The sequence below is a fragment of the Anabrus simplex genome, chromosome 1 (genome assembly GCF_040414725.1).
Source record: "Anabrus simplex isolate iqAnaSimp1 chromosome 1, ASM4041472v1, whole genome shotgun sequence".
NCBI classification, from domain to species: domain Eukaryota; kingdom Metazoa; phylum Arthropoda; class Insecta; order Orthoptera; family Tettigoniidae; genus Anabrus; species Anabrus simplex.
Genome location: NC_090265.1, coordinates 1,067,823,470 through 1,068,918,225, shown reverse-complemented (window position 1 = coordinate 1,068,918,225; position 1,094,756 = coordinate 1,067,823,470). Strand labels below are relative to the sequence as shown.

The 1,094,756-nt window shown below is 38.7% G+C and overlaps 5 protein-coding genes across 12 annotated transcripts; 3 read left to right on the top strand and 2 right to left on the bottom strand.

Moving 5' to 3' along the window:
* Positions 1 to 65,579: 65,579 nt before the first annotated feature.
* Positions 65,580 to 68,617, bottom strand: LOC137501320 (uncharacterized). Its single transcript, XM_068228384.1, has 2 exons — positions 65,774 to 68,617; positions 65,580 to 65,676 (listed from the first exon to the last, which is right to left on the bottom strand). Exon 1 carries the CDS (start codon positions 67,969 to 67,971, stop codon positions 66,736 to 66,738), a length of 1,236 nt encoding a protein of 411 aa, XP_068084485.1. The 5' UTR covers positions 67,972 to 68,617; the 3' UTR covers positions 65,580 to 65,676; positions 65,774 to 66,735.
* Positions 68,618 to 131,395: 62,778 nt separating this feature from the next.
* On the top strand, positions 131,396 to 317,656 carry LOC136857979 (sphingomyelin phosphodiesterase 5). Of its 3 annotated transcripts, none has more exons than XM_067137133.2 (6): positions 131,396 to 132,229; positions 242,964 to 243,076; positions 272,812 to 273,025; positions 278,134 to 278,342; positions 315,699 to 315,785; positions 317,321 to 317,656. In XM_067137133.2, exons 1-6 carry the CDS (start codon positions 131,506 to 131,508, stop codon positions 317,531 to 317,533), a joined length of 1,560 nt encoding a protein of 519 aa, XP_066993234.2. In that variant the 5' UTR covers positions 131,396 to 131,505; the 3' UTR covers positions 317,534 to 317,656. The 3 variants fall into 3 exon arrangements, with proteins under 3 accessions (XP_066993234.2, XP_066993235.2, XP_066993236.2); XM_067137135.2 differs by lacking the exon at positions 131,396 to 132,229 and adding an exon at positions 241,485 to 241,860; XM_067137134.2 differs by lacking the exon at positions 315,699 to 315,785.
* Positions 317,657 to 389,771: 72,115 nt separating this feature from the next.
* Positions 389,772 to 968,958, top strand: Crag (DENN domain-containing protein Crag). 6 transcript variants are annotated; one of them, XM_068225392.1, is made up of 36 exons: positions 389,772 to 389,891; positions 390,735 to 391,012; positions 439,273 to 439,369; positions 451,950 to 452,193; positions 475,986 to 476,055; positions 496,017 to 496,189; positions 514,298 to 514,524; positions 523,566 to 523,691; positions 523,778 to 523,922; positions 542,935 to 543,110; positions 561,893 to 562,067; positions 625,848 to 625,989; positions 626,074 to 626,219; positions 650,753 to 650,878; positions 667,379 to 667,581; positions 676,586 to 676,712; positions 676,813 to 677,009; positions 681,412 to 681,602; positions 682,127 to 682,219; positions 727,044 to 727,184; positions 758,052 to 758,328; positions 775,639 to 775,752; positions 775,832 to 776,749; positions 812,577 to 812,663; positions 839,847 to 840,008; positions 848,895 to 849,100; positions 850,168 to 850,231; positions 856,056 to 856,187; positions 856,331 to 856,482; positions 865,274 to 865,350; positions 865,458 to 865,625; positions 874,230 to 874,394; positions 874,532 to 874,626; positions 886,794 to 886,969; positions 949,715 to 949,914; positions 967,490 to 968,958. In XM_068225392.1, exons 2-35 carry the CDS (start codon positions 390,811 to 390,813, stop codon positions 949,849 to 949,851), a joined length of 5,931 nt encoding a protein of 1,976 aa, XP_068081493.1. In that variant the 5' UTR covers positions 389,772 to 389,891; positions 390,735 to 390,810; the 3' UTR covers positions 949,852 to 949,914; positions 967,490 to 968,958. The 6 variants fall into 6 exon arrangements, with proteins under 6 accessions (XP_068081493.1, XP_068081494.1, XP_068081491.1 ...); XM_068225393.1 differs by having other exon boundaries at positions 682,124 to 682,219; positions 775,835 to 776,749; XM_068225390.1 differs by having other exon boundaries at positions 682,124 to 682,219.
* On the top strand, positions 501,605 to 510,147 carry LOC137497080 (uncharacterized). The gene is made up of 5 exons (XM_068225712.1): positions 501,605 to 501,926; positions 502,036 to 502,097; positions 502,208 to 502,312; positions 509,669 to 509,725; positions 509,816 to 510,147. The coding sequence occupies exons 1-5, from the start codon at positions 501,605 to 501,607 to the stop codon at positions 510,089 to 510,091; spliced, it is 822 nt and encodes a 273-aa protein (XP_068081813.1). The 3' UTR covers positions 510,092 to 510,147.
* A 65,193-nt stretch (positions 968,959 to 1,034,151) lies between the features above and the next one.
* On the bottom strand, positions 1,034,152 to 1,039,947 carry Ras85D (ras-like protein 1). The gene has a single exon (XM_067137131.2). It carries the CDS (start codon positions 1,039,644 to 1,039,646, stop codon positions 1,039,074 to 1,039,076), a length of 573 nt encoding a protein of 190 aa, XP_066993232.1. The 5' UTR covers positions 1,039,647 to 1,039,947; the 3' UTR covers positions 1,034,152 to 1,039,073.
* Between the last annotated feature and the right edge of the window lie 54,809 nt (positions 1,039,948 to 1,094,756).

The following is a 1,094,756-nucleotide window of genomic DNA, read 5'->3' as shown; positions in this document are numbered from 1 at the left end:
CACTTACAATCAAATATCACGTTACAAGACAGAAATATACAACTTAATACCGTGAAAAAATGAAAAAAAGGAGACAGGCTGAGAAGGGAAGAAAAGGGAGGGGATTTTTCCAGGCTGCTTAAACCCTATAAGTTGGCAATGTGAGCCCGCTGCGGCCTCAAGAAAAGTTCAGGAAGTGGCAACACTTCTAACATTCGTCCAGATACAGTTTATCATGTAAAGTAGAAGATGAATTAAGATATCAGTCTAAAGAACTCTGTTAGAATGAAAGCCATGAAGGCACATAATAATCAATCGTTCAAGTCTTGATGGAAAACACGAAAGATGAAGAAGTTATAACATTTGCTCCCCCAGTCTGAAGATTTTCAATGCAGTTTTTCACAGAATAAAAATGTAAAATATCGCAACGAGCCAGCCCCCTGCGAAATATTCCGCTCTATCCACTCAGGGATGTTTTCACTCGATGTCTGACACGAGAAACAAAGTAATAGCACGCTTATATAGGTGGTGAAGTGAATGCAGAAATTACTCGAAGGAAAACACGTAGCATGACGTCACAGCGGAGCAGCAACAGTGGAGTGGAACAGACCAGTTTGTGAACAGCTGGGTGAGCAAGCAGAAGGAGAGAAAATGGCGCAGTATAATGCGACGGATGGCAGACGGTAAGAAGAAAAAATCTTGATGTAGTAGAGAGGCCGTAACACTGGGTAACGCGAATTGTTGCCTATTGAGTGGCTGTAACCATTTTGTTCTACTAACTTGGAGTAGCGGACATTGAAACAAGATATGGTTAATCGTACCAACCGACGTACGACATTTACGGAGGTTAGACTCGATCAATTTCATACGAAATAACTGATCAGGCATGCACATATGATTTAGCAGCAAACGAATAATATTGGTAATGTAACGTCTCGTATAATAATGTAGGGTAAATCACGGAGATTTCGGAATAGTCGCATGTAGCGTAAACAAACTACGACCTGTTCGACACGAGGGGTGAATCCAATCATCCTGTCATAATTGTCTAATCTTATCGCGACAGCCGCTCCAAAAATCCGTGACAGGTAACGCCAAAACGTACGCAACGCACTGACCTTGAGCTGCCACCTGAGCCAAGGCATCAGCCTGTTCATTACCTTTAATATTTGAATGACCCGGAATCCAAATTAAGGTAACCCTTTTACCTAATGTGTGTAAATCGAAACAGAGTTTGCGAAGATTTTGAATGTACCAATTTTTCTTGAAACTGGGGTTATTTAAGGCTTGGAGCACACTCAGGGAATCAGATGCAATGTAGGCATTGTCTAGTGGCGAATACTTTATGCATAATAAGGCTTGACGGATGTCAAAAGCTTCCGCCGTAAAAATAATTGTCTCCGACGGGAGTGAATATTGTTTTTAAAAGTGTAAATCGGATGAGAAAACAGCAGCCCCTACACCTGGAGGGTTGTGAAGTTTGGACCCATCAGTATATAATATTGGTGAAAGGTAATGAACATCCTGGGACAAAGCTAGACGTTCGTACTTCCTAGATGTGGACGGGGTACGAATAAAAGAAGTGCGAAAGGAATTAAAATGCCCAGGCAAGGGCAGGGTAACGGCTTATTATTATTATTGAACTGAATGTAACAGGCTTTCGCCCAGTTACAATGTTGCAATATGCAATTAAAATAAACATTCACAGACTATTTATAGCTACGCACTAACTACTTACTACATAACTACTTCTAAATCTACTATGTAGCATCCTGCACATGGGCGGATCCCCAGCACCACATGCAACACACTACCTCTACTTGTAACTAAACTAACTACTTTACTACATAAATATATACTAAATCTATCCTAAATCTGTCTGGCCGCGACAACACCCCTGGTGAGGAACTGCTACCACCTTTCCCTGGGATGTCACGACCAGACATGTCCGATGAGGTTCGGAAATCGATACCTCGTAGACCCCTTAAGCTGTCAATGTTATTTCCTCACCACTCCATGTGTCGCGGATTGACATTGGTTACGTCAACATCGAAATATCTATGTATTCTTTGTATATGTATAGTTGCCTTCTTTACTCTGTGACGTATATGTATTGTTGAATAATAAACGTGATATTGTGAACACGACGGTGAAGTCCTCTTATAATTCAGTAGTTACGATTTATATAACAAAATCTTGGTGCCGAAACCTCCGGGAATATTACGAGTTCAACGCGACACGAGAGAACAGAAGAGGATTTTCACACCACGGACACGTATGTTGAGCGACTTAAATCTCGACATAGGTTATCTACGCATCTCTGAGGAGAAGAAAGGATCACCAACGCAGAACTAGCTACAACTTCAAACCAACAGATAAGACGAAACACAATTGCAGTATACGTAGTGTTGACACTCGAGTAGAACACTAGCGCCGTCTGTTGAACAAAGGGAGTAACTAAGCTATGATCTTTAACTTTTAATAAGACATCTCTGGCAACCATTCATTGACAATAGTGTATGACGTAACGTTGAGCCGCGCAATCATTTCACATGTTTATTTTTTTGTCTGAATATTTCAAGGAGTAATACTTTTCAGATCAATGAAGAATTAATTTACTAGTAGGAGACATTATGGAAGGCAGTATAGCGAATCAGCTCACGAAATTGAAACGTAGACGAGTAACTCAACGTTCGAACACTACGCGTTTTATTAATCAGATTCATTCGTTCAATCAATCCACGGACTTAGATGAAATAGAGCATATCCGCGAGCGTCTACAGGAAACGTTAGCGTCCTTAAATGCGTTAAATGACAGTATCCAAGATTTACTCGATGACGCGGAGTACGAAGACGACGTGGCAGCCTGTGAAGAATATCTGGACAACTCCAAACGGGCGATTAGAAAGGCCACGGGCCTCATACAACAGAAAAGCGCGAGGAATGAGGCCGACTCTACCACTACGTATCCGAGTGTCCTTGTTCAACCCACGACTACAGCGGAAATAAAGCTTCCTACCATTAAACTGCAGTCATTCTCAGGGAACGTAGAAGAATGGCCGGGATTCTGGGAGCAGTTCGAGTCCTCCATTGACAAAAATTCGTCGGTGTCCGTTGTAAACAAACACGTATTTCTCCGTGGGTACTTAGAGGGAGAACCAAGGCGTCTTGTAGACGGTATATCTATAACGGCAGACACATACGAACAAACTAAACAAATTCTGATAGCACGATATGGTGATAAGAACAGGATTATTCAGTCTCACCTCGATTACTTGGAAAATCTCGAAGTTGCAGTCTCGGAGGCCCCCGAAGTATTAAACACGACCTACATTGAATGCCATCGCCGGATACAAGCATTGAGAGCACTAGGGGAAGACGTCGACGCATATGGTCGAATTTTAGCACCCAAACTATTACGAGCCTTTCCAGAGGACATCTGTCGCCGTTGGCTCGTCCACGCTAAAAGACTAGACATACAAGAGGGGGACACTACCCGACTAATGGCGTTCCTTAACGAAGAAGTGGAAGGAGCTCTTAACGCTCATAAGATACGGGGTGACGCCCCATTAACGACCTCTTCATTACCCACAGCAGCCACTCTTCACGTAAACACAAAACCAAACAAACAAAAGGGGAAGCAGACACCTCGACCAGACCCGTTCTGTGTGTACTGCGAAAACCGAGGTCACTGGGGTCAGGACTGTCAACAGATGAAGGATCTCCAGGTGAGAGTCGAGAGACTGAAAGCCACAAACCGATGCTTTCTTTGCCTACGCCGTGGGCACAACAAGGCACAGTGTTTTAAGAAGGGAAAGGCATCCTGCAAAAAATGTCGAGGGTCACACCATGTATCCATTTGTACCCAGGGCAGCAGTCAACACACTTCCGTGGGCAAGATAGGGGTCATCACGTCCGATTTCACACACCTTCAAACGGCCCGTATATGGATCAAGGGGCCGACAGGGCGAAACAAGCTAACTCTTTGTATCCTGGATGCAGGGAGTCAATCGAGCTTCATCCACAATTCTCTGATTGATTCGCTGCAGCTTAATGTTACTGATCGCAAGACTCTTGAGATAAGCACGTTTGAATCACCCTCCACTATGTATGATATTAGACGGAAGGTTTGTTTCGATATTATGGGCTACTCAACCAGAGCTCAAGTATCGATTACCGCCTTTGAAAGTCACAGCTCCTACACTTTTCAACCAACTGCACCCCAAAACATAACCGCGCTAGCATCGCTAAGGAAGATGAAGCTGGCTGATCCGAGTGACGACCTCGAAAAAGATCTTCCGATCGAGGTACTCATAGGTGCGGATTCATACTGGAAGATAGTAACAATGAAGGAACCTATCCGAGTAACAACATCACTGGTTCTTCTTCCTACTATCTTCGGTTACGTTCTCAGCGGAAGTAGATCTGGCACTACGATCAACCAAATAATGGTCCATCATGTCTCACTCACAACGGATCAGATAACTGATGAAAGCGTGCGACGGTTCTGGGACTTAGAAACTATTGGAATTGTGGATAACCAAGAGCGAAAATTATCCATTAAAGAAAACACTATTTTTCAAGAGTTTCGCGACTCTTACCGCATCGAACATGGACGGAGAGTTGTATCATTACTTCGAAAGGTGGGCATTCCCTTAACTGACAATCGCACCACCGCTGAAAAACGATTCTCCCTGTTAGAGGCTAAACTGCAGAGAAACAAAGACTTGAAACACATCTACTACAATCACATGTGGGACTACATAAGGCAAGAGCACGTGGAAGTTGCACCCGAGGACGTCACTCCTTATAATGTTTACTATATGCCACACCACATTGTAAAGAAACAAAGGGGTGACATCACAAAGTACAGAATTGTCTTCGACGCGTCGTCACATGAACCAGACTTGCCTTCACTGAACGACACACTGGAAATAGGTCCTAACTTGCTCCCTGAAATATTGGGAACCCTGCTACGTTTCAGGAGCCATCCGAAGGCTATCGCGTGTGATGGTCACCAAGCATTTTTGCAGTTAGCGTTAGACGAAAACGACAGAGACCTCACGCGGTTCCTGTGGTATCGCACCGAGAATACAGGAGATGATGCGTACAATTTCACTGACGAGGTCATAGCCTACCGTTTCAAACGTTTGCCATTTGGACTTACTTCGAGCCCATTTCTTCTGTCCGCTAGTCTTAGGGAACTGGCAACACTGCGTCAAGATAATTATCCATTTGCGTCGAGACTTCTCGATAAATCAACATTTATGGATGACTTTATAACAAGTGTTGCAGACGACATCCTCGCGATGAGGTTATATAACGAACTCACCGACCTTTTGATGGAGATCAAACTCCCACTCCGTAAGTGGGCTACTAATTCACTGACCTTGAAGGAAGCCTTGCGCAACGAGGGAGTGGAAATGAGATCCGTAACGAGTGTGCTGGGTATCGATTGGGATACCTCTGAAGACATCATTTCGACCGACAAGGGGGAAATAGCAAGAGACCTGGTGGACAAACCTGGGACGAAGAGGAACATTCTACGCGCCACTGCCAGATTCTATGACCCTCTCGGACTTTTCGCACCTGTGGAGATTGTAGCAAAACTTATATTCCAAGACACGTGGCTCCGAGGCCTATCATGGGAGGAAGTTCTTCCATCAGATCTTGCACGTAACTGGTATTTGTGGACTTCTAAACTTCAGCACCTATCAACCATATCCGTTGCCAGGTGGGTAGGCATTACAGGACCAGGACATGAACCAGAGCTGCACGTCTTCTGCGATGGTTCGGAGAGAGCATACGGAGCTGTCGTCTACACGAAGTCAACGCTTAACGACACTCCGGTCACAAAACTCGTCTGCAGCAAAAACAGACTAGCACCCGTGAAGAAGTTAACTCTACCAAGACTAGAGCTGCTAGGTGCACTTGCTGGTACACGCCTTCTTCACTACTTCTGCCAAGAGACTGGCTGTGACATCACGAAGGCTCAGCTGTGGAGCGATTCTACTGTTGCACTTGGATGGATTCGCAACGATCCGAATAAGTGGAAGACCTTTGTCTGCAACCGCGTGACAGAAATACATAATCACGTAAACCCCAGTCAATGGAGACACTGTCCTGGAGATCAGAACCCTGCAGATTACCTCACTCGAGGAGTATACGCAGATAAGCTAGCCTCCTTAGAAACATGGTGGCATGGTCCTCGCTGGCTCATCAAAGACAGAGGCGCATGGCCACGTGACCCAACACCCACCTGCACGCAGTTGCCAGAAGCCAGGAAGACGCAACAAGTTCTCACGATCACTATAGCGGAACCCCTACTGGATATCTCGAGGTATAGCTCATACTGGAAATTGCTACATGTCACAGCTTGGGTACTTCGTTTCGTTAGTATGTTGAGCAAGAACACAAAACACCCCAATGCACTAACGGCTGAAGAGCTACGTGCGTCACGCACATACTGGATCAAAAGGGTTCAAGAGGAACGGTTCACTACTGAACTAGCTGCATTGCGAAATGGTGAACGATTACCAGGCACTTCACAGATTGCTAGATTTAACCCATTTCTACATGAAGGTATCATCCGACTTGGTGGCAGACTACAGTTTTCAAATTTGTCTCAAACTGAGAAACACCCAACAATTCTGGACGGCCGTCATCGGTTCACTGAGTTAATCATTCAAGAGACCCACATCAAACTTCACCATCTTGGAGTACGCATAGTACTGGCAGAACTACGTGAAGAATTCTGGATTCTGCGAGCTCGACAAATAACTAAGAAGATTCTGCATTCTTGTCTACCGTGCAAATTAGCGCACAACAGCAGACCAGTGGTGATTGAGGCGCCATTACCAGCAGACCGCCTACAGTTGACACAACCCTTCTCTGTGATTGGGATCGACTTCGCTGGACCCCTGTACGTTAGATGTGGCAGCAATGTTAACAAATCGTACATCATTCTTTTCACTTGTGCCACCACCCGTGCTATCCATCTCGAGCTATCTACGGATATGTCTACGGATAGATTCTTGATGGCCATGCAGAGGTTTGTCAGCAGACGAGGTGTGCCGCACACCATATATTCTGACAACGCTCAGACCTTCCTCACTGCTCATAACGAGCTTATAGAACTCAACAAGATTGTGACAGACACCAAGGTGCACCACCACTGTGCTCACAATGGTATTCGTTGGAAGTTTATCGCACCAAGGGCGGCTTGGTGGGGAGGCTTTTGGGAGAGAATGGTTGGCTCTGTAAAAAGATGTCTAAGAAAGGTACTCGGCCATTCCCAGCTGAACGAAGAAAGTCTCAATACAGTATTGACAAGTGTTGAAGCCACCCTCAATAGCAGGCCAATCACCCAGGCCACAGACACGGGAGATCTCCTGACACCATCCCATTTTTTAGTTGGAAGAAAACTAACGTCCATCCCAGAAGGGCCAGAACCGAGCACGAGGAAAAATCTCGTAAAGGAATACAGATTACAACAAAAGGTCTTGGGGGACTTTTCACGACGCTGGAAAAAGGAGTATCTGCTTCAACTGAGAAGTCACCATGAGGTCAAAAATCAAAAGACCAATACACATTTGCCCAATATCGGAGACATCGTCCTCCTCCAAGAAGACGACAGACCTCGCCACATGTGGAAGAAAGCGAGGATAGAAGAGATGCGCCCAGGAAGAGACGGACATGCAAGAACGGTCGTTCTGCGGCAGCCTGACAACACGCTCATTACTCGGCCAGTGCAGCTGGTCATCCCTTTGGAGATAGACCAGGGTGGGGAGGATGTCGCGGATTGACATTGGTTACGTCAACATCGAAATATCTATGTATTCTTTGTATATGTATAGTTGCCTTCTTTACTCTGTGACGTATATGTATTGTTGAATAATAAACGTGATATTGTGAACACGACGGTGAAGTCCTCTTATAATTCAGTAGTTACGATTTATAACACCATGTAACAGCCCACATGTGTGCGGATTGCCTAGCTCTACATGTAGGCTGTCACGCCTGTATTCCACTGCCGAGACGGAATCCATAACTCGGCTCATCTTTCACTGTCACATTGACAACTTACTTCCTCTAACATAACACTCTTCACTACTCTACTCTACACGTGGAGACGTACCGAATCAACACTTTAGCTTGAGATAGGTCAGGCCTATCTCCCCCTCTTCCAACTATACTGTACGTCAGCAGCCAAAACAAACAGACTAACAAAACCAAACTAAAATAAAACATGCAGACAAACAACAAACAATCTTATTAGAAGGGATACAGTACGGCTTACATATCAATGAACAGAATCTACTAATTAGAAATATATAATACTTAAGAACAAAGGAACAAAACTGAACAAATATAAAAAACGAAACATAATAGTAAATTTGTAATTATTGTCGCCCTTACTTATTAGTGAGTTATACTATATAATGTTCCATATCTGGGAATAAATATATTAACACCACACGACCGAATGAAAACAATGAACGGACATTAATCCCCCCACCACCCATCCAAGGATGGCCATCAATACAGGCGGGAAAGACCGTCCGATCATCGCATCCATCGCAATCACATGTCACTGGTTCTGTTCAATGTAGAACTGTCACTCAATTGTAACTTGTTCCATATTCAATTATAATTTACAACCACAGACATATTCATTAATAGTTACTTACATATATCTTTGTACGTATACAACCTTATCCTTATAAGGTATTTCCTGGATTTAACTAAGTTGTACAGTCCAGGTCACCTCTTCCTCAACTACATGCACTTATCTCTGTTTTCTTTACATTTTTTCCCAAATACCTCTCATAATATTAAATAATTTGGCTATCTTTCCCGGTTTCTTCCACTCTCTGTTTAATAGACATGAGAGTGTGTACAGTTCATTTTCATTTAGAATTGTATCCAATTCTTTCCTTTCTATGTATTCCTCTCTAATGTTTCTTGTTTCTTTGCAGTCCTTAATCAAATGAGCCACTTCCATATTTGAATTATATAAAATACATTTACTTTCGTCATTTTTATCTCTTAAAGCTTTATTTTTATACACTCCCATCAACCACCAGATTATCCCTCTCATCACCTTTTTTGTTAACATTAGTGTCCTTATTGGCATATTCTCACTTATTTTAAAAAATTCTATTAGTGTTCTCTTACTGTTGCATTCTGTCCTAATTGTTTGTTTTTCTATACCTTTCACACTTTGAACTACTTTCTTATGCAATCTCATGTCATCCATTTCAATATTAGTCACCCAGTATGATCCCATTCCTATGTATTCTAGAAGCTTCTTCACCCCATCCACCCAGCAGCCTTCGTTTAGATGTTTCATTTGGTGTTGGTAGGCTAAGCCTAATATTTCACCGCCTCCCCCAGTCTTTAATCTCAACCAATACTTGACTATTCGCTTAGCAATATCAGCCCGCATACTCGCCCCTTCACACATCATTCTTACTACACTGTTTGCAGTACAGTTAGGTAGTCCCATAATTATTTTGGTAAATTTGCTAACGATTACATCTAATGCTAAAATTCCCTGACCTATTCCCCAAATTTCTGATCCATACAGTACCTTAGCTTTAACTATTGCGTTAAATATGTTTTCCTGGATTTTGTATTCTACGTTAGGCATCTTTTTATCTAATATTTTGATACTAGCCAAGGCACTTATTCCCCTCATTTTTTATCTTTTTATTTGGTCCGACAATTTACCATTACTACTTATAATCGTCCCTAAGTATTCGATTTTATTGACCACTTCTAACTTTGTCTTACCCATCCACTACTGTTCACCCTTAGAATGCTTAACACCCCTTTTACAGACAATTACACTGGTTTTCTGTGGGTTAACCTTTAAATTCCACTACTCTTTACAGTAGTTCTCTACCTCATTAATACTATTTTGCATCTTGCTGGGTGTTAATGCAAGTAGAATGATATCGTCCGCAAAGCTTCGGCCTGGAATATCTTGGCACTCGAGACATGGAGAAGATCCTTTCTCAAGTTCTATCGAGTGGAAAATATCGTTAATAAACAATAAAAATAATATGGGGGACAGTTTACACCCTTGTTTAAGACCCACTTTAGAAGTTATCTCTCCCACTACTAAACCCAATTGTTTTGTCACTAACCTACCCTAACCTATCCAGACCAATGGAGATATCACGCGGGATACTAGAGGCCTAAGGGCCGCATTGCAGCTGCTAACCTGGGGGCTTACGCCTCCAGACCCCCGTTTGCTTGTCTCCAGGCCAATGGTCTAGTCACTAACCTACCCTAACCTATCCAGACCAATTGTTTTGTCACTAACCTACCCTAACCCATCCAGCCCAATGGACTTGTCACTAAGAATGCATAAGTTGGCAAGCCTGCCGAGTGTTACATGACATCGCTCGAACCACGCCATGTTGGATCTCTACTCACTTATGCACACCGGGTATGGAAGCTTTACTCTTACAACAGTGGTTTTCTTTAAATTCTGTCATAAGACATCTCTTACATATCTCTTTATTGTTTGGGTAAACCCAGAGATAAAGCGATGCTGTGAATATTTTTCCATTCTCTAACCTTGTTTTGTTTTGCAAATGAAGCAGAGAAAGCTCCAAACAGAAATTTTTTCACATCCCTCATGTTATTCATGATTATAATTAAGTTTACAATTTGTTGCTGATAATTACTAATGTCTGACTCCACATAACTTGAAATTGGGCTCTCCCACAGAAATCAGCTGACTTGTTAGACATGCAGTGATGTACCAACCTTACAATTGTAGAAATTTTGTTTCTGAAGCAATACATAATTTCCTACAAGTGTAAAATCATCCACTTGTAACTACAACTTGTAGCTTTATGGAAATTATGGAAGTGTTTGACAGGCCAAATAACATGCAATTCTGTTCATACAGCAGGTACCAGTTATCAGAATTATACTATTATTAGAATCCTTGGAGCCTCTAAGGGATGATAATAACAATAATAACATTATCATATTATCGCTGCCGGGACAAAACCTCCTATGTGAAATATTTTAGCTTAGAACTTTGGCCGGTAAGGTTCTGTCATGTAAGGTGCAATTTGTTTTATTTTACACCAAGGTCCTCCCAGTTCTCACATAATGTATGGAACTTACTTGGGAAAGACTAACGGTGTCCGACCTTCGGACTATTGACAATGTAAAGGCCAGATTTCTGAAACGAACACTGGGCATCTCCAAAATGTCACCATCACGACTTGCGTATGAATTATTCAAAGAAACTTTTTTACTGGAAGATTTGAAAATGAGAATGCAGCTTCCACATACGCAGCAAGAAGATGCAGTTCTCCAAGAGAGAAAGAGAAAACTAGCAGAAATCAGCTTGGACTTTTATCTCAACTAATGCTATGATTGACAGCAGCTGGACCGGTCCAAATAACGACATGAGAAGTGCTTTGAATAGGCTGGCGGTACACGGGATTCACCATCGTGTATGCCGGCGATCAGGCTTTCATGAACCGTCCCTAAACTGTGTATGTTGTGTGATAAACATTGTGACCGCTGTCATTTCAGCAAGTAGCAGTATTTATTAATGAACATAACGGGCGTTCAGCCCAAATACATGTTCACAATGCAATTATATAATAAAATAATGATAATAATAATAATAATAATCATAATAATAATAATGCATTATCATTATAGACTATTATGCCTTTCAGCGTTCAGTCTGCAAGCCTCTGTGAATTTACTAAACGTCGCCACAATCCTCGATTTTCAACTAGTGTTGTGGCATCATTTAGTTCTATACCTCAAATCCTTAAATCGTTAGAAACCGAGTCTAACCACCGTCGTCTTGGTCTACCTCTACTTCTTTTACCCTCCATAGCAGAGTCCATTATTCTCCTAGGCAACCTATCCTCCTCCATTCGCCTCACATGACACACCACCGAAGCCGGTTTATGCGTACAGCTTCATAGATCGAGTTCATACCTAAATTAGCCTTTATCTCCTCATTCCGAGTACCATCCTGCCATTGTTCCCACCTGTTTGTACCAGTAATCATTCTTGCTACTTTCATGTCTGTTACTTCTAACTTATGAATAAGATATCCTGAGTCCACCCAGCTTTCGCTCCCGTAAAGCAAAGTTGGTCTGAAAACAGACCGATGTAAAGATAGTTTCGTCTGGGAGCTGACTTCCTTCTTACAGAATACTGTTGATCGCAACTGCGAGCTCACTGCATTAGCTTTACGACACCTTGATTCAATCTCACTTACTATATCACCATCCTGGGAGAATACACAACCTAAATACTTGAAATTATCGACCTGTTCTAGCTTTGTATCACCAATCTGACATTCAATTCTGTTGAATTTCCTACCTACTGACATCAATTTAGTCTTCGAGAGGCTAATTTTCATACCATACTCATTGCACCTATTTTTAAGTTCCAAGACATTACACTGCAGCCTTTCGGCACAATCTGCCATTAAGACCAAGTCGTCAGCATAGGCCAGACTGCTTATTACATTTCCACCTAACTGAATCCCTCCCTCCCATTTTATACCTTTCAGTAGATGATCCATGTAAACTACCAACAGCAAAGGTGAAAGATTACAGCCTTGTCTAACCCCTGTAAGTACCCTGAACCAAGAACTCATTCTACCATCAATTCTCACTGAAGCCCAATTGTCAACATAAATACCTTTCATTGATTTTAATAATCTACCTTTAATTCCATAGTCCCCCAGTATAGCGAACATCTTCTCCCTCGGTACCCTGTCGTATGCTTTCTCTAGATCTACGAAACATAAACACAACTGCCTATTCCTCTCGTAGCATTTTTCAATTACCTGGCGCATACTGAAAATCTGATCCTGACAGCCTCTCTGTGGTCTGAAACCACACTGGGTTTCATCCAACTTCCTCTCAACGACTGATTGCACCCTCCCTTCCAAGATGCCAGTGAATACCTTGCCTAGTATACTTATCAATGCGATACCTCGATAGTTGTTGCAATCCTTCCTGTTCCCTTGCTTATAGATAGGTGCAATTACTGCTTTTGTCCAATCTGAAGGTACATTACCAACAATCCATGCTAATTTTACTACTCTATGAAGTCATTTCATCCCTGCCTTCCCACTATACTTCACCAATTCAGGTCTAATTTCATCTATTCCTGCTGCTTTATGACAATGGAGTTTATTGACCATCCTTTCCACTTCCTCTAGCATAATTTCACCAACATCATTTTCCTCCTCCTCATGAGCTTGGCTGTTTGCAACACCACCATGATGATTTCCTTTTACATTGAGAAGATGTTCAAAATATTCCCTACACCTCTCCAGTATAATAATTATAATTTCGTGTGGCTATTTCTAGCCGAATGCAGCCCTTGTAAGGCAGACCCTCCGATGAGGGTGGGCGGTGTCTGCCTTGTGTAGGTTACTGCGTGTTATTGTGGTGGAGGATAGTGTTATGTGTGGTGTGTGAGTTGCAGGGATGTTGGGGACAGCACAAACACCCAGCCCCCGAGCCATTGGAATTAACCAATGAAGGTTAAAATCCCCGACCCGGCCAGGAATCGAACCCGGGACCCTCTGAACCGAAGGCCAGTACGCTGACCATTCAGACAACGAGTACCTCTCCAGTGATTCCCTGGGATCTATTATGAGTTCACCTGAATTACTGAAAACACTGTTCATTTCGTTTTTCCCTCCCTTCCTAAGATTCTTTATTACTGTCCAGAAAGGTTTCCCTGCTGCTTGGCCTAGCCTTTCCAGGTTGTTACCAAAATCTTCCCATGACTTCTTTTTGGATTCAACAACTATTTGTTTCGCTCTGTTTCTTTCATCTACGTACAAATCCCTGTCTGCCTCGGCCCTTGTTTGGAGCCATTTCTGATAAGCCTTCTTTTTACGTTTGCAAGCTGCTCTCACTTCATCATTCCACCAAGATGTTCGCCTTTCCCCATCCTTACACACAGTTGTTCCTAGGCATTCCCTTGCTGTTTCTGCTATAGCATCCCTGTATGCCACCCATTCACTTTCTATATCCTGAACCTGCTTACTATCTACTGTTCGAAACTTCTCACTAATCATATCCATGTACTTCTTTCTAATTTCCTCGTCCTGGAGATTTTCTACCCTTATTCGTTTGCAGACAGATTTCACTTTCTCTACCCTAGCCCTAGAGATACCTAGTTCACTACAGATCAGATAGTGGTCTGTATCATCGAAAAATCCGCGGAAAACTTGTACATTCCTAACAGATTTCCTGAATTCGAAGTCTGTTAAGATATAGTCTAATATGGATCTGGTACACCTAGCCTCCCATGTGTAGCGGTGAATAGCCTTATGCTTGAAGAATGTATTCGTAACAGCTAAACCCATACTAGCACAGAAGTCCAATAATAATAAAATAATAATAATAATAATAATAATAATAATAATAATAATAATAATAATAATAATAATAATAATAATAATAATAATAAACAAGAATCTACATACAAAAGACTAATCTAGCCCCTCCCTGACCTTGTATTCACCTATGACCGTCATAACAGGTAGGTCTACAAAATCCGCTGACTTCACGTTACAACCGATTCAGCTCAAGTCCTTGCATACACAGTTGCTTACTTCACATTCATTGTTTCTTGACCCACTTACCCTGGATTTAAGTACACCAGATGACAACAACTGCATACTATCCTGCAATCTCGCAATCGATAAGGCCTCTACACTTCGAACATACCATATCATTTACTTACTCAGCTAATTCGCAAACTGAATGCGGTTTGTTGTCACTTGGTCTTACTCAACCTCCAGGCTCGAATTCTACCTTCTTCACAATGTACACATCACCAGCACTTCACTTACTGTTAAAATTACCAAACAAACTCAATCCACTGAATGCTGTTACACCAGACCCACATAAACATATATAGGCTAAACATACATCCCCATTCCAAACAAATACCCCGTTATTCCCTCCCCGCTATACTCACCACCATCGCCCTATGACTCTCCTTCCTCCATTTTTCTCACACAGGAACTTTTAACCGCACATAAATACTTGTTCAATTCTTCTCCGTCTTCTCATTCCTTAATAATCCACCTTATCTCATCCCCTATTCCTAATATTTTCCAATGTTTGGCACTCAATAAACCGTTTCTAATCTTAATTGTTTCTTCGCAATTACCTAATAAGTAAAAATCATCGTTCTCTGCCCTACAAAGTACATACTGACTTATCCCTACCTTTTAACAATGCCTTATGTTTATGTAGACCCATTAGCCACCATACCAACCCTCCCCTGTTTAACCTATCAACATATCTAATATTTATCCCCGTTACTTCCTCTACTTTATTGAAAACACTAAGAGAACTTCTTAATATACTTTCTGGCAATACATACCTTTAATCCTCCTTGACAAAACCTTCTTCCCTCTAACTTCTGTCATCATCCACACTTCTTCCCACATGTACCCCAAGCCTATCATCTCCAAGTATCCCTTAATTTTTTTTAGCCAGCATCCCTTATACATGTTCTTCCGTTGTTGTTCGTACGCGGCCTGTAATACCCTCCCCCATTCATGTCTTTTTAAATTAACTCAATATCTAACTATACTTTTCACACACTCAAATTCCAAATCCTCCCCACACATTAATTCTGCCCCAGCATTAGACGTGCACAGCGGGAGCCCCATCACCATCTTACCGAAAGTACTAATAATTCGTCTCAATTCAACTCTTTTCTCATCCAACCCCCATACTTCCACGCCATACAATACCCTACCAACAATCACTGATCTTAAAACTAACCTCAAGGTTTTATAACTGATACCCGGATATTTAGCTAGCAAGTTTTTGACTGAGGCTAGGGCGGCCAAACCTTTGCTTCTCGCCCTACTAATATGATCGTTCCAAGTTCCTTTACCGTTAATAATGACTCCTAAGTATTCCAACTTACTTACTTGTTCCAACCTTTCTCCCTGCAGGACCCATTTCCCGTCCTCCCCTCTTCCTTTGTGAACCTGGGCTACTAGCATTTTACATTTATTCCCATTAATTCTCAAGGCCCATTTCTTTGCAAAAACCGACACTGCATTTAAAGCTTTCTGCATCCCACCTGAAGTTAGAGTCATCAATATCACATCAGCAAAAATTAATCCCAGAACCTCCAACCCATTAATTACCGGCAAGGCCCAGTTGCTTGCCCCATGGCCATCCAAGATATCGTTAAGAAATAAAATAAACAATTTGCACCCTTGTTTTAAGCCCACCTTAGACTCTAATGGTCTGCTCCATCTATCGTCTCCCAATTTTACAGAGAAACTGACCACCCTATATATACCCTCCACTGCCCTCATCATCTTTTCCAAAACCCCAAACCTACCCAATTTCTCCAATAGAGCCCCTCTATTCATCTCATCAAATGCTTTTTCGAAATCAATTGCTGCCACATACACCTTACCTTTTGACAGGCTCCTGTACTTCTCCAACACTGTCTTTACTATCATTATATTATCCACTGTTCTTTTCTTTTTTCTAAATCCCCCTTGGTAATCTGTCAATATTTCATTTCTTTCTGTCCATTCAGTTAACCTGTTCGCCAACACCCCCGTGTAAATTTTACTTAAGGAGTCTAGCAGAGATCTTTCTCTATAATTATTCAAACTGTTCTTCCTACCCTTTCCCTTATATATTGGACATACAATTCCTATACCAATATAAATGGTCCGTTGTCCGGCTCCATGGCTAAATGGTTAGTATGCTGGTCTCTGGCCACAGGGGTCCGGGTTCGATTCCCGGCAGGGTCGGGAATTTTAACCATCATTGGTTAATTTCCCTGGCACGGGGGCTGGGTGTATGTGTTGTGTTCATCATCATTGCATCCTCATCACGACGCACAGGTCGCCTACGGGCATCAAATCAAAAGACCTCCACCAGGCGAGCCGAACCCGTGATGGGATATCCCGGCACTAAAAGCCATACGCCATTTCATTTCATTACAATGGTCCGTTATTCCCATTCCTCCGGATACTTCCCCTCATCAAAGATCTTATTGAATAGTTTAACTATGCCCCTCTATACTTGTCACATTTTTGCTAATTTCTTTCCAAAACTTATTATTGATCCCATTGCATCCCCTCGCCGACCTGCCCCTGATTCTTCTTATCACTCTCAAAGTTTCTTCCCTTGTAATTTCCTTGCCAGTTCGTAATTTGCCACTCTTCTATTCCTCCAAATTATTTCTTCCCCCGTCTTTCTCCACCATTCTCCCCTCTTTCCTCTGAGTAATTCACCAAAATAACTCACCCACTAAACATCCTCAATGCTCGTTGTCTTTAGACTCCTTCCACCCTTAATTATTCTATTAATCCTTTCCCAAACTTTTTCAATGCTGTTAGTCTTACAATCTCTATTTATGGTTTCAGTTTGTGCCACTAACCACGCCTTTTTTGTCTCACAAATTTTCTTTTTATACTCCTTCCTCAACTTACAGAAAACCTCTCCTTCTGCACTCCAACTTTTCTTTCTATACTCTCCTAGCGCACCCAGCACCCTCTTCCTCATTCCTTCACACTCTCTATTAAACCATTCTTCACCCTCGTTTTTTACCTCCTTCTACATTCTACGTTCTTTATTGGATGTAGCAGCAATTTCAAGGCTTTATCAATATTATTCTCCTCTAACGCTCCTTCCCAACCATATTTCAGAAATTGTAATTCTTCTTTTGCTACCCTATCCCAGTCCTGCCCCACTTTCTGTGACCATTTGTACTTATTATATCCACTCCCTAGTTCCTCCTTCATCTTAACTTTCTTCCTTATATGCTTCTCTTCACCTCTTTAACATAACCCACACTTGTAAATGGTGTGACGCAGTCCAGTCTCCTACTTCCATCCTTACAGTATCCTCCAACACTCCTTCCGAGCGTAACACCATACCTATCAAACTACCTCCCTTCTCTGTAACATAGGTCAATTTCCCCGTACTGTCACCCTCCTTCCATCCATTCAGAATATACAAATTTCCCACAGGACACATCTCTAGGAGCTTCTCCCCATAACTGTTTATAATTTTATTCTCACTAGTTCTACATTTCAACATACACCTCCCATCTTCCCTACTACCTACTGGGCTCTGTTCCCCTATTCTCGCATTCCAATCTCCGAATAACAACATATCCTCTTCTTCTGCAAACTTTTCTCTTATCATAATAATATCCGCCAATAGCTCTTCAAAAAGATGCTTATTTGCATATGCTGAACTACTAGGATGGCAATATACAAACGCTACATTTATTTTCTTCATCCTTCCCTCTACCCATCCCATATTAAATCTCAACCATATGGTTTCTTTCATATCTGTCTCGATAGCCTCCACTAGTTCACTAATTTCTTCCCTAATTAATACTATCATCCCTCCTGGGGCACGCCACTTAGTCCTCTCCTTCCTCCTATATTTATATTTAATCACAAACCCCTTCCATGAAATCTCTTTCCCTGTTTCCAGCCACGTCTCCAATAGTGCCAAAACATTGAAACTTTCCACTACTTCCTGAAACTTATTTCCTAGTATGCTTATTATTCCCTCAATATTCACACATTCTATTTTCCAATATAGATATAACTTTTCCTCCCTCCCTTCTAAATTTCCTCCCCTATTCTTACTCCTTGTAGTTCTCACCCCCTCATCCCCAATCTCCATTGGTCCTTTTTTTGCAAACCTATACCGTTCCATTCCCTCTGTACCCTCCAACCCTATATGCAGTTTACCCCACATGTCTTTAAGACTCCTACTTTACCCTCTGCTCATAATTGCTTTACCTTCCTGTCGATCCCTCTTCTCATGTCCTTTCTTGCTAACTAAACCACTGCACTCTGCTCTCGCCATTTCTTGCTGCTCACCCTCACTAAATCCTTCACTGTTCTGATCTTTTATATCCACACAGCACTGTCCATTCTCACCTGGGCTGATCTCCTCTCCTTCCTCGGCTCCACCCCTCTTTGTTTCTACTTACTTCCTTCCATCTTGCCCTGCCATCTCTCCTCCTTCGGAACTGACGTGTTCGTCCATCTCTTTCAGCTTTGCTACCGAATGCTCCCTAACCCATCTTCCATTTGTCACCACTGGACCCTGTCCTCTTATTCGGGCCTTTAGGTCCTGTTGTCTTGCTCTGCACAGGTGTCTGTTCAAAATCTTCATAATTTCACTTCTTTCTTTTCCCATGTCTCTTTTCACCCCTACTTTCTGGCCCTGTAAATTTTTACCATTTCTTATCACAATTTCTGCCATTAGGGTAGAGAAAAATTTTACCCTAATTGGCCTCCGTCCTTTAGTTTTTCCCCACACTCTCCACATCGTCGATGTCCACTTCACTGAAGTTTATTTTCATTCTATCCTGTATGACCTCTACCACCTTGGAGATTAGATCAACCTTGCCGTCCCTCTCACCTTCTTCCACACCATATATAAATATGGCTTTCTTCATTCTCGCCTTCCTGTACCCCTCTGCTTCTCTCTTCATCATCCGCACCTACTCCTCCTTCACTTTCCCTCTTAATAACTTTATTTCCTTCTCATTGTTGCCCACTCTCCAGTTCGATTCCTCAGTCTTCGTCTCTAACCATTTCTTCATGTTCCCTATCTCCTTTCTCTGCTCTTCCATTATGACCTTTATTTCTTGTACCTTATCCCATTGACAATTTTCTTGTATTACTTTGCTCACTACCACCTTAAGTGCTGCCATGTCCTCCATGTTGAATTTTCCGCTGGTATTTGGGCCTGGGTTTAATTCCAGCCCTGCAATAACCAGCAGCACAGCTATCACCGTCGCTACCAGCACCGCTTCACCCGTTTTTACTTCTTTTCTTATCACCAGCTCATTCTTGGCCTCCTTCCTCTGCTTCGCCTGCCTTCCAATCGCGGCCCGGTACTGCTCAATACCGACCATGTTCACGGCACGCAATGCACCACGTGACTTCACTCCACGGTTGTTCAAGCTAGACTGCATTTCAGCAAGTGCAACAAGAGAACAAAATCTTTACAAGAATATGCGAAAGATTAATATATTTTTAATGCATATTTGTGCGCTATTAAATAAATAAAATAATTATTGTCAACGCATTCTCGCTCTTGACCCGTAACGTAGGTCATACCCAACACTCTACGATCACGGCAGTAGGAAGGAAAGGAAATATTGGCAGGAGCACAAATGAGCTAGTTAAAACGACACAAACAGGAAGCGTAACATACACCCACCAAACATCATTAACAAGAACAAGGAAAAGACTTACCAGTAATGATGAAGGGTGTCACATAAAACCGTGGAAATACAAATCTTACCTGGTACCATTCAATTAAAGGAAGAACAACATATACCTTTGAAAATTTACATAAATAGAATTTATTAGTAAATCATTTTCTTTTCAAATATTAGGAAGAAAATTGGTCAGCGCAGGGAAAAATTAACAAAGTAAAGATTAAGTTGAATTAACATACAAAGGAAAAGTCTTTTAAAATATACGTGGTCGACTAACGCAAAAGAAGATAAATATGTTATAACACGGATTAGGCCTCAACATACCAGTGACTAGATGAAGTAATAAATAACATCTTTTCACAAAAACCCTAAAATACCCCTTTAAACCACAGAGTTCTCACCAAGGGAAAGACTTGCAGAAGGACTAGATTAAATACACACAAGGACACGTCATACCAGTAGGAAATAATAACCGGGAAATAAAATTAAATAGCCCCAATATGAGATCAAAGTTTCATAAAGTTAAGGCAGAATAAAACTAATCATATTCATAACATCAAGATGAGAGAGTCAGGGAAATCAATCAACATCATCCGCCATCAGAAGAAAAATCCTCCTTATTTTCTTTAACAATACACCACGAAAAGCCTGTCGCCATAGTAACCCAACACCGCCATGGATCAAGCATGGCAAAAGAAAACCACGGAAACCAAAGTACAAACAAAAGGGGGAGGAGGAAAAATAACACGAAAAGAACCAAGAAAAGAGAACAAGAAATATTTAAAAAAAGAGTAAATTAAATTACTAACCTCTTGGTTGGAACTCACATGGTTTGAAATCGATCGCACTTCGGGCGATTTGACACGGTTGAAAAAATTAAACCGCCCAAGGACTACCAAAATTTCTACATAAGAGATTAGACATTTAACTTCACCCCAGATACATAACAGAATATCTTAGCAAGTACACGAAACGTTACATAAGATAATAATACAGTTTTCTTTTCTTTTCTGAAGAGCCGAGATCCTTACGATGAATAAAATTTAGAGTCTATTTCACCACATAACAGATACTCAAATAGATCGAAGCTGAAGAAAATAAGATTTTTAAAGGTGCCGAAAAACTTCACAGGTTTGAGCAGACGCGGAAACTCCATTTTGATACTCACATTGTGCATGAAGAGGCCAATACAAAGATTTTAAAGAAATAAAAACATACAGACTAGTGCAATTCCCACGTTGTAGATAATTTTAAAGCATAATGAGGGCGAGAGTAGAAGCCCTTTTACAATCTTCTTCAAGTAACGTCCATGTCAGCCTGTGAAAGCCGCGTACACGAGAGAAACATCCAACGTACGTCCACCTCAGTCCACGCTTCACTCGGCAATCCAAATATATATTATCAATTGCTCTTATAATTTTAGCTGATACTCCAATCTGACCCAACTTATGGACGACAGCTTTTCTACTCACCGAATCAAAAGCCTTTTCTAAATCGACTACGGTAATGTACAACTTGCCTCTTTTCTTTTTAATATATTTACCTATTATTGTTTTAACTAGCATTATATTGTCACTAGTCCCCATTCCCTTTCTGAATCCTGCTTGTAATCTCGACAGGATAGAGTACTCCTCTCCCCAATTCATTAATCTTTTTGCCAAAATCTCTGTGTATATCTTGATTAAAGAATCTAACAACGTAATCCCTTTATAGTTACTTGGGTTAGATCTCTCTCCACGTTTCTTGTATACAGGACAGATGATACCTTCTTGCCATGATTTAGGGAATCTTGCTCCCTCGAAGATCTTGTTAAATATTTTGACTATACTAGCTAGGATAAAGCTAATTTTGCTTACTTCCTTCCAGAATTCATTGTTTCTTCCTGAAATTGCTCCTGATTTCCCTTTTCTCCTTTTCTCTATTATATCTTTTACTTCGGTGGCTGAAATTTCCTTATCTAAATCTGGCAGGGAGCACCGCAGTCCTATCGAGATTCCCCTCTTCTGTACATCCTGTTTCCAACTATCTTAACCACTTAATAGTTTACTAAAGTAATTTATCCATTCTCCATGGCTTATATTTACCTGGGTTATATTTTTTCTATCTTTACAAATTTGATTTATTCTAAGCCATACTTTCTTAGTATTATTATTCAGACCCTCTTGGTTTAAGTTGTCAGTTTGTTTCTTCTGCCACAAAACTTTAGTTCTTACCAATAATTCTTTATACACTTTTCCTTTGCTGCAGAATGCAGTTCTTGGTTCCTGCCCGCCTATTTTTCTGAATGTGTCCAGTGCTTTCATTACTTCTCATTTATTTGTCTGCATTATTCATTGTACCACCCACTATTTCTTTGTATTCTTACCTCCCGAGCCCGCATCTTATGTCCTGCCATCAGTATTGAGTTTTCTAATAGCTTTATCGCCTCGTCTATTTTATTATCTTCCATCTCGGACTTTATTCCTGTCTTTATAATTTCAAAGGACCTACCTTCGAAATATTCCTTGAATTCTGCGCTGAGGTCTTCTCTCCATATATATTTTGTCACTGGCCTCCCTTTAATATTATTTATATAATTCCCCCCAGTATTCTCTTCCGTGATTACCATATTAATAATTATGGGTAAGTGATGCGATTCTCCCCACCTTTAACATTTATCCTCTTAATGAGTGGCAGTGCCTCCCTAGAACATAAAACTAGGTCAATTGCACTACCACCCATTTCTGTTATAAACGTTAAATTACCCAATTCATCTCCTGGCCACCACCCATTTAAAATATAGAGTTCTTCTGTTCCACATAATTCTAATAGTTTTCCACCATAGTCATTGCAAACTTTATCTTGAGTAATTCTTTTTCTAATTATTATTTCCTCAGCCTCTTTACTATAAGTTGGTTTTAAGTCTGCAATCCTCGGGTTAAAGTTCCCCATTATTACAATACCTATGTCCTCATATATATTCTTTAATCTGTTTACTTCTAGTGCTAATTCTGTGAAGAATTCCTTGTTTGTAATGTCGAGTCCTCGGGAGGATTGTATACAAAACCGAAACATAGATTAACCTCCCTGTTCTGTTTTACCCTTGTTTTCACCCAAAGTATTTCTTCAATATCTGTTTCTATTATTTCAATTTTCTCCTTTATTTCTTCCCTTATCAAGGTTAGAATACCACCGAGATATCTACCTTTACGAGCATACCTGCCCCTTGTCTTACTATATGTTTGGATACCTTCAATATGTACTTCATATCCCGGTGCTATCCAACTCTCAACAAAGGTAATGATGTGCATTTCTGCCATTAACAATTTCACCGGTTCATTTCCTAACTTGCTCAAGAAACCTTCAATGTTGACTATACCAATATTCCATTCTAGTTATTTCTTACTTTTACTCTCAGACGAGTTGCTGGTCTTACTTTTAGTTATTGTCTTTTTCTCCAGTTCTATAATACTACCCTCTGGTGAAGTAACTATTTCTTTGTCTGAATTGTCTTTCTGTCCTTTGCGCTTTCTAATCCATAAGTCTATTACACTCGAGGATATACCTATCCCAGCCAGAGTCTTGGTTCTGTCATCAGGTGTGCCGCTGCTTCCTGGATTCGTGTCGACTCGACAGTCAGCTGTTTGTCCATCCTCCTCCACTAGGTGTTCGTCACTCTGCACTCTTCTGTTCCTCTGTAGAGTATGCATGTCGCTATTGTCATCGGATTGTACGTTATCAGCCACTGCACAGGCAGCTGACTGGCACATTCCTTCCTCTACAGGCCGTTGCACTTCCTGGTGTGATGAACTCAACTGTCTATCCATTTCTCGTAGCTGTGCAATTGACCAGATACGCGACCAGTTACTGTCACCTATTATAAGAGATTTGTCTCTTATATATGCATTTACTCCATAGTTCCTAGCTTTTACTAGGTGAAATCGCAAGACTCTCTGTTCCATGTTTGTCTCTTTATCCATATCTCTTCTTACCCAAATCTTTTCTCCTTTCTAGTTCTTCCCATTGAGGATTATTTTGTTCGCCTTCAAAGCGGAAATCAACTTAACCTTAATAGGTATTTTCCCTTTGATTCTCCCCAACCTATAGATTTCATCAATATCTTCTTCTTTACTATTTATCTTTATATGGTTATTTATGATATCCAACACTTTATCCGTTAGATCATTTAAATCCTCCTTTTCCTTCTCCGGGATGCCGTACATGAAAATATTTTTCCTCTTTGCGTCCTGGGTAGTCATTTTCTGTTGCCACTTTAATTTATCAGTTTCTCCTTCATATTCGACTTCAATAATTCTATTTCCCTAGAGTTTTCCATCACCTTTTCTGTCATAATTCTTCTCTCTTCTTTTATACAGTCTTTCATTTCTGTCATATCATTTCTCAGCTCGCGAATTAGCTCCCTCGTTTGCTCAACTGGCAAGCATTTCTGACTATTTCCCTAATCTTATTTATGTCCTCCCAGCTCAATGAACGCGTTGGACCAGGGTTTATTTCTATGCCTCCTATTATTAAAAGAATTGCCACTACTGCTGCCACCATCATAGTTCCGTCAAGTTCAGATTTTCGTGAATGCACCTTATCACTTGGCGTACACACACACTTCACTCGCCGGTGCCATCGACGTATGGCCGCGCGATATTCCTCTATAGTAATATTCATACTTCTCACTCAGCACTCACTGCACAATACAACCTCTCGTTTCGCTAGCTCGATTACAACTGTGAGGGTAACGGCTAAGAGGAGTACCACGTTCCTGATAGTAGCGTACGAGTAATGCTAATTTTAAAAGGAGTGGGTGTGAGTTAAGAGAAAGAGTCCTAAGAATAAACTTGGAGGCAAGCAATTTTCTCCTATAATATAATATAATATAATATAATATAATATAATATAATATAATATAATATAATATAATATAATATAATATAATATAATATAATATAATATAATATAATATAATATAATATAATATAATATATTCCGCAGCCACGACCAAAGTTGCATTACTGGGGGAAGATTGCAGAGCGTGAATACAGAGTTTAATAAATTGTACCTGAATAGAATCCAATTTAGAAATCTTTTGATTTGCCGCCGTGTTTATGAAACCCGAGCCATAATCAAAGGTCGACCGAATGGTGTTTCGATACATCAGTAGCATTGTACTTGGATCCGATCCCCAAGATCTCTGCCGTAAGGCATAAAATAATGCGTTTTCGGAAGAGACTTTTCCACAAGGTATTGAATATGAGAGTGCCATAATAATATCCTGTCGAGGCAAATACCTAACTATTTAGTCGACTGGACAATCGGGATCGAAAAACCTTGAAAGTGGACAGGCGGGTAAGCAGTACGCTGGGACCAAGAGAAAATTACCGCTCTACATTTATCGAAGGCCAATTCTAAACGATGATCATGAAGCCAAGAAGCAAAATCCGAAAGAGTCGAATGTAAGGAATTGTAAATAGCCTCGAGGGACGGGAGAAAAAGATATATAACCAGGTCATCGGCAAATTGTAACATACGAGCACTACGTGTAATAGTTCTCTCTAGGGACATCGAATATAGTGTAAATAAAATAGGACAGAGAATATCCCCTTAAGGAAATCCGTAGACGTCATGCGTGCCTGGATATGAGGAAAATATTTTAATTGAAGAATTCTCTGCGAAAGCATGTTCAAATGAAGATTGACAAAGAGGGGCGGGAAGTTATAAAGGAGCAATTTTTGAAATAACACTTGTAGGACATTATCATAAGCCCCACATAAGTAAAAAAAACAGCCTAAACTGCCGGGAATAAAGGTTTTTTTTCTGGTTTCAAGATGGGAAACAAATAAAATTCATTCCAGGTAAAAGGAATGTAAGCAGACTCTAGGAAACTATTGAGAATCCGCAGTAAGGTCTGTCGCGCCAAGGGTGGAAGCTGTTTAATACTGAATACGATATATTATCCCATCCAGGGCAGAAGTGTGTGATGTTCGGATAGCCAGATTTAAATCCTTGATATCAACTAGACTAAGTAGAGAAGAAAATTTATTGGTGATAGGAGGAATATGGAAACTATAACGTGGTGATACAAAATCCGGGGTTAGTTGATGAAAGAAACGTAAAAGAGCCTCCATATTGAAGTGCACATTAGATGAAGTACGAAGAAAATTGTTGGACAAGCCGGCAATCGCTCGCCATATATGTTTGGACGATGATTGTCTATTAAGAGAGGAAATGAAGGCTTTCCAAGCCAGGCGGCGTTTCTCGTTAAATACCTTTTTAATTAGGGCGGCCAGTACTTTATAATGTAAGTATGCTTGGTACGTTCCAAAACGTCGAAAGGAGCGAAGTGCTGCCTTCCATAGTGAAATTAAAGCGGCACACTCAGCATCCCACCAGCGAACATATTGTATAGCTTTGTGTCGGAAATGAGGCCAATTAGGATGGTGTAGATCTAAATACTGAGTGAGAATTTATGTAAAAGTATTATAGGGCATCTGTTGACAGTCGAATTCAAATAACTTGTTAACCAAAACTGTTGAAACTGGGTTTATTGAAGGGTAACATTCGCCAAATTACTTTAATCGGGGGCAGAGCGGCGGGTTGATTGTCATAAAAAACAAAAAAGATGGAGAAATGATCACTTGAATGAGTGTCCATTATTACATTCCCATTCGACTCGATGAGCCAGATCGCTAGAACATATAGTTAAATCAACAGCACTCTTATTTTCAAAAGGTGACGTCACTCGGGTAGGCGAACCGTCATTCAAAATGCGTAAATTATATAATGCAGTGATTTCAACTATTTTATTCCCTTTGGGACAAGAGACCTCGCATCCCCAGCTCTGATGGTGACAGCTTAGATAGCCCCCGTGGATAAAAGGGGGCCGAAGTTGCGAGAAAAATGTGTCCAATTGGAATGTGAGCCTTGGATTTTCGGTGGACAATAGATAGAAATAAAATGTATGTTTGCAACAGCAATGGCGACCACATGTGTCCCAGGTATTCTTTAATGCAGAGGTGTAGAATGGAACTGTAGATTGTTAGACACCAAATTACAAGCCACATCATAACCATAGTTATCATGTCGAATACAGGTGTAGTTTGGGATATGAAATAGTTTGGCTGGAGCCTACCAAGTCTCACTGGGCAAAATTATGTGAGGGTGATAGGAAACAATGTAAAAATAGTCCGTGTCCCTTATGCACGACACTATCGGCATTCCACTGTAGAATAATCATAATTGGAGAAAGATAGAGCTAAAGAATTGAGAAGTGCCATGATTTCCTCCTGCATGGTTAAAAGCACCTTAGAACATTTAGAATCCTTTTCAGCTGCCCGAGTATAGGCACCTATTTTATATGAAATAGCGGTAATAGTGGCAGAAAACGGGGACGAGTCCAGGAAGAGTTCTTTGGACGTAGTATCATCAGTATCAACCGACCTAGAGGGAACCGGTATGCGATTCCCAGAAACAGAAGGCATGGGAGGAATTGCACTCCTGGAGGAGGAAGGCATTTGGAGAATGGCTCGGTGTCCCCGTACATCGTATAATGGTGAAAGATCATGTTTAGGCGGAGGTGATGTGACAACCGCCGTGAATTTTCGTTTCCGGGACGGAGGAGGTTGTGGAACTTGAGAAGTTCGCGGGAGGGAGGGAACGTGTTGGAGGAACTTGAGTGGGCCGAACCGATTTTCTACAGGGGTGAAAAGAAGACTCAGGAGTTGAAGTAGTAAATTCCATAGCCAGCTTTTTCTTCAATTCCTGTTGGCGTTTATGCTCGGGGCAGTGAAGTGATTCCACTGGATGTTCCCCAGAACAGTTCATACATTGTCTACGAGAATCTGTACACTCTTGGGTCTCGTGATTTTGTGCTCAATTGGAACATCCAGGGCTTGAGCTATACGATTTATTCTAGTGTGTCCATAACGTTAACATTTACGGCAGATTGTAGGTTGAAAAACAAAGCGTACAACCGGGGTTCGAACCCTATAAATAGAAACGAATGAAGGCAGAGTCTGGCTACGGAAAGTTATCTTAATGCTTCCTGTGGGAATATATGTGACCTTGCCATCCTGCATGGAACGTCTGATGATTCGCTGAGTTCCGACAATAGGTACAGACGATTGAGTGTATTTGCAAATTTCCTCTTCTGTCAAATCCCTATCCATCCCTCTGATCACTCCAACCTTATAGATCGAAGCTGAAGGAATAAAAGCTTTAAGATGCTTTTCCTGTAAAATAGGGTTTGACAGGAAAAGATTGGACTTAGTTCGGGTTTGAAATTCAATTTGTAGCCGATGTCTGCCTCTACGAGAGATTTGGGTAACACCAACAAATTTCCGTTCATAAAAAAAGTCCAAGGGCCATTGGATGCATACTGCCTAATTTTTTACTTTCATCGACGGCTTCCACAAAGACTATATATGGGCCGGTATGGTGGGCATCGTATGACTGGACGTCAGGTTTTACAACAGAAGGACCGATATTAGTAGGTGGAGCAGAATTACGTTCAGGTAGGGTAGTATCAGAAAGCACAATAGATTCCTCCATAGGTATGTCTCGACTGTCAACAACAACAGACTCCTCCTCCATACTATTACCCCCACTCGATTCCGCAATGAGGGAAAATCGACACATATAATAATTACGAGACTCAGATTGTAGGTTGAAAAACAAAGGGTACAACCGGGGTTCGAACCTTATAAATAATTACGAGACTCAGATTGTGAGAATCAACGACAGTGTCGGGCAGTCTGAATGGTTAAATCAGACTGTGTATTGCAGTCAAAAGCACCGCATGCTGTAATCAGCTATAATCTTATTTTACTTAAGTGCGCAAAAAGATTTTGCATTACAAACTTAAATATTCACAGATACTTTTTGATCGTAATTTACAACATAGAATGTGGTAGCGTTCAGAGCGTTCATTACAAAGTTAACACACACACACACACAATCACCGCTGGGAATGTGATCCTTCTTATTTAAGCTCAATTTAGTATCAAACCCGTGCAACGTCATCCTGGTCACCACATGTCGTAATTTCTGGCTTGCTTTCCTCCATCTGGTAGACTTCACTGGTTCTGTTGTATAGAAGCCTTCTCATCTGATATTCTTTCTCCTCTCTTTTCCGCAGAGCAGTCTTCACTAAAGGTATCTTTGGTAACAAGTGGCTTAAATATAGATCTTCCAACAAAAAAAAATTTCTTTTGCCATGCCATAAACTAGTCGAGACGCCGTGTACTTCGATAAGCCACAGTTCTTTTCAGTAATCTGGATTTTAGAGCCTCGATATCTTCCAGTTGTTTTACAGTGATGTGTTCTCAGGTGACCTATATTCCGTATGTTAACGTGGGTAGTATTTCCGCATTGAACAACTTCAAGGCAGTTTCCAGGGAGAACAGCTGTAGATTTTTAATGTCGTTAATAGCTTTAACTGACACGATCAGCCATTCCCTGAGGTGTACTGAGAAAGATGTTGAAGTCATCTGTATTGTAATTCATATAAATCTGCACATGTTCTTTTTTAAGCGGTAAACCTTTGCTGAAGATTGCATTATTCGAGCCTCGTCTTCTGCTTTCCTTAAAATTACTAGTTCCGTTTTGTCTCGATTCATCCGTAGTTCATTCATTTCTGTACATTCAAAAAAGGAGTCTAGCCCTCTTTGAAGCTCTTCTCTGTTGTTTGACGCCATAGCCATATCGTCTGCATATATGTATGGCGATATAGCAAGTGATAACTTATTAACTGCAGCTACTACATCGTGAGTAAGAAAATTGAAGAGCAATGGGCTAAGTGGATCACCTTGCAATACACTGTTAGTCTGATTTAACCATTCAGGCTGTCCGATACTGTCGTTGATTCTCACAAAATTTTCCGACAGGATGTTTTACTACACGTCAAAAGTATTTTCTACTTTTCTATATGGATTGGCCGTTGTAGATTATTTACCCATTGAAAGAGTACTTAACAAAAGTGTTGTTTATATGGTTGGTATTCTATTATGTTAGAAAACAGTAGTAATAAACCGTTGCATAATTCTACGTGATATACAACGCCTCCTCTTCTTCTTCTTCTTCTTCCTCTTGAACGTTATGGGCTCCTATAATTTAGCCCAGTAAATAAACCTGATTTATATGAAAACCAATGCCATATATTTCTACGAACGTCGACGTTTCACTTATAAAATATGGTAGTCACTCACGTATAGTACTACATGTATGATTCTAACAAGCAAAATTATGTACAGAAAAACAGCAGCGAAAGCAGGAAAAAACTCGTTCATAATTGTTCTTCTTCTTTATGATGATGATTGAGAGCTCCTGTATGGCTACCAGTATAAAGACTTGCTTTACATGAGAAACACCCACAGTGATTTTATCCGTCATACAGCACAACACGTATTAATTTTGTTGTACACTCACGTATAACGTGTATATCAAAATAACAAAAGTTTGAACAGAATGCACAAGTGGAAGCAGGACCGTGTGCCCCGATGTGGCAGGAATAACGATACTGAGTTTCACAAGGCAAGTTTTGAATCGTCAAGCAATGTTGTTGATCGCTGCAATCATATCAGGAGTTGGATTATATAGCATACAGGAAATACTGGTTGGAAAAGGGTGTGTAAGACTAGCGAGTCGGCGTAGAAGTGTTTGACGAGCGGAATGAAGTAATGGACATTGAAAAAATAAATTACTGATATCTCCATCTCGGTCACCACATGCGCAAGGGGGCAGGTTGGTAATATGAAATCTATACTGATATTGAGGTGTGAGTGCGTGATCGAAGCGTGAGCGGATAATGTTAGTAATATTTCGGCGGGAATAATTCCTTTTATAAACCAGTTCTTTGAGAGATAACAGGTTGTAATTGGTAATAAAAATCGTCCTTTGTCTTTTGCAGTATTATGCCAATCTGCTTGTCAGTCATGATATGCGGCATCTTTTTAAAGTTGAAAATAATCTGTCAGCGATATGGCTATACGAAGGGGAGGTGTTGTAAGTCTAGCAGCACATGTAGCGAGGTAATCTTCCTACTCATTTCCGAAGATACTGGTGTGTCGGGCAATCAAACTAATGTTACATACACTCCGGATTGTTGCAGCGTAAAAAGGAGATGCTTAACATTATATAGATACCAGCTTGGAGAGAAGAAGAGAGAAGATGGAGATTATAACACACTCAGGGCATCAATTTAAATGGTTGCTTTGGAGAAAACATAAATTTTGATATATATGAGGGCTTGCCGAATTGCAAATAATTCAGCTGAATAAATAGAAAAGGTGCCAGGAAGCGGTATTGTTCAATGACGTGGCTTTGAGAGACAAAAATACGTCGCTCCGACCCCGTGCTGGGCCTTGGATCCATCCATGTATATATCAGTGCTTCTCTCGGAGTTGATAAATCGTATTTTTTTTTCTTGGTCGGTTCTGTGCCTTGATGGGCATATGTTGCTTGCCGGTAATTTGTAGCGGGAGGGATAATGATATTAGGCGTGAAAAATTGGCTGGCTAGTGCAAAGGTGAATGGAGGTGGAATAAGAGTTCTCAATAAAGAATCTCGATGTACATGTAACAATTCATATGCAAAATAGAGGTCTGGCATTTGTTGGTTTCTATGACGTTGCATTGCGTAATATTCGTGGAGAAGTTGCAGTTTTGGGGTAAGTGGATTAGCAACAGGTGCAAATTTTTTAAGAAGGGATTTTTTCGTCAGAATTTGTCGCCGTATCATCAATAGGGGTTCTCCCGATTCTCTGTGGAGAGTATTAGTGAGAGTAGTTTTGAGTGGTCCGGTTTAGTTCGTTTGTAGTAATTGAAATTATAACGGTTTCTTCTTGTTGATTCATTGTTGGAAATCGTTGATGTTCGAATGTCTGGCATTGACGATGACGATGCTTGTTGTTCAAATGGGCCTAACATCAATGGTCATCGGAAAGAAGATGTGATTTATACTACCAAGTGCCTGTCCACATGGATATATATTACTAATATTGAGGCGAAAAAAGTCCATCGTACATGCATGGTTAATCGGATCCGTATAATCGTAGAAATATGACGGCGTATGTATTTTCCAGAAGCGAACCACGGTTTGTTAGGAGTGTCATTCATAAACTTAAATAGCTGTTTATTTATCGTCTGTGAGGATCGACGACACTTCTCGTTCCATTGCTCATTGATGAATCTTCGACAGTGTTCCCATAAGTCTGTATACGTAACTGCTATGCAATATTTAATCCGTTATACATGGCAGCCTTGTTTGCCAGTGTGTCAACTTTTATGTTGCCCAGGGTGACAGAATTCCATGGTATGAATGTGAATCAATCAATCAATCAATCAATCAATCAATCAATCAATCAATCAATCAATCAATCAATAATTAAATCAATCAATCAATCAATCAATCAATCACTAGAAATCTGCAATTAGGGTAGTCGCCTAGGTGGCAGATTCCCTATCCGTTGTTTTCCTAGCCTTTTCTTAAAAGATCGCAAAGAAATTGGAAAATTATTGAACATTTCCCTTGGTAAGTTATTCCAATTCCTAACGCCCCTTCCTATAAAACAATATTTGCCCCAATTTATCTTCTTGAATTCCAATTTTATCTTCATATTGTGATCTGTCCTACTTTTAAAAACACCACTCAAACTTATTCGTCTACTGATGTCCTCCCACGCCATCTCTACACTGACAGCTCGGAACATACCACTTAATCGAGCACCTCGTCTCCTTTCTCCCAGTTCTGCCCAGCCCAGACTTTGTAGCATTTTTGTAACGCTACTCTTTTATCGTAAAACACCCAGAACAAATCGAGCTGCTTTTATTTGGATGTTTTCCAGTTCTTTAATCAAGTAATCCTGGTGAGGGTCCCATACACTGGAACCATACTCTACTTGGGGTCTTACCAGATACTTATATGCCCTCTCATTTACATCTTTACTACAACCCCTAAATACCCTCATAACCATGTGCAGTGATCTGTAGGCCTACCCTTCATTAACAATCATTTTTATGTGATTACCCCAATGAAGGCCTTTCCTTATATTAACACCTAGGTACTTACAATGATCCCCAAAAAGAACTTTCACCCCACCAACGCAGTATGTAAACTGAGAGGACTTTTCCTATTTGTGAAACTCACAACCTGACTTTTAACTTCGTTTATCACAATACCACTGCCCACCGTCCATCTCACAACACTATCGAGGTCACCCTGCAGCCGCTAACAATGTTGTAATTTATTTATTACACTGTACAGAATAACACCATCTGCAAACAGCCTTATCTCTGATTCCACAACCTTACTCTATCATTTATATATAAAAGAAAACATAAAGGTCCAACAACAATGCCTTGAGAAATTCCGCTCTTAATTATTACAGGGTCAGATAAAGCTTCGCCTACTCTAATTCTCTGAGTTCTATATTCTAGAAATAAATCCACCCATTCAGTCACTCTTTCTTCTAGTCCAATAGTACTCATTTTTGCCAGGAATCTTCCATGATCTCCCCTATCTAATTCCTTAGACAGGTCAATCGCAATACAGTCCATTCGGCCTCCTGAATTCAGGATATCTGCTATATCATGCTGAAATCCTACAAGCTGAGCTTAAGTGGAATAACTTTTCCTAAACCCAAACTGCCGTCTGTCAAACCAGTTATTAATTTCGCAAACATGCCTAATATAATCAGAAAGAATGCTTTTCGAAAGCTTACATCCAATGCATGTCAAACTGACTGGCCTGTAATTTTCAGCTTTATGTCTATCAACCTTTCTTTTATACACAGGGCTTACTATAGCAACTCTCCATTCGGTTGGTATAGCTCCTTCAACCAAACAATAATCAAATATGTATTTCAGATATGGTATTATATCCCAACCCATTGCCTTTAGTATATCCCCAGAAATCTTATCATTTCCAGCTGCTTTTCTAGTTTTCAAACTTTGTATCTTACTGTAAATGTCATTGTTATCATAGGTAAATTTTAATACTTCTTTATTATTCCTCATCTCCCCTGTCTGGACATTATCATTGTAACCAACAATATTTACATACTGCTGACTGAATACTTCTGCCTTTTGAATATCCTCGCATACACACTCCCTTGTTCATTAATGATTCCTGGAATGTCCTTCTTAGAAGCCGTTTCTGCCTTAAAGTACCTATACATATACCTTCCATTTTTCACTAAAATTTGTAAGGCCGCCAATTATGCTTGTCATAATGCTATCCTTAGCTGACTGCTTTGCTAGATTCAATTTCCTAGTAAGTTCCTTCAATTTCTCCTTACTTCCACAACCATTTCTAATTCTATTTCGTTCCAACCTGCACCTACTTTTTAATCTCTTTTTTTCTCTGTTATAATATTGTGGATCTTTATCATTCCTTACCAATTTTAAATGTACAAACCTATTTTCATATTCCTCAACAATTACTTTAAACCTATCCCAGAGTCTGTTTACATATTTATTTACCTATTTCCAGCGATCATATTTACTTTTTTTTAACTCCCTCATGCCTGTTTTGTCAGCCATATGATACTGCCTAATAGTCCTATTTTTAGGACCTTTCTTTCTATCACATTTATTTTTAACTAGGACAAAACAGCTTCGTAATCACTAATACCATCTGTTACTTCGGCTTCTCTATAGAGCTCATCTGGTTTTATCAGAACCACATCCAAATTATTCTTCCCTCTAGCTGGTTCCATCACTTTTTGAATCAGCTGCCTTTCCCATCTTAACTTATTTGCAATTTGTTGTTCATGTATCCTGTCGCTCGCATTACATTCCCAATTGACATTTGGTAAATTGAGATCACCTGCTACCATCACATTCCTTTCTGTATCATTTCCAACATAGCTGATTATCTTATCAAATAATTCTGAATCAGCATCAGCGCTACCCTTTCCCGGTCTGTACACTCCAAAGACAACAAGTTGCCTATTGTCTTTAGAGATGAACCTTACACCCCGAATTTCATGTTTTCCATCCTTAAGTTTTTCGTAGCTTACAAATCCTTCTTTCATCAGAATGAATATCCCCTCTTGCCATTCCTATCCTATCTCTACGATACACACTCCAGTTCCGTGAGAATATTTCTGCATCCATTATATCATTTCTCAGCCATGATTCAACTCATATTACAATATCTGGTAAGTATATATCTATTGGATTACTCAATTCGATTCCTTTGTTTACAGTGCTTCTACAGTTAAGCACTAACATTTATATGTCATCCCAACTTGATTTCCAGTTCCCTATTCGCTTAACACCGCTCCCTAAATCACCCCTTTTCCCTGAATGTACCAGCCTATATTCCTTCTAAACAAGTTTCCTAACTTGTATGTACCCCTGCGGTTTAAGTAAAGGCCACCTGAGCGCAGATCCCTGTCTCCTACCCACCCATTAGGATCTAGAAATCTCACTCCCAGTTTCCCACATACCCACTCCATAGTCTCATTTAAACCCCAATCACCCTCCAGTCAGTATCCCTCCTACACAGTATTCCACTGATAACAATCTCCGCTTCCTTAAACTTGATCGGTGCTGCATTTACCATATCCTACACATCCCCAACTATGTTGATAGTTATACCTGCTTCCCTTACGTTGTTAGTACCAACATGAAACACTACCACCTTCTACTTTCCCTCTTCCTTCTCTTCTACTTTCCTCAACATCTGCCTCAATATAATTCCTGGATAACACTCTACCCTGGTTCCCTTTCCTCCACACATTTCCCCCACATGTCTAACGATGGAATCCCCATGACCAGAGCCTCAACCCTACCCAACTCATTTGATTTCCTCCCCTCCTGGTCGGTCCTATCTTCTCACACTGCTGCAAAAGCTACTTCCTCCTCCCTTTTCTCCATCCCATGACCCTTTTCCACCTGTCTTTTCCTTTCCACTACACTACATTTCCCTTTCCTACCTTTTCCCTTCCTCCTGCCTCCACACATCTCAGCAACAGTTCCCTGTTCCTCATCTTCCGTGGTTTGTTCTACCTGCAGTGACTCGTACAGATTTCTCAGACACATGTTCTGAATTCTGATTCTGAATAGAGCCCTTAACCTGCAATCTCCTTCTCCTTAAAACATAAGATCATCTGTCTTCTACAATTCCCCCATTTCCTTTCTATCTCTCGTTTACACCTTCTTTATCCTGTACATTATTTGAGGGATGCTATCTTTCATTTCTGTCCTCTGAGAGAATCCTAATTATCTCCCTCAAACTCTCAAACTCCTCCCTCATAATCCTTAATGCCTGGCCACACCCACATTTCTACACTTGCACTGCGTAGCCATTCTTTACGGAATAACGGTAAGAAAAGGAAAAATAAAATATCATATTTTGTCCAAATAAAAATGAAAGGAAAGGAATATTGCCTATAAAAATGAAAGGAAAGAAATATTGTCTAGGATAGTTCACAAAGATCACACAACAACAAGGTAATTAATATAAGCTACTATTGCACTACAATACTACTTAGGTGTACGAATGTTTCTTCTTTCTACAAAACCCTAACAAAATGAAAACTGCTGCTAATTACTGAAAACCGGAAGTAATACAAAAGAATTAGGTCTGCACAATTTTAAACTGCAGTTAAGTCTACACTAATTACTGCAACAAAATTCTACTAAGATAGTTAATGCAGATACAACAGATACTGGAGATACTACAGATACTATACTATTCAAATATTTCACACTAATAGAATAAACACACTAATTTATAATAAGATACCTACTATAATACACTACCGGTACAATGATTTTAAACTGCGTTCAGACGTATCCTGATTATAATACAACAGATTATTACTAAGCACAAACTGAAATGGATATTACAATTAAAGTTTGAAATTCGCAAGACTACTCAAAAGAATGGAATACGCATTCTAATTTCTAATAAGTCACTACAATACACTACAACCGTTTTTAAACTACGTTCGGACGTATCCTAATTACAGTACGTTATTATTAAGCACAAATAGAAATGCAAATTGCAATTAGGCCTAAAGTTTGAAATTCGCAAGAACTACCGTACGCAAGGATTACCAACAAAGTTAAACGCGTAGACAGAAGATTATTTCTTTAGTATTACTTTATCTACAATGCTCTGATAGAAATGAAACCTTGCGTTTGGTTAAATGCTTAAGTATCGAAAGGATTGCCGTACACAAAGAAAAGCACGAATATAACAGGCAAGATACTATCTAATATACCTTACCTTCACTACAATTCTCAACTGAAATGTGGTTATGCGATTATTACAGCTGGTGGATTTCTATTATTTTCCCCACTCCACAGGACGGAGAATAAATGTGTTCTCAATACGAGGTTGTCTACAATAATTTCTCAAAAATATTTCTGTCAAAACTACTCCTACTACTCCAGGGACTTGAATTGCACTCACTAGGATATATTAACTTTATTATTATTAGCTAACTGCTCATAAATACTGGAAGATCGAGGGAGCGAGATATACATTACGAACTACCTACTCAGAACTACAAATGATTGGAATACAAGATCAGCTGATTTATATTTACATTTACTTGACTACACTACATACTTTGTTCTCGACTGTAGCCAACAATGCAATATTTGAATATGAAGAGCGACAATAATCAATAACACTACAACGACGGCTAACTATTACCGTGTAATCCCTTTAACTTCATTCTAAGTGGAAGTTTACAGGCGTATTGTGTTTTTTAATGTAGTAAATTATTAATTCGCGATAGTTTGAACGGATATCTAAACGATATACCGGAGAGTTTGTGGCGGACGTTACGGTACTATAAAGGAACGGTATTATAAAGAACGGGATATCTGCATATTAGCGGTACAAGAGACGAGATTTCTGGACGAAAATGCATTCGAGTCAGGCGGTTTCAGAATCTATAAAGAAAAACCTGCAATAAGAAACAACTCTAATATACCGCTTATAGGAACGGCCTTTGTAGTCAAAAATCAGCATTACTGAGTCCGTCATAAAATTCAACTCACCAACAGAGAGGCTCTCACTTCTCTTCTTTAGATCTGGCAACAAAGCATACACAATCATAAACGCACATGTCCCTATAAATGAAGATAACAGGACACATCCAAAAATATGGAAGGGTTTTGGAAAACTCTTTAACATATAACGTCCGAGAAATTCCACATCATGTGAAGGTTTTCTTCGGGGACTTAAACGCTCAGATAGGCGAAGAAAAGGAACACAGAAAAGTCGTGGTAGATTACCCAGCACACAAAAGAACGAACAGAAATGGCGAAAGACTGATTGACTACTATAGACATTTCAACCTGAAAATCATACATCAAAGCTCTCCCAAAAGGAAGAAAACTTGGGTCTCTCCTAATACAATGTTCGATGAATTTCAGATTGACCATGTCCAAATAACAGCACAAAACAAAAAGAAATCCTAAATGTCAAAGTAAGGAAAAGCCTGAACCTTGATTCGGAACACCATCTCTCTGAGATAACATTCCAGCCGAATAGATCTAAACCGAGACAGCAAAGGAAGCCCAGGATCAATATAAAGACTCTGGAGCAGAATAAATTGGAATACCATAAGAACCTCTCCAAACTACGGATGACCAACTGGGATGAAATCAGAGATTCCGTGAACAAAGCTGCTGAAGTTTTGGAGAATCCCCTGAGGAAACGGAAATATATATGGCTGGTACGAAAAATGTGATGATGCATTAGAAAGCAGACTTAAGGCCTAGAAGAGATGGCATTCGAACAGCAACAACGAGAACTTGGATGACTTCAAGGAAGCAACGAAGAGAACAGCTAGTATCATAAGAACAGAGAGAGAAAATATAACAGGAATAGGATGGAGAAGCTAGAAGAGGATTTTTTTCTTAATATCAATCAATACTGATCTGCATTTAGGGCAGTCGCCCAGGTGGCAGATTCCCTATCTGTTGTTTACCTAGCCTTTTCCTAAATGATTTCAAAGAAATTTGAAATTTTTTGAACGTCTCCCTTGGTAAGTTATTCCAATCCCTAACTCCCCTTCCTATAAATGAATGTATGTCCCAATTTGCCCTCTTGAAGCCTACTAACAGAAAGAAAATTATAAATTTAGCCTTAAAAAAAATTAAACTTTCCCTATAAGCAATACTTGCCATAATGCCATTACATTATTGTAAAGCAAATTTGCATCATCATATTGTTTCAATAAAATATGTTCATTTCTTAAATCACCCACATTTTCTTCAGTGCTTGACAACGCATTACTGCATTCCAAGTGGGGTAACTTGGAACACAACCAGCCACACTCATATGCATAGGCCTATATATATTCCTGAATGAAGTCAAACCCACAGATCACACCTACAACAACACATCGATATTGAAGGTTAACTGCTGCACTATATAATAAAATATGCGTATTATATTTTAAGCCAGTTAAAATATGGGTCGAGTAGGTCAGAAGATTATGAAGTACTATAAAAATCTCTTTGTCACTGGAAGAATATATATGCAAACACATTATTTCTTACATTTTCTTGTCACGGGGCAAACGGAAGAAAGACCGCGCATTCTTTTCTACTTTATAGTTACTGCAGCCAAACACAGCACATACATTCCCCTCACGTTGGGAGGAAATATCAAGGAATGACACACGCTACTATTTAATTATGTCAACTCATTAAAAACGCATAACATCAAAAACTTCACACACAAATACACGTGCTCTTATGACAGAATCAGTAGTTCTCAGGTCAATCCGCTAGAGGGAGGTCTAATAGCTCTCCCTCGATATCTCGAGAAGTGTCGCGTATTGTCTCTACTGTATTTGACAAAAGTAGCTATCGTCAACCCATATTGCCCAAACTGCAGCTTTTAACTTAGTATCAAATACGTCAAAAATTAAAAACCAGCAACATACCAGCGCTTCTACAGGCATATGAAGTAATCTTTCCCTTAAGGAACAATGTCATACAGACAAGATCATTACCGGCATATCTCACGAATACAGCTTAACTACATATCAACCTTCCATTATTACTACTACTTTCGAACACCTTCCTGGTAATTTAAGAATAATCCCACTCTAGTAAATAAAATTTACAAGCATCTCACAGTCCGCATAAACAATATACAAATTGCTTTACTGACGGATCTAAGACTTCAGAGGGTACAGGAGCTGCCTATTACATCCCGCAGCTTAACATCCAGCAACGATTTACTTAACCATCCAACGCTTCCATTTACACGGCTGAAAACTTCGCTATTCACCAAAATCTTTTATATAAAGCAATATAACATTCCCAATGCCATCATATGTACCGATTCATTAAGCATCCTCCAAAGTATCCAAACCCCACAGGAATCTACCAGTTGCTATGTATGGAACATCCGTAAGTTGTTACACATCCTCTCCTTAAATCAACACGATATAATATTAATCTGGATACCTAGCTATTGCAACATACCCGGTAACATTCAGGTTATTCGATTAGCAAAGGCAACAGCCAAAGGTCAAGGACTTGCTTATCAACTCGCTATTCCGCACACGGATTATTTCCTTACTATCAAATAGAACGTACTTCAAAAATGGGCTTCCCTCTGGAAAAATTCCGCAAAACGAAGTGTAAATCTTATTACCAACTACAACCGGAGCTTCCACGAGCCCCGTGGTTCACTATGGGCACTTACTCTCGGAGACTAATTACTACAATAATCCGCTTAAAATTTGATCATGCGGTTACGCCCGAATATAAGTACCGATTTCCTATCAGTGACACAGACATTTGTTCCTGTCAGCAAGCTAGTAGCACCATTCACCACATAGTATTCCAATGTCGTAGCTATTCTAACCAATGGAAAGATTTTTCCAAGCACTAATTGATCAAAACATTCCTCTACCAACCAGTGTCTTTTGCTTCATTCACAGTCCTACAGGCCCATTAGTTAATATACTCACTAATTTTTTGATGAATGTAAATTCGCCTTATAGGTCACAATCACTTAATTGCTCCCAAATGTCATTAATTATATTAACAATATCACACATACAACGCATACCCCGGTTATGCATTTAACCTTCATATGGAAAACAACCGTACTAACCTCAACTAACCTAATATTGATTAACTTCCATGTCCACCTTCGATATCACACATAGGCGAAACTAAACATTCGTTACAATCTCCTATCTGGTTAGATTAATACTTTAATCGCCCTTTACCAGCACGAACATACTCCTCTGCTTCATCCTTAGCCTCTAAATCCAACTTCCAAGTTTACTCACTTCTCAAGATTACCAACCTAAGGATATTATATCAACACAAATAAATGCAATACCAAAAGGTGTAGAGACTGGGTATGGAGTTCACATAAGCCCAACAACATGTAATAAGAAGAAGAAGAAGAAAAAATAAGGACATAAGTAACCAAGCATACACCTTACATCGAGAGACAATTGATTACGTATCGAACACTGTTTGTCAAAATGTCACAACATAGAACCCCCTCCCCCGCCAGGCGAGTCTTGGGCTCCCTCAGTAGAATATACTGAGTGGTATCCTTTTCGCCCTATATATGAGTGATTTTGAAAAGGTTATTTTACGTTCTGCACGTCTACAGGCGTACGCCGATGATTTTCTGATTTATTATTCACATGAACATTTACAAGACTGTAAACAGCATACAATTTCCTCCCTGCGGGAGGCAATTACATGGCTGGATGCTCAGGTCTCCACCTTTTCATTTCTAAATGTCGTGCGATGATTTTTACACATCATCGTTCATACGATCGCTCTCCGATTTCCTTTGATGAGTATGAAATCCCCATTGATAATCAATACAAATACTTGTGATTAATTTTAGACCGTAAGCTCACATGGAGGAAGCATTTTCAATATATTCGCACGAAAAGTGATATTTACATACAAATATTTAAATCGGTTACCCGCGGACACTGGGTAGCCGAGACGTGCTTTGCTATACCCTTGTACAAAACCACTATGCGAGCGAACTTAAACTATTGTTCCCATATCTATGGTAGGGCATCGAGTACGAACCTGACGCAACTTAATACACCAACATAGAGCTTTACGTATATGTATAGGGGCACTAAAGACTACACACACACATGCACTTCTTGTGGAATCTGGATAACCTCCTTTGCATATTCGCCGACAAATGCTTGCCACGCAAAATTTGCTTATAAAATTAGCCCTTACAAGCGACACGTTAATTACGAAGTTACAACTCCTCTCTGAATACTTTCCAATCCAGCGTCAAAGATTCCGGCGAATGCCTGCTTTATATGACGCGTACGATATCCTGAAGTCGTACCGAGATTCTTTATTGCAAAGAGTATCATTAATTCCCTACACCTTTTCGTATCCTGTACTTTTTTTACAAGCCCCATATGATAATTCCACATAACAGTAGCTACTCTAAAGCAATAAGCGCTTAAGAATGCTCTCAATTGTCAGTAAAAAAGCTGAGATTTTCTTGTCCTACTACTAGCTTCGATATATACACTGATGGAGCTAAAATATCCACTGGCGTCGGAGCCGCATATTTCATACCAACCATAATATCACGGAGCAATATGGATTACCCACTGATTGTTCAATATTAACTGCGGAACTATTACTATCCTGCAAGCACTTCTTTTTATTCAACAACATAACTATACACGAGCTACTATATATACGGATGCTCTGAGCGTTTTGCAATCCTTGACCTCATATTCTCTGTCCGCTAATTGGTATGTATATAATGTTAAAAATCGCTTTTATATCATTGACAAATCTGGAATTTACTTAACATTAGTATGGCCGCTTGGACATATGGGGATTCCGTGAAATGAAAAAAGCAGATTTTTTTAGCTAAACAAGCTTCTCGACTCCCAGTTCCACTTTCTAACAATGTAGTTCCTCCGCCAAATTACGAGGGTTGGGGCAAAAGTCATGGCGACTATTTTTTCTTGAAGATACAAGTTCGGTTGGAAATTGGGAGATATACAGATGAAAGGACATGGTTTTAATTACATGTGTGAACAATGAATGGCACTAAAATATCGTAACACACTAATTTATTATGTTAGTATACAGGGCAGTGTGGCCTTCCCGCTGCCAACGATGTGGGAGGCACTGAATACCATCTGCCTCAGCATTTGCCGCACCATATGTGAATCGGGTCACCTGTTGTCGCACAGCATTAACAATGTCCTCTCGTGTTGCAGACCGCCTACCACGTAATGGTTCCTTAATCTTTCGAATGAGATCAAAGTCACAGGGCGAAATGTCGGTGGAGTACGGTGGGTGCTCCAATTCTTCCCATCTCCAACGTCACAGTGGCTGCCCTACACAATGTGCTTTATGAGGTTTTGTATTGTCGTGCAGGATTATTGCACTGTCCACAAGATCCGAACGACTCTCTCGAACTCCACGTCGTACCTGTCGCACCAGGAAATCCCTCTAGTACTGTACGGTCACTGTTCTGCTATGTGGAACAAAGTGGTAAACTATGACACTCCTGACGTCATACGTGACAGTCACTATCAATTTGACTGGGGAAGGATTCTGACGGACCTCCTGCCTCCTTGGTGATCCAGCATATCGCCACTCCACGGAATGACGTTTCAGTTCTGGTCGATATGCCCTAGCCCAACATTCATCGATGGTGATTATTCGTGGCAAGAATTGATCGCCGTCCAGTTGCTAGCGTGCAAGGTGGTCGAAGCATATTGCATAGCGCACCCACTTTTAAACTTCCGTCAGTGCATGCGGTACCGACCGTGATGAGATTTTGTGCATTTGCAGCTCATTACGCAATATCCTGTGGACGGTGCGTTTCTCGATGCGACTTGCCCTCTCTAACTCCAGTAGCGTCCACCGTTTGTCTTCATCCAGGAGCTGCTCAATGACGCCACGGGCCAATTCTGTCCTCAACACTGACAGGTCGTCCCGAACGTTGCTCATCACTGGTTGACACACGTCCTTGCTGAATCTTTTCTACCCACCGTGCTACTGTACGGCATGGTAGGGCATTATTCCCAAGGGTTTCCACTAATTCACTGTGACAGTCCATCGCATTTCTCCCTCGGAAAACGGCTATTTTATTGTAAGCGCGCTGCTCAACACGGCTTACTTCCATCTCGCACGACACTCACCAACTGACTGATTTTACAGCCCTCGCTGCGCTACTCCCAGCCATCACAGAGCCATCTGTTGTTCTGCTAACACACTATGCCTGCAGAACTTCCACACGACACATATACGTTTGCGACCCGTACACATATCTACAAGAAAAGAATAGTTGCGATGACTTTCGTCCCAATCCTCGTATATTTCCACGATAAAAAGATTTTGCTCGTAATGAGTGACAGGTCGATTGGCAACATACTGCCCAAGTTAAAGGTAGCTTTTATTATCAATTACAACGTGGCATTCCAACGAAATGCCTTTGCGGGCAGGACCTAGTGTTTACAGTGCACTATGTCTTCTGGTATAGGCTACAGCAATTTTGTAACTTTCATAGATCTGTCTCTGTCTTATCCTTGACTTTGACATTATGCAAGTGACTGAGGTATGAGCGATGCTAGTAATGCCAATCCTTATGCAGCCAGTCCCTGCTATGAATGGTGTGAAAATGTTGCTCATATGGACGGTTGGTGTATGTATTTCAGTGGGCTTGGCAGACTGATATGTAATAGCAACTCTGGCTCCGTGAGGAAAGCAACGAGAAACTACTTCCCTCCTCATTTCCCTACTACGCCCCGTCAGTGATGCCTAGGCCATCTATGACAGCTGATGGCAGAGCTGTTGAAGATCCCACCAGCGGAATCGCTGACGGACTGAACATACATTCCAACGAAACCATGGTATAATTATTCTTCTTCATGTGCCATGTCCTCGCAGAACGTTGGCGATCAGTAGCATGATCTGTTGTTTGTTCATAGCTGTTCTGAACAGAGCAAGCTTTGTCACCCCAAACCACTGGCTCATGTTGCCGAGCCATGATGTCCTACTTCTCCCCGGTCCACGTTTTCCATTAATTTTGCCTTGGAGTATTACTTGCAGAAGGTGGTATTTAGAGTTCCGCATCATATGACCAAAGTATTCTAGTTTCCTTCTCTTGATGGTAGTGAGAATTTCTGGTTCTTTGTTCATACGGTGCAAATCGTCTATATTGGTCATTTTAGCTAGCCAAGGTATCTTCAGCATCCTTCGGTACGTCTACATTTCAAATGCTTGCAATCTCTTGCACATGGTCTCAGTTAGTGTCCATGCCTCAACGCCGTACAACAGAATGCTGAAAATGTAGCACTGGAGTAGTCGTGTTCGTAGTGAAATAGAAAGGTCACGGCTTGTCAAAAGTTTCCTAAGTCTCTGAAAAGAATTTCTGGCCTGCTCAATTCTGCATCGGATCTCGTGAGTAAGGTCCCAGTCATCATTGATGTGACATCCCAGGTATTTAAATGTTGTTACTCTCGCGATCTGTTCATTCGCTGTTGTGAGATTACCTCGAATGCCATCTTCTTTCCTGCTTATAACCATCCACTTGGTCTTCTTTACATTAAGCTTCAAGCCCATTGCGCTGCTGGCTTCAGTGACAGCATTAAGTAGTTCCTGTAGATCCTGGAGATTGGTTGCAAGTAGCACAGTATCATCGGCGTACCTGATGTTATTTATGACGAAACCATTAACCACAATTCCTCGAGTCTTTCCGTAAAGACCATCTCGAAAAATCTTTTCTGAATAGATGTTGAAAAGCATGGGGGAAAGAATACAGCCTTGACGAACTCCTTTCATAATTGGGACTTCTTCCGAGACACGACCATCAACTCTTATGCCAGCACACTGGTTGCAGTAGAGATTACCAATAATACGATTGTCCCGTCCATCAAGTCCTAATTCCCTAAAAATGTTCGTAAGTTCATCATGGCGGACTGTATCGAAAGCCTTTTCGTAATCGATGAAAGAAGCAAAAATATCGACATTGATTTCTCGGCACCGTTGGACTAATACCTGCAGACTGAATAATGCCTCTCTAGTACCAAAACCATGTCTGAAGCCAAACTGCGAGGTTCCGTTATTCTCCTCACATTTATGACAAATTCTCGCATGCAAGACTTTTAGGAATACTTTCAGAACGTGGCTCATTAAACTATTTGTTCTATATTCATTGCAGAATTTTGCATTGGCTCTCTTAGGCAATATTACGAAAGTCGATTTGAGCCAGTCTCGAGGAATGGTTCTACTGCGGTGAATACTGTTGAATAGGTCAATTAATAATGAAAGGATTTCTCTTTCTCAAGGAGTTTCAGTATCTCAGCATACATCTCATCAGGCCTGGAGCCTTCCAATTCTTCGCTGTTCTTATGGCATATTCTACTTCTGCACGTGTGATATCCACACCATCGTCTGCCCAAGCACCATGATCCACATTTCTACGATCCGAGAAGAGATTTTTTACATATTCCATCCATTCCTTCAGTTTCTCTTCTGTGCTCGCTAAGATGTCACCATTCTTATTAAGGAGGATTCCACTACCCTTCCCGTTATATGCACCAGTTACTTGTTTCACTTTCTTGTACATGTTTAAAAATGCATGTTTGGAATTCATTAATTCTGTTTCGTTGCATTCCTCAGAGAGTTGTTGTTCTTTTGCATTCCTTATTCTTTATCGTATTAAATTCTGCAAACTTTTGTACTTTACAGGATCTTTGTTTTTAAAAGACCTTCTCTGGTCCATCAGCTTCAGGATTTCTTCTGTCATCCACGGCTTGTTTTTCCTTCTTCCAGCATTCATTAATTTTACTTGACTTACGTCGTTAATTCCACATTTGATGTGATTCCAAGTGCCTTCAACATCATTTATATTAACGCTGTTTTGAACTTCCGCAAGTTTTACACGTAGAGCTGACTGAACTTCATCCTTCAGTGCTTGATCTTGAAGCTTCTTAATCTCAATCCGACTAAAACTCCCCTTTAAATGACATTTCTTCAGCCTGAGATTCATGGAAGCAAACAGTAGGCTATGGTCTGAGTCAGCACCTGTGTATGTTTTCACACATTTGATGGAATTTCTGAACCGCTTGTTAATTGTGATGTAATCAATCTGGTTCCTAATACTGTTGTCAGCATTAGAGGTCAACGTATAGAGGCGACGTGGAGGTAGCTGAAAATACGTGTTTGCTATAATAAGGCTCTGCTCTTGGCACATCTGGACCAGTCGATCACCTAGAGTATTGCTTGTTCCTAATCCGTAGTCACCGACTACATCAGCCCGACGACCATGGCCGACTTTAGCATTGAAATCACCCACAACAATGCTTATCTCAGATGGTTTGGTATATGACAGGGCTGTTTCGATTTTCGTGTAAAAATCTTCGACATCAACGTCTGACGCATCACATATTGGAGCATATACTTGGATGATATTCACTAAAATTGGTCGTGCATTAAGCTGTAATAAACATACACTATCTGTTACTGGTATAAAATTTTTCACAGACTTACTGATATCTCGATGTACAATGAAACCCACGCCGTTAAGATGGCGAGGATCGTCATTACCAGATTAGTATACTTGATAACCACTGACCACACTCTTTCCTGAATGGGGCCAACGTATTTCGCTAATGCCCAGAACGTCGATCTTGAGTCTCTCCATCTCTCTGATGGCGTTATGAGTCTTTCCACTTTGAAACAAGCTGCGAACATTCCACGTTGCTATCATTCTCATGACTGGCCCGGAGATTCTTAGCACCCCCTGCCCACTGAAGGGCTGCCGGGGACTGGGGGCCTTGGTTTCATGTTTTCCAGTCATGCTAAAGATTTCCCTGGGGATTAAATACGAGGTGGTATTCCGTTGCCTTCCTCGCGCAGATTTGAGATCGCTTACAACACTATGGTTACGCTCCCAAATGTGCGTCACATCACCGTATCAGCCGATATCTTGGCTGACGTCAACGTGCACCAATGGCGAAGCTGCTGCCCTCCGTCGTTATGGATTCCAGTGGCATTTCCTCCACTGAGGGCCATATCCATCCTTTAAGGTTCAGCCGCCCGAAGCGATTGGCCTTTCAGTTTGGTTGTACTGTCTACTCCATATATCATAACAGATTCTGTGGTTTAGATAACACCGGATATGTACTGTAAAGTTCCTGTATGAATTGTGGTTTCTATGGCAATTATGTTGAATCGATGGCTGACCCTTAGGACAAGAGACTATAGATAGATATAATAAATTGCCGTTCTATCTAGTGTTATCTATGAAATGATTGTGGGAAATCCAATAAGGCTGTCACTTAGGGCGTAAAACTTTCACAAATATAACCCTAATAACAGCAAATAGAGAACGTAAAACTACTAAATAACACCAACACTAGGTCAGCACATCAAAATAAGCCATAAACATCCAACAGAAATCAAAACAGAAGCATACTTCTTGCATCTATTTCGATATATTATGCAGCACAACTTCACTAAAACCTTTGCCACAGATGTTGCAACGAGAAGGACATATTCCCGAAGGCATATCAAAAATATAATTCGGTTAAGTTTTTATCATGCTCTTGCGCCCCAATACAAATTTCGCTTTCATTTGACTCAGACACCCAACTGCCCGTTTGGTACTAGTGATGGAGATGCGAATCACCTAATTTTTCAGTGTCCTTTAACTGTGTATCCACGTTTAAGGCTTCTTCGTAGTCTTGTGCGCTTTTAAACATGTTTTCCCAACCAGTGTTTCTTGTTTGCTATGTAGTCCTTCTGCTGATACAATCGATGTCATAAATAAGTTTCTTGATGAGGCAAATATTGTACTATAATACCTTGTGTGGTGTTGCTGTTGGATTGTTCTAATATACCCCTAATATACGTTGAGTGAACTACGATTTTGACATTTTGGCCTATAGTGGTGTGATTTGCTAGGTTAACAAGTGTCTCATAGATTGGTGTGCTACGTTTTTACAAGTGTTATTCATCAAATAAGGGATTTTGGACTGGGAAAAGAATTTAAGAGCCCAAAACATCACCAAGAAGAAGAAGAACCTTACATCAAGAGACCTCGAAACAGTAGATCGTGTAAAAGCAAGTTTCTTGAAAAGGTCACTAGCCGTTTCAAAATTTACTCCTACAAGATTAGTTTACGAACTTACAAAGGAAACTTTTTTCATGGAGGATCTTAAATTAAGATTGCATCTACCAACAAACAAAGCTTCAGAAAAACACTTAAATGATAGGAAAGAGAAAAGGGCAAATATCTGGGAGGAATTTTATTGCACCGGCGACTGACAAATAAGGAATGGACTCAAACCATCTACGCTCTTAGGCACAAATTGACTCGGTTTGCTGTGCATGGCTCTCATCATCGTATATGTAAAATACAGTATTTTCATTCACCGGATGAACACTGCTTTTGTGAACTTTGTTTTAAACAATGTGGAGATATCACCTACAGGACTCCGACTCGTTGGCTGAACGGTCAGCGTACTGGCCTTCGGTTCAGAGGGTTCCGGGTTCGATTCCCGGCCGGGTCGGGGATTTTAACCTTAATTGGTTAATTCCAATGGCACGGGGGCTGGGTGTATGTGTTGTTTTCATCATCATTTCATCCTCATCACGACGCGCAGGTCGCCTACGGGAGTCAAATAGAAAGACCTGCACCTGGCGAGCCGAACCCGTCCTGGGATATCCCGGCACTAAAAGTCATACGACATTTCATTTTTACCTACAGGACTGTTTGAAAAGAACAATATCTATAGTGAGATATAGTGAAGAAAATTAATCTGTATATGTATTCATCCACCTCTGCGAACCATGTGACCTTGCAGCGGTGGGGAGGCTTGCGTGTTCCAATGATGCAGATAGCCGAGCCGTAGGTGCAAACATATCGGATGGGTATCTGTTGAGAGACCAGACTAACGAATGGTTCATCGAAAGGTGGGTAGCAGCCTTTCGGTAGTTGCAAGGGCGGCAGTCTAGATGATTGACTGATACGGCCTTGTAATAATACTCAACATGGCTTAGCTGTGTTGATACTGCTACACGGCTGAAAGCAACGGGAAACTATAGCCGTAACTACCTCCCGAGGACATGCAGCTCTCTCTGTATGAATGTGTACTGATGATGGCTCCCTCCCGGGTAAAATATTCCGGAGGTAAACTAGTCCCCCATTCGGATCTCCGGGTGGGACTACACGAGAGGGGACGATCATCAGAAAGATGGATTCTGACATTCTGCGAGTCGGAGCGTGGAATGTTAGAAGTTTGAATCGTTGTGGTAGTTTAGAGAATCTAAAAAGGAAGATGGATAGGCTAAAGTTAGATGTAGTTGGTATCCGTGAAGTAAATTGGCAGAAAGAACAAGATTTTTGGTCAGGTGACTACCGAATTATCAACACAAAATCAAACAGGGGAAATGTAGGAGTTGGTTTAATAATGAATAAGAAAATAGGGCAGCTGTTAAGCAACTACGACCAGCATAGTGAAAGAATGATTGTCGTCAAGGTAGACACCAAACCAATGCCCACCACAATAGTACAGGTATATATGCCTACTAGTTCAGCGGATGATGAAGAAATTGATAGAATATATGAGGAGATAGAATATTTAATACAATATGTAAAAGGTGACGAGAGTCTAATTGTGATGGGAGACTGTAATGCAGTGGTAGGCCAAGGAAGAGAAGGTAGTACAGTAGGAGAATTTGGATTGGGACAAAGGAACGAAAGAGGAAGTCGGCTGGTTGAATTCTGCACTGATCATAATTTAGTCCTTGCCAATACTTGGTTCAAACACCACAAACGACGGCTGTATACGTGGACGAGACCTGAAGACACTGGAAGGTATCAAATAGACTTCATTGTGATTAGGCAGAGATTCAGAAACCAGGTGTTGGATTGCAAAACTTTCCCAGGAGCAGACGTGGACTCTGGCCAAAAGTTGTTGGTCATGAAATGCCATCTGAAGCTAAAAAACTGAAGAAAGGAGAACATGCAAAAGGAATGGATCTAGACAAGCTGAAAGAAAAGAGTGTGAGGGATTGTTTCAAGGAACATGTTGCACAAGGACTAAACGAAAAGGCTGAAGGAAACACTATAGAGGAAGAGTGGAGAGTCATGAAAAATGAAGTCAGTAGGGCTGCTGAAGAAATGTTAGGAAGGAAGAAAAGATCAACTAAGAATCAGTGGATAACTCAGGAGATACTATACCTGATTGATGAACGACGAAAATACAAGAATGCTAGAAATGAAGAGGGCAGAAAAGAATACAGGCGATTAAAGAATCAAGTTAATAGAAAGTGCAAGGTAGCTAAGGAAGAATGGCTGAAGGAGAAGTGCAAGGATGTCGAAGGCTGTATGGTTCTGGGAAACGTAGATGCTGCATTAGGAAAATCAAGGAAACCTTTGGAGAAAGGAAATCAAGGTGTATGAATATTAAGAGCTCAGATGGAAAGCCACTTCTAGGGAAAGAATACAAAGCGGAAAGATGGCAGGAGCATACCCAACAGTTGTATCAGGCTAAAGATGTAGATAATTTGGTTCTGGAACATGAATAGGCTGTTGATGCTGATGAAATGGGAGACCCAATTTCGAGGTCAGAGTTTGACAGAGCTGTGAGTGACCTCAATAGGAACAAGGCACCTGGAATTGATAACATTCCCTCAGAATTACTGACTGCCTTAGGAGAAACCAGCATGGCAATGTTATTTCATTTAGTGTGCAAGATGTATGAGACAGGAGAAGTCCCATCCGATTTTTGGCAGAATGTTGTTATACCTATTCCCAAGAAAGCTGGTGCTGACAGGTGTGAAAACTACCAAACCATTAGTTTAGTATCTCATGCCTACAAAGTTTTAACACGTATTATTTACAGAAGAATGGAAAAACAAGTTGAAGTTGAGTTGGGAGTAGATCAATTTGGCTTCAGAAGAAATGTAGGAACACGTGAAGCAATCCTGACTGTACGTCTGATCTTAGAGGATCGAATCAAGAAGGACAATCCCACGTATATTGCATTCGTAGATGAAAAGGCATTCGGTAATGTTGATTGGACCAAGCTATTTATGATTTTGAAGATGATAAGGATCAGATACCGAGAACGAAGAATTATCTACAATCTGTATAAAAATCAGTCTGCAGAGATAAGAATCGAGGGCTTTGAAAAAGAAGCAGCAATCCAGAAAGGAGTGAGGCAAGTCTGCAATTTGTCCCCTCTTCTTTTCAATGTTTACATAGAACAGTCAGTAAAGGAAATCAAAGAGAAATTTGGAAAGGGAAACACAGTCCAAGGAGAGGAAATCAAAACCTTGAGATTTGCCGATGATATTGTTATTTTATCTGAGACTGCAGAAGATCTCGAGAAGTTGCTGAATGGTATGGATGAAGTCTTGGGTAAGGAGTACCAGATGAAAATAAATAAGTCCAAAACAAAAGTAATGGAATGCAGTCGAATGAAGGCAGGTGATGTAGGAAACATTAGATTAGGAAATGAAGTCTTAAAGGAAGTAGATGAATATTGTTACTTGGGTAGTAAAATAACTAACGATGGCAGAAGTAAGAAGGACATAAAATGCAGATTAGCACAAGCAAGGAGGAGCTTTCTTAAGAAAAGAAATTTGCTCACTTCAAGCATTGATATCGAAATAAGAAAGATATTTTTGAAGACTTTCGTGTGGAGCGTGGCATTGTATGGAAGTGAAACATGGACGATAACTAGCTCAGAAAGAAAGAGAATAGAAGCTTTTGAAATGTGGTGTTACAGAAGAATGTTGAAGGTGAGATGGATAGATCGAATCACGAATGAAAAGATACTAAATCGAATTGGTGAGAGGAGATCGATTTGGCTAAATTTGACGAGAAGAAGAGATAGAATGATAGGACACATCTTAAGACACCCAGGACTTGTTCAGTTGTTTTTTGAAGGAAGTGTAGGTGGTAAGAACGGTAGGGGTAGACCAAGGTATGAACATGACAAGCAGATTAGAGCAGAAGTAGGATACAATAGTTACGTAGAAATGGAAAGGTTAGCACAGGATAGTGTGGCATAGAGGGCTGCATCAAACCAGTCTATGGACTGATGACTCAAACACAACATCACATGTATTCACTGGCCATTGGTTGCAATAAATCAGTTATTATTACATAAGTAGCCAAGTCCAGCCGTTGTCTACGAGATATACAAGGCCGGGTTTGGCCGCTAGATGTCAAGTTTCTGTTCTGCTCTTAGCGGACTTCAACATTGTAATGTACGGAGTAATTGTGATGTTGTGTTGCTTTTATGCGGTTTATTGTGCGTATTGTTTCTGTCGGTGAGTGTCCGTCAGGTTTAAAACCATGGTGCACTGTTGTGTACCTCTGTGTACTTCGGATACCGCTAAAAAGAAGCAAGAACATGTGACCTTCCATAATTTTCTTTCGGAGTGCGGGTTAAGAGAGAAATACAGACAAGCTATTTCTAGGCACGAGTATGTATCTTGCACTTTAATACATCAGATTTCAGTGTAAGCATATCAATCAAGCGAATTCCCCCCAATTAATTTCCTTCTGCTTTTTGTGTGTATCCTGTTCACAACAGAAAATTGCCAAACGCAAGAAGGCTCCAGCTTCAAGAAATGACGTATTGCCGTCAACATTTAGTAAAATTTCTAATTCAGATAACGATGAACATATCATCAGTATATATATGATCTACGTCACCCACAAACAAAAAAAGAAATACCTACAAATCTCGTTAAATCTAAATATATTTTGATGAAATTTTTAGTGCCAGATGACGGAAAACAGTCTTTATATTAAGAAGTAGGATACGGTAATGAAATGGTATTTTTTGCTAGTGGCTTTACGTCGCACCGACACAGATAGGTTTTATGGCGACGATGGGATAGGAAAAGCCTGGGAGTTTGAAGGAAGCGGCCGTGGCCTTAATTAAGGTACAGCCCCAGCATTTTCCTGGTGTGAAAATGGGAAAACACGGAAAACCATCTTCAGGGCTGCCGACAGTGGGATTCGAACCCACTATCTCCCGGATGCAAGCTCACAGCCGCGTGGATCTAACCGCATGGCCAACTCGAGCGGTGGTAATGAAATCAGAAAAATGATTTAAGGTATCTGAACTTGGCCAAAAAGTAAACCAATTTCAAAATAATGGTACAAATGATCATTTAGGAGCTTTATTCCCGATAGAAATAACTGAATCTTACGGGAAGGAAAAGTGAAATCCGGAGAAACGACGCTAAAAATTTGCGTCCTCTGGCTTAGGAAAGCACCTACCGGCTACAGATTTGAGATCCTTGCACTGCAAACTGTACCACAGCAGAAGATGCTAAAAATTATATAGGATTTTCTAATGGCGAAACGGGCATAACATCGCTCTCCAAACAGCGGCTTCAATACGAATGTCGCAACATCATATGTGTGGAAAAAAGGTAGGATAGCTGATAATTTATAAGATGGTGATTATACCCAAAGTTATTTATGACCACAATCTCGATTAGTTTATCGGATACTCTGAGGCAGAATTAAAGAAAACGGGAAGAAGTGACAAACTCGCTAATAGACTTCTCTGCTTCTTTAGTGAATTACTTATTGCGTTTAAACAAAGTGTAAGAAATACGTTGTAGAATGTAAGTCATACAACTGCTCTTGGTCTATTTTTTTTATCTCACATCTGTTTTGGTGTCTTCTGAAATTGCTAGTTTTAATGAATTTTTATATGTTTTCGTATTGGAACGTGTTGTAATGAGCGGGCGTGACAGTTCGGTAAAGAGCACTCTAGCGGCGCTTGCCGAAAGTATCTCGAGGCCGAGTCTAGTGTGCTGTATTTCCCGTCCTTATGTACCTTGTAGGCAACGCTAACAGTGGCTTCCTATGAGGTACCGATAAATACACATCATAAATATCTAGGCATCATCCTAGATAACAAACTAAATTTTGCTAGACATGTCCACTACCTCAGAAATACGGCTGCTAATTATATAAAACTCCTCAAAGTTATAACGAGACGATCATGGGTGGCAGACCCTACAACAGCCAAGTCAGTGTACTGCACTACAATTCGTTCAAGATTAGATTATTGCGCACATATTTTTGATATTGATAATCCCGCAACACTGAATAAGCTAAATACTATACAACACCAAGCATTACGTACCGGTACTTGTTTTGGTGCATTAAAATCTACACCGACGAATGCTTTGCAAGTGGAAATGGGAGAACCACCCCTCCATATTCGCCGGCAGTACCTTGCTTCCAAGTACCTACGACGACGTTTAATAACAGTTTCTAATCCTATTGTACCGAAACTCCAACTACTGTATGAAAGATACAATTCGTATAATATTCCAACACGTATCGACATTAAAAAGCAATATCATAAGGAGAGCAAACCACCCCCATTATACATTATCGTATGAAATAGTCCAATACTACCCAGATACTATAAAAGCTACAACTACTAGTTTTGCTTTGCTGCAGTATAAAACCTATACGTTTTCATTAACCTCGAAAAAACTTCGTTTATCATACTCTAATATTGGTCATAATTTCTATACCGACGGATATAAGAATTCCCGCGGAGTAGGCGCAGCGTTTTATTATCAACGAATACAACACATATATAAACTTCACCCGAATTTCTCTATATTCACAGCAGAACATATAGCGATAAGACAAACACTACTGTATATAAAAAACGAATCAATTCCGAATGCCAATATCTTCACAGATTCACTATCAGCATTACAATCGATCCAGTCCTCTAAATTCACGCTTAACTGGTATGTTTATAATGTTAAGCAGCTACTATACGACCTATATAATACTGGTATACAGATTACGATTATATGGATTCCGGCACATAAACATATTCCCTGTAATGAAAAAGCGGATAAAGCTGCCAAAGAAGCATCACAGCTCAACACCTCTCCAATGACATTTATGACTCCAGTAACTGATGTAACTCCAATACTAAAAAAACATCAAAAATCAACATGGCAACAGTTCTGGAATGAAACCGCAAGAATAAAAGGGCAATTCTATTATAGAATCCAACCCTCTCTGCCAGTCCAACACTGGTATCAACGAACAACATACACACGGCGTCATATAATGAATATTATTCGGCTACGTTTCAACCATGCGCTTACGCCCATGTATAAATATCTTTTCAACATTGTCAACCGACCGATATGTCAGTGTGGTTCAAATGAGGCGGATGCAAATCATCTCATTCTACAGTGTCCGTTATATTTTCAGGCTCGAACACGGTTACTTACAAGTCTATTACGTTTACGACTACCGCTTCCAACAAGTGTTGATTGTCTTGTTTACAACCCGAAACCGGGGGTAATATACATATTAAACAGGTTTTTAGATGATACGAAAATCATACTATAAGAAAAGCCACCCGGTTAATGTTTTCATTAATAGTTGTGTCATTTTAAAAAGTCTTACTTTATACTGCCGACTATGCCTATTTAAGATTTGATTCGGTTTTGTTTAATATACAACTCCAACAGTTACTAAGACCCTTGTTCGCACTGCTACTGTCAGTTGTCAACTCTATCACATGTGTCATAGTACGTTGTTCTTTTGTTAGAAAGATCCAAATTCAGTAGGCAAGGTTTAGGGTAACACGTCGTTCGTAATAACACACGTTCTTGGTACTTTTCATATACACATTGAGCAATATCTACATTACAACCCTCTGATTTGTGTTATCCCATCCTCAATACTAGATCCTTAAGTAGTTAAGTTGTATTCTATGTCCTTCCCAATTGTAGACCCGTTCCAGTATGTCATAGTAGCAAGACGCGTGAAGATATAGTACCTTGTGTCCACGTGCTTACTCTTAGGTCTATTCTCCTTATACCCAAATGATGTAGATTTTCACTCCTACTAGTGATCATGTTGCTGCAGCGATCAAATCCATATTTCTTCTTCTTCTTCTTGGTTAGTTTTTGGACATCGTCGTAACACGCTACGTCCAGTCACTGGTTTGCGGGATAATTAATGTCTAGGAGAGGTACCAACATTAGAAGAAAGTAGTACACTACAAGATAGTAGGGTTAGCTATGTAATGAAGCTAATGACAGCCGGGAATAATGAAACTGAGGAAAATACCAAGAATTTGGAGGCTAAACTATCTAGGACAACACAAAAACACTGGGACACAGGGTTCTAATGCTTCACGTCTGTGTGGTCTGCCAAGACGTCTTACTACGAACAAACCAGACCGGACCACAAATAAGGGTTAGGATGCAAAAGTTCGTACCTATAGGGAAGGAAAAGGTTACAATTGGATGTTACAGGTAACTAAAAAATTAAGTATTAAGTCTACAACGCGAAAAGTCGGTTGAAACACTAAACACGAAACATTTAACGACAGTTGGTAACCCGCATGAAGAAGCTTAGCTATGAATTCTCGACGGTGATGTTCATATGTCTGACACTGAAAAAAGATATGGTTGACAGTACCTACTGCCCGACCGCATGGACATAAGTTACTTTCGATAAGATTAAGGCGATAGAGATGAGCAGGCGTACACACATGATTTAAGCGAAGCCGTATGATTGTAGTAATATGACGCCGAGTGTAGTCACCAAAGGCGAACCACGGTTTATTAAGAATATCAGGCATAAGCGTGAATAAGTGCTTACCTTTCAACTGGGAAGTTCGGCGCCATTCTGCACACCACTGATCGTGGATGAAGTGACGACAGTGTTCCCATAAGTCTGTGTGTGGAACTGCGATATAGTAATCCAATCCAGTACCCTGGGCGGCCTCTTTAGCTAGGATATCCGCTGTGACGTTACCGTGTATTCCAGAATGGCCCGGAATCCATGCGAATAATACTTTAACATTACGGAGGAACAAGTCATAGCTTAATTTGCGTAAATTTTGAATGTACCAATTATTGGTATGTTCGGGATTGTCTAAAGCCTTCAAGGTGCTTAAGGAGTCAGTACAAATGAGAGCTTTTGATATTCCAGAATATTTTATGTACAATAAAGCCTGGCGTATGGCGAAAATTTCAGCCGTGAAAGAAGAAGCGAGGTGTGGGAGAGTGAATTGTTTGTTCATAGCCAGTTGGGGGGAGTAAAATGCACCACCTACACCAGTAGGGGATAGAGTCTTTGAACCATCAGTGTAAAAAATAATATATTGCTCTTGGTTATGCCTATTGAACGCAAATTGAAATAAACTGGTCGTGACATGGCTATTTGTTCGTAGTATTGGAGGACTAGTTTCGAAGATAGTGTGAAGAATATCAGTTTTAAATGTACTAGCTCGAAAAGGTATAGAGTATTTCGGGTGGTTTAACGTTTGTACCATGCTAGTACGAAAGTGACCGAATTGGTTAAATGCCCATAATAGGGCCGGTTGATGTTCTTCATTAACATTCCGGTTTTGATAATATTCATGTAATAGCTGTAGTTTCGGGATGATTGGGTGGCGATATTTATTTAATTTGTTAAGAAGATATTTGCTAGCGAGTAGTCGTCGTCGAAATTTTAATGGCGGTTCCGATGCTTCAGCTAAAAGTGCATTCGTTGGGGAGGAGGACATAGCCCCCATGATTAAGCGGAGTATTTTAAACTGAAAGGTATCAAGTTTTCGTAGTTGGCTATTAGATGCTATATCAAGAAAATGACAGCCATATTCGTATACTGACCGAATGATATTTTTAAATACCGTAAGAAGGACATATGGATCCGATCCCCAGGTGCGTTTAGTGAGAGATTTAATGATAAGGAATTTAGTTTCTAATTTGGAAAGAATATATTCGATATGTTCTGTCCAGAGTAATTTATTATCAATTTTAATGCCTAAATATTTGATCGAAGTTTTGATACAAATCTCATAGGAACCAAAGGTAATTGGAGTACGATCATAATTTCGTTTCTTCGTAAAGATCATTGCAGAGGATTTTTGAAATTCGATTTCTAAGTTATGCTGTAGAAGCCATCTATGGAGGATCGGTAGTGTACGTTCAATGGTAGTACGGGATTCAAGTGCCGATGCTTTAATGGAATAAATAACTATATCGTCAGCATATTGTAGGATAGTAGAGTACCTAGAAGAAAGCTGGACCAGAGTTTCGATAGAAGAATTCTGGACCAGCGGCAGCCACTGCGCATGCCCCGTGCGCTTCACTCCCTGAAGGGGCCTCTCACTTGGCAAGGCACGTGTGGAATGTTAACTACACATACTGCAAGGTCTTAATGTGAGAGGTAATTAATTCTTGAAAGGTGTGGGGGGCAAGGTGCTGTGACTGGATTTTGCTGGAGTAGCTTTCACTGGCTAAGGGGGTCAACCACATGTAGAATGAGGACAACACACTCAGAGGTCTTTATGTAAGAGGTAATTAATTTTCTTGAAAGGTTACTCTTGTGGGCAAGGTACAGTAACTATGTGGCAACTGGATTTGCTTTAATAGGTCACTTGCTGGTGAAAGCTGAACAGGATGTTAGTTTATGTAAAAAAAAATGATCCCTCACTCCTCTCTTACTAGAGGGGTGAGGGGGAAACACTAAGGAGTGCTACAGTGCAGCTGTTACTAGGCAAGATCCGCTTTCTAACTTGTTGAAGGTTATCTCTGTCACGAACAGGATGTTTATTGTAGGTTGTAATTTTGAGTGAAGGTGAACTAGTGACAAGTCCAGCCTACTGGTGAGGAGTGAAGGTGGTGGCAGGGAGTATTTAAGGAGCAGAGCACAACATGAAAACTATCATCTAGTGGGAAGAGTTCTCTACTACTACTACTTTTCTTTCCTCTTCAGTAAGTGTAAGTTTATTTAGTTTGTTAATTTTAAAAAAGATATAGCAGTTTCAACAAAATGGATATGTTAATGAAATTAAACAAAATTGCCAAGGCACCACAATTTCATAATAGAAAGTTAAGTGAGTTGCAACTTAACCATCCATTTAAGGTTAAAGCGCTGAGAGCGGTAGAAACAAGATTTGGGAGGAAAATAATCGTTGATATAGAAGGGGAAGATGAGGAGACTGTGAGTGTTTTCCTGCCGGCGCAATTCTCAAAACTTACAGCAGAAGAAATAGAAGAAATAAATTCTTTAAAAAACAACTTGAAAATGATGTACAGAGGCATGGAGAGGGGCTACCATCAAGTGTGCTTCCTACAGTAGAATGTCATCAGTTACGACATCTATTTTAACTAAGTAAGTATGCAGAGAGTATTTTCGTTCTTAATGTAATTTTTTTTTTCGCCGTATTCGCATAATTGTTTTGTTAATTGAAAATAGTATGTGGTGTTTCTTTTCAGGTCCGAGGTGGTAATATGATGAAGTGGAAGAAAGTTGAGATTAAACCAGGAACTGAACATCAAGCATATCCAAGCATACAGAGTCGTCGTCTTCAAGTACATCGAGAGGAGGATGTGGTTGCTACTTCACAGCCTGTTGAAGATGAAGCGGGACAACTGAGCGCACAACAAGAACAAGAAGTGAGTGCTAATTGTATTGAACTATGGAACAGAGGGGGTTCTCTTTTTAATTATACAGTATATGTGACGAACCTGAGTAAAGCTTATGAAAGCCAGCAGGAAGTGACAGCTGCTGTAGTGCGATTTCTTTTGAGTGAACTTTCAAGTAATGAACATTTTCTACTATTTCTTGGCTATAATACATTCGAAGAAATTTATAAAATTGAATTTTCCTTTTCGTCACAAAATTCAAATAACATTTCCTATTACCGTAATACATTGCTAGGGAAGCTTCAGGAGGAGTTTCCTAGCGAAGCTGTACACTGTTCACGCGATGCAGAAGGTAGTGACCTAGCTCGATGGTTATACTGTGTAATGACGGATTGTACATTCTTGATAAGTCGTTGCTACAGCAACTGCTGGACTTGTCTTGAGATTGCTGAAAAATTTAGCACCAAATCGTAATTCTTTTTTTTTGTAGTCATGGAGTATCCTTCGAGCAGCAAACGTAGGAAACTAGACATTAATTTACAGACAGATGAAGATGCGGGTAGAATGCAAACTCATTTTGATAGAGCGTTTGAACGCATTCGCGCGTTTATGAGGGAGGTAAATGGATCAATACTAATTTCATATCGGTTTGAACCTAGCGACGAGCGAGAAGAAGCTCAGTTCAAGCTGATTGAAAATCTTAACGAGCTAGAGGAAATGCGTAATCAGATGTTAGAAATTTATTTTCACGCTCGCGCTGTTAATGGACTAACTTTTCAGATAGAAGATTTGTCTGCTTTCCAGTGTAAACAAATCGAGGAAGCTTTTCGGCGCAGAGTGTACACACTAGCGGTGGTAAATGTTAACAATGATTTCTTACTCCCCGAAGAGTTCCTAGATAAATCTTACGTGTGGTTTAATAAATACGTGAAGGAAGCACTCAAGACACAAGCATTAAAAGTAAATACCGTTCTCTGCACACAACATGTCCTTCACGATAAAATCGATAACAATTATTTTCATTCAAGGAACGCTGAAATTACTGAAGCTACTAATTTAAGAGAATGGTACAACGAACATGTAACGAGACCGATTCTGAAAAAATTATCAGAGTTCGAGGCTCGTGATTCGGGATGGTCTCTGCTACGAATTCGCGAATTGCGGATAAACATTAATAAAAATGTAGGTTTTCACGTGGGCAAGTCGCCAACTAGTCTAACGTTCCCTACAGCAATTCGAAACAAGAAAGCAGTTATTAATCTGCGGAACACACGAGATGCTTGCTTTGCGTGGAGTGTAGTTGCTGGCTTAGTTCCAGCTAAACATCATGTAGATCGCATTTCTTCTTATCCACATTATAATGCAATTTTAAATTTAAAAGACATACCAATCCCGATGGAAATGAGATACATGAGAAAATTTGAAGATCAAAACGAAATCTCCGTGAATGTATTCGGAGCGCAGTATGACGAGAACAACTGGGTGTGCATAGGACGGAATGATGACAAAAAAGAGTTTACTCTTGTACCATTGTACATTTCACATAAAACGTGTGAAAAGATCGTAGATCTTCTAATGCTTCAGATTGGCGACAGTGAGAAGTATCACTTTTGTTTGATTAAGAATCTTCCACGTCTTGTGCGCTCATCTCTTACGAAGAACCATAATAGAATTTATATTTGCAGACGGTGTTTGTCTTACTTTTCTAATAAGGAAAAATTAGCTTTGCATACTAATAACTGTATACAATTTCCGGTGGGCAAAAGTATAATGCCTTCGGATAGCGAACGGCTAGTGTACTTTACCGAGTATAAGGTTAAAGAGCCAGTGCCTTTTATTGTGTATGCTGACACAGAATGCATACTGAAACCTGTGTCTACTTGTTTTCCAAGTGATGACACCTCACATTCAACTCCAATTCACGAACATGTGCCATACAGCGTAGCATATTATTTACACTGTAGTTTTGACAGAGATTTGTGCTCTTTCAAACTCTATCGAGGTAGTGATTGTGTAAAATGGTTCGTAGATGAGATGTATAACTTGGTGGACACGCTTGCGCCCTATTATTTTGATACGAAACCAATGTTAGCATTAACTGTTGAGCAAGAAAATGAATTTCTTTCGTCTACATTATGTCACATATGTGAGAAGGAAATTGCAGATAATGAAATTAAAGTTCGCGATCATTGTCATTTAACGGGTGTTTACAGGGGATCAGCACATCAATTGTGTAACTTACAGTATCGTAAAATTTCTATCTTGCCGGTAGCATTCCATAATTTGACAGCCTATGATGGTCATTTCATAATTAGAGAACTGCATAGGAAGGGAGGGGATGTTGTGACAAATCACAGAACGAACATTAAACTATTAGCAGTGAACATGGAACGATACAAAGGATTTTCAAACTTTATACGTTATAACCAAAGACAGTGTGTTGAACTAAGATTTATAGACACGTACAACTTTATTCCTTTTTCGCTGGACGAAATGTCGCTATTACTTAGTGACGAGTCAAAGCTTGTAACGAGACGGTATTTCACCGATGATTTACAGTTTAAACTCGCTTCTCGGAAAGGGATATTTACATACGAATATGTTACTAGTATGGAGGTGTTAGACGACACTAGTTTACCGTCAAGGAGTTCATTCTTTAGCTCTTTAAAGGGTGAAACTGTTTCGGAAGAAAACTACGCGTTTGCTCAGCTTATTTGGAATAAGTTTAACTGTAAATCGTTGGGTGAATATTCTGATCTTTACTTGAAAATCGATACTTTACTCTTGGCCGATGTATTTGAAAACTTTAGATTGAGTGGAAAAGAGACATATGGTATTGATGCCGCTCATTTCTACACGGTACCGTCTATGGCATGGAGTGCTATGAAGAAAATAACAGCTGTCCAGCTAGAATTACTTCAGGATATCGACATGCTGCAGTTTTTCGAACGCTCCATACGCGGTGGTAATGTGCAATGCGTTACGCGGCATGCAGTAGCAAATAACAAGTACATGTTAACATACGATGAGTCCAAACCGGAATCATACATAATGTACTTTGACGTGAACAATTTGTATGGATTCGCTATGCAACAGTTTCTTCCAACGGGCGGCTTTCAATGGGTCGAAAACGTTGAGAATTTAGACATTATGAATGTAGGAGATGAAGCAGATGTTGGGTTTATGGTAGAAGTTGATTTAATCTACCCGCTAGAACTTCATGATAAACATGCCGATTATCCATTGTGTCCTGAAAAATCTACGAAACTAATGAGCACTCTTTACAACAAGGAACGGTATGTTCTTCATTACAGGCTATTAAAACAGTGTGTAGAATTAGGTATGAAAGTAGCTCACATTTACAGAGCGATTTAGTTTAATCAGAGCGCATGGTTAAAATGCTACATTGATTTGAACACAGAGAAACGAAAGTTAGCAAAAAATGAGTTCGAGAAAAGTTTCTATAAATTAATGAATAACGCAATTTTTGGTCGTTCATTAATGAACGTAAGGAAGCTGCGCGACGTCAGATGGGTCACACAGTGGAAGGGACGTTATGGTGCTGGTACGTTGATCTCAAGAGCAAACTTCAAACGTCGTATTATAGTAGACGAACAGTGTATGGTTATCGAAATGAAGAAACTTCAAATTCATCACAATCAACCGGTTTACCTCGGTGCTACAATTTTAGATTTGTCAAAAATGAAAATGAACGATTTTCACTACAACGTTATTTTGAGAAACACAGAATCAAACTCACAACTACTCTACACTGACACCGACAGTTTAATATACAATTTTTCATTTGATATATATGAGTTTATGAAGGAAAATTCAGTTTTGTTTGATACAGGAAATTATGATGAAAATAATCCTTTCCAAATTGAAAGAAAAAATTCAGGTGAAATAGGTTTGATGAAGGATGAAAACGGTGGAAGTATTGTTGAAGAATTTGTAGGTTTGAGACCAAAGATGTATGCTATTAAGTTGTGTGAAAAAGAGAAACCTACATGTAAAGCTAAGGGTGTCAAAAAAAATGTTGTCGATCACCTTACAATTGATCAGTATAGACGTTGTCTGTATGAAGGTGAACAAGTGACCAAACTACAAGTGTGCATTACTTCTAATTCTCATTCTGTGTTCACGGTTCGTCAATACAAACTAGCACTCACAGCTAATGATGACAAAAGGTACATCACAGATAACAAAATTAATACATTACCATTTGGACATTACAGTCTTGCAGAGAAAAGAAGTATAACTAATGTATAGCTATCTTGCAAAGTAGGTTTGCTTTTTTTGTGAACACCTCCTCCACTTTGTCATCAGTTTACCCCTCTGTATGTAAAATAATGTAATTTTCTCTGAAGGTGAATATTAAGTAATAAGAGGAGAAGCTCCTATGATTACTTTAATCATTTTTTATTTTAGAGAAACTTTTGTTTCATTCTGTAATTAATGAAAAAAAATGTAAGCTTATAGAATTTCAAACTAGATAAACATTTCACTCGCTGTTTCTTTTATTCAATGTATTGTACTGTATTTATACTTTTAAAGTACATTGCATACTATTATATTTATTTAATTATGAAAAAAAAGGAATCTTATAGAATTACACTCGCTGTTTAAGTACATTGTATACTATTGTACTAACTAGTATTGTACTGTAAGTTAATTTTCTATCATTTATATATTAAAGTGCATTGTAAACCTTTATTTAATCTTTTTTCTTTTTCGAAAAAAATAAAAACTCTACACTAGATGATCAAAAAGTTTGATTTTCTTTCAAACTATCCTGCGCAGCCTCTCCTTTTATTCCTTGTACTCTTAACTAAAGTAGGAGTAGGAGAATGAAAAAAAAAAGAGAACATATTTCTTTTTTACAATCAAGTTTATTGAATAGGAAACTACAGAGGTTTTTCAAAATATAAACTTCTGATTGAATTTGTAACTGCAACCACGAGGAGAGATCTGCAGAGACTGAATCTTCTACCGCCACCAGAGGAGAGTCCTGCAGAGGATAAAAAAAGAAAGAAAAATTAGTTGATAGCAGCATAAAACAGAAAAAGCAAGCAAGAAAAAAAAAGGAAACTATTTTTTTTCTTTACCTTAATAATTGATGAAATAGTAACTAATATCAAGCTCAGACGTCGTTGTTGTTGTTGTTGTTGATCCCACTATGAGGAGACACCTGCAGAGGAGAAAAAATAAATAAATTAGTTAGAAGCAGAATAAAACCGAAAAAAAACAACCAAGGAAAAAAGGATGGTATTATATCTATATTTTTTTTCACCTTAATAATTGATGTATTAGTAGCTGATATCAAGCTCGGACGATGTCGTTGTTGTTAGCTCCTGAATCCTGACAAGCCTGGTGTAAGTTCGCCTTCAGATGATCTGGTAGATACTGCCAGAGCGCACTTAACTGATGTTGTTCGTAAATAGATAATATGTTTTCAGGGAAGAAAGCCCACTCAAATTTATTGAATCTGCTCACACCTTCTTTCTTAAATTTGTTTATCACTGAACACACTATTCTCATCACACCATCTGTCGATTTTAGCCAACTATGAACTGCGTGAACGTTGAACATAGCACAGCTGCCTGAATGTCTTGCAACATGTGGTAAATGGCGCGGACAGTCAACAGGGAAACACTCGTTACGCATTGTTCTTAAATCAGGTACACCTTCTATAGTGTTCAAGTCAATTATGCATGTACGAGGATACTCTTGCAGTGCTAATAGACGTAACTCATTAACACAGTTGCACACAACCAGATATTGGTATTGTTGTTCACTGAGAAGATTGAAAAACGACGTAAGCGTGAAATCTAAATTAGGTACACTCATACCTAATAGAGCAGTAGATAACACATTTGTAGACGAATCTATATTACAACAGGCTATCTCGTAACCTCCAGTAGGTAACCTCTGAATGTCAACTATCACTCCTCTGGGTTTTGCACTCATGGTGTGCTTGATATCGAAGAACTGAAGCAGAGAATCTTCACTCTCTCGTTTATATACACTATTAGCAAGGAAAAAAAAAGGAAGAAAAACTCGCGCAAGATTATTGGAAGAAAAATACTTCATTCGTTAGTGGTTTATAATTTATTATGCGATCATGAATAATAATGCAATGCAGAGTAGTGTTGGCTGGAATAGGTTCGTTCGTTTCAATTTCAACGCGAACATCTACAGAAGAAGATTTTATCGATTCAACCTGTTCCATGCAATTAACAACAACAATAGGACAATGCGAGTGAAATTCACTTCGTGATATGTTCGGTTCGGAACGATTATCATCAAGCTGATAGTACGCATTACGAAACTTGATGAACATATCATACAATTCACTGTAGTCACCATTGTTAAAATTAGCTACAGCCTTTTCATAGGGATAAAAGTTTGAATTTAAGAATACGCCAACGGATCGAATATTACAGTGATCGAACAGAGAAGAAGAAACATTAATTTTCTTACGATCGGTTTGGAAAGCAAGCATAAAAACTCTCGGTTTTTCTATTTGTGACGTAGTCATAACAGTCCAATTAATTTTCGTTGAATTTGGAATAGTAGGTAACTCGTGATAACTCCACGATCGAAATGCTACAGGAATAGAAGGATTTTTTTGGATTAACTTTATGCGTTTAACTTCTTCCTCGTCGGACAGTATTAGAGTTGGTAGCTTTATATACATTTTTCGTACTTTGACCTTAGCTGTATCTTCCGCGTTGGCTGAAAACAGTGCACATTTGTCATCTCTAGAACGAATAAAGATAAATTCAAGTTTACAGTTTATGAATGGTTTCCTGTAGTCTTCAAATAATCCACAAAGAAGACTCAGTGGGATAATTGCGTGGAACAGCTTTGTAGTTGCGTGGGCAATATTAGCTTCGTTTGGTGGTGTAGAAATTGATAGAAAATAGCCTGCATTTTGCAGCGCTAACATTTCATTTTTAGAATAAGAGGCGAAAGTTTTTATAGCACTAGTTGTGCCTACACGTCGTGTTCTTTCAATCTCTTTCCCATTCAATTCAATACGCATTTCATCGAAGAGATTTGCTGCAAAGTTTTGATCGGGAACGGCTGTAGCTGATGGTGTATTATCTGCGCTTGATCTAACTATTTCACCTTCGATGTGAACATCAGCTTCAGAGGGTAAAAATATATGTTCTTGGTTGTGTACAGGAACTCGAATTTCATCGTTGTTTTCATATTTCGTGCCAGCATATGGATGATAGCTCCTTACTTCCCGCCTAGCAACTCTGTTGTCAAATATAACTTTGTCCGTTACGTTGAACATATTTCTCCTTGATGTTAGCGTGATTGTACACAAAAAGAGACTAAAGTAGTTTTTGGTAGAGAATTAGAATTTATATGCTTTATCCTAGGGGGGTAGTCGGTAGCATTGTAAAGTGAATTCACACAAAAAGAGAGTGATGTTACCTTGATTACGCACACGAAAAGAGAGTAAAGTAGTTTCTGTAGGAGAAATAGAACTTATAGTAGTCGGTAGCCTAGCGATTGTAAAAAGTCTTTATTGTTTGTGGTTAATTTTTTCTTGTCGCGTACACGATGAGATTGTTTTTTTAGCTTTACTCTATATTTTACTACTCTAGCTGCTTCCTCTTTTAATCCTCGGTTTTTTGACTGGTTGTTGTAAATTACTACCATGATGTTGTTGTTCAACTGTTCCTTACTCGAATGATAGTACATAAGTGTACGCTTTATGTTATATATGATTACTGTATTTTTACTGGACGAATAATTAACTCTACTGTTACATCCTCATTTTGTAAGTCGATTGGGTTTTCGAACTGATCTTCGAGTACAACGGATATATGTTGAATAACACTAGTGTTTACCGGTAAGAAGCTTATAGTTGACGGTTGAACTACGATAGGATAGCCTGCTGGAACAAGCGGTTTAAAATTGTATAACGAATGTGTTTGTTTACCGTTGAGGTAGGAACCGGAACCTAACACGAGATTACAACATACACGAATCGAGTTCACGTTATTAATTTTAATAATCTCTCCTGAAATATGTAATTTATTAGCATCATATTTTCGGCGTGAAAATCCTAACAAATCAGCAATTGAATCGGAAACATCAAAGTCTACGTCTAGGTTGGAGGACATTTTACAGCGAAGATAGGTCTTTACGTAAGTAATAGTAATAAGTTTACTATCTCCATCTAGAGGGTCATTCTCCTCTTCGAGAATAGGAAAGTTGTTAATTATTGCTTCTTGAACTAGAGCTCCTATTTCCGAAAAAGTGTAACTACCTTCCGGTAATGTGAGTACAGTTGTTTTGTCTCCCTTCATTTTAATACCAATCTGGTTATTTGTGCTATTAACGATTACGTTACCTATTTCATTCAGCTGTGATTCATGGTTAGCATATTTCTCATATACATTTAACAGATAACCTAAGCTAGTGCCAACACTGTTCGGTACATTGAAATCAATGTCAAACGGAGAATGCATAGTAGGTTTGTTGTTAGTAGTCGAGATAAAAAAACTAAGTTTTGGAGTGTACTCCCGCAGAAATAGTTTCACATTTTTAATAGTTAGCAAACTTTCTATTTTTGCAACAAGATCTTCGAATTCATAAATGCCTTCTGCTACACTCAAAAGAATTTTTTTACCATTCAAATATATAGCAAACTTATTATTTTTACTAGTGACATTTCGAATACTATTAGATGTAAATAGTGCGGCAAGACCTATTTCATAGAAAGAAGCTCTATTCAAATAAATCGGAGTTTCTAATACTACATCAATCTTCGAGCCTCTACCCTCGAGTGTAATCCGTCTTTCATACGGCATCGTGCACACTGAACACAAATACTAAGGTCTTGCTTTATTTATACAGTATAAAAATAGTAAACACAGATGACCACAAATTGATGAATTAAAAGTTCGATAAGAATGAAAATTATATCGAATGTAACAGTTTCTTAAATATTCTAATACCTCTTTAGGGGGACGTAAATTACCAAAACTATCGAAGTAGTAGACATACGCACCTCGTTTACTGAACGCAACCCAGTGCGAACCAGGTTTACTTATCGGATCTAAATTCAAAATACAACTCTCATTTTTACGAGAAATTTTCGGTAACGTATCTCGCATAAACACACCTCTGAAGTACGGAATTTTTAAACGATATGCATAACGATACAGATCTATGTTAGTTAATGCTCTATTCGGCAGACCTTCCATTATCTTTTGTATGCTGGAGGATTTAAGTAAATGCCCTTTCCTTTGTTTCGAGTAGAAAGCCCTTTCCCACGCATCGCTTCTAGCATTCGATTGTGGCGCTTCATTTCTTTTAATTCTTCCTGTGCAGCTTTCGCCTTGTTTACAGCCGATGCTATGCCCGCAGCTCCACTTGCTAGACCGCCCAAGCCCGACAAGGCTGCAAATATCGGAAGGAGTGGAAGAAAACCACCTTTCTTTTTTTTTACAGCATGTTGTCTTTTTTTTGGTTTTACTCGTTCTCTTCGATGTTTTGATTTTCTTCTTCGTCTACCACGACCTACTTTAGTTTTCGCTTTCATAATACCCGTAACTGCTAGTGCAGCTGCTCTTTCTCCTAATGATGCGTCCTGAGAGTTTACACGAGACCAAGCCTTAGAGGCTAAGATTTCATCTGCTTCTTTCCTTCTGTTCTGGTCTTTGTATGTAGCGTAAGCGATATCGTGTTCTTTACATGCCTTATCTAATAGATTTATTCCTTGATCACCACGCTTAAGTCGTTTTTCTAACTTTGTCCCAGGTCCACAGAATTCATAACCTGGTATGTGCAATTCTACTGGTAAATTATCTATAGCTTTATTAAGAACTTTGCCTATTATTCCTCCTTTCCCTACTCGTTTACATGGAGCTGCTACAACGTTGCGTCTTCGACGCAGCATACTCAAATAAGAGCTCCTGCTATCAAGTGTGTTGTTATATACGAATTACATTTTTACACGATGTGCAACTGTTGAGTACTAAAAATGTATGTAAGTTTATTTTTTTTCTTTTTTTTTCTGAAAGGTAGAAAGATATATATAAGAGAGATATGTTTCTGCTCTCCTCATTTTACAGCGACATGGCGTACATTCCTCGTCCGTTAAATTTAAAATCTGAGGTAGATCGGATAAGGACTTTCGCTAGATGGCGTGTACCGTGGATAGACCCCTTAAGTTTAGCTAAAGCTGGATTTTACTTCACGGGATACCTAGACGCAGTTAAATGTATTTTTTGCGGAATCGAATTATTTTCGTGGGATAAAGATGATGATCCGTTAACAGAACATAGAAAATGGTCGCCTTCTTGTCGGTATATGAGAGGTTGTGAAGTTGGCAACATAGTATTAGATCACTATAACAGGACAGCTCTTCCAGCACTTCTTAATACTACGTGTAGTGTGATGCACGAACCATTTTGGAACTAGATAAGTAAAACAGAAGGTAAAAAAAAGTTCGTGTTTATTTAGTAATCAACAATAACTTTGAGAAAAAAGAAATCCACTGTGCACTCGATCGTTGAAAATTATCATCATCAAAAGAAAGTGATGGTGAAGACAATAAAACAATCGATATCTTTACCTGTTGCAAATCTGAACGACACAAAACGTTCAGTAGGAAAGAAAAATAAACATAGTAAACTGTTGCCCGACACAATACGCTGTCTCATATGCGGACCATCGAATGCAGGGAAGACTAATGTAATGATTAATTTGTTATTGCAACCGAACGGGTTACGTTTTGAGAATGTGTATGTTTACTCAAAATCATTGTCGCAGAATAAATATATTGAGCTAGAGAAGCTTTTAAAATCTATTAAAGAAATAAAATGCGAGTTTTACTCTGATCGTGAGCAAGTAATACCGCCAGAAAAAGCTCAAAGAAATTCCGTGTTTATTTTTGACGATGTAGCAAGCGACAAACAGCAGCACATGAAAGACTACTTTAGTAGAGGTCGACACCATATCGTGGATGTTTTTTACTTATGTCAGACCTATTCCTGCATTCCCAAACAACTTATTAGAGACAACGCTAATTTCATTATTCTGTTTAAACAAGATGCAAGAAATCTTCGGCATGTCTACGACGATCACGTGAACACCGATATGAGTTACAACCAGTTCACTGATTTATGTTATCGTTGTTGGTCACAGTCGAAATTCAGCTTTCTCGTTATCGATAAGGATAGCGAAATAAGCAAAGGTCGATATCGAAATGGATTCGATATATTTTATGTGATATAAATACGAGAGTGTATACATTAACGAACTCATTTTCGAATTGTTGAGTAGAGAAAGAACATCACGATGGCATCAAACAACAGAACCAGTAACGTGTATGTAACGCGACCATCATCACGTCATGATATTGCTACTAAATCATATGTAGATGAAAAAATGATGGTTAATACAAATTACGTAACATCAACATCTGACGGAAACTTAAGTATTCATGGTAAACGTTTAAAGAACGTCGGCAATCCTATAAACATGGAGGATGCTTGTAATAAAAATTATGTGTTAAAAACCGTTAAGGACAGTATTAATAAAGAAGAAATACAACGTGACATTTTAGATCTTAAAAATGAAATACATGACATATGTGAACTAGAAGAGGATGCAGTTGATTTTAAGAACAAAAGGCTGAAAGGAATAGCTCCAGCGATGAATGGAAACGAAGCAGTTTCGCTTGACGCAATGCGTACGCACACTAACCATGTGCAGAGAAATTTAGAGAAACGAGTTAACGACGTTTCTGCACGCATAGAATATGTTGATTCTCTTTTACGTGATATTGTGGATGATCACCTTCCTGTAACTGACAATATCCTCAACATGAACAACAAGAGAATATCGGGTGTGGCAGATCCTGAAGAGGAACAAGATGCAATTTCGCTTTTATTTTTAGAAAAGCATACAAAAGGTAGACTACTACAAGTGAATGACGATGGATCGATAGATATGCAAAATAAACGAGTAACAAACATCGGCAAACCTATTCATTCGACGGATGCGATTAATAAAGCATACCTGGAAAAACATTCAGCAGCGCGTGAAGAACTCGAAAAACTGAAGAATGAAATAAGCAATCAACAGAAACTAAACGTTGATGGGGGTGGTACTTTGAGTATGGAAAATAAGCGAATTACTAACGTACATAATCCGTTAAATGAGAAAGATGTTGCAAATAAAGTCTTTGTAGAACAGTATGCAGCTGCACGGAGAGAAGTTGACGAGTTAAAACTTGTCGTATCTAAACTTCAGAAAAATTCTCTACCAGTAGAATCTAACGGAGAATTAAATATGAAGAACAAACGAATTACAAATGTTGATTCACCTATCCACGAGCAAGATGTTGTTAACAAACAGTATTTAGAAACGTTTGCAACTGCAAAAGAAGAGTTTGAAGTGATGAAAAAGGAACTGCACAAAAAACCAAGAAAAGCTCTTTTTCAAATTAACAGTCTACCGTCAAATCAGTCACCAATATATATGCTACAAAACTGTCGTCTTATGTATAAGCTTCCCTACACGGGTACACTTACACCGTTAACAAGTACACGTAGTTCTCTGGTATATGCGATGATTAATCACGTGAACAATCCAATCGAATTAGAAGTAGGTACACCAATTGCTGTAAAGGAAGGTGATGAAATTCAATTCCGCCTAAAAGACCCTGAACAATGGAATACTAACGATCTTCCGCTCCATATACTCTTTGAATATACTATATATGAGTAAAACAATAGACGTTACGCTTCAGTTTAAAAAATGCAGGCGAACATAGTGGAAAAAAGTCGTGTAAAGGATAGACTAGCAAAATTAAGAAAAGATGTAAAAAAAAAATATAACTCTCTTAAAGCAGATATGGCTTTAAACCAACTAAAGTTAGAAGAAACATTTAAACCAATAACTGCACCATTAAATAAACTACAGCAGCTTACAGTTAACTCGAATGGATTAGTTGCAAAGAAAAATCGAAAATTAAATAGTTATATAAGTGATGAGGCAGAAGAAGAATCGGAAGAAGAAGAAGAAGAAGAAACTCTGGACAGAAAGGTTACAACTCTCCTGCAAAATTATCTTAACCCACAATTGAGACACAAAGTTGATAGAATATTCGGGGTTCGAGTAGTTCATGGAGAACACTATTTAGGGAGAAAAAAAGTACTGTTTCGCGATAACAATCTTATAATTGACAATTTTAACTATCCTTTAACTGAAGGTCTCCTTGAATTAATATTTCAGAAAGATCCGGACGCACAGTTGTATGATGATAAGGATCTGTCAGCTTACAGTCATATATTAAATTACACTAACGTGCACAGGAAACAGTATGACGCAGGCAAGCCAATGAGAGGCACGAAATCGCTCAAATTTCAAAAAATTATCAAGCCATTAGTAGAAGATGCAAAAGTGAAAAAAGGAAGGAGCACACCAAAATTTGTAAGTGTACACAAATACAAACGTACAGGAAGAGGATCAAAAGTAGCCAAGTGGAAAAATGAACAAAGAAAGAAGATCGAATTAGTTCACTGGAATGATCCAAACAGTCTAGTGGAGAGATTGAAAAAGTTAATAGCATCTAGAAGTGCTGGTCATTCGTCACACGAAAACGAAATCTTGTCAATCGAAGAAGAACTTCGAAAGTCGAGGTACATCGAATAAATGAACACTGCGCGGTGGGACGAACTTCCGTTCGCAAATATATTTAAAGCGGTTAGATTCTCAAAGGATATTTCAGTAATCTATGAAATTGGATGTGAAGACAGAAGAAGCAACTGGCAACAACTGGCTATAGATCGACTGCGATTCAAGAAACGAATAGACGACACAGAACGAATTCTTTTACCTATACTTTATGAACAATATCAGAGAAGAAATAGCGAAAGAACTCCACGCTCCAGTGCGAAAGAATTTTGAAAGACGGAGCGTTATTAGCCGGGGGAGAGATGATTTACATCAAGCGGATCTTGTTGATATGTCTCTGTTTTCGAAAGTTAATAGTGGATATAAATACATGTTAACTGTTATTGATGTTTATTCAAAGTATGCCTGGGCAGTTCCACTTAAAACAAAAACAGGAAACGAAGTAGTGGAGAATATGGAACGCATCTATTCAAAATGTAAACGCTATCCAAAACATCTGCAAACTGACAGGGGAAAAGAATTTTATAATAAGATTTTTCAACAGTGGATTACAATAAGAAAAATTAAGCACTATTCGACAGGGAGCAGCTTGAAGGCAAGCGTAGTTGAACGCTTCAATCGAACACTGAAGCAGTGGATGTGGAGGAAATTCTCGGCGTGCGGATCATACCACTGGCTTCGCATGCTACCAAAACTATTAGATGAATATAATAATCGAAAACATCGTACGATTGGTATGAAACCTATAGACGTCACAAACAATCTACAACAACTTGCTACTGTGTACAAATTACGGGAAATGAAGAAAAAGAAGTCACCTTATCCACCAAAATTTAAAGTAGGTGACACAGTACGAATAAGTAAAATTAAGCGATATTTTACAAAGGGCTATACTCCTAATTGGAGTAATGAATTATTTACTGTAAGAAAAGTAAAAGAAACATCACCGAGAACTTACTTGCTTCACGACTATCAAAATAAACCAATATTTGGTGCGTTCTATGAACAAGAACTGCAGAAGACAAAACATCCTAAAATATACCTCATTGATAAAATTTTAAAAAGAAAGAACGACAAAGTTTTCGTATCGTGGCTAGGATTCGACGCCACGCATAATTCATGGATTCCGAAGGAATATGTATTCTAAAAAAAAAATCAATAGTAAGTACGCTAGTATAATATATTTTTAATTTTTTACTCTAATGTCTGATAGATTTACCATCTTATAGTGTCCTCTCTCTATTGTTGCAGACTTCCCTTGCCCAAGAAACTGTGCTGTTTGTTTTGTTGATGACAACGTTGGACATTACCTCAAGCAAGAAGATATTTCCACCTCAACTCTGCATAATTAATTCGAAACATTTGTGTAACATGTATCTTAATAAAATATAATAAACAAAATTTAACTAAAGATAACATCTTGTAATTTTTTTAATATTAAATTCCAACCTTTTTCCTACTCCTTTACGTATCTGTGTTAGTGCGACGTAAAAAAAATTATATTTAATTAGTTTATCTTCCTAAGAGCAGAAAAGAAAGCAAGATAAATAAAATATATTTTTGCACTCACCTATAACAGTTCAAATAAATTAAATTCTCCTCCTCCTCCAGGATCACTTCTTAATCTTCTCCTATATAGAAAGAAAAAGTTAATGTAAGATTAAAATATTTCGCAATCCGACAATAGACGAAGTCTTGAAATTTAGAAAAAAGTTAAAACTCACCAAAAATATCGCCATCACTTCCGTGATCGTCCATTAGCTCTCTTAGTTCTGCTAACATCGCGTTGCACGAGAAGAAACTAAATTTGTGGATAAATAATATATTGAAGTTCGGGCTTTCGCGCCGTAACAAAATACGTGTATGCAGCCTAACGAGAAGCCGAAACTCTTCGTTAGTCATATGCCGAATTCTGTTAACGATCGCTCTTTCAAATGAACCCTGCACTTCTACTATATTATTTATCTCACACATTTCCATTAATCTAACTATTTCCCGCAGCGCGAGCAGCTTTTCAAAGAGAGTTTCTTGGACGGACGGCATTTCGAAGGCAGTTTGAAACTGTAACGTACCTACAGCAAGCGATCGCAGTATATATACCTGTTCTAACGGTGATATGTAATTTGAAAAAAAAAACCAACTAGTTTCAAAAAACCTGCCTGGATACAACATCTGCTAGTAAGCTGCGTAGCGATCCGCACTTGAGTTCACGCATCTTCTTTTTTTGTAGCCTTGATGAAACCGTGGTCAAAGCACGACCATGACCAGCAATGACCGCGAAAGAAGTAAGGCGTTAACCGGTTTATGCGAAAGCTGCTTGCAGAAAACATCCGGGATAGATATACACTACAAAGGAATGATCTGCTTCAAACATATGTCTACAAAATAATAATTTTACACACAATAAAGTTGCGTCTGGTAATATAATGTGAGATTATCTTACACCTAGCATTAAAATTTTTATATAAAGCAAGTGAATTCGCTCACATCTAGATGAGTACAAGTTCGATCCTCCTCGTTGGCAATCATAAAATTATTCTCTCTAGTTCGCTATTTTAACACTAGGTAACTGCTAAGAGAAGTGTACTTTAAAGCTAACTGGAGTATACACCATGTCAGTGTGACGTAACGTAAACTGTAGCACACTATTTAAAAAAGTGTGTGAATAAATATTAAGGTATTCTCTTTGTTGGCAACAGTGTGTGCGTGTCATCAGTCATGGAGCGACAAGTAAAGAATGAGTTTGGTGAGAAGAGAAACCGTAACATCCAGTGTAAATGTGAACTTTGTACACCAAGTATTAAACCTGATCCTTTACGTACAATATATTTCTCATTAGTAAGTGAGGCTATTACATCATACTATACACATGGCAGTTTACTTCGAATGCCACAACATCTAATTCGCTATTTACCATCTGGGTTTCTCTCAACATATGCCGCTAAAGATTTAGATGAAGCATGGGAGAAACTACCCTACTATGTAAAAGCAAAACTGGAAATAGCAGTTTGCAGCCCGTGTGTCAGACATTATTGCTACAGAGGACAAGACGAGGTTGATGGTTTTGACGGAGCGATTCCAATGATTAAAGACTGTGAAGCATGTAAGAAAGAATTTAATCATGTATTTTGAACTAACAGGTAAATAAAACAGTGTGATGTTCCACTTATTATTCGAGTTGCTTGAATAATTCATCCTAACCTATATATGCATACACATATTTTTTTTTGTTTTTACACCATCCAAATGCTATAACCTTGAATCCTTTACCAGATTTTATTTTTCTATCCTCAAATCACCAACCTGTGTAGGTGTGACAAATTATAGCTTTCACTCACACACTGTCTCAATTCAGAGGTTGATTAAGAAATAATTCGTAATATTTTATTTAAAAAGAAACCATGCTTTACAGTTTTTCAACCAATATTTCAGCTACGTGGCAGCACGTTCTTTTGTTTTGTTAAAACACTGTCGTGTTTGATGTCTTTGTTCACTGAAGTTCTTTGCTGTTGTTCTTTGCGGTGAATTCACGCACCCCTAACCGATTCATTAGACGATTTATTATTTCATCTTCCGTGCTAAACATATATATTCGATATAATTTTTGATGAGATAGCACATCATGTGATTGCCTAACTAATTTATTAGTTCAGAGATCATAATGCATTTTTTTTGTGTTAGCCATCTTGGACAAAGATAATAAGAAATCACAGACATGACACTCTCATGTATGAGCTGTTTGACCTCGATGAGTATACACAGTTGCCGACGTATCCAACAAAAATGGCGAGATGTTTTTGTTTTATTCCGTATGTAAAAATTCATACTATCGCGTTCGTAACAACGGAATGTCTTAATCAACCTCTGATTTCAGACTTTATCCGAGTTTTTTTTTAATTTGTTTTTTACCTAGTACAATGATATTTCATAGATGACATTTATTGATGTAAGGTTAGTAAACAATGCGTGTATCTATCGTCAAGAATTACAGCTAGATGTGCATCCTGTTGAAAAAATAATTAAAGGTAAGTAGTCATGAAAAATATTTTTATTATTTAATTAAACTAAGCACTTTTGTGTTGTCCTTCACTCATCACCAACCAGTTGGCTAGAGTTGTTACTCGCTAACCTTCAACAGACCAAAGCTGGAGGAGAGGAGCGATTCTTTTTTACAAAAAAAAATCTCATATCCTGTTCACCTTTTGGGCAGCAAGTAACCTTGTCAAGCAAATCCAGTTGCTGCAATTATTTAACATGTAGCTGTCTCACCTTGAGCAGTGAGAGGAACTCCACCAAGTAACTTTTAGAAGCAAATCTACTCACAGAACCTTGCCTTTCAAGAAATATTTACCTCTTACATAAAGACCTCTGGGTAAGTGTAGTTAACATTTCCTACATGCACCCTAACAAGTAAAAAGAACTCTGCAAAAAAATGTATAAATTTAGTACCATATCTAACATGATGATTTTTGTCAAAATGTCTTTCCTGTCACCAACATAAACATTTCAAGAGGTAATCACATAGGCAAGTAGGGTAGAATATTTTTTTTTTGATAATTGAGCTAAGCACTTTTATTACACTCAATAGAGGATCTTTTTTTTTTAATCTCTACTAGAAGAGTGAGGTTAATAGTGAACTTGTTTTGCTCTTACAATACCTTTCAGTAAAAAGATACTCAATTACGCACCAAAACAAGTGATGTCACCTATCACGCCCACGCATAGCAGTAGTAAGCTACCGCAAGGAGCGACATTCCACACTTGTGTGTAGCCTTGACAGCGAGAGGCGCCCCCCGCACGTGCCTTGCCAAGTGAGAGGCCCCTTCAGGGAGTGAAGCGCACGGGGCATGCGCAGTGGCTGCCGCTGGTCCAGAATTCTTCTATCGAAACTCTGGTCCAGCTTTCTTCTAGGTACTCTACTTAGGATCCTAGCCTGTTGAGAAATCACCCGCTCTAAGTCAAAGGTATATAACAGATATAAGATAGGGCTCAAAATATCACCTTGTGGGAGACCTTTAGAAGTGTATCGAGAATCGAAACTCTGGCCATTGGTCTTTAAAAAAATGTGACTATTGGTGAATAATTGCCGTATGATATTAATAAACGAAAGAGGAAATTGCCACTGATATAATTTGGCAAGAAGTACACCAATGTCCACATTATCATATGCTCCTTTTATATCGAGAAAGATAGCCGTCAAAACGTCACCTCGACTGCGAGCGAGTAATAAGTCTGTAAAAAATATATTAAGAGCGTCTGCCGTACTTCGACCTTTCAAAAACCCAAACTGATACACTGGAAGTATATTATAATATTCTAAACACTATAGAAGACGGTGCAAGAGGATTCGTTGAAAAGTTTTACGAAGGCAGGAACCCAAAGCGATATCTATACCCGTTTGGGTCTTGAGGATGTTTACCTTGTTTTAAGAGGGGTAAAATTTGAAAATCGTTCCAATCGACAGGAATGGCATGGCTGTCGAGTATGGCGTTAAATGTATTTAGCAGCGTTTGCTTAGCGTGGAACGGTAGATATTTCAACATTTTATAGGTGATAGAATCTCTACCCGGGCTAGTATCTTTTCGATGTGCGAGTGCCATATCTAGCTCATGGAGGGAGATATTCTGTAATAGACTAGAAAATTTGTCGGAGGAAGGTATTAAACTATATTCATAAGAAGGTTCCACGTAATCGGGTGTTAGTTGGTGGTAAAATTGGGCAATTCCTTGAGGATGCGATTGAGAAACAGAATTTGTATGAGTATTACTTAAATGTTGGATGGCTGCCCAGATATCTTTGAGAGGGGTTTGTCGATTGATAGATGTGACAAATACTTTCCATGCTGTTCGTCGTTTTTCATTAAAAATAGTCTGTATAGAAGCGACTATTTTTTATATTGGATATAGTGATCATAGGAGCCAGATGTTCTATAAACTTTTAAGGCAGCTTGTCTACGACGAACTAAAGACGCACACTCGGAATCCCACCAACGAATAGCATTTCTCTGCATTTTAAAAAACCGCTTGTGTTCAATAGGATGATAAGTATCTAAGTAAGAATGAATAAAGGATAATAGTAGATCATAGTCAAGAATATGGGGAGCTGGAAGTGTAGAGCGGATTTTATCTGCAAGAAAGGTCGTGAATAGCGTAGAATCAAAAGAGCGGAGATTACGGGATGCAGTAAAGTGAGAGACATTCCTGATAACCTGTGGGCCGATATCGATTAGAATGGGAAAATGGTCGCTTTGATGGGTGTCATAAATTACATTCCAATTTGTTTTATGTGCCAAATCTACGGTGCAAATAGTGAGATCTACTGCACTTTTATTAATGTTAGGAGCTGTTAACCGAGTAGGAGAACCGTCGTTGAGGATAACCAGTTCCTGTTTTACGGTGATCCGTTCAATGTTCCGCCCTTTGGGGCAACTAGATATGCTCCCCCAAAGAGGATTGTGAGCATTAAAATCTCCACCGATTAGGGTGTTGTTTTGTGAGAATTGTGAAAAAAATTTGTCCCATTGGACATAGGTACCTTTTATCCACGGCGGACAGTATATGGAAACCAAGGTCCAGTCTTGAATTTTTTTCTACAAGGCTTGAGTGCCCGGTATGCTATAGTTTAATGGAGCTTCCTGAAAGTAGATGTCTTGTTTGAGTAAAATGCATGTGCCTCCAGAGATGGGTGCATCATGCCGTATGACCGTAAAACCTTTCATACGAAAATGAAAATGAGATTTTAACCAAGTTTCGCTCAAGAAAATTACCGCAGGATCAAAAGAATTTATTAAACTCACTAATTCATGTTTCTTATTTAATATGCTCCGACAATTCCATTGCAGGATCCGCATGTTTTACTTGACAGTAGGGGGAGGTCCCACAACTCGAAAAAGATCATCATATACTGATTTTAACTCTTTCTTCCATATGCCGGTTGTTTCAATTGTTGCGATTACATCTGCAAATCTGTTAAAGTAGGTTCGACATAGTTCATTAGAATTAACGTTTGATTTACCCTGTAAAGCCATGACAGAGGGAGATGCCGATATTGGCGCGTGGGGATCCGAAGGTTGCTCTTGAGGACTTGGCTTCAGTGATGTAGATGCAGTCTCGGTAGGAGAAGCAGGTATCAAACGCACTAGTGGAGTGCCAGAATGTTCTGGAACCGTTTTCGGATTACTTAGTAAATGCAGATATGATGCCCTGTCATAACCTGGGGTGACAGGTGGGCGGGGGGGTTATTAACCACCATAGTAAATTTACGCTTTCGAGGATGAGTTTCTTCCGATGGAGATGATCTAGTGGGTAAAGGAGGAAAATGTTGGGGTATCAGAAGGGGGTTAGATAGGGACTGTAATGGGGCAAAATAGTTTTTCACTTCAAAATATGATTTGTTTTCAACACTCATAATGCGTTTAATTTCCTTTTGTTGTTTGTGGATTTCACAATGTTCTGCTCCCGCAGGATGATTTCCGCCACAGTTAGCACATTTAACGACTTGGTGAGTGCAATCTTCAGTAGAATGAGTAAGGGAACACTTTCCACATCTCGGCTCCCTAGAACGACAATTAGTAGCGGTGTGTCCATACCGCTGACATCGTTTGCATATTAAAGGAGAGAATATATAGGCCTGAACCTCTAACATGACTTTAAAAATAGATACGCTTTTCGGAAGGTGTTGACTCTCGAATACAACCTTCACAGTACCTGTAGGGATATATTCAGTTTTTCCGTCTTTAGATGAACGTCTATTTAGAAGTTGTACTTTCATTACAGGGTAAGGTGAGTCTAAATAGGTGAGAATGTCGGATTCGGAAATAGTAGTGTCTACTCCCCTTATGACCCCTACTCGCTGAATATTCGAAGACGGAATAAAAGCTGTCAATTTCTTTTCTGCAAGAATGGGATGAGAAAGAAAGGCGTTTGCAGCCTTACTAGACATAAAAGTAACTTGAATTCTATTTCTTCCCTTCCTATGTATGGCCTTGACGTCGCCAATTTGCCTCTCGCAGAAAATCCGTCCCAGTGCCATAGGGTGAATATGTCCTATTTTATTTGTAGAGTGAATCGATTCGACAAATACTATGTAAGGGCCAAGATGAGTGGTAGAATAGGTAGATACAGGAACTTGCGGGCGCTGATCCGAATCACATATTGTATCTTGAGAACTGTCTCGTTGAGTAACAGTATTACTAACGTCCATGGGTAAATCCTTACGCACGGCACCTTTATCAATATCAGGAGGTCGGCCTAAAGGGCCACCACCACTATCTACAGACATAATAGTCCAAAAGGAATTACCCTATACTAGCACCAGAACAACCACAAAAGAAAATTACTAGGATACAAACACAAACATAAAACACTCTACTTATCTACAAACAGGAAAAAGCCGCTGCACCAGTGACCGGAGCGAGACGTGTGCACCGCACAACAGCCGAACACCGAATGGTGTCTGAATCTCGACAGGAACAAGCGAAATCCATATTTGAAATAAAGAGCATTGAGAAACTATCAGTAAGAACAGCCCTCATTCTCTTTAACATTAAGTTAGCTCCAATAACCTGATATGCCTTCAGCAAAATATGGACGCACCTTACTATGGCCAACCTGGGGAGACTGGAAGATGTGAAAGCCACCTACTTGAAAAGAGCATTACGGCTACACAGAACAGTTCGGACACGGTTAGTGTACAAACTGGTAGACACGGACTTTTTCGTCAGGGAGATAATGATAAGTAATAATTTAGAATCCACTCCAGCATATGAGGCCCACGTCGAACAAAGACAGCAAAAGCTTGCAGCAATAGGTCCAGACCTCTATGAAACTCCTGCAATGAACACAGATGTATGGAAATAGTCCAACTTTGAACTCCAACATGTCTTCACGCGGTCCGCAGCGCATGGCTTTCACCACAGAATTTGTCACCAACGAGGTTACCGTCATGCTTCAACCCAGTGTTCCTGTACGCTCTGCGGCTATTATTGCCCACAGTACCACTTGATTGATTGTAAGGAGAGGATAAATTCCCTGAATTTCTATGCAAACGATGATAACTTTCAAGGGACCTTATATCCATTCTTTGTTAAAAGTACACAGTGTGTTTAATAAATCTATATGTTGTGCTAAAGTACTTTCTGAATAGTTGCATTACTTCCATATACTAAGGTACGATCCCTACATTGTAATAACCAATAAGTTTACAGTTTTACCAGTTTTAAATTCTGTGAGATAAAGTGTTTATTAGTCATCATAAATAAGTGGTTATGAGTGTTGTGCAGTGTTTCATTCATACAGTATTGGAACTGGGTGTTAGTTAAATACCGAGCCCAATCAAGCATCAAGAAGAAGAAAAACCGAAGAAAGCCGCTCACCGAGTTATAGTTCTTTTTCACAAACTTATAATATGTATTGTATTGTATTGTATTGTATTGTATTTTATTTCGTCCAACTAATCATACAGTGATATGGGACACGTCAATAATCATATTTACAGTAACAAAGGATAAAACAGTAATATACATGCCATGATAAATAAAGAGAAATATACAATGTGGTAAAGAGGCACAGATTAAAAAAAAATAAAAAATAAAGTGATACATAAGTTAATTTTCAAGAGCTAAGTATTCTTCAATAGAATAAAAACAATGGTTAGAAACAAATTTGAATAATTCTTTCTTAAATTTTGAACATGGTTTTATCTGCTTAATGCAGTCTGGTAATTTATTAAATAAATGTACTCCTGCATAACTCAAACTTGATTCTTATAGCTTAGTTTTGTGTGGTTCTATGTGCAGACTGTGTTTATTTCTAGTATTATACCTATGTACATCAGAATTTATGGTGTAGCTGTTTACATTCTCCTTCATATATACAAGTGTATGGAAGATATAAAGGCTAGGCAATGGTAAAATAAAATAAAGTTTAAAGTATTTCTTGCAGCTTGTCCTCCTGCCGACACCGGCCATTCCTCTAATTATTTTCTTTTGTAACTTAAAGATGACTTTGCTATATCGTGAATTCCCCCAGTAAATGATTCCATAGGTTAGTATGGGATGGACATATGCAAAATACATAATTTGGCAAGCCTTTAAATTAAAACTATTTTTCAAAGACATTATCATGAAATAAATTCTACTAAGCTTTTTCCCTATAAACTCTGTATGTTTATCCCAGGTTAATGATTCATCCATCCACAAGCCAAGAAACTTTGTTGATGATGAGTACTCAATTATGGTCTCTCCAAATGATATTGGACTAACTTCCATATTTAAATTAATCTTATGGTGAAATCTAATCACAGAAGTTTTCTGTTTACTTAAAATTAATTTATTATCCTCAAGCCAGCTCAGGATATTACTCACTATATTGCCTGCCTTCAATTCTAACCCTTCAGAACTTTCATCAGCTACAAAGACAGTAATATCATCTGCAAACAAAGTTAATTGCACTCCTTGAATATCATCAACAATTTGGACGATATCATTAATAAATACTAAAAATAATAATGGTCCTAAAACTGACCCCTGTGGAACACCATGATCTATGTTTCTGGCACAGGAATACACATTCTTAATTACATTGTTGCTCAAATCAGTACCGGTATATGATATTTCAACAATCTGCCTTCTATCCCCTAAAAATGATTTGAACCAGTCATAGGCCATTCCCCGAACTCCATACATGTATAACTTTTCTAAAAGCAAGCTGTGGTCAATTATATCAAAAGCTTTTGTTAAGTCCAAGAAAATACCTAAACATGCACCCTTCCCATCTAGTGTGTCATATATCCGTTCAATAAAGTTAATGAATGCTGTGGTAGTTGATCTATTTTTACGAAAGCCATTCTGGCAACCAGCTAATATATTATGCTTCTCTAAGAATGATAACAGTCTATCGTACATAATTCTTTCCAGTATTTTGGAGAATACAGAGGGGAGGCAGACAGGCCTATAGTTACCAGCATCTTCTTCACTACCCTTTTTATGTATCGGAACAACTTTGGTTACCTTGAATTTGTCTGGAAATTTACCAGTGGTTAGTGACAAATTTATCAAGTAACAGAGAGGCTTGATTATGTATTGGTTATGTACGAAGTTAAACACCTGATCTATCAACTCGAGAAGTCAGGCTTTTATATAACGTTAATCTTGATAAAAGGGCATATTAATAATTTCGGTAATGATAAAGCCGATTCGGCAGCTAAAGTGGCAAGTAATGATACCTCAAATCTACTACAAATTGAAATTCCGATTTCAGACCTATGGACGCTAATCAGGCGTGGCATACACTATGGCGACTTTCTGCAGGTACGAAAGAACAATATTATTTCCAATTGCAGCCTAACATTCCGAAACAACCATGGTTTTTTAAAGGTACGTACACGCGTCGACGCATTATCAATATTATACGATTACGTTTTAATCACTATTTAACCCCCACTTATAAACATCGTTTCCATATCGATAACAGTCCATCTTGTACTTGTGGGTACATTAATGGCGATAGTGATCGTTTATTTTTTCATTGTCCACAATATGCACCTCAACAACGACTCTTAATTCGGACATTAGTAAGTATTCACGTACCTTTGCCTACGCGAGTCTCAGTCTTGTTATTTCAACCATCACCACAGATAATCACAATCCTCAACCATTTTCTTGACTCTACTCAAATCCGGTTGTAATTATGCTACATTCAATTATTTGTTTCCTTTTCCCTGCGTGCATGGAAGTGACACTTCTATAGGTTCCAAGGGCTTCGCCCACATCTTTTCTTATTTTGAAGGTGTTGTAGTATTTCTTAATATTTCATATTACCTGGTATACTTGTGCACATAAAGTTTTCCTCGTGATGCGTGTGTATCGTAAAGTGAATTAAGTGAAATATTATGTATGGCTTTGTGACTGGGAAACAGAACACTCTATCCCAACCAATCTCCTCAAGGAAGACGTTTGAATCAATGCAGACCAGCCCTTGGCCGGCTTCACGGTTCGGCAAAGTTCGGTTGTTGGCGGAGGGGTGGAAGGGGAGGAGTTGTTGAAGGCGGGAACGAGTCGAGTGGAGAGCCTACCACACAGCTACCACAGGCTCATTTTACGCATTGACTGACCGCGTGCTACATTGTTAGTTTAGCGTGGGTTGGTGTAGCTGATTCGTAATTATTTGTGTTGCATGTTCGGAGTTACGGCGGAATATTAATTGAGAGGAATTTAGTATGGTACGAACAATGGCTACCGAAAACGTTGATTATGAATGCGAAAGTACAGTCTGTGAGTATTGTGGTAAAAAAATTTCGGCAAAGAGAAATCTCTTGACACATGTCCGAAATATTCATGGTATTGACCCTTCGACTGGAGAAAATACTCCAACGTTGTATTTGTGTGAAGTTTGTGGTAACGAGCTCTCTGCTAAATCTTCTCTTGATCGCCACTTGAAGGTTGTTCACGGTATTGAACCAGAAGCTCGTGAAAAGAAGTTCGAATGTTCACATTGTACGGTTTCGTATGTTACTAAGAAATCGTTGGCTCATCATGTACGTCTGCAACATTCCGGTATGTAACATTCGTTTTCAAACTAAACTTGAAAATTTACTGTGTTTTATTACAAAAGTTAATTCATGTACTGTTTTAAATTTATTATTCTTTCAAAAATAGTCCGTAAGAGACTGGCTTTTATGGTGTTTTTTATTGAGTGCTCTTGAAAGAGTCCCTTTAGTTAAGTAATCCCCCTGTGGGTGGGGGCGGTAGAATAACACCCACGGTATCCCCTGCCTGTCGTAAGAGGCGACTAAAAGGGGCCCCAGGGGCTCTGAACATTGGAGCGTGGGTTAGCGACCACGGGGCCCTCAGCTGAGTCCTGACATTGCTTCCACTTACTTGTGCCAGGCTCCTCACTTTCAACTATCCTATCCGACCTCCCTTGGTCAACTCTTGTTTTTTCCGACCCCGACGCTATTAGGTTTGCGAGGGCTAGGGAGTCTTTCATTTTCATGCCCTTCGTGGCCCTCGTCTTTCTTTGGCCGATACCTTCATTTTTCGAAGTGTCAGACCCCTTCCATATTTTCCCTCTGAATAGTGTTATATAGAGGATGGTTGCCTAGTTGTACTTCCTCTTAAAACAATAATCACCACCTTTAGTTAAGTAAGCACCACCATTAAATTATTATACTTCCCAGGAGCATTGTAGTTGCTTACCATTTTCAATGCCATGTGAGTCACAGGCATTTTTTTTATTATTCTTTTTTTTTTTTGGTAACGAGGCACGTGAAGTCTTTCGCGCTCAGCTGTGCGTTGGAAGCAGCCACGTGGTGCAACTGTAACTCCTGTATAATAGGTGTTGCAATGTGTCGGACAAGACCTTGTTCTTGGCCCGAGGAAAACAGATCAGAAAGCATTCTCTTTGTCAAAAAGGCTCTCGGTACATGAAAGAGATCGTCACGTGAGTTGTATATGTCCTGAGTTTTTATACAACTCGCATGGTGTATAACACAACTTTTTCACGAGAAAAGTGAACTTATATTATGCCCTTCATTTAGGAAGAACACTGCTCAGAAATTCTATACACCATATTATATTATGAAAATGAACAGAAAGAATACGTTTAAAAAATAGGTCACTTTGAAATTTATCACTTAAAATGTAACATTCTCTTCAAGGATGTTCATTTAGTTAACACTTCGTATTATTACTGTGTTATGTTCCATAAAAATGCGTTTTACATAAACTAATTCTGGTTTGCATTATTCCGTAAACTGGGGTACTTTGTGACAGGTCGATTGGAATGTCACTCAAGTTTTAATGCCATATGCATATTCATTTTTCTATTTATCACATCCCATGTTTCTTTTTTCTTCCAAGAAAGTTGCCTGTTCCCTCTTGTAAACCCCCCCCAAGTTTGGGAACTATGATATGGTACTTCTGAAATCCTCTCTGACAAAATAAGTGTAATAATGGTATTTGGTGGGAATGGAATTTGCAGATCTTATAAAGGGGGCCAACAAATGCAAAAGTTTGGGAATCGCTAAATTAGACCTATGCGGTAATTAATTTACTCTTAAAGTTGTTAGGGCCGTATGATTTGTTATAATAATATGATATTTACACAGTATCAGATGATATCGGTGACAGTAGGCTCCACATAATTTACACTTGCAGTTATCGTCCGGGTCAAGGAATTTATCTGTTAGGCATATCCTGTCAGTACATGACGTAGGTCATATTTGGTTTGTGTCCATTCCCTGTATATCGTCGCATCCGTTGAATAAAACGCTGGCCATATCTCTTGTCTGTTCTTATTGAGTTCCTGCAGTACATCTAAGTAGGGTTTGGTAGCTGGTAGAAGCAGGTTGAGGCGGAGGTCTTCGATAAAAAATTGCTCTCTTGCCAGTACATATGTAAGTCAGGATAATGTGTACTTTGACAGACATAGTGCTCTTTTGAGGAAATTGGCTTTGACTTTTTCTATGTCTTCGAAATTTTTCTTCTTTAGGTGTGTCCAGATGGTTTCCAGTCCATATGTTATGATGGGAGCAATTTTTAAGCGAAACAGTGTGATAGATGTGGGAAGGGATAGTTGTCTTAGATTCTTTATGCTATTAATTGCCACCTTTGCTGCGATGGTTCGTTCTTTTATGTGAAGGTCACAGACATCTCCACTCGTCTGTAGTGCAATTCCTAAGTATTGGAAATATGGTACGTTTTTCATCGGAATATTCATATACATGATGTCATTTGCCGATAGTTTGCCTCCTCTTCTGAATGTCATTTTTACAGTTTTGCTACTATTTATAGTGAGCTCATTCTTTTCTGCCCATGTTATAAGTTTGTTGAAGGCTCTTCGAATGTTTTACAAGTTTTTTGTTACAGTGACCCTATTGTCTGCGTAAGCGTAGATTTTCTCATTTTCTGTGTCTATTTCTCTACGTACCGGTACTTCTGCAGAGAATTAGCGTAGGCGAAGCTTAATCTGATCCTGTAATAATTAAGAGGGGAATTCCTCAAGGCACTATTATTGGACCTTTACGTTTTCTTATATATATAAATGATATGAGTAAACGAGTGGAATCAGAGATAAGGCTTTTTGCGGATGATGATATTCTGTACAGAGTAATAAATAAGTCAAGATTGTGAGCAACTGCAAAATGACCTTGATAATGTTGTGAGATGGACAGTAGGCAATTGTATGATGATAAACAGGCTTAAAAGTCAGGTTGTGAGTTTCACAAATAGGAAAAGTCCTCTGTTTTAATTACTGCGTTTATGGGGTGAAAGTTCCCTTTGGGGATCATTGTAAATACCTAGGTATTAATATAAGGAAAGATCTTCATTGGGGTAATCACATAAATATGATTGTAAATAAAGGGTACAGATGTCTGCATGTGGTTATGAGGGTGTTTAGGGGTTGTAGTAAGGATGTAAAGGAGAGGGCATAGAAGTCTCTGGTAAGACCTCAACTAGAGTATGGTTCCAGTGTATGGGACCCTCACCAGGATTACTTGATTCAAGAACTGGAAAAAATCCAAAGAAAAGCAGCTCGATTTGTTCTGGGCAATTTCCGACAAAACAGGAGCGTTACAAATCTCATTTTTGGTCCGTATTGAAAATTACAGTTCAAGAATAATAAAGGTATTCTTTAATCCACCTATTCAGTACTTTCCACTTAGTGGTTACATAAACAGACTATCAGTTGAATGGGACATGTTTTGCCCTCAATTTAGGGCATCTTCAGCCTAAAACGATCTTCAAGAGTATACCTTATATTAATATGGAAGCTAAAAGTTTAACCAGTTACTAAAATTCAGAACATAAAAATGTGAAAAATGATACATTATACAAACATGTTAATGGAAACTGTCAATGATTAAACCATAAACTATTTTGTCAGAGACTAAAACTTATTCCTTTTAAAATTATAATTAAAATGGTTCATTTAAAATTGTTAGTGGAATACCAAAGTGACAATGACATAATGCCAACGAGATGAGGGCGTGAAACACAAGCAGAAAAAATGAATGTCATAAATACAACATGTTCAAGGCCGCTGATGGAATCATGAACATAAGGTGAAACTGAACCATCAGTTGAATTATTGCAGAAAGGGCCCTTAGCACCGGTATGCAATATTGTTGTCTGAGACCTTGTCAGGAAAAGTCAGTAGATACTGGAAAATGTTTAATGTTTGTTGAAAGCTATCATTTGCTATCTACCGGTACTGTTGCGTTGATAGCCGCCCTTCTGTTGGCTCTGAGTCTCGTATTTTAAGTGGTATGTTCCGAGCTGTCAGTTGAGAGATGGTGTGGGAGGACATCAGTAGACGAATAAGTTTGAGTGGTGTCTTTTAAAGTAGGAAAGATCACAATATGAAGATAAAATTGGAATTCAAGAGGACAAATTGGGGCAAATATCTGTTTGTAGTAAGGGGAGTTAGGGATTGGAATAACTTACCAAGGGAGATTTCTTTGCAATCATTTAAGAAAGTTAGGGAAACAACAGATAGGGTTTCTTCTGTCCACTTCACCAGCACGTTAAATGTCTGTTGTAGTTCCGCGCTGGATCTAGAGGTGAGAATTATATTGTCTGCGTAAATAATCTTGTGATAAGTATATTAGCCGTAGCAATATGTATACTTATATTTACTGTATATAAAGCAGAATGTCTGTCCGTCCGCTCCATATTAAAATCCATACAGTTCCGTCAATCTGAATCCAATTTTGTTTACTTACCTTTTAGGACCCTGCGGATAACCCTGTCTACAAGAACCCATTCCCTACATTTAGGCCCTTTGGCATGATAATATAGGCAAAATAATGAATTGGGCATACAGTAAAAGGACAGGACAAAGCTCCAATGGGGCATCGAAAACCTTGTTTTTAAGGCTCTAAAACAAACCATCAGAGATATTGGCATCAGGAATCTGATGAAGAAATGACAGGCCATATGTCAGCTCAAGGATTCTACAGTAGAATAAAGGTCTGGTGTTCGAAGTAGGAATGTGCGTGAATACAGGCTAGGCCAAGGAGAGATTCTCCCCCTGTGGGTGGGGGCGGTAGAATAACACCCACGGTATCCCCTGCCTGTCGTAAGAGGCGACTAAAAGGGGCCCCAGGGGCTCTGAACTTTGGAGCGTGGGTTGGCGACCACGGGGCCCTCAGCTGAGTACTGGCATTGCTTCCACTTACTTTTGCCAGGCTCCTACTTTCATCTGTTCTATCCGACCTCTCTTGGTCAACTCTTGTTCTTTTCCGACCCCGACGCTATTAGGTTTGCGAGGGCTAGGGAGTCTTTCATTTTCACGCCCTTCGTGGCCCTTGTCTTCCTTCGGCCGATATCTTCATTTTTCGAAGTGTCGGATCCCTTCCATTTTTTCCCTCTGATTAGTGTTATATAGAGGATGGTTGCCCAGTTGTACTTCCTCTTAAAACAATAATCACCATCACCACCAAGGAGAGATTCTACTTTAAACATTTTAATCTCATACCTAGTGTTAATCTGTTAAGATACTTATGACCTACTTGATACACATTTCCATACTGTTATTAGCATGATCATAGTAAATAGCACCAAAAATATTTTAAAACTTATAGACAAAGTTAATCTGCCGAGATACTCTCTGAATTTCCATACTACATTATTACGGTAATGACTGTGAAAAGCATGCAGGTGTTAAATTCGGTATTTATAAGAGATTCTGTTTAATTATTTCAAACTTATAAATTGGTGCTAAATGGCTTAATGTTTGGAGAAAAGCACTGTGGGGTAAGCCATCCCTAGCACTGCTAGGGGCAGACGTGGGGGGAGGGTGGCATATAAATATAAATCTGTTCATAGACTGTTTTGATACAGCCCTCCATCCCACCCTATACTGTGCTAACCTTTTCATTTCTACGTAACTACTACACCTACTCTAATATGATTGTCATATTCATACTTCGTCTTCCCCTACCATTCTTACCCCCCACCACCACACTTCCCTCAAAAACCAACCAAATAAATCCTAGGTGTCTTTAAGATGTGTCCCATTATTCTATCTCTTGTTCTGGTCATATTTTGCCAAATTGTTCTCCTCTTGCCAATTGATTCAGTACCTCTTCATTCATAATTCATAGAGTTCGATAGCTGCAGTAGCTTAAATGCGGCCAGTATTCGGGAGATAGTGGGTTCGAACCCCACTGTCAGCAGCCCTGAAGATGGTTTTCCATGGTTTCCCATTTTCACACCAGGCTAATGCTGGGGCTGTACCTCAATTAAGGCCATGGGCGCTTCCTTCCCACTCCTAGCCCCTTCCTGTGTCATCTTGCCATAAGACCTATCTGTATCAGTGCGACGCAAAGTAATAAGCTTCATAATTCTATGTATCCATCTCACTTTCAGCATTCTTCTGTAACACTTCATGTCAAAAACTTTTATTCTCTTTCTTTCTGAACTGGTTTTCATCCATGTTTCATTTCCATACAATGCCACACTCCAGACGAAAGTCTTCAAAAACATCTTTCTGTTTCCTATATCAGTGTTAGAAGTAAGTAGATTTCTTAAGAAAGGCACTCCTTGCTTGTGCTAGTCTGCATTTTATGTCCTTACTTCTGCCATCATTATTTCTACTACCCAAGTAACAGTATTCACCTACTTTAAGACTATTTCCTAATCTTAATTTTCCTGCTTCGCCAGACTTCATTCGACTGCACTCCTCAAAGAATGTGTCCATACCATTCAACAATTTCTCCAGATCTTCTACAGACTCAGATAAAATAACAATATCGTTAGCAAATCTCAGGCCTTCTGACCCCAACTTGGCAGGTTCGATCCTGGCTCAGTCTGGTGGTATTTGAAGGTGCTCAAATATGTCAGCCTCGTGTCGGTAGATTTACTGGCACGTAAAAAAACTCCTGCGGGACTAAATTCCGGCACCTCGGCGTGTCCGAAAACCGCAAAAGAGTAGTTAGCAAGACGTAAAGTAAATAACATTATTATTATTATTATTAGCAAATCTCAGTTTTGATTTCCTGTCCTTGGATTGTGATTCTATTTCCAAATTCCTCTTTGATTTGCTTTAGTGCATTTTCCTCATATGGTAGTAGTTGACCTTTTCAAACAATAAAAGTAAGCTCAAGTGTTCAACTTACTTTTATTATACTGTATGTTTGGAAGGATTAACTTCTTCCCAGACAATCTTGAGTGCAACAAGGAAACAGTGTAACACAAAATTAAAGCCTGTTGTACATGGTCAAATTTAAGACTTAACAAGAATTTTCAATACTTCAAAAGTTTACCTGTCACATCGCTTGCAGTGCTTGACAAATCTTGGTATTCAAAAGTCTTGAAAGTGAATTAGAACATGTTCTGTTTGATCAAACAATTGTAAAATTCAGTATGTTCAGTGTATGTTTTATAACATTATAATGGATTTGAAGTGTCACAAATCTTATGTGGAATACCTTGTAGAGAAGAGATCTGTTCACTGCGACAGCCAGGGACCCCACCCGCTAGGCTCCAGAAGAACGTTTACTTTTATAACCTAATGTGATTTCTCATCCACCATTCCTCATTGTTAAAGCACACAGTAACATCAACATCCACCCACCATTTACATTTTTACTTTTAATTACAGTGTTCTATTCCTTCTATTAAACCCCCTGCGGGTAGGGGACGCACGTGTAGAGTACACCTGCGGTATCCCGTGTCTGTCGTAAGGGGTGACTAAAAGGGGCCCAAGGGCCTCTCAACTTGGGAGTGTGGGTTGGCGACCACGGGGCCCTTAGCTGAGTCTTGGTATTGCTTCCACTTACTTGTGCCAGGCTCCTCACTTTCGTCTATCCTGTCCGACCTCCCTTGGTCAGCTCTTGTTCTTTTCCGACCCCGACGGTATTAGAGCATTCGAGGCCTAGGGAGTCTCACTTTCACGCCCTTTGTGGCCCTTGCCTTTCTTCGTCCGTTACTTCATTTTTCGAAGTGACTGATCCTTTCTTCTTTTTTCTCTCTCTCAACCCCCTGTGGGTGGCGGATGCAGACGAAAAATACACTCACGGTATCCCCTGCCTGTCATGAGAGGCGACTAAAAGGGGCGACCAAGGGATGGTTTTCTTAGAACCATGAAACTACTTTTGATTATTACCATCACGCGGGGAACCCATGAGTCGCCTTTACTTGCGAGTTGTACCACTATATTAGGTGCGAAATAGGTTCGCGTTTAGTAGCAACAGGGGGGTGAATCAGTATGGGTTTTCCAGTACCCGTGAGTCGTAGCCATGTGAGCAACACCGCGGGTCTGGGTGTTGCCTGCGAGTTGTACTACTATATGAGCGACACCATGGGTCTGCGTTGCCTGTGATTAGTACCCACTATGTGAGGAACACCACGGGATAGTACGAGTCCCTGTGGTTAGTACACCTAGGTGTACCTCATCGGTTTGCGTTGGCTATGATTGGTGCCATTGTGTGAGAAACACCATAGGTCTGCGTTACCTGTACGAAGTACAATACTTGTGAGTAGTACCATCTTGTGTGGAACACAGTGAGTCTTTGCTACTTTTGATTAGTACACCAACATGACAAATACCATGGTTCTGCTTTACTCGCGACATGTACCATTCTGAGGGGCCCTAGACCTGGATTTTTTACCACTTTAGACATCAAGCATCCTTGATTCAGGGTTGTGCTTTATAAGTGATCCCTTGGTCAGTAATACTGTTATTTATGATCTTTTTTTTTTTTCAATCGAATCCCACTTGTTTTCTGTTTGATTGTTTCTTGTTTGTTTTGTTTTTTTTTTTCTTGGGTCCATGTCCATCCATTCATTCTTCATAACATTTTTTAAATTTTTGGTCAGTGGATGAATTTGAACTTTGTTATTTCATTTCGTACCATTAGGGGCCAATGACCTCGATGTTAGGCCCCTTTACACAATGAGCATCATCATCCTTCTATTAAGATCCACTCCTCTGTTGGACCTTATATTCCTGGTTTGCCCAGAGACCATTGCTTCCTTACCCCTTTCAGACCTGAAAGAAAACTAACGTTAACATTTTAAACCATTAAAATCTTATACATTAAATTTCTCATGTAGTGTACGAGTTCTGCTTTCACAGTCCTTATGGTGGCAGCACCCAGCATTCCCACATGCATTGCCTGTAAGGAAACATAGCCCGCACAATTGTGCGTATCAACATTCAAAACCTCATGGTATTATGAACGATGTTGTAAGTTCACAATTTACGTTCGCTAAATAATTCACACTCTTTATTGATTACATTCTGATACTCTGTTATGTGAATGATGTTGATCCACGAAATATCACTGTAATCGAAACAGACTTTCAACGTATTAGGTCGTGTTACGTTGAAAGTCTGTTTCGATTACAATGCGGACGTGAAAATTCAATATTCATCACTGTAATATTTGTCACAAATGGAAGATAGTAATTGCTTTTACTGAAATAGGCTCAAATCGATGGTTGATTAAGAAATAATACGATATATTTTATTATAGAGAATACATAATTTACTGCCTTACAACTACTATTTCTGCTACGTCGCAGCTCTTCCGTTAGTGTTTTGTTTGTCTAACACTGTTGTTTGCTCACTGAAGTTCTTGGGTGTCGTTTTTTTTGTTTTTCCTCATTCAGTGTAATTTGATGGGCTGTCACTTCATGTGCACTAACCGATTCATTAAACGATTTATTGGTCCAGGGATCATGCTATTTTCCTTTCAACAAAATACCCACACTCACATTCATCGGTGCCAGCCCTGGACCTCATGAAGAAACAAAAGACGGCGCAAGCAGCGGAATGCAATGTAATGGCGTCCCTATTTAAAGCCAGTAAATACGTATACATATTTCTTGCTAGTTACGACAGTATTTCTTAATCAGCGTCCGATTTGAGACTATTCGAGTAAAATCAATGATTATCTTCCATTTGTGACAAATATTAGTGATATTCATGGATCATCATCATTCACATAACCCTGATACTCAGTAAAGCTTCTAGATTAATATTAATGCAATAAATAAATATTTACTTTAGGCATTACTGATTCCTGCCATCTTGCCGATGAACTGTATTTTCTAACTCTTCTTCCTGCCCCCTGGTGGTCCAGGGCTAAATAAAAACTGAAGTACATGCTACGTGACCCGCACAAGCACTGCAGTTCAGTGTGGCGGCAACAAAACATCTAAGCTCAGTCATAAATAAAATATGAACCCGCACGATTGGACGAACACGGTCTGAAAGGGTTATTCCTGTTCGTGTGCTTCAGGACATTCCCTCCATAGTTGGTGTGTTTTTGCACTGGTTTGTCTCCTAACTTTCATGTGGTTGTACTGATAATAGACACTATGTGCTTGCAGTGTGGTTCTGTTATTTGTTTTGCTGTTCTTGTGTTTGATTGTTATGTGCACCATATAATGAAGATGTATGTATCCTATATCATGTAACTAGGGGCCGATGACCTAGATGTTGGGCCCATCTAAAGAGCATCATATTTTTTTCATATAAAGAAAGATAGGAACATCTAAAGGAACACATAATGGGATTTGCACTGTTAGCTCCTTTCCATCACTCTTTCATGTTTAGAACAACCTGGCTAACAGACAGGCATTGTTGATATTTTACTCACAAGTCAGTTCAGAGAATTGAGAAGCCTGCATTCCTGAGGTAAACCTGAACTTCACCTCGAGTTGTTTAAACAGACATAATCAGTGCTGACTTCTAAGTCGAAGCTGTTTTTTTTTGAATGGGACAGATCCATTGTAAGAGTCAAACATCCTTCAGTCTCCTTCTGAGAATTCTGTAATTTTCCTTATAGACTTAAATCTAAGTAGTGTATTTATTTGTGTCGTGAAAAATTGCAACTGGATATTTTGATGTTCTTTCAGTTCTTACATCTCCGAGTGAAGATTCCAGCACTGAAGACAATAGCCCAGATAATAAGGCCAAACATCTGTGCTCATACTGTGGAAAAATATATTGTAAAGCCTATTCGCTCAAACAGCATGTCACCAAAGTGCATGGTATTGAAGAGCAGAAAATCCCATCCTCCATCTGCTCCATATGTGATGCCCATGTCAGGTATGGTAGTGATTTCAGTAAACACCTGAAGTCAGAACATGACATTGAAGAGGATATTGAGGAACTATCTTTCAGTTCTATGGCAGGTAATTATTTCCACAAGGTACACTGATATTTATCAAATTCTGTGCATATTTCATTGAGATAATAATGAATTCTTCAGATAGAATGCCTTTGACCACCTGAATGTATTATAGTAATATTCTGATTGGAAAATTCTATCTTCTTTCCTCTGTAGATTTCTATCAATGGAAGGAGAAGATGGAAAAAGAAACTTTGTCTTCTTATTCCAAAGCGACAGGCACAAGAGGTAGCCAGCAGTCATTAAGGCATTATTTTGCATGTCATCGTTCAGGTGAGCGCCGTACTCATGGGAAAGGTAAAAGACTCTTTAATGCTGAAAATAGCGTTAAAATAGGAAAACTGTGTCCATCTCGACTCATAGTGTCTGAAAGTGGTAACGGTGTTTTTGTAATATTCCATAAATCACACGTAGGGCATACAAACTGTCTGAAGTATCTGCGTTTAACTCGGTCTGATAAGGAGTTGATTGCTGGGAAACTTAGGAATGGAATTCCTAAGAAACAGATTCTAAAAGAGATTAGGAGTGGTGTTCCAAGTGAGCGCATACATGCTATTGATATGGTGGACATTTATAATATCATTAGAGATTATAATCTTGACAGTGATAGAGCACATCCAAATGACTTTGTCAGTCTGGACATGTGGGTAACCCAGCAACAGCTTTTGGGTTCTGACTGTCCTATAATTTGTTATAAGAAACAAGGGGAAGAGGATGAGACTGGTGAACTGAACACTGAAGACTTCTTGGTTGTGATTATGACACCATACCAGAAGATGATGCTCTCGAAATTTACAAACTTCAAAGTACTGATGGATAGCACCCATGGAACAAATGCCTATGACTTTCAGTTAACTACAGTAATGATAGTGGATGAGTTTGGTGCTGGAGTGCCCATTGCATTTTGTATCAGTAATAAAACCGATCAGTCTGCAATGAAGAGATTCTTGGTTGCTGTTAGAGATGCTGTTGGACATCGTGTGATGTGTCAGGTTTTTATGTCTGATGATTATCCAGCCTATTACAATTCATGGTCTCAAGTCATGTCTGTCCCCAATCACAAACTCCTGTGCTCTTGGCATATCCTAAGATCGTGGAAGAACAACTTGAAGAAAATAAGAAATGATGAAAAGCAAGTTCAAGTTTGGCAGGCATTAATTGTCATCCTAGTAGAATTGGATGAGGAAATCTTCCACCAGCTTCTTGAAGCATTTTTAGAGATATGTTCCAACGATGACGAGCTTCAGTCTTTTCATGAGTACTTTTCGTCCAAGTATGCCCATTCATATGAAATGTGGGCCTTTTGTTATAGGAAAGGCTTGGGTTTAAATACGAATATGTACTTGGAAGCTTTCCACAAGAAGTTGAAGTACTGTTACCTTGATAGTAAGATCAATAGGAGAGTTGATAAATGCGTGTCCATTTTGCTTCGGTTCTCCAAAGACATGATGTATGAGAGATTCATACGACTGGTGAAAGGGAAACCCACAATGCGTATGGCGATGATCTCTGAAAGCCACAAAAAGAGTGTCCTTGTGAAGGATGAAGCTATTGAAAATGTTGGAGAAGGTTCATGGAGAGTTCAGTCCTCAAAGGCAGAGTCTCGAGGTCCATACTGGGTAAATTTCAGTAAAACAGCTGCTTGCGATGGTTGTCCTTTAAGCTGTCATTTGTGCAAGGTATGCATCCATCAGTTCACATGTACATGTGTGGATCACCTCATTCGTGGTAACTTTTGTAAACATATTCACGCCTGCCTACGTTATTCAAATTTGGTTGATTCAGTACATACTGGGCCTAGTACAGAAGAGGTGAAAGCTGGTGCATTATGTGAGGAAATGGCGATGTGTCTGCCTGCCGTTGGTGAGGAAGTAGGTGAAGTCGTCGACGACAAGAAGAAAGTTAAGAGGCTCCTTGAAATTTGCATTGGTGCTACACAAAGTGTAGACAATCCACACTTGCCACGTATCATCAGAAGTGCTGAAAGACTCATGACCATGGTGCATGAAGCCTTGAAGAACAGTGAGAGCAGTTCTTCCCACTTGAATGCACCTGCAACTCGGAAGAGAAGTATAGAGTGCCAACCACGTTTCTTCTCAACAAAGAAGCCAAGATTTATGGAAAAGCAGTCAAGTAAACCAACAGATGAAGAAATATTGGAATGGAAGAATCATCTGCTTGGCCAGTGAATGTTGGAACACTTGCCGTATGCTCCAAATTGCAGTACAGTAGAACCTCAATAATTTTAAATCTGTTCATTCGAAATCCCACCTAATTCAAAGAATCTCCTGTTCCTGGAGACATTAGGTAGAGTTTTACTTGTTATTTAAATTGTTTAATTTGAAATACTGATAACTCGTAATTCAAAGAACAGTGTCGCTCCCATTACCGAAATTGACTTTCAATTCAAAACTGCCTTAACATTTAAAAAAATACAGTGTGACCCTGATTGACGTGACCTCGAGATTTAACGTAAACCCACGTTTTAACAGAAGAAAATTCAGGTCCCGGAAATGATACCATAAGAATAATACAATTTTATATTCGATTTAATGTAATTAAAATTACGGCAAAACCCGCATTTGGAATTAGGACCTTTTAAAATTAGCAAGTATTTATTTCTATTCATCACGGTTATGGGACGTAAGAATGTATGAAAAAGATGTCATAAGCTTGCTAAGTGTGATTCAAGGCATTATAGGAATTTAGAGCGCGAACAAAAGTGAAATGTCAGACTCTGATACACATCCGGCCACTGCAGTACAGTAGAAGTAATGACAATGTATTATGCCCATCGAAAATTCCTGTATTAATATGTGCAATATCCTCCCGTTACAATAAGAACCCTTTCAGTGATTCATTCGTTGTTGTGGGCAAATTTAGGTGTGTTTCTCCGTTATCAATATTCATACTCTCGACCCCAGTGTTTATATAACGTGATCGATCATCTTCCATATCGATTCCTCGCTACACGCGTGAGCGAGCTCGAACTTAGCCGACTGCGGCCGAAGACTAATGATGGCACAATGTTCAGGAAGTGAACTCTATTCGGGAAATGAAATGGCTCAACATCTGGGACTTGCACAGTCTTCATTGTCAGGGATATTAAAGAATAAGGAAAAGATTGTGGATCAAGAAGCACAGTGTGGTTTTAAAGCAAAATAGCGGGGGGTTGTTGAAATGTCACCGTACGAAGAATTGGAATCTAAGCTGATGGAGTGGTTCAATGGAGCATGTGCGGAAAACGTACCAATCGATGGGGCAATTATAAAAATAAAAGCATGTGCGATATCAGCGAAAGTTGGGCTTAAACAATTCAATGCTTCAAATGGATGGCTGGATTACTTGTAGGGTGGTATGTGGAGTGTGTTCCGCTGTTAGCGACGAAAGTGTGGATCACTGGAAAGAAGAGCTGCTGCCATCCTTGTTGCAAATCTTTGAACTTTGGGATTTGTACAGTGTGGATGAAACTGGCCTGTTTTATCAACTCATGCCCTCTAAAACCTTAAGTGTTAAAGGAGCGCCATGCCATTGGGGAAGAATGAGTAAGCAGGGAGTTACTGTTCTTATGTAATAATACAGACTGCATCGACAAACTGAATCCCATAGTTATTGGAAATTTCCAGAAACCATGCTACGCTGCTGTGTAAATATTTTAGCAATAACAGTGCTTGGATAAATGCGGACTTATTCAAAAAGTTCTTTCAAGCTTTTGAAGCACTGGGTGCTAGAAACAGGAAGGTGCTTCTCTTTAAGGACAAGTGTCCTCATCCAACAGACTTAGCATTTTTGCAGAATGTGAAAGTACATTTCTTTCCAGCAAATTGTACTAGCAGACTCCAGCCTATGGATCGAGGAATTATTCATACCCTGAACAGAAAGTAAGGGAAAGCTCTTGTCTTTAAGGCACTTGCTTTTATTGAAAGAAATGAAGTTCTTAAATTGGGCATTCGCCAAGCAATGCATATGCTCACAGGAGTTTGGAAGATGGTTACTGAGGAAACCATCTCAAATTGCTTTCGTAAGGCTGGACTTGATGGAATGGGTACAGATGACAAAAACTGTAAAGAAGCAGGAGGGGACATGCATGACTGGGTGCAGGTATCTGGTAATGTGCCCATCACTTTCAACGAACTTGTGGGTTATGGTGTCATCACTACAGGTATCCGGGATGTTGAAGAAATTTGTGAAGAGGAAGTAACGCAGAATAATGAAGATGACGATGCTGCTGATAATAGGTATAAAGAAATTGAACCCCAATCATTCAGTGAAGCTGTTGCCAGCATAGACATTGTTAGGAGGTTTGTTGCAGTGTTTAAAGTGGACAGCTCTGTTATAGACCGAGAAACCCATTGGAAATGGACATTTTGAACTTAAAATTGAAGCATGCTAAAAAGCAGACTACCATCTTTGATTATTTCAAAAAATGAGACTGACAGCTGTGTAAATGTGTGCTATATATGAGACACTAACGGTTGTGTGAATATGTACTTGTACAGGTAACGTAAGTCAATATATTGTTGTCGTGTAAATAATGTGTGTTGGTGCAATTTGTCAATACAGTCAAAGATTTCTGGAAAAAGGTTTCTTTCTACTGACACCTCAATTTAAGGTTAACCCTCATTCATGGTTAAAAATTCCAGTCCCTACAAAAACGCAAAATAGGGGTTCTACTATATATTAACATCACTAATAAAAGTTAAGTTGCCACAATTCGCAGAATTTAGAAAAAAACGTAAAGGTATGCGAAGTTAAAATCCGTCCCATGTAAACACCGATCGCTACGTTTAAAAGTTTGTAAAATCGCATACATCGGGTTTATAACAATGACATTTGTGGGGGTTATTAAGTATCACCTAGACATTATGCAAACTCAATTTGTTTAGATGGTAAGTTTCATGTATATGTTAAAAGGAAATGTACAAATGTTAACACGCAACGCCTGGAATTGGCCATATACACACTGTATATTGGTTGAAGTGTACTATCAGAATCAATAAGATCAATATCAGCAACTGTACTCACATAGTTTATTTCACTCACTGCACTGACATGATCATCCTCCTCACTGCCATTTACATCACTTTCTGGTATATAGTCCGATTCGTCTTCACTGAAAACACCTTCACTTGAATCATGCTCGCTATATAAAATCACTTGTAAGAGCCAGTTATTACTTGGGTACTGTCAGTAGAAACTAGCTCATTGTCGCAGCAGAACAGCCAACAGAATACTGTCGATATATTCTCGATGGGCTAGACCATTAGTCTCAGCCTAGGTATCAGCATAACAAAGTGAAAATAAACAGCACAATAATGAAGAATGACTAATGAAATAATGAACGAAGCCATTATATCATAACAAGACGGTTTTCATGAGCATAATACGAGAATTTCCTGTAAAGAAAAGGAAAGCGTAAACAGTACAAAATATGACATGGTAGAGTCTCGGGGACTTCCATTAGGAGTTCTGGGGGTTAATGTTATAGGAGATGTTGTAGGCCTAATTACAGTAAACTGCATAGGGTAGGTGTCTCCTTGTTTTATTGTTGTCATTGTGTAAATTGTGTGTTGGTGCAATTTGTCAATACAGGCAAGGATTTCTGGAAAAGTTCTGCTAAAAAGCAAACTACAATCTTTGATTATTTAAAAAATGAGACACTGACAGTTGTGTAAATATGTACTGTATACAGGCAGAGTAACTCAGTATATTGTTGTTATTGTGTAAATATGTTGTGGGTGTTATGATTTTGTACTGTGCTGTAAATCTATGATCTTTCACTACTGTATTAATTTAATGTTACATAAAATGTTGTAGACCTAAAAACAGTATAATGTGTAGGGTAGGTATCTCCTTTATTTATTTATTTATTGTTATTGTGTAAATTACTGTATGTATGCGTGTTGGCAGTTTGTCAAAGATATCTGGAAAAGGGTTTGCTTAAAAGCAAATTACTATGTTCAATTATTTCAAAAAATGACAGTTGTGTAAATAGGTCTATGTACTGTTTATAGGCAAAATAACTCTATATATTTGTCATTGTGTAAATAATTTGTGGATGTTTTAATTTTTGTTGTGTGCTGGGAATCTATGGTTTTTGACTACTGTATTAATTTGTTACATAAAATAGTGTACGCCTAATTACAGTATGGTGCATATGGTAGGTATCTCCTTGTTTTATTGTTATTATTGTGTAAATTACGTCTGTTGGTGCAGTTTATGTCAATACAGGCAAGGTTTTCTGGAAAAGTTCTGCTAAAAAGCAAACTACCATCTTTGATTATTTAAAAATATGAGACACTAACGGTTGCGTGAATATGTACTTGTACAGGTAAAGTAAGTCAATATATTGTTGTCGTGTAAGTAATGTGTGTTGGTGCAATTTGTCAATACAGTCAAAGATTTCTGGGAAAAGGTTTCTTTCTACTGACACCTCGTTTTAAGGTTAACCCTCATTCATGGTTAAAAATTCCAGTCCCTACAAAAATGCTAAATAGGGGTTCTACTAGTATTTTACGGTGTAATTTAAGTTCAAAATTTATCTGTGCCATGATGGAACGCGTCGTCCGGAACATGCAAGGGTAGCTTTGCGCACACACTCACTCCAGTTTGTCTACAGTGTGCTTCATATTAGCTAAGATGAGTGAAATCGTAATTCTTTTGCATTCAGCGCCATAAGGAATACCACAATATCACGTAACAGGCAGTGTGCAGAGATGCAGAATTCATGAACACTGGCGATGCCCACAGTTTGCGGAAAAGCATGGCTCATATAATCATTTCGTACGCACTGAATGATATTGTCAATGCCGATAAAACTGCATTTTTTATGCCAAGCCCAAACTGGCTTATCGTTTCAAAGAAGAGAGATGCCAGTTGGGAAATCGTACAGTGGTAGGGGTCATTGTACTGTGTTGCAGTGCACACAGAAGCCAGATACGTCCTCACCTCTTCGTAGTAAAGTTCGATTAGCCAAGATGTTTTAAGGGCGTCGGGCATTTTCCGTGTAAGTACAAAGCCTCCAAAGAATGGAAACAGTACAGTAATCCAAAAAGTAAAAGAATTTGTACAGGGGAGCCAGCATAATTTGTCCTCGTAATTGAAAAGGTGTGTTTTTTTTTTTGTTTTTTTTTTTTTTTTTTTCATTGCGTGAGGTTTTGTTTGCCAGTGATTTATCCCAGTGCATTATTTGAATAATGTAAATGCATCATGTTGGATACATTTTGGAAATATTTTTTTCCATGGCATTTGAAACTACATGCATTAATGGGTCTTAGAATACTCTGTGATGCGCCACGGGTTGGCATTTCTGAATTACGAGAGAAGTTCCATGGTGGAAAATTGTACAAGGATAGTCACTTTACTGTGTTGTATATAGATAGATTAGGAATTGTTGAGCCCTGCCTTCGCAGGGTTCCACACATAGGTCTGTGAAGACCCTTTGTGTCCCTTAAACCGGTTTGCCTAGTTCAGTCCTAGTGCTCCTATACAGGATACCAGTGTCCAGATGTTGGCATTCCTGAGGTCTTCCAGGTTCACAAAATGAGCCAAGATATCAATGTCTTAGTGCTTGCAAGAGCCTCCTCCATACCGCATCTTCTACACATCGGATCCTGACTGATTTTCATGATGTGTAGGTGTCCCTGTAAGGTATTGTGGCCTGTCGACTGTCCAACTACTATTCTTATTCTGGTCCTATTCAGGTTTATTAGGGCCTTTTTATATCTTTGGCTATGCCCTTCGATAAGTCCACGTGCCTGCCTTGCTGTGGTTAGCCTCTTCCTAATGTCTAAGTGAGGCTGGTTTGTCCACTGGGATATTACCAGTTTCACACTTCGGAGTGATACTCCCAGGAACGGTTCTGGTTGTATGGAAGGACCTTCTGCGCCTTGTTCTGCTAGTTTGTCAGCTTCTTCATTTCCACTGATTCCTGTGTGCCCAGGTACTGTGTTGTAATGCAGACGAAAGCAAGGGACTTTCTCCCCTCGTCATAGGAAAGTTTGATAAGCCACGATGTTTTAAGGGCATCGTTTACTTTCCGTGGAAGTACAGGGCATCTAAAATGCATCAGTAGTCATCCAATGGACAAAGGACTTGCACAGGGAAGCCAGCATAGATTTCTCTTCGTCTTTCAGTCATGCTTATTTTTCCTTTCATTGCGTGACGTTATGTATGTCAGTGAGTTATCGAAGTGCATTATTTGAATACTGTAAATGTACCTTGGGTACATATTGGAAATAGTTTTCTTTCATGACATTTGAAAGGTTTAAAATGTGAATCAAGGTTAATTGCATGCAGTAACAGGTCTTGGAACATTTTGTGACACAGCAAGGGTTGGCATTTCTGAATTAAGAGTTTGCAGTTAATTTGAAATCGCGTAATTCAAAGTTGGATTTTTGCGTCGCAATGAATTGACGAGGTTTTGCAGTATTACTGTCAGACTGTTGTGCCTCTCAGCGACATACATTCATGCCCCACTGTACCTGAAATGTTGCCTGTTGTACCGAATGGGGATTATCCACACTCCAACGGTTCCATTGTTGTGGAACCACGCTTTGATCGTAAACAAGTACGACAAATTAATGGCATAAACATTCCTTCAGAAATAAGACACTTTAAACACCCAAGAAATGTGCATGATGTGGTCTGGTAAACACCGACCTCATGACGCCTACAATTCATTGGATAAATACGTCCCACTAAGTGAAATGCATATTACTTTACATTTCGTGGTGAAATCCATAAATTTTACACCACAATATTCAGAATTAATCACACCTTCATAATATACACAATCGACCTACCTTCATCTTGCCGCACCATATGAGTAAATTCGGACATTGCCATTACTGTGCAGACTACACTTCAACTGTTGTCACAGGTCCATAAAAGTGTACAGTGTTAAACTGATCATTCTCTGTGCAGTTCATAATAATTCCACCAGAGTGCAGCACTATCCTTAAGTTGGTCAGGTAAATCCCAATGGACTTTACCTTTAGCTTTTAAATTTAGTGGGGCCTGTGCGTCCCACCGAGCCAACAGGTTAAAACACTCAATTATGTAGGGTATTTCTTTCAAACTCCAGAATTGAATGAGGAGTAATATTTTGTGTGAATCTGAAGAAAATACTTATTTTAGTAGTGGTCTTTAACATTTACAATTTCTTTTTAGTGGGGCATGGTATCTGGATAACATTACTGTTGGTTGGTCACCAAGGAGGTCATGATTTAAATTCCAAGCAATGCATGTTCATTTTTGTAATGAAAAGTAGTTTTCTCAAGAAAGAAGAATTTTCACAGCTTATGGAACAAGATGTATTATGCTCTCTGCAATTAACTTGTAAGGTGGTTGTTCTGTGACATGAGATTGTGAAAGTTTGTGCTAATCTTAGTTCATTTTGTATTTTAGTGATATTTCATCAGAATTTTTCTTCTGTTTCTTTTATATGTCTCAAATTAATGGTAATAAAGATGAACTGAAGGAGTGTTATTGTCTAAATCACAAACTGTATGAGGCATTCTTCTTTCTCAGTCCTAGCCAAACCCTCTTTCCTTTCAGATCAACATTGTGTTTTTCCATACTTCTGCACTGATATAGCTGGACAATAGGTTGTGTTATGAACAGAAGTTTGCCCTTCTGTTCACAGGAAATTATACATGAAGAAGCTGTAAGTAAGTTTGCGACATCACACTCGACCCACGAGCAAAAATCAGTTGCTTTATTTTAGCCTAATCATTGGACTGGTGTGAATGTGATACAGTTAACGTAGTTCCACTATTTCACAACCCAAGAACGTATTAGGAGGGTTAGGAATGAACTGTTTGATTTTTGTGTTCATTTTTTAAGATGAGTTTCTGTGTCATTCCTTTCTGTAAATAAGCAGATGTGGTCATATGAACTTAAATAAAAGGTCAAAAGAAATATTCGAAGTGTTCCAAGGCAGATCGACTAAAACTGCAGTCATTTAAAATAACCCGAATACTGCACTTTGAACAAGAAATTCTAACACCAGCATTTTGTTGTAATTCGCAAAGGCGCTCAAGAGAATGCGGCACTGTTCGCTTTCTCTCAGGATGCTTTGAGATCCTCCAGATTTTGGCCATTTCTCAAGCATGAGAAATTCCCATCCCCACTGTGCACAGCTTGGCAATACTGAGGTATGTGCTGGCAGGAATGGTGCCCAATTAGCTGTGCTATCGGCTTTTGTACACAGTGTTGACCTGTCTTGTGCAAGATTTTTGCTGATGCCGTTAATTGAATATATTGTATTTTATTGGAAGTGTATTTTCTCCATATGGTAGGTAATGGCAAGTGCTAAAACAAAGTTGTTCATAGGGAATGGAATTCCTTTTTGTGATTCAGAAAAGAGTGCAATTTCCTTTAGCTTGCCTTTCAAGCAAGTAAATGAACTTCAGTGGTAAGGAAAAAACAGACATTTATTAAGAATATCAGAAGGGATGTGATAATGGGATGAAGTTATCCACTCTGGGCAAAAACAGAGTATTAAATAAGGAAATTACACTAGATGATACAGGTAAGTGCATCATCGGACGGAACAAGGCGATCTGCAGTTTATACATCTCATATTCGCTGTTCTGTATTGCCACCAATATTGGTGTTGAATAAGGTGGATCTAGAATCATTTCTTTTAAAGGTTGCTGTATAACAAGACGAGTCACAAACATCTGAGGTAAGTATTGCATTCAATAGGGTTTAAATTTAAGAAGATGAAAGAAACTACATTGCTTAAGAGAGTGGTGTACCTGAGAACAGAGGATAACAAGATCTGTCCTATTTTTTTATGAAACTTGTATCCGTCCATCATATACTTTAATGAAGTTTCAGGAGGACGATGCACTAGGTTTTCTGTATTTGAACAGCGCAGGTCAGGGAGATTATATGCAGGTAGTAAGGAAAGGTTTGGACTATGCATGTTGAAATAAACTATGAAGGTCTATAACTTCATCACTTGACTTAAAAACAGCTTGTACCAAACATGTCAGATGTGTCTTAGTGATGGACAATGTGTTGTACTACACCCATGAGATTAATGAAGTACCATCATCTGGCAGGAAATACAATTTAAAAGAACTGGCTAATGACAGTCCTGTGAAGCACCTAATTGCTGACAAAAATATGTACCAGTTACTCGAGGATAAAGAGCGCATCACCACAGATGAGTATGAACTTTACAAGTTGAGTACTGGAAGAGGAATGGGCAGCTTGAAGAACTCATACCTGTTGGTAGGCAGTTGTAGTGATTCAAACTCTGAACGTGACAGAGTACTACTATACAGCTTTGTGATCACATCTGAACAGGATATTCATTACTTCATATGGTAAGATAGATTTTGTTTATTTGTACAGTAAATTGTCCTAGTGTTAACAGCCGGCTATGGCTGTTGCGCTTCACTATATCGGTAACGCCATACTCGTCTTGCCCACTAGCTGATGGAACTGGCACTTACATCGATCTCTTGGCTTCGAGGATATACCGGGCGAGTTGGCTGTTCGGTTAGGATCTCGCATCCGGGAGATAGTGGGTTTGAATCCCACTGTCGGCAGGCGTGAGGATGGTTTTCCGTGATTTCCCATTGTCACACCAGGCAAATGCTGCGGCAGTACCTTAATTGAGGCCACGGCCGATTCTTTCCCATTCCTAGGCTTTTCCTGTCCCATCGTCACCATAAGATCTATCTGTGTCGGTGCGACGTAAAGCAACTACCTTAGAGGATATTCCGTCAACTACCCGACACTCAGTGTAGAGTTGCTGGCAGTATCATCCATTCCATTACCATAGGGATATACCCATCTCATCCTGTGCGTATGGAATGGTTTAGAAATATTAAATATTCTTCTACCGCTTTTTCCCACACCTGTGGGGTGACATGTGAATATGGTCCTGTTTTACGGCCGAATGCCCTTTCTGACGCCAACCCTATATAGAAGGATATAATCACTATTGTGTGTTTTCTGTGGTGGTTGGTAGTGTAGCATGTTATATGAAGATGAAAGTGTTGGGACAAACGCCCACTCTCTGAGCCAGAAGAATTAATCAGGCGCGATTAAAATCCCCGGTCCGGCCGCGATCGAACCTGGGACCCTCTGAACCGAAGGCCTTAACGCTGACCATTCGGCCAAGGAGTCGGACTTAGAAATTTTAAATATTATGATATGAAAACGAATTAAATATATGATTAGGCCTCAAAAGAAGATTAACATTACAGGAAATAGATTGATATCTGAAATATATGTATACCAGACAAAGACAATGTTGCAGGAATAATTTTAGCATTAAAATACATAGGCCTATAATAACAAATTATGGTTACAATCTTTATTGTTATAATATGATGACCGGGCGAGTTGGCCGTGCGGTTAGGAGCGGGCGGCTATGAGGTTGCATCCGGGAGATGGTGGTTCGAATCGCACTGTCAGCAGCCGTGAAGATGATTTTCCGTGGTTTCCCATTGTCACACCAGGCAAATGCTGGGGCTGTTAAGGCCACGACCGCTTCCTTCCAACTCCTAGGCCTTTCCTGTTCCATCGTCGCCATAAGACCACTAGCACATGGCATGTCTGTAAATTGCCTTAGGACCTCGGGTAAAGAAGTAAATGTCTGGCGTAGAACAAGTACTGACTTGCTAGAGAAAGCAGGCAAGCCATGTAAACAAAGGAGTCCTCGTAAGGTGGTTGTCACATAATCTGTTTAATTTTATTTGGCTGAATATGGCCGTCCGCCTCTGGTGTAGTGGTTAGTGTGATTAGCTGCCACCCCCCGGAGGCCCGGGTTCGATTCCCACCTCAGTCATCCTGGAAGTGGTTTCCCACTTCTGCAAGCAAATGCTGGGATGGTACCTAACTTAAGGCCACAGCCGCTTCCTGGTCGATCCCTTCCAATCTTCCCATCCCCCTTTGCAAGGTCCCTGTTCAGCATAGCAGGTGAGGCTGTCTGGGCGAGGTATTGGTCATCCTCCCCAGTTGTATCCCCTATGCAGAGTCTGAAGCTCCAGAATATTGCCCTTCATCACACTGCACTCTATATTGGCCGTGAAGGTAAGTAGTGTCGAAAGTTAATGAAGAACAATTTTCATTTCTTATCTACCTACGGTACTCTTATCTCACAGACCTACTGAATCCTACTCGTCAGCAAGTTTTGACAGTTTCCCAGAATTCCTGAGCTTTGCACTTAAAGAAATCGTAAGTCCAATCATTTTCTTCGTGCTTACAGTTATTTTTAAGACCGATATACTCATCTATTTCTATCTTTTTGATAGCCGACATAAAACCTAAGGTACTTCTTCAAATCTCTCCCAAACTTTGAATGGAAATATTCATATTTGGGCGTGTAGCATCAAATCACCAGTACCTCTAACCAGAATTAAGTTTCTTGGCAGAGCCGGGAATCGAACCCGGACCACGGGGTGTAGCCAACAATGTTAACCAATACACCACAAGGCTTACATAATAATAGCAACCCTTTCATCAGGTGTAATTTTAGAGATGCTGGGTGCCTGAATTTTACGCACCATAATGTGCCAGTGGATCTCCCACCCCACATACGGGTGTCTGATATTTATACACCATTACATGCCAAGAACTATTGTAGGACTTGATGCTCAACTATGGGTAAGACCTATCAGACGTACTGTATTTGCTACCTCATTTATTTTTTACAAGCATCAACAGGTACTAATCCTCGGTATGTTGATGGAATTCAATTTCATACTGTCGTTGAGCTAAGGGAGAGTAACGTAACATTAACTTTTCTGCGAGCGGCTTGGATGTGAATCCTTTCTCTTTTACACAGGTACTTCAAATTTCACACAGTAGAAAACACAATTAGCGTGATTAGCTGCCACCCCCGGAGGTCCGGGTTCGATTCCCGGCTCTGCCACGAAATTTGAAAAGTGGTACGAGGGCTGGAACGGGGTCCACTCAGTCTCGGGAGGTCAACTGAGTAGAGGTGGGTTCGATTCCCACCTCAGCCATCCTGGAAGTGGTTTTCCGTGGTTTCCCACTTCTCCTCCAGGCAAATGCCGGGATGTACCTCACTTAAGGCCACGGCCGCTTCCTTCCCTCTTCCTTGTCTATCCCTTCCAATCATCCCATCCCTCCACAAGGCCCCTGTTCAGCATAGCAGGTGAGGCCGCCTGGGCGAGGTACTGGTCATTCTCCCCAGTTGTATCCCCGACCCAAAAAGTCTGAAACTCCAGGACACTGCCCTTGAGACGGTAGAGGTGGGATCCCTCGCCGAGTCCTAGGGAAAAGCCAACCCTGGAGGGTAAACAGATTAAGAAGAAGAACAAAACACAATAATGTCATTCTCTCTCTCATTGCAAGGAACATATCTTCAAAGCTGGATCTTACGTCCATAAAGGCTAGCGCACCATGAACTTGCATATTTTTAGGCAGAGGCGGCAAGTTTCTCCACTTGGCTGCAATGTTTCTTTTTATTCCCCCCTATTAAACAATCAAACAAGTGCTTAGCGTCACCAAGTATCGGTCTGTCCTTTCTTACAAACTTTGACGGTAGTTCACATATCTCGTCACGCACCTTTCTTATTACACTGTTTAAAATAATTTCTCGATTGATCTTACAACACGGTTGAACTTATTTACCTCTCTTGATTGTACATGTTAACTGCACTGATCACTTCTACGAAAACTCAGGAAGTCCTGGAGCAGTCGACTCGGGTCACCCGTCAATCATCGCTCAACCAACATTTCAAGGGAGGTAGTGTAAGGGGACTTACCATCTAGAAGGATAATTCTTGTGGGGGCGAAAAATGACACTCTGCCCCCTGAGATCATTTTTGGTAGGGGAGGGGGCAGAAAACACCTTGCCCCTACCAAAGTCGGTGCCACTGAAGATTACACAAGATACCTTTCACCAGGATTTACAGGTATGAGTGTTTAAACCGAATATAGCAACAGCAATTTGAAGAATAAACAAGTGATGCATAAAATGGGCTAAATTGAAACAAATCTGGCTTTAAAACAATCCCATATAGCCTGTCAGTAGAAAATTACCGGCAACACTCAAAATTATTTCTTTTTAAAGTCCTCAAAGTATAAAAGCAGTAATTTTCTTTGAATCACCAAACCAAACCTCATGGCACTACAGCCCTTGAAGGGCCTTGGCCTACCAAGCGACCGCTGCTCAGCCCGAAGGCCTGCAGATTACGAGGTGTCGTGTGTTCAGCGCGACGAATCCTCTCGGCCATTATTCTTGGCTTTCTAGACCGGGGCCGCCATCTCACCGTCAGATAGTTCCTCAATTCTAATCACGTAGGCTGAGTGGACTTCGAATCAGGTGGCCGGGAATCGAACCCGGGGCCTCCGAGTAAGAGGCTACACCATGGGGCCGGCTCTTTGAATCACACTGGCAGCTATTCTTAACATTCAACATTGTCACTATCTGCTTATTTAAAATTACCGTACTCTTAGTATCTGTGAAGCCAAATAAAGTAATATGATGCATGAACTGTTTTATTCTTTGCAATTACCGAGAGCTAGTTTTGGGTAGGAAGCAGTCTTGCCAAACACATTCTTTGTTTTACAGGACTAAGTACATCTTATTTCAGACCTGTCCGACTCCATGGCTAAATGGTTAGCGTACTAGCCTTTGGTCACAGGGGTACCGGGTTCGATTACCGGCACAGTCGGGAATTTTAACCATTCCCCTGACACGGGGCCATCATCATTTCATCACGAAGCGCAGGTCGCCTACGGGAGTCAAATCAAAAGACCTGCACTAGGCCTCTCCGGAGGCCACACAACATACCATTATTGAAATCCTTTCAGGATAAAATGGGAAATGAATTCAGTCAAACGGGACAGCTCTTAACATCGAAAGAAAAGGTCTTTCTTTTTTAGCTGGTTCCGCAGCACCACTCAGAGCACGGCTGGCGCAATGACACTCGGTCGCTAGCCGGTATAATGCGCGCTTTTCCTCACCACTACTCACGGCAATTCACACTTATATAAATCCATTTCTAGTGAAACTATTGGTCTAAAACCTACCTGGCATTACACTGGATGTTCAAAATGTTACCCCTCAGCTGTCAAACACGCCTGACACCTCGTAAATAGGTTTGTAGACACTCGGCGAATCTCAGCCCTGTGATGTTCGAAATAACTTGTGTAATGTTCTCTTGTGTGAGAGTGGTTTTTTTTTTTCTATTTGTTTTACGTCGCACCGACACAGATAGGTCTTATGGCGACGATGGGATAGGAAAGGCCTAGGAGTGGGAAGGAAGCGGCCCCAGCATTTGCCTGGTGTGACAATGGAAAACCACAGAAAACCATCTTCAGGGCTGCCGACAGTGGGGTTCGAACCCACTATCTCCCGGATGCAAGCTGACAGCTGCGCGCCCCTGATTGGACGGCCAACTCGCCCGGTGTGTGAGAGTTGTTCACATACACTTTTCCCTTCAGCATCCCCTAGCCCTACAGGTAGTAATCACAGGGATTTAAATCATGAGATCTAGGGGGATAATTAACCACACGATCTTCGAAAACTTCCCGCATTACCTCCATAGACCGATTAACAGCGTGTGCCGTCGCATTATCTTGCATAAAGTAACCATTACTCCTTTCTTCTTCCGTCAACTCTTGAAAGTGGTCTGAGAATGAGATCTATATATCGATCAGCCTTTATTGTTTCGCGGAAAAATATAGGCCCTATAATTCTGCGAGCACTTATTGCGCACCAAACTCCTATTTTCACATCATGAAGTGGACGGACATACAGTTGGTAGGAATTTTCTGCACACCAGTAGCGACTGTTTTGACTATTTGCATAGCCACTTAAGTGTAGCCATTCTTCATCACTATAAAATAAAAGTTCTGGGTCAACGTACCCATCGTGAACTGACTGAAGCAACCAGTTACAATACCGAACCCTAGCGAAACTGTCAGGTTCTCTTAAATATTGAGGAGGGGTGGGTTTGTACGGTTTTGCTTTGAACAGTTTTGTTGCTCTGTGGGCAAGGACACATTTGTAGAGACGAGAATTACAATAGTCACTAAAAACAGTTAAAATAGGCAGGCATATAGGCTCTAAAATTAGCCAAAATAGGCATGAAAAATACTTATAATTTAATAACACCCTCAATTACTGTAAAAGGTATTTACAACAATTAATGTTTTCCGGTAACTATCTTGTTCCCCTGTCGGGCAGAATGTTTTGTACTGAGAGAAATCGCTCAATATCACAGGAAGTGATTGGACAAAACTTCAATGAAGCCACTTCATTTGGTTTTAGTTCAACCGCTGCATCTACCTCACCTCGTAGCACCCTGCCTACTTTTACCGTCGGGCCGATGACCTTCGATGTTAGGCCCCTTACAACAACAAGCATCAACTTTTACCGTCGTTTTCCATCATGGATTCTGCTGCAGGACTCTTGTGGAACATTTTGCTGACAGCGGCTACCTTCCCAGAGGTTCGGTCAAAACTTCTCCTGACTTCTTCCGGCCGGGCTGAGTGGCTCAGACGGTTAAGGCGCTGGCCTTCTGACCGCAATTAGGCAGGTTCGATCCTGATTCAGTCCGGTGGTATTTGAAGGTGCTCAAATACGTCAGCCTCGTGTCGGTAGATTTACTGGCACGTAAAAGAACTCCTGCGGGACTAAATTCCGGCACCTCGGCGTCTCCGAAAACCGTAAAACAGTAGTTAGTGGGACGTAAAACAAATAACATTATTATTGACTTCTTCCACGACCCTAAATGACTCCACCGGGGGAAAGCCACTCGTCTCCAACTCGGTGATTGCTCCCGGCAGCTTGTTAAAGTTTGAATATGTTCCAGTTTATGCAGGGGATATTAGCTCCCACCACTGCAGTGCACAGGTCTATAGAAAATTGCTGTTGGTCGCTGTTCACAGTGGACTGGTAGAAAATCTGCAATGATAACGCTTTCTGTACTCGTGTCAAATGCATAGCAGTATTTCTATGTTGATCTATATGGTATCTTTTCATATTTGATCTAAAAATTAAAAAATGGCGAAAATTACAATGTTTTTATATTTCTACAGCTGGGCTAATTGGCAATAATGCTTAGTATAAACATATTAATGGTGTATAGGCCAGGTGCGGGTCTTTTTTCTCGTAGACGGCCTATTAGGCCACACACATCCAGCCCCAGAGCCACTGGAATTAACCAATTAAGATTAAAATCCCCGACCCGACCGGGAATCTAACCCGGGACCATGTAAACCGAAGGCCAGTATGCTAACCATTCGGCCAACGAGTCGGACAGTATAAGCATGCATTTCTTTCATAAAAAAGAGAAAGACTATTAGAGGTGATGTTTCTGGAAGTACAAAACTTTAAAGTAGGAACAAGAGAATTCGTAATTTACAAGGAAATATGCCCTCAAAAATGTTCAGTTATAATCTGGCAGTGATGTAGTGGTTAGCGTGATTACCTGCCACCCCCGGAGGTCCGGGTTCGATTCCCGGCTCTGCCAAACTCGAAAAGTGGTACGAGGGCTGGAACGAGGTCCACTCAGCCTCGGGAGGTCAACATCAGGAAAGTGCCGGAATGGTACCTAACTTAGACGCGGCCACTTCCTCCCCTCTTCTTTGCCTGTCTCTTGCAAATCTTTCCATGCCTTCACACGGCCGCTGTTCAGCGCTCTTAAGCGCACAGCGAACTCACCCGTTGATTTTTCTTCTGGCATTGTCACAGACACACTTCTTCACAATAAATCACAACGTGTTCTGAAGGTAAAGCGTACGCGTACAACAGTTCACATCGAGAAGGAGGTATAAGGGTTCGACGTTGATTGGTTCTCACATATATCTTAGAAGTTGGAGGGGTTGAAGGCTTCCAGGTCAAATATTGTTCCTTGTTTCTCCTGACGGAAATTTCCTAAGAACTATTCCTGGTGACTTCCAAGAATTCCCATTTTTGTTCGTGGGGTAAACAGATTTTGAGAAATGAGAGGATAATACTGTCGAGCATATCATTTACAGTATATAATGCACTGTAAGAAAATCGGCTTCTTTAAAATAGTTTCAAAAGACATCAAATAGGCAATTATAATCCAAATAGGCACAAACCCCTGAAACAGGCATTTATAGGCACAATAAAACCAACGAAATCTAGCTTAAAGAACCCTAAAACGGATTTATATCTCAAAAGCCTACGTTTCTGAACACAGGAATAAAATAGGCAAATTCCCGTCTCTACACATTAGCTTGTACGGCGAGACGCGACAGGGATTTTGTTGGAGTTCTTTCCATGAGAGCTCCTATTTCGCCAAGATTTTCCTCTGTTAAAACGGTTCGTCTCCTGCGTGATTTCTTGTTAAGAATGGACCCGATGGTGCGGAACTTACGTACCGTACTCCTATGAGGAGTGAGGATGCCAGGAAATTTCCTGTGCGTATGAAATGGTTAAGTAATTTTAAATATTCTTCTACTGCTTTTTCCCACACCTCTGGGGTCGCACATGTGAATCTGGCCCTGTTTTACGGCCGGATGCCCTTTCTGATGCCAACCGTATATGGAGGGATGTAATCACTATTGCGTGTTTTCTGTGGTGGTTGGTAGTGTAGGCTAGTATGTTATGTGAAGATGAAAGTGTTGGGACAAACACCCACTCTGCGAGCCAGAAGAAATCAGACGCGATTAAAATCCACGATTCGGCCGAGAATCGAACCTGGACCCTCTGAACCGAAGGCCTTAACGCTGACCATTCGGCTAAGGAGTCAGACTTAGAAATTTTAAATATTATGATATGAAAATGAATTAAATATATGATTAGGCCTCAAAAGAAGATTAACATTACAGGAAATATATTGATATCTGAAATATATGTATACCAGACAAAGACATTGTTGCAGGAATAATTATAGCATTAAAATACATAGGCCTATAATAACAAAAATTATGGTTACAATCTTTATTGTTATAATATGATGACCGGGCGAGTTGGCCGTGCGGTTAGGAGCGGGCGGCTATGAGGTTGCATCCGGGAGATGGTGGTTCGAATCGCACTGTCAGCAGCCGTGAAGATGGTTTTCCGTGGTTTCCCATTGTCACACCAGGCAAATGCTGGGGCTGTTAAGGCCACGGCCGCTTCCTTCCAACTCCTAGGCCTTTTCTATCCCATCGTCGCCATAAGACCTATCTGTGTCGGTACGAAAAGAGCCGCTAGCACATAATATGATGTCTGTAAGTTTTGGTCTAAAGAAAAATATAATAATGTTGCTGGCTTCACGTCCTAGTAACTACTTTTATGGTTTAAGGAGACGCCGAGGTGCCGGAATTTAGTCCCGCAGGACTTACTTTACGTGCCAGTAAATCCACCGACACAAAGCTGACGTATTTGAGCATGTTCAAATACCACCGGACTGAGCGAAGTTGGAGTTGGAAGACCAGCAACTCAACCGTCTGAGCCACTTACCTGGATGAAAAAAAAATTTCACCATCAGAATGTTGGCCGGCAGGGTAGGAAAGTTGGTGGTAGACAGTTTCTAATCACTAGATTGCATGCCAAAAGCCTGGATTCAAATCCAAACCTTTTCGCAGTGTTCAAATGGAGTGAGGGGATATGATGCTGTTGATGGTCATTCGGCCGTCGGATGGCGACGTAAAGCATTGAGCAGACCCCTTGGTATTATTCGAGAGGAGTAGGCTACGTGCCGAAACCGGGTTTCATCTCTCCCTACTTCATTATCATAATCCGACATCCAGACGCGCAGGCCGCCCACGGGTGTCAGGTGAAAAGACCTGCACCAGGCAAGCCGAACATGTCCTCGGACACTCCTGGTACTAGTAGGACCGAGCTCGATAGCTGCAGTCGCTTAAGTGCGGCCAGTATTCAGGAGATAGTGTGTTCGAACCTCACTGTCGGCAGCCCTGAAAATGGTTTTCCATGGTTTCCCATTTTCACACCAGGCAAATGCTAGGGCTGTACCTTAATTAGGGCCACGGACGCTTCCTTCCCACTTCTAGCCCTCTCCTGTCCCATCATCGCCATAAGACCTATCTGTGTCGGTGCGACGTAAAGCAACTAGCAAAAAAAAAAAAAAGGTACTAATAGGACACAATAAGTAAGTAGGCCTAAGTCGTAAATCATTTCAGAGAATTCGGATCTTTTTTTTTTGCTAGTGGCATTACGTCGCACCGACACAGACAGGTCTTAAGGCGACGATGGGATAGGAATGGGAAGGAAGCGACCTTGGTCTTAATTAAAGTACAGCCCCAGCATTTGCCTGGTGTGAAAATGGGAAACCACGTAAAACCATCTTCAGGGCTGCGACAGTGGGATTCGAACCCACTATCTCCTGGATGCAAGCTCAGGGCCACGCGCCTCTAACCGCATGGCCAACTCGCCCAGTGGGAAAAGACGTAAACGCATCACCATGTTTCGTGTTGTAAAACGAGTTTCCCCCAGAAGTGTTATGTAAAGTAGGGGCAGTAGCTGCTTATAGGAATTATTGAAATGGCATTGCACTTCATTTAGCTTACCTTATCTTGGGTGATGACACAACTTATCAAATGACAATTTGCTTGTCAACGCCGGTCGCATCCGGCACGCCACCTGTAGAACAAGCACTGACTTGCTGGAGGAAGCAGGCAATGTAAACAAAGGAGTCCTTATAAGGTGGTTATTCCATAATCTGTTTAATTTTATTTGGCTGAATATGCCCGTCCGCCTCTGTGGTGTGGTTAGTGTGATTAGCTGCCACCCCCGGAGAGCCGGGTTCGATTCCCGGCTCTGCCACGAAATTTGAAAAGTGGAACGGGGTCCACTCAGCCTTGGGAGGTCAACTTAGTAGAGGTGGGTTTGATTCCCACCTCACTGAAGGCCACGGCCACTTCCTTCCCTCTTCCTGGTCTATCCCTTCCAATCTTCCCAACCCCCGCAAGGCCCCTCTTCAGCATAGCAGGTGAGGCTACCTGGGCGATGTATTGGTAATCCTCCCCAGTTGTATCCCCCGATCCAGAGTCTGAAGCTCCAGATCACTGCCCTTGAGGCGGTAGAGGTGGGATCCCTCGCTGAGTCCGAGGGAGAAACCTACCCTGGAGGGTAAACAGATAAAGAAGAAGAATATGGCCACTAAGTAGCTGAAACTAGTCTCAAGACTGATGTAATATTATTTACTTGATGTATTGAAAAGGTGAACCCTCTTGTCAATTTATTTTTTGTAATTGCACTTCAATACGCAAAAGAAAATTTATAGCTTATAAGAAGATTAATATATTGATATATATTTGGTACAATGCGGTCTGTATGGAAAACAATCGGAATCTGGTCAGTACTCGATGGGTGAGTGGCCTATGAGCTGTTGGCTACAGGAGGAGAAAGCAACTAGCGATCCCACCGCAAGTAAACTCCAACTCAGAATACCTCTGCCAAATTTGAGTGGTGACTTTAAAATGAGGAAAGATCACAATATGAAGATAAAGTTGGAATTCAAGAGGACACATTGGGGCAAATATTCATTTATAGGAAGGGGAGTTAGGGATTGGAATAACTTACCAAGAGAGATGTTCAATAAATTTCCAATTTCTTTGCAATCATTTAAGAAAAGGCTAGGAAAACAACTCATAGGGAATCTGCCAACTGGGCTGCCTAAGTAGGGGGTATTGGCTGCAATGCTTAAGGCACTTGTACTATCAGAAAGGGTTGTAGCGGTAAGACACACACTAGGTTCAGTTCACCTGAGATAACATTGTTGTTAGTTTCACAAATCAGTCACCTGCTTAATAGTGTTAAAAATAAAACCGCGTCTGTTTTATTACTCTAATTTATTTCAGGATAACCCAATAAATGCACACGCACATATATACATAATTATATTCAACCATGAATGGCCACACTCACTAATTGCTGTCTATTTACAAGTATCTCACAGTGGGACTCCGGATGGACAGTCTTTACCTGAAGGCTGTCTACTCTTTATTGACAGGCCTTTCACTTCCGCTCGCAAGTCTGTCATCTCACACAGCAGTTACAAGGCGATGGCTAGGTTTCAGCGCAGGGCTACGCTCCACACAACACATGATGATCGGTCCTTGGTTCATCTCCAGAGAAATTCCACAATCGCATACAATGAACAACTACACAGCAACTATTCAACAGTGCTGAACATCAGGACAATACAATCATTAACACTGCCTGTATTACTCACATCAGTTGCTCCAGCCACTGACTCTACGACAGTTCTCAGTCCACAGAAGTATACACAAATAGTACTCCATCCCGTACTCAACAATAGCCTAAATCAAGTGGAACGACAGGGAAAATCGCCTCGGGCTTACTTCATCACACTACACTCTATACTGGCCGTGAAGGTAAGTAGTGTCGATGGTTAATAAAAATTGAAAGTTATTCTTCATTAAGTACCTACTCCTGTCTCACAGACCTACTGAATCCTACTCATCAGCAAGTTTTGAGTTTCCCAGAATTCCTCAGCTTTGCACTTAAGGAAATCTTAAGTTCAATCATTTTCTTCGTGCTTACTTTTGTTTTTAAAGACCGATATACTCATCTATTTCTTTCTTTTTGATACCCAACATAAAACCTACAGTACTTCTTCAAATCTCTCCCAAACTTTGAATGGAAATATTCATATTTGGGCGGGTGGCATCAAATCACCAGTACCTCTAACCAGAATTAAGTTTCTTGGCAGAGCCGGGAATCGAACCCGGACCACGGGGTGTAGCCAACAATGTTAACCAATACACCACAAGGCTTACATAATAATAGCAACCCTTTCATCAGGTGTATTTTTAGAGATGCTGGGTGCCTGAATTTTACGCACCATAATGTGCCAGTGGATCTACCCACCCCACATACGGGTGTCTGATATTTATACACCATTACATGCCAAGAACTATTGTAGGACTTGATGCTCAACTATGGGTAAGACCTATCAGACGTACTGTATTTGCTACCTCATTTATTTTTTACAAGCATCAACAGGTACTAATCCTCGGTATGTTGATGGAATTCAATTTCATACTGTCGTTGAGCTAAGGGAGAGTAACGTAACATTAACTTTTCTGCGAGCGGCTTGGATGTGAATCCTTTCCCTTTTACACAGGTACTTCAAATTTCACACAGTAGAAAACACAATTAGCGTGATTAGCTGCCACCCCCGGAGGTCCGGGTTCGATTCCCGGCTCTGCCACGAAATTTGAAAAGTGGTACGAGGGCTGGAACGGGGTCCACTCAGCCTCGGGAGGTCAACTGAGTAGAGGTGGGTTCGATTCCCACCTCAGCCATCCTGGAAGTGGTTTTCCGTGGTTTCCCCCTTCTCCTCCAGGCAAATGCCGGGATGTACCTCACTTAAGGCCACGGCCGCTTCCTTCCCTCTTCCTTGTCTATCCCTTCCAATCATCCCATCCCTCCACAAGGCCCCTGTTCAGCATAGCAGGTGAGGCCGCCTGGGCGAGGTACTGGTCATTCTCCCCAGTTGTATCCCCGACCCAAAAAGTCTGAAACTCTAGGACACTGCCCTTGAGGCGATAGAGGTGGGATCCCTCGCCGAGTCCGAGGGAAAAGTCAACCCTGGAGGGTAAACGGATTAAGAAGAAGAAGAAAACACAATAATGTCATTCTCTCTCTCATTGCAAGGAACATATTATCTTCAAAGCTGGATCTTACGTCCATAAAGGCTAGAGCACCATGAATGAACTTGCATATTTTTAGGCAGAGGCAGCAAGTTTCTCCACTTGGCTGCAATGTTTCTTTTTATTCCCCCCTATTAAACAATCAAACAAGTGCTTAGCGTCACCAAGTATCGGTCTGTCCTTTCTTTCAAACTTTGACGGTAGTTCACATATCTCGTCACGCACCTTTCTTATTGCACTGTTTAAAATAATTTCTCAATTGATCTTACAACACGGTTGAACTTATCTTTGCTCGAATACCGGTACATCCATTTCTGGCCATGTTGCATTAACTCACACTTACGAAATGTATTCCTATAACTCGTTATTCTTTACCTCTCTTGATTGTACATGTTAACTGCACTGATCACTTCTACGAAAACTCAGGGACAGAAGTTTAATACCACTGTAGTTCTCTTACATTAACTCTAGTGTATGTTTTACCACATAGCTCGACAGCACTCCTTACTAGAGCATTCTTCATGTTGTCCCATTTTTCATTACCTACCACTTTTTGGTTCAAAAACTGGTAGTTTATTTTTTTCTTCTCTTGAAACTGTTACATGTTATCCCATTCCTCTAGTTTCCAGTTCTTAATCTTAGGTTTCCTTCTCCTACTTGTGAATTGCCACAAGAAGTCGATGATGACATTTACAACAGATACAAAAGTTGAAAACTAGAAAATCGGCTGGAATTGATAAGATTTCTGGGGATATACTAAAGACAATTGGTTGGGATATAGTACCAAATCTGAAGTACTTGTTTGATTATTGTTTGCATGAAGGAGCTATACCAAATGAATGTAGAGTTGCTATTGTAGCCCCTATGTATAAAGGAAAGGGTGACAGACATAAAGCTGAAAATTACAGGCCAGTAAGTTTGACATGCATTATATGTAAGTTTTGGGAAGGCATTCTTTCTGATTATATTAGACATGTTTGCAAAATTAATAACTGGTTCGATAGAAGGTAGTTCGAGTTTAGGAAAGGTTATTCCACTGAAGCTCAACTTGTAGGATTCAAGCAAGATATAGCAGATATCTTGGATTCAGGAGGACAAATGGACTGTATCTTGATTGACCTGTCTAAAGCATTTGACAGGGTGAATCATGGGAGACTAGTGGCAAAAATGAGTGCAATTGGACTAGACAAAAGAGTGACCGAATGGGTTGCTATATTTCTAGAAAATAGATCTCAGAGAATTAGAGTAGGTGAAGCTTTATCTGACCCTGTAATAATTAAGAGGGGAATTCCTCAAGGCAGTATTATTGGACCTTAATGTTTTCTTATATATACAAGGTGTCCAGGTTAAAGGTATAATAATATACAATTTAATAACTTGAGAAATAATAGAGATATCTTAGGCAGTTTGTTTCTACAAATAGGGTAACTCAAAATGTCTTCTGTGTTTGCTTGCGTGGCTGTGGTACCACGTGCGCATGCACATAACTGCATTGGTCACGAAAAGCGCGCCAGTAACCATGTGGACTCCACAGCAGGAGGTGTTCTGCATGCTTCCGCTCGCGGAGATAAAACCCGTTACACTAGTAAAACGTAGATTTCGGCGTGGGTGTGGACTGTTACGAACTGATGATGTTCCCACTTAAGTAACAATCATGAAATGGGACAGGCGCCTTCGAGAATCTGGGACCTTGCTGTCGATTTTGGGCCGCCACACCAAGCACGCAGTTTCAGAGGCTACTGTTGATTTAATCCGTGAGTCCTTCAAGCGGAGCCCTCGTAAGTCATTCGACAAGCAAGTAGGCAGTTACTGTTACCTCGTTCGACAGTACACGATGTCGTCCACAAAAGGTTGCGCCTACAGGCGTACAAACTGCAGCTTCATCAGAAAATCAAACCTCAGGACAGTCCACTACGGAAGGCATTTGTGGAGACGATTTTGGCAAAACTTGATGAAAAACGAGGCATTCCTCGATTCGGTCTGTTTCTCAGATGAGGCTACATTCCATATTTCCCGCACAGTAAACAAGCACAATTGCCGCATATGGGGATCTGAACCGCCCTCCCCACATAGTGATAGATTTGGAACGGGACTCTCTGAAAGTGAATGTGTGGTGTGGATTGTTGAAGGATAGGGTTATTGGCCCATTCTTCTTCGCGGAGCCTACAGTTAATGGAACACGTTACCTAGACATGTTGGAGCAGTATGTTTGCCACAACTTCCTCGTGACGTGATCTTTCAGCAAGATGGTGCACCATGCCATTATGCGGAAGTTGTGAGGGATTTCTTGAATCAGGAGTTCCGAGAAGCCCCGATATTACGCCACTTGTTTTTTTTTTTTCTGTGGGGGTTTGTCAAGAATCAAGTGTACCAGACACCAGTTCTTGATCTACCAGATCTGCGTCATCGCATTCGTGCAGCTATCGCATATGTTATACCTACAATGCTGCAGAACACTTGGAGAGAAGTGGAATACCGATTAGATGTCTGTTGCACTATTAATGGTGCGCATATCAAGGTTTAGTAGGTATGTAAACAAACATTTTGAGTTACCCTACTTGTAGAAACAAACTTAAAGTAAATATCTCCACTACTTCTCAAGTTATTAAATTTTACGTTATTATACCTTTAACCCGAACACCTTGTATAAATGATATGAGTAAAGAAGTGGAATCAGAGATAAGGATTTTTGAGGATGATGTTATTCTGTATAGAGTAATAAATAAGTGACAAGATTGTGAGCAACTGCAAAATGACCTCGATAATGTTGTGAGATGGACAGCAGACAATGGTATGATGATAAACGGCGTTAAAAGTCAGGTTGTGAGTTTTACAAATAAGAAAAACCTCTGAGTTTTAATTACTGCATTGATGGGGTGAAAGTTCCTTTTGGGGATCATTGTAAGGATCTAGGTGTTAATATAAGGAAAGATCTTTATTGGGGTAATCACATAAATGGGATTGTAAATAAAGGGTACAGATCTCTGCACATGCTTATGAGGGTGTTTAGGGATTGTAGTAAGGATGTAAAGGAGAGGGCATATAAGTCACTGGTAGGACCCCAACTAGAGTATGGTTCCAGTGTATGGGACCCTCACCACGATTACTTCATTCATGAACTGGACAAAATCCAAAGAAAAGCAGCTCGATTTGTTCTGGGTGATTTCCGACGAAAGAGCAGTGTTACAAAAGTGTTGCAAAGTTTGGGCTGTGAAGACTTGGGAGAAAGAAGGCGAGTTGCTTGACTAAGTGGTATGTAATACCAATATAAATGGTCTGTTATTGGACATTGTAAATATCTAGGTGTTAATATAAGGAAAGATCTTCACTGGGGTAATCACACAAATGGGATTGTAAATAAATATCTATGGGAATATCTATGTAAATATCTATGGGACTCAACATCTATATCATAAGTGGTATGTTCCGAGCTGTCAGCCGAAAGATGGCGTGGAATGACATTAGTAGACGAATAAGTTTGAGTGGCGTCTTTAAAAGTAGGAAAGATCACAATATGAAGATAAAGTTGGAATTCTTTTTTTTTTTTTCTGCTAGGGGCTTTATGTCGCACCAACACAGATAGGTCTTATGGCGACGATGGGATAAGAAAGGCCTAGGAGTTGGAAGGAAGCGGCCATGGCCTTAATTAAGGTACAGCCCCAGCATTTGCCTGGTGTGAAAATGGGAAACCACGGAAAACCATCTTCAGGGCTGCCGATAGTGGGATTCGAACCTACTATCTCCCGGATGCAAGCTCACAGCCGCGCACCTCTACGCGCACGGCCAACTCGCCCGGTAAAGTTGGAATTCAAGAGGACGAACTGGGGCAAATATTCATTTATAGGAAGGGGAGTTACAAATTGGAATAACTTACCAAGGGAGATGTTCAATAAATTTCCAACTTCTTTGAAATTATTTAAGAAAATGCTAGGAAACAACAGATAGGGAATCTGCCACCTGGGCGACTGCCCTAAATGCAGATCAGTATTGATCGATTGATCACTTTCAAGACATTCACTTGGAAAGACTTTGATATCTTGCACTTTAGCTCCGCTACCTATGTCCTTAATAACATACTCTATCAGAGATTTTGATTTGCCATCCCAGCTGTATCTTGTCACCTTATGAATTTCTTTCTTCTGGAACCATGTATTTTTGACTAAGAGTTTGTTTCTCAAGCACAGGTCAAGTAAAAGTTCTCCTTCCATACCCAAATGCTTTCATGGTTGCCTCGTATCCTGTTCTTTCTGTTCCTAACTGGGAATTACAGTCACATATCATTATGAGGTTCTCTTCATCGATGTGGTCTTCCAACTGCTGTAGGAAATTTATCTTTTCTTCTTCACTACAGCCTTGCTGGGGAGCATAGACCTGAACAATTGTAAGATATTCTTCATTTAAAAAACCTTTACTTTAATTATTCTTTCAATAACATAGGTTACATCAGAAATACAGTCATTGTTCTGGTGTAGGACTATCCCCATACCATTCCTTGCTGTGGTCTTATTTCTACTCTAACAAAGTTAAAGGCCATTAGCTAATGTGTTTGTGTCACAACCCTTCCATTTTGTTTCACTCAGGCCTGAGATCGTTAGATGCCTGTGGTCCATCATGTCAGTGATTTCATTGACTTTATTGGTCACGGTTAATATACTCAATGTGCCAATTCTTAAATTGTATTCTTTATGTCTTTTTAAAAGTGTCTCTTTTAGTACACTTTGGAGGAACATCATATCCTACAGAGCCATAATTAATTCCAACTGTATCAGAAATGTTGGTCGCAGTCTGTGTTTTACTATTCTTTCCTCTCCGAAAACCGAAAAAGTAGTTAGTGGGAGGTAAAGCAATAACATCATTATTACTATTCTTTCCAAGGCTCGTTTTTGTGTTGAATCATCAATCAATCAATTAATAATCAATGCATTTAACGCTGCCACGGCAGATTCCTAATCAATTGTTTAGCCAGCTTTTTCTTAAAAGTTCTCAAAGTACTTGGAAATTTATCAAACATTTAAAAACATTTGAAAGCAATCCTCTTCTGCTGACTTCCTAGGTCTACCACAATCGAGGAATTTTCTGTCAGGCCTTTAGTAGTCCTCTACTTCATCTACAAGGCGGCAGATTAATTTAGTGCACTCTTATTAATCCCCGAGTAATGGGCTGCCTCTTCCATCATCTCCACTGTACCAAAGTCCATCTTCTCCACTGCAGATGTCGTAGAGGTTTTCGCTCGTAACGGTCAGCTGGAACCTTACCAGATGCTACACAATGGGTCAGTGTGATCTCAGACTCACGTCGGCGGAGTCGCCACACCCTACAGTAGAGCTGCCTCAAAGAGGGTCTCTACCCGCTACCCGTAATGCTATTATTCTGTGTAGCAATTTCATCCCAGCCTTCCCACTCCATTTCACCTCTTTGGGTCTAATTTCATCTATTCTTGCTGCTTTATGACAATGGAGTTTATTTACCATCCTTTGCACCTCCTTAAGAGTCATTTTACTAACCCTGTATGCCACCTGAACCAGTCTATTGCCTGGAACCTTTCAATAATCGTATCCATGTACTTCTGTCCAATTTCCTTGTCCAGGAGATTCTCTGTTCTTGTTCATCTGCAGACAGATTTCACTTTCTCTATTCTAGGCTTAGAGGTACTTATTGTACAGTATAGAATCAAAATCTCAAAAAGCTATTATTACTGCACTTAAGTTGGTTGACTGTCAACCTTTAACTCTCTGTCGAAATTTGCTCAGAGAGCATAAAAAACTTACCACTTTGTAGCATTTTTCCAGTTTCGATGTCTATACTCCCCCTGTGCCACTATATCCCACAAACCCAGGTACATTTTGTTGTCTGTACTTTTTTTGCCTCCCCCATTCGCCGCTACTGGGTAAGAGTGATGCTAGTAATGCCATTCATTATGCAGCCAGTCCCTGTTAGGAATGGTGTGAAAATGTTGTTCATAGGGTCAATTGGTGTATCATTTTCAGTAGGCTTGACAGACTGATATTTAATAGCAATTTCTGGCTTGGTGAGGAAAGCAACTGGAAACTAAAAAATCTCACTTCTCATTTCCCTAGTACAACTCTTCAGTGACACCTAGGCCGTCTGTGATGGCTGATGGAGGGGCTATTAGGGGTCGGACCAGGCTTCAGGCTCAATACTCGAATAGACATGGATATTAAAACAGCTCTAGAGTTCACAAACATAATTACGTTCCTCACATCCTCATTACTCTCCGCTGTTCTCCAGGTTAGAAGTGGCTGTCAAAGGAATCTGTTCCATAGGTTAAAGGTAGCCTATTTTCAAGCACAGAATTAAGAGGAGCCCCACTGTGCTGTGTTTGCCCCAAGAACTCTGAAGGACTAGGGACAAACAACATTATAATAAACCAACACACAATACGACAGGCCATCGGCGCAGCAGCTCAGATTCCAGTTCTGAGGGTATGAGATGGGTCTTATGGCGACGAAGGAATAGGAAAGTGTTAGGATTGAGAAGGAAGTAACAATGGCCTTCATTTTTTTTTTGCCTAGTGGCTTTAAGTGGCACCGACACAGATAGGTCTTATGGCGACGATAGGATAGGAAAGGACTAGGAGTTTGAAGGATGCGGCTGTGGCCTTAATTAAGGTACAGCCCCAGCATTTGCCTGGTGTAAAAATGGGAAACCACGGAAAACCTTCAGAGCTGCCGACAGTGATATTCAAACTCACTATCTCCCGAATGCAAGCTCGCAGCTGCGCGCCCCTAACCACATGCCTAACTTGCCCGGTAATGGCCTTAATCAAGGTACAGCTCCAGATTTTGCCTGAGGTGAAAACGAGAAACCACGGAAAATAATCATCAGGGCTGCCGACAGTGGGGGGATGAGAAAGGGTGAAAAAGAAAATGTCCAAAATGACCGAGATTGCAGATGAATGTGTTTATGTTCCAGAATAGCTCTCAATCAAACTTGGTAAAAATATGTCTTACTATCCAGAAAAAAATACTGTGGGGGCAAGAAACCCTAGTAACCATAGGGGAGGGGATAACATATGATAATAAATAAAAACGACTGATATTAGTGTCGAATCCATTGTTTTTGTGGACGCTGAGAGGAACTGTAACACTCTGGATGCCGTTTAAGTCAAATTTCATTCCCAATCGGAATGGGGATTAGAAGGGGTAAAAAAGAAAATGTCAAAATGACAGAGATTACAGATGTAAGTGTGTATTGTGTCTGTTCCAACACAGCTCTCAACCAAACTTGGTACACATAAGACTTACTATCTGGAAAGAAAGTACTGTGGGGTAAGACACCCCAAGGGACAGGGGAAGAAAGTGAGTGAAATATAAAAATAATAGAAAACGACCAATATTAATGTAGAATCCATGGTTATCGGGGTCGCTAAGATGAATAGGAAACTTCGGATATCACTTTAGTCCAAGTTCGGTCCCTATAGTTATGGGAGTGAGAAGGGGTGAAATTAAAAATAAAATAATGTACTTCATACAATTTATTTTAAAATGATGTGTATTACTAAATTTAAAAAATAAGTACATGGTTCAAAAACATCTAATGGGTAAATTAATAAACGCAGGCGAAACCTCGGGTACGTGCCAGTAATAATAAAGTGAGGATGCTATTGTTTTTATGTCCCACTAACTACTTGCACGGTTTTCGGAGACGGCAAGGTGCCCGAATTTTGTCCCGCAGAAGTTATTTTATGTGCCAGTAAATATACTGACACGAGGCTGACGTATTTGAGCACGGAGGTACTCAACACGGCGGTTTTTTCTTTAAATAACAATTTAAGGAAACCGAATAGGCCTACAGGTATCAACCTACAAAAAGGAATCTCCACCAATGTAGGCCTATATAAAGAGAAACTGTGGATTTTAACAAGTTCATATAGGCTACCCCAACTTATAATTTGATTTAATACATAGCATTTTACACATGCATCCTCACTAACTACTTGCACGGTTTTGGGAGACGGCAAGGTGCCCGAATTTTGTCCCGCAGAAGTTATTTTACGTGCCAGTAAATATACTGACACGAGGCTGACGTATTTGAGCACGGAGGTACTCAACACGGCGAGTTTTTTCTTTAAATAACAATTTAAGGAAACCGAATATCAACCTACAAAAAGGAATCTCCACCAATGTAGGCCTATATAAAGAGAAACTGTGGATTTTAACCGAATATCAACCTATAAAAAGGAATCTCCACCAATGTAGGCCTATATAAAGAGAAACTGTGGATTTTAACAAGTTCATATAGCCTAGGCTACCCCAACTTATAATTTAATACATAGCATTTTACACAAGCATCCTAAAGCAATAATTAGGATTAAAATTTAACCTAAATAGTACTAAGTAATATGTTTATCCGTTGTAATGAGTAAAAGACTTTGCCCATTCGTGACATTTCAAATTAACCTAAATTGTACTGTTTATTCGTTGTTATGAGTTAAACGACGGCCCATTCGTGATATTTTGCATATTGGCATCACCCCATAAACGCAGTAATTAAAACTGAGAGGACTTTTCCTATTTGTGAAACTCACAATTTGACTTTATTGATCGGTTTGTTGAATTTTCAGATTAAAGCTCGCAAATCAGCTGTTTTCAATCAGTAATGGCTACTATACACCACTACGTCCAATCCCTCCCTCAACGCCTACGCCCCTTCCTCCCCACCACCAATAACCGAACACTGCCGAACCTTACCCCCACCACTACCCCGTGTAAAGCGCACCAGGGAAAGGTCTGTATTGATAGTTAATATCAAGGAAGAAATAGTTCTTGGACCCGAAGAGAGCCGAAATGTTCCTAGAAGGGATAGATTTTTGTACTCGTTGGAAAAGTAAGAAGGGTTCCGTTAATACTACCAACTGAATGGAAATGAAATCAGAATTGAATCGATAATATGATCGATCGATATGAATTGTATAAACCTTTATTATTTTAAGCAAACAGCTGTGTCACACACACACAATATATAATACTATATAACATTTCCCGTTGCGAAACGTGTTCCTAGCATGAATTCTATAGTTTGGCTTTGCTGTGTAAACAACAACAGTACGAGTACGTAAAGTGTACGCCAGATGGCGCACAGCGATGATAAGCGATTCTTAGTTTGTGTTTCAAAGGTTGCCAATACGAATCTCGAAGATAACCGAAGTCGACCTCTTCAGCACTAGGGTGTAAATCTATCACTAAAAAGTGCGCAGATAATACATATTATATTTCATTGTGTACTGTATGATTTTTTCCCCCTCATGATGTATTAGTATATTGCCATGAATTGTGCCAAATTGTTACGGACTTGTGATTGTGATTGGTTCATTGAAAGTGTCATGTGAATTACATTTTATGGACTTAATAAAGGATGCAAATATTTTATCTTGTGAAATTGTCGAAGAAAATTGAGTTCTGATAACACTGACATGTTTCTTTTTAAATCTTCTATCAAAATGAAAGATTTGGAATTCTCGAGTCGATGTAACAGTAAGGGGGCGAATCTTCTTGATCATGCTTCCCATTTTCTGATGGACCCCTGGCTATCTGTGTTCAGCCACTTACTTTCGTGTTATATCTCAACAGTCCAGGATGAGTTGTGCCCTCATTATAAACTTATTGATTATTATTTCTTGGGACCCTTGTATATTGTGATACTAGTCGTCTTGTCACCAGTTGGTTTGTTTGGATCAACTCTGTGGATTTTACTGTGTACATTTTTTCCTCAAAAGAAATATATTCAGGCCGTAGTCCAGAGTTCAAGAAGACATTGTGTTGGTCGGAAAGACTCAATTTTGTGTAAAACAAATTCATTTTCCTTTGCAACCGCCAATGTGTTGCTGGCTCCTGAATTTGTGGGTAGATTGAATAATGTTAAGGAAACTAACAAGAGAGGTCAGGAAATAGCCAAACGTATTGCAATCCACTCTGGAAAACAACTATTCAATGTTAAAATTTATAACAGAACGTATGAAATAGCAGGCAGGAGTAACAGCATACTGTCAGAGTTCCCTTACGTGGATTTCCTCTGTCTTCAAGAAGTATGGGAGCAGTCCTCAGCACTGCTCTTAATCAGACAGTTAAAAAAGAAATTTGATTACTTTTTGTATGATGTGGGTGAACATTCTTTGAAAATCAACATGTGCATGATAGGTATGTCTCTCTTGTAACGTTATTGAGTTTATTAGTATGTAATCTTTGCATGTGGAATGAATGGAAGACATGAACAGTAAGGAGGAGCTATAATCTTTTTGAATTTTTCACAAAATGTTTTGTTCCAGTCATATGCTGCGTTTTGTTTGGGATATGGTGGTGAAACATAGTTTTGTTTTAATTTTCTCACTTTCTGGAAAAGTTTTAAATTGAAAACAGTATGGCTCTTATGACAACAGGGTTGCCATATCGAAAGACTCTGGTTGACTCCATCACAGGAAAACTGTGACACCTGAATTTTTAAAATTTAGTATTTAAGTTTAAGTTAAAAAGCAGAAGAAACTAAGCTGCAAATTATTTTTACATACTAAGGGGGGGGGGAAGGTACAGGGGCTATTTTTGGTTTGTACAGAATCATAGGTAAACTAAGGCACATGAAAAACCTCAGCATTGAAGTGTAGGACAAATTGGGGGATAAAGTAGGCAAATAATAATTTTTATGGGCTTGAGGGGTGCATTTAATAAATTTCTCCAGGCAATGTGGGGTACTACTGTGCTGTCATATCGTAACGTTCTCTGCCATAACGCAAATAAATCACAGTAGTAATGTTAAAGAAATCACACACGTAGGCTTATCACGTTACTCTCACTCAACACAAGACAGTTACGCACTGATTTAAAGCCTAAAACTTGCTCACGCAACAAATAAATACTGCAGATTACTTCACTACAGAACGCTTTGTGTTGAATTGCAGGCTGTATGGTTTACTTCATTATCATAACAGCGTCACCTAGCCAGACAGCATACAATTATTTATTAATGTCAGAAAGGGGCTTCTTAAGGTCACATGCATTAAATCAAACATCACAGAAGTTTGAAATTCTAGAAATATTGTTTAGTAAACTTTAAGCTGGGCACATCACATAATTTACCGAGGGACTTAAACAAGCCTCCTGCTCAAGTGGCCAGAAGTTGAAGTAATCTCGTGTAGCAAGATTGTACATTTATGAGACAGCTGATAATGTCAGACAATATTTCCAGAACTTCAAACATCTCTAATGCTTGATTTCCTGCATGTTACATTAACAAACCCTTCTTTGACATAAATATTATAATTTACTCTATGCTGTAAAGCCAGGTGACTCCACTGTGGTAATCGTCATCAATGATCTGCATTTAGGGCTGTCACTTGGGTGGCAGATTACCTATCAATTGTTTTTGTAGCCTTTTCTTAAATATTTTCATCAAAGAACTTGGAAATTTATTGAACATTTACCTTGATAAATTATTCCAATCCCTTACTTCTCATCCTATAAACGAGTATTTGCACAAATTTGTCTTCTTGAATGCCAATTTCGTTTTCATATTATGATTTTTCCTACTTTTAACAGCTTATTCGTCTACTGATATCATTCCACGCTCTCTCTCCACTGACAGCTCGGAATATACCACTTATGATACAAATTCTTGTAATTTTGTTAAATACCACCTATTCAATACAATAATAAGGTAATAAGAACTCGCATATTTATTAAATTCTTAATATGGTAAATGTTTCACTCCTTTTTTGTGAGCATCATCAGCCAAATATCATTTACTTAAGGTTATATAAAATCATGAATCTATTCTTTTGGATTAAAATATGCTTTGCAACCTGATTGTCAAGTTCTCAAGAGGCTGTGAGTAACTCTAGACAATTACGCAGCAGCAGGAAAAATATGCCAACAAGCCCAATTTGGGAACGTTCGAGATCCATTCAAATTCTACCTTACATCAGAAAGTTTTCATTTCACCAACAAGTTTGTTCATAAACAATACTCTCGTATTGACAATATAGGTTTAAAGCCAATACATTTTATACAAGTATTACTCCAGTAACATAGAGAACAAGTTAAATGTTCATAACATAGACAGTTATCAACTGTAGAAAATTGTTAATATAGTTAACGAAGTTCCAACAACAGTAATACAAATCAAGCAACACTGAATCAATATAATTAGCCAGATCACAAAAGGTTTTAAAATGATTTCAAAAGGATGTTCACCAGATGAGTTTCGTCAATAAATTTTAGACTTAGATAGCCCTAGTTTTTAGACAGATATGTTTTAACTTAAAAACATAATTTTATTGTTATATAACTTGTAAAATATTACAAGATTTGTTAATCAGGTTGCAAAGCATATTTTAATCCAATAGAATAAATTCACGATCTTATATAACCTTAAGTAAATGATATTTGGCTGACGATGCTCACAAAAAGGAGCGAAACATGTACCACATTAAGAATTTAATAAATATGTGAGTTCTTATTAGGCCTACCATATTATTGTATTGAATAGGTGGTATTTAACAAAATTATAAGAATTTATATCACAAGTAGATCTTCAATACGGACAAAAATGAAATTTATAACTTGCAATATACCACTTAATCGAGCATCTCGTCTCTTTTCTGCCTAGTCTTCACAGCCCGAACTTTGGAACATTTTCCTAACGCTACTCCGTAGTCAGAAATCACGTAGAACAAATCGTGCTGCTTTCTTTGGGATATTTTCCAGTTCTTGTATCAAGTAGTCCTGGTGTGGTTCCCGTACACTGGAGCCATACTCTTATTGGGGTTTTGCCAGAGATTTATATGCCCTCTTCTTTATATCCTAAATACAACCAGTACATACCCTCAGAACCATGTTAAGTGATGTGTACATTTCTTTACACCTCGTTAATTTGATTACGCCAATGAAGATCATTCCTTATCTATATTTATATAATATAGCATGTCCTAAAGCAACAAGGTTCCAGGAATGCAGAAAAGGTCTGAGGCAGATTGGTATTTCAGACCAAGAAATTCCTGACAGGAACGCATTCAGAGGGTTGGTGAACAACTATCAAGGTTTCAAAATGGCATCAACTTCCAGAAGATGAAAAGGACCTTTGTCTGAAGAGCATAAATGGGCACTAGTCGCTGGGCTCAGAAGATACTGGCAGGAAGTCAAAGCCGGAACAAGAACAAGACCCAGACAACTAAAATGAAGTTGGTTGTTACTACGCAGTCCATAGAGGCTCAACGCGATGTATAATAATAAGAAAAGGAAAAAAAAAAAAAAGCATGGACTGACTGACTGATTCATCATCGCCGAGCCAAAACTACTGGACATAAAGAAATGAAATTTTGGGGATACATTTGTATTACAATGTAGTTGCTTATTAAGGGAGAATTTTTGGATATTACATCGCTAAAGGGGGGGTGAATTTTTAAAATGAGTGAATATATATCCCAGACATTTAACAGTTTAAAGACGTGAAAATTGGTATTTGGAATTGCCTTTAAATTAAAGAAACACATATTTTTTTGTTTTTGGAAAATGTACTTGGGGGGGGGGAGAGGAGTGACAAAGGTGGTGAATTTTTAAAATGAGTATATCTACAGGATATAAAAACGTAACATATTACAGACATGAAAATTGGTATGTTTATTACATACATCATTATAGACGTTTCAGCGTTCAGTCTGCAAGCCTCTGTCAATTTACTAAATGTCGCCACAATCCTCTATTTGCAACTAGTGCTGTGGCCTCATTTAGTTCTATACCTCTTATCTTTAAATCATTAGAAACTGAGTCTAACCATCGTTGTCTTGGCCTCCCTCTACTTCTTTTGCGCTCCATAACAGGTAACCTATTCGCCTCACATGAACCCACCACCGAAGCCGGTTTATGCGTACAGCTTCATCCTTAGAGTTCATTCCTAACTTAGCCTTTATCTCCTCATTCAGAGTACCCTCCTGCAATTGCTCCCACCTGTTTGTACCAGTAATCACTCGCTACTTTCATGTTTGTTACTTCTAACTTATGAGTAAGATATCCCGAGTCCACCCAGCTTTCGCTCTTGTAAATCAAAGTTGGTCTGAAAACAGACCGATGTAAAGATAGTTTCGTCCGGGAGCTGACTTCCTTCTTACAGAACACTGTTGATTGCAACTGCGAGCTCATTGCATTAGCTTTACTACACCTTGATTCAATCTCACTATATTACCATCCTGGGAGAACACACAACTTAAAATTATCTACCTGTTCCAGCTTTGTATCACCAATCTGACATTCAATCCCTGTGAATTTCTTACCTACTGAGATCAGTTTAGTCTTGAAAGGCTAATTGTCGTACCATACTCGTTGCACCTATTTTCAAGTTCCAAGATATTAGACTGCAGGCTTCGAGCACAATCTGCCATTAAGACCAAGTTGTCAGCATAGGCCAGACTGCTTACTCTATTTCCATCTAACTGAATCCCTCCCACTGATTGTGTTTGGGAGTAGGCAAGTGTGCCCGCCATTATGAACAAATTTACCCATCTAAAATATGACTGACATTAGGCTTAGTGTTCTTGCTATTATAATGGAAACTCACCAACTCGGTGCGACTGTCATTATAATGATAACAGCACAACTCAGTTTTGACTGGCAGTAGGGAAGGTGTCTGATTTTATAATAAAAACTCCTCTACTGTAATCTGTCTTGAAGTAGAAAAGGGCGCCTGCAATTGTAACGAAAACTCCCAAAATCGATTGACCATTCAGTAGGTAATGGAACCTCCAATTGTATTATAAAAACCTTTTTACTCTATAGTGAATGGCAGTAGGCAAGTGCAGCATGTAAATATCTTTTAAAAATAAAGTAACACGTATTTTTTTGTTTCAAGGAAAATCATTTAAGGAGCGGGGGTAAAATAGGACTGATAAAGGGGGTTTGAATTATTTTTATTAGGATAATGGTATCTTCAAAACTGAAGATGTTAAGACATGAAAATTGGTATTTGGAATCTCCTTTAAAAATTCACCAACCCGTATTTTTTTTGTAAAATTCACGTAAGTGGGGGGGGAGGTGTACAAAGGAATGAAAAAGGGGTTGAATTTTTTTAGTGAAGGTACGTACATTTCAAAAAGTGAAGATGTTACTTTTTTATTTTTTGCTAGGGGCTTTACGTCGCACCGACACAGATAGGTCTTATGGCGACGATGGGATAGGAAAGGCTTAGGAGTTGGATGGAAGCGGCCGTGGCCTTAATTAAGGTACAGCCCCAGCATTTGCCTGGTGTGAAAATGGGAAACCACGGAAAACCATCTTCAGGGCTGCCGATAGTGGGACTCGAACCTACTATCTCCCGGATGCAAGCTCACAGCCGCGCGCCTCTACGCGCACGGCCAACTCACCCGGTGAAGATGTTACAGACATGAAAGTTTGTATTTGCAATCTTCTTTAAAAGTAAAGATGTATTCTTTGTTTTTGGAAAATCCACTTGGGGGGGATGATGGGGTCGGTGAAAAGAAAAGAAGAAAGTGGGATACTTTTATCTCAAAAACGAAGGAGGTTATGAATGTGAAGACTTGGTTTTTTTTTCCTAGGAATATAGCTGCTCATTCAACCACACTAGTCTAATTTTCATCAGTAATCTCCTATGATCTCTTGTTTCGTTTGTCCAACCTTTGTCCCATTTCTCTGCAGGGTCGAGTATGAGGTGACATGAATCTGTCCTTGGCGGGTTTTTATGACCAGATGCCCTTCCTGACATCAACCTCATCAGAGGAGTTAATGAGATGAAATGAATGACGTGATATGTGATAGTAGAAAGGGATAGGATGAAATCCGATGCCTGCACATAGCCTACTCCTGTCGAATAACACAAGGGGTCTGCTCAAGGCTTAATGTTCCCATCCGACGGACAAATCACCATCAACAGCGTCGTATGCCCTCACTCCATATGAGTACTGAGGAGAGGTTTGGAATTTAATCCAGGCTTTTGACACGCAATCTAGTGATCAGAAATTGTATAACACCACCTCCCCTACCCTGCCGGTCAACATTCTGATGGTGAAGTTTGTTTTTTTGATTAACGGGTCCAATAACAGACCAATTATATTGGTTGTTAACGGGACTCGAACCGAATAACCATGGTGTCAGACTGTTTGGACTTAAACCAATCCAATATCAAGATGTCATTTATTTACATGTACCGTATTTGACTTGCTGGAAGAATAAATATATACTGTTGTACTATGAAAAGCCTGGGAAGGTCAATAGCGATACAGTCCATTAAATCTAACAAATTCCGTGGTTTCCCATTTTCACACCAGGCTGTACCTTAATAAAAGGCCACGGCCACTTCCTACTCCTAGGCCTTACCTATCCCTTCGTTGCCATAAGACCTATCTGTGTCGGTGCGACATAAAACAGATTGTAGAAAAATCTAACATCTATATATATATAAAAGCAAGTTGGTCTGGAGAAATCTGTATATAAAGCTATAAAAATGAAAATAGACGTGAATTAATGAGGCACTTCCAGAAATCTCAGAAATTTGAAACTTGGTACCGGAGAAGCTGATGACCCCAGCATCCCTAGAAAAATTGAAAATTCTGAAAATTCCCCGAAGGGGGCACGCTACAGGGGCTTCAAATTTTGAGCTCAGCATAAGAATGCAGTTGTACAATTTATCCAAAGCGACAACCTATAAGTTCCATGGGCTTAAAAAAATTTGTGATTTCCTAATTTTTATCTCCCCCCCCCCCCCCAAATCAAGATGGCAGCACAATTTTCCAGACGAGCTAGAAAATTGAAATTTGGCGAAATTATAGCTTTTAGCCTATAAGCGACAGAAAAATTCCAAGATGTTCAAATTTTTCACTTTTTACCCCCCAAAATATCGAAATATGGTGGCAATTTTAATGACTGTGCAGACATTCCTTTTGAGCTATTTGTTGGCCAAACGGTAAGTCTTATCACAAAATGGATGACACAGTCTCGTTCAATTTGGAATGATCTACAACTTTGGTCCTATGTCTTTTTGTCGTATCTCTCTCCCTTATACGTTAGATTTGCCTGTATTTCTGGATTGTTCGTAAATTTGGTGATTTTTACACATACATTTCATTGTTTGACACTTATAGGTAAGATAGTCATCAAGTTTGGAGCGCACATTCACACGATTGAAGGCCATATGTGGACCAAATTTCATAATTCTAGCTTATACATAAGTATGCAAAACACAATGCAATGCATTAATAATGTACCCAAATTTCATCCTATTCAAATTTTCGAACTCAGTTTAACCCACAAATATTGTAGATACGAGAAAATGTTTTAGAACCAAATATGTTGAAGGATAAAAGGGGCGTCTGATGGTGCAAACTGTTTGTTAATATGATGTACCATTTAGGGGTAATGAATCCCGAAGTGGAGGTCGGCACTTTAATAAATTAAATCTCAATTACCACGTGTAAAGTAATTTATATAGAAATCCGTATATGATGTAGAAAACCGTAGCAAAGCCCGGGCACATTTTCTAGTAGGCCTATCGGGTATATCTTGCTGGAATCTTACAAATTGAGCCTCACAGGAATAATGTTTCCTAAACACGAACTGTCTTCTGTCAAACCAGATAGTAATTTTTGCGAACATGTCTAATATAATCAGAAAGAATTCTTTCCTAGAGCTTAAACATAATGCATGTCAATCTGACTGGCCTGTAATTTTCTGCTTCATATTTATCCCCCTTTCCCTTGTACACTGGAGCTCCTGTTGCAACTCTCCATTCATTTGGTCTCCTTCATGCAAACAGTAATGAAATAAGTATTTCAGTTTCAAGTATCACCCCCAAGATTCTTGTAGAGACTTAGCAATAGTTAGGGGTCATTTTAGTATAAATATGAAAATTCCGAAAAAATGCGGCACCCAGGCTAAAACAGTCAATTTTTCCTTGTTCTTGTCATAGGTCTCAGTGTGAACTATTGACATCAGAAACGTATTCTTGGATGCCATCCACAGAGTGCAAATGAAACTATCAGGGCAGATAAGTTTGACGCCGATAGCTCACACTGAGACCTTGGGCCATACATGAAAAAGGCAAAGAAAAATCAACAATTTTGGCCCTGGTTCAAAACAATAAAACACGAAAAAAAACCGGTGCCGCATATTTTCGGAATTTTTATATTTATACTAAAATGGCCCCCACCTATTCCTAAGTCTACAGAAAAATCTTGTTGGTGATACTTGCAACCAATTAGAGTATTCAGTACATTATATTACCAAAATTTTTGATTTTTTTGTTGTGACCTTTCAAGAGTTAAAAATTCATTACTTCTATAGTACTTGAATTAACTCAATGAAATCAGGCGACATATATCCTATTAGATGTGAGATATCAGAAAGAAAATTACAGAGGTCTAGTGGCACAATTTTAGGTTCTAGATGACATTTCGTGATTTCTTTATGTGGTCCTAAACATTTGACCGGTACTGTAATCTGCAACTCCTACTCAGCCTTTGTTTCACTCCAGGCAAATGCTATACTTTAATCAAGGCCACGGCCGCTTCTTTCCCACGCCTTGTCCGTCCATGTACCATCGTTGCCATAAAACCTGTGCATGTCGGTTCGGCATAAGGAAAATAAAAATCCCTTTATTTCTCTGTTGGATCTGTACCATTCCTTACTACTTTTAAAGATACATACCTGTGTTCACAATTTTCAACAATTGCTTTAAATCCATCCCATTAGCTGTTTACATTTTTATCTGCCATTTTCCATGGATCATAACTGCTTTTTAAAAGTTTCCTCATGCCTCTCACACCAACCAGATGGTATTGCCTAATAGTCCTTTTATGACATCACATTAATATGACATTTAACTATGGCATTGACAGTTTCATGATTACTTATGCAGATTTCCCGATTTAAGCGGGAGACTCCTGATTTTTCATCGTTCTTCCTGATCGCCGGGAACGTTCCCCCCATTTTCAGAGCATTTCAGTCATTTTCATATTATTTTAAATTCCCGTGAATTTCCTCATTCTATTGATATATGGCTGGTTGATAGTAGTTCTAATAATCACAACCGGATGGCAGTACGGAGCACAGTGGCAAGCCATGTACTCCACTGTAATATGTCTGTAATATGGTCAAATACTCAAATAGCTTAATAATAGGAAGTGGAAGTCGCAAGCGAGTAACCTAATCTCAGAAGTGGCACGTCATAGACGTCTACCCTGGGCAGGACCTGTATAAGTGCTCATGTTATGTCACATAGTAGTGCTTCCTGGTTGTATGTCTTAATATTTGTTTTGGCCAGAGTGTCAAGAAAAGAAATATGATGCAGTGTTTAAAAGTGCTTATAAGGAAGAGTTTCCATGTTTCAGTGAATCCAGGAAGGGAACAGTGTTCATATTCTGTACTATATGTAGGTGTGATTTTTCAGTTGCGCATGGTGGGAAGTGCAATATACTCAAATATGTGCAAATGAAAAAACATAAGGAGAGTGTCCAGTGTGTAGAAAGAAACCAGAAACTGAACTTTTCATGTAAAAACGAAGATGTAAATCCTGTGACAAATGCTGAGGCTTTATTTACATCATTTATCGTAGAACACAACCTGCCTGTAAATTGTGCCGATCACACGGGACCTTTGTTTCGCAGAATATTTCCTGATTCGGAAATTGCTAAACGATATGGGTGTGCTAGAACGAAAACACCGGCTATCATTACTGAAATGTACTTGATGGAAAGGACAAAAATTGTGTCACCTTTGGAGGTTAATGCATTTTCTGTTGCTACTGATGGTAGCAATAAAAGCAACTTGAAAATATATCCCATTGTTGGAACATTTTTTTAGGCCTGAACTCATTGAAATTCTGAGTTGTCTACACTCTGTGACTAATTTAGAAGGGTATGCTACTGGAGCTAACATTGCCAATCTTTTGCTCTCAACGTTTTGGGAATTCTACATTCCATTAAAAAAACTGCCTAGCTCTTGGTGTTGATAATGCTCCGGTAATGGTAGGATTAAAAAATGGTGTGACAGGGTGTTTGGAGCGGGAAAATAGTAATGTAATCATCATAGACTGCTCTTGTCACCTAATTAATCTTGCTGTCGAGAAGGGTGCAGCGTGCTTGCCTGTAATTGTAGATGAAAGTATAATTGATATATTTTATTATCTGGAAAGGAGTGCAAAGACGAAAGAAAAGTTCAGAGAATTTCAGACTTCACACAACACAGAGATCAGGAAAATTCTGAAGCATGTGCCTACTCAATGGTTATCACTAAGAAGGTGTTTAGATAGGATTTTGCTGCAGTGGGACCCTTTGGTTACTTTATTCAGGAGCGAAATTGTGAGTAAGGATTCTCAGATGGGAACTTCGAAGACGTACAAAATTCCTAAGCACAGTTTAAGTGCAGATGTGTCTTGTTTGTCTGAAAAGGTGAAGCATTGTCATAACATTTCACCATACTCCTCAGTTAAAAGAAAAACCCTGTCATCAGTTTCACCCAATAAAAAAAATGAAACTACTGATGACACTAAGAGCCATGCTTTGTCACGTGAAGAACGGCTGTTCTTGTTCCTTTCATCAAATTTGCATCAATCTTTTTGCCTTTTTCTCTCAAGTTTTATGGATATCTTTGAGAATCCTGAACGTAGCTCTTCAGTCCAGTATGCCGCACATCCACTTATTGAAGTCAGTTTTGGAGGATGTATTGAAGAATGTGATGGCAAGGTTTGTGAAACCACACGTTATTAAAAACTCCTCCTCTCTTCTTGATGTAGATTATCATACTCCAGCAAATCAAAAGGATGATTGTGATGATGGGGAATTCTGTGTTTGTTTTAGTAAACACTTTGAAGCCTGAGGAAAAGTGCATATTCTTTAAGTCTGTTAGAAAGTTTTTCTCTTCATGATGTGACTACATGATACACAAATTTCTGTTCAAAGATGAAATTTTAATGAATGCAGAAGTTGCAAATATTTCTGCTGTAAGTAAGACATCATTTTCTAGTTTCAGATTTTTCATTAACAAGTTTCCGAACATTCTGACTAGTGAAACGGGACATTTAGATAAAGAAACTGATATTCTGCACTCCCAGTTCTGTAACTTTCAGTTCAAAGAAACAGGCCTGGCAAAAGGAAGAATTGATGTTCAGTGGGCATTGGTAGGTCAGATGAAATCTTGCTTGTTGTTTTAAGGGGCCTAACATCGAAGGTCATCGGCCCTCAGATGAAATCAGCTGATGTTGTACTTAAATATGACAGACTCTCTAAGGTGATGTATTTTATTTATATCATGTCAGAAGCATACATAAGTTTAAAATTAAATATGAGGAAAGAACATAAAACATAAATTCTTCAGTGATGAAGAGCCACATTAAACTATGTGAGCCCAAAACCTTGCGACATCAAGTGCATTTGGTTTCGCTTTAACCAGGTCTTCTGTTGTGCAACTGAATGGGCATGAACTACATTGCAGCAAATGGGCTGTGGTCTGCTCTTCTCCACATACACACAAGGTACTATCCACTTCGAAACCCTATTTCTTCTGGTTGACCCTGCACCGCGTAACACCAGAGCGCAGTTTATTCAGTGCTCTCCAATTCACCCAGTCTGTAACATGACCAGGAGGGAGTTCCTCATTTGGGTCCCCCTGTGGGTGGGAGCAGTAGAATAACACCCACGGTATCCCCTGCCTGTCGTAAGAGGTGACTTAAAGGGGCCCCAGGGTCTCTGGGGTTGGTGACCACAGGGCCCTTAGCCGAGTCCTGGCATTACTTCCACTAACTTGTGCCAGGCTCCTCACTTTCATCTATCCTATCCGACCTCCCTTGGTCAACTCTTGTTCTTTTCCGACCCTGGCGGTATTACGTATGGAGGCCTAGGAAGTCTTTAATTTTCACGCCCTTCGTGGCCCTTGTCATCCTTTGGCCGATATCTTCATTTTTCGAAGTGTCGGATCCCTTCCATTTTTCCCCTCTGATTAGTGTTATATAGAGGATGGTTGCCTAGTTGTACTTCCTCTTCAAACAATAATCACCACCACCACCACCACCACCTCCTCCTTATTTGGGATCATCCATTGACTGATACTCATATGTTGACTCCTGGTGCGCCATTCTTGAATTCTTGCTTGCTGCGCTGTTCCTGCAAATGTTTTGGTTACTCTCAAGAAGCTTTTCCTAGACTTAAGGTGCTGGCGTGGTGGCTCATATCCAAACAAAGAGTGGGCTTCAGATGTCAACATCTTTCTCTTTTCTTTCTTGGCTGCCACTTCACGGTGGATATTAGGAGGTGCTATCCCTGCAAGGCAATACACATTTTCCATAAGTGTAGGTCTCAAACATCCAGTAATAATACGGCAGGTCTCGTTGAGTGCTACATCAACTGCTTTGGCATGGCCAGATTTGCACCACACCGAGCATGCGTATTCAGCTGCGGAATAGCAGAGCGAAAGGGCAGATGTCCTCACTGTGTCTGGTTGTGCTTCCCAAGATGTTCCAGTAAGCTTCCGCAAGGTGATGCTTGCTATTTTTTCAATTCAATTCCACATAGCAATGCAGAATGTGAAAGGATTTTTAGCATAGTAGACAAAAACACACTTCAAATCCTTGCTGTTTGACAAACTTTGGAGAAACTTTTAACCTTAAAATCAGTTTAGGAAGGCAAGTTCTTTGAGCAAAAATTTAGTTCCGAGTTTCTGAAGAGGGCTAAGTCAGCTACGGGTGTGTTGATCAACAATTAGTCGTAATGTGTTCAGCATGTTGAAGGATGAGAAGTCACATGTTCCTAAAGTTCGGGTATGTCCACTATTTAGTATTCACATATAAATAGTGAAATATACACTGACTGAGCAAATGTCATGGGATAGCGGAGCACTGATGCGCAGGTGTGTTGTCTGTGCTCCACATGCCCCCTGTGCCAGCGGCAGTTGTATAGGAGACCTTGTGAGCAGTGGGTGTGCATGTGACAAGTGTAATATGGAACGTCGTCGTGAGCTGACACCATTCGAACGGGGTATGGTGGTTGGTGCCTGACGGATGGGAAGTGCGATGTCCAGGGTGTATTGTGAATGGTTGAATACGGGTGTCACCGTCCACGACAGACAACAAACAAACGACTGGCCGTTCAGCCACCCTCGATGACCGTGACCGGCGACATCTGAGACGGATTGTCAGTAGTGACAGACGGGCAACCGTGCAACAAATCACGGCTCAATTCAACACAGGCCGTGCTAGACACGTCTCCCAGTGGACAATCTGTAGGAACATGGGTTCTATGGGGTATGGGAGCTGGCGCCGCACACGGGTGCCACTGTTAACCCAACGTCATCGGGCACGACGACGTGCATTTGTCGCCAGTCACCAGGGATGGACGCTGGAACAATGGCGTAATGTGATATGGTCACACGAATCACGATTTCAACTGCACCACACCGATGGGAGGCACCGTGTATGGCGCAGACCACATGAAGCGATGGATCCCGCCTGCCTCGAAGGTGTGGTCCAGGGCGCTGGTGTCTCTGTTATGGTCTGGGGTGCATTTTCCTGGTATGAAATGGGCCCCCTAGTTGTTCTGGAAGAGACTTTGAATGGTACGCGGTATGTTGAGCTGCTCGGAGACCATCTCCACCCATTTTTAGCCTTCCAGCACCCAGACGGTTCTGCGGTGTTTCAAGATGATAACGTGCCGCCACATCGCTCCCACGTCGCCCAGGAATGGTTCCAGGAACATGCAGGGGAGGTCCAACAACTGCCATTGCCACCCAGGAGCCCCAATATGAACCCTATCGAGCATATCTGGGATGTCCTGGAACGCAGGCTCCGTGTCTAGGATCCTGCACCCACGAACAAACCAGCATTGGCGGCCGCTCTGCAAACGATTTGGTGTCAGCTGCGTCCAGAGGACTACGAGGGACTTGTCGACTCACTTCCACGGCATCCCACTGCAGTTCGCAGGGCCGGAGAAGGCCCCACACGCTATTAGGTGACTATCCCATGACATTTGCTAAGTCAGTGTATATACTGTATGGATATATATGTAGGCAAATAGAGTTGCTAATATAATGAATTAGTACATGTTCTGCCATCAGTGATGTGTCGTAATACGTTGCGATCGCTGCCAAATTTTTCCTGATATTTTACTTGGCATGTCTGCTTATACCATCCATCACTTCAGTTACTCTATAGAGCTCATCTGGTTTTATCACTACGATGTCTAGAATATTTTTCCTTCTAGGTGGTTCTGTCACTTTCTGATTCAGCTGTCTTTCCCATATTAACTTATTCACCATTTGTTTGTCATGCACCGGGCGAGTTGGCCATGCGGTTAGAGGCGCGCTGCTGTGAGCTTGCATCTGGGAGATAGTGGGTTCGAATCCCGCCGTCGGCAGCCCTGAAGATGGTTTCCCATTTTCACACCAGGCAAATGCTGGGGCTGTACCTTAATTAAGGCCACAGCCGCTTCCTTCCAACTCCTAGGCCTTTCCTATCCCATCGTCGCCATAAGACCTATCTGTGTCATTGCGACGTAAAGCCACTAGCAAAAAAAGAAAAATTGTTTGTCATGCTTTCTGTCATTTGCATTCTCTTTCCAGTGAACATTTGGTAAGTTCATATCATCCGCTACAGTAATGTTCCTTTTTGTGTCATTCTTCTCATAGCGTAATTATCTTATCAAATAATTTTGCATCAGCATCATCGCCAGCTTTGCTGGGTTTGCACACCCCAAAAACATCAAATTGCCTATTATCTTTAGAGAGAATTGTGGCACCTAGAATTTCATGTTTCTGATCTTTAACTTTTTTCGTAGCTTACTAATTCTTCTTTCACCAAAATTAATACTCCTCTTCCTACCATTCCTATCCTATCTCTACGATACTCCAGTTCTGTGAGAATATTTCTGCATTTATTATATCATTTCTCAGCCATGATTCAACTCATATTACAATATCTAGTAAGTGTATATCTATTAAATTACTTAATTCGATTCCTTTCTTGACAATACTTCTACAGTTGAGCACTATGTCATCCCTACTTGACTTCCATTTTCCTGTACCCTTATCACCATTACCTAGGCCACCCTGTTTCCCTGAATGTACCTGTCTATAAACCTTCGAAACAAATTTCCTAACTTATACGTACCACTGCGGTTTAAGTGAAGGCCATCTGAGCGCAGATCCATGTCTCCTACCCACCCATTAGGATCTAGAAATCTCACTCCCAGTTTCCCACATAGCTACTCCATAGTCTCATTTAAATCCCCAATCACCTTCCAGTCAGTATCCCTCCTACACAGTATTCCACTGATAACAATCTCTGCTTCCTTAAACTTCACCTGTGCTGCATTTACCAAATCCCACACATCCCCAACTGTGTTGGTACTTATACCTGCTTGTCTTATGTTGTTAGTACCAGCGTGAAACACTACCACCTTCTCCTCTCCCTCTTCCAACTCTTCTACTTTCCTCAACATCTGCCTCAACCTAATTCCTAGATAACACTCTACCCTGATTCCCTTTCCTGCACACACTTTCCTCACATGTCTAACTATGGAATCTCCCATGACCAGAGCCTCAACCCTATCCACCTCATTTGATCCCCTCCCCTCCTGGTCAGCCCTATCTTCTCTCACTGCTGCAGAAGCTACTTCCTCTTCCCTTATTTCCCTCCCATGACCCTGTTCCATTTGTTTTTTCCTATCCACTACTCTACATTTCCCTTTCCTACCTATTCCCTTCCTCCTACTTCCACACATCTCAGCAACAGTTCCCTCTTCCTCATGTTTCCTCGGTTGTTCTACCTGCAGTGACTTGTACCGATTTCTCAGACACCTGTCCTGAATTCTGATTCTGAATAGTGCCCTTAACCTGCAATCTCCTTCCCCTTAAAACATAAGATCATCTGTCTTCCACAATTCCCCTTTTTCCTTCCCATCCCTCTTTTACACCTACTGTATCCTGTACATTTTTTGAGGGAGGCCTACTTTCCTTCCTGTCCTCTGAGAGAATCCTAATTATCTCCCTCAAACTCTCCAACTCTTCCCTCGTAATCCTTAATGCCTCGCCACACCCACAGTTCCTACACTTGCACTCCTTAGCCATTCTTTACGGAATAATGAGAAGAAAAGGAAAAATAACTTATTCTGTGCAAAATAAAAATGAAATGAAAGAAATGTTGTCTATAAAAATGAAAGGAAAGAAATATTGTCTAGGATAGTTCACAAAGATCACACAACAAGGTAATTAACATAAGCTGCTACTACTACACTACAATACTACTTAGTTGTATGAATTTTTTTTTGTACAACAACCTAACAGAATGAAAATTGCTGTTGATTACTGAAAACCAAAAGTAATACACAAGATTTAGGCCTACACAATTCTAAACTGCAGTTAAGTCTACCCTAATTACTGCAAGAGAATCGAGTAAGAGAGTTAATACAGATACTATACTACACAACTATTTCACGTTAATAGAATAAACATACTAATTTATAATAAGATACCTATTATAATACACTACAATAATTTTAAACTACATTCAGGTATATCCTAATTACAACAGGTTATTACTAAGCACAAACAGAAATGGAAATTACAGTTAAAGTTTGAAATTCACAAGGCTACTCAAAATAATAGAATAAGAACTGTAATTTCTAATAAGTTACTACAGTACACAACAATAGTTTTTAAACTTTGTTCAGACATATCCTAATTACAATAGGTTATTACTAAACACAAATAGAAATGAAAATTGCAATTAGGCCTAAAGTTTGAATTTCATAAGAACTACCGTACTCAAGGATTACCAGCAAAGTTAAACGCGTAGACAGAAGATTATTATTAGTACTACTTTATCCTACTATGCTGTAATAGAAATGAAAACCTTGCATTTGGTCAAATGCTAGAATATCGAAAGGGTTACCGTACACAGAGAAAAACACGTATATAACAGGCAAGATACTATCTAATATACTGTACCTTCACTACAATTCTCTACTGAAATGTGGTTATGTGATTATTACAGCTGGTGGATTACTATTATTTTCTCTACTCCACGGGACAGAGATTAAAAGTGTCCTTAATTACTGAAAAATACGAGGTTGTCTACAATTATGTCTCAAAAATATTAATGTCAAAACTACTACTACTACTCCAGGGACTTGAATTGCAATTACTGGGATATAGGAACTTTATTATTATTAGCTAACCGCTCATAAATACTGAAAGATCGAGGGAGTGAAATGTAAATTACGGATACTTTAACTACATACTCAGATACCAGTATAAATGGTCCGCTATTGGACATTACAAATTCTCCAGCTAATTCATTCCTGGTTGTCAGTATTTCGCCTCTGTGTTTTAGTTGGGCTCATCAGTTGGTACCTAGCACACCCACCAAGACGCATGGCTATTGCATTATTACAAGTGATGAAAATCATTTTTCGTCCGTATTGAAAGTTTCATAAAATGTATATAGGATAATATCTTTTGTTTATTTCCACCTATTCAATGCAATATAAGATGTTGGCATTTATGTTAAAACATTTTTCAGATAGACATGTTTCACCTCCTATTGTGAGGCATCTTCAGTCATTATCAAAAAACCTTATTATTTTACCAGGCTTCTGGTTAAAGATATTCTAAAATGTGTTTGATGATTATAAGAGAGATAAGATTTACATTTGTTATAAACATGTTCATGAAGTAACTAAAAATCGAATATAGTGATAAAAACATATGTAGTTCTTTGTTGAATAGGACTTAGTTTGATTGTACTATAGTAAAAAAGGTGGCTTGAAGCCGTAGTCATTAATAGATGTCTAATACATAGTGGAAGGCATAAAATATCAGTTCTATGAGAATATACATTACATTCAAATGATACTAAAAACTGGTGGATTCATAGGTAGTACATATAAAATGTTCAATGAAATAACTAAAAATCTAATATAGTGATAAACACATATGTAGTTCTTTGTTGAATAGGACGTCGTATGATTGTACAGCTTGAAGCCGTAGTCATTAATAGATGTCTAATACATAGTGGAAGGCATATGAAATCAGTTCAGTGAGAATATATAACACAATCAAATGATACATAAAAACTGGTAGATTCATAAGCAGTACATTTAAAAATGGAAGCGTCATGTGACTATAAATGACAGTTGATGGCTTAAAGCCGTAGTCAGTGTTTGAAGTATAGGTCAAATAACTGCTAATATATGGTAAAAAGATAAGTCAAAATATAAAGCTGAGTATAAAAATATGAAGGAAAAACATTCCAGTTGCTTGACAAAAGTTACTTGACGTTGGCGTGCATTTGTCCGTGCTATTTATTGGTCAACAGTTCATAGGTTATTTTAGATTTATTTGGCAAGATTGCGTTGACAAGAAGGTCACCAGATGTTTATAGTTGGCCTAATTTGTATTAAGTCATCAAGAAAGTTGCAGAGATGATGATGGGCTGTAATTCTCAACGTTGGTATGGTTTTTTTGACGTGAAGGTTGGAGAACTCTTGTTTTCTTCTTCGATGACAATATATTTTATAATAAACGTTGATTGTGATAATTTATACTATTGAAGAGTATTATGGAAGTTTGATGGGGCTGTTGAATTATTGTTGTTATAGATTGGTTTTGAAATGAAGATTGTATTGTATTGAATAGGTGGAAATAAACAAAAGATATTATCCTATATACATTTTATGGGTATTGCATACCGTGGAGGCCACTCTGTAGGCTACTTGGAGCCAGCGGCAGTGCCAGTGCACTATGAGAGACTGTCTCATTACCAAAACTTGATGCCTGCTTGGCCTATGGGAAACCTGTTGGAATCAACATCTATATTACGTACTTAGAACTACAAATGATCAGAATACAAGTTCAGCTGGTTTTTATTTAAATTTACTTGAATACACTATACCCTTTGTTCACGACTGTAGCTAACAATGCAATATTTTAATATGACGAGTGACAATAATCAATACCAATACGACTGTTAACTCTTTTGCCAGTGAAATACTGTATATTCTGTTGAAATCTTTTCTTTAAACAAAATGTACAACAGTATCGTGTTATTTAAAGAAGTTATTACCTTCGTGATTGGTGGGATAGTTGAACTGCTATTTGAAATACCCTGTCAATTACCTGCACTAATATAACCACTGCCGAAGTTACGACTCTTTTGAATATCCCGTCTTTGTAAGTATTTTATCAACAAACCTACTGGTATTTTAATAATAATAATAATAATAATATTAATAATAATAATAATCGTATGGCCTCAGCTACCGTGTGCAGACATTTCAATTTGACGCCATCTGGCTGTCTGCTCAAGAAGAGGGGTACAGGGGAGATCCCTCTGAGAGAAGGATACAGGCTGTATTACAGCGGAGGACCTGAAGCAAAACATGGAGTGGCCATCATACTTAGAAGAGAAATCCAAGAATATGTGGAATATACAAAGTACGTCAGCGATATGATGATGATGAGATTCCAGTTTGAAAATGGCGTGTAAGATCTATTTCAGTTGTATGCCCCACAAACTGGTTGCATAGATGAACATCTAGAGGACTTCTTAGAGGAAGTGGAGAGACAGACAGAAGATAAGGAAGTACTATTGATGGGAGATCTAAATGCACAAGTTGGAATGGAAAGACAAGGAAAGGAAGATGTTGTAGGGCCCTTTGGATATGGAAATGTTAATCCAGAAGGCGAGTTGTTGTTGGATTTTTGCATGAGGAATCAAATGATTGTTGGAAACACCTGGTTTAGGAAGAACAGTCAGAAGATTACAAGGTATGGTTGGGAAGACAGACGAACAAAGACCATGATTGATTATATAATCATAGAGAAAGAACACCGGAAGAACCTTGTAGATGTAACAGCCATGCCTGAAGAAGCCTTTGGTGGAGATCATAGAGTTGTGATAGGAAAATTGAAAGTTGGAAAGATTGAAAAACCCCTAATAAGAGAGAAAAGAATTAAAGTATGGAAGTTGAAGGAGAAAAGCATACAAGAAGAATTTCAAAGGGAAATAATACCCTTGGTACCCAGAACAGAGGTGGGGAATGTTAAAGAGGCATGGAAAAGATTTAAGGAAGCACTGGTTGGATGTGCAGAAAAGGTATGTGGTAGAACATCAGGAAATGTGAAAGACAAAGAAACACACTGGTGGAATGATAGGGTAAAGATTAAAGTGAAGGAAAAGACAATGGCATGGAAAGCATGGAAAACATCTAAGACTGAAGAAAGTAGAAGAAAATATGTGGAGGCAAAGAATTTGGCCAAGAAAGTAGTGGAGGAAGAAGAAAAGCTGGGCCCTATTCACACAGAAATTGAGAGATGATACGCAGGGCAGCAAGAAATTACTGTATGGTATCTTAAGAAACAAAAAGAGAGACCAAGTAAACACCAGATTTGTGAAGGATGAAGGTGGCATAATTTTAACAAAGCCAGAAGAAATAAGAAATAGATGGAGAGAGTATTTTCAGAAGCTGCTGAACATAAGAACGGATGACAGTCATTCAATCGACGACCAGGAAAGGCAATCAGATGATGATGAAATGGATAAAGAAATTACAATGAATGAAATTGAAATGGCAGTAAGAAAGATGAAGAAAATGGAAAAACTGCTGGAATAGATGAAATTTCAGTGGAGATGATAAAGGCAGCTGGAGCTGTAGGCCTGCAGTGGACTTATCAGGTTCTCAGGAATGTCTGGGAGAATAAGGAGGTCCCTGAGAATTGGCAAAAAAGAATAATCATCCCAATTTTCAAGAAAGGTGATAAGAAAGTTTTGAAGAACTACAGGGGAATTACTCTAATATCCCTTGTTGCTAAGATAATGGAAAGTAGAATAAGGTTGTGGGTTGAGAATCAGATACAGGAAAATCAGTTTGGTTTCAGAAGTGGAAGGTCAACAACAGAGCCCATTTTCATTATGAGACAACTAATGGAAAAGCATTGGGAGTACGGGAATGACATTCATTGACATTGAAAAGGCATATGACAGTGTCCCCAGGACGAAAGTTTGGGACAGTCTGGTGCAAAAAGGAATTGGACAGGGATTAATAAAAATGATCATGGCATTGTATAAGGAATGTTGTAGTTGCGAGCAAACACAAGTTGGCAGGACAAGTTGGTTCAAAATAACTAGTGGGCTGAGACAGGGAAGTGTTCTATCACCAATCCTGTTTACAATAGTAATGGATGACATCATGAGAACAGCAAAAGCAGCATATGGAGGAAGAGAAATGAACATGATGTTATTTGCAGATGATATTGTGATTTGGGGAGAAGACGACAGGAAGGTTCAAGAACAGTTGAATGTGGTGAATGGGAAGATCGAAGAATGTGGATTGAAAATAAGTGTAGAAAAGAGTGAAACTCTTGTTATGATTAGAGGGGAGAAAGAAGGGAAAGGTCAGATTAGACTTGCAGACAAGCCCCTGGAAGTAGTGGAAACGTTTAAATACCTGGGGAGTGAATTAATGGAGAATGCTCGACTGGATGCTGAGATTAGTAAAAGGATTCAAGCTGGAAGTTGTTTCTATCATAGTGTAAGACACATGTTATGGGACAAAGATGTGCCAACGGAAGCAAAGGATACTATGTACAAGATGTATTACGTACCCATAACAACTTACGGAGCAGAAACTTGGACAATGACAAAGAAGGATGAGAGTCGAATACAGGCAGCCGAAATGAAGTTCTTGAGGAGTATGATAGAGAAGAGTAGAAGAGACAAAGTAAGGAATGAGAAAATCCGGGAAGAAATTGGAGTGCAAAAAATGAATGATAGAATAGAGAAGAGCCGACTAAGATGGTTTGGGCACATAAAGCGGATGAGCGACGAAAGAATGCCAAAAAAGGTGATGGAAATGCAAATCCAAGGAAGGAGAGGCCGTGGACGACCAACGATTGAGATGGAAGGATACCATCCAACGCAGCATTATAGAAAGAAACCTGGACTGGGACACAATGTTGGAGGAGGAGTGGTGGAAAGACCGAAGAAAGTGGAGAGGAACCATATTTGCCCCTACCTGGCTACGGCTGGATAAAGGGAAAGGATGATGATGATGATGATGATGAGTTTTAGATAGAACTAATATTTCCATATATTGGAGGCTTGTGAGAAATGTGTAATACTGCAATTGCAAATATCTGTGTTTCTGCTATTTGCTTTATGTTGCACTGACACAGATAGGTCTTATGGCGATGATGGGATAGGAAAGGCCTGGGAATTGGAAGGAAGCGGCCGTGGCCTTAATTAAGGTACAGCCCCGGCATTTGCCTGGTGTGAAAATGGGAAACCACGGAATACCATCTTCAGGGCTGCCGACAGTGGGGCTCGAACCCACTATCTCGCGATTACTGGATATTGGCTGCACTTAAGCAACTGCAGCTATCGAGCTCGGTGGCAAGATTATTTCATGAGATGCAATAACATGAAATTATTCCACTTTATGTTTAACATGGATAATACTCACTTCATTTTATACAGCTGTTGAATGCAAAAGAATAGGATTGCAAATGAACATTTCAAACCTTGAAAATCTACATTAATTTTTTCTTTCTATTGTGTGATCAATGAATTTTGTAGATTTAGTTCATCTAATTTTCCCATTACTTTTGTTAGGTTAGAAAAAAGTTCAACTGTCATCTGTTATTGCTATGTCAGCAGCATTTATTATTTTGACCATTTTGGACTATTTTGATCATCATTATCACCACCACCACCTGGAGCATTTTCCAACCACAGGCTGAGTCTGCTTGGAACATAAGCCTCTCCATCATTTTCTGTCCATCCAACACTTCTCTTCTGTCATTGTCATCCAGTTCCCCCCTTTTGCCTCAATACTCTTCTTTAAACCTTTCAGCCATCTGTCCCTCGGTCATTCTCTAGGTCTCTTTCTTGGTATCCTCTCTTTTCCCATTCTCTTAATATGTTCATACCACTGCAACCTTGATTTTTCTCTCTTTTCCTGTAGGGGTATCTCATTTACCATTTCCCAAATTCTCTCATTTCTTACTCTTTCCATTCTCATTAAACCTGCTCGACACCTTTGAAACTTAATTTCCACTGCTTGTATTTTACTTTAATCCCTCTTCTTTATCACCCACATTTCTGATCCATATAAATCAACACATACAGTCAACCGTGAGTCATGAACTGATGTGATCTTGTCTCAAATAATATGCAAGGGAATTTGTTACAATTTACTCCTTCTTCTTCTTAATTTTTTTTTACAAGCTGCTCTACGTCGCACCGACACAGATAGGTCTTATGGTGACAATGGGACATTAAAGGGCTAGGAGTGGGAAGAAAGTGGCCGTGGCCTTAATTAAGGTACAGCCCCAGCATTTGCCTGGTGTGAAAATGGGAAACCACGGAAAACCATCTCTAGGGCTGCCGACAGTGCGATTCGAACCCACTATCTCCTGTGAATACTGGCCGCACTTAAGCGACTACAACCATCGAGCTTGGTCTGTACATGTGTGGCCGCTTGTTTACTTGTCAAACCAGAACTGCTAGATACACAACAACTAACACGTAACCCCTGTGGGTGGGGTACGCAGACGAATAATACACCCATGGTATCCCCTGTCTGTCGTAAGGGGCGACCAAGGGATGATCGAATTAGAACCGTGAGACTACTTGTAATTAGTACCACCATGCGGGGTACACCATGGGTCGCTTTTACTTGCGCGTAGTACCACTATGTTAGGTACAAAATAGGTTTGTGATTAGTAGCAACAGAGTGCGCTGTCGACTTTTACACTACCTGTGATTAGTACCACTATTTGAGCAACACCATGGCTCTGGCTTGCCTGTGATTAGTACCCACTATATGAGGAACACCACAGGATAGTACTAGTTCCTGTGATGAACAGGTTTGCGTTGCCTGTAAATGGTGCCACAATGTGCGAAACACCATAGGTCTGTGTTACGTGTGCGAATTTCATTACCTGTGAGTAGTACCATAATGTGTGGAATACCGTGAGTCTGCGCTACTTTTGATTAGTACCGCAACATGGCAAATACCATGGTTCTACTATCTTAGCAATAAGTACCATTATGAGGGGCCAGTGACGTGGTTTTTGGACTCCTTTGGACTACAAGCATCATCGATTCAGTATAGTGCTATAGAAGCAGTCCCTTGGTCGGTAATACTATTGTTTTACGTCAGTCTCTGTGAATGTGAGGCATTGCAGATCGGATCCACTGATTGTTTTAAATTCATATCCATCCATTCATTCTTTGTCCTCATGTTTTGAATTCTGGTCAGTGGAGGATTTTGGACTTTTAATTTGTCATTACATTTCGTACAATTAGGGGCCAATGACTTAGATGTTAGGCCCCTTTAAACAACAAGCCTCATCATCATCAGCTAACACATAATCAAAGAGTTAAGAAAGAGACATTTTTATATAATTTTGAAGATTTTATTTACAATTGGCAGTTGAGATTTTTAAAGTTTTAATCCTGTTCATGGGAATGTTATAAGTTGATATGATGAATTACTTGCAAGATATTTGATATTATGTGGTAGTATGTAATTTGATCAAGTCCACAGAATATTTTGTGACCATTTTGTTGCTGATGAAGAGAATGTAATGGTGTTCTTGAACCATGCATGATAGATTAAATGATATGTTTTAAATAGTTTCTTATTAGTATTGACAAGGAGGCCTATAACATCACCTATTTTTTCAGCAGTAGCATAAAAAAATCAGTTATTTTCCTTTAGATATCTATTATCATGAGAACATTTGATACTAGTATGTCTTCGTGCTTGAGCCGTAATACCAGTGTGAATGCATGCCGCAGTCCTGTTATTTCTGCATCGTTAGTCTTTATAAAGTTATACACAGGGAGTATAGTTTAAGAATTCCCACTTCTGTTCCCAGGCCGTGGGAATACCCAAGCGGGTGCCATATGACTTGTGTCAAGCCTGGTATGATGTGAAGTGTTGACAGCTGAGGCAACAGGATGGTTAGCTCTGTCACTCAGTTCACTAGTAACGATTGGACTTTTAAGGTGTGTTGTAAGGTTATTATCATGATTGTTAAGTACACTGCAGTGCAGAGAGCATTTCTGATCAAGTGTTATTTGCACAAGAAGAAGAAACCCGTTAAAAGGTGCCCTTGAAAATTCCATTGACAGTTTCTCAGTTCTACACTACCATCAAAACGTTATGTGCATCAGCTTGTTCACAAGTGACGTAGTACTGGTTCTGTAACTAATAAGAAAAACAGAGAAGGAGAACAGCTCTCGCACAAGAGAGGTTAGAAGATACACAGGCAAGGCTGCAAGTCAGTTCACGTAAGTCACTTCGGAGATTAGCTCAGGAAACTGGTATTTCACATTCATCAGCACATATTGCAACAAAATTATTACATTTATGATCTTACCGAACTCATTCAGTCCATGACATACAACCTACAGATTTCATTGCAAGGATAAGATTTTGCAGATGGCTAATGATAGTATCCACGATGGTATTGTGAATCCGAACTTTCTTTTTATGAGTGACAAAGCATGGTTTCATTTGAATGGATTTGTCAGTTCACAGAACATTACGATCTGGGATACAGAGAACCCGCACATTTTACAGCAGAGACCTCTGCATGAAGTGAAAGCGGGTGTATGGTGCGCTATTAATGCGTGACAAATTATCGGTCCAATATTTTTTCAAGGCACAATTACTTCTGACCGTTATATTCATAACATTTTTGAACCATTTTTTTGAAGAACTGACTGAAGAATAAAAACGGTTTGGCTATTTCCAGCAAGATGGTGCGACAGCTCATACCATGCGTAGTTCTTTGCAACGGCTGCAGGAAGTGTTCGATGATGATCAGATCATCAGTAAAGGCTTATGGCCCCCTCGTTCTCCTGATTTAAGCTCCTGCGACTTTTATCTATGGAGAAATCTCAAAGGAAAAGTTTACAGGAATAATACTTGAACTGCAGGAGAATTAAAAATCAAATTAGGAACACTGTGCTTTCTATCAGTGTCCATGAACTGCAAAGTGTGTTTTGAACTTGCATTACAAGCTCAGGGAGATCACATTCAACACCTTCTGTAAATACACTTGAGTTCAGTTTCATTTACTCCTTGATTTTATTTATTTATTTATTTATTTATTTATTTATTTATTTACCGCTTCTTCAAGACGACTACGTTCGCTCGCCATTGCTGGCACTGCGCTGTCTGTCACCGCTTCTCTGCGATCCTATGCCTTGGTACTCTGCTATGAAGTCTTAAAATATAGTTCCTGTAGTTACAGATTATAAAAGTTTCCATCAAATTACAATTGAGCGATTGATGTGGGAAGAAGATGCGGCATGCTGGTTGATGCTTTGTAAGTCGAGCTTCATTTACTTAGGTAGTGATACAGTAGAATAAATTGATGAAATAAAGTATCAAGTTAAAACTTGAGCACTTTAATTTAAAGGGAAAGGATTTTACATAAATGAAAGTAATGTTAATATATATTTTTGTGCAAGTTCCGCAACTACCACGTGGAGCACGAACGGAGAGACATGTACAAAACACGTGGAGGGCAAAAACCATAAAGTTGAAAAACACCAAGCAGACAGCTAACTTTGTCTGAAGTAGAAAGTATATTGAAGGCAAAACTGAAGATGATGATTTTATTCCAGAAACTGCAGGAACATTCCTTACAGCAGGTGTACTTGTGGAAAAGCTGGATAATCAAAAACTTCTTGAGTAGATGAATAAATACACTTGTCAAAAAGTGTTTTGCATTACCCCTGTGCATCATTTAACTGTTTTTCTATTTATGCCCGTCCTATGCAGACTGGAAAGTCAACCCTTCAGATGTTAGGAAACATATAACTGCACCTACCCCAACCCTCAGGCAGAATGCCACACTCAAATGGATGGCAGTATTTCAGTTGAAGTTACAGTATAGATAGCACTGCTGTGGAAGCCTTAGAGATGTTTTCTAAGCAGTGTAGTGAACATCTAGGTTGACACACATGCAATGTATGCATAATCACATTATGTCAAGCAGGATGGTCAACAAGGGTAGTTGCTCGACATGTTGGCCATATTAAATTTCTGTAAAACACTTTTCTGCCTTGTCAATACTTTACATCTTATTATAATTATCTACTTTACATGTTTTGAGAGCTACTGCTCTCTTCTTCGGCAGTGCCAAAACATAGAACTAAATTCTAGGACTTGATACATTTGTACAAATACAGTCACACTAAATATCAGACGATTCAACTTCAATAATACTTATGTATATCAGCCCATGTCGGAACACAACAATTAAGCCAAGGTTATACAGATACCAGTTAAACCACACCAAAGGATAACAAAAACATTGAAACAGAAAGACCTCCAGCTCAAGACTGTTTTAACGATCAACATTTCACAGTTTTTTAACTTTCATCATGCTTTTTAAAAAACTTTTGACTAACATTTCATTTTGTGTGTTCCTATGTTTTTTAATTTATATATGTCTTACTGAGGATGACCCAATGCCGTGTCGAAACATGTCTATTTATGTGTGAAGTTTCGTCTTAATAGGACATAAAACATATAGTATTGACTAGGAGGATTAAAATAGTTTTATACAATTTTATGGTTCATGTTTGTGGGTTACTGTAGTCACGTCCTAGTTCGTGAACCATGGGCAATGACTGAGTGGCCTAGTAAGTGGTCCTGAGAGTTGGGATACCCGTTGCTATGGAATGGGAGTGGGCATCTCGGACATATTCTGAGTCATGGCCCTCCTTGTGCTCAGGCGGCTAGGACTGGACAATTCACCGGTGGTCCATAACCCGTTAGAGGAGAGATCCTCACTTGAACTATGTGCAAGTAGGGTAGCATCCTGCTTCATGAATTTACCGAGCTCAGCACATTTTAAGCAAGCCTCGGACCTATGGGAGTAACAGAGTCCCACTCCCATTTGACAGGCGAGGTACTCCTTGGAAACAACTTGGCGAACGAGATGGAATTCGATGAGGAGCTATCAATATTAATGGGGCTTATGGCAGAAAGAAAGTAGAACTGGCTGAGTCAGCAAAGAGGATGCATCTGGATATGCTAGGAGTAAGTGATATTCGGGTAAGGGGAGATAACGAGGAAGAGATAGGAGATTATAAAGTGTACTTGACGGGTGTTAGAAAGGGAAGGGCAGAGTGTGGGGTAGGGCTCTTTATCAGGAATACCATTGCATGCAACACAGTTTCTGTTAGGCACATAAATGAGCGAATGATGTGGGTAGATTTGTCAGTTGGAGGAATTAGGACTGGAATTGTGTCTGTGTATTCATCATGTGAGGGTGCAGGTGAGGACGAAGTTTACAAGTTTTATGAAGCATTGAGTGACATCGTGGTCAGGGTCAACAACAAGGATAGAATAGTGCTAATGGGCGATTTCAATGCAAGAGTTGGGAATAGAACTGAAGGATACGAAAGGGTGATTGGTAAATGTGGGGAAGATATGGAAGCTAATGGGAATGGGAAGCATTTGCTGGACTTCTGTGCTAGTATGGGTTTAGCTGTTATGAATACATTCTTCAAGCATAAGGCTATTCACCGCTACACATGGGAGGCTAGGGGTACCAGATCCATAATAGACTATATCTTAACAGACTTTGAATTCAGGAAATTTGTTAGGAATGTACGAGTTTTCCGTGGATTTTTCGATGATACAGAACACTATCTGATCTGTAGTGAACTAAGTATCTCTAGGCCTTGGGTAGAGAAAGTGAAATCTGTCCTGCAAACGAGTAAGGGTAGAAAATCTCCAGGACGAGGAAATTAGAGAGAAGTACATGGATATGATTAGTGAGAAGTTTCAAACAGTAGACAGTAAGCAGGTTCAGGATATAGAAAGTGAATGGGTGGCATACAGGGATGCTGTAGTAGAAACAGCAAGGGAATGCCTAGGAACAACTGTGTGTAAAGATGGGAAAAGGCGAACATCATGGTGGAATGATAAAGTGAGAGCAGCTTGTAAACGTAAAAAGAAGGCTTATCAGAAATGGCTCCAAACAAGGGCGGAGGCAGACAGGGATTTGTACGAGATGAAAGAAACAGGGTGAAACAAATAGTTGTTGAATCCAAGAAGAAGTCATGGGAAGATTTTGGTAATAACCTGGAAAGACTAGGTCAAGCAGCAGGGAAACCTTTCTGGACAGTAATAAAGAATCTTAGGAAGGTAGGGAAAAAAGAAATGAACAGTGTTTTGAGTAATTCAGGTGAACTCATAATAGATCCCAGAGAATCACAGGAGAGGTGGAGGGAATATTTTGAACATCTTCTCAATGTAAAAGGAAATCATCCTGGTGGTGTTGCAAACAGCCAAGTTCATGGGGAGGAGGAAAATGATGATGGTGAAATTATGCTTGAGGAAGTGGAAAGGATGGTAAATAAACTCCATTGTCATAAGGCAGCAGGAATAGATGAAAATTAGACCTAAAATGGTGAAGTATAGTGGGAAGGCAGGGATGAAATGGCTTCATAGAGTAGTTAAATTAGCATGGAGTGTTGGTAAGGTACCTTCAGATTGGACAAAAGCAGTCATTGTACCTATCTATAAGCAAGAGAACAGGAAGGATTGCAACAACTATCGAGGTATCTCATTGATTAGTATACCAGGCAAAGTATTCACTGGCATCTTGGAAGGGAGGGTGCGATCAGTCGTTGAGAGGAAGTTGGATGAAAACCAGTGTGGTTTCAGACCACAGAGAGGCTGTCAGGATCAGATTTTCAGTATGCGCCAGGTAATTGAAAAATGCTACGGGAGGAATAGGCAGTTGTGTTTATGTTTCGTAGATCTAGAGAAAGCATATGACAGGGTGCCGAGGGAAAAGATGTTCGCCATACTGGGGGACTATAGAATTAAAGGTAGATTATTAAAATCAATCAAAGGCATTTATGTTGACAATTGGGCTTCAGTGAGAATCAATGGTAGAATGAGTTCTTGGTTCAGGGTACTTACAGGGGTTAGACAAGGCTGTAATCTTTCACCTTTGCTGTTCGTAGTTTACATGGATCATCTGCTGAAAGGTATAAAATTGCAGGGAGGGATTCAGTTAGGTGGAAATATAGTAAGCTGTTTGGCCTATGCTGACGACTTGGTCTTAATGGCAGATTGTGCCGAAAGCCTGCAGCGTAATATTTTGGAACTTGAAAATAGGTGCAAAGAGTATGGTATGAAAATTAGCCTCTTGAAGACTAAATTGATGTCAGTAGGTAGGAAATTCAACAGAATTGAATGATAGATTGGTGATACAAAGCTAGAACAGGTAGATAATTTCAAGTATTTAGGTTGTGTGTTCTCCCAGGATGGTAATATAGTGAGATTGAATCAAGGTGTCGTAAAGCTAATGCAGTGAGCTCGCAGTTGCGATTAACAGTATTCTGTAAGAAGGAAGTCAGCTCCCAGACGAAACTATCTTTACATCGGTCTGTTTTCAGACCAACTTTGCTTTATGGGAGCGAAAGCTAGGTGGACTCAGGATATCTTATTCATAAGTTAGAAGTTACAGACATGAAAGTAGCAAGAATGATTGCTGGTACAAACAGGTGGGAACAATGGCAGGAGGGTACTCAGAATGATTAGATAAAGGCTAATTTAGGAATGAACTTGATGGATGAAGCTGTACGCATAAACCGGCTTTGGTGGTGGGGTCGTGAGGCGAATGGAGGAGGATAATTTACCCAGAAGAATAATGGACTCTGCTATGGAGGGTAAGAGAAGTAGAGGTAGACCAAGACGACGATGGTTAGACTTGGTTTCTAACGATTTAAAGATAGGAGGTATAGAACTAAATGAGGCCACAACACTAGTTGCAAATCGAGGATTGTGGCGACGTTTAGTAAATTCACAGAGGCTTGCAGACTGAACGCTGAAAGGCATAACAGTCTGTAATGATTATGTATGTTGTACAATTTTGTAAGAAGAAGAAAAGCCTAGTCTGCATGCATAATTAAATCAGCACTATCGAAACATTTTCGTTATGACAAAATCATGTTTTGTAGAATTGCCATTTAACCAGATGTGATGCGGCAAAACAAAATTAATTTGTGAATTCAACATTATGAAATTAATAAAACCTACCTATTTTAGTTTGTACCACACGTAAAGGTATTTTTTTGCAGGCTATTGTTTTTATTTCATTAGCTGAAGGAGGTCTCACAGACTGAAACATGTTCTGATATACAGTATGTTTGTATATCTTACTATGTACTAAATGGTGGAAATATAAAACTTCCAATTAAAGGAATAATAATGTTATTCAGATTTGCGCGTTAATCAATGAAGAGTGGTGCTAGTAGCGCCACTATGACCTTGCAAAGCAAGTTTACTTTAAATGCATGCTGTACACTTTGTGAGCATTAGTCATTGTCTGGTGTTGTCATTCTGAGGTAGGTGTGGATCAAACATACCTTTACGGAGACGAAGAAGGCAGTAGTAGGAGCTTGCTGAGTTTGAACAAGGGTGTGTAATAGGGCTACGAGAAGTTGTTCTTTCTGCAATATTGCAGAAAGACTTGGCAGGGATGTATCCACAGTGCATCAGTGTTGGCAACAATGGTCAAGAAAAGTTTCTGTCTCAAGAAGACAGGGTCTAGCCGCACACGGGCCACTATGGAGAGGGAAGATCACTGTATTCGTTGCATGGCTGTGATGGATCGTATTGCATCTGCAGTAGCCATTACAGCTTCAGTTGGCACTGGAATGACGTAGCAAACTGTAAAATATAAATTACTTGAGGGACAGCTCCGAGGCAGATGTTCTGTAGCGTTCATACCACTAATTCCGGATCACCGCTATCTGCGACCAGTGGTGTCAAGCTAGAGCTCATTGGAGGGTATAGTGGATATCTGTTGTGTTCTCAGATGAAAGCCATTTCTGTTTTAGTGCCAGTGATGGCCATAGGTTAGTCAGAAGGAGGCCAGGTGAGTGCTTGGAACCAAACTGTTTGTGGTGTTGACACACTGGAACTACACCAGGAGTTATGGTGTGGGGAGTGATTTCGTTTGACAGCAGGAGCACTCTTGTTGTTATCCCAAGAACCTTGACAGCAGACTGGTGATTGAACTGGTTGTGCTGCCATTCATATGCAGTATTCAAAGTGATATTTTCCAACAGGATAACACTTGTCCTCATATCGCTGCTCTCACCCAACGTGCTCTACAGAGCGTTGCCCAGTTACCGTGGCCTACGAGATCACCAGACCTATTGCACTGAATAAACAGGAGATAAAGAATCCGCCTTGTCAATCCTAATAAAAAAACATTTAATATATGTTAATTACTTGTACATGTTTCAAGAACATATTGTTGTCGTCTTCAGGGAAAGTACTTCACAATTTCAATGGCTTGATTAAAATAAATAGATGTTCAATTTTTTTTTGCCAGATCCGATTCTAAAATAGAAATTTTCTTTGGAATAAGAATGTGCAAGTCATACAATTTGTTTAACTGATTCTTTTTAAAATGAAGAAATTTCATTTCATTTCTAGGCCACATCTGGTTAACTTTAATCTGAGACTTCTCATAATATTGTAATCTGCCTCTTTTTCTAAGTGATCTTAAATGCTTTAGAGTCAAATTATGTAATAAACATTTCTTGAAGGAAAATCAAGTCTTTTGAAATTTTGAACATTTTAATCTGGTTTTAGCCTGGCTGGCATAATCAGAATCTATAAATTGACCATATTAATGGTCTGTATTGGTCCATATTGACTACTTACAGTGGGTTCTGAAGCCTGTGATCAGTGAAAACATCTCCATCTTGACTCCTATCCATGGCTGCTTATCTTGGGAAATATGTCGATGCAGTGGTTTCCCGTTGCCTTTTGCAAATTTTTTTCAGCCGCCCCTAACGTGTAGAACAAATGCTGTTTGTAGCCACCCCTGACATGGAGAACAGATGCTGCATGATGGGTTTCAGTGTCTTTCCTCCACTGAGGGATCATCACTGCCTCAAAGGACTCATTCTCCCAAAGCCATTGGCCCTTTTAGGTGGTCGAGTTATTTACCGCTGCTCGACATTTGGCATAAAGAAAGCTTCATATAAAAATATTTAAGAAAACATAAAAAAATATCTCCTTGCTCAATGATAGCACCAAGTGAAAAAATATATATAGAGCAAAAATAATACTTATCCATTTCTTAGAATGTCCAGTAAAGCATGATATATCCCAATAATGGCCTCTATAAGTATAGACTCTGTACGCTAAGCATTACAGTTGGCGGCATTCAGAGTGTCTTTCTTTTTCATTATATCTTTGGATGGAATTATTTAGTATTAAAAACTTCATTTTTTGTCCGTATTGACTCAAGATTTTACAATGCTTGGTAAAGCTGAAGGTTCCACCTATTCAATACATTATCATAATGGTCTTTTTAGAACATTACATATTTATTTAACTTATTGTAAAATACATCTTTGGGACCGGTTTCGGCAATCCACTATGCCATCATCAGCCATGGGAAGTTTAATAGCAAGGAACATTCAAAAAAGTAAAAATTTCACTGTTGCTAAATCAGCACGAGTTAAGAATGGCTTGAGAACCATGTTGAGAAATCAGATTCAAACACGAACACACGGTGGGTTTCAGCCAATGTCATCATTGCATAGTTGCTTCGGCACGATCCTGTCAGCTCGGAAGTCTGTATTCAAACACCTCCATTCGCAGTTTAATTCATTAGCTGGTGTTCTCATGCCAGCCTTAAGCCACGTACAGATTTAGCAACAGTGCCGCCAAAGCCCATCTGAATTCGCCCATGAAGTGATCTGATTGGCTAACTTCAGCAGCTGATAAAATGACAACGGTGTGAGATATCGAATTATTTCTTTCAAATTATTTATCAGCACGACCAACCCTTTAACGCTGATATATCCAGTTCACATTTCCAACCACCTTGTATATTATATGTATTGTACCAGGAACGAACGATATATCCGTATTTATTAAGAGCAACGTCGTATAATTATCACGCGCACCGAGAACCCCAAGCTCGCTGTGTTTCCATCTGCCAAGATGAGGCAGAGAGCGAGCGAACAGCTGTGCGAGATATAGATGCAGGAGCAAGGCAGGCTAGCCCGCCCAACTCATCAGCCTACCTCGTGGCGAGAACTGGATGTGTCTGGAATCCACGAGTCATGCATTCGAGAATTTTCAATTCAGAAATTAATAAAACTTTTTAAATAATGGTTGTATCGTCTTGGGAGATACACCATTCTGTAGCCAATCACAAGAATATCTCTGTTATCAAATCTCAAGAAAATCCATCGAGGGATTTTCGAGTAAATCCACTTTCAAATAATCATGTTATCATATGACGTTTAGGCCTTAAAAGTATAAATGATGGGGCTAACCAGCGATAGACAGACATTCTTCAGCAAGGGCTCTGCCTGGTTGACCCTATGTTATTCTGTCCATCGGAAAGTAAAGTCAGATGACGACATGGTGATTGTAAAACGCGACTTGTAAATTCTCACGCTGAGAATTGAACTTAGTGTAATTCTCGAACTGTGGAACTTAATGTTTCTTCAATCAAAACCCAAGTGAAGTGTTTAACTCATTTCGTTGCCGTGCAAGTGTTAGAACATTATTTAATATTTCAGTAACTATGATATTTGAAAGCGTTTGAGATATCTCATCATTATAACACAAGTATTTGCATATTTCTTGCCATTCAACACTGAAGTGCTCCTTAACTAATGATAAACTTTGAGTGCGATAGACTGTGCCAACCATACTATTAAATATGAGTGACTTAAACTGATAATCAATTACGGTGTTAATCTTAACTGGATTCAAACTGATTTGTGCACATAATTGTATATAATTGCCTCTAAATATTCTTCAGTGACTGTTATTTTATGAGACTCACTGCGCTAAGAGTGACTGACTAGTTATTATTTATTTCACCGCTATTAGCAGTGTTGTATAGGTAAACTCTTTAATAGCTCTTTTTTGTGTATCAAGTGTGACAGATTTATTTTTACATTGTGTCAACTAACTACAGACAGTATATAGCAAGTGAACTGTGTTTAGTTTCATCGCTTTTTAGTGGTAAGTAACCAGAATCTGTGTTCCATCTTTATTTCATTTTTTTGGTAACATTTTCGTTTCTTAAATCAATGCTATGTGCATTTTCATCTTTAACATTTTGAAGTGACATTCATTAATTTCTATCTGAAAGTGTTGAGTGAAGTTTATTGGCATATTCCAAACAACGTGTTGTTTGCCTATATAAATTAAAGGCAGTACTTTACATATTTTGGTGACAAGTGATTGTGAACGTGTCAGGGGACTGTACGACTGTGGATACTCGTATAAAGCTAAACCACGAGTAATTAACCCACATCAAGATAACCGTAGACCTCCAAGAAATTCAAGACCTTCAGGTATAAGATACGGGGTCGATTCCAGGGTAGCAAGTGGGCTTGGGAGCACGAGTCCAATTCCACGGTGACGAGAGGATCCTAGAGTACGAGGAGTACGAGTACAACTCCATGGCGATGAGAGGACTCTGGAGTATGAGTTGCATGGAGAACCATTCTGGAAGATGATTCAGGAGATGGCGGTTCACTGTACCAAGGTGAGATGAATTTCAAACTTGCCAAAATTTTGAATAAACCAAGAATTCAAAGTACATCTTAACTTATCCTCCTGTACCAACCTCTAGCTATTTTTGCCTAGGAAGTGCCTTGAGAACTTTAATTCATGCTCTTTTCAAATAACAAGTTAGTACGGGCTATCTTTTTCTATAAGAAAATATAAGGGTCCAAAAATACTGCCTTGCTTGGACTCCCTTCTTAATTGTTGCAGGTTCAGATAATGCTTCGCCCGCTCTAATTCTCTGAGTTCTATTTTCCATAAAAATAACCACCCATTCAATCACTTTTGTCTAGTCCAATAGCCCTCATTTTTGTCACCAGGCTCCTATAATCCAGTAGCGTAGCCAGGATTTCACTTTGGGGGGGGCCCATTTATTTTGATAGGTGACCAAACTTCCAGAGCTTAGGTGGTATAGAATACCTAAAAAAGAAATTAGTGTCCTTGGATCCAAGTAAGAGTGGTGGATTCGTGCGGATTCCGGAAGCTAATAGTAATCATCATCATCATCATCATATTCTTCTTCCTCTTCTTCTTATTCCGTTTTTCCTACATCTGTGGGATCACGGGTGCGAACTGTGTCGCACATGTGAATTTGGCCCTGTTTTACGGCCGGATGCTCTTCCCGACGCAACCCTATATGGAGGGATGTAATCACTGTTGTGTGCTTCTTTGGTGTCTGGCAGTGTAGTATGTTGTCTGAATATGAAGAGGAAAATGTTGGGACAAACACCAAGACCCCAAGCCAGAATATAAATACGGTAATTTCATTATAATAATGGTCATGTGATAAGCTATAAAGAAGTGACATTTTATACGATTTATGCGGCAAAGAAACACACACGTACACTTCGAATAAAGGTTTCTCGCCCTTCTCCATGGCTAGATGTTGAAACCAAGAGAATGATGGCCCACCGTGACTCGTTATTCCGACATTATAAACAAACCTTAGATGACACAGACTTCGAATCTTACCGCATCTTAAGAAATCGCACAAAGCAGTTAATCAGAAATAAAAAAGTGCATATTTCCGGAATTTAGCTAACAACTTTAATTCCAGTCACGCATGGGACCAATTTAGAGCTCTGGGAATAGGAAAACATCAACAGAGCCAGACAACTCCTGACATTCTGCTTGACAAACTGAACGATTACTCTAGTAGAATAAATATTCAACCTACCCCAATAAACTGCACCGAATCACCGCCCTCCCCTCCAGCCAATCCACCATTCACATTTCATAGTATCACAGAAAATCAGGTTAAAAAGGCTTTGTACTCGATTAAATCAAAGGCCACGCTTGTAGATGATAATCCTATTACTTTTATACATAACATTATGGGTGCTGTCCTGCCTATACTGTCGCACATACTGAACTACTGTTTACTAAACGGAATTTTCCCTACTGTCTGGAAAACAGGCAATATTGAATATTATACTGGTACCTAAGAGTTTAGACCCACAATCTCTCTCTGACATTCGTCCTGTGTTCATACTCCCTGCGCTTTCTAAAGCCTTTGAACGTTTAGTATATGAGCAAGTTCAGGAATACTGAAATAAAAATGCTCCTTTGGACCCTTTGCAATCTGGATTTAAGAAGGGTCACAGTACCGCGACAGCACTTTTGAAGGTAAGAAGAAACGCTATAGACAAACGACTGCTCACTAAACTTATCATTCTTGACCTCAGTAGCATCTTTGACACTATAGAAATTCCGACTATGATAAAGTAAATGGAACTGCTAATAACTTCGACCTGGCTGCGCTTAAGTTTCTTAGTTATTATTTGAGTAACCATCAACAGCGTCTAACAGTAAACGACAAGGCCTCTAAATGGAAAATGAAACTTAGTGGTGCCCCGCAGGGCAGTATTCCAGGGCCCTTACTTTTCTGTATTTATATCAATGACATACCATCCGTGACAGGAAATAACATATCGACACTGCAAGACAAGATATTAACAATGACCTCTGATGACTCAGTATATATGCACAACGAAATTCTCTTATACTAAACTCCACAAAATCTCAGGTAATCATAATTGGACCACAAAAATTACTGAGCTGCTCAAACAATGTCGGAATCCCGCCTATCCTACTGAATGGGAATATTATTCCCCACAGTAAACCGGTTAAAAATCTTGGCTTAATTATGAATGAAACACTTGATTGTTCTGGTCACACGAAAGAAATACGTAAAAAAAAAAAAAAAAAAAAAAAAAAAAAAAGACTTTTGGAGTGCTTCACCCTCTTAAACGGCAGAGGGATATATTTCCATTTGAGCTAAAGGCAAAACTAATACAGACACTCATTCCCCCTATTCTTGATTACTGTTACGTTGTATTAATTGATATGACGAGAGAAGAAACACTTAAACTTCAACGAGCACTGAATTCCTGCCTGAGATTTATTTACAACATCGGGTACGATGTTCATACCACCCCATACTATCAGGCTGTCTCATGGCTGAAGCCTGATAAACGTCGGCAGCTACACAGTTTAACGATGGTGTTTAGGAGTGGTAGCTGAAAGTCAGCCACTGTATATTTCTTCTAAATTCACCTTTTTATCATCATGTCACAAATACACGTTCTAGATCCTATCTTTCTATTCCACTGCACCGCACAAATACAATTGATAGATTATTTGTGGTGATCAGCGTCACATTATGGAATTCCCTGTCAGCTCATGTCAGAGAAACTAGCTCTTTATTAAGATTTAAGGTCACCTGCGGAGACGTCCGACTCGTTGGCTGAATGGTCAGCGTACTGGCCTTCGGTTCAGAGGGTCCCGGGTTCGATTCCCGGCTGGGTCGAGGATTTTAACCTTCATTGGTTAATTCCAATGGCCCGGGGGCTGAGTGTTTGTGCTGTCCCCAACATCCCTGCAACTCACACACCACACATAACACTATCCTCCACCACAATAACACGCAGTTACCTACACATGGTAGATGCCGCCCACCCTCATCGGAGGGTCTGCCTTACAAGGGCTGCACTCGGCTAGAAATAGCCACACGAAATTAAATTAAACCTGCCGAGACTACTTGCTGAGGACAGCTGACTGAATGGTTGAAATGTGAATGTGTGCGTGCCTGAGGATTAGTCATTTTTAAGAGTTTTTAATGTTGAAATGAAATGGCGTATGGCTTTTAGTGCCAGGAGTGTCCGAGGACATGTTAGGCTCGCCAGGTGCAGGTATTTTTATTTGACACCTGTAGGCGACCTCCGCGTCGGGATGAGAATGTAATGATGATGAAGACGACACATACACCCAGCCCCCGTGCTAGCGAAATTAAGCAATGATGGTTATAATTCCCGACTCTGCTGGGAATCGAATCCAGGACCCCTGTGACCAAAGGCTAACTCGCTAACCATTTAGCCATGCAGCCGCACTTTTCAATATTAATTAGTTTTAATATTAATTTAGTTAGTAATGTATTTAAATTTATTTTTAAAACTATTAATTTTTGTAGTTTTAACTGTTTTACGTATCTCAGTATTTTGTTTAAGATTTTGATTAGTATGTGGTTAAGTAGCCTATACGAGAGGGCCTCGAGCCCTAACTTCGCCACTGTAAAAAAGGCACTAATAAATAAATAAATATAGAATGTAAGGGGTATGGGTATAGATATTTTGTTAGTTGGTAAAGAAAAATATATGTCACAACATATTCTAGGGAGTGCTTACTTTGTCCTATTAGTTTCCCTAGCGGTTAGGGCAGCGCAGTTGTGAGCTTGCATCCGGGAGCGAGTGGATTCGAGCCCTTCTGTCGGCAGCCCTGAAAATGGTTTCCCGTGGTTTCCCATTTTCACACCAGGCAAATGCTGGGGCTGTACCTTAATTAAGGGAACGGCTGCTTCCATCCCACTCCTACGCCTTTCCTATCCCACCGTCACCATAAGGCCTATCAGTGTCGTTGCGACGTAAAGCAAAATGTTAATTCGTTTCCCTCGCAAGCCTGGGGTGCAGAATATAGTAGTATAAAGTTACAGTTTTGTGACGCTAATATTCGTATGTATAATTGTTATTAACGTGCCAGAAACCAACGACATGGAGCTGTTGCCATTTCAACACCGTTTTGAGGGCCACCGACCAAAGTCGGGATTTGAACCTGCGAACTCGACTCAGAAGGACAGCGACTCAACCAACTGAACCACATGAAAAGGAGGCGTTTGTGATTATTGTTATAAATAGATTCAGTTAGTATGTTTACACAGGTTTTATGAAGAGCATTTATTAAGGCGTACGTTTTCCAACTGTCCTAAATGCACGAGACCGGATGGAAGAACTAGCTGCAAGCTAAAGAGCCTTGCAGGGGTGTCGCTTCCTTCTCTGTACACTTTTCCAAACCAAACTCCATGGCGTAACAGCCCCGAAGGGCCATCGCCTACCAAGTGACCGCTGTTCAGCCCGAAGTCCTGCAAATTATGAGGTGACCTGTGGTCAGCACGACGAATCCTCTCCGCCGTTATTCTAGGCTTTCTAGACCGGGGCCGTTATCCCACCGTCACATAGCTCCTCAATTATAAGCTCGTGGGCTGAGTATACCTCGAACCAGTCCTCAGATCCAAGTAAAAACCCTGACCTGGCCGGGAATCGAACCCGGGGCCTCCAGTAAGAGGCAGGCAAGCTACCCTACACCGCGGGGTCGGCTTGTTACTTTCAGGTCACCTTATTTTAGAATTAGACTTAAGGCATCCTGCATTCGATGCCCGCCACTGACAGAGTTAAGAAAGGCATAGGATCGGGAAGATACAGCCTTGTTTGTGGGTGCAATAGAGTTGGCCATGAGTCTCCCGTGATCGAAATATCTACGACCTGGCAGGTAGTCACCTTCACGGGGCGTCGTACCAAAGTGGTTCTTTTTTTTTTTTTTTTTTAGAAAAAAAAATAAATGAAGATTCTACTTCCTCACAAATGAAGAATGATATCAATTTTACGAACAGTTTCAATAATGGAGCCGGTTTAGAGTACAGAAGCTATGATTTCGATTGTTGGATATAATTACATGACAACAATCAAAACCATCAATATCTACAGAAGATCCGTCACCGCACTCGGTAGGACCGGCTTTCTTTTCATATCCACCGGGCGAGTTGGCCGTGCGGTTAAGGGCGCACAGCTGTGTGCTTGCATCCGCTTCGAACCCCACTGTCGGCAGCCCTAAAGATGGTTTTCTGTGGTTTCCCATTTTCACACCTTAATGACAGCTGATGGCGGAGCTGTTGAGGATCCAACCAGCCTTAGGGCTGAAGACTGAACATACAACATACAATTAAGGCTACGGCCGCTTCCTTCCCACTCCTAACCCTTTACTTTCCCATCGTTGCCATAAGACCTACGGTGCGATGTAAAGCAAATTCTAAATACAAAATAAAACATCTTTTCACAACCCCTTCCATGGAAAAGTTGTATCCACGCTACTGGCCTAGACTTGGCCACTGAAATTATTTCGTGGGTACGCCACTGCATCCACTCACCATTTAAGGTACAAGGTAAACCCGAAGAATGGTTGATACTCAAAATACACCATCATAAATGATATGGTTATTACTCAAAAGTACTAAACAAAGGTAAGGCACGCGACCTAGTGTTTTAAGTAGAATCTGTATCAGTAGAACGTGACTTCCCACTTTAAAAATGTTTCATGCATCGATTGCGACTCAAGCCTCGGCCGTCTTGATGAGAAGATAGAACCATTGGAACTGAGTTATAACGTCCGGTAATTACAAGATAGTTACATGCACTTTTGATGGTGCCATTTGAAGTTCCAATCAGTCCCCGGGCATTTGACAAAATATATAGACCTACCTATAGAACTAAGGTACGCATCTGCGATCTGTCTTGCTATTAGAATTTTTAAAAATCATAACTTACCGATGATGCACATTATTTTGCCCTTAGTGACAAATAAAGTTATTATATGGCACAAAATGAGAAACTAACGTGCAGCTCACAATCCTGTCACAGTCTTCCGAACGCTGCAACTTAAACACAGCACATCTTTCAACCACAGTACAACCCCAGTTTCCTGGAACTGATGTGCAAAAGCTGACACGATGTTGTTCAACTGTTTCTGGCTGTGGACCCCGTTATCTCGGTGGTCACGTTCCGGCCCCCTACTGAGTAATCCCTGGCTAATTGCCCCTTTCCTCATCCTTTGGCATTTGTCAACGCATTCCCAATACTGAGGCCTCTACAGTGAAATATCCCCGCGCAACACAATCCTAAGTGTCTTCCTTTCATTCAAGCAGTACAAATATGGAGAATTATGAATGGCCATATTGAGCCCTGCTAGTAGATTCTTTGTCGCTACATTAATTCGTCATTTTGGCGTAATTTTTAAGTTGTTCGTATCGTATGTAAAACAACGGCTGATCCTCGCTCTAGTTTCAGGAAACGCCAGTGCTATAATCTACCCTATCAAAAGCGTTGGATAGGTCTGTAGTGATATAGTCCATTTGACCTCTTGAATATAAAATACACCTGCTAAATCTTGCTGAAATCCTATAATCTGAGCCTCACTGGAACAACTGTTACAACACCCTAACTATGTTATATAATATCAGTTAGTAATTGTGTAAACATGTCAAATATAATCAGAAAGAATGGAGCTTACATGCAGCATAGGTCAAGCTGCCTGGCCCGTAATTATTCACGTTTTATTTAGCAAGTCGGTAAATTGCAAGCATGTGAAATGAAGTTCCTACAAACTACCCCCCAAAAAATACGCAAGGACCATGTAAGGAACGATGGCATCAGAATGGAACTGGAAGTGGACTCAGTAGAAGAGAAGCTAAGGACTGTGAGACTAAGGCACCATTCACAATGCAAACGTAACCGTAAACTTAACGACGTAACGTAACCGTAAAATTAACGTAAAATTTGTGGTATTCACAATGGAGGAACGTAACATTAACGTAAAGAGTACACAGCAGCCAATCAAAACACTGCCATGTTATTTAGTACGGAAGTCAGGTTTTGGGCTATCTCGCAGTTTTATATTTCAATAACTCGATGGAATCAAACAACGTGGTAGCGGAATCCATATTACTTCAAACATCTATTGCTTTGCTCCTGGGAACTGTGTAGGCCTACGGTACCTGAAAAGGCGATCTAAACAACGGTGCAGAAAATGGGTTCATCCCTTGAATCAAAGAAGGTTATCTCAGGGCGATTTCGGTAATCTACTGTAAGAAATGACCCTCATCAGTTCGTTTTGGACATGCGGATGAAACCTGAACTGTTTGCCTTTCTTACGATTTGCTTCCCCTTTTGTAATAAAAAGAAATGTAAAAGGTCTCCTTTACCGACATCTATGACCCTATCTATCACACCCCGATGAGATATTTGGATCTATTTGTTTGGATGATATCGTTTTCGTAAACTAGTAGCCCGTCATAATGTTAAGAAATATACAGGGACACTGTTTTATTTATGACAGGGATATTCTCTCGTCCGTTTGCCAGCGCTGCGAGCTTGTCTCCCGCCATTTATTGTCAGATTTCATTACTACAGGACATTAATTTCCACCTATTATTTTTCGGTACAGCGTATTTGTAATTCTTTTTCCTTCTATCATACATAGCCTATACACAAAGATTATTTTGAAAGAGAATTACAAGTGTTTCGTCGAAAGAAGTCATTATATCGTGCACAACACACAATGTTTACCTCTGCTCTGATTGGCTGGTTCTTAAAGTTAACGTAAAATTAACCGCAAGAGCTTGGAGTTTGCAATCCCTTAATTTTACGGACTCACAGTTAAGTTTACATCGGCGCATTGTGAATGGATCCATTAGATAAGATGGCCGCTAACTTCTAAGTTAACGTTAATTTTAAGTTTACGTTACGTTACGTTTGCATTGTGAATGGGGCTTAACATAGTATGGGCATGTAAAGCGAATGTCTGGCACAAGAACACAACATGCATGCCTAGAAAGAACAGTTGAAAGTAGAAGGCCAATGGGAAGACCTAGGAAGAGATGGCTACCCCAACTGAGAGACAATTTTGAGAGAAGAGGAGAGAACTGGGGGTCAGTGGTGAGAAAGAAGGCATTTCTGGACAGACAACGATGGCGAAGGCTCGTTCAACACCACCGTACCCGGCACGCTTGGAAGGGTTCTGTGGTGATGATGATGATGTTGTTTATCACAATTTTCTTTAAACACTGAGGCTGCTATGGCAACTCTCCATTCATTTGGTACAGCTCCTTCATGCAAACAGTAATCAAATAAATATTTTAGATACGGCACTGTAACCCAACCTATTGCCTTTAGTACATCCCCAGAAATCTTATCAATCTCAGCTTTCAACTTTTGTATCTTTTTGTAGATGTCGTTATTATGGTGGGTAAATTTCAGTACTTTGCCAGTATTGGTCGTTTCCTCTATCTGGACATTATTCATGCATCGAATAATGCTTACTGCTGGCTGAATACTTCTGCAAGTATACTTGCTCCCTGCAGTACGTACCCATGGCCAGTAGGCAGTAATGTTCGGAATTTGAATGTTAAAAGTTTAGCGTAAAATCGTGAAAAATTGTATATGTACCCCGTTATGGCAATTCACATCACATACGAGTGTTAAGCTATTAGCCCCAGTTAAGAATTGCTGGTAAATCTAAAACACTGAACATAAGTTGAACATTGAAGCTTGAAATTTTCTTCACCAAACGAAAACGAAAAAAAAATCATGCAGTAAAGGGTTAACTATCACAAAACTAGCTTAGTGATCATGTATACCATCCATCACTTCAGTTTCTTTATAGAGCTCAACTAGTTTGATGAGCACCACATCTGGAATATTTTCCCTTCTAGTTGGTTCCATCACTCTCTGATTCAGCTGTCGTTCCCAGATTACCTACCACTAACTTACCACGATTTACCATTTGCTGGTCATGCTTTCTGTCATTCACATTACCTTCCCAGTTAACATTTGGTAAATTGAGATCATCCACTACAATAATGTTCCTTTCTGTGCCATTCCCCAATACAAATAGAATATCTATAAATGTACAGAATAGTAAATATGTCCAAATAAGTAAAGCCAGAACACCATTACAACATCAGATTTCACTGTGTGGTAAAACCTGATGCCTCAATAAAACTGTTTTGCATTCATATTTACAGTAATTTAAAATGGATCAAGCATGTGGAAGAAATAAAGTGCAAAGCATACAGAATCTTGCATATCTCTATTAGGTGCTGGAAAGGAAGCAATTCACACAACCTATTTTATATTAGTATGGCCAATACGGGCTTCCTTCCTAGCACCCCACTATAGTAGAGAGAAACTGGAGGAAGTTCAACACCTGCTGGAACGACTAATTGCTTAACACTAGGCATTTCAGTCAGGTCACTGCCCCATATAACCACTCTCTGTTAACAAATAGATCCCTGTTCCCTCCACTTGCAAGAACAGCAGCTTATCAAAGTGGCTTTTATAATCGTTCTGTTTGGCTGTGGAATGAACTCACACTGCAGAAATGAATATCCTATTGTAAAATTTTGTAAAGAGGTGAAAAGAATATATATTGAAATGATCTATACATAACATAATTATCTTATTTGTGTGATTGTTCTGTGTGCATGGTAGAGTGGATCAATGTTTATATGATTCCAAGTTTGTGGAGTGTATGTGGGGATTCATATGTATGCAAGTACAGTAGAATTACTTGATAATGTGCAGCAGATCCTATGGAAGCACATTCTGTAGCCTCTAAATTATAATTATTTAATACTGTAATTTTAAATGGAGATGGAGGCACTTTGGTGTACATGGGGGTGAGGTCATGCCCTTTCTCCATTCACCATCTCTGAATTGTGTACATAGTTTTTGGAAAATAAATAAATAAACAATGTGTAAAAAAATCAGTGCACTTGTGTATCTGCAAAATGAAGTACCAGTAACTTATTGCCAAAGATCCAGCAGCATCTTTACTGGAAGGTTGTGGTTTCCTATTCAACCCTCAGATTATAATAAGGACAAGTGATAATTCTTCTCTTACAGCATACCCGAAGGAATTGAGTGGGGCTGAACTCTTGGCATGCTACTTTATTGTGAATGAGATAATACTGACATACATATGGAAAATCTGACAGAGTTACTGTGATCCATTAAATCTGAAAAATCCAGTTTTTTCTGTGGCAGTATTAAAAAATTTGTATCCCTTTATCTAATATTAATACTGAAAGATCATTCTCTAAATACTCTGAAATTGCGAGTGTCGGATGAAGAACCCAGAAATTTTTTAAAGATTAACAATGGTAGCTTTCAAATGAGTAGACCAGGTATCCATACTGCTTAGTACGAGGGCTGTGCCGCAAGTTTATAGCAGAGTGTGAGGAAAAATGTTATTTGCAAAACAACAATTACAGCTTTTCTAAATACTCTCCATTAGCATGTATACATTTTTCCAGTCTCTGAAACCACTTAGAAAACTTCAGTCCAAGCTTCTTTCGGGATGTCACTTAGTGCACTCTCATATGCTGCAATGGCCTCTTCATCTGACGAAAACCACTGCCCACATTTTTTTCCGTGGTCTTAGGAAACAGAAAGAAGTCACATGCGGAAGGGTCGGGTAAATAGGGGGAATGAGGTAATATGTAACACTCACGCTTTTTCCTTTTCCAAAAAGTCCGTTGTTTTGGCAGCCCTGCGCGCAGATGCATTGTTGTGATGCAGCAGAAGGTGCCCACTCTTGGACTTTCGGTGCTGTGACCTCCATGTGGCGAGGACTTTGGGAAGACAATCATTCACGTACCATTCAGCTTTGACTGTACGACATTTGTCCGAGGTCACAGAGGTGAGATGCCCCATTTTCGTTTAAATAAAAAAATGTTGCCACCATCTTCTTTCTAGAGCTCCGACTTCGTCAAACTTTTGTGGGTGGTTCCTCCCCTGGAAAGCACCGCAAAGAAGACTGTCTCTTCGTTTCAGGGTCCTAATGGTAGACCCATGTTTCATCACCTGTGACAATATTGTAGGTGTCTTGGGACTGCCCTCCATTGAATTTTTCAAGCATGAAATGGCACCAGTCCATTCTCACCTCCTTTTGGCTTTCTATCAATGAATGTGGCACCCAAGGGGCACATCTCTTGGTAAGGCATGATATTCACCATGTGAGTGTGCAGATAAGGATAAAGTTGACAAGTTTTATGAACGATACCTGCGCTGCTGTTGACCCAATATTTAGGGTCCCTTCAATGTCACAAAATGTAAGATGTGGATATTCTTTGATAATTTTCCTCATAGCATCAATGTTTTCCTGAGTTACAGCTGTTGCTGAGCGACCGGGACAAGGTTCATCTTCAATTAACTGCCGACCCCTTGAAAACTCGCTAAACCAATTTCCAACTGTGGCCCTAGAAGGGGAAGCCTCACCAAAAACATGCAGCAAAGAAGAATGGCATTCTTCGGCATTTAAATTCTTTTTGTAATCATAAAAAATTCATTGTGCGAAAATCGCAGTGCGACAGATCCATCTTGCACCGTGTCTTGACTCAGCACTGCCTATGCTTTCTTTCCGTGCTGTGGAGGAACCACCAGTGTGAGGAGTTGCGCAAGCATATTCCAAGGTCGAGAAACATCTCTCTTTCAAATGAAAAGAACCCCCTGCGGGTGGGGGACGCACATGTAGAATACACCGTAGTATCCCCTGCCTGTCGTAAGAGGCGACTAAAAGGGGACCAAGGGGCTCTCGACTTGGGAGTGTGGATTGGCAACCACGGGGCCCTTAGCTGAGTCTTGGCATTGCTTCCACTTACTTGTGCCAGGCGCCTCACTTTCGTCTATCCTATCCGATCTCCCTTGGTCAACTCTTGTTCTTTTCCGACCCCGACGGTATTAGAGCATTCGAGGCCTAGGGAGTCTTTCATTCTCACGCCCTTCGTGGTCCTTGCCTTTCTTCGTCCGTTACTTCATTTTTCGAAGTGACGGATCCTTTCTTTCTTCTTTTCTTTCTCTCTTTACCCCCTGTGGGTGCAGGACGCAGACGAATAATACACCCACGGTATCCCCTGCCTGTCGTTAGAGGCAACTAAAAGGGGTGACCAAGGGATGATTGATTTAGAACCATGAAACTACTTTTGATTCGTATCATCATGCGGGGAACACCATGGGTTGCCTGTACTTGCGAGTAGTAACACTAAATTAGATACGAAATAGGTTTGTGATTAGTAGCAGTAAAGAGGCTGGCCTGGGGGTTTCCAGTACCCCTGCGTCGTTGTACCGCTATATGAGTGGCACCGTGGGTCTGCGTTGCTTGTGATTAGTACCCACTATGTGAGGAACACCACGGGATAGTGCAAGGTACGTAGAATACAATCGCTCTACACGCAGAAGCTAGGTGCTAATTATACACGATAGTAACATATCTGTGGTGTATAAGAAACCGTGTGTGTTTATTTTATGTGATAAAACGTAAAAAGCAGTAATAGGGGTACACTTTTCAGTATGCTTTGTCATGCCATTGCAGGCAGCACAAATCATAGCAGGCACGCGAAGGAACGAAACATACACTTTCATGCATTCCCTAAAGCCACTGACCTAAATGAATGGTGACAGAAGTAATCAAGACATTAGCGAAACCTATCTTTCTCAGCTTCGAGGGTTTGGAAGGCTTTATGACCATCCTCTTCCGACAGCTGTGACACGAAAGGTGAGATCATTGCTTCTTTGCCTCAATGCTTCCGAGGTGATAAGAAATCCCATCTGTTCTCCGAAAGATTATGAAACATTACGCCCAAATATGTTACATGCTACTGATGAACTCGATCAAAACTCGGATATCGTGTGCCAGTCTAAGGCCAGCGTTGAGCCCACAACATCCTATTATTTACCGGAGGATGAGCAAGGGTTCGTTAAAGCCCTTGAAGAACTAGTAAAACAGCTCGAGGACAGTCGCGAAACCAAGGATCGTGACGAGCTGCTTGAAAACTTCACAGGGTATATTGTAGCTTTTAGGGTAAAGAAGAAGAACCTCGATATAGAAAACAATTACGGAGAGAAAACAGATCAAACTACAAGGGGTGGAAATTAGATTTCAAAAAGAGGTCCATTTTTTTTTTTTGCAAGATGCTTTACGTCGCACCGACAAAGATAGGTCTTATGGCGACGATTGGACAGGAAAGGGCTGGGAGTGGGAAGGAAGCGTCCGTGGCCTTAATTAAGGTACAGCCCCAGCATTTCCTTGGTATGAAAATGAGAAACCACGGAAAACCATCTTCAGGGCTGCAGACAGTGGGGTTCGAACCCACTATCTCCCGAATACTGTATACTGGTCGCACTTAAGCGACTGCAGTTATCAAGCTCGGTAGTTTCAATTTTACCACGGGAAAGAACTGAAAGAGGGTTCTAACATCATCACAAACCTTACGGATATCCTGAAGAAAGAATTCCCCGAAATTTATGAGTTTGCAAGTTGCTTCGTGAGAAGCCGTTCTTTTATTCGAATGGGCGCTTTAAACAAAAGTAAAACATTCAAGAGACCGGCTTTCAGTTAATAAAATACCGATATAGAAAGAAGAAAAGCAAAGGAATTCCATTGATGCTAGGGATAAGTGTGTTTGATATTCTTTTTTTTTTTAATATCAGCATTGCACTTTGTGTATAAAGTACCTGTTATATTTTTATGAATGGCATTTTATTATGTTTTATATGAAACCAGTGCTAAGAATGTTAATATGCAGGCTCATTAATTTATATGGCCTATCTAATGTTAACGTGGAGTTTGTCAGTGCCTGGCACTTGGAGGAGAACATTTACTGTACTGTTTGTGTTGTGGACAGTTTCCTAACATTTGCTGTTTGTGTTGTTGATAGTGTATATAGTTTCCCTATATTGCTTGTGTAACTATTTTTGATGACATAACTAAATAAAATCATGAATAAAAATATAATTAAAATTACTCAAAAACTTAATAAAATTAATAAGCATAATTAACCGAAATGTCCGTAGTATGGGCGCCAGAGTTCACCAGAATGGATCCCTCGAATTTAGATAAGAGCATGATAAACTTTATATCCCAGGGCGTGTACATAATGCTGCGTACTGGTACATCTGCTGCAGGCCTTACCTAACCTCCTGAAAACGACTAATTAGGTAGGAACTGCACCTAGGTTCATCAATAACACTGATTCTAAAATAGCTAACTATATTCTGAACAAATTCCGTGCATGAGCACCTCATCAACATACAACATTATACATATAATACACACATAAAATATTGCTGGAAGACTCCATATTTACAACAACAACAACAATAATGAAAATCGTGGGGAAAACGAAAGCGAGAACTAAGCTACCATTTGTAGATGGTCCAATGAACAATGTACATGTATGAAGATAAACACCCTTCACTGTCTCTATATCAATTCGACTTACCGATTCTCATAATCGGCAGTTATCACATCACACAGATACTGTACCTTGTACTACTGTGTTCACATATTTTAACACTTGTTGTAAAGATATATACACACGTCTGTCGATCCTCAACATAAATTATTGAAAGTCTGAGATAGCTTTCACCAACATATAATGCTAGGCCGCCACAAGTGCTACAATACTTAATGCGCAAGCACTCTCCACAATCAGCCACTTTCCACAAACATAACAAGACTACGCTCCACGAACGTTTGAAATCCAGTCTATTGCAGCCGTGTCACTCCAGTACCGTGTATCAGCACCACTTCCTTCCCGTACAGTGCCTCAGTTGTAGTTGTAGTTGTAGTTGTAGTTATCTTCCTTCTCGTTCCTTTACAATCACCTTCACAATCACCCTTACAATGTTCCATACAATGTTTTTGGTTGCCGCCGTATGATCAACCTTTATAGACATCAACATCCCCCTCCTCTCAGATGATATGTCTGGATTGGTGCTTGCTAGCCAATCATGAGTAAACCTCTTCTTTCTCCCAAGTTATAAACAAACACTCGGGAGTTTTACATGAATCATCAAATTTCCCTGGTACAACAACAAGCTCATCTCATCAGGCTGGGATATATACATGACTAATGGAATTTCCTGACACAAGTACATCAACAAACACTGGGGTAGCCAGATGACTCATTCAAATTACCAGAGTTATTAAAGCAATGTTTTCCCACTCGTGCAAAACAAATTACTCATACCTACATATGTGGATATCTTCCATCTTACCAATATAAATGGCCAAATATATAAATGAAATACTAATAATAATAATAATAATAAATCGAATACTGACAATAATATCTCTACCTTCTACATATAATTCGGGGGTGTGATATATGTACTATCACACTTGTAACAACGGACATATTTCTTGCAGTCATCAAGCTTTAATGTTCGCGTTTGTAACTGTAACAATTAGAGCCCCTTGTTATTGTTATCGTATAGGTGTTGAGAACATGAACATATGGAATGGTCATTCCACTGCGATCACAGTCTTAGCATTGTTACAACCTTTTATACAGATCGAAATACTTCAGAAACGCTGCTGGATTCACACTGTATTTGATCTCCTATTATTACTCTACTGTAATAGTGAAGTGCAATGCCTTTTATGAGGTGATGTTAAAATATCAATGAAGTTCTCTTATCTCTAACTTGTGGCTAAAACAGAAAGGCTTACAGCTGTGTATTAGCCTACCTCATGCAGAACACAAGGCGCTGAGGGTTCACGTGACGTCATCGACGGCCAAGCGTGGTGGGGAGACCTGCGCGTGATCCCTACCTCTTACTCAAACTACCTTGGGGATAGTGCAAGTCCCTGTGGTTACTACACCTAGGTGAGGAACCTTATCGGTTTGCGTTGGCTATGAGTGGCGCCATTGTGTGAGAAACACCATAGGTCTGCGTTCCCTGTACGAAGTGCAATACTTGTGAGTAGTACCATCTTGTGTGGAACACCGTGAGTCTTTGCTACTTTTGATTAGTACCCCCAATATGACAAATACCATGGTTCTACTTTACTCGTGACATGTACCATTCTGTGGGGCCTTAGACGTGGATTTTACACCCCTTTAGACATCAAGCATCATTGTGCTTTATAAGTGGTTGAGTCTGATCCACTGTTTTTTGTTTGTTTGTTTTTTTGGTTTTGTTTTTTGTTGGGTTCATGTCCATCCATCATTCTTCATGACATTTTTTATTTTATTTTGGTCAGTGGATGAATTTGAACTTTTTGTTTTTTCATTTCGTACCATTAGGGGCCGATGACCTCGATGTTAGGCCCCTTTAAACAACAAGCATCACCATCATCATCATCGAATGAAAAGAATCCCATTGTCCTCAGAATTATGGTTCACGGGCTGCTAAAAACTTTTGGCATAGCCTCCTATGCACGTTTTGTGATTTTCTATTCTTATATATAATATTATATAATACACACACATATAGTTTAAATTGTAAATGTCAGTCGGAGTATTACCAAAATCTTCCTATGACTTTTTGTTGGATTCAACAATAATTTGTTTCACTCTATTTATTTCATCTACGTGCAACTCCCTCTCTTCATCAGTCACTGTTTGGAGCCATTTCTGATACTCCTTCCTTTTATGTTTACAATTTGCTCTTATTTCATCATTCAGCCAAGATGTTTGCTTTACACATAGTAGATCCCAGGCATTCTGTTGTTGTTTCTACTACAGCTTGCCTGTATGCCACCCATTCTATTTCTATAACCTGAACCTCCTTACTGTCTATTGTTTGGAACTTTTCAGTTATCATATCCATGTAATTCTATCTAATTTTCTCATCCTGGACTTTTTCTACCCTTATTCGTCTGAACACAGATTTCACTTCCTGTGTCCTAAGAGTAGATATACTTAGTTCACTACAGATCAGATAGTGGTCTGTATCATCCAAAAAATCTCCTGAATACTCATACATTCCTACCTTTCCATGTGTAGCAGTGAATAGCCTTATGCTGAAGAATATATTTGTAACTACTAATCCCATATTAGGACAGAAGTCCAGTAAACTCTTCCCATTCCTATCAGCTTCCATATCTTCCCCACATTTACCCATTATCTTTTCATTCCTTCAGTTCTATTTCCAACTCTCGCATTGACATCGCCCATTAGCACTATTCTATCCTTGCTCTTGACCCTGACCACGATGTCACTCAGTGCTTCATAAAACTTGTCAACTTCATCCTTATCTTCACCCTCGCGTGGTGAATACACCGAGATAATTCTCGTGCTAAATCCTCTAACAGCCAAATCTGCCCACATCATTCGCTCATTTATGTGCCTAACAAAAACTATGTTGCAAGAGTTAGTATTCCTGATGAACAGTCGTATCCCACACTTTGCTCTTTCCTTTTTTAACACATGTTAAGAATACTTTATAATCTCCCTCTCTTCCTCATTATCTCGCCTTACCAAATACTGTTAATTCCTAACACACAAAGTTCTACTTTCTTCCTTTCATAAGCCCCCTTGATGTTAATAGCTCCCCATTGAGTTCCATTTCATTAGCCAAGCTGTTTCCAAGGAGTTTCTTGCCTATCAAATGGAAGTGTGAGTCTGTTACTCCCATAGGTGGCAAAGCTTGCTACAAACATTTTGTGAAGAATGATGTTACCCTACGTATATATAGTCTCAGTGAGAATGTATTCTCTAACAGGTTAGGGATCACGCCTGGATTGTACAGTCCTAGCCATGAGGAGGGCTGTTTGTTCAAACTTTTCCATAAAGAAATTTGCGATCACTAGACTCAGAGGATTACCCATGGCGACACCGTCGATTTGTTCGGCCAAAGGACTGCTTGTCAACTTTGACATGGTCTCGCTCTTCACTAAAGTACCTGTAAAGGAGGCCCTGGACCACCTCGCTCAGACTTTTCCTGAGGACATTACTAGCTTGTTCAATCATTGCCTCACCACAAGCTATTTCCTGTGGAATGACAATTTCTATGAACAAATTTCTTTATGGAAAAGTTCAAGCAAACAGCACTCGAGACCGCGCCACTGAAACCTAAGGTGTGACTGCGCTTCATAGATGACACCTTTGTGATCTGGAGCTATGGAAAGGAACAACTACAGCTGTTTCTACAGCATATGAATAGTATTAACACCAATATTCAATTCCCTATGGAGATATAAAACGAAAGCAAATTCCCTTTCCTCGATGTTCTGGTAATGAACACTGCCAATTTAAACTTGGGACACACAAAGTACCGCTAGCCGACCCGCACTGACGGCTATCTTCAGAATACGTCCAACCATCACCTACGACAAAACTATGGAGTGATTAAGACACTAGCCGACCATGCTAGGAAAATTTGTCAACCTCAGCACTTAAACAAGGAGCTCAGCCACCTAAATATGGCCCTACTTGCTAACAGGTCAGCCATAAATATGGCCCTACTTGCTAACGGGTACAGCCATAAATATATCCACCAAGCACTCCATCCCAGACGTTCAACAACCAGGGAGAAAGAAGAGGAGCGGCCGGCAGCTACAGCCTTTCTGCCGTATATTGGAAAAACAACTGACAGAATAGGGAGGCGTCTGGAGTCCCATAGAGTAAGAACCATATATAGGCCAACGAAAATCCATGAACTACTTAGGTCTGCTAAAGACAAACGCCATCCTCTATACACAGCAGGTGTCTACAAGATCCCGTACAGCTGCAGCCAGGTGTACATAGGTTCTACAAAACGCAACATCGTCACACGATTGAAATAGCACAACAGACATAGCCGGCTGGGACAAGCAGATAGATCATCAGTTGCTGAACACTCGCTGCTAGCAGGCCATGACATACAGTACAGCAGCACCAAAGTACTGTCAGCCACTGTATCTTATCACGCCCGGCTACAAACAGAAGCCATTGAAATCCTGAAGCACACCAACAGCTTCAGCCATAAGGAGGAATCTGAATGGGTAAACAAAGCCTCGTTTCCAGTCCTGAAAGCCTTAAATTCTGAAGGACACAATGACCAAGGCAGAACAAAAAAAGCAACAGGTGATCAGTTGCCGAAGAACAGCCAATCAGCGACCGCCCTCCCAGCATGGTGGACTAATCGGCGAGCAGCAAACTGTAGCCTGCACTATATAATGAGGTGATGAGTCTAGTGTTTTTGACAAGCTCTATTGGTGAAAAATATCTGATTCCCTCCATGGGAACTAGAATTTTCCAGACATATCTGTGTCGGTGCGACGTAAAGCAAATAGCACCAGGGTGACATTACCACAACAGCTGCACCCATTCCATCACCAGGTCTTCGGTAAACCACCCAGTTTCATTGTTGAGTACAATGACTTTTTGGAAATGTTTCAGACTTTGGCCTATCTGTGTCGGTGCGACGTAAAGCAAAAATGAAAAACAAAATTGCTAAGCGCTGAATTTATATTCATTTTTATTTGTAATTATCTGGCAACTACTTTGCAGTTCATGTGTACCAATTAAGTGAAAATACCCAGCACTTCATAACAAGTTGGACCCAACGGCAACTTGTTTTAAAATTGCCATATTTTTTCTCTTGACCAGTTTTATGAGCCTTAATTTGAATAATTTTGGCACTTACTGGCAGACATTTCTGGCACTATTCCCTCACACAGTCACCACTGCTTGGTGATGACCATGTTATGATGATGATGTTTGTTGTTTAAAGGGGCCTGACAGCTAGGTCATTGGCCCTTTGACCCTGTTTTGACCCACCAAATGTTTTTCTCTTGCTGGAACAGGTAAATAGTTGCTCCCTTTTTCTCTCTCTCTCTCTCTCTCTCTCTCTCTCTCTCCCATCTCGACTGTCTGATGTTAATTTTGTCAATTCTTTATTGCCACTGTGCAGCAAGCTTTGATATCTCCTCAGCAAAACATATTATTTTTCGTTTAAATCTGCACTGTAAGGACAGCGCTTCATGCTGAAATGACCGCTCAACTTTTCAACCATCTATCATTTTCAATAATGGATACAAAATTAGCAGAAAACACAATGTAATATCCTTACCAATGCTGCCAGTTCAAACTTGTGTATGGCTGAAAAATATTAATAAATTCAACTAAATGAATATACTTTTTACATAAAAGATTTTTTTTTTTAAACTTTGGTCAGGTATAACACTTTCTTTCAAGTATATTCACCATAAGTAGTATGCTCCAGAGAGGATAAAAAATCATTTCCTTACAGACCTAGATTGTCAAACATGGCAAGATAATACCATCATCATGAGTGATATGAATATTCAAGTCAGCAAAGGGAGGCAGATTTCCATAGCTATAGGAGCATAGACCTTTAGGCAGAACTTCTCATGAACATTTGGAGACAAAACAAACTGAGTTTACAAAATGCATGACTCCAGAGGAGGAATAATCACAAACTCACAACCAGTGATGGGAAAAGTACAAAATGAGAGTAATTGGGCACAATTACAGTTACCTGAGAAAAATTTATGCAATTACAATTACTTCACAGAATGCATGTCTTCAGGGAATCAGTGACATTCTTTTTTTCACATGGGGATGGAATGATACCAAAGTTAGCAAGGAAAAATGCATTATTCCAATTTGTTTTTTATTTTAGCCTAGAGACATTAAGTGGCTATCGCCACTAGGCGAGACTAATCAGACTTTCTACATGATAGCTCCCAATCAAAATTTGAATGTCACTTTCTATTTTTCATTATTTTCAGGATAACTAATTCAAAATATTGAATACCCAACAAACATACATACATACATACATACATACATACATACATACATACATACATACATACATACATACATACATACATACATACATACATATTCAAATAGGGGAATGGAAATGACTTAAACCCTTCGCCATCACAGTTTATTCCGACTCCATTCTCGACGCAGTAACCCCTGTAATTGGGGGCGGTAGAACAACATCCATGCTATTCCCTGCCTGTTATAAGAGGCAACTTAAGGAGAGACCAAGCACTCTCAACTTGGGAGCGGGCCAATGACCTTAGATGTTAGACCCTTTTAAACAACAAGCATCAACTTGAGAGCATGGGTTGGTGAGTACAGTACCACTAGGTGAGCCTGGCATTGCTTCCACTTACTTGTGTCAGTGTCCTCAAATCCATCTTTCCTATCTGACCTCCTGTGCGAGTAAATGAACGAGTCCAGATTGTATCATAGGATATAAACTTCATGGTTCTGATCTGTATTGAATTGTAATCACAATAATAATAATTAAATTAATGTCATAGTGGTCCACCTTTCAATACTATAATATGCAATATTTTGATTTTCATTAACTAGCTGTCCCTCCTTGCCCGCCTCTTCCTTTTCCTTTGGATCTCATAACGTTAGTATGAGGCACACACAACAATAGGCCACACACCACATGCCGCAATGAGAGGTAAGTCCCGTATAACCTATGCCATCTAACTAACATGCTTTCTCCTTCAAACATTAATTTAATTTTATCTATTTTATTCAGGTTAACTTCATGGACACCACTGTGAATTGCAAATTTTATACCAGACACAATGTATCTATTTTAACCACCTCTTTATGTGCTATCCTGACAGTGTCCAACAACATTTCAGCATGATTTTAACTAGCACTACGAGAGCATTTCATTTTATTACGTTGATTGATGTTGAAACACCCTCTAGCAATTCTACGTCAGCTGGTGGTTATACATCGGCGTCCAGTGACTTGTATACGGCTATCACCACTCAAGTAGATTTGGTGATTGACTACATGATCAACATTTACCTGTTCCCGTTTTACAATTGAAATTGTAATGATTAGCAGTGATGGAACTAACAGTTCTATGAATATTAGTACATGAAAGAGTCTTGATGATGAACATACTCAAAATGCTAAGAATTTAGAGCCTAATTTATTTTCAAATTTACTCATAATTTCATCCCAGTTTTTAATGTTAATTGTATATTTGTTCATTTGTTTTATGTCAGTTGTGCGTATGTACATTTGTTTAGTTATTAGATGTTTTACATTAAGGCTGAAGATGGCGAACCCAGGCCATAACTAGTCCCTAGTTAATGTAATTTAAAATATTGCATATTATAGTATTGAAAGTTGGACCATTACGACATTAATTTAATAATTATTATTGTGATCCAGATTGTATCCTGGAATTATACCCTTGGAGCAAGGCCTTGTGAGGGCTGGGGCTTGAATGTTGCCAGGCTCTTGATATGATGTAGGCCTACAACGATGACAAGAATGTAACGCTTACTAAAATATAATGATTACAATTTTATTTTCGGAAATAAATTACGAGTAAAAGTTACTTAAAAAGTAGTTGTTACAAGTAATTCAATTACTTTTACTCAACTCCTTCCTAACTCTGCTCACAACAGAGGGGATGGGAAATTTAGATCAGTCACTGACTGTAAAATACTTGACAAAATGCTAGTTGGTGCATTGTGGATGACCAAGTTTAAATGAATGTTTAGATAGCGACTATGGTCTGTTAGTTACAGACCTCAAGGGTAGAAGAAAGCATGTACTTGTGCACAAAGTACAGTCCCAAATTATTATTATTATTATTATTATTTTTTTGGCTGGAGAGGATGGTACAAACTCTCAAGACAAATTGCAGAACAAAATTGTCATCAGTATTATAAAACATTCTATTTTCTTTTCATCTTGAAACATTATGTGTGATTAATCTGTGTTGTCAATGCAAGCCTGATTAAGGCATGATTGTTTAATTAATTAGACCTAAGTACAAGCGTATGCCTGGCTGTTAAATGAGAGAAGAAAGATAAATACAAGAAAAATATACTGTAAATTACCTAAGCATGAGAAAAAGGATGGCAGATAAATGAATGCTGTTCAAATAAACTCTTATATCAGGAGAGAGATAGTGTGTGTATGTAACAAGATTGTGCAGTACAGTTTTTTTTTCTTCCTAAGCTTTTCTCACACCCTGTGGGGGCCATGGATGTGAAATGTATCGCTCGTGTGGATTTGGCCCTATTTCATGGTTGGATGCCCTTCCTTATACCAACCCAATGTGGAGAGATGTATTCACTACTGCATGTTTCTGTGGTGGTTGTTAGTATGGTGTGTTGTATGAATATGAAGAAACTGTGAAATAAAATAGAAAATAATATTTTAAAAAACTGAAAATAAAAGCTAATGATTAAAATATTTCATCTTATTTATGCATCTCATGCCTCAGAGCTGATATTTCAAACTATTTCACATAGCATCAGGGAGGAAAATATTCAACTAATGCATTGGCAGAAACACTCTTTATGAACATACATTTCAGTTTTGTACATAGTTTAGAAAAGCGAAGACTGCAGACAATTGGTAGCATGGTTTCTAATATGTTTAATATTATTAACATTATTCAATGTTAAGGTCATCTGGAGATCATAGCAGATATTTTGAGGCTGTACTAAACAGTATAGGTTCTTGAATGCATACAGTTAAATATTACCAACTGTATATGCCATCATTTTCGGTTAAATCCCAGAACAGTCACCCTAGAGAGAGTAATATGAATGAGGTAAAGGGCATAAAGTATATACATTTTCCCACTCCTCTTTAACAATCTTTAAGACATTCAGCTTCCATTGCTGTTCAGATGAGAAAAACATATGTTACGGAGAGTTAAGTAGTATATTAATTACAATTTAATAGATGTATGCTTCCAAATATACTATGCAGAAGAAATTAAATTTTCTTCACCTTGCTGTCACAGTTTAGAGTAAAGACAAAGCAAGGCTGGTGTCCATTACTAAAAATAAAAGCATTGCTTATCACCAGTTAGTTGTGGCCACCATAAACCAGAAGTGAAAACACACTTGTGAAAAGTCATTGGGTTGGGCAATAAACAATGGAAGAATCAATAACGGGGAACTGCACGTAAATCCTTGAAAGCTGTCAGATAAATTTTGTTTTATGGGAAGATATAAATGTAAATGCATGCCTAAGAATATACTATAGAACAAAAATAGAAAGATTCTTAAAAAATTAAATGTAATACCATAATTATGAATCCAATAACTCAGCAATACTAGAATACCATGCCTTGAGCATGGTAAAGATTTGGATGGGAAACTCTATCTAAACTATTACTACTCAATGGGTGAGCAGCATTTGAATCCATAATGCAACAAGCATAGATAATTATTGTGGAAAATAATTAAGTGCTATGAGGTAAGCTAACAGGAGAAGGCTATAGAAATGCAGAATATAATATACTATGCAACGACAAACAACTAACTAATGGGTACATTATATCAGTTAAACTCAAGAAGAGATCTACTGTCTAGAAAGAACAAAATTGAGAGCAATCGTTTAACTTTTAATATTTCTTGATTTTTTCCACAAACTTATTTCAGTCTTCAGTCTTTATCTTTTTGGCAGCATAAGATTTGCATAGTTACTTGAACAATACCTCAGGGCACACTGTTGAAAAGAAACAAAGCAACTATTTAAGAAACATTTAAAGCTGTGAACATCCATCAGCAACGCTGAAGGTTGTGCTGGCAACATTCTGCAAACTGCATTTCTAGGATACATGACAAACAAAACTCAATTCATTAAACCAAAGCAACATATTTCATATACCATAACTGTAACAAGACATTCAGTACTGGTACTGTGTATGAACAGTATTGACAATCAGTATTTCAGCTACCTTCTAATCACTACAAATATTGTAGACAATTGAGTGAACATACTTCAAGTTTTAAATTTATCTTATCCTATCGTATCTTAAACTCATCTTAAAGGAAATGCATGAAAATGGTGGTAATTCCTCATAATTGTAGGAAAGATATTAGCTATATGCATTAAAGTAATGTTTTATTAATACCGTCATAAAGTTATCTGTAAATATATAACAGCAAATAAAACTGATTAATAAGAGTACAATATCTGGTATAAGATAGGAGTTTTTTAAAAAATTATCATGAAACTTTGAAGGAACATGAAGCATATTACGAGGGTAATCCCCAAAATAAGGTCTCCTATTGTTTTTATAAATACAGTACTCTGTTCATGCGGTTGTTGGTTACGATATTGTGAAGAGTGTTTCCCGCGCTCGCATATAAACATGCGCACGCCGCGCTGAGGCACTCAGTCTTGGCTTGGCAGCCGTTGAGAATGGAGCTTCCATTGGATGTTACCGTGAAGTGTGTGCAGTTATTTGGTTTTTTAACGCTGAAGGTACTGAACCGATTGAAACTCATCGCAAATTGACGGAAGTGTATGGTGAGTCATGCATGGATGTCAAAAATGTTCGTAAGTGGTGTAGAGAGTTTGCAACCAGTCGGACTGAAATTCACGACGAACGAACAAAGGAGCGGGAGACCGTCAATTTCCATCCAGACAGTCCTGAAGGTTGAGCAAATCATGCATGAAGATTGGCGGATCACCGTAGATGATCTCTGCACTTTGGTTTCTGAGGTTTCCCGAAGCGCCGCTTACAATTTCCTGAACAGCATGAAGGCGAGCTGGTATGACATGGACTTACAAAAACTGTCACAGTGTCTACAAAAATGCATCAACCGAAATGGTGATTATGTAGAAAAATAGCTAAATGTCCAAGCTGTAAAATGATGTAAACCATTGTAGAAATAAACAGGTCTGTATTTATAATAAAAATAGGAGACCTTATTTTTGGGACTACCTTCGTATCAACAAAGTTGTGGTTTCAAATATAAAATATTTCTAAACTGTTTGAAATGCCAACAAAAATATCATCAATAAACCAAAACGCCTGTGAAAAATTTGAACTACAGCTGTCTTGGAGTGAAGCTAGCAATGAAGTCACTCAATCATCAAACCTGCTCAGGGAAGATTTATTTATCAAAATACAAATAAGGTAAGTTCATTTTGGCCTCACACAATATGTTTTGAAGGGAGCAGATTATATTGTTCAAGATCTTCTTGTGGTATTCCAAAATCTTCCTTTTCAAAGAAAATAGTATGTTCTCCAACTCGTCAAGCCTCCCATAAGTCCAACCCTTTTTTTTTTCTTTTTTTTGCTAGGGGCTTTACGTCGCACTGACACAGATAGGTCTTATGGCGACGATGGGATAGGAAAGGCCTAGGAGTTGGAAGGAAGCGGCCTTGGCCTTAATTAAGGTACAGCCCAAGCATTTTCCTGGTGTGAAATTGGGAAACCACGGAAAACCATCTTCAGGGCTGCCGATAGTGGGATAGTCCAACCGGTGATGTACAGTGGGAACTGTGTGTGTGCCCCATGACCGCTACGGTAGCTGTCAAGGCCCTATAGGAATCCTGAAAAGTGACGGCTAACGGGGCTGTGGTGAAGTCCTCAATGGCAGATGCGGCAGAAAAAGAGACTTGGAACGGCAAAGCTGGCAGACGAGGCAACCCTCTTCCCGTGGGGTTTAAAGAAACAAGGGGAACCACTGCCTTGTGGTGAAGAGGGATCTTCAAAGGCTAAGGGAGACCACCCCGTACAGAAAACAGCACACTTCGAGGCTTAGGTGGCAGTCCCACCACCAAGCTCGGGTTACTGTGGGCTAATAACTCGCACAGCATTAAATATAAACTATTAAAGAAACCGAAGTGAAACACAACCGGGTGGATAATAAGTTGACGACTTTTGGCATGAAACGGAAAACGAGAATAGGTTTTTGGAATGTCAGAGAGAGAGCAGTAGATTGAAGCAAGTGGCTAAAGTTATGGAGGAATACAGGCAGGATATCCTTGGATTAAGTGAAGTACGGTGGCCAGACTTTGGAGAAATACAGACTTTTAATAGGTGTACATTCCTTTATTCTGGGCAAATGGGCAAAGATGCAGAACATAGAGAAGGTGGAGGATTGTTACTGAATGAAACCGCAAAAAGGAGCCTTCTTGATTGGAAATCTATCTCAGAAAGATTGATGACAGCTCGATTCAAGACCCGGGTTCGCATTGTTATGCTCCCACAGAAATGTCGGAGATTGAAGGGAAGAATTCTACTGCCAGCTAAATGAGACTGTTAAGAGAATGAGGAAGAGGAATATTATTATTGTGATGAGGAATTTAAATGCAAAGGTTAGTTCTGACAATGAGGAGCTGGAACAAATTATGGGAGTGCATGGAGTTGGTGACTGTAACGAAAATGGGGAGCTTTTCGTTGATTTGTGTGCTAGCCATGATTTGGTAGTGGGTGGCACTTGTTTCCCTCATAAATGATGCCACAAGATTACATGAGTGTTGCCTGATCATATTACAAAAAACCAGATTGACCACATTGCCATAAGTAGAAAGTTAAGAAGATCATTGACTGATGTGAGAAATAAAAGAAGGGCAGATATTGGAAGTGATCATCACTTGGTAGTTGCAGAGTTTAGAATGAAAATTGTGGCAAGTGGGTGGAATTTCAAAAGGCGAAACAGGAAATTTGATTTAGGTAAACTGCAAATGAAAGCAAAAGGAAAGAATTCCAGATAGAATTTAAAAAACGCTTTGAAGCTTTTGCTGTTGAACCAGAACTTATGATGGATGTTGAATTATCATGGAAGAAAGTTAAGGACACATATTTAGAAGTTAGTGAGAAGGTACTTGGATTTCACAATTATCTCAAGAAGGAATGGATGTCTGAAGGTACTTGGAAAAAAAAATAGAGGCTAGGAAGCTAGCTAAGGCAAAGATTAATATGTAAAACAAGACAACAGAAATCCGCAGCATAAAAGGAATATATGGAAGCTGAGAAAAGCGTAAGAAAGTATCGTATATTATCTGCGCACCTTTTCTGGATAGATTTACACCCTAGTGCTGAATAGGTCAACCTCGGCAATCTTCGAGATTCGTATTGGCAACCTTTGAACACAAACTAGGAATTGAGTATGCATCGCCGTGCGACATCTGGCGTACACTTTATGTACTGGTGTTGTTTACATAACAAAGCCACCATACAGGTTAGAAGGTAACATGAGTGCGGAAAATAATCCTAGTACATCACAGGAACCACCAGGTACTCCTAAACGGAAATGACCATCAAGGCTTATACACAGCGAGGGACGTAAAATAATAGCACACGTCACAAAGTGCTGTGCGATGGAAAAAAAAAAAAAAAAAACAGCTACTCGTACCCCTAAACAAGTCTATCCAACATGCTGCCGTGTATACGGGAAAATCCGTGGCCACTATTCATAGGATTAAGGCATTTACTGCCTCTCACCCCGGCGATTCACCACCCACACCTGGTAAAAAGAGGTAGGTCTGTCTAACCAGTCTACCCATTCTGTTCAAACTAATATCATTATGGATACTAGTAGGTTGTCATGTGCAAGTGTTATATGATGTTCTCCTCTTTCTCGTAGGAAGAGAACGCACGAGAAGATAGAACTGGACGATCGCGAAAAATGAGTGATAAGGGACACCATCGAACACTTCTATACCGTTCAAAAAGTGGTGCCTACTCTGAAGAAACTGATCCCTGTGCTGCAGAACAAAATTAAGTGGAAGTGGAGCCCAACATCTCTCCGAAAAGTGTTGAAAAGTATGGGTTTTGTGTGGAAGAAGGTCCAAAACAAACGTGTGTTATTGCTGGAGCGGGCAGACGTCGTTGATTGGCGAGCACGATTCCTCGTCCAAATTAAACATGCTAGGGAAGAAGGCAAGGAAGTGTTTTACTTGGATGAGTCCTGGATTGACAATAATATAACAACTGGAAAATGCTGGCAGAGAGGACAAGATGTTGTGGGTGTTACAGCATGGGGATCCTCTTCGAAACGGCTAATCATTGCAAGTGTTGGATCTGAAAAAGGGTTCATTAGCGAAGCATGGTTAGTATTTGAAGCCAGAAGTACCCAAGATGATTACCATGGCCAAAAGAATGCCCATAATTTTGAGAAATGGTTCAAAACATCTGTGCTCCCTAATTTGCCTCCTGCATCTGTGATTGTGATGGATAATGCACCATACCATTCTCGACAGGTGGATAAAATACCATCGAGATATGATACACGAGTGACAATGGCCCAGCGGCTACAGGAGAAAGGCATTGTCTGCGACACAAATCAAAGGAAAGAGTCCCTGTATAGAATAGTTCAGGAAAACAGGCCTCCTGAAACCAGTTATGCTGTTGACGTCATGGCTGCTGAACACGGTCACGTCGTCCTTCGTCTTCCACCATACAACTGTGATCTGAACGCCATGGAATTGGCATGGGAAAAAATAAAGTTTAGAGGACACAGTATAACAGGAGACATGTCAACAGGAAACCTACGACGACTGACCATCCAGGCATTCAACTCAGTATCTGCCGAAGATTGGAAAGGGTACTGCAGAAAGGTGCACGAACGGGAAGAAGACTACTGGAGGCACGACGGTGTCATGGAAATAGCCCTGGACGATATTATAATTAATAGTACGGCAGAGAGCAGTGACGATTGTGAGAGTGATGTATCTGAGAATTCAACTGAATAAAGTTGTAGCAAATACATATCGATTCAATTCTGATTTAATTTTCATTCAGTTGGCAGTACTACCGGTACCGCGAGATCCCTCCTTACTCCTCACCCCGGATGGAAATCTATCGATAAAAACTGCGCAGATAATACAGTGGGTAGGTGAACAAGCATGAATGGCAGAAGAGGCATCAGCAAGGGGAGATGCTAAGGAATTGTATTATATCACAAAGAAACTGTCAAGGATAGGATTTATCCGGAATAAACTCACTAAAAACAAGAGAGGTGAACTACTGACTACCGAGAAAGAACAGTTACAGAGATGGAAGGAACATTTCTCAGAATTGCTAAATAGAGATATAGAACAGAATGGTTACCAACAAATGGAACCAGTAGGTAGTGACCCAAGAATAAATTTACATCCGACAACCTGTTCAGAAATAGAGAAGGCCTTGAAACAGATAAGAACTGGAAAAGCACCAGGTATGGATAATATCGTGCCAGAAATACTTAAAGGAGATATTGAGACCTTGTCAAAATTATTGGAGCTCCTGTTGAAAAGGATCTGGTATGACTAAAAGCTACCAGCTGAATGGAAGAAAGGCCTGATTGTTAAGATACCAAAGAAAGGGGATATCACTAAGTGTGAAAATTAGAGGGGACTCTTGCATTGTTGTCAGTACCAAGTAAGGTAATTTCAAGGATCTTAGAGTAGGTGAAGGATGTTATGGAATTGTGCCTTAGAAGGGAACAGGCTGGTTTTCATAAACACTGTAGCTGTGTCGATCTAATAAACACTCTGGGAATTATCTTGGAACAAAGTACAGAATGGCAGAACACCCTCTACTTGACTCATTGATTTTGAGAAGACCTTCGACTCTGTTTATAGAAGAGTTATGTGGCAAACCCTTGAAGAATATGGTATACCACTAAAGATTCTGAATCTTATAAGGGATATGCACGAGGGTTATAAATGTCAGGTTCTGTGTATGGGATATCTTATTGAGCCAATGGATGTGACCTCGGGAGTTTGACAGGGCTGTATTCTTTCTCCAACGCTTTTTCTACTTGTGTTGGATAGTGTGCTGAGAAGAAAGTATTGAGGTCGGAAAAGGGGGATCCAGTGGGGCTTACAAGATAGGTTAGAAGACCTTGTTTTTGCAGATGACATCTGCCTACTGGCTCAATGGTTCAGAGATATGGAAGAGAAGATTAAGCGGTTGAAAGAGGAGACAGAGGATGCTGGACTTAAAATAAATATTAATAAGACCAAGGAGATGAGGGTCAATTCCAAGATTGATGATAAATTGTCTCTAGATAATAGAGAGATAGAACAAGTAGATTCCTTCGTATATCTTGGGAGTATGGTTACGACAACTGGAGAAGCAGAAGAAGATATTAATTAAGAGTCGTATCAGGAAAGCGAATGTTGCTTTTGTTCAATTGTATCCTATATGGAGAAATAAGAACATTTCTAGAAAGACTAAGCTATGACTTTTTAATACAAATGTTAAGTCCCTTCTGCTTTACAACTGTGAAACGTGGAAAGTTACCCAGAAGATGACTAAACAACTGCAAGTCTTCATGAATTGCTGTCTAAGACATATCATCAACAGAAGATGGCCGGACGTTATGTCAAATGAAGACGTATGGGAAGAAACTAATCAGCAGTCAATTGAAATACAGATAAGGGAGAAAAATGGCGCTGGATAGGACATACTTTAAGGAAGCCCGCTGGAGCCATTGAAAAGACAGCGCTCGACTGGAACCCCCAAGGTGCTAGAAAGCACGGACATCCGAAGAAGACCTGGAAAAAGACGATCAAAGAGGAATGTCTAGCAGTGGGAAAGACTTGGAACGAAGTGAAGCAGTCAGCCAACAATAGGAACAGATGGAAGTGTTCCATAGAAGCCCTGTGCTCCAGAAGGAGCAACAAGAAATAAGTCAAGTAAGTAAACTCCTCAGAGCAGAATTATTCATTATCTTATACTGTAAGAATCTTTAAGCCTACAACATAAAACAGTTTCTAGCGATTTCCTTTATTATTTTTACTGTCGTTAACTGTCCCCGAACCATATTCACTATCGCCTAATTCATCTAATGTATATGAATATCTCTGTTTGAATTTGGGAATAATAAATGCTTGAATATTAAACATTTTATTTCCAATTGTATTCGTAGCTGAAAAGGCTTATCGACATCTTTGTTAGGGCTTGCATGTAAATAAAATGGTATCAATTATGAATTAAATGTTATTTGTATGTACTGATACCTGGCAAATGTGAAATATAAAAAATTAAACCATACCACTTAATGTATCCCAAGAGTCTGCGGAGGCTATGTTTTCTGTGCTTTTTTAGCCAGTCATATAATCTCAGTTTACAAATGGTAGGACAGGAAGGGAAAAGTACAGGAATTGGAAACATAAACACAGTATTCAGAATGAATGAGCGGGTTTAATAGTAGCCTAATACAAAGCTAACTCTGATCTCTCCTTTATATTTTTCTTATTTACAGAAAGGTTATATCATAAGAGTGAACGGAAGCTCTATGTTTTCTGTGCTTTTTACTCAGAACTCTAACATGAATAGATTAATAATATTATTGGTTTTACGTCCCACTAACTACATTTTTAATGGTTTTTGGAGATGTCAAGGTGCTGGAATGTTGCCCCACGAGTTCTTTTGTTTGTCAGTAAATCAAGCGACACAAGGCTGATATATGAGCAATTTCAAATACCACTGGACTGAGCCAGCATATTCAGGATGAAAAACAAAAGAATAAGACTGTAGAAGAATTTCTGGAGATGGCTCGAGAACGATTCTCCATTACACCCTGTGCCCTATCTACAATACTGATCAAAGCGGGTTCGAGCGCGAAATGCGATCAAAAAGGACTATCTTTTGTAGATGAGAAACACACGCCCAATGAGTTAGTTCACTCATACATTCATACACCATAACACCAACAATCAGTATCGACAGTTCTTTGTTCACTAAATTATTTATTGTACTGCAGAAGCTGACTGGAACAATCAGTTCTCTGGATTCAAAAAAATATGTTCAAAGCAGATAACATTGTTATCATTGCCACAAAATCAGGAAAACTGGGGAAAACAGAACTGAAAATATGGTTTAGAGAAGCCTTTTTTCCTGTTCTCTAAAGACAACTGTGCCCTGCTTTTCAATTTAAGGACCACATACAGTGATACAACTTGTCATGAAGACAAAACAATCACTTGCAAAACAATCACTTGCAAAACAATCAAACTGCTTCAGATTTCTCCAGCAACCACGGGCATAATTCATCCGTTAGACAAATTCTTCTTCCATCAGTGGAAAGCTTTTTACTGCCGATTAACAGAAATTCTAACCTCTTGTAATGATGTTAAAGTTGAGGTTCACCACAGAGAGATAGTCCTTAAACTGCAGTCCTTTATATATTTTTAGTTTTCATCTACATGATTTCGGGATATGATAAAATATTCATCGTTTGCAATGAACAATGCAAGAGAGCGACCTCCCAAGTTCATAGTGCCTGCTAAATATTGTTTGGAGAAGAAGAAAGAAACATGTGAAGAACAGTGCGACAATTAAGTTCTAATTCGTTGTGCTTGGTGTACAAAAATGTGTTGTCATCATGCAATTTATACCAGTCATTTCTGTTATTCTTTTGTGAGCGACTGACAAGTGAGTGAAACAATACAGCTTCAGAGCGGGTCCAGAGACTGCATGCATATACGTTTCGCCACATCACCACTCCGAGCTGGCTCAGGGATGTCCAGCTATGCCACCCACCATGTTTGCATACCAAGATTGCAGGTACGATTTCAGAGCCTTGAAGTTAAATCTAGAGGTTGATTCTACACACCCTATCCTCTTACAGTTGTGTCAAAAAATGTCAAGGTAGGTTTTGACCTGTCTTACCTGATACTTTCCTTGTAAGAAATGAAACATGTTCTAATAATTATTTTGCTTAAAACAAATATATAGTATCAAACAGGTGAACGTTTACTTTTATTGAAGACTTGATCCGGGAAATGAAGCTGATTTCCTGCAGTGTAACGTGTACATATAATGACGTTATGTCAAGTAGGATGGTCAACAAGGGCAGTTGCTCGACATATCAGCTGTATCGTCACTGTGACGATTGGTAACTATCAATACGGAAAAATGAAGTTCATAAATCAAGATATCAGCTGTAATGAAAATTATGGGGTTTGAACATAGAAATAGTACAGGAAGACAGGAACTGTTGATGAATTGCTGTACACAGGTCGTAGATAACTGTTATTTTCAAATTTCATATTGGAGAAATCCTGAACGCAATGCCACCATGCTGAATAATTATCTTCAAGCATCCACAGATTGCTGCATTGCAATTAAAATTTAACAGGTTGCATGAGGTACAACTTCAATCTCAATGCATATGGCGCAGACCAGCTCTCAAATCTAAGACATAATGGGGTGCGGTACAGATGGACCCGACATTATGCTGAATGGTCTCTTCAGAATTGGCATAAAGTTCTTTTCATCAATGAGTGTCACATAAGCTTTGTTCTAAATGATCGTCATCAGCATGTTTGGAAGCAATCTGGTCAGGCTTCATATCTCACAAACACTGTCCAGCACATGTAGTGAAATTGTGGTTCCCTAATATTTTTGGGTCGCATCATCTTAGGCCACTGTATGCTACTCCTAGTTACACAGGACAATGTCAAAGATGTATGATAAACGGACAACATCCTCCAACCCATGGTGACACCATATTGCTAGAATTTCAAATCAAATCATTGGAGAAGAATTTGTCTTAATGGGCAATAATGCAAGCATCCACTGTGCATTTCTTGTTAGTGACCTCCTTCGTGATCATGATATTGCTCAACTAGAGTGGTCCCTGTGTTACCTGGACATAAAAACTATGAAACATTCCCCAGGTTAAAATAAAAAAGGCTGTTTATGTCACGACTCACCAACTACTCTGCGAGATCTCTGCTGAATCACCATCAAGAACTGGGACAATTTGGACAAACATTGCTCTGATGAACAAATGGACAGTATGCCAAGCTAAATTTAAGCATGCACCAATGCAATAATAGGATACAAAGAACTTGGATCAAATAAATTTAATCAGCATAGATGAAAGAACTTGGATGAAAACCATATTGGATCATTCTTGAATGATTTTCTCCTTGTTACTATGTTGGATCAAAGACTTTGTATTATAGGTAGGTAAAAGAAAAAATAACCGAGTTGAAACCTGGTAAAAATTACAGAAGAATTGGAGCATCGCTGCAGTGAAACTCTTTATTACCGGATGAATTGGCCATGTGGTGAGGAGCATGCAGTTGTGAGCTCGCATCCGGGAGATAGTGGGTTTAAATCCCACTGTCGGCAGCCCTGAAGATGGTTTTCCGTGGTTTCCCATTTTCACACCAGGCAAATGCTGGGGCTGTACTTAATTAAGACCAGGGCTGCTTCCTTCCCATTCCTATTCTTTTCCTGTCCCATCATTGCCATAAGACCTACCTGTTTCGGTGCAATTTAAAGCAAATAGCAAAACAGAAAAACCTCTTTATTGTATAATATAAGGAGAATGTGTTACTGTAGAGTGTGAAGTCCACAAACTATAAAAGCAAGGAATGTGATTATGAAATACAGTGAGATAGTGAATGAAATTACAGGACATTTGCCAGGAATTATGGTTAAGGACCTAATATTTGGCAGAAAAGATAAGGGAATTGCTGATACTATCACCTTTTTTAAATTATGAATGGCAAATCTCAGAGTTATAATTACAAACATGAAAATAAATACACTTGCACATTCTTCATGATATAGCTTTACAAACCACTCTTGTCCTGATGAGTTATTTAACAAGCTGTGTTGAGCTCATGTACTGAAGTATACCAAAACTCTCAAGGAAATGAATATGGCTTTAATAGGTTGTAAGGAACAGATAAAGATAAAAGACATTCATGTTGGTGGCATCCACAAATATCTGGTGGTGACTTGGTGTTAAACCGCTGCACTAAGTCGCATTACGTCAACTTTTGTCTTGTTCTTGGTGTCCTTTAATTTTACTGGAATTGATAGTTATATAGTTTTGTAAATATTATTAACCTACTCTCTGTAACACAAGGTTGGTATTATTTATTAGCTACAGGAACTTCCCTTCTACTTTGGGAGAGAGGGGCTAGTGTTGAAGGTTCATGCCTCCTTGTTCTATCTTGAAACTTATCCCTGTATGTATGGCAGAAAATGATTTTATATTTGGCATAATATTTTACACTACTATTTAGAAGTTACAGAAAAATAGCATTTACAGCAAAAGAATTTTATTTCAGTATAATATCAGTCTGATGTTGCAATGGTTTTCCATTAAGTGATTGCAGGCGAGAAGAATCAAATCATACATTATTTGTATTGATCTACAGATGCCCATGCGCTAGTAGCCTCTTGAGTCTATCCATGCTGGGCTGAGTAGCTGAGGCAGTGAAATTCTGGCCTTCTGAGCGCAACTTGACGGCATATGAATTGGTATTGCGCGACATGGAATGTGAGAACACTGAATAAACCTGGAGGGTTACTGAACCTGAAAAACGAAATGAAGAAATATAATGTGATGGTGGTAGCATTACAAGAGGTAAAATGGAATGGAAGTGGAGTACTTGCAGTTGGGACACACACCTTGTTCTATAGCTGTGGAAACAGAGGATACGGAGGTACAGGGTTCCTTGTTGATAATTCATATAAGAATGTAATATTGAACTTCAAGCCCGTTAATGACAGAATTTGTGTTCTACGAGTAAAAGCCCGCTTCTTCAATATATCTTTCATATGTGTATATGCACCAACAGAAGATGCAGAGTCAGTGGAGAAGGATATCTTTTATGAACAACTAGAACAAGAATTAGCACTAGTGACAAAGAATGATGTTAAACTGGTTATGGGGGACTTTAACACCCAAGTGGGAAGAGAAGTTGCTTACAGGAAAACAGCTGGTAAGGAGAGTTTGCATGAGGTTTTGAACGATAATGGTATAAGGTTGATTGACTTTGCTATGGGTAATAACATGCTTATTAAAAGCACATGGATGCAAAGGAAGTATATAAGGAAAGTAACATGGTGCTCTCCTGATGGGATCACGAACAGCCAAATTGATCATGTGCTTATAGATAGAAGGCATGCTTCAGATATCTTGGAAGTGGATAGGTGTCGAGGTGCAGATGGAGATAGTGATCATTATCTGGGTAAGAGTCAAATACAGACAAAGGATAGCCAACTACAGACAGATTAAGAGAGTTGTTATACCCAGGTTTGATGATGCTAAGTTAAGAAAGGATGAAAATATAGCACACCAATATGCAATGCTTTTGACAAATAGCCTTAATGAAATGGAAGATTGGACAGGAGAGAGTATTGAAGAAAGATGGCAAATGGTTAAACATATAATATACAAAACGGCCAAAACTGTTTTGGGCAGAAAGAAACAATCGAGGATTCAGCACTGGTTTGATGAAGATTGTAGGAAGATTATTGAAGAAAGGAATGAGGCAAGAAGGAGAATGTTACAGAGAAGAACAAGAACTACTGTAGAAGAATACCGAGAAGAGAAAGGAAGCGGACAAGGAATGTAGGAAAAAGAGAGAATTTGAGAAACAGTGGATTGAAGAATTAGAAGAGAGAGAGACTGCTCAGGAAACTAGACAGTTTTATATAAGGGTAAAAGATATAAAGAAAGGATTTCAACCCAGAGCAGTTTTCTGTAAAGGAGGGAAATCTGATTGGAGGTAAAGATCAGATGTTAGACAGATATGTGGAATATTTTAGTGAACTGCTGAGTAAGGAGTCAGGATTTGCCCATTGGCAGGAACAAAGTAGAGAAGAGGTGGACTTGGAATCAATCAAGGAACCTACATTGCAAGAAGTTAAAGATGGAATCAATGCTCTTAAAAGCAATAAGGCACCAGGAGAAGACAACATTACTGCAGAAATGATCAAATATGGAGGAGAGAAACTAACAAGGTGGTTGAATGAAATTATGGTAAAGATATGGCAAAAGGAGAAAATGCCAGAGCAATGGAATATAGCAATACTCTGCCCTATACATAAGAAACATGATAAAGCAGACTGTGGGAATTATAGAGGAATAACATTGCTATGTATTGCTTATAAAATCATAGCTGGAAGGCTGAGACCATACGTTGAAGAATATCTAGGAGATTACCAGTGCGGCTTCAGAATTAACAGGTCTACTACAGACCAAATTTTTACTATCAGACAGATCCTTGAAAAATGTTACGAGTATAACATTGATGTTCATCAGCTGTTTATTGATTTTAAACAGGCATATGATAGTATCAGAAAGGATCAGTTATGGAAGGCAATGAAAGAGGCAGGAATACCTAACAAACTTACAAGATTGGTCCAAATGACTCTAGCGACAACAGTATGTAAAGTAAAGGTTGAGGGTACTTTAGCTAAATCTTTTGAAGTTAACCAAGGATTACGACAGGGTGATGTACTCTCCACCCTTCTGTTTAACATTGCTTTGGAGAGGGAAATGTGAATAATACAAGGGAGCAACCCTGGTGGAACATTTATTTAATCGAGTGACAGAAGACCTTGCATATGCAGACAATATTGATTTGCTATCCAGGAGGAAACTGGATCTGGAAGAGAAGTTGAGAAAACTAGAAAAATATGGGACTTATGATTAATGTCAAAAACTAAGTACATGCTAATGTTGATGAAAAAGTATAATGAAGCAGAAAAATATGTGAATTTAAATGGGAAATAATATGAACGCTGCAAAAGCTTTAAATATCTAGGGTCAATGGTAGCTGAAAACAATGATATGAAGGAAGAAATACATGCTAGGATAGCAGCTGGTAGTAGGAGTTACTTTGCCTTAGGCAAGGTATTTAAAGCAAGGAGTCTTAGTAGGTATCTGAAGCTGACTGTTTATTGCATGGTAGTGGGACCTGTGGTGATGTATGGTGCGGAAACTTGGACTATGACACAAGGTGATGAAGAGTTGCTATGGAGTTGGAAAAGGAAGATACTTAGGGAAGTCTATGGACCAATAAAGGATGGTGGACTCTGGTGAATCAGAAATAATAAGGAAATCAGAGAGCTGTATACTAAACCAGATATAGTAGCAGAAATAAAGAGTAGTAGACTGCGATGGTTGGGACATGAAGAAAGAATGACAGAGAACAGGACAGTAAAGAAAGTCTTTGATGGGAAACCAGAAGGACGTTGTATGAGGGGAAGACCAAGGATCAGATGGTTGGACAGCGTGGAGGAGGATTTGAGACGGATGGGAGTTAGAAGATGGAGAACCAGAACAGTCAACAGAGAAGAGTGGATGGAGATTGTCCAGGAGGCCAAGGCCCTACAGGGGCTGTAGCGCCAAGGAATAAGTAAGTAAGTATAGGAATCAACATTTATATCATCTGTTAGCCATACAGGCATCAATTTTTGGTAAAGGGACAAAGTCTCTCATAGTGCATTGGCACTGCGGTGGCTCCAAATAGCCTATGCAGTGGCCTCCACGGTATGCACTAGCCAGCGTCTTGGTAGGTGTGCTAGGTACCAACTGATGAGCCATACCTAGCACATGAAGGCAAAACACTGGCAACCAGGAATGAGTTAGCTGGAAAATTTATAATGTCCAATAATGGACCTTTTATATTGGTACCGAAAAAATAACTCATTACAAACTCCGCTACGTTAATAGGATTTAAAATGTCTTCCGCCAAAGAACTCATTTTCACTATCTTGCTTTCTTTAAAACAACCATAAAAATGGTTACGTTACTGCTGGATACAGTGAAAATACCCCAGAGCTGACTAGCGTGTGCGAGTCTGCTTATCACCGGCCTTGGGTATGTTGGCCACCAAAGTTGTGCACTCCAGCCAATACAGTACTCACGTGACGTCCTATTGATCTATATGAGAGATTCACTACATATTTTTGGAGACTTGCAGTTAAATCTGGAGGCTGATTTTCCACGTGTTGTCCTTTTATAGTACAACGACTGTGTCAAAAAATTTCAAGGTAGGTTTTGACCTGTCTTACCTGATACTGCCCTTGTTAGGAACATCTTCAGCTACTTAACATGAATTTACATAAAATTATCTTCTTCTCAAAAAAAAATCTTAAAATAGTACCTTTGTTATACCTAAAACAAAACTAATTAAAAAAGATAAATAAAATAGGTGGGGAGGGTAGAATTAGGCGGCAAAGTAGGAAGGGAAGATGGATCTACTTATGTTCTAAATTTTAAAGCAATATACTATTTACTTAAATAGATGTTAAAAAATTGTTAGTATATAGCACTTTTGTTCATAGGTGATATGTATGTTTTTCTTAGTTGTTCATTTAAAAAAATTGAAAAGGACTTTTTCATGTCGATGTTACGTCTTAATTGAAAAACCTCTTCTCTTCAGCTGCTCGTTTTCCCAAAGTGAGTATTGTCGTTTTAGTTAATTTGGTGAAATTGGACCATTTGAATTTTTGTTTATTAAGGGACCCTCTGAAGCTGATTGCTGTCGTATTGATGCTTTGGAAAAGCTTCCCCAAAGTCTGCCGTGAAACAAAAAAAAAAACCAACAAAAAACGCTTGCGTATCCATTACAGAATGCCCCGCTTGATCAGTTGCTGAAAGGATTCCTCAAGGACATAGACCGGTTGTTAAAGAGGGTGCTGAAAGATATTTCTTGAGTAGTTCTTGCGAATTTCAAACTTTGGGCCTAATTGCAATTTTCATTTCTATTTGTGCTTAGTAATAACCTATTGTAATTAGGATACATCTGAACGTAGTTTAAAAATTATTGTAGTGTTTTGTAGTAATTTATTAGAAATTAGAGTGCTTATTCTATTATTTTGAGTAGTCTTGCTAATTTCAAACTTTAATTGTAATTTCCATTTCTTTTTGTGCTTAGTAATAACCTGTTGTAATTAGGATACATCTGAACGTAGTTTAAAATTATTGTAGTGTATTGTAGTATCTGAACGTAGTCTAAAATTATTGTAGTGTATTACATTATCTTATTAGGAATTAGTGTGTTTATTCTATTACTGTGAAATATTTGTGTAGTATAGTACCTTTAGTATCTGTGTTATTGTAGTAAGTCTCTTACTATAATTCTGTTGTAGTAATTAGGCTAGATTTAACTGCAATTTAGAACTGTGTAATTCTTGTGTATTACTTTTGGTTTTCAGTATTTAACAGCAATTTTCATTCTATTAGTGTGTTGTAGGAAATTGTTTTTGTATAACTAAGTACATTGTATTGTAGTGTAGTAGAAGCTTATATTAATTACCTTATTGTTGTGTGATCTTTGTGAACTATCCTATACAATATATCTTTCCTATCATTTTTATTTTGCATAGAATAAGTTATTGTGTTTTACCTTTTCTTTTCATTATTCCATAAAGAATGGCTAAGGCGTGCAAGTGAAGGAACTGTGGGTGTGGTTAGGCATTAAGGAGTATGAGGGAGGAGTTGGAGAGTTTGAGGGAGATAATCAGGATTCTCTCAGAGGACAGGAAGGAAAGTAGGCCTCTCTCAGAATAATACACAGGATGCAGCAGGTGTAGAAGAAGGATGGAAAGGAAAGGGGGGAATTGTAGAAGACAGGTGGTCTAATGTTTTAATGGGAAGGGGTTGCAGGCTAAGGATCAGAATTCAGGATAGGTGCCTGTGTGAAATCGGTGTGAGTTACTGCAGATAGAACAACCGAGGGAACTCTTGCTGAGAAGTGTGGAAGTAGGAGGAAGGGAAAAGGTAGGAAAGGTAAATGTGGAGTAGTGGATAGGAAAAGACAGGTGGAACAGGGTCATGGGAGGGAGAAAGGAAGGAGGAAGTAGCTTCTGCAGCTGTCAGGGAAGATAGGACTGACCAGGAGGGGAGGGGATCAAATGAGGTGGGTAGGGTTGAGGCTCTGGTCATGGGGGATTCCATTGTTAGACATGTGGGGAAAATGTGTGGAGGAAAGGGTACCAGGGTAGAGTGTTATCCAGGAATTAGGTTGAGGCAGATGTAGAGGAGGAGGGAAAGGAGAAGGTGGTAGTGTTTCACGTTGGTACTAACAACGTAAGACAAGCAGGTATAAGTACCAACACAGTTGGGGATGTGTGGGATCTGGTAAATGCAGCACGGGTGAAGTACAGGGCAGTGATAGGAAGATGGCAGGGGAGAAAGAAGAAGGAAGAAGTGAAAGTGGGAGGGAGCAGAATGAAATGGGGAATCAAGCAAGAGATGATGCTGACAGCGGTGGTGATTATAGTAATGTTATGGATCGGGGAAATTGAATTGAACCCTGGGCCGATCTCCAGTGAAAGCATGAGTTGGGAAGATGTGGAAGTGATCAGAAGGGTAGTTAAAGAGGTAGTAGAAGAAGTGTGCCCATTTGAACAACTGAAAAACATAATGCAAGAACAAACGAAGGAGTTCGAGAAAATGAAGAATTGGTTCCAGGAAAAGGCAGACGACACAATATTCAAAGTGAAAAACAACGCCAAAGAAGCTGCCGCATTAAGGGAGAAAATAAGAAACGTAGGAAGTGATGAAGCTTAAAGCAGAAGTAGAAGCCAGTAATCAAAATCGTAGGAAGAAATGCCTATTTATATATGGTGTACCAGAGGAGAAGAGGGAGGGCAAAGTGCTCACAATTCACAAAGTGGTGGAGCTAATTCAGGGGAAAATGAAAATAAACTTTAGTGAAGTAGATATAGACAAGGTGGAGAGAATAGGTAAAGTAAAAGGGAATAGGCCTATTAAAGTGATGCTGCTATCCACTTTGATGGCTGATATAGTGATCAGAAATGCAGGCAACATTCGGAGCGAAAAAACATGGATTAAGAGAGACATGGAAAGTGAGGGGATCAAGAATGCTAAAACACTTAAGAAACATTTGATAAGGTCTAAACACCAAGGTCTGAGAACCGTTATCAGGGGTCAGCAGTTAGTAGTGTCAAATGGCAGGTGGAGAAGAACCTGGACTATAACCAGACTACTGGACTTAGAAGAGAAGATGAAACAGGAAGAAGTTATGGAGGTGAGTGTGAGAGAAGAATGGGGTGAGGGAAACTCTCCTGGTGTGGCGAGGCATGAGGAAAGGAAAATATCAGAGTCCAATGAGGTCGTAGTAAATGCTACGGAGGATGCAAGTGAAGTATCAGAGTCTAATGAGGTTGTAGAAAGCGCTTCAGAGGTGTCAAGTGTTGAAAGAGGAAAAGAGAAATGGAAAAACTTGTTGCAGAGGTCAGCAGTCAGCTTAGCAGCTAAGGAGTTGGTTACGGAGTTGTTTGCGGAGATAGATAAGAATGAACCAATAGTGCCTCCTAGCAAAGGAGAAACTCTGAAGAAAGGAAAAAACGTGAGCTTAAATGAGTTGTGGGGTAAGAAAGACAGAAAGGATGAGGGTATAGTAACAAGAAGCAGGAAGTTAAGCAAAGAGAGTTAGTAGTTGTCATAGTTATGACGATTAAGGAAGAAGTGGTGTAAGGGTAGGCAATGAAGTGGTAGATTATTATGATATGATACTTTATTATTTTTCTCTAGATCTACAGTAATAATACCCATTTGATCCTTTAAATGAGAAAAATAACATGTTCAGCCCATGCCAAAATTCACTCTTTCAAACTCTACATACTGTACAGAAAAAAGAAAAGAAAAAGAAAACACGCAGAGAACAAAAATGAGCAAACAAAACAATATTTATAAGAAAGAAAAAAAATCAAACGTACTCCATGGACATGCCATGAAATTCCTCAGATACTCCGGAAACGTAACCCCCAAAGTGAGGGTCACCACGGTAGTCATCCTCGGCCCTTTCATGTCACGTCCAACGTCTTTGCTGAATATTCCTGTTGTCTTCCCAGAATGTGTAGTTTAAATAAACATAATTAAAGGACATAATAAAATTGAAATAAAATCAGCAGTATTAAGAATGTCAAAGACCTTCATGCCTCTCTTAACTAGACACGCAAACCCTTGCACATTCCATTCCTCCTACCTTATTTTACTTGACCCACTCTAGGTTGCTGAGTCCAGACTTACATTACATTCTGCCATTGCGTATTCATGCTCACGTATGCTCACGTTGCAACTTTATCCTTGTCAGCCATGCTTAATCAATTTAAATACCAAGCCATACTCCACCTGAAATTTGTCATCACGTCCACCAAACCAAAGTTTACAAACAAACACCAATTCTCAATACTCCTCCCTCTCAGCTCTTAAATTCTGCCATTACATAATTAAACGTCCACCATCCATTTGTCATCACGTCCACCAGACCATAGTTTACAAACAAACACCAATTCTCTATTCACATCCCTCTCAACACTTAAACAAACACCACTTCTCGGTTCCCGTCCCTCTCAACACTTAAAATCTGCCATTGAAAAGTACCACCACATCTCCATCTCCAAATTTCATATCACATTGAATACCAAACCACCTTCATTTACAACTTACTCATGAGTGCACCACTACTTCTCATACCTTTCCAACACCACATTTCAACATATACCACCTCTATTTCCAACACCACCTTTCATCTCTAACACACACTCATCTACCATACTCAATTTACCATACACTCATACTCATCCTATTACCCATCATAATTACCTACCGAAAACTCCATCTTCCACCAAACCAAAATTGACAAACACCACATTTCAACATCTACAAATACCACCCACTCATATATCATCACATTAAATACAACTTACTCATGAGTGCACCACCACTTCTCCATACCTTTCCAACATCACATTTCAACATATACCACCTCTACTTCCAACACCACATTTCAGCCCTAGCACACACTTGTCTACCATCAAATAAATCTCCATCTACAAATACCACACACTCATACACCATCACAACCTTCAAAATATCACTTCATCTTCACCTACAAATACCAAACACTCATTCCTCAACACTACATTCTTACATCTTACAATCTTTATTTTCACTACTCCCTATACTATTGTTCTTTTTACTTCTAGTGACTACACCCTTCTCATTTCTACCTGAATCCCACATGTCTGTCAGTTTTCTATACTTTCCTGTTTCTCTGCCACCTCTTTTGGCCGCCACTTCATCACCATCTTCACTCTGTTGTGTTCTTTTGCCTCCACCTTCAGCTCCCATCATCTCCGTTAATCTTCTGCCCTTGCCTCTTTCCCAACTCCTATTGAGACATCCTCCAGTTGCCTCTGACGTCACCTTTTTACCCGTCACTTCCCTTACTTCACTGCTTTCACTCCCCTGCCTTTCTTCTTCACTGCTTATGGTCACCCTTTCACTTGTCGCCTCTTCCTGAACTTCTTCACTGTTAATGGTTACATTTTCACTTGGCGCCTCTCTCTGACCTTCTTCACACATTACACTGTTACTGTTATCTCTCCTCACTTCCCCACCTCTCGTTGCACTGTTCATTTTTTCTTCATCTTTTTTAATCTTCATTTCTAAGTCCAGCAGTCTATTCACAGACCAGTTCCTCTTCCAATTTCTGCCTGATACCACTAGCTCTTGTCCTTTAATAGTAGCTCTCAGTCCTTGATTTATCGCGCGTATCTTGTGTTTTCTGAGTATTTTTTCATTCCTAATAGCCTCCCATCCCACGTCTCTCTTGATCCAGATTTTTTCTCTCTGCATGTTACTCGCATTGCCTATCACAGCATCAGCCATCAACGTAGAAAACAGTTCTACTTTGATAGGCCTGTTGCCCCTAGTTCTTCCCACTCTCTGTACGTCATCTATGTCCACTTCGCTAAAGTTAAGTTTCAGTTTCCCCTGTATTAAGTCGACTACTTTGTAAATTGTACGTACTTTGACTTCTCTCACCTCCTCAGGCACCCCATAAATAAATAAGCACTTCTTCCTGCGATTCAATGTATTGGCATTCACTTCCTCTTTCAATTTCAACGTCTCCTCTTCCAGTCGTCCTATTCTTTCTCTTAATATTGCCACTTCCTCGTCGTTCTTTCTCACTTGTGATGTTATATCGTCCATCATTTCTCGCAGCCATAACTTCATTTTTCCAAACTCCCTGGTTTGTTCTTGGATCATATTCTTAATTTGCTCAAAGGGGCGCACTTCTACCACCGTCTCTTTTACCCATTTTTTGAATTCTTCTATGTCTTCCCATCACTCATTTCCACTAGATGTCGGGCCTGGGTTCGGCTCTACACCTCCAATCAGTAGCAACATTATAACCACCGCCGCTGTTAACACTACTTCTCCTTTGATTACCAAATCCACTTTACACCCACCTGATTTTACTTCTTCTATCTTGATTCTCCTCTGCCATCCTCCAATAGCCGCCCTGTATTGATCTACTCCAATCATTGTTGTCAAACTCCTCACAAGCTTCCTGCACTCAGCACTCACTCCTTACTCCCACTTCCAAGCTCTCTACTCATGCGTCCGCTCTCCTTCGTGGCTTAAGCTGAACTGTGGTAGATTATTAGCTGAAGTTGTAATTGGTTGGTAGTGTGGTGAGGATAGGCAATGAAGTGGAATGAGTTGTAATTAGGATGCTGTAATTGGTTTGTAGTGTGCGTGCTTATATAGCAGTGTAATGGAAATAAGGGTGTGATATTTGAGTGAATATGGTTTTGAGTCTGGTGATATATTGTGGTTTGTGCTTGTAGAGTAAAATTAATGGTGAATGTTTGGTATAGTACGTATAGTGAATTGATGGAGTAAGCTGTAACAGGTTAGTAGTGTGTTTAATTAGTATAGTAGTTGCAACGGAAATGTATAAGGAGGCAGTATTGGAGTGCGGAGTTGGAGTTTTAAAGTATTGGTAAGATGTATTTTGGAGGTGTGTTTATGGTCAAAAGAAGGGTATGGTTTTTGAGGGAATATGGCTTGGAGGCCGGTGATAAATGTATTTTGGAGGTGTGTTTATGGTTATAGCTTAAAGAGTATATGGTGGCATGTGTTGGTAATGAAGAAGTTATAATGGAGGAGAGGATTTGATATGGTCAAAAGAAGGACATGGTATTGGAGTGAATAGGGTTTGAGCCCAGAAGTGCATTGTGGTTGTGTTTGTATAGTGAGATAATCGGTGAAATGTATTTTGGAGGTATGTTTGTGGTCAGACAGAAGACAAGTATGAGGTAGAGCCGATGGTTGTAGTAGATGGCTTTGAGGACGGAGATACATTGTGGTTTGTGTTTGTAGGGTGAAATTATTGGTGAAATGTGTTGTGGAGGTATGTTTGTGGTGAGAGAGAGAACAAAATTGAGGTGGAGCCGAAGTTTGTAATGAAAATGGTTTTGAGTCTGGAGATGCATGGTGGTTTGTGTTGGTGTGATGAAATTATTGGTGATATGTATTTTGAAGGTATCTTTATGGTCAGAGAAAGGATAAGTATGAGGTGGAGTTGACGGTTCATGGAGGTAGGTGTATTTTATTTGAAGTGAGTTGTTATTGGTATGCAGTGGATGAGGCAAGAATGAAGATAGTTATGCGTTTGGAGGTATATTGATTTACAGTTGAGAAGGTAGATATTAGCGTGGAAGATGATTATGAGGAAGTTATAAGATAAGAAATGAGATGGAGTTGACGGTTCATGGAGGTAGGTGTATTTTATTGTGAGCAAGTTGTTATTGGTAGATAGTGGATTTGGTAAGAACGAAGGTGGTTATGAGTTTGGAGATACATTGATTTATAGTTGAGAAGGTAGCATGGAGGATAATTATGAGAAAAATGTATTGAAGAATATTTAGCTGGTGAGCTAGAGGAGAATGTGAATTATGTAGTGCGTGTTTGGTTTATTATGTAAGATGCAATCAGGAAAGACTTTGAATGATTAGAGAATTGCCCTGAGTAAGCAATTAAGACAGTGCACTCAGTGGGAAACGTGACCTCGCCGGGGTTTGCTAGGAGTGGTATTGTATAGCCAGACTGGCAGACTGAAGCAAAGTGAATCTAGGACAAGGTTGAACGTCGCATACAGTTATCGTACACTTTAGTACAGCTTCATACCTGTATGTGGCGTAACCTTAGCAGGCTACGTAATATTTCTGAGTTAATTGGTTAACACCAAGTCTCACAGTAGTTAGCACGACTGGGAGGAATTCTACTACTATCCCTTTAATATATAAATTTTTGATATAGTCTCGCAAGCATCCTCGCAAATCCTGGTATCACGTACATCTGGTTTGCACCAGATTCATGCGCGCAGTGGGCATTTCCTGATTGAACTATGGTGTTGCGGGAAGTGGTCGTGCTGTACTGGGCCCTGCCAGTATATTACAACATTGTTGTAATTTACAAATTGCTTGCCACTATAAATACAGAGCTCTGTTCATGTGGCTGTTGGTCACAATATTGTGAAGAGTGTTTCCTGCACTCACATATAAACATTGTTGTAATTTACAAATCCCTTGCCACTATCTTTGATTATTGGTACTTCTGGAACTGATTTTTCACTAGAAATTTCACATACCAGTAGGTAGTGATCATTTAAGTTATTTGTTATATTGAATACATCACAATTTTTACTACTGTTTGTGACCAGTATGTGATCAATTAATGTCGAGGTTGTTTTCGATACTCTAGTTGGGTATTCGTTATTACATGTTACATAGCCATAAGTTATTATTAAATTGTCATACAAAGTTCTGTTTCTGGAGGTTGAGAGCAAGACTATACTTGTATCTCCAAGTATTATTGAAGTATGCCCTGAACTACTACTTAGGATATTTTCTAGATCAAACATAAAACTTGGCAAGTTACTTTCCTGTGGGTTATAGATGGTAATTTCATATCTTAGATTTCCTTTTGTAATCATGACTTGCAGTATGTTACAGGTTTTTATTTACTTCCTTTTATTTGAAATATAAAGCGAAACACCCCCACCTAACTGCTCTCTTACCATATGATGAGAAATGTAGTTTTCTATTTCAAAAGCTTGGGTTAGTTTGTTGGTTAACCAATTTTTGGAGATTGCAAGAATATCTACTTCTTTAATATGATCTAAGATAATTTGGATATCATCAAATTTATTTTTCATGCTTTGTGCATTTATGTATAGGCCTTTCAATTCACATGATCTACATTCTAAAACTCTATCTTTTATATAATTATTTAGGGTTTCACATTTAAATACCTCTACTTTAAGAAATTTGTTTTCAGGGTCCATGTTTGGTTATGTAAGGACAAAATTTGAAATTAAGAGAAGAAAACTTGTAAAGATTACCTCGTTGTTTCCAGATCAGCAGAAGTGAGCAAGTTCATGCAGAACTTCGGGGTTTGCCACTAACCTCGAAGAACCGTCCTGGAACTTATGTATATAGACTTTGCAGTCCCTGACCCATGTGCCAAATATTTTCCCCTGTTGCTGTAACTCGCAGCATTTTTTGGTGAGGGTCTCATTCCTAGGCACTAAGTGCTCATTGAGATAAATGTTATTTACTGAACTATATCCATCAGTCTTGCCTAAGCCACGGACGAAGGAGGTTGCAGTGAGCTGTGGGTCCCGGGAGGGGAGTGGAGTTCGAGAGTGTGGAGTGTTGGAAGGTCGCCGAGAAGTGGGTCGACAATGATTGGGATAGAACAGTACAGAGTGACGATAGGAAGATGGCAGAGGAAAATGAAGAAAGAAGAAAAGAAGCCAGGTGGGTGTAAAATGGATATGGAGAGGAAAGGAGAACTATTGTTATCGGCAGCAGTGATTATAATTTTACTATGTATTGGGGGGGTCGAGTTGAACCCAGGCCCGTCATCTTAGTAGAAATGAGGAAAGGGAAAATATGGACGCTATCAAAAGAGCTGTAAGAGAGGTGCTGACAGAAGTTTGCCCTTTCGGGCAAATAAAAGAGATGATTGAAGAACAAACCAGTAAGATTGAAAAAATGGAAGTATGGATAAGAGAAAAAATGGACGACATGGATGCACAGGCGAGAAATAACACCGAGGTAGTGGTAGCATTAAGGGAAAAAGTAGGACGACTTGAAGAGGAGAATTGCAGGCTGAAAGCAGAAGTGGAAGCAAATACTTTATACAGAAGGAAGAAGTGCTTGTTTATTTATGGAGTGCCTGAGGAGTCGAGAGAAAGCAAAGTACTTACAACTTATAAAGTAGTGGATCTAATACAGGGAAAAATGAAAATAAACTTTAGTGAAGTAGATATTGATGATGTGCAGAGAGTGGGGAGAACTAGAGGCAACAGGCCTATAAAGCTACAATTGTTTTCAACGTTGATGGCGGATGTTGTGTTAACAAATGCGGGAAACGTACAGAGGGAGAAAATATGGTTAAAGAGAGACGTAGGAAGGGACGCGATCAAAAAACGAGAGGATACTCAGAAAACACAGGATACTGGCTGTAAAACAGGGGCTGAAGGCAACTATTAGAGGTCAAAATCTAGTGGTGTCAGACAGAAGCTGGAAGAGGATCTGGTCTGTGGATAGATTGATGGATTTAGAATTGAAGTTAAAACAAGATGAGGAAAAGGAGAGTAGTGCAATAAACTGTAGGCAAATGAGGAGAAATACAAATAACAGTGTGCTGAGGATGGACGTAGGGATGAAGTCAAAGCAGGCCGAAGAAAAAGAGAGTAGTGCAGCAATTAGTGGAGATGATAGGCAAAATACCAGAAGTATCAGTGTACCGTGTGAAGAGAGGCAGGGAGAAGTGCCAAGTGCTAAAGTGACCAATAACAGTGTTCGGAGTGAAGAAGTGCTGGTAGAGAGGCGAAGTGAGAATATGGCTATTTGCAGTGAAGAGGGAAGTAAAGGAAGTGTATGCAGTGAAGTAAGGGAAACGCAAGGTAAAAAGGTAACGGCGAGGTTAAACTTGGGGAGCCTAGACCAGAGTAGGGCCAGATACAGGAACAGAGATCTGACAGAAATGTGGGGTACAAGTGGATATGAGAGGGGGGTAGTTACTAGAAGTAAAAAACAGTAGTAGGTGGTATGGTTACTGAAAGTAGAGATGAGAAGCAAGAATGGTTGGTAAGGTTTGGACATTGGTATATAGAGTACTTGTGTAGGGTAAGATGTCTTTTAATTATAGTGTATTTCAGAGAAGTAGTGCATAAGGACCTATATGTATATGTGAGAGTGGAATAGGTATTATGGGGTGCTCCGGGATCGCATATGGGATATTTTAAGTTTATTATTTACTGTAAGTAAGGCAAACGGTTCATAGAGGGAATCTGCCGTTGGCCAGTTGATTATTAATATTATTATTATTACTATTATTATTATTATGAGTATTACCATTATTTTATTATTATTATTATTATTATTATTATTATTATTATTATTATTATTATTATTATTATTATTATTATTATTGATATCACTATTATTATTTTATATGTGGGTAGGGGGTATTGTATAATTAGTTATTTATTTATTTATTCATCTAATTATTTATTTGATGTGATAGTGTGAGAGAGATGAGTTTATTATCATTTTGTAAATTTTGGTTTGTTTGTATGGAGAGGAGAAAGAAATATGAGGTTGGAGAGGTGTTGGTATATGCGTGATTGGTATTTGTGTTGTTTGCAGTATTGATTAGGTGTAGGTCAGTAACAATAAAGTGACGAAAGCGCAGAACGAAATAAGGACACTTGATGAGCATGCTTGAATATTGAGTAAGAGACTGCTACAGCAAATGACTGTTACGAATAATACTCTTATACATAGATTATTATTATTACTATTATTATTACTTTCATTATTATTATTACTATGTTTCTCTTTTTTAGTTTTACTCTACGATAATTTTCGCTTCTTTTTCTTTTTTTTGGTGAACTGAGTGGTTTATTATTATTATTATTATATTATTATTATTATTATTATTATTATTATTATTATTATTATTATTATTATTATTATTATTATTATGGTATTTATGTGTGGAGGCTGGTGTCTGGTATGAGTATTTAATTTTTGGAGCTGGAGAGAGGTGAGTTTACTAACATTTTGTAAATTTTGGTTTGTTTGTTTGGAGAGGGGGAAGAAATAATACTCTGATATATAGATTATTATTATTATTACTATTATTATTACTTTCATTATTATTATTACTATGATTCTCTTTTTTTAGTTCTACTCTATTGATTCTGGGGGGTTAATTCTACGGAATGAGGGGCATGGCACGAGGCTATGAGGATGACTGCTGTGGTGGCTCTACTTTAGGGGTTTCACGTTTCCGGAGTGTCCAAACGAGCCTTATGACATGCCCAGGGGATACGATAATTTTTTCTTTTTCTTTTTCTTTTTCTTTTTTTTAGTGATCTGAGTGGTTTATTATTATTATTATTATTATTATTAATATTATTATTATTATTAGGGTATTTATTTGTGGAGGCTGAAATGTTGTGATGATAGGGTATTCATTGTTAAAATGTGGTGAGAGTGGAAGTATGTCTGTTAACTAGATTGTAATTAGAGAAGTGGCATAGCGGTCTATGTGTATGTGTGAGAGTAAGCAAAATCTGAAAGATGGCTGGTTTGGTATGCAATAGTGTAATGTTGCTGTTGTAGCTTATTTTGGAGTAGGTCAGGGAACAATAAAGGTGATGAAAATGCTGAAGCATGAAGGTTTGCGTGATGAGTGGGTACGTGTGAATGATAACAAGCAGAGAGTTGCAACACCAGCAATAGAATGTAAATATAGGCCCGGCTGAGGAGGTCTGGTCTATAACTGTAGCGTTAGGTCTTTTTGTTTTATTGTTCATTTTATTTTGTATATGGTGGAGAGGGGTGGCTTAGGTTGGACTACGTTTATTAATTTTATTAGTTATTGATGTTTTATGTGTGAATTTAGAATTAGACAGGGGAGTAGCTGGACGTGGCATGAAGAGACGGAAGATGACTACCGTGGTGACCTAACTTTTGAGGTCACGTTTCCGGAGTATCTGACAGGCTTCATGGCACGGCCAAGGTGTACAGTAGCAGTATTTAGTATTTATTTATTTATTGTTATTGTGAACATGTACTCGGGGCTGAACGCCTGTTTTGTTCATTAATAAACATACATACTGAACTATATCCGATTTCATTCGCTTTTAGTGTCTTTTTTTGTCGTCTGCTACTGAGGATTTCTTCTTTCTTCCATCGATTAGCAAACTTCACAGAGATCGGTATGTGGATATGTGGGAAACTGGGAGTGAGATTTCTAGATCCTAATAGGTGGGTAGGAGATTGGGATCTGCGCTCAGCTGGCCTTCACTTAAACCGCAGTGGTACATGTAAGTTAGGAAATTTGTTTAGATGGGTTATAGGGAGGTTTATTCAGGGAAACGAGGTGGCCTAGAGAGCAGTGATAAGAGTACAGGGAACTGGAAGTCAAGTAGGGATGACATAAAAATGTTAGTGTTCAACTGTAGAAGTATTGTAAAGAAAGGAATATAATTAAGTAATTTAATAGATATATACTTACCAGATATTGTAATAGGTGTTGAATCATGGCGAGAAATGATATAATGGATGCAGAAATATTCTCACGGAATTGGAGTGTGTGATATAGATGTTGATTCCCATAGGGAACCTGAAATATTTGTCCCGAATGAGTAAATTTATAATACCAATATAAATGGTTCATTATTGGACATTATAAATTTTCCACCTAACTCATTCCTTGTTGCCAGTGTTTTGCCCCAGTGTGCTAAGTTGGGCTCATCAGTTGGTAAATAGCACACCCACCAAGACGCATGGCTAATGCATACCATGGAGGCCATTGCGTAGGCTATTTGGAGCCACTGGCAGTGCCAGTGCGCTATGTCCACTACATATTGGAGTGTGTATCATAGAGATAGGATAGGAATGGTAGGAGCGGGAGTATTCATTCTGATGATAGAAGAATTTGTAAGCTACGAAAAAGTTAAAGATGACAAACATGAAATTCTAGGTGTAAGGCTCATCTCTAAAGATAATAGGCAACTTGATGTCTTTGGAGTGTACAGACCGGGAAAGGGTAGTGCTGATGCTGATTCAGAATTATTTGATAAGATAATCAGCTATGTGGGAAACGATATGGAAAGGAACATGATAGTAACTGGTGATCTCAATTTACCAAATGTCAATTGGGAAGGTAATCAGTTTTTCATACAGTAAGCTTGTAATAAAAAGATTCCTAGCCAAAAAGGGAATCACAGAGAATGTTACTTGCGAAGAGATAGAAACAAGATACAGCACCAAAGCTTTCAAGGTAGGAATACCTTTCAGCTTCCTTGAAAGTGCAAACAAGATGGAATTCTGGCCAATGGGAGTAACAGTTAGATGCTACCGTTTTATTCGGTCTTTTCAAAGGGACACAGGGACATCACTTGAATAAAACAATTCAGAAGCTCTCGGAATTTACAAGACTTGGAGAAATCAATAGGAGAAGAAGTATGAAAATTATGTTATGGAATGTAGAAGGATTAAAAAGCTCAGCACTGCATAGCTCCACCAGACTTTCTTGAAGGATATGACACAGCTATATTTACGGAAACCTTTCTCACAGACCATTGGCAACACCCGGAATACTATAGCATACACCTGCTAGCGAAACAAGGAGAAGGAGGAAGACCCCAAGGAGGAATAACAGTCCTCCTTAAACCGTGGATAACACCAATTGTATCGACATCTGAGCAGAACCACTCCATTCTAATAGAAACAAAATACATCACAATATTAGCAACCTACTTTCAGACAAATGCAACGGCTATAGACATAATAGACGAATTGGGCCAACAAATAACACAGAGCAAGAAAGACATCCCTTTAGTTATTGCAGGGGATTTAAATTGTCGGTTGGACATACCAAAAAACAAAATAGTAATAGATTCGCTGTAAGAAGAAGGTTCCATCCTGCTAAATGACACAGATGCAAAAGCAAAGTCACCTCCATACAGGCCATGAAGGCCCTTGGAGGAGGGGAAGGTAAAGGCTCCCACCATTGTTAACCTCGGCACGTGATGGGGTAGAGTGGTTAGCTCTACACCCGGCCGCCTTTGCCCCAGAAATTAACCTGGTACTCATTCTTGGTGTAGGCTGAGTGAACCTCAGGGCCATATGCACCTCCGGAAGTGGAAATCGTTTCTTAAATTTTACGACTTCCTGGCGGGGATTCGAACCCACGTCCTTCCGGGCAAACTGAGCACCCTTTTACCGCCTCGGCCAGGCAGCCCCTGGCACAAATGTCTCTACATATATTTGCCACAATGGCAAAAGCACTATAGACATCGCCCTCATAAGAGGAGAAATAAAAGGCCATAGAACCTACGCAAAACTCTCAATGTCTGAATTCAGAAAAATAAAGAACGGTTCCTGTACATGGTTATGCTGAACGTGTGAAATGCCGCCATTATCAGACTCGTTCTTTACAGTTACCAGTGATATGCCCAGTGACTTAGTAAATAATTCTAAATGTAAATAAAAATATATCAGTTTTTGCCTTCAATGCGTGCAGTATTATGCGACCTGGACGGTTACAAAATATCCACGCACCGAGCTTATAAATTGTATAATTTTTAATTTATAAATTGATCTTTTTTCATGAATTATTAAGAAAAGAATATTTATTAGGACAATTTCTCTATGGAATATTGTACAAGTGTTTCCTTGACGACTGCTTTCTATTGTAGAAATAATTTATGTATTTTCTCTTGAGTTATTTGTTTGTTTTAATCTTGTCAATCTTATGTTAATTTTAAGGACACTTCCTCTAAAGCATTACTTTGTCAATTTTATATATTTTTCATCTAAACAGTGTTATGTGGCTGAAGATGTTGATAATATACGAAACATGTACCACTTTTGACCATTAAAAATTGCCTTAAGCAATCATTGTATCGACTAGGTGGAAAATAAATAAATACTTAATTGTGAATCTATTGAAGTGCGATACGGACCATGAAGCTGATTTTATGTAACTCAATAGCTGCAGTCGCTTAAGTGCGGCCAGTGTCCAGTATTCGGGAGATAGTAGGTTCGAACCCCACTGTCGGCAGCCCTGAAAATGATTTTCCGTGGTTTCCCATTTTCACACCAGGCAAATGCTGGGGCTGTACCTTAATTAAGGCCACGGTCGCTTCCTTCCAACTCCTAGCCCTTCCCTGTCCCATCGTCACCATAAGACCTATCTGTGTCGGTGCGACGTAAAGCAATAAGCAAAAAATATCCACGCATCGCTTGAAAGCCTTGACCCGACCATCGTATGTGTCAATGAGACGTGGTTGTCCAGCAAAATTAATGACTCAGAAGTGTTCCCTGACTCGCTGATATTGTTCCGTAAGGACCGATCCCACCGCTCTGCAGGGGGAGTTCTAATTGCAGCCAAGCCAAAATGTCATCCAACTCGAGTTCATCACCTGGAGACAACAGCCGAAGCACTGTGGGTGGAAGTGACATGCAACAAACACAAATTCCTTATGGATCAATTTATCGCGCCCCCAAGTCGTCACCGGCAATGAACGATGAACTAATCCTCTCTCTCGAGCGTGTGCAACATGTACAACAAAATTATGATGCCATTTATATTATCGGTGACTTCAACCTAGAAATTACGTGGTCCAGAAATGCTGCACCTGTTCCAAATAACCCCCTTGTCAATAAATTCCTTTCCGCTTTCTATGATTTATTCCTTCATCAATTAATGTTTGAAGCCACGCGTATTACGCAAATAATATGCTCAACTCTTGATCTTTTCCTAAGTAACATACCACAGTCCGTCCAATCTCTTAATACTATTCCCGGATTTTGTGACCATCAGGCCATTCTCGCAACACTGACCCATATAAAACCATCCCCCAAACTCCATACCAGAACAGCTTATAATTTTTCTTGGACAAACTGGAACGATCTATCCACTTTACTATCCAACCGCCTCCCCGTTCTCACCTCAGATTTCACCGGCAGTACTGACATAAACAAGATATGGAAGGACTAGAAGAAAATTTTCTTTCAATGCGTAGAAGAAACCACACCGATAGTAAATATAACCAGCAGACAGAAATCCCCATGGATTACCAAAGAGATAGTGCGAGAAATTCGAAGAATGGAAAAGAAATCCAACCGACTGTGAGTGGGAGAAATACAGGCTGGCTAGGAACAAGGCTAAACAATCTATCAGAGATTCCTACGATTCTTACATCCACAGTCTCAACACCAACTCCAAGGAACTCTGGGCTTTTCTCAGAAGTAAAGGTTGCAACAGAGCTCCATCTGTATTTAAACATAACGGTATGGCAGTCTCCACACCACAAGAAATTGCAAACACCTTCAACAGGAAATTTAAAAGTAATTTCTCCATCCCTACTGAGGAAGAGAACATGCTATATTCAAGGACAACATCTACCCCTCTCTTCCCTCTAACCAACCTGTATTTCTCAACAAATGAAGTAAAGGAGAGCCTTCTGAGAACAAGACCTCATACCGCGACCGGGCCGGACCGAGTGCCAGCAAGAATTCTCAAGAATTGTGCAGTCGCCTTGGCGCCCTCTCTTTGTGCTCTCTTCAACTATTCCATTAATACCGGGTCTGTACCTGTGGAGTGGAAAGAAACCAACGTAGTGCCGGTTTTCAAAGATGGAGATAAGGAAAACGTAGATGATTACTGCCCAGTTTCTATAACACCAGGGGTCTGTAAATGTATGGAACGTCTAGTTGTTAAATGTATGTTGGATTTTCTCAAACCAGCACGGCTTCATTCCAGGAAAATCCTGCACAACACTTTTAACAAAAGTCATTGATGACTAGCAGTTCTCTTTGGAGCAGACTGATGTCTCACAAATAGACTCTGTGACTCTGGACTGGAGCAAAGCTTTTGACCAGGTGTCACATGAAAGACTTCTGTTAAAACTTGGCAACTACAGCATTTAGGGTAAGCTGCTATCATGGTTGAGGTCATTTTTGGTGGGTCGAACGCAATTTGTTGTGTACGGAGGAGCCAAATCAGACCAAACCACAATTACTTCTGGAGTAATTCAGGGCAGTGTGATAGGGCCCCTCTTGTACACGATTTATGCTCTTGACTTACCGGATTGTGTAAATTCGACCATGGCGCAGTATTGAAATAATAACATTAAGTTATTTATTAGACCACCTAATCAATACAAAATCGTCTTGGATGATTTACATAAATTTGTTAGCTATAGCTAATACACTATTAGCTATAGCTAATACACTATTAGCTAACAAATTTATGTAAATCATCCAAGACGATTTTGTATTGATTAGGTGGTCTAATAAATAACTTAATGTTATTATTTCAATCTAATATCATCAATACGGACCAAAAATGATATTTATTACATGTAATGGCGCAGTATGCCGATGACACAGTCATTTACAGAGCCATGAAAAACAGTGATGATATTGTACAGTTCCAATCGGATCCGGATAGTATAGCTTTGTGGTGTGAGGTAAATAAAATGTATATAAATATTAAGAAGTGTAAATATATAAGACTAAGCAGAGCTAAACAACCACACCAGAACCAACCTACTCTATGTGGAATCCAACTGCCGACTTCTAACTCCATCAGACTGCTCGGTATTCACATTACGGATGATCTGAAATGGAATAAACACGTGGAGGAAGTGAGGTGTAAGGCATACAGAGCGCTAGGTTTCGTCCATAGATGTCTCTCGGGAGGAAGAAGTAAAGTCCTACAAATGGTTTATATTTCCCTAGTGCGGCCCATACTACTATATGGCCTTCCTTCCTGGCATCCAACGACAACGGAAAATATGAGGAAACTAGAGGGTATCCAGCGACGAGCAGAACATTTAATTAACAAACACATCCTCTTAAACACAGCCAGGTCATTGCCACCAGTGAACTCGTTATGCACACAAATAGATGTAGCCTTTAGGAAATCCCTGACAGACAACACACACCTCTCCCCTTTCCACCACCTGCAGCTCAATTACCGTTCTGTTAAAAGAGGCCAAGGAGTTACTCTTATCCCTCCCTTCGCTAGAACAACCTCATATTTAAATGGGTTTTATGCAAGGGGTGCTTGTACCTGGAACCTTCTACCATCTGAGGTAAAGCTGCTTCCTCTTCCTCACTTCCTCCACAAAGTAAAGAAAATGTATGTGTAAATAGAAACCCATATGCAATGTACATAACTTGTATAAAGTAGAATTGCAAGAAGGATGGGTGCAAGTACAGGTGTATATGGGCGAAAGTGTATGTGTGCGTCTGTGGGAGTGGTTGTGAATGAGTGTCTATACAGGAGTATGAGTGAGAGTATAAATGGCTGGGTCTTCTTACTCTAATATTTTCAGGATAAATCAAGATAATTATTATTCTAAGGGTACAGTGTTTGGAGTGCAAATATGTAAATTTAAAATTGTCTACGTAAGTTTATATGTAAATATTCAGTAGAGTTTATGTACATATGTGGAGATGGAGGCACTTCTGTGTATGTGGGGCTTGCCCTTTCTCCATCTACCACCCCTAAATTGTACATGTACAATTTAAGGAATATAAATAATAATAATAATAACACACCAACAAGAAAACACATTCCAGTGAGCATTAACATACAAAGTGAATGGAAGGCAAAGAACAAACAAGAAAGGAGAACACTCTCGAGGAGATTGGATGTCAGGAAAGTGGAAGAATGCCAAGAACAGATGGAACAAATCAAAACACTAATTGACAACTCAAATGTAGAGGAAGCAATGCATGAACTGGAGAAACTCTTAACACAAGCAGCCAGCCCCAGGAAAGTGCGAAAAGCAAAAGCATGGTTCGATCAAGAGTGCTTCCTACTAAGGAAAGAGGTGCTTCAAGCTCCTTCAGACATACACCGAGAAAAGAAGACGATACACTAACACGGGAGAAGAAAACGGCATACAGGGAAAAAGAAGGAAAAATAGTTGAGAAAGCCAGGAGAGATCCATTCATAGCAATCCATCCTCGAAAGCAGGCTGAGACCCACTATATCAGCATGGAGGAATGGACGAGACATTTCAAAGATACCCTCAACAAGGAAGGAAGAGAAGGAACACCAGAAACCAAGCAAGAGCATACAACGCATGAGACGGCAGCATGGTCTCCACGTACTACAAATGAGCTTCAAAACATTATTGAATCCACAAAAAGGAAAAAAGCTGCAGGACCGGATATGATATATAATGAATTTCTTAAAGACACAGCTCATCTACTAACACCAATTTGGACAAAACTTTATAATAAATGCATAGAAACAGCCAAAATTCCAGATCAGTGGAGACAATCAATAGTAAAGGTAATGTTCAAAGGGAGAGGAGATCCAAAGGACACAAATAAATATAAAAGAACAGCATTGGAAAACAATCCTTTTAAGGTATTCACAAAACTAATCACAGAGAGAATAAGGGACACAGTAGAAGAGCACCTCCCAGAATCTCAATTCGGGTTTAGGAGAGGAAGATCCACTGTTGCAGTGGTGGAACTACTGCTAAACAACATATGAGAAGCCATTGAAAGGAAGGAAAAATACTATACAATCTTTATAGACTTCACAAAAGCCTTTGATTCCTGAACCAAGCATTAGTACAAAGGAAGCTCGAGGAAGAGACAGTGTCTGGACAAGAATTATAAACATAAATGAATGGAACAAGATAAGGATCTCGGACAGCCTAGACCTTTCAGAATCAATAATTCAAACAAACAGTGTACTCCAAGGGGACCCACTGAGCCCTCTGCTGTTCATCCTGGCAGCGAAGGACATTATGGAAATTGCACAAAATGAAGATGTAGCAGCATACGCCTACGCAGATGATATTGTGATTGGCTCAAATAGCTTCAAGAAACTGCAGAACACTATTGACGAGGTGGAAAAATGGTGCATTGAACACAAGTTCGTAATTAACACTGAGAAGATGGAAATGATGGTGTTCAGATCAGGAGGGCAAATACCAAAGTCGATAAGAATCACCTTGGAAGGAAAAATAATATCACCAAAGAATACAAATATCTAGGGATAACAATTCAGTTGTCTGCAAAATGCTTCACTAAGCACACAATAGAGAAAGCGACACAAGCCATTAAGAGCGATAAACGAAATAAGCTTCATCAGATTACTAAATCTAGATACAGCAATGGCACTCTTCAAATCGAAAATCATTCCAACACTTACATATGGTATTGAAATTATATGGACACACCTGAATGAAAAGAACTTAACAGTTCTGGAAAGAGTTCAACATACATGAAAAGAGTAATCAGAGTGGCAAAAACAACAAGATCCAGATTAGACTACCTTCTTGCATGGGAAACTTTCCTCATAGAGGATCTGAGGATAATGTACCCCCTACCCAACACAACAGCATCGAAAAACTTACTAAGAACACTAACTAGGAAAAGAGAAGTACCCACGGAATTCTATGGAACTGGGGCCATGATCGATCATACATGGACAGCAGCAAATTTTGAGACGAGGTACGTGCTTACAAGACTTAGTACATGGTTTCCACCATACCATTTGCAAAAACCCAACATACTACAAACCATCAAACTCATGCAAGTGTACATTATGTGGATAGTTATGTGAATGACATCACTTAGAATTGTGCAACAAGAGGACTAGATCAATCAGAGACTATCCAACCAATGGTGCAAGTGTTAAATTGTTATAACACCTTTCACTAATGTATGGCTATTTAGCTGCAATAAATCTTTTATAATTGGGAAGGTAATGTGAACGACAGGAAGCATGACCAACAAATGGCAAATAAGTTAATATGGGAAGGGCAGCTGATTCAGAAAGTGATGGAACCAACTAGAGGGAAGAATATTCTGGATGTGGTGCTGGTAAAATCAGATGAGTTCTATAGAGAAAACTAAGTAATAGATGGTATTCGTGATCACAAAGCTGTTTTGGTCATAGTTAAAAATAAATGTGAAAGAAAGGAAGGTATTAAAATTAGAACTATAGGCAGTACCATATGGCTGATAAAACAGGCATGAGGGAGCTTTTAAAAAGTAACTATGATTGGTGGAAAATGGTAAATAAACATGTAAACAAGAATCTGGGTTGGTTTTAAAGCAGTTGTTGAGGAATGTGGAAATAGGTTTGTACCTTTAAGGGTGGTAAGGAATGGTAAGAACCCATCTTATTATAATAGAGAAGTAAAGAGACTAAGAAGGAGGTGTGAGACTGGAAATAAATAGACATAGAAATGGCTGTGGAAGTAAGGAGAGATTGAAGGAACTTACTAGAAAATTGAATCTAGCAAAGAAGTCAGCTAAGGATAACATGATGGCAAGCATAATTGGCAGTCATATGAATGTTAGTGAAAAATGGAAGTGTATGTGTAGGTACTTTAAGGCAGAAACAGGTTCCAAGAAGGACATTCCAGGAATCATTAATGAACGAGGGGAGTTAATATGCAAGGATCTTCAAAAGGCAGAAGTATTCAGTCAGCAGTATGTAAAGATTGTTGGTTACAAGGATAATGTCCAGATGGAGAAGGTGGCTAATACTAAAGAAGTATTAAAATTTACCTATGATAACAATGACATTTACAGTAAGATATAAAAGTTGAAAACTAGAAAAGCAGCTGGAATTGATAAGGTTTCGGGATATACTAAAGACAACGGGTTTGGATATAATACCATATCTGAAGTACTTATTTGATTATTGTTTGCATGAAGGAATTACCAAAAAAATGGAGAGTTGCTATAGTAGCCCCTATGTATAAAGGAATGGGTGATAGGCATAAAGCTGAAAATTACAGGCCAGTCAATTTGACATGCATTGCATGTAAGCTTTGGGAAAGCATTATTTCTGATTATATTAGATAAATCTTTGCAAAACTAATAACTGGTTTGATAGAAGGCAGTTTGGGTTTAGGAATGGTTATTCCACTGAAGCTCAACTTGTAGGATACCAGCAAGGTTTAGAAGATATCCTGGATTCAGGAGGTCAAATGGACTGTATCGCGATTGACCTATCTAAGGCATTTGATAGGGTAGATCATGGGAGACTACTGGCAGAAATGAGTGCAATTGGACTAGAATTTTTTTCTTTTGCTACTGGCTTCATGGCTGCTGACAGTGGGATTCGAACCCACTATCTCCCTGGACTAGAAAAAAAAAATGAATGAATGGGTGGCTATATTTCTAGAAAATAGAACTCAGAGAATTAGAGTAGGCGAAGCTTTATCTGTCCATGTAATAATTAAGAGGGGAATTCTTAAGGCAGTATTACTGGACCTTTATATTTTCTTATATATCAATGATATGTGTAAAGAAGTGGAATCAGAGATAAGGCCTTTTGCAGATGATGTTATTCTGTACAGAGTAATAAATAAGTTATAAGATTGTGAGCAACTGCAAAATGACCTCAATAATGTTGTGAGATGGACAGTAGGCAATGGTATGATGATAAACGGGATTTAAAGTTAGGTTGTGAGTTTCACATAGGAAAAGTCCCCTCAGTTTTTATTACTGCGTTGATGAGGTAAAAGTTCCTTGAGGGGATCATTGTAAGTACGAGGGTAATCCCAAAAATAAGGTCTCCTATTTTTTTATAAATACAGAACTCTGTTCGTGTGGTTGTTGGTCACAATATTGTGAAGAGTGTTTGCTGCACTCGCATATAAACATGCACATGCCACGTTAAGGCACTCTGTCTTGGCTTGGCAGCCATTGAGAATGGAGCTCCGGTTGGATATTACCGCCAAGTGCGAACTGCGTGCAGTTATTCGGTTTTTTAACACAAAAGGTACTGAAGCAATTGGAATCCATCGCCAATTGATGGAAGTGTATGGTGAGTCGTGTATGGATGTCAAAAATGTTTGTTAGTGGTGTAGAGAGTTTGCAGCCGGTGGGACTGAAATTCACGACGAACAAAAGAGCGGGAGACTGTCAATTTCTGTTGAGGCAGTCCTGAAGGTTGAGCAAATCATGCGTGAAGATCGGCGGATCACCCTGGATAATCTCTGAACTTTGGTTCCTGAGGTTTTCCGAAGCGCCGCCCACAGAATTTTAATGAAAAATGTTGAAATACCGGAAGGTGTGCGCAAGATGTGTGCCACGCGTGCTGACTGAAGACCACATGCGGCAACAAGTTGATTCTTCCAGCGCATTTCTTCAACGCTTTGCATCCGAACAGGACAACTTTTTGGACTCAATTGTCATGGTTGACGAAACCTGGGCATTCCACTTTACACCAGAGACCAACCAACAATCACACCAGTGGCAGCATCCCTCTTCGCCAAAGCCGCGAAAATTCAAGCAAACACAGTATGCCGATAAAGTCATGATAACTGTGTTTTGAGATCGAAAAGGGGTATTGTTGGTCAACTTTATGCCCCCTGGGACCACAAATAACGCTGACAGGTACTGTGAGACCCTGAAAAACTCAGGCGGGCAATTCAGAACCGGAGAAGAGGAATGTTGAGCAAGGGCTTAAACATTCTCCACGACAATGCTCGCCCGCACGGTTCGGCACCGACGAGGTGGTTCACAACTTCCTGAACAGCAAACTGGTATGACATGGGCATACAAAAACTGTCACAGTGTCTACAAAAATGCATCGACCGAAATGGTGATTAATTAGAAAAATAGCTAAATTTTCAAGCTGTAAAATTATGTAAACCATTACAGAAATAAACAGGTCTCTGTATGTATAAAAAATAGGAGACCTTATTTCTGGGATACCTTTTACCTTGGTGGTAATATAAGGAAATATCTTCATTGGGGTAATCACATAAACATGATTGTAAATAAAGGGTACAAATCTCTGCACATGGTTATGAGGGTCTGTAAAGATTTAAAGGAGAGGGCATATAAGTTTCTGGTAAGACCCCCAACTAGAGTATGGTTCCAGTATATGGGACCATCACCGGGATTACTTATTCAAGAACCGGAAAAAATCCAAAGAAAAGCAGACAGCTCGAATTGTTCTGGATGATTTCCGACAAAAGGGTAGCATTACAAAAATGTTGCAAAGTTTGGGGTTGGAAGACTTGGGAGAAAGGAGACGAGCTTCTTAACTAAGTTGTATGTTCCAAGCAGTCAGTTGAAAGATGGCGTGGAATGACGTTAGTAGACAAATAATTTTGAGTGGTGTCTTTAAAGTAGGAAAGATCACAATATGAAGATGAAGCTGGAATTCAAGAGGATAAATTGGGGCATATATTTGTTTATAGGAAGAGGAGTTAGTGATTTTAGAAATTACCAAGGGAGATGTTCAATAAATTTCCAGTTTCTTTGCAATCATTTAAGAAAAGCCTAGTAAAACAACAGACAGGAAATCTGCCACCTGGGCAACTGCCCTAAATGCAGATCTGTAGTGATTTATTTATTTATTAATTAATTAATTTATTTGTTTGTTTGTTTATTTATTTATTTATTTATTTATTTATTTATTTTTTCCGGGTGCCATGATTTATTCACTTATGAAATACAAAGGTTTAGCATTAGTTAAGGCCCAGTGGGAAGAATTTATCCAACATCTTAATGTGGTAAATGTTATGGAAAAATCTAACAATGGAAATGCGCTCGGTGGGAGAAATACTGAGAAAGAAGAAGCAGACTTTCCATAATTTGAACATTGCTGCAGGAAAAACAACAAAATGAAATAGCAAAACTATCAGGGAAAGGCTAAGAAACGAGGAGTTCAAAAAATGGTGCTCCCTTCCTAAAAGAGGTAAAGGAATTACCCCCTTCGCAAAGCACCCTTAAGAAAATAAGTAGTTCACAGAAAAGTAGGCCTTCCTACATCAGATTGGACTGAAAGCATCAAAATGATGGCAGACATGTTTCCAGTAAGAAGATTGTATGGTAGAAGCCAGGAGAACAGGCACACCTGCAGTGAGATTGAAACTGATTGGTACATGTTCTCGGCTACAGTCCATTCGGCTCATTGCGAAAGCCTTTCGCGATAATGGGTGGGAAATATCTGAAGTGAACTGCTTAGCTGAAAATGGAAGCTCGAGAAGTGTAGGTATTCTAGCCATCGATAAACAGAGAGATCGTTCTGTAATATTGAACCCAGCAGTACATATAAAATGCCTCACGATGTGCATTCTGAGAAGCAGGTAATCTACGTTCGAGTATCCAATTACATCATGGAGAAATATGATGTAAACTCCATCACCGTTTGTTAGTGGGTGCAAGAGGTACCATACCGGGGATGATGGCTGTGTTATGGAAGAGGTTTGCCCTCAAGGAAAGCTACCTAGCTGCAATTGCTTCTTTTAAGCTTTTAAGGAACTTTTTATATTCCAAAACATTAAATTTTTACGATACTGTGTCTTATGGCAAACTCATTGAGGGTCAGTTTCCTAAATAGAGGATTATACATATGTATATTAAAACCCGCTTAAGGGAACCTGGTATTTAAACAAATGGTGTCTCGCCTTGAAATGTCGTCAACCAACTGTGTCCTTGGAGGGATCTAGCAGCAGCTGTTGCGGCTATCCATCTAGTGAAGAACAATGTGTACGTTGTAAAGCGACATGCCTCCTCCCTTCTCCACAGCCTTATCTTCACCAGTTGAGGAGGGAGCTTCGGGCCGCAAACATCCGAATGCACTAGGTCGCCCATGGCTGACTTTCTCTCAGATGATTTCGGGAATGGTGATCGGCTCATTTTTCCCAGCGAGCAGACTCTGCAATCGAAATCCTCTTTGACATTTCCATTTGTTATCCCTGGCAGACCCTCCTTCATTAAATCTCACAGAGGTCATGGATATTTAAATGTCCTAGTCGGATGTGCCAATATTCTAGGGAATTCTTCTTTGGAACTTCCCCTTCCTTGTCGTCCTCAGTGATATTCTTACACTCGGTGCTACTTTGCCCTCAAAAATAATACTGGCCATTCTTAAGTTGCGGTCAGGAATACATGCCCACTGCTGTCCACAACTTCAGCTTTCATTTTCTTGAATATGATGTAATAAACTTTACCTATGATTTTTCTCACTGATATTAAATTTTCACACAAATCTGGCACATAGAGAGTATTTTGGAAATCGATCACTTTGACCTCGTCATGTACCTTTCACCTTAATATCAACATGTGTGCAGCTGACAGGTTCAGTTTTCCAAGTCCCTCTTGATCAAATTTTGCAACAGTATTAATGTCTGCACATATGAGATGTGCAGGCACTGTCAATACACCAGGTATCACAATATGCATCGTTCAAAATTTGAAGTGCCTGAGTCAATGTCGTGTCTCTCATAACATACAAACACACATGGTCAGCATTGTCAGCAGATTGTTTACCAATTTTACTTTGGCACTCTGCAGTCACTTTACGATGACCTATTTTTCTGCAGTTGAAGCGTGCTGGGCCTGTAACCTTTAGTAAATTTTGGCAAGTTATTGCGCAGTAAATAATATGATCCCATTTATATTTTATTCAGCCGTCAAGTACGTTTGGTACAACTTATAGAACACTGGAAAGAAGTGAATGTTGACATAAAACAAAGGAAGCATTAAAAATGAACTTCATTGTGAACTGTGCTCTTTGGTAATAATAATAATAATTATTATTATTATTATTATTAATAATAATAATAATAATATCCTGCTCAGCATGCAAGAACAGGATTGGAGACACAAGTGCCTTCCAATTTTAAGAAAGGTCAGTCCTCTTCTGCAGTGAAGTTCTAAACATTTTACTGCAGCTTACCCTGTGACTACAAGCGTTATGATATGGAGTTCTACTGGAGTGTCCATGAGCCATGAATGACAATTGTAAAATTGTAACTTAAAGATTTTTTTATAATGTCTCTTGAATAATTGTTGCATTTCAACTTTTCATTGCTATTATCCTGCTAATATACTACCACATATGTAAGTTTTAAGACATGTTGGTGACTTTTGAGGACAGAGGGAATTTTCTGTTTGTTTTATCAGTTTAAGTTTATAGTCTCCTGTTAATTTTTTTAAATATAAAAAGCTGTTGGTGTAATCAGGAGAGCAATTAGTTTGGCTCCAATAATCATGTTGGTAGTTCAGCCAGTTTCTTATTCTGGAAGTGAGGCAATGACAGGGTGTGAAGCCAGATAGGCAGAGTACAAGGTTACTAATCTCTAGAGAGAGAGAGAGAGAGAGAGAGAACACTGCTTAGTTCAAATCTAAACTTGCATAGTTTTGGCTGCAATATTTCCTAGAAATAAAGAGTTTTAATTGTTTTAATATGTTTTAATTTTATTGAAGACTAGCTGCTTTACTTGTCTTTGACAGAACTATCACTTAGCGTATACATGATTACATTTCTGTCGACTCCTCATGCTTTTGCTGAGATTCTGAGGCACAAAGGTGGACAGTCTCTTCCTGTCAGTGGCTTATCGTGATACGCTTGTTTGCTGGTTCTCTCTGGCCCTATGCAGTTTCATTGTTTTTTACATTTGATCTCTTCCTTCCGGTATTTAAAAAAAAGGTATTAGGTTAATATTTAGAAGGTTTAGAAAGATGTACAAAGCATTCAAAATGTTGTCAGTATGATCTTCATAGCAACTCTCCATACAGTTTGTTATCGTCTCTTGGACTTAATCTTTCAGATGACTGCCAGTGATATTTCCCTTATTTTTCACTGTATTAGAAAAAATTAGAAAAAATGTTTTTAAGGAGTATTCTAAATCAAGTTTGTCATGAGCAATTTTCCTGTAAAAACAGCCATAAAAGGTACATCTATTTTAGTGTTTTAAGACTCCTCTGGAGTTTTGAACTTATTGCTAAGATTCTACTCACCCTTATCCTAAACTTAAATACTGAACCCAATTTAATTCAGTGTCATTGGCAAATAAATCAGAAGTCATGAGAATAATATATAGAGGAGAATATTTTTGTATTGGAATAGGATGTGAGAAGAAATCCAGCAAGCTGAGTCATGTCTCCAGAGCTACATGTGGAGCGAAGGAACGGATATTGCAACATATAGGTCATTGGAACTTTCCATTCAGAAGAGAGAGAAACTTGGGAATGATGTGAGAAGGAGTTAAAGATATCTACCAACGGAAATTTTGAATCAACAATAGCAGATCTACATGTAAAGGACTAGTGGGAATGACAGCAGTAGTACCAAAACAACAGCACTGCAAAGGAAGGCTGAAGTCCAGAAGAAAGGATTATAAAATGTAGATCAGGCACTTATAATGATGTATAATTTAAGTTAAGATTCACTGGCTTTTTGTAAAGTTGAAAAATGTAATATCAGAGATACGAAGTATGGTGCAATGTCAAGGGAAAGCTCTGAAGTTCGGGAGAGGAAACGAGCAGGTAGCGGGTAAAGCCACACCAGGTCCACACTCTAATGGTTTGAATTGAACGAGATAATTGGGTTTCAAGTGCTGTCCGAAAACATGGAATTAATGCGGTGAGCATTTCTGTAGGCAGAGATAATGACTGTAATCTTGGAGAAATGAACTTAATCTGCAGGGATTATCCCATAGGGGAAATAATAATATGGTTGTTGAGTTTATAAAGTGGTATGGAAATAACTGTATGAGATAGGAAGTCATTTGTTGTGTACAAAGTGAAATTTGATAGGCAACAAAATCATGAATTAATTTAGAACTTGTATGCAGATCGGAATCATTTGAACTAACATTAACTACCAGATTCGGGAGGTGAAGACAAGACTGAACTATCATGCAAATGGAACTGTGAAGGGGATAATTATATTGTTTAAATGACTATGTTATGTGATCCTTGTTAATGCCTGTTTCTTATGCTCAGTGGACTTCTATCGTGCGCGATGTGAAGTGAAACCATATCGTGATATCATATTATTTCGGGACATTGTACATTGGAAGATGACCATGGAGAAGAATTCTAAGCATTGTAGCTGTACCAGTGTCATGATGGTGTAAACGTGGCATCTTTGAGCCGACCTGATGGTCAAAGTGGTGCAGTGCTGATTCATGGAACGACATGGAGAAGGATGTGTAAATCTTATTTTATTTGATCTATGAACAATAATAGCTAGTTGTCATGTAAATTTCTATATAGTTATTTACTGCATGTAACATTTGAATTTTATTTGAGATATTTATGCAAATAGATTAGAATATGTTATTTTGTTGTACTAATGCTATGGGGTGTTTATTTTTTGTATAAATAGTTTTAGAGTAATGATGTCAGTTTTATCCTCGAAGTATTTTCCCAAGTGCGTGCTAGAAACAGTCTTCAGTGTTAATGAAATACCAGCATGAGTTATTGTAATGGGTAAAGTAAATCTAGAAGGTATTCAGTACATTAACATGAATATGCATGGGCATGTTAGAGTTGGTTGCACGTGGTGTATGAAATTGAGGCATTGCGAATTATACCCACTGATTATTTTAAATTCATAATCATTTTGATCAACATTCATTTTAAATTCTAGTCAGTGAATAAAACCCATGAGAGATGTGTCATAGAACTGAACCAGTGATCATCAGCAGTAATCACAGTTTTTATTTAGAATCTTCAGAATGAGAAGTTAATTTAATTAGAGTCGAGATTAGATAATAGTGCTGTGTGGAAGTTGTAGTTTTTCATTTCCTTAGTTACTTAGGGACATATGAAGTAGGATTAGGGAAATATGATAAATGAGAGATATGAAGAAGACACGATAGGACACATGTATTTCAATTCAGGCAAGAATTGTGTTTTACAAGTTATGATGATGTTACAAATTAAATATTAGTCCTGGAGAGAAATGCACCAGTAGAATTTGAGAAGTGCCCAAGTTAGGGCTAATTAATGAAGAATAAGGAATGTTTTACTTGTCGTGTCAAGAAGCTGGCCCCAGCGAGTGGCCCATGTGATTCAGTGTCAATGAAGTGTTGAATGATATATGATACTCTCAAGAGTGTAGTTCCCTCACAACCATATCTGACTGAGAGTATTGCCACGTTGAAATGGAGTCTTAGGAGAACACCAAATTTATAAACTTCATAAATAATTCAATTGATAAGATAGGCCCACAGCACTAGTTCAATTTATTGAATGAAAAAATGAAAACCTACAACCTGTTTTCCAGTCATTGATCGGGTCAGGGATGGAATGAATGAAGCACATATAGGCTATTAGTACAATGGGGTCGCCACTCCCAAAGTGAAGTTCAATTTATTATGGAACATTATTTGGAATGTAAATTTTGGTCATACATTTAGAAAATTTCCGGTATGTTGCATCTGATGTCCAGGAGGACATCACTTCATTCCTTGACATGTCAGTAGTTTTGAGTTTTCCACGAATGGATGCTGCAGTGGACTTTTATATGTGCTCATGTGTATTGTTTGTATTTTCTTGTATGTTTGACAATGCAAATTCTGATTTGTGGTTGTTTATATTTTGTCAAGTGGATTCAGTTCTATGTGTTCACCATGTCTTTGAGGCAGGTGTTCTATTCCCACTGTAGTAAAGCCATTGTATTTATAAGGGTTTTGGGGATTTTCTTTTATTTAAAATATCACATAGGGTCCTTCACTACAAATGTATTACTATGTTGTTTATTGAAGTTCATTTACCTGATGGAATAGGGTTAATGGACAGCCAGTTGTTATTTGTTTATATGATTGAAGTTTAGTCAGGTCCACTCATGTCAGTGAATTAAATCAGATATACTCGTTCAGTCCTTGTCCGGTTTGTACTATAATAAATTAATTTTAAAATAAGGTCAATTATTTTTCAAATAATAATGTTAATAATTTCAATAATGAAAACCAACAAGAGGGTAAACAAACTGTAATGATTTGTAATCATTTATGTATGCGATTTTTCTGTAAACAAACCATAAGGATGTACACTGCTGTGCAAAACTTAAGGACGAGAGAGATAAAGCAAAATAACCTATCAACTACTCGGTGGAAATGAATGAAAGTGCTGTAACATGTTGCCAGAGTTCTCCCACACGTGCATAGAAACCTGGCATGTTGTCAGCGTGACTAGAGCGCCAAATGGGTCTGGCCCCACAAAACGAGGCAGTCGAAGAAACGGGATAAGACAGTGTGAGTCAGTCAGCGAACTGTTACGGTGCATTGTGGTGCTGTGGTTCAGTACAACATGGCCCAGAGACAACATTTGGATGACTTCACATCGGTAAACTGGAAGAAGGGCGAAGTGTGACAAGTGTAACCAAGGAGTTTGGTATTGCTCACAGCATTGTTTCACATGCATGGAGAGCATTCTGAACCACAAGCACTGCTACCTGAAGGAGAGGAGGGGGTGGACCATGGCCAACTACAGGAGCAGATGACACTAAATTTTGCAACAGGCAAGAAGAGACTCACGTCAAACAGCGGGTGCAATTTCAAGCACATTTAACAGGACTGCAAGGCACCCAATCTCATGCTCCACGGTGGCATGGCAACTGCATGGGGGTGATTAGTTTGCCCGACGACCATTACTTTGTGTTCTGTTGACACCTGCATATCGGCGGCACCATTTGCAATGGTGCTAAGAGCATCAGGTCTGGACCAAGGAGGAGCGGGGTCGCATGCTCTTATCAGATGAGAGCAGATTCAGTCCGAGTAGTGATTCTAGACGTGCCCTCATCTTACATACATCTTACAATACATTAATTTACTCTATTGTAATCACAGTTCAATACGTATCTATCATTATGAAACTTATTTAATTTAATTATTTAAGTACCCTCATCTGGCGAGAGGTGGGAACACATAATGCACCGAGGAACATTGTCGAACATGATCATTTTGGTGGTCCAAGTATTATGGTATAGGGAGGCATTATGTTGCATGGGTCTACCAACCAAATCTTTGAACGTGTTACACTCACTGGTCAACGTTATTGTGACAATGTACTCCTCCTACCCCATGTTCGTCTTTACAGGGGTGCACTCGGCCCTGACTTTGTTTTTATGGATAACAATGCACAACCATATCAAACAGCGCAGGTGGAGGAGCTCTTGGAACAAGAGGATATTCGTCGAATGGACTAGCCTGCCCATTCCCCCGACTTAAATCCCATCAAGCACGTGTGGGACATGTTGGGCAGACATATTGCAGCACATCCACATGCACCAATGACCATCCAGGAATTATCTGCCGTGCTGGTGGAGGAATGGAACGTTCTACCACAAGAACTCCTTATCAATCTTGTGGCCAGCATTGGAACACGTACCAGAGGACCATTATGAATCGTAATGACTACGTGTAATTTATTGTCTCTGTATAAAAGTGTCTTTTCTGTTCGTCTCATCACATATTCCTTTCAGTTGCCTACCATACCATACTGTAGCAGTTCTTCCTATGTATGGTTCAAGTTTCTTCAAGCTATGTTACTTGGCAGTGACACAACATGTGAAAGTTACTTTCATCCTTAAGTTTTGCACAGCAGTGTATTTTAAAGTAATGTAAACAATTTAAGCCACTCAATGGAAAGATATCTTAAGGATTTCAAGTTTTTGAGGGAGTGATTAATAGTGTTAAAGAATTAATGAGTGGAAATGAGATTAACATGAAACCGACTTTAATATATTCAAATAAGTGATGCATTTTGTGCTCAAGTTGAACAATAAGACTTGGAAGACATAATGGAATTATTCGATATCCAGTTGGATGTATTAGTGTGACTTTCATGTCAATTGACTCTGTGATTCAACAGAGATTCATTTTGTTTTTGTAGTGCTTTTATTTATTTTCATACTGCCAAAGATTTAAATAAACCTAGTTTGCAAAAGAGTTCTCATTAATATTTTTTTAATTTACTCTTTCCTTGCCTATTAATTGAAGTTCTACTAATTTATATTTTGAAATATCACCAGCTTATACCCGATTATGACTCTGGGGTGAGCAGCTGGTGCTGAAGATTTAAGCAGGAAGGGTTCAGTACCAAGTTTCATGAAAATTCCCTCTACCCATTTTCTCGTGATGCTCTACCAGATTTTCAGTTTGCAGATTAGTGATAAAATTCAAGTTTGCTGGCTAATTTTCAAATTTAAAATGTTAATGGCAATGTCATGTTTTGAGACAAGAAATGCTGTTATTGAGGAAGTATTTGAGAAAAGTTCTCACATTGTCACATTAATAGCTGAGAAAAGCTACTAAGTTGCATATACTCTGGCCTTACTAAACTACTTCAGTCCAAGCTTTTAGGCATAGAGGCTCAGAGGTGAAAATTACTGTAGTTGTATTTTTAAGTCCATGCATGAATGTATTTTGGAGCTGCAATTAGTGATTTGTTGTGTAAAAGCTTGGTTTTAATTACATGGACATGTGAATTCACTAAACAGTTGATACTGATCATTAGATAATCTAATAATTAAATGCAAAAGTCCATCTGCTTGTCCCTCAAGTTGGTGTATGGTATGCAAGGATCATGGAACAAAGTGTTAGTACAATTTTTTTCATGAGTAGTGGTGGTGGTGATTATTGTTTTAAGAGGAAGTTTTTTTTTTTTTTTTTTTTTTTTCTTTCTTTTCATGAATCTATCAGTGATGCAACTTACATTTATTCTGTTTCTTCTTCCTCAGTTAACGGACAATAAAAGGTTCAGTGTCTTTTTCCATCAAGATAGGGACATACATACACTGTTCAGAATTCCTTTGCTTAGGTACATTGACTCTATTTCTTCTTCCTCAGTTAACAGATGATGAAAGGTTCAGTGTCTTTTTCCATCAAGATAGGGACATACATATGCTGCTCAGAATTCCTTAGCTGCATAAGTACTGTGTTTGGTGATGTGCACAGATTGCAGGCAGCTTGAAGCCCAGACTTCACACAGTGTGACTGTTATTTGTGGAGTAACTTTAAAGACAAAGTCTTTCAATCTAATCCTTGTATAGCAGAACAGAACAACATGCGTGGGAAGATATCCCTGATATGAAAGCAGAACTACATAATGTGTTAATAAAAAATTGTGTGTTGTATGACACTTGCTGGGCAGCTAACAAAGATTATTTTCAAAATCTCTGCTGAAGGTAAGTTTTTCCAATGAAAATATACTTATAATGATACCAACAAGATATTCCTGTATTGCTACTGTTGCATTCTTAGTAGCTCATGTGATGGTGAACAGATTCGCTGGTAGCTATTACTATGACTGTTGGGGCCTAACATATTGTTCTCATTGCATTTTCGAGCCAATTAGTTGCATAACTACTAAGCAGTTCTTTACTAGGTTACAGTGTTTTTCTTCAGGCTTGAAGTTAAATTATACCCCATTGAGTGCTAATATATTCTTGTATATTGATCATTAGCAGCTAGAATGTACTTAATGAAAGATTAAACTTATCTGGTGCATTATTTTCATATAGGCTCTATCTTATTCACTCATGTATCACATCTCCGAAGAGTGACTGCTGGAAATCTTGAAATGTGCTGAGTAGAGAACAGTTCAGCATACTTCTTGGTAGTACAGTAATGAACTTTATTGAAATATTCAGATATTGTGGAATACTTTGAGCTCAATCTATATTCATCTTCATCCCAATCCATGCTTCTCGTCTGTGTATGGGGTTGGTATAATATGGTATCCCCTGCCTGTCATAAGAGGTTATCAATTAGGGAGTGTGGGTTGGCAACCACGGGGCTCTTTGTTAAGACTTGGCATTGCATTGACTTACTTGTGGCAGGCTTCTCACTTTCAACTATTCTGTCTGACCTCCCTCGGTCAAATTTTCTTCTTATCTGACCCCAACAATATAAGGTTTACGAGGCCTAGTCTTCATTTTCATGCCCTTCGTGGCCCTGCCCTCTGTTTTTCTGATATTTTCATCCTTCAATGGATCAAACTTCTTCATTTTTCTATTCAGATTAGTGTTAAGAGAGGATGGTTGCTTGCTAGTACTTCTTGGTAGTACTAATCTATGTTGATCACTTGACTAATTATCATCCACTTCTGAATATAGCAAATGTTTCAAGAAATTAGCTGTTATCTCATGTGTTGTGTCCTTTTTTGAAATTTTAGTTAGGACAGCGTGGTAGAACCTATGGCAGAAGTAGGTAGATCTATATGTAACCTTGTAGTACAAATGTATGGTTATGCTTAAATTTTAAATAACATTTCTTTTTTCTTCCTCAGGAAGTGGTTTAATGTTTGCCAGCAAGAGACCAATTTTGGAGGCTGATTTCAAAGCATTTACTTACCGAACAAAACATGCAAAATATACTGCTCAAGGAGTACTTTGTGTTAAGGTTTGAATTTTTTCTGTATATATATATATATATATCTCAAACAAATACTACTGTAAGTTTAAACATTGAGAGTATGGTCACCTTCAGAACTCAAACCCTAATCCCTTACTCTCTGAACAAGGTGTAATAACTGATCCTGCATCAACATTTTATGCATTTTGAAGGCTCCAACTCTCTAAATGTAGTGCTTCATGAAATGCCCTGCTGACTGCCTCTGGAACCATCCTCCTTTAGCATCCCATCCCAAGAAAAGACTAGGTAAACAACAGATGGGAATCTGCTACCTGGGCGACTGTCCTAAATGTAGATCAGTGGTGATTGATTGATCATCCCATCCCACTTCCCTTTCTTTTCCTTCTTATTTTTCTTCCTGGTAAAATAGTTGCACATACTGAAGGCCAACTCTGCAATATTAAATAGTTATATGCTCTATTGGGTAAAGATCTAAATACTGTTATTTCACGTGCCAGTCTATTTTAGAAACTTACTTAGCAATTTCAGTGCCTCCTGAAAGCTCATTTTTCTAATCTTGAAATAATTTGAACAAAAATTAAACTCCATTGTCTGAGATCTACAAACTACATTTCACTGTTAAGTATTAAATTACCAACTTTGATTCATACATACATTAACTAGATGAGATGATGATGATGGTAATAATAATTGTTACTGACTTTCCGTGGTTTACGGAGGTGTAAGAAGGTGCGGGCATGAATGGGTGGACAGAGAAAAGATTGAAGTATAATTTAAAACTCTAAAATTTGAAATTTATTTCTTTCCTTTTTTTTTCTTAATTGACTTAAATGAACGACACCAAATAACAATTGGATAGATAAAGGTTAGCTTGTCAGCTCTAGTAAAAATATTAGAAAACCTTAGAACAATCAGGTACAGAATGAGATTGAAGCTCTCAAATCACAAATTTTGAAAGAGTATCCACACAGTTAACTCAGTAGGAGACTACTCTCCAAAACTTATTACAATCAAGCCTGTCCAAGGCGCAATCTAAATTTTTACATTAGATTAAATATAAACAGTTTTCACTGTCTTATTCGCTCAACAACCTAAGTTACATTTAAATAGGAAAGCTAAACTTTAACAGAGGCAACAAGTTCCCGTTCTATATGGCCTTAGTGAAAAAGAAAAGATTTAATATATCAGCCGTAAACCAAAATGTTAGGAGGCGAACACTTGTACTCCTTTGAAATTCACTTGAAAACTCTTAAAAACCCTATGTGGGCTTATGACTCGGAGTTACAGAGGCTAAGCCTATAGGTTCCGAGCGCTGATGGGAGAAATGCACCGCTGCGCTGTGAGTGGCAAACATTGTAAGTTAATGCGTCTCAACTCACACATATCCACTGTCATCTCACCGCGTGCTGCCATGGCCGACTAAATAATAACAGTGGGGTTTCAGAGTGTTTTATGCAACAACAATTGGCACATTATTCCAAACTTGCAGAAAGTGGTCATGTAATAAATTTACTAGAAAAACAGTTTGCAGGAAATAGCAATAGAGCAATAACTACAAATGTGATCAGAAAGAAACATTGGTTCCCTAGATATTCTACCATTTCACGATAGAGGCAATGTAGTAATTTATGTAATAGAAGTGGTGATAACAAGTCTAGTGTTCATATACACATTCAACAATGCTGTCTTCAGAAAATATCCTTGGTCTATTTCTAATACGATATCATGTTACCATAGGTTAATGCTGCTAGAGAGGCGATTAATTTTTAATTTAATTTTAAACATAACCATGTTTTTAACCTTTACATTGCTGCACTCGCAATATTGCGAGCGCGGAGAATTTCCGCTGCTCTGCTGCGCCCATAATATTGCGAGCGTGATATTCTTCTGACTTTATTAACGCTATGCTCCCAATGTTGACATAAGAAGTCATTCAAACTCCGTGGGCGGATACACGCATCTCTCTGCAGTAGATAGGTGCTTACGAAATGACAATCTGTTGATTCATTCATGAGTTATTGAGATAAATACAACACTCTGCTTTACGAGCTGCTCTGCGGTATGCCCGGCGTGCAAGCTAACAGTGAGGCCCACATCAGGGATGAGTAAGCTACAGTATGTTGACCGCCAGTAAAGCGCGCGGTCTTACTGAATCGAAGGTTGTAAGAGTGCTATCCACATTAGAATCGGAAGATGAATATGCATATAAAAAATCAGATCAAAAATTAGATGTAGGGTTTTTCCGGCATTTGTTCACCCAGCGTCAGTGGGTAAGGTCTGACACATCCCACTCTGACGAGTCTAGTGTCAGACCTAAGACGAAACGCTGGTTAATAGAGCAAACACCGGAAAAACCCTACATCTAATTTTTTATCTGATTTTTGATATGCTCTATTGGTGGAAAAATATCTAGTTCCCTCCATGGGACCTTAGAATTTCCATTTGGAATTGCTAGGTGGGCATTAATTCCATTGTGGAGTTTTATCTCCCGTATGCAGTTATCAGACTGTGCCTCTTAAATAAGCTTCTGATAAGTTCACCTGCATACACCCTAGCGTCAGTGGGTAAGGTCTGACACATCCCACTCTGACGAGTCTAGTGTCCGACCTAAGACGAAACGCTGGTTAATAGAGCAAATGCCGGAAAAACCCTACATCTAATTTTTGATCTGATTTTTTATATGCTCTATTGATGGAAAAATATCTAGTTCCCTCCATGGGAACTGAGAATTTCCATACCCTAGTAAGGTACTGAAGGAGATGAACTTGTTTCGTGCAAATGAACACTTCCAAAGAAGACATACGATTTGAAAAAAATGTAGGCTACTCACAATTTTGGAATTACCAGTTTTGTACAACCCTTGATTAACTGGTCTGGAGCTTTTTTTAATTTTGTATCAAACCAAGATGTATAAGAATTTTTGATGCATTCTCAGTGTTTTATCTTGAATAATATTTTACCGTAAAATTTAGATACATTTTTACTCATTTTAGACATCCCTGAAGTTATTGTCTTCAGTTTAGTTATATATTGGTGCTTGTAAGTGGACAGCTAGGACCACCTGTAGCCACTGAAACATGTAAGTTGAGCTTTTTACTGTTTTTAATTATTAGTGCAATTTTTGTTCAATTGTTGGCCTTTTATGTTGGACAACCTTGAATTTCCTGCGCAACATATAGCTAATTTTGTGTTAGAAAAATCAGTTTAGGACCTTCCATATTTAGTATAAAAATATATGACAAGCAGGCAAGAACCGTCTGGTTTTTCCCATCTTATTTCCGACTTTTATGTATTGAAGTTAATTATTAAAAATAATTTAGCACAGGGCTTTTACAAAAGAGAATTTATCTCGTCAATGAAAAGGTTAAGGAAGGCCTTGGTAACAGTCATTATTTCATGAAGGTGAATAATTGTTTCCTCAAAATGTAACCACATTTCAGCTGTTGTTTATGCATTTTGCTCAGGGCATGTCACCTCGCGTACTGATTGACTGTGTGAATGGTCTCGACCTCGCATCTCAAATGTAGGGAAAGAGAACTACAACAGGGGGAAGAGAATAAAGGAATGTTTTCTGATAGAAAGACTCAGGCTTGATGTTTGACCTATTGAAATTCCTGATATTGAAACTGTGCATGTACACTATCAAAAATTATGCATGAGAAGAAAAGTTCAGAATAAGTTATTATATATATTGTGTATCTGTATTTATAATATGATCAAGTCCACCTCTGTAATATAACAGTTGGCGCTACTAACTGCCTTCCTCGGGCGCCCGGGCTTGAATCCTGATACTGCCAGAAACTAGTATGTGATTAAACCGGTGCATGCAACTCATTTCCATTAGGGGTGTGCTTGAAAAGAAATGTACCACCTCAGGACGGGGACATGAATTTACGGATGTAAAATATGGTATTATGTTCGCCTCAGTGGTGTAGTGGTTAGAGTGATTAGCTGCCAGCTCCGGAGATCCGGGTTCGATTCCCGGCTCTGCCACAAAATTTGAAAAGTGGTATGAGGGCTGGAACGGGGTCCACTCAGCCTCGGGAGGTCAGATGAGTAGAGGTGGCTTTGATTCCCACCTCAGCCATCCTGAAAGTGGTTTTCCATGGTTTCCCACTTCTCCTCCAGGCAAATGCCGGTGTGGTACCTAAGTTAAGGCCACGGTCCTTCCCTCTTCCTTGTCTATCCCTTCTGATCTTCCCATCCCCCCCACAAGGCCCCTGTTCAGCATAGCAGGTGAGGCTGCCTGGGCGAGGTACTGGTCATTCTCCCCAGTTGTATCCCCTGACCCAATGTCTCACGCTCCAGGACACTGCCCTTGAAGCGGTAGAGATGGTATCCCTCACTGATACAGAATACTATAAAATTTCACACTTTCGTCTGTAGTACAGTATGGTATATTATTATTATTATTATTATTATTATTATTATTATTATTATTATTATTATTATTATTATTATTATTATTATACTGGCTATAATTAATACTATGGCAATACAATGTGTATCTGTTATGATGTGTGTGCTCTAAAAAAATATGGCCTATTGCAGCTTGCTTTGCAAATATTACTTTGCTTTAATAATTTGCTTCTAATTATTTGCCTATTTGTAAAATGGTTAAAATACATGTTGTAAAGAGCTGTTTTGTATTAATTAAAATGTATGAATCTCAAATTACTTCTTGCGATTTGCTGCTATGATCCACCATCTTTTCAAATGCATTTCATGAGGTCATGAAGAAAACCTTTGCATCACAGTATCTATTAATGCAGCCAACAACAAGCATTAGTTTTACCCGAACATTATGACATTAAAAAATAATCATCTGAAGACAGCATTGTAAAGATTCTTCTTCTACTTATTCTCCTTCTTAATTTATGTATTGGGTTCCGCTTTCATGTTATACCCAGCTGCTAGTCGTTTTATCGACTAAAGGTAAAACTATGAAGGATGATATATTAATTGTAAAGGGGAGTGGGGGGGGGGGGGGTGAGATAAGAAATTAGCTGAATAAACATACATAGGTATTATATACTGTGTCAAAAACAAAACAAAACAAAATTTGGGATAGAGAATGTACAGGGACACAAGGTTCTACTCTTCATGCCAGTGTGATCCATCACGGCGGCTATCTACATCACAAATATGCCCGGATCAATACATCGGGAATGTGGTCTCAGATTCTAGTAATAGCTTTAGGCAAAAACATAGAAAGTAATTCAGTGATAGAGGGCCACTATAAAATGATTGAATATATGTATGTAAATATCACACATATTCCAGCTTCTTATGGACAGTTGTTGATGAAGGTGCCCCTAAGTAGTTCTCATAATTTCCACCCGCAGTAGCACATTGCTATTCGCACGGAGCCTATACTACAAAGGTGACTAGATGGAGAGAAAAATTTAAATTCCAAGAAAGAAGAGAACATTTTTAAAGTTTATGAAATCTAGTCACCCCAATACCAAGTTGAATGGGAATTAAAAGAGAGTTCACACTCTTGATTCCCTAAATTATAATAAGGTCTTCAGACTTGTTTGAAAATTTACTTTGAAAGATTGAATTTTACATTAAGAAAGAATTTTGAAACCTTCCCCTCAAGTTAACTTTCTGAAACTGTTACATGATCAAAAGATGTCTGCCATTACCTTGAGCTGGTGGGATTTCCGGAGATTGGCAAGACTTGCCCCCTGCCTCCTCAACACACTCTAAACCTCTTGACTGGAGTGATGGAAAGACAACATGGCCTAACAGGTCCCAACTTTTATAGCGGAGAGGAAGGTTCCAGACCACTCTGGGCCGAAGCCCTGTACACACCCACACTTTCTATTGGCTAATTGGATAAATATCCAAAATTTGTGATTGGTTAAAATTTTAAGAAGGAAGGTAGAGTTAGAAGTGCTCGTAACCCTAGAACACCAAAAACAATCTACAAACAATTCAGTTTAGAAAACTTATAAATACCAAAATTCTCTTGAAAATTAATTGTCCATCCTCCCACCAGAGTGGGCACATAAGTCAATAGTAGAGACACCTGAAGCTAAAGTTTGAAACTTCTTCAGCTAGACAGTTCACTGATCGAATAACACATGGCCTTCTAAAAGGCGCTCAGTTTGAATGTATGGAGTAGGTGTACCTACGGTACAGCCCTCCCCCACCAAATGTTCTTCAACAGTTGATACAGTTAAAAGAAGCATTTTTGAAAATTTTAAATTTAGGAATCGACATCAGGAATTTTCTTGATGGAGAGTTCATTCATAAGGTATTTGAAGAAAATAATTCTTGATGTAATTTATGAAGACATAAAAGTCCAGTCAGTTATGCCCGAGGTTGACGGCAAGAGTGGCCGCCACTGCCAATGCCAATGCCAGGGTGGGGTCCCCTGAACCTCCCAAGTACCCTCATATACGTCTCTCCTGCTACCTTAAGAGGGGTAACCATGGTGATGGTCACCACGGACCAAATATTGAGGTTCTGCCCAATGATGAAGTGGGCAGTTGTGGAAGCGCATCGCAGCCCACTAATGATGGTGCCCAAGTTCGCCATTGAGAAGGAGACTGGGGTAGAGCGAGGAGGGCCCTTACCCCACACCAGCACCTCTTCCTAGTTGTTTTGACACAGCCTCAGATAACATTAGGACACTGCAACAATAATTTCCTGTTTTTATGGAGAGAGTTTGTTTCTGGTAGGTGGTGCAGTTAAGGCAGGAAGCATAGAGGAAGAGTGCGTGGGATCCAGGCTCAGACTTGGAGACAGGGGCGTGAAAGCAAAGAGAAAAAAAAATTTCTGAAGGGAAGGTTTATACAAAAAAAATTTAAAAAAATACATTATAGACTTTTCACAGTTAACAGGGCAGTTAACTTATGATTGTAAACTGCTAAAGAAAGAAATATAATTACATTCACAATGCCATGACTTTATGGCCTTTACAGAAAAACATAGATTTCATACTGGTTTTACTTGGGACAAATGAACCCTAAAAATCCTTTCATTGTCTGGATTACTCACCAAGAGGATAAGCGGCATGAAAAATCCAGAATAATGCACGGTCCATGAAATCTGGGGGCAAGCTTGCCTGCGGGAACGAAATTTTTCACCATGACTTGGTTAAAAGTAATAAATTTCATTATAATAGACCCTTATTGAACTGTGATCACAATAGAGTTAAAATAATGTATTAATAAGGTCCACCTTTTCAATACAAACTGTACAGAGTTTAAATTACATATATGTTTAGGGACTAGTTTCGACCTAAGAGTAGGTCATCATTAGCCTGAAGCAAATTAAATACATAAGTAACAAAGAAATTAAACAATATAAAGACACATAAGATCTCAAAATTGTACATACCATGTGAGAAACTGAGATAAGATATGAGAGACATGCTGCACAAAAAAATAGCTCTATGATAGAGATACATAAAAAGTCCATTGCGCTGTACAACATTAAAAAAGTTGTTCTAGATAGAAATCCTTTTGTTGGTCAAGGAATTCAATATATGCTGGCTCCTTAAAGATGCTGTTATCCATTCGAAGAACAACTGATCTGAAGTCAAGTCGTTTTCGTGAGATATTTGTACTTGTAATAACACATGGATGCTAGAAAGGCTCTTCTGTTTTCTGGGACTTGAAGGAAGGTGATTGTTGCGCGTGGAGGCTTAAGAATCAAGAGATGCGCTATACTATGTTAAAAAATAGAGACTCATAAAAAGTCCAGTGTGCTGCACAACATTAAAAAGTTGCAAAAGCAATCCTTAAAACCGCCGGTCACGGAAACCAACATAGGCCGGCTCACAAGAGATGCTGCCTTCCATCAAAGATCAACCTAGTCGCAGTCCCACCGTCTTCTCAAGATGTTCATAAATTAAGTACACATGGATGCTAGGCATGATGCTAGAAAAAAGCTCTTCTGTTTCTAGAGTCTTGAAGGACGATGGTTGTTGCACGTGGAGGCTTAATATATATAAAATTAAATTAAGGTGGTTAGAAATTTGCAGTACAATGCAGACCGTACAGTTGATATTGAATAAATGACAGCTAAGAAAGAAGGAGATAAGTTATGGGGATGGAAATACTTAAATGGAATATGTTATATGTGAAATTGCTTCGTGTTGTAATCTGAGAGGAGCTAGAAAAGAAGTGAGAATGGGGGTGGAGTAGATGAGGTTCAAAGGAAGTCTTGTGTAGGAGGTGCAGGGAGAAAGAGAAGAGAAAGGAAAGTAAGCAGAGGGGGTATTAAGGCGGTTCTGAGGGATGAGGGAATATGGAAGCTTGTCTAAGCAAAGTACTGTAAATAGAATGAAGAATCGGACCTTGATTATTTGATTTTGAGATTCTGAAAAGGTGAAAGCAGGTCAAAAAGAATATTCAGTTTTTCGGAAATGTCATTAAGATTGTAATTTGATTTAAAATATTGGTCTAGATGTATAAAGCAGTTCTCTGCTATGTTAAGCAGGGGTCCTTTATTCATAATTTTAAGAATTTCCATATCATGCTTAATATCAGTAAATTTATGATTGTAATCATTCATGTGTTGCCCAACTGCTGAAAATTTATTGTATTTCAGGGCATTAACATGTTCCAAGTATGTTATTCTAAAGCTCCTTCCTGTTTGTCCAACATAAGCAAAATTGCAGCTGTTGCATTTTACCCTATATACACCGTATTTTGAAAAGCAATCAATTTTATTAATAGAAGATGAGTTGTGTAAGACTGTTGCGTTAGTGACCTTATAAATATCATCATTTAACGTGAAGGTAGAAAATAAGTTACTTTACGTTCAACGTTCACATTTTTTAAAAACATGATGTTAAAATATATTTCAGAACCATCAATAATAACATCTTCATGACATACCCGTTGTCCTTAGCCTAACTGCAGTGTCAGTCTTGACCATATCCATGCAACAGGTTCTAAGTCTTCCAACCAGGCGTTTTCCTTCTTCCTCTCTTTCCGGGTACACTCGGACTGTTCTTGTGGTCTCCATCCTCATCAAATGTCCGAACTACCATAGTCTGTCCAGACTCTGTATAGTAGAGATATTCTAATCTCATCTTCCTGCCTCACCTTCTTATTTATTAGAGATGGGACAAATGGTTACTTTCCAGTATCATGTTCCTATGTATTCATTACAATGTACCGAGCTCGATAGCTGCAGTCGCTTAAGTGCGGCCAGTATCCAGTATTCGGGAGATAGTGGGTTCGAACCCCACTGTCGGTAGCTCTGAAAATGGTTTTCCATGGTTTCCCATTTTCACACCAGGCAAATGGGGCTGTACCTTAATTAAGGCCATGGCCACATCCTTCCTACTCCTAGCCCTTTCCGGTCCCATCATCGCCATAAGATCAATCTGTGTCGGTGCGACGTAGAGTAACTAGCATTACAGTGTAGTATTAGGTTAGAGTATCTATATATATAAAATAAGAGTTTTGTCTGTACATTGCTCAGAATTTGAAAAGAATGGTATCTCTGTATCGGTCATGTCCAGAGTAACAAGGATGCAATTTTTACATGTCTGTCTGTCTGTCTGTCTGTCTGTCTGTCTGTCTGTCTGTCTGTCTGTCTGTCTGTACACGCATCACTAGAAAATGGCTGAAGAGAATTTAATAAAATCAGTATGCGAAGTCGGGGAATAGGTCGCTACAATCTAGGCTATAAATAATTTTATTCATGCTGATTGAAATTGTAGTTTAGGGGAAGGCCTAAAATTTAATTCTCAAATATTTATGTTTTTAGTGGTGATATCTTAATGAAAATTGGTATGCAAAGTCGAGGAATAAGTCGCTACAATCTAGGCTATAAATAATTTTATTCACGCTGAGTGGAATGGTAGTTTAGGGGAGGGCCAAAAATTTTATTCTTAAATATTCACATTATTAGTGGTCCTATCTCATTGAAAATTTGTATGCAAAGTCGGAGAATGAGGCTATAAATAATTTTATTCATGCTGAGTGAAATGGTACTTTGGGGGAAGGCCTAAAGTTTAATTCTCAAATATTTATATTATTAGTGCTCTTATCGATAAATACTACATAACGAAAGTCATATAGAATTAAATTTCTGACCATTTATGTCTTATACATTTTTACCGTACTGGCTATAACACAGATATTCATGAATTTGTATTTTTGTTGCTAAGTCCATAGGCTACCAACCCCGAGCCACGAGAAAATGGGTTAACAGAATTTAATGAAAATTGGTATATAGAGATGGTGAATAAGAAACTACAGTCTATGCTATAAACAATTTTATTCAAACTGGATTAAATTGTAGTTTAGGGGAAGGCGCCTAAAATTTAATTTTTAAACCTATGTCATTGGTCCTATCGAAAAGTACTACATAACAAATGTTACAGAGAATACAATTTCCGACCATGTATATTTTATTCAGTTTTACCGTACCGACTATGATAGGTGTGGTATTTCAGAGTCGGAAGAAAACTAAACGTGAAGGCCTACAATATCGAACAATAACATTACATTGACCATTGATAGTGGCGGTGTTCTTTATCTCTTACGCTGCCTCTCAACTCCGATAGATGGGATTACTGCTGCGTACCGAGTATAATAGCCTGACTGATTACTGGTGGAAAATAGCCGGGGAGTTAGAAAACTTTCTTCTTTAGCATGCCATTACTCTAGTTCATACATTTTCTGATACAGCTGGTACGTAACACACCGGTTCATCATAGCATTCCAGCTGTTCGATCCCCACTCTGACGTGCTGTTTTGAATGAGCAGTGTGCATACTTAAGGCAGAGGCTCACTTAGTAGTAGTAATAGTAGTAGTAGTGGTGGTGGTGGTGGTGGTGGTAGTACTAGTAGGCCTATGGCCTGGTCTAGAATAACAATTTAGGCCTATTCCAAATTATAGCACCACAGTTCACTAAATGACTCAAAATTCAACACTGAAAAGAGCAATTTCTTAAGCTTCTTCCTCCTCACTTTTATTAAATTCTACATTCATTTTATTCCAAATTAGCATTGAAGAAGGGGTTTTTCTTCTGGCTTGGAAGAGAAATTTGCCTCCAAGTCAGATAGATTTTTCTCCGCCAGTGTAGTGAATTGATATTTACCGACTCATCATGTACTCCTAGGAAATAGATTAGTAAAAGGGCATGATTTTTGCCCTAGGAGTCTCCACTATTCGACCTTCTCCTCGCCGAAAAGAAGACAAAGAGTGTTCACGGATCACGGCTGTCTGTGGCCTGGTCATCCCAGCTCTGAAACTTTGGACTGTAATATCGGGAGCTTAGACCTATTTGTTAAAAGTGAGAAAATGTGTGGGTTGTGATTTGATCGAGTATTTCACATGAAAGCATTGCTTTTAATTATGCCATTCCTACTGACGTCACTGTAATGTTTGCTCATTTCAGTTGGGAAAACCAATAAGAGAGTCTTTCTGAGGATGTAAAAAGGCAGGTGGAGAGTGAGTGTCTACCATTAAAATGAAAGCTTCCCAACCTTATTGTGACTGATGGTATGCAAGCCCACCTACCATTACAGTGAAAATTACCAAACTCAGCCTTCATATGAGAAAAGATGCTTGATGACATCACCGTCGCATTTCTAGGGTAACGTTAAGAGCTTTGCAATTTAATACAATCTTGCTCACAACGTGTACACTACCTAACCTAGAATTCTGTATACAGTGTAGAATTCCGTAGCGAAGCACGGGTACATCAGCTAGTTAGGATATAAAAGTAACTTAATACAATTTGCAGGTCAACTTTTGGGAGGAACATTCACTATACCTGCTGTCTCCTGCAGCCCCTACCCACACCGTAGCAAGTACTTATAAATAGCAATACTATATCTTCATCTCGCTTTCTTCCCTCCCACTCTCCCTTTCACCAGCACGTCACTCACATTCCTAGAAAATGTTTGCAATGACACATATATTCTGAGAACTAGTACTTCAAAACCTTCATTTATAAAAATTGCTGTGATTGCTAGGTAGCTCTGTGTATTCCTAGATGTCCAAGGATCAGTAGTTAAACTGACACTGTGACCTGACATTATAAAATATATTGATGAATGAGTGTCATATACGCTTCAGATGCTGCCGAAATGAGAGATGAGGAATCAGTCCTTCCATCAGGCAAGACGTAGACAGAGTTTAATCCAGGACTCTTCATTTTTAAATACTATTTATGTCGCACTGACACAGACTGATCTTATGGTGATTATGGGATAGGACAGGACTAGGACGGAAGCGACCATGGGCTCAAATGAGGAACAGTCCCAGCATTCGCTTTGGGCGGATGAGCACCTTTGGGTGAGGTGATGGTCCACTCAGTGTAGGAAATGACACTAGCACCCATCATCTGTGTCTTTGGCCCAACGGCAAAACGGATGGAGGAACCTCCTTGATAGCAAAATGACTTCTGTTTCATACTGTTGGTGATCTTTTATGTGGATTCTCTGGAGACCGTACTGCCAAGTTAGGTGAAACTGTCCGCACTCTCCAACTGGTGGTCTGATAGGTTGATGCTTGTTGGTTAGTCATATCAGTTCATCGTCATCACCTCTGTCTTAGTCTCGCAGATCTTAAAGTTCAACTGCTGAAACTTTTACATCCCTGTATCAAGTCTTGATGCCGGCTCTGCGGTGTAGGGGTAGCATGCCTGCCTCTTACCCGGAGGCCCTGGGTTCAATTCTCGGCCAGGTCAGAGATTTTTACCTGCATCTGAGGGCTGGTTGGAGGTCCACTCAGCCTACGTGATTTTAATTGAGGAGCTGTCTGATGGTGAGATAGCGGCCCCGGTCTAGACAGCTAAGAATAACGGCCGAGAGTATCTGTCATGCTGATCACATGACACCTCGTAATCTGTAAGCCTTCGGGCTGAGCAGCGGTTGCATGGTAGGCCATGGTCCTTCAGGGCTGTTGCACCATGGGGTTTGGTTTGGTGTCAGGTTTTGACTACACCTCATCTTTTCCCCAAATCATCACATCATCAGCAAAGGCAACAGTGTTGAGCTCATGCGATGTTTCCTAAATGCTGTGTACTATATTGTGGCAATGGGGGCCGAGTGCAGGACAGTCGGGAATAATGCCAGTGAGATATGATAATCGTGACGCAGCAGTAACATTGTGGAGGGGGCACAACAAGAGCAAAACAATAGTACCAGCGAGTTGTTGAGGCCCATAAAGAAGCTCCTAGAAGAAGCTGGAAGGAGCTAATTTACAATGGGCCAAACTCCATCATTGTCCGGTCTCAAGTTCAGAAAGGGAAAGGAGGAGGATTAGCTGGCTTGGCAACCAGCTGTAAAAACTGCTAACGCCAAGTGTCAAGCAGTGGTAAATAACTCGACCCCCCATAAGGGCCAACAGCTTTGGGCGGATGAGCCCCTTTGGGTGGGGTGATGGTCCGCTCAGTTTAGGAAATGACACTAGCACCCATCATCTTCAAGCGGTGGTAAATAACTCGACCCCCCATAGGGGCCAACAGCTTTGGGCGGATGAGCCCCTTTAGGTGGGGTGATGGTCCACTCTGTGTAGGAAATGACACTAGCACCCATCATCTGTGTCTTTGGCCCAACGGCAAAACGGATGGAGGAGCCTCCTTTTTGCGGTTCTCATTGGTCGTGGTATTCAATGGTATTTCGAATCTGCAACAGTCCATTGCAGTCGTGGTGCTAGAACATGCATTAAGCATTTCATTTGTGCCACAGGGTATAGTCCCGAGATCATAGTGTGTGGGTCACTTCCTTGCAAGCTGCGATCCACCTTAAACAAAATCCCGCTTGTGGCACTTTTTCCTGCTGTCACGCCCTTCAACTCAAGTCCAACGACAATGGGATAGGGATGGTAGAGGCAGGTTTTCAGGTGAAACTGGAAGCCTCTAGTTCAGACCTGCACGTTGGCAGCAGATGTGTGATGGTCATCTTTCTGAGACCCCGTGACTACTCAGAAATTTGGTCCTGCATCTGTGTTTGGGCAGGCCTATTTAGGATCACCCCTGCCCACCCTGAATGGGGAAGGCCCTAGAAAATGTGGGCTAAACATCAGCAGTCACACTCTAAGCCAGCTGGGAGGCCGCACCCAGCGGGTCACTCCTTATGCGGTCGAAAAACGAAGATTACCAAAACTTTGTTAATGGGACCCTACTTGATTTGAAAGACAATAACAGACCTGAGAGAAGAACAGCACTTGTCACCCATGAGCTTGGATGAATGAACATTGATTTTGCTGCCTTAAGTGAAACCAGACTGTCCAGCGAGGCTACACAACCTTCTGGAAGGGAAAAGATGAGGGAGAACACTGCATTCATGGTGTTGGATTCTCTCTGAAGACCACATTGGTGAATGATTATCAGCTAACTCCAACCGCTGTCAGCGAAAGAATTATGACTTTCCAAATCCCACTCTCTGGAGCCAAAACTATGACACTCATCTCCGCATATGCTCCCACCTTGGATGCTGATATAGAAGCCAAAGACTAATTCTACAACCTGCTGAGCACTCCAATAAATTAAAATTATTTCAAGGTCCACCTATTCAATACAATAACATTTTATTGTGATACAGTTAAATGGTACTAGTTTCGGCATCAATGTGCCATCATCAGCCTTAAGTGCAAATTAAACAATTATATACATATGCCTAAAACATATTTTAACACATTATAAAATACATTACTGTAATGGTACATGAGATAAGTTAAAATTATGTTACAATTGAATGGTGTGATATAAAATTCTTAAAATTCCGGCAATTCTTTTTTTGTTATATAGTCCAGCCTGTGTACATCTGGGTTAAGTGAATGTGTGCTGTTTTATGCTGTCTATTTAGGTGACACTTATTCACTTGGTTTAGGTGGTTCCAAGGAAGTTTAATTTGTCATGTAAGATTGTGATTTGACTAGAGATGAAATTCCCACTTCAATTTAAACCTGAAGAAGAAATTAGCCAAGTTAGACATTGGAAGTAATGTATGGAAGTTAGTAGAATCATTAGAATTATTATTAAATGACGATTGACTCACCTTGAGCAGCATGTAGAACGTGTATGTTACACAGACGGAGCCGGACGAATGTGTGTGATAGCTAAGGTAGGCAGCGGTAAAGGAGGCGAAGGGAAGGAAGGAGGCAGGGCACCTGCGCAGGAATGGAACTAAGGTGGGGCAGAAGGGTGGGACAGGAGTGTGTATTGCGGATTACTTGGTAAATTGAATCATTTTTTGATAGTTTGGTGTTTTTAAGCCAATTGATTAAAAGATCAAAAAGGATGTTGGGTTTCTCATAGATTTTGTTTAAATTATAATTGGGGTTAAAGTACTGATCACAGTTAATGTGACAACTTTCAATAATATTCATGATGAGTCCCTTATTTGCCGTTTGAAGAACTTCTATATCTTGTTTGATGTCGGTAAATTTATGATTAATGTTATGCATATATTGACCCATGGCGGAGAACTTGTGCCTCATCACGTTGACATGTTCTGAATATCTAATCATAAAGTTATATCCTGTTTGACCCACGTACGAACTGCTGCATTCATTACATTTTCGTCTGTATATTCCAGATTTGGAGTAAATGTTGGGGGTATTGATTGATGCAGAGTTGTGTAAAATTTCAAAGGTTTTATTGTTCGTTTTTTTAATAAAATTTGTACATTGTGTTTCCGGAAAAGGTTGGTGATTTTGTGGACGTTGTTATTATAAGTGAAGGTGGTTGAAATAGCTTTTGCCTTTTCTTTTATAAGATTAGTGGCGTGTCCGTAAACCGTAAAAGAGTAGTTAGTGGGACGTAAAACAAATAACATTATTATTATTATAAGATTAGTTTTAGGCTGGTACCTATATTAGTTGATTATTTGTTCTATAAACGGCCTGTTTTACCCATTGAACTTGGCAATTGCCCTTATGGTGTTAAGTTCATTATTAAGATCTTTCTTTGTCATGGGTATGGCAAAAGTTTGATAGACCATGCTGCACGTTTGTGTGTTAGGGGATGTATGGAATTGTTGTGGATCGTGTTAGCAGTTTGTGTATGTTTCCTGTATATTTTTTTAAGATAGACCAGAGAGTTTTCTGATAATGGTTAGATCTAGGAAATTGATTGTTTTATTGATTTCTGCCACACTGCACTTCTGTCACCCGGGTAAACAGAGTACGTCTTTGTGAGCAAAGTCTTGCCAGATTGAAAAGGCCTCCATCAAAATGAAATTTAATCTCCATGCCTAAGTTGTTCGCAGATGATTCATGTAGCATGGCAGCCATATACAGTGTAAAGAGTGTAGGAGCAAGCACATAGCCTTGTTTCAATCCATGAGTGATTGGGAACGAATCCGATACTGAGTTACCATGAAGAAACTTGGATACTCTAGTGCCGTGATATCAAAAACTTGAGCGCTTCCATAAACAGAAATTGAGATACATTTTGAATATTAAGTGGGAGGACTATGTGACCAACACGGCAGTTCTTGACAGAGCGCAGCTAAATAGCATCGAGGCAACAATCATCGCTCATCAACTGAGATGGTTAGGCCATGTTCACTGCATGGGTAATACCAGGCTTCCACGCCAAATTCTTTATGGTGAACTTTGCTCCAGCAGTAGACATCATGGAGCCCCTCTTAAGCATTTTAGGGACCAGCTGAAACACATCATGAAGACAACTGGTATAAATATACAGACATGGGAAGAATGTGTTGTGGACCATTCACTATGGTGGAACACTACATCCATCACTGTCAACTTGTTTGAAAGAGAATGCTGCAGACATCAATAGGCCAAGCAACAAGCAAGAAAACTCTGTCAATTACAACCCTGCCCTCCTGCATCCATTCAGTGTGATTTGTGTGGGTGTATGTTTTATGCCAGGATTGGTTTGTTCATTCATTGCAAACACATCCATAAACTGAGTTGAACTGGTCAATGTATGCAGGAAGAAGTTATATATACTCGGATCGAGTTACAACCGATGACAATGGGCCAGGTGCCCAGAATGATCTGGAAAATGAGAACTACTAAAATTGTCTATGGGCCTTTATAAAGAACGCACCTAGTACATGCCAGTCAGTCTGGAGTTAGTCTCCAGTGAGGTTGTCGTGAGTGTTTGTTATTATATTACCGGGCGAGTTGGCCGTGCGGTTAGGAGCGTGCAGCTGTGAGCTCGCATCCATAGTGGGTTCGAACCCCACTGTCGGCAGCCCTGAAGATGGTTTTCCATTGTTTCCTATTTTCACACAAGGCAAATGCTGGGGCTGTACCTTAATTAAGGCCACGGCCACTTCCTTCCCATTCCTGGGCCTTTCCTGTCCCATCATCGCCATAAGACCTATCTGTGTCGGTGCGACATAAAGCAACTAGCAAAATTTTTTTTATTATTACTAACAAATACACGTCCGGCTCCATGGCTAAATGGTTAGCATGCTGACCTTTGGTGACAGGAGTCCTGAGTTTGATTCCTGGCAGGGTCGGGAATTTTAAACATAATTGGTTAATTTTGCTGGCACGGGGGCTGGATGTATGTGTCGTCTTCATCATTTCATCCTCATCACGACGCGCAGGTTGCCTACGGGAGTCAAATCAAAAGATCTGCATCTGACCAACCAAACTTGTCCTCGGACACTCCCGGCACTAAAAGCCATACTCCATTTCAACAAATACGTCGCAAATGGGAAATATTCCAGTGGCAATGGTCACTTACAGTAATGTAATAATAAAGTAGAGTTAACATAATTACAATAAACAAACAAACAACAAGAGTACAACAAGCAATTCCATGGGGAAAAAATATTACAAGCAATACTACAGGTTTAACATTGTAAATCCAGCATCATCGTATAAAAATTCACACACAACTTAATTATTTCCAGTACTTAACACTACGGCTTACAATACTATAGGTTGATTTTATTACTAGCTTAACACTTCAAGTGATAATAAAATATTTCCAGTACTTAACACAACGGCTTACAATACTGTAATGGTTACCATGTCCGCCATGTTGGAATTTGAGAGAGTCTAGCGACATCACCATCTGGTCCACTTGTTTACTCTTAGACTCTGTGATCAGAAAAATAGAGAGAAGAAAAAAAAAGAACAGCAGAAATTGTTGTAGCGTTGAGGGTAAACAAATATTGCGTGAAGAAAGAGATCTAAAGAAGCGTGTAGTCTGGAATCCTGACTGTATACCGAGGTGTAAGTGATTTATTAGCATTAGTTAATAAATCTTAGTATAGAAGCTACCAGTCAGGTGTTAATTTATCTTACTACCCTGCCAACTCGTCATTACTGGTGTCAGAATCGGGATCGACTGGTAGCGGTAATTTCGTAACTAGCAATCTCCAGCGAATAGTAAAATAGATAGCGAACAGTTTCAGGCTCTCCTGAATAAGTTTACGGAACTTTCATCCAAACAGGACAAAATCAAGAGTGAACTGAAACTGGAATAGAATGAACTTAAGGGTGGACAAAGTAAATTAGAACAGGAAGTGTGCTCTGTAGAAAGAAAATTAAAGAGTAACATTATGCAGGACGTACAGGAACTAGTTGAAAAACAGATCAAAGAAATACCGCAGGTTGTGGACTCAGGGGTTTGAGACCTGAAAGAGGAAGTAAGCACCCTTCGTACAAGAATGACAGCCATGGAGACTTGTGCTAGGACCACCAGCCGCGATAGCGGCTCCAGCGCCAAAAAGGTAAAACCTCCGCGCTTCAACGGGACCACATCGTGGAGGACCTTCCGGACCCAATTCGAAACCATGTGCGGGCACAACGGTTGGACATTGGAAGAAAGGACCGTGCTCCTAATTGCCAGACTGCAGGGAACAGCAGCGGAAGTGTTACACAGCCTCCAGCCGGGTGCCACCTACGACGAGATTGTTAGAGCGATCAACAGCCGATATGGTGACCACCAGCTGGCAGCCACGTATCAAGTCCAGCTGAGGAAGAGAACCCAGCGCGTTAATGAGACGCTGCAGGAATTTGCGCAGGATGTGGATCAACTAGCCCACAAGGCTCTGGATGGGCTGTCCCAGAACCACATTCAGTGGGAGGCAGCCTATACATTCATTGATGTGCTCCGCGACACTGAGATCTGTCAAAAGCTGATGCTCAGCGGGAAGCATAACCTCAGAGAGACCCTGATGTTAGCTCTGAGGGTGGAGGCGGTGAAGGGAACAGTGGCACCGTCACCAAGAATAAGAGCCGTGAGAAGTGAGGACGCGTCGGAAACCCGCCCTGTTACAGGAGAACGACGCACGCCACTGCTGAGACGCCAAGACACAAACGAGATCACCTGTTGGAACCACGGCAAGTGTGGCCACCTGCTGAGGAACTGCCATTTGGAGACAGCCAATGATCAGGGAAATGAGTAAGGACCGACAAGGAGAGGGGCTCGTTGGCACCGTTATTACCGTCCCCTCGTTTCACGCTAAGAGTGGTCACCGAGCAGAGCGACGATAGCTTGATCATCGACGGGTGGCTCAGAGACTGGCCGTGCCAGGTCATGATAGACACGGGGGTGGCATTAACCATCGCCAGACCTGAAATCGCTGAAGGACAGCAAGAAAGGGAACCCAACCGCCCCTACGTGCTGCAAACGGCCTCAGGAGACACCATCCCTGTCGTGAACGAGGCGCTACTTCAACTGACGGTGGGACAATGACACCTACGAGTCTGGGCCTTCGTTGCTGCCGTCACGGATGAGGTCATCCTGGGCCTAGGTGAGCTACGGGCATACGAGGCGACTGTCGACGTGGGACAACATACGTTGTGGCTCGGCAAACAAGAGATAATGCTCCGACGCTCAGGGACGTAAACTCGAGTAGCGCGATTAAAGCTAGCCAGCGACGAAGTTATAACAGCCAACAACGAGATGATGGTTATGGCACAGTTAGAGGAACCCATACAAGGGGACAGCGTGCTCGTGGATCTCGGACCGCCGACCGGCCAGGACACTCGTTCCAGCACGAAGCTGCGTGCTAGTACGCATGTTGAATTCAACGTCGTGGGAGCAGAGGATATCCAACGGGACCGAGCTTGGGACTTGTGAACCAGTTACGTGTGTCGTGCCAGTGGATGGCGAAGACGTACAGGCCCTGGCAGCAGGCAAAGGATCGGATAACCTCCGGATGATTATAAATGACGTCCGGAAACACTTGGAGGCGAGACAGCTCAGTGAGCTTAAGGAACTAATCCATGAGTTTAGGGACATCTTCACTGCTACCAGAGGCAAGTACGGAAAGACGGATAGAGTGTACCATCGCATTAACACCGGCGATGCCGCTCCAATCCGACAGCCATCTTGTAGGGTACCCCTGGCAAAAAGGGCAGAAATCAACCAGATGCTGGGTAACATGAAGCAGCGGGGAGTCATCGAGGCATCGAACAGCCCATGGTCGTCGCCAGTGGTCTTGGTGAAGAAAAAGAATGGTGAGCTCCGCTTCTGAGTGGATTACTGCAAGTTGAACGATGTCACGAAGAAGGACTGTTTCCCATTACCTCGGATAGATGACACCCTGGACATGTTATCTGGCACCCAGTGGTTTTCAACTTTGGATCTGAAGTCTGGGTACTGGCAAGTGGCGCTCCATCTGGAAGACAAAGAGAAGACGGCGTTATCAACCGGCCAAGGGCTCTACCAGTTCACCGTGATGTCCTACGGCCTCTGCAATACGCTGGCAACCTTCGTGCGACTGATGGAGTCAATATTGAGGGCTCTGACACATGACACCTGCCTCATGTATCTGGATGATATAATTATTGTGGGACGCACATTCAGAGAGCATGTTGAGAACCTGCGGAGAGTGTTCAAGAAACTACGTGGGGCTCATCTAAAGTTAAATCCCGGAAAATGCCACTTGCTCCAGAAGGAGGTGCGCAACCTGGGCCACATCATGTCATCAAAGGGAGTAGCCACTGATCCGGAGAAGTTAAGAGCTATCAGGGACTGGCCGGCACCAAAGGACAAGCGAGAACTGAAGAGTTTCCTTGGCCTTTGCATGTACTACCGCAAATTTATGGCTAGCTATGCAAACATCTCAAAGCCCCTTACACGGCTCACCAAAGAGAACAGCCCTTTCCAATAGTCAAATGCGGAGGATGCCTTCTGGATGCTGAAGGAGTCCCTGTGTATGGCACCCATCCTAGGATACCCCAAACCTGGGGAGAAGTTCATCGTAGACACCGACCCCAGCGATGTAGGAATTGGTGCGGTGCTGTCCCAAGTACAAGACGGCCAGGAGAAGGTCATTGCCTATTTCAGCAAGACGTCAAAAGCTGAGAGAAATTACTGTGTGACGCGTCGGGAATTGCTGGCCATTGTGAAGACCTTGGAGCACTTCCACAAGTATCTGTATGGGCAGCCTTTCCATCTGCGCAATGACCACTCCGCATTGACCTGGCTCCTAAGCTTCAGAAACTAGGACAGACAGCTCGCTGTGTACAACGCCTTCAGGAGTATGATTTCACCACCGAGCACCAACAAGGAAGGAAGTACTGCAACGCCGACGCTCTGTCCAGAAGACCGTGCCTTGAGAACTGTGTACACTGCCAGAAAGTGGAGAGACAGGCAGGCATCGTGGACGTCTGGGCCATGAGGGCCACCACCGCTGAAGGATGGGATCGGGATGGCCTCAGGAGGGGGCAGCTGAAGGATGATAGCATCGGGCTGATCTTACGGGAAGTAGAGTCAAGACAGAGACCGGAATGGTGATGATGATGCTTGATGATGCTTGTTGTTTTAAGGGGCCTAACATCGAAGGTCATCGGCCCAGACCGGAATGGAAAGACATAGCCAAATGCAGTTCAACCTATAAGGCGTACTGGGCCCAATGGTCGTCTCTCAGTGGTTAGTGACGGGGTACTTACCCGCGTGTTGGAACCGACCGACGGAAGGAAGCACATTGCCCAGCTGATAATTCCCAGAAGTATGAGAAAAGAAGTGTTGACTGAGTTGCATGCGGGCACTACTACCAGCCACTTGGGAGTGAATAAGACCCTAGATCGTGCCCGACAGCGTTACTACTGGGTACACCTGAGGAACAATGTTGAGAGAATGTACCAGCTGTGTGACACCTGAGTGGCGAGCCGGGGCCCACGTACCAGGAGTAGTGGCCAGATGATGCAGTACAACGTTGGAGCACCTTTCAAAAGGATCACCATCGATGTTGCGGGACCATTTCCCGAATCTGACGCCGGGAACCGTTACCTACTCCTGGCCATGGACTACTTCACAAAGTGGCCAGAGATCTACGCCATCCCGAACCAAGAGGCAACGACAGTGGCCGACGTTTTGGTTAAGAACTTCTTCTGCTGATTTGGTGTCCTGAGGGAGCATCTTAGCAACCAAGGCATAAACTTTGAGTCCAGGCTGATGCAAGAGGTTCTGCAGTGCTTAAGAGTGTGGAAGACCCGTATGACACCTCTGCACCCTCAGTCAGATGGTATGGTGGAGTGTTTTGTGAAAACCATCGAGGAGCATCTCAGGAAGGTGGTTTCAGTGCACCAGAGGGACTGGGACAAGAGAGTCCCATTCTTCTTAATGGCCTATCGAGCGTCCACCCATGAGACAACGGGCATGACACCCGCCAACATGGTCTTCGGAAGGGAGCTCTGCCTGCCATGCGATCTAATGTTTGGGTTGGCACCAGACCAGCAGCAGCCAGTGACGGACTATGTATGGGGACTGGTGGATCGGCTCAACGACATCCACGATTATGCCCGACATCATCTAAGGGTAGCCGGTGACCAGATAAAAGCGCGCTACAACATGCTGGCAAACTCTGCGGGTTTCCAGGAAGGTGACAGTGTGTGGCTGTACCATCCGTTGCGGACAAAAGGGAAGTCACCGAAACTGCAGCCACAATGAGAAGTCCCGTATACAATCGTCACCAGGATAAACGTTGTCTACCGGATCCGGCAGCCTCCCAGAGGGAAGATGATGGTTGTTCAACTGGATCGCCTGGCACCTTATCGTGGAGCAGCCTTAATCCAATCGCATCATTTAACGACCCTAGCTCGTCATAGTTATTCGTGGCATATGAATCAAATGACGAGCTCTGCTCGCGGCGATGCACAGCTGTACATCTATCCATGTAGTTCAGTCACTAACCCACAGACACCGCTTATATGCATTCTGAACTGAAGTTTACACATGTGGCTTCGGTTTTTTCCTTCTCTGATGTAGATGTTGATTCCCATAGAAAACCTAAAATACTTGTCCTGAATGAGTAAATTTATAATACCAATATAATGGTCCGTTATTGGACATTATAAATTTTCCAGCTAACTCATTCTTGGTTGCCTGCGTTTCGCCCTTTGATGGCCAGGCAGGCATCTATTTTTGGAAATGAGACATAGATCTCATAGTGCATTGGCACTGCTGGTGGCTTCAAATAGCCTATGTGGTGGCCTCCATGGTATGCACTAGCCTTGCCTCTTGGGTGGTGTGCTAAGTCCCAACTGACGAGCCTAACTTAGCACACGAGGGCGAAATGCAGGCAACCAAGAATGAGTTCACTGGAAAATTTATAATGTCCAATAACGGACCATTATATTGGTATTATTTTTTCCTTTTCACCAGGTTCTCACACACTTCCGGAACATGATATAAGAGAATCTTTTTCCATATAAATTCGCTCTTGTCAGTTGCCATCATGGCGTCAAGCAGATTTGCTGGTGTTGATGAAGAAGGAATACAGAAGCTAATAGATAGTGTTTTAGAGAGTGATATTGAAGGCAGTGATGTTTGTGACAACGAAATAGACCCTGAAGTCCTTAGTTCGAGTACTAGCGATGCGTATTATAGTTCTGATGACACGGAAAGTGATGCAAATAACGACGCTGTGCCGAGTCTTTCGAAACAAGCTCGTACCTTGGCACAGACTAACTTGACTGACTGGAACTGGACAAAAAGTGACAATAAACCTGTTGTACATAAGTTTAGTGAATACAGTGGGGTTAGTGAAAACTTATTGAAAAAGTTTGATATGCAGCCACTATCTGAACTCTCAGTTTTTTGTGAATAATTGGGCCCTTTGTTTGACAAAATATCTGTTGAGACAAATTCATATGCAGCAAAACAGTTGAGCAATCCTGCCAAAAAAAAGTTGAAAGACGATGACAAATGGTTTGAGACTACACCCAACGAAATTTTGCGTTAGTTATACTAATGTCACAAGTGCGAAAGTCAAGAATACAGTTATACTGGAGTAAAAAACAGGTGTATAAACACTCCTATTTTTTGTGAAACCATGAGTAGGGGAAGATTTATTATAATTTCATGATTTTTACATTTTGTTGATTATGAACAAGTCGATAGTAGTGACAATCTAAGAAAGATTAGGCCTAATATACAACATTTCTGCTCCAAATTTTCAGAATTATATTTACCTTCACAAGACATTGCTCTAGATGAAAGTCTGATTCAGAGGCCGCCTTTCATATGTCCAGTGTAATAGGTCTAAACGTTTTAGGTTTGGAATAAAAATTTACAAAATTTGTGAATCAAGTTCTGGCTACTGTCTGTCTTTCAAAATTTATGTAGATTATGATGTAATGGATCCAAGTCTGCTAGCAAATACAAACGTTGTTCTCCATATGTGTGAACCCTTGTTAGGCCGAGGACATACATTGTTTTTAGATAACTGGTATTCTTCCCCAGATTTATTCAAAAGGCTACACGACAAGCAGATGAACGCAATTGGAACTGTTAGACAGAACTGAAAAGACATGCATGCTCGCTATATCAGTAAGACGAAACTAAAACGTGGAGAGTATGAGATGTGGGCTGCCAACAGTATGTTGTGTGAAGTGGAAAGATAACAAGAATGTTTGCTTTCTCACCACTAAACACAAATCAGCTGACATGACAGGGACAGGCAAACTCGGACGAAAGAGAGGACAAGCCCCGAGGGAAGAAGTGATAAAGCCCAAGTGTGGCCTTGAATACCAGAAGGGGATGGGTGGTGTTGACCTTCAGGATCAGGGAAAGTGGACCCATGTGTATTCCCCCTACAGAGAAGAAATCAAAAGTCACAAGAAGGTGTGTTGTGTGCTACAGCCGGGGTAAAAGAAGCGAAAGTTGCTGGCAGTGCAAAAAGTGTGGCATAGCTCTTCACTTAGAAGAATGTTTTGAGGTGTACCACACCCACAGACGTACTAAAATAGCGGCATTGGTAAGTTTATTACTTCATTATCATACATTCAAATTTTCAGAAAGGAATATTTACTGGTTGGTTTTGTATGATTTTCTAAATAATAGTGTGATGACGACGGCCGTAGAGCAGTATTTAAATGTGATTTCTTAGTGAACTCCTATGGTATTTAAATGTGACGCAAATGGGTTAAGGAGAGTGCAGTGTAATGGTTACCATGTCCGCCATGTTGGAATTTGAGAAGTCTGGCGACGTCATCATCTGATCCGCCCGTTTACTCTTAGACTCTGTGATCGGAAAAGCAGAGAGGAGGAAAAAAAAACCAGCAGAAAGTGTCGTTGCATTGAGGGTAAACAAATAGTGCGTGAAGAAAGATATCTAAAGAAGCGTGTAGTCAGGAATCCTGACTGTGTACCGAAGTGTAAGTGATTTATTAGCATTAGTAAATAAATTTTAGTATAGAAGCTACCAGTCTAGCTTAATTTACCTTACTACCCCGCCAACTCGTCACAGTACTATAGGTTGAGCTTACTACTAGCTTAACATTACAATGATAATAAAGTAAAGTTAAAAATACTATTACTCTACAAGAAGAAGAACAACAAGACAACTAGAGTACAACAAACAAACCCCTAGAAAGAAAATATTACAATAAATACTACTAGTTTAAAATTTTAAATCCATCATCATCATATACAAATTCACACACAAAAGTATTTCACAGTGCTTAACACTACAGCTTACAGTACTATAGGTTGAGCTTACTACTAGCTTAACATTACAAGTGATAACAAAGTAAAGTTAAAAACATTAGTAATTACCCAACAACAACAACAAAAACAACATGAGTACAGCAAGCAATTCACCGGAAAGAGAATACCACAAGAAAAACTACTAGTTTCACAAAATAACCAAGCATAAAATCACAAATTCAGTGTCCGTAATTTACAACTTTTACTTTTACTTTACACAACACTAACGGTCTTCTTAAATGACTTCATACCCTAAGGAAATCTATCAAAGACTGCTGCAGGTTATTGATTCCCATCCCTTAAGGTCCTGTTTACGAAGGAAAACTTTCCCACGTCCGTATGTTGGTTTCTGGCCCTAATTTTATGCTTATGATAATTTCTCGATAAGTATGAGGGAGGTTCCAACTTATTCATAATCCTACTCCAGTCAACCCTTTCCTATAACTCTTATAAAGACCACACAAGCGAGCTCTAGTTCTTCTAGATTCAAGACTTTCCCAATTAATGGTATTCCTCCTATTCCCAGTTACAAAACTCATCACTCTTCTTTGAACTTTTTCTCAGGAAATTATTAAACCACTCCGTACGTATCGCAGCACGCAGATCCATATTCGAGAATTGGTCTTACCAAGCATTTATAAGCTTTACTTTGGCACAAGAATTAGCTTTCTTGAGATTCCGCATGATAAAATATAACGATCTCCAGGATTTCTTAACTACATTTTCCACTTGCTCTGACCAGTTTAAGTCTTTTCTAATAGTAACACCTAAGTACTTACAACTATCAACTTTAACAACACTTTCCCCTCCAATTTTGTAATCCTTCTTTCCTGTCATTTTCTTTTTACTGAAACACAATTTCTTGTATTTTCCGCTGTGGATTTTCATTCAATTTTCAATGGAAAATTCTAAGTTCCCATGGAGGGAATTAGATATTTTTCACCAATAGAGCATATCAAAAACAGATCAGATGTAAGGCTTTTCAGGTGTTTGCTCTATTAACCAGCATTTTGTCTTAGGTCTGACACTAGACTCATCAGAGTGGGATGTGTCAGATCTTACCCACTGACGCTGGGGTGTATGCAGGTGAACTTCGAGTAAACGCCTGAAAAGCCTTACATCTGATCTGTTTTTGACATGCTCTATTGGTGAAAAATATCTAATTCCCTCCACTGGAACTTAGAATTTTCCATTCGAAATTGCTAGGCGGGCAATAATTCCATTGTGGAGATTTATCTCTCGTATGCAGTTATCAGACTGTGCCTCTTATAATGGGCTTCTGATAAGTTCACCTGCATACACCCCAGCGTCAGTGGGTAAGGTCTGACACATCCCACTCTGATGAGTCTAGTGTCAGACCTAAGACAAAACACTGGTTAATAGAGCAAATGCCTGAAAAGCCTTACCTCTGATTTGTTTTATTCAATTTTCATGTGCCCATTTTTCAATCGTATCTACACTAAATCCTGCTGAAGCAATAGTTCATCCTCCCGTGTCTTTATCTCTTGGTATATGACGCAATCATCGGCAAAGAGGTGCACTTCCAATTTTATCGAATCAGGCATATCATTTATGAAAAGTATGAAAAGAATTGGCCCAATAATGCTACTCAATCATGAGTGAAACTAAGCAGTACAAGATGGTCACGAGTGAATGAGAAGTTATTCATCAGGAGTAAGTCCATCAGATGGTTATGCATAGTTCAACAAGGTTTGTTATTGTGAACTGTTCTGGAACGACACTGCGCTGTGGAAAGCTATGTGAGGAACAAGAGTTCAACATGCTGGTATTGGAATGTGTATTATGATCTTGAGTAAAAATTGTGTTAAATGGAAAACTGGAACACGAGTGAACTTGTGAACTGCAAATAGTAGTTCTGTAGATTTAGTCCATAGTAGAACACGCTATCTCTGTGTGTAGTAATTTTAGTTTTAAGGACACTGATAACCAGTTACAATATCATCTACGAGGACACATCAAAAAGTAAGTTACACTTCCAAGTTATGGCCATTTATGAAACCACCTACACATAGGCTACACATGGTTATGACAACAGGCCTATAGATAATTTTAGTAGTTGCCATTTTCCAATGTAAGTTCACTTTTCCACATAGTCCCCAAGAGACTGTAAACATTTCTCGGAACAGTCAACCAACTTTTCGATTCTGGATGCGTAGAAATCACCTCCAGCGCCATGTGACCACCTGGAGACAGCTGCTTTTGCCTCCTCGTCGTTTCGGAATCGTCGTCCACCGAGATCCTTTTCCAGCTTACCGAACACATGATAATCACATGGCGCTAAGTCTGGACAGTATGGAGGATGTTACCATATCTCCCAATTTAATCTCTGCAGCAGTTCGGACATTTGGTGGGCCATGTGAGGTGTTGCGTTATCGTGCAACAAAATCACACTGGTGCTCAATTTCCCCCCACCGCTTTTCTTTAATTGCTTTACACAACCGGTTCAACATTTGACAATTCGAAGCAGAGTTGATTGTCGTGTCTTTCGGCATAAGTTTCACGTGCACCACACCCTCCATGTCAAAGAACACTGTCGCCAGTAACTTTCCTGCTGAAGGTTTGAACTTGGCCTTCTTTCGTGGTGGTGATGTGGTGTGCACCCATTCCATCGATGTTCTCTTTGGTTCGGGGTGAAGTGGTGAACCCATGTTTCACTCCCTGTGAGGATTCACCGTAGGAACTCGTTGCCCTCCACAGAATACGATTGCAAAAATGCCAGTGACGATTGGAAACATCGCTTGTGAACATCGGTGAGAGAACGTGGGACCCATCTTTGACACAATTTACAAAATCCAAGGTGCTGGTGAACAATGAAGAACACACTGCCATACAAAATGTTCAGCATGCTGGCAATTTCCTGCAGCATTATGCGCCGATTCTCACTAATGATCCGATCCATATGGTCAACATTTGCAACAGTACTGGACATTGCGGGTCTGTCTTCGCAATATACGTCCCTGAGATCCGTGCGTCTCGTGTCAAATTGCTTACACTACTTCACAATATCTGGGCAAGAAATTGCATGCTCACCATATAGAGCAGTGATTTCACAATGAATGTCCGTGCATTTGAGCTGTTTAGCCCATAGAAATCTGATCACTGCACGCACCTCCAATTTGAAGTGAATATCCAGTTGATATGCCATTCAGCCTAGCCCACTCTGCACACAGAACATAACAGGATACCACACCAACCTTTCTATTGGATGTATCAGCAGTAAATGTAGCTTGCTCTGCATTGGGCACACTCATAACACACAGTGTGCTCTTGCAGCGAGCTAGTGTAACTTACCCTTTGCCTCATATAACTGTGATAAGTAGTAGTTTGGACAGTGCATTGCCCTGCTGGACTCTTGTACGTAAACCATAATGAGTGCCCCTCTCCAAGTCACAGGTGGCTGGTACACTCCTTGTACAACATCTCGACTTTCCCATATCCTGTCAGGTGAACCTAGCACCAGCTAAGCAGTCCTAAATGCAACATCCACCTCTTGTAAATAGCAAGTGGGCAATCATCTTAAAGGCAATGGCAGTATATGTAGAAGGTTCCTTAATATACATGAATATATTAATTTGATTCTGAAGGTTTTGTTATTTTCTATTTTTAAATGTAGCAGATAATTCAGCCTGCAAATTTAGCATTTAGTTTAAATTCAGCAGAAGCATGTGTTACAATGTTTTAACAATTATGTTCTTTTTTTACTTTGCAAGCAATATTTTCTGTCTGTCTCTCTCTCATAAGTTGCCCATATATGAATATTGTAGTATGGAATTGCTATAATTTTTTAAATCGTAATGATTTTTGTTTTCTTAATTGTATTGATCACATCTTGCAAAAATATTGAAATCTACTTCTAATAATGCATTCCCTGTTCATGTTCTAGGTACTCTTATATTATAATGGACCATTTCGTCATGTGGGATTTGTCAGTAATGTTCATACACAAGCATTCCAGGAATATGATGCTGTCATTCCCTCACAACTGACGGAAGTTAACGCATTCCTTCATATGTTTAAGGAGCGCTGCATTCAAAACTGTGATATTGTTGATTTTGATGTAATCTGTGGTGATTTCAATGCTGACAACATGTCACCAGGTATTATAGTTCTATTGTCGTTTTAACTACATACATCACATCATCATCATCATCATCATCATTATAGACCGTTATGCCTTTCAGCATTCAGTCCGCATGCCTTTGTGAATTTACTAAACGTTGCCACAATCCTCTATGTGGAACTTGTGCTGTGGCCTCATTTAGTTCTACACCTCTTAAATAGTTAGAAACTGAGTCTAACCATCATCATCTCTGTCTCCCTCTACTTCTTTTACCCTCCCTAACAGAGTCCATTATTCTCCTAGGTAACCTACCCTCCTCCATTCGCCTCATTGACCCCACGACCAAAGCCAGCTTATGCATACAACTTCATCCATCGAGTTCATTCCTAAGTAGCCTTTATCTCCTCATTCCGAGTACTGTCCTACCATTGTTCCCACCTGTTTGTACCAGCACTCATTCTCGCTACTTTCATGTCTGTTACTTCTAACTTATGAATAGGATATACTGAGTTCACCCAGCTTTCACTCCTGTAAAGCAAAGTTGGTCTGAAAACAGACCGATGTAAAGATAGTTTCACCTGGGAGCTGACTTCCTTCTTACAGAATACTGTTGATCGCAACTGTGAGCTAACTGCATTAGCTTTACTGCACCTTGATTCAATCTAACTTATTAAACTACCATCCTGGGAGAACACACATCCTAAATACTCGAAATTATCTACCTGTTCCAGCATTGTGTCCCCAATCTGACATTCAGTACTCTTGGATTTCTTACCTACTGACATCAATTTAGTCCTCAAAAGGCTAATTTCCATACCGTACTCATTGCACTTATTTTCAAGTTCCAAGATATTAGACTGCAGGCTTTCGGCACAGTCTGCCCTTAAAACCAAGTCATCAGCATAAGCCAGACTGCTTACTACATTTCCACCATACTGAATCCCTCCCTGCCATTTTATACCTTTCAGCAGATGATCCATGCAAATTATAAACAACAAAGGTTAAAGATTGCACCCTTGTGTAACCCCTGTAAGGACCTTGAACAAAGAACTGATTCTGCCATCAATTCTCACCGCAGCCCAATTGTCAACATAAATGCCCTTCATCCCACTGTACACCAGTATGGCAAAACTGGTACTCTGTCACATGCAGATCTACAAAACATGAATGTAACTTTCTATTCCTCTCGTAGCATTTTTCAATTACCTGGCACATACTGAAAATCTGATCCTGACAGCCTCTCTGTGGTCTGAAACCACACTGGTTTTCATCCAACTTCCTCTCAACAACTGAATGCGTCCTTCCTTCCAAGTTACCATTGAATACTTTGCCTGATGTACTGATCAGTGAGATACCACAACAGTTGTTGCAATCCTTCCTGTTCCCTTTCTTATAGATAGTTGCATTTTTTGCTTTTGTCCAATCTGAAGTTACTTTACCAACACTCCATACCAAACCAAACCCCGTGACGCAACAGCCCTGAAGGGCCTTGGGCTACCAAGTGACTGCTGCTCAGCCCGAAGGCCTGCAAATTACGAGGTGTCATGTGGTTAGCATGACAAATCCTCTCAGCCATTATTTGTGGCTTTCTAGACTGGGGCCATTATCTCACCGTCATCTCCGTAATTGTAATCACGTAGGCTGAGTGGACCTCAAACCAGCCCTCAGGTCCAGGTAAAAATCCCTGACCTGGCTGGGAATCGAACTCGGGGCGTCCGGGTAAGAAGCAAGTACGCTACTCCTACACTACGGGGCCGGCACCAACACTCCATGCTAATCTTATACTCTATGAAACCATTTCTTCCCTGCTTGCCCACTGTACTTCACCATTTCAGGTGTAATTTATCTATTCCTGCTGCTTTATGACAATGGAGTTTATTTACCATCCTTTCCACTTCCTTGTTGTTGTAGGGTAATTATGGTTTATCTTCTCTTTATTATCGCTTATAATGTTAAGCTAGTAGTAAGCTCAACCTATAGTATTGTAAGCCGTAGTGTTAAGCACTGGAAATACTTAAGTTGTGTGTGAATTTTTATATGATGATGTGGGATTTAGAATGTTAAACTAGTAGTATTGCTTGTAATATTTTCTTTACATGGAATTGTTTGTTGTACTCTTGTTGGTTGGTTGTTTGTTTGTTTGTTTGTTCTTGTTGAGTAATTATGTAAACTTTACTTTACACAACTGTAAGTGACCATTGTCACCAGGATATTTCCCATTTGTGATGTATTCATTAATAATAATAAAAGTTAATCAAGCTTAATTTCACCAACATCATTTTCGTCCTCCCCATGAGCTCGGTTGTTCGCGACGTCACCAGGAATAACTACGAGTATTAACATTAACTTTTTTGTAGATTTATTTGTCTTTGGACAAAGTATTTTATCTTATTATTTCTGTCAGTATTCCTTCAATATAGTCTTCTATACAGGGTGTCCTTAAAAAAGGTTTCAATATTTACAGAGGAAGCAGAACACAACAAAGGAGAAAAGGTTCTATAAACATCGGTCGCAAACCCAATATCTTCGGACTAATGTTTTGCTACCACTACTATCAATGATCACAGTGTTCCAATAATTCACTGAGGGTTGTATGCAATAAAAGATGGAAATACATTCCTACCTAAATATTGGCCGTAAACCGACTAGCACGTTGTGTTATGGTCTTATTTTGTAGGCAAGGCATATCTGCGCTCCGAGTTTTTTGTCACGAAACAAACAAGAAACTACTATACATAGACAATTGATGCAATACATCATGTGTGTGCATTTGTACTGTATCAGGCAAGAATAGAATACAATATTCCACTGCGTACTACAGACCGTATTGCCCTTGCAGTCAGATAGGTTAGTTTCGTTGGGTGTATGGTAGTGCTGAAATGTCCATCTCCATGGCTAAATAGTTAGCATTCTGGCCTTAGGTCCAGAGGGTACCGGGTTCGATTCCCGGCAGGATCAGGGATTTTAACCTTAATTAGTTAATTCCATTGGCTCGGAGGCTGGGTGTGTGTGTGTTGTCTTCAGCATTAGAAATCATCCTAGGTAAGGCCCCATCCTCACAGACGTGCAGGTTGCCTATATGGCATCAAATCAAAAGACCTGCACCAGGCCTCTCCAGAGGCCACACACCATTATTATTAGTGCTGAAATTTTGCATGTTTTGTTGTGACACTGCAGTACTTTAGGGTGGAAGGCTCCATTGCAATGCATGGCAAATATTGAGCGCATGTTGTGAAGAATAGAACAAAGACATGGTGATCACTGATGGTAGTGGTAGCGGACCATAACTCGAAAGATATGGGTTTTTCAGTCAGTGTTTATGGGACCTTTTTTCCTTCATTTGTTACGTGCTGCCTCCTCTGTAAATACTGGAACCTTTTTCAAGGACACCCTGTATAAGTAAATGAACATCCATATATGTTGTTGAAAATGAAAATAGAAATACTTGTCTCTGGACCCACGCTTCTTCTTTTGTGTGTGGCCTGTTTGAGCTCATATATTCTATGTAGAGCTCAGTTTCTGAGTACAGTATTGATTCTAACTTCTCCCATCTACTTTGTGATTGTTGCCATTGTATTCCATGTCATCGTTTGTTGTGTAGTTGAAGGGTCGATCGATCAGTTAATCATTGAGCTGAACTTTGGGCTGTCACCCAAGTGGCAAATTCCTTATAACTTGTTTACCTAGTCTTTTCTTAATGACTTCAAACAACTTGGAAATTTATAAAACATTTCCCTTTATAAATTATTCCAATCCCTAATTCGTCTTCCTATAAATGAATATTTATCCCAATTTGTCCTCTTGAATTCCAACTTTATCTTCATCTTTCCTACTTTTAAAAACTCCACTCAGGTTCATTCGTCTATGTACTAATGTCATTCCATGCCATTTCCCCACTGATAGCTCAAAGCAACTCGCTTAGTCAAGCAGCTTGTCTTCTTAATCCTAAGTCTTCCCAACCCAAACTTTGCAACAGTTTCGTAGCACTAATCTTTTGTCAAAAATCACCCGGGACTAATCTTGCTGCTTTCCAGTTCTCATATCAAGTAATCATGGTGTGGGTCCAATGCATTGGAACCACACTCCAATTGGGGTCATACCAGAGACTTTACATCCTTACTACAACCCCTAAATAGCCTCATAACCATATGAAGAGATCTGTGACGTTTACTTACAAACTCATTAATGTGATTCACCCAATGAAGATCTTTCTGTATACTACAACCCCTAAATAGCCTCATAACCATATGAAGAGATCTGTGACGTTTACTTACAAACTCATTAATGTGATTCACCCAATGAAGATCTTTCTGTATACTACAACCCCTAAATAGCCTCATAACCATATGAAGAGATCTGTGACGTTTACTTACAAACTCATTAATGTGATTCACCCAATGAAGATCTTTCTGTATACTATCACCTAACTACTTGCAGTGATTCCCATGAAGTACTTTCACCCCATGAACACAGTAATTAAAACAGAGAGCTTTTCTTCTTGGTGAAACTTACAACCTGACTTTTCATCCCATTCACCATCCTACCATTGTCTGCTGTCCACGTCACAACATTTTTGAGGTCCTTTTGCAGTCGCTCACAATCCTGTACCTTCTTTACTACTCTGTACAGTATAACAGCATAAGTTGTTTGATGTGACATCAAGGTTATTTGAAGTTATCTTTCTCCAAAGTCCACACATATATATCTTTGAAGGTTTTCAGTCTGTCAACAGTTTCAGTAGACTGAAAACTGCAGAATAATATATAATTGAGTCAAAACTGAAAAGAAAATGGCTTCCATTTTAACAAAACAAAAATATAGTGAAAGATTCAGAGTCAGATTTCTGAATGTGGGATGTCTCAGTTTTTGCATTTATGGTGCTGCAGTTTTTTCCTCATCTTGTTCCTTGTGGGATCTGAAATCTTGTCCTGCTGTATGATTCTTGTTTCCTTCACGTTAAGTTCTTTAAACCTTTTTTGTGTTCACTGTGTAATAACAACTACTAGTGTACTCTGCTGCTGATGCTGCTACTAACAGTTCTACAGTTGGGTTGCTCATTTAAATAGTATAAAATGACCTTAAATGAAACATTTCTAGGAAACATTTTTCTCTCCTGTGTTGAATGTGTAATTCTGTGTGTTCTAGCTGATCGAGATGTCCAGTATCATGAGATATTCAATGAATATAAAGACATATGCGTTGTAAGGCCTGGTGTAGACAAGAACTGGGCAATTGGGACTGAATTACGCCAGAGGATGCTTTATAAGCCTCCGCTACAAAACCCAAAAACTTTCAAGGAAGTCCTTATTGATGATTCATTGAGAAGGCTTTATGTCTTGGATGCAGATGTGCTGGTAAGTTGTGTTTTATTTGTGCACTAAAACTATACAGAATAATTTTTTTGGATAGTATGTTACCCAAACAATCTTGTTGTTGTTTTTTTTTTCTAAGTTGCTAACCTTGATAAATGTCAGTTAAAGTTATCTACAGTTGGAGCAGATTTTTAACACCTTTTAAAATTTCTTTTCAGTTATAGTAATCATGATAGGCTGCATGTAAGTCACAATAATTATTATATATATTTAGAGAATTAGTTCCATAAAGAAGAATTTAGTCATTTTACAAGAGTATTCAATATATAATGTAACACATTTTATTTCTCCACCAGTCTTGGTTTTAAAAAATTGTAATATTGTTGAATATGCCCACTTCGTCTCGTAGAGTTTTATTAATTTCCAACAGCTGGCAGCACTATAACTAGCCTTCAAAATGGCGTCTGTAACGGAGGTGCGTACCAAACAGAGAGCGGTTATTGAGTTTATTTTGGAGGAAAACTAGGGCATCACAGATATTCATAGGTGTTTGCAGAATGTCTACGGAGACCTGGCAGTGGACAAAAGCATGGTGAGTCGTTGGGTGAGGCGTGTTTCATTATCTCAACAAGGTTGAGCAAACCTGTCTGATCTCTTGCGGCAGTCCATGGAGTGGTGAAACGATCAACTCTGAAAAGTATTGTGCTACTCTGAGGAAATTGAAGAAATGACGTCGGCATGTTTGTAGCCACAAAAATGCAAACAAACTTTTCCTTCTTCATAACAATGCAAGACCTCACACAAGTTTGCGCATCTGACAGGAGTTCACAAAACTTCATTGGACTGTTCTTCCTCATCCATCCTACAGCACGGATCTTGCGCCTTCTGACTTCCATCTGTTTGGTCCAATAAAGCTTGACACTGCACACATGTCATATGTTTCTGACAATATTTGAGAAGTTAAAGGTATCTGAGTACCTGGAGATTGACTCATCTAATCAAAGTCAACTTTCCAACGATGTCATACTCTGTTGATTGTATTAGAACGTCACTTAAGATTTTGCATATACTCGCAACTACTTATAGGTTGCATGATTCATGCAAGCCCTAACCTTGTGTGAAACTCGCTATCTGCATTGGACTGCCATCTAGCGGCATTCACAGTACCCAACTTGTTCTCGTGATCTCCGTGCATATGTATATACGCAGATCGTTTTTTTTGTTTTTGATTATTGTGATTCTCGAAGGTTGTTGGCGTGAAGGGATCCGTCCTCATTGCTGCTGCTGAAAAATATATCGAAAATTAAGTAAAGAAGAAGCAGGAGTCATGGTGTTCGACACTGGATGAATTACTCGCCATCCGGCGAGAGCCAAATGTCTAGGTTTCCTTTTGTTTCCTTATTATATGTTCGGCAAGTCTGTAAGTACTGATAAACCAAAATTTTGATCTGGGGACTGGATTAACTTGAAGAAATGCATGCTAACTGAAAGTGGAACTGCTTTTGGTCCTTCGAAGCGGAAACATTCTAAATTATATTGTGCATGATCTTTCTCTAATCAAAGTTTGAATATGTTTCGACATGATGTTACAGATTATCACTTCGTAATAATGATATGATTTAAGTTATTGGGGTTTCTTTAATGTAAGATTTTGGCAATGTTTATGCCTATTAGTTAATTCCAAACAAGTTATGTTGTGCTTTTCATCTTAAAATTCAAATTAGATGTAACTGCAAAAACTGATGGCATTTAAATGGCATTTTTCAATCATTATATTATGGGTGGGTTTATTCTTAATGTCTTTGATTTTTTGAGTGTGTCAATGGTTCATCCTCGATAAAAGTTAGTTGGTGAGTAGAAAGCAGTTCATTTGACTACCTCGGTTGTTGATGCGCAGCCATTTTCTTTCCCGGTCATATGATCCCGTTGCTATGACTGCACTTGTAAACATTGCTGTGACGGGCGCTCTCTGTTATGAGCTAACAGCTGACGGGCGGTCTCTGTAGTGAGGATTATTTGGGGTTGTCATGGATATGATGTTGATTTATTATGCGAATGGGAATAGTGTTGAGTCAACCGCAAGATTTGTGTTGAGAGTTTATGTTAATTTCCTTATATGTTTCGTCTTGCTGATTCTTAATTCCTGAATTAATTTAATTTCTGAGTATTATCCTTTATGGAACTTGTTCTGGTGAAATATTGTATGGAGTTATCTCTTTAAGTAACCAGAGATAGTCTCATAAGAAACCATTTTCTCCTCTTGTGCTACAGTCAAGTTTTACCTTCTGATGCATTAACTTACTGTTATTTGCTAGGTGTAGTTCTGGGATCCCAGGGTCTGATTAAGGGTTTTCTTTACTTTTTAAAACAAGATCTCGCACATTTTTCCTCTTATTATTCCAAAAGAATTATACTAGCGAAAGACTTTTAAATATTTCATTTCCTATTAAATTCCTAATTTCCTTTAAATTGTTGTTTTTATTTTAGTCAGTAGTAACTTATTTTACTTAGTAGTAATTTATTTTTTCCTTATCCACCTGACCTTGGTGGGCCCTAGTATTTTCCACGGGTTGCTACGACTTTCTATTGGGAATTTCCTTGTTCATACTACCCATGGTCGTGCAAATACTCAATCTCTTCAAGAACTTGCTCCATAATACATTTATATATTTGATCTGCCACTTTCTTCAAATATTTTTTGGATCTATCTACAAGCAGTGCTAATTCCTAAAATTATACAGTGCCTCATGGACTGCAGCTGAACTCTTCAAGAATTTACTCCGTGCTACATTTAGATACGTATTTAATTCTGGACTTCTTCTCACACAGTGCTCTCTAACACATAGTGCTAATCTACACTTCGGGAACTTGCTCCATAGAACATTTGCATATTTGATCGGCGACTTCTCCATAATTTTTGGATCTATTGATGGGCAGTGCTATTCCCTAAAATTATACAGTGTCCCATAAATTGCAATTGAATTCTTCAAGAATTTGCTCAGTACTATATTTGGATACATATTTGCTTATGGACTTCTTGCCGTACATTGCTCTCGAACACCTATGTCTTACTAACATTCATAATAGACGCGCAGTATCCTTAAAATTGTACAGTGCTTTATAAACTGCAGCTGATAAATACGTGTGTTATAGTGCTTCATAAACTACATCTGACAGTATCATCTAAACTTTGTATTTTTACCTGTGCATCTTTCAACGCACAGTACTCCCTAAAGGTTTTAGTGCTTCACTATCGGCAACCTACAGAATTCTTTATACTTTGCAATTTATTTATCTGTGCATTGTTTTACACCTTTTTGTGATCGGCTGATGATGACCAAAATTACTGGTAGAAACCGGTACCAATTTTAATTAAATAGGAATGTAAACTTACATTTCTTATATAATAAAAATCTTCTGGGCTATTATGCCGTGGTCCACTCCTCTCGTTTCTTCCAGACGTTTTGACTACTGCTGCGGTAGTCATCTTCTGTGGCGTCGTGTAGATACACTCTCCTGTATCCTGCTGGCAACTGCGAAAGTTGTTTGGGAAGCAGCTGTATTTATATGTGAGAATGCGGCCTCCAATTGGTTCACGCCGTGCAATCCGACATCTGATTGAATATCAGAAAGCACAACCTCCGATTGGGTCGCGCTGAGCAGTCTGATGTTTGGTTGGGTCTCTGAGCACACGACCTCCGATTGGTTTGCGCCGTGCAGTATATTACCAGGTTGAATATATGAGGGCATGAATCCTGATTGGGTAGCGCCGAGCAGTCTGTCGTCTGATTGGATCTCTGAGTGCACGACCTCCGATTGGGTCGTGCCGAACAATGGATCCTCTAGTTGGTTGACTGGGATGTCCCTGATTTTAGTTGGCTTCGGCCGAACCTTATATAAAGGGGTGTACCAGACCTTGCTAAGTTTCAGTCCTTCCTCCTCCTTTGTATTAAAGTTATCCCGATGTTTGTGTATCTCGATTGCTTCCCTGTAGAGACAAACATGAAAGTGGGATATTGTGGCCAGTATGTCAGTATCGTCATAACGGATCTCATGCTTTCCGTCAAGCAGTGCATGCTCCGCTACTGCTGATTTGTCGTATTGCCCCAAGCGACAGTTCCTTTTGTGTTCCGTCTGGCGAGTATTGACACTTCTGCCAGTCGTGCCAATATAAACAGCTCCACAGCTGTACGGTATCCTATAGACCCTAGTAGATGTTAGAGGGTCACATGGATCTTTGGCAGAACGTAACATGTTTTGTAGTTGTCGAGTCGGCTGAAAAATGGTCTTAACATTGTGTCGTTCAAGGAGCCTTCCAATATGATCCGTGACGTCCCGAATATACGGCAAATAAGCGATACCTTTCTTCCTGGGTCGTTCTCGTTTACTGTTAGTTGGCTGTCTTCTGGGGTGGAGTGCTCTCCTGACCTCTTGTACCGTGTAGCCATTCGTTTGTAAGGCTAGATCAAGATGCCGTAGTTCCTTCTCGATGTACTCTGGTTCACAGACATGAAGGGCGCGATCCACCAAGGTCTTCATCATGGCGCGCTTCTGGGCAGGATGGTGATTGGAATTTTTGTTTAAGTATCGGTCTGTGTGTGTTGGTTTTCGGTATACTTGATGCCCTAGGCATCCATCATTCTTCCTCTTCACCAGTACGTCCAGGAAAGCTATTTCCCCAACCTTTTTCTTCTCCACAGTGAATTGTATACGAGAATGAATACTGTTCAGATGTGTAAGAAAGCCGTCAAGTGCCTCCTCTCCATGTCCCCATATCACAAAAGTGTCATCCACATAGTGGAACCAACAGCTGGGTTTATTTACAGCAGTCTGCAGGGCTTCCTCTTCTAAGAACTCCATATAAAAATTAGCAATAACAGGGCTAAGTGAGCTTCCCACGGCAACACCATCTGTCTGTTCATAAAATTCATGAATATGTTCTAGAGTATTCAACATCTCTTTCCAGAGGAGACAATAGTTTTATTTGAACATGTACTTACGACGACATTTTTCCAATGCAAACATGAATTTTATGAACAGACAGACGGTGTTGCCATGGGAAGCCCACTTAGCCCTGTTATTGCTAATTTTTATAAGGAGTTCTTTGAAGAGTAAGCCCTGCAGACTGCTGTAAATAAACCCACTTATTGGTTCCGCTATGTGGATGACACTTGTGTGATATGGGGACATAGAGAGGAGGCACTTGACGGCTTTCTTACACATCTGAACAGTATTCATTCTCGTATACAGTTCACTGTGGAGAAGGAAAAGGATGGAGAATTAGCTTTCCTGGACGTACTGGTGAAAAATTCCAATCACCATCCTGGCCAGAAGCACGCCATGATGAAGACCCTGGTGGATCGCACCCTTCGTGTCTGTAAACCAGAGTACATCGAGAAGGAACTACGGCATTTTGATCTAGCCTTACAAACCAATGACTACACGGTACAAGAGGTCAGGAGAGCACTCCACCTCAGAAGACAGCCAACTAACAGTAAACGAGATGACCCAAGAAGAAAGGTATCGCTTATTTGCCGTATATTCGGGACGTCAGGGATCGTATTGGAAGGCTCCTTGAACGTCACGATGTTAAGATCATTTTTCAGCCGACCCGACAGCTACGAAACATGTTACGTTCTGCCAAAGATCCGTGTGACCCTCTAACATCTGCTGGGGTCTATAGGATACCGTGCAGCTGTGGAGCTGTTTATATTGGCACGACTGGCAGAAGTGATGATACTCGCCTGACGGAACACAAAAGGAGCTGTCGGTTGGGGCAATACGACAAATCAGCAGTAGCAGAGAATGCACTGCTTGATGGAAAGCATGAGATCCGTTATGACGATACTGACATACTGGCCACAACATCCCACTTTTACGTCCGTCACTACAGGGAAGCAATCGAGATACACACACATCTGGATAACTTTAATAGAAAGGAGAAAGGACTGAAACTTAGCAAGGCCTGGTACACTCCTTTATATAGGGTACGGCCGAAGCTAAGATCAGGGACATCCCAGTCAACCAACCAGAGGTTCCATTGTTCGGCACGACCCAATCGGAGGTCGTGCACTCAGAGATCCAATCAGACGACAGACTGCTCGGCGCTACCCAATCAGGATTCATGCCCTCATATATTCAACCTGGTAATATACTGCACGGCGCAAACCAATCGGAGGTCGTGTGCTCAGAGACCCAACCAAACATCAGAGGTCCTGCTTTCTGATATTCAATCAGATGTCGGATTGCACGGCGCGAACCGATTGGAGGCCGCAAACTCACATATAAATACAGTTGCTTCCCAAACAACTTTCGCAATCGCCAGCAGGATACAGGAAAGTGTATCTACACAACGCCACAGAAGATGACTACCGCAGCAGTAGTCGAAACGTCTGGAATGTAACCGTACGTGTGTACGATCCCTGAGTTTTTAGGTTAGAAAATTTTCGTATATAGTTTGTAATGTTAAAATCATGTAATTTTATTTATTGAGAATGTAAAAACGTAATATTATAAAAAGAATGTGTAGTTAGGGAATATTGCATATGTGCATCATTATATTTTGTATAAATTTCCGTTTGGGTAAGAGTCTGTAAATATGGCCTAGCTGTAGGATTGTGCAACCGGGAAAACTGCGACTATATCGGGAAGGACGGTTGAAGTCTGTTGAATGTGTTGCAACAAAGTGGCTTGGAAACACGGGGTACGGCAGGTGGTATAGGCTGAAGAATTGGAGTGGTTCAATGTGGATGTACGTGAGTGGACGTTCGATGTCATATCAGACGCACGATGGCCAATACGAGGGCTTTGTTTTAAGCGAGGTTGGGTTGACTGAGTGACGCGTGAAGATGTGCCTGTGAGAGCGTTGCTACCAGTAAACCTTTCTGGAAGCTATAACCACGTGTAGCAAGCCGATATAAGCAGGTACGCGTGTGCGGCACGTCATTCTAATGCTGATTCTGACTCTGATTCTAATTCTGATGCTGATTCTGTGTGTCTCATTCGGACCGGTGTGCGGGAGCTACATATTTTAGGCAGTTACCAATGCGATCTTCTATTGTTCAGCTTTAATAACTCTATATTTCTTCATAAAGTAATTCATCGTCGGCCAAGTATGCTGTTTCGGTGGGAGAAACGTGAGGCATGACACTAACCGGTGCAGCAATCGGTAAGGATCCAAGACGTCGATGAAGAAGTGTGTAAATAAGGTTAGGGATGCTCTTCGTAAAGAAGGTTGCATCCGTACGTAGAGAAAGTCGTCGTACTTTCTCTACCAGAGTACGATTTTTGATCTGCAACAGTAGAGTGCAGTGCGACTCTTACCTGAAGGTATGATAAATGTAAATAGTGAAAATAATTTTATGGTGATTTGAAGATGTTTGTAATTTGCCTTTATAAGCGGCAAACACGAGTTGGTCTCGTTAAGTGATTTTTTTAAATTGGTGTTTTTTAGTGGTTTGTAATTTGCCTTGTAAACGGCAAACACGAGTTGGTCTCGTAAAGTGATGTTTCTTTCTTCATGTTGGTGGTTTGTAGATGTTTGTAATTAGACCTTGTAAGCGGCAAACACGAGTTGGTCTCGTAAAGTGATGTTCCTTTCTTCATGTTGGTGGTTTGTAAATGTTTGTAATTAGACCTTGTAAGCGACAAACACGAGTGGGTCTCGTCATATGATTTATTTTTGTATGTGGTTTTTAGTGGTCTGTATATTTGCCCTTTGTAAACGGCGAACAGGTGTTGGTCTCATCAAGTGATGATTATTGAGGTAATTTATATATATTTTATTTATTTTGGGAGTAAAGTCATGGAAGGAAACCTGCAGTGAATCTTTTATCAGAGTATGGATGAACCTGGCATGCTACCCAAATCTAATTTTAGGGGTAAACAGGTAAGGTTATAAAGTAAGTCTGGAGCTTCATCAGCCTGATGACCGTCGCCTTGGGAGAGGGAGTTACTCATTGCTCTACATAGTTATATATTCCTGTAATTGTTTTACAGGTGGTGCCCATTGTCTTGGTATTTATACTTATTTGATATTCATTATATATATTTTTTATTATTTTTTGGAAACACAATTGGCGCCGCCAACGTGAGGCAGAATGATATCCAGACTTGCTATATGACCTCGATAGGCACATTTGGTCCAGTGTTTTAGTGAGCTTGTGTTAGGAGTTACGTATCAGTGTTGTCATGTTTTGAGTTCTGTGTTTTTCAGTGGAATATGAATAATAGTAAGAGTAATAGTAGTGTAATGAATTTGAGAAGGAGAAAAGTACATAAAGGAGGTATGTCAGTTAATGATCAGGAGAGCAGCTTTGACACAAGCACACAAAGTTTGATGAAAGCAGTTTTCAGAGTGGAAATATGTCTATGGAAAAAGTGTATGGAATTGTAATGGGGGGTAAAGGGGAAGGTAGTAAGCAAAATCAAAGTAACATGGGGGGTAATAATGAGTTTATGAAGTTAGTATTGGTGCAGTTGCCCAAATTGATTGATCAAGGGAATAATTTGAGTAGTCAAATTAGTAATCAGGGGAAGGAATTGAGTGATAAAATTAGTAATGTAGGGGAGGAGGTAAGTAATTTAATTGATAAGCATTGCACGGCAGCTAATGATTGGGGTAGTAGTGTGGAGAAAGGAATTGATAATGTAGGGAGGGAAGGTGATGATCCGAGAGATTTTGGGGCATGGGGTGTGAAGAAAACGAGGAGGATTTGTCGGAGGACCTGCTATGTGCTAAAATTGATGGTGATAACACTGTGGTAATTGATGCTCTTTGGGAAGTTGCAGAAATTGAAAAGGAAGTTAGTTGTAAAGGTGATGAAGATTATTTTGTGGAGGAGGAGTCTTTGAGGAAGACATATCATGTTGTAGATGTTGGTGTAAGTGAGGAGATTAATGTTACGTCGAGAATGTGTCAGAGTAGTGATTATTTTGAGATTAATGAAACTTCCGTTAAGAGGGTCAAGAGCAACATTGTTGATGGCATGAATGATGTGCGAGTGGGAAGAATGATGAAAGATATGGAAGATGTAAGAATTGTGGGAGAATTTAGTAGTAATGGTTGGGATCTCGAGGTCAGTGATAGTAGTGATTTCAGGAAGAGAGAGAATGTGAGTGAAGGAAAGTGTCAGAAGAGTTGTGTGAATGAGATTGAGGTGATTGAAGCTGGTATGTCCGATAAGGATGAGTGGATGAAAACTGTCAATGCTGTGGGTGAAAGACTTTGTGAAGTGGAGGTTAGGTCACATTTTGTGCATAATGAGAATCATAAGAGTGGTTGTGAATATTATGGGGATTCAGGGTTTGAAGATTTTATGAAGAGCAATTGTGTTAGAAAGCTTTTTGGTATTTGGAGAAAGTTCAAAGAAAGTACGAGTGACAATGTGTATGAGAGAACAGGAGGTCGATTCAAACGTATGTTGAGTGGAATATCTGATGCTGAAGATCGTACGAATGATTTCAATGAAGTGTGGAAGAGTATTGATGAAAGATGTGCGATTGTGGTGTGTTTTCAGAATAGGAGGGATGTTTTGATTGTGAAATGTATATGTGTTCCGAACGATGGTCTGCGTAAGTTGTGTGTGAAAGAATGGGAAGAGAGTTTTTGTGTGAGGTTGGCAACCAAGGTAGATCTACGCTCAGCAGAAGTGGTATCTTCAAAGGTGATTGATTTAGCGAGGCAGAATTTAAGGAAGGCAGCTGATAGAAGGATGATGCAGCAGGGGAGGCATCATGGAGATAGTTTTGAAGTAGGGGAGGAGGTGTTACTAAAGGTTCCACACATTTCATCTGCAGACAACAAAGAAATTCATAAGTTTTTTAAATTGTATCAGAGACCTTATACAGTAGGTAAGAAAGTTAGCAAGTGTGCTTATCACCTGTTGAATAACAAAGGTGGCATGATTGGTACACACAATATTTACAATCTTAAGAGGTATGTAGGGTGAAGTATTGTAAGTTCAGATGTTCTGTGTATGTTAAGAAGAATGTGTAAATTTTCTTCAAATCTTGAGTGAATTTGCCAGGCTGTGAAGACTTCTGAACTGAAAAGACTGTGATTTGCTCAGATGTATTGTATATAATCTTCACAAATCAAGGGGAGGTATTGTATCCGTACGTTCGATCCCCGAATTTTTAGGTTAGGAAATTTTCATATATAGTTTGTAATGTTAAAATCATGTAATTTTATTTATTGAGAATGTAAAAACGTAATATTATAAAAAGAATGTGTAGTTAGGGAATATTGCATATGTGCATCATTATATTTTGTATAAATTTCCGTTTGGGTAAGAGTCTGTAAATATGGCCTAGCCGTAGGATTGTGCAACCAGGAAAACTGCGACTATATTGGGAAGGACGGTTGAAGTCTGTTGAATGTGTTGCAACAAAGTGGCTTGGAAACACGGGGTACGGCAGGTGGTATAGGCTGAAGAATTGGAGTGGTTCAGTGTGGATGTACGTGAGTGGACGTTCGATGTCATATCAGACGCACGATGGCCAATATGAGGGCTTTGTTTTAAGCGAGGTTGGGTTGACTGAGTGACGCGTGAAGATGTGCCTGTGAGAGCGTTGCTACCAGTAAACCTTTCTGGAAGCTATAACCACGTGTAGCAAGCCTATATAAGCAGGTACGCGTGTGCGGCACGTCATTCTAATGCTGATTCTGACTCTGATTCTAATTCTGATGCTGATTCTGTGTGTCTCATTCGGACCGGTGCGCGGGAGCTACATATTTTAGGCAGTTACCAATGCGATCTTCTATTGTTCAGCTTGAACAACTCTACATTTCTTCATAAAGTAATTCATCGTCGGCCGAGTATGCTGTTTCGGTGGGAGAAACGTGAGGCATGACACTAACCGGTGCAGCAGTCGGTAAGGATCCAAGACGTCGATGAAGAAGTGTGTAAATAAGGTTAGGGATGCTCTTCGTAAAGAAGGTTGCATCCGTACGTAGAGAAAGTCGTCGTACTTTCTCTACCAGAATACGATTTTTGATCTGCAACAGTAGAGTGCAGTGCGACTCTTACCTGATGGTATGATAAATGTAAATAGTGAAAATAATTTTATGGTGGTTTGAAGATGTTTGTAATTTGCCTTTATAAGCGGCAAACACGAGTTGGTCTCGTTAAGTGATTTTTTTAAATTGGTGTTTTTTAGTGGTTTGTAATATGCCTTGTAAACGGCAAACACGAGTTGGTCTCGTAAAGTGATGTTTCTTTCTTCATGTTGGTGGTTTGTAGACGTTTGTAATTAGACCTTGTAAGCGGCAAACATGAGTTGGTCTCGTAAAGTGATGTTCCTTTCTTAATGTTGGTGGTTTGTAAATGTTTGTAATTAGACCTTGTAAGCGGCAAACTCGAGTTGGTCTCGTAAAGTGATGTTCCTTTCTTCATCTTGGTGGTTTGTAAATGTTTGGTATTAGACCTTGTAAGCGACAAACACGAGTTGGTCTCGTTGAATGATTTATTTTTGTATGTGGTTTTTAGTGGTTTGTATATTTGCCCTTTGTAAACGGCGAACAGGTGTTGGTCTCATAAAGTGATGATTATTGAGGTAATTTATATATATTTTATTTATTTTGGGTGTAAAGTCATGGAAGGAAACCTGCAGTGAATCTTTTATCAGAGTATGGATGCACCTGGCATGCTACCCAAATCTAATTTCAGGGGTAAACAGGTAAGGTTATAAAGTAAGTCTGGAGCTTCGTCAGCCTGACGTCGCCTTGGGAGAGGGAGTTACTCATTGCTCTACATAGTTATATATTCCTGTAATTGTTTTACAGGTGGTGCCCATTGTCTTGGTATTTATACTTATTTTAGTCACTGTTTATTCGTTATATATATTTGTTATTATTTTTTTGGAAGTTACAGGAAGAAACGAGAGGAGTGGACCACGGCATAATAGCCCGGAAGATTTTTATTATATTGACACTGGCTGTGGAAGCCTTCATACTTTAATTACAATTCTTATTTTAATAGTATTGAAAGGTTGAACCATTTTATACTTTACTTTTAATTTATTAGTGAACTCACTTCAATATGGAACAATATGAAATTCTTATCTCTTAATTCAAGTAGAGCTGTCAAAATGCATGCTGTCTCATTCCGGTTGTTGTGGCCACTTTCTGCTTTATGATTTTCGAGGTTTCTGTAAATAATCACATCACAGATGTAAAGGTCATCCCTAGTGAAAGCATGGACAGTGACCACAGATTGTTGGTAGTAGACTTCGAACATAAAACTAATGAAACGCAGAAAATTATTATGAAAAAACCAAAGGTTAAAATTTGGAAGTTGCAAGAAGTCCAAATAAAGGAAGAACACAAACTAAGGATTCAACAGAGTTTGCCGAAGGCTGAAGTAACCAACGTTAATGAAGACTGGATGGCCTTCAAAGACACCTTTGTGGGAGAAGCCAAAAACCTATGTGGAGTTACAAGTTCTATCAAAAGGAAAAAGGAGACACCATGGTGGAACGATAGAGTGAAAACAGTGGTGAAAAAAAAAAACCAAATAAAGAAGGCACTGGACAAGGAAAAACAAAAACAGGGACAAGAACGAAATGAACAAGAAATACAAAGACTTCAAGGAGTATACAGGAACAAGAAACTTGCTGTAAGGGAAGAAAAAGAGAAGAAATGGAATGAGTTTGCAGACAAACTGGAAGAGAACAGTAGAGGAAATATGAAATTGCTATACAGAGTAGTGAAAAACAAGTGAAGGGATCAAGAGACCATAAAAGCAATAGAACATGATGATGGAACTCTGGCACAAGAAGAGGGAGAAATTAAATAAGAACTCAAGATCTATTTCGAAAATATGCTGAATGGAGATACAGAAAACATAACAATGGATAGAGGAGAGCCAAGTCGAGGAACGACAACTGAACCACCAATTACATGGCTTGAGGTTGAAAATGCGCTCAAGAGCATGAAGAAAGGGAAGGCAGTGGGCATAGATGAACTAAGTGCAGATATGCTGAAAGCAACAGAAATTCCAGGAATTCAGTGTCTCTACAGACTGCTCAACAAGATATGGGAGGAAAATACTAATCCTGAGAACTGGAAGATGGGCATCATTGTACCTCTGTTCAAGAAAGGAAGCCGCCAAAAATGTACTAATTACCGTGGTATCACACTGCTGTCTCATGTCCTGAAAATATTGGAAAAAATAATAGAGACCAGAATCAGAGATATTGTTGAACCAATTTTGGAAGAAGAGCAGTATGGTTTCAGACCAGGAAGGTCAACTACAGACCTTATATTTGCAATTAGGATGCTAATGGAAAAATACTGGGAGAAGAACAAGCCTTTATTTCTAATATTTCTGGACAGTGAGAAAGCATTCGACAGTGTACCAAGGGAAAGAATTTGGCAATGCATGAAAGAACTTCAAGTGCGAGACAGCCTCATAGTCAAAGTGAAAATGTTGTATAGTGGGAACAGAAGCTGCATTCAAGTAGAATGTGGTTTGTCAGACTGGTTTGAAACAAAGAGATGAGTGCAGCAGGGCAGCTCATTGTCACCACTTCTATTTATTATTGTAATGGATGTAGTAATGAAATCTATTAAAAGGAAAGAACTTTTTTGTTTGTTTGCTAGGGGCTTTACGTCGCACCGACACAGATAGGTCTTATGGCGACGATGGAATAGGAAAGGCCTAGGAGTTGGAAGGAAGCGGCCGTGGCCTTAATTAAGGTACAGCCCCAGCATTTGCCTGATGTGAAAATGGGAAACCACGGAAAACCATCTTCAGGGCTGCCGATAGTGGGATTCGAACCTACTATCTCCCGGATGCAAGCTCACAGCCGCGCGCCTCTACGCGCACGGCCAACTCGCCCGGTGAAGGAAAGAACATGGAGATATCAAAACCTTCACATTTGCAGTTGATGTTGCGATCTGGAGTGACTCAGAAGAGGAATTGGGAGAGAGAATGCAAAGCTGGAATGAGGAGTTTAAGAAATATGGTTTAAACATCAGCAAGACCAAAACGGTGGTGATGAAAGTGTATGGGGAAGGAGCAGAACCAATAGTCATGTTAAATGAAGCCCAACTGGACAGCGTTCCAGTTTTCAAATACTTGGGTAGCGTTATATCAAATGACAACCGAGCAAAACATGAGGTGAACAATCGAATCAATAAGGCAACACAATTTTACCACCAGGTAAGACATCTGCTGTGGGATGAGCAAATACCCATGAAAACAAAAATGACATTGTACAAATCCTATTATACACCAATTCTTACATACAGTCTCGAAACCATAACACTGACCAATAGAGATAATTCCAAACTTCAAGCAGCTGAAATGAAATTCCTACGCACTATGATCCAGAAAACCAGGAAAGACAAGATTAGGAATGAGATAATTAGAGAAGTAGGAATAGATGATTCTCTCCTCAATAAGATTCAGATATCAAGACTGAAGTGGTTTGGTCACATGAAGAGGATGCCAGTAAACAGAACTGCAAGGAAGGAATTTGACAGAAAAGTAGAAGGAAGACGACCCATGGGAAGGCCACGAAGGAAATGGTTAGATTTAGTTAAGAACGATGTACTGCTGAGAGGTCATGATTGGGACAAGTTGGTGGAGGAAGAATGGTACAGGGACAGGATGAGATGGAGGAGGCTCATATACCACACCCGGGAAACTGAAGATGGGTTAGGATGATGATGATCATAATCAAAACAACAAAAATATTTGCAAATGACATGTCCTTTTATACTACGTAACCCTTTTACAATCCAAGAAGAGAGGACTTATTTTACTATTTTAATTGTATCATTTGTTTAAGACGGTCTGTTCAATTGGACAATTGTCACAACTGTACAACATTTTCCACTGTGATGTTTTAAGAACTATATTTGTAATTGTCAGCTGAGGATGACCCTTAAAGGGTCAAAACTGGTGCTGTGAATGATAGTCTGTAAATAAATGTATTGATAAGGTGGAGGCTTCAGTATCAATCTTATGTTGATGATGATGATGTAAATAATAGTAGCCGAATGCAATGCTAAGATGGTCCCTTATGCAAGTTCACCACCGATTGCTTTCCCAGTACTGTACTTACTGTAATTACCACAGTGACGGGATGTTAACGCCAAGATCCATAGGTATGTCATAACCATCCTTTTGCGAGCTGCCATTTCTTGAATCACACTTGACTGAGGATTTATCATTCATGGGACAGAAATATCTGGATGGTTGATGCGGGGAACTGTTGCAATGAGGAACAGATACATACATACATACATGCATACATACATACATACATACATACATACATTATCATTATAGACTGTTATGCCTTTCAGCGTTCAGTCTGCAAGCCTTTGAGAATTTACTAAAGTCGCCACAATCCTCGATTTGCAACTAGTGTTGTGGCCTCATTTAGTTCTATCCCTCTTATCTTTAAATCGTTAGAAACCGAGTCTAACCATCGTCGTCTTGGTCTCCCTCTACTTCTCTTACCCTCCATAACAGAGACCATTATTCTCCTAGGTAACCTATCCTCCTCCATTCGCCTCACATGACCCCACCACCGAAGCCGGTTTATGCGTACAGCTTCATCCATCGAGTTCATTCCTAAATTAGCCTTTATCTCCTCATTCAGAGTACCCTCCTGCCATTGTTCCCACCTGTTTGTACCAGCACTCATTCTCGCTACTTTCATGTCTGTTACTTCTAACTTATGAATAAGATGTCCTGAGTCCACCCAGCTTTCGCTCCCGTAAAGCAAAGTTGGTCTGAAAATAGACCGATGTAAAGATAGCTTCGTCTGGGAGCTGACTTCCTTCTTACAGAATACTGGTGATCGCAACTGCGAGCTCACTGCATTAGCTTTACTACACCTTGATTCAATCTCACTTACTATATTGCCATCCTGGGAGAACACACAACCTAAATACTTGAAATTATCGACCTGTTCAAGCTTTGTATCACCAGTCTGACATTCAGTTCTGTTGAATTTCTTACCTACTGACATCAATTTAGTCTTCGAGAGGCTAATTTTCATACTATACTCATTGCACCTATTTTCAAGTTCCAAGATATTAGACTGCAGACATTCGGCACAGTTTGCCATTAAGACCAAGTCGTCGGCATAGGCCAAACTGCTTACTACATTTCCACCTAACTGAATCCCTCCCTGCCATTTTATACCTTTTAGCAGATGATCCATGTAAACTACGAACAGCAAAGGTGAAAGATTACAGCCTTGTCTAACTCCTGTAAGTACCCTGAACCAAGAACTCATTCTACCATCAATTCTCACTGAAGCCCAATTGTCAACATAAATGCCTTTGATTGATTCTAATAATCTACCTTTAATTCCATAGTCCCCCAGTATGGCGAACATCTTTTCCCTCGGTACCCTGTCATATGCTTTCTCTAGATCTACGAAACATAAACACAACTGCCTATTCTTCTCGTAGCATTTTTCAATTACCTGGCGCATACCGAAAATCTGATCCTGACAGCCTCTCTGTGGTCTGAAACCACACTGGTTTTCATCCAACTTTCTCTCAACGACTGATCGCACCCTCCCTTCCAGGATGCCAGTGAATACTTTGCCTGGTATACTAATCAATGAGATACCTCGATAGTTGTTGCAATCCTTCCTGTTCCCTTGCTTATAGATGGGTGCAATTACTGCTTTTGTCCAATCTGAAGGTACCTTACCAACACTCCACGCTAATTTTACTACTCTATGAAGCCATTTCATCCCTGCCTTCCCACTATACTTCACCATTTCAGGTCTAATTTAATCTATTCCTGCTGCCTTATGACAATGGAGTTTATTTACTATCCTTTCCACTTCCTCAAGCATAATTTCACCAACATCCTTTTCCTCCTCCCCATGAGCTTGGCTGTTCGCCACACCACCATGATGATTTCATTCCCTCCACCTCTCCAGTGATTCCCTGGGATCTATTATGAGTTCACCTGAATTACTCAAAACACTGTTCATTTCCTTTTTCCCTCCCTTCCTAAGATTCTTTATTACTGTCCAGAAAGGTTTCCCTGCTGCTTGACCTAGCCTTTCCAGGTTATTACCAAAATCTTCCCATGACTTCTTTTTGGATTCAACAACTATTTGTTTCGCTCTGTTTCTTTCATCTACGTACCAATCCTTGTCTGCCTTGGGCCTTGTTTGGAGCCATTTCTGATAAGCCTTCTTTTTACGTTTACAGGCTGCTCTCACTTCATCATTCCACCAAGATGTTCACCTTTTCCCATCTTTACACACAGTTGTTCCTAGGCATTCCCTTGCTGTTTCTATTACAGCATCCCTGTATGCCACCCATTCACTTTCTATATCCTGGACCTGCTTACTGTCTACTGTTTGAAACTTCTCACTAATCATATCCATGTACTTCTGTCTAATTTCCTCCACCTGGAGACTTTCTACCCTTATTCGTTTGCAGACAGATTTCACTTTCTGTACCCTAGGCCTAGAGATACTTAATTCACTACAGATCAGATAGTGGTCTGTATCATCGAAAAATCCCCGAAAAACTCGTACATTCCTAACAGATTTCCTGAATTCAAAGTCTGTTAAGATATAGTCTATTATGGATCTGGTACCCCTAGCCTCCCATATGTAGCGGTGAATAGCCTTATGCTTGAAGAATGTATTCGTAACAGCTAAACCCATACTAGCACAGAAGTCCAGCAAACGCTTCCCATTCCCATTAGCTTCCATATCTTCCCCACATTTACCAATCACCCTTTCGTATCCTTCAGATCTATTCCCAACTCTCACATTGAAATCGCCCATTAGCACTATTCTATCCTTGGTGTTGACCCTGACCACGATGTCCCTCAATGCTTCATAAAACTTGTCGACTTCATCCTCATCTGCACCCTCACATGGTGAATACACGGACACAATTCTTGTCCTAATTCCTCCCACTGACAAATCTACCCACATCATTCGCTCATTTACGTGCCTAACAGAAACTATGTTGCATGCAATGGTATTCCTGATAAAGAGCCCTACCCTAGACTCTGCCCTTCCCTTTCTAACACCCGTCAAGTACATTTTATAATCTCCTATCCCTTCCTCATTATCTCCCCTTACCCGAATATCACTTACTCCTAGCACATCCAGATGCATCCTCTTTGCTGACTCAGCCAGTTCTACCTTCTTTCTTCCATAAGCCCCATTAATATTGATAGCTCCCCATCAAATTCCATTTCGTTCGCCAAGTTGTTTCCAAGGAGTCCCTCGCCTGTCAAATGGGAGTGGGACTCCGTTACTCCCATAGGTCTGAGGCTTGCTTAAAGTGTTCTGAGCACGGTAAATTCATGAAGCAGGATGCTGCCGTACTTGCACATAGTCCAAGTGGCGATCTCTCCTCTAACGGGTTATGGACCACCGGTGAATTGTATAGTCCTAGCCGCCTGAGCACAAGGAGGGCCACGACTCAGAATATGTCCGAGATGCCCACTCCCATTCCATAACAACTGGTATCCCGACTCTCAGGACCACTTACTAGGCCACTCAGCCGTTGCCCATGGTTCACGAACTAGGACGTGACTACAGTAACCCACAAACCATAGGAATGGATAATGCAGGATTTTTAAAACAGGATTTAATTAGAATGCTCGCAGAACCACATCATTTGAATAAATAATCCAGGAAAACATGGTGTCTGGGAATGGATAATCAAGGTTCCACTGTATATTACTGTATCTGCAGATAGCCATGCTCTTTTCCTTTCTGGTTCGAGCTTCCTTTTCACTTCTCTTTAGATTTCATATATCACAATAAGGATGAAAGAATTGACAGTATACTTCTTGATGGAGACTTCTCTTTACTTCAGAACAATCTGTCTTTCCAAGCCTTGTCTTAATTCTACTCTCACTGTCTGTAAAAGGCCGAGATAATCCTTACTAGATCCTCTCCAACTTCTGAACACTTTCAAAACTCTTTTGTCTTGGCACACTATCATATGCTACCCCATATATCAACAAAGTTCATCACAACCTCCTTATTGAACTCCCAACTTTTCTCAACCCACTGTCTTACACTAAAGATCAGGTACACAGTTGATCTTCCTTTTCAGAAACCATGCTGTTGCTCTTCTAGATTTTTTTCACTGTTTTTCTCAATCTACATTTGAGATTCTCATGTAATTAAATTCACCATTAAACATCCGTATTGACACTATACTCAGTTTAATTCAAGGATTCTTTCACAAATCTTTGCTGCATATGGGATCAAAGTAACTCCTCTACAATCGCCACATTTCTTCCTGCCACCTTTCTTAACACGTTGGATGCCAAGCCGATTTTAATACACTATTCCACTGGTGCCAGGCATGTTTTTGAATAGTATTTCGCTGGTGCCAAAGCAATTGTACGTGCTGTAGGCTGTTTATATAATCTTGGGTTGTATTTATATGATGTACTAAGTAAACTTTATCTCACCATACCAAGTCATATGTGACGCCATATGGTGTCACATCAATTTTTACGAAAGATAAAATATAGCGTGATGCCATATGGTGTCACAGAATTTTTTTGACATGAAATTTGCAATACGAATTTCAAATACGGGCGATTTATTTGCTAATTAAAAATTAACGCAATATTTATGAAAACCAAGTAAAATGCAAAATAGATACTTATATTACATTACATATTGTTATGAACAGTTTTCTGATAACCCGAAACAATGAAAATATGAGTCTTGGCACGATTGGCAGGCAGTGACACTCGCATTGCATCATAAGCATTAGATTTTAAACAACAATTAACCTTCAGTCACTCTTTGTTGTGAAATGATTCAAAGCACTTCAGACAAAGGAAAGGTGTGTCAGGACATGTTGTGCAGACAGTTGACACCCTTTTGGCGGCAGAAGCAGCAGCCTTTCTACCCATGATCTTGCATAGTTACTGATAGTAGCTTCGACACCGACCTTGAGCTTTCCTGCAATATTGAAAGGAAGAAATAAAAAAATAATTTTATAAATAGGATTGACATCCCGCGGAAGTGCAGTAATGTTGAACTTGATAACACTTACCTGGTACATTTCTGTCCTTCCGTCTTGTTGGCTTCCCAAGGTACTGGTTCTCTCTCTTAGAAGTACGTCTAACAGGGTCGTTAGTTAGACAAAGTAGAGTGCTGACCACGTTCCTTCAAAACTCTGCAAGAGACATTATCCGATGTCCAGTAACCCGCGTCCTGTTGTACAGAAGCAGTGCATTTACAACGGCAGTACCAAAAAGAATGTCATCTGCAACTTTGTGGTACCATCGGATGGTTTTCCTCATTGCAGTGTAATACGAAGAAAGTGTGTCTGCAATATCTATTCCTCCTTTCATTTTATTGTATGTTATTACCATTTTCAGTTTAACCACATCTTTGTGTTTCCTGTTCTTTTTTCCCGTAGCAATTACTTCATTAGAATATTTGGTTGACATAATCAGCACGTCCCTCTGATCTCTCTACTTCATCACTGTCAATCCATTTCCATTCTCCATTGCAATGAGTTTTCCCTTCTTAAGCTTTGCATTTACAACATCCTGTGGTAAACCTTTTCTATTTTTCCTAAGTGTGCCAATAAAATGTGTCTTACGATCCAGTAGCACCTCAGCTAACTCAATTGATGAGTAATAATTGTCGGTGCAGAGAAAGCGGCCACTGTCCAGATACGGGTCCATAAGTTGCATTACAACTTGAGTAGCCATGCTCAGTGTATTCTGAGCATTCAAGGTACCTTTACCAGCGTATACTTTAGTTTTGTAGGTGTAGCCAGTGTCGTCGCACAGCTTAAATTGTTTAACACCGCACCTGTGTGCCTTACCAGGAATAAATTGCCGGAATGATAAACGACCCCTCCACGGAATTATTGATTCATCAACTACGAGGTTTTCACCTGGAGTTTTGACACTCTTGAAGTTCATATGCATTATTTCTAACAGTGGCTGAATCTTGTGTAACTTTCCAGCTGAAGCATCGTTGGGACCAAAGTGCCAGAATCGAAGTAGTAACTGAAAAAGATTTCTTGACATTGCCTTACCAGCTACACTATTTCCATATACAGAAAACTGGCTCCAGTAATTTGATAATGAAGGCATTCTTACAAGACCCATCCACAATCTCAAACCTATAAAAACTTTCATTTCCTCCTTTGTAGTATCTACCCACTCCTTCAAACGACTAGACCGCTTAATATGCATAGAGGCTAGTGTTTGATTTGTATTGATATTAGTTTGTACTACCATCATATCAAGAACTTCGTCTGTTGGGAACAGTCGGTAAAACTCATATGGTGTGGCTGTAGACGTATCAATTTGAAGATCTAGATGCTCCTGGCTGGTAAATTGAATATCTTTCTGTGCCCCTATACAAGGACCCCAGGCATCATTGTTCACATGATTGGCTACACCATTACCTGCACCGTCCCCACCTATAATATCATTATCAGTAGCGCCATCGTCTTCCGCATCACTCCATACATCCGTCATGCTGTCACTGTCACTGTACTCATCATCACTAGTGTTATATTCACTGCCATCAACACTTACATCTTCCTCTTCTTCAGAATCCATCAGTAATTCACAAATATCCACTTCACTAATTCTCTTCTTTGCAAGCCGCTTACCATTTCTACTAAGATTATTACCAATATCTTCCATTTTTTATATTTTTGCACAACTATACAAACTGAGTGATAATACGTACGTAAACGAGGAGTAAACAATGCCTGGCGCGCTTTCACCTGTGACAATGACCACTGGCCAGTCAGTGACTTCGGAAGAATACTGTGGCGCCACATGGTGGCACACAGTAAAAATACATAGCTGGAATAGACCCTGAAGTTCGCTCTTCAAGTAGTACCAATTTTACGTGCATAGATGTCACAGCTGATTATCTACAGCGCATCGCCTGAAACTCTACTGTGCCGCCATATGGCGTCACGCCAACTCTGATTTCGAGAGCGGTGTGCCGCCATATGGCATCACGCCATCTCAAATTTGAAGACCATCCTGATGCCATATGGCGGCATGTGGCACCCAACGTATTGTGCCATTTCACCGTTCTATAGTTGCTGTATTAGGAACAAAAATGGCGCTCCAGCCATTAAAGAATTAAAACAAAGCAATTAGTAGCGGTACGAGCCGAAAGGACAATAAATTCAACCGGCAATCACGGAAAGAACCACTTTTAGAAGGCGGTGCGAAAGAATGACGAGAGCGGAGTATTTAAACCGATTATTGAAAAAAAATCTTCCATTAGAACAAATCTCAATTCAGCACTGCATCGAAGAAAGGACGGAGTCGAGTAAAGAAACCAGCTACTTATCGGATTCTTTAATCAATTATTGGAGATAAGATCAAATCTGCGATAACCCATTTAACATCAGCTGTGTTTGACACATATACGTGAGATAATAGACCAGCTGTTAGGAAACGTCAAGTTGGATCTGTACTACGTCACGGTTGGGCTCGGAACATTGTATTTGCCCGATACTGCATAACGTCAAGAGAGCTGAATTAAACGGAAAATATAGTGCAATTCTAAAAGCACGTAAAATTCACACCGTTTCGGCGAGCAAGGCAGTTGAAATAAGACAATATTTAGAGCTGTTATAAGCAAATTAGACGTACCAAAATACATAATACTTTTCGCATTAGCACTACTAAGCAGATTACAGCATGTATAAATCAACTAATGCCTTGTGTTATTCTGTCCTTGACGCAATGAAGACCACCATGATGTTCTAAGAAGCTGAGGCAAAGACTACTCTGGCTATGGTGACGCTTCACGAGATCGATGATCCAGGAGGGCGGTAATCAGCTGTGAGGACGAGATGGACCCGATTACCTAAGCCGAACTATGGAGCGAGGCCTACCAGCCCATGACGATTAACAGCGAGATGGAAGTCAATACCCAATAAGCAAAGTTAAGTCCCCATTTGAGTCGTGTCGTAAGTAGAAAACCTTATTCTTTTGGTTAATATATAATGTGCATTATGACATTGTGTGTGCGTAGTTAATATACGAGTGTACTTACAAGGAAATAGGTATTCATCTGAAGTTACCGTAAATCCCAGACATAGGTGTAAAATACCAGTGAATGCCGTTCGTAAGTTTGTCAATATGGTATTGGAGAAGTGAGTGATAGTTTTTCTTAATTCGTTGTCAGTGAAGTGTTAGAGTATTAAGAGGAAGCTAATATTTATATGCGTGATGGCTTTAACAAAATAACATGCGTAAAGATCGTATTTAGGGAATGTTTACAATAAAATATAGTGGCACAGTTTTAAGGTTACGATGTGCTGTTCTTTGATACTATGACAGTAATGATAATGATTTATATATGTGTAGGTATGGCACACATGTTGCGCATTTTGATGAAACGAGTGCTGTGATTATGGATGCTACGCGATAATTGAAGTGTTAAATGGTGAATGTAATTAGCATATGAGTTGATAGTATATTTTTGATGGTGATAGTTATTGTTATTTAGGAAGTTGGTCATAGTATTTCTTCGAGAGATGGTAGTATGTGTAGGTTGCACATGCTAAGGTATAGGTATTGAAACGTATTGTTTTCAACTGCTATTTTATTCCCTAATATATATATATATAATACAGATTAGGATACGATCTCAATGCCATCAGTATAGAATTAATTGAGTGAGTAGGATCATCAGAAGAGCCGAGAGGCCACCTACGTCAATATTTAGGCCTTCACTGACATATCTACGATTGTTTTCATGTATTCTCACTTACGGCAATTTAACTTATGATTTTATGAGAGCGGTATAACACATCACTGGTAACTTAGTCTTTCATATGTGGATTTTAGATGAAGATAGAGTCTTCCTATGTGTCAATTTTTCCACCTATGGTATTATTCGTTGGAAGATTAATTAAATACACTTGGTAATGCTATATTAAGTTATATACGCACTTTAATTGAATTTCAACCATGAATTAAAATAATAATTGAATGATTTAACCATACAATCCTTACGATGGAATTAATTTGAGATTGCTTACGACTTAAAGTGGACTTAGATTTGCTTATATGGAGGTCAATTAGGATGAAATATGAAACATAAAATAATTTGGAACCTCAACGAGAGAAAAACCCTAATGGACAGACATTAATCTTCTCACACGATTTTTTCTACTGTGCGTGGACATTGATGTGAAGTGTTCAGCCGAGAGATATGCATTTTTGTAATTGCATGTGAATTTAGGTTCAGACGATTGAATTTTGGTAATTTTAAGGAGCAATCCAGTTTAATATGGAAAGATTCCAGATCTTAATTAATTAATTAATTAATTGATTGATTAATTATTGGCCACTTTCTTTGCGTTTTCACATTTTCAATTGAAACCCAATTTGAACATTGTATATAGTAGGGCGTATAGCTTGTTTTACTTAAATCATTTGGATGCATCCAATTTTTACAATTATGTTGAATAATTTTACTTGGTTATATAATTTTTTTTTTCTTTTCATTTAATTTCCTTGGATACTACCTAATTATGACACAATTCTTCGATAGGCCAGGATTAAGACATAGATAAATGAGGCCTGATGTCATTTCTTTTTTATGTTAGAGGTTTTTCTAAACCTGTTTTCTCCAATGCAACATAATTACATCATTTAGAGATGCTGATTGCGTAGGAAACCTGCCACATTATATTTATAATTTTTCAAGATACTCTACCTTTATTTTAACTCATACTTAGACCAATTTATTAATAAAAGCTGAGTAGTGAAAACATTAAAATTCTTTCAATGTCTACTTAGAATAAGTACTAGATATAAGCTTGTAATGACTAATTCTGATTGCGATTATGATGATGACATGTACGGAATTCTTGACAAGCCATGATAATCTGATTTTTACGATAAATTCCGGTATCATACAAGTACGGTATCCGACTGATAGCGTGTTGAAGACGGTCATCTACGTAGGTTGGGATTTACCGTAGGCCATCGGTGTTCTTTCTCACGCGGAACTCACAACCCAGCAATATTTAGCAGATGAAATTGTTATTAAGAGCTAGTCTGGAACTCGTGTATCCCCACCTGGATGCGGGAGTGGTGCAGTATTAAAGATCTGAGTCATCACTCCCATTCTGTAGTTTATCTTCTGTTTCTTCTTCCCCTGGTGTAGCCTCTGGATTGATAAGTGTTTCAGAATACACCTTTTATCTCCTCTTAATGACCTCTCCATCTGTCAACAATTCACCTGTTACACTTTTAACAGTCAGAGCACCATCAAGATCAGACCTGTTTTTCATTAATCCATGCAGTTTCTTTTTATCCCATTTTACATCATTTTCTAGTTCATTCGTGAAGTTTCCCACCACCTTTCTCTTTCTCTGCTTATTATTCTTCTATACCCCTTCTTTGCTATTTTTCCTTTGTTTCATCTGTTTTCTTCTGTATTCATGTCTTCCTTGTTGTCTTATTTAGCTGCACTGCTTTGTTAGCTTCCTCATTCCACCGAGGTTTCCCTCTTCCTTTTTTTTTTTTTTTTTTTTTTTTTTTTTTTTTTTTTTTTTTCTTTTTTGTTTTTTCATACTCATCCATCCACAAGTTTTCCCAACACTCTCTACAAATGCTTTCCATATCTTCAGTCCATTCTTCTTCCACTCCTGTAACATCAGTTGTTGGAATAGTTTCTTGACTTCCTCTTGAAATTTCTCCCTCACCTGCTCCTGTTTCAGATCTCACACTTTTAATTTTAATTTCCTTTCTTGGTTCTTTTCCTATCCTGAATTTGGTTACAATTCCCATCAGATGCTTCATCTGGAAACACTGTTACATCCATCAATTCTTTCCGATTTCTCCTGCTACTCAAGATGTAGTCAGTTATGTTCTTTGTTCTCCCCAACCATAACTAGTTATAGTTTTGAAGTTCTTCTTCCTGAAACATGTGTTCCCAATTATGAGATCAATGGACCTACCAGATACTCCAGGCCTCTCCTTTCTGTCATTACTTGTGCATTCAGGTCCCTCATCACTATCATAGGTACCATGTCCAGTGTGAGATTGACCAATATCTTGCAGGAAATCCTCTAATTCTTCTTCCTGATTTCTTACCTGAGGAGCATAAACTTGTATCCAGTCCTCCTTATGCTTGTTAATTTTGGTTGTCATCTTTATTATTATTCTGTCACTTACACACATAACACTTTCTAACAAATTCTGTATATCTTTACTTGTTGTAATTCCAACTTCATATCTGAGCTTTTGTCCTCCACTCCTATATAGCCTAAATGCCTTCTTTTGTTCTCTTTCTACAGATCTTTTCCATTTTACTTCACTGAGACCAAGAATGTCTGGTTCTTATTACTCATACAATCAACAAGTTCTTTCATCTTCCCAGTCAAAATCAAGATGTTTACAGTGCCTACTTTCAGATCTTTTTCCATTTCTCCAACCATAAGTCTTTCCAGTTGCCCACTTATCTTAGTACCCCAAAATTCCATGTACTACATGTCGCTTCTTAGGGATCTCCTAGCCTTTGTCTACATCCCTTATTCCGATTCATTTTTAGACTCTTACTACTATGAGGTCACCACTCTCAAGGCATTTAGAGCTGCTACCAGCAATCAATCAATCAATCAATCAATCAATCAATCAATCAATCTGCATTTAGAGTTGTTATCCAGGTGGCAGATTTTCCTATCAGTTGTTTACCTAGTCATTTCTGAAATGATTTCAAAGAACTTGGAAATTTATCGAATATTTCCCTTGATAAATTATTCCAATCCCTAATTCTTCTTCCTGCAAACTAATTTCCCCAATTTGTCCTCTTGAATGTTAGTTTTATCTTCAAGTTATGATCTTTCCTCTCCTTAAAAGCTCCATTCATTCTCATTCAACTACTAATGTCATTTCATGCCATCTTTCCACTGACAGCTCAGAACATACCACTTATTACATGTTATAAATTTCACTGTTATGATCTGTATTAAAAAATACTGTGTATAAGCGAGTACACTTGAGGGTCCACCTGTTCAGTACACAAAATAATCTATTAATCATTATCTTATTAATCTTTTATTTGCGGTACATGTTTCGTCTAATATTCGGACATCATCACCCGCTACACTGATGACTGATTAAAATTGATATTAAAATAAATACAGGTTTTAAGGAATATACCTGATGCTGATGCTTAATCTTACGTGATCTCTCTTGTCTAGTATACAATGATTAAAAACATTAGTCAATGAAAGTTAAAACTACATATTCTTGCTTATCTCCATCTTTACTAAAATACACACACACAAAAAAAAAACACTTGTAATAAAGAATCTTGGCTTGTATCTTGATGTTGAAGAGATTACATATCTTGTGGAACCTTAAACATCGCTGGTTATTCTTGAGGCCTTAAAAGTCATTGCGTAGAATAGGGGACTTCTCAAGTTGTTATTTATAAAATGGACCTAAATTCAACTGGCCCAATATTTCTAAAGAAAAGGATCTTTTAACATCTATTGCAGAGATAGAATCCAATATTCAAAATCTCTCTTTCAGGCAGCAACAAGATCTAAGGTATGAGATTAAAAAGAAACTTCCCATGTTAGCAAATAGTATCAATGACAATTTAAAAAAAAAATCAATAAACAAAATAGAGAATTACAGAAAAATATACAGCAAAACAGTATCACAGGAAGAGTTAAACAAGGGGTTAAAATACTTACGAAATGTAAGTTCAACAGTTTCAATGTTGACATTGTCAACAAAATCATATGCAAAATAAAAAGAAAGAAACTTCCAACTAATTCCTAAAATGCATAAAAAAATAAAAATTGGCCATCTTTACATATAATAATCCTAACATAGTGCAAATAACAAATTTAGTCAAGAGGAAGAATTTTCAAGTCGCATTTTCAAATAACACTAACTGTAATCTTTTCTTTAACCACAATAGAGTTACCTCCTTAAACGGTCAATTTACGGGTTCAGGTGTTTACAAACTTAAATGTTATCAGTGCAAGGCAACATACATCGGGCCAACAGGACGAAGCTTCACAACCAAGTATATGGAGCATGTGAATGCCAAAAAACATTGAAAAGTTGCCGCAATAAGCGTGCATATACAGTAGATAAAACTGGGTACTCTTACACTAAAATTAAACAGGATTTAGATATTCTTAAAGAATTAATAATGGTAGCATTGTGAATGCATCTGAGATTATGTTCATATTCATCAATCAGTTTTTTAATAATAATAATAATAATAATAATCATAATAACAATTTGAACAATTATCTTGGACAATAGAAATCCTCTGTATGAAAAAAATCCTGATTTATTAGATCTGCTTGGAATTGATAAAGATAGCTTTCTTGTAAGGGATAAACCCATCCCCAGCATACCAATCATTTCTCATCCTTCCCCTTCAGCTCCCCCTCCTCTCCTCTTCTCTCCCAAGCAAATACAGCCTGTGGCAACACATAGATACTACACCAGACACAAGGTGACAGGTAGCAAGGCTAGCAATGGCATTTGAGTCGGCTTTGGGGAGGAAACTAAAAGGGGGTGAGTGCAATTTACTTCAATATTAGATGGTTCTTCCACACACACACAAGCACTATTTTTCTTACCTATTCTTTCCTTTTTTACAGACTTGAAATCTACATGTACATCCATGGAAAAAAGGTTCTTAAGGATATACATGGTCTGTTTTATAAATAACAACTTGAGAAGTCCCCTATTCTACACAATGGTTTTTTTTTTGCTATGGGCTTTACGTCGCGCCGACACAGATAGGTCTTATGGCGATGATGGGATAGGAAAGGCCTACGAGTTGGAAGGAAGCGGCCGTGACCTTAATTAAGGTACAGCCCCAGCATTTGCCTGGTGTGAAAATGGGGAAACCACGGAAAACCATTTTCAGGGCTGCCGATAGTGGGATTCGAACCTACTATCTCCCGGATGCAAGCTCACAGCCGCGCGCCTCTACGCGCACGGCCAACTCGTCCGGTCAGTGATTTTTTAAGGCCACATTTTAATAACACCTGACAACCAGCAATGTGTAAAGTTACACAGGATATGTAACCTCTTCAAAATCAATATCCAAGTCAAAATTCTTTTATGGCTTCTCCGAAAACCGTAAAAGTAGTTAGTGGGACGTAAAGCAAATAACATTAATATTATTTTACCTTTTTGGGAATGGGATCTAGCGAGTACAGCATGTTTTTTTTTTTTTTTACAAGTTGCTTTACGTCGCACCAACACAGACAGATATTATGGCGACGATGGGATAGGAAAGGGCTAGGACTGGGAAGGATGTGGTAGTGGCCCCAGCATTTGCCTGGTGTGAAAGTGAGAAACCACGGAAAACCATCTTCAGGGCTGCCAACAGTGTGGTTCCAACCCACTATCTGCCGGATGCAAGCTCACAGCTGCACACCCCTAACTGCACGGCCAATTTGCCCGGTAACTATATACTCTTGCTTTTAAGCAGTCATTTGTTTCAACTGTGTGTTAAGGTTATAATCTCCATTTGCAGTGATTGGCAGTTGTTTTGAATGGCAGTTTGTGATGTGAGTGGTTTGTTTTGACAACAGTGAATAAGGTTATGTGTGTGTTTAATTTGTAAATACGTGTAAATAAAAATAATTGTACCAGCTGTTAGCATCTTGTGTGCGTCTTTGTGGATACGCTAATATTAGAAATGTTTTCAAAATTACTTACTGGTTTCATAGAAGTCAGTTCAAGTTCAGGAAAGGCTATTCCAGTGAGGCTCAACCTGTAGGATTCCAGCATGGTATAGTTGATATTTAGATTCAGGGAGTTAAATGGACTGTAGAGCTTTTGACCTGTCCAAAGCTTTTGGTAGGGTAGATCATGAGAGACTACTGATGTAAATGAGACCTATTGGAGTAGACAAAAGAGTGATTGAATCTATGGCTAAATGTCTAGAAAACAGAATTCAGAGAATTACAGTAGGTGAAATATTATCTGATCCTGTAATGATTAAGAGCTGTGAGGTCCCACAAGGCAGATGAGTGAAGAACTGGAATTACAAATAAGGCTTTTTCTAGATGATGTTATAGAAATATATTTATTTAAAGTTAATTACAAGTAGGACCAGAGGTCCCTTTGGCTGTAACTAACTGCCACTTTAATTTAAATGTATCACCTAACATACAAAATCTAATAAAAGAATACATAAAAAGCGTAAGATACATTTTCCTACTGAGGATATAAGAATAAGATTAAAAACTAAACATCTAGGAGATTACAATAATACTTTTAACATTTCATAAACATACACTATACTAACAAGGAAGCGAAGACGAAAGAGAAACCTAAGAATTTTAAAGCCGAGGATGAATTAAGAGTAAAACTGAGCATCTAAAATGTATCTAGGGGTTATGATATTTCGTACTATTTAATTAATTTGGTGAAAATTCATTTACATGGCTTAATAAGTGGAAAGGTAGCAGTATTTAAGAGATTTTTTCTGAGTTCCCACAGTACTTTGCTGAATTTCATATAGTTTAAGATCGTTGTATAATTGAGAGGCAGTGACAATGAACGACTTACTGCACTTTACCGTATGATGCTGTGGAACCTGAAGGGTGTTAGCTGTAAACCTATTGTCCCGATCATGCACTTGACTCATCTGAACAAAGGACTTGGTCAAATATGAGGGAGCATTAGATTTTAAAATTCTCAGAAGTAAACAAGCAGCTGAGTATGATCGTCTATCCCTGAGTTTCAACCACTCTGCGGCTTTGTAGTAAGATGTAACGTGACAGTCTTTTCGGATATTGAAGACGAATTGAACACAGGCATTCTGAATACGCTGGAGTTTGCTATTATATTTCTCGGAGATATCACTGTAAATTACAGCGCCGTAATCTAAAATAGGAAATACCATAGTTTGGATCAACATCTTTCTCACCGAGAAAGGAAGATACGGCAAGTTTCGTCGAAATTGATGCAATATGCCAGACACTTTCTTGACCAAGTGCTTGGCATGACAGGTCCAGGACAGAGTATTATCCATTAGAATACCTAAATTCTTAACACATTCCTGATACTTGACTACAGAACCATTTACAATTACTGGAGGAATGTCCCTGTTGAAGAGATTTGATAAGTTTCTTCGATATCCTAGAAAAATAGCTAAGGTTTTGTTTTCATTTAATAGTAAATTATGACTTAGTGTATATTGATGTAGTCTTTCTATATCTAGATTTATTTTACTAATACTTTCGACAACATGATTCACAGGAAAATGGTAATAGATCTGTAAATCATCGGCATACATATGATGTCTCATGTGGCATAAAACTTCAGGCAGATCGTTTATATACAGTGAAAACAAAATGGGACCCAACACGGACCCCTGAGGGTTGCCAGAATGTACACTAGACCACTTAGAAAAATTCTATTTGTCAAATACTACACGCTGAGATCTCCCTTTCAAGAACGATTCAAACCAAGAGAGAGCTGATAGAGATATGCCCATTGTATGTAATTTAGTCAGAAGGAGGTCATGATGAACTCTATCAAATGCCTTGCTTAAATCGAATAGTACCAGAAGTGTTAGTTCCTTTCTGTCCATTGCAAACTTGATATCATCTGTGACTTTGAGAAGTGCCGTCGTACTACTATGGCCTGTTCGAAAACCAGACTGAAATATGTTAAAAATAGAATGAGTATTTAAATACGAAGTGAGTTGTTGGTAAACAATCCTTTATAATCCTTTACCTAATATTGACAAAATACTGATTGGCCTGAAATCATCAAATTTTTGAGGAGAAGGAACTTTAGAAACAGATCTGATATTGGCCATTTTCCATACAGCTGGAAAGACTCCTGATTGTTAACAGAAATTATACAGGTGAGCTATAACTGGAGTGATTATATCCAAACAGTTCATTAGGAGGGGATGTGAGATACCATCTGGTCCAACAGCCTTGGTATCATGCTCTTAAATACTTTGACTACATCCTCTAGGTAAATGTACGAAAAGTGAAAGAGATCATGTTGAGGTACATTTGTGTTCATGTAACTATGAATAATTTTGGATATTCTGTGAGAATTGTTCACTGGTGAGATTTTTAAGAAATAATCATTTTGCAATTCTGCAGATATGAATGAGGAAGTATGTTGCGAATTTTTCTTAGCAATACCTAGTGATTTTATAGTTCCCCAGTGAGCAGAAGGAGTTGATATCTTACTGAACAAAGAATGCATGTGTTTGACTTTAGCATCACGGATCGCGAGTTTGGTTTTATTACGCAAGATGCGAAAGGTTTCAAAGTCTTCAGGTTTCCTGGTTTTGATGTGCTTTCTTTTTGCCTTGTCCCGCGCAGAGATTAATTTCTTAATTGCAGACGTTATCCACGGGTTAGGTGGGTGTTTGGCTCGAATTAGTTTTAATGGAGCATGCTTGTCGTACAACGCGGAAATTAAACTATTAAATTTGATGACTTTATCATCGATATTACGCTGAGAAAATACTTCATACCAGGGAGCAGAAATTACGTCTTTTCAAAAATCTTCAGGATTAAAACTGTGGAAATCCCTAAATGTGATCCATTTTCTTTCATATTTGGGTGTTGATATGGAGAAGACAGCATATAGCATATCATGTCCAGAAAATCCACTCGCTGGGGTCTGCCCAAATTTAAGAAGGGTATCGTTACAATTCGAAGCTATGGTATTGAGATTAGAATGACAATATGCAGTGTGGTATGTGTCATCAAATGGTATTCTAGTCAGATTGCATGAGTCAAGTGCATCATCGATTACTACAGTTTCCGACGACCCTGATCCGAAATGCCCATTCATATCACCTGCAAGTATAACATATTTATAATGAAAAACATAATTATACATGGCCTCTACAAACGACTCCATGAAACCAATTTTGGGAGGACGGTAGATGCATGAAAATAATACTTTACCCATAGGTAATTCAAGTTCTAGGAAAATATACTCTGGCTTACGACAATATTCTGCAGGGGAGGTGTGAACTATTTTACATTTGATGTTGCTCTTCACGTACACAGCCACCCCTCCTCCTCTCTTGCCTAATCTATCGTTTCTATATAAATTAAAGCCAGGAATGCTAATCTCTGAGTCCGGAATGGACTCCTTGAAAAATGTCTCACTTACAGCAATAACATTAATATTTGAATCAACAAAGCAGTTAAAAAACTCATCGAAATGTACCTTATCCACTAATGACTGTGCATTTAAGTGAATTATTTTCAAATCAGAGGGATAGATTTCTGATAGATCTTCAATGATTTTGTGAATTTCAGAAGACTTAAGTTTAGAAGACATGCATGAATTTGGCTGGTTACAAAATTCCAGAAAATTAATATACAATTATAGGTCCTAATAAAATTACATACAGTTTTAGATTACGTGAAGCAAAGTAGAGAAGAGAATACTGAATAGAACATACTAATTTAACTTCAACGAGGAGAGATCTTTTTAAGTTCAACAGTATTTCTCACACGGTGTTTAACACCCCCTTGTAGTACGATAATTGTGCCATCAGAAGTCCACACCTGCTTTTCGCCAAAGATGGAAATTGCCTGTTTCAAAAGATGATGTCTGGTAGAGGTAAGATCTTCACGAATCATCACCTTGGATCCACGTAACAGCCTCTTCGCACGGAAATCTGCTGATCTCTTAGTGTAGGAGACAAATTTATATATAATAGCCCTTGACTTCCCAGACCCAGGGGCTCCAACCCTATGCGTGCGGTCAATATCTTCAGCGCTTAAGGGGACTTTCAATTTTTGGGCCACATTGAGCACTAAGTGAGTTGTATCCTCATCAGATTCTTTGGGCAATCCAAAAATTCGAATACTGTTTCACCTTTGGTATTGTTCAATTTCGTCCATTTTATAATTCAATAAAGACTTTAACTCCAGAATTTCATTTTCACGAGCTTTTAACTCATTTCTTAAATCGCTGATAACTTTAGAATTGAAGTCTATTGTTTCTTTTAGTTCTTCACAAACTTTCTGTGTGAGAACTGTTACCAAGGGTTGAAGGAAGTCGCTATTTTTATAATAAGTTCCCCACTATACCTTGCACCAGAGTCACAATCTTGTCTTCAGTTAAATTAGTGTTACCTGTGATGTAGGAGGGCTCTGTGTTTGGCATGTTGGTGTTGCCGCTAGTTGGTGGTGTAAGGGAGAGCTGTTCACTAACAGCTGACGATCGTGAGGCCCGGGTCGAGCCAGATGGAAGGGATGGCGCTGCTTCCTGCGAGGTGGTGGTGGTGGTGCCGTTAGTCTCCGAGGGAGAGCGCTTGCGATCAGCCAAAGGTACAGTAGCAGAAGGGTGGAGGGTTGACCGTGTTTGTGAACGCTGTCTGGAAACAGTTGACAAGCGTGATGTGGGAGTCATAGCTGCTCCCTGACCCTGGACAGCTGAAGATCGCGCCACATTTCTTCTGTTTTTCTTTCTTCCGGCCATATCTAACCAAACTTCGAGACTTATGGATTTAAAAGTAATAAATGCTATATTTCTACAACGAGATACACTGCCCTAACACATTCACAGGTCACTTTCACTTCACTAAATCAATGCTTGCACACAGAACCGTACTAAGAGTACTATACACCTTCAATATACCTGGAATTGTAAGCCGCAAATTACGCCACCATGACAGTCAGAAGCCCTTGAAGAGATCTTATTATACTGTATAGAGTAATAAGTTACAGGATTGTGAGCGACTACTAAAAGACCTAGACAATGTTGCGAGATGGATAGCAGTCTATAGTACTTGTGTGATGGTAAATGGGATGAAAAGTCAGGTTGTTGTAAATATTCCCAAGAAGAGAAGTTGTCTCAGTTTTAATTACTGTCTTGATAGGGTGATAGTACCTCATAAGGATCACTGTTAAAAATACTTTGGTGTTAATAGAGGGAAAGATCATTATTGGAGTAATCACATCAATGAAATTGTAAATATAGGCTATAGATCTCTTCATATAGTTATTTGTGGGTTGTAGTAAGGATGTAAAGGAGAGAGTGTATAAGTCTCTGGTAAGACCCCAATTAGCGTATGATTCCAGTGTATGGGATCCACACTAGGCTTGCTTTATATGAGAACTGGAAAGGAGCCAAAGGAAAGCAGAACAGTTTATTCTGGGTGACTTGCGACAAAAGATTAGGTTCGTATACAGACAAGAAATATGTTCCACCTATCAATACTTTATTTATTATAAACAGATTCATATCAGTACCGGTTTTGGCCTTTTATGCCCATCATCAGCTGGTATATTACAATATTGTAGCTATTAGACACATGTCATAAAGATGTTATTATGATTAGAGCATCCGGATGTCTAATGGGGTTAAAATAAAATGTATTGTGGTAATGTTTTGTCTATATGGGGTTGAAATAGTATCTATGGTCAGTGTGGCAGTGAAGGCTACAGTAAGCTAAAACTTATTGTGTGTGCATCAAACATATTGAACACATTAAACATATTAAAATATATGAAACATAGTATAAAACACTTGATAAGTTTGAACACACTAAAATATAAGGTACATGTATGTTAAAACACTTGTTAAAATTTGAGAGTTCTTGTTCTGTGGAGTTCCTTCTTCAAGCTTCCTTGTAGTTCTTACACTTCTAAATAATGAAAAGATTAGGTTTACGAAAATGCTGCAAACTTTGGACAGGAAGACTTGAAAGTAAGGAGACAAGCTGTTCGACTAAGTGGTATGTATAAGCGAGTACACTTGAGGGTCCTCCTGTTCAATACACAAAATAATCTATTGATCATTATCTGATTAATCATCTTTTATTTGCGATGTATGTTTCATCCAACATCCGGACATTATCAGCCACTGCACTAATGACTAAGATTAAAATTGATATTAATATAAATACAGGTTTTCCCATCATGCCAGGTGACCCTCAAACGTCTGTCTTTTCCCAAAAAGACTTCATAAGCTGCATAGTCTAGGATCACCTTGTATTCCGCCAGAAAGTCATGTCCTAATATGATGTCAGGTATCAGGTTCTGAATCACTGCAACATCAGTTACAATAGGCATGTTCATGCATTTAGCGGTTAGGTTAGTCTGTCCTTGGATGGAATAGGTTACCCCTTCCGCTGCTCCCACTACCCTTCCGAGGTGGTGAGACCAATAACGTGAGTTGATTGAATTATTACAGACTGAATTATTACAGGGGTCACGTTTGGTTGTTTCAACCATTTCTGTTTATTTTGATCAGTCCTTCCGCGAACACTGTTTATTGCACTTCCTACCCCTCAGTACCTTTCAATGGACTCATCCACACTTCTGTCACACCACTGTTATCTCTCTCCACTCCTTCAGTGAGTGACAAGCTGACTATTCGGTCATTTCGTTTGCACGTGACTCCTCACATTACATGTCTCCGTTCTATTCAACCATACGCAACTCATGGCGTAGACTTATTTATAAATAAAATGTATTGTGGTAATGTTTTGTCTATATGGGGTTGAAATAGTATCTATGATCAGTGTGGCAGTGAAGGCTACAGTAAGCTAAAACTTATTGTGTGTGCATCAAACATATTGAACACATTAAACATATTAAAATATATGAAACATAGTATAAACATATCACTGTTATCATTCATTGTTGAGTAGAGGGTCAAGGAGCATTGTCTAGATGTGTGTTAAATGAAATTAAACATCATTCTAAAAACAGAACTTGAATTTTTATTTTCAGTTTCATCAGCAAAAGTCAACCTCATTATTATAATTATTATTTATTTATTTATTTATTTATTTATTTATTTATTTATTTATTTATTTATTTATTTATTTATTTATTTATTTATTTATTTATTTATTTATTTATTTATTTATTTATTTATTTATTTATTTATTTATTTATTTATTTATTTACATAATTTACGCCCATATTGGAGCACTTAAATCAAACCCAAATACATTTACGTTAACAAAGAATTAACTGAAGATTTAGCTTGCATCATCTTCTTCCTTTCCCAAAACCTCTTCATTCTGGCTGACCTGGCTGCCCTTTCTTCATCAGATATGACATATTGTTTGTGTTGTACAGTTTTTAATGACAATCTTATTTGTTTGTTCTTGAGAATCCTTTTTTCTTCTCTATTTTCAATTTCCTTCATTGTAATATTCAGCTCTTCTAAATCATTCTGAACTTCTTTAAACCAATAATTTTTTGTTTTACTTTTCCAAAAGTAATAAAATAGTTGTTTTATTATCATATTTTGATATGTTATAAAGTGTTTGTGTTTAAATAGTATTATATTATTGTAACAATAAATAGCATGTTAAGTAAGTGTTTGGTGTTTTATTGATTTCCGGTCGAAACGACCGTACGCAACTCCTGAGGTTACACTCGGCACACGACCCCTCGCGGGTTAATAGAGAAGTACTGGAAATGTGAACAGGAGCTTGGGATGGTCATTTGGACACTTAAATACTGACAATAGTATTTCTAGGAAGGAAATCGTGGTAGGTCTGGAATCTATGGATATATAGTATTTTCTTTGTTTAGCAAAGTCAAGATGCTTTTTCACGAACGTCACAGTTGTGTAGTATATACGTACACTCACTGAAAAAAAAATCACGCAGCAAGAAAGAATTGTTGGTTTGTTGGAAATCTTGACATGCAGTTACATCTCAGGCAGATAGTCAAATGATCAGTGAAGTAACATGATTAGTTGAATGGTCATGAACTTGCTCTCATTGGTGGCCTATAAAAGGGCTCACACTGGATGTAGTGGACTGTTGTTCCTGGTTGCATAAACCTTGTTCACCATTCAGCATCCCTCTATGATGCAATCAAAGTTAACAGAGTTTGGGAGAGGATGCATTATTGGAATACACGAGGCTGGATGGTCATATTGGCAAATCGCCAGCTACCTATGCCGTTCTGACTAGATGTTAGAGCGTGTTGGGACCAGTTGATGCATGACGGCTCGCACACACAGTGACTGGGCTTATGACACCCTTGACTGACCATCAGGAGAGGCAATTTATGGATCCTCCAAGAAGCACATGCAGATACAACTGTTTTGTCGCCCACCATCCGGAAACAGGTAGCATTGTCATTACATGCCCTTCTGTCGTCCTGAACCATTTCTAGTCATTTGGCTGAAGGAAGTTTTTCTCACAGCACCTATTACATGTCCTGCCTTTCACACCTGCCCATCGTCACCTCCATTTGCAGTGGTATTGGGAACGAGAATCCTGGTCTGTTATAGACTGGAACCGTGTTGTCTTTAGTGACAAATTCAGGTTCCCTTTGTTCTCAGATGATGGCCATGTTTGCATTTGGAGACCTCATGGCGTGCACCTCAATTCTGCATTTGCAGTGGTGCAACACACTGCTCTCACTGCTGACGTGATGATCTGAAGAGCCATCACATATGACAGTCAGCCCTAGTAGTGATAAGAGGGTCAGTAATGGCATAACGGTATGTGTAGGACATTGTTCGGTTACATGTGTTAATACTCATGGCATGGCTTCCAAGTGGTCTATTCCTGCACAACACAGCAAGGGTGTCACAGGAATGCCCCTGCAATGTTGTCATGCTACCATGATCTGTCTGACCCCCCATTTTGTTATCAATCAAACATGTCTGGAACCACCTGGGACATCAACTTCAGCAACCTAATAATTTATAAGATCTAGAGAACCAGTTGCAGCAAATATGGAGAAATGTGCCGCAGGATACCATACAAAACCTCTATGTCATTGTGCCTGCCCATGTTACAGCCTGCATCCAAGCTAGAGGTGGACCAACAAGGTTCTAGAGCCTCACTGCAGTATTTTGCTCTAATATTGTAAGCTTTTACATACATTAATGTTACAATCATCTGTATCAGGTTTCATGCAATTTCCACAATTCCTTCTTGGTCTATGATTTTTTTTTTTTTTTTTTGTGTGTGTGTGGTGCATGATTTATTTTTTGTCAGTCTGTGTATATATGTACATATGTATGTATGTGTGTATATGTATGTATGCACGTACATTACTTTTGCAGGTTCATGGTCGAAACCTAGTCAATCAGCTGGTCACACCTGATGAAGATGGCAATATCCCACATGTGCAATATGGAGGTATGCGAAGGATTGACAGGATCATATTCAGCAAAGCATATCAAGTTGAAGTTGTGGGCTATTGTTTTTCAACTGCTCTCACAAATCTCACTGATCACTTACCTGTATGCCTTCAGCTAAAAACTATTAGTGAATAATCAAATTTTCTGTTTAATTAATCTGTATAGCTCAAGTAAATAACATGTAACAAATACAAAAGTAGGGAACAAACAAAATAATATTATTTTATAAATAATGAAATCCATTACCAGTCACAATTTTTATTTTTTTATTTTTTTTATTTTTATTTAATCTTTGGTTACATAAGAATAAAAAATCAGCAGTTGCTACACATCTACATGACACAGGACATGAAGTATTGAATATTCAAAATTCTCTCACCATTTTACACCCACAGCCAAATGGGGTAAATTTAAATATTTTAGGAACTTTATAAATTTCTAGACATCAATTAGTAGATCCTCAATACATGTACAGTAATAAAATTGAAAATGAATATTTAAACATTAAACTTTAGCAGCTACTGTATATTTCATAGACAACATACGCACATAACTGATCCGTCATAGATGTTATAAATTCATAATGTGCATCGCCCCTTCTCTCAAGTGAAATAGGTTAGTACCCTTTGGAAACAGGTGTGTATCAGGTATAACAACAATTGAATGTCATCATTTCACCACCTGACGATGGATACTCTGATACTCGTTGTAAAGAAGATTCAATAAAAATTGTAACTGGTAATGGATTTAATTATTTATAAAGAATTCACAGTCTCGACGAAGGAGTGACACATAATATGGTTATGTTAAAAAATTAAAAATTAGTCTGTGTTCAGGTAGTATTGAATGTTAAGCTATTGAGAATGGATATTGTTTTCTTTGCTTGGTTGTTGTATGATGTGTATTTCCTCATAGTTTACAAGTTCATAAAGATGAAGTGAAGGCAGGTTATTTTCAGTGTCTGAAAATAATAAGAGTCTACACTTATCGTGAAATCCCAAAAGAGTAACTTTATTGAGGACCCTAAACTGCTGCCTCATATGCAATAACTGAGTTAAAGTAACTGCAGTATGCTGTTATTACAATTTCCATATATTTATTTTGCAATGGCATATTTAAAAATAGTTGTACCATTGTTATATTTGTGTTTTGTATAATATACTTCCTTACTTGTGTTTTGATCTATTTTAGTTTCATTTTTTATTTTTTACCATAGCCCATTAGCCTTAAAATTTGTTTAATATTCCCATCATATTATCTAAGCTTCTTTTATTATTTACTCTTATTATGACAATGGTATTTTCAACCTATTATTAAATTTTGTGTAGCTACACGTACTGTTATTTTACTGTATTTTTATTATTTGTCATATCTTGACATTGTTTTACTTTGTTGCACCCTAAAATTGGGTTACCGTATTTTTTTTTGGTACCATTATACTTAATTTTATGTCATTTGACATTCAAAATCAAATCCCGTGGCAGCCAGATGCCATAAGCCTCATACAGAGTGTCCATTGTCAAGTAGCTTAGAGACTTCATGGTGTCAACTACAGTAGTAGTTGTAGAGAATTATTTTTCTAAAGCTGTATGTAGAATCTTTTCTTTTTTTTATATAGTGGGACTCATTTCCTTTTTTCAGTTTTGACTTAGTTAATCTATAACTGTGAGGTTCTTCAGTTTGCCAAAACTAGTTCAGGATACATTAAATTTAGAAAATACCTGAAAAAGAAAACATTCAATAACAGATTATACCTGAAAAAATACCATATCAATTTAAAATAGAAAGATGTGTTTTGTTCTTGATTGAACATCATCAGATTCTATCAAATTATTCTGTTGTTATTATTATTATTATTATTATTATTATTATTATTATTATTATTATTATTACTAGCTTATCCGTGCGAATATTTCGCACAGTATCATGGTCAATCACCGAATGGTAATAATATGTGGAAATAATTAAATGTAAGTATTTATCAATGAAAGGTACTTTATTTTGAAGATTATTAATAACTATCAGTCTCATTGTAAAATGTCTTAATAATTATATATAAAATATGTTTAATTGTAAAATATTTAAAAAGTAAATATTAAAAAATTAGATATTGTCTTTGTCAGATGTGAATTTTATTTTAAAATTCCTTTACTTTACAAAACTTCTTTGAAAAATGTTAGTGGTTATAATGTGATCATCATTTACTTTTTGGTTGTATGTGTCTTTAACACAAACATAAATATCACTAAATCCACAAACTCATGAAAAAGTCACGAATAACTGTGCAGTATGAAAATCTACAATGAAAACGCCAGCGTAAGTTGGTGCAACTCCTGCAAGAGGTTGCAAACTTCCTACCATATGATACACCTGCCCATGTAATTTAAAACAATATGGACCTCTGCTAGGAATGTCAACCAAGTTAATCTGAACTGAAATAATTTCTAGATAGTTCTTAGTATAGTCATCATTCTGTTCTATGAGGTTTTAAAGTTCTTCACGAACTTTAATGGACCTTTCCCTTGGGGCATCACATGGTAGCTGAATTGTCACTGAACTCCCCTGCAAACAACCTTGCAGAGCAATGTATGCACTTTTTGTCCATATCACCAACACTATGTGTTTGCACTTCATAGTCAGAACAATGTGTTTTTGTAAGTTTATATAGATGTCTTCTAGCTCTGATGTTTTAATGGAGGTGAAGTAGATATACACCTGTCTAATAATTGTTGAAATGTTCGAACTATATGTTAATGAACAAGCTTTGGATAATTATGAACTTAAAAATGACAAAATATGCATACAGATATGCATTAAAAAGTGTCAAAATAGGCACTAAAAATGTTGAAATATGCATTGAAAAACATAAATCTGATATCATTTACCAATTTATATCATAAGAATAAACATTACACATTAAACAATGAGGAGGCATACTAGGGAAATGAGGCATGACGTAGTTTCCCGTTGCTTTCCTCACCAAGCCAGAAGTTGCTTTTACATGATGGTCTACCAAGCCCACTGAAATGCATGCATCAACCGACCCTATGAGCGATATTTTCATACCATTCATAACAGGGACCGGCTGCATAAGGAATGGTATTACCAGCATTGCTGGGGGACGAGCGTTGCTTTACGTCCATAGGTGAAACCTTAAATTACCCTACATGTGTCCCCCGGGTGGTGCTAAGAAAGCAACGGCGAAGAGATGCGATCGAACTGTCTGAAAAGACCTCTTGGTCATAATGCACAGAGTAATGAAGAAATCGGTCCTTATCAGGACCCGGAAGCCTATAGCTGAAAAATCAGACCTTCAATTCGAATATGCCATCTTAATATCGAAGGCATCAGCAGAGCAAAATGCGAGTGTCTAGCTAAAATTCTGAATGGTCAACAGATTGATATCATTGCGCTACAAGAAACTCTTACAGCCAGTGATATGCAACTAAGAACAAGAGGCAAGATTCCAGGCTTCAAATTAGTGGCTCACAATAATCACGAGATGTATGGCTTAGCTACCTATGTGAGAAACAATATTACTAACTACGCAGTAGTCGACTGTAGCTCAAGTGATGACATTTTCACCGTCACAATTAAAATCAATAATCTAACAATAATGAACGTATATAAGCCACCAAACACAACGTGGCCCACTCCTCCTCTACCATCCTTACAACACCCAACCGTAATCATAGAAGACTTCAACAGTCATCACACATGTTGGGGCTATCAACAAAATGATCTAAAGGGGAGGCAATTGTTGACTGGGTGGACATGGAAAATCTTAAACTAATCTATGATGCTAAAGAAAAAGGAACCTTCTTCTCCGCCCGATGGGGTAAGGAATACACTCCAGATCTTTCCTTCATAACCCAATCCCCAAACTCTCCAAACCAGATACTTCGCTCAGTTCTCAACAGTTTCCCCCATAGTCAACACCGGCCTGTCATACCCCAAATTGGCATGTATATTCCTGTCATTCGATCTTATCCGAAACCTAGATGAAACTTTAAAAAAGCTAATTGGAAAAAATTTAAAGAACAAACTGGTGCAAATATAAGATGGATTAAGCCAACCTTTAATAACTATGACAGATTTGTTGGAGTTATAAAAGGTGCTGCTCGGCGCTGCATTCCAAGAGGATGCCGTAAAGAATATATTCCTGGATGGACTGCAGAGAGTGAGAGCCTTCTTAAGGAATTTGAGGAAAATGGCAACAATGAAACAGCCACAAAACTTATTCAATCACTGAATGACAATAGAAAACAAATTTGGAACGACACTGTGTCATCTCTTGATTTTACCCACTCAAGTAGAAAGGCCTGGTCTCTCATTAGAAAGCTTGACTCATCAAAGCCAGCTGGTAGACAGAAACTGAGTGTTAACATTAATGATCTAGCCAAACACATGATCTCTATCTCAAAGATCAATAGAGATAATCAAGTTGTAAGGGAAATCCGGTCAGTACTGAAACATAAAAAGCAATTAGCAAAACAACAATCGTCCCAATTCTCTTGTCCTTTCACAAGAGAGGAAACCCTAGAAGGCATCAAGAACATAAAATCCGGGAAAGCAGCAGGTATAGACGGCATCTATCCTGAATTCCTGCAACATCTTGGACCTGCAACAATCACTTGGCTCACCAAATTCTTCTCCAATATTTTGGGGACAGGTAACCTTCCTTCACTATTCAAGAAGACCAAAGTAATATCGATCTTGAAACCCAACAAGGACCCTCTGAGAGTGGAAAGCTACAGACCCATTGCACTTCTAAGTGTTACTCTAAAGCTCCTGGAAAGACTAATATACAATAGGATCTCAGAAACCATCAATAATCTCCTTCCCACAGAACAAGCTGGCTTCAGACCTGGAAGAAATTGCGCTGACCAAATTTTTGCATTGACCTCTCATATTGCAAATGGATTTGAGAATCGGAAGATTAGTATGGCTGTCTTCTTAGACTTATCAGCAGCCTATGATACTGTTTGGCAAGAAGGGCTCCTGCTAAAACTTATCTCTGCCATCCCCTGTGTCAAGCTTACAAATCTCATTGGCAATAAGATTAGCAACAGAAACTTTCAGATCTTCTTGGACGATGCAGCAAGCAAAACCTACAAACTGAATGATGGACTTCCACAAGGATCTGTTCTGGCACCCTTACTTTTCAACCTCTATACTGCTGACTTACCAGCAACTAAGTCCAGGAAATTTATTTACGCAGATGATATACTACTGGTTAGCCAAACACCAAGTTTTCCAGAAGCTGAACAAATTCTTACAGCAGATCTAAAAAAGCTAGATACATACTTCCAAATCTCCAAATCTCCAAAAGACTGTTGCATCTGTGTTTCATCTCAGAAATAAATTTGCCAACTACAAGCCTACAATAACATTCAGAAATCAATCCTTACAACACTGTCCCTTCCCAAAATATTTAGGTGTCACATTAGACAGATCCCTAACATATAAACATATTAACAACACAGCCGCCAAGATTAAAAGTCGGAAAAATATTCCTCAAATATTAGCCGGCACATCCTGGGGCGCAAACAACCAAGTGTTGAGATCTACTGCTCTAGCTCTTTGCTATTCAGTTGCCGAATACTGCGCTTCAACTTGGCTGAACAGTGCTCATACTGCGAAGATTGATGCTCAACTAAATCAAGCAATGCGCATTATAACTGATTGTATTCGCTCTACAAACGTAGCCTGGCTGCCTACACTCAGTAATATTCCACCGCCTTGCTTAAGAAGGTCTGAAGCTCTTCTAAAACTGTGGAAGAAGACCAACCAGGACTCCAACCTCCCCGTTCACCAGGATATTACTCAACCTGCTTCTCCACGACTTAAGTCTAGATCTCCACCCTGGCACACTGCACTTACACTGGAAGAATCTGGGTTCTCCATCACGAACGCCTGGTTACACCAATGGCAGCAGTCTTCTGTTCCCAATCAACATCTTGTGACTCTGCCTCATGTTCAACCTCCCGGATTCCATCTACCCAGACGTCAATGGAGGACTCTAAACAGGATAAGAGTCAATCAAGGAAGATGCGGCTATACTCTTTATAAATGGGGGTGGCAGAATCTTCTGAGTGTGATTGTGGAGCTACCTCACACACCATCCACCACGTAATTGCCGAGTGTCCACAGAGAGCATTTCAAGGTCCTTTGGAGGACATACACAATGCAACTGAGGAGGCCTTGAAATGGATCAATGGACTTGATTTGGAACTATAGGCTTCTGCTTGTATATATTGTGTATATATTGTATACTTATTTATATAATCTATCTGTGCACATCATACGATAAATAAATAACCAGCATTGCTCATACCTCGGTCATGTTCATATTGTCAAAGCCAGGGATGAAACTGAGACAAATCAATGAAAGTAACAAATTTATCCTAGCCCATACCAGAATACACAGTGCACTGTAAACACTACGTCTCACCAGCAAAGGCATATGAGATGATAATCGCCAATTATTTTACTATAGTCTGAAAATAAAGGAGCTGACAAGTTTAAAAAATATATATACGGTACCTAGATATGTACAAAAATGTTACATTCTTCACATAATATGTAAAAATATGTAATAGTACTAAGATTATCTGAAATGAAACATGGGTACAACCATATCAGAACCACAATTCGCAGACATTTTTCATTTTCAGTTGTCTACAAGTAAAGGAATGGAATATTCCACCCCCAGAGGCCAGGGTTGGATTCCCGGCTCTGCCACGAAATTTGAAAAGTGGTACGAGGGAGGGAACGGGGACCACTCAGCCTCGGGAGGCCAACTGAATAGAGGGGGGTTTGATTCCCACCTCAGCTATCCGTTTTCCGTAGTTTCCCACATCTCCTCTAGGCAAATGCTGGAATGGCACACAACTCAAGGCCATGGCCGCTTCCTTCCCAACCACAGTGCTATCCCAGTAGGTGTGCATTTCTACTGTACCAGGGAACTTTGGTTTAAGTCCTTCACAGACTGTACTACCTTTTGTCGAGAGGAGAGTGTGGGGGGAAGGGGGGAGGAGAGATCGTGTGACTTTCAGGCGGCCGGTCTCTGGTAAGACCCCCAACTAGAGTATGTTTTAAGTGTATGGGGCCCTCACCAGGATTATTTTATTCAAGAACTGGAAAAAATCCAAAGGATAGCAGCTCGATTTGTTCTGGGTGATTTCTGACAAAAGAGTTGCATTACAAAACTGTTGCAAAGTTTGGGCTGGGAAGACTTGGGAGAAAGGAGACGAGCTGCTTGACTAAGTTGTATGTTACAATTTACGAACTTCATCATATAGATCCGTATTGATACAGTTTAAATTAAGAACTAGTGTTGTGTTTAATGGACCACTCAATCAATACACTTCACTTTACAAGTGAAAACTATTTAATATAAAAATATATTAAACATACTTTGGAACATGTTTTGTCTTATTTTAAGATTTCTTCAGCCATATTATCTCGTAACAGATTATGACAATCGTTGTTGCTGTCCAGTGATTTTAAAAATGGAAGAACCCATATCCTTTGGGAACTGTTTAAGAATACCCTACAAACAATAAATAATATTTACATAAAATTGTCCATTACTTCTTGTAAAAAAATTTTTCAATGTTAAAATTTGAGTTATATTTCTTGAAAAAAATGACATGCAGTGTTGGTAGCTGGTAGCTTCAGTGTACTGACTGATGGAGATTTGAATTCTGGTCTCAGAACAGGAAAATGGGACCATATCCACATCAGAATATTTAAAAGATTTAATTCATATGGAAATTTCTTTCAAAAAATAAGCCACTTCAGTAGAAGGAATCTAATGCTTCTGAGATAGCCTGCCATATGGCAAAGATCTGCGCTGTGTGACCACCATATTGATAGCTTAATTCTTATGAATATTCCTTTTTAAAACAACAAGGTCTGGAAAGAAAGAGATAAATAAAGCATAACGTAAAAGCTTACCATTGAAGTTGGTGAAACTCCCTATAGCCGGTTCACATCTGAGCCTCGCTCTGACCTGCTTCTTGCCACACTACTCCGCATGTTATAATTATGTTTCCTCTCGCCCAGCAGAACTTTGCTAGGGACGGTAGGTGGGGGGGAGCAGGACTATTAGTAGGGGAAGGGAAAATAGCTCGGTTTATAGGAGGTAGAACGGGAGGGTGGGATGTTTGTTTTAGAGGAAGTAATTGTTCCGGAATTGGGCGGCTTCTTGGTCAGCATCGGATTCCACGTTAGGGGCAGCTGTTCTATAACTCCAGGTCTTACCAACTTGGTTTTACCTTTGGATGGGGTTCTACCCTATCCCCCAAACCTGGAACCACACAACTAAAAGTAGCTTGTTTTTCAGATTATACGTCACACGTTATCACGTTATCCTTCCCTACCACGCCCACCTGACTCCACCCCCTCCATCACCCCTCCTCTTCCCCTTCCTGACCCACCCCTTTCCCTCCCTTAATGATGTTCTATGCTTCCAGCAAACTCTAGCACTTGCCCCTTGCCACTCTCCACGCATACATCAGGCCGTTTGAGGTGAGTTTCCTACTACTCCTACTTAACTTTATAGTGTTTTGCCCTATTTCCAATATCTCATTTTAACTCTTAACTTTCTTTTCATACTTCAGGTTCCGAATTGGATCGATAACTTTCTGGCCATATGATCACTTTCTCTTTGCCTGCAGTATGATCCACTTCTTTGAGTACCTCATAAATGACGGCTTCTTTGTATGATTTGATGTTACAAGCCACCATAAACCTACTTATGTTTGTTATCAATACTCTGTGGAAGGACTGCATCCTATGTCAGTTTTTGGATGTCCGTGTTTTATTCTCACCTAGTGTTTAGCAGTGCTACCCTTGACTTTCTAACCATTCCAAAGTGATCAAGTCTTTAAACATTTGTTAATATCTTCCCTTTAATTTTATTCTTTGACCAACAAGCACATAACTTGTTTATATTCTTTTAAGCATTGTATTTTTACCTCATCCTATTAATGTCACATTACTAAGGGTCTATTATATGTACTGCATACTTGTATATCTTTGTTCATGCAACCTGGTTCAGCTGATGATGGTGTCCATAGACACCGAAACCGGTACTGAATAAAAAATGTTGTGATTATATTAACAACATATTATGTATTGAATAAAGGTGGATCAATCAAATTCCCCTCTATTGTATAATACCATGATGGCAAAATGTACGCAATCCAGTACCCCAGTCGGTTTAATCTAGGGCCAGAGTTCTGGTTCAAGTAGGGCAAAGGATTCTGGGGGGCCTACACCATCATGTTTGGATCAGTCGGAGGATCTATCACTCCGCAAACTCAGAATGAATGAGAAGCATTTCTTTGGCACTCTCAATGCAAACACCCTTTTGAAAGTTGGTAAACAAAAGGACTGATCAAAGTACTCGATGAATATAAGATCAAAGTTCTAGTGGTCCAAGAAACAAGATTTATTTCAGATGAAGTGTTGGCAGTACAGAATACTGAAAGGACGGCCAGCTATCAAAGTTGTCAGAGAAAACCAAGAATCCAGTGTTAATACTCGGGACAGCCTTCTTTATTCACAACTCTATAACAGAATCTACTGTATAGTAGACTTCAGATCTCCATCTCTCAGACTGTCTGTACTAACTCTCAAAAGTGGAAACAAATTGTACTCCATCTTCAATGCTCATGCTCCAATTAATGAAGATAACAGGAAGAATCCAGAGAAAGTAGAAGAATTTTGGTTACAGCTTGAAGAAGAACTGTTCAGAAAGCCAGAAAAACATGTCAAGATCTTGATGGGAGATTTTAATGCTCAGATTGAGAAAGAGAGGAAATTTCGAAACATCGTTGGAACATATACGGCTCATAAAAGGACAAACAGAAATGGTGAAAGACTGATAGATGTTTGTGAATCATTTGGCATGAAAATAACGTCCTCTCAGTTCAAGAGAGCTCCCAAGCGGATGATGATATGGTGATCACCTTACTCCATGTTAGGAGAATTCCAAATTGACCATGTAGCGACCACCAGCCCGAAGGAAATAATCAATCAATCACTACTGATCTGCATTTAGGGCAGTCGCCCAGGTGGCAGATTTCATATCTGTAGTTTTCGTTGCCTTTTCTTAAGTGATTGCAAAGAAATAGGAAATTTATTTAACAACTCCCTTGGTAAGTTATTCCAATCCCTAACTCCCCTTCCTATAAACAAATATTTGCCCCAATTTGTCCTCTTGAATTCCAACTTTATCTTCATATTGTGATCTTTCCTACTTATAAAGACACCACTCAAACTTGTTGCCATTGATGCTTTCACGGCCCGTACTTATAGACATGATACTGTATAGGCTTTTAGGCTTATGCCGTGTCAAGAAAATAAGGTGAAATTCTTTATGTTTCGGAGAGAACTGTGCTCTGTATCCTCAGAAGAAATCTCGACTGTCCACAAGAAAGGCTTCTTAAATAATGACTCCTTAAAATTTAGACTTTTTAATAGAAGTGGAAATGGTACGTTCATTCGCCACCAGATGGATCCTAGGATATGGCACAACGCTAGCGTTCAAGCGGAAGCTGACCGAACCATCAGAAACAGTCTAAGGGGTTCACATAAATGTGTACGTAACATATGACATTGACAGGTGTATGACATAGACACAAGCCTTGAATGAAACATCTGGCGACGAGGAACGTACGAATTTGGAAAACACCGAGACGAAATTAGAATAGTGAAAGGACAGGGAAGGGAACTACGTACGTAAATTCTTAATGGCTGGCAACCAGGTATTACTGAATTGATAACCGGTGTCCCTGGTGAAATTGTTAGGATTTCTACATATTTCCACAGCTTCCCATATAATCCTGGACCTGTAGTGTCTAATGTGGGTAAGAGCTCAAGCATCTTGGAACATGACATCATGACCCAACAATAGAGCATGCTCAGCTATTGCCGATTTGTCTGGTTAATTGAGACGAATATTACATTAGTGTTCTTTGATATGGGTACCAATGGACCGGCATGTCCATGTTAGGAGAATTTGAAATTGACCATGTAGCGACCACTAGCCCGAAGACATTAGCAGCAGATAAGAAAGTGATAATAACATTTGTGGACTTAAAAAAAGCATACGACTCCATAGACCAGGACACACTAATGGAAGTGCTTAAGGAATTTGGAGTAGACAATAAGACAACAACCCTGATTCATCAAATACTAAAAAACACACGATTGCAGGTACATTTTTTAGGAGAACTGTCAGAGCCCTTTGAAATCAAAACAGGTTTGAGACAAGGAGATGGCCTCTCTCCAATTTTGTTCAACTGTGTTTTAGAGAAAGTTATCAGGGAATGGCAAAAAGAAATGATCAAGTTCAACTTTCCAAATGGAATTAGATAAGGTCACAAGAGAACTGGGCTTAAATATGAATGCCTCGCATTTGCAGATAAGATACTTTTTTGCAGAAAATTTGCAAATTACAACTAAGAAGATTGAAGTCCTCAAAGAAACAGCAGACAAAACAGGATTGCAAATATCTTTTGAGAAGACAGAGTACATGAATATAAATACCACTGACCCAACCTGGACAATGAGGACCAAGTATGGTGACATCAGAAGAGCTACAAACTTCAAGTACCTAGGAGAGATTTTGACTCCAAACATGAATGAAAAAGCAGCAATTCGAGAATGGGCAAGAAAGATGGAAACTGCATTTGGATTATGTCAAAACACCTACAAATCTAAGTCACTCTCCTACGAGGCCAAATTCAAGTACTACAGCACGATAGTCAAACCTGAATGACTATACGCAGCTGAGACAATAGCCACGAAGGGACTCTCAGATTTGGAAAAGAAAGAAGGGAGTTTCCGTAGAAAGAAAGATTCTTGGACTCAGAAAATCATCAGACAAGTTTACGTTTTGCATGAGACCAAACCAAGACTATACCAACAGTTTAAAAACATCACCACCACAATGAAAAAGAGGAGATTTATGTTCTATGGACATATTAAAAGGATGAGATCAGAGAGACTCGCCAACAGGATCCTCACCTTCCAGGAGAATAGGAAGACACAAGTCCAATGGGTAAAAGAAGTCCACCGAGATTTAGAAAAATGTGGGATCACGGCAGAAGATATAACAAACAGAAAAATCTTCAGGCAGAGAGTTGCGGAGGTGAAGGACCTAGCTGATGAGAAAACGAGGAAGAATAGAGTATTCTCAGCAGAAGAACGAGCATAAGCAAGCCAACGAATGAAGGAATACTGGCGAAAGAGGAAGGAGAAAGAACTTGAGAAAGCAATGAAAGTTGCATAATCGCAGCCCATAGATGGCTGAAATGAAGATAATAATAATAATAATAATAATCAAGCAATATAATGTATACATACTTACGAAACACATACACAAGAGAAAATGAAAACAGCTAAGTATTTATACATTTTAAATGACCGATAGATAAAAGAAGGTAATGTAACTTTAGTTCCAAATACATGATAGGATACCAGGAACTTTGTCCATAAGGGATCCGTAAGATATCTACGAATTTCACTAGCTGACGTGTGGAATGCATCCATTATTCCACTAATTTCATACCGGAATCTTAGGACCTGAATACATGATGATGATTGGCGTTTAACGTGGACTAATATCTAGGTCATCGGCCCTTAATGGTTACAGTATGAAATGAAAAGTAACAATAATTAAAATTTACTACAATTTAAAAGACGATGATGAAGAAACTGATTATGAATTTAAAATAATTGGTGGGCCTAACTCTCAATGCCTATTTTCTTACCAAATGATTTAAAAGTAGATAAAATATATTAAAATAGAATAAGATGTAACAAAAACTTAACAGTCTGTCTAACACACAGCAATTACAATATAAATTATAACACTATAAACATACCTGTAAAAATATAATGAAATATACACTATTATACAAAGAATGACATGTTTCATTCTACAAGAACATCCTCAGATTCTATCAGATCACTTAAAACATGCTTATACGTACAGTATTGTTTACGTTGTGTAAAGTTGTCAATGATAGAGAGTTTAGTGATAACATGAACCAGTAATGACAAAAAATAAATTTACAAGTATTAATATACTGAAAAACATACGTACTTATCTAGACTGCCGATGCTAAGTCCGTTGTCCCCAAACACTATTTCAGGACTGTGGTCATGGGAAGTTTTCGGTAAAGCACTGCTCACAGAGAGCGTTGTGGATCTCTCCTATTGGATGATAAAATAGAGTATATTGTACCACGGAGAGGGAGGCAGGGGTGAAGTAGGGCAGAGCGCTGTGGAACCTTCTGTCAACACTGGAGAGGGGAGAGAAGGTTATTGACCTACTTCATGTTAAAATGCCCTTTTCTGTAATATGGATGAATGCAAATTAATGATTTGAGGTGAATAAAGTAAGGAATTGAAATAGAGACTAACTGTTAAATGATGTTATTATGTTATGTGAGTAGAGCGAAAAGGGGGGGATTTTTTAAGTGTGTATGGTCATTTAGGTTAGTTACATTACCATTTTTTGCAATGTAAATTTCTATTGCTTCCTTTATATTCAAAGATTGTTGTGATCGGCGTTTGCGACACGCCTTTCGTGTATAAATGAGTGAGTGAACGGACTTGAATGGGATTCGAATCTGTGACCTCCAGGGTATGAAGCCTGTGTTGTGAAGAATAGCAGGTATATGAACACATGTAGATGTGAAGGGAAATTACAGGAGAGTCTGTATAATTCATAAGTAATAATAATAATAATAATAATAATAATAATAATAATAATAATAATAATAATAATGGGAATGATAGAATATTCCAAAGAAAGAATCAGAACATTCTACGTTGCATAGAAAATAGTAAGCCAGGACTGTGACTCAATCTTACGAAAGATACTTGTGCAATACCAATATAAATGGTCCGTTATTGGACATTATAAATTTTCCAGCTAACTCATTCCTGGTTGCCAGCGTTTCGCCCTCGTGTGCTAGGCTGGGCTCATCAGTTGGTACCTAGCACACCTACCAAGACGCTGGCTAGTGCATACCGTGGAGGCCACTGTGTAAGCTAATTGTAGCCACCAGCAGTGCCAATGCACTATGAGACACTTTGTCCCATTATCAAAAATTGATGCCTGCTTGGCCATCAGATGATATAGATGTTGATTCCCATAGGGAATCTGAAATATTTGTTCCGAATGAGTAAATTTATAATACCAATATAAATGGTCCGTTATTGGACATTATAAATTTTCCAGCTAACTCATTCCTGATTGCCAGCGTTTCGCCCTCGTGTGCTAGGCTGGGCTCATCAGTTGGTACCTAGCACACCTACCAAGACGCTGGCTAGTGCATACCGTGGAGGCCACTGTGTAAGCTAATTGTAGCCACCGGCAGTGCCAATGCACTATGAGACACTTTGTCTCATTATCAAATTTTGATGCCTGCTTGGCCATCAGATGATATAGATGTTGATTCCCATAGGGAATCTGAAATATTTGTTCCGAATGAGTAAATTTATAATACCAATATAAATGGTCCATTATTGGACATTATAAATTTTCCGGTCCTTCAACACCAGGGCCAAATCGCTTCGGCAAGAATTCCATACTTTGTGTCTGGTGGGACCAGAGCGGTATTGTGTATTATGAACTCTTGAAGCCTGGAAAAACCATTAATGCACAATGCTGTCGCCAACAAATAATTAATTTAAATCACACAGTGATCAAAAGACGAGCAGAATGGGCCAGAAGACATGGCAAATTGATTTTGTGATACAACAGTAAAACCAGTGAAAGATGCCTTGAAATCACTTGGATAGGACTCCTTCCCCACCCGCCGTACTCCCCCGACCTGGTGCCATCTGAGTACCACCTCTTTGCATCAATGGGCTCGCAGATTAGCACTTCAGCAATTTCGAGGAAGTTGGAAAATGGCTCGACGAATGGTTTGCCGCAAAAGACAACCAGTTTTTCTGGCATGGTATTCATAACTTACCTGAAAGATGGGGGAAGTAGCCACAGACAATATTTTGAATAAACAAAAAATGATTTTCCCTTGAAAATTCCATGTTTATTTTTACCAAAAAAAAAAAACCAGCAGAGACTTATGCATTCACCTAGTAAACTATACTAATAATCTAGATTAATAATCATGCATTACGGTTGATTCTTCTTAATAACACTAATAAAAATGTTTTAAGACATTTAAGGATCAACTAACACCCTAATAATCAGAATGAGAAATAAAGTGGCGATTAAACATCCATTGAACTGAAGTGCAATCTCAACCTGTTAATTCTTGAATTAAATAAGAATGCATTATGGTACTTAATTCTTGTGTTTCAAACAGTAAGATGAACTCATAAAATGGAAATAAAAATGAAATAACAACCATCTGAATGATCAATTAATAATTAGTGGACCAGGCAAGTTGGCCGATCGGTTAGGAGTGCGCAGCTGTGAGCTCGCATCCGGGAGATAGTGGGATCGAGCCCCACTGTCGGCAGCCCTGAAGATGTTTTTCCATGGTTTCCCATTTTAACACCAGGCAAATGTACCTTAATTAAGGCCACGGCCGCTTCCTTCCCATTCCTAGGCCTTTCCTGTCGCATCGTCACCATAAGACCTATCTGTGTTGGTGCGATGTAAAGCAACTAGCAAAAAAAAAAATTAGTGGATTAATCAGTTAATTCATTTTATAATTAATTCGACCACTACAATGTAAATAAGAGACTGTAAATAGTTAAAAGAAGTAAAGTGTTTGATTGTTACTTAAATCAGTCATCTATGTCAAAGGATATTGACTTACCCAAGCCAAAGGCAATTAAATACTACACATGGTTGAAAAGTCCATTTATTCAGATTTGATGTATGGGAGAATGTAATTTGATCACATGGTGGCATTATTTTTGTCAAGGTTAGACACATTAATTAGTTATTCCAAGGATGGAGTATTTCAACTAATGGAAGCTATTTCTGGTTGAACTTCAGTTTTCTTTAACCACTGCAAGGTCGACTATGAAGGAGATACCTCAAATTCTATCCAATCAACTTTGTATTTGTATAAAATCCACAGAAAGTGAAGATTTCAGAGTTCGTTAGTTTCTCGATCAAATCTTACCAAGAGATGAATATTTTTGATTTTGTGTTTACTGTAATAAAATCCACCAGTGCTTTTATATTTTTCTTTCATCTTGCCACATATCCCCATAGTTTTATAAATTTTATTAAATGTCCTAAAATAGCAAAATCGGCCTCACGAATGTACCACACACAAAGTACCTCGTGCTCGCCTGACTGAGCATACCCGGAAAGCGGACAACATATAAATTATATGAGTAAACAAATTGGAATCAGAGATAAGGCTTTTTGGGGATGATTTTATACTGTATAGAGCAATAAATAAGTTACAAAATTGTGAACAACTGCAAAAAGACCTTGACAAAGCTGTGAGATGGACAGCAGGCAATGATATGGTGATAAACAGGGTTAAAAGTCAGGTTGTTTCACTAATAGGAAAAGTCCTCTCAGTAATTACTGCATTGTTGCGGTGAAAGTTCCTTATAGGGATCACTCTAAGTACCTAGGTGTTAATACAGTATAAGGAAAGATCTTCATTGGGGTAATCACATAAACGGGATTGTAAATAAGGGACTGAATGGGTTGCTATATTTCTAGAAAATAGATCTAAGAGAATTAGAGTAGGCGAAGCTTTATCTGACCCTGTAATAATTCAGAGGGGTATTCCTCAAGGCAGTATTATTGGACCTTTACAGTAAATGATATGTGCAAAGAAGTGGAATCAGAGATAAAGCTTTTTGCAGATGATGTTTTTCTATATAGAATAATAAATAAGTTACAAGATTATGAGCAACTGCAAAATGACTTCAATAATGTTGTGAGATGGATGGCAGGCAATGGTACGAGGGTGAGTCATTAAATAAGTCACAAACTGAATTGAGGCAAAAATCATCAAAGTAACTTTCTGACATTTATTTCTCTTTTCCACATATACACTCTGTATATTCAGGCACTTATTCCATCTCTTTACAAGTCCTTGAAAGCCAGCAGCAAAGAAGTCCTTTGGTTGCTGTCACAGCCAACATGTAACCTCATAGATTACGGCATCATCTGTATCAAAATGACGGCCACCCAAATGATTTTTTAGGGGCCCAAATAGATGAAAATCACTGGGGGCTAAGTCAGGACTGTATGTTTCCATTCCATAGACGATCGTTTGGATTTGTGTTGAAAGTGGTGAAATGGTGAACCCAAGACTCGTCCTCTGTAACAAATTGTGCTACAAAGTCCTCTCCTTCCTCTGTGTACCGACTGAGATGCTGCAAGGACAGACCCATTCTGTTCAGTTTGTGTTGCTCAGTCAACTGGCGGGGCACCCACCATGCACAAACTTTACGAAACTGCAACTGCTCATGTACGATGTTCCATGAGGGTCCATGTGAGCAGCCTACAGCACGCGCGATGTCATCAATCGTTACACACCTGTCATTATGGATGAGTTGATCCACACTCTGCAATGTGGTTGCAGTTGACACCTCCGCAGGATGACCAGGACGCTCCCCATCACTGATGCTTTTCCTTCCATGGTTAAACTTCTGGATTCAATTGAACACAGCTTTCCATGAGAAACAATTTTCACCATAGACGGGATGCATTTCGTGATGCACTTCTTCTGTGGACAGTCCTCTAGCCCACAAAAATGCACACCTGCATGCTGTTCTTCTCGTGTACAGGCATGCAACATATGTGCCATTGTGCACTAACAGCCTCTGACTGACTGAGTGCCTGTGAGATGTCGTACAACAAGCATACATATGCTCTCCTCTGCTGCCAAAATGTGCGCGCGTAATTTCAAATGTATAAGGCACACATATGTTTGCGACTTATTTATTGACTCACCTCGTATGATGATAAATGGGGTTAAAAGTCAGGTTGTGTGTTTCATAAATAGGAAAAGTCCTCTCAGTTTTAATTACTGCATTGATGGGGTGAAAGTTTCTTATGGGGATCACTGTAAGTACCTAAGTGTTAATATAAGGAAAGATCTTCATTGAGGTAATCATATAAATGGGATTGTAAATAAAGGGTACAGATCTGTGCACATGGTTATGAGAGCGTTTGGGGGTTGTGGTAAGGATGTAAAGGAGAGAGCATATAAGTCTCTGGTAAGACCCCAACTTGAGTATGGTTCCAGCATATGGGACTCTCACCAGGATTACTGTCCGACTAGTTGGCTGAACGGTCAGCGTACTGGCCTTCGGTTCAGAGGGTCCCGGGTTCAATTCCCGGCCGGGTCAGGGATTTTAACCTTAATTGGTTAATTCCAATGGCACGGGGGCTGGGTGTACGTGTTGTCTTCATCATCATTTCATCCTCATCATGACGCGCAGGTTGCCTACGGGAGTCAAATAGAAAGACCTGCGCCTGGCGAGCCGAAACCGTCCTGGGATATCCCAGCATACGACATTTCATTTCATTTTTACCAGGATTACTTGATTCGAGAACTGGAAAAAATCCAAAGGAAAGCAGCTCGATTTGTTCTGATTTCCAACAAAAGAGTAGCATTACAATGTTGCAAAGCTTGGGCTGGGAAGACTTGGGAGAGAGGAGATGAACAGCTTGAATAAATGGTATGTTTCAAGCTGTCAGCGGAGAGATGGCATGGAATGTCATTAGTAGATGAATATGTGTGAGTGCCTCCTCTGCGAACCATGTGACCTTGCCGCGGTGGGGAGGCTTGCGTGTCCCAGTGATGCAGATAGCCGAGCCGCAGGTGCAACCATATCGGATGGGTATCTGTTGAGAGACCAGACTAACGAATGGTTCATCGAAAGGGGGGTAGCAGCCTTTCGGTAGTTGCAAGGGCGGCAGTCTAGATGATTGACTGATACGGCCTTGTAATAATACTCAACATGGCTTAGCTGTGTTGATACTGCTACACGGCTGAAAGCAACGGGAAACTACAGCCATAACTACCTCCCGAGGACATGCAGCTCTCTCTGTATGAATGATGTACTGATGATGGCTTCCTCCCGGGTAAAATATTCTGGAGGTAAACTAGTCCCCCATTCGGATCTCCGGGTGGGGACTACATGAGAGGGGGCGATCATCAGGAAGATGGATACTGACATTCTGCGAGTCGGAGCGTGGAATGTTAGAAGTTTGAATTGTTGTGGTAGGTTAGAGAATCTGAAAAGGGAGATGGATAGGCTAAAGTTAGATGTAGTTGGTATAAGTGAAGTACGTTGGCAGGAAGAACAGGATTTTTGGTCAGGCGACTACCGAATTATCAACACTAAATCAAACAGGGGAAATGCAGGTGTTGGTTTAATAATGAATAAGAAAATAGGGCAGTGGGTAAGCTACTATGACCAGCATAGTGAAAGAATTGTCGTTGTCAAGATAGACACCAAACCAATGCCCACCACAATAGTGCAGATCTATATGCCTACTAGTTCAGCGGATGATGAAGAAATTGAAAGAATATATGAGGAGATAGAAGATTTAATACAATATGTAAAAGGTGATGAGAATCTAATTGTGATGGGAGACTGGAATGCAGTGGTAGGCCAAGGAAGAGAAGGTAGTGTAGTAGGAAAATTTGGATTGGGACAAAGGAACGAAAGAGGAAGTCGGTTGGTTGAATTCTGCACTGATCATAATTTAGTCCTTGCCAATACTTGGTTCAAACACCACAAACGATGGCTGTATACGTGGACGAGACCTGGAGACACTGGAAGGTATCAAATAGACTTCATTATGATTAGGCAGAGATTCAGAAGCCAGGTGTTGGATTGCAAAACTTTCCCAGGAGCAGACGTAGACTCTGACCACAACTTGTTGGTCATGAAATGCCATCTGAAGTTGAAGAAATTGAAAAAAGGAAAGAATGCAAAAAGATGGGATCTAGACAAGTTGAAAGAAAAGAGTGTGAGGGATTGTTTCAAGGAACATGTTTCACAAGGGCTAAATGAAAAGGCTGAAGGAAACACTATAGAGGAAGAGTGGAGAGTCATGAAAAATGAAGTCAGTAGGGCTGCTGAAGAAATGTTAGGAAGGAAGAAAAGATCAACTAAGAATCAGTGGATAACTCAGGAGATACTAGACCTGATTGATGAACGACGAAAATACAAGAACGCTAGAAATGAAGAGGGCAGAAAAAGAATACAGGCGATTAAAGAATCAAGTGGATAGAAAGTGCAAGGTAGCTAAGGAAGAATGGCTGAAGGAGAAGTGCAAGGATGTCGAAGACTGTATGGTCCTCGGAAAGGTAGATGCTGCATACAGGAAAATCAAGGAAACCTTTGGAGAAAGGAAATCTAGGTGCATGAATATTAAGAGCTCAGATGGAAAACCACTTCTAGGGAAAGAAGACAAAGCAGAAAGATGGCAGGAGCATATCCAACAGTTGTATCAAGGTAAAGATGTAGATAATTTGGTTCTGGAACATGAAGAGGCTGTTGATGCTGATGAAATGGGAGACCCAATTTTGAGGTCAGAGTTTGACAGAGCTGTGAGTGACCTAAATAGGAACAAGGCACCTGTAATTGATGATATTCCCTCTGAATTACTGACTGCCTTAGGAGAAACCAGCATGGCAAGGTTATTTCATTTAGTGTGCAAGATGTATGAGACAGGAGAAGTCCCATCTGATTTTCGGCAGAATGTTGTTATACCTATTCCCAAGAAAGCCGGTGCTGACAGGTGTGAAAACTACCGCACCATTAGTTTAGTATCTCATGCCTGCAAAATTTTAACACGTATTATTTACAGAAGAATGGAAAAACAAGTTGAAGCTGAGTTGGGAGAAGATCAATTTGGCTTCAGAAGAAATGTAGGAACACGTGAAGCAATCCTGACTTTACGTCTGATCTTAGAGGATCAAATCAAGAAGGACAAGCCCACGTACATGGCATTCGTAGATCTAGAAAAGGCATTTGATAATGTTGATTGGACCAAGCTATTTATGATTCTGCTGAAGATGATAGGGATCAGATACCGAGAACGAAGAATTATCTACAATCTGTATAAAAATCAGTCTGCAGTGATAAGAATTGAGGGCTTTGAAAAAGAAGCAGCAATCCAGAAAGGAGTGAGGCAAGGCTGCAGTTTGTCCCCTCTCCTTTTCAATGTTTACATAGAACAGGCAGTAAAGGAAATCAAAGAGAAATTTGGAAAGGGAATCACAGTCCAAGGAGAGGAAATCAAAACCTTGAGATTTGCCGATGATATTGTTATTTTATCTGAGATGGCAGAAGATCTCGAGAAGTTGCTGAATCGTATGGATGAAGTCTTGGGTAAGGAGTACAAGATGAAAATAAATAAGTCCAAAACAAAAGTAATCGAGTGCAGTCAAACGAAGGCAGGTGATGTAGGAAATATTAGACTAGGAAATGAAGTCTTAAAGGAAGTAGATGAATATTGTTATTTGGGTAGTAAAATAACTAACGATGGCAGAAGTAAGGAGGACATAAAATGCAGACTAGCACAAGCAAGGAAGAGCTTTCTTAAGAAAAGAAATTTGCTCACTTCAAACATTGATATAGGAATTAGAAAGATGTTTTTGAAGACTTTCGTGTGGAGCGTGGCATTGTATGGAAGTGAAACATGGACGATAACTAGCTCAGAAAGAAAGAGAATAGAAGCTTTTGAAATGTGGTGTTACAGAAGAATGCTGAAGGTGAGATGGATAGATCGAATCACGAATGAAGAGATACTGAATCGAATTGGTGAGAGGAGATCGATTTGGCTAAATTTGACGAGAAGAAGAGATAGAATGATAGGACACATCTTAAGACACCCAGGGCTTGTTCAGTTGGTTTTTGAAGGAAGTGTAGGTGGTAAGAACGGTAGGGGTAGACCAAGGTATGAATATGACAAGCAGATTAGAGCAGATGTAGAATGCAATAGTTACGTAGAAATGAAAAGGTTAGCACAGGATAGGGTGGCACGGAGAGCTGCATCAAACCAGTCTATGGACTGATGACTCAAACAACAACAACAACAAATTGTGTGAGTGGTGTTTTTAAAAGTAGGAAATATCACAATATGAAGATAAAGTTGGAATTCAAGAGGAAAACCTGGGGCAAATATTTGTTTGTAGGAAGAAGAGTAAGAGATTAGAATAATTTACCAAGGGAGCTGTTCAATAAATTTCCAATATCTTTGCAATTATTTAAGAAATGACTAGGTAAACAACAGATAGGGAATCTGCTACCTGTGTGAATGCCCTAAAGGCAGATCAGAGGTGAGTGGGTGGGTAGGTAGGTGGGTGGGTGGGTGGGTGGGTGGGTGGTGGATTGGTTGGTCAGTTGGTTGGCTGGTTGAAATACAACCACCACTATATTACAAGCCCAGTCCCAAAGCCAAGGATAACGGCTGAGAGGATTTGTTGAACTGACCACTTCTCACCTCATGATCTGTAGGTATTTGGGTTGAGTGGCAGCAGCTGCTTGGTAGGTTAAGGCCTATTAAGACTGTAGTGCTATGGGGATTGGTCATTCTTTACCTGCCTTAAAAGAATACTTGCAGTAAAATGGCAGGACCATTGAACAATAATATAATTATCTCAGAAGAGGCCAGTATGACTAGCACTGAGGCTATGGTTATTGAATAACATCTTGTTCTCAATTGAAGGCTGGACAATGCACTCGGGAAGGACAGCTAGAACAATACGACGACGTTCCAGTATGAAGCAGTACCAAACTGACTTCAACAACTTGGAGGATGTAGCATCTGATTGGCTAACGTGGTGTCATATTATCTGCAGAGAGTCCCACTATGTTTTAAACAACAGTGTCAAAGCCACAAGTCCAATATAGGACATCATGGAAAAGAATATGAAAATGAGAGAAGAAGTGACTACCTGGTTCTACAAGAACAAGCAGCTTTGCTAAATTTCATGTGCCAGCATTGTTGCAGAGCTTGTGGTTCTAGAGCCATTTATATTCGGCAACATTGATGCTCTGCAAAGCAATATACTTGCCTGCTTGTGAATGCCTACAATGATTTTTCTTAATTTTCATCTCACTTCAGTGTCTTCTTTGTCTTTTTCACCAGCCTCTCATAATTCATTATCATTTTTGACAAAATATTTCCCCTTTTTTATCAGCATGATTTGTTTTTCTGTTTCACCTGCGATGATAGTTGTTCATTTAGCACCTCCAAGAGGACATGTGCAGAGTTTGACAAAGGTATATTCCTGGAGACACAAGCAACACTGAGTAACAGTTCTCCCTAAATCTAAAATCTCTACAGGCTGCTGGAAAGGATATATGACAGGCTGGAATAATGAAAGTGAGCATTTTCATGGTTATCATTGTTTTAAGAGGAACTACAACTGGGCAACCATCCTCTTAGCAAGCATGTTGTATGAAGAATATCACAGTCATGGCAATCAAGTAATGAATGTACAGCTCCTTTTATTTCTAGACAGGAATCGGCAGGAAAAGTGGGAAGCAAAAGTCAAAAGTATGCATTTTACAGTGTCAAGCAGGAGAGCATGAAGAATCCTGCATGGATTTGCTGGTAATCAAAATCATAAGAACACATGCACTAAGTAAGCCCAGATGCCATATCAGACAGTTGGCAGACATGGTAGACATCACCTGAAAAAAGACAATTTGCTTTACGTTGCACCGATACAGATAGGTCTTATGGCAACTATAGGATAAGAAAGGGCTGGGAGTGAGAAGAAAGTGGCTGTGGTGTTATTTAAGCATTTGCCTGCTGTGAAAATGGGAAACAATGGAAAATCATCTTCAGGGCTGTTGACAGTGGGGTTCAAACCTGCTATCTCCCAAATGAATGCTCACAGCTGCACGACACTAACCACACAGTCAACTCACTCGGTCTCGAGAAAAGAGAGGCAAATCAAAATTGTTAAATGATAACACTTGATCTCAGATGTAAAGTTCAGAGGAATAAGCTGTTCTTTAGACTTTTCTCTATTGATGAAGTTGAAAGTAGACTATGATCAAACTGTTAAAAAACTGACAAGGCAGAACAAGGCTGATTTTGTGAGATATTGGATTTCTTGTATGTTTTGAGGAATTTTAGATCAACTTTGCTCTCTCTTACCATACTGACATGCCATTGTGTTTTTCCTATTATATGTTCCTTTTCTTGTTCCTCCCTCTCTGTATATGACTTAATTTAACTCGTGTTTGTTTCTTTCCAATCCTTAAATTATCCCATTGGAATCCTTTTCTCCTTTTGTATTCATCCCATGCTCCTAGTCTTTTACCACCTGTATTAATTTTACCTTATATTTCTTCCCTTTTCCTGTATTTATCAGTCTTTTTTCTTATCTGCACTTCCAGCTTCAAGACTAAAGATCTTTCAGGATGGCCCTTCAATGTGTTGATGCCTGCTCTCCTAAGGAAGCTGGGAAGCAGAAAGAAGCTCCTCTGGGGACTGAGAAGGGATGGATGTAGAAGAACTGGGATTGATGAGAGAGCCTATCTATTCTAAGCAGTGTAGGAAGATGTGGAGATTGTCCTTGTCCTTTTGTGTTTTCTTGCTTGTCCTTGTCTCCTGTTTCTGTTGCTCCCTCTTTCCACACTGATTTGATACTTGTTTGTTCCTTTCCAAATCTCATCCATAAAAGTGTGTTCTCATAAAGCATTTTTCTGTAGTTTCCCTTCAGTACATGGCTCATTTTGTTATATTATTTTCATATAGTAGGGAGGGAGAGGGTAAAACCTGTACGCACATATAGCCTACTCCTGTCGAATAGCACTAAGGGGTCTGCTCAAGGCTTAATGCTCCCATCCAATGGACCACCAACCATGTCATATGCCCTCACTCCATATGAACACTGCAGAAATGTTTGGAATTGAATCCAAGCTTTGGGGATGCAACGTGTGATTAGAAATTATTACTGTTCTATTGTATTTCATTATATTTTACTATTGGGTATATTTGTGCTGTGGTTTGTGGTCTGGGTTACTGTTGGTTACTAGTTGGTGAACCATGGGAAACAGCTGAGTGGCCTAAGAAGTGGTCCTGAGAGTCGGGATACCAGTTGGTATGGAATGGGAGTGGGCATCTCAAGCATATTCAGAGTCATGGCCCTCCTTGTGCTCAGGCAGCTATGACTACACAATCCACCACGGTCCCTAACCCTTTAGAGAAGAGATCCTCACTGGGACTATGTGTAAGTAATGGTAGCATCATTCTCCACAGAATTTTCACTAAACCTGCTCAGAACGTTTTAAGCAAGCCTCAGAGTTATGGGACTGAGTTCCACTACCATTTGTAACGATCACTCACCTATTTTCGGCTACCGTCATCTGCAACTTCATCTATGTTCATATACTCGCCGATACTTCATCCATCTAACCGGCCTTGGACCTTCTCTGCTGACGCGCCGTGCATCCGTCCTGGTGAACTGCTGACTACACACTGAGTCTCCTCTGCGTTACGTCATCTGCTACATTTAAACCTAAGAATTTCATTTTTTGTCCGTATTGAACTGAGAAGGATGATAGGAAAAACTTAAAACGGTCCACCTTTTCAATACAAAAAGTTATATTTTATTTATAACATGTATTTGTACTTGGAACTAGTTTCGACGCTGTGTTTGCGTCATCATCAGCCAAAATGGGAAACAGGCAAGCATGTAGGCATTTATGTTACACAAGGCGTTACATTAAACAATACACATCTTACAAGGAGATAAAAACAGGGACGAATATAGGAAACAAATGAATCGTTGAGAAAACAAAAGTTATACAAATTAAAAATAACCTTAACCACACATCTTGCAGTGCGAAAGTGTTCTTCTTGAATGATTCCTGAATGTAAAACACACGCGCACACATTTCTGAGGAGCCAGCAGGCAGGACAAAGTAAAGTGAAACCTTAAGAGTTCTTCTGAGAAGAGTTCATCATTTTTCTATGTTCCGACTAACTAATGAAGTCTCCCTTGAGTTCCTGATAAACATATACAACAGGAAATTCTCCTTCACTCTCCATGCCTGGAAGGCATCCTGGAAGGCCTTTTCCGGAATGTCTTTTAGAGCCGATGTAACATGCGCCTGGATTCTTTCAACGGTCCACCTTTTCAATACAAAACGCACGCGCACACACTTCTAAAGAGCCAGCAGGCAGGAAAAAGTAAGGTGAAACCTTGAGAGTTCTTCTGAGAAGAGTTCATCATTCTTTCTATGATCTGACTAACTAATGAAGTCTCCCTTGAGTTCCTGATAAACATACACAACAGGAAAATTAAACAATACACATCTTACAAGGAGATAAAAAACAGGGAAAGTTATACATATTAAAAATAACCTTAACCACATATCTTGTAGTGCGAAAATATTCGTCTTGAATGATTCCTGAATACAAAACACACGCGCATACATTTCTGAAGAGCCAGGAGGCAGGAAAAAGTAAAGTGAAACCTTAAGAGTTCTTCTGAGAAGAGTTCATCATTTTTTCTATGTTCCGACTAACTAATGAAGTCTCCCTTGAGTTCCTGATAAACATACACAACAGGAAATTCTTCTTCACTCTCAACAATAGCTATAAAGATCAACGGTAAATTTCATTTTAAATATTGTGTAGAGACGTGAAAGCATGATCTTGAATATAATATAACTCCTTCATTTAACCCAATTTTTTACACAAGGTGTTATATTAAACAATCCACATCTTACGAGGAGATAAAAACATGATGAACTCTTCTCAGAAGAACTCTTAAGGTTTCACCTTACCTTTTCCTGCCTGCTGGCTCTTTAGAAAGTGTGTGCGTGCATCTTGTATTCAGGATTCATTCAAGGCAAATATTTTCGCACTGCAAGTTGTGTGGTTAAGCTTATTTTTAATATGTATAATTTTTGCTTTCTCAAAAATGCATTTGTTTCTACATTCGTCCCTGTTTTTATCTCCTCGTAAGATGTGGATTGTTTAATATAACACCTTGTGTAAAAAATTGGGTTAAATGAAGGAGTTATATTATATTCAAGATCATGCTTTCACGTCTCTACACAATATTTAAAATGAAATTTACCGTTGATCTTTATAGCTATTGTTGAGAGTGAAGAAGAATTTCCTGTTGTGTATGTTTATCAGGAACTCAAGGGAGACTTCATTAGTTAGTCGGAACATAGAAAAAATGATGAACTCTTCTCAGAAGAACTCTTAAGGTTTCACTTTACTTTTTCCTGCCTCCTGGCTCTTCAGAAATGTATGCGCGTGTGTTTTGTATTCAGGAATCATTCAAGACGAATATTTTCGCACTACAAGATATGTGGTTAAGGTTATTTTTAATATGTATAACTTTCCCTGTTTTTTATCTCCTTGTAAGATGTGTATTGTTTAATTTTCCTGTTGTGTATGTTTATCAGGAACTCAAGGGAGACTTCATTAGTTAGTCAGATCATAGAAAGAATGATGAACTCTTCTCAGAAGAACTCTCAAGGTTTCACCTTACTTTTTCCTGCCTGCTGGCTCTTTAGAAGTGTGTGCGCGTGCGTTTTGTATTGAAAAGGTGGACCGTTGAAAGAATCCAGGCGCATGTTACATCGGCTCTAAAAGACATTCCGGAAAAGGCCTTCCAGGATGCCTTCCAGGCATGGAGAGTGAAGGAGAATTTCCTGTTGTATATGTTTATCAGGAACTCAAGGGAGACTTCATTAGTTAGTCGGAACATAGAAAAATGATGAACTCTTCTCAGAAGAACTCTTAAGGTTTCACTTTACTTTGTCCTGCCTGCTGGCTCCTCAGAAATGTGTGCGCGTGTGTTTTACATTCAGGAATCATTCAAGAAGAACACTTTCGCACTGCAAGATGTGTGGTTAAGGTTATTTTTAATTTGTATAACTTTTGTTTTCTCAACGATTCATTTGTTTCCTATATTCGTCCCTGTTTTTATCTCCTTGTAAGATGTGTATTGTTTAATGTAACGCCTTGTGTAACATAAATGCCTACATGCTTGCCTGTTTCCCATTTTGGCTGATGATGACGCAAACACAGCGTCGAAACTAGTTCCAAGTACAAATACATGTTATAAATAAAATATAACTTTTTGTATTGAAAAGGTGGACCGTTTTAAGTTTTTCCTATCATCCATAGTCATCTGCTACGTCAGTGTCCGATATTTCTCGACGTTTTGTGTACTTTTTTCCGGAACTTTCTGCAGCGGTATAAAGGCTTCCCCCACATACTCGGTCTTCAGTCCAGCACTGATTCCGAGTGTGGTTGGAGGGTCGTCTGAGGACTTCCCAGTATTTGCTGGGAAGCTCCACTTCTTTTATTTGCTGCATTGGGTGAGCAACAGAGTATTTATTTTATAACTACCACTATTATTCTCCTCCTATGGATTTTGGAGTTATCTTCATTGCTGTGGCCGGTTTTCTTTTAAGTCTAATATGAGTGACACTTTTTTCTTAACAAATGAACATTGAGTAATATCCAATTTCAAGAGTTGGTGAGTGATTGAACTTGTGGCCTGGACGGTACAACTTATCACATAAAACTGTTCCTGCATTTGGCAATGTTTATACTCAGGCGACTCCCATTATTGTGATCCCCGTCCTTGGTCCTTCCCGTGCCTTTCTTCTCTCTTTGTTTACCCTTTTGGAAATTTGTGTCCATATTCTCCGAGGCTTATAGGTTACCACGTTCATTTGATTAGTCAAATATTATAACTTGTAAATGGTCTAGGGATTCTATCCTATGTACGTCATTCACGATGAGTGTTTTCTTTTGTGTGTGTCCGGTTACAAAAGTTTGAGTTGTAAAATTTAAAATTGATTTCCTTTGTAGAAACAATATACTGTTTTGATTAACTTTTTTTTTTCTTCTTCTTATTACATCCACTAACCTCCAATTGGTCCCAGCTCTTTTCTCCTTGAACGTCTTGTCAAAGAATCTTAATCAACCTATACGTTGTTGCAATAAATCGTCACAAAATGGTAGCAGAGTAACCCACCCGATTTATTTACTGTTGTCTTTTTTTTTCAATTTTTCTCTTTTTTTACTCTTTGTTACTGTGCTCTCTTTTTCAACATGGCAACTTTTTCCGATAATTTTCCATTAAACTCTTCTGATAATTCTTTATATTTACCCCCGATTTCCCGGTCTCTACCTAATCCACCTTATACGGATTTAATTACTTTTGATGACACTTCGTCCTCAGAACCTTCATCCACCATTTGTTCGTCTTCGCATTCTGACACTTCAGACTTATCTGATCAAGACCTAAAACCAAAACTTCCAAGTAACACTTATCATTTACATCCTGAATCTTCTAGGCCACTCACCTCATCGCCTATTTCCCCAAATCCACTCATTTCTACATTGAATTTAGAGATTATTAAACAGTCATTAACACAAGTGCCTCATTTAACTGATACAAATCCTCGAAATTTAACTATATGGCTATTTTTTGTCCGTAAATTTCTTAAAATTAACCTTGCCCCATTTTCCCAACCCATTAGTTTATTAACGTCTAAAACTACTGGACATTTAACGAATTTTTGGCTTGAAAATATGGCACATTTTCAGGATTGGGCTCAATTTCGCACATGTCTCCATAATTACTTTCTACCTTATGAGGTACGTCATACATTGAGTTTCGAATTTGTCCGCCGTCATCAACGTTCTGACGAACCTGTACACGATTATTTAGACTCACTTCTTACTTTTAGTGATGTTCTTAATATCGCTAATAATCCATCGGAATTAATTTCAATTGTTACATTTTATGCTGTACCTTCTTTCCGACAACTTCTTCAGATACATTCCCCCCCTACCTCTTTGTTACAATTGTATACCGCAGCACAAGCTCATACAACTTACTCGTATGCAGATATTTCCTACTATGCTCGTGTCCCACCACCACCACCAGTCTTACCTTCTGCTACTACCTCTCCCCCGGTGTCATTATCATTACCAACATCTCGTTCTGTTACAGTCAGTAAACCTATTATCTGTTACCGCTGTAGAGGTACAGGACATATAGCTAAATTTTGTGCCTCCCCCATCTCGGGAAACGCCCCCAACCCTCGTCCGTAGGCAGTGGACGCGTTCACGGGGCAAATCTGCCTGATCAAATACCTGCTTTTCATCACACCTTTACCACTCGGCAACCTTTTCGATCTTCTTACACTAAACCGAGCGTCAAATATGATTCTCGCATTTTTTGCTCATTACCCAAAACTTCACAGATTGTAGTCTTGCTCCACAATATTCCTACTATTGCACTTTTAGATTCTGGTTCAACGACTTCGTTAATTAGTTTAGAACTTTTCCAATCTCTTCAGACTATTTTTTCTCGTCTTCAACTTTCTCAGTCTTCCCTTCGTTGTACTTCTGCATCAAATAATCTACTTCAGACCCTTGGTCAAGTCAAGCTCAACTTAAAAATTCAACATTTTTCGTGGACCTATTCTTTTAATGTTGTAGAAAATTTATCATATCCATTAATTCTAGGATATGATTTTTTTCGTCATACTGGTTTGGTACTTGATTCATTTTCTTCCTCTATTCATTTCACCTTTTCGGATATTAGGATTCCATTAGTGAATTGTTCTGATTTCCCTCTTTCACATCTTCCTTCGGTTCGTAAGGATTATGTGTATTGTAATCGTTCTCAATCTGCCCAACTTGATAATTTGTTAGTTGAATTTTCTGATGTTGTGACCTCTAAACTTGGAACAGTTTCCAATTTTCAAGCTCATATTGATCTCACTGATACCACACCTGTTCGATCTCCCCCGTATCATTTGAGTCCGCCCAGAATGAAAATTCTTAATCAACTTGTAGAGAAAATGCTGGTTGATAATACCATCGTACCTTCCACTTCGGACTACGCCTCTCCCGCGTTCGTTGTTGATAAACCTGATGGGTCCTTTCGTTTTGTAGTTGATTATCGTAAAATTAATTCTAAGATCCTCTACGATGCTTACCCCATGCCTAAAGTTCAAACTGCGTTTCAACATTTTTCCAATGCACAGTATTTTTCCCTTTTAGATTTCAATTCAGCCTATAATCAGATACCCTTAGATGATAGTAGCTCTAAGTATACTGCCTTTATTACTCCTACTGGGCTGTATCAATTCACGAAAGTACCTTTTGGATTAAACCTTGGCTCACAAATCATGCAAAGATTTGTTGACAATCTTTTTTCTGATATAAAATATCAGTATCTATTTCCATATGTGGATGATCTTTTGATTTATAGTCCTGATTTTGACACTCATATCAAACATCTTCGTGAAGTACTCTCTAGATTACGTTCTGTTAATCTTACCGTCAATCCTTCTAAAATTATTTTAGCACAGACTTCCATTAAATTTTTGGGCCATATTCTGTCCAATAATGGCATTTCTGTTGATCCGGATCGGGTTTCTGCAGTTGATCGTATTCCTCCACCGAAAAATTTGAAGCACTTGCGAACATTCTTAGGTATGGTTGGTTTTTATAGTAAATTTATCCCTCACTATTCTCACATATCTGAGCCACTTAATTTACTTAAACGAAAAGGCATGAAATTTCACTGGGGAGAACAGCAACAAACTGCATTTATTTCTCTCAAATCTGCCTTAACCAAAGCCCCTGTTCTTCAAATGCCTGACTTTGATTTACCCTTTGAAGTTTTTACGGACGCCTCTGACGTTGCTGTTGGAGGAGTCTTACATCAAAACCGAGACGGTAAACTTCTTCCTATTGCTTATTTTAGTCGCTTGCTCTCGCCTACTGAACGTAAGTATTCTGTTTATGAACGGGAAGCATTAGCGTTAATCCTCACTATTGAGCATTTTTCGGAATACCTTGACCATCGGCAATTTCTTGTTCAAACTGATAATCAGGCCTTATCCTGGCTACGCAACAATGCCCCTAAAATAGGCAGGACCGGTTGATGGCTGCTCCGCCTTTCTCGTTTTAAGTTTTCTGTAAAATTCGTTTCAGGTTATCAAAATTCAGTCGCTGATGCTCTTTCTCGCCTTTTTGACCAATCTCCCTCTTCAACTTTAGATCAACTTCCTTCTTATGAAATCAATGCGATTTCTTCTCTTATTGATTTTCCATTATCTTTTGACTCGTGTCATCAGCATCAATCTACCGATTCTTACTGTAAAGATATTAAGATTTCTCTTTCTGCTACTAACTATGACGGACCTTTCCGGATCCATAATGAATTGTTGGTTTTTAAACCAACTCCTAAATCAATCCCTAGAGTAGTCATTCCTTCCCCTTTACGTTCGATGCTGTTTCAGTATTATCATGGATCTCCTACAGGGGGACACTTTGGGCGCGCTAAAACTTATTCTCGGTTGGCATCTCAATTCTTTTGGCCCAATATGCGTAAGGATGTCATCACTTGGGTTAAATCTTGTACTTTATGCCAAAAACACAAACCCCGGAACGCATTGTCCTTTGGTGCTCATTCCGCCACACCTTCTACTTATCCTGCTGAGAGGTATTATATTGATGTTGTCGGACCTATCACTAAATCCTCCCACGGCAATGCATATATTTTTACTCTGCTTGATGGTTTCTCTAAATTTTTGATTTTGCGTCCGTTGCGTACGCTTTCTTCTCAAACTATTATTCGGCTTTTGAATGACCAAATTTTCCCCATTATTGGTCTACCAAAATACCTAGTTTCGGATAACGCTACCATTTTTACCTCACAATCCTTTTATAACTTTTGCTTTATGAATGGTATTAACAAGGTCTTTACCTCCCCCTACCATCCTCAAGCCAATCTCGTCGAACGATATCATAGAAATTTGAAAGTTCTATTGTCCATTTTTCATTCCGAAGACCAACGCCATTGGGATTCTGAATTGCCTGCCTTTGCCCTAGCACTTAATTCTGCCATCAATAACTCCACCTCTTTTTCCCCGGCGAAATTGTTTTTGGGTAGAGATTTGCAAACTCCTTTGGATTTAACATGGGATCTACCTTCTTTGCTCCTTTGCCCCCCTAATCAAGTCACTCAAGCGGAGTGGAAAAGGGCCTTAACTAAATTGCACCAGGCACGGGAGGTCCATCGACGGGTTCACGACCGTGGGCACCGTCTATCAAAATTTAAACTTTTAGATAAAGTACTGTTAAAGAATCATCCTCAAAGTTCCGCGAATGATCATATATCTGCTAAACTTTGCTCTCGTTGGACAGGCCCTTTTTCAATCATTCACTTCTCTACTCCGGTTTCTGTTTTATTACAGGATGCAAATGATCCTTCCATTATTAAAAAGGCCCATGTTTCGCAGTTGAAACAGTATTTTCAGTAATTTCTTTCTTTTTCTTTTCTCTTTTGCTCTACCCAGTGACCCTTCAACCCCACCCGGGTCAACTGGACTCTCCCATCTTGGTGAACATTAGGGAATGTTCCCCTTCTTTTGTTTTATTTTTTTACTAGCAAGATACCCGTGCTTCGCTACGGTATTATACTGAAATTTATAATTGAATGCTTATTTTTTAGATATATAATCCGCCGGAATTCGCGATCTGACTCATTTTCAATTATTTTACCGCACGTTTCCTCCCATTTTTCAATCTTCCTTTCCAGCACTCGATTTCGTACTTCCCGGGCTAGGCTCAGGTATTCCTCCTGGTCAGTTGGGTCCGTAAATCTTTGCCATCTTTTCCTTTAATCATTTTTAATATGGATAAAATCCGTCAGGAGATCCGGCGTGGTGTCATATTGTGTGCCTTGGCGGCACTGAATCCGCGGCCGGACTGCATTTTTAGTCATTACCCGTCCAGGAGCCGTTACCAGCGCGGTCCGCACATTTGACGACGGTCCGGAACATTATTATTATTATTATTATTATTATTATTATTATTATTATTATTATTACTATTATGTGTTGCTCGAATGGCTGATGACAGGGAAAACCGGAGTATCCGGAGAAAAACCTGTCCCGCCTCCGTTTTGTCCAGCACGAATGTCACATGGAGTGACCGGGATTTGAACCACGGAACCCAGTTGTGAGAGGCCGGCGCGCTGCCGCCTGAGCAACGGAGGATCCTTATAAGTACATTAATAACAGTAAAATCAATTGGTCTCACCTCCTTCTACACCCCACCGCCGTTAAGTTGATTGACCGCCACCCCCCCCCAAAAAAAATAATTAAAAGAAGGCTTGTTTCTTTATGTTTAAGTAAGATTCCAAACACCAATGTTCACATCTATTACCTTCAGTTTTGAGATATAAGTATCCCCATAAAAGTAATTTACTTTTTTCACTTCATTTCACACTACTCCCCCCCTCCCAAGTGAATTTCCCCGCAAAAAATACTGGTTTGTTTAATAGTGAAGGACCTAAATACCAATTATCACGACTCTAACTTCTTCAGTTTTTTATTTATGTGTCCTCATGAAAGGAATTCAACTCCTTTACACTCCCGCCCTCCAAGATGGTTTCCCCCCAAAACGCGTTTTTCTTTGTTTTTAAAGGAGATCCAATTTTCACGTCTGTAACAACTTTAGTTTTTATTACATGTATGTATTCTCATTCAATTAATTCAATTAATTTTTTGAATTCTTTCATCCCCCCCACCTTCATTGGATTTTCCGAGAATACGTGTTTGTTGATTTTTAAAGCAGGTTGCAAATATCAAATTTCACGTCTGTAACATCTTCATCTTTGAGATACCAGTAGCCTAATTAAAAGAATTCAACACCATTTTCAGTCACTTTTACCCCCCCCCCCCCCTCCACCCAAGTGGTATTTCCGAAAGCTAAAAATACACGCTTTTTATGTTTAATAGAGATAAAAAATACCATTTTTCACTTCTGTAATATGTTACGTTTTTTGAGATAAACTGTAAAAATTCTCATTTTAAAATTTCACCCCTTTTGAGTTCCCCTTAAGTGGAGTTTCCAAACACAAATCACCTATGTTTCTTTAGATTTACAGGATATTACAAACACCCACTTTTTACGTCTGTAACATTTTTCGTTTCCAAGATATTCTGTAGATATAGTCTTTCAAAAATTCACCCAATTTGTCACTCCTGTTTAACCGCCATTAATTGGATTTTCCAAAACTAAAAAATACGTGTTTCTTTATTTTTAAAGGAGATCCCATATACAAATTTTCAGTTCTGTAATATCTTTCGTTTCTGAGATATATGTATCCTCATTAAAGGCATTCAACCCATTTTTCACCCTTTTACACCCCTCCTATTGGGATTTACTGGAAACAAAAAATACGTTTTCCTTTATTTTTAGAGGACATTCTAACTACCAATTTTTACATCTGTAAATTTTAAAGTTTTAAGATGTATACACACTCATTTTTAAAAATTTACCCTCCACCTTTTTACCCCCCAATATTTGGATTTTCAAAAAACGAAAAAATACGTGTTTCTTTATTTTTAACGGAGATCCCAAACACCAATTTTCAGGTCTGTAATATCTTCAGTTTCTGATATATAAGTAGCCTCATTAAAGGCATTCAACCACTTTTTAGCCCCTTTTCACTCCTCCTATTGCGATTTTCCGAAAACAAAAAAATACGTGTTCCTTTATTTTTAATGAAGGTTCTAAATACCAATTTTTACATCTGCAAACTTTAAAGGTTTGGAGATATAGATTCACTCATTTTAAAAATTCACCCCCTTTTCACCCTCCCATTAATTGGATTTTCCAAAAACAAAAAAATACGTGTTTCTTTATTTTTAAAAGAGGTCAAAAGTACCAATTTTCAGGTCTGTAATATCTTCAGTTTCTGAGATATAGGTACCGGTATCCTGATTAAAGGCATTCAACCCATTTTTCCCCATTTTCACCCTTTTTCACCCCTCCTATTGGGATTTTCTGAAAACAAAAAAATACGTGTTTCCTTATTTTTAAAGAAGATTCTAAATACCAATTTTTACATCTGTAAACTTTTAAAGTTTTGAGATATAGAGCAACTCATTTTAAAATTTCACCCCCGTTTTCACCCCCTCAGCGAAGGAATATCCAAAAATCCTCTCTTAGCGAGCACCTACGTCATAATATGAATATATCCCCAAAATTTCATCTCTTTATGTCCAGTAGTTTAAGCTCGGCGATGATGAATCAGTCAGTCAGGACAAGCTACTTTATATATATATAGATATATTATGTATGTTAAAAAAAAAAATATACCCTAGACCATATTGTGTTCGTTTATTGTAAATTTTTAATACCCCCCCCCCCCCCTTCCCTTCCTTGTGCCTTTATTATGTTTATTTAAACTTTGTTTCTTGCCGAGTCTGTTTTTGTTCCAGCTCCTCTTGTTCTTCCTTCCTCTTCGCCTGTCGCCATTCGTCGGGTCCATCTTGACTTCCGGAATCCTTCGGATTCCTGGCCGGCGGGGGAATATGTAACGATCACTCACCTATTTTCGGCTACCGTCATCTGCAACTTCATCTATGTTCATATACTCGCCGATACTTCATCCATCTAACCGGCCTTGGACCTTCTCTGCTGACGCGCCGTGCATCCGTCCTGGTGAACTGCTGACTACACACTGAGTCTCCTCTGCATTACGTCATCTGCTACGTCAGTGTCCGATATTTCTCGACGTTTTGTGTACTTTTTTCCGGAACTTTCTGCAGCGGTATAAAGGCTTCCCCCACATACTCGGTCTTCAGTCCAGCACTGATTCCGAGTGTGGTTGGAGGGTCGTCTGAGGACTTCCCAGTATTTGCTGGGAAGCTCCACTTCTTTTATTTGCTGCATTGGGTGAGCAACAGAGTATTTATTTTATAATTACCACTATTATTCTCCTCCTATGGATTTTGGAGTTATCTTCATTGCTGTGGCCGGTTTTCTTTTAAGTCTAATATGAGTGACACTTTTTTCTTAACAAATGAACATTGAGTAATATCCAATTTCAAGAGTTGGTGAGTGATTGAACTTGTGGCCTGGACGGTACAACTTATCACATAAAACTGTTCCTGCATTTGGCAATGTTTATACTCAGGCGACTCCCATTATTGTGATCCCCGTCCTTGGTCCTTCCCGTGCCTTTCTTCTCTCTTTGTTTACCCTTTTGGAAATTTGTGTCCATATTCTCCGAGGCTTATAGGTTACCACGTTCATTTGATTAGTCAAATATTATAACTTGTAAATGGTCTAGGGATTCTATCCTATGTACGTCATTCACGATGAGTGTTTTCTTTTGTGTGTGTCCGGTTACAAAAGTTTGAGTTGTAAAATTTAAAATTGATTTCCTTTGTAGAAACAATATACTGTTTTGATTAACTTTTTTTTTTCTTCTTATTATTACATCCACTAACCTCCAATTGGTCCCAGCTCTTTTCTCCTTGAACGTCTTGTCAAAGAATCTTAATCAACCTATACGTTGTTGCAATAAATCGTCACACATTTGACAGACAACGGACTCCTTGGAAACAACTTGGCGAAAGAATTGAATTAGATGGGGAGCTATCAATATTAATGGGGCTTAAGGAAGAAAGAAACTACATCTGGTTGAGTCAGCAAAGAGGATGCATCTGGACGTATTAGGAGTTAATGATATTAGGGTAAGGGGAGATAATGAGGAAGAGATAGGAGATTATAAAATGTACTGGATGGGAGTTAAAAAGGGAAGGGCAGAGTGTGGGGTAGGACTGTTAATCAGGAATATTATTGTACGCAACATAGTTTCTGATATATGTGTAGATTTAGCAATTGGCGGAATTAAGACGAGAATCGTCTCGCTATATTCACCATGTGAGGGTGCAGATGAGGATGAAGTTGACAAGTTGTATGAAACATTGAGTGGCATTGTAGTCAGGGTCAGCAACAAGGATAGGATAGTGCTAATGGGCGATTTCAATGTGAGAGTTGGAAATAGAACTGAAGGTTATGAAAGGGTGTTTGGTAAATACGAGGAAAATATGGAAGCTAATAGGAATGGGAAGTGTTTGCTGGACATCTATGCTAGTATGGGATTAGCAGTTATGAATACATTCTTCAAACATAAGGCTATTCACCGCTACACATGGGAGTGTAGGGGCACCAGATCCATAATAGACTGTATCTCAACCGACTTTGAATTCAGGTAATCTGTTAGATATGTGAGGGTTTTCCAGAGTTTTTCTGATGATACGGATCACTATCTGATCTGTAGTGAACTGAGTATCTGTAGGCCTAGGATAGAGAAAGTAGCATCTGTCTGCAGATGAATAAGGGTAGACAATCTCCAGGATGAGGAAATTAGACAAAAGTGTCATCCACAAAACTTTTAGTGACACTTCATTTTACGGGGTGAGGGGCAAGGAGAGAGCTTCAACCAACTGAATGAAAATCAATCAATCAATCAATCAATCAATCAATCAATCAATCAATACTGATCTGCATTTAGGGCAGTCGCCCAGGTGGCAGATTCCCTATCTGTTGCTTTCCTAGCCTTTTCCTAAATGATTTCAAAGAAATTGGGAATTTATTGAAAATCTCCTGTGGTAAGTTATTCCAATCCCTAACTCCCCTTCCTATAAATGAATATTTGCCCCAGTTTGTCCTCTTGAATTCCAACTTTATCTTCATATTGTGATCTTTCCTACTTTTATAAATGCCATTCAAACTTATTCGTCTACTAATGTCATTCCACGCCATCTCTCCACTGACAGCTCGGAACATACCACTTAGTCGAGCAGCTCTTCTTCTTTCTCTCATTTCTTCCCAACCCAAACATTGCAACATTTTTGTAAAGCTACTCTTTTGTCGGAAATCACCCAGAACAAATCGAGCTGCTTTTCTTTGGATTTTTTCCAGTTCTTGAATCAGGTAATCCTGGTGAGGGTCCCATACACTGGAACCATACTCTAGTTGGGGTCTTACCAGAGACTTATATGCACTCTCCTTTACATCCTTACTACAACCCCTAAACACCATCATAACCATGTGCAGAGATCTGTACCCTTTATTTACATTCCCATTTATGTGATTACCCCAATGAAGATCTTTCCTTATATTAACACCTAGATACTTACAATGATCCCCAAAAGGAACTTTCACCCCATCAATGCAGTAATTAAAACTGAGAGGACTTTTTCCTATTTGTGAAACTCACAACCTGACTTTTAACCCTGTTTATCAACATACAATTGCCTGCTGTCCATCTCACAACATTTTCGAGGTCATGTTGCAGTTGCTCACAATCTTGTAACTTATTTATCACTCTATAGAGAATAACATCATCCGCAAAAAGCCTTACCTTCGATTCCACTCCTTTACTCATATCATTTATATATATTAGAAAACATAAAGGTCCGATAATACTGCCTTGAGGAATTCCCCTCTTAATTATTACAGGGTCAGATAAAGCTTCACCTACTCTAATTCTCTGAGATCTATTTTCTAGAAATATAGCAACCCATTCAGTTACTCTTTTGTCTAGTCCAATTGCACTCATTTTTGCCAGTAGTCTCCCATGATCCACCCTATCAAATGCTTTAGACAGGTCAATCGCGATACAGTCCATTTGACATCCAGAATCCAAGATACCTGCTATATCTTGCTGGAATCCTACAAGTTGAGCTTCAGTGGAATAACCTTTCCTAAAACCGAATTGCCTTCTATTGAACCAGTTATTAATTTCACAAACATGTCTAATATAATCAGAAAGAATGCCTTCCCAAAGCTTACATACAATGCATGTCAATGCATGAAATCTGAATTCAATCGATAGTATGATCGGCATGAATTTTCTAAACCTTTTTTATTGTCTAAAGCCCACAACAGCGCCATACACATGCATATATTTATATCATGTCTTCTAACATTTCCTTTATTATCCATAATAACATCAGGCATAATAAAATAGTTTGCTGACTTACCACTTTTTACCAGGGATGCTTAGATATTCGCCAGACAAAGAGGCAGAAAATGTATTAATCCTCTTAATCATGGAAACAGATTTTCCTGTATATGTGGCAGCTTGCTTTAATGGACTTCCTGATGAGGAAGAGCAAGTGGTTTTTTTTCTTTTTTTTTTCTTTTGATATCATAGAAATCTGCCACTTTAGTTATTATTTTTCTGTCCTCACTATCACACTTTTGGACTTTTGGCCTGTGATGTTCATTTCCTAGTATGATTTCTAAGGTTTTCCTGTGATGTACTTGGATTTTTATCAGCCATAGCAACAGGTTTCAGAAGTTCACTTTTCACCTATATTATTCTTCACCATAAAAATAATAGTAATCAAAGTTTTCCGATTACACCGCCAGATGTCTCAGGACGATGCATAATCGATTTATTTTGTATGTCATAGGTTGCCAATCCACTTAGTTGAAAGGAACAGAGCAAAACAAATAACGGTAATTGTTGAATCCAAGAAGTCGTGAGAAGACTTTGGTAATAACCTGGAAAGGCTAGATCAAGCAGCAGGGAAATCTTTCTGTACAGTAATAAAGAATCTTAGAAAGGGACGGGAAGAAGGAAATGAATAGTGTTTTGGGTAAATCAGGTGAACTCATAATAGATCCCAGGGAATCACTGGACAGGTAGAAGGAATATTTTGAAAATCTCAACGTAAAAGGAAATCTTTCTAGTGACGTTGCCAACGCTCATGAGAAGGAGAAGAATGATGGTGAAATTATGCTTCAGGAAGTGGAAAGGATGATAAATAAACTCTGTTGTCATAAAGCAGCAGGAATAGATGAAATTGGACTTGATATGGTGAAATATAATGGAATAATTCATAGAGGAATAAGATTAGGTGGAGTGGTAGTAAGGTACCTTCTGATTGGACAAAAGCAGTAATTACACCTATCTACAAGCAAGGGAACAGGAAGGATTGCAACAACTATTTAGGTATTTCATTGATCAGTATACCAGGCATGGTGTTCACTGGGATTTTGGATGGGAGGGTGCGATCAGTGGTTGAGAGTAAGTTGAATAAATCAATCAAATCCATTTATGTTGACAATTGGGCTGCACTGAGAATTGGTGGTAGAATGTGTTCTTGGTTCAGAGTACATCCAGGGGTTACACATTGTTGTAGTCTTTTACCTTTGTTGTTTATAGTTTATATGGATCCTTGGCTAAATGGTTAGTGTGCTGGCCTTTGGTCAAAGGGGTCCTGGGTTCGATTCCCGGCAGGGTCAGGAATTTTAACCATCATTGGTTAATTTCTCTGGCACAGGGACTGGGTGGGTCGTCTTCATCATCATTTCATCCTCATCATGACCTGCAGGTCGCCTAAGGGAGTCAAATCGATAGACCTGCACCTGGCAAGCCGAACATGCCCTCGGACACTCCCGGCACTAAAAGCCATATGCCATTTCATTTTTCATGGATCCTCTGCTGAAAGGTATTAAGTGGCAATGAGAGATTCAGTTACCTGGAAACATAGTAAGCAGTTTGGCCTATGCTGACGACTTGATCTTAATTACAGTAATTGCAGTAACAGTAGATTATACCGAAAGCCTGCAGTCTAATATCCTGGAACTTGAAAATAAGTGCAATGAGTGTGATATGGAAAGTAGTCTTTTCAAGACTAAATTGATGTCAGTAAGTAGGAAATCCAAGAGAATTAAATGTCAAAATGGGGATACAAAGCTGGAACAGGTAGATAATTTCAAGCATTTAGAATGTGTGTTCTAGCAGGATGGTAGTATAGCAAGTGACATTGAATGAAGGTTCAGTGAGCTTACCATTGTGATAAACAGTATTGTGTAAGAAAGAAGTCAGCTCCCAGACAAAACTATCCTTACATCGGTCTGTTTTCAGACCAAGTTTGCTTTACGGGGGTGAAAGCTGGGTGGACATGGGATACCTTATTCATAAGATAGAAGTTACAGACATGAAAGTAGAAACAGTGATTGCTGGGACAAACAGGTGGGAACAATACGAAGAGTGTACTCGGAATGAGGTGATAAAGCATAAGTTAGGAATTAAATCAATGGATGAAGCTGTATATTTAAACCAGATTTAGTAGTGGGCTCAAGTGGGACAAATGGAGGAGGATAGGTTACCTATGAGAATGATGGACTCTGTTATGGAGGGTAAGAGAAGTAGAGGGACACCGAGACTACGAAGATTAGACTCAGTTTCTAATGCTTTAAAGTAAGAGGTTACAGATAGAGTATTGTGGTGGCGGTTAGCAAATTTACAGAGGCGTGCACACTCTGTGTATGTGTGTGTGTGTGTGTGTGTGTGTGTGTGTGTGTGTGTGTGTGCGCGCGTGCATGCGTGTGTGTTTTTTTTTTAATCATGGCTGAGAAACAGTATAATGGATGCAGAAATGTTTATTGTAGGGATAGGATAGGAATGGTAGGAGGGGGAGTATTCATTCTAGTGAAAGAAGAATTTGTAACTACGAAAAAGTTAAAGATGACATACTGATATTCTAGGTGTAAGGCTCAAAGTTAATAGGCAACTTGATGTCTTTGGAGTGTACAGACCAGGAAAGCATAGCGCTAATGCTTATTCAGAATTTTTTTTTTTTTGCTATGGGCTTTACGTCGCACCGACACAGATAGGTCTTATGGCGACGATGGGATAGGAAAGGCCTAGGAGTTGGAAGGAAGCGGCCGTGGCCTTAATTAAGGTACAGCCCCAGCATTTGCCTGGTGTGAAAATGGGAAACCACGGAAAACCATTTTCAGGGCTGCCGATAGTGGGATTCGAACCTACTATCTCCCGGATGCAAGCTTCACAGCCGCGCGCCTCTACGCGCACGGCCAACCCGCCCGGTCAGAATTATTTGATAAGATAATCAGCTATGTGGGAAACGATATGGAAAGTAACGTGATTGTTGCGGAGATCTTAATTTACCAAATGTCAGTTGGGAAGGTAATGTGAACGACAGGAAGCATAACCTGGCAAATAAGTTAATATGGGAAGGACAGTGATGGAACTAACTAGAGGAAAGAATATTCTGGACGTGGTTGTGGTAAAACCAGATGAGCTCTATAGAAAAACCAAAGTAATAAATGGTATTAGTGATCAAGAAGCTGTTTTTGTTGTAGTTAAAAATAAATGTGTTAGAAAGGAAGGTCTTAAAAGTAAGACCATTAGGCAGTACCGTATGGCCGATAAAACAGGTATGAGGTAGTTTTAAAAAGTAACTATGATTTGTGAAAAACAGTAAATAAAAATGTAAACATACACCGGGATGGGTTTAAAGCAATTGTTGAAGAATGTGAAAACAGATTTGTACCTTTAAAGTCAATCAATCAATCAATCAATCAATCAATCAATCAATCAATCAATCAATCAATCAATCAATCAATACTGATCTGCATTTAGGGCAGTCGCCCAGGTGGCAGATTCCCTATCTGTTGCTTTCCTAGCCTTTTCCGAAATGATTTCAAAGAAATTGGAAATTTATTGAACATCGCCCTTGGTAAGTTATTCCAATCCCTAACTCCCCTTCCTATAAATGAATATTTGCCCCAGTTTGTCCTCTTGAATTCCAACTTTACCTTCATATTGTGATCTTTCCTACTTTTATAAACGCCATTCAAACTTATTCGTCTACTAATATCATTCCACACCATCTCTCCGCTGACAGCTCGGAACATACCACTTAGTCGAGCAACTCTTCTTCTTTCCCTCAATTCTTCCCAACCCAAACTTTGCAACATTTTTGTAACGCTACTCTTTTGTCGGAAATCACCGAGAACAAATCGAGCTGCTTTTCTTTGGATTTTTTCCAGTTCTTGAATCAGGTAATCCTGGTGAGGGTCCCATACACTGGAACCATACTCTAGTTGGGGTCTTACCAGAGACTTACATGCACTCTCCTTTACATCCTTACTACAACCCCTAAACACCCTCATAACCATGTGCAGAGATCGGTACCCTTTATTTACAATCCCATTTATGTGATTACCCCAATGAAGATCTTTCCTTATATTAACACCTAGATACTTACAATGATCCCAAAAAGGAACTTTCACCCCGTCAACACAGTAATTAAAACTGAGAGGACTTTTCCTATTTGTGAAACTCACAACCTGACTTTTAACCCCATTTATCAACATACCATTGCCTGTTGTCCATCTCACAACATTTTCGAGGTCACGTTGCAGTTGCTCACAATCTTGTAACTTATTTATCACTCTATAGAGAATTAAGGAATGGTAAAGACCTACTATATTATAACAGAGAAGTAAAGAAACTAAGAAGGAGGTACAAGTTGGAAAGAAATAGAGTTAGAAATGGCTGTGGAAGTAAGAAGCAATTGAAGGAACTTAATAGGAAATTGAATCTAGCAAAAAAGTCAGCTAAGGATAACATGATGGCAAGCATAATTGGCAGTCATACAAATTTTAGGGAAAAATGGAAGGGTATATATAGATACTTTAAGGCAGAAACAGGTTCCAAGAAGGACATTCTAGGAATCATCAATGAACAAGGGGAATGTCTATGTGAGGATCTTCAAAAGGCAGAAGTATTCAGTCAGCAGTATGTAAAGATTGTTGGTTACAAGGATAATTGCCAGATAGATGAGGTGATTAAAACTAAGGAATAATTTAAATTTACCTATATTAACAATAATATTTACCATAAGATACTTTTTGTCCAACCCTTGTCCCGTTTCCCTACGGGGTCGGGTATGAGGTGAGATGAATTTGTCGTGGCGGTTTTTTATGACCGGATGCCCTTCCTGACGTCAACCTCATCAGAGGAGTTAATGAGAGATGAAATGAATGACGTGATATATATGATAGTAGGGAGAGGGTGAAACCCGGCACATAGCCTACTCCTGTCGAATAGCACCAAGGGGTCTGCTCAAGGCTTAACGTCCCCATCCGACGGACGAATCACCATCAACAGCGTCATATGCCCTCACTCCATATGAGCACTGCGGAGAGGTTTTTGGCACACAATCTAGTGATTAGGAATTGTATACCACCACCTCCCCTACCCTGCCGGCCAACATTCTGATGGTGAAAATTTTTTACCATAAGATACAAAAGTTGAAAATTAGAAGAGCATTTGGAATTGATAACATTTCTGAGGATATACTAAAGACAATGGGTTGGGATATAATACCATATCTGAGGTCCTTATATGATTATTGTTTGTATGAAGGAGCTATACCAAATGAATAGAGAGTTGCTATAGGAGCCCCTGTGTATAAATGAGAGGGTGATAGACATAAAGCTGAAAATTACAGGCCAATCAGTTTGACATGCATTGCATTTAAGCTTTGGGAAAGCATTCTTTCTGAATATATTAAACATGTTTGCAAAATTAATAAGTGGTTCCATAGAAGGCAGTTTGGTTTTAGGGAAAGTTTTTCCACTGAAGCTCATCTTGTAGGATTCCAGCAAGATATAACAGATATCTTGGATTCAGGAGGTCAAGTGGACTGTATCTAAGGCATTTGATAGGGTAGTTTGTGGAAGACTACTGGCAAAAATGAGGACTATTGGACTTGACAAAAGAGTGACTGAATGGGTGGCTATATTTCCAGAAAATAAAACTCAGAAAATTAGAGTAAGGCAGTGAGAATTTTTTTTTGTTAAGAATGAAGTCTAACTTTTCAGTGTCAACTTAGTTAAATGTAGCAAAAACTCTTCACAATATATGCTGTCTTTGTTGTTCATAGTTCATCTGCTGAAAGGTATTAAGTGGCAGGGAGAGATTCAGTTAGCCAAAATCATAGTAAGCAGTTTGGCCTATGCTGATGACTTGATCTTAATTACAGTAATGACAGTAATGGCAGATTATACTGAATTATGGCTTGGGTGAGAGAAATGGTCACGAGGACCGGTTTGTTCAATTTTACATGTAATTAATCTCATACTGGAACCGTATTGAGGATAATATATTAAAATTATAAAATTCTTTTATTAACAACCACCTACTCAATACAATATAATACACTCATTGAATTATAAAATAATCATGAGGTGTCTTAAAAAATGGCTTAAATAACGGAACATGTTTCGTTTGGCATTGCGAACATCATCAGCCGTTAGTACAAAGACTAAGGTCAGGGCCCTGAACTTAAGTGATTAAAATTGTTAAAAGAATAACAATGTTGTAATAAAAAGTAATATGATAACATTAGACTTAATTAGTAACAGTATGTACAGATCAACAGCAAGAATTTATGGTGAAATACATTGAACAATGGCAGTCTGTGGAGTTAAAAACAATCATGGGGTTGTTAAAGTAAAAAAACAAAAATAGATATTGTAGACAATTAAAATATACGTCAATGTGTGAAGCGTGGATTAATTATTGGTGTTGGAGTTCTTACATTTGTGCGAAAACAAAAGTTGAATTAGAGTTAATTGAACAGTACGAGTCAAATAGAACCAGTCAAAAGGCGCATGATGACGTAACCAAGGATGATATGACGTGATCACCGGTAATTGCAAATTCTGTAGGAGAGAGAATCACAATGCCAGAAGGAAATACAAGTTGTTCAATTTTGTCAACAGGAGAGCTTTGTTGTGACAAATATCTTCTATAAGTTACCAGCACAGATATACACCTGGAAGTCAAATGCTGAAACTGAGTCAAGGATTGTGTGAAATCAGATTGATTATATTTTGACTAAAAAGAGATTCAGAAACTGTATTAAATCAGTTAGGACTTATCCTGGTGCTGATGTTTCATTGGATCATAATCCATTGGTCACTAAAATGAAGCTGAAATTAAAGAAGATCAAAAAAGTGTTTGTCAGTCCTAAATTTGATACTGCTAAACTCCAAGACACATACATTAAGAGAACAATACCAAAAGCCTTAAGTGAACAGCTATCCAACCAGACTGAAAGGCAAAAGGGCATTCAAACCATTTGGAGTCAAACGGTTGATTGTGTCCAGGCTCCGCTATTCAATACAATTCAGAATGTATTATTGTTTAAACTTTCATTTACTTATATACAAACACAAGTACATGTTTTGAGAATGGTAAAGAACAAGAACTGGGATAAGCATAAAGAAATTCAGACCAAAATCTGCCAAATGATTAGAAGGGCAAAAACTAAATGACAGAGTTATCAGTGTAAGGACATAGAAGAATTTGAATCTAAGCATGACACTTTTAACATGCACAAAAAGGTTAACAAACCTGCAAAGTTATATAACAGGAGTACAAATAGACTATTATATAACATTCAAGGGAAGGTCATCATCAAACATGAAAAAAAAACTGAACAACTGGAAAGTCTATGTGACTAATCTTTCCATGATAATAGGGGACCATGTTCTTCTGTTTGTGATACAGATGAAGGACCATTAATAACTTGCTAGGAAGTAGAATATACCCTCAAGAACTGCAAAAACAGAAAAGCACCTGGACCGGATTGTATGCCTGTCGAAATACTAAAAATTTTCAAGAAAACCAAGCCTGATATGACGAGCAGGAGAAAAGCCTGTGACAAGGAAAAAACACCAATGAAATTTAAAGCTTTAGAAACAACAGCATTCTCAAAATCTTCTCAATCTTCTCAAAAATGTTTGCTCCCGCTCCCCTCCTGACCAATTTAATGTGATGGTTTCTACAAGGATGATTTTCGACAGTGATTTCAACCTGTTTGTTATTGTTACTAAACAATATTTTGTAAACTATGAGGTCCACAACCTCACCATGTGCTACTATTATTCATTTCCGTCTGCATCATTTGTTTTTTCATTCCTTTGTTTTCTTAGGTTAATACAGTTTTTAGTTTCAATTATTATTTTAAATTAACACCTTTTCACTGAATTTTGTTGCAGTGAGTTGTTTTTTGCTCCACATATTGATGTAAATATTGTATATTTGTACTAATTTTGTTTCCGTCTAGGCTGTCTTTTGTTTGTTTTATCATTTGCTCCTTCATTATGCTTTTTAGCATTTTTTCAGCTTATATTATGTCAATTATTTCAAATCTTCCCTCATTTTTCACTGAAGATGGCTCAAACGAGCTGAAACATGTTTGAATTTGTTTACTCCGTCTAATGACGGAATATGTATTGTATTGAATTAGGAGGATACTCTCATTTTTCACCTTTGTAAAGTGAAAACCGTCAATACGGAATGATTCTAATATCTTGTAATTGACAGTAGCTGGCATACCACCAGAGCAAGTCCAACGCTTTAAGTATCTCGGCAGCGTACTTGATCACAGCTGGAACAATGCTGTTGAAATTAGGTCCCAGATTGAAGAGGCAAGTCTGCATTCGAGAGAATGAGTGAACTTCTCTGTAACAGGGACTTTAAGATCAATCTTCGCCGCCGCTTACTTCGGTTTTATGTGCTTTCTGAGTTATTTTTTGGTGCCGAGACTTGAACCCTAACAGAGAACACCACAAAAACCTTTGATCTTTTGAGATGTGGTGCTACCGACGTCTGCTCAGAATATCATGGCTTGACGGAATAAAACATTAAAAAGAAGAAACTTGAGTACTTTAGCCATAACATTTGAAATGATAAATTTAGACTCCTTCAGCTTATCTTTCTTCTTTCTTAATTTGCTTACCATCCAGGGTTGGCTTTTCCCTCGGACTCAGTGAGGGATCCCACCTCTACCGCCTCAAGGGCAGTGTCCTGGAACATGAGACATTGGGTTGGGGGATACAACCGGGGAGGATGATCAGTACCTTGCCCAGGCGGCCTCATCTGCTATGCTGAACAGGGGCCATGGTGGGGGATGGGAAGAGTGAAAGGGATAGACATGGAAGAGGGAAGGAAGCGGCCGTGGTCTTAAGTTAGGTACCATCCCGGCATTTGCCTGGAGGAGAAGTGGGAAACCACGGAAAACCACTTCCAGGATGGCTGAGGTGGGAATCGAACCCACCTCTACTCATTTGACCTCCCGAGGCTTAGTGGACCCCCTTCCAGCCCTCATACCACTTTTCAAATTTCGTGGCAGAGCCGGGAATCGAACCTGGGCCTCCGGGGTGGCAGCTAATCACACTAATCCCTACACCACAGAGGCAGACTTCAGCTTATCTTACAAGGTAAAATTGAAGGAAGTTGAATTAGGGGAAGAAGGAGAATATCTTAGCTACGGAATCTATGAGAATAGTATGGGCACGGTACTCCCATTCTTTTCCTAGTTGCTGAGAACAAGAACCAGATCATCCTGATGACAACCGACATCCAATGAGGATTCTGTACAAGAAAAAGAAGAAAAAGAAGCTTTATCTGACCCTGTAAGAATTAAGAGGGTAATTCCTCAAGGCAGTATTCATTGACCTTTATGTTTTCTTATATATATAAATGATATGAGTCCATGAACCTACTACACTGTCGTAGTAGGTGGAGAGGTGATACTTTGATGTGTCATGTCCCAGGTGGTGGATAGGGGGATCCTCACTGGATTACAGGAGGACTTAGCGAAATAAAATAGCTCTCGCGGACCAACCACACTCCACAGTTTCATTCATCATCATACCATATTTCATTAATCACCTTTCCAGATCACATTTGGAATTGTAAATCCTGACCACGGTCAGAACATTGATCAATGATCAGACAATCAACCAAACATGGAGAGTCTTCTAATGAAAGAATCCACCGCCTTGGACGTACAACATCATAGGCCCAAGAAACTCAGATACGGTGGGGTGTCACTTAGAAGATCATGGCGAGTTGGAACGCCTGGAAGCCCAATAGAAAAACTGCCAGACACAGACTTAAATTCAGTAAACCAGGGAAATTCTCTTTCTTTGCAACATTAAACATAAACTCAATAAAAAAATTGGAAAGTTGAAACACTTAACAACAACACAGAATTCTAATAACAGCCCTTCAGGAACATTGGAACACAGATCAGGACCCACTTGAATCTGGAGGATATCATCTTTACAAAGGACCTCCAGGAAAAAGAGTAATGAAGAATGTCCCCCAATTTGGAACAAGATTCCTGATCCATACCAGCATATTAGATTCTTTTTTTTTTTTGCTAGGGGCTTTACATCGCACCGACACAGATAGGTCTTATGGCGAGGAAAGGACTAGGAGTTGGAAAGAAGCGGCTGTGGCCTTAATTAAGGTACAGCCCCAGCATTTGTCTGTTGTGAAAATGGGAAACCACGGAAAACCATCTTCAGGGCTGCCGACAGTGGGATTCGAACCCACTATCTCCCGGATGCAAGCTCACAGCCGCGCGCCTCTACGCACACAGCCAACTCTCCCGGTCATATTAGATTCAGTAGAGGAGTTCTCATCAAACAAAATATATACATTGATTAACGTCCATGCCCCAACAAATGACAAAAACATAAAAAATAAAGAAAGAACTGAAATACACAGTTCAAAAAATTAGGGGAACATATTTTTGAACGTATGCCATGCTCCAGAAAACAATACCTCACACCCAGGTATATTACAATCTAAACCTTTATTCTTTATTGTTGAAGTACACAAAAGAACATTGGTGGATTCAGGTTCATTTTCAGAACACACCGAAAATGTCCAAATAGGGACAAAAACAAAGTGATAACAGTCCTTTGTTATCCAGGGTGGATTTTTATCACAGTTGGAGAGCTTCAATATGGTATATGTCCTCCATGAGCATTTATCTCTGCTTGGCACCTATGTGGCATGCTCCATATAATTCGACGGAGGTCACGTTACGGTATCAGGTTCCATTCTTCAATGAGAGCCTGTTCGAGGTCTTGGAGAGTCAGTGGTGGAACAGGACACCCATGAACACTTCTGTCAAGCCTATCCCACACATGCTCAATGGGATTAAGGTCGGGACTCACTGCTGGCCATTCCATCTCTTGAATGTCCAATTCTCACAAGATAGCTCTGGTGATGCGCGCTATATGAGCCCTGGCATTGTCGTGCATGAGTACGAATTCAGGGCCAACACCGTATGCAGCAACCAACACATGCTGTAGCAGTATCTGATTGATGTACCCTGCAGCGGTAAGATTACAACGGACAACTACAAGATCTGTACAGCCATCAATACCGATGCCACTCCACACCATCACAGAACCTTGTCCGAATTGGTCACCTTCCTGGACAACATTTGGCATGTATTGTTCACCACGGCATCTCCATACACGTTAATGTCCATCACACTCTGTTATGGGAAATCTGCACTCGTCTGTGAACAACACAGGTCACCATTGGTGAAGTTGCTGGTTGACGTGGGTACGGGCAAACAGAAGGCGAGCTGTGTAATGTTGTTGCATTAAACGGGGCGCTCAAACAGGACGTCTGGGTCAAAGGACACTTCTCTTTAACCTGTTCCTTACTGTCTGGTCAGACACCGTGACTCCAGTGACCCTTCTGATATCTTGTTGCAAATCTCTGGCAGTTGCTGAACGACGCCGCAATGCACAGATGGTCAGATAATGGTCATCCTGTGGGGTTGTCATGCGTCCATGACCTTGTCCAACTCTCCTTGTAAACTGGCCTGTCTCATTGTAGCGATTACACTAATGGTGAATAACTGATGAAGAGACATTGAGATCCACGGCAACACGACAAAAAGTCCATCCTTACTGGATCGCCCTTGCGACTTGAATCTCGTTAAGTTGTCTCATGGGATGTGCTGGTTGGCGTACACATGCTCAAATGACCGCAGTAGTCTGTGTATCTCACAATGAGACACGGATGCATCGCTATTCACTTTGTTTTGAGGAGTCACCCGACAGTTTAATGCATGGCTACGCCTACAGATGGAGTATAACTTCGATTTGACATACCCTGAGTAGCTGCAAGATATGCTGTACGACCATTGGAACCCCATCTACCAAATTAACGTTCACATACCAGACATTACAAAACATGTTCCCCTAATTTTTTTGAACTGTGTATTTTCGGAAGAGCTTGACCAACTAATATCAAATATCCGTGACAACCATATTAAAATAATGCTTGGGGATTTCAATGCAAAAATTGAACAAGAAAGAAAGTATTGCACAGTGGTAGGTAAATGGCCAGCTCATAAAATGACAAACAAGAATGGTCAAAGGCTAATTGAACTTTGCATAGACCGTGGGCTTATTCTTGAAACCACAAGAGTTAATGACCTGGAAATGTCCTAATGTTAAAATGGGTGAGTTTCAGATAAACTATGTAGCAATGGATAAAAAGTACCACAAAGAAATCTATAACATCAAAGTACTTTGTGGGGTGGACATTGATTCAAAGATAAAAATCAAGTTAACCCAAAGAAAGAAATATAAACCACCAAAATCCACTAGGAAGAGGAAATATGACCCCAGCTACTTAATAAATAATGCATTGTATTCAGAGAGATCCAAAACAAATATAAGAGACAAACTGAAAATGATTATTGATAAACTGATAAACATTGCCAAAGAAATTGCTTCTATTAGAAGGAGAAAGAATCATGGCTGGTGGAATGAGGAATGTTATATGGCAGTACAGAAATGGCACAAAGCATGGCTAAATGACCAACAAAAGAAAACCGAAAAATCTCGAGAGAAACTAACCATTGCTAGAAGACGAGTGGCCAAATAAATGAGAAGGATCAAAAGAGACCATCAAAAAAAAACCTACATCATAGATGACTCATTCAAACAATATAAGACAAGGGGTTATTACAGGACATTTAGGCTACTTTCACATGATCCACTTGCTTTCCACGCCACCACCACGCCACGCTACTTCTCAGACACTCTGTTTTTCCTTGCTGTCCACTTCTGGCAGCTTGCCAGCTAATTCTAATTCCCACCACATCTTTTGCATCTCAGTTTGACTTCGGACCATGGACGCGAACGTTATCCTTGGGATTAATATTCTTACGAAAAGAAGATTGGGAAGAAAGAAGAGTACTAGGGTTCATTGGGTCCATCCATTGAATTCATAAACTTAGTACGAGGAGCTCATCATTTTGTTCTAGATGAACTTACCAGTGATCCACAAATGTTCTTTAATTACTTTTGTATGAGTGGGAATTCATTTGATGAATTGTTGTCAGTCCTTGAAACAAGTTTACAGCGTCAGGACACCAACATGAGAAAATGTATTCCACCGATATTTTGAGGAAAAAACTTCAAACTTGTGATACATGCAATGTTGACCGTCTGAACGACTGATTTAGTGAGCTACCAGTATGGCCTTGCTACCTATACCTAATTTCTGTAAATAAAACACTGGTAGTTCTCATGAATAAGAAAATATTATTATGTAATTTAATTGGAAACAATTTTTTTGAAATAAAGACTGCTAAAAACCTTGATTAATTATTTTTTCAGTTACCTATGTTATTGTAATATTGAATATATAGTTAACATACAACACATACAGTATTATTGTACTTACCATCTTCTCTCTTTTTGGAGTCGTCCAGCAAAATTTGGAATCACTTCTTAGGAAACTTCATTCCACATTTGAAGTTTTTAAATTTTATTTGAATAGTCTGTCATTCGTAAATCCCACAGACAAGGACGATTTTGTATTTCTATTATTTTTTCATCATCTATGAATGGAAATGACATTTTGAAACAAAAACTTCAAACTTGTGGCGCACACAGTCTTGACTATTGGAATTAAGTAATCTGATTTAGTAAGCTTCCGGGTGCCAAAAGTGGAAGACTCTTCAGGCTCTTCAGTGTCTTGTGTGAATGCTACGAGGCCCTTCTACACCTCTGGTGGAGTGGAGTGGAATGGCATGGCATGGAAAGCAGTGGATCGTGTGAAAGGAACCATAGACAATATTGGTCAAAGTATACTCCACCCACACTCATGATGAAAAATAAACAATGGAAACTAGCACACAATAATCAAGAGAATGCCAAGATTCTAGCTGATCACTTCAAAGAACTACTAAATGCTGAGGAACCAAAAGAATACTTAGAATTTGAGCCTTATCCAAAAAATAAAATGTTTCTAGAAAAGGTTATGCCACCAGATTTCAATGAAGTAATCAAAGCGATTGGTTGGCTCAAGAACTACAAGTCACCAGGAGAGAATCAAGTGGTTGCAGAGCTGTAGAAGAATGCAAATAAACAAACACTTCATAGACATCTGGAATTCTCAAAAACTGCCTGAGGAATGGAACACAGCTATAATTCATCCAATACACAAAATAGGTGATAGATTGGATCCTAATAATTACCAGGGGATTTCTTTACTTGATAACACATAATAAGATCCTGTCTAGAATTATCCTAACAAGAACTCAGGAACAACTTGACCAAGAACTTGGAGAATATCAGGGTGAATTTTGACCTGGAAGAAGTTGTCCAGATCAAATCATCAGTCATAAGTGGATCATGAAACATCAAAGAGTGAGAAACAAAAAATTAGTCATCACTTTTCTTGATTTCAAGAAAGTGTATGACAATATTCATTGTGTGTCATTACTTAAAATCCTCAAGGAATTTGGATTACACCAGAAACTTATCAACCTTATTGGAATTACCATTAAAAACACTAAATCAAAAAATAAAATCAGAAGGGAGTTGTCTGAATCATTTGAAATCCGGACTGGACTTCGACAGGGTGATGGTCTCTCACCATTACTATTTAACTTTACACTGGAGAAAATCATGCAAGAGTGGACCAAGAAATGCCAATCAAACATCAAGATTGGTAAAAATATCAAACTCAATTGCCTGGCATTTGCAGATGACCTTGCACTACTCGCAAATATTGTGGAAGAGGCTAAACACCAAATTGAAGAACTTGAAAAAATAGCAGCAGAAATTGGACTAAAAAATCTTATTTGAAAAGATGGAAATGATGCCATCTTTCAAGATTGAAACACCAACTATCACACTGAATAATAATAACAGACAAATTAAGATTGTAAATAAATTCAAGTATCTTGGGGAGATTATTACTTGGAACTTTTTAAACGAGAAAGTATCATGAGAAAATAGAACTAAATTGAAAGAAGCACAAGGTATTACTTGGCCAACCTACAAGGAGAAATCTCTCTCAAAAAATGCAAAATTCAAACACTACAACTCTATTATTAAACCTGAAGCAACCTGCGCTAGTGAAACACTATTCAATTTGAACATCAAATCAACAATAGATAAATTAGAGAATACAGAAAGAAGAATCCTTAGAACAATCATAAACAAAAAACACCAAGTAGATGGACAATGGTGATTTTTTTTTTTCAATTTGCTATTTGCTTTACGTCGCACCAACACAGATAGGTCTTATGGCGACAATGGGATAGGAAAGTCCTAGGAAGTGGAAAGAAGTGGCCATGGCCTTAATTAAGGTACAGCCCTGGCATTTGCCTGGTGTGAAAATGGGAAACCACGGAAAACCATCTTCAGGGTTGCCAATAGTGGGGCTTCATTATTACATAATGAAGTTGTATACCAGGAAACTGAGTCAATAATAGACACAATGCGGAAAAGGAGGGTTGCATTTTTCTGCCACATATCAAGGCTACCAGAAACCAGGATACTGAAACATCTTTTCAACTACTTTTGGAAAAGTAAACCAAGAATAATTGGTTCAAAGAAGTCCAAGATGATTTAGATGAGTTAGGCTTGACAATGCAACAAATTGAAGACCGAGAAGAGAACAGGATCCTTAGAAACAGAGACTTGAGACTTAAACTAAAAACTTTTACACGCAAACAGTATACCATAACTAATTAAGAAAGGGCAGCCAGTTTGGAGAGAATGAAGAAGTTCTGGGAGCAGAGGAAGAAACATAAGCCAAATTTGTAGCTTATAGCTAAGACTCCTCCCCTGCGAACCATGTGACCTTGCCCCGGTGGGGAGGCTTGCACATCCCAATGAAGCAGATAGCCGAGCCGCAGGTACAACCATACCGGATGTGTGTGTCTGTTGAGAGACCAGACTAACGAATGGTTCATCAAAAGGGGAGTAGCAGCCTTTCAGAAGTTGCAAGGGTGATCTAGATGTTTGACTGATATGGCCTTGTAATAATACTCAACATGGCTTAGCTGTGTTGATACTGCTACACAGCTGAAAGCAACGGGAAACCACAGTCATAACTAACTCCCGAGGACTTGCAGATCTCTCTGTATGAATGTTGTACTGATGATGGCTTCCTTCCGGGTAAAATACTCCGGAGGTAAAATAGTCCCCCATTCGGATTTCCAGGTGGGGAGTACACAAGAGGGGGGCGATCATCAGGAAGATGGATACTGACATTGTACGAGCTGGAGTGTGGAATGATAGAAGTTTAAATCGTTGTGGTAGGTTAGAGAATCTGAAAAGAGAGATGGATAGAATAAAGTTAGATACAGTCGGTATAAGTGAAGTACGTTAGCAGGAATAACAGGATTTTTGGTCAAGTGACTACAGAATAATCATCACAAAATCAAACAGGGGAAATGCAGGAGTTGGTTTAATAATGAATAAGAAAATAGGGCAGCGGGTAAGCTACTACGACCAGCATAGTGAAAGGATTATTGTTGTCAAGATAGACACCAAACCAATGCCTACCACAATCGTGCAGGTCTATGTGCCTACTAGTTCAGCGGATGATGAAGAAACTGAAAGAATATATGAAGAGACTAGCAATTACCCACAGCTTCACTCGTGTGGATTTCATAATTTAATCAAAGTAATCGTTCCTTGGCATTGTACTAAGACTATATCTGAAAATTCCTAAAGTATAAAAACTCACCCAAAAATTGAGTTTCATTTACCCCAGAAATTCTTTGCAAACCATGTTTGTGGTATTACCTTTAGGGGCTAAGATGACCATGCGACATAGAACTGTACATGTAAGAAACAGTCTTCTCTCAAGTCGAAAAAATAAATACATGTTTCTTTATTTTTAAAGGAGATTCCAAATACCTGTTCTCACATCTGTGACATCTTCAGGTTTTGAGATATACACAAGTATCCCCATAAAAAAAATTCAACCCCTTGATCGGTCCTTCCCCCACCCCCAAGCCCATCTAAGTGTATTTTTGGAAAACAAAAATACGTGTTTCTTTATCTACGACTTCTAAAATTCTAAACACAAATTTTCACATCTGTAACATCTTCAGTTTTTAAGATATAAGTATCCTTATAAAAAATCAACTATTTTTCACTACTTTTCACCCCCCACCCCCCACCCCCCGTTAGGTGCGTTCTCTGAAAACAAAAAGGTGCATGTTCCTGTATTTTTTAAGGCCTTTCCAAATACCTAGTTTATTGTGTATAACATGTTAAGTTTTTGACGTGTAGCGTAGATATTCCGGTACTCATTTTAAAAATTCAACCGCTTTTCAAATTCTTTTTAGCTCCTTAGCTGGATTTTCTGAAAACAAAAAAATACATGTTTCATTATTTTTAAAGGAGATTCCAAATACCAGTTTTCATGTCTGTACATCTGTAACCCCTTCAGTTTTTGAGATAAATGTATACTCATAAGAATAATTCAACTTCTTCTTCTTGACTTCTTTCCACCCATCTCCTGCCTTAGGTGGACTTCCGAAAACAAAAAATACGCGTTTCTTTATTTTGAAAGGAAATTTAAAATACCAACTTTCACATCTGCAACAGTTTTTAAGATATCAGTTTTTAAGATTAAGTATTCTCATAAACATATTTCAACTCCTTATTTACTTATTTTCAACCCCACATCCCTTACGTCGATTTTCCGAGAAAAAACCAAATGCGTCTTTCTTTGTTTTTAAAGGAGATTCCAAATACTAATTTTCACGTCTGTAACATCTTCAGTTTTTGAGATATAAGTATTCTCAAAAAAAGTAATTCAACTCCGTTTTCACACACACCCCCCCTTTTCCTACCCGTTAAGTTGATTTCCCTCTCCCTAAAAATGCATGTTTCCTTATTTTAAGAAGATTCCAAATACCAATTTTCACATCTTTAACATCTTTAGCTTTTGAGATATAAGTGTCCCCATACAAAGAATTCAACAAATTTTTCAATTCATTCACCCCCCTTAAGTGGATTTTCCGAAGACAAAAGAACATGTGTTTATTTACTTTGAAAGGATATTCCAAATACACATGTTCATGCCTCTTAACATCTTCAGTTTTTGAGATATAAGTATCCTCATAAAAAGAATTCAACTCCTTTTTCACCCCAGCCCATTAAGTTGATTTCCCCACCGCCCATAGCAAGCAATGCGTGTTTCTTTATTTTTAAATGAGATTCCAAATACAAATTTTCATGTGTGTAACGTTAAATTTTTGAGATGTAAGTTTTCCATAAGAAGAATTAAATTTTTTCACTTCCTTTCACCCTCACCCCTTAAGCGAATTTTCAGAAAACCGAAAAGAGGTATTTCTTTATTTATCAAGGATCTTCCAAATGGCAATTATCATGAATATAACATCTTCAGTTTTGCGAAATATGCATCCTCATAAAAAGGACTTAAACTCCTTTTTCACCGCCACCAAGTTGATCTCCCCCCCCCCCCCCCAATGGCGATTTTATTTATTTTTAAAGGAGATTCCAAATACTAATTTTCGCGTCTGTAACATCTTTAGTTTTTGAGATATAAGTATCCTCATATAAAGTATTCAACTAATTTTTCAATTAATTCAGCCCCTTTAAGTGGATTTTCCAAAGACAAAAGATTAAGTATTTCTTTACTTTGAAAGCAAATTCCAAATACAAATTTTCATGTCTGTAACAAATTCAGTTTTTGAGATACAAGTATGCTCATGAAAAGAATTCAACTCCTTTTTCTCTCCAACCCCGCCCATTAAGTTGTTTTCCCCCCACCCCAAAAATGCGTCTTTCTTTATTTTAAAGGAGATTCCAAATACCAGTTTTCACATCTGTAACCTTCAGTTTTGAGATATAAGTTTCACCAGAAAAATAATTCAATTAATTTACTTCCTTCCACACTCCCCACTCAAGTGGATTTTCCAAAAACAAACAGTACCTGTTTCTTTAAAAGAGCTTTCAAATCAAATACCAATTATCACGACTGTAACATCTTCAGTTTTTGAGATATATCCTCGTAAGAGGAATTCAACTCCGTTTTCATCTTCCCCCCCCCCCGCCCCCCCTACCAAGTTGATTCCCCAACCAAATGCGTGTTTCTTTATTTTTAATGGAGTTTCCAAATATAAAGATACCAGTTTTCAAGTTTGTAACATCTTTAGATTTATATATACATATACATTCTCATACAAATAATTCAACTAATTTTTCAATTCTTTCAACCCACCCCCTTTACAAACATAAAAATTGGTATTTGGAATCTCCTTTAAAAATTAAGAAACACATATTTTTTTTGTTTTTGGAAAATCCCATTAAGGAGGGTGAAAAAAGGGGGAAAGCAGTTGAAAACCTTTTATGAGGGGACCGGAAACCAAAGAAGACGTGTTTCCTTATTTTTAAAGGAGATGCCAAATACCAATTTTCATGTCTGCAATCTGCATCATGTTAAGTTTTTGAGATATACTGTAGTTACGCTAATTTTGAAAATTCACCCACTTTTTCAGTTCCCCTTAAGTGGATTTTCTGAGAAAAATATTTATGTTTTTTTTACTCTTACAGCAAATTCCAAACACCAGTTTTCAAATCTATAATATGTTGCGTGTCTGAGATGATTTGCAGATACATGTATAGTCTTCTTAAAAATTCACTCCGTTTTTCACTCCTGTTCACCCCCTATTCATCAGATTATCCAAAAACACAAAAATACATTTTTCTTTATTTTCAAAGAAGATTCCAAATTTCAATTTTCATGTCTGTAACATCTTCAGTTTTTGATATAAGTCCCCTCATAAAAGGTTTTCAACCGCTTTCCCCCTTTTTTCACCCTCCTTAATGGGATTTTTCAAAAACAAAAAAAAAAATGTGTTTCTTAATTTTTAAAGAAGATTCCAAATACCAATTTTTATGTTTGTAAACTTTTAAGTTTTTGAGATATAGATATCCTCATTTTAAAAATTTGCCCCCCTTTTCCCCTCCTTAGTGAAGGAATATCCAAAAATCCTCCCTTAGCGAGCACCTACATGTTAATACGAATGTATCCCCAAAATTCCATTTCTTTCTGTCCAGTAGTTTTGGCTTGGCGATGATGAATCAGTCAGTCAGTCAGTCAGTCAGTCAGTCAGTCAGTCAGTCAGTCAGTCAGTCAGTCAGTCAGGACAGGTTATTTTATATATATAGATAGAAGATTTAATACAATATGTAAAAGGTGACGAGAATCTAATTGCGATGGGTCACTGGAATGCAGTGGTAGGCCAAGGAAGAGAAGGTAATACAGTAGGAGAATTTGGATTGGGACAAAGGAATGAAAGAGGAAGTTGGCTGGTTGAATTCTGCACCAATCATAATTTAGTCCTTGCCAATACTTGGTTCAAACACCAAAAACGAAGGCTGTATATCTGCATGAGACCTGGAGACGACACTGAAAGGTATCAAATACACTTCACTATGATTAGGCAGGGATTCAGAAACCAGGTGTAGGATTGCAAAACTTTCCCAGGAGCAGACGTGGACCCTGACCGCAATTTGTTGGTGATGAAATGTCATCTGAAGTTGAAGAAAGGAAGGAATGCATGGAGATGGAATCTAGACAAGTTGAAAAAAAAAAAAAAAAGTGTGAGGAATTGTTTCTTGGAACATGTTGCACAAGGACTAAATGAAAAGGCTGAAGAAATACAATAGAGGAGTGGATAGTCATGAAAAATGAAGTCAGTAGGGCTGCTGAAGAAATACCAGGAAGGAAGAAAAGATCAACTAGGAATCAGTGGATGACTCAGGCGATACTAGACCTGATTGATGAACGATGAAAATACAAGACTGTTAGAAATGAAGTGGGCAGGAAAGAATACAGGCGATTAAAGAATCAAGTGAATAGAAAGTGCAAGGTAGCTAAGGAAGAATGGCTGAAGGAGAAGTGCAAGAATGTTGAAGGTTTTATGGTCCTAGGAAAAGTAGATACTGCATACAGGAAAATCACGGAAACCTTTGGAGAAAGGAAACCTAGGTGTATGAATATTAAGAGCTCAGATGGAAAGCCACTTCTAGGGAAAGAAGACAAATCAGAAAGATGTCAGGAACATATCCAACAGTTGTATCAAGTTAAAGACGTAGATGATTTGGTTTTGGAACAAGAAGAGGCTGTTGATGCTAATAAAATGGGAGACCCAATTTTTAGGTCAGGATTTGACAGAGCCGTGAGAGACCTAAATAGGATCAAGGCACCTGGATTTGATGACATTCCCTCTGAATTACTGACTGCCTTAGGAGAAACCAGCATGGCAAGGTTATTTCATCTAGTGTGTAAGATGTATAAGACAGGAGAAGTGCCATGCGATTTTTGGCAGAATGTTATACTTATTTCCAAGAAAGCTGGTGCTGACATTAGTTTAGTATCTCATGACTGCAAAATTTTAACACTTAGTACTTACAGAAGAATGGAAAGGCAAGTTGAAGCTGATTTGTGAGAAGATCAATTTGGCTTCAGAAGAAATGTAGGAACACATGAAGCAATCCTGACTTTACGTTTGATCTTAGAGGATTCAATCAAGAAGGAGAAAGGAAACCTAGGTGTATGAATATTAAGAGCTCGGATGGAAAGCCACTTCTAGGGAAAGAAGACAAATCAGAAAGATGTCAGGATGCACATACATGGCATTCGTATATCTAGAAAAGGAATTTGATAATGTTGTCTGAAGGTGATTGGGATCAGATACCGAGAACGAAGAATTATCTACAAGCTGTATAAAAATCAGTCTGCAGTGATAAGAATCAAGGGCTTTGAAAGAGAAGCAGCAATCCAGAAAGGAGTGAGGTAAGGCTGCAGTTTGTCCCCTCTTCTTTTCATTATTTCCTTTTCATTATTTACATAGAACAGGCAGTAAAGGAAATCAAAGAGAAATTTGGAAAGGGAATCACAATCCAAGGAGAGGAAATCAAAACCCTGAGATTTGCCCACGATATTGTTGTTTTGTCTGAGACAGCAGAAGATCTTGAGAAGTTGCTGAATGGCAATCGACAGAGTCTTGGGTGGGGACTACAAGATGAAAATAAATATGTCCAAAACAAAAATTATGGAGTGCAGTCGAACAAAGGCAGGTGGTGCAGGTAATATTAGATTAGGAAATGAAGTCTTAAAGGAAATAGAAGAATATTGTTACTTGGGTAGTAAAATAACTAATGATGGCAGAAGTAAGGAGGACATAAAATGCAAACTAGACAAGCAAGGAAGTGCTTTCTTAAGAAAATAAATTTGCTCACTATGAACATTGATATAGGAATGAGAAAGAGATGTTTCTGAAGACTTTCGTCTGGAGCGTGGCAGTGTATGCAAGTGGAACATGGATGATAACTACCTCAGAAAGAAAGAGATTTTAAAACATGATGTTATAGAAGAATGTTGAAGGTGAGATGGATAGATCGAATCACGAATGAAGAGATACTGATTCGAATTGGTGAGAAGAGTCATAAGTTATGAGTTTCTTTTTTTTATGTGTCATTTAGTTTTAAGTTCAGATGTGTTGTTCGGACGTCAGTGGTTTAAATTAAGACTGTAAATTTGTGGAATACCAAAGTGTTCAATTTATTATTGGTTATATGTGTGCATATGTCTTCTAATTGTAGCGTGGCTGAAGATGATCCAATATATGTGGGGTCGAAACTAGTCCCAGTTTTATAAGACAATATACTAACTTATTTTATTGAATAGTTGGACCCTACTCTACCCTTTGATAGTGATTGGTGAGAGGAAATCGATTTGGCTAAATTTGACAAAAAGAAAAAGAATGTAAGGACATATCTTAAGACACCCAGGACTTGTACAATTAGTTTATGAGGGAAGTGTAGGCAGTAAGAACGGTAGAGATAAGGTTTTTTGCGGATGATGTTATTCTGTATAGAGTAATAAATAAGTTACAAGATTGTGAGAAACTGCAAAATGACCTTGATAATGTTGTAAGATGGACAGTAAGCAATGGTATGATGATAAACAGGGTTAAAGGTCAGGTTGTGAGTTTCACAAATGGGAATAGTCCGCTCAGTTTTAATTACAGATAAGGTTTTTTTTGTGGATGATGTTCTGTATAGAGTAATAAATAAGTTACAAGATTGTGAGAAACTGCAAAATGACCTTGATAATGTTGTAAGATGGACAGTAAGCAATGGTATGAAGATAAACAGGGTTAAAAGTTAGGTTGTGAGTTTCACAAATAGGAATAGTCCTCTCAGTTTTAATTACTGCATTGATGGGGTGAGAGTTCCTTTTGGGGATCATTGTAAACACCTAGGTGTTAATATAAGGAAAGATCTTCATTGGCATAATCACAAAAATATGATCTCTGCACATGGTTATGACAGTATTTAGGGGTTATAGTAAGGATGTAAAGGAGAGTGCATATAAGTCGCTGGTGAGACCCCAACTAGAGTATGGTTCCAGTGTCTGGGACCCTCACCCGGATTACTTGATTCAAGAACTGGAAAAAATCCAAAGGAAAGCAGACAGCTTGATTTGTTCTGGGTGATTACCGGCAAAAGAGTAGTGTTACAAAAATGTTGCAAAGTTTGGGCTGGGTAGGCTTGGAAGAAAGGAGATGGGCTGCTCAACTAAGGTATGTTCTGAGCTGTCAGTGGAGAGATGGCATGGAATGACATTAGTAGACAAATACATTTGAGTGGTGTCTTTAAAAGTAGGAAAGATCACAATAAGAAGATAACGTTGGAATTAAACAGGACAAATTGGGGCAAATATTCGTTTATGGGAAAGGGAGTTAGGGATTGGAATAACTTATCAAGGAAGATGTTCAATAAATTTCCAATTTCTTTGCAGTCGTTTAAGAAAAGGCTAGGAAAACAACAGAAAGGGAATCTATCACCTGGGCGACTGACTTAATTGCAGATCAGTAGTGACTGATTGATCTTGTATGTATGTATGTATGTATGTATGTATGTATGTATGTATGTATGTATGTATGTATCGGGGTTGGCAGAGTGTGAATATAAAATTTAATTTCACAAATAAATATTGGGATGGAAACTTCTCGATGAGGAACTTAGGAAATCAATCCTGGGCATCGAAGTCCCATCCTCCCTACTTTCACCTGGCACAATGGCTACACTCAAGAGCATATGGGGCAATGGTGCTGTTCGTAAATAAAGTGGGCACTTAATCTAAATATGTTGAAAGTAGGGTGCTATAGTGAAAGGAATACGCTACATTTATAAATAATAAAAATGGATTTTTCCCAATTCAAAACATAAATTTAATAACTGATGGAGTCATGTGAAATATCTGTACAAATGAGAAATGCCATATTCTTGCCTACATGGCAATTTTTAAACACAAAATTTAATTATATAGGAAATGCTGTAAATGTCTCTTGTCGGTCTTTATCACTTCTGAATATAATCTGGCATTCCCAAATCAACTTATTAACATTGCACACATATACATTACACTTCCTAATCAATAGGGTTCTGTCCTTAATCTAACTTTCAGTACCCGCAGGTATCTGCTATATTATTACCTAACCACACATAAATTATATGAAAGAGATGGCACTCTCGTGAGATAAACTCTGTCATCTTACGATGCCATAGTATTAGGACATTTTATGAAATACAGTTCCATGCATTTACCCAATCATGAAAATCATATCGTCGCTTGTCGCTAATAAAATCTACTCTTTCACATTATTTATACATCACACTATTGCATATATGTATTGATCCAGGACAATACCTTATTTTAATATTTTACAAAGCGGACACACAATGTTGGTATCCTGTAAATCACTATAAATCTCCATACACTGATATAACACCTAAATGTAAACACATGTAAAAATGAAGCAATCATCTGCAAATACATCAACACAAGATATAATATACACACTTTAATGCCTTCTGAAACTGTGGCCCTGTTCAGGTCTCCTGGTGTTGATCCAAGGACGTTGATACTAACCAGGTATCGAACCATGTTAGTTTGACTTCAAGGCGCTACTTGAAATCCCTACTACAATTCATTTGAATATAAAATTTGGAGGATTACTTCACCTGTCAGATCATGAAATATACAACGTTGATGGTAACAAGTTAGTGACATGTAAATATTCAGTACCATGCGAAAATGCGGGAAACATTCCTATGTGGTTCTTGAGAGCATTTTGACAGACAAAACGGGCCAGCCTCAAAGGTGTGGGCACTTTACCTCCTGTCCTTTATTCTGAAGGCCATATATCTCTCTCTAAGAAAGCCTGTCTTTGTCAGCTGGGAGAATAGTTTCACTTGCCACCAGACATAAATACGTAATTCTCAGTTCAACTCTCTTATTCTCCAGGCAAATAATCATTGATGGCTACCTTCAACTACAATTTCATCTCAATGCTTTGACCATATTCAGTATTGGTTCCCTTCATCATCATCATCATTATTATTATTATTATTATTATTATTATTATTATTATTATTATTATTATTATTATTATCATCATCATCATCATCATCATCATATTCTTAGTCTGTCATCTTAAACATTTTCACATAGACCGTTTTGCCCTCCATTTCACACATGTGTAGCTTAAATCCACAGGTATTTACTTAACATAACGCTCACTCGCATAATTATCTAGATCATTGTTCGCACCTTGAAATCATATCCCCCCGTTCTAGTTGTCAGCATCGTTAAGATTAAAAGGGAGGTGGATGTACACATGCATTACATGCATTAAAATTGTGAAGCATTTGAATAATATATATTTGAAAAATTGAGAAGACCCTTCTCAGCTAATTGAACTTAGTGACATGTGAATGGATTATGAAGTCTGCTGAATTATCAACCCCACCCTTACGAAAGCTTCATTCAAACACAACACACTATGGAGCCTTAGACACAAATTCATACAAAAATCCATGGAATAAATTTGTGATTAACCCATAATCACAGAAGACAAAAAGAAATCAAACTAATAAAAAAACTTTACCCCATTGAACACGCATATTGCATCACCTACACGTTATCACAAATATCAAAATGCATGCTGAAAAATGATATTTACAAAGTTAAGTTTTATGTATTAATGCGACACTTCTGATTTTCATGCTTAGGAATATCATGGAATGTACTTATCATTTGCTATGTGTAACCATGCTGTTATTTCAGGATACCCATATGGATTAGACCTCCATCACTGACGCCTTGTTAGCAGATAGTCCTAAGTTCATCTTCTTCGGGGTTGAATCCATGGTGTCTTGATCTGATTGTTGGAAGTTCTGTGTGATCCTTGACTGGAATAATGCAGGCACACCGGTGCATTCTGGTAGAGTGGAATCCTGTGTTCGGTGAGCACTTACACACATGTGAACAAGGAAGGAATTGGTTACTGAAGCACTTTCCGTATGTCTTCGAATAACATGATATTGATAGACCCACTCATAGACTCAAATGGACTACCCAAGTAGCGGTTGCAGTCCCTGAAGATCACTACTGGATTCCCTTACGCTCTAAAGTGACACAGTTATTGGGTTTATTTGTTCCTATGTGAGCATCACTTGTTCATTTATGGAGCACTTCCTGGCTAGTCTAACAACTTTTACTTGTCTTGTTAGGATTATTGTCTCCTACACTGCACATGCCTTAAATCCTGGTACAATAATTATTGATACTCTATAGTCAATAGCTCACTACGTCGTGACAATTACTGGAATATTACCAGTTCCTTGAAACATGTCCATGTGAGCCGTCACTGATATTTCCTGTCTGCATTCCCTTAATGTATATTGGGATTACAATTGCATATATCCACACACCACAATTATTATTTCACACAAGAAAAATGTGATTATATTAGGAAGGCGTATTGGCTTAACGAAGAGTAGACTTCCATCTAACATAATATCGAGCAACACTGATTAACAGTGGATAGCAATGGGTAGCACTGGTTAGCAATGAATGAATGTGTAACTGTTTGACACACTGGATACTGGACAAATGAGGCAACTAACAGCTGTCCTGGTGTCCTTTTATAGGAAATACGGGTTGCCAACTTGGGAGAGAGTAAGCTCCACCCACAGAGGACAAATTGCTTTGCTAATAATGATCCCTCAGGGTCATATAAATATTCATTTTGTAGATCTTGACTTCCTCTTTTCACTGATCTACTTTCATTTAAATCACATTGCTTAATCTCTGGTAAATTCACAAGCTTTCTCTTGGATCTCAGCATGCAAAGTGGTTGAGGCCAGGGACTCCCATATTTCTGTCAAGATAAGCGCTCCAGACAGATGGTTCCCATTACGCACATCTGGCTAATGTGCGTCATTAGTACTGCGCTCGTTAAGTAATACCTTTTAGCTACACTATCAAATATTGTAAATTATGCTGAATATAATGTGTCCTACTTGTAAATTTTGAAGGCTTGTACTGAAATTTTATTATTATTATTATTATTATTATTATTATTATTATTATTATTATTATTATTATTATTATTATTATTATTATTATTATTATTATTTTATTATTATTATCGCTTGACGTGCGGAATTTGTGAGTTGGTATTCATGAATATACAGGGAAATCACTGAGAATATCCATTTCTCAAGTCAGAACCCTTTAAAGTTAACTCCGCCTCCTGACATAGGCAGTATCTGAGTGTGGCATACTGTTTCCTTCATGTTTGCACGCTAGAGAGCGTAATTTCAAGGTTTTGCTGTACTGAGAGCTCTCTCCCTTGGTACGCGCAATTAGAGCTTCACCCTTTGAGCTAGCACAGCACCGCTCGTATCCCGAACTGGGCGTAAAATGCTTGTTACAACCAAATATGTTGTAGAATGACATGGAAAAAGGCATATATGACCTACCTATTAGCAAGGTGTTGAACGGTTACATCATGTATTAATGTGCGTAAATACAGTAGGTTAGTGGATGGTTGGTTCACTCCATGAGGTCCCCTTACCATTTTGTGTCCTATGACCACTGACATGTTTGTCCATTTTAATTAATATAATCTTGATTTGGTCTAGTGTTTCTTTTGATTCTACCGGGCGAGTTGGCCGTGCGGTTAGGGGCGTGCAGTTGTAAGCTGACATCTGGGAGATAGTGGGCTCGAACCCCGTCATCAGCAGCCCTGAATACGGTTTTCCATGTTTTTCCATTTTCACATCAGGCAAATGCTGAGGCGGTACAGCAAATTCTTAAAATAAAAAAAAAAAAAAAAAACCCTCACCATAGGGAATGAAATACAGAAGGACGTGTCATTCATTATTGGGTTTTCCTCCTGTTCGCACAGAAAACATTATTAAAGTCTTTGATGATAGTGTGGAAATCATATCGGAGGTTCTAAAGGGTCGAGATGGTATATGTTAGAGGAAGATGTGCTGGAGGTCACCAAAGAACCAACAATCCAAGATTCCCTTCAGAAATGTGGAACATTTATAGCCTTGTGATTAGTAGCCAACAGTCATGGAGGGGTGGCATAATAAATTCCGAAGTTTTGATGACTTTACCATCCCTCCCTGTGAAGGTTCATAGACATAATGGAAGATGAACAGCATCAAAATGAACAAGATACCACCCAGAGTCTAGGGGGACACATTAACACAAGATCACATATGTATAGCAAACTAAGAACATACTGTTTAGGCAGTGAAACACTTTCAAGAATTTAAAGATAAGTAGCTACCTACCTGAGGGTCATCACTTACAAGACTTGAGGTAAATCCTACAGAACTCATTGATGATCAGTGAAATTTTTAAGCAATAGTCACTTAATTACCAACTATTTTAGTAGACTTTACACATAAGCTCTATTCATCTTCAATAAAGAACTATTGAGTTTCATCAGCAGTTCATTTATTGATATTTATTTATTTCATTTATTTATGCAAAGGGAAATGGCATAAAATGGACCTTATGGACCTGACTGGACATATGTGCGATGGATGAAAATGGATTCTGGACTAATTTTCGGTGGATATTTCATATCTAGTGGACTTTGCTGCAGTGTATTGACTCTGTGGAATGGACTAAATGTCCTGAAATCATATGGTACATTAAAATCCTAGCTCTAGGACCCTGATTTTATTGAAATCTCTCATGTGGCTAAGGCAACAGCAGACCATCTACCGTAATCTTGGTATCCTATCCCCACTAAAATTTGAACCATCCATTTAACAGTATTAATTTCACTGAGCGAGTAGGCCGTAAGATAGGGTTGCGCAGCTGTGAGCTTGCATTTGGGAGATAGTAGGTTTGAATCCCACCATTGGCAGTCCTGAAGATGGTTTTATGGTTTTCCATGGTTTACCATTTTCACACCAGACAAATACTGGGGATGTACCTTAATTAAGGCTATGGCTGCTACCTCCTCAATCCTTCCATCATCAAAAACCTTTGATGTGTTAGTGCAGCATTAATACAAGTAGAAAAAAAAAAATTATTTTCCTCCCAACAAAGAAAAATGCTGAAGGAAGATAATTTCATCGGCAATGAAGTACCATAATGACACAAAAACAACAAACCTAGCACAAAAGGTTCTTGAATGCCTGCAGATACCGAGATGTTGTATGATTAGCATGATGAATCCTCTGCAGCCATTTTTCTTGGCTTCCTAGACCGGGGCTGCTATCTCACTGTCAGATACCTCCTCAGTTGTAATTGCATAACTTGAGTGGACCTCAAACCATCCCTCTGATCCAAGTAAAAATCCCTGGCCTGAACAGAAATTGAACCCAGGGCCTCCAGGTAAGAGGCAGGTGTGCTACTTCTAGACCATTGGGCCGTCATAATGGCAGAAGCTGTTAAAAATATTTCTTTTTTAGCTGAAGACTATCTTTAACTAGAGCAGGTTTTAAAACTTGGATTCTGGACTAAATGTTTAGTGGACATTTCGTATCTAGTGGACTTTGCAGTGATTGGACCTTGTACAAAACATTGTATCATTATTACGTTAGATATTACCAGACATTATAGACATGATCCTGTATAGACTTTTGGGCTTATGCTGTGTCAAGAAAATAATGTAAAATTCTTAACGTTTCACAGAAAACTGTGCTCTGCATCCTCAGAAGAAATCTTGACTGACCACAAGAAAGGCTTCTTAAACAATGACACTTTGAAATTTGGACATTATAATAGAAGTGGAAATGGTACGTTCATTCGCCACCAGATGGCCCCCAGGACGTGGCACAATGCTAGCGTTCGAAGCAGAAGCTGACCGAACCATCACAATCAGACTAAGCGGTTCACATAACGTGTTTGCGTAGCATGTTACGCAGCATAAGCCCAAAAGCCTATATAATATCATGTTCATAAGTTCGGGCCGTGAAAGCATTAATGGCAACATTACCAGACATTAATGCTCCTGCAAATCACCTCCTCAGGAGTTCACACCTTGTGAAATATGTGACATTCACAGGACCTCAACAGAGTCTGACATTGTTTCTGCATAGTATGGTACCTACGGGCACCAAGCCCAGATTTTTATCTTTCTTAATCAATCTTGTTTCATCAATTTTTACTTGTGTTCTGATTCCAATGGTAGTACTGTATGTTACCTTTCAAGGTCCCACCCTTCTTTTGCACAATATTCTCATTGTTAAACAGGTCTTTCATTAACGTAACGTAACATAAGGGTTATTCTGCCCGAAGGCAGGTCTGAACCTCCGCAGAGGTATTCCTGAGCCGGAGTTTACGTGCGGTAGGGTGGCCAGTTCCTTTCCGCTCCTCCATTCCCTTACACTCCACCAACAGCGCATGGCAACCCATCCAACTCCTGACCACGCCCAATGTTGCTTACCTTCGGAGATTTCACCGGATCCGGTGTTTCAACACGGCTACGGCCGTTGGCCAGGTCTTTCATTAAAGCAGTATAATATGATACTGGTGTCAAAATGTGATAAATGAATGGATGAGACTGTGATCTGTTTATAGATCTCTTGGTGGAGTAATTCAGTCCTACCTAATTACATCTTCTTCGGTATGAAATGAATAAGAACTTTAGCAGTGGCGTATGCTGGGATCAAGACGTGGGCTACCACTAGAGTTAGGTTACCCCTTTTCGATAGTTGGTTTAGTGAACGTGAAGTCTTCAGCGTTTTGAGCAGCAGCCAATAGCCAACGGAGACACCTGCTGTGTTGTCAAAGCTGCTTCACAAGTTACTGCCCTGGCCTCTGCTATTGTTAATACACAACACCTGATCAGTGGAGATGGTAGTCTATGGTTTAGCAAATTAAAGTCCAGCTTTGTGGTTAAATGAATAGAATGCTTGCCTTTGGTCTGATAGCCCCGTTTCAATTTTCAGAATCAACCCCCTCATACTGGTAATTCCCCTGGATTAGGGATTGGGTGTTTATGATGTCTTCTCCATTCATTTTATCCTCATTAGGTCACCACCAAGCCTATACAGATCCCATGCATTATTATTATTATTATTATTATTATTATTATTATTATTATTATTATTATTATTATTATTATTATTATTATTATTATTATTATTATTATTATTATTAAATAAACATGTAGAATTTTACAGCAGTCATACTCAACGTTCACTGGTTAATTAGCTTCCTCTGGGGGATCAGTGGTGGTGTCCGACCCATGATAATGGGTTTGGTTCCAACCAACAAAAGAGAACACTAAACCTGAAAGAATGCATTTCAATTGAGCAGATCATAGCACTATCCTCCACCACAATAACACACAGTTACCTACACATGGCAGATACCGCCCACCCTCCTTGGAGGGTCTGCCTTACAAGGGCTGCACTCGGCTAGTAATAGCCACACGAAATTAAATTAAAATTTGAGCAGATCTACCTAAAGAAAAGAAAACTACATTACTCCTATAACAGCAGCCCTGCAGTGTCTTCCTACAAGAATGAGGAAGTAAACGGGAGTGAAATACCAGCGCTCTGTTACCTACATAATTAAGTCAGAAGTATGAGGTGAGGAAGTATGAACTATGAGTAATGCATCGTTGATAGTTAGCAGTGGCGATCTGGCAGAACAAAGCCTAGCACAGCTATCACCCCAGTACCAGCACCTATCGGATATACATCAGCAAGCCGCGTGAGGTGGGTCGAGGGGAGAGGGACGTTAATCTAGGCTGGAATATCAGTCTCCAATGCCTTGCTCTCAGAAATACGTGCGACGTTTTTTCTCACTGCTTTCAAGTTTTGTAAATGGAACAATGTGTCAGGTGCTTACATTATAATGTGCTTTAGACGTTCATCATTCTGAATTGAGGTTTGGGCTTCACCGTTAGCCTTGGTAGCCCTCAGTATATGTCGCTGAACATTAGTGAGTTACCGGTACGTACGAACATGATTATTAATAAAAGGCAGTAATGCTGCTAGGATGTTCACCTGTGACATTTAAATTTATAATATATTTATTGCAGCTAATAGCAATTAAGAAAATCAATTATAATGAAAATTAAAGGCTATTCGCAACATAAGTCCTTAAGAGACCCCTGTCTCCTATTATACCACTCAGCGTGATATCGTTTACATTTCTGTCCACATAGTTCACAGATGCACAATAAGGCCGGCTCGTTTCACATTTAAATTTAGCGGTATTGATTCAGTTCCTCCATTCCTTAAACTAAACGTCACGACCTTGTAGAAATCATCATGGCCGCAGTGACAAAGACGGAAAGGTTTAATTGCGGCGTATATTTTTAATAGGTGTTATATTTTTATGTTTATTTTGGTTACTGAGTATGGAGAATTGTGACGTCCATCTAGGTAAATAATCAAGAAGCTACTAAAATGAGATTTATTTAGAAATACATGAGGATGGGTTTTCATATCCTGAAATGATATTGTTTACAGGGAAAACTCTGCTGCTGTTACAGTGGTAAATAATTTATTTGTCTTTGTAAACGAATAAGGTTTCAGAGTCGTAGTGACGTTGTCAGTTAAGAAAGTTGTATTGCATAGTTTTTTTCGGTGTCTAGGTTAATTAACATTCATTTTTTTCTTGTGTTGTTTACGTTTGTGCATCGTAGAATTGTGACATAACCTTACCATAAATGGAACTTTAGTGTAATGAGTGTCTGTGTGCCTGTTGTTTATGAAACCGTGTTTGTAAGAATGTAATTATTAAGGAGATGTATTGAATTTAATTTAAATTCCGTGCATGAAAAGCTATTTGTATCCAAGTTTTTGAGATTAAACAACCAGCTCACCCTGTTTAATGTGAAATACAACTGCAATACTTTATTATTAGGACCCACCTGGTTAATATTTGAATTAATGGAATTTCTTCTTATGCTATCTATTAGCGTATTTATTTAACGCTGACAGTTCTTCGTGAAAACTTTTTATTTGTATATAAATTGAGCTTTAATTTCACATGAATTTGTATGATGTCTAGAATTAATCATAAGCCTATTACATTTATGGCAGTTTTGTCTAGAAAAATCTTTTAAATCTTAAAATAATGTGGTTTAAAATATTAATTTTTGAATTATAACTAGTTGAATGAAGCTCTATTGTAGGCTACATGTTGTGTGTAGGTACTAAATAATTCTGTAGGCCTACTGGTATTGAAGGTATTGACAGTTAGTAAACTTTTACTTTTTTTAGGTGATGAGTTGTGCATTCACTAGTGAAGATCACAGTGAATGAAGAAAAATGTGGTTACGGTGATTGTTGCTCTACCATGGATGATAGACGAGTGGCTGATTATTTTGTGGTGGCTGGTTTACCTGACAATCCTCAGCCATTGGAAGATTTCTCACGTGATGGTACTCACCTCAAGCCTACTCACAATCAGCCACCTATTATAGACGTTGCTGTATTCTTTCCAGGATTTGGGGAGAAGCCTCCAGATGGCTATGATGCTATTTTTGCTACACCAACAGGTATGCAATATATTTATGTTCATGCAAATTTCAATGGGAATAAGATTTTATTACATGATATTTTTTTTTAAAGCCAACCATGTCCCTTCAATGGGTGTCAAAGCTAGAATATGAAATGGGTCTGTTAAGACGTTTGAATTGATCCAAGCTACAACTGAAGTTAGATGACTGTAGGCCTACTCTGAGCCCACAAATGTGCAAACAGAATTTGTCATGTCATGTTTCTTCATCCAGCAGCTGCTAACGTGACACAAATGTAGTAAATAGGATGAAAATATATTTATTACATGAGATGGATTGTAGGCTACTTAATTTTAAACTTTTTAAAAAGCACTTTTTGATTAATCCTATGTATGGCAAAAGAAAGAAAATGTAACTTGGGACAAAGGCCCTGCATTACTCTTTGAAATTCTATGAGTTCATTTTAAGTAGCCTATATCCTAAATTGTATGCAACCACTGGTTTGGTATATGATAGTGTAGGCCTATGGCTATTTGATCTGGCAGATACATTAGGCCCTATTGGTATTCAGTTTAGATAACTCAGTGAGAAATTATACAACATGATTATCATTGGCTATGGGTGTGACAGGATTAGGTCTATACTGGTATCTTATAAAAATAGTTATTACAGCATTTTTAAGGTACTGTATATGAAATTATCTCGAGTGTTTGTTTAGAAGAAGTACACTGACATCTGATTTGTACACTTCCTGATCCAGAAACTGAGTGGACTCTGCTATAGAAAATCCGTGTCGAACTTTGTATAGCTCGTCCATTGGTGGTCTTTAGTAATAACATATTTTGTATATCGGTTACACGTTACTGAGAGGGGGGGGGGTACATACTAAGGAAGGAGAAAATCATGCAAAAATGATATGAAACAATACTGTAAGCAGGTATTTCAGGCTCTTGCACTTGCACTTTCTGCTGATACTCTAATTGCTTAGTGCAATCAAGAAAATCTGTTAGAGCCTCTGTATCATCGTCCTGATAGCTTCCTTTACTCACATCCTTCACATATTGAGAGAACATGATCAACTTCAAGTTCTGTTTGAACTGTAATGTTGTAGGGATAGGTTGCTTGGCTGTTACAAGACTGAAAATATTCTCTAATGAATCTTGTATGAACCTGGAAGTTAGAACAAAATGATACTGGTAGCCTACTCATTCATTAACATAGCTTGCAACTCAAGTATGGATTTTGTGCAGAGAATAATTCCAATTTGTTCAGGTTTCCAAGCATCTCTCACTCCTATTTTAAGAATAGAAAACATGTCCACAAAACAGTTGAAGGAGGAAATAATTTCATTATGTGCATCAAAATCGTGTTTGCTGAATGCCATAGTTCTGCTACAAAATGTCATAAGTGCAAACCATTTTTCAGCCAAGTTTGCGAACCAAGCAGTAGTGTAAAAATCTAGACAATTTAATTCTTCAGCCAGGAACTTCAGAGCACTACTGACAGAATGGCTTATCGTGGTTGAAGTTGACACCTGCATCTTATTGAGGTACACATCATCTTCAGTAACTTTCGGTGCTAACTGAGAATTAGTTCCTCTACATGAGATACCCCAATTTGAACAGAGGCCAGATTCTTCAGCAATTGATTGTGGGATTGTGATCACTTTGTCATTACTGAGCATGGCTTTAACATTCTTGAAAAGGTGAACTGGATCTGGTTTGACATAGATTTTCTTGTTTTCATCACAAGGATGCAAGAAATAATTAACTACCATCCTGTGACGTCCGGCAGTTACACCAACACTCCTCCCACCAAAACCTTGATTTGGTGTACCCGTATCTCTTGTTGTCGTGTAGCTGGCTGATTCCTTGACTACTTTTCTCGAGCTGCTGGCCAGTTGAAAGAGCTAATAGGACCAGTGGGGAGACTCCATGTCTAATAACATCTTATTGAAAAATAAGAAAACACCAAAACTTCAGCTATGGTAGAGAGTAGTTTCCCCAGCCAACTATAATGTCCTTCCAATATAACAAGAATAAGCAACAGCAGCGAACACATTAAGAAAATTTTAAGCTTAAATATAAAATAAAATATACCATCTTACAACAGCATTGACCACAGAAACTTTTCAGATTAGAAGAAGATACATTGCAAACTATTATAAATAAGCAAACACCAGTGACATAAATTTTTTTAAATGTTTTTCAGAAAGTGTTATTTATAGGATTTATTGTCTTTGTCAATTGTAGATGAATGGTTAGCTGAAGATGTCTCGTATATGGAACGAAACATACCCTATAATGTGTTAGTCCTAATTACATGCAGGGCAAATAAAGTATTGAATAGGTGGAAACTCTCAATTCAAGTTGATTGACCCTCTGTGGGTGGGGGGCGCAAATGAAGAATACACCCACGGTATCCCCTGCCTGTTGTAAGAGGCGACTAAAAGGGGCTCCAGGGGCTCTCAACTTGGGAGCGTGGGTTGGCGATCACGGGGCCATTAGCTGAGTCCTGGCATTGCTTCCACTTACTTGTACCAGGCTCCTCACTTTCATCTATTCTATTCGACTACCCCTTGGTCATCTCTTGTTCTTTTCCGACCCCGATGGTATTAGAGCATTCAAGGCATAGGGAGTCTTTCATTTTCACGCCCTTCGTGGCCCTTGCCTTTCTTTGTCCGTTAATTCATTTTTCGAAGTGGCGGATCCCTTCTTTTTTTTCTGTGTCTACCCCCTGTGGACGGGTGGCACAGATGTAAAACACACCCACGGTATCCCCTGCCTGTCGTAAGAGGCGACTAAAAGGGGCAACCAAGGGATGATTGAATCAGAACCATGAAACTATTATCCGCACACTTTATCTTGGTGCATTTGTGTACGGGGGTGAGGAGTAAGGAGGGAGCTGTCCCGGTATCGATAGTGCTGCCTGGTGCTGCCAACTGAATGAAAATGAAATCTGAATTGAATCGAGAATATGATCGATCGATATGAAATTTCTAAACCGTTATCATCTTAAGCCAACAACTATGTCACATACACATTATATAACATTATAAAACATTTCTCGATCCGAATCTTGTTCCTAGCATGAATTCTATACTTTGGCTTTGTTGTGTAAACAACAACAGTACTAGTACGTAAAGTGTACGCCAGATGTCGCACAACGATGCTTAAGTGATTTATAGTTTGTGTTTCAAAGGTTGCCAGTATGAATCTCGAAGATCGCCGAGTTCGACCGATTCAGCACTAGGGTGTAAATGCACCAAGATAAAGTGTGCGGATAATACTTGTGATTAGTACCATCATGCAGGGAACACTGTGGGTTGCCTTTACTTGTGAGTAGCACCACTATGTTGAAACTCACTAGTTTTATGGTTAGTAGCATTAGTGGGTGGCTCACTATGGGTTTACAGTACCCGTGATTAGTACCACAATGTGCGGAACACCACGGGCTTACGTTGCCTGTGATTATTACCATTGTGAGAAACACCACGTGTTGGACGTTGCCTGTGATTAGTACCACTATATGAGGGACACCTTGGGTCTGTGTTGCCTGTGATTAGTACCCACTGCACGAGGTACACCACGGGAATACCAGCGCCCATGATTAGTACACCTATGTGAGGAACACCATTGGTTTGCGTTGCCTACGAGTGGCGACATTATGTGAGAAATTCATAGGTCTGCGTTACCTGTGTGACGTACAATACTTGTGAGTAGTACCATAACGTTTGGAACACTGTGAGTGTATGTTACTCTTGATTTATTACTGCAACTTGAGAAATACCATGGTTCTACTTTACTAGTAATAAGTACCATTATGAGGGGCCTATGACCTAGATTTTGGACTCCTTTGGGCAACAAGAATCGGAGATTCAGAATTGTGCTTTGTGAGCAGTCCCTTGGTCAGTCATACTAATTTTTCAATGTAGTTTCTGTGAGGCATTGTGGGTCGGATCCACTGATTGTTTTAAGTTCATAATCATTGTTCGTCATCTTTTTGAATTCTAGCCAGTGGATCGATTTTGGAATTATTTTTAACTTTCAGTATTGTGAGTTGGCTCCGCTGATTATTTTGAATTCATATTTATCCTTTCATTCTTCATCATCACATTTTAAATTCTAGTCAGTGGATGAATTTTGGACTTAGGGGTTGATGACCTAGATGTTGGGCCCCTTTAAACAATTATCATCATCAAGTTGATGGAAGGTCTATGGATCTAACAATGTTTATAAACCCTTTAGAATGCTAGGCTGAAAATTAATATTCTGCAGTTTCTTATGAAGGGATTGTAGGGAAGGAAGCAGATAATTTTGCCCTAAAAGATCTTCATAGCCTGTATTTCCCCAAGAAAATTTTAATTTGACCAAAATATCGTTTTCCTGCTTAATAAACAAATCTGACCACTATTGAACACTTTTCTCAGGTGTTTCTTTACGCTGTGCATATAATTTTTGTTTTGTCTGATAATGCGTTTAAATTTGGGTCATGTGTGTTTCAGTCTGAGATTTTGCTTCTCAAGCTTTTTGTAATGGTTTCCGTACCGCTGCAACTTCTCATTCAAAGAGTCTGTATTTGTATTCAAAAAGTCTGTATTTGAATGAGCCAGGCTGCAACTTGCTATTGCAGGCCTGTTCGGTGAAGCAATTGGAGTTCAAAATTGCAGCATCCTCTTCCGTACCTGCCACTGCAGTGTCTGGCAGATTAGAACGTGTATTCTCGATCAAGTTTAAAAAGCTTCATTATTGTAGACATTTTTGTATTGAATAGGTGGACCCATTATTTTGTTCCTATTTTAACGTGTATTCTCCTCTCTTCCTGCATATTACTTCATTTTTGGACTGTAAGGTTTCCGTGTGATGAGAGGCTTCCTTCTTTTCGGAGGCCCTTGATGAGAGAAAATGGTATGAATGGCATTACATCTCAGAATTCTTTTCCCATCCTGTTGTATTTTTCCCACATATGCGGCTCAAGAAGTGCCTGGTGTAGTAAAATAACATGCCGGTTATTCCAGCCAGTTATGTTGTGGGTACTTAGATTACCTTTAAAAAATTTAAGTGTTTACCCGTTGAGATTCATTGAAACTTGGCTATAGACATCTAATAAGGGAGATTTGGTTTACTCAGCCATCTAGTAGGCCTAGAGTATCGGAATGTTGATATTGATGGCCTGAAAAAAATTTCTGCACAGGGTGGCTATATGATTTCTATTAATCTAGACATAATAGTAAGTGTTTGGGCTTTTGCCTTGTCAAGAAAACAAGTTGAAATTCTTTACGTTTCACAGAGAATTTGGCTCTGTGTAATCAGAAGAAAATCTTGTCTGTTTGCGAGGATGACTTCTCTAATAATGAAGGTTGAAGGTTTGAATTTAAGAATGTTTTACCAATGGTCTATAGTAAGTGGTACTCCCGTTCATCACCAGATTACTCAGTGTGCGCCAGCCTTCCGAATAGGAGGTGACAACATTGTATTAGCTCCACTTAAAATGTTCCTTGTTCAGTCATATGTGCATAGCAAAGTAAACAGCAAGGTCATCAAATGAATCAAGGACGAATGTGGTAGAAGAAATAAATAAAATAAAGTGGAATGGAGACTGGCAAGGATAGAATATAGCTGAGGATGGAAAGAAAAGTGTGTGTGGCAAAAAAGGGGGAAACGAGTGTGAGTAGGGTATGGGTGGGGGTGGAAAGAAGGACGTACTACAATGAGGTTGAAGACATGGGAGTGAAAAGAAGTAAGAATAATACAGCATACCTGCCAACCCTTCCAATTTACCCGGAAACTTCCCGTTTTTTAAAACTCGTCTTCCGATTTTCCAATTTATTTTTAGTTCTTCCTGTTTTTGACCAATATAACCTTGGTACGGTCAATACTCCTCCCCTAGGCTAAATTATTGTGTGCTTGTGTAATTTACGCAACCTCATTTTCAATTGTATTTGTTTGGTAAGTGTATCGTTCGTCGTTTTCGTATATCGTGTTTCCCACTCTACAGCATCGTGTGTGTTTTAAAGCTGGGAATTCAGGACAGCAATCGTCCTACAAGCGAGAGAGGCTAGTGCGTGCTAGTGACTCCGTTAATCGGGACGAAAGATTGAGTTTCTTGTACACGTGCTGTTAAGATCGCTTCTGTGCGTAGTTTTGTTGGAGTTGTAGGCCATGTGATTTTTCTTGCGGTTCTGTGCTTTTCCCCCTGTCGAAGTCGTATGTTAATGAGACATATTGATTTGTTTTGTGTGTGGTAGTTTTGCGTATTACGGTGCATTTTTGTTCATTCTTAGTTCATAATTTGAATGAGTTGAATGTATTTCAGAAAGCTGTGTCGGTGACAGTTTCTGGTATTTTCTCTTCACATTATGGCCACAAAACATAACAAACATTATTTCCAAGTGTTGAGAGATACCTATAAAATCAAATTTCTGTTCGTGTTACAGTCTAATTAAGGAAACTATTATGCATTTTGTTCTGTGTTTGTTACATTTTCTTGTAACCATTTTGTATGTTCTCTTAGTTTGAGATTTTAAATTTAATGGTCAGTTCACCTTGTAAGTGTAGGCCTTTTTTCATCATAGAACATGGCGCATTATACGCGATAAAATCCATGAATCAAAAATCTTATTTTTGATTTCTAAAAGTTGGCTGGTATGATACAGTAACAGGTGTACACAAGTTATGGAAGTATGCCACATAGCACATAGCATAGAGCAGGATTTTTGATTTCTAAAAGTTGGCTGGTATGATACAGTAACAGGTGTACACAAGTTATGGAAGTATGCCACATAGCACATAGCATAGAGCAGGGATGGCGAACTTGCCACTAGGAGACACGTGACCACAACTTCTGTGGCATGCCACACAACATACTAACACATTTTAATGTTTTTAACATGTAATAAGTAGGTAAAAAAAATCTTCCAACGTAGCATATTTCAACATTATGCTTTAATAAGGAAATACAGTATGTCACAGTTAATTCATTGGCCATGTTTTTTACAAATTTTATTAGATTAAAGCAAAAATATAACTTATTCCTGAAAATTTATCTGTTTAAAAAATGTAATTTTCATTAATATTTGCAAAATAAAAACATAAAACATTCAGTCAAATGGATTTTTATCTAATACAATCTAATACCTAATCGTCGTCAAATAAGGGGCTTTCATGATAATTTTAAAGGACACTCTTGTCGGGAAAGGTTTGTCATCCCCGGCCTAGAGTGAACCATCTGGTGATGAGGAAAGTACGAATTTGGAAAACAAAAAAACAAAATTACAATAATGAAAGCACATGTAAATTCTTCATGGTTGGCAGCCATATATTACTATAATTGATAGCCAAGTGTCTTTGTTGAAATTGTTAGGATATTTATGTATTCTACAGATTTCCGTGTAATCCTAGACCTGTAGTGTGTAGTGTAGGTAAAATCTCGCACGTCTTGGAACATGACATCATGACCCAACAACAGGGCATGCTCAGGTATTTCTGACATGCGTGGCTGGTTGAGGGGGATATTTCTTTGGTGTTCCTTGGTATGAGTGCCAATGGACCTGCATGCTTGGATAATGTATACCTTGCTGTGAGTACAGGGTATTTTATGCACTCCATGGTGTATTATTAATTATACTAACAGTTTGAACCCTATTTTTATATTGTGCTTGCGGAGGGTCTTGGCAATTCGATCTGTGGTGGTGTGCATGAAAGGAAGGTAGGCAGTTCTCTTCACTTCTTAATTTTGTGAGCTTTGCTTAGATGTTCCTCTGTGATTTGGGGCTCTGTAAATTTGTACATCATCCTAACCATTACCTGTGAATGTGACTTTGAGTGTGTTCATCTCCTCCTGGATAGCTGATGGCTCACAAATTCATTTTACCCGTGTGGTGAGTGTCATGAGAAAGCCCTGGTTTTTGTGCTAGATGGTGGTGAGAATCTGCATGGAGGCAGTGATTTGTGTGGGTAGGCTTATGATAGACGGTTTACCCGCCGTCAGGTTTCTTTCTTACTAGAACATCTAAGAAAGAAAGGCATCCATCCAACTCCATCTTCATAGTAAATTTAATTGAAAGATGCTGCTGATTTAAGTGGTTTGGAAATAGATGAAGTTTCATAGGATGGTTCAGACCACAAATGTATCGTAAACATACCTCCACCAAATCATTGGCAGTGTTCTCCCTAGAACCTTTTTAACGGGCGGACCACCCTGCTGTTTTAACGGAACGCCCGGCTAACCTGTGCTAGTTCCATAATATTAATATATATTTGAGCCGTTGTGTGTTTTAAATTTAAATGTAAATACTGTAAAACTGTTTTATTTAAATGACAAATCTTCAATATTGTCGAATGATTGCATCAATTACATCAGGGTTTAGTTTGACTACCACATAGTGTCGTGCACAAGTGGTGCCTGGATTAGCGTGGAATCGCATGTGATTCCGCATGACGTCACAAACCCGTGTGTTACATATTTATGAACGAACAGTAGAACACTAGAAGTTCAAAATACTCTATTATGTCTTGTTTGTGATAACACTAAAATAGTTTTAAATTTTGAAGTTAAATATTACCTGTTTGTAATTATTAATGCCCCGAGGGGAATAAACCAAAATTTTATCATATCCATTTTTTACGCCTTATTTCTCGCCCAGCTACTCATTCCTGACACCCGGCTGATGAAAATTTCTGGGGAGAACACCGATCGGTTTGACAGAAGCCAAAGAAATCTGATGCTCCATAAAGAAATTAGCCACTACCCCCATATCCACATCATCTGTTTGTTCGTAAAATTGCCCATCCCATAAGAAATAGCAGGAAGTCATGCAGTGGTGAAATAGTTTAGTGATGTTCTCAGGGAACAGACACTCAATGAGAGATATCACTGAGTCAGTCGGCATTTAAGTGAACAAGGACTCCCCATTAAAACTCAACAGAAGTGCATTGGGTTGTAAGGTTATGGTTGACAATTATTAACGAAATATAGAGTGCCCCTAATGTATGATTCAGTACGTCCTATATGTGTTGGAAGCAAATTTCTTAGATATTTAGCCAGAGCATGTGTAGGAGAATATGTCGCACTAACTATTGGTTTGAGGGGAACATCTTCTTTATGGATTTTTGGTAGTCCATATAATTTTGGTTGCACCATGTCCCCCCGAAGTCAGATACTTAACCTTCTCTTTAGAAATTGAGGACTGCCTTAAGAGCTTCACAGTGGTATTGGGTACGTGAGTGGTAGAGTCACATGAGCTTATTCTATAAACAGGCTCTGACAACATAGCCGAGATCTTGTTCTTATACTCATCCGTGTCCATTACCACCATCACATTACCTTTATTGGCTTAGAGAATGGTCAGTTCAGAAACATCTTCGAGTTCCTTCAGAGCTCTCCTCTTGCCTCTTGTTGAAGTGGGGACAGGTGTCTCAGCAGACCTTATCAGTCTCATACATTCCTGTCATACTTCCTCTGCTTCATCCATAGGTAGTTTGTGGATGCCTGACTCAACGGAAGTAATTGAATCCTGTCAGAATTTTAGAGGGAGCGACAGCAAAATTAAGTCCTCTAGCTAGAACTGTCATTTGGTTCTCGCCCAAGGATTTCTTGGAAAGATTGATGACAATTTTACTAGCATTAGGGCTCGTGTGAGAGACTGCCTGTTTCTGAGGCACCAGGTGAGTTGGCGATGCGGTTAGGGTCGCGCAGCTGTGAGCTTGCATTAGGGAGATAGTGGGTTTGAACTCCACTGTCGGCAGCCCTGAAGATGTTTTTTTTGGTGGTTTACAATTTTCATACCAGGCAAATGCTAGGGCTGTACCTTAATTACCCCTTGTTAAGTGAGGTATCTTTTGGTTGTGAGCGTAGTTAATTTTCGTGATTGTATTTTTATTGTTGACAAACATGAACACTCCATAAACATAAGTAGTTAAGCATAAATAAGCCATTCATTCCTAATTTTATCAGAATAGGTTGCAGGTATGCATTTATTCTGGAAGAAATAAATGCTCAACTGTCTGTTTTTGTGCAAAAGTGGGACAAGGCATGCCACACCATAGTTTGGACTAATGCCACAAAACACTATATTTATTTTACATCCACAAAAAATGGTTGTGATTCACTTTCTTGCCTATGTCATAATTCGTTATAACTGATAATACAGTAAGATTATTGAAATTGAAATATTGCAGGGCTGAGTGGCTCAAACTGTTGAGGCACTGGCCTTCTGACCCCAACTTGGGAGGTTCGATCCTGGCTCAGTCCGGTGGTATTTGAAGGTGCTCACATATGTCAGCCTCACGTCGGTAGATTTATTGGCACGTAAAAGAACCCCTGTAGGACTAAATTCCAGCATCTCAGCATTTCTGAAAACCGTAAAATTAGTTAATGGGACATAAAGCAAATAATAATACTATTACAATTGAAATATTTATTAATATATATAAATAGAAACTTCATTTATGTTGTAAACTAGAATTGTTTGCAGTTTTGGATCCTGATTTGTGACCTCATACCATTCCATGCTTTCCTCATCACTCTTATTGACTTTCTGTCAAACTCTGATGCTTATTCCTACTGCTAATACATAGATACTGATAGTCTAAATCTATCCTGACACTTATGTTGCTGAGATTTACAATATTAAAATTCTTCCACCGTTTTGATACTTTTTTTATTTGCCTTTTAGCAAATTTTTATTTGTCAACAGTACATGTTTCGTTCCTACTTAGGAACATCCTCAGCTGTTATTAAAGCTTAGGTGAATTGCTAAGATTTTAAACACGTTAATTTGTAGGTACATTGATTCTCTTAAAAACTAATAAAATACCAATTAAATTAAATGATATTAAAAAACAATGTAGGGGTTAGTGTGTTAATGATATGAGAACAGATGATTACATAGTTGGTCACCTTAAAAACTATGTCTATTCATTTGAATAGTTGTAAAAAAAATTTTCATTTTGTTACATAAAAAATGTCTGTTTGTTTGTGGTTAAAAAGTTTTTAAAAATGTTTGTCTTCGTGACACTGTTCAAATTGTTGAATGTTTCTTCTTCCGTTCCTTCCAGGTAAGTTGTTATATATTATGAGTTTGTTTAAAGTGCCTCTGATTGAGTCTAATGTGGAACTTTGAAGCTGATTGCTGATCAATTTTTGGGAAGGGAGCTTCGTCTTAATTTCTGAAATGAAATAAAATAAGGGAATGGGAAGTGCTAGCAAGGTAAAGAACTTTTTTATACATTTAGTTATTACGTAAAGACACATGTTTTCAAACAAATTCCCATTCCCTTATTTTATTTCATTTCAGAAATTAAGACGAAGCTCCCTTCCCAAAAATTGATCAGCAATCAGCTTCAAAGTTCCACATTAGACTCAGTCAGAGGCACTTTAAACAAACTCATAATATATAACAACTTACCTGGAAGAAACGGAAGAAGAAACATTCAACAATTTGAACAGTGTCACGAAGACAAACATTTTAAAAAACTTTTTAACCGCAAACAGACATTTTTAATGTAACAAAATGAAAATTTTTTTAACAACTATTCAAATGAATAGACATAGTTCTTAAGCTGACCAACTATGTAATCATCTGTTCTCATATCATTAACACACTAACCCCTACATTGTTTTTTAATATCATTTAATTTAATTGGTATTTTATTAGTTTTTAAGAGAATCAATGTACCTACAAATTAACGTGTTTAAAATCTTAGCAATTCGCCTAAGCTTTAATAACAGCTGAGGATGTTCCTAAGTAGGAACGAAACATGTACTGTTGACAAATAAAAATTTGCTAAAAGGCAAATAAAAAAAGTATCAAAACGGTGGAAGAATTTTAATATTGTAAATCTCAGTGATTAGATTTTGATACGGAAAATGAAGCTGATTACTTGCAAACTTATGTTGCTTTCATACTTACTTGTATAAATTTGACCTTTTTCCCTTTTTCATCCATAAACGCTCATTTTTGAGAATTCATCAACACTATCTTAGTAATTATAACTCTATTTCAGACTCGTTCTGAATTCTTTTTTCAGGATGTAATGTCTACAATAGCTAAAACACGAACATTAGCAATGTCAACAAACTTCTGAAAAGAACATCACCAGCAAAACCTTTCTTCTTTTTCATTATAAATCCCTGTGTTAAGCCTAACCAAGGGCCCTGTGTATTTGCTACTGACATCTATTGGCTAATATTTCAAACATAATCTGAAACATAAGATCGCAAAGGCGCACAAGTTAAAATTCCGGATAAAGACATCTTTTGTTCTCGTGGGAGGAGATGAGTTGCGGATAGAAACTTGTAAGGTTCGACTGAGGTTAAGGCCACTATTGCTTCCTTCCCACTCAGCCCTTTCCAATCCCATTGTCGCCAAAAAACCTATTTGTGTCGGTGCGTCATAAAGCCAGTGTTTAAAAACAAAAAGAGTTCCTTTGATTTCTGCCTGAATGCCATCTGGTTGAATTTGCGTTCAGCTTGTGTAGCAGCAATGCGATCGAATGACAACCACAATTCCTGCAAGAGAGTGTTGCTTAAAAGCAGGTTTAAGTAAAATAACTCTTGGGAGACTGAGTCACGTTCCTTGCAACTTTGATGCACTCTCTCGATCACAAATGCCTAGTTAGCGCGCTGATATTTTCTTCTGGTCTCAGGAGTATTTATTGTGCGCTTCAGCTTAACACAGTTGGAAACGATATTGTGGTCCCGGCATCTCAGAAGAATTATAAGCTATAAATTTCATTTTTATTCCGTATTGAAGTGCAGTTATAGGAAATAAATTTGACAAGAGGTTCCACCTTTTCAATATAATATATCAAGTAAATGATATTACATCAGTCTTGGGACTAGTTTCAGCCACTTAGTGGCCATCTTCAGCCAAATCAAAATTGACAGATTATGTAATAACTAAAACGTATGTATACCAGACAAAGGAATAATTATAACATTAAAATACATATAATAACAAAAATTACGGTTATGATCTTCTTGTCATAATATGATGTGAGGTAAAGAAGTAAATCTGGAAATGATACCCAAAATTAGGAATGAATAAACACACAGAAAAGAAATTAAAAAGGAGAAAAATTATTTTTGAGACTCACCTCTAATGTCTGATGTAGAACAAGCACTGACTTGCTGGAGGAAGCAGGCAAGCCATGTAAACAAAGGAGTGAATAGGGAACAAGTACCGACTTGTAGGAAGCACACAAGTATGCAGGATGAATTTTCCACCTAATCATTACTTTATTTTACAAAGTGTTTAGAATTATTTACATTAAAAAACAGTACTGGTTTCGACCTGTAAATAAGTCATCACCAGCTGTTGATGAACCTGCTTAATAGTGATTGTACATAATAAAACATTACTAAAAATTAATTAAACAAGAATGCCTTATTCTAATATAATACTAATGTTAAGATATATACATATGGTACAATTAAAGGGCTTTGACTTGCTAGAGTCCCATTCAAATAACTATGCTATATGCCAACATTATGTCAAATGAGATATATATACATAAGGTACAATTAAAGGGCTTGAATTTCTGGTGTCCCATGAATGCCACATATTCCAAAAATTGTATAGTTGAGAGGTTAAAAATAGGGTACAGTTCTTAGAGAACAAAGGGTCACTGCACCTTGATTATCTACACAACAGTTGGACATAATGTTGGCATAATGCATAGATATTTGAACATGACACCAAAACCTCAGTGACCCTTTGTTCTTTAAGAACTGTGCCCTATTTTTAACCTCTCAGCTATACAATTTTTGGAATATGTGGCATTCATGCGACTCCAGCAAGTCAAGCCCTTTAATTGTACCATGTGTATATATCTCGTTTGACATAATGTTGGCATACAGCATAGATGTTTGAATGGGACTCCAGCAAGTCAAAGCCCTTTAATTGTACCATATGTATATATCTTAACATTAGTATTATATTAGAATAAGGCATTCTTGTTTAATTAATTTTTAGTAATGTTTTATTATGTACAATCACTATTAAGCAGGTTCATCAACAGTTGATGATGACCTATTTCCAGGTCTAAACCGGTACTGGTTTTTAATGTAAATAATTCTAAACACTTTGAAAAATAAAGTATTAATTAGGTGGAAAACTCATCCTTCATACTGTGTGCTGAAATTATCAATACGGACCATGAAGCTAATAGATTATAGTATTGTAGGAAGCAGGCAATGTAAACAAAGGAGTACATAAGGAGTGTAGGGGAGGGGGGAGAAGGAGAGAAAGGGCATCTAAGGTGGGGCTGAAGGATGCGGAAAGAAAGACTCCTGCTGCAAGGGGAATTTGAAGAGATTATAAAAGAAAGAATTCTTTTTATTTGAGACATGATTACTAAAGATAGGAATTAAAAGGTCAAATAAAATGTTTCATTTCTCTGAAATTTCATTTAGATTTAAGTTAGGATTGAAAGATTCTTCCAGATGGATAGAACAATTTTCCATAATACTAAGCAGGGGGCCTTTTTGTATAACTTTGAGAATTTTCATGTCTTGGTTGATATTAGTGAACTTACGGTTAGTATCACCCACTGGTTCTCCTTTGGCCGAAAATCTATTATATTATAGAGCATGTTAGCGCCCTGAGAGATCTCAACATTTAGCTCTGTTCGGAAGTTGAGGTGCTATGTTTTGCCTGCCCTTCTACCAATTTTTAAGGCTGGACATTCAGCCCTTTGCTGGAGAAATGGATTGAAGGTTTCAAAGTGTACTTGTACAGAAGAATGCTTCAAATATCTTTAGTAGAAAGGAAGACCAATGAGGAGGTCCTGAACTTATTACGTAAGATAAAAGAGTTTCTATCAACTGTCAAGGAACAGAAGCTCAGGTATATCGGGCACATACGAGAGGTGAGCGATATGAACACATCATTGAGGGGAAAACTGTTGGACAGTAATCTGTGAGGAGACTGAGAAATTCCTGACTTGTGCAGCTGGTGTGGACGAACTTGTATTGAAATCTTTCAAACTGCCGGTTCGCAAGTAATCATAATCAGTTGGGTCGCCAACTTTCTTACGAAGAAGGCATTGTAAGATGATTTACCAAACCTAAAGTAATCAATCAATACTGATCTGCATTTAGGGCAGTCGCCCAGGTGGCAGATTCCCTATCTGTTGCTTTCCTAGCCTTTTCCTAAATGATTTCAAAGAAATTGGAAATTTATTGAACATCTCCCTTGGTAAGTTATTCCAATCCCTAACTAACCTTCCTATAAATGAATATTTGCCCCAGTTTGTCCTCTTGAATTCCAACTTTTTCTTCATATTGTGATCTTTCCTACTTTTATAAACGCCATTCAAACTTATTCGTCTACTAATATCATTCCACGCCATCTCTCCGCTGACAGCTCGGAACATACCACTTAGTCGAGCAGCTCTTCTTCTTTCTCTCAATTCTTCCCAACCCAAACATTGCAACATTTTTGTAACGCTACTCTTTTGTCGGAAATCACTCAGAACAAATCGAGCTGCTTTTCTTTGGATTTTTTCCAGTTCTTGAATCAGGTAATCCTGGTGAGGGTCCCATACACTGGAACCATACTCTAGTTGGGGTCTTACCAGTGACTTTATTTCTCACACTATCACTTGTCCTAACATAATAAGAGAAGAACTTTGTAGTGAGTCTAGGTTGACGCAAGTGCGATAACAGGTATAATTTGAAAACACTGTTCTCTCATGCATGGGTAACTAATGCAGATATCGAGCTCGAATTATTATTATATTATTATTATTATTATTATTATTATTATATAATTCGCTGCGGCCATTAAGGACCACGTTAAGTCTTGTTGCATTTGACACTGAACTTGGCCTTCTTTAGAGCCCAAATTTCCCTCATTCTTTGTGAGTGGGCCTGCTTACGCTCCTCTGTCCAAGGGGCACCGTGTCTTCTTTTCGGTTGCTCGTCTCGGTTTAGCCCGTTCGTCAATATTTTCTTGCGGAAGAGATCTCTGTTAAGGGCATCTTCAGCTGAGATATGTAGCATTTGCAGGTCTTCTTTGGTATTTCTAAACCAGGGGATTGTGGTTTTGGGGTTTGAATAAAAAAAGTGAAATATTTCTTTAGTTAACTTTCTTCCGTCCATTCTTTTCAGATGACCGTAAAATTGTGCCCGTCTTTTTCTGATCGTGTCGTTAATTTTCTCTATTTTGCTGTAGACTTCCTTGTTGGATCTCTTTTGATGGATTCCATTTCTGTACTTTGATCCCAAGATTCCTCTCACAATTTTGCGTTCTCTTTTCTCCAGTTCTTCAAGGAGTCCTTTGTTGGCATTTAGAGACAGGGTTTCGGCTGCATATAGAACTACTGGCTTCAGAACTGTTTCATAGTGACGTATCTTGGTGTTTTGGGAAAGGCATTTTTTGTTGTAGATTGTGCGGGATGTTTGGTAGGCTATTTCCAGTTTGTGTACTCGCTCCTGAAGTGCTTCTTTGTCCAGTCCATTTTTCATGATGATCTCACCCAGGTATTTGAATTTGTCTACTCGGCTGATGTCCCCGTATTTTGTATGGAGTTTTGGTGGAGCCTCTTTGATGTTAGTCATTACTTCTGTTTTCTCAAACGATATCTGCAAACCAGTTTGTTCGGCAATTTCCTTTAAAATTTCAACTTGAGCTCTAGCGGTTTCTATGTCGTTTTAGAGAACAGCAATATCATCAGCAAATGCTAAGCAGTCTGTTGCGATCCCCTTGGATTTGGTTCCTATTCTCAATGGACTGTAGTTGGTTTCCTGTAATCTCACCCGCCAGGTTCTGATGATCTTTTCAAGAACACAGTTGAAGAGTATCGGGGATAGCCCATCATCTTGTCGGATTCCTGTTTTGATGTCAAAGGAATGCGAGAGACATCCGTGGAACTTCACCTTGGAGTTTGTATCGGTCAGGCTGGCTCTAATTAATGCCAGCAGTTTCAAATCAACTCCAAATTAATTTAAGATGTTTAGCAGGACTTCCTGATCAATGGAGTCGTACACTTTCTTAAAGTCCACAAAGACAGACACATACTGCTTGGACCTTAGTGTACAATATCTGATGATCGTTTTGAGATTTTGGATCTGTTCAGCTGTTGAGCGACCTTTTCTGAACCCTCCTTGGTATTCACCTATTTGATGTTCGACTTGTGCTTCCAAACGCTCCAGGATGGCAAGTGATAGAATTTTGTAAGTCACGGGTAGCAAATATATTCCTCTGTAGTTGTTAATGTTCTTCATGCTGCCTTTTTTGTGTAATGGATGGATCAAAGCTATTTTCCAATCTTCGGGTAGGGTCTCCTTGTTCCAAATTTCTTCTATTTGCTTTTGCAAGATATCAAGTGGTTCCTCTGGGGCATATTTCCATAGTTCTGCTACTTCCCCCGGCGCTTTGTTATTTTTGAGACGGGTAATGTCGCGCTTGATTTCATCTCTGTCGGGTGGTCTGGAATCTGGGTATCTGAGTAAGGGTTCCTTGGTCTCAATGGCGCTTTGCGGTTTAGAGCAATTAAGTAAATTCTTGAAGTAATCTGCCAGAATGCTGCAATTTTCTTCATTTGACGTCGCCAGTGTGCTGTCCTTTCGCTCAAAGCATAGAGATGGTGGTTTATAGCCAGTGAGTTTGCGTTTGAAGACTCTGTAGTACTCTCTGCTTTCATTCTTCCTAAAGTTTTGTTCTATCTTTTCAATGAGAGATTTTTCATATTTACGTTTCTCAGTTCTGAACACCCTAGCTGCTTGGGCACGTTGGGTTTTGTAGGTTTCCCAATCATTTTCTGATTTCGTAGAGTAGTACTCTTTCCACGCATTGAGTCTTTCTTGGAGGACTGATTCGCAGGTACCATTCCACCAGGCATGCTTTTTGCTTCTCTTGATTTCTGCAACATCTTTGGCAGCCTCAACAAGGAGACTTTTGGCGTTGTTAAAGTCACAGTCATTTGGTCTAGCCTTCTCCTGGAACTCCTCGACCCTTTGCCGAAGTTTATCATTGTCGAAGCGTGTGATCTGTTTGGTTGTCTTCCTTGTGTTTGCGGGAATTGGTTTGAATTTGATAAGACACATATAATGATCTGAGGCCACATTGATGCCTTTCTTTACCTTGACATTCATAATCTCAGGGCTGTTTCTCGTGGAGATTGCAACATGATCAATTTGGAACTCTCCGAGAGCTTGGACGGGAGAACGCCAAGTCATTTGCTTTCTGGATAGATGGCAAAAGTGGGTCGACATGACCTGCAGGTTGTGATTTTTGGAAATGGACACCAGTCTTTTGCCGTTGGGATTGTGAGCAGGGTAATTTCCTATAACTTTCTTGTACTTCTGTTCATGACCTAGTTGGGCATTGAAGTCACCCAAAAGAAGTTTGACATGGTGTTTGGGGATTTTGTTTAATTTTTCGTCCAGTAGGTCCCAGAAATTATCAACTCTGTCTGGATCAGACTTGTTCTTATCGTTTGTAGGAGCATGTGCGTTAACTAGGGCGTAGGTTTTGTTCGCGCATTTAATTGTGAGTATAGACAATCTGTCATTCACAGGTTCGAAATTTGCAACTGATTTAAGGATCTTGGTTCTAACAGCAAATGCGGTTCCAGGCATCACAGCTCCATTGAGGATTCCTCTTTCGCTTTGCTCTTGAAAAATCGGTCGCCTTCGGATTAAAAAATCTCTTCATCTGGGTACCTTGTTTCCTGTAGGGCCATTATGGATATCTGATTTTCGTGAAGAGCTTTGGTGAGGGTTTTCAGCTTGCCAGTTTGTGTAAGTGAATTTATGTTGAAAGTTGCTAGAAAGGTTTTAGATTTTGGCCTGAGTTTTTGACTCTTCGGGGTACACCGAGACGCTCCGACTCGTCTCTTGCATGATGTCGAGTCTCTCCCAGAATCCGAATGAGACTTGTGCGCCGTGGCGTTCACGACGAGGTATTTATACGAAGATTTACCCCCTGGAGTATGTTTCTTGAAATGTTGTGCCATCATGCTTTTTGACTTGACTTTGCTTTGGACGGGTACCCATCCTTTTACAGCTAGGGTTGTTAGCCCTAGAGGTTGCCTCAAGATGTTTTCTGGCTTCTGGTCATTTACCAGTCTTCGCCGTAACCCTGGTAAGGGACCAGTTTTTTTTTCATGGTGGTATTTTATTTCCCTACTACCCTCTGACTCTGCTGGCGGCAGAGCCAGCGAGCTTCCCCAATTCCAATGGGACGCGCCCGATGGAGGTAACCGGTAAATCCCCACATGGGTATTATTATTATTATTATTATTATTATTATTATTATTATTATTATTACTACTACTACTACTTGTATGTATGGCTATGAAGAGATGTACATCCATTTAGTATTAATATTGTTATTCTTATTTACGTAGTTGAATAATCGTATTGTGTGTAAGGTTATGTAATGAAATTATTATTATATCATATGTACATATGATAAGATCGCGCTGTTTGTGAGGTTATGCCAGGAAACATGTGCTATACATAAATATTCATATGAGTTCTGTTAATGTAAATACCTGTAAATTAATATTACATAATTTATTCTTACCTCTACATATAATTTTTAATCCATAAATGTGAAACACACTGTAATGTCCAGATTGGTATAGGCATGAGAACAATTGAGAATATTCCATACATTATAGTCTATGTATTATGCACTCTAGAGTTTTTGAGAAGGTACAGGTATTGCTTTTGTTTTGCAAGTGATAAATATCATTATGGTTCCGTATTGAAGATACTATACTTGTAGGATACAGTTAACTTACTTCATTCAGGCCCAGGCTAAAACATCGAGGCCAAGGTTGGAAAGCTCTAGGAGAACATCGAGGCCCAGTTTGGAAAACTCGAGGAGAACATGGGGGCCCAGTTGGGAAAATTTGAGAACATTGGGGCCCAGTTTGGAAAACTCGAGGAGAAAATCGGGGCGCACAGATTGACGTCAGAAGAGGGAGCCGAATACCCGATCACTGGACTTCTTGGGCACGTGATGGAAGTACGACACAGCCCGCAGTCATTTTCGACCTGCAAGGAAGCTATGGGATAATTCGGTGGGCGCGGCGTTGTACACCAATCAGGATCCGACTGCCGAGGCCGCCTGCGGGAGGGGGTGCAGCATGCCGAAGCAACGCCGTGGGTGTTCGACGCCGAGACCGAACAACCAGACGACGCGACGGTGAATGAGCCGTACCGGCATGACACCAAGAGCAAGGCGCTCGACAGAAGCAGTAAGCGCTACGGTACCGTGAACTGTCCAGGGAGGATGTTCAGCGTGGAGCAGAACTATGGGGAGGCTCAGACTATGTCCCAGAAGATGGAGGCAGCAATGGCAATGACACAGCCAGTGGGACCCCCTCTACGAGACAGAGAACCAGTGGGGTCCAAACCGACAACCACCAAAGGATGGTGCAACCTGACAGAACACCAAGGTACAAATGAGGGGAAAGCCAGCGGAGCTCTGAATGCCACGTGAGGATCTATGCATTACCATCACCAGGAACGAAGACACCGTCGACCGGACCCACCATGCGAAGGTGGTGGTCCCCGATGGAATTGCCGGGCTGCGAACTTTGGACTTTGACAGCGTCAACAGGAGGGCTGTTTGACTGAGGTGGTCTGTGTGTGGTTAAATGGTGTGGACCAAGAGAGTGTGACAAAGTGTGGAAATTGTTTCAAGTTATAGGGGGGGATATTGACGCAAGTGCGATAACAGGTATAACTTGAAAACAAACTAATGCAGATATCGATCTCGAATTATTATTATTATTATTATTATTATTATTATTATTATTATTATTATTATTATTATTATTATTATTATTATTTATGTAGTTGAGTAATCGTATTTTATGTGAGGTTATGCCATGAAATTATTATTATTACATCATATGTACATATGATATGATGATGCTGTTTGTGAGGTTATGTCAGGAAACGTGCTATGCACAAATATTCATATGAGTTCAGTTAATGTACTGTAAATAAATATTATATAGTTTATGCTTACCTGTAAATATAATTTGTAATGCATAATTGTGAAACACACTAACTTCCAGAATGGTATAGGCACGAGAACGATTGAGAATATTCCATACATTTGAATCACACCCTCCCCAACTATCACTACATAAATCAGCGATCCAAGCAATACCTTAGTGAAATATTCATGGGGAACAATATTTGAGGCCCGGATCGTGTCGACTGGGCAAGGCACATACATAACCCTGAGCTGAAAACCCCCCCTTGTAATCAGGGAACAAGGGCAAGACTACATCTATTTGAAATAAAAGAAGAAATGGTTTAAACTAGGGGATTTATTAAATAAATATAAGAGAAAAAGATTAAACCAAGAAAAGAAAATCACACGAAATAAATAGGGGAATTAATCGAATTACTGATGGACATACCTTGTTCTTTTTCACATAGTTGAAACATGGCGTGAAAACTCACTAATACTCTTCAAAAATATTGATACGTAATTTAAAATGCACACTGCTCCTCGACACATCGCTATTACAATACCAGCAGCTTCCTTTCATCATAAACTATTCAACCAGGTCGCCCGTTTTACCAAGATTCAAGTATCCAAGGCACTGCACCATATACCCCATCAGGCAACTAACAATGCAAAACGTTCGCATAACAATAAGCAGTGCCGGAGAACAAAAGGCAGATAAGAATAACGACAGATGAGACTGAGCACAGCCTCCATGGACCAATGAAAGCCAAGACAAGACCCAAAGAATACAATAGGTACGCCCATGCGCAAATATGAAACCAACATGGCGGGTACTCAAGCTGAGCATCAGCCATGAATAATAAATAAATATAACTCTGCGCTGAAAACCAAACAAGGCGCAGTATTTGAAAGACAAATACAACAGGTCAATCGGCATATCAACCTTTCCTCTCCCACACATTCGAACTCACATGCATACCACATTCACGCACACACAATGAGGGTATCGGGAAAATAAAACACGAACGGCCGTTCAGATTTCGTAGTCAAATACAAACCATAAATTATGACTCCACGGTCATTACCAGTGGGTCTCACGTACTCAAATGTTTGCGTGCGGCGTGCAATTACACATAAGATCAGAATTGGACATTACTTAATTCACATCACTGGCATGTTGCGCCTTGTACAACCTGCATTGGTATCTCCTGCGGTCGAGACAAGGGGCACATCATGAGGATCACGCAGTATTAAAGCACGCAGTGCACCAAATCATAACCACAGAGACCCTTTTTCAATCATAACAACAAGACCACAAATACATTCATTCAAAGCACATCGTATGACGGAGCGGAAAGACGTATGCCATCGACCGTAACATACGGGAATAAATCGTCACCAAATTTAAATACAAACCAAATATCACGTACCTGTGATTATCAATGGTAAAATCAAATAACAGTTAGCGTGAAAGGTCCAGGCTTGAACACATTAAATGAATATTTAAAACATAAAAAGGCCACACCAAACATAGCAGCAGCCATTGTTAGTATCTGCCCCACATAGAACAGCAGAAGAGCACCACAGAGTAAAAATTATCGCTCAGCAAAACGAACGACCTCACAGATAGAAACATAGCGTGTGCTGCTCCCTACTGGACGTCATTAGACTGACACACAAAACTGAAGGAAGCTATTTACATAATTAAATGTCAAATCGTGGAACATGCGATAAGCATGGTTCAAATATCCAGCGGCACCGCTTTTTAAAATGCTCCGAAACTCGTTGATCAGACGAGTGGACGCATTTTAAAAGAGGTCCATAACTTAAAGCTATGAGCGCGCGCCCACTTAACCTAGGTACTTATGAACTACTTATATCTACAATTATTTACGGACACATGAAATTTACAAGAACAGTCACCACATTATACATTTTTAAATGAGAAAGTCCGCCTCATGGGAGGTCTATATTAGCTTGTCACGTGCAACGCTGATTTACATCAGTCCATTATTACACTGTTTCATTCGCGCACTCAGGTTGAAATCTAGGCATTCAAAAGTCAAGGCGGTTGGGTATAATATTTCCATGCACTCAGGGATCTGGATGTGAATTCAGTTCAACTCCAGCAATTCGAACCACTTCCCTTTTTTTTCTATTTCCTTTCTTTCATTTCCGTTCTCATTCATGAAACACGATTTTTACCTGAAAGAAAAGGCATGTTAGAAAACTGGGAATTCATTAAGGACAAGGTTAATATATACCGCTACAGGTACGTAAGATATGGAAATATACGAGGTTTACTGGCTTCTTTGACGGTAAGCCTTTACCATCGAGACGTGAGCCTTGCTCACCTTCTTACTTACTACATCTTCCAGTTCTACTGTCACAGGTCCTAGGAATCTGGTTACCTTTTTAGGCTGAGACCATTTATAACATAATTTGGCCGTGACTTGATTTGCCGTTGAACTCAATGGAAAAACCTTCACTACGACCAAGTCTCCAACTTCAAGCTTTACTCTCTTTCTGTTCCGATTGTACCTCTCAGCCACACGGTCTCGAGCCCTGGTTAACTGTGTCACTGCTTCCTTCCATTTGGCCTCTACGTCCATCGTCCTGGACGGTTTGGACAGATACCCAATATTCCACTTCAATTGCAGTGGGTCGACGAGATCTCTACCTAGAAATAGAGCAGCCGGGGCTTGCCGGTGCGACTCATGTACACTGCTGTTGAATGCTAAAACAAAGAAATCAAGATTACAGTCCCAGCTGCGCTGGTCAGCGTTGTGAAAGGCCGTCAAACAAGCTTTGAGATTTCGATGGAACCTTTCAACGTGCGAGGGTTTGGGATAGTGAGGGCTTAAAAACACATGCTTGATTCCCCACCCAAAGCATAAGTGTCGGAGCTTACGACAGTTAAAGGTGGACGCATTGTCGGTTACTATCGTCTTAGGGGGTCCGTAAATTCCAAAAGTGTGCCGGGATAGGAAATGCACAACGTTGTTCGAGTTTATCTTGCGCACGGGAAATAGCCAAACAAATTTTGAAAATGCATCAACGACGGACAAGATCCCAACGTTGCCACTCTTGGACTTGGTGAGGGGGCCAAAATAGTCAATGAATAACCTTTCCCCGGGGCATGTCGCTATGTCAGCAGAATGGGGTCCAACGAGAGAAGACTGCGCGGGTTTAGCCCTCTGGCAAACATCGCAACTTCTTACATACTCCAAAACATCTCTTTTCAAGTTAGGCCAGAAGTAGTCGCGAGAGATTCGATTTAAAGTTTTATATTGACCTAAATGAGCGCCCAGATAGGAGTCGTGATAAAACTGAAGAAGCATGGGCCTCAATTTCAAGGGTACGTAAATTCTGTCACTACCTTTTTTCCGACTTCGACGGGACAACAATCCTCTCTTAACACTATACGACTCGTCTTCAAGAGAGCCATCCGCGATTCGTTTCAACAACTCGCGACACTCGGAGTCGTCCTTCTGGTGTTCGGAGATATCCGTGAAGGACCATGGGAAATTTTGCAAAATACTAATGGTGTTATCTTCTTCGGTTGGGACACGGTCTTCCTCATGTTCGACCGCACTCTCCTTCGCTCCCTCGAACATGCGCGACAAGCAGTCGGCTACAACATTGTCCTTCCCACGGACATGTACGACAGTAAATTTGTACGCAGATAATCGGAGAATCCATCTGGCGGTTCGACCAAGTCTTTTCACATTAGCGCTCATCCACGAGAGAGCTTGATTGTCCGTGTGGATGTAAAAATGGCGGTGCTCAAGATACGAGCGAAACTTTTCGACACCCAAAACTACTGCTAGGCATTCTTTTTTGTAAATGGAATACCTCAGTTCAGCTCCATGTAGTAGTTTACTGAAGTACGCGACGGGGACTAGCTTACCCTGCTCATCGGCTTGATTGAGCACCGCGGACACAGCGAGCTCACTGGAGTCGCATTGCAAGATGAAATCGCGGGAAAAATCCGGACTATGCAATACAGGGGCTTCACAGAGTGCCTGTTTCAATTGTTCGAAGGCCTGGGTTTGATCATGGCTCCAGACAAAGCGACAACCTTTTCTTTTCAGCAGGTTTAAAGGGGCCGAAATCTGAGAGAAATTTTTGATGAACCGGCTGTAAAATCCTACCATACCAAGAAATCTTCGTACACCGCGAACGTTTTTGGGCGGGGGAAAATCTTTGATGCACTTAACCCGATCAGGGTTTACAGCGATTCCAGAGTCAGATACAACGTGGCCTAGAAAATTTAGCCGTTTGGTACAAAGAGAGACTTTCTTTGGGTTGATCGTGAAGCCGTGCTTGCGCAACCGACTGAGAACTTCGCGAAGATGGGCCAGGTGCTCGTCAAAGCTGGGCGAAAAGATCAGAAGATCTTCCAAAAAATTAAATACACAGGAAAATTTGAGGTCACCGAAAATTGAATCCATCACGCGGCTAAGCGCTTGTCCTCCCACAGAAATGCCCATCGGGACTTTATTGAATTCGAACAATCCAAACGGAGTGGCGAAGGCAGTACAGGGGCGACTTTTAAGGTCCAAGGGGATCTGATAATATGCGGAATTGAAGTCAAATACAGTGAAGTACTTGGCGCCATGAAAATGCTGGAAGGCACTTTCGATGGTGGGTAATGGGAAGCTGTCGAAGACAATGTTCTTGTTGACCTTTCTGTAGTCTATCACGAATCTCAGTTTGCCGTCCTTTTTAGGGATTACTAAGGCGGGACTACTAAAAGGGGACTTGGAGTGACTGATGACCTTCTTATCTAGCAGGTCGTTGACATATTCCCTCATAGCGGACAACTTCGGGGGCGAACAACTGAACGGAGGGGACCTCACAGGAGTGTCATCTTTGAGTTCGATGCAGTATGAAAAATTCTTAGCACACCCAAGCTTATCGGTCAAGACGTCGGAAAACTCCTCTAACAGGCAGTTCAACATGAGATTTTGGTTTTCGCTGAGCTCACATGAGGCATTGATAAGAGGAGGTTCCGTCAGAGCGGACACAGTGGGACGCTGAAACGGTGTCTCAAAGGGGTAACTGACATCAGATTTAAAGCGAAAGGCAAAGGATCGATTAATGAAATCGAGGGACAAGCCGGTAGCCAACATAAAATCGGTGCCTAGTATGATCGGCGCGGACAGGTTGGGCACAACATGAAACGTCCAATCCCACGACAAACCATGTATCTTGATATGGCATTTGGTTCTACCAACGGGACACACCTCACGACCATCGACAGACACGTACTTTCTCGGGTTCTCACTTTCAGGAAGATATTCTAATTTCATAGAAAGCACTAGGGATTTGTCTACAAGAGAAATACACGAGCCGGTATCCAACAATCCATACAATACACAAGACCCAATATAAACTTTGGCCCATGGGGTAGATGACGGAAGGCCCCAGATCCTTTCATTGAGACCGACCTTAGGCGCCAACGGCGGGCCATCATGCCGGCGCGCCTCTAGTTTCCCCTGCTGAGGGTTACAACGAGGACATACACGCGCTGTGACACCAACAAGACCACAATGAGAACACTTTGCAGGGGGCCTGGACCAACAGTTCTTTGAGACGTGGCCTAATTTACCACAATTCCAACATGACTTGACTCTACCACCCTTTTCAGGAGCTGTGTTGGATGGTTGGGTTGCATTGACATAAAGCGGGGGCGGAGTTTGAGGGCTGGGCCTGCGTTCGGGGCTACGGACGAGACGAGACAGAGGACGGGAGGTACCAAAACTAACAGATTTGATGGGCGTACGACAAGCGACGTCAGGAAAAGAGCACTCGGATGGGATGGGAGGCGGACGGTATTGTTTGTTTTGGCTAACTACGCCCTCGAATTCGCGACCCAGGTTGATGATGTCGTCGACGCTCTGAACTAGAGACCATTTAATGTGTAGCTTGTAGTCGGGGGCAAGATTTCTATAGAATTGGTCGAAAATCTCGTCTTCGGGCACCTTAACATTCATGCGGTTAAATAACGTCAAAATCCCAGTGGCATAGTCGTCGATGCTTTCACCTACTCCTTGCGTTCTACGGAAGATTTCCTGCTTCAGACAGTAGTCCATATCAGATACCCCGAATCGCTCCTTTATGCGGCTGGCGAATTCACTCCACGTTATGATACTCTCTTTAATAAGCCTATACCATTTTAGAGCTGGCCCTTCTAGCATTCCCGGGATGACGGGCACAAACAAATCGAGAGGTAACGAGCTACACTCAGCTATGTCCTCAACTCGCTCCAAAAATTCAATTACACTGGAGGTTTTCCCTTCACCAGAGAAATTTAACCTCCATTTTCTCACAATTTCAAACACGGGGTTCACTCCGGCATGCCGGTCGGAACTGGGCCTAGGAGAAGGGGAAGTTAATTGCTTAAGATTTTCGTCAGGAATACGATTACGAAAGGTAATGACATTGTTATCGTCAGGGCATGAATTACAGCGGTTGCTTCCCACGGACGAAACATGGAGTTCATTCGTCCCTTGCTCCATTTCGCTTTCCGGGTTAGGTATGTCGCTAGCAACACTATCGTTACGATTATTTATTTCTACAGCCTTCTGATTATCCATATCGCAACCCAAGTTTCAAAGGTTTGAACACGAGACACATACACAATATAACAACAATGGATTTGAATTCAACAATGCACATAAATTATAGATCACACTTAAAATTAGGGCCAGAGACTAACTGAATCATGAGATTAAATTAAAGCGACCAGAACTGACTTCGAATGGGTTTCCAGCTCTACCTCGTCCGATTTCCTTTCAGAGGAGGTATCCCAGTCGAGCACGCTTCTGCTACCATTTACTGAGCCACACCCTCCCCATCTATCACTACATAAATCAGCGATCCAAGCAATACCTTAGTGAAATATTCATGGGGAACAATATTTGAGGCCCGGATCGTGTCGACTGGGCAAGGCACATACATAACCCTGAGCTGAAAACCCCCCCTTGTAATCAGGGAACAAGGGCAAGACTACATCTATTTGAAATAAAAGAAGAAATGGTTTAAACCAGGGGATTTATTAAATAAATATAAGAGAAAAAGATTAAACCGAGAAAAGAAAATCACACGAAATAAATAGGGGAATTAATCGAATTACTGATGGACATACCTTGTTCTTTTTCACATAGTTGAAACATGGCGTGAAAACTCACTAATACTCTTCAAAAATATTGATACGTAATTTAAAATGCACACTGCTCCTCGACACATCGCTATTACAATACCAGCAGCTTCCTTTCATCATAAACTATTCAACCAGGTCGCCCGTTTTACCAAGATTCAAGTATCCAAGGCACTGCACCATATACCCCATCAGGCAAATAACAATGCAAAACGTTCGCATAACAATAAGCAGTGCCGGAGAACAAAAGGCAGATAAGAATAACGACAGATGAGACTGAGCACAGCCTCCATGGACCAATGAAAGCCAAGACAAGACCCAAAGAATACAATAGGTACGCCCATGCGCAAATATGAAACCAACATGGCGGGTACTCAAGCTGAGCATCAGCCATGAATAATAAATAAATATAACTCTGCGCTGAAAACCAAACAAGGCGCAGTATTTGAAAGACAAATACAACAGGTCAATCGGCATATCAACCTTTCCTCTCCCACACATTCGAACTCACATGCATACCACATTCACGCACACACAATGAGGGTATCGGGAAAATAAAACACGAACGGCCGTTCAGATTTCGTAGTCAAATACAAACCATAAATTATGACTCCACGGTCATTACCAGTGGGTCTCACGTACTCAAATGTTTGCGTGCGGCGTGCAATTACACATAAGATCAGAATTGGACATTACTTAATTCACATCACTGGCATGTTGCGCCTTGTACAACCTGCATTGGTATCTCCTGCGGTCGAGACAAGGGGCACATCATGAGGATCACGCAGTATTAAAGCACGCAGTGCACCAAATCATAACCACAGAGACCCTTTTTCAATCATAACAACAAGACCACAAATACATTCATTCAAAGCACATCGTATGACGGAGCGGAAAGACGTATGCCATCGACCGTAACATACGGGAATAAATCGTCACCAAATTTAAATACAAACCAAATATCACGTACCTGTGATTATCAATGGTAAAATCAAATAACAGTTAGCGTGAAAGGTCCAGGCTTGAACACATTAAATGAATTTAAAACATAAAAAGGCCACACCAAACATAGCAGCAGCCATTGTTAGTATCTGCCCCACATAGAACAGCAGAAGAGCACCACAGAGTAAAAATTATCGCTCAGCAAAACGAACGACCTCACAGATAGAAACATAGCGTGTGCTGCTCCCTACTGGACGTCATTAGACTGACACACAAAACTGAAGGAAGCTATTTACATAATTAAATGTCAAATCGTGGAACATGCGATAAGCATGGTTCACATTATAATCTATGTATTGTGCACTCTCGAGTTTTCGAGAAGGTATTGCTTGTAATGTATCTTTCTGGAAGCACGCACGGCCAACTCGCCCGGTAGAGATGATCTTGATGGTGAAGTTAGTTACTGTTGAGTTGTTGGAAGAGAGTTATTGTGTAGCAAGGTTATGCTTGTGACCACGTGTGGACATGCTTTTAAGCAGTCAACTGTTTTATTTGTGTTCCGAGGTTGTAATCTCCATGTGCAGTGATTGGCTTTTGTCAAAATGGCATCTTGGTTATGTGTGTGTTCAATTTGTAAATACATGTAAATAAAATAATTGTACCGACTGACAGCATCTCGTGTGCGTCTTTATGGATACATTAAGGTTTGGCTATAAATAGGTGTATTTACATGAGCTTACTTATTTTTGTTTCAGCTACAAATGAACCATTTATTAATATTATCAGTTAAGCAGGTTGAACAATTTTCACTTTCTCATCTATTTGGGAAACAAATCACTTCAACAATGCTGCAATTACCAGGAACAATTACCTTTTCTTGTCAACAAGTGCTGGCTCATTCTGGGATAGAATTCTGCTGTGAGATGAGAGCGGTGAAATAGGCTGGCAGAGTGATCACTCAGAGATGTACTGAAGCAGAAAATATTTTAGCAGAGGTGCTTGGTTATTCCACAGATAAGCAGAATCTGTCTTTTTTTTTTTTTTTTGTTGTCTTCTCTCCCTCACACTTTAACTGTCACAAGTTGCACAGTTACCATTGCCCATCTCTGCAAATGAACATCTAGGTCCTTTGAACTTATACCATGCCTTGCATCATTTTGAAGTAAAGGCGTTGTTTTGTTTGACGATTTCTAGTTTGGCAATTGTTCTCTTGAAATTGAATTAAGTCCTTAAAGTTAGGATGCACTTCAACTGAAATGGTGTTCTCCCATTGTATATTAAGATTGAGACTTAGCATTCTAATGCTAAGTAGGATAACGTGACCTCATGCAACAGTGTCCTTAATCTTTAAGGCTTCTATGTTATATGGCATTTAAATTGTTAGAGCAAGTGACCGCGTGGTTTGGGTCACGTAGCTATCAGCTTGCATTCGGGAGATAATGGGTTTGAACTCCACTGTCGGCAGCCGTGAAGATGATTTTCCGTGGTTTCCCATTTTCACACCAGGCAAATGCTGGGGCTGTACCTCAATTAAGGCCATGGTCGCTTCCTACTCCTAGCCTTTTTCTATCCCATCGTCGCCATAAGACCTATCTGTGTCAATGCGATGTGGAGTAAATCGTACGATAAATTGCTAGAGATCTCGCAAATTTTTGAGGGAATCATGTTTTGCATTTGGTAGTAACAATAATTCGTTTACATTTAAATCTAAGATGAGTCTAGGATTATAATACATATTATGAATCAAGTTCAATGCATTCTTGAAATTATCCTACAAAATGCGTAGGTCTTTAATTAGTTGATGTGTTTCTCCTGACATACATGATAATAAATAATAATACTTCTGAATATATGTAAGCACGCCATTGTTTATTATCAGTGCTTCAAATGTGTCGTGAAAGAGCATGAAATCTTTCAAGGAACAAGTAAAATTTGGTTTTGAAATGGTTGGGAGCTTTAAGGTATTATGGCTGTTCAGATTTTCATTATTTATTTATGGATGGAGGTTGAGATACAGTTTCTACAGATAAAAAAGTTTGTTTTGATTCTACATCTAAATGCGGCTGACCCTAGTGAGTTGGCTGCACGGTTATCATCTCGTAGCTGTGGGCTTGTATTCGGGAAATGGTGGGTTTGTATCATACTGTTTTCCATGGTTTCCTCATTTTCACAGCAGGCAAATGCTGGGGCTGTACATTATTTAACACCATGGCTGCCGCCTTCCCAATCCTAGCCCTTTCCCATGCTTATATCACCGCAAAGCTAATGGTGAACCAGGCTGTAGTCATGTCTATGTTTCTCTATGGCTGTGAAACGTGGATTTTATACTGCCGTGACATCAAAAAGCTGGAGCGCTTTCACCAGCAAAAGCTATGCTCCATCATAAACATCCAGTGGGAAAACTATGTCTCTAATGTTGAAGTTCTTGAGAAAGCATGTGCTAAGAGTGTAGAAGCATTGATTGTTGGCCATCGCCTCGGATGACAAGGACATGTGCACCATATGAATGACACCAGACTACCGCGCCAGATCCTCTATGGTGAACTTGGCTCCAGTTCAAGACCATGGGGTGCCCCCCTGAGACGTTTCAAAGACCAACTGAAACAAAACTTAAAGACGTCAGAAATAAACCCATAAACCTGGGAGACACTTGCCAAGGGCCGATTACTTTGGCGGCAAAGTGTCTGTGTCTCAGTTCAACACTTTGAACAAGAACGCCGCAGACATGAAGATATTAAGCGACAGTAATACAAACTTTGCCAAACCCAGCAAGATCTCCCCCGACCCTCAGCTGCGTGATATGTGGACGTATGTTCTACGCAAGAATTAGCATGTGCAGTCACCGGAAGTTTAAACACAAACTGTGAATTGAAGTGAGCTATTAGCCAGGAAATCTGTAAACTCGGAAACTAGTAACTGGTGACGATGATGACGATCACCGAAAATCTTCAATGTGTTAGTGCAGCGTTAAACCACTAGAGAAAAGAAGTGTTTGTGTCTGCATCATATGATACATCATGGGGATCGGTAACTTCTAATTGGGTCTATATGTTGTCATTCTTCAACAGTAGTTGACGAATAATTTTTTTGGAAGTTCACTGTTGTTCACATTATGAACAGCGTGAAAGGCCTCCTCCTACATTTAATGTCATCACTAGCCATTTAGCGAATTTAATAACACTTGCACTCTAACCTGTAAATAAGATTACAGAGGTACCTAATTACTTTGTTTTTGATGATAAATGATTCATGCGGAGCTAGTCATCTGTTTCCTGTGCATTTGGTTTGAAAAATTCAGCGATGCAGTACAGATTGAAATGAAAACTGAGATAATAAAGGCAGTGGCAAATATGGAAGGAAATGTTATCTGACATAATAGGATTAACTGAGTTTTAGAAACCTGAGGTAATAGGAGAGTGTACTGGTGTTGGTGAAAATGGACCCTAGAGTGGTTTGGATGTCATTTTTCTTCAGAGTTCCCATCTCCAATCAGCTGCCATGTGGTGTGCAATAACCAGGATTGTTTTGCAATTGGCAAAAACTTTGTGGACTCTAGGGTGGATGAGGAGACAATTTCATTTATTATGTCTAGTGTGTGATGGTGATTCAATCTCATCTGAATTAAATTGCTGGAGTTTTGGGATTTCCTATCAATACGTTGTACTGCCTCTCACCCCCCCCCCCCTTTTTTTTTTTTTTTTTTTTTTTTTTGCTGGTTTGGAGTTTGATATGCATTTTTATGGCCAACATATTGTGGTACTACCATGATTTTCTCCAGAGAAAGTCTTGGAATCTATTACAGAAGATCTCTAATGTCATTTAAGTTTAACTTGTAAGAAATCAATCTTGTTTCTGACTCACCAGGCAAAATCCACGTATAATATCCCCTTGCATGATGCTTGAAGAGTGTATTGCAGATACACTGTAACCCTTTGATAATATATAACTGTCACTGTTGCCTGCAAGAGTTCTCCACTATACAGTACCTTCATTTTCCCACACTCCACATATTGCTGTTTGTGTATAGTGCAAAACTTTCCTCCAGTCATCTGTACTAATATATATCGTTTTGGCTCACATTCCACTTCAGAAACTATGAAATGCTTTTTTTTTTTTTTTTTAAACGTAACCCTTAACCTGACCCCACATTTTTTCTATTGCATTAAAATGGCAATGGTAAGATATGTTCATGACTTCTTGAAATTTTGTCCACAACATACACCAGAAATTGTGGTTTATTTTCCTTCACAAGCTCCAACAGCTCGCCTTTCTTCATGATGTTCTGCACAGGTATGTAGTGGCTTCTTAACCACTCAGCAACAACTGACTTCTTTGCTGCCATTTTTGGAGCCTTATCCTGAATGACAAAATGGTATTGCTATAACTTTGAGTTACAAAATAAAATGTTAATCAAGGTCAACCTAATCAGTATGTGTATTTCTCGTGATGAATACGATTGGTCAGTACATGTTTCAGCTTGTTTCAAGCCATCATCAGCTTACAAAGTATGAAAAAGGATAATAATTCTCTTATAGACTAAAAGACATACATAAAATATACATTAAAACAATTGAACCTTCATGAGGATGACTTAAAATTGAACCTTCTTAGTAATTCTTAAAATTAGTCATGTTAAAACACTGCACATGAATGTGGTAATGAATGCATGATTATTCTTTATCATGCCTTGTCAACTGATGATGGCTTGAAACAAGCTGAAACATGTACTGATCAATTGTAACTTATCACAAATAATACAAGTATTGATTAGATTGACCTTATTTAGCATTTTATTTTGTAATTGATAACTGTCAATATGGATCACAATGAAATTTGTAACGACTTTATGGACTATATATTCTAAGATTTTAGATGTCTGTCTGTTAGGTCATCAGCCCAGAGGCTGGTTGGATCCTCAAATAGCACCACCAAAAGTTATGCGGTTATGAGGAAACCGCAAAAACCAATGGCAGCACCAAAATGAGGCGTACTAGGCAAGACGAGGAGTGAGGTAGTTTGCCATTGCTTTCCTCACTGGGTCAGAAAGTGCTATTGCAGCACGACTGACCCTATGAGCAACACCTTTTATAACACTCAGATGCACTAGTCGTGCTCTGAATGTCATTAATCAGCACCACCCATACCCCAGCAGCTTCCATATTGTCACGACCATGGATGAGACTGGGACTTCGGTGAAAGCTACACTTTACTCTGGCCTGTGCCAAGAGATGGATACAAAAGTACTGTATCCATCAGGAAATGGCAGCAGGCAAAGATTTTAGATAAAGCTGATAAAATATAGATAGATTGGACAATAGTCTCCCTCTTTCAAAGGCGTTTGGCTTTTTGGAAGAGGTAGCACAGTATCCTTCTTCCAGAGAGATGGATATGTTTTGTTGAAACAAATTCAGGGTAAATACAACTAGAAAATACCTGAAAAAGAAAACATTTAATAACAGATTATACCTAAAATAACAATTTAATTACAAACAGTGACATTAGAGTACTCAAACTAGGTCTGAAAATTGACACTGTTTATCTCCTCATGCGAATTGCTAGTTTTCTTAGACCAGAATGCACATAAATAGTACTAAAGTTGATGAATTTAATATAATTCCAATAAATATATCACTTGACAATTGCATAAAAATAGTTCAGTACAAATCTACTTTCAGTACCAGCATGTAGCATAATAATTCTTCCCCTTTTTACTGTGAGCTCTGCCATTGTACCTTCCATGGTAGGGTATGGTTAGCACTGTGCATATTTCATCAAACTACACAATCAAAGTCAAATTTTACTTCATAACTTCCCTCAAAAACCAGCAGCGCCACTTTGCACTATCACTTTCCTTAACGCGTTCCCCGTTATGAACTTAACTGAACCTCTTGTAATGCCATGTTTTGACTATTTTGATATTTTTTTAATGATGTGAGGCCACAAATGTCTGAGTACATTAAAACACACAATCTCCTTAACCCTTTCCAGTCTGGTTTTCAACAAGGACAAAATACAACTACAGCCTTACTCAAAGTGACTGAGGATGTTCAATAAGCAATAGAAAGAGGATGATTTATAGTTATGGTACAACTAGATTACAGTAAAGCTTTTGACAACATAGACATTGACATATTATCTGTAAAATTGTAGGCTCTACATTTTCTCAGAGTACAATTGCTTGGATGCATTCCTACCTTCACAGGCGTCATCAGTGTGTGAAATTTAATAATAATCGTTTCCTCGTGGCACCACTTGATTAGAGGGTTTCCTTGAAGTTCTGTACTTGGTTCTCTTATTTTCACACTCTTTGTGAATGACATATCATTGAATTTAAGACATTGCAAATACCAGATGTATGCTGACGACTTTCAACTCTACAAAGACTCTACAGCATGAGACCTTCAGAAAAATAGACTTACTAAACATTGACTTACAGGTTGTTAGTAATTGGTCTGTTGTGCACGGTCTGAATTTGAACCCTCCAAAGTTGCAAGTAATCCTTCTTGGCCAGCATAGTCAAATGATAAGTACAAGTAAACGTCTGTTGCCAAGAGTAATCCTTCAGGATGTTCCTTTTGTATCACAAATGAAAAATCTTGGCATTATCATGGATGAACGCTTGACTTGGTGTGCAGATGTCTTACATATCAGTCAAAAAGTTTCCTCAGCTTTACATTCTTTATATAAATGTAATTAATTGAAGCTCTTGTAATGCCATGTTTTGACTATTGTGATATTGTTTCCAATGATGTGAGGCCACAATTTTCCTGAGGCATCAGTGCACTCAAAATGCACGTGTGAGATATATATGCAATTTAAGAAAATATGACCACGTGTCACTATCTTTTCTTGAACTAGAGTGGTTGCGACTCATGTTCGTCGTAACCATCGTACTTTGTCTTTCCTCCACCGGTTATTTACTACATCTTCCCCAACTTACCTTCTTCGTGTTTCGATTACTTCTCAGATGTTCATAACAGAGATACAAGGCCTCAAATATCAAACCTGCTCTCCATTCCTCATTATCGAACTGTTGCTTATAACAATTCATTCTCTGTATTTGCCGCGCGAGAATGGAACCGTTTACCGGATGATGTCAGAGGAATACCAACCACAGTGTTCTTTAAAAGAGCGTTAAGAGGTACAGCAGTGTATGAGTGAACTGTGCATTTCTGGTCTTTCATTGATCGTGTTATTACAGTATATTAGCTATTATTATTACATTTTTTGGGTTCATTTCGGCCTACTAGGGACCACGGGGCTCATCTTAACTCTTAACTATGGTGTTCTGATTTTTCTTGGCCCAGTACGCTTTCATTTTTCTGGCTGTGTGCATGCTTCCTTCCGTCTATCCACTTTCCTGACTTATACGTACCACTGCGTTTTAACTGAAGGCCATCTGAGCGCAGATCCCTATCTCCTACCCACTATTAGGATCTAGAAATCTCACTTCTAGTTTCCCACATACCCACTCCATAGTTCCATTTAAATCCCCAATCATCTTCCAGTCAGTATCCCTCCTACACTGTATTCCACTGATAACAACCTCCACTTACTTAAATTTCACCCATGCTGCATTTACCAGATCACAATTATCCCCAAATACGAGGCATGTTTTTTAAGTAAGGTCCGTTTGAAAATAAGTACACAAGGAAAGGTTATTTCAAAAAAGTAAAATTATTTTCAGAAAGTACGTACTTCACTGTATTTTTCGACATAGTTGCCAAGTTTGTTCAAGCACTTATCATACCTCGTAACCAATTTTAAAACCCTCTTCATAGAAACTTGCCACCTGCTGCGATAACCAAGAGTTCACTGCCGTTTTCACGTTGTCGTCATCATTGTAATGGTTGCCACTGAGGTGATGTTTGAGCTAGAGGAACAGATGGTAATCGCTCAGCGCAAGATCAGGACTGTAGGGTGGGTGGTCTAAAACTTCCCACCCAAAACTGTCCAATAAATCGTGGGTCTGACCTGCAGTGTGAGGTCTTGCATTGTCATGGAGAAGGACAATTCCCTTTGTCAGCATGCCACGTCTTTTGTTTTGAATCGCTCTGCGTAGCTTTCTCAGGGTTTGGCAGTATGCTTCTGTATTGATAGTGGTTCCTCGTTGCATGAAGTTGACCAACAAAACACCATGCCTATCCTAACACACCAAAGTAAAATGGAGAATAGCTTGATGATCCAGTAATTTTCTTCGGTTGCGGGAAAGTAAGTATATAAATAAATATAATTCAATATAATTGAATAAGTAATTGTGCTCCTATAGAATTCTTAGAACAGTTGAAACCACAGTGCCTGATGTTAAATATATTGCGCTGATCACCGGGAGCTGGCAAGTTACTTCAATAGATCTACTCATCTTCAACTCCTGCACGATTATGGATCTTCGTGTGTGTTCGATTATGATATGACTTTGTGCCTGACAGTGTTTAAAAATTAGCTCATTTAACCGTTCTCCGCTATTCATAAACATTATAAGACTTTGCCTAACACTGCGTGTGCCATACTGCCGCTCAGAAAATTACGCACTGTTTTCTTTTAAGTGACTTACTTTTTACTTCTGAATTTTACAGTGTCTACCCTGTTCATTTTTATATCGCCTCTTCTACTGATCCGGAGTGTACTTGTTCTTTTATTTCCTTTTCTTATGCATTGTTTTTCATGTTTTAATCGGCTGATGATGTCCTGGACTAGGGTCGAAAGCGGTACCACTTCTACTTTTTATTAAATAAGAATGTAATTCACTACATTTCTTATTCTTTTGTATGGAATAGGTTGAATCTCTTTATCAATTATTTCAATTTTAACTGTAATATTCTTCAATACGGAACAATGAAATTTTTAACTTTAAATCCGGAAGTGTCGCATATTGTCTCTACAGATTCACAATTAAGTATTTATTTTCCACCTAGTCGATACAATGATTGCTTAAGGCAATTTTTAATGGTCAAAAGTGGTACATGTCAATCTTATGTTAATTTTAAGGACACTTCCTCTAAAGCATTACTTTGTCAATTTTATACATTTTTCATCTAAACAGTGTTATGTGGCTGAAGATGTTGATAATATACGAAACATGTACCACTTTTGACCATTAAAAATTGCCTTAAGCAATCATTGTATCGACTAGGTGGAAAATAAATACTTAATTGTGAATCTATTGAAGTGCGATACGGACCATGAAGCTGATTTTATGTAATATTGTCTCTACTGTATTTGTCAAGGATCTCTGAACAGCCATGTTTGTTTAATACTTCTTTGTGCAATCTAACTACACACTGGACGGTTACTTTGGTTACCAAGGTTGATAAAATTATTATTTATTATTATTACTACAACTTCCCCCATGCGGAGGCTGCCACAAGGACAAAGTATGTCGGGTAACACAGTTACGAACACTCCATCACAAACGGTCACATATTAAAAGGGGATACATCCCCTTTTTTGCCCACTGTTTGCTAAATGCTATTTGATTATTGAATTTTTCATGCTCATCTATTGCAGAATATTGAGTATAGCTGTACATGTATTTCATTGTTTATCACTTCTTGCTTTTAAGTATTAGTATGGTAACAAACCCAGAGGACCCTAAAGTTCAAAATCAAAGATACAGCAGAGATAAATGTCATGGTAACATGATCGTAGACCCAAATTTGAGCTATGAGCATACTAGCTGAACGTAAATTCCAGTACTGCAGAACCTGATCAAGGCAAACTTAAACGGTTTGAAATGAAAGAAAGCCACAAAATGTTCCCACACTAGTAGATAAAAGGAAAGGAGAAGGATAAAATGAAAATAACATTTATTCAAAATAAATTTCAATAAAGGGAAAGGATAGGGTAGAAACAGATGTCTGACAGTATTCTTTAAAGAAGGCATAAGGTACTTACATCTTGTAGATACAATACTCTCAGTATATCACATACATATGGGCATATTTATGTTGTATGTTTCCCACAACGTACCAGTTATAATCCTTAAAACATAAATGTTTCTTCCTGTGCACGATTATAATCATAAGTTACTAGGTTTCAAACAATATTAAAGAGAATCTCAAAGCAAATTCACATTTTAAAGGTTTTAACTCGTACCAAACAGAAACCAAGTCTCAAAGCCTACAATAAATACAAATCCTCCCCTCTCATTATTAACTGCAGGCCAAGAGTAAAGAAGTACCTAACGTTGACTTTATAAAGACCGTAATAGGCTGAAAATACGAGGAGGTGCTTGCGTAAGAAAGGTATTCAATATGTTAGCCTCCATGGAAAAGGAGAAAAGGGAAGATGTGGTTGCCATGGAAACACTCAAAATAGTAAATAAAGGGAGACAAGATGCTAACCAAACTAGAAAAATGTCCTTGCAGAAACAAAGTTGGAAAATATTAAATACAAAGTAGAACAAACTAAAAACTCTTTCCTCAGAAAGAACTGGGCTTGAATCACAACTTACGCACACATGCCAAACACAGGGTGATAGGAAACATAAATATCAAAGAACAATCATCTCATGATATCTAAGGTATTAGAAATATCCAGGGATATGAGCCCTTGATACACCCAATCAACAGCTGTGTCTCAAAACAAGGAAACATGCCAAGTAATCCATATTCATAAATGTATTCAACAAGCTTCAACGTATGAAAATACCGAGGTGGTAATTTCCAAAGCAAGTGCAATAACTTCACATTTGACTGGGCCAGTATCAAGCTTGGTTACATCCCCGACAAAGGCGCATACGAAAATAACAGGCACCGCAATATCTGCACAAATAGATCGCACCTCATTACGATATGAAGCGAGTTAGACAATAAGGAAAAAGTACGGTGAGAAATGAGATTGAAAACAAGTAGTATGGTATCAAATAGCTACACTTTTAAGTCAAAATTGACTAATAAAACACAACAGGCTCCCATACATAACGTATGTAACTAACTGGTAACCACACTTTGTGAACGGAAAGAAATGAAGGCATTCGAAAGTACATACGAGTTAGGCACTGTACCTTGAAAAGATACATACATCATGCCAAATCAGTTTGATGAGACAACCGTCTTTGAAACGATTAAAAATATAGACATGATATAGGGTTTTGGGCTTATGCCATCTGATGACGAATGAACGTACCATTTCCACTCTGTTATAACGTCTAAATTTCAAAATCTCATTGTTTAAGAAGCCTTTCTCATGGACAGTCGAGATTTTTTTCTGATGATGCAGAGCACAGTTCCCTGCGAAACGTAAAGAATTTTCATTTTATTTTCTTGACACGGCATAAGCCCAAATGCCTATATCATGTCTATAAGTACGGGCCGTGTAAGCATCAGTGGCAAAATTTAAAATATCATAATAGCTGAGGAAAGAAATAGATAGACTTAAAGCCTCCATATTACCCAACAGCCAAAAGCAAGGAAGTTTTAAAAACAAGGAACAGAGAAATTAAAATAATGTCTTTGTCGCAGCATGGAAGATCTAATGTTTTCTATTGATGAAAAGGGAAACTATTTAATGAGGCAATCTTTCAGACCAAGGATAAGAAGAAGAAATCAGAAATACAAGAAATAAGGTGACATGAAACATACATGCAAAGCACAGAAATGTTTCAGTACCGTGTAGTGATGGCGATAGTGATGCTATAACACCCCTCTAACTTTGGATACTCATTAAGAGTGCTTGAATTTGCCCTGGAAAGGGTTCTTAAGTGTAGTCTTATTTTCAACTCTTTCAACTTAATCTGTTTGTTCTTTTTAAGCTTTCAGTATCTGTTGGTAATGATATCATATTATATTTCATTGGGTTCATTATTTAGACGCGCTTAACTGAAGTCTGCACCAAATGGGATGTGTTTAGACCTCGAGGCTACTCAGAATTGTGTTGCTGTGTTATCCCACCCACTTGATGCATTGCGTTTTGCAGAATATTTCTATGCGTCAAATGTTATATGTGTCAGACCAAAATATTTTTTACTCCATAAAAATGACTGCATCCGAAACAGTTTTCTTCTTCTTCTTTTGTGGTCTAGACAGAGTACATTATTTTCCCTCTCCAGTTGCCTCTTGTTCAGTTCAAGGTTCTACCAGAAATTTAAGCCTGGTTTTGGGCCTTGGGTATAATGAGCTTTGGAATGAGAAGTAGGGATGGGACAAATGGTTACTTCCCAGTATCATGTTCCTGTGTATCCATTCAAGACCAACTACAATACTCAGATCACAATACACAAAAGACATGGCTGCCGTACCGGGCCAAATCTGACGTGGTGAGGAGTAACCTAATAATGGTCGTGAGAATGTTGTAGTAAGAAAATGTTTTATCGAAGGCTTTTAGAAACTTAGCATTTGAGTCGTAAAAGAGAAATAGTAATTTTACCGTGCTCTTTGTCTAGGAGAGTTTTTCTTGTTTAACTTCGTACTAACACATTGAAGATATTTGGCTAGTAGGTTCGAAGCCTACTGTCAGCAGCCCTGAAAATTGTTTTCTGTGGTTTCCCCATTTTCACACTAGGCAAATGCTGGGACTGTACCTTAATTGAGGCCATGGTCGCTTCCTTCCCAGTCCTAGCTCTTTCCTATCCCAGCATTGCCATAAGACCTATCTGTGTCGGTGTGACGTAAAGCAAAATTGTAAAAAAGAAACTTATTCATGACGGAAGGATAGGGAAGGTTGCGATTGTGGTCTTAATGAAAGTACAGCCCCGATATTTGCTTGGTGTGGAAATGGGAAACTATGAAAAACCATCTTCAGGGCTGCTGACGGTGGATTTGAACCCACTATCTCCCGAATGCAAGCTCACAGCTGCGCGACCATAACCACATGGCTACTCGCTTGATATCTAGGAGATAAAGATATTTTGAGCAGACTTTAAAAGCATTACACAGAGTGAGTTGGCTGCACGGTCAATGTTGGCATTCTAAGAAAACACCATTATAACACTACCACTCAAACACAATGGTAAACAAACACACAACCTATTATGGTATTACGTTTAAACACAAAATAATTAACGTACCAGTATGTTGGCAGCCCTGAAGATCGTTTCACATTTTCACATCAGGCAAATGCTGAGATTGTACCTTAATTAAGGCCACGACCGCTTCCTTCCCACTTCCATCCCTTTCCCATTCTTCTGTAGCTGAAAACCTTTGCGGTGTTAGTGTGACGTTAAATAACTTTCAGAAGAAAAAAGCATTACAACAAACATCAAGTTATCAACACTTAACAAATTTTATTTCATTTAAAACACGACTATGGACTTTAAAAAAATCGACACAACATCAAACAAATAATGAATTCTCCAGTTATTAGGATTATGACAGCATGCCCGTTGTCCTATTATGCATTATTCACAACACACATCCAACAAACAAACAATTCCTCTTGGTTCCCTGCTTTTGAAGTTTCTTGGCAATTTATTTCAATAATTTCTTTTCATTTGGGATCTTCATATGTTGATAAAAGTATTGGCCAGAATTTTTACGCACTCCTCTATGATCTTTGTCGAAAGAACACCACACTTCCACAGATCTCTTCATTTATTAATGTTGCTTTCAGGGGCTAACACAAGGCTAAAACAAGGGCTTAATTTTTCACAAAGTTTCCCTAAATATTCTGTCACTCATTTCAGTCCTACTCTCTTCACAACTACCTAGATGACTTACCAGAGTTTCATGTTTCCCTGTCTGTCACACTTCAGGTCAGCCTGTCCTTAACATCCTAATATCAACTTTAATTTTTCTGCTAGTAAAGCAATAATTTTAAAATACACCAGCACTTCCAGGTCACTCGCCACTTTCATATCGATGAAATATCTATAGTAGGCCTTGAGAACGCTATCACCTTTTGCAGTCGTGTTGACTGGCCTCGCATTTTTGTTGTAAAATAACTGAAAATTATCAGCCTTATCTTCTTCACACCAATGTTTAAACACTTCCTCTTTTGTCAGTGGCAGTTGGTGTTCATGGTCTTTATGGCACTTTCTTCCTTGAAGTAAATAAATGTTATGCGAAAGCTAATTGTCTCAGTTGACAATTGAAGATATTTTCTAGGGATGCGAGCAGGTTTACTGTTCTCAATGGGAAATGTATCTTTGCGGACAATAAACTTACGAGTTAAAACATTTGATGCACATGACAATGTCATTATTTACTACAAAATTCTCGCATTCAATGTACCAAATTCATTTCTCTCGAAGACTTTATCCTTCAATGAGGTCAGACATTCCCGAAGAGTTACCTTCAGAGAGGTACACAACATGATCGATCCATGTTAGCCTAATTGGTCTTATACGCATGTTACATTCTAAGAAAACACCATTATAACACCACCACTCAAACACAATGGTAAACAAACACACAACCTATTATGGTATTACGTTTAAACACAAAGTAATTAACGTACAAGTATTTTATGCTTCCACATAAAAGCAAGTGGCGACAAATACTTCCTTATCAGTATTGTTGAAAATCACAAAATACGATCACATGTGGACTCGAAATACCTATTTCACAATATTACTTTAAACTCGTATCCACAATCACACTTAATCTATGCTTGGCCCACACCCGCGGCCATATTGTCACTAATCAAAACCTGCCTTGAGGTCCGAGTATTGTAGCTGGTCGTGATCTGTTACACTGTAGTATTAGTTTGGATATAAAAGTAACATAATACAAGTTGCAGATCAACTTTTTGGGGGAGTATTCACTACACCTGTTGCCTCTTGCAGCCCCTAACTGCATCTTAGTAAGAACATAGAAATAGCAATATTTATCTCACTTTCTTTTCTCCTAATGTCCCTTTCACCAGCCCGTCACTCACATTCTTTACTATTCCTAGAAAATGTTAGCAATGACCCATTCCGAGAACTAATATTTCTAAACCTTCATTTATAAAAAGTGCCCTGACTGCTAGGTAGCTCTGTCTATTCCTAGATGTCCAAGGATCTGTAAACAGACACTGGGACTCGACATTATAAGCTATGTTGATGACAGAGTGTCATATTCACTTCAGGAGCTGCCAGAATGAGAGATTAGGAAATAGTCATCCTATGAGGCAAGATGTAAGCAGAGTTTAATCCAGTACTTCTTTTTTCTTTGTTATTTATTATTTTTTTTTTTTTACATCGTTCTGACAAAGACATATCTCATAATATATTTGGGTGGAAGTGTCCTAATTTAAAATTAAAGGTACTGAAACAGACTGATCTTACGGTGACGGTGGGATAGAATAGGACAGGAGTAGGACAGAAGTGACCATGGCCTTAACTGAGGACCATCATCTCACAAATACATGGTAACAGCTAAATGACTCAAATTGTGCAGCCAACTTGCTCTATAAATAAAGTACAAAAGACTCCAAAATCTTTGTCTTCTACCATGCATGTCCAGTGACTTATTCTGTAATATGTGTATATATATATATATATATATACTCTTTAGTTATACTGGTAAAAATTATGATAGCAACTGTTGCTACACTGTCTCACAGGTTACAGTTGATGATGAAGATTCAGGAGGGACAGATCCACGTGATGGCTTGCGATGGTGTTTGAGGACCCGATATTTGAGTACCATGTACATTATCAGTACTACATGAATCTGTAGAATTTAAAAAAATTATCTTCGCTTCTACTTCTTATCATTTTTATTATTATTATTATTATTATTATTATTATTATTATTATTATTATTATTATTATTATTATTACCGGGCGAGTTGGCCGTGCAGTTAGGGGTGCGTGGCTGTGAGCTTGCATCTGGGAGATAGTGGGTTCGAATCCCACTGCCGGCAGCCCTGAAGATGCTTTTCCGTGGTTTCCCATTTTCACAATAGGCAAATGCTGGGGCTGTACCTTAATTAAGGCCACGGCTGCTTCCTTCCAACTCCTAGGCTTTCCTATCCCATCGTCGCCATAAAACCTATCTGTGTCAGTGCTACGTAAAGCCACTAGTAAAAATAAAATAAAATATATATTGGGTACATTCTTTCAATGCATTGCTAAGAAACCGTTTCTCTGTAATTGGTAATTGTCCACATATATCATATTGGGTCTTTTGCTCATTGTCCTCAACACAAGAGTGAAATACTAGATGCAAAGTGGGAAGACCTTGTGGAACTGTTTTGAGGAACTATGCTTCTGTATGTATTACCACCAGTAAGCCTAATAGAAAGCACTTCAAATAACTAAAGAGTATCTGTAACCGGCCAGCAAGTAACAGGGTAGGAATGTCAGTGCTGCCTCTAAACTGTTACAAAATTATCACTTGCGCCTGCGCAGGAGTGCTCGAGCTGTTATGCTTCCTAATATCCGTTAGCCAATCAGAAACTCCCTACCCTTCCCGTGGTTTCTTGAGACAGTTACTTTTGTATTAGGGTCTCCGGTGAAACATAATATTTCTGGAACAGCTTACTGTGATGGAATAGGATATATTATCATGTTATGATATGTAACTCCCATTCCTAATGAGAAGAGAATACTACTTTCTGCCATCCTGGATATTCTTTCATATTCTGATATAATCAGTCTTCTCTATCTACTGTAATGTGTTTTCTCATTTTACATTTAGGTGAGTGCCAGAATGGCATGGTAGATATAGGCCACTGCTGTTTTTCTAAATTTATGCTTCATGTCTTGTAAATACACCCAGTAGTACAGAGGCACTATGAACACTGCCCATTTTGTGGCTGTGAAAGCATCAAGTATATGGTTTGACACCATGGTTACCTCGTTCAAGTCCCATTTGTGAAAAAAAAAAAAAAAATCTCGATTAGAATGTTGGGCCGCAGGGTAGGAGAGGTGGAGGTATAGAATTTCTAATACTAGATTACATGTCAAAAGCCTGGATTCAATTCCAAACCTCTTTGCAGTGTTTATATGGAGTGAGGGCATATGGCGCTGTTGATGGTGCTTTGTCCATTTTATAGAGACATGAGACTTGAGCAGACCACTAGGTGTATTTCAACAGGAGTAGACTGTGTGCTGACGCCAGGTTTCACTCTCAACGTGTGCTAAATAAATAAACTACAAGCACCGTAGTCACACAGACTGTCAAACTGACAGAAGTACATAAAGGCAACTATTCTAACTTCCTTCTACTTTTCGTGCTCACATTGAAGAAATTTTTTGGTGTGTTCCATTTTTGCTTAATCTGTTATGTGTTTGTGTCTTTCTGTTACTTGACCTTGTTCTTAATCATGTTTACATTTCTTCTGTTACTAGTCTTTGACCACCTATATTCATTTTGTATTGTTTTGTCTCTTCCTTTTTCCTGTGTTCTGTATGTTCTTAACATGTAGACTGAAGATCTGTTAGTGTAAAAGTACACTAGTGTCCAGAAGTTAAGCATAAGTTACGAGTAAGCAGGGCAACAGGAAATAGACCGCAAATCGCATGACATACGCGCCTACCAACCTTACGTGTTTGGTCTGTATAGGGAAAGAGTCTTCCCTGCTTTGACTAGTGGCGTAACCGCAAGGTAAACACAGCCAGTACTTGCGGTCCATATTCCCTCAGTCGTGTTTGCTCTGTTATAGTGTGCGGGGTGTAGCCTTGTGTGAACGTGACAACATAATGGCACGACGATGCTATTTGGACCCCATTTTGCAGGGTAGAATACTTGGCAGCCAGACACAGACCGAAGTCGCCGTATCCTTGAATGTGCCTCAAAGTGTCATTTCCAGGCTTTGGAGACAATCAGATAAAAAATTAGATGTATAGCTTTTCAGGCGTTTGCTCTATTAACCAGCATTTTGTCTTAGGTCTGACACTAGACTCATCAGAGTGGGATGTGTCAGACCCTACCCACTGATGCTGGGGTGTATGCAGATGAAATCAGAAGCCCATTATAAGAGGCACAGTCTGATAACTACATACGGGAGATAAAACTCCACAATGGAATTAATGCCCGCTTAGCAATTCCGAATGGAAATTCTAAGTTCCCATGGAGAGAATTAGATATTTTTCCACCAACAGAGCATATAAAAAATTAGATGTATGGCTTTTCAGGCGTTTGCTCTATTAACCAGCGTTTCGTCCTAGGTCTAACACTAGACTCATCAGAGTGGGATGTGTCACACCCTACCCACTGACACTGGGATGTATGCAGGTGAACTTATCAGAAGCCCAGTGTCAGTGGGTAGGGTCTGACATATCCCACTCTGATGAGTCTAGTGTCAGACCTAAGACAAAACGCTGGTTAATAGAGCAAACGCCTGAAAAGCCATACATCTAATTTTTGATCTGATTTTTGATTTGCTCTATTGGTGGAAAAATATCTAATTCCCTCCATGGGAACTTAAATTTCCATTTGGAGACATTGTCGAGACACAGGAGATGTTAGTTGTCGGCCAGTACCAGGTTGACCAAGGGTAACCACCCCACAGCTCGACCAATATCTGGCCTTAACCGCCTGATGAAATCAGAGTGCAGCTGCAAGACAGTTGTCGGTGGAGCTTGCAAGCCGCCTCAGGGATTGTCATTTCCTGCCAAACTGTGTACTAGAGGCTCAGAACGGCGGGACTGTTTGCCCGACGTCCAGCTGTGTGCGTCGTCCCGCTCACTCCAGCACTGAGACGGGCCCGTTTACTGTGGAACCGTCAACATCGAAACTGGACCATGAATGAATGGAGGCATGTGCTCTTCGCAGATGAGTCCCGCTTCAGTTTGCAGAACGATTCTGCTTGGGGAAGACATTCATCGCATGGACTGGTCAGTGAGATGTGCGGATCTGAATCCTATAGAACATGCCTGGGATGCATTGGGGAGGCGAATTACATCCCGTCAGCCTCCACCAAGGACCCTCCAAGACCTTTGTATTACCCTTTCAGAGGAATGGGATCGACTGCCACAAGAGCTCTTGGACCATCTGATAGAGAGCATGCCACTGTATGTGGCCGTTAGGGGTAACCATACACCCTATTAACAGCATATTTTGTTTTGGAAGACATTGCCAAGTTTTGTTAGTTGTTGTCAAAGGTGTACCTTAGCTATCAGAACCTTTCTGACACTGTTTTTTTTTTTTTGGACAAGTTGTGTGACATATGGTGTGTGATTCAGCTTCCGTTTGTTCCACAATCTGTCTGACATTCCTGTCAGGCGATATGGCCTTGTTTAGTGATTATGCTTAACTTTTGGACACTAGTGTAGATATTGATTGACAATAGTTAGAGGTTTGTATTTTCTGGGAGAATGTTTTGTATAATACAAAGTTGTCTTAATTGCTTAAGTATATTTTAATAAAATTGTTTGATTAGGTTTTCCTGCAGACCTAAATCATGGCAGCTTGCGAAGCCCTGAAGTTTATCTTTGCTATCGCAGGGGGCGAGAGAAGCCTCCTCTTGTTGATATTGGGTAAGTAATATAGTCTCATTTTACACCACAGCTGAGCGTGTTAGTAATTCTTTCCAAAGTTATCATTTAAGTATTTGTTCAAGATTTATTTGAAGGTATAATTTTTCAAATATGTGTTATATATATGAGTGCTACTAACAGGTTCAGAGTGGAAATGTTGTTTATGATTGCTTCAATAACCGTTTTCAGTCCACTGTGCTGCATCTGCATTATTTGAGAGTGAAGTAGTAGTTAGGATTACATACCTGTGCATTCATTACACCTTAGGCAGGCATGAATCTAGCACATCAGCTATCACTACCTTGCACAGTTTCCCATTATAGTAGCTTTCCCCTTGTACTTAGCAATGGCAGAGAGGTGGCTATCTGTCTCTGGCTGTGTATGCAGCCCTTCCTCTTCTGTCAGTGTGTTCCCCCTTTATATCTTTCCTGCAATGGCTGTTCTTAATCATGTTTACATTTATTCTGTTACTAGCCTTTTACCACCTGTATTCATTTTGTATTGTTTTGTTTCTTCCCTTTTCCTGTGTTCTGTGTGTTCTTATCCCACATCTCCCACATGTAGACTGAAGATCTGTTAGTGAGTGTAAAAGCCTACTTTCCTGATGAAGCTGGGGAGCAGAAATGAGCTCATTGGGGCTTGAGAAGAAAGGGGGCAGAGAAGAATTAGGATTGATGAGGAGAGAACATATAGATCACAGGGTATAAAGATACGGAGATGTCCTAGTCCTGTTGTCATGTTTGTCCTTTTCACCTTTTCTGTTGCCTCTCTTCCCATGCTGATCTGTCATTGCACTTACAGATGTGCCAACTTTGCTGATGTAAGCGAGACACTCCTGATTTTTCATCGTTCTTTCCGATTTCCTGATCGCTGGGTAATCCCCTGATTTTCAGAGCAGTTTCAGTAATTTTCATATTATTTTACACTCCTGCATGTTTCCTCAGTCTATCGATACAGTATATGGCTGAGTATTCCTGGCCGATAGTAGTTCTAATAATCACAACCGGATAGCAGTACAGAGTACGGTGGCCAGCCATGTGTTCTTTTTGGTCCATAATTCAGTCAGATACTCAAATAGCTTAATAGTAGGAAGTGGAAATCGCAAGCGAGTAGCCTAATCTCAGAAGTAGCATACCATAGACGTCTACCTGGGGCAGGACATGCATAAGTGCTTGTGTTACATCACGTAGTATTGCTTCTTGATTGTATGGCTTAATATTTGTTTTGGCCAAAATGTCAAAAAAGAAATATGATGCAGTGTTTAAAAGTGCTTATAAGGAAGAGTTTCCATGTTTCAGTTAATCCAGGAAGGGACCAACGTTCACATTCTGTACTATATGTAGGTGTGATTTTTCAGTTATGCATGGCGGGAAGTGCGATATGTTCAAACATGTGCAAACAAAAAACATAACGAGAGTGTCCAGTGTGTACAAAGAATCCAGAAACTGAAAATTTCATGTAATAACCAAGATGTAAATCCTGTGACGAATGTCGAGGCTTTATTTACGTCATTTATCGTAGAACATAACCTGCCCGTAAATTGTGCCGACCATGTGAGGCCTTTGTTTCGCAAAATTATTCCTGATTCGGAAATCGATAAACGATATGGTTGTGCTAGAACGAAAATAGTGGCTATCATTACAGAAATGTGCATGGAAGAAAGGGCAAAAACTGTATCACATTTGCAGGTGAATGCATTTTCTGTTGCTGCTGATGGTAGCAATAAAAGCGACTTGAAAATATATCCTATTGTTGGAACATTTTTTTTAGGCCTTACCTCAATGAAATTCAGAGTTGTCTACTCTCTGTGCCGCCGGGCTGAATGGCTCAGACGGTTAAGGCGCTGGCCTTCTGACCCCAACTTGGCAGGTTCGATCCTGGCTCAGTCCGGTGGTATTTGAAGGTGCTCAAATACGTCAGCCTCGTGTCGGTAGATTTGCTTGCACGTAAAAGAACTCCTGCGGGACTAAATTCCGGCACCTCGGCGTCTCCGAAAACCGTAAAAGAGTAGTTAGTGGGACGTAAAACAAATAACATTATTATTACTCTCTGTGCCTAATTTAGAAGGGTATGCTACTGGAGCTAACATTGCCAATCTTTTGCTCTCAACTTTTCAGGAATTCTGCATTCCATTAAATTGCCCAGCTCATGGTGTTGATAATGCTCCAGTAATGGTAGGATTAAAGAATGGTGTGGCAGGATGTTTGAAGCGGGAAAAGAGTAGAGCATAATCATCGTAGGCTGCTCTTGTCACATATTTAATCTTGCTGCAGAGAAGGGTGTGCTTGCCTGTAAATGTAGATGAAAGTTTAATTGATATATTTTATTATCAGGAAAGGAGTGCAGAGACGAAAGTTATCAGGAAATCCAGAGTATGAATGAAGAGGGCAGTGTTGAATGAGATGTTCAATTGTCTGCTCTTCTAAACTGCATTTGCACATTGGTGAGCTGAACAACCCCATTCGTACAGAAAGTAGTTACAGCAGCCATGTTCAGTGGAAGAAATGTCTTTTGAGACGACACCAAACGTGCCTTGGTAGGTTGAAACCTTTTAGCTTCTTAATGGGATCAAGATGGTGGGCATTTGTTGCCAATGTTTTTAATGAGCCCTCCTTCTTCCAACTATCATTTAAATTAAATCTATCCACAATAAGTTTTGCTGCGATGACACTTGCTGATCTTCTTGATCGCAATTGTTGCTTTGGCGGATGGCAGAATTCCTGATGTAGTGGTGGTGGTGGTGATTATTGTTTTAAGAGGAAGTACAACTAGGCAACCGTCCTCTATATAACACTAATCAGAGGGAAAAATGGAAGGGATCCGACACTTCGAAAAATGAAGATACCGGTCAAAGCAAGGCAAGGGCCATGAAGGGCATGAAAATGAAAGACTCCCTAGCCCTCGCAAACCTAATAGCGTCGGGGTCAGAAAAGAACAAGAGTTGACCAGGAGAGGTCGGATAGGATAGATGAAAGTGAGGAGCCTGGCACAAGTAAGTGGAAGAAATGCCAGGACTCAGCTGAGGGCCCCATGGTCGCCAACCCACGCTCCAAAGTTTAGAGCCCCTGAGGCCCCTTTTAGTCGCCTATTACGACAGGCAGGGGATACCGTGGGTGTTATTCTACCACCCCCACCCACAGGGGGGGCTTGATGTAGTGGTAAAGAAGGCGATGCGAAGATTTGCTTAGCCTTCCTCAGAAGAGCTTGTTTCCGTCTTAGGTGTAGTGGAGGGGTATGACTAAAACAGGTAACCAGTGACATGGATTGATTTCACAGTCCTACTGATGCAGCACCTTGTGTCATTTAGTTTTGTGTCTATTTTCTGTACGTATATACTTTCTAACTAAACAGGTGCACAGTACTCGGCAGCCGAATAGACAAGACTAATGCCAATTAGATGTAGACAGTCAGCAGAGACTCCCCAGGAGGTACCACTGAACTTGTGCAGTATGTTGTTTCTTGTTGCAGTTTTATGAGAGAGTTTGGGGAGTTTTTTTTTATAGTTCAGGTTTCTGTCTAAAGTGACTCCAAGATATTTTGGGTAAGCATTGTTTCTCAGCATTTGACTGTTAACCAAATTCTTGGTTTATAGCTTGCAACACGATATGCTAGGTGTAAACAAGAGACTTCAGTTTTTTTTGTGCTTAGGATTAATCTCCAGGTCTTGAAAACTACTGACAGTTTCTCCAGATCTTCCATCAGAATGCGTTCACCATCTTCTAAGTTATTATTTTGTGCAATCAGTGCAACATCATCAACATAGATGTACTTGGTTTATTTTGTGGTAGGCAGTGCTAAAACAGATCCCTGTGATAGGCCATTATTTAATTTTCTTTTATGACTTTTAGAATTGCCCAAGAACACTTCAAATTGCCTTTCACTTAACATTTTGGATATTAAATCCACAATTTTGTGACTTGCTATGACTTTCAGCAGTTTGTAGATCAGCCCTTGTCTCCAAGCAGTGTCATACACAGCTGTGAGGTCCTTAAAGGTGGCTGTAGATTTCAGATTGCCTTAAAAGCCTGTTTCAGTATGTGTAGTTAGGGCTAGAATTTGATTGGTGCAACTGCGTCCATGTCTGAAACAAGCTTGTTCAGAAGGGGTGACAGCCTCGATATACATAGCTATGCTGATTAGGATGACTCATTCCAGAAGTTTGAGCAAAGCTCAAAGCAAAACTATTGGGGCAATAGCTTTTGGGGACTGTTTTCAGATCTGCCAGGTTTGAGAATGGCTATAACTTTAGACAGTTTGAATTGTCTAGGCATTTTGTTCTCTTTGAGTATATGAGTGAAGAGCATGGTTAGCCAGCTTATACAGTATGGACCCATGTTCTTTATAAATTCACTATAGATATTATCAGGACCAGCTGCCTTACCAATTTTTAATTGCTTAATTGCATTTTCTATTTCCCCAGTGAAAAAGTTTCTAGATGGCGAATCATTTCTCGAGGCATTGCGCTCGAGATTAGTGAGATTACGTTTCACATATCTGGTGTGGTTCTTGTCTTTCTTTGCCCTTGTGACACCTACAGTTCTGTTGGCAATAATATCAGGACACAGCTTAGGATATGACTTTTTGTGGTGATGTTTTCCAATTAATCCTTTCAGGACTCTCCAAGCTTTCCTACTTGACTTTACAAAGTTGATTTCTGTGACTGTTGCTTCCCATTTTTCTCATCTGTTCTTGTTGAGAGAGTAAATTAACTGTGAGCCCACTGTTTGAATTCCAGAACTTTGGTATTCATAGTATAAAGCTTCACTTTCCTGATTCCAGCCAGGCACATATTCCTTCCTGTAACCCCTTGGAATGTTTGACTTTGCAGCTTTGTTTACAAGTCTAACAAATTCATCATATTTGCTAGATGTTGGTTGTAAGTTCTTCTCAGCTAAGCTGAAGTCAAGGTTCTTTGAGAATGCATCTCTATTAGCACATTGAAAGTTCTATCTGAAATGACACTGTTCTGTAACAAAACAAAAGGAGGGGTCAACACTGTGGACTGGTTAGTTTGGCAATTTGATGTTTTATGAAACCACAAAATTTTGGCCAATGGTAAAAATGGTGAAATATAAACAACACTGACCTATCAATGTAAATTTCTTTTTCACTTGTCATGGAGTAAAGAGGCACTGGCTACTCACTAACTACACTTGCCATATTTGCAAAGCCTACATGTGTCTTCAACACTGTAAAACTCGATACGAGTCCAACTGCGGACGCCCTGATAGTGATGCCAAAGACCGAAGGAAAGAAAGGCGGACGGAAAGAATTATCTGTAACAAAGACACTGGTGTAAATGTCCTTGTTTTAAAAGAAAACAATTAAGTAATTCCTAATTCTAGAAGCTGTTATCTAAAACAAAACAATTGCAAAATTTCTTTGAGCCAAATAATATACCTAAGGTAATAATTACTTTGTTATAAGTGTGGCTAAGAATTTTTTGTTCGTAATTTAATTGTTTACTGAGCTTGTTAATTTCCTATAGCTAGATTTATTAAGTTCCCTATTATTATTATAGGTTCACTTATTAAAAAAAGAATTGTGCTTACTCTTAAGTTCATGAAGATACTGTATTATGTCTCATAAATAACATTTTTTCTTTGAATTCATCCAGTAATTGCTTTGTGTTTATAATTGACCTGTTATTGCATATGTTTGGAAAAGCCTTCATACACTTTCTTTTGTACATATTTTTTCTTGGAGAGAGGCAATGCATTCAGGATACTCAGTATTTCTTCTCTAAATACTGAATTTTGATTTACGAATAAGTTCTTGAAGTTGTTTAAATTGCCTTAAAATATTTCCTATCATTCTAGAAGATAGAAACCATATAAGAGGGCATTTCAAGTAAGTTTAATCAAAACAATCTAAGAGATCACCGCTACGAAACTGGTTTGTCTCAAAGTCACTTGGTTAAACTGTCAATCAATGAATCACTACTGTTCTGCATTTAGGGTAGTCATCCAGATGGCAGATTCCCTATCTGTTGCTTTCCTAACCTTTTTAAAAATGATTTCAAAGAAATTGGAAATTTATTGAACATCTCCCTTGGTAACTTATTCCAATCCCTAACTCCTCTTCCTATAAACAAATTTTTGTCCTAATTTGTCCTCTTGAATTCTGTAGCACCTCTGGTGTCTACATAATAATAATAATAATAATAATAATAATAATAATAATAATAATAATAATAATAATAATAATAATAATAATAATAAAATGATAATAATAAAATAATGAAAATAAAAAAAATATGAAATTAAAACCAAAATTTAATGGCAGGTTTGCGTTGCGACAACTTTTTTTAAACTTACAGATCTAACAACGACAACTACGGAAGGATGTGGAACGTGGAAGGAACCATAATGAGGTCATGAGATCGTATCTCGTTGTGGGGAAAGGGAAACATGCGGCAACAACCCTTAAGCTCAAATGTATTAAAACCTAAAGTACTTGAAATAGAAAATGCGGCCAGCAAATAGTGTAAGAAAAACAAACTTAAGTACCCTGAACTAAAATACATATTGACATACAATAGAATACTACAGCTCTTCAGATAGTGGGTAATATAAACTTTAACACAGAAATAGTCTCAGAATTACTGGAGGCAAACTTAAAGAAGGTTAAATTTACGTAGGTTACAATTTAGAACAAATAAGAGTTGCCTCCAAAAACACAAATGCTGCTGTGACTGTCCATCAAGGCACAGTCATTGAAAAACGAAAAAATAGTGAATGTGGAAGTCTAGAGGAAACTCCAGTACGCAAAACAAATTACATTGCCACTGAAAGTTACATTGAATAAGAAAAGGCCGAAACGCAAGAATCAATTTGAATGAAGTGAAAAGCAATAACATAGCGCTTACTGTAAGAGGCAGGAGTCCCAAAGCGGGACGGATGCAAAGCAAAGACGCGGACAAATGCCTTGCTCACACGAGGAGCCCAAAACCGGAAATCGAGCGATCACAAGTAACCAATTAAAACATGGAATTTCCCCAGACCTCCGTATTCACGAATTAAAAAGCTCGTTATTCTGACCAATTAAATTACACTTCCAAATATGGACAAGTTCTAGAGGGTTTGATTACGAAATATTGCAATTTTGTTATCGAAACCTCCACATGTCAGTACAAGCTGACACAAAAGTTGGTTATCAATTTGGATACAAGTTACAACAGACCAATGACACAACCACAGCTACAGGACATTTTAATACCCAGATCTTTTTGCACATAATTCTTCTTCATACCCATCAGTTACAATAAGTAAAAAAATAACTTTCAATATGTATGTATGTTCAGTCTTCAGCCCTTAGGCTGGTTGGATCCTCAACAGCTCTGCCATCAGCTGTCATAGATGGCCTAGGCATCACTGCAGAGGCGTACTAGGGAAATGCGGAGTGAGGTAGTTTCCCGTTGCTTTCCTCACCGAGCCAGAAGTTGCTATTACATGTCAGTCTGCCAAGCCCACTGACATGCATGCACCAACCGACCCTATGAGCAACATTTTCACACCATTCATAACAGGGACTGGCTGCAGAAGGAATGGCATTACTAGCATCGCTCATACCTCAGTCACTTTCATATTGTCAAAGCCAAGGATAAGACAGAGACAGATCAATGAAAGTAACAGAATTGCTCTAGCCCATACCAGAAGACATAGTGCACTGTAAACACTAGGTCCTGCCAGCAAAGGCATACTTTCAATATATTCTTCAGTAATGTCTTTGTTCAGTTCTAAAAACCTTATTCTAATTAACATTTTCTAATTCACATAAATTCTCTAAACATAATTTTTGCATAAGCTCTTCAGCCTTTAAATGTTCCATTTTGTTTTTGCAAATAGCAGTTTTACATAAAATTTTAATATGATGACTAGGCCAAAATTAAATAACAATGCATGTCAAGGATTTCTGTGGCTTCACTGATCTCTGCACACAGCTGTTCAACGTTAGTCGCATCTTCATAGATTGAAAATTCTTCATCGTTAATGTCCCACCACAGGCGACAAATTCCAACTTTATCTTCTTTCCTACTTTTAAAGACACCACTAAAACTTATTCGCTTCTACTAATGTCATTCCATGCCATCTCTCCGCTGACAGCTTGGCTGACGATGCCCACAACAAGGGCAAAACATGTCCCAATTTAAGTGTCATGCTTAAGTTGTAAACATTCACACGAATGTATTGTATTGAATAGGTTGACCACTTCAATAAACTTACTTGTTTCATATTTACTTACCACTTAGTCGAGCAGCTCATCTTCTTTCTCCCAAGTCTTCCCAGCCCAAACTTTGCAACATTCTTGTAACACTACTCTTTTGTCAGAAATCACCCAGAACAAAACAAGCTGCTTTTCTTTGGATCTTTTCCAGTACTTGAATCAAGTAATCCTGGTGAAGGTCCCATACGCTGGAACCATACTCTAGTTGAGGTCTTACCAGAGACTTATATGCCCTCTCTTTTACATCCTTACTACAACACCTAAACACCCTCATAACCATGTGCAGAGATCTGAACCCTTTATTTACAATCCCATTTTTGTGATTACCTCAATGATCTTTCCTTATATTAACATCTAGGTACTTCCCTATAAGGAACTTTCACCTCATCAACACAGTAATTAAAATTGAGAGGACTTTTCCTATTTGTGAAACTCACAATCTAACTTTTTAACCATGTTTATCATCATACGATTGCTTACTGTCCATCTCACAACATTATCAAGGTAATTTTGCAGTTGCTCACAGTCTTGTAACTTGTTTATTACACTGTACAGAATAACATCATCTCCAAAAAGCCTTATCTCTGAATTTACTTCTTTATTCATATCATTTATATATATAAGAGAACATAAAAGTCCAATAATACTGCCTTGAGGAATTCCCCTCCTAATTATTACAGGTTCAGATAAAGATTTGCCTACTCTAATTCTCTGAGATCTGTTTTCTAGGAATATAGTAACCAATTCAGTCACTCTTTTGTCTAGTCCAGTTGCACTCATTTTTGCCAGTAGTCTCCCATGATCCACCCTATCAAATGCTTTAGACAGGTCAGTTGCGATCCAGTCCATTTGACCTCCTGAATCGAAGATATCTGCTATATCTTGCTGGAATCCTACAAGTTGAACTTCAGTGGAATAACCTTTCGTAAACGTGAACTGCCTTCTATCGAACCAGTTATTAATTTTGCAAACATGTCTAATATAATCGGAAAGAATGCTTTCCCAAAGCTTACATCCAATACATGTCAAACTTACTGGCCTGTAATTTTCAGCTTTATGTGTATCACCCTTTCCTTTATACACAGGGGCTACTATAGCAACTCTCTGTTCATTTGGTATAGCTCCTTCAACAATTTCCTCTGTATGTGTATACATTAATTATTTGTATCTATGAGCTCCTTGGATTGGTTGTTGGTTGACCTTCCTGTAGTAAGACATACCGTATTTCACGGCATAATTGTCGCACTTTTTATACCAAAATTTTCGAAAAAATTGTAGGGTGCGACCATTATACGATGAATATTTAATACCAGTATTTGTATTACTCAAAAAATGTATTTATAACTAAATTGTATTTGATACAAATTTAAGATGCACGTAATACTCGCGTTTATACATCAAAATAATTAAAGTAGTCTAAAACAAAATTCATAATTTTTCGCAACAATTCGGCGAACGTTTATCCAACCTGAAAATAAAAATGAACGTAATAAGTTAAGTTGTCATTAATTTGACTATTAAAGTAAAAATATTACACTTGCAAAAAATTATCGCTTTGTTGTGAAATGCGGACTTACCGGTACGCAATTTATTCCTAATCTTCGGTGTCGCTATCGCAGGTTTCGCTATCTGATGCGCCGTCCTCGCCTCTGTTAATACCAGTATCAGATTCTTCGTCTCCCTGCCACACTACGTCATCTTCGGAACCGTCTAGTGCATTCGAAATCCCAGTCCTTTTGAAGCTCTTGGAGACTAGTTCAGGTGGTATATGATCCCAACTCTTCTTCACCCACGAGCATAACAAGTCCAAGGGTGGACGCCTGATATTTCCGGCGGGCGTCAATTGCTGATCGCCGCTCATCATCCACTCGTTGTAAAATCGACGTAAGTGGTCTTTAAAGGGTTTATTAACACATACGTCTAGTGGCTGCAAAGCAGATGTTAGGCCACCAGGAATGACTATCTGTCGTGTCTTATTTGTAGTGAGAATTTGCTTCACTTCGTTCACGAGGTGACCTCGGAAACTATCTAAAACAAGCAGAGCTGGTTGTTTAACCCAGTCCAGCATGAGTTCTACGTCCATCCAACCCTTTGGTTGCACTCGTACATGAATTCCACGGGGAAACTGTATATTCTTAGGCATCGTTTTCCTCTTGAAAATGATGTAAGGCGGCAACTTTCTCCCGTCAGCTGTAATGGCTAGCATTGCCGTGCATCGCAACTTCTCACTACCGCTGGTGTTCATTAATACACTCCGTGATCCTTTTAGCGCAATAGTGCTGTTGCGAGGCATATCAAAAAAGATTGGAGTCTGATCGGCATTACCAATTTGAGAAAGCAAGTACGAAGTTTCCTTGCGCAAACGTATGACAAATCGGTGAAAATTTACAATCTTGTCCGTGTAATTAGCAGGCAACTTTTGGCTTAGTGTTGTTCTCCTTCGCACTGACAGATTGTGTCGTCGCATGAACCCCTTAATCCACCCACGAGTCGCTTTAAACTGAGTTACCGGTATGTTGTGTTTGCGCGCTACCTCCTGTCCCTTAATTTGTAACATTTCATATGATACACTGCAGCCATTGTTACGTATTTTACTGACGTACCTAAACACTTCTTCGTCAATTATAGGAAACTTCCCTGTTTTAGGACCTCTAAACGCGCGTCTAGAAGGGTTTGTGCTTTTTAGCTTGTTTTTTACTTTCCGCCAGCCACGCACCAACTTTTCACTCACAGAAAATTTTCTTTCTGCAGCTCTGTTCCCGTGCTGTTCAGCGAAGGCAATTACGCTTAGCTTGAAGCCCGCAGAATAGTTTCTATATTTACCCATAATCGCTTATAAATGCTTCACACGTTAATGTTTTGCGATATGAATGACTTTCCGTAATTGTTCACTACTAAAACAAATTATTTCTGCAAACACCCAAAACACAAATTGAAAACTTAAATTCTCACACACACATGTCTACAGTAATCACGTAAATCTGAAACAAATAAATGCATCTGTGATCTGTCCATTCCAGAGCAGCCAGTACTGTTAGGCAGCAAGGAAGCATGCAACAATTTATCAGTTTAGCTCGTTGGTTGCGACACACTACTGCGCTTGCGCAAAGCTCGCAAACCGGAGCTCTAGCTAGCGCGGTGTAGATCTATTGTATAGTTGACTGTATTCCGAGACGTCAGTAACAAACATTCATTTTTTTCAATTTCTTTTAAACATACGGTAATTAGGTTAATATTTCTTCCCAGTTATTGATGATTTTACATTACATTACTGACGAGTTTATAAAATAAAACTTTAATAGCATTGGATAATAATTATCTTGACTGCTTGGATAAAAGTTTTCATCCCATGCCCGGACACTTATGACGTAGTAGTAAGATAAGAGTCAAGCGATGACAACTGAGACATCGTAAATAATTCGGCTGAATAATTCCGTGGCAATCTGCGTTATCGTCTTGGATTTCACTTCGTGCGCAATAACACAGGAGCCGGCCCCATGGTGTAGGGGTAGCGTGCTTGCCTCTTACACGGAGGCCTCGGGTTCAATTCACGGCCGGGCCAGGGAATTTTACCTGTATCTGAGGGCTGGTTCGAGGTCCATTCAACCTACCTAGCCGGTATTTCCTGGCGACGTTGCCGATAAGCGATAACTTACAGCCTTACGTATTTCAAATGGGAACTCGTAATATGTAGGTGGTGAATAAATAGTACACTGTCTCGCGACCACGTTGTCAAACTGCCGATAGCCTACCGGTAAGCATAATATGTAGGTGGTGAATAAATAGTACACTGTCTCGCGACCACATTGTCAAACTGCCGATAGTCTACCGGTAAGCCATGCGTCGTACATATACCAGTATTACTTATTTATACGTTGTGCAACATGTCGCAAACGTGACTGTGTTGCCAAATTGCCCATAAACCATACACGTATTTAAATTGCGCATTCATGTGCAACTTACGTTGCAGTTCCATTTACCTTTTAACCAGATTAGTGACCAAAATTTGGACGTGCGACGATTATATAATTAAAGGTTTAAAGTCCGATTTTTGTATTGAAAATAAAGGATGCGACGATTACGCCGTGAAATACGGTATGTAACACACACCATTACATTCTTATTGGTCTTAGGGTATATTTCCTAAAATTGAGTTAATTTGCTTGGAAATGTGGTTATCACAATTTTTTACTCTACTATAGAGCTTTTAATGATTTTAAATTCTATATGGAAGAGGAACGAATTTGTTTTTTTCTGTTGTATTTTTCATAATGGAAAAGGAATTAATTTGTTTTTTTCCTTTTTCTGTTGTATTTTTAATAATGTGTTACGGTTATTGTTTCTTCTGTTTTAGTGTCATGTATGAAGGCAAGGAACGCATCATGCCAGATGCAGAGTACGTGGCTTTATCTGTTGGTGGTCGACCAGCTAATGTTAACAATTCAGGTGCTAAGACCTATGTTACATATCGTCGAGCATTACCAAGCATGCCATGCAATGAACTTGTAGTGACTGATATATGTGTCATTTTGACCAACAAAGATGAAATACCTCCTCATGCATTTTGTATGATCAACAAGAATCTAAATAAAGGAATGGTAAGTGAGTTATCAGTATGCTGAAATGAAACTCAGATGGTTAGAATGTTATTGTTTGAAGTAGTTATTGGTGGTGATGGCAGTGATAATTGCAAATTATACTTCAAATACTTTAACTGACAACAGCTATTTTGAAAGTTATTTTCATACTCATGCAAGAGGGGCATTTGGATCCTATAAGGGGCAGTCAAATGAAACCCCGCCCTAACACACATTCTGCACGAAAGGTGCCAAAACTGTTGTTATGTATCGATACTGCCATCACTGTGGTAGGAGTACTGCGTAGTGACAACCCACAGGTGCACGCGCTTGTTGGGTTATGTCTTTGTTGGTGCGCAAACTACTCTAGTGTGTTCGTCCAGCTGTAGAAATGGAGGCAAGTAAAGAAGAGTGGTTCGTTTTCTGGTGCCTGAGGGTACTGGAGTACTGGACAAGTGTGTACGGGTGGTTTGATTCTTTCCAATGGCATAGGAAATTCCGAGAAGGGCGCAGATCGCTGCAAGCTGATGCGTGCCCAGGACAGGTCCATCAAGCCGTTACTCCTGATGTGGATTTATAACCTTATCCGGGAAAACTATCGAATCACGGAGGAAGAATGACATTCTTGGATGTCTGTTTCATTCAGGTGAGAACGTGCAAGAGTGGGTGCTGTTGTGGATACATCAGTGACTTACCCCTTTCTACAAAACTGGAGTTGATCATCTCATCTGCCTGTGGGATAAATGTATTAACACTTTTGGTAATTACTTTTGAATAGAAGTATTCCATGGTTACATAGTGGGTGTTTGGTTTTCATTTGACTGCCTCTTATACATAAATAATATCCACGTGGAACTAGAATGGGATTGACAGCTGCTTCAATATGTGTTCTCCAGCTGTAATGGGGTTGGAGTGGGAAGAAAGCATTAGCAAGTTGTCATTATAACCTCGAATATGGCCAATCACATGCAACTGACCACAAAAGCATTTGGGTGGGAGAAGAGAAGAGAGGGGAAGCTTAAGACCCTGTGCTGTTCTCCTAAGACGTTACTAACTTTCATCAGCATTGTTCACTGTGCAGTCCGTTTCTTAACAGTGAAGGCTACTTTGTATTAGTATTTTCATGTGCGCGTGTGTAATAGCACAGTAGTTGTTTTATATGAATAATTACTGTTATTCATAAACGGCTTCTGTAAACACGTGGATATATGTAATAATAGTATAGTTGTAGTTATACAGCTAATTTCTAGATATTGTTTGTGCCTATCTTTTAATTTTCATTCGGTGGAGGTAAGTAAAGAGAGAAAACGTTACGGCAAAGGCATTGCTATAAAGAGATAAACCGGGACAATTTCTGGTATGTATAAGAGTACTTTGAACAACGAAAAGATGATAATGGTCCTCTCATTTCCGTAAATAAAGTCCTAGATAGAATTGCAGCTGCAGTAAGCAAAAACAATGTGATTAAAATAGGAACAGGTAGGTAGGTATGGATTAGAATTAACCCAGCCAAGAACGTCAAGTTTAGAAACACCTGGAAAGAAACACAGAATAGAGAAGAAGGTTACAAACATTGACTCTTTCCAACAGAATTTATTATGTTAACCATTATGGTTTGATTCTTTCCAACAGCATGCTATACTACACCACATATATGCGTGTTATGAAAGAAAAGAATACCCGACCTACTAAATTACACAAAACTCTTGGCTAAGCTCGGTTATTTCGAAACAGGGAAACTTCGCTTCGGAGTGTTGTAAGAAATTTAGGTTATCGTTACAAGAAAATAAACAGTAGGAAAATTCTAAAGGAAAAACCAGACATTTCTGCTTGGTGATGTAGGTTTTGTAAGGGAGATACTAAAACGTGAGTTTGAAGAGAGAATTTGGCAGGATGAAACTTGGGTTAACACCAATCGTTCCATGACTTAAAGCTGAACAGATGAGATGGTCAGGGGAACAGTAAGGATCCTTCTAGGTAAGGAGGCTAGAATTATTCTTTTACAACCCTGTGGATGGAGGATGGAGATGAAGAATACACCCATGGTATCCCCTGCCTGTTGTAAGAGGCAACTAAAAGGGGCGACCAGGGATGATGAAATTAGAACCAAGAGACTACTTGTGATTAGTACCATTATGTGAGGAATACCATGGGTTGACGTTACTTGCGATTAGTACCACCCTGTGAGGAACACCCTGGATCTACCTTACCTAGGACTAGTACCGTCAGGTGAGGAACACCACGGGTCAGGGTGTTGCCTGTGTTTAGTACCATCGTGTGAATCCCACCGAGGCAGCGTTGCACTTGGTTGCGCGGAATAAACTCCATGCGAGAAAAGGTGCCGTATGCTGTGCTGAAATGTGTTGGTTCCCCTGTGTTCAGAATAGGTCTGCAGTACCTATGAATAGTACCACTTTCTGAGAAACACCATGTGTCTCCGTTGCCTGTGATTAGTACCATTATGTGAAAAACACCACAGGTTTGGCTGGTGCCCATGATTAGTACCACTATGTGAGGAAAACCATGGTTCTGCGTTACCTTAGAATAGTACCATTATGTGGGGAACACCATGGGTTTTTGTTGCTAGTGGGTGTTACCATAATGTGTCATGCACTGTGGGTCTACATTGCCTATGATTAGTACCACTATGTAAGTAATACCATGAGTATACGTTGCCTGTGATTAGTTCCACTAAGTGAGGAACACCACGGGAATACCGGCGCCCGTGATTACTCCCACTATGTGAGGAACACCATGGGTCTGGGTTGCTTGTGAGTAGTACCCTTATGTGCGAAACACCATGGGTTTATGTTACCTTTGAGTTGTGCCATTGTGTTTGACATACCATGGATCTACATTACCTGTGATTAGTACAACCGTGTGGGAAACATACTGAGTCTACGTTACCTGTGATTAGTACCACTATAGCAGGAACACCGTGGTTCTGCTTTACCAGTGATTGGTACCATTATGAGGGGCCGGTGACCTGGATTTTGGACCCCTTAAGATAATAAGCATCATCTCAGTAATTAAGGCATTGTGAATTGAATCCTGTGATTGTTTTTGTTTAACAATAATTTTTTCATTTATTTTAGATTCTAGTCAGTGGATACATTTTGAAGTTTTAATTTTAATTTCGTTGTACCTCGTACCATTAGGGGCCGATTACCTAGCTGTTAGGACCCTTTAAACAACAAACATCACCATCATGTTCTTTTACACTCAAGGATATTCAGGGGCTTTGTGTCGAACTGCTGTCTCATCTTAAAGTCCAAGAAAACTGGTGATTACCATGAGTTGAGGAACCATGAAACATTTTTCAAATGATTCACAGAGTCCCTTTTAAACAGTTTACGGAAATCACCCGTGATTGTTACGGGTAATAGAAAACATTCTTTTTTATCTCCTCAACCTTACATGGTTTGTGGGCAGCGTTAAGAAATAAGAAATAGATGGAGAGAGTATTTTCAGAAGCTGCTGAACATAAGAACGGATGACAGTCATTCAATGGACGACCAGGAAAGGCAATTAGTTGACGAAGAAATGGATAAAGAAATTACAATGAATGAAATTGAAATGGCAGTAAGAAAGATGAAGAATGGAAAAACTGCTGGAATAGATGAAATTCCAGTGGAGATGATAAAGGCAGCTGGAGCTGTAGGCCTGCAGTGGACATATCGGGTTCTCAGGAATGTCTGGAAGAATAAGGAGGTCCCTGAGGATTGGCAAAAAGGAATAATCATCCCAATTTTCAAGAAAGGTGATAAGAAAGTTTTGAAGAACTACAGGGGAATTACTCTAATATCCCATGTTGCTAAGATAATGGAAAGGATACTGGAAAGTAGAATAAGGTTGAGGGTTGAGAAGCAGATACAGGAAAATCAGTTTGGTTTCGGAAGTGGAAGGTCAGCAATAGAGCCCATTTTCATTATGAGACAACTAATGGAAAAGCATTGGGAGTACGGGAATGATATGGTGATGACATTCATTGATATTGAAAAGGCATATGACAGTGTCCCTAGGACGAAAGTTTGGGACAGTCTGGTGCAAAAAGGAATTGGACAGGGATTAATAAAAATGATCATGCATTGTATAAGGAATGTTGTAGTTGCGTGCAAACACAAGTTGGCAGGACAAGTTGGTTCAAAATAACTAGTGGGCTGAGACAGGGAAGTGTTCTATCACCAATCCTGTTTACAATAGTGATGGATGACATCATGAGAACAGCAAAAGCAGCATATGGAGGAAGAGAAATGAACATGATGTTATTTGCAGATGATATTGTGATTTGGGGAGAAGACGACAGGAAGGTTCAAGAACAGTTGAATGTGGTGAATGGGAAGATTGAAGAATGTGGATTGAAAATAAGTGTAGAAAAGAGTAAAACTCTTGTTATGACTAGAGGGGAGAAAGAAGGGAAAGGTCAGATTAGACTTACAGACAAGCCCCTGGAAGTAGTGGAAACGTTTAAATACCTGGGGAGTGAATTAATGGAGAATGCTCGACTGGATGCTGAGATTAGTAAACGGATTCAAGCTGGAAGTTGTTTCTATCATAGTGTAAGAAATATGTTATGGGACAAAGATGTGCCAATGGAAGCAAAGGATACTATGTACAAGATGTATTACGTACCCATAACAACTTACGGAGCAGAAACTTGGACAATGACAAAGAAGGATGAGAGTCGAATACAGGCTTCCGAAATGAAATTCTTGAGGAGTATGATACAGAAGAGTAGAAGAGACAAAATAAGGAATGAGAAAATCCGGGAAGAAATTGGAGTGGAAAAAATGAATGATAGAATAGAGAAGAGCCGACTAAGATGGTTTGGGCACATAAAGCGAATGAGCGACGAAAGAATGCCAAAAAAGGTGATGGAAATGAAAATCCAAGGAAGGAGAGGCCGTGGACGACCACGATTGAGATGGAAGGATACCATCCAACGCAGCATTATAGAAAGAAACCTGGACTGGGACACAGTGTTGGAGGAAGAGTGGTGGAAAGACCGAAGAAAGTGGAGAGGAACCATATTTGCTCCTACCGGGCTACAGTTGGATAAAGGGAAATGATGATGATGATGATGACCACCTGCCCATAAGGGTACAGCACTACATACATATGCTTTTATGCGTTTGTTGCAAACGTTTATGCTAGTTGCCTTAGAGTTAGCAAAGATCTCTCCTTATAGAAGGGTTCCTTGGCTTGTGCTATTCTGCTTCTTACCTCCATTTTGCTCCTTCCATCAGATGAAATTAACCTGCCAAGGTAAGGGAAATGTATCAACTCTGACAGCTTTTCCCTGTCGAACCTGACTTCTGCCTTTCTTTTTCCATTTGTTGTTTCATTAATTTTGTTTTATTTATTTTCAGTTTACATTTTTTGTTGAGCAAGTTGTTCAGTAGTTGTAAAGCAATCTCCACATTCGAGTTGGGTGTTGTGTGTATGCTTTTAATCACTGAGCTGGCGCCATCAGCTGTCTTGATGCTGCGACACCACAACGCTTCACTGTTTCAAAGCTGAGAGATTGCTTCGTGTGTCATGTTGTGTGAAAAGAAACTCCAATCGTTCTGTAAATGTCAGCTACATCGATCCTTTGAAACAGCAAAGCTTTGAAATGGTGATGGTGCTTTGTTTATTCTCTCACCTCAATAGAAACACTCCGCTTGACATTGCCCTGAAGAAGAGCTGACATACTTTAATAGACGCTTCATATTCCGAACTGCGAGTCAAGTTAGGAAAAGAACAAAGTACTCCGCAATGTAAGGTCGTTGTTTTACACAGAAAAAAGACATTATTGTTCTCAAAGCATGGTCATACTATAACAGAAAGATGCTCCTATTTGTTAAGTGCAAAAGCTTCGAAAATTTTGTTTTTAAACTTCAATTTGAAATAGATTTTAAAACTGTATTACGTCATGTTTGTTACTCTACATATAATACTGATCTTGGACTATTCTTAGTTTTCATTACTCATTTTATAATTATTCAAATTAGTTACAGTTTTAGTGTGCTTTTAGCTGTAAGACTGATCCCTATTAGTATCATTGTAAACACGTAGTGAAGAAGCAAACTGAGTTTATATACTGATACTTATACTGTATATCATCTATTTATCATGCTGTATTTTGCACATTTACTCATTAAATATTTCATAAACTTCATATTTTATCGTTCTCATAACATCGAACATTTTACTAAGTGAACTGAACTTAGCTATGAAGCATGGTTCATGTTTCATCAGGCCATCAAGAAACACTGTCAAGGTAATACGTACAGAATACAGCTTCTGTTGTAGTCCGAGACGGAAGTGTGGTGTGTTGACACACTGCTTCACACGCCATCGTGAAACACTGTCAAGGTACTGTGTACAGAACTGCTTCTCTTGTAGTCCGAGACGGAAGTGCGTCGTATGTTGACACACTGCTTCGAAGCAATTCACTGTGCCATATCGAATGGTTCGAAACAGTCAGCAATAAGTTATAGATGAGAAAGGTTCCACCTTATCAATACAAATTTATTTATACAAATATCTACAGTACCGGTTTTGACTCTTTACATGTAGTCATCCTCAGCTGTACACCGTTACCTTCACATAAATCAAATTAGTTGATTTGCCTTGTCCATAATAATAGTCATAATGATAGGATATATCTTACTTCTAATTGAGCATACATCAGGGTAAATTCGACGTACAATCTAAAATGTGCAGATGAATTTTTTTAGGCCTAAAATCATGTAAATGGGCTGTTATTAAGAGTATAATTACGTAAACACCTTTTTAAAAATATATGTGAAATATGTAAAATGTTGTCTTAAAATGTACAGTTCAAGTAAAATCCGTTATAATAAATAAATAGGAAACATTTTGTTGGAATAAGTTTTCGTCTTGCGTGCGTTGATTTTCTTCAATATGATGTGAAAATCGTATAAACGGACTATTATTAAAAGTACAGTTACGTAAACACTCTTAAAAATATATATAGTACATGTAGAATGTCATCTTAAAATGTGCAAGTTCATGTAAGATCCGTTACAGTAAATGGGAAACAGTTTTTTAGAGTAAGTTTCCGGTCTTGCATTCGTTGATTTTCTTCAATATGATATGGAGAATGTCTATGCTTTTTTTTGTAAGTGGTGCTCTTCTTTCTGCTGTATATTATGCTTATTCATTAGTTTATGGTTGACTTATCAATCATTAATAATAAGTCTGATGTATTGTCCGAGGTAGATGTGTGCAGCTGCGGTTGAATATGGCTGGAGTATTGAATGTGATTTCTATTCTGTGAGTGTCAAATGCAAGAAGGTGGGTCTTCTCTGGTCTATAAATGCCGATGTGTGTCTTATAAGTTTGAAGTCACAGACATGAAAGTGGCGAAAATGATCAGGTACGAACAGGTTGGAGCACTGACAGGAATGAGAAAATAAAGACCTCCCAACTTCGGTACACCAAGGATCTCTCATCTGTGGGCAGGTAGTTAGATTTTGTTGAACAAGGAAATCTAAACACAACAGAGGCTGGATCATGTGACAGCGTGATGTGACGTGTTTATTAATACATTTTTGAGTATCAGGTGACGTAAGCCAGCTTTCCAGATCGGGTTCGCGGTGGGTCTTGAACTGGAAACAGGACAATCACTTAATTGCTGAGGTCCATTCAACCTCATTTGTGAACGACGAGCAGCTATGCGAGGCTGCATGTTTTCATGGCAGCTCTAGGACAGCCTTGAGACACCTGAATAAGCCAGGGTTACAATCCTAAAATCCTGGCGAGCAGCTAAGAAAGAAAAACTTGCTGATGAACAGAGGGTGTGCCACCTTGTGTTTCATGAGGACAGTGTGCTATGTGATTGAGTGAATATCATATTCTCCAATGGGAGCACGTTTTCTTTGGCGAATAATGGGCAGGTAGGCGTGTTTTGGTCTTTCGGCACCTGACACAATCTAGTATATGTGGGTGAGCATTGGCACTCTGGCTGTGTATCAGTTGCATGTTGTGGTTGAATGAGCTCACGCAGGATAGGAATGTTACCCAGAATTGAGCAACATCTCATCACCGGGCAATATGTATAGATTTTAGAGAATACATATTATGGTTTCTTCCGTGTGGGTGCCTTATCATGCCTGGGTTATACAATTTCAGCAGCACCTGTCTCTGATCCACACGTCCCAATTAGTTCAGAAATGGTTTGCTAGGCAAGGCCAGGTTGAGCTTATTAACTGGCCTTCTTGCGAGGCAAACATGAATCCCATTAAGAATGTGTGGGCCGAGAAGAAGAGAATCCCGTGCCAAATATGAACGATGTTGTGGCCTGGGACAAGTTGGCAGGTGATGACATTTTGTATGCTTCTGCCCTAATCAGTTCCATGGCCACACTCCTGGATGAGGTCTTGTACGACAGTCTTCTAATGGAATAGAAAAACAGTAATATATTTGTCCACATAGTTAGTACAATTACATTTATGTACAATTTTTAAATTGGAAAATCGTTACATAATTAAGACATGTTTCGGCCTTTTTTTGGGCCATCTTCAGCTACATTAGATAAAAGGACGAAATATACATATTATCTGAACAATCAGAATGTTACATCATAATTCTTATGTTCTTTAGTGATCAGAGGTTCATGTGTTAAAATGTTTTCTTAAAAGAATAACACTGAGCAAGTTGCCGCACGTCTTGGGTCACATAGCTATCAGTTTGCATTCGGGAGATGGTGGTTTCGAACCCCACTGTTGTCAACTCTGGAGATGGTTTTCTGTGGTTTCCAATTTTCCAAATGCTGGTGCTGTACCTTAATTAAGACCATGGTCACTTCTTTCCATTCCTATCCCATCGTTGCCTTAGGACCTACCTGTGTCGGTGCGACGTAAAGCAAATAAATAAAAAATTAAAAATAAGATTTAAATAATATGAAAAAATGAGCTGAAAAATAACATTGAATTAGTCTTTAGTATATTCAAAAGTCCATAAAATCTTGCTGCACTTAATAAATGTTGTCAAATCTCTTGCTGAAATCCTAATGGTGAAGTTCTATACTATGGACATCAACTTGTGAACTATTGTCATAAAGATGAAAAAATTTTGACATTTGAAATTATTGGTGACAGAATCATGATCTTATAAAGGTGTGAAAATATTTACAAAAGAAACAGAGAAAAACTGTTAAGAATGAAGAAGAAAGACAAAGGAAAAAATGGCAGGCAAAGGTAAAATTTGAAACTTATTTACTCACTCTACAATAGCAGTGTTCTGTTACCGTTTAGCGCCTGAGCTAACACTAAGCCGGCAATATGTTTGCTTTCCGTGGGAGTACTAGTAGCATCATCAGAGGAAGGGAGAGCAGGAGAGGAGGGATAAGGTAAACAAGGAGTATGAGGTGCTAGAAGAAAGCACGTGGCAGACGTTATGTTATATAGGCAAAAAATTATATTTATTGTCAAAGTTTGTAATTTTGTCATATAAAATACCATTGACTTTTTCTGTAATTTTGTTAAGAATTAAAGTTGGGTTAGTTCTCTGATCTAAATGAATATGGATACTCTCCCAAATATTCAGCAACCTACCTTTCTGTAAAATGTTTAAAATGTCCATAGCTTGTTCTATTGAAGTGTAAGAATGACTATGGTCATCTGTGTGTTCGTTCATAGCAGAAAATCTATTGTAACTTTTTGCGTTAACGTGTTCTTGATAACAAATATTAAAGCTCTTTCCATTTTGTCCCGTGTAGCTTGCCTGGCAATGAATACATTTCAGTTTATAACCACCTGAACTTGAAAATATATGATTATTATTATGATTTTTATTATTATTATTATTATTATTATTATTATTATTATTATTATTATTATTATTATTTCATGTCAGAGCATTGATACAACACAAATATGTATACATAAATACAAATATACATAAACATACACGTTACAGTTGCACAAAATACGTGGCACTTTACAGATATATATTTCGTGCAGTCACACTGAGTCCATCCAGTAATCAGTGACAGCAATTCCTTCTTTAGTTGCTTTGAAAGCGGTCTTGTAGTGTACGCTGGACAGGGCATATTTGACAGTTACACACGTGTGGGGTAGTTTGTATATCCCTACAGTCACAAAGTTCACCTCTGGAGGTTGTCCCTAGATCTTCTAACACCACTCCTCAAACGATTAAGCGACCTCCAAGTAGCCCAGCTAAGCTGATGACCAGGAGGTGGAGATTCATCCGCTCCAAACGATGCTGTGTCCTGCTTCACGACATGTCTCGGCGCACTGTTGCTGGTTACTTTTTTAAAGTGGCAGAGACATTGAGGAAGCTTTTTCTTGATTTTAATCTTTTAGAAGGCGGTTGAAGACTAAATAGCGGGTGAGTCCTGTTGTTCTCCACCTTTGTCCTCTCATATCTTTCCTCCACTTCCCTCTGAATATCAGGGGGAGCTATGCCCGCCAGGTATTAAAGTAGGGGTTGCCCTGACATTCTGTAACTACTCTGCAGGTGTCATTCAAAGCTTTGTATGAGGTGAATTGAACCAAACAGGGCTTGCATATTCTGCTGCAGAGAAACTGAGCTCCAAAGCAGATGGTGTCGGACTGTTGGATGGGTACCCCACTTGGTCGAGCAAAGTTTATGGTAGATATTGTTCCGGGGTGTGACCCTTTGTCCAGTATTCATGCAGTGTACCCTGTATGTTAGGGCCTGGTCTAGGGTGACTCCAAGATACTTTGGTAAAAAGCAATGCTCCAGTCATGCTCCAGTGGTTGGTTATTCGTATATATGTTAAAGAGTATAGGCGACAAAACACTACCCTGTGGAAGGCCATTATTTGGTCTCCTCCATTTACTATTCCTTCCTTGGAAGTCAACGAAAAACCCGCAGTTCTGTAAGATATCTTCAATGATCTTTGTGAAACCGTAGTCCTTTGTTATGTGGTAAAGTTGCACAACAAAAGTCTGTGGTGTATTGTATCATATGCAGCAGTTGAGGTCCACGAAGGCCATGCCAGCTACCATGTGTTTCTCAAATTCATCCTCAATGTACTGGGTGAGGTTTAGGACCTGCGATGTACAGTTCCTACCCGGTCTGAAACCTGCTTGTTCAGGAATAAGATGATGTTCTACCTTCAAAATCATGCGCTCAAACAGGATACTCTCAAATATCTTACAGAGGTGACACAACCGTGATATCGACCTGTAGCTCCTGCATCTTTACCTGGTTTCAAAATGGCAATCACTCTAGTCTTTCTACAAACCTTTGGTACAGTAGAAGTCCGATATGGCAAGTACGGTATATAACGAGAACCTCGCTATAACGAGTTTTGTCTGTCCCTTCAAAAGTTCTATATTCAATTGTATATTATCCTTCGGTTACAGCGAGAGCCCTATCACTGACGCATCAGTTATTACAAGCGATTAAGCGCGCGCAAGAGTTTTTCCGTTACCGATATTTATGCACCCCAGCGATTATGTTGCGCACGATCAATCACTTTCGGCATCGTTTCTTCGCTATGTCCACTAGCGAGTGCTCTCGTCGACATTCAAAGGCGATGTCGGAGTCGATTAGTAATACCCGTCGACTGCTGTTCCGTAACGAAAATTTGCAATGAAGAACATATTTTCGTAATAAGTGCGTAAATAACGTGTCTGATAACAGTTGTTCACTCGTTAAAATCAAAGGCTGAATAAATGAGCTCTTAATTTTAATGCTAAATACTGCAATTAAGTAAGAATGGGATACACTTCAAGATCTGACAGAGTGCATCATTGATTTCAGAGGCTAGTTTATGTTTTCTAGCATCTGGTTAAATTACGGAAAGGCTATTATCATGTAAATTTATAGCGAGGAGGTTATCATTTCTCTACATGCGTTTGAAATGTTTTCGTGATACGTATACGGTTAGGTTAGCGGACGTCGTTTGAAGAAGAAAACCGAAATGTTTGCCACAGAAGCCTCTGGAGTGATACCGTATTTCTCTGAATCCAAGGGGACGTTTATTTCTCAAAATCTCATGTCAAAAATCAACGGTCGCAGTGGCGTATGCTGCAATCAAGACATGGGCTATCACTAGACTTAGGTTACCCATTTTCGATAGTTGGTTTAGTGAATGTCAAGCCTTTAGGGTTTTGAGCTGCGGCTAATAGCCATCAGAGTAGCCTGCCGTAGCCTCTGCTACGGCCAATACTCAACACCTGGTCAATGTAGATGGTAGCCAACGAATCAGCCTCCTCGTACTCTTAATTCCCCTAGCTTGGGGACTGGGTGACGTCTTCACCATTTATTTCATCAGGTCACCATCAAGCCTTTCCAGAGGCTATGCATTATTATTATTATTATTATTATTATTATTATTATTATTTCTTAATCCGTTTGTCCTCCAGGGTTGGTTTTTCCCTCGGACTCAGCGAGAGATCCCACCTCTACACTCAAGGCCAGTGTCCTGGAATGTGAGACTTTGGGTCGGTGGGGATGGAACTGGGAAGGAGGACCAGTACCTCATCTAGGTGGCCTTACCTGCTATGCTGAACAGAGACCTTGTGGGGGATGGGAAGATCGGAAGGGATAGACAAGGAAGAGGGAAGGAAGCGGCTGTGGCCTTAAGTTAGTTACCAACCCGGCATTTGCCTGGAGGAGAAGTAGGAAACCACGGAAAACCACTTCGAGGATGGTTGAGGTAGGAGTCGAACCCTCCTCTACTTTGTTGACCTCCCGAGGCTGACCCCGTTCCAGCCCTCGTACCACTTTTCAAATTTCGATGCAGAGTCGGGATTCGAACCTGGGTCTCCGAGGGTGGCAGCTATAAACTCACTAACCACTACACTACAGAGGCAGACATTATTATTATTATTATTATTATTATTATTATTATTATTATTATTATTATTATTATTATTATCATCTCAGTTGCAAACAATAAGCATGGCCAACAATCAAGTTTGTGAAGTTCGCATGAGCCACATAACCACAAATACTTTTCATACTTAAGTTGAAATACCCTTTGTATGGATTCTTGTTTTTCTCCTCCAGTTCACACTGTAACTGAGTAAGAGGTGGGGTAGGCTTACCATTTTTAATTATCAGCAATTTATCTTCATATTTCAGTTGCGAGAATGGTTTATCCAACAACTTGCACACGGTTCAGCCATTTCACAAAAGTAACATCACAAGGTCACAGTCACGTTAAACATTATAACTTCAGATAAACTAAAATTGTTCTGAGATCAACTGAAATATACCAATAATTTCCAACTATAAGCAACCCATAAGATGTCCTGCACATGCAAAAACAAACTTGTGATACTGTAGCACATGGGTGAATCCCATCAATTTGGACACTTCCGGAGAACTTCAAGTCTTTGAGCCTTCTCTTTCCACCGCTGTTTCTCTCGAGTTAGCGGCGGTGATTTGACAGACCGAAGCCTAGCACAGCTCAAGGTTAGTATAGCCTCGTTCCCTGCACCATTCCAACATTCGCCAGCAAGCCTTGCGTGGCGGGTCGAGGGGAGTGGGCCGAAGGCCTGGGCTGCGATGTTAGTCTTCGATGCCTTGCTCTCAGAAATACGAGCAACGTTCTTTCTCGATGCACAGCTCAAGGTTAGTATCCCCTCGCTGCCCGTACCATTCCGATATTCGCCAGCAAGCCTTGCACGCTGGGTCGAGGGGAGTGGGCCGAAGGCCTGGGCTGCGATGTTAGTCTCCGATGCCTTGCTCTCAGAAATACGAGCGATGTTCTTTCTCAGTGCTTTTAAATTTTGTAAATGGAAGAATGTGTCAGATGCTTACATTAAATTAAGATTTAGATTTCCATCGTTCTCATTTGAGGCTTGGCCTTGGTAGCCCTCAGTATACGCCACTGAAGGGTCGTCTTGCATTCGCGGCCTAACAATAATGAACGCTGCTGCATACACGCACGCGCGCACACACACACACACACACACTGACAATAAACGACTGCCTCTTTATTATACATCGCTACCCCCGGCAACCGGTTGTACAGTGCGTCTGTGTAACGTCACTGGATCTCGGGAAATAGTGAAAAGAGAATGACGTTCTATTAGCCTTTACAAAAACGTTCCTGAAATCTGCAAAATGGCATCAAAACATGTGAGCTTTTAAATTCTTAGAAAGGCCACGGCTCATTGACAGAGTTATAATGCGCCTACTGTACCTGACGCTTGGTAAAATTAAGTTTCATAGACAGCAGGGATATTTTTGTGATGGATTGTCGTATTGTAAAAGATACGTGGAACGGGTATTGCCGGAAAATTTTCAACGGGTTCTCGTCGATATCATGATGCCAATTTTCAGTTAATGTTTATTAAACACTCGGAAATGTAGAATAATTGTGCAGCAACAAGAAAATACGGCATAGCCAGTGGCGTATGCTGGGATGAAGACATGGGTTACCACTAGATTTACTCTTTTCGATGGTTTGTTTAGTGAACGTCAAGCCTTCAGCGTTTTGAGCTGCAGCCAACGGAAAAGCCTGCTGTGTTGTCAAGACTGCTTTACAGGCTACTGCCCCGGCTTCTGCTACTGCCAATTCTCAACCCCTGATCAGTGGAGATGGTAGCCTAAGGTTTAGCAAATGAAAGTCCGTCTTTGTGGCTAAATGAATAGAACGTTTGCCTTTGGTCCGATGGCCCTGGCTCAGTTTCCAGAATCAACCCCCTCATACTGTTAATTCCCCTGGCTTGGGGACTGGGTATTTATGACGTCTTTGCTATTCATTTTATCCCCATCAGGTCAACACCAAGCCTATATAGATGCCATGCCCCATTATTATTATTATTATTATTATTATTATTATTATTATTATTATTATTATTATTATTATTATTATTATTATTATGCATCCTCAGGCTGTGTTGCTCGTTCCTCTCCTTTGTCCAAAGGGCGCCAGTCTTCTTCGTTGGTAGTCTGTCCCATCGTTCACTGGTTAATTAGCTTCCTCGGGTCATCAGTGGTGGTGTCCGACCCATGATCACGGGTTCGATTCCAACCAACAAAAAACACTAAACCTGACAGATGGCATTTCATTTTAGCAGATCTACCAATAAAGATAAAACTATATTGCTCCTCTAACAGCAGCCCTGCAGTCTTTTCCTACAGGGAAATAGAAGTCGACGGAAGTGAGGAATACCCGCACTCTCTTATCTATATCATTAAGTCAGAAGTATGAGGTGAGGAAGTATGTACGATGAGTAACATATCGTTGATAGTTAGCAGTGGCGATCTGACGGACCGAAGCCTAGTACACCTATCCTCCGCCGGTCCCCGCTCCTATATCCGATATCCAGCAGCAAGCCGCCTGTGGTGAGTTGAGGGGAGAGGGGCGAGAGACTGGGCTGTAATATCAGTCTCCGATGCCTTGCTCTCAGAAATATGTGCGACGTTTTTTCTCAGTGCTTTCAAGTTTTGTAAATGGAACAATGTTTCAGACGCTTACATTATAATGTAATAGATATTGCTGGCAAATTTTCAATGGGTTCTCTTCGATAATACAATGCCAGTTTTTAGTTAATGGTTATTACACCCGCAGAAATAAAGAATAATTATGCAGCCGTAAATAAATGCGGCATAACTAAAGCCAGTGTTAGGCGTTGGCGTGAAGACAAAAACTAAAGCCAGTGTTCGGCGTTGGCGTGAAGACAAAGACAGGCATTCATATGATTTTACAAAGTACCTTTTAAGCCTGATTTAATTACATTGAGGGATAAAGTGGGGCTCGTATTGCATTCAGGGTCGTCTTGGATGGAATTAAACATACACTTTCACGTAGCATAGGATTTTGAAAAATAACAAACAAGTAAGCCGTAGTGTCGGTATCATCCGTGAAAACGCAAGTTTTGAACAAATTGATTGCCGTTTCATACCGATTTTAATGTGAATAGGGGTTTTTCCTGACTTTTACAAAAAATCTGATATGATGACAGTCTGCTATAGCGAGTAAATTTTTTGCTATTATGTATTCTCGCTATAGCGGTCTTCTACTGTATTTGTTTAACCATTAGGCAGTTATTGAAGAGAGGAACACCCACTCTTTTGACCTGGTATCGAAGTGTTTAATCTGCTCCACTCCCATAGCAGCCAAACCGTTGCTTTGTCTGTCTTGGATTTCTTGATGGCTCCTTCTAGTTCATTCATGGTGATATCTTCTGTGAGGTTACTAGTTTCCATGTCGGGTTGTCTTTCCAACTTTCCCTCCGATTTTTCCGTTGAGCAAAAGTTGACGAGCAATAACATCTGGGAACAAGTAGACATGCACCGGGGCTTTAGTGAAGTCATTATTAAGCCTTTTCAAGAGTCTCCAAGCTTTCTGGCATCTCTTAGACATATCCAGTTCTTCGAGGGTGGAAATCCAATGCTTTCTTTTGTTCGTGGCTACTTAGTTGACAAAGCCGAACCTTTACGAATGGTTTCTTCTCCAAATGGTTCTCGATCAAATAATTCTATATATTCAGATAAAAGAACTGACGTGTCTCTCTTGAGTACAGGAACATAGTTTGTACAACATTCACGAGGAGTTGATAGTCTAGAGTTCTTCTTCACATCTTGCACAAACAGATCATAATAATCTGTGTAGTTACCTGTATCACATACAGCATCTTCCAAATGTAGTGAACACCTTCCAATCAGCTTTTTTGAAATTAAATAGTCTGTGGGAAGATGCGGAAAGGTAGAAACATGGGGCACACTGCCGCAATAACCTGACTGGTCTGTGCTGCAAATGTGGTATGTGGGGCTGATACTCTTCACACAAATTCATGACAAAAATTAGGTCTGGATTGTATCACCACTTCCATCGCCTGCTATTAAAAGAAGAAAGCAGTTTGGCATTGTGGATCAAAAGTAGTTGATTAGCCCCTGCCCACTCCAGCACTGCCTCTCCATCTTCATTGTCGTGTTCATGTTCCCATACAGAGCTATGGCTGTTGAAATCTGCAATCATAATATGAACAATCTGATTGTAAAAATTTTTGTGGCCTCTGGAAATGGAATACACTGCCGGGTGCTTTATACACAGATGAAACAGTACATTGATTCAGTTCAACTGTAAGAATCTCTACGTCATCACCCCCCGCCGCGAAATGTCAGTGGATATGACAGCGATATCAGGCTTAACAAACAGGCTCTACCATAATGTTGATTCAGTATCTCTACCACTAAGTGCATACTGGTAACTCTTGGACGACTGTGATTAATGTAATACCAACATTGTTGGTCCATTATTGGACATTACAAACCGTCCAACCAACTCATTCCTGGCCGCCAGCGCTTCGCCCCAGTGTGCCAAGCCGGGCTCATCAGTTGGCAAATAGTACACCTACCAAGACGTATTGGGTAGTGCATACTGTGGAGGCCACTGCGTGCCAATGCATAACGAGAGACCCCGTTTCACCATAAAAAATTGATGCCTGCAGAAGATTGTTTTCCGTATTTTCCCATTTTCACACCAGGCAAATGCTGGGGCTGTACCTTAATTAAGGCCACAGCTACATCCTTCCCACTCCTAGGCCTTTCCTATCCCATCGTCGCCATAAGATCTTATCTGTGTTGGTGCGACATAAAACAAAATTATAACAGCAACAATCCTTGGTTCTTCTCAGGACGAACGGTTTTATTAATTTTGCCACATTCATGTTCACAAATGAGTGTGAAGCTTGAGTGCCAAGGAAAGCAATAAAAGCCTTCTCATTAATCATCAGATTAATGGCCGGGTGGTGTGGATTAGGTCCGTCATCACTTTAAATTTGAGCAATATGTTTACCTTTTAGCCAAGTGCAGTTAGCTTTGCGATTTTTCATTCTTTCGGAACCATCCTTGCCCTGACTCGAACAGTCCCGATCTAGTTTTCTGGGCAGCGGTCCTTTAAATGTCCAGTCTGCCCATTTCTGTAGCATGTCCGGGATTTGTCCATAGTTGAAGTCTTTGTCTTTGAGACAGGGTCCATCTCTTCATGTAGTTTTGTTACTATGTGACAGAGCTCTTGAAACGTTTTTGGCCGTGCCACCTTAACCATCGATCAAACCTTATCGTCCAACAGTTCAATTATATAAGGAACACTTGTCATTGTCTTCTCCATTGCGGACTCTCTTTAAATAACTGGAGCTTTTGTATCACGAACTACTGGGCGAATTGGCTGTGCAGTTAGGGATGCGCAGCTGTGAGCTTGAATCTGGTAGATAGTGGGTTGGACTCCACTGTCGGCAGCCCTGAATATGGTTTTCCGTGGTTTCCCATTTTCACACCAGGTAAATTCTGGCTGTACCTTAATTAAGGCCATGGCTGCTTCCTTTCCACTCCTAGTACCTAGTACCTTCCTGTCCCATCGTCGCCATTAGACCTATCTGTGTCAGTGCGACGTTAAGCAACTTGCAAAAAAAAAAAAATATATATACTCTAGGATCAACAGGTATTCTAAAGGGGAGATCTGTACCCATGTCAACTTGGTTACTGCCTACACGAATTTTCTTTTCGAGGGTTAAAATTTTACTGTTGACCTTAGTTTCAAACTTCTTAAATTTCAGGTCTATCTCAGTTTTAAAATTATTAGATTCTCGCCCAATTTCTCCCAATTTCTCCTCAACTTTATTTCCTAAATTGTGCATATTGTTTATTACTTTATCTATGATTCTAAGCTGGTTATTTTAGCATTAATATTTGAAATACTTTCTTTGAAATTTTTGTTGTCTAAGGAATTTTTGGACTGAGCCTCGATATTCCCCTCAAGTTTTCCAGACTGGGTGTGAATCAAGGAAGTTAATATTTCTAACATAGCTTTTACCCGGTCGTTACCTTCTTCCTTCGAGGTGTCTTTGAGGTCGAAACTGTCTGGGCTCTCCTCATTGTCCAACAAATCCTGGCGTAGCCTTGCAAGTTCACTTTGCTTCCCACTGTCAGAAAACCTTAATTTTTGAATCTCCAAGAGTCTTGTAACAGTCCCCAATTTGTCGTACTCAATGCAATTTTTTTCTGTAAATAAATATTACACGAGTTAAGTTCACTTCGTGATTGGGAAACCACTTTATTGTCGCTGAGCCTATTTTTTAACAACACACAGTTTCCACTCAGTTTGCTTAACGACTGCACAATTATACACAATCTTAACACTGCATCACTGTTAAGAGAAACACACTGAAGCAATTTACAATTGATTCTGACAAGTACAGATATCAACAAGTCCTCACACTGATTATTCAATTCACCATCACAAGGCGAGACCCCCCCTTGGCCGTCAGCTCTCTCTCTCTATATATATATATAAATATATACTGTTTGACAGATTGCCTAGAAATCTCTATCTTCTGGAAATGTTCTTGCAGCGTTCTAAATGGAACACACCTGAACATAGAAGGAACAATCGATCGACTGACCAGGCGATTGGAATACTCCAGTTTAAATTAATCTTGAACATTCGACTACAATAAGATAAATCGTGTAGAAGAAATCCACATAATTACTAAAGTTTCCACACTTATCTGGATAATAGCCCATCACTGTAAGCTTCCAGAAGCCTCCATATGTATCAGAATGATATTGGATCATACCCAGTATATGAATATTACAGAGTTTTCTACAGTTTTTGACCAAACAGATTTTGAGGTTATACAAGTTAACAATAACTTACATATTAACAGGGAAATCATATGTTAGTCTGCAGTTTTTGAGGTTATTGGAATTTACAATACATATTCACAGGGAAATCATATGTTAGTCGTACTTAGCATTAATAAAAGATATTAAACAAAATAATTGTAGGTTTTACAAGGGTTAGGTGTGAGATAGCATACATACGACAGTACTTACGACATTCATTTATGACTAACATGAGAAAGATTTTTTACTCAAAAGCTAAATAATACTTGCACAAAGTATGCAACGCATATATCATGAAGAAACTATAGGTTTACATCCACACTTTTATTGTTTATCTTCATCTTGACACATGATTTCGATGATCAACAGTTACTTTTTTTTTTTCACATAAAATATATCCTGTTTCACATTAACCTCAAATATCACTTTCATTCCTTCTGAAGATCCCAACAGTACAACATTCTCGGCAATTCATAAATATTATCACCGCTGCTCAGCCTGAAGGCCTGCAGATTACGAGATGTTATGTGGTCAGCATGATGAATCCTCTCAGCCGTTATTCTTGGCTTTCTAGACCAGGGCCGCTATCTCACCGTCAGATAGCTCCTCAATTCTAATCACGTAGGCTGAGTGGACCTCGAACCAGCCCTCATGTCCAGGTAAAAATCCCTGACCTGGCCGGGAATCGTACCCGGGTTCCCCGGGTAAGAGGCAGGCACGCTACTCCTACACCACGGGGCGAGTATACATATTATCCTTCACATTTAATTCCTATATGACGAGTTTCTATTACACTGTATCTACACTCCACACTGCTTTACTTCTAAATTGACGTTTTGGCCAATTTTGGCTCTGTCTGGTGGTTGTGTGCTGAAGCATAGGCATCCAGCCAATCCCACGCTGCCATTCATATTGACTTATATCGGCAGAGTGTAATCTCGAAACCTAGTTGCCAACTCCGATATTTACATTCACCGTGTGGTTAACCTATCTCACTCAGCGTGTATGGTATTCAGTACAGTTCGCGATCTTTTGCATTTTTTTTCAGTAAATTGTGTTCTATATTAGTCTTTATCTCTCTAGTATAGTACAGTATAGCGTAGTTTACAGTTTAGCATAGCATAACTTAGTAAAATACAGGCTTAGTAGTTCAGTGTATAAAAATAGCTGTAGCTGTCCGTGTATTGTTTAGTGTACTTAGTTTGTGCGTGTTTAGAATATCTAAATGTAGTTTGGGAAAGACAAGTGGCAAGAAAGTGACTCTGGGATCAGTGGAGTGTTCCCTTTGTAGGCCATAACCTCCTTCCTGTGCCAGCGATTAGCGGTGAGTAACGTGTTATTTCCTCATTCTCTTTTATTCTTAATAATGTATTTATTTTTCAGTGTCAGATGTTGTTAGTATGTGTAGTTTTTGTGAATTTGTTTCCAATCCCGATTCATTCGTTTTTCTGAGTACGTTATTACATTTTTCGAGGGCTGTTTACCGTGGTCATATTGCATCAGCTGTGCTCGCAGCAGTAGCGCGCTGGCAACAGAGGTAAACGTCAATTTAGAAGTGAAAGGCCGTGCGGAGTATAAGCCATCATATCCCTTACTTACATTCACATTTACCAAGAAATAGATATACACTGCCTGACAAAAAATGTTAAGCACCCAGACGGAGTGGTTGGTAGTGAATGAAACTACCTTGCCTTGATTGAACTGATTATTATATGGGATGAAAGAGACAATGCCGTTGGCATATACATGTGGTATGTTGGTGCCAGGTTAGTAGAGTGTAACACCCCCCCCCGCTGCAATACATGCATGCCCTTATGCGGTTCGGAATGGTGTCAAACAGCCTTTGGAGGCAAGTTCATCCACAGTTATTGCAGCTGTCCCTCCAGATTCTGCAGGTTGGTACTGGTACAGAGTCCCCTTCCAATGTCATCCCATACGTGTTAACCCCTTAACTGGGTACTAAATTCTCCACATGCGTAACCTGCCCTGAGTACTTTTTCCCCTCTTCGTGATGTTTAAATATTTCTTTCATAAAGGTGTATGCAATTACTTTAATCTAATACCCCACGGCACTTACGCCCTTGAAATAACTTTGGCCTGCCCAGCGGCCTCTGCTCAGCCCGAAGGCCTGCAGATTACGAGGGGCTGTGTTGTCAGCACGACGCATCCTCTCGGTCGTTATTCTGGGCTTCGAGACCTGGGCCGCCATCTCATCGTCAGATAGGTCCTCAATTCTAATCACGTAGGCTGATTGGCCCTCGAACCAGCCTTTAGGTTGAGAGAAATATCCCTGACCTGGCCGGGAATCGAACCCGGGGCCTCTGGGCGAGAGGCAGGCACGCTACCCTTACACCACGGGGCTGGCAGTTTAATCTAATATGATAGTAATTATTATTCTTCAATAACGTGATACTAACATTAGGAAACTGTCGAAATACCCGCACAATCAAGCCGATCTACTTTGCGTTTGGAAGCCATGCTTCAGTTCATAAATGGCTGCGCGGGAACTTCGTGCAAGGTGCCAAAACAAATACATTTCACGAAGCTGTGACAGCTCTAAAAACAATACACAGCGTGATCTCGTGGAAAACACGTCAACTAATGCGGTAGATTCCATGGCAACGCCATATGCTTTTACACTCAAGATAAATACGCAATAAATTTTACGATCGACTAATGCTGTCATACCCACTGTAGAAGCCCCGCGCGAATACGTCTGAAGACGTCATACCCAGTTAAGGGGTTAAATGATGGAGAGGTCTGGGGATCTTGTTGGCTACGAGAGGACCTTAACATGCTCTACGCAGTTGATAGAGACATGTGCTGTGTGTGGACGTGCATTATTTTGTTGGAACACTGTCCCAGGCTGCTGTGCCATAAGGGGTAAGACATGTGGGCGCAGAATGTCTGTGATGTATCGCTGTGCCGTCAAAGTCTGCCAAAGCACTATTAGAGGTGATCTGAATGCATATCCTATGGCTCTCCACACCATGAGATGCCAGGGATTACACCTGTGTGTCTTTCCATAATATGGGTAGGATCTGCCCTTTGCCCTCAACACCGCCAAACTCGCACACGGTGGTCATTGAAGGCTATGGAGATGCGGGACTCATCACTGAACATGATGCAATGCCAGTCGTCCCTTTTTTTTTTCTATCGGCTTTGCGTCGCACCGACTCAGATATGTCTTATGCCTCCTGGGCAAGGCACCACTCCAAACATAGGCGTTGGTGGGTAGGCTGTCTAACTCGTCTGTGAGGCATCGTGGGTGTGCTTAGTACTGTACGTAGTCCTCTCCGCACGTTTTGCGTAACTGTCCGACTCTCAGCAGTTGACTGGTAACAGCTTACCAACAACAGGACGTTGCCATTATGAATGCACTCTGGTGGGGGTTCTACACATTACAGATTCTTGTAAATCTAATCATTTACTCATACATCAATGGTATGCATGTATACCGAAATGGGATAATATTGAACCTTCTGGGTGCTTAACTTTTTTGTCAGGCAGTGTGTGTATAAATAAAAAGCCTTCTCTAAATTTCCTTTTAACAAGTGGACTGTTGAAGTTCTTCCACAAACATATCTTGTTACACTGTGAATGCCATTAATATTCTAATTGTACTTAAATGAGCAACAGGAGCAAAGGTTTCTCTGTTGTCTATATCTTTGTGTTGAGAAAATCATCTTGCAACTAGGACTTTCTATAATCTAACGTACAATCAGATTTTGCCTTTTGGTTTGCTGGGGCCGACTCAGTAGCTTGTGGTTCTTCCCATTTATATAATTCCAAGGTAATTCTTAATCAATCAGTCTTCAAATTTTTAAATTTTTAAATGTTAACAGAATTTAGTGTACTTATTTTGTTGCATTTACTAACTTCGGTGCATTGTCAATTTCTTAGTGCATATAACAATGTAGAGTTAGCATTTGTTAAGCAGTAACAGAATGAAATAAATAAAACATAGTACATTTGAGAATATTAATATTATAATGGACATAAGTAACACAGCGTTTGTACATCATAGAGATTTTGTTGTAAGAGTAAGCAATGTTACCTAGTGATAAGGAATAAAATAATTGCAACGTAGAGATTACAACACTTTGGATTGCCATAACCTAACATGTTCAAAGTACAGTATATAGCATTATTCATTGTCGTATTAGAATGATAAATTTTTGTTATAATTTTTATGTACAACTTTATTTTTGTATGCTTGCTTTCAGGTCGGGTCTGCTGTTTATTTGTGCTATAAGAAATCAATGAACAGGGCAAATTTAATATCTTACAAAGCAGGTAAGTTTGTCATGCATTTTCAGTTTCTCAAATAATTTTCTTCCTTTTTTATGTATACTGTACTAGTCCCACATTTGGTCTGCTGTCATATATCATTTTTCCGATTATAAGAAGTCTTTTGAAACAGATTCTAGCATTTTGTATGTTCGTTCATATTCTGATAAATGCCAAAATATATTTTTGAACATATGGAATTCAGGAAATTTTCATTCTTCTGCTCTGTTATAGACCTTCTTTCTTGATCTAATGTTTATAATATAAAGTGGTTAGTCAGTTGAAACATACAGTGCAGAGCTGCACTTCAAATGTCCAAGATTTGAATCTTTAATTTGATTTTCATTTCTCCTTCTGTATACTTCTGCCAAATGCTGGGATGAAATCAAATTTGTTGCTGGGGATTCCTTCTCCTCCGCCTTCTTCACATTAGATTGTCCTACATTTACTTTTATATTTATTTAGTATATGATTCATTCATAACATTAGTTACTAAAGGAATATTAACAAATATAAATTAACTAGCTAATATATACACATTTTTTGGCATGAGGACTAGGTTGCTATCTCAAATATGTATCTTGAAATCTACCATTCAGGTTCATTGCATGTAGGTCTTCCAGAGAACCAAGAAGTACATACAGTAGGCATTCCTGCACAATATGTTTCATGGTCTGCATTTCTGCAGTGCAGTCACAACAAGGGGAGTCTACCCAGTCCCCCTGATGTAGAGCTGAGGCAGTCCTACTGCTGTCACATCTGACTCTGTTTAGCTTGGATCAGACAGTCTGAGGCAGACTGAAGCTAGCTGGTTTTTTGCTGGGATCAAAGATACGAATTAGGCTGCAAGGAGGGGCCTTCGACTATTCTTCTCTCGAAGTATTCCTAAGGCCAAAGTGAGAATATATATCTGAAACGTTTCCCCACTCTGGTTTTTGAAATTTCAGCCTAGCTCTAATAGGCTGTATTATGTTCTGAGGTGTAGGGAGATCCTCATTCATTGTAATGGACTGTATTATGTCCTGAGGTGTAGGAAGATGATGATGTTGATGATGCTTGTTGTGTAAAGGGGCCTAACATCGAAGGTCATCGGCCCAGGTGTAGGAAGAACCTCAGTTGGTGGTCCATGAGCAGGGAGATCCTCATTGATTGTAATGGACTGTATTATGTCCTGAGGTGTAGGAGTATCCTCATTTGTTGGTCCATAAGTAGGGGAGAGCTTGCCATCTACTGATATATGGAGGTGTAGTGTTGCTAAGTACAGGTAGCCACTAGACTGGGTTGGAAAGCAACATGCCAGAGATCATATACATTGTCTGTCAGAGTTGTAGTATGTCAGTTTCATGGCAACGTGAACCGTTGTGCCACGCACCTTCCCAGATTCAGCAGAAGAAGAAACTAATGGCCAAGGCAGTTGTCTTTCAGGTGTTATAGTCAGCATCCCATGACGTCACAAGTAGCCTGTTGAATACATGTTTGCGGCTCAGGATATTGCCCCCATTTTTCAAGGTGTCTTCAATAAGTTGAGGAACTGTCCACTGTCCCACCTAAGAATTTTAGAGTGCTATCGTGCTTCAGATAGCGCTTCTTGAACTCGCTGGTAGTTTGTCTGTAAACTGCTGAGATGACATATGGCTGCTTCAGATTTAGATTAACTTTGCTTTAGTTGCTGCTTTGGGGTGTAGTCATCCATCTTCTGATGGTCTTCAACTGATATATCCTCTGCTCCACTGAAAATGGCACCTGGGCAGTGAGATTTCTATTTTCAGCATCGGTGAATTTGCAGGATATGGTTTCAGGCAGATTATGGTTATACAGGTTAGATGGAGTAGGCGATAAATCTGAACTGTGTGGTTGTCTGTTATTCAGTGTATGGAACCTCTTCGCAATATTTTCATTGAAGATCTGGAATCGCGTAAAATTCATGAATGGTCATACGTATCTGAGGGATACTCGTTTAGTTTTATCTCACTGCTGGCCATAAAAATGGGAGGTCTGAGCTGTCAGACTACGTATTTATACACAGCAATGCATTTAATGCTTAAATAAAGTAAGATGCTAGCTCCTGAAGATCAGCGCAACATACGCAATGTCTGGCACTGTGCTTTTAAATGCCGACAAAACTCGGTGAATAGCTTAAAGAACAAGCCTGCAAATGCTTGAGTCATGAAAATATATAGTACAAGTTAATATAATTGAAGTATATATCAGTGTTAATAGGATCTTGTAGATTCTTTAGAGATGTAGAACAGTTGACGTAAAAAACAATTGTGAGGAGAAAAAGGTTAAAAAGCGCAATATTGGAAACAAATGAAAAACGATATGCAAAGCGTGTTATTTCTTAAAGATAAGAATTCAGGTCGTACTTGAGGTAGCATAAGGTAGCGTAAAGTATGAGTTTAAATTTGAATGTTGTAATGATCTGAATTGTAGGTGGTATTATAGTATACAGTTAAATTCGGAAAATATATATATTTTTTTTATCCAGAGGAGAGGTGAAAAGAAAAGATAAGAAAAGATGGGATAAGGTAATAAAGGGACTTAGGCCTTGTTACATATAAGTGACTGATCTTTGACTTCTTCTAGATTTTTGATTTAAAATTGCGCAGTGCTAACCCCTATTGTCTTACATTGCTTATATTGCATCTTGCGAAAGACTTATCCTTTAATTCTTTGTGTTCCTGTGCATTGTTTTTGTATTCTCAATCGGCTGATGATGACCCAGATTGGTGGTTGAAAACGGTACCGCTTTTAACCAAATAAGAATGTAACACTGCATTTCTTACTTACTTGTATTGAATAGGTTGAACCACTTAATTTCTTATTTCAATTTAATTGTGATACAGTTCAATATGGAACATTATGAAATTTTTATCTTTAAAAGCACGTTTGAATGTGGAAGTGATGATGAAGGCCTTCCTGCCTCCAAGAGGATCAAGAAGACAAAGGAAGACAGCTGGAAATGGAGTACAACAGGCGATAAACTATCCAAAAATGGTTTTTCAGGAAATGCTGGATTAAATCTCATCATAAATGGAAGCCATTTTTCAAAACCCTCCCCTCCAGACTTTTTATGGGATAAGACATCTTCTGAAACACACCGTTTTGATTAAGAACTTATTAAGAATGAAGATCAGTTTTTATAAAAAATCCTAACTCACCCTGTATGAGGTCAATGGGCACATATTGCAACATTTATACCCCAAACCCTAAAAGAAAGACTTCATGCCGTGACTGTTGCATGCAATGCTGACAAGGAAAGAAAATGCAACGAGATGTGAATGTGAAAAGTGTTTGGTGGGTTTTCAGTTCTAAGAGTGTTTGAGTGTGTTTCAGATCATTAAAACAAAACACCGTGTAAATTGTTCTTCAGGGTGCACTTCATCGTCACATCAAGATTAAAATTCATTACGTTGTGGATTACATGTATGAAACTTACTATACTCCCATCATAGAGAAAACCAGTCCTGCTGTTAAACATGAACGCATGCTCATGCTAATATTTATTGGGTTGATGCTACCACAGAAGACCGGGCAAGTTGGTCGTGTGGTTAGGGGCGCGCAGTTGTGAGCTTGCATCCGGGAGATAGTGGGTTTGAGCCCCATTGTTGGCACCAGGCAAATGCTGGGGCTGTACCTTAATTAAGGCCATGCCCAATTCCAACTCCTAGCCCTTTCCTGTCCCATCATCACCATAAGATCTATCTGTGTCGGTGGGACATAAAGCAAGTTGTAAGAAAAAGAAAAAAAAAAATTCTGCAGAACATGTACATGGAAACATCAAAGTAGTTCATTTGCCAGGTAATAGCATAATGCGATCCTACCTGCAAAATGTCCAAAGTATACCACATTTCCTTGAGCATTAACCCCCCTCCTCCTCCTCACGTATTAGATCCCCCTGATTTTCAAGAAAAGAAAATGAAAAAAAAAATAAAGATCACATATAAGATCCCCCAATGTAATTCATCACAGGAGAACAATGATTCTGCTTTGAAACCGGTACGAGCCGTACTGTAGCTCTGATGACATCACACAAATTAGTGAATAGTTTTGTCTGACCAACTCGCTCAATGAAAACATGCATCAAAGTCATGTGGTACGTTTATGAATAGGATCTGTCCCGGCATTGGCTAGAAGTGAAAATGGGAAACCATAGAAAACCATTTCCAGGACGGCTGATGTTGGGGTTGAACCCACACATCTCCGAAATGCAGAGACTGGCTCCATTGCGAAGTGTGTTAACACGCACAGGCACTCCGCGTGGTCAATTATCATTATTATAAATCTCATAATTAAAAATATGCATGTTTGGTCTTGTTTCTGGTAAGTGTATTGTTGCATTGGTCACATTTAAATATATATTTATCAATCACTTTAATGTATGTAGTAAATAGCGTGTGAATTCCGAAGAGTCCTGGTGCAGGTCTTTTGATTTGACTCCCGTAGGCAACCTGCGCATCGTGATGAGGATGAAATGATGAACAGGGCACATACTCCCAGCCTCTGTGCCAGAGGAATTAACCAATAATGGTTAAAATTCCCTACACTGCCGGGAATCGATCCGGGATAATCTATGTATTAGGCACTCTAGAATTTTCATGAAGGTATATTTTTTGTAATGTAGCTTTCTAGAAGCCTGGCCAGGCACATATATAAGGATCTTGATGGTGACCAGGGAGTTATTGTTTAGCAGGAGTTTCACTGGTGAACACGTGTTGTGGTTAACTGATATGCCGATGTAGGCAGTCAGTAGTCAACTGTTTCAACTGTGTTTCAAGGTTGTAATCTCCATGTGCAGCAATTGGCATTTTTTAAAAAATATGGCGGCTTTGTGATGTAAGTGTTTTGTTTGTGACAGCAGTGATTAAGGTTATGTGTGTGTTTAATTTGTAAATAGATGTGAATAAAGTAATTCTGTACCAACTGACAGCATCTCGTGTGTGCGTCTTTGTGGTTACATTAAGGTATTTACAAAAAGATACAAAGAATGAAAGCTATTGTCATGGCCACCAAATTAGGCAGGTGAGGAAATATGTGCTGTCCTCAGATATGGGAACGGCGAAGTGACAGATGGTCGAGAGTCGCTTACCTCCGAGCATGGATTGGCAACGCTGATCGTGCAGTGCTATCTAGTTGAAGCCCATCTGCTCCAGGCCACCTTACCCGAGTCATTTTCTGTCATGCAGCTGTTGAGCTGCACCGTAAGTGCAGTTAAAGATGGATAGGAAATGTGTTCAGCCTGGTGTTTCTTCGGGTCTATTATCTGAAGAGGATGAAGTAAGTGCAAGAAACGAATAAGAAACTCCTGTGAAACGTCGTCGGTTGGAAGGGCCTAAGAAGAAATCCGTAATTGTGAATGTATTGCAATACATGCAGAAGTTGGCCGACTCAAATATTTTGCAGACCGTGAACTTCAAGAAAAGAGAAGAATTGATGGCAAAATATGTAATGTTAGCCTTCGTTTGGCCCAGAGATGTGTTAATGAAGCAAAATATCCACCCAACCATAAAATACTTTAACCTTCAAGGAACGTTTTCTCTTGGGGCCATGAGGTAGTAAGGTTGCCACCCTACCACTGCTAATACAACCCAATTGAAATAATTTGTGTTCAAGACAAGAGAGAAGTGGCAGAGAGGAACAAGACATTCAAAATAAAGGACGTAGAAAAACTCGCGTCAGAAGCCATCGACCGTGTGACTGCTGCAGATTGGGAAAAGTGCTTCAATCGCGCAGAAAATCTTCAAGCAGATGATTGGGCCAAGGAAATAATAATCGATGAAAGAATTGAGCCATTCATCATCAGTGTAAATGACGACTCGACAGATAGTGAGATGAGTGATGACAGTGACTAGGAAATTTTAGACTGCCTTTTAGCTAGAAACCGATTCTTATTCTTTGTAAATTAATGTAAACCTATTCCTTTAAAGTAGTTATTTTTCTATATTACTTAGTCCAATATGCATTATTCAAATATTTAAAGTTATAATGTAATAAAACTGATGCAGATTAATATGTAATCCGAAAGTATTTACGGTGCCCTGCAGCCTGTGCTCGTGCGCACGCCCCGAACTGCCTCAGCTAGCATTATTTACATGATCGCTTTCCGGGCAATTTTCCAAGAAAACTACAAGACACGGAATATGTTTCAGATAAAAAATATAAGTCAGGCATTTTTTACATTTTTCCTGCAGACGAAATTTTATTGGCTGAAGAAATAAAAACTTGGCCGCTTACTGAAATTTTCAATACATGATTCTACGGATTTAAATTTACTCATTCATTATTTTATTTTTAATAATTATTTAAAGTGGTTTATGTGGAAAATAGTTATACCACTGAAATCAGCAGTCTTTTCTGAAGCTTGTAGTATAATTTGTTTCGAAACATGGTATGAAGTAACATCAGGAGCTTGAGAGAGAACTACCTGCCTTGCGCTCCGAAATGATGTGTTCAGTAAAGCATAATTTCTCTGACCCGCCTAATTTGGTGGCCGCGACAATAGACAATCAGCTGTGATTGATGAGAGATCTGGGAATATACTAAAGGCAATTATTTGGGCTATAGTGTTGTATCTGAAATATTTGTTTGATTACTGTTTACATTAAGGAACTATACCAAATGAAGGGATAGTAGCTCTAATAGCCCCAGTCTTCAAGGCCATTCAATTACAGATCATTGAACTTGACATGTGTTGCATGTAAGCCTTGGGAAAGTAATCTGACTAAATTAAACTCATTTCTAAAATAGAAGGCAGTTCAGGTTAATGAAAGGTTATTCCAGTTAAGCTTAACATGTAGGATTCCAGCAAGATACAACAGATATCTTAGATTCAGGGGGTCAAATGGACTTTCTTGCTTTTGACCTATCCAAGATTTTTGATGGGGTAGATCATGGGAGACTGCTGATGAAATGAGGGTTATTGGACTATACAAAAGAGTGGCTGAATGAGTGGCTAAATTTGTTGAAAATAGAATTCAGAGAATTAGTGTAGATGAAGTTTTATCTCATTCTGTAATGGTTAACCTCTTTAGTGGCACTGTGATAAATTCACAGGTGGCACGCATTTGCCCATAACGTCACCACCCTAGAAATTCTCATTCTGCTGCAGTATTGATTTCATGATCATCCAATATTTTCTCAGGTATTGTAATCTCTTTGAAAAATGTTTTTCATTGTTCTCAACAGATGGCAGGAATGTTCCTAGATACTTTCATGAAGTCTTTCACTTAACTAAAATATGCCTTATCTTCTCTCCTATACGTACAATCTCTGACTACCTGACGAGGTAAACAGAACTGGTGAGTGCGAAATGGTAGAGATGTTCAAAGACAAAGTAAGGGACTACATTGAAGATTAATTTCTGTGATAATGAGTCGAATGATTCATTGTATTGTACCTTTCCCTCTCCAGAAATTTTTTTGGCCTAGCTCAGCGGAGAAGCTGCGTGGAGCATTTGGGTGAAATAAAAGGGTCAAAAATTCTATCTAAAATTACCTTAAATCAACAGGACAGGTTCTAGAATATGTATTTCGTAAATGAGAAGTTGTGTAAAATATTGGGTGGAACAGATTTATTAACGTATCCCTTGTGAAAGCATGTTAAATTCCCAAAATAAAATAACAATGATAAATTAAAAAAATTTGCAGGGAAATCGTCATCACAAAATATTAATCAAAACACAGGTCTCAAACCCAAATTATAAACATCTTGTGTGGAAATACAGTGGTATAATTGTGTTCACGGAGCATACAGATGAGATAAATCTACGGGTGGAACGAAGCCTGGATAATGATCGTCATTGCACGTGACATATAATTAAAGACTTGCATATCTCGGCCTGGTTAAACAAATCTGATCTAGTTGGTAAACACATAACAAAACAATGACTTGGGAGTGACACATATGCCCCCAAAGGAACACTGAATTTAATATTACAGGATTCGCCCAGATAAGCTGAAGAGCGTGGAACCTCACGACCAAAAGTCCAGCTCGCGCTGCAACCCAATTATATAATGCTGTACACAATAATAAAGGACAATAAATATACAAACGGACATACAAGGTGTAATAAAACACTTCCTGAAAGAGAAAAACATATGAATAAAATGGCATTGGATATCACCAGCTGTATTCTGCACACGTTGCAGATGTTTGCCGGATAGGCTTGGTATATCAGCTGAGCTGTGGGAGAAAGTGACCAGCGGAAATAACTTTAAATGCAAACAGACCCCCTTTGCCTCGTTCATAGCATAACGGGACTGCGTGTACACGCCCATTCATTTACAATGGCTCGGGCAGCCGACATGGAAACTACCTGCGTTCCTTACAGACCTTTGTCCGCATGGCTTAGGGAACGAGACTGAACTACCATCACATCGACACAGAAAGCATCACAAATAAGCCCCCTATGCATTCCATACCTCACCTCTCTCTGGAGGATAGGCTACACTCATTGGTGCTTCTCGCGCCTCGCATCTAGATTATACAGGTTCGAATCTTGGTTCGCTCTCAGCCCATTATCTAAACCTTCTTGCAGCTAATTCCAGCATTATCTCATAGCGGTAATACATCTGGGCTAATTCTGGCCTCGCATTTGCCTTCTCTGGGTTCTAATCTCACATTTGGCTATGGGTCAGTCTGTTGCATATGATTCTAAAAGATACTCGCTCATTTCCAATGGTGGAAATAACTCACTGGCTTCACTCCAAGCTGAAAAACATGCTCAATGCAAATCATGCACATCCTGACAGTATTAACTATCTGGTATCCGATACTGGGTTGCCCGTTTAATATTCTAGAGGTGAGCTGACCTTCAAATCTATTTGAACCGGGCGAGTTAGTGGGTTCGAACTCCACTGTCGGCGGCCCTGAAGATGTTTTTCCATGGTTTCCCATTTTCACACCAGGCAAATGCTGGGGCTGTTCCTTAATTAAGGCCACGGCCGCTTCCTTCCCATTCCTAGGCCTTTCCTCTCCCATCGTTGCCATAAGACCTGTCTGTGTCGGTGCGACGTAAAGCAACAAGCAAAAAAAAAAATCTACAATGACATCAAATAACCCTAGCATCCAAAATGGCGCTTGAGAAAACTATGTCTTCTTCTTCATATAACAAAATTAGTTCAATTTTGCAGTTAAACTTACCTGTCTGATATTAATGTTAATGCCCTGGGGGGAAAATGTATAAATTTGATCATTTTCATTTTTATGTAGTATACCCCACCCGGCTACTCATTTCTGCCACCCGGCAGAAGTAATCGCACAAGTAATCGCAAGGACTGGAGCTTGTGCTATGGGGTTGCACTTCTAAAGCACGGAGTTTGAGCTCTGCATGGTGCTATATTTGAATATTCTGATTATATAAAATGATGCTACTTGGACCATGATCTGGTAATACGGTACATTCCTCCCGTTCTCTGATGAAAAAAATTAAAGTTTTTTTTTTTTGGAAAAGTTGTGAGTACTCTATCTCTTGAATATGTCTCTTGTTTATTTCCATGAATTCTTCTTGCTCCTTCTTTCCTTCCTTTGTAGTAGATGTCCAACAATGCCCTGAGTTTTCTCTGGTTAACACTGCACTCTGTACACTCTCCGTCCTTAGGTTCTGGCGTAGCCTCAGGTTCTGCCAAGTTCATTTCTTCTTCAATCTCTTCATTTTCTGGAATGATAACCTTATCTTCCGGGTCTTCCTCATCCATGTTGCTCTCATCTTCTTCCTCTTCATCCAGTGCTTCACCATCCTGCATTTCTTCAATCATAATTTGCCCTGGTTGCATTATATTTTAAAGGTCTATAGTTCGCTCTCTTCTTGTGCGTTCGGCACTATAGTTGATGTTGTTGACGACCGCCTGGATCATACATGTTCATGTTCCACCTCCTGGTCAAATTAGTGTGTCTCAGGTCATTTGAAAGCGTATTTGGATCATTTATACTGCTCTTGCTCAAGCTTCGTCCCGTGGCGTCATTCGTCTGTGCCTGATATTACTTCCTGGCTGCTCCTTTGTTACTGACATCCCGTTGGTCCTGAATAGCCCCTCTCCATCTCTCCTCGTCCTGACACTTTCGATTCAGTTCCTGCATGTATCACTGTGACTTGTGACTTCATTTGTCTGGTATGGCATTGAAATTCCTGTTCCTTGGCCTTTTGTTCCTGTTGTCCCTGTCATTTCCATGTGATACAGTTGTTTCTGTCCTCCGAAATTTCCGTATCTATTGAAACAGGATCGCCCGTACTTCAATTTTTCGGAGAGCATGAGAAACGACAAGGCGTGTACGGCCCATGCTAAGAGAGTGAGAGAGAAGGGTAGTGAAAAAAAATTAATGATTAAAGTGGATCCTTCAGTTTATTCAATAGATATGCAAAGAATTATGTCACCTTTTACAGTTGAATCATGGGGTTGTCCTTGAAGGCGTGGAGGGGACGTCGCCCTGCGGCGTCTGCGTCGTCTTGCGGTCGGCGTTGTCTTCCGTCGTTGGCATTTCCTCTGTATTAGTGTTGATGGCGACTCGAACCTGAGGCAGGAACGGGGAAATGCGGAGCTTCCGCATCGGACGTCATGGGACTCTGGTGTGACACCTTTCTAAGGCGAAGCACACCGAAATAGTTCCCACAGTCAATGATGTTGAACGCGCTTTAGCAACAAGGATAAAGTCAGAGTCACAGTTCCATGAGAATAAGATGGAAGGAATTATCGTATTTGGAATAATAAACAAACGAAAACAATCTAGGACCTTCCGAGGTGCAGTGATTAAGCACTTCACAAAGAAAATTAAATTCACCGGGTACAGTCTCTGCACTGTACACCATGAGCACAACATTCACACACTTGTTGAAATAAACGACAGTCCAAGTTCTGTTACGTCGTAATTTTCAGAAGATTATCAATGACACTTAAGATCATACGTGATTCTGAACAGGTTATGATGGGAATTGGCATGGTCCCTTGGAAAGAAATGACGATACCGTATTCCACAAGTTAATACTGTCTTTAAGAGGGAATGTCGGCACAGTTTTATTACGAACACAGTTCCAAAAAGTGGATAGACACAGTCTTTAAATGAAATGAAGGTCGGCACAGTTTTATTACGAACACAGTTCCGAAAAATGGATAGACACAGTCTTTAAATGAAATGAAGGCTGGCACAGTTTATGCTAGAATGTTATCACTGTTTCCACACAGTCTTTAAATGAAATCAAGGTTGGCATAGTTTATGCTAGAAACATTATCGCTGTTTTCACACAGTCTTTAAATGAAATCAAGGTTGGCACAGTTTATGCTAGAAACATTCATAGTCCATAAACGAAATATAATCGCCCAGTCGTACAGATTGATAAAAACGAAATTACGTTTTTGTTCATGCACAAAGTTCAAGCCCACGGAGAAGGCTTCCAACACTAACGTTTCCGAACTCAAGTACACAGCCGGACCGAGTGACGAATTATATTGCGACGTGCTTATTTGCACACACACACACACTGAGCTCACGGCTTACTGCCGACTCCTCTCACTCTCTCTGCCTACGGCACACTGCAGCTGCACACTGCACACACTGCACATTCTCTGATTTACCCCAGGCTGGCGATTCGCTTATATTGCCGAAGGTCGGTGGGTGTTGCTACACATGTGGGCCCCAAGAAAAGTTTATATCTTGGCCATCTTTACACCGATTGACATGAAATTTCGGCTAGCAGCGTTCATTATTTCTGCCTGCAAGGTGACGTTATTGAAATATTGATATCACATTTCGCTCATGCTGCAATGCTATGGAACACGAAAGAACCTTCTGCGTGACGTCGCTTGACCTTGGCTGGTGTTCTGGAACAGCGCGAGCTTGCTTGCAGTTCCCACAATGCCTGTGCGCTCGGCGTAGGTTTTAAATGCTTACGGCCGGGTATTAGCGAGTTCCTCTTAATAAATGAATGAAACGTGAATGCTCGTAGGACATTCCCGTTTCACTATATCGATAACCTCTGCCTGCTGGTCTGTTCTGGAAGTGATTTCCTCTTCTCACTCTTCCCTCGCATCCGCCGTTGTTACCTCTCCTATCATTGTTCCATCGATATGGCCTTCTCTTATTATTACCATGATTTCCAGTATTGTTCTTGTGTATTTCCCTCAGGTTCGTTTGAGTAGATGAGTTCTGCATCTGGTATTCCCGTCTATGTGGTAGTGGGCTTTCATCCCTTGTCAAGTCAACCGTATGGATCTGCTCGCTTTGCCGTACTTGCGGGAGATAATGTGCAGATGTTTAATCCAACTGCCTCTGTGTAAGCTCGGATTCCTTGGCTGTTTTAACGTTCGCTGCGATTAACGTACATTGCACCTCTACCGGGAGCTGTCTCGATATTGCCACAATAACTTTTGGCTCGCTGGGTGGGCAGTCTCATTGGCTTAATTTAATGAGTTGCTGGGTGAAAAAATCAGTGTATTGTGTGGCAATTGTCACTGCATGCTTTCGAGAATACATCTCCATCCTCAGATTTTGTTGGACTGCAACGTTTCAATATTTTTTGCAAAAATGCCTATTTGAACTCCTCGTATGTCGTAAACATGTATCAAAATGCCGCCATCCAATTTAAAACTGAGTCGCCTAAAAAAAATTCCACATTTCGCAGCCGCCTCTCTGGAGGTATACCGTAGTTGTGCATGTACTCCTCCATCTCCCTGAAAAAATTTTTGGCCTAATTCCATTTGCTGTTGCGATTTTCTTTGGCTTATCGTCAGTTTCTCTCATGAGGTCATAAAGTGGAATGGTCCCATGAACGTCAGGCGTCGCAGTCCTGATCTCCAGCCTCGGTAAGCTCAGTACTTCACTCAACGGTGCGGGCTCATTAGCCTGGCTGTGCTCGGCTGCCATCTGCTTCGGTGCCTCTCCCATACTGCCTTGTAGTGTATGTTTGATCCTACTACAATCTTTGCTGCTGCGTAATTCCAGAAGTTCTACTTTGTCCCTTATGTGCTCGATTTCTTTATCTAACCCTAAGACTTTGGTATTTGTTTTTTGTGCGAAGTCAACCTATGCTTGAATAATGGAGTCTTGTTCCTGGTTGTGCGCTTTGTTTATCGCTTGGTCGGCTACAACCATATTTGCGATCTCTCTTCCTTTCTTCACTACCTTCTCGCCTACTTCTTTTTCTACCTACTCTTTCATTTCTTTAATTTTTTCTGCAGTCTGGCCCTGTGCCATCTCTATTTCTTCTCTCAGCTTCTCTTCTGTCTTCTTCTGCGCTTGCTTAATTCTGTCACTCACTTCATTAGACATATCTGGGAACTTCGTCTCGGCGTGCCTCCTAAGTACCTCGATCGAACTCCGTTCTTCTCCCACTCTTAGCATAGAATTCCCAATAACTGTAGCAAGGGTTTCTAATTTCTTTTCCATCTCTATCGCCTTCTCTATTACGTCCCCTTCGATTGCTTGCTTCGATGCTTCCAATGCCTGAATTTGTTTTTGTGGCGTGTCTCGCACCTCTATCAGTTGCCTTTCTAATTTCTCAATACCCTGTATACAACATTCTTGCACCTCTTCTATCTTTCCATCTAAACGAACTAGTGTTTCCTTATTGAGTAGATTATCTGTAAGTATCTGGTTGAGTCGCTGGTTAGTGTTCTCTACCATTTTATTTATCTGTTCTTTTTTTGCTAGTGGCTTTACATCACACCGACACAGATAGGTCTTATGGTGACGATGGGATAGGAAAGGCCTAGGAGTTGGAAGGAAGTAGCCATGACCTGAATTAAAGTAAATATTATTAGTCAAGAAAGAGGAAAAAAGGAAGGTTTTCGTACTCTAGGTATAATTTATGCAATAATAGCAATTGGTCTTTTAGGATTTGTTGTATGAGCACACCATATGTTTACTGTAGGAATAGACATAGACACATTTGCCTGGTGTGAAAATGGGAAACCACGGAAAACCATCTTCAGGGCGGCCGATGGTGGAATTGAACTCAGGGAGGTGAGAAGAGTAATGGAATGGCCCTTAGCCAGGCCAAACGGGACCACTCCTCGAAAGCGGCAGCCGTATTGTTTGGCACCACAGCTGACTGGGGAGCAGTGTGAGCTAGTTGCTAGACATAAAGTTGTTTATCATAAGACTTCGCGTGTATGGTTGCAACAATAGAAGTGATAGGAACAGTAAACCCGGCATTGCTTTTCACCAGTAAGTTTTTCTTCTTGTAGGCTAGTTTTATCAAATGTAGATGCGCATGTTTTTTCGTGGAGAGAATATCAGTTTTTAAATATGGATTGATGTAGATTCCCTAAGAACCTAGACCGTTGGGCACCTGTGGTTGAAGGCAGTTAATAGGAAGAACTCGACACCTGGTTCATAGTGTTATTTGTACGGAGCACTTAAGCCCTGACCAAGTGAATAATACATACTTATCCAGGCCGAGACTGAGAGAGAATGCCTTCTCGAATGTATTCCATGCCTTCCCAAGCTACTTACAGCCATCAAAACCTTAATAATAATAATAATAATAATAATAATAATAATAATAATAATAATAATGTTAATTTGCTATAAGTCCCACTAAATACTTTTACAGTTTTTGGAGATGCAGCTGCCGGAATTCAGTCCCGCAGGAGTTCTTTTACCTCTTAGTAAATCTACCGACACGAGGCTGACGTATTTTAGCACCTTCAAATACCACTGGACTGAGCCAGAATCGAACCTGCCAAGTTTGTTTCAAAAGGCCAGCACCTCAACTGTCCGAGTCACTCAGCCGGGCAGGACTTAAATTAAGATAGTGACTGATATGATTTACTGTTCCATTTGGATGACATTCTAAATAATAATCGTGTGCAGAAAAGGAAGGTATCACAATCCAGGGATGGTGACACACTCGAACCAAGTAATATCGTATTGAAATGGGCTACCAGTGCCATTAATACTGCTCAGGTGCAGAAGGTGAGAAAATTTCCTATTTTATTACAAGGAGATCGTTGAACACAGTATACTCCTATTATAGTTCGGTAGTCCCTATTTTAACTAATAATATTCTTGTTTGTTAATTCAGGGTGTTCAACCCCAGGGGACGAAAATGGAGAAAACTTTGAAGATGCACAGTGTCAATAAAAAAAAGAGAAATTGAAAATGATAATTAGAAAAATGAGGGATCCATCGAGATGTACGAGAATGATCATTAAAAATTTACTAAGAACAAATGCTACAATGACAAAAAAGAAAGCAATAGCTATGAAAACTTTATTTCACGACTTGAAATCAAAACGTTTGTAATTGCAGTGCTAGTTCTTGCCAATTTGTGGTCTGTGAGCGGCTTTAGTTTGATCAAAAGTACAGTTTTATATGTTACATTTTTTGTGTACAGTGAAGCATATTATAATAAGGTGCCTTGTGCTTGAATAGGAAGAAAATACAGTTACTGTAGTTTTAAATGCATTCTCCCTCATTCAATAGCGCACGGGTGTGCTGAATGGGCATGGCCTGAAGGGCTTCACCATCCTGTGAAGTGGGCCCACTTTCTCCACAGTCTAGCAGTGGTGATGAGCCACTCCATTATTCTTCTCACCTCCTTGTTCAAACCCACTGCCCACGATCTCTCGGATGCAAGCTCACAACCGCACGACCTAACCACATGGCCAACTCGCCCGGTATCTGTTCTTTATTTTCCTCCATTTTATCTAACAGCTCTAGTGTTTTCCATTATCTCGGCAAACTGTTCCAGAGTGTTTTCCTCCATTCTCGTGAACCGTTCATTATTCTCCTCCATCTTAGCTAATAAAACCTCCAATGTCACTGCCATGACAATTTATTTTCATGAGATATCGCCCCTTCTGGTAAGCGCTTCGGCATATAGTAACACAATAACTCCGTATTCCACTTACACATTACTTTACTCTTAACCTTACCTGCTTCTGATTATTTCATTAATGAAATAAAATCAAATTCAGCCTTCCAAATTAACGGTTCAGAGGCTAACAAAAATATTTTCATCCGTCTCATGCTTTCAAGGATACAAGTACATATGATGTCAAAGATTAGTGAAAAATGGAATGTTGTGTGATTCATGTGATCGATGGTGGCATTATAAGTACGGAAATTGCCCTAGAGACATAAAAACTAATGAAAATGTTGACTGGATTTGTGAGCAGTGTGTTCGGAATGTTGTAGTTGGCAACGGCATTGACGAAGCACCGAAAATAGACAATGAGGAATACAAAAATGCATTAGAAATTATACACATTCTACAAAAGGACAATTAGGCTCTTAAAGTAGAAAACCAAGAATTAAAAGAAAGACTGCGATCGCTTGAATTCTGGACTGACCATTCTTCGAGTGATATTCCGGTACCAGTAACAAATTCGAGCACGTGGTGTCAAGTAGTTCATGGTTGGCTGGCTGAGAAGAAATCTACAACTAAATTTCTGGAAATAAACATCAGAAATAGGTTTTCTGTCCTAAATAATTTAATTTTGGAAGAAAGTGGTCATGTGCGTGAAACCAATCATCGCGAACCACTGCCGTTGCCGTGCCGAGGTTAGAAATTAGGCCTAGATTTCAGAATCAAGACCCAGCTAGGCCTAAATCAGCAAAGGTAGCTGTGCTTGGTGATAGCCAAGGAAGGGGAATTACGGGAGTGATAAACGACGAGAATATAGCAGCAACCAGGGAAGTATCCCGGAGCTTCTATCAGCAATGTCCTGGAAAACGTAGAAGAAGCAACTAGGAACTTCAGGAGCGGCAATGCAGTGCTTATCATCGGTGGGGCGAACGACGCAACTCGCGACAACACCAAGAATGTAAGGTCACAACTTAAATATACACTAGAGAAGCTGACTCACACTAACGTCTTGTAGTGAACGTGCCCCACAGGCATGATTTAAGTAGAGACTCGTGTGTAAGCATTGAAGTGGACAAAGTCAGCACAGACATTGTTAAAATTTGTAAACATTTTTGCAATACTCAGGTTATTGAATGCAGCAGTTTCGAGAGACATTGTTATACAAAACATGGCTTCCATCTAAACAATTCAGGTAAACGGAAAGATTGCTGATATTGTTCATGATTTTATTAATCATAAGATATGACTTTGGAAAATGCAACTCTCTTAGGTTATAATAATTTTAAGAGGCCATGTAAACCAAAACTAGCATCTGTGACCGAATCAGATCGGTCACCAAATCAAACCATTATCAAAGATAGTTTAGTAAGTAGCCAAACTCAGGTATGTTATTTTCCTGTTCATAAAATACCAGTTCATGAAACATCAGGTCAGAAATCTCCACCAGTAATGAGTGATACAAAAAGAAGTTGCTGCGGGGTAAATGGCATCCAAAATGATAGCAAGGGTAAAAATCTCAATTTATTGCAAGTGAATATCCAATGCATTAGAAATAAGTTGTTAGAATTAGAATACTTTTGCCAAACCGAGAAAGTTGATGTGATTTGTGTATCGGAGCATTGGCTTCCTGAAAACCAGGTAGAATATTTTGTGCCCCATGGATATACTGTTGCAGATATATTTTGTAGGAGTAAAAAGAAAAATGGGGGAGCTGGGATTTTAGTTAGAGAGTGTTTCATATTTGTAAAGATTGATTTAAGTCAATATTTTGTGGAATAGAGTGAGAATTTAGTTGTGTGGAGCTGGTTGATCAGAATTTGATAATTGTTAGTTTGTATAGATCTCCAAATGCCGATGCTTATGTATTTCTTAAGAATTTTGAATTGGTAATGGAAAACATTTTGAAGTTTAAGGCCAAAGTTGCTGTTTGTGGGGATTTTAACATAGAGAGGGCATATTCAGATGGGCAAATTTCTAGAAAATTTCTGAATTTACTGAGAACTCTAAATTTAACTTGCACAAACAAGTTACCTACATGTAATAATGCAAGCTTGGATAATGTTATTGTAAATTTTTTTGTGAGTTTTGTATAAACTTACACTTGTTGGTGGGGGTCTTGCAGATCATGACCCCTTGCTTATATCATTATATATTAACCAGCCTGACATAATTTACAATGATGAACCTGTTCTGATGTGGGTAAAAAGTCAGGGTGATGATTATATTAACATATTTATTGAAAATCTGAAACAAATTTACTGGGCTTTGTATTTGAATTTCAAATGGGAGAAAATGATATTGAAACTGTATTTGGAAACTTTTTAGATAAACTGGTTGAATTGTGGCATTCATGTCACCACTGGTAAAAATTAGTCGTAATGGTAAACTTAAAAGCAAGAAGTTGAACTGGTATACTGATGAATTGACTCAGTATAGAGAAAGAATGCTTTTGCTGTATAGAATTTATAAAGACTCTTGTCAAGGAGGAACCGAGCGGAATAGCGTGTATAAAGCTTATCTTAATTGTAAAACGTTATATAAAAGAAAACTTATCCATGCCAAAACTTTAGCTTGTGAAAAATATATTGAAAATGCACCCAACAAATGCAAGGTGGCATGGGATGTTATAGTACAAGGAAACATTCCTACTCGTACTCAAGACACATTTCTCGATCCGGAAGAACTGAATAATTAATCCTTAAACTCTGTAAAAGAAATCAGAGATCAAATTAAGGCAACAGGTACAGCTGTGAGTGACTTTCTTCACAATCAGTCCCCCTGCCAAAACACTTTCCATTGGGTTGAAATCACATCTGATGAAGTAATTAAAGTTAGGTTAAAATTATCAAACTCTAAGAGTATGGATTGTTATTGGTTATCTAATTACATCATCAAAAGAATAATACATTTAATTTCTGAACCTCTAGCTTTTATTTTTAATAAGTGTTAAGAGTTTTTCCTGATTTTCTTAAAATTTCTTAAGTTATTCCAGTATTTAAAAGTAGGGACAAAGAATTTCTTCAGAACTATCGTGCAGTCTCAATTGTTCCAATCATTTCTAAAATATTTGAATCACTTTTGTACAATCAACTTAGCACCTATTTTGAAACTTACAATCTCCTATCCGACAGTCAGTTTGGGTTTCGACAATGTAAACCTTCTGTATTACCACTTCTCACAAAGCTTTCTTTCTTGTTGCAGTGTTGGTAATGGACCCCAAAGATCTCGTATTTCTGTTATGGTGGTTAGTTATTGAGGGTGACTCTGCAAAAGTAATGAATGGGCTCCAGATAAATCATTTACCACTATATGACTAGTGAACTTGATTTATGTCTGTAAAATTGTCGTCTGTACAGTATGTAAGATGTCTATGTTTGAGAGTACAATTCTTCTCCTTCTTCTTCTTCTCCTTCTTCTCCTCCTCCTCCTCCTCCTTCTTCTTCTTCTTCTTCTTCTAGCTTATCCAGTTCTCACAAGGTTGCTGTTTTTAATGAACCTCTTCCATTCCTTTCAATTTTTTGCCAGTTCCTGACCTAGATATTCCTCCTTCACTTGTTCTTGTTCATAAATTGATGTTTTTAAAGAGAATGTGAGAATGGTGGTTTGTGTGTGGTCTCCAGAGAGGCCTAGTGCAAGTCTATCTAGTTGACGCCAATGGGTGACCTGTGCATCTGGGTGTGATAATGTAGGGAGAGGGCTGGAAGTCCATGTCATCACATAGCCTACTCCTGTCAAATAACACCAAGGGGTCTGCTCGAGGCTTACCGTCTCCAGCCAACGCATGAATGACTATCAACAGCGTCATATGCCCTCACTACATATGAACACTGTGGAGAGGTTTGAAATTGAACCCAGGCTTTTGAGATGCAGTCTAGTGATTAGAAATTCTATACCACCACCACCTCTCATACCCTGCCAGCCAACATCCTGATGGTAACTTTTTTTACCCACCAGCAGGACTTGAACTAGCTAACCACGGTGTCAGACCTTGAAGACTTGACATCTTAACTATCATTAGCCAACAGGTGTGAAATTTTAAAATGATTTATAGAGTGTTGATTTTTGTTCTTTCACTTTGACTACTTTGCTGCATTAAAAAAAAATCATGTATTGTTTCTTTACATTCAGCCTGAAATATGCAACTTACAATTGATTTTGTTTGTAGGAATTCTGGCCCGCTATCCACTGACAGACCATGACAGTTTTCCATTTCCATCATCTGTTCCTATGTTCTGCCTACCTATGGGATCAACTGTTGAGTGTTGGCCAGCAACTGCTACTCAACCAAGACCTGTTTTCTCTACATTTGTGCTTACTGTGTCAGATGCAGCAGAGAAGGTATGTTTGTTCAAGTTAGGTAATTATGTTCTTGGTGCAGGGGTGACTAGCCTGTACTGTATGAGTGGAATTACTCTCTTGTTACTTACAAAACCACAGTTGTTGATATTTATAATTGTTGGGTTTCCCAAGTAAATGCACATGTACTCAGTTCTGAGTTTTACTAATAAACATTTTCTGAACAGTTTTATTCAGACATAACATGTTTTATGTCCTTTTGATTTAGGACCTGCCTACAGTATTTTTTTTAAGATCAGTTTTCTCTCTTTATTGGTTCATTAAACTGTAGCATACAGTATGTTTGGGCATCATTTCATCATATACAGCCGGGCTGAGTGGCTCAGTCCGGTGGTATTTGAAGGTGCTCACATATGTCAGCTTCGTGTCGGTAGATATACTGGCATGTTAAAGTACTCTTGCGGGACTAAATTCTGGCATCTCAGCATCTCCAAAAACCGTAAAAGTGGTTAGTGGGACGTAAAGCCAATAACTCTAATTAATTAATCAATTAATTTATTCATCATATACAGAAATGACCAGGTTGGAACAAATACTGTTTCTGTACAATTTGCTGTACCTTTCCTCCTCATCCATCACTGTGTTGCGTTTTGTTACAGCCCTCTCTAGCAACCCAGTAACTATACATGATAGCAGAGTAAATACTCAAATGGAGCGATCACACTAATGCAATGCGACCAATAACATCACAGTGGATAAAAAATAAAAAATAAAAAGGCACAGAAAGCTAGCGCTGAAGACTTAGAGGTCCGATGAATCATTCAGTTGGGGCAATCAGGTAATGGTTCGAAGTTAAACTTGTTGTGTCCTATTAAAATACACCAAACTAGGGGCCAAGACTACATATATTAAAGGGAGCAAAGTGGTAAGGAAAAACATAAGTTTATTTAAAATTCAACACTGAGAGGCAGATAAGAGTAGATCACAACATTCAGTATTGCTCATGGACCGCGTATTTACATTTTTCTCAAATAACATTATGACATTCCAATATGTCGCCGTATAGTTTAATCTCCTGTGTTTACCCAATGACACATCTCACAGAAACTGATGGGTAGGCATTCCAAACTCATCTAAAATAAACATAAAATTGTGGAGAAACTCTCACTCTACTTTCATAATATCTCAAACTCCTGAGATGCATGAACTGTAGGAATTGAAAACGGGTCACACCAAAACATAACTTTTCAGCCCAAGGAAAAAATCCAAGATTCTAATTAATAGTCAAGGCAAAGATGAATGCGATAGGTAAAATGTGACGTCACGTAAGGGTGGGACTCGAAGGAAGAAGAAAGAGATTAATGTAGGTGTGTGAAATCAAGAGGGTGTGTTCCGAGGTATCCCAAGGGAAAAATAAATGAAGAAAGAGATCACTGCCAGACCTCACTAAAAGCTGAAGAAATTGGGACTCAAAAGTGGCAAAAAAAAAAATCATTTGAGAAGCAAACAAAATAAATTGCTTAAATTATGAATAATCTGTCTGCTTCAGTTAGTATCAAGTATAATTTATGGCCGTCAAACAGTCACACAACACTTACAATCACCTATCTCAAAATCCCATGTGCCTACGAACGAGTCATTATTCAATTGTTAAGGAAAACAGTATATAACCAGGGATAATCTCGATGAATGGCCATAATTATCTCGCTGACAGGGTTTCAAACATAGACCTACACTCTTACCATAATTCGCATATTTACCACAAGGTGGTCCCAAAAGAAACAGCTTCAATAATGAAAAATTTAATATATTCACAAAACAGCCTTGCAGGCCAGACACATTTTATGGGCCAGGAAATACCTTAAAAAATAATATCCTTGCCAGTATGTGACCAAACAATGAAACACATATATATGGGCGATTCCAATCAAACACAAATACTCAAAGGTTATTAAAAACAGCAGCGAAATCAACAAGGTTAAGGATGAAAACACATCCAAGTAACATGACCAAAGTCAGAACCAGCTAAAGCCTCACGTGATAAACGAAAACAAACATCCTCTCATAGGATGATCATAGCCAGACAGTAACCATTGCAAAAGAAGTAACGGACACAGACCATCAGAATGAAAGAGGGAAATAAGCAAATAGCGTTATGAGTTCGCCACGAATCAATGAACAATAGATCTCATAATAATGCCAGAAGGCTCCCGTAAAATCCTTTGCCATCATTTTTGCCTTAGCAACATGAACAAGGAATAACACAAGGAAATATATAAATTTAAATTTAAAGAGGTAAAAGAAAATAGGTACGAGTTGGAACTCCCGTACCATCTTGGAACACCAATGATAAACTCGTTAATTAATAGAATTTCCAAGGTAAGATACTTAAAACAGAGTCCACAACTCCAAGTCACTCAAAATAACAGGAGCGTTTCAAGTTCATAACTGGGTCCATCAATCATAAACTAGATCTTCTTGGAACTTGTATATTCCTTTCATTTGTAATGCTATCCTTTGTCTCGAAGCCATTAAAACGGCCAAGTTTATAGATACTTTGCCATATCCATCTGATTTTATTTATCTATTTAATATGTCCAAAATATCTGCCAATTTTTTTCTTACACACTCTCTGCCACTTTAGTCATTGTCTTTGGCTAAATCTCCATAGAATGTCATTTCTTATACTTCCGTTACGATACCTTCTAGGTATATTTTTTTTAACCCCAATTACTTTATTTCCTGAAGTGAAGTAATTGTGGTAAAAACTCAATCTCAAACATCATAACGAGTAAAAACCACATCATCTCCGCTACAAACATTAAATATTGATACATTACTTTTCCATAGGAGATTCAATACCCTGTGCTAGGAAACACACACAAATTGTATCCTCCCTCCTACTTCTTATCAAGTCTTGAATTCTTCATTAATTTATTTTCAAAGTATGTGAGTTTTTTTACAACCTCAATTTTCAGTTTTTATTACTCCTTTTCTTTGCTGGTTCAATCACACAGCTTCATCTGACATGTTTATTGTTAACGTGATCTTTTCATTAAGAAAGCACTCCTGCCATCTGTACCAATGTCATTTTCATTACTTTCATATCTGTTACCTCCAACTTATAGATATCCTAAGTCCTTACTCCGCTTTCATCTCCATACAAGAAAGCCAGCCCAAAAATAGAGTATGCAAGGATGGTTTTATTTTCTCAGTTCCCTGGATTTTTCTTACCCAATTATAGTATACAATACTGCTTCACAGTAATTAGTGCAATTCAAGCCATACATAGAAAGACAGGAACAATGAAAGGAACTCAGAATAGGAAAAATGCAATGACAGGTTAGTGTGAGAAGAGAGGAAAATCCACTCATCAGCAGTACGTATTTCAGACGGAATTTAATGTTAAGTCCATTTGAAACCTTATGTAATAATATTTAACATGACTTAGATGTGTTGATACTGCTATACAGCTGAAAGCATTGGGAAGCTACAGCCATAACATACTCCCAAGGACGTGCAGCTCTCTCTGTATGAACATATGATGTATTGATGATGGTTTCCTCCCGGGTAAAATATTCGGAGGTAAAATAGTCTCCCATTCAGGTCTCGTGACGTTCTGTGAGTTGGAGCATGGAACGTTTAGAGTTTGAATCGTTGTGGTAGGTTAGAAAATCTGAAGAGGGAAATGGATAGACTAAAATTAGATATAGTTGGTATAAGTGAAGTTCATTGACAGAAAGAGCAGGATTTTTGGTCAGGCAACTACAGAATTATCAACACAAAATCAAACGTGTGAAATGCAGGAGTTGTTTTAATAATGAATAAGAAAATCGGGCAGTGGATAAGCTACTATGACGAGCATAGTGAACAAGTTATTGTTGTCAAAATGGACGCCAACCAAATGCCCACCACAATAGTGCAGTTCTATATGTCTTCTAGTTCAGCAGATGATAAAAATAGCAAAAGGATATATGAATAGATAGAAGATTTAATATAATATGTAAAAGAAGACAAGAATCTAATTGTGATGGAAGACTGGAATACATTGGTAGGCCAAGGAAGAGAAGGAAATGCCATAGGAGAATTCGGACTGGCACGAAGGACTGAAGGAGGAAGTCAGCTAGTTCAATTCTGCAGTGATTGTAATTTAGTCCTTGGTGATACTTAGTTAAAACACCACTAATAACAGCTGTACACGTGGACAAGACCTGGAGTCACAGAAAGGTATCAAATAGACTTCATTATGATTAAGCAGAGATTCAGAAACCAGGTGTTGGATTGCAAGACATTCCCAGGTGTAGACATGGACTCTGATCACAACTCGGTAGTCATGAAATGCAATCTGAAGGTGAAGAAATTGAAGAAAATATGGCATGCAAGAAGATGGGATCTATTCTATATAAGTTGAAAGCAAAGAGTGTGAGGGATTATTTCAAGGAATATGTTGCACAATGATTAAATTAAAAGGCTACCAGAAACCAGGGTACTGAAACATCTTTTCAACTACTTTTGGAAAAGTAAAACCAAGAATAATTGGTTCAAAAAAGTCTAAGACGATTTAGATGAGTTAGGCTTGACAATGCAGCAAATTGTAGACCGAGAAGAGAAGAGGATCCTGAGAAACAGAGACTTGAAACTTTTACATGCAAACAGTACACCATAACTGACTAAAAAAGGGAAAGGAAAGAATGAAGTTTTGGGAGCAAAAAGAAGAAACATAAGCCAAATTTTTAGCTAATACTCTTGAGACTTAAATGTATATGGATTGATCAAATGTGAGCATAATTTTTTTTTTTTTTTTTTTTTAAAGCTGAAGGAAATACAATAGATGAAGAGTGGACAGTCATGAAGAATGAGATCAGCAAGGCTGCTGAAGAAAAGTTAGGAAGAAAGGTAAGATCCAGTAAGAATCAGTGAATAACTAGGGGGATATTAGACTTGTTTACTGAATGGCAAAAATACAAGAATGCAAAGATATGAGGAGGGCAGAAAAGAATACAGGTGATTAAAGAATGAATTAGAAAGACTTTGCAGGTCAGCTACAGAAGAATGGCTGAAAGAGAAGTGCAAGGATGTTGATGGTTGTAGGAAAGGTAGATGCAGCATTCAGGAAAAATCAAGGAAACCTTTGGAGAAGGGAAGACTAGGGCCTGATTTCATCAACACGTTAAATATATACTAACAAGTAGTTAATTAATAATGAGTTAAAAATTTAACATCTTGTTAGGTTTCTTGCGTTTCTTCAAACTTTTCCTGTGAAATGCTAACTAATCGACTGTTAACTCTCCCAACATTGCGAACTGGTGCGAATCAAGGAGACAGTGGTATGAAGATGCTGTTTTACAGCGTGCTCCGATGCGCTTTTGTCTGAGTACAGCTGTTAAATATGGTGCGTGAAGTGAAACGGAGTTGTAGATCTAATTTTTCCTCCTTTGAAAAGGAGTTGTTAATTGAATGAGTAAATATAGAGAAGTTTTTGAGTGCAAGCATACAGATGGCTTGACAAGAAAAGAAAAGGACGAGGCGTGGGAGAAAGTCTGCGAGGGTTTCAATTCTAATCCCAACATAACCTCCCGAACTGCAAAACACCTGCGCCAATTTTATATTAATATTAAAAGATTGGCGAAGAAAGCAAAGGGAGCAGAACAGTTGGAGAGGTTCAAAACAGGAGGTGGCCCCTATACTCCAACCAAAGTAGATGAAACGGTTCTGTCCTTGATAGAAGACCAGATAGAGCCCTGCACTATCGTGTACGACTGTGATGCGGAATACTTTGGTATGTATTGCATTCATTCATGGAAGACATTAATTAAAAAGAAAAGGATTTTACATGTTAATATAAATCAGATAGTAAATGTTAAACACATTTTTGTGTACTGTTGTAGGAGATGCCAAGATTGTGGAAGTTGTAGTGGATGAGGATCTTCCAGTTGTGGCAGCTGTACAGGTAATAATAATAAATTATATCAAATGTTATTTTCCATGAACTTTACGCATACCTCAAAGTGATTGGATGTTAAGACATTATACTCAACAACATGTGCATTGTTCTGTTAGCAGAATGAATGGAGTTCTGTTGCGAGTTCATCACCCATGGCCACTACACACCTTGAGAACAGCACAGCTCCGGATGTAATTTCACTAAGGACCACTCCAAAGACTGTAAGTCCATATTTCTTTTCAGTGAACTCGAATATGAGGAAATGTTTCGACTAGGCCTATACTGTAGAATGTGGTTAACATTTAACTTACGATGATGTGCCATGCAGGGCTGAGCTTAACCTAGCCAAGAGGAGACAATTACTTCCTGTAGCATAGCATCAGGGGAGACTTTGTAACTGAAGTCTACTGAAGTAAATAAATAAATACACTAGCATAGTGTCCTCCAACTTATAAATAGCTCATTATTATTACTACTTTCCTAGAGAGATAAAATAATGTATTTGTTTGACTGTAAATACAGCTGACCACAAGGGTCCAGAATAGCTACAGAATAGAATTTGTTGTGAAAATCTGATATCATAATATAAGATTGGGTAACTTAGTCAATTTTAACTATGTGAAACATTCAAAACCATTTAAAAATACAAACTGTGATGCAAACTGTTGAGAGAGTCCCTTATCACAGATGATATCACACTGGAATATGTATAATCTTTGAATATGAGGAAATGTTTTAACTATGTGCTTAGGCAAACTTGAAGTCAGATTATGCAGGCAGTGCATTAGGATTGACTGGAATAGCCAGTCTCAAACAAGTGTTGAATTATATAGCTTGTCAACTTATTTCCAAACTCGTTTGTTGAGGTTTATCGTGTAAAAGTGGCATTATACCATATTTACTTGTGTATTAGACCCCCTCGCATGTTAGACCCCCCTGACTTTTAGAGACGAAGAAGATGAAAAAAAATCTCGCATAAGACCACCCAGCGTAATTCGTCAGAGAAGAACAATGATTCCGCTTCGAAGCGGGTACAAGTCTTATTGCAGCTGTGATGACATCGCACAAATTTGTGAGTTGTTTCGTCCGTACGACCTACGCAATGAAAAAGCGTCGAATCCATGTGGTACATCTGTGTTTCGTAGTTGAGAAATGTCCACCTACGTAGCGTAGGTCTGTTGCAGCTCTGATGACGTCGCACAAATACGTGAATAGGCCTAGCTTCGTGTCCGACCTGCGCATTGTAAGCATACATTAGTCATGCTATATGTCTGTGTTTTGTAGTTAATAATGTCCGCCAGCGTAACGGTTAGCACAATTAGTTGCTGTTCTCGGGAGTCTCACTTTGATTCCCGGTACCGTACTGCCAGAGATTTACGAATGGCAGGAAGGTTGGTATGCGGTAAAAGCGGTACATGTAATTCCCCTCCACTGGGGTTGTGTGTAAAAAGAGCTTTACCACCTCGGGATGAGGAAACGAGTTTACTTTAGTTGAGAAATATTCGTGGCTGTTGCTATTTATACAGCAGGCGAGATCATTAACAAAGTGGTTGTTTAACCCATAACGCGACACGTACTCTTAACCACTCAGTAGCGACACGTGAGCATGAGAGACTCACATCTACGAAAATTCAAAATATCAACGATTTCCCAGAATATAAAACTGAAGCTGAACTTACTAACGATAATTCAATTAAAATTACGCATTTTTAAGGATTTGAAATGCCACAGGGGGGAGATAATAAGGGTAAGCTAAATTTTAAATGTAGAATCCATAAGCTTTCAAATAAAATTTATAAACAGAAACAAAATACAGAAACCGTGAACTTTGAAATGAACTTCATAAACAGGAAAAATTGCAGGAACTATTAATCTTTGAAATAATGTTCATAAACAGAGGCTAAATAGGAGCAGAATTTACACTTTTCATATTCTCCGAATCATCACCACCAGAAGAGGCTGCCAAATCTTCATTTTCAGTAATGGAAATCAAATCCAGAATATTTTTTTTTTTGCGAAGTCGGGGTTGTCCATTCTCAGTTTGTTCCTATCCATTTTCACAAAGCGCTGAACAAAGAAGGAAATAAAACTACAAATCACAAAACGAATTTACCATGTATTGAATGAAAATCTCACTTATTTTCATGTATAGTAATTGTAATAATACTACGATCAAGAATAAATGTGAATTACTATGGAATAAAATAGGTATTCATGGTCAGGAAACACACATCTACACGTAACTGCAGTTTGTCACCATTCCGTGATGACACGTGAGTACACCAGACTCATATTATTTTATAGCCTCTTGCGACACGTGAGCCTGCGAGACTCGCTAGGTGTTAGAAATATTTCCCTTATCTTCAACGGCTGCTGTCAACCGGTGTGTCATATGCCATAGCTGCACGACTACTGACTATAGCGAATGTATGTAGGTGTTTCTGACCACCTAGAGGTGCAGGGTAGCAAACACTTGACATCAAAGAAATCATATGAGTCTGATAGACTCACGTGTCGCGTTATGACTTAATATCTTGAATATACAGTAGGTATATATTTGGAGAGAAGTAAGTTTAAAACGTGATAAAAGCTATCCAATTAAAATGATTGTTTTACTCGCCAACGTACCTAACAAATAATAGTACGATAATAATAATTTTTATGTCCCCACGTAATTTAAACGATTTTTGGAGATGCCAAACAAAACATACTAGGGTATGCGTTAATAAAAAAGAGACAACGAACGTACGAAATTTAACATTATGATAATAAAACGCATTACCGCCACACCTGTAAATATCCATAAATGCGGTATATTTTCCTGTTATTTATTTTTATTCTTTCCGTCGAGGAACTTTTCGAACTATCAGGGCGATAATATACCTAACCTAAACAATATCGTCTGTCTTATCTCATGAGCAGCTGTTTACGTAAATCCTGATGTGATAAATATAGAGAACAAGCATGAAATATAGGCTACTTAAAAATAAGGGTCTGTGTTTCAACAGCTGCAGTTATCAAAAGAATGTTTCCAGTTACTATGTATTACATTCAGAAGTACAACTCGTAACCATACGCTAGTTATCAGCTGATGGTTTGGCATGCCGTCTGCAGCACGGCTTTATCCGGAAGGAGTGGCTTCTGCTACATATACACCAACTGGGAATATCAGAGACCATCCCCAGAAACCATCTGGGAATAGATTCACACTGTTTAGACTCTGTAGTCGGGAACAAAATTATTTTTAAAAGGTTCAAAAAGACGGGACTTCGTATGCTCTCGATTGCAGTGCATGGCGCAAAGAGAATGGAGCATGGCTGACGCGACTGACGAGATGGCAGTGAAGATGACGTCACTTGAATTGTCGACACGCCGGTAGCAGGGCAGGGAAGTTGGTGGCACACGGCGATAATTCAAATGAAAGCAGTGATCAGGTTTACTGTGTGGTACGCCTACTGCTGAACTTAAATACATTCTAACATGGCAACATTCTTTGTTAAATAATAGTATAGATTGGTTACACGTACAATTTATAGCTCTTTATAGCCTAGAAGTCATATGTTTGCTGCACAAAATTTTGAGCTTATCGCATATTGGACCCCCTTTTACTATTTTTGGCTGTAAAAGTGGGTAAAAAGGGGTCTAATATGCGAGTAAATACGGTATTTATTATCTGAGACTGGATGATGTTTTCGAGGTTCGAGTCTCTTCCTACGCTCTCATTAACTTGGCAAGAACGGTAACTTTATAACGGGGAATGAGCAATAGGGTAAGACAACATAGCTCAGTCACTTGCTTTACTTTTAATAGTGCACTGGTGATGATGTAATTGTTAACTTGTTTTGAAAGTATAGATAATTTTATGATTTATTACAGTGTCATAATTTTCATAAAACTTTCCAGAACACATGCACCTCGTACATGTAAATGTAGCTCGCTGTTTGCTAGGGTCGTACTTAGTCGGTAGGAACTAATATTTTGAGGAAAATGTGAAGTGAATAGAATTTCTCAACATTGATTTCTGTACAGCATTGTTGTATGTTGAGCAAAGTGAGGCATAAAAGGTTACACTTCGTGTAGATGTGTGTATGTATATTAATTGGTTCTTAGTGTGCTGTTGTTGGTAATGACATCTCTCTATATTGAATTCTGGGAGTAATGCAGTGGCTGAAATGGCTGCTGACACCAGTGGTACAGATTGTCACACAATTTATGATGTTAAGTTGTGAAAGTAATTATATTTCATGGTATCGCTCTCCTACCAGTCATTCAAGATTTGCTGGGGTTCATTTTGTTAGTAGAACTTACGCCCCCAGACCCCTTTGCTTGTTCCGATCCTGTCTTTTTAACAAATGATGATGTGCCAGCAGCGCCATGTTCAATTTGTGATCTGTCTTCCATGTAACACTATCGGAATTGTTACCGAAAGTTCTAGACGAATGGTGGTAAATTAGACAGACAAACAAAGTCTAACCCCCTGATGCCTTGCTTCACTTTGCATATATGCTGTGAAGAAACCAATAGTGAATAATTATCTTCACCTCGCAACCTGTTTGTACACAAACAGGTGGTAGCATTGTGTGGTGACCTTAGTAAGCCGCTAATAACAACTTAAAAACTTTCCAGTCTACCGAACACAGGCTGGAAAACTTTTAAGTTTACATTCAAATGAACTCGGTATGACAGCAGTATACATTTCTGTAAGTCTTGGTTTGTGTAATAATATTCTACATTTAAAGGAAACAAATACAAAATGACAAAACAAATGTTTCATATAAAGTCTGAAAGTAGGAACAGGCAGGGACATCATCTAGGATAAGGTGAATGATTCAGTGCTAAGGCTTAACCTGTTGCATTGTACTTTTTATTCAAAGATTAAACATATTTCAGTTCTGACTGAAAATCACTATGACTGTAACTGAATTTAAATGTTTTCCAAATTGTTACACGTATGATCAGAACAAATTGAAGATTCCCCGAACACTTAAAAGTATAAAATCAGACTGATAAAACCTAAAGATGGGGAATGGTAATGTACATGTGTACAGCAGTAATGATATCATATAGATATTGAAAAATTATACAAATACGAGCCTTATGAAATTGTTAGGGTAATACCTAGTTTAGAAAAACAAATCAAAAGTAATTCACTGGTTGGCTATGAAATGTTCCTGTCTCTTCCATCGTCTGATCAGTGGACAGTCCTTTTCATTTCTCTTATCCATCTAAGTGATTCCTCTAGTCTGTAACAAATAATGGTGAATTTACGTGGCAGCTAACTCGTATGGCATTTCTTTAACACCATTAAAACTACCCTATTTACATACAATAGTATTAAAATTAACAGCACTTTTTCGACAAGGCCACTTCACATAATTTAGGAGTCAAGCTTGCCAAGTCAATCATAATTCTTCAAAATTCTGAACTGGAAAGCTTTTTAAAATATCAGATTTTACTCTCATGATCACAGCCTGCTCATTGCTCGATATGTAGCAACATTCAGTAGCTCTTCTATTTTTAGAATTTTATCAGTCTGATTTTATACTTTTAAGTGTTCGGGGAATCTTCAATTTGTTCTGATCATACGTGTAACAATTTGGAAAACATTTAAATTCCTATTTATTTACACAATTTTTACAAAGAAATAGAGACTGATATCATCACTCAACACAAAATAAATTTTACAAATAGAAAAGCAAATACTGTAGTTTTTTATAAGCTTCATAAGAAGAAAGTCACTTCTTTGCGTGTTTTTGGTTACTTTTCATACACTGTAGGCTTACTCTTTTTTTGGTATTTTTATAACAAAATTATATATTTTTATGAATTGTTTTCTTTGTTGCGCTGTGAAAACTGCCTTCTGACACACTTATTTACTTATATAATACTTCGAAAAATGTGAAAACTTGTGGATTTCCTCCACGTATTCTTTCTGCGGCTGCCTCAATCACATCCAATTACGACATGAGAATCTAATGTTCCTCACGTAAAGTCTCTATCGCAACTTAGCACAAATACAGTAACTGAAATGCCAGCTTGCACTCACCTTCAGTGAAGATGTAAAATGGCTCTCTTTCGAAACGCTCCTTCTTTATTCCAACGGCACAAAAAAAAATATTGGAAGAAAAAAATCACACCGTGAGATCGGCATCTGTCTTTTTTTTGCTTCCAACAACTATCCATTCACAATCATTAGTTCCACTTGTTTATTTCTTTCTCAGTTTCAAATAAAACTTTAACAGGTACGATAATATTGTAATTATTTAATCATAGACAATAACATCATGACCTCCAGCCCTTTGCTACAAATAGTAGGCATACTTCAGTGGGATCCACTGAGCCCTCTATTACTGAACATCACAACCTATGGTATGGATAACCGCAAAGTATACTATGAATTATGACACACAACTATTCATTTTGCGGGGCATAGATTCCGCTTCAAAGTGTGTACAAATAACAAATTCCACGCTCCAACCTCAGACTGCAAGTTTGAATGGTGTACGGGACCATGTGACAAACACCGTTCTCCGGTATGTAAGGAAAAAAAAAAAAAAAAAAAAAAAAAAAAAAGAGGGAGAGAGGACTGTTTCAACACAGCAAATTTGCAGTGAATGACAGTTTAAAAAAATTGTAATAATATTTCACATGTACATTGTGCGCTTTTCTATTTAATAATAAAATGAAAGAAATTTCTCACCGAGCAAGTGGTTGTGCGGTTAGGGTCACGCAGCTGTAAGCTTGTGAGAAGCTTGTGAGATAGTGGGTTCGAACCCTACTGTCAGCAGCCCTGAAAATAGTTTTCCGTGATTTCTCATTTTCACACCAGGCAAATGCTGGTAAAACCTTAATTAAAGCCATGGACACTTCCTTCTTACTGCTAGCCCTTTCCTATCTCATCGTCGCCATAAGACCTATCTGTGTCAGTGCAACGGTAAGCAAATTGGAAAAAAAGGAAAACCCCTAAGTTTTCCCCTTTACACATGAACATATAAAAATAAACCTAAAGCTGAAATAAATACATAGAAAATTAAGCACTATGACCTACTACTACCTGTAGTAATTGTATAGGCAACAGTGAACAATAATAAGAGCAACACACAGTTTTCAGGGTTTGCTCTTGACATGTGGTATTGTGTTTCAGATCACTTTTGTTTTATGTGTCTTTTTAGCCACGCACTGATTGTAACTCTAATGTAATCATACTATTCACTTTTCAAAATGCACCTCTTTCACACTAGACTCATCTACGCCTTGAAACCAGGACGTATACTGGAGCAGTTCAATGACATACAGGATATCAGCTGAGACAACTGGTAACAGTACACTGGACAAAGAACTCTTACCATTGAACTGGCCTGCAACTAACACACGCTTGTATGGCCATCCACCTTCCCCTTCCCATTTGTCATGACAAACAGTGTGGGTAAAGGCAGCAACCTGCGCAGTACAGACAAGTGTATGGCCTACCTTACACAACATAGTCACCAATGTCAGAGGCATTCATTTACCTGTTTTCAGCAATTTCTACTTTTCCCTTCCTTTCTTACAAATTGTTTTTTTCTTCTGCTTTTCAGACCAAAGATAAAACCTGTGCAGAAAACCCAACAAAGCAGTCAGCTCGCTCAAACAAGGTCAGTATCTCATCAGCTATTTCACACTGAGAAAGTCATAAACATTTCTGCAGATGTTTAAACATTTACATAGATTATCTTTGTTCACAGGCCGGTCTTTGTCATAGCAACATTACTGAACTTGCTGAGAGCAGGACATCTCTCTGCAAAAATGAAATGCATTTGAAACAGGAAAAATACAGCCATGAAATACATCTTCTACAAATGCAAAAAGAAACTGAGTGGCTAAGACAACAGACAGAGAAGTTGCAACAAGAAGCCATACGGGAAAAGCTTCAGATTGAGAAAATTCAACGAGAAGCCATATGTGAAAAGCTTCTCTATTTAAAAGAAAAAAGACTGCGAATTGCTGGTGATTATAATTAATGTTGTAAATGACTAATATTCTGTATTCTTGTTTATGGTTTTTTTTAATTTTTTAAATAAAAGTTACTTGAGCATTACTTACAAGCAGTGTTGTTGAGCAATTGCATTCCTATAGGCTACTGCTGTGTGTTTTATCATTTCAGTGGCAGGATTTTCCATCCTTTCATTCCTATTTCCCTTTGCCTTATGTACTGGTATAATGGTAAGTCATCTGGAGGAAGTTCATCTCTAGTCAGCACTGCGATGTTGTGCAACACAGCTATCACCACAATAATGGTTAAGTCTGACTGGCATTTGATCTGTAATCCCAGGCTGAGAACAGGAAATCTTCTTTTCCAGACCTTTAACATCCTTTCCACGCAGTTCAGTGTCCTGATATGCACTATGTTGTAGCGGTTTTGAGGTCATCCTTCAGAATGTAAGTATGGAGTTAACAGATACTTTCTTAGCGGGTATCCACTATCACCTAACAAAATCCTTTCGTTAATTGTCCCCACTTCAAACTGTGCTCTGATATGGGAGTTATTAAATATTGTACTGTCGTGTACAGAACCAGGCCACCTAGCAACTATATCCCTGATTTGGAGGTTAAGATCACTAATCACCTGAACATTAACAGAGAATACCCCTTCCAATTACGATATATTTTGGCCCTATTGCCTCCAGGTGATTGGATTTGTACATGTTTGCAATCTATTGCACCTAGAACACCAGGACAACGGCTTATTTCATAGAAATCTGGGATAATTTGCTGACATTCTTCTACTGAAGGGAATGTTACATACCTCCTTCTCATGGATGCTATTGCTGCAGACACTCAACAAACAACTCTACTAACAGTGGACTTACAAAGTCCAGCATTGTCTCTGACCATTATATGAAAAGAACCAGTAGCAAAAAATCGTAATGTTATCAGTACCTGCAACATTGGTGAAAGAGGTAAGTTTCTCTTCGTAGGATATTCCAACCTCACTCAAATTTCGTCAACAAACTTAGCAACGACTATTTTCGATAACCTGTATCTATAAAGAAATTCTGCATCCGTCAACTTTTCAAAGTCATTACGTCGCAGAACTCTTCTTCGATCAGGATTATTGTGTAAAAAATCTGAATAGAGCAATTCGGCATCGAAAGGACGATTCATAGCAACCATCTTGGAACAGGTTGCTAAATGCTAATGTTAGCCATTTAACATGGGAAATGGCTGATGTTAACTTTAATACACAGTTTAACATATGTTAATGTTAAAAGTTACTGATGAAATGCAAATTTTCTTAAATTGTATGTTAAACTGATTTAACACCTTGTTAAGTACTAACATGTGTTGATGAAACTGGGCCTAGGTGTATGGATATTAAGACCTCAGATGGAAAACCACTTGTAGGGAGAGAAGACAAGGCAGAAAGATGGCAGGAACATATCAAACAATTGTATCAAGGGAAAGCAGTAGATGATAAGATTCTCGAACAAGAAGAAATTTTTGATGCTAATGAAATGGGAAGCCCAGTTTTGAGGTCAAAATTTGACAATGCCTTGAGAGACCTAAATAGGAACAAGCCACCTGGAATTGATGACATACCCTTAGAATTACTGGCTTCCTTAGGAGCAGCCAGCATGGGGAGGTTATTCCATTTTTGTGTAAGTTGTATGATACAGAATGTATCAAGATGTAGACAGAATGTTGTTATACCTGTTCCAAAAAATAGCAGGTGCTGACAAGTGTGAAAACTACCACACCATTAATTCAGTACCCCGTGCTTGCAAAATTTTAATGATGATGATGATGATGATGATGATTCCGGGCTGAGTGGCTTAGACGTTTGAGGCGCTGACCTTCTGACCCCAATTTGGCAGGATCGATCCTGGTTCAGTCCAGTGGTATTTGAAGGGGCTTAAATACGTCAGCCTGTGCCTTGTGTTCGTAGATTTACTGGCACACAAAATAACTCCATTACAAGATATTAGAATCATTCCGTATTGACGGTTTTCACTTTACAAAGGTGAAAAATGAGAGTATCCTCCTAATTCAATACAATAAATATTCCGTCATTAGATGGAGTAAACAAATTCAAACATGTTTCGGCTCGTTTGAGCCATCTTCAGTGAAAAATGAGGGGAGATTTGAAATAATTTACATAATATTAGTTGAAAAAATGCTAAAAAAAACAATGAAGGAGCAAATGAAAAAACAAACAAAAGACAGCCTAGACGGAAACAAAATTGGCACAAATATACAATATTTACATCAATATGCGGAGCAAAAAACAACTCACTGCGACAAAATTCAGTGAAAAGGTGTTAATTTAAAATAATAATTGAAACTAAAAACTGTGTTAACCTAAGAAAACAAAGGAATGAAAAAACAAATGATGCAGACGGAAATGAACAATAGTAGCACATGGTGAGGTTGTGGACCTCATACTTTACAAAATATTGTTTAGTAACAATAACAAACAGGTTGAAATCACTGTCGAAAATCATCCTTATAGAAACTCATCACATTAAATTGGTCACGAGGGGAGCGGGAGCAAACATTTTTGAGAAACCAAGCCTGATATGACGTGCAGGCGAAAAGTCTGTGACAAGGAAAAATATTATAAAGGGTCGGAAGGGCCGCGATATAAAATTGAGAAGCTGTGTTAGGCAGAAGACAGATGCATAGTAAACTGTAAGTGATCTAGTGGAAACCAGCCAACATTATGAAACAATAATCAAGAAAGGGACCGCTAGATTGAGAAGATTTTGAGAATGCTGTTGTTTCTAAAGCTTTAAATTTAATTGGTGTTTTTTCCTTGTCACAGACTTTTCGCCTGCACGTCATATCAGGCTTGGTTTCTCAAAAATGTTTGCCCGCTCCCCTCATGACCAATTTAATGTGATGGGTTTCTACAAGGATGATTTTCGACAGTGATTTCAACCTGTTTGTTATTGTTACTAAACAATATTTTGTAAAGTACGAGGTCCACAACCTCACCATGTGCTACTATTGTTCATTTCCGTCTGCATCATTTGTTTTTTCATTCCTTTGTTTTCTTAGGTTAACACAGTTTTTAGTTTCAATTATTATTTTAAATTAACACCTTTTCACTGAATTTTGTCGCAGTGAGTTGTTTTTTGCTCCGCATATTGATGTAAATATTGTATATTTGTGCCAATTTTGTTTCCGTCTAGGCTCTCTTTTGTTTGTTTTTTCATTTGCTCCTTCATTGTTTTTAAGCATTTTTTCAACTAATATTATGTAAATTATTTCAAATCTCCCCTCATTTTTCACTGAAGATGGCTCAAACGAGCCGAAACATGTTTGAATTTGTTTACTCCGTCTAATGACAGAATATTTATTGTATTGAATTAGGAGGATACTCTCATTTTTTCACCTTTGTAAAGCAAAAGAACTCCTGCGGGGCTAAATTCTGACACCTCTGGGTTTCCGAAAACGGTAAAAGTAGTTGGTGGGATATAAAGCCAACAACATAATGATAACCACCACCATCTCCTTTTTTTGTTATAAATATAATGCACCGAATGCATGCCAGTAATACGATTCCAGTACTACAACAATTACGGAAGCATTGGATCTATTAACTGCAGGACTGCCTAGCAGGTGGTTGTTTCTTGCAAGTAGGGGGACTGAGTGATGCAAAAGTGAAAATTCTCACTTTAAATTTTAATTACAAACATAAACACAACATGAGGGCAAAAAAAATCTGGCATTTACGGGTTAATATGAAGTTATTAACTAATATTATCATTGTATTCTAATACTGTATTGTAGAAGCCCGTAGAATGGCTTCAAGTACTCAAAATTGCAGCAGTATGATTGTAAGTCCAGAAGTTGTAAATGTATAATAATGTTTGCTACTTTTTAGCTATAAGCACCAAAATTATTCTTTGTCTAGGTGTCTTCAGTTCATGTATGAAAAATTAGTGATGAAATCAGAGGGAAAAGCATAGCAATATGATTAAGAATATTTTTAATCTTCTTCAAAATTCTCTTTTACTAACTTTGTTGAAAATGTTCTGTATTTATAACTGATAATAACATAGCACTTTTAAGAAGTATGGACACTTGGCTTACTGTGTTCTATTATGTGGCAAATGGCAGTCATATAAGTGTACTTGAATATATTGAAAACTATTTTTAAACATATGTACCAGTACTAATTTAACTTTGTCTAGAGTGATTAATTGTCTTTATGATTTCTCCAGGTATATGGTTCTGCAGTGACATTTTATGAGAGGTTTGACAAGGAGAGACTCTTACCTGAACAATGCAAGGAACTGGAATATGACTCTTCAAGTAATGAAAAGACGGTCAATATAAATAAATGTATATGCTTGCTCTCTCATTGGCCTTTCTTTGACACCTTTGAGAAGTTCCTCATGTTCTTATATGCAATGTCATGTGAAGGATCCCACACAGTGCCTATTGAGAGGTCAGTTGAATTTTACTTTCTTTAACCATTTATTTTCTCTCTTTCACTTATAAAAGGTCTGTAATAATATTTTGAAATTTTTTATGATAAGAGGCATGAAAATATTGCAACCATGAAACAAAAAGAAAAAAACAATGAAAATAAGAACACAATTTTGTGCCTCTTTTCACTTTTCATCACATTTCATCATTATTGCAACCTTTAAGGCCAGTTCCATTTACTTCTATAAATGGATATTACAGCTGCCTCTGTGGATCAGCGGTAGAGTGTCGGCCTTCGGATCCCAAGATAGCGGGTTCAAACCCGGCAGAGGTAGTCGGATTTTTGAAGGGCGGAAAAAAGTCCATTCGACACTCCATGTCGTACGATGTCGGCATGTAAAAGATCTCTGGTGATACATTTGGTGTTTACCTGACAAAATTAATTAAATCTCAGCCATAGACGCCCAAGAGAGTTTCGGTTTACTCGGTCTGCCATCTAGTGGGGGCCTAGAGTAAAACGGAACGTCGAAATTGACGAGCAGACAGCCAGATGGCGTCAAATTGAAATGTCTGCACCCGGTAGCTGAGGCCATACGATTATTATTATTATTATTATTATTAATGGATATTACTACGCTAAACTGTATTTTTAGTTAAATACGAATAATTTTGAAGAATGTGTAATTTTTTAAACTTATTTAAAAAAAAAATCTCTCACTTTGTTCTGCTCTTTCCATACAACATGCCTGGAATCTTTAGAAACCTTATCATGAAACCAGCTGATATACCACAAATTATGCATGTATAACACTGATCTTCGTTTTCTTCTGCTGACCGCTACAGAGTTCACAGTGGTGGTCGTTCTCTGTTTGGGGTGAACGGAGATGCTAGTATGAAGGCGTGTGCTGTGTGTAATTTGTAATATTTGAGTGGTTAATTTTTAAATTACAGTAAATGTGGCTTGTCATGAAATTTAAACATGAACCAAATGTCCATTTAATGTTATACTGGTACTGGAAAGCACTGAAGGAAAAAGCTGTTGAAACATGTGATGTTATCTTTTAATTAACATCTATGAACAATACTTCTAGCATTGTAGCTGTTAACCATATTCTTTTGCAGTGTCATGATCTTTATCTGTTTCTCTCTTCTGTTTGTTTTTGGGCAATGTTATTGGAACAGATCTAGTTATTTATTGGAACTTTGTTATGTTGATTATGGTAATGTATTCCATTTATGTAAGCCTAATATTTCATTTATCTCTCAAATAGGTCTAATAAAATAGCAAAACAGGTTATAGCAAATAAATGCTAATTCTTTGAATAATTAGTGTTATAAAATGCTAGTTTTAATATAATTTTTGCTATAAATAGAAATGTTAATGCTATAATTCCACACTTCTAGTGATGTTTGTGCGTGTTCTGAACTTTTAAAAAATCTAACTGTACATCATCCCTGAAACATTTTGATTATCTATTATTTATCTTTTACAGTCCATGCATGAATATTGTTATGTCCGGCTCCATAGCTAAATGGCTAGCATGCTGGCCTTTGGTTCAAAGGGTCTTGGGTTCAATTCCCGGTTGGATCGGAGATTTTAACTTTCATTAGTTAATTCGTATGGCTCGGGGGCTGGGTGTTTACGTTTTTAGCATTAGATTTCATCTAGGACAGGGTCCCATCCTCACAGACACGTAGGTCGCCTATACGGTAAACAATACAGTTGGAGAAGCCCCAATTCACGTGTGATCAATCTCTAGTCAATATGTACACATTTGCATAAATTTTCATCCATACAATAGGAGAAATCCAATCTACACTTTGGACGTTTTCAAGTCATTATAAAATAAAATAATTTATTTGCTTCCTTGTTCACAAATTCTGACTTTAAATTCTGACTTTTAGTTAATGTACATATTGTAAACTATGTAAATATCACCTAAAACACAACTTTTGTAAAAAGCATAAGACCATTGTATTTAGTATTGAGTTAAGTTTAGTTTAGTATTAAGTTCCAATGTTAATAGATTTAAGACTTGACCTTAAGATTAGTATTAGGCTGAAGATGCCCAAAACTAGGGCGAAACATGTCCCTAACTGGTGTTTATAGTTAATGTAGAATTTAATCACTACAAAATATAATTGTATTGAATAGGTGGACACAGTAACTTTATTCTTGAAAGAATTTTACGTATATGGTAGCAAATCGAAAGACCTGCACCAGCACTGGCACACACCATTATTATTAATATTTTATCATGAACAAGCACTTCACTCACTTGCCCTGAGGTTCACACACCCTACACAAAAAATGAGTACCAGGTTAATTCCTGGGGGCAAAAGTATCGGGGCATAGAGCCAACCACTCTACCTCACCAAGTGACGAGGTTACGGTTAGTGGAAGTCCTTAACTTCCACTCCACCCAGGGCCTTAATGGCCTGCATGGAGATGACTTTGCTTTTTTTTTTGTTTTGCACAAGCATATTTATTCACCAGTAACTTACATCGCACACATTTGAAATCACACAACCAGTGCATGCATTCTAAATAATACTTAAAAGTGAATTAGTCATTTGAATTGGTGGAGAAAGGAACTAAGTCCATTTTAGGTCATTTTTGTTTCTTCACTTCAATATATCATTCCAGCCGTCGTGCACCTTACTTTGTGAAACAAACCACCTCCGCCTATTCTTTATGTGGGAAACATGAGAAAGCTTCTCTCCAGTGGTGAAAGGATTGCAGCTCAGGTTCAGGCATTTACAGACTCGCGTGGACCCAATGTGGCGTCTCGGATATCGGGCAAGCTGGCCGCAGCTTTCACACTAGATACTTAGAACATTATATGCCTCCAAACACAACAAATTTTCAGCTATGAGCTCTCACATGAAAGAAACAGGTCATCTTTTCACTTCTAGAGATCAAGACCTCGCTCATCATCCTCATCCTAAACCATCTCCAGTTTCCCGGGTGTGGTATATGAGCCTCTTCCATCTCATCCTGTCCTTGTACCATTCTTCCTCTACAAACTTGCCCCAATCATGACCTCTCAGTAGTACACCGTTCTTAACTAAATCTATCCATTTCCTTCGTGGCCTTCCCACGGGTCGTCTTCCTTCTACTTTTCTGTCAAATTCCTTCCTTGCATTTCTGTTTATTGGCATCCTCTTCATGTGACCAAACCACTTCAGTCTTGATATCTGAATCTTATTGAGGAGAGAATCATCTATTCCTACTTCTTCTTTAATTTTCTCATTCCTAACCTTTTCTTTCCTGCTTTTCTGGATCATAGTGCGTAGGAATTTCATTTCAGCTGCCTGAAGTTTGGAATTATCTCTATTGGTCAGGTTTGTGGTTTCGAAACTGTATGTGAGAATTGGTGTATAATAGGACTTGTACAATGTCTTTTTTGTTTTCATGGGTATTTGCTCATCCCACAGTAGGTGTCTTACCTTGTGGTAAAATTGTGTGCCTTATTGATTCGATTGTTCACCTCATATTTTTCTAGGTTGTCATTTGATAGCATGTTACCCTAGTATTTGAAAACTGGAACGCTGTCCAGTTGGGCTTCATTTAATATGACTATTGGTTCTCCTCCTTCCCCACACACTTTCACCACCATCTTGGTCTTGCTGATGTTTAAACCATATTTCTTAAATTCCTCATTCCAGCTTTGCATTCTCTCTCCCAATTCCTCTTCTGAGTCACTCCAGATCGCAACATCATCTGGAAATGTGAAGGTTTTGATATCTTGATATCTTTCCTTTTAATAGATTTCATTACTACATCCATCACAATAATAAACAGAAGAGGTGACAATGAGCTGCCCTGCTGCACTCGTCTCTTTGTTTCAAACCAGTCCGACAAACCACATCCTACTTGAATAAACTTCTATTCCCACTATACAACATTTTCACTTTGTCTATGAGGCTGTCTTGCACTTGAAGTTTTTTCATGCATTGCCGAATTCTTTCCCTTGGTACACTATTGTATGCTTTCTCAGTGTCCAAAAATATTAGAAATAAAGGCTTATTCTTCTCCCAGTATTTTTCCATTAGCATCCTAATTGCAAATATAAGGTCTGTAGTTGACCTTCCTGGTCTGAAACTATACTGTTCTTCTTCCAAAATTGGTTCAACAGTATCTCTGATTCTGGTTTCTCTTATTTTTTCCATTATTTTCAGGGCATGAGACAGTAGTGCCCCCTTTATTGCCAAGCTAAGCCCAGCCAGTGAGTGAGAGATCCCAAGAGGGACCGTTCGTTCATGGCTTTCTGTTTTCTAGAGGCATTTAAGGGAAAAGGGGTGACGACCAAACACAAAAGAAATTTTTAAAACAACATTCTGACATTTATTCACATAAACACTCATTTAAAACAAACAAAATATCCTTGCTGAATATGAATACATTTATCCTTTCATGGTATCTTGACTTCCAGTATTTAATTTGCAAAAATAACACGATCTCCGTCGATGCAGACAACAGTTAGGCCTTTACTGCCTTTAAAAATTTTAAATGAAAATATAACTTGAGCCTTCTATAATTCATAACAGTATTTACAAAAATCAGCTGGCAGCTATCTCACCTATTATTTCAGAAACAAAATTAAACTGAATTCTCCCTTTTATTCATCAGAACTTTAACACGTGGTCACTGTTAACTAGTGATCAGTTACGTTACTTAAGGTAGGTAACACTTGCTAATGAAATCATTAGAGACCCTACTGTTGAATCTGAGTCTACTTCGAAATCACAATTAATTAATTGTTATTATTAATTGTCATTAAATTGTTTGGGACACATTTACTTCTGTTAATCACACTATCATGTTCACAAATTGATGTATTTCATTAGATAAACTCTCAATCTAATCGTGACACACTTGTCAAAATTTATTATTTAATTGTTATCATTATTACTTGTTACCTCCTTAGCTCACAAGTTAATTATGTCGTTTGTGGACGATTAATTTCTATATGCACAGCATTTAAAGTTTTAGAAATTCTTCGAAAAATTAATTATAAATCCACTGAAATTTTTTATTATAACCACGTGTAAATTAATTGAAGACTTATTAATAAATCGCTTGCCTTTGCTGATATGTGAACTAAACAATCTTTCGTCTAAATCACCATTAAATGAAAACTAAATTCTAATCTAGTCTTACTTGACCTTAGTTTCAACAAATTTGTCCTTAAAGTACACATCAAATAAATTGTGACTATTCTAGAAAGTTTGTTGCTTGCTCGCCCGCTGTTCGGCACACACGCACTCCTCACTCGGGGAACTAGTCTGTCACGTGATCTACTCCTGCACTCGATCGAAGACGGATCAATACTCGCTCCCTCTGAATTGGAAAAAAACAGTCTGTTGCACTAACACAGCTCTCCAAATGATAAAATCCAACTCTTGGCGAACAATAAATTTTCAATGTTGACCTGTAGTAAATGATCTAATAATGACCAAATTTGACGGGGACAGTAGTGTGATACCACAATAATTAGTACATTTTCATCGGCTTCCTTTCTTGAACAGAGGTACAATGATGCCCATCTTCCAGTCCTCAGGAATAGTATTTTCCTCCCATATCTTGTTAAGCAGTCTGTAGAGCCATTGAATTCCTGGAATTCCTGCTGCTTTCAGCATATCTGCACTTAGTTCATCTATGCCCACTGCCTTTCCTTTCTTCATGCTCTTGAGTGCATTTTCAACCTCAAGCCATGTAACTGGTGGTTCAGTTGTGGTTCCTCGATTTGGCTCTCCTCTGTCCGTTGTTATGTTTTCTGTATCTCCATTCAGCAGCTTTTCATTAAAAAAGTAGGTAAAGGGAAATTAATAAACGAATTAGAAAACATCTATATATTTTTAGACCAATATAACAACAAAAATTTAAACCTTAACAATATTATTGGAGTAAAAAACCCATTATACGACATTTTACCAAAGTTGTTGCAATCACTAAACCATAAACATAATAACATAATAAACAATCTAAAATTATCATCTTCCAGGACCCCTCCCACTTTTAAGAAACACAACTCCCTCCCCATCCGCCCCCATAGCCAACCGCATCCAATAGCACATAAACTTAATGCCCTGCCCAACCCTCCCAATCTCCACACCCTCCCCGGCCAATCTCACATTGATATAACACTAGAAGCTAAAATGTCGTCATTCAAATGCTACCATGGCAACTAATTAACATTGCAACAGTCGAAAAGATAAATGAAATTACACACAACATATTTTCTTCAACTCATCTCATCTTTAACCATATTAACATCACAACTGTTGAAGGGGTAAGTAATTTCGCACCCCATTTTTTCTTCATTCTCTCCTCCTCTAATTTCATTCCTTAACATTTCACTCTCCTCTTGTTTCAGACGTAACACCACAAACTCTACTCAACCTCGCACATTTTCCTTTCGATTTTTAATGTATGAAGCTACAACCACGTCTGCTTGCTAATATAAGTACAGCCACGTTTCTGACAAGTACTTGTCCTCACTCCTAAGTGCTTTTAGAGGTTTGCCATCGTATCTTTTTACAGAAGATTAAGAATTTCAACAGACAAACAAGTTTGGATTTTAATTTAACCATCACTAAGAGTGACTTGTATCCTAAATATTAAGCTATGATAAGCTCGTTACGCCATCTCCAGAATGTATGTATGTTTAGTCCTCAGCCCGAAGGCTGGTTGGATCCTCAACAGCTCCGCCATCAGCTGTCATAAATGGCCTAGGCATCACTGAAGAGGTGTACTAGGGAAATGAGGAGTGAGGTAGTTTCCCGTTGCTTTCCTCACTGAGCCAGAAGTTGCTATTACATATCAGTCTGCCAAGCCCACTGAAATGCATGCACCAACTGACCCTATGAGCAACATTTTCACACCGTTGATAGCAGGGACTGGCTGCATAAGGAATGGCATTACTAGCATCACTCATACCTCAGTCACTTTCATCTTGTCAAAGCCAAGGATAAAGCTGAGACAGATCAATGAAAGTAACAATATTGCTCTAGCCCATTCCAGAAGACATAGTGCACCGTAAACACTACGTCCTGCCAGCAAAGGCAAGGCACCGTATTTACCAGATTTCATTTCAACGCAGCAATTTACGTATTCATTTTGAACTTTTAACTCACTACTTGTTACCACATTTAAAAATAAACCATTCGTAATAATCTATAATAAGAACATTATATGTCTCCAAACACAACATATTTTCAGCTATGAGCTCTCACATGAAAGGAGCAGGTCATCTATAGATCAATACCTCACTATCATTAAAAAGTAGGTGAAGGAAAATTAATGAAAGAATTAGAAACTGGAGTGGGCCATTGATGATGATGATGGTTTCCTATTTTCTGGGGCTGTACTTTAATCAAGGCCACGGCCGCTTCCTTCCCACTTCTAGCCCTTTCCTGTCCCATCGTCGCCATAAGACCTACCTGTGTCAGTGCGACATAAAACAACTTGTAAAAAAGGTTTCAATAAATGACCAATCATTTCAAGAATATACTGTAGTCAGCTTGTATTGGGGTAACACTAAAACACTTGCAAAATTTCTTCAAAGTGAGGTTATGAAAATTAATCCTGTTTTTGTACATTCTCTTGTTGGATTCTTCATCACTATCCACTCTTGATGATAACAAAAGCTGTTGTCTTAACATGTTATATCACTAAACCAAATTCTACGCCGTTAACTAGTGTAGTTACTTCATAATTAACAGATGAAAAGGGAATTGTCAATTTGCAAGATTTCTGAAAACTTTTCACTTCATTTCTTTGCACTTTGCATTTCTGTACCAATGGAGGAACATGACAGGCTTGAAAAGTGAAAAAATTTATGACTTTTCACTTTTCAAAACATATCTGAAATGTGATGGTGGAACAAAATCTAAACTGAAGAGTACAAAGTGAAAAGTTGCAAAGTTTGTTCATGGAACAGACCCCAGGAAAGAAATTTATTCTGAGCCTGCATTATTTCAATGGCAAGATGAGAGGAAGGTACTTTCATGGACAGCATAACAGTATGGTTTTTCTTTCTTATGAAAAATGAGAAAACGTGACTTAGTTTCTTTCTTCACTGATTTATTCATTGTTTGCCAATTTAGATTACTTCCTCAAAATGAAATTTGTGCATAGCAATATTTTACTGGATAGTGGGTCATGTGAGGCAAATGGAGAAGAATAGGTTATCTTAGAGAGTAACGAGCTTGACTATGGCGGGTAAGAGAAGCAGGGGGAGACCAAGATGGTGGAAGTTAAATTCGGTTCACAGAGCTGGTTGTAAATAGAAGATTTTATAGGCACTTAGTTCATTCACAGAATCTTGAAAAGCTCCCAGCATTGGGCCCAAGTTGGTATGGTGTTTACATGTATTAAAGCTCAGTACCAGGGAAGGTACCAGGTGGGAGACCTTGTGTGAGCACCTATAAGATGGATCGATCAAATAAGGCCACTTATTGGAAAGTAAATTTTTGAGATTTCGCACCTGGTTAAAGATCGTTCAGAGCGGCTAAACCTTTCCAGCTACCTGTCACATGTCACTATACCCTATATAAAAAAAGAGGGGGGGAGAGAGAGAGAGAGAGAGAGAGCGCGCTCAGTACCTATTTTCAGTGGGGGCTGCTTTGCCAAGACAGTATAGGCATGCTCAGTTCTCCAGTAAGGACACCAGGAAGTCCAAAAAATTTAGAAACATAACTTCCATTTCTAGAGAGGCGCCTGGTCTTAGGGTTCACTCAATCTTCACCTGAATTGACCTGGTTAATTTCTGAAGGCAGAGACTTCAGGCCTGTCCCACGTGGTACCAAGATTTTGAGTAATGGAACTCTGTACCTTCCACTTCTCCAGGGATGTTCATGGCCTGTGCACAGATTGTCTTGTTTTTATTTTCAGTGCTATTCATTTGGACACATTTCTGTGCTTTCTTAGCATTTATAGAGAACATCAAGAGAAGTGGAATTTGTATTTATTGTATTTGAGTAATTTTAAATACGTTTCTTTCTTTCTTGGTTAATAATTCGAGACTATATTTTCTAAAATGAATTGTATTTCAGATATATCTCTCACTTTTTGGATGATATTCCATTCCCATCTCCTCAGAGACCTAGAATCTTAATCCAGTTGTCTTCTGTGGAACGCGTTATTCTGACACAACCAGAGGACCTACCTCTTCCTCGAAGGTTAGTTGGGTTTATACTCCATCTATATTTAATGTTTATGTCTCAAATAATTTTGTAGCTCTGTCATGAATGATTGCTTCTTTCAGTGGTGCTGGATTTCGAGATCTTCTGTTGAACCTTGGTCCAGACAATTGCTTATGGGTTCTTCTTCTAGCATTAACGGAACAGAAGCTCCTTATTCACTCACTGAGGCCAGATGTCTTAACAGCTGTTGCAGAAGCAGTGTCTATGGTACGTAAAATAAAATTTAAAAAATGTAAATTAATCTTAAAGACAACTGTTAGTGCATTATTTTACTCAAACTTTAATTTGCATGATTTTTCTGAACTAGAAATATTATGAACATTAAGGTCAAATATAAGCACTGTGTTTGTTACAAGACCATTGCTGCATGTTGATGCTGATTTTACAGAATTTTCTGTGCAAAAGTCACCTTCATACCATCTAGCCAGTCCAGTCCCCTATGGTAATAGAGTAGATCACACAGCCACTGAGTGACTTTGCACCAATTGTCTGGCAGCGAGAATAACTTGACCCTCTATGGGAACCAACGACTTCGGAAAGATGAGTTCTCTTAGGTGGGGTGATGGTCCCCTCAGTATAAGAAATGACACTGGAACCCATCAAGCAGCATCTGCTCCCAGGTTGGGGGTGGCTGCAGAAGGCGTCTGTACTCTATGTTTGGAGCGACCTCATCACTTGCTAGCAACAGCTCTAAACTGCCTTTGGGAGTGGCACACCCGTAGTAATAACTGCCTAAAAATGAATGCAAATTTGGTACGGCCTTGGAAAATACTAGGGCATCCCCTGCAGGCGAAGCACAGTTCTTCAGGTACTGGGGGAGCTGTGAGAAGTGGGTAACCAGTATCACAATATATCTGAATCGGGACAGTCAACATCCTAACCTGGAGAGACAAGACCAAAGAGCTGATAGAGTTCATGAAGGAGAAATGATATAGCCATCCTTTGTCTTAGTGAAATAAAATGGAGAGCAAGAGGGGAAAAAAACTGAAGGAAGGGTACAGGTTGTTTTACAGTGGAGGACAGGATGGAGTAGGAATGATCATTAGAAAGGAGGCTGTCCTGGAATATGTGGAGGAGGTAAAGAAGATCAATGACAGAAAGTTCATAGCAAGGATACAGTTTGAGACAGGAACACAAGATGTGTTCCAAGAAACGCGGGGGTGTTTAGGGGTTGTAGTAAGGATGTATAGGAGAGGACATAAGTCTCTGGTAAGACCCCAACTAGAGTATGGTTCCAGTGTATGGGACCCTCACCAGGATTACTTGATTCAAGAACTGGAAAAAATCCAAAGAAAAGCAGCTTGATTTGTTCTGGTTGATTTCCGACAAAAGAGTAGCATTACAAAAATGTTGCAAAGTTTGGGCTGGGAAGAATTGGAAGAAAGAAGACGAGCTGCTCGACTAAGTGGTATGTAAAAAACAATGGTCCACCCAATCAATACACATCACTTTGCAAGTGAACTATTTAATTAAAAAACATATTAAATATATTTAGGGACATGTTTCGTCTCTATTTGAGAATTCATCAGCCATAAAATCACGTGGTAGATTACAAATCTCAAAATTCAGAAATTGAAAGAAATAGAAGAACCCAATGACTTTTTAAGGACATTTTTGAGAAATGCAAAAGATATAAATATAAATACATTATTTACACAAATTGACCTGACTTCTTACAAAAACTTTTGTTGTGTTCAATGTTAAAACAATTAAATACATATAACTTGAAATATGACAAGCCATATGGTGGTGTACAATTTCTAATCACTAGACTGGTTGCCAAAAGCCTTGTTTAAATTTCAACCTCTCCGCAGTGTTCATATAGAGTGAAGGCATATGGCGCTGTTGATGGTGATTCGTCCTTCGGGTGGAGACGTAAAGCCTTGAACAGACCCCTTGGCACTATCCTACAGGAGTAGCTTATGTGCTCAGCACCAGGCCTCACCCTCTCCCTTTCTACTATCTTATATCACGTCATTCATTTCATCTCATGAACTCCTCTGTTGAGGTTGACGTCAGGAAGAGCATCCGGGTGTAAAAACTCGCTGTGACGATTCATCTCGCTTCATACTGGACCCCGTAGAAAAACGGGTCAAGTTTTGGGCATACAACCATGAGATAGAAAGCCTTCCGCTGAGTTTGAGTAATGACATCTTCAAATGGTGATCTCGGATGCTATGTTGTAGCTGTTTCTGTGGTAGAGATATGATTCGGTTGAGATGGAATTTTTGTATGCTTGGTTCTTAATTTATAATAATATAAGAAATTTATTTTAACTCAACCTATTCAATACAGTACAAGATGTTAATATATTAGTTAAACATCGTTAAAAATAGTTGAGACATGTTTCGCCCCTTCTGTGGGGCATTATCAGTCATATCAAATACCTCAAAATTCTACCAGACGTCTGGTTGGAATTTATAAAAATATGTTGCATGAGTGAACACATTAAAAAACATTTACAAGATCCCACCATTAACAAAAGATCAAATAGATTTTAAAATGTTACACTAGTGGACACATTGGTGAATTTTCACTCAAAACAAGCCCGTCATATGTACAGTATTGACAATAATGGTACTTAAAGTCTTATTTGATGTTAAATTCGAAGACGGTTTAAAATTTATATACAAATAAACAAATATTTTCATTACTTGTAATGCTTGGTTCTTTCTCGAGAAAATGCCTCTCGTTCAACGAGGAGAGATTGTCATTTTGTTGCTCATAATAACATTGTCATTAATTGGCATAAGACTGAACCAAGTTCTACTCATTGCCTTGAAGTTTTTGTGTGTTTATTGCGATAACAGACAACAATCGCTAATGCTTCTCATTCAGTGTAGTGAGGTTGTCATTTTAAGGCAATCTAATGCTATTAGACTGAATGAAGTCCTGCTGCGTGCTTTGATTTTTTTTGCATTACAGATAGATATATTAGCAAATAATAATTCGATATAGTTGTATTCTTTGCGTTTAGGTGTTTGGGTAGTAGACGTCTCCATTTGCTCGCACTGTAATGGCAGATTTAATGAGTGAATTTTAATCTGGTGATTATTTACCGGCAGATCATGTTAATTATTTTTTCATGATATTCTCTCCAGAGAAACATGTTTTAGGCCACAAAATTATTTATTTATTTATTTATTGGAGGTTGGAGCTTTGGACTTAATTCAACTAGCTATACGTCTACACATACAGATAATTAGAGTAAATGTCAAAACATTAATTATGTCATGCATTCTGTATGTGTTTTTAATGATGGCTTCAACATCTGTATACATAAAGTAAGAGTTTTGTCTGTACATTGCTAAGAATTTAAAAAGAATGGTATTTCTGTATCAGTCGTATCCACAGTAACAATGAAATGCACTTGTGCCTGTCTCTACGTACGCGCATCACAAGAAAACACCTGAAGAGAATTGAATGAAAATAAGTATGTAAAGTCGGGGAATAAGTCAGTACAATCTAGGCCATAAATAATCTTATTCACGCTGAGTGAAATGGTAGTTTAGGGGAAGACCTAAAATTGAATTCTCAAATATTTGTTATTAATGGTCCTATTGACACTGCGTAACTGAAGTTTTAGAGAATTTAATTTTCGACCCTCTTCGGAGGCAGCCCTACCCAGGGAGTGGCCCCCTGCCTATGTGAGTCCCAGAGCACACTGACCCGGTGTGTAACATCTGGTATGGGTCCCAGCTTAGGGTTACGAGTGAAGACCTCAACGGCATCTACGGCGGATAAGGTGGACTTCGGTATGGCGGAGATGGCGGAAGGGGCATGTTGATATTAGGTTTTTTGTATCAGTTATTAGGGGGATAAAAGATAGGAGATTGATTTCTAATCCTATTCAAACCCCCAATCAGGAAGTTGATGTAGTGGCAATGAGTGTCCCTAAAATTAAAGTTGCAGTAAATAAAGTTTTAGCAGGAGTAGTGAAGATTAAAAAGGAGGACAATCCTATTTACGGGGTATGAACCCATACCCGTAGCGTCTGTACTCCAGAGGAGCGGCTACAAAAGGCGCCTGTCTCCATGTTAGGGGCGGCCTAATTTTGAACCTGGCAGTAGGTATAAAATGCCTTTGGGTGTGGCGAGCCCATCGTAACAATAGCCTATATGGACAAAGCAGATATGGTGCCTCGGAAAAGGTTAGGGCATCCCCTGCTAAAAGCGACGCGCAGCTTTTCAGGTGCTGTGGGAACTGTGAAAAGTGGGCAACCAGCACCAAACTACATCAAAATTGCAACCGTAAACATACTGACACTGACGGGAAAGGCAGAAGAACTGGTTGACTTAATGATAGAAAAAGATAGAGCCATACTTGGACTGTGCGAGACCAAGAAGAGGGGTACAGGGGAGATCCCTCTGAGAGAAGGATACAGGCTGTATTACAGCGGAGGACCTGAAGCAAAAAATGGAGTGGCCATCATACTTAGAATTGAAATCCAAGAATATGTGGAATATACAAAGTACGTCAGCAATAGGATGATGATGATGATGAGATTCCAGTTTGAAAATGGCGTGAAAGATCTATTTCAGTTGTATGCCCCACAAACTGGTTGCATAGATGAACATCTAGAGGACTTCTTAGAGGAAGTGGAGGGACAGATAGAAGATAAGGAAGTACTATTGATGGGAGATCTAAATGCACAAGTTGGAATGGAAAGACAAGGAAAGGAAGATGTTGTAGGGCCCTTTGGATATGGAAATGTAAATCCAGAAGGCGAGTTGTTGGTGGATTTTTGCATGAGGAATCAAATGATTGTTGGAAACGCCTGGTTGAGGAAGAAGAACAGCCAGAAGATTACAAGGTATGGTTGGGGAGACAGACGAACAAAGACCATGATTGATTATATAATCATAGAGAAGGAACACCGGAAGAACCTTGTAGATGTAACAGCCATGCCTGAAGAAGCCTTTGGTGGAGATCATAGAGTTGTGATAGGAAAATTGAAAGTTGGAAAGATTGAAAAACCCCAGTTAACCCCTCAGCGCCGACCTCTATACGTGGTATAGACCCTCTTTTCTTCCGTAGCCGCCGACCTCTATACGTGGTATAGACCCATACATGGTTTCGCATTTACGGCTATAGCGCGAAGAGTTTTGGTGTTATGGATATGCAAATTGTTTTGTTTCCAAGAAGACATTTTCGGGTTTATCAGTGTTCTAAATAAGTATTGAAAATTGTTAAAGTGTAGCTGCTTTTGCAAGGATAATTATATGTCAGTTATGTCTGAGCACCAATCCCTGCTTTTTTAATAGTCCGTTTGCTTCATTCTTTCCCACAGAATAAAATAAAGAAATGATGATCTGAGAAGTTTGTCATTTCGTGTGATGTTCTTTGCTCTAATTTTGTATTAAGAGTGCGATTTATTTATTATATTTGTCTTTATTTCTCAGCTTGTAGTCTTTTCGTAACTCTCTCTACGAGTACTCTGTATAGGCATCAGTTAGTGCTGCTTTCTGTCATACGACACGAGAAGCAGTTGTGCATGGTATATATTTCGTTTGAAAGACGATGTATCGACCTTTTAATCTGAAATATGTATCGAGTTGTTTTGATTCGTCATAAATGTTATTCCCCTCATTCAGTTTCGTCCTGCCGCTTTCGGTCCCGCTGCAGCTTCATCAGCTTGTGTGACGCACCGCGCTCAATGGCTAGCTCCTGCTGAGTGTAGCGTGCTTGAAATATTGTATAATTCAAATGAATGTTTAGTCGGAAGTAGTAGTGGCAGTATTAGCAGTAGTGATAATGAAATAGATGATGTAGCAGTCGTAAATGATGAGAGTGACGATGAGGAGGAACCAGTACTTGGAAATTTCGTGTAGGAGGTTATAGATACGCATACAGGTCAAAGGGAAGCTTTCAACAGTGAATTATGATTCCTAGATTCTCCAATAATATTTAGACAAGTCACAGGGACAAACATTAAGCAGTTATCTTATCAGTTTCAGCTGATGGAAGGTTTGTTTACGTAGTACAAAATACGCTTCTCGGGCGGGAAACGAAATATTCAAGGCCGGCGCGCATCAGATAATACAGTTCCAAGGTTGCAGGAAATACGCTTTATCAGGAAATTAGCACCCAAGAGTGAGAAATCCAAACCTCAGAGACGTTGTATCGCGTGTTCAAAACACGGTGAAAAGAAGACATCGGTGTACTGCTGCCAGGAGTGTGCCTTGGGTCTCTGTCTCGAAGAGTGCTTCGAACTCTATCACACGGAACTAAATTACTAAGGAAATGTGAAACAATTATGTAATTATCTTCATATACATAGTTCTACCATAAGGAATTCCAAATTTCGTGAATATCGGGCCACTCTTATACTAGTAGTAACGCTTTAAGTGAATCAATGTATTTCAGTCGCGCGTAGTTGAAATCTCATCCGGCCGCGGGATAGGAAACTCTTTAAACGGCTGCGACGCTGAGGGGTTAAGAAGAAAGAAAAGAATTAAAGTATGGAAGTTGAAAGAGAAAAGCATACAAGAAGAATTTCAAAGGGAAATAATACCCTTGGTACCCAGGACAGAGGTGGGGAATGTTGAAGAGGAATGGAAAAGATTTAAGGAAGCACTGGTTGGATGTGCAGAAAAGGTGTGTGGTAGAACATCAGGAAATGTGAAAGACAAAGAAACACACTGGTGGAATGATAGGGTAAAGATTAAAGTGAAGGAAAAGACAATGGCATGGAAAGCATGGAAAACATCTAAGACTGAAGAAAGTAGAAGAAAATATGTGGAGGCAAAGAATTTGGCCAAGAAAGTAGTGGAGGAAGAAGAAAAGCTGGGCCCTATTCACACAGAAATTGAGAGATGATACGCAGGGCAGCAAGAAATTACTGTATGGTATCTTAAGAAACAAAAAGAGAGACCAAGTAAACTCCAGATTTGTGAAGGATGAAGGTGGCATAATTTTAACAAAGCCAGAAGAAATAAGAAATAGATGGAGAGAGTATTTTCAGAAGCTGCTGAACATAAGAACAGATGACAGTCATTCAATGGACGACCAGGAAAGGCAATCAGATGATGATGAAATGGATAAAGAAATTACAGTGAATGAAATTGAAATGGCAGTAAGAAAGATGAAGAAAATGGAAAAACTGCTGGAATAGATGAAATTTCAGTGGAGATGATAAAGGCAGCTGGAGCTGTAGGCCTGGAGTGGACATATCGGGTTCTCAGGAATGTCTGGGAGAATAAGGAGGTCCCTGAGGATTGGCAAAAAGGAATAATCATCCCAATTTTCAAGAAAGGTGATAAGAAAGTTTTGAAGAACTACAGGGGAATTACTCTAATATCCCATGTTGCTAAGATAATGGAAAGGATACTGGAAAATAGAATAAGGTTGAGGGTTGAGAATCAGATACTGGAAAATCAGTTTGGTTTCAGAAGTGGAAGGTCAACAATAGAGCCCATTTTCATTATGAGACAACTAATGGAAAGCATTGGGAGTATGGGAATGATATGGTGATGACATTCATTGACATTGAAAAGGCATATGACAGTTTCCCCAGGACGAAAGTTTGGGACAGTCTGGTGCAAAAAGGAATTGGACAGGGATTAATAAAAATCATCATGGCATTGTATAAGGAATGTTATAGTTGTGTGCAAACACAAGTTGGCAGGACAAGTTGGTTGAAAATAACTAGTGGGCTGAGACAGGGAAGTGTTCTATCACCAGTCCTGTTTACAATAGTAATGGATGACATCATGAGAACAGCAAAAGCAGCATATGGAGGAAGAGAAATGAACATGATGTTATTTGCAGATGATATTGTGATTTGGGGAGAAGACGACAGGAAGGTTCAAGAACAGTTGAATGCGGTGAATGGGATGATCGAAGAATGTGGATTGAAAATAAGTGTAGAAAAGAGTAAAACTCTTGTTATGACTAGAGGGGAGAAAGAAGGGAAAGGTCAGATTAGTCTTGCAGACAAGCCCCTGGAAGTAGTGGAAACGTTTAAATACCTGGGGAATGAATTAATGGAGAATGCTCGACTGGGTGCTGATATTAGTAAGAGGATTCAAGCTGGAAGCTGTTTCTATCATAGTGTAAGAAACATGTTATGGGACAAAGATGTGCCAATGGAAGCAAAGGAAACTATGTACAAGATGTATTACGTACCCATAACTACTTACGGGGCTGAAACTTGGACAATGACAAAGAAGGATGAGTCGAATACAGGCAGCCTAAATGAAGTTCTTGAGGAGTATAATACAGGAGAGTAGAAGAGACAAAATAAGGAATAAGAAAATCCAGGAAGAAATTGGAGTGGAAAAAATTAATGATAGATTTGAGAAGAGCCGACTAAGATGGTTTGGGCACATAAAGCGAATGAGCGACGAAAGAGTGCCAAAAAAGGTGATGGAAATGCAAATCCAAGGAAGGAGAGGCCGTGGACGACCACGTTTGAGATGGAAGGATACCATCCAACGCAGCATTATATAAAGAAACCTGGACTGGGACACAGTGTTGGAGGAGGAGTGGTGGAAAGACCGAAGAAAGTGGAGAGGAACCATATTTGCCCCTACCCGGCTACAGCTGGATAAAGGGAAATGATGATGATGATGATGACATTTTTACCGTACCAGCTATGATTACAAAAATATTCATGAATTTTGATTTTTGTTGCTAAATAGATGAACGATGCTAATGCTGAGCAACGAGAAAATAGATGAACAGAATTTAATGAAAATCGATATGTAAGGAACTACAGTCTCACGCTATAAATAATTTTATTCACCCTGGTTTAAATGGTAATTTAGGGGAAGGCGTCTAAAATTCAATTTTTCATTACCGATGTTATTGGTCGTTTCGAAGTATTACATACAAAGGTTAGAGAGAATGCCATTTCTGGTTATTTATGTCTTATTCAGTTTTACCGTACTGACCATAAGATTGGGGATTATTTTAAGAGATCAGGAAAGAATTACAAAAACTGATACCAAGGACAGATATTAGTCATAGTAAACAGGAATGGAATAATTTTAAGAGTGTAAGATGTGCGGAGAGAACATGTGGCAGAACATCAGGAAAGGTTAGAGAGAAAGAGACAACATGGTGGAATGATAGAGTGAAAGGTATAAAGTAAAGGAAAAGTTGTTGCTTAGTTTGTTGCTTAGTCCATATCAACACCGAGCATTGCTGACAAGGAAATATTGTTCAATCTTGTTAATTGACGATGGATTTCGTCATGATTGTGTTAAGGTGTAAAAAGGCTTGGTCATCAGTCCATATCGACAAGGAAAACTGTGAAGATGATTATTAAAATGAAAAAAAAATCGTAAAGGAACGATCACTTGAAGAAGAAAAAAGAAACTCACAAAAGGAAGGAGTACTCCCTTTACATTAGATGCCTTAATATTACAGAGTCGGAAGAAAACTAAACGTGAAGGCCTACAATATAAAAAGCTCATAAAATTGATCAACAATAACATTGCATTGACCATTGTTTGTTGTGATGTGCTTTGTGTCTTCTGCTGTTGCTCATCTCCAAGAGATGGGTTTATTGTTTCATACCGAGTATAACAGCCTGCCTGAATATTGGTGGGAAGTAGGTGGGGAGTTAGATAACTCTCTTCTTTAGCATGCCATTCCTCTGGTTCATAAATTTTCTGATATTACTGGTATGTAACACACTGGTTCATCATAGTATTCCAGATTCCAGCTATTCAATCTCTACTCTGAGGCACTGATTGGAATGAGCAGTGTACTCATTTAACGGAATAATGGTAGAGGAGTGTTCACGGCTGTCTGCGGCCTGGTCGTTCCAGCTCTTGAACTTTGGACTGTTTTATCAACAGCGTGGTACTGTTCATTAAAAGTGAGAAAATGTGCGGTTTTTCATTTGACCGAGCATTTCATATGATAGCATTGTTTTCAGTTGTGACATTGCTACTGAAATCATTGCAATGACATGTCGACTTCAGTTGGGAAAACCACAAAGACAGTTTTTGATGTTGTAGAAAGAAGGCGGAGAGTGAGTGTCTGCCATTATAATGAAAACATCCCAACTTGATTCTGACTGGCAGTAGGCAAGTGGGCCTACCATCATAATGAGAACTCCCCAGCTTGATTGTGACTGACGGTAGACAGGAGGACCTGCCATTATACTGAATTCTCTAACCCAGTCTTCACATGAGAAAAGACATAGGGTCACTCCCCGTCGTGTTTCCGGGTAACGTTAAGAGCTATGCAATTTAAACAGTCTTACAACATGTTCACTACTTAACCTAGAATTCTGTGTACAGTGTAGAATTCCGTAGTGAAGCATGGGTACACCAGCTAGTTAATAATGTTAGTTTAAACATTAATTCTTCGTTGTCACGACATAAGGATTTTATATTTACGCTGTTCCTGACTCTTGTCCCATTGTTTATTACCGAGTACATCATTTGTCAAAAAAAATGAGTGTGGAGTTTACGCCATCACTTTTGCTGCATCCGCCTCTGCATTAGAAAGCGTTTGGGAGAACATGACGTCTGTGAAGGTATGAGGTCTCACACAAAAAAAATTTTGATCATAAGAAAAAAAAAAGTGGAAGTGACAAAGATAAAAATATGCATTTACAAAGACAAACAACTGAAGCTAAAACGATACGCTTCAAGAAAGGTCAATTGAGAAAAGTTAAGTCACAAGAAAGAGAGAGTAATTCGTAGACCTGTACATCTAACATAAGAATATCAGAAGACACGGAGTAAATGAAACAGGTTAAGTTGATCATATGGGACGAGGCAAACATGGCTCCCCTTTACGCTCTTTCAGCAGCAGGTCAGCTACTTATCATGAACAACAAATCACCTTTTGCTAGAAAAGTGATCTTGCTTAGTGCAGACTTCAGACAGTGCCTGGCAGTAATTCCTCACTGTTAAAGAACAGATGTCATCCAGTCAAGTTTTAAATATTCTGCTTTATGGCCCCAAATTAACTCAGTTGAATGGCTTCTAAACCTCAAAAACTGTGAACTAGATAAAAATACTATTCAGATTCAACACAACAGTATTTCAGAAAAATATTTTACATTATTCAATTGGTTCTTCTTTTCATCAGTCAGATTACAATGTTTTCCAAAATAGTTCATTTTTTGGCCAAGAAATGAACAAGTCAACATCATCAACCAGTAGGTTCTGAATGGTTTGATAGGTGACCAAATAATGTACATTAGCATTGCCTCCATAATATGCGATGATGTTAGTGAAGCTGTTTTGTACAATGGAAAGGGATTGAATCTACGGAAGCTAAACAAAAATGTTGTTTGTGCAGAAACTCGGACGAACTTAGCTTCAGGAAGAAGGTGTTTTATACCAAGAATAGATTTAGAACCTGTGAATCCGGGTTTACTATTCATTCTTAAATGGAGGCAATTTCATCTAAATTTAGCCATCTCTGTCACAGTGAATAAGTCACCAGGATAAATTTTGAAGTTGGGATAAATCTTCCCATTCCAGTGTTTCGGACAGTTGTACGTAGCTTTCTCAAGAGTACACAGTTCCATAGACGTCAAAGTACAACTCCGAGCTACAACTGCGCTCAATACTACAATCCCTGTTCTGATCATAATGTTATTGACTTTACATCCCACTAACTACTGTACTTTTGTGGTTTTTGATGACGCCGAGGTGCCAGAATTTAGTCCCGGAGGAGTTTTTTTACGTGCCAGTAAATCTGCTGACATGAAACTGATGTCTTTGAACACCTTCAGATACCACCGGACTGAGCCAGGATTGAACCTGCCAAGTTGGGGTCAGAAGGCTAGTGCCTCAATCATCTGAGCCACTCAGCCCGGCTGTTTTGATTCAATTTGAATGCCATATAAAACCTGGAAAGTGTAACTTTTATTCATAAGATACATTAATAGTCTGTTTAGAATTTCCAATTACTTTATAAATAGTAATTTTGACTGTCAAAGACAGGCATATGTACTAGTTAAGATGTATAAACTGAATGAATAATAATAATAAAAAGTATGTAAATTGTTATTATTCATGTTTATTCAGTTGAATGAAGCACGTCGTTCCGTTGTAAATAATTTTTTTTTATTTTTGTTCAGTTTGTGTGTCTTAATTTGTACTTATAAATAGAGTTGAACCAACTGAAACATATTTACATTCTCATGAAAGGAACCTTAAAAGTACAGTACAGTAGTTGGTGGGACGCAAAGTCAATAACATTATAATCAAAACTGGTATTGTAGTATTGAGCGCAGTTGTAGCTCGGAGTTGTAGTTTGACGTCTATGGATTTGTGTGCTCTTGAGAAAGCTACATGCAGAAAATGTATGCCTCGAAGAATTTATCAAAGAATGTAAAACTGAGACACTATAATGCAGTAGTCAGACCATCGGTCCTCTATGCAGCAGAATGCCTATCCCTAAAAAGACCCCACTGAGAGCCCTGGAAGTGCAAGAACAGAAATTTCCGAGAAGAATAATAGGGCCAAGGATCCTACCAGATGGAAGGCGATGGTGCAAACCCAACAATGAGCTCTACCAGCATCAAGAAAACCTCACAGATGCCATCAGAAGAATACGTCTGACTTCCTATGGACACCTACACAGAATGGATCCTAATAGATTATCCCATAAGATCTTCAAGGTTGCTAACAAAGGCAAAGCTACTGGATTCCCGTGGACCAAGCAAGTGGACAAAGATCTTGCAGAACTTAATATTAATCAAGCCGCCATAAATTACAGGAATGCATACCGTTTAATGGTCAAAACTAAACCTTTTCTAACATCCTTTACATCAGCTAGTCACAAAGGAGCTGGGAATTGGTCAGAGGAGCGCAGGAAAGAATTCAGTGAGAAAATGAAGGAAAACTGTGCCAACAGGAAGGCTCAAGAGGCCGTTAAGAACACAATCCAGTATGCCAAAAGGGGCAGACGATGACAAAAACACAGCTAGAACACAAGCACTGTGGTTCACAGATGGCCTAAACGCAAAGAAAAACAGAAGATGTTGACAGTGATCTCCCTGAGCTGCGATGTAAGTTTCATGTCTTGTAATGAGATTTTGAAACATACTTTGCAGTTCATGGACACCAGTGAAACGCACAGTGTTTCTAATTTTGATTTTTAATTCTTTTGCAGTTTGAGGATTATTCCTGTAAACTTTCCCTTTGAGATTTCCCCATTGGTAAAAGTTCCAGGGGCTTAAATCAGGTGAATGAGAAGGCCCTTTACTGAAGGTCTGATCATCACTGAACACTTCCTGCAACTGTCGCAAAGAGCTACATGCCATATGAGCTGTTGCATCATCTTGCTAGAAATAGCTGTACCTTTTTTCTTCTTCAGTCAGTTCAGCAAAAAATAGTTCAAGAGCGTTGTAAATATAACGGTCAAAAGTATTTGTGTCTTGATACCATCATGGATACTATTCATTAACCAACTGCAAAATCTTATTCTTGCAGTGAAATCTGTAGACTGTATGTTATGGACTGAATGAGTCCGATAAGACTGTAAATGTAATAATTTTGTTGTATTATGTGCTGATGAATGTGAAATACCCATATGTGGACTAAGGCTAAGGCTTAAAACTAGTCATCGTTTCTGCAATCGGCACAGTCTTGCCTGTATATCTTCTAATCTCTCTTGTGTGAGAGCTGTTCTCTTTTGCTGTTTTTTCTTATTAGTTACGGAAACAGCACTACGCCACTTGTGAACGAGTTTATGCACATAACGTTTTGATGGTACTATAGAACTGGGAAACTGTCTATGGCATTTTCAAAGGCACTTTTTATCTGTTTTTTTCTGCTTCTTGTGCAAATAACACTCGATCAAAAATATTCTCTGCACTGTAGTGTACTTAACCATCGCAATAATAACCTTACAACACACCTTAAAAGTCCAATCGTTACTAGCGAACTGAGCAACACAGCTAACCCTCCTGCTGCATCAACTATCAACACTTCTTATCACAGTAGCCTCTTCAGTCGTGGGTGGGACTGCTAGATCAGAATAAATATCTATTTTGTTTTTTTACATATTTAAGCTCATTTTAAACACAAATTCATAAATAAAAATAATTCTAAGTGAGTGGTGACCTTGGAATGAATGGTCCACATATGTGGACCTCAGAACTGATTTGTGATGAAAGGGGTAAATACCATTAGTGAAAAATTGAAAAATCTTTTATTTTCCAAGCATATACAATTACCGAGCTCGATAGCTGCAGTCGCTTAAGTGCAGCCAGTGTCCAGTATTCGGGAGATAGTAGGTTCGAATCCCACTGTCGGCAGCCCTGAAAATGGTTTTCCGTGGTTTCCCATTTTCACACCAGGCAAATGCTGGGGCTGTACCTTAATTAAGGCCACGGCCGCTTCCTTCCCACTCCTAGCCCTTTCCTGTCCCATCGTCGCCATAAGGCCTATCTGTGTCGGTGCGACGTAAAGCAACTAGCATATACAATTAAATATGTTTAGAAATAAGACAACGAAGGAATTTATATGGTAATATTCTGCAAATTCCAAATAATATTTGGAAAACACACAAATAAAGATAGTTTTCCACTGTCACAGCGTGAAAATTCTGATATCCTCCAACTTGACACAGTATCATGTTGTTCAGTAACAGACTTACGTTAATGACAACTGCTGGAGTACTGTGATTATGCAAATATAACCATATATAATAGAAAATATTTAACTAACACCAGACAAGAGGCAACAATGTCACGAAAAACTCCAGAAATATTTCAAGGTTTTTCAGTTTGTGATTTCAAAATGACTTTCTGTTATATCTTCTGGTAATTCAGCATTACCATTTTTAACAGTTCTTGGTGAATTAAAACCATATTGCCTGAAAGAAAACACGTAACATTCAAACAAAACACAATCACAATTAAGACTTGAGGTCCACATATGTGGACCATATATTTTTTATGTTGTACTGAACACAATGTAACAATACTACATACATTATCTCAATTATCCTTCAAGCCTTCTTAGAAAATAAAAAAATTCTGAATCCAAGTACTAAGCTATAACTGAATTTATTTCCACTTACTTGAAAGGCAGTCACCTGTCGGCACCATTTTACTGTTTTTGCAAAACATGAGTTGGCAAAGAATAACACAACTTGATGTAGATTCACAGTGGTGCCTTCTGGAGTTGAAAATAGGTACTAGAATGTCCACAGAAGAGCACTCTGGGTCTAAAATATTATAATCTCATGCCAAGGAAAGAAAATACATACATGCATACATACATACATACATACATTATCATTATAGACTGTTATGCCTTTCAGCGTTCAGTCTGCAAGCCTCTGAGAATTTACTAAACGTCGCCACAATCCTCGATTTGCAACTAGTGTTGTGGACTCATTTAGTTCTATACCTCTTATCTTTAAATCGTTAGAAACCGAGTCTAACCATCGTTATCTTGGGCTCCCTCTACTTCTCTTACCCTCCATAACAGAGTCCATTATTCTCCTAGGTAACCTATCCTCCTCCATTCGCCTCACATGACCCCACCACCGAAGCCGGTTTATGCGTACAGCGTCATCCATCGAGTTAATTCCTAAATTAGCCTTTATCTCCTCATTCCGAGTACCCTCCTGCCGTTGTTCCCACCTGCTTGTACCAGCAGTAATTCTCGCTACTTTCATGTCTGTTACTTCTAACTTATGAATAAGATATCCTGAGTCCACCCAGCTTTCGCTCCCGTAAAGCAAAGTTGGTCTAAAAACAGACCTGTGTAAAGATAGTTTCGTCTGGGAGCTGACTTCCTTCTTACAAAATACTGCTGATTGCAACTGCGAGCTCACTGCATTAGCTTTACTACACCTTGATTCAATCTCACTTACTACTGTATATTACCATCCTGGGAGAACACACAACCTAAATACTTGAAATTATCGACCTGTTCTAGCTTTCTATCACCAATCTGACATTCGATTCTGTTGAATTTCTTACCTACTGACATCAATTTAGTCTTTGAGAGGCTAATTTTCATACCATACTCATTGCACCTATTTTCGAGTTCCAAGATATTAGACTGCAGGCTTTCGGCACAGTCTGCCATTAAGACCAAGTCGTCAGCATAGGCCAAACTGCTTACTACATTTCCACCTAACTGAATCCCCCTCCCATTTTATACCTTTCAGCAGATGATCCATGTAAACTACGAACAGCAAAGGTGAATGATTACAGCCTTGTCTAACTCCTGTAAAGTACCCTGAACCAAGAACTCATTCTACCATCAATTCTCACTGAAGCCCAATTGTCAACATAAATGCCCTTGATTGATTTTAATAATCTACCTTTAATTCCATAGTCCCCCAGTATGGTGAACATCTTTTCCCTCGGTACCCTGTCATATGCTTTCTCTAGATCTACGAAACATAAACACAACTGCCTATTCCTCTCGTAGCATTTTTCAATTACCTGGCGCATACTGAAAATCTTATCGTGACAGCCTCTCTGTGGTCTGAAACCACACTGGTTTTCATCCAACTTCCTCTCAACGACTGATCGCACCCTCCCTACCAGGATGCCAGTGAATACTTTGCCTGGTATACTAATCAATGAGATACCTCGATAGTTGTTGCAATCCTTCCTGTTCCCTTGCTTATAGATAGGTGCAATTACTGCTTTTGTCCAATCTGAAGGTACCTTACCAACACTCCACGTTAATTTTACTACTCTATGAAGCCATTTCATCCCTGCCTTCCCACTGTACTTCACCATTTCAGGTCTAATTTCATCTATTCCTGCTGCCTTATGACAATGGAGTTTATTTACTATCCTTTCCACTTCCTCAAGCATAATTTCACCAACATCCTTTTCCTCCTCCCCATGAGCTTGGCTGTTTGCAACACCACCATGATGATTTCCTTTTACATTGAGAAGATGTTCAAAATATTCCCTCCACATCTCCCGTGATTCCCTGGGATCTATTATGAGTTCACCTGAATTACTCAAAACACTGTTCATTTCCTTTTTCCCTCCCTTCCTAAGATTCTTTATTACTGTCCAGAAAGGTTTCCCTGGTGCTTGACTTAGCCTTTCCAGGTTATTACCAAAATCTTCCCATGACTTCTTTTTGGATTCAAGAACTATTTGTTTCGCTCTGTTTCTTTCATCTACGTACCAATCCCTGTCTGCCTTGGCCCTTGTTTGGAGCCATTTTTGATAAGCCTTCTTTTTACGTTTACAGGCTGCTCTCACTTCATCATTCCACCAAGATGTTCACCTTTTCCCATCTTTACACACAGTTGTTCCTAGGCATTCCCTTGCTGTTTCTGCAACAGCATTCCTGTATGCCACCCATTCACTTTCTATATCCTGAACCTGCTTACTGTCTACTGTTCGAAACTTCTCACTAATCATATCCATGTACTTCTGTCTAATTTCCTCATCCTGGAGACTTTCTACCCTTATTCGTTTGCAGACAGATTTCACTTTCTCTACCCTAGGCCTAGAGATACTTAGTTCACTACAGATCAGATAGTGGTCTGTATCATCGGAAAATCCGCGAAAAACTCGTACATTCCTGACATATTTCCTGAATTCAAAGTCTGTTAAGATATAGTCTATTATGGATCTGGTACCCCTAGCCTCCCATGTGTAGGGGTGAATAGCCTTATGCTTGAAGAATGTATTCGTAACAGCTAAACCCATACTAGCACAGAAGTCCAGCAAACGCTTCCCATTCCCATTAGCTTCCATATCTTCCCCACATTTACCAATCACCCTTTCATATCCTTCAGTTCTGTTCCCAACTCTCGCATTGAAATCGCCCATTAGCACTATTCTGTCCTTGCTGTTGACCCTGACCACAATGTCACTCAATGCTTCATAAAACTTGTCAACTTCATCCTCATCTGCACCTTCACATGGTGAATACATGGACACAATTCTTGTCCTAATTCCTCCCACTGACAAATCTACCCACATCATTCGCTCATTTACGTGCCTAACAGAAACTATGTTGCATGAAATATATTCCTGATGAACAGCCCTACCGCAGACTCTGCCCTTCCCTTTCTAACACTCGTCAAGTACACTTTATAATCTCCTATCTCTTCCTCATTATCTCCCCTTACCCGAATATCACTTACTCCTAGCACATCCAGATGCATCCTCTTTGCTGACTCAGCCAGTTCTACTTTCTTTCTTCCATAGGCCCCATTAATACTGATAGCTCTCATCGAATTCCTTTTTGTTCGCCAAGTTGTTTCCAAGGAGTCCCTCATCTGTCAAATGGGAGTGGGACTGCATTACTCCCATAGTTCCTAGGCTTGCTTAAAATGTTCTGAGCTCGGTAAATTCATGAAGCAGAATGCTGCCCTACTTGGACTTAGTCCAAGTGAGGATCTCTCCTCTGACGGGTTATGGACCACCGGTGAATTGTATAGTCCTAGGCGCCTGAGCACAAGGAGGGCCATGACTCAGAATATGTCCGAGATGCCCACTCCCATTCCATAGCAACTGGTATCCCGACTCTGAGGACCACTTACTAGGCCACTCAGCCGTTGCCCATGGTTCACGAACTAGGACATGACTACAGTAACCCACAAACATGAAGTAAAATAATATTATAAAATGTGGTCCTCATATGTGGACGCAGGGAAAAGAGGGTAGGCTTGGCACAAGCTGTATGGCATCCGCTTGGGGATTTCCGTGGCCTGTGAACAGAAATGGGAAGCCTTAAACTATACTCCCTCTAGATTATGAAGAGTAATATATTGTGCACAAAATAAAATAAAACATAAATTAATCTCATTTGTTCTTATTCACTGTTTTTATGTATTGGTCAGAAACTACATCTGTCTTAAGTGCATCAGGAATAAAACTCTGTTGGTGGTATAAATAATACTGTTTCAGTTGATAAGTATGAACACCATTAAGTTTTGCACGTTGCAGCTGCACTTTGTGTAACTCATTTTGAAGTTATGATGATTTTAAATGGAATCTGTTTAATGAAATTTGCTAAAGAATGTGTGATTCAGTCATTTCTATGCCTTTTTCTGTTCTCATTTGTTTGATAAACCACTGTTGACTTTTGGCTTGAAAAGATGTAACGGTATGAGGCAAGGGGGGAGAAAGAAAGAAAGAAGGGCATGTTTTTCTTGTAATTTCATAAAAGTAGTTGTGTTTTACTGCTATTATCATTTTGTTACTCTCCATTGTTCTAGTATCTCTTTTCAGAATGTTGTTTATTGTGTTATAACTTTTTGTAGTGAAATAGGAGACATTTCATTTTTGTTTTTGTTTCAGATAATATTTCCTTTCAAATGGCAATGTCCATATATTCCCTTATGCCCGTTGGGTTTGGCAGAGGTACTTCATGCACCATTGCCCTTCCTCATTGGTGTGGATTCAAGGTTCTTCGACCTTTATGATCCTCCCACAGATGTCAGTTGTGTTGATCTGGATACAAATAATATTACTGTGTAAGACAATTTAGTTTTATATTATTGTTTGATATGAAACCTTCATATTCTACCAACTTTTTAAATACTGTAGTTTCCTCATTCCTACAGCCTGTTTACATCAAATTTTAATTTTATATATAATGCAGCTTGCTTTGAATATCATTTATCTTAATATTCTGCTATTGGTCGTCCTATATGTATGTTATCTTTCACTCTCATTCCTGTGTGCTGTAAGTGCAATAAGTTGTTTTATCAGCCTTTGTACTCTTCCTGAATATTGAATCCAGTTTTCCATTTCCTTCATAGTGCTTTTAATATCACATTTTCAATTCACTCATTTTCCAGAGATGTTGATTTATGCTGTACTATGCATTATTTTGTTCCTGTTTGGTGTCCAAATAATCCATGTTTAAACATAGTATACCTACTATGTAGAGAAGAACTCAGTCAAGTTTTCTACCATTTGCTGATGTGGATGAATGTTTCAAGTACTGTAACAACATAGGGAAGTAAGAGACATTACTTTCTAGTCTACCTATAAGTTTAAAACGTTCTTGTGGCCTTTGAGGACAGATTCAACTTTGTATGTAAATGTTTTGATATTGTGCCACTTGTAATAATATTTCTGGTCTTATAATATTCTATGTTTGCTCAAGAGCATGGATGACTCTAGTGATTTAAGATTGAAAAATAAATTGTAGGTCGATTTGACAAAAACTGAAATATAAATTTGCTCGAAGAGAAGGAAATAAATAACACAATTCTAACCTGCTCAAGAGAAAGTTGTATTGCTGATGCAATCGTGTTTAAAGGAACCAAACTAATACACAGAAAAATGGCAATGACTTGGAGCATTATTTAATTGCAGTTACTCACTGCTTGACCACTAGCAAATGTTTTCACTGTGCTTTTCACTGAGAATTTCATAAAGTAGGGGTCTTTTTTGTCTCTCGTTCTGTCTGCAGTGCTCTGAAAAGTGCAATAGAAGTTGTCCTTTTCAAGTTCTTTCTCATCATCAGTTGGAGCATATATGTGGATCCATGCAGCTCTTTCCTCCATTTGAAGGTTTATTCTTATCATTGTGGAGCTTACAACTTCCCAGAATATTACTTCAGCTCTCAGTGCTTCATTTAGAATGATACAAACTCCTTCTCTAGCTCTCTGATCTGTTTACTCCAGAAAACTTTAGAGTAGGCCTATGCTTTTTTTTTTTTCTACCTGAAGATCCCCATTCCCATTCTTTTTAGTCTCATTAATTCCTATTATATGGAGAGATACCTTTCCATTTCATGTACTCTTTCAGTTGTTTTTCCTGTCAGTGATGTGATATTCTATGTACCAATTCTTATTGTCCTGTTCTAACTGAGCTGTTGTGTTGAAATCTGTCCGGCTTCTTTTTCATATCATCTCTGAATGATTTAATCTTACTCATGTGGATTATTAGACCTATGATGAGCCAGTCTCGTGGTTTGGTTGTGTAGGAAATCATGGAGTTGAAGGAACACGAAACAGGAATGCATTGATAACCAGCTGTTAATAGGAAACACTTTCTTTTCACACAAAACTATACAAAGAATGACATTTCTTGTACATGAGAGAGGAGCATGCGACAGAAAGGAGGTATATTTAGCATTCTTAAATGTAGCTGCAGCAGTCTCCGGGCTTGGTGGGACTTTTCTTTCAGGGAGCTTCCCTTTTCCTTTGGGTGTTAATTCAACCTCTAGGCAGTTGATGTTTGTTCTTCTGCCTCCTCAACCATCGGTCACTAATCTCATCTACCTTCGGAACCGTTGACCAGTTGTCCTTTCATCAGAGCCCCATTTGCAGTCATTTTGCAGGTTTCCTGTAGGGCTTTCACAGCTACCATAGTGGTCTTGCCGCACATGATGACCCACTGTACTTCACCCTTTTAGGCAGTCCCTTGCTTCATGCCGATGTCCGTCCCCACAGCATCGATGAGGGGTAGGATTTATGGGAGACACATAATAATCTATGTAATTAACTTACAAAAATGCAAACTGAATACAGTGCTTAATCTTTTTTTTTTGCTAGTTGCTTTACGTCGCACCGACACAGATAGGTCTTTTGCGGACAGCGGTAAGTCATGGCCGTTTGCAGCAAAAACATTGAAAAAAATACTGTAAGGACAGGGTAATGAGGCAGTGATCGGTCTTTCTAGGAGGCATCAATTTTTGTAAAAGAGACCAAGTCTCTCATAGTACATTGGCACTGCCTGTGGCTCCAAGTAGCCTATGCAGTGACCTCTAATATATGCACTAGCCATGCATCCTGTTAGGTGTGTTAGTTACCAACTGATGAGCCCAAATTGGCACAATGGGGCAAAACACTGGCAACCAAGAATGTGTTAGCTGGAAAATTTATAATTTCCAATAATAGATTTATATTGGAATTTTGAATTTACTCATTTAGGACAAATATTTCAGGTTCCCTATCAAGGTGTGCGGTGAGATGAACAACACCAACATGTTTTAGGGCTTATATTTGGTGAAGCATTATCTGATTATGTAACGATTAAGAGGATGGTTCTCCTAGGCACTATTTGGACTTTTATGTTTTCACATATATATAATTGATATGAGTAAAGAACTAGAATAATTGATAAGATTTTTTGCAGATGATTTTATACTCTATAATAGAGTAATAAATCATTTATAGGCTTGTGAGCGACTTTAAAAAGGCCTCAACAGTGGTGGGAGATGGACAGCAGATAATGATAGACAGAGTGAAAAGTTAGGTTTAAATTTCATCAAAAGAAAAAGGCCTCTAATTTTTAATAATTAGTATGTTGAAGGGGCAAACGTACCTCATGGGGATCATTGTAAATTCTTAGGTGTTAATTCTTTGTGGGTGGAAACATATATTCCATTCAAATTTCGCTCCTGTACTAGCCGAGGAAGTACAGAAATATGTTTATAAATGGCAGAAGTTGTTTCTTCAGTTTTACTGATGAGGGAAATCTCCTCAGTATCTTGCAGTATTTTTTCTCCTGTTAGCGAGGGTTATGTAATACACACGTTGCGCGACGTAGTTTTGTCATGTGTGTACTTATCTATTTTTGCGGTTTTCCACTGGAATGGCATCACAAAATCAGATTAGCGATGCTGATATAGTGTCAGTATTGGATGATACAGAAAAATAAGTGTTAGTGCATGTGACTCTGAAGTCGAAAATTCTTTCTCCAGCTCATCTGAAGGCAACATCCAGACAAGTGACACTGGCAGTGTCAGAATAGATCTGACACAAGTATTAACAGTCCTGGAACAACTATTATTCACGTTCATAATATTGATCAGGGGTCATTGTTGCTGTCAAACTTTGATACTGAAACACACCCTGTAGAATATTTGTGTATGTTATTTGTGCGAAACGTGCGTTCAACTTCTGTGACTATTCTTTGACTAATTTTTCTAATTTTTGGTGAACAAAGACACAAAATGAATCCAAAATATCATTGAATGTAGCTTTCTGTACACATACAGTATTTCATAATAGTGGACTAATATGTACCGAGTGGAGTAGCCATGCTACATCTCTGCATTCGGGAAACATGCAAGTTCAGTCCCTACCGTTGTTTGTCCTGAGAAGGATTTACCATAATTCCCCATTTTCACTTCCAGGCAAATGCTGGGACAGCTCCTATTCGTAGACCAGAGCCGTTTCTTTCCAGCTACTTACCCTATTTCATTCACCATCATTCATTTCATCTTCATGAGCTTTAAAAGTTTTAAAAGCAGTTAAAAGAAAGGATCCAGCAACTAATGCCCTGGTTTTTGCTGATAATGTAATGGTATGGGGTGAGACAGAAGCAGAAGTACAAGCTAGACTAGATCTTTGGCATGATGCTTTTACAACTTTAGGTCTTAAAATCAGCATAACCAAGAGAGTTGGCTTGGTGATGAGTAGAAACTTTCCACTTGTTCATGTAAGAATTGGAGATGTGGAGATGGATATTGTAGACAACTTCCACTACTTAGGTAGTGTTCTGTCCTCAGACAATATCATGCATCAAGAGATTACCAACAGAATACAGAAAGCTTCCACATTCTGTCACGCTGTACGTCAAATACTTTGGGATGAAACATTTTCGTTAATTTTGAAAATAAATTTGTACAAAATATATGTGGTACCGTACCTATGTTGATGTATGTTCTGGAAGCAGCGACATGTACTGGATCAACAAAGAGTCGTCTTGACACAAGTATGATAAACTGATATAACTTGAAAACAATATTCTCTCACCCATGGGTAAATAATGCAAGTATTGAGCTCGAATTATTTATTGTTATTATTATTTTACAATTGTGATAATGATTATTATTATTATTATTATTATTATTATTATTATTATTATTATTATTATTATTATTATTATTATTATGACTTGTAATGTATGGCTATGAAGCGTTTACATCCATTTATTATTATTATTATTATTATTATTATTATTATTATTATTATTATTATTATTGTTACGGAGTTTTCCGTGGTAGTTAGAGGTGAAAGAAGGTGCGGGTGGTGAACAGGTCTCAGGCTACGAAATTAAAGTGAATTTAAAATTTAACAAGGTTATATTTTCTTAGCAAAAAACAAGAAATAACAATAATGGCAGGTACAGAGTAGCAAAACCACTAATCGAGAATGTACAATTACAGGATTTGGGGCTCCGAGAGCCAGACACACAATTCTTGAGCAATTAGCCCAACTTTACGATATACAGAATTCAACAAAGGGGCAGAAGACCCCAATCAAGCCCAGGAGCACTTGCTCCCAATTACATCATAAAGCCTCCTCGAGGCGCGCAGAAACAAACTTCAAAAGAGCGATCTGCTCTCAAAGATTAAGCCTATCAAAGGCCACACCAAACTCCACCTTCAAGTTGTCCTCTAAGGACATAAACACAGGGGTAAAGATACCCATCCTACTGAGGCCTATTAAGTGAGAAAAGTTAATTACATGGCCTCTAAAATACCAATTTGAGAGGAGGCGAACTTGCGCTCCTAATACACTTTGTTTGAAACCTACTTGGCACTAGGCCGTTAATGCAAGGGCTAATCCCATACTAAAGAGGTGACTTTTAGAAGGAAACAATTTACATTACGTTAAGGAAGAAACGGTTGTGAAAATAAGTTCACCTCAATGCAGTATGAGAGGGAGCTCGAGAGGGTTAAGCACTCTCTATCCCAATATGAAGCTTGAAAGAGAATAGATACAAAGATTCTTTACATTTTAGGGAAAGTTACATGGTGGAAAAGCTTCGGACCCGCCCCGAGAGTTAAACTGCTGAGCTAGCAAGAAAAGAAGTTATTAATCGGCCATTACCTTATTGTTGAACTGCTGCCCGAAGGAAGAGGCGCTTCCCGCCCCCTGCTATGTACTTTACACACTGAAAGATGTTACTGAAGTAGCGCAGAGACCCTAAAATCAGCAGTTTATATACTCTCGCAGAAAGTTCGAGGCGTTTCAGGAAGGAAAACACCCGCCCACAATCATTTTATTGGTGGATAAAGAAAACCCCTACACAAGATGAAGAAGAAACACATTATTGGTGGAAAATTAATTAAAGAAATTCGGGATTGGCTAAATTCAAAACAAGGGGAAAGAAAGGGTTAATATTGCCAACTTAAACAATGACTGAAAGAAATTTAGCAAAGAACAAACTTTTGAAATTAAATTTTCTCCAAAAAAAAAAAAAAAACACAGTTCTTTCACTTCGCACTAGGGTGCATCGTTGTAGTTCTTCAGTAGTGTCCTCTAGAAGAGAATGTTCACACTTCTTACTACAAGCAAAACAAAAATACGTCGAAAACAACACAGTTCAGAAACTTCAAAATTTCCAAGTAGTGACATCTTCAGGGTAACTTGAAAATTAACACATAAGACAAAGTTCAGACTTCTTCCAGTAGGGGGGGGTTTCAACTGGTGCAAGGTTTGAATTAGCGGCATGGAGGTGTACCGCCCGGTACAATTATTATTATTATTGTTATTTACGTAGTTAGATGATTACATTGTTTGTGAGGTTATGTCATGAAACATGTTCTGTATGTAGACTTTATATTTCAGTTAATGCAAGAACCTGTAATTAATAGTATGTAATTTATTATTACCTGTGTATATGATGTGTAATCCACTACAGTATTGTGAAACACACTGTAGCATCCAGAATGACGTATCTTTGGCACTAGATGATGGTAGAATATTCTGTACATTATATCTATGTATTAACCCCTCAGCGCCGACCTCTATACGTGGTATAGACCCCCTTTTCTTCCGTAGCCGCCGACCTCTATACGTGGTATAGACCCATACATTGTTTCGCATTCACGGCTATTGCGCGAAGAGTTTTGGCGTTATAGATATGCAAATTGTTTTGTTTCCAAGAAGACATTTTCGGGTTTATTAGTGTTCTAAATAAGAATTGAAAATCGTTAAAGTGTAGTTTCTTTTGCAAGGATAAGTATTTGTCAATTATGTCTGAGCACCAATCCCTGCTTTTTTAATAGTCCGTTTGCTTCGTTCTTTCCCACAGAATAAAATAAAGAAATGATGATCTGAGAAGTTTGTCTTTTCGTGTGATGTTCTTTGCTCTAATTTTGTATTAAGAGTGCGGTTTATTTATTATATTTGTCTTTATTTCTCAGCTTGTAGTCTTTTCATAACTCTCCACGAGTGCTCTGTGTAGGCATCAGTTAGTGCTGCTTTCTGTCATACGACACGAGAAGCAGTTGTGCATGGTATATATCTCGTTTGTAAGACGATGTATCGACCTTTTAATCTAAAATATGTATCGAGTTGGTTTGATTCGTCATAAATGTTATTCCCCTCATTCAGTTTCTTCCTGCCGCTTTAGGTCCCGCTGCAGCTTCATCAGCTTGTGTGACGCACCGTGCTCAATGGCTAGCTCCTGCTGAGAGTAATGTGCTTGAAATATTGTATAATTCAAATGAAAGTTTAGTCAGAAGTAATAGTGGCAGTATTAGCAGTAGTGATAATGAAATAGATGATGTGGCTGTGGCCGATGCAGTGGTAAATGATGAGAGTGACGATGAGGAGGAACCAGTACTTGGAAATTTCGTGTAGGAGACTATAGATACGCATACAGGTCAAAGGGAAGTTTTCAACAGTGAATTATGATTCCTAGATTCTCCAATAATATTTAGAAAAGTCGCAGGGACAAACATTGAGCAGTTATTTTATCAGTTTCAGCTGATGGAAGGTTTCTTTACGTAGTACAAAATACGCTTCTTGGGCAGGAAACGAAATATTCAAGGCCGGCGCGCATCAGATAATACAGTTCCAAGGTTGCAGGAAATTAGCACCCAAGAGTGAGAAATCCAAACCTCAGAGACATTGTATCGCGTGTTCAAAACACGGTGAAAAGAAGACATCGGTGTACTGCTGCCAGGAGTGTGCCTTGGGTCTCTGTCTCGAAGAGTGCTTCGAACTCTATCAGGCGGAACTAAATTACTAAGGAAATGTGAAACAATTATGTAATTATCTTCATGTACATAGTTCTACCATAAGGAATTCCAAATTTCGTGAATATCGGGCTACTCTTATACTAGTAGTAATGCTTTAAGTGAATCAATGTATTTCAGTCGTGCGTAGTTGAAATCTCATCCGGCCGTGAGGTAGGAAGCTCTTAAACGGCTGAGGGGTTAAGCACTCTAGTATTTACAAGAAGGTATTTTGTAACATATCTCTCTAGAAGCCTGGCCAGGCACATATATAAGGAGGTGGTCTTGACTGTAGAGACGAGTTACTGTTTAGTTGGAGTTATGGTTTAACAGGAGTTGTACTTGTGACCACATGTTGTGTTTGTGCCGACATGCTGTGGCAGTCAGCAGTCAGCTGTTTCAAGGTTGTAATCTCCATGTGCTCCGCGATAGGCAGTTGTTAAAATGGTGGTTTGTTGATATGGTGTTTTGTTGTGACGGCTATTAATTACGTTATATGTGTGTTTAATGTGTAATGTGTGGGTAAATAGTTCTAAATAAATAAATAAATAAATAAATAAATAAATAAAGTGTACCAATTGACAGTATTTTGTGTGCGTCTTTGTGGATACATCAACTGGCGACCATGATGAGGACGTAAGAATTCACGAGTGAATACGAGTGTAGTGCGAAATAGATCAAAATGCAAGTGATACTAGAAAATATGTCGGTGATATAACTCAAAGACGAACTCACCAAGAGAAATCTTCCGACGAACGCGGTTATAGGAAGATCTCGAAAAAGGAGAAGATCCCGAAAAATATTTCATCAAAGTCGACGAAGATTCGGAGACAGAAGAAGAGGTAAATATAACCAAAATGTGTTCTAATCTAATGACGACGATGCAGGCACTCAATGCCAAAATCTCAGACATTGATTCACAAGTTAATTCCACCTCAGTGGAACAGAATGACAAACTTGCAGACCAAATTTCGAAAGTTAATGACAAAACCTCAGACGTTGATTCATGAGTTAATTCCATCTTAATGGATCAAATTTCGAAAGTAAATGACAAACTTTCAGACAATATTTCAGACGCCAATTCTGCCCTAACAGAAAAGATTGCAGACCATATTTTGAAAGTAAACGACAAAATTTCTCTAGCTAACTCAGTTTTAACCAGACAAATATCAAAAGTGTACATGCAAGTTTACATAGTTGATCAGGGTCTAGAATCAAACATTTCAACTGTAAATGACAAAATTTCATCGCAAATTAGCGACGTCACCAATCGATTAACGCAACAGATATCAGACATCAGGTACAGACTGGGACAGTTTGAACAGATCAATAGTAAGGTAAGCCAGCTGGAAAGGGATATCTCAAGGAGGTTTCCGGCATAAAGCAACAGGTTGAGGAGAGAATTTCTACCATTGAGGGAAATTTTGAAAGACGAATTTCTGCTGTTGAGGGAAGGTTAGAAACCGGTTTTCGACCATCAAGGGAGATGTGCAGAATATAAGAGGAAGCATCCTTCTTGCAATAGAAGATAGATTAACTCAAACAAGACTATCACCACATCTCTAACCCCTCAAACCTAACCAGCAATACAGCATACCTAGACCTGAAGGTGATTATAGAGAGCCTTCTGGAATTCCACGGGCGACTGGAAGAGAACCCGACTGGCTTCATCCAGGGATTGGTCAGTCTGTTACAAAGGACTAATCTATTAGAGGGCATCTTTGTGCAACTCACCACACCACAATTACAGGGGCAAGCCGCTACTTGGTGGAATAACTTGAAGGGTTAAAATTTAAACTGGATGGACTTCAGGAGGGAATCCCTTGCTAGGTTTAATTCCGAAGGGGTGAAGAGCTCCCTGAAAAAGAAGCTACTGACTGAGGCACAACCCACTGGCATGAGAGCTAGCGCCTTCTCCTACAGAAGTACCAACTCTTCAAGCGTCTGCACCCGGATGGAAGCGAAAACGAGATCTTACCAGACATCACAGAGCTACTGCATGATAAGATTCGACCCCTAGTGAAACTAATACAACCGAGATCCTATGATGACCTATGCAGAATCATCACCCAGCTGGAGGAGGAACACAAGAGCAAAGCTACGGAAGAGACCAGCACAGTTAGGAAGTGCTACCAGTGTGGAAGAGCGGGACACCTGAAGAACAATTGCCCAGCCTTGATGTCTGAAAACTAGGTCCGGCCCATTCTGGATTGTGGGGGGATGGGGTCGGGAACGGAAATGCGCCTCAAGACAAGACTGACAAGCAACCCTGGTCAAGTAGGAGAGGGATTGGCCAGATTGTGAGTAAAACAGACCAACCCTGCCCAGCTATCATCTTAACACATTCACGCCCATCATCTGAGCGGCTGTTTAAAGGACTGGCCCACCTATTCCAGCTGTTAGTGGCAGAGCAAACAACAACGAATTCTCTTCACAATAAGTTCTAAACTAAACAAGATTTGGAAACAAAAATTTCCACATACCTTAATGAAGTCTTCTAGTATCTCTATAGGGTGGCTCAGACGGTTGAGGCGCTGGCCTTCCAACCCCAACTTGGCAGGTTCGATCCTGGCTCAGTCCGGTGGTATTTGAAGGTGCTCAAATACGTCAGCCTCGTGTCGGTAGATTTACTGGCACATAAAAAAAACTCCTGCGGGAAAAATTCTGGCACCTCGGCATCTCCGAAGACTGTAAAAGTAGTTAGTGGGACGTAAAGCAAATAACATTATTGATTCCAGCTGCGTGGGAACGGCTCCAGTTCAAGGTTGCGCTTATCCGGGTTAACTCGGATATGGTCCACAGCATGGTCACGCGGTATAGGCAATAACTCGGATACGGGCGTGAATGTGTTAAGGATAGGCAACGAGAATTTTTCAGCCATACTCGACAGCCAAGCAAGCCATTCATTGGTGAACGGGACTGTCGCCAGATTACTACTGCCTGTGAAGTCTCACCATCTCAGAGGCCGGGCGCACATTGAGAAGCAGACGGCCGCAGAGCAGGGCAGATCAGGTCAGGACAGCGTAGCTCTGACGAAACTGTGAAGTGTATGTGAGCGCACATTGCCACGCAGTCGCGCGTCAGTTCTCAGAAGGAAGGAGCAATGGCTAGCAACAATGATCTAAGTTCCGAATGAACAAAATTTGAAAATCCCACTTCCAGCATTTGTGAATAATTTTGTAGAACCGTTGCCGTACATTTTTGTTGGTAATGAGGCCTTTCCACTGTCTGAAAAATTAATGAGGCCGTATCCCAAACAAAGCGTAACCGGAGACTATGAAAATAAGATTTTCAATTACAGGCTGTCGCGAGCAAGGCAAACTGTTGAATGTTCTTCTGGCACACTGGGGTCCAGGTTCCGTGTTTTCTGAAAACCATTCGAGATCAAAATTGACAGTGTTGATAAAGTCATAAAGGCGGCTTGTGTGTTGCATAATTTTCTGAGATACAACACTTTGCCTGAAAATAATGTAGATGAGGATATTGTCAAAATGCCCGAGAACCAGTTGCTTCCATTGGTACACAAGAGGAGTACATCTAGTGCTTTTATAGTGAGGCAGAAGTTTACCAATTATTTCAACACGGTAGGAAGTGTGCCGTGGCAAGCGGATAAAGTTTCAAGAGAGAAATACCGACTTACTACGATGACTAGAAATTCCAGGTAACTGGCATTATTCCCCCTTTTCAGTCTTCTATGCAACGTCAAAAATATACCTGGGGAAGCCGAATTATTGCCTGGTGTGCTGGCATATTCTTCAGATTGTTTAATTTCTATTTCTTTTTCGTATTTACGTAGATGACTTATTGTATTACGATTATTCGTTTTCTACATATTTGTCCTTTTCCTAAAGTATTTTCTAAAGAGTATTTGTGAATAAATTGTTTTGATAGTAGCCTACTTACCATCGTTAACATTCACGTCCTTGGCAATTTCGCTCCAAATATCTAGTTTTAATTTATTATTCACACAGTCCACATGATTCACATCGTATAAAACAGGGTACGACCGCACGGCTTCGACAATTTTTTCCTCCATGTCTCAACTACTCAACTAACTACGCGACACGTGCGCAGGAAACTGTGTTTCGAAGACTGCGCGTGGTAGGCGGAAGTAGGTGCAGAACTGATCTGCTCTGCTCTGACCTGCCCTGTCTGTCAACTTGCGATGGTGCAATGATTTGTGTGGATTACAAAAATCTGCTCTGCGCTGCGCTGCTTTAGCTGCTTCGCCTGCGTCCCAATGTGCGCCCGGCCAGAAGGGTAGTGGGAGCAGCGGATGGGGTAACCTATTCCATTCAAGGACAGGCTAACCTAACCGCTAAATGCATGAACATGCCTATTGTAATTTATGTTGTAGTGGTTCAGAACGTGATACCTGACATCATATTAGGTCATGACTTTGTGGTGGAATACAAGGTGATCCTAGACTATGCAGCTCATGAAGTCTTTGTGGGAGAAGACAGACGTGTGAGGGTCGCCTGGCACGATGGAAATCTCCGGACTCGGAAGGATGTGTAAGTCGACGTAGACCTGGGAGATATCAAGTTAACGCATCTTCGATCGAGTGAAGAAGAGGAGCTGAGACGTGCCTTAAAGGATTTTCCGAAAGTCATCACCAATAAAATAAGATGGACTATCACTGTAACACACACCATTAAATGCAGCACTTCCTCACCCATCAAGCAACAGCCATATCCAATCAACCCTGATAAGCGTAACTTCCTCATCCAGAAGATTCAAGAGATGGAGGGGCAAGGTCTCATCAAACCCTCTACATCCTGTTGGGCTTCACCTATTGTCCTACTGAAAAAGAAGAATGGGGACTGTGTTTGGACTTCCACATGTTGAATCAGAAGACCATTAGTGACGCCTGCCCCATGCCTGACCTGAAAGACTCGCTGATACAAGTAAGTGGGTCTAGGATTTTCAGCACACTGGATCTCAACTCCAGATACTGGCAAGTGGAGGTCGAGGAAATTTCTAGACCACTGACCGCCTTCATGACACCGGGAGGATTGTACCAGTGTACAGTAATGCCTTTTGGATTGAAGAATGCTCCTTGCCACCTTCATGCGACTGATGGATAAGGTGTTATCAGAATACGTAGGAGAATTTTTCCAAGTGTATCTCGACGATATCTTAATTCACAGCAAGAATTTTCAGGAACACCTTGTACGTCTGAGGATAGTGCTGGAACGGCTGAAGATTCAGGGACTGACTTGCCAACTGGAGAAGTGCCACTTCGCCCAGTCCTGTGTAGAATATCTTGGCCGTGTCCTAATATTTGAAGGCTTAGAAAGGCAACCAGAGAAGAATCGAGTTATAGGAGAAGCTGAATGCCCACGGACCAAGCGACAAGTACATTGGTTCTTTGGCTTGTGTGGATGGTATAGCAGCTTCGTGCCACACTTTGAAGAGAAGACAATACCACTCACCGATCTACTCCATAACAACCGCCCATTCCGATGGACCAGCAACAAAGAGGCAGCATTCCAAGGCATTAAGACTGCGATATGCAACGCTTCCGGTCTAGCCCATCCCGATCCTCAACAGAAGATGTGCCTGCAGATGGACGCCAGCGACTCCGGCTTAGGAGCAGTGTTATTCCAAGAGAGGAGTGATGGCGGAAGGGACATCATAGAGGATGCCAGCAGGAAGCTCTCTCCCACCAAACAATGCTAGTGCACTGCCGAGAAAAGCCCTAGCCATCGTGTGGGCCATGGGCAAATTCAGAGGCTTCTTGGAGGGAAGGAAGTTCCAGCTCCACACCGATAATGCTGTTTTCAGATGGTTGAACTCGGTCTCTGGCTCAAAATCTAAATTGATGCGATGGGCTCTGTTATTTGCAGAATTTGATGTCAATGTGTGTCACGTCCCAGGACCAACGAACATAGGAACGGACAGTTTATCCAAGCACTCAAGCGATGGAACCTGAAGCTAGGAGCACCATTGTCGAGAGGGAGTTTCCACAAAAACACCAGAGTGAGCCTAAGGAACCTATCCTTATGACCATCAAGAAGGAGCTTGATCTGGGAGTAATCAAACAGTGTCAGGAACAAGACAAGCCCTGCAGGACCATGATGCAGTGGATTAGGGGACAGAACACCGATAGTCGACTCATCCCGAGGGAATTCAAGATATGCTACAAGAACTTCCAAGTTGACGGAGGACTCTTGATGTACAGGCCGCACCTCTCCAACATGCCTGCAGTGGTGGTGATCCCCAGACAGCACACAATGGTCATCCTCGAGAAGTTCCACATTCCACTGAGAGCTTCGCTGCTATCGAAGTCAGTCGGAACCCTTGACAATGCCGAATGCGGTCTTCGGTGAAACGTCGGTACATTCACTCGCTCCTGGACCACGGCCTACAAGCCCGGAAAACGCTGACATGAATAGTTCCACAACAGCACTGAAGGCGGACATGCAGTTGCCGAAGAGACGTATCAGTCTATCCGACGAAGATTCTTCTGGGTCAACGTGCGGAAAGACATCCTGGACTACGTGAAAGGGTGCTGCATCTGTGCCTGCACCAAGGCGAGTAACAGGAAGGCAGATTCCAGTCAGCGAGGAAGACGGCCGCAACGCCCTTGGGAGGTCATAGCCCTGGACTTGATGGGTCCTTACCCTAGAACACCATGGGGTAAAACAGGACTCCTTGTAATCACTGACCTCTTCACAAGATGGATTGAGGCCTTTCTGATGCCAGAAGCTACAGCAGGACACATCACCAGCCTTCTTCAAGATGAGGTATTCAGCCACTACGGTTACCCATGGTGTATTCTGTCAGACAACGGGAGTCAGTTCACATCAAGGAAGTGGCAGCAAATGATGACAGGATGGGGTGTGGAGCACTGGACCACCCTGATCTACAACCCAAGGGCCAATCGTATAGAACCAGGACAAAGAACATCGACTGTGGGACCATCAGATACCACAGTAACTCTTTGCCCTGCGACGACACATCAACCGTATTACCGGCTATTCCCCAGTGGAGCTGTTCCTTGGTCGACAGCGGGGATTGGGAGATTCGTCCACCACCCACTTCTGGTCAAGATGATGCAGTTGTTTCCCTAGCAGAGTGCAGCAGCAGCAGCAGCAGGACATCAAGGAGATGCACACTTTGGCCTAGAAGAGATCCCTTACCCAGACCAAGGCTTAAGATGTCGAAGAAACCCAGATCTTCCTACCAGGCCAACAAGTACTGCGATGTAACCACTCAGTCATTAATAAGATTGGAGGGTTCCACGCAGGTCTGGCACCTAAGTGGGTTGGTCCTGTTGAGGTGGATAAGCGTCTGGGCCATGGGGTCTACTTACTAAAGACCAACCTTCCTGTCAAGGTCCATGCATCGGAGGTGCGACGAGTCACCCAACCACTGCGCATACAGAGTAAGCCTGGTACTACCACAGGTTCACCTGGAGGAGAGGCTACTGATGACACAGCTCAGTCTGGTCATGAGGAGAATGCATCGACTATCATCGAGGAAGAGGCTGGCAGCGAGGCAACGCTGACCCCAGACACGGCTTGATCCGGTCAAGAGGAGGAGAGCACATCCAGTGACATCGAGGAAGAGAGAAAATACAATCTACGACCAAAGTCAATGAGTTGGATAGACTGTGGACATTGTTTCAAGTTATAGGAGGGATATTGACGCAAGTGTGATAAACTGATATAACTTGAAAACAATATTCTCTCTACCATGGGTAAGTAATACAAGTATTGAGCTTGAATTATTTATTTATTCAGTTCGATACAACCCCTGAGGATCACAAGTGACTTGTTCGGCATGTCTTCTTTCTTCCCAATACCTTTTCATTCTCTCATTTTTCCTCTTTCTCTCTGCTTCTGTGATTTGAATCTGGATCCTGGTGTCCGTCCGTCTGTGACCTTCCACGAGCTTTCTGTATTTGGACCTATCCTGTACTGTCATCAGTGGATATTTTTCCTTTATGCCAGTAGTCTCCCAATCTTCTCTGACTTTCTTCATCCACTTATTTTCAGTTTAGCAGGTTTCATTCCATATCTTCTTCGTCAACCTACTGTCATCCATCCTCATTAGATATGCAACAAATCCTAACCTTCTCTTTCTTATCACGCTCGAGATTGGTTCCATACTCTCATATAGTTCCTGCCTTGATCTGTGTACCTAGATTTCAGCTTGCTTTTTGGTACCCCATATATGTCTCAAGATTCTTCTTTCCTCCTTCTCCAATTGTATGGATGCTCTCTTGCCCAATGTCAGCCTCTCAGTTGCATATAATGCAGCATTCCTGATTGTTATCATGTAGTGTAACAGTTTGGCATTCCTTGAGAGGTTTTTCTTTCCATATGTAGCCTTGGGACATTGCGGACTATGATAACCCCGCCACTCCAGAAGCCACTGGAGCGGACGCACCTGAGGACGACCAGGAAGATGAACCAGAATATGCTGACGACGAGTACGAGACGTTCGACGACCCAAGTTTCTGCCGCCCTGTACGTCTCATTCCGGAACCTGAGGGCACTCCTATTCCACCACTTCCGGAGTTCCAGCCAGCCAAGCGACGCCCTGATACCTACATCTCAGCAGCCGTGCCAACAGCGGCAATTCCATATCACGATGATGACTATGGCCGTTATGCAGAGAAGATTCTCAACGACGGAGTCAGCTTACCTCGACCGGCCCAGGCGCCGCATATCTTCGCACCGACACGTCCATCCCCACTGATGGACCTGGCGGTGGCCGATTTCCTACGTCATGGTCTACTAGTGAAACAGGACATCACCGACGCGCATCCTTGGTTTTTAGTAGCAAAGCCTAACGGTGCAGCAAGAATTATTCAAGACCTCAGTACATGGACTCCTTACTACATTACACCAAAGTTCTCCCTGGCTAGTCCAGCGGAAGCATTACAGAAGATACCACAGGGAGCTTCGATGATTAAAATTGATCTCCGATCTGGCTTTTATCATCTGCCCATTCGGACATCGCACCGCAGGTTTTATGGACTGTACTATCGCGGGAAGACTTACGCCTTCACCCGTCTACCCATGGGGCACCCACTCGCCCCATCCGTGATGCAGCGATGGGCCGTGGCAGTAACCAACGTTCTCTCTGATTAGTTCCACGTTACCTGTATATGCTACTTGGACGATTGGCTGATATATCATCCTCGTCAAGTACCAGTTCAGGATATTCTACTCTACCTGGACTTAGTTATCGGAGCGACAGTGAATCGGGAAAAGTCAGTGCTCCAGCCAACTACTGCATTAACCTACTTGGGTGTGGAAATTGATACTGTTTCTCAAACCCTCGCATTATCACCCGGAGTGATTAAACGTGTGACAACTTATCTTCAAGTGATTCCACGAGTGGTTAATGATGATTTAGCGAGAGTGGCAGGATATGTAGCCTGGATATTGTATGTGATGCGATGGCCCATGTTTATTGTGCGGCACATATTGAGCCGCGAAGCCTACTGGCCAAGGCAAATATTAAATCCTACCACCCTACGATCAGTGCGACAAGTTCGTCAAGACTCAGTGACAGTGAGAGTGTATACTGACGCAACCCCTAATAGTGTGGCATATTGTTCTCCAGACCTAGGGATGGCCTGGGCTCAAGCCTTCCGGACTACTACAAGAATCAATGCAGCCGAAGTGGCAGCAGCTCTATATGGAGCCACCCGAGTTCTGGACACCATTTTGGAACAAAATAGAAGATGTGATCACCTAATAGTGTATACAGATTCAATTGTAACCTTTTATACTTTGAAAACGGGCCGTGGCCCACTCTTGTATTCATACACAGCCATTTTACCTTTGTACGTTAGACTTGTAAATAAAGTAGCACGGAGAGGCATCCGCCTCTCGTGGCTGTGGGTCCCCTCCGCCGAAAACTTGGCTGACGCTCCTTCTCGAGCAGTGCTTCGCTCATTACACGCGCTGGTTTGAAACCTTTAAAAGGACAGCGCGCCCGAGGAGGAGCGTCAGTTGAGTTCGAAGCGGGGCACTCCCCTTTTATTATAAATCTGTTTGTTTCCTCCACAAACTCTTGTGCTTTCTAACATTCAACATCACTTTCACATTCAGCATTATCTTCTTCTATGCCCTTAGGTGTGATGAATGTAGTAACATGCCTTGATGAAATGCCATAATAGCCTTAAGATAGTCGATAAAAGTAATTGAAGTTCTAAAATTACCCAGGCCAACCATTTTAGACACTTCTAATGTCCTCATTTGCAGATGCCATTAGTTAACTGTAGGTCCATATGTCGTTGATCTATCAAATGTCCTTGATCTATCAAATTGCAACATCACATGCTTTTTTAAAGTTTGTGGTTGTGACAGCCCGTTTCCTTTGAAGTAAGCTCCTCCTCGTTTGCTAGTCATATAATTTAACTTACATTCTGATTTACTTCTGATACACTTATATAACACCTCATTAGTTGCTATATGAGTTGAAGCCATAATTGTAATAGTTTTCATAAATGTTCTCCAGTATGCTATTATCAGCATCTTCTAATACACTGGGCCTCGTCTGTTTGACTGGAGATAGTTCGTACTTGGTCTGACTTGATGGTTCCTGTTTGCTTTGGAGATGAAAGTCTTGTACTGCTTGAACAGCCACCTTCTTGAGCGGGCTGTTCCTCTTCTTCAGAATCAGTATACAGTATCTATCCAGCATAATATTATACCTTTCTTTGTCATCCGTATTGTGTTTCAACATTATTATCCTGTATAACATACACATTTCATATCCTTGACTCCGATTGTGTTTCCATATTCAAGCAATTGACAACTTTGTCTGTAATATTTTTATGTCATTTATGGAATTAATTCTGCTCATAATGCCAGTGTATATAGTTTTAACTTCACCACTACAAATAAAGGCAATAATAATAATAATAATAATAATAATAATAATAATAATAATAATAATAATAATAATAATAATAATAATAATAATAATAAACAACAGCAACAGCACTAGCAAGCAGCTTGTGATGAATGATCCATATTCTAAGCTCGTTTTCATTCGGTTCAAAGCATTCGAGGCTAAAGGTGTCTATTGTTAGTGGACGCACGTATCCTACCGTGTTTCAGGCTGTTACTACAAGCATCAAACCATGCAGTGCTGACACCTCTTGGCGGTCTTGCCAGTTATTTGCAGTGTTGCTAACTCAGTCTGTGTTTAAAATGACCAACCCTTATATATTATGTTATAATTATGCATGGTTTTATCAATTAAGTGTGAATTAATTTTATCAGTGTGTTAGTATTCTCTCTTGTAGCAGATAAGAAGGAAGTTTTCATCTATTTTTTTCTCTTTTATGTTTTAAAGATGTGACGACAGACGAAATTTAAGTGTCAAGCTACTACCAAAGAAACCAGCTCGAGCCTTACGTAACACACTAGAGCGTTTGTATCAGAAGATACGGCAGCTTGTACGTAGCTTGAGTCAGGATGCAGCCAAAGACAACAGTATTGACCGAGACTTCCGTATCAAAAGGAAAGAGGTATGGGAACAACAATCCATATAAATATCTGTAGGGTGATTCTGTAAACAAATAACCTCATATCATCTCAAGTAAGCTCCGAGAATATGTGCAAACAGTTAACTTTTGTTAATCTCAGGTCTTGTACAGTACTTACCTGTTGGTACTGGGTGATCCCTAAATTTATACTTACTTCTTTTCTGTCATACACCAATAAAAGTGATCTCCAGAATATTTCTTTTTATTTTGATGTTTTTATTCTTGCCTTTGGGACTTGTTTGTTAATGAATTGAAATTTAGAATCATGAATCTTGTTGATAATTTGAGGTATATGTGATATCCAGATGTGGTAATTATATTGCTTAGAGAGGACATGAGAAAATAAAACAGACTTTGTATTTTTGGTTACTGTTATTTACTAATTGATGTGCAAAAATTATTCCTCCTCGAATCACTGTGTTAATTTTACCTGATTATTTTCACAATTTCTAAAACAGAAAACAAAACAAAACAGAAAAAACAACTTTAAATGCCTTTATGAAAATATGTAATAATTTTTTTTTTTGCTATGGGCTTTACGTCGCACCGACACAGATAGGTCTTATGGCGACGAATGTAATAATTTACCACCTCTCAAATTAACAATAATTTTTTTGAATTTAATATCATTTTGGACTGCACATACAAGATTTTTTCCAAGATCTTATGTGGAAGGATTAAAGATCAACAAGAGAAAGAGTTAGGAGAATACCAAGGAGGCTTTAGACCCTAGAGGAGTTGTACTGAACAGATCACCACTCTAAAATTAATAATGGCATACTACAGAAAACAAAACAAGCCTATAGTAATAACATTTTTTGACTTTAAGAAGGCATATTATATACATAGACCGTTGATCATGTTTACACATCCCCCATTGGTAAATAAAATAACAATTGATGGACAAGAAATAATTGTTGATAAACTTAATTATTTAGAGAAATTGTAACTTAATGAGAAAGCAGCTTGGCATAACAGAATAATAACAGGAAAATTGAGACACATAAAACAGTCACACAGCCAGAAATAACTTAAGGTAGTGAAACCATTTTTAAAACTACTAACAGCTGTGACAGACAAAATACTTAAGACAGAAAGAATAATAATTACAACGTGCTTAAATAAACAGTATCAAGTTGTAATTGTTTGCTCTCCTAACTTCATACTGGAGGAGACGAAGGATATTACCTGGGGACACATGAATATAAATGTAACTATATGTGGCTTGCCCGCAGATTGCCACGCAAATAGAATCAATTAACATTCCATGGTTTCCCATTTCTCTATGTAATGTTTGGGTGCCAGCGTTACAGTTTTAAACAAAACTGTAAAGCAAAATTTATATTTACTAGCATACTTATACTTAAATCACAGCGGTAGGATTTTAAATAATTAACCATTAATATCGCTTAAGAAAGAAAATTAACGCAATATAAAATACAAATGAATTTATTATACAAAAAAATGATATGAATCGGAAAAGTTCCTTTAAGTGTGGAGGGATTTAAGAATTTACGTTACTGAAATTAACTGTTGCTTGCTTTATCTAATTGAAGCTCACCAATTGCAGCTTCCGTTGAGGTCATCTATATTCCGTGGTTACTCGTTCCCCTTCTTCTCGTTGTAGAATTGGCTCCATGGACATCCTTCCTTCCTTCCTTCCTTCTGTGATGTGATTTGGGATATCTGGACTAGCACTCCCTAATTGCCTAGTCTTTAAATTAGACATTGACCTTATACTTGTGAAAATTGATCAGCGTTGATCGTAGGAGGAGAAAACTCAGAGATATGAATTTTTCCATGTTAACAGAAATCTCAGTCCAACTTAGCTAATCTACTGATACTACACAGACTTGTAGCAAATGCCATGGACTTGAACTAAACGTAGTTCTTCCTTCAGAATAATTACAGAATATATCACAAGCCGTAAGCTTGTTTCGTCTCACCCTGATCCAACAGCATCACAGCAGCTAAGTACTGTGTCAAAGCGACAACACACTGTACGAAAATAACTATGTCTCCAAGTGACCACTCACTATCTCAAAATCAATAAAGTAGTTGTCGTTCTGGTAATGATGTGTGAGTCGAGGATTGCTCCGCGCTAGATAATATATCACCGGGCTCTCCCCACTCTTGATAACAGCTCAATACCAATTCTCTATATAACGAAGCATCTGATTCGTAGATCGCATTATCATCTCCCTCTCTTCATTCTTGACAAGTCCAGTAGGCGTGGCGATGATGTAGTTGCCTGGCTTCCTAGCCTTGCACACGGGTAGCTGTGTAGTGCCTTGCTCATGAGTTTAACCCAGTGACTCATCCAACTTCCCCGTTTCAAGAATAACTTTTCCGTGTACACAAGTATGGGATGAAATGACAACAACTCTGTCTCATCATTGACCAAATTTACAATACATAATGAGTTCCTATCCTAAATAATATAATAATTTAAATAATAAATGATGTTCATATATATACAGTATGATTCCAAAATACTTATTTACAAATTATTGAAGTTGAATAAATATGTCATATAAATCATTACGATGGCGGATAATCTTGATATCGAGTGATATCGCGTAAAAGTATGGCTGGAGAAGCCTGGACAGTTACAAAGTTAATGGAGAATAGCATCAAGTAAATAAAACAGTTCATAAAGAAATTGAACCAGTATTGAGCACGATTAGGAAAAAACGTATATCATTCTTTGGACATCTTATCAAACCGCCTGACACCAGAATTAGCAGAAGAAGAATTGAAAAATTATGGAATAGCAAGACCAAGATTAAATGGATCACGGATATTAGGGAGGATATTAAAGAACTACAAATAACAATAGACGATCTCAAAAACAAAACAGAAAATTAAGATACTTCAAGACATACACACCAGGCTACAGACCAAGATCAATAAAAGGTCTAATGGGAGGGTATTTTCAACAGAACAAGGGAAGGCAGCATCTCTCAGAATGAAAAAATATTGGGCTGATAGGAAAATAATGATATCCTTTGTATAATTGACAAGAGTAGGCCATTAAAAAAATAAAAAAATCATCATCTACTTTATGTAAAATTTCTCAATCTGCTCTTAAAACACTTCTCTAAAACCTTTCAGCTTCTTTGCCAATTAGAATTAAATGAAAATCTTATAATTTACATGCTTACATAAAATAAAATAAAAATCAATATTAAGTTAACCCTTACCCTTCGTCTCTGTCAGGAGAGCCCCGACATTATGATATTCGCTTTCCAGTCGTGTGTTGGGCAAGGCCTGACAGGACATTGCATCGCCCGCCACTTGTCTTGCCATTTTTCATCCGACAAAATACACTATGCTATACTGTACTGCTATGTGTTGATTCAACATGGAACTTGGTGAAATCCAGATATTATTTGAGATTCAGTCAAAAATATATTATTTAGATGGCAGTGTAGGTGTCAGCTGTGTCCAGTCCACTCACCCGCACCAAGGCTCGAGTGATATTAAATGAACATGGCTGAATGCATTATGACAGATGATGAAATTAGATAAGTTTTTGAAAATCTTGACAACATATCTGAATCGGAAGAGAATTAATTGGACATAGTAAGCAACAGAAGCGATTACACAAATAGTGATAACAGTACCAGTGATGAAAATAACACAGATTGTGTGGAAGGTGAAACACAACATGTAGCGGATGCTGATGGCTGGCACAGTTATAAATCAACAGATACTGATTTCAAGAAATCACTGTTTACAGCAGTTTCGGAATACAAACCACCACAAGGTATAAAACCAGAGAGAATTTTTTGAATTTTTTTTTTTTTTTTTTACTGATCATCTCTTCAGTGACATAACTAATGAAACTAATCAGTATGCTAAAAGTAAAATAGATAAAATAGGTACTGTGATTCCCAGGTCTGTGTGGAAGAATTGGACAAATATCAGTGTAAAAGAAATGAAGGAATTTTTAGGAGTTATTTTGAATGTGGCCATATATCCTAGACCTGAACTGCAGGATTATTTTTCAGAAGATTGACTGATCAGGTGTTCAATTTACAAGGATGTAGTAAGTCATAAACATTTATTGCAAATTTTTTGGATGCTATGTGTTTGTCCACCACCCGTTAGTGTTTCCATAGGGGTGAGAGCCGAGATTCAAAATTCAGAGTGCTGTTGACTATCGAGATTTGAAGTTCAGAGATTATTTTGTACCAGGACAAATTGTGTTTGTACTTGAGAGTACCGTTGGTTTCAAATATAGGATACTGTGGCTGGGGGACGCAGACGAAGAATACACCTACGGAATCCCCTGCCTGTTGTAAGAGGCGACTAAAAGGGGCGACCAAGGGATGATCGAATTAGAAGCATGAGATTGCTGGGGTAAATAACTTTGTATTAATATTTTCTTATTACTCCTTAGAACGCTTTTTATAAAGTTAAGAAAACTGCAAATATCTAAGCCAAGTACAGTTGTCTCAACGATCCTCTCACACTACCACAGTTCAGCTTCTCCAACGATTTGGTTTCCTTGCCGGCGCAAAAGAGAGCTATCCCAGCGAAATTTAAGTCGCTTGGTTGACACATACACTTAAAGCTTCCTTGTCCTGGGTGTGGGGCGGGTCTGTGAGCCCTTCCCCAACAGCATTTTATGGTGACAGGCCAGCTAGCTTAGGTAAGGCATGTTAGTTTTAATACTTGACACTCGAAGTGTTCAGTGCCACACACTAGAGGCTACAAGAAAAATATCAGCATGTTAACAGTATAGCCCCTTACACATCGTCTTGCTAATAAAAATAGAGCGTGTTTTTGAAATAAATTGTAATATAAAAGAATATATTTTATTTTTGGATATCGGCATGTATAAAGTTTTTAAGAGCAATGCATTGATGGCACGTGTACATATGTTTTCCGATAGCCGCAGAAAAATATTTTGGTTGCCCAGCATGAACACAGAGCTAAGCATGAAGTAAAAATTTTTTGTATTTTGTTGTCTGTAATGGTGGTATATAGTGAATTTTTGTAGTGTTCCTCTTGGATTGTAGGTGAAGTTTTCGTGAGTTCTGTGCCATTATTAATTAATATAATGTGTGTTATGCGTCGTGACGGGTATTTTCCCTTGTTTGTCGTTGATGCACGTACTCTCAGTAAGCGAGTGAAACTATAAAAGTTCGGCGACGGAAAAATACCTACAACTTTATTATACGGACAGTGAAGTTTATTAATTTAACGGAAAAATACCCGTTAAGTTTCGTTGATTAATTTTAGATTAGGCTTTTTAAGTTAAAAACAAATAGTTAGTCCCAATGTATTTTTGTGAAAACGATGACTGTATTATCACCAAATGTCACCGGGTGAAACTGTAAGTACATTGTTTTAAATCTGCTATAGATTAAGTTATGATGGTGTTGTCACTGCTGTGAATATCAATTTGGCAATATGCGCGAAAAATATTGAAAATATTCTTGAAGGACGTTTCTCAAGTCTCCCACGAAAAATGCAGCCTTATAAAAAAAGGTAGGCCAACTCCAGATTTACCAGGCTTAACAAAACAAGTACAAGGTTTCACTAGGCACTTCACTGTTTCTTCGTACGAAAAATATGTTTGGTTGACAGGATGCACCAAATTGAACACTCTGTTCTATTGGTCTTGTCTTCTTTTGGTGAAGACAGAAACACAAGCCGGACTAAAACGGGGTATATTAATCTGGGAAATCTTTACCAAAGCAGCTGTTTCTCATGAAGAGTCTATAGGACACATCAGAACATCTTATCTCTTAGCATTATTTGGTAAAATTAGGTTGGACACACAACTAGATGACCAGCTCAAACAGGGAATCACATTTCATAATGAGAGGGTAAAACAGAACAACAAACTCTTGAAATGTTGTGTGCTCTTTACGTAAGTAAGAACTTTCTTTCCGTGGGCAAGACATGTGAAACCTCAGTAAATAGGGTTAATTACATCGAGCTGTTAAAATACATTGCAGAATATGACACACTCTTGAAAACCTACTTGGAGACATCCACAGTTTTTAGGGGTGTATCAAATAGAATTCAGAATGATTTAACTAATGCAGTGGTAAATTGTTGCTGAAAGAAATAAAATCTGAATTGAAAGAAGCCAAGTTTGTTTCATTTTTAGTGGACCAAACGACTGATGTTTCCAACACTGCACAACTCTCTGTTGTTCTACGTTATGTTTACAATGGGCAAACAAAGGAAAAATTTATCAGGTACAGTGACCTTAGTGAAAACAGAACTGCTTTAGGCATTTCAGAAATCGTAAGACAATATTTGACTGAGTTCGACTGTAATAACAAGTTAATTGTGCAGTCTTACGATGGAGCTGCTTCATTGGCCGGGCATATGAATGCAGTGCAGACTTTAATTAACCTGTCAAGCGGTACATTTCTTTCGAGGAGCTACTAACACAGTGATACATTTCCTTAAGGTACTGGGAAGTAACATATAGTGCGATACTCTTGTGTAGTATAGTATTTTTATCAGGTTCAAAAGTACAGAATATGTATCAAGCTGTCCAAAATGATCATAGTACGAAGGGCAACGGCATCTCGCTCACTGAAGAAAACAACGGGAACTTACAGTGAGATCTTTTTAATTGGTCAGGTATTTTCATCATGTTTAAAAAACAGTCTCACTTTCAAGCTGTTAACATGATTGCAGTGCCAAGGGCAATGAAAGAGAATCTGGCTCAGTGAGGAAAGCAACAGGAAACATACAATAACATACTCTTGTGTACATGCGTGATGAACAATTGAAAATACTCTAGCGGATTATTTACGTCTTCAATTTGTACATTCAGTCCAGGTTGCCCCGTAAATGTAAATCTCGACTGTTCAGATCCTATTCTTGTCCATACATTGAGCAGAATATCACCGCTAGTGCTACCATCACGTTCACTTGAGTCGCTTTCACCATTGAACTCACTATCTCCTGACATTTCAACATTAGTCTCACTATCAGATGACACATCACTCTCCAAATTGTCACAGTCGCTTTCACCATTGCAGTTAAAATTGAAATGATAAATAAAGAGGTTCAACCTATTCAATGCCAAAGAATAAGAAATGCAGTGATTACATTCTTATTTAATAATAAGTAGAAGTGGTACCGGTTTCGACCCTAGTCCAGGTCATCATCAGCCGATTAAAACATGAAAAACAATGCATAGGGAAAAGAAAAGAAAAGATCAAGTTCACTGCAGATCAGTAGAAGAGGCGATAAAAAAATGACGGGGGTAGACACTGTAAAGTTCAGAAGAAGTAAAATGTAAGGCACTTAAAAGAAACAGTGCGTAATTTTCTGAGCGACAGTATGGCACACGCAGTGTTAGGCAAAGTCTTATAATGTTTATGAAAAGCGGAGAACGGTTAAATGAGCTAGCTTGTATGCACTGTTAGGCACAAAGTCATAACACAATCGAACACATGTGAAGATCCATAGTTGTGCTGAAGCTGAAGATGAGTAGATCAATTGAAGTAACTTGCCAGCTCCCGGTGATCAGCGCAATATATTCAGCATCAGCCCATGTGGTTTCAAATGCCAACGTAAAATGAAGAATAGCTTAAAGATCCAGTATTTGCTTCGGTTGCGGTAATGTGGGTATATATAGATACATGTAATAAAATTCAATATAATTGAATAAATAATTGTGATCCTGTAGAATTTTTGGAACAGTTGACGTGAAAAAACAATTGTGAAGAGAAAAAAATATAGTAAAAAGTGCAATACCGGAAACAAATGAAAACATACATGCACAGTGTGCTATTTTTTTTTCGGTATTGCGCTTTTCACTATATTTTTTCTCTTCACAATTGTTTTTTCACGTCAACTGTTCCAAACATTCTACAGGATCACAATTACTTATTCAATTATATTGAATTTTATTACATGTATCTATATATACCTACATTCCCACAACCGAAGCAAATACTGGATCTTTAAGCTATTCTTCATTTTACGTTGGCGTTTGAAACCACATTGCCTGATGTTGAATATATCGCGCTGATCACCGGGAGCTGGCAAGTTACTTAAATTGATCTACTCATCTTCAGCTTCAGCACGACTATAGATCTTCATATGTGTTCGATTGTGTTATGACTTTGTGCCTAACAGTGCATACAAGATAGCTCATTTAACCGTTCTCTGCTGTTCATAAACATTATAAGACTTTGCCTAACACTGCGTGTGCCATACTGCCGCTCAGAAAATTACGCACTGTTTCTTTTAAGTGACTTACATTTTACTTCTTCTGAATTTTACAGTGTCTACCCCCGTCATTTTTTATATCGCCTCTTCTACTGATCCGGAGTGAACTTGATCTTTTATTTTCTTTTTCCTATGCGTTGTTTTTCATGTTTTAATCGGCTGATGATGACCTGGACTAGGGTCGAAACTGGTACCACTTCTACTTATTATTAAATAAGAATGTAATCACTGCATTTCTTATTCTTTGGTATTGAATAGGTTGAACTTCTTTATTTATTATTTCAATTTTAACTGTGATACTTTTCAATACGGAACAATGAAATTTTTATCTTTAAATTCACCATTGCACTTGCTATCTTCTGACATTTCAAGATTAGTCTCACTGTCAGATGACACATCACTCTCCGAATTGTCACAGTGTAATAAATCAAACAGTTCTTCTTCTCGCAGACGTTTCTGAGCTCCGCTTGCACCTGCCATAATGCACTATCTACCACTCTCAGCAGCCTGGCGGCTGGTACTGGCTGGCTGCCAGTTGCGTGCAAAACGAAAGCATTTTGCCCGGTCATATGGTTTTAGGAGAGTGCTGCTGCTGTAGACAAAGCTCAAAATTAACATACACGCATAAAGGAAAGCGATCTCAGATCATGCGACGGAATAAGACGCCATACCCATTGCCGAAAGACATTTACAATGTAATGACTAAATATTCCGTCATGGCCACTTAGGAAGCCATGCGGCTATTACGATTTTTTCTGTCATTACCACTTGAAAGGTTAAAAGAATACATCCTCAAGCTTTATTTATTCATTGCTATGCACACAGCTTAAATCTAGTTTTGTTCTATTCTATGAACAAGTTGTCTGAATGCAAAATATTTTTTAGCTGTCTTAATGGTATTGGTGCTTTGTTTTTATGTTCACCTAAACGGGCTATGTTCCTGGAAGAATATTTGCAGAGAAGACTTCCTAGTGTTTCACCTACTACGTGGAATCACAGAAGTGATTTGTGTGGAGTTTTTAACTCAATGCTACGCAGTTCCCTTGAAAATGAGGATGAAATTTTACACTGACTGACAGAGCAAATGCAGCACCAAGGAGGAGTGGTTCGAAAGGGATGAAAGTTGGGGAAAAAACAGAGTCGGCACGGAAGAATAATTGATGTTTATTTCAAACCGATATGCAGGTTACACAATGCGCACGGCATCGACTCAGTAGGATGTAGGACCACCGCGAGCGGCGATGCACGCAGAAACACGTCGAGGTACAGAGTCAATAAGAGTGCGGATGGTGTCCTGAGGGATGGTTCTCCATTCTCTGTCAACCATTTGCCACAGTTGGTCGTCCGTACGAGGTTGGGGCAGAGTTTGCAAACGGCGTCCAATGAGATCCCACACGTGTTCGATTGGTGAGAGATCGGGAGAGTACGCTGGCCACGGAAGCATCTGTACACCTCGTAGAGCCTGTTGGGAGATGCGAGCAGTGTGTGGGCGGGCATTATCCTGCTGAAACAGAGCATTGGGCAGCCCCTGAAGGTACGGGAGTGCCACCGGCCGCAGCACATGCTGCACGTAGCGGTGGGCATTTAACGTGCCTTGAATACGCACTAGAGGTGACGTGGAATCATACGCAATAGCGCCCCAAACCATGATGCCGCGGATGCCGCGTTGTCTAGCGGTAGGGCGCTCCACAGTTACTGCCGGATTTGACCTTTCTCCACGCCGACGCCACACTCGTCTGCGGTGACTATCACTGACAGAACAGAAGCGTGACTCATCGGAGAACACGACGTTCTGCCATTCCCTCATCCAAGTCGCTCTAGCCCGGCACCATGCCAGGCGTGCACGTCTATGCTGTGGAGTCAATGGTAGTCTTCTGAGCGGACGCCGGCGCCGGGAGTGCAGGCCTCCTTCAACCAATCGACGGGAAATTGTTCTGGTCGATATTGGAACAGCCAGGGTGTCTTGCACATGCTGAAGAATGGCGGTTGACGTGGCGTGCGGGGCTGCCACCGCTTGGCGGCGGATGCGCCGATCCTCGCGTGCTGACGTCACTCGGGCTGCGCCTGGACCCCTCGCACGTGCCACATGTCCCTGCGCCAACCATCTTCGCCACAGGCGCTGCACCGTGGACACATCCCTATGGATATCGGCTGCGATTTGACGAAGCGACCAACCTGCCCTTCTCAGCCCGATCACCATACCCCTCGTAAAGTCGTCTGTCTGCTGGAAATGCCTCCGTTGACGGCGGCCTGGCATTCTTAGCTATACACGTGTCCTGTGGCACACGACAACACGTTCTACAATGACTGTCGGCTGAGAAATCACGGTACGAAGTGGGCCATTCGCCAACGCCGTGTCCCATTTATCGTTCGCTACGTGCGCAGCACAGCGGCGCATTTCACATCATGAGCATACCTCAGTGACGTCAGTCTACCCTGCAATTGGCATAAAGTTCTGACCACTCCTTCTTGGTGTTGCATTTGCTCTGTCAGTCAGTGTAGCTCCAGTGAAAGGTTACCTCTTGATGCTGAATGATTTCACATTTCGCTTTCTCCTTAGGATATTTGACAAAATATTTGCTTTCGCTGACGTTCTCTGCAATATGCTCCAGACGAAAACTTTCGACATTACTTTCTGCCGGAAAAAAGTTGGTGAAATTCGGAAGGCCGTTTATTCGTTAAGGGGTGAATTTGAGTCTATCCATGCAGAAACAGCACAGGAAATAGGTGAGCCAACAAAAAGAAGCAGTCTTAATTACAAACAAATTTACTGTGAAATATTTGATAATGTTGACAGTCACCTCGAAATGCGTTTTCAAGATTATGGGAAATTGAACTTCTGTGGAGATTGAAAAGTATGAAATTTATCAGAAAAATATCCCTCAAGTTGAAATTTCTAGTCTTCAAAATTATATCCTAGCCATTTCGATGAAGTTAGGTTGAGAAATGAACTAACAGTGTTCTGCAGTGGCGAGGAGTTTAATGAAAAGAGTTCATTTGAATTTATGAGCCTCTTTTCAGAACAATCAATAATTTGTTGTTTCCCACAACTTTTTAAGTCAATTGCAATAATTTGTACCATACCAGTGTCTATTGCGTCATTGGAAAGGACCTTCTCATCTTTAAAAAGAATAAAAACCTACTCAAGGAACAGAACGGGAGGAAAAAAAGACTTTCAAGCTCGGCACTGTTTTCTATTGAAGCAGCATTACTGGAAGAAGTATGTCATTCATTTTTTGAAAGAACTCTTCGCTACTTTGCTACGCAGGAGGGAAGCGTGGAGTTCATCTTTAAATGAGGATGTCAGTGTTGTCGATATGATTCAGGGCAGACCACTCTATCACTAAGCAGCATGAAATTAATAATCTCGTTATTTACTGCTTGCTGCTTTAGTGGCCAAAACGGTTGGCAGAATGGCAAAATATTATCCCGGAGGAATTCTTCAAATTGCACCAAACTCTCTTGCACATTACAAATCTCGACTGGATTTGAATCCCACTTTCCGACTGCAGAGTACCAGCTACTGGCCAAATACGCAGCTGAGTGCACCTCCAAAAATCATTCATGTGAGTTATAATTTCAAAAGTTCTTTAATACCTAAAATTTCTTTCTTTCTTTCTTTCTTTTTCTTTCTTTCTTTCTTTCTTTCTTTTTTTTCTTTCTTTATTTCATAAAATGGTAATGTTGACTTTAGAGAGTGTAGTGGGGCTACGATTGCTTATATTTAAAAAACATTTTTGCAGCTGAGGTAATAAATATGTTCACCGCACGCCACTGCCAACATGCGGGGAACACCATGGGATGCCTTTACTTGCGAGTAGTACCACTATGTTGGGTACACAATAGGTTTGTGATTTTTAGCAACAGAGTGTGAATCAAGATGGGTTTTATAGTACCCGTGATTAGTACCACAACATGCGGAACACCATGGATTTACGTTGCCTGTAATTGGTACCATTACGCGAGAAACACCATGGGTCTGGGCGTTGCCTGTGATTAGTACCACTATATATGGAATCTTATGAGACTGATGTGGTGATAGGAGTGGAATCGTGGTTGAAAGAAGGGGTGGGTAATAGAGAAGTATTTCCAGAAGGGTACACAGTCTATCGTAGAGACCGAGGAGATAAAAAGGGAGGGGGTGTGTTTATTCTGGTGAAGGAAACTTACTGTTCACATGAATGGTTTACCGATGAAAGGGATGAAATATTAGGGATAAAATTAGTTTGTGATAATATGAAGGAGGTGGGAATTATAGGAACATACAGGCCTGGAAGAGAGGAAAGAGACATGGAAATCTTTGAAAAAATAATAGATTATACTCGTAAAAACAATAATAATGATATGGTAATAATTGGGGGAGATCTAAATTTGCCTGAAGTTGAATGGAAAGGAGCTGCAAGTGAAGCCCATGAACAGAAACTGGCAAATAAGTTAATTTGGGAGGGAGGATTTACACAAGTAGTACAAGAACCGACTCGTCTCAATAACTTACTAGATGTATTCTTCGTTAAACCATGGGAAATTGTTGATAAAACTGAGGTAATTGAAGGAATAGGAGACCATAAGGCTGTAATAATGGATGTAGGACTCGTACCAAAAAGGCTTAATAAGAGGGTTACACAAGACAAGAAATTGTACAGAAAAACTAAAGTTGATGAATTTGGGACTTACCTTAAATCACAATTCAGTTGTTGGATAAGTGAAGGGAGTAACGTGGATACACTTTGGGCTAAATTTAAAGGAATTATTTGGGAAGGAGAGAAGAGATTTGTACCTGTTAAGAAGGGTAAAATGACCTCAGACCCTGTTTATTATACAAGGGAAATAAGAAAATTAAAAAGAAAATGTAGAATAGTAAACAGGAAAATCAAAGAGGGTAGGGAGAGTAGAGAAACTAGAAAACAGCTAATGAGGGAACTGAATAGAGTGAAAAAAGAAGCAAAAGAGAATTATATGAATGGCATACTTCAAGAGGGTAATGACCACAAAGGGAAATGGAAAAAGCTGTATTCATATATCAGGAATCAAAAAGGAAAAGGAATCCAAATTCCTACAATGGTGGGAGAAGGGGGTGAGCACTATTTAACAGATACTGAGAAAGTAAACCTATTTAGTAGGGAATTTAGAGATTCAGTAGATGATTGTCAAGAGTTGGAAACCGAAACAGAAGATAGAGAGGGAGAGAGACAGAGGGAAACAAGAAGCTTCTCATTCACAAACGAAGATATTTTCAGAGAAATCCAACTGCTTCAGCAAGGAAAAGCAGCAGGAAGTGATCAAATTACTGGGGAGGTATTAAAGACAATGGGGTGGTACATAGTGCCTTATTTAAAATTTCTCTTTGACTATGTCATAAATAATAGTGTAATACCAAAGGAATGGAAGGAATCTATAATAATACTACCAGAACACTGGACAACAGCCCTCATTCATCCTCTGCACAAAAAAGGGGACAAAACCGACCCTAATAACTACAGGGGAATCTCTCTCCTAGACATAACATACAAAATATTTTCAATAATCATCCTTAATAGGATAAGTTTACAACTTGAGAAAGAACTAGGAGAATATCAAGGAGGTTTCAGACCCTGGAGGAGCTGTCCTGATCAGATCATGAGTCTTAAGTTGATAATGGACTATAACAGGAGAAGAAACAGAGATATGGTGATAACATTTGTAGATTTCAAGAAAGCTTATGATTGCATCCATAGAGAATCTCTGTTTAAAATTTTAAGACACCTTGGACTACACCCCAAATTAATAAACATGATAAAATTGACTCTCACCAATACCAAGTCAAAAGTGAAGTTTAGGGGTGAAACATCAGAGACATTTGAAATTAAAACTGGACTACGGCAGGGAGATGGGCTCTCACCACTATTATTTAACTGTGCTCTAGAAATGGTAACGAGGGAATGGTTTAGAAAATGTCCCCCCAAAATAAAGATTGGCCGAAAAATCAAAACAAATTGCCTGGGTTTTGCTGACGATTTAGCATTACTAGCAGTGGACATAAAAGAAGCAAAAACCCAGATATCAGAACTTCAAAACATTGCAAATAAAATTGGCCTCAAAATATCATTTGAAAAAACAGAAATTATGCCCCAAAAACCAACACAGCTAAAAGAAGTCACCATAAATGGTAATAAAATCAAAATAGTAACTCAGTTTAAATATCTTGGAGAAGTAATAACACATAACTTAAATGAAAAAATCTCAATCCAAGTAAGAACAAATAGATTAGCTAAAGCACAAAAATTAACATGGGATATCTACAAAAAGAAATGTCTATCAATAAATACAAAAATAAAACACTACAACACAGTTATAAAACCGGAAGCTACATATGCAGCAGAAACACTCTTTTACCTGAATAAACAATCGAAGACTGACAGACTTCAGTAAATTGAAAGGAGGATTGGAAGAACCTGTATCAACAAAAAATATCAGAAAGATGGACAGTGGCGGTTAATACCTAACAAAGTCGTGTACAAAGAGCTAGAACCCATTACAGATACTATGCGTAAGAGGAGACTGGGATTCTTTGGACATATCATGAGGATGCAGGACTCGAGACTTCTGAAACAACTAGTACAACACAATCTCGTCTCAAAAAATACCACAACAGGATGTAAATGGATCAGAGAAGTAAGAGAGGATCTGAAGGAAATAGGCCTTACAACAGAAGACACCAAAAATAAGATAAAATTGAATACAAAACTCAAGAATACAAACCTCCGCTTTACCCTTACACAAAACAAACCAACAACACGCACATTTTCAACTGAGGAAAGGGCACGAAGATCGGAGCGTCTGAAGAAGTACTGGGAGGACCGCAAAGCCCGAACAATCCCTTCAAAGAGACCTGAACGACGGACTGACTAAAGTGATCCTATGTGGTCATAAAAGAAGAAGAAGAAGAAGAAGAAGAATACCAATTTATAAAGGAAAGGGTGATAAAAGGAAACCAGAGAACTACAGACCAATCAGCCTGACCAGTATAGTTTGTAAAATTCTGGAGAGTTTAATATCGAAGTACATCAGAGGGATATGTGATGATAAAAATTGGTTCATGAGGAGCCAGTATGGATTTAGAAAGAAATTTTCTTGTGAGGCACAACTGGTGGGATTTCAGCAGGACATATCAGATCAGTTTGATTCAGGAGGTCAGTTAGATTGCATAGCCATAGATCTTTCCAAAGCCTTTGATAGAGTGGAACATGGAATATTATTAAAGAAATTGGAGGGAATAGGATTGGACGTAAGGGTTACACGTTGGATAAAAGCATTTCTAAATTCAAGGGTTCAGAAAGTCAAAGTAGGAAATAATGTATCTCAGGAAGAGAAAGTTTGGAAGGGAATTGCACAGGGTAGTATAATCGGTCCGTTACTTTTCTTAATATACGCAAATGATTTAGGGAACAATATAACATCAAAAATAAGATTGTATGCAGATGACATAATTGTTTATAGAGAAATAAATAACATTGAGGATTGTTCAGAATTGCAAAGGGACCTTGAAAGTATCCAACAATGGGTTGAAGAAAATAACATGAAGGTTAATGGAGGCAAATCAACTGTTACAACTTTTACAAACAGGAGCTTTAAAACTGAATTTGAATATACTTTGGATGAGGTAGTTATCCCAAAAGATGGCAAGTGCAAATACTTAGGTGTGAGATTTGAAAGTAATTTGCACTGGAAGGATCATATTGATGACATTGTTGGGAAAGCATACAGATCATTACATGTCATAATGAGGCTACTTAAAGGATGCAACAAAGAATTAAAAGAAAAAAGTTACTTGAGTATGGTTCGTCCATTATTGGAATATGCAAACAGTGTTTGGGATCCTCACCATGAATACCTAATAAAATAAATAGATAGTGTGCAGAGGAAAGCAGCAAGATTTGTAACAGGGGATTTCGGGAGAAAGAGTAGTGTATCAGAAATGTTAAAGGAACTTGGGTGGGAAACTTTAAGTAAGAGAAGGGAGAAAACTAGACTTACAGGATTATATAGAGCCTATACAGGAGAAGAAGCATGGGGAGATATCCGTGAGAGGCTTCAGTTGGAAAATAATTATATCGGCGGGACTGACCACAAATATAAAATTAGAAGGAATTTTAGCAGAAGCGATTGGGGTAAATTTTCATTCATTGGGAAGGGTGTGAAGGAGTGGAACAGTTTACCAGGGGTAGTGTTTGATCCTTTTCCAAAATCTGTACAGATATTCAAGAAGAGAATAAACAGCAACAGAGAAAATAAATGAAGTGTTAGAGGGCATTCGACCAGTGCAGGTTATTGTAAATAAAAAAAATGTGTGTGAATAAATTAATTCCATCCCCTGGTCTAAGGAGTTTGGACAGCCAAAGTAGGGGACTGGCTGTAGGGGTGAAGTACAGTGGGGACTTCGAGGGCCCTGGGACCGCTACGGTAGCTGTGAAGGCCCTTCAGGAACTCTGAAAAGTGGTGGCAAAAGGGGCTCTGGTTAAGACGCAGCTGGTCGTTATGCTACTTAGGATCCAGAACGGGTAAAAAAAAAAAAAAAAAAAAAAAAAGTAAATAAATAAATGCAATGTAAATATTAATCTTATACCAGTTGTATAGTATCATTTGAAGTAATTCCACATACTGTATATCAGTTGACTATATTTGTAAGTAGTACAGGAGATATTATAAGTAGAATTTTGTAAACAATATAAATTTATTAAGGACGAGCTGTGTGTTTAATAGAAAACATTGTTAGCGTAAATTGTATAATATTGTATTATAGGAAAAATTTTCTTCTCTTGTTAATTTAATATTTAGTGCTTGACAATAATGTATTTTAGTGTACCATTTGCCACCGAGGTAGACACCTCATTTGCAAATAAAGAGATTTTGATTTGATTTTGATATGCACCACCGTAGGTCTGTGTTGCCTGGTATTAGTACCCACTATGTGAGGAACACCACGGTATAGTACGAATCCCTGTTATTAGTACACCTATGTGAGGAGCACCGTAGGTTTGCATTGCCTGTAAGTGGCACTGCAATGTGAGAAACATAAGTCTGCGTTACATGTGCGTATTACATTACCATAATGTGTGGAATACCGCGAGTCTATGCTTTGATTAGTACCGCAACATGACAAATACCATGGTTCTACTTTACTAGCAATAAGTACCGTTGTGAGGGGCCGATGACCTGGATTTTGGATCCCTTTAAACAACAGGCATCTAGGATTGTGGTTTAGAAGCAGTCCCTTGGTCAGTAATACTATTGTATTACGTTAGTTTCTGGGAATGTAGGGAGGGCATTGCACGTCAGATCCGCCGATTGTTTTAAATTCATATTCATCCATTCATTCTTCGTCATTGCGTTTTGAATTCTGGTCAGTGGATGATTTTGTACTTTTAAATTGTCATTACATTTCGTACCATTAGGGGCCAGTGACCTAGATATTAGGCCCCTTTAAACAACAATCATCATCATCATCATCATCATCATCATCATCATCATCATCATCATCATCATCATCATCATCATCATCATCATCAAAGGTAGGATAATGTTCAAATGCTGTAACTCACAGAAGCCCTCAAAATGGGTCTTAGAATATTTGTTAGCAGATTCATCATCAGGATATATTGTTGTTATAGAACCTTACTTTGAAGCACCTACACCTGCTCCCCTACCTCATCGAGATTTGCCATTCTCTGCTAGAACAGTACTCCATTTGTGTGAAAAGCTGCAGAACTCCACTTATGGAGCAATTGGGTACCATGTGTTTACTGATGGGTACTATACAGGCTGTGGCTTGGCAAAGAAATTGTTGGAAGAAGGGACAATTAAGTCAAAATGAAAAGGATTGCCATGTTCTGTAGGAAAAGTAGGTAGCATGAAACTGGGAAGATACGCCATTGTTGCTTTCAAAAAAGATGATGAAACGATGACTTTGCTGTTTGAAGATAAGAGGTTGGTCGTAATGTTTAGTACCTGGTGGCATGTAGAAACGGAAATTGTGCAAAGAAAATTGAAGGGAAATATTGAGGAAGTGGAAAAACCAATAGTGATAAGATCATTCCTTCTGTAGCCCATTGAAGTTGGAGATATTTTGGATGGGAATGTCCTGAAATCTTAGTGCTGTTTCCCCTGGGCTTGGACATCCACCATTTATGTAACAAGGCAATACAACACTTGCCTACAGCTGCTCAGCTATGTTGATTTAGTCACATGCCAGTGCATGTAAATACCCGCACTGCAAGTCTTACTCTATAGGAAGTTATATAAACTTGGGCGAGATATGATACAATACAATACAATAAGCATCACTATTCAGCTTTGACACTTGAACTTCAAATTTCTTCACAAAGCCACGCAAACATTTACAGTACACATTCAAAGTATAGTGCATGTTTTCATGCAAAATATTACCAAAATGTGATCTTAAACAACTAAAATGTCTGAATTTGGACCAAAACAATAAGAATGGTAAGATATTTATTTATATGCCCTATAAAATAAGGCTAAATATGATCAAAAATGTCCAATCCATGCTTAATTCCAACAAATAGGTAAAATGGAAGATGGGAAAAAATATGACATTTCCTGAAAATCCGAACGCTAGTCATTATCATAGATGAAATGCTTTAAAAAAAAACATCAAAAGGACAACAGGCCTGGAACACTAAAAGTGTCGTAATTTGCTGCTGATGTTGTTCTGTTAGTTGAAAGTGAACAGGAAATTAAAGAACAGGCAAACATATGGAATGAAGTTATTGAAGAATGGGGAATGAAAATTAACAAGGACAACAGCAAAACTGTTATTTGTACACAAGGATCAAGGAAAGATAGAGGAGGTGTAACAGTTCAGGGAGAACAACTGGAGGTAGTAGAAGATTTTAGTATCATGGGAGTGTGATATTTGGAAGGTGGAAGAATGACACAGGAGATAAGCAGAAGAGTACAGTTAGCTGGAGAGTTTGGCCAGAGTATGAGAGGATTGTTAGGATTAACGTAGTACAAATACGATGCAAGGACATCATGTACAAGAATTACTTTCTACCAGTATTGATGTATGGAGCTGAAACTTGGGTAACGATCAAAGCAGAGGAAAATAAAATCCAGCCCAGTGAGGTGAAATTCCTAAGAAATATGCTGGCCTAGTCAAGAGAGGACCGAATATGGTAATATGAGAAACACTAGGTGTATGGAGTGGGAGAGGGGGATAGAACAATTGAAACGTAGGTGCAATGGGCACGTGAAAAGAATCGGAGGAAAAAAAAAAGATCGGAAAGTCAATGCTTGAACTGGTGGTTGAAAGGAAAAGACCTAGAGATAGACCCTGGAAATGATGGAGAGAACGAGCAGAATAAGACCTAAGAAAGACAGTGGCAAACTCTCAAGACGTCTGTGATGAAGAATGGTGGAAAGACAGGCAGGGAGATCACTGATCCACAACCCAATCCAAGATAAAATTGGGCTAGGGGGATGATGATGATGATATCATATGAAATTAACTGTTGAGAAGCCCAATCCTCAATTAGTGTGTGTCTTGATGTAAAATAGATACAATAGAAGCCTGTTATAGCGAGAATTCACAACTGTGAAAAAATTTACTCGCTATAGCGGATTGTTGTTATATCCGATTTTTTTGTAAAAGTCTGGTAAAAACCTTACACACATTAAAATCGGTATGCAATGGCAAGCACTTTGTTCAACACGTATGTTTTTGCATATTTTCACGCAGTGGTTTACTCGTTAATTATTTTTTAAATTCGAGACATTGTGAAAGCATATGTTCAATTTCATCCTGAAAAATTGTTTCTGTGACAAACATTTCAGTTTTTTATTCAAACAGCATCACTTAACCTAACTTAACCTCATATGAGTCGTGAAAATCTATTTCAAGCGCCAGTAGAGTAATGATAACCTTTTTTGCTATAAATTTACATAGAATTCAACCAGACGGGAAAAAATGCAGTGAAACCTTGTTAATGCTTTCCTCGTTATGGCGATTTCTTACTTAGCACCTCGTAAATTTGAAGTCCCTATTCATGCCATATTAAATCTATATAAAAATAGGTCACTTATTGGGTCACAAATTTTCACTATTATGAAAGGATCGCAATTTCCAACGCAGATTAGAGTTCTTGACACAGGAGGCCGGTCGGGGAAAGTTGCCCGAAGACGGGAAATGGCCTTGAATTCCTGAACTTTACAGGGTAAATTACACCTTCGGGAAGCAAGCAGTTAACCTCAGGAAACGTCAGTTTTGCTTTCCAGTTTTCATTGATATTACTGAATAACGCAGTAAGCCTGTTTGTGTCTGGGCCTGCAGTATAGGGGGCAACGCGTCCGCTTGTCACCCGGCGGACCCAGGTTCGATTACCGGCCGGGTCAGGGTTTTTTAATTGTAAATGATTAATATCTCTGGCCTGCGGACTGAGTGTTTGTGTCATCCTTAACGTTCCTTTCCTCACAATCTACACTCTGCACTTCTGCAATTCCAGTTACACGCAGGTTCATATCATATGGTGCAAGTAGTGGCAAAAGGTCTCTAGAGGTCGACGCCAAAAAAATAAACAAAATAAAGGCCTGTTTGTGCTTGTATTTCACATTCCGTTCAGAAGTTAGAAATGTATTCTGTGTTGAGTGATACAGTAAACATTAGTGAATATTTGTAGCGTGATAGCCTACGTACTAGTTAGAAACATAATCGTTTGAAGTTGACTAGCGTGGTGCATATTTGTCTTGTGGTATGGATACTAGAAAATTTGTGCACTCGCTGACTAATGAAGACTAAAAAAATTCCAGTAAGTGGACAGGCATCCACATCTTTCAACGGTTGCGCGCATTCGACTCAGGCGATCGAAATGTTGTCGCATTGCAGTTGACGGTTAATGTCATTCTTCGGCACATGGGCAACCTCTAAATAATTTTTATGACCAGAAAAAATGTTTAATAACCCACTGGTCCGAAATATGAGGCTTAAGCTGACATCTGTTTTAGAAAGAACGTGTGATCTGCAATAATGCGCTGGTACTTTCATGGGCCCCTGTGCAAATGTTTTTATATTTGTTGTCTATTGTTTTACACACCTTCCAATGCACTGTTGTTATTTAATAATCCCTAGTGGAAAAGGTTTTTTTTTTTGTTTTCTCGTTTTATAACGTCTTTTAATACTCTCATCTTTATAAGAATGGTAGATAGACTGTATCTTTCATTGTATCCATACATTCATGACGTAAAATGCAGGCATGGAAAATTCTAAGTTCCCATGGAGGGAATTAGATATTTTTCACCAATAGAGCATGTCAAAAACAGATCAGATGTAAGGCTTTTCAGGCATTTGCTCTATTAACCTGCGTTTTGTCTTAGGTCTGACACTAGACTCATCAGAGTGGGATGTGTCAGACCCTACCCACTGATGCTGGGGTGTATGCAGATGAACTTATCAGAAGCCCATATAAAAGGCACAGTCTGATAACTGCATATGGGAGGTAAATCTCCACAATGGAATTATTGCCCGCCTAGCAATTCCGAATGGAAAATTCTAAGTTCCCATGGAGGGAGTTAGATATTTTTCACCAATAGAGCATGTCAAATAGAGCAAACGCCTGAAAAGCCTTACATCTGATCTGATCTGATCTGATCTGATCTGATCTGATCTGATCTGATCTGATCTGATCTGATCTGATCTGTAAATGCAGGCATGTCGAGAAAGGAAAAACAACAACAACAACAACAAAAAACATATCAAGTATTTACATATAACTGGTGGTTAGTTTATATTCGTGTATTCAAAAGTATATTTTCTCACTTAACACATTCTCTTTCCTTCTCCTCTGCAGAAACATCTCAACAAGGTTTTACTGAATGAACTAACCTCTGAAGTTAGTCATCCACTCTGAGCCATATCTTGAAGTGTATCACATCCTTACTTCATTTCAATACATAGCATCTTAAATATCTCATAATTTTATTAATGATTTTGATTAGTATGTGGTTAAGTGGAAGAGAGGGCCTCGAGCCCTAACTTCGCCACTGAAAAAGAGGCATTACTAAATAAATAAATAAATAAATAAATAAATAAATAAATAAATAAATAAATAAATAAATAAATGAATGAATGAATGAATGAATGAATGAATGAATGAATGAATGAATGAATGAATGAATGAATAAACAAATAAATAAATAAATAAATAAATAAATAAATAAAATTTAGCGATCGTTTATTTCAGTCTTGATTTCTGATGAGTTAACTACTGCCGAATACCAGTTGACGAGTATTACTAATTGACTCCAACATAGCCTTCGAGTTTGATTGTCGACGAAAGAGCTCGCTGGTGCACATAGCATGAAAACTATAACGAAGATGACAGAGTGCATAAATATCAATAACGGAAATATATTGCACGCTTAATCGCTCGTAATAATGGATGAATCAGTGATTGGGTTCTCACAATAACCGAACGATAGAACACAGTTTAATATAGGGATTTTCATACATACACATACATTATCATTATAGACTGTTATGCCTTTCAGCGTTCAATCTGCAAGCCTCTGTGAATTTACTAAACGTTGTCACAATCCTCGATTTGCAACTAGTGTTGTGGCCTCATTTAGTTCTATACCTCTTATCTTTAAATCGTTAGAAACCGAGTCTAACCATCGTCGTCTTGGTCTACCTCTACTTCTCTTACCCTCCATAACAGAGTTCATTATTCTCCTAGGTAACCTATCCTCCTCCATTCGCCTCATATGACCCCACCACTGAAGCCGGTTTATGCATACAGCTTCATCCATCAAGTTCATTCTTAAATTAGCCTTTATCTCCTCATTCTGAACACCCTCCTGCCATTGTTCCCACTTGTTTGTACCAGCAATCATTCTTGCTACTTTCATGTCTGTTACTTCTAAATTATGAATAAAATATCCTGAGTCCACCCAGCTTTCGCTCCCGAAAAGCAAAGTTGGTCTGAAAACAGACCGATGTAAAGATAGTTTCGTCTGGGAGCTGACTTCCTTCTTACAGAATACTGTTGATCGCAACTGTGAGCTCACTGCATTAGCTTTACGACACCTTGATTCAATCTCACTTACTATATTACCATCCTGGGAGAACACACAACCTAAATACATGAAATTAGCGACCTGTTCTAGCTTTGTATCACCAATCCGACATTCAATTCTGTTGAATTTCTTACCTACTGACATCAATTTAGTCACAACAAATGTGTAGGTGCATGGTCCGCCTAGTCAATACTAAATATTAATTATTTATATTTATTTACATAAGTCTAGATAGAGCAACTGGAGAAAGAAGGGAAATATGACTTGATGTACAAAGAAGCAACAAATATAGTATTCAGAGAAAAGAGAAGGAACAACAGCAATAAGGAAATAGAGGCTACAGATGGCACAATGATATATGAACCCCAAGAAATAATGAAAAGATGGGAAGAATGCATAGAATGGCTATATGATCGGGACAATTGACCAAATGAAGAAGAACTTGAATTAGAGGAGGAAGATATGGTTAAAGAGGATGATAAAGGGGAAACCATACTGAGAAGAGAGACCGAAGCATCACTGAACGAGATGAAAAATAGAAAAGCAATGGGAATAGATGAGATTCCTGTTGAACTGTTAAAAGCGTTAAATAATGAAGGGAGAAAGAAGTTGATTGGATTATGTAATCAAATATACATGACAGGAAAATGGCCAAAGGACTTCAGTGAAATCATCTTAATCCCTATGGAAAAGAAAAAGAACAGCAAAAAATGTGAAAAACATAGAACATTGAGTCTGATTTCAGATGCAGCCAAAGTCTTACTGCGGACGCTCAACAGAAGGATATATGGAAAGCTGAATAACTTTATAGGTGAAGAACAGTTTGGTTTTAGGAGAGGAGTTGGAACAAGAGACGCCATTGGACTTCTGAGGGTGATAGGAGAGAGGTACATAGAGAAAAACAGGAAGGTTTATGCTGTATTTATTGACCTTGAGAAGGCTTTTGACTGTGTCAGATGGGACAAATTGATGACAATCCTGAAGAAACATGGATTTGATTGGAGTGATAGAAGGCTAATAAAGAATTTGTATATAAACCAGAGAGCAAGAGTGAGAATAGGAGATGAGTTGAGTGAAGAAATTGAATTAGGAAGAGGTGTAAGACAGGGCTGCTCTTTATCACCGACACTGTTCATCATCTATCTCGAAGAAATAATCAATGAAAGTTTTAATGGAAATAGTGGAGTTTGTGTTGGAGGTAGGAGAGTAGAATGTATAAGATTTGCAGATGATATGGTTGTGATGGGAGAAAGCGAACGTGAAATGATACAAATGTTAGATAAACTCAACATGAAACTAGAAGAATATGGAATGAGAATTAATAAGAAGAAGACCAAAAGTATGATAATTGGAGGAAAAGTTAGAAGTTGTCATATTAGTATAAGAGGAGAAGAAATAGAGCAAGTCAGTAACTTCAAGTATTTGGGAAGTATGATCAGAGATGATATGTATTGCACAACAGAAATTAAGAAAAGAATTGCCATAGCAAAAGAAGGCTTTAGGAAAAAATCAAAATTATTTTGTGGACCACTAAACAAAGATTTGAGGAAAAGACTTGCTAAGTGTTACATTTGGAGCATAGTGCTGTATGGCGCAGAGACTTGGACATTGAGAAAGAAAGATGAGAGAAGATTGGAGGCACTGGAGATGTGGGTATGGAGGAGAATAGAACGAGTGAAATGGGAAGACCGGGTAAGGAATGAGGAGGTGTTACGAAGAGTTGGAGAAGAACGAAGTATGTTACAAACCATTAGAAGGAGAAAAATGAACTGGATCGGACATTGTTTGAGGAGGGACTGTTTACTGAAAGAAGGAATAGAAGGAATGGTGAAAGGCAAACGAGGAAGAGGAACGAAAAAATATCAAATGTTGGATAATATCCAAGGAAATAAATATTCGGACATGAAAAACTTGGCGCAGGACAGGCAACAGTGGAAGAGGTTCATCCCATGACAAGACCTGCCATAAGGCAGAATACCTAGATAGATATAGACATAAGTCTAGTACATGTTTCAGGAATCTATATACACTCCCTTCGTCAGCTAGTCAAATTAAAATTAAAATTCCTGTACACAAAAAGACGTAATGAAAACGGGGGGGGCATTAAGAAATCCAAAACTGTTGCCAGTACAACTTAACATTTTAAAAATCAAAGTTTGGATGCATGGAATTAAATTCCTTCTAGTCGAATAGGATAAAACACAATAGAATAGAGTCTGTATGCATTAAAATATTGAGCACTATGTTTTTGTTGTGGGGTTAGATCACTGTGTTCTTGATGATACGATAATTTCTTGTAAAATTCAATTGGAGTTGAGAATAAAAGAATAGCGCATAAAAAACATGTACCAGACATATGTAAATAAATATAAATAATTAATATTTAGTATTGACTAGGCGGACCATCCACCTACATATTTGTTGTGATCAAGTCAATACGGATCAAATACCGGCCACTATGGTCAAGATTATTAATCAAGTTAGTCTTCGAGAGGCTAATTTTCATATCATACTCATTGCACCTATTTTCAAGTTCCAAGATATTAGACTGCAGGCCTTCGGCACAATCTGCCATTAAGACCAACTCATCAGCATAGGTCAAACTGCTTACTACATTTCCACCTAACTGAATCCCTCCCTGCCATTTTATACCCTTCAGCAGATGACCCATGTAAACTACGAACAACAAAGGTGAGAGATTTCAGCCTTGTCTAACCCCTGTAAGTACCCTGAACCAAGAACGCATTATACCATCAATTCTCACTGAAGCCCACTTGTCAACATAAAGGCCTTTGATTGGTTTTAATAATCTACCTTTAATTCCATAGTCTCCCATCTTTTCCCTGGGTACCCTGACATATGCTTTCTCTAGATCTACGAAACATAATCACAACTGCCTGTTTCTCTCGTAGCATTTTTCAGTTACCTGGCGTATACTGAAAATCTGATCCTGATAGCCTCTCTGTGGTCTGAAACCACACTGGTTTTTATCCAACTTCCCCTCAAGGACTGATCGCACCCTCCCTTCCAAGATGCCAGTGAATACTTTGCCTGGTATACTAATCAATGAGATACCGCGATAGTTGTTGCAATCCTTCCTGTTCCCTTGCTTATAGATAGGTGCAATTACTGCTTTTGTCCAATCTGAAGGTACCTTACCAACACTCCACACTAATTTTACTACTCTATGAAGCCATTTTATCCCTGCTTTCCCACTATACTTCACCATTTCAGGTCTAATTTCATCTATTCCTGCTGCCTTATGACAATGGAGTTTTTTTACCATCCTTTCCACTTCCTCAAGCATAATTTCACCAACATCATTTTCCTCCTCCCCATGAGCTTGGCTTTTCGCAACACCACCAGGATGATTTCCTTTTACATTGAGAAGATGTTCAAAATATTCTCTCCACCTCTCCAGTGATTCTGTGGGATCTATTATGAGTTCACCTGAATTACTCAAAACACTGTTCATTTCCTTTTTCCCTCCCTTCCTAAGTTTCTTTATTACTGTCCAGAAAGGTTTCCCTGCTGCTTGACCTAGCCTTTCCAGGTTATTACCAAAATCTTCCCACGAAATTTTTTTGGATTCAACAACTATTTGTTTTGCTCTGTTTCTTTAATCTACGTACCAATCCCTGTCTGCCTCGGCCCTTGTTTGGAGCCATTTCTGATAAGCCTTCTTTTTACGTTTACCAGCTGCTCTCACTTCATCATTCCACCAAGATATTCGCCTTTTCCCATCTTTACACACAGTTGTACCTAGGCATTCCCTTGCTGTTTCTCCTGAAGCATCCCTGTATGCCACCCATTCTCTTTCTATATCCTGAACCTGCTTACTGTCAACTGTTCGAAACTTCTCAGTAATCATATCCATGTACTCCTGTCTAATTTTCTCGTCCTGGAGATTTTCTACCCTTATTCGTTTGCAGACGGATTTCACTTTCTCTACCCTAGGCCTAGAGATACTTAGTTCACTACAGATCAGATAGTGGTCTATATCATCAAAAAATACCTGGAAAACTCGTACATTCCTAACAGATTTCCTGAATTCAAAGTCGGTTAAGATATAGTCTATTATGGATGTGGTACCTCTAGCCTCCCATGTGTAGTGGTGAATAGCCTTATGCTTGAAGAATGTATTCGTAACTGCACAGATTACTAGCACAGAAGTCCAGCAAACGCTTTCCATTCCCATTAGCTTCCTTATCTTCCCCATATTTACCAATCACCCTTTCCTATCCTTCAGTTCTATTCCCAACTCTCGCATTGAAATCGCCCATTAGCACTATTCTATCCTTGCTGTTGACCCTGACCATGATGTCACTCAATGCTTCACAAAGCTTGTCAACTTCATCCTCATCTGCACCCTCACATGGTGAATACACGGAGACAATTCTAGTCCTAATTCCTCCAACTGACAAATCTACCCACATCATTCGCTCATTTACGTGCCTAACAGAAACTATGTTGTGTGCAGTGGTATTCCTGATAAAGAGCCCTACCCCAGACTCTGCACTTCCCTTTCTAGCACCCGTCAAGTACACTTTATAATCTCCTATCTCTTCCTCTTTATCTCACTTACCCGAATATTACTTACTCCTATCACATCCAGATGCATCCTCTTTGCTGACTCAGCCAGTTCTACTTTCTTTCTTCCATAAGCCCCATTAATATTGATAGCTCCCCATCAAATTCCATTTTGTTCGCCTTGTTGTTTCCAAGGAGTCCCTCGCATGTCAAATGGGAGTGGGACTCCGTTACTCCCATAGGTCCGAGGCCTGCTTAAAATGTTCTGAGCTCGATATATTCATGAAGCAGAATGCTACACTACGTGCACATAGTCCAAGTGAGGATCTTTCCTCTAATGGGTTATGGATCACCTGTGAATTGTACAGTCCTAGCCGCCTGAGCACAAGGAGGGCCATGACTCAAAATATGTCCGAGATGCCCACTCCCATTCCATAGCAACTGGTATACCGACTCTCAGGACCACTTACTAGGCCACTCAGCCGTTGCCCATGGTTCACGAACTAGGACGTGACTACAGTAACCCACACCATGAACCAGGGATTTTCAAGACCAGGAAAAAACCCGTTGTTTCAACGGGGTTCTCGCTATATGCCGTACTCGCTGTAGCAGACTACTACTGTATTAATTTATTTCTAATAATCTTTCGCTATTACCTGTACTTTCTTTTTTCTTTGGAAGAAATAATAATTAGTAATTAGACTCAAATTCCCATTGAGTTTGTGAATCTTATATGATTATTTTTTTACTTATACATTTGTATTGACTTATGCCTAGGAGTGTCGCACTTAGAGCAATTAAAGCCACAATCACCCGAAGTGACAGCACAAAAGTTCTGACCATGCGGCCAAGGCACAGATCAGAATAATGGAAATTTGCAAGACCAACACATAAGAAACGAAAAGAGAACAGAAACTCATCATATGATTAACCGGTGACACCAGAGGGGTGGATTAAAAGTAGACCTGGTCAATTCAAAATCACCCTTAAAAAAAAAAAAAAAAAAAAAAAAAAAAAAAAAAAAAAAAAAAAAAAAAAAAAAAAAAAACACCACCACTTACTTGGAAACAAAGAGAGATTTAATGACCAACATCAATTAACTTACGAATTAAAAATGTATATCCTGCCTGGAAAATTAAATTTTAAACTTACTACTCAAAGATCACGAAACCCTACGGTCGACCGCTCACAAAGAAAAAGAAAAATTAATTAACTTTTAAGGAATAAGAAAATTGAACAGACTACATACAAAACTGAAACGCCTCTTCAACTCGAAGGTATCTTTAAATATCCAAAAATTAGCTTGACAAGTAGTTAGTTTTATCACACATCTCTTTTCAGCCAGGAAATCAATTTCACTTAAACAGTATTTTGTTGATGCTGAAACTTTCTTTAAGTTTTTCTTTTAAAAGGAGCGCGTACAAGGGTGGGGAAATTACGGCTAAGTTTCCGAGAGAGAAATCCCAAAAATAATAGAAAATAATAATAATAATAAGGTCCGGGACACCGGGTAAAGAATATGCTGGAAGAAAGAGAAAAATGCCAAAATCAACTAAAAGGAAACAGGTTAAACCAGCTACGAAGCAAAATTCATAGCAGCGCATCAAATCATATCCATTAACATTCCTCAACAATATCAACATCCATTTATTTCCATAGCAACAACACGCGATAATGTCAGTCAAAAGAAGGGGCCAATCACGGGCCGACAATCAACAATAGGCGAAATACATGTTTAAAAACAAGAGAAAACGGGACGCAGGATATAACCACCCAAATACCAAGGAAATAGGAAATAAAATTCAATAAGGAAGACCGACATGAAGTTAGTACGGAAACAGAAAACACGCGTAAATCCCACACCCTTGCAGTAACTCGCTTGGTAGGTAACCAAGGTAAAACACGGCGTTTACCACCTAAATTTTATTCCTAGAAGCCATAATCAAACATTAGGATTTAAATTTACCATCACAAAGAATTTAAACAAAAGTTCTTTACAGCACACGCAAGTTCCTACTTAACAAAATTATTTACATATACAGTAGTTTCTTTTAAATAACCCCCCCAAAAAAGTTCAAATAGCACAAGGTGAAAAAGTAATTTTAGATGACGCGAAACTACATCGTGTCCCAGTACACACTTCACTTTTTGGAATTTTCAGCTCGGCACACCAAAACAGTAAAAGATGAGTTGGAAAAAACACTTACAGTTCATGCTGCACTAGTTGAGAGGTCGCTCCATCGTGTAGACCATAGTTACTTATAGTAGAAGAAAAGCTTATTAAACACTACAAATTCCAGGCGAGGTAATTTAAATTAAACGAAAACCTTGCACGTTCACTAGGCCTTAAGCCCTGTCCAAATAACTTCAGCCTGGGTCCATGATAATTTCACAATTCATCTCGCTAGGGAGAGAAGCACGCCACACACCCATGTCGTTTACCTTACAGAACAGTAATGGCGATTCTTCCCAAGATTCATCACTCCACGGCCACTACGATAACATGCGCACTCATTCCCAGTTAGTGAACAAGCGAGTGGTGAGGTAGTTCATACATACTCCACTAGAATGCAGGAGAATACAGTAAGGCACTGACTGGACTTACTCAACAGAAGGGCCTCGTAATAAGCTTTCCAGCGGAGAAGTTTCCAGTTTATAAGATTTGAAAACAAGGGTATACTTGGCCTTTAATTACTTAATGAATAACGAAGCGGCGGACCACTTTTAGGAACACAGATTTCAATAGCCATGCGGCTAGTCCAAAAATATTTACGGAAAGGGAATAAATTATTACGCTGGTAACAGGAGTAGGAAGATACAAACTGGGTATTTGTCTGTAGTGAGTATGAAAGAGACTGGTATAAACATTCATATTGTTTTTTTGACCGTATATAATGTGGCATGGATGGCTACAGTAAATATGAAAGAGTCAGGTATAAACATTCATATTGTTTTTTGACCATATGTAACATGGCATGGATGGACACATCCATCTTTGGTTGTTAATAGTATATTAATTTCCTTGTGTGAGTTTGAAATAGGTATTTCTTATTCTTATTTCTGTTGTGTAGCATATCTTAAATCAAGTAATTATTTTGGATGCTTCAAACAACTGCAGGCATTTTATTTTACAGCACTTGTTGAAATGTTTGCAGAGTTTCATGAATTGCTTGGTTTAATTGGACAGATGATATGATGCACATCTGGTTCATCATGTGCCATTGCTCAGAAAAAGAATCAGCACACGTTTTTTTATAACCTACTCGCAGGCACATCTGCATGTATGGAAGTCCATCAAGTACGGTTCATACATTCCTGAAAATTGTTTGGCTGTATGGCTAACTTTATTCTATTATTCTGGGCAATGGAATGAGAGAATGTATGGAATTAAAGTTCACATCAACTCTTATTAATCTGGTATCAATCAATAAATCAATCAATAAATAAATAAATAAATAAATCAATCAATCAATCAGTCAATCAATCAGTCAATACTGATCTGCATTTAGGGCAATCGCCCAGGTGGCAGATTCCCTATCTGTAGTTTTCCTAGCCTTTTCTTAGAAATTGGAAATTTATTGAACATCTCCCTTGGTAAGTTATTCCAATCCTTAACTCCCCTTCCTATAAATGAATATTTGCTCCAATTTCTCCTGTTGAATTCCAACTTTATCTTCACATTGTGATCTTTCCTACTTTTAAAGACGCCACTCAAAGTTATTCGTTTACTAATGTCATTCCATGCGATCTCTCCGCTGACAGCTCGGAACATACCAGCCCAAACTTTGCAACATTTTTGTAACGCTACTCTTTTGTCTGAAATCACCCAGAACAAATTGAGCAGCTTTCTTTGGATTTTTTCCATTTCTTGAATCAAGTAATCCTGGTGAGGGTCCCATGCACAGGAACCACACCCTAGTTGGGGTCTTACCAGAGACTTATATACCCTCTCCTTTACATCCTTACTGCAACCTCTAAACACCCTCATAACCATGTGTAGAGATCTGTACCCTTTATTTACAATCCCATTTATGTGATTACCCCAGTGAACATCTCTCCTTAAATTAACACCTAGGTACATACAATAATCCTCAAAATGAAATTTCACCCCATCAGCACAATAAAACTGAGAGGTCTTTTCCTATTCGTGAAACTCACAACTTGACTTTTAACCTTTTTTATCATCATACCATTGCCTACTGTTCATCTCACAACATTTTCAAAGTCATGTTGCAGTTGCTCACAATCTTATAACTTATTTATTACTCTATAGAGACTAACATCATCCGCAAAAAGCTTTACCTCTGATTCCACTTCTTTACTCACATCATGTATATACATAAGAAAACATAAGGGTTCAATAATACTGCCTAGGAATCCCCCTCCTAATTATTATAGGGTCAGATAAACTTCACCTACTCTAATTCTCTGAGATCTATTTTCTAGAAATATAGCAACCCATTCAGTCACTCTTTTGTCTAGTTGAATTCCACTCATTTTTGCCAGTAATCTCCCATGATCCACCCTATCAAATGCTTTAGACAGGTCAGTTGTGATCCAGTCCATTTGACCTCCTGAATCAAAGATATCTGCTGTACCTTGCTGGAATCCTACAAGTTGAGCTTCAGTGAAATAACTTTTCCTAAAACCGAACTGCCTTCTATTGAACCAGTTATTAATTTTGCAAACATGTCTTAATATAATCAGGAAGAATGCCTTCCCAAAGCTTACAAGCAGCGCATGTCAAACTTACTGGCATGTAATTTTCAGCTTTGTGTTTATCACCCTCTCATTTATACACAGGGGCTACTATAGCAACTCTCCGTTCATTCGGTATAGCTCCTTCAACCAAACAACAGTCAAATAAGTACTTTAGATATGGTACTGTATCCCAACCCATTGTCTTTACTATATCCCCATAAATCTTATCAATTCCAGCCACTTTTATAGTTTTCTACTTTTGTATCTTGTTGTAAATGTCATTGTTATCATATGTAAATTTTAATACTTCTTTAGCATTAGTACATACACAGTCCCCTTGTTCATTAATTATTCCTGGAATGTCCTCCTTGGAACCTGTTTCTGCCTTAAGGTACCTATACATACTCTTCCATTTTTCACTAAAATTTGTACGTATGGCTGCCAATTATGCTTGCCATCATGTTATCCTTAGCTGCCATCTTTGCTAAATTCAATTTTCTTGTAAGTTCCTTCAATTTCTCCTTACTTCCACAGCCATTTCTTTGTTTCTTTCCAATCTGCACCTCCTTCTTAGGCTCTTTATTTGTCTATTATAATAAGGTGGGTCTTTACCATTCCTTATCAACTTTAAAGGTTTAGCCTGTTTTCACATTCCTCAACAGTTGCTTTAAACCCATTCCAGAGTCTGTTTACATTTTTATGTACCATTTTGCACCGATCGTATTTCCTTTTAAAAAACTGCCTCATGCCTGCCTTATCAGCCATACGGTACTGCCTAATAGTCCTAATCTTAAGACCTTCCTATCACATTTATTTTTAACTACGAAAAAAACAGCTTCATGATCACTAATAACATCTATTACTTCAGTTTCTCTATAGAGCTCATCTGGTTTTACCAGCACCACATCCAGGATATTTTTCCCTCTAGTTGGTTCCAGCACTTTCTGAATCAGCTGTCCTTCCCATATTGGCTTATTTGCCATTTGTTGGTCATGCTTCCTGTCGTTCGCATTTCCTTCCCATTTGACATCTGGTAAATTGAGATCTCCTGCTACAATCACATTCCTTTCCATAATTAAAAAATACTCGTGTCGCTTGTAATTGATCCATTAATCCATCCAAGTTCATTGTATAATGATCAGCAGGCCGTCGCATACTTATGCCAGGTGGTGTAGATGGCTGTGACATAGGTAGACACATTCATAGACAGATCCAGACATTGCAAGTTTGGTTCCTGTCCAGGACATATATATTTTTTACTAGTATATTTTAAAAATACTGGCCCCGTGGTGTAGGGGTAGCGTGCCTGCCCTTTGCCTGGAGGCCCCGGCCAGGTCAGGGATTTTTACCTGGACCCGAGGGTGGTTCAATGTCCACTCAGCCTACGTGATTACAATTGAGGAGCTATCTGATGGTGAGATAGCGGCCTTGGTCTAGAAAGTCAAGAATGATGGCCGAGAGGATTCGTCGTGCTGACCACACGACACCTCGTAATCTGTAGGCCTTCGGGCTTTGCAGCGATCGCTTAGTAGATCAAGGCCCTACGGGGCACTTGCGCCATGGGGTTTAGTTTTTATATTTTAAAGAAAAGTTTTGCCATTCTTCCTCATAAATAAATGCCAGCTCTAGTTAAATTCCTTGTAGTTAATTAATCTTAAGTCACTCCATTGTTTTTGTGTTTGTTATGAAATATGAACTGATTTCTTGTCCATTCTTGCGGTGTTCAACGGAATATCATGATACGTTTTACTACCTATAGTCTGATACAGAAAAATGTGAAGTAGTTGAAGAGCAGATAATGCATTGAAACTGCTTATGCTAACATAAAGGTTTTTTTTTGGTAAACAGAGAATTAAAGGAGACGTAATTGAGGCAGAAGATGGAACACTCATATATGATCAGGATGTAAAAGAGAAAAGATGAAAGGAATATCTGGAAAAACTGTAAATGGGGTAAGCCCAAAAGCCTATATCATGTCTATAGATACAATTTGTTTTGCTAACAACATAGCAATAATAGTGGAGAGTGAAGAACAATTAACGACAATGCAAGTAATGTACATTACTTTTACATATGGATATAACATGAAAATAAATTCAGACAAACACCAGGTATGATGCTAAATACTTTGCCACCTCTCACAGAAATAGTCATTTTAGTGTTCATTGCTGGGGACGATGCTGAAACATCTGGGGGATCTTAACGCCGAGACTTAAGAACAGCTGTTAAGTCTGGTGGATTCCAGCATTGGACATGATTTATCCCGAAGGATAAAGCATCTTATCTTCCATCAGGATAATCAGCTCATACTTCAGAGGTAGCTCATTGAAGGTTTGCTTCACAGTCAAGGATTGAGGCAGTATTCCTGACTTGAACCCATTTAAGAATGTCTGGAGTCTAATGAAGAGAACTCTGTGGGAATGTCCGTCTTTGCCTGAGCTCAAAGGAAGAGTTATGGACTATGGTGCTCAACCATTAGGAAGAACTAGTCCTTAACCCATTCACTGCCAAACGCTTATATATACGTAATTGAACGCCGTGCCACGTCTGCCGAACCTGTATATATATGTTTTGGTGCAGTGTGTACTTCACTGATCTCACAAATTAACGCGATATCGTGTCATGCATTGAGATTCCATGGAAATCTCAATTATCTATTATAAAGGTTTAGCCTGTTTTCACATTCCTCAACAGTTGCTTTAAACCCATTCCAGAGTCTGTTTACATTTTTATGTACCATTTTCCACCGATCGTATTTCCTTTTAAAAAACTGCCTCATGCAGATATACCACGCCATTTCGCGTGTTTTGAGAGTGATCTGGTGTTATTTCAGCTTTGTTGGAGTGAAACATCTTTCCCGCTAACGTGTAGCCATCATGGCGTCTTGAAGTATACATTCATCTCTTGTTGACAAAGAAATTGAATGTTTCCTCATAAATAGTGATTCGGGAGAGCTATATTTTGATAATGAAGATGGAGAATATCTAAGTGGCGATATTGAATTACAAGAAAGTATGAGACAAATTAGTAATGACGAATCTCATGTGGAATTGTCACCCCTTCCTCAGATAAATAATTTTTTCCCCAAATGTAAACGATTTTGATAATACCAGTTCATGAATCAACAATATTATATTATATTTCAGTAATAGCATCACCGAGCGGAGTAGCAGCGCTTATTAACATGCTACGTCTATGGAACCAAGCTCTGCACTCGGCAGGCAAATGGGTTCGAACACCACCGTCAGCTGTCCTGAGAATGTTTCTTTTTAGTGGTTTCCGTTTTGCACTCCCAAGCAAATGTTGGGAGAGTTCATATTCATAAACCACAGCCGATTCCTTCTACTTCCTTACCCAGTTTCATTCACCATCATTCATTTCATATTCATTATCTTCTCAACTGAGGTTTGCGTCGGGAAGGGCATTCGGTCGTAAAAATATGGTGTGAAATATAATCTCACTTCATCCCCGACACCGTATTGGGCTGCAGGGATAAGGGGGCGATGTGCATTTCCTAATAGTATCAGTAAATATGCATCTGTCAAAGTGCTCCTTCCTTTAAAAAAAAATTTAAAAAATAAATAAATAAAAAAACCTGGCCCACAGGGCTCGGTTGGTCATCAAAACTCGGCAGTGAAAAAGTTAAAGAGAGGTTCTTTCAGGCTTTCGCTGCTTTCTTGGAGGATTTGAACTTATGCCATTTTCTGGTTGCCACACTGTCAGTTCAGCGTACTACCTGTACCCGCACAGCTAACACATGACTTCTTGACTCTCTTCGTTTCTGTTTGATGTATTCCTATTTGTTTATATTGCTAAAGACTGAAGTTAAGTCTCACTGCGCATTCTTTTAAAAATTATTTTTTTCTTTCTTAGTCCTCAAGCTCAGAGCCAAAACTCAAAGAAGTGAGTAGAGTAACCTCGTAGTATAATTATAATATATACTTATAATCAAACTGATCAATAACCAGGAATACTAAGGATTTATGCCTTAGAGAAGCTGCCCAGAACAAATAATCACCTTAAAATTAATAATGGATGCCTATAAATTAAGGCAAAAACAAAGTCATAACCTTTGTAGACCAAGAAAGCTTATGATTGTATCCACGGATCTTCAACAATGAAGATACTAAGGAATTTTGGACTTCATCCAAAATTAATAAAAATTAGGCTGAACCCGTTGATATTCAACAGAATACTAAGACCCTGATTCAGTAAAGTATATTTTTCTGGCACTTAAAAACTGTTGAGTGACAGCATTTGCTACATGTAGTTTGCAATGGCTGAATACAGACTCCACAGTTTAACTTATAGACTGAAGTGTGTAGTACCTTTTTTCAAAGAAATCTAGTTCCAATGTCTCTGAAATGTAGTGCTCTTAGAGAACCACCTTAAATACCACATTTATTGTCCTATGGCTCGCTGGCACTATTTGTACTTACAAACTGTCAGATCATTGAACTCTAGACATTGCTATGTACAGCTGGCCATGGCGAAATACAGGCTCAGGTAAATGTACACCAAGACAGTCTGAAGTCTGTCCTTGAGCTGTGTTAATCGTTCTACTGAATGTAAGGTGAATAGGAAACTGGCGACTTCTAAAATTAAATGAAAAAGTAGTGTCGGATGGTGTTAAATAAATTCTAGGAATTAGAACACTCTGTCCATCACTTAACCCCGTAATGATTTTGAGATCCAAACAACTGTCATTCATTTTTCATACAATGACTCCTGTTTCATTTAGAAGCCCCTATGTAGCATTTAAGTTTCTTAATAACATTCCTCCAAGTTTTAATATAAGGACATGATGAGGCAAGCCGCTTAATTCTAAGATGTTCAAAACCGAGTTCAATAGCTGCAGTCGCTTAAGTGCGGCCAGTATCCAGTAATCGGGAGATAGTGGGTTCGAACCCCACTGTCGACAGCCCTGAAGATGGTTTTCCATGGTTTCCCATTTTCACACCAGACAAATGCTGGGGCTGTACCTTAATTAAGGCCACGGCCGCTTCCTTCCCATTCCTATCCCATCGTCACCATAAGACATATCTGTGTCGGTGCGACGTAAAGGAAAAAAAAAAAAAAAAAAGCTGTCCCAAAACTCTATGAGAAATTAGAGAGTTTCATTTTTATCTTCAGTAATTAAGTTATTTGCACTGATGTACTTTCTGTCCATTCCGGGTAGAAGACCTATTACTTTAGAATTGATTTGATCACAGCATTCATTTTTAGGGGCAAGAACGACAATTTTGGACGAACTTATAACATCTTATCATCATCGTTGACCAACTCCAGTTTCCCTTCGTGAGACCAAGGTCTTGTATCAGATCACTCAAACAATTGTGGACTTGCTGCATCTGTGGCTGGTGAAAAATCCAGATCAATTGCTAGTCATCGGAATTTGAGGAGCCGTCAGAGTCAGGTAAACTGGTAGGAGGTCAAGGTATTGGAATTTCCGGTCCATGATGAACAGGTCTCATCGCCGACTTCAAATTTGTGTACACAATACTGTCCTTGTTTCTCTTACCAAATGGGTGACAATGCACTCCCTTAGAAGTTCAAAACCAATCTGAATATCTGTTCCCTATTTGGACACAGCTCTGACAATGGGAATACAGTATTTTCACTTTTCTGATAAGAGAGTCTGGAACGTTTCTTCTTGATAGACAATCCCAGATCTTCCCCCTAGGCACATTGTCATAAGTTTTTTCGAGATCCAAGAAGACAAAGATGATATCTCTTCCTTTCTCCCAGTATTTCTTATATCATCCTAACAGCAAAGATGAGATCGGTGGTTGTTCTATCGCCCCTAAGTCCACTTTGTTCTTTTTCTAGTTGAGGTTCAATGATGTTCCTGAACTGTTTTTCAATCATTTTCTCCATAAGCTTTAATCCATGAAACAGGAGTGTGATTCCTCTGTAGTTGCCGCATTGACGTCTGCTTCCACAAAAATCTACAAAATATAGCCAAAAAATAGGACTCTAGATATCATTTGAAAAGGCTGAGGTAATGGTAAGTAATGGGAAAGTAAAAATAGTGAAACAATTTAAATACCTAGGAGAAATTATAACATACAACTTGGGCGAGAAACCTGCATGGCAAGAAAGAACTAATAAAATGATAAAAGCTCAAAAATTAACATGGTCTAAATACATTAAAAAGATGTCCATCGATCAAAACAAAATTAAAACATCATGAGCTGGTGGTTCATTCAGAGGTGACATACGGTAGCGAAACTCTTTTTTTTTAAGTCACTCAGAGAAACTGAATCGACAAAATCCTAAAAATAGAGAGAAGAATAACAAGGACATGCATAAATAAAATACAGTAAAACCCCATGAAGGCGTTTCTGCAGGGGACAACAAAAAGGAACGTGTTAAGCAAGAAAACGTACTACTGAATATACAAATTAAAAACTACCCATCAGGGATATGGAAACACTAAATATGATTTTTCTGACAAGAGGGCATTTTACATCATGTATTTGCGGGTGCAGTGAAAACTATATTTACCATTTCTGAAGATGAGAGGAAAGTATTAAAATCTGTAAAAAAAAACCGCGAGAGAACAAGTATGAAAACTCCCTCCGCTGGGGCGCATAAAATAACAAGTGCACTGAAAGGTGTCAAAAACACCAAACAACAAATATGAAAACTTGTGCACTGGGGCCAATAAAAATATCAAAGTATTATTGCAAATCACACTCTTTCTAAAACAAATGTTAGTAGAAGCCTTTTATTTTGAAGCAGTGGGTTACGATAAAACATTATTTTCTGGTTACACTCTTAGACATTGAATTGGAGGTTACACTCGACCATGTGCGACTGGGTGGAATGACTTTGGCTGTCATATTGAATAAACTTCAACCGACTCTCGTGATCAAGTCAAAACTTGAAGGTGCAAGTTCGACGTTCGAGACCTCTATGCCAGTCCACATTAGGACATATTTTTATTTTGTCTTTGTTAGTAAACAACTTATAATGCCAATATAGTTGGTCCGTTATTGGACATTATAAATTTTCCAGCTAACTCATTCCTGGTTGCCAGCGTTTCGCCCCATTGTGCTAAGTTGGGCTCATCAGTTGGTAAATAGCACACCTACCAAGACCTATTTAAATTAAAAATTAAGAGTAAATATTTCCACATTTTCAATACAAAATTAAGAAACATTTACTGGATCTAGTTTCGACCTATTTTTTAAGGTCATCATCAGCCAAATCGTGAGTTGCACAGTGTATCTGATAGTTCATAGAAATTGTAAAAAAGTCGTGAAAACACAGTGGGGACACTATAAATGTGAAAAAATCAAAATTGTTGTAAAAGTTTTGGATAATGCACTTAGCTGTTGAAGGAAGAATTCAAGAAGAATAATTTGGGTGTTGAAGATTGTCTTTGGTTTGTATATATCACTCCTTATGAAGTTCTGATAGGTGCGCTGCGATGTGTTGGATGTATTGCAGGTAAGGTCTCATTGGTGATCAAAGTTTCGAATTATATTTAAAAATGTAGTTGTCGTTGAAGGATAACGAAGATTCTTGAGAATTACGTATTACACGATGTGGAGTTTTAAAATCTGCAAATCATTGACAGTAGTAGTAGTAGTAGTAAAAAACAATTCATGCACACGCACTGAACAATGTAAAATGATTGGTAAATAGAGTTCTGTTCTGTTGTTGTTATGGATACGGAGAAAGTCATAGATATAGATGTTGATTCCCATAGAGAACCTGAAATATTTGTGCCGAATGAGTAAATTTATAATACCAATATAATTGGTATCATCTGATGGCCAGACAGGCATCAATTTTTGAAAATGAGATAATATCTCTCATAGTGCATTGGCACTGCTGATGGTTCCAAGTAGCCTACGCAGTGGCCTCCATGGTATGCACTAACCATGCGTCTTGGTTAAGACTAGGCTATCACAAGACAGAAATGCACCATGCTAGTGAATTTCACACCGTTATGTTCCTAATCCAGATGCAGGCTACCATATCACGCGACAAATATTCGCTACACTTCACTGTTCCACTCAACAAAAAATACATTTCTAACTTCTGAATGGAGTGCGAAATACAAATAATAGGTCCACTATGTTATTCACCAATCTTGCTTCTAACCGGCAAGCAAAACGGAGCATTCCCGAGGCTAACGGCTTGCTCCCCGAAGGTACACCTTATCCTGTGAAGTTCAGGAATTCAAGTCCTTTTCCCTTAATCAAGAAACTATGGCACCCACTCTTATCCAAGTTGGAAATCATGTTTCTTTCACATGAGATGAAAAATAACATTTTCAGGGCTAGGAAAAATGTGATCGTACTGAGCAGTAATAAAAAAAATTTGTGACGCGATAAGTGAGGTATTTTTATATAAATTTAATACAATGAGAATCGAGACTTCGAATTTACGACTTGCTAAGCAGGAAAACGTGTTAATGAGGAATTGCACTTCTGAGGTTTCACTGTATATCAGAAAGATGCCAATGATGGATAGTGCCAAATGAAGTGGTGTACAGAGAACTGGAGCCAATCACAGATACTATACTTAAGAAGAGGATCTCTCCCTCTCTTTTTTTGGGGGGGGGGTGGTTACATTATGAGGCCACCAGATACTAGATTACCAAAAATATTATAGAGAAACTCTGGAATCTTAAGCAACAATTAGGATGGGTTAAGGAAATTAGAGAGGGTATGGAAGAACTACACATAACCCTGGATGATTTGCAAAACAAAATAGAAAATTTAAAGAAACTGAAAAACATAAAAATAGGACTTAAACTAGAAATAGACAAACGACATACAATGAAATGGGCATTTGCAGATTAGGAATGGCAGAAAAAATTAGAACGAATGAAAAACTACTAGGCGATTTGGAAAGAAACCTATCAAAGATGATGACCAGAAAATAATAATAATAATAATAATAATAATAATAATAATAATAATAATAATAATAATAATAATAATAATAATAATGGCGTTCGGATGTGGCGACCCCATCGCCCAGTGGGCAACCATTGCAGATGGCCATCCGAGTAATGGCGGGGAAACCATGCCTGCTCTTAGCCAGAAAACATTGTGAGGCTGTACCTTGGTCACTGCGAAACATCGCTGGCTCCAAACTACAGTTTTTCAACTGGCAAATGCGGAAAATTCAGCACAGACTATTTCCCCTGGTGGTATTCGATCCACCGTTATCTTGGATGACCCATGCAGGCATTCAGATTCTGGGGAGCCTGTACCGACGTGCTCGGAGGTATCGGAGACTCCAGGAACGATCAAACACAAGCACCCAAACTACTTTGCCACCTTTAACATGAACTCTCTTATGAAGGTTGGTAAAATGAAACAACTCACAGATATTTCAAACCAACATGAAATACTAGTTGCTGCGGTTCAGGAGTCGTGATTCATTGATGAACATTCCTTCGAATCAGAGAGTTACAGGATTTTCACAGGGAAAACAGGAAAATGTGTCATAAAAACAATCCCTCATATCGGGATGGGATTTGTTGTCAGCAAGAAGATTTTGAATTCTATCACGGATTTCAACTCTCCTATTAGTAGAGTCTCTTCTCTTTCCTTCTGAAGCACAAACAAAATGTACACCATCATGAATGTCCACACACCCACCAACCAGGCAAATAAGAGGGATCCGGAAGGAACTGACAAGTTTTGGGAAGAACTACAAGATATTTTCTCTAAAGTTCCAGACAAACAAACACACCATCATCCTGGTTGTAGATTTCAGCGCCCAGCTTGGCAAAGAAAAGAAATTCTAAAGCATTATCAGAAGTTACCCAGTACATAGGAGAACTAATTACAATGGGGAGAGATTTGTGGAGGGTGTAGGACATTCAGTCTAGTAGTGAAATAAGCAGCCTTCAAACACTTACCAAGGAAACTGAAAACGTGGACATCCCCTAATCCCAATCTTGGCGAATTTCTAATTGATCATATTGCTATCACCCGGAAAGCACAGCAAGAGATTCAGAATGTTAAAGTTCTGAGAAATGCCAACCTAGACTTAGATCACTATATCTCAAATATTAAAGTTAAACTGCTTCCGAGAAACTCCAGAAAGGCGCAGGTGAAAAAGATTGCTAGATTTGACATAGAAAAGCTGAGGTCCATCCGAGAATTCACACAAAATCTTGAATCCCTGAATCTCGAGACCTGGGTACAATTTCAAGAGGCCCTGGTTGGAACAGCAAAGAAGACTGTTACACTGTCAAAACCAAGGAAACATGCATGGTGGAACAGTGAATGTGATGCGACAGTAATACAAAGATAACTTGCTTGGCAGGGATGGAACTCTAATAAGAATGGCAGTAACAGGATAAACTTCCTGAATGCCAGAAAACATGCTGCAAAGACCATCCGTGGGGTCAAACGTATGTTTATACGTTTGACAAGATGCAGCTAGCACAAATTGAGCAAAACTTCCAGAAGACCAATACACAAAACTATAGAACCTTTAAGAGCAATCTCAGTGAATACAATCCTCCAAGCCTACAATTCAGAAGCCCCAGTGGTAAAATGGCTCACAATGATAAGCACAATTACCAGATTCTGGCAAATTTTTTTGCATCACTTTTGAATTGTGAAGCTCCGAATTCCACATTTCCTTTTGAAGATGTGCAGATTCATCCCAATTCATCACTACTAATGAAAGAAGAACTCTAACAGATTATTCAGTCACTTAAGGATAACAAGGCAACAGGCAAGGACTCTATAATTGCTGAACTTTGGAAGTATGCACATGACAAAAGCCTTGATAAACTAATGGAAATGATATGCAAAATTTGGGAAACAGAGACACTTTCGAATGGCTGGACTTCAGCTTTGATTCACCCTCTTCATAAGAAAGGCAATAAAACAGACATGAATAACTACCGTGATATCTCTCTCCTGCTGAAAAAATACAAGATTCTGTCAAAAGCCCTTCAAACAAGGGCAGAAGAACAATTATATCCACAAATTGGTGAATATTGGGGAGGTTTCAGGAAAGGGCGTCCTTGTATCAAACAAATTTTGAACCTCAAATTCATCTTCTCATATTTGAAACTCAGAAATAAAGAATTTGTAGTGAGAGTAATAGATTTCAAGAAGGCATATGACTCGATAGATCGTACCATCTGGGTGCCAGCTTGATATTAATTAAAAATTTTGTTTTCTCAAAAGAGATTTGGAGGATTGCCTTTGGCTGCTTGTGTTTTAAGCTGAGAAACCTGTTCCATGGGTGTGTTTAAGGAATTTAAAAAACTGCAAGATCATCTGCAAAGGCTAGATAATCAGTATCAACATTTTGGCTTCAGAGATGCCAACTTTCAAAAAGGGCAATTCGTAATGCAGCCGTTAGGGCGCGGGGGGAGGTCGTAGATTTCTTTTTCCTGATCTTACTAACTTACATGTCATTCAAAGCTTGTAGTTACTGTTTGGTAAACGTGCACTGGTGACATGCTTTTTCTTTTCATATCATGTGCATCCTCTGCACTAACAGAGCACTTAACAGTTCGGAGTTCATATTAGCACGAAATTCAGTCTTGTTCATCTTCATCACGCGCATCCGAAACATCGTGGCTACACTCACTACAAAACACGTGTGAATGAGATTTTGAGGAATGCATTAAACAGGGCCATTCTTCCGAGTATACCTCCCTAAATTTTTCAACTATATTTATTACTAGCGTCCCTAGTCACGGTAACGTAATCACACGTATTTTCCTGCACAAGAAATCGCTTCATTATTTCAAACCTATCGCATTTCGTAAGACACGATTAGCATATATCCTAGAAGAGGAATAAATGTAAATTTGGCAACCAAAATCGCAATAAATACTTCAACAGTCACGCACAAAGTATTCAGAATTAAACGGAGTTTGTCACCACTTTACCGCCAAAACAAAGACAAAAGAACTGTCATAGTTGCATGGAAGTGTGATCATGTGACGAACCTGGGACAAGGCAAAATTATGCGAGTAGTACATAAGTTCAAGTATCTGGGAGAACTGGTAACACCAGACTTGTCAGAGAAGCCTTTACATTACGGATGAACAAAATGGAAATTGCGTACCATTTAACCAAGGGCGTCTACAACAGAAGGTCCATATCTTTCATAGCAAAGCTGAGGCATTACTCCAGTGTCATCCGTCCAGAGAATGTCTTGCAATGAACAAAAAACAATCTGATAGAGAAACTGGAGGCCAAAGATAGGAAGATTTTGAGAAAGATCTTAGGTCCCGTCAAAGACAATGGGGAGTACAGAAGGCGACATAACGATGAAATATACACCCACATAGAGAAGATTATACCGATAATATCCGGAAAAGAAGAATTACCTTTTATGGGCATGTGACTCGAATGCACAAAACAAGACCAACCACCTGCATCCTTACCTTCTTTCAGCAGAAGAAAAAAAGGGGCTTGGTTCATTGAGGTGGATAAGAGACCTTGAAGAAATGGGAATCGCACGTAATGACATCCAGGAGTGTTTCCCACTTAAGAAGAAACTTCAAGCATTGCAGGGTTTCCGAGACGGGCCAAAACTAAAAACAGGAAAGGCATGGACACAGGAGAGGAAGGAACAACACCAAGGGCATATGTGGGAGTACTGGGCAGCACTCAAAGCTAGAAGTAGCTAGTTGAAATGACGTGGTCCAAAGTTGGCCTATACGACATGAATGAATGAAAATTAATAATAATGTTACGAATAAAATTCCATCTGTTTTATTACTCTAATTTATTTCAGGATGCCCTAATTAATGCACACACACACACACACACACACACACACACACACACACACTCACACACACACACACATTTAAACACAAGCAATTCTAACCAATTATGAATGGCCACACTAGTAATTACCAATCTATTTACAAATCTGCCTACCTTATGGCGCAGCAAGGGTCCAGCCCATTCCTTTACCTGAGATACGAATCCTTACTTTCCCTTTCCCAAAGTCCAGTCACCCCCTACAACCACTGTGCGTAGACAGCTGAATTTGAACACAGTGCCACTGGCTATACAACACACCATGACTGTTCGTTGGTTCGACTCCACTTATACTTCACACAGTCATATGCAGTGAGCAACCAAACAGCTCAACAGGATTCAATAGCAGGACAATACTCTCAACAGTGAACATTAACCCAGGTCCATTTACCTTCACACTCACGGCGCCTTCCCTCCCTGACTCATGCAGAAATACATGAACACACAGTATAGTCTTTCGTTCCGTCGATCCAGTCCACGCATTCACTGGTCTCCCCGACATCACAACTACAGCTCCTGATTCAGTCCTTGGTGTGACACAAGCAACAACCAACACCTCTGTCGACCTCAGCTCAGCCACCGAACCTCAACTCACTGAGTGTCACACTGACTCCCTCATGGAGTCCAATTCTGACTGACCGTCTGTTGCTAGCCTCTCTTTTTATAGCTTGCGTTATTTGATCCAGAAATTTAATGATATCACTACAGGCAGAACATTCTCATTGAATCTCTAAGGAACTCGCAGGTAAGCCGGCCGCCGAGAACAATACATAGAAAGGTGGGCCCCACCCCACAGGCTGGCTGGGAGATTCCAGGTCGTCTGAGTCACCAGCTCCTTCCTGGAAGTACCGAAAGGGGCTATCACAGGGTCGGCACGTAACATTGCCCCCCTTCGAGAGCTGATAGTCCTGATCAGTAACCTAGGTCGCCCTCGTGATTTCCCGCGGTGTCCACTCGTTGGTCATGCCGCACCTTCACCCGGTCGTTCTCTATGCTCGAACTCTTCTTGATAGCGGCACTCACATCCTCCGGTCTCCTTGTCAGGTCCAGTCAATACCTATCGATCAGGGTAGGATGGTCCTCAGGCTGGCCGGACCCCAAATCCACTGGAAGTCGCAGCTCTCTTTCAGATGGCGTCCTCGCTGGAGAAGATCCCGTGGCCTCGTGCACTACTGACTGGTAAGCCAGAGGAAGGTGATGATCCCCGTCCCTCTGCATTTCCATCCAGGTGGCACGGCTCCAGTTTTCTTTGAACCCCACGGTGATCACTCAGCAGGAAACTTCGTGCTTGGCCTCCCTCCTAGAACAGAACTCGCAGTCTTCTGGACAAGGTCTATATGACAGAGCGTCGACCTGCGAAACATGCTTTATCTCGCATGGATCCTCGTCAACATTTCTCTGTCCGCCACCCATTCTTCTTCTGGCCGTCCCCCATCTTCTTGTTGCCCCTCATCTTCTTCTGACCGTCCCCTGTCTTCTTCTCGTCGTCCATCATCTTCTGGCCATCTTCCATCTTCTCCTGGCCGCCATTCATCTTATTCTGGTTGTTTTCGGTCTTCTTTTGGCTGTCCTCCAGCATTTTCTGCCTTTCTTCTGTCCTTTTACGGTCATCTCCCATCTTCTTCTGACTATCTTTCATCTTCTCCTGGTGGTCATCCGACTTCTGGCTGCCTTCCATCTTCTTGTGACCATCTTCTGTCTTCTCTTGGTCGTCGTTTCCAACTTCGTTTGACCGTCTTTTATTTCCTTCATCATCCTCTTCTGGCTGTCAGGTATCGTCTCCTGGCTTTCTTCCATCTTCTTATAGCCTTCTTCCAACTTCTCCATCGTCATTTTCTGGCCCTCTTCTATCTTCTTTGCCCGTCTTTCATCTCATTTTGATAGGATGGCCTAATTAATGCACACACACATATTTAAACACAAGCAATGCTAACCAGTTATGAATGGCCACACTACTAATTACCAGTCTATTTACAAATCTCTTTACCTTATGACGCAGCAAGGGCCCAGCCCGTTCCTTTACCTGGGATACGAATCCTTACTTTCACTTTCCCAAAGTCCAGTCACCTCCTACAACCACTGTGCGTAGACAGCTGGATTTGAACACAGTGCCACTGGCTATACAACACACCACGACTGTTCGTTGGTTTGACTCCACTTATACTTCACACAGTCATATGCAGTGAGCAACCAAACAGCTCAACAGGATTCAACAGTAGGACAATACTCTCAACAGTGAACATTAACCCAGGTCCCTTTACCTTCACACTCACGACGCTTTCCCTCCCTGACTTACACAGAAATACACGAACACACAGTATAGTCTTTCGTTCCGTTCATCCAGTCCATGCACTCACTGGTCTCTCCGACACCACAGCAACAGCTCCTGGTTCAGTTCTCGGTGGGACACTAGCAACAACCAACACTTCTGCTGTCGCCCTCAGCCCAGCCACCGAACCCCAACTCGCTGAGTGTCACACTGACTCCCTCACAAAGTCCAATTCTGACTGACTGTCCACTGCTAGCCTCTCTTGTGTAGCTTGTGTGATTTGATCCAGAAATTTCACAATGTCACTACAGGCAGAACATTCCCATTGAATCTCCAAGGAACTCGCAGGTAAGTCGGCTGCCGAGAACAATACACAAAAAGGCCGGCCCCACCCCACAGGCCAGCTGGGAGATTCCAGGTTGTCTGAGTCACCAGCCCTTCCTGGAAATACCAAAAAGGGCTACCATGGGGCCGGCATGTAATAATAATAATAATAATAATAATAATAATAATAATAATAATATATTCGTTTACGGCCATTAGAGACCACGTTAGGTAACAATTACATGTTTCTGGAAGCCTTCTTCACAGCCCAGAACTTTAGCATCCTTTCTCTGGCAGCCTGTCTTCTTTCTTCCGTCCACCCGCGGTTAAGTTTTGGATCGTCATGGAATCCCTGAAATTTGTCGATCACTGACCTAAACTTTGTTCGGTTTGAGATGTCTTCTGAATTTAGTCCCACCTGTTTGAGATCCTTTCTCACCTCCCTGAACCATTTGTCCGACACTTTAGGTCTGCTGTCTAGTATTGTGAAAATCCTTTTCGATATTCTCTTCTCATCCATTCTAAATAAATGCCCATAGAATTTAAGTCTCCGTTTTCTCATGGACTTAGTTACCCTTTCATTGTCTCGTTAAAGTTCTTTCCTTCCTCGGAGCCTATAATGTCCATCCACAATCTTTGGACCCATTATTTTGCGAAGGATCTTTCTTTCGAATTTCTCAGCTTCTCTCATTCCCGCTTTTCCTGTCATTTGGAGGCATTCACTAGCATACAGACATTCCGTTTTAATCACTGTATTGTAGTGCCTTAGTTTAGCTCGTCTGGAGATAATAATAATAATAATAATAATAATAATAATAATAATAATAATAACAATAATAATAACAACAACAATAATAATAAATTAATTTATTTCATATGGGTTTTAGTGTGAGGAATGTCCGAGGACATGTTCAGCTCACTGGTATGGTGTTTCTACTTGACTCCCATGGGAGACCTGCATGTCTGGATGTGGGGTGAAAATGATAATGGGGTAGGAAGAGAGTGAAACCCGGTGATGGCTCATAGCCTGCTTCTGTCAAATAACACAAGCGGGTCTGCTTAGGGCCTAATGTCCCCATCCGATGGATGAATCCTATCAGCTGCGTCTTATGTCCTCACTTGATATGAGCTTGGCAGAGAGGTTTGGAATCGAATCCAAGCTTTCGGCATGCAACTAGTGATTAGAAATTGCATACTACTACCTCTCCTACCCTACTGGCCAGTATTCTGATGGTGAAATTTTTTCCACCTATGGGATTCGAACTGGCTAACTATGGTGTCAGACCATACAGACTTGATGCCTTAACACACCAGTGGGCTGCTTATAATCTCTGACACTGCTGTAATGGTTCTTGTATAACTCTGCCTTTGGGACACAGCAAAACAGTTATCAGGAGTCTGCTTGTTCACTTTTTTTTTAAATAACTGCACAAATCCTCATTTTGCTGTACCATCTCCTCCTGCTCTTTTATGTAGTTTTTTTTACCAACAGAATAACAGCTTGTGTAATTTAAAATTTGGCCCAGTATGAATGATGATGATGATGATGATGATGATGATGATGATGATGCTTGTTTTAAGGGGCCTAACATCGAAGGTCATCAGCCCCCCAGTATGAATGAGCTCTTCGAGCCTTCCACACTCCGGCTGAGAGCATGAACATTGAACTAGTGTACAATTTCCGGCCGGCCGGCACACTGGTAGGCACTAATTTCTTCTTCCGTATCGTGCATGGTGTTTACTGAAAGTGATGTCCTGATGTTTTCAGGAATGTGATACTGGTCAAAAAGGCTAGGAATAGAGGTCGGTCTTGATTGGTAGGGTGAGGAATATGAAACTTCAATACTTTTACTTTGGATAGTTGTCTCATCATATTCACATTTGTCTTATAGTTCTCTGTCACCAATCTGAAAATTATGAAACTGATAGTTTTAACCTGTTTGACTGACAGTGTCAGATTGTACACTTCAACATCAGACAGTCTCTTTGAAATAAAATAGGCAACAGGAAGCTTGTAAGAGGTTGATATGCCACATGTAATTTGAAAGTAATTTGCACTGGAAGGGTCATGTTGATGACATTGTTGGGAAAGCATACAGATCGTTACATGTCATAATGAGGCTACTTAAAGGATGCAACAAAGAATTAAAAGGAAAAAGTTACTTAAGTATGGTTCGTCCATTATTGGGATATGCAAACAGTGTTTGGGATCCTCACCAAGAATACCTAATAAAAGAAATAGTGTGCAGAGGAAAGCAGCAAGATTTGTAACAGGGGATTTCAGGAGAAAAAGTAGTGTATCAGAAATGTTAGAGGAACTTGGGTGGGAAACTTTAAGTAAGAGAAGGGAGAAAATTAGACTTACAGGGTTATATAGAGCCTATACAGGAGAAGAAGCAAGGGAAGAAATCCGTGAGAGGCTTCAGTTGGAAAATAATTATATCGGCAGAACTGACCACAAGTATAAAATTAAAAGGAAATTTAGCAGAAGCGATTGGGGTAAAATTTCATTCATTGGAAAGGGCGTGAAGGAGTGGAACAGTTTACCAGGGGTAGTGTTTGATCCTTTTCCGAAAACTGTACAGATATTCAAGAAGAGAATAAACAGCAACAGAGAAAATAAATGAAATGTTAGAGGCCATTCGACCAGAGCAGGTTATTGTAAATAAAAAATGCATGTGAATAAATTAATTCCATCCCCTGGTCTATGGAGTTTGGACAGCCGAAGTAGGGAACTGCCTGTAGGGGTGAAGTACAGTGGGGACTTCGAGGGCCCTGGGACCGGTACGGTAGCTGTGGAGGCCCTTCAGGAACTCTGAAAAGTGGTGGCAAAAGGGGCTCTGAAGACGCAGCAGGTCGTTATGCTACTTAGGTTGCAAAATGGGTAAAAAATAAATAAGTAAATAAATGCAGTGTCAGTTTTAATCTTATACCAGTTGTATAGTATTATTTGAAGTAATTCCACATACTGTACATGAGTTGATTATGTTTGTAAGTACAGGAGATATTATAAGTAGAATTTTGTAAATAATATAAATTTATTAAGGATGAGCTGTGTGTTTAATAGAAAAAATTGTTAGCGTAAATTTTATAATATTGTATTCTAGGAAAATTTTCTTCTTCTCTTGTTAATTTAAAATTTAGTGCTTGACAATAATGTATTTTAGTGTACCATTTGCCACTGAGGTAGACACCTCATTTGCAAATAATGAGATTTTGATTTTGATCTAAGGAAGCATAATACACCATTGGCTCTTTCTTGAAATGGACATACCGCTAGAACAGTCTACATTTTGACTAGCCTAGACATGTGTTGATGTATCCTTATAGCCAAAAAGTGTCCAACTTCTCTCATATAACAATTGCTGCTTTGTTGCCATTTCATCAATAATGAGGGAGTACACTTTTTTCAGCCTCGTTCATTCATTAATTCATTTTCTATGATAAGTCTTTCTTTGACGAGATCTGTCACTCTTGTTTTGGCACGATGTGTCTTTTAGGTAACGACTCAATGTGCTCCTAGAGGGCAACCTAGATAAATGATTTCTAGCGTAAGCATAACCCTTTGGGAAATAAATTGCCAGATAACGCACTGTTTATGTAGTTTCCTGACCAATGGAGTGACAGCTTGTGTAATTTAAAATTTGGTCGAATATGAATGAGGTCTTCAGGTGTATAGGATTGAGCTCATTGGTGTTCATTATTGTTTTTAAATGAATATAATACTGGTTGCTGAGCTCATCCATTTTTGGTTTCTCTATTTACAAATTGGCTTCCAGTTTGTTTATTTTCTAATCGGTGTGCCACATTTCAGTCTCAAACATTTTTTTCCTTTGTTGGCTTCAAGACACTTATTGGTTGTCTGCACTCCAGTAGACTTAATGGCTCTATCTGCCAGCTGACTGACATAAGCATAGTTAATTACTTCAAACTTTTATTTGAAAATGACCACCTTTTCAATACATTATATTTTTATTCCACATTAAAACTTTACATTGATATTGAATCTATGAATGGGACATGTTTCGCCCATCATCAGCCATGTTTCTTAATGAATCAAAATATCCAGGATCCTGGTTATTTTTATCCTTGTAAAAAATCTTTAACATTAATGCTATTTTGGAAGTTGTTTAAAAAATATGCTTTTTGTATAACTATACGCTTCATGTAGACATCTGACTAGTTTTTTGATGGCTAGTGGATTATGCAATACAATGATAATAAGTACACTTATTCTGCTAAAAAGTAAACATTGATTAATACTAAATAACTATGTTTATAAATTGTTGAAAGACTTTGGCAGGTTTAATTGCTCAGTCTCTACTGTCCACTGGTGTATTATTTTGTTGTTGTTTGAAGACTTACTCTTGAAGTCACAATCTTTGTATTCCCATTAGAGTCTTGTCTAAAAAGGGTGTTACACTGAATAATGCCTAATAACTTGTTTTAAAAACGTACGTTTACACTTGATAAACATTGAATAAAACTCGTTATGTTTATATCTTATTGAAAGATATTGACTAGTTTAATTCTGCAATCTTTAATGTTCAAAGGGCGTATTATTTCAAATTTTGATTGAATATGAATTCTCGAAAATTCACTATTTTTTTGTGCTCCTATTAGCATTGTTGTTGATCCGGCATCACCTTCTGAATTTAACTTAGCAAGCATATTAGTAAGATATTGTATAACTATATGATTAATGTAGATATCTGACTAGTTTGTTGATGGCTGTTGGAATATGCAATACAGTGATAAGTACACTTATTCTACTGAAAAGTAAGCATTGGTTAAAAGTAAATAACTATGTTTATAAATCGTTAAAAAATTTGGCAGGTTTAATTGCTCAGTCTTTACTGTCCACTCGTGTGTTCATTTTTTGTTGTTTGAACATGCACTCTTGAAGTCACAGTCTTAATGCTCCCATTGGAATATTGTCTGACAAGGATATCACATTGAAGAATGTTTTTGTTAAAAATGTACGTTTACACTTGATAAACGTGAAATACCCTTTTGCCTAGTGGCTTTACGTTGCACCGACACAGATAAGTCTTATGGCGACGATGGGATAGGAAAGGGCTAGGAGTTGGAAGGAAGCGGCTGTGGCCTTAATGAACGTACAGCCCCAGCGTTTACCTGGTGTGAAAATGGGAAACCACAGAAAACCATCTTCAGGGCTGCCGACAGTGGGATTTGAACCCACTATCTTCCGGATGTATGCTTACAGCTGCACGCTCCTAACCGCACTGCCAACTCACCCGGTAAACATGAAATAAAACCAATTGTTATGGTTATAACTTATTTGAAAGATATTGGCTAGTTTAGTTCTGCAAACTTTAATGTTCGAAGTGCATATTATTTCAAATTTGATTGAATATAAATTCTTGAAATGACACTACTTTTTGTGCTTCTATTAGCAATGTTGTTGAGTTCGGCATCACCTTCTGAATTTAACTTAGCAAGCGTATTAGTAAGATATTGTTGAGTTTATTAAGTTGCTTGTGTTTGCTGAAAATGTGCAGTAGTGTGCCGCTTGTCGCTGTAGAGGTAAAATAATTAAAGACATAGGTTTTTTGAAAGAATGCTTGAAGCACAGTTTGGTTCCCAATTTCATAACATACGCACACAGAAAAGGTAATTCAACATCTAATATCAATGAAATCTAGAATGAAATAAACAAAATTTGGCTAAAAAATGAATTTAAAGGAGAAAATGGCGGGTCGACATGTAGTGTTCCAAGTGCTCCGTATTTTCTTGTTGTTTATAGTGGTTAAACGCGTCACGTGTGGAAATAACAAAGTGATCTTTAATGGTGTGGTGTTCAGTGAGTGTCCTAGCGGTTCAATCCTTCAAGAGAACTTGCTAATTGTGAAAAATTGTAAAATATCGTGCTTAACATGGTGCGCCAGTGAAAATGTGTACGTGACCGCTGGTACTGGCAGTGCGCTTCAAGCGAGGCGCAGGGTTGCCAGACCACCCTCTTCAACATTTCACCTCATTCTCCTTACCATAGCTGCGTGTGGAGATGTAGAAACAAATCCAGGACCTCCGAACAGAAATGTGACTAACATAGAATGTCATATTTGCTGTTCTAAGGGCCGCATCAATCAGCTGTACGTGAAGTGTGTGTCGTGTGAAATGTCGACGCATAAGACCTGCGCGAAAATCTCTCCATCTGATTACCATAAAATTAAACGTGGCCTTTCGTCTTGGCAGTGCTGGAAGTGTTGTCTCCCGGTACCATCGGACTCGTTCTTCGAAGTTCCAGACAAAGTAAATTATGTAAATAACTCTGTAAATAGTAATGACTCAGTTACCAGTGTACAGGGCTCCCGAAACATCACCATTCTCTCATTTAATGCCCGTAGTATAATGGGTTATAGGAGACAGCAGGAGATAAGAACATCACTGGCAAGTATTGAACCATCAATCGTAAGTGTCTGTGAAACGTGGTTGAGCAGTGCTACTTATGACGGTGAAGTATTTCCACAACCATACTTGTTATTCAGGAAGGATAGAACCTGGACATCGGGAGGGGGTGTTCTCCTGGCTATACGACCAGAATTACAACCAATCCGACTTGGATACTTGGAAACTGACAGTGAAGCTCTATGGGTGGAGGTGACATGTAGGGGCAACAAATTCTTGATAGGTAGCATATATCGGGCTCCGAAATCCAAGCCCTGTATAAATGAAGGATTACTGGAATCTCTAAGACGAATGCAACTCATTCAGCACAAGTACAATGCCGTCTACCTCACAGGCGACTTTAATCTGGACATAATATGGACCCGTGATTCCGCTCCCATCCCTGGAAATCCATTGGCAGACACATTCCTAACAGCGTTCTACGATCTCTTTCTAGAACAGCTTGTTTTAGAAGCAACACGTATCACCAAAACATCCCGCTCTATATTAGATCTATTTCTCACCAATCATCCCTCTTCAGTATCTCGAGTTGAAGTCATACCCGGCTTCAGTGATCACCACGCCATTCAAGCGACTCTAGCTACCCTAGATTGCAGAAAACCTGTCAAAAACAAATCGAGGCCTCAATATAACTTCAGGAAAGCTGACTGGAAATCCCTCTCCACCTTACTACTGAATCACCTACCCACTCCAACCTCCTTATCAACCTGTGACGTAAACTCTTTGTGGCTCGCCTGGAAAAATACATTTTTCTGGTGCGTTGACCAAACTGTACCGAAATGCACTTTAAAAAGAGAGAAGAAAGCCCCGTGGATTAAGAAAGAACTCTTGAAGTTAATAAGGAAACGGAACAATCTATACAAAAAGTGGAAACAGTGCCAAACGGAACAAGCGTGGGAAAAGTACAAATCCGCACGCAAAGACACTAAGAATAGGATCAAGGAGGCTTACGATCAGTACATTCACAAGGCTTGCTCAAATACCAAAGAGCTGTGGAAGCTACTAAAAAGGAACTGTGGCAGCGCTGCACCATGCTCCTTTCAAGCTAACGGGAAATCCATCTCCACGCCCGCAGACATTGCCTCAGCCTTCAGTGACAAATTTAAAGAGAATTTCTCCCAGGCACAATCAGCTGGGGACATGTATATAACCAACACACCCGTACCACCCCTCCCTCTCACCAGCCTCTACTTCTCGGAACTTGAGGTGCTAGCAAGTTTGAAGAGGATTCGACCCCATGCGGCGAGCGGCCCTGATGAAATACCCAGTCGTATACTCCGTGACTGCGCTGAGTCACTGGCACCATCTCTCTGCGAACTATTCAACCTGTCGCTTCACTGTGGATCACTACCCCAAGATTGGAAGTGTGCTGATGTAGTTCCAATTTTCAAGAAAGGGGACAAAGCACTCATTGACAACTATCGGCCAGTGTCTCTCACATCCCACGTATGTAAATGTATGGAACGACTGGTAGCCTCTAATATACGGGAATACTTCCGGGAAGGTAATCTGCTAAGTGAAAGCCAGCACGGTTTTCTTCCAGGAAGATCCTGTAATACTTTATTAACAAAGGTTATTGATGAGTGGCAGTTCTCTCTGGAGAAATCTAAAATTGTTCAGGTTGACTGCGTGGCTTTGGACTGGGCTAAAGCTTTTGATCAAATCCCTCATGAACGACTTTTGTTAAAATTAAGACAGATGAATGTTAGGGGAAGTGTACTGGCATGGTTGCGGTCATTTCTCGAGGGACGAACACAACGTGTTGTGTTTGATGGAGTTCGATCATCGACCGTTAAAGTAACCTCAGGAGTATGTCAAGGCACCGTCCTTGGACCTTTATTATTTAATGCATTTGTCTCTGATTTACCTAAATGTGTGACCTCAACCATAGCTCAGTACGCTGATGACACAGTATTGTACAGGGATATACAATGCGCAGAGGATTGTCTGAAGTTACAGTCGGACTTGGACACTATAGCGGTGTGGTGTTACGTCAACGGTCTCAACATTAATGCTGGCAAATGTAAATATATTAGGTTAAGTAGGTCTCGACACCCAGTAGAATGTATATATACCATTAATAATGTACATATTGAGCGAGTTAAAACTATGCATTTGTTAGGAATAACCATTTCTGAACAACTAAAATGGAACGCACAAACAGAGGAAGTGAGATGCAAAGCTGCCAGGGTGCTCGGTTTTATGCACAGAAGCCTCCGTGGGTGCAAGTCGAATGCTATACGGACGGCTTACCAGACACTGGTGAGACCTATACTAACGTATGGTCTACCTGCCTGGCACCCAACCACTGCAGCTAATCTTAACAAACTAGAAGGAATCCAACGTCGCGCTGAACAACTAATTAACAAGAACAGCTGCCCGTCTTCCCTCCCGTCAATCGCCTCCTTGTGTAAACAAAGCGACATCACCTTCTTACACAAGTCCCTCACAGGGGCCATTCACCTTTCACCATTCCCTCGGCTCTCCTTATCTTACAGCTCCGTCCGTAGAGGCAAAGGGGTGTGTCTTATACCCCCCTTTGCGCGAACGGAGTCCTACAGACTAGGTTTCTTTGCTCGTTCAGCGCGGCTTTGGAACGATCTACCCGCCGACATTAAATGCAGAAATGTAAATATAGTTAAATGTTATGTTAAGAAGCACATACGATGAGAAAATGCATGTGAACATGTGGAAGAATGAATGAGGGAGTGAAAGGTTGTATAAATGAGAAATATGTATATATTAGGCTATACTTTGTTACTTTACCTGTAAATAGTGTATATGACTGTTGTACTTTAGGATTTAGGTAATTATTTCAAAGGTCAGGGGGCACAACGTGTAGGGGGCTTGTCCTTTTCCCCTGACCTTCCATAGATGCTGTAAAGGTTTATGGTAAATAAATAATGAATGAATGAATGAATGAATAAAACTTCTATACAAAAAGAAAACCCACCTCAATATACAACTTTACAGGACGCATTAAATCACCTTCCAGCAGCTGGCTCCCATAGAATCGGGCTTGTTTCAAATACATGTTTCAGATAAATTAGAAACCTATTTAAGTATTAAACAAAAAAAACACTAGATAATAAACTCACACTCCTCAACAAAGCAAACCCGAAAGTAACAAACTTAACTACGGAAATAAAAAAAATACAACCAACCATTAAACAACACTCCACTTACAGAAAACCTTTCCAAGATACAATTTTCAGATGACGACTTAAATTTGCTCAACAAAGGACTGAAATTCAATTGGCCTAATTTTCACGAAGAAAAATACATCATAACGACAATAGCCGACGTCAAATCTAACATATCTAACCTTCCCATTGAACAGCAAAATAATACAAGACACAAAATTAAGAAGAAACTCGCCAATTTGGCAAATGAAATAAACAAATTCCAAACTTACCAATCAGAAATTAAATAAAGAATTACAGGATAAAAAAAGCAGAATGACGTCATCGTCACTGAGGCTGCCAAAGGAGGAACCACAGTAATAATGAATAAAAATGAGTATGTTAATAAAACTGAGCCTTCTTCATGGATAAATCTTTTTCTAGAATAAACAAAGACCCCATAGCCCGAGTCTAACGCAACCTCAAGACTTTGCTTAAAAACTGAACTTCTTTATTAAATGAACAAGAATCACAAAAATTAATCAATATGAATTTGAACATACCTACGGCTAGAGCACTACCAAAAATTCATCTACATTTTTATGGAAACATTTTAATAAGAACTTGAGTTTAAATGCATTAGACACCAAAAAATTCCTCTACGATCAAATCCTTTCGAAATGTTAACACACACACATCGTCCACCCGCCCTTTCCCTACCCACCCCCCCTCCGCGTACCACACACAAATACAATACGAGGCGCACAGGGTTAGCCACAGCCAGTCGAACCAATAGTGTCACCAAGGCAAGCCAGCCGCAAAAGTGGCGAGGGGGTAAGTAAGAAACTAGCGCGATTCCCCTATTACCATTTAAATCTGCACACAGTCCACTACTAAGACATACATTTTTTTTCTCCTTACAGACACTCAATCAACTAACTTCAATCTTCAAATCGAAGCTACAGGATTCCATCTTTATCGTTAACAAATTGAGAAGTTCCTTATTTGAACCTCTACAGTGACGAGCCTCGCACTACTCCACTTTTCAGCAAACACAAGCAACTTAATAAACTCGACAATATCATACTAATCACATAAAATCAACTTCATGGTCCGCATCGCACTTAACAGATTCACAACTAAGAAAGGTTTTATTTACCACCTTGTCGATACATTAGTTGTTTAAGGCAACTTGTTGGTTAAAAGTGGTACAAGTTTCATATATTATTAACATCTTCAGCCACATAACACTGTTTAGATGAAAAATTCATATATTGACAAAGTATCAATGCTTTGAGAGAAAGTGTCCTTAAAAACAGCATAAAAAATGAGATTCATAAATTGTAATAAGCATAGTTACCCTAAATAGCTGATTTATAATCAAAATTCAATTCTTTCTTGACACTTTCTCTCTTCTTGCTAATGTTGTCCGCTATGTCAGTGGCAGAGGTACCAACACAGGAATATCATTGATCGATACATCAGTTATGTTGTTGTTGTTGTTTGAGTCATCAGTCCATAGACTGGTTTGATGCAGCCGTCCATGCCACCCTATCCAGTGCTAACCTTTTCATTTCTACGTAACTACTTCATCCTACATCTGCTCTAATCTGCTTGTCATATTCAAACCTTGGTCTACCCCTACTGTTCTTACCACCTACACTACCTTCAAAAACCAACTGCACAAGTCCTAGGTGTCTTAAGAAGTGTCCTATCATTCTAACTCTTCTTCTTGTCAAATTTAGCCAAATCGATCTCCTCTCACCAATTCGATTCGGTATCTCTTCATTCGTGATTCGATCTATCCATCTCCCCTTCAGCATTCTTCTGTAACACCACATTTCAAAAGCTTCTATTCTCTTTCTTTCTGAGCTAGTTATCGTCCATGTTTCATTTCCATACAATGCCACGCTCCACACGAAAGTCTTCAAAAACATCTTTCTAATTCCTTGCTTGTGCTAATTTGCATTTTATGCCCTCCTTACTTCTGCCATCGTTAGTTATTTTACTACCCAAGTAACAGTATTCATCTACTTCTTTTAAGACTTCATTTCCTAATTTAATATTTCCTGCATCACCCGCCTTCGTTTGACTGCACTCCGTTAACTTTGTTTTGGACTTATTTATTTTCATCTTGTACTCCTTACCCATGACTTCGTCCATACCATTCAGCAGCTTCTCGAGATCTTCTGCAGTCTCAGATAAAATAGCAATATCATTGGCAAATTTCAAGGTTTTGATTTCCTCTCCGTGGATTGTGATTCCCTTTCCAAACTCCTCTTTGATTTCCTTTACTGCCTGTTCTATGTAATCATTGAAAAGGAGGGGGGACAAACTGCAGCCTTGCCTCACTCCTTTCTGGGTTGCTGCTTCTTTTTCAAAGTCCTCGATTCTTATCACTGCAGACTGATTTTTATACAGATTTTAGATAATTCTTCGTTCTCGGTGTCTGATCCCAATCACCTTCAGAATCTTAAATAGCTTGGTAGTAATTCAGAGGGAATGTCATCAATTCCAGGTGCCTTGTTCCTATTTGGGTCACTCACAGCTCTCTCAATCTCTGACGTCAAAATTGGGTCTCCCATTTTATCAGCATCAACAGCCTCTTCTTGTTCCAGAAACAAATTATCTACATCTTCACCTTGATACAACTGTTGGATATGTTCCTGTCATCTTTCTGCTTTGTCTTCTTTCCCTAGAAGTGGCTTTCCATCTAAGCTCTTAATATTCATACACCTAGATTTCCTTTCTCCAAAGGTTTCTTGATTTTCCTGTATGCAGCATCTATCTTTCCTAGGACCATACAACCTTAGACAGCCTTGCACTCTTCCTTCAGCCAGTCTTCCTTAGCTACCTTGCACTTTCTATCCACTTGATTCTTTAATCGCTTGTATTCTTTTCTGCCCTCTTCATTTCTAGCATTCTTGTATTTTTGTCGTTCATCAATCAGGTCTAGTATCTCCCGAGTTATCCACTGATTCTTAGTTGATCTTTTCTTCCTTCCTAACATTTCTTCAGCAGCCCTGCTGACTTCATTTTTCTTGACTGTCCACTCTTCCTCTATTGTGTTTCCTTCAGCCTTTTCATTTAGTCCTTGTACCACATGTTCTTTGAAACAATCTCTCATGCTCTTTTCTTTCAAATTGTCTAGATCCCATCTTTTTGCATTTTTTCCTTTCTTCAGTTTTTTTAGCTTCAGATGGCATTTCATGACCAACAAGTTGTGGTCAGAGTACACGCCTGCTCCTGGGAAAGTTTTGCAATCCAACACCTGGTTTCTGAATCTCTGCCTAATCATAATGAAGTCTATTTCATACCTTCCGGTGTCTCCAGGTCTCATCCACGTATAAAGCCTTCGTTTGTGGTGTTTGAACCAAGTATTGGCAAGTACTAAATTATGATCAGTGGAGAATTCAACCAGCTGACTTCCACTTTCGTTCCTTTGTCCCAATCCGAATTCTCCTACTGTATTATCTTCTCTTCCTTGGCCTACCACTGCATTCCAGTCTCCCGTCACAATTAGATTCTTGTCACCTTTTACGTATTGTATCAAATCTTCTCTCTCTTCATATGTTCTTTCGATTTCCTCATCATCCGCGAGCTAATAGGCATATATACCTGCACAGTTGTGGTGGGCATTGGCTTGGTGTCTATCTTGACGACAATAATTCTTTCACTATGCTGGTCATGGTAGCTTTTCCGCTGCCCTATTTTCTTATTCATTATTAAACCAACTCCTGCATTTCCTCTGTTTGATTTTGTGTTGATAATTCAGTAGTCGCCTGACCAAAAATCCTGTTCTTCCTGCCAATGTACTTCACTTATACCAACTACATTTAACTTTAGTCTATCAATCTCCCTTTTCAGATTCTCTACTCTATCACAACGATTCAAACTTCTAACATTCCACGCTCCGACTCGCAGAATGTCAGTATCCATCTTCCTGATGATCGCCCCCTCTCGTGTAGTCTCCACCCGGAGATCCGAATGGGGGACTAGTTTACCTCCGGAATATTTTACCCAGGAGGAAGCCATATTAGTACATCATTCATACAGAGAGAGCTGTATGTCCTCGGGAGTTAGTTACGTCTGTAGTTTCCCGTTGCTTTCAGCCATGTAGCAGTATCAATACAGCTAAGCCATGTTGAGTATTATTACAAGGCCATATCAGTCAGTCATCTAGACTGCCGCCCTTGCAACTTCCGAAAGGCTGCTACCCCCCTTTCGATGAACCATTCCTTAGTCTGGTCTCTCAACAGATAGCCATCTAATATGGTTGCACCTGCGGCTCGGCTATCTGCTTCATTGGAACACGCAAGCCTCCCCACCGGGGCAAGGTCACATGGTTCGCACGGGAGGTTTGCTTGCAATAGATCCTGCATAAATTGTGCCCACAAGGCTGCCCCATTTGTTGAAAATTAAAAACCGTGTAATTTGAAATTGTCGTGACACGCGCCCATAACTTTAGTTTACCGGGCGAGTTGGCCATGCGGTTAGGGGCTCGCAGCTGTGAGCATGCATCCATGACATAGTGGGTTCGAATCCCACTTTCGCCAGCCCTGAAGATAGTTTTCCGTGGTTTCCTGTTTTCACACCAGGCAAATGCTGGGGCTGTACGTTAATTAAGGCCACGGCTGCTTCCTTCCCACTCCTAGCCCTTTGCTATCCCATCGTCACCATAAGACCTGTCTGTGTTGGTGCGACGTAAGGCCACTAGCACAATAAAACCTTATTTTTTCACAATTTAGCATGGCTCTAGAGGGGATGCTAGAGGCTTGTTAACCTGGGAGCTTACCCCCCCTCCCCCATACTCTCTTTGCTTCCCAACCCCCACCCTCACCACCAAGCACAACGGTTACTAACCAGACCTCACCAGTCCAGACCAACGGTCTTTTCGCTGGCCTGGTCTTGTAAAGATAGTCGTGGCAACCTTGTAAGACACACTGTGGCATTGTCTTTGCTGGGCTATGTTTGATCTGCACCACCCTGTGTTTCGCAGAGGCTTAGCAGAAGTGTAATAGAATTCACGAGTTTGTAAAGGGAGTTTAAAAAATTGCATTTCAGTTGTAAATCTCTATTTTCACAGGAAATGAATCACAATTCAAAATACCGATTTAATTTTCATCCATTCTGTGACAAGAGACCACCGGCGTTCTAACGCCTTGTTCAGTAATTTAATGATTATTTACATTTAGCATTATAAATTATTGAAAGTTCACCACTAATACAGCATTGCAACAAAACTACTTGCCACAATGCATAAATTAATATACCTATATATACTACAATGAAATGCAATCATAGTTCTCATTTCAAAAAAAAGATCAAAAGAACAAACGAACTTACCTCCTTACAGCAGGCTTGAGAGACTACTTTTCCATCTGTAGTGAAATTGGGACCCCTGCGATCCACTGTTTCAGACAGTAGGATTTCGACAATTTTTCTTTGGGCATTGTCGCAAACACACTTCTTCTTCTTCTCCTCCTCCTTGTTTCACTTCACAATAAATCACAACACGTTCTGAATGTAAAGCGTACGCGTACAACAGTTCGCATCAAAAGGGAGCTACAGGCCATATGTGTTGTGCAACATAGTTCGATGTTGACAGGTTCTCTCATATGTCTTTGGGAGTTAAAGGGGTTGAAGGCTTTGAGGTCAAATTGTTCCTTGCTTCTCCTGATGGAAATTTCCAAAATACTATTTCTGGTGACTTCTGAGAATTCCCATTTTTGTTCATGGGGTAAACAGTTATTAAGGAAAGAGAAGATAATTCTGTCATGCACACTAGCTAACAATATAATGCACTGGAAGAAAAACGACTTTTTTAAAATACAGTCAAAAGGCATGAAATAGCAATTATACTCCAAATAGGCACAAATGCCTGAAATAGGTATTTATAGGCACAATCAAACTAACGAAATATAGCTAAGAAGACCCTACAATGGATTTATATCACAAAAGCCTACGTTTCTGAACACAGGAATAAAATAGGCAAATTCCCGTCTCTAGTGATGGCTGTACAGAAAGGGACTTGAAGTTTTAATATCTTGTTGAAAAAATGATTTCAGCACATGCTTCATTAGGTTTCTGACCTTACTAAGAGGCTTTACAAAGGAAATTTAATGCGTCCTCCTGTTCAGTTGTATTCAATTTCCTTTGTAGAGTGAAAACCGTCAATACAGAATGATTTTAATATCTTGTAATTACTAAGAGGCAGTGACACATATATTATTTCATTACTACAGGTTTTCTTATTTAATTTTTTAAGACATTGTAAAATAGTTTGTCAAGGAGACTGAAGGATTAATGATTTTGGTGGAATTTGCAGCAAGCATTGGAATTGGAGATTCAAGAAGCTTTCTTGCGCTTCATGGCCACCGTACTGAAAGGCTACCGAACCTATCTGTTACCAATAACAAAGGCACCTACTGTGGGAACAACGGACACAAACTCGCTCTTTGATCTGCAAGGTTTGTCATCACATGATATCTGTGTTCATCATGTACATGAAATTCTAATGCGAATCTACATTTACTTTCTGTTTCATCCCTTAGGTTTCGTGCGATCAAGAGATAAAACCCATCATAAGTTTTTTACATTAGTGATGAAGACTCAAATGTTCATCCGATTCATTGAGGAGCGTTCTTTTGTTTCCGATATGGATGCAGGCCTAGCATTCTTTGATGAGTGTACAGAAAAAGTAAGTATTCTGTCTCATGCAAAAACAAGTATGAGTTGTGCAGTGGACACTATTAGGAAAATAAGTCTTTGATATTGTCTATATGAATTTGAGTTTATACTCATAAACTCAAAAGAATTGCGATTGCCTTACTTGGTGCATGTTCAACCAAGCTTCTGTTTTTACTAAGTCTTGATATATGGCTCTACTAACATCTCCCACTGGTTTGTGTGCACATTTATTGTTTTAAACATTTAAAAAGAGAATACAAAGGTATGACGTCCAATGTGTAGAGAATGCATGGACAATTTTGTGCGTGCGTGCACGCGCGGTTTGAGAGCTCTAAAATCAATGGCATTTATGTTTGTTGGTCCATCAAGTGTTATTTGTTTGTTTGTTTGTTTGTTTGTTTGTTTGTTTGTTTGTTTGTTTGTTGTTGTTTGTTTGTTTGTTTGTTTGTTTGAAAGTACACAGGCAGTAGGCCCAGTACAGTACAGAATGAATGGAAAACACATATACAGAGAAAATTACAATGCAAAGTACGTCAATGATTATTTCTACACTATGAAAAATACTGGAATTGAAACAAGGTTATAACTAGAGTAGTAAGTGACTATAATAATAAATACGTTCAAGAGCACCTATTATATAGAAAAAGGAGTCTGAATTAATAAATTAGAAATTAGAAACACAGGCCTTTAAATGTGCATTAATGGCAGTGTGTGTTTCAGAAAATAAATCTATTCCTGCAGCAAATGTGTTGTAATCGTAGCACTTCAATAAATGGCGAGTTCAAGTGATGAGATGTTCTAGATCTTGGAACTTGAAATACTGTGTTCATGCAAGCTCCAGGAGATAAAATTGAGCAGTTCTATGGAATTAAATTTATTTCTTACAATTTTTTTAATCATTTTTAGAGAAATAATTATTCTTCTGTTGCACAATGATGTGAGGTTAAAGTTACTTCTTAAATACTGTGTTGATCTATCAAAAGGGTAAAATGTCTTATTTGTTTTATAATACAGATACCGCAAAAACTTGTTTTGAACAACTTCAATTGTATGTAGTAGTTCTTCAGAACATGGGTCCCAAATTACAGATGCATATTCTAATTTACCCCTAACAATAAATGGCGAGAATTCTGCCTTTACAATATAAATCACATTTATTCCCTTCAGTACAACATCAACTTATTGGTACATGTTTCGTCCTCATGGGAGCATTTCCAGCTACACTTCAAAAACAAAAATAGAACAATGTTATATATTAATGTACTTTAAAAGACACTAGATGAGTCTTCTTAACTTGTCCTGTCTGTTTGCTGATTAAAACATTAAACATTGGTATGTTACTGTGCATGCATCTTGAATTAAAATATAGAAAGTTTGGTCAAAAACATCATTATAACCATCCATTCCCCATATCACACTCTTTAGACATGAAAAATACACGGGTGTTAATGTGATAACACATATTTAGTAAAATACAAGTTGGTTAAGTTTTTTTTATATATATATATATATATATATTGTTCTTGTAACTTCACCCTTATTACTTGAGTTCCACAGCTTTGACCATTCACTGATTTTGAATTCATGTTTCACTTTTGATATAGGGGCTCTTTTGTATACAGTTTCATGGTCACTAAATGCTGCAAGTTAGCAAGCTCATCTGCTCTTTCATTACCTAGTAGACCTTCATACTCTTTAACCCACTTAAAACAGTTTATTGGACTGCAGTTTATTGAAACCAAACTTCACCAGCACCCAGTTTCTTTTGGGTCACAGAAAATTTATATTTTATTTATATAAATTCAAAATTTGTAGTAATAACAGTTGTGTTTGTGGATATGAAGAAACTGCAACTCACCTTATTTTTGATCGTCCATTCTTCAGCAAAGCTAGATATATTTTGGAACTACACTTAAATTGTTGTACAGTAATGTTACTCAAACCTATTTTTAGGATATTTCACAAGATCTGTTGTTTGAATGAAAAACTTTATGCAGTTTTTTTTTTTTTTTTTTCCTTTTCTCCCAGTTTAGTTAATTTGTGTGTGTAATCACTCACTTAAAAAATGTTGTTTATATGTTTCTACTATTTAAGGTAACTAATTGTAACCTACAGCCCTAATATGCTAGAAAAGTAGGGCTTTTTCATGGACAATAAATAAATAAATATAATAAATAAGTAAATAAATAAATAAATAAATAAATGAATTAATAAATAAATAATTATGCTGTTCAAGAGGTAGAACTTCTCTTAAAAGTATTTAATATTAATAATTTTATTTGCTTTACATCCAATTAACTACTTTGACGGTTTTCGGAGATACCAAGGTGCCGGAATTTAGTCCAGCAGGAGTTCTTTTACGTGCCAGTAAATCTACCGACACAAGGTTGATGTATTTGAGCACCTTCAAATACTACCGGACTGAGCCAGGATCGAACCTGCCAAGTTGGGGTCAGAAGGCCAACGCCTCAACCGTCTAAGCCACTCAGCCCGGCATTAAAAGTATTTACAGACTGAAAGGTTGGGCTTGGTTCATAAGATGTTAAAATTAGGAGTAGTCTGAAAGGAAGAAGCAGTTATTTTAGAAAAGAAATTTGAGAAAATATCCTTGCTGGTTGTATGTTGTTCTAGTCAGCCTGTATGCTGCCCTGAGCCAAATTATGGCCAGCTGATCGCTTGCTTGGAGAAGTGAATGTGTAGAGGAAGGAGTGAGGGGGTTGAGGGCGAATGAGAGAGGAGTGGGAGTAGGAGTAGGTGGATTGTGCATGTTTGTTGCGGTGTTACAAAAAAAAAAAAAGTATATATATATTAATAAAAATAACAAAGAAAAGGAAGAAACAAAACATTTTGGGAAGAATTGGACCATTTGATATCAGGTATCTCTGATACACGTATTAAACTTTTACTTGGTGACTTTAATGTTAAAATAGGAAAAGAAAAACGATTTCGTACAGTAGTGGGTAAATGGCCAGCGCATAAATTTACAAATAAAAATGGTCGAAGATTAATTGATCTTTGTATAGATCATGGATTAATTTTGGAATCCACAAGGTTTAAAAGAAGACCACACAAACTAATGACTTGGAAATGCCCTAATATTAAATTGGGGGAGTTCAGATTGACCATGTGGCCATGGACAAGAATTATCACAAAGAAATTTATAATGTGAAAGTACTCCATGGGGTAGATATAGATTCAGATCACTATATTTCCAAGATTAAAATAAAATTAACGCCAAAAAAGAAAAACAAAATATCCAAATCCAATAGGAGGAAGAAGTATGGCCACCGGGCGAGTTGGCCATGCATGTAGAGGCGCGCGGCTGTGAGCTTGCATCCGGGAGATAGTAGGTTCGAATCCCACTATCGACAGCCCTGAATATGGTTTTCCGTGGTTTCCCATTTTCACACCAGGCAAATGCTGGGGCTGTACCTTAATTAAGGCCACGGCCGCTTCCTTCCAACTCCTAGGCCTTTCCTATCCCATCGTCGCCATAAGACCTATCTGTGTCGGTGCGACGTAAAGCCCCTAGCAAAAAAAAAAAAAGTATGACCCTAGTTATTTAATTAATAATAAACTGTATTTTGAAAGGTCTAAAACTTCTCTAAGCGACAATTTGGGGAAGGTAATTAAAAAATTAAAAACCATCGCTGAAGAAATTGCTCCTGATAAAAAACGAAACATGCTTGGTGGAATGTGGAGTGTGACACAGCGATTCAAAACAGGCACAAAGTATGATTGAATGATCAACGAAAGAGAACAGAAAAGTCCCGTGAAGAACTAAATAATGCTATAAAACAAACAGCCAAAGAAATCAGAAGTGTTAAGAGAAATTATCGCAAAGAATCATTAAACGCCATAGATGAAGCATTCATACAACGAGGGATATGAGAAATACAAAAGGAAAACTGGCACATAGTAACCAAGAGAATGCAGAAATTTTAGCTCAATACTTTAAAGAATTACTTAATAGCAAAGAACCAACACAATACCTAGAGTATGACCTTCATTCAAAAAATAAAACACCATTAGAAAAGGTTATACCACCAGATTACAATGAAGTGTTGAAAGCCATCGATTCACTTAAAAATTACAAAGCTTCAGGGGAGAATCAGCTGAATGCAGAAATATGGAAGAATGCTAATACACAAACCATTCAAAATTTACATAAATACCTCATAAACATTTGGAATACTGAAAAAATGCCCGAAGAGTGGAATATGGCGATAATACGCCCTTTACATAAAAAAGGTGATAGATCAGATCCCAACAATTATCGGGGGATATCATTGCTGGATATCACTTACAAATATTTTTCAAAGTTATTATACATGAGAATTCAAGAACAACTTGACTGTGTACTTGGAGAATACCAAGGGGGCTTTCGTCCAGGGAGAAGTTGTCCAGATCAAATTATCAGTTTAAAGTGGATTATGAAGCATCATAGGGTTAGAAACAAAAAGTTATCACTTTTGTTGATTTTAAAAAGGCGTATGATAGTATCCATCATGAGTCATTGTTGAATATCCTAAAAGAATTTGATTTACATCCAAAACTTATTCGCCTTATTGGAATTACCCTTAAGAACACTAAATCTAAAGTCAGATTTAGAAATGAACTCTCAAAAGCCATTTGACATTAATACTGGACTTCGGCAGGGAGATGGACTCTCATCATTATTGTTTAATTGTTTGTTGGAAAAAATCATGCGGAAATGGAATAATGTATGTCAACCTAACATCAAGATTGGCAGAAAAATAAGACTCAGTTGTTTAGCATTCGCTGATGATCTTGCACTACTTGCTAATGATATGGAAGAAGCTAAATTGCAAATAGAAGAACTTGATAACATAGCAAGAAAAGTTGGATTGCAAATTTCATATGAAAAAACAGAAATAATGCCAACCTTTCCTGTTACAGCACCAACCATTACCTTAGCCAATACCAAACAAATTCAAATTGTGAATAAGTTTAAATATCTTGGTGAAATTATAACTTGGAACTCCAATGAAAAATCATCAAAAGAAAGCAGAACATTTTTAAAAAGCACAACGAATTACATGGCCAACGTACAAGAAAAAATCTCTTTCAATAAATGCTAAACTTTCAACATTACTGTTCCGTCATTAAACTTGAAGCGACTTATGCTTGTGAAGCACTATTTAAATTGAACACCAAAGCAACAACTGATACACTGCAAAAGGTTGACAGAAGGATACTCAGAACAATCATTAATAAAAAACATCAGGTGGATTGACAATGGAGATTATTGCCTAATGCAGTGGTTTATAGGGAAAGTGAATCTATAATAGATACAATGAGAAAAAGAAGAATTGCCTTTTTCTGTCATCTTTCTAGATTAAATGATAATAGGATAATAAAACAACTATTTAATTACTTTTGGAAAAGTAAAACAAAAAATAATTGGTTTATAGAATATTACAATGAAGCAAATTGAAAATAGAGAGGAAGAAAAGATTCTCAAGAACAAACAAATAAAATTGTTATTAAAAACTGTACAGCACAAACAATATGTCATATCTGAAGAAGAAAGGGCAGCCAGGTCAGCCAGAATGAAGAGATTTTGGGAAAGGAAGAAGATGATGCAAGCTAAATCTTCAGTTAATTCTTTGTTAACATAAATGTATTTGGGTTTGATTTAAGTGCTCTAATGTGGGCGTAAACCATGTAAATAAATAAATATAAAATAAATAAATAAATAAATAAATAAATAAATAAATAAATAAATAAATAAATAAATAAATAAATAAATAAATAAAATATTAACAATCTCTTCAAATAAGATCATTATGTTTTTTGATATTTCGTTTATATTTAGCCCATATAACTGGCCTGACACTAGGTATACTTCAACTTATATACTCAAGATTTCATGAATTTATTATTACTGTTATGAACACTATGGAGATTGTAAAACAAATTAGAATATTGTTAATGGTTTCAAATGCTATGTTAATGTTGTTGTTTTTTTTGAAAATATTTGTGACTCGGTAGATGCGTGTAATTTTAAAGGTAAATGTGGCTAGCTTCTTTTATGTCCTTGGGCCGATGATCTACATGTTAGGCCCCTTTTAAACAACAAGCATCATCATATTTTTCTTATTGTTCGCTTCTCTAAGCAGAGCAGGCCAAACTGGTCATAGCTTCCTTAGTCGGTACCAAGAACATGAGAGTGCCAAGAGATATACAAATTCTCGGCTATGAGTAGTCACATGTCTGACATATCATTTGTTTTCATCAACTGATAAAGATTTATTCATTCTTTGGACAACCAGTAAAGGTATGCTACTAAACATTCTTGAGAATATATTTATCAACATAGACCAAAGGAATAATCTGAACTATAACCTGAATGAAATATCCAAAAGCATAACCATGTTATTTGAAGAGAATATTAATACATTTTTCGTAACACCGCAACAAACATGCACAACGCACCTACTCTCACTCCTCTCTCATTTCCCTCAACCCCTCACTCCTTCCCCTATATGCTCACTTCTCCTAGCAGGCGATCAGTTTGGCTCAAGGCAGCATGCAGACTGACCAGAATAACAGGATGTAAGTACTCAGAAATCTGTTTTCCTCATTATCACAGTTTTAAAGATTTTTCTCGAATTCTTTTTCTGAAATAACTGATGCTTTCTTTCAGACTCCTTCTAATTTTAACATACCTTGAACTGCATAATGCAACGGAACTACAGTCTTCACTTAAAAGAAATTTGAACTCGTTTCTTTCCAGTCTCTGTATCCATGAATGTTCTCTTTGGTATTCTCTTTCCTGGTATTCTCATTATGTGCCCAAACCATTTTAGCTTTTCTATATCAATCTCTTCTTGAAGTTTACACACTCCCACGCTTCTCCTTATTTCCACATTTTGTATTCTATCTCGTCTTGTTTTTCCCTGTATGCTCCTCAAGAACCTCATTTCAGCTTCTTGTATGTTACTTCGGTTCCGTTTAGTGAACGTCCAGGCTGCTGAAGTATAGGTCAGTATAGGTTTATAATAGGACGAGTAAAGTAAAGTAAACTCGTGTCCTCATCCTGAGGTGGTGCAGCTCTTTTCAGGCACACCCCCATTGGAGGTGAGCTGCATGTACCATTTCAACCACATACCAGCCCTCCTGCCATTCTTAAATTTCTGGCAGTACCGGGAATCGAACCCGGGCCCCCGAGGACGGTAGCTAATAACACTAACCGTTACGTTACGGAGGCGGACATAGAAAACCTTCTTGCACTTCATTGGCACATCTCTGTTCCATACAATTTGTCTCACACACTGGTAGAATCTTGCAGACTGCTGTATTCTTAAATCAATTTCTCCATCCAAATTTCCATCTTGTGACATCACGCTACCCAAATATTACATTTTTTTTCACTACTCCAAGAGGTTCATTTCTTATTTTTATCACTCCTCTGGATTTTCTGTTACCTCTCGTCATGATCAGAGTCTTGCTTTTGACAGTACTAATCTTCATTCCAAAATTTCTTCTCTCCTCATTCCATAAATCAGCTTGTGTCTGTACTTCCTCTTCATTATCTCCCCATACACATTTTCTACACTTTTTTTTATCTCACTTCATCACATAATTTCTAAATCCTTAAATTATTCTTATATTGATATAGGCTACTAAAAACATCATACTTCTTGAACGATCTGTTATTTATCTATTGTTTAACCTTTTGTACTATATTGTACTCATGACAAGTAATGACTGTGTCTTATCTGACTTACTACACGGTGTTAGTGTGAGAAACACAAGAAATCTTAAGGTCATTCATATCAATTCTCAGTCTCTTGTTGACTCCTCCCATATATCTGAGTTCCGGCACATTTTTGGCAAGAGTTCGTTTGATATTATTGCAGTAAGTGAAACATTTCTTAAACCTTCAGTACCAGATTCTGCCGTCTGTCTCGATGGGTATAATATTTTCCGTAATGACAGAATAAACAGAGCCGCTGGTGGTGTTGCAGTTTACTTGAAGAACAGCATAAAATGTAGTGTACTTAGCAAATCTCCTGGAGAGTACAGTAAGAAACCTGAGTACATAATCCTTGATATAGCCCTTTCAGACACTAAAATTCTTTTCGCTTGTATATATCGTCCACCAAAAGTAGGGTTCATGGATACATTCTTGAACGATATGTATTCTCTTGTTATGAATTATAAATATGTATTCGCTGTGGGCGATGTTCATGCTCGTTTCGGAACTGGGACGTTTGAAAGCAATAACATACGCGATGTGCTCAACGCTTGTAACCTCGACTGCCTTCCATTCAATCCAACCTTTCATACTGCCACTTCCGATAGCACTCTTGACATAATCTCATCCAACTGCAATGAGTTGGTAGTAGAATACGGACAGGAACCAGCTGCCGGTTTTTCTGGTCATGATTTGCTATATGCTGTATTCAATTTATCCACGCCAAAACAAATTCCGAAAACAATTCTTGTTCGAGACTTCAGTAAATTTGACGTAAACAAGTTTCGTGCTGACGCTGATTTACTACCCTGGAATGTGTTTTTCCAGTCTAATGACATAGATCAAAAAGTCTCTCTCTTCAACAGCTTTGTACTTTTTCTTTATGACAAGCATGCGCCCCCAAAAAGAATTCTTGTAAAACACCAGTCAGCATTATGGTTCAATAAGCGTATTAAGGAATTGATAAGTAAACGGGACAGAGCTAGGAAGAAATTTATTAAAACAAAACTTCCAGATGATTACGAGCAATTCAGGGTCTTGCGTAATGAGACAAAACAAGTCATTAGAAACACTAAAGTGAAGTATACGTACAACATCTTCCGTAACTGTAAGAGCACCTCAGCTTCTTGGTGTGCTGCAAAATCACTTGGTATTAGAGTCAGTCACTCTCAAGATAGCCAGATGCCTGTTAGGGCCGCTTCACACTAGGCGACTAGAATCGGCGACAGGAATCGGCGACCAGCCGCCCATGCTTGTGAAACATTGTTTTAAATGGAGCTCTTCACACTGGGCGACTCAGTAGCCGAGCTACAGAAAGAAGCCTGGCGACTGACCTTGCAGTAGCTCAGTCCCGCTACCGGTCGCCGAGGCAGATTGCACAACCCCGGCTGGCGATAGCTGGTGAACCATTGTTTTGTATTGGAGTCTTCACACTAGGTGACTGTGCAGCCCAGCTACTCGCCTTCTGAACACCCTTTATTGTCATCGCGCTTTTCTCGTACGTTCTCAGTATGAGCGATCTACCTAAACAAGTGGACCAAATTAACACTGAAGACTTAATTCTACAAATTGAGCAGCATCCAGCCATCTGGAACCTAAACTGTAACGAGTACAGCAATAAAGTTGAAAAGAAAAACGCATGGTCTGAAGTAATCGCGCAGTTCTTCAGTAAAAAAAAAAAAAAAATGAAATGGCGTATGGCTTTTAGTGCCGGGAGTGTCCGAGGACATGTTCGGCTCGCCAGGTGCAAGTCTTTTGATTTGACATCCCGTAGGTGACCTGCGCGTCGTGATAAGGATGAAATGATGATGAAGACGACACATACACCCAGCCCCAGTGCCAGCGAAGTTAACCAATTGTGGTTAAAATTCCCGACCCTGCTGGGAATCGAACCCAGGACCCCTGTGACCAAAGGCCAGCATGCTAACAATTTAGCCATGGAGATGGACAGTTCTTCAGTGACTTTTGAAGAAAGAACATCCCAGGAAAGAAACGAGCTCTAAGTAAAATTTTACAAATAGCCTTTACGTGACCTCACGTTTATTAAATGTTCAATATAATTGAGATATTGTCGTCCGACTCATTTTTGGCTGTATGCTCAGCACAACGTCCTTCGGTACAGAGGGGTCTGAGTTCTGGGTTCGACTCCCGGTCGAGTCATGTTCTTTTTTTTTACAATTTGCTTTAGGCAGCAGCGACTCAGACAGGTCTTACGGCGACGATGGGATAGGAAAGGGCTAGGAATTGGAAGAAAGCGGCCGTGGCCTTAATTAAGGTACAGCCCCGGCATTTGCTGGGTGTGAAAATGGGAAACCACGGAATACCATCTTCAGGACTGTCGACAGTGGGGCTCGAACCCATTATATCCCGATTATATAGACAAGGATTGGGCAATTTGTTTAAATACGCTTCTATGTAGGAACCTTATACTGGAAAACTACTAGCATCTCAGTTCAACTTGCCTCAAAGTTAAGGCTAACTTTTCTTTAGCCGGTATTGCTTTTCTCAACTTGGTATCCATTCCGGTAATATCTTCTTTCACACTTTCGAAGAGTTCATCAAAATATTTCTTTGACATTCTGAAGTAACTAAAAACTTTGTACCATCATCACATAAATCGTTTCCAAACGATCTTTCAACATAGGATGTGAATGAAACCTACGACGCTTTCTTTCTTTCTTTTCGACAACAACAAGAGTAGAAATAGACACTCCTCTGTCTGGGAACTCATGATGAAAACTGGTTCTAGGCCGGGGAAGGCGGCTAAGTAACGCTACGGGTGACCGCACGGCGACACGGAATTCACCTGAGCTACTCAGTAGCCGATTCTAGTCACCGATTCCAGTCGCCTAGTGTGAAGCGGCCCTTACTCCATCTGAATTAAGTGAATATTATATGGCATCAGTCTCTAACTTCAACTCTCCGAAAGTATCAGAAACTACGAAACATTATAGGTCTGTCACTCCAAGTAACAGAGATAAATTCTGTTTCATGTATAGTACGCGCACTTTATCTTGAGCCCTAGTTCCCATTCGTTACTATGGAGATCCGGGCTCAAGATAAAGTGCGCGTATAGTACGTACACCCTTCACATGTAGAAAAAGCAGTCAGATCAATTCGAACTAAAGCTAAAGGTCCAGATAATATCTCAATATCCATGATTTCTAATTGCATTGACATATTTCTTCCTGCCCTTGTGCATTTATTTAACTTCTCTCTACAGAATGGAGTGTATCCCTCAGAATGGAAGCGTGCCAATGTACATCCTGTGCCAGAAAAGAAAATCCCAACAGTCTGTAGTGATTTTAGGCCTATCAATATCCTCTGTGCACTTAGTAAGGCATTAGAAAGAATTGTTCTTAAGCAGATATGTGAATATCTGTCTAAATATCACATCCTAAATCCCTACCAATCTGGCTTCAAGAAGGGCCTTAGTACTACTATGGCTCTGCTGAGAGTTACGGACGATATACGCGCGGCCATCGATAAGAGGCAGCTTACTATCTTATGTCTCTTTGATTTCTCTAAGGCATTTGACTCTGTTAATCATGAGTTGTTTCTTGCAAAGTTGAAGTCAATTGGTTTCTCGCAGAGTGCTCTGTCTTGGTTTGAATCATATCTATCAAGTAGATCACAAAGAGTTACGTTTGTTGATGGACGATCCTCTATCTGGGAATCAGTAAACTGTGGCGTACCACAAGGATCAGTCCTCGGTCCTTTGTTTTTCTATTTGTATTAATGACATTTCTGAAGTCTTTAAAAGTAGTACTTTTCACATGTATGCTGATGACTTACAAGCTTACTTCCACTTCAGTCCCACTAACTGAATGTATAATGCATTTCAACCATGATATCTCTCGATTGATCGAATGGAGCGCAAATCATAACCTCCAGTTAAATGTGGCTAAGACCCAGCTTATTTGCATAGGTTACTCAAAACTCCTGAAAACTGTTGACCTCAAATCCCTCCCAGCAATAAAAATTCTAGATTCAGATATCCATTATAGTGACACCGTTAACAATCTAGGACTCATTTTCGACAGAACCCTATCCTGGTCTGATCATACGTCAAATGTGATCAGAAAAGTTGTGTCATCCATGCATATTTTGAAACGTAACGTGTCATGTACACCACCTTTTATGCAGAAACTACTTGTTCAAAGTCTTATATTCCCCATAATTGACTATGGATCAGTCATATACAACGACTTATCTGAAACTTTACACATCCAACTACAGAGGGTACAAAACGCATGTGTTCGTTACGTGACAAATGCCAGGCGTGATGAACATATAACACCCTATTACATACAGCTGCAATGGTTGAAACTCCATGAACGGCGGGAAATCTCAGTAGCCGTTGCTACGCACAAAATTCTCAAACTGAAGACCCCACCCTACCTATATAATGCATTTAAATCTATGGAGTCGGTACATAACAGAGATAATAGGTTTACAAAAGATGCCCTTCAAATTCCCCTTCATCGTACCACTAAATTTAACAAATCTTTTGTTTGCACTGCATCCCGTATCTTCAATGTCTTTAATCTTCACCGTTTCGCAAATGACAGGAACTGCACCCAACTAAAGCAGTCCTTAACATCTATCTTCCTGGAGGAGTACGCAAGGGGCTGAGATCAGGTATTCTTGTGTCTAATAATAAGAAATATGTATATTTCTAAGAAAATTGTTTCTGTTTTTTATATTCCTGAGATTCTTGTAGCCTAAAATATTAAAAAATCAAATGATATACTTTATTACTTCTTATATGATTTATGTTTTAATTTTATTGGAATAGGTATCTGTATTTTAATTTTTAAGTTTAATGTTTAATTTAATATTTTAATATTATAAAATTTAGTTAGTATATTCATAAACTTGTATTGTGTTATAAGTAGACGCTACATAAAGGGGCTTTTCAGTCTCAGTGGCATGTATATCATCATTATCAATAAATTCAAATTCAAATTCAATTCAAACTACAATGTCATCAGCAAAGAGCATATAGACTTTACTTGCTCGCCCATCATCATCATCATCATCATCATCATCTTCTTCTTGATATTATGTAGAATTCTATCCACGATGATAATGAAGAGTAAGGGAGACAATATATTTCTCTCTTAAGCCTGTCTCAACTCTGAACCATTCAGTTTGACCCACTTTGGTTCTGACACAGCTTTTGCAATTTTGATACAATGCTATTATCTTCTGCATTGTTTCATTCCCAATCTGTGCCTCTGTCAATGTTTTCCATACCAAATTCCTTGGGACACTGTCATATGTCTTTTCAATATCTAGAAGTGTTACTATCATGTCTTTTCCATATTCCCAATACCTTTCCATCATTTGACGCAATGTAAATATTGGGTCGAATATGGACCTGCCTCTTCTGAATCCATACTGGTGTTTTCCCTCTACTCCGTCTCTTATTCGTTTATCCAAGAGTCTTTCAAGAATCTTAGCTGTATGATGTATCAGTGTCATTCCTCTGTAATTTTTAGATTGCTTCCTGTCTCCTTTCTTGAAAAGTGGTATAATGACCTCTTTCGTCCACTCTTTTGGAACAGTCTTTTCCCTCTACATCACTCTGAAGAGTCTACACAACCACTGTAGACCAACTGCTCCTGCTGCTATTATCATTTCTATGGTGACCTTGTCAATTCCAGCTGTCTTGCTTTGTTCCATTCTTTTAGTGGCCCACTTAATCTCTGCCATAGACACCTCGTTTTCCTTATCTTCCATCACTAAATCTGGTTCTTCGATTTCTCCTACCGAGGTATTTTGCATGGTGTAAAGCTGTTCAAAGTATTTTTTTCCACCTCTGCAATATATCCTGCTTCTATGTCATCACTTCCTCCTGTTCATTTTTAATGAAGTTAGCACCTTCACCTGGGTTTTAACCCACTGGAATAAGATCTTTTTGCTTCTTGTTGTATCTTCTTGCAAAGATTCAGTGAATTTTTGCCAGCATTTCTTTTTCTCTTCTTGAACCACCTTGGAGCATTCCTTGCAGTGCCAGTATTCTGTTTTGCATTATGTTGTTCTGTTTCTCAGACATCTCTTCCAAGTTTGTTTCTTCCTTTTAACTATATCTTTTACCCTGTCATTCCACCAGGGTGTTTCTTGATCTTTTTTCCTTCTTCCACAGGTCTTTTCTGCAGACTCCACCATAACTGTTTTAAATTTATGCCCATTCTTCTTCGACCCTTCCAATGTCTTTCTTTAGGTATACTTGTTTTAATGTGTGTCTTGAACTCTTAATTTATTTCCTTCTGCAATTTCCACACCCTTAGCTTTCTCTGCCTAATCTCAGTCATCTTTTGTATCTTTCCAATTTTTAACTTAGCTATCACAACTCTGTGATCTCCTTCAAAAGATTCACTTGGGAGTGCTGTTATATCTACCAACATTTTCCTATTACCTTCCTCGACCAAAATGTAATCTATCAGAGTTTTGATTTTGTTATCCCAACTGTATCTTATCTTCTGACTGTTTTTCTTTCAAAACCATGTATTACCAATGATCAGCTCATTTCTTCTACAAAAGTCTACCAAAATATCTCCAGCCTTGTTTCTGTTCCCATATCCAAATGGACCTATAATTTCTTCATCTCCTCTTCTTTCCTGACCTACTTGGGCATTCATGTCTCCTATGATCACAACTTGTTTGTCCTGTATTTGGCCTTCCAGATATTCAAGGCATTCCTCTAGATCCGTATCTGTATTTCCTGTTTGTGGAGCATACCTTTGAATTATATCTGTAACACCAGTTTCAAAACTCATTCTGACCTTTATCAACCTGTCATGTATGTTTTCCACCAATTCTAGGTATTCCTTCAGGTCTTTTCTACTTATGAGACCTACACCATTTTTGGCCTCTCTTCCTCCACTATAGTATAAGGTGTATCCTTTCTTTAGTTTCCTCTCACCTTTTCCTTTCCATTTGGTCTCACTGATTCCCAGCAATGCTATCTTTGTCAACTATAAAATCTACAATTTCTTCGACTTTCCCTGTTAGTGTCACTACATTGATGGTCGCTATCTTGATGTATTTGGTTGCTGGTGGCCCATTTCTCAAATTTCTCCCAGCATCACAAGAATTACACGTCGCTTGTGGGGAACGCCCTAGCATTTTGTTTCTGAGGCATCAGTACGCTTGTCATCATATAGGCTTTTATTACGATGGGTTTGCCGCTCCCAAAGCATTTTAGAGCTTCTGCTACCCGTAACTCGAGGGCTGCTCGTAACAGGGAGAATAGACGCCTTTTGTAGCCGCTCCTCTGGAGTACATACGCTACAGTTGATATGGGGTTTCAGAGGCATTTCCTCCACTGAGGGCCCATTTCCCTTCTATAAGGACTCCTCTGCCCTTAGCCGTTGGTCCTTATAGTGGGTCAAGCCATTTACCGCTGCCCAACACTCGGCGTGGAGACACTGGCTGTATGGTTTACTCCATTACCATAGCAGATTAACTGGCCAAACATTGTGCCAAAATCTTGATCACTCAGTAAATAGCTTTGTCCAGGAACAAGGGAATAATGTTCAGTGGAATCATAGATTCCTTTGGCAATGAGAGAATAATTGTATTGTTTTTATTTTGTCCAGTGCAGGAGTCTGAGAAATAAACTTTCTCTTAAAACGAACATTCGGGGATGACTCAGGACTTTTGTAATGCAGGATGCAATGGCAATATCTCTTGGCCACCTGTCCGTGAGACATTCTAGTGGGTTGGTCACTGGCCGATGATGGCATATTATCTGTCCTTCTGAGCGGTTCTGTAGGGAGGTAAATTATAGGCGCGAACTCTGTACCGGAACTCCCGAAATGAAAGATGAAGTAAAGCAACTGTCCTTTATTAATCAGGACGACTATACACACTATATACAAAATATATTTACAGGTTCTGACTATGTTGGTCTGACAGGAGCTTGCTTCACGAGCCTACTGATACTCGCCAAGTCCGAATTCTGCCTTACGGCAATTACGTACAACTTCACTGTCAAGTGAATACGAATGACTGATCAAGTGAGAGAGCCCCTCGCCATCTTGGTTTTGGGTTTATGTCTGCTCTCCTTCAAGCAAAGATCAGTCCCTTCCCACTACAATAGGAGTTGGACCATGGGCGTTACCCAGCTATTCGCCCTGCTAGGTAGCGTCCTCTAGTTGCTATATGAGCTATCTGTCCCAGTAAGTGCTGCTCTCTGGGTACTAGTATCTCTATCCTTTTCCTTGCACTTTTGTATCTCTGTCTATGCTAGAGTACAATAGGGATGTATAGAACTAGCACCGATAGAGCGCACTGCTGTTGTACTGGGTAAGCGCAATGCGCTCTTCATATGTCTCCTGTGTACTCATGCCGCTAAATATCCACGAATTTAAGTTGTTTAAGTTGTTATTTTCGTAACTATGCCGAGCTATTGCAGTGTTCCTCTATGGAAAAATTAGGGAAGTCCATTTTCGTTTCACCTGTTTCCACAAAATAAAGGAATGAGGTAGAAATGGTTACATGCTATTAGAAGGAAAATTTTCGGTGAGAAGAATCTGACCAAAAATATTAAAGTGTGTTCCCATTATTTTCAACCCGGTGGCTTCACAAAAACTTTGTTGGGTAAATGCGATTTACGAAGGGAAATAATTCCTATTTTCTAACCTATACACTGATTATGCATTTCAATAATAACCACTGAATTTATGCATTTGTATTTAAAGTTGAGAGAGCAAGATAAAAACCGAGCGCTGTTCCATAGCTTTTTTCCATGGACCACGAACACAACAAAAACCAGGAAGAGGCCATACACCAGAAAATTGCCGGATTACCGCGATAAGCGTACAATATTGGAATATGCAGAATCACCTCCTTTGAAATACGGGAAAAAATCATAAATATACCCGAAGAAGTAAATGTAAAATTTGTGACTCCCATTTTCAAAGACATCAGCACTCAAACAAATACTACAGGTAATTTGGTTGTTGAGTAAACAATGTGTAATCCTGATTCCATATTGCTTTATACAGGGTTTGTAGACGTCCAACATTGTAATTTGGTGTTTGCTGTTCTGGGAGAAAACAGATACAATTTACAGATATTCCCTCTTGAACCCAGACTGTGTTTCTTCTTGATAGTTATGAAGCTACGGACCGACAAATCTAACAAGGAACTAGGCCCTAACTTCGAAATCCATAAAACTACTGTTGGGAGAATATTTAATGTTTGAATTAATTTCATGTACTGTACTGCCAATTTAAAGAGTTGAACAATTGGCCTGATAGAGAAAATGTCCTTGAAAACAGCCCCCATGCTTTTAGACAGAAATATCCCTCGACTATAGTTATAAGTGGGGCAACTGAGATTATAATAGCAAAACTTGTTCCAAGGGCAAACATTCCACTTTCAGAGGGCTAACTGGCCTCAACCGTTTGGTGGGAGGATGCTGGAAAGTTCATAAATTTTGGCTGCATGTTTCTGAACACTGAATAATACCAGTCTTGGGGAAGTGCTCTAAGCATAGCTTAGAGCTGCAATATGCTTTCGACATGCCTTGGGGCCTGCTCCAGCAAAACATTCACATTCCCCTCCTATAATGTCACCAGGTAATCCTAACATAAGCTTCACATTATAGGTCTTATGTTTTGTGTACTCGGATTTCACAGCACTGCATTTTGGAATTTCACCCTATTGAAATTAACCTTTTATAAACAAAACAAACTTTTCACTGAAAAGTCTGTATCCAGCATCACACAATGATTTGTAGTTGGAAACAGGTGCTCCATCTATTTCCGATGTTCTAAAATACGAAATAATCCATCAAATGCAAATTTGTGATAGTGATCTTCACCTTATGGCTGATGGTCAAATCTTCAAAGGAACCGGCATTGGGAAACTCAAGAAATTTTCACATGCCTTTGGTGGTGGACAAGGCTCTATCCGCAGTTTCATGTAAGCCATCAACCTTAAAAAAATACGTGAATCGAAGTCTATAAGCAAGGGGAGCAAGTGTGTATTTAAATCTCGATTTATGACAAGTCTTGCGGAGGTATATTTATTTATTTATCACTGTACAATACTCAAGTAATTGCAATCTTTATGAAAAGACTCCTATTCGTTATTTGGATTATAAAGCGTGTTAGAATTTTCTAATTACCGCTGTACTAAGTCTTCCTTCCTCCCGCTAGTTTTAGTTTTCCCTGGTATGTAGCTTACTTTGTTTGCAGCTCTTTAATGCTTAAACGCTGAAAATTGTCCACAATATGCTAGGGGATATACCTATACAATTAATTAATATAGTCTTGAAGTAAAATTAGAGAAGATACAATCGGCTTTAGCTCAGAAAACTCGGTCACATTCTATACATTACTCGCAGCTGACTGGGAGAAACATAAGACGATCGCCTTGTGCTTACCCAGTACTACACGAGCGCTATCTGGCGCGAACTTTCTCTGCCTACATCCCTATTGCGCTGGCTTTGATCTTATTCTCAGCGAGTCAAGTGCTTTGGTACTGACTATTAGACTCCGGTTTGTCCTCTCCCGTAAACATGTTATTGCAGCGTGTGATGCAAGCCCTCTGCCTGACTAAGACTCTCCACTAATTCTAACTTACTGAAATGTTTCTTCTTCATTTCAACTATGAAAATATTAATATAATTAATATACAAGTCCACTGGCATTGCAAGATGTCCCGTAACTAATTAATATTCTTACACTAGTTTAATTCCCTTGATACCTTGAAATCGAATCCCGGCTGCCGTTTATCTGACAGTCCGCTGGTTCGATCCTTGGGAGGTCGGTACACGACATTTCCCCCCTTGGGGAAGAAAGGGATGCAACCCTACGTTGCGTCCATTTCTGTCCTGTACTGTTCATACTCTGATGTTGCCTGTGCACAAGGATCGGCGACTCTGTAGTGAAGGGGAAGGTTGTTCTCTAATCTGGTCAACACTTGTATTTATTTCTATTGCTTCTATAGATCTCACAGGCATATTAGGGCATCCCCCAGCAGGCCTGGAGTGTAATTCCATGATTTTCTCAGACATCTCCAAGCATCCCCGGATCTGTCTGGGATGTTGGAATATAGTTAAATCTTCGTCTGATGCCTTAATATTGTCTCCCTTCGTAATGACCGTTCGTTTTATATAAATATTTGGGCAATGGGCCCGCACATCATCGAACCATCTCTTTGCTGGAAACCCTAGCTTGGGACAGAAATAATTACAACAATAACATCCTAAAATTAAACTTATGATACTAATGACAATCCACACAATATATTTATGCACATTAACATGTTGATAAATCATTTGAGACAGTAATCACTTAATTTCTTTGGATGAGACTTTTTAGGTATTGCGATGAATGTCGATTGCAACCAGTCCTCTGGGATTATTCCAGTATCATAAATTGTATTGAAAAGTTTAGCAATTTAGTCAACATTCTCTTCACTTATTAGTTTTAGAAGCTCAGCTGGTATCTGGTCTCGACCTACTGCTTAACCATTAGGTGATATTGTGAGGGAATGTAATACTTCTTCTTTTGTTATTTTTGGACCTTTTACATTGTGTAAGTGCACAATTTCACCCCTGTTAAGTTCATTGAGATATGCATTTTGAATGCTGTACTCTTGCAGCTTGTAAAACTCATAAAATAATATTCTTTTACAATCTTCATCTAACATTCAATAGTTGCACCAGTTGAGGTTAAATTTGCCTGATTTGTTTTTGCAGTCACATCGAGGTCCTTGTTGCTTAGCTGCTACTATTTTACTGGTTTTACCACTCGCATATTCATATCCACTGTTTCTTTTGTTCTTTCCATCTTTGCTCTTTCATTTGTCTTTGCATATTTTACCACCACTTTCAACATTCTCTGATATACAAGGATCATGTTTGTCTGAAATATTGTATAACAGCAGTACCAGAAGTACCACTAATATAACCAAAAGAATGACATAACATGTACCGCATGGGCAAAATAAAACTGGACCGGAAAATATTTACAAGACTGACATGGCATTCACCCTGTTAAAGACAAGGAGAACTGCCCATCACAGGAAATGATGGAAACCAGGATTTTGATGCACCAATCAGTTACTGTCACATGTCTGCACATCTCCCGCGTGCTCCGTCCTGAGTATATTGCTGTGTCATTACGTGTGAGTGAGTGAGTGAGTGGAGCGGACATGTTAGGGACCAGTTGAATGCAACACATTATGGTGCTCACAATAAAACAGTGTGTGTTCGTTGTTGAGTGCTTTGCGAAGTGCAATTCGTGGAAAACCTGTTCGGAATTGTTTGCAAAGAGTTTAAGACGGAAGTGTTTTGGTAAAACCTTCAGCAAATTCTGCAATACAAAACTTAATGGCAACTTGGCGTGAAACAGGCTCTGTAGCAAATAAATATCATAACTATCCGGAAAGAGTTCGAACACCAGAAAAAATTGCTCGAGTGAAGGAAAGCCTGGAGCGAAATCTGATGAAATCTCAATGCCGTTTATCTGTGTATGTGGTAATCAAGAGATTGTCGTGTGGAAACAATATCAAAAAGGACCTGCATCTGTAACCTTACAAATTTACTGTTGTGCATGCACTAAAACATCCAGACGAACCTTCACTACTCAATCCTAAAGCTCTTTAAGATGTAAATGTGAATTACATTTTGTTTTTCAAATCTCTGAACATCATCAACAGACTATATTAACAGGATTGTAAATAAAGAATACTGGAAATGGCCATCATTGACGTCCTATTGTAAATATTTTCTGGGCCAGTTTTATTTTGACCACATTGTCCATTACAAAGTGGGAACAAGAAGAAAATTTATGTATATAATGCTAAAAAGAAGAGAGATATAAAAGCAACTATTAAATTCTGTAACAATATACCCTTCTCTTATAACTGATATAACTGAACTGGTATAAGTGAAGGACGTTGGCAGGAAGAACAGGATTTTTGGTCAGGTGACTACCGAATTATCAACACGAAATCAAACAAGGGAAATGCAGGAGTTGGTTTAATAATGAATAAGAAAATAGGGCAGCGGGTAAGCTACTACGACCAGCATACTGAAAGAATTTTTGTTGTCAAGATAGACACCAAACCAATGCCCACCACAATAGTGCAGGTCTATATGCCTACTAGTTCAGCGGATGATGAGGAAATCGAAAGAATATATGAAGAGATAGGAGATTTAATACAATATGTAAAAGGTAACGAGAATCTAATTGTGATAGGAGACTGGAATGCGGTGGTAGACCAAGGAGGAGAAGGTAATACAGTAGGAGAATTCGGATTGGGACAAAGGAACGAAAGAGGAACTCGGCTGGTTGAATTCTGCACTGATCATAATTTAGTCCTTGCCAATACTTGGTTCAAACACCACAAACGACGGCTGTATACGTGGATGAGACCTGGAGACACTGGAAATATCAAATAGACTTCATTATGATTAGGCAGAGATTCAGAAACCAGGTGTTGGATTGCAAAACTTTCCCAGGAGCAAACGTGGACTCTGACCACAACTTGTTGGTCATGAAATGCCATCTGAAGTAGAAGAAATTGAAGAAAGGAAAGAATGCAAAAAGATGAGATCTAGACAAGTTGAAAGAAAAGAGTGTAAGGGATTGTTTCAAGGAACATGTGGTACAAGGGCTAAATGAAAAAGGCTGAAGGAAACACAATAGAGGAAGAGTGGATAGTCATGAAAAATTTAGTCAGTAGGGCTGCTGAAGAGATGTTAGGAAGGAAGAAAAGAAAAGAACTAAGAATCAGTGGATAACTCAGGAGATACTAGACCTGATTGATGAACGACGGAAATACAAGAATGCTAGATATGAAGAGGGCAGAAAAGAATACAGGCGATTAAAGAATGAAGTGGATAGAAAGTGCAAGGTAGTTAAGGAAGTGGCTGAAGGAGAAGTGCAAGGATGTCAAAGGTTGAATGGTCCTGGGAAAGGTAGATGCTGCATACAGGAAAATCAAGGAAACCTTTGGAGAAAGGAAATCTAGGTGTATGAATATTAAGAGCTCAGATGGAAAGCCACTTCTAGGGAAACAAGATAAAGCAGAAAGATGGCAAGAACATATCCAACAGTTGTATGAAGGTAAAGATGTAGATAATTTGGTTCTAGAACAAGAAGAGGCTGTTGAACCTGATGAAATGGGAGACCCAATTTTGAGGTCAGAGTTTGATAGAGCTGCGAGAGACCTCAATAGGAACAAGGCACCTGGAATTGATGACATTCCCTCTGAATTACTGACTGCCTTAGGAGAATGCAGCATGGCAAGGTTATTCCATTTAGTCTGTAAGATGTATGAGACAAGAAAAGTCCCATCCGATTTTTGGCAGAATGTTGTTATACCTATTCCCAAGAAAGCCAGTGCTGACAGGTGTGAAAACTACTGCACCATTAGTTTAGTATCTCATGCCTGCAAAATTTTAACACGTATTATTTACAGAAGAATGGAAAAACAAGTTGAAACTGAGTTGGGAGAAGATCAGTTTGGCTTCAGAAGAAATGTAGGAACACGTGAAGCAATCCTGACTTTACGTCTGATCTTTAGAAGATCGAATCAAGAAGGACAAGCCCATGTACATGGCATTCGTAGATCTAGAAAAGGCATTGGATAATGTTGATTGGACCAAGCTATTTACGATTCTGAAGGTGATTGGGATCAGATACTGAGAGCGAAGAATTATCTACAATCTGTATAAAAATCAGTCTGCAATGATAAGAATGGAGGGCTTTGAAAAAGAAGCAGCAATCCAGAAAGGAGTGAGGCAAGGCTGCAGTTTGTTCCCCCTCCTCTTCAGTGTTTACATAGAACAGGCAGTAAAGGAAATCAAAGAGGAATTTGGAAAGGGAATCACAATCCAAGTTGAGGAAATCAAAACCTTGAGATTTGCCAATGATATTATTTTATCTGAGACTGCAGAAGATCTCGAGAAGCTGCTGAATGGTATGGACGAAGTCATGGGTAAGGAGTACAAGATGAAATTAAATAAGTCCAAAACAAAAGTAATGGAGTGCAGTCGAACGAAGGCAGGTGATGCAGGAAATATTAGATTAGGAAATGAAGTCTTAAAGGAAGTAGATGATTATTATTACTTGGGTAGTAAAATAACAAACGATGGCAGAAGTAAGGAGGACATAAAATGCAGACTAGCACATGCAAGGAAGAGCTTTCTTAAGAAAAGAAATTTGCTCACTTCAAACATTGATATAGGAATTAGAAAGATGTTTTTGAAGACATTCGTGTGGAGCGTGGCATTGTATGGAAGTGAAACATGGACGATAACTAGCTCAGAAAGAAAGAGAATAGAAGCTTTTGAAATGTGGTGTTACAGAAGAATGCTGAAGGTGAGATGGATAGATTGAATCACGAATGAAGAGGTACTGAATCGAATTGGTGAGAGGAGATCGATTTGGCTAAATTTGACAAGAAGAAGAGTTAGAATAATAGGACACATCTTAAGACACCTAGGACTTGTGCAGTTGGTTTTTGAAGGTAGTGTAGGTGGTAAGAACAGTAGGGGTAGACCAAGGTTTGAATATGACAAGCAGATTAGAGCAGATGTAGGATGAAGTAGTTACGTAGAAATGAAAAGGTTAGCACTGGATAGGGTGGCATAGATGGCTGCATCAAACCAGTCTATGGACTGATGACTCAGACAACATCATAACTGATATATCGATCAATGATATTCCTGTGTTGGTACCTCTGCCACTGACATAGCGAACAACATTAGCAAGGAGCATAGCTCCTCCTCTCACTCAAAATGGTGATGTGAGGCATCTTCCAAAACTTAGAAACTCGGCTGCAGAATATGCGGGAGCTATGTCATGTGGTTCTAGTTCACAGGATTGACAACAGATGGGAAGGATAATACTAGAAATGGCAAAAAACTCCATTTTTCAAATTTTGTGGCATAGGTCCTTCTCTCACTAGACCCTTCAATTGTATAGGTTGTAGGAAACAAGAATCGCTAATTTTTATTTTTGAAAATTAATTTGATAAACAAAACTTTAAAAATCTTGAAGTGTTGTTGAAAATTATAACAATTGTGACTTAGCCCCTTCTTTCCCTGTGCCCTTCACTTGCAACCGATAGAACGTTTGTGATTTGTATGTGTCTTTGCTCTTATCTCATTTTCATCATGATTGGTGAATAACATGGTGGAAAGTATTAGTTTTAAGAATCAATTGTTTTGTACTAAGTTACAGTATCTTGAAATAAAATATTTATATATGACTTTTGAAAGGAAAACATCTTCTGAAGCTCTTTCTAATTTAAGACAAATTGTTAGTTCTTGATCTCATTTAATGTTTTGCACAGATGGATTTAGAAGATGGAGAATCTCCACAGAATACATGGGAGCTATGCCACATGGTTCTAGTTCACATGATTGACAACAGATGGCAGGAGAATAGCAGAAATGGCAAAAACTTCATTTTTCAAGTTTTGTGGCATAGCTTCCTCTCTCACTTGACCCCTCAATTGTATAGGTAGGGTAGGAAACAAATATCACCAATTTTTATTTTAGAAAATAAATTTGCCAAACAGAGTTTAAATCTTGAAACATCATTTTACTGAAAATTTTAAAATTGTGATAGCCCCATCTGTGCCTTTCAATTGCAACTGACTGAACACATGTGATTTGTACATAACATGGTGGAATGTATCAGTTTTAAGAATTAATCATTTTATATTCAGTTATCTTGAAGTGAAAAAAGTATGACTTTTCAAAGGAAAACATCTTCTAAAGCTGTTTTTATAACTTTAAGACAAAAATGCTAGTTCTTGATCTCATTTAATGGTTTGCACAGGTTGATTTAGAAGATGGGGATTCTCGTCTTATCGAGTTGGATGAATCTCATCAGAGTGAGCGTACTGTTTTCATCCTACCTCCTGAGCCAACAGGTCTTCCTCTTGGAGCTACTTATCGCTATCAGGTACTAGAACATGTAATGAGTTCAATGTGTTTTGGTCATTGATATTGGGAATGGATTGTATTTTTCCTTCATAACATTGTAATTACCCATAGATTTGTGTACTTGTTAAACATAGCAAAATAACTCAGAATCCAACCCAACAAAGATTTGAATTTGCAACTTTAACTGGATCACATTATACAGAAAGGAGCCAACCCACTGCAGGTCCTCTGACTAGAACTGCAGATACGTAGGGTAATCCATTCATTGTTTGCATGTATACCCCAAGATACTAGTAGATAATCCAGTGCATATGCATAAATGTTGGAGAATCATTAACATTGTATGTTATGTCCAGTGATGGGAAAGGTATGAGAGAAAAAAAAAAAAAGCATTTGGGCTTAATTACAGTTACTTGAGAAATATTTTACTCAGTTATGAATACAAATTGCTTCTTTAAAATGTAATAAATAAAATTACGATTACAGTACAATAAATTACCTTACAGAATGTTAATCTTAAGGAAATCACTGATCTTTTTTGCTTTGGGATGGAATAATTCAAAAGTTTGGAACAAAAAGGAATATACCACATTTACTTGTGTATTAGACTCCCTTGTGTATTTGATCCCCCCCTGACTTTTCGAGGCAAAGAAAATTTAAAAAATAAATCTCACATACAAGACCTCAAATGCAATTCGTCAGAGAACAACAACAATTCCGTTTCGAAGCAGGTACAAGCCTTACTGCAGCTCTGATGACATCACACAAATTTGTGAATAGTTTTGACTGTACAACCCACGTGATTGGTTTGTTCCAACATGAGTCCATGACAGTCCGACGCATGCGTAGTTGAGAAAAAGCGTTCCAACACATAGCAGACTGATCCCGGACTGATGTACGTACCTCAAACTTTAGTTACAGACCGTCAGAACTTGTCTGCGGCCTGTGGCATTTACCGGTAGTACGGACATGTGCAATGGAATACATGCACAAGAGAGGAACCTCACTGCACAGACCACATGCGTTTCCACTCCTGTTCTGTTCCTTGTTCTTCTCACATATGATTTGCTTACATTGATATAACCTCTAAGCGGTAATAATTATTTTAAAATCTGTTTTTGAATTGTGTTAAGATACTTGTGAATTGAAGAGTAGTAATAATAAATAAGTAAAAAATTAATAAATAATAAATTAGTAATTAGTAAATAACTCATTAATAAATACGGGGATTTCTTGGAATCTTTATCCAGAGAAGATGAGTTGGATATTCCTTTAGCAGTGCCAAGGAAGTGAGAAAATTATTTACATAAGTTTTATTGTTGCTAGTGGAATTCTCAAGGTTCTAATCATGTCATTCTGATTTCATTGTCCAAACTCAGTTATTATAATAGTTGTTGTTTTTTCTAATTGTAGAAAATGACAGGGTTACGGCCACATAAAAGTTAATTAGTAATTTAAACTTGTAGGTAATCCTGTACATCAAAATGGAAACCTGCTTATCACTTGTTCCACTGCTTTTCTCTCACCCAAGTGGGGTCCTGGGAGCGAACTGCGTTGCACATTTTGTGGAGGGATGTATTTGCTAGTACGTGTTTTTCCATTGGTTGGTCGGTCGGTTGTGTCTATGAAGAGCATGTGTTGAGACAAACACAAACACCCAGTTCCCACGTCCGTGAAATTAACCAGACCTGACCAGGTATTGAAGCCCGGGACTCTATGAACCGATTATTGTGACAATGACCTTTGAAAATAGTGAATTATGATGAATAAGGAACGTGCAAGTGTATTTATTTTTATACTGAGTGAGTTGGGCGTGCAGCTGCGAGCTTGCATTCGGGAGATAGTTGGTTCGAACCCAACTGTCGGCAGCCCTGAAGATGGTTTTCCATGGTTTCCCCATTATTTTTATTTTTTTACGTCACACCGACACAGATTTTACGGCGACAATGGGATAAGAAAGGCCTAGGAATGGGAAGGAAGCGACCGTGGCCTTAATTAAGGAAAGCCCCAGCATTTGCCTGGTGTGAAAATGGGAAACCACAGAAAACCATTTTCGGGGCTGCTGACCTTGGTGTTCGAACCCACTATCTCCCGGATGCAAGCTCATAGTTGCGCAATGCTAACCGCATGGACAACTCACCCGGTTTTCCCCATTTTTACTCCAGGTAAATGCTGGGGCTGTACCTTAATTAAGGCCACGGTTGCTTTCTTTCCACCCCTAGCCTTTTCTTATCCCATCATCACAGCTTGTAAATTTATTTTAACATTTGTAGTTTGAGATTTACTATGTCTAACAAAAATGTAACAATATCAGCAGTTCCATTACACAGTATTTTCTGCAGAGTATTGGGAACTGAAAACTTTTATTTTCTTCCTTACATCCTCAACTGTAATCTCCTTTAATATCATTCGTTATCTCACTGTATATCCTTATTTAGATCTTAATAAACTTTTTTATGGTTCGTGGTGTGAATTACTGTAGTCACATCCTAGTTCATGAACCATGGGCAACGGCTGAGTGGCCTAGTAAGTGGTCCTGAAGTTCGGGATATCAGTTGCTACGGAAGGGGAGTGGGCATCTCGAACACATTCTGAGTCATGGCCCTCCTTTAGCTCAGGCAGCTAGGAATATACAATCCATCAGTGGTCCCTAACCCGTTAGTGGAGAGATGCTAACTTGGACTATGTGTAAGCAAGGTAGCATCCTGCTTCACGAATTTACAGAGCTCAGCATTTTAAGCAAGCCTCGGAACTATGGGAGTAACGCAGTCCCACTCCCATTTGACATGCGAGGGACTCCTTGGAAACAACAAGGCGAACAAAATGGAATTTGATGGGGAGCTATCAATATTAATGGGGCTTATGGAAGAAAGAAAGTAGAACTGGCTGAGTCAGCAAAGAGGATGCATCTGGATGTGATAGGAGTAAGTAATATTCGGGTAAGTGAGATAAAGAGGAAGAGATAGGAGATTATAAAGTGTACTTGACGGGTGCTAGAAAGGGAAGTGCAGAGTCTGGGGTAGGGCTCTTTATCAGGAATACCATTGCACACAACATAGTTTCTGTTAGGCACGTAAATGAGCGAATGATGTGGGTAGATTTGTCAGTTGGAGGAATTAGGATGAGAATTGTCTTAGTGTGTTCACCATGTGAGGGTGCAAATAAGGATGAAGTTAACAACTTTTATGAAGCATTGAGTTACATCGTAGTCAGGGTCAACAACCAGGGTAGGATAGTGCTAATGGGTGATTTCAATGCAAGAGTTAGAAATAGAACGGAATGATACGCATGGGTGATTGGTAAATATAGAGAAGATAAGGAAGCTGATGGGAATGGGAAGCATTTGCTGGAATTCTGTGCTAGTATAGGTTTAGCAGTTACGAATACATTCTTCATGCATACACATCACACATGGGAGGGTAGGGGTACCAGATCCATAATAGACTATATCTTAACCGACTTCGAATTCAGGAAATCTGTTAGGATTTTAGAGGTTTTGGGGGGATTTTTCGATGATACAAACCACTATCTGATTGGTAGTGAATTAAGTATCTCTAGGCCTTGGATAGAGAAAGTGAAATCTGTCTGCAAACCAATAAGGGTAGAAAATCTCCAGGACAAGGAAATGAGACAGAAGTATATGGGTATTATTAGTGAGAAGTTCCGAACAGTGGACAGGAAGCAGGTTCAGATTATACAAAGCGAATGGGTGGCATACAGGAATACTGTAGTAGAAACAGCAAGGGAATGCCTAGGAACAATTATGTGTTAAGATGGAAAAAAGGCGAACATCTCTGTGGAATAATGAAATGAGAGCAGCTTGTAAACATAAAAAGTAGGCTTATCAGCAATGGCTCCAAACAAGGGCTGATGCAGACAGGGAATTGTACGTAGATGAAAGAAACAGAGCAAAACAAATAGCTGTTGAATCCAAAAAGAAGTCGTGGGAAGGTTTTGGTAATAACATGGAAAGGTTAGGTCAAGCTACAGGGAAATATTTCTGGACAGTAATAAAGAAAGAGAGGGAAAGAGAAGGAAAGGAGGGAAAAACGAAATGTACAGTGTTCTGCGTAATTTAGGTGAACTCATAATAGATCCCAGGGAATCACCGGATAGGTGGAGGGAATATTTTGAAAATCTTCTCAATTTACAATCAGTTCTAAATCTCCATTTGTGGTTGACTGCACATTCTGACATTAGTTATAGTACTATGATATAGGAGGGTCAAATGAACCCCGGTTTGTAATATCCTCTTTACCCAAAACTTATGATGGAGGAAGAAGATCCATATTAGTTTTAGACATATATTAAGTTAGATAGAATAGGACTGACATGTTTTAATTGTGTTAAAACACCATTAATTTGTTACCCACAGTTATGAATGTTCACATTTAAAAAATTATTATCCTGGCATGTTAGTCTTAAAAGATTATTAACGTTTTTATACTATACTATATATGGTTAAAAAGGTCCCAAACCTTGACCTAAAGGTTGTCTACAGGTTGAAGATGCCGAAGTAATGGGTGAAACATGTACCTGACCTGATAAGTCTACATGAATTAATGTAGATTCAAACCACATTAAAAGTGGAAAGTATTGAATAGATAGTTTTATTATATTATCCTTGAGATTCTATGCCTAATCTTCTCAATGTAAAAGGAAATCTTCCTGGTGTCTCGTGAACAACCGAGCTCATGAGAGGAAAAAAATGATGGTGAAATTACACTTGAGGAAGTGGAAAAGTTGGTAAATAAACTCCATTCTCATAAAGCAGCAGGAATAGATGAAATTAGACCTGAAATGGTGAAGTGTAGTGGGAAGGCAAGGATGAAAATGGCTTCATAGAGTAATAAATTTAGCATGGAGTGTTGGTATGGTACATTTAGATCGGACAAAAGCAGTGATTGCACCTATCTATAAGCAAGGGAACAGGAAGGATTGCAACAACTATTGAGGTATTTCATGGATTAGTTTACCGGGCAAAGTATTCACTGGCATCTTGGAAGGGAGGGTGCGATAGGTAATTGAAAAATGTTACGAGACGAATAGGCAGTTATGTTTCGTAGATCTTGAGAAAGAACATGACAGGGTACTGAGAAAAAGATGTTCGCCATACTAGGAAACTATTGGATTAAGGGTAGATTATTAAAATTAATCCAAGGCATTTATGTTGACATTTTGGCTGCAGTGAGAATTAATGGTTGAATGAGTTATTGGTTCAGGGTACTTACAGGGGTTAGACAAGACTGTAATCGTTCACCTTTGTTGTTCATAGTTTAAATGGATCATCTGCTGAAAGGTATAAAGTGGCAGGGAGGGATTCAGTTAGATGGAAATATAGTAAGCAGTCTAGCCTATGCTGACGACTTGATCTTGTTGGCAGATTGTGCCGAAAGCTTGCAGAAAATAGGTGCAATGAGTATGGTATGAAAATGAGCCTTTCGAAGACTAAATTGATGTCAGTAGGTTAGAAATCCAAGAGAATTGTATGTCAGATTGGTGATGCAAAGCTGGAACAGGTAGATAATTTCAAGTATTTGGGATGCGTTTTCTCCCAGGATGGAAATATAGTAAGATTGTATTAAGATGCAGTAAAGCTAATGCATTGAGCTCGCAGTTGTGATCAACATTGTTCTGTAAGAAGGAAGTCAGCTCCTGTATGAAACTATCTTTACGTCAGTCTGTTTTCAGACCACCTTTGCTTTATTGGAGCGAAAGCTGGGTAGACTCAGGATATCTTGTTCATAAGTTAAAGTAACAGATATGAAAGTAGCGAGAATGATTGCTGGTACAAACCGGTGGGAATAATGGAAGGAGGGTACTCAGAATGAGTAGTTACAGGCTAAGTTAGGAATGAACTCGATGGATGAAGCTGTATGCTTAAACCGGCTTCGGTGGTGGGGACATGTGAGGCGAATGGAGGAGGATAGTTTGACTAGGAGAATAATGGACTCTGTTATGGAGGGTAAGTAATGTAGAGGTAGACCAAGAAAACAATGGTTAGTCTCAGTTTCTAATGATTTAAAGATAAGAGATATGGAACTAAATGAGGCCACTCTATGGGTTGCAAATAGACGATTGTGGCAACGTTTAGTAAATTCACAGAGGCTTGCAGACTGAATGCTGAAAGGCATAACGGTCTATAATGTATGTATGTATGTATGTATGTATGTATGTATGTATGTATGTATGTATGTATGTATGTGTGTATGTATGTATGTATGTATGTATGAACATTTATTTTTCCTCCAAGTTCTTTTATCAAAGATTATAAAATTTCTTTGATGGAAGTTACTTAAATCATTAGTGAAATACAGGTCTAAGGCTTGGAGGCAGATATCCCTCCCTAACCAATTATATATATAATTTCATCAATATTTCAGTAATTTACCCTTTCCTTTTATGCATGAATCTATCAGCAAGCAAACAGCGTAAGGTAGTACAAAATGCGTGCCAAAAATTTGTTTACACGTCAGATTGCTGTCCAGGAAGTGTTCCAACACGATTAAGTTTGGGATCAGGCGCTCATCAATACCAAACCGGCGCATTCGCAGAAGGCGATGCATGAATCCTTTGGTGACCGTCAGAAACCTGTGTGTTGGAGCAAACCTAATGAAAAAGCGTCAAAGTATGCGGTACATCTGTGTTTTGTAGTTAAGAAATGTCCGCCTTCGTAGCGTAGGCCTATTGTAGCTCTGATGATGTACCACAAATAGGTGAATAGTTTCGTGTCCAACCCGTTCATTGCAAGCACGCATCAGTCATTTTGTAGTTCAGAATGTCCACCAGTGTAATGGTTAGCACAAGTAGCTGCCATTCTCAGGAGCCTGAGTTTGATTCCCAGTACCGCATTGCCAGAGATTTATGAATGGCAGGAAATTTGATATGCGGTATAAATGGTACATGCAACTCCCATCCACTGGGGCCCTGTCTAAAAAAGGGATGCACCACCTTGGGATGAGAAAACAAGTTTGCTTTAGTTAAGAAATATTCACGGTTGTTGCTATTAATATAGCAGGCAAGATCATTAACAAAGTGATCGTTTAATATCTCGTAACTTGGGCCAATATAGGTTTTTTTTTTTAGAGAAGTAGGTTTAAATCGTGATAAAAACAATCGAATCATAAAGATTGTTTTACTCGCCAACATACCTTGCAAATAATAATGATTTTACTTCCCCACTTAACGATTTTTGGAGACGCCAAACAAAACATGCTATTAGTTAATTAAAAAATGGAGACAGCAATTATACAAAATTAAACATGATGATAATAAAACACATTACTGCTATACCTGTAGATGTCCCTAAATGCGGCAAACTTTCCTCTTATTTATTTTAAATCTTCTTATCGTGGAACTTCTGGTATTATGTGAGCACTTGATAGTATACCTAACCTAAACAATGCAGTCTCTTTTATCACATTTATGGCTGTTTAGGTAAAACCTGATGTGATAAATGTGAATACAAGCATGAGATATACTTAAAAATAAGGGTTTGGCTTTCAACAGCCATAGTTATCCAAAGAACGCTTCCAGTCACTAGCTATGTATTATATTCGGAAGTTCAACTCTTAACATACCGTACGTTAGTTATCAGCATAGCCGGGCTGAGTGGCTCAGACGGTTAAGGCGCTGGCCTTCTAACCCCAACTTGGCAGGTTCGATCCTGGCTCAGTCCGGTGGTATTTGAAGGTGCTCAAATACGACAGCCCCGTGTTGGTAGATTTACTGGCACGTAAAAAAACTCCTGGGGGACTAAATTCCGGCACCTCGGCGTCTCCGAAGACCTTAAAAAGTAGTTAGTGGGACGTAAAACAAATAACATTATTATTATTATTAGTTATCAGCATGGCTTTTTTCGGAAAGAGTGGCTTCTGCTACACATCCACCAACTGGGAATATTAGAGACCGTCTCCAGAAACCGTTTGGTAATAGATTCTCAAGGTTTGGACTCTATAGTCAGGAATGAAACTATTGCTGAAAGTTTCAGAAAAGATGGGACCTCGAATGCTTTTGATGCACGGCTGACGAAATGTCAGTGAAGATGACGTCATTTGGAATGATGACGTGTTGGTAGCAGGGAAGTTGGTGGCACAAGACACTAATGCAAAGGAAAGCAGTGATCAGTTTTACTGTGTGGTAGAACTACTGCTCAGCTGACAGAGACAAATGACTGGCCATAAAGTTCTTTTGTATCAATGTTGCATAATATGATAATATGATATACTTATCGCTTTTCTCTACAGGATTACATAAAATCAGCTTCATGGTCCGTATCGCACTTCAATAGATTCATAATTAAGTATTTATTTATTTTCCACCTAGTCGATACATTGATTGCTTAAGGCAATTTTTAATGGTCAAAAGTGGTACATGTTTCGTATATTATCAACATCTTCAGCGACATAACACTGTTTAGATGAAAAATATAAAAATTGAAAAAGTAATGCTTTAGAGGAAGTGTCCTTAAAATTAACATAAGATTGACAACATTAAAACAAAAAAAAAAACTCAAGAGATTGTAGATTTTGAACAAGCATTGACTCGGTGAACTGGAACACAATGTGGAATATGCTCAATGAATTTGGCATTCCATATAAAACCTCCCAACATAATCTGTGAGATGTATGATGGATACGAATGTCGAATCGTACATGAAGGAAATGTAACCGAGCCTATCACAATCATTTCAGGTGTTTGCCAAGGTTGTGCCACTTTACAAAGGAAAAAAAAATTAATGCTCCTAATTCAATCATCATCGTCATTTCCCTTTATCCAGCTGTAGCCGGGTAGGGGCAAATATGGTTTCTCTCCATTTTCTTCGGTCTTTCCACCAATCCTCCTCCAACACTGTGTCCCAGTCCAGGTTTCTTCCTGCATTGAATTGTGTCCGTCCATCTCAATCATGGTCGTCCACGGCTTCTCCTTCCTTGCATTTGCATTTCCATCACCTTTTTTGGCATTCTTTCATCACTCATTCTCTTTATGTGACCAAACCATCTTAGTCGGCTCTCCTCAATTCTATCATTAATTTTTTCTACTCCAATTTCTTCCTGGATTTTCTTATTCCTTATTTTGTCTCTTCTACTCTTCTGTATTATACTCCTCAAGAACTTCATTTCGGCTGCCTGTATTCGACTCTCATCCTTCTTTGTCATCGTCCAAGTTTCTGCCCCGTAAGTAGTTATGGGTACTTAATACATCTTGTACATAGTTTCCTTTGCTTCCATTGGCACATCTTTGTCCCATAACATGTTTCTTACACTATGATAGAAACAGCTTCCAGCTTGAATCTTCTTACTAATTTCAGCATCCAGTAGAGCATTCTCCATTAATTCACTCCCTAGGTATTTAAATGTTTCCACTACTTCCAAAGGCTTGTCTGCAAGTCTAATTTGACCTTTCCCTTCTTTCTCCCTTCTAGTAATAACAAGGGTTTTACTCTTCTCTACACTTATTTTCAACCCACATTCTTCTATTTTCCCATTCACCACATCCAACTGTTCTTGAACTTTCCTGTCGTCTTCCCCCCAAATCACAATATCATCTGCAAATAACAACATGTTCATTTCTCTTCCTCCATATTCCGCTTTGCTGTTCTCATGATGTCATCCATTACTATTGTAAACAGGATTAGTGATAGAACACTTCCCTGCCTCAGCCCACTAGTTATTTTGAACCAATTTGTCCTGCCAACTTGTGTTTGCACGCCAACTACAACATTCCTTGTACATTGCCGCGATCATTTTTACTACTCCCTGTCCAATTCGTTTTTGCACCAGACTGTCCCAAACTTTAGTCCTGGGGACACTGTCATATGCCTTTTCAATGTCAATGAATGTCATCACCATATCATTCCCGTACTCCCATTGCTTTTCCATTAGCTGTCTCATAATGAAAATGGGCTCTATTGTTGACCTTCCACTTCTGAAACCAAACTGATTTTCCAGTATCTGATTCTCAACCCTCAACCTTATCCTACTTTCCAGTATCCTCTCCATTATCTTAGCAACATGGGATATTATAGTAATTCCCCTGTAGTTCTTCAAAACTTTCTTATCACCTTTCTTGAAAATTGGGATGATTATTCCTTTTTTTCAATCATCAGGGACCTGCTTATTCTCCCAGACAATCCTGAGAACTCGATGTGTCCACTGCAGGCCTACAGCTCCAGCTGCTTTTATCATCTCCACTGAAATTTCATCTATTCCAGCAGTTTTTCCATTCTTCATCTTTCTTACTGCCATTTCAATTTCATTCATTGTAATTTCTTTATCGATTTCTTCATCAACTAATTGCCTTTCCTGGTCGTCCATTGACTGACAGCCATCAGTTCTTACGTTCTGCAACTTCTGAAAATACTTTCTCCATCTATTCCTTATTTCTTCTGGCTTTGTTAATATTATGCCACCTTCATCCTTCACAAATCTGGTGTTTACTTGATCTCTCTTTTTGTTTCTTAAGATATCATACAGTAATTTCTTGCTGTCCTGCATATCATCTCTCAATTTCTGTATGAATAAGGCCCAGCTCTTCCTCTTTTCTTCCTCCACTACTTTCTTTGTCAAATTCTTTGCCTTCACATATTTTCTACTTTCTTCAGTCTTAGATGTTTTCCATGCTTTCCATGCCATTTTCTTTTCTTTCACTTTAATCTTTACCCTATCATTCCACCAGTGTGTCTCTTTGTCCTTCACATTTCCTGATGTTCTACCACATACCTTTTCTGCACATCCAACCAGTGCTTCCTTAAATCTTTTCCATTCATCTTCAACACTCCCCACCTCCGTCCTAGGTACCAAGGGTATCATTTCCCTTTGAAATTATTCTTGTATGCTTTTCTCCTTCAACTTCCATACTTTAATTCTTTTCTCTCTTCTTAATGGGGGTTTTTCAATCTTTCCCACTTTCAATTTTCCTACCACAACTCTATGATCTCCACCAAAGGCTTCTTAAGGCATAGCTGTAACATCTAAAAGGTTCTTCCGGTGTTCTTCCTCTATGATTATATAATCAATCATGGTCTTTGTTCTTCTGTTTCCCCAACCATATCTTGTAATCTTCTGACTGTTCTTCTTCCTAAACCAGGTGTTTCCAACAATCATTTTGTTCCTCATGCAAAAATCCACCAACACCTCGCCTTCTGGGTTTACCTTTCCATATCCAAAGGGCCCTATAACATCTTCCTTTCCATGTCTTTCCTTTCCCACTTGTGCATTTAGATTTCCCATCAGTAGTACTTCCTTATCTTCCATCTGTCTCTCCACTTCCTCTATAAAGTCCTCCAGATGTTCATCTATGCAACCCGTTTGTGGGGCATACAACTGAAATAGATCTTTCACACCATTTTCAAAGTGGAGTCTCATCGCCATCATCCTATCGCTGACGAATTTTGTATATTCCACATACTCTTGGATTTCTTTTCTAAGTATGATGGCCACTCCATTTTTTGCTGCAGGTCTTCCGCTGTAATACAGCCTGTATCCTTCTTTCAGAGGAATCTCTCCCGTGCTCCTCTTCTTAGTCTCACACAGTCCAAGTATGGCTATACGAGGATGGTTTGAAAAGTTCTCGGAATCACTGCTAGATGTCAGTGCTAGAGCAACGAGGTTCTCGTGCAATAATCACACATCCTTTGTGAATGAACACGTGGCACGCCAGTACTCTAACTGCAGGAGTGTGGTAGTGATGACTCTTTGTTGTTGTTCCCATGTAGTGATTTGTGACAATGAAAAAAACTGAGATTCGAGCAGTGATATACTTTGCAAAGAAAGGTATGAAAGCAAAGGAAATTCATGCCAACTTTCAGAACACACTAGGGGACTCTGCTCCTTCATTTTCAACTGTTGCCAAGTGGACCAGCGAGTTTAAATTTGGTCGGGAGAGCTTGGATTATGATCTGCATAGTGGACGGCTAAAAAGTGTTACGACCCCAGAATTTATCGCAAAAGTGCATAAAATGGTCATGGAGGATCGTCGACTGAAAGTGCGGGAGATTGCTGAAGCTGTAGGGATGCCTTTGAATGGGTATATTAAATTTTAACCGAAGAATTGGGTATCAAAAAATTATCCGCAAGATGGGTGCCGCGACTCTTGACATTGGACAATAAACGCACCAGATTGGAAATGTTCGAACAATGTCTGGCCCGTTTTCAGTGCAACCAACAAGATTTTTTGCGCTGGTTTGTGACTACAGATGAAACTTGGGTCCACTACTATACCCCAGAGACAAAACAGCAGTCAAAGCAGTGGAAACCTGCTGATTCACCACCACCAAAGAAAGCAAAGGCAGTGCGTTCGGCCGGAAAGGTCATGGCCTCAGTTTTCTGGGATGCAAAAGGCATTCTGCTGGTAGATTATCTTCCTATTGGCCAAACAATTATGGGGCAATACTATGCAAACCTCCTGGACCAACTACAGGAAAAGATACTTGAAACAAGGCCTGGTTTGGCAAGGAAAAAGGTCATCTTTCATCAGGAAAACGCTCCGCCGCACACAAGTGTTATTGCCATGGCAAAACTTAATGAACTGGGGTACGAATTGTTGCCACATCCACCTTATTCACCTGATTTGGCACCATCAGACTTTCATCTATTCCCCAAGGTGAAAATTTTCCTCGGTGGATGGAGATTTTCTACAAGGGAAGAACTGACAGCCGAATTGATGAGGTATTTTGCAGGCCTGGAGGAATCTCATTTTCGAGATGGGATCAAGGCATTGGAACATCGCTGGACCAAATGCATTAGTCTACAGGGAGACTATGTTGAAAAATAAAAGCAGTTCCACTGAGGTAAGATAATTCCAGTACATTCCGAGAACTTTTCAAACCACCTACGTTACATATCTTTTTCTTTCATAAAGTCAACCAGTTCCTCGATCTTTCCTGTCAGTGTCAGGACATTTGCTGTTGCAGTCTCCATGAAGTTTGGTGCTGGTTGCCCATTTCTCACAGTTCCCCCAGCACCTGAATAGCTGCGCGTCGCTTTTAGCAGGGGACGCCCTAACCTTTTCCGAGGCACCATATCTGCTTTATCCATATAGGCTATTGTTACGATAAGCTCGCCACACCCAGAGGCATTTTATACCTACTGCCAGGTTCAAAATTAGGCCGCCCCTAACATGGAAACATACGCCTTTCGTAGCTGCTCCTCTGGAGTACAGACGCTATGGGTTTGCCCCTTCCGCCATCTCCACCATACCAAAGTCCACATTCTCCGCCGTAGATGCCGTTGAGGTTTTCACTCATAACCCTGAGCTGGGACCCATACCAGATGTTCTCCCTGGGTCAGTGTGCTCTGGGACTCACATAGGCAGGGGCGCCACTCCCTGTGTAGGGCTGCCTCCGAAGAGGGTCCCTACCTGCTACCCTAATTCAATACAAAACATAATTCCATCATTAAATGGAGCAATAAAATTCCTATCATGTTTCGATTCGTTTGAGCCATCTTCAGTGAAATGGGGGGGGTTAAAAGTAATCGACATAATACAAGCTAAAAATGTGCTAGAAATGAAATGACGAAGCTTGATATCTGCAGTTGCTTAAGTGCGGCCAGTGGCCAGTAATCGGGAGATAGTGGGTTCGAGCCCCACTGTCGGCAGCCCTGAAGATGGTTTTCCGTGGTTTCCCATTTTCACACCAGGCAAATGCCGGGGCTGTACCTTAATTAAGGCCACGGCCGCTTCCTTCCACTTCCTAGGCCTTTCCTCTCCCCATCGTTGCCATAAGACCTATCTGTATCGGTGCGACGTAAAGCAAAATAGCAAAAAAAAAAAAAAAAAAATGAAATGAAGGAACAAATGAAAAAACAAGAGACAGACGGAAATAAAAACAATGACAATATACAATATTTACATCACTAGGTGGAGTAATAAATAAATCGCTCAGGCAAATTCAGTGAAAAAAGGTTAACATGCATTAGTGGGTCTTAGAATTGTGATGCGGCAAGGAGTGGCACTTTTAAATTATGATAGAAGTGTCGTGGCGGGAAATCATAGAATAGTCACTATATTGTGTTGTAATGAAAATGAAAATGAGAGAATTTCTCCCCTCATCATAGGAAAGTTCGATAAGCTGCGATGTTTTAAGGGCGTCGGGTGCTTTCCGTGCAAGTAAAAGGCATCTAAAATGTGTATAGTACAGTATACAATAAATAAAGCTTTTGCACAGGGGAGCCAGTATAGATTTCTCCTTGTCTTTGAATAAAGTTTTCTTTGTATATTTTTTCTTTGCTTGAGGTTATGTTTGTCAGTGAGTTATCCAAGTGCATTATTTGGATACTGTAAATGCACCTTGTTGGATACATTTTTTAAAATAGTTTTCTCATTGCATTGAAATGTTTAAACTGTGAATCAAGGTTAATTGCATGCAGTAACGGGTTTTAGAATATTTTGTGATGCCGCAAGGGTTGCCATTTCTGAATTACAAGTTGGCGGTTAATTAGAAATCGCGTAATTCAAAGTCCGATTTTTGCATCCCAGCGACTTCAAATTAACGAGGTTTTACAGAATCAGTTTTGTACACATTACATACGAGGGGCATTTGAAAAGTCCGTGCAAGAATAAAAGCTACTTACGTGTTTGGGGTAAACCTTTTTTATTTTTTGACATAGTCTCCTTTCAGGCTTATACACTTCATCCAACGATGTTCTAGTTTGTTGATCCCTTCCGAATGATAGGATTTGTCCAAGTCTGCAAAATATCCATTAGTGTTTGCAATCACCTCCTCATTTGAATAAAATCTTTGTCCCGCCAGCCATTTCTTCAAATTGGGGAACAAATAGTTTTCCGAGGGAGCCAAGTCTGGAGAATAGGGTGGATGTGAAATGAGTGTAAATCCTATTTCCATTAATTTTGAGACCACAACTGCTGAGGTATGTGCTGGTGCGTTGTCGTGATGGAAAAGGACTTTCTTGTGTGCCAATCATGGGCGTTTTTCTTGCAGGTCGGTTTTCAAACGGTCCAATAACGATGAATAATATGCACCTATAATAGTTTTACCCTTTTCCAGATAGTCGATGAGAATTATCCCTTGCAAATCCCAAAATACATTCGCCATAACCTTTCCGGCCAAAGGAACGGTTTTCGCCTTTTTTGGTGGATTCCCCTTTGGTAACCCATTGTTTAGATTGTTGTTTGGTCTCAGGAGTATAGTAATGTATCCATGTTTCATCCTCAGTGACGAAAGTCCTTCGGATTCTTCTGAAACAGCTGCAAACCATCCTTGCAACACTTCACACGATTCCGTTTTTGGTCAAGCGTGAGCAATCGCGGCACCCATCTTGCGGATAGCTTTCTCATGTCCAAACGTTAATGCAAAATATTACATACCCATTCTATCGAGATGCCCACAGCTCTAGCAATCTCACGCAACGTAACTCTTGTGTCATCCATCACCATATCATGGATTTGATCAATGATTTCTGGATTCGTAACCTCCACAGGCTGTCCAGAATGTTCAGCGTCATTTGTGCCCATATGGCCAGTCCGAAAATTTTGAAACCACTTATAAACTGTTATAATTGAAGGTGCAGAGTCACCATAATGTTTATCAAGCTTCTCTTTAGTCTCCTGAGGCGTTTTGCCTTTCATAAAGTAATGTTTAATCACCACACGAGATTCTTTTTCGTCCATTTCTTGAAAATGACTCGACTTCCTTGATTCACATGAATGCCAAACACAAAGAAATGGACCAATATGGCTGAAACTTGGTGTGCGTTCATTCAAGAGATGCTACTAACTAAACATGACATCGATGCGCGCCTGTGGTGCCATCTCTCGGACTTTGCACAGACTTTTCAAACCACCTTTGTACAAGTTGATCTTGATGTCACTGAATAGAAATACTTTCAATGATTTTCATAGCTAATAAACATTGAGAGACAACTGGTACGTATAAAAATATTAAGAAATGTGGATGTATCATTTCAGGAATTGCTGATGTAATAAACTGGCTGTGCGAGTTGGCCATGCGGTTAGGGTCGAGCAGCTGTGAGCTTGTATTCAGGAGATAGTGGGTTTGAGCCCCATTGTTTGCAGGCCCTGAAGATGGTTTTCCGTGTTTTCGTATTTCCATACCAGGCAAATGCGGGGGCTGTACCTTAATTAGGCCACGGCCACTTCCTTCCTACTCCTAACCATTTCCTATCCCTTCATCACCGTAAGACCCATCTGTGTCGCTGCGACGTAAAAAACAAATAGTAAATTAATGTTGTTTGGGTCATCAGTTTTTGGACTTGTTTGATGCAGGTTCCATTCCATCTTATCCTATACTAGCCTGTACCTACATAACTATTGGATTTTACATTTACTCTGTTGTGTTTGTTTTATATTTGTCCTATCAGTCATACTCACATTTCTTTCTAAATCTAAGTGAATAAGTCCTGAGTATCTCAGGATGTGTACTTTGATGTTTGTGATAAAACATTAGGTTTATAGAAATATCCTTTTGTTGTGTTTTTTTGTTTTTGTATGAGAATTTGTCTAATTTTCTTTTTCCTTTTTAATTATTTTAAAAAATAAGGGATTCAACTTAAACCCTCTACTTCTGAGTCGCAAAGAACTTAAGAACTTCCTTGGAGTTGGTACCCGTTTGACTGGTTGCGTGCCTGGAAGTCCAATGGCTCGCCGAACAAAACACGAGATCAAATCAGCTCAGAAATTAGCACGGAAACACGCATCATCTCCTGAACTTTGGGCCAGATGTTTGTTGGGAACGTGTTATAGGTTAGTTAAAATTATTTATTGATATGGTTATTTATAATTCATCACTTTGTTCCAGTAGTGTGGCCAGCTTATGGCATGGTATATACAAAGTAGGATCCAAGCATTTGGGGACTGCATGTATGTGGTAAACCATGAGCGTGTAGTTAAAGCATAAAGCATCATTGTCTGAAATTCATTATTAAATCCCTCCCCTCCATAATGAGAAGACTTTTGCCCTGTGCACTGTGAAACAGTAGTGAAGACAAATAAGTTGTTCTATTGTTTATTATGTCTATACTGTGAAGTATGAAATATAGATTTTCTAGAGCAGCATTGGCATTTTAAAGAATACTGAGAATCCATCACCTGTAATGGATGCTCTGGTCAATTTGTGACAAAATGGACAATGGTACCTTCTCCAGGACAACAGCCCAGTTTCTCACCAAACATAGAACTTCTCTACTTTAACATAATGCCAATTCACAACAAGGAGCTTTTGTAGATTTGATGTGTCAGCATTAAAACAGAGCTGGTGGTTCTAGAATTGGTCTTTTCAGCCATGTAAAAACTCATAATTACCAACATTGATGCACTTGGAAGACAGTTGTTATATTTGCCTGTGATTGAATGCCTATGATTCACCTGGCTTAACCGCCTGCAAATAATACTTTTCCAAGGATGAACGAGAATCTGAAGGGATGTCATTTTGCATCTGCATTACAAGAGGTTCCAAAAGATAGCTTTTAGCATTGCTTCCAGAAATTATGCCAACAGTGGCAGGAATGTAATGTCGCTCCAGGAGATTACTTTGAAACTGGTAGTGTGTTAGAGTTTTAAATTATTCACAGTAAGAAACTATACATTGAGTGCCTGAGCATTTAGATCCTACCTTGTATGTCTTGTATGTCTTTTCATTCAGCCATCAAATATTTATCAAATAAGAAGATGAAGATAAAAAATAATGTTATTAACAAACATCAGTTTTTCTGGTCGCAGTATATACTTTTAGCTATTTATAATTGGTATGTACAAAATAAGCCATTTAACCCTCGGATACTCGTGTAGGCTACAGGTGTAGTCCAGTCATATATTGTGTTGTAGTACAGAGCATATTCGTTGCCAGGAATGTTGATACTCTCTATAGCTGCACATCAATGTTGCAATTAACTGGCGACTGTGTTTCTGGCTTGACTCGCCATTTAGGCGCCAGATGGATTAGAAGCGGTCTGGGCTACTATAGTAGCCTGCATGAGCATTGCTGTTTCAGTGCTGACAATGACTGAGCAAAGGAAACTTCGCTGCGCAGGCGGCCAAGTAGATTACTTTCAAATCAGTCAGTGGTTAGATGATAGTAGTGATAGTATTGTTAGCGGTGATAGTGACGATAGTGATCACGGCATACTTATACACGAATTACACCAAACTGAATCTGAAGAAGGTACAAGCAGTGAGGAAGATACCACGTCCGAGTGTCCAACGACAAATGACAATGCAGGTACTGGCAGCAATCATTTCAGATGGTTCACTGCCAAGGAGAATTTTAAGTGGCTAAGGGATCATCCATGTACTAATGTGCGTACAAGAGCCCATAACTTTATCATGCACTTTGCTGGTCCTAAGGGAATTGCTCGTACTGTGAAAACTGAACTTGAATGCTTAGAACATTTTATAGATAGCAATATAATACAGATGATAACCACAGCGACACATATGTATGTATTTAAAGTTAAGAACTACATATGTATGTAGGTGAATTAAGAGATAAGTTTGAACATGATCGTGATGCAAAATTTACCGATACTATAGGAATACCTGTTTTGATAGAGTTCTAAAATTTCTTAAAAAAACTCACAGAAACCCTAAGACAGTTAATTAACCTGATATTGTTTTTATTTATGTACCATGCAAATATGTTCTAATGTAGGTATTTGGGTATACATATAAATAAATTTAAAAGCTGTAATTCTTTTATTTCTGTTTCCATGGCAGATTTCCCTTAGTGTGAGATGCGATGACATTTTTCTTCAAGGGTTTTTATTTCCTCTTCTCAACAAAAGATAAACCTATATATGGTCTTCAAATTTGGCTTATAATATTAATATATACTACTATTTAAGATATTATTATCAAAGAAACCTAAAAATAGTGCGTACAAGTTATTCAGATTGAATTTCAGTTTGGGCTACGTATGTAGCCCGCACAAGTATGCTGCGTCAATTCCTAGCGCGAGTATCCGAGGGTTAATATTGTAATACCTTTCCCATACATGAACTCTGTTGCAAGCATACACTGACTTCCAGAAATCTGCTTTATTATGTAATTTTATCTCCTTTTAATCTGTTATTCTTCATGCTGAAAGTAACTTTGCCCATGATAATATTCTTTAAGTTATTCAAATGTGTTGTTCATGGTGTGGGTTCCTGTAGTCTCATCCTGATTTGTGAACTAGGGACAACACCTGAGTGGCCCAGTAAGTGGTCGTAGAGTCAGGATACCAGTTGCTATGGAATGGAAGGTGGCATCTCTGACATATTATGATTCATGACCCTCCTTGTGCTCAGATAGCTAGGACTATACAATTCACCAATGCTCCCTAGCCCATTAGAGGAGAGATCCTCACTGGGACTGTTTGAAAATAAGGTAGCATCCAGCTTCACAGAATTTACCAAACTCAGAAGATTTTGAGCAAGCCTTGGACCTATGGGAGTAACAGAGTCCCACTTCCATTTGACAGGTGAGTGTCTCCTTGGAAACAACTTGGCAAACAAAATGGAACTCAATGGGGAGGTATTAATATTAATATTATTGTGGAAAAGTTGGAAGAGGACAATTGGCCAAGAAATGACTAAACTACAGGAACTCTAAAGGGCAAAAAACTTACATCTAAGAGGATAGTAAGAGAAGAGAAAGAGAAAAATGGAATGAGTTTGTGGAAAAGTTGGAAGATGACAGCAGAGGAAACAAGAAACTTCTTTACAGAGTAATTAGAAACAAGCAAAATAACCTAGAAGACATGAAGGTAATAGAGCAGGATGATGGAGCAGTAGTACGAGAGGAAGATGGAATCAGAAGATAATGCAAGACTTTCTTTGACAAGCTCCTGAATGGAGAGGCATCAAATGTAATTCAAAACAGAGAAGAATCTGGAAAAAGTGAAGTGCCCAGCAAAAATACGGAACCACCAATCACACGGCTGGAGATAGAGATCCCAGATCAACTCAAAAACAATATCTGCTGTCGAAACAACAAAATAGATCGCCATCAACCATAACATTTTTGGTGTTTTATTTAGTTTAAAGTGTAGATATGTTATTCAGACTTCATCAATGGTTTAAATTAAGACTATAAATTGTGTCATATCAGTGTTTATATCATTATTGGTTATATGTGTGCTTATGTCTTCCAATTGGAGTGTGGCTGAAAATGACCCAATATATATGCAGTCGAAACTAGTCCCAGTTTTATAAGACAATATACAAACTAATAGTTTGATAGTGATCAGTTGTCAATACAGACCATAATGAAATTCATAACTTATAATTCATAACTTCAAAAGTATGAAGTATGAAGAAAGGGAAAGCTGCAGGAATAGATGAGTTCAGTGTGGACATGTTGAGAGCAGGAGGAACCCCAGCAGTCCAATGGCTATATAGACTCCTAAATGTAGTATGGCAGCAAAATACCATCCCAGAAGACTGGAAGAAAGGTATAATTGTACCTATATTCAAGAAAGGCAGCAGACAGAAATGTACCAACTACCATGGCATCACTACTCTCTCATGGATTAAAAGTTCTGGAAATAATATTAAAGGGTAGATTACAAGAAATTGTAGAACCACTTTTAGAAAAGGAACAATATGGCTTTAGGCATGGAAGATCAACAACAGATCTTATGTAAATTTGCTGTCAGGATGCTAATGGAAAAACATTGGGGAAAAGAGAAGACTTTATATCTACTGTTCCTTGACAACGAAAAGGCCTATGACAGCATACCAAGAGAGCTTATTTGGGAGTGCCTGAGAAAGCTCTAAGTTCTAGACAGTCTAATTTCAAAAGTTAAGATGCTTTACGAGAAAACCAGAAGCTGTGTACAAGTTGGTTCTGGACTATCAGACTGGTTTGAGACAAAAAGGGGAGTACAATAAAGTAGTGCTTTGTCGCCCCTATTGTTTATCATTGTAATGGATACCATATTAAAGGCGCTAAAAGAAAAGGGGCAGCAAGATTTAAAAGCATTTGCATTTGCAGATGATGTACTAATTTGGGGTAACTCAGAAAAAGATGTGGAAGAGAGACTGCAGGGGTGGAGTCAGGAGTTTGAGAGATATGGATTAAACATCAACAAGGCTAAAATGGTGGTGTTGAAGGTACAGAAGGGTGACAATCAGCCAGAAATCATGCTAAATGGCACTAAGCTGGACAGTGTCACAGAATTTAAGTACTTGGGTAGTATAATGTCCAAGGATAACTTAGCTAAATATGAAGTAAACAGTCGAATCAGCAAAGCAATACATTTTTACCTCCAAGTAAGACAGCTACTATGGGATAAACAAGTGCCACTCAAAACCAAGATGACACTGTATAAATTATACTACACCCCTGTCCTCACATACAGCCTGGAAACCGCTACATTAACAAGAAAGGACAACTCGAAACTCCAAGCAGCAGAAATGAAGTTCCTACCCACAATGATCCAGAAGATCAGGAATGAAAAAGTCAGAGAAGACATAGGACTAGAAGACTCCTTACTCCAGAAGATCCAAAAGGCAAGACTGAAGTGGTTTGGTCATGTGAAAAGAATGAGTGCCAATAGGTCTGCAAGAAAAGAGTATGAAAGAGAAGGGGAAAGAGACCAGTGGGTAGACGTAGAGAAAAATGGACAGACTTAGTGAAGAAGGATGTAGAGGAGAGAGGACAGGATTGGGAGCGGATTGTGAATGAAGAATGGTTCATGGACCGAACAAAATGGAAGGGGCTCGTATACAACACCTGAGAAACTGGAGTTGGTCAACGATATGATGATGATGATGATGATGATGATGATGATGATGATGATGATGATGATGATGGAAGAAAGAAAGTAGAACTGGCTGAGTCAGAGAAGAGGATGTGTCTGGATGTGTTAGAAGGCAATAATATTTAGGTATAGGGAGGTAACAAGGAAGAGATTGAAGATGATAAAGTACTTAACAGGGGTTAAAAGGGGAAGGGCAGGTTGTGGGGTAGGACTGTTCAACGGAAAAAATGCTGCATGCAACATAAAGTGAAATCTGGCTGCAGGCGATAAAGGGTTAGAAAATCTGCAGGACAAGGAAATTAGACTGAAGTATTATCCGTACACTTTATCTTGGTGCATTTACACCCTAGTGCTGCATCGGTCGACCTCGGCAATCTTCGAGATTCGTACTGGCAACCTTTGAAACACAAACTATGAATCGCTTAAGCATCATTGTGTGACATCTGGCGTACACTTTACGCACTAGTACTGTTGTTGTTTACACAACAAAGCCAAAGTATAGAATTCATGCTAGGAACAAGATTCGCATCGAGAAATGTTTTATAATGTTATAATGTGTGTGTGAGACATAGTTGTTGGCTTAAGATGATAACGGTTTAGAAATTTCATATCGATCGATCATATTCTCAATTCAATTCAGTTGGCAGCACCAGGCAGCACTATCGATACCGGGACAGCTCCCTCCTTACTCCTCACCACCGTACACAAATGCACCAAGATAAAGTGTGCGGATAATACATGGATATGATTAGTGAAAAGTTCCAAACAGCAGACAGGTTCAGGATATGGAAAGAGAATGGGTGGCATACAGAGGTGCTGTAGTAGAAAAAGAAGGGAATGCCTAGGAACAACTGTGTGTAAAGATGGGAAAATTCAGATATCTTGGTGGAATGACAAAGTGAGGGCAGCTTATAAATAGAAAGCATATCAGAAATATCTCCAAACAAGGTCTGGTGCAGACAGGGACTTGAACATAGATGAAAGGAGCAGAGCAAAACCAATAATTATTGGACCCTGAAGATGTAGTGGGAAGAATTCAGTAATAACCTGGAAAGGCTAGGCCAAGCTGCAGCATAACCTTTCTGGACAGTAATAAAAAATCAAAGAAAGGGAGGAATAAGGGGAATGAATAGTGTTTTGGGTAAATCAGGTGAACTCATAATGGTCTCGGGGAAGCATTGGACAAAAGAAAAGAATCTATTCTCAGCGTAAAAGGAAATGTTTCTGATGTGAACAACTAAGCTTATGGGGATGAGGATATGATGTAGGCAAAATTATGTTTGAGGAAGTGGAAAGGATGTCATGTAAACTCTATTGTCATAAAGCAGCAGGAACAGATGAAATTGGACCTGAAATATAGTGGGAAGGCATAGGGTAATAAGATTAACATGCAATGTTAGTAAGGTACCTTCTGTTTGGATGAAAGCAGTAGTTGCACCTATCTATAACCAAGGGCACAGGAAAGACTGCAACAACTGTCGATGTAATTCATTGATCAGTGTATCAGGCACAGTGTTAACTGGCATTTGGGAAGGAGTTTCCGATCATTGGTTGAGGGTAAATTGAATGACAACCAGTGTTGTTTCAGATCACTGAGCGTCTGTCAGGATCAGATTTTCAGTTTGTGCAAGATAATGAAAAATTCTATGAGAGGAATAGACATTTATGTTTCTTCGATCAAGAGAAGGCATATAACAGAGTACCGAGAGAAAAGATTGTTAGTCATTTTGGGGGACTATGAGATTGAGATTAAATCAATCAAAGGTATTTATGTTGACAATTGGGCTGTAGTGAGATTTGATGGTGGAATAACTTCTTGGTTCAAGATACTTACAGGGATTAGACAAGGCTGTAATCTTTCACCTTCGTTGTTCGTAGTTTACATGGATCATCTGCTGAAAGGTATAAATTGGCAGGGAGGGATTCAGTTAGGTGGAAATACAGTAACCAGTTTGGCCTATACTGGTGACTTGGTCTGAATGACAGATTGTGCTGAAAACCTACAATCTATTATTTTGGAACTTGAAAATAGATACAATGAGTGTGATATGAACATTAGCTTTTCCAAGACTGAGGTGATGTCAGTAGGTAAGAAACCTGAGAGAATTGATTATTAAGGTGGGAATACAAAGCTGGAACAGGTAGATAATGTCAATTATTTTGGATGTCTATTCTCCCAGGATTGTATTATAGTAAGATTGTGTTAAGGTGCAGTAAAGCGAATGCAGTGAGTTCGCAATTGTGATCAACAGTATTCTGTAAGATAGAAGTAAGCTCCCGGACAAAACTATTTTTACATCAGTCTGTTTCCAGACCAGCTTTGCTTTACCGGAGTGGAAGTGGGTGAACTCAGGATATCTTATTCGTAAGTTAAGAAGTAACAGACATGAAAGTAGCAAGAATGATTGCTGGTACAAACAGGTGGGAATAATGGAAGGAGGGTACTTGGAATGAGGAGATAAAGGGTAAGTTAGGAATGAACTCTATTGATGAAGCTGTACACATAAATCAGCTGTGGTGGTGGGGTCATGGGAGGCTAATAGACGAGGATAGGTTACCTAGGAGAATAATGGACTTTGTCATGGAGGGTAAGAGAAGTGGAGGGAGACCAAGGCAAGGATAGTATCCGTTTCTAATAATTTAAAGATAAGAGGAATGGAACTAAATGAAGCCACAGTTCTAGATACAAATAGAGGATTGTGGCGTTGTTTAGTAAATTCACAGAGGCTTGGAAACTGAATGGTGAAAGGCATAACCGTCTATAGTTATGTATCTATGTATGTATGTATGTATGTATGTATGTATGTATGTATGTATGTATGTATGTATGTATGTATGTATGTATGTATGTATGTATGTATGTATGTATGAATGCACATATGTATGTAGGATGGTTAGAGCAAAAGTCACTGCAAATTCTTTTTTTCTTGCAGATATGTGAACGGATACACAAACTGCTATTTGTCACGTGGAATCTATGCAGGCATAGTGTTTATTCACAACAGGAGATGGCTCTGTGATTGCTGGTAATAGCACAGAGAGTACTGTGAAATCAGTTATGTGATGAGTGTCTTGCTTGATGGAAGTAACCTATGTTGAGCATTGCACATATATCAAAATAGCCGTTCTCCGAGAGAGAAATGCGAGAGAATGTTGCAGTGAATTGGTGAAAGCTCTCGGGAATAATGCCCTCCCATACCATACAATGGCATGGTGGTTAGAAAGGTTTCAGCAAGGAGGTGTGGCAACCAGTGATCGGCAACGCTCGGGACGACCTGTCAGTGTGTGTACCGACGTGGCACTTGCCATCATCAAACAGCTCCTAAAGGAAGACAGACGATGGATGCTGCTGGAGGTAGAGAGGGCAAGAGGCATCGCAAAAGACATGACGGCACGTGCCACGTCTGTCTGCACACTGATAGGTCATCCCGAGTGTTGCTGATCACCTGTTGCCACATCCCGTTGCTGAAACTTTCCTACCCACCATGCTACTGTATGGTATGGGAGGGTATTATTCCCAAGGGCTTCCACCAATTCACTGCAACGTTTTCTCACATTTCTCCCCCAGAAAATGGCTATTTTCATGTATGTGCGCTGCTCAACACAGGTTACTTCCATCTCATACAACACTTATCACACAACTGATTTCACAGTGATCGCTGTGCTACTACCAACAATCCGAGAGCCATCTATTACTGTGAGTACACACTATGCCTGCATAGCTTCCACGCGACAAATAGCAGTTTGTGATCCGCTCACATATCTGCAAGAATAAAAATACAGTACTTGCAACGACTTTTGCCCCAACTCTCGTATGTATGTATGTATGTATGTATGTATGTATGTATGTATGTATGTATGGTATTCAACTGTTATTTTAAGGTAACTTTTTAAAGATATATTAGTAAATTTTTGAAAACTCTCTTTTTAAAAGATTCCATTCTGGGGCATAGTGTTGTTTTTTTAATAATACTGAGAACTAATTGGTGACTTTATTTTTTCATCTAGCATCTGGTTCATCCATTTACCGAGCTACACTAAGTCCATGCCTCGTACCAAAGTTCCGGCATGTCTTCGCTCTGCATATCAGCTCCTGGACAGGATTCATAAACTCAAGTTAAGACCAACAGATGAGGTTAGGAGACTCAGTGTATTTTTTAATTATTTTTTTTTTCCACTTCAGTTCATATTCTATGCTTAATTCATGACATATTGTTTATGATGATCCATTATAGGTATGTTACCGAGTAATGATGCAGCTTTGTGGGTTGTATGGTCAGCCAGTTCTGGCTGTGAAGCTGTTGTCTCAAATGAAGCGGAATGGTCTGCAGCCAAATGCCATAACGTACGGCTTTTACAATCGTGCTGTACTTGAGGCTACCTGGCCCTCTGATGGAAACAGTTCAAGCCAGCTTTTGTGGAACAAACTCAGGTGAAATGAAATGAAATGAAGATACAGAAAATTAACTTGAATTGTGTACATTGAATTCTGGCTAAGTGTAATTGATACTTGTCTAAACAGTGTTTCAGATATGTTGTACATAACTTTTCATGTTCAGGGTGGGTGGGAAGTAACTCCCTATTGTAATATGGTAATAAATCTCTTATCACTTTCAACACTACCATATTTTAACATGGATCCTGGCTGTGAACTGGGTCTTTTTGCTCATTTTTAACACGTTATTATGGAACAGTGAAACATATTACATGCCTGATTTTTGTACCGTATGAAGGTGTCAACCATCCAAAATGAAGATGTTAATCAACAAGTAAATATCTGAAGTAATTTAATTATACTAGTCTTATGAAAAACATATGAAAAACATGAAAAAATTAGAACGGAATTTTTTTTTAACATTGAGGTTATACCAATAAGCTTGCTGAAACAATAAAAAAATAATCATTTAATGCAACTACTTATGCTACAAATAAACACAAATGCAGTGAAATAAAATATTTACCTATTTAGGAATAGTTTGTTTTCGTATGGTAGTCCTGAAAACATTGGACTATATACAGTCCTACTTTGCACTCCTTGCACCACCATATACTCTCTTTTCTGACACGCTTACCACTTTCCTTCTTGCCCCTGTCTGAGCATACTTTGCAATAACGAGTAGCATTCACTTTATTGTTCGTTGGAGGAACCTTTTCTGGAAAATGGTGAGCAAAAGTCCTGTCAACACTGGGGGAGGGAGTAGGTTCCAGCCTTGTGTTGTCTCCTCCTTTAGCTGCTAACCGCGAACTGATCACTCTCATGTAATCCACAAGAGATATCTTTGATTTTGAGATCTCTTTATATAGAATGAAACCATTCACAACAGACCTAAGGAACAAATAGAAGAAGAGCTTTTTCCACCATTTCATTGTCTTCTGTGCGAATGGGTAATAACTGTTCAGTTGATCTGCTCTATCAACATCAGTTTTATTTATATTGTAATTGATGACTACGTCAGGCTTTAGTTTCTGTACGACACCACCCTCAATCTACCAAAAAACAAGTGTAGTGGAAGCCTTATGTTTTGTTGAAAGGCATAAAACATCCCGCTTGCTCTTCCACTTCACAGCAAGAAGGTGCCCTTTCCTCAAAAATATCATCTCGTCCTTCTTCAATTTCTTTGTCTTGAACGTTGGTGGTAAACCCTTCCTGTTTTTCATGACAGTTCCAACAGCCAGGGTTTTCTTTTGCCACAGCATATTCAGTAGGGAGGGGCTATTATAGCATCTGTCCATATAAATACAGTGGCCCTTACTGAAAAACTGTGAGCATAATCTATCTACAAGAGCCTGAATGCTGTTGTCATCGTTCCCTGTGGATCCCGTATATGTTTCACAATTCAGTACGTAGCCTGTTGCCGCATCGCAAAGTACATACATTTTCATACCGTACTTATTGGGCTTATTCTTGATATAAACCCTAAATCCTATTCGACCAAGGAAGGGACATATAGCCTCATCTATTATTAGGTTCTCATACAGCTTAAAACTGGCAATGCATTTGTGCACCAAAAAATCAAAGAAAGGCCTAAGTTTATGTAGTGGGTCATGATTAGGTTCCCCCTTCTTGATTGATTTATTTATTTATTTATTTAATCATGTCAGAAACATACATTATACTTACAATAATAATAACAGGACAATAACAAATCTGGTACTATAATCATTAATCACTTCTGATGATGGCAGGTAACGATGTTATTTAAGCTCTTCATAAATACAAAATTAATTAAATGTGGTGTGACCAGTAAGCGGCTAATTTACAAGCTTCCTTGGTAGCGTCCATCACATTCTGGAGAGAGCAAGTAGTTGGACACAAGTTACAAGGTGGCATTGTCATTTAGGTGCAACATAAATAAAATTCCGGAAAATCTATAACGACTCAAGAATCAACTGGCAAATCCTGTCTGATAAAAGGGATCAATACACCAATAATCACTAAGTTTGGGTAGCTTCACCACACACATATGAAAAATTGTTCAAAAAAAACATTCATTTTGTGAAGTTTTACTGCAGACCACCGGTACCACATGGAATTTTCCTTCAGTTTGCCCTGACGTTTCCTTGCCGCAATTGTCGTACCTCAGTATCTGATAGTTTCTGTTTTTATATTTTTGATCACATCGTCACTAAAAAATTACTGAAACGATCCATTTTGTCACTCCCCGCGCAAAACTGAGTAGAACCAGATGCTGACTGGAAGACAGGTAGCTGTGGTTGGTCATCTGTTTCTGACCATCATCAGGTTCAGATGATCTAGCAGATGTTCCCGGCACAGGTGAATCATTAGCCTGTGTCTCTTGATCTAAACGAAAAAAATTAACCCAAATTTCTGTAGGCGAAGTATTTCTATCCTTTGTATTTGGAGTAAAATAATACAGCTAAACACTTACGTTCCAAAGTGACAAAATAAATAAAAATCTTACCTGAACTATCGCTTGATACGTTATCCGGTTCGTAAGCAGGGTCGTCATCACTTTCATCCATCTCTGAACCCGCGTCTCCCGATAAAATATCCAAAATATCACTATCATTGAGCCGGCATGAAGACATGTTTACACAGTAACACAGCTGACAGCCTGACAGATTTGGCGCGCGCAACACACGGCACACAGAGTGCTTCGGTAGAGGTCACGGCAAGAAGAAATTAGCCTGTTTATTGTTTCAGTTCGAAATTCCCGATATCTGCTGCATTCTAGTGGTCACTAGATGAACTATTACCTCCAGCCAAGGGATGGGAACCGTACGTGATACGTGCAGCTGGATATAAACGCACGAGAAGAATTACGCCCGTATCACATACGGGCGCTGTCCAGAAGCAGGAAAGCAGTACGCCCGTATCCCATATGGGCATAGTGTTGAAAGTGTTAATATTTATTTTATTTGACCACAACAAGTTTTGCTGTTTAGTTTTAACACGGAAGAAATCCTATGGATTAACATTTAGCACTTGAAACTATCATTTTGCACCAGTCTTTGTAACCGACGGGGTATATTTTCAACTGAATTTTGCAGGAATTCTTGAGGGACCTTAGTGAGGATTTGGTGAATACGATCTTTCAGGTCATTTAAAGTTGTTGGTTTGGTGTGATAAACCTCTTCCTTCGCCCAACCTTGTTGAAAGAAGTCGCATGGAGTGAGATCAGGACTCAATCAGTCAATCATTCTCTAATGATCTGCATTTAGGGCAGTTACCCAGGTAGCAGATTTCCTATCTGTTGTTTTCCTAGCCTTTTCTTAAATGATTTCAAAGAAATTTGAAATTTATTGAACGTCTCCCTTGGTAAGTTATTCCAGTCCCTAACTCCCCCCTCCGTGCTGGCCACTCCTGCTGATCATTGGCGACCCAATCAACTTCCTGGAAAACATTCCAGCCAGTCACGGACATCGAGTGCAAAATGTGGTGGGCTCCATCTTGCATCAAAATGAGGTCATTGATATTATCCCAAGTAGAAACAATTAGCCAAACTTCATTTTCCAACATGGCTAGGTACTGTTCTGTGTTCATGGTGTTTTCAGGAATGAATGGACTCACAAATTGCTTAGATGCCATGCCACACCAAACTGTGACCTTAGGGCAGCTTTGAGACTTGTCAGTTGTGGCCCCTGGATCATTCTCTGCCCAGTAGTGACAGTTGTGTCTGTTAACAAACCTTCCAACGTGAAAAACAGCTTTGTTGCTCCGATGTTCTCAAACGACTGCGGCCAGTCTTCATACCAACTCAGCATGATCTCACCATACTCCATTCGATGGTCACAATCTTCCGGCTATAGCCTTTGACAGGAATGTGGCTTCCACGGACGAAAATTTAATTATTTTTTCCTGAGCATTTCTTATGGTATGACAGGGGAGACCACTGTCACAAGCGGCTTGTCTTGTTGTTTTGTGAGGGCTTCTTGTGAACGTATCCTGCACCCTCTTCCTGTGACCTGGATGTTGAGGGACGACCACTTCTTAGAGTATCCGTCACAGTTCTGTGTTCATCAGTTTATTGTGACAGTTCTTGATGGTCTTTGAGTCCAATGTAGTGCGAGGCCCATGCACTGTCCGCCACCATCTATGCACCTGCACAATGGAATGCCAGACTTCGTAGCGGGCGGCCACCTGAGCTCTCTCCTGCACCAAGATACGATGTTCCATTACTGATCAAGTTCTACCACTGTAAAGAAAAGATGCATTAAATCTCATAAAAAATTATTGATATATACAAAAGTTATTTACAGTTTACAATAGGGAATTACTTCTCACCCACTCTGTATAAGACGTGTTTTAAATTTACTCCTTGTCTATCTTTCATATTTTACAGACATTATTTATATTACGAGCTTATTTTCAGAAATGTGATATTGGGAGCAGCTCTATTCCGCCGTTCTGGGATTCGTCGCCGGATGTCGGAAGATGCAAATTCTTTGGCAGATGCTGCTGATGGTGTGTCACATACATCTGTAGATAGTGGTAATTCACATGAATCTTCTACTATTCCTGGATCTAACGAATCAGCTGATGCTAGAGCTAAAACCATAGCAGGTGAGATACTTCAAACAGCCCGAAAAGATACCTTGAAGTAATATTTGTCTTGAAGTCTTTGCCATTTTGTACATTCTTTTTTCATAAAGGGGATAGAAAAGTATTTCAAGAAAGCTTAGAGTGTACCTGATTGAAATTGTGTGTTGTGTCAGTGATTTGTGTTTTTACATTAAAATCTGTTCAAAAATTTTCTCATATACAGAAAGAAAGGCATCAGCACTCAAATTAAATGATCTACTTCTTAAAGATATGTTGTTTCAAAGAATGCTTATGATGTATTTTTCTTTCATGATAGAAGTTTGATGATGAGGATGATGATGATGATGATGATGATGAAGATGATGACGACGATGATTTAAATTCAGCAGACATTTGTATTATAGCTATGTAGTCATGAACTTAATTTCATATCCATACACAGTTGTTCTCTTGTAGGTTGCTGTACCTGCTGAATATTTTACTCTAGTTTGTTTTTTCTCTGTTGGGGTCTTGTAGTTGTCTTTGTTTCTCTGTTGGGCCAGCAGGCAGTGAAGGAGATACGGGATACAACTCTAGTCTCAGTGTGAATGCGAAGGAGACTTTACTCGAGACAGAACAACAAGAGCTGCTTAGTAGTGGTATGTGCTGCATTGCCTACTAACAACTTGCAGCATCACTTTTTTTTTTTTTTTAACAAGAAGGATACTAGATGATTTGCTTCTGTTTCCATTTTTGGGATAGTTTTTAAATGGAATTTACTTGTTGTTTTTTTGTTTATTTTTTCCCTTCTATTTTGTTAATGTTGTCAGTTTATCTTTTATCTTTAATAAATGTTGTTTACAGATCACAAAAGATGAAGTAGATCATCTAGCAACCCTTCATAGGGCACATGTGTGTGTGTTTGAATTAATTTTTAGGTGAATATTTTCCACTCTTATGTTACTAGAAGCTTCATATACTGCAGTCATTGGTCTGTTCTAAGCAGTAGATTGGAATTAGAATTTTATTTTTCAGTAACTAATTGCTATAAAGCTTCATATCTACTGATCTTATTTGGGGGCTCTGCTGGCATTAAGTTTTCGGCTACTTAACCAGGTGTTCGTCTGTGGCATGTGCTTGTTCTACTAACATCTAGCTTGATCACAAGGCATTAGAAAAATTGTGGTAATGTGTACTTTGGGTGAGTGTTGTTTAAGGGGGCGAAGCAATATCTTATCAGCCCCATTCACAGATTTATTTATACTCTTGAACTAATATATTTATATGTTAGTTACTATTTTGGGGCCGGGTGAGTGGCTCAGATGGTTGAGACACTGGCCTCCTGACCCAACTAGCAGATTCCATCCTGGCTCAGTCCGGTGGCATTTGAAGGTGCTTAAATACATCAGCCTCGTGTCGGTACATTTATTGGCACGTAAAAGAACTCATGTGGGACAAAATTCCGGCACGTTTTTGTTTCCGTAAACCATCAATAAGTAGTTAGTGGGACGTAAAAACCAATAACATTATTATTTACTATTTTCAGATGGAATTATTTGGAGAAGGTCAGTTTAAAAATTGAGTGACATAAAGCGAATGTGTTCATTATCGAGTAGAATATCAGTATTTCAATTCCTATTGACAGATTGTTCCTCAAGTAACTATTTAACATGAAGAGTAGGTTCTGAGATTCTCTTGTGTGTGAATCATTCTAATGGAATCAGTTAATGCATTTATCAGACAAGGATAGGATTAAGTTTCTAGTCTTGAGATTGCCCACATTTCCAGTTCTTCCTGGTTGGATAACTGCTACCTGAAAAGCCTTTTGGAAATTATTTCTAAGCATGTATTTTATGTATTTCAATTGTGCATAATAATAATAATAATAATAATAATAATAATAATAATAATAATAATAATACATCCCTGTCTAAAAAAGAAAGAGTTCAAAAGACATGAAGCACATTTAAAGTAATGAACAACACACACAAAACATAAGTACAAAGATTGAACTAGTGTGGGTACCAGAAATAATAGAGTGGAGAGATAGGATAAATACGAGTATATATATACACAAGAAAACAAGGACAAACTACACATATTCTTATCTTCCTACCTGTACCATGTCTTCAGTTACTATTACAGTATATCTCCTTGTAGTTTCTCTTTCTTATATACAAGGAGAAAAGAAATTGAACTAATTGCATGAGGTAGTATGAGTCATCACCCTCTGCCATTTGATCGGGGATCATTTTTGTCTGTGATGCATCATGTTACTGCATATTTATCATTTGCATACAGTGTTAAATTGGTTGTATGTTGTGAACTTATACAGCTATGGAGAAATACACCTAAATAGAACTAACTGATGTATTTTGTGCGTACTGCACAGCAGACTGCTATGGGGGAGCTGAAGAGAAGCTGTATCAGTGTCATCCAAATCATTGTGCATCACAACATTAGATGTTTGTGGCTGTATATCAAGATCTGCATGAAAATGGTATAATTTGGAGATTATCTAGACAGGGCTCTATGCAGACATTGCCTCATAAGGAACATTTTTTGACATACATGGAAGTAATTCCTGCCACAGGCACAGATGCAATTGCATACAGCATGTGAACTAGGCAGCTCAGTGTATGGAAACTTCTCCTTGAGCAGATGTTGCACCCAAGTCACTTGCAGTATGTACAAGACATATGCAATTTGGGTGGTAGTAGCTGAAGCAGAGTCGATTGCAGCCAACATTATTTTTTCCTGAACATCTTTTAACAGTGAAGCATACTTCACATGTGAGGGAATATTCAGCATGCATAATTCCCATGTGTGGGCCAATGAAATTGCAATGGTATATTCTTTCAGGCATGTCAACACAGATTCCAAGTAAATGTGTCAGGCAGTATATTTGATGACTACCTGCCTACTTTGTACCAATGCAGTTTAGTGGCATTGTCTATCTGAATTTCGTTGAGGGAGTTTTGCCTTAATTATTGCAAGTTATGCCCGTCACCAGAAGGTGGATTATGGTGCCGATATAATAGGTGGCACATTGTACTGTTCATATGTGGGAACATCTGAATTAATTATTTGAAAAAACTCCCCAGTCACCTGATTTGACCCCATGTGACTTTTCATGGGGGGGTCGTATGAAGGCTCTCATGCTTGAGATTTCTATTTGTCAGGACTTATGCAGCAGCCGGTGACTTCCAAACAACAGTGGACTCTTGACTCATGTTCAACAATCCATGGCCTATCAATCTAAATTGTGTGTCAAGGCCATCGTAGGTCATTTTGAAGCTTGACTGAAATGTGATCTGAGTATGTATCTATTGTATACTGAGAACGAGGACTCAGTCCCTGTCAGCTGCTGTCTCAGGATTTAGGCTTCCATGTTGACACTATCATACACGGTACTAAGTTATATTTCCATGTCGAATTAGCAGTTGTACTCCTCTTGATTTAAAGCTGAAACTTGTACAAGGGTTGTTAATAATGTTGTCACTCCACAGATTCCAGAAAATATTGTCATGAAATACGTACTTCAGCAGTCTCGATTCAACTTGACGTCTATTAATTTTTGTACATGTTATCAATAAGAATAGCCCAGGTAATATCTCTCTGGGAACACAACGTTAATCAGAAGCAAGGTCTTGCTTCCCCAAATTCAGCTGAGAGAATGAATGTCAACCGGCGAACGACGTCTAGCAAAGGAATGACGTCTGGCAAATGAATGACCCAGTAACCCACTGTGTTAACAACTGGCGAGTGTGTGTCCTTGTAGAACTCCTGTGCATTGCTCTCGCACGTGCCGGAAGTATCACCAAATTCAAGACACTGTTTTATTATCCTCCAACGTTCTTTCTACCTGTAATATTATGATTAGTGATAATAAAAATGTAGTTGTTGTTGTTATTATTATTATTATTATTATTATTATTATTATTATTATTATTATTATTATTATTATTATTATTATTATTATTATTATTATCATCATCTTTTATAGGGACTTGATTAAGGCCTCTGATGATGACCTTATCCAGAGCCTTGCTCATAGAGGTGGGTCTGACATTAAACGTCTTAAGAGACATGTCGGTGACAACCTCTATGACACGGGGGCCTTCATCTTAACTTTCAGTCTTGAGAAACTGCCCGAACGTATTAAGGTATCCACGTACACACTTACTGTTCGGCCATATTTTCCTTCTCCTATATGGTGTACAACTGCCAGTGGTTTGGCCACACTTCACCACGCTGCCAGGGATCAGCGATATGCGGGACATGTGGAAAAGCGGCGCATGCCGGTGCAGAGTGCACACCACCACCAGTGCGCGTTAACTGCACGCTTATCTAGAGGCTCGGAAGAAGTACAAATCAATGGCTCCTCCAGAATTATCCATCTCCTTTGCAAATAAGGCCGCTAGTGTACTCATATCTCCCATAAGTTTTGTACCCTCTGTCCCACCATCACTTCCGCAAACATCAAGTAATCGTTAAACCACAGGTTCAACAGTATGCAAGCACATCATTGCCGAAGACATCTGGGAAGAACTCTGGTTGCAACCAGAGTCGATGGACAGAGCTTTCTTCAAGAGAACCCGTTCCTGATAAGCAATGCTGTGGAAGGTCTTGTTCGTGAAGTAGATGAAATGAGGAAATTGCGGGATGGAACTCTTCCCAGACACATTCAGCTGGGAAGTCCTCCCTCACAAGGGCGGGGGAAAAGACTTCCTCAACAAGGGCTGGAAAATCACCTCCAGCCATCCTTCCACTGACCGAAAAAAGGAGGAGAAAGGGAAGCCTAAATGTGTACCTACACGTTTGGGGAAGAAACCTTCTCCAGCGAGAGGAGGTGGGGGGGGGGGGGGGGGGTGCAGGTTCTCCAAAAAAGCGTGGCAAGTCATCTTCCAGCCCTCCTCCAAAATGTTTGAAAACGGTGGACAAGAGTACCCGATCACTTTCTGGGGAACGAAGTTCTCCCAGGAAGAAGGTCCACTGCTCGCGAGACAAAGTCTCTCGTAGTGCATTGGCACTGCTGGTGGCTCTAAGTAGCTTATGCAGTGGCCTCCACGGTATGCACTATTTATGCATCTTGGTGGGTGTGTTATTTACCGAGTGAAGAGCTCCGACATCTTCAGCGACGAAGTACCGCTCCATACTCAGGTAGATGCAATTGCAGTTCACGCTCTGTTGCCAGTAATGACAACAGTGTGCAACGTGTACATTCCTCACCGGACTACGATCTTGAAATGCATGCACTACAAGATCTGATCGCTCAATTACCTCCTCCTTTTCTCTTGGTGAGAGACGTGAACACCTGTAACACACTGTGGGGTTCTCCGTCTTCCTGTGCTAGGGGGAGAATGCTCGAAAGTTTGATCTTTGTGTGCTAAACACAGGGGAACTGACTCATTTCAGCAGCACACATGGCACATTCTCACACCTGGATGTCACTTTGTGCAGCCGTGCGCTGGTTCCCCTGCTTCAGTGGCAAGTACACCTCTGTGATAGTGACCACTTCCCGATTATTTTATCTCTCTTGAATCAAAGAGAGTCTGAAGTACCCAAGCGCTGGTTACTTTAGTGGGAAAATTGGCCAGAATTTTCCAAACGCGCAGTGATGGCCGACGATGATATGCTGGAGTCTGTTGGCGAACACGTTTATTCCATTACTACCAGAATTTCGGCTGCTGCAGAGGAAACAATTCCTTCTTTGTCCAGTATTCCTTGCCAGAAATAGGTCCCATGGTGGACAGATGAAATTGCACCAGCCATACATCATCACCAACGGGCTTTTAAGCGTTATCGCCAGAATCCTACGATGGCCAATCATATCACATTTAAGTGTATGCGCACGAAGGCCAGTTTTTTGATTCGAGAAAGTAAGAAAGCTACATGGGAAAAGTATGTGTCTTCCATGACGACACGTACTCTGTCATCACGAGTGTGGACAAAACTCCGCCGTATTTGTCGGAGTACAGAATGTGCCCTCAGTCCCCGGAATCTCCATTAATGGAGATGTAGTTACGATTCCTTCAGTCAATGCAGACCACGTTGCATCACATTTTGCAGATACGTCCAGCTCCAGGAGATACGACTCTGCATTTCTTCCAATTAAGCCCAAAGCAGAGGCACACCATCTCTCTTTCGCCTCTAGTGCTTTGCATCCCTACATTGTGCCTTTCACGGAGTGAGAGCTGCGGAGTGTACTCGCGCTATGCGGAGACACAGCTCCTGGACCTGACAAAATCCACAATCAAATGCTGAAGATGTCTCAAGGATATCCTCACCCTATTCAACAGAATATGGAGTGATGGTGTGTTTTACATCTCAATGGCTTGATGGAATTGTGATTCCAATTCCCAAGCCAGGTAAAAATCCAAAACTTCTGGATAGTTATAGGCCAATATGCCTTATAAATGGCCTTTGTAAGCTATTTGAAAGGATGGTAAGTGGCATCTTGTGTGGGCCATAGTAAAAGGTCTCTTGTCTAACTACCAGTGTGGTTTTCACTCTCATCATTCTACCAGTGAACATCTGGTCAGACAGGAGAGTGCCATTCAGGAGGCCTTCCTCCAGAAGGAACATCTAGTCGCCGTGTTTTTTGACCTGGAGAAAGCTTATGATACTACCTGGCAATATGGGATTCTCTCCACACTACACCAGTGGGGATTTGGGGGAAATTTGCCAACGTTTATTGAAAACTTCATGTCCGTCCGGCTCTTTCGAGTCTGAATAGGGAATTCATTTTCTCAATATTACGTTCACAAAATGGAGTACTTCAGGGATCGGTAATGATTGTCACGCTGTTCGCAATCTCCATCAACGGCATAGTTGCAGCTGCTGAGCCCACAGTCATTCCATCGCTGTATGTAGACGATTTAGCTCTACATTTCAGCTCCGGAAGTGTGGCGTTTGCTGAGAGATGGCTACAGCAAGCTATTAACCAAGTCGACAGATGGGCCCTGCAACAAGGTTTTCGATTTTCAATGGCGAAAACCTCAGTTGTACACTTTTGTGGTCATCGGCTTGTGCACCATGAACCAGAGCTCCGCTTGCAAAACAGCGCCTTACCAGTGGTAAACACAGACGTGCCAAGTCTCCCAATTTGAGCGGGAGACTCCCGATTTTTCATCGTTCCTCCCGATCTCCCGATCGCTTGGTCCGATCTCCCGATTTTCAGAGCAATGTCCGTAATTTTCGTATTATTTTAAACTCCCGCGGATTTCCTCGTTCTATCGATATATGGCTGAGTATGGCTGGTCGATAGTAGTTCTAATAATGATACCAGATGGCAGTACGGGGCACGGCAGCCAGTCATGTGCTGTTCTTTGGTCTATAATACAGTCATTCTCTTTGCAAGCGAGTCAAGCGAGTAACATTCTCTTTGGAGTAACCTAACCTCAGAAACATAGTCTTTCTACCCGGGGCAAGACCTGCAGAAGTGCTCGTGTTGTGCCTTAATATTTGTTTTGGCCAAAAAAAAAAAAAAATATGATGCAGTGTTTAAAAGTGCTTGTAGGGAAGAGTTTCCGTGTTTGAGTGAATCCAGAAAGGGACCAACGTTCACATTCTGTACTACATGTAGGTTTGATTTTGCAGTTACACATGGCGGGAAATGCGATATACTCAAGCACATGCAAACGAAAAATCATAAGGAGAGTGTTCAGTGTGTAGAAAGAAACCAGAAACTGAACTTTTCATGTAAAAACCAAGATGTAAATCCTGTGACGAATGCCGAGGCATTATTTACGTCATTTATAGTAGAAAATAACCTGCCTGTAAATTGTGCCGATCACGCGCTACCTTTGTTTCGCAAAATGTTTCCTGATTCGGAAATCGCTAAACGATATGGGTGTGCTAGAACGAAAACAGCGGCTATCATTACAGAAATGTGCATGGAAGAAAGAACGAAAATTGTATCACATTTGCAGGTGAATGCATTTTCTGTTGCTACTGATGGTAGCAATAAAAGTGACTTGAAGATATATCCCATTGTTGTAACATTTTTTAGGCTTGAACTCAATGAAATTCAGAGTTGTCTACTCTCTGTGCCCAATTTAGAAGGGGATGTTACTGGAGCTAACATTACCAATCTTTTGTTCTCAACTTTTGGGGAATTCTGCATTCCATTAAAAACTGCCTAGCTCTTGGCGATGATAATGCTCCAGTAATGGTAGGATTAAAGAATGGTGTGGCAGGATGTTTGAAGCGGGAAAATAGTAACATAATCATCGTAGGCTGCTCTTGTCGCCTAATTAATCTTGCTGCCGAGAAGGGTGCGGCATGCTTGCCCGTAAATGTAGATGAAAGTGTAATTGATATATTTCATTATCTGGAAAGGTGAGCTAAGAGGAAATAAAAGTTCAGAGAATTTCAGACTTTACACAACACAGAGATCAGGAAAATTCCGAAGTATTTGCCTACTCGATGATTATCACTAAGAAGGTGTTTAGATATGATTTTGCTTAAGTGGGACCCTTTGGTTACATTATTCAGGAGCGAAATTGTGAGTAAGGATTCTCAGATGGGAACTTTGAAGACTTACAAAATTCCTAAGCACAGTTTAAGTGCAGATGTGTCTTGTTTGTCTGAAAACGTTAAGGATTGTTATAACATTTCACCTCACTCCTCAGTTAAAAGGAAAAGACAGTCACCAGTTTCACTAAAAAAAATGAAACTACTTATGACACTAAGAGCCATGCATTGTCACGTGAAGAATGACTTTTCATGTTCCTTCCATCAAATTTACATAAATCTTTTTGCCTTATTCTCTCAAGTTTTATGGATATCTTTCAGAATCCAAACGTAGCTCTTCAGTCAAGTATGCCACACATCCACTTATTGGGTCAGTTTTGGAGGAACTATTGAAGAATGTGATGGCAAGTTATGTGAAACCAGACGTTATTAAAAGATCCTCCTCTCTTCTTGATGTAGATTATCATACTCCAGCAAATTAAAAGGATTATTGTGATCTGATGATAGGGAACTCTGCGTTTGTTTTAGTGAACACCCTGAAGTCTGAGGAAAGGTGCATATTCTTTTAGAAAGTGTTTCTCTTCATCGTGTGACTACATTGTACACTAATTTCCATTTAAAGATGAAGTTTTAATTAATGCAGAAGTTGCATATATTTCTGCTATATGTAAGGCATCATTTTCTAGCCTTAGATTTTTCATAAACAAGTGTCCGAACATTTTGACTAGTGAAACGGAGCATTTGGATAAAGAAGCTGATATTCTGCACTCCCAGTTCTGTAACTTTCAGCTCGAAGAAACAGACCTGGTAAAAGGAAGAACTGATGTTCAATGGGCATTTGTAGGTCAGATGAAATCAGCTGATGGTGTACTTAAATATGACAGGCCCTCTAAGGTGATGCTTGCTATTTTGTCAATTCCACATAGCAATGCAGAATGTGAAAGGATTTTTAGGAGAGTCACAAAGACAAAAACACAGTTCAGATCCTTGCTGTCTGAACAAACCTTGGAGAAACTTTTAACCTTGAAATCAGTTCAGCAAGGCGAGTGCTTTGAGCAAAAATTTTGTTCCGAGTTTCTGAAGAAGGCTAAGTCAGCTACTGGTGTGTTGAACAACAATTAGTCGTAATGTGATCACAATGTTGAAGGATGAGAAGTCACATGTTCCTACAGTTCAGGTATGTCCAGTATTTAGTATTCACATGTAAATGATGGAATATATATATATATGTATGGGCAAATTGAATTGTTAATGTATTGAATTAAATGAATTTGTACATGTTCTGCCATCAGTGATGTGTCGCAATACGTCGCGATTCGCTGCGAAATTTCTCCTGAATTTTCACTTTTGAAAGTTGGCATGTCTGTAAACACTGCAGATTCCTGGGTCTCCATTTTGATGAGAGACTAACGTGGCAACCCCACATCCGTCAGTTGAAGTTTGCCTGCATGAAGAGACTAAAGATGCTTAAGTTTCTCAGCGGCACTTCGTGGGGGGCTGATCGTGCGGTGCTGCTGTTTTTTACACGGCAATGGTCCTCTCTCGAATTGACTGTGGAAGTGCGGCTTTTTGGTGACGCAAGTGTGATAACGGGTACAACTTTAAAACAATGTTCTCTTACCCATGGATAACTAATGCAGATATCGATCTTGAATTATTATGGTTATTATTATTATTATTATTATTATTATTATTATTATTATTATTATTATTATTATTATTATTATTATTATTATTATTACTACTACTTGTATGTATGGCTGTGATGTGTTTACATCCTTTTAGTATTAGTATTATTATTTACGTAGTTAAATGATCGTGTTGTGTATGAGATTGTCATGTACATAGACATTTATATCAGTTCCGTTAATGTAAATACCTGTAAATGAATATTATAATGTATTTTTACCTGTATGTTCAACCCTCTACCCTTCCAGCCTTTGAAATGTGGCACCGGCATAAGACAATCCCAGGGTCGTTTACTGGGGGACTACCCACAGAGATATCTTCGAATATTATGAACTAACCTTAAATCATTAAGCAGGAAGGATAAGAGAGAAGATAAAATTAAATAAAAAGATCTGAATGAGAACCTTTTAGTAAAAACAGAGATTTATTGAAGTAAAAGGTTAAACTTTGGCAAAGTAAAATTCCTACACAAATAAACAAAAATTCGGACTGTACATGGATACGTCATTCATTACCTTCGTCAGCTCGTATGAAAATTTGGTTCAATTTTACACAATTATTTACTTTAAGTCACTCCCTAATATCATTATCTATTAAGAATTTGTCAACCTAAGTTATCAAATCAATGTTCCTTCTATGTCAACTATGACCATGAAAAACCAACAATCTTATCCATGAATTCAAAGTTCATCCAAATGCATAACTTAATTGAGTTCATATTACATCTCATTATCATTTACCAACATTACTCCACTAATTCCCTTTGGTTTTTATTATGTTTGGTTGACGCCATATTTCAAAAAAAAAAAAATATTAATGTAGTTGACCATCATTACATCCATCAATTTCGTCAGAGTGACCTTTGGAATCCAAAAAGAAATAAATTCAAAATACATCCCTCTACTAATGAACTTGCTCTCCTGTATCCACTTTCCATACTTTCAAAATTATTCACTTATTAAGTTATAAAATCTTGTTATTATTATTAAATTATTTAAATTGTTACAATACCTTCCATCATGCAATCGTGAAGCTGTTTGAAATTATTAAATCCTGACATTTGTTTGATCATTCATGAACTCCATAAGTTATTAAATTTAAAAATCATTAAATCACTAATGATCATTAAGTCTGAGGTCATTACATCATTTTAAAAATCATTAAATCTGAAATCATTAACATTATTCAGTCCTCCAGTTTGTTAAATCATTCTTAAAATTGTTAAGTCCTCTCAATTAAATCATTCTTTTATATCGGCTTCCTCCCCTCATCTATATACAGTTAACACGGAACGTGACCGAATCGATAATTACCTCAGACTCGAATAAATTTAACTTACTATTCCAATTCATCATTGAAAAGAAAAATATTTCACATACGCATAATCAGCTGTTTCACTAATACATAAAATAAACACAAACTCTGTAGCAAAGGACCTACACTAAATTGAAATTCCATCAAACTTATTCTACACTGAATCTATGACAATAGGACAGAACAATATTGCTGCAAACACATCAACCACAAGTGAAATGAATTCACACATCAAACAAAGGTTGCAACTACAAACCAGAAGTTGCATTGCCAAATGCATAGTAAAATACACATCACATATGCAGCAAACACAAAATCAGTCAAATACATAATTACCAGGAAAATAATGTTCATTGACCTGGCCGGGTGTCGAACTCCGACCACCTGAATCGCAACATTACAGGACCTATCATTTCCTATATTACAATGGACTGTCACGAAGTATATTTAGTATTTTAATTTCAATGTGCTGTTCCTAAATCACTCAATCAGAATTATATAAAATGACATTTATTCTTTCCTTAAGACCCCAATCAACGCAGTTTGAATCTCCTTTAATATACATGTCCAGCAGTAAACGAACGTCTTATCTCCGAGCGCAACTCATATCTGTATATTCCACTGACACGGCAATCTCTCCGTCAACACAAAATGAATATCTCTCTGTTCTAATTAACTCCATATGTTTCTCTTAAATCATCTTTTGTATAACTGAGCCTCCCTGGGCGACAATAACAATTAATTATAATCATTCAATGCTTTCAATGCACATTATTCATTCCATACTTCACATATTTAATTGCGCACTCCTCACAGGATTCGTAACATATTAAGAAACACTTTACTTCACTTTGCCAACACTATATTCACATATTAAGCTCCACAGTATCTCCGGTTCGTCTCCTGCTACTGGCGTTCGTATCTTAAAGGTCTTACTTCGAAGCTAATCTCACTAAATCTCAAGTGAATTATATGACAGAATATCTATTCCCTCACAGCACATTTTCATCTACTGGTTCAAAATACATTTTATTGATTGATGAAACAGACTCTAAAATTTCACTGTAATGTGCTTGGATGGCCAATGGTTCGTATCTTCAAGATTTCAATGAATTCTCTCCCGACGATCTTAACATCATGCAGCATGCCACAACTATCCTATCTTATCCCCATGACTATAAAACACATACTGATTGCCATCTATACTACTAAAAATATTTACACACACGGATATCATATTAGAAGATCACACATTATAAAAGATCATATTTCAACACACGTTTCTTATTACTATAGAAGATCGTATTTCAACGCACATATCTTATTATTATAGAAGATCATATTCCAACCCATGCTTTTTATTCTACATAAATTACTCCCCCAAGGCATCAGTATTGAAAGTTACTCCATACAAGCTACCCTTGCTACAGTAAAAAAAATATAAAGTGAACTTTCCATGCAAGAAAATTATTTACAAGTTAAAAAAACACAGCGAATCATGCATAAGCAAAATATATTGAATCAGGAAATACTCATCGAGTTCGGTGGTGTTCCATGTCAGCCGCACAGCATATTTGGCTTCAGGTAGTCCCCATGATGTGGTTTATTCCATCATAATGGTGGCATTAACATGCGCACAAAGGCCTTCCTCGACATCCATGTTCTTCACTCTTGTTGGTTTTAACATTTCACATGGCTTCACGCGCATTATTATAGTAAAAATACACAGAAACATATACATGAGTTACATACAAGTGCACATTACACTCTTATCACAAGGTAATAATACTCCGTCTCTGCAATACTCTGCGATTCCTGACACGTGGCACTGCAAAGCGTCCCGCGACTTTATATCGTTCCGGTCTTTACTGCCCAACGAAAAGTTGATACCGTGAGACTTTATCTCTTCAAATTCTAAACTATCTCCACTCCCAGTATATAATGAAAATGAAATCCATTGGATCCAGTTATACTTTATCAATTGTTAAAGTTATTAGGCTGAGAAATGCTCAAGATTTTATTCTACTGCGAACACCACGCGCCTGCCGTCCGACTCATCCCGAACCACACAGCAAAGTGCTTCTCCCGGACAGCGCGTGGCTTCTTCCTGCACGCTTGCCTCCTGGCATGGAGCTCAGGGAATCCCCTCATCAGTGGTGTAATATCATGTCGTATATAGCTACATTCATTAATCGCGATAGTTCGTTAGGAAAATATCATCTTAAAACTTCATCTGTGTAAGAGCCTGAAATTTCTTCTACATTACCCCCAGCGAATTTTTGCCAGTATTGGAGGGGTTCCATGCTGGCGTCCATATTTCTTTTCCCACACAGCCTCAGACATGCTGTGCTCCGATTCACTACTCGGAAGTCCTACCAACTTAAAATCTAAGTAGCTCGGTCACACTCCTTTCTCTCTCTAGCGTGGAATATTCCATTGCTTCCATATTGCGCCATCAAATGACCCTGACACGTGGACTCTGGCTATGAGCTTAAGCAAGCGGAATTGCAACACATATCTGGTCTCTTATGTAACTTTACTTCATTCTTCCCATAACTTTCTATAATTTTCGATATTCTATGCCAATGATATGAACCGTTTGGGTTCAATATATAATTTGTAATCCATAATTGTGAAACACACTGTAACTTCCAGAATGGTATAGGTACGAGAATGATTGAGAATATTCTATCCATTGTAAACTGTGTATTATGCACTCTAGAATTTTTACGAAGATATATTTTGTAATGGAACTTTCTAGAAGCTTGTACAGGCACCTACTGTATATAAAGAGACGATCTTGACGGTGAAGTTAGTTATTGGAGTTACAGTTGTTGGATGAGTTACAGTTATGATTTGGAAGTGTTTGGAAGAAGAGTCATGATGTAGTTAGGTTATACTTGTGACCATGTGGTCATCATGCTTTTAAGCAGTCAACTGTTTTATTTGTGTTTCAGTGTTGTTATCTCAATGTGCAGCGATTGGCAGTAGTCTTTAAATGGCAGTTTGTGATGCGAATGTTTTGTTTTTGACAACATTTATTAAGGTTATGTGTGTGTTTTGTAAATACGTGTAAACAAAATAATTGTACCAACTGACAGCATCTCGTGTGCATCTTTGTGGATACGTTAATGGCTCAGCATCAAAATCTATGCTGAGTCTTTTAGACTGTATTCACCATAGCGGAGTTAGGCTGGCAGTGGGAGCTTTCCGAACTAGCCCCATTCTCAGCCTACTCGCTGAAGTGGTAGTTCCATCTTTACGGATAAGGAGGCTCACGTACGCTGCCAAAATTCATGAAATACCACTACATCCAAGCTATCAATGCATCTTTACTACCCAATACCACCAGAGGTACTAAGACTGGCCAAATGCCACACAGCCGGTCGGGTTTCGAATTGATCATGATTTAACACGTTCACTGCATATTAGGAGAGCGTGACATACCCGCCAACCTGAGCAAAATATTTGTATGGGACTCTTTAAAAGTTGTAATTATCGAAGTTTTGTACGTTGGTAGGACGAGTTCTATCGAACTCCTGAACTTATCCCGCTCACGCGCCTGGTGCGTGACCTGCACGGTGGTTGAAATCAACAAGTAATACTGGTCACCAGACGGATCACGCGCCACGCGCGTTGGTAGATTACTGTGCATTATTTACTGCGGATAGTAAAAAAATGCATAAAGTATATTACAGACATAAATATATTCATATTTACACTTCTCTTTTACAGTATTTGACAAACAAAAATGAAATACTTTGACTAATTGGGTAGGTCTCGTGATGTTGAAGGAACCACATTGTCGGCCATCAGAAAAAAATATAAATAAAATGATAACATAAGCATCACGACGCAGTCAAAACTGATTACTGCACGTTCTTTCAAGTTACTTATAAATGTGATGAGGAATAAATGACAATTAGAAGTTCTTTCGTGTTATACATGATGCAAGAATAAACGACAATTACAAGTTCAGTTCTTTTACTGAATATATTGCAGTAGTGGAATTTATTTATTTTGAAAGCGGAATCACTCGTTATTCTCCTGAAGAATTAATAATCAGAAAATGCAGTGCCTTACCTTGCATTGAAGTGGTCTTGTGGCTCGAAGATCTCATAAATGAATGATGACTTATGACGACAACTCAGGAGAGGAAATACGCGGGAAATGGAATACACATGCACAAATATGGCTACGGATGAATCTGCTTATAGACTGGACTTACACGATGTGCGGGATGACAATTAGAGCCTTTCTTACCATGCGGGAAACCTGTGATTTACATTTCCTAGCAACCGTCCCATGACGCGCTAGGCGCGTGGTCCGCACCTGCTTATAAAGTAGCGTCACACGCCCAGCGCGTGATCCGCATTGAACGTGTTAAACATAGATATCGGTGGTTGTGTTGAACAAACTCTTAGTGAGGTACCTCTGTGGTTAGTTCCGCTACCCGAAATACGACTAAATCCACTCCGTGGACCCAAGGTGAACACTGATTCCTCCGTTTATTGGAGGTATTTCCAGGACTTCGTTCACCAATATCCAGCCGCGAGATATATCTTCACGGATCGTTCTAAAATCGGAGATATTGTTGGTTGCTCTTTCGTCACGGATGATATGAGCAGGAAGATCTCACTTTCGAGTGTATGTAGCGTGTATATTGCGGAGCTTTATGCCATCATAGAAGCTCTGCAGTTTGTACTGGGTGACGAAGGAAGTCACATTCTTATGTGTACCGATTCGTTAAGCTCTCTGCAGTCTACTGAAACCTGTATCTCGCAACACCCACTGGTGCAGCAGATTCATGACTTTCTAGCCAGATTAAGTGATGCTGGCACCAGAATCACTTTCGCGTGGCTTCCAAGCCACGTTGGGATTGCGGGAAACGAACTTGCGGATGAAGCTGCAAAGGAAGCAGTACTTTTATCTCCAAGATCTATTGATGTGCATGCTAAAGATATTTGTTCTCAGCTACGTCGAACCCTGTTGGCTTCCTGGGAATTGGAGTGGCTAGCTATCCAAACTCCCAACAAGCTGAGAACAATTAAGAAGACAACCACCTTATGGTGGTCCTCTTTCCTGCCTTCACGGAGAGAGGCCATAGTATTGTATAAGTTGAGGATAGGTCATTTACGATCTATGCACTCCTATCTCCTAAAGAGGGAAGAGACCGGGCGAGTTGGCCGTGCGCGTAGAGGCGCGCGGCTGTGAGCTTGCATCCGGGAGATAGTAGGTTCGAATCCCACCATCGGCAGCCCTGAAGATGGTTTTCCATGGTTTCCCATTTTCACACCAGGCAAATGCTGGGGCTGTACCTTAATTAAGGCCACGGCCGCTTCCTTCCAACTGTTAGGCCTTTCCTATCCCATCGTCGCCATAAGACCTATCTATGTTGGTGCGACGTAAAGCCCCTAGCAAAAAAAAAAAGGGAAGACCCCGCCCCCACCCCCCCACCTCCCAGTGTGTAATTGTGCTGCCAAGTTCACCGTGACTCACATCCTCACAGAGTGCGCCGATCTCTCTCGCCTAAGACGGAGGCTTGGCCTGCAGGAAACACTCAAACGCATACTAGCAGATGACGCGACTACTGCTGATCTCGTCATCCACTTTATGTGCGACAGTCGATTAATCAAAGGTATTTAAATTACGAGTGTACTGTTACTCAGGGAACGCACGCTCCCTTTTGATTCATTAGTAATTTTTGGCTTAATTCAATAAGTTTTTTTTTCATTTTGTACTGCGTTTCCAAATTCCTTCGTTGAATAAATACGTTTTTTTTTTTTTCAATTTCTTTTCTTTTAATTTGTTAAGTTGTACTTCCTCTTAAAGCAAAAATCACCACCACTGCCACTGCCGGACAAAGGCCTCGTGCATTATGAACCCTGTTTTCTACATCCTGTTCTGAAGTGCAACTCTCAACATTTTTATACTCTTAGTACATAGATTTTCTTTAAAAAGTGGTGCTTTGTCTACTGATGCAATTTAAGGTATTTATCATGTGTACCAGACTGTAGTCAATGCTTCACCAGTAACCCCTTACTGTTGAGTATATATTGAGAAAGACTTCAAACGATATAATGTGACCGCAGTCGTGATTAAAACCTGAATCTCCTACTGTCCGGACAGGTGCACAAAGTGCTTGAACCACCGCGAGCCGCGCCACAACTCCGGCACATTATTCAAGTTTTAGATGGAGAAACTCTAGAAGGGGAGCTATTCCCTAAAAATCATTGCTGTAACTACTTACTGGTTTGACACATTTCAACTGATTTGAGTCTAATACAAATGATAAGAAATGAGCCATAGTAGTCTGTACAACGCAATGCATATTTCCTTATGAATTTTCCTTCATGATCTGCCTATTAAAAAAAACTTGTGTCCTGCCTATTATGTTCTGAGAGTACAGTACTGATCTGATATTTTCAAGCCTGTGGGTAAGTTTTGTTCTGCTTTAGACACACATTAGTTGCTAAGTAGAATGACAGTCTCTCATACCATTAGGGACCATTGACCTAGATGTTAGGCCCCTTTAAACAATCATCATCATAATGGCAGTCCCTTAAACTAAGTAAAGGATATAAAGGTCGGTATATGTGGTTATGATTACATTATTCCAAGGAAAATAAAGTGATTCTGAAAGAAAGTATTGAAATTTTTAATTACTTATCTCAGTCGAACATAATAAGAACAGAAAATGTGATTAAAAAATAGTTACTCCCATTTATTTATTTATTTCGTATGGATATAGAGGGTACAGAGAAACTATATATATACACTAGTGTCCAAAAGTTAAGCATAAGTTATGAGTAAGCAGGGCAACAGGAAATAGACCACAAATCGCACAACATATGCACCTACCAACCTTACGTGTTCGTTCTGTATAGGAAAGGAATGTTCCCTGCTTTGACTAGCGGCGTAACTGCAAGGTAAACACAGCCAGTGCCTGCCTCCCATATTCCCTCAGTCGTGTTTGCCCTGTTATAGTGTGCAGAGTGTAGCCTCGTGGTGAATGTGACAACATAAATGCACGACGACGCCATTCGGACCCCGTTTTGCAGGGTAGAATATTTGGCCACCTGGAAGCAGGCCAGACACAGACTAAAGTCGCCGTATCCTTGAATGTGCCACAAAATGTCATTTCCAGGCTTTGGAGATGATTTTGAGACACAGGAGATGTTAGTCGTAGGCCATTACCAGGTCGACCAAAGGTAACCACCCCGCAGTAGGACCGATATCTGGCCTTAACCGCCCGGCAAAATCGGAGTGCACCTGCAAGACAATTGTCGGCGGAGCTTGCAGCCGTTTCAGGGGTTGCCGCTTCCCGGCAAACTGTGTACCGGAGGACCAGAACAGCAGGGCTGTTTGCCCGATGTCCAGCGGTGTGCGTCCCGCTCACTCCAGCATGTAGTCTTCAGAGATGAATCCCACTTCAGTTTGCAGAACGATTCCCATCTCACATTAATCTGGAGAGAACCGGGTAGCCGATTCAACCACAGGAACATCGTGGAACGGGACCAGTATGGTGGTGGTGGCGTCATGGTGTGGGGCGGCATCATGTTGAATGGCCGTATGGACCTGCACATCTTCATGGGTGGTCCGAGGAACACTGTTAACGCTCGCAGATACAGGGATGAAGTACTGAGACCACATGTTCGACTCTTCAGAGGTGCGATCGGTCCAGACTTCCTCTTAATGGACGATAATGCCCAACCGCACCGTGCTGCTCTGGTGGATGAATTTCTGGCTGAGGAAGACCTTCATCGCATGGACTGGTCAGAGAGGTCTGTGGATCTGAATCCTATAGAACATGCCTGGGATGCATTGGGGAGGCAAATTGCATCCCATCAGCCTCCACCAAGGACCCTCCAAAACCTTCGCATTGGCCTTTGAGAGGAATGGGATCGACAGCCACAGGAGCTCTTCGACCATCTGATAGAGAGCATGCCACATCGCTGCGAAGCATGTGTGGCCGTTAGGGATAACTGTACACCCTATTAACAGCATATTTTGTTGTGGAAGACATTGCTAAGTTTTATTAGTTGTTGTCAAAGGTGTACCTTAGCTATCAGAACCTTTCTGATACGTTTTTTTTTTGGACAAGTTGTGTGACATATGGTGTGTGTGATTCAGCTTCCGTTTGTTCAGCAATCCGTCTGACATTCCTATCAGGTGGTATGACCTCGTTTAGTGATTATGCTTAACTTTTGGACACTAGTATATAAAATACACTTAGAACTATATACACTTAAAAAACAATCAGACAAAGGATCAATGGATGGTAATATAACTTATAATTTAATGTCCAGAGAATTTAGTCAGTTCACTACCTCTTCACTTGCCGCATGAAGTTCGTGGTATCCTCCCTGGAAGCTTCGAAGTTGGCACATCATTACAACATGGTGGACTGTCTGAGCCACGTCACTGCATTACTCCCATAAATTCACACAAAACACTGAACAGGTAATAAGAGTGTTACTTTCAGTTCATTCAGTCTTGAAATCTGGATCTCCATAGAATCCATCTATGTCGTCCAAGATGTCAAAATCTCCTTGATGTTTCTGGTAAAATTGTTTGGCATTTGCAGGTATTAGGTGCATCAGCGACTTAAGGTCTCCAGTTTGGCTTCAGAGATAGGTTTTCCATTTGGCCACAAAGGTATTAATGCCTGCTGAAAAGGGAACTCTAGATTCCCTTCGTCGTCCCATTCTTGACTTATTTAGATTTACTTCCCGAGATTCACCATCAAATTTAGTTTTGACATACATAGTGAAACGACTGTGATTTCAAGAGATGAATTTCTTTTAGTTTTAACCAGATTATCTTGCAACCATGGACATCCGTTTTCCGATTCATGATCATTTTTTCAAGTTCTACTGAACTGAACGACGACGCGTTTTCCATCTGGTGAACAGTAATGGCGTTTTTCTGCCTGCAGTTTCTCATTAAGTTTACGTAGTTCGCTAGTATGTATAAAAGCAGATGAAATTTGAGGGCATGCTCAATATCTGCAAAATCACTGCTTTCATTGTTCTGATCTGGAATTCACTGATTTGGTGCATATTACCTAGCATAATGTTAAAACACCATTACAGTGAAGCCTTCACAACTGTTTCAAACAAATACACTGACTGACAGAGCAAATGCAACACCAAGAAGGAGTGGTCAGAACTTTATGCCAATTGCAGGGTAGACTGACGTCACTGAGGTATTGGAACCTTTCCCACCATCCCCCATGACTCATGGGACCATGTGACAACAAACCAACCCTTTCGGGTCACGAACACATGGGACCATGCTCCACGGAAGTCGATAGTCAAGGGATCTTTTTGGTCTGTGCCGATTTCTCCTCATTGGGATTGTATACTTAATCCACTCACATGAGAGGTTATCGGCCATACAACTCAGCTAGATCAAAGCTACTCTCCCGTTCCTGAGAGGTCTGAACACGGACTCCTCAGGGCCGAAGACCGTTCGCGGCATATAGAGGCTATCAAACATAAACTATCTTAAAGGCCTACAGTGAACGGAAGAGGATTCTGGATGCATGTTTTTCGGTATAGATAGGCACGAAATCGTTTAGAACAATTTACTATTCACTCGGTGAAATATACAAAATTTACATACACTCTTGATATTTATTACATAATTGATATAAGCACTCACTTATTTCAGCAGCGGAAAAATCCGTGCTGATATTGACATCAGCTGTTACCTCCACATTCCACAGACAAAATCTATGTGGACGACAACGTTAACTGGTACTTTCTCTAATCCAATAAATTTTCCCTTTTGACACAGACGTTAATATCCATATCCCTCTCTACCAAAACAGAGAATAACCGAGAGGTTGTTAATATGATCTCACTTTTTCACATACTATCACTTTGAATTGCCTGTGTCCTATATTGCTTGCATAACTATTACATTAGTTTGGATGTATGCTACACAGATTGTTTTGTGTATTATCGTGATTGTTTTGTGCGTGCTATCACCCGGTTTGCCATAAACCACTGAGTACGACATACACAATAAAATGACCCTACCATATTCACAAAAACAAAACAAGCCATGTTCCCCCAATGCGAGTATTCCATGGGACTGAATCCCGTATTACACATTAGACTCTATTTACACAAAAGAAAAATGTCCGCCTTTTTGAATGGTCGGCTAACTTAAGGAATCAATAAAGTAAATATTAAAACATGATTAATCCGAACATTCTGACCATATCAGAAATCCGTCACTAAATCTCGGAAAAGGAAAATAAATGGACTCAAGTCTTCCATATACACTGACTGACAGAGCAACTGCAACACCAAGAAGGAGTGGTTCGAAAGGGATGAAAGTTGGGGAAAAAACAGAGACGGCACGGACGAATAATTGATGTTTATTTCAAACCGATATGCAGGTTACACAATGCGCACGGCATCGACTCAGTAGGATGTAGGACCACCGCGAGCGGCGATGCACGCAGAAACACGTCGAGGTACAGAGTCAATAAGAGTGCGGATGGTGTCCTGAGGGATGGTTCTCCATTCTCTGTCAACCATTTGCCACACTTGGTCGTCCGTACGAGGCTGGGGCAGAGTTTGCAAACGGCGTCCAATGAGATCCCATACGTGTTCGATTGGTGAGAGATCCGGAGAGTACGCTGGCCACGGAAGCATCTGTACACCTCGTAGAGCCTGTTGGGAGATGCGAGCAGTGTGTGGGCGGGCATTATCCTGCTGAAACAGAGCATTGGGCAGCCTCTGAAGGTACGGGAGTGCCACCGGCCGCAGCACATGCTGCACGTAGCGGCGGGCATTTAACGTGCCTTGAATACGCACTAGAGGTGACGTGGAAACATACGCAATAGCGCCCCAAACCATGATGCCGCGTTGTCTAGCGGTAGGGCGCTCCACAGTTACTGCCGGATTTGACCTATCTCCACGCCGACGCCACACTCGTCTGTGGTGACTATCACTGACAGAACAGAAGCGTGACTCATCGGAGAACACGACGTTCCGCCATTCCCTCATCCAAGTCGCTCTAGTCCGGCACCATGCCAGGCGTGCACGTCTATGCTGTGGAGTCAATGGTAGTCTTCTGAGCGGTCGCCGGGAGTGCAGGCCTCCTTCAACCAATCGACGGGAAATTGTTCTGGTCGATATTGGAACAGCCAGGATGTCTTGCACATGCTGAAGAATGGCGGTTGACGTGGCGTGTGGGGCTGCCACCGCTTGGCGGCGGATGCGCCGATCCTCGCGTGCTGACGTCACTCGGGCTGCACCTGGAACCCTCGCACGTGCCACATGTCCCTGCGCCAACCATCTTCGCCACAGGCGCTGCACCGTGGACACATCCCTATGGGTATCGGCTGCGATTTGACGAAGCGACCAACCTGCCCTTCTCAGCCCGATCACCATACCCCTCGTAACGTCGTCTGTCTGCTGGAAATGCCTCCGTTGACGGCGGCCTGGCATTCTTAGCTATACACGTGTCCTGTGGCACACGACAACACGTTCTACAATGACTGTCGGCTGAGAAATCACGGTACGAAGTGGGCCATTCGCCAACGCCGTGTCCCATTTATCGTTCGCTACGTGCGCAGCACAGCGGCACATTTCACATCATGAGCATACCTCAGTGACGTCAGTCTACCCTGCAATTGGCATAAAGTTCTGACCACTCCTTCTTGGTGTTGCATTTGCTCTGTCAGTCAGTGTAAAATTAAACACAGACTTGAACAACGAATTATCATCTGCAATCACTACCAGTGGACTTTCACGAAGTCTAGATTCAAATCGACATCGTTTACAAGTAAACAAAACACTTCCTGGAAAAGAAATATATCAAACACATGTATCAATAAATACAATGGCTGTAGTTAATCCGTTGTAACCCGCTGTCTTAGCGAGCTGTTGATCCCTGCTGTGCTCACACGAGATTTGAACCTGAGACTCTGGTCGTCTCCATCCAGGGAGCTGTAATACAAAACCCTAACTAAGCTAATCATGTCTCGTACAGTAGTTACTCTCTACATTGTTTTACGGATCAAGGCTAATGGACAGTGTGTAGTATTTACATAAATTTTGTGTCTTCTTTCACACAGTAGAACGCAACATTCTACCAGAAACGCTTTGTTAACAAGGCGAGTTCTCTTTCTCTCTGGTCATAAATCAGGACCCCAGTCCGTTCCCCTCTCGCACCACGGCGAGACTAATTCACCACATTCACAGGCGGCCTTCCAGGAGTCAATAGCATCATTCAATTTAGCTAATGCAGGGTCACCTGCTCAAATTAGCTCATTACGATCCTTATGACCCATAATTATCTATTTATTTCTATTACTCAGCCAGATTATATCAAAAACTCCCTCATTATACTAGCAATTGGGATTTACCCATACATTTCCAATCGTATCCTCATTCACACTTCCAATCGCCTTTCCTCGAAAGACAACGTCTCCTAATTCCACCCGTGTGGGTATGGATTGTGTACCTGGCATAACATTAACTTGCCATTTAAATAGATCGGCATGAAATCATCGATCAAAATATGAAAGAAAATAATAATAATAATAATAATAATAATAATAATAATAATAATAATAATAATAATAATAATAATAATAATAATAATAATAATCCTATAACCTGTTGCTTGAAATGTATTGGTATCAAAACACTGATCAAGTTACATTAAGAAAATAATAATAATAATAATAATAATAATAATAATAATAATAATAATAATAATAATAATAATAATAATAATAATAATATAATAATAATAATAATATAATAATAATAATAATAATCAAAATTAATTAAAATTATTAAATCCTGCCAAACCACTAACAGACCTTCTACATGTAACCTCACTAGTGTAGTGGAGGACAGAGGTTCAAACCTCGGCACGTCATTCCTTGAACATCTTCAGTTACAGCCAAAACTTATATTACCATGCAACAAACTCTATCTTTACGAACATAGTGCTGATTCTAGCCCAAGCCTTTCCTTTTATACGGGCACTTGTTGATGACTCTGTCACCTCGCTAATCCCTACGTAACTTAGGCAATTGCTCAGATGAGATCTACATCATTAATCTACATAGCATTCTACTCCTTTTCCCCCGCAATTCCTTCTCAGCACTAAATAAACAAAATATGATAACATGCAAATATAGCCACTAAAAGGGGTCCCATATTCTATACACTAACATAGGATCACTCCCTTCCCATATCTAATTAATTAAAACCAAAATGAATAAAAGGATTCCCGACCATTCTTAGGCGAATTTAGCCTATTTAATCACGTTAATTAATAACCCTATACTTCATGACAGTTATTTACAAAGGGAAATACTAGCATTGGAATAGAAACATAACTTTGTACTCAACGGTTGATGTCTTCGGCCCCCTCCGAAAGTTCCGGAGGCCTACCCATGTTGGATTACTCCATGGCGCTGGATCCTGGAGTCCTGGAGTTCAGAAGTTCCATATCTTGTCTCGCGTAATCCATTTTAGTAGCACACGGATCACTGAAATTAGATTGTAATTTACACAATTTATCGATTTCTTGCTCACGTGTCACCGTTCACTCCTACTACTTCTTAGTCTACCCGCTGCCAGTTACATGGAGATGATTATACTGGCTACTTTCAGCTAGTCTACCCCAATTGCACTGTTAAGCCGGGCATTCCCAGCATCCGTATGATGCAGAATTTTCTATCCCTATCTTCTGTGTGTTTTAATAGTTCAGGAACACTTCTCACTGTCTGTTAATCAGTAATAATCTGACCTGCGCTTTGTTCAGAAAACAGCGTAGATTTATACAGTTCTTTGTTCTCCTACAGAAATTCTGCGTACTATCAAGTAGTTGTTATACAAAATCCTACTTCATATTTCCCGAAGTCTTAGTCTACTTTGCAACCGATATCTTAAGTACATCTCATTACCATAATCTTCTGTTGCCTATCACAAATTATAAGCGAAAAAACTGAAAACTTTCACTCCCGCTTTGTTCACATAATATACAAAGGAGCGGTAATTCGATAGCGAACCGGCCATCGTTTCCCGTCGAAAGCTCCTCACCGAGTGCTCTAGCTTCCTGGGACTGCAAAAACTTATACTGGACCCGGCGGTAGGGGCGGCTAGTGAGTTCAACCCCCACTTTTATTTCGACTGCTCCTGGATAAACCAGCCTGTCGAAATTAGCAATACGCTAGACTGTGTGACTTGGTTATGCACAAGTACGCTATGATATGCGTAGTTGAATATGTTCGGCGGATCTGCAGTAATTAATTAATCAGCTTGGAGGGGAAGTAGGGAGTCCCCGAAGGCATCTGGCTTTTCCCTAGGCGTACGTACGCTAACGGAGTTATATAAGTTGTTTACCAACGCCTTTCGCTTGGAGAGTATTTTCTATCAGAACTCCTGACTTTATAATTCCACCAAAATTCAGCGCACTGCTCTGACGGGTGCAGTTTTGTTAATCATGCCTTATTTACGCCGAAAATGCATTAAATTTAGCCCGATCGCTTTGGCATCGCTGTACGCTGGCATTTGTTTTCCAATATGGAGTGGCTAAATAGTGTTCTTCTCCTGCTTCTTCTATGACGTGTGCCTAGTTCGGGGATTCTTTAAGCCACCCAGTGGGCGGGTGAAGGCGCCTCTCTGGCGGGCGTCTTATTGCACAACCTGATGCTACTCCCAACATCTACACAAGGAGAGCTTGCTGCCTGCTTCCTTACCAAGCATATAACTTGAAATAAATATTAATTGTGCCGATACGGTCACAGTATGCTCATGATGAGACATGCGCCGCTGTGCTGCGCACGTAGCGAACGATAAATGGGACACGGCGTTGGTGAATGGCCCACTTCGTACCGTGATTTCTCAGCCGACAGTCATTGTAGAACGTGTTGTCGTGTGCCACAGGACACGTGTATAGCTAAGAATGCCAGGCCGCCGTCAACGGAGGCATTTCCAGCAGACAGACGACTTTACGAGGGGTATGGTGATCGGGCTGAGAAGGGCAGGTTGGTCGCTTCGTCAAATCGCAGCCGATACCCATAGGGATGTGTCCGCGGTGCAGCGCCTGTGGCGAAGATGGTTGGCGCAGGGACATGTGGCACGTGCGAGGGGTCCAGGCGCAGCCCGAGTGACGTCAGCACGCGAGGATCGGCGCATCCGCCGCCAAGCGGTGGCAGCCCCGCATGCCACGTCAACCGCCATTCTTCAGCATGTGCAAGACACCCTGGCTGTTCCAATATCGACCAGAACAATTTCCTGTCGATTGGTTGAAGGAGGCCTGCACTCCCGGCGTCCGCTCAGAAGACTACCATTGACTCCACAACATAGATGTGCACGCCTGGCATGGTGCCGGGCTAGAGCGACTTGGATGAGGGAATGGCGGAACGTCGTGTTCTCCGATGAGTCACACTTCTGTTCTGTCAGTGATAGTCACCGCAGACGAGTGTGGCGTCGGCGTGGAGAAAGGTCAAATCCGGCAGTAACTGTGGAGCGCCCTACCGCTAGACAGCGCGGCATCATGGTTTGGGGCGCTATTGCGTATGATTCCACGTCACCTCTAGTGTGTATTCAAGGCACGTTAAATGCCCACCGCTACGTGCAGCATGTGCTGCGGCCGGTGGCACTCCCGTACATTCAGGGGCTGCCCAATGCTCTGTTTCAGCAGGATAATGCCCGCCCACACACTGCTCGCATCTCCCAACAGGCTCTACGAGGTGTACAGATGCTTCCGTGGCCAGCGTACTCTCCGGATCTCTCACCAATCGAACACGTGTGGGATCTCATTGGACGCCGTTTGCAAACTCTGCCCCAGCCTCGTACGGACGACCAACTGTGGCAAATGGTTGACAGAGAATGGAGAACCATCCCTCAGGACACCATCCACACTCTTATTGACTCTGTACCTCGACGTGTTTCTGCGTGCATCGCCGCTCGCGGTGGTCCTACATCCTACTGAGTCGATGCCGTGCGCATTGTGTAACCTGCATATCGGTTTGAAATAAACATCAATTATTCGTCCGTGCCGTCTGTGTTTTTTTCCCAACTTTCATCCCTTTCGATCCACTCCTTCTTGGTGTTGCATTTGCTCTGTCAGTCAGTGTATATCGATACAGAAATATTGTTTTCATTGCAGACTACCGTATTAGATACCGTACAACAACCTCATTTTGATGCTAACCTTAGAAAGTTCTTCTAGAGAATGATTCTCTGATGTAACCTTTTTAGCAAGCTGCATTAGTAGCATTGTCCTTCTCCTTACTTTCAGAAATACTTGATACATCGCTGAACTTCATCACTTGATAAACCACTCAGTGTATCATCACCTCAAAACGCAGGCTCCCTCGCTGTCATCCATGACGCAATGTGAAGAATGAGACGCATGGTCTACTGATACAGACTGGAACGTCGCATTGTCTGCTGATGCAGTTTACAGTTTAACTCATTCCTGCTATGTCGCTTAGGTTTTTAGTTAACTGACAACTAATGCCCTTTTGTAACTCAGTGGGGAATTTATTATAAGTAGTTCAAGCTTTCCTCTCAAAGATAATGCTAAAATCTCAATTTTCGTCAAATGGCGCTTAGTCTATTGATGCACAACTCCATCCAATTTCAGGTTGATCTGTCATATTTCGACCGCATTTGGGGTTACCTGCTTGGTGCGGCTGTCCAGTCAGGTGAAAGGGTGACTTCCGACATGTAGCCCACATTTTCTAGGGCCTTACCCATTTGGGGTGGGCAGCAGTAATCCTAAATAGGCCTGCCCAGACACAGACGCAGGACCGAATTCTTGAGTAATCACTGGGTCTCATGAAGTTGACCGTCACACACATGCCACCAACGTGTAGGGCCAGACTAGAGGCTCCCTGTTTACCCAAAACCTGCCTTCACCATCCTTGCCCCACCACCGTTGGACTTGATCAAAAGTAAAGAAAGTAGCAGGAAAAGTGCCACTGGCATGGATTTATTGAAGGAGGATCCTGGACTTTCCAGGAAGTGATCGTCATACTGCAGCACATGTGAGATGAGATGTGCAGAGTTAGGTATGAAGTTTGCAATGGACTGCTGCAGACTCAGGTTATGAATGAGTGGCACCTTCACAGCCAGTCTGTCTGGCATGACTTCATCTGCCTCCGCAACCGTTGGGAACCAAGGTGAGAGGTTCCTATTCCGCTTGTTTGCCCTTGGGTCTTCAAGTGGTGGATTCAAGTTTTGAGAAGAACACAGGATTTAGTACAATTAGTTGTATCAATAGAGTGCTAAGTGAAAGCAGTACTCAAGACTATGGGAATACCAGATCATCTCATTTGCCTTACGAGAAATCTCTACTCTAATCAAGAAGCTACGCTGAGAACCCTATATGGAACAACTGAATGGGTCAAGATTGAGAAAGGTGTACATCAAGGCTGCATATTGTCACCTTATTTATTCAACTTATAAGCGCAGTATGTGATGAGGAATGCCAAATTAGATGAAACAGAAACTGGAGCTAAAATTGGTGGGAGATATATAAATAACCTTAGATATCCTGATGACACCACTCTGATGGCAGAAACTGAAGAAGAACTTAAATATCTTCAAATCAAAATCTCTTTATTTGCAAATGAGGTGTCTACCTCCGTGGCAAATGGTAAACTAAAATACATTATTGTCAAGCACTAAATATTAAATTAACAAGAGAAGAAAATTTTCCTATAATACAATATTATACAAATGTTACTGTGTTTTCTATTACACAACCGGGCGAGTTGGCCATGCGCGTAGAGGCGCGCGGCTGTGAGCTTGCATCTGGGAGATAGTAGGTTCGAATCCCACTATCGGCAGCCCTGAAGATGGTTTTCCGTGGTTTCCCATTTTCATACCAAGCAAATGCTGGGGCTGTACCTTAATTAAATCCACGGTCGCTTCCTTCCAACTCCTAGGCCTTTCCTATCCCATCGTCGCCATAAGACCTATCTGTGTCGGTGCGACGTAAAGCCCCTAGCAAAAAAAAAATTAAAAAATCACAGCTCATCCTTAATAAATTTATATTGTTTACAAAATTCTACTTATAATATCTCCTGTACTACTTACAAATATAGTCAACTGATATACAGTATGTGGAATTACTTCAAATGATACTATACAACTGGTATAAGATTAATATTTACATTGCATTTATTTACTTATTTACTTTTTTTTTTACCCGTTCTGGAACCTAAGTAGCATAACGACCTGCTGCGTCTTAACCAGAGCCCCTTTTGCCACCACTTTTCAGAATTCTTGAAGGGCCTTCACAGCTACCGTAGCAGTCCCAGGGCCCTCGAAGTCCCCACTGTACTTCACCCCCACAGGCAGTCCCCTACTTTGGCTGTCCACACTCCTTAAACCAGGGAATGGAATTAATTTATTCACATATTTATTTATTAATTTAGTATTATTTATTCATTAATTTATTATTATTATTATTATTATTATTATTATTATTATTATTATTATTATTATTATTATTATTATTATTATTATTTACAATAACCTGCTCTGGTCGAATGCCCTCTAACACTTCATTTATTTTCTCTGTTGCTGTTTATTCTCTTGAATATCTGTACAGATTTTGGAAAAGGATCAAACACTACCCCTGCTAAACTGTTCCACTCCTTCACACCCTTCCCAATGAATGAAAATTTACCCCAATCGCTTCTGCTAAAATTCCTTCTAATTTTATATTTGTGGTCAGTCCTGCCGATATAATTATTTTCCAACTGAAGCCTCTCACGGATATCTCCCCATGCTTCTTCTCTTGTATAGGCTCTATATAATCCTATAAGTCTAGTTTTCTCCCTTCTCTTACTTAAAGTTTCCCACCCAAGTTCTTTTAACATTTCTGATACACTACTCTTTCTCCTGAAATCCCCTGTTACAAATCTTGCTGCTTTCCTCTGCACACTGTCTATTTCTTTTATTAGGTATTCTTGGTGAGGATCCCAAACACTGTTTGCATATTCCAATAATGGACGAACCATACTCAAGTAACTTTTTTCTTTTAATACTTTGTTGCATCCTTTAAGTAGCCATATTATGACATGTAACGATCTGTATGCTTTCCCAACAGTGTCATCAACATGACTCTTCCAGTGCAAATTACTTTCAAATCTCACACCTAACTATTTGCACTTGCCATCTTTTGGGATAACTACCTCATCCAAAGTATATTCAAATTCAGTTTTAAAGTTCCTGTTTGTAAAAGTTGTAACAGTTGATTTGCCTCCATTAACCTTCATATTATTTTCTTCAACCCATTGTTGGATACTCTCAAGGTCCCTTTGTAATTGTGAACAATCCTCAATGTTATTTATTTCCCTATAAACAATTATGTCATCTGCATACAATCTTATATTTGATGATATATTGTTCCCTAAATCATTTGTGTATATTAAGTAACGGACCGATTATACTACCCTGTGCAATTCCCTGCCAAACTTTTTCTTCCTGCAATACAGTATTTCCTACTTTGACTTTCTGAACCCTTGAATTTAGAAATGCTTTTATCCTATGTATAACCCTTACATCGAATTCTATTCCCTCCAATTTCTTTAATAATATTCCATGTTCCACTATCAAAGGCTTTGGAAAGATCTATGGCTATGCAATCTAACTGGCCTCCTAAATCCAACTGATCTGATATGTCCTACTGAAATCCCACCAGTTGTGCCTCACAAGAAAATTTCTTTCTAAATCCATACTGGCTCCTCATGAAGCAATTTTTATCATCACATATAGTTCTGATGTGCTTTGATATTAAACTCTCAGTATTTTACAAACTATACTGGTCAGGCTGATTGGTCTGTAGTTCTCTGGTTTCCTTTTATCACCCTTTCCTTTATAAATTGGTATTATTATAGATTCCTTCCATTCCTTTGGTATTACACTATTATTTATGACATAGTCAAAGAGAAATTTTAAATAAGGCACTATGTAGCACTCCATTGTCTTTAATACCTCCCCAGTAATTTGATCACTTCCTGCTGCTTTTCCTTGCTGAAGCAGTTGGATTTCTCTGAAAATATCTTCGTTTGTGAATGAGAAGCTTCTTGTTTCCCTCTGTGTCTCTCCCTCTCTGTCTTCTGTTTCGGTTTCCAACTCTTGACAATCATCTACTGAATCTCTGAATTCCCTACTAAATAGGTTTGCTTTCTCAGTATCTGTTAAATAGTGTTCACCCCCTTCTCCCACCATTGTAAGAATTTGGATTCCTTTTCCTTTTTGATTCCTGATATATGAATACAGCTTTTTCCATTTCCCTTTGTGGTCATTACCCTCTTGAAGTATGCCATTCATATAATTCCCTTTTGCTTCCTTTTTCACTCTATTCAGTTCCCTCATTAGGTGTTTTCTAGTTTCTCTACTCTCCCTACCCTCTTTGATTTTCCTGTTTACTATTCTACATTTTCTTTTTAATTTTCTTATTTCCCTTGTATAATAAACAGGGTCTGAGGTCATTTTACCCTTCTTAACAGGTACAAATCTCTTCTCTCCTTCCCAAATGATTCCTTTAAATTTAGCCCAAAGTGTATCCACGTTACTCCCTTCACTTATCCAACAACTGAATGTGATTTAAGGTAAGTCCCAAATTCATCAACTTTAGTTTTTCTGTACAATTTCTTGTCTTGTGTAACCCTGTTATTAAGCCTTTTTGGTACGAGTCCTACATCCAGTATTACAGCCTTATGGTCTCCTATTCCTTCAATTACCTTAGTTTTATCAACAATTTTTTCATGGTTTAACCAAGAATACATCTAGTAAGTTATTGAGATGAGTCGGTTCTTGTACTACTTGTGTAAATCCTCCCTCCCAAATTATTTGCCAGTTTCTGTTCATGGGCTTCACTTGCAGCTCCATTCCATTCAACTTCAGGCAAATTTAGATCTCCCCCAATTATTACCATATCATTATTATTGTTTTTATGAGTATAATCTATTATTTTCTCAAAGATTTCCATGTCTCTTTTCTCTCTTCCAGGCCTGTATGTTCCTATAATTCCAACCTCCTTCATATTATCACAAACTAATTTTATCCCTAATATTTCATCCCTTTCATCAGTAAACCATTCATGTGAACAGTAAGTTTCCTTCACCAGAATAAACACCCCCCCCCCTCCCTTTTTATCTTTCGGTCTCTACGATAGACTGTGTACCCTTCTGGAAATACTTCTCTATTAGCCACCCCTTCTTTCAACAACGATTCCACTCCTATCACCACATCAGTCTCATAAGATTCCATCAATGTACTGAATTTTAATTGTTTATTTACTACACTTTGACAGTTTACCAAGAGCAATCTCAGACTCCTTCCTCCCTAAAACTTGACTGTTGCAATTGGGTAACTTGAAATTCCTTACTATCTTGAGTTTCTTTTTCTAGTTGACTGAGCCAGTTCGAAGTACAGCTGGCTCTTTCTACTAGTTTTCATGGTCAGTATTATAACTCAAGGGAGTTGCCTGTTTTACAGTACATATCTTAAGATTAATAAAATCTAGAACAATATTTGCTATCTTTCGTTTACCTGAAGTGTTTAGATGGAGGCCATGTTTTGTATAACAGTATCTCTCAAAACTGCTGCATTCAATAACCTGAGTATTCCGAAAATGTTTACAAATTTTAACAATATCTATATTGACCTTGTCCACTTCAATGTTCACACACGAGTCTCTACTCAAATCATGCCTGTGGGGCACGTTCACTACAAAGACGTTAGTGTAGGTCAGCTTCCCTAGTGTATGTTTAAGTTGTGATCTTACATTCTTGGCGTCATCGTGAGCTACATCGTTCGTCCCACCGATGATAAGCACTGCATCGCCGCTCCCGAAGTTTCTAGTTGCTGCTTCTACGTTTTCCAGAACACTGCTGATAGAAGCTCCTGGATATATTTCTCCGGTTGCTGCTATATTCTCGTCGTTAATCACTCCCGCAATTCCCCTTCCTTGGCTATCACCAAACACAGCTACCTTCGCTGATTTAGGCCTAACTGGGTCTTGAATCTGAATTCTAGGCCTAAATTTTAAACTCGGCACGACAACGGCAGTGGATCGCGATGATTTGGTTTCACGCGCGCGATCGCTTTCTTCCAGAATTAAATTATTTAGGGCAGAAAACCTATTTCTGATGTTTATTTCCGGAAATTCAGTTGTAGATTTCTTCTTAGCCGGCCATCCACGAAATACTTGGCACCACGTGCTCGAGTTTGTTACTGGTATCGGTATATCACTCGAAGAATGGTCAGTCCCAAATTCTAGCGATCACAGTCTTTCTTTTAATTCTTGATTTTCAACTTTAAGAGTCTCATTGTCCTTTCTTAGAATGTTTATAATTTCTAATGCACTTTTATATTCCTCATTGATGGTTTTCGGTGCTTTGTCAACGCCATCGCCAACAACAACATTCTGAACACACTGCTCACAAATCCGGTCAGCATTTTCATTAGTTTTTACATCTCTAGGGCAATTTCCGTACTTATAATGCCACCATCGATCTCATGAATCACACAACATTCCATTTTTCACTATTCTTCGACATTTTCCGCACTTTTCGTCACATTTTACGGTTAATTTACTCGGAGGATAAAACACTGCGTCATCATTACCGGGTGCCATTTTGAAAATGAAGGTGAAAGAAGAAAGTGCAAAAGCTGGACTAAGGTTGAATGTCAAGAAAATAAAGATCATGGCAACTAAACCTATTACCTCGTGGCATATAAATGGTGAAACGATGGAGGTTGTTCCTAGTTTTATCTACTCAGGCTCCAAAATAACTGCTGACGGCGATTGCAGCCATGAAATTAAGAGACACTTGCTCCTTGGGAGGAAGGCAATGGCCAACCCTGATAACATTTGCAAGAGTAGAGACGTAACTTTAAGAACAAAGATTCGTATAGTGTAGGCTGTGGTCTTCCCAGTAGCAATGTACGGAAGTGAGACCTGGAAAGTAAGAAATCCTGAGCGTCGAAGAATAGACGCATTTGTACTATGGTGTTCGAGAAAACTCCTTAGAGTTCCGTGGACTGCAAAGAGATCTAATAAGTCCATATTACAGGAAATCAACCCAGGCTGTTCACTGGAAGATCAAATACTCAGACAAAAACTAAAGTACTTCGGTCATATTATGGGAAAACATGATTCACTGGAAAAGACCTTAATGCTGGGGAAGACTGATGGTAACAGGAGAAGAGGGTGACAATGGATGAGGTGGATTGATGGCATCAAGGAAGCCACGGCTCTCAATTTAGAAAGACTTCGGAAAATAGTACAAGACAGGAAGAAATGGCGCACTTTGGTCTATGGGGTTATGGAGAGTCGAAAGCGACTAAATGACTAACAACAACAACAACAACAACAACAACAACAACAAGTAAATGCAGTGCTGAATTCTTTTTATTTTGAGTACGCAGCAGATGATTTGTGCAAGTTTAAATATGCACCACTTATTTCATGCGACATGGAAAGGTCATTTAGTCAATACAAAGCTTTGTTATGTGATAACAGGAGAAGTTTTATATTTGACTTTGAAACATATGTTCCCTATTTTTACGGAGATCACAACTTGGAAAACTAACAGTGCATTAATATATAACTACTGTAGATCCCACAACTTCAAAATTTTGCTTCGGGATAATCTGCAACAAAATGGGATGGGAATGCTATTATAATCAAATTACATATTTCTTACTTTTTCCATATTTTCATTACATATTTCAAGATTTTTTAAAACGTACATATGTACATACCATATCATCCCTGGAAAGACAAAGTATCGTAAGCAACAAAATAAAAATATGAATTTTACAGGAGGTGATAAAAATTATTAGTGAGTTGAATACTTACAGTTTAGGCAGTTTCAGTTTTTATTCCACTCCAGAAATGAATTTTTCACCTTATTGTCATATTAGGTTACGTATTTATTCAATCATAGCGAAAAGGAATTTCATTTGAAAGTTATGAATGTCACGATAGTTCGCTGGTCATTGTCGAACGTATTGTTCAACATAGTTGTCCTCTGACGATAGCTTTTTTAGCGCTTACGATATTTTGGAGGGATTGGTTTGAAGGAATGTAAGGCACAAGAATAATAAAAGATTTTCTTAAATGATTGTATTAACAAAATTAGATAGAAAAATTGGAAAATTGACTTACTACAATACAGTAAGAGAATCTAGATGGAAATTACACTGATTACAAAACAGTATTTACCCATCACCCTGTCTTGTGTCGCCTGTTTATCTCCTTGTTGGATATCACCTATCAATCGTACAAAGAACGCTTAGTTTCCGCTGTAACTCACTCACAAATTTATTCACAAGATAACTACTGTCATGTCATGGCGTGTGGCCTCCAGAAAGGCCTGGTGCAAGTCTTTCATATAGCTGACCTTGATTAAAATCCATGTATTGTTTATCTTCTTCCAGTTGAAGCCTAACTCTTTTACAATACTTCTCAAACTAATACAACCTACTTGGAAACCAATCCTGAAACAGGTCGTAATTTTGATATTGATGGAGTTGTTCTCTCACGAATGTAAAATTTATGGATTGTGCATCGAAATCTTAAAAATCCATCACACGCCTTTTCCCTTTCCGTGTTTTTCCTGGTGTACCAAATGAAGTTTCTTCAGTCTCGTGCTGTCTCTGTTTTGCTAATTATTTATGTTACTTGTTTAATGTTTAATGGGACCGCTACGGTAGCTGTGAAGGCCCTTCAGGAACTCTGAAAAGTGGTGGCAAAAGGGGCTCTGGTTAAGACGCAGCAGGTCGTTATGCTACTTAGGATCCAGATCGGGTAAAAAAAAAAAAAGTAAATAAATAAATGCAATGTAAATATTAATGTTATACCAGTTTTATAGTATCATTTGAAGCAATTCCACATACTGTATATCAGTTGACTATATTTGTAAGTAGTACAGGAGATATTATAATTAGAATTTTGTAAACAATATAAATTTATTAAGGATGAGCTGTGTGTTAATAGAAAACATTTTTAGCGTAAATTGTATAATATTGTATTATAGGAAAAATTTTCTTCTCTTGTTAATTTAATATTTAGTGCTTGACAATAATGTATTTTAGTGTACCATTTGCCACCGAGGTAGACACCTCATTTGCAAATAAAGAGATTTTGACTTTTGATGTCACACTAACACATGGAAGTTTTTTGGCAATGGAGGGATGAGAAAGGGCTATGATTGGGAAGCTAGTGGCTATGGCCTTAATTAGTTAATCAGTCGATCAATCAATCAGTCAATCAATCAATACTGATCTGCATTTAGAGCAGTCGCCCAGGTGGCAGATTCCCTATCTGTTGTTTTCCTAGCCTTTTCTTAAATGATTACAAAGAAATTGGAAATTTATTGAACATCTGCCTTGGTAAGTTATTTCAATCCTTAACTCCCTTTCCTAAAAATGAATATTTTCCCCAATTTGTCCTCTGGAGTTCCAACATTATCTTCATATTGTGATCTTTCCTACTTTTAAAGACACCACTCAAACTTATTCGTCTACTAATGTCATTCCACGCCCTCTCTCCACTGACAGCTCGGAACATACCACTTAAATTAAGAACTAGTGTTCGGTTTAATGGTCCACCCAATCAATACACTTCACTTTACAGGTGAAAACTATTTAATATTAAAATGTATTAAACATTCTTTGGAACATCTTTCGTTTAACTTAAGACTTCTTCAGCCATAACGTTTCATAACAGATTACGATACTCACTGTTGCTGTCTAATAATTTTAAAAATGGAAGAGCCCATGTCATTTATGAACTTTTTGAGAATACACTAAAGACAATAAATAATATTTACATAAAATTGTTCATCACTTCTTGTAAAAAAAATTCTTCAGTGTTAAAATTTGTATGACATTTCTTGAAAATATGGCATGCAGTGCTGGTAGCTGGTAGCTTCAGTGTACTGACTGAGGGAGATTTGAATTTTGGTCTGATACTATGCACTATTTCGTCCATGCATTTTTTTTCTTTGCAGTCTATGATTTCACCAATTAATTCGCATAACATACCGTTAACTGAAACTTGTTTAGAGTCAGTAGGTAGGTTGTGACACTTTTCACAGTTGATCCCTCTTTCTGTGGCAACTAAGAAATGAGTTGCCTTTGGAAAATTTTTGTTGAAGGCCTAAAAACACCAGTCCATGTCTATGGCATCTGAGAATGCTTCTGAACATGAGGGTGGTTTGAATATGGTAAAATTTAGGAAGACATTTTGGGAATGATGCTGATAACAATGCAGGTTGAGCTCGCAGAGAGAATGCCGTTGAGAATCTAGGTCGTCTGAGGCTTTTTTTTAATAATGTTGCTTTATGACCCAAGGTTTCCGAAGACACCAAGAAGCAGGATATTTTGTGCCAAAAGAGTTAATTTATGTGCAGGTAGATCTACCGATATGAGCTTTGCAGATTTTCAGCTTTCCATGTGCGACGCCTCTTCACATACCTTTAAAGATAAAAATTTCATGATGTTCTGTATTGAACTGTATCACAATTAAATTGAAATAACAAATAACGTAGTTCAACCTATTCAATACAAATAAATATGAAATGTAGTGTTACATTCCTATTTAATTATAAGCAGAAGCGGTACCGGTTTCGACCCCAATCCGGGTCATCAGCCGAATGAAATGCAAAAACATTGCATAGGTAAATAAGAAATTAAAAAATGAGTCTTTCACAAAACAGTTGAAGAGGCAATATAAGATAATGGGGAATGGCACTATGCGATTTTAAATCGTAAAATCTAGGTCAGTCACTTACATGAAGTAAGGTGCAATCTTCTGAATAGTAGCACAACGTACTCAAAGTTCGGCACTGTCTCAAAATGTTTACGAGAAGAGGTGAACAGTTAACTATACTAGCAGGCGCGAAGTCACAACACAATTTAACAGACTTCTACACCATTGGGGTCGAAACCAGTACCGCTTCCGCTTATAATTAAATAGGAATGTAACACTACATTTCTTATTCATTTGTATTGAATAGGTTGAACTACATTATTTGTTATTTCAATTTAATTGTTCTTCACATACCATCGAAGTGAGGCAGGATCAAACCCACTACCAGTTTTGAAATTTGCGGCTCAGCATAAGAACACATGGTAAGCATTTCTTTTACCCTGTGGGGTATATTTTTCCAAAGAGATGACCTATCATTTTCATGGGCTTAACAGTTTCCTGAAAGTCCTAATTTTTACCCCCCACCAAATCAAGATGGCGGGCACAATCTGCCAGACGAGCTAGAAAATTGAAATTTGGCAAAATTATAGTGTTTAGCCTGTAACCAATGGAAAAATTTGAAGATGTTCTAATGTGCAACTTTTTAGCCCCGAAAAATATTGAAAAATGAATGGAGGCAACTTTTATGATGGTGCAAATATCTGTTTCGAGGTAATTGGTGGCTAACCGGTAAGTCATATCACAAAGCAGATAACACAGTCGTTGCCCTATTGGAGTGATCTACAACTTAGGTCTTATGACTTTTTGTTGTATCTTGATCCTTTATACATTAGATAAAGCTGCATTTTTTGATTGTAGGTAAATTTTGTAATTTAACAGTTTCCTGAAAGTCCTAATTTTTACCCCCCACCAAATCAAGATGGCAGGCACAATCTGCCAGACGAGCTAGAAAATTGAAATTTGGCAAAATTATAGCTTTTAGCCTGTAACCAATGGGAAAATTCAAAGATGTTCTAATGTGCAACTTTTTAGCCCCGAAAAATATTGAAATTTGGATGGAGGCAACTTTTATGATGGTGCAAACCTCTGTTTCATGGTAATTGGTGGCTAAACGGTAAGTCATATCACAAAGCAGATAACACAATCGTTGCCCAATTTGGAGTGATCTACAACTTAGGTCCTATGACTTTTTGTTGTATCTTGATCATTTATACATCAGATAAAGCTGCATTTTTCGATTGTAGGTAAATTTTGTAATTTTTACACGTATATTGTATAGTTTGACACACTTATATAAAAGATAGAATCATCATATTCAGCACGCCAATTTTTATGATTCTAGCTGCCACACAAGTATGCGAAAAATAAAACAATGTGTGAAAACTGCACCCAGATTTCACCCTATTCCAAGTTTCTAACTCAATCTAATAATAAATACTGTTATTTTCTTTACGTCCCACTAACTACTTTTACGATTTTTAGAGACACCAAGGTGCTGGAATTTAGTCCCGCAGGAGTTCTTTTTACGTGCAAGTAAATTAACCGACACTAGGCTGATGTATTTGAGCATCTTCAAATACCACCGGACTGAGCCAGGATCGAACTTGCCAAGTTGGGGTCAGAAGGCCAGTGGCTCAACCATCTGAGGCACTCAGCCCGACTAACTCAATCTAACGCATAAGTAGAGGAGATACAATTATATGTCAGAGGACCAACCCTGTAGATGACTATAAATGGCGCCTGATGGTGCAATTTGTGTGTCTGTTTGTCGATATAATGTACCATTGAGCAGTAGTTAATTCAAAATGAAAGTCTGCAATTATAAACATGCATATTCTTTCATATATCTATCTATCTACTTTGAATTTGATCTTTAGTGATCGTAATTGAGACCCTCTTAATCGATAGTGACTGTCAGTAGGAGATAGGAAATTGTAATCAAAACTACCCTCGTCGACTGTGTCTGGCAGTAGGAAAGGGGATCTGCCATTATATGCCATTATAATGGAAACAATCTCAATTCACTGTAACTGGCAGTAGTAAATGGGGCCTGCCATCGTAATGAAAAATTCCCTTCTGGATTTGTCTGGCAATAGGCAAAGGAGCCTGCATATTTGGTCAGAACTCTCCTACCCGATTGTATCCGTCAGCAGGTAAGGGTGCCCGCCATTATAAACAAAATTTGTCAACTAGATTGTGACTGATAGTAGGCAAAGTGGCCTGCTGTGCCATACCAAGTTACCCTTATGTTGTACCTTCTGACATTGTGTTCTTTATCGATGCCATAGATTAATCTGACTGCTTTAGTATTCTTGAACTTGGCATGTAATTCACCTCTATTTGACAGATGGCAGCTCTTGTTATGAAAGATTGACAAAGCATTTCTTTCTTACTATTCTTTGCTTGTTTTACTCTCTGAGAGAGGCAAGAATGACTTGGATTGAAAAGAAGGAGGCATAAGGCTATGAGATGATTTTAATAGATTTCTACTTACCGCGCGAGTTGGCCGTGCGGTTAGGAGCGCGCAGCTGTGAGCTTGCATCCAGGAGATAGTGGGTTTGAATCCCACTGTCGGCAGCCCTGAAGATGGTTTTCTGTGGTTTCCCATTTTCACACCAGGCAAATGCTGGGGCTGTACCTTAATTAAGGCCACGGCCGCTTCCTTCCCATTCCTAGGCCTTTCCTATCCTATCGTCGCCATAAAACCTATCTGTGTCGATGTGACGTAAAACAAATAGAAAAACATATCTACTGGTACTTTAAAAAGATTCCTTATTTGCCTTGATTCTCTGTTCTGAATCAATGTTTATGATTAAATAGAGTCTTCGGATTCTGTTTCTCAAGACTTCAGGTATTTATCTCTTTTGCCTTTCTTGGCTCACCATAGTTATGCTGATCTTAGATGCTGAGAGGTTTTTGTTCTGTAGATTGACGTTATTTCATTTGCAGCAGACATTTTAGGCCTTTCATTTTCTTCTCGTCTACTTGTTGTGTATTTATCCCTACGTAGGGGTGCGAGATAACACTGGTCCATGTGATCTGTGTGGATGATGTGTTTGTGTGTAATTTTATTACAGACCTTTTACAATTCTCTTCAGTTTCTTCATCTGGCAGGAGCTTATTTTCTGTCTATGTGGTTAAACGCTAATGCTATGCATTCCATGTTCGTTTTTTCGGGCGATATGAATGTGTTACATAGCATGTGAGCTGAGATTTGGTTATGTTGATGACTGGGTAAGCCTTGCCTATATTTCATCAACCCAGGATTCTGATCTGTGCATATGGATGAAGCTCACAAGCCTATGATTACTTTTGTCATGCTGTTATGAGTCTCGTTATAACGTGTTTTGACACTATACCATTTATTCTCCCTTGCTTATTTTGGTCTCTGCACGCGCGCGTGTGTGTTGATGTCGTATGAGTGCTGGATTCATTTTATTTTTCGTGTCTTACGGATGATGCTTTATTTCTATACTTGTTAATTTATCTTACACTTGTTCTCAGCTGTATCTGCCTGTTTATTTGCCCATTTTCGGGATTTTTTTCTCAGTTCTATTTATTTTATTTAAGACATATGTATTTACCTTCGTAACTGTGGCAGCTCCCTTAATCTCTTTGTGTTCCTTGTTTATTCTCTTTTCTGCCAGGTTTACTTTTCTGACATTTATTTCTATGGGGATACAGTCTCCTTGAGGATTGTTGTATTTTTTTTTCAAAAAGGAATGAATTGATTTCTAGCCTTATCCATTCCGATGCTATGATAATATTCTTTTGGTGTAAAACGTTCTTTCTTTCATGTATCATTAATGTTTTGTTCTGTGGAAAGAAATGCTTGGCATTAAATCTTAGTTATTTCTGTCAAGAAAGGAAAGAATTGAATATTATTGTAATCACTTCTCGCTATGCTCCTGTGATGCGTATACTGAAATTCATAAGATTGGATTTTATGATTCAAATGACTCAACTGTGTTCACAATACCCTAAAAGATTATGAATGTGAGTTTCCTTTCTCCCTTTGTATTCTCCTGTTGGTTTTTTTCCCCCCCTCATTTTCTTCTGTTTACCAAGTTATGTCAATAAACCTTATTTTATCATCCTAATCGTTCTGTGTTGGCACATGCCTTTTTTACTGCTATTCTTTAGTTTAATGGGCCCGAATTCAGTTCCTGGCAGTCTCTAGCCAGTTTCAACCAGTCCACAACGGTGTGTTAGTTAGGTTGGTGGATTGAAAACTTCCCAACTCGAATGTGACTTGAAATAGGAAATATGACCAGCTGTTATAATGAGTACTCCCCGAGTTGACTTTGACTGGCAGTAGGAAGGTGTGCCAATTCTATTGTAACTGGTAGTACACAAGTGGGCCTGCTGTTATAATGAAAGCACTGCAACTCGATTATGACTGGCAGTATGCAAGGAGGTCTGCCATTATAATCAAAACTCCCAATTTTGATTGTGACTGGCAGTAGACATGTGTGCCTGCCATTGGGAAAAAGGACCTGTCATTATAATGAAAACTCCCCAGCTCGATTGTGAATGGCAGTAGGCAAGTGAACCTGCTGTTATAGCAGAAACTCCCGAACATGATTGTAAATGGCAGTAGGAAATATGGTCTGCCATTATGATCAAAACTCCTCAATGTGCACCTTGTATCTGAAACAACGTATGGGCACCACCCGTTGGTGTTTCTCGGATAATGCTAACATACAGTACATGCAATTTAATAAAATCCTACTCACTGCATGTACAGTAATTTGCATAGAAATCCTGATATATTGTAGAATACCGTACCGTAGTGAAGCACTGGTACATTTTCTAGTATCAAGAGAAGAGTAAAGAACTGGAATCACAGATAAGGATTTTTGCAGTTGGTGTTGTACTGTATAGAGCAGAAAATGTAATAATTTATAATTGCAATAATTGGTGGACTGTACTAGTCGAGCAGCCAAGAATAGAAAGAATAAACATAATCAGTTTATAACTAAATACTGTTTGCATTTTTGGTAAATTTCAAGGCATATAATTCAATGCACATGATAAAACAGAACATTTGAAGGTTAGGCCTATCTTGTTTTCTCATTCCAGTTTTATCCATTTCCAAGTTTCTGAAAAGAGATAAAGTTCTTGAATTGTATAATTTATCAAGGGGTGAAGCAAGATCTAATTGCCACCGAATATTTTGTAGGAATGAATTTGTCATATTTTGTTGCACATATCCACCAGTTCTTCAGTGATTTATCTCCCAGGAAGTTAAAAATATGTACTTTATTTTTTGTATTGTAGTTTCCCCTACAACTGGGTACACAGCACTTGTAAAACATATCTTACACAGTATTATAAATCCCGTAAATATCACCAAATCTTACACGAACACGGATCCACAACCATGTATTAACAAATACTTTCCTAGGCTATTGCCTACATGCTATTGCCATCTTGTTCATTCTCAGATCCATGCAAAGGCCTTCTATATAGGAGGTGTTGATGAAAACCTACACACAAATGGAAGCTCATTCAATGATATTGTGGGTTTTGGTGCTGACCTTGAGTTTACGTTACAAGTTGATGAACAGTCTTAGGATATGCCATATGTTGTATTAAAAAACATACCGGTAATAACAAAGATTATTTTTATAATGTTGTATTGTTTGATTTTTGTGTTTTATGTTTGAGAAGCTTGCAGTAAAGTTGATGGTAAATATAAATGGATAGTGAGGAATGTGGAATAAAACCAGTGAATGGTGGACTGTACTAGTTCTGAATATCTACTAGCTCATTGAAAATATTATTTATACAACATCTTGTGTTTTTAGGACTCATACATTAAAATAAAAGAGCAAAAATATTGAATTTATTTTAAGATTTGTGCATGCGTATACCGTTTCATGCGTATTTCCTCTCTGCAGTTTTCGTCATACCTTATCATTCTTTTTGGGATCTTTGAGCAGCAAGACAAATTCAATGCAATGTAAGACACTGAGTTTTCTGTTTATTATTACTTCAAGAGAATTACAGGTTATTCCACTTTTGAAATAAATTCCACTATAGAAATAAGTTCAGTAAAAGGACTGAACTTGTATTGTCATGTATTCTTCCATCGTCTTTATGAGTAACATGAAAGAACTTGTAGTAATCAGTTGAGTCATAATCCTTATGTTATAATTTTATTTATATTTTGTTGAGATGGTCTTCAACATCACGAGGTCCACCAAACAAATGGTGCGCTTCGACAGAAGAAATAACGCCTCATCAGTTGACAGTTTTACGATGATAAAGACATTGTGACATAAAATTGTGTAATAAAGAAGTGTAAATATTAATATATTTATATTTGTAATCATACGCATTTGTTTGCTATCCGCGGTAAATAATGCACAATAATCTACCGACGCACCTGGCGTGTGATCCGCCCGATGACCATTATTACCTCTCGATTTCAACCATCATGTGGGTCACGCACCATGCGGGTCACGCATCATGCGTGTGCGTCTGATAAGTCCACAAGTTCGGTATAAGTCGTCCTACCAACTTTCAAAACTCTATAATTACTACAACTTTTAAAGAGTTCCACGCAAATATCTTGTTCAGATTGGTTGGTATGTCCACAGATACGCAGTGAAAGTATTAAATGATGATGATGATGATGATCTAAATATGAAATATTACTTTAAGTATAATTATCAAGTCTGTCAGAAGCAAACGTTCGTTACTAGGGTAAGTAATGTTTCCAAAACTTTTGACAATGGAATAGTCAAGTGGCTGCACGGTTTGCGTCGAATAGCTGTCAGCTTGCTTTTGGGAGATAGTGTGTTTGTACCCCACTGTTGGCAGCCCTGAAGATGGTTTTCTGTGGTTTCCCATTTTCACACCATGTAAATGCTGGTGTTGTATCTGAATTAAGGCCACGGCCGCTTCGTTCCCACTCTTAGCCCTTTCCCCTCCCATCGTCACCATAAGACATATCTGTAATGGTGCAACGTTAAGTAAATAAAAAAATTTAAAAAGGGCTTCTGACATATTTTCTCTAAATTTAATGAATGGCATGTAGCTGGTTGATGCATAACCTATCCATTTCAAGTATGGTTAAAGCAGTATGACGTTGAGGAACGTGATGTGATTGAATAAGAAATACAGTAGTTATTTATCAATTAAGATTTTAAATGGCAATCAGAACTGATAATAGAGTTCAAAATGGAGGGCATTTTATGACATAATTTTCACATGTTATACTGTTACAGCCGAGAAGCAATTATATTTGTTGATATTTCTTTGCAGAGGGTAAAGCATCTACCAGATCAAGTGTTCCTGATACAGATTTTGCAGCTTTTGATCGATACCGCAAAAGAGTTGGTAGCATTGTTCGTCCCACAGGCACATCTCTTTTGGGTCCCAGGACCCCTTTAGCACAGCAGCAATGTGAGTGTAATAAACGTAATACTAGTTACATATCTTTCTTTCTTTCTTTCTTTCTTTCTTCCTTCCATGACATATGAGAAATGAAACTGAATTAATTCTACATCTGTTTCCTTTGTGTCGATAGTGCTGTATGTATTGCACATTCTGATAAGTGCTGAATTACTGTGTGATATGTTATACAGGTGTTAAAAAAATCAAAGATTATTCCTTAAATATGGTAGTTGATGAGAGTTAACAGGCAGCATCTTAAAAATTAATTTTGAATAACAACTCAGTCCTTACCAACAAGTTATTAATAAATTTATTTAAAACTTAAAAATAATTGATTTGGCCTCTTTTTCATGATGTCAAAATTAAAATCTAGTAGTAATTTCTGATACAGTTTTCTATAATTGGTACTTTTGCAGTACAGAAATCTTCAACAGTTTCAGTTACAGTGAAACCTACTGCGCCGTGGGTACAGGCGTCAATTTTTCTTGAACCGTTTTTGCCGATTCCTTTTTTTTTTCTGGAATACGCTTGCGTACAAGAAAATCTTCAGCTAGCTATGGAGTATGTCTCAAGGATTTAGTTTTTTTTTTTACGTGAATCCAACTGAGAATCCCCTCTCTAATTTTTTTAGTATCTCAGCATATCAATCAAGTCATTAAATCAAAATATAACCAATTTTAAATTCAATTATTCATCACCCCTCGTGAAAGTATCTTAAATTAAACCTCTAATTTATAAATAATAATAATAATAAGTTAAATTCCTAACTACTAACTTTGTTCAAGATCATTTCATAAAGTGGAATAAGTTAAAATCCTTCCTCATCTATCTTTTGTACACAGCAGCATTTCATTCAAAGTATTAAAAAAAAATATTGTTCTGAAATTATCTTTCTCATCTTCTTCAATTCAAATTCATCTTTTTTTTTTTATAACAAGCATCCAAGGTTTCATCTTCATAGATAAAATAATTTATTTCCTATATTTTCCTGCGGAATTAAATTATTTGTAGAAATTCTCTTGACCTGATATGGATTACCTTCAGCATCACCTCATTCTCATGTCAACGAAAATTAAAATTATTTAATTCTTTATCTCGACGTAAATTAATCATTTCAACTGCCTAACTAAAAAATTAAAGTAAATATATATTAATAATAAAATAAAATATAATTCTTCAAGGAATATAACCTAAGAGTTGTCGAATTCTGTTGAAACATTACATCTAAACATGTTACTGTGTTCTATCAAAATATCAAACCTTTACGTGATATTGTGTTTTTACATATGTACATAATTATTAACAAAAATAAAATGAAATGCTGCTTTTTGATATATCATCTGATCATTGTTTCATGTTGTTCAATATAAATTTTATTAATAAACGTATGCAGAATAAGTAATGTTTCACGTCTGTAGCATTCAATGGCTACCTATGATAATATACTAATAAAAAATTTTAAAAATATACATATGTTAATCGTAATTGGACATATTCAAAATATTCCGTAAGAAATATGTAAAATTCTCCACCATATTCTCAACAGATTTGTAAATAGGTTATATCATGGTCGTTTCACTTCATAAATTCAATCATATGGTTGCAAATAGTCAAGGAATACCATAGATGAAATTTTATAGCTTGTTAATGGTATTGATATAACATTATGAAGACACTACCGTCAATAATTTGCTGTTTCTACTTAAATCAGTTCAAATACTAAGTATCATTGAAACTCTCCTTGAAAATGTCATCATTGCTCTTTACTATAGGTTATTAGGAATTATTTTGATGATCGTACTCTGTTATTAAGCTATAATTCCACTAACCAAGTGCTATCAACTCTTATTACGAGTCAACATATAATACATGTTGCTATAACATCAAATATAACGTTGATCCATTACTGTGTTACATAAATTACCACTACTTAATTTTATGTAAAATTATTTTCTTATACGTCGTCGTATTTGTCATAATTCCTCAATTACCATAACAACGAATGTATATTATTCAAAACACTCACATTAATCATGTGACTGAAATCAGACAATTACGCCTACACATAATAATAATAATAATAATAATAATAATAATAATAATAATAAATATAATAATAAAGATAATATGAATATTGACATAAATAAATGAGAATAAAGAAATAGTAAAATGACACAGTGGCGGTAAATTTACATCAGAGCATGGAAACGTGACGGTTAACTATCAATACCAGTACTCAAAATTAAATCAAATACAAGGGAACACTTACAGGCCTTAAAATGACAACTAAGAGAGGAGAGTGGAAGGTGCATCACCTCAAACCTCATCATATTAACATAATCAAAACCAACATTACAAGAAACAAGAGCATGATATAGCAACTGATACTTATACACAAATGAAGGGTGTTTAAAAGACTTTAACAAAATACAGTTCCACGACACGGAATCAAGACATGCTTACGTAACTTACAGAAAATTTGATTTAACAATAGAAGGGTGATGCTACATTACAAAGTATAGTTTAAAATGCAAGTAAGTGATAGAACTGAAATTACAGCAACGGGAACCTAGGGCAAACTCGGACACATTAAATTTAAAACTTTGAAAATGACATTAAACAAGGAAATACCGAAATACCGAAGTAATTAAATTAAATCAAACGAAACCAGGAAACATTGAGAATAACATTGAAATAACACTTACCAATAAAAACTGGAGTTCCCGAGGGGAGGCCCCGAGCGCACGTGCTCGCTAGGGCGGTCGGATGTAAATGACGCCTAGCACACGCATCATTTTTCCAAAGCTGGCGGAAGACCGGAAATAGCCCGATCACAATTAACCAATAAGAAACAATTTCCACTAGGTTCCCTATCTTTTCGCCAATAGGAAATCTCGTTATTCTAGCAAATGAAATTGCATGACCATAAAGGGTCATATTGAGATAGTTAGCAACTTCTGGAGATTTCCTATTGCGACACCTATTTCAACAGCAATAACCGCACATGCGGTACAGGATGTTTCACAACTAAAGCACTTTTATATTTTCATCAGATTACAATTTTGACATATAGAATTACAAAAAATAATTTTCAAATAATTCTTCAAGAAATTCTTCAAGTTAAAACGTTCCAAGTGCCTTTTCCTCATGCTTGCTGACATTAGTTTAAGTGATCAATTACATAAAATTTATATACAAAAAAATCACTGTTTGCATCTTGCATGTTCATACTGTTCAATATATCTTGCCTATTGCCTAAAAGTAAAAATTACTAGATACATATTTAAATTAATATTTTTTGCCGTTACATAAAATAATTCCAGTAGAGTTCAGAGCTCCAACCAAAAATTAAATCCTTCAGACACATTAAATAAAAAAAACCTTTAAAATTATATTTCCCATAGTTCAGTTCTCCATCTCACCACATATTACATTCCAAGTTATAAATCTCATTTTACAACCGTATTGGATTTCAGAATAAGAAATTATTATGTTAATAAAACCACCTTTCCAATACTCAAAGTCTTTTATATTTAGGATAAAACCATTTAATTACAAGTAGGACATGTTTCGCTCAATCATAATGAGCATCATCAGCTATAGATAATATAAACCATGGTGGGTCAGGGCCCTGATCCTGGTATATATAACGAAAAAATGTCTAATATACATTGATAAAATATGAATTTTAACAATTTAAAAATAATCAATAAGATTATATTATGTCTATTAAAACAAATTGATCATTAAAATTGCTTAAAATGTAAACTGGAATGAATGACTTAAAATGTTATAGTATGTAGTGATTAGATGTTCGTGTAAATCGTTGACCATTATATCTTCGTTCAATTGCATTAGACTGTTTATGGTAAAAACAGTTATTCACATAAGGGTGAGCTCTTGTAATAAACTATGCTGTTGTTTTTTAAAAAATGAACATGATGAAGAACAATAAAATTGCATGTAATGGTTGAAAAACGAACTTCACTGATGATAAAACGTCGTCTGGATCAGTGTAAATTAACCTTTATGGTACTTCCTCGCGTTAAAATTCATATTTTATCAATGTATATTAGACATTTTTTCGTTATATATACCAGGATCAGGGCCCTGACCCACCATGGTTTATGTTATCTATAGCTGATGATGCTCACTATGATTGAGCGAAACATATCCTACTTGTAATTAAATGGTTTTATCCTAAATATAAAGGACATTGAGTATTGGAAAGGTGGTTTTTATTAACATAATAATTTCTTACATATTACATTCTCCTTAAATGGAGATTTGAAGATTCTCGCAACGCCACAATTGCACCACACCACAAATTTTTATCTTCGTTCTCTTCAGGAACATCTATACAGGCAAAGTAGAAAGTTGGTATCGCTGTCAAACAAAGGCGTGGACCGCGGCCAACGAATATGTCTCCATCCATATTACAGTCCCACCATAGCTCTCTTAGAGCGTCAGCACAGCCCACCAGCTTAGTGAACTGGCCCAAAACAGGAAAAGGTTGTTGCGCAATACTGCAGACTGCCGCCATCAAAACCACCTTCCCATTCCACCATCAGATATTAGTGGCCAATAGGTGTGTTGCAGGCTCCAAACAGATACCCCAGGATGAACAGAGTCCATGGTATTGCAGTCACTGGAACATAAACAGACGCAGCAGAAACTTGGAACAGAAGAAATAAGGCCACTGGCCTTAACTATCGAAGACTTAAAGTTGAGTTTCAAGGGTGTTTTTTGTAACAATAACAAGCCTCCTTAAGGAGGTTCTCTCTCATAGTTCTGGGATACCCCAGCCCCTTGGCAAGTGCTATTTCAGAATTTAGGACAATTTAAAAAACTAAAAGGAAATCTGCCAGAGTTTACCTCAGTACCAAAAATGAAAAATGAAATTCTCTAACCTTACCCCAAAATACATTATATTCCAGTATATCTAATACGGTCACAACAACCATCCTTATTACAAGAAAGGCAACTCTTAATTAAGTTATTAATGATAAGGTCCAAAATATAGCTGCACAGCTTATTAACTAGAATTTTGCTTACAACTAAATAAATTCCAAATAACTACTAAATTAAGTTAACATGTGCATTCTTAATCACCCAACATTAAGAAAAGAACCAAACAAATAAAAGGGAAATTTTAGAATGTTGCAAGGGAACTCAAATACTTAATTACGTTAGCTTGCTACCATTTTCAATGAATTGAGGTTAGTCAGACACTATTCATTTACCATGTCATGTACTCATAAAAATTTTAACACAGACAACTCACATTACGTATTACGTGTCAGACTAGTCAAATATAAACGCAATTAAGCCAGGAATACCAGATCAAAATCACATTACATTACCAACAGGAACTCAAAAATGAAAAACAAAAGCGATGCAAGAGTGCGCATGCAGACATCCAACTCGCTGATATAAGAAATAAAAAGGTACAAGTATAACGTTCATACCAGAGATTATTAGATAACAGCACGACTCACAAGACTACCAAGCTCATCTGTCCTCCGACACACAACAAACACCCAAGTACACACAAGACACAAGTGCGACGATTCCTGAATCAGCATAACCAACCGATGGTAAAAGGCACGAATGACCTCAATACTGACTCAATCTCACATCACAAGAACACAGTACACGTACACACACAAAAACACCTGTGCGATGACACATCAAGAAGTACTCACAAAAGAAAAAGGACAGAACATCAGAACATGATCTCAAGTACACTTGAACTTATCACACAATAATGAGACGCTTAGAGCCAATATCGTACTCCCAGGAGAGGAATGGTCTCTCAGCACCTTAAGCCCTAAGTCTCAGCACACACACACACTCTCTCTCTCTCTCTCTCTCTCTCTCTCTCTTATTTACAAGAATGGTAGGACAGACACGGCATGGCTACCCAAATTTTGAACTACAAATTGAGTACATAAAGTTTGAAGACATGAACCCATAATGCAACTTTTAACATCGATAAAATCGAACATGACAAAACAAGCTGGAAAATCAACTGACTGGCTTAGCTAAATCGCGATACCTTCAAAATTCCACTAGTGACAGATATAAAATAACAGAAATGAAAATCTTGATAACCCGCAGACCTACTATGAATTTAACAACAATTTATAGCTCAGCATAAGGACACCAAAATGAATATTTGCAGAAAATCTTCCTAGTAATCATTCTACAATAACAAGGAACATCATTTTCCATCTAAGCACCTAATACCAAGAAAAGATTACGAGGAATCTCATATCAGATACACTAGGTTTCAAACATGTCACGAGCACAAGTCAAATTTGCCGAAAATAGGCCTCAGCCTAGCTGGTCTATGAATATGGTGAGCACGTTTCACCTTACAAGACTATCACAGTGATGTAGTACCCTTCCTAAGAACTATAGGAACACACGGGTAAATAAATATACGTGACAAGGGAATAGACACTTATACGATGGAAAAGCACAAGACAAACTAGGAAACTTTCAAAATTAATCAGCTGGTCTGAAACCCGTCCCCCAAATAGTCCCATACCTAATCAGAAACGAACCCAAACACAGCAACAGACCGAAAACACCACCACATGACCAAAAAATTTGAATACATACCAAGCTAAAATACGGCACCATAATAATTTTAAAAGATCACACACGAGAAATAAAATACAGCAAGCATTAAGGGACAAAATTTTGAAATTAATTTACTATAACACCAGATTCATGAATAGAAAGACAATCAAAGAGATCGATGAAAAGTTACGACCATTTAACCTCAAAATTGCGAACAGAAAAACACCCGAAGGAATACACGAAAATTTACGAACATTAACTTCAAAATTGTTGCCGGAAGTTTACCAAAACAGAAATTACAGAAAAACTAACGAAACTCCATGCTAAAATTTAACCAGAACACAATGATCACTCTCACACTTCACACTACAATTTACGTAGTCTGGAAGAAACACAAGATTACGACACAAGTAAATTTATAAGATGGAAAATGCGCGCGCAGACTCGAGGTATAGGTCAGTAATCAGGTATCTCTAACAGATAATCATATCAGCTGTTCAAAAGATAACATGCGGTGAGACAAGGAAGTACAATACTTAGCACAATTTTGCGAAGTAGTTTAAAGCAACAAATAATCACTCAGTTGTTAAGTTCAGAACACACGTATCGAATAAAACTTGAAATAATCCAACATATTGAAGTTTATCAAAGAAGACTTCCGGAACACGAACACAGCACACGAAATGTGATATATCATTTTACTACAATGCACGTGGTCGAGCGAAACCTTGCCACACAAGAAAATTTATTAAAATTAACAAACCCAAAAAACTTGTTACAAATATTGGCACGCCATTTCCTCCAACCATTAATTGCGAGGTGAAACACAGCTACATAAACTGCACATCGCGGAACGGAAAACATGTGGTACATAAAACTCGTGCAAGAATCATGAAAAACAAGAACCGGGAATTAAGAATACACATGTAACACTTACAACCTATATTCGAACTTAAGATTTAAAATAAATTTTAGAAACGTTAGCCGAGAATGATCATTGAAAATCCTTTTTCCTTCCATAATCACCCTCTGCTACCAATGTGATCAAAATCGGACTGTTACGCCTATACATAATAATAATAATAATAATAATAATAATAATAATAAATATAATAATAAAGATAATGTTAATATTGACATAAATGAGAATAAAGAAATAGTAAAATGACGCAGTAGCGGTGAATTCATACCAGAGCATGGAAACGTGGCGTATAACTATCAATACTGGTACTCAAAATTAAATCTAATACAAGATAACACTTACAGGCCTGAAAATGACAACTAAGAGAGGAGAGTGGAAGGTGCTGGAAGCCTATGAGGTCCATGGGAACGTATGACTTTATGGGGGAGAAAAGACTTACAATCATCACCTCGAAACTCATCATATTAACATAATCAAAACCAACATTACAAGAAACAAGATCATGACATAGCAACTGATACTTATACACAAATGAAGGGTGTTTAAAAGACTTTAACAAAATACAGTTCCACGACACGGAATCAAGACATGCTTAGAGAAAATTTGATTTAACAATAGAAGGGTGATGCTACATTATAAAGTATAGTTTAAAACGCAAGTAAGTGATAGAACTGAAATTACAGCAACGGGAACCTAGGGCAAACTCGGACACGTTAAATTTAAAACTTTGAAAATGACATTAAGCAAGGAAATACCGAAATACCAAAGTAATTAAATTAAATCAAACGAAACCAGAAAACATTGAAATAACACTTACCGATAAAAACTGGAGTTCCCGAGGGGAGGCCCCGAGCGCACTCGCTTGCTAGGGCAGTCAGATGTAAATGATGCCGAGCACACGTATCATTTTTCCGAAGCTGGCAGAAGATCAGAAATAGTCCCATCGCAATTAACCAATAAGAAACAATTTCCACTAGGTTCCCTATCTTTTCGCCAATAGGAAATCTCGTTATTCTAGCAAAAAAAATGTATGACCATATATGGTCATATTAAGATAGCAACTTCTCGAGATTTCCTATTGCGACACCTATTTCAACAGCAATAACTGCACATGCGGTACAGGATGTTTCACAACTAAAGCACCTTTACATTTTCATCAGATTACAGTTTTGACATACAGAATTACAAAAATTAATTTTCAAATAATTCTTCAAGAAATTCTTCAAGTTAAAACGTTCCAAGTGTCTTTTCCTCATGCTTGCTGACATTAATTTAAATGATCAATTACATGAAATTTACATACAAAAAAGTCACTGTTTGCATCTTGCAATGTTCATACTGTTCAATATTTCTTGCCGTTACCAAAAATAATTTCAGTAGAGTCCAGAGTTCCAACCAGAAATTAAATCCTTCAGACACATTAAATAAAAAACTTTAAAATTATATTTCCCATAGTTTAGTTCTCCGTCTGACCACATATTACAAATCATAACTTTCTCACTTCTTACCTCAGTTCTCCATCATATTTTAACTTTGCTGCAAGTAAAAAACATCATTTCATCTGTTCTAAGTAACCCTTAATTCATACATTTCCATATCTCAACCAAAATAAAGTTTTATGGATGAATAAGCACTATTCATATCATTATGCACTTCTTATGTTAAAGTACGAACATCTTTCGCCTATATTTACTTACATATGGCAATAAGTTGACGTCGAATACGATCTCAATAACCTACAATTCAACAAGCTTCACTTTCACATTTCCGATACACCAGACACATTATACATGGTATAATTCTTTGAAAGTAAACTGATAATCATTAGCAAAGCACTTCATTGGCGAGTATTAACTTCCCTACATGTGGTGTAATTATCTGTCTTTGAAGACTACCTAAATTCATCATTTAACGTCACTATTAGTACACTTGCGCTGAAACTACACATTGAAATCATATCTCGAAGATATATCGACCTATCTGTTATAATAACTCCATCAACAACTTGCTACTAAATAAAATAGACATAAATAAATTTTAAATAAATATTGGGAAATTTAACTTATTCTGCCCGCGTTTCTGGACTGGGGCGGATATTCACTCATTCTCCTATGGGAAGATCATCTCCAGATTACAGCTGCCACATATCCGGATTGTGGTCTCAAGTCTCGGGTTCGTAGGAATATTACAAGTAATAAATCTCATTGTAGACCGTATTGGACATCAGATATGAACATTAAAACAAGAATAATAGTGAACACCACCTTTCCAATACTTATCTTTCCTTATATTTAGGAAATAAACATTACAACAGGCGTTGTAAGATGGGACACGTTTCGCTTAACAGTTGTAAGCATCATCAGCCGAAAATAAATCTTAGCCTAAAGTTAGGTCAGGGCCCTGAACCTAGTGTCCTTAACATATATGTCACCCTAAGAATCAACATTTATATTTAGAAAATGAAAATAGGGTTAAAACTAGTGTGAAAAAACATAGAATGTTACAACATGGCTAAGAGAAAAAACACAATCGAGTTGAGACAGAGGATAAGAACAGAAAGTACAATACAGAGCTGGTAGTGAAATAATTAAAATCATTAGGATATCATTGTTACCAGTCAGTCAATCAGAATGTTCAAACATAAAAACAACAGTGAAAATATATGAGTGCTCATCATGGCTGAGTTAGAAAAAACACGTAATCGTGTTGCCAGAGGTTAAAAACATAAGGTACAACACAGAGCTGGCAGTGTAATAATCAAACTCATGGCTCCCAGTCAGTTAATAAGAATGTTCATACATAACAAAACATGATGGTTATATTCTTTAAAGTGAAGAAATAATTAAATCCTACTCTTGTATAGATACGTGAGAACGGGCGAGAGAAATCATAAATTGTAGCAGACATGGAGTAGTAACACTTCAAACAGGATTGATCACGCCTGAAGCCGCTTCATTTTTGCTGGGAGTTCAAGACCAAAACGGAAAAAAATAAGATGCCAAGTGCGTGAACTGAAATCTGAAAATGGAAAGAGGAAAAAGATTTACTCGGGCCTTGAAAATAGGGTGTTCAAAATAGGAGGTGGTGTTAACTATTATTCTTGTTTTAATGTTCGTAGGAATAGCCGGTCGGGTTACCGCCAGATGTCAATCCCATCTTCAATTTAGCTGGTCATCACAGTGATCTCGTAGACATGCGTAAGAGACATATTTAAAAGCATCATTAGTTTCATATTTTGCTATTTATAGTACTTTCTTGAATTATTTCTATGATAAACAAGGTAGATTATGACGTCGCAAATGTCAATATTTTAGTTTGAATGACCTAAATGGTGTCTTAAATATTGCCTTGTTTTATGATTAAATACTTTAAGTGATTTTCAACGTCTTCTCTAATAAATACAGTTAACCTCGATTCTCCGTTTTTGGAGGGACCACCGAAAAAAAACGTACAACACGGGAAAACGGAAAATCCGGGAATGAATGAACCATGAACAATTTGGCTAAACATCACAAAAAAGAAATATGTATACTTAAAGTGTTACAAACACCCCTAAACCAAACCAAACTACAGCCACAATGGGCCTTCCTCCTACCAAGCGACCGCTGCTCGGTCCGAACGCCTGCAGATTACGAGGTGACGCATGGTCAGTGTAACGAATCCTCTCGGCTGTTATTCCTGGCTCTCTGGACCGGGGTTGCCATCTCACCATTAAATAGCGCCTCATTTAAAGGTAATTATGGAATGAGTGAACCTGGAACCAGCCCTCATAATCCAGGTAAAAATGCCTGACCTGGCCGGGAATCGAACCTGGATCCTCCAGGTGAGAGGCAGGCAAGTTCGACCACGGGGCCAGCTTCAAACATTAATTACCGGTACGCGACTTAAAAGTCTCAAAACTTTACATTCAGTTTTACCGGGGAAACTTCGTGGTTTCCTCTGAAAACTTCTTTCAGTTCAGCAACTTTGATCGGTCACACTGTTTGAAAAACCTAATAACATCAAGCCAAGCAATCGACCACAAGTATTTTTTAATTCTCTAATCTAATGAAATAAAGCACATTGGATACAAAAGCGCCGAACATGGTGGCAAAATCCCTTTTTCTTCAAATCTTCCACTGTAATTTGGTCACCGGTATACCGTTCGTAGTCCGTTTGTGGAAATCTTGTATCACGCAAATTAAGCCTACGGCCTACATCGGCTTTTAAAAGTTATGTTGAACTCGAGAATATTGTTTCAAAAGTAAGTATCGATTCTCAAGTTTTCGAATGCATTATTTTCAATTATGTCCGTCACTGATCACAATTAAATTGGAAAGAGAAAAAAATATCATCAAAACTTCCGAATTTACGGTTATTCGTGACCTTGACCTCAGCTGGAAAACGCACTTGCTGTCCAAGTAGGTACGAGTGCGAAATGATGTAAAGGTTTTTACATGTAACGTGCGCAAATAAAACGACTGCGTTTTAACCTTTTAACTCAATAACGTGAAATTCCTAGTCTTACATTAGGACCAAAACAGTAATGGGCAATCCCAAAACCTCCCATGGCTTTATGTATGTAAGAAGGTGCAACATCTGTTCTGGTCTCGATAACGTAATTGTAAGCGATACTATTAAAATACTAAATTTCTATTACTTAAGAAGGAGCAGTTTAGATTCCTGCCCGAAAGCTCAGTGAGTATACAGTGCCCTGAGAGAAGTGTCGAAAACCTGTTCGGCGATACACTTGGGGGGAAAAAGTAAACAACTAACCCTGGACATAAGGTAGACGCTTTGCAAGTATGAACATTTGACAAAACTCGTTCTGTCTTCAAGTAGAGCTGTCAAAATGCGCTCTGTCTCCTTCCAATTGTTGTGGACACTCTCTGCTTTATGATTGCAATTCTCTAAACAATAGCACCCGAATGCGATACTAAGATGGTCCCTTATGCAAATTCACCGCCGATCGCTTTTCCGCTTCCTCAAATTACCGCAATGACTGAACGTTAACACCAAGATCCGCAATTATGCGTTGCCGTCCTTTCGTGAGATACAGTTTCTTGAAAAACGCGTGATCGAGGATTTAGCGTTGATGGGACTGTAATTTCTGAACTGCTGATACGGGAAATTGTTTCTTCGAGGAACGGATAATGCGGGGTTTTTACAACGTGATTTAATTAGGATGCTCGTGGGACCACGTAATTTGAACGGATAATACGGGAAAACGTAGCTTCCGGGAATGTATAATCGAGGATCTACTGTATATGATATTCCTTAACTCGGTTCCAATCTGCGCTCAGCTATTCTCTTTGTCCTCTTTTGGATATTCCGATTAGGAATCTTCTTATGTATAATAGGAATATAGCGTTATGATTTTATATTCTGTCTTGTTTTCTCAGTATTTAAAGAAATCTTCCTTTTAAAGCAAACTATTTTTCTTGCGAATCAATCCTCACGTAAAACTTTGTCTTTTACTTCAGTGTAATGTTTGATAGTTCCTACTGTTGATTTAACAATTTAAACTCATTGCATTTATTTAAATCACAGCCATTTGGATTCCGTTGGTCTGTACTTTCTTACTTCGTATTTACGCCCTCTTTGATTCAACATGTCCGTACATTCTAGTCCGTATTTTTTGCCGCATGATTCATGACACTTTATCATTATTCACCGCAAAATAGCGATTTTAACATTTCATTCTGAAATAATCAGGGCAATGAAATGGTACACTACCCACATGGCAATTTTCACTTAGCAGTCATCTCAATAAATAACTGTTTTTCTCTGGAACTGCTTAATTTACCCATAAAGCCTGTGTTTATATTGTATATATATATAAATATTTCCCACATATGATGTAAGATAGCAGCGTGCATGCCAGTGGTTACAAGTGTTCTGTATGCAGTAATTATACTTTTATTGGTAAAAAGTGTCGTGACATACTCGAAAAGTGTAACAGTGCATTTGGGATAAGTCTTGTGGTGATTTGAAGAATATTCATCTATTGGTAAAAGTCTTTGTAAGTGAGAAATGTTCTCTTAAGTGTCTCACTTGGTGTGGCAGTGAAAGCCTCAGGCTGCTGACAGTAGGGTGGCCACAAAAACCACGCATGTAAACACACCGTTCATATGGGCAAAGAAGGCAAACATACCACCGAGACATTTGCAATTGTGGTAATCCTTATTGGCAGCAAACCAAATCACAAAATATCTATTATTAATCAGATACCACCTAGTCCAATTAGCAGACTTTTAACTAATAATAACATCGAGAGGATATCACGACAAGTGGATAACAGTGCACACTGTAGATTTTAACATGACCTTATAAGAGCATAAACTTTTTCTTAATAAGAGCATTTTAACATTCATGACATCATTCTTACTTCAATTTTAAACGTTTTTAACTACAATATGTAATGTCAGTTTTAGCAATCTACTGAAGATGATCATATTAGGATCGAAACCTGTATAGATGTGATGAATGTGAAATTTAAGTTTTAAAATACACATTCACCATAAGGCATTAAATAAAGAAGATGCTGTTCAACAATAAATCATTGTTATAGTGATTTAAAGAATATTAGTTTAGCTGTCAATATGGAAACATATAATTTACATTTTGGGGCTGTGGTATGTCTGCCTCAAAGAAATGCAGTAAATTGGATGATAAGTTATCAGCAAAATGAAACCCTTCCTCATGTGTGGACAGTTAGAGGGAAGTGATCATTGAAGAACCATGTAACAAAATACTAGCACATTTAAAAATTTTAAAAGTTAATGATTTGGGTGTGCACAGTGCTGATAGAATTTTGTTTTCAACGTTTTGGAACATACAACTTTTATCGCTCAGTGATACCATATTTAGTGTTGATACATAGTGTATAAGACTGTGCCCAACTAATTTCCCCAACTATTTACCATACATGCAGGCCCCGTGGTGTAGGGGTAGCGTGCCTGCCTCTTACCCGGCGATCCGGGGTTTGATTCCCAGCCAGGTCAGGGATTTTTACCTGGTTCTGAGGGCTGGTTCGAGATCCTCTCAGCGTACATGATTACAGTTGAGGAGCTATCTGACGGCGAGATGGCAGCCAAGAATAACGCCCGAGGGGCTTCGTCGTTCTGACCACATGACAACATCTGCAGGCTTTCCAGTGGTCGCTTGGTACACCATGGCTCTTCGGGGCTGTTGTGCCTTGGGGTTTTTAATGTTTTTTTATTTACCATACATAGATTGGCTAGAAATTATGTATTTCCTCTGGTATTCTGTCTTATTTTCGTCAAACACAAAGAAATACACTCTTCAGTTTATGATGAAATCCTACATTATGCCACTCTCAAAAATTTTGTTTTTGTAAATCCTGTGTTTTTTATCACAGAATTTGAATTGGCTAATATTAATGCTTGTTGCACAAATTTTCCAAACATAACTACTACAGATTGCCTTTGGCCATTTTTACACAGTCCCTATGGAGAAATGTGTTTAGTAAAAGGTATGGTAGGCATATCTAGACATAGACAACCCTCATATAAGCAAGCAAATTCATAAAATCATGGCATTGCCTTTCATTCATTCCCATAGAAGATTAGTACTTAGTATTGTATTCATTATACAACAATTTTGATGGAGAAATAGAGTTTGCCCATTATATGGAAACAGCTTATGATTTTGGTTGGCCAGGAAGAGGAAGGAGGAGGGCTGTTCCCCTGATGTTCCCATCTCAGATCTCGAATGCGTATTAATTAGTGTTATGGTCGCTACCATACGAACAAAACAGTACACAGATAGCACTCACAGTTCTGGAGGTTAGTTGTATCGCACCATGTAAATTTATTGCAATTTATATAGCATCTAAACCAGCAGCAAAATGATTCGGCAGTTCTTGGGACACAATTAATAGGTGGTCATGTAAATACAAAGGGCGTACTGTATTGTTTTACACTTTATTTTTTGTACATCCAGGTATGGTTCACATTTCACTTTTGAAGGTGGTGACGTGTAACTAGTGTCTTGTTCCACCGTTTGGTAGCAGCACACGCACAGGGGTTAACGAATGCACTCATCATAGCCAGTTCATAACAACACTGTCAGCGTAGGAGCAGACAACATGGAAAGCAACCGTCAGGGACAGCGCTATACAACTTGGTTCCTATGAAAAGAAGGCATGACCACTGCAGAAATTCATTGGCTCTTGTTGGCAGTCTGTGGAGAACGTGTTGTCACGGAAAACAGTTTACGGCTGGGTGAAAGGTTGGGAAACAGGGCGCACATCATTGGACATGGGAACCAGTTCTGGAAGGAATGTGACAGTGTCAATATCTGCCAACATTGCCCAGGTCGAACAGGCCAGAAGGAAGCAAATGCATCACATTTATGGCAATGGAGGCAGCCGCGGGAATTAGCCGAAACACCCTGCAATGGATCATGCACGTCAACTTACAGTTAAGGAAGGTGTCATCCATGTGGGTGCCTAGACTCTTGTCTGCAGACGAAAAGCAGAGGCATGTGGATGTGTGCAGATCACTTCTGCAATGCCGTGATCAAGATCCAGCCAACTTCATGGCTAGGTTTGTGACTGGTGATGAGACATGGCTCCATTACCATGAGCCACAAACAAAACAACAATCGATGCAATGGAAACATAGGGGCAGTCCACTGCCAAAGAAATGTCGAACAGTGCCATCAGTTGGTAAATGAATGGCGATAGTTAACGATGCAACATATGTGGCAACCCTTAAGTGCTTACGTCGTGCCATTCAAACTAAGGAGCCAGGAAAATAGACTAAACGTGTGCTTCTGCAACATGACAATGCCTGGTCCCACACTAGTCGAGAGACCACCGCTGCCATTGATCAAATGGGATTCACGGTGCTGCCATACCCATCATACTATCCCGACTTGGCACCAAGTGATTATCACCTGCTTGGGAGCATGAAGAAACCTCTGCGTGGTTGCTGTTTTGCGGAATTTGCAGAACTGGACACAGCTGTCAAGGCATGGGCACGCAGCACTCCGAAAGAATGGTTTCAGGAAGGTCTGGAGAGACTGGCACATCGATGGCAAAAGTGCATACAGTTATGAGGAGATTATGTTGAGAAGGTGGACATAACAACTGATGTGTAATGTACTTCATTTGTGTAGAAAAGAATAAAGTGTAAAACAATATAGTACGCCCTTCGTATTAAACATCCTCTGAGCTGAAGATACCTACAGAATCAGCAAAATGTGGAAAATATTGTCCGTAGATACCAAGAATTCAAGGATGATAATGATATCCATCGCTATTTAGGGACAGTTGAATGTGTACTTGCAAAAATGGGCTAACTATAATTTTATCAGAACAGAGATAAATTGCAAATGTCAAGAAAATAAAAAGAGAAAAAAACTGTACCAAACTTTGTTGCATAATTTTATCTCAGTGTGGTACTTTTAAATTATCAGTACCATACAATACAGTAGAACTGTATTCAAAATGAAAGGTGCTTGGAAAAACAGGATTATCAGAAAGTGAAGATACTGCATTTTACCTATAGATAATAGTTCACCTCAGATTTGTAACCAACATTTATTTTGTTACCATACAATACAAAACAGGTGTTTTTATATAAAGATGTTGCAAAATTATTTTGGAATATGACATAACTTCCCCTCAGCTTTGCTGGCTTTATTGGCCTTAACATTGTACTTTTATGGCAGCGAGTGATGGCCGACCACCAATACTGTTCTATACCGGGCGAGTTGGCCATGTGGTTAGGGGTGCGTGGCTGTGAGCTTGCATCCGGGAGATAGTGGGTTCGAATTCCACTGTCAGCAGCCTCGAAAATGGTTTTCCGTGGTTTACCATTTTCACACCAGGCAAATGCTGGGGCTGTACCTTAATTAAGGACACAGCCGCTTCCAACTCCTAGGCCTTTCCTATCCCATCGTCGTCATAAGACCTATCTGTGTTGGTGCAACGTAAAGCCACTAGCAAACAAAAAACTGTTCTATATTAATTGCCCTATGAATATTTTAAAAAATACATAAATGGTTCATCTTTTTTAAAATGGTATGCTTGAAACTTTACTGTAGTACCATTTACTTATTTGCAGATACCATCCATTCTCTTTGTTTCTATTTGTAGCAAAGGTTGAGTGCTTACAAACTTATCACTTGTCATTTTTACTACTTGAAATGGCTTCTTTTTTTAAAATTCCAGCTCTTTTTACTAAATCCATCCATTCATCCTGCACAGAATCCCAAGAAACCTATTTTTATTTTTATTTTTTCAGTCAACCAAAAATCCCTGTCACGGGAAAGGTATGTGGAACCAGGAACCAGATACTTATTCCTCCTGTGTTAGCCTGATTTTGCAGTAACAAAATTGGAAAGTAACATAGGGAGAGACTCCGGCAAAATGGGGATGTGACGTGAATATAAGAACCCAACAAGAGAGTTCTCTTAGCCTCTCTCACCTCAATCCTCCAATTTCCAACCTACTTGCATTGCCCCTGTTAAGCCGAGCAACCCAGTGGAAGGCTGGGTAACCAACCCCAGTGGGAAACTGGGTTGGTGAGTCAATGGATTTGGGGGCAATGAAAGACAACGGTAAACCACCACTGTACTTTTCCCTTGACAACCCTGCGATGGCTTTGCTTAATTCCAAACGTTCTGGAGTATCAAGTCTCCCAGTCGGATCTCTGAGGGAGACAGTATTAAGAGAAGCTCCTATTTTAAGCTGTCAAAGTAAATTCTCTATGAGTCATTAGAAGGATTGCAACATAGAATATCTGTGGTGCCCTACAGCCAGGGAAACTTTCAATAAAGGAAAGAAAAATGAGTTCACATTATGTAGATATCCTTGGATTTAATGAGACTCACTGGAAAGGATGTGGACCTTTTTGTAACTCATGGAAGGAATACTGTATACTTTTCGGGAAGCAATGATATGAGTCAAAATGTTGTTGCAACTGTTGTTCCCGAAAAACTGAACAACACTGTCCTAAGCTATGAACCCATCAGTGATAGAATCATTACCGTCAAAATGAATGCTTCCCCTTGCAGGATTAATATTATCCAGGTCTATGCTCCCACAGCTGCAGCATCAGATGCTGAAATAGAAGAGTTCTATGAACTATTAGAACATACCATCAATCTGTTTGCAAATATAATAATCCAAGGTGACTTCAATGCTGAGACTGGGGACACTACTGGAGACACTGACATCAGATCTGTGATTGGTCATTATGACCTAGGTGAAACGAATGAACGAGCAAAGCGGCTACTGGAGTTCTGTGTTGGCAATGACATGGTAGTTTGCAATACCCTCTTCCAGCAATCACCTAAGGTGCCTATACACTTGGATATCACTTGGTGATAGAGTCAGGAATCAGATTGATTTTATCTTGGTGAGACAACGTTGGAAGACATCTGTTCTATATTATAAGACCTTTCCTGGAGCAGAATGTAGCAATGACCACAATCTGTTGTCCATGAAAGTATGGCTAAAACTAAAAGTCACCAAGAAGATAAGAGCAAGACAGTTTAGACTCACTAACCAGGAATCTCTAGCATGCTTTGGGCAACTTGTACGGCCAAAGCTCCCAGATTTGCTACTAAATGAAGAAGAATCACCTTGTCAGACGTGGGACAGAATGAAAGAGATTGTCTCCTCTTCTCTCCCAGAACCAACTAGGAGGACACCAAGTGCAAAACATCCCTGGATATCGAACAAGACTTTGCAACTGATTGAAGGAAGTTATTATTTGAAGAAACGTAGTATCCAATCCATTCAGGATGAAAATAGGTACAGGATCCTGTGTAGAGAGATACAGCTTCATTGTAGGAATGATAAATTACAGTTCATCCATAGCGTTTGCGAGGAAATGGAACAAAACCAGAGCCAAAATCAAACAAAGGATCTCTTCAACAAAATCTATAGTATTAGTCATCAATTTAAACCACACACATGGATTGTAGAAGGTGAGAATGGGCGCCTAATTGGATATAGAAAAGAAGCGCTGGAGAGATGGAAACAATACTGTGAATAGCTATACTCTGGAAGAAATTATGATGTAACAGTCCATCAACCAGGAGGGCCTTCTGCATTGGACCCTTCCATTCTACAAAGTGAAATCAAGAACGCCATTAACCATTTGGGAAGGGGGAAAAAAAAAAAAATCCTTGGTGACTGGATGGTATTTCTGGAGAGATGCTTAAAGAAATGAGTGAAGAAGGCTTGTATGTGATGCACTCATTGTGTAGTAGGATATGGACAATGAGAGAATGGCCAAAAGATTGGACAAGCTCTATCTTAATCCCCTTGCACAAGAAAGGGTTAGTCAGGAAGTGTTCCAACTCATGCAGTTGCTCTGATATCTCATGCAAGTAAGATTTTATTGTACATCATAAATCTGCATCTGAAGTCCTACATAATGCCTCACATATTCATTGAGCAAGCAGGATTTGTTGCAGGAAATGAACACAGGAACAGATTTTTAATATGAGGCAAATAATTAAAAACATCTCATGAGCTGTGTTTCTGTGCTAATATGCTTCCTTGACTACAAGAAAGCTTTTGATTGTGTTGTCTGGAATAAACTATGGCAGGTTCTTGGTGAATTTGGCATTCTACAAATTTTAATATCTTTACTGAATAGTCTGTATGGAAACAACAATGCAACTGTAAATGTAGATGGCAACATTTCACATTTTTTCAGTATTTTGCAGGGTATCCGACAGGCCTGCATATTATCACGTATTCTATATAACATCTATGCTGAATATGTGATGAAGAAAGCCCTCAATGACTGGACTGGAGGCATATCAATTGATGGATGAAAAATTAGTAACCTGCACTTTGCTGATGACACCACTCTCCTTGTCGGCAGTGAAGATGTACTTGCAGAATTACCAGCAAGGGTAAAAGATGCAAGTTTAGAATATGGGCTAGAGAGCAACCTGAGCAAGTCCAAACTAATGGTAATTGACAGAGCAGCACAGATCCAGCTGACAGGTCGATTAACGGAACTGGAAGTGGTAAATGACTGTATATACCTTGGGTCGACCATCTGTGATACCGGAAGTTCTGACAAAGAAATTAGGAGACATATCACCTTTGCCATGAGCAAACTTACAAAAAATATGTCAGAGCAGAGCAATAACAAACAGTACAAATATTAGACTAGTTGATTCACTTGTGTTCTCTGTCTTCCTTTATGGCTCCGAGACCTGGACCCTCAAGGCAAGAGATAAGTACCATATCGATGCGTTTCAGATATGGTGTTGGAGAAGGTTGCTCCGTGTACCTTGGACGGAAAGAAGAACTAATGCATCTATTGTTCAAGAACTGAATATCTCCTAACGTCTCTTGTCTCACGTTATAAGGAGATTAGTCCAATTCCTCAGGCATATTGTAAGATGGGATAATGAAAATCTGGAGAAGTGTATCATAGGAGGCAAATTTGTCAGCAGAAAACCACGATGAAGGACATTGAGCAGGTGGATTGATCAAGTTCTGCGTAGCACCGGTCTGACTCTTCAGCAGGCTTTAGGAAAAGCTGAACATCAAAGTTGGCGCCGCTTAATCAAGAATATTGTGTGAAGTCAAATGGGGTCATGACGCTCAGCAATGAGTTACACGACTCACGATGATAAAATAGCATAAAATGTAAAAGCTTTGTATCTCATCATACAGCATTCCCTCATGTCAGCCCAACACACAGAAGATAGTTTGAACCTCTCACAATAGATGGCAGCACATAACTCATGTTGTTGTTTGAGTCATCAGTCCATAGACTGGTTTGATGCAGACCTCCATGCCACCCTATCCTGTGCTAACCTTTTCATTTCTACGTAACTACTGCATCCTACATCTGCTCTAATCTGCTTGTCATATTCATATCTTGGTCTACCCCTACCGTTCTTACCCCCTACACTTCCTTCAAAAACCAACTGAACAAGTCCTGGGTGTCTTAAGATGCGTCCGATCATTCTATCTCTTCTTCTCGTCAAATTTAGCCAAATCGATCTCCTCTCACCAATTCGATTCAGTATCTCTTCATTCGTGATTCGATCTATCCATCTCACCTTCAGCATTCTTCTGTAACACCACATTTCAAAAGCTTCTATTCTCTTTCTTTCTGAGCCAGTTATCGTCCATGTTTCACTTCCATACAATGCCACGCTCCACACGAAAGTCTTCAAAAACATCTTTCTAATTCCGATATCAATGTTTGAAGTGAGCAAATTTCTTTTCTTAAGAAAGCTCTTCCTTGCTTGTGCTAGTCTGCATTTTATGTCCTCCTTACTTCTGCCATCATTAGTTATTTTACTACCCAAGTAACAATATTCATCTACTTCCTTTAAGACTTCATTTCCTAATCTAATATTTCCTGCATCACCTGCCTTCGTTCAACTGCACTCCATTACTTTTGTTTTGGACTTATTTATTTTCATCTTGTACTCCTTACCCAAGACTTCATCCATACCATTCAGCAACTTCTCGAGATCTTCTGCAGTCTCAGATAAAATAACAATATCATCGGCAAATCTCAAGGTTTTGATTTCCTCTCCTTGGACTGTGATTCCCTTTCCAAATTTCTCTTTGATTTCCTTTACTGCCTGTTCTATGTAAACATTGAAAAGGAGAGGGGAGAAACTGCAGCCTTGCCTCACTCCTTTCTGGATTGCTGCTTCTTTTTCAAAGCCCTCGATTCTTATCACTGCAGACTGATTTTTATACAGATTGTAGATAATTCTTCGTTCTCGGTATCTGATCACTATCATCTTCAGAATCATAAATAGCTTGGTCCAATCAACATTATCGAATGCCTTTTCTAGATCTACGAATGCCATGTACGTGGGCTCGTCCTTCTTGATTCGATCCTCTAAGATCAGACGTAAAGTCAGGATAGCTTCACGTGTTCCTACATTTCTTCTGAAGCCAAATTGATCTTCTCCCAACTCAGCTTCAACTTGTTTTTCCATTCTTCTGTAAATAATACGTGTTAAAATTTTGCAGGCATGAGATACTAAACTAATGGTGCGGTAGTTTTCACACCTGTCAGCACCGGCTTTCTTGGGAATAGGTATAACAACATTCTGCCGAAAATCGGATGGGACTTCTCCTGTCATACATCTTGCAGGCTAAATGAAATAACCTTGCCATGCTGGTTTCTCCTAGGGCAGTCAGTAATAGAGGGAATGTCATCAATTCCAGGTGCCTTGTTCCTATTGAGGTCACTCACAGCTCTGTCAAACTCTGACCTCAAAATTGGGTCTCCCTTTTCATCAGCATCAACAGCCTCTTCATGTTCCAGAACCAAATTATCTACATCTTTACCTTGATACAACTGTTGGATATGCTCCTGCCATCTTTCTGCTTTGTCTTCTTTCCCTAGAAGTGGTTTTCCATCTGAGCTCTTAATATTCATACTCCTAGATTTCCTTTCTCCAAAGGTTTCCTTGATTTTCCTGTATGCAGCATCTACCTTTCCCAGGACCATACAGCCTTCGACATCCTTGCATTTCTCCTTCAGCCATTCTTCCTTAGCTGCCTTGCACTTTCTATCCACTTCATTCTTTAATCGCCTGTATTCTTTTCTGCCCTCTTCATTTCTAGCATTCTTGTATTTTCGTCGTTCATCAATCAGGTCTAGTATCTCCTGAGTTATCCACTGATTCTTAGTTGATCTTTTCTTCCTTCCTAACATTTCTTCAGCAGCCCTACTGACTTCATTTTTCATGACTCTCCACTCTTCCTCTATAGTGTTTCCTTCAGCCTTTTCATTTAGTCCTTGTGCAACATGTTCCTTGAAACAATCCCTCACATATTTACTTTCAACTTATCTAGATCCCATCTTTTTGCATTCTTTCCTTTCTTCAATTTCTTCAACTTCAGATGGCATTTCATGACCAACAAGTTGTGGTCAGAGTCCACGTCTGCTCCTGGGAAAGTTTTGCAATCCAACACCTGGTTTCTGAATCTCTGCCTAATCATAATGAAGTCTATTTGATATTTCCAGTGTCTCCAGGTCTCGTCCATGTATACAGCCGTCGTTTGTGGTGTTTGAACCAAGTATTGGCAAGGACTAAATTATGATCAGTGCAGAATTCAACCAGACGACTTCCTCTTTCGTTCCTTCGTCCCAATCCAAATTCTCCTACTGTACTACCTTCTCTTCCTTGGCCTACCACTGCATTCCAGTCTCCCATCACAATTAGATTCTCGTCACCTTTTACATATTGTATTAAATCTTCTATCTCCTCATATATTCTTTCGATTTCTTCATCATCCGCTGAACTAGTAGGCATATAGACCTGCACTATTGTGGTGGGCATTGGTTTGGTGTCTATCTTGACGACAATAATTCTTTCACTATGCTGGTCGTAGTAGCTTACCCGCTGCCCTATTTTCTTATTCATTATTAAACCAACTCCTGCATTTCCTCTGTTTGATTTTGTGTTGATAATTCGGTAGTCGCCTGACCAAAAATCTTGTTCTTCCTGCCAACGTACTTCACTTATGCCAACTACATCTAACTTTAGCCTATCCATCTCCCTTTTCAGATTCTCTAACCTACCACAACGATTCAAACTTCTAACATTCCACGCTCCGACTCGCAGAATGTCATTATTCATCTTCCTGATGATCGCCCCCTCTCGTGTAGTCCCCACCCGGAGATCCGAATGGGGGACTAGTTTACCTCCGGAATATTTTACCCGGGAGGAAGCCATCATCAGTACATCATTCATACAGAGAGAGCTGCATGTCCTCGGGAGTTAGTTACGGCTGTAGTTTCCCCGTTGCTTTCAGCCGTGTAGCAGTATCAACACAGCTAAGCCATGTTGAGTATTATTACAAGGCCGTATCAGTCAATCATCCAGACTGCCGCCCTTGCAACTACCGAAAGGCTGCTACCGCCCTTTCGATGAACCATTCGTTAGTCTGGTCTCTCAACAGATACCCATCCGATATGGTTGCACCTGCGGCTCGGCTATCTGCATCATTGGGACACGCAAGCCTCCCCACCGCGGCAAGGTCACATGGTTCGCAGAGGAGGACATAACTCATATTTAAAAAAAAAAAAGTTTGTTAGCCTGTTTTTGCGAGCACCTATTCAATTGCTTATCACTTGAAACTACATTGTAACCCACAAGATAAGTATTAGCTCTAAAGTATGCCATACATTCCTGGCTGTAACAATTCTACATAGATTAAATAAACTGATTTAAACACAGTTCATACTTCAAGTTTATTGGTAATTTATTTTGAATACATCTAGACATTTTTAAAACTAGAAACTTTAGTCACTGGACTATATTCTATTAACTTTTGGACCTTTTAGAATATGGACCTCCATAGAGTTTGGACATTTCAGTTTTATACCTTGTTTAATTGGAAGCCTCCCTGGCTCGGACGCAGCGCGTCGGCCTCTCACCGCTGGATACCGTGGTTCAAATGCCAGTCACTCCATGTGAGATTTGTGCTGGACAAAGCGGTGGCGGGACAGGTTTTTCTCCAGGTACTCTGGTTTTCTCTGTCATCTTTCATTCCAGCAACACTCTCCATTCTCATTTCATAGCAACTATCAGTCGTTAATAAATCACTTTGGGAGTGGCGACCCCATCGTACTAATAGCCTAGATATGATTCATTCATTATATCCCTGACCCAGTCACTGACTGGAAAACAGGCCATAGGTTTTCATTTTCCCCTTGTTTGATTGGACATTTTATGTATGTAGACTTTTTAACATTTAGGACATTCTCAAATTTTGGATATTTTAGCATTGGACCATATCTGTGCTAACTGTGACCCATTGTTCACTACCAACAAAATAGTCCAAGGTTGTTCTTTGTTCTGAACCCTTATTGTGATCCTTGTTATCTCATTACTTGATCTCAATGGAGATTAACCAGTGCCCCCTATCAGTTGCTACTATCTTATTCATACACAGCACTGAGAAGTAAAACAATTCATTTGACTGCTGCTTCATGAGTACTGAAACCTCCATGCTGAATGAGAGCTAGAACATGCTCCTCTAGAGCCTGTGTGAGAAAAGCAGCATACCAAACACTCACAAGATTTGTCTGAAATATTTTATTACTGTTTGCATGAAGGAGCTATACCAAATGAATGGTGAGATGCTATAGTACAAGGTGTATAAGGAAAAGGGTAATAAACATAAACTGGATAATTACAGGCCAGCCAGCCAGCCAGCTTGACATATTTTGCATGTAATCTCTGGAAAAACATTCTTTCTGATTATATTAGGCTGATCAAGTGGCTGCGCGGTTTGGATTACATAGCTATGAGCTTGCATTACGAAGATAGTGGGTTCAATCACCACTGTTTACTGCCCTGAAGATGATTCTACGTGGTTTCCCATTTTCACACCAGGCAAATTCAGGGGTTGTGCCTAAAGAAAAGGCCACTGTCACTTCCTTCCCACTCCTAGCCCTTTCCTATCCCATTGTCGCAATGAGACCTATCTGTGTCAGTGCGACGTAAGGCAAATTGTAATAATAAGTTATTATATTAGACATGCTTGCAAAATTACTAATTGAGAAGATAGTTCAGCTTCAGAAAGTTTATTTCAGTGAGACTCAACCTTTCCAGCAAGATACAACAGATATTTTAGGTGCAGGAGTCAAATGGACTGTGTTGCTATTGATGTATCCAAGGCTTGATGGGGAAAATCATGGGAGACTGCTGACAAAAATGAGGTCTCTTGGACTAGACAAAAGAATGGTTGAATGGGTAGCTGAATTTCTAGAAAATAGAACTCAGGGAATTAGAGTATGTGAAGCATTATCTGATCCTGTAACGATTTAGAGGTGAGTGCCGTATGACAGTATTATTTAACCTTTATATTTTCTTATATATATACATACACACACCTATATACCATCAGGCATGTGAAAAGATCTTACGATCGTTCAAGACTGGAGAAGTTAGATAAAGAATTCAGAATGTACAACACCAGAAACTTTTATCAGGCCTTCAAAGAGGAACTCTCGGGTTATAAACCACAATGTCTTCACTTTAAGAATACAGACCTGTAACCACCGGAACGCAGAACTTTTGGCAAACTACTTTGAGCAGTTGCTCATTTGCGAAGAGCCCACAGAGAGATTACCTGTTGAAGATCCTCCAGAGATACACTTGCCATCTAACCCACCAAGAAAGCAGTAAGTTCCTAATGCCATCGGACATCTTAAGAACTGCAAGGCACTTGGGGAAGATGGCATCATTGCGGAAGCTCTAAAAGCAGGTGGAAAGAAGATCACAAAGGCCATCTTGATCAACTGTTGGGAGACTGGCAGGATCCCTGATGACTGGAAATCAGCTATCATACACCCTTTACATAAAAAAGTTGACCGCAGTGATGTCATCAACTACCGAGGGATATGTCTGCTGTCAGTAGCATACAAAGTGCTATCAAGGATTTTACTGGACAATGTGGAAAGCCAATGTGATCGAACAGTTGGTGAATATCAAGGAGGATTTTGGCGGGGATGGTCCTGTACCGAGCAGATCTTCAACCTATAAACCATTCTCCAACTAAAGCAAGTAAGGAGTATGAACATCACTGTGGTTTTCGTCAACTTTAAAAAAACTTATGATTCTATCGACCACCAGACATTCTTCTCCATACTGCAAGAACGAGGTGTCGATTACAACACGTGCACCCTTATCCAACAGACTCTTACAGATACAGCATCTAAGGTAAAGTTTAGGGGAGAGCTATCTCGGAGTTTCAAGATAAGAACTGGAGTACGACAGGGTGATGGCCTATCACCCATTCTGTTTAATCTAGTGCTTGATAAAGTCATCAAGAACTGGTAATGTACACTGATGAATCTAGAAATCAAACCAGTTGCCATTGGAGCCGGGACCCGAAAGATTGAGATCAGGTGCCTAGCATTCGCAGATGACATTGCAATCCTAACCAGCAGCTCTAAGGATGCTGGCATTGCTATCGAAGCTCTGCATGATATAGCGGTGAAGGCAGGATTACACATATCGTACGAAAAAGCTAAGTACTTTGAGACTTGGCATCCCCCCCCCTCTTTGACGACCATACATGGAACGATTGGCAGAGTCAATCGCTTCCGCTGTCTTGGTGAATGGGTCCACCCCAATGGTAGAGATGGTACATCCATCTTAGAAAGATGTAACAAACTCAGTTCAGCGTACCAACTATCCTACAACCATTATAATAAGACGTGCATTTTGAAAAATGCTCTGTCATTACAAAACTGTTGTCAGACCACAGTTTTTGTACACCTCAGAGACCCTCCTGATGAACAAAAAAGACACCATGGAAGATCTAGAGAAAGCTGAAAGACGTATCCTCAGGAAAATTCATGGACCAAGATTGCTCCCAGATGGAACCTACAGACTTATATCGAACTCTGAGCTGTATCGACAGAATCAGCCAATACCAGCATGCGACGTAGGAGGCTTAAGTTCTATGGACACCTACAACAAATGGACAGCAACAGGCTTACCAAGAAGATCTTCTCTTTGGTTAAAAGCTACAAGACTGAAAGCTTGTGGCTTAATGAAGTACAGAAAGACTTGGATTCGGCTGGGATTTCAGACATCGATATAGAAGACCGTTCCAAATTTTGTGCTATGGTACAGTCTTGGACCCCACCACCTAGAGTCCCTAGAAGTCGGATGCCCCTTTCACAGGAGAGAAAGGAGAAATTATCAGCAGTGTTAAGAGATATTGGGAACGAAGAAGAGCGTCGAGGAAGAACTAGTCATCAGCGTTCCTTAGTGGGCTTAAATCATTGAAGACAGATTTTAATGTTAAAAAGTTGTCCAATCGATACAGAATCGATTATGAAATTTGTCACTTGTAATATAAATACTGAGCGAGTTGGCCATACAGCTTTTATTGCATAGTTGTGAACGTGCATTCGGGAGATTGTGGTTTCAAATCCCACTGTTGGCAGCCCTAAAGATGGTTTTCCATGGTTTCCTGTTTTCACACTAGGCAAATGCTGGGCCTGTAGCTTAATTAAGGCCATGGCCACTGCCGTCCCAGTCCTATCAATTTCTTATCCTTACATTGCCGAAAACCTCTGACGTGTTTGTGCAACATTAAACCACTAGCAAAACAAAGAAAAGAAAAAACTGGAGTCACAGATAAGGCTTTTTGTATTATAGAATAGTAAATAAGTTACAGGATTGTGAACGATTGCAAAAGACCTCGGCAATGTTGTGACATGGACAACAGACAATTGTTTGATCGTAAATGGGATTAAAAGTCAGGTTGTAAGTTTCACTAAGAGGAAAAGTCCTCTCAGTTTTAATTACTGCATTGATGGAGTGAAAGTATAGTACTTCGCGGGGATCACTGTAAGGACTTAGGTGTTAACATAAGGAAAGATCTTCATTGGAGTAATTGAATTAATGAGGTTGTAAACAAAGGTTACAGATCTCTCCATATGGTTATAAGAGTATTTTGTAGTTTTGTTAATGATGTAAAAGAGAGAGCAATTTAGTCTCTGGTAAGACCCCAAATGGTTCCAGTGTACGGGATCCACACCAGGATTACTTGATACAAAAACTTAAAAATATCCAAAGTCAAGCAGCACGATTTGGTCTCGGTGATTTCCGAGAGTGGTGTTACAGTAGTGTTGCAAACTTTCAGCTGGGGAGACTTGGGAGTAAGGAAATGAGGTGTTCGGGAATCAACATCTATAAGCAGTATGTTCCAAGCCGTTGGTGGAGGGAGGGCATGTAATGATGTTAGTAGAAGAATAAACTTGAATGGAGATTTTGAAGGTAGAAAAAATGATAATATGAAGTTAAAGTTAGAATTCAAGAGGACAGGCAAATATACATTTGTAGATGAGAAATTAGGGAATGGAATAATTTTTCAAGTGAAATATTTGATACATTTCCAAGTTCTTTGAATTTATTTATGAAAAGACTAGGTATTGATAGGGAATCTGCCACCTGAATGACAGTTCTAAATGCATATCGGTGATGACTGACTGATTTGATTTAGAACTCTGAGGTGAGCATCAAATTTGTGTTGTTTGGCTCAGTTTGGTGCTATTCGCTTATTAAGCTGCAATTGTAACAAGAATTGTTTTTAAAACATGTAGTTGGTACTTGAGCCTCAAATTACATAATGTTTGCACAGCAGTCCAGAATTGGTATCACACAGCACTGCAGACTTTGTTAGCATCCACCTTTACTGATTTTTGTCTCCCTCAACAAGCTTGTTTCTACTTCCCAGCTTCATCAGGGAAGGCAGACATTACACACGTTGAAGGGCCATCCTGACAGATCTTCAATCTTGATTTGAGAAGAAAAAAGCTGGATAAGCACAGGCTGAAAAGGAGATGTATGTAGAAGAACTAGGAATGATGAGGAGAGAGCTATCTGTGATGACAGTTCATGAAGATATGCTGATTGTCCTTGTCTCTCTTTTTTTAATGCTTGTTCTTGTCTCCTCTTTCTATTGCTCCCTCTTGACACACTAACCTGCCTTTATGTTCACCCTATTTTGTGTTCCTTTCTTCGTTCCTCTTCTCTGTCTACCGAGCTCGATAGCTGCAGTCGCTTAAGTGCGGCCAGTGTCCAGTATTCGGGAGATAGTAGGTTCGAACCCCACTGTCGGCGGCCCTGAAAATGGTTTTCCGTGGTTTCCCATTTTCACACCAGGCAAATGCTGGGGCTGTACCTTAATTAAGGCCACGGCCGCTTCCTTCCCACTCCTAGCCCTTCCCTGTCCCATCATCGCCATAAGACCTATCTGTGTCGGTGCGACGTGAAACAACTACCAAAAAAAAAAAAATCTTCTCTGTCTATGTATGACTTAATGTTATATATTGTTTGTTCCTTTCCAATATAGCCTACTGTATATACTATCCCATTTGGATCCTTTTCCCCTAGTGCGGTTTTGTCTTCCTAATCCCTTATCTGGCTTTCTTTTTATCCTACACTTCCCATAGGAAGACTGAAGATCTGTCAAGATGAGCCCCTCAATGAATATTGATGCCTGCCCTTGTTATGAAGCTGGCAAGCAGAAATGAGCTTGTCGGGGGCTGAAAACAGATGTATATAGAAGATAGAACAACTAGGAATTAGGAGGATAGAGCCTATCTCTTTGTGATGGAAGTGTTTGAAGATATGGAGATTGTCCTTGTCCTTTTGTGTTTTCATGTTTTTCCCTGTCTCCTCTTTTCTTTGCTCCCTCTTCACACTTTGACCTACTTTTATGTTCATCCTATTTTGTATTTCTTTTTCTTCCTGTCTATATATGACTTGATGCATTGATTAATATCTATCTTCCTTATATGCAAGCTGTATTTCTACACAGGGGAGTTGCTGTTCATCAAAATATTTGATTGGGTGTATGTTTTCTTTGTCTCTAGTTGAAAGCAGCGCTGGCTTACTAATGACTGGAATGGATAGCAAGCCTGTTCTTACTGAAGAAACTGACCTCTTCGACTATGATGTAGTTGGGGATAGTGGTGGTGGTTCAACACCTGGCTCAACTCGAAGAAGAAATCGCAGTGGTAGCTGCTCTGAGTTCATGTTTGGTTTAAGACATCCTCACCATAATGTTGCCCCCAACTGTCCCACAAGTCCCAAGCCTTCACATTCCCATTCACCGGACAGTAGCAGTTCTAATTGGAAGCTGCTCAGCAGGTATAAAATGTGTAAATTTTACTTGTGTTTGGTTCTGACACTTCTCTCTTATACATGTAGATGTACAGTCGCTGAAGAAAAAAGATGAGCACATGGTATTTTGTAAGTTTCTTGTAAGTACACTTTTCTCAGAAACATGGAACTTACAGTGTTTGTTGTGGATATCCACAGGGTTTGTATTTCCATGGGAGGTAAATTATATTTTTATGATAATTGAAATTAAGTCTGATAAAATATTAAATGTGAGGAACTTACAACACCAAGCCCTCTTTTTTTTTAGCAACTGTATATGTGGTTGTTTATTAGATATTCAGAAGTTCCCTCCCTTTCTGATTAGAAGTTAATCATATGTTAATTTATGTAAATAACTAAAAGGAGTGAATATTACTGTTGATGGTAAGATACAGTATTTGTTAGTTAATCAGTGTCTTTCCATTCATAATGTGTAACATACATTTACTTTAACCTTTTCACTGCTGTGATCGAGTATACTCGAGCTGCCTGAAATGGCCCGCCAGTGCTGCGATCGAGTATACTCAAGTCGGACTTTGCGCCGCTAATGCTGCGGTCGAATATACTCAGTCTGCCTTATAACTGTGTTATATGCTTCTGTCATCTATTAATCACCACATTGAACTAAGTAGTTTATATTTTTTTCCGTGAGTAGTTTTCTTTTGTCACACTTGTAAACACCGTGTTTAAATGATGGCTGCCGCATACGAGCGTAAGATGCGTCCGGATGAAATCTTACACTTTTAGAGGAGATTGAGTCCGGTGTGGATTTTGACAGTGATGGTAGTTGATATTGAAGATATTAGTGAAGTGATAGGGAGTGATGATAATGTTGATAGAGGTGATGATTTGCTGCCAAAGAGAGGAAAAAATTACACTGACGTAGGCCTGCCCACAGGGTCGGACGATGATTTTACGCCGAATTTTACGCTTGCATTTCAAGAGCCAAACCTACCTATGCCAAATAATAATTTGACCCCTTAATGTCCTAAAATGGATTATTTCAAGGTATTTGTGATTAAAGAGATGTCGGCGAGGGTAGCAGCTATCACCGGCTGAGCAGTATTTAATACTATACGCGCACTTTTTCTTGAGCCCGGAGCTCCCTAGTGCTGAATCGGTAAACCTCGGTTATCTTCGACGTCCATATCGGCAACCTTTGAAACACAAACTATGAATCGCTGATTCATCGCTGTGCGACATCTGGTGTACACTTTGCTAACTAGTACTGTTGTTGTTTACACAGCAAAGCCAAACTATATAATTCATGCTAGTAACAAGATTCGCATTGAGAAATGTTATATAATGTTAAATAATGTATGTGTGACACAATTGTTGACGTAAGATAATAAATGTTTAGAAAATTAATTTCGATCGATCATATTATCGATTCAATTGAGATTTCATTTCCATCCAGTTGGCAGTATAACCGGAACTGGCAGCACTTCCTCCTTGCTCCTCACCCCGTAAAAATCGGGCTCAAGAAAAAGTGCGCGTATAGTACTGTGGATGTCAAGTAATCTCTTCCTTTCAAATTACAGTTTATCCACACAGTGGATGCACTTTTTCCGCCCCAATTTTTATAACAAAAATATAGGGTGCATCTTTCACGAGAGGAGAAATCGGTAACTAAAACATCATAGACTATTAAAATAAGCATGATCTTGAATGTGAAATTATCAGTTGCATCAGTAGTGATATAGTAAACCAGTAGCGACCAATAAACAGTGTATGGTCTCATTACAAGTGAGTCTACACTTGATCAATACTTTTAAGCCAATGTGCCTCTTCATTATGTTCTGTGGATGCATCCCATATAGTTGACCAGTATTCTCTTATGCTCTTCGCAGTTGGTATACCATTGCTATTCTGCATGTTAGCTGTCTCAGGTGTCCTGAGTTTGTTGTAAAATAGTTTCTCATTCCCATTAAAAAGAGAGTTTTGTGCCTTTCTTTCCGTTGCCTTAGTATAGCACTTGAGACGTTTAGCAAGGGCAGTTAGTTTTTGTTTTACTACACTTCCAAAATAAAGTTAAGGTCTGAGATTTCTAAAGTCTTTCAAATCCAAACAGGTGTTCAGGGAGATGGTCTATCACCACTACACAAACTTGGCCACACTGTGTTAATATAGTCACTGTAGCTGATGGTAGCTATCCATTGATCAATCGACTTACTCAATACACCAATGGTCATCGAAGTCCTTGTCTTTGCAGTCATGTAAGGAAAATATTGAGGAATACCAAAAACCACTTTACTAAAGATGCAGACCAATCACATGCCTGCCAACTTTATACAAAAGTATAACATCACTTGTAGAAAATATAATCAAGAATCATTGCAAGGTCAATGGCATTATCGCTGAGGAACAAAAGGGCTGCCAACGGTTCACAAAAGGCTGTAAAGAACAATTAATAATTGATAGTATAATCATGGAACAAGCATACCATAACAACCGAAATTTGCTCACTTGTTTCATAGATTACAGAAAGGCATTTGACTCAGTGCCACATTCCCGGCTTGTTGAGGTTCTTCGAGTATATAAAATTGGTCCTAAAATAGTGACATTCCTAGCAACTACCATGCAGACTTGGAAAACCACTATTAACCTCCACAATGGAGAAGAATGTGTGATAACTGACCTCATACCAATTAAAAGAGGCATTTTCCAAGGGGATTCCCTCAGTCTGCTATGGTTTTGTCATGCTCTGAATCCACTATCAGACTTACTGAGTTCAACAACTTATGGATTTACTATCAAAAATAATCAAAGAGCAATCTACAAAATTTCATATCTGCTGTATATGGATGATCTGAAACTGTATGCTGCATCACAAAGACAACTTGAACACCTTGTTTCAGTTACCCACAATTTCTCCACAGACATCTGCATGAAATTTGGATTCGATAAGTGTGCTACTCAGACAATTATGGGGGGCTCTTTCTCAGCACAGGGCATCCACTCTGAAGCAACAGGTATCTCACCACTTTTTTTACATCAAAGAAAGGACAATAAGTTCCACCTTTTCAATACTATATATTGTGTGAAAGTTTTACATTACAGTTAAAACATCACAACTTTTGTACATTCGGTACCGTTTTCGACAGATTCCCTGTCGTCATCAGCTGAGAATAATTAAACAAAGACAAGTATAGATCATGATTCTTATGGTGTGATTACAATGGTGGATTATAAATATACATTATATGATTAAAATAGTATATATATATACACAAATTATAGGTAAGTAAGTCGGATGTTATCTACTACCAACTTGGCACCTGAGGTTCTGACTTGGATCAGGATCTTTCCAAATCATTTATGTATTCACAACTTACAACACAAGATCTTCAAGTACCACCTTAGCAAGAACCTCAATTACTATTCCTCAAAATAATGTAAACCATTCCAGAATACAAATCGACATATTGAACTGTTCAATGGACATTCTAACTATCAACATCAATACATAGTGAAAAAATTAACTCATCTATTTCTGCTTGCATTGAACATTAATATAATTCTTCCATTCTTAAGTCCAAGTTGAAGCTCCAATCAAATTTTATTGTACATATTTTATGTGGAACACCATTCGACTAAATGTTTGTTTACCTTTTTAATGTGTCAAACATGGCTACATAACTTCAATGAATTGACTGGTCAAAAAGTTAAAATATTACAGATTTAAGCCTACAATCAAATTTTACTATAGGCCCTAATTATATATTACAAGAACAAAATTTCTTTTAACAAATTAACCTTTTAATTAGAAATATTAAGGTGTACACCTCATAGAATAATGACCATTCCCATTTTACTTACCTTTAATTTGTGTGTATGTGTATATATATATATATATATATATACTATTTTAATCATATAATGTATATTTTTAATCCACCATTGTAATCACACCATAAGAATCATGATCTATACTTGTCTTTGTTTAATTATTCTCGGCTGATGATGACAGGGAATCTGTCGAAACCGGTACCGAATGTACAAAACGTTGTGATGTTTTAACTGTAATGTAAAACTTTCACACAATATATAGTATTGAAAAGGTGGAACTTATTGTCCTTTCTTTGATGTAAATCTTGTTTCAATACGGAACCTAAATATGAAATTCTTAACGTTAAATATATCTCACCACTGACAACAAATGAAACATATCAATATCTTGGATATAACCAATCAGCAAGGATTCAACACAAGGACACAAAACAGGCATTGAGACTGACATATATTGAACGAGTAGGACGAATCGTGCGTTTTAAGCTCACAAGAAAAAGCATCATTAAGGCCATCAACACGTTTGCTATACCTGTTCTCACATACTCACTTGGAGACATAAAGTGGATTACAACTGAGCTGAAGGATCTTCAAACGAAAGTTAATGTGTTGCTGACAAAACACCACATGCATCATCCAAAATCAGCCTCAAAAAGACTCACTCTGCCTCGTTCTGATGGTGTTCGTGGACCAATAGACCTTGAGAAATTACACAGTGAACAAATTACATTGCTAAAGTGCTACTTCAAACATAAATCAGAAACCTCTTCCCTACATAGTGCAATGGTTGTAGCAGATAACAGTTTTACACCCCTCAGTCTGAACACTTACAATGTCATTCTCCACAAATGAGGAAAAGATCGTTCTGTGGAAAAAGAAACCTCTTCATGGACGGTATCCAAATGAGTTAAATCAGCCATATATCGACAAACAAGCGTCGCATGAGTGGCTGACACACTTGGATATATACCAAGAAACAGAGGGCTTCATCTTCGCCATACAAGATGAAGTCATTGCCACAAGGAACTACAGAAAGCATATACTGTATGATCCATCTGTATATTCAGATCTGTGCCGACAATGTAATACATCTCCAGAAACCATCCAGCACATAACATCAGGTTGTCGATTAATGGCAAACGCAGACTACAAGTACAGGCATGACCAAATTGCAAAAATCATTCACCAGAAATTAGCCTGACAAAATAACCTAATCCATTGTACCACAGCATATTGGAAGTATAAACCCCAATCAGTCTTGGAAAGTGAAAATTACAAACTTTACTGGGATAGAAGTATCATCACTGATAAAACTATTACCTGCAATAGACCAGATATAACTTTTGTAGATAAAAACAAGAAAATCTGCTTCATTGATATAGCATGCCCTAATACTCACAACCTCCAGTCAACACATACTGAGAAGATTTCCAAATACACAGATCTGGCCACAGAGATAAAAACCATGTGGAAACTCAACAATGTTATCATCATTCCAGTAGTGATTGGATGTAATGGTATTGAACCAAAGACACTACACAGGAGTGAAGAAGCTCTTAATCTCCACCCTCTCACTTACAGAGAATTACAAAAGGCAGAAATCCTGGCCACTTGCCATATAGTAAGGAAGGTTATCGGCATGAACCATCCATCATATACAGAGGACTAATGAAAATCGTCCACTAATCATTTTGACCATGTATGCTAAATATCTCATAAATATCTGTCCAGTTTATTTGTCAACAATGTAAGCATATGTGTATATGTACTAAATAGCACTTCTTCCATGTACATTGTTCCGAAGAAGCTCATGGATTATATATAACAAAGTAATAATAATAATAATAATAATAATAATAATAATAATAATAATAATAATAATAATAAAAAATCATAATAATAAATAATAATAATACAGGAGTTAATGAACATTCATTTTTGAATGGCTTCTTCATTCTCACTGATTTCACCTTGCAGTTCACTTTCGACCACAACAGTCTCTTTCTCTAATATGTGCTAAAGTGCATCTGTATTCTCAGTTTTTAAAAACTTGAGTAAAGAAAGAATATCATTTTTCTTTGTTAACTTCAAGCCTTTTTATCAATGAGACCACAAAGAAAAATGTCCTGCACTATCTTATCAGCCAGTTCCCAAAACAAATTAAACATTTTTCCCTGTGTTTCTCTGGCAAATAATGTGTGGCAGTTCCCCTTGCAACAATTACCAGTATAACTAAACACTTTTTTGGAAACATTCTTGCCACAAGTACTCACATAGCTGTCAACATGTTTCCTCTTGGTTTTGTTCTGCATGCATTTCCAAGAGTTTCGTTGAAGTAAACTCTTCTTTATTCTGCATTGTTTCTTCATTTAACTTCTCATCTGCTTTTTGATCACATATTTTTACAGAATAAAACTACCAAAACCACACGCTAATTCCCACAGGTGTGCGATACCCCCATGTCGAAGCGCTTAAGTCGGCCCAGCTGTTCCCCAGAAGAATGACCCTCTACAAAACTGTATGCAATGCTAGCTCCTGCCATCTAGCCTTGACATAACTAAATATAATTTAGAGGATAGATGAAGAACATATTGAGGATTATAAAAATGCATTCACTGGAAAAATGACTTAACTGGTTATTGCACCCATCTCCTTAATTGCTCTCCTTCACAAAAATGTATTTCAAAGTCAGCACAACTAAGTCTGTAGCCATTAATCTTCGTTTTCTAGTTTTATTGTGTACGACAACCGACCGGATTTTAAATATAGCAATTTTTGTTGAAAATGAAATGTCTGCTAAGCAGGGATTTTTTTCCACCAAATGTTTAAAGGTGAAAATTTGGGTGCTTCCATCATGCGGTGGTGTCCATTATGCAATTACGTATATTTTTTGTGTTTCTTCACATTCTCACTTATATTCAACTTTAAAATTTCTCCCTATCCTATGTGTACACCAAGTTCGTTCTTTCTGTTATTTTTATTGTCTGTACACTGTGTGATCTGGTACCCTTCATTTGTAATGCTACTAGAACCTGAAAAATGCCATGAAGAAATTATTATTATTATTATTATTATTATTATTATTATTATTATTATTATTATTATTATTATTATTATTATTATTATTATTATAATCCAGGCCTCTTTGGAGGCCACACGCCATTATTATTGCAGTTCTTGCATGGTTGCGTAGTCCATTGTTTTCTCAACAGATGTTGAAGGTCACATAAATGTCGTGACAATCTTGGTGCTCGTTTTCCAGCAGATGACAGTGCAGCAATGAATGAAGTAAGATTGTCGTTTGAGCAATGCAAGGCCATATTGAAGAGGTCCTGGAAGTACGAAAACATAATGGAGGCACAACGACAATGGTGTAAAATGTACGGAACTCAGCCACCAACACGTACAACAATTTATCGTATTCGGGATAAATTTAAAGCTGGCAGTAGTATTCAGAGATCAAATAAACACCAGATTTGTGAAGGATGAAGGTGGCATAATTTTAACAAAGCCAGAATATATAAGAAATAGATGGAGAGAGTATTTTCAGAAGTTGCTGAACATAAGAACTGATGACAGTCATTCAATGGACGACCAGGAAAGGCAATTAGTTGATGAAGAAATCGATAAAGAAATTACAATGAATGAAATTGAAATGGCAGTAAGAAAGATGAAAAATGGAAAAACTGCTGGAATAGATGAAATATCAGTGGAGATGACAAAGGCAGCTGGAGCTGTAGGCCCGCTGTGGACATATCGGGTTCTCAGGAATGTCTGGGAAAATAAGGGGGTCCCTGAGGATTGGCAAAAAGGAATAATCGTCCCAATTTTCAAGAAAGGTGATAAGAAAGTTTTGAAAAACTACAGGGGAATTACTCTAATATCCCATGTTGCTAAGATAATGGGAAGGATACTGGAAAGTAGAATAAGGTTGAGAGTTGAGAATCAGATATAGGAAACTCAGTTTGGTTTCAGAAGTGGACGGTCAACAATAGAGCCCATTTTCATTATGAGACAACTAATGGAAAAGCAATGGGAGTACGGAATGATATGGTTATGACATTCATTGACATTGAAAAGGCATATGACAGTGTCCCCAGGACTAAAGTTTGGGACAGTCTGGTGCAAAAAGGAATTGGACGGGGATTAATAAAAATGATCATGGCAATGTACAAGGAATGTTGTAGTTGCGTGCAAACACAAGTTGGCAGGTCACGTTGGTTCAAAATAACTCGTGGATTGAGACAGGGAAGTATTCTATCACCAATCCTGTTTACAATAGTAATGGATGACATCATGAGAACAGCAAAAGCAGCATATGGAGAAAGAAAAATGAACATGATGTTATTTGCAGATGATATTGTGATTTGGGGAGAAGACGACAGGAAGGTTCAAGAACAGTTGAATGTGGTGAATGGGAAGATTGAAGAATGTGGATTGAAAATAAGTGTAGAAAAGAGTAAAACTCTTGTTATGACTTGAGGGGAGAAAAAGGGAAAGGTGAGATTAGACTTGCAGACAAGCCCCTGGAAGTAGTAGAAACGTTCAAATACCTGGGGGGTGAATTAATGGAGAATGCTCGACTGGATGCTGAGATTAGTAAGAGGATTCAAGCTGGAAGTTGTTTCTGTCATAGTGTCAGAAACATGTTATGGGACAAAGATATGCCAATGGAAGCAAAGGAAACTATGTACAAGATGTATTAGTACCCGTAACAACTTACGGAGCAGAAACTTGGACAATGACAAAGAAGGATGCGAGTCGAATGCAGGCAGCTGAAATGAAGTTCTTGAGGAGTATGGTACAGAAGAGACAAAATAAGGAATGAGAAAATCCGGGAAGAAATTGGAGTGGAAAAAATTAATGATAGAATAGAGAAGAGCTGACTAAGATAATTTGGGCACATAAAGCAAATGAGTGACAAAAGAATGCCAAAAAAGGTGATGGAAATGCAAATGCAAGGAAGGAGGGGACGTGGACGACCACGTTTGAAATGGAAGGATACAATCCAACGCAGTATTATAGAAAGAAACCTGGACTGGGACACAGTGTTGGAGGAGGAGTGGTGGAAAGACTGAAGAAAGTGGAGAGGAACCATATTTGCCCCTACCCGGCTACAGCTGGATAAAGAGAAATGGTGATGATGATGAATACTATTCAGGATGTACATAAGAAAAGGTCTGGCCGAACAAAAACATCAACAAGTCCAGCTTCCAGCGTTGCTGTGTTGCAACATTTTACTAGGTCACCTCAGAAATCTGTGAATCAGGGTGCACGTGAAAGCAGGGTAAGCCGATCAACCATACAACGAATTTTGAAGGCTGCAAAGTAGAAAGCAGTACATCCGAAGATCGCTGCATGCTATGAATGAGGACGTCCCGGATTGAAAGATGGAGTACTGCAAGTGGTTTGAAGGCATGCTTAGTGAGGATGAACGGTTTACAGGTGACGAGGTGCAATTCAAACTGAACGGTACTGTAAACCGCCACAACTGCATTTACTGGGCTCCTGAAAATCCTCATGTTCACATGGACAAAAATGTTAATCTACCCGGTGTTAATGTGTGGTGTGGTCTGTCATTGCACGGTTTGATTGGCCCATTCTTCTTTGAAGGTACCATAGCTGGTGAAGTGTATCTTCATAGGAAGTAAACATCGATTTTACCTGTCATTGAGAGGTGTTTGGAAATTAAAGATTTTACCTACAACAAGATGATGTTCTGCCTCACTACCACAGAGATATCAGAGTCTACTTGGATGAAAATCTACCTGGACGATAGGTCGAAGAGGAGTTGCTGAGTACCCACCACGGTCTCCAGATCTTACCCTCTTTACTTCTACCTATGGGGGACCTTGAAAAATGTTTTTCAGATAAGCCAGCTACACTGAATGAGCTACGAAAAACTACCGAGGCGTCCTGTGCTATCCCACTGGCAACACTGACAGCCGTAGTTTGTTTAGCAGTTCAGTAGCATCGACGTTGTTTGGCTGCTAATGGGGGTCACTTTGAACACACAAATTAACCTACCCCCGTGCAAGAATTGTAACGATATGTCATTTTGTTCCATTAATACTGACTATCAAAGTGTGTCTACATTTTTCTGGACCTCTCCTTATATGTTTTGAGTGAGTCAAAAACCTTTCAAGTTTTAAACTTGTTGACACGTGTTAAGATGGCAAAATTCTCAGAATTATTGGATTCAACCCATTCACCAAGGTACTTGAATCTTTCCACTTTAAAGATTCTACCATGGGTAGTCAGAAAATGTGGTGGGGCATGTATGATGTTAGAAATAAATTGGGTTTTGGTATAGGAGATTTTGAGGCCAATATTAACTGCGCTTTCATGCAGGTAATTGATTAGTTGAGTAGCTAGTTCAGGAGAAGAAGTAAGGAGAGCAAGGTCATCTGCAAAAGCAAGGCAGTCAGTATTGATACCATTATGGGTTTGGCCTATTTGAACTCCATTAAGAATTCCTTTAGATTGGAGAACATGTCTCCGTTCCCGGATGACCCTCTCAAGAGCACAGTTGAAATGTAGTGGTGATAGTCCATCTCCGTGCTGAACTCCTTTTTGGATTTTAAAGACTTCAGAAATCCCAGATCTGAACTTTACTTTGGAAGACCTACCATTGAGTTTAGTTTGAATGATCTGTTTGGTCTTGTTGTCTAGGCCAAATTCTTGGAGAACTTGGAAAAGGGTTGCCTTCTGCAAAATGTATGGAAGTGATGACAAAGGGTCTGGCTCTGAGTTTCAGGTAGGCGATAATCAATTTTAGATTCTGGATCTGTTCTGCACAGGATCTGGGTTTTTGGAAGCTGGCTTGGTATTAACCTATTTATAAGTCAAGGTGTTCTACAGCTCTAGTGAGTAAGGCTTTGGAGAGGATTTTGTAAGTAACAGGAGGAAGAGAGATGCCACGATGATTATTGACATCTGATATATCACCTTTTATACGAAGGGAATGAATGACAACCGTGACACATTTGGAGGGTAACTGAGTCTTTTTCCAAATCTGTTGGATAATTTAAGGGGGAGGAGGGGTTGTAGCATATTGTCATGCAGTCATTTTCAGTATTCTATGATCACTGAGTCTTCACCAGGACCTTTATTATTTTAGAGAAAAATTATGATCTCTCAAAGTTCAGAAATGTCTGGTGGGGAAGAATCAGGGTTGGTTGGAGCTGGATTCAGGTTAGGGATAAAAGTCGATTGTAGTGATCACAGTTGAGAAGGGACTCAAAGTATTTTGCTAAAATCTGAGAATTTTGTCCGTCATTGTCGGCGACCTGGGTCACGGAAACGTAGGTTCGAAGGGTTGTATTTGGCTAGGTTTCATTTGAAATTGTGGTAGAAATTTCTCGAATTATTCTTCTGAAAACTGGATTCAATGTCCACCAGTTCGTTTTTGTAGAAAGTTCTTTTGGTGTTCCTAAAGATTTGGGCAGTATTTTTGTGGATTTTGAGGAACCTTTGATACGTCCGCTGCGTCTTATGTGATTTCCAAAGTAGCCAGGCTTGTTGTTTGTCATTGAAGGCTACATCGCATTGCGAATTTCACCAAGGGTGTCTGGGTTTTCTTGTTTGATGTGCTATTTTAACCCTTTTGATGCCAGGCTGTAATGTCGTGGTTGCGCTAGGAATGCCAAGACAATTATAATGAAAATACACACACTAAAGAAAGATATTCTCCTACCTACATTTTGGAGGTAAATCCCTGTTGTTCTTTTCTGTAGCACACAGATAAATAGAGAATATGTGGGTGTGACTGTAATTGCAATATAGCTTCATTTTCTTCATTTAAAAGTGTACAAATTTTGTAGTAATTTTTGATAAAATTTAATTTCCAAAATTTGAGAATATTCAGCTAATTTTGAATAAAATACTAATTTTTGTTCAATTCTTGATAGTACTTTTTGAGAATTACAAATTTTTACAAAATTATGCACACACAGGTAAAATACTCAATAACATCTTCTTTACTTTGAACATTTGTCAGTCGATAAATTATTCTCTAATAAATCACTTAATGTTAAAACATTGTATATTTTAATCATCTTTCATATACTTATTCTACCTTACACTATTGGAAGTAAATAAACAAATGTATAAACAAACTAAATAACAAGCGACACAAAGTGGCGGAGTGCAAGGCTACCATGCGCGAAACTTACAATGCGTAGAAAGAAAGTTGTTTTAAAACTTCACTGTTATCGATATTTCCAGATAGTAAAAGCTTTAATCATTCCGGTGGTATCATTTATGCTGCCATCGTGCTGCAGGAATTGGAAGATACAGGCGAAAGGTCCCCGGCATTTTTAGCAGCAACTCTCATGGCCGATAGATCAGCCACCTGCCACTATGAGATAAGAGCTCTGTCAACAAGAGAACATTCCAATTGTTCGAAGTCTGGTGATGAAAAAGAGGAGATTTGTTCTAAGAACTCAGTTTGAAGTACTTTAAGTTTCCCAGTGTCAGATCAAAGGATTCGTTGAGGCTGGTTTTTCCATGTGTATCTCAGGATGAACTTGATCTTTACTTTGGAGAGGTAATGGTCTGAGTTGAGATTAACGCCTTGCAGGACTTTGACATTCTGAATTTCTTTGGAGGATCCTGCAGAGATAGCAACGTGTTCAAGTTGGAATTCTCCAAGTAATGGGTTTGGAGATGTCCAGGTCTTCTGCTTCTGTAGAAGATGTTTAAAAAATGTGGATTTGAATAGAAGCTTGTTTCTCACAGAGTTCATTTAAATACACTATGTTTTGGTTTGTTCTCGGATGTGCTGGGTAATCACCAACTATGTTCAAATACTTCCGTTCTTTGGGTGTTGAAATCACCCAAGAGAATTGTAGTGTGAGCCTTTGAAATTTTGGAGATGACATCATGTAATTTGCCCAGAAACTTATTGTCAGCATTGATTGGAGGATGAGCATTTATCAAGGTGTATGCTTTATTGGCACATTTAACTGAAAGAATGGATAACGTATTGGTGATAGGGATAAAGCTGATGATTGATCCAAGGACCACACAACTTACGATGGAACCAGTGCCGGGATGTGGAGCTCCTTTGAGGATTTAAAAAAAATCAGTTTTGCTTTTGAATACTCTGAAACCTTGGGTTTCAAATGAATATCATCTGGGTAACATGTTTCTTGAATCACAGCTAATGACATTCATAGTTTCATGAGTACATCCATTAGATGTTTGAGTTTACCTGTTTTGAGGAGTGAATTGGTGTTGAAGATTGCAATGAAATTTGTGTGCTTGGAACTGAATTTGTGTGTGTCAAATATTTCAGGAGACTCCGACTTCTCCTTTGAGCATATGGGTGCAGACTCCCCCGAAATCCGTTGGTCTGCATGTGGTCCGCTGAGGACCGGAGGATTGGTTACCACCTGGGGTAGATTTTCCATTTGATTTTTCCATCGTGCTTGAAACTGAGCAGTTGAGAAATGTGCTTAGGTTTTAGGGAAAAAGCAAGTTCTTCCCAATAGTAAAACTGAGGTTGTTAGCCCCAGAAGGCCTTGATAGCCTTGACAGTTGTTTTACGGCGGAATATTCTTCCTTATGCCCACCCCCCTCCTTTACCCGAGCTTGGGACTGACAACAGTACCATTAGGCTACTCAATCTACCCAATGGTACTGCAGGCAGAGTTATTATTTTTTGATTACTTACTTACTTACTTACTGGTCGGCGCTACAGTCCTTGTAGGTCCTTGGCCTCCTTTATCACCTGCCTCCATTCATCTCGGTCCTCAGCTTTTCTTCTCCAACGTTTAACTCCTAACTTTCTAAGGTCATCCTCAACATCATCAATCCACCTTTTCCTGGGTCTTCCTCTTCTCCTCCTTCCATCAAGTTTCCCTATAAACACCTTTTTTACGGTGCAGGTTTCTGCCATTCTCTGAACATGACCGGCCCACCTAATTCTTCCCTGCTTAATTTTAGCAACAATATCTGGCTGGCCAAACAGTCCTTGCAGCTCTACATTTGTCCTCATTCTCCACCCATCCTGCTCTCTTACTGCACCGAATATCTTTCTCAATATCTTCCTTTCCCACCGTAACAGCCACTGTTCTTCTCTGGAGGTCATCACCCAGCATTCTGAGCCATACATAACTATTGGTCTTAGTACTGTTGTGTATATTTTAATTTTTGTATTCCTGCTGACATTCCTGGATTTAAACATATTTTGCAAGGCGTAAAAGCATCGGTTTCCACTTGTTATCCTCTCCTGTATTTCTACGGAGGTTTTATTGTCCTCTGTTATTATAGAGCCTAGATATTTGAAAGATGTGACTCTTTGATATTCCTTCCCATTTAATCTTACTGGGGTCCTTCCTCTTACTCCCTCTGTATCTCCCATCTTCATATATTTTGTTTTGTTTATATTCACTTCTAGTCCTAGGTCCCGTGCTTTCCCTTCTAATACTGAGTAGCTCTCTTCAAGAGCTCTTTCATTTCTTGCAATTATTGCTACATCATCAGCATATGCTATCACTTGTACTAATCTGTTCAAAATGGTTCCCCCTGGGTTGATGGGCAATTCACGGATTACTTTTTCCAATGCTAGGTTAAAAAGAAGTGTGGAAAGTACATCTCCCTGTCTTAGTCCTCTCCCCACTAAAAACTCCTCTGACAGATCTTGCTCCACTCTCACCTTGCATACCGTTGTTTTCAAAGTCATTTCTGTTAATCTAATCAATTTCCTTGGGATTCCAAATTCTTTCATAATCTTGTAAATTTTACCCCTATCTAGACTGTCATATGCCTGTTTAAAATCAACATACAGCTGATGTAGCTGTTTGTCATATTCATAAAATTTCTCTAGCACTTGTCGTAATATAAATATCTGATCCAGAGTAGAGCGATGTTTTCTAAAACCTGCTTGGTAATCCCCTAATATTCTTTCCATCCATAATTCCAATCTTAAGGCTAGTACCTTACCAAAAACCTTGTACGTTCCATCCAGCAAGGTGATCCCTCGATAATTTCCACATACTGCCTTATCTCCCTTTTTATGTAATGGGTAAATTATACCCAATGTCCAATCCTTGGGTATTTCCTCCTTTGTCCAAACCTCCTTAATCAATTCATAAACAGCCATTTCTATTCCCTCTCCCCCATATCTCAACAGCTCTGACTCCATTCCATCTTCACCTGGGGCTCTATTATTCTTTAATGCATTAATTGCAGCTTTGACCTCTTCTAAGTCTGGCTCTTTTACTGATTCCTCTTCCAATTCTCTTTCTTCCCCATCAACATTTACATTTTCCTCCTCTCTATCATCTTCATTATTTCCATTGAGTAACTCGTAAAAATACTCCTGCCATCTTCCAAGCACTTTGCTTTTATCACCCAGAAGGTTTCCATCTTTATCCTTGAAGAAAACAGCTCTTGGTTGAAACCCTCTCTTAATGTCTTTTGTTCTTTCATAGAACTTTCATACCTCGTTTCTATCCTTCATTTCATCCAGTTCTTCGATTCTCTTTCTTTCAAAAGCTCTTTTCTTATATCTACATATCTTATCTGCTCTTCTTCGTTTCTCTCTATACTCTTCTACTGTTTGTCTTGTTCTCCTTTGAAGCATTCTGTTCCTAGCATCATTCCTCTCTTGGATTAATGTTGAACATTCCTCATCAAACCATTCTGCTCTCTTTACCAATTTCTTCTTTCCCAAGGTACTATCTGCAACTTCACTGATAGTTGTTTTCAGTATCTCCCATTTATCTTCCACTTCTCCTTTCTCCCATAATTCCCTTTTTATTGCCAAAGATTCAGCTATTTTCTTTTTGTATTTCTCTTGCAATTCCTCATTTTTTAGTCCTTCAATATTGTGCTTTGCCTTTCTTGTTACTTTTTCCGTTCTTGCCAAATCTATTTTTTGTCTGTACTTGACTCTAACAAGATAGTGGTCTGTATCTGCATCAGCACCTCTGCAGCTTCTAACATCCATAATATCTGATGCATGTCGCCTGTCTATGATAACATGGTCTATTTGATTTCTTGTCACACCATCTGGTGAAATCCAGGTCTCCTTGTGAATGTTTTTCCTAGGATGCCAAGTACTTTTAATTATCATCTGCTTTCCACTCACAAAATCAATCAATCTCAATCCGTTATCATTACTTACTTCATGCAGGCTTTCTTTCCCTACTAAGTGTTTGTACACTTCTTCTCTTCCAATTTTTGCATTTAAATCTCCAAGGATAATTTTTACATCATGCCTTTGAACTTTATTAATTTCTTCCTCCAATTTGGTATAAAATGCATCTTTCTTCTCATCTTCTGCCTCCTCAGTAGGGGCGTACACACAAAACACAGTTACGTTGAAGAATTTTGCCCTAATTCTCACAGAGCACATCCTATCATTGATTGGAGTAAAGTTGATCACGCTTTGCTTTACTGACTTATGTATGAGGAATCCTGTGCCATTACTGCCTGCTTTTTCTCCACTGTACATCAAAATATGTTGTCCAGACATCATCATCCCTTGCCCTTTCCATCTTAGTTCCTGTAGAGCTGCTATTTTCACTCCATACTTATCCATTTCATTCCTTAATACTTTTAACTTGCCAGGTCTCTTCAATGTCTTAACATTCCACGTTGCTAATATAATATCATTTTTCCTTCTCTTTAGCCGTTTTTCTCGCCGGTTCGTCACCAAGTTTTCCAGTCCTGCATTATTCATTCTTAAGGTATCCGTAACAGTTGGTTTTTTTACGAGGTAGGGGAGTTAACCCTACGCTCAACCCCCAACCTGGAGGACCAGGGTATCACTCTTAGTCTGGATCATCACCTTAGACCTGTCCGGCTTGGGTGGCCCTACCAGGAGCAGATGCTCCCGCCGGCATAGCTCTAAGGATCATTTGACCACGCAAGCCTCCAATAAACACCCGGCAAAATATATTTTGCCTTCGTCAAGGTGGTGATACCTTCGGGAGGTTATTTTTTGATTATTATTCTTTTATTTTATTTTTTTCCTTTCTATTGACTGTTGCTAGCCTGGTGCACCCCTTATAAGACTCTGACTAGATTGAGTGGGATCTGCTATGTAGGGGAAACTCCATTGTGGGGATAGTGTTGTGTTTGTTGTATTAGTTGCAGAAATGATGGAGACAGCACCAACGCTCAGTCCCTGAGTGAAGAGAATTAACCATTAAAATTATAATTGGTGACGGGCGGGAATCAGACTTGGATCCTCTGAAGCAAAGGCCACTACGCTGACCATTCAACCAAGGAGCCGCATCATGAAGAGACATATTTTATGACTACGGCTATCTAGACGCGCGAAGTAAACTCAGTATGCAAGCCGTCTGTATTGGTGACATCGTTGTCTCCGAACTTTAATTTATTTGTCTCCAAAACTCAAATTTATAAATAGTTGCTTTTTATTGAAGTGGATTCTTCTCTTTCAGATTTGAGATTTCTGTTAATGGAGTCATTATCTTTATATGCTCTTTTTTTATTGCAGGAGAGCTTGTATTTGATTATTTATTTCATTTGTAGGTCTGAGAGCTTCGCCAATGATGCACAGATTTTACGTCTGGGTATACAGTCTAATTCCAGACCTAGTGAATCTGTGTGTGTGAACAAGACCTCTTCTACAAAGGGAAGTTCAAGGTATAATTTTATTTACTTGATAGGTACTTTTGAAGTTTTCTGCTTTGTAATGATTTAAGTAAGTCGTGTATGTCTTTAGTAGGTCACTGTTCGGGCGCAGAGGCAGTTTCAACATACGACGCCAGAGTCGAGAGTCATCTACTGAGAATTTGGAGGAGCGCAGCTCTGCAGGGAGTGCGGATGATCTGGATTCCACTGGTAGCCACACTCCCAAGCACTTCAAGAGCAAGCTTTATTCATGGGGGTCACGAGCGTGGGATAGAGCCGGACGAGTGGGCTTGCATAAACTGGATAGTGACAGCAGTCTCAGGAAGAGTAGTACAGACTCATTGTTGGATTCACCTGGGTTTCCTTTGCATGGGAATGGGAGGGGTAGCTGTGATTTGGAATTAGAAAGTAAAAACAGAACTACTGCCATAAGTGATAGTGAATTGTCTCGAACGCAAAGTTCCCCAGTACAGATTAATTCAGAAGTGAAATGTGATTTTCTTGGGAGAAATTTAGTTAATGACATTATTTCACGAGAACATAGCAATGAAAGAATTAACAGTATTTATGATTCCCCCATGAAAAGTCCAGGTTCTCCCTCTCAGAAAACATCTCCTATTCGGACTCCTGTTACAGAGAACGATCCTTTAGGTGCTTTTGAATCACAAGTTACTCCTGATGAGTTAGATGCGTTAGAAGCGAATGGGGATCACCATGATTCTAGTTCAACATCACTAAGTTCTAGTGTTACTCCAGGCAATGTGTTATCGGAAATGGGTGAGGCTGCTGGAGGCCCAGTCCTCTTCGGCGGTTGTGGTCGATCAAGAGGAGTGTCTCGAAGTGCAACCTTTGCACATAATGGTTCTCAAGGTGAAGGAGATGACGACTTGCTGGAAGTTGAGGGTAAACCAATGCAACGGTCCTCTACCATGCCAGTAGATGTGCCTGCATCTGGAGGAGTTGCATCAAGCCTCAGTAGCATCAGTTCAAGTTTCAAGCTTCCATTCAGGTTAGATCTGTGGAATGGTATTATGTACTTTCGAAATTTATATTTACTGCATAAATAACCCAGTTAAGTGGATGGAATCCATTTTCTTCTAACAGGGTAGATAATTGCATGAAATTAACAAAACTGCATTTTTGAATGAGCTTAAAATAGCCAGCCAGCATTCATAGATGTTAGTGCATTTTTTAAGTTTTTATGTTGAAGTAAAGGAAGAAGAAAGTGCATGTTAGTTTAAGAGTCATCAGTTGAAGTAAAAGAGGAATGTGATCAAGAACTTAAAAAAAAAAACTACCACTTACAATTCTAGAACAAAAATTGGACAGGTACGAGATAAAATAGAATGTCCCATATCTGGGACTGTATTAAATGGTACTTATTCATCATCATTATTTTACAGTTCCAGTTTCCCAGGTACTGTCAGCGAGCCTCTTCCATTGTGTCTTATTGAGATAAGTTCTGTTGTTAATGACATCCTATAGTGTCCTTCCCCGATGTGCAATGTTCATTTTTACGATGCCCATCAAGTGGGTTCTTGATCTTCCCACCATCCATTTTCCTGCCACATGTCTCTCCAAGTTAACATAAGCTGTCCATGTTGGCTCCATCCTCATTACATGCCCAACCACTTGCAGGTGGGGGATGTAGATCAAGAATACATCCACGGCATCCCCGGCCTGTCATAAGAGGTGATTAAAAGGGGCGACCAAGCAGTGATGACATTAGAACCACGAGACTACTTGTGATTAGTACCATTACGTGCGGAACACCATGGGTCGACGTTACCTGCGACTAGTACCACCATTACACGTTATAATTCTCATGCTAGGTCCGTATTGAAATGTACGTAAATACAAAGTATGATACAAGTGTTATTTTAATATCCACCTACTCAATACAAAAAGATATAGTAAATTAAGAATAAAATCTTATCATAAAAAGTTACAAGGGACATGTTTTGCCCATATTAAGGGCATCATCAGCTTCAAACTCAAACCTGTAAGGTGAATAATCAGGATCCTGATTGTTCTTACAAATAGTAAAAAGAGGATATCAATGTAGGTGTTTGTCTAACATAAAATTATTAGAATGTCCTTGGTTAAAATCGTAGGGTAGAGCAATAAACAGCTCAGTCTTTATAATGGAATAGAAATGTGTTTCCTTGAATACTCCTGTTGGAGGAGAAGAAAAAGTAAAGCTGATAGACTGTTAAGAAGACTGTTGTCTTATCTGAACATACGAAATTAACATCTTTAACATCTACCCTCAACAGGTTTTGGGCGCTTTGACTCAGCGCTCCGGAAAATGTAATCTTGTGAACTTGTGACATGCAGCTTGATACTGCGATTTTAACCAAGGACATTCTAATCTTTTTATGTTAGACAAACGCCTACATTGATATCCCCTTTTTACTATTTGTAAGAACAATCAGGATCCTGATTATTCACCTTACAGGTTTGAGTTTGAGGCTGATGATGTCCTTAATATGGGCGAAACATGTCACTTGTAACTTTTTATGATAAGATTTAATTCTTAATTTACTAGATCTCTTTGTATTGAATAGGTGGATATTAAAATAACACTTGTAACATACTTTGTATTTAGTACCACCATTACGCGTTGAACACCATAGGTCGACTTTACTTGCGATTAGTTCTACTACATGTGGCTGGTTGTTCTCCCTTTTAGAACAATAATCACTACTACCTAAGGAACACAAACCACTACAACCTCCAGCTGTGCCTGTGATTAGTATCAACAGGGGGAGTATTACTGTGGGAATAGTACCATTATATGAAGAACACCATGGGTCTGTGTTGCCTGTGGGTAGTGCCATAATGTGTGATATACCATGGGTCTACATTGCGTATGATCAGTACCACTATTAGTATATATGTGACCTGTGAAGTTCCACTAAGTGAGGAACACCACGGGAATACCGGCGCCCGTGATTATTCCCACTATGTGCGGAACACCATGGGTCTGCGTTGCTTGTGACTAGTATCCTTATGTGCGAAACACTATGGATTTGTGTTACCTGTGAGTGGTGCCATTGTGTGTGACATACCATGGGTCTACATTACCTGGGATTAGTACCACCATGTGAGGATGGTTGTCTAGTTCAGACATGCCAACTCTCCCAGTTTAAGAGCGCGACTCACGATTTTTCATCGTTCTTCCCGATCGCCAGGATCGATCCCCTGATTTTCAGAGCAGTTTCAGTAATTTTCGTATTATTTTAAACTCCCGTGCGTTTCCTCGTTCTATTGATATATGGCCGAGTATGGCTGGTCGATAGTAGTTCTAATAATCACAACTGGGTGGCAGTACGGGGCATGGTGGCCAGCCATGTGCTCCTCTTTGGTCTATTATTATTATTATTATTATTATTATTTACATATTTTACGCCCACATTGGAGCACTTAAATCAATACATTTGAGTTAATTTCTTCTTTTTCTTTTTCTTCTCCCAGAACTCTCCGACCTGGAAGCCCTTTCTTTGTGTGTCCGATACAGTATATTGTTTCCATTCAACTGTTTTTAGTTTGAGACTTATGCTTTTGTTCTTCAAAATCCTCTTCTCTTTTTTGTCTTTGATTTGTTGCCAAGTTATACCCAATTCTTCCAAATCATCCTGAACTTCTTTGAACCAATTATTATTGATTTTATTTTTCAAAAAGTAATCAAATAGTTGTTTCAATATCCTGGTGTCTGGTAATCTTGATATGTGACAGTAAAAGGAAATTCCTCTTTTACGCATTGTAGATGTTATTGATTTACATTCACGACAGACAATGTTGTTAGGCAACAATCTCCACTGTCCATCAACTTGGTGTTTTTTATTAATAATTGTTCTAAGAATTCTTCTATCAGTTTTCGGTAATTTGTCTGTTGTAGATTTTACATTTAATTTGAATAACGTTTCACTAGCATACGTTGCCTCTGGTTTAACTATGGAATTGGTGTATAGTGTTTCAGCTTAGCGTTTATCGAAAGATTTTTTTTATATGTAGGTTGGCCAGGTAAGTCTTCGTGCTTGTTTAAATTTAGTTGTTCTGTGTTCTATTGCTTCCTTTTCATTTGTGTTCCATGTTATTATTTCCCCAAAATATTTGAATTTCTGAACAATTTTAATCTCTTTATTACTGTTCAGTTGAATAACTGGTCTATAATACAGTTAAATACACAAATAGCTTAATAACAAGAAGTGGAAGTCACAAGCGAGTAACCTAACCTCAGAAGTAGCACGCCATAGACGTCTACCCGGGGCAGGACCTACGTCCCAGGACAAGACCTACGTAAGTGCTCGTGTTACGTCACTTAGTAGTGTTTCTTGGTTGTATGTCTTAATATTTGTTTTGGTCAATATGTCAAAAAAGAAATATGATGCAGTGTTTAAAAGCGCTTATAGGGGAGAGTTTCTGTGTTTCAGTGAATCCAGGAAGGGACCAATGTTCACATTCTGTACTATATGTAGGTGCGATTTTTCAGTTGCGCATGGCGAGAAGTGTGATATACTCAATCGTGTGCAAACAAAAAACATAAGGAGAGTGTCCAGTGTGTAGAAAGAAACCAGACTGAACTTTTCATGTAAAAACCAAGATGTAAATCCTGTGACAAATGCCGAGGCTTTATTTATGTCATTTATCGTAGAACATAACCTGCCTGTAAATTGTGCCGACCACGCGGGGCCTTCGTTTTGCAAAAAAAATTCTGCTCCAGAAATCGCTAAACGATACGGGAGTGCTAGAATGAAAACAGGAGCTATCATTACAGAAATGTGCATGGAAGAAAAGGCGAAAATTATATCACATTTGCAGGTGAATGCATTTTCTGTTGCTACTGATAGTAGCAATAAAAGCGACTTGAAAATATATCCTATTGTTGTTACAGGCCTGAACTCAATGCCTAATTTAGAAGGGAATACTACTGGAGCTAACTTTGCCTATCTTTTGCTCTCAACTTTTCAGGAATTCTGCATTCATGGGTTAAAAAACTGCCTAGCTCTTCGTGCTGATAATGCTCCAGTAATGATAGGATTAAAGAATGGTGTGGCAGAATGTTTGAAGCGGGAAAATAGTAACATAATCATCGTAGGCTGCTCTTGTCACCTAATTAATCTTGCTGCAGAGAATGGTGCACTGTGCTTGCCTGTAAATGTAGATGAATGTATAATTGATATATTTTATTACCTGGAAAGAGTACAAAGAGGAAAGATAAGTTCAGAGAATTTCAGCCTTTACACAACACAGAGATCAGGAAAATTCTGAAGCATGTGCCTACTTGATGGTTATCACTAAGAAGGGGTTTAGATAGGATTTTGCTGCATTGGGACCCTTTGGTTACTTTATCCAGGAAATGAAATGTTGTATGGCTTTTAGTGCCGGGATATCCCAGGACGAGTTTGGCTCGCCAGGTGCAGGTCTTTCTATTTGACGCCCGTAGGCGACCTGCGCATCATGATGATAATGAAATGATGATGAAGACAACACATACACCCAGCCCCCGTGTCATTGGAATGAACCAATTAAGGTTAAAATCCCCAACCCGGCCGGGAATCGAACCCGGGACCCTCTGAACTGAAGGCCAGTACGCTGACCGTTCAGCCATTGAGTCGGACTTTATCCTGGAGCAAAATTGTGAGTAAGGATTGGGATTTTTTACTTTTGAAATTCGGCATGTCTGCTAGTTGTACTTCCTCTTAAAACAATCACCACCACCACCATGTGAGAAACACCATGTGTCTACATTACCTGTGATTAGTACCACTGTAGGAGGATCACCACTGTTCTGCTTTACTAGCTTTTAGTACCATTGTGAGGAGCTGGTGAACTGGATTTTGGACCCGTATAGATAATAATAAGCAACATCCCAGTAATTAAGGCGGTGTGAATTTGATCCACTGATTGTTTTTGATTCGCCCTGAAGATGGTTTCCATGGTTTTCCATTTTCACACCAGGCAAATGCTGGAGTTGTACCTTAATTAAGGCCACGGCTGCTTCCTTCCCACTCCTAACCCGTTCCTTGCCCATCGTCGCCATAAGATCTATCTGTGTCGGTGCGACATAAAGCAACTAGCAAAAAAAAAAGTTTTTGATTCACAATCATTTTTTTTTTTTTTTCATTATCTTTTTTTCGTTAGATTCTAGTCAGTGGATACATTCTGAAGTTTTAATTTTCATTTTGCTGCACCTCGTGCCTGTAAGGGCCAATAACCTGTGTGTTAGGCCCCTTTAAACAACAAACATCATCATCATCATCATCATCATCATCATCATCATCATTACATGCCTAAACCACCTCTATCTGGACATGCTGACTTGATCTAACAGTGTCTCGATTCCAGCTTCCTTTCTCACTATATCATTCTTAAACTTTTCCAGTTTGGTTTTTGAATTGTGAACCCCAGGAACTTCATCTCAGATGTTTGCAACCTTGATGAGTCCTTCTTAATGAGAGTGCAGGTTTTGATACCATGGGTTAAGATTGGTATGAAAAACTAATTGAACATCACCAGCTTTGATTTTGTTTGTACTTCGGGATGCCAGACAAGTGTTCGTACTTGCTGGTAAAAGTGAGAGCTCTTCTGCACTCTATTTGCCACCTCCTTTGTGGCTAGTGTATCTCGAGATATTACACTGCCGAGGTATGTTAAGTTTACCGCTTTCTAGTAGGTGGTTTCCTCGCATTAGTTCGTTGGTCATCCCTCTCTTTTTGTTGCCCTCACTACTGTTTTGGGTTTGCTTATCGTGAGATTGAATTCCTGGAACTTAACCTTCCATTCATTGAGTCTCAACTGTACTTGTTCAAATGCTTCTCCCCATGTCAGACCGTCATCAGCAAACGCCATTACATTTATTTCACCAGATGTTTCCTTGATGTTTATCACTGTGTCATCCCTGATGGTGGTAAACAATACTGGGGGTACTGCACTGCCATGCTGGACTCAACTTTTTGTCTGGAACCAGGGTGAATGTCCATCACCCATTCACACACAGCTGGTACAGAGCTCATACAGCATCTGAACCTCACCAGTCCCTCCGGCACGTTCCTTTTTCTTAGGCAATCCCATAGCTTCTCTCTTGCAATGCTGTCATATGTCTTCTCATTATCAAGGAAAACCATAAACAGATCTTTGCCTTTTTCCCAATATTTCTCCATTAACGTGCAGACACTGAAGATTCGTAGGTCTGTTATGAACCTGTTAGGTCTGAAGCCATACTGTTCCTTTCTAACTGTGTCTCTAAGGTGACTCACAATCTGTTCTCTTAAGATTTTCTCAAGAATCTTGAACCTGTGAGAAAGGAGTGTTATTCCCCTGTTGTTGGAGCATTTTTGGCAATTTCCTTTCTTAAACAAGGGGATAATGACACCATTTCTCCAATCAGTAGGTATCTTATCATCTTTCCAAACTGCATCGAGCACCCTTTGTAGCCACTGTAAACCGTGGACTCCTGCTGTTTTAATCAGGTACGTGCTGACTTCATCCGTTTTCCTTGCGACATCCTCTTAAGAGCTGTTTCTATTTCTGCCCATGTAATGGGAAGTTCCTCTGTGTAGGTTTCAACAGTTGGTTCTTTTGTTCTCTTGATCTGCTTCTGTCCTGTTCAATAGGCAATCAAAATGATTCCTCAGAAATTCTCTGATGTCCACTTCTTTCCTGGCCAGGTTTCCATTGGGATCCTCAATTGCTTTGATGGTTTCAACTGAATTCCTTTTGTTTTTGATCACTTTGAACAATAGTTTTATTTTGCCTCTGCTATCTTCCTCCACGTTTTGAGTAAATTTCTCTGAGCACTTTATTTTCTCCTCTTCTACTATTTTAACTCTCAGTTTCTTATCCGATGAACGTGCTCGAGGTCTCTGATCTTCCCCCCTCATCCCTCATACCTGTTCTGGCCTTATTTCTCTCTATCTTGTTCTTTTTGTTCTTTGTTCCTTTCCTTTATTGAGGACTTTACTCTTTCTTCTACCAGGGTGTCTCTTTTTCCCTTATTTTTGCACTTTTTTCCCGCAAACCTCTATTGCTTCTTTTATCAAAGTGTTTTTAAATCTTGTCCACTCTACCTCACCACTTTCCACTTCTGTAGGCAGTTCTCTTGTACAGACCTGATAGTCGGTTTTGTTTCCAGTCTGTTGTAGTTCCCACATCTAGTGATGGGTCGCGTGAAGCAAAGCTCTCGATGCATTCTGAGCACAATTAAATTGAAATAAGAAATTAACTGGTTCAACCTATTCAGTACAAGTAAATAAGGACAGTAGTGTTACATTCTTATTTGGTTAAAAGCGGTACCGGTCGAACACCAATCTGGGTCATCATCAGCCGATTCAAAATACAAAAATAATGCATAGGAAAACAAAGAATTAAAGGATAAGTTTTTCACAAGAAGCAATATAAGACAATAGAGGTTAGCACTGCACGATTTTAAATCATAAAAACCAGAAGACGACAAAGATCAGTCACTTCTATGTAGCAAGGCGCAAGTCCCTGAAGAGTAGCACAACACACACAATGTCCGGCACTGTGCCTTAAAATGTTTACGAGAAGAGGTGAATAGTTCATTAAACAAGCATTGCAAACACTGCCAGGCGTGAAGTCACAACACGATTTAATAAATTTGAAGTCCCAAAATTGTATAGAAGTCAAAGACAAGTCACTTAAAAAAAGTAAGATGCTAGCTGCTGAAGATCAGTGCAACATAAGCAATCTCCGGCACTGTGCTTTTAAATGGCGACGACACTCTGTGAATAGCTTAAAGAAGAAGCCTGCAAATGCTTCAGTCGCGAAAATATATAGTACAAGATAATATAATTGAAGTATATATCAAAGTTAATAGGATCTTTTAGATTCTTTAGAGATGCAGAACAGTTTACATCAATAGATTGTTTCCATGAAAAGGATCATTCAAGACCAGCTACAATATTATCAGACCTGAAGACACATATACAGGATGAAGCCGAACTCCATCAACAAACTTTCGGAAATTGTTCAGGGAAACCTTGTGTGTACATTGGTACAAGGTATCCGTGGTCTCCGGTGGCTCGTTATAGATTGGAACCAGTAATTAAATTATGATTTATTCATTTTTATTACCGCAAACCTTATTTTTGTGAAAATACCTTCAGAACAGAGGAAAAAGCCTGCAATATTCAATAATTAAAACGTACAACACAAAACACAGAGTCGAAACACGTACACTTTTATCACAGTGTGTTCAATATGTTCTGTCAGTGTACTGTTTTAAGGTAACAATTCCATGTTGTTGGCTTCCAGCACGTTAAAGAACTACTTTCTTTCTTTCATTCATTCTTTCTTTCTTTCTTAATCTGTTTACCTTCCACGGTTGGTTTCTCCCTCGGACTCAGCGAGGGATTCCACCTGTACCGCCTCAAGTGCAGTGTCCTGGAGCGTGAGACTTTGGGTCGGTGGATACAACTGGGGGGAGGACCAGTGCATCGTCCAGGCAGCCTCACCTGCTATGCTGAACAGGGGCCTTGTTGGGGGATGGGGAGATTGGAAGGGATAGACAAGGAAGAGGGAAGGAAGCGGCCGTGGTCTTAAGTAAGGTACCAGCCCGGCCTTTGCCTGAAGGAGAACTGGGAAACCATGGAAAACCACTTCGAGCATGGCTGAGGAGGGAATCGAATCCCCTCTACTCAGTTGACACTAACCACTACACCACAGAGTTGGACTAAAGAATTCATGAGGGACATAATTCCTACACCCCGGCGTCTGTCAAGAACGAGTATTTAGGACGGAAGTAAAGCATATAACATTATTATTATAATTTTCAATGCAATACAGATACAAAGCTAACTGATCCAATGACATGGTCACAAGGTAATCAGGTTTGTTTACATTATGTTTGGTTTTGTATTGCATGTGTTGAAGTGGAAGCAATTTTATTATCTATTGGTTATTCTGTGTATTCAGTAATGTTACAATTACTTCTATCAGCAATTTTGTGTTTCTACACGAACAGGTGTGTATTTGGTAGCCGAATCTCCGATTGCAAAACAAAAACAAACAAAAATATTTCAAGAGAAGATTCGAACCACCACCACAAAACGGTGCTATTTAGCCAACTGAGCCACACTGACGGCTCGTGTTCAATGTTTACTATATAAAGTCATTGCTGTTTCTACCATATTCATCCTGGCCGAGGTCCAATTGAAGCATGCCTCGAGATGCATCGAGATAGTGACGTAGGCTCGAGTATCTCAAACAAGAGTTATGCCCATCCCTACATGCCCCTCGAAGATGCATCGAGAATAGTGACGTCAGTCTCGAGTATCTCGAACGAAAGTTTTGCCCATCACTACCCACACCTTAATCTTAGGTAATTTCCTGGTTGTTGTCTTTGGTATATTAATGTCTTTCAGATCTGCTACTAATAACCGGTGGTCGCTATTTAGGTTCTCACGTGGAATCACCTTGAAATCACTCACAAGTCCTCTACTTTCTTTATCTGTAATGACATAGTCAGTGACTGTCCAGCTCTGTCCATCTTGTGACTGACTCTTTTGTTCAAGCACCTGTTTTTTACTACCAAACAGTTTCTTATGCAGAAGTCTAGGAGATGTTCCCTTTCTGAATTCCTTCTCCCATGGCCATGTAGTCCCATCACTTTCTCATAGCCATTCCTGTTTTGTTTTTGTTTTTTTGCTAGTGGCTTTACGTCACACCAACACAGATAGCTCTTATGGCGATGACCATTCCTGTCTGTCTCGAGCTGTGCGTTGAAGTCCCCGATGATGATTGCTCTCTTTTCACTGGTGGTGTTTTCTAGGTCTTCCAAAAGCTTGTTCTTTTCATCTTGACTGCAACCTGTCTGAAGGGCATTCACTTGCCCCAGTGTCAATTTCTCTTTCCCTTTGTGAAACTGACGCCTTTGTAATTCTCTCATTGATGTACTTACTTTTGCACTTGTCTTCCCCCAAACTCCTAACTCTTTTAACAAAATCAAACCTACTTCATTTCTCATCTCTTTGTTGTTACCATTCCAGTAGATGGTATAGTTCTTCCTCAACTCTTTCTTCCCTTTACCTTGCCATTTAGTTTCACTCAGTCCTAGAAATGATATTTTCTTTCTGTCCATGATGTCTACTAATTTTTCACATTTTGCAGTCAAACTCACTACATTGATTGTTCTGGGGTTGTTGAACAATCACAAGTCCTGGCTTATCGTCAGGCTGTAAGCAATCATACCTGGTGTGGGTCTGCGAGTGCTACTGTCTACTCTGAGTTCTTTGTTTGCATCCCAGGCTTGTATAAGTGTTGAAAGCGATTGCAGTTACTCTCCAAATGACTTGCTAGGCCTAACGTTAGAGAAGACTTTCTGTCAGTGTTCCCCTGCCACATCTGCAAGGCAGCAGCTTTCTGTTGAATTTATGTGTTACTAACTGATGTACCCGTGCTTCGCTACGGGATTCTCAGAAAGACTGACTTGGTGGTTTTCCAAACTGAATTCAACATAGGTCATTACAAAAACGTCAGTAGGAATGTAGCGATTGAAAGCAATGTTATGATATAAAATATTACAAGATATTAGTATCATTCCGTATTGACGGTTTTCACTTTACAATGGCGAAAATGAGAGTATCCTCCTATTCCATACATCACATATTCCGTCATTAGACGGAGCAAACAAATTCAGACATGTTTCGGCTCGCTTGAGCCATCTTCAGTGAAAAAAATTAGGGGGGTTGGAATAATTTACATAATATAAGTTGAAAAAATGCTAAAAAACATAATGAAAGAGCAAATGAAAAAACAAACAAAGAGAGCCTAGACGGAAACAAAATTAGCACAAATATACAATATTTACATCAATATGCAGAGCAAAAAAACAACTTATTGCAACAAAATTCAGTGAAACAGGTGTTAATTTGAAATAATAATTGATACTAAAAACTGCGTTAACCTAAGAAACAAGGGAATGAGAAAACAAATGATGCAGATGGAAATGAATAATAGTAGCACATGGTGAGGTTGTGGACCTCATAGTTTACAAATTATTGGTTTATAAAAATGACAAAACAGCTTGAAATTGGTGTCAAAATCATCCTAGTGGAAACCCATCACATCAAATTGGTCAGGAGGAGAGCGGGAGCAAACATTTTTGAGAGAAACCAAGCCTGAATTAACCTGCAGGCGAAAAGCCTGTGACAAGGAGAAAAAAACACCATGAAATTTAAGGCTTTAGAAATAGCAGCATTCTCAATATCTTCTCAATCTAGCGGTCCCTTTCTTCATTATTGTTTCATAATGTTGGCTGGTGTTTTGCCTTATTATAGAGGGGTCGGAAGGGCCGCATATAAAAATATGAGAAGCTGTGTTAGGTAGAAGACAGATGCATAGTAAATTGTAGTAATCTAGTGGAAACCGTCAATGAAGTTCTAATGGTGTGCAGTAGGTGGTTGTCCTCTCTAGTGGCCTGGCTTTCTCAAAGTAACGGTCTCGTTCGCGTGATCGAGTCTATTGTTGGTTCGGCTGTGTTTGCTAGGATGGAAGGAGCGGAGGGGGAAGGGGAGGTGCAGGGCTGGTTTGAGGAAGGGAGGGATGTTGAGTTGGAGAGATGGAGGTGGGTTTGTTTGGCAAATATAAGGAATGAATGTTTCAAGAGGATGTTAGTTTACTCGCTGACTTCTAAAGCTCGAATGGTGTGGCCTTCTCAAAAGAGCCACACCATTCGAGCTTGATCTGCAAACTGCCATGGATGTTCTGGGTGGTCGCTGAAGATTGCAGGTACACAGGCACCTTCTGGTCGGTTCCTAATCCTGGAAATTCAAGCACACTGCACGTTCTGGTTGGCCCCTTGTGGATTCAATGAACACTTGCATACACATGGATAAACGGGAAAAATGGTTAGTGGAATAATGTTATGTATTCAGAATCACTTATTAAGGATAGATCCACTCATTAACTTGAGTAGTCACATGGCACTATCAAGAATATTGTTTTTTTTTTCCTATGTGACTGCTACTTGTTTAACTAGACAGCACTCCGGCTTAATCTAGCATTGCCTATTGTCTCGTACGACATCTCCCAACACTGTAATTTTCTTTACCGAGCTCGATAGCTGCAGTCGCTTAGGTGCGGCCAGTATCCAGTATTCGGGAGATAGTAGGTTCGAATCCCACTGTCGGCAGCCCTGAAAATAGTTTTCCGTGGTTTCCCATTTTCACACCAGGCAAATGCTGGGGCTGTACCTTAATTAAGGCCACGGCCGCTTCCTTCCCACTCCTAGTCCTTTCCTGTCCCATTGTCGCCAAAAGACCTATCTGTGTCGGTGCGACGTAAAGCAACTAGCAAAAAAAAAAAAAAAAAAAAAAAAGTAATTTTCTTTATTACGATAGGTTAGTTACTCGTAAGATATGTTTACGTCTCACTATGTAAGAGCGATTTGTCGGAAGCTTGACCCATTCTTTAACTACTATTCATGTGAGCTGCCACTGTTTGTTAACAGTCTGCACTCCCTTAATATGCGAATATGTGAATATGGGAGTTACAAGCACCTACATTCGCACAGCACAATCCTGTTTTCGTCCCGTACGATCGGATTATATTCCACATAGAACTGTCTGATATAGAACAGACTTCACTTGAACGCTATTCTTCAAATTTGAATAGCACTAATATTCTTCAATATTACTACACAAGACTTGGTCCACTATGAACCATGAAGACTACTTCCGAATACTATACCGAATGAGTGAATGAGTAGTGGGCCTAGTCTGGCCATTTCTTTTATAGAGATCTGGTCTGTTGGCAGTGGAAGTGGTAAGCTCCGCCCCCTTCTGAAAGATCGCTCCGCTAATAATTACTTCTCAGAGTCAAGTGCGCTCTCAGTTTGTAGCCCTTAAAATCTTCTATCTACTGATTGAGCTTCATTCAGATCGCTTCATGGGATCGCTTGTAATCTCGTAGGTTTTCCATTATAAATTGGCGCTTTAGTCATTATTAATTCCCATCTTAATTATTACAGGGTCAGATAAAGCGTCGCCTACTCTAATTCTCTGAGTTCTATTTTATAGATATATAGCCACCCATTCAGTCACTCTTTTTTTCTAGTCCAGTAGCACTCATTTTTGCCAGTGGTCTTCCATGATCTACCCTATCAAATGCCTTAGATAGGTCAATCACAATACAGTCCATTTGGCCTCCTGAATCCAGGATATCTGCTATATCTTGCTGAAATCCTACAAGCTGAGCTTCAGTGGAATAACCTTTCCTAAACCCAAACTGCCTTTTGTCAAACCAGTTATTAATTTCACAAACATTTCTAATATAATCAGAAAGAATGCTTTCCCAAAGCTTACATGCAATGCATGTCAAACTGACTGGCCTGTAATTTTCAGCTTTATGTCTATCACCCTTTCCTTTATACACAGGGGCTACTATAGCAACTCTCCATTAATTTGGTATAGCTCCTTCAACCAAACAATAATCAAATAAGTATTTCAGTGATGTGGGTGAAATTACACTTGATGAAATAGAAAGGATGGTAAATCTCCATAGTCATCAAGCAGCAGGAATAGACAAAATTAGACCTGAAATGGTGATATATAGTGGGAAGGCAGGGATGAAATGGCTACATAAGGTAATAAGTAGGGCTCAGATGTTTAAGACCTAAAAATAGACCAAATAAGCAAGCAAATATGACCTCAAAAATGAGGAAATATGACCTCAAAAGTGACGAAATATGACGTAAAAGTGACAAAATATGACCCGAAAATGATTAATCAAATTATGGGCATTTTAAAATAAATTATAAATCGGCACGGTAATTCCTCTGATACATATTTGTTAACTAAATTCTTTATTCTTACTTTAATATTACTTTTCTGAATATACATATGCAGCAATTATTCACAGTCTATTATCCTTGATTCACTTATCAAACTTTTGTGAATTAAGTTCGCTAAGATTATCAGATCATACAGCATTGAAAAAGTCCATGTTTGCACCCTGCATTGGTGGTTTGAAATACGAAAAAAAACCTAGAAATCAACACACATACATTACATACATACATTATCACTATAGACTGTTATGCCTTTCAGCGTTCAGTGTGCAAGCCTCTGTGAATTTACTAAACGTCGCCACAATCTTCGATTCGCAACTAGTGTTGTGGCCTCATTTAGTTCTATACCTCTTATCTTCAAATCGTTAGAAACCAAGTCTAACCATCATTGTCTTGGTCTCCCTCTATTTCTCGTACCCTCCATAGCAGAGTCCGTTATTTTCCTAGGTAACCTATCCTCCTCCACTCGCCTCACACGACCCCACCACCGAAGCCGGTTTATGCGTACAGCTTCATCCATCGAGTTCATTCCTAAATTAGCCTTTATCTCCTCATTCCAAGTACCCTCCTGCCATTGTTCCCACCTGTTTTTACCAGCAATCATTCTCGCTACTTTCATGTCTGTTACTTCTAACTTATGAATAAGATATCCTGAGTCCACCCAGCTTTCGCTCTCATAAAGCAAAGTTGGTCTGAAAACAGACCGATGTAAAGATAGTTTCGTCTGGGAGCTGACTTCCTTCTTACAGAATACTGCTTATTGCAACTGCAAACTCACTGCATTAGCTTTACTACACCTTGATTCAATCTCACTTCACTATATTACCATCCTAGGAGAACACACAACCTAAATACTTGAAATTATCGACCTGTTCTACCTTTGTATCACCAATCTGACATTCAATTTTGAATTTCTTACCTATTGAAGTAAACGATTGCATAATCTTATTGCCAAGTACTGAAATTAAGGATGACAGAGTGCATCACTGATGTAAGAGGTTAGTTCATATTTTCTTGCTTCTGGTTAAATTTTGAAAAGTCTATTTCCATGTAAATGTATATGGAAAAGGTTATCATTACTCTTCTGGCCCTTGCAGTATTTTCATGATAGGTTGGGAGACACTATTTGAATAAGAAAACTGAAACATTTACTACAGAAGCCTCTGGAGTGTTACTATTACTATTTTTAATGAAATTGAACATATGCATTCACATATTAATTTAATTAGAAAAGTAACGAGTAAGGCAAAGTATGGAAATCATTGATTTTACTACTTATGAGAAAACAGGGCTAGTAAGGGTCCTCCTGTCAATACAAATTGCATAATGGAAAATTTAAAATAAAATAAAAATCACTTGAGTCTGCCGATTGAGCTCATAGTGCCCACACACCTGCAAGGCCTTTACATCTAAATTTAACCTGCCATGCTTAATCTACAAATAATAGAATTATTTTCTGTTACGATATTGTATTGGATAATCAGACGGTGTCAACACTAAGCATAACAACTTGAAACCCAAGAAGGGCAGTGGGACTATGAAAGACCATAAATAATGCCGCACCAAAATACATTAGATCAACAATCAACCAGCTCAATTTTAACATACCACATACAAATGTTTTATAGGATTTGGACTTAACATGAAAGATTTTCATGTTTGAACTTTTAATGTTGTTGTATGGTCATTTTATCTGCAATCTGTTAGGACATAAAATAATTTTAAATAAGGTCTTCAAATGCATGTGATTTTACCCATAAGCTGAAGAAGAGAATTTTAAACTCTCGAAACATGTACTTGTGTGTATATATGTATGTGATGGTTTAGATATATAATACATTTTTGAATTGTTTCGACAAGATGGACCTAGACATAATTAACTGTAAAAATCGGATATAACTACAATCTGCTATTGCGAGTAAATTTTTCATTGTTATGAATTCTCGCTAAAACAGACTTCTACTCTATTTTGAATTTTCCCTTATGCTATGCTTGAAACCTTGATTGCACCACACTGAATTAAAATATGAATCCAAATTCTAAAAAATTACAATATCATGCATTAAAATTTACATCACAATAGCTCAGAACTCATGTTCACAAACAATAAAAATAATGGAAATGGAGCAAACAAGTTTAAAAATAGAAATTGTCTGAGAAGGCTTGGAAGGAGAATAGGAACACACACAAGGGTATGAAAGAACTTGGATTGGTGAGGGGAAGCCCATGTGCAAATATGACAGTGTATAAAGTTGTGGTGTTTGTCCTTCCTTTCCATTGCTCCCTCTGTCCACACTGAGCTGTTATGTGTTTACCTTTGTGTATATTCCTATTCTTCTTAGCTTCCTAGCTTAGATGATTGATTTCCACAAACAATAAGTTATTTAAGGTCCATGAAAATGTTCACTCCTTCTGGGAGGTAACACTCATAACTATCTGACAATTACCTCACTGCTGTTTCTTCATAACATTTTCTGACAATATGTGGTCATTTAGCATGAAGATAATATTCCTTGTGTATGATTATCAGTTTGTTGATGCATGAAGTATGAATAGTGTTCTTTTTTTTTCAAGCTGAGTTTCTCTTTATTGTATTACATTTAATCACCTAAGATTAGAGTGATCTTTTCCCTTTTTTTCTTCCACAACAGTGAAATTCCACCTCTTGGATTTGTTCTTAATGCTTGTGTGTGTTTTTATATTTTTGTGAGTGGTATTGTTATCAAAAGATTTTCCTGCATGTACTGTAGTTATTTATTGTGAACAAGGATGAGTAAGGAGTAAAATTTGGACATATTTAAGCTCCTAATCACTTTATTTACCATTTCTGATCCATTGCCCCTTTCCCCTACGTTAAAACTAACAGGTCTTATCCAACAGTTTAAATTCAAGATTTCTTTTTAGACATGCCAAATCTGTGGCATTATAGCTGTTGTATGAAACCTCTTTCTTTTGTTAATGATAGCCTGATTTACTTAAATATCCATTCCATTGCTATCATTTCCTGCTGGACTGTATTTTTCAAATAGTTTATTCAGTTCACTCTCACATTTTTTTCTGTATGAAAAGTGATGACAGTTTTCCGTTAGTTATCAATGTTTTCTTATAAAAGATAGAAGTTGTTATATGAAAAACTAAATGAATCTTAATATAAGAATTTGAGAATTTATTTAATACATGTTTTGCCATTATGAAGGCTTTGTTGTTGAACTGTTGTTGAAGAAAAATGCGTGTTGAGCAAGGTACAGTAAAACTTCTGTCAACTGAAATGGCCGGTTGCTTCTTTTCCATTTCCTATTTGTTTTGCTTTGCAGTGACACAGACAGGTCTTAGGGCAACAATGGGATAGGAAAGGTCTAGGATTGGGAAGGAAGCGTCTATGGCCTTAATTCAGGTACAGCTCCACTGCCAGCGCTGCCAACAGTGGAGGGTTCAAACACACCATCTCCTGAATGCAGGCTCACAGCTGCATGATCCAAACCACATGCCTAACTTGCTTGGTGCTTGCTACTTTAAAAATATTATATTTGACCAGCTTTTTAGGAAAACTTTTTTTTTTTCAGAAAAGGAAAAGGCAAGGACAACGAAGATGAGTCACTGAGGGATATATCCATCAATACCTAGCTAGTGTCTAATTACATAAGCCTGGTCAGTGTTTGTTAGAAACTTAGTAAAGGTTTGTTGTAACATTGGGAGTAAATCTGTCAGTGTTTTGTGTTGTCATAGTGTGTACAGTATTTGAGAGTGTGCCCTGTATTGTTTCTCTTCTCAACAGTACATCATGTCAATGATTGGAAGTGAACTGTTGTAACACTTGATGAAAAATTGGAGCCAGTCAGAAGAATAGAAGTTGGAAATTTTTTTGAGCGGTATCAGCAGAATATAGTGTTGGTATCGCTAGTATGTCAGACTGGATTAAAATAAATTTAAAAACTTGAAGAATTTGCTTCAAAGATGCCTAAGAAAAACAACAAAAACATTACAAAACTATAAAATGAATGAGGCTATATTTTTATGCTTTACTCAACAATGGGACAAAGGAGTGGCTTTATCCACCCTAATTATTTAAGACAAAGCAAGAATACTTTCTGTAGAGTTGGGTGAGACGGATGTAGGGTTCAAACCTAATGCCAGATGGCTTGAAAAAGGGAAGAATAGATGCGAGGTATATGAAGTAAATTTTTGTTGCGAGAAATTATCAGCTGACCCAGGCACTGTGGATGTTTTAAAACCAAATACATTGAGGTCTAATTTGAACCTGGCAGAAGGTAATAAAATACCTTTGGGAGTGGCGAACCTATCATACAAACAGCCTATAAAATGAATCCAAGTGAATTGAGGCCTCGGAAAATGCTAGGGTGTCGCCCTGAAGTGACGTGCAGTTCCCAGTGCTCTGGGGGAACTGTGAGAAGTGGGCTACCAGACATCACAAGAATCGGTATCATCAGTGTCATGACTTTGAATGGCAAGGTAAAAGAACTGAAAGAGTATACGGAGAAGAAAGACATAGCAATGATGGGAATAAGTGAGACAAAATGGAAGGGGAAAGGTCAAAAAGAATTGGATAAAGGATATAGATTATATTGGAGTGGAGGAAAGATGGCAACAAAATGGTGTTAGTGTTATATTGAGAGATGACCTAGCGCAATATGTGGACAAAATTGACCAGATCGGTGACAGGATAATTAAAGTTACACATGAGAGTTGTATCAAGGATTTTATACAGGTTTATGCACCCCATTCAGGGAATGCAGATGAATGTTTAAAAGAGTTTCTAGAAGAACTGGAAAGTTGTATTGAAGACAAAGAGGTTGTAATAAATGGAGACATTAATGCACATGTTGAAACAGACAGATAGGGAAAAGAAGAGATAATTGGCCCCTGTAGTTATGGAAACCAAGATGATGAAGGAGATTTATTTATAGATTTTTGTAGAAGGAACGGATTCATTATTGGCAATACGTGGTTTAGAAAAAGAACTCACAAAAAATAACTAGATATGGTTGGGAGATAGACAATGTTTAATGTTATTCTGGTGGAGAAGGAGAAATGTAAACAACTGGAAGATAAGAAATTCCCAAAGATGATGTGAACAGTGTGGAAGAGGAATGGACATGTTTCAGAAATGGATTTGTAAAGTGTGCAGTAAACACCTGCGGAAGACTATCAGGGAGGGAAAAGGAAAAGGAGACTCCTTGATGGAACAGCAGGGTAAAGGAAGCAGTTAAAGAGAGACAGATGGCTTGGAGGAAGTGGATAGGCAGCAATAATACAGAGAATTGGCAGAAATATAAAGAAGCCATAAATGTATGTAAGAAAATAGTGCAAGAAGAGAAACAGAAAAGTTGGGAAAGTTTCACAGAAACTTTACAGCAGGATATAAAGGGAAGTTAAAAGTTTTTGTATGGTTTGGTGAAGAAAGTTTACAAAATAGGGAAGATAAAAAATTTGTAAAACCTGAAACAGGGCAGATATTGAAGCAAAGAGATGACATACTAAAAAGATGGGAAGAACACTTCTCAGAATTACTAAATATTAAATGCAATGAACTGGTAGATGAAAAGGAGCAAGAACAAAGTTGAAACTGGTCTCCGACAGGAAGTGTACTATCCCCGATACTATTCATCATAGTCATGGATGAAATTTCATAAGAACATTAAACAGAGATTGGGAAGACAGCCAACAAAAGCCATGTTGTTTGCAGATGATACAGTGATATGGGGTGAGGATGAAACGGAAGTGCAAAAACAAGTAGTTGTATGGAATAGAGATATAGAAAAATTTGGGATGAAGTAAGCACACTGAAAAGTAAAATAGTTGTCATGACAAGGGAATGGAAGGAAGGAAGGAGGAAGGAAGGAAGGAAAGATAAAACTGAATGGTAAAATTCTGGAAGTGGTTAAAAGTTTCAAGTACCTGGGAAGTGTGATCACAGAAGAGGAAATTGGGAAAAGAATACAACAAGCAAACAGCTTCTACCAGAGAGTAAGGGGTACTTTGTGGAACCAAGGTGTCCCAGAGAAATGTAAGAAAGTATTATATTCAACCTATTATGAACCCATACTAATCTATGCAGCTGGATTATGGACTACAACAAAACGAGAGGAGAGTAGAATACAAGCAGCGGAGATGAAATTCCTAAGAGGTATCAAGAGCAAGACCAGAAAGGATAGAATTAGAAATGAAGGTATAAGGAAAAGGACAGGAATCTTGAAAGTTCAAGACAGGATAGAAACAACAAAGCTAAAGTGGTATGGGCATATGATGAGAATGGGAGAAGAGAGAGTGCAAAAAAAAGTTAACAGGAAAGATACCACGAGGAAGACCCCGAAAGAGGTGGACAGATTCAGTGTGGGAGTGCATAGAGAAGAGGGGAGGAAAGCCAGAAGATGTACTTAAAAAAAGAAGAAGAGTGGTGGAGAGACAGGCATTGATGGAGGTCCTTGATTCACAACCCGACCCAGGAAGCTGGAAACGGGAAGTGAAGATGATGATGACAATGAGGTTTTGCTTGGGTACCCAAAATTAAATTTTAAAATGTTAGAAGAAAACCTCTCCCTTCAAAAAAGGAAAACTTTACACCTGGACACAAAATAAACAACCAATAACTGTTTTAGTTTGTAGTAATTCTGCAAGGGCTCACTATATGAGGGGTATATGCAAAGGAAAGTCAAAGAAACCTAGAGCTTAAAGGACATTTCAGAGCATGCCATGAGAATGAAACCAATTCCTAGTTGGTTGTCTCTGATTTGATTTATTTAGTGAATTGTTCAACAATAAGTTCGTTCTCAAGGTTGAATCATTTTTAAAGACAAATAATCTTACCAAGAAAATCTTGTTTTGTTAGTTAATAATGCACCAACACACTGTCAGAATTTAAACAATGATGAAATAATTGTGAAATTCTTGCCATCGAAGTCACAAGTCATACAGCCTTTAGACCAAGGGGTAATTGAATGATTCAAAAGTCATTGCTGGGGATTTTTCTGAGATATGTATTGCAAGACTCAAATGAATTAAAAGGTGTCCCACAATTGTTAAAACAGTAAATATGAAACATGTTGTGTACTGGTGCACCCAAACTTGGGCAATGCAGGAGAGAGAGGGAAGGAGGATCGAGCCCAGTAAGATGAAATTTTTTAGGAGTAAATAGGAGTAAATAAAAATGGACGATCAGAAACAAAAATGTTAGGGAATTACTCCAAAACCTTGAATTCGAGTAAGGATGACATAAAATTGTTAGTATTAAACTGTAGAAGTATTGTAAAGAAAGGAATAGATTCAAGTAAGTTGATAGATATATATTTACCAGATATTGTAATAGGAATTGAATCATAACTGAGAAGTGATATTATGGATGCAGAAATTTTCTCACAGAACTGGAGCGTTCATCATACAGACAGGTTAGGAACGGTTGGAGGGCGAGTATTTATGCTGGTGAAAGAAGAATTTGTAGGCTACAAAAAAGTTAAGGGTGTGGAACATGAAATTCTAGATGTAAGATTCATCTCTAAAAACAATAGGCAACTTCATGTTTTGTTTTGTTTTTCTTCTTCTTCTTTACGTCTCACCGACACAGATAGTTCTTACGGCGACGATGAGATAGGAAAGACCTAGGAATTGGAAGGAAGCAGCCGTGGCCTTAATTAAGGTAGAACCCCAGCATTTGCCTGGTCTGAAAATGGGAAACCACGGAAAACCATCTTGAGGGCTGCCGACAGTGGAGCTCGAACCCACTATCTCCTGATTATTGGATACTGGCCGCACTTAAGCGACTGCAGCTATCAAGCTTGGTACTTCATGTTTTTGGGGGGTACGGATGTGGCAAGGCTGGCACTGACATTGATGCAGAGTTATTTGATAAGATAATCAGCTATGTGGGGAACAATACAGAGAGGAACATTATTGTAGCGGGTGATCTGAACTTGCCAAATGTTAATTGAGAAGGGAATGCGAATGACAGAAAGCATGGCCAACAAATGGTAAATAAGTATTATGGGAAGAACAGCTGAATCAGAAAGTGATGGAACCAACTAGAATGAAAAATATTCTAGGTGTGGTGCTGATGAAACCAGAATGAGCTCTATAGGGAAACTGAAGTGATAAATGGTATAAGTGATCATGAAGCTGTCTTTGTCAGAGTTAAAAATAAATGTGTTAGACAGGAATGTTGTAAAAGTATGACTATTAGGCAATACCATGTGGCAGATAAGAGTGGAATTGGGATATTTAAAAAAAAGCAATTATTATCAATGGAAAAGTAAATACGAGGGTGAGTCGATAAATAAGTTGCAAGACTGAATTGAAGCAAAAAATCAAAGTAACTTTCTGACATTGATTTCACTTTTCCACATATTCACTCTGTACATTCAGGCACTTATCCCATCTCTTTACAAGTCCGTGAAAGCCAGTAGCAAAGAAGTCCTTTGGTTGCTGTCGCAGCCAACGTGTAACCTCATAGATTACGACATCATCTGTATCAAAATGACATCCACCCAAATGATTTTTAGGGGCCCAAACAGATGATAATCACTGAGGTCTAAGTCAGGACTGTAAGGTGGATGTTCCAAGCACTCCCCATCTCTGATGCTTTTCCTTCCATGGTTAAATTCTGGATCCAATTGAACACAGCTTTCCATGAGAAACAGTTTTTCACCATCTGTGGACAGTCCTTTGGCCCACAAAAAACGCGCAACTGCATACTGTTCTTATCGTGTACAGTCATGCAACACATGTGCCATCGTGCACTAACAGCCTCTGACTGACTGCCTGCGAGATGTCACACGACAAGCATACATATGCTGCCATCTTCTGGCAAAACTTGCGCGCGTAATTTCAAATGGTATAACTCGCACACGTTTGCGACTTATTTATTGATTCACCCTCGTAAAAACTTAAACACCGAGCGCGATAGCTGCAGACGCTTAAGTGCGGACAGTATCCAGTATTTGGGAGATAGTGGGTTCGAATCCCACAGCCCTGAAGATGGTTTTCCATGGTTTCCCATTTTTACACCAGGCAAATGCTGGGGCTGTACCTTAATTAAGGCCACGGCCGCTTCTTTCCCACTCCTAACCCTTTCCTGTCCCATCGTCACCATAAGACCTATCTGTGTTGGTGCAACGTAATGCAACTTGCAATAAAATAAAAAAATAAACCTTAAACAGTTTATGGGATGGGTTTAAAGGGATTGTTGAGGAGTGTAAAAACAGATCTGTACTGTAAAAAGTGGTAAGGAAAATAGTAAGGACCCATTATAACAGGGAAATTAAGAAGGAAGTGCAGATTAGAAAGAAATAAGAGTTAGGAATGGTTGCAGGAGTAAGAAGAGATTGAGTTGCAATGGTAATCCCAGTGTACAAGGGAAAGGATGATGAATATAAAGTGGAAAATTACAGATCAGTCAGCTTGACGTGCAGTTTGTAAGCTATGGGAAAGCATTCTTTCTGATTATATTAGACACATTTGCAAAATTACAAACTGGTTTGATAGAAGTCAGTTTGGGTTTAGGAAAGGTGATTCCACTGAGTTCCACTTATTGTATTCCAGTAAGATGTAGCAGATATTTTAGATTCAGGTAAAATGGACTGTATCGCTATTGGCCTATGCAAGGCTTTTGATATGGTAGATCGTGAGAGATTACTGACAGAAATGAGGGCAGTTGGACAAGATAAAAGAGTGGTTGAATGGGTGGCTACATTTCTAGAAAATATAATTCAGAGAGTAGGTGAAGCCTTTATGTGATCCTGTAATCATTAAGAGGGGCATCCCGCAGGGCAGTATTATTGGACCTTTATGTTTTGACAGCAGAGTCAGAGGGTAGTAGGGAAATAAAATACCACCATGAAAAAAAAAATTGGTCCCTTGCCAGGGTTACGGTGAAGACTGGTAAATGACCAGAAGCCAGAAAACATCTTGAGGCAACCTCTAAGGCTAACAACCCTAGTTATAAAAGGATGGGTACCCGTCCAAAACAAAGTCAAGTCAAGAAGCATGATGGATAAAACCCTCATCGTGAACGCCACAGCGCACGAGTCTCGTTCGGATTCTGGGGGAAAATCGACATCATGCAAGAGGCGAGTCGGAGCGTCTCGGTGTACCCCGAAGAGTCAAAAACTCAGGCCAAAATCCAAAACCTTTCTAGCAACTTTCAATATATAAATTCACTTACACAAACTGGCAAGCTGAAAACCCTCACCAAAGCTCTTCACGAAAATCAGATATCCATAATGGCCCTACAAGAAACAAGGTACCCGGACCAATTTTTCAAGAGCAAAGCGCAAAAAGGAATCCTCAATGGAGCTGTGATGCTTGGAAACGCGTTTGCTGTTAGAACCAAGATTCTTAAATTAGTTGCAAATTTCAAACCGGTGAATGACAGATTGTCTGTACTAAAAGTTAAATGCGCGAACAAAACATACACCCTACTTAATGCACATGCTCCGACAAACGATAAGAACAAGTCTAATCCAGACGAAGTTGATAATTTCTGGGACCCACTGGATGAAAAAAACAAAATTCCCAAACACCATGTCAAGCTTCTATTGGGTGACTTCAATGCCCAACTAGGTCGTGAACAGAAGTACAAGAAAATTATAGGAAATTACCCTGCTCACAAAAGAGCCAATCCCAACGGCAAAAGACTGGTGTCCATTTGCGAAAATCACAACCTGCAGGTCATGTCAACCCTCTTTCGCCATCTACCCAGAAAGCAAATGACTTGGCGTTCTCCTGTCCAAACTCTCGGAGAGTTCCAAATAGATCATGTGGCAATCTCCAGGAGAAACAGCCCTGAGATTATGAATGTCAAAGTAAAGAAAGGCATCAGTGTGGCCTCAGATCACTATATGTCTCTGATCAAATTCAAACCAATTCCTGCAAACACAAGGAAGACAACCAAACATATCACACGCTTTGACAACGATACGCTTCGCCAAAGGGTCGAGGAGTTCCAGGAGAAGGCTAGAACAAATGACTGTGACTTTAACAACACCAAAAGTCTCCTTGTTGAGGCTGCCAAAGATGTTGCAGAAATCAAGAGAAGCAAAAAGCATGCCTGGTGGAATGGTACCTGCAAATCAGTCCTCAAAGAAAGACTCAATGCGTGGAAACAGTACTACTCTACGAAATCAGAAACTGATTGGGAATCCTACAAATCCCAACGTGCCCAAGCAGCTAGGTTGTTCAGAACTGAGAAACGTAAATATGAAAAATCTCGCATTGATAAGATAGAACAAAACTTTAGGAAGAATGAAAGCAGAGAGTACTACAGAGCCTTCAAACGCAAACTCGCTGGCTATAAACCACCATCTCTATGCTTTGAGGGAAAGGACGGCACACTGGCGACGTCAGATGAAGAAAATTTTAGCATTCTGGCAGACTACTTCAAGAATTTACTCAATTGCTCTAAACCGCAAAGCCTCATTGAGACCAAGGAACCCTCATTGAGACCAAGGAACCCTTACTCCGGTACCCAGATTCCAGACCACCCGACAAAGATGAAATCAAGCGCCACATTGCCCGTCTTAAAAATAACAAAGTGCCGGGGGAAAGACTCAGTCGTAGCAGAACTATGGAAATATGCCCCAGAGGAATCACTTGATATCTTACAAAAGCAAATAGAAGAAATTTGGTTCAAGAAGACCCTACCCGGAGATTGGAAAATAGCTTTGATCCATCCATTACACAAGAAAGGCAGCATGAAGAACATCAACAACTACAGAGGAATATCTTTGCTACCCGTGACTTACAAAATTTTATCACCTGCCATCCTGGAGCGTTCGGAAGCACAAGTCGAACATCAAATAGGTGAATACCAAGGAGGGTTCAGATAAAGTCGCTCAACAGCTGAACAGATCCAAAATCTCAAAACGATCAGCAGATATTGTACACTAAGGTCCAAGCAGTATGTGTCCATCTTTGTGGACTTCAGGAAAGTGTACGACTCCATTGAGCGGTAAGTCCTGCTAAACATCTTAAATGAATTTGGAGTTGATTTGAAACTGTTGGCATTAATTAGAGCCACCCTGACCGATACAAAATCCAAGGTGAAGTTCCACGGATGTCTCTCGCATTCCTTTGACATCAAAACAGGAGTCTGACAAGGTGATGGGCTATCCCTGATACTCTTCAACTGCGTTCTTGAAAAGATCATCAGAACCTGGCGAGCGTGATTACAGGAAACCAACTACAGTCCACTAAGAATAGGAACCAAATCCAGAGGGGATCACAACAGACTGCTTAGCATTTGCCGATGATATTGCCGTTCTCTCAAACGACGTAGAAACTGCTAGAGCTTAAGTTGAAATGTTAAAGGAAATTGCCGAACAAACTGGTCTGCTGATATCGTTTTAAAAAACAGAAGTAATGACTAACATCAAAGATGCTCCACCAAAACTCCATACAAAATACGGGGACATCACCTGAGTAGACAAATTCAAATATCTGGGTGAGATCATCATGAAAAATGGACTGGACAAAGAAGCACTTCAGGAGCGAGTACGCAAACTGGAAATAGCCTACCAAACATCCTGCGCAATCTACAACAAAAAATGCCTTTCCCAAAACACCAAGATACGTCACTATGAAACAGTTCTGAAGCCAGTAGTTCTATATGCAGCTGAAACCCTGTCTCTAAATGCCAACAAAGGACTCCTTGAAGAACTGGAGAAAAAAGAGCGCAAAATTGTGAGAGGAATCTTGGGATCAAAGTTCAGAAATGGAAGCCATCAAAAGAGATCCAACGAAGAAGTCTGCAGCAAAATAGAGAAAATTACTGACACAATCCGAAAAAAGCGGGCACGATTTTACGATCATCTGAAAAGAATGGACAGAAGAAAGTTAACTAAAGAGATCTTTTAGCTTTTTTATTCAAATCCCAAAACCACAATTCCCTGGTTTAGAAATACCAAAGAATACCTGCAAATGCTACATATCTCAGCAGAAGATTCCCTTAACAGAGATTGCTTCTGCAAGAAAATATTGACGAACGGGCTAAACCGAGCAACCACTCACAAAGAATGAGGGAAATTTGGGTTCTAAAGAAGGCCAAGTTCAGTGTCATATGCAAATATATGTATATATAAATGATATGAGTAAAGATCTGGAATCACAGATAAGGATATTTGCGGATGATGTTATACTGTATAGAGCAGTAAATGAGTTGCAGGATTGTGGGTGCCTGCAGGGATACTTAAGGAATGCAGTGAGATGGACAGCAATCAATGGTATGATTGTAAATGGGATAAAAAGTCAAGTTGTAAGTTTCACGTGGAGGAAAAGTCCTCTCACATTTAATTATTGTTTTGATGGGGTGATAGTATCTAATGGGGATCAATGTAAGCACCTAGGTGTTGATTTAAGAAATCTTCAGTGGGGTAATCATATTAATGAGGTAGTTAAGAAAGGTTACAGATCTCTTCACATGGTTATTAGAGATTTAGGGGTGGTAGTAAGGATGTAAAGGAGAGGGCGTATAAGTCTCTGGTAATACTGCACTTCAAGTATGGCTCCAGGAATGGGACCCCCACCAGGACTACTTGATATGAGAACTAGAAAATATTCCAAGAAAAGCAGCACGATTTGTTCAGGAAAATTTCCGACAAAGGAGTAGTGTTACTAAAATGTTGCAAAGTTTGGGGTGGGAAGACTTCGGAGTAAGGAGACAAGATGCTTGACTATGCAGTATGTTACAAGTAATTAATCTCATTATTGTGACCGTCTTGAATCTTAGTATATTAAAAGTTACAAATAGTTTATTAATAACCACCTGTTCAATACAATCCATATAATTAGGATACAGTTATTATATGCTGTTTAATATGGGACATGGTTCGCTTGACATGGCAAGCATCTTCAGCCATTAAATACACTAATGGCCTGTTTACACGCGGACAGTAATTTAGTGGTAACTAAATTTTTAACTTAATTTTAAGTGACTTGCAGCGTGTGAATTGTGACTTTAGTGGTAAGTGGTAAGTAAACGATTAAGTAACAATTTAGTCAAGTGGAATAGAATCCAGTCTATTTTTCCTTTCAAGTAGACTTCTCACCAGCTGCGTGCGCACCCATCGGAGTAGTGGGGGAGCACTGTACTTGCAACTTACCACGTGCGAACGGGCGCAATTTAGTCAAGTTCATAAGTTGTGGGTAAAGCTACGGAGCTGATCATCGTTGTGAGTTCCTGTTTTCTTTTGATCGTTCATTCTAATTGCCGACAACAATGGCTAGATGGATAGAAGCTTTTAAGTCACTGCAGAATGGAAACAATACTAATTATTGTGATAGGTTTTTGATGTGTATTCACTGAAATTTAAAAGCAATAAACCTTTGATAATAGTCGTTTTGCTAAACAATTGCTTATATATAATATTGTAACCAATATGTGTTTGTATTTTTCCTTACCTGTATGAAATCTTTCAGAGCAGTGTATATATATATATATATATAGAGCTTCATATACTTTCGGAAACACTAGATATACTGGCTTTGGAAACTCTGAAGAAATGATGAAGGCTTCGGACATTATTTCCCGTCGCGAGCATGTACAGCACGATATGCAGTTTCAGCTTTGCTGATAATGCTCTACGCATGATGGTATCTGTCTTTTGTATCATCGGTTCAACTTTATGCAGTAACTCATTAAATGTTGCTTGTGACATTCGCAAGGATAACATAAATATTCCTGTCGATCCTCCTCGGCTAATTCTTTAAAGAGAATTGTACTTACCCCGAGATTATTCCTTCTGGTAATCTATTTTCGCTCCCATTCTCTTTTTCTCCTAACTTTGGTCACCTCATCCTCAACTTCCTCTAAAATGTTATCTAACACGTTGTTGATGGCCGTCCATCTTATCTCTGCTGTAGTTGATGACACAGGAACGACTGAATCACGTGGCTTGAGTGACAAACTGCCATGTACCACTGTACTAAACGCTGTCTTACGTTTAAACAAGCCTACGTGAGTTAAGTAGTAACTTACCACTTACTACTGTACTAAACACTGTCCACATGTAAACCAGCCATAAGTTAGGTCAGGGCTCTGAGTCAATGTTATATATAAGACTATCCCCTAAAATCTAATAGTTTATAATAATATTGTAAGTAATGTTCATTAGTTCTCCAAAGTGGTGGAAGTTATGCTAATTTTAAATTAAATCATAAAAACTTTAATAAGATATTTGTTTTGTTGACGTCATATGTAACAGAGATACAAAGTTTTTTTACAATATCAAAAATTATGTAAAGAATGATTCTATGATTAATGATCACAATTTTTAAAAAGCCTTAATATTTGCTGTAGTATTTTCCAATGATTACAAAAATTGTGTACACCATAAGTTGTATGATGTGTGGATTAATTACAAATTAACGTAAGTTATATAGAATTTGTTACCGTACCGGCTTTGATAACACAGATATTTATGAATTTGTACTTTTGTTGCCAAGTCCATATCAACGCCGAGCCACGAGAAAATGGGTTAACAGAATTTAATGAAAGTCGATATATAGAGTCGGGGAATAAGAAACTACAGTCTAAGTTATAAACAATTTCATTCACCCTGGATGAAATTGTAGTTTAGGGGAAGGCACCTAAAATTTAATTTTTAAATACCTATATCATTGGTCCTAACGAAAAGTACTACATAACAAAAGTTATAGAGAATACAATTTCCGACCATTTATGTTTTATTCAGTTTTACCGTACCGACTATGATAAGAATGGTATTTCAGAGTCAGAAGAAAATTAAATGTGAAGGCCTACAATATTGAAAGCGCGTAACATTGATCAACAATAACATTACATTGACCATTGTTTGTTGTGATGTTCTTTGTCTCTTATGCTGCCGCTCAACTCAGATAGATGGGATTACTGCTGCGTTCCGAGTATAACAGCCTGACTGAATATTGGCGGGAAATAGCTGGGGAGTTGCAAAACTTTCTTCTTTAGCATGCCATTCCTCTGGTTCATACATTTTCTGATACTGCCGGTACGTAACAGACTGGTTCATCATAGTATTCCAGCTATTCGATCCCTACTCTGACGTGCTGGTTTGAATGAGCAGTGTGCATACTTAAGGCAGGGCTCACTTAGTAGTAGTAGTAGTAGTAGTACTATATGCGCACTTTTTCTTGAGCCCGATTTTTACGGGGTGAGGTGCAAGGAGGGAGTGCTGCCAGTTCCGGTTATACTGCCAACTGGATGGAAATGAAATCTCAATTGAATCGATAATATGATCGATTGATATTAATTTTCTAAACATTTATTATCTTACGTCAACAATTGTGTCACACTTACATTATTTAACATTATATAACATTTCTCAATGCGAATCTTGTTACTAGCATGAATTATATAGTTTGGCTTTGCTGTGTAAACAACAACAGTACTAGTTTGCAAAGTGTACGCCAGATGTCGCACAGCGATGAATAAGCGATTCATAGTTTGTGTTTCAAAGGTTGCCGATATCGATGTCGAAGATAACCGAGGTCTACCGATTCAGCACTAGGGAGCTCTGGGCTCAAGAAAAAGTTTGTGTATAGTAGTAGTAGTGGTAGTAGTATGACTGGGTCTAGCCCTACAATTTAGGCTTATTCCAAATTATAGCACCACAATTCACTAAATAACTCAAAATTCAACCCTGAAAAGAGCTGTTTCTTAAGAAAAGCTTCTTCCTCTCCACTTTTATTAAATTCTACATTCAATTTATTCCAAATTAGCAGTGAAGAGGGGTTTCTCCTCTGGCTTGGAGGAAAAATTTACCTCCAAGTCAGATAGATTTTTCCACCGCCTGTGTAATGAACTGAGATTTTCCGACTCATCGGGTACTCCTCGAAAACAGATCAGTAAAAGGGCATAGTTTTGCCCTGGGAGTCTCCACTATTCGACACCCCCACCCGGCTAAAGTAAGACGAAGTGTGTTCACGGATCACGGCTGTCTGAGGCTTGGTCATTCCAACTCTGGAGCTTTGGACTATTAGATCGGCAGCGTAGTACTGTTCGTTAAAAGTGAGAAAATGTGTGGTTTTTCATTTGGTCAAGTATTTCATATGAAAGCATTGCTTTTAATTGCACCATTCCTACTGACGTCATTGTAATGACCTATGTTCATTTCAGTTGGGAAAACTACTAAGACGGTCTTTCTGAGGATGTAAAAAGGCACGTAGAGAGTGAGTGTCTGTCATTATAATGAAAAATTCCCAACCTGATTGTGAATGATTGTAGGCAAGGGGTCCTACTATTACAGTGAAAATTCCCTAACCCAGTCTTCAGATGAGAAAGGACGTTTGGTGACTTCCCCGTCGCGTTTCTAGGGTAACGTTAAGTGCTATACAATTTAATACAATCTTGCTCACAACGTGTACAGTACCTAACCTAGCATTTTGTGTAGAATGTAGAATTCCATAGCGAAGCACGGGTACATCAGCTAGTTTAATTATAAACTTTGCCAACAATATACTCTTACAATAACAGTACCTACTTCACCGCCACCTCACTGTGCTTCGACCCCTCCACAGACCACTAGTGATCTGAAGGTTCCGCCCCTCCTCCTCACCTGACTCACTCCCCGCCACTACAGGCACACCCCTACAATACGCAAAGCAGTAACAAAGCGACTACTAGACCTTATCTTGCAGCCAACACTGCTAGTTGCCTTTCTACCACTCCAAGGGGCCTTAAGATATATACTACACATAGTATATTACTTCAAATTACAGGAACTTACACTCACTATCCTTATATTTCAGACTTCAACACGTGATACATTGCAGTTCATATTACATCCAATTTCTTGTTGAACTTCCCCTTATTGACTTCATCAGAAGGTACAGTACAAGTTTACGACATACAACTATGACAAGTCCACTATACACAATAGATTTTGGAGAAAATGGATTAATATCAATTTCTTATATTTTGATGCTTTGGCAAGTGCCATTCGGCTTTTCAAAACATGTATACTCGCCGCTCAACCGCCTATTCCACTACAAAACACTATGTACCTAACTCTCGTTCTTAATTATTACTAGGATGAGAGTGAGTGAGTGAGTGAGTTTAAATGGTATGGATGAAGAGAAGAAGATACATGTGATGGGAGTAGAAGGCCGAAGACAAAGAGGAAGACCAAGGACAGAAAGTGAAAGGAATGGAGGAGAGAATGAAGAAAATAGGGGGAGACTTGACCAAAGTGACAATAGAAGGATAGTGGGAAGATGAAAAGCAATGGAGAGGCTTATGACCAAAAAAGACCCAGCAGTGTCTGGAAGCTGTGTATGACCATGATGATGATGATGATCAGATAAAGGTTTTGAACATTGAAATTCAGAAACAGTATAAAACATCATTATCCTTTTTTTTTTTTTTCAACATGTTAAATTGTGTTCAGTACTTATAGTTCTGTACATTTCGAAGAGATGTTAAGAACAGAACAAAAATGGCTAATCAGACACCTAATACATTTATGTTACAGAAATTGGTTCCCATAGGGAACCTGAAATATTTGTCATGAATGAGTACATTTATAATACCAAAATAATTGGTCCATTATTGGACATGAGTTAGCTGGAAAATTTATAATGTCCAATAATGGATCAATTATTTTTTTAATACACTTATTTCAAATACAGTGTGTTTGTAAAGATTAATTATATTCATGTTATATTTGTTTTTGATGAAAATGTTTGTGATAATTAGCTGATGGAAGAGAGGATCATAAAGATATTTAGTTCAGCCACTGAAACATGAAAATAAGTAAAATATAAGACCACAATATACCATGAGATGACCACTACTAGGATACAAATGAAATTACATTTTAAATTCAAGTCAGAAACATGACACATTTTATATGTAGTAGACCCCAAGAGATTTGGACATCAAAAAATAAGAAATATTATTAAGGAAATTCTCACTGAAACAGTAGCTAAGATAAAGTGTATGGGTGAATTTAGTCACGAGTTTCAAATATACAGAAAAGCCTGACAAGGGGATGGACTCTCTCCATTGCTTTTCAATTGTGCTTTTTGAAAAAGTGGTGAGAGAATAAGAGAAAAGCAGGTGCTCCATCGCACCATTTAGGACAAAAGATTAAAGGTAATATAATTGACTATCTAGTCTTTGCTGAATGGCAGTAATTGCCAAAGATATTCCAGATGCTGCACAAAAACAACTTGCTATACTACAAGAGTGAAAATTGGACCTTAAATATCATATGAAAAAACTAAATTTGACTGACATCAAAACTGTGCCACAGAAAGTTAACATTAGTACTAACAGAATCTCCAGAGTGAATTTAAATATTTAGTTGAATATATTACAGAGAATGGTAATGAAAAGAAATCCATTATATCAAGAATTTGAAAGATGGAAACTGCTTTCTAACTAACAAATACTGTTTACAACAAATAGTATCTCCTCTGGAACAGTAAGATTGTAGATTACATAACAGTGATTAAATCAGAGGAACTATATACTTTGGAAACCCTCAGTCTGCAATGAAAATAATTAAAGAAGCAATTGGAGATTAAGGAATGAAAAATTATGAGAAAACTCTTACAGCCAAGAGTGAAAAATAGAATTCATTATCCTAAACCTAATTGTGAAATATATCAACATCTTTCCAAAATCACAGATACCTCACAATTGCTATAAATCCAATTTATAGGGCATTTAGAAAGAATGGACTTCCAGACTTTCTCATAAAAGTTACAAATTTCTACAAAGCAAGACCACTAGACCAAATTGGTATGAACTAATGGAGAAAGACCTTATTGAACTAGGACCACCAAATCTACTGGATCAGAATGAAAGAAAAATTATATTCCAAACACATGGATTCAAGGAAGAAGAACAGAAACCTACACAAGATAAATGGCCAGAGGAACAGAAACTTGCACAGTCCTTGAGAATGAAACAACTGGGCAAGAAAGAAGGCAAAATATTAAAGGAAGTTTATTCTGAGTGTTCCTAAATGATCCATTCGTGAAGAAAAAGGAGGAGGCAAATTCTGTTACTCTTGAATGAATTGGATTAAAATTGGAATTCATTAGAATATAACATGGCTAGGAAGTAAGAGGCCACAATGGCTAGCAGTCGTAAATTTGTGGTGAACTTTCCAGGATAGCTTTTAATTGATATTCAGAGAACATTATTTTGAAAATTTCATGCTGAAGCAGTTAAGGGATGATGATAAATTTCACATGTAATTCATGTATTGTTCTACAAAATTTATATGTCTAAGGAGTTAAGTGTAAAGGCTTATATTTATAGCCTAGTTAAAGGCGGGCCATAACTTCAAAAACCATAGATAAACAATTCAACTTCAGTACATTGTGTTGGCCATTGAAATTTAATATCTTCACTCCTGCACTCTGCAAATTCTAGGAGGATTTCTTATGTTTTAGTGTGGCCATCCATAACTTAGATCTAAGTAATCTCAGTTACACACAATACTATAAACACCATAATAAGACACACTGCCAGACAGGCTCTACACTTGCAGGCATGTGGGACTGGTGGTCAAAATATACAGTCCAAAAATCATCAATTTAAAACCAAATTTAATTTTTAAGGTTGCATTATTTTATGAACAGTTGACATTAACAAAGCAGTGTTTTATAGCATTCATTGATTCATTGTAAACAATTTTCAAGTGTATACTGAACCCCATGAGACTATCTCCAATGGGAGATAATTTTCAATGTAAAAAATAGAAGACATTGGCATTGTTATGTTGAAGTGGACCTGTACAAAGCTTGTGCGAAGATGAAATCAGTTAAGGTGCTTCTGTGACTTGTTCTTTTCAAAAGGGCCAGTGAACTCTATGTTTGGCACCTTAAAACAACAATCATCATAATCTTTCAAACGGAAGAGGTTACATTCTAGAATTTGTCATACGGCTTTTGGCCTCAAACCAGTCAGTTACTTCCTTAAAAAATATTGTTTCTTGATATGTTTACTGCTTTTGAGACTTGTTTTTTCAAAATAAGGGCGAGTTTCGTTGTAGAAGTTGTCGTTTTTTGCTTTTGTTTCATTTAATTTTTTTCTAACCAAGTAAGTTGACTGCATGGTTTGAGTCTTGTATCTGTGAGCTTGCTTTGCAAAATCGTGGGTTTGAATCCCACCATCGACAGCCATAAAGATGGTTTCCTATGGTTTCTGTTTAACACACCAGATAACATACATATGGCTGTTCCATAATTAAGGCCTCAGGTGCTACCTTCCAAATCCTATCTCTTTTTCATACTTGTGTCACTGAAAACTTCTGATTCATTAGTGCAGCATTAAACCACTAGCAAATATCATTTTAAATAGCTGAATGGTGATGGGAACCTTTTATCAATATGTCCTGAATCAAGAAATTTTTTTAAAATTTCTGTTATTTGAACTTTGTTGGTATTATTTTATCTCTGTAACAATGAGTTCCTAAAAATATTTACTTCTTGATAAGTTCATTGCTTCAGCAAATGTTCTTTCAAAAGGAAGAGGTTTCTTTTTAGAGTTGCTCATATGGCATAGGGCTACAATACATTCATACTGCATATTTCAGAGATCTGCTGATGTACGAGGGGCATCCGGCCATAAAACAGGTCCAAATCCACATGTGTGATGCTGTTCGCACCCGCGACCCCGCAGGTGTGGAAAATGTGGTAGAAAAAGAAAAAAAAAGTTGATTTAGAAGGTCATGTTGAAGGCGTTCAAGCATCCAGATTGGCTGATTTACTGTTTAATAATCTTTTCCAAACGCCCAATAAAGTTCCTTTCTCTAGAAATATTATGGATAATACTGCATCAGCTGCAGATCACCAAGATTTCTTGAAAGCAACATTTAAATTTGAAAATTATCAACTTATCTTTGTACATTTTTACTCCCTTTTCATCTTTTTAATTTTTAAGTTGCAGCAATTTCATACTATGTAAGTGGGAAAGCAATACCACTCAGTAGTTTGTGAATTGTAACACCCCAGCAGTAGTGTGATGCATTTGTTTGCTAACAGCCCCAAATTGCTTGGTTTTCCATTGCAGCCGCAATTCCCCCATCCGACTCAGTCTGCGTAAAGCGGACCTTCGCATCGGCACTCAGATCTTAGAGAATACTCTCACTAACTTCAGGTCAGATATCACACTGAGCTTTGTTACTAATAGTATACACCAGCATTTGTGCATGCATTTTTTATTTCTTCGTTTATTATTTTTATGCATTAATATTCATATAGAATTTATCTGTTAATTGCAATTAGAATTTGTAAAGAGCTGCATGGTGCTAATTGGATAATAATATGGTTCAAGTGGCCAAAAACTGAACATCTTTTGTTTAGTTCCACCAGTAGATTGGTCTGTTAGTGAAATAAATTGAAACTTGGAAATTTTACATGGTCTTTTGGTCAGTTAATTTGGAATACCATCCAATGTGTGGTCATGGCATAAAAACCTTTAAGTAAATATATTTTTTTATTTTCAGTTCCTGAAATGTTGTTATTTGTTGGATTATCAACTGAAAACTGTCAGGAAGAAGTCAGCACCTCTTATGAAACATTCTCTGGTGTAACTCTGATCAGTATGAACTGAACAAAAAGTAATGAGCTGTTTAGTATAAGAAATTATTTCAGTGGAATGTTATTGTGAGAAATACCAACAAACGTTTCAACCAGGATAATGGTTTCATGCTTGTGTATTATAATTTGGAAGTTTATATGCATAGAAATTCACCTGATTAGAAGTTTCCATATACCCCTTGTCCGTTTCCCCACTTGACTGTTAGGGCAGTCTGCATCAACCGCTTCACAATTGTAGAACTAAAGCCTACTAACTAATTTAAGTAGTATTGGAAAGGAATAAACAAGTGTCAAATCAAATCAAATCATATATAGATAGAATCAAGGAAACAAACACATAATAGGACAAGCATAACGGCAGGTCAGTGTGGGAAGAGGGAACAACAAAAAGAGGAGACAAGGACAAACATGAAAACAAAAGTTTAAAGTTAAAAACTTCACCCTGGGTCCGTATTGAACTGAGAATAACAGAAAGCTATATAAATTGCAAAAGGTCCACTTTTTCAGTACAAAATAATCATGTCGTTCAGTTTGAATTACAACATTTTCATTTGGTTTTTCTGGGTACCGGTTTCAACATTGTTAGACGTCATCATCAGCCGATCTTAGAATAGGGCAAATATACAAAAAATATTCACAATATAAAATACAATACATAACCCTTTACACTTAAAACATCAGTAATTAGATAAAATACAAGAAATTATTGTCAGGCTTGGATATGAAAATGTACTAGGTCCACATGGTTATGGAGACAGGAACCCAGAAGGAGAAAGTCTTCTTGATCTATGTGTAAAGAATGACTTGAGAATAAACAACAGTTGGTTTCAGAAGCAGCTAAGTCATAAACCAACAAGATACAGTTGGAATGGAGATACTAAAATTCTGATAGATTATTTTATATCAGACAATGAAGCAGGAAAGACCATATGTGATGTCAGAGTTATACCAAGTGAAAGCCTGGACAGTGACCACAGACTTCTCCTCGCAACAATAAAGTACATTGCCGGGCTGAGTTGCTCAGACGGTTAAGGCGCTGGCCTTCTGACCCCAACTTGGCAGGTTCGATCCTGACTCAGTCCGGTGTTATTTGAAGGTGCTCAAATACGTCAGCCTCATGTCGGTAGATTTACTGGCACGTAAAAAACTCCTGCGGGACTAAATTCCGGCACCTCGGCGTCTCCGAAAACCATAAAAGAGTAGTTAGTGGGACGTAAAACAAATAACATTATTATTATTAATGAAGTACATTAAAATCTACAGACCTCAGAAATACAGGAAACCAAAAATCAAGACATGGGAGCTAAAGAAGGCAGAGAAACAAGCTGAATACACAAAAAATGTGACCAATAAATTACCATCAGATGCATTACAAGAAGGCAACATCGAGTGGACTAGATTCAAAGAAAGCATTGTCGGAGCTGCAGTAGAAGTTTGTGGTAAAACTAATAGCAAAATGAAGGCAAAAGAAACTCCTTGGTGGAAAGATCGGGTGAAGATTGCTGTGAAAGCGAAAAATGAAACCAGGAAAGCCAGAGACAAAGAAATGAAAAAAGGAAGTCAAAGGAATGAATCTAGTGTAAACGAACTGCAGCAGAAATACAGAGATCAGAAGCTACGAGTAAAGAAAATTGTGGCCGAAGAAAAACAGAAAGCTTGGACTGATTTCACAGATAAACTAGAGCAAGACAGCAAAGCTAATTCTAAACTACTTTACCGAACAATACGAAATATAAGAAGAGACAATGAATACATAACAGCAATAGAGGAACCAGATGGTAACATAGTCAGGGAAGAGACAGAAATAAGGAAGATCATGAAATCCTATTTTGATAATTTATACAACTGTACTGGGAAAGACTCCAATGATGTAACCACGCAGGTCAGTTTAAGCTGCAATGATGAGCCTGACCAAGAGAGCCCGCCAACATGGAAGGAAGTAGAGACGGCCCTTAATAGTATGCCCAAAGAAAGATCAACAGGATTTGATGAAGTCAGTGCAGATATGATCAAAGCAACTGGTGCAATAGGAATACAGTGGCTTCATAGAGTAATTAATGCAATATGGAAGGATAGGAAAATCCCAGATGATTGGAAACAGGGAATAATAATACCTCTCTTCAAAAAAGGAAGGCAGAAGAAATGTAGCAATTATAGAGGGATCACTTTATTGTTTCATGGTTTGAAAATATTTGAGAAAATACTTGAAAAAAGGCTGAGGAAAATAATAGAACCACAACTACAGGAAGAACAATATGGATTCAGAGAACACCGATCAACTACCGATCTCATATTTGCACTTAGAATACTGTTAGAAAAGCATTGGGAGAAGGGCAAAGAATTAACACTAGTGTTTTTGGATCTCGAAAAAGCATTTGATAGTGTTCCAAGGAAGACTATATGGGAATGCTTAAGAAAGAAAAATGTACCCATAGGTCTTATCCAGAAAGTTAAAATGCTTTACGAAGACTGCTGCAGTTGCGTACAGATAGGAAACGGTAATTCTGATTGGTTCCAAACCACTAAAGGAGTGCAACAAGGCAGTACCCTTTCACCTTTACTTTTTATCACTGTCATGGATGAAGTCATGAAAGAAATTAAGCAGAAGAACAGTATGGACATCAATGCATTTGCATTTGCAGATGATGTAGTAATTTGGGGAAATACAGAGAAGGAAGTCCAAGAGAGGCTGAACACCTGGAATGAATATTTGAAGGCACACGGATTAACAATAAATAAATCGAAAACTGTTACTATGTCAACAGGCAGAAGAAGAAAGGAAAAATAATGCTGGAAGGTACACAGCTGGAAACAGTAGACCAATATAAATATCTTGGGTGCATCATTTCAAGTGATAACAGAATACAGCATGAGATTAACAACCGCATTAAAAAATCAGCTCAGTTTTACCATCAAGTTCGCAACCTCCTCTGGAACGAACAAGTTCCCTTAAGATCAAAGCAGATTCTATTCCAATCATACTTCGCCCCCATACTAACATATGGCCTAGAAACCTGCACAACAACCCAACAAGTGGATAGCAAACTACAAGCCGCAGAAATGAAGTTCCTACGAACTATGGTACAGAAGACAAAAAGGGACAGGGTAAGGAATGAAAGAATAAGGGAGGAAGCTGGTGTGTACCCATCCCTGAATGAAAAATTTGACAAGGGCCCGTTTGAAATGGTTTGGCCATGTCAAACGATTGTACGATGGAAGGACAGCAAAACAATGGCTACACACAGTCGTGGCCGGAAAACGACCGGTAGGAAGACCTAGGAAGAGATGGCTGGACCAAGTGAAAGAGGACATAGGAACAAGAGGAGTCAGCTGGGATGTCGTCTTGAGAGAAGAGTGGTACATGGACAGACAGAAGTGGAGAGTGCTCGTAAACCACACCCGTGCAACTGGAGTGGAAAACTGATGATGATGATGATGACAAGAAATTATTGTGCTTGAAAGCAAAGGCCCTCTAATTATAACAAGATAAAATCTTGATAGTCATATGTAAAACCATGAAAATGAAAACACTTAAATGTTGATTTTTTAATAAGTCTCTTCTAGGTTTTAAAACTTGAGGTCGTGCGTGACGTTACTAGTCACGATGTCAAATTGACCTTTGTATAAAGGTATTAGTTTAAAGCTTGAATACTCGTGGGTTTTTTTTTTTTTTTTTTTTTTTTTTTTTTTTTTTTTTTTTTTTTTTTTTTTTTTTAAGTTCCTCTGTGGAAAGATGAGTTAAAATTGTGGGAAAACACAGCTGTGAGTAGCAACATGTTGAATCGATTCTTCTAGATCCATAGTGTATCATAATAGACCGGGTGGAGCATGTTACAAGCAAGTTCGTTAAAGATATTGTGTGGCCAGAGTTTCTCAGTCCAATGCGGGTCCTAAACAATAAAAAAAAATTAAAAATTTAAAAAAAGGATAAGGAACCCATTAGAAATGAGATTTAAAGGAGAAAAATAAGATTTAAAAAGTTGTTCTTTAGTAAGAGACTCACCTCGTTCGGCTTGCTGTAAGGTACGGAGTGTGAAGAGGAGCTGAGGGCCGGGACATGCATGGATCAAGGCCAAGGTGTAAGTTTAGGTAGGAGGGGATGAGGGGAGATGGATCTGAGGGAGGGGAATGAGGGGCAAAAGTGTGAGTGGATTCGGGGGGGGGGGGGGGGGTTGCGGTAGGGGAGCATACTGTGAAAAGGTGTTGCATGCGACACGAAAGACCGAGCTATTATTTGGATGTTTGATGTTTGTAAAAACTGTAATGAGAATGTTAAAAAGAATTTTAGGTTTTTCAGAAATGTTGTTCAAATTTAGGTTAGAATTGAAATATTGGTCCAGATGTATGTAGCTATTTTCAGTGGTGTCAAATAACTTAATGTTTCTAGTATCTCTATGTGTTGATCTATACTAATAAATTTGTGTTTTAAATGTTGTACGTGTTGGCCCACTGCGGAAAACCTATAAGAAAAAAAGTCTTTTTTGAATAATCGTATGTACGAAGTTCACCTCGAGTCCGCTCACCTACTCACTAGGGCTCAATGGAATTTATTTCAAGACCAAGTTCACAACAAGCTATTTAATGCACTATCCCCAAAACAGTTAACCTTAGATAAAAAACTTGAAGCGCTTATGAGAAAAACAGTATCGCTCAAATCCCTCCCAAAAACAACTAAAGAACCCAGTACTTCCAACAATTTAAATGAACAATTTCATCCTCCGTTAATTAATCTATCTAACACTATCCTAGATGATGAGGAGAATTTAATTCTTTCGAAAGCTCTGAAACATACAGTAATTGGCCTAATACTAACGTAACTAATACAGCTTCCAAGCTTATTATAGAATCAGAAGTAGCCATTAGTAAAATGCCGCAGGACTTGCGAGAAGAAGTAAGACTAGATGTAAAAAGATAATTAAATAAAATATTGACTTCTTTCAACTCTAATAACACCAATGAATCTTCTGAGGAAAGAAAATGCATCCTCAAACTTAAAAAGAAAATCAAAGACAACTCATCGTCACAAAAGCAGACAAGGGAAACACTACGGTTATCATGAACAAAACTGATTACATTAAAAAAAACAAAAAACTTTTTCAGCGATAGTTCTTTTTCAGTTATTAGGAAGGACCCAACTCAATCAATCCAACGTAACCTAAAACAGACATTGAAGAATACTTCCTTTCTTTTTACCGAACAAGAAAAACGTAGATTAACTAACATGAGTCCGAGTCTACCGACTACAAAAGCGCTACCAAAAATTCATAAGGCCGATATCACCATCTGCCCTATAATTAATTATAGGCCTAGCCCCTTACATAAGCTATCTCAGTTTATTCAGAAATTTCTCCAGAAACACTAGACGTTTTCTTCTAGTAAAACCATTAAGAACACTATAGAATTGAGAAGCTAGATAGATTTGAACTTCAACCCTACCATTCTTTGCAATCTTTTGATATTGTCAATATGTATCCGAGCATAAAAACTAATAAACTTTTTCCCATCATTGAAAAGAACCTAAATACAAACAGCCAGTTAAGCAAACTCGAATTTCTTGATTTCATGTCCGTTTTAAAATTGTTAATCAACACTTTACATTTGACAATGTCATTTACAAACAAGAAGGTTTAGCGATGGGGTCACCGGCCTCCGGAATTTTAGCCAATATTTATTTAGATCTTCTGGAGCATACGGCTGTTGAAAAAGATGATAAATTTACAAACATACAGTTGTGGGCTAGGTATGTTGCTGATACCTTTATAATTCTCGACGACCGCACCATTGATGAGCCGTCCACTCTTATAAATCTTAATAGTATAGATCCTCACATTAAATTCACCCTAGAATCAGAAACTAACTGATCACTTAACTTCCTAGATTTAATGATAACCAGGCTTCCCTCTTCCTTCTCATACAAGATTTATAGAAAACCTATTCACACAGTGACAACGATAAGACAAGATTCATTACAACCTCAAACCCATAAATGTGCCACCTACAACAGTTTGGTCGATTGTGCCTTCAAAATTCCTATGACCAAAGTAAATTTGAATAAAGAGTTAAACATCATTCACTCTATCACCAGATTTAACCAACAACATAACGAGACATTTATCGAACGCATAATTAACAAATTCAGACATCGTCATAAATCAACATCACAAGAAGACAAACCTAGTCCTAGTATGTTTCAACTTTTACTTTTAATAAAGACATACAGCATCACTAACATCTTTAGAAAACATGACGCCAACATCTCCTTCCGCACCAACAACAGAAATACTGAGTTCTTGCATAATTCCACTTCAATAAACAAAACCAACCCGTTTTTAAAATCAGGAGTGTACAGGTTTCGTTGTAATGACTGTAATTGTTCATATATTGGTCAACCTGGATGAAGCATCAAAATCAGGTATGCAGAACGCAATTAAGTACAACAGGTTTTCCGCAGTGGGCGAATACGTACATGATTTAAAACACAAATTTATTAGTATAGATCAAGACATAGAGATACTCGAAATGTTAAGTTACTTGACACCACTATAAATTGCTACATACATCTGGACCAATATTTCAATTCCAACTTAAATTTGAATGACATTTCTGAAAAACCTAAAATTCTTTTTACGTTCTCATTACAGTTTTTACAAACATCAAACTTCCAAATAATAGCTTAGTCTTTTGTGTAGCATGCAACACCTTTTCATGGTATGCTCCCCTACCGCAGACCCCCCCCCACGACTCCACTCACACTTTCGCCCTTCATTCCCCTCCCTCAGGCCTGTCTTCCCTCCCCCCCCCCCCACTCCTACGCCAAGCTTACACCTTGCCCTTGATACATTCCGTGTGTTGCAGCAAGCCAAACAAGATGAGTTTCTTACTAAACAACAACTTTCTTATCTTATTTTCCTCCTTTAAATCTTCTCATTTTTAATGGGTTACTGATTTTTTTATATATGTATATGCTTCAGGTCCTGCATTGGACTGGGACACTCTGGTCACACAATATCTTTAACGACTTTGCTTGTAACATGCTCCACCTGGTCTATTACGATACACTGTAGATCTAGAAGATTCAGTTCAATGTGTTGCTACTCATGGCTGTGTTTTTCCACAATTAACTCATCTTTCCACAGAGGAACTTAAGTGTATTCAAGCTTTAAACTAAAACCTTTATACAAAGGTCAATTTGACATCGTGCCTAGTAATGTCATACATGACATCAAGTTTTAAAACATAGCAGAGACTTCATAAAAAAATCAACATTTAAGTGTTTTCATTTTCATGGTTTTACATTTGACTATCAAGATTTCATCGTGTTATAATTAGAGGGCCTTCGCCTTCAAGCACAATAATTTCTTGTATTTTATCTAATTAGTGATTTTTTAAGTGTAAAGGGTTATGTATTGTATTTTATATTGTGAATATTTTTTGTATATTTGCCCTATTCTGAGATCGGCTGATGATGACATCTAACAACCTTGAAACTGGTACCGAGTAACCAAATTAAAATTTTGTAATTCAAACTGAACAACATAATTATTTTGTATTGAAAAGGTAGACCTTTTGCAATTTATATTACTTTTTTGTTATTGAAAACAAAAGGACAAGGATAATCTACACATCTTCACAACTGCCATCTTTGAATAGATAGGCTCTTTCCTCATCAATCCCATTTTTTCTGCATCCATCTCTTCTCAGCCCCCAATAAGCTCATTTCTACTTCCCAGGTTCATCAAAAGGACGGGCAGTGAAACTCAATGAGGGCTATCTTGACAGATCAACAGTCCTGAAGCAGGAAGTGTAAGATAAAGACAGAGGCCGAATAAGTGCAGGAAAACGGAAGAAACATAAGATAAAGATAAATGCAGATGGCAAAAGATTAGGAACTCAGGACAAACACAAAAGGAGATGAGAATCCCAACAGGATAATATAAATATTGGAAAGGAACAAACAAGTGCTAAATTAAATCATAAGGAATACAGAATAGGCCCAATATAATGGCAGGTCAGTATGGGAAGAGGGAGCAACAGAAAGAGATAAGGATAAACATGAAAACACAAAACAACAAGGACAATCTCCACCTCTTTATACACTATTGAGTGTTCCTCTTGTTCTTATCTCTCTATATATGACTTAACCACTTAAATTTGAATATTTTTTATAATAAAACTATTGTGACTGTGAAAGGAGCTAGCCAGTTTGTTGTTACTTGCATAAAATGTTGCTGTTTGGAAGGGTTTTGTGATCATTTTCTCTGTTTCAAGTGCACTTTCATTTTCATGCTTTTTCATAAACAGTAAGGCAGGAGAGATTGAAGGACTATATAAAAGAAAAATATTTAGATAGAAAGATCCATAAATGTAATAGCTGTTTCCCTCCTGCCTTGCTGGCCATATTTGATTCCCAGCTCTGTCACAAGTTTAAGCATAGTTGGAGGGACTAGGTTGTGGTGGACTAGCAACCCATTTAAATACAGCTTTGTTCAGTAGTACTATTTAAAGAAAAAGAAAACCTTCCTCAAAAATCATTTGAAAGAGGGAAATACTCATGGTATCGTAAAAATTTAACCTGAATTAAAGTGGATGAAGTTACATACATTGTCAAAGGGAGAAACCATTCTGCAATGATGTTTAATATTTTTACTGAATTTAAGGAGAAGATACTTGCACTCTATATATTCTGTATACATTTCTTGGTGAGTGAAGTACCTAATTGTGTTGTGTATGAAGTATGATATGAATATTGGAGAGAAAGTAGTATATTTTTTAATATAATTCCAGGCATAAAAATCAGATGAAGTTCTAAGGGATATGAATGTACTAACTTGAACAGGAATATAATGTGTAATTCTTGACATTGTGGAATGCTATAGGCAGAGAGAAAATCTTAAGTTGACTATATGATTGATTAATCAGCAACAGCTGTTCGTTCTTTCTTTCTTTCTTCATAATTCAACTCTTCATTCCAAACACAGCTTTAATATCTGAAAAATGTTTTGTTCACTGAATGAATTAAATCGTGGTCCATCTTCTGTAGTAAAGCCCAAGTGTTAAACAAACTCCTCATCTTCCTCTTAATAATTGCGTGGAGCAAGGTCGGCCAGTCAGTATGAAAAGAATGTCATATTTTTTCTCTACTCCAGTGAAAATTGCCTGAAGTTTATAAAAAGTTTTTGCATTGTTATAGTAGTATATGCGTTTTGAAATACGTTCATTTATAAATTTGGCCATTTTGTGTGCATTATTTAATTTCCCTTGTTACTTTAGGAATAATCCTTATTCTTAAGCCAGTGTTTAAAAATATAAGGGGAATGTTTAGACATGATTTGTTTATCATTGTTTATCCAGTAAAAGTGTACAATGACCAATAAAACATAACCCCATGGTGCAATAGCTCCAATGAGCCGTGGCATACCAAATGACCAGTGCAAAGCCCGTAGACCTACAGATTACGAGATGTTTTGTGGTTGGCTCGACAAATCCGTTAGGCTGTTATACTTGGGTCCCTAGACCAGGGCTGTTATCTCAGTATTACATTGCTCCACAATTGTAATCATGCACACTGAGTAGACCTCGAATCAGACCTCAGATCGAGGTAAAAATCCCTGACTTGGTTGGAAATCAAACCTGGGCAAAAATATACAATGGCCATACTAAATTTAATTTATACAAATGAAGCTGAAACAATTCCAGAACTTTTCCCATTTGTCTCTAACCAAAAAAAGGTTCTCTTTCAATTTCTTTTCCAGAGAAAATCATTTCCCACCTCCACCAGGGAAAAAGTTACCAAAACAGTTTTTCCATTAATTATTCCCATAGATATTTTTTCCTCAATTATTATTTCTCCTCTTTTTGCTACTTGGTAGACTTACATAAAAATGTTACTTCCAAAACATTATACACCCTCTAGAACAAGAGTCTTCAACTCATGGTCCTTTGCCTTGGCATGACGACCATTTGAAAAACTGAACGCAGTTAAATAAAAAATAATGCCAATAAGCCTGCAGGTCATTAAGCTATCATGTGGTGTTAAGAATTGTAAGATGCTTTCCAAATTCATAAGGAACTCTATGCATTTCATACTTGATATAAAATCCTATAGAAATAAATAAACTCAGCTTTAGGATGATAAGTAAACACACCAAACACTCAAAAATAGATAGTTCAATGAAGATATCCTTGATAAGAGAATATAATGAATACTTGAAAAAAAAAATCACATAATGGAGAGAGCACAGAATCTTGAACCTTTTTTACAGTGTCGATAGGGAACTTGGTAATGCTTTTCATTAACCAGTTGGGCAATATTGACATCAATATTGGAAGTTGGCTTTGCACAGAATATTTTTGAGATGTTGGTCTATAATCAGAGGTCTTAACTGCAACTTCTTATAATTCATTCTGGAGAAGAATTGCTCGCATTAGTATGTGCTTCCTATCAAAGCACACATCATCAAAGCACGCTAGGAAAGATTAGGAAATGCATCCTCAGAAATGTAGACTTTGTAAATTGTACTATCCACAAAACTTTTAATGACACTTCAGCTCCCTAGTGCTGAATCAGTAGACCTTGGTTACTTTCGAAATACGGATTGGCAACCTATGACACCAAAAATGAATTGGTTATGCATCACAGTGAGCCATCTGTTGGTTTAATCACAAAACTGTGAATACTATTGTTATTTACAGTAAAGCAAAGAAATATAGATGAAAACTGAACTTTTGAAACCCATTGCAATGGCTGAGGAAAATTTAGTTACATCATAGGAACATCTTAGAACACCTGCTCAGAAATGAACATCACGGACTATACACTGTAAGGGCAGAAAAATAATACACCAGGTATTTGTACACCAGGTAGAGTAGGCTTCGGATTAACAGCAGCTAGTTTTAGCTGGCCTTGCAACTCTACATTTGGGTCCCCACCGTCATCTGTTTTGAGGATGGTTTTCCATGGTTTCCCATTCTCCTGCACAAAGGCAAATGCCGGGACAGATCCTTTTATAGGAAATGGCCACTACCCCTTCACCTTCTTTCCACCTCAAATCACCTCTACAAATCTCTGGCCTGAGAGAGGGCATTACCTACCCTCTTGGAGGCTCGCCGTACCCCTTTAGCATACGGAATGAAAACTTGCTAAAAGAAAATAGCAAAAGTAGCAGACTGTAATGATATACAAAAATAAAAATAGTTGCTCTCCTCAGTAATTTGATTGATTGAGCTATTGCATATATGGGAAAGTCTGTTTCCACAAATAAGGGGATTAAAACATTTTCTCCCTCTCACCTTGGTGAATCTCTAAGCATCCCTGGTAAAAAATAGTAGCCCAGTTTAGCTATTTTATCATGATTGATATTACTATGGAAAAATAAAGAAAAAAGTCACGTGACATCGTACATACATGTGTGCAATGCAGTTCTAAGCTTTAGGGCTGCTTCACACTAGGCAACAGGAATCGTCAACCAGTCGTCCATGCTTGTGAAACATTGTTTTAAATGGAGCTCTTCGCATTGTAATCTAGCTACTCGCCTTCAGTTTCATTCCGTTCAGAACTCCCTTCGGTGTCGTATATTTTAAGTTCCTACTCGTTATGAATTCCATTTCAAAATATGATAAACTATAATAAATAAATAAAAATTCACTTTGAAAGATCTATTTAGATAAGCGGGCCAAATAAAGACAGAAGATTCAATTATACAAATTATACAGCCATCTGGAACTTAAACTGTTACAAATATAGTAGTAAAGTTGAGAAGAGAAATGTATCATCTCAAGTAATGACAAGCATCTCAGTACAACTTACTTCAAAGTTAAGACTGTTTTTTTCTTTAGCCAGTATGCTTTTTGCTACTTGGTATCCATTCCCATAATATTTTTTCATACTTTCGAAGAGTTCATTAAAAGATTTCTTTAACATTCTGAAGTAACTAGAAAACTTGGTACCAGTCATCACATAAATCGTAGAATAATTTAAAAGTCCTTTTTCTAAGCAATCTTTCAGCATAAGACATGAATGAAACTTATGATGCTTTCTTTCCTTCTTTCTTTTCGACAATAACAAGAGCATTGCAAGCTGTCCACTTCATGACTGTATCGATGAATTCAATCAACAAATTAATTTAAAATCCCACCTAACTTGCCTTTGGCAAAATTATAAAGACATTAGCAAACAGCACATGTTTCGACCACTTAGTGGTCATCTTCAGCTGTATCTAAATAGCTTAGATGAAACATTTGGATAGTAAACACATTAAAACCTTAATCTATATTCCCATAGAAGCCCAAAACATTATGCTTTAGGTGCTGGAAATGGAGTGAGTGGGGGTTGGGGTAAGGTGATATGTGAGAAAGAAAATTACAGTTTGCGTCTACAGTGATGTTAAAAAAAACTTATTTTCTGATAAAGATATTTAAAAATATCTTAAAGCATCTAGGTGTATAGTAGGGCACTTTTTCAAAAACACTAGGTGGCTTGATCTTGTTTATAATAAAAAGTTAATGTGTATAGCAGTCTTCAGGTATTTGTTGATTGTTTGTTGTGTTGAGTATTTTCTTTAAAGGTTGCTTATTAGCTTATTGCAAAAGGTTATGTTGAACTGTTTGACTTGCAATAGTCCTATGTGGTAACTTCTCTGTTATATTAAGTAAAATGACGGCCTTCTGATTAGGGCATCTTGCCTCACGATCATTGCTGGAAAGGTGCCTATTCCCCGCTGCCTTGGCGATGTGTCTGTGTACACGACCTAGTGTAATAGCGGTGTGACACCTTTCCAGCAACGATTGTGAGGCAAGCTGCCCTAATCAGAAGACCGTATTTTACATAATATTACAGAAAAGTTACCATAGGACTATTGCAAATCAAACAGTTCAACATAACCTTGTGTCATAAGCTATTGATTAGATGTTCAGAGACAACTAGTATTTTAGATAACACCTGATTAATTTCCATCTAAATTCTGAATTTTTCTATGATTACACATAAGTGCCCTTACATGTTTTTTGTGTATCCAAGTGTTTAGTTTTTCTTATTTAAAAACATTGTATTAAAAAGATAGAACAGTACCTAACTGTTAAATATTTTTTAATAAGTGTTAAAAGACATTTAGTGAACAATTATAAGACTCTTTCAGGAACATCACTTAATTTTAAAAATTTGCTTTGACTGTTACTATAGTTTTGACAAAAATGTATTTGTTAACACATTGTATTCTTACAATGAAGTGGTAAGATAAATTATTATGAGAATATAGGGACCCCAACGATCTGTGATTTTGGGGAAAAGGATTTGGCTGAGGATGCCCACAATAAGGGCAAAACATGTCCCATTGATTGGTATAAATCTTAAGCATTGTTATGAATGTAATGTATTGAAAATGTTAACCAAATAATAAACTTGATCTGTTTTAACTATATATATAAACATTCAGTACGGACCAAACATGAAAGTTATTACATGTAACGTAAAAGCCAACCAGGGTAAACAAAATAAAATTCCTTAACCTCAAAGTCAAGATCGGCAAATTAATGAAAGATATTAGTTTTCTCAAGGAATGTTTGAAATCTAAAATACTACCCAATTTTTTAAACCAACATAAAGAAAAGTTGACTATAACACCAACTGGGTCAGCACTCAAAATAAAATTAATTGAATATGGATAAAAAATAAAATAGACTACGATACAAGAGAAAAACACACCTTAAACACTCAATTATACATGACAGATTTGTCCGTTTCCCAAATTCTAGCTCCAATTGAATGGAATTCTCTTCAGATGCATGTAAACAATAAATTGACAGCAATATTAAGCGTTTAGCAAAGAACAATAGAAGATAAACTCGCACGGTTATGAACTTCTAAGTGATAAAAATCATAGTTATCCGTATTGAAGATACTGAACTTCTAACCAAAATAATAACGATCAGAATAGCAAAAATAAAAACTATAACCATTTAACTAATAATACCCAGCTTACTGTCAATTTGACTAATACACTGTTTTTGGAAGATGAAATCACTCAACAAAGGGTCTAAATTTAATTGGCCTAGTATACACAAGGAGAAGGATATTATTGATACAGTAGCTGAAATTGAATTGAACCTAGTCAAACTTCCTTCAGAACAGCATAATGACATAAGATATGAGATCAAAAAGAAATTACTCATCTTGACCAAAGAAAAGAAAAACAACTCTGAATACACTAACCAAAAGTTAGCCAAGAAATAAAATCAAAGGTAGAAACTAATTGTAACTAAAGCAGATAAAGAGCATTGTTAATGAATAAAGGTATATTTTAAAAAATAGAAGATTTCTTCGCAGATAAGTCGTACTTGATTATCAACAAAGATCCGATAATTAGAACACAACAGAGTTTAAAAACTTTATTAAAAAGTTCAACCTTCCTACTAAATGAAATAGAACAACAAAAACTAATCAACATGAACCCTAAGTTAGCCACAGGTAGGGCCTTACCAAAATTTCACAAGATAGAAATTCCCATACGATCAATAACAAACAGTAGAAATACCCCGACTCACAAAATGTCAAGATATCTTCACAGATTTCTTAAAAACATTACAAATTGCATAATTCTGAACCCTTGAAAAATTCAATAGACTTTTGTAATAGGTTGAATAAGTTTAAACTACAACCCAGTCATGTTATGTGTTCATACGACATAACAAATATGTATTCAACATTAAAAACTTCTTATCTGGTCTGTATTGAAAAGAGATAACATACAATAGAGGGAAATTTGATTGATGCACCTTTTTTGAATACATAATATGGTGTTAATATGATGACAACATTTATTATTCAGTACTGGTTTCAGTGTCTATGGACACCATCATCAGCTGAAACAGGTCACATGAACAAAGACATATAAGTATGTAGTACATATAATAGACCCTTGTGACATTAATAGGATGAAGTAAAAATACAATGCTTAAAAGAAAATAAACAAGTTATATGCTTGTTGGTCAAAGTATAAAATGAAAGTGAAGATACTAACAAATGTTTAATAACTTAATCACTTTGGAATGGTTAAAAAGTCTCAAGCGCAGCAACTGCTGAACACGAGGTGAAAATAAAACATGGACATCCAAAAACTGACGTAGAATGCAGTCCTTCCACAGAGTATTGATAATAAAGTAACATAAGTAAGTTTGATGGTGGCTTGTAACATCAATGCATAGAAAGAAGCCGTCATTTATGAGGCATTCAAAGAAGTGGATCATGTTGCAGGCAAAGAGAAAGTAGATATATGGCCAGAAAGTTCTCGATCCAATTCAGAACCTGAAGTATGAAAAGAAAGTTAAAATGAAATATTGGAAATAGAGCAAAACACTATAAAGTTAAGTAGGAGACTTACCTCGAACAGCCTGATGTATGCGTGGAGAGTGGCAAGGGGCAAGGAGCAAGTGCTAGAGTTTGCTGGTAGCGTAGAACATCGTTAGAGGGGGGGGTCAGGAAGGGAGAGAAGAGGCAGGAGCTTCAAGATTAGATATGCTGAACATCTCAATGCAATTAAATACAATAGGTTTTCCACAGTTGGTCGGCACAGACAAGATTATAAACACAAATTTAATGGATTAGATCAAGATTTAACAATATTAGACCACCTTTTGAGCAGACTAAAGCGGAAGTGAGTGTATAGGCCAGGGGATGGTGCGGGCGACAGGGGCAGCGCCTACGGTGTTGTCACACGGTAGGTGAGGGGGCAAGGGGGGTGCGCAACTCAGAGCGAGTTTCGGCAATGGTGCAGTCAATGTGGAGCTGCCATACTTACTCACTCAGTGGATGTCCTGAACACGTGGGTGCAGTTCCAAACATAGTATGTTTAAAACAGCAGTGAGAGAAATTTATCAATGTGCTTCGCTTTTACAAAAACAGTGTATGTGCGTATTGTGTGCTAATTCATAATTCTTGTAGTCTGTTGTACATTTGTAGGTTTCTTCTTACTCGTTATTGGATATTATTGTGCAATGGATCCGAACAAAAATTCACCAGACTGTTATCAGTTGAAGAGGAAACGCAAGATTTTTACGTCCGGCTAGAGAAATATGATTCTGTCTGTTTATAACCATTTCCGAGCGAATAGTATTGACGGCGGGATTAGTTTACCTCGTGTGCTGACCCCGGCTCTGATTCCGACTTGGGTGTGCAGCCACTCGATAGTTACACAGATTAATTACTGCCGCACAAGGTAAGCTGACGCTGAAACCTCCTGCATGATGATTGTAATGATAATAATAACAATAATAATAATAATAATAATAATAATAATAATAATAAAAATGCCGGGCTGAGTGTCTCAGACAGTTAAGGCGCTGGCCTTTTGACCCCAACTTGGCAGGTTCGATCCTGGCTCAGTCCGATGGTATTTGAAGGTGCTCAAATACGACAGCCTTGTGTCGGTAGATTTACTAGCACGTAAAAGAACACCTGCGGGACTAAATTCCGGCACCTCGGCGTCTCCGAAAACCGTAAAAGAGTAGTTAGTGGGACGTAAAGCAAATAATAATAATAATAATAATAATAATAATAATAATAATAATAATAATAATAATAATAATAATAATAACAATAATAACAATTTGTAGTACATAATCTTCACTTCTCTCGCTTATTCATAAATCGCCCATGAGTAGCAGCTCATTTCAATCGGAATCAGGCCATATATTTAGATAATAATAGTGAATAATAATTAATGAAATATTATATATACTCAAAAATAATAATAATAGTAATGATTTAATGAATGTAATGCTTACTGTTTATGTCAAAAGAATTCGTTTGCAATGCTTTAATGCGTGAAATTGTAGTTAGTACGTTAAAATTGTGAAAGCCTCCATGGCTCAGGTGGCAGCGCGTTGGCCTCTCACCGCTGGGTTCCATGGTTCAAATCCCGGTCACACCGGGCGAGTTGGCCGTGCGCGTAGAGGCGCGCGGCTGTGAGCTTGCATCTGGGAGATAGTAGGTTCGAATCCCACTATCGGCAGCCCTGAAGATGGTTTTCCGTGGTTTCCCATTTTCACACCAGGCAAATGCTGGGGCTGTACCTTAATTAAGGCCACGGCCGCTTCCTTCCAACTCCTAGGCCTTTCCTATCCCATCGTCGCCATAAGACCTCTCTGTGTCGGTGCGACGTAAAGCTCCTAGCAAAAAAAAAAATGCTGGTCACTCCATGTGAGACAAAGCGGAGGCGGGACAGGTTTTTCTCCGGGTACTCCGGTTTTCCCTGTCATCTTTCATTCCAGCACCACTCTCCAGTATCATTTAATCTCATCTGCCAGTCATTAATCATTGCCCCAGATGAGTGAGACAGGCTTCGGCAGCCGGCTCAATTCCTATCCTCGCCGCAAGATGGGGGCTTTATTTATTCCATCCCTGACCCGGTCATTGACTGGAAAACAGATAGTAAGTTTTCACATTTAAAATGCAATTCAGTAAATTAATTGTTTAAAGATGTAAGCCATTAAAAAACTGTATGGGATTCTAACACGCATACGTTAATGTATTAATTATTGTACATTCATTCGAGATTCAATCCGTGAGCTGTGCTGTATTATAGTGGTGGAGTACAACTTTGAATCGCGCGCCGGCTCATTTGGCAACCACGGCCAGTGTGAGGAGACAATGACGTCACTTCCGCTTTAGTCTGCTCAAAAGGTGGTCCGGAGAATAGATATCACGGAAGCCTGTTACATACATCTAGACCAATACTTCAATCCTAATCTCAACTTGAACGACATTTTTGAAAAGCCCAGAATTTTATTTGATTTTATTTCAGTTTTCAACAGTGTTAAACTCCCTAAAAACAGCCTGGGTTTTCAGATTATACATCACATGTTATAACATTCTCCTTCCCTCTTAACGATGTTTTACGTTTCCAGCAAACTCTAGCACCTGCTCCTTGCCACTCGCCACGCATACATCAGGCCGTTCGAGGTGAGTCTCCTACTTAACTTTATAGTGTTTTGCCCTATTTCCAATATTTCATTTTAACTCTTAACTTTCTTTTTATACTTCAGGTTCCGAATTGGATCGAGAACTTTCTGGCCATATATCTACTTTCTCTTTGCCTGCAACATGATCCACTTCTTTGAGTACCTCATAAATGATGGCTTCTTTTTATGAGTTGATGTTACAAGCCACCATCAAACTTACTTATGTTACTTTATTATCAATACTCTGTGAAAGGACTCATTCTACGTCAGTTTTTGGATGTCCATGTTTTATTTTCACCTAGTGTTTAGCAGTGCTACGCTTGAGACGTTTTAACCATTGCAAAGTGATCAAGTCTTTAAACATTTGTTAATATCTTCACTTTCATTTTATACTTTAACCAACAAGCACATAACTTGTTTATTTTCTTTTAAGCATTGTATTTTTACTTCATTATATTAATCCCACAAGGGTCTATTATATGTACTACATACTTATATATCTGTTTCACCAGATGATGGTGTCTGTAGACACTGAAACCGGTACTGAATAATGAATGTTGTGATCATATTAACAACATATTATGTATTGTGGATCAATCAAATTTTCCTCTATTGTATGTTAACAAATATGTATCCCAACATCACAGTAAATGAAACTGTCAAAATTATAAAAAGTAATCTTAGACAAATATAGCCATCTAAGTAAGTGTGAAATTGAAGAGTTCATTAAGTTATTGAACTTTGTATTAACAAACAGTTATTTTACCTTTAATGACAAAATATACCACCAGAAATGCTTGGCAATGGGTGACCCCGTTTCAGGCATTTATTGGACATATATATGGACTTCTTAGAAAAGAAAAAAATGTTGACAGAGGTAGAGGGAATTAAATTATGGTTACGTTATGTGGATGACACTTTTGTAGTAATAGACAATGAAATAAACAATAGTGATAAGATCTTGGAGTTCCTGAATACCATAGACAATAATATAAAGTTTACAAAAGAAGACGAGATTAACTGTTCATTAAATTTCTTAGATGTGACTACAACATGCTCAAAAAATTGTTTTAACTTTGAAATATACAGGAAGCCTACATTTTCCCCTATAACAATTAAAAATGATTCATTACACCTGTCATGTCTAAAACAGGCCACATATTACAGCTTAGTCTATAGAGCGCTTAAAATTCCCGTTACCAGAAAGTCGAAAGAACGAGTTAAAATATATTAGGAATCTGGCTGTATTTAATGGATACAATGCAGAAATGATTAATAAGATTATCAATAAAGTGAAATTCAAATTAATGACTAATCTCACTCCAGACAAGCCTGTTAAATCCAATTACGCTACTGTTACATACAATAACCCACCCATTCAACAAGTTTTGAACCCCCTTATAAAACGTAATGTTAAAATAGCGTACAAAATCCAGAACAGTAACCAAAATAAATTTTTTTATCATAACGTAAACCCTAAATATAATCCTTTTGCAAGCTCAAGAATTTATAGATTGACATGCACACAATGTTTTTGTTCTTATATAGGTCAGACAGGTAGCTTCCATGCTAGATACCAAGAACATAATAACACGATTAAACGTAACAAGTTTTCTGCAGTGAGCATCCACATGAAAGGTATAAGCCATGAATACACAACAATAGACAAAGACGTTACGATTTCTTAAAAAACATTACAAATTTCATAATTCCGAACCCTTGAAAAATTCAATTTTGTAATAGGTTCCACAGTTACTAGCAACACAAATTCCTCTCAGTTACCCCTAACAAAGGAAGGATAATGAGCAAATACGAGAATATATACATTTATTTGGATCAATATTTTAATAAAGCCGTAATTTAAACATCATTTCAGATACTAAGAATCCCACATACGAAACTTCACCCAAATGATTACATTTAATAAATTCAAAGGGTTGCACATTTAACAACATTTTTAACTTTTTAACTTCCCCCATCTAATACCCCCACAATTACTAGCAACATGAATTCCTCTAAGGTACCCCTAACTATTTAAAAACTTTTTAAATTATCAAAAGACATTCAGTGAACAATTTTAAGACTGTTTCAGGTTTCAGGAGGTTGACCATATAATAAACTTGATTTGTTTTAACCTAATAAGTGGTATGTTCTGAGCTGTCAGTGGAGAGATGGCGTGGAATGATATCAGTAGACGAATAAGTTCGAGTGGTGTCTTTAAAAGTAGGAAAGATCACACTATTAAGATTCGAGACGACAAATTGGGACAAATATTCGTTTATAGGAAGGGGAGTTAGGGATTGGAATAATAATTGGTGCAGGGACACTAACCTGTGGGAATCCATTTTTTGCTCTCTCCAGTGACTCTATATACCTTGAAGTGCCACCTGGAATCTTCTATTCTGCAGGATATGTTGAATTATTCTTGTAAGTTCAAATTTTTTTTATCAGTTTAACCCTAGAACCGGCAATGTTAAATTCTGTACCAACAGCCTTTTTGTGTGATATATACCTACCACGTGTATTTTTATTTTCATCCTATTGTGAACGATGCTCCATGGCACTGTTGCATATCGTTGGAAATCTAATAAATCACAGATTCAGATGGTAACGTTAACTTTTCTGTGAGATTTCATAAGAAAAGAAACTGAGGCTTGAAATTGGTGGAATTATTATTTCATGAGCAATATAAAAATTTTAACAACGTAAAATACGAGATGAAACATGAGAAAACAAAATCCAAGGTGTACAAAATGATGCACACACACATATATATAATATGTGTGAAAGTTTCAAGTCTATGCAATAATATTTGTTTGATAGGTAAGAAAAAATACATTTTCCCATATATGAGCCATGTTAGGCCTATAACCTACGCGGATGCACGAACTTGTTATAATAAATGTTATTACAGCAGCTACGCTACATACAGTTCAAGCTAACTAAAACGAAAATATTGTAGACGGAAATAAGAACAAAGGTGCACTTTTAACTCGCCAGTACAAGTTACTAGTTTCGGCACTTATGTTGTGCCATCATCAGCCAAAGTGTCAAATCAGATAAATACAAACAATCTTAAAACAATTTAAAACACATTATAACACCTGCAAATTACGGTACATGATGAGATTGCAGTATAATATAAAATCATTTCAAAAATGAAGATGACTCTCTTTACTCCGTCTGCCAGTCAAACAGGCTGCTCAAGGTTCCAAACCCCATATTGAAGTGGGAACGAGAATTTTTTTCAGATCTAACTAAGTCCATCATATGATCGTTTATTCTTTCGAAACAGCCAAACCATGGATCAAACCAGTGTCAACCTCACATGACAACAAAATTCTGCAAAGTATATTAAACAAGATTGAAGACTAAAACATATACAAGCTGGACTATACACTATGTGTATAAAACAGAGTACCTTATGTGATTAATTCACACTAATAAATGTCATTGTATTGAATAGGTGGACCCCTAATAATTTTAATTATTGTAATCCCACTTCAATATGGATCATGATGAAATTACTAAATATCAATATAATTACAGCCTCAAAATAAGAGCAGTAGCGATAACAAGTACAGCGTCATTACACAATGTTTTGGTCATATAGCAGCGATTTCGACCAATATTTTTGGTCATCATCAGCCGATCACAAATAAGTGTAAAACAATGCACAGATAAATAAATTGCTAAGTATAAAGATTGTAGTCTTAGTGTCTTCAGTGCTTCACTATTAACAACCTACAGAATTCTTTATATTTTGCAATTTATTTATCTGTGCATTGTTTTACACTTGTTTGTGATTGGCTGATGATAACCAAAAATACTGGTCGAAACCAGTACCAATTTTAATTAAATAGGAATGTAAACTTACATTTCTTATTTTAATAGTATTGAAAGGTTGAACCATTTTATACTTTCTTTTAACTTATTAGTGAACTCACTTCAATACGGAATAATATGACATTTTTATCTCTTCATATAGCAGCGAGTCACTCATTTGTTTCCAAGGAAGCTTATACAAGGAGATTGTTTCTATGATGAAAATGAGTCAGAAGCATCTGTAAACTTCTAAGATTACAAGACAAGACATGTCACACCATCTGATAGCGGAATAGTGCTACTAAACAAAGAAATAAAAATGCGTCGAAGAATCAACTCTGCCGCTACAAAAATGGGCAAACCGTCGATTTATCGATGCTTAACAGTTCTAGGGTTAAACTGCTTGTGTACAAGGAGTTAATTAAGCAGCAGTCAAATCTACAATGAATAGTGCGTGGCTGTGCAGTTAGGGGCGCGTGGCTGTGAACTTGCATCCGGGAGATAGTGGGTTCGAATCCCACTGTCGGCAGCCCTGAAGATGGTTTTCCATGGTTTCCAATTTTCACTTCAAGCAAATGCTGGGGCTGTACCTTAATTAAGGCAACGGCCGCTTCCTTCCAACTCCTAGGCCTTTCCTATCCCATCGTCCCTATCTGTGTCAGTGCGACGTAAAGCCACTAGCAAAAAAAAATAGGTAGTGCTAATTGCACCGCCTTTCTGAAATCCATCCTTGATATATTAAGTAAGGTAGTACATGATCGTCCTGGTCTGAAACCCATGTGCTGTTTAATCAATTTACTCTCCTGAGATGGGATCATTCTGTTAACAATAAAGCAGTCAAACAGCTTGCAAAGATGACTCAGAATGGAGACTGGCCACAAATTTGTTGACTGGTCTGGTGTTTTACCTGGTTTCAAGAGTGCCACAATGTTGACCTTAAGCCATTTGTGAGGAAGAACCCTCTCAGATTGAATACACAAACTAAAGAAGTTGGTGAGCCTCGTCAAGGTCTTGACTCCAAGGTGCATTTATTCCTGATGCCATCCATACCGACAGATTTTCCTACTTCAAGCTGTTTGATGGTGTTGCTGAGTTCCTTAGAGATAAGCACTCCGTAGTTCAATTATACAAGGGAGACTTTATTTGTCATCCTTCCCATTCAGGATGAGCTGATGTGTCACCTGGACTGACATAACATTGTAGTGGCCTACTAATTGTACTCAAGCCATCCAGAATGGCCGTGTAACAGTTACAATCTCACCTTAGTGAAAGAGTGGCAATATATTACCACAGTAGGCTATGGCTGACATAGCAAACCTTCATAGCTGACCAACCATGGATGATATCCTCACATATTCATGTGAAAATAGCAAAGCTTCGAGAACCTGAAAGGCTCTAGAATGCACTCAGATGAACTAATGCTTCAGCCATCTACCAGTGGTAAGCAGTTCTTAAGTACTAGTACTGCTGTTCCAGTCTACCTATCTATCTATTTGATATTTATTTTTGTAAGATTTTACCTAAAACATTAAATGCACAATATTCCTTATCAACATGGAAACCATCTTACAATTCTAAATACTGCAGCATAGCATAGTGGCTCACAGGCTTTTAAATTTCATTTTAATTAATTAATTTAAATCAGATGGATGGACAGTAACAAACGATCTGGAGTTTGCTGGAGCAGGAGAATCGAGATGTCTTTGGTGTCATAATAAGAGTAGATGAGACCAACTGGTAGGTCATATGCTGCATCACAACTAGGGCCCGGATATTTTGAAAATGTATATGTGTATATGCAAATGCATATTTTGAGCATTAGTGCATATTTAGAACATTAGTGCATATACAGGTTTTATATGTGATCGATTATTTAAGATTTCTGAATGAAATGATAAATCTAATGAACTCTATATGTTGTCCATCCCTTGGCAACACAAGAAGCCTTCCCTTGATCAAGGAAAGGGCTTTCAGTATCACAATACGAGCAGGTAGACGGATAATAACCCATTTCACAACAGCAATTTCCTTCTTTCTGGCATTCCTTTATCCTTACAGTAGCCTCCCAAGGGTTTCTTAAATAAATGCATTCATCTGTTAAATTGCTGGTCTGTTGCAGTGTTTTACCAGATTAAACTGTAAAATTGCCTAAAGCTCTAGGTCTTTTTAATTAAACAGTGGATATCAGGCAGTAGTGACTATACAAGTGACGGCGATGTAGTATACTGTCAAGTGTGCAACAAGAGTGTAAAATGTGATAAAAAATTTGAAATTGAACAGCATTCAAAAACAACTTCACATCTCAGATCAAATGAGCTGAGTAAGAATACGCAAAAGCTACTTTTAACCAATGTGGAAACACGGTGTGAAGTTAGTACATTTTCCGCTGATATTTGTAAAGCTTTTGTATGCTGCAACATTCCATTACATAAATTGAACAATCCACATCTATGTTCATTTCTTGAAAAGTATTGTGCTAATCAAAAGATACCAGATGAATCTACCCTTAGGAAGAACAATTTCCTTTCATTGCACACTTCTGTCGTTGATTCGATGCGATCTGACATAGAAAGGGACTGTGTGTGGATATTGGTAGATGAAAGAACCAATTCGTGTGGTCGATACATTGCGAACTTCATAGTGGATAACTTATGTCCTGAAGAACCCGGCAAACCTCATTTACTTTCATGCAAAGTGCTAGAAAAAACCTACCATGCTACAGTTGCAAGATTTGTTAACGATTCCCTGCGACTTCTGTGGCCTAGTGAATCCGAGAGTGATTGTTACAAAGTGCGCCTTTTAGTCACAGATGCAGCTTCGTATATGTCGAAAGCTGGTCAGTCTCTTTTGAGTATTTTCCCCAAATCTCATCCATGTCACATGTTTGACCCATGGATTGCATCGTATTGCAGAAGAGATCTGTACCCTCGATCCATCTGTCAACAAAGTAATTTCAAGGGGGAAAAAATTGTTCCTAAAAGCTCCAGCTCTTGTACAGTTGTACAAAACTCATCTGCTTCAGATTTCTTTTCCGACGGAACCTGTTCTCACAAGATGGGGAACTTGGTTATCTGCAGTATCGTTCTACCAAGAGAACTTTAATAAAGTAAAAGATGTAGTTAAAACTATTGATGATAGTCATACTGCATGTGTTCGTGTAGCAAAGTGCGCATTTGAATCTGAAACTGTATATAAAGATATCAGTTTCATCCATGTGCATTATTCTTCACTCTCAAAGGCGATTAAGGGCCTATAAACTCGTGATGCACCCCTGCATGAATCCCATCAGTTAATTCAAAACACCATTAGTTTATTAAATGGTGTCCCTGGTGAAACTGGAGAAAAGTTAAAAGGAAACTCGGTTCGGTGTTGGATTCAAACCCAGAACTGAAGAAGATTCAATCCATAAGCAACTACGTAAGTGGAATCGGGCAGTCTTTGCCAGAAGAATGTTCCGAGCAGTCAATGCCAGTGTACAAGTATTGCCCAGTTACGTCCATCGATGTAGAACGATCATTTTCAGCGTATAAATTAACTCTGTCCGACAACAGAGTCATTGACCCCTGAAAACAGTGAAAAACTCTAGATAACCTACTGCCATGGATCATTTTGCAAGGAATGAAACATGTTTGTCAGTTTAATACTAAGTTAAAATTAAATTATACGTTTGGTAAGTGTATTTTGTTTTATTTTTAGTGCATATTTTCAACACTTTTAGTGCATATGTGCATGCATATTTTTGAAGTTTTTAGCGCATATGAATCCGGGCCCTAGTCATAACACATTGTTAAAAACAATAGCAGAGGGCTGCATAGCAGGGCAAAATTGACGAAGAAAGCCAGTCTGGAATACATGCGCTGAATCATGTCAGATATGAAATGTGCAAACTAGACAGAACTGAAAAGAAGACTGAAAGAAGAGAAGAATGGAAGACTGCTGCAAATCAACTCATGGCTTGAGAACTCAAGAAGAAGAAGAAGAAGAAGAAGAAGAAGAAGAAGAAGAAGAAGACATATCTGAAAGGCTGAAGACCCCTGCTTGAGGGGATCACAGTTAGTGCAATCACCTTTGGGCCCGGCTGAGTCCAGCATCACTTTTACATATGCCAGATTCCTTTCTTAATTTTTCCTATTCAACCTTTGTTCATCACACCTTTGTTCTCTTCTGATGCCAACAATATTACATTTGCAAGACCTAGGATGTCTAGGATTTCTTTTATTTTCTTTATTTTCATGGACCTCTCCTTTCTTCTGTTGTTAACCTTATTGTGAGGGTGGGTGGGGGGTCGTCAGACCTCTTTGTTTTTCTTTATTGCATTATGGTAAAGAGGGATAATTACTCATAATTCATATAAAATTGTTGAATGGCCGAGGAGGCAGGAAAAGCTTGTGTTGTTTACATGAAAATATTAAGATTGGCATCCTCACGAGGAAGTTGAAAAATTTAGGAATATAACTGCCACATCTGGAGATAAACCAGGCCCTGAGTTTCGTTCAACCTATTACAGAAATGAGTTTCAGGCTAATTCCCGGTGACAAAGCAAGCTGGGTTAACTGTTCCATTTAGTGACAAAGATCTAGAATGGCAGACTTTATCTTCCTTTCCTTCTGGGTTCTTTGAATTTTGCAGGCTGTACTATTTATGAAGGCTTAAAATGCAAAATACTTATGACTGAACATTGTTAATAATTGTTAAATGACCACGAGGAGAAACGGACTATGAGGAAATGGTTAGAAATAAATATCTTAGTGTAGAACAGTTGTAGGGAAATATGGAAATATGCCCATGAGAAAACATGTGCAGGAACCTGATACCTTTTGTTCTGTATGCCTGTCTTCTTAAAATATGATATATTTATTAAGTACATTCAATTGGTTTTACTACTGATGACTATGCATGGCCTAATCAACATAATTCCTTTATTTGTTTTATCAGAAGTCTACAAAGTATTGTATATTTTTAGCCCTAGTAGCTTGACGTCAAGAAAGTCGAATGAACTGCTTCTTGGAGGACTTAACTCACTGAAGTCTGCTGCTTCATCAGCTGCCACAACTGTATATAAGAAATTTGATGAGATCAAGGAGGCAATTTCAGCAAATAGCACTCCAGTGAAGGCAAATTCTGGGTAAGGAAATTAATACATCATTTTATAACTTTCATCATCATCATCATCATCATCATCATCATCATCATCATCATCATCATCATCATCATCATCATCATCATCATCATCATCATCATCATCATCTTCTTCTTCTTCTTCTTCTTCTTCTTCTTCTTCTTCTTACCACCACCACCTCCTCCAACCACCCTGTGGTGAATACATGTTGAATTCTTCTATTTATTGGCAAACCAACAATACCATTTTATAAAATTATGGCATAGTGTTATGAACATTAAATGTTTAGTAAGACAAAGTGGCTCACTGTTTGTGAAAAATATTTACCTTTTTGTTTGTAATCATCATCATCATCATCATCATTTACATTCCAGTTTCCCAGGTACTATTGGTAAGCCTCTTCCAGTCTCCTCTGTTCATAAATGCCCTGTTCTCGACATCATCCATTATCCTTCCGCTGCCTGCAATGTCAGCCTTGAGCATATCCATCCAGCAGGTTCTAGATCTTCCAACTCAACGTTTTCCTCCTTCTTCTTTCCAAGTGCTCCCAGGCTGTTATTATAGGCTCCATCCTCATCACATGTCCAAACCACCATAGTCTGGATATACTGGCTCTGTCTAGTGGAGATGTCTTAATCCCAGCTTCCTGCCTCACCTCCTAATTTCTTAACTTGTCGGCCATGATCTGGCGTGCTACTTACCAACTGAGGAGCCCAAATTCACACACTGGGGCAAAATGCTGGCAACCAAGAAAGCTGGAAAATTTACAATTTCCAATAACAGACTTTTATATTGGAATTTAGAGCCTTGGAATGCAAAGATATTCGGATACTTGACCTATGGCTATCGAAACATGCAGAACATGCAAAACATCAGAGATGAAGTGCATATAGTGGAGGCCACTGCGTAGGCTACTTGAAGCCACAGGCAGTGCCAATCCACTATGAGAGACTTGGTCTCTTTTACAAAAATTGATGCCTGCCTTCTGACAGACAGAGCCTAGCCTCTTATATTCTGGACCCAGGTTGCAAGAAAAGAATACATTTGGGACAAAATTCCACGATGTCAGCATCTCCGAAAACTGTAAAATTAGTTAGTAGGATTTATTTATTGAGCCAAATACTCCGCTAGATCTTCGCTGTTTAATTTGACATTAATAGCATTGATCTTTATAAAATGTGAGGATCATTTATATCTAAACACCACTTAACATCTTCACTGCATGCTTTATTAAGTAAGAACGACATTAGTATAAACTAAATCAGAACAGGTGACCAAAGAGAAAAATAAATGGCTATATATGAAATAAATAAATAGTCATGGAATCTGCAAGATATATTACAGTACCATTGAACCTCAACATCCCCCCCCCCCCCCCCCCTCAGTGGTTTATTATACTGACATGAATACGTTTACCATCTGAACAAAGATCTACCATAAAGCTCTCAAATATTACAGGACTCATTGGTTTAATCAGCCAATTGCTTTTGTGTTTAAAAATACTCTATGGATACATTATTATTTTCTACTTGTTGTTTAACATAATTGTACTAATATCTGAATGTTTTACATGTTTTTGCTCAGGATTAACTATCTTAGTTGTGATTTATTGTCTTCGAAAATAGTAACACAACCTATATTAACATTTAAATCAAATAAAATCTTTTTTTTAGAAACATAGAATTTCAGAAGCTTGACATAAAGAAGTCAACTCTGCTTCAGCAGTGCTAAGAGTTACAACACAGTAGTCATTTTCAGATCTCTTGAAACCCATACACTTCTATTTTTTCATTAGACTTCTGTCCGACTCGTTAGCTGAATGGTCAACGTACTGGCCTTCAGTTCAGAGGGTCCCGGGTTCGGTTCCCGGCCGGGTTAATTCCAATGGCCCGGGGACTGGGTATTTGTGCTGTTCCCAACGTCCCTGCAACTCACACACCACACAAAACACTATCCTCCACCACAAAAAAAAGCGGTTACCTACACATGGTAGATGCCGCCCACCCTCATTGGAAGGTCTGCCTTTCAAGGGCTGCACTAGGCTAGAAATAGTCACACAAAATTAAATTAGACTTCTCATGCCAGTATTTTGCTGATTTACATAGTCCATCTTATCAACTTTAGGAAGTGGTTCCTAAATTTCCTTAATTTCGCCCAGATAAAAATGCACTTTTTATATCCATTTGATGGATTAAAATATCATTTTGAACTGCAGCTGGTAACAATATTCGTAAAAATCTGATGTTGCCACAGGTGGATAAGTATCCTTATCTGAATTAGTTTATAAATATCCCCGAACAACCAACCGTGCTCTGTATATCATCGACCCACATACCTTTTTTTTTTTTTTTTTTGTTTATTTAGTAAATACTCATTTGGTATCTATTAATGTTCCAACATCTGGCTTCACTACTTCCCACGTATAATTTTCTTTGAGTGAGCTAAGTTCTTCCTCAATAGCTTTTCGCCACTGTTGTCTGTCTCTACAAAATTTAATATCGTTATAACTTTGAAGAACATCTGTTTCTGATTGAGGAAATAATGAAAATAACATTTCTTCTGTTTCTTCACTTGCATTGTCCACATCTGTAATATAATCATCATGCCACCCTACACCCTAGTTTGCTCCCAACTCTTTTCTCTTCTTTAGTTTGATCCAAAGACTACTTGCTTGGTTCTCTAGCTCTCTTTTAGCTTTCCTGTTATCCTCATTTTCATCTCTGTCTCCAACAGTGTCTCTAATTACACTTTTTTCAACTGATTCATCTGCACTTTCTTGAGATATAATATATTTTGATTGGACTGATACATGCACTAAACTCTTATTCCCTAAGTTATGTTCATCAAAGATCACATTGCAGTCTGAAACTACTTCCCTATTTTCTGCATTCCATAATTGCCAACTTCCAGCAGGAGCATAGCCTGCCATAATAAGCTTCTCTTTCTTAACTGTTTAGGTACATGCTTACAAGCAATACTACCGAAAACTCTCAAGACTACATAAATTGGGTTTTCTACCTTCCCCAAGTTCTCTAAAGGTTTGGTTAAAGGACACAGTTGGGCTTTTGTTTGATTAAATCAACAGAGTTCTAGCCTTTTCTACTAAGGTTCTATTCAGTTTCTCATATTGTTACTAACTTATTCCCCACCAATTTCTGCTCTAATTTTTAACCACTTTCTAGAGACATGATTTGTAACATAATTATAATATTCTAATAAATATTTCATAGACTTCATATTTGTTTTGTAAAAGATAAAACACATTAAAAGGTGTAAAATCATCAGCAAATGTTACAAAATAGTCATATCCATCCCATGTTAAAGGTGTAATTGGTCCACATACATCATTATGAACAAGCTCTAAGGGCTTACTTGATTTTACTCTTTTACCATTAAAGGGCTGTCTGGACATTTTTCCAAGAATGCAGTTTTCATAATTACAGTTTTCAAATATGACATTATTTTAGGTTATCTAATCCATTACCGGTAACTAAATTTTCCTTTACTCTAATATTTACACTTTACCTTCGATGCCATAACCCTCTAATTATTCTTCCTCATTACTATTCTTCAAAGAATTGCCATAGTAAGCATCAGACATATCAAACTTTGGCTCCGTGGCTAAATGGTTAGCGTGCTGGCCTTCGGTCACAGGGGTCCCATATTCGATTCCCGGCAGTGTCGCGAAGTTTAACCATCATTGGTTAATTTCACTGCCACGGGGGCTGGGTGTATGTGTTGTCCTCATCATCATTTCATCCTCATCTCGACGCACAGGTTGCCTACAGGCGTCAAATCAAAAGACCTGCACCTGGTGAGCCAAACATGTCCTCAGACACTTCCGGCACTAAAAGCTATACACCATTTCATTTAATTTTAACAGTGTACAACCATTCATCTGTCCTGAAAAAGTTAACCTATTGTTCAAAAAAGCTTTTGACATTGTATAATAAAATATTTGCTTTGAAGCCAGCCTGTTCCATTTTTATACTGATAGTAAAAGTAAACTTGTGTCCTCATCCCGAGGTGGTGCAGCTCTTTTCAGGCACACCCGCAATGGAGGTGAGCTGCATGTACCATTTCAACCACATACCAGCCCTCCTGGCATTCTTGAATTTCTGGCAGTACTGGGAATGGAACCTGGGCCCCCGAGGACAGCAGCTAATAACACTAACCGTTATGTTACAGAGGCGGACTTTTGCTCCTTTTATACTGATAAATGATAATAGATGTTTTCTGACTTCTGGTATATGAGAAACATTCTTAATGTGACAAGGTACATCTACATAAATATTAGCATTTATATTTTCTACACCAGTTGCTTATAGCTTATTGCCATTTTTGGCTGCACTTATTTTAATATTTAAAAATTAAGAGGGTTCCTCCTATTCAATACAAAGATATTTATTGATGTGAAAGAATCACATATCATTCAAATGAGGTACTAGTTTCGGCACCAGATATGTGCCATCAGCCACAAAGTCAAATCGGGCAATTACAATAAAGCCCTAAAACAACTTTATACACACTATAACATCTGCATGGATGAATATGAAATATGACTTTAAAACAACTTTAAAAACGCACTATAACATTTGCACAAATAAAATATGGTAGATGAAGTTGCATATTCATCTAGGGAATGTCTTCTGAATGGGTATATTATATTTTAACTGAAGAATTGGGTATGAAAAAAATATCCGCAAGATGAGTACCGTGGCTCTTGACATTGGACAATAAACGCACCAGATTGGAAATGTCCGAACAAAGTCTGGCCCATTTTCAGTGCAACCAACAAGATTTTTTGTGCCGGTTTGTGACTACAGATGAAACTTGGGTCCACTACTATACCTCAGAGACAAAACAGCAGTCAAAGCAGTGGAAACATTCTGATTCACCACCACCAAAGAAAGCAAAGGCAGTGCATTCGGCCGGAAAGGTCATGGCCTCAGTTTTCTGGGATGCAAAAGGCATTCTGCGGGACAATACTATGCAAACCTCCTAGACCAACTACAGGAAAAGATACGCGAAACAAGGCCTGGTTTGGCAAGGAAAAAGGTCATCTTTCATCAGGACAACGCTCCGCCGCACACGAGTGTTATTGCCATGGCAAAACTTCATGAACTGGGGTACGAATTGTTGCCAAATCCACCTTATTCACCTGATTTGGCACCATCAGACTTTCATCTATTCCTCAAGCTGAAAATTTTCCTCGGTGGACGGAGATTTTCTACAAGGGAAGAACTGACAGCCGAATTGGAGAGGTATTTTGCAGGCCTGGAGGAATCTCATTTTCGAGATGGGATCAAGACATTGGAACATCGCTGGACCAAATGCATTAGTCTACATGGAGACTATGTTGAAAAATTAAAGCAGTTCCACCGAGGTAAAATAATTCTAGTACATTCTGAGAACTTTTCAAACCATCTATGTAACACTAAAAAGGCATGTTCAACCCTGGAATCAACATTTTGAAATTTCTTCTTCTCCTAAGAAATGATTTTTAATTAAATCTAATTTTAAGTCTGGTTGAGTTTCAAGAGCTGTCTCAACTGAATCATAGCTTCGAGGCACTGATAATTTATTTTGTCATCTGACAACTCACTATCAGTGTCCTTTAGTTGAGAAAAATAGTCTTCCAATTTCATAATATGTACTGCTAATGAGCTACGAGCATCATATTGAGTTTCATTTAAAAATCTTAAATGTAAATGACTTCTTGCTCCTTTACTTTTAAAATTCCATGATGGTATTTTCAGTTTTGGAAGTAAAATCAGCAACTTCAATAGCATTCAGCACTTGAGCGTGACATTTTTTGCTCTTCATTCTAAATGACTACTTCTAAAATCTCCACCTGAAAATTTCTGAATGTGATACATTTTATTAACCGCCATTATTTTCACACTTTACTTGGTTCTCACTTAACCCATACTTCCTGCAGTGCCTTTGTACAACTGGGCCCATAACCTCATTTATCTTTATAAAATTCAGAACCAGGTGACCAAAAAGAAAAAGAATTTACAATACATGTCTATGATATAAGGTAAATAACAACAAATAGCTGGTTAGGAACTAGGTTCTGATGTTTAGTTACTCGTACATATTCTTGATATGAGAATTGTAGGGTAAGGAGAAAGCTGATTAAATATAAGAGAAGGGGGAAGCAAAATAAGAAAGGTTAATACAAGCGGTACAAGACAAGGAACACAGGCAAACTTTCCATTGTGTTTATGTTTTTATATCCTGATTCCTGACTTTCTAATTTTAACATGTGATGGATCTGGTAGCAAGCGGTAAGAGAAGTACAAAATACCAACAACTGTATAATTGATGGTGATAATTTTTGTTCAAACTGTGTTTTAAAAAACTGATTTTTAAAAAATATTTAATGCATGAAACAGTAATTGTAAATAAAATATGTACAGTAAGTTCAAAGAGAATTAAAAATGTATATTTGTATTAGAAAACGACTCTATTTATGCACTGAGTGTATTAATATGGTAATTTTCCATAAATATAAAACTGGCTTGATGTCTTTTAAAAAATGGGACAGCACTATAAAAGTGAAGTAAAAGATTCACAAGTTCATCTTATCTTGTTCAAATTGCTTAAGGACAAGTAATTATTTAGTTTAATAGATTATGAAAGTTCCAACTCGAAGAACATTATAAAGACACAGAATGAGGGAGTATACACTAAATATGCGTAAGGAGGAAACTACATTTAGCTACCAGTTGTAGTTCTTGTGTGTGTCCAACCCTTGTTCTGAACGGGATCAGGTATAAAGTGAGATGAATCTCTATAGCGAGTTTTTATGACCGGATGACCTTTCTGATATCTACCTCATAAAAAAGGAATTATTGAGATAAAATAAAAGACATGATATATGATAGAAGCAAAAGAATGGAATTGAATCCAGGCTTTTGGCACACAATCTAGTTAAGGTGGTAGTTTTTATTGACAAAAAAATTACTGTTCTGGTGTATAATGTCCAGAATTTAACACTATCACGGTCAACATCATCATCATCATCATCGACCAACTCCAGTATACCAGGTGTGATATACAAGCCCCTTCCATTTTATTCAGTCCATGGACCATTCTTCATTCACAATCTGCTCCCATTCCTGACCTCTCTCCTCTACATCCTTCTTCACTAAGTCTGTCCATTTTTCTCTAGGTCTGCCTACTGGGTCTCCTCCCCCTTATTTCTCTTTTATATTCCTTAAAAAATTATCAGTCGATCACTATTGATCTGCATTTAGGGCAGTCACCCAGGTCGCAGATACCTTATCTGTTTTTTCCCTAGCCTTTTCTTAAATGATCACAAAGAAATTGGAAATTTATTGAACTCCCTTAGTAAGTTATTCCAATCCATAACTCCCCTTCTTATAAATAAATGTTTTCCCCAATTTGTCCTCTTGAATTCCAACTTTATCTTCATACTGTGATCTTTCCTAGTTTTAAGGACACCACTCAGACTTATTTGTCTACTAATGTCCTTCCACGCCATCTCTCCTCTACCAGCTCAGAACATACAACTTAGTCGAGCAGTTCGTCTCCTTTCTCCCAAGTCTTCCCAGCCCAAACTTTGCAACATTTTTGTAACACTACTCTTTTGTCGTAAATCACCCAGAACAAATCAAGCAGCTTTTCTTTAGATTTTTTCCAGTGGAACTATACTCTAGTTGGGGTCTTACCAGAGATTTATACGCTCTCTCCTTTACATCCTTATTACAACCCCTAAATACCCTCATAACCATGTGCAGAGATCTGTACCCTTTATTTACAATCCCATTTATGTGATTACCCCAATGAAGATCTTTCCTTATATTAACACCTAGGCACTTACAATGATTCCCATAAGGAATTTTCAGTCCATCAACACAGTTATTAAAACTGACAGGACTTTTCCTATTTGTGAAACTCACAACTTGACTTTTAACCCTGTGTATCATCATACCATTGTCTACTGTCCATTTCACAATGTTATCAATGTCATTTTGCAGTTGCTCATAATCTTGTAACTTATTTATTACTCTATACAGAATAACATCATCCGCAAAAAGCCTTATCTCTGATTCCACTTCTTTACTCATATCATTTACACATATAAGAAAAAATAATACTGCCTTGAGGAATTCCCCTCTTAATTATTACAGGGTCAGATGGGCTCTCAGTTCTATTTTCTAAAAATATAGTCACCCATTCAGTCACCCTTTTGTCTAGTCCAATTGCACTCATTTTTGCCAGTAGTCTCCCATGATCTACACTATCAAATGCCTTAGATAGGTGAACTACGATACAGTCCATTTGACCTCCAGAATCCAAGATATCTGCTATATCTTGCTGGAATCCTACAAGTTGAGCTTCAGTAGAATAACCTTTCCTAAATCCGAACTGCCTTCTATCAAACCATTTATTAATTTTGCAAACGTGTAATATAATCAGAAAGAATGCTTTCCCAAAGCTTACACACAATGCATGTCAAACTGACTGGCCTGTAACTTTCAGCTTTATGTCTATCACCCTTTCCTTTATGCACAGGGGCTACTATAGAAACTCTCCATTCATTTGTTATAGCTCCGTAATGCAAACAATAAGTACATCAGATATGGTACTATATCCCAACCAATTACTCAAAGCTCTTGTGAGTTATTATTGCCATGAACCCTCGAGTCTTTCATGGTTTGTATACCTTTACTGTCAGTGAAAATTTTATGCAAAACCAATGATCCTCAGTACAATTGTGGCCCTACTTGTAAGCATTACACAAACACTTAAGATGTTGACAAGCTCTGGAAATATCTTTGGCCAGCTAGAATACTTTTACAGTTCATACAGTTTGAAATTTTTTAAAAAGGAGTTCATAGATTTTTTATTTTTGTCTAGGCATCGTTTGAGTGAACGTGATAGCTCATTCTATGAGGAGGATACTGCAGATGCAACAGTCGCAGCACCTGAGGAGAGACGACGAATATCAAGCGAGTTCTCACCTCTTGCTGTTCAGCAACATATTGATGCTTGGGGCAGCAATCTCATGGAACTTTTCAGTGATGGTAGCCGAAAAGGCAGTTCATCAAATTTGCAACCATTAGGTAAAGGATTCTCCTGTTTTCTGCAGAATGTTTATCAAAAATATATGTGTAACTTAATGATAATATACGTGCAAATTATATAAACTACAATACAATCATAAATAGGGCCCAGATGATTATGACCTAAAAATGTTAAAAATATGCAAGCATTTATGACCTAAAAGTGTATTAAAATATGACTTTAAAACTTTCTGGTAACATTTTCGAAATCTTCATAATTTTGCCACTTTTTAAATTAACATTATCTTGAAAATATACTTTTAAAATCTAGAACATTCAGTAATAATAAATAAATAAATAAATAAATAAATAAATAAATAAATAAATAAATAAATTATATTAATTTTATACTCATTCCGGAGGTAACTCTCGACTGCACAGAATGAAATATATGTCACATTTTGATGGGCGATCAGAAAGAATTATAATAGCAAATTACATATATTTTAAAGTTTTCAAACAGGACCAATTTTCTGTTTTCACGCAACATTGACTTGTGATATAGATGTTGATTCCCATAGGGAAAAAGACTGCTGAACATCGCAGGATATTATTGGGTCATATTTGAAATACGTCAATTGAGGCTCACTATTCTGTTGCTTTATATGCATCTGTCTCTTTGTATACATCTTACTCTCCTGATTCACATAAATATATATTTCTAAGAAAGATAATGTTGGAAATTACAGACAACAATTAGGAGATGTGAAAAATCCGTATTTGAGACTACTGAAGGTAGGTATGAAAAAATGGAATAAAATAGATAAAAATATTACAAAAACACGAAAATTCACAGGGAAATATGACCATAATATGAAAAATTACCAGAAAATGACAAAGTACTTTAGAAGAGCCAAAATATTACTTTATATGACCCACGAAAATTCCATAATTTTAGTCACTGTAGACAAAACCATGTTTAAGTTGTATTTTCCATGGAAATAAAATACGTCATAAACATCTGGGCACTAACATAAATATAAATAATAATGTGAATTATTAAATTCGAATAGTTCAGTATTTTTATATATTGGTCTTTATTTATTTATTTTTTTATTTTTTGACAGGTTCTCTGACAATTCAACAGCAGCCGTACCCAGAAAACTTATATCCTAAAGACATAATTACCAGGTATGGGCATTTTTGTGTTTTGTGTGATGTAGCATATATGCACTTCTGAACTTGTGATGGAATGATATACTCAGTTCATAATACAATTAAATATTACTCAGAATCCAGTGAATAATATATTTTTTTATTTTTTATTTATGAACAAGAGGGTGGAAGCCTGGAGATATACAGTAAAACCTCATTAATTCAAAGTCGATGGGACGCAAAAATCAGACTTCGAAAGACGTGATTTCAAATTAACTGCCAACTTGTAAATCATAAATGCCAACCCTTGCCACATCACGAAATATTCTAAGACCCATTACTGCATGCAATAACCTTGATTCATAGTTAAAACCTTTCAAGTGCCATGAAATAAAACTATTTCTAAAATGTATCCGACAAGGTGCATTTACAGTATTCAAATGCTGCACTTGGATAACTCACTGGCAAACATAACCTCACGCAACAAAAGGGGAAAAATCACTATTCAGAGACAAAGAGAAATCTATGCTGGCTCTCCAGAGCAAATGCTTCATTCATTGGATTACTGTTACTATATGCTTTTTGTTTTTTTTGTTTTTTTTCTTTCTTTACGTCGCACCGACGCAGATAGGTCTTATGGCGACGATGGGAGAGGAAAGGCCTAGGAAGTGGAAGGAAGCGGCCGTGGCCTTAATTAAGGTACAGCCTCGGCATTTGCCTGGTGTGAAAATGGGAAACCACGGAAAACCATCTTCAGGGCTGCCGACAGTGGGGCTTGAACCCACTATCTCCCGATTACTGGATACTGGCCGCACTTAAGCGACTGCAGCTATCGAGCTCGGTGTATATATTGCATTTTTAGGTGCCTTGTACTTGCACAGAAAGTACCTGATGCCCTTAAAACATAGTAGCTTATCAAACTTTCCTATGATGAGGAGAGAGGAAGTCTCATTTCTGTCTGCATTGCAACACAGGACATTGACTCAATCCTTGTACAATTTCCCACCCACTTCTCTCGTAATTCAGAAATGCCTACCCTTGCCATGTCACAAAATATTGTAAGACCCATTAATGCATGCAATAACCTTGATTCACAGTTTAAAGCTCTCAAATGCCATGGAAAAAACTAGTTCCGAAATGTATCCAACAAGGTGCATTTACAGTATACAAATAATGAACTTTTATAACTTACTGGCAAACATAAACTCACGCATCGAAAGGTAGAAAACAAACACAATTAAAAAACGAGGAGAAATCTATGCTGGCTCCCCTGTGCAAGTGCTTTATTCATTGGATTACTGTACTGTTTGCAATTTTAGATGCCTTGTACTTTGACGGAAAGTGCCCGATTCCCTTAAAACATGGTTTGTCGAACTTTCCTATGATGGGAGAAAGTCTCTTGCTTCCGTCTACATTGCAACACAGTTGACTGACCCCACCTTGTACGATTTCCCACCATGGCGCTTCTCTCCTTTAAACCCATAAGTATGTTTGGGCTCGGTGTTAAAGGACAATGCAGTTTCATCGGCATTGACTATTGTTCGGTGCATACGAATTGATTATATGAACCACGTTTTTTCACCAACTGCTGGCCTCGCCACTGTTTGTGGATTCTCCTTCTCTGCACACTGCCTGCTACGTGATATTATGTGATGGTCTAGTTGTGAACTTGATTGCCAATCTTTCTCGTTCCTTTTAAAGGATATCAAGTGTAAAAAGCAAACAACAAATAATCATATATTATTACTTCAACATGATAAGACGTAAAAGCACTCTGATTTCAACATGCTATAGCAAAGGAAGTAATGTGTTTCAATAACAAAACTTACCAAATTCTATTAACCTACTAACCTACTAATCAGATTTGTTTACATTACAACAGGGCCGATGACCTCGATGTTAGGCCCCTTTAAACAACAAACATCATCATCATCATACATTACAACACACAGTGTTACATTAACATGTTGCAGGGTGAAGTCCTGTGACACGCTCTCGTACTTTTCACACTTGAATGAATTGCTTTCAGTAACTTCACTGTTATAATCCAAGTTCCACCTTGTCATTAGCATATGTTTTACAATTTCAATCTCTGCTGGCTCCCCTATGCAAGGATTATCATAGGATTACTGAATAACACTTTGAAAAATTGCTGCTTGAGTATGCAAAAATTCAACCACACATCAGACAAGGGATCATCAAAGAACTGTTTGATTAAACTTGGGCACCTGCTTTGTGATTCAAAATATGATTTCAGGGCTGAATACAACTTCAGTACTTCTTCAGAGGAAGGTAACAATGAAAGTCACCTTGTTCAACTGAAACCAAGAACTTTGGAATACTCAGTCTCGACCAAAATCACAAAACTCAATCAAGGAGGTGTTACGTATAGTGTAAATGTGAACATATCAGTAGATTTTCTGCACTACACTTTCAACATGAACTGGAAGACAGTCTCCAGCAGTTTGTGTAGCATTGTTGACAATGTGAGCACTGCAACCAACACCAACAATCAATTTCTCAAGAGTCTTCTGCACGATGGAATAAACATTTTTAGAACCTCACTGAGATGAGTCGCCAGAATTGGTATTAGTGTTGTCTGCACAAAGTCCAACTAGTTTCAAGGTGAAAATCATTTAGCATTTTCAGGACAAATGAGAAAATAATGTCATCATTTTCTCCTACTTGTTCTTCAAAATCTAAAAATTGCACCTTTACCCCCTTGTAAATAAAATAGCGAACAAGAAGGGTAAACGTTTGATGGATTTATGATTTGAGGAGTCTGTGTACACCGAGACATAGTTCACACTTTCCAAGTCCTTTTTCACTTCAGATATGGCAAATGGACTAATCACATTAGTGACTGTAGCTTCACACTTTGTCAGCACACAAATATTTTGGTTTGAAACACTTCTGAAGCAGTTCAGATGTGCAGTCTGCCAAGGGAAATGTATGGTTATGTTTAACAGTGTAGAATACAAAACTGCCTTCAGAAGGTGCCAATTTCTGTTCAGCTGACCCACGTTCAACTCCTCGGAAGAAATAGTGAGAAATGAGCTGGGTGCAGCAGCATTGTAAGCGAGTTTGTGCTTCTTAGTTTCCAAATGTCATACAGTCTCACTTTTCCCGTACTTTGTATTGAAAACAACCTTGAACATTCGGTGCAGCGAACGTCGCTTTTCTATTTATCTGGTACTATAAACAGGTAGAGAAACTGCAATTCGGTATTTATTACACATTCACATTTAACTTTAGGCATGATTACCATGGCTGGCTTACACCATACTCCCTGATCATCTCGATAACTACCACATACCTGCCAAGTATTCTGGTTTTTCTGTAAAATGTACAGATTTTGAGTGTGTTTTACGGTTGTACGGATGAACAACGTTATTGTATGGATTTTGAATATCCACGCTTGTTTTTGCTTTCTGCAGTCAAATTGGATTTATTTGACTTTCGATAGTGTTTGAAATTCAACCGCACACGAATCAGACCAATGTCATCCTTGGACCAATGTCATTAGATTTGACATACTTCAATACAGAAGAGGCCACCTCTTAAGCTCCTCTTGAAGTAATACCTTCATTCCAGCCATGCATTGTTGCCTTTCCACTCCTAAAATCATGTATGCCCAAATTGAAGCAGGAGAGTTGCCGTTTGTCGTATGTGACGCCTGTTGTCAATTTTGGCAGCAGTAATGCTTTCTGCAAATCAAATGACAATACTGTAATATTATCTTGTGCATTCGGGAGATAGTAGGTTCGAATCCCACTATCGGCAGCCCTGAAAATGGTTTTCCGTGGTTTCCCATTTTCACACCAGGCAAATGCTGGGGCTGTACCTTAATTAAGGCCACGGCCGCTTCCTTCCAACTCCTCGGCCTTTCCTATCCCATCGTCGCCATAAGACCTATCTGTGTCGGTGCGACGTAAAGACCCTAGCAAAAAAAAATATATATATATATCATCTTCAGTCTTGGATTCTCCATATCCTTTTTCAGATGATCTCTTGCAGCTTCAGCCATCCTGTGTTGCAATTCCTGCTCCTTTCTTAATCTTAGTAGCTTCTCAGTTTCCACCTCACTAGGTCTGTCTCCTCTGCTTTCATTAGCATGTTTAGCCTGTCGCATGTTTGACTTGTATCCTTTTGTGAAGGTTTGAAGCTGAGACTAAAGTCTCGCCTGAATACCTTTCCGTACAGTGATTGGCTGGGAGGTTTTATATTAGGATCATCTTTTTTCAGCTCATCGGTCTTTCAGTCTATACACCAAACTAAGGTTAAGCCTAGTGTCCAATTACTTTTTTTTGATGAATCTCTTCTGCAGTAGTGACTCACTGTAGTGGGAAAACTATTAATATGATTATGGATGTGAATAATCATTATCATTAAATGAGCATTTTTATTATGTGGCTATGTATTTTCCTCACTTGTCACTAAAAGATGCAGTCTTTGCTTTGGCTATGGCTTGATGTACTCTGCTGCCAGAAATCTGCAGTTTCTTTAAATATGTTTCTTTACATACCTTCACATCATTCCCATCTGTATTAGGAATATAATAATACCTTGAAAACTACTTCTTGACAGATTTAGAACATTTAATTTTGATTGGAGCAGTTTTAACTGAACCTGATATTATTGATGTCTGCACATCCCAAGACCACTCGCGTAAAATGTTTTTTAAAAAAATTATTTTCTCCGTGCAATTTATCTTTTTCCAGCATTTTCCTCTACATGGACATTTAAAACAAATATCTTTCCTTGGACAGTCTCTCCTTTTCTGTTAACACAAGTTTCTCTCTATTTTGTTTCTCCATCATTAGAGGTTTTTTTTTCATTGTTCTTTGTTTCCTTTTTTCGTTTTATTACCAGAAATTTCATGTTCATGTGAAAATCAGATTATTTAGATGTATAAATAAATTCATTTTACAAAATCGATTTATTAAGTATGCGAAATATGAAACCAGATTAAGTTTTTCAATTTCATTACTTTTGTGGGCTTATGAATATGCCAGATACACATGTGGTAATTCTTTAAGAAAATCTTTTGCCAGAGTGAACCAACTCCACATTAAATCATATTTCCCACCCTAAATAAAAAGACATTTCTTAGCACATGGTCAGTATTTTTCTTCCTTCATAATTGGATGGCAACACAGGCCGAAATATCGACATGTACTTGCTATCGATTGTGCAGCGACCATGGGTTTACCATTCGTCAACATGGTTCATTCTGGCATGTGAGAAAAATGACGTCACCTCACATAAATGAGTTTGTTCTATAAATGAAAGTATCACTAGTTATTTTAATCCACTTATCAGCTGATGATTGAGAGGGGGTCATCACTGGATTCATACACATCGGATGAAACAGAACTAAATGGCTCGTCTTCACTTTCAGCATTGTTTTCTGCCATCGCATGGGAGCACGCATGTGACCTATGTTCCAAGGTAGCAATCTTGTGTTGTCACATAGTTCACTTTGGAATACGAGAACGAATAGTACCAACCTTCTGCCAAATAAATCCCTTTCTACAGCAATGATACGAGCCGAGTTGTCAGATAGTTCATTTTGGCATAAGACAAAATGAAATCTTAACATTTTAAAAATGTGAATAGCTCAATTTTTTTTTTTACAAAATGTCACTTAGTTCATTCGGCATAAGACCACTTATATGTGGTAATAAAATAGTCTCCCAGTAGGATCTCTGGGTGAGGAGTGCTACATGTGAAGAGGCAGTCATCGGCAAGATGCTTCCTTTTCCAAATTTCTCATTGTGTCTTTAATATTTGGTTTCTGGAAGTCTCGGTAAACAGTGTAATCATCATAATCATTTATTTATTTTCTTTTCTTGAACAGGGATCCACGAGCACCCACAGCCTTAGAAATCATAATGACTACATGTTCCAAGTGCCATAATTGTTTATCTGTTCTCTATGATGAGGAAATTATGGCTGGATGGGTGCCTGAGGATTCAAACCTCAACACAAAGTGAGTTGAACATAGTCTTTTGCTATTAACTTTGACTAAGAGCAGTATGAATAAATGTAACGTGTGTAGTTTTGATTGATGAACTATATTAACAAAGTGATGATGAAAATTAGATTCTCTATATAGAATTGTTTTGTTATCAGGTGTCAGTTCTGTGACAAGGCAACTGTCCCATTACTCACTGTGAACGTATTGGACTACCGGTTACAACCTCAACCTGTTGTCCCAATTGGCAGTCAAGAGAGTATGGGAGCTGCACGAGTGAAAAGTTCACTCACTCAACTTTCCAGCCTGGGTAATGTCCATTATCATACATTTTGTCATTTTCATCCACTATTCATTCTCAAAGCAAATATTTTATCATTATATTGTATGATACCGGTATGTGTTTATATGAAAATCAAAATTGTATCATTAGTGATATAGTTCATCATTGATAAATGGAATGCATGGATGCACTATATAATTACATTGCCTGCCTGATGGCCATGATTGTTAAGGTGTCAAGTCTAATGGTCTGTCACTGTGGTTAGCCAGTTTGAATTCCATTACTTAAAAACAAAATTTCCCATCAGAATGTTGGCTGGCAGGGTAGGAGAGGTGGCGGTGTACAATTTGTATTCATTAGATTGCGTGCCAAAAGCCTAAATTAAATTCCAAACTTCTCTGCAATATTCAAATGGAGTGAGGGCATATGTCGTTGACAGTGATTCGTCCGTCAGAGGGAGATGAAAGCCTTAAACAGACCCCTTGATGTTATTCGACAGGAGTGTGTGTGTGCTGGCACCAGGTTTCACCCTCTCCCTTCCTACCACCATACATCACGTCATTCCTTTCATCTCATTAATTCCTCTGCTGAGATTAACATCAGGAAGTGCATCTGGTTGTAAAAACTCACTGCAAAGATTCTTTTCACTTCATACCCGAGCCCATAAAGAAATAGGACAAGGTTTGGACACACACTGGATAATTACATTGTTGAAAAAGGGACAAAATATACACAGTATTGTGGTATAGAAACCAGAGGGTCAAACATTTTTGGTCTTACTTTTGTCCGTAACTTATGACTGTATACCTGATCTTGTTGGAGGTTGGGCCAGGCTTAGTGACTTATATGGTAGAGCACTGGCCTTCTGAGTCTAGGTTGTTGAGTTCGATTCCGATTCATTTCAGTGGTATTTGAAGATCCTGTGATATGCCAGCCTCGTGATAGTAGATTTACTAGCATGTAAATGAACTCCTGTAGGACAAAATTCCAGTACCCCTGAATCTTCGAAAATCATGTACAGTAGAACCTTGGATTGCAAGCATAATTCGTTCCGGCAACATGCTTGTAATCCAAAGCGCTCGTATATCAAAGCAAGTTTCCCCATAAGAAACAATTGAAACGCGGATGATTCGTCCACAGCACAAAAATATTTATTCGCATACCACTTCTAAAACAATATATAACATAGAACAAAGTAAAGTGTACTTTACCTTACCATAGAATCATTGTTGGTGTGAGGGAGATGAGAGATGACATGAGAAGAGTTACTGTGAAGCACAAATTTCACTAACGGAATCAGTCCTATCTGTTGGCTCACTTGAATTGTTCTTTTCTTGCAAACGAGGAACCTGTCCAATGACTGTTGCTTTTGCCTCTTTTTGAGGATTTCACAAAAATGTGACATTGCATTGTCATTGAACTGATTCATCGCTCGCACTGCTACAGCCTTATTTGGGTGGTGTTTCTCTACAAAATTTTGCACCATTTCCCACATTTTGCACTTCTCCTGAATCTCAGTTGAAGTGAGAGATTCCATGGACTTTTCCTCCTCCTCTTCCCCGAACGAGATCTTCTCCATAACCTCCTCCTGTTGTTCGCGATGCAGGTCCATCTTCAATGTCCACATCATTCACCTCCAGCCCCATAGTCTTCCCTAAGGACACAATTTCATCGACAATCAGCGGCTTATTTTTACCAACAATCCCCTCAAAGTCACGTCCAAGAACACAGTCGGGCCACAGCTTTCCATAAGCGGAAGTGAGAGCTCTCTTGGTGACTCCATCCTCGGCTTTATCGATGACCTTCAGGCAGTTCACCTTGGGGAAATGATTTCTCCCAAACTCACGGAGGGTAAGGTTTGTTCCTTCGGTCACTTCGAAGCATTGCTGAAATAGTGCTTTGGTGTCTAGTTCCTTGAAGTTCAAAATGACTTGCTGATCCATAGGCTGGAGTAGTGGAGTGGTGTTGGGAGGAAGGAACTAACCTTAATGAACTTGAATTTCTCCAGTAAGTCGTCCTCAAGGCCTCAAGGACTGGAGGATGAGCAGGAACATTGTCCATAACCAGCAAGATGTTGAGCGGCAGATTCTTTTCTGAAAGGTATTTCTTCACTACAGGAACAAAGATCTCGTTCATCTATTCAACAAAGGCACAGGGGAGGCGAAAACGTAGGCACATGTGAACGCTCGTATTGCAGAACCTCACTCGCTTATCAAGTTACAATGTATTTAAAATGTTTGCTCGTCTTGCAAAACACTCGTAGACCAAGTTACTCGCATTCTGAGGTTTCACTGTACAGTAGAACCTCGATAATTTGAAATCGGTTAATTCCAAATCCTGCCCAATTCGAAGAAGCTCTTGTTCCCAGAAACATGAGGTACAGTTTTGCATGTTATTTAAAATGTTTAATTCGGAATACAGATAATTTGTAATACGAAGAACAGTGTTGGTCCCATTACTAAAATTCAGACTTTTAATTCAAAACTGCCTTTATATTTTTAAAAATAGGTCTTTTCCAGAGTAATTTAAATTCAAAATTTATCTGCGTCATGATAGAAGTGTCTTCCGCAATGTCCTGGGGTAGATTTCAGTACTTTCACTCACTTCAGTGTGTCTACAGTGTGCTTCATATATGCTAAGTTTGATTAAAATCGTAATTCTGTTGTATTCAGCGTTTCAAGGAACTCCGTAAGATCATGTAGCAGGCAGTGTGCGGAGAAGCAGAATCTGCGAACACCGGCAATGCCTACAGTTAGCGAAAAAGCGTGGCTCATATAATCAATTCGTACGCACTGAATAATATTGTCAATGCCAATGAAACTGCCTTGTTTCTTTTATTTATGCCGAGCCCAAACGGACTAACAATTTTATAGGTGGGAAGTGCCAGCCGGGAAATCATACAAAGGGGGTCATTGCACTGTACTGCAATGCACACGGAAGCGAGAGACTTCTTCCCTCGTCATAGGGAAGTTCGATAAGCCACGATGTTTTAAGGGCATCGGGTACTTTCCATGCAGGTACAGGACTTCTAAAAATGCGTTCAGTTCAGTAATCCAATGAATAAAGGACTTGCTCAGAAGAGCCAGCATAGATTTCTCGTCGTCTTTGAATCATGCTCTCTTTTTTTTTTTTCTCTCTCCGTGAGGTTTTGTTTGTCAGTGAGTTATCCAAGTGAATACTGTATTGTGAATTTGAATACTGTATAGTACGCGAACCTTTTCTTGAGCCCTGAGCCCCATAGTGTTGAATGGAAACTAGGGCGCAAGAAAAGGTTCGCATACTATAAATGCACCTGTTGGATACATTTTGGAAATGTTTTTTTTTTTTTTTTTCATGGCACTTCAAAGGTTTAAACTGTGAATCAAGGTTAATTGCGTGCAGTACGGGTCTTAGAATATTTATTGATGTTGCAAAGGTTGGCATTTCTGAATTAAGAGTTGGGCGGTTAATTCGAAATCACGTAATTCGAAGTCCGATTTTTGTGTCCCAACAACTTCGAATTAACGAGGTTTTACTGGAGTAGATATTGGGACATAAAACAAATAACATTATTATTTTGAAGGGTGGGAGTCAAGGTCTGTCTAGGGAGGTCAAGTCACGAATGCTACTTATGGAGCCGCCATATTGGGTCTTTAAGCGAGCGTAACCAAAGGCAAGTGTATTCGAATTTAGAGGATTTCAGTACCGTCCATTGAAATGAAAACAAAATACCAACTGTTTTTCATAAAAAATGTAATTGGGCATCTACTGGTCATGTATATATAACTGTATATACATTCACAGCTATTTGAATAGGAAGATAATTAACAGAGCCTGAAATTCTTTTTTGAGAAAAAAGAATCAACAGAAAAGCTCATGTTCTTCTCTTTTACTTCCTTACAACTTGGTCTTACTGTGTTTCTTATTAATATCATCTGTCAAATACGTAATCTTATTGACAGAAACATAGAAATCTGTACAGTACCTGTGTCATATTATGATTACCGGTACATGAAATACTGAACTTGAAGTACTGTATTTAAAGTACTAAACGACGGTTGTAATAAATTACCTTCAGTGTTTTCTTTATTAAGAAAGTAATTTCCGATACCTACTGCGTTTCTAAAAGTTTACCCAAGTATGTTGACAAACACCGAATGCTTCTTGAGTCGAGTGCATTAAAGTATGTATGGTAACTGTTGTTATCCATTCATATGGTATTTCTTTGGGTTCTAAGGCAAAAATATTCTGCCCATATGAAACAAGAGTGATGTTCTTGGCCACTCTTAACTAGTTTATTGATAACCCATGCAGCCATATAGTACGAAGTGGTGGTGGTGATTATTGTTTTAAGGGGAACTACAACTGGACAACCATCCTCTATAAACACTAATCAGAAGAAAACAAATGGAAGGGGACCAACACTTCGAAAAATGAAGGTATCGGCAAAAGAAAGATGAAGGCCACAAAGTGCGTGGAAATGAAAAACTTCCTAGGCCTCGAATGCACTAATGCCGTCGCGGTCGGAAAAGAACAAGTGTTGACCAGGGGAGGTCGGATGGGCTAGAATAGTGAAAGCCATGTAATGACTCAGCTAAGGACCTCGTAGTCACAACCCAAAATAGATTTCCCCCCGTGGGTGGGGCAATAGAACAACACCCACGGTCTCCCTTGCCTGTCATAAGAGGCGACTGAAAGGGGCGTCAGGCGCTCCTAACTAGGGAGCGTAGGTTGTCAACCACGGGGCTCTTAGCTGAGTCCTAATATTCATGCATATAATAATAATAATAACAATAATAATAATAATAATAATAATAATAATAATAATAATAATAATAATAATAATAATAATAATAATGGTTAAGAAAATTAAAGCCATTGCTAGACACGATTCCATAAGAAATAGAAATTCAGTCGCTATTGAGTTAACCTAGGTTAGGCAATTTTAGGGATTGCATTAGGATATTATGTTAGGCTACGGTACATTAAATTACAGTAGTTGGTTAGTGCGAGTGAAGCGAGTGTTGTGATCTTCAAGTATTTGTACAGCCATATAATGTACTCTATAGAGCATTTCAGATGAATGAAATTTAGCTGTAAATAATAACTACAGTACAGTATAAGACTGCTATTATCAATAACATTGTTGTAATGATGGTCAGCTGGACATAAATTGTTAGTTTGAAGTGATAGGCTTATTCTTTGTTGTGATTATAATTGGTAAATGAACAGGAACAAGCATTTCAAATATCTGTGAAACATTTCTACGTTGCATATACGGTTAGAATGATATTGTCTGTAGTTTACATGAAAAGGAGTGGAATGAAATGGCGTTTAGCTTTTAGTGCCAGAAGCGTGTGAGGACAAGTTCGGCTCGCCAAGTGCAGGTCTTTTGATCTGAATCCCGTAGGCGACCTGCGCGTCGTGATGAGGATGAAATGATGAAGACGACACATACACCCAGCCCCTGTGCCAGCAAAATTGACCAATTATGGTTAAAATTTCTGAACCTGCCGGGATTCGAGACTGGGACCCCTATGACCAAAGGCCAGCACACTAACCATTTAGCCATGGAGCCGGACACATGAAAAGGAAATTTTCATAAACATCAATACTACTATTACACACTTCCTGTTACTTTTCTTGCTTGTTTGGAAAGACAATTCTCTTTCTTTGGGAAGTTTCCAATTATATATCAAAGATGTAGGTGGATTAGGGACGTTGAAAATTGTTGGGATGGAATTCCACTTGAGTAGTTTCCGTCCATCTGCCCTCTTTAGTTCAAATTGCGATTCTTCAAAATGATGCTAGAAGAAAATACATAAGACCTATAAATATAAAACATCGTTCATATAAACATACTATCATTCAAGAATAATACGAATGTATAACTTCACTAACCTTGCACAAGAAGCAATTATCTGTAGGTTGACATTTGTCATGCCTTCAGTTTTGTACCCACTGAGCTCTCCTTTGCTTATTTCTCGGGAAGCGAAACACTAATTCCGTCAGCTGTCTTATTTTGACAATTTGTTGCGGCGCAGTGTCCCGTTTTCCTTCAAAATACAAGTAATAACTCGCATCATTACATCGGGCACGCCCACATAACGATATTTGAGACCCAATATGGCCGCCACCGCAAAGGATTGTGGTAGCGTGACCAGACCTCCCTAGACAGACCTTGGTGGGAGTTTGAGATTGATCCAAAAGAAAATTCCTCAAATTGAGGTTTTTGGCTATTATATCAAGTAGCGTACAATGAATTGAGTCTACTCCATGTCTTAATTCACTGGCATTTTCATAGACAGGCCTAATCAACTGCAGTTTATAATTTTCCATTTCTTTTCATTCCACAAGATCTTCTCTTCTTCTGAGCTTCATTATGGGAAGAGATGCTGTCTTGATGTAGGAAGTGTGAGATAGTGTGATAAACTGAACCAGGAACGTAACTCAAAGGAGAAAATTAAACCGTATGGATTAAATATACTACAGTACACTTGAATTGCACTTGTTTGTTCCTTACCAACAATCATATGTTGAGCAAGGAGACACAAAAATGTACAAACTATAATATATATCTTCTTCTACCACTCCTTTTTCCCCACATGTTGGTGAAGTTGCAAACAGTCATATCTTAAATAAGGTCTCAGCCACTCCCTCTCTGTCCTAGACCTTTTCTGCCCAAGCATCAGCAAAAATGACCAGAGTTAGCAGTATACTAAAGAACTACCACAGACTTTTTTCAATACTTTAAAAATATATACCTTATACTAATACTGTAAAAGGCTATCGTGTTAATTGAGTGTGGATAAATTGCTTATATTCTTTCCTTGCCAGAATCAAACAGGATAGACAGATATAAATTCTAAGTAACATTTGTCTTTGATAGAGATCATGGATTTAATCCATGACCTCAATAGGGAAAGGGAATTTTGGACAGTAGAGAAAGGAAAGAACTAACTGGGTTCCTTCTTAGAGGTGAAGCTTCCACGGTGTGAAGAATTATTTAGTTTAATTTCCGGGTTGAACCGTGTTGTAATTGTCTGTACATCACGTACAGTTTGCCAAAATTTCGAATACATTGCAGTATTCTTTGTCAAGGCGACTGAAATACCCCTACTCGATCCGAGGTAATCAGTCTCCCAGGCAGCAATTTTCACTACTAAATAACTAAATAACTGGGTTCCTTGTTTAAGCTCTGGCTCAGGAAGCTGTTGCATTGATTTTAGCCAAATTCTAGTTGCGATGTTAAGAACTTAGTCAGTGGCAAAGACTGGAAATGTAATGTCCATTTCCTTCTGACATCTCTCTCTCTCTCTCTTTCTCTATAACACACTCTCTCTCTCTCTATAACACTCTCTCTCTCTCTCGCTCTCTCTCTTTTTTTTTTGTTTCCTGGATGTTGTGTTTGTTCTGACACTTTCCTCTTCATATTCAGACATCACTCCACACTACTATCCACCACAGAAACACGTAATAGTGGATACATCCCTGCAGATAGGGTTGGTATCAGGAAAGGTATCCGGCTGTGAAATGGCCAAATCCACATGTGCAACACATTTCACACCCGTGATCCAACAGTTGTGGAGAAAAGCTGTAGAAGAAGCAGAAGAAGAATGGAACATCCTTTATCCTATTCATCTAGTGAAGTTTTCATTGCATATTCACCATCAAGATTGAAAAGTAGTGGTGACAAGATACATCTCTGAAAGTCTCCAGCCTACATTCGAAACTGCTGGGACTGTTTATTTTGACTGTTCGTTTTGAATCCTTACAGTAGCTGTATTTTCCTTATGCAGAGACTTGCAGAAATCAATCAGATGGATTGTCCAAACTTTTCCAGAGATGGTTCCATTTGACAGTATCGGAGGCCTTTTGTTAGTCAATAAAGCACAGGTATACCAAAACATTGTATTCCCTAGCCTTCTCAGTGATTTGTCTTAGACTTAAGATCTGTTCACAGGTGTCTCTTCCTTTCATGAATCCATTGTGGACGTCATGGATTTGGTACTCTAATAATGCTCTGAATCGTTTGCGTAGGATATGGAGCGTAACTTTTACTGACATGTGAATCAAAACAATTAAGTGTTAATTTCCACATTTTTCTCTTCAGTCCTTTTGTATGGATTGGGATAAAGGTGGATTGTTGGGCCATCTTTTAGAATTCTATGTTGCCGTTTATATTTTTAACAGCAATTTAATTCCAGCAATGCCTGTAGCGCTTAAGACCTCTGCACTTATTCCTTCAGGCCCACACACTTTTCCAGTTCTCATCATTTTCAAAACCGTTTTTATTTCACCTTCGAGGATGCTTTCGAGATTAAATTACCTTCATGTGGCCTTGTTCATTGCATTGTTCACTGTATACTGACAGTACAGTCTCCATGTCTCTAGAACATTTTGTATACACACGCCATCATCGCCCTGGCGATTCTGTATAGTCCAGAAATGTAGCTTGAATTCTCGAGTGATTATTTAAGAGATCCTGCTGTGATTTTAGTTTGCATGCTCTTCAATCTCAGAACAGAAGTTAGTAAGGAAATTATTACCTCTTCTACAAGAAGACTGAATGTTTTGATCAAGATGAGATATTTGTTCCCTTTTCTCTCGAGTGTCAATGCAATGTTTTGTAAGGCATCTTTTTTTACAGATTGAAGGTCGAGTCATAGACCCATTTTTGCCGTCTAGTGCTTCATACTCCAGATTCTTTCAGAGAGGATCTAACCAGATTTTAGTAACATTCCTGCTGTTACAGGATCCTGTAATATGGAAGCTCTTTGTGCCTATGATTCCTTGAATATTACTTCAGTTGAAATTAAGGGCATGGTCTTGATTTCAGGTATTAGCAATACGTCTGTTGACTCATCAAGTATATCTGAGATGGATGGAGTGCTATCACACATCGAAGAAAGTAAGGTAATTGTGAATTCTTAACATTAATGTTCCATCTAAAAACTGTGCTACAAAAAAGAGTTTATTTGGAAAAGATCTGTCATAATATCAAAGGCCCTTTCATTTTTTAGGAGGAGCTTCCTGGTGAGCCACCTGTAGCTCTTGATCCTATCTCAGTACCGTATCTTAACCCACTGGTGCTACGCAAAGAATTTGAAAATATTCTATACCATGAAGGTGATACCTGTCTTACTCAGCCAAAGTTTGTTGATGAACACCCAATCATATATTGGAATATGGTGAGTAGACATTTTCTAAATCAATTTTTGGGTAAAATTTATTCTAATTATTCATATGAGGGAAGTGATGGGAAACCCAACATTTTGATAAAATGTTTGGTCGGATACTTCATAAGCTGATTGTTCAGTTGGTTACCTCTTATTTTGTGTTCTGTTATTCTGCCATTGTCAGATCTGCCAAAGTGGCTTTAGAGGGGACGTATTACGTCAGTCTCAGTCTATTTCCAAGAGCGAGTCAGAGGAAATATGTGTTTTCTACATGAAAATTGCATCATTGACAGTGACATGTTTTATAATAGAAAGGTATACTGGGCGAATTGGCCATGCGGTTAGAGGCGCGCAGCTGTCAGCTTGTATCCGGAAGGTAGTGGGTTCGAATCCCACTGTCGGCAGCCCTGAAGATGGTTTTCTGTGGTTTCACATTTTCACACCAGGCAAATGCTGGGGCTGTATCTTAAGGCCACGGCTGCTTCCTTCCCACTCCTAGCCCTTTCCTATCCCATTGTTGTCATAAGACCTGTAAATGCAATGCAGTGCAATGTAAAGCAAATTCTAAGAGAAAGGTACCCTATTTACTGCACTTTATCTGTGTTGACTTGTTTTTCTTTCACGCTGTTAACAGACAATCTACCAGAATGGAAACTAAAGATATAAGTTTCATGGCATACAAATATTAGTTTTAAAATGGGATAACTTTCGTGTATTCTCTCCAAATATATCCATTATTTATTTATTGCAAGTCTCTGGCACCAGTCTGTCAATAATTGAATGGTATTATCCATCTGGCATCAGAGACTCCTTAGGTAGTCCTACTTGCACCACCCCTTTCTAGGTGATAATGTAATGGAGATTGTTTAGCTGGAGAGAGATTAAGTTTAGCAGAGATTTACGATGCAGTTGAAGAGAAATAATAATGGACTCGGCCAGAGCAGGCAGAAAGCAGTCTGAAACAGAACTTGCATCTGGTATCATAAAGCTTAAGCATGAATGGAAACTACTGTGTACCAATAAAATAAATTAAAAGAAAAGATATTTATTCAAAAAAAGAAAATATTAAATAAACATGGAATTGCCATAGTTACCTCAAAGAAAATAACAAGTTAAAAGAAATAGAGAAAAATCTCCTAAAGATAAAACATAAAACTGAATCAAGCAAAAAGAAAAAGGGGAACAGGATTAACGGAATTAACTCATGAGCAGTAGATAGTACTATACATCCCATTAATCATTTGTTCTCACACTCACACGACCAGAGACCTCAATACCAAGTCAAACATCGCAAATGTAAATCAGCTGGATACCACATGGGTGCAATCCTTATTATTACACATTCCAGAAACAATCAGCCCACATTACTGAGCCCAAAAGTTTGGCCAATGTACATAACCAGCCACAAAGAAGACTCCCAAAGCCAGATCACAAAAACTCACCACTCTTGTCAGAAAGCTTAACCTATGCTTCTAAGCCAAAAGCATAAACAGATAAAATGAGCGCACCATAGACATAAATAAACATAGGTAACAGGCTTCAGGCATGGGCAGAATTATATTCCCGACACAGGCAAAAGTTTGGTCTCAAAAGGTCAGAAATAAAAACAAGTACTCCATCACTCGAACATACATAATAAGCTGTATGTTCGCTATCTCGCTTGTGACCAAAAAGGGGGATAAAATACCCACAAAAACAAAACATGAATAGAAAGAACACAAATACCAAAAAGGCAGACATGAACCAGGAGGAAATGAATTAATAACATAAAGATATAATGTACTAAAGGTACCTATGGCAGCCTTCTCTAACAAATAGAATATAAGTATACAATGCAGGGTACAGAAAAGCAAGAGACTTTACCTCGTGACATCCGAGATGATAACGGTTCCTAATTACCACTAAGAGGTGGGAACTCTGTAGGTACCTTTCGAAACGATTAAAAGATAGGTGATAGCATAAAAATGCCATCCCCAAACATGCCAACTCCATTTTTCTCACATAGGTCAGTCAGAGAGAGTCAAAGCCAGAAAGTTGTAAAGACAGAGTTATGTCTGAAAAAAGTATTTAGGAACAGATGAGACATCAGAGTCACATGTTGGCATTGGGTCAAGTTAACTATAGATATTATATCTTTAGTGGAAAGGAGCCATTATAGGTTGTGATGGTTAACAAACTCACAATAATAGGAGTTCATTGGCAATGGTAATGATGAGACAAAAGTATTGTTTCATAGTTTAGAACAATAATTTCAAAATATTGCATTTTCATCTGGTCTGATATTTGTGTACATAATTCAGATTGGAACTCAAGTAATTCTCCACTGTAAACATATGCTCTACGTATTTCATTGAGTGTACATCTTACCTGAGGAGTATCTGAAATCTGAACTTTGAGTAATGGCTAATCCACTCATTGAAACTGATGTCCTCTCATAAGAGGATACAAGACACCAGATTGAGAGTGTAATGAAATGGCATCTTAGTTAGCAGTTGGGAAAATCACTGATGAGCTAGGGTAGCATCATTAAAGAATAGCCAGTTTTAATCCCGAGACAGTTGATTTCGTAGAGTTGGTGCAGGATAACCAAATGGAGTTCTTTGTAAACAGTTTCTCTTTGGAGCTGTCTAGGCAGTATTGTCCCCCCACTAGGGACTTCAAAACCTTTGTGTTACTGTGGGGGGGACTTACGTGTCTGATGATTCTGAAAGTAGTGCCAGTTAACACTCTGAACAGCACTAGACTACAAAGGTGTCTCCGAAGTTGCCTGTGAAGTTTATGAACTCTCTTCTTAATTTCTGCTTGGCTGCTGTATACTGAAATTAAGAAAGGTAAATTAATCAGCTGGCTAATACATTCCTTCTGAAATATATAATTAATTAATTTTTCATTAAATTAGTTTCTTTTGATATCATTCTTGGGAACAGATTACACTGTACGACAATGAAAATGTTTCGGGCCGAAAAGTAGCCTATTTTTACATATTTCCACTTGGTGAATTCAAAAATCACCATGAAAATGACCGATTAGCTCTTGCTTTGGAGATGCAGTGACATATACTTTTTTAGAGTCTACATTTTCAGTTTCGGGGAAAGCTGTTTGTAGGTAATAAACATAAGTACTGTTGCTGTGACTGTGAGTTTCTGTTTTAATTAATGCAGAATTTCTGGTTTTGGAGTGCTCTTAACGTGTAAAATTTGTTAAATCAACATACCACGGAAATGTGTAAATTCCGTGAATAATTTTTGTTACATTTGTGGTGAAATAACATTTTCGTCACAGAAACACAATCTGACGCTTCTTGTGAAGACTGCCTATCATCATTATTTTGGTATCAAGGTAGGGGACCAGGATAAGTCATGGGCTTCACGTATATGTTGCAACTCATGTTCAGTTATACTGCGAGAATGGATGAAGAATAAAAAACTATCCATGGGATTTGCTGTGCCTATGTTTTGGCGGGAGCCTACAAAGCCACACACCATATAGATGACTGCTATTTCTGCTTGACTCCACCAATTAAGTCAGGATTGTCAATGAAGAAAATAGAATCCATTGCATATCCAAATCTTCGATCTGCTATTGGACCTATTCCACATTCAGATAGTTCACCAGTTCCTACTCCTCCTTAAAATTATGAAATGGAAATAGAAAGTGAATTCAGTGTAGAAACAGAAGAAACCAACAAGCCTTACTCATCCCTTGACCCTGATTTTGAGGAAAAAGATGATAAACAGCACAGACTGAGTCAAGCAGAATTGAATGATCTCATTCGAGACCTTCACTTAACACAGGATAAGGCAGAACTTCTAGGGTCAAGACTACAGCAATGGAATCTTCTCCAATGTGATGTCAGGATCTCACAGTACAGACAACGTCAGAGGGAACTGCTTCCTTTTTTTTTTCAGAAGAAAAACAATCTTGCTTTTTGCTGCGACGTTAATGGTTTGATGAAAAGTTTGAATTTGATCCATGATCCAACTGAATGGAGGCTATTCATAGATGCAAGCTTAGTTTGAAAGCTGTATTACTTCACAGTGGCAACCAGTTTCCATCTATTCCTGTTGGTCATGCAGTTCACATGAAGGAGATTTATGCAAACATGACAGCCCTTCTCGGCGCAATCAAATACACTGAACACAAGTGGAAAATCTGTGGCTATCTAAAAGTGACAGCTGTGCTCTTAGGAATGAAACTGGGATACACTAAATACTGCTGCTTTTTATGTATGTGGGACAGTAGGGATAGAAAATCACATTATATTAAAGCAGACTGACCTACACGATATCTTAACTCAAGCGAAAAAAATATTGCTGCTAAGCCTCTTGTGGACTCAAAAGATGTTCTTCTTCCACCCCTACTTATAAAGCTCAGTTTGATGAAAAATTTTGTCAAAGGTATGAACCAAGAAGGACAGGCCTTTAAGTACTTAGGAGACAAATTTTCTACATTAAATGATGCAAAAGTTAAGGAAGGTATTTTTGTTGGGCCACAAATTCATCGACTTATAAAGGATCCTGCGTTTGAACGAGTTTTGGAGGGGAAAGAAAAGGAAGCTTGGAAAGCCTTCAAGGAAGTTATTCATGGATTTTTAGGCAACTCAAGAGATGATAACTACTCTCAGTTGGTGTCAGTGCTTCTGCAAAAATACCATCAACTCAGATGCAACATGTCTCTTAAAATCCATTTTCTCCACTCCCACCTAGACTTTTTCCCTCCTAGTTGTGGAGCTGTCGGTGATGAACACGGAGAAAGGTTCCATCAGGATATTTCTGTAATGGAGCAAAGATATCGAGGCTGCTGGAATGAAGCAATGCTTGCGGATTACTGCTGGTTTCTGTGTAGGGATGCTCCAGAAATCGCTTATACAGTAAGAGGCAAGCAAAAAAGCAATGATCTCACAAAGCCACCACATGCTTCTCTTCAGACCCAACCACTTGCTCGGTATTCTTCCATCAGTTTACAACTCTTAAAATGTTACTGTCATTTTTTATTTATTTATTTTTGTTAGGGGCTTTACGTCGCACCGACACAGATAGGTCTTATGGCGACGATGGAATAGGAATGGCCTAGGCGTTGGAAGGAAGCGGCCGTGGCCTTAATTAAGGTACAGCCCCAGCATTTGCCTGGTGTGAAAATGGGAAACCACGGAAAACCATCTTCAGGGCTGCCGACAGTGGGATTCGAACCCCCTATCTCCCGGATGCAAGCTTACAGCCGTGCGCCTCTATGCGCACGGCCAACTCGCCCGGTTTACTGTCATTTTAAAAGTTTCAAATAGACTTTCAATGTTGTTGGCATATGTAATTAAAATGTATCGTTTTCTCTCGATCCATTAAAATAAAATACAGTACTTCGAGTTATTGAATATCACAGAAACTAGAGCTAATAAAAAAAATTATTTGTGATATTCATTTTTCTCAACCCTAAATTAGTAAGAATTGACTCACGAAGTGAAGGAAAACATTCAACTTTTTTTGTTGCTGTACAATGTTATTGTAAAATACGAGTGCATGAGTACTTTTACACATGCAGATATGAAAAATGCATTAATTATCAGTGTGTTAAATAGTTAGAACATAACAATGAAACTGTAATTATTAACTTCATTGGCCACATTGAACCACTTGAGTTCTTCCACATTCACTTTCTTTTTGAAGATTTGGTGACCTGCCCAGTACTTTTGCATTTGTTCCAATCATAATTTTCTCAATTAGTCTCAAATCTCTATAGCACGTCTATGTGTAATTTCTGCTAAAAATTTGTCAGTCTTAAGAAGGGTGTTAATTTTAATTTTGTTCTCTGCAACTGCTATCTCGAGTCCAACTGCTTTGAGTTCTTGCTGAATTTCGTAGATCCATAGCCCTCCTGTCTTTTTTCCTAGATTTATCATCACTAGTTGTCGTAAAAGCTGATCTCCTGGCTGTCGCAAGATGTGAAAGGAATACAAGATTCTTCTTTTCTTCATTGTGCTGGTGATAGGGTCAATCTTTCAATAAACAGTTTCATTAGGACTGATTCTCCAGGCTCCTTCGACCTGGTATTTTTTATTTATGCAAGTTCTGACAATTCTCCTTTCAGGTTTGAGGAGCTAATCAGTTCTTCTTTTATTTTAATTTGGAACAGGGTTTTACAAGCGTACGTGGCTTCTGGGAGAGTTACGGTTTTATAGTGTTGGATCTTAGTATCTATTGACTGGCATTTCATATTATACGTTGACCCGATTAGAAATTGGGCTTTTTTCATTTTGTTAGATGTATTTATCCATGTTTCTCTCTCATTTATGTTGTGTCATGTGAAATTAATTTCTTCATGGTCCACATTGACGATTTATCGCTATTAACAAAGATAGGTTATCCACTTCTCGTTGTTTACCTTATACACCTATCTTAAAAGAAAGTTCAACTACACCAAAGGACATCGCAATAGATTCATATATCAGAAAGATATATTTTTAATGTGTTATTGTGTTATCTTAGTCCCTGTGATGTTTACATCATATATCAAGACTATATTAGACCTTTATTATACGTCTCTCATATTATCTAACTAGTGCACCTATTCTGGAAGAAGGTTGAACTACACTAAAAGACATCAAAAAAATCATATGTTGGAAGAATATATTTTTAATGTATTGTTGTATCTTAAATGTTTAATATTTACATCATATATCAAGACCATAGTTTTCTTACAAGAACAAGTGATTGACATGTGCAAGTGATATAAGTTTAAATAGACTAAAATATGATCATAGCATGTTGCATCAATGAGTCAAAACATACCAGTGTGATACATCCAGTTTTGGTGATTGTAAATTACATATAATGTCTTTTCCCTTTGTGATTCTGATGATGGCTCAGTAGAAAGGTCGAAACTAGTCTTAATATACAGGGTGAAGCAAAATTTGCGTACTCGGGCGTCACAGCGCGACTCCTCACATACCAGCAATAATAAAATGCCCGTCAAAAAAGTTCGTCCTGCGAGTATATCCGGCAGAAAAAGGACGTTGAAGAGTGACAATCTGGCAACACTGTAACAACATGTATGGTAACTATCTCTGTCAGCACGTATTAGTCATGCTGTACAGTTGGTGCAGTGGAGAAAGTTTTGGGTTAGCATGCAAGAGGTCGAGGGTTCAATCCTGGGTTGAGGCGTATGTTTTTTATTTCATAAATGTAGTCCAGGTGGTATGGTCTCTGGCATCTTAATCGTCAACAGCAAATAAATTCACGCCCACGACGTGGAAAGGGCGTCTTTCAAAGCTGACCAATGAAAACGATTGTTCGTCCATCTCTAGGATCGTAGTATGTAAGTGAAAGTGGTTTCTAGAGGACCCGCTGCAATCGCTGTTGTCGATTAAGATGCCAGATACCGTACCACCTGGACTACATTTATGAAATATACCACCTGAACTACAGTTATGAAATGAAAAACATGCGCCTCAACCCACGATCGAACCCTCAACCTCCTGCATGCTAACCCAAAACTCTATACACTGCACCAACTGTACCGCACGACTAATGTGTGCTGACAGAGGTAGTTATCCTACATGTGGTTACAGTGTAGCCAGATTGCCACTCTTCAACGTCCTTTTTCTGCCGGATATACTCGCAGGACAAACTTTTGTGAGAGACATTTTTTTATTGTTAACATGTGAGGAGTCGCGCTGCGACGCCTGAGTGCGCGAATTTCGCTTCACCCTGTATAATGAATAAATACTGATAACATAAAATTTAAGGCATTGAATAGGTAGACCTACCCATCTTTGTTAATAGTAAGTTGTGTGTGATGATTTCTCCAAGATACTTGAATTGTAGAACTATGTAAAAAATTTTAATCATATATGAAGACTTTATTTATGCTTGGGGGTTTCGTAGGCATGATCTCAGTTTTCTCAAAGGCTATTTGTAATCCTATTTTGAGGGCAATGTTTTTGGAGAGTGGTGATCTGAGCACAAACTTCTTTTAATTAAAGAACAATTTTGCAAAAATTAAAAAACATAAAATATGAAAACAAGACTAAGATGTTAACCATCAATAACGGTTGATTTTCTTAGCTGTTTCATTTTCATAATTAATGAAACTATGTTGATTGAAGTATACTTGGATTGTGTTGGATGCTGTCACAGGATTCTCATTGAGGTAACTGCATTTCAACAATCATAACCATATAAAACAGGAGACTTGCTTTTAATTAAGATGACAAATAAGTTAAAAGCTAATATGAGATGAAATCTCTACGGAATTCATTTTTCTACACAATATTGTTGAAGTTGATTGACTTCTTATATCACGTAAAATATTTTCTTCAGGCAGTCCTTCTACTTGGGTATTCTTGTGATGTGGCTGGACAAAATAGTCAAACACTTCCTTTTATGATATAATTTCATTGTGGTCTACTTAAACTTTAGTAGCATAATGATGCAGTTAAAATAATATCTTTTTTGAGGAAAGATGTGACTACTATTAGAGTAAATGTATAAAAGGGTGTCTTATATTTGTGAATGTCATCTTTCTTATTTTTGAAAACATCACCATATTGTACTTTTGATGTATTATTAATTTCTTTTAAAATATTTGTTCTTTCCCTCTATACTTTTTTTTTTTTTTTTACAGGTTTGGGTATTTCAACGTATTAATGTTGTAAGCCATTTACCTGGCTTGAGTCTTCAAGCTAGTATTGTAAACAGGCAGAAAATAATTCATCCTTCTTGGGCAAGTAGTGACTACAATAATGTGGTGATACGCTGCATGTGGGATAATCCTCAGTTACACGAAGAGGTACTACAGTTTGTTCGTTCATTCATTCATTCATTCATTCATTCATTCATTCATTCACTTACTTACTCTTCTTTTTTGTGTTCGCAGAGTTGTTAGCACAGAAAATGGCAACTGATTTTAACAATTCTTGGTTATAGGTTGGCCAACCCATGTACGTTCTCTGGCAACAGAATGATCAACCCAGCGCCCTTGTGAGTGCTCTCTTGACTGATGCTACAACCATGTCAAGAAGGTGAGTGGCTCACAAGCATATGTGGAATGATTAGAAATGTTCATCTTGGCAACCTAGTTGATTTTGAATCATATTTCACATTTACCTGTCCATTTCACAAAGTATTGTTTTTATCTAAAAAGTAGATTTTATAGTTCCAACTATTACATTTTTTATTATTTTAAAAATCTTACTTCACCTTGTGTTAAGGTCTGTGACGCTTATGAGATTTCTTCTTTGTCTTCTTCGTCGTCTTCTTCCTTCATTTCAGCCTCTTTGGAATACATTGAATTAGTCTTTTCTCTGTGTGTTGTTCTTTTCTTAGTATCCAGTATTTCTTCATTCTTTCTGATCTTTGTTTCCTCTCATCTTCTGAGATAAGAGGTTTGGCTTTTAATGTAGTTTTGCCTTGGAACCATATATTTTCGTCTTTAGTTATTACTTTATCTGTTATATCGAATAGTGAATTTTTGTAATTTTTAATTCTACTAGGTCTTATTCACTTTCTTTAAACCCATTGGGTTTTGTTATTTGGTTAAGGAAAAAGTCAAAGATATGTTTGGTTAATCTATTAGAGTTCATTCTGAGAATATTACCATCAAAATTTATCCTTCTTTTTCGCATAGTATCTGAGAGTTTTTCAATTTTCTTATAATGTGTTTCATTCTTGATGTGTATTATCTTATTATCCTGAAGTTTTGGTCCTATAATCTTTCTTAAAATTTTCCTTTTAGGTCTAGTTTCTCTATCTGGCCTTTGAAATTCATGCTTATTGTTTCAGCTGCATGTAGTGCTTCTAGTTCAATCACTGTTTTATAATGTTTAATTTTGGTTCCCCATGAAAGGGATTTCTTGTTCTATCTATCTTTTGTTAGTTGGAAGGCCATTTCAAGTTTATTTTTCCTGGATTCCATTGCTTTGCGTTCCGCAGCATTCCAACTAATGAATTCTGCGAGATATTTGAATTCTTTTACTATTTTAATCTTTTGTTCCTGGACTTGAAGGTATTTATGTGGCTGTTCGTTGTTTGTCATGATATTGGTTTTTTCGAAGGAGATGTGGAGACCTATTTTAGCTGCTTATTTCTCTAGTTCAAGGATTTATTCCCTTGCTTCCTTCGTTTTAGCAAACAAGGCCATATCATCTGCAAAGGCAATACAGTTGATTTTAAGGTTCTTCTTTTTGCAACCCAGCCTTTATATTTTTGTTCCATTCCCTAACTACTTTCTCAAGTGCACAGTTGAACAGCAACAGTGAGAGCCCATTCCCCTGCCATAGTCTTGTTCTTATTTTGAAGAAATCTGATGGTTCACCCATGAATTTAACTTTCAAAAACATATTTGTGATAGTCGCTTTTATGATATTGTTTTCTTATCCAAACCCATTTCCTCTAGGACTGATAAAAAGGATTCTCTATCAATCGAATCATATGCCTTTCTGAAACCAATGAAGGAGACTGCGTACGGCTTTGCCTTGATTTTTGGTATGCATACCATAATGTGTTTGAGGTTTAGTATTTGTTCAGAGCATGATCTACCCTTTCTAAAACTTCCCTGGTATTCCTGAAGTTGTGGGTCCAATTGTGGCTCTGTCCTGTTTAAGGACTTCAGAAATAATCTTGTACATTACATCCAGCAGTGATATTCCTCTATAATTCTTTGGATCCATTTTCAAGCCTTTCTTGTGAATAGGGTGTGAATAGTTGTTTAACACTAAAACCGCAACTGTTTTGCTCACCCCTAGAACCTAGGGTAGATTATGGAAGACTACTGGAAAAAATGAGTGCAATTGGACTAGAAAAAAGAGTGACTGAATGGGTGGCTATATTTCTAGAAAATAGAACTCTGAGAATTAGAGTAGGCGAAGCTTTATCTGACCCTGTAATAATTAAGAGGGGAATTCCTCAAGGCAGTATTATTGGACCTTTATGTTTTCTTATATATATATATCAATGATATGTGTAAAGAAGTGGAATCAGAGATAAGGCTGTTTGCAAATGATGTTATTCTGTACAGAGTAATAAATAAGTTACAAGATTGTGAGCGGCTGCAGGGTGACCTCTATAGTGTTGTGAGATGGACGATGGACAATGGTATGATGATAAACGGGGTTAAAAGTCAGGTTGTGAGTTTCACAAATAGGAAAAGTCCTCTCAGTTTTAATCACTGCATTGATGGGGTGAGAGTTCCTTTTGGGAATCATTGTAAATACCTAGGTGTTAATATAAGAAAAGACCTTCATTGGGGTAATCACATCAGCATGATTGTTAATAAAGGGTACAGATCTCTGCACATGGTTATGAGGGTATTTAGAGGTTGTAGTAAGGATGTAAAGGAGAGGACATATAAGTCTCTGGTAAGACCCCAACTAGAGTATGGTTCCAGTGTATGGGACCCACACCAGGATTACTTGATTCAAGAACTGGAAAAAATCCAAAGAAAAGCAGCTCGATTTGTTCTGGGTGATTTTCGACAAAAGAGTAGCATTACAAAAATGTTGCAAAGTTTGGGCTGGGAAAATTTGGGATAAAGGAGACGAGCTGCTCGATTAAATGGTATGTTCCGAGCTATCAGAGGAGAGATGGCGTGGGAGGACATCAGTAGACGAATAAGTTTGAATGGTGTCTTTAAAAGTAGGAAAGATTACAATATGACGATAAAGTTGGAATTCAAAAGGACAAATTGGGGCAAATATTCATTTATAGGAAGGGGAATTAGGGATTGGAATAACTTACCAAGGGAAATGTTCAATAATTTTCCAATTTCTTTGCGATCATTTAAGAAAAGGCTACGAAAACAACAGATAGGGAATCTGCCTCCTGGGTGACTGCCCTAAATGCAGATCAGTATTGATTGATTGATTGATTGATTGATTGATTGATTGATTGATTGATTGATTGATTGATTGATTGATTGATTGATCAATAGGTCAGTTATGACTCACTTTCCTTTTATGTGACTTTTGATTAACAAATGGAGTTATTGATCGCTTAATATTATATTTTGAGAATTATAACATTTATTTATTATTAAACAGAAAATGAAAAACTTCCAAACATGCGTTGCTGCCTTTATATTTTGTCACATGAGGAGCATATGTACCAGGTGTATGTATAAATTTTTTCCGGTTTCACTAAGAGATGGCACCAGCGGACAGTACGCAGCAGATGAATTTGACACATGTCAGTTTGTTCATCTGACATTAACCTACCAACCCACACAAGTTGAGTCACCAAACACCAGCATCTCTGTTGTATCGCTCAGTGATCATGTCAACGTTTGTGCCTGGAAAAGAACATTTGCAGCACTCATTGCTTTTCTTATTTAATCAAAAGAAAAAGACTGTAGAAAGTCACTGTTTGGTGGCAGAAACATATGGTGAACACGCTCCATCAATTAGAACATGTGTGACATGGTTTCAACAATTTAAACATGGTGATTTCAGTGTGAAAGATAGTGTGCGCTCTGATAGACCACAAAAGTGAGAAGATGAGCAATTGCGGGCGTTACTGGATGATGACCCAACTCAAACTCAACAGCAATTGGCACAAGCATTAAATATGTCACAAGAAACAATCAGCATATGTTTACAAGCAATGGGAGAAGATCAATAATCTCGGTAAATGGGTCCCACATGATTTAAATGAACAGCAAATGGAAAATCGCAAAATCACTTGTTAACCACTGCTTCAACGTCATGAAAGAAAATTGTGATGGGTGACAAAAAATGGATTTATTTTAGAAACCCAAAACAGAGAAAATCGTGGCTGTCACCTGGCGAAGCCAGTCTTCCAACACCAAGGCCAAATCGCTTCAGCAAGAATACCATGCTTTGTGTCTGGTGGGACCAGAGCGGTATTGTGTATTACGAACTACTGAAGTCCGGCGAAACCATTAATGCACAATGCTATCGCCAACAAATTATTAATTTAAATCACGCATAGATCAGAAGATGACCTGAATGGGCCAAAGGGAGTGGCCAGAAGACATGGCAAAGTGATTTTGTTACACGACAATGCGCCGTTTCACACAGCAAAACCAGTGAAAGACACCTTGAAATCGCTTGGAGTGCATTGTACACAACCCATTAATTTATTCCTCCCAAATCCAATAAATTGAAGTGTGAACTGCCCATCGCCTTGATGGTGCTTGCGCTGAGTACTTATGGGACATTTGATCAACTACATCAACTCCATATTTAGATCCATTATAAAAAGTTGCAGTCTCTGGTTCCTTCTTTTCACTACCCTCAGTTTGAACATCTGGATGCATAGTACTCAGAACGAGAACATTTTTGTCCATAGATCGTTAGTGTAGCATCACTGGTCGTCACCAATACTTTTCCTTTGCCTCTTTTTGACAAAGACAGGTACTTCCATACAAGCTCTGTTCATAGTATCGACAGGGATAGTTGAATTGTTTTTCAAGGTTTCAACTAGAGACAAGGAGGTACAGAAACTGTTGCATGCGGTATTTGTTCCTTTGTACATGTAAGGTCCCATCAGTTTCTTTACAACAAAGTCACCAAATCACTGACCATTGTGTCTAATGTCATCTCTTTCATGGAAAGCATTCACAACATACTTCAACATAGTTCTGTCTTTATTTATCAGGTTTTGAGCTGCATCGTTATTTAGAAGAAAAGAGCTGCTCATCAATAATTATATATAACACTGGTATTTAGCTACATTGTGCATTTGCAATGAAATTATACCAAATCAAATTTATTTTTGTCTTTTTGGATCTTGTAGATTCAGCATCATATCTCGAAAATTGCTTTATTGCCCTGAATCTGTCGCATGCTGTCATCGCCTTTACAAAAGGGGCACTCAACTTCACTGACCATAACCAATCCATTTCTAAACTCTTTGCTCCTATGGCACCATAGATATCACAGTACATATCAGCATTTTGTCAGTGATCATCAGTCACCAAGCACTGATGCAAGTCTCATTCACATAGTGTTTTACAAAGGGAGTGGCGCCTTGGTGATCTTTGAACACATTGTGGTGTGAATGTCTACCAACTATAATGACATTCACTACACCAACCACCCACGTCGTACCATCTAAAAATAAAACTTTACTATCTGTGGCAGTATCTAAAATTTGATATATTTTTTAATTATACGTAACGTTCAAAGGCTCACCCTCCAATATATGGTCCGAAATGTCATCTAGGGTGTCAATAATATCTTGCTCTTTCATTAGTCTATGCACGGCCATAATAAACAGCCTTGTTACTACCACAACTTGCTATAAATGTTGCACATTGATACTATATTTCACCAAGCAATGAGGAAGTTTTCTGTCAACAGTCGTATTCAGATATGAATAATATAACAAGATATCAAAGGCTGCTTCTCCTCCTGCACAGCTGGAATGCATAGTTACCCAGTCCTGACACAGAGGGTGATTATTGAGAAAGCTGGAAGAAACAAAACACACACAAAACGCAAAGTTGTACAAATGCATATATCGCTATCACGGATGGGTCAAATCTGACCCAGCTGCATTTCTAGGTATTATGTAGATTTTCTCTTAAAAATTCAGGATCCCAAGTAAAATAAAAAGAGAATACAAACAAAAGAATTGTCAACCGTTCCAGTATTGCACGTTATAAATTTCATATTAGAGCCCGTATTGTCAAAGTATCAACTTGTGAAAATTTGAATTTATAATTCCACTTTTACAATACTGTAATTGTCTTTATTAACCCGATGAGTGCTACGCCCATGTATAGACGGGATGACGCGTCCGGTCCACCAGTGCTATGCTCGTCTATAGACGGTGCGCGAGAATTTAAATTTTTTATAGTTTCCTGGTTCACTTTCGAGTGCGAATTTGATATCTGACATGTTCTGCCATCTGTTGGGCATTATGTAGAACTAACTGATCAGAGATTATAGCTTCGGCAATTAACTTACAGAGCTTTTTGTAGATGTCTGTGGAGTTCATCTGTGATGTAAACAAACATGGTGGAACAACAATTTAGATGCTCTTTCAGCTATGTTATTTCGGATCACAGAATCTTTCAGATATTAACCACAGTGGAAAGTGATGATGGAGATGATCATTTTAAGGAATTGTTAAGCGATTTTGAAAGTGAGAGTGATAGAGAGAGTGCCGAAAATATTGCATGTGAGAGAGAAACAGAACCTCCTTCTAAACGAAAGAAAAACACGGTGAGTACAAAAGCTATATTATCACTAATTTTATGGCGGACAGATTACTTTTCTTCACCAGACTTTCAAGTAATTGTGACGGGCTCTGAGGGCCAAGTAGTGTTTGATGGCAACCCGAAAATCATTGATTTCATAGAAACTTTTGTGCTAGTGGAGTTGGTGCAGATAGTTGAACAAATTGGCATCACAAACAACCAGTAGAAAACATTTAACTATCACCACATTCCAGGTTTGGAAAGTATTTTAAAATATCAACTTATATACTTCTAAGAAGTTACATGTATTAGTTGCGTACAGATTTTAGGAAATAATATTATTTTGGGCGCTTTACTTTGTATAAAGATTATGCACCCATGGGCACATAAGTGTAGTTTTGTTTTCTCTCAGAATAATATTGAACATAAGTGAAGGGTTTTCCATTTGCATGTAAATTTATAAACAACCAATATTTATAAACATTTTAAGCTAATCACCCCACTGATAAGTTAAAAATTGAGGCTTCTACATTTTTTTTTTTTTTTTACATACGAATGAAAAACTCAGCACTGAGGTACCAACACTCAACTGGTAACTCAGCACTTAAAAGGTTAAAGAGACTACATTAGATTATACTCGTGATACATGTTTCATCCTCTTATGTGACATCTTCAGTCACAAATACAAAACATTAAAAATAAACTGGGGGCCGATGACCTTGATGTTAGGCCCCTCTAAACAACAAGCATCATCATCATCATCATAAAAAATAAGGTGAGGACACATTGAAATAAGTAAATAAAAAGTCTTTGGATCCTGTGACGCGGCGTGATGGCGTCTTGTCAATCTTGAATGTTAAGATGGTGCAGCATGAACATGATATGAAGCATGAAGTCCAGTTAAAATCACAGATTAAATTGTTGTTAAAAACAATGAATTGTCCAATTATAAAACAACGTGAGTGGCTGTTCGAATAAAATTGTATGCATATTTACATAAAACAGTGTGATGGTAATGCCACATTAAAATAGCTTTCTTGATTAGAAGGTGGAGTTATACTGATGATGCACGTTGAACTTGATTATATGTTGACAATAGGGGCCTAAAAAGGGAAAAGAAAAATATGAATGAACAAAGAATAAATTCAATTAAAATGTGAACTAAGTGCCCATCCGGTCACTCACCTCCTTGCCCGTCCTACGTCGACCACTCCACCTCAAGTGCTAAAGCTAACTGAGTGACGTCCTCGAAGGTCGTTGAGGACTGACTGTGAGGGAAGGTTGAGGGGAGTTTGATGTAAGGGGAGAGGCGTAAGTTAAAGTATTACTCGCGCGCCTTCGTGAAAAGAATTTATTGATTAACTCCTCGAAAAGTTATATTGATTTTCAAGCGATATCTAATTAAGATAAATCAGGTAGCATTTTTTATCAATATCATTAATTAATAGCCCTATAGATAAGACGTCTAGATTTATACGCATTAAAAAAAAAACATTATAGATTTGAGGGTAACATGTCTGTTAAGAATTCCAAAGAATTTTGTGATCATATTAAAGATTAAAACATGCCATCGAACCGTAAGATGTATTCATTTGACGCGTCAAAAATATGTTCTCAAATATTCCAGTATCAAAAACGATAAATCTTGTAAAGAATAATCTACTTAAATACAATAATTTGAGTAGGCAAGAAATAGCTGATTTTATTAATATTTTGGAGTTCGTCACTGCTAATAATTACTTTACCTTCACTGGCCAAGCATATAAACAGGAAGGTCTTCCTATGGGGGCTCCAGCTTTGGGAATTATGGTGGAAATTTATATGGATTTTCTTGAAAATAATAAAATCAACAACATTAAAAGAATAATAAGCTGGTTGAGATACGTAGATGATACGTTTACTATAATTGATCATAGCATTACTAATGGAGACGAGGTATTAGAACAATTAAACAGTATGGATTCACAGATTAAATTTTCTTTCGAAAGTGAAAATAATAAAGCATTAAATTTTCTTGACATTACAATTATTAATGACTCTAATAAACGTAGGTTTAAAATATTCAGGAAACCCACTTAAACGACGAACATAATTAGACAAAATTCTGTACACCCGGCAGCACATAAGTTTGCCTCCTTTTACAGTATGATTTACAGAGCTTATAATGTATCCATGTCAGAAGTAGATCATAAAAATAAATTGGATACTATTTATTTTATGGCAAAAAGCAACAGGTTCAATAGGCAATTTATGGATAAAATTATTAGCAAAATTGAGAAGAAATCATTTTCAACATTAACCAAGGATGTAGGATGCTAAAGGGTTTATTGTGTCACCTATTCAATACATTATAAATTTTTTAACACTTAGGAATTTATTATTAAATCCATTTGAGACATGTTTCGCCCTTCATTGAGGGCATCATCAGTCATAGTACCTCCTCAAGGCATAAATCAGGTACCTGATTAGTAATTAAATTGTAAACATTAAGATACATTACAATGGGAAAGTTAAGCAAAAATGAAAAACATGTTCAGTGGTGATACAGTTAGACAATATAAGTTTATAGACACAGTAGTCGGCACCAATGTGTAAAATCACTGGGTATTTTAGCAAAGTCCAGCAGTGGTGGTCCGAAGAATAATTTACGCTATTCATTAGAAAATTATAGTAAGTTATAAAGTTTATACATATATTTACATTTAAACAGTTAGGGGAGAAAGGGTATAAAGTATCTGGCGTCAATGTTCATGACACTAATTACTGCCGTTGGTTGAACGATTACAGGTTGACAGGGTAACTATACAGTAAATTTACAATATCCAATTGAACAGTTGAGATATTACAAGCTTATATACATATTTAAAAGAGAGCAGCTTGGTGAGAAAGGAAATATCTGGCATCAGCTGTTTCTCACCAAGCTATATTTTTTGAGGCGAGAGTAAATACAGAGGGGTACCAAGATGGCATTTTGATGCCATTCTTCCATCAGTTAACAGAAGAAGAAAAATCATGTGGGTTGTTTCAATAAGATTCAGCCCCTGCTCTACAGCAGAAGATTTCCTTCTTACAATCTTGGAGGTGTTTGCAGACAGAGTGATTAGTGCTGGTCTGTTTCCCCCTCATTCTCCAGATCTAACAGTGTGTGACTTTTACTTGTGGGATAAATTAAAAGAAAAAGTATATCGAACAAATCTTCACACATTGGACGAACTGAAAGAAAACATTACAAATGAAATCAGAAACATTACAGTGATAGAGCTCACTCGCATCAGCCAGAATGTAGATACCAAATACAGTGCCTATATAACACCGGAGGGACAACACTTCCAGCATGTTTTATGAGGTAAGATTTCATGTAAGATTGTATACACACCACGTAAGTTCAGGTGAGGCAACTGCCATAGTGCAGAGTACAGACACCGTGCGTTTGGTCTTAGTTTATATGGGAGACCCTGAAGAAGACAAGATGCTTATGTTCACTCCCTATTTCTTCACATAAGATTACAAACAATCTAGAATTGGCTGCTTTTGATTTTGTGAAATTTGCACTGTTGGCACGCACACCAACATACTTTTTCCCAGTCAACACCATGCTGCCTTAGAAAACAGTGAGAAGTGTCAAATAAGTTTTGTGCTGTTATTTGTTCTGGAAACTCCTTGCAGAAAAGCCTATTTTCTGCCATTGCAGAGGTAGAATCAATATACCTAACAAATGCTATCATTTTGTGCAATCTGTACTTTCATCCAGCTGTATAGCAAAGTATTTTGTGGACTTGATCTGGGTTATGAGATGTTCTTTTAAAAATTGAGCCATACTTAAGATTCTGCGAGGAACAGTGTCGATGGACAAGGGAATGATACCCAGCTGATTTGCCGTTTTCCAACAATAACACTTGACACCATGTCTTTAGCTGCATGCAGTAAATACAACTGGTCATCTTAAGCTTATTTTGAATGACACTTCAAGACTCTTCATATTCACTGATTTAAATGAGGCAGTCTGTTTTCACCATACTTTGGATGAGCTTCCTTTCTTTTAAAAAATCAAGCGACTTATTCTTCAGGTTCTTGTGTTTTGTATGAACATGTCTTTTTAATTTAGATGGCTTCATTGAATTGTTCAAAAGGGTCTCGTGGCAAACAACACAAAGGGGTTGTGGTTTTGACTCGCTTCCTCCATAACGAAATCCTAAAGATAAGTACGCAGAATGATACTTTCTGACCTTATGTTGAGATTTCTGTTCAGAACACGTACTCCTATGAGAAAAGGATTTTGTTTCTGGCCGCTCTGCAACTTTTTCACGATCTTTGTCTTCATCAGAAGTAGCCTGACTTTGCTACAAGTCTTTGCTTTTTATTGGGTTGCACCATTAACCATTTCATTTTGGTTGATGTGAGAAAAGTACACAAACAAACACACAAATTATAATTCTAAACTCACATCTGTATTTTCAACCACTCAGTTAACAAATCATGGCTAGACTGCTTCGATTTGCAAGCAAGGAAATAAAATAATGCCATACATTACATTGTTGTGTTCTTACAAATATTAGAAGAAATATTAAAAAGAATAATAAATCTATTACCTATTTAAAATAGATTGAAGCCATTGATATTCTTAGCAGTGTATATTTTATAGCATTTATATCTACTGCAGTTAAAATTGTAATTAATATTGAAAAGAAAAGATTAATAATAGAACAGAAATATTATTTAAGTTGAAGAAGAATGAATGTTGCAACATTAACAGTCACAAACGTATTGCGGTTAGCTTCTTGAAATCCGAAATAATCATCAACTTCCATTATTGAGAATGATTTGCAGAGTCATGTTTTAAGGTAAAATTGCAGAATCCCCCAATGCAGCAAAGCCGATGGTAAACCTGTAATAGTGTAGTAGACATGCAGTACTATTGTAGTGCTGCGTCAGATATTAATATGTTCCTCAGATAATCAAAGATAAGAGTTCATGTTGTATACCTCAGAAACTGTTTGCAACGTTTGTTTCTTTTGTCATTTTGCCAGTTTCTCAATAAGAATCATTCCCATAACCCCGGAAAACGTGTGCGGGGGTACATGTACCACAGTTTGAGAATCACTGGTGTAGAGACACTAACATCATGGAAATATGTCCTTGCTTCTTAGTTCGTTTAGTAGGATATTTTGTTTGAAATAATATAAGTGGTGTTACTAGTGCTTGTGCCTCAACTTGGCTATACCATAGCTGTCACGCGACTTTCTGTTATGATTACAAGTTTGTTTGGTTTTTTAAATTTTGTGTGGCTATTGCTAGCCTGGTGAAGCCCTTATAAGACAGACCCTCTAACGAGCATGGTTGACATCTGACTTGTATGGTAAACTGCATGTTATTGTAGTGGAGGATAGTGTTGTGTGAGTTGCAAGAATGTTGGGGACAGTACGAACACCCACTCCCTGAAACAGAGGAATTAACCATTTACATTTAAAATCTCCAACTCGACTTGAAATCAAACCCAGGGCCCTCTGAACCAAAGGCGACTACGCTGACTATTCACCCAAGGAGCCGGGCTTTGTTACAGTGAATGCTTCAGAGGCTAATTTTAGGTAAAAATAGAGAGAGCATTTTAGAAGACACATTTGATGCCACTAATATGTTTGTCCTATTAAACTTGACACTGGTGGTCAACAGAACTTCTCTGAGAGTGATGCTTTTATTACCGGTCAAGAAAGCCAAAGAATACAGCTAGGATGTTTATGTGGATACTTGAGACCTTTCATTCAGAAAGAATATTTCAAAGGTAATTTTGAAGTACATTAGTATTTGTGGTTACAGTTTGCAGTGTTTTCAGATGTACACTGTTGTTTTGTGTTGAGTAAATTTTCTGTAATGCTATATTAATAATATTTTGCTATTATTAGTTTTGATGTTTTCTGTCAGTTGTAAAGTGTAACAAAAAAAGCCATTAGGATAGATTTTTAAAATCTAGCAGCTTTTTTATGTTTCTTTAATTTTTTCAGTATAATGTTATGCATATGTGGTACATTTCAGTGTAATGAATCGTGTCATTATGGGAATCCGAGATAATGACTTACTGAAACCACTGATGAAACTTGCTGCTGAACGTCATAACCTGAAGAGAAGGGGAGTGAATCGAAGTCATTCCCTATACAGAGATATGTTGTTCTTGGCCTTCACTGTCATGGGACGAGACAATATTGATCAATGTAAGTATGCACAAATTTTCTTTGCAGATAGGGGTAAATTTATGATGATTGTTAGATATCCTGAAATTTCCTTAATAGAATTTCATTCATCTTGTAATGAAGATAAACATTCCCAAACAAAAAGAGATAAAATTCTTGAATAAAATGGAAAAGTTCTTTGATCGTGAAATTGAGGAAGAGCAAAAGATAGCCCCTCACAATTATTAAATGTTTAGGTACAAAACAAAAGAAACATATTTAACCTTTTAAGTACTATGCGCACATATACATGGTCCCCTTGTTTAGCTTGGGGCTCCAATGAGTCGTCATTTGTTCTAAAGGCATAAGAAGAATTGGTCACAGTTTTTGTTTCCTGTTCTTTGCAAGGCTTTGTTCCCTTTTGTAGCAACTTTTACCTCTTCTGCTGATTCACTACACCTTTTTTGTTGGAGTGAATTCCCTCGATCTTTAATAGCCCCTGCTTCGTATATGAGGCAGCAGGTGCATTTTATACCTACTGCCAGGTGATGAATCAGGCCACTCCTCTAGAGTACGCCTTTTACAGCTACTGAAGTACAGATGAAAATTCACAGCCTGTTTCCAGTTTTTACTGGGTCAGGAATGGAATGTATGAAGCCCCCATCTAGTGGCACAGATAGGAATTGTGCTGGCTGCGGAAGCCTGTTGCACTCTTCTGGGGCAATGATTAATGACTGACAGATGAAATGAAATGATATTGGCAAGTGTTGCTGGAATGAATGATGACAGGGAAAACCGGAGTACCCGGAGAAAAACCTGTCCCACCTCCGCTTTGTCCAGCACAAATTTTGCATGGAGTTACCGGGATTCGAACCATAGTAACCAGTAGTGTGAGGTTGACGCGCAGCCACCTGAACCACGGAGGCTGTACTGAAGTACAGATGCTGCTGGTAAAGATAGTTCTTCCACTTTGCCATTGAAGTGGTACGCCCCCTTCCCTCGTTAAAACCGTTAACCATCTTATCCCGTAACCCTGGAAAGGTGCCCTTGCAATGTATTACCAGCTGGACCAAGACTGCTTTTTTTATTTTTTAAGGGAAGCATTACTTCTCTCTTACTTGCCATATGCCCTGGTGAAAAAGCAGGGCCAATGTTTGATTTCCAGAGGACCAGTAATACTACCAGGAGGTATGGATAGGATTACATGACACATTACAAAACAGCAGTTGATATAAATGAACTATATTGAGAAAACACAAGTACAGTAATACAGTAGAAACAATATACACAATGCAGTTATGAGAAAAGTACAGCACCCAAGGCAGATGAGTTTCACTTATACGCAAAGCATGCATAGCAGATTGAAATAGAATATGCTGTGTGGGCAGACAGTGGTCAGTAGTACACTCTCACACAGGAGAGAATAATGAGCACTATAACATTGCCAACTTACAAAACATAACCAGCGAGTGTGGGCATAAGAAATATGTATTAAACATACTGCCCACCTTAAATCAATATATATTTAAACAGTAAACCATTAAAATCACTTGTGTTAATATTATAATTTTACAACACTGAAGTTACTGAATCAGTGAATGTAAAAATGTTTTAAAAACTTGACTGTTGCACATGAGAATGTGGAGCACAAATTAAGGTGGTCATATATGTTAGAATTATTTTCAAAAAATAATAATCAATGTAAATTTTTGGGGGTTTTTTCATTATCAAACCTAACAGATTTTTAAACTTATTTTACACTAATTTTATATTAATTGTTTTTAAAAATTTATTTGTTGCTGTTTACACTAGGGTACTTAAGCTTGTCTATCTCCCACATTTTTTAAAACCAAATTCCATGAACCTTTTACAAAAACAATCTACATTGCATGGGGCAAGTTCCCTAGCACTTTTATTTAAATCGGTCTCGAATAAAGGGGTGACGTAAGTGTGATAAACAGATATAACTTGAAAACAATATTCTCTCACCCATGGGTAAATAATACAAGTATCGAGCTTGAATTATTATTATTACAATTATGATTATTATTGAAAATGAAAACCTACAACCTGTTTTCCAGTCTTAGACCGGGTCAGGAATGTAATGAATGAAACATATATAGGCTAGTATTACAATGGGGTCGCCACTCCCAAGGTGATTATTAATGACTGATAGATGCTATGAAATGATAATGGAGAGTGTTGCTGGAATGAAAGATGACAGGGAAAACCGGAGTACCTGGAGAAAAACCTGTCCCGCCTCCGCTTTGTCCAGCACAAAGCTCACATGGAGTGACCGGGATTTGAACCACGGTATCCAGCGGTGAGAGGCCGACGCGCTGCCGTCTGAGCCACGGAGGCTCCTTATGATTATTATTATTAATATTATTTTACAATTGTGATTATTATTATTATTATTATTATTATTATTATTATTATTATTATTATTATTATTACTTGTGATGTACATCCATTTAGTATTAGTATTATTAACCCTTTGGCACTCAGCCTATATGCAGGAGTTTGCTTGAAGACACTCAAACTAATTTCTGTGATTTTCCAACCCAAATTACAAAAAATCAACACTTAAACAGTTTAACACACACAAAAATAAAATAAATCACACTAATACAGGAAACTATGAGCATTTCAGAAATGAATATACCTACAGTAGGGCCCACGAGAGTTGAAGTCTGACGTTTAGCGCCACTGGCGAGAAAAAGTTCACTAACGCTGCTCGAAAATGGGCTGTTGCTATGGCAACAATAACAGAGATGCCACATTTAGGAACGCTATCGCCACCTGCGTTGGCTTGCTCTCAGTCGCTTTTGTGATATTATTCGTAGTAGTACTGTGTTAGCTGCGTTAGTTGTTGCTGGTTTATGTAATTATTGACACGTTTGTTTCCTGAATATTATTTTCGTTGTTTTGTTGTTGTTGTTGTTGTTGTTGTTGTTGTTGTTGTTGTTGTTGTTGTTGTTGTTGTTGTTGTTGTTGTTAGTTAATCAACGGCTAGTTGTACAGTTCTATTCTCTATTTGATATATACATTTGTTGGGGTTATTGTCAGGTTAGTGAATATGAAATCTCGTATTTATTGGCAATGACGTGTTCTGTCATAAATGCCGGGATTATTAACACAAGCTTAGGAACGGGTCAAAGTTTATTGAATTGCATTAGGCCAACATAGTTAATTAAATATTCAGCCTGTATGAAAGAGTGGTATGCTGCAGATTGAAGTAACTATGACAACGCAGCTTACTTCGTAGTTACTGCTTTCGCCGCTCAAATGTCGGACTTCAGCTCTCGTGGGCCCAACTGTAGGATGTATTGTTATTGGTTTCAGAAGCAGCTAAGTCATAAACTAACAAGATACATTTGGATTGGAGAGATACTAAAACTCTGATAGATTATTTTATATCAGACATTGAAGCAGGAAAGACCATATGTGATGTCAGAGTTATACCAAGTGAAAGCCTGGACAGTGACCACGGACTTCTCCTCGCAACAATAAAGCACATTGAAATTTATAGACCTCAGAAATACAGGAAACCAAAAATCAAGACATGGGAGCTAAAGAAGGCAGAGAAACAAGTTGAATACACAAAAAAGTGACCAATAAATTACCATTAGATGCATTACAAGAAGGCAACATTGAGTGGACTAGATTCAAAGAAAGCCTTGTCGGAGCTGCAGTAGAAGTTTGTGGTAAAACTAATAGCAAAATGAAGGCAAAAGAAACTCCTTGGTGGAACGATCGGGTGAAGATTGCTGTGAAAGCAAAAAATGAAACCAGGAAAACCAGAGACAAAGAAATGCAAAAAGGAAGTCAAAGGAAATGAATCTAGAGTAAACTGCAGCAGAAATACAGAGATCAGAAGCTACGAGTAAAGAAAATTGTGGCCGAAGAAAAACAGAAAGCTTGGACTGATTTCACAGATAAAGTAGAGCAAGACAGCAAAGCTAATTCTAAACTACTTTACCGAACAATACGAAATATAAGAAGAGACAATGAATACACAACAGCAATAGAAGAACCAGATGGTAACATAGTTAGGGAAGAGACAGAAATAAGGAAGATCATGAAATCCTATTTTGATAATTTATACAACAGTACTGGGAAAGGCTCCAATGATGTAACCACGCAGGTCAGTTTAAGCTGCAATGATGAGCCTGACGAAGAGAGCCCGCCAACATGGAAGGAAGTAGAGACGGCCCTTAATAGTATGCCCAAAGAAAGATCAACAGGATTTGATGAAGTCAGTGCAGATATGATCAAAGCAACTGGTGCAGTAGGAATACAGCGGCTTCATAGAGTAATTAATGCAATATGGAAGGATAGGAAAGTCCCAGATGATTGAGAAAAGGGAATAATAATACCTCTCTTCAAAAAAGGAAGCCGGAAGAAATGTAGCAATTATAGAAGGATCACTTTATTGTCTCATGGTTTGATATTTGAGAAAATACTTGGAAAAAGGCTAAGGAAATTAATGGAACCACAACTACAGGAAGAACAATATGGATTCAGAGAACTCCGATCAGCTACCGATCTCATATTTGCACTTAGAATACTGTTAGAAAAGCATTGGGAGAAGGGCAAAGGCTTAACACTAGTGTTTTTGGATCTCGAAAAAGCATTTGATAGTGTTCCAAGGAAGACTATATGGGAATGCTTAAAAAAGAAAAATGTACCCAAAGGGCTTATCCAGGAAGTTAAAATGCTTTATGAAGACTGCTGCAGTTGCATACAGATAGGAAACGGTAATTCTGATTGGTTCTAAACCACTAAAGGAGTGCAACAAGGCAGTATCCTTTCATCCTTACTTTTTATCACTGTCATGGATGAAGTCATGAAAGAAATTAAGCAGAAGAACAATATGGACATCAATGCATTTGCATTTGCAGATGATGTAGTAATTTGGGGAAATACAGAGAAGGAAGTCCAATACAGGCTGAACACCTGGAATGAACATTTGAAAGCACACGGATTAACAATAAATAAATCGAAAACTGTTACTATGTCTGTCAACAGGCAGAATAAGAAAGGAAAAATAATGCTGGAAGGTACACAGCTGGAAACAGTAGACCAATATAAATATCTTGGGTGCATCATTTCAAGTGATAACAGAATACAGCATGAGATTAACAACCGCATTCAGAAATCAGCTCAGTTTTACCATCAAGTTCGGAACCTCCTCTGGAACGAACAAGTTCCCTTAAGATCAAAGCAGATTCTATTCCAATGATACTTCACCCCCATAATAACATATGGCCTAGAAACCTGCACAACAACCCAACAAGTGGATAGCAAACTACAAGCCGCAGAAATGAAGTTCCTACGAACTATGGTACAAAAGACAAAAAGGGACAGGGTAAGGAATGAAAAAATAAGGGAGGAAGCTGGTGTGTACCCATCCCTGAAGGAAAATTTGACAAGGGCCCGTTTGAAATGGTTTGGCCATGTCAAACGAAAGAAGGACAGCAAAACAATGGCTACACACAGTCGTGGCCGGAAAACGACCGGTAGGAAGACCTAGGAAGAGATGGCTGGACCAAGTGAAAGAGGACATAGGAACAAGAGGAGTCAGCTGGGATGTCGTCTTGAGAGTAGAGTGGTACATGAACAGACAGAAGTGAAAAGAGCACGTAAACCACACCCGGGCAACTGGAGTGGAAAACTGATGATGATGATGATGATGATGATGAAAGCCAAAAAAAATTATTAAATTTTGAAAAAAAAATTTAATTAAATAAATAATGGTTTTCAATGACAGAATCAGACATTATTGCGTCTTCCTTCTTTACTCTTAGACGTGAAAGAAAGAACATTTAATTCTGAATAATTTGATATCAATATGATGTGTGTGCTGTAATTCACTCATGAAGCATGGCACAAAGTTATTCACTGTACATGTAATGGTCATCGATGTCAGGTCCTCGCGGTCCGATACACGGTGAGCAGCTGTGACTGTCATTTCCCACATAATTGGAATCACTTTTGGCATAAGAAGTTCATTGTTTAAAATCTGACATAAACCAATTTTTAAATGTGCAACCTTGGACTATTCGTCAACTAGAGATTGTTTTATTCAATTTTGAGATAATTGTTGTTTAATATTGTAATTTTACGAGACATATAGCAAAAGATTTTATTTGTCACTGCTCAACATAACTTTGCTACATCTACAACAGTTCATATTTTCACCATTTTATATGTATATCATTCCACCACATCCCCAGTCCATTCTTTCATCTCTCATCTCACCGCATAATTCTGTTTTAGGACTATGGTATACACGTATGTATCTTGGCTAGGCTGATCATGGTCCTTATAGGACCGAAACTAGTACCTTGTAATAGCACATTGTAACGTTTTTGTAAACATCGCATGATTGTCAAGTATTGAGAAGGTGGATTAAAAAATTTTGTATTTATTATATGTGTAATCTTATTTAAACCTAAGAATTTCATTTTTGTCCGTATTGAACTGAGAAAGGATGATAGGAAAACTTAAAACGGTCCACCTTTTCAATACAAAAATTTTTGTACAAAACTCAATACGGAACCAACTATGAAGTTTATAACCTTGAATCATTATTACTGTCTAAATCATCTGAAAATTCAACGATATTGACCTCATCCGGCCTTGAATATGGCCTAGCCATTCCGATAAAAAGATGACGCAAGCATGTGAAACAGCGGAGTTATGAAAAGGAGTAAAATTATAGTTTGCGAAGTACAGCGAACACACGATATACCAAAGAAACGAAATAATCTCTAAACTAAACCCATAGCAAGATCGAATTGTTGTATTCGTAAGCCAACCAAAACAGATCCACGCAATAACAACTTCAAATAACAACAACATAAACATTCACGGTCAACAGATTTCATTTGTCGAAAATAAAAATATTTTGTAGGGCTGGTGGATATATCTGTAGAGTAAAACGCAAATTCTATGCTTTAAGGTACCATCACGATCAACAGTTACGATTTAACAGCCACGCAAATGACCAAAATCCCCAAATAGGACAGAGGTGATGTATCAGCGCCGTGAGCTTTCTCCCCATAACCTCTTGCGCCGATAGATCGGCACGCAGAGAGTGAAAGGGTTATTATTTATGTAGTCGAATGATCGTATTGTGTGTGAAGTTATGTCACGAAATATGTGCTGTACATAAATATTTATATGAGTTCAGTTAATGTAAATACCTGTAAATTATTATTGTATAATTTATTCTTACCTGTATATATTTGTAATCCACTTTGGTATTTTGAAACACACTGTAACTTCCAGTAAGGCACTAGATGATGGTAGAATATTCTGTACATTATAATCTATGTATTAAGCTCTCTAGAATTTTCGAGAAGGTATTTTTTGTAACGTATCTTCCTAGAAGCCTGGCCAAGCACATGTATAAGGAAGCGATCTTGATGGAAAGATGAGTGGGACACCAGTGAGCAGTTACAGCAAGCAGGCGTGTATTGTGTTAGTGGCTGCTTTTCGCATTGTTTGAGGCAAGAAGTGACGTGTCGGAGTTCCCAGCCCTGCCTCCAAGGCATTGTTGTCAACGTGTGCCTTGTGTTAACTTAGTGCATAGTGTGGTGCAATAGGAAGCAAATCTCAGCATTGCACAATACTGTATTGTACCCTTCTGCTCACCAAAGTGTACTTACAAAACTAATTGATATAAGTGTTTTACATGCAAGATGGAGCCCCCACCGGGCGGTGGGAACCCCCTGATAGATCTACCTCGCAGCCAGTGCCCATTTTCGTACCAAATTCCCTACCAGGACTGATGACGTCAGCACCATCCAATGGACTTATGGCAGTTCCAGCCGTCCTTCAGACCAGCTCAGCAACCACTGGAGAGCCCACGGGGCCCCAAAAACCCACCTTAACGCCAGCAATGCCTCATTTACACCAGGTACCTTGGTCACGTGTCCGCCATAACTCAGGAAAAATGATCAAATATCGAGTTTCCAAAATTACACCTTTAGGGTTTAAACTAGAGTATGTACCAACCATAATTCTTTTGAACCACTTTCGGCCCTACCGACCAGTGGTAGCACCGCGCCTGAGGCATTTGTGCCCCAACAGGTTCAAGTCAGTAAAGAGCCTGAACCTGGCCCCTCAGGTAGTGCCTCCCATTCGCCGACAGCACCGTCTGTGTCTGACGGGAACGGAACTGCCTCATGCAATGCTCCTGGTGAGGTTATGGAGCAAATGGAAGTTACCCCTACTACTGCACTGAAGAAAAAGTCGCTGCTGCCGATAGTGGTGTTTGATAAAATCAACTATCAGCAGCATTACCGATTTTTGAAATCTAAATGCACTGGTGACATCCAGGTCATAAACACTCGCAATGCCCTCAAATTTCATGTAGACACTGAAGACCACTACCGGCTGGTAGCTCAGTATTTCGAAGCGAGCAACGCTCAATTTTATACTCACCAGCTACCAAACCAGAGGCTTCTGAAAGTGATAATTAGAAATATAGTAGTTACTGTAGGAGTTGACTGGGTTCATGAAGAAGTCGTTGAACTTGGGTATCAACCAACAAAGACATCCCCCTGAGTGTTATGAGTGTGACTTAACCAAATGATGAATTTTCATGCACCATATTTTCTTTGCACTACCTTTGTGGTAGCAGGGTTAAAATTGAGGGCCACAAAGGTTGGGAGGATCCCTCCCAATGTCACAAGTGTCAACGGCTGGGACATACGGCCAATTATTGTAAGATGGCACTTCGCTGTGTCATGTGTGGTGAAAACCACTCAGCCGCTGCCTGCCCTCTCAATCCGGAGGCACCGGCTCAGTGTGTTAAGTGTAATGGCGAGCACCCTTCCTCTTGGTAAGGATGTGCCCTTTTCAAGAAGGTGGGGGAGCAAAGGAGAACTGCAGAGCAACTCAAGGCTCTGAAGAAGAATGCTCTCAGTCCCTCAAAGCTTGTAACTGAGGGGTTCTCCTTTGCTAATGCTGCAGGTAACTTTTTTTTTCCACCTCTCTCAACTGACACCACAGCCGTCCAGCAACCATCATCCACTGGGACACACCCTGCCGACCTCGGTGGATTATCAGACATCGTTGATCTACTTCGGCAGATCAACTTCAGTAGACTTGTTCCTTTGTTAAAGGAAACAATGACAAAACTGAGATCGTGCACTAGCACAGTTGACAAACTGGTGGTCCTGTTTGATGCTGCTATGCAGTATCTCTCATGCCCGTAAGTGACGCGACGAACGCCACTGACGTTTATGGACGTGATAGTTTGTGCTTGGAATTGTATGGGTGTTATAGGTGAGAGGTACAAGCTTGAGGCTTTTATCTCTGACCATAACATGGATATCATGCTGCTTGGTGAAAAGTGGCTAAAAGAGCATATGCCCTTTCACATTAAGAACATGGCTGTCTATAGGAAGGATAGGGTCAATGCCAAGAGGGGTGGTGTGGCTGTGTTGGTGAAGCCCAGTCTTACCCATCACATCTTCGACCCTCTCCCTCACTCGGCACTGGAAACCATTGGTATTGAGTTCTGTCATCGCAAATATCACTATAGACTTTTTGCTGCTTACCTACCACCTTTAGCACCCTACCATCTTGCCAAACTTGATGCTCTTCTGGACAACCCGGCTCGTATTCTCACCATAGTAGCCTGTGATCTCAATTCTAAGCACCCTGACTGGAACTCTAGGGTAGTCAATCCCAATCAATCCCAAGGGGAGATTGCTAAATCATTATATGCAAGATAATGACGTCATGGTTTGTGCTCCTCCGGAGCCCACCATTTATCCCTCAAATGGGCTACATGATGTCATTGATGTGACTGTTTCAAAATTTTATAACAGGGTAATTGATTTTGTTGTACCCACTGAACTTAATTCGGACCATAACTCAATCATTTTCAGTGTTTTCTGGAGTTGTCTTGAGGAGCCATCTTGTCCGATATCTCGTCAAAATCTCGATAATTCCAAATTCAGATTGCACGTCAATAAGAACCTGCGCACTTTTGACCCCCGCACCTGTGATGATGTCGATCGTGCCATAGAACATCTTACGTTTTAGATGCGCAATGCTTGTGGGCACATCAGCGAAGCGGCTCAAAATTCCCCCACCAACGTCCGATTGGACTATGAGGATGATATTTCTGATCTCCTCAATGATCTGATCAAACTCAAAAACCATTATCAGCAGAGATGGTGACCCTGCTGACCGGGCGGAATACAAGGAACTTGCGAAGGTCGTCCGCCAGACGATGCTGGAGGCAAAGATTGAAAAATGGAAGCAACTCTGTCACACACTTTCCGAAATGCAGTCAGATTGTGACTTCTGGCGGGTTAACTGTCATGGCCGTCGCGGACTCGTTTTCTCCCCACTGGAGAAAGCTGAGGCCTTCGCTGACTCAATTTAGAGTCAGTGCGTAGTCCACGACACGCCCTACAATTACATGTGATAAATATCATTTTTGATCCGTATTGATGATATTTGATTGAAATAATAACAATAAATAAAAATAAATAAAAAATAAAAATAAATAAAATAACTTATTGTTATTATTTCAACGTCCTACTATGACGATGCACATGAGTGACGAATCACCCGCAAGGCCGCAACTTTCCGACACACTTCGACACCCCAAGACGAATTGCAAGTAATCAGCTTCATTTTCCGTATCAAAATTTAATCACTAAATTTTACACTATTGAGATTCTTCCACCGTTTTGATACTTTATTTTGCCTTTTGGCAAATTTTTTATTTATATGTCAACAGTACATGTTTCGTTCCTTATTTAGGAACATCCTCAGCTGTTATAGTGGCTTAGGTGAATGGTTAAGATTTTAAACACATAGATTTACAAATACATTGATTCACTTAAAAACTAAATACGAATTAAGATAGATGATATTAAAGACAATGTGGGGTTAGTGTGTTACTGGTATGAGAGCAGATGATTACATGGTTGATTGACTTAAAACTATGTCTATTCATTAGAATAGTTGTTCAAAAAATTTTTCACTTTGTTACATAAAAAGTCTGTATGCAATTAATTTTTTTTTTTTTAATGTTTAACTTCATAACATTGTTCGAATTGTTGAAAGTTTTTCTTCCTTTCCTTCCAGGTAAGTTGTTGTATGTTGTGTGCTTGCTTATAGTGCTTTTGATTGAGTCTAATGTGGAAACTTTGGAGCTGATTGATGATCTATTAATGTGAAGGGAGCCTCGTTTCAAATTTCTTGCTATAGCTGAATTCCCTGAATCCCTGGAGGGACGTTTGATGCTGCTTTGCAAAGCAAGAAATTTGAAACGAGGCTCCCTTCACATTAATAGATCAGCAATCAGCTCCAAAGTTTCCACATTAGACTCAATCAAAAGCACTATAAGCAAGCACACAACATACAACAACTTACCTGGAAGGAAAGGAAGAAAAACTTTCAACAATTCGAACAATGTTATGAAGTTAAACATTTTTTAAAAAATTTTAATTGCATACAGACTTTTTATGTAACAAAGTGAAAAATTTTTTGAACAACTATTCTAATGAATAGACATAGTTTTAAGTCAATCAACCATGTAATCATCTGCTCTCATACCAGTAACACACTAACCTCACATTGTCTTTAATATCATCCATCTTAATTTGTATTTAGTTTTTAAGTGAATCAGTGTATTTGTAAATCTATGTGTTTAAAATCTTAACCATTCACCTAAGCCACTATAACAGCTGAGGATGTTCCTAAATAAGGAACGAAACATGTACTGTTGACATATAAATAAAAAATTTGCCAAAAGGCAAAATAAAGTATCAAAACGGTGGAAGAATCTCAATAGTGTAAAACCCCAAGACGAATCGACTACCATCATACCTGCAGAAATCCGTCGGTGTATCAAGGACATGAGAATAAGTCTCTCAGGGATGATGGAGTTTCTGCGAAAGAACTGAAATCCCTCCCCTGTGGAGCTTTTGGTGTTTCTTGGTGCAATATTTACCACCTGCCCTTCGCTTGGCTACTTCCCTGCGGCATGGAAGGTAGCCAAAATTTGTGTTCTACCAAAGCCAGGGAAAAATCGGCTCTTCCCTCAAAATTATCACCCCATTAGTCTTCATTCACAGATCTCCAAGGTTTTAAGAGACTTATTCTCAAACACCTCAATGTTTATCTTGCTACCAACCACTTACTGCGACGGGAGCAGTTCGGATTCAGGTCTAAACGTTCTGCTCATTTTGCAGTCTTGTGGCTTGTGCAATTCGCTCCGAGGTTGTTTAACTCTGGTACTGCTGCAGGATTTTACCTCAAATGCTGAGGGTAAAGTTACTGCTTTACAGACATTTAAAAAAAAAAATTTATAGCCACAAATAAATCATAATATACATGTATTGTATATCATTTTTAAGCTTAGAAATAGCACTAAACATTGATGCAAGAAACAAAAAGATTAAATAAATAATAATTGGTAATACTGTGAAAAATATATAAACAAGTTTTACCAATTACAAAAATGTTTAAAAATCCTGGCTTAAAAGTGGCTGAAATAATTGGTTGATGTGACTGAAAATATTACTTATGTAATTTGTGTACTATAAGCTTATGATGGAGATCCATAACATTACTTTTAAGCCATTAGTTCCCTTTTGAAAAAAATAAAAGATTTACCTCAACATTTTTTAGGAATACCAGCATGGTGGACTAAGGTCTTCACACCCTCCTCTTTTTGGTGTTGTGATCCAAATCCTTGTAACAGTTCACACATGCACCAACATCACATGCAAAGCAGCCATAGCTGGACCTTTTCACTTTTTTATTTCCAGGAGAATTGCATACTACACACCTGTGTTGACGATTATTGGGAAGTTTGTCTATAGTGTGAGAAGTGCTGCCAGAAGCTGGCATGTTTTGAACTTAATCAGCACCACAGAGAGACTCCACAATGTTCACAATAAAGTCATACCTTGATATTAGTTTTTATCTTCATCTGTATTCTGTGTATATAGAATGGCCTTGAGGATGTCCATGTCAATAATATGAAAAAAAAGTTTGTACCAGTTCTTATGGCTAGCTCGTTCAGCTGACACATGATCAATTTTTTTTTTTTGCTAGGGGCTTTATGTCGCACCAACACAGATAGGTCTTATGGCGACGATGGGATAGGAAAGGCCTAGGAGTTGGAAGGAAGCGGCCGTGGCCTTAATTAAGGTACAGCCCCAGCATTTGCCTGGTGTGAAAATGGGAAACCACGGAAAACCATCTTCAGGGCTGCCGATAGTGGGATTCGAACCTACTATCTCCCGGATGCAAGCTCACAGCCGCGCGCCTCTACGCACACGGCCAACTCGCCTTGTGATCAATTTTCTGATCAGACACATCAATGCTCCTTATCCCCTTCGTATATTCTGTCGTAACAACTGGCATAACAATTTCCCTCCCCTTCGAAGATCTACATTTCACCTTGTGATTGATAGCTGGGCATGCAGTAGAGAGAACTGTTAACTTTTTCTGAGATTTTTTTCTTTCTCTATACAGTGAACAGCAGTGGGCTACTTCTTTTGTATACAGTTAGTTCAGGCTCTAATTTTAAAGAGTTTATTCCTGGAGCAAGATTTTTTTCTATTACTGCGAACAGTACTGGTAAAAAGAGTGTTCTTTTCCCAAAGAGCTACCAGTTGTCCACAACAATATGGTGCCCCTTCCCAAATATATTTCCAATACTGTTCAGTAAACTGAAAACTACATCAAAACCCGACCCTTTACCACTTGATGCAGAACCTCCAGACTTTACAGGTGAATAAACACTGAACTGCATACATAAGGAAACTGGTTCACACACCTTGAAAAGTTTAATTCCCCACTGGTGGTGATGCTTGTTTGGCAGATACTGAATCAGATGAGTTCTGTTTTTAGTACCAACTAATGTCTCATCAATACTGAGTGTTTTCCCTGCAACGTAATGATTTTTAAAATAAGAATTGAAGTGAAGATCATAGTCCGGGTCACCTGGTTTCTTGCTACATGTGTTGTCCACGATATGGAAAAATCTGTTTATTAGTAAGAAAGTATCCCTTGCCATCACTTTTCTAAAGAAGGGTGTATCTTGACTAGCGTGCTGAGTCGACCAATAACTTGACAGGTTCTTTTTCTTCACAAGACCCATATTTATGACCAGGCCAATAAAACATTTCAAATCTGCCATCCCAATACCAACATCTGGCCATAGACGAAATCGACTGTGCTTCTGTAGAACACCTAACTTATGAATGTATTGTCCGGCGTAACGATCAGTCTCTTGCACTAATAATCTCCAGAACTCAAGGGTAAAAAATAGAAAGAAGTACAAGATTGGGGCTGCATTACGGGGAAGCATATTTCTGGGTCCTGGGTGGTGAACAGTAAATTACACTTTTTCTGGGGAATTCACTTTCTAGAGTTTCCACATCACACCAATTCACACTCATGCCTTCAATACTTACATTATCAGTCGCCTGAAAACCTGTTGTAGAGTTATATCCCTCGCCGGGAATAGAACCCTCACCCATTAATACTAGTGGATTCGGCTTCTAAAAGCTACTTTATTATTATTACTGTTGCTGGCATATTGTATGAGCGTCAAGCAGTTTCAACAGACCTTAGGTAAACTAGTGACCAATACTGTTGAGTCAAGATGTGAGTAACTTTTCAATAACAACTGAGAGTCCAAGATGACAAATATCCTCATGCTTGGCAGAATCAGCCCAAACCTTTCCGTGACGTATGTGCCCTACTCCCTGGTGCCATCAGAAACCCCTTCCTAAACTCCTAACTGTTTGCTACACATATCCCCCTCTTCCCTGGTTATCAACCAGTATGAAAGCAATGTATCCCATCCAGAGAGATTGACACGTGACTGCCCTAAATCATATAAAACCCTGGACTCCAAACGGAAAAGGTCTCTTGTAATGTAGTCTCTTAAGAACTACCAACTGATTGAGTTGGCTGTTAGGCGTCAGGCCTCAAAACTTGTAAAAATACTTTAAATCTTCAAATGTAATAAGTGTTAGTCGATTAATAAATACAACATTGGACATCTTCGTTTCATTTGGAAAAGATATATACTCAGACTCGTGGAGAACCTGTGAGGACCTAGCTTAACAACTCAACAAGCTAACCACGAACTTGTTAACCAACAAACTTAACTGTAGAACCTGGAAGCTCACCAACATACGCGTCACTGGATTTTGGGACACCCTGTGAAAATCTACCTGCTGCACTCACAATTTCAATTTCGTCATCTGATGAACTCTCCACATTATCCTTCATGCAGTAATCATCATCACTATCTGTATCATCAAAAATAAGTCTTTCAGTTTCATTATTGTCTACATAAACAGACGCCATATTGCTTAACCGATAACTTCAAGTGTAAAGATAAAATAGTGTCTGCCTTCCAAACAAATGATATTCGTGACTCACAAATACAGTGAAACCTCGTTAACACGGACCTCTTCAACCCGGACCGGTTTTGAAAATGAAATTATGTTTTTCAGCGTAGTAAATGAAGACTTGTTTTACAGACGATAAATTGCTATTCTCGGTAGGTACATTACTCGAATTCTCTTGCCAACGGGCGAGTTCATTGCACTCACCCCACCTGCTGTTGCTACGCAGCAGACTGGTGACTCAGCCCTCTCCTACCCCCACCCATGCCTCGCACTTGACATTGACTAAGAAACAACGTTCCTCAGTTGCGCTGCAATCTCGGTAGTGTTCGCGAGTTTTCCTAGCTTCACGGTTGAGGTACATTATCGTTTTGCTGTTTCGTTTCCTCGTTGTCCGCGATGGCGACGAAACATAAAAACATTGTTGTGACTATGGAAAAAAGGATGGAAGCATTGACAAGAATTGATAAGGGAGAATCGTTAAAGAACATTGCTGCTGAGTTTGGAGTAGGAACATCGACCGTATCTGATTGGAAAAAGAACAGAAATCGCATTGAAGACTTTTGTTTCAAGATGATTTCTAAGGGCAGTTTGCATAATCGGTGTAAAGCAAAAACTGCTAAACTAGAAACTCTAGATGAAGCATTGTTTGCCTGGTTTTGTGCTGAAAGAGAACGTGGTTTACCGATTTCTGGACCCATCATCCAACAGAAAGCATTGAGTTTGAACAAACAGTTGCCCCATGGAGATCCAAATTTTACAGCTAGCCAGGGATGGTTGGACAGATGGAAAAAAATGGCATGGAGTGCGTCAACTTACAATCACTGGGGAAAGCTTGTCAGGCGATGTTGAAGCAGCAGGAAAATTTAAAAAAGAGTTTGAGGACTTTATTAAAAAGGAAGAATTGACGCCAGATCAAGTTTACAATGCCGATGAATCCAGTTTATTCTACCGGATGTTGCCGAGTGAAGTGCTAGCCTTAAAAGTAGAAGATTCAGCCAAAGGGTATAAAAAAGGGAAAGACCGCCTCACCATAATGGCTTGCAGTAATGCGTCAGGAAAGTACAAACTTCCTATCCTTATAATAGGGAAATCTAAAAACCCCCGTGCATTGAAAAATGTGAAACAAGATTCATTGCCTGTCGTTTACAGATCACAAAAAAGTGCTTGGATGGTTAGTGACATTTTCAAACAATGTTTTTTCGAGAATTTTGTGCCGTCAGTAAAAAGATATTTGACGAAGTGTGGCCTTCCCAACAAGGCGGTTTTGCTGATTGACAATGCACCTTCGCATCCGTCTGTCAATGAACTAGTCAAAGATGAAATTTCAGTGAAGTTTTTACCACCTAATGTAACTTCTCTTGTTCAACCGATGGACCAAGGAGTTCTAGAAAAAATGAAAAAAGTGTACAAAAGGCAAATGGTAAGTCAACATGTAGAGAATGAAGGAGAGCATGGTGTGGTAGAGGTGCTGAAATCTTTTAACGTAAAGACTGTTATTTATATTATTGCGGAAGCTTGGGACCAGGTTGGTAGAGAAACTTTAATAAAGTCGTGGAAAAAGTTCTGGCCTGGTGTGTGTGACTTGCCAGAAAGCAACATTGAAGAAGAAGAAAAAATAAGTGTGGAAGAACATTTTATAGACATTTTTAAAAATATCGATGGCTGTTCCGATGTTGATGAAGAAGACATTAACAATTGGTTGCAAATGGACAATGACAGAGGTTATAAACCGATTACAGATGAAGACATAATTGCATCATGCAGTGTTACTGAAAATGAAAATGAAGAGGATTCAGATTCAGACTGTGTTGATGAACCAGCTGTGGTTATGACCCACGCAGAAGCAGTAGCAAACATTGAGATTGATGGTGTATTTCGAGAGTCAAGCTGAAACATTGCCAAATGAACTTCTACTGTTAAAGTGGATGCGAGATCGCGCTGCTCGTAAGCGATGCACTAAACTGAGACAGCAGAAGCTCACTGCCTTTTTTACTACCGACTAGTTTGTAGCTATATTGAGTACAGTGCAAATACATAGGCTATTACAGTGCATACAGTGTATGTGTTTTTAGGTGAAAGTGTGCCAGTAATAATTTCTAAACTCCATTAAAAATATTTCGGTGATTTATATGTTGGGTTTTTTTTTTTTCCCGTTATTCTCTGGCTAACCCAGATTTTCGTTAACTCGGATCAGCCCTGGTCCCAGTTGATCCGGGTAAACGATTTTCTACTGTAGTTTCAAAAGAAAGATAAACCATCCAACTATCAGCTAAACGTACTACTCCTGCCATCTCTTGAGATTCCTACGAACTACATTGATTTTCCCGACCGTCTGTCAGACAGACGGTCTGCAGTTCTTGGGTTAACATGCGGCGCGGTCTTTTCTGATGTGGAAAATGCTTTTGACACGGTCTGGCACGTCAGTCTCATAGCTAAACTCCTGGAACTATACAAAGTTCCACCTTATTTGGTCAAAATTCTCTCTTCTTATTTCAGTCAACGGTAAATTTTTTTTGTCACCTGCGATGGTGCACAATCCACTCCTCGGCACCTCCTTGCGAGAGTGCCCCAGGGTAGGCTCCTATCGCCAACTTTGTACGCGCTGTATGTTAATGACCTCCCACGCATGGCTGGTGTTGAGATCCAGCAATGAGCAAATGACATCGCATTTTATTCCGCTGAGCAACGATATTGAGGTGCCCCTGCCAAGTTACAAACCTGGCTTCGTAAATTTCTTTCCTGGTGTGTCCTTAACATTTTTACTCGGCAGGTCCTGAGATTTTGCCCACTCAAAATTCAGAAAAAGACTCTACCATGGTCCAATAGGGTCAAGTATCTTGGGCTGAAGCTTGATTGCGTGCTCACGTCGGGGTGGAATATTGACCAGGCTTTGCAGAGAGCTGGCGCTCAGGTTGCAGTATTACACCCTCTGCTATGCAACAAACATCTGAGCGATAATATTAAACGGGCGCTCTACCTCACCTGCGTCCATCTGATATTACTCTATGGCTATGAAGCCTGGTGCTATATCCCAAAATCGTCACTGCGTCGCCTTCAGGTCTTTCAGAACAAGGTTCTACAGTGCATGACCTATTCTCCATGGTACAAATCAAATTTGGCCATCCAACGATATCTCAATATCCCTACTGTAAAACAACAGATTGTGAAACTTGTTCATCAGACGAAATCTCGTATCTCACAAACCCGGTCAACAGATGAGAGCATCGCACTGCTCAAACGGGTTCTTAGGACCAAGAGGCCAAATACGCGCTTCAAGTACAGGGGCCCTTGGCTCTTATACGATCTAAATTAATCGGCCATCACTTATTTCCTTATGATCAAAAGTCTGCTTTTTTTAAATAAGTCTAACCCACTTACTTGGAACCAATGACCCAGCGATTAAGGGGTTTCAATTCTGACCTACGGCAGTAGGACAGAGTGATTTTTCCCCCACCAGTGTAGTAATCACGCGCTTTTTCCGTTCATCAGACACTCCACGGATACTGATGAGTAAGAGGGTATTTTTCACCGTACAGCTCCCATCTGTTGGATAAAAAAAAAAAATGGAAAGACGAGTTATTGTGTAGTAGGAATTTCACTGGTGAACATGTGTTGTGGTTAACTAACATGCCGAGGTAGGCAGTCAGTAGTCAGCTGTTTCATCTACGTTTCATGCCAGTTAGACACCGACGAGCGATGAACCGACAGCGTGGGACACAAATCCAGCTACGAGCTTTTTAACCGCAACAACTTTAATATACGCTATTGGAGCTGGAATTACCGCGGATGCTGGCACCAGACTTGCCCTCCAATGGATACTCATTAAAGGATTTAAAGTGTACTCATTCCGATTACGGGGCCTCGGATGAGTCCCGTATCGTTATTTTTCGTCACTACCTCCCCGTGCCAGGAGTGGGTAATTTGCGCGCCTGCTGCCTTCCTTGGATGTGGTAGCCGTTTATCAGGCTCCCTCTCCGGAATCGAACCCTGATTCCCCGTTACCCATTACAACCATGGTAGGCGCAGAACCTACCATCGACAGTTGTAATCTCTATGTGCTGTGATAGGCAATGTTTTAAACAGCGATAGGCATTTGTCAAAATGGTGGCTTTGTTGATATTTTCTAAGTGAAGTGTCTTGTTTGTGATACTGTGATTAAAGTTATGTGTGTGTTAATTTGTAAATAGATGTGAATAAATAACTGTACCAACTGACAGCATTTTGTGTGCGCCATTGTGGATACGTGAGGGGTTTAAAATTACATCACAATTTAAGTTTCTTCAAATTTTGCTCAACAAAATTGTTTTAAAAAGTAAAATTATACTTCTATGGATACCCTTTCCTCAGTGATATAAGAAAAATATACACGTGTAAACTTTAATTTAAAATATTGCAAATACAGTAAAAGTACATTCTATCGAGAATTCATCCCGGCAAAAAATTTACTCGCTGTAGCAGATTGTCATTACATCAAATTTTTTGTAAAATTTGGGGAAAATCCCATGGTACACATTAAAATGAGTATTAAACGGCAATCTGTTTGTTCAAACCTTGCATTTTCGCATATTTCCATACTACGGCTTACTCAGTAGTTATTTTTCTAATTCCGAGACAACAGGAATGGGTATGTTCCAATTTCATTTTGAAAAGTTGGAGTAGTATCACTCCAGTGGCTTCTGTGGTAAACATTTTCAGTTTTCTTATTCAGACACGTCACCTAACCTAACTAAACCTTATATGTATCATGAAAACATATTTCAAGCGCTAGTAGACTAATGATAACCTTTTTGCTATAAATTTGTATGGGAATACTCTTTCTGAAATTTAACCAAATGCAAAATAATACAGTGAAACCTCATTATTGCATTCCTCATTAAGACTATTTCTCACTTAGCACATAGTAAATTCGAAGTCCCAATTCACGTCCTATTAAATCTGTCGCTTATATCATCACAAATTTTCACTATTACTGCTTAGTACAATCACATTTTCCTACAGCCCTCGCCACAGGAGGCAGGTCGGTGAAAGTTGCGCTTAAACGAGAATTGGCCTTGAATTCCTGAACTCTACAAGGTAGATTACACCATCGGGAAGCAAGCTTTCAGCCTCAGGAAAGTTCAGTTTTGCTCTCCAGTTTTCATTGATGTTGCTGAATAACCCAGTAAGTTTATTTGTGCCTGTAATTCGCATTCCATTCAGAATTACATAAAATCAGCTTCATGGTCCGTATCGCACTTCAATAGATTCACAATTAAGTATTTATTTTCCACCTAGTCGATACAATGATTGCTTAAGGCAATTTTTAATGGTCAAAAGTGGTACATGTTTCGTATATTATCAACATCTTCAGCCACATAACACTGTTTAGATGAAAAATGTATAAAATTGACAAAGTAATGCTTTAGAGGAAGTGTCCTTAAAATTAACATAAGATTGACAAGATTAAAACAAACAAATAACTCAAGAGAAAATATATAAATTATTTCTACAATAGAAAGCAGTCGTCAAGGAAACACTTGTACAATATTCCATAGAGAAATTGTCCTAATAAATATTCTTTTCTTAATAATTCATGAAAAAAGATCAATTTATAAATTAAAAATTATACAATTTACAAGTAATTATCGAAATGAAGAAATCTTGATATCACAGTGCGGCTCTTATTATTAATGTAGATGAAGATATAACTAATTCCTAGTTGTCAAATCTTATTAAGCCTGCTTTCCTTTGGAACAGTAACTCCTGTCATTCTTTCACAGTTTTGCGCCGGGTGTAATATTGATGATGCGTTCTTCCTTGCTCTTGCACCTGAGGAGGTGGAGGAGCGGGGGATATAGGTGTGTCAAGAACTTCCTTGCTGTCACCTATAGCTTCAACTGAGGAGGAATAAGTTGTAGGGCTATCTGTAGGAGGAGAAATTCCAATTCTCTTTCGTGATCCTTCTCAAGCATTTTCAAATATACTAGAATTTGATAATATAATGGATTCTTATATTCTACAGCCTCATTAAGGTTATCATTTTTCTTTACAAGTTGGTCTAGATGAATGTACAGGTCTTCATATGTGTTCATTAAGCTGCCCTTGAATGGTTTCAACAATAACATGATTGATAAAATAATTAATAAATTTTCGGAGAAGCAACAATCTAAATTAGCAGTCGAACCTAGTAAAACTGAAAAATATATCAAGTTCACATATAATAATCCAAACATTCATGTAATAACAAATTTATTTAAGAGAAAAAATTTTAAAATTGCATTTTCCACCAATAACAACATGAAACATAGTATTTTCAACCATGATACAATAAATCTCTCGGAAAAAGATAAAAAAATTTGATTCCGGAATATATAAACTCACATGCTTTGAATGTAAGAATACATACATAGGACAATCTGGCCGCAATTTTAAAGTTAGATATTTGGAACATGTGAATGCTGAAAAACATAGAAGATTCTCAGCAATGGGATCACACATGACTGCCACAGGTCATAAATTTACCAACATAGAACAAGACCTGACCATCATAAAAAAGTTAAAAAAGGGCAGCTTAATGAACACATATGAAGACCTGTACATTCATCTAGACCAACTTGTAAAGAAAAATGATAACCTTAATGAGGCTGTAGAATATAAGAATCCATTATATTATCAAATTCTAGTATATTTGAAAATGCTTGAGAAGGATCACGAAAAGAGAATTGGAATTTCTCCTCCTACAGATAGCCCTACAACTTATTCCTCCTCAGTTGAAGCTATAGGTGACAGCAAGGAAGTTCTTGACACACACATATCCCCCGCTCCTCCACCTCCTCAGGTGCAAGAGCAAGGAAGAACGCATCATCAATATTACACCCGGCGCAAAACTGTGAAAGAATGACAGGAGTTACTGTTCCAAAGGAAAGCAGGCTTAATAAGATTTGACAACTAGGAATTAGTTATATCTTCATCTACATTAATAATAAGAGCCGCACTGTGATATCAAGATTTCTTCATTTCGATAATTACTTGTAAATTGTATAATTTTTAATTTATAAATTGATCTTTTTTCATGAATTATTAAGAAAAGAATATTTATTAGGACAATTTCTCTATGGAATATTGTACAAGTGTTTCCTTGACAACTGCTTTCTATTGTAGAAATAATTTATATATTTTCTCTTGAGTTATTTGTTTGTTTTAATCTTGTCAATCTTATGTTAATTTTAAGGACACTTCCTCTAAAGCATTACTTTGTCAATTTTATACATTTTTCATCTAAACAGTGTTATGTGGCTGAAGATGTTGATAATATACGAAACATGTACCACTTTTGACCATTAAAAATTGCCTTAAGCAATCATTGTATCGACTAGGTGGAAAATAAATACTTAATTGTGAATTCCATTCAGAAGTTAGAAATTTATTGTGTGTTGAGCTGATACAGTGAAGGGTGGCGAATATTTGTCGTGTTGTTCTTGGTCACTTGTATTTTCGCTCCTAGCAATTTCTTTATCAGTGTTCTGATTATTTACATTAGTGGAATCGTGATTACCATAGAATTTCCTTTTATCTCTGTTTCTTGATATGGAACCCATTATCTCAACAAGTACACACCATTATTCTTCACTATAACACAAAACGTTTTGAATATTTTGAATATTTTTGTTTCATAAAACATAGTGAGGTGTTGCATTCTGGTGGGATGCACATATGCTAATATAAACAAGTGAAGAACAAAATGCTACTTGCCAGAAACCAGGAGGAATTTAAAAAGTAAGTCAGTTTTGGGTGGAAAGGAATTTTATAGATCTGGAGATATACTAGACATAACAGCTGTCAGTCATTCTCTCGTATGTGGCCAACTTTAACCTCTAAATAATTCGTTATTCATGCTTTAATTCTAGACATTTTTTATTAAATGCAATTGATTTGTCAATGTTCATGATTTTAATTTTAAGTGATTTGAGCTTTTTGGCTTCGTAATTTGCCTGACTGGCTGAATAATTTGTTAAGAATGAAGCCATGTTTTCCAGTGTTGACTTAGTTAAATGTAACAAAGGCTTTTCAGTCTGTCAATCGGCAGTCTAGATAAGTACGTAAGTTTTCATTATATTAATAATTGTATCCTCCTCTGCAAACCATGTGACCTTGCCGCGGTGAGGAGGATTGCGTGTCCCAATGATGCAGATAGCCGAGCCGCAGGTGCAACCATATCGGATAGGTATCTGTTGAGAGACCAGACTAACAAATGGTTCATCGAAAGGGGGGTAGCAGCCTTTCGGTAGTTGCAACAGTGGCAGTCTAGTGGACTGATACGTCCTTGTAATAATACTCAACATGGCTTAGCTGTGCTGATACTGCTACACAGCTGAAAGCAACGGGAAACTACAGCCGTAACTACCTCCCGAGGACATGCAGCTCTCTCTGTATGAATGGTGTACTGATGATGGCTTCCTCCCGGGTAAAATATTCCGGAGGTAAACTAGTCTCCCATTCGGATCTCCGGGTGGGGACTACACGAGAGGGGGCGATCATCAGGAAGATGGATACTGACATTCTGCGAGTCGGAGCGTGGAATGTTAGAAGTTTGAATCGTTGTGGTAGGTTAGAGAATCTGAAATGGGAGATGGACGGGCTAAAGTTAGATGTAGTTGGTATAAGTGAAGTACGTTGGCAGGAAGAACAAGATTTTTGGTCAGGCGACTACCGAAATATCAACACAAAATCAAACAGGGGAAATGCAGGCGTCGGTTTAATAATGAATAAGAAAATAGGGCAGCGGGTAAGCTACTACGACCAGCATAGTGAAAGAATGATTGTCGTCAAGATAGACACCAAACCAATGCCCACCACAATAGTGCAGGTTTATATGCCTACTAGTTCAGCGGATGATGAAGAAATCGAAAGAATATATGAGGAGATAGAAGATTTAATACAATATGTAAAAGGTGACGAGAATCTAATTGTGATGGGAGACTGGAATGCAGTGGTAGGCCAAGGAAGAGAAGGTAGTACAGTAGGAGAATTTGGATTGGACAAAGGAACTAAAGAGGAAGTCGGCTGGTTGAATTCTGCACTGATCATAATTTAGTCCTTGCCAATACTTGGTTCAAACACCACAAACAACGGCTGTATACGTGGACAAGACCTGGAGACACTGGAAGGTATCGAATAGACTTCATTATGATTAGGCAGAGATTCAGAAACCATGTGTTGGATTGCAAAACTTTCCCAGGAGCAGACGTGGACTCTGACCACAACTTGTTAGTCATGAAATGCCATCTGAAGTTGAAGAAATTGAAGAAAGGAAAGAATGCAAAAAGATGGGATCTAGACAAGTTGAAAGAAAAGAGTGTGAGGGATTGTTTCAAGGAACATGTTGCACAAGGACTAAATGAAAAGGCTGAAGGAAACGCTATAGAGGAAGAGTGGAGAGTCATGAAAAATGAAGTCAGTAGGGCTGCTGAAGAAATGTTAGGAAGTAAGAAAAGATCAACTAAGAATCAGTGGATAACTCAGGAGATACTAGACCTGATTGATGAACGACGAAAATACAACAATGCTAGAAATGAAGAGGGCAGAAAAGAATACAGGCTATTAAAGAATCAAGTGGATAGAAAGTGCAAGATAGCTAAGGAAGAATGGCTGAAGGAGAAGTGCAAGGATGTCAAGGGCTGTATGGTCCTGGGAAAGGTAGATGCTGCATACAGGAAAATCAAGGAAACCTTTGGAGAAAGGAAACGTAGGTGTATGAATATTAAGAGCTCAGATGGAAAGCCACTTCTAGGGAAAGAAGACAAAGCAGAAAGATGGCAGGAGCATATCCAACAGTTGTATCAAGGTAAAGATGTCGATAATTTAGTTCTGGAACATAAAGAGGCTGTTGATACTGAAGAAATGGGAGACCCAATTTTGAGGTCAGAGTTTGACAGAGCTGTGAGTGACCTAAATAGGAACAAGGCACCTGGAATTGATGACATTCCCTCTGAATTACTGACTGCCTTAGGAGAAACCAGCATGGCAAGGTTATTTCATTTAGTGTGCAAGATGTATGAGACAGGAGAAGTCCCATCCGATTTTCGGCAGAATGTTGTTATACCTATTCCCAAGAAAGCTGGTGCTGACAGATGTGAAAACTACCGCACCATTAGTTTAGTATCTCATGCCTGCAAAATTTTAACACGTATTATTTACAGAAGAATGGAAAAACAAGTTGAAGCTGAGTCGGTAGAAGATCAATTTGGCTTCAGAAGAAATGTAGGAACACGTGAAGCAATCCTGACTTTACGTCTGATCTTAGAGGATCGAATCAAGAAGGACAAGCCCACGTACATGGCATTCGTTGATCTAGAAAAGGCATTCGATAATGTTGATTGGACCAAGCTATTTATGAATTTGAAGATGATAGGAATCAGATACCGAGAACGAAGGATTATCTACAATCTGTATAAAAGTCAGTCTGCAGTGATAAGAATCGAGGGCTTTGAAAAAGAAGCAGCAATCCAGAAAGGAGTGAGGCTAGGCTGCAGTTTGTCCCCTCTCCTTTTCAGTGTTTACATAGAACAGGCAGTAAAGGAAATCAAAGAGAAATTTGGAAAGGGAATCACAGTCCAAGGAGAGGAAATCAAAACCTTGAGATTTGCCGATGATATTGTTATTTTATCTGAGACTGCAGAAGATCTCGAAGTTGCTGAATGGTATGGATGAAGTCTTGGATAAGGAGTACCAAATGAAATTAAATAAGTCCAAGACAAAAGTAATGGAGTGCAGTCGAACGAAGGCAGGTGATGTAGGAAACATTAGATTAGGAAATGAAGTCTTAAAGGAAGTAGATGAATATTGTTACTTGGGTAGTAAAATAACTAACAATGGCAGAAGTAAGGAGGACATAAAATGCAGACTAGCACAAGCAAGCTCACTTAAGAAAAGAAATTTGCTCACTTCAAACTTTGATATCGGAATCAGAAAGATGTTGAAGACTTTCGTGTGGAGCATGGCATTGTATGGAAGTGAAACATGGATGATAACTAGCTCAGAAAGAAAGAGAATAGAAGCTTTTGAAATGTGGTGTTACAGAAGAATGTTGAAGGTGAGATGGATATATCGAATCACAAATAAAGAGATACTGAATCGAATTGGTGAGAGGAGATCGATTTGGCTAAATTTAACGAGAAGAAGTGATAGAATGATAGGACACATCCTAAGACACCCAGGACTTGCTCAGTTGGTTTTTGAAGGAAGTGTAGGTGGTAAGAACGATAGGGGTAGACCAAGGTATGAATATGACAAGCAGATTAGAGCAGATGTAGGATGCAATAGTTACGTAGAAATGAAAAGTTTAGCACAGGATAGGGTGGCATGGAGAGCTGCATCAAACCAGTCTATGGACTGATGACTCAAACACACAATAATTGTATATAATTTATTTTGTTATTACTGTTTCATGTTATCACTAAACTCTCTATCATTGACAAGTTTACGCTACGTAAACAATACTGTACATATATAAGCTTGTTTTTAAGTGATTTGATAGAATCTGAGGATGTTCTTGTAGAACGAAATATGTCATTTTTTGCATGTTAGTGTGTATTTTACAGGTATGTTTATAGTGTTATAATTTACATTGTATTTGCTGTGTGTTTCACAGACTGAAAAGCCTTTGTTACATTTAACTAAATCAACACTGGAAAACATGACTTCATTCTTAACAAATGATGTGCACATGTAATACCGTTTGAAGTTCATCCAATATAAGCACCTCTGACTTCTTGTTATGAAGCTTCTTGGCACTGTGGATGAAATGTAGGCAGTATCCTACCACTCTTTGCAATTTGACACAAGAAAATTTGATAGCAATCTCATCAGTAGACTGAGTAATTATTAAGGAAGTAACTTGCTTGCACTGATTCACAGTCGTCTTATTATGCACTTCGGTAACAGTTGTGGTGGGCTAGTTACCAGGTTCCTTGATATGCCACGATGGACCAGCCACCAAGTTGAGTGATGATTTAATTCCATGGGACTTAACTCCTCTTGACAGTACATCAGCAGGGTTGTCTGCAGACTGCAAAGTTGAAGTCTGAGGTATAAATCTGAAACTCTGGTACCCTATTCACAATGTAGGTCTTCCATTTTGTAGGGATATCTGTTAACCCGCGAGTGGTCGCTGAAATTTATTACTGAAATTAAATGCAAGTTCTACCTTATATATTTTAGATAAAAATGAAATGATTAGCTGTTTATTTAAGACACAAATTATTACTTAAAATAACATATGCAATGTACATAAACATAACTTCCATCCTGAAGTTGTAAAAAAATCTCACACATGCATTATATCTAGTAATATTTATGGACAAAGCAAGGTTTCTGAACACAATAACATTTTCAAAAACAAGAAGTGCTCACATTACAGGGTCTCGTTGCGTAATGACATCTGTGGTTTTACTCTTGAGTACTTTCCACACAGTCAGGACAGGATTCCTGTCACCATGCATTAATTTCTGAAAATAACAATATTGGATATTAGACTTAAATTCAATCACATTTCAGTACGTAATATTGAAAATATGAGACTTTATGACCGTCGCAATACAAAAACAAGAATGAAGTACATTAGGTCTTCTCTCAACATGCGAGTTACCTGGATTTTGTAACAGCGCTAATTCAACTAGCATTCTTCCTCGACTCAAAATTTTTGAAGACACATTTATCAGTAACTGCAAACGGAGAATGTTCCGCGCACGACCTAAGTCAAATACTAATACGTACAACAGGAGTAAGTTTCCCGCTTCACTTTAACATAACACCAACGTCATTAGTCGCGCGATGAGAGAAACGCAGCCTGTACGGACATATAGAAACCTTTGTTCTGACTAGGAGAGGGGGTTCTTACCCTTCAAATATGAATCGCTCTACTCATGACAGTTATAAACTCAGCTAGAAGAGGGAACAGTCACATCCCTTTCATCACTGTGAAGTAATATCACAATAAAAAATAATGTGAGAGAAAATCTCATACATTGCAAGTTATGAATCTCATTCCGTATTGATGGTTATCACTTTACAAAAGAAAATATTTATAAAATCCTCCTATCAATACAATTCAAGTCATCTGTTAGATGAAGCAAAGTCTATACATGTTTCAGCCTAATCTCAAGGCCATCTTCAGTAGTAAAAATGCTTACATAATATACAAACAAATTAAAAAACGTAATGATGTGAAGTGACAGTGATCATGATTAGTGAGTTAAAAACACATTGAGGTGCAAAGTCCTCTCGTCTAATAGATCTTGCTGACTGTTAAATAAAACACTATGCTGAGGAGTGTAGTGAGACCGTCAATACTACGAATAAAACGTGTAACATCTGTAATGAGAAAAAAGGAATATATGAGTGGATGAAGAACAAGTTAAAAATGATGTACCAAAAGAAAACTCATATGACTTACTTGTAACAAAAAAGTTGTCGTCTCGAATGGAGATGACCTTGTCGGTCTCAAGTCACATTGACAACTAAGCCTGTGTGTGGCTTACTGTGTATCTGTGTCGATGTGGTTGGGAGGGGTAATGGAGGGGGAGGGGCAGGGAGGGAGGGACGTTGTGATTCGTGGAAGGAGGGTGTTGGTGGAAGGGCGGGTCTTGTTCTAGAATGTCGGTAGTGAAACTCTTTTTTATTAATGAACTGTTCGCAGATGAGCGGGACAAAGGTTTCCAATAAAATATTTTTCTTTTCGTTGATTTCATTTAAGTTATAGACGGGATTGTTGTATTGGTCGATATCTATATATATATTCTCTAGTATATTAAGTAAGGGACCTTTCTGTTCGTAATGCAGGATCTTTAAATCTTGATCAATTGTTGTGTATTTATGATTTTTCTCTCTACAATATTCGCTCATGGCTGAGTAGCGATTATACTTTAGGGCATTAAGATGTTCGGAGTATCTTACATTGAAACTGCGGCCTGTTTGCCCAATATACGTTGAAAGAAATGATTGGCATTTTAATTTGTATATTCCAGAGTTAGAAATTTTTTTGCTGTTGACAGTATGAGAATTAAAAAACATTTTTGTATTGGAGTGAACGGTCTTGAAAGCTACTTTTAACTTGTGCTTTTTAAAGATGTTTGAAATAGGATATATATAATTATTATTAAAGGTAAACGTGGTGAACTTCTCTTTATGGGAAGATTGTTTTTCTAAGGTGGTCTTGGGTTTATTTCTAAATTTATTGAGAATTTTATTCACGAAAGCTTTACTGAAACCATTACCTTCGGCTATTGCATAAATGGTGTTTATTTCCTTTCTAAAATTCTTACGGGATAAAGGAGCATTAAGAGCTCTGAAAATCATACTATTGTAAGCTGTCTTCTTCTGTGTCCCTGGGTGTAGAGAAGTTTGATGGATTGTGTTTACTGTGTGAGTGGGCTTCCTGTAAATATTAAAAGAAATGGTTTTATTCTGATTGCGAGTAATAGTTAAATCGAGATAATTAAGGGAACTGTTGTTCTCGGATTCTATCGTAAACTTTGTGTGGATCCAGGTTATTAAGTAATTCAAGAACGGTGTTGCTGTCAGTAATGTGAGAATCCAGGATAATAAAAGTATCATCCACATACCGAGTCCAATGTTTGATCCCATTAATTTTACCTATAATGTGAGTGTATTCGAGGAAATCTACGTAAATGATTTAGGGAACAATATAACATCAAAAATAAGATTGTATGCAGATGACATAATTGTTTATAGAGAAATAAACAACATTGAGGATTGTTCAGAATTACAAAGGGACCTTGAAAGTATCCAACAATGGGTTGAAGAAAATAATATGAAGGTTAATGGAGGCAAATCAACTGTTACAACTTTTACAAACAGGAGCTTTAAAACTGAATTTGAATATACTTTGGATGAGGTAGTTATCCCAAAAGATGGCAAGTGCAAATACTTAGGTGTGAGATTTGAAAGTAATTTGCACTGGAAGGGTCATATTGATGACATTGTTGGGAAAGCATACAGATCATTACATGTCATAATGAGGCTACTTAAAGGATGCAACAAAGAATTAAAAGAAAAAAGTTACTTGAGTATGGTTCGTCCATTATTGGAATATGCAAACAGTGTTTGGGATCCTCACCAAGAATACCTAATAAAAGAAATAGATAGTGTGCAGAGGAAAGCAGCAAGATTTGTAACAGGGGATTTCAGGAGAAAGAGTAGTGTATCAGAAATGTTAAAGGAACTTGGGTGGGAAACTTTAAGTAAGAGAAGGGAGAAAACTAGACTTACAGGATTATATAGAGCCTATACAGGAGAAGAAGCATGGGGAGATATCCGTGAGAGGCTTCAGTTGGAAAATAATTATATCGGCAGGACTGACCACAAATATAAAATTAGAAGGAATTTTAGCAGAAGCGATTGGGGTAAATTTTCATTCATTGGGAAGGGTGTGAAGGAGTGGAACAGTTTACCAGGGGTAGTGTTTGATCCTTTTCCAAAATCTGTACAGATATTCAAGAAGAGAATAAACAGCAACAGAGAAAATAAATGAAGTGTTAGAGGGCATTCGACCAGTGCAGGTTATTGTAAATAAAAAAAAAATGTGTGTGAATAAATTAATTCCATCCCCTGGTCTAAGGAGTTTGGACAGCCAAAGTAGGGGACTGCCTGTAGGGGTGAAGTACAGTGGGGACTTTGAGGGCCCTGGGACCGCTACGGTAGCTGTGAAGGCCCTTCAGGAACTCTGAAAAGTGGTGGCAAAAGGGGCTCTGGTTAAGACGCAGCAGGTCGTTATGCTACTTAGGATCCAGAACGGGTAAAAAAAAAAATAGTAAATAAATAAATGCAATGTAAATATTAATGTTATACCAGTTTTATAGTATCATTTGAAGCAATTCCACATACTGTATATCAGTTGACTATATTTGTAAGTAGTACAGGAGATATTATAATTAGAATTTTGTAAACAATATAAATTTATTAAGGATGAGCTGTGTGTTTAATAGAAAACATTGTTAGCGTAAATTGTATAATATTGTATTATAGGAAAAATTTTCTTCTCTTGTTAATTTAATATTTAGTGCTTGACAATAATGTATTTTAGTGTACCATTTGCCACCGAGGTAGACACCTCATTTGCAAATAAAGAGATTTTGATTTGATTTGATTTGATAAATATCAGCGAGGATTCCCGAGGCCGGTGACCCCATAGGAAGCCCCTTCTGTTGGTATATGATGTTGTTAAAAGTAAAGAAGCCATTATGTAATGTAAACTTGAGAATCTGAATAAACTCTTCTATCTCCCCTATAGTCAATTTACTGAATTTGGATAGATTGTTTTTTACTATTTCGATGGTTTTATTGACGGGTACATTCGTGTACATATTTTCTATGTCAAAAGAGTGAAGGGTGTAATGTTTCGGTAACGTGAGATTTTTTATTCTATTGCAGAATTCCAGGGAATTTTTAACTGACGTGTTAGCTTGAAAGGAAAAATGTGTTTTAAGAAAATTGTGAATAAATTGGGATATTTTATACGTCGGACTACTTCTGAAGTTAATAACGGGCCTTATGGAGACATCCGCCTTGTGAATCTTCGGTAACGCTTTCGCCGTAGGTAACTTGGGATTCATGATGATCAGTTTTTATTTTTCTACGTCATTAAACAAAAATAAAAATTTCTTAATTAAAGCTTTCAGCTCTCTTTGTATTCTATTGGTAGGATCTTTTTTTACTACGTTAAAGTTATTATTAGTAAAGAAGAATTGTGCTTTATTTACGTAGTCACTTTTCTCCATAACCACAGTAGCATTACCTTTATCTGCTTTAGTTACTATTAAATCGTTATCTTTAATTTTCTTTTTGAGATTGCGTATGTTGGTGACTTGTTCTTTGTTGGGTTTGCCAGAACCGGTATGTTTCTGATCGAAAGATGAAAGTAACTTTCGCTTAACTTCATATCTAACCTCATTTTGAACGTCTGTAGGTAACCTATTAATCGCTAATTCAGATTCAGCCAACGTAATGATTAAATCGTCGTGGTTGAAGGACGTGTCCCAGTTATGTTTTGGTCCCTTATTTAATATCTTGAGGTCCTTAGGATCAAGGTCAACTTGACTGAGGTTCACTACCGGCGGGTGAAAAACGTTCGATTCCGCGTAATTCTGCGTGTTTGGGGTATTATGGGAAGCTTTTATTAAGTTATTCCACTTCTTGTCAAGAGTGCTTTGTTTTTTCGATAAAACCTTATCGAGTCTATTGGTGACGTGAGCCTGAAAAGAAGTCCATTCGAGAGGACATAATAAGGTCAAAACTTCTAAATGAGTGTCGTAAAGATTACTGTTAAGAAGAGCTTTTTTCTTTTGAAGGAATTTAATTTCCTCTCTTATCCAAATTTTATCCGTTTTTCGTTGAGTCACGCGGGTTTTAGCCGTGTCTCTATGAGTTTTCTTCGTAAATTTTAAGAAATTAGGTGTGACGTCATTAGTTAAGCATTTTCTTAAAAAACATAAATCTTTACCTAATTTGGCAACCTTTATCTTCAAATTACAATATAGGTTTGCTTTCTTACTAGCTTGGATGGCGTTACCATTGCAAGTTATGAATCTCATTCCGTATTGACGGTTATCACTTTACAAAAGAAAATATTTATAAAATCCTCCTATCAATACAATTCAAGTCATCTGTTAGATGAAGCAAAGTCTATACATGTTTCAGCCTAATCTCAAGGCCATCTTCAGTAGTAAAACAATGATTACATAATATACAAACAAATTAAAAAACGTAATGATGTGAAGTGACAGTGATCATGATTAGTGAGTTAAAAACACATTGAGGTGCAAAGTCTGTTTATTTAACAGTCAGCAAGATCTATTAGACGAGAGGACTTTGCACCTCAATGTGTTTTTAACTCGCTAATCATGATCACTGTCACTTCACATCATTACGTTTTTTAATTTGTTTGTATATTATGTAATCATTTTTACTACTGAAGATGGCCTTGAGATTAGGCTGAAACATGTATAGACTTTGCTTCATCTAACAGATGACTTGAATTGTATTGATAGGAGGATTTTATAAATATTTTCTTTTGTAAAGTGATAACCGTCAATACGGAATGAGATTCATAACTTGCAATGGTAATGCCATCCAGGCTAGTAAGAAAGCAAACCTATATTGTAATTTGAAGATAAAGGTTGCCAAATTAGGTAAAGATTTATGTTTTTTAAGAAAATGCTTAACTAATGACGTCACACCTAATTTCTTAAAATTTACGAAGAAAACTCATAGAGACACGTCTAAAACCCGCGCGACTCAACGAAAAACGGATAAAATTTGGATAAGAGAGGAAATTAAATTCCTTCAAAAGAAAAAAGCTCTTCTTAACAGTAATCTTTACGACACTCATTTAGAAGTTTTGACCTTATTATGTCCTCTCGAATGGACTTCTTTTCAGGCTCACGTCACCAATAGACTCGATAAGGTTTTATCGAAAAAACAAAGCACTCTTGACAAGAAGTGGAATAACTTAATAAAAGCTTCCCATAATACCCCAAACACGCAGAATTACGCGGAATCGAACGTTTTTCACCCGCCGGTAGTGAACCTCAGTCAAGTTGACCTTGATCCTAAGGACCTCAAGATATTAAATAAGGGACCAAAACATAACTGGGACACGTCCTTCAACCACGACGATTTAATCATTACGTTGGCTGAATCTGAATTAGCGATTAATAGGTTACCTACAGACGTTCAAAATGAGGTTAGATATGAAGTTAAGCGAAAGTTACTTTCATCTTTCGATCAGAAACATACCGGTTCTGGCAAACCCAACAAAGAACAAGTCACCAACATACGCAATCTCAAAAAGAAAATTAAAGATAACGATTTAATAGTAACTAAAGCAGATAAAGGTAATGCTACTGTGGTTATGGAGAAAAGTGACTACGTAAATAAAGCACAATTCTTCTTTACTAATAATAACTTTAACGTAGTAAAAAAAGATCCTTCCAATAGAATACAAAGAGAGCTGAAAGCTTTAATTAAGAAATTTTTATTTTTGTTTAATGACGTAGAAAAATAAAAACTGATCATCATGAATCCCAAGTTACCTACGGCGAAAGCGTTACCGAAGATTCACAAGGCGGATGTCCCCATAAGGCCCGTTATTAACTTCAGAAGTAGTCCGACGTATAAAATATCCCAATTTATTCACAATTTTCTTAAAACACATTTTTCCTTTCAAGCTAACACGTCAGTTAAAAATTCCCTGGAATTCTGCAATAGAATAAAAAATCTCACGTTACCGAAACATTACACCCTTCACTCTTTTGACATAGAAAATATGTACGCGAATGTACCCGCCAATAAAACCATCGAAATAGTAAAAAACAATCTATCCAAATTCAGTAAATTGACTATAGGGGAGATAGAAGAGTTTATTCAGATTCTCAAGTTTACATTAAATAATGGCTTCTTTACTTTTAACAACATCATATACCAACAGAAGGGGCTTCCTATGGGGTCACAGGCCTCGGGAATCCTCGCTGATATTTACGTAGATTTCCTCGAATACACTCACATTATAGGTAAAATTAATGGGATCAAACATTGGACTCGGTATGTGGATGATACTTTTATTATCCTGGATTCTCACATTACTGACAGCAACACCGTTCTTGAATTACTTAATAACCTGGATCCACACATAAAGTTTACGATAGAATCCGAGAACAACAGTTCCCTTAATTATCTCGATTTAACTATTACTCGCAATCAGAATAAAACCATTTCTTTTAATATTTACAGGAAGCCCACTCACACAGTAAACACAATCCATCAAACTTCTCTACACCCAGGGACACAGAAGAAGACAGCTTACAATAGTATGATTTTCAGAGCTCTTAATGTTCCTTTATCCCGTAAGAATTTTAGAAAGGAAAAACACCATTTATGCAATAGCCGAAGGTAATGGTTTCAGTAAAGCTTTCGTGAATAAAATTCTCAATAAATTTAGAAATAAACCCAAGACCACCTTAGAAAAACAATCTTCCCATAAAGAGAAGTTCACCACGTTTACCTTTAATAATAATTATATATATCCTATTTCAAACATCTTTAAAAAGCACAAGTTAAAAGTAGCTTTCAAGACCGTTCACTCCAATACAAAAATGTTTTTTAATTCTCATACTGTCAACAGCAAAAAAATTTCTAACTCTGGAATATACAAATTAAAATGCCAATCATGTCTTTCAACGTATATTGGGCAAACAGGCCGCAGTTTCAATGTAAGATACTCCGAACATCTTAATGCCCTAAAGTATAATCGCTACTCAGCCATGAGCGAACATTGTAGAGAGAAAAATCATAAATACACAACAATTGATCAAGATTTAAAGATCCTGCATTACGAACAGAAAGGTCCCTTACTTAATATACTAGAGAATATATATATAGATATCGACCAATACAACAATCCCGTCTATAACTTAAATGAAATCAACGAAAAGAAAAATATTTTATTGGAAACCTTTGTCCCGCTCATCTGCGAACAGTTCATTAATAAAAAAGAGTTTCACTACCGACATTCTAGAACAAGACCCGCCCTTCCATCAACACCCTCCTTCCGCGAATCACAACGTCCCTCCCTCCCTGCCCCTCCCCCTCCATTACCCCTCCCAACCACATCGACACAGATACACAGTAAGCCACACACAGGCTTAGTTGTCAATGTGACTTGAGACCGACAAGGTCATCTCCATTCGAGACGACAACTTTTTTGTTACAAGTAAGTCATATGAGTTTTCTTTTGGTACATCATTTTTAACTTGTTCTTCATCCACTCATATATTCCTTTTTTCTCATTACAGATGTTACACGTTTTATTCGTAGTATTGACGGTCTCACTACACTCCTCAGCATAGTGTTTTATTTAACAGTCAGCAAGATCTATTAGACGAGAGGACTTTGCACCTCAATGTGTTTTTAACTCACTAATCATGATCACTGTCACTTCACATCATTACGTTTTTTAATTTGTTTGTATATTATGTAAGCATTTTTACTACTGAAGATGGCCTTGAGATTAGGCTGAAACATGTATAGACTTTGCTTCATCTAACAGATGACTTGAATTGTATTGATAGGAGGATTTTATAAATATTTTCTTTTGTAAAGTGAAAATCTCATACAGCGACCACTCGCGGGTTAACCAAGCTAGGACAACCATCGAGCCTGTCTATAAGTGGATACTATATGAATAGATTGTTAATGCAATGTAGGAATTACTTTCTTTCAATGTAGGGAGTAAGTGGGCACAACTTAGCACCACATCGAGCCTGTCTATAAGTGGATACTATACGAATAGATTCTTAATGCAATGTAGGAATTACTTTCTTTCAATGTAGGGAGTAACTGGGCACCACATAGCTCCAGTCTTGGGATTGATACTTGTATGACTGTTGAAGTCTACCACCCACCATGAGGAATCCCTCCTTGTGAAGGAAAGGGTGGAGGTTGAGAAGTTTACTGTGGCTCGAAACGTGAAGTTTTGGAGAAGTCATGAATGTCTGTAGCATAGGTTGTCCATTGAGACTGCTTGATATGCACATGTAATACGAACCACTCTTTGCAATTTGATAACTGAAGAAAATTTGATAGCAATCTCGTCAGTAGACTGAGTAATTATTAAGGAAGTAGCTTGCTTGCACTGATTCACAGTGGTCTCATTAGGCACTTAGGTAACAGTTGTAGTGGCCCAGTTACCAGGTTCCTTGATATGCCACGATGGACCAGCTACCAAGTTGAGTGATGATTTAATTCCGTGGAACTTAACTCCTCTTGACAGTACATCAGCAGGGTTGTCTGCAGACTGCCCAATTGCAGTCTGAGGTATAAATCTGAAACTGTGATACCCTATTCACAATGTAGGTCTTCCATTTTGTAGGGATTTCTGTTAACCCTTGGAATTTAACACAAACTTATCTATCTGCTCCTTAAATTCGGGTATGAGTCATATTTAAGCCTTTCGAATCGTGGTCTCATAATACATTGTTCCGAAGACACGTCACCAGCAGTTTTATATCGTGACTTGGCACAGAGTAGATGTGAAGATATTTCTTCCCTGCTGATCTCGCAACAAAAATAGAGACATGCACCAAAAGCACATTGTGACACATCAGAAAACCCATGGAGTTTTATGTTGGTGATGCTACCCTAATTTTCTCAAATCAGGGAATAAAGATATTGTTAAGATGTGGAAGATGATAAAATTCCCTCTGAAGTTTAGTTGGTAAAGATCAGTTATTTTAACCAGAGTTGTTGCATGAATACGTTGTTATTGGAGCAAACAAGCCAAGTGGATCATGAATTGATGCAACAACTGACAGGATTGTCTTCTTGTTCATGGGGAATCTGTGGGATTTTATACTACTCTCATACTGCGAATGAGTCACGAAGGATGCCATAGTAATCCTAATGTCCTGATGCCATTAAAATCCTCAGTCTTGCAGGGAAGCTGAGATTCGCGCTTGTGTTCACGAATGTTGTGGAGTAATACCTTGTCATTAGCGCACCACATACAACTTGTACAATGGAAAGCCTCTGCTTTCAAGAATATGCATAATGGCAATCTGTAATTTTCGAGCTTCTTGAAGGTTGTCTATACTGGTGATAAGGGTCATCAGTAGGGGGTGGATTTCTATGACCTAAAAATGTATGAAATATGTATGCATTTATGGCCTAAAAAACATAAAAATATGACCTATAAAATTCAAAATATGACTTAATGAATAGCATCTACGTCACATAGAAACATTTTTATTACGATTGCTACAGGCTGCAATTAATTTAGAGTTTTTTTTTTTTTTTTTTTTTTTTTTTTTTTTTTGCAAGGGCTTTACGTCGCGCCGACACAGATAGGTCTTATGGCGACGATGGGATAGGAAAGGCCTAGGAGTTGAAAGGAAGCGGCCGTGGCCTTAATTAAGGTACAGCCCCAGCATTTGCCTGGTGTGAAAATGGGGAAACCACGGAAAACCATTTTCAGGGCTGCCGGTAGTGGGATTCGAACCTACTATCTCCCGGATGCAAGCTCACAGCCGCGCGCTTCTACATGCACGGCCAACTCGCCCGGTAAAAAAAAAAGTTTTAATTCTTCGAAATATTTAACCCAAAATCAACTAAAATGATGAATATTTCATGAACTCATTAAGGTTACACTGCATTCTCCTAGGCAAGGACGGACTCTGTCGAAGACATAAACACTACAGTTACTTTCACCGTTCAATATTCAATCAGTTTTAATTTATACACAAAACATGTTATTTGAATGAAACTTTCACACCTGATCTAGTCTCCATTATCAGAATTGTTGCAATTTATGACCACATGCATCTTAAGATTGTTGAAGGAGAATCCCCTCCTGTTGTTGCTGAGTATCGTCTTGTAGCAAGAAAAACTTCTTTCGACATCACATGTAACGAGAGCGTACTTGAATAGACTTAAATCACTTGGAGAAAATTCCTGGAAATCTTCAGATGAAGGGTTTCCACAAAGAATGTCACTTATTCCACACAGGTACACAAGTCCGCTATTTTTTTCAGTACATTTTCTAATTTTCTACACACCCTAGATGCTATTGTTCCTTTTGCATGCTTTAATTCCTGTTCAATGCACTTTACAACATCCAGTGCATCGCTTTGTTCTGCACCTGAAACTTCCAGTTGCGTGATTGCTCCAGATAAAGAATTGAAATTGGACTTTATGTAAGCCAGGTCCGCTTTTAATGTAGTGCTTGAAAATAAATGTTGAGTGGTTTTTGTGGGGGACGATTCTGCAGGATCAGAAGACTTCACGATCTTTTCCACGACATCTAAGTTGTTGCAGTAGTACACTGCGGCATCAAGCCAAGTCCCTTATCGCGTTATAACTGGCTGGGGAGGTAGGGGTAGTGGGAGGTGCTTCTCCTTGAAATTTCTGAACGCGAAGTGGAGCTTTGACAAACACTTTCTTACAGTTCGATATTAATTTATCAACTTCAGGGTAGCTACTTATAACTTCTTCAGCTGCCCTATGCAAGGCATGTGCAAGACATGTCACATGTATCATTTTCGGGTATAGCATTTTAAGTCCCTTGGCTGCCTTCACCATAATTATACGGAGCAGCGTTCAGTTACAAATAGAAAAATGTGCTCTCTCTTTGCACCGTTTGGCCACAACAGATTCATTGAATTGTCGAAGAGAACTGCAATGGTGGAATGGTTTGTCATCTCTAGCACTTCACATGTCAGGAGGAACGTATCTCCAGGCCGGTCTTCATTCAGCGTGCCAACTATCACATTTGCTACATATTTTCCATCCACATCTGTGGTCTCGTCTATTGAAACCCATATCTTACTGTCTCCCACGCCACGCCTTATTATGTCCAACATCTCTTCGTAACAAGGGGTCAGATAGTCCTTCCGGAGAGTAGATTCGTTGGGAACAGGATGCTTTGTATATTTTTCAAGAAACTATCTGAAGCTTCGGCTGTTAAGTTTCTTTAAAGGAATATTAGACGAAACCATCATCTTGCAGAGATCTTGTGAAAATTGTGAACTCTGTGAACTTGATGTCAGGGTTTCGAATAGCAGACATTGCCTATTTTCGAGTGCAGAATATCTAGTTACACAATTCTTATGTTTTACAGTATTACAGTGTTGTTGCACAGAGAAGTGGTTTTTGGCAGTAACTTTTACCTCACACAATTTACAGAATAATATCACTCCATCCGTACTGAATATGTTTTCACCGAACTCGCGAACAAAACTTTGCAACTTCCCACAAATTGAGACTTTCGTTTTAGGCATATTGAAAGGAACTGAATGACTGAAGCTCCCTAATGACCAAGGTCATTCAGTATGTTGAAGGTAGAAGAGGGAAGGGTGAAGGAGAGAGATAAGAACAATGACAAATAACTGCAGAATTACTTCTGCTTCCGTGTAAACAATAGCCCGGTTTCCTGGAATTGACCCAGCTAGCAAACAATAGCTCCTACCTGTTAGAAACAATCCATACACTACTTTAGAATGATTCTTCAGTAGTATATTCCACTCTATCCTGAAAAATAATTTCTAGAGTTTATTCTGATTTTTATAAAAGGAGATTAAAATGAAAATTACCAAAATATGCCATTATAATGGTATTTTGTTCAAAATATGCCATAAAACTTAAGAAAGCCTAAATATGCATTTATATGCCCAATAAAACCTGTTTAATTGTGATTATCATTTTTGGAAACGTGTTGAAAATACAAGACTATAAGATATAATGTTAATGGAGAAAATATGACTTGTCATAGAAATCCGCCCCCTAGTCATCAGCATAACGTCGCGCATTATCATCTTAGATGCTAGAGGGTGAGTAGATTCTGCATCACTGGCTTGCTGTGCATGGCATCTGGTGGCCGGAAAGGATGCTGGGGCGATGCCATATATAGCTGTGATTAACTGTTAACGACATAAGAGCTCATGCTTGAAGCATGCAAAAAATGTATATTGTAAAAGTGTTTGCAATCATTTACTGTGAGTGAGAAACTTACAGTTGTAACAGAAGCTGAAACTATCGGAAATTGTGCCACCGGTAATGAATCATGTATTCACGATTGGAAGAAGAAGAAGGAAATGTTATTAAAAAGTAACGGTGATCATAGAGCTTTCCAAAGGCAGAGTGCATAGTTTCCTGAAATTTGAGGAACAGCTTTAAAAATAGATGATTGGATGACGTGAACTAGGTTATGGTCTATCAACTGAAATTTGTCAACTAAAATCATTAGAGATCACAAAGGAACTTAAAAAAGGAGGGTTTTATTGCAAACCGTGGGTGGATAAGGAATTTTTATCAAAGAAATGGATTGTGTTTGCGAAGGCGTACATCTATTTCACAACGTCCCTTTGTTGTCTACAAAGAAAAGTTGACAGCCTTTCATTGCTACGTTATTCGTTTGCAGAAGCAAAATTCCTATTTGCTTTCTGATATTGGGAATGCCAATCAGACGCCCGTTTATTTCGAAAGGCCACTAGACAGTAGAGTACACATTAAAGGTTTTAAAAGCGTTACTGTCAGGACAGGTGGTATCGAAAAACAACATTGCACAGTAATGTAATGCATGTTAGGTGACGGAACCAAAGTTCCTCTGTATGCATTCTGGAAAGAAAAAAAAAAGCGCTTCCAAAAGGAAATTTGCTGTCTGGTATTTTTGTTCGAAGCTAAGAATCCGGCTGGATGGTGAGCTAATTGAGGACTGGGTGAAGTGTATTTGGCAACATCGCCCAGGAGCTTTATTGCAGAAGAAGAGCCTGTTTGTGCTCGATGGTCATCGCGGCCATACTACGGACACCATAAAGGAATTGAAAAGTAAAGGAAAAATTGATCTGGCAATAATTCCAGGAGGGCTTACCTCTACGAATGAAATGACCTGAAGTGAAACTTCTATACAAATGGATAAAGACTGTATGGGATCGCATCTCAAATGACTTGGTGAGGAAATGTTTCAAGAAATGTGGAATTGCAAATTCTGTTGTTGGTAATGAGGAAGACTATGTATGGGAAGATGACAGTGATCAAAGTTCTGATTATGGTAGTTCTGATGATGTTGAATTGTGACTGATAGTGTTTTTATTACTCGTAAAGAGTTTAGCAATTTTGTGGCATTTACAAAAATTAAGCAAATTTGTAAGAAAACGTGTGATTTATATTTTTCCAAATTTTGTCATTAGAAATTCAGGTGTGCGGATCTTATTCGGTGGTGGGTAGTACCGTATTCAGGATTATACAGTATTTTTGACATTTTTGAGATGTCAGCGGTCATGGCATAAGCATGTGTTTTGAATCTGAGGGCTATTGAGAAAAGTCATTGTGAATGTTGATCCAATCCTAAGTGTGTTGTTCAATGAAATACCGCTGGTGGTTTTGGCTGATGCATTGAATACTACGCTGGTTTTTGCGGTTGTGCTGGTTTCTTGAAATACTGCATAATGAGACAAATAAAAAGCTGACTGTGTAGAAAGAGAGGTGTCATCTTGACCAGTTGAGGATACTGTTTGCATGTGGCCTCACTCTTCATATTCCATCATGAAGCAAGTGCAGTCAGCGTGCATCTTATAGTCCTGTAGCAGTCTTCACTCAAGTTGTAAAAGCCTATGTTCTGCACTTGACAGCTAGTCTCCAAGTAGAAAATGATATGGGAATTTTGGTAGGTTTACGAGAAAGTGTCCTTAGTGGTGATTGTGATAAATTGTTGTTCACAGAATTCTTCCTCCTTGGTACGAGGATTAACTGCTACTTCTTCCTGTTTCCAAAACCTTTGTAATTGTGAATCCATAGAAACTTCATTATGCGGGAATAATGTTGTGGACCTTCCAGGTTTCTTGTAGAACTGGGTATTGATTGCCGTCATTGATTTAACCATTCTTCATGAGGTATGGATACAGATCCAAGCCTGGCAAAATGTTGATTTTACTAGGAATGTGAAATTATTCATCTGCTAAACGAAAGTTTTTGGTCAGCCTCCTGTCAGTGATATCAATTCATACCTGCCAACCCTTCTGATTTACCCTGAAACTTTCCGGTTTTTAACTCGTCTTATGATTTTCTGATTTATTTTTACTTCCTATTTTTGACAGATCATAATAAATTTGTTACGAGGTCAAAAATAGAAAAATGGGAAAAGGAGCTTACCCCCTCAAGGTTTCTAGTTCTCCTCTATTCCCTTCTCCACCATGCCATAGCCAGCTAATTCTGTCACAACACTAACAGCTACATAAGGTGCAACACTGGAACCTTGAGGGGTAAGCTTCTTTTCCCATTTTTCTATTTTTGGCCTCATAATAAATTTATTATGTCTGTCTAAAGTCTTTCTTTTCTTTCTTTTTCTTGTAGATATCCCCCACTATCACCCTTATGGACAGATGTGACTTGATTGTTTTAAACATCAGGATATTCCTCAGCCAATATAACAGCATTTTAAAAAAGAAGTTCAGTCCACCCTTTTCAAGCATATATGTATAATAAATAACATGTTTTCATGTGTTTCCACAATCAGAATATTAACCTATTCAAGTTCAACATTGTGATTTTTGACAAAAACAACATTTTAACTTTCATGAGAAATGTATTTTTTTTTTTTTTTTTTTTAAGCAAGTTAATTCCTAATATGCATGTTCTCACAACTCACTCTTTTTAGAATACCAACGGACAATGGTATTAATGTCACCTTTTATCTGATTAAGTTTTTAGATGCAGACTACACAGAATATTTTTTAACAGCTGTTTATATAAGTTATGTGCGTGTTTTTTTATGATCATTTATTGTACCTAACCTATTGGGATCCAACTCCATTAGAGTGTCTTTTATCTGATCAAGTGTTAAGTATTAGATACAGACTGTAATGAACATTTTGAATGTGCATATATCATGTGTTTTTGTGATCATCCATGGCCCTAGTTTCTTGGGATTTAACCCCATTCAACTTGTTTTTATTAAGATATTTGGAATGTTACTGTGTCCTTATCTAACAATATTTGTTACGAATAGCTGAGGAATGCCACCATATCGATCGAAACTAGTGCTATTCAATGAAAAATTGTCCATTAATTAGGTAGTAGGTAGTTATTAGGTTATTAGTATTAGGTAGTATTAATTAGGTAGTTAAATAAAGGCTTTTAGTAAGAAAAGTAAGTCATGCTGACTTCATCGATTCCAAACGGTTTCCCTTGCGACATCTTAAGAGCTGCTTTTGTTTCTGCCAATGTAATGGGAGGTTCCTCTGTGTGGGTTTCAACAGCTGGTTCTTTTGTGCTGTGATCTGCTTCTGTCCTGTTCAGTAGGTGATAAAAATTATTCTTCAGAACCTCTCTGATGTCCTCTGTCTTCCTCCAGTTTGTGAGTAAATTTCTCCCAGCATTTTATATTCTCCTCTTCTACTACTCTCTTAACTCTCAGTTTCTTGTCCCAGTAAACTTGCTCTTCCCATCGTCCCTTACTTGGATTTTCCTCTATCTCTTATGCTATGTACCTTTCCTTTATTAAGGATCTTACTCCTTCATTCCATCAGGGTGTCCCTTTTCCCCTTACTCTTGCACTTCTCTTCCCACAAACCTCTATTGCTTCTTTTAATAAGGTGTTTTTAAATCTTGTCCACTCTACCTCACCGCTCTCCATTTCTTCTGTAGGCAGTTGTCCTCTTATACAGTCCTGGTAGTTGGTCTTCTTTCCAGTCTGTTGTAGTTCCCATCCTTAAATCTTACGTAATTTTTTTGTTGTTATCTTGGATACATTAATGTTTTTCAGATCTACTACTAATAACTGGTGTTTGCTATTGAGGTTCTCACTTGGAATCACTTTGATATCAGTCACAAGTCTACTTCTTTCTTTATCTGTAATGACATAGTCAGTGACCATCTTGCTCTGTTCATCCCAGCTGTATCGGGTAATCTTGTGACTGATTCGTTTGTTGAACCAACTGTTTTTTACTACCAAACAGTTTTGTATGCAGAAGTCTAGAGATGTCCCCCTTCTGAATTCCTTCTCCCATTGCCGTGTGATCCTGACACTTTCTCATAGCCATCCCTGTCTGTCCCGAGCTGTGCATTGAGGTCCCCGATGATGATTGCTCTGTCTTCACTTATGATCTCTTCTAGGTCTTCCAGAAACTTGTTCTTTTTATCTTGACTGCAACCTGTCTCAGCGGCATATTTTTGCACCAGTGTCAGCTTCTCTTTCCCTCAGTGAACTGTTGCCTTTATAATCTTCTCATTGATGTACTGGATCTTTAATACCATCTAACTCTTTTGCCAACATCAATCCTACTCCATTTCTCATCTCTCTGTTGTTACCATTCGAGTAGAGGGTATAGTTCTTCCTCAACTCCTTTTTCCCTGTACCTTTCAATTTAGTTTCACTTGGCCCTAGAATTGATATTTTCCTTCTCTCCATGGTGTCCACAAACTCTTCACTTCCCAGTCAAACTTAGTACACTGATTGCTCCTATTCAAGTGTGTTGTATTCTCCGGGTTTGTAAAATCGGATTCCAAGGATAATCCCCACCAAAATGCTGATGCAGGCTTTGAAGCAAAGAACTGGAGTAGTTTATGAAGTTAAATGGCAGTGTGTACATGTGTTACTTATTGGTCTTTGGCATTTGAGTATTTTAAACCCAACAATTCAATATGACTTACAGAAAATCTGTTATTGTTTGGCTTTCATTTGATTAAATTAAAAAGGAATCAAGAAAAGGTGTTAGAGCCAAATGCAAAAATTGAGGTTATGAAGTATTGGGCCAAGTCATCAGAAAGAATATATCAAAATGGCACATGTGGAAGTGGAAGACAATAAAGATGATGCAGGTAAGATATTTAATGAATTTTGAGGGTGTTTAGGGGTTGTAGTAAGGATGTAAAGGAGAGGGCATATAAGTCTCTGGTAAGACCCCAACTAGAATATGGTTCCAGTGTACGGGACCCTCACCAGGATTACCTGATTCAAGAACTGGAAAAAATCCAAAGAAAAGCAGCTCAATTTGTTCTGGGCGATTTCCGACAAAAGAGTAGCGTTACAAAAATGTTGCAATTTTTGGGTTGGGAAGAATTGAGAGAAAGAAGAAGAGCTGCTCGACTAAGTGGTATGTAACAGTTCAACAATAATAAAGGTGTTTCAATTTATTCCACCTATTCAATACTTATATTTTCACTTATAGTTGTTACATAATTAAATTATTGTTGAACTGTTAAAAATTTTTCAATACGGACCTAAAATGAGGTTTATGACATGTAAGTGGTATGTTCCGGGCTGTCAGCGGAGAGATGGCGTGGAATGTCATTAGTAGATGAATAAGTTTGAATGGTGTGTACAAAAGTAGGAAAGATCACAATATGAAGATAAAGTTGGAATTCAAGAGGACAAACTGGGGCAAATATTCGTTTATAGGAAGGGGAGTTAGGAATTGGAATAACTTACCAAGAGAGATGTTCAATAAATTTCCAATTTCTTTGAAATCATTTAGGAAACGGCTAGGAAAACAACAAATAGGGAATCTGCCACCTGGGCGACTGCCCTAAATGCAGATCAGTATTGATTGATTGATTGATTGATTGATTGATTGATTGATTGATTGATTGATTGATTGATTGATTGATTGATTGATTGATTGATTGATTGATTGATTGATTGATTGATTGATTGATTGATTGATTGATTGATTGATTGATTGATTTTGCGTGTGGGACAGTGATGGGAATTAGGTGGTTTTGGGTTGTGCTTGGGAGTGTGTTAATTTTAAGAGTGAAGGCTCTAACAGGAAGCATGCACAATGTGCAGTAACGCATATATTGCATTTGTCTTCTGATTCAGTTGTAAGAATAAATAATAAATATATTACCATTAATTAATCTGGGAAATGTGGTATTAACTAGAACTTGTTAATTTTCCATATACCATTTACATTGAGTCTCCTAGACTAAGGAGAATGTAAAACTTGGTCCTAGAGTACCCAAAAATGACAATGAACCAGTCCCTTTCTACCCACAGTGAAACAGTTGGTAGATTTTAACGTTTGAAGTCTGGGGCAGCTCAAGAGCTCTTTTCAAGCAACTTCAGGATTGCAAATGAATGGTGCAGCGATTGGTGCAACAAAATTTCTCAGGAGCGGCAGCCTTCATTTAATGTACACCATCCCCCTCCTGGTTTTAGTCTGCAACGGAGAACTTTGGTTGCTATCAGCAGGATTCAAACCGGCCATGGACAGTGTGCTTCATCGCTTCACAAGTGCAATAGCTTTTAAAGGCACACTTGGCCCTAGCACAGCCACTTACACTTTCACCACTGCCACTACCTGTACTGCAGCTTTTTCTTCTAATGAGAGATGTGAAAATAAATCAGAATATGTACTTAGTTCAACACTAATGCAGAAGAAGGCTTTGAATGAGCAGGTAGCTTGTACTGCTTTTCGTAGTGTGGAACATAGTCAGTTTATGCAACTTGCGCAACATCTTCGTACAGGTTACATCCTTCAAAACAAATGACCGTAAGCAAGTGAAAGCGGATAACATGGGCGAGCATTCGGAAACATCCACGGTGGAAAATGAAATTGAAGACCTATGGCAACAGCTGAAAGGAGTAATCACATCTGCACAGAACTCAACTCTAGAAATGAGAACTGCATCAACTAAGAATAATTGGATAATAGAAGAAATACAGTGTGTTTGCTTACGGGTAGGGCCAGGGGAAAATTCGCTAGCCACGGGCGGGTTTGAGAAGGTCGAGAAGGCGGCAGTTGTAAGCCAGCCAGCTGTGCAGCACGTGTGTAATGCAGTGGTTAGAAATGCAACAGGCTAAATACCCGCTTGAAGAGAGAATTTTTTGTACGATACATATACAAAAAGCTGTGCGGTTAGGGGTGCACAGCTGTGAGCTTGCATCCGGGAGATAGTAGGTTCTGTCACCCCCTCCCCAGGGCAAGCGGGTCACATTAAATTTAGCACATATAAAACAAAGTAATAAAGTAATAATCAAAATAAAAAATCTGAAGGAACATATGTGATAACACACCAATAAAAACATCTCAAATTTCAAAAATATACACATAGCTAGAAACAAAGATACTCAGGATTACCAACATGACAACTAGAAAAAGAATATAGGAAGTGAGCCGAGACCCTAAGAGGACTTGATCTTACGTGACGTTGTAGGGAAAAAGACGTGAGAGCGTTTACCCTTCAGTCTGGTTTACTAACAATAAAGAAATTTTAACAAGACTAACAATAAAGAAATTTTAACAAGGTATAATAACACCAATTAAAAGGATAACATGATCAATAAATGAAACGAGTTGAATTGAACCACGAGGTTACTGTCGATGGTTCTTCAGAAAATCATAATTGCAATAAAATATTATGATTACTTTTAAGAAGGTGAGCATAACTGCGACAATGAAATTCACAAGGAAAATTTAGCAAGGGAAAATAAACATAATTACAACCATCTTACAAGGCAAATAGAAAAAGAGCTTTACAGATTATTACCAAAAGTTTAAAAAGAAAAAGACAATGGAATTTAAAATTGAACGCAAAGGCCTTTAGAGTTGCTGTTCTCTTCTAATACGCATCAGCGAGAGATGCATAGCTCAACAGGTGTACACTAAATTGATACTGGACTACGGGGGGCAACCCGGATGGAATTTTAAATTTTACATTACACATAAGGTTAATAAAAAGGAATTGCCTCCAAAACAAAGGATATGCCTAGCTGACAAACTAAGGCATTACGAAACAAAACAGCGAAAAGCAGGGTCTAAGGTAAACTCTGAAACAAATAAATTTACATATTAATTTAACATTCGAGAAAGGAAAACATGCTTAAAAGGACGTACAAAAACCAAAGACGTCGGCAAGAGCCTTGCTTCTGCCGAAGAGCTGAAGGTCGTAAATTGAGAAACACACAAACAGCCAATCAGGGAAGCTTACCACAATTCAACCCAAAATTTTCACCTATGAAAATGGTCGTTATTTCGACCAATAAAAATAATTTTCTCTATGGACAACACATTCTAGAGGTTTCGAATGCGAAACACAGCGATTTCGTGATCGAAGCCTCCACGTGGCAAAAACAGGGTGATACAAAAGGTTAGTTACAACAAGCACACTACTGGAGATCTCCAATCTATATATATAAATATAAAAGAACTTGTCCTGACTGACTGACTGATTGATTCATCATCACCGAGCCGAAACTACTGGACATAAAGAAATGAAATTTTGGGGATATATTAATATTAAGATGTAAGTGCTCACGAAGAGAGGATTTTTGGATATTCCGTCACTATGGGGTTGAAAAGGGGGGTGAAATTTTAAAATAAGTGTATCTATATCTATATCTCAAAATTTTAAAGGTTTACAGATGTAAAAATTGGTATTTAGAATCTTCTTTAAAAATAAGGTAACATGTATTTTTTTGTTTTTGGAAAATACCAATAGGAGGGGTGAAAAAAAGGTTGAATGCCTTTAATCAGGATACCGGTACTTCTATCTCAGAAATTTAAGATATTACAGACCTGAAAATTGGTACTTTTAATCTTTTAAAAATAAAGAAACTCATATTTTTTTGTTTTTGGAAAATCCAATTAATGGGAGAGTGAAAAGGGGGATGAATTTTTAAAATGAGCGTATCTGTATCTCAAAACTTTGCAAGTTTACAGATGTAAAAATTGGTATTTAGAATCTTCATTAAAAGTAAAGAAACCCATATTTTTTTGTTTTCAGAAAATACCAATAGGAGGAGTGAAAATGGGTGGAAAAGGGGTTGAATGTGTTTAATGAAGATACTTATATCTCAGAAAGTTGGTGTTTGGGATCTCCTTTAAAAATAAAGAAACATGTATTCTCGGAAAATCCAATGAAAGGGGGGAGGGTGAAAAATTGAAAAATTAATTGAATTAATTGTATGAGGATACTTACATCAAATAAAAACTAAAGTTGTTACAGACATAAAAATTGATATATGGATCTCCTTTAAAAACAAAGGAAAAAGCGTTTTTGGGCGAAATCATTTTGGGGGTGGGGGTGAAAAGAGTTGAATTCCTTTTATGTGGACACATATCTCAAAAACTGAAGATGTTAGAATCGTGTTAATTGGTATTTAGAAGATCCTTTACTATTAAAGAGACAAGTATTTTTAACGGGAAATTCACTTCGGGGGGGGAGTGTGAAAGGAAGTGAAAAAAGTGAATTCTTTTTATGGGGATACTTATATCTCAGAACTGAAGGTAACAGACGTTGAACATTGGTATTTGGAATCTCCTTTAAACATAAGGGAACTTGCCTTCATTTGGGGGGGGGGGGGGGGGTAAATCAACTTAACGACAGTGGAGTGAAAAAGGAGTTGAGACCAATTGATTTTACTGTTCATAATGTACTTATTCTGATCATAAACTGATCATTTTTTATCTTTCTTGGGTTCGTTTTCAAGAACCATCTTTTCCTTTGGAGTACATAAAGTTAGATTACAGTAGATTCTCCCAGCATATAAATAAAAATTTAAACACATTTGAAATAAACGATATGAATGATATTGACCGCGCAATTGTTCACCTCTATAATAAGGTCAGTAATTCACGGAAGTATATCATTCGTGTCGCCAGAAATCTCGCGCACTTGCCTACGCGCGACGATGGTGCTGGTCACATTGTCAGCAACGACAATGGCAGAGGATATAATTTACTGCCAATTAGGGGTCTTGCATCTTGCTATGGGCTCCAGACCATCAATAATAATAATGATAATAATAATAATGATGATGTTCTGGACCGTCTTCATGCAACGCCCCAAACAATAGAAGTAAATGACAAGGGTCATAGGGATGTGCACGTACAAGATAAATTTCAAAAGAGCAAATAAATCATGATAAATCAGAAAACACTTCAAGGAAACGGAATAGAGGAAGCAAGGAAGGGTGCTGAAGGCTACCCATTTAAAGAATAGAGGTGGGGATCCAGGAAATTGCGTAGCACACACACCAAGAAAATAACACCCAGATTTTCAAAAATTTAAAATAAAATATAATAAATGAATCATACTATACACTACAATACAAACGTTTCAAAATAAAAATTAAATAAACTCAGAAGAATTAACACAACATAAAGAGGAAAAATGGATATTCAGTAAATAAATGAATTAGATAAAATAGAAAAAATTCATTCCTATATAAAGGTACCTTTCTTTTCCCAAAATATACATAGGGACTATACACTGATGCATCAGTCAGATTTCATGATTGCCATGGTAAGCACATGTTTGGAGTATATTAAAATTAAATGAAACTTTAACATTTAAGCCAGAAAAAGGAAGAGTTTAAATTGTAAATCGAGGACTCCGACAGCACCCAGTCGAAGTAAATGGGCCACCACAAACCCGGACACGAAGGACACACCACCGTACATGACAAATTAAATCAGCTCACAATTGCGAACATAATGTCACAACCCCAAATTCGCACCGCGTTTGAAAAGAAAAAATTTTTTTTTGCCCAAGGTACAAATAATTCACAATCACAAAACCATGGTAAACAAGCGCGATAATTTTTTTAAATTTTTTTTTTTGCTAGGGGCTTTACATCGCACCGACACAGATAGGTCTTATGGCGACGATGGGATAGGAAAGGCCTAGGAGTTGGAAGGAAGCGGCCGTGGCCTTAATTAAGGTACAGCCCCAGCATTTGCCTGGTGTGAAATTGGGAAACCATGGAAAACCATTTTCAGGGCTGCCGATAGTGGGATTCGAACCTACTATCTCCCGGATGCAAGTTCACAGCCGCACGCCTCTACGCGCACGGCCAACTCGCCCGGTAGCGCGATAATTAAGCCACAGTAACATCTCTAAAAATAGCACAAGCAGATCACTTCACATCACCAAGACAGAAGCCCACACCAACGGTTTCAGAAGAAAATTAATTCATAGTAGTATTCACGGAACAATACACAAGATACTGTCATCGCGGCAGAGACAATTCATACTCTCACTCCAATAATAATATTACGTAGCTGTCAAGCATGAATAGATAAAGACAACAATCCCCAACCCAAGATAAGATAAGATACAGGCACCATATCCTTCGCTCCAGGGCTGCCCAAACCCTCGACATATTGAACGTTAACAATTGTATTGTTGAAAGTGAGTCAACATTAATGCGATATTACACCAACAATAGAGTAATATTATATTTATAAGTCCCCCAAAGGGAAAGAAAATAACCTAACCAAACTCAAATAGAATATTCACTAGGAAATAAAAGCATATACCATCTTACAAAAATGTTACTACTAATAATAATAACGTTAATATAATTTTAAAGAAAATAATAGAGACAAGTGTAGTGTAGTATTCGGTCAATTACGGGCACACGAAAGCCAAAACGCACGCCAAGAGGCACTAAACACGCACAAGAGAGAAACCATAAATGAACACGAGTAGGCCAAAAGTGCCTACCAAACACAGACGAAAGATGAGAGAAAAAAATTAATAAATGGAATTTCCACAGGGAACAGCACACGCATGAAATCGTATCACCAAGAAATAAATCACTCGCAAATACACCAATATAAGGGCAGAAGAAAACAAGCACAAACTTCAAGAAACAAGGAAATGAAGAATTTCAAATATTATCTCGGCACAATAATGACCATCCTTTACGTTCTACACACACACACTTGAAAAGCAGAACTCAGTGTCACCAAACTTAAATATCCATCACATCCATACCCCAGCTTGAATATAGTATATACACATTAAAATAATAGTAACAGAAATAACTAATTAAACATATTTACCAGTAGGTCGAGTGCCAAGATAACATACCACGTAGTTGACCCAAATACTACCACTTCACTAACACCAAATGAAACAACCTACTTAACTACGAATATACACTAAAGGAATAACATGTCTAACACTGAACCAAAATAATACACATCCCATTTCTAGATGTGGTGATGTTTCAGGGCAATCACCCTATACCAGTTCGGGTACACATAGTCTTAGCAACGGTCGAACCTGCCATCAGTACAACGCCAAGGTCTTCTCTCTCTCGCCTTCATGCGCGTAATATCATCTTCAGCGTTCGCCGGTAGGAGCGACATTCGTTAGTCCAGTTACACACCCTGGTGGCGCCATCCAAAACTACACTGCAGTAGCTATGCGCACTAACAGATGGCGTACAAGTCCGCGTGGCAGACCACAATGCTTATACCCTCAGCGGCAGTAATACACAGAACGACTATGCGAGGAAAAGTCACATTCGCCAGTAGGCTAACAGTTTCTGAGCTCTACCAGACACAGGGTTTACCAATCCAATACTTCACATAGAGTAGAATTCTAGTCTCATATTATCCTGGTAATATCACAGTTCCGAACAGTCACTAGACCGAGAGCACGAGGTCCATAGCAGAAGGCAATAATTCACCAACATTATAAGTGTGGGTAAAGGACACAATTTAAACAAATGTTTAAGGTAGATCGCATAACAAGCGTACTTAGTAAAATAACACTTCAGTCAAAATGTGCGGATCGCGCTGGAAACGCGTCCTGGCCGGGTAATGACTACGATTGCAGTCCAGCCGCGGGTTCAGTACCGCCAGGGCACCCAAGACGACACCACGCCGGGTCTCCTCAAGGATTTGATCCGTATTAAAATGCTTATAGGAAAAGATGGCAAAAATTTAGGGACCCAACTGGCCGCGTGGAATACCTGGACCTAGCCCAGGAAGTACGAAATCGATTGCTGGAAAGAAAGATTGGAAAATGGGAGGAACTTTGCCGTAATCTCTCAGAAAACGAGTCAAATCACGAATTTTGGCGGATTATAATTATATGAAACGTAAAGCATTCAATTATAAATTTCATTATAATACCGTTGCAAAGCACGGGTATCTTGCTAGTATCAAAAATGTTTTTCTTCCAACACTCAAAATGATTAAATAAATATAATTCACTGTCTTTCTTGTGAGTCCTGCAAAAGCTTATTACTATTTTTAAATTCACAACAAAAGAAAAACAAATGTTTCATCAGCTTCTTCGCAAATGTCTTAGAGTGAACACATACATGTGTTTCACTCGGATTCGGTTGAAATTTGGCAGGAATATTCGTGGGAGCTAGTAGAATGCTGAGGTAAAAACTGCATGTCCCCAGCGCAAGTTTAAACGCCAAAATAGAACAAATAAATAGTCCTAAAATTGGAAGTGCCGCGGAAGTATCGGGGTTTGGCAGAGAGGTAGGAATGAGCGAAGCAGCGGACATGAGCCAACTAGGCTGTGTCGAGCTGCGCCAGCAGCCAGGCAGCGTATAGTTAGCGCGTTCCCCTTAACTTCCCGATTAGGTGTGCAAAACGTAAATATGAAAACAGCACATGAAACAAGTGTACAAAGGACGATGTTTGAACAACAATGCCAATAAGGTTTGAAGAATTCACGCCCGAGTTCTTGTTACTCATTGTAATTAGTGCAATAGTGATTGTTTACAAAAAAGTGTACAAGGCACAGATACTGTGTGCACCATGCACATCTTACAGTGCTGTCGCTTTCACAAGTATTACATTGATTATAGGAAGGCTCTTCTTTGAAACAATAATCGACTGGATTAACAAATTGTGAAGGTTTCTTGTTAACATAGCCACATTTTTACCAACTGTACTGCCACATGCTATGAAAACGCGGAGAGGAGAACTGGTTGTGCGTCAAAGATTGCACTTTTAAAATGTTGTTTCTTAAATGTACCTTGATGTCTAACGAGTTTAACAAAATTAAATCGTACAAAATACATATAAATTGCTTCCAAATGCGGAAGCCCAAAATATCTAACGGCTGGATAAGTCCAGTGGCTCTTTTTGGAATTGTTTGAACATTAATGATTTTCTTACTCCCAATTTTAGCATTTAAAATATTTTCTTATTTCTGTCCGGTCCAGGAATCGAGAACTAAAACACTGTACTCTGGTACTAGCTCACAATAAACATTCCGTAACCATTTCTGTACAAGTTCTTTGGTCAGTTTTCCAGACTTTGAAGGCAAAGTGTACACATTTGGTGCGGTAAATAGTTTTTTTCTATATTAGGACCAAATTTGCCATTTTTTTCTTTCAACACCACTAGCAACTTCGGTAGGAGTTGTCCATCTGCCGAAATTATTGGCTGTATTGTGTAGCTATGAGTTAGTGAATTAATAGATTGTGCTTCCACTAATACGACTTTTTCTCCTCGTTCATTATGGGTCCTGCCAGAATGAAACTCTTCATGAAAACCAGACTGATCAGTATTAAACACGCACTCTGGGCTGTGACTTTCTATTAATTGCGACACTTCTTCAACAAACAGTGCCGCGTTACAATTAGTATCTTCTTGTTCAAATTGGTACTTTTTAGATACGAATTTGCAAATTTTTCTTGATCCAATTTTGAATTTCTTTTTAAAACTCATTACCCAGGAATGAGATGCTCGAAACGTCATAGTTAACTAGACGAGCGTATTTTAAGGCCCATTTTTTAATATTTATATCGTGAACAATTTTGTTTCGTTGTCTACTTTCTTTGAACTTTTGATAAGTCTTCTTCGTAACAAATTTATTTTTTTCTTCCATTGTGCCACCGTTTTCCAGTTGTTGCTCCCACCTGTAAAGCTCTTGCCAGAACTTTAATTTACAAAACCTGTGTTTCACTGATGCGAAACTCCTCTGTTTCCCACTTTTTTTGTTTCGCCAGTATTCGACGACCTTATTCTTATAAGTTATTGGGATCAGGCATCGTTCAGCCGTTGTTGTGGATGCAGGGTTAGGAGCAACATTTTTGGAGACGAGGTCAAATAACGGTGTTTCAATATTGTCTTCCTCGAAATCAAAGTCATTATCTGACATATCCAATGTGCCATCCAGTTCCACTGTCATATCGGTATCCAGAACCCTGTTGGCAATTAGACCTGTAAAACGGAGACAAGAACGCAATTCCTGTGAACGCTTGTTTTTCTCGTAAAAGTAAATATATATAAATACATTGATCTACTTACGATATAATTCCAATCCCAAATTCCTTTCATCTTCAGAAAATGGGGTATCTTTTTTGTCACACTCTGCAAAACAATTCTGAAGGCACACTACTACATTCCACGAATTGAATGACTTCTGTAGTGGGCGTTTTTTTGTATCTAGGTGTAAAAAATCAATTACCACCATACATGGTTAAAGTAAATATACAGTCACCATTCATAAAAATGACTATAAGAACGTCAGATTTTACCTGTCATTGTAAGAACGTTGTCTCATCGGACGACTAATCAATGTGCACCTCTTGATCTGCTTTGACGTTTCTAATCGGGAAGATACGAGGTATGTGCGAAGTGCGGTGTAGTAAAGAAGAGTGGCCGGGAGGGTGGGGGTGGGTGGTCATTCATTCGACTCGAGCAAGCAGCCCGACTATACGCTGCTCACGTCCGCTGCTTCACTCCTCCCTCCCTCTCCGCCACACAGAGATACTCCCGTGGCACTTCTAATTTTACAACTATTTATTTGTTCTATTTTGGCGTTTAAACTTGCGCTGGGGACATGTAGTTTTCACCTTAGCATTCTACTGCCTTTCACGAATATTCCTACCAAATTTCAACTGAATCCGAGTGAAACACATGTATGTGTTCCCTCGTTAGTTCTTGCAATGGCGATTTTACAAAAAAATTACGTAAATTCACAACAACAACAAAAAAATATTTAATTGATTTCTTCGAAAATGTCTGAGAGTTCCTTAGTTTCTTCAATGGCGACTTCACAAAATGTTTAGCATAATAACAAGAATTAAACAATCCCATCCACGTTATGAACTCACCACTGGCGACAGGTTCGAACCCCACTGTCGGCGGCCCTGAGGATGGTTTTCCGTGGTTTCCCATTTTCACACTAGGCAAATGCTGGGGCTATACCTTAATTAAGGCCACGGTCGATCCCACTGTCGCCATAAGATCTATCTGTGTCGGTGCGACGTAAAATAAATAGCATATGCAAAAACAGTCATGTAGAGAGGTGCGCAAACAATTTGCAGTGAAATATCCGTGTACTCCAGTTCCGGATAGAGAAACTGTTATTAGACGACTTGTTAAGAAATGATAGAGGATTGCTAAATGCTTTAATTCCTAAGCGAAAACATAGAGTATTGACGGAGGACAAAATTGGTGAAATCAGCGCATCATTCACACGCTCTTTGAATAAATCTCTAAGACATATTTCAGAGGAAGTTAGTGTTTCAAAAACATCCATTTTTACTGCCACTAGACTTCTAAAATTAAAAATGCATATCGTGCATGAATTACGGCCTAGAGACGACGAAAAATTAGTTCAATTTTGTAATTGGTTGTTACAAAATATTATAGATGGTAGTGTAGATGCTCATTTAAATTTTTTTTTTTTTTTTTTTTTTTTTTTTTTTTTTTTTTTTTTTTTTTTTTTTCTGATGAGGCATGGTTTCTACTATGAGGACATGTTGCCTGACAGAACAATTGGTACCGGTATTGGAGTACACATATAAGCCCCATTTGATTCATGAGGTTCCACTGCATGATGATAAAATAGGTGTTTGGTGCGTCGTTACAGCAAAGCAAATTATTGGACGCCTTTTTTTTTTTTTTTTTTTTTTTTCAGATACAATAAATTCACAAATATAACACACCCTAATACTCATGCCATTTACCATCAGATGAGAAATTTTATGGGTATTTCCAATAAGATTCAGCAACGGCCCATACAGCTCATGAATCCATGAACGAATTAACTGATGTGTTTTGAGAAAGGATCATTCTCAGGGTTTATAGCCGCTACGTTCCCTCTCTATTTGTGGGGAACACTAAAAAATAATGTTTATAGGAATAATCTGCACAGCATAGATGAATTGAAGGAGAATATAACTATAGAAATTGGGAAAATTACCGAACAAGAACTTACCCTTGTAAACCATAATTTTACTAAACAATGTCAGATCTGTGTGGCAGCAGATGGGCCTCACTTCCAACATCACGTATAACAAGGTAAATACTGCGTAGACTAATTAATTTCTTAATGTGTCTTGATAGCACTGTAATATACTGTAGACAATGAAAGCATACAGATAGCTGATTTACACCTGACAGCGTAGCTAATACTCGCAAGCGATACTTCGACCTTGACTGACGCGTCTCAAGCCCGCAAGTGGCTAGTGGCGGGCAAGCGAGGTTTCTCCCAGCCCCGCCTGTAAGCGAATGCACTGTATTACGTCTAATGACCTTACGACAGAAATACTGTATAAGAATGTTGATTTAAGGAAATACAGTGAAATAAGGAAGATTATATGAAAGAAAATAAGGGAGGGTAAGGAATCTCGGATAAAGGAGATGTGTCAAGAAATTAAAGACCTACAAAGTAAACATGGTGTTTTTAATTTGCGTAAAAATGTAAAAGAAGTAACGGGTAACTTCAGAAGTCACTTTACACTCAACAGTCACAATTATGAACTTTGTATTTCCCACCTAATCAATACTTGATTTATTTCTGATGTATTACATTACAAATATATTTAGCAGTACTGGTTTCAGTCTCTAGTAGAAGCCATCTTCAGCTGCTGAAGAACCTTATCTGTTAAAACAACATTTACAATAATATTAAAAACACTTATTTCTAAATCTGTATAATACAGTTTGTAATAAACTTGCATCAAATTAGAGTTATAAAATTTCAGGTCTAAAATTACATCTAAAAGTTCATTTGCACTGTTTTCGCATATTTATTAGATCTACTGTATTCTGTTGAAAACGTGTATATTGCTTGTGATCTCTAGTATGATAGCATGAAGTTTCACTGTTATGGCCTTGATGCTCTATTTACAAACACTTAATAAATTATACAGTTGTATATTAAAACAGATGTGTGTTTTTGCATGTTCCATTGTAGCGTGTAAAGTAACTCCTGAATGGTTGTATTTATTGTTTTTGTTGACGGATTTCGTCTTATGTAGAATAGTAGCATTATTCCGGGAAGTTTTGAAAGCTATTATTATGTCTTTTGAATAATTATGTTAGTTATGAGATGGACATCGGCATTATTGAAAGTGAAAATTATATACTTTCTTTAATTTGTTTTTTAAGTCAATTTTGATTTTGGTTGTTTTATTTTTTGTATAATTTTATATATTTATTATTATATAGATTAGTTTTGTTTAGCTATTTCGTAGCAGTAGGGGATAAACTTAGTCTCAAAATTTATTTAGGTTTTTGTCAGATTTGTCAAATTTACACAGACCATCTTGAACATTCGAAGATCAGCAAACTTGGAAATATTTTATTTTGGTGCAGATTGTTAAATTACATTTTTGTTGTATTAGGTATATGATTCACAGATAGCAACAGCGTTTTAGAACAAATTAATTAATTAATTGGACCCTCACATAAAATTGACAATAGAGACCGAAACAGATCATACATTAAATTATCTAGACATATCCATCACTACGCTATAAATTGAGGATAGTTATGTCCACCTTTTCAATACAAAACAATGTGACGTCCTTAACACATCACATATTTATTACCTTTCAAACATTGGGACCGGTTTCGGCATTATTTGTATGCCATCATCAGCCATAGGAAACTTAGTGACAAGGCCTAAGTACAATATTAACATAACTTACAACATACATACATATATATATATAAAAATGAACATATTCTTACAATGACTATTAAAATTTTTGGTGTACACCATAAAACCTTAGATTAAAATTGGTAGCATATTTTATGCGACATATTATGACTTTATACAATTATTTGACTAAAGTTAAAGCTTTTGTCAGTTTTTATAAATATTACAAAATGTTAATAGAGCATCCAGATAACAATTTTCACTCTTTAAAAAACTTTTATAACTACTAGGCATTAAAGATAATAGTGCATTTGTTTGGTCGATAATACTAAATTGACATGCATTAAAATGAAATCGCCTACTGTCAGATTGGAAAACAGTGACCTATTTGTACTAGGTATGGGGATAAGTTACATTATAAGTCTATAGTAATTCTGTAACTTGCGTTTATATAGTTTGATTATTTAATAACAAGTCGAATAAAATGATAAAATCGGCTGATATTTTAAACTTTAAAACATTAATAGTCCATTGTAGAGGTCCCTTTTTTCAGTGAAGATATATAGTGAGCAAAACAGTTCCTCTTAGAATTGATTGCAGGTTCACTCTGTTTTAGGTGGATTTTGTATTGAATAAATTTCTTATTTCGTAATTTAATGTCGTTGAGCAATGTTCATAATATAATATTCCGTCTTTTATGCTAATGTTCATAAAATGTAGATCGACTTGATAGAAGTGGACTGGTGAACTAAAATTTCTTCGACCATTACATTCAAGGTCTTTGAGGTTCTAGAAATATCTCGATCCAAGACGGACCTAAGAAGAAAGATATATATACTATGTATTAGCGTAAGAATAACTAAGTTTAATAGGCATTATTTTCGTTTAAGTAGAAAATATCAGCCGATTTTATCATTTTATTCGACTTGTTATTAAATAATCAAACTATATAAACGCAAGTTACAGAATTACTACAGACTTATAATGTAACTTATCCCCATACCTAGTACAAATAGGTCACTGTTTTCCAATCTGACAGTAGGCGATTTCATTTTAATGCATGTCAATTTAGTATTATCGACCAAACAAATGCACTATTATCTTTAACGCCTAGTAGTTATAAAAGTTTTTTAAAGATTGAAAATTGTTATCTGGATGCTCTATTAACATTTTGTAATATTTATAAAAACTGACAAAAGCTTTAACTTTAGTCAAATAATTGTATAAAGTCATAATATGTCGCATAAAATATGCTACCAATTTTAATCTAAGGTTTTATGGTGTACACCAAAAATTTTAATAGTCATTGTAAAAATATGTTCATTTATATATATATATATATATATATATATGTATGTTGTAAGTTATGTTAATATTGTACTTAGGCCTTGTCACTAAGTTTCCTATGGCTGATGATGGCATACAAATAATGCCGAAACCGGTCCCAATGTTTGAAAGGTAATAAATATGTGATGTGTTAATGACGTCACATTGTTTTGTATTGAAAAGGTGGACATAACTATCCTCAATTTGTAGCGTAAATCTAGATTCAATACGGACCAAAATGAAGTTCTTAACTTTAAATATCCATCACTAGACACGAAGATCATTTAACGTACACAATATACAGAAAACCCACTCAAACATCAAACACAATAAAACAAAATTCCACCCATCCAAATGCCCACAAAGAGCAGTCTACCATAATATGATATACAGAGACTTTCACATCCTAAGAAGCCAAATTCAACTAGATGTAGCTAATACCAACTCATTAGTCTCATGATTCAAGTTCTTAAATTTTTTCTAAAGATGATACATTTCAGAATTCATAAAAAATATGAACTGGACATAAGTGACAATAAATTTGCTTTCTGTAAGGGCTTTGGGACATATAAGGCCTTGTTCTGCCTGACGATACAAAATTGTAGAGACAATTCTAAAGATGTAGATATCTGCTTCACTGATAATGCCTGAGCATTCAGTTGTCTTAAACATTCCGAACTCCTGTAAATTCTGAACACAATAGCAATAGACAATGAAGACCTTACATTTGTCAAAAAGCTGTATGAACCTCAAGAAGCTTCTGTAAGAATTGGAAACTCTGAGACTCGTGCTGCTAGGATCAAACAGGGAGTTCGCCAGGGATGTGTATTATCTCCCTTGCTGCTGTACTCTGAGCAGATCTTCCGAGCCGCTCTTCAAGAAGCGAAAGATGGAGTAAAAGTTAACGGTAGGCTGATCAACAGTCTGAGGTACGCAGATGAGTGTCATCTTGGCTGACAGTACTGAAGGTCTTCAGTATCAGGTTGACAGAATCGTAACAGAAGGGGATAAACTTAGTCTCAAAATTAACACCGACAAGACCAGGGTGATGGCCATTTCCAGAACTCATAACGCATATTCTTATGACTATTTTTGGGGAACCAGTCGAACAAGTGCGGAAGTTTAAGTACCTCAGCAGGTGGATTGCTGAAGACTTAGACCCGGATTTAGAGACCCATGTACGAATAAAAATGGCTCATACTAGCTTTCTGAAAATGAATCTACTGTGTTACAGAAGCCTCAGCTAGGACACACTTCACAACTTCGTCAGATGCTATGTTTATTCACTGCTTCTGTACGGCACTGAAACATGGACTCTGAAATGTAACACCATTAAGAGAATAAATGCCTTTAAGGTGGGGTGTTCTGAAGGATGTTACGGATCTCGTGGACTGACAATGTCTCCATTGCTGCCGTATTCAAACGCATGAAGGGGAAATGAAATGTTAATGTGCACAATCAAGAAAAGAGGCTTATTATGAGGAATGAAACATACAACCTACTTCAGTTGATCATGCAGGGTAAAATTAATGGACGTCGAGGTCGCGGTCGAAGGAAACATTCTTGGCTGAGGAACTCGTGAGATTGGACAGATAACATCTGTGCTTTGTGTATTCTTTAGAAATATTCTCATCATAATGATTCAGTTTATACTGCACTATTTGAAGCCGTAATACCTCTCTATGAGTTATTCTTTCAGTGGATGATGTATTTTTAATGTACCACTAATACATGTTTCATCCAGAGTTCTTTCTTTTTTCTTTTCCCTAGTTATTATTATACCTCTTTTCATTTTAATTACTGTACTTTCATTGACCATTGATCTCCAATTTATTTGTGATAAGTTCCTATTTTCAGTTCCTCAAATTTATATTTCTAGGGTTGATAACTATATTATCTGTTACAGATGTATTTGATAGAGAATATATGCAGGCATATTGTAATCTACCCGAGAGAGAGCTGAAGCTGTATCAACGCTGTGATCATCCACCATCTCAAGCCTCCCTCTATTGCCGTTATTATTTCAAGGAGCTAGAGTTGTGACCCAGTATGAAGTATCAGTTCAAGAACTGGTGGGAAACCACATTGAAGTTATGAAGAATATTTGTAAGTTTGCTGGTACAGTCCTATCATATAACCATATTCTGAGTTTTTTATCATTTTTTTTTCTCCCTTTATTTATATTTACACATCTGTTCATAACAAGGAAACATTGGCCAACCAGCAAGGATTCTGGTTCATTATAAATGAATGGCTGGGTTCTCAGTCTACCACACAACTTTAGAAGTTGTGTAAATGCACTTCTGTTGCTGCTTCCCACTGATTCTTCCATGTTTGAGGGGGTTAAAATCTCTTTAACCATGTTAGTAGCATCGTGCAGAATTGGACAGTGTGACTGGCCTGTTGGGATTAACCATCCTGAAGTATGAAGAATGGTTAAAATGGCTCCAATCAAGTGCCTCTCACTTTTAGAAGTCGTATCAAAATTGCGTCATGCATTTATGAACTGTTAAATTTGCGTCTCCACATGTTTTCATATCAGTCAGTTGGTCCTCGGCAAAATGAACACTGAAATTATGTCCAGTATCAAAAATATCCAACATAATGAAATGTCATATAGCCATTACCGTATATAGACTGATTTAATGCACCTGTCCTTGCCATCCTTTCCTGTGCTAACCTTTTCATTTTTGCCTAACTACAGCATCCTACATGTACTCTAATCAGCTTCTCATATCCATACCTTGGTCAACCCCTGCTGTTTTTACCTCCTTAGAAAGCCAACTGAACAAGTTCTGGGCGTCTTAAGATGTGTCCTTTAATTCTATGTCTTCTTCTGGTCAAATTTTGGCAAATCATTCTCCTCTCACCAATTCTATTCAATATCTCTCCATTTGTGATTCGATCTATCCATCTCGCCCTCAGCATTCTTCTATAACATCACGTTTCTTTCTGAGCTAGTTATCATTCATGTTTCACTTCCATACAATGCCATGCTCCAGATGAAAGTCTTTAAAAACATCTTTCTAATTCCTGTATCAGTGTTCGAAGAGAGCAAGTTTCTTTTCTAAGGCCTTTCTTGCTTGTGCTAGTCTTTTATGTCTCCTTACTTCTGCCATCATTAGTTATTCTACTACCCTAGTAACAGTATTCATGTACTTACTTTAACATTTCCTAATCTAATATTTTCTGCACCACCTGACTTCATTCGACTGCACTCCATTATTTTTGTTTTGGATTTATTTATTTTATTTTGTACTCCTTTACCAAGACTGTGTCTATACCATTCAGCAGTTTCTCCAGATCTTCTGCAAACTCAGATAAAATAATAATAAATGAATGAATTCACATTAATGTCACAGTGAATTAATAATGTTACAAAATTTACAGAATTTAATTCATTTGCTAATTTTATTCTGCATTAGGGTCAGCATGCATCTTCATATAGTACGAATTTGCTCACAGATATTGCTTATTGGTATCCTTTATACTTGTATTGGCATATAATATGTTCAATTTGCCTTTGATTTGTTATGTACTTGTTATTTATTATTTATTGGGTGCCTTATGTTTACATGACCATTTTCAATTTGATTTATTGTATTCCCAGTTTCATTTTGTTCCTTTCTGACCTTTTTTTTTTTTTTTTTTTTTTTGAGATATTGAAGCTTTCTGTTTTCAGTTTCAACTCAGTCAATTTATAACTGTTCAGTTCTTCAGTCTGCCAAAAATAATTTTGAATAAATAAATTTATAAACTACCTGAAAAAGAAACAAGTTAAATAAAATAGGGTGACATATTTCATTCTTGAAAGAACATCATCAGATTACACTCAAATATATGTAGAGATGTATAAGCATGTTTAAATCATTAAAAACTTGAAATTTGGAACTTATCTTAATGAAGTCCTCACTTCTCTCCATTCTATCATAGAATGCAAGTTTTTGCAGTAACTCTGTCATTTGTACATTGTGGACATTATGTTCTGGACCAATTGACCTTGAGTGGAGTAAGCAGATCTCTATGCACAGGTAACTTAGGATTCTCGCAGATTATTCCTGTGAGCAGTGGGGCTCAACGCACTGATGTGAGTTTTATTGGACCAGATATAATGAATGTGGTGGTATTCAGTTGGGTGTCAATCTTTTTTTTCTTTTTCTTTTTTCATTTCCCGTTTTCAGTCATCTGCATGTAAATAAATCTTGTATAATGACTGTTATCCATACTGGTGAACAGTACCCAGCACTTGAATAAATCAAACTCATCACTGAAAATTTTAAGGTGTTTGCTAGAGATCCACGGGTGGTTCCACACAAATTATAGAGGGTGTTATCATCACCATAAGATCTGTCTGAGTCAGTGCGACATAAAACCAATAGCAAAGGAAAAAAATGGGGGATATTATTTTGTTCTCAGCTTCTGAGCAGTGTTTAGGAGGTTCTACTTGAAGGATATGTTCTCTCAAAAACCACTCCAGGATACTTTGGGTTCTCCTTATGGTGAAGAACTCTTACCATAGAAATTTACATTAAGTTTTACATTCACCAACTGATTATTCAAATCTAAACAAGATACCTCCATTTATTTAGCACTGGGATGGAATATGTAATACTGTGTTGACAAATCTTTCTCCAGTTCCTTATGCTGTACGGCTAGTGCTAACAAGGGAACTATCCATGCGGTCATATCAAAACCAACAATGACATTTTGCAGGGAGCATGAGGGGTCCATAAGAAAGCAATGTACAAAACATTTAGCTGCCATTTCAAGCTGTAAGGTCCTCAAATTGACATGGAAATGTCTAATAGGATTGCACACGTTAGTATATAGCTTGACATGGACAGCTCTGGTGACCAGCTGAAGCGAGCACGTTACCTTCAGTTTTCTGTTCCAGGCAGTTAACGCATGTTCCTTTGGGTGAGCAGTCATGAATCCAGCTAATGTTCTGGAGTATGCATTACGTTAGTTCTGTGAAAAAGGTTTCTCCTCTTCCCGTGAAATAACTTTGGAAGAAAGGGAGATGGGTCGACGTGTGATCGAACTAATTGAAAATCATTGCAGCATCATCTCCGAGTCATGTCTGGAGAGAAATAGTGACAGTGAAAGTGATAGTGCAAGCAGCAAGACCTCATCTGCATTATCTGAAAGAGAAGGCAGCAAGCCATTGCCAGATAGGAGAGGTGTTACGGATCCAAGTTTGAGGCCCAAGTCGTCTTCCCATCAATCCAGTGAAGAGACACTGCATTCAGCTTACAAATCTACTAGTTCAAGCTATGCTTCCAGTCCACAAAAGAAAGTGAAACAAACTGTAGATCTTGCGTACAAGAGGAAAGATGTACATGTACCGTTAAATAAGGTGGATTTATAAGCGGCTTTTATTAACCACTGTTCATGCAAGTTGTCATGAGGTGATATCATTACAAGTGTACAGGTGGAAGAACCCATTAGAATCTACATCAGTAAGTCCCGTTGAACACAGGAAATTGATACATACAAAATTACTTTCTTGCTTTGCAGAAGCAAGAAGGCTGAAGCGGAATGTATGTGATGAAGATCTGCAACTGTGAGCCTTGGAAATTTCAACAGAAATGTCAATGGGACAAACTAATTTCAGCACATCTACTAGTTGGTTGAGTCATTTCAAGAAAAATTACAGATAAAAAAGTAGAAAAATCACAACACTTGTATCTCGTGTGTATCTGCGAAAAGACGAAAAAGATAAAGTTGCAAAGTAATTTGTGGAATCAGCTACAGAGCAATTTTCAGACTACACCCCTTCTAAATATACAATACAGATCAGAGTGGTTTCACCCACGAAATGAAAACGAAAAGGACTCTCATTTGTTGGTGAGAAACATACAGAAATATTTGCTCAATCAGTTAGTGCACTCACCCATGCGTACACAATTATACCTACAATTAGTATGGCTGGTACTCTTTTCTTGAAATTATTCGTTATACTCCAGGAGGCAACTGGAACTTTCGATCCGAGAGTTTCCAAAGAAATGTTACATGCCAGAAATATAATTGTAACAGTCACAAAATCAGGAAAAATGGGGGAAAAGGAATTAAAATATTGGTTTAAAGTATCCTCCTTCCCATTCACGGAAGAGAAGTGTGTGGTACTGTTAGATTCCTGGACTACTTATAGTGATAAAAGCTGTCTTGAACACATTCCTCCAAGCAACAGTATAGAAATTCTCCAGATTCCTCCCGGCACTACAGGGAAAATACAGCCTTTGAATAAGTTTTCTTCCGGCAATGGAAAGATTATTAAATGTTAAACAGTTAACCTATTGAAACCACCTATTCAATACTAGTAAAGTCTTTAGGACTATAACATTGTCATTATATTAACAAGGAGGCATTCCCTACTCGTCACCACCGATTTTGCTCAAATTTAGAGAACATGCAGGGCTTGACTAGAAATGAAAGTACCCAAAGTGGAAATCCAGATGGCCAAGCGTAAGGTCCTCTTGCGTTAGTGTGCACGCTGAGCAATAGTTGGTGTAGCGGTAAGAGCTCGGGCTAGTAATTTGATGGTCGTGAGTTCGACTCCCGGTATGGAGACTTTTTTTCCCTCTCAACTTTTATATTATTCATTTTGTAATCAAGCAAAGAGTTGAATAATTCATTATATTTATTTATTTATATGCAAAAGGCATAGAAAAGGTAAAAAATTGGGATTTAATTGTCAGAATTTTCATCTGCACGTTAACATCAGTGGCATCCGGCAACAGTCTGGCTGCAATCAGGCGAGGTAATGACAGTTCGAACGGTAGACAACCACACATCAACACGTGACCCTTGCCGTGCGCTCGAAAGTATCCCAGTCATTCTCCAATCAACGTGGATACCGCAGGCGAATACTTGATGTATGTTTACAATATTTTTGATTCCCTCAGTGATGGCATAAATACTGGAATATACGTTGATGATGTAACATTATGGTACGTGCTGATGATTTCCATAACCTCCCTCAGTTTTAGGCCTATTTACTATCCATGAGCTCATGAAATTTCAAAATACGTGAGCTACTCATTTATAATTATTTTGCATATTCTAATCATTTATAATTTTTGGTAAAATCTAGTATTACGAATTATGTTGCTTGACAAAATTCAATAAATGAATTTCAATTAGAGATTCAGTATACTTTAATGTTGCTGGTGATATTTTCTATGTAAACAGAGTAGTGACTAGTGATGAAACCTTTCACGCATCTATGAGTCTTTGGAATCATTCTCCGTCTGGCTTGAACGAGTCGCGAAAGAACCGGGAAAGAATTGTGAACGAATCGTAAGAATCGATTCGTAATGTATGAATGATAATACCAATATAAATGGTCCATTATTGGACATTATAAATTTTCCAGCTAGCTCATTCTTGGTTGCCAGCGTTTCGCCCTCGTGTGCTAGGGTGGGCTCATCAGTTGGTACCTAGCACACCTACCAATACGCTGGCTAGTGCATACCGTGGAGGCCACTGCGTAGGCTAACTGGAGCCACCGGCAGTGCCAATGCACTAAGAGACTTTGTCTCATCACTAAAAATTGATGCCTGCTTGGCCATCAGATGATATAGATGTTGATTCCCATAGGGAATCTGAAATATTTGTCCTGAATGAGCAAATTTATAATACCAATATAAATGGTCCATTATTGGACATTATAAATTTTCCAGCTAGCTCATTCTTGGTTGCCAGCGTTTCGCCCTCGTGTGCTAGGGTGGGCTCATCAGTTGGTACCTAGCACACCTACCAATACGCTGGCTAGTGCATACCGTGGAGGCCACTGCGTAGGCTAACTGGAGCCACCGGCAGTGCCAATGCACTAAGAGACTTTGTCTCATCACTAAAAATTGATGCCTGCTTGGCCATCAGATGATATAGATGTTGATTCCCATAGGGAATCTGAAATATTTGTCCTGAATGAGCAAATTTATAATACCAATATAAATGGTCCATTATTGGACATTATAAACGCTGGCAACCAAGAATGAGCTAGCTGGAAAATTTATAATGTCCAATAACGGACCATTTATATTGGTATTATAAATTTGCTCATTCAGGACAAATATTTCAGATTCCCTATGGGAATCAACATCTATATCATCTGATGGCCAAGCAGGCATTAATTTTTAGTGATGAGACAAAGTCTCTTAGTGCATTGGCACTGCCGGTGGCTCCAGTTAGCCTACGCAGTGGCCTCCACGGTATGCACTAGCCAGCGTATTGGTAGGTGTGCTAGGTACCAACTGATGAGCCCACCCTAGCACACGAGGGCGAAACGCTGGCAACCAAGAATGAGCTAGCTGGAAAATTTATAATGTCCAATAACGGACCATTTATATTGGTATTATAAATTTGCTCATTCAGGACAAATATTTCAGATTCCCTATGGGAATCAACATCTATATCATCTGATGGCCAAGCAGGCATCAATTTTTAGTGATGAGACAAAGTCTCTTAGTGCATTGGCACTGCCGGTGGCTCCAGTTAGCCTACGCAGTGGCCTCCACGGTATGCACTAGCCAGCGTATTGGTAGGTGTGCTAGGTACCAACTGATGAGCCCACCCTAGCACACGAGGGCGAAACGCTGGCAACCAAGAATGAGCTAGCTGGAAAATTTATAATGTCCAATAACGGACCATTTATATTGGTATTATAAATTTGCTCATTCAGGACAAATATTTCAGATTCCCTATGGGAATCAACATCTATATCATGTATGAATGAATCGTTAGAATTGATTCTTGAAAAAGAATTGTATTGCCCAACTCTAATACAAAGATTCTTACCTTCAAGTACACAAATGTAGACCAACAAGAATTCAACCATTCAAAATTTACTTATAACAGAATAAAACACATTTCATTCTTTCCTCCAGTAATCCCAACAAACAACTCAATCTCATTCTTAGGAAACTGGAGGGAAAATCAAAGACAAGCAGTGGTCCCAACACCATGCATTCTAAATATCCCTACTCTGAGATAAAGGCTTTGGGTCAAGTATCCCTACTTCCCCCTATGCTTAACTTGCATAATAACTTTCGTTGCACCAGGCGAGTTGGCTGTGCTGTTAGAGGCGCGCGGCTGTGAGCTTGCATCCGGGAGATAGTGGGTTCGAATCCCACTGTCAGCAGCCCTGAAGATGGTTTTCCATGGTTTCCGATTTTCACACCAGGCAAATGCTGGGGCTGTACCTTAATTAAGACCAGGGCCGCTTCCTTACAACTCCTACCGGTAGGCCTTTCCTATCCCATCGTCGCCATAAGACCCATCTGTGTCGGTGCGACGTAAAGCCACTAGCAAAAAAAAAACTTTCATTGCAAATTCTTCAAAAGAGTTATATGTCAGCGGTGCAGGGGACATTCTGTGACAAGATAATCAGAAACAAAATAGTTCCATGCATATATTAATTGAAAATTAGGAGTTAGGGCAGAAGATCTGGAGAAATTGTTAAATGCTATGGACACAGTCTTGGAGGGGTACAAGACGGGGGAAAAAATCCAAAACAAAAGTAATGGAGTGCAGTCGAATTAAGTCATGTGATGCAAGGAATATTAGATTAGGAAATAAAGTCTTAAAGGAAGTGGATGAGTATTGTTACTTGGGTAGTACAGGGAATATAATTTAAGACTTCGCACTTTTGCTTACAGGCTACGGGAATTTCCAAGCGAGCGCAGAGAATATTTCTGACCGAGTGTTATTTGCACAAGAAGAAGAAGAAACCAATTAAAAGGTGCCTTTGAAAATTCCATAGACAGTTTGCTGGTTCGAGAGTACCATCAAAACGTTATTTGCAACAACTCATTCACAAGTGGCATAGTACTGGTTCTGTAATTAACAAGAAAAAAAAAAAAACACAGCAAAGATGAACAGATCTCACACAGGAGAGGTTAGAAGATATACAGGCAAGACTGCGAGTCAGTCCATATAATTCGCTTCAGAGAGTAGCTCAGGAAACTGATATTTCATATTCATCAGCACGTAATGCAAATTAATTAATTAATACATTTACGATCTTACCGGAATCATTCTATGGTGAGTTCAGTTTCATTTATTAGTTTATTTGTTTGCTTTATTGTTTAATTTATGTATTTATTTATTTTACTGAACAAGTTGGCTGTACGGTTAGGGGTGCACAGCTGTGAACTTGCACTGGGGAGGTAGTGGGTTCAAACCCCACTGTTAGCAGCCCTGAAGATGGTTTTCCGTGGTTTCCCATTTTTACACCAGGCAAATGCTGGAGCTGTACCTTAACCAAAGCCACGGCCACTTCCTTCTCAGTCCCTTCCTGCCCCATCATCACCATAAGACCTATCTGTATCGGTGCGACATAAAGCCAATTGTAAAAAGAATTTATTTAGTTATTTATTTGTCTTGAGCGTGTATATAGCTGGTGAGTTCAATTTCGTTTAGTTTTTATAGGTGTGATCATGCCTCTTCTTTGAGACGATTATGTCCACTCACCATTGCGGGCACTGCACTCACTGTACCTACTTATCTGTACTGCTGTGCCTCAGTACTCTGCTATGAAGTCTTAAATTATACTCCCTGTAGCAAAACTAATGATGCAGACGTAAGGAGGACACAACATGCAGACTAACACAAGTAAGGGAGGCCTTTCTTAAGAAACAAAATTTGCTCACTTCGAACATTGATATTAAGGATTAGAAAGATGTTTTTGAAGACTTTCGTCTGCAGTGTGGCATTGCATGTAAGTGAACCATGGACGATAATTAGCTCAGAATGAAAGAGAATAGAAGCTTTTGAAGTGTTGTGTTACAGAAGTATGCTGAAGATGAGATGGGTAGATCGAATCACGAATAAAAGGATACTGAATCAAATTGGTGACAGGAGAACAATTTGGCAAAATTTGATCAGAAAAAGAGATAAAATGATAGGACACATTTTAAGACACCCAGGACTTGTTCACTTGGTTTATGACGGAAGTGTAGGTGGTAAGAACGCTAGGGGTAGACCAAGGTTGCATATGACAAACAGATTAGATTAGGATTTAGTAATTACATAGAAATGAAAAGGTCAGTCCAGGATAGGGTGGTATGCCGAGCTGCATGAAACCAATCTATAGACTGATGACCCGAAAACAACACAGGGCAAGATTCATAGAAAGAAGGCTGGAGAATGGGAGAGCACAATTGGTGAGGAGCATAAAAACTAGACCAAGATATGAAATAAAGAACTTCACAATGTTTGTGAAGAACAGAACTTGAAAGATAACATAATAATTAGCAAACAGTTTCAAACAAAAAATTAAAAACAATGATGTAATAGTTACTGAAGTATTCAAGGGACTGATTTAATTAATAAAACTGATTAAGCTTATATAAATAAAATAGAACAATTTTTCACAGACATCAAGTTCACCATTATAAAAAAGTTCCCACCAATAATATACAATAGAAGTTAAAACAAACTCTTAAGAACTCCCAGTTTTTGTTTAATGATCATGAAATCTCCAAATTGATTAACATGATTCCAAAGTTGCCTGCAGATAGGGCTCTACTTAAGATACACAGGATAGAAACACCGTTTCCATAGAATTTTGTAACAGATCTTAACAACATATTATTACAGTCTGACTATTCATTCCTTTGATATAACAAATATGTACTCTGATATTCCCTTAGCTGAGATATTCAGCTAACCAGTAACAATTTAAACACACACAGTAAACTCAGTAAAATACAAATAAATAATTTACAGAATTTACTGAAATTCATTTTAGGTAACTATTTAACTTTCAGTAACATTATTTATCGACAGAAAGGCTTACCAATGGGTTCGCCTGCATAAGGTATCTTGGCAGATATTTATTTAGACAACTTAGTGAGTACCAAAATAATTAACAAACACAAAGGTCTCATTTTCTGGACAAGATATGTTGATGATATATTTACTGTACTTGGTTCAAACATCACAAACGATGGCTGTGTACATGGAAGAGATCTGGAGAAACTGGAAGGTATCAAATAAACTTCATTATGATTAGGCAGAGATTCAGAAACCACATGTTGGATTGCAAGGAGCAGACGTGGACTTTGATCACAACTTGTTGGTCATGAAATGACATTCGAAGTTGAAAGAAAAGAGTGTGGGGGATTGTTTCAAGGAACATGTTACACAAGGACTAAATGAAAAGGCTGAAGGAAACACAATACAGGAAGAATGGACAATCGTGAAGAATGAGGTCAGTAGGGCTGCTGAAGAAAGGTTAAGAAGAAAGGAAAGATCAACTAAGAATCAATTGATAACTCAAGAGATACTAGACTTGTTTAATGAACGACGAAAGTACAAGAATGCAAAACAATGAGGAGGGCAGAAAGGAATACAGGTGATTAAAGAATGAAGTGGATAAAAAGTACGGGACAACTAAGGAAGAATGACTGTAAGAGAATTGCAATGATGTTGAAGATTGTATGGTCATAGGAAAGGTAGATGCTGCATACAGGAAAATCAAGGAAACCTTTGGAGAAAGGAAAACTAGCTGTATTTTTAATTTTTTTTTTTTTTTTTTTTTGCTAATGGCTTTACGTCACACCGACACATATAGGTCTTATGGCGACAATGGGATAAGAAAGGGCTAGGAGTGGGAAGGAAGTGGCCGTGGCCTTAATTAGGTACAGCCCCAGCATTTTCCTAGTGTGAAAATGGGAAACCACGGAAAACGATCTTCAGGACTGCCGACAGTGGGATTCACAGCTGCGCGCCTCTAACTGCACGACCAACTCGCCTGGTGTATGAATATTAAGAGCTCTCAGATAGAAAACCATTTCTAGGGAAAGAAGATAAGGCAGAAAGATGGCAGGAACAACAGTTGTATCAAAGTAAAGATATAGAAGATATGGTTCTGGAACAAGAAGATGCTGTTGATGCTGATTAAATTGGTGACCCAATTTTGAGGTCAAAATTTGGCAAAGCTTTGAGAGACCTAATAGGAACAAGGCACCTGGAATTTATGACTCCCTCTGAATTACTGACTGCCTTAGAAGAAACCAGCATGGCGAGGTTATTCCATTTAGTGGGTAAGATGTATGATACAGGAGAAATCCCATCCGATTTTCAGCAGAATGTTGTTATACCTATTCCCAAGAAAGCAGGTGCTGACTAGTGCGAAATCTACCACACCATTAATTTAGTACTTCATGCCTGCAAAATTTGAGCACGTATTATTTACAGAATAATGGAAAGACAAGTTGAAACCTAGTTGGAAGAAGATCAATTTGGCTTCAGAAGGAATGCAGGAACACATGAAGCAATCCTGACTTTACATCTGATCGTAGAGGATCCAATTAAAAAGGACATGGCATTCGTACATCTAGAAAAGGCATTTGATAATGGTGATTAGACCAAGCTATTTGAGATTCTGAAGGTGATCAGGATCAGATACTGAGAAAGAACAATTATCTACAATCTGTACAAAAATCAGTCTGCAGTCATAAGAATAGAGGGCTTTGAAAAAAAAAAAAAAAAAAGCAGCAATCCAGAAAGGAGTGAGGCAAGGTTGCAGTTTGTCCACTGTCCTTTTTAATCATAGGTAATAAATTTAATCATCATCATCGGTTTGCCCTTCCAGCGAGCCGTGTAGGGTGTTTGAAAATGAGCGTCTTCCAAAGTTGCGTATTCAAAACCATTTCGTTGTCCAAGACAGATTCCCAATTCCATCCTCTTCTCTCCACGTCTTCCCTCAGTTGATCCATCCATCTTCTTGATCTTCCAGCTGGTCGTCTACCTGTTATTCTCTTTTCCAAATAAGCACATGGTAACCTTGTGCTATTAATTCGTTCAACATGCCCAAACCATTTAAGTCTAGATAACCTAAGTCTTTCCTCCATCGATTCACTTAGACCTAGGTTAGATCGGATCTCATCATTTTTCACATGATCAAGTCGGGTCTTTTGGAGGGCAGTTCCAAGAAATTTCATTTCACAGGCTTGAATCCTACTACAATCCTTTGAAGTTAGTGTGCAGGTTTCCAGAAAATATGTAAGGATGGGAATGAAATATGACTTGTACAGGGTCATTTTTGTTCTTTGTGGGACCTTCTCATCCCATAGTAGGTGTCTAACGATACTGTAAAAGTTAGGGCCTTTGGTTACTCTGTTTGTTATTTCTATCTCAGCTCTGTTATTACTAGCCATTACGCTTCCTAAATAACTGAATTGGTGTATTACTTCAGCTTGGTTGTCCTGTATGTTTATGTTGCATTCTGTATTACGTCTGTTGATTTTCAGTGCTACTGTTTTTGATGGGTTCAGTTTCATTCCATAATCATCAAACTTCTTACACCATGCATTCAGATTATTTTGCACTCCCTTCTCTGTTTCATCCCATATTGCCACATCGTCTGCAAACACCAGAGGCTGAAGATCTTTGTTACCTTTTAGTTCCTTTAAAATGGTATCCATAACTGCTATGAATAGAATAGGTGATAAGGCACTTCCCTGTTGCACTCCTTTGGTTGTATTGAACCATTCAGAGTGACCATCTCCAATTCTGACACAGCTTTTACAATTAGTATATGGCATTTGGATCTTCCTAATAAGGTACTCTGGTACACCAAGTTTTCTAAGACTTTTCCAAATAGTTGATCTAGGAACATTATCATACACCTTTTCAAGGTCCATAAACACAATAATTAGGTCTTTTCCTCTTTCCCAATGTTTCTCTGCCAACATCCTCAAAGCAAATATCAGATCTGTTGTGCTTCTTCCAGTCCTAAAGCCATGTTGTTCCTCTTCTAAGATAGGCTCTAGCATATCCCTTACTCTGGCTTCAACGATCTTCTCCATAATTTTAAGGCCGTGTGATAAGAGGGTAATGCCTCTGTAATTTTCACTTTTCCTTCTACTCCCTTTCTTAAAGATAGGCACTATCACTCCTTTTGTACAATCTTCAGGTATTTTGTTATCCTTCCATATTGTTCTGAGAACTCTATACAGCCACTGCATTCCTGGCAGACCAGCAGCTTTAAACATGTCAGCTGTAATTTCATCAGCTCCTGCTGACTTATCACTTCTCATCCTATGGAGAGCTTGCTCTACTTCTGTCCATGTAATTGGGATATCTTCCTCTATTATTTTCTGTCCTACATCCTCAGCAGAGATCTCTTTAGGGCCATTTAGGAGCTTGTGAAAATACTGCCCCATTGTATCCGTGATGTCTTTCATATTGCGAACTATATTCCCATCTGCTGTCTCCAGAGCTGTAATTGCTTCTTTATCTGATCTTTAACTTTTTACTATTCCATATATCATTTTCATACTCCCTTTTCTGTCTTCTTCCAGTTTAGAATTCTTTCCAGCTTTTCTTTTTCATATTATTTCATATTATTCCATATTGAAGAGCAATATAATGTAAAACAAAAGCTAAAGGTTTCCACCTATTCAATACTGTTTATTGTAACCTTAGAAAAGTTACATATATTTGATGAAACTAGTTTTGGTCTTGCTAGAGACAGTCATCGTCATCATCATCTGCAGTTTTCAGCTGTTGGCCGGGTCTGCTTGAAACATAAGCCTCTCCATCTCCTCTTCTCTGTACACACTCTTCCACTCCTTTTATCCACTAGTATCTTGGTCTTCCTCTTGGTCGTTTACCTGTTATCTCCGTTTCATGCATCCTCCTCGGCATCCTTTCCTCTGTCATTCTCTTCATGTGTCCATACCATCTAAGTCTAGATGCCTTTATCCTATTCTGCAGTGGCTCTTCTTTTACTATATCTCGAACCTTCTCATTTCTCATCTTATCCCATCTTGTCACACCTGTCATGCTTCTCATAAATTTCATTTCACTTGCCTGTATTCTATTCATGGCTCTCTGCCTCATTACCCAAGTCTCAGCTGCATACGTCAGAATAGGTATATAGTACATCCTGTATATCACCCTTTTGCTTCTCTGAGGGACATCCTTGCTCTAAACCAGGCTTCTGACACTTTCCAGGAATGCTCCTGTTTGTCTTCCATGCTCGATTATTTCCTTATCATTTCTTCCACTTTCCTCTATGATACTTCCTAAGTACTTGAAACTCTCTACCTTCCTAAGCTGTTCCCCTCCAAGCATTATCCCTCTCGTAGGTCTCTCCTTCTTTGTAGTTGTGATCACTATCTTGCTCTTTTGGGGATTAAATTTCATTCCATATTGTTCCACCTCATCTACCCTAGCATCTAACTGTTCCTGGATATCCTCTTCCTTTTCTCCCCATCTGCAAACATCATCACTTTCATTTTTCCTTCTCCAATTTTCCTTGCCACTTTTGTCATTATCTCATCCATTGTTACTACGAAGAGCAAAGGTGACAGAGCACTTTTTTTGTTTTAATCCACCTTTTTGCTCAAACCAGCCTGTTCTCTCTCCTATCTTCACACAACTGACACTCCCATTGTACATCTCCTTCACTCTTTCTACGGTCTGTTCCTCGACACCTTTTCTCTGTAAGGCTTCCCATACCTTGTTTCTACACACACGTCATAAGCTTTCTCAAAGTCCACGAAGGCCATCACAAGATCCTTACCCCATTCATAATGATGCTCTTTTAGTTGACATACTGTGAATATGAGGTCTACTGTGGACCTTCCTGATCTGAAACCATACTGCTCTTCTCTTAACTTTTCTTCCACCCTCTTTCTGATTCTATTCTCCAGAATCTTCTCAAACACCTTTGCACGGTGGCATATCAATGTGACTCCCTGATAGTTCCTAAACTCTTTTCTATTCCTCTTCTTGAAAATGGGTATGATTACCCCCTTCTTCCAATCTTCAGGGGTCTTCCTTTCCTTCCATACTACTTTCAACACGTTAAAGCCACTGTTTCCCCACCTCTCCTATTGCCTGCACCATCTCAATACTCACCTCATCTAACCCTGGGGCTTTTCCTCCTTTCATCTTGCCCAGTGCTAGCTCCACTTCTGCCCATGTTAAGTCATTTTCTTCTTCCATATTTCTTACTTCTTTCCTGCTTCTACTTTCCTCCTCAGTGCATCCTTCTGGGTTTAGTAAATCTTCAAAATACTCCTTCCACATTCCTTTGAGTTTCTCCATTTCCTGCACTTCATTTCCATTTTTGTCAATCATTATAACATCTTCCCTCATGCCTTTCCTCTTACTCTTTACCATTCCATACAGTACTTTTTTCTTTCCTTTGCTATCCTCTTCTATCATGTTTGTCCACTTTTCCATCCATTTTTTCTCCTCTGTTACAACCTTTTTAGCTTCTTCCTTTTTCGTCTTATATTCTTGTCTTGTCTCGATGTCCTCTGTTGAAATCACACTCTGAAAGCGTTATTCTTCTCCCTAACTGCCGCTTTGGCTCTGTCATTCCACCATGGGATCTCCTTGCATCTTTTCCTGGCACTCTTGCATCTTTTCCTGGCACTAGTTCTCCCACAAGTTTCCTCTGCAGTTTTTACTAGTGTCCTCTTGGCCCTTTCCAATTCCTCCTCTCCTGTTGTATCATCCATTGGTATGTTCAATCTTATTTTTTCTTGATATTCTTCCTTCGTTTCCTTTTCCTTCAGTTTCCATATTTTTATGCATCTTTCTTGCTTCCCCTGTTCTCTTCCTTTCCATCATTGTTCTCAGTTTCATTACCAGTAGTCTGTGGTCACTATTTAGGGCCTCTGATGGTATTACCCCTACATCTATAACATTCCTCTTCATTTCCAGTCGTAGATCATGTAATCTACAATGGATTTCCTAGACCAGTCACTGCTATACCACGTTATCTTATGGCTTTCTCTCTTTTTGAACCACGAGTTCCCGACCACCAATCCATTTCTTTTGCACAAATCCAGTAGTCTTTCTCCTTCCCTATTCCTATTTCCTCATCCTTCCACTCCAAGCATGTTCTCATAACCCTTCCTTTCCATGCCTACATGGGCATTCAAGTCCCCCTTTACCACATTATTTTGTCCATTCAATTGTCTCTCCAATTCTTCCTCAAAATCATCTTTATCTTGTTGCGTGCATCCTGCTTGTGGAGCATACACTTGTACAATTTCCCAGGTTTTTCCTTTGACTGTTATTTTGACTTTTATCAACCTGTCACTTATCCCTTTTACTTCCTCTTTCAATCCATTTCTTTCTACCACTCCTACTCCATTTCGCTTTCCCTAATCATTTCCTATCCAGTACAACCAAAAACCATTCCGCAGCTCTCTCCTACCCTCACCCCTCCACTTAGTCTCTGCCAGCCTTATTACATCCAGTTTTCTTCTTTCCATCATGTCTACAACCTCTTCTACTTTTCCGATCAATGTTTGTATATTCAGTGTGCCAATTCGTAATCCTGTTCCTCGCCAGGGTCGTCGTCTGTTACATCCGTCCGGCTTATCGTTCCTTGTTTCCTTGAAAGCGAGTTAATATCCATCACCGGCTTGCTAGGCCTGTCGTGACTTCACCAGAGCCCCGTTAGCCGACATCTTTTTCAGGATTCCTGTAGGGCCTTCACAGCTACTGTAGCAGTCTCCAGGCCCACACAGTCCCCACTGTACTTCACCCCCCACAGGCTATTCCCTACTTGATAATGTTGCCCATCTTCCACGACGTGGACGAGGGGTTGGACTTGTGAGAGACAGTCATCAGTCAAAATCAATACAAGTTAAGGCAAGATATGAATTATAGATAAAATTTATGAAGCAAGTGTGTGTTATTGAAATTCAGTGCAAAACGAGTAACATTTGGATGTTAAACACTCATCACAATAACATGTCTTGTGTAACTTTTCTAAGGTTACAATGAATAGAAATGAATAGGTGGAAACCTTTAGCTGTTGTTTTACGTTCTCTCCTTTTTAATGTTTATATAGAACAGACGGTAAAGGAAATCAAAGAAGAATTTGGAAAGGTAATCACAATCCAAGGAGTGGAAATCAAAACCCTGAGATTTGCCAAAGATATTGTTTTTTGTCTGAGTCTGAGGAAGGTCGGGAGAAATTGCTCAGTGGTATGGACACAGTTTTGGGGAAGGAGTAGAAGATGAAAATAAATAAATCCAAAACAGAAGTAATGGAGTGAAGAGATGTATTTGGGTAGATTTTCCTTCTGAGTTCGAACATAAGTGCGTGGAAAGCCAGGAAGGAAATGTGTAACTAGGGGTTATGTGAGCATCGTAACTCGCAAAAACAAATCAAAGACCAGAGTTCAATGCTCGTTGTAGTTTCATAGTTTGTTCACGGGTAGCATCAACGAGGACAATATCGCAGTAGTCAAGTATTGGTAGTATCAAAGTTTGGAGTAGTTTTATCCTTATGTCTTGTGGCAAAATGTCCTTATGTCATTTCAGAGGGTGTAGCTTCAGGTACATCTTTCTACATGTATTTCTTACGTGTGCAGACCAATCAAGAGTTTCAGTCAGGGTCATACCTAGGTTCTTCACTTCCTTACTGAACAGGATTACGGTGGTATTTAATGTCACCAGAGGAATAGCATAATTTTTATACATGATGATTAATAATATCTGAGAATGTCGACAAACGAGAGTGCCATGCTGATAATTTTATTGGTATTACAATAGTATATTTGTCCTGTGAAACTTACACACTCCTCCAGGGTGTTTGTTTGCCTTTTTTTTTTTTTTTTTTTTTTTTTTTTGCAGTACTATACATATAACCCAAACTTATTCAGATGATTTATAGATTTTTTTTTTTTTTTTTTTTCAGGAATTTTGAAAAACTGTTCAGCCAAGGTGGTGATCATGCATTGTTGTTCACCCAGAATAGTGTTTGAGGTGTAGTGCCCATCAAATAAAGCTGTCCGTCTCATTGAAGTCCATCCTGCCGACAGTTGCAACTGTGTTTGGTGCCCTCCCCGTGTTTGTCAGCAATAATCATGAATGACTGCTCAATCAAGATTGCTTTTTGTTGGGTATTCTGAAGATTGGTGGAAGAGGAGTTGGATTCTGACATTCATTCTCTCGTGTACATACAATAAGATATATTTAATAATGGAAGCTTACCTTTTTTATAGCTTTAATATTTGATTGCATCTTGTAGTATATCACTAAAGCATTGTCTTCATTTAGTTCTGTTGCCCTCAGACCCTTCATCTTCTCCAGCATGCTTTTTAGTGGTGAGTTAGTGCATCAGACTTGTACTTAAACGTAAATATTCTGCTCCTGTAGAGGGAAGTTCGTGCATTGTGATGTAGAAGACTGTGAAATGAAACAATTAGTGTGGTGTTTATTGTAATAATTCACATGGAACTGAAATATTTTTATAACTCTTGTGTAAATTGTTGTAGCACAATATCATAAATCTTAAATGCTACATTTTATTATGTAAATTTAGTATTATAAATTTTCTATTTTCAATTTTGCCCTTGATATTGTAATAATTTACCATTCATGCTGTGATCAAATCTTTGAAGCAAAATAGTTGTTTGGGTGTGATATGAGCTAAGCTTGTTAAATATTTAACTGCTGTTACAAACAAATGATCTTTTTCTCTATAATTTGTTAAGTCTATCTGAGCAGGATAATACCTACCAGTTTCTTACCATGTTGCTGCCTATAAACATGAAATTGTGCATATTTTAAAGGTCCTGTTATTGTCTTTTAATTTGACTGTAATGTATTTATGTTTGACGTTCATAGGTGGTGGTGTGTTTCACCGCTTTGGTTGTGAATTGTACATAGTCTATTCTGGTGATTGATTACAGTGTTCTTTTCAGTTGTTTGATAAGCCATTTTCCTTGTTTTCTCCTTTGGAGATCTTGTTCATTTCATAACAGTCTGCATTCCTGTGTTAGTGCTGGCACAGACAACACAATGCTATTATCACTGAAGAGAGATGTATTTAACAGGTGATGTAGTGGAAGACTGAAAACTGTTCTTTTTTTTTTCTTTATTTTTTTTTCAATAAGAGGAAGGTGACATATTTTCTTTTCATCATGCATTCATTAAGTGAAAAATATTTCTTAGAATCATACCGTATTCTCTGAATACTTCATTCTTGTCCTGTTCTGTTCTCCTAAACCTTAGATATGACCTTTTTCCTTTCTTCAGAAAAATTTGATTACTGTGTACAATTGCTTTGATGATATTAGTTCATAGGTACATATTCTTGTAAGCCAGCTTCTTTCTACCTACCCATATCTTTGGGATTGGAACAATAAAGAGAATGACCAATTACCCTATTTTCGTAAATAATGTGAAATAAGCTAAGGAGCCTGTATTATAAAGCATTACTCCATGACCTAATACAGGCCTGTTCAGAGTATATTTTTCACTTTTATTGAATTTAGCAGATGTTTTGATATATCAAACCGTATGTCTCCTGGTACAAACAAGATTTATCTACTGTACAGTAGACCTTTCTGACTGGTGAACCTGTACATACATTTGATGTTTCTGATTTCTTACAATCTTCATTCCGGTCTGGCCAGATAATCATATTTACTCAAAAATAACATATTCTATTTCACATTCCTTGTTTACGGAAGGAATATTTTTACATGACATGGATAACAATACAAGGTCAAGATAATTTCAGTGGTTCCTAAAAATTGAGATTGATCCTTCTAGTGCACTAATTGCAATGCATAGTTCTTCCTCTATTGTGGGATTTCTTTCCTATGGCGTACTATCACATCTATTCTCACATTCTTGTTTTAAATTTTTATATTTTCACTGGAAAAATTTGTTAGGTGCAGTGCAATTTACATGTTTTACAAGATATTTCAAGACATTTTATCTTGAATTTCGTAAAATTCACGTAGGTATTGCTATGTTTTCAAAGGTAGCAAAACTACTGGTATTCCATGAAGGACAAAGCGGTCATGTTTTCCATTGGTCACTGATATTTCATAGCAGACATATATTAATAAGTAAATAAATAAATAAATAAATAAATGATTTTGAACTACAGATGTTGCAAAATGTATGTGTATAAAAATATTTGAGATATACAAATGCAATCTACCACTGCTCTCTACCTCCCTTTTCGATTTGGCTCATTCTCTTCAAATATTAGCAGATAATTAACATTTCCCCTTGGAAATATTAGAAGTCAATATGACAGTGATGTTATGCCTTATGAAAAAATCCTACTATCAGGTGAAGATTTTGTATAATCATTTGCTTATTGGCTTAGCAGTTGTTTTTTTTTTTTTTTTTCTATGATGCTGACTTTTCTGCTTTAAGTTCCATGAGTCTCAGTTATGATTTGGAACCATTATTGAAGATACTATAGGAGTGTATTGAATTCTTGTCACCAAAGAAACCTTAATATCTGTTGGAAATTCATTTGCTCCATTAAGAGTGATGATAGAAAGAGCATAATTCTCAAATAGTTTTAGTAAGAATGAGATACATACTCTGATCAGATCACAAATTAGTGAAGTAATTTCTTGACCCAGTTGAATGAAGAACAGCATTTCATTTGTCGACATGGTCTTCATAATATACAATACCTTATACAGTACCTTGTATGAAATGCAAATTAACACTATTTTTTTCACTGGTGAAAGTCACAACAGTTGAATATTGGTTTACAGAAATAAGTACAGAGACTCAGTAGTGTTGTATTGTTGTTGTTGTTGTTGTTGTTGTTGTTGTTGTTATTATTATTATTATTATTATTATTATTATTATTATTGTTATTATTATTATTATTGTTATTATTATTATTATTATTATTATTATTATTATTATTATTATTATTATTATTAGAGCTGTCGATTGAATTGATTAATCAAACCGATTAATCTAAAAATCCGATGAACCTATCCATGTGCTTTAGTCAATTAATCGAACCAATTAAAATTGTAGTGTAGTGAAGGAAAAATAACTGTTTTTCATGGGACAAAACCTGTGTATTGTATTGTTATTTGCTATTTGGTGTGCTAGCCTCAGCTATTGTAGGATGGACTGGTCATTAAACAGTAAGCTGATGTTCATATCTTTCTCTCATACTATTATACTATATTTGCAGACCTTTACAAAACACAGTCAAACCAAATAAAATAAAAGTAAGTTATTCCACCTTTTCAATACAAATTAAATAGTGTTTAAATAAACATTTAATGGGACTAGTTTTGACCTATTTAAAGGTCATCTTCAGCCATATCGCGTGTAGAACAAAGTATTTGAAACACAGTTGTTTTAAAGTTGGTCTTAAAACATATAAGTTTAACACTTTGAATAATTGTTTATAAAATTTCCTGAAAACTTATTTGTTGTAAGAAATTAGTTCACTTAGCTGTAGGCATATGCGAGAAGAAGAAGTCTTAAAATATTCTTCATAGTATTCAAGAACGTAGATGCAATTCAAAATTCACAGTTTTGATGAGATGTGGAAATAGGCACATATCCATAGTGTTGTTGGGGTAGAGGAGAAGAAGTCGTATGATATTCTTCTTATCACTGCAAAGCATAGATACACTTTAAAATCATTCATAATCTTGATGAGATCTAGAATTGACCATATATGCAAAGTATTGCCTTAGTAAAATGTGAGTTGAACAAATATGTTATTGCAGTGGAAAGGAAATTCTATAGGGCCGATGACCTCAATGTTAGGCCCCTTTAAACAACAAGTACAAAGAAATTCTATATAGTTGTGTATAAAGAAAACGATGTAAAAAATGTTGAAGATATGAATTAAGTTAAAAATGTATATTCTTTGTATTAAAATGGTGGAATGAATTATCATCTAATGCTGATATAAAAGAAAGGAAAAATAAAATTAGAAAAATGTGGGAAATGTTAATGAAATTTAAGGAATGTAAAATATTGAAAGAAAGAAAAGAAATAAGTCAAAATGTGGCTCATCTTACGTAACCAAGTGTTGGACGTATTAGTAAACTAACTAAAAAGTTAATTAAATACAATTCGTTTCATTGCTAAATCAAATGGATACAACAATTTTTTCATTGATAGAATAATTAATAAGTACAGACATCGCCCTTCAACTACTTTAATAAAAGATAAATCTAACACCTCAATAATTTCAACCTTTACTTTTAACAAAGACATTTACAAAATCACTAACACCTTTAAAAAATGCAATATAAATACAGCATTCAAAACTAATAATACGAATTCAGACATCTTATACAACTCCACCTCTGTTAATAAATTTAATTGTTTCTCTAAATCAAGTGTTATATTCAAATGTAATGATTGCAATTTCTCTTATATCAGACAAACAGGAAGAAACTTCATCACTAGATACTCAGAACATGAGAATGACATTAAATACAATAAATTTTCAGCTGTAGGTCAGCATATGCATGACTATAACCATAATTTCACCGATATTCAACAAGACCTAAAAATTCTTAAAACATTATACAAAGGCTCAATACTTGATATAACAGAGAATTTTTCATTCATTTAGATCAATATTTTAACTCTAATTACTGTACAACCAAAATGAAATATGTGAAAAAACCAACATTCTTTTTGACCTTTTTATCATTATTAAAAATTTCAATTCAACCGATCTAAATTCAGTCTTCCATTCCATTCATTCCACCTCTCCGCATTTACCCGCATTCCCTCATTTTTCAGCCCCACCTTAAGATTTTTCCCTTCAATCATAACACCTTTCATAATAACGATATATTTATTCAACTTTTAAACCTTAGTATTTTTTTTTCTTTTTTTTTCATGTCTTTTATTTCCAGGTACGTTAGTTTTCTAATACGTCCAACACTTGGTAACGTAAGATGAGTCACATTTTGGCTTATTTCTTTTCTTTCTTTCAATATTTTACATTCCTTAAATTTCATTAATATTTCCTACATTTTTCTAATTTTTTTCCCCTTTCTTTTATATCAGCATTAGATGATAATTCATTCCACACCATTTTAATACAAAGAATATACATTTTTAACTTAATTCATATCTTCAAGTGCCTTTTCACTTTCATTTTTAAAGTCATTAATCTCTATGGATACCTTCAACATTTTTTTACATTGTTTTCTTTATACACAACTATATAGAATATTACGTGTTCCTCATCTCAACTTTTTTCTTACCTTGTGCGTATTTCATCGCTCCGTTCCTGTAGACATTATACTGCTCTGCTTTCGTTCTGTCTGCTTGCTAGTCTCCCTCACTACTGCTTGGGCTCTCGCCCCTCTCCGCGGCACATCTTGACGTCATCTGTCTCCAGTACTTTCTAGGCCTGCCTTCCCTGGCCTATATAACTCGCCGCCTTCCTTCGACGGCGATCAGGTGTGCTTTGCATATTGTAATAAGCAGTGGGAGCTTGTACTTTCCGCACGGCTGGTCCGTGCTGGTTTTAACCTCACTTCAATCTTCTTATTCAGACTGGGTGAGCAGACTTATTATTATTATGCCTTCATATTTACCCTTTTCTTGCCTCGATAGGCCTTGCCACATTTTTTGGCTCTGAACTTTAGTCCCTTCAGGACTCAACAAAATTATGGTGCACTAACTCTCACTTCTGTGACCTATTATTGGAGTGTGAAGGAAAAGGAGTTGTGGATCAGCAACCTTATAAGTGACCTGGAACTTTTTTGTGTGGTGTTGTGAACGATGTATTCCATCATTTTGAACTGGGACTTTGCAGCCTGATCCCTACCTATTCTTCCATTCCCTTTCTTTTGCCTTCTTATTTTTTCTTTTACAGGTGTTATCCCTCTTCCTTTCCTCCTTCCTTTCTTTCTATATTACATTATGAAGATTTTAAAAGCCATTCAATGGTAAAATCGTGGTCTGCGAATCAGATAGTATACCTTCTCTTGCTTGTGAACATTCTATCTTCTCTCCTATTTGAAGTGAAGTGTGTTGATCTTTGGGGGATAAAATGTTTTACTTGGCCTCCTAATACCTTAGGGAATGTTCCATTCTACTTGTGTAAAATTGAATACGCTTTCCCAAAATTTCTTCGTGGTACAACTTTGTATGATTTCAATTCACATAAAAATCCTTCTGATCTAGTCATTTTGTACTAAAAAAATAATAATAATAATAATAATAATAATAATAATAATAATAATAATAATAATAATAATAACTTGTGTTTGATCGCCTGTTATTCACATTTTTCTTGTACCTGTGTATACCAAACACATCTATTTTATTCATTCTTGCATAATGCATGTTGTCTGTCTTTTTTGATGCTATTATAATACAATCTGTTACTTGTAACCTGTCATTTTGGTTGTTGTCATTCTTGTATCCCCTCCCATTTATTCTAAGTGTCCCTACCACGGAACACCTCTTGGGAAAAGGCCCAAAATATATATTTATCGCTTGTTGTTGCTTGATCACGATAATCGGACACCGTAATCATCTCCTATCTCACGCTTCCCTGCACTCTGCTTGATTTCGTATTGTACCATTGCACATTAGCGTATGGTTGATGGGAGTCTTCCTCCTCCCTCTTTCCTTAGGAATTACCACTGCACTAATGATTACAAGATCGTAACAAGAATTTCCTTTCCACTGCAATAACATATTTGTTCAACTCACATTTTACTAAGGCAATACTTTGCATATATGCTCAATTCTACATCTCATCAAGATTATGAATGATTTTAAAGTGTATCTACGCTTTGCAGTGATAAGAAGAATATCATAAGACTTCTTCTCCTCTACCACAACAACACTATGCATATATGCCTATTTCCACATCTCATCAAGACTGAATTTTGAATTGTATTTACGTTCTTGAATACTATGAAGAATATTTCAAGACTTCTTCTCGTATATTCCTACAGCTAAGTGAACTAATTTCTTACAACAAATGTGTTTTCAGGAAATTCTATAAACAATTTTTCATAGTGTCAAACTTATATGTTTTAAGACCAATTTTAAAATAACTGTATTTCAAATACTTTGTTCTGCACGCGATATGACTGAAGATGACCTTTAAATAGGTCGAAACTAGTCCCATTAAACGTTTATTTAATAAACACTATTTAATTTGTATTGAAAAGGTGGAATAACTTGCTTATTATTTTATTTGGTTTAATCAAAGTTCAATACGGACCCATAAAATGAAATTCATTTCTCTAGAAAACACAGTCAGGCAGCATAATGGAAAAATGTGGGGAAGGTACTTGAAGCGACTGTCATTACGAAATTTCCATGTAATATGGGAATGGGCAGATACCAGTCGCCAGAAAGACGCATTAGAAAATGTGACAACTTAAACCTCAGTTCGTGTGCAGTTATTATACAGCAGACAGTATACGGTGTATTCGCATTCAGTGTTTGTGAACTTCTGTTACAAATACAGCTTATGAACTGATGCAAGGAAAACTTGGTGAATTCTCCGTACTTAAACTAAACAACTGTTGTAAGGTGATAGACAGAAAAACAGTTTTGTAAGAAATGCGGAAAAATATTATGTTGGAAGTAAAAGTAGTCTTCAATATCATCTTAAACATATTCATCCCTTCCAAAGTGTACCTACATCTACCAGTTCATCTTCTCAGTCAACGTTGAAGCATCTAATAGTGAAGTCTGTGTCCTCTAATATAGAAACTGAAATACAAATAAACTAGTGAAGTGGATTGTGCAGGATAGCAGGCCAAAATGTCTCTGATCGTGGTATTTAAAAGATTTTGCAGGAAGTTCTCATTCTTCACTTACTAGTTTCTCTCTAGAGATACGGTAAAAAGAAGGGGGTAGGGACACAAATTGTATGATGTGATGAACTGAAATAAGCAGAATTTGTTAATCTCTCAGGAAATTTTTGATCTTTCATATTTAACTGTAGCTACCTCGGGGTTACAGCTTATTGGATTGATTCAGATGTGTAGTATTGTCATTCAACATTACAAGTTAAACATTATAGAGAAAACCACCATGTCGCTAACTGCACAGAAGAGTTTGAAGATGTAGTTCATGAATATGGGTTGGAAGACAAAGTTGTCACTGTTTCCACCAACAATGCAAGAAATATCGTTCTAGGAGTTGAGAGAGCAAAGTACGACAATTCTGCCCAGGCTTTACAATTAAGTTTAAATAAAGCTTTCAAGGATACTACTATGTGAACCCAATTAAAATTTGATTAATCAATTAAAGGCATTTGGTTAACCAATCAAAATTTTTAATAGATTGACAGCTCTAATTGTTATTATTATTTAAAAAATGATTGTATGAAATCACTTGGCTCTTTCGGTACAGGAAGGGACCATACCGTACTGTTTTATTTTCAGTAAGACTTCCTCTTGCTTGACTCTGTACACTGAAAATTATTCGAGACGAATAATTATTGTAAATGTTTTATTGTCATTAACAATTACGAGTGAGAAATATGATGAAAGGTCAAGTTGGGAGAAAAAAATATAATTCTGCAGACTCTGTCCCAAATAGAGAGTTAACCTACTGTGATACAAAGTAAGTTGATCTGTAAATAATAATAATAATAATAATAATAATAATAATAATAATAATAATAATAATAATAATGATAATAATAATAATTTATTTCAGTTTTCATAACCTGTCTTATTAGATGTAATAGTATTTTGGATTTATTCCTCATACATGCCATATTTTCAAAGAGTTATGCTGTCCATTTTCAGAAGAACCCATGGCTGAGTAATAATGGGTAAGGTTTATATGCAATATCACTGTTACAATAATGGTGTAGTACTACCACTACTGGACAGATTGACTGGCGAGGATAAGATCATTAAAAACCTAAAGCTGCTCAGTATAAAATTGAGTCTCTAGGCATTGAATTGGAAGGTCCAAGATCAAAGTCATCAGATTCTAAATGGAGAAAAATAATGTGCCCGAGAACAAGGTAGCTTGCAATAAAAGTTGATAAAACCTCAAAAACTGACTTGTTAATTTAGTGATTCCTACTTAATGTGTGCACCATATCTCTTTATGCCATGCTCGGCTTAATTTATATTTCTGCAAATATAGCTGTGCTAGATCAGCGGTAGAATGTCGTAACACTTTATCCAAAGTATGTAGGTTTGATCCCAGCCAAGATAGTATATTTTTGAAGCCTGTCAAAGAACTTTGCTCACCACGTTGTTGTTGCTGTTGTTGGCATGTTAAAGATCTCATGACACGCGCAGCTGCTGGTTCTTCTACTTCTTCTCGTCCCAGTTCATTGGGGTTGGCACTGGATATGGATTTGACACAGTTTCACGGCTGTATGCCCTTCCTGACGCCAATCCTGTGTGAAGGGATGTATTTACTGTTGCATATTTCTGCAGTGATTAGCAGTGTGGTGTGGTGTGGTTTGGTGTGTTGTATGTAAAGAGAAGTGTATTAAGACAAACAAATGTCCAGTCCCCAAACCAAACGAATTAACCATACATAGTTAAAATCCTTGGCCCAGCTGGGAATTGTACCTTTGGGGCCAGGTCTCTCTGAACCGAAGGCTAGTACACTGACCATTCCGCCAAGGAGCCAGACAGTAGGACACTCAACATCACCAGACAAAATTAACTCGCACAATCGAAACACAGAAATATGTAAGCAGGCTGCCTGTTGAGCATTGTTATTATTATTATTATTATTGTTGTTGTTGTTGTTGTTGTTGTTGTTGTTGTTGTTGTTGTTGTTGCAAATTTAATTTCAACTTTTAGAAAGTGTTGAGTATAACTTTTCATAACACCACCTTCTTTCAGCTTTTTGATGCCCACTGCAAGGTATATCCTCCTATCTGTCTCCAATCCTCTGAGCCTTAACCGGTAGGGCTCCTCTGTTTTCCTGCTACTTACTTTATGTCTTTGTCCCACCTGGCCGTATAATCAAGCGTCCCCTATGTTTACTGTAAAGCTGCTTTGTACAAAACTTATGTGTTTTGTCCCTGGAAGCACAGGCATACAGATCACTGCTGCTGCTCAAGCTGGAGTACTGTAAGCTACCCAAAGCTATCTGTGGAAGAAGCCTTGATACCTGCAGTGCAGATCATTTGACCTTGTAACTTGTTGATGGTCATAGTAAAGCAGATGCTCATAGGGAACTGCAATGGATAATTTTTAGGGATGAGAGAAATACGCAGGTTGAACACGCTTTCTTCTCGGCTGCAGCTTGTCTGTATGGTTGCCTCAATCACGTTTCTTGTAGCGACTTCACCAGCAGCCGTACCCCGTTCCACAGCTTGGAAGCACTCAGGTTGCACGACGTCATAGAAACGTCGACTTTCAAAGCGATACAATGTACTGGAAGTCCGGGGATATTCAGAGAGTTGAAAAAATCAATCAGGTAATTGGTCATTTTGTCCTGATTGACAACCATGTTGATGGATGTGAACACAATCCCAGAGGCCTGAAAAGATGCTATTAGTGATGGGCAATCTGAGACGGAGTCTTGAGATTTCTCGAGACTAGTGCAGGCACTATTTTTCGCAAGAAATTTCGAAAGATCTTGAGAATGTTGCCCTCGCATTGGGTGGTGAGCAGCATGTCGTAGGCCACGTAGATGGAGCTGAATATTGTTTGTGCCAAGTATGCGAATACTCAACTACAGGCCTTCCACGTTCCATAAATTCTTGTCAACAAGCAACTAGGGCGTTCGTTTCTTTCATTTCTACCAAGATCTATTTTGACACAGTATAACATACGCATTCTGGCTTTGTGTGCGGCGGTAATTATACTAACGAGTGCATTGAGTACAGAAACTGATGGCTACTGTAAGCGTACATCGTTATCAGACCCCACATTCATTGTCCATATGACCAGTGCTTGTGTTTACCGATATTTTGGTGATGGAAATAATTCCTTACAATGTTATAGAGTATTCGATTCATAATGAGGTACTTTGATATATGATGGTGCAATGTGTAATTGTGTCTAATTGTACACAACAACTTTAAGACAATGTCTGAAACGCAACGTAAGTCATGGATGTAGGTTATTTTGGAGAGATACCACATAGCTCAGCTTGCTGTGTTTATTCAAAAGAAGTAAAATATGTCAGCAGAAATACTTCTGGGAAGATCAAGCTTTTAAAACACATAATATTGCTGAAGGGGAATTGTCACAGAGAACACCTCCAGCCCAGTCTGCATCACAAGAAGCTACCATCAAGAACTAGTGTTAGGTTTAATGGTCCACCCAATCAATAAACTTCACTTTACAGGTGAGAACACATTCAGTGTTAAAATATGTTCTACATTCTTTGCCTAATTTAAGACTTCTTCAGCCATAGCGTCTCATATCTAATTAAAAATTATAATTATTACTGTCTAAGAATTTAAAATGGATGAACCCATGTCCTTTCTGAAATATCTAAAAATACACTAAAAACAATACACACAGTTTTTCCATAAAACTGTCCATCACTTTCTTACAAAAATTCTTCACATGTTGAAATTTGTTTCTAAATAATTTTTCTTGAGGTTTAACATACGGTAGCTTCATTGTACTGACTACGGTAGAATTTGAACTTTGGCCTCGGAAATGGAAGAATGCGACCTTTTCATCAACTGAAGAATACTGAAGCTTTAAATCTAATGATTATTTTTTTTTTCCAAAAGAAAAGGTGTGGAAAGAAAAAGATAAGTATACATATTAGTGGGTTTGAACTCACAGAAATTGAAAAATGAGTTTTTGTTATGATTACATAACACAGAGCCTTACCCCAAAAATGACCTTGGAAGCACTCGGATTGCATGACGTCATTATAGGAGCGCCAACTTTCAAAGCGATACAATGTACTGGAAGTCTGTGAAGTTTGTAAATTGCAACAAAGAAGCTATCATGTCGACAACAATTGTGAGGTATCCAGGTAGGTGTACATCCTATCTACAGTTATTAAAAAATTATGTAGGGTTATTAAGCTAAGATGTCCACCTCAAATAACTCATGAACCATTTAAGATACTGACATTCAGTTTTCACTTTTAATGGTATTAAGGGGCTCATAGTTGAACATGCAGTACTTTTCTAGGCTTTTGACGAAATTTGTCAGCACATATTTCCATATGAGAACTGCTGATGATATTCTATCAAGCTTACACTCGTAGTTACTGGGATGTCACATGGATCACAGCACAGAAGAGAATCGATCTCGAGACATTGCCTATCACTACCTTATCGAAAAAAATTGGAGAAAACTGAGGCATTTTAGATTGCATGTTCCAGAGCGAGACAAGTATCCCATACAGCGGGCTCGGTGAGCCACTCGCTGCTCGCGTCCAGAGGGTCACGCCACCATACTCGTACTCGCTATGCCTTGCACTCCTGTATCAAGATTGCTCAACAAGTGTGTTATGCTCAAGAGATAGCAGATCTCAACACTCAATGCTGCATTTCAAGGAAGAGTAAAATTGCAGATTTACATCCTTTCTTAGGCCCGTATTCACCAACGTCAGTTACTTTTGCTGTTATCTTAGATTTCCAAAACTCAGATAATGTCATTCTCACTTCTGTATTCACCACAGAATTTATTATCTCTGTTTACCAAAACTAAGTTTTTGTTTTAATCTGAATTTGAACCTTAAATTTTTCATACTTGATGCATGGAAAATGAATGACTGTGCTGCCACCACTTGTGTTTTTGATTCCATTTGGGGTTTGCAAATAATTTGTCATAAGTTATGTCCACTACTGAGTAGGAAAGAAGAAAGAAGCTTAATATGACTTCCCAAGAGAGTGAATTGTTATTGAATTTGGTGGCAGAAAGCATTAACATCATAAAGAATAAGAAAACATATTGTATATTTCACTCAAAAAATAAAGCAGTAACTTATTCTTTAATTCTTCACTAAAACTGTATCCAGTCGTGTACCGTACAAGATATAAGCTATAATTGAGATTTATCTTAGGCCTACCTAATGTGTTAGGAATTCCAGGTTATGTTCGATTATGGATAACACTGACAAGTGTTGAAGTTTTAGATAACCTAAAGTGTGTTTCAAAATCAGTGTCCCACTATCGGCAGCCCTGAAAATGGTTTTCCGTGGTTTCCCATTTTCACACCAGGCAAATGCTGGGGCTGTACCTTAATGAAGGCCACGGCCGCTTCCTTCCAACTCCTAGGCCTTTCCTATCCTATCGTCGCCATAAGACCTATCTGTGTCGGTGCGACGTAAAGCCCATAGCAAAAAAAAAAAAAAAAAAAAAAAAATCAGTGTCATCATAGTCCTCAAAGTATATACCACATCCTTTTTATCCACCTAGAGCGTTTTATTGCATAATCTTGGTTATATTCCTCATCGCTGTGATTCTCTTCCAGTTAAATATTCCAGCCATCTACGAGCTGCCATCTTGAAAGACTATTATCTTACATTTCCTGTTTTACCAGCCAACCTTTCTCCAGTAAAATTTTAAACCAAGAGATAATGCCTGTTATCCGAGATAATGTTGTTGGTGAATACAAATGTAACTGTTATCTTGGTTTTCTTAGCTTTAAACTAAGATAAAAGTTTTTACTCGCATTGGTGAATATGGGGCTTGGATGATAAGGGAATGCTAAGGGTAGGAGGAAGATTTGTAAATTCAAATCTACCTTATGATACTAAGCACCAGCTAATCCTTCTTCCCCAGCATGCTTTGACAAACCTTGTTGTGATGGCAGAACACATTAGGCAGGACTTGCAAAAACTGTTCCTTTCAATCAATTTTTGTGAAGAGATGAGGATGGAAGGCATCACATAGCACTTTATACCTCCCAGCTCTACATACTTTGGCAGACTTTGGGAAGCAGCTGTCAAGTCCATGAAATACCACTTGAGAACAGTTGCGGGTAATGCACCCATGACTTTTGAGGAGATGTGTATCCTGACTGTGCAGTTAGAAGGTTGTCTTAATTCTCGCCCTTTAACTGCCTTATCCAATGACCCTAATGACTTTAATTATTTATCACCTACTCATTTCCTAATTGGTGCCCCCCTTACAACCATTTCTGAGCCTGACGTTACTGACCTGCCCATCAACAAATTGTCTCAGTAGCAGCATATCCAGAGGAAGAATGGACCTGTTCCAAGGAGAACCTAGCTGCTGATATAGTTGTTCTGCTGAAGGAGGACAATCTTCCTCCTCTTTGTTGGAAGTTGGCTATGGTGGAGTGTGTTCACCCTGGGAAGGATGGACTCACACGAGTGGCTACCATCAAAACAAAACAGTGGTCTTTTTAAACAACTTGCTAGGAAGTTAATTTTGTTACTGTTGAACACTAAACAGGATTGTTGTGGCTAACACTGAAATGTGTGTTTCATGTGAATATTTGTTTCTTTCTGTATGTTTGTATTGTATGATGATGTGATTGTGTCCATGGTGGTGAGCATGTTCCAGCCTAGCCTTTGCTAGTCCACCTAGTTGTTTGTTACTTCATGAAGGGCACAGATGGCAGAACCCTTCAGTGTATCATTTTGAAGGCCACCCACCCAGAACTTGGGTGGACAAGAGGATGAGAGACTGTATGTTTGGGTGCCTCTGAGCGAGATGAGACGAGGGATGATATGACTTCTTATTATCCAATGCATCTGCCCATAGTGGCCAATATTGTGCAATTAATGTGTATTATAAAAGTGTCGTAAGTTGTAATAAAGGTTTTATTTAAGCAAGTGAATGAATTACGTTCAAAACCGTATATGTGAACTATCAAGTGTAGTATTAATGTCAGAATAAAGGAACAAAAGTGTCACTGTCATCTAAACCAACCTGCAAAATTCTGCTGTAAATGAATCGCCTGAAGTGAAATATAAAATAAAAGTAAACAGATGTTCTGGCTATCACCAGCCTGTTTTATGCTTGTTTCTATTGACAAGCATTTATTATGGTAAAGAATTCCAACAACTTTTATCATAAGAAGAAAGTCTGCACTTAATCAGTTCATGATCTACTTTTCAGCAGTGACAAAACTACATACTTGGAGTCATTTGAGGCAATGCCTACCCTAAAAAATACGATTTAACATAAATATTGTAACAAATTTATCTACTGTTGTTATTGTGTTAAATCAACAATAATCTCTCTTTGATATGTGCTACATGATGTCAGCAGATGATGTGCTTTGCTGATCGCACTGCTAGATGGCGACAGCAGACTACTTGTTCCTACAGGGAGGCAGTCTGTAACTTGTCTCACACAGGACTTTTTGTTTTGCTTCCCTTCAGTCAGCTTAGTGACTGGGACAGGGTGGTGGAGGAAAGATTGGTTTACTGCCCGCACTCCTCTCTCTGCAAGGTCAAGACTCCAGAGAGCCAAGCCTCCTGTGCTATTTGAGACCGTAGTAGCTCCCAGCACAAAGGTGACAATGAAGTACCGATACCCTATTGTTAAGTGTGTGTTTTTCTTTTGAATTAGTAGGCAAGCTGTGCATTAGTAGCTTTATTTGTGACAATTCAGATATGGATCGTTAGTTGTGTCCATGATCCGGTTGAAAATCGCGTTGAAATAATGTGTGAAGTAGGCCCCTTCGGGAACTTAACGATTCTTTTGAACTCTTTAAAATGTAACCTGTTTTCATCTTGGACTTACGAAGAAAGGTGTGAAGTCAAAGACAAAAGATGTATGCCTAATTTGGATATTAAGTATTCTGACGGTAAAGTAGCGAGAAAATTTCAATTTTCTTGGTATACACGATATTTGTGGTTAACAGCCTGTTTCGAAAGCAAGAAGCTTTTTTGTTATACGTGTGTTTTGTTTGGTAGTGAAAAGGAATGGACTGTAAATAGGGTAATTGTTACAAAAAAAACTCTTAGAAAAGCAGAGAAGCATCAAAATTCAAATAAACATATTCAGAATGAAGAGAGATTCCGTTTACTGAGGCGCGGGAGGATAGAACATCATTTATCTGAAGGTGCAAGATTTCAAGCCATTAAACATAATGAAGCCATGAAACAAAATAGGCTTGTTGTTGAGAGACTTGTTGACATTGTGTGTTTTCTTGGGAAACAGGAGCTTGGATTTTTGAGTTCATTTTGAAGGGGAAGACTCGACCAACAAGGGCAATTACCTAGAGTTGTTAGATCTTCTTTCAAAACAGGAACAGTAAATTTGAGATCACCTCCAGGCCACATCGGGCTTTAAAGGCACATCAAGCGAAATACAGAAAGAATTAATTGAGTCTGTAACTGCCATAATTCAGGACACAATCAAAGCAGAGATTCTTGTGATTTCATTGGTATTCAGGCAGATGAGACCTTAGATGTATCAAACAGATCTCAAGTTAGTGTAATATTCTGGCTCTGCTCAAAACAAGGTCCCACAGAAAGATTCATAGGCTTTTACAATGTTTCGATTGATAAGATTGCATCAGGCTTATCAGAATTAACTGTCGATACGCTGCGAAAGTGGGGAGTGATTGATAAAGTCGTATGTCGAACATGTGACGGGTGCTCCACAAAGGCAGGAAGGCACGGCGGTGTTGAGCATTATGCTAAGCAAGTTTGCCCGAGGGCAATATTTCTACACTGTTATGCCCACAAGTTAAACCTCGTTCTCCATTGCTCCAAAACAATCAAATCAGTCAGGCTCTTCATTCATAATCTGACAGGGTTTCATTCATTTTTTAGTAGATCCTCCAAAAAGAGCTCATCTTCTGGAATCCAAAGGATTCAGACTTCCACAAGCATGCGCGCTACCTGTTGAAGCTTTCATTTGAGAGCAGTCCACAAAATATTTTCACACTATGATGATCTAAAATAGGTTTTTGAAGACATTGCAGAGAATGATGAGGGTTGGGACAGTTAGTCGTACAATTCAGCTGTTGGGTTGCTTGCCGTATTCAAGAAGGCCCGATTCATTTATTTGCTCTGTCTCTATAGAGAAATTTTTATTTATACAGACCATCTCTTTGCTGTACTGCAACATAAAAGCACTTCTGATGTAATTCTGTGCAATACTGAAATTAGAAAAACCACTGGTATCCTCAAGGACATGCGATCAGAAAATACAGTATCCTCTTGCGTTGTAAAACCCTCAAAATGTTTTGAAGTTCTTGACACCTTAATTATGCAAATGAAAATACGGTTTGGCAGTTTTGAAAGCATCCAGTTTGTTGAGTTGTTGGATCCAACTCAGTTCATAGTTTACAGCTTCCCTGCTATTAAACTGAACAGTCTTATGAACATTTACCCCTTTTATAATACGGAAAGATTGGAAAATGAATTGATTAACATATATCCGATACAGAAAAACATTTGTTCCCTCAAAAACTTTTACATTATATTGTCCTCAATGAACTCGAACAAGTGTATGTAGAAGTGTCAAAATTGATTCATTTAATATTAACATTTCCTGTGACCACGGCTTCCTCTGAAAGGAGTATGAGCACTCTTGAAGAGGATAAAAACATACTTGCATAATTCAATGAACAGTGAAAGACTCTGCAGTCTTAGTACCATTTCTATCGAGAAAATGCTTGTGAAGGAATTGATGAGTGATCAAGTACTGAAGGAACGTGTGGTTGGCTATTTTGCAACCAAGAAAACTCGTCGTTTGGAAGTACTCTACAAAAACTTTAAGGTAAGATTTCCTGCTTACCCATTGATTAACTAAAAGCCTCGCCATTGCTTTTCAGCAATATAACCAGTCCTTGAATCAAGTAATCCTGGTGAGGGTCCCATACACTGGAGTCTTACCAGTGACATACGCCCTCTCCTTTACAACCTTGCTACAGCCCTTAAATACCACATTATCATACAGAGAGATCTGAAACCTTTATTTACAAACCTCTTAATGTAATTAACCCAATGAAAATCTTTCTTTAACACCTAGTTACTTACAATGATCCCTATGAGGTACTTTCACTCCATCAACACACAAGTTAAAAATGACAGGACTTTTCCTCTTGGTGAAACAACCTGACTTTTCACCCTCCATCATAACATTGTTCGCTGTACATCTCGCACATCATCGGGGTCTTCTTACAATCATTCTATTTTCTAGCAATTTAGCGACCCATTCAACCACTTTTCTGGTTTTTGTCAGCAATCTCCCATGATCTACCTTATCAATAGCCTTGGATAGATCAATAGCAATACAGTCCATTTGACCTCCTGAATATAAAATAACTGAGAAAGTTGCTTTCCCAGAGCTTCATTAAACACATCAAGCTGACTGGCCTGTAATTTTCTACTTTATCGTCCTTTGCCTTGTACACTGGGGCTGCTATAGCAATTCTCTACTCATTTGGAATAGCTCCTTCATGCAAACAGTAATCAGATAAGTATTTCAGATATGGTACAATATACCAACCCATTGCCTATAGTGTATCACCAGAAATCTCATAAATTCCAGCTGCTTTTCTAGTTTAAACTTGTATATCTTTTTGTAAATATCTTCATTATCATATAGTATTAATCACTTTCTCTACCTAGACATTATCCTTATATCCAACTGTCTGTACACTGATTACTAAATACTCCTGCCTTCAGTAAATCCTCACATATACAGCTGTTCCTAAAGCCACCGGACTCAATGTTTATGAATTTTTTTCTGAACAAATCTAGTGATCACACTCGATAGTTTTACATACTTTCAAGTGAAGAAAAATATTTTTTTTTAAACTCTGGTGGAAGTATTCTGAAAGTGCTAAGATTAATAGGATGGTGTTATGTATCAAATGACCAAGCGCCAAAATGGGTTTTTTTAGATTATTGTACCATCTGGTAGCTAAACGCGTAAATTTTACATAGGTTATTGTTCAGACTTTTATTCTCAATATGATTGCGCGGGAAATTAATTTTGACCAAACACCAACCTCTCAATCATTAAATTGAAGTTTTGCATCAAGTGACCAACCACCATTTCTGAGTCTGAATTACGCATCAAATGACCACACAACAAGCTTGCAGTCGCTTGGTCGTGTGATGCTAAATGTAGATTCCCGCACAGGTTTTCTTCCCTGCGGCATACGCCCAGAACCTAAAATCCTCTGATATGGAAAAATCGAAGTTGGATGAAAAACTGGAAACGTTTTGTTTTGACCTTGAAAAAACACTGCCATTTCCCCGTATTCCCACAAATGTGGTTTTTTACAAGTGCCCTTTGTGGTTATATAACTTAGGGATTCATAGTGGGAAAGATAATAAAGGTCATTGATATGTCTGGTTGGAAGGAAAAGCAGGACGAGGGGCTCAGGAGGTTGGATCCTGCTTGTACAAGCATCTCATGGAAAACATGCACAACGCCAAAGAAGTCATACTGTGGTCAGATTCTTGCGGAGGCCAGAATCGTAATATAAAGATTGTTCTACTTCTGTAAACAGTTTTGGAACAACACCCTACCACTGAAAAGATTACACAAATATTTTTATTTCCAGGCCATAGCTTCCTTGACACTTTAATTTTTCTGCACATTGCGTTCCCACAGTTCCAGTTCACAAGAGATGTTGAAAGTGAGCACCATTTTCTTGCAGACACAAATTTACAAGCTTATACATGTTTTGCAACACTTTTCTCAAAACTGCTGTTGTTATTTCCCCAATATATTTAGAAATTGCCTCTTTCAGTTCATGTAAGGAATGTGCTGTGCTTTCAAATTTCAGCAGCACCTCTGTACCACCGAAGACTACATAAATGTAATGAAGATGTGCCAAAAGAAGAAACTGCTTGTTGTGGACAGAATGACCGGACCGTATTTTCATAGTACAGTTCATCTGGAGAAGCACATTGTAAACAGGAAGCAGGCACAAATAGTGAGAAGGTAAACCAGCTGCATGTGAGAGAAATAGAGTTGAAGAAATATAAAACTTTTAGTGTTTTCCTCAAAATGCATTTTGATGCAGAACGCACTGTTGAATTGAACATTAAGAAATCTTCAGTTGGTCGCGGCTTCAGAATGAAAATGGATCAGCTCTACATGGTCTGCTCACTCTGTTATGGCCAAATGGAAAACAAATTTCAGAAGCGAAACTGAACGACCTGCGCTCTCTCATGGACCTAATTCCCAATGATGATAAGCCTTTCTATAATGATCTCATAAATAAGCTTGCCAACTTATTCCCTCAGATACGTTACCTACAATTTTTCAAAGTTAGAGTCTGGTAACTTTACAAACGCCCTGTATACCCCCCATGTTCATTAATTCCTGGAAGGTCCTTTCTCGAACCTGCTTTTGCCTTAAAGTACAGTACCTATACATACCCTTCCATTTCTCACTAAAATTCATATGACTACCAAATTATGTTTGCCATCATGCACAACCATTCCTAATTCTATTTCTTTCTGTTCTACACCTACTATTTAATGGGTCTACAAATTTAAGCATTTCGTTGTTTTCTTGCCATGGGTATTTGTACATACTGTAAATATTTTGTTCAGTTTTTAATTTATATTACTACTGCATGTATGCCATACAATAAATAAAATAATAAATCTTTCTTGATATCATTTCTCTGTTATAATATAGTGGGTTTTGACCATTCCTTTCCACCTTTTCACACTCTTAACAACAGCTTTAAACATATCTTGTAAACTATTTAGATTTCTATTTACCATTTTCTACAGATCATAATTACTTTTTTAAACACCTTCATACCTGTCTTATCAACAATATGGTACTGTACTGCCTAACAGTCCTACTTTTACAATTTTCCTTTCTATCACATTTAATTTTAACTATGACTAAGACAACTTTGTGATCACTTATGTCACCTATCACATCATTTTCTCTATAGAAGTCGTCTGGTCTAGAATATTCTTCCCTCTAGTTCATTCCATCACTCGTTGATTCACCTGGCCTTCCCAAACTAACTTATTTACCAATTGTTGGCCATGCATTCTGTCATCCACATTTCCTTTCTAGCTAACATTTGGTAAATTGAGTTCACCCACTGTGATCACATTTCAGTCAATCAGTCACTACTGATCTGCATTTAGGGCAGTCACCCAGGTGGCAGATTCCCTATTTGTTTTCCTAGCCTTTTCTTAAATGATTGATTGCAAAGAAATTGGAAATTTATTGAACATCTCCCTTGGTAAGTTATTCCAATCCCTAACTCACCTTCCTATAAACAAATATTTGCCCCAATTTGTCCTCTTAAATTCCACCTTTATCTTCATATTGTGATCTTTCCTACTTTTAAAGACACCACTCAAATTTATTTGTCTATTTCTGTGTCATTCCTCATATAGCAGATTATCTTACAAAATTATTTGTTGTCGGCATCATTACCACCTCTTCAAGGTCTGTACACCCCGAAAACATCAAGCTGCCAATTATCTTTAGAGATGAGCCTTACACCTAGAATTTCCATGTTTCTCATCCTTTTTCATAGCTTACAGATTCTTCTTCCACCAGTATAAATACCACCCTCCCCCCCTCCTATCAAATCTATTGTGTCCCTACAATAAACAGGAGAAAATATTTGCACCCACAGTATCACTTCTTAGCCAAGATTCAACTCATATTCTTCTTCTTCTTCTTCTGGTCCCTATCCATTCTGGATGTCAGCAACCATCTTGGCTGTGTCTTCTCTGTTGTGAGCTGCCTGGAGTGACTCTGCCAATGTCTTGAGAGTCCAGTCTCTGTGAGGTTCATCTCCTGCCAACACCTCTCTTTCCAGGTATTTCTCCTTGCAGGATTTCTTGCAGTAGATGGTACCTGCTTCTCTTTCTCATGATGTGACCAAGGGATTGTAGCTTTCTCGTTTTTACAGTGGTCAGTACTTCCTTATCTTTTCTCGTTCTTCAAAGGATCTCTGCATTTGTGACATGGTCTGTCCATGACACTCTTAGCATCCTTCGGTATAGCCACATCTCAAAGGCCTCTAATATTTTGCCGAGCAACTTCGTTAAAGTGCATATTTCAACACCGTAATAGAGAACAGGAAATACATAGCAAATACAATATCTGATAAAATTGTACAGGGTGTTTCAAAAAGAATATTTGTATTTTGAATGCAGATATTTATTAAACTGTATGACATACAACTATCAAACTTGGCACACACGTTTACAAATCTCTTAAGTTTAGATTACAGATGTTCAATACGTCCTCCATCAGCGACACAAACAATATCACATTGATACTCAAAATCCTCAGGTAAGTATGTCCTTCGTCATTGATGTTATTGCAGTACGGATCTGGTTCTTCAACTTTTCTAGGTTCTGTGGCAGTGATAGTACATAAACGTTGTCCTCAACGAAACCCCATAGCAAGAAGTCACAGGGCATCAAATCCGGTGACTCTAGAGCCCAGCTGAGAAGTACTAAGTCGCCAGCTCCTTGACAACCAATCCAATGATTCTGAAGAAAATGTCGCACAAATTCAAACCACTTTCCATTATAGTCCTACAAAATCAATTCGTCATGCCAGTTCTGTTGTTGAAAAATGAAGTTGTCCTCATACAGACTCAGAAACAACCAGTTTTGTAACATAGCAAGATACTGCTGCCATTAACCGTGTTTCCATCAAACAAGAATGGGCCATAAACAGATGAGTGGGATATTGCACAAAACACATTGACTTTGGGCGAATCTCGCACATGTTCATTGTATTTACATGGATTCTGTAGGCCCCAAATTCGAACATTGTGTTTAGCTGCCCACTAACATGGAAAGTCTCTTCATAACTGAACACGATGCATTTTGCGAGAGTGTTATCATTTCTTATTTTCTTAATGAGAGTGTTTGTCATCGGGATGCAGAGCCCCTAACAGCTGTAACTTGTTGTGTTCTAAATCCCGACTGGCATGATGAATTGATTTTGTAGGACTATAATGGAAAGCGGTTTGATTTTGTGTGACATTTTCTTCAGAAACACAAGGGCGACCCAAACTCTTTCCTTTACATACACATCCTGTGTCAATGAACTTTCGACACCATCTGCGAATGTTCCATCCTTTCAGAGGATCAATTTGGTACCTCAACCTGAAACGTTTTTGCACTATAAAGACAGAATTACACTTTGCAAACTTGAGAACACAAAATGATTTCTGCTGCGGAGTAGCCATTTTACATCGAAATGAAACGTGACAGTAACCAAGCAAAACAGATGACAACTGACATCTAGTGGCAATGAATATAAACTAGACAATTCATTCCTTCCTCCAATAACTGAGTCATGGCACAGTGATCGATAATTTTGACAAAATAATACTTTGTAATGTGTATATAATTTTTTAAACATCCTGTACATACTAGCAAGTGTACCCATGCTTCGCTCCGGTATTCTACATTGTACAAGGATTTCTAAATAAATTACTGTACATGCAGTGAATAAGATTTTATTAAATTGCACGGCTCTTTGTGTTATCCAAGAAACAGCATGGCGAGGTCCCCATACGTTGTTTCCAATGTTCAGTGCAAGTTGCATAGTTGTGATGATAAGGACAGGCCCCCATTTCCATTGCCATTTACAATTGAGTTCAGTGGTTTCTACTGCAGTGGCAACTTACTTGCCTACTGTCATTCAGAATTGAGTAGGGGAGTGTTCATTATAATGGCAGGTCACCTTGCCTACTGCCATTCACAATCGATTTAGGGAGTTTATGTTAAAATGGAAGGCCCTATTTCCTACTTATAGACACATTCCAGTTGAGGAGTTTTCATTATAATGGCAGGCACCTTCCCTACTGCCAGTCAAAATTGAGTTGTGCTGTTACTATAATGACAGGCCCCTTTTCTTGACACTGATCACAATTGAGTTGGACAGTTTTGATTATAATGGCAGGAACACTTGCCTACTGCCAGTCACTATCAAGTCTGGTAGTTTTGATTATAATGCCAGGCCTCCTTGCATACTGCCAGTCACAACCAACTTGGAGTGCTTTCATTATAATAGCAGGCCCCCTTGCATACTACAAGTTATAGTCAACTTGGCATGTCTTCATTATAATGAGACCTCATTTTCCTACTGCCAATCTTGGGGAGTACTCATTATAATGGTAGGTCATCTTTCTTACTGCCAGTTCACTCAAGTTGGAGAGTTTCGATTATAATAACAGGGCACCTTGCCTAATGCCAGTCACTTTCTAATTGGGGAAATTTTGTTTACAATGGTGGACACCCTTGCTTACTGCCAGACACAATCAGGTAGGGGAGTTTTGATCAAAATTGCATGCTCCCTTGCCTTCAGCCAATCAAATCAAGAAGGGAATTATTCATTACAATGGTAGGCCCTCCTTACTAATGCCAGTTACAGTGGAGTTGGGGAAGGCCCGCTTTCATATTACCAGTAACAGCCAATGCGGGGAGTTGTAATTACAACTGCAAACAAGTCTCCTACTAACAGTCGCTATCGATTTGGAGAGTTTTAATTATAATGCCCCCCACACATTCTAGATCGCTCCAAATTCGACTCCAGTGTGTGTATGTATATATATATATCGATATACAAAAGTATATGCACGTTTACAATTGCAGACCTTCATTTCCAGATTAACTGCTGCTAAACAGTACATCATGTACTGGATTGCGCCATCTTTTAGTGATCTATACGAGTGGTCCTATGGTATTTTCTCATATCTCCCTCTATTTATGCATTAGATTGAGTTAGAAAGTTTGAATAGGGTGAAAAATGGATACATTTTTTACACATCACTTTATTTTCTGGATATTTATGTGGCAGCTAGAATCATAAAATTTGGCTCGGATAAGGCCGCAGGTTGTGCCAATGTGTGTGCCGAATTTGACGATTCCATCATTCATATAAGTGTGTCAAAGTACAAAATATATGTGTAAAACATACAAAATTTACCTGAAATCGAAAAATGCAGCTCTGGCTGACGCACAAGGGATTGGAGATATGACAAAAAGTCATAGGACCAAAGTTGTAGATCTCTTCATGCTGGGTGTGATTGTTATCTGTTTTGTTTTACGACTCACCACTTAGCCCCCAAATACCTCGAAACAACGGTAGCCCCCCCCCTCCCCAGCACTTAACGTCCTTGAAAGGGCTCTGGCCTACCCAGTGACCGCTGCTCAGCCTGAAGGCCTGCAGATTACGAGGGTCGTGTGGCCAGCACGACGCATCCCCTCGGCTGTTATGCTGGGCTTTCGAGAACGGGGCCGCCACCTCACCGTCAGATAGCTCCTCAATTCTAAACACGTAGGCTGAGTGGACCTCGAACCAGCCCTCAGGTCGAGAGAAAAATCCCTGACCTGGCCGGGAATCGAATCCGGGGCCTCCGGGCGAGAGGTAGGATGTTGCCATTAGTTACAGGCTAAAAGCTATAATTTTACCAAATTTCAATTTTCTAGCTCAACGGCAGATTGTGCCACCATCTTGATTTGGGATTTGCAGGAAATTCCATAGGTCACCACTTTGGAAAAATACACCTGACTGGGTGAAAGAAATACTTACACTTGCACTCTTATGCTGAGCCCCAAGTTTCAAAACCCCTAGCCTGGCCCTCTCAGAGGCTTAAGAAGGGAATTTTGGATTTTTCTAGTGATCCTGAGGTCATCAGCTACCCTGGTAATGAGTTTTAAGTTTCTAAGATGCCTCGAGTGCCTCATTAATTCATGTCTATTTTCATTTTTATACCTTTATAGATCACTCCAAAGTGACTTCCATTTATATATATATTGTATATAGACATATATCTCATGTGTCATCCTTACTTGAATTCCAGCTCCCTGTACTCTCATCACCGCGCCCTAATCCATCCCATTTCCCTGAATGTACCCTTCAAAACAACCACCTTATTTATAGGTACCCCTGTGGTTCAAATGAAGGCCTTCTGAGCACAGATTATCTCCTACCCACCCATTAGGATCTACAAATCTCACACCCAGTTTCCCACATATCCACTTCACAGTCTCATTTGTATCTCTGATCAATCTCCAGGCAGTATCCTCCTATACAACATCTCACTGATAACAATCTCTGCTCCCTTCAAGTCCTTCTGTGTTGTCATGACCAGACCCCACACATTCCCAACCATAGTGGTACCTATTTCTGCTTGCCTTATGTTGTTGTAAACTATGTGGAAAATTACCACCTTCTCCTTACCCTCCTCCTACTTTCCTCAACATCTGCTTTTACCTAATTCCTGGATAAAACTCTATCCTGGTTCCTCTTCCTCCACATACTTTCCCCACATGTTTAACAATGAAGTCCTCCATGACTAAAGCCTCAACCATACCCATCTTATTGGATCTCCTCCCTTCCTGGTCTCCGTTATCTTCCCCGGTGATTGCAGAATCTACATTCTCCTCCTCCTGTTTCTTGCTCTTATGACTTTGTTTCACCTCCCTCTTCCTATCCCCTACTCTTTGTTTCTCTTTCCTCTTATCTTCCCAACCCTCTGTAACATTTCCCTGTTGTCCAGCTCCATGGCTAAATGGTTAGCATGCTGGCCTTTGGTCACAGGGGTCCCGGGTTTGATTCCCGGCAGGTCGGGATTTTTAACCATAATTGGTTAAATTCACTGGCACAGGGGCTGGGTGTACGTGTCGTCTTCATCATCATCCTCATCATGACGAGCAGGTAGCCTATGGGCGTCAACTCAAAAAGACTTGCAACTGGCGAGCCAAACTTGTCCTCGGACACTCCCGGCACTAAAAGCCATACACCATTTCGCCCTCTGTCAGAATCCTAATTATCGCCCTCAAACTGCCTATCTCGTGTCTCATACTCCTTGATGTCTGCTTACCCTCCCTACACCACTCACTCCTCAATTATTCTTTAATCTTCTTTATGGAAATATGAAATATTATGAATATCAAAAATAATAAAATAACATTCCTGTGAATCAAACTAGATACTGTATACTATACAAGGCTTAATGGACAATAAAACAAGCAAGATACTACAGTAATAAAATAACTTCAATACAGTCCTACTTAGGCATAACATAATATAACATAAGGAATATCAGGGTAACTAAAACTATACAAATGTAGTTAAAACTAAATGCATATACAGATTATCATTTTTTTTATCATACTGTGCTTTAACATAATTTGAAGATAAGGTTGGAATTCAAGAGGACAAATTGGGGAAAATATTCATTTATAGGAAGCGGAATGGAATAATATCTCAAGGGAAATATTTGATAAATTTCTCAATTTTAAAATCATGGAAGAAAATTCTAGGTGAACAACTGACAGGAAATCTGCCACTTGGGTGACAGTCCTAAATATAGATCAATGATGATTGCTTGCTTGATTGCAAGCATTAAACCTGCCATTAAGTTAAATGCTAAAATATCATAAGAATTATACAACAACCTCTGTTGGGTTTGACACACAAACATGCCGACACTCTAACAATGATTCACAGAGGCTATTGAAGGATTTGAAATAGAGGCTATTGAAGGATTTGAAATATGGGAACAACTTTTCTTTTCGGTACAGTAAACATTAACACCATCAATATAAAAGCAGCTTGGCAATTTAAATTAACAGAAGACAGGTGTCAATCGACGTGGCAGGAAAAAGTGTGAAACTGTAAGGAAATATTTTCAGAGCTGTGATGATGGAAAGGCTAAAATGCACCATTAACAATTGTGTCTCTATGATTACGATAACTTCACTTATTAAATGTTAAACACACTCCCGGCCAACAATGACACACCCCCTACAATACGAGAAGCAGAGATAAAACGACTGTCAGACCGCCTCACACAAGCAACATAACTGGATTTCCTTCATATGTCTAATGGATTTCAACACACTCACTAGCCACACACTTGCATCCAGAATCCAGTTGAACTCCTCTCCAGGCTTACACGGAATAACTTCGAAAAAGCTTCACAACATACAGCATGTTTATATGGAGATGAAATAATCCATTATTTAATGATACTCGATCAAGCTTTCTACCAGCATTCTTGTCATCCAACCGGCATCCACTTTAATAGTGATTCTCATTCTTCAAGAAAGTGATATTAATCTTTAGAATATTTGGGCCATCCCAAAAAAAAAAAAAAAAAAACCATATAAGCTGAACGTATTTGATCTCCTACAAGTGTGCAGAGGAAAGCAGCAAGATTTGTAACACGGGATTTCAGGAGAAACAGTAGTGTATCAGAAATGTTAGAGGAACTTGGGTGGGAAACTTTAAGTAAGAGAAGGGAGAAAACTAGACTTACAGGATTATATAGAGCCTATACAGGAGAAGAAGCATGGGGAGAAATCCGTGAGAGGCTTCAGTTGGAAAATAATTATATCGGCAGAACAGACCACAAGTATAAAATTAGAAGGAATTTTAGCAGAAGCGATTGGGGTAAATTTTCATTCATTGGGAAGGGTGTGAAGGAGTGGAACAGTTTACCAGGGTAGTGTCTGATCCTTTTCCAAAATCTGTACAGATATTCAAGAAGAGAATAAACAGCAACAGGGAAAATAAATGAAATGTTAGAGGGCATTTGTAAATAAAAAATGTGTGTGAAAAAATTAATTCCATCCCCTGGTCCACGGAGTTTGGACAGCCAAAGTAGGGGACTGCCTGTAGGGGTGAAGTACAGTGGGGACTTTGAGGGCCCTGGGACCGCTACGGTAGCTGTGAAGGTCCTTCAGGAACTCTGAAAAAGTGGTGGCAAAAAGGGCTCTGGTTAAGACGCAGCAGGTCGTTATGCTACTTAGGTTCCAAAATGGGTTAAAAAGAAAAAGTAAATAGATGCAATGTAAATTTTAATCTTATACCAGTTGCATAGTATTATTTGAAGTAATTCCACATACTGTATATGAGTTGACTATGTTTGTAAGTATAGGAGATATTATAAGTAGAATTTTGTAAACAATATAAATTTATTAAGGATGATATGTTTGTTTAATAGAAAAAATTGTTAGCGTAAATTATTATTGTAAATTATTATTGTATTCTACAAGAATTTTCTTCTTCTCTTGTTAATTTAAAATTTAGTGCCTGACAATAATGTATTTTAGTGTACCATTTGCCACCGAGGTAGACACCTTATTTGCAAATAAAGAGAGTTTGATTTGATTTGATGTGTTTAAATGTTATGATTCCAATAGACTACAATTGCCATCCCAGTATCGGCATTATAGTGTTGATATTTTGTATTATCTCCATTCGACGAGGACATGAGTAGGACATTCCCATTGGAACTTTAAGACAAGATCGGCCAGTTCATTTCCGAATTGTACCATATGTTATATACATCAGTGTAAATAGTTGTAAAAATAGTTTTTAAGAATAGTTCTAGTACAAGTTAATCTCCTAATAAGCTGAAAGAAAAAATGTATAGATGTTTTAAATTCCACTTGTTTCTTGCCGTTCTCATTATCGGCATTATGAGAGTTGACACTTAATATTATTTCCATTGGATGTGAACATTAGTTGGACGTCACATTAGAACTTCAAGACATGAACGGCTTATTCACTCCAAATTATGACCTTAATGTTCTTGTACTTTAGTGCAAATTGTTATATAAAAAATATGATTTATGAATAATCCTAGTGTAGCATCCACTCACAGCTCTGACTTGGAGTTAGAATTCATGGCTGATGATGCCTGCAATGACAGGCGAAACATGTACCATACTTAAACTTAATATAATGACAGTAATATAGTCCTAAAGACTTTACTAGTATTGAATAGGTGGTTTCAATAAATTAATTGAAATGAAATGGCGTATGGCTTTTAGTGCCGGGATATCCCAGGATGGGTTTGGCTTGCCAGGTGCAGGTCTTTCCATTTGACTCCCATAGGCGACTTGCGCGTTGTGATGAGGATGAAATGATGATGAAGACAACACATACACCCAGCCCTTGTGCCATTGGAATTAACCAATTAAGGCTAAAATCCCCGACCCGGCTGGGAATCGAACCCGGGACCCTCTGAACCGAAGGCCAGTACGCTGACCGTTCAGCCAACGAGTTGGACAATAAATTAATTGTTTAACATTTAATCATTGAATTTCAATACAGTCAATATGAAAATCATATATAATAAGTTCACGTATGTAAAAGAAGTTTATTTTGCAATATGTAATACAATGATATACTATGGATTCTATTAATGACATCAAGTTTTGACATTGCTTTTGCAGTTGGTCCTCTTTAGTGATGTTTTGGTAATATACATTTGTTGCACTTAACTATATAGTCAGGGTCACAGTGGATATCCATCCATTATCTAAAGGCTAAGCCTTGTCGCTGCAGCTACATCCCACAGTCTTCAGCAGTCCTTTTCATCAAGACATAGGAAGTGAAACCCAGCTGAATGATTATGTTCCTAAGGTATGAGAGACGTGGTCTTCCTCTAGACTTCTTCCCTAGGACATTTCCTTCAAAGACATTCTGGAGAAAGGTGTCATGTCATAGGACATGTCCAAGAAATTTAGCTTTCCTCTGCTCTATTGAATAAATTAAGGTCCATTTCTCATTAACGTCATTCAAGATTTGGACATTAGTCTTCTTTTCTGTCCAACTCATCCCTGTCAGTCTTCTCCAGAACCACATTTCTGCATCTTCTAGTCTTGATTGTGCTTGTTTTCCCAAAGTCCAGGTCTCACAACCGTAAGTTAGCACACTCCAAACAAAGGTTTTAACAAATTTCTTCCTGGTTTCAATTCCTATGTGCTTATTGCTTAAATTAAATAAATAAATATATAGATATATAAATAAATAACAGTGGAAATATTCCCAGAAAATATGTAAAACCAAGAAATGTATGTTCTTTTCAAGAATTGCAAATTGTAGCTTGAAATCTTGAGTATGGAAATTATGCTTTTGCACTATAGCTAGGCCTTTGTAAATAATTTAGTCGTATACAAGGTTCCAGCATTTTTGTCATTTCATTCAACACTGTATACAAGAAATATATTTCTAATATGGCAAAGAAGTTTATTCTGCAATATATAATACAATGATATACTACTGATTCCATTAATGACATCAAGTTTTGACATTGCTTGTGCAGTCAGTCCTCTTTAGTGATGTTTAATGAGGCATTTAGGTTTACTCATCTTTCCGAGTACACACTATGATTGCCAAGTAGGAAAAAAAAAAAAAATGGAAGGTTATCAACATCAGAAGCAAAATGCAAAACAAGCCAGAGGGGATGCGATGAATGCATGAATGGTAGACCTTTGCCACTTATGGGTGGCGATGCCTTTCGCAACCTCATATCCATAATTTCTCAGAGATCAGCATCAGTGACAGGTGAATGGTAGTGATGAAAGGAAAGCTCTTTTCAAATTAAGCAAGTGTAATACAAAACAAAATTAGCAGAGAAGTGAAGAATGATATCTCTCTGGTAGATGCAGTCACATGTATGGGACATTCTTTTCTCAGCATTAGCATGCAATTTATTAAGGAGGGCAGTGTTGAACTAAGAACATTGGCTGTTGGAGAGCTGCACAACAGATACTATACCCTATAGGGCATACATCCATGGATCAAATACATGAAGCAATAGTGAGTTTGTAACTTACCTGCTTACCTGTCCATAAAATAAATTACACCTGAGTGCTGCAACCGGTGAATGGGCGTTTCCGGTTCTTGTGACGAGAGTATAATTGGACAGAGATACTATTCTAATCATTTTAATTTTGGAAATGAGGAACTCAGTGATTATTTAGCTATTTAATTGACAAAGCATAGTCAATTCATAAATCTTTGTTGTAACAATACTTCTTTATAACATACCACACTCGTAGTACAAAGATAAAATGCCATAAACGGCTTACATTTATAATTTACAAAGATAATAAAATGATGTTGACGTGCTGACGGATGGATCACCATCGGACCTACAAAATAAAAACATGGTGCTAGGATTAGGGACGTTTTGCAGAAATAAATTTACTATTAAGGTTCCCTTACATTTGGGAGATATTTACATATAAACAGAAACACTGAATGCTATAAAAGACAACTAAAACCCGAACATTGAAGCTACTTGTTGCCCGATTTCACATAAAAATCATAGGGATGTGAACTCATATCCTCTGGGTAAACTTCATAATTACCAGACCATCTAATAATCAAGATCAAATCTACTAATACACAAATATAACACATATTCTATACACATAAATGTGAACAAGCAAGAAGAAAGAAAAAAATATCTGTCAAACAAATAAATCTCTTCTGAAAGGAGAAAAAACGAGTTACTGCATGCTTCTTAAAAATGGCTGTCACTCATAGGGTGCGATAATCGTGACAATGACCTGAAGTCATCAGGAGGGTGAGGAACTCCCAGACACACACACAAAAAATCGTAAACAAAGGCTAACACCGACCTTGGCCCGGCTGCATTCTTGGTCTCAAAACCACAAAAGGGCGTTCCACATCCGTCTTATCTTGACATGCATATGAGCCTCTACACAACTTCTGACGACAAGTAAGGAACCAATTCTCATTCTCTTTTAGCAGACCACCTCGGGGTCTAATTCATTTCATTCACAGTACTATACTGTACTATTTCTAATACAATCACGATGCTCTATAGCATATGGCGTGGCTTGACACCCTCCAGACCCATGGCAGTGTGAAACTTAGTTAGAGATTTTGATGACATTGCTTACAATGTGGTTTTAATTTCTCAACAGAATTTAATCAAATGGAAACATGCAAATAAATCATGCCCAGGCAACATGCAAACACTACGTTACACTGATCTTTTTATCCTTCCTGATAAGAGAGAGTGATAAGCTTTCCAAAATGATCCCTACTTACAACAAAATTTAACCTGAAGACAAAACACTAGGGAATATTCTGATCTGATGCTAAAATAAACAACCTTAAGTAACTCCTAGCTCTCTTCTCAAACATAAAATAATGTAACGCACCTTACTATTCCCTAAATAATTTCTGTACATTAAAAACATTAATGATTAAAAAGCCATCTTGATAAATAGCCTGATGAGCTATGATCAAGTCGTATTCTAATTGCCAAGAGGGCTCAACTACTAACATTTACATACTTAATTACTAAATTTCTGCATAACTATCGCTAATCCTACCACATGCTTACAAATTTAGTTCACTTATCTCATATTCGGTGACCTTCTCCTCCTTCCTTCTGGACTCGGCTCTGTCATTTCAGCCAAGCATGGTGACGATGTCGTCCTGAGTCGATCCTCTTTTCCAATCAGCGTAGGTGGCTCCATTCCGAACGTGTCTTCCCGAAGACCAGCTTGAAGATTTCTTGCACTCGGCCTCAAACTCGTTACGACACTTACTGGAATGAGATGTTTAGTTAATAACCCGCATAGCACAGTTGTTATACAGACGCCCTTTCCTGCATACACTAGGCAAGATTGAAACATACTGAATTTAAGACCTCATTTAATATAATGTTAAAAATGAAACCCACACTCGGTTGTATCTAGGCTTATTTATACATGAGTTCATAGCCTATTCGTTGAGTTAAACTGATTATTCTAACTCAGCTACACACGTGCATTCTTCTGAAACACAGAAATAATTTCAGTTCGCAGATTACAGCCTACTGACGATCTAAATCCTACTACGAGCTGACCCGTACCACATCTATGACGAAGTCTATGCCATAGGCAAAGTTTCAAATCAAATAATTATGTGCTCATGACCACACTACGGTGAATCAAATCTAATCTCACCAGAAAACTATTATTCACTATTATTCAAATGAAATTAACGCAAACACACCATAAGTCATCTTGGTCTTTGTTTTAGACAATGGTTTATGGCGTAATAACACAGACCCGCGACACGCACCAGCAGCAATCTTACCGTCGAATGAAATGCCTCCCTGCCAATTTCTCATCTCTTATAGGGAGCAAAAAGCGAAGCCACGCTGGGTGAATTCCCTCCAAACACTCTTGAGTTTGGTATGCAGCCACTAAACAGCTTCCCACGGTGGTTGGATTAATGCGAAGTTATCAGTCTCGTTACTTATTAATGGCAATAAACATATCTTTAGGTTTCTAAAATTCTGTAGATAATTTTCATCATTTTATTAACCTGGAAAACCCTCAGGTAGAGGAGATATCACTCGATTCTCGTGATGTCGTGAACCTGACTATTCCCGCTTTAAATGTTGTTAAGATGGCATGGTACTTCCCAAAACAAAATTCTTATCTTTCTTTCCTTCTCCAACATATCTTCTGTCCCACTCATGCATGGTCACGCCCTTCCTAGGAAACCACCTCCAAGCTCCCGCGTTCTATACGACATCGCACCCTTATATTTATCATCATGTTGCACAATATTACAATTGCGTTAGATATCGCCTATTAAGTAACGAACAGAATGATTCAATACATTGCTGAATATCTGGAAAGTGTGATTATTGGCACATGTTTGAGATGCAGTATCAATATGCAACAGTAGACTATGGTGCAGATTTGATAAAAATGGTACACATTTTGGGAGATAATGTCTTACACGTGGATAATACAAATGCCAATAGTACAAGAGAGGATAAAAGCAGACCCATAACAGTGGGTTCTAAATGTGCCGAACTATTACTCGACGACACTAATATGACAGGCAAGTACTTTTAATCCTTGCTTGAGAGATGCTCAGGACAAATGTTTGGTCTTGTGAGGTGCCTGCATTCTCCAATTAGCAACTAACGATATCTTGAACTGCAGAAATGAGTTAGAAAACTGTACAAAAGACTGAGAAAATAGTTAAAAAGTTACATAGTCCAGTTATGAAGAATGCAGTGCTGGACTGTCCAACGAGATGGCATTCTACACTCAACATGAAACATTGAAAGGATACTGTAACAATATAGATGAACGGGATCTAAAATTACCCGAAGTGACATAGGAGCAAACTTTCTTTATGTAAACTCATTGATAAAAACAAATCATGCACCAAGGAGTTGTGTTGTTGCAATTTGGCATGCAGTTACATCTCAAGTACAGAGTCAAATGATTAGCTGAACTGTCTTGCCACCAAAGGCTGTGAACATTCTTCTGCCTGTGGTCTATGTAAAGACTTGTGAATTTCATTCAATACTGTTTACAGGATATATATATATAAATTTGCAGGATCATTGTACAAATTTAATGAGGCATTTGGGTTTAATCATCTTTCTGAGTACACTCTAACTATGGTTGCCAAATAGCAGCAAAGAAAAATGGAAGGTTATCAAGATCAGAAGTAAAAAGCAAAACAAGCCAGAGGCGATGCAATGAATACATGAGTAAGACTACTGATTATACATGGCAGGCCTTTGTCACTTTTTGGCGACATTTTCATTTTCAAGCTTTTAGCTGAAGGAAATTTAATCCCATGGTGCCCATTACGTGTCCTCCCACTGACACCCATCCATTTCACTCTGTTTACAGTGATGTCGTGTGCGACAAACCTGGACTGCTACGGACTGGAACCAGGCCATCCTTAGAGAAGAATGTAGGTTCTCTTTGTGTACTGACAATTGCCATGTTCATGTCTGGAAACTTTGTGTTGAGCGTCCCATTTCTGCCTTTGCTGTGGTGCGACACACAGCTCCCAGTGCTGGTGTGCTGGTCTGGGGAGCCATTGCGTATGACAGTCAGTCACTCCCAGTAACGATACAAGGCGAGGGACATTGACAGCAGGAAATCCTGCAGTCACATGTGTTGCCCTTCAAGGCAGGGGACATTTTCCAGCAGGATAATGCTTAGCTGCACTCAGCAAGGATATCACAGAAATATCTCTGGAATACTGCCACACTTCTGTTGTCTTCTCAATCGCCAGATATATCTCCCATGATTTTTTCGCATTAATTTATGTTTGATTTTGCAAAATCGAAACAATTTTTTGTATTATTTCACGAAATAGGACTGACCCCATCGCTTTAATTTCACGTTAATCATTCCCTAAAATTATCCATAAAAAGTTTAATTTGTGAGATTTGTGAATTATTTATGTAAAAGATAGATAAATAACAAGAAACAATAATGATAATCATTCATTATTCCTTATGTGATATTGATTAGAACTATAATATAGCCCTAATCAAGATTACATAACAAATTACCCTTTCACCCTACACGGCCATAGCCTTTACCTATATTGTCATACCATTAAAGGATTTTATAGAATATCAATATGAAGAAATACTTCTGTCAAAATGAGAAATCCTTATTCTGTCTTCTGCTTTCCTTTACACATGTGAATTTCACAGCATTTTTGCACAGTAAGTATATTTTGCTTTAAACTGGCCTTGTTGCTTTAATTTGCTGTAATTTGCAAAAACAAAATCACTAATTTCTTAACCAGAATCATATGATTTGTTAAGATATCTCAAAATCACTTCAAAATATTTCTTGTCGTGCTTATCGTTAATGCGAAAAAATCATGCTTCTAAACATGACCGTGACCCCTTAGAGTGCCAGTTTCATCCACCTAGGAGATTATGCAATCTAGAGGACCAGTTGCAGCAAATATGATGCAGGATACCAAACTTATGCCTCCATATCACATCTTAGATCCAAGATAGAAGTGGGCCCAAGTGTTCAGTTTTCCACAATAAACTATCCTTTTGTTCTGATATTACAATCCCTAATTTACTAGGTACATTGATGATGCATTCACCTGTATAAAGTTTCATGGGATGTCAACACCACCTTAGTGCATGATTGATTTTGACAATGAGTGTATGATGAACTGAAACCTTTGCATGTAGCAACAAAGCACTTACAAGATGGATAATTAATCATTAGTGATTAATTTCACATATTGTAATGAGGTTTGCTAGAAACTGCAAAACTACAAACAAACTTTGCTGAAGAGGTGGTGAAGAATTCGCAAGACAAGGAGAAGTTGTTGTTCAAAAATGTCATCATACTGGCTGGTATTTACTTGGATGCCAGGTTTAATGCTGTAATAACCAAGGAACAGATTTAAGACACCAGACAATGTCTTCTAAGAATGTGGAACCAAGTACAGGATATTCATGGCTCACAAGTAGTTGCAGAAAAAGAAGGCAGCTCTGTTTCTGAAGATGATACATCATCTGAAGAAGATGAGAGAAAAATGATTTTAAAAAATCAGAAGCTACTCACATGGATTTAGTTACCTTTGAAGGTAAAAACAGAAAATGAAATCACTGCATGTTTGCTTGAAGCTAAGTTGCCACTTAGTGCAGATATTTTGTCTAAGTGGAAAAACAATGAAGTTAATAAACCAAGGCTGTTTCAGTTGTCTGAGGTAGTAATGGCAGCCCGTATTGAGAGGCCGTTTTCTGCAATTAAAGTTCATGTCACCATTACATTCCAACATGTATCCAGAATTACTTGATGTTGTTATAATTCGTGCATAATCCAAAAGGAAGAAATAGCACCCTTCAAGAACAATCTGAAGTATGTTTTCAAAATGTTCGAAGAACAGTTCAATGCCTGTGAAGACAAGCTCTCTGTAACTTTGATCTTTTGGTTTTTGTAGTTAAACAATAGTCAATAGGGGAAATAGCAATTTTTGATGGTAATGGGAGAACTTTTCAAGTGCATTATTCTTTTACCTCGTATCACAGTAATGTTGTGAACATAAACCAGTTCCTTATTTTAAATTATCATCATCATCTCTGTAATATGAATACTAGGGCTCCGATGTTTAGGAAAAGTCATATTTTTTCTTTGTCTCTATTTTCTTGTCTGATTGGATTTTGGTGCAAATCAGGTGATTATCGTCACAATTAAGTGATTTTAATTTGTCATATAAATGCATATTTTGGCTATTTTTTGCCATAAGGTCATATTTTGAGCTATTTTTGTAGAAACGTCGTATTTTGGTCATATTTCGGCGGTTTGACGACAGCTGTAAGTGTGCAAAATCATCTTCAACTTACCGAATGTGAACTAGTGTTCACAAAACTGCTTCTCAGTATCACGCTGTTAATACAATTGGAATACTCTTTGTATACAATGAAGGTCATAGACCTCACCCTAACCAACCTGCTGTACTCGGCAACTCGGTCTCCCAGGTAGAGACAGAAATAATCTGGAAAATCCCATCCCAGCAGTGAGCTAATTGCTTCTGGTAATCGCTCACTTGATTTTGTTCAGATAGTAGAACCTCAACACAAGCGTCAGTTTACAGTAAATCGTAACCCAGCACACATTCCAGTATGCCTGAGGAAAAGTTTACTAGTGTTAAGTTACGAAGCTTGGAGAGGAATATTTCTGTACAGACGGTTTAGATCTATTCGCAAGTTGTGTGCAGTGAAAGTCGTGGCTGAAAAACGTTTGAATGTGCAACAATATCGTAACATGGCAAAACACAGCAGCAATGTCAAACGTCACTATGTCGATAAGAAGAGGCTGCAATTGATATTCGATAAGGCTGTTACATCTTCAGCGATGGACAGATGTTTGGATTTTTCAAAGGAACTTTGTGAGATGATGGTGTCTGCAAACATTCCTCTAAACAAGGTAACAATCCCCATTTTAAAAATTCCTGGAGAGATACACTAAAAAATCTGTTCCTACAGAATCAACACTGCGAAAAAACTATTTATCGCTTTGCTTTGAAGATACTCTAAATCGAATACGACACAGTGTAGCGGACAATAAGATTTGTTGGATATCTATTGATGAGACGATGGACACTGTTTGTGACAGTGTAAAACGTAAACTTCAAACTGTGCTTAATCGAAATGATGGTCTTCATCGTGTGTGCAAGATAAATGATGGTCTTAGAGGAGAAGGTACCAATACACTTCAAGATGAGTGCATACTCAACAGCAGTGATTTAACATTATTTAAATATGCACCAATAACGTCTTGTGACATAGAAAGGAGCTTCTCTTCTTAAAAGAATGTGTTAAGTGATTATCGGAGGTCTTTCGCGCCTGATGCTTTGAAGATGAATCTTGTCATACACTTCAATTCCACCTGCGGAGAAGAATGAAAAAGGTATGTGAGTTTGCACTATAGGCTCTGGCGCCCTACCATAATGTATTGAAAAACATCTACTTAATTCGTTTCTTGGTGCTCAATTTAAACTTTAACGCATTTGAATAATGTTAATGAAATCTGGACTTAAACGTTCCAAAATATATATTTTTAAGTAGATTGATTTCTAGTTTTCTTGTATTTCAAACCACCAATGCAGGGTGCAAACAGGTTTTGACTTTTAAAATGCTGTGTGATCTGATACTCTTAGCGAAATTAGTACTCTATAGGTATGTATTCACAAAAGTTTGATAAATGAATCAAGGATAATAGACTGTGAATAATTGCTGCACATGTATATTCAGAACTAATATTAAAGTAAGAATAAAGAATTTAGTTAACAAATATGTATCAGAGGAATTGCCGTTTCGATTTATAATTTATTTTTAAATGACCATATTTTGATTAATCATTTTCGGGTCATATTTTGTAATTTTTACGTCATATTTTGTCACTTTTCAGGTCATATTTAATCATTTTTGAGGTCATATTTGCTTGCTTATTTGGGCTATTTTTAGGTCTTAAACATCCGAGCCCTAATGTATACTAATATTGTAACAGTGGTCTATACAGGGAGTAACAATAAGGTAGGGCAAATTTTCAGGACATATTCCTCACACAAAGAAGAAAATATGTTATATGGACATGGGTCCGAAAATGCTGTTCCCGTGTATGCCAGAAATGTTAATTTGCTTTAATGTAAAAACTGGAAAATATTAGTTACGATAGCAGTGCTCTGAACTGTTGACGTAAGAGCATCCTGAGTGACAAATGTATTTCACTGACCCCAGAGAACATTGAAAAATACATAATTGTTCACTGTGCTGCAAAATTTAATACAGTATATAAACATGCTTTGAGTGTTATAACTAAGAAAATTATAAGTTTGTATTGAATATGTGTCTGATATATTGATATAATATGACTCCAGTAAATATTAAAAAAATACATAATTGTTCACTGTGCTACAAAATTTAATAAAAAGCATGTTTCGTATGCTGTAATTGACAGAATGATAAGTTTATATTAAACTAGCTGATATACCCATGCTTCGCTACAAAATTCTACATTGTATACTGAATTCTAGGTTAGGTAGTGTACACGTAAGTAAGATTGTATTAAACTGAATAGCTCTTAACATTACCCCAGAAACGCGAAGGGGAAGATACTATATGTTTTTCTCATGTGAAGACTGGGTTAGGGAATTTTCATCGTAATGGCAGGCCCTTTTCGCTTGCTATCAGTCACAATCAAGTTGGGGAGTTTTCATTATAATGGCAGACACTCACTAAGAGACAAGTGTGATAAATAGATATGACTTGAAAACAATATTCTCTCACCCATGGGTAAATAATGCAAGTATTGAGCTTGAATTATTATTATTATTATTATTATTATTATTATTATTATTATTATTATTATTATTATTATTATTATTATTATTATTATTATTTACATCATGTGTACAGATGATACAATCGCAGTATTTGTGAAGTTATGTCATGAAACATGTTCTGTATGTAGACACTTATATAAGTTTAATTAATGTAAGAACCTGTATATATCAAAAAAGGCTTTCACGGCCGCAGATCTTATAATCACAGCAATAGAACCAGCTTTTGGGTGGTTAGGCCGTGTGCATTATGCAGAGTTTCGTCCAGACGTGCCATTTGGACTCATCAGCTGGAATGGCACGCCCCTCCAGGACTCTGCTTAGCAGTGGCAGACCAAACTGTGTGGTCCCGCCGTGTTAGCAAATCAAGTTTGCTAACCTGCTAAAAGAGAAATGACTTCTCCGTTTAAAAATTGTATCTCCAATGGGGGAGCATTTTTTAAACGGAGAAGTCATTTCTCCTTTAGCAGGTTAGCAAACTTGATTTGCTAACACGGCGGGACCACACAGTTTGGTCTGCCACTGCTAAGCAGAGTCCTGGAGGGGCGTGCCATTCCAGCTGATGAGTCCAAATGGCACGTCTGGACGAAACTCTGCATAATGCACACGGCCTAACCACCCAAAAGCTGGTTCTATTGCTGTGATTATAAAACCTGTATATAATTTAATATTATCTGTATATGATGTGTAATCTGCTACAGATTTGTGAAATACACTGTAACATCCAGAATGTCTAGATCAGACAAGATGATGGTAGAATATTCTGTACATTATAACCATGTTGTTAGGCACTCGAGAATTTACGAGAAGGTATTTTGGTAATGTATCTTTCTAGAAGCCTGGCCAGGTACGTATATAAAGAGGTGGTCTTGATGGGAGAAATAAGTTATTGTTTAGTAGGAGTTTCACTGGTGAACACGTGTTGTGGTGAGGCTGACATGCCGATGTAGGCAGTCGGTAGTCAACTATGTTTTTAGGTTACAACCTCCAGGTGCTGTGATAGGCAATTGTTAAAATGGTGGCTTGTTGATGTTCTCGGAGTGAAGTGTTTTGTTTGTTATACAGTTATTAAGGTTATGTGCATTTAATTTGTAAATAAATCCAGGTACACAAGTTGACAGCATTTTGTGTGCGTCATTGGGGACACTTCAACTCTTCACCTGCCTTTTTACATCCTCAGAAGGACTGTCTTAGCGATTTCCCCAACCGAAATCAACATGGGTCATTACAATGATGTCAGTAGGAAAGTCGCGATTAAAAGCAATGCTATCATATGAAAAACCACACATTTTCTCACTTTTAATGAACAGAACTACACTGCCGATCTAACAGTCCAAAGTTCCAGAGCTGGAATAACCAGGCTGCAGACAGCTGTGAACACTCCTCTGCCATTATTCCGTTAAGTGTGCGCATTGCTCATTCCAATCTGCACCTCAGGGTAGGGACTGAACTGCTGGAATATTATGATGAACCAGTCTGTTACACACCAGTAGTATCAGAAAATTTATGAACCACAAGAAAGTTATTTAACACTCCAACTATTTCCCGTCAATATTCAGGCAGGCTGTTATACTTGGTACACAACAGTAATCCCATCTATCAGAGATGAACGGCAGCAGAAGAGACAAAGAACACCACAACAAACAATGGTCAATGTAATGTTATTGTTAATCAATTTGATGAGCTTTCACTATTGTAGGCCTTCACATTTAGTTTTCTTTTAAATATTTGAAACCATTCTTATCATAGTCAGTACGGTAAAACTGAATAAGGCATGAAAGATCAGAAAGATCAGAAACAGGACCAATGACATAGGTATTTAAAAATTAAATTTTAGGTGCCTTCACCTAAACTACCATTTTATTCAGGTTGAATAAAATTATTTATAGCCTAGACCAGTGGTATTCAAAGTGTGGTACACGTACCACTACAGGTACGCAGGGTCGTCTCAAGGGGTACACAGATTTATCGTAGCTTCTGTTTTCAGTGAGGATTTCAGAAAAGAGTTGAGCCCGCTCATTTTCAGTAAAATCTCTCTTTGATTTAGTGTTTTTGTCTACCACAACACAGAGTCCCCTTTCTGAACTATTCATTCTAAAAAAATGTGTCAGTTTGTGCTTCCCATTAACTAGGTATGTAAAAATGCTTACTTATGCTGCATTGCTCTTTTTTTCAATGTTTTGTTTCGAGATCCACTCACTCACTTCATTCACAAGGAAACCACATTTCTCCATCTGTCTTGTGAAGGCTTGCCGCACTGTCTTATGGCACTAACTTATGGCTTGGAGCTAACTTGGTAACACCTAACTGTATCTGGCCTCAGGGCTAGATTGTTGAAAAGAAGGGATCCGTAGAATGCCACTCAAGATAGACTGGCAGATGAGCTGACTGCAGGAACTTTCTTTGCAGAAGACTTAAAATTCAGACTGTAGCTGCCTTCCACACGGCACGAAAAGGAACTCCTCCACATAGAGGATGTCAGAAGAAATTGCCTTGAAGTTCTTCACATCAGATGCCATGATAAATCAAGGTTGGACTGAACCAAACAATGAATTGAGGAGTGCTGTGAACAGGCTGGCTATACACAGCTTCCACCAAAAACTATGCACCCAACCCAATTTTCAATAAGCACCTGTGCAACGTGTATATGTGTTACTTATGGAGTGAATGATATCATTTTAGTGAATGCCCTAAGTGAACAAAATGTTTAATGGACTATTGTAAAACCAAATGCACATTTGTGCTCATTTCCTCTTTATATTATTACAGCCTAGCAAAGCCATTCAAGTTCTTTGGTAACACAAACATCCCACGAATAGTATGGACTCATTTCCGTTAAAATATAACTTCTAAAGTATTGTACCAGTAATTTGGCAATAACAGTACTCCAGTGACAAACGATTTGAGCAAATAATCATGATATCCTTGTTCATTTCAAAGATCACAATTCAGTCCCACCAAGAAACTTCATAACTAGCTCTGACAATTAAGCACTCTACAATATTGGAAGCTGGATACAATGCTTAGCTACTGTAATATGCAAACTACAGCAGATAATGTTAACACACTGTTTTCATACAAACTAATCTTGGCCTCAGAGTATTGATCACCAGAAATTGGACAGTGTTATGCATCAACCAGTTATGGGCCTTCATGAAGTTTATAGAGAAAATGCGTTAGAAGTTTTGGAAACATTACTTACACTAGAAATGAATATTTGCTTCTGACAGACTTGATAATTATACTTACAGTAATATTTCATGTTTAGATCCATAATATATGCATAAATGGGAACTGTGTACATTATTATGAACAAAATTTCAAAACCATACTTAGTCGAAGTATAAATTTTGCTGTAAGTGTTATGCAACAATCAGTTAAGCACTAAACAAAGGCATTTACACTCCTGATGCTTATTCCTTTAGCATATTTTGATATGCACAATGCAACTAAGTGCCATCTGAGCATTTGGGCGTATTTTGCATTATTAGTATTTTATATGGATTCTTTATGATACAACATTTGACAAAGATAAGCATTTTACACGTAATACAACATTTTTCAAAAATCATACATTGGCACTTAAATATAATATGAAATAATTTGTACCCTTAATATACCTAATACTACATACTGCAAGAAACAAAATAAGCCTCTTTCAATCAAATTTGTAGATTTTAAAAAGGCATATGTTTGCACACATAGGACTTCAATATTAAAAGCTTTAAGGAATTTTGGACTCCATCCAAAAGTAATTAAACTTATAGAACTTTCTTTAAATAATACAAACTCAAAAATTGGCTGTAACTGTTTGTCACCTTTCCTATTTAACTGTGCAAATCAAAAACACAAAGAGAATTCTTTAAGCATAAAAATCGGAAGTTCTAAACAAAACTTTCTTTAAACTGTTTGTGGTTTGCTGATGACCTTGCATTATTATCCAACAATATTCAGAAAACTGAGCATCAAATCAGATCTCTGCACAAAATAGGACAGAAAATGGATCTTAGAATTTTTTAAAAAAATTGAAATCATGTTAACTGATCCACCACTCGAAAATAAAATTAATATTGATGAATATGAAATCAAAATCATTGATAAATTTAAATATTCTTCTTTTTCTACCGCTTTTCCCACACCTATGGGGTCGCAGGTGCGAACTGTGTTGCACATGTGGATGTCGCCCTGTTTTACGGCCGGATGCCCTTCCTGACGCCAACCCTACAAGGAGGGATGTAATCACTATTGTGTATTTCTGTAGTGGTTCTGATGTCTGAATATGAAGAGAAAAGTGTTGGGACAAATACAAACACCCAGTCCCCGGGCCAGAAGAATTAATCAAAGGTGATTAAAATCCCTGACCCAGCCGGGAATCAAACCCGGGACCCTCTGAACTGAAGGCCTCAATGCTGGCCATTCAGCCAATGAGTCGGACTGTTGATAAATTTAAGTATTTAGGTGAAATTATAACTTGTAATTTAAACTAAACACCAACCTCGAAAAATAGAATAAATGAATTAAACAAAGCAAATTATGCCATCAAACACACATATAACAAAAAAACTTATTGACTGCAGCAAAATTAAGACATTATAAAACAGTCACACATCCAGAGTTGACTTATGCAAGTGAAACTATTTTCAAAACTACTAATACATCTAAAATTGATAAAATACTTAAAATAGAGAGAAGAATAAATAATAATAAACACTAAATGATCTCAAGAACAAAATTAAGATTCTTAATGACTCACACGTGAGACTACAAACCAAAATTAAAGGGCAAAAGGTACAGTATTCTAAGCTGAAGAATAATTAGTTCATTAATGAATAATTAAAACATATATAAACAATAACAAGTTAATGGCCATTGGAGAATAGCTTCAAATAACACAGTTTATAGGCAAATCGAACCAGTATTGAGCACAATTGGAAAGAAGCACATATCACTTTTTCAACATCTTCTTAGAACACCAGAAACTAGAATTAACAGAAAAATTATGGAATAGCATATCAATACCAGGATTAAATGGATCACAAAAATTAAGATTGATATTAATGAACTACAAATAACACTAAATGATCTCAAGAACAAAACAAATAAAATTAAGATTCTCAACAACTCACATGCGAGTCTACAAACCAAAATTAATTAAAGGGCAAAAGGTAGAGTATTCTAAACTGAAGAAAGGATGTCAACATCTGAGAGGATGAAGAAATATTGGAAGCATAAAAATACCGGTACTAAATTTTCTTTGGCCATAAAATGTTACAGTTACTACTACATAGGGTTTACAAAATCAATCTTGAAACAAATTAAATATTTTTGCTCTTTCATTTTGAAGTGTCAGTCCATCATTGCTGTTGAAGGATGTTTTCAATAACTGTCCAGGGTTTAATCATATAGAGCTCAATTTCTCTGGTTTTGAGCCAACTTACATATTTTCCTTCAATATATTAATTTCTGTTAGTAATTTTCTTTCCCAACCTACAAAATCATCTTTATCCCTCATGGGAAGGACAGCTGATTCAGAAAGTGATGGAACAAACTAGAGGGAAGAATATTCTGCATGTGATGCTGGTGAAACCAGATGAAATCTATAGAGAAACCGAAGTAATAGATAGTATTAGTGATCACGTTTCTGTTTTTGTCGTAGTTAAAATTAAATGTGATAGAAAGGGAAGTATTAGAAGTATGACTATTAGGCAGTACCACATGGCTGATAAAACAAGCATGAGGGAGTTTTTAAAAAGTAACTATAATCGGTGGAAAACGGTAAATAAAAATTTAAACAGAATCTGGGATGGGTTTAAAGCAATTGTTGAGGAATATGAAAACAGGTTTGTACCTTTCAAGGTGGTAACGAATGATAAAGGCTAGGAAAACAACAGATAGAGAATCTGCCACCTGGGTGACTGCCCTAAATCCAGATTAGTATTGATCGATTTGACTGGTGAACACAATTTATTTTTTGTGCCTCATTTTTTCATTATCAATGTAGTCTTCAGGGGTATAAAATATTTACTGCAGCTTTAATGCACATAAAATGTCCCCGAAATCCAGTAGCGGCGATTAGGGGGGCGAGGGGGAACAGTGGCTCCCGCCACATTATGGAGAAAAATTACATTTGTACTCCATTTTAGCCGTTTGAAACTAGGAATTGTAAAAAGAATATGCAAACTCTGTTGTCTTTTCAACTAATTCTTTCTTTTCATTTATTTAATTAGTAAGAAAATACTTAGTTGAAATACGCGTAAAATGTCGTTCGTCGCAGCTAACCGAACTGTACAGCACCACTGCACGTAGTGGAGATCTATGGAGCAATGTGTAACACGATGGATAGCAGGGGTATATTTTTTCAAAGGTCATCCGCTTGCCGCACACATTCATCAGTCTGTCAAACTCACTCAGTCAACGTGTCTGTTCAGTTGTATTACTTTGTTACTGTATAGTCAAACACTAAATTACTTTTAAACTATATAATCACGCCATAAATCTATTTAATTGTAATACCTTTGCAATTATTGTTCCTTTGGTGAAAGTTTTATTGTACTATTATTACCGCATGTAAATTGGTAGACTGTGAACCTTTATGTATCTAGCATGAAAAGCTTACCATTATATGGCTATTTTTTTTTTTCAATTTTGATGTCAGCAACCCTCCTCCATGCTATATTTCCCAGACTCGGATACTGTTTGTTTTTTTTGATTATAAATATTCCCCCCCCCCCACTTCTTATTCCCAATCGTTGCTACTGCTGAAATCGTCGTTTGGCAGAGAACTAGATGACCGAGAACAAGAAACTTCATTTTTATTTTTCTAAGGTTGGATGTGATTTCAGTATGGCTTTTAACATTAAAACAAGCTGAATGTTTCTTTTCTGGCTCTGCAAGAATCCATGTTTTCTTCCTACCTCAATATTTTCATTCATGTGCTTTCAGAGACAAGAGCCCATTTCCTGCGTACCACAACCAGTCCACCCTACACATAATGAACAGAATGCTTTATTTGAGCCACCATTGTGGATTCCGCAGTTGTAAAACCATAACAGACGCTTATAAAATACAACAGGGTAGGGATGCACAGAAGAGGTCTACACTATTTGCATATCGAAGGGCATAACTTCTAAATCCATTCCTCACTTGCGTGGAGCATGTCCCTTTTCATTTCATTGTGAGCCCTTTCTGTTACTTCTTGGCAAGTAGTTAGTTTCTGCTGGAGATCATCTGGATTTTGCATGTCATTTTTATCATGCATTACAGATGGTTTTCTTCAGTTTTCTTTCACTTTATTTCAGTAACATTTACTTTATTGCCAATGAACGACGCTTTCACTTCTTATGATGGCAAGTTTCAGAACTTCAGATCTTTTTCTTTTCCTCTCCTTTATCTTAACTTTTTCATAGCATTTATCCTTGCAACGAAGTCTCTGAATTCTTTGGCCAGTACAACATTCCTTTGTTGATTGAAGTTGGCATTTTCCATTCCTGTTATCCCTATTTTTAGATTATTCTTTTCCATCCCTTCTTAGGCTTTCCTAATAGTTCAGTGCTTGCGTTCGAAGAATTATCACACTCAGCATTTTGCGAGGATATAACCTCTACATGTATTTCTAGGTTTGCTGTTTCATGGGTTGAATCATATCATGTGTGCAGCCTACATTTTTAAACCGCTAACTGTTTGTAAAGGAGTAAGTTCAGTAGAATCAAAGTGCACAGTTTCTTCCTCGAGTAAATCGTAAATGCAGAACCGGCGCCTCTGTTAGATTGTGATTCAACATTCTGTAAACACGTTACAGATGGTTCCCCTATAACAGTTAAATAATAAAGTTGGCAATAAATATTCAAAGGTCGGAGGACATGGGTTCTGCAGACACCACAGAAGTTAAGGGAGACCGGGAGAAGAGGGGATCAAATGAGGAGGTTGGGATTGAGGCTCTGGTCATGGGTGACTCAATTGTTAGGCATGTGGGGAAAGTGCATGGAGGAAAGGGAACCAGAGTAGAGTGTTATCCAGGAATCAGGTTAAGGCAGATGCTGAGAAAAATAGAAGGAAGACAAAGGTAAGGAGGAGGAGGTAATATTCCATGTTGGTACCAATAACGTAAGGCAAGCAAGAATAGGTACTAACATAGTTGGGAATGTGTGGGATCTGCTTACAGCAGCACGGAAGAAGGAAGCAGAGATGATCAGTGGGATACCGTATAGGAGTAATAATGACTGGAGGATAATTGGGGATTTAAATGAGACTATGGAATGGCTATGTGTGAAATCAGGAGTGAGATTTGTAGATCCTAATGGCTGGGTAAGAAATAGGGATCTAGACTCAAATGGTCTTCACTTGAACCGCAGTGGTACATATAAGTTAGGAAGTTTGTTTAGAAGAGATATAGGGAGGTACATTCAGGGAAACAGGGTAGACTGGGGAGTGGTGATAAGGGTACAGGGATCTGTACATCAAGTGAGGATGACATAAAGATGTTAGTGATGAACTGTAGAAGTACTGTAGAGAAAAGAACAGAATTAAGTAATTTAATAGATATATACTTACCAGATATTGTAATAGGAGTTGAATCAGGATAGGAATGGTAGGAGGGGGAGTATCCATTTTGGTGAAAGAAGAATTTGTAAGCTACGAAAAAGTTAAAGATGAAAACATGAAATTCTAGGTGTGACAATATAATGCTTTGAAACAATATTGGATACACTATTTACATCTCAGTGTTAAGCAGCAAATGCAACAATTTTTTGATTGATTGTTCTCAAAAGATAATAGGCAACTTGATGTTTTTGGAGTGCATAACTAGAAAGGGTGATGCAGACAATGATTCACAATTATTTGAAAGATAATCAGCTATGTGGGAAACAATAGGGCAAGGAATGTGATTGTAGCACGTCAGTTTACCAAATTGTTTGCAAATATTGAAGAAAAGACTACGTAAACAACGGATAGGGAATATGTCATCTGGGCGACTGCGCTAAATGCAGATCAGTGGTGACAGATATAGGCACATGTTACCTGACCATATAGGCCTATCTTATATGCATCATATATTATTTGAGTTTGTAGTGGTTTAAGATTTGTCAGTCATCATAAACGTAACATTGACAGTGAATATTTAATTTTCACGACCGCATTGTAATCGAAACTGACTTTCAACCTAATAGGTCGTGTTACGTATATTTAGTAAGTGTTGAAGAGATGTGAAGTACAGAACAAAAATGGCCAACCAGACACCAGTGGTAGAGCAACCGACACAAAATCGGAAGGTTATGGGTTCGGATCCCACTGGTGTCTGGTTGGCCATTTTTGTTCTGTACTTAACATCTCTTCAACACGTACTAAATGTACGTAACACGACCTAATAGGTTGAAAGTCGGTTTCGATTACAATGCGGTCGTGAAAATTCAATATTCATTGACTTGGCCCTCAACGGGCAACTTAATGCACTCTATAGTGTGATGGTAGTAGTACCAGACCTGTAGCTTAGATCCTTTCCAACAGAACAAGGATGGCCTAGGCCACCATAGCTAAATTGGTAGAGCAACCGATGCAAAATCGGGAGGTTGTGGGTTCGGATCCCACTGGTGTCTGTTTGGCCATTTTTGTTCTGTACTTAACATCTCTTCAACACGTACTAAATGTACGTAACACGACCTAATAGGTTGAAAGTTGGTTTTGATTACAATGCGGTCGTGAAATTCAATATTCATTGACTTGGCCCTCAACGGGCAACTTAAACGCACTCTACAGTGTGATGGTAGTAGTACCAGACCTGTAGCTTAGATCCTTTCTAACAGAACACGGATGGCCTAGGCCACCATAGCTCAATTGGTAGAGCAACCGACGCAAAATCAGGAGGTTGTGGGTTCGGATCCCACTGGTGTCTGTTTGGCCATTTTTGTTCTGTACTTAACATCTCTTCAACACGTACTAAATGTATGTAACACGACCTAATAGGTTGAAAGTCGGTTTCAGTAACATTGACAGCTTTGTAACCAACAAAATGACTCGACGTGTATCAGTTCTGCTCAGGAAAGAATTTCTGGGGTTATTTTTTTAATTGAGATAATTCTATAATGTAAAATTTAAATACTGTACACTACTTTTCCCTGGCTCTCTAATTTGCCAATTCTCATTTCTAATCTGAGAAGATATAGGACTAGTGGTTATGAAAATCGAACGCATTCATGTAATAATTATAACTACATACCTCCAATGAGCGTGAAGTTTCCTTTTCAGTCCAAGTCGCATTTACTAGAGATTGATATATAATCATGTCTATAATTTCTTGGGCTCTGCTTGTCATTCTGAATAAGATGTCTGTGTACAAAACACACAGATAACAATATAATGCTTTGACACAATATTGGATACACCATTTAGATCTCAGTGTTAAGCAGCAAATGCAACAAAACCCATGAAAATTATAACATTTTCATTCATTGTCAGTTATGCATCAACAACATAAGGGCGGGATGTCGCTTACCCGTTGATGCAGAACTAATCTTGGCGTTTACAAAGATCTATGCTCACAGCCGTTTGTTGTGAAATACAAATCCTGGATTCGGACGATGGCACTTATGTTTGTCTATAGTACGCGCACCTTTTCTTGAGCCCGGATCTCCATAGTAACGAATGGGAACCAGGGCTCAAGAAAAGGTGCGCGTACTATACATTATTAAGGCTATTATTAAAGAAAAGGCACAAAACCCTGTGCACACATAGTTATTGTCCTATGCAATAGGTGGCATAAAAATATAATTAAAAAAAAAAAATTCAAGCTTATCTGGTGGTTGATGCACAACAATTTTGGAGAACAACTGCGATATACAGGGTCTTCCATATAAACTAAAACAGTCCTAGCGACTTTGGCACTCTCCGATACGTAAGCTGCAGTATTGGAGTCGCGCACATAGTTCTTGATCTTGCAAGCAGCCTGCACATTTTCGAACTAGCAAGCATTAGTCGCCAGTCTGAATCTCAGCTGTTAACATGGTGAGACAATCATTGCAACACCGTATTTTTGTATAAAAGTGGTTTTAAGTACAAGTCAGCTCAATGGGAACACGATGCATTTGTTCAATAAATGTTTCTACTAGAGGATCCGTGCTGTTCTGCAGCATTCATTATAAATAGGTCAAATAACGTGTCTTGATATGAAATTGCTCCATGCATTACCCTGGTACATTTTTGAAAAGTTTCTTTTAGGATTTACATTACCTGTTAATATGAGCCTCCGTGGCTCAGGCGGCAGCACGTTGACCTCTCGCTGCTAGGTTCCGTGGTTCAAATCCCGGTCAGTCCATGCGAGATTTGTGCTGGACAAAGCGGAGGTGGGACAGGTTTTTCTCCGGGTTCTCCGGTTTTCCCTGTCATCTTTCATTCCACTAACACTCTCCAATATCATTTCATCTGTCAGTCATTAATCATTACCGCAGAGGAGTGCAACAGGCTTCGGCAGCTGGCACAATTCCTACCCTCGCTGCTAGATGGGGGCTTCATTCATTCCATTCCTGACCCAATTGAATGACTGGAAACAGGTTGTGGATTTTCATTTTGTTTCTTGTTAATGTGTCAAGTAATTTTTTTATTTTTATTGTGAAATTGACTGATATTTTATTAACTTTTTGAACTTTTAGAATTATTGTTGATGTTTAATTTAAAGTTCTGTATATTTGTTAAGTTCTTGAAGTTTTAGATTGTTTTGCATGGAAGTTTGTCCTTTTGCAATGCTCATTATCGGCAAATTAAATGATCCTTTCAGACAAATACAAAAATGGTTGTAGAACATACCACTTATGATATAGATGTTCATTCCCATAGGGAAACCAAAATATTTGTCACAAATCAGTAAATTTATAATACCAATATAAATGGCCCATTATTGGACATTATAAATTTTCCAGCTAACTCATTCCTGGTTGCCAGCGTTTCACCCCAGTGTGCTAAGTTGGGCTCATCAGTTGGTAAATAGTACACCCAGCAAGATGCATGGCTAGTGCATACCGTGGAGGTTACTGCGTAGGCTACTTGGAGCTACCGGCAGTGCCAATGCACTATGAGAGACTTTGTTTCATTACCAAAAATTGATGCCTGTCTGGCCATCAGATGATATAGATGGCAACCAGGAATGAGTTAGCTGGAAAATTTATAATGTCCAATAACAGATCATTTATATTGGTATTACATATCACTTATTGAGCAGCTCGTCTCTTTTCTCTCAAGTCTTCCCAGCTCAAACTTCGCAACACTTTTGTAATGCTACTCTTTTGACAGAAATCACCTAGAAGAAATCAAGCTGCTTTTCTTTGGATTTTTTCAGTTCTTGAATCAAGTAAGTCTGGTGAGGGTCCCATACACTGGAACCATACTCTAGTTGGGGTCTTACCAGAGACTTATATGCCCTCTCCTTTACATCCTTATTACAACCCTTGAGTACCCTCATAACCATGTGCAGAGATCTGTACCCTTTATTTACAATCCCATTTATATGATTACCCAACTGAAGATCTTTTATATTAACACCTAGGTACTTACAATGATCCCCATAAGTAACTTTTACCCAATCATTGCAGTAATTAAAACTGAGAGGACTTTTCCTATTTGTGAAACTCACAACCCCACTTTTAACCCCGTTTATCATCATATCATTGCCTACTGTCCATTTCACAACATTATCAAGGTCATTTTGCAGTTGCTCACAATCTTGTAACTTATTTATTATTCTTTACAGAATAATATCATCCACAAAAAGCTTTATCTCTGATTCCCCTTCTTTACTCATATCATTTATATACTGTATATACAGTAAGAACACATAAAGGTCCAATAATAGCACCTTGAGGAATTCCCCTCTTAATTATTACAGGGTCAGATAAAGCTTCACCTACTCTAATTCTCTGAGTTTTATTTTCTAGAAATATAGCCACCCATTCAGTCACTATTTTGTCTAGTCCAACTGCACTCATTTTTGCCAGTAGTCTCCCATGATCCACCCTATCAAATGCTTTAGACAGGTCAATCGTGATACAGTCCATTTGACCTCCTGAATCCAAGATATCTGCTATATCTTGCTGGAATCCTACAAGTTTAGCTTCGGTGGAATAACATTTCCTAAACCCTGAACTGCCTTCTTCCGAACCAGTTATTAATTTTGCAAACATGTCTAATATAATCAGAAAGAATGCTTTCCCGAAGCTTACATGCAATGCATGTCAAATTGACACCAGCCAGAATGTGGGTACCAGATACAATGCTTTTATAACCCAGAAAAGATAACACTTCCGGTCTCTTTTATAAGGTATGATTGCAAACACGCTTAAAGCAAGGCAGCCGCACTGGACATAAGTTCGGCTGAGGCAACTGCCATTATGCACAGTACAAGCACATTGCATTTGGTCTTAGTTTATATGAGATACCCTGTACTAAATCTGTGATGATGTCAAAATGTTCCTTATCATACATACAGGTATAACCCATTCACCTTCCAAATTTATCTTTAGTATGTCCATGTATATTTGAAATGCAGAATAAAAAAATAAAGGAAGGAAAAAGCAATTTACAGTGACAACTAAAAAATGACTTAAACCATCAGGTACAAAGAAGACATTCACCAATGAAGTTGTATAACATCTATTCATAAGAGAGATGTATATTGTGCAGAACAGTGGAGAATTATATAGTTTACAGGAACAACAATATATGAGTATGATAATTCCGCCTTTAAACTTTCGATAAAATTGTAGCAAAAATATGTTCATGAAGATAATGAAAAGTTTACTTCAACGATGTATTTATTCAATAGAAATTTTATACTAAGACTTGATGATGATGATGATGATGATCAGTAGTGGCAATTGGGGATAAGAAGTAGGGGTGGGGGCAAAAAAAATGTACAGACAACAAAAAGTGCCCAAATCTGGGAGATACAGCACGGGGGGTGGGGTGATAGACACCAAAATTGAAAAAAAAAAAAAGCCATAAAATGGTAAGTTTTTATGCTCTCTGAACTAATTTTGATAGAGACGTAAAGATTGACATTCTACCAACTTATGTGTGGTAATAACAGTACTATACAACTTTCACCAAAGGAACAATAATTATACAGGTATTACAATTAAATAAAAGTACGGCATGATCATACAATTAAAAAGCCACTTAGTACTGGTATTTGACGACACACACTAACAAAGTAACATACACTAGACAGAACTGAACAAACACATTGAGTGAGACTGCCAGATTGACGAATGTGTGTGGCAAGCGGGTGACCTTGGCAAAAATATACCCCTGCTAACCTTTGTCACAGAACATGCTACACATTGCTCCGTGGGTCTCAACTACTTGCCATGCTGCTATAACATAGCTTAGCCCGTGACGAATGGCATTTTGTGTGTTTCCACTAATAATTTTTCTGAATAATTAAAGAAATTAAAGGAAAGAATTAGTTGAAAAGACAACAGAGTTTGCATATCTTTTTTTATAATTCCTAGTTTCAGGTGGATAAAATGGAGTAAAAACGTAATATTTTCTCCACAAAGTGTGGGGCGACTGCACCGCACCCTAATCGCCGCTACTGATGATGATCCTATCCAAGCAGGGGTGCACATAGAAATTATTTTGGGGGGAATATTACATAAATTTTGGGGACTTTTATAATGTTGGGTGCATATTGTGAAATTTGAAACACTGAATTAAAACTTGCAAAATAACACAATTATTTAATTAAGATACTTTTGTATTCATATTGATGATTACAGTAGCAGAGGTCTCCTAGGTATTTTGGCCAACTCATGGATTATATTCTCTACGGTCTCATGTTCTTCTTTGGACATATTTTAAACGACCCTTGTAATTATTAATCAAATTTTCATGTACGCTTTGTCTTTTTGGCAGCCGCAAATGAGGGAAGCAGAAATAAATGTATTTCTCTCTCTCTCTCTCTACAAAAGAGCTAACCCATTCAATATTTTGGTACAGTCATATTCTGCAAATAACCTTTTAAATACTTCAGGAATTGAAAATAGTGTTCTGGTGTGGTTACTGGTAAGACAGCAAACAATTTCAGTATTCGATGTGTTATTAGGAAAATATCACTCTCGCAAAATATTAAGTGCAGAAATGAAGCACACTGATTCAGGATGATTGCTTTTAGAAGAAAAAATGTCTTTTCCACCTTTGAGTCATAATGGCATCAACAGCAATATTTATTTCATCATACCACTATGATTTGTATTGCAGAAATCGACAAAGGGGAAAAAAAATTATATCCTGTAATACTTCTCCAGGTCATTAATCTCATAGCTATCTTGATGTATTTGTCAACAGCTTTCCTAGGAATCCCCAACTTATCAACTCCAATTTGTTTTGCAATTTCTTCTGATTGCAAGAAAATCAAATTGCACTTGTATTTCATATCTATCAGTTCTTCTTCAAGACCTTCACACAGATTAACACGTCTTCATATCTAACTGTTTTGACTGAAGAACTTGGGAAAGTCCAAGGGACAAACTGAAAATAGGATTAACAATAACGACTGATACTATAAAATCAGAATGAACCGCAGCTGCAAATGAAAATGCCCTGCTTGATGTTTCAGAATCTACAAAGTTCTGAATTTCTAGAAGTGAGTGAACAATGACAAAATGTAGATCTGGAAAAAGGGCATCCAAGTGTTCAACCCAGGTGTCTTGCAGAATTTGAGTAATCTTTTTCGTTAAGTACTTTCTGTACATTGCTCTCAAAGTTTCTCTTTTAGGCGATGCCCTAAAAAATGTAGATACTGTTCATACTGGCCAAACAATCCCTTACACTAGGCATGCTGCATGCTAAATGAAATGAATGGTTTGCACAGAGCACATACAGTGCCTCAGGTTACTTCTCCTTTATTTTAGCAGCACAGGCATTAAACTGTCCACTCATATTGCTAAAATCCATACCTCTTAAATTGTAAATTTAGACCAAGATTATGCAGAATTTTGATAAGAATAGAATATTATATTTATTTATCACCTACAGGAAGGCCCAATTACAGATGATATGGCCAACAAAAAAACCATGGGTATCATTTACTGGAACAAATCTAAGAAAATCTTCCCGAATGACGGAAGGTTGTTTCTGAATGTGTACATAACAAGTACAGGGAGAAAATTGTTCAATAACTGAAACATCTGCTAGAACACTAAAATATGTAATTTGCTGGCATACTTCAATCATTTCACTTTGTTTCCTTCGACTGGCATATGTTGGATTAGCATCACAATCTGTTGTTTTAGCTCACTGTCACCAGCGTCAATTCAAAAACGCAGAAAGGCTCTATAATTGCAGTCTTACATAACATAATACATCTGGTCATAAAAACCCGCCACGGCAAATTCATCTCACCTCATACCAGACCCCGTAGGGAAACGAGAAAAGGGTTGGACAAACAACAAACATAACTTGAATTCTTTCCATAGAAATGTGACCAGAATCTCTATGATCTTCTCTTTTCTCTATTTGAATTTTCTTGCCTCAGTCTATTTGGTCAATAACACAACTAGATTTGTTTGCAAAAACAGAGAAAACATTTTGAACAATAATACAGGCTTTCTTTGTGATATTTCTTATTTTTGTGGTTTCTAAACTCTTCTTTGGCATTTTTCTATTTCTTAAATGGATTTTTAACCAGGGAACCAAGCTGAACACGACTTCCTTTCCCTGTCCCAAAATCAGATGGAAATGATGAAAATATTACTCAGTACACACAAAAGGCTCCTGGTTTTGTATCTGAATAATCCAACCGTCGAAATTTGCATAGCCAGTTCTAATGAAATTTTAAATTCCTCTCTCCCACTGGGAACTTAACAGGGGACCATATTTCCTTCAAGTATTTATACTTTTGTCCATCAGAAGAACACACACTTTGGGGCCGATGACCTAGATGTTAGGCCCCCTTTGTACAAGCATCATCATCATCACCACCACACAGATACAGAAATAGAAGTACAAGGCCTATCAGTTCGAGAAAACACGATCATCACTAGAAGATCGTTCAACTGTATCGTCTTTATTTAGTTTATATCTCTTCAGTAAAAATTAGTTATCTAATTTCTTCTTTATGCTGTGAAAAAAATTATCACATTATTATAATCAAAATAACGCACTCACACAAAATACATCCGCAACAATTACGTGTCTTTCTGCAGAAACCGACATCACTAGTTGACTTCACAAGGCGCATTGTCTGGTGTCCGACTCTCTCCGTGTGAAGTTCTGAACTCGTTACATCACCAATATTTAACCTGTTTGTATCATCTGTTGTTCACAAAGCCCTGTGCTGTTGGTCATTCAACTTCCAGGCTAACTGTACCCTTCCTTCACAGGTAAATACTTCCTCTCGCTCAACTTTTTGGTGGTAAAGGTTAAAGCCATTTGCTTAAAATCAAAAGACCGCATAATAATAATAATAATAATAATAATAATAATAATAATAATCGTATGGCCTCAGCTACCGTGTGTAGACATTTCAATTTGATGCCATCTGGCTGTCTGCTCATCAATTTCAACGTTCCGTTTTACTCTAGGCCTACTAGATGGCAGACCGAGTGAACCAAAACTCTCTTGGGCATCTATGGCTGAGATTTAATGAATTTTGTCGGGTAAACACCAAATGTGTCACCAGAGATCTTTTACATGCCAACATAGTACGACATGGAGTGTCGAATGGACTTTTTTCCACCCTTCAAAAATCCGACTACCTCTGCCGGGTTTGAACCCGCTACCTTGGGATCCGGAGGCCGACACTCTACCACTGATCCTTCGAGGTCTTATAACAACCTTTTTATCTTTTACTAATGACGTATGATCATTACCTGTGAAGAGCAATGTCTTAACAAGTGCCGAATAAAACATTGACTGAAGGTTAAATGACAGATCAAGCTCATCAGCACATTGTTGTCAAATATGTAGTTCAAATTAAAAGAAAAACAATGAACCGCCTAGTCTTCATTTACATGATTGCCACAATTAATCACAAGTTCTTAACTTTAAAATTTTAATGGGGGAGGGGGATTTACCCCTCTGCGTACATCCTTGTATCTAAGTATCCTTGAATTTTGAAGGTGCTCCGGTATGAAGCAACAATAATAGCTTTATCAATGACTGTAATGAAGTCTTCAAGCAGAGTTTCCACAGGGCAGATTTGACTATGTATAGATACTTCTTGAATTGCACCACAGTCACAATCAGCATTCTCTGTATAACCCCCATCTTTTCAGTGTAGTCTTGGTTCTCGGCATTCCAGTTCTTATCTTGTTAAGGGGTTTCTGGATAGACCAAGGTTGTAAAGTACGTACTGGAGTTCCCTCTGTTGATGGTGACCTGAGGACTACTTACTATTTCATGGCCATGGGGAGGTTGATTATCATACTCTTGTAAGAGTTTCTCAGTTTTAGCTGTTACTTGCTTTTGGATTAGAGGTAGAGCTATGCTGCAAGTGTGGTGCAGCATCTTGACATTTGATGGTTTGAGGCAGTCAGAAACCGCACGGAACATATCCACTTTCTTGGAATGAGAAAAGTTGATCCATACAGGTCAAGCATACTCGGCTACACAGAAATAAAGTGCCAAGGCTGTAGTTTGTACACTTACTGGATGTGCTCCCCAGCTTGACCTTATTACTATGCATAGTAAATTCTTCCTGACTGTGACCTTCTTAACTTAAAAATGAATACAAAATTTTATTGTTCCACCTTCTCAATACTTAAAATCATTTAACGTTTATCAAAACATCACAATATAATAATAACTGGTACTAGTTTCGGTCCGTTTTTTGGACCGTCATCAGCCTAGCCAGAATTACAAGCAAAAGACATAATCTAAAAATGAAGTGATGTGGATGAACAAGGGAATGGGATGGTGATGGAATGACATACAAAAATAAAAACCTTATACATGTGTTACAATAAATATGATGAGAATATGTTAAAATTAACAGATGAATAAAAGCATTGTGATGTCGTATAAAATCACTTGATGACAAAGTATTAGGTTGACGGTTGAACTCGTGTTGCACACTTAAATTCGAGTGAAATCTTATGTAAGTTCTTATGTTTCTGGAAGGTTCTCGCAGAGGGAATTGTCCAATATGACCAGTACAGACTTGACGAATTGAGAAAGATGGACTCGTTCTATGTAGCATGGACAATTGCTGTTTATTAAAGGTAGTCTCAATTCAGTCAGAACACAATGAACCTTACGCTTTTTGTAGAACAAGTTGCTGGAATGAGTGCAACGGACAGTGTGTGAAGTTTATTACTTTAAATGTGACCTTCTTGCTGACAGAATGACGATGTGCTTTTAAAATTAGAGACCAATCAAGCTGTTGTCTTCTTTCCCAATTGATGTTAAGTTTGTGATTTGTAGCAAGATCCTCAAGTCTTTTAATACTACACTTGATGACTTAGAGAAATTAATTTATATCACTGTTCACCTCCAAAAGTGTACTGGTTAGTATTATTAGCTGTTGTCCTCAAAGGCCTAGGTTTGATTTTTGGTACTCCCAGAAATTTATGATTGGCAGGAGGGCTGGTTAGTGGTCAGAAGCACACACAGCTTACTTCCATGTGGGCGAGTCAATACATTTATTGATTGATTATAAAACTGCATTGATTTTTCATAAATGGTGTTGACTGACTGAATGGTGGGCCCTGAACTGAGCATAATTTCTTATTATTACTTAACATGTTCAGTATCAGATGAATTTTTAAAATCCTTCCCATTGGACCATGATTTTTTTGGTACTAATCTCTTGTTAAATGTGCAAAACTATGGGCTAAAATATAAATATGCATACATGAAATAAAAATGATAAGTTTTTCTGAAATTTGTCATTACAAGTGATTAATTTTATTTTTAAGAATAGTTTTAATATAACATCCACTCCAGAGCTCTGACTTACCCGAGTATAGAATTTATGGCTGATGATGCCTGCGATCACAGGTGAAACATGTACCATTACAACCTTAATAGAATGATTATATCATAGTCATAAAGACTGTAAAGTATTGAATAGGTGGTTTTCAATAAATTAACTGTAAAAATGTTAATAAATTAACATTTGTCATCTTGTCATAGAAATATCCTGCTTGGACCAGCAGTCCCAGCAAAGCAAATTTCCCTCACATTTATAGGAAATACTTTCATTTAGATATTTTCAGATCCTTCTTGCTTCAATAGCTGGTAAGAAAACATCCACGCTGATATAAAATTATTATTGTTCTTTTATGTCATATGCAATTGCACGCTTTAATGCGATCGTTGTTGTATGGTGGCATTTCTGTGTATGGCAGGTATTTAATACTATTGTAACCATAAAAACATCAGAGTGCTCCAAGAGAATAGTTGAAATGGCAAAGAAAATGTCATTAGGTATGGATAGGCATCCCCATGACCCCGTCCAAAAGATGTTCTGGTGGTACCAGTGGTTCGGGCAGTATTCCCATCCCAGATACGCCAAACTTTCTGCAGAGACCCCAGCAGTCGCGTAGCGAAGTCATTTCCATTTAGCAGTGGTCCTCTGGTCTCTAAAAACAATATGTTCAGTGTTTACTCAGTGGTGCCTGCAAGCTGCTGTGGCCTGATGGGAAATTTGGTCGGTGGTCTTAATGCTATTGCAATCATTTAAAGGCTATACTTTCACTTGAATATTTTCGAGTCATTTGTGCTTCAACAGCTGGTAAGATAGCATCTGCGCTGATATAAGATTATTGTTGTTTTAGGTCATATCCAATCACACACTTTTATGTGATCACTGTTGTAGGGTGGTATTTCTATGTATGGCAGGTATTTAGTGGTATTGTGATAATGAAAATGTCCAACCATTCCAAGAAATGACAATCCACTGCCTGTATTCTTTCCAATCATTCGACCGGATCAGGAAAATAATGAATAAAACCCCCATCTAGCGGCGAGGATAGGAATTGTGCCAGCTGCCGAAGCCTGTCGCACTCCTCTGGAGCAATAATTAATGACTGTCAGATGAAATGAAATGATACTGGAATGAAAGATGACAGGGAAAACTGGAGTATCCGGAGAAAAACCTGTCCCGCCTTCGCTTTGTCCAGCACAAATCTCAAATGGGGTGATCAAGATTTGAACCGCGGAACCCAGCATTGAAGAGAGCATTCCAATAGAATAGTTGAAAGGGCAAAGGAAATGTTACCAGATATGGATAAGGACCACTGTGGACCCGTCATAAATATATTCCACTGGGACCAGCAGTTCAGGCAATATTCTTATTCAATGCCCACAAACAAAAATTCTTTAAGAATTAAAAACCAAGAACTTGTAAGTCAATATGGAACCGCCATGAAGTTTATTGTTTGCAATATTCTCATTCCCATCTCAAACGTACCAAATTCTCCACAGTCATTTCCATTTAGCAGCAGCCCTCTGCTCTCTAGGAAACAGGAAGTTCAGTGTTTACTCATGTCGTGGCCTGACGGAAAATTCAGCCGGGGGTCCCAACAGACCGCTCTGGCGCTAAGCGTATTAAATAAAAATAAATTCAACATACTGTAGTACAAAATAAAATATCATCCGTTACAAGGGCAAAAGCGTTTCATGTATTAGTTTCAAAAAGTGTGGTCTCAGCTAACTCAACTCATAAGTAAAACCACACTTTCAGCCCTGATAACATAAAAAGCTATTTCATGACTTCAAAAAATGTTTCTGGTTTTATGTCCCATGGTTTTTAGAGAGATAGAGGTGCTGGAATTTTGCCTAACAGTTGCTTTATTTGCCAGTAAGTCTATTGACATGATGCTGATGTATTTCAGCACCTTCAAATACTACTGGATTGAGTCAGGATCGAACCTGACAACTTGAGCTCAGAAGGCTAGCACTCTACCAATTGAGCTACTCAACCTGGCTATGTGTTCCTTTGCTATGTTCCTATCTTTCTACGGGTATGACACACGTTAGTGTTGGTGAGATTTCATACTAATTTCTGTTTTAAACACAAGATCATAATGGTTTTAAGGTAAATCAAGAGTAAAATTTGGTGACCGTCTGTAAATATTATTATAAAAACATCACCCGTGACCATATCACTGCAGACATGGCATTGTGCTTGAACTTGTCTTTTGTTACCTGTTGAGGTCCAGGGCTGATACCGAGGAATGTTGAGTACTATGTCTGTGAAGTCTGAATATCTTTGTCCATGACTGGTGTGGATAGTTCAAAACCAGAAATGGAGGTGAAAGGTGTACAATAATGCTTTATTTCACAAAATAACACATGACCCCTAGACCAATAATACTACTGATTAACTAATTATGGGCACAAGTCTACAACACGCCCTAATGCAATGTCGTAATATGTTCTACTTACAAACAAGGTATATCTATAATGAATGAAAGCAAAGGACATCACAAGAGATAGTTTCTACATTTTACAACTAGAAGACTTCATAAAATGCAGTGATCAAGGAAAGAAAGTCGTGAGTGATGTATATATATGTTTAAATGTTTTAATAATAATATTATTATTTACTAAGGATCACCGAATTTTACTCTTAGATTTACTTTACCTTATCTTGTATTTTAAAAAGAAATTAGCATAAAATTTTATCAACATTAATGTGTGCAGTAACCCTTTCTATGACTTGTCACCATCACTGAAAATTGTAGACAAGATACTAAATGTTTCACTTGTACAAACTAAAGGTATAATTTATCAGCTGTCAACACAATGGCATCAACCTCACTCTGGCCATCAATGTCATGTAAAACAAGAGTGATGGACGGACTTCCCCTAGAAAATTTCTTCATAGGACTGGCCAATTAAAGGAGAACACAACACAAAAATCAAGTTGCCTCAGAATCAAAGAGTGTATCGGACAGTATTCAACTATATATTTGCTTTTGCTGTGCGCCGCTCCGCAGGCCGGTGAACTAAGGAAACATGAGTCGCTGTGACGTCACTGCGCTGTAAGCGCTGAGCGAGCCATCCAGTTGATTACAGCAGTACGCGCTCAGCCGTTCTTCTGTTTACATGAAGTGTTGTTTATTATAATAGTGCGGTGTCTGTCGAAATGCCTTCCTGTAGTGTGTACGGCTGTAAGAACGAGTAGAAACCAAAAGTGTAGAGAGAAAGAAATACATTTCCATAGGTTTCCAAATTGAAGTAAGTCGCCTCGAAGGTTTAGCAGTTGGGTACAATTTTGCAAGAGGAAACACTTTTCTCTCGGTAAGGGAGCTATTGTGTGCTCAGTGCATTTTAAAAATACAGACTATGATGAAACGCAACGTTTGAAAATGAAGGTGATGCCTACGGAAAAGCTGCAAGGTCCGAAATTGAAGCCAGGGTCTGTTCCTTCAATAAGATGTCTGGCGTCGACAGATGGAGATACTTCTCAGGCAGGAATGCTCATTCATACGGAAGCCGCATCACAAAATACACCGTGGAAGTACTCATCAAAAACTAAAAAGAGCAGGGAGTTTGTTGACACAGTATTAAACGAAAGTGATAACGATAATGATGTACACGACGTTCAGAATGATATGAGTGAAAATATTTCACCAGACAGACACGAATGTAGTGTAGAAATACAGTGTGAGTTAGGAAGTGAAATAGCTAGAAAATACTTCGACGTTGCAACTTCCGGCACAGCCTTGAACAGTGACATAATGGGAGAACAGTTGAATGACAGTTTCTATGAACTAGATGAAAGTGACAGTGAAAGTTATATTAGTGATACTGATAACGAACACACTCAGGACGATGTACATATTACAGGTTATTTCTTTGTAGCGGGGTCAAGTTTGCTCACACTCTCTGAAATTTGTTACATTTGTAAAAGTAAAGTGAATAACATTTCACATTACATTAAAGGGACTATGTTGTGCGTAAAATCACTTTGCAATTGTGGTAATAAAGTCCGTTGGTATTCTCAACCTACGGAAGGAAAGAAACCGGAAGCAAATGTCCTATATCATCAGTATTATTGTTGTCAGGCATTCTGTTTGAACCTTTTCGGTCATTCTGCAAGTCCTTACAAATGATGTCACGAACTGTATATGATAAAATTATTCATAGAGTGTATGTATGTTCAGTCTTCAGCCCTAAGGCTGGTTGGATCCTCAACAGCTGTCATAGATGGCCTAGGCATCACTGAAGAGGCGTACTAGGGAAATGAGGAGTGAGGTAGTTTCCCGTTGCTTTCCTCACCGAGCCAGAAGTTGCTATTACATATCAGTCGGCCAAGCCCACTGAAATGCATGCAACGACCGGCCCTATGAGCAACATTTTCATACCATTCATAGCAGGGACTGGCTGTACAAGGAATGGCATTACTAGCATCGCTCATACCTCAGTCACTTTCATATTGTCAAAGCCAAGGATAAGACAGAGACAGATCAATGAAAGTAACAAAATTGCTCTAGCCCATACCAGAGGACATAGTGCACTGTAAACACTAGGTGCTGCCAGCAAAAACGGGCCCGATAGTGGAGGGTGCTTGGGATCAAGAAAGGACTAATTGTTTGAAAAGCAGTGCCAAACCCATTTGGTTAGCCGGAGATGGCCAGTACGATTCTCCCGGCTTTTCAGCCAAATATTTAGTGTATTCACTAATGGATATAAATACAGGCCGCATAGCTCATTTGGAAGTTGTTCAGAGAGTGATTGTGAAAGGTGATCTTGAAAGGGCTGCATGTGAAATCGCGATGAGGAAGATTGTACAGGAAGAAAATTGTAATATAAAACTCTTCTTTTCCGATAGACACAAAGGAGTAAGGTATTTACTGAGAACGCTGTATCCTGATATTGAACATGAATTTGATGTTTGGTACATATCAAAAAGTCTAATGAAAAAGATGAAAGCTCTTGATAAAAATCATCCAGAAGTCCAAGCGTGGAAGGCCAGTATAAATAATCATTTATCGTGGGCAGCACAAACATGTAATGGAAACAGTTCTGTGTTAATCGATAAATTTATGTCAATTTTGCACCACGTAAATAACGAGCATAAGTGGTTAGAAAACGGTGAATGGAAATCCTGTGAGCACGATACTTTATAATGTTATTTGCTTTACGTCCCACTAACTACTCTTTTACGGTTTTCGGAGACGCCGAGGTGCCGGAATTTAGTCCCGCAGGAGTTCTTTTACGTGCCAGTAAATCTACCGACACGAGGCTGACGTATTTGAGCACCTTCAAATACCACCGGACTGAGCCAGGATCGAACCTGCCACGTTGGGGTCAGAAGGCCAGCGCCTCAACCGTCTGAGCCACTCAGCCCGGCCACGATACTTTAACGGAGGAGGAAGAGAGAAAGAAAATGTGGATTAAAGGAAATTCAAATTCATACAAACAAGCTTAGGAAACTCTTACATAATTCTACTGTTTTAATTTCATTTTTTCATTTACAACTTGAAGCCCACATAGGTGCCATTGGGTTATGGAAATGTGTTCCTTATGGTGTTAACACATGATGGTATGACAACTCTGTTCTTTTTACCAATCACAGTCCATGACTTTACCCACGAAGTGAACCGTTTGTAACAAATAAAACGCCAAGTTCTATTTGATGGACTTAAAGCTGTTAGTAAACGTTTCCTTGCCATGTTCTTTGTTTTTAAGTTCACGTTATGCCTTGTCATTGTCAATACTTCACGGTCTAAAATAAGCCCAGTAAACAAAGGATTTCTTGTTATACACATAAATTTCTCAGATTTCACTGCTTTTACATTGTCTAATTCACAACAGCATACACTTTCTTCATCCTTATCCATGATGGTACACTCATTACATTTACACCAAATTCGCGTGCCGGCACGGCCTGTAGGGTTTAGCATATCCATGTCAAGATCGCTATCTGAATGGACATCAGCAAACTTAGTTTGTTCTGGCTCATACTGATACGGACGAATGATATTATAAATAAATAAAAATGAGCCCATTAACACTGGCAACAGAAGAACACGGCAGTAGCAGATGGAGTGCGGGAAAAGACTGCGCAAGTTTACTCCCAGCGTCAAGGCTGCCAGGTAGACTCTACAGCGCAGTGACGTCACGACCAGTTACTACCTCCGCACATAACTTGAGAATGGTTGGACATAGAGGCACCGGATTAACGGCACTGTTATTACATTCCCATAATACATATTTAGCAATGAATAACGAAATATGTGTTTTTGTGTTGTGTTCTCCTTTAAGGTAGCATGTTCAAGTTGCGATAAAAAAAACTTTTTGATTAAAAGGATGTCAGGCAAGTTTGCCCAGGGTAGGAAAGTTTACAGTATACCAATAAATGCTCAAAACAGTTTTAATATTTATATTTGGTATTATAGAATTTGTAACGAAACATTTTACAGAATAATATCAGTAAGTTGAGGTTGGTGTGATTTATGTGACCTTTGAGCTTCTACACAAGCTTTTTGTGCTTTTACAAAAGAAACTTTCATGCAATAGCACCCTGGGTACATAAATAGATGTACGAGTATAGCAAAAATTGAACACGTAAACACTTGCGAATGCATCTCATACAGACGACTAACAATGAATATAAAATGACTAGTGTACACAGTAAAACACAGTGACACAAGATGATGGTATTTTATAGATGAGAAATAATGACAAATATACATATATGCAAGTGATTACAGATATATTTGCAATGTCCAATTAGAAACAGATTAGCCTACCTTACCCTTAACAAGTTTCACATATATTACATATTTGTATATACAAGAAGACTGCAAATTATTAAGGTTGTATTCACTGCATGAAATAGCAAATCAATGGAGAGATACATCTTAACAAATTAAAACAATCGTTTTTATGATTACATAACACATGACATAACACCCTATAAGCTATATCTCCATCAGCCGTCATGTCTCCTTCCTTTCGTCTTTCCTGTCTGATCTTACTTCTGCAACTCTCATTCTCAACAAACTAGAGTACAATTTTGTAAGGCTACAAATCTTATAACAACAAATCATCAAATACCCACAGCTTCATATGGAATCCAAATCACAGGGAAATAACTTCCCATTTTGAAAATTATGTATGTACTGGACAATCTCTGATCAATCTAATTAGTGAAAAGCTACTGCAGCAATATCAATGAGCTATCACACTCACCAACTCATTTTCTGCTGGAGGTGATCATAGTCACTTAGGTCAAAACAAGATCTTCAGTCCATAACTCGTGTTCTCTTCCAACTGGCATGTGGTTAACGAACACTACTGTGGTTATTTTACAAATTTCCCTAACTCTTTATCTCTGCAAAATTTATAACTGCAGTTAACACAAAGTTCAGGATCTTCCTTTCATAAATAAAAATGGTGTTGATTTTACCATTATGTATGCTTGTTTTACCTAATCTAGCTAATGTCAATCTGTCTCCATCATGTCATATTGAGAAAAAGAACTCCATAATAAGACAGGAAAAGATGTAAATGTTCATAATACAGGGTGTTTCAAAAAGAATATACATATTACAAAGTAATATTTTGTCCAAACTATCGATCGGTGCGCCTCGGCTCGGCTATTGGATAAACGAATACATAGTCTATTTTATATTAATAGCTGCTAGATGTCAGTTGTCTTCTGTTTTGCTTGGTAACCGTCATATACTTAAAACCGCTACCCTGCAGCAGAAATCATTTTGTGTTCTTGAGTTTGCACAGTGCAATTCCGTGATTACAGTGCAAAGACGTTTCAAATTGAGGTACCAAACTGATCCTCCAAGTGAGTGGAACATTCACAGATGGTATCGACAGTTTGCAGATACAGGATGTGTATGTAAAGGAAAGAGTCCTGGCCGCCCTCGTGTTCCTGAAGAAAATGCACGAATTGAAATTGCTTTCCAACGCAGTCCTTCAAAATCAACTCGTCGTGCCAGTCGGGAGTTACAACTGCCTACAACAACAATTTGGCGTGTTTTGAGACGTCGGTTGGTTATGAAGCCGTACAAGTTACAGCTGTTACAAGCTCTGCGTCCTGATGACAAACTCAAATGTGTGGCATTTTGTAACGAGATTCTTGATGCTACTGACAATGATAACACTTTCGCACAACGCTTCGTGTCAATGTGTTTTGTGCGATATCTTGATCATCTGTTTATGGCTCATTCTTCTTTGATGGGAACACGGTAACGGTCAGCAGTATCTCGCTATGTTACAAAACTGGTTGTTTCTGAGGCTACACAAAGACAACTTCATTTTTCAACAAGAAACCCCCACACTGGAGTCGCCAAGTGCGTGAATATCTGAATGAAACTCTACCGAACTGTTGGATTGGTCGTCAAGGAGCTGGCGACTTAGCATGTCTCAGCTGGGCTCCACGGTCACCGGATTTGACACCGTGTGACTTCTTCCTGTGGCGTTTCATTAAAGACAACGTTTATGTACCACCACTCCCACAGAACCTGGAAGAGTTGAAGAACCAGATCCGTACTGCCATAACATCAGTCACGAAGGATATTGTTGCCCGAGTATGGGAGGAATTTGAGTATCGATGTGATATTGTTCGTGTCGATGATGAAGGACATATTGAACATCTGTAATCAGAACCTGAGAGGTTTGTAAATATGTGTGTAAAGTTTCATATTTGTATGTCTTCCAGTTTAATACATATATGCATTCGAAATATGTACGTTCTTTTTGAAACACTCAGTATATGATCATGACAGACCTTTTTATCAGAAAAGTAGGTTCAAGAGGACGATGTATGGAGGGGTTTGCAACATTGTACAGATCATATAGCCATTCTGGGTGATGGTAGGTTCAAAACTCACCATTGGCAGCACTGAGGATGGTTTTACAGGTTTATCTATTTTCACACCAAACAAAGGCCACTGCTGTACCTTAATTACAGCCATAGCAACTTCCTTCTCAGTCGTAACCCTTTCCCGTACCATCATCATCAGAAACCTATATGAGTTAGAGCAGCATTAAACTTCTAGCAAAAAAAAAGACGTACAAAGAACCAATAGATCCAAACAGACTATTAAATTCAAAGATTATTTGAGTTTCTATGGCAGCATATTATAAATTAGCACATTACTTGACCACAATACATTCTGTATTCAAGGTACATCTACTCCCTTAATCATTTCTAATATTATGACTGGAATAACATGGGCCAACATAACAGCATGAAACTATGGAAGACTGCAGATTGGGTCATAATCTCAAGAAATCAATTACACAAACTTGTAGATCTATGAAACTGTTCATGTGGTGATTCTTCTTCTTCTTTCTTGATGTTTATGGCCTCTCTTACTGTTACCCATTTACAATACTTGTTGATAGAAGTAATCACTCGAAAAAATATTGATCCGTAACGCACATAGAGAAGAAATCTTACTTATATGCAAAAAGATATATAGACATGTTGTAAACTGTCTGTATTGCCGATATATTCATAGATCACATACGAAATGATATTGCTCACGGTTCGGATGGAAGCAGGAGTCTGATGTTAGACAAATGAAATACGAAGGTTTACAAAATCAATTGAACGTCATCAAGGAATTAATAACATGTATTTTTGTGGGGGAGAGGTCTGATAACAAACAGGAAATACTAGTAGAGAAAGGAATTTTCATCCGTGTGAGACTGGTGAATAATTTACGGCGGATGTGGTGATCTTAGCTACAAGATCTCCAGTTTTACATGGAGTACAAACTACAGGGAGATTTAAATCCCACACATATTCGCCAGGATTTGAATCTTTGCTTGCCTTGACAAGTACTAGTGATTATGTCAATGAGCTATCGTACCCTTTTCAGATGATAATCTCTATCATCAAGCAGTACAAATTAGAATTTTATCTTCATATTACCTATTACCAGCTTACAAATCAGTGCAAAGGCCTACATTAGGAAACAATTCTTGCCGAGCGTGAATTTAAGTTAAATTCTCTTCATCTGAAAAGTCTTGAAGATCTGAATCCAGAAATGCTTATCTCAGTCTTCCTATATACATAGTGAGGCAAAACCATAAGTCTTTTACGTCTTCATGGTAGAACTAAAGCACTGTCCCATCGCTATTTTGAAACTTTGGATGTAGAAATCTTATAAATCTTACCTTGTATGACACGTGGGAGAAAGAGAAGTGTTCACTGCCAATGCTCGAGATTCACCACCCAACACTAAATAGTTACTTTACTTTCATGGTAAAATGTAATAAAAAGTATAACATTTGGGAAAGTAGGCAGATGAAGGAATGCTGCTAACATGGTGTCGTTCACATAATTCAATACAGATACTCATGTAGATGCATGCCATAGCCAACAATGCTGCAACAAGAAATAATGATAGGGGTTGTGCACCAGGAGATACTAAAGGCCTGTATGCTGCTTTGCAGCCTATCCACGTGGCTTAAGTCCACGGACCCCCTGTCCTTGCTGTGCAAATGTGGTCTATCCAGACTAATGGCCTTGTTGCCGCACCTAACCAAAATTTGTCAATCTCTGGTGTTCTGCACACGGACAAGAAATAAGGCTAATTCAAGCAACGCTGACCAGCTGCATCTGGGACTTACATGAACAGATGATAGAATTGTCCAAGCAAGTGATGCAGCCACTAAGAACAAAAGAGTGTTCTATGTGCCTAGTGCAGTGCACTCTGGAATAGTTACTTGAAGGGACGGAGCTCTAGTTCTCCAATATTGATTTATATTTGTGCATCAGAATTTCTTCCAGACTTGTTTTGGAAGAAATGCTCTCTCTCACTCATACAAGTATTCTGCATTCATGTCAAACTGAAATACATATGGAAAAGTTCAATAATCTACACACTGTATAGGCTAAACAAGATGCCAACATGAATTTAAAAATATAGATTAAACTCTGAAACATTCTCCAAAATCGAGCAGTTTTTGTAAACCATCTACCCCAACACCAAGAGGCATACCAACACTGTACCATAGAAAGTAAAGTTAGTCATCTAGGCCTAGGTTCAATTGAAAACTGATGACGATGATGCTAACATTAAAAATACGGATCATACAATGAAATAGTTGCCAATACTGAGTATCCTCTGCACTGGACGTAAACATGCCAAAAAGCATTATCACAATGAAAGTAAACATTGTCCTTCCTGCACAACCCACATCAATCCCAGAAATAAACTAGAACTACGAAGAACTCGTAAAATACAAGCAATGGCAATCTATGTAGAGATGAACATCCTTAAAAATTTTCGATCGTTGTATACATAAACATCATATTTCATAAAAGACAACACCTCTTTTTCTTATTACCATCTTTCTGTTTTCTGCGCTTGTCACGTACACGTTGTTCTTTGTCCTTTCTAATCTCCCGCACTAGAGTATAAAATGCATCGTCCACGCCCATTCGAGTTTTGGCAGATGTTTCGATAAAAGGAATGCCATACTGTTTGGCGATTTCTCGAGCCTGACTGGTATCCACTGCCCATGACGATAGGTCACATTTATTTCCCACCAAGACCATCGGCACTTCTTCTGCATCTTTAACTCTTTTGATCTGCTCCCGATAGGTACCAATATCTTCGAACGACTTCGCGCTGTTCACAGCAAAAACCAACAAAAAACCTTCGCCGGTTCTCATATACTGATCTCTCATAGCACTGTACTCTTCTTGCCCTGCTGTATCTAAAATGTCCAACAAACAGGTCTCTCCGTCAATTACAACTTGCTTTCGGTACGAGTCTTCAATAGTGGGGTCATACTCGTCGACAAAATGGTTCTGTATTAGTTGAATAGTTAGGGCACTTTTTCCGACGCCTCCAGCCCCAACAACAACTAATTTGTACTCCGTCATTTTCAGAATAACACAGAACAATCTGCAAACTTCAGAAATTGCTGATAATACCACTACTACAGTTCAACTCCACCATTTCAATTACTCCAAACGTCACTTAATCCGGGGAAAATCACACAGGAACCAACTACACATGCACATTATGGCTGTAACAAATCTTAAGATGAGCTATTTCGTCTGCAAAATTAATTGGATACCATTAGATTATAAAATCTAAATTTATCACACCACAGATATTACAACAGAAAGTCACAACACCACATAAAAAATACAACACAAAACGCCATCTGGTTTCATTACTCCCACAGAACAAGGAATAAACAAAGGAATAACGAAAAATGTGAACATTAGGGCTGTGCAACGAGCTAGAAAGAGGACTATAGAGTGGCTATTGGACCGCCATATTTGAATCTACTTGAAAGGCACGTCCGCCATATTGTAAGCGATCAAATCGAGTGGGCGTGTGTTGAAGCAAGTACAGAAGCTGCGGGAATAAATACAGTTTCACAGTTTTCTTTATTAGAGAAGCAGTCAAAGGTGCATAATGCCTGTTTAAAAGGACATTAAAAATGCAAGGTACAGACTACATACTTACATATTGATTTTTTTTGCTATTGGCCTTACGTCGCATCGACACAGATAAGTCTTATGGCGACGATGGGACAGGAAAGGGCTAGGAATGGGAAGGAATCGGCCGTGGCCTTAATTAAAGTACAGCCCCAGCATTTGCCTGGTGTGAAAAGAGTAAACCACAGAAAACTATCTTCAGGGCTGCCGACAGTAGGGTTCGAACCCACTATCTCCCGAATACTGGATACTGGCAGCACTTAAGCGACTGCAGCTATCGAGCTCGGTCTTACATATTGTATAAAGAAAGAAAATTAGTGCATTTCCAGTACGGTGGCCCTAATAACAATACATATCACAATAGTACATTGCCATTTAACAAATTTAGACCTACATGCAGGGAATGAAAATATAGAACAGAAAACCTTGAACAAAGTAATAGAACAACATCGAGAAATAATTCATATAACTTTAATGAAAATGAAAACCTACAACCTGTTTTCCAGTCATTGACCGGATCAGGGTTGTAATGAATGAAGCAGATATAGGCTGTTAGTGCGATGGGGTCGCCACTCCCAAAGTGATTTATTAATGACTGATGGATGCTATGAAATGAGAATGGAGAGTGTTGCTGGAATGAAAGATGACAGGGAAAACCGGAGTACCCGGAGAAAAATCTGTCCCGCCTCCGCTTTGTCCAGCACAAATCTCACATGGTGTGACCGGGATTTGAACCACGGTATCCAGCGGTGAGAGGCCGACGCGCTGCCTTCTGAGCCACGGAGGCTCCGATAACATTAATAATAATAATAATAATAATAATAATAATAATAATAATAATAATAATAATAATAATAATAATAAATCCTGGTATTTTGCCAGTTACCTGGATTTGGCATTTGTATGGATTTAGCCTAACTCTACGACCGGATGCCCTTCCTGACGACGACGCCAACCTTAGGTGGAGTGATGTATTTACTATTACGTGTTTCTGTGGTGGTTTGTAGTATGTTATGTTGTGTGGAGATGACGAAGATTATCCAGTCCCCGATCCAGAGGAATTAACTGTCAACAACCCGGTAAAAATCCTCAACTCGGTCGAATCCGGGGCCCCCTGAACCAAAGGCCAGCACGCTGATCACTCAGTTGCCGGACACAAGGCAACTTGGCAGGTTCGATCCTAGCTCAATACGATGGTATCTGAAGGTGCTCAAATCCCTCAGCCTCGTGTCAGTTGATTTACTAGCACGCAAAAGAACTCCTGCGGGACTACATTCAGGCACCTCGGCTTATCCGAAAAAGTAGTTAGTAGGACATAAAACTAATAATAATTTACGAAAAATAAGTATTTGTTCACATTTTTTTTTCAAAATGCTGGGGAAATGTGCACTGTAGGATACAATGTAATAATAAATAGTGTTATTAGTTTTTCATCCTACCAAGTACTTAGTACGGTTTTCGGAGAAGCTGAAGTGGCGGACATATGTCCCGCCGGAGTTCTCTTACGTGCCAGTAAATCTACTGATAGAAGGGTGACGTATCTGAGCACCTTCAAATACCAAATGTGCCAAATTAAGCTCAGAAATCCAGCGCTCTACCGTCTGAGCCACTCAGCCAGGCAGGATACAGTTTATCGTGTCTGGCTGTCTGGTCAGTTCCTACAAGAAAATAAAAGTAGGCCTACCCTACACGAGCTGGATTATGCTACACAGGCAACGTAATTCTGCTAATCGCCCATAACTGTGTACTTTAGTAAGAAAATCTTATTTGAAATCTGATTATATTCTTCGTGTTTTTTCTACAATTTGTGCATTTGCTTGCCACACACGTAGAGAGCATAATTTATTCGATCTAATCTATTAAAAGTAACGCATCTTAAGCGGAAGAACGGCGCTTAAACTATGGAGTCGCTATTTCGCCTTGGCACCACCCAGAGCGCTGTAGCAGCCATGTTAGCCACTCTATAGTCCTCTTTCTAGCTCGTTGGGGCTGTGCAACGAGCTAGAAAGAGGACTATAGAGTGGCTAACACGTCTGCTACAGCGCTCTAGGCGGTGCCAAGGCAAAATAGCGACGCCATATTATATCCGCCCGTGTTTTACGGTTTATTCTGGTTATTGTGTGTTCTTATCGTGGTTTATTTGCACTGAATCTGATAAATTAACTGCATAAATTATGCCGCCTATATGTGCAGCAATCAACTGCACGTTCCGTAGAGGCAGCTCAAAGGATATATCATATTTCAGGTAAGTTTTTTTTTAGTAAAGAATGCAGTGTTTGGTCATTAGCAGAGTATGTTTCCCCGTTGTCAGTGTTTGTAAATCAATCTATGCTTTTCTCTCCAGGTTCCCTCTGAAAGATAAGGAACTCACGAAACAATGGATAATAAATATGAAACGTGATAAATGGTTTCCGACAAAGCACAGTTTCCTGTGCTCACGACATTTTGAAGAAAAATACATAGTGATCAACAATGATAGAAGACGCTTGCTGTCCAGAGCCATCCCCACAGTTTTTGATTTTCCGAGTCACCTACGATACGAAACAATATGAGATCCTCCAGTCCTACGCCGCCACTATTCGAATCTTCGTCCACAAATATGGAATTGAACAATTCAGGTAACTATGCGATTTAACATAATTGACATTAACACAATAATTATTTCAAATGGTTTAAAGTACGAAGTGTTCGGTCTAGGCCTATCATCATTATCGCTATGGGATGGTTTGTTACAGTATTCGGTGTAAAACTTCTATAACCGGTGTGTGAAAGTGAGGTTAGAGATGGCACATGTAACACTCGGCAGGCTTGCCAACTTACACAATCTTAGTGACAAGACCATTGGGCTGGATGGGTTATGTCCGAGGAGCGACAAAACCATTGGTCTGGATTGGATAGGTCCGGCTAGTTACTAGACCATTGGCCGGGGGACGTACAGGTTAGAGTCACTTACCAGCCCTTAGGCCTTTAGTATCCTGCGTGACACCACCATTGATCTGGATAGGTTACGGTAAGATAGTGACAAAACCATTGGTCTGGATATGTTAGATAAAAATTTCAAGAAGCGAGAGTGAAATTGATGGTTCTCTCACTTTTAGCGAATATGGCAGCCCTGTACTTGCACAAGATGTGAGTTCATCATTACTCCAGCCCGGTTGACAAGACTTTCACACCCGCATAACGACTGTCGTTTGTTTACATGCTCGCGGCCTTCTCAGGAAGGGTGTTGCCAAGCGGTGCTCTGTAGCCTACTGTCAACCTCTGTACTTAGGAACTGATGAGTGAGTGGTGCTTCGATAGCTGGTGGTAGTGATTATTGTTGCACGATTGGTGAGGAGTTGTTCTTGCCGTGCGGACATTAGGATAGGACCTGGACAAAACCAGTGATATAGGGACAGGCAAAGGGGATCTGGGGGGGGGGGGTTCTTGTATGCAAGTTTTATGTTTTCATTTTCTTCGTCTCGAAAAGCCAAGGGGGATGTAATACGCGAAGGGGTCTAATACATGAGTAAATACGGTAGGCTAACTATTTTAGTAATTACCAATATGTGGTCCTTTCGTATCATCATGGTTTTAATGTATTGTCTGTTAATACTTTCAAATGCTTTTGTAAAGTCTGAATACTGTATAGCTTTCCTTTAGCATGTTTCAAGTCATCAGAGATGTAGTCTCTTGGAATGCTGCTATATCCAGTAAATTGACACTTTTTTCCTTGTAGAAAGATCTAGTCCTTATTTGTCAATAGTAATGCTACTGGTAACAGTGGATTGTGTTTATTCGTTTATTTCACTTTTACTTTTTTCTCCTCTTTTCAGGAAGTGCTGAACTGAAGATCATAGGAAATGATCATGCGTACTGTGTCCCTAGTCCACGCAAAATGAAAAGAATGTATGACAATGCAATGGAAGTAAATGCCAATTTAAAGAAAAAAATTAAATGTCTTCAACAGAACATTAATAGAAAGAGGAGTAAAATAATTAATTACCAGCAGCTAATTTCAGGACTTAATAAAAGACTGTGTGAATCTGGCTCTGAAATTTTAGACAAATGTTTTACAGGTGTACTGAAGGAACTTCTAGAACTTCAGATCAAGGGTTGTGGACAGAATTATACTGAGGAGATAAGAAGATTTGCTTTGACGCTACATTTTTATTCCTCACGAGCCTATCAGTACCTCAGGAAACACGTTAAACTTCCTCATCCAAGGACTCTCCGTCGTTGGGCATCAGTTCTGGATGGTAATCCAGGCTTCACAGAGGAAAGTTTCAGGAAAATTACACAGGAGGTAGAGGGAAGTGCCGAGCCTATCCTTGCATCTCAAATGTTTGATGAAATGGCAATAAAGAAAGATCTTGTGTGGGACGGTAATCAAATTTGTGGTTATGTAAATTTAGGACAGGTTTTTATTGGAAGTGATGACTGTCCCTTGGCCAGGGAAGCTCTTATTTTTATGGTTACGGCTTTAAATCGTAACTGGAAGATACCTGTTGGTTATTGCCTTGTAGATGGCACATCAGCTTCTATGAAAGCTAATTTAATAGAGCAGTATCTTAGGAAACTGCATGAAACAGGAGTCAGTATAGTAAGTGTAGTCTGTGATGGAACACCTACAAATAAATCTGTTATGCAGAAATTAGGTGTAACTTTTTCTGGTGATAACGTACAGTGCTGGTTCCCTCACCCATCTTTTCAGCAGAGAAAAGTGTATTGTATTTTTGACGCTGCACATATGTTAAAGTTAATGCGGAACTTGCTGGCAGAAAGGGAAGTTCTTGTTGATGGCACTATTCAAGGTGGTGACGAAAATAAGATTAAATGGGAGTATTTTTGTAGTCTAGTTACCCCCAGGAAAACGAGGGTTTACATGCTGCAAATAAACTGAGACGGCGACATATCTACTATGAAACCCAAAAAATGAAAGTTGCCCTTGCTGCTCAGACATTTAGCAGGTCAGTGGGTTGTGCTATGTCTTTCTGTAATGCATTAGGGTTTCAGGAATTTGCAGGATGTGAACCCACTGTTAAATTTGTTAAGATTATTGATTTAATATTTGATATTTTGAATTCCTGTCATCCATTGGGTAAAGGCACAAAATCTCCTATTTTCAGAAAGAACAGAGTAACTGTCTGCAATCAAATTAAGGACTGTATCAATTATCTACAACACCTGAAACTTTCAGATGGAACACTTGTTTGCAACTCAAATAGGAAAATGCCAATTCATGGGCTCATTGTTGATCTTGTGGCTGTTAAGGAGTTGGCTGAGGCATATGTTTGGAATGATGACCCTATTATGAAATATTTTCTGACGCGTAGGTTGAGCCAAGATCATTTGGAATTATTTTTTTCTTCTTTACGCTCTAGAGGTGGGAACAGGAATAATCCAAATGCTTTGCAGTTTAGGTCGGCGTACAGGAAATGTTTGATTGCACGTGTGCAGCCATCTGAAAGTGCAAATTGTGAACTTTCTGACTGTGATGTCCTTGTCCCTGCCAGTGGTATCAGTTCTCTTCAGAATACAATCGACAACAGATTTATGTTAAATGCACTGGAACTGGATCACGACTATTTTAGTCGTAACTATGATTCTATTAGTATATATGTTGATAATGTAGTTGAGTACATTGCAGGGAGTGTAGTTCGTCAGGCATCTAAGAAGTTGAAATGTTTACAATGTTTGGAGGTTCTATTGGCTAATAGCAGTACATACGGAAGCAGATTAGCAGTAGAAAAGAATGTGAATGGTTCTCTTGTGAATCCATCTCAGGATGTAGTAAAACTATGTAAAATTGCTGAAAAAGTTTTTAGAAATAATTATGAACTACTGGGAAAGCATGAAAGAAAAGTAATGTTAAAACTTCAGACTGAGGTGTTAAGTTTGTTGCCGAATTGTTTATTTTTTGAATTTGATCATTTGTTCACTGCCGTGGAACCAGGTGAGGAATCTCATTATGCCTCGCTCATTAAATTAATTTTACATCAGTATTTTACCTGTAGACTGCATCATGTTTGTAGAAGCAGATTTGAGAAGGAAGGAGGAAAGCAAGTGAGACAGATGTTTACTAAATTAATATTATTTAAAGGGCAGTAGCTTGGCCTGTACCATGTGAAATGAGAGAGATTTTATTTTTCTGTAATATCTTCTAGGCTTTTCCAATCTTTGTCAAAATACAGGCAAAGTTTATTAATTCTTTATGAAATAAACTGTTACCAGTCACAAGTTCTACAGAGGGATCCAAAAAAATGTAGACACTTTGATAGTTAATATCTTTGGAACAAATGACATATCATTGCGATTCTTGCACAGTAGCGTAGTCCATTGTATTCTCAACAGAATGGCGCAACAATCTTGGCTTGCGTTTTCCAGCAGATGACAGTGCAGCAATGAATGAAGTAAGATTGTCGTTTGAACAACGCAAAGCCATATTGAAGTGGTACTGGAAGTATGAAAACATGGAGGTACAGCGGCAATGGCGTACTCGGCCACCAACATGTACAGCAATTTATCTTATTCGGGATAAATTTGAAGCCGACGGTACTGTTCAGGATGTGCATAAGAAAAGGTCTGGCTGACCGAAAACATCAACAAATCCAGCTTCCAGCGCTGCTGTGTTGCAACATTTTACCAGATCACGTAAAAAATCTGTGAAGCAGGGTGCACGTGAAGGCAGAGTAAGCCGATTAACCATGCGATGAATTCTGAAGGCTGTAAAGTGGAAAGTGTACGTTCCAAGATCGTTGCACGCTATGAACGAGGACTACCCGGATCGAACGATGGAGTACTGCGAGTGGTTTGAAGGCATGCTTCATGAAGATAAACGGTTTGCAGGGATGATTGTCTTGTCAGATGAGGCGCAATTCAAACTGAACGGTACTGTAAACCGCCACAACTGCGTGTACTGCGCTTCTGAAAATCCTCACGTTCACGTGGACAACATGTTAATCTACCTGGTGTTAATGTGTGGTATGGTCTGCCATTGCGCGGTTTCATTGGCCTGTTCTTCTTTCAACGTACCGTAACTGGTGAGGTGTATCTTCATGTGCTACGAACATCAATTTTGCCTGCCTTCCAAGAGGTGTTTGGAAATGAAAGATATTACCTACAACAAGATGGCGCTCCACCTTACTACCACAGAGATGTCAGAGCCTACTTGGAGTATTGAGTACTCACCACGGCCTTCAGACCTTACACCTCTTCTGCATATGGGGGATGTTGAAAAATGAAGTTCATCGATAGAAGCCAACTATACTGAACGAGCTACGAGAAGCCATCGAGGCTTCCTCATCCTGTGTGGCTATCAGACTGGCAACCCTGACGGCCGTAGTTCGGTCAGCAGTTCAGTGGCATCGACGTTTTTTGGCTGGTAATGGGGGTCAATTTGAATCCGGAAAATGAACTTACCTCCATGCAAGGATTGTAAGGTGTGTTATTTTGTTCATTAATATTGACTATCAAAGAGTGTCTACATTTTTCTGGACCCCTCACTCTGAAAAGATTTGCTCAGTCTTTGAAATACATAGGGGAGTAAATCATTTAAGAAAACTTGTGGCTGGAAATAGATTTTATTATTTTATAAGAATAAATTCATGTACAAGGCCTTTCCTAAAAACATGGTTATGTTTATAACATTATTTATCTTTTGAAATACTTTGAATCAATAATGGCTCCATCAATTCAGTAGAGCGAATGTGTTTACTTCTCATGCCCTTTTTTAACAGAGACTCATGTTTTTGCTCACTTTCATCTTTGAATCTGTAGTTTCTTAAACCATACACATTAACACAGTACCTGTTAATTTCCTTGACCGTAATGTGTGTGAAATTAGAAACTGCTCTAGATTTCTAATAGTCAAACTTTGAGATTCAGCTGATTGAGAAACCGATTGTGTGTTTTCTTTGCAACTCTCTTAGCACGTTCATGCACTTTTATTGGCAATGTTCTGCGACTACTTTGGCATGTTTTTGTTATTCCAACAAGTTGATTTTCACACTTAAATTATTGTTGCCTTTGAGAGTTATACGGAGTATTATGCTGAGGATAAGTGGATTTAATTGGCTTTTGAATATATAGGGTGGTTGTTAACAAAGTGAACCAGGTGCATGAGCATTATAGTATTGGCCATACTGATAAATAATTCCATATTCCTCACTGTTGTCAGTTTAGCAGCTGCCGAAATTAGCAAATCAATCACGTCATGGACAAATTCAAATGGGCTTTAGGAGAAGGTGTTACTAAATCTGCACATGGTTAAGACCAGTTTGACAGCACCAGTTGATGAATCGATGCTGACAGGACGGCGGTCGATACTGACTAGGTTTGCGTTACAGTGCGAGTCCATGTCCACTACTGCTTAATGAACATTTTCTATTACCCCTCAGGTACCGATGATGAGAAATCATCATCAAAGACACACACACCATGGATTCAGCTGGTGTCACGTTAGCATAGTTGCTATGGTGCGATACTGTCCGCTCAGAGTTTCAGGGTCTAATTCCTCCCCTAGCAAATTTTTTTCTTCGATTGGTGCTTTCAAGCAGTATCAAGTTGTGTGGAGATTTAGCGACTCTGCCTCGCATAGCCCATTTGAATTTGCTTGCGAAGTGACCTTCAACAGCTGATAAAAGGACTACGTGAGATACTGAATTACTTTTTTCAAAATATTTATCAGGTTGACCAACATTCAAATGCTCATGTTCCCGGTTCATGTTGTTTTCGACCACCCTATGGTGTATCTCATGTATTTATATCCCATAGGCATTGCCTGGCAGCAGTATAAAGTCTTACCAGAATGCTTGCAGGGAATGAAAAACATTGCACCCATGAGGAGCTGAATAACTGGCTATTGTATGTCTGTCACCACCTGACCTTTTCCTCTTTTTTCGATTGCCTTTGTCACACCGACACAGATAGGCCTTTTGGCGACGATGGGATAGGAAAGGGTAGAGGCACGCGGCTGTGAGCTTGCATCCGGGAGATAGTAGGTTCGAATCCCACTATCGGCAGCCTTGAAGATGGTTTTCCGTGGTTTCCCATTTTCACACCAGGCAAATGCTGGGGCTGTACCTTAATTAAGGCCACGGCCGCTTCCTTCCAACTCCTAGGCCCTTCTCATCCCATCGTCGCCATAAGACCTATCTGTGTCGGTGCGACGTAAAGCCCATAGCAAAAAAATGGAAAACAAGAGAAAAACCATCTTGTGGGCTGCCAGCAGTAAAGTTTGAACCCACTACCTCCCAAATGCAAGCTCACAGCTGCGCGCCCCTAACCGCACGGCCAACTTGCTCAGTCCCTTTTTCCTTTTCGTGCTTCCTGTATTAGCTTCACTTATTAAAACAAGAGCAGAAATTTCAAGTAGCCTGGACACCAGGCACGTCATTGCCACAATGTGGTCATCTAATTGCAGTCGAAAAGACTGTTACCTCAAAGCCAAGTGTAACCGAAAACATGCCTGTTTGATTGAAATATTGCCTTTACTTGATTTTCTAGTGAAGAATCATGTTTAAAATCAAAGTAACCTCACAAGTTGAAAGTCCTTAATAAGCTGAAAATAATGCTTGCTGTACATTACTTTTTTTTTTTCAAATAATATTTTTGGGAGAAAATATTATTTGAATGTTCGCTCCACGTGTGCATTTAACAGTTGGTTATTGGCAGGTGTAATATAATTTTTTGTTTGTTAATTTAGTGTATGTATATTTGAACTTTCATGTTTGCTGTAATATTTTCATTCTTTGTTAATATTGTATTGCTGAATGTACTTAATGCTAGAGTATTCTGATTGCTTTTGTAATTAATTATTATGTATATATATAGTTAACGTCTGTGTAAAAATACACACCAATCAAAAAATATTCAGTATATACCAGATTCTGTTGCTTTCAAGTAGAACCGATATCATATTGCTTCATGTGAAACATAGAATAATAAGTACAATGAAAATATACTCAATAACTTAGGATCCAATGAAAATTAAAACACTTGGTCTGTAACTAAACCCCACAAATTAAAGATAGTTTTTAATGCATCAACAAGTCAATAGAGTGTTTGTCCTCTACAAACCCTGTGGCACTCTTGAATGCAGCGGGACATGTTCAGTACCAAATTATTGAACATTTCTTGAGGCAAACAATCCCACCTCTTGATGGCAGCATGTTTTATGACCTGAATCGTTAGTGGTGGATGTTGATGGTTTGAAATTCCTACTCTAAGAAGGGATCACGCATACTTTATGCAGTTCCTGTCCAGGGAAGACGCTGGCCAGTCCATTCTGCCGATCACATATCCTTCCAGCTATGTTCACAGCTGCTGCACGATGTGGACAAGCATTATCGTCTTATAGAGTAAATACATCTCCTACAGTCTCTGCAAAATGACTTGCTATGGGTTGGAGAGTGTTGCATTGTACACATCAGCCGTCACGTAGAACGTGAACCAGCGGTGAAACAATGCCTGTCCAGGATAGCGCTGAACCTCCAAGATGTTGGTGACATTCTACCGAGAATCATTCATTGTAACATTCCTCTCTTGCCCTCCACACACGCGGGGAGGTATCATCAGGGTGTAAACCAATTCTCACTTTATCAGTGAACCACATTCTGGATCATTGATCTCGTGCCCAAGTCTGATGTGCTTTAGCCCATCGAATGCAATCCACCATGTGGAGGAGTCCTGAGGGGGTTATCTTGATTAGTTCCCCACCATGGAGTCTTGTGCACAGTGTGGGTACTTATAATAACTCTTCTGTTGTCTCAAAGCTCGTGCCACAGAGTAGCAGCTGTGTGTATACGGTGTTTCCATGCTTAAATTCATATATATTGCTCTTGAGGTGGTGGTATTTGCATGAATGGCCTGCGCAGTGCCCATCTGTTACTGAATGGGGGTCTTGGAACTTTTCTCGCAACTTGGAACCAACACTTTGATTCATGTCAACAATGTTATCATCAGCTTATCTAGTGTGATACGATCTGCCGTAGACAGTGTAGGATGAGGTATTTCAGTTCATAGAAGCGAGTCACACTGACAAGTTTGCTTGTACGCCACTTCAGTTCTAGTGTACTGGGTTTGTTTACCAATACTTAGTCAAATGCCCCTAGCTGTGAAGAAGGCAGGGCTGCCATGATTCAGAGGTGCCAACTATTTCGGATTGTCCGTAATTATTACGGATTTCACCTCACAATAACGGAGTTACCATCAAAGGGGAAATAATTACGGAAAAGCTGACATTATCACGAAAAAATAATTTTTGACGGAAAGAAAAGAAAAGGAAAAATTTTGAGTCCTTTCGAGCCTTTCTCCTAAATCGACTTTATTTCAGTGCTTGTGAGTTGGCAACGTTACTTATTCGGTCGTGACTTCCTTTTGCTACCCATAAGCGTTGTAAAATTAATTGTGAATGAAGGAGCTCCTCTACAAATCCTTCAGTAATGTTGCATTTGCTGTGTTAAGTGTACCTGACAGTTGACAGAAAGATCTGCACTGCACTGGTATCGCTTATGGTTCAGAAAACGAAAATGTCATCACAGTTGGAAGGATGCTTCAAGAAAAACTACACTGAAAAGCAGCTGCTGCGTGAGAAACAAGCTACAAGGAATGTTTTATCATAGAACCAACAGGTTGCGTGCAAATGTTATTGTGTAATATGATATACTTTTCGATAGATTGCTAGAGGGAAGGGCAAAAGGGGTGTGTCATTATCAAGAAGGAAGGCGTATGCTTTGGACTTGACTCGAAATTTTTCTTGGGGGCGGAGGGCAATTACTGATAATCCACTTCAAAGTTGGCACCTCTGATGATTTAAATAATGTACGTTATAATAATTATGTTGTGTGACCTCCGAAGAGGCCTGATGCAGGTCATTTAACTTGATGCCTGTTAGGCGATTCGCGTGTCTGCAAGAATGGGGCCTTACCTATGATGAATTCTAATGCTAGAGATGGCACACACATGCCCATCCCCCGAATCATGGGAATTAACTGTTGAATGTGAACACCCCGGACCCTTTGGACCATGCTAACTATTTAGTCATGGAGCTGGACAATCCATTGCCAGTCACAATTTTTACTGAATCTTCTTCACAATGCATTCCAGTCTAACCATAAATACAGCATAAATTGGTAGGTAAACTGCAAATATCCTTAACATTTTTGATGAGTATATTATGATTTTTTTCCTTTATGTAATAAGCAATTTTGTATTGTTACTACTTTCTAAAAATATATTAGAGACTTTACTGTTTTCCTAATGAAGAAAATTTGGTACTGTTCATTTTTCCTGCACCTTGTGTCCTTGATTCATCACCACACCCATTTGTTTTAGGTCCTTAAAATACTGATGAGCCTGTGCGTGTGGGTAGGTTGTCAACTGTTTCACAGTGTCAGAATCAGGATTAAAGTTCATAACCTTCGTTCAGTAGATTCCAGTCATTTTACTACTGTTGTAATTCACATTTTACTTTGAAATAAGTTCACGGTCCAACTAACACCTGTCTTGGAATTTGCAATATGAAGCAAGCAAATATCTTCCTCTTTCTGAAAAGTACTTTTTGCTTGGACATTGACTGTCTCTGTGACATTCGCTATGTAAAACTAGCAGTATCTTGTTGAAGTACTAGATAGGTGTACCAAATAAAACTGCATCTCTTTATTAATATTTATACATACATGCAGACAGATGTGTCAGTTATAAGAACACAAGCTGACTGACTTACTTTCTCCTTAATACATTACATTAAAGCATATTGATCAACACAGAAAATGTAAAAATTTCACAAGACTCTAAATCTCATGATTTCAAGATCATCAAGCTACAGTTTCATTCAAAATCTTGCATGTTACTGGCTCAAGATTTGAAGGGCAGCTGCAAAGGTGAGTAAAAAACGTATGTCAAAACTGAGCCAACAGGCAAGGCTCAAAATGAGCAGCATGTCACTACGATAAACAGTGCCGGTACAAAGCTATAAAATATGAAATTATAAATATGTTACAATTATGGCCATCAGTCTGATGACTTCTGCTTAAGTGGTTTGGTATTTGCAGTTAACTAGGGTAAGTAGTAGGAAGGACAGTAGTCTAGCTTAAGCCAGTGAGGAGGACGGACGTCTCGTGTGGCGTGCGCCTGCTGAGTGGAGTGGATTAAGAGTGAGGAAGCGGTAAGGTCAAGCGGTCGGCAAGGAGATAGATACGATGAATTGGGTAGACGTAGAGGTTATGAGGAAAGTAGTAAGAGAAGTAATACAGGAGGTATGTCCGTTTGAACAATTAAAGAAAATGCTTCAAGAACAAGGCCAGGAGCAAGAAAAGACGAGACAGTGGATTCAGGATTATATGAAGAATACGAAGGCGATGATAGAAGGCAGCGAGAAAGAACTGGTGTCACTAAGAGAGAAAATAAAAAATATGGATGAAGAGATGGTAAACCTGAAGAAAGAAATCGAATTCTGCAGACAGGAGCGCAAGAAGAAATCCATATTTATTTATGGGGTGGAGGAAGACAAGGCAGAATCTAAAGTGGACATTATTTACAAAGTGGTAGATGTTATACAAAAAAAAATGAAAATAAATTTCAGTGAGGTAGATATAGACAATGTGGAGAGAGTTGGCAAGGTGGGAGGGCACAGGCCCATAAAAGTGTCGCTGTTATCTTCATTGATGGCAGACATAGTGATAAGGAACGCTGGTAATCTACAGTGTGAGAACATTAGAATTAAGAGAGATTTCGGAAGAGAAGAGAGTAGAAATTTTAAAATTCTTAAGAAACATCTTGTGAAAGCAAAAATTCAGGGATTGAAAGCGTATATTAGTGGTCAGATACTCGTGGTGAGCGACAGGAATTGGACCCGTAAGTGGACAATATCGAAACTGAAATTAATGGATGAGAGTTTGAGGCAAGAAGAAACTAGCAGGGCTGACAGTTCGAGGCAAGAAGAAACTACCAGGGCTGATGTACATACTGTAAATGAAGGAACACTGAGTAGATGGGGTTCCTGGGAAGAGATCATGAAAAGAGCTGAAGAAAAAGTAAATGCAAGAAGGATGGAAGTAGTCAGGAATTTAATGGACGAATTAGTGTCGGAAGTCTGCGCGAGGGAAGAAAAAGAACCACAGGGGAAGACAAGCGGACAGAATCGGAGCGAGAATAATGGTTTGAGGGAGGAAGCAGAAGTAAGAAGTGCCGTGATCAAAGGGAGAAGCTTGAGTTTGAAGGACCTATGGGACAAAAAAGGAAAAATGGAAGGAATAATTACGAGAAGTAAAAAGTCAAGTAACAGTAGTAAGTAACATAGTTTGCCTATGATGGAGGACAGAAGCGTAGTTATGGTGGTGTTTGTATGTGTGTATTTACTCAAGTAATGGTGCCTGTATGTGTAGTATAATTGTAATTGAAGTGATGGTGTCTTTAGGTAGAAGATGGATAGACCAAGTGTATGGTATTTATTCAAGTGATGGCATGACGGAGATCGTATTGGTGAGTGATTTATTAGTTAATGATAAGAGGTATATATGTAAGGATATGTGGTATGGAATTGAAGAGAATGATTGCGGAGTGCGATGGATGGATGATAAGAGAGGTAGTGAAGCTTAGAGGGTATTTATTCAAGTGAAGAATGATAAGAGGTAGATATGTATTGATGTTTAGAAGTTGGATCAGAGTTTAGATGGATGGATGATAAGAGAGGTAGCGAAGTTTAGATGGTACTTACTCAAGTAATGATGTCTATATGTGTAGTGTAATTGTTACGAGTTTGGAGATATAAAGGAGGTTGGATGGTATCTACTGGAATTGAAGTGTTAAATATGAAAGGTGATGATAATAGATATATGATGGATGAATGATAAGAGAGGTAGCGAGGTGATAAGGTGTTTTTAAGTGTACTGTAATTGTATGGCACTTATTCATATAATGGTGTCTTGAGATATAAGATGGATGGATTGTTGAGTTCGAAGGGCATTGTAATGGTTAAAGTACGTATTAGCAGAATGTGAGTGTAACGGAAGTATGGAATCAGCAACCACGAGGGAGTCAAGTAGAGGAAATGTAGTAGGAATGGAATGTGCTAAGGTTAGCGTGTATGGGGTCTGTGACATTCATAATACCGCTGAAGCATGGAATCAGCAACCCTGAGAGAGACAAGTAGAGGAAATGTAGGAGGAATGGAATGTGCAAAGGTTTGTGTGTATGTTCAGCAGGGGCATGGTGGCGAATGGATGATAAGAAAGATAGCGAAGTTTAGTGGGTATTTATTCTAGTAAAGGTGTCTTTATGATAAGAGGTAGATATGTAATGATATGTGGCATGGAAATGAAGTGAATGATTGTTGAGTTCGATGGATGGATATTAAAAGAGATAGCGAAGTTTAGAGGGTATCTTTTCAAGTGAAGGTGTATTTATGGATATTAGGAAAGATAGCGAAGTTTAGAGGGTATTTATGCAAGTGAAGGTGTACTTATGTGTATTGAGACAGTATTGGTTTTGATTTATTAGTTAATGATAAGAGGTACTAGGATAGAATTAGTATAGATTTAATGTTATAATTAGTTATAGGCTTAATTCAGATGTAGGGGGTGCCCTAGCATGTGAGCTGGTCATCCGTCCATGTTAGAGGCAGCTTAGGATAGATTAGTATAGATTTAGAACTAGTATAGATTTAATGTTGTAATTAGTTATAGGCTTAATTTAGACGTAGGGGGTGCCCTAGCATGTGAGCTGGTCATCCGTCCATGTTAGAGGCAGCGTAAGATAGATTAGTATAGATTTAATGTTGTAATTAGTTATAGGCTTAATTTAGAGATAGGGGGTGCCCTAGCATGTGAGCCGGTCATCCGTCCATGTTAGAGGCAGCTTAACAGATTTAGTTAGGGGTGGAACCTTGCATGGTTGCCCGGTATTCCGCCTGTGTAGGGTCCACCAAGTTAGTAGTATGTAATTTGGCTTAGGCTGGACATTGTTATTTTTCTTTATAACGGATCAAATGGGTATTATTACTGTAGATCTAAAGAAAAATAATAAATCTAAATCTAAATCTAGTAGGAAGGAAACAGTCAATGTATTAGCAGATTATTATAAAGGCACCATGCTTTCACTGGGGATGAAATTGGAATTCATTCAAATCCATTACATGATGTTATGTGGTCTCTGGAGAGGCCAGAAGCAGGCAGGACTTTCTAGCTTATGCTCATGGGCGACTTGTGCATATGCGTATGACGAAGGTAGGGATAGGATGAAACCCGGTGTTGGCACTTATCTTACTCCTATCAAGGGGTCTGAGCAAGCCTGACATCCCCATCCAACAGATGAGTCACCATCAGCAGAATCATATGCCCTCACTCAACATATAAACTGCTCTAAATGCAAATTAATGATGATTGAAATTAAGGTCTCCACAGCTAGCACACCAGTAGTTGGATTGGTTCATCATGATCTGTATTGCATTGAAATAAATGTAGCCTACTAAAAAGAACTATAGATGAAGGAATTTTTGTTCATGGCTCAAAATGGTTTTACATTGATTTAACATGGTAAAAATGTCATGGTACCTGGGACGTATTTACAGTATGTACTATAGGCCAATATCTGAGATACACTGAGAATCTAACCCCAGATCAGGTTTGATATTTGTCTGATAGGCATTTGTCTTGTCCATCAGTTCAACATCATCGCTTGTAAGGTTGGTGGTATATAGACAGCATGTGTAGGACTTGGGTAAGCACGGCAAGAGTACCCATTTCTGCTACTGATCATATTCAAATTGTGACACGGATGTGAAAGTGTGTGTCGCTAGTGTTCGAGTGAGTGAGAGTGATTTCTTCAAAATTTTAAAAAGTTTCAGGGAGAAATAAACTGTTGCTGGTCGACAAAGTGAAACAACTCGCTGGAAGAATCGGTATTTGTTGCTTTCAGCATGTCATATGCCCATGCTACTGCCACCATATTCCATCAGGATCATCAGAGATGCACGTGAGTGAAGGTGTTAGATCGCCCAGGTGGCAGCTTCCCTATCAATAGTATACCTAGCCATTTGTCCAATGTTTTCAAAAAACTTGGAAATTTATTGAACATTTCCCTTTTGCCCGAGTCCTAATGTGCCGCAAATTTCACAACTTTGAATGTATGAGCGACAAAAGGTTGCCTTTGTAATAAACCACCTAAATCATGACCAGGCAATTTATAATGTTTTAAAAGATAGGCCTATGTCTGTTTAATAGAGTTAAATATAAAACCATTTTTCTGGAGAACTTTAAAATGAACATGAAACGCCAGTTTTACTTGCGAAGAAGAAAGTATATTCCATATTTTGTAAAATAAAAATACATTTACGAGTCGGTTATTGACAGGCACGAGGTATCAAGAGGTGTCTTCTTTCTAAATCGTTGGGCTGGCCTAATGTACATTTAATACCGGTAATAGGTTTATTGCGGGGCGCGCGGCTGTGAGCTTGTATCCGGGAGATAGGGGGTTCGAATACCACTGTCAGCAGTCCTGAAGATGGTTTTTCCATGTTCACACTAGGTAAATGCTGGGCTGTACCTTAATTAAGACCACGGCCGCTTCCTTCCAACTCCTAGGCCTTTCCTGTCCCATCGTCGCCATAAGACCTATCTGTGTCGGTGCGACGTAAAGCCACTAGCAAAAAAAGGTTTTATTGCAGCTAATGTACATTTAGAGTTTATCTATTTCGTACCTTCAGTGATTTTTTGTTCTATTATTTTCATTCTCCGTGCGTTGTAATGCTTAATGACAGTGTAGGCCTAATCTGATTCCTATTGTAATTATGGAACCGTACTGGAAATTCATTGATTTCTCTTCTTTGTTTAATGCGTAATTATGTATGCACTTGCAGAATACATTATGCTCCTTTGAGTACTTTCGCAATGAAGAAATTGTGACGATTACTTTTCGTGCACTTTGTGTTCTCAATCACCAACGAGTTGTAGCTCGATCGCCACGCCCACTCGTTTTGATCGCTAATAATATGGCGGAAGCGGCGTTCAAGAAGATTCAAATATGGCGGTCGAATAGCCACTCTATAGTCCTCTTTCAAGCTCGTTGGGGCTGTGTAAAACATCACCGGAAATACCGAAGCCATCACAGAAAGCTTGCTTGCTTGCTGATGCTTATGGGCTGTGTCTACGATATTTCACCCAGTCAGTACACGCTTACTCATGTAAACACACTAGTATAAATGAAAAATGCCAGTTCAATAATTGATGCTTGCGCTGGCAAGTAGAACAACACAAAACACTGGTCACAGAAAGCATAAAGTCCTGTAAGGTTGTTGTTGTTGTTGGAGAGGTTATGGGCTCTATTATTTCACCCAGCCACTACACTTATTATCGTGATATTACACTTATAATGCGAAATCACACGCAATTATTCACACTACGAAGGTCACACGCAATGAGTCTCACTACGCAGGTCACAAGAACAAAGTTGAGCATCATGTCTATGTACACATCTTAAGTAGCGCGTAACATAACAAAGGAAGTGCGTAGAAGTATAAAAACCGGTGGAAGCAGGAGTATGTAACCGTGCGAACAATAAAAAGACAGTAATTTACAAATGAATATGAGAGTCATCCAAATATTGATTGATAGCATGTATTATAGCAGGAGACTTATCGGTAAGCAAACAGGAGACATTGGTGGGGAGAACTTTCTAAAGACTGATAAGACGAGAAATAAAAGCCGGACGAAAAGAATCATACACAGGACATCGGAATAATAAATGATTTACATCAGCTCTCGGAGTACCACATAGACAGGAGGACTGGGGGGAGAGGTTAAAACGATGTTTATACAGAGGAGTAAGGGCATGATTGAAGCGAAGACGAATAATGTTGGTAATGTGACGGCGAGAATAGTTACCCTTCAAATACCAAGAATAGGGAGGAATACAAGGCTGAATATTGTAATAATAGCGACCTTTATAAGAAGCTGATCGAGCCCAATCTTCTTGCCACTGACGATAAGCGGAATGTTTAAGAACAGGGTAAAAATCGGGTAGAGGAACTGCAATTTTAAGTAGGGATTTTCCATCACGAGCAGCTCGCTTAGCGAATAAATCCGCCTGTTCATTTCCATAGACACCTATATGACTAGGGATCCAGACAAAAGTGAGAACCACTCCAGATTGATGCAAGGAATAAATTAGACTTTTAACATGATACAAATACCAGTTAACCCAGGAGAATTCGCACTGATATTTTTTCGCCAGAACTAGCGCGCGGTCTTTTCGACCGCACAGAATCCATGGGCCATTATTTAATGCACAAATTATTTTTTCGAATACAATACACCGAAATGTCATATCATAGCTTTATTACACAAATGTATGTCTAATCAGCTGAGAAAATATTCCACAAGACACAAAATAAAGATATATTCATTTCAATTGACTACTTTGAACATCTGTCCGTCAGAACTTATGGCTACCGATGTTTAAAAATTGAACTCTGGAAATGTAAAATACAAACAGTAATAAACATTAAAGAATGAAAACCCACTCAAGTCTCAATGCACCAGTCATTAGTAATTTTCATCACCTATGGCTGCTTCAGAACAAATCTCGGAACTTAACAATGAGTGCAATACAGGAAAACCGTTCAGAACTTGCCAGATCTCACAAATGCTGAAGAATTTAGTCATCATCCCCCTCCTCCTGCACGATTTCAACACTTTTCTCCGCGCACTGGACACATGATGTCCATGTATTGCACCCGTCCACCTCCCGAGTCCCAGACTAGCATTTATCTCAGGGGTGTCGGTTCATTATTTAAATCATCAAATATAAATATAACGGCATAATAGAACACGGGGATGAACGGAGCAACTTAAAATTAAAAGGGGGAAGGCTCGATTGTAACTTGAATTTAAGGACTCCATGATAGGACTAGGAAGTGACTGTTACTTTAAAAAGGGCATTATCTAACTACAATAAAAAGATTATGAGAATGGTTTCCTTTGAAATAATTTGCCAGAAGGAGCGGTTTATTACGCCATCTGACGTATGAAACTTTGATACACTTGGCAACAATATTTGAATTTCCACACATGTTACATACATAAATCACTTGCCATACCGCAAGTGGTATCAATATCTTGCTGCGTTGCTTCTGAAATAAAATGACATTTTGGAGGTATAATTCACGGATCGATTCCATTTGAATCGAACCGTCACTCAAAGATATAGCTTCCTTCTATCGGGAGCCCGAGCATAACCCATGTTACGGTCGGCTTCCCGATTTAACTAAGATGATGTACTCCGGCTATATACATTTTTCCGAGACCGGTACTCGGACTGGGTAATGTTTCTCGTGAAATGCGAAAACTGGATTCCACGGACAGTTCCTATCTTACGATATCCAGCTGATGCCATACCACTGATTTAGCATTTACATATTATTTACATGTGATCTGAATTGTCACCAGTTAGCCTCAACAGACTACTGACACAGATGAGATAACGAGAAGCGGTGGGAAATACCGTGCCAATGGCCCCCCCTCGCATCGCGAGCGAAGTAAACAAACACGCCAAGTATGACTGTAACATCGTCCCATACGGAAACCGTACAATAAAGAGATACCAAATGACTCTAATATTATCATACTCATATTATTCAACATACGAATAGAGGGATGTTGTCACCAAACAATTTAATCCCCGATCGACGGAATATTCATGAAATTATCATCCTCGAAATTATTATTATTATTATTATTATTATTATTATTACTCAACGGTTCCTGGCACTGTCACGTTTGATTAATATCATCATTATTATGCGGGATGCAAACACAAATGGTTATTACTGTTATTATTATTATTATTATTATATCCCTCTCGTGATTATTATTATTATTAATGAATAGGTGACTCAAGATATTATTATTATTCACGTCACTTAAGAGGTTATTATTATTAATGAACCGGTCACTTCCGCCAAAATATATTAAGATATCGGTCGCAATTACAAATATTTCACTGATCAACCAACGACATCATTACAGTTATTATTATGACAATTATTATTAATCTGATCGCGATGATTTAAAATCGTCCTTACATTATTATTATTATTATTATCGGTTGCATATTATCATTTAGATTCCCGTTTAACATCTTTATCAACGCTCAATTAATTAAGGCGGTCCAATCCTTTATCTGCAATATTTATTATTATTATTATCACGACATCATGATTGTCCTCGCTCGTCATTACAATGAATACAATATACGACCATTTATGTGGAATCTGAACTCTCATTATCCTTAGATCCGTTGTATCTCAACGAATAGCTATGCAGTCTATTTATTTCGTACATGCTGTCACGGGTTCGAATTCTCCCCGCTCTGTAACTCAGTATTTCTCTGTGACACTGCCCGTACATTTTACACTCATTTCAATATCCTAAGTGTCTCTCGTACGGAATTTATTTTCCTTTCTATCTCAATATTCCTTGATTCATTTATTTCTCACAGAATTATCAACTGACTTGTTTATTCATCTTCTGACATCGTACGACATTTTATTATCTGACTGCAGATTCTTTCACATTTTTCTATCTCATTTTGATCTACGCTTTAGTTCATTCTCCACAAATAATCGTAACATCTGAAATTATATTTACCAAATTTTGACAATCATGGTCTCGTAATATTAGCCCTACGTTTTCCGGCTAATAAATCGCAACTTCAAAACGCGACATTTATACGTAAAAAGAAAAACATTGGACCGTAATTTAAACCACACGTTCATAACATGTACGGATTATTAGCACCGATCTACATTTCAATATTATTAATTGACCAAATTAAATTATCACGCACTTTAATTCCGAAATAAAAAAACGACATCCCGTCATTAAATGATTCCCAATAAACTCAACACTTGATCACATGAATTATTATCATCTCCAAATCATATTAAAAAAAATATCTTCCTTAACAAAAAAGTAGTTATATTATTTATTTATTATTATTATTAAATATTTAAAAAAATAATAATTTCGCCTGTAATACGGTAGTCCACTCGTAATATGTTTAACGCATAAACCCCTTTCACAAAGTCGATTTATTCTGGCACTAAACACTCCAGATATGATTTACTTGGAAATTATTATATTAATCGAATCTCACAAATTTAACAACTTCACTTTGAAAATATGACCATATTAATTACAACAAAACACACTTGGTATGGCGAAGCTGGAGTTTCCTTCCATGTCATTAAATGGCTCGTTAAAATTGACAAAACATAAAAGCACATATCGGGTCTTATTTAACTATCATAATCAAAATCAAATGTAAAGAAAATTATTGACTACAAAGAAATATATGAATGCATGCATGACTTAACGTACTACACTATATATACAAATTTACATCTCCAACAAACTGAATACATAAAAGACCCGATTATTTACATTATTATGATTTACTACTGTCCGTGCTACAAATTTAGGATGGGGTCGTTAAGCGACCCATCTTGTTACAGAAGGTAACCAAGTATAATAAAATTATCCCCATTTTTCCCATCACGATAACATTTCCCAAATATTATTTACAGTTTAGTACTCATCTTAGTTATCGGTATTCCATTGCAGCTTTGCAGACGAGAGGCTCCATCCGGCCCCTCTCTGCGTTTTACTCCTCCATTCTTGATGGCGTAGTTTCACAAAAGATTTCCTGGCACATTATCATTTTACACTCATATCTTGATTACCACAAACCTTCACCATTTACAACGTTAACACTGTATACTTTAACTTGGATACAACAAATTTCTATCCTAGACCCAAGAATTTAATATATTTACACTATTTAATCTTCGTCCACCTACCGCACAATGGACCTGGACACGTACGACGAGGTGTCAACTTTACGCCCGTCGCGATACACCCGATTTATACGGCATTCTTGACGTGTTCATAATATCTGTTCGGTATAGCAAAGTACAGGCTACTATTCCCTGAAAGTACTGTTCGTCACACAGTCTGTTATGCACGTACTTATGGTGATATAATTTATACTACTCTTTTGCAGTGTAATTACTTTACATCACTGATATTCACAAATGGCAAACACTGTCCTACGTTAACTATTTCTAATTCCTGTTGCTTGAGCGCGATCACATTTTACAAACACTGGCGGATGCTCGCGCCATTAAATGACTGTACGTCCGTAGAATTCTAAGTTAGCGGCGACCAACAGTTCAGCTCCCGATATTCAATTCAAGTGTACGGCGACCGACAATTCAGCTCCAACGATTCAAGACAAGTGTGCTGCGTCCGTCAACTCAGCTTCCGAGGTTCACTACAAGTGTGTTGCGAGGATCCCTTGCCCCGTATATATGGATGAAGCCTTTTTCCCGCGGATTTGTTGACGTCATACCCCTTAGGGAGGGGGTGGATTTTTAATATCGGTACTTGCACTCCGAATTGGAAGTTAAAATTTACATCAAATTAATCCACTCCGCTAGCATATCTGCTGGATAAAATATGAACTCCTGGTGATCACAGATTTAGGAGATATGGGTGGATTTAGCTCCTCACATTTCGCGCCTTCGTAAGCGTCTCTGACAACGTGGTCTTCGTTCAGCCAATGAGATTCAAGCTGTCTGGTTTCCAAGAAATCCAGCCTTCAATTTATTTAATTTGCTAATAAGTATTGATTATTTTTCCATGCGTGACATCTAATAAATTCATTACATCCATCCGCGTACTCATATTAATTTATTACTGATTACTTTTGTAGTTACGAAAATATCTCATCCATCATTCCTTAAGATGGTATCACTGAGTCTCCCATCAAATTTTTACTATTGGCCGGCAAGCGGTCACGTGATTTAAATCTCCACCTGCACGAACTTAGGCTAGCGAACGTACACTCAGCCGCTGTAATTTTCCATGAGGTCATGGAATTTCCGTCCTACCAAAAATATCCCAAGGTATTACTCATGTTGTGAGATTCCTTTGTATGACTCTCCCCCTTCCTCTTTCTGACCAAGACTTATTTGTGGACTCTGTATTTCGTTGTTCGCCAACTAATGATATTCCCTGCTGTGAAGTAGCTAAAAGTTGTCGTGTTGAGCTAATCCGTCAGGCTCCAGTCTGTCGTCCTTCCTTCGCTCTGATTTCGACATTACCTAAACGAAATATTTTCAAATACACTCCTCTGTATTTCAATAAATGTACCATATTATTTTACCGATCAAATCATGACTGACTATGGGCCTAAGTCACTCGGGTTCAGTATGCTCTTTACATATGAAACGTGAACATGAAACGCATTTAGTTTTGGTTTTCCGATTCTTCTTTCTGTCACAATAAGCAACAGCGATCAGTGTCTGTCTGATTTACAGTTTGGTGACGTTGGTTCTCTTTTTCAATACCCAAAATGCTACGCAAACGTATCTTTACGGAACACAAACAAAAAGAACAACGCCAAACGCAAGGCCTCGCGCGCGGTGGAAAAGACCGCAACTTCCGTCGAGGTCAGAGTTTCTTCCTCCCGGTAACAATGGACAACAAATTTAGATTAACTGTTACTGCACTAGCGTTGTCAACTCTCCAGCGAAGGATAAGAGAAGCAAGAGCAAGACGAGATGTAAGTTCATTGCAGATTACAAGTGAATAAATGAATGTGCGGTCGAAAAGACCGTGCGGCGAGGCCTCGCGGGTTAAAAGAAAGATGAGAGGACATGAGCGACTGAACGGCACTGAGAGAATCCGTATAAATAGCTGCTTTAGGTATAGAATGATGCTTAATGTACATGAGAGCTTGACGAATAGCAAAAATTTCCGCAGTGTAGATAGAAAAGTCACTGGGTAAACGATAGAGTTCAGCAACATTGGTATTGACAATATAGAACGCTGCTCCAACACCAAAAGAGTTTTTTTGAGCCGTCTGTATATATGTTGACGCCAGAATCACTAGCAAAAAGTAATTTTTTAAAAGGAGGGCCAGTCAAAGAAAAACCAGGAATAGAAGAGGAAAAAGAAGATGTAGGGGAGATAATGATAGAAGGGACAAAAATAAACAGTCAAAATGTACTGAATAAAAGGGAGAAGAAGTAGTGCGTAAGATAGTATTTTTATAGGAGAGAAGAAATTGATATGCATACAACAAAGCAGGCATCTTACGACGGCGGGCCTGTGAAATAAGAGAGTATTCATCTAATAACTGCAATTTAGGAAGCAGTGGGCGTTGAGCCAGGGCAAATATTTTAAGTAATTATTTAGATGTTATCATTTTACGGCGAATTGGAAGAGGGAGCTCACCTGTCTCGACAAGGAGAGCATTAGTAGGGGTAGACAACAATGCTCCAACACAAGTTCTCAGGGCTTTAAATTGTAAAGTATTTAAGTGGTTAAGAAAAGAATCCGGCGCAGTATCTATAACATACGCACAGTAGTCGAGTCTAGAGCGAATAGTAGCGGAATATAACAACTGAGCTGTGCCAGCGTCAGCACCCCATGATCGTCTAGTAACCACTTGGAGAATTTTAATATGCATATCAGAAGAATTACGTAACTGAGTAATATGATGTTTCCAAGATAACGAGCGGTCTAGCATGACACCAAGGTATTTATGGGAGGAACAAAAAAGGAATGACATGAGAATCGAAAACAAGTGGCTCAGAGTTAAATCTACGCTTAGAGGTAAAAAACACTGCACAGCATTTGGAGGTGGAAAGTTGAAGACCATGGAAAGTAAGCCATGTAATGACTTGCTCCATTAGCTGATATATATGGTGACGACACACATCGACATTACTATGAGAATAATAAAGAACTATATCATCAGCATAAAAGAGAATGCGAGCTTTTTTAGTAACCAATTGTTCAAGATTACTCATATACAGGGCGAACAGCAGACCACTTAAAATGTCTCCCTGAGGAACACCGACAGATGACAGACGACAAGGAAGAGAAGAATAAGCGGATTTAAGTGAAAGTTTCCGATACGGAAACAAATTACACAAGATGTGGAGAAAATGAGCAGGAAAACCTTTCTGTGCGAGATTAGTCCGGAGAAGATGAAGTGGTATGGAGTCAAAAGCTCCTCGTATGTCCAAAAAACTAACAATAAGACAATCCTTACGAATTTGGGAAAATAAGATATCTATAATTAAAATGTTAATAGCATCTTGAGCACAACGACCTTTAAAGTAGGCGAACTGATATTTGGGAACCAAATTATAATATTCAAGAGACCACAGGATTCGTTGAAGGAGAATTTTTAAAAACGTCTTGCGGATACACGAACCAAAGACAATCCCTCGAAAGCTGTTAGCGTCAGTGTGAAGTTGACCAGGTTTGGGGATAGGCACGAAAAAAAAATCATTCCAAGAGGTAGGAACAGAAGTAGTGAGAAGTATATTATTATAGAAAGCTAATAAAACTTGTTTAGCACGTAGAGGGAGGATCCGGAGCATATCATATGATATATAATCAGGGCCTGGAGAAGAAACCTTTGCGTTACACAAGGTGGCTTCAAGTTCAGAAAGGTGTATAGTTTGGAGTAATACAGCAAAGCGGGAAGGGCATAGAGACAGAGGGATAGTAAAGTCGGGCACAACATAATCAGGAGTGAGTGAGTTGAGAAAGATAGATAGAATCTTTGGAAGGGTGACAGAGGGTGGAATGTATTGAGAAGCTCGGGTAAGTGAGCGAATTGCACTCCATAAATGAAAAGAGGAAGTATGAGCGTTTAGGGAGGAAATAAAGGATCGCCAGGCAGCACGGCGTTTAGAAAGAAAAACTCGTCTAGCGTAAGCAATATGTTGTTTAAGACGGAAATAATGATGGGGGGCTAATGTTTTCCTATATATCCGGAATAAGCGACGTCGTTTAAGAACCAGATTATGGCACTCTGAGTCCCGCCATAGTAAAAAGGAATAGGGACGAGAAGAGTGAGAAGAAATAGGTTTATAGGGATGGTAAAGATCGAGATAATCTTGTATAAATTGAAAGAGAGTAGAAAAGGACAAAATAGTATCCAAAATAAGCACAATACGATGAGTAACATAAGAAATAAAAATACTCTATCAATGTGACGGAGGGAGCGAACATTACTGATACATATAGGAGTGGAAGAAGAACTAGGAAATCTAACAAGGCCATACGTAAGAATAATAGGGAAATGGTCGCTAGAATGTGTATCAGAAAGATGATACCAAGTTACAACCGAAGCCATTGCAGGACGACATAATGATAAATCCACAGCACTGGGAGGAGAGCCTGGGGGAGTGAGGCGCGTGGGAGAACCATCGTTTAAAATGACAAAGTCATGCGATTGGGAAGCAGTCAGGAAATAAGAACCCAGGGAAGTATCACTACTGCTTCCCCACATAGAATGATGAAGATTGAAGTCCCCTAAGAGGAGAAGCTCGTTATGAGAAGAAAATTGCTGCAAGAATCGACACCATTGAATATGAGAAATAGAAAGATCTGGAGGGCAGTAAATGTTAATAATGGAAAGGCGATTATATGAGATACCGATAACAAACGTATGGGGTAGACAATACGAGATATGAAGATGTTGATAGGATAAACTATGGTGAATAAATAAAGCAACACCACCGTGACCAACACCATCACAACGCTCAACATTAAAGCCATTTAAATAAAACTCAGATGATGGGGAAAACCAAGTCTCCTGTAGGGCTATAATGAAAGGGGAAATTTCGTTTATAAAAATTGTAACTCATACCGTTTAGAAGGAATACTCCTAGCATTCCACTGCAGGATACGTAGTGTACCATTACGTTACGATTGACGTCAGTTTACATGAATATAGATCGGAAGAAAAATGGCGCAGATCAGCTTCAAACGATAAGAATGCACAGAATAACTTTTTATGACAAGTTCACCGCAATTAGGAGGCAGTGCCTGGCGAGATGGAAAGGAAACTCTATGAGAAATGAACCATTGTACGTAAAAAAATTGAAAAACGTTCTATTATTATCTACTTTGGCAAGAAGATTTTCGTCGTAAACGAACTGTGAATTGCCATTACCTGACCAGAAGATTAGCTGACATAATCAATATAACCATAATAGGAGCCATACGAAGGAAGAATCCAGAAACAAACTACCAGAAAATACGTAAAAACGGCAGGGAAACACGCATAATACTTTTCAAATACTGTACGGAAGAAGAGGTGTCGGAATACGGCATTCGTAAATAAGGCCTACACTGACTTAATAAACGGCCAAATTTTCCTCAAATTATACGTATAGCCCATTTATAAGATTTAAAGAACATTATTCAGACAACATAGAAAACCAAGGAAGAACCAGTTTATGAAAATAAAATTGAATCTGAGCAGTATGCATAGAGGAAAAGAAATATAAATACAGTTACACAAAGTCCTTGGAAGAGCTCTATATACTGAAAACTAAGATGTATTCTATCAATTTAATAATATCTTTTCGTTGCATGGAAATTGGACACGAAATGGAGCTAGCCGAAAGCTATGGAGGAAGGCTGACCAGATCATCGTACGCTCAAGCCTGAAGACCTAGAGATCCAGCATGACGTAATCCAGCACAAGGCTAGACGTTCCGAGATGCCGTGAGGAGGAAGAAGAAAGCAACGTCGGACATAAAATGGCCTGAGATAAGTAACATTATAAGAAATTTAACTATAAAGTATTTCATTTGGTGTAGTATAATTGTAGGAATGCTGAAGTGCCAAAGATATTACCTGTTTGTGCCGAGGTGTGAATTCTAAGGCATATGCCGGAGAAAATAACCACAGATACGTATTATTTATGTGTAGTAATATACTGCCGTGCTCATAAGTTTGATCTGAGGTTAATGTGAGCAGTATCGGGAAGAGAATTGATGTTTTTGAACCTATATGCTTAGGGGAACGTCGTATTCAAGCTAGACGAGGCTGAGATATGAAAGTGAAGTGCAGTATAATAATAATAAACCTAGGCTACCCAGTGACCAGATTGAATAACTAGGCCAATATCGTCCATATTTACGATGAGTTGAAATAAACAGTAGCAGCTTGCGGTGTTTTGAGTAGATATTAAGGTAAAAGAAATGTTTTACTGCGACGTGGTAGACATTATGAAGAAAATGAGTAGAGATATTGATTGTATGCGGAGGAATCGCAGTAATTAAAAGCATAAATGATAATATGTTGTTGGAGATTTGAGATGTTGAATAGGTATTGTGTAAGTAAATGATTGAAGGAAGTAGGTGCGAATTTATGCTTAGCTGCAGTTATGTTGTGATTGAAAATGAGGCAAGCAGTGGAATTAAGGCCTAGATACGTGAATATTAAGTGTAGCAGTGAGGTTAAATGGTCAACTGGTCGAACTCAAATGAAATATGGAGATAGGTTGATCGTAATTTACATGTATTTGAAGTGCATATGGGAAAGAGATATAGTCGCCTAGTAATATGTATTTGTCTCACATGGTGAATATACAATATTGGAACATGCGTTAACCTGAAAATGGTAAAATTAGTAGGCAGTAGAAGGAACCATTTTAATTGAAAATACACATAATAATTAATTGATCGGTACGATTCTGGCAGGTTATGACGGTTGAAGAACATGGAGATGGCACTCGTAAATGAAGATATTTAATTTTATTTTTGGCACACATTTTTAATATATAAGGATGTTGGAATTAATATTTATGGTTAGGATTAATCTCTTTTAGATACTTAAAATGGCATTTTGAAGTCATAATTGGAAAGAGTTACTTATCTCATGCCATAAACAAGTCAATACGCAAATTCCCAAACCAATTCCAAAGAGTACTGCAAATAGACCTAAAGGAAAGAAAGACCACTCCCTCCTTTAATAAAGAGTAAATCCTAATTGTCCCCATGATGAAATAAAATGATGAAATGTGGTCACGCAGCAAAATAATAATTGCCCAAATGAATTAAAGACACCTGCCCAATTTTAATTATGTTAATTCATAAATTTGAGTTGTCAAGAAAGATAATATGTGATATTCGAGTTTATTTTCCTCTATTACCAAATATAATCATTATTTTGTTAATTATAGTATTGGCATGCTAATAAATTAATTTTAAGATTATTTTAGCGTTTATTTTCAAAGGTAGAGATAGGAAGAGTAGTTATAGGATATATTTAGACTGGTATTTCGGAATCATGGTATTCAGAGGCTCATATTGAATCTACGGTAGGATTTTGGAGAAAATGAGTAACATATTGAAGTATACAACCTCTTCAACGGAACTTGCGAAGGTAAATAGTATTTTTGAATATACATAGATGTTTTTACCCTGAGATATTGACGTAATATGGACATGCAACCACCGCACTTGATTGGTATATCCATCCCGGATTTCGGATAGTTAATTAGCAAAATTTAAGTGGAAATATTGCACGGATAACATCATATTAAATTCGTACTACAACTTGAGGTGAAGTATGAGGAAGTACAGCGCGATGGTGATACCTATATTTTTATCAGTCCAACCTGGAACTTGGTAAGTATTAGGACTACGAGGCCACCAAAGGTTGCATTAGATTTATCACCCATTCGTGAGGCAAAATTGAAGAGAAAGGCACCGTAGGGCATGTTGCAGTAGCATCTAAAGAGAACATAGTGTGCACACAGTCACGAAGCCTTTAAAGTGTATGTGCAACATGTGGCTGGTCCCCTAATAATTGAATAAGTTGTAGAAATAGTTGATGAATACCACTTTGGAGATGCGTCTTTTGGCGTAGCACAGGGGAACTAGATGATTGAGAAGAAGCTGGAGGTAGACACCGAGAATTACGGGACGTAGACGGAATCGGGGACGGGGAGGATGAAGATGAAGTGGATGGAAAGACCGAGGTATGTGAAGACACTGGAGTGGGTCTGATGAGATTAAGATACCCAGACTTATCAAAACCAGGTTTTGGAATGATACGAGACTCTTTCATAATCACCTGAGTAAATTTACTTTTCTTGGGGGTTTCCACAGGTGAAGAGGAACTAGTAGAAGGAAGAGGTGGAAAATGATGGGTATTATTGGACATTTCAAATTGGGTCGAGGGTTTTCTAGCAGACACCTCGAAAAAGGATAGATTTTCTGTACACATACGCTTTTTAAGGGCAGTTTGCTGTATATGAGTAGGGCAGTTTGATGAGCCAGTGTAATGTTCCTGCTGACAATGAACACATCGTCGAATATTTTCCTGACACTCAGATGTAAGGTGATGTAACGCACAATGCCCACATCGGGGTGACTTAGTCTGACAGTTTTTGATCGTGTGTCCATATCGCTGACATTTTGAACATATAATCGGAGAGAATATGAAAGGGTGAACCTCTAAATGCACTTGAAACAAAGAGACGTATTGAGGAAGAGTCTGAGAACGAAAAACAATCTTAACTGTTCCAGTAGGAACGTAGGTCACTCCACTGGGCTTCACAACTTTACGGTTAAGCCGCTTGACCGATTTGACCCGAACATCAGATTTGAGGTATTTAAGAATGTCAGAATCAGAAATATTCTTTTCCACACCGCGTATATGTTCAACACGAAAGATATTGGAACTGGGAATATATGCTTTCAAAGAGTGAGTTGCAAGTATTGAATGACGTAGAAAAGAATTAGTTTGGATCGCGGGACTAAATTCCCCCAATAATCTATTTCGTCCTTTGGGCGTTACACCTTTCACAAAAATATCATCGTAAAACAAGCGCCATGGGATGTAGCCCACCAATATTTTTCGACTTAGTTGATTCAACACAGACAATAAATGGACCAAAATTAGGTCGTTGATAAACCCCCAACTCTTCAGGAGGTAGAGGAGGTGGGGAAGGTGGCTGAGCGTCAATAGACTGTTGAGGTTGTAAAGGCTGCTCTAATGAATTCATATTTGAAGTGAGATTAATCAAATTGGTTTGCATTGGCACAGTTTCTTCACGACCAACATTGGCATTGGATGAGGGATCCGGTGCCTCATCTCCTCCACTATCAGTATCCATCGCCAAAGCTTACACAGACACACACTCGCCAAACGTTCACACACAACTTATCACCGCAGGCAAACACAAGACTGCAACCAAATAACGATCCGCACCGTACAAGACACGCGGACGGACTTTTCTTGTATGTTGTTGGGCTTAGTTACTAAGCTGCTTTAATTAGTTTGTTTATACTTGGTCCTGTAAGGAACTGAAAGAAAAAAGGAAATGTCGCTGAGACTTTGATGCAGAAAATGTCTCTTATTCTAGAAGCTTAGTTACAACAAACGGAGCTACTGACGACAGTAAAGGAAACTGCGAAGTTATTTGATGAATCCGTAATCCTAGAACAGAGAAGTCATGAAGCTCGCAACAATTCTCACTCCTCAATCATTAGAGAAAGGCGGGAAAATACGTTAAGTAAGGAGCAGAACAATACAGGAAAATTTGAGATTGAAGAATGCAGTGTAAATTCATCAACAGAGCAAGTTCATGACAAATATAAAATGGAATTTAGAGAGGCATACAGATTTACAAACAGGAGAAAGACGTGCCTGGCTTTTACGTGGGAAATTTACATCGGGATACCACAACTGATAAACTTAAAAGGCATATGCAGAAACAAGGTATAACAGGTGAGGTACAGTGTGATGAGCTGCAAAGTAAAGGCTACATTAAAGCTTTTGAAATTGGAATACGGTTCGATGAACTTGAACGAACAAGCTCAACCGCATTCTGGCCTACAGGTGTGCTCGTAAGACAGTATCGGTTTCGGAGAAGGAGAACTGAGGTAATCAAACTTGACTGGCAGTAATGATGTTGCAAATATTTGAAGCCAATGCATAGGATGCACCCCACAGATGCAAATTAGGACATTACTTTGGAACATAGAAGCCTGACAAATGCAAGTAATACAAACGGAAAGCAAAGCCCTGGTTCAACTCAGACTGCTATGTTGCTAGGAACGACGTACTAGACCGGACCATAAATAAGAAGTGGAATGTTGTTGTACATACCATGATTGAAAGGAAAACTTTACAATTGAATGTTACATGCATTTAAAAAATTGGTTATTAATTCTGCAATGTGAAATGTCCGATGGTACACCAAACACGAAACACTTAAAGGCAGTTAGTAGCCTGATTTGAGGAGGTTGGATACGAATTCACGCCGTTGATTTTCGTATGTCTGGCATTGCAAGAAGATGTGATTTATACTACAGGGTCTTTTTGTTAGCTCGCTCCGCAGCACCACTCAGAGCACGGCACGGCTGGCGCAAAGACACTCCGTCGCTAGCCGGTATATTGCGCGCTTTTCCTTCCCACTACACCGCGGTAATTAACACTTACAAATCCATTTCTACTGAAACTATTAGTCTAAAACCTATCTGGCATTACATTTGATGTTCAAAAAGGTTGTCCCTTCACCAATCAAATACTCCTGACACCTTGCAAACAGGTTTGGAGACACTCGGTGAATTTCAGCCCTTGTGATGTTCGAAATAACTTGCGTAATGTTCTCTTGTAGTTCTCGTTTGTGAGGGTTGTTCACATACACCTTTACCTTCAGAATCCCCAACAGGTCGTAAACACAGCGATTTAAATCATGAGATCTATGGGGAAAATTAAGCACACGAACTTCGAACACATCCCGTAATACCTACATAGACCGATTAGCAGTGTGTGCCGTCGCATTATCTTGTATCTTCTTCCGTCAGCTCTTGAAAGAATGGTCTGAGAATGAGGTATATATATCTATCAGCATTTATTGTTTCACGAAAAAATTTAGGCCCTATAATTCTGCGAGCACTTATTGCGTACCAGATTCCTATCTGTACATCATGAAGCGGACGGACATGCAGCTGTTGGGAAATTTCTGCACAACAGTAGCGATTGTTTTGACTATTTGCATAGCCACTTAAGTGTAGCCATGCCTCATCACTATAAAATAAATGTTCTGGGTCAACATACCCACCGTGAACTGATTGAAGCAACTAGATAAAACCCCGAACCCTAACGAAACTGTCAAGTCCTGTTAAATGTTGGGCAGGGGTGGGTTTGTACTGTTTGGCTTTTAACAGTTTTGTTGCTTGTACGGCGAGACGTGATAGGGATTTTGTTGGAGTTCTTGCCAAGAGAGCTCCTACTTCGTCAAGCTTTTCCTCTGTTAAAGCGTTTCGTCTCCTGCGTGATTTCTTGTTAAGAATGGACCCAGTGGTGCAGAAATTCTTTACTAATTTACGTACCGTACTCCTATGGGGAGGGAGGATGCCAGGGAATTTGCGAATGAATCGAAAGCGGCACTCTGTATAAGAAGAATGCTTCGCGTAGCACAACACAATGAATACACGCTGTTCTACTGTATACATCACTCGATAAACACACGATAATATTTGTGTTCCTACAGAAACTACGCTATTTTATGCGAACACATTGAACATGCTACCAATACCAAAGATGTTAAACCAAACTATTGCTATGAAGCAAAGGTTATCGCTACCGTACCGCATTAGATCATCTTAGCCGTTCATGAATCAATATATCTCTCAGCAAATGAGTCACCCGGCCGCGCTATCGCCTTCCGGGCTTGTTTCCCTGACACTCGGATAGTGGTGATTATTGTTTTAAGAGGAAGTACAACTGGGTAACCATCCTCTATATAACACGGAGTGAGCTAAAACAAGACCATGTACCAAGTGCCTGTCCACATGGGCATGTATTACTTTCAATAATATTAAGGCGACAAATATGTTCCGGCGTACTTACATGGTTTAAACAGATCCGTATTATTGTAGAAATATGACGGCGTGTGTATTTTCCGAAAGCGAATCATGGTTTTTAGGGATGTAATTTATAAAAGTAAATAGGCGTTTACCTTTCGTCTGTGATGATCGACACCATTCTTCGTTCCACTAGACTTTGATGAACCTACAACAGTGTTCCCATAAGGCTGTGTGTGGAACTGCTATGTAATATTCTAATCCGTTACCCTATGTAATATTCTAATCCGTTACCCATCGCAGCCTCGTCTGCCAGTGTGCCAACTTTTATGTTGCCCAGGATACAAGAAAGCCCTGGTATCCGCGAGAAGATCAGCTTAATATTTAGGAGTAATAAGTCAGAGCTTAACTTACGTAAATTCTGAATATACCAGTTATTTGTATGTTCAGGGTTTTCTAAAGCCATAAGAGTGCATAGTGAATCGGTACATATTAGGACATTTAATATTCCGGAATATTTTATATACAGTAAGACCTGTCGTAGTGCAAATATTTCGGCCGTAAAAGAAGAAGAAAGGAGTGGTAGAGTGTTTTATTCAACAGCTAGTTGTGGGGGGTAAAATGCTGCGGATACTCTAGTTGGAGATAGAAGTTTTGAAACATCCGTATGGAAAGTAATATACTGATCGTGATTCTTTAAAACTAGGTTAATTATACTTTTCCTAATGTGATTATTTTTCTCTTAGTAATGAATAGCTGTCTTCGAAGATAGTGTGAAGGATGTTGGGTTTAAATGTACTAGCTCGGAAAGATATTGTGTACTTTGTGTGGTTTAAAGTTTTTACCATACTAGTTCAAAAAGGTCCAATGGTTATATGCCCATAATAGAGCAGGTTAGTATTCTTCATTAACATTTCGTTGTTGATGATGGGATGGCGATGTTTATTTCATTTGATTAGAATATATTTGGTTGCAAATAGCCATCCTCTAAACTTTAATGGCGGTTCCGATGCTTCAGCTAAGAATTCATCCGTTGGAAATGAGGACATAACTACCATTATTAATCAGATTATTTTAAACTGAACGGTATCATGTTTTAGTTTGTGGAAAGAGGAAGATACGTCAATAAAATGGCAACCATATTCGAATACTAAACGGATTGTACCTTTAAATACCTAAAGAAGTATATATGGACGAGATCCCCATGTGCGTTCTGTGAGAGATTTTCTAATTTACATTTAGTTTCTAATAGAGAAATAATGTAATCAATATGTCCTTTCCATAGTAATTTATTATCGATTTAATTCTTAGTTTGGTCGAATTTTTATACTAATCTCATGATGGCCAGATATTATTGGCGTTTGAACATAATTACGTTTCCTCGTTAAGATCATTGCAGTAGACTTTTATATTATATTTCTTAACCATGATTTATAAGCCATCTATGGAGAGTCGTTAATGCATTTTCAATAGTGGAGCGTGATTCTACTACCAATTCTTTAATGGAATAAATAACGATTTTGTCGGCTTATTGTATGAATGTAGCTCATTGAGTGATCACCTGCTCTCATTGGAATGCATTTAAAATACACAAAATCGGGCTCAAAATATCACCTTGTGGAATACCTTTGGAAGAATACCAAGAATCGTGGATTTTCCCGTTGTTCTTTACGAAAATGTGACGTTTTGTTAACAGATGTCTTAGGATATTAATAAACTGGATATAAATTGCCAAGTATGTAATTTGGTGAGGAGTACACCAGGGTGCAAAATCGCGGGGGATGGGGTTTTCTCCCATCAACAATTTTATCTCAGAGGTCCCCCTCCACTAAAATTGCCCGGGGGGAACTTTCATTATAAAGTAATGAGAAAAATGTATAACACATATATTACTGAAATGAATAATCTTGCTGTACATATTTTCATAAAAACCTTGCCAATAATACACATAATATAGAAATAATGCAATGACTGCGAGACCTTAAGCAATAAAGCAACGTGGCGGTGTCAACTTCGCACCTGCAGCCTATTGTTCATGTTTCAATCTGGCAGGACCATCTGAAACCCGGGCAAAAATAAGTAGCTCGAGCGTACACCACTCCTGTACTTTTTAGAGAGGGTGTGCTTCTGATAGGTAGCCAATAGGGCACTATACACTTAAGAAGTGTACAAACTGAAAAGTTTGTTCAGTCAGAATTTAGCCCTGTAGAGGAAGGTTCCACTAATAAATCAGTAAATCAGGACAAATCGCGCCTCGCCTGGCCTTTCTTAGGAAAGGTACAGCCTCTGATAAACCTCTCAGCCAATCTTTTTTCTTTCTCCTTTGTTGCGCCGACTTCTCCCTTACTCCGTAGAATAGCCCTCTCGTCTGGATTTTAGATTAACTGGTCTGAAGTTACCGCTGCCAGATCCGCCATTGTCACCAGTCCGCAATCTGTAAGCTTGTGCATGGTAACGAACAGTCGAGGTCGAGGATCTAGAAATGGAACGTGCGCTAAAAAGTAAGAATAGTTTAATTACTAAATTATTTAAAACTGGTAATGATAATATACAGTCACTACCAGTCACGACGCAAGTTCAATCAGTGACACATGAAGATGATGTGCAGGGAAAATCTAATAAAAATCCTAAATGTGATGAAGTGTTACATAAGGCGCCGGCGAAATGTCCTTTACACAGCGAGCAAAATGTCGAATGCAGCAATGCAGATAATCCAGGATCCTCAATGCTGGTGGAAGCCGAGTAGTTTTCGACGTCTTGGCAGAAAAATCGAGCCTGATTGTTGTTTACTACCAATGGCAAAGACTGTCAAGTAATGATGTGTAGTGTGTGAGTTAAACGTTCGCAACACGTGTGTAAAATGGTAGGAACTTCATCTAATGATTTACCTTGGACAAAAGACGGTGTAATGAGGAAAAATAAAAAGAAGAATCTGTACGCTGTTTATAAACACGAAAGTAGCGTAATTCATTCTCACTGTGTGCAGCAGGATGAAATGTGTAAGAAACAGGTTCTAGAAGCGTGTGCAGCGAGTGCTCGTGATTTGTTTATAAAGAAAGGAAAAGTTAGATACAACTGTTAAAGTCTTAAGGTCAGTTTATGTAGCAGCGAAAAGAGAGTGAAGTTTCGTGATCATCCAGAGCTTATAAATCTACAGATCGCAAATGGCTTAGACATGAAGGACACATCTTAATTCAGACAAGACTGCGGCGGCAATGACCAGTTTTCTTGCGGAACAATTACGTTTAAAATGAGTGAATTTTATCAAAGTGACTGACTGTTCTTTTCAATTTCTGTGGACGAGTCTACGGATAGGTTTTCTGAAAAACATTTGATTTTGTACATTACGTACGTTGACGAACAGAATGACGCTTGCTGCTGTTTCTATAAGCTAGTACCTGTTCAAAACGCTGATGTTAATTCGCTGGAAGAGAAAATTGTCCATGCCTTTTCAGAAGATGATATAGATGTAGAAATGCTCAAAAATAAACTTGTGGGGTATAGTTCGGACAGAGCTGCAGTGTTTACTGGCCGAAATGGAGATGTTGCTGCTAGAATCAAGAGGAACATATCTCCGCACTTGATCAGCGTGCATTGTATGGCTCATAGAATGAACCTTTTTTCAGAACAAGTTTTTAGTGTTGTGAATGCTGTTCATAATTTGGAATGCGTCCTAGACGAACTTTATAAAGTTTTCAGTAGGTATACCTTCTGCAACTGCTGAACTGAGACAAATGGCGGCAGTCACAGGTGTTTCAGTGTTCTTGAAAATGAAAAATCTCTTCCAAGTTCGTTGGATTTCAAGTGAGGACTCTTTAATGGCAGTTTTCATAGACTTTCCTTGCGTCATGTAGTATCTAATCCGTGATCCTTAAAACCGTGAAGTTTTGAGTAAAGATCGTTGTAAATTTGCAGGGCAGTAGAGAAAGTTGTCGCAGAGATAAAGTATTCTGTTATTGGGTTTTCTGTTAGATGTATCCTGTGTACTGTCCCTCCTAAGTACAACAATGCAAAAGGAATCGGTTTCTTATGGTGAAAAGAAGCTTAATTCTACATTACAGACCCTTAAGGAAATGCGCGTGAAAGACGATGTTTATTTACTCTTCCAAGGAAAAGTATTTAACATATTGCAAATGCGATTCTGAGGAGGATGAAAAGAGGAAGTTTGTTCGGAGTAAGAGGACAAATAATTTAGGGTTAGTAGATGAAGTAGAAAGAAGATTTCCTTCAAGTGAAGTACTGAAGTGCTTTGCAGTGTTTGAAAAAGGAACAGGTAGTGATACTAGTGGTTTGTATGGCAATTCTGATGTATATAAAGCAGCTGAGATGTTTGGTTTTGATGGTGATTCTGTGGTATCGCAATGGAGGGAGTATAAGATAGGAACTAAAATCCTAAATGATTTTGTACATTTGAAAGGATTAATACGCAAAATTCGAGGTTTCAGCGCTGCTCATAGCATCAAAACAAACGAAAAAATCGCTTGTTTGTAAACACTTTGCAGGCTCTGATGTCAATTAAAATGATTGGACTCACTTTGAGATTGTGGGATGCAGTTACGGTCGCTGATAAATGGGTCACATCTAGGCATCACTTGGCAGACCAACGCTACTAATTGAAGAACAGCAGCGAGGAGAAATACAACCTCAGATTTTTACTTTGAGGTGAGTTTCGTTTTATTATCTTTCTTATCCTGTAATAATTTCCTTTTCTTGAAAATGGGCCTGCATTCAGATGAGTGCAATAGGCCTCACCAACTGGCACATTTGATTTTCTCAGTGTCAGTTACGAGATTCATTCATTCATTCATTCATTCATTCATTCATTCATTCATTCATTCATTCATTCATTCGCTCTTTTTATTTTTTTACTTATGATTTTCCAAATTACTGCACGGGTAGTTAGCAGGATTTATTTCAGAAAAATATTTCTGAAGGCATGTTTCGTACCTTGGGTATATGGTACAAAGATAGGACAAAAATGATGGACTATACAATATTTAGTACACTATAGTTTATAAATATGTACCTTTTAGTTTATAAAGTTGAATTTTGTTTACAGTTCTACTCCCTTTGATGCTCTAAAGGCAGGTCTCCACTGATTAACATTTAACAACAACATGTTAAATGTTAACTGGGGACACCATCAACATGTGCAATGATAAATGTTGACTACTGTTTCATTTAACATTGTGTCCACACTTAATAAACATGTTAAACTTGACTTTCTTTGCTTATATATAGGCCCTAATTAGTTCATCATATCGATTTGCGGTAATACATTTAGGTGGTGTCTAGTATTTTCAAATAAGGAGAATGGACTCACATGAAGAGGATTTGGCCCTTTGTTATTGCCACTGTTGCTTCTTGTTATGACTTAGAAATGTAGTTTTACTAGACACATTTCCTCCCCTCATCCTGCTCATTGCTTCAAAAGCATAAATTTCGTCCGCTCCCGCACCCGACTTCAGATTTTTTTTCAATACTCGACTGTACTGGGAGCGGAAGGATGCTAGGTTTTTTGCATTGCACTCGCGGGAACAATTATAGATAATTTAGAGTTCCTGGAAACTGTCGGCCTTCTTCGCTTTACATCTGTATTTCTTTGATGAGACATCCCACAAACAAGGCCTTTATATTATATCATTAATTAAGTCCAAAGTAATCTTGCTCCACTCCAATTCTGACTATAAATATTAGTATAGAGCAGAGAGAACGACACACGTGCACGTACCGGCACCGGTACTGTATTTGTAGCTTATAACAAAGAGAATGAGTGTTGCAGAATGTTGTAACTATAATCCTACTTCACGAGAAGCACGTCGTTTGACTATCTGTTAACATGGAAACGGCAAGGAAGTTGCCGAAGCTGGCCAACATCTCACGAACAACGAATTGACTTGACATGTTTTCCACTTGGAGCGGAAAACACGCCAACATGTTAAAAGTGTTAACCTCAACATTGAGTTAACATGCAAAGTCAATTGGAAGACACAATCACAATACACATGTCAATTGTAACATGTTAAATTTAACATGTTGGTGTTAAATGTTAATCAGTGGAGACCGGCCTTTATACTTAAAATATTTGAATATTCCATGGTTTCGATATGCTTTTAAGGTGACTTGTCTTCGTTCGTCTAGGGAAGCGCATTTGGAATTCAACCTTCTGATCTGATTATTTTGATTTTTAACTACCTTCTTGTCTTCGATGGGATGCTAGGTATCTAAATATAAATGAATAAAATGTAATAGAAATTTATAGTCAAGAGAAATTAGATTTTGAATTGAACAGCGTCTTTTATCGGTAATAAAGGCTGCGAATATGTTGTGATCAAAAGAACGGAGATTAAGGGATGTAGTAAAATTGGATACATTTCTATATACTTGTCCCTATATCTACTATTATTGGGAAGTGGTCACTTTGGTGTGTATAATGCAATACACTCCCATTTGTTTTATGCGCTAGATCAACAGTGCAAATCGTTAGATCTACAGCATTTTTATTAATGTAGGGGTGCCATCATTCAAGATAACCTGCTCGCTTTTTATGGTAATTTTTTCTATGTTACTTCCTTTTGAGCACCAGGATTGGCTCCAAAAAGTAGGGTTGTGCTCATTAATATCGCCAGCTATTGTCGTGTTTTTGGAAAACTGAGAAAAGAAGATGTCCCATTGAGTATAATAATTTTACCCACTGTGGGCAGTACATAGAAACAACACACAAGTCTTTAATTTGAAATGCGATGACTTGAGTTCTAGGTATAATATAATTTAAGGGAATTTTCTGAAAATATATATCTTGTTTGATTAAAATGCAAGCTCCTCCGGATACGTTTGCGTCTTGCCGTATCGAAGAAAAACATTTCACATGAAAATGAAAATTTTGTTTCTGCTTAGGTTCACTCAGTAAAAGTAGATATGGAGCGAAGGAGTTTAACAGACTCACTAATTCATGTTTCTTGTTCAGAATACTCCATTGCAGTTACCGCATGGTTTAATTTGAGATGTAAAAGAAGAACCTAGTCATGTAAAGATTTAAGAGTTGTTTCCAAAGAAATTTTTGATCCAATTGATTCAATAGTAACTCACATTTCTTAGAGTCGATTTAACATTTTTCCTATAATGTGTCGTCTCCGTAGAGGAGGTAGGTAAATAATTATGGGCACCCTGATCTCAAGTTTGCCCCTGTTGACTGGGTCCCTGTGAGATAGATGTAGCCTTCATTCACTAAAAGACTGTTCATTCTCTACTGATCTGCATTTAGGGTAGTCGCTCAGGATGCAGATTCACTATCTGTTGTTTTTCTAGCCTTTTCTTAAATGATATCAAAGAAACTAGAAATTTATTGAACATCCCCCTTGGTAAGTTATTCCAATCCCTAACTCTCCTTCATATAAATGAATATTTTCCCAATTTGACCCCTTGAATTCTAGCTTTATCTTTATCTTTTAAAGACACCACTCAAATTTTTCGTCCACTGATGTCATTCCACGCCATCTCTCTACTGACAGATCGGAACATACGACTTAGTCATGCATCCCTTCTCCTTACTCCTAAGTCTTCCCAGCCCAAACTTTGCAACATGTTTGTAACGCTATCCTTTTGTCGGAAATCACCCAGAACAAATCGACCTTCTTTTCTTTGGATTTTTCCAGTTCTAAAATAAAATAATTCTGGTGATGGTCCCATACGCTGGAATCATACTCTAGTTGGGGTCTTACAAGGGACTTATATGCCTTCTCCTTTGCATTCTTACAACTGTACCCTTTATTAGGGTCATATTTATGTGATTACCCCAATGATATTTCCTTATTTTAACACTTAGGTACTTGCAATGATCCCCAAAAGGAACTTTTAACCCATAAACGCAGTAATTAAAACTCAGAGGACTTCTCCTATTTTTTGAAATTCACAACCTGACTTTTAACCCCTTTCATCATCATACAATTGCCTGCTGTCCGTCTCACAACTTTATCGAGGTCATTTTGCAGTTGCCCACTATCCTGTAACTTATTTATTACTCTGTACAGAATAACATCATCTGCAAAAAGCCTTCTCTCTTATTCCACTTCTTTACACATATCTTTGATATACCTATATAAGAAAACATAAAGGTCCAATAAAACTGCCTTGAGGAATTCCCCCTTAATTATTACAAGGAGAGATAAAGCTTCGCCCACACTAATTCTCTAATTTCTATTTTCTAGAAATACAACCACCCATTCAGTCACTCTTTTGTCTAGTCCAATTGCATATACTTTTGCCAGTAGTCTTCCATGATCTACCCTATTAAATGCCTTAGATAGGTCAATCACGATACAGTCCATTTGACCTGCTGAATCCAGGATATTTGCTATATCTTGCTGGGATGCTACAAGTTGAGCTTAAGTGGCAATAACTTTTCCTAAACTCAAACTGCCTTCTATCAAACAAGGTATTAATTTTGCGGCATGTCTAATATAATCAGAAAGAATGCTTTCCCAAAGCTTACATTAAATGCATGTCAATCTGACTGGCCTGAAATTTTTCAGCTTTATGTCTATCACCCTCTCCTTTATATACAGGGGTTACTATAGCATCTCTCCATTCATTTGGTATAGCTCCTTCTTGCAAGCAATAATCAAACAAGTACTTCAGATATGGTACTATATCCCAACCCATTGTCTTCAATATATCCCCCAAAACCTTATCAATTCCATCTGCTTTCCAAGTTTTCAACTTTTGTATCTTACTCTAAATGTCATTGCTGTTATAGGTAAATTTTAATACTTCTTTAGTATTAGTCACCTCCACTATCTGGACATTATACTTGTAACCAACAATCTTTACCTACTGCTGACTTAATACTTCTGCCTTTTGAAGATCCTTACATACACACTCCCCTTGTTCATAAATTATGCCTGGAATGTTCTTCTTAGAACCTGTTTCCGCCTTGAAATACCTATACATACTCTTCCATTTTTCACTAAAATTTGTATGACCGCCCATTATGCTTGCCATTATGTTATCCTCAGCTGACCTTTGCTAGATTCAATTTCCTAGTAAGTTCCTTCAATTTCTCCATACATCCACAGCCATTTCTAACTCTATTTCTTTCCAACCTGTTTCTCCTTCTCAGTCCCTTTAATTCTCTGTTATAATGTAGAGGATCTGTACCATTCCTTAACACTTTTAAAGGTACAAATGTATTTTCACATTCCTCAACAATTACTTTAGACCCATCCTAGAGTCTGTTTACATTCTTATTTACCATTTTCCACCAATTTTAATTACTTTTTAAAAACTCCCTCATGCCTGTTTTATCAGCCATATGGTACTGCCCAATTGTCCTAATTTTAGTACCTCCCTTTCTTTCACATTTATTTTTAACTGGGACATAAACAGCTTCGTGATCACTAATGCCACCTATTACTTCGGTTTCTCTATAGAGCTCATCTGGTTTTATTAGCACCACATATAGTATATTCTTCCTTCTAGTTGGTTCCATCACTTTCTGAATAAGCTGCACTTCCCATATTAACTTATTTGCCATTTGTTTGTCATGCTTCCTGTCGTTCGCATTACCTTCCGATTTACATTTGTTAAATTGAGATCACCCGCTACTATCACGTTCCTTTCCATATCGTTTCCCATATAGCTGATTAACTTATCAAATATTTCTGAATCAGAGTCAGCACTACCCTTTCCCCGCCTGTACACTCCAAGACATCAGGTTGCCCATTATCTTTAGAGATGAGTCTTACACCTAGAATTTCATGTTTGTCACCTGTAATTTTTTCGTAGCCTACAAATTCTTCTTTCACCGGAATTAATACTCTCCCTCTTACCATTCCTATCCTATCTCTACGATACACACTTCAGTTCCGTGAAAAAGGTTCTACATCCATTATATCTTTTCTCAGCCATGATTCAACTCCTATTAGAATATGTGGTAAGAATATATCTATTAAATTACTTAATTCTGTTCCTTTCCTTACAATACTTCTACAGTTGAGCACTAACATTGATATTAGCCTCATTGATATTAACGTCTACCAGTCTTACTAATGGAGTTCCAGAATTTTCTTTAGCTACGTTCGGATTACTTAAAATAGTGAAATATATTGTATTGTCATTACCTGGTTTTATTGATGGGCGGGGAGGTTTACTGACCACATTATTACATTTCCGCTTTCGAGGAAAGTTTTTATCTGATAGTTTAGAATTTCTATTTGGTAGTGGCGGGGAAGTGTTGAGGCATCAGGAGTGGATTAGTTACGGAATCTAAGAGTAATGGGGAACAGTAGTTTTTGACTTCTAAATATAATATATTTTCCATTGTAATAATCTTTAAAATTTCCTTTTGTTGTTTTTGTACTTCGCATCCTTCAGCTTCCGCTGGGTGGTTACCTGCACAATTGGCTCATTTAAAGAGCTTCTGAAATGTGATTTGGGGCACATTTACCAAATCTAGGCCCCTTTGAGCGACAGTATGTTGCAGTATTGTCATACCGCCGACAACGTTTGTATATTAATGGTGAAAATATAAATGCCTGAACCTCTAAAACCACATTAAATACGGAAAAACTTTTGGTGAGATGTTGACTTTCAAAGCTGACCTTCACAGTACCCATAGGGATGTATTCAATTTTCTCATCCTACGATGATCAGTCGTTGGAATTTAACAACTGGGTATGGATATTGTAGATATGTTAAGATATCTGATTCCGAAAGCATCGTATCCACCCCCGTACTACCCATTTAATATGAATATTCGAGGGCGGGATGAAAGCATTTAAGTGTTTTTTCACAAGGATATTATGATTAAGAAAGGCATTTGCTGCCTTACTTAACTGAAACATAATCTGAATGCTATTTCTTCCCTTCCTATATTTCCTTTACTTTTCCAATTTTTCTTTCGTAGAGCAACCTGCCCAGAGCCATCGGATGAAGATGTCCTATTTTTTGTTAAAGTCATTCCATTCCACGTGTACGATGTATAGCCCAATATGACTTACAGGTTATTTATGTAATGGAACTTGTTGATTTTGATCCTTGTTACGTACGAGATCTTGAGTAATCTCTCTTTGAGAATCAATAATATGATCGTCCATTATGAAGTGCTCCTTAATGGAATCATTTCCAGTATCGGGAGGTCTTCCTAAAGTACCTCCTCCACTATCTAGGTAGATTACTCACCAAAGGGGAATACACTGTCCGATAGTCGAAACAAATACAAAGGAAGAACTACAAAATTACACACACAAAACAATACACTCTACTTCTCTACAGGCGAAGACCCAAAAGCCGCTGCACCAGTGACCAGGTAGACACGTGTGCACTGCACAACGGCTGAACACCGAATGTCAACATTATACAGCATATGAAATGTTCATGTATAAAACCAAATGCACTGTAGACAATATTGGACACTTCCGTAATAAACTGAGAGAAATGTTGACAATGGAGCACATGGCGGCCCGACCTTAAGCATCAGGTGGCAAGAATGAAACAAAAAATGCATTTTAAAATTGATAGAAATAATGAAACTAAATAATGATTTTTGCTTTGTTCTACTACGAAAGTTGAACGTTAATACTGACAGAAATAATGAAACTCAATAACGATTTTGTTTTGTCCGAATCCTTGGCTGAATGGTCAGAATTAAGGCCTGCGTTTCAGAAAGTCCCGGGCTCGGTTCCCGGCGGGATCGGGGATTTTATTCGCAACTAATTAACTCTTCTGTATTGGGGACTCAGGTTTATGTTTGTTCCAACACTTTTCTCTTCATATTCTGTCAACACACTACATTTCCAACACCAAGGAAACGGGAAATTTTGATTACTAGACCTCGGATTTTTAAGTGCTGAAATGTTATTTTACCTACCGTACCTAAAATAAACTATCAGATACGTTCTGTAATATTTTAAAGTAGCTTCAATGTAAGTATTTTAATAGGCAACAATTAAAATACCAATTTTATTTTGTTAAATTTAAAATACCTCGTTAGGTGGAAATATAAAACAAGTTTCACTCACCTCTTTGCTACCAGTGTCACAGAATATAATTTTACCATTCGATGTGAAATGAGAAAATCTTGTAACCACTTTTTAATTAAAGACGACTTGGAATTTGATATTTTCGGCATAGTTCACACATTGAACAAACTTGAGTACCGAAGTGTTCTCACAGAATGAAATGATGTGTTTCCAGCAGGTTCATGGATACTGCCTCCTGCTTCGTGACAGATTAAGGGAGTGTTCGCTGCGGGAGGTTCTCAAGGCTTTCCGGGGAGTGTGGTTTACAGATTTCCGATTTTAAGAATTTGTTTCAGATATTGAAAACGAGTCAACAAATATTTTATTTTCTCGTGATATATCAAATGCATTTTAACCGAATTAGGGATGAAAATGCAATTATAGGAATATAGCCAAATGTAGGTTCTAACGTCAATTCAGGAATTTTTATGCACTAAGGGATGGCCGTTTCTAGCCTTATAAACTGATTAAAAGTGTAAGTACCACTCCATTTTAAATTATCTTTTCAAGAACAAAACAGGTCTTTCCCTCAAATCTGACGTCTAGTGATTACATCCCACCATATAGGGTAGGCATCAGGAAGGGCATCCAACCTTAAAATAGGGACAAATCCACATTTGAGACACAGCTCGCTATCACTACCCCACAGATGTGGGAAAAGCGGAAGTATAAGCAGAAGAAGATGTTAGTTTTATTTTCCTTCATGTAATTAATCAGAGATATGAATACTTGTTGGCAACAAAATGTTAAACATAATGTGATGTGTACACTAATATTTTACAATATAGGAATTTACTTACACTGTTTTTTCCCGAGGAAAGCGTAAGTATGATTTCGGCAGCTGAACAAGTTCAAAGTTATTGCAACCCAAAACAGCACAAACCTTATATGATTGTCATTTCAAACATTTTTGTCATCGGATAAATTAAATTTTTACGAAAATCTTCTTCTTAACTCAAAACCAAGAACAACATTTCACACTACATCAGCTGATGGGTATTACTACTACACCCAGTTTTAAGGCCGTCCCGCTAGGAGCGCTGGCAATCAATGCCTTGTCTTGCAAATTGTCACGTATTGTCTATAGCGTACTTGATAAACCTCAGTCAATGATTGGCTTCTTTTCTCTGGCAGTTTCGCATGATAACGTTCACGGAATTTGCACATAATTCACAGACACATTCGTCCGGATCATGATATTTTATCACTGGCAGATCTTAAGATGGAAGCCACGAACAACGAAGCGTGTCAAGGTAAGTCTTACCCGGCCATACCTTAGATGGTATTCACTTCAACTGCAGTGGTATTAAGGAAGTTTGTTTAGAAGGGTTATAGGGTGGTACATACAGGGAAACGAGGTGGATTCGGGAGCGGTGATCAGGATACAGGGACCTGGATGTCAACGTGGGATGGCAAAAATGTTCGAGTTCAACCGTAAAAGTGTTGTTATTTAATAGATAATAGCATGTACCAGCAGCGTAGCCCGCGTTTTTAATTCAACCATTAGATGGTTATTTAAAAGCAAAGAGCCTATTGTCTATATATATTAACATACATAGTTTTAACATAAATTGCTTGAATTACATTATTTTTAATTACCGTATATTGTTATTTTCAATGCTTAACATACCGGGTTGATATATGGCACAACTTATACTAAAACAGTATTCCAAACCTTTGTATGAATCCCAGCCAACTTGTCAGTGTAGATTCGGTTAGTTTGACGTGGATTCCGAAGAAGGACAGCAGATGCCGACGCGCTGTCTACAACGTTACCTAACTATCATGCGCTCTCATGAATGTCCATTGAACCTACGTGTGGCTTAACTTAATGTACTCGAAGACTTATCATCTTAATACTAACGCATCTTATACTAACGTAGATTTCAGAAATATACACCTCAAGATAACTTTAAATTTAGAATTGTTTATTATACAAAGTATGGAAATAATATTTAGAAAGAGGAAAATGAAGTTAATATGGGTTATCAGACTGAGAACTGGTTAGTAAATCAATGTCTATGGCATTAAATTCATTAGTAATGATTATCTCTATCCTGTCTCTCTCACTTATTTACATTGAAATTGCATCGACATTAGCTAAAGTCTCTGTTATGTGCATAGTTAGTCAGTTATGATAATGAATATATATACACTCTTCTCTTAAGAAAAAGGTAAATTAATTTACACAAACACTTGCTCAAATTACAACATTTCAATATCTGACCTATCTCTGTATGAAGCTAGCACAGTTCACTAATATGTCACTTGATGGCTTAATTTCTTTTGTAGTGTTATCTCATGCTCGTACATAGTTTCACAAGCTGCAGGATTTAAGAAAAGTTTCCATTTATTTCAGTTCAAAAGCGCTGACAATCCCTAAATTTAATCCATCATCTACCATAATATCTTAGAATTAGCATTCGTGTGCACAATAACACAATTATAAAGTATTATGTAACATGTATCAACTTAAATGCATCTGACTAGGATAATAAGATCACACGTAAGACAACTAATGTTATGGGCAGTTCATTTCTGAAGACATATTGACCTTCACCTAAATTTAAATTTACAGTAAGCCTGGTTCGCTGCATAACCTTTATTTCATGCCTTGGTCTGCTTATAAGAATACAGCTGCCTACCTCAAGTTCTATCTTACTAGTTCCAAGTTTAGTAAGTTGCTTGTTCTAAGAGAGATATGCTTTTATTCGATGACCGTGGTCTATCTTCCTAATTCTTACACGTTAACATACGTTGTAGTAATTATACAGCATTTGGCCACTCGATAATCCTCATGGCTTCTCAATTCAAAGCTCATGCGATCCTTATTTGCGACATTCTTTGCAATAAATGTTCGATACATTCCATTTCTTGCTCAACTCGACGTAGAATACCTTTGTATTTACACTTTCATTCATTTCCTTCACGTAACACATTGCTGTCGTAAATCATCTATCTCAATTCATGCTTCTTGAAATCTTTTCCTCCTCTTAGCATTAATAACCTCTCTTGACATATAAATACCTTCCTATGTATATATATAAATATTCTCAATTGGATACTTAGCTTGTCAATACAACGTAACCTTTTTCTTCTCTGATGACTTTTTAATGTCTCATAACCTTACTTAACACAACAAAGTATTCCCTATATATGCAACCTGAATCACATTGCCTACAATCATATTACATTGCTACTTGGAATATAGTTCAAATGGTGCTGCATCTAGATTGGAAATTGCTTATATGTTAAAGAAGACTGTCTGACTCCCTATAAATCGAACTCTAGTGAAGCTACTCACGAGAATATCTAGCACTGGTTATTTTTCTGACGGCTTAAGCGATGCCACACCTAGCTTTCAATTACAAGAGGTCAAGGCAAATATTATCTACTAAATATGCATATTTTTTGAAACTTATCTTATTCCTGTTGCCTGGGGAATGACCTAGGTCTGCTCCTTCTTCTTCATCTCTGAGCGAAGTCCATGGTTCGTATCTGGCCCTGCCGTCATCCACAGTATTGGATCATTTGGCTCGGGTCGTCTCGTGAAGTCCACTCCCACATCTTCTTACAGATTCGCTATATTGTAGTACTCGGTCATAGAATCATAAAATAAAATGGGAATCAGCTGACATAAAACAAACATCTCCTAAGCCTTCCAAGCAATTAATTAATTTTCTTAATGAATTGCTTGTTTTGGTCTCTATTTTAATATCGGATTCTGCATAAATCTACTGCCTTCGCATATTTTACGTTGGATATTCATCTTTTAACAGATTTACCTGTATTGCGATCTATTTCTTCTTTACAGCCGTCTCAATGTGTTGGCATTTCGTGGCTAGCTGGCCATCCAATCTTGTTATTGATCTGCTTTGATATGCATTTCTTATGTATCTTTCAGGATGCCTCGTGTTGAAATAATAATTCAGCTTCGCTAATGTATTTTCCTTTAATATTCCTCTTTTCTTGACGCTATTTGGATATTCAATCTGTAGCTTCTCTTCTGTACTTCTGTATGCCAAGATTTCCAGTCGATATTTTTTTCAGGGTTAGCTCTCTTCAACAATTGGAATCTCATAATTTTATTTTTCATACACCACCTCCAAACACTCCATGAACTACAAATTCGCTTGAACCAAGAACGGGAAGATCTTCAAGTGGAAGGAAAAATGAGGACAGCCCCATACTGCAAAGCAAGACTGCAGCTGACTTACCAGCAACTCCTACGAAGCAGAGAGACTGAGGATTCAAGTTAGGGCATGTATACCTGAGCCAAGTGATTCATAAATATACTTACATTGAAGATCTCTTCGAGTGTGCACCAAGCAATTACAAATAGCACTACTTCACATTAGGCTATGGATATGAAACCAGATCATGAGTTAGGGCTTACCTTACAAGATGATATCAGCACAGGCATATAAACACCCCTCAAGACTTGAACAAATTAATTCACTATACTGCAGGAATGAGAATTATGCACTTGAATAAAAGTGGCATGATAACAAATTTTGAAAGCATGCTAGTTATGTTAAATCAAGACCATAAACCAGACATTATAATACTATCTGAAACCCAACTCAATAGGGATATACCCTTCTCTATTTTAAGATGTAATGAGTAGGCCTACTTCATACCCCCACAAAATTCTACACATGACAGTTTAAAGATATACACACATGTAACCCTCATACAAAATGTTGCAATGTCTGCAGTAAAAGCCCTAAAAGCAGCCAAAAGTAGTCTACTCAACTTAAAATATAATTAAGTTACTTGATACTTGCTAAGTACAGATCACCCTCCACAAGCCCAAAGCTATTCATAGAAAAACTAGGAAATACACTTCAGCAGCTACTAGCAGCCACACATTATATAATATTGTAATAGGATTATTAACATAGACATTTTAAACCCAACTGGTCAGTACGCCAAAAAATTAAAAATGAATACATAAACACCTTAAGTGCTAATGGTTTCATTTCATGCATCAACTCTGCAACAAGGAGAACCCAAAAATCTAGAACATGTATAGATCACATAAATGTAAAATCCCATAGAAATAACAATTTTGAGTCATATTTTCTACATACAAGTATCACATATCACAGTCTTATTTTTCTCATACAAAAACATTGCCAGAAACATCATCTACCACAAATGGAAGGAAAATACTGAACAATGCCAGAATAAATTATGAAGCTTTAAATATAGCCTTAAAAACGAAAATTGAGAGTCTGTCCTGAATGAACATGATGTCCACAACTACAATCATTTTTCTTCCCATAACAGAAACAGAAATAATGAATCACATAGCTGCACTAGAAGATAACTCAGCCAATGGCTATGACAATATCTCAAGTAAAACACTTAAAACTATTAGTTCACATATTCTACAGCCTCTGCAATATATTTTTAATCTTGCACTAATGAAAGGACAATTTCTAGACCCATACAAAATTGCTATCATAGTCCCAATCCATAAATCAGGCAATAAGAGAGAGCTAAACAATTATCGCCCGATTTCTCTTACAACCTTTCAATCTTATCTAAATTTTAAAACTCGACCACGTGTGAACAAAATGGAATGGCGTATGGCTTTTAGTGGCGGGAGTGTCTGAGGACAAGTTCGGCTCGCCAGATAAAGGTGTTTGATTTGACTCCCGAAGGCACCATATGTGTCGTGATGAAGATGAAATGATGATGCAAACGGCACATACACCCAGTCTCCGCGCCAGGGAAATTAACGAATTAAGGTTAAAATTCCCGATACTGATGGCAATTGAACCCGGGGCCCCTGTGACCAAAGGCCAGCACGCCAAGCATTTAGGCACGGAGCCGGACCACGTGTGAACAATTTAAATAAAACACGCGTACTCTGAGACTGTATATGACTGAATGGATGCTGTGTAGGAACATTTACTGATTTCTTGAATTTATGATATGTTTAAGGCTCAGATATTTCATGTTCCGCCATGAGAAGTTACTCTGCTCTGGTAAAGCATCTGCAGGAGTTTGTTCCAGCTGCTGTGCCCTATTGCCGAAGTCCTTCAAACGTACGTGAGTAATAGGAGGACTTGCGACGTCTTCACTTTCAGAATACCGGGCGAGTTTGCCGTGTGGTTAGGAGCGCACAGCTGTGAGCTTGCTTCCTTGAGATAGTGGGTTTGAACCCCACTGTCGGCAGCCCTGAAGATTGGTTTTCCGTGGCTTCCCATTTTCACAACAGGCAAATGCTATGGCTGTGCGTTAATTAAGGCCAAGGCCGCTTCCTTTCCATTCCTAGGCCTGCCCTACCCAATCATTGTCATAAGACCTATCTGTGTCGGTGCGACGTAAAACTTATATAAAAAACTTTCAGAATGTGTTTTGTTACAGTGTGAGGTCAAAGAACATCAGCAAACTGCTAGTGATAGTATCCTAACCAAGTTCGTAAGACCTCTATTATTTGATATTGCGTTGGCAAGGACACATAAACTACGGTACCACTCCAAGTCTTCGTCCAGGAAAATCTTTAAATTGTGCATGAAGAAGCCAACTGCGACTTCATATAGATAATATTGCCGATATTTTATATTACTGATGTAATTTACGAGCTTCAGTGAACATATGACCATACTGCATAGAGTTTTGTATGCTGTCGTCATTAGAATAAGTTTAGAACATTGTGCGTCTATGTCTGCCATCTAGCGGAGTAATTTTGTCACAGCGTAGTCGCAAAAAGGCTCGCATAGGGCAGGCAGTATAGGAGGATCGAGAGGGCGGTGCTATAACACAACTGCTGTTCCGGCACTTCTTAGTAGTTATTCGGGCCTCGTACGCCGCCTGGAGCGGAACCACACCACCTCGGTTCCATGTTACCTTCAATATTACGACTATCCGACATTTTCATTCCGACTTTATTTTCCGTACACAGCCTAGAAAGTTCTATCTTTTTGAAAATAGTATGTTTTCTATTTGTATGTTCTTTTGCATATAGTGCCCGGGTGCAACTATCGTGCTTACTGATTTTTCTAGAACAAGCTGGAATATTCCGTTTTTGTCGATCTTTCCTGAACATTGTTCTATCTGTGAATTTTTCAGACATCAGTTTTTTCCCTATCTAGTCAAGGATTTATGCCGTATTCTTCAGTGTCACTTTTTAGGAATGTCTGACTGACATTGGAGAGACCGCACATGTAAGGGAGTTTCGCAAGATTCGACTAAAAGTGCATTTGTGGGTGTTGACTTCAGAGCTCCTCTACTGTTGCGCAGTGTATTATATTGACAGATGTTAAGAGTGTTCAAGTTCGAACTTGATACCAAGTCACTAAGAGTATTCCATGAGAGTGATTTTCTGGATTATTAGCATGTGTGTCCTTTATGACGAAGTGTTTACAGGGGCGAACGTTTTTCATTGTCTGTCTCAGTGTTGTTTAGCAAGCCACGATTACGGATTGTTCTAGTGAAATATAGTGTTATGTCACCCATTTGAATGAAAACCAAGATAGTTGTGCATAATCTGCAGTTTTAAACTCTCATTTTTTTCAATAGTCAGAGAGTATTGACTGGGTGAATTGTCTTCGACAAAGCCCATAAGCATCACCACCAGCAACAACAACAACACTTCTTAGTACTTTGTGTAGTGTGATGTATGAACCATATTGGAACTGGAGAAGTGAGACAGAAGGTAAAAAATGTTCGTGTTTATTTAGTAATCAACAATAACTTCGTCATCTAAAAACACTCTACGTATTGCTCCTGTACACTCGATCCTTGAAATCATTATCAAAGAATAGTGATGGTAAAGGCAGGACGAATAGAAGTACATAGTGTGACGACTTCTGCTGTTTGATATGTTCCTACACTACGCGG

Coding starts and splice junctions, on each gene's coding strand:
- LOC137501320 (XM_068228384.1), bottom strand. CDS start 67,971: ATGTTCAACGTAACGGACAAAGTTATATTTGACAACAGAGTTGCTAGG.
- LOC136857979 (XM_067137133.2), top strand. CDS start 131,506: ATGTTTCTTTTTAAATCTTCTATCAAAATGAAAGATTTGGAATTCTCG. Junction 132,230..242,963: donor AATCAACATGTGCATGATAG/GTATGTCTCTCT, acceptor TTTCTTCCTCAG/GAAGTGGTTTAATGTTTGCC. Junction 315,786..317,320: donor TTTCTAGGAAGGAAATCGTG/GTAGGTCTGGAA, acceptor TTACTTTTGCAG/GTTCATGGTCGAAACCTAGT.
- Crag (XM_068225390.1), top strand. CDS start 390,811: ATGGATGATAGACGAGTGGCTGATTATTTTGTGGTGGCTGGTTTACCT. Junction 676,713..676,812: donor AGTTAAGACCAACAGATGAG/GTTAGGAGACTC, acceptor GATCCATTATAG/GTATGTTACCGAGTAATGAT. Junction 727,185..758,051: donor CCCTTTAGCACAGCAGCAAT/GTGAGTGTAATA, acceptor CTTTGTCTCTAG/TTGAAAGCAGCGCTGGCTTA.
- LOC137497080 (XM_068225712.1), top strand. CDS start 501,605: ATGAGTAAATATAGAGAAGTTTTTGAGTGCAAGCATACAGATGGCTTG. Junction 501,927..502,035: donor CTGTGATGCGGAATACTTTG/GTATGTATTGCA, acceptor GTACTGTTGTAG/GAGATGCCAAGATTGTGGAA. Junction 502,313..509,668: donor TAAGGACCACTCCAAAGACT/GTAAGTCCATAT, acceptor TCTGCTTTTCAG/ACCAAAGATAAAACCTGTGC.
- Ras85D (XM_067137131.2), bottom strand. CDS start 1,039,646: ATGACGGAGTACAAATTAGTTGTTGTTGGGGCTGGAGGCGTCGGAAAA.